Source organism: Dipodomys spectabilis, unplaced genomic scaffold (assembly GCF_019054845.1).
Source record: "Dipodomys spectabilis isolate Male_0828 unplaced genomic scaffold, ASM1905484v1 ptg000365l, whole genome shotgun sequence".
Taxonomy (NCBI): Eukaryota; Metazoa; Chordata; class Mammalia; order Rodentia; family Heteromyidae; genus Dipodomys; species Dipodomys spectabilis.
In genome coordinates, this window is record NW_024871042.1 from 5,203,304 (window position 1) to 6,336,502 (window position 1,133,199).

Sequence of the window (1,133,199 nt, forward strand, 5' to 3'; positions counted from 1 at the left end):
CAAAGAAAAATGTCAGGACTCTGATGAAATGGAATATGTGAACACATCTGCCCTAAATCCATTTTATTCCAGCAAAGGGTTTATATCTAGATATAAACTAGGAGACTGGCTGGAGAATAAAATAGTAAAATAAAATGACAGACATCGATTAACTATGTAAGATAAATGCATATTTAATTACTTAGAGTTCACACTAATAAACAATTTTTAAACAACCTTTATATGCTACACATAGATCTAGGGGTGCTTAATAGGCCTGTTTTCTGATGAGAATATTTCTTTTAAATTGATCACAATACCATATCACACACACATAAAAAGCTTCAACTGAATTATAGAAAGTAGAATTTGTACAAGCTACATTTCTGGATTCAATGAAATAAACCTGGGAATTAATTACAAAAAATGTAAAGACCAACAAATGTCAATGCTTAGAAATTGTTATGGATGGGACCTCAAATGTCCCCCAAAGTGCATATACCAAGTTTTGGTCCCCAAGTCTGTGGTTACTGGGAAGCAGTGGAAGGTTAGGAGGCTGGGCCTCAACGCAGGAACTTAGCTCACTGGGGCTGTGCCCTGGAAGGGAATCCCTAACTTTAGGGAGATGAATGGCTTTGCTTCATCATTATGTTCTGCCTTTAAACAGACCCAAAGTGACAAAAACACAAGCAAACATAAGCCAAGATAATATCTGAACTATAGGCGACATAAAACTTTGTTCCTTATAAGTTGATTTTCTCAAGTATTTTGTCTACTAGGTAATTCCTAAAGCTTACACATAGTTAATTCTCCACAGGTAATCTCTGTCTTTTATGATGGGGATTGGACAAGTATACACCATCCATTACCAGGACAGACCAATCAAGCAATAAATGCCATAATAGTTGTTATAATTGTTTTATAATTTAAACCTTAAAGTTACAACGATTTTTTTTTTTTGTCAGTCATAGGGCTTGAACTCAAGGTCTGGGCGCGGTCCCTGAGCTCTTTTGCTCAAAGTTAGCAGTCTACCACTTTGAGCTACAGTGCCACTTCTCATTTTCCTGGTGGTGAATTGGAGATAGGAGTCTCATGGATTTTCTGGCCTGGGCTGCCTTTGAAGTGCAATCCTCAGCTCTAGGTACCTGTGTAGCTAGGATTATGGGTGTGAGCCATGGGTGCCCAGCTAACAGTGTTCTTTTCAAGTCATCTTATGGGCACATGACATTTTTCTCTATTTGTTGCCCTCCACAGAGGAGAGAAACAAACTGTTGAGTTGCTAACTCTGAAAGATGCTTCAAGAGCTTATATGCTTGATTGACTTTACAGGGGAAATAACTTCATTTAGAAGTGACATTTTCTTGGCTAGCTGGTCCACGGCTGACAGTTGTATCCTGCTCAAATTCTCTGCAGCTGACTGGTGTGGCCATGACTGCCAATAGAGGCCTTAAGGTACGAGGTCAGAACTGCCAAGTGGATGGTGAGAGGGAGTTACTATACTCCCACATTCTGGTTCTCCTTTGACTAGTGTCTGTGTTTTAAAATTCAGCATCCTATTGTTTGCTGATGGCTCACGCTTATAATCCCAACTGCTCAGAAGGCTGGGATCTGAAGATTATGAGACTCTTATCTCCAATAAACTACAAAAACCACTGGAAGTGGCGCTGTGACTCAAGTGGTAGAACTCTAGCCTTGAGCAAAAAGAAGCTCAAGGATAGCACCCAGGCCCTGAGTTCAAGCCCTAGGACTGGAGAAGAAAAAAAAAAAAATCAGTGGCTCAAGAGTGCTTGTAATCCTAGCTACTCAGGGGACTGAGATCTGAGGGTCATGGTTTGAAGCCAACTTGAGTAGAAAAATTAGTGTCACTTTTTTTTTTGTTTTACTTTTCTTTGGTCGGTTGTGGGGCTTGAACTCTGGGCCTGAGCTCTGTCCCTCAGCTCTTCACCTCAAGGCTAGTGCTCTACCACTTGAGCCACAGCACCATTTATGGTTTTCTGGTGATTTATTGGAGATAAGAGTTTCATGGACTTTCCTGCCCGGGCTGGCTTTGAACCTCGATTCTCAGATCTCAGCCTCCTGAGTAGCTAGGATTACAGTCCTGAGCCACCCAGACTCGACTAGTGTGACTCTTATCTCCAATTAACTATCAAAAAAGCCAGAAGTCTTGAGCTAAAAAGCTAAGGGACAGTGCCCAGGCCCTGCATTCACACAGGCTCTGCTGTCACACACACACACACACACACACACACACACACACCAGCCTCCCTTCCCTGCTCCTGCCCCAACAGTCTCTTCTTCTTCCTTGTTTTGTTTTCTCCACCTCTTCTAAGTCGTGTTTGGCTGATTTACTGTCATTCTGTCTTCCATTAGAAAGTGAGTTCTAACAGAGCACAGTGGTTCTTTCATTCACTCCTGTAGCCCAGGTACCTATAAGCATGTCCAGCACATTGCAGTGTTGGTGAGTTTTCAACCATGTTCTCTTCTCCCTCTGAAGTTTCAATTGTTTTTGTTTGTGGAGTAAAATGGTGACAAATAGATTTATAGGAAAAAGAAAACCTATGAATTAATTCATGTGCAGAAACATGGCAGCCTTATTCAGAGTTCAAGACTCAGTGAGAGACCCAGACAGCTGCTGAAGCTTATATAGCATTTGAGCTGCAGAAGGAAATCAAACCTTGAGCTACTGAAATGGAGGGGCAAAGTAGGACTGAAAGGGTGAAAAGAGGCAAATGCACCAAACCCAATTCCTAGGTTAGGTAGATGAGTCTCCACAACAGGATACCACTTGTGATAAACTCTGTCTGGGCCAGGTGCTATGTCTCCATATCTTTTCCTGTAAAAGATCTTTCCTGAAGAGTGTCCTAAAGAAAGACTGTTTGTACTAGTGTATACCTTTATTACTACAAACCCCCACAAATGCCAGCCATCTGGAAATAGGCTAATATATTGGGAGGGCTTATTTTTATTTCACTCTGAAGGGACTCAATAACAATTGTTGACAGTAGAAGATATTTGCATGGGTAGGGGCAGGGAGAGCCAAATAGGCCCTATGCTTTGGAAAAGACAGAGTCTGTGAGACCCCACCCTCCACCCCATGGAACACTGTCCACAGGGGAAAGGTTTAAAAGGATGAATGGAGACTAAGGGTGGGGGAAAGAACGTAGGCCAAGCATCTGCAGCATTTATTGGGGTCCTTTGTCTATAAAACTGCATCTCTCTGGGACTGAAGCATGGGAATAAGAGGAAGGAATGTGGGGCCCTGTATAACTTCACCTATTCCTTTGGCCCACATACCCAACCTCTTAGGAACTGTAGTCAGCGCTACTTTCAAAGGAAGTAAGACTGCTGACCTCTCCTCACCTGCACAGCTATGAGCCTGCTCTGCCCCACTTTCATCTCTGTCTGGATGCTCTCAGTGGCCATTTAACTTGTCTCTTGGTGCCCTACAGTGGGGATCTCCAAATGGTCACCTTGAGTTTTCAGCAGCACCAGTCAGATCAAATAGCACCCTCTGGTCAAATCCTCATGAGCTTCCACAGGAGCCCCTTCACAGCCTTGTCTCTGACAAGACAATCCCCTTGCTCTTCAAGTCTTGGTTCTAATAGCTCCTGCCCGAATGACCTCACACCACCTAACTCCACCTATTTAATTCTGTAACCTGTGTCATACCCCTCCAGATAGCGGATTCTTTTCCTCCCTCCACCATGACCTCTTACAACCTTCGCATAACTTACTCGTTAATGCTCATAGTATCTCTTTTGTCGCCCACTCTGGCCATCGGAAAGTCCTCTCCACCAGGGCAGGGAAGTATTTGGTTTATTTCCTAACCCACCCCAAGCCTCTAGCAGCAGCTGTCCGGTTGTCAGGTGTCTGGAAACATATAGAGAAGGACAGTGGGTTTTGTTTTGTTGGAAGCTGATGCTAAATGACACATAAATCTTGGGATGTTAGAAGCCAGGATTCGAGTGCAGCAGTACAATGACATCTACATCCCCGTTGTTACGGGTCTGCTAGTGCTAAGATCTCTCTGGCCCTTTCTTTCCCACCTCTGCGCAAATCAAGGCTCCCTTTGGACACTTTGAAGGTTCTCTTTGGGAAACAGGCCACTCTGGCACTCTGTCAGCAACTAGCACCGCAAAGGTACCGTCCCTGCCGAAACTGGGAGACTGAACGATTCCAGGCCGGCCGGCTGGACTCCCCCAAACACTATGATAGAGTTCATTCCTCCGGTCGGGCTCCGCCCCGTCCCCGCCGCGTCCCTCTTCCTGGTCTTTCTGAGAAGCCTCTAGCTGGGTTGCAAAGGGATCTTCAGCTCGAGCCCCTTCGGGCCGGGTGGGGTGGGCGGCCCCCGGCGCCTCTGCCCAAGCTAGGATCCAGCACACGACCCGCAGCGGGGCTTGCCAGTCTCCGAGCTCGTCTTGCATGGGAGATGGTGGCCGGGGACAAAGGGACGCGGCCGGCACTGGCCTGCGCAGTGGCGCGTCTCCAGCCTGAGCCTCGAATCCCCCCGGATCTGAGGTCGGGGGGCAGCTCTAACCACGGGGAGGTGGTTGCGCCTACGTCCGAGCAGAACAAAACTGGTTTTCCGGGGTGGGGGTGGGGCGCAGAAGGCGGGGGGGGGGGCGGGGGGCGGCGCGGAGGCGGTCGGCGCCATGCATCCAACTTTGCCTGGGTTAGATAAACTTTGGGATCTCAGCCTCTCTGCTGGCCGCCGCCACCCTGGTAACGGGGTAAGCTAGGAGGGTGGACCGCAGGGAGGTGGGCGGCACCAGGGGGCGGGGTGATCGGACCCCCAGGGTCGCGCAGGCGCCTAGCTCGTCACCTCCGACCTGATCGCCCCCCCCCCCCCCGCCCTGCATTCTCTCTGTGAGCTCCTGGGGGTGGGCAGGGGGTGGGGAGGAGGTGGTGGCTACCGCCGGGTTGGGGGAGGGCCAGACGCCGACACAAAGCCTTTTCCTCCTCCTCCACCCCTCTCTCCTCCCCAGCCCCCTCTTCTTCCTGATCCTCCGGGGCGGGGGGAGTCCAGCCCCGCGCTCCCCCGCCGGGCCACTGATCACCACCCCACCCCCACTCCGCCCGCCTCCGTGACCTGCAGGGAGGCCCCCTTCCCACCCGCACGAGGTAAGGGGGAGGCAGCAGCGGAGACCCCACCCCCTGCGCCCTGCGCCCTGCGCCCTGCGCCCGGGGGACTGGGGGGGAGGCGCGCGCACCGGCACGCTGCGGGAACAAGCGGGTGCGCTGTCCCCCGCGCTCCCACTGTCCTGCCCAGAGTCAGCCCCAGGGTCCTCCCGGGTTGTGGGGTGCGGTGGGGGCGGGGGCGAGGCACCGGGAATCGGGATGCCTGCCGGGACTAGGGGCCAGGGTGACGTTCCGCTGCGCTGGGCGGCCTCGGGTCTAGGAAGGGTCACCGGGTGTCCTCGGCTGACCTCTGCCGCGGTGGGGATGAGAGGCCACCCCAGGAGCTGCTTGCCCGGGCTCAGTGGCGTGTGTGTGTGTGTGTGTGTGTGTGTGTGTGTGTGTGTGTACACACCAGAGTTTTTTTTCCCGACTTGCAGGGTCAACCTGGTTGCCTGCCCTGTATCAAGTGCACCCGGGAGCTCGCCCGATGCAGGGCGCAGGCTGCCGGAGACCCCAGGTGTCTTTAACCCCCCCTGGTGAAGTTCCAGAGGGACAGGCATGAGGGCTGCTTATATTTTGGTAGTGATCGATGGCAGTGCCGTGGGTGCAGGAGGAGTACTAGGTTCCAGCCCCAAAGGGTTCCAGGGCCACATTCTGGAGGCCTCCCGGTACCCCTCTGGGCTCAGCATTCGCCCGTGAAGTCCACCCGCCCGCGATGGAGCACCCCTGGTATGGCCGGAGGTGTTAGGGCTTTGCAGACCTGGGGCTTTAAAGCCTGTGATAATGTTGCTAAGGCATCCAGGGCCAGGTTGGTCCCCTGGGCCCTGAGAGGCGCCTCTCTTTCTCAGAGCTCTGAAATCCCTCAAGACTCCTAGTGCAGAGAGGCAGCCCACAAACCCACACTGCGTAGTGGAACTTGCTCGCAGGATTTGGGCATGTTGTGATTTGTTGGGCTCTCACTGGAATGTGTAAGGCAACTGCAGGGCATGCTTCCACCAACAGGAGTTTGTAAATATCCAAGCAAAGAATAAAATAAACACTTGGCAGCAGTCAGTGTAAGACAATATTTTGTTAAGAGAAATGGAACCTAAAAAGAAAAACTCCACACTAAACAAAACATCAGCCCTTTAGATAAAGACAGGTTACCGTGATAGCCCTCATCATTGTGCTACAGGGACAGGGCTTTCTAATCCTCCCCTCCTCCCCCCTTCCCCCTTTACCAACATTGGCCAATGGGTGTCCACCGGTCATTTTGATGGACATTACAGCTGTGTGACCTTTTGTCCTGGTTCAGATGGGAGGACGGTCTGCTTGCTGTGGACTCAGGATCCTGTCTTCCTCTTGGCTTCAGGCCTTGTATGTCTCCAGGCCCTTGGTCCTTCTATTCTTCAAGGCTTCATCTTCTGCACATGATGTCACAGGCTATGGACTGGGAGGGGCCTAGAGCTGGGAAGACACATTGCATTTGGAATTTGGGAAGAAAGCCCTTGACTGGAGCTTTGAGGGGACGGGAGCGGAACTCGCTCTCCTAGCTGGAGACATTCTCCCTGCAGATAAGGAAACTTGACTTCCTTTAGGTTGTCCTGTGTGCTTGTTGAGAGAGAACATTCCAGCAGCTCTCTTCTCCCTCGCATCCATCAGCCCCTTCCTTCATGCCTTCTCTAAAGCCAAGGTCCACAACCTACTCTAAAGAGAGGTTCCACTTTAGAACTCTAGGAACAACCTTTTCTTTAAGCTAAGTTAGCTTCTGCCTGGAGGAGGCAGATAAATCATTTCTCCTGTCAAAGGAGTGTTACACTCTGAGGTCCATAATAAAATAGGCTTGTTCTCTGTCTGTCTGTCTGTCTGACTCTATTTGTCAGTCTGTCTCGCCCTCTCTCTCTCCCTCTCTGTCTTTCCCTCCCCCCCTTCCTCTCTCCACCCCCTCTCATCTCTCCTGTACTGGGATTTGAACTCAGTGCCTTAAACGTCTTAGGCAGGAACTCTACTAAATTGAGTCACGTCCTCAGCCCTTATTTGTTTTATTTATTTATTTTTAGGTAAGAACTCACATATTTGCCTTGTTCCAGCCTGGACCACAGTCCTCCTACCTATGAGATGACAGGTCTGACCACTACACCCAGCTTATAGGTTGAGATAGGGGTTTTGCTAACTTTGTGTCCAGAGTGACCCTTTCTCTAGATCTCTGTCTTCCAAGCAGCTACGATTACACTGTGTCTGATTGCTTATGTTGTTTTGACATAGTGTTTAACTTCCCTTCTATACACAGTCTACCTACCTACCAAGAATCCTAATCTGAGAATTTCAGTAAGGAAAGCTTCCCATTTTCCTTCTCTCTTCCCTGGTATAGTACCCCTTCTGCCTATCAGAATCCCTTGTGTGGGCTTATCACTTCCAAGCACTATGTCATGGACTCCACTTATCCATTGTCTATGGTCCAAAACCATATTATAGTCTTGCCACTAAAGGAGTGAGTGCTGATTGATTGAATGAAAAGTATCTTGAGCCGGGCGCTGGTGGCTCATGCCTGTAATCCTAGCTACTCAGGAGGCTGAGATCTGAGGATCGCGGTTCAAAGCCAGCCCGGGCAAGAGAGACCGTGAGACTCTTATCTCCAATAAACCACCAGAAAACCGGAAGTGGTGCTGTAGCTCAAGTGGTAGAGCGCTCGCCTTGAGCTGAAGAGCTGAGGGACAGCGCCCAGGCCCAGAGTTCAAGCCCCACGACTGACAAAAAAAAAAAAAAAAGAAAAGTATCTTGATAGCAGAGCATTTTGAGGAGTTATACTGCAAGAAATACATCTTTCTGACTGGAATGCATCTAAGGAAAGCAGATTGCATTTTTATAGTTCTTTATAAAATGCTTATCTAGTTAGTGGCTCAGTTGTTTCTCACAATAATCTTAGTTTTGTTTTATAGGTGAGGAGATGGAGGCCTAGAAGGGTCAAAACACCAAGGTGGGAGCCAGGGCTCCAGGTAAGAATCATTCTGCTACACCTCAGCAGACTTCTAGCAAATCAGTAGACTTGCAAAGACTTGCTAAAGGCAGACTCCAGATAGTGTGGTCTAGAGCAGTAGTTACCAAGCTGTGAGTTAGCAGCAATTTTACTGAGGACTTACTGGAGTTACTATGATAAAATATGTCAGGGAAAGCCTAATGGTAAGCTGGATTTTTCAGAACCTTTGTTAGTAAGACATGCTTTAGGACTCTAGGATGGCACCACAGTGTGTGATATGCTTGCCAACTTTGTTTGGCCACAGAGTATCTTCTAAGTGCAGTGTTGTTCCAAGTAGTCCACTTGGAGAAGTTGCTTTGTGAGTCCCACGTGGTATGTGGTCCTCTAGGTAGGAAAAATATGTGTTTTCTGGACATTTGGAAGTCATAGTAACCCACACAGGAACATTTAGAGTCAGTTGTTGCTTTGCTAGCTCTGTGCATTCGATCAACATCAGTTGCCTAGGGTTTGATCAGATCTGAAGTTGTAGAAGTGTCTTCCTCTGCCCATAATCCCTCTACCTCAACCAGCCTTTACATCTCTCAAGGGTATTTCAAATGTAGCCATGCATATGGGATGGAAATCCCAGAGCTTCTGCACTGAGAGCACTATTTACTATGCTTAATGACAATAATAATTATTATTATGGATGGAATTCTTAGGAAATGGAACAAACCTAAGGAGGGTCTTAGACGTGCTAAGCAAGCATTCTCCCCCAGGCTACACTCCAGCTGGAAAGAAAGCTCTGTTTCATCTTGGTTTCATCGCCTCTGAGGGTATAGATGCACCCAGTTCTCTTGCTTCCTCTCTTTTTCTCCTGGGCACTGGCTGTATGGATTCTCTAGAGTGTCAGTGTTCTGCATTTCTCATGAAAAGATAGCAAGAGTCTCTGAGGGACTCAGGCCTGGAACAAACAGCTATCAATTATTCCTCAGCCCAGGAGGTACAGCACCCACTTTCTATGCACCCATATTTGAAATCAGTTGCTTCTGAATCAGAGTCTTAACTGGCAATGTGCTGTTATGTACTCTTTACAGATCAGAAAACCCAGATCTTCAGTTGCCATTGAAGAGGAGTAGTCAAGTCAGAATTGTAGGGACTCAAAGACAAAGTGTGGAGCTAGGTGTCTCATGCCTGTAATCCTAGCTACTCAGCAGTCTGAAATTCAGAGGATCATGGTTCGACATCACCGTAGGTAGTAAAGTCCAGGAGACTGTCTCCAAATAATCTGACAAAATATAGGCTGGTGGGTGGGGTTTGGCTTAAATAATAGAGCAACAGCCAAAATAGTAAACTGAGCAGGATGAGACCTTAAGTTCAAACCCTGATCGTGGCAGAAAAAAGAAAGAAAGAGTTAGGGGGAAAAGATAGAGGTGAGAAAGAGGAGGAGGGGCAGGGGAGAGAGGGGGAGAGAGAGACAGAGGGGAGTGAGGGAGAGAATGAGAGACAGGAGAATGAGAGCTGTAGGTTAATGGAGGATCCTAGGTATATTTTTGTGGATTTAACTTTCTCTTGAAGACATTTCTAGGACTCCAAGGCAGAGCAAACGTATCTCAAGATTTGTTTCTTAGGTTTTTCCCTTGTGTGGAAAAGAAAGTCTCATTCAGAGATGCCTTTAGAATAGGAGTGTTTTGCACCTTACCTGTCAGATAAGGAGGGGTGGAAGTACCAATGGTGAGCGGTGAGGAAGAAGACCAGAAGAGTAATGAACAGGAGTGGACTCCTGGAGTTTAGAGTCAGTGCGCACATTTGAATGCTGTAGTGTGTGTGACCAAAGAAGAGGGTAGAGAGGAAATACTGAGATTTTAAACCAACTAAGTTCAGAAGTCTGTATGTCATCTAGCAGGAAACACAAGGAGTCCCAAGGACATGGTGAGGACAGAAACAGAGTGATGACAGGGAGCAGTCTGTGGTCAAGAAAGGAGTCAAGATAGCATCCTGGAAGCCTGAGCCTGCATTTGGTCTAGTGAAGCAGAGTTAGGGCAGACACTCGTCTCACAGAGAAAATAGATTCATAAGGTCTACAAAATTGGCAATTTCCAAAAATACCCAGGCTTAGTCTTAAACTAAACAATCTCCCATATAAACAGGAAGCCTAGCTACTTGAGGTGTAAGAATGTAAATACAAGTGAAACCTCTGATTTTTAGTTAATGGAGTGTGCACATCATCTTATGGTTTTTTTTTTCTATCCTTAATATTCTATAATAAAACTATATTTTTTTGTCAGTCATAGGGCCTGAACTCTAGGCCTGGGCACTGTCCCTCAGCTTTTCAGCTCAAGGCTAGGGCTCTGCCACTTAAGCCACAGTGCCACTTCTAGCTTTTTCTGATTATGTGGTGCTGGGGAATTGAACCCAGGGCCTCATGCATGCAAGTCAAGCACTCTACCACTGAGCAACCTTCCCAGCCCCAGGTTGAGAGATCTTATGGCACAATATTTCGTGTCATTATCACTTTTACAGATTTTAGCAGTAACTAGAAAGAATATTATGATCCTCTGTTTTCATTCTGCTAAAAATAAATATATTTGTAGAGAAGAGAAAAACAAATCCTAGAAGCTCATGTCCAGTGGGTGTAGAGGAGAAATTGTAGAGCCAAGGATGGGGAGGAAGAGCCCTGGCTGGCAATAAACTGGACAATCTAGAATCTTCATCCTGCTAGCTCCTGAGCAGCACCTGTAAAATTGATTAGGACCCAGGCTCTCTCAGGTCAAGCACTTTTAATATCATCCAGAAGTGTGGAGAGTCTGCTGAGTGGGCTCAAAGCCATCCAAGTTAAATACCACTAGCAAAGGACTCAAGAACACTGTCCCATCATGATAGAATAAATGTCTAAGAAATAGGATTTCTTGTAGCTGAAACTGTTTTGAAACTTGCTCATGGTTTAGTAAGAGTTTAATTAAATATAGTCTTTTTTTTTTTTTTGGTCGATCCTGGAGCCTGAACTCTGGGCTGTCCCTCAGCTCTTCAGCTCAAGGCTAGCACTCTACCACTTGAGCCACACAGTGCCACTTTCAGCATTTTCTGCTTATGTGGTACTGAGGAATCGAACTCAGGGCCTCATGCATGCAAAGCAAGCACTCTACCATGAGCCACTTTCCCAGTCCCAGTCATTATTTTTAAATAGAAAAGATTATAAGAATAATGTTGGTGGGGCTGGGAAGGTGGCTCAGTGGTAGAGCGCTTGCCTTGCATGCATGAGGCCCTGGGTTCGATTCCTCAGCACCACACAAGCAGAAAAAAAAAAGCCGGAAGTGGCACTGTGGCTCAAGTGGTAGAGCGCTAGCCTTGAGCTGAAGAGCTGAGGGACAGCACCCAGGCCCAGAGTTCAGGACCCATGACTGGACCCTCCCCCCCCACCCCCAAAAAAAGAATAATGTTGGTTTTTTTCTTTTATCAGGATTTTTTTTTTTTTTGGTCAATCGTGGGGCTTGAACTCTGAACCTGGGTGCTGTCCCTCAGCTCTTCAGCTCAAGGCTAGGGCTCTGCCACTTGAGCCACAGCACCACTTCCAGATTTTTATGTGATGCTGAGGAATCAAACTCAGGGCCTCATGCATGCCAGGCAAGCATTCTACCACTGAGCCATCTTCCCAGCCCTGTTTTTTTTTTTTTAAATGAGGCCATAGACAACCTGAGATAACGTATTTCTGGTTATCTAATTCTATTACTAACTTTGAATAGCTGCCAAAGCAAATGGTCCCTGATTGAGAACTCCTGGTTCAGTTATGTAAAAAAGTTTATGAAAGTATGTAGGTTTCTTTGTTTAAATTACCTATAAATATGATGTAAATGATATTGCTGAGGTACAAACCCAAAAGGGGTTCTAATGACTGCTGTGCCATTTTTGTTTGATGGAGACATGTGGCTATTGGCAGTACATAGAGACAGGTATTAGCACAAAACCTTCCACTTGCTTGAAATTCTCAAAATTTGAGCCATTCTAAAACTCAGACTTGGGCCAGGCACCTGTGGGTAATGTCTGTAATCCTAGCTACTCAGGTGGTTGAGATTTGGGATGTAGGATCTAGGATCTCAGTTCAAAGCTAGCCTGTACAGAATAGTCTATGAGCCTCCATCTCCAATTACCCAGCAAAATACTGGACTAGAGATATGGCTCAAGTAGTAGAATGTCGCCATGAGTGAGAAGGCCAAAAGAAGATAGATCTAAAATACCAAGACATAAATTATACAGGTCTCTAGGTATTCAACATAATGAGACCAAAAGATGAAATTCTTAGGAGAGGAACAGAAAGTCACAATGCCTATGTGCATCTGATCATACAAAAAACTGTATTGAAATGAAAGCAGGAGGGTTTTTTTTCTTTTTTTGCTGGTTTTATGTTCTCTCCTTTTTTTTGGTTGGGTATGGGGCCTGAGCTCTGGGCCTGGGCACTGTCCCTCAGCTCTTCAGCTCAAGGGTAGCGCTCTACCACTTGAGCCACAGCACCACTTCTGGCTTTTTTATGTTTATGTGGTGCTGAGGAATTGAACCCAGGGCCTCAGGCATGTGAGGCAAGCACTCTACCACTGAGCCATCTTCCCAGCTCTTTCTTTCCTTTTTGTTTGTTTATATGTCTTTGGGTGGATAAGGGGAGGCACAGAAATGGAGGGGAAAAGGGTGAACAAATTCAGCAATGGTACTCACTGGACACTGTTGAAAATGAACTGTACAACTTGTGGGTGGGAATGGGAGGGACAATTTAGGAGAGAGTGAAGGAAGAGATGATATTCTCCAAAAAAAAAAACGTACTCTTCACCTTACTTACGTAAACTGTAACCCCTCTGAACATCAACTTTATAATAACAATAAAAAAAATCAAAGGCCAAAAGAACATGAGGCCCTGAGTATAAGCCACAGTATTGACCAATCAGATGAGAAGCATTTGCTTTTTCACTTTTTAAAAATTCTGCTAGTATTAGGGTTGAACTTGTGTTTGCTCAGGTGGCTTGCTTCCTTCCAGCTCTCATTCTTCTACTTCCAGCCTGGCATTTGGGTCCAAAGTAGAGGTGAAGTCTTAAGGACTTCACTACGAGTCTCAGCTCCTCGAATATCAAAGATTATAGGCATGGACTATCAGCATTTGGCTGTTTCCCTACTTTTTCACGAGTAAACTCTTAAAATTTAACTGCATATATTTATGCAGTAAATGGGCTAAAGAGACATTTCAGTTTCCATAGACAGAAATGTTTTTATTTGCCAGGTCAGGATACTAAAATTCAGAAAGCTGAACATTTTTGTAACTTTCAGTAGTTACAGGAACTTAGTCATTTTACAAAGTTTTTTGTTTTTTGTTTTTGTGGGTTATGGGGCCTGAACTTTGGGCCTGAGCGCTGTCCCTCAGCTCTTCAGCTCCAGGCTTGCACTCTACCACTTGAGCCACAGTGATACTTCTGTCTTTTTCTGCTTATGTGGTGCTGAGGAATCGAACCCAGGGCCTCATGCATGCAAAGCAAGCACTCTATCACTGAGCCACCTTCCCAGCCCACATTTTTTCTTTACTAGACCAAGTGTCAAGATTTACCTCTGAAATAGCTATTTCCCACTGCATTTATGCTATGTCTTCATACTTTTAAAAACCAAATGGAGGCAGATGTCCTGTGCATTAACTGTTTGGTAGGATTTCACTAGAACTTTGTATCTAGAGGTGAGCCAACAGCCTATACCTGGCAACAGTGCAATACAAACAGCAGCCACACCCATACAAGACTAGAGCCGGGTGTATCCAAACTCACACAGTTGGGGACACTCAGCACTCGGTAGCAGCCTGTCCAGACTTCTCAAAAGTGCTGGGGGCAGGGGCGGTCTCATCTTTTTGACATCATCTGGAAGTGTCACCCTTTTCCTAGGTGAATGTTTGCTCATTTCCTTTGGGGTTTTTTTTTTATTATATATATATATATATATATATATATATATATATATATTTATTTATTTATTTATTTGTCAGTTGTGGGGCCTGAACTCTGGGCCTGGGCGCTGCCCCTCAGCTCTTCAGCTCAAGGTGAGCGCTCTACCACTTGAGCCACAGCGCCACTTCCGATTTTATCAGTGGTTTATTGGAGATAAGAGTCTTACGGACTTTCCTGCCCAGTCTAGCTTTGAATTGTGATCCTCAGATCTCAGCTTCCTGAGTAGCTAGGATTACAAGCATGAGCCACCGGCGCCCTGCGTCCTTTGGATTTCTTTAATGGTTCTGTGCACAGGAAATTTTTTGGAGTCCTGGACAACTAGCCCTTTGTATTTTCTTGGAATGTTTACGGATTACTGTTTCAATTCCTTTGGAATAATCTGGCAGGTGGTTCCTTAAGGAAGATGGAAACTTCACTTTTTCCCCCAATACTTAGTCCTTAGAGTTAGCACCCTTTGCTTCACAAACTGCTCTTCTCCAGCTCTGCCCCCATTTGCTACCTTTGGAAGGGTAAGCCTCACTCTGAGGTTTGGAAAATTTACTCTTTCGTTCTTTCAGTCAAATTTTATTCCATGGGATTTGTTTGGAATTATATTCAGCCTAGACACACGTGGTGGCGGGGGGGGGGGGGGGGGGGGGGGGGGAGGGGGAGCGGGGAAACCAGTAGTTTTGGGTCTTCCTTTATGTGATAGACCTCATCACTGAATAAAAGGCTGGAGGCCTTGTGAGTACTGGAGCTGTATTATGTGCACGGGTTCCTGGGCTGCCTGTGACACAGGGGTCCGGTGGAGACCAGGTCTTCGGGTTTCAGCACTGTTGGGAAATGTGAGGGCTTGGCTGGCTCCCAGGTTCACTTGCTTCAAAAACCTCGTAGCCTGGCAGGGAATATGGACAGACACAGGCAAGGACAGGGCTGAGTGGTCAGTTTCTGACCTGGGAGACAGACCTACTTGCATGGAGTTTGAACTTAAAAACTTCTTCATTCAGAGTTACTTTCCTTTGCAGTGGTTTTTCTACATGGCAGCTTAAGGGTCCATATAAGAAAACAAGCAGAGATTCTGTCTTTTTAGAAAAGGCCACTTCCCTCCGCTCCATGCTGCCCCCCCCCACCCCCACCCCTCCAGCCCTTCCTTTATGAAGCAAGCATGGAGGTGTTAGGCTGTCATGGCTCTTGGATGGACTAGGAGGTTTTGTGTTTTGTTTTGTTTTGGATGCCTGTACTAGAGCTTGAACTCAGATCCTGGGGGCTGTCTCTTAGTTTTTTCATTCAAGGCTAGCACTCTACCACCTGAGCCACATTTCCACTTCTGAATTTTTTGCTAGTTCATTGAAGAGAAATGTCTTCATGCACTTTCCAGCCCAGCTGGCTTCAAACTCCAATCTTCATCCCCTTGTGTAGCTCAGGTTACAGGTTAAGGAAGGAGACTCCACCCTATAGACATTAAGACTTGTCCTAAGGTTTCATGCCTTGGAAACAAAGGAGTCTAGGAGGGAGAGAGGTGGGGGGGAAAGGAAGGAGGGAGGCCTGGATTAACAGCCAATGAAATGACCCACAAGGAGTCTCACCTCCCTGGACCATTGCAGTTATTTCCTTCAGAGTAGCTCCCTTAAAGCTTCTTAACATCCCTGGGGTTGAGTGAGGTCTGGTGCATGAAGTAACAGTACTTCATGTCCTCATGCCCTGTCTCTCAGGGTGGAATTTCAAGTTTTAGCATCTGTTCATGGGTTGCCCTGCCCATTTTTCTGTATTCTGGGATTCCTGATTTAACCTATAGTTGTATACTTGCATCACAAACATTTCCCTGGGCACATCTCACAGCCCAATTGTACCTAATACTTTTAGCCATTGTCCTTTTGCCACACACTTTATAGCATTTTGGGCTACATATGTGATGTAAAATAATATAGAGATCTTTGTTTTTTTTAGTCATGGGGCGGGCTTGAACTCTGGGCCTGGGCGCTGTCCCTCAGCTCTTCAGCTCAGGCAAGTGCCCTACCACTTGAGCCACAGTGCCACTTCTGGTTTTCTGGTGGTTTATTGGAGATAAGAGTCTCATGGATGTTCCTGCCTGGGCTGTCTTTGAACCATGATCCTCAGATCTCAGCCCCCTGAGTAGCTAGGATTACAGGCATGATCCACCGGCGCCCGGCTTACAGAGAACTTCTTACAGTTTAAACCCTATATCTACAGGACTCTGGGGTTGGAGATGACCATTTCCATGAGCAGAGCTAGAAAAGGACAGAGGTGGGGTTGGGTTTACAGATCTCTTTCTACTCAAGGACATTTATTCCTGCCCCGAGCATTTGTAAAGTATCTCCAATAGGAAGACTATGTAAGCTACGGTGGATGCATTCAGTGGTGTTACTGAGTGGCAAGTGGGTTCCTAGCAGGCTTGGTAAGTGTGATGACCAAGGGCACAGAGTGCTGGTGGGCTGGGACAAAGGCCATGTCACTCACCAGGTTCCACCTAGAAAACAAGGCTGTCAGCTGGGTTGTGGGATACAGGAGGAGAGAGAGGGAATGTGGGGTCTAGAACACTGGAAGGCTTTCAGTCCCAGAAGGGAGGCAAGAATGGTCCATGCAGAACAAGTGGAGCTTGGGGAAGCATCATGACCTATAGAATCAGAAATTAGACTGTGTGGGGAGCAGATGGAAGTCTGGGTAGGGACAGTCTAATCCACAAACAAATGCTCCGGTCCTACATGGGCATAGGACCTCCTTATTTTTTTTCTTTTTAATTTAAGCAGAGTTCATTCTGTAGCTCAGATTGGTATCAAACTTGCCACTCTTGTTTCTGCCTTCTGATTATCGGTGTGTACTGTTGTATCCTTTTTTTAAAAAAATTACAAAGAATCATCCTTCTTTGTCCATAATGAGATAGAGGAGATTTCAGAGGCCAAGATGCATGTGGAAATGGACTAGGAAATAGGGTCCTCGTGGACAAGAGAATATAGAGAGGAGGAAGGAAGGAGCTGGCAGGGAAGGATGCTAAGCCACGGTGTATATCTAGCAAATCCCACCGAGAGAAATTTGGAGTCCCAGGAAATTTCTGGAGACCGTATAGGCTTCACAAGAGCAGCCAGCTTCCCAGAGTACTCATAGCCCTGTATTGGTCAGACTTTGGTTCAGGACTGCCCCAAGCTCTTCTGTGCACTGTGCACACAGGCAAAGCAAGCTCTTAGGTCCGAGGACACTTCCATGGAGACACAGATGCTGGCTGTGCAGGCAAATGGGCAGAGATGTTGTAAAGAAACCTGAGAGTAGCATCTGCCACTGACTAGCATGTCTGTTCTCAGCCTGGCTCAAGCAGAAAGAGTGGACTGTACAGAAAAGTTCACCCTTCTTTTTTTTTTTGGGGGGGGGGGTCCAATCGTGAGGCCTGAACTCTGGGCCTGGGCGCTGTCCCTCAGCTCTTCAGCTCAAGGCTAGCGCTGTACCACTTGAGCCACAGTGCCACTTCCAGCTTTTTTCTTTTTGCTTATGGTGTCTAGGAATCGAACCCAGGGCCTCATGCATGCAAGGCAAGTGCTCTACCACTGAGCCACGTTCCCAGCCCGAGTTCACCCTTCTTTACTTCCTATGACCTCCTTGTACTGCAGGGAACAGGAGTGTCTTACTAACCCTCTTCCAAGGCATGGTGCTAGGGACGGCCCCCTGTACATGTCTTGTACAGTAGCCTGACAGAAGCCATCTTTCTTGGCCATGTTTGCCTCTCACTGTTGAGCTGAAGACTTAAAATAAATTAATGTATTTGCTTGGTGCCAGTGGCTCACACCTGTAATCCTAGCTACGCAAGAGGCTGAGATCTAAGGATCACGATTTGTCACAATCCATCATGACCAGAGACAGTACAATGACTGGGAGACCCTGCTGAAGAACGGAGATTTGAGGGGCCAGAGGGACCTGAAGCAATTCCTGTCGTTGGATCTCTAGATCCCATTAACAAGGGTTTTTTGTTTTGTTTTGTTTTGTTACTTGAGTTTAGTATGGGGGAGGTGACGGTAGGGGTACGTGCAAAGGCTAGGGTTACAACCAGAAACATGAGGCAGAGTTTGCCCACAAGTGATAATTGACTTCTTTCTCTTAGGAAACAGAGTAAACACTCCAGCGTTAGCACACTCTTATCTCCAAGGTTTTAAGCTTTTAGTATCCTAACAGCTCTAACTTAAACACACTTAGGGCAGTAAGTTTTGCCTCTGTCTACCTCTACTGTTTGGCCTTTTCTGGGCACAGCTCTGGGCCTTCTGAATGCTGTCAGAGATTACATTCAGATCTCTTAACCCTTTCTAGGTCTCACAGTTCAGCTCCAGGGGTTCTCACAGTGGTTCAAGGCCAGCCTGGGCAGGAAAGTTTATGAGACTCTTATCCCAATTAACCACTAGAAAGCCAGAAGTGGCCCTGTGGCTCAAAATGGTAGAGCACTAGCTTTGAGCAAAAGAGCTCAGGAACAGCTCCCAGGCCTAGAGTTCAAGGCCCATGACTACTACCACCACCACCACCACCAAAATTAATATATTTTATTAACATAGATTAGTTGTGATGTTTTTGGTGCAATTTCGTTGTAATATCTCCATATATGTACCCCATCAACTTCCCCTCATTTCTTGTTTTGGTGCTGATACTGGGATTTGAATGCAGGGCCTGAGCACTGTCACTCAGCTTTTTTTTACTGAAGGTTGGTGCTCTTACATCTTGGGACATACCTCCACTTCCTTCTTTTTGGTGGTTAATTGAAGATAAGAGTCCCATGGATGGGCTGGGAAGGTGGCTCAGTGGTAGAGTGCTTGCCTTGCATGCCAGAGGCCCTGGGTTCGATTCCTCAGCACCATATGAGCAAAAAGAAAAAAAAAGCCGGGAGTGGCGCTGTGGCTCAAGTGGTAGAGCGCTAGCCTTGAGCTGAAGAGTTGAGGGACAGCACCCAGGCCCAGAGTTCAGGCCCCACGACTGGACCTCCACCCCCCCAAAAAAAGTCTCATGGACTTTTCTGCCTGGAGGTTGGCTTGAACCACAGTCCTCTAATCTTAGCCTCCTGGGTAGCTAAGGTATAGTTGTGAGGCACTGTTGCCCAGTTATGGATTTTATTTTCACACACTCATATAAAGTCTTTTGACCATATTCACTCTCATTCCTTTTATCTATTCACCCCCCCCCTCCTTGCTGTTACCTCTGAGTAAAGCCTGATTTTTTTTCTACTGCAGATTTTATACTTTTAGAATTTGTTGTAAATGTTCTATATAATTATGAGATGCCTATAGGTAGGTAAATGTCCTTCTTGGAAATAGTTAGCTTTCTGTTTTTGTTAGTTTGCAGGTTCTCTGCAGAGTATTAATGAGTTGTAGGATAAAGGATTTTTGAGAACATTGGGTTTAAGACCCCAGAAAATGTGAATCTCAAAAGAATTCCTAATCACACAAGGGCACAGAAACAAACACCTTCAGGTTATTATTTGTTAAATCCTCACTCCATATGCACACATAAGCATCTGAGTCTACAAGTATCTTCCCACCCCTGTGCCCATCTCTGAGTTGCTGCGTAGGTCCTGCCAACTAGATCATCCAAGGGCCACGTATGCAAATTGCCACAAATTTAACCACAGCAGGTCTTGGAGATGATGCATGTTGTTACTAAGGAGCACAATTCAACATGAAAATCCTGCCACTTATAAATCATCAGTAGGAATTCCATGAATGTGCTATTCTCAGCCTGCAGCAGCTAGAATAGAGGTGGACAGGAAACTTGGAATACCACTGCAGGACCATGTGCCATCAAATGACATTTAAAATATTTTGGATCAAGTTCTCAAGATATATCATGAGGAAGTCTGATTTGAGCTATTGATGTAAGGTGGGAATCCATCTCTTTTTTAGTTTTTCTTCCCCACTAAGGTTTTTTCCCTCTAGTTTAAGGATCAAGAAGGATCATAAAAATAGTTATTTCAAGAGGGAAAAAACCCACCTACAACAATGAAAAAGAGATAGCCCAAAATGAGCTACTATTTTCTCATAGTCCATTTAAACTTCTAAGTCATAGTTGGTTTTCAGCATTCTTAGGGATTTTTATTTCCCATGAAAGGCATTATAATGAAACTTGAAAGGCTTCCAAGAAAACTGTACTAAAGTCTTCCAGACACTATAGTCTTTTCATAAGAACCAAGACTTGCTAGTTTGTAGGGATTATGATTTGGTGCTCTGTGCCTGCTAAGCACACATTTCTTTCTTCTGAGCTTTAACCCCAGTCTCAGGTTTATGATTTGTGTGGGGTTTATTTTTTAGAAACAAAGTTTCAATACAGCTCAAGCTTGCCTTGAACTCATAACTCACTTGCTTCAGCCTCCTAAATGCTCAGATTACAGATGTGCATCACCACACCCATATGGCACTTATGACTTCTCTTACTTTTCCTTTTCTTCCTCATTCTTCTCCACATTACTAGGGATAGAATCTAGGATTTCACACATTCCAAAGAAGTGCTCAACTCAACCACTGAGATATAGTCCCAAACTTCTGGCAATTTTTTAAAAATCAAATAACTATTCTAGAAGCAGAGATACATATTGATAAATACAGCAAAATAGTTTTTTTCCTGGGGTATGGTTTTGGGGTTTGAACTCGGGACTTTGTCTTTGCTAGGCAAGTGGAGACACACATTCAGTCCCTTTTTACTTTACTTTTCAGATGGAGTCGAGTTTTTGTTTACAGCTGGCTTTAGTCTGAGAGCCTTTTGCCTTTTGAGAAGCTGGGATTACAGTTGTGAGCTACCATGCCCAGCTTATAAAAAAAGGCTTTTTTGTGTGTCAGTACTGAGGCTTGAACTCAGGGCCTTGAACTCTTGCTCAACTTTGTCTTCTCAAGACTAGAGATCTACCACGTGCATCACAGTTCCCCTTCAAGTTTTTTGCTGGTTAGTTGAAGATAAGAATCTCAGGGATTTTTATGCCTAGGCTGGTTTTGAACTATGATCCTCCCATGTCAGTTTCCTGAGTAGCTAGTATTACAGGTATGACCTACCAGTGCCCAGCTACAAAATAGTTTTCAGAAGATTGACTATTTGAAGATAACATATGAGTAGATGATCAATGATATGAACCCTGTGTAACTGCCTAGGTCACATGAATCTGACCCTGCATGGACCTGGCCAGGTCTTGTGTTATATGAGTCAAACCCCACTCAGAAGCACCGCAAGATCCCAACCAGTAATCACTGCATCTCAGGGTAGCAGACATCCCCATGTGCCAAACTCTGCTGAGGGCATCACATGCGACCATCTGAACAAATTTATGAGGGGGTTACCTTGAATGTCACCTCTCCCCCACCCCCGTTCATGCAAAATAGTTATATTTGCCTTCTTTGGGATTCACTTATAGAAATTGAGGCATAGAGGCGAAGTAACTTGTTTAGAAAGTTCTGAAGTGACAGTTTCAGAAAGATTAAGAAAGTACAGTTGCCACAGTCCAAACCAGGTCTTTCCAAACCAGGCTTCATGCTCTTCACTATTCTGTCCTGTCTCCAGAATTAGCTCTGCGAAATACAATGTGCATTCATTTCCTAGGACTGTGTATCAGAAGACCACAGACTCAGTGACTTCAAACAGAAATGTGTTTGTCTCATAATTCTGGAGACAACAAAGTTGAAAATCAAGGTGTGGGCAGTGCCGTGCTTCCCTTCCTAAATTTGGTAAGAAACTCTCCAGGCCTGTCAAGCTTTGTGCACCAGGATTCCTTGACTTGTGGGTGATTGAGTTGAGTTCTCTATCTTCATGTGATGTTGTTCTCATGTGTCTTCATAATACTTTCCTTATGTGCATTTTGGATCAAGGACCTATCTAATGATTTCATCTTAATTTTGCTAAATCTGCACATCCCCTACTTCCAAATGAGGGTGAAATTCTGTGGTAGTGGAAGTTAGAACTATAGCATGTCTTTCTTGAGTGTTATGATTCAGCTCACACCCAGGATAAAAGGAAAGACTGATCCAATATCCAGGAAGTGCCTCCTGGGATGTTCTCAGTGGCAAGTATGCAAAGTGCCTGATATGAATGGCCTCTTTCCTGGGCTGCCAGGAGTCTGAGATGGATGGGTGCAGTAGTCTTGAGAGACCTTCTCCAGAGGGTAAAAAGGCAGAGGAAGGGAACTGAAGGCTTTAGGAGATGGACAAGCAAAGTGCATAGTTCTTGGCCATTGACTTGGTAACATACTATTCGTTGAACTCTTGTGGATAGTTTCTATAATCGTCTCTTACTGGCACTGGTACGTGCCAGGCTCTGGTCTTTGGGGCTCTATGTCTTCTTCCTGCTGGCTTCAGGTGCTTGAGAGGCCCAGTGACTCTGTGGGGAGATCAAGTAGTAAAATTTCAAAAATCCTGATGGTTCATGGTTTTGGATCATAATCAGCAACAGTCATATAATCGATTATATAATAAACACAAGTAATCCCAGTATTGCATATAAATAGTGAAAAATATTATTGTTAAAAATGACCAGAATGGAAGGAACACTTTTAATTTGGGCAAAACTCACTACTATGCTCTTGAGTATTCTTAGACTTGAAGGTAGGTTCCTTCCTTCCTTCCTTCCTTCCTTCCTCCCTCCCTTCCTCCCTCCCTCCCTCCCTTCCTTCCTTCTTTCCTTCCTTCCTTCCTTCCTTTCCTCCCTTTTCTTCCTTTCTTCCTTCCTTCCTTCTTTCCTTCCTTTTATTTGTGTGCCAGTACTGGGGCTTGAACTCAGGGCGCCGTGCTCTCCCTTAGCTTTTTCATTCTGAGTTGGCTTTCTAGCTCTTGAGCTGCACACCTCCGAGGTTCCTTCATTCCAACCCTCACTGAGGTTCTTTGTCTGATAGGACAGTTGCTGTAGGAGGCTGTCAGCCAGTAGCCATAGGCACAGTTTGGAGGCCTTTGCCTCCAGAAAACTGGAAAAGAAAGAGCTCATGCACCAAACTCAGCTTATATAATGTGTGGGAAAATGGCTCCCTTTCTACCCCAAGTGGCCAAACACCAACCAGTTTGTTGAAACAAGAGAGTTTTGAGATAGCTTGGGACTGGAAGAGTCTCAGAAAGAGTTCCAAATAACCCAACCATGCTTTCTGTTCCCAAAGGAAGTCAGATAGATAGGAATGTGGACTGAGAACATGGTTTTTCCCTTAGAACATCAAAGTGATAAATTTGCAACCAGAGAAGTAGGGGAAAGATCAAGAGCCAAGGATTACAGGAAAAGTAAAGAAAATGTTTTCTATCACGAAAAGCCATGATTTCTCCTTTTGTCTTCTGCCACTGTGGCAATGCGAAGGAAATGAGAATGCCTATACAAATCTTTCCTACCTTCCAAAAGGACAGAAAGAAGCGGCACCCATTCATTTCCTACCAAGTCACTGCTGAGTACCACTGATGCTGTCAGTCAAACTAGTTGAATGGAGAGCTACTTCCTGGATCTCGTCAGCCATTACTCCATTCCACCTCATTGTTCACTCTTGTGAAGTTGATGCTGTAAATAAACAATAGGATTTTGTGTTTAAAAAAAAAATCTCCCTGCTTGCTGATTACAGACAGGATTTCAGTGGAACAAGAGTGGCCACAAGGAGAAGACCGGGATTGTTGAGTGTTGGCTGGACTGTAGGGAAGAATGTTGGATAACATTGGGAGAACGATCTGGAAGTTCTGTGATGCAGTTTGACACAAGGAGTGAGCAAGCGTGGATACCCGTGGCTGGTGCTGGACTTCTTGCTGACCAAACTGTGGCAATGATGGTGACCCTTAAGGAAATGATAAATCGGGAAGGGAGAGTTGCACTACAGTAAAGACTTCCATTTTGTCTGTCTTAACTTTATGAGAACCACTCAGAGGTGTGGAGTAAGCCAGCTCTATACATCTGGAACGGGAACAAGAACTTTGGGTTACAAGTCCCTGGGTGGCAGTTTCTAGCAGCAAGCTCTGGAGGTGCTGTTCTAGAATCAGCAGGGTGGTCATAAGTGCAGAATTTTATATTTGTGTGTTGTTCTAAGTCTTTGAAAATGTTATAATGGAAGGATTGGCTGCCACCATCTGGAGATGTGACTTTGTACTCACAGCTTGTCACAGAAGGTATCAGAAGGCTAGTCATACAGGGGACGGTTTTAATACCATGTTTGCCTACATCTCTTCAGCCCGTATTTTACTAGCTAAAACCCAGCCAAAGAGGTCCTCCCCCAATTCAAGAAGGAAGGATACTATGAGGCTCCTCATGCATGTACTGTGTGTGTGTCCTGCCAGACGTGGTGGCGGCTGTGCTGTGTGTAGTTACATAGAAACAGCTTATGCTGTTCAGGAGAGAACACTAATAATGATTGTGAAGTAGGTTGAGCAAACTCCTGTGTCCTAACCCTAACTCTTTGAAGGTCGGTGTAGAAAAGCAAAGTGGCATCAGCCCCGAACTCTTAGGTCTGTGTGTTTTCCCATGGTTTTATGAGCAAGGCAGAGAACTGCAAGGAGAGGTAATTTTCTGGGTTCCAGGTCTTCTAAGGAAGGGATTTCCAGGGACCCATTGGTGGCCAATCTTCACTGTAGTTTGTAACTATAATCCTTTCTACAGGTAGGGATGCAAAGCCTAGAATACAGGTACTGCAGACTTACTAACGATGCTGTATCATCAGAGAAGGGTGACAGTACTATAGTAGTAGAATGGTTACTCAATTTGGAGTACTTTTTTAGAAATTATTTTGGTGTGTATGTGTACCAGTACAAGGGCTTGAACTCAGGATGTAGGCGCTGTCCCGAGCTTTCTTTGCTCAAGGCTAGTGCTCTACCGCTTGAGCCACAGCTCCACTTCTACCATTTTTAAATGGTTAATTAGACATAAAAGTCTCACAGACTTCCTGCCTGGGCTGGCTTTGAACCATGGTCCTCAGATCTCAGCCTCTTTAATAATGGAGCACGTTTTCAAATTTTAAAAATCTGTTTAGTTATTTGCGGTTTTCATGCTTAAGTGGTAACCCCTTGTTTACTTGGACTCTGCATAATCTGGGGGCTCCTATTAGTCAAAGAGTAGACTGGAGAATTACAGGAGAATTAGTCATGAAATAGTCAACAGCTTGGTCACACTATATTAGTCTGCCTGCATCCCGCTAAAGCTTTTGAAGGAAAGATTTAGCTCAAGTCTATTCTTTGCTGTGTGCTCCAAGCTTAACCCAATTTAAAGCATAAAATATGTATCAAAATGTTGCTTGTTAAAATGTTACTACTAACATGTAACAGTTTAAAAAATTATTGATTTAGTTAACTGAATTTCCCAAAATTAAAGAAAAAAGCAAGGCTGGGAGTAGTGGTACATGAGTATAAGATGGAAGGAAGAAGATCTCAATTTGAAGCCAGCCCAATGGCAAAAGTTACTGAGACACCATCTCAACAAACAAGCTAATGTGGCACACCTGCTTCCTCATTACTCAGGAGGCAAAGGTAAGAGGATTGCTGCCTAAGGCTGGCCCAGAAAATGTTAGTACAAGATTCTATCTGTAAAACAGACAAATATAAAAAAGGACTGGAGGCATAGCCCAAGTATGAGAGCACTTGACTAGCAAGTATGAGGCCCTAAATTCAATCTGAGTACCTCAAAACTAGCAGAATCCAGAAGTGCTGACTGTGAATGTTTATCTGTGTTCCTGGGTTCTTTGTGCCTCCCTTGATAGAGCCAAACACACCAAAGCCAGCAAGCTGAGTAAGAGCAGGAGATTCTGAGTTCAACCCTTGAGCTAAGAAAAAAGAAAAAATTAGCTTTGAATATAGTTTAGTGGTTAGAAAGGAATTTAAGCAATTGTATATGGATGAATGTGTGTTAAGTTTCTTATTTCATGCTATCTATAATTTATGTGCTTTCACACAATGGACTATATTCGTGGGTTCTGCATCCAAGACTCAAGTAACTTGAGAAAATATTTAAGAAATAAAATGGATCTATTCTGCCCGGGAGATTCTTTTTCCTCCTGGTCCCTCCCTAAACTATACAGGGTAACATCTGCAAAACATCTCTATTTCTATGAAGGATTATAAATCATCTAGAGGTGATTTCAGATATTCGAGAGGATGAACATAGGTTAGAGGCAAATACATACAAGCCTCAAGCATCAGTGTGTTTGGGTACCATGGTGGCTCTCGAACCTGTGCCCATAAGGATATTAAATTAAAAAAAAAATCCCTGAATGATGAAGACTAAATTTGTTTCAGTAAAATTAGTGTTTTTAACGTAGTAAATGTCATTATTATTTAAACACACAAAATTATTTAAACACATAAAATGGCAATACAACTATGGCAGTTACCTAGAGCCAAATCTCTTCTCATAATGGGGGTAAAAATAGAGCCAACAGAATGATGATTTACATACAACTCTAGGATTACTAAGAAACAGCATTCTACAAACTTCAAATTCCTTATAAGCATGAAGATAAGTACCCAGGTCCAGTCAACATTTTTTGTTGGACTTGAACTCGGGGCCTGAGTGCTGTCAAGGTTAGTGCTTTACCACTTTGAGCCACAGTGGAGCTTCCATTTTTTGGTTGCTTCCCTGCCCCCTCCACCTCAGTGGTTTATTGGAGATAAGAGTCTCACAGACTTTCCTGCAGGGGGCTGGCTTTGTACCACAATCCTCAGATCTCCTAGCCCCCTGAGTAGCTAGGATTATAGACATGAGCCAACAGTGCCCAATTGAGATACATCTTGAGAAAGGTGAGGCATCCAGGAGACACATTAGCCTAGGAAAGGCACTTTCTCCTTGGAGAGTTGGCCATGTCTAAAGAGAGTGCAAAGGGATAAAACTTAGAACCATACAGAGATTTTAAAAGAAAAAAAAATCATAAAATTAAGCCACATACTGGTGGCTCACACCTGTAATCCTAGCTACGTGTGAGGCTGAGATCTGAAGGCTGAGGCTTGAATCCATCCCAGGAAGCAAAGTCTGTGAGACTTTTATCTCCAACTAACCAGCAAAAAGGTGCTAGTGGAGCTGTGATTCAAGGGGTAGAGTGCTAGCCTTGAAGGGGAAAAGCCACGGGAGAGCTCCAGGCCCTGATTAAGGACACTATTTCACTACTTCACCAGCAGAGGGCATGCTTGAACCAGGAAACCTTGTTAGCCACCACAAGCTATCAACACTTATTGCTGGTCCAGGAAAGAAAATATGGCAAAAAGAACAGAAGGTAGCAGAGAGCAGGAACAGAGCCACAGTCAAAAGAAGCAGTTTGAGAGTCAAAGCATTTTGGATGATAAATGTTCTCACTCTTTGGAAGAAGAAAATCAAACTTTATTCCTATGCCATACAGAAAATCCTATTTCAGAAATAGAGGTGTGACTCCAGTGGTACAATGCCAGCCCTGAGCAAAAAAGTCAACAGAGCACAAGGCCCTTAGTTCAAAGCCATATTTCTTGATGGATCATAGGTTTAAATATTAAAACTGAAATGATTAGCATTTTAAAAGGATACATACAAAATCTTCATGACCTTGGAGTACATAAAGATTTTTTGTGTATGTTTATGCCAGTAGTCCTGGGGCTTAAACTCAGGGCCTAGGTGTTGTCTATGAGCTTTTGTGCTCAGCATTAGTGCTCTACTCCTTGAGCCACAAGTCCACTTCTGACTTTTTGGTGGTTACTTGGTGATAAGAGTCTCACAGACTTTCCTGCCCAAGCTTACTTTAAACCATAATCTTCAGATCTCAGCCTCCTGAATAGGTGGGATTAAGGCATCAGCCACAGTATCTGGCATAATGATGTTTTTACATGGACCTGTTCACTTAAAGATTACATGCATTACTGTATATAAAAGTTATACTTCAATGTCTCCCTCTCTTTTTGTTTTTTGGCACTCAATTTTCTTCCTATTCTGTTATGACTCTTCTATTTCCACTAATTCTATTATCTTGTTTTGTCCACAATTCTTATTTTTTTCTTATTTTTTTTCTTCTTCTTATTTTTTTTTTGGCCAGTCTTTGAACTCAGAGCCTGGGCACTGTCCCTGAGCTTCTTTTGCTCAAGGCTAGCTAGTACTCTACCACTTGAGCCACAGCACCGTTTCTGGCTTTTTCTGTTTATGTGGTACTGAAGAATCGAACCCAACCTTCATGCATGCTAGTTAAGCACTCTACCACTAAGCCACATTCCCAGCCCTCCAAGATTCTTATCACAGGTCAGTTGTTTCCTGTTATTGTTTTCTCTATCTTGGGCATTTTACCTACTTGAACTGGTAGCTTCACCTGCATATTTTCTCTTTCTTTTTTGTTAAACTAGGTGCTTTCCTTAAAAAAATGTATAGGTGCTATTTTTTCTCTTACAATTTTTTTTTTTTTGTCGATCGTGGGGCTTGAATTCTGGGTCTGGGCGCTGTCCCTCAGCTCTTCAGCTTATGGCTAGCATTTGAGCCACAGCACCACTTATGGTTTTTCTAGTGATTTATTGGAGATAAGAGTCTCACGGGGGCTGGGAAGGTGGCTCAGTGGTAGAGTGCTTGCCTTGCATGCATGAGGCCCTGGGTTCGATTCCTCAGCACCACATAAGCAGAAAAAAAAAGCCGGAAGTGGCGCTGTGGCTCAAGTGGTAGAGCGCTAGCTTTGAGCTGAAGAGCTGAGGGACAGCGCCCAGGCCGAGTTCAGGCCCTTGACCAGACACCCTCCCCCCCAAAAAAAAGAACCTACAGGAGCTGGCTTTGAACTGCGATCCTCAGACCTCAGCTTCCTGAGTAGCTAGGATTACAGGTATGAGCCACCAGCGCCCAGCACAAAAAAATTCTTGAGATAAATATTTCTGGAACTTAAAGCAGAAGACTCTTTGTGCAGAAGTGTTAATATATCTCAACGTCAACATTTGGACTGAGTCAATAGTACAACCTGGCGTCCTTATTCTGTCTATATTGTGTCTATTTCAGGCAATGGATAGATAAGGGATAAAGTGTTTTCTGCACCAGAAACATTCATGTTTAGACATACCCAGAATGGTTATCTCAGTTCCTTCTGCAATTTTGGAAAGGAAATATGTATTTCCTTCCTTCCTTCCCTAATCCAGTATTTTTCCCTCAGGCAGTTTTTCATGGTTGGCAGGTGCTGGCAAACAGGACCCTTGTAGGGCTGTGGATCTGAGCAGTTGACAGGGTCAAGCTGACCATGAACTGAGAGAGAGAGGAATTGTTCTTCATGGGGAGGAACTGCCCTGGGAAGGGATTCACAGGGAAATGTACTAGAGGGGAAGTTAAAACTTTAGCAGACCCTTCCATCCCTTTCCCTTCTTCACCTGCCAACTCTGCCGCTTCCCTTCCCTTCCTTCCTCTCTTCCTTCCTTCCTTCCTTTTCTTTTTCTCTCCTTTTCTTCCAAGGATCTTGTTCCATGGCTTAGGCTGTCTTGACAAGAGTAGTATTTGATACCAAGAGAAAACAACCAAGTTAGCCACTCAGTCCTTTCACCTGTGAATCTTGGCTTTCTAAAGATGCAATGCCCTAGGTAATTTTACATCCTTTTTTAGAGGAGTCAGGGAAAATAATTCTCTTTATCCATTTTCTATCGCCATAACAAAATACGTCAGTCAGATAATTTATAGAGAGCAGTGGTTAATTTAGCTCGTGGTTCTGAAGGCTGAGAAGTTCAGTTGGAGTAGCCGCTGGCATGGCCATGGAGGACATCTCACCTTGAGACAGAACAGTTGTGCCGCAGACAGCTAGCTTTTATAGCAAAACGAACCTTCCCCCTCTCGTAGTCCGCTAAGTCATGACCCAGTCCCTATTCTCTTAACACTGGTACATTCAGCACTAAATTTCCAGCACGTGAAAATTGAGCAGCCCATTCACATATCCAGCATCACAATTAATGATGCAGAGAATAGTGCGTCAACCATGGTTATGTACACAATGTGAAAAGGGGGTTTTGTTGGTGTTTTTCAAAAGCACTGAGCAATGCAAACATTCAGGAACATTTACAGTCTGCAGTGACGTCATCCAACATGTACATAAGCCTTTTAGATGGCTTCATTAAAACGTATCTACACTATGTATCAGAATGTTTTTACATAGAAGAATATTCTTCATCTCTCCAACTCTTCCAACTTGCTTTTTTACCTGATAAATATATCCTTACACAGGCTTGAGAGCTTCTGATGAGACTAGTAACAGTGTTTTCCACACCACGTAGTGTTGCAACCCGCTGTGTGCTCCTTAATCTGCTGCAACTGGGAGCAACACATGAACCAGACCATGGAACTGAGGTTTGGTAACACCAGGGGACCTGTAGCCTTCCACCAGCCACACATCCCAAGGTTCCAATAACCAAGGTTTTTATTGGTCTTGTGCAAGCAAATAAGGTACAAACTTCAAGTTGTGACAATATTTTGTATACAAGTGGTAGGTGATCTTCTTATTCTGGGAAGGAGAGCTAAACAGTAAACAGCTTACAATTTGCATAAACCTAAATCTTCCCTTAGGCTCCCACGCAGTTTGAGGTGGAATCTGACTTCTTGTTAGGCTAGGACTGATTGACCTTTCTCATCCTTCAGAGAGTGTGTTAGGAGAAGGCATTCCAAACTCCCAATCCCTTCAGGGTCTCACTGCAAAGTACCTAATAGATTCCCTAGTCAACATTTAATTAACAAGTAGTTGTGATCAAGACAACCCTTCCTACCCCCATATGGAAATTACCTTAAAGCTTAGGATGAAATGATGTTCTTAAGGTTAGAAACAGTTAAGTAATCTTCAGAGAAATTGTACTTTTGAGGATCCCATGTAAGTTGGGAAGAATTTGCATATCTCTAAGGAACACCACCTTGTTCAGGTTCAGTAACAACTTAAAAGCAGATGCCCTTCGCTGCTGCGCACACACTTGCTCCCTTGCTACCCCAGAGAGATGGACAGTTTCCTAGCTTGTTCTAGCTGCTTAAGCCTGACTCAAAGAGTCAATCAGTCTGTTCCATAGACAGGTTTTAATATACAGTTGTGCTTTCCATGTATACAGGCATGGTTTAAGTAGCTAATACTTTATATTTCTTTTCTTTCCTTTTTTTTTTTTTTTTTGCCACTCCTGGTGTTCGGGCTTAAACTCAGGGTCTGGGCACTATCCTTGAGCATCCTTTGCTCAAGGTTAGCACTCTGCCATTTCAGCCACAGCACCACTTCTAGCTTTTTCTGTTTGTGGTACTGAGGAATCGAACCCAGGGCTTCATGCATGGTAGGCAAGTACTCTACCACTAAGCCACATTCCCAGCCCAGTGCTTTTATATTTCTATGTGTAAGACTTTATGGCATGTCATATATATTAAGTATAAGTTAATTTACTAGGTCTAATGGTTTTTGGTAGCCATTTAATATAATAGCGCTAAATATTAATATGAGATAGTAGTACAATATTATATTTTTAGTGGTTATGTTTTTCAAAGTCTAGTTGCCTTTGGAAGTTTACTAATAGTCTGATGGGATTTTTCTTCCTTTTGGGGTCTCAAACAACTTTTAAACACTCCTAGATGCTATTGCAGCATATGCATGTAATCTGAGACCTGTCACACATTTGTTTTGACCTCTGTGGGGGTACTGGGGCTTGACCTCAGGACCTCAAGCTCTCTTAGTTTTTTCTTTTTGGTTCAAGGCTGGAACTCTGCCACTTGAGAGCTACACCTGTTCTCCCTGCTTTTTTGGTAGTTAATTGGATATAGTCTCTCAGGTTTTTCTGCCTAGACCGGCCTTGAACCGGTAATCCTGCTATCCCAATCTGCTGAGTAACTAGGATTACAGGCTTGAGCTACCAGAGCCTGGCCAACAACATCTAATTCTTTCTCTTTTGTCCATATGCTAAGGGTGCTGGATATCTAAAATTCTAATATGTAGTAGAGGCTTCTGGGATAGAAAATAGCTTGATTAATATTGAGGGTAATAACAGCAAACTTCTTTCTTTTTTTTCTTTGTTGTTGTTCTTTTAATGTACTATGTGATTTCTTGTTTCGTTTGTATGTTCTTCCCCCTATGGTATATCCCCTGTTGTACTGTATTTGATTTTGGTGCCCTGGTATTGTATATAAATTTATCTGAATTAGGGAAGGTAAGGGGGAACCAATGCAGCCATATACACAAGACAATATGTTGGAAATGATCTGTACAACTTGGGAGGAGGGGGGATTGGAGAGGGAGGGAAGGTGGGAGAAAAATTAGGGAAGGGGTAAGAAATGTACTTATTACCTTACTTATGTAACTGTAACCTCTCTGTATGTCACCTTGACAATAAAAAATAAAAAAACAAGGAAAAAATAAATCAATAGAAAAATTATATATATGGAATTGTTTTATGCATTTCACTATCTAACTTGTTTTTTTTTTTTTATTGTAAAAATACCGTACAGAGGGGTTACAATTACATGAACAAGGTAATGAGTACATTTCTTATCAAGCATTGTTGCCTCCTCCTTTGTTTCCCCTTCCCATCCCTTCCTATCCCCTACCCCCCCCCCCCCCCCACCGCCTCCCAGCAAACCTCTTTCTCTGTGAGAAGTTACATGTGCCTTGTACTCACCTCCCCAAGTGCTGATTTGTTAAATTCAAATGCTAGGATGCTAAACCTCAGTCAACAAGTACTGATAAAAAGAACCGGTATCATGATGCATGCTGGGATTCACCATAGCTTACTGGGCCAAGAGCAAAACTAAGCTCAGCACCCTGAACCACACACACGATACAACAGTAAGCTCCACCCCACAAACATCAAAGGATTTTTCAAATCCGGAAAATGCTGCATAAAAAATATAGGTAGGAAATAACTATGGGCAAAATATCATAAGCTCAGGCAAGAGCAGAGGTATGTGTGACTTTGGCCTTTCCTGTTTTGTGAAATGAAGGATTTGTTATAGGATGAACAAATCTGAGATCTGAGGATAGGCATTCAAAGCCAGCTGGGGCAGAAGAATCCATGAGACACTATCTTCACTTAGCCAGCAACAGAGTTGGTGTGGAGGTGTGGCTTGAGTTGTAGAGCACCAGCCCTAAGTGAACAAGCCTAGTGAGAGAGAGCGCGGGGGGGCGGGGGGGGGCAGGGGGGGGCACCTGAGCGCAAGCTCTGGTAACTGGCATAAAAAAAAAAAAGAAGTTGTTCCAGACGGCAGCTGGTAGTATGGACTTACTCTTTGAGATTTAGGTATCTTCTTGGGAGTTCTGGAAATGTCTTTATTAGAGGGATAATCTTTAATGATGTGTTAGATTATATTCAGGATTGCCTTCAGCACCGTTGATAATCTGTGAGTGCACTGAGTCATGCATGGGTAAGGTTGAACACATTGAGCCTGGCTTTAAATCAGCGTGGGAAGCATGGGAAATGCTACTACGTGTGACTGGTAGTTAGAGCTGAGCAGCATTTTCATAAAGTTCTTGTTCTGTGTACATAGGTACATGAGCTAGAGCCTCTTTGCCACTGTGGAAGGCCGTGAGATGAATCTGGAAGTCGAGAGTTGCGAGCTCACTGTTTCCTCAGCCCCACCACACGTTGGAGTCACCTGCAGGGCTCTGAACACCTGTGGGAAGTCCGTTGTAGTTTATTGGGGCTGTAACCTAGGTTTGGCAGTGGCTTAATGCTTTTCATGAGTGAGAACCCATGAAGAGTCGAACTCAGTGATTGAGTTCTACAAGTAATTCCTGTGTTTGCCCTTGGGTTTGAGCTCATTTAATTCTCCGTAGAGCCATGCCATCCAGTAAACTAGAATTGTTGCAAGGTATGTTGGGAACAAGGGGACCTTTAGATAGATGTACATAATGGCTTTTTGCATCAAGGGAACACAACATGAATCTAGGAGAGCACATGAATGAAGGTTTTACAGTAGTCTGAGTAGAAAAAAGTGGTTGCAGAATTTGGAGAGAGAAAGCAAAAGGGAACTGAGAACAGTTTGAATTGTTTGAATTCTGCCTACTCCAGATGAGTGAGCCTTCTAGAGTCAGCACCGCACAGCCTGGGCATGGATGGATTGGGCTCTTTCTACTTCAGGTCTCAGTTTACAGGTACCTCTAATTAGCACCACAGCACCACTTCCAGTTTTTCTGGTGGTTTAGTGGAGATAAGAGTCCCACAGGGAATTTTCCTGCCCAATCTGGCTTTGAACCGTGATTCTCAGATCTCAGCCTCCCGAGTAGCTAGGATTACAGACGTGAGCCTCAGGTGCCCGGCAATTCTTTGCTTTTTTATTGGCACATAATTATATATAAATTATAACATAAACAGCATAAGGGAAGCACTAGAACTTTTGTACATGAAAAGATAAAATTATATTACTCACAGTCTCCTTTCACTCTGTGTTTTGTGGTATTCATCATGTGAAGGTAATTAAATGCAACTTCTTTTTCTATCTATTAATAAAGGTTAGAAGGTTTTTGTGAGATGATTTAAACAGAGCTTAAAGTTTACTGAGATTGTTTTCCAATAGCTTTGCCTATATGTAAAGTAAGAGTTTAGAGAAAAATCTGGATCATGAAGAAAAAGAAGGGCAAGAACAGTGGTATTACCTTTAGTCCTAGCTACTAAGAAGATTGAGGTAGGGGGATCACCTGAGCAAAGGAGTGTGCGACCAACATAGTGAAACCCTGTCTAAAATATCAACCAAACCACCAAGGAAAGTGGGATTTAAAGTAATCCTAAAGAAGGTGCTGATGATAGTGATGATGGTGTTGGTGATAATGTGATGTTGGGAAGATGGCGGTCAGCATTCTTGAGAATGTATTGAGTAGACTGCAGTGGACCAATGCATTCCATGGATTGTTTTTCTTGATCTTTCAAACTACCCTTTGAGGTAGGGTATAATGACTGCCATTAGGTGGGTTATAACCATTTTGATAACTGCCCCATTTTATACATGAGGATCACAAATCAATTAATTTTCCTGAAAGATTCCTCTGGGACTGAAGACCAAATACAGTGCATCCATCCTGAGTCAGATCAAGTAACTGAGGAGGGCCCAGGGCACTAATTCCAGACAGAAATGTAATTTGGGCATGAAGGATGAAACGTATGGACATTGTCATGTGAAGGTCAGAGGCCAGTTAGAGAGCTGGCAGAGGAGTTGAGACAATGGAATATTATAAAAAGCATTGGGGAAAAAGTACAGTATCATCTTATATTTCCCTAAGGATAAGAGCCTAAAGAATGGAATAAGCAAATAGAATGAACACACGACAAACATTGATATTTGAAAAGAAACATGTTTGTATGGATATCAGAATGTACTCCACAATTAGATACAATCCAAATGAAAAATATCCATTCTAGCCAGAATGGCTCATACCTGTAACCCTAGATACTTAAGAGGCTGAGCTCTAGAGGATTACAATTTGATGAAGCCTGGGCAGAAAACTCCATGAGACTTTATCACCAAAATAACTGCTAAAAAGCTGAGAAGAGGCATAGCTCAAGTGGTAGAGAACCAGCAGAACAAGCAAGCCAAGCAAGTATGAGGTTCTGAGTTCAAACCCTAATACTGACAGTAATAGTAATAATATATCCACTCTGTTGAGGATGCATGTATTAGTGGTATTGGCTAAAGAGAGCTTAAGCTGAGGTAGCTGTCATACTGTATATTATTGATTGAAAGCTTTTCACTGTATTGTGTATCATGGAAACCTTTGGATGACATTTTAATGTGCATTCATTATTTCTTAAGTTTAATTAATAAAAAAGAGAGCTTTTTCCATGATTTAATATTTGTGATTTGCTTTCTTTGCCAGCAAGGTGACTGCATTCCTGTGCTTAAGTCATTTTGAAAAGGACAGGGTCCCAATCAGAGACAGTTACAATGAAGAAGGTGGCAGAGCCCTTTCTGAAGGAGTTGATGTGGTACAAGGAGTAGAAAGGAAAAACTGAATTGTCATTTAATGGACAGAAGTAGGAGGAAAGTTGTTAATTAGTCCTATACATATTGTATTTATTTTAGTGTGAGACCACTTGGATTCATTAAATCGAGCATCTGCTTGGAGTTTAGAGAGCGTTGAATAGGAGGTGCCTTTTCTTAGTTCCTGGTCCACCTGTGCAGGTGTGGTCAGCACTTTGAGCAGTGTCTAGTGTCCTCCCTGAGCCTCTGTGTATGCTTGTGCATCATTTGTTGTTTTGCTGTTCTTTGTTTTGTCTTGTTTTGCTTTTGTGCAGATACTGGGGCTTGAACTCAGGGCCTGGGCACTATCCCTTAACTTTTCTACTTAAGAGCTGGTACTCCACCACTTGAACCATACCCCTACTTACAGCTTTTTCTGTGGCTAATTGGAGATAAGAGTCTCATGGACTTTCTAATTGGACTGGCTTCAAACTTCCATCCTTAGATCTGTTTCCTAAGTAGCTAGGATTACAGTCCTGAGCCACCAGCACCCAGCCATGATTTTTATTTTATTTTTATTAATTTAAAATTATCTTCAAGTAATTGAACAAATGGATTGCCATTGAACAAAGCATTTCATAAATGCAATGCTTATTGATCAGTGTTACCCCTTTCAACATTCTTTGTTTTTGGGGGAGGGGGGTCTGGTCGTGGGGCCTGAACTCTGGGCCTGGGCGCTGTCCCTCAGCTCTTCAGCTCAAGGCTAGCACTCTACCACTTGAGCCACAGCGCCACTTCCAGCTTTTTTTCTTTATGCTTATGTGGTGCTGGGGAATCGAACCCAGGGTCTCATGCATGCAAGTCAAGCGCTCTACCACTGAGCCACCTTCCCAGCCCCCCTTTCAACATTCTTACCCACCCATCCCAACTCATCCCTTCCCTTTCTTTTCTTTTTTTTTTTGGTGGGGGAGATTCACTGTGCTACATCTCCACCCTTTTCATTTTACTTTTTTTGTGGGGGGACATGTCTGTCGTGGGCCTAGTACTCATGGCCTGGCACTGTCTCTATTCTTTTGCTTAATGCTAGCACTCTACCACTTTGAGCCACAGCTCCACTTCTGGTATTCTGGTGATTAATTGGAGATAAAAAGTCTCCTGGATTTATCTGCCAGGACTGGCTTTGAACCGTGATTCTCAAATCTCAGCCTCCTGAGTAGCTAGGATTACAGGCATAAGCCACTGGCACCTGACCTAGTAGCTGTGTAGCTAGGATTACAGGTGTGAGCCATCAGGACCAGGGTAGTATACACACTGAATTCTTGACTGTACTCTCCTCCACTCCCCCTCTTCATTTGTCTACCCTTTCTCCCACCCCACCTCTTATAAGTATCTGTTTCCTGGTGCTTACATGTTGGACTTGGACTTTGCCTTTCTAAGAAATTATACTATTTGAGTTCTTAAATGCAAACAAATCCTGAATGATAGATTCTGTGTGTTTTAGATGGAGAGAAGCAATCTGGACTTCTAAACTTCTACTGGAAAGGATGAAAGGTGAAAGTTCTTCAGGATTCTGGGAAGACAGTGCTGAACTGAAGTGAGAGAGAAGGGGTGCCAGCCCCAAAGGGTAGGTACAACATATCTGCCAGTCAAGTGAACTTCCGGTTACATTATGAGGCCTGGTTTGGTCTGTTCCAAGATTTTTTTTTTTCTTTTCAACTTGGTCACCATTTTAATTCATTTTAACAAAGCTAAAGGTTTCTTTGCCATTTCCTGTCTTTCCTGTTAGATAAAATATCTTTGTGCCAGACTTGTGTTAGTCAATAACATCAATAAAATACAACTATAAACTGAACAATAATAGGAACTGTCCCTGGACAGTAGAATATATCAGCATTTTTCAAGAGAGGGGAACAGCCATTGGACACCACTGGGGAACTAGCATTGGTATGTGTTTGCGTTATGTCCCCTGCAAAGCTCATTCTTGAGGTAACAAACAACGTGGAAGGATGTGTTGGATTATCGACACAAAGCCTTCATAAACAGGTGAATGCTTTTAAAAAATATTATCTTTAGTTGTACAAAGGAGTTGCCATTTAGCAACGCAGTTTGTGAATACAGTGCATGGGGATCAGTGTGACTTGGGTGAGTGTTTTTTCTTGTTGGAGTGAGTTCTCACTTGGATTGGGTCTTGTTGGATTGGTTCTTGTGAGAGTGGCTTGTTACACAGTGAGCTTGCTACCATGTGGCCTTTAGCCGAATCAATGCCAGTGCCCTCCCTCTTCTTGGACTTCCGGAACCATGAGCCAGGATAAACCTCTTTGCTTATATGATTATCTGGGCTCAGGTAATTTGTTATAGCAATGGGAAGTAGGAATTATGGAAAGATGAAATTTGTAACTCTTGGTGCACAGGAATTGTGGCTGTGTTATTTTTCTTTAACCTTGTGTGTATATGTCACTACAGGTATTTGAGAACTATGAAAAAAATCTTTACATTATCCAGAACATCCAGCACTTAAATCTACACTATGGATATATACTACTACTACTACTACTACTACTACTAGGCTGGGCTGTGGTGGCTCATGCCTGTAATCCTAGCTACTAAGGAGTCTGAGATCTGTGGAACATGGTTCAAAGCCAGTCTGGGAAAGAAAGTCTGTGAGACTCTATCTCCAGTTAACCACCAGAAAACCAGAAGTGGAGATGTGGCTCAAATTAGTAGAGGGCTAGCCTTGAACAAAAGAGCCTAGGGACAGTGTTCAAGCCCTGAGTTCAAACCCCACAACTGACAAAATAACAACAACAACAACAATAATAATAGGACTGACAGTAAGACCAGACTATGAGACTATGTAAAATGTTAAGGGAAGTTACTTCTTTAATTGTATTTTGTATTGCTTAGTCAGCTTTGCTACTTAATAAACTACCCTCAGTCTTAATACAGGCTTTATATCCCTTCTCTGAAACGCTTAGGATCTGATGTGTTTGGACCTTTGGACTGTTTTTCTTTTAGATTTTAGAGCATTTGCATAGGTGTTGCCATTTTGTGGCTGTATCTGGCCAGTTATATATCCCTAGCCTGACAGAATGAAATGAGAGCAGCAAGTAGAATTTTAAAAAAACCAACATTTGAATTCTACGCACATACGTTTCCTGACATTTTGAGTTAAGGCTTTGAATTCAGTAAAATGCCATTTTTTCACTTCTCTCTCTACCTGGCTCTCTCCTCTGGCATGGATATAACATAGCTTGGAAGAAGAGGCAAAACTTTCATGCTCGTTGGAATCTGGAGCCATAAATTTGGAATCTGGAGCCATAAATTTACAGGATATTTTCCAAGCTGGCCTGGAAAAAAAGACTTGCTGTTTTATGCTTTTCTTTTTGTTATTGAAGTTCTAAGGCATAAAGCATGTGCTAGAGGAGACATGACTGCTAGATTCCTGGCTGTGTACAAACGTAAGGCTTGTACCCTTAAAAATGTCTTTTCAACACCTGAGTTATTTACACCATGCACAATGCACCTGCATTGTCCCAGCAAGCAAGCAAATGAGCACAGACTCTTATGCTTGTACATCAATATTTGTACTTCTTTAGATTGCTAGAGCTTTCTAATTAAGCTACTAATGAAATTGTATGCTTTGTTGTTGGGGTCAGCACTGGGATTTGAACTCAGGGCCTTGCACTTCCTATGCAGTCACCACTGAGCCACACTCCAGACAATCCATATCTATATATCTATATCTAAATATATATCTCTCTCTATCTCTCTATCTTTTTTTTTTTTTTTTTTTGTCGATTGTGGGCCCTGAACTCTGGGCCTGGGCACTGTCCCTCAGCTCTTCAGCTCAAGGCTAGCACTCTACCACTTGAGCCACAGTGACACTTCCAGCTTTTTCTGCTTATGTGGTGCTGAGGAATTGAACCCAGGGCATCAAGCATGCAAGGCAAGCGCTCTACCACTGAGCCACCTTCCCAGCCCCCGAAGAGTTTGAATTTTATCCTTTCTTAGCTAAGTGATATGATCAATACAAATGCTCTGTTGGGATTGCAGTTGTGGCAGCAGCCACAGCTCCCATGTGATCACCAAGGAAGCAACTGCAACTCTGCAGTGCACTGTGTGCCAAGTTAGAGTGTTTGGTTGATAATTGACTAACAATATTTTCAACTTCCCTTGGGTTTATAAGGATATAACTCTATCCTAAACTGAGGATCAGCTGTAGTGTTGATTGGACACATTCTCATTGTGGACACAGGACATCTGGGAGATGGTATTGACCTCATCTCAAAGTTGTTTCACTCAAGGAGTGAGGGAGCTGGGATAACTATCCATATCTCTTATTCTTCAGTACGGAGAATTACCCCAGGAGCAAAGACTTCTTAGTACCCAAGAGTCACTCAAGTATGCTCATGATCTCAGAGAGTCTTGAGCAAGAGAGGCATGTAGACCTATGATAAGACACCCTTGTCATGTCTGGAATGGTGGGTGCTGAGGGGACACTGGCGACGTACCATTAGCACAGGCTACAGGGCACTCAAGAAAGTGTGAGGAATGGAAGGAAGGAATGGATTGCTTGTAACACTGAGAGAAGCAGAAACTGACTTATATAACCCGTACAAAGAAGAGGAAGAGCTGATGTGGAACTCTCTTTCTTCCAAGTTTTACTTTTGAGTAGGAAGTTAAAAGTGTACTACATAGCTGGGTGCCAGTGGCTCATGCCTGTAATCCTGGCTACTTAGGAGGCTGAGATCTGAGGATCACGGTTCAAAGCCAACCTGGGCAAGAAAGTCCGTGAGACTCTTATCTCCAATAGACAACCAGAAAACTGGAAGTGGCACTGTGGCTTAAGTGGTAGAGTGCTAGCCTTGAGTTAAAGAGCTCAGGGACAGCACCCAGGCCAAGTTCAAGCCCCAGAACTGGAAAAAAAAAAGTATTACATAATCATGTTTAGAGTATGTTCTCATAAAAATGCCTTTATTGGGATATAATTTACATATGGTAAATTTCACCCATTTTAAGTATACATGCATGTTAGTAAGTGGTAGTGTTCTAGAAGTTTCATATAAGTGGAACAATATAAAAGTGGTCATTTGTGCCAGATTATTTTCACTCAATATAATGTTAAGAAAGCAACCCACGTATTTCCCTTTATGCTGCTTAATTGTACTTCATTTTATGAACATTTTATATTTTGTTTTTCTATTTTATGGTTGGTAGACAATTGGATTGTTTTTAGTCTTATGTAGATGTAGAACATCTACATGCAGGACTTTATGTGGACCTATATTTTCACCTTGAGTAGAATTTCTGGGTGATAGGATATGTGTATATTTATTTCTAAAGTTGCCAAATCATTTTCCAAAGAGGATATACCATTTTACATAGAAGCTACACTTTAAGAGGTGAAGCTGGGCATCTTTATTAGAAAGCTGGCATCTGTAAGTGGACTCATGCCCTAAAAACTTGCAGCAGCAAATGTAGCTAACACAAAGCTTACACAGGCCAAAATCACATATAGTGTGAGGAATTAAACCTAACAAAATTGTTTTATGTAAGTAAAGCAAGCCTGGTGAGGAACAATTAGGGGCTTAGGGCAAGATGCCACGGTAGCAGTGAGGATAAGATGGTGTTGCTTGGACCCAGTTTCCATATTTCACACCAACTGTGAATGAGCATTCCAGTTTATCTCTGTCTTCACCAACTGTAGACGTTATCAGTATCTCTTTTTTTGTTGTTGTCAGTTGTGGGGCTTGAACTCTGGGCCTGGGCACTGTCCCTCCACTCTTCAGCTCAAGGCGAGCACTCTACTGCTTGAGCCACAGCGCCACTTCCAATATCTCTTATTTGAAGTATTCTAGTAGAAGTATTAGGGTAGCTTATTGTGGATGTAGTGGTTTTCTAATGATTCATGATGTTCCGTAGCTTTTTATGTGCTTGTCATTTGGATACTTTCTTTGGTGAAATATCTGTCCCTTTAGCTTATTTTGTGTTGACTTGCTTTCTTCTCATTGCGTGGAAAGAGGTTTTTTCCCTGTAGTTCAAAATTATTTTCGCTGGGCTCCAGTGGCTCATGCCTGTAATCCTAGCTACTCAGGAAGGCTGAGATCTGAGGAATGTGGTTCAAAGCCAGCCCAGGCAGGAAAGTCCGTGAGACTCTTATCTCCAATAAAACCACTAGAAAACCAGAAGTGGTGCTGTGGCTCAAGCGGTAGAGCGCTCGCCTTGAGCTGAAGAGTGCAGGGACAGCGCCCAAGCCCAGAGTTCAAGCCCCATGACCGACAAAAAAAAAAAAAAAATTTCCAAATAAGTTTACAAACTATTTTAGTATCCATTATCACCCACTCTCATCCATCAGATTGTCACAGTGAGGAATTATTTTATGTGTGAACATCCTTTGTAAAAGCAAGGAAAGGAAGGGAAAGATCATATCAGATTTTAAGGGTTGGGTTTTTGTTTTGTTTTGCCACAAATAGTCATTGTCTAGCAACAACAGAAGACAAACATCCTTGAGTGCTTTTTTGTCTGTGAATAGGAAACCAGTGATTAAAAATTTCCAGACAAGAAAAGCACAAAATTATTTTCTCCCTTTCTACAGTAGCTATATCATTCGCTCAGTTTTTTTTGCCTTTCCCCATTGGGCATGATGGCAGATCATGTGGGAGACATTTGCCTAACAGTCCAGGATGAGGCTATGTGCATAGAGCTGTGGTAGCCTACCAAGCCTATGTGTGCTCCACAAGAGGTTCCCCCAGTCCATTCTACTCCATGGCAGCCTCTGCACAACCAGCCCCATTTGTCCCAGTCCCCTCTCTTTCATTGGCCACTAAATCCATTCCTCGCTAGTGCTCTCATAGAGTAAAAGTGAGTCCTATAGCTAAGTTATTGAGTTCAAATAGAAACTAATGGGCTTGTCAGCCAATAGCAGCTGCCATAAAAGACAACAAAGTGAAAAGATAAATGTCCAATTCTCTCTCTCTCTCTCTCTCTCTCTCTCTCTCTCTCTCTCTCTCTCTCTTTCTCTCTGTCGGTCATGGGGCCTGAACTCTGGGCCTGGGCGCTGTCCCTCAGCTCTTCAGCTCAAGGCTAACACTCTACCACTTCAGCCACAGTGCCACTTCTGGCTTTTTCTGCTTATGTGGTGCTGAGGAATCGAACCCAGGGCCTCACGCATGCAAGTCAAGCACTCTACCACTGAGCCACCTTCCTAGCCCAGGGTCTTTTGCCATCTCTTCCTTTGGCTTTTACTGATTGCTTTCAATTTCTCAAATACTTCCATTCATTCATTAAATCTTTATGGCCACCTCTGATGTGCCAGGCTTTGCATTAAGCAAGAAGATTTAGTAGTGGACAAAATAATTAAGTACATTTCCCCAAGAGGCTTTCTTCTAGTGAGAGAAACGACAGTAACTAGCCAAATACATGTCAGGTTATAACTAGCATTACAAAATGAATGAAATACAATAAGGAAATGTAAATAGACAAGTATGTAAAATCTCTGGAAGGATATACTGTAGCAGATAAACAAATAGAGGTGTTGATTTCAAAATTAGTCTCCTAACATTTCTGTGACAAACTTGCATTGCTTCTGTAAGATTTTCTTCTCAAGGTGCCAAACCCATTAACTTTCAATATCTATATGATTAGTTGTATCAACTGTTGTGTCATAATTTTGTAACTAAAAATATTGAAGGGGCTGAGGGTTTAGCCCAGTGGAAGGGCGCCCACCCGGTGCGTGCAAGGCCCTGGGTTCGGTCCTCAGCCCTGGAAAAAAACAAAAAATAAATAAAAAATAAAAATATTGAAAAAAAGTCTGTGGGAAATAATGTAATTTATCTGGGTACGGGTACAACATGTTTTAGGAATTTTGATATTTGGAAAAATATATAAGACATGATAGAAAACAGTATGTGTTTCTAAAATGTCTTTCAGGTACGTCATTTGAAATGATGAACAGTCTCCTCATGTCTTATTAAATGACAAAATGTGTTCAGTAGGTCAGAGTAGATTTTTTTAAATGATACCATTACATATAGGACATAGAAATCAATTATTTGGTTGCCAAATACCTTTGTTTTGTTTTACTGGCATGGAATGCCAAATGTGTGTTTGAGAAGTCATACCATAAACTATGAAGATTTCAGTGATTTGGTTAGCTTGGTCCAAACCTGACCAAGTGCAAACAAAAATTAATCACTTTAAAGCCTCACCCAGGCTGTTTGCCTTGGGCTCTGCTTTCTGGTTAGATACAGACTTGGTACAGTCAGGAGTGGTCAGGTTGCACATTTACTCCATCTCTCTTCCCTCCTCCGTGCTTCTGCAAGCTCCACTCTGCCCCTTTCACTGATTGACATTATCTTTCACCATGTTCAATTCCTAACATCGCTATGATGGCAATGGTGACCCCTTACAGAAACTGGGACAGTCACACAATGGCCCACCCACCCTCTCTATCCAAAGCTTCTCCTTCCCACCCACATGGTCTTATCAGCCCTGTCCTATACTGATCTTAAAATCCATTAGCCATGTCTGGTGCCAGAATAAACCAAATCTTCTCCAAATGGCACCTCCATATTATGTTTGATAAAGTTTGGTCATGTCATATTTACTTAATGTAAGCACTGACCAACAAAAGCAATGGAGCATAGGTATGCAGAGATTACTCACTGGCTAAAACTTTAAGCCTGAGCCCCAATGGCTTTATGTGTTAATTCCTGGTTTGAAAATGGTTCCTCCTGGTATCTTTGAGGCTTTCTTTCTGTTGTGTGCTTTTTTGCTTGTTGATAGGATTCTGGTGAATCTAATTTTACTTTCTTACTTGACACTCCTATATAATTCATTATTAGAAATCAAATTATACTGGTTGAGAAGCCTATAATGAGAATACTGTTTACAAAGGTATTTTAAGCAAAAATTAACAATTAAAAGTTTGATAAATGCTGGGCACTGGTGGTTCATATCTATTATCCTAGCTACTCAGGAGGCTGTGTATCATGGTTCAAAGCCAGCCTGGGCAGACAAATCCAAGAGATAAGAATCTCTAATCAGCCACTCAACTGGCTCAATTGGTAAGCACCATCCCTGAACAAAAAGCTAAGGAAAATTATAAGGACTTGAGTTCAACACCAGTACTGGCACCAAAAACAAAATAAACAAACAAAAAAAACCCAAAACAACCCAAAGTTTGACAAGTAAATGTGAAAGAAGATATATTTGAGATTGGTTAAAAATATTGTTTTAATATATTTTTTCTTATAACAAATACCAGCTTCAAGGAACAGAACTCACTTCTTTTTGTACCATTTTGTCTAGGCTTTATTTTGCTGTTACTTTTCTCTCCCTTCTTTGGGTGTTTCGAAAAAGCAGAAATGACACTGCCATGCCCCCTGTGGTATTCACAGCTTTGTGATGTATTGGTATGGTTTGGGTTTTTGGTTGCTTTTTCCCCCTGCGTAACCTTTTCTTTTTGGTAACATGAATCATAGTTGCGTTTTCTTCTCTGAGCATTGTGACTCAATGCTGTGCACTTCCTCTGCAGCGTGTTCTACCAGAGACCTCACCCGAGTTTTCTGGAAAGTTGATTATGGTGACTGAGCGTGGTGCCCCCACAAGACCCTGATCGGTGTGAGCTCTGTAGCTGCCTACAAGGGCAGGTTGAACGCAGCTACTATGTCTTCCTTTGGGGAAGTAAATAAAGCTTCAATTTAGGGGCTGCTATGGTTTGTAGCAATAGATGGATCCATCTTTATTCTCTAACATACAGAGCCATTTGGTACTAAAGAGGTCAGGCTTGCCTGGGCATAGGCTCAATTTTATTATGTAGGTGCAGTTTTTGAAACCCTTAGAATGGATTCATTTATCTCAAATGGATTTTCATCTAACCGACTTGAATCTAATTTTAGAAAAAAATGGAGCCGAGGAATTGTTTTCCTTAGAGGCTAGACTTACAATAATACCATACCTTAAAACCATACCTTAGCCAACCTCAGTTTGTCTCAGTGGGTGTTTTGTATTGTATATAGCATTGACCACAAATGCCAGTTTTAGCAAAGTGGTCTTTTTATATGTGTCCAGGTTGCAGGGGGTAGTGATTTTTCATATCTGTTATCTCCCACTGCCTGGTGTGTAACAGATGCCAACTGATGTTTGTGGATTGGGAGAATGGTTGGACTGGGGGAATAGTTATTCTCCCATGCAGTTTATAAACTGGGGAAAGTAGAACAGAAAAGGTGAAAATCCAGTGTTTTAAGCCAGACTCTTTCATTCACATTTATCAGGAACGCAATATGGAAAAAAAGATTATTTATTGGTCTGAGGGGGCACGCAGAGATTGCAGATGGGGGCCAAGAGGCTCCTGACCAGTAACCCACTCACAGGAGCATGCATCCATGTCTGTGCACATTTCATTTAGTGACCCTATTGTTTCAGGCACGTAGGTTGTATTTTGCATCCCAATTGTGTTGTCTCATCCCATCTCCCCAAAGCAAGTTACAAGAATCATTCGCTATGACCCAAAAGAGTTTTCGATGGTACTCAGATTTGCACTTTCAAAATTTCTTCTTTTCATTCTTACAAACTTTTATTTTGGCACAAAAATGTAACTTAAGCACATCTAACCAAATAGCTTGTTTGAGTATAAGTTTAAGTTAAAGGGTGAGTCCAATCTTCCTTTTCTGTGGCTCACAGCATGAAGAATGGGAAGCTAGTACACAAAAGGAGAGTGCTGGGGAAACATTGATCTGTAACATCACCGGTTCCAGATGTGAAGTTTCCCTCTAGAAGTAGGGACCCTTCACTTAGAGATTTAGTCCCAGGTCCCAGGTTCTTGACACTTGAGTCACAGAGTTAGGATTTCTGGACAAGTCATAGTGGTAAGAAAACTTGGCAGAGCTTTATGGAGTAAGCAAACAAGCAGAAAGGGGCACACTCATATAGACTGTGGGCGCTCAAAGGTGGGCACCCTGTGCTCTTTGACAACAGAAGTATCTATGTTGGTTTTTTTAAAGGCAGGGTTTGACTTAGGGTTATTCTAGGATAAGTGTTTTTTTTTTCTTTTCTTTTCTTTTTTTTTCTGTTCTTTTGTTGTTCTCACACCTAGCGCATTTAATCACTCTTGGTGTTACACTTTTATTACTTGGGGTCAGGGTCTCTTAAGACTGACCTGCTCATTAAACTTTGATCATTGATGTTTGGATACATGTCTTTATGATGTCCTTGCTCAGTTGTCAGAGCACAGTAATTCTTTTTAGTCTGGCAGCCAAGGTCAGATGGAGAAATCTGCTCTTGTTCTTTTCTTTTTCTTGTGCTAATACTGCAGCTTATGAAGGAGGGTAAAGGTTACAGCAAAGAAGATAGTGCTTCTGTGTTTCTAATAGAACTACTCATTAAATTCAGTGCTTGTTTCTGAGTACCTGTCTGCTGTACATCATGCCTCATTTTCTCTAATGTACCCTGCCTCCTCTAAGATCGACCATTTGGTCTAAGTCATTTGTCAACTCACCTTCCACAAATACCTGCTTGCACTTAACCTTTTAATAAAACAGCTTGAACAGGATAGGTTTGATTCTGTTTGATAGCAGTCCATCACCTGGGGGCTTTATAGTATGTGAACATTTAGCAATTATATTGCCATCATCTTACACAGTTTTTCAGTTAGCTAAAAGGGTACCACTTGATTTTTTTAAACTTGAATCCGCATAACAGGTCTATCCTGATTTTCTGTTTAATAGTCCTGCCAAAGACATACATAATGTAGCTAAGCTGACATAGTTTGTCTTTAGAAAACTAAGCTAGCCCTCAGTGATGATTTTTTTTTTTTTTGGACAAGATGGCCCATTTTGCAAAAGTTCCCAGCCAGAGTCATGGATAAAATAACCCTCAGGCCAGTGTTGGTGGCTCATGCCTGTAATCCTAGCTACTCAGGAAGCTGAGACCTGAGGATTGTGTTTCAAAGCCAGCCTGGGCAAGAAAGTCTGTGAGATTCTTATCTTCGATTAACCATCAGAAAACCAGAAGTGGTACAGTAGCTGAAAGTAGTAGAGCGCTAGCCTTGAGCGAAAAAGCTCAGGGACAGTGCTCAGGCCCTGAGTTCAAGCCCCAAGACTAACAAAAAAAAATAACATCATAGTTAGAGTAAGCTACTGTGGTCCCTATCTATAGAACCAGGGATCATTATTATCCACCAGCACCTCCTCAGCCCTCATAAATGCTTAAAGATGACCATAAATAATTTCATATGCATTTTACTTTTAGCCATAGCTTGGCATGTGATCTTTCCAGAATAGAAATGGGAATGTTTATACAAGATCCTGCTCATGGACTTTAGGAGACAAGGTACTTGTGAGTGCTGGCTCCCTCTTCCCAGTCTTGTAGTCTTGATTTGAGATTATGGTACCTGAATTAGGATTTGCTTTTCCTTTGTCCTACTACCAGTCAACCATTTCATGTTTCAAGAGCATCTTTTCACAATCATTTCATGGTCTTATCAAGCTTTGTTTTATTTTTGAGACACTCCTTTTCTGGGTGTTTATCTTCTGGACACTATTTTATAGATTCACTGCACTGCTTGGGATTCACCTATGCCTCCAGGACCCTTACCCATCCTTTGTCCCTTCTATTCATTTATTGCAATGTTGTCTATGCAAGCATATCAGCTGGTTGCCATCATGCTTTGAAAAATTGCATATTGGCTTTTGTGCTATCTGGACTCCATTTACACAAATTTCTCACTCCTGTCTGAAGGGAAGAAAGCTACTTTTTTGGAGACTCTGACTCACCTTTACAGTTCTTGAAATGTCCACTTATAAAGGGCAAAAACCTGACTAGATTTCCCACTGTCAGCTATTGCCAACGTACCGATGATGTAAGAATTACCTTTCCCAAAGCCTATGACTTCCACTTCCCCAATCAGTTCCTTCTCGATGACTGGAAGTAAGCCAAGAATAGCAGTTCCTCTCCCTCCCTCCCCACTGTGAGGACTGAACCCACCAGTGACTTGGGTCAAGGGTATGTCCTGTGTGTTTTTGTCACAGCCATGCCATGAGAATGTGTGAGGATGGTTGAATCCCACTGTCAGTTCTGTGCTCTCTAGCGGGATGAGTCACTTCCTCCAGTTAGGGTGATGTTGTACTACTTTATGGTTCCTTCCTCATTTATCTGCCTCATTTTCCAACATGAAAACTCATGGATAGATGCATAGATTTAATTGTTCTTAATTTACAACTATTCTCCAAAAAGGAGGGAAAATATCTACTTTTTATGAACAGAGCATGATAAAATAGGGCCTCTGTGTGGCATATTGTAACCACAGCTCCATTCTGTTCAATCCATTGATTCCTATGAGGTTCTGTTGAGCTGGTCATCTCCTTCACCATGCCTAGATCCAGTCTTGTCTTTCTCTGACTCTGCTGCATATGGCTGCTGAGCAGGCCCTGCCAGCTACTTTGTCTCAGGCTGCTTCTGCTAACTGGCTTCTTTCAAGGTTTGGATGTTGTAAAGCCCTGGTGGATATGGAGGGTAGAAGAAAGGAAGAGAAAACCAGGGCAACTCCTTTCTTGTACATGTACTTCATCGATGTTATCAATTACCTGGCACTGTCATTGGAGACCCAGTTACATTGTAAAATGATAGGGCCAAGAAGCTGTTGAAATGTTCACCTATGAAATGGGCAGAAGCATTGATGAGAGGCTCCTGGAGTTATGATTTGTCAAATTCTTTGTAGACATTTTGCTGGCAGATAGATTTGTGATAGAAATGAGAAAGAGGAGATGAACAGTTATTGGAAACCCAGAGTTGTAAGGAGTGCTTACAGATGAGAATGATGTGCTAAGACTCTAGAGCAAGAGATATGATAAGAGATGAAATAAGAGGGGGAGGGAGGGTCTAGTGTGAGTTTGTATTTAGTCCTATGGGGGGATCTCTGAATGCCCTCAGAAAGCCAGGCTCTGTTAGAATGGCTCAATTTTAATCTACTCTGTACATGGAACTTCTAGAGATGACATTCTTGACTCACACTGGTTCAGGTTATACTTATTTTTTTTTTTACTTTAGAATACCAGGAAAGTACTGCAATTTGAGAGAATCTTACTGCAGATTTTGGATTTTGGTCTGTTCCTCACCGATTGATATGCAATACGATGGTCACAATGCACAACTGTAGGCTAATGTCAGAGTTCTGAGCTATGTAGGATACTAAAGTAGGTGAGGTGTCTTCAGCACATTTGCAACTTAGGATAGCTTCAGCTTGCAATGGATTTATTGGGACAGAATTCTACCCTAAGTGGAGAAACATCTTCATTGTGTTTGATGAAAGTATGATGTGGCTTTTAACATTTTTTTAAAGCTTTTAACATTTTAAATCCACTGTTAGAGCTGGAGTGTAGCTCAGTGGCAAAGTGCTTGCTTAACAAGTGCAACATCCTGGGTTTGATTCTCAGTACCTCCCCCCCCCCCCCAAGAAAAAAAAAAAGAAAGAAAAAAGACAAAAAATAAAACCCACTGTTAATGGGTCATAGACTATGTATTGGTCAATCTTTCTTTTTCCTCCCTCCCTCCCTCCCTCCCTCCCTCCCTCCTCTTTCCCCTTTCCTTTCCCTCCTTCCTTCCCTCCCTCCTTCCCTCCCTCCTTTCCTTCCTTCCTTCCTTCCTTCCTTCCTTCCTTCCTTCTTTCCTCCCTTCCTCCCCTTCTCCCCTTCCTCCCTTCCTCCCTTCCTCCCCTTCCTCCCCTTCCTCCCCTTCCTTCCTTCCTTCCTTCCTTCCTTCCTTCCTTCCTTCCTTCCTTCCTTTTCTTCCTTCCTGACAGTGTCTTAAGGCTGCATTCAGTCCTCCTGCCTCAGCATCCCCGTTGTTGACATCCCTAGGCCTTACTTGGTCATGGTTTCTAAGGCACACATCTCAATCATCTCTATCCTGCTGGTTTAGGCAGGGGAGGATAAGAGGAACATAATCTTCACAATCATAGGTGGATCAAGAAGCAGGCTTTAGGCTGAGCTTTCCAAGTGATGTCCACATGGCACTGCAGAGCCATTTCTTCTCAACAGGCTGGTTACTGCTAACACAGTCAAGGGGCTACTGAGTCAGGAACATGCCCCCCCCCTCACCTCCAGATGCTGTTCACAGTCATGCCAGCTCTGCCATGGCCCCTGACTGCTAAACAGTACTCCAGCTCCATCTTCACTGCTCAGTTCCCAAAAAAGCTTGTGTGAGCCCATCTGCTTGGCAGAGCCAGGAGCAAAAGACCACACCCAACAACAAGAAGGGTAGGAAATGCTGTGTGGATTGGGTTGAGTTTTTTCATTTCGTGTTGGAAATACAAGCTTTGCCCTGTAAGACACTGCCAGAGGATAAGGAGAATGGTGAAAAGATTTGAAGCATTCACAGGTGGCAAGGGACTACCCCCAAGAAGATACCTATTTTTTAAGGGAAGGGAGTAGAAGATAAAAATTGCGTTCTAAAATGTAATTTTGATCAAACAACTTGGTTTTTAAGTCTTTCATGAGGATAGGATGACTCTATATGAAGTTATAGGACTTAGGGGTTGTTGTTGTTGTTTTGTTTTTGTACCGGTCCTGGGGCTTAACCTAAGGACTTGGGTACTGTCGCTTCACTTTTTCACTCAAGGCTGGTGCTCTGTCACTGGAGCCACACTCTACTTCTTTTTGCTGGTTCTTTGGAGATAATAATCTAACAGACTTTCCTTCCTAGCCTAGCATTGAACTGTGATCCCCAGATCTCGACCTCCTGAGTTGCTAAGATTATACGTGTGAGCCACAGGTACCGGCATGACTTAGTTTTTAACCTATTCTCTTGTGTTCAAACTCGTGGTTCATTAACTTGTATGCCACATCTCAGATCATTTACTTTTCATTGCTATGAAATTCTGTCCTCACTTCTTGTATCATCCTTGAATGGCATGGTGAAATCCATCTGTTAACCTAACGTATAGAGACTTCCTGCTCCATGAGAAATGTCCTGCTAACAGTTAGTTCCAAGTCTCAGCCCTGTGCACCTATTTCCTCCTGCACAGAATATAAAGGCAAATGCTATCACAGCCTATACCAGGCCAGTAATTTTCTCCCCAGTATCCTAAATGTGACTGGGCTGGAAATTTCCTGTTGCTGAGGAATAGAGCATTTGCAATTGTCAGGACTATTAAGGACTACGTGTCCTTAAAATGAAGGAAGTAGCATTACTGTGGTGATCAGACCTGCATTGTCACCAGATCCCACCAAGGAGGAACTTGTTGTCTCCTTTCTGGGAATGCTGACCACAGGTAGCCTCTAGTAGATTTTTTTTTCAGAGAGCTGCCTAGTTCAAAGTTACCTGCACTCAGTGACTGATGGTAGGAGGTGGGGGTACAAGAACGTAACCATCTCAGCCCCCCCCCCCCAGATGCTTCTAGAGTCCACATGGGGAATAATCTCCACTTCCCTCTGTACCCATGCCTGACTCCGTGTTCCCATTCCAAGGCACTGATCCCCTAGGTACCTCTTAATAAGCCTTCTGCACGCTAACCTTTGTGTCAGAGTCTGTGCTCTGCATACCCAACTTTGAATAGTTAGTATCTATGGGAAACACGCACACAGATGCCCCACGGGCCACATTCCAGCTGATGCTTCACCCTCCAAAGATCTTAGGAATGCACAGCTGCTAATTGCCCTCAACCAGATAATATTGCATGCCTGGTGCTGGGGATTAGTTTTCTTTTGAAAACTTGGTGTCAATTTTTTACATGAATTGTTTTTAATCTGAAAAAGATCAGATCTTAGTTAATGATACAAATGGTAAAGTGTTTATGTGAAGTAGAGGTATATATAAAATATCCCTGAAATAGGATGGATTGAGGGATGGATTAAGGGATGTAGAGATGGATAAGTAGGTTGTAAAACAAATCCATTGTGCATTGATCTCCTTAGGAGATCCCTTGAGGTGCCCCTTGTCTATGGAAATCCAAGGCTGCTCCAGTCCCTTGTATGCCAGCATTTCCTTAGAACCTACACACATCTCCACGTACTTGAAATCATCTTTAGATGATGCACAGCATGCGATACAATGGAAATACCATGAAAAGTGTTATACTGTACTGTTGGTGGATGATGACGAGAAAAAAAGATGTTGTACATATTCAATACAGTCCTGAGTTTTCCTCTGGATATTTTCAATCCTGATTAAATTCACAGATACTGAGCATTTGTATTGTCAAGTGGGAACATTCAGGCGGTGCGTATGTGGGTGTTCACACAAACGTTCTTTCAGTTTTACTCTATTTGAAAATTGTATTGTGCAACATTAGAAAATAGATATAACTGTCCTTGGAATGGTGAACTGAAAATGTCCTATTAATTTGTTTCAGATAAAGTTCATCCATCTACTAGTTGAGATTAAATCAGTGTGGTTTCCCTGATACACTGAATCCATCATATTCAGCAAACATTGATTGAGCACATTCTATGACTACATATAATTACCATGATGATCCAGGAAGGATAAAGCAATGTAAGAGCTGTAACCTTCAATTTATTGTAGTAAAGAAAGCATATATAAAAACTTAGTATTTCATAGCATGTCATCTTTGATTATATTTGAGGTAGGGTCTGACTATGTAGCCCAGGCCGACCTTGTACTTAGGATCCACTTGCTTCAGGGATTACAGACCTGTCAGGTTTAACCTAGACTTTTTTTTATGATTGGTATTTATTTTTCTTTTCTTTTTAAAACTTTAAGAAGTTGTACAAGCCAGGCACCGGTGGCTCATGCCTATAATCCTAGCTACTCAGGAGACTGAGATCTGAGGATTGCAGTTCAAAGCCAGGACAGTCTGTGAGACTCTTAGCTCCAATAAACCACCAGAAAACCAGAAGTGGCACTGTGGCTCAAGCAGTAGAGTGCTCGCCTCGAGCTGAAGAGTGCAGGAACAGTGCCCAAGCCCAGAGTTCAAGCCCCACGACTAACCAAAAAAAAAAAAAAAAAGAAGAAAAAGAAGTTGTACATAGGGGTTTCAGGTCAACAAGTCAGGTTATGGGTAGCAATGCATCTTAATCAGTGTCACCCCTTACTTTGCTGTTCCTCATTTTTCCCAATTCCATTCATACTGTCAAATTATAGTTCCATTTTTACATATGTATATTGAATATATTGACCATTTCCCTTTCCTTTCTCTATCCATCTACCCCTTTTTCCTTTGCTGACCCTCTCCAACAAAACATGTTTCAGTTTTCTGATAATCATTTGTTAAACTGTTATTCTTTTAATGGAGTTACACCTTAAGAATCCTTCCCTGAGTATATCCTCTGTATATTCTGTTTGTGTATTTGCATATAACCCAGTTTGTATATGTTTTCACATATGATATAATTTAGATCTAACTTCCACATAGGAGAGAAAACATGCACAGTTTGTGTCTCTGAGACTGAATTCACTTAATGTAAATTTTTCCTAGGCACATCCATTTCCCTGCAAGTCATATAATGTTCTTTCTGATAGATGGGTATATTCACATTATGTATATATTACATTTTCTTAGTCCATTCATCCATTGGAGTTCATTGGGGCTGTTTCTATAATTTGGCTATGGTAAATAGTGCAGCAATGAACATGGTTGTTCAAGTATCTTTACTGTAACCTGACTTGTAATATTCCAGATAGATGCTCAAGAGTGGTTTTGTTGGATCATAGGGTAGCTCTATGTCCCTCAGCTCTTCAGCTCAAGACTAGCACCCTACCACTTGAGCCACAGCACCACTTCTGGCTTTTTTCTGCTTATGTGGTGTTGAAGAATTGAACCCAGGGCCTCATGCATGCGAGGCAAGCACTCTACCACTGAGCCAACTTCCTAGCCCCTCTGTGTTCATTTTTTTGAGGAATCTAACATCTGGCTTCCAAAGTGCCAACACAGAATATAAAGTGCATTTATTAATTCGATTGTCCAGATGTTTCCAGCAATAAATAATAATAGCAAACACTTGTACAAGGCTCATTGTGTCCATGGCAATATTTGAGTTGCCTGTATTATGATTCATCTCTTCCTTACATTTCTAAGGACATGAGAATGTGCTTGGATCCTTGAAATGAAAGGAATTGTGATTGACAGAGAGTGCCAGCTGTGTGCTCCAAGTTCTGTCACTGAATTTGTAAGCCAGAGATAGTAAGGCAGGCCAGTTGCTGAGAGACTTGGGTTCCTCTGACAGTCATCACTGGTTCCATAACTCCCTGAGGGGCTGGCCAATTTGTTTTCTCTCAAAGTGATCTACGGTGCTTTGTCTACCCTTTCTTCCTTCACAGGCCCTGATTCTCTCCTGAGGGCCCTGCCTTCACGGTCTAGGCACCTCCTAACATCCCTTCCTCTTACTATTGTTATATTGAGGGCTAAGTTTCAACATGATTTTTGGAACAACACATTTAAATAACATTCAAGCCATAGTAGCTTGTGTACCTCGAAGCTTGCTGACATCATTCAAATTAATCACTGAGCTTGCCTGTCCCTTCCTGTGGAAACAATAAGAAAGGCTCCGCACAGTTTCCCACTCACCCCCTGCCTCCTTGCAGACCCCGGTGTTGTCCCATGTGACTTCTTGTGTCATGGCTGCCCCTCCTCTTGGTATCTGTGAGAATTTGCAATCACACAATACTGAATACTAGGAAATTTACAAAGAAAAGAGGTTTATCTAGATCATTGCTCTAGAATCTGGAAAGTCTAAGATGAGAGGACTACCTCTCTCTTGGTGATGGCCTTATGGTAGCATGCAATTAAAGAAGAGGACAGCTGCTTCAGATGCTTCCTAAGAATCTGCTCTCAAGATCACCACCCAGTTCCCATGGGAACCCCATTGATCCTTTCACGAAGCCAGGGCCCCTGTGACTCCAGTACCTTATAAATGCCCTACCATCTCTCAATACCACTCAGTTGACAGTCATGTCACATTAGTTTTTTGTTCTGTTGTTTGTTTGTTTGCGGTCCTTGGGCTTGGACTTAGGGCCTGGGCTCTGTCCCTGAGCATCTTTGTGCTCAGGGCTAGTGCTTTACCATGTGAGCCACAGTATCACATCTGGCTTTTTTTGAGCAGTTTATTGGAAATAAGAGTCTCATGGACTTTCTTGCCCAGGCTGGCTTCAACCTGCAATCTTCAGATCTCAGTCTCCTAAGTAGCTAGGATTAGAGGCATGAGCCACCAGCATCTGGCCACAACATTAATTTTGGTGGGGACAAATTGTTTTGAAACCATAGGAACAAGTTACACACTCTTTCCAATGGATGTTGTCTTCTCATTTGTTGGCTTTGCCATACCAACATCATCATAAAACATATTTTTAAGAAGTCAATAAAGGCCAACATCCTTGGGTGTCTAGCTTTTCTGAGTCATTGTTTGCAACTTGTTGAGCTCTTCAAATACCATGAATGTCCAGAATGTTTTACCCTCAAGTAGGTGGCTTTTGTGATCTCACATGCAGGAGGAACAAGACGAAAGCTTTCTTTTTTTTTTTTTTTTTTTTGTGGGGGGGGTCCGGTTGTGGGGCCTGAACTCTGGGCCTGGGCGCTGTCCCTCAGCTCTTCAGCTCAAGACTAGTGCTCTACCACTTGAGCTACAGCGCCACTTCCGGCTTTTTTCTTTTTGTGTATGTGGTGCTGAGGAATCGAACCCAGGGCCTCATGCATGCAAGGCAAGCACTCTACCACTGAGCCACCTTCCCAGCCCGAGACGAAAGCTTCCTATATGAGTAGGTATGTGTAAATGAGGGAGTGGAGGGAGAACATATAGGTTTTTTTAGCCTTATTGGTGCTCCACCCTGCTGAGGATGTTGGCTACTAACTGGACTCTCTCTCAAGGATTCCCCCCTCCCAGCAGCACAGGCTCAATCAGTGGCTGACTAGCATGGAGTATAGAAAATCAGCCCCCTTCCAGTTCCAATTCAAGAAGTCCTTCCTACTTGCTCCACTCTCCTTCTCATCAGATTCCCTCTGCCCAAGCCATTTCCCCAGACATCCCTACATCAGGCTCTGAGTGAGACCCACAGTGGCCCTGGTTACCTATGGTATACATTAGATGGAGTGTGGAGTGATCTTGAACTGAGGAGTGGGGTTTCCTTCCTGGGTGGAGTAGCTGTGGACCGTTTTAGGAATCCTGCTCATAATTGCAGTATTGACTGTCAGGGCCCAGTGGAAGGCTGAGCCTGAGGCAGCTTTTTAAATATCCAACCTCCAAGAACAGGGGAGAAAGCCAGGTGCAGTGAGTAGCTCATGCCTGTAATCCTAGCTACTCAGGAGGCTGAGATCTGAGGATCATGATTCAAAGCCAGCCCGGGCAGGAAAGTCTGTGAGACTTCTTATCTCCAATAAACCACTCAAAAAACCATAAGTGGTGCTGTGGCTTAAATGGTAGAGCACTAGCCTTGAGCTGAAGAGCTGAGGGACAGCACCCGGGCCCAGAGTTCAAGTCCCTGACTAACAACAACAAAAAAAATGGAGCATGGTAGCTTGAACCTGTCATCCCAGTTACATGGGAAACATACGTAGGAAGATCACATTCCCAGCTACCTCAGGCCAAAAAAAAAAAAAAAAAGTACTGAGATCCTATTTGAAAAATAAAAAGACTCAGGGTGTAGCTCACCAACCTAGCAAGCACAAGACCCCAGTGCAAGCCCAGTACTACAAAACAAGATAGACGTCAAACAATAAAGGAAATCACGTGTGCAAGTAGCAAATTACTTAGCAATCAATTTGCATTTCTTCATTCAATTTTTGCTTAAGTGGCAAGGGACCCATTTTGCTAAAGTAGATACAGCCAATGAGTATAAATAGCAGTGAGGATTGACTGCCAGTTCCACCTGGTTGGTGGGACTCTGCTTTGTGCTTTATGCTTTGCTAAGCATGAATGCTGATGAATGACCCTTTCCAAATCCCAGCTCCTTAGCAGTGTCCATAGCACGTACAGACCTAGCCAGAGCTTCTGCTCTTCTTGGTCCTAGTCCCCTCCTCTCCCCGACCTGTCCTCCATACATATCTCCTTGACAGGTTTGAAGGAAGTTACTAGTTCTTCTGGAGTTAACAAATATATAATCTGAAAATATCTGTGGCTTTTAAAAGGTGTATAATAAAATTCATCATTTTTAAAGACTTGACTCCAAATACTCAGAAATATATATATATATATATATATATAAATATATATATACACATATATATTTGGTCAGTTGTGGGACTTGAGCTCTGGGCTTGGACGCTGTCCCTGCGCTCTTCAGCTCAAGGCGAGTGCTCTACTGCTTGAGCCATAGCGTCACTTCCGAAATAAATATAATTTTAAGTCATGCACAAGAGATAATTAGAAGTATAGCATTTAGAAATCTGTAATGTAAGCTAAAGAAAACCAGAAGAGTCAGGTTTCTCTAAAAGGCCATCTCATCTTCCCCTTGAGATGCAAACACAAATTACTTTTCTTAGACATTAAACACAAATATAGAGAATTGAATTCAGAGTGACTTCATTTTTGCCAAAAAATTTCCAGTTAGTGAGCCAATGTGGGTAATCTCCTTACTCTGTGAACATGTTCATTGCTGAAAGCTACGAAGGGGAAAGCTCCTGCCTGAGAGGAGAGGTTGCATTTTACTCCTTGAACAATGCAAGTGGATGAGGGAAGCTCTGGTGTTGTTGGGTTCTGGGTAACTTGGTAGGAGCCAGGCAGCACCTCTGATCCTGTGGGGTAGGGACAGGCTACCTAGTGTCTGGGACAACCAGGTAAGTCACCCATCTTGTACATTTAAAGAGATACCTGAGCTCATTTGTCTGTAAAACATCATTGCTTGGTCACTTCTATTCTCATGAGCTTACCCTGTAACATCACCATGGCTATGCACATCCATGATTGTGCCAACCATTAGCAGAAGTGGGTTCTAGAATAAATGTTTTGGAAGATAATGCTATTCCTAACAGACCCCAAGTTCTTCCAGGTAAACTTTTATTTCAGTTTATTAATATTATAATGAATTCATAGATGAAGTTTTCTTCAAATTATGCTTCCCATCAAAAATAAAGGATTTATCCTCAGCTCCCACACCAGCAACTTAACAATTAGATAATGAAGAGATGTGCTGTTCTTGTTACACACCACCAGCTTATTCTTCAGTAAAACTGAACTAATTAGATTTCACTTAATTTCTCATGTTATGTAGCTGTTCCAATTAGAATTGCATTAAATTTTTATATTAAATTAAGGAGTATTTCCACTCTTAAGTATTTCTGCTTTAATAACTTGGAGATCATTTATTGAAATCTCGCCTCATTTCTTCTACTAGGGTGGCATAATTTTGAATGGCTCTTATGTTTATTGAATTACATGATTCTCATCTATTTAATTTTTGTAGCTATTATGATGAATAAGGATAATGTATTTCTATTCCATTACTGAGGTTAATTAAGTAATGCAGTTGATATGTTGCATCTTTAATTTTACTGACCTATTTTATGTCCTTCAAGACACTTTTTAAATTGGTTTTCAAACATTATAGTATATAATTACTTTAAAAAGCGGCACTGAGTTAAAGTCATATAATTCTGGAAATATTTATTTTAGAGGAACTAGAAGATATTGGAACAGTGTCATCTTGAATTCCTGCTATTGTTTCAATCTTCAATGTCCCTTAATAACCCATGTTGTTAAAAACTTGGGCTCCAGTGTGGCAGTGTTAGGAGCTGGTGGAGCCTTTAAGAGACTAGACCTAATGAGAGGTATTTATTGGGTTATGTCCTGGAAGGGGACTGTTAGACCCTGACTTCTTTCTCTGTTTTCATTCCCTGGCCATAAGATGGGCAGCTCTGCTCTGCCATTTATGCTCATGTGGAGATGGCTATCTGGCTACAAGCCCAGAACAATGGAACCAATTGATCATGGACTAATATCTATAAAATAATAGATTGATTATATCAAGTATTTTGTTATATTATGGGAAAGCTGACTAGTCAACTGTCACCATTGTTACAACTATTATTTATTGCATGCCATATGCAGATACTTAAAGATTTTATATATATGATTTCAGTGACTCTTTAAGAGCCCACTATGAAATGGGTAATCTAGTGATCTTAATTTTACTAAGATGGAGAGTGATTTTCAAGGAGGCTACACACACACACACACACACACACACACACACACACACACACACACACGTTACAGAGCTTGAATTTGAGCCAGTCCTGTACATGTCATAGCAAAAAGGGAAACACTAGACAATTTTAACTTAATAGACAGGATGACATGTTTAAAGAAAAATAAAATACTTTGGTGGAAGATAAAGGCTCTGAGAAGTCAACCAAAGGGCATTATTCCATTTTTGATCTTGGGTAATTTCCTAAGTAAAAAAAAAATCTCTCTCATTGTTAGTTTTATTTGAATTTTTATTACTAGAAATTTTCAACATGCTCAAGTTGGACATGTATCTTTTCCTGTATGCTTTTTTCTCATGGTTGCTTTTATTTCTCTTTTATAGCTTCTGATTTTACCCTTGGGTTAGTAGAATGTTTTGTTGATTCATTTGAATGAATCATTTTCTAAAATTCCTAGCAAGTGTTAAGCCATTTTACTCTTTTATGTTTTAATTGTTTATGATATATGCTGATGCATAGATACCTTAAATTTTTCTTTTTGGTTTTTGAGACAAGAATTTATGTTGTAACTCAGGTGTCAGTCTTCTTCCTTCAGCCTCCTGAGTGCTTGGATTGCAGGTGTACACTACCACACCCAGCAGATACCTTAATTTTTTTTACCTTAACTTTTTTTTGGGGGGGTCCAGTAGTGGGGCCTGAACTCTGGGACTGGGTGCTGTCCCTCAGCTCTTCAGCTCAAGGCTAGTGCTCTACCACTTGAGCTACAGCGCCACTTCCAGTTTTCTGGTGGTTTATTGGAGATAGGAGTCTCACAGTCTCTCCTGCCCGGGCTGGCTTTGAACCACGATCCTCAGATCTCAGCCTCCTGAGTAGCTAGGATTACAAGCGTGAGCCACCAGCGCCCGGCTCTTTACCTTAACTTTTATGTGATAAAGTTTATCAGTCTTTTCATCATTGATCATTGTTTAGGAGGAGCTTTCTAAAAGTACATGCTGAGAATTATGTACTCCCCATCAAGAGACAGTTTTATGTCATACCTCTAATTTTATTATTAGTGAGTTATTATATATATTTTGAGTGGAGAGGGGGCAAGACAAAGAAAGTAATTTATGCAGCTGATACAGTGAATTCACAAAAATCTGAGTGATGTTTTTGAGTCAAAATATCTTCCCAGCTTGACAAATAATAATACTTGAGATCATTAGCTTAAGGTTTAAACATCATCTCTCATTGGAAGCTACTTCCATCTCCTTTTAGCATGAAAAGAAATAACTTGTTAGTATATTCTGTCTTCTTTTGGAACAGATGCTACAGTAAGTCAGTCTAAGATTAGAGACAACATGCTATCCTGAGCAAGAACTTGTGGGCTGAGTCTGCATGTGTTTCAAGTCTTTAGGAATAGACATCAGCCCTAGAGGAGCAGACTGGAACCAGGGTTGGCCAAGTTTAACCATGCCTTTAATGTAATTTATATAATCATTTACTCTTCTTACACATCATACAAATTAAAATATGATTTCTATACCATAAAGTCCACTCTTTTAAAGCATAATGATTTTCAGTATAGACACAGATTTTTTTCTTTGTTACTAGCTTACTGGTATTTTACATTTGATTACAGCAAATTTAAATATAACCTAGAAGTACATGAGAATTCATGAAAGAGAAACAGGAATAAGAGAAGAAATGCATCATCTCCAGAGAGCCAGTTGTCGCTTTTCATAAATGAGAACTATGTTTGGTTTAGAGAGTTTTACAACCATTACCAGTACTTAGTTCCAAACTGTCACCTCAGAAAAGAAGCTTGGTAACTGTTTGCAGTCATTTCCTCATTCTTTTTCCCCTCCCAGCCACCAGCAACTACTCATGTAGAACTAAAAGTCCCATTCCAGACTTTTCTTGTAAATAGAATCATGCACTGTGAGGTCTTCTAATTAGTATAGTAAGCCTGTCTGCCTGATTCATGGATTTATTTACATGTAGTTTTAAAAATCAAAAGAACTCTCATAAACAAAACTTTAAGTTAGGGCTGGGATTGTGGCTTAGTGGTAGAGTGCTTGCCTAGTGTGCATGAAGCCCTGGGTTCAGTTCCTCAGTACCACATAAACAGAAAAAGCTGTGGCTCAAGTGGTCGAGTGCTATCCTTGAGCAAAAAAGAGAAGCCCAGGGACAGTGCCCGGGCCTTGAACTCAAGCCACAGGACTGGAAAAAAAAATTAAATTTTACCACATTAATTAGACGTCTGAGCATTACACATGTCAGTTACATTGGAGAAGTTCTCAGTCCATCTTCTGGTATCATCAGTTGTGTTTGAGTCATTCTGTGAGTTGTGGAGTGTTTCTCTCCCCCTGATTCAGAAAAACTCTGCTCCTCATCCTCAAAGAGCTGCTGGTTCCCCAAAATAAGGTAAAAGTGAATATTTTTAATATGAATGAGAAGTGAAGCTCTGAGATTTGTGGAAAGGTGACATGTCTTTGGCAGAAGTCAGGTGGCATTATGGGAAAAATGAATGAAGCATTACAGTGCAACATGGAACTCTGCATCCTTATCCGTGGTTTTTGTCAACAGCAGTTTTCTTGTACCCAGATACCCATGTATACCAAAGGCCTACTGTATTCAAGTTTCATTCATGGTGTAGCATATATCAGCAATTCATTTCTTATTATAACTAAATGATATTTTATCATATGGGTATATCATTTTCCTAACAGTTGATAGGCATTCGGATTACTCCCATCTCTTAGCTAACATAAATGCTGCTGCTGCAAATATTAGATAATACTGTGGCTTTAGCCACGCCCTTTTCCACTGTGATTCATCCCCCTGGGCCTGAAGCTGGTGGTAGATACTCAAGTCACTTTCCTGTAAGGATAGAGTAGTTTATTAACCAAATATGGTAAAAATCTAAGCCCATAACCTGGATGGGTTTATTGCAGTCAAGTTTGGCACTATCTGGAAGCTCAGCAGGAGTTGGCATAGCCATACTCTAGTATCTAGTATCTTTTTCCAATGTAGTACCTTAGGGCAGGGATGCTACAGAATAGGGAGGGAGAGCCCCATTCTGTCTACTAGAGTCTCCATAGATCCATCACCAAATCCCATCTACTAGCCTGGCAACACAAGCTTGTTACCACCCTCAAGGTCCTGCAAGACCTTTGGAATTTTTTTAAATCCATACATGAGTAGACCAAGCTATTGATTAAGAACAGGATTCCAGCAGGAATTTGAATGAGATTGTTTGCTTAGTAGGAGGGCTCAAGTTCAAGGCTGTGCCTGTGCCCCAAGCTTTGTTGGTGTGCCTTGTTATTTATCTCCTGGTCAGCTTTCACCTTTACCTAACAACCATATGGTTTCCATGTGAGGAATAAAATTACCAGTGAGAAGGAAATGAAATCAAGGCAGCTGTGGGGAGAGGCCTCCTTTCTCATGCAGTGGAAAGAACTCACTCACATACACTTTAGAATTTGCCTACAGCAAGCAGAAATTAGATCCACTGCCTCATCCCAGCTGCCCAGTGAAGTGGGATGAGCAGGACCCAGTACCCACATTTTACTAATGCAGAATTAGAAACTTGGAGGTTCTAGGTTGTAAAGCCAATTAAATAATGTAGCTGAGCATGCCTCCTGGGCACGTGCCTATTGTTTCCACTCTACCGAGGGCCATTCACCTGCACAAAGTCTGTTATGTGATAGTAGAATTGGTGGACTAGAGAAGACCCTGTTCTCTTTTCTTTCTCCAGTCTCCTCCTGGAGACTCCTCTTGCTTGGCCGCAGTCCAACCCATACCCCTGACTTTTCCCCTGGGTTGACTTCTTGAACCTGTATAACTCCTGTTCTACCTCCTTCCCCACTTCTTGACTTATCTTCTAGTGTGATGTAATTCACAAATCCTATCCATTCCCTCCTCGTGCATCTATTGAATCCTCTCTAAAGCCGATGACTTCAAACTAGACAAGGTGTTTGAAATGTACAATACTGACATGTTTAAAGTGAGAGCAAATAGGGTCTTCAAATCAAAACCTTCTCTGCCAATGTTGGGAACTTGAAACCTGCCTTCCTTTTAGGGCACAATGGAATTTGCAAGTGTGTGTGTGTGTGTGTGTGTGTGTGTGTGTGTGTGCGCGCGCGTGTGTGTGTGTGTGTGTGTGTGTGTGTGTGTGTATACAATTTTCTGACTAAATACACCAAATGTCATCAGTAACTTTTGAGGATACTTCAAGAGAACAGGATGTTGCACATTTTTTCAAGTTTTGTTTTATTGACCCTGAAAGTTCAGTCCCTTGGCCTTCCAATGCCAGTTCCCAAATAATAAAAGCAGAGTTCTGAGGAAAAGGAAATATTTATTTCCTTAGTATTATTCACCAAAGAAGACAGGGAAATTCAATACCAAAGTGCTGTCATCCTACTTCTGAGAGAGAATATCTGATTTTTAAAGGACAAAGTCAGCAGTTTAGCTCAGGCTATGTGATGAAGTGCATATTCCAGACAAGATGGCAGCCTTGGTTCTTATCTCTTATCTCCTAGTCTGCTTTTGCTTCCTTTCTGAAGTTGTTGTATGTCTTCTTTGTCAGGAGTTTACTCCTTCCCGGTGGTCAGGAAGAGATAAAAAAAGAATGGGTCAGGAAAAGATTGGCTGGTTTAATTGAAAGAATTGTTCATCTTGGGCTTTCCAGCATAGTGGTAGGAGAGGAGAGGGGAGAGAAGGGAGAGGCAGGCAGATTGAATCCCTAAATAACAAGCACAGTCATCTCACCAATAATGCAATTTTTTTCCCTTTGCACTGTTACTTACAATGAGGATGTAAAATTTCTACAATCAAAGGGGGAAAAATCCAAAATAATATTTTAATATGATGATCTGTGACCAGTAATGCTTTAGGAAGGAGGTCTCTAAAAGAGAGGAGGTTTCAACGTGGCCCTTTGTGTACCAAGATGTTGTGTTACAAGAAAAAAAAATTGAGAACATTTAGAGATAGAGACCAAGAAAGCATATTGTAAAGTAAAACAAAGAGAAGATAGAAAGTTAGTGCTTTACCCAGGCCTGGGTGCAGACACAGCTGATAACTTGAGTGATGAGTACTTTAACATCCCAGGTGTTTATGGTGAGAAAGTAGGTTGGGGCTTAGCTCAAATTCACCTGAGGAAAAGTATCTTCCTTTATTTTAAACACATTGTGCATTTCATCATCCTTGATGCTAACACTGTTTTATCCATTGGGCCCAAGGTTGACCTGCTAAACTTAAAGCACTAATCTCCTTCGCTCCTTTAAATGTATGTGTCCATCCTTGAGGAAAAAAAATTTTTTTAGAAAAACACTCTTCATGTCCAAAGGAGTCTTTATTTTTTTTTTTTTTTAGAATGTCTGTTTTAAGATTTCCATGCATAGTCTTAGAGCTTGGTAATCAGCTGGGCATAAGGGGAAGGTCAGAGAGTGAAGACATTGCAGTATATGAGGGAAGGCTTAGGACAAAAAATAGTGCTTCTAGGCCAGGCACCGGTAGCTTTTATCTGTAATCTTGCTATTCTGGAGGCAGTCCTTTGAACAAACCAAACACGAACTTTTTCAAAAGGACTTTATTATGTTTTTTTGTTTTTACATTGAAGCTGGAACATGAATTGGCTCTTGTTCCTTCAGTTCTATTGAAGCGAATGAGACCTATAGCCTCACCTGGCCTTGTGGATAACAAAGACAGTGTATAGGATGAAAAGGCCACCATTGGAATCAACCACCCTCTTTGTCTTCTAGTAAGAATGATTCTGTTTTCTGGGGAAGATGATCTAGGAGTCCTCTTTGTGTAGTGTTCGTTGTGTGATTAAGGTTTTTCAGAAATCAAAACCTGAGTGTCTCCCACTATGGAAAATCAGGGAGAGGCAACTGGACCAGCCTGGAAAAATAGGAAGCCAGTGGAGGAAGCACGTGGGTCTCAGGCTGTATTTAGTCAGGACACTCCCCTGTGCTTCCTCTGGGTCGGGATCCTCTGGGGGACATTTGGCAGTTCCATAAGAAGGTCCTTGGGAAACATTGTGAGGAGGCTGAGGACCATAGAATGGACTTCTGGAAGGTCTACCAGGGCCACCCTGGGGAAATTTAATGTTTGGTGCAGAGACCGAAGCCTGGGAGGGCGCCTGAGTACTCAGTCAGCCCTTGTGTTCCAGTGGCAAGGTTGCCTCAAATGGAGTGAAGGGTCTTTGGAGGCTGAAAGTCCTAAGATCAGGTGGACCCGTTGATGTAGCCTGTGTGACTTGACCACAGGTAGCATCATGATGGGAACCTATACAAGACACAGACAGAGTGAGAAGCTAAGTATTGGGGGGGAGGGGAGTTGTCGCATGACTCCTCAGGAAGCCAGAGAGGAGAGTGGCTTTCACCTTTGAACCCCTTACTCTCAGGAGAATTAACTCAATCACTCAGTCCTTTCTCTCTCTTAAAGGATCCCATCATGGCGTCAGGACCAAGCTTCCAGCACATGAAACCCTGGGGCACAAACCACATCCGAATCTTAAGTCATCAAAATGTTTTCAAATACACCATGATGACTTTATGAAAAAAAAAGTGCTTTTTATAGTTCTATGAAACATGGAATGCCATGGCTCATGAACTATTAGTAACTTTTCAGACAGCATGATTTATCCAAAATAACAAGCTTCAGCATACAGACACCTTAAGTGGGAATGCCAGAAGAAGAAACCATGAATTTTCTGGTTGTCGGTTATGTTTAAATCCTTCAGCATGTCCAACTCCAGTGCCACAGCAATTTAAGCACGAATAGTCTAGAAATGATGTCGGTGGCGTCTTTTTTTCCACTTTGGCTGGTAAGATTGGAAACCACTTGTAATTGCAAGCCTGGGTTTTGGGAGCTGCTCATTAAACACCTCATTACTTCAGATATTTTTAAGGATATAAACATCCTTTGCCTCTAGAGGAATCCAAGACCAACTGCTGTTCTTAGATACAAGCTAAAAGACTGGATCCCTTCAAGACTTAACTGAAACCATGAAAATACAAACCTGATAAATAGTTGTTTTCACCTCTGCTAATGTTTTTTCCTTTTGCTGATGTTATTTTCAACGTTAGCTTATGATAACTCTGAACTATCCTGGTATCTCAAGACTATGTCTCCTGCAGGGGACACAAGCTCAGAAAACAGTTATGTAAAGGGGTGTTTGTCTGGTGTGTGGTAACTGGGGATAGTGGGGCCTGTGGCCAAGAGATCCTTCCTCTGTAGGAGAGAGCACTAGCTACTTCTGGGTTACTTAGAATAGGACCTATGTTCCCAGCTCTTCCAGTTTTTCAAAAGGCTCCAGAAATCCAGATTTAGCAGTGGTATATCTCTGCTCTTGAACATTGACAACTATCCTGTTTGGCTTTTGTGTGGTTGAACATTAGGCAGGCTGATGATATTGAGTGGATGCTTTGCCCTGCAGCGGCCTTTCTTTTTGTTACCGAATATAGTAATGGGTTGGCAGAACTGCCAAAGGTATTCTGAAGGGATGCTTTGTCCATCCCTCCTTTTCTTTCCATCCTTCATCTAAAGCACTCAGCATTATCCCTTAACAAAAGCCCAAAGTGTTTAGCTGTTCCTCATGGATCATTTTGCCCTTGCTGGTAGAATGGTACACATAGGTATTTCTTCTATTCTCTCATCCATGGGATACACTACAACTCAGCATTGGAATATTTCCAAATGAGTGTTTGGGGCTTCTTAAAACTTGAATTTTAAAGAACTATTAAGTGCCCATGCAGTAGAAGTGGAGGTTCAAGTGGGATCCGCAAGAAGGTAGAACTGTTGGCACCATAGCTTCAAAGATTGAGAAGGGGTCAGCAGAGCTTGGCTGTTCAGAGTCACTCTGGTCCCGCGGACTGCTGAGCCATTATAGTGAATACAGTGGGAGAACCTGCATGTGCTGCCAGTGCAAAGTATACCCTGGACTTGGAAATAGTTGAAAAAAAGCTCCACTAAAAATCATTGCACAGGCCCAGAGCACAACTCTTTTAGACTCCACCATCCAGATGGTCTTTCTTGCAAACACTCTGGTGGTTCAGTGCCCAAGCAGGCATAGATGCCATGTACATGAATGGGCATGGCTGTATTCCAATAAAACTTTATTTGCAGAATCAGGCAGGGGCCAGATTTTCTGCCTCTTGTTTGTTAAAAGCCAAGGGGGGAAGGAGGGAACAAGGACTTCTATGGGGCTGGTAGTTGTCTGCTTCTTGATCTTGTGCTGGCTCTGTTAGTGCAATAACTCTTTTAAAATTCATCAAGCTAGGTACAGGTGATGTGTCTGCTCTTCTACAAGTATGTTATGCTCCACCAGAAGTTGACTTAAAAAGCAAAGCCAGAAATGTGCTTCTGTACATGTGGATCAGAGACAGTCCATTTCCCATGCTAAGAGGTAGAGTCATTCTTTTGATTCTCTTCCACTGCTCAGCAATTTAGCTCTCCAGACTCATTTGGCTTCCTTCCAAGTCTCTCTAGCTCTGTCTTACTATACCTATATTGAGTACAATGGTCACTACTTCAAGGGACAAAATAAGAGCTACTGGCCTTTTGCAGAGCTTTAAGGCTACCAAAAACATAAACTGTATTAAAGCTGCATATGCTTAGGCTACCAGACGGTGCCAATTAAAATAGAAATTCTAGTACCCTATGAGCTCATCCTGTCTGCAGAACTAATAAAACCAGGTTTTAATATTTTAGCCCTCAGAATATAGCCAGCAAAATATAACTTTTCCTTCTGGGTTTGAATATTGACCAGCTGCTCTCAGAACACTTGCTCCTTCCCACTCCAAGGTTAGAGCACTGGGAACCCTGCACCCGGGCTCCGAGGTCAGGACAAGTGGATTCAGATGCAGCCGGTACTGGTTGCCGAGAGAGAATTCTTTGCCCCCAACTCTTGCTCCTGATACACAGTGAAATTGCTGAAAGAGACCTTCCAGAAGTGGAAACATTCTTAAATCAGTCTTTTAACTTTTCGCCTGTGGATACAGCTGCGTTGACACAAAGCCACGTTTGAGACATGATGTGTCCGAAGCCTGGCACCACGCAGTGTTTTTCTACTGGGACCCATAACCACTGCCTTTTAAGAGTAGCCCTGTGTTCAGCTTCATCAATGTGGTACTTGAACCGGACTTTCAGCTGACCTCCAAAAGGAAATAGTTTTAAAAGGAAGAATTTTTCATCTGCCAAGAACCAGATAATACACAGCACAGAGAAAAGCCAGCGTTTTGTAAGCATTTTTTTTTTTTAAATCCAAATACAAGTCTCTTAATGCCTCAAAACAGCGGCTTCCAGAAAATGCAAAGTTTAATAAATGGAGCTAGAAGGAGCAGTTTGAAAGATCAACATTTTCCTTCTTTGTTCCTTGTGATTTAAGGAGCAAGTTCCTTTCTCCTGAGCCTCCTCTTAGGTCTATTTCTGTTTTTAGACAAGTAACTATTCCCATTAAAGCAATACCATTAAGATACCCTCCCCTCCATTTGTTTTCCTGGGTTGTGGCTTGTAGGTTCATTTTGTTTTGTTGATTGCTATAATATTTGTACATATTTATCAGGCTTAGTATGTCAGTCCGTACACAGGTAAATGTGACAATAAAATTGTGGTGGTTATAATTTCATATTTTGTATGTGTTTGAACCCTTCAGGTCTTTTTTTCTATGTACTTTTGCTATATTTTGCTAGTGTTAAGGCTTGAACTCAGAGCCTCTTGCTCTTGCTCAGCTGGCCCTCTACCACTTAAGCCATGCCTTCAGTTTGGACATTTTTGCTGATTAATTGGAGATAAAAGTTTTTTGGATTTGTCTGCTTGCTTCAAACTATGATCCTCAGATCTGAGACTCCCGAGCAGCTAGGATTACAGACATGAGTCACAGGTGCACAGCTTGTAATTTTGTTTTTGGCTGGGGCGGGGGGGGGGGGGTGGTGAGTTTTATTGAGTAATCTGGTGCTTTTTATGTCCTGTATAAGAAATATTTGTATTTCTTGTTTTCCATGTGGCATAATCCCAGATTCTCTTGTTGATCCCACTACGTGCCAGAGTTCATATGTTTTCTTGAATAAGGAGTATGGAAATCAGGTCCAGCTAAATCCAAGTGAAGTAGGAAGTGTCAAAGCTAAAGTAAGAAGAGGAAGGTCATCGAGTTTGCAGATTAGCTTGAAGCTGGAAGAGGCCCTCCGAGTTTTGGTCCAGGGGCCCTAGAAGGAAAGTCATATTCTAGAGGACTTGAGGTTGGTATGCAGATGAATGCCCTGCTGTCCTGCTCACATCTCTGAGTTGTATCTCTTCAGCTGTTTCGAGGGGCCTACCAAACCCCTTCATGAGATCATGGTCAAAGTCTCTGATCTGTTGCTTAGAGATGTGAACAAGTCATGATGGTCCTGTTTTAGGGACATGATGCTAATGTCTGGTAGCTACCACTTTCCTTGTAAGTGCTCCCAAACCGTCATTTTAACAATCTCCTCTCGACCCTATCCAGGAACTCAAACCTCCATTGGTACAACATTTACTCATCTTTAATCTCCTGACTGTACTCTCATCCCTAAAAATAAATAAATAATCAGATTACTGTCAATAATTCCATGATCTCATGTTTTCTTACCACCCAGGGGAAATGTGTGGGTCTGCTTTTCATAATGAGACCATGGCAGAGCCCGTACTGAACTGCCCAGACAGCGGGGATCTGTGCCAGACAGGGGTTGGCAGGAGACCCAGGACACGCAGGGACAGGGTGAGACCTCTGGGAACCCTGTCGAGGGTGGAAGCTTATGTCTTAAAGGGGTCCTAGGTGAGTCAGTGGCAGTTGAGTTGAAACCACAGTGTTGGAAAGAAGGGTTCTGGGAGACTGAGCAGCTGGAGGCTTCCTTTAGAAGGCTGAGAAGCTGGAGGCTTCCCCTAGAAGATAGAGCAGCTCTGCAGGCAGAAATGACTTCCAGGGCAGACCAGCCATTCCAGGAGTTTTATCCTTGGAGTTTTGCAGCAACAGGAACAGAGTTGAGTCACCTAAGAGCAAGTGTTTGGTAAGAACAAGATGGGAAGCAGCGATCCATCTCACAAAAGTGACTTGGATGCCCTCGGGCCTCCAGCTGCCCTTGAGGGTGGGTGAGTGTGATAAAGCTGAAAGAAGATGCTTGGAAGCCTCCTATTTTGGTTCCAATCCTGCCCTACTGGTGTTAGTCATCCAACAACAGTCCATGTTAGATTGGCATTCTCAGATTGGCAAGAGGATCCAGCGGCATAGAATGTATGCCATGACAATTTCCCTCTTTTCCTCTTGCTTCTTTGGTTCTTCCTGTCGCTACAAGCAGCAGCCAGCTTTTTGTCCTTAGGTTTCTTAGTTGCTTTGTAACCCTTTGTAGACCATAGAACAGTGACAATCCCATCCATTCTTTGGCAACAGCTACCAACTCCCACTTCTGTGCCTTTAGCACGTTATCTTTCCTAAAGCCAGCTCCATGGTGCCCTGCCTCCTGAACTTGCCACTTGGACGCTCAGCAGTTCCAAAGATCAGCTCACCATCCCTCCCTAACCCTTCTCTTCTGCAACCACACTCTCCATTTGGAGAACCTAGTTATCAGTCCCCAAACTTGGGACTCATGAGTTGTAGTACAAGTGGTTTATCTGGAAGGTGATCCAAAGAAATCCCCCAATGATCACCCCTAGGAATTAGGAAGTGAAGAAGGGAAGGGGAGAAAAGAGAAAGGAAGAGGAGAGGAGGACTGGGAAGGGAAAAGGATGGAAGGAGGAGGGAGGGGACTGAACCCGAGGGGAAAGAGAGTATGGTATCGGTGGAGACAACAGCAGTGTAATAAGCTGTCTGAAAACTCTGAGCTCCACTGTAGAGCTCAGCTCCAGGATCTCCCATTCACCCCTCAGCAGCCTGGTCAGTCATTGATCATTTCCACCATCAGTGCTGTCCAGTGCTTCCATCCTGTCATACATATGGCAGCCTTGGGTCACAGGGACCAGAGAAAACTCTGGCAAAAATGACCCAGATGCCAACAGGGGCAGGTCAGAAGCAGGGCTTGTGACTAGCATCCAAGGAAGCCATCCTTTATAAAGTGGACTAGCCCCTTACTTGGCTCATTCTTCTCTTATTTTCAAGCTGACTGGCTGGCCCAGGAGGCCTTTTGCCACTTTCATCCTCCTCCTCCTCAGACTGGATCACTGAACACCTTGAGAGCAGAGAGCAAACATTAAGTCATCTATATCCCATAAGGAAATGAATGAATGGAACAATTATAGAGGATATGGCATCCTATACAGACTATCTTTGTTGTTGGTAGTGGTGATGGTTTTAGGTCTTAAACTTAGGGTCTGGGTGCTGTCCCTGAGCTAGTTTTTCTCAAGGCTAGTGCTATACCACATTGAATCACAGCTTTCCTTCCATTTTTTCTGATGGTTTATTGGAGGTAAGAGTCTCAGAATTTTCTTTCCCAGGCTGGCTTCAAACCACAATTTTCAGATCTCAGCCTCCTGAGTAGCTAGGATTACAGACATGAGCCACCAGCGCCCAGCTCTATATAGACTCTTTAGAGTTGTTCAGATAATGTTGGAAGGTAGTCATGATCATAAGGCCAGGGCTAAGAATACCTTCCTTTCTTTCTATATTGCAAATCCTAAGCTAACATTGCATCACTTGGATGGCCAGTCTTCCCCTGTTAAATTCAGGGTTAATGGTTTCCCCTGTGGCTCTATCTTCTGAGGTATAGTGTAGTTGGCAGAGTTAAGGCAAGAATTGGTCGAATGATCTATTTTAAGCTCACCAAGCCTCCCAGCAGGTATCATGTTGTTCCCTCTGCCCTTCTCAGTCTAGTCTACCTCCCAAACTCCTGTTCATCCTTTTAATGCCCATTGCAATTGCCCCTCCTTTTTTTTAAAAATTATAACTTTCCCTAATTGTTTTGACTTCTGGAGAAAATTGACTTTTCCCCTATAGACACTTTAGTCTCACACAGCCTTCCACCACAGCCTTGGTTGGACAAATCTCCCTTCAATCAGACTTCAGTCAGGCTCCGAGCCCAGCTGTGTACTTCCATATGCAAATACAGTTTTAGCTAGGAACATTGCAAGGATCTCACCTTCCATATCTGCTCCAGTTTCTCTGCCTCTGTTGTCCCCCAGGTGATGCCTGATCACCCGGCCTGCCTTCAGCAAGCCTAGCCTAGACAGAATTCCTGTCTCTGATATTTCCTCTGAGTTTGCTGTCCACTGATCTCTACCCTACCCCTCTGCTATCAATTCCCACTTTTGTGCTGTGTTCAGAGTTGTACTTTCTCTCTCTCTCTCTCTCTCTCTCTCTCTCTCTGTGTCTCTGTCTCTGTCTCTCTCTGTGTCTGTCTGTCTCTGTCTGTCTCTCTCTCTGTCTGTCTCTCTGTCTCTGTCTCTGTCTCTGCCTCTCTCTCTCTCTCTCTCCAAAATCCCATTGCCCTGGTCCCTGTATTCATTGTGGGGGTCCTGGATACACTCTGCCTTACTGTGTTAGAATGGAAACCATAGAATAATTTTGCTTTAAAATACTATGGGAACTGTTCTTCAGAGTAAGAACCAGGCTAGTCTTATTCACTTTTACGTTCCCAGTGCTTGGGAGCTCTGTCTCCAACATCAAATCCTTAGAGTAGTTTACTGAATTCAGTACTCTTTCTCATCTGGATTTGATCTCTAACCTGGTTTTAAGGGTGTAACTTAAGAAAAACATACTGTGGTCAAGTACCAATAGCTCATGCCTATAATCCTTCCTACTTAGGAGGCTGTGATCTGGAGGATTGCAGTTTAGAGTTAGCCTGGGCAGAGGCTCCATGTCCATTTAACCAGCAAGAAAAAGACTAGACTGTAGGTATGACTCAAGTGATAAAGTACCAGGCAAGCAAGCCAAGCAAGTATGAAGCCTTGAGTTCAAACCTCAGTACTACTGGGGGCAGGGAGGGAGAGAGAGAGAGAGAGACAGAGACAGACAGAGAGAACAAAAAGAAGGGTAAGGAAGAAGGGAAGGAAAAAAAGTAAGTGGCTGTACTATGTACTGTGTCTTTGGCAGAGAGAAGCCACCACCCTGTGCTTGGCTCCTACATGGTCCTGTGATCATTTAATCTCTTAGTCTGTATGTTCTGGTCTGCCCACCACTGACGGATGAAAGCTGGTCTGTAATACCCCAGCTCCCTCTCTCTCCTAGATGGAATGACTATGGGCCTTGACCATCAGAAACCATCTCCACTTCACTTTCCCATTCACCTACTCTAGTTCCTAGGTTCACATCCCAGGTTATACATCCCATGTAATCCTTTTCTTGGGATTTGCTTCTGAGAGAACTCATATGATGGCCATGTCTAGCACTAGCTCAGAGCCCACCATGTGAGCTGCAGATCTGTTATTGTGTCTGCTGCCATTAAGCTGTTTTTCCCCAGTAGGAAACAAAGATGCCCACAGAGGGAGAGCCTTTCTCCCTCTTCATGCTGTAGTGAGGAGTCTGGGGGTAGTGCCATGCTGGGAGTGTGCAGCCCCAAACAGCTGGCTTATACCATGCATGTGTAGCTGTGGCCTACATTGCCTTCCAAAGAGCAAAAATGGATTGGGGGTGGGGAGAACAAACTCTTTTCATATAGAAATTACAGATACATAGTAAGTATAGAGAGAGCCGTAGATCAATAGACACATCTACAGATAAATCCATCTATAGCAGATAGATAGATCACAGATACACATTCAGGAATATCATATGTATGGTATTAAATTTTAATAAAGGGCTCAGTGTAAGTGGCTCAAGCCTCTAATCCTAGCTACTCAGGAGGCTGAGATCTGAGAATTACAATTCAAAGCCAGCCTGAGCAGAAAAGTCCCCCTGAGACTCTTACCTCTAATTAACCACTCAAAAACAAAAACGAAAAAACGGAACTGCAACTGTGGTTCAAAGTGGTAGAGTGCTATCTTTGAGCAAAAAGAGCTCAGGGACAGCACCCAGGCCCTGAGTTCATGACCCCTAACTGACAAAAATAAATAAACAAACAAACAAACAAATAAATAAATAAATAAAATTTAACAAGGAACAATCAATTAGAAAAAAAGAGTTTGGGAAACACTAGTTCAGAAGATGTTTGAGAAATTATTATTGAGCTTCCCTTGGCTTTTGGTGATTCTGGATTGTGATACTGAATTTGAAGGAAAATGAATAGTTGAACTTTCATAGGGTTATTTGGTTAAGTTTGCTCAGTAAAGAATCAAGCTTTTTTGGCAAAACATCCATCTGCTTGTGGTTAGGATTTTTCCTGGTTCTTATTACAGCCAGACTTGGTCATGTTTGGAATCTCATAAGGCTTACCACCAGGTCACCAAACCTTTGTATCCTTCTGACTTCTCAGAATCTCATCTGAAGCCCTGGTTTTGACTATGGGGGAAAAAAGGACCAAATTCTTTAGCTCCAATGTGCATTTCCTTTGACTGAAAGTCTGATCTCTAAAGACCTTAAAGTCTTGGCTAGGTGCCAGTGGCTCAAGCCTGTAATCCTACCTACTTAGGAGGCTGAGGTTCTAGGTTCAAAACCAGCCTGGGAAGGAAAGTCCATGAGACCCTTATCCCCAATTAAACACTAGAAAACTGGAAGTGGCACTGTGGCTCATGTAGTAGAGCACTCCCCTTGAGCTGAAGAGCTCAGGGACAGTTCCCAGGCCCAGAGTTCAAGCCCCACGACCATCCAGAAAAAAATTAGTCTGAACAATAAATAAGTGAATAAATAAATTAAATAGAGATCTCCCAAGATATACAATAGGGTGGATTAAAGATGTCTCACTCATTAGGGAGACCTGAGGAAGCTTTCAAATCTGGGTCCAAAGACAGTGGAAATTGGACTGGCCGGTGTTGGGTCATTCCCAGGGGACCGCTGAATTACTTGCAGTGCTTGCTGTCTGAGCAAGAAACAAAGCTAATTATCACCTCCCCAGTAGAGTGGTGCTCTACTAAACAAATGGTTTGTGCAGATTGTATCTGGATGATTACATTTTTGGTATTTTGGGTTCTTAAGATCTTTTGGATTTGCCGTAACACTCTGAATGGTGGTCTACCAGAGCCATCAAATCTTTGACTGGCTTTATTTCTTCCTTTTCCCTTTTGTGGGGCATCTGAAGGAGTAGTTGAGAAATCTAAGTTACTCAAAGCCATTTCCAGAACTCAGTGCATTCAGAGGCTCGTGGTCATGTGCCCAGCACCTGCACAGGTGCTTTTGCAGAATCATGTGGTGTTACCACCGCCAATTTCACAAATCATGGAAGGCAGAGCTGAGGAAGGCTATGATGCCAGCATCATGAGAGGAAATATTTTAGTGTGTGGTGTTAAAGGTCCACACGTTATAGTTGTGGCATTCAAGTTGCTTTCTGAAGAAGCTATGCTCCTAAAAATTAAATGGAAATGGACCCCCCCACACACACACATACACGGAACAAATAAATAAAAATCTATGGGACTAATGAACGTTGGGCTGAAAATTTCTCCTAAACTTGGGGTGATGTGACAGGGAGTGATTCATAGAGACACTAAATACAGAGGTATTTTTGTTCAGTGATACTTGGATTTGAACTCAGGGCCTCACACTCACTAGACTTGCTCTACCACTTGAGCTACTCTCCCAGCCCTTTGTACTTTAATTTTCTTCTTTCTTCCTTTGTTCTTCTTCTCCTTCTCCTCCTCCTTTTCCTCCTTGTCCTCCTCCTCCTCCTCTGCCTCCTTGTCATCCTCCTCCTTCTCCTGGTCCTCCTCCTTTTCTTCCTTCTCCTCTTCCCCTTCTTTCTTTTTCATCTTTTTTCTTCTTTCTTCCTTCTCTTTTCCTCCTCTTCTTCTTTCTCCTCCCCCTCCTCCTCCTCCTTTCCAGGTAAGATCTTAGACTTTTGCCTAGGTCAGCCTGAGAACACGATCTTCCTACCTCCATCTCCTGAGTAGCTGGGATGGATTACAGACAAGGTAATTTCAGAATCTCACTTTTTGCACAGGTTGGCCTGGAACCATAGTTCTCCTGTTTTTGATACCTGAGTAGCTGGGATTAGAGGCATGAGCCACTACTCCTGTTTCATAGGGTGCATTTTTAAGCTTGTCTTTCTTTTTTGGGGGGGAGTAATGCTAGGGATTCTAGACTTCATGGATGTTAAACACATGTTTTTCCATAGAGCTATACCCAGCCCCTTTCCTGTATATCTCAAACATAATTACATACTAACTCAACAGAATACATGCCTACTGATGTGTGTTAGGTTACATTTCATACCCTCAAAAAAACACTCACAAACACACAAGCATTAACTCATCAAACCATGTTGCTAGATTAACTTCTTTCTGAACACTCCTTGGAATGAAGCCTCCCTGGGCCTTGAATGCTTGTCAGCCATGCATTCTCCAGGGTGGCACAGTGAGCTGAGCCCTGAGCCATTCTTGGAATTCTGTTATGTTTTCTTTTGTATAACAGGGTGGTGGAATGCATGTGCAGATTTTAAGATGATTTCAAGCTGACATAAAAGCTTCAATTATAGGACAAAGAATTCTAACATGCCATGTGTCATGATCAATACATTTTTTAACATTTTGACCACATCTGTTTTATTTCTTTCCTCTCTTTTCACCCATGCATGTGCAAATCCCACATGCATGTGCGCGCGAGTGCATACACACACACACATACACACATGTATATTTTTATAAACCATTTGACAGTAAGTCATATGGATTGAAGCTCTTTACTACTTTTCAGTGTTTGTTTCTTAAGAACTGGGGAGTGGGGTTTTTATTGTTGTTCTGTTTTGGGGTTTTGCTGTTGTTGTTATTTATGAGGTACTGGGTTTGAACTCAGGGCCTTGCCCTCACTTGGCTTTTCCTCTTAAGACTGGCTGTCTACCACTTGAGCCACACCGCTACTTCTGGATTTTTGCTAGTTACCTGGAGATAAGAGTCTAGTGGATTTGTCTGCCTGGGCTGGCTTTGAACTGTGATGCTTTGGCTTCACCCTCTTGGGTAGCTAGGATTATAGGCATAAGCCACCGGCACTTGGCTAGAAAATAATCTTACCTCATCACAATACAGTTATCAAATTCAGGAAATACAACACTGATTCAATGTTTTTGGCATTACTGGGATTTGACCACAGGGCTTTGTGGTTGCTAGGCAAACACCATTTGAGCCTCACCACCACCTCTTTAGACTTCAGTGTATAGATAGATTCTTGTGCTTTTTTGCTTAGGCTGGCCTTGAACTGCAATCCTCCTACTTACTGGTATTATAGGAGTGTGCTAACATGTCCTGCTCATTCACTGAAATGTGGCATTCATAACTTTCTGACTAAGCTGATCTTGAGCCATGATCCTCTCATATCTACAATCTGAGATTTCATATGTCTACTATAAAACCTAACCCTCACTGATGACAATATTTTAATCTCTGATCCATACTTAGTCTTACCAATTATCCATTCATATTGGGACAAATGCAGGTAGAGGAGTTGGGATCAGTCATTGAATTTAGTTGACATTTCTTTTCCTTTTATTCTTTTATTTTTGGTGCTGGACCTGGGTCTTAAACTCAGGTCCTAGGCACTGTCTCTGAGCTTTTGTGCTCAAATCTAGGGCTCTACCACTTGAGCCACAGCTCCACTTCTGGCTCTTTTTGATGGGGTGAGTGGTTGATTAAGGATAAGAGTCTCACGGGTTTTTTCCTGGCTGGGCTGGCTTCCAACTGCCATCCTTAGATCTCAGCCTCCTGAGTAGCCAGGATTACAGATATGAGCCACTGATGCCTGGCCTTTTCAAGATTCCTTCAGTCTGAAGCAGACCCCCAGCCTTCAGTTGTCTTTCAAGATCTTGATGTTTTGGAAGCATGGAAGCATGCAGAGCAGTTGCTTTTTCAGAGGTTTGTTCTGTTCCTCTTGTGCAGACTTGGGTTTTGTGTTCTTAGCAGGAAAGTGCGTGATGGGGTGGTTATCAGAAGACTAGGCTGTCATGAGTGTGTTCCATTATAAGTGGCTTTGGCTCTGGATGCTTGCTTCAGGGTTAGTCTTCCACATTTCTCTGCAGTGGGAAAATTTTTTTTTCTAGCACTAGGATTTATTACCTAGCTATCATTTATTTATTTATTAAAATTTTTGTTCTGTTACTGGAGCTTGAATTCAGGGCTTCAAGCTCTCAGCGTTTTTATTCAAGGCTGGTACCCTACCACTTGAGCCACACATCTAATCCTGGTTGTTTTTTTTTTTTTGCCAGTCCTGGGGCTTGAACTCGGGGCCTTGGCACTGTCCCTGAGTCTCTTTGTGCTCAGGGCTAGAACTCTACCACTTGAGCCACAGCACCACTTCCAGCTTTTTTTTTTTTTGGTTGGTTGTGGGGCTTGAACTCTGGGCCTGGGTGCTGTCCCTCAGCTCTTAAGCTCAAGGTGAGCACTCTACCACTTGAGCCACAGCACCACTTCCAGTTTTCTAGTGGTTTATTGGAGATAAGAGTCTCACGGACTTTCCTGCCTGGGTTGGCTTTGAATGGTGATCCTCAGATCTCAGCCTCTTGAGTAGGTAGGATTACAGGTGTGAGCCATGGGCACCTGGCTTACTTCCAGCTTTTTCTAAGTAGTTTATTGGAGATAAGAGTCTCATGGACTTTTCTGCCCAGGCTGGCTTCAAACCTTAACCCTCAGCCTTCTGAGTAGCTAGGATTATAACTCTGACTTTTTGGTGATTAGTTGGAGATAAGAATCTCACAGACTTTTTCTGCTTGGACTGGCTTTGAACCTCAACCCTCAGATCTCGGCTTCCTGAGTAGTTAGGATTATAGACTTGAGCCAATGCCTGGCTAACTTTTTTCTTTTTTTCTTTTTCGTCCATCATGGGGCCTGAACTCTGGGCCTGGGCTCTGTCCCTCAGCTCTTCAGCTCAAGGTGAGCGCTCTACTGCTTCAGCCACGGAGCCACTTCTAGCATTTTCTGCTTATGTGGTGCTGAGGAATCGAACCTAGGGCCTCATGCATGTAAGGCAAGCACTGTACCACTGAGTCACCTTCCCAGCCCTCCTGGCTTTTTTTTTTTTTTTAAGTATATTTGAATTGTGTTTTTTGTTAATTCCAACATAAGAATTCCCAACTTTATGGGATTAATTGCTGATTGCTATGGAGAAACAGACAAGGAAGTATAAAGAGAAAAATAGAAGAGATTTCTTAAAAGATTTCTTTTTTTTTTTTTTTTAAAAAAAAGGATTTCATTATTAAGTGGATGGTGCCTGTGTTGGACCAAAGCACATGGGTATCCAGAAAAGACTAATCATTTGGTAATATTTGAATTTTGGATCTCAGCTTCAGTGCATTTAACATTTCACCTTGATGCAACTTGCAAGTAGTCTGTCCTTGCAAAATTTTCATCAATCTTAAGTGTGTAAGATACACTCAGGAAATGATAGCATTTTTAGGAACACATAGATTGTATTTAAAATATGGCTTCTTTTCTCCCCCCTTCCTGGATTTTACATTGGAAAAAAAAAAGTCAGTCAGTTGTAAGAACAGCACCAAGTAACCATGATCCTGCTTATGATTCCTGAAAGGAGCTGTGAAGCAGAATGAGAGGCGATTCAAACACAAATGATTTATTGAGAGGTGATCTCAGGACCTCCCTTAGGAAAGAGGGGACAGAAGACCCTTCTCCTGGGGAAGCAGCTATTAAGGAAGCAGCTATTAAACTGTAATCCTCTGTGTGTGTGTGTGTGTGTGTGTGTGTGTGTGTGTGTGTGTGTGTGTGTGATTGTGATTGTCTCAGCTGAGGTCTCCTAGAAGCTGACCCTGAGACAGGTTTCTAACCTGTCCAGACCCCAGTAGAGGAGCTTGAACTTGGATCCCCTAGTTAAGTCATACTGGAGAGATGGGGGAGCTTGCAAAGTTACCACTACCAGCAGGTGCACAGCTGTGCTCCACGCACTCTGTGGCTGTAGACCTTCCCTTGCCCATAATTGGGCATCTAAGCTATTTTTAGAGAACTTGGTCTAGCATTAGAGCATTCAAAGGTCACACGTGAAGCCTCTCCACAAAGAGAGGTTGGTGCTAGTGAGAAATGGCTTCCCTCTTCATTTTTGTGGGGGTGCTGTACTTGGGAGGGGACAGAGTTAATGTATACATCATGGCTCCTCTAAGGAGTCACAGGCAAGAGCTTTGGTCAATTGGAGCCTCCATGAATGAGTCCCAATTTGTTTCAGGCATGTGGAAGAGGAGGACTCTTAGGATTCGGGAATTGTGGTTTTCAGGTGTTCTTGCAATGACACACTTGGTTTGCTGGGTAAATCTGGCAAATTTTCAGAGCTATAGTTTCTTTGTATACAGAACAATGGTTCTGGGTCATTATGAGGGGCGGTGGTGTGGGAAAAGTCTGTGGAGAAGGTCGTCTTGGGGTGTTCTCTGAAGCATGTATAAGATTTGGGCTAGGGAGACAGAGCTGCTGTGGGGTGGCACTCGAGTTAAAATGCAAAGGTGAGGGCTGGGACAGAGCACCTGCAGTTGGGCCCCACCTCTCTCCCCTTGCTGCACACTTGTGTGGGTTTCATAGGCTGCTTTAGCATGGTGATCTGATAGCTTGGCAGAATGAGTGCCCTCTGGAGTTTCTCCCCAACAGTGATTGGCAAGAGTTGGTGATCAGTCCCAACTTCCTCCACCACTGTCACAATTCACTTCTCACAAGTCTCTGCACTGTTTCCTTTTTTTTTTTTTTTTGGTTGGTCATGGGGCTTGAACTCAGAGCCTGGGTTCTGTCCCAGAGTTTCTTTGTGCCCAGGCCTAGCACTCTACCCCTTTGAGCCACAGCACCAGTTCTGCTGGTGAATTGGAGATGAGTTTCACAGGGACTTTTCTGCCCAGGCTGGCTTCAAACTGTGACCCCTCAGATCTCAGCCTCCTGAGTAGCTAGGATTACAAGCATGAGCCACTGGTGCCTGGCCAAACAATTAAAAAAAAAAAATCCCTTTTCTATCAAAGGATGTGGCAGGTGCATTGGACCCATAGACCTTTGCAGATCTCTGATGCATCCAATTACATATCCCAGAATTACCAGGCAATATCCACAGAGTGTTCACAATTGCATCTCTGCAGAACAAAATTTGCATCTCATGGGGAAGAGAACCATTTGCATTATCATCACTTTACCGCAACATACACAGTTGAAAATACATATTTTGATCCTGATTCTTTACAAGTCCAGCATTTGCAAATGTGCCTTCTGACTAAAGTTTATTTGTATCTCTCAGACCAATCATTGTGAAGCATTTACAGTCATTAGTATACATGTCCAAGGAGGAAAAACAATAATAATAATAATTGAGCCCCCAACACACATCTTTCCTGTGGAGCTAAATAAGGTGGTCTGCCTTCTAGTTCCAGCTTTCAGATTGTAATCAAAGGTCCTTTTTCTGTAGTCTATCTAGTGCCGCATTCCTCACATTTTTTGCGGTTTGTATGTGTGTGTGTGTGTGTGTGTGTGTGTGTGTGTGTGTGTGTGTGTGATTTCACTGTTTATAACAGCCTCATCTTAGCACAGAAGTGCTGTCTGGTGGTCCTGTCGCATGAGAATGCTGTGATGTGCTTCACTAGATAAGCATCATCCAGACATAAAACAGATGCTGTCCACCATGAGTTCAATGTTAATGAGTCAACAACATAGTCATCTAGGTGATTTTTAAACAGAAATGCATATAGCTCCTACAGCTCTTAGTCAATGAAGCGTTGCGAACAGAGGCGGGCAGTAATCAGACCTTCATGCTGCCAGAGTGCCAAGGCCACAATACTGTGACAGAGATAGGTCACACACCCACTGTGTGTGTGCCTCTGTGTGTATAGTACATTTGCATACGCATGCATGCGCCCAGTCGTTGGGATAGAACTCATGGTCTCACATATCCTAAGCACCTGTTCTTCTTCTGACCCATACCCCCACCCCTTCCTCCTCTTATAAACTCAGCCATGGTGGGTCCACCCTGATGGCCTTATCATCCTTCTAGGTCTTACTTCTAAACACCAGAGCTGTAGTAAGTTTCTACCTCTTAAACAACTTACAATCGGGATTAAATTTCAATAACATAATTCATCTGGGGACACCCTTAAAATATAGCAGCCAGGGCAGAGCCATCTACCCTGGTGCAGGCCTGCGGGATGGATGGGGTTGGATCAGACAGTGGCCAGGCAGACGTTTGGGTGTTGCTGAAGCCATTAAGGCTGCCGTTGTCCAAGGCTGAGTGGGTGTGGGGAAGGAGAGGGGAGAGGAGGGATGTCTGGATGGAAGACTCAGCAGAATTGCGGAATGATAAATGTGGACAGTAAAGTGGCAGAGTGCCAGGTCCTGCTGAGGTTGTGGCCTGGCGTTGTCATTAACAGGAGAGGGAGTGAGGATTTCAGCGGAACAGAATGTGAAGTGGAAAAATCAACATTTGAAGCTAAATGTGAGAGAAAGAAACCAGAAACATAGGCTTCTTGTGCACTTTTTGTGGATTAGCTATCTCTGGGTCCAGAGAGGGAGGAGATAAGGACACAAAAAGAGAGCGTGCCACACACCCTGGGTGTTTTGTTTTTGTTGTTTTCTTTTATTTTCCCCCTAGGGGAACCAGACAAAAACAATTAGTTGTGATCCAAAAATAATGGTCATATGTGCTGATGAGATGATTTGATTTGTCTCTATTGTCTTTGCATACTTTAATAATACAATAAAGAGGGAGAGTATATAGTCTTTTATAAAAGACAAGCCAAGTGCCAGTAGCTCACACGTATAGTCCTAGCTAGTCAGGAGGCTGAAATCCAGAACATCAAGGCTCAAAGACAGCCCAGGCAAGAAAGCCCATAAGACTCCTATCTCTAAAATAACCCTCCAAAAAGCAGGGCTGGCCTAGAGCCGGTGGCTCATGCTTCTCATCCTAGCCAGCTACTCAGGGGATTGAGATCTGAAGATGGTGATTTGAAACCAGCAGGAAAATCTATGAGATTGCAATTAACCAACAAAAAGCCAGACTTGGAGCTGTGATTCAAGTAGCAGAGCACCAGCCATGAGCAAGCAAGCATGCTTAGGAAGCAAGGACTTAGTTCAAACTTCAGTAGAGGCAATAAAACAGAAAAAAAGAAGAGGAAAATTCTTTACAAGACCCAACTGTTTTCCACCTCATTTCTTAGAGCAAGGATGGGAAATTTAAGTCTTTCCTTCCCCTAATGCAGTGATTTAACCACATGCAGAAACACAGGGGAAGTCAGTTTGTTCTCTCTGGGATTCTGCATTTGTTTTTGGTGGACTTTTGCGTTGTCATCTTCAATAATGGGGTCATGACTGCCACTCACCTGGAGGTCGCACTGGCATTCTGTTTTATGGGGGAAAAATGCAGGAGCTAAGAAAGGGGCTTGGTTAGGTTCTTGTGAAGACAGAGTGGGTCTGCATGTTACAGAGGGGGCAGAGGCCTCTTCCAGCTCACAGATTCTATGGAAAGTCCAGCCACAGAGCATGTGGACACTGTTCACTATATGTCTTTTCCAGCCTGGCATGGCAGGGCATGCCTGTAATCTCAGCTTCTTTGAGCTCCTGTCTCAAAGAAGGGAAGATAAACAAAAAAAGTGTCTTTTTTCCTGACTTTTTTTTTTCTAGCAGGTTATAAAGTCAACAGTATGGTACTATAGGTTGTTGGCCTTTTAGCTTACCTTTTCATTCTTCTTTAAATTTAATTTAATTGTCAAGGTGATGTATAGAGGAGTACCTTTTCATTCTTGAAGCCATGATTTTTCCTGTCATCTCATGCTCAGGGCCTACGTGCTATTCCTGAGCTTTTATGCTCAAGGCTAGTACTCTATCACACTGAGCCACAGCTCCACTTCTGGCTTTTTTGGTGTTTAATTAGAGATAAAACTCTCCTGGACTTTCCTTCCTAGGCTGGCTTTGAACCATGATCCTTGGATCTTAGCCCTTGAGTAGCTAGAATTAAGGGAAGAACCACTCATACCCAGCTGACAGTGCTATCCTTTAAAAACTCTTTGCAGCCAGGGTTACTTGTGAGTAAAATCTCAATATGCTTGTAGTTTCAGTCCATGACTCATTGGTTCCATTGTTTTTAGGTCTATAGTAAGGCAGAAGAAGTATTTTCCATAAATTTAAAATTAAATGGCTATCTAAATGGAAAAGTACTAACTCTCTTCTCTCACATCATACAGAAAATCAACTTGGCATGGATCATAAATCTATTCATATAAGCTAACACTATGAAGAATGATAAAAACAATCAAATGGAACTGAAAAAAAGTTTAAATCAGTTTAACTGTACTTTATAAGAAAATTGGCCAAGGATGTAAGATAACTTCATGGGATTTGTTCCAGAAAATATTTTCTCCATGAAAAGTATTGATATTGGTACCACTCCAATTGAAATATTTGTGTTTATTAAACAACATGGAATTTAAAGTTCCTTGAAGTCACCAAGATCAGATTGAAATAACAAGGTAGAAAGATCTTCCAACTGTCATCCCCAGCTGTTCTAAGATCAGAAAAACTAAATCAATGGCATTTTATTCAGGTCAGATAAAAGGAGGAGGGAGAGACTGGGGAGGAAAGGAGAGAGAGAGAGGTTGAGAGAGAACCTAAAGTCCATTTGCCTTTGCAAGGGGGCCCAAAGAGGTAGAAACATGGCTTGTGTTTGTTCAACTCATCCCTGAATTGATGCATCTTTGCGCAGATGATCCCAAACTCTCCCTCAGCTAAGAAATCCTCATCAAAGTTGACACCTAGAATAGCAAATGCTGTTCTACTTTGAGCAGCCGCTTCATCAAAGTAGTGCCTGCCTTAGTTTTCTCCAAGATCTTTGAATTAAACATCTTACTAGGTGATTCTAAGATCTTAAAGTTCTCCCTGAGTCTGAGAATTCCAGGCTCCTTTGCTCTTCTGAAGCTATGAAGCAAGCTACTATGGTCAAGGTGTAATGATGAACAGAAACCTTCCTTAAACCCACACCTGCCCAAGACTGTCAAGTGTATATCTTCTCTCCATTCCCTCCTGTGGTCCACCAGCCCCGAGTCTAAGCCACAGGCTTCGGAACAGCTTGTCCCTCAAGGGACAAAATAAATATTGCCAACATGGGTGAGGAAGAGAGGTGATATGGTTTCTCCCCTCCAAAACTCATGTTCAGAGACTAGTAGCAGAGCCCCGAGTATTTGCCTAGCATGCACAAGTCCCTGGGTTCCAGTCCTAATACCACCAAAAAAAAAATAATAATAAATTCAAGCCTCATGTTGGGGTTTAATCAAGGTATTCAGAAGGAAGAAAGTGAATCCAACTACCATTCTTTGAGAGGTGATTAGGAATAGATGGGTGCATTAGGGTGGAGCCCCAGGGGTGAATTCCAATGGCTTTACAAGAGAGGAAAGGACATGCCTGTGTAGGCTCCTGTCGTTCACCTTTTGATGCGGTGCACCATCATGAGACTGGGCCAGGACCAAGGCCATCACCAGATGTGGCCCTCAGATAAAAGCTAAATGATAAACCTCTTTGTCGTGTCATCCAGCCTCTAGTACTGCCTTACAATTGGGTAAAATGGCCCAATCCAAGGGATTTGCTGGAATCTAATTCTTGAATGGCCCCAAGGGGAAAAGTGAGCGTGAGAGACGAGGAAGGTAGTCTCCTAGACAAAAAAATGGACTTTCTAGTAGCAGAAGTTGTGAGTGCCTACCCACCCACTGTCTACAGAGGCATGGGCGGAGCTCTTGTGGTATGGATGAAGCTAGAGCTTCTAGGAGTCTGTGAACTACAAGGGACAAAAGGAATGGCTCCTCGTTGGAGTTAGCCCCATTTATAAGCTGACCCCCAACATCTTGCTTTGAAAAAAAATGAGTAAGAGTCACGAACACTGTTAGTGGTTATTGTAATTATATACGGTAGCACAAGACTGTAATCTTGGCTACTTTGGAGGTGGCTTAGTTTGGATCATAGTCTGAGGTAAGCCTGGGGGAAAAGCGCAAGACCCTCTCTGAAAGATACATTAAAAGCAGGGGTGGAGGCATGTCTCAACTTACTTGATTAGCAAGAGCAAGGCCCTGAGTTCAAACTTTAGTACCAGGAAAAAAAAATCACCATCATCATTTTATTTCCTCAGTTACTCAAGAAAATTGAGGTAGTGGACAGTGTTCCTAATTCTATTTAAAAACGTATTCCCTTAAGTTGGGCACCAGTAGCTCACACCTGTAATCCTAGCTCCTCTAGAGGCTGAGATCTGAGGATCGAGATTTGAACCCAGTCCAGGCAAAGAAATCTGTGAGACTATTATCTTCAATGACCAAAAAGCTTAGAAGTGGAGCTGTGGTCCAAGTGGGCACTAACTTTGAGCAGAAAAGGGACAGATTGAACCCAGGAACCTGAGTTTAAGTCCCAGGCCTGGCACAAAAAAGTCACAATAAGGAGGATAAGAATAGTTTATTGCTTCAAATTTCTGATATTTCCCATGAATTAGTTTCTTCCTCCCCGCACCTGTGTGCCTGTGTGCCCATGTGCCCGTGTGCCTCTCTCTGTGTGTGTGTGTGTGTGTGTGAGAAAGAGAGAGAGAGAGAGAGAGACAGACAGACAGACAGACAGACAGACAGACAGACAGACAGACAGACAGAATTTCCTGCTTGGGCTGATTTGAAACTACAATCCTCAGACCTCAGCCTTCTGAGTAGCTAGAATTAAGGTGTGAACCACTAAGCTCCAGGCTAGTCGCATTTGAATGAAAAGTTTTCATGATTTCAAAACTGTTAAAAATAGCTTGACACTTGAGCAAGGAAAATCATGTTGGACAGACAGAGATACAAGACACTTTCGTGTATATATTAATCAAGCCAGAGCCTAACTTGTAAAATCCATGACAATAATTTTAGAAATATGCAGATACCTTTCCTAGATCCAGGCACAGTGTGGCCCAAGAATGTTCTACCTAAGGGACAAAAAGCAATGAAAAGAAAAGTTGGCCCTGTGGGAATTGTTTAGGGAACCTAGCAAAAGGGTAAAGCATGCTTATCAGATCTGGACTTTTCCCATGGCTCCTGGGCATGGTTCATTTTCTCCAATTGCTGTCAATTTGGCTGTAAAATAATTATAATAATGAGATCTTGTTTACTAAGATTGAAGTCCATTTAACCATTAGGAAAAAAAAAAACTAAGAGTAATGATTAGAATTTTTTTTCTTCTTTCCTGTTTTGACCCAATCTCTCCTTTGCATTAGCAAAATGTCTTTTAATCAGACTTCTTAGCGGTGGGTTTAATATAGGTGCACCTGCTGTTCTTTTGTGGATTTATACTTATGACCTAAAGCAAATAAAATAGGAAAGGAGGAAGATTCAGGTGATGTTGGCCAAAGGATACAGAATTTCATTTAGAAACAAAATCCATTATATAACACGGAGACCATAGTTACTAATAATGTATATCTGAAAATTGCTGATCAGTATATGAGGTGAAGGGCAGGTCAGTTCTCTTGATTTATCAATACCACACTATATACATTATTGTGTATACCATGAATATAATTTTTACTACTTGTCTATTATTAAAATACTGCCAAATAGTCCCCCACCCCCAAATAGGAAAGGTACAATTTGACTGCAAAAATCAAGAGGAAGGGAAAGGAGAGAGAGAGGGGGTAGAATGGGGGAAGATCCACGTCTCAGTGTAGTCATATGCCTGTACCAACATTTCTGTCAGCCACAGACCGCATAGAGAAAGCACCGTGGTCGCCTAGGACTATAGCACCTGTGGACAGAGACATGGGAGCCATCTTTGTTTAAGGACAGTCTGTGATACTCACCCAGAATGGATCCCTGATACATTGTATATCATCAGTCTTGCCCAGATCTGGTCAGGTAGCCTGAAAGCTACAAGAGACTGTACTCAGCCCAGGTCTATCAATCAGCAAACTAAAATGGGAAACTCTACGTTTAACCACATTCCCCCCCCCCCCCCCCAAAGACCCACCTGCCTTTATGCCAGCAGGGCTGGCCTCAGCACCTGAGCCTGGGGCACTCCATGTAGAATGAGTCCGGCAACCAGCCTTGAGCTGTCTTGCTGCCAGCCCACGTGGAGCCCAGCCCAAGACAACTCATCTTCACTTTTAAGGGCAGTCAGTCTCAGAGCCACCTGGAAAGCCACAGCTAGGCTGACCTTAAAGGGACAGAGCCTGGCATTTCTAGCAGAGTGAGGGGTTATTCACTTCCTGCCTTTGTCCTTCGGTCCCTGCTCTAGCTCCATTTTACAGTCTTTCTTTTATGGAAAGAGTTGGCAATTCCCAACTGCATGCCATGTCCTTAGTCCCATGGGAGCTGATGGGTCTTTCTTCTTTGCTGCTTTTAGCTAGCACCTGGAAAAGTCACTGGGCACTTGACTCATTTACTAGCCTTTGGGGAAAACAGGAAATGTTTTCTTCAGAGGAAATTTATGGCCTCTCAAACGATGGTACATTTGGGGTTTTTAGTCCATCTATTAAGTGGATAGTTTTAGGATATAATTGCCCGGTGATATCTGGGGGGAAAAGAGGGAGATCCCCAACTCCAAGGTAGAAGTGATCATATTAGATTATGTTGCTGCCAGAATTGTGCCAAGAATGTTAAAAGGTTATGGTTTGGAAAGGAAATTATTGCAACTACAGGAAAGACTGTGTGTGTGTGTGTGTGTGTGTGTGTGTGTGTGTGTGTGTGTGTGTGTGTGTGTGTGTGTGTGTGTGTGTGTGTTGTGCTAGGGCTTACATTTATAAGGCCTTAGATTCTTAGGTTTTTTTTTTTTCCTTTCAAGACTGGTCCTCTACCACTTCAGCCACACCTTCACTTCTGGCTTTTGCTGGTTAATTGGAGTTAAGAGTCCAGGGGATTTATCTGCCTAGGCTGTCCTTAAACCTTCATCATATCACAGCCTCCTGAGCAGCTAGGATTACAGGTGTGAGCCACCAGCGCCCAAACAGGAAAGATTTTAAACCAAACCTCTCCTAGTCTTTTAAGACCTTTAGTTTTAAAATAATAATAATAATAATAGTGTTGAAGAACATACCTTCTGCTCCAACTGTGGGAGGATCTTCAGGGTGCCCGTGGTACCCCCATCAATGTGTTCCTGTCACCTCTTCTCATCTGTGTCTTAGGACTATCATTTTAAATAAAGAAACCACTACCTAAATCTTTTGAAGAAATATGATGAATCTGGGGCAGAATTCAAGCTGGATGTTGCACTGAGGACTGCTTGATATTAAAGTATGTGTGAGTGTGGTTAGCAGTAGCTAATTAAACTAGCAAACGTCAGGTCTCTAAATGGCTCCTTTGCTTAGCCAACAGTCCCTGCCTGTCATGTCTCATCAGCAAGGGTTTGGGTATGGAAAACGTCAAAGCAGAACAAAGAAGCTTGGACCTGGATGAGGAATGAAGTCTTGGCTCCAGCTTAGCAATTCCTGAACTGTCAGGCTACTTTGAATCCCCTGCTGGGAAAACGTCTGGAATTCAAAGGAAGACAGGCGTTAGGCTTGCTTTAAAGCAGTTTTACTTGAAAGCCTTTTGAAATGTCTATGCTTCTAGGTCTAAACAGTTTGTGCCCCAAGGTTCCCATCCTGCTCTTGGTTCTGAACATAGAACTGTGTTTTCTTCCTGGAGTGGCTCCAGCCTGCCCACTTTAACTAATAAGGGATTGAACTTCAAAGGCCTCGGAGCTTGGGCTCCACTCAGATGCTGAGCCTGAAAACCTGAACTTCTGGTGTCAGCATCACCACAGGAAGCTTGCTGCATTCCTGGGATCCTTTTGCAACATTGATCTTCATCTTAGTGGGATCTCCATTGGAAAGAAATGCAGGGAAGATACTGCTGAGCCTTTAAAGTGACAGTGCCTTCAATGAGGTGAAGGATTTGTAAGGAAGGTGGATGTGCACTGGGTTGTTTGTTTTCTTAAGTGACATTCCACGTGCAGATGTCTCCACCCACTATGGATTTGAGCTGAGAGACAACTTAGAAGACCCAATGAGAGTCTCTACCTAGTCCTTGCTCATGGTGTGCATTTACTTCTCTGTGGTAGACTCTGCTTCTTACAAATATTTGTTGACAAGTAGTTGGGGTGTGTGTGTGTGTGTGTGTGTGTGTGTGTGTGTGTGTGTGTGTGTGTGTGTGTGTGTGTGTGTGTGTGTGTGTGTGTGTGTTCTTGTGCTGATACTGGAGCTTTAACTCAGGGCCTCCAGCTCTCCTTAGCTCTTTTTCTTAAGGCTGGAACTCTCCCACCTGAACCGCAGCTCCACTTCCAGGTTTCTTTTTTTGTTTTGTTTTGTTTTTACTGGTTAATTGAAGATAAGAGCCTCAGGGATTTGTCTGCTCAGGCTGCTTGGAACCAGGATCCTCTGATCTCAGCCTCCTAACTAGACTAGCTAAGATGACTAGCATCAGCCACCAGGGCCTGACAATCAGCTTTTCCACTTGTGGAAGCATCTCTGCCACCTCCCCCCCCCCCACACACACACCTTACCCCCACCCCAGTTTAAAAGGAAACAGCCTCTATGGATTTGCAAGAGACTGCCTTGGCTTTGGTACCTCCCTCCTGGTGCCTGTTAGGGAACTGCTTTTAATTATCCTTAATAGTGCCAGAGGCATTTTAACTTCCTACTTCTTCTATTGTTACTCTCCCACACTAGTGGCATTGGGATGAGCTATGTTCTATGTATGTTATCCCAAGGAACGTGGGAAAGGGGTTCTTTCCGATCCTGGGATGGTTTCAGTGGGTAAAGAAGGATTGGGACTCACTTAACTATATCCATGCATACCAGTCTGGGTTAGGTGTATGTATGCATCTAACTACCACTCTGGATGGAGGCTTTGGGGCCCAGAGGGGAGGATGATTCGTCTCTATTCCCCATGTCTAGAAGGGGGAAATCCAAACTTCAATAACCATGCTGATGATTCAGGACTGTGTTGTTCAGTTTTCCTCTACATTCCAGCATGAACCCCCATGGCCACCCTCCCCGCTCCTCTTGGGTGATCATGGATCTGTTTCCAAGCTGTCCCCTTACACAGATCACCTCACTATACACCATGGCCCAGGACTGTGTTCTAATCTTGCTGAGTTCTAAGGAGAAAACAGAAGGATTTCTTCCCCAGTGCCCTTGGGCTGACCCTGCCTGGGGAGAGGGTTAGCTGAGCTCAGGACGACCTCTCCTCCTTCCAGGAGGATTTCCTGGCACACAACACAGAACCCCTTTCTTCCACTCTCCCCTCCTTGATCAGCCACATTAAATCTATAAGCTTACGGAGTAGATTACGGAGACATGTAATATTGGTCCCTTTTGGACTCAGGCTTGAGGTCAAGCAAACACACAAAGCCATCATTATACTCTCCACAATCCTGAGGACCTTCTGCGTCAGATGCTGGAGCTGGGGGTGGGGCGGCGAGGTGGGGCATGGTCTAGGAACACTGTTGGCTGCCACAGGAAATCAGGCTGAAAGGAGATGTAAGGGCTTTGGTGGGAAATAAATGGCACTGTGTTGTTGACGGAAAAAGATCTTGGCAGGACTGTTGTTGTGAGTGTTCTGTGGCTTAGAAAGGAATTTCCTACAGGCTGGACTAACCATTAAAAATGTCTCTACCTTCAGGAGTCCCCGGCATGCAGTAAAGCCTCAGTGGGGGAAGAAATGTCAGCTCAGACCATGGGCGCCCGAGGTCTGGACAAGCGAGGAAGTTTCTTTAAGGTAAAAGAAAACTCCAGTTGGGAGCTGCGTTCTCATCTCTGCCTCTGCCTCTGCCTGGCTGCCCTGCGGAGCTGCAGCTCTAGCAGCTGCAGAGGGAAGCCTGCTGTCTGAGCCAGCCTGGCCAAGGGAGCTTGCTTGAGCCCAGAGTAGCGGTTACCACATTTTACAGTGGACTGGGGGGCTGTGATTTACTGCTTCCATACAGGCTCAGGACTTGGGCTCAGAGCAATGCCACACTGGGCAAGAAGTGGAGGGCTCTTTGTTTAGGAACTGCTCAGTCTTCCTTTTCCACTTGGGTGATAGGCTGAGGAAGGTTAGACTTGCAGGGAATGGGTGCTGTAGACCTGTGTGAGTTACCCATGGTGTGGTGGTATGAAGAGCTTACGTGTTCACAAAGAAAAGTGCCAACCAGTTTCTGGGTCTCATCTTAAGAATGAAGAAGTGTTATTTACTGGTGTCTTTTATTAAACATTCCAAAGACTGTTTACATGAGAAGACAAGAGAAAAACAATGATAGTCAGGAGACTACATTACCTTTTTGCTTAAAGATTTTAAATCGGATATATATCTTTTAATATATATGAATATATATTTATATATGGATATATAGGAATATAGATCAATATATGTGTATCCTATATATAGAAAGAAGTTTAAGGCTTGGCAATCATTTCTAACTTACACGTGGGTATTGGTTCCCTTGTAGAGGATTTTTGTGACTTGTTTCCTTTCGTTTACCCCATGATTGATGTATATCTATCATAGAAAATGCAAAATCATACTCAAAATAATGTATAAACTGGAAGTAAAATGTAAAGATAAAATCTCTTGTAGGTAGGTGTGTCTCCTCAGACGAGGAACATTGAGGAACCTTAGTACTGAGAAGTTATTATGTTTAATAATTACTCTCGTCATTACAGGTGGAAAGGATGTATTGGCTCTTATTTATAGAGTCTCTGTTTTTGAAAGATAACAACAGATACTGTATCAATGGTTGATTGTATGAAGTCTATTAAAAGGAACTGTTAATGAAGCCAAGTTTATTACTGAAACAGGGCAGGTCACCAGGAAGACCGCTCTTATCATTACCTAAGCAAGGCACAGTTGGCAGGCGTATTTATAGCATTTGCAGGTCTGGACCTAAGTTCTTTAAGCAGCATTTTGGAAGTTTGTAATATAATAGCTCAGGATGGGTGGACACAGTAAGACAGATTCTTGAAGTGAATCTTGGCTAGTAAATAATTGATAAGTGAGCTGCTTCCCCAGGTGAGCAGTCTGTTCGCTAGCACAAACAGTTTTGCAGGAATTTCCTGCAGCAAACAGTGAAGTTACTTATGAGTTTTATAGCTTTAACTTTCTGCCTCACAGATCCTAGAAGAGAGTTATATTATATCTACACAAATGCACCCAATTCTCCTAATAGGCAAAACTACATCAACATAAGAGGTGTAAATTCTCATTGATTTACTCAGTCTTTTTTTTTTTTGTCATTGGTCATGAGGCTTGAACTCTGGGCCTGGGCACTGTCCCTGAACTCTTCAGCTCAGGTGAGCACTCTACCACTTGAGCCACAGTACCACTTCCGGTTTTCTGGTGATTAATTAGAGATAGAGTCTCATGGACGTTCCTGCCCGGGCTGGCTTTGAACTGTGATCCTCAGATTTCAGCCTCTTGAGTAGCTAGGATCACAAGCGTGAGCCACCAGTGCCCAGTTGGTTCACTCAGTCTTTATCAAACCTGTATGGCTTCCATACATTTGAGGCAGATGGGAGGATGGGAATCCTCAGGTCTCCTGTAGACCAGAGCTAGAACTTCTAGGTTGCAGTTTTTGCCAAGATATTCAAGCATAAGGGCTGATCCCAAATCCTGCCTTAACCTAAAGCGTTACCTAAATTGGCCTAAATGTTGGTTTGTCTAAAATTACCACCTTGTGATCCTCAGGGAGCAGTGTGGAATTGTATCTTGCATAGTGTTTAGATTTTTAAAGGCAAAGCAAAAGAAAAGTATGGAGAAAATTGCCTTTGAAAATTCCTTAGGAAGATGTTGAGTTGGACCCAATAGAATATCATAAAATCCACAATGGCTAGATATTTCTGCAGTCTTGATAAACCATATTTGTCTTTAGTTTTCAAAGGAACAGCAGGTAATGTAATTGACTTGTATTTCTGAGTTATGTGATGTGAAAAATCAACCAAGTAAGAGGTGATATTTCTGAACCCATGGAGAGCCTTCTTTCTTCTTGTTCTTTCCTGCACTAAATCCCCCTGGAGAACATGTTGGCAGAGACATCTAAACTGTTTAACTTACTACCTGTAAGTTTTTGGTAGCACTTCAATGGCTTAAGCTAGATGTTCCAGGTCAATGAAGGAGTTATTTTATGCTTCTTTCTTTCCTCTTCTTTATCAACATTGCTATTCTGTAATCCCTCACCAGTTTTAGGCATGACATTATAAGGATGACGTAAACTTCTGTTTGGACATAAGCTAGAGTTCCATTGCTGAAATGGTTTGTCACTCAGTACATCCTCAGACTCACTGGCACTTCCAGAAACACTTTATGTAGAGTTGCATATTTGTGTTTAGATCAAACTCTGACCTAGGCCAACAGGGGAAAAAAAAACCAGAAGCCATCCTTGATCTCATAACCTTTCAGCTTGTAATAAAGTACAACATCACACCCATCATTCTACATTGCCAAAGAAAACAAAAGAAGTGAATGGAACTCTGAGAACATAGAACCTAACTTCATTTTGGAGAAATCTGTTCTGGAAGTGGAATTGGACTGAGAACTGAGATTAACCCTGTATTGTCTAGGAAGGTGAGGGTGGCGCTGGATTTCTGAGTGACCATCTCAAACTATTGTAATGTCTCTCTCCAGAGACATCTGGAGGGCCCTATAACTGATAATTTCATGAAGGGTGAGGATTTGGGGTTGCATGCTTGGATCACAGCTGAATTCCATTTGTTTATTACCCTTTCTTGGCTATTACTGCTCATGTGATTTTGTACAAATCATTGGACCTCCTTTTCATCCTTATCCTCCCTCTCCAGTTTGTGTTTCTAAGCCAGAGTTGCTAACCAACAGCAGCAAGCTTTGATTTGTGGTTTCCCATCTGTCCTGGCTCAGGAAAATAACTCAGGTTAGGGGACAGGAGGTACGTGGAGAAGGCACAGATGGGCTGGACATTGAAGGTTCATTGCAAATGCCATGTGTCTATTGTTCCTGTGCAATTACATCTTGGAAGCTTTGGCCACATAAATCCCATGATGGGCAAACACATTTCCCACAGTCTTTTGCAGCCCCATGTTCATTTTCCTCAACCACCTGTGAAAAATAATGCCTTCCTGTTCTACAAGGTCATCATGAAAACTTATGGGAGGGTAGTGTAGGCCAAGGTTATCTACAACAAAGTGTGTATATACGTATATGTGTGTGTGTATGTGAATGTATGTATATGTGTGTGTATATATTACAAAGAGTTTGTGTTATCTGATCTAAAGCCCTTCCATGTGTGTGTGTGTGTGTGTGTGTGTGTGTGTGTGTGTGTGTGTGTGTGTCCTGGGACTTGAATCCAGAGCCTGAGTGCTGTCTCTGAGCTTTTTTGCTTACTTTATCATTGAGCCACAACTCCACTTCTAGCTTTTTGGTGATTAATTTGAGATCATCATCTCAAAGACTTTCCTGCCTGGTCTAGCTTTGAAACATCCTCCTCCTGAGTAGCTAGTATTATAGGCGTGAGCCACCAGTACCCAGAGTAAACCCCCCTCCTTTTATAAATGAGGACTAGCTAGCTCACACACACAGGAGCCAGACCTGGCTCACACTGACTGCCTAGCCCTCTCTCCAGATAGCTCTCCCAGGAAGCTCCATCTGGAGAGGTTGCTGAAACATGGCTGCCTTCTCTCTGGAGAAGCTGCTGGCTTTTACTGGCTGTACATGCATGCCTGTCCCAGCTGTTCCCTGCCCTTAGGTCCCAGGTCAGCCCTCCAGATATGACTTTCCAGGAATGCCCTGAGTTTACAGGCTAGCAATTACTGTTAGTGTTTACAAATTGACAATTGCATGGTTCTGTGGAATAGTGTTTCCAGCTCATTGTGGCCAACAATTTCTGATACTGTTGCCTACAGGTCTCAACTTGTACTCATTTGCTCATGTGGTCTGGGGGATTTTGACTTTCTTAAATCAAAAGTGAAATAGATTTCTACAAGTATTTCAACCACATATTTTTCCAGTTGTGTTCATAATTTAAAAGATGCCATGAAGGAAGATGTACTTTTGAAAGACAGTTAATGCATCATTTTCAAACATGACATTAGTCTTGTAGGATATAAACAGCCACCAAAGCTTTATTAACACTCAGGCTGGTGTGATGGTACATGCCTGTAATCCTAACTTAGTCAGGCTCAGAGTTTATGGTTCAAGACTAGCCCAAAGTTTTTGAGAATCTATGACAAAACCAAACTGGATGTTGTATGATACATGTCTGTAACCCTAAATACTTGGGAAGTAGAGGTAGGAGAATTACGAATCTGAAGCAGAAGCATGATACTTTATCTGAAAATAAAGTAAAAGTAAGAAGACTTGGAGCTTAAATCAAGAGGAAGAGCACTTGAGACTCTGAATTCAATCCCCAGTATCATACAAAAGGAAAAAAAAAAGCTTTAGTCATATTTGGGAGGCTGAGGCAGGCAAATTGCAAGTTCAAACCCAGCCTGGGCTACATACTCCTCTCACACAAAAGGACACCAATAAGTAGATAGAGCTAGTTCAAAGAAAGCTTTCATAATTAGCATATTTTCACCCAATTTAGAAAGGTACTATGCCATAGGTGCTGTATAGGTTTGCTGAGTTTAAAAAAAATCAATGTCCTAAAAAAAACCAATAAAATCATAATCTTCAGGTTTATCTGTTTTTCTGAACAGAAATCTTTAGGATGGCAGTGTGTCTTGCAGTGTGTGAGCCCTTAAGGTCACATAACAAAGTCACACATAGCTGTATTTCCCTAGGGGGGGGGGGAAAACAGTAACTAGTGGAAAATTTATAGCACTACATACTTTTACCAGATAAATCATGCCCTACTTTTATTTTTTTCCCTGATTTCTAATTCTTTTTCCTTTCTTTCTTTCTTTTTCTTTTCTTTTCTTTTTTTTTTTTTTTTTTTTTGTCGGTCATGGGGCTTAACTCTGGTCCTGAGCCCTGTCCCTCAGCTGGTCAACTCAAGGCAAGCACTTCTGGTTTTCTGGTGGTTAATTGGAGATAAGAGTCTCAGGGGCTTTCCTGCCTGGGCTGGTTTTGAACTTCGATCCTCAGATCTCAGCCTCTTGATTAGCTAGGATTACAGGTGTGAGCCACTGGCACCTGGCTCTGACTTCTAATTCTTAAATAATGTTTACTAATAATCAACACTAAAATCATTTATCTCTCATTACTTGTACAATACCTCCCCTACCCTTGTCTTCAAATTTATATAACCAAGGCCTTTGCCTTGATACAGCAGATGTCTTTGGTGAAATTTTAGAGCCACAGAAACTTAAGTTGATTGGTTTATGTACCAATCAACGTATAAACACTCAACTTACTAACACAAGTTGATTGGTTATGTGCTGGAGGATTTCTGTGCTCTCTTTAAATACTGTAAAATCTTCACAATGGTGTTCTGGTTGCTCAGAGTCCATAAACTCAGGAAAGGACAGGAGAAACAGAAGCTTCTTAATACGCTAATGTTGAAGGGAAACCACAAAACTTCTGCTATGTTCTATTCTTTAGTAGTCAGCCTGAGCCAGCATTCTCTCACATGTTCTCTCTTTCTGAAAAATTACTCAAGTGTGTGGCTTGGTGAATGGGGTACCATTTTTGAGACCAAACATTTAATCACAAAGCCAAAACACACAGGACTAGATGGGGTGATGTGGTAAAATGAGTGAGTAGGGCTGGTATTGGACAGATGGGAGACAGAACAGCTGGAGCAGTCAGCCCTTTCTAGGAGGGGAAGCTAACTCTGTTCCAACCAAGTGCTGCCATAGAATGATGCATGTAGGCTTTACATCTTTTCAAGGGGGGCCAGAAATCCAGACTTTTATGTGCAATAATCCCAACTTTAAAAGCTAAGTACCAAAGAAAATGCTTGTGAAGGCCAGCTCTGGTCTGTGATATTCAGTCTAAACTCCTGGTTAGTTCATGTCGCAGAGGAAGGGAGCCCAGTGTGGATAGCTTATGTGTTAGCTTTCTACTACTATAGCAAACACTGGAGACAATCAACTTTCAAACAGCAAAGGTTTCTTTTGAACATCATCAGGTTTCAGTCCACAATTGGTAGCCCCAGGACAGTAAGTATGTGGTGAGGCAGCAGGTCTTTGTTGGAACATGTTTTCTTCATGGCCAGGAAGTGAAAGAGAGGAAAAAGAAGGATCTAGGGACTCATGAACCCTTCAAGTCCACACCCCTGGATACTGAAAGACCTCCCACCAGGCCTCACCTTTTTTTGTTTTCCCCCAGTAGTGGGTCTTGAACTCTGGATCTTGGTGCTGTCCCTTTTGCTCAAGGCTAATACTCTATCATTTGAGCCACAGCTCCACTTCCAGCTGTTTTTGGTACTTAATTGGAGATAAGAGTCTCATAGACTTTACTACCCAGGCTGGCTTTGAACCACCATCCTCAGGTCTCTGCCTCCTGAGTAGCTAGGATTGCAAACATGAGCCAATAGCACCCAGTAGGCCCCACCTCTTAAAGATTCTACCACCTCCCAATAACACCTTCTGTGGATGCAGCCTTTAGCACATGGGCCTTTGATGTATATTTAATATCCAAACTATAGCAATCCACTTCTTAAGGCTACTACCTCCCAGGAGATTCTGTGTAGACTTGTAGGCAAGAAGCCAAAGACTAGCCCCTGTTTCTTCTCCAGGCTTCATGTTTAGCATTAACAGGGCGGGAGATTCAAAGTTAGGAGTTCCACCCAAACCTGGAAGACAAGGTATCATCCAAGAATAGATTGAGGGAAAGATAGGAGAGAGGGAAACATGTTTCTCTGGGTCTTGAGAGCTTATTTAGAGGGGAGCGCAGCTACTTATATTCCTTTGAGCAAACAACAGTCCTCCTCTATCAGAGATGGTGGTCCTAGTCACCTCAGCTCCAAACTTCAGAAGGAACGGATAGGGAGTTGAGAGAGGGAGGGGATACCAGTGTAACCAGCCAGATCAACCAAATCAACCCTGACAATGAGTAGGTGACAATGTCACATCCTCTCTGGGTCTTGAGAAATTGAATTGACTTGAGCCAGCCCAGCATCAACAGCATGAGGAGAGCACATAGCTGACCTTAAGTTTCAGAGGCTGTTTCTCTCCTGGGTTTAGCAATAGGTCTCACTTTGGCTGATGGAGTACCTGGAACCTTCTGTCCCACATGAAAAGATGTCAAGGAAATAATTTGGACGGAATATAGTCTTCTTTCACCTCCCTCTGACCTTCCTAAATCGTACCACATGATGCAATGAGATCACGTGATAATCTATCTCCATGTGTCAGGCTTTACTTAAACAGAATATCCTACAGGTTTTTCCAGGTTCTTATGATGACAGGTTTCCTTTTGCTTTTACCTTTTTGTTTTAGGTGCTGGTACTGGGCCTTGAACTCAGGACCTGGGTACTGTCATTCAGCCTCTTCACTCAAGGCTGGCACTCTACTACTTGAGCCACAGCTCCACTGGTGATTGATTGGAGATAAGAGTCTTACAAACTTTCCTGCTGGAGTTGGCTTCAAACCATAATTCTCAGATCTCAGCCTCCTGAGTAGCTAGGGTTACAGGCGTGAGCCACCAGTGCCTGGCTAAAGTTTCCTTTTTCTTAGACTGAATAGTCCATTGTGCATATGCATCACACTTTCATTAGATGGTCAACTCTTGATAGATACTTAGATGGAGGCTAATACATCAGCTATCATGAGTGAACTCTAGAGTGCAGATGTCTTTGGCCCTGATTTCACATCCTCTGGAATGTTAATGGAATCGCTGCATCATATGATTGTCTTATTTTTTTTTTTTTTTTTGTCGGTCGTGGGGCTTGAACTCTGGGCCTGGGCTCTGTCCCTCCGCTCTTCAGCTCAAGGCGAGCGCTCTACCACTTGAGCTACAGCGCCACTTCCGGTTTTCTGGTGGTTTATTGGAGATAGGAGTCTCACGGTCTCTCCTGCGCGGGCTGGCTTTGAACCGCGATCCTCAGATCTCAGCCTCCTGAGTAGCTAGGATTACAGGTGTGAGCCACCAGCACCTGGCTGATTGTCTTATTTTTAATTTTAAAAGAACTTCTATTCAGTTTTCACAGTGGTTATCCTAATTTGCATTGTCATGACAATATGCGGTATGATCTTCTCCAGTTCTTGGTTCTCTTTCATCCTTTTGATAAGAGCCACTGGGACAGGTGTGGGGTATAGTTCATATGGCTATCTAACCTAGTAAGTATAGTAGTAGCATTCAATGGTAGTGTGCAATGGTCACTTACAAATTAATATAAGCTAGTGCTTTCAGAATCTTTGTTTGAGATTAGGTTAGAAAAGGAACTTGGGTTTGTGTGTTGAGAGGAAGAAGGTGGGTAAAAGGATAATAGGGCTCAGGGCCTTCCCTGTGGGTGGGCTGGGCAGCATGGGGCACCAGATGCCAGCAGTGGAGTGAGAACAGTCAGGAATGATGTGAGGAAGTAGTGAGTGAAAACCTAGATTAAAAAAAAAAAAATCTCTGGGCTGGGAAGGTGGCTCAGTGGTAGAGCACTTGCCTTGCATGCCTGAGGCCCTGGGTTCGATTCCTCAGCATCACATAAGCAAAAAGAAAAAAACCAGAAGTGGTGCTGTGGCTCAAATGGTAGAGCGCTAGCCTTGAGCTGAAGAGCTGAGGGACAGCACCCAGGCCCAGAGTTCAGGCCCCATGACCGGACCCCCCACCCAAAAAAGAAAAAAAAAATCTTCTGACATTTTCCATAAACCATTGCCCTGAGCTTGGCGGCCGTGTGGCTCCCAGTGAGAGGCCTTCAATTTAGCCTCATCTTTCTTTAGTATACAAGGACAGGCAAGATTATCTTTGGAGTGAGAAAACTTAAATCTTAACCTGATTCCCCTACCTACTTCTCCTATGACTTTGCACATGTTGGTAACTCTTTGGGCCTCAGTTTTCTCATCTGGAGTGAGAGATGGATCAACCTACTTCCTTGTAAGACTGCTGTTAATAAATTTAAAAAAAAATCGGCCAGGCACTGGTGGCTCATGCCTGTAATCCTAACTACTCAGGAAGCTGAGATCTGATGATCGTGGTTCAAAACCAGCTGGGACAGGATAGTTCATGCCATACTTATCTCCAGGCTCAAGTCTTTGAGTGCTACCCTTGAGCCAAAGGAGCTCAGGGACAGCTTCCAGATTGAGTTCAAGCCCCAGGACCCTCACCAAAAACAAGACAAAACAAAACAAAAACCCAAGCAAATCAATATCCCTCTATGCTAGTGCCTGGTACTGGGCAGGGGCTTTGTAAATATTCACTCCTGTTGACCAGCCAATCCCAATTTGACTGAATGCCCTGTATTTTATCTGGTAACTCTGAAAGAGAGTTGAATATCGAATAGAAGCAGGGACAATTTGGTGATTGGGTGGCTTCGTTTTGATCGCAAAAGCAGAGAAACAAAGGGAGCTGGAGATGTGGTTGGTGAAGAAGCAGTTGGCACTCGCTTGTTGTCAGGAGAGGGGGCCATTGGCTCATTTTCGTGGTATGAATAACTTAGGGTCCGTCTTGTTTCAGACTTGTCCCTGGTGACCTTGAATAACTGGCGCATCCTTGTATGTGTTATTTACACCGGGATGTTTCTCACTTGCTCATTCTACTTGCAGATTCTGGGCTTGTTTCAGAGTCTCCACAGTACAGGCCACTTAGGATTTTGTTCTGTCCCAGGACAGCAGCTGGTTCAGGCTTGGCCACTGGGTTTCTGTAAATATTTTTAGTTGCCAGAACTTGAGTGGGGGAGCTACTGGCCTCTAGTGGACAGAGGCTGCAAGTGCTGTCAAACCTCTTCCTTACAATTCAGCCTCAGGCTCCGTGGTCCTAATCTGTGCTATAAATTAGGAGATGATTCTTTCCTGCTGGTTCTCTAGCTAGTTGTGTATCAGCCATGCCAGCAGGGAATATTTAGCACTCATGTCCTGCAATGTCCTCCAGAGCACAGACTGTCTTATTTTGTATCACCTGCACCAAGCTTAGTACTTGATCTGTGATAGTGGGTGTTCAATAAAGATACTGAATGAATGTGTTGGTGGCTCACACCTGTAACCCTAGCTACTCAGGAGGCTGAGATCTGAGGATGGCATTTTGAAGCCAGCCCACGCATACACAAACCTGAGAGACTCTTCAATTAACCACCAACAAAACAAAACAAAAACCCCAGAAGTAGAGCTATGGCTCAAGTGGTAGAATGTCATCCTTGATCAAAAAGGCTAAGGAAGAGCACCAGACAATGAGTTCAAGCTCAAGTATGCATGTACGTGGGCGTGTGTGTGTGTGTGTGTACGCACACACACACACAGCTCAGTATAAGATGGGTGCTGATTGCTCATGCTGGTAATTCTAGCTGCTCAGGAGGATGAGATCTGAAGATCAGGGTTTGAAGCCAGCCTCAGCCTCAGAAGGAAAGTCCATGAGACTCTTATCGTCAATAAACTACCACATTTTTTCAAGGCCAGAAACGGAGCTTTGGCTCAAGTGGTGGAACACTAGCCTTGAGCTAAAAAGCTCAGGGATGGCACCTGTGCCTTGAGTTCAAGCCCCAAAACAGGCACCCATGCATGCGCTGATTCACCTAAATGAACTGAAGAGACACTGTGGCTAGGCACTGAGTGTGAGCTATGGTAGCAGGGCTGTTAGTAGTTGGAGAAAAGTGGAGAGGGAGAAGGGGAAGGCACAGAGATCTCTGAGTGGGTCTTGGGAGGTGACATTTAAGCACTATGTGGGACAGAAAGAGATAAGGTCAAGTGCTTCTAAGCAATGGAGCTGCATGCATGTGCACAGGCCCAGAGCAGAGACTCTGAAAGAGGAACACGGTGGGAGTGTAGAGGAAATCAGGCTGCGGGCTGGCATGAAAGGAAGAGAGAAGTAGGGTGGATCGAGGCTGCTGGCTGGTTGTGGGTTGCGATTCTATTCTTAGTGCATTGGAAAGCATGGAGGCACTGACCGATTACCTTTAGAAAGCACTGTCCTCGTCCATCAACTAAGAAAACTAACATGTACAGAGAAAACAAGTAAGCAGGAAGAAAGGGAGGAAAGGAAGGAGCAAAGGGGCAAACCAGAACTCATGTAAAGTGTATCCCATAACTGGGCCACCAAAAATGCATACTAAAAAGATGACATGTCTTGTTTTGAAGATAACTCAGGGACCATGGCACACGGTAAAGGTAAAGAACAAGTTTGGGTAGGGACAGGACCAGTTGCAAAAAAACCCCCAAACATATAGAGTTATCACCCAGCGTTGTATCCAACACAGGCAGTATTGAATGGTTCTCTGATGTATTTGTTTTAATAATAATAATAATAATAAACCTATTTGTTCCAAAATATATCTTGGAAAAAAGGCAGCCTCTGCAACAAATGGTGGTGTGAAAATGGGATAACTATCTGTGGAAGACTAAAACTGGATGGATTCCTGTCTCTCACCCGGTCCTAAGATCTGTTTAAGATGGCTTGAAAACTGGAAATTTGAAACTACCACAGAAAAATCATAAATATAACACCAGAAGATAAAGGCATAAGCAACAACTTCCCAGAAAGGACTCTAGTAACTCAGCAAATAAGAACAAGTGTTGATAAATTGGATTGCATCAAATTAAAAAGCTTCTTTGACACAGCAAAAGAAATGACTAACAGAATAAAGAGATAGTTTACAGAATGGGAAACATCGCTTCCAACTATCTGATAAGGAATTAAAAACAATGCATAAGTAGTTCAAAATGCTACATTCCTAAAGAACCAACAATTCCATTAATGGCCAAAGGAATTGAACAGACATTTCTCAGATGATGAAACATAATGGTCATAAATAAATGGAGAAACATTCAACATCTATGATTATAAAGAAAATGTAAATAAAAAATGACACTGAGATTCATCTTACCTCAATCAGAATGACTATTATCAAGAACAAACAATGGGAATGTAAATTAGTACAACCACTATGGAAATCAGTAGGAGGTTCTACATAAAAATAAAAATAAAAACTAGCACTACCATATGACCCCATAATACCAATACCACTCTTGGATATATATCTGAAGAATATAAATCAGCAGTATTTACAATCATCAAGCTATGGAATCAGCCTAGCTACCCTCCAGCTGATGAATGGATACAGAAAATGTACATATACACAATGGAGCATTTATTCTGCTATAAGGAAGAATGAAATTACATTATTGGCATGAATGGAACTAGAGATCATCATGTTAAGCAAAATAAGGCAGGTTCAGAAGGATAAAGATTGCATGGTTCCTCTCCTATGCAGAATCTAGACAGAGAATATAACATGAACATGCTGGGGATGAAAGGAGGGGGAAGAAGGAACAGAATGATGGGGGAATAATACCAACATACACTATGGCTATGTATGAAGAAGACATAAATTAACTCTGTCTTTTCAAAACTGCTGACAAATGGGGCCAGAGAGGATACAAGAACAACAGAGAAGGCCCATGTGACCAAGGTACAATATATGTCTGGTGAAATAACATGGTGAAACCCTTTTGTACAATTAATATACACTAATGAAAGTATTGGCTCTAAAAAAAAAAAAAGAGAGGTCAACAACACTATGATAAAGTGTTGAAGAAGAGTAGAAGTCTGGATTTTGATGCCATTTTCCTGATGTGTACATAAAATCTTGTATTTAAGTGTTAACTTCTTCTAACTGCCATAAAGGACAGGACATGTCAGCCTGTGTGAGGCAAGCGTGTCCCAAAAGCCAACAGAGAATGACCTGTGACATGTAACTGCTCTTCCTGGGGAAGGAGGTGAGGGACTGTTTTTAGATAAGGAGGCTGCTGAGCTGTGCTCAGCTGGGCTCTTAGATAGAAGCTTCCGCTCCAAACATCATCCCTAGCTTCCAGACAGGCCTTCCTCTGCACAGAGAGCATCCTTTTACTGTTCTTATTGCCAGCAGGAAGGAAGTGTCTACCCACCAGGAGGATGCGCAGATACAGGAAGGTGAACTCAGAGAGGAAGAGGATGGGGTAGCATTGGAAGAGCCTTGGGGTCTGAGATGAAGCTGGTCAGTCTGACCCGGGGCCAGCCTTAGGGGCACTCCAGGGGTCTGCATAGTTTTAAGTATAATAGAGCCCAACATTAGCGCATCAAAGCTGTGCCTAGCTTACCTCAGAAATACCAATGGATTCATGGTTCTTGCTGTGATTCCTTCACACCATTTCTAGCTGTGTGATGTTGAACAGGCTCTTGGAGCCATGGTTTCCAAATTTGTAGGGTGGGATTAAAAAGGGCCCCTGTCAGCTCGGTGCCAGTGGCTCATGCCTGTAATCCTAGCTACTCAGGAGGCTAAAATCTGAGGATCATGGTTCAAAGCCAGCCCAGGCAGGCTTTGAGTCCGTGAGACTCTTTTTTTTTTTTTTTAATTGTGAAAATACTGTACAGAAGGGTTACAATTACATGAGCGAGATAATGAGTACATTTCTTATCAAGCATTGTAGCCTCTTCCTTTGTTTCCCTTTACCATCCCTTCCCCCCCCCACACCCATTCTTCCTCCCCCCCCCCACCAAAGTTGTAAAGTTCGTTTTCGACATAGCATCTTGTACATCTCATTGTTGCAATGGGTCCACCTGTATCCCTATTTAAACGATTTGTTTTTTCCCTTCCCCTCCACAAATTATACCAACATCAAATACAGTGAAAGCAGGGGTTATACCGTGGGGGAGGGACATACAAAGCAACAAAGAAATAATCTTATAAATGTGTTAGAAACAATCGCATGAAAGAAAAAAAACATTTGAATACATATCTTAGGGTTCATTTCCCTAACATCAACTTATCTGACCTTTTCTGCCTGACTCAGACCATGAGACTCTTATCTCCAGTTAACCAACAGAAACAGGAAATGGTGCTGTGGCTCAAGTGGTAGAGCGCTAGCCTTGAGCTGAAGCGCTGAGGGACAGTGCCCAGACCCAGAGTTCAAGCCCCATGACCAACAAAAAATAAAAAAGGCTCCTGTCCTGTGATGCCAGGAAGTAGCAAAGCTCCAAGTCATGCATATTTGTGTGTGTGTGTGTGTGTGTGTGTAAGCAAGAAAGTGCATGCATATTGATGTCTAACTCACCCTTAGCAACTGCCTCCACTACCCATATGGGCTGATTTTGATCAAGGTTCTTTTCCTTTTTTCCTCGGCCACCAGGTGAAGAAGTTAGGGCTCAGGGAGGATGCAGTCTTGCTCCACGGGTTCCCTAAGAAGTAAGAGACAGAGCAGACTATAAGCTGAGGCTGTCGGGTACCAGAACTCATTTGGCAGCTAAGTTGGCCTGTGCCAGGGCAAATAGCCACTTGGGCGTTGGTCCCCTGGTGCATCAAGCAGGAGCCCTGGGGAAGGGGCTGTGCTGGGTGTGGTTGGGGTGCACTGCACCATGGTATGGCCCCTGCAGGAAGGGGTGTGGTGCCTGGGTCAGCGGGCCACACTTGGGTTTCGATATTGCAGATGGTGAAGGCAAGGAACAGAGCTTACTCAACTTTGCAAAGGAGAGGATTCCCAGCAATAAGAATAAACATATATATGTATTTATACATACGATGTAAGTTTTGGAAATGTTCTGGGAGAAATCAGGAAGGGCTTCCCTAGCAGCCTGTTTTTCACTCCCCTGTGCATCATTTGATGTGATCTGCGTTCCCTAGAAGAAGAGTGGCTTTTTACTGAGAGAATATAAATGTCCAGAAAAGTTGCAAGCAGAGCACAAAGAATTCCTGTGTACTCAATTACCCAGATTCCACATTCACCATGCCTATATTTTGTTCCCTTCGCTTGACGATTCTCTCATTTCATCTTTTCATATAAAGTTATATATGTTCAGTAGCATCGTTTCTGAGCATTTGGGAATATATTGGGGATGTTCTCTATTTTTTACAGGAATGTTTTCTTAATGTAAGCATAGCAAATGATCAGAACCAAGAATGATACATCAGTCCAACACTCTTCTCTAATCCCAACCCCATCTGGAGAGTTTGCTGACTGCCCTGGCCATACCCTTAAACCATTTCTTTCCCCCTCAGGAGGAGAAAGAGAGGATGGAGAGAGGGTGTATATGATTGACATATTTCAGTATACATGTATGAGGATAAAAAACCCATTAAAATGTTTTAATAAAAGGGAATAATAGAAGGGGTGAATGTTTTTAAAGCATATATTGTGAATGTATGCAAATAATACAGTAGAACCCTTTGTGCAATTTATATATGCTAATAAAACAACCCATATGTAGTTCTGTGGTATTGAATGCACTCAGATTGAGTAACCATCCCAACTATCCAGTTCTGAAACCTTTCCTCTTGTAAAACTGAAACTGTACTCATTCAACCATTCCCCACTCCCCACTTCCCCTCCCCTAATTCCCGACAGCCACCATTCTACTTTCTGTTTCTATGAATTGGATAACTCTCGATGCCTTCCTGTAAGTCTATCACATTATCTGTCCTTTTGTGACTGGTGTGTTTCACTTACACAGTGTCTTCATGATCTGCCCGTACGATCACATGTATTAGAATTTTCTTTTCAAGGCTGAATAATATTCCATGATAGGGATATAACACATTGTGTTTATGCATTCAGACTGGCATTGCTTTTAGCTTTAGCTTCAATGAATAATACTGTGGTTTATTACATGGATTGGGTCCTGTTTTTAAGGAATATTATTTAGTCCTCCTGCCTTGAATAAGAATGTTGAAACTTCTCTTCAGGCCCATGTACATGTGTGTTGTGATGGGTCTCTGAGAAAGCTGAACTTGAATCTGAGTCCCTCTTGTGTCCTGTAACTCCCAGTGTTTGCTGGCTAGAACAGGTGAGTGGCTTCAGTAAGAGTCCCATCAATCCAGTGATCAGAAAAGCTGATAATTTGAAGACCCTCCATATCATCTCACATAGGATCTGTACTTATGTACATTTCCATCCACAGCCTTCTTGTCCACACCAGCACTTACTGTTAGTTTTTTTTTAATGGCCTTTCTAATTATGGCAAGGTGATACCAGATCATAGATGGTTATTTTGGGAGTTTGGAGGTACGTGTGTGTGTGTGTGTGTGTGTGTGTGTGTGTGTGTGTATGTATGTGTGCACCCATGCATGCATGCATGTGTGTCTGTACTAGGACTTGAACTCAGAGCCTGGGTAATGTCCCTTAGCTTTTTTGCTCAAGGTTAGCACTCTACTCCTTAAGTTACATCTCCACTTTCGGCATTTTGCTGGTTCATTAGAGATAAGGTTCATGGACTTTCCTGCCAGGCTGGCTTCAAACCTTGATCCTCAAATCTCAGCTTCCTAAGATTATAGACATGAGCCACTGGTCTGATTGTGGTTTAATTTACATTTCCATGACCACTTTCATATACCTGTTCACCATTTTGTTTGTCCTCTTTTGAGAAATGTCTGTTGAGATCCCTGATTTCTTTTCCTTTTTTTTTTTTAAATCAAGATATTTGTTTCCAGGCTATTGAGTTGTTTGAATTCCTTGTTTATTCTGGATATGAATCCCAGATGTAAAGTTTACAGCTATTTTTCTCTTTCATTTCCTTTGCTGTGCAGAAGCTTTTCAGTTTGATGTGATCCCATTGGTCAACTTTTTGCTTTTGTTGCCTGTGCTTTGAGGTTCACTCCTGCTGGGATCCTCTTGGGAGGCTCTATGAGTCCCTGAGTTATTCTACCTAGGGGTGAGAAGTTGGGGGTGTTTATATGCCTTCTTCCCTTAGTTCTTGGTTGAGGGAGGGCCGCTCTGAGGTATTCACTCCTTAGAAATTCCAGTCTGCCCTGTGCCCCCTCCTGACCACAGTGGACCCTGAATTCTTGGGCAAGGTATCCAAGTAATTACAGTAGAGGCCTGTAGAAGTAGAGGAATGGGCACCTCTGAGCACCATGGGTTCCCATGTAGTAGATACAAATGGGCCCCCCGACAGGCTTCTCATCAGAGTTCAGCTTCTGGAGGAAGAACCAGCCCTGGGTATTCAGTAAGTTTCAGATGTCAGTGATTCATCTCCCAACCCAAATGTTGCTGGTCATCTACATGGGACTAAAAATGACTGAGCTGCACACTTGCTTACAATAGTCCCTTTGCATAATACCTCTGTCTTCTTCCTTCTCATTTATTTATTTATTTATTTATTTATTTTGGGTCTGGTCGTGGGGCCTGAACTCTGGGCCTGGGCGCTGTCCCTCAGTTCTTCAGCTCAAGGCTAGCGCTCTACCAGTTGAGCCACAGCGCCACTTCCGGCTTTTTTCTTTTTGCTTATGTGGTGCTGAGGAATTGAACTCAGGGCCTCAGGCATGCAAGGCAAACGCTCTACCACTGAACCACCTTCCCAGCCCTCTTCTTCCTTCTCTTAATCAAATACATGTACTCAGAAGACATTAGAAAAAAAATTCATGTTCTATTTCCATCTTGATAGGAATTTCAGCTTTATGTCCCACTCTAGTTCTTCTCCTTTCAACTCCCACTCCATCTTTAGTTTTCTTTCTTCCCTCCCTCCCTCCCTTCCTTCCTTCCTTCCTTCCTTCCTTCCTTCCTTCCTTCCTTTCCTTCTTCCTTCCTCCCTCTCTCCCTCCCTCTCTCCCTCCCTCTTGCTTGCTTTTTCCCTTTTTCCCTTTTTCCCTTTCTCTCTTTCTCTCTTTCTCTCTTTCTCTCTTTCTCTCTTTCTCTCTTTCTCTCTTTCTCTCTTTCTTTCTTTCTTTCTTTCCTGCCTTCCTTCCTTCTCTGGCTCTGGCTCTGTCTCTGTCTCTGTCTCTCTCTCTCTCTCTTTCTCCAAATGATAACTGAAATTCTCAATTATTGCAGTTACTGTCCTCAGGAGCAGGGCTTTAGGCATCTTTTAGTTATTTTTATAGACGTGTGCTCCCCAGACAAAGGTGGTCATCCTCAGAGCCTTCTTGTCAGTAGATGTGGAGAGTTCTGTGTTTGCATTCTCTCCCCCAACACCCACATGGAAAAGGCCCTGTGGGGTCTGGGATGCCTTGTATAACCAACATATTTCACCTCGGTGCATGGTTGTGTTGGTAGAGCAGGAGCTGCTTTATGGAAATCTTGCCTGCTCAGATGCTGCACTACTGGTATAGGGCAAAAACCATATGGGGAATACTAGATGTTTGAAGTAGGTCATGTAGAAGCAGTGGGGCATAAGGAAAATTATAGCTCTGAGTTACTCTGTATTTCTTTTAACTAGACACAAAATAAATGCCTGTCACATAACTAATGTTTTAGAATGAAGAGTGACTGTGATTGCATATTAAAGGGAAAAAAAGAGATAGAGCCAGGCACATTGGCACACACACCTATAATCCCAGCACTTAGGGGACTGAAGAAGGAAGATAGCAAATTATAGCATAGCCTGAGCTACATAGTGAGACCCAGCTTAAAGGGGGGGGGGGGCGCATGGATAGGTGAGTACAGTTGTTCTGAATAGCCAGCCCTGACTCCAAGGTGTAGAGACCATAATTCAGCAAGCCATGAAACTTGATAGAATATCTATTTCCTTTCTTTGTAAGGCCTATCTCAGTGAAGTGACCTATTGTCAACATTTCCATTTGGCAGAATTAAGTTCCTGTTGTCTAAGTCGAGTCTCTGCTAAGTGCCCCCCTGCCTTAAAATGACTTGATTATTCTGCTCAGCCCAAAAGAAAACCAGCTGTTTTTCAATAGGGAAAAAAATATAGAATTTTTACAGGAGAAGAAAAAAATTATGTAAAGAAAAAAAAGACTCACCCATATTGTACCACTGATACTCCACCACCAATGAGCCAGTAAATATCTAGACATTGAGGAACCTACATATTTCTCTGTCTGTAGTTCTATGTGCATAATTGCAGTAAGTGCCTCCATCTATATTAATAGATGGGCTTATCAAACACATGGTATTTTGCAACTTGTTTTTTTCCACTAAATAATGTAATATATTGTTATTAACACATAATATGTGTTAATATGTTATCACAATAAATACCAGAATTGACACTTCTCGGTTGCTTAGTATTCCATTATACTGCTGTTTCATGCTTTATTTACCTAATCCACGGTTAAGACAGTCATTTTTCCATTGTTCACCATTATAAATAATGCTGCCAAGAACATTCTTGTACACGGCTGACTGATACTTTGGGTCAATTCCTAGAATTAGAAACATTGAGTCCAATTGTTTTTATATGATAAATGTTGCCATATGCATTCAGATTGCCTTCCAGAAATGGTGAGTCATGTTTCTCTCCAAGGCTTGTAGAAAGCCCGAAGAAGACAGCTGGTCAACAGGAAGGTGGAAAAAGGGAAGTGACATGACTGCAGTATCTGCACCGTTAGGTCCAGGAAAGTAAAGCTTACCATCTGGGGAGCACTATGTTTGAGCCAAAAGAGGCTTTAGAAACTCATTGATCTGCTTAACGCATGAGGGCTCTGAAGTCTGAAGAGATTAAACAACCACCAGGGCAAGACCCATGTGTCCCAGTTGGCAAGTCCGTTAAAAATGAATAGTCCCAAACTTCAGGGTTAATTTTCAAAAGTTTGAATATGGCCATCCAAGTCGATGTGTTGGAAACTTACACCCCCATTGCAGCAGTGTTGGGCAAGGTAGGACCTGTGAAGTTGCCAGTGGGTGATGGGTGCTGAGTCTTCCTCTCACATGAGCAATGTGTTGCCTTTCTGCCTTCTACACTGGACTGACATGGCCAGAATGCCTTTGCAGGAAGTCGGTTCCTTGACTTGGGCCTTCCCAACCTTCTTCTGAACTGGAAGAACTATGATTTTTCTTCTTTATGAACTGTCTGGTCCCAGGTATTCTATTATAGCAGCACAAAACAGACCATGGGCAACATGCCTTTCTATAGCCTGGGTCACACCTGGAGAGAACCCCAGGATGGAAGGCCTGTTCCTTGCTGAAGCTGCAGAGCCTGATGCTTAGTGAGTTACTCTAAGCCACAGCTATATTCTCAGCACTCTAGGGTAAGCGTCCTGAGGTTGGCCTAACCTTCATAGTGAGACTCTGTTGAAAGAGAGTTTCCTGTGAATTATTCTTGAAAATATAAAAGAAGAAAAATTCAAATTCAAACTAAAATACAACTGCTCAAACTAACCAGTGATACAGAAGACGCTCATGACAATCCTTAGGAATTTCCTCCTCCATGGTGCTTCTGTTACATAGTTTGTTACTCAACCTGCAAATGCTGAGCCACTAGCAAAACTATGGCACTCTTGTCTGAAGTCTGGGGTCACAAAATAACAAAGTACTGGTCTCAGACAGGGACAAAATATATCAAGGCCTTAGCAGAACAGTGACCTGAAAATACAGCCTCAAAGCTGCTTCTGTTTCATGTGTTGGACACTACACATTGCGCTTCCTAAAAATATTTTTGCTGTTTTCTAAGGATGCACTACTCAATTGAAGTTTGTGTCTGATTGTTCTGAGGATAATTCCTAATTTGTGCCTGCCAGTACTGGGGCTTGAACTCCAGGGCCTGGATATTGTCTCTTAGGTTTTTTGTTCAAGGCTGGTGCTCTGCCACTTGAGCCACAGCTCCACTTCCAACTTTTTTGCTAGTTTACTGGAGATAAGAGTCTCATGGACTTTTCTGCCTGGGCTGATTTCAAAATGTGGTCATCAGATCTCAACCATCTGAGAAGTTAGGATTCCAGGCATGAACCACCAATGCCTGACTTCTAATATTATTTTAAAAGGAAAAAAAAAATCCCACTATGGGTTTGTCATCTAGAAGCTACCCTGAACCAGTGGTTCTCTCAGCCTTCATAACTTCTATTATATTGGTGAGGAGTATCCGACAAGGTGGAGCCAACTTTGGTCTCTGATGTGTTGGTAGATGCAGCTTTTAATCTGCTTATTGGGGGTGGCTGCCCTTCAGTAGAGCTTCTAAGATCAGAAGAGACAATTCTGTCCTCCATGTCCAGCCACAGAAGTGGGCTTTGGTGATGAATACCTTCAAAATCATGAGCAGCCTCTTTTTTTGTTTAGTGAATGCCACATTTCTGCTACTTCCCCATTCTGTCCAGCTGAGATTATAATGGACTAAGTGAGCTCCACCCCATCCTGTCCCTATTTACCCCCATCTGGAGGGCAGACAAACAGGGAAGTTACCAGGAAGAAGGCCGAAGAGGGAAGGGCAATGGGTTCATTCAACAAGTAATGTGTTCCAGGGCCTGCTGTGGGCTTCTCCAGTACTGTAATGAGCAGAAAGACACTGTGCATTATCCAATCAGGCATGGTATGATGGTATGGCAGGAGGAGGATGAATTTGAGGCCTGCCTGGGAGAAGACATAATGAGACCCCCATCTCAAAAAAAAAAAAGGATGGGTCCCAGTGACTCATACCTGTAATCATATCTACTCAGGAAACAGATCTGAGGATCATGGTTTATAGCCAGCCTGAACAGGAAAGTCTATGAGACTCTTACCTCCAATTAACCACCAGAAAGCTAGAAGTGGGATGTGGCTCAAGTGGTAGAATGCTAGCCTTGAGCAAAAGAGCTGAGGGACAGTGCTCAAGCTCTGAGTTCAAGCCCTAGACCCCCTACCCCTACAAACACAAAGAATGATCCATGTTGAACTAACCATATTAGCTACCTCTGGGTAGGTAAAGGGAATATAAAAGATCATCACGGGAGATTAGTTGTAACTACAGTACTTAATTTTTTATTGGGAATGTATTCATATTTAATTTATAATTATAATTAAAAACATGAGTGCAAAAATATTTGTGTAACACAAGTTGAGGGGTGTGTGTGTGTATATGGATGTGTGTGTGTGGTGGTAGGGTTGTGCTGTGGGGGGAGCCCCGAAACCTTTATACACATGTACTCATTGAGCTACATACCTAGATCTTACCAAGTACTTATAAAGGCAAGGTTCTTCTGAGATGCATCTTGGCAATTATGCTGTATGCAAGAGGAGGAAAGTCTACCCAAGGAGGATGCTCTTAGGAGAGGAACAGAAAGGCACAATGCCTGTGTGCATCTGATCATCTAAAATAATATTCATCTAAATCAACTCCATGAGATGAAAACAAGAGGTTTTTTTCTCTTTTTTTTTTTTTTTGTTGTTTGTGTTTTTTTTTCTTTTTGTTCTGTTTGTTCATTTATATGATTTTGGGAGAGTAAGGTGGGGTACAGGAATAGAGAGAAAAAGAGTGAGCAAATGCAACAGTGGTATTCACTGGGCACTATGTTGAAAATGAACTATTCAACTTATGGGTAGGGATGGGAGGGAAAAAGCAGAGAGAGCAAGGGAAGGGGTGACATTGTCCAAAAAAGAAAGCACTCATTTCCTGACTTATGTACAGTAAGCCCTCTGTATATCACCTTTATAACAACAGCAACAACAACAACTCACAATGTGAGTTCCCGTGATTCTTTTAGAAAATTCGTGGCATGCACCCCCCCTCCCCCCGAAGCAGGAGCTCCTCCAGCCCTGCAGGGGCATGCTACCTTCCCATACCTGAGTAGAATTCCTTCAGGAAAGGGAAGGGTTGCCTCAGTTGCTTCTCAGATGGATAGCTGGCAGGTGAGTGCTGATTTCCACAGTTTGGCCTCCCAAAAGTGTTTAGAAGTGGTAGTAAAGAAGTGGTTGTAGAAAAATACATAAATGCTACTTGGTGCAGTCAGGGGTGAGACAGTGGCTCTTACTCCAGACCAAACCACACTGCATCTTGTGTCATCCCCCAAAATCTAAATGGTGAGTAAGACCTGAACCCAAGAAACAGCCATCTACATGGGCAGAGCCCAGTAGAGTTCAACTGACAAAGCCAGGGCATTGCCTGGGTTTGTTTTTCTCTACAGAGATACACAAGCAAGATTTTTTTTTTGACCAGTTCTGGAGCTTGAACTCAGGGGCTGGGCACTGTCCTAGAGCTCAAGGTTAGCATTCTACCTCCTGAGCCACTTCTGGCTTTTTCTACTTATGTGGTACTGAGGAATCAAACCTAGGGCTTCATGTATGCTAGGCAAGCACTCTACCACTGAGCCACATTCCCAGCCCTACAAGCAAGACTCTTAAAGCAGTAAGTGTGCAGTGCTTTTCTTTAGAAGTGATTTCTCCGGTTCTGGTGGCAGATCTGTTCCCACACAACTTATGCCTGGACTGTAAAAGCCCACCACTTCCCCAAGGCCAAGTTGATGGGTTAAAGAATAGAAAAAAAAATCTCCATAGCTGGGAGCCAAGCACTTGACTTTTCTCACACCCTAGGTTTCAAGTCTTCCTCCTATCAGCTACACATCCCTTTTTAAACTACTGATAACATTCCTGAGTGAGAGATCAGGAATTTTAAAAGGCCCATGACCAGAACTTTCTCTATAAGCACTTTCTTGTTTTATTTTTAGTTGACCTCCAAGGGAATTTTTCTCCTTTTATCTAAACCTAAAAGTAAACAAGATTCGGGGTCCCTCCCTTTTTCCTGCTCCTTTAGGGGCCTGAAGGGATTCATGTCTCTCCATTAGAGGAAAATTGGCTGTCTGGAGGGCAAATGTCTAGATTAGACTGCTGGGTAGACAAGCAGAAGTAGATTGGGGCCCCAATTCTTTGTTGTGGGGTGTTCAATGGCTCTTTCCAGACTGAGAGGTATGTAGGCCCATTTTAAGAGTCTTTTATGAGCCACCTGTTTAACCATGATTATGAAAACTAAGGAGTAAATAGAGAATATTCAGGAGCACTTACAAACCCTATTGCATAATACCTGAATGGTATGGTTCAGTTTAATCCTCTGCCCACCCTTCTGTAGTGTTGGTCTTAGCTTTGAAATTTTAGAGATGAAGCCACCCACTTGGATAACCCACTAGCCCATGGTGACCCAGGCCCAAGGGAAGTTGAAATGGGGCTTAAACGTGAGTCTTTCTTAGCTGGAATCAAAGCTAGTATACTTGCCTCTCTACTCCACACTACCAGGCCAGACTGCTCTGAAACTGTACACGTGGCTTCATGGATAAGGGCCCTGACTACAGAGAAATTACCCAGAATGATTACAAAATAGTACAAATTAGTGAAGGCTCCTGAGCCAGGCTGGAGCGTGGCAGGCCCGGCCTTGCCTGGGCCCAGCCCTGGGCGTCACTTCAAAGGGCTGGGAAAGAACTCAAACTTCCATGCGTTTTTCTTCTGCCAGTTTGCACGCAAAGTCACTCAGGTGTATACCTCATAATCCCTGAGGCCCAAAGGCTTGTTCACAAGAGCCCAAGGGCACTGGGTTTCTACATAAATGAAAAAGAGGACTCAGAGACCCACACCTGAGCTGCCTGTGTTCTCAAGTGATCGCCAGGACCCTACCCTTCTGCTTCTGGGGCAGCATTCCCCATCCAGGCCAGGAGCTCATGTTTATTTCATTTGTCTCTTTCCCCATGACTAGGGAATCAAATGCAGGGCCTTGCTCATTTAGGCAAGTATGTACCAGAAACTGCACTCCTATCTCCTTCCCCAGCTTCTGAAGAGAAGCACAGCACAGTAGTGCTTTAGAGAGTTTTGCTGTGGATACCTGCAGAGATAAACAAACCCAGAGAATACCCTAGTTTTGTCAGGTCTACTGGGCTCTGTAGATGGTTAACACTTGGATTTGAGCCTTTACTCACCTTTGTTTTTTGAGGGGATGACACAGATGGAGTGTGGTGTGGGGTAAGAACCAGCATCTCACTGACTCTACACCCTGACCACTTGATGTCTCATCTCACCCTCCAACTGCATCAAATCACAACTATGTGTCTGGAGCCACTTAAACACTTCTGGGAAGTTGAACCAAGTGTGGGATTATGTATGTATGCACCTGCCCCCTTCTTGAAGGAATTCTAGACAGGTTCAGGAATTTGCCAGGATCTTGAGTTGTGGAAGTGAAATCAGAGGAATATCAATTAGTACAACACCAATTTTGATAAGGGCTTACCCTGAAACTGATAATGGTTTTATCAAGAGAGTTGTGAGAGGTGAGTGATAAGTTATCTCTATGTATCCTCAAAGAAGAAATTAGGAAAAACTTCAATACAAGAGAAGAGAGGAGTCAAAAAGAAAGACCAGAACAGAAGGGAAGGGAAAAGAAAAAAGAGAAGATTAATCAAGGCTTACACTTATAATGTGTGGCACCCCCAAAATCCAGTCAGTGGGAATGACTCGGAGGGAAGGCCAATTCTGTCATGATCACTTTTCCTTATAGAGGTAGAAAAAAAAATAAACATAATTCTGGGAGGCCAACCCTGGAACATTGGACTTTGGGCCAGTTGTCAGGAAAGAAGATCTTACTTGTTAGACCAGGTGAGTGTGGTTTTATTGGTGTGGGAGACAAACGATAGAGGCAGGAAATGATACCTTTACCTGGAAGGGAAGAGTCCCATTAGTCATCCAGCCAGGTGCAGCCTCTGCATATGTCAGTCTTCATGGCTTGGGGTGGCTATGCCTTCCTTCTGCTCAATGACAAGTGGAGTCACCAAGGATTTGCCAGCCCGTGTCAGTGAGTCAGAGTCACATTGTAGATTCTTGTGTGTGCCAAGGTATAAAGAGCGGAGATATATGGGATGAGGTCTGGAGATGCAGACAAAGGTGTCTGTAAGAGCTAGATCTTCTGGCAGCACTGCTTTTCCTACGACAGAACATTGGAGATTTTTGATGTTCAAATCAATATGGAGGCTGTGGGACAACTGAAGGGTGGAGAGTGTGTGGAGACTTAGTGCCCTGTGTTCCTGCCAGAGTGGAAGTCCTGAAAATGGCTGGCCCTCCATTGGGCAGTGAGTACTCTTTGGTTCCTGTTGGGCTATGTATGGCGCTCCCATCTGGGCCATAGGAGTGGCCAAGTGGAAGGGGCCCAGCCTTTATCTTCTTTTGTCCTTCTAGCTCCTTCTTCCTTTACATACATCCGTGCTTTCATTTTCTTTTACAGGCAACTTTAATTATGACAGAAAATCACACACAATACTGAAAGGTACAATATACAACCCTATTAAATCTTGCCATTGGGCCAGGAATGTGGCTCAGTGGTAGAGTGCTTGCCTAGCATGCACAAAGTCCTGGGTTCGATTCCTCAGTACCACATAAACAGAAAAAGCCAGAAGTGGTGTTGTGGTTTAAGTGGTAGGCACTAGCCTTGAGCACAGAGAGGCTCAGGGACAGAGCCCAGGCCCTGAGTTCAAGCCCCAGGACCGACAAAAGAAAATAATAAATGTTGCCATTTAGTGGTTTCAGTTGATGAATTAAAATCTCACAAATGAATAAACATCTCAACCTGTGATACAACCATTTCTCCTGTGTAGAGGAAACCACTCTTCTGGGTTACAATTAAAAGCCCAATATATAATTGTGGTCACCATTATTTCTATAGACATATAGATCTAGAAATAATATTTAGTACATCTTCTCATGACGTTACATATTACATACATAATATAACACTTTTAGTCTTACTTTTATGCTGTTTGTTTTGTTTTGTTTACTTTTGAGATATGTCTTACTATATTGCTCCCAGATTGGTTTTAAAATAGTAGGCTTGTCCCTTAGTCTCCTGAGTAGCTGAGACTATACTCAAGCACTACTTACCATATCTGGCTTTTTATTTTATTTTATTTTTTTTGGTCGGTCGTGGGGCTTGAACTCTGGGCTTGGGCGCTGTCCCTCAGCTCTTCAGCTCAAGGTGAGCGCTCTACCACTTGAGCTACAGCGCCACTTCTGGTTTTCTGGTGGTTTATTGGAGCTAGGAGTCTCACGGTCTCTCTTGCCCGGGCTGGCTTTGAACCGCGATCCTCAGATCTCAGCCTCCTGAGTAGCTAGGATTACAGGTGTGAGCCACCAGCGCCCGGCTTGTTTTTTTTTTGGTCGGGTCGTGGGGTCTGAACTCTGGGCCTGGGCGCTGTCCCTCAGCTCTTCAGCTCAAGGCTAGCACTCTACCACTTGAGCCACAGCGCCACTTCCGGCTTTTATCTTATGTGGTGCTGAGGAATCGAACCCAGGACCTCGAGCATGCAAGGCAAGTGCTCTACCACTGAGCCACCTTCCCAGCCCAAGCTTTTTAATTTTTTTAGAAAAGCTTTTCAGGCTAAGGATGTGGCTCAGTGGTAGAGCCCTTAGTAAGGTCCTTAGTTTGAGCTGGAATATTGAAAAGAAAAAGAACTTTGAACTTTTATGTCTATATATGTATTAATACATATAGCTTTGGTTCATTCATTTTACCTGCTGTATAGTATTCTGTCTCAATCTGTCCTTTTATCTGCTGATGGAAATTTGGATGTGTATAATTTGGTGTCCCTATACCCTTACAATAGTACAATCAATATTCTTATACATGTCTCCCGGAGCTCATATGCAAATATGTGAATCAAGATTTCTGACTCTTTGATCCAAGAAGATACAGTTAGCTTGCTTTCCAAAATGGATCTATGAATAATATTCTTCCATTCATTCATTCATTCCAGAATGAGGAATAATTCTCTTTTCCCACATCCTGGGAATATTTGGCATTGTCAGACTGTTTTTTCCCCTAGTCTACCACATGTGAAATGGGATTTCCTGATCAGCTTTTCTCCTGAAGTCCCAGTGCTACTGAAAGCTCTACCTGAATTCCCCATCACAGTTACACATACAAAAGCAGCCAGCATAGCACAAAAGGCTTAATCTAGCTTCTTCCCTGACCTCTAAAAAATTAGGAGCGTCCAGAACCCTGCTGGACCCCTTCTCCATTATCTATGCCAGTGACTTCCCCAAGTACATAAATGTCTCCATCCTGAATGTCAAAAGCTACAGGGCAGAATTACTTGGTGGCCAGTAAGCAACTGAATTAAAAATCTAACTTGCCAGGCACCAGTGGCTCACATCTGTAATCCTAGCTACTCAGGAGGCTGAGATCTGAGGATTGAGGTTCAAAGCCAGCCCAGGCAGGAAACTCCATGAGACTCTTATCTCCAATAAACAACTAGAAAACCAGAAGTGGTGCTGTGGCTTAAGCGGTAGAGTGCTAGCCTTGAGGTGAAGAGCTGAGCGACAGTGCCCAGGCCCAGAGTTCAAGTCCCACGATGGACAAAAAATAATCTAACCTATCCAGTGTCTTATTCAGTTTCTTCCTCAAGCCTAACCCTTCCTCGTTCATCCCCACCCTGCTCAAAGGTACAGCCATTTCTCTAATTGCTCAAACTGAGAACTCAGTAGTCCTTCTTGGTTCTTTCCTTCACCTTCACATCCAGTCTATCAAGTCACTGCAAATTTCTTTTCATTTGTGTATGTGTGTGTGTGAGGGGGTAATGCCCTCTCACCTGCTTTTCACTCAAGGCTGGAGCTCAACCACCTGAGCCACCCCTGGATATAAGAGTCTCACTGATTTTTCTGCTGACTTTGAACTGTGATCTTCAGATCTCAGCCTCCTGCGTAGTTAGGATTACAGTCATGAACTGAGTCTTAGCAATTTCTATGACAACTTATTTCTGGGTTTTGCCCTTCTATTTCTACTGTTTGTACATTGGCCTGGACCACTATGATCTCCTATCTGTGACAGTGGCTCCTACTTGGTCTGTTAATGCTCTAACAAATCCTCTCTAGCCAAAAACTACATTTTTTTGGTTTGCTTTTTGTCAGTGCAACGCACCAAACCCAAGTATGCCTATTAGGCAAATGTTCTACCGCTGAGCTTATACCTAGATAGTCTCTTTACACCATAAAACCAAGTGTCATTGCTGTACTTAAAACCTTCCAATGTTTCATAACAGCAGAAAACTCAGATTCCTTCAGTGGAGGCCTGATTTTGTGCCTGTCTGCCTCTTTTTGCTCTGGAACATTCTCTAAGGGAGATTTTCTTCCATCTTTACATGGCTCCCTTGTCATTCTGGTTCTATCACGTTTACAAACGCCAGTCCTCATGACCCATGCTTGCTAGTATGCCCCCCTTGGCTGTTCCTTCTGTCATCATCCTTCATTTACCTTCTTTCCAGAACTTCTCAGCATTCAGAGCTACTTTTCTGTCCCATTGGAATGTCATCTCCATTTGAACAGAGACTTTCCAGTCTTACTCTCCATTTTGTTATGTCTAGCATGAAGTGGGTGCCCATAAAGTTTATCGGATGGATGGATGGATGGGATCAGATTTTTTTCAAACAGCCTGTAAGATCAAGTGAAGTTTCCTTTCCAGTCTGAGTGGAGGAAAGAAAGCTACTTTGTGTGTGTGTGTGTTTGTGTGTGTGTGTGTGTGTGTGTGTGTGTGTGCACGCATGCGCACATGCATGCGTGTGTCTACACTGGGGCTTAAACTCAGGGCTTAGCTCCCCCCACCCCAAGGCTGGCACTCAACCACTTGAACTACACCTGCACTTCAAGCTTTTTGAAGTCTTACAGATGTTTCTACCTGTGCTGGCTTCCAACCAGGATCCTCAGATCTCAACCTCCAGAGTAGCCAGGATTACAGGCATGAACTTGTAATCTGATGGGAGAAAGCCTCTGAGAAGAGACAATATTTGTCTTTAGCTAGAATACTGGTTCTCAAATCTTATAGATTTATAGATCTTATAGATCTATAAGATCATATGCCTTCAGTCCCCCAAATTACTGAGGATCTAAAGAGGCTGTGTTCATGTGGGTACTATCTCTAGATATTTGTTATATCAAAATTAAACTGAAGAGACTTTAAAACAATAATAGACCTGTTGTATGTTAACATACTTCATGCTTAGAGGAAAAATGTAACTTGTCAAAAAAATACTAAGCAGAGAAGCAGACTTGAGCAGCTCCTTTATGCTTATAGTATCTAGTAAGTGCCAGTAGAGATGTTATTGGGAAAGTAGGATATATCTCATAGGTAGAGAGCTTACCTGGCATGCACAAGGCCCTGAGTTCAATTCCCACTACTGTGGGAGAAAACTAGTAAATAGTTGAGTTTGAATTATTACAATCTCAAAGTTGGATGTAGCCTCTTCACAGTAGTTGCCATGGGACCACAATGCAACAGGAATCTTTAGCAAGAAGAGGCCACATTCCCTTATGGAGGCTCCAAGGGCTCATTTGCCCACTCCCAACTTGGATAATCCTTTGTCTTGCCTTTTCCTTGTCTGGTTGCTTTTAATATTTATCTTTTTGTTTGTTTATACCTATCCTGGAACTTGAACTCAGGGCCTGAGCTCTGTCCCTGAGTTTCTTTGTGCTCAAGGCTAATGCTCTATCATTAGAGCCACAGTGCCACTTTTGGCTTTTTCTGAGAAGTTTATTGGAGATCAGAGTCTCACTGACTTTCTTGTGGGGGCTGATTTCGAACTGTGATCCTTAGATCTCAGCCTCCTGAGTAGCTAAGATTAGAGGTGTGAGCCACTGGCTTAAAAAATTTTTTTTTTCAGTTAAGAAACTATTATTTTCTTCATTCATTCATTCAGAGACAGAATCTGGCTATGTTGCCTAAGTTGGCTTTGAACTCTTGGGCTCAAGTGTTCCTTCTGCCTTAGCATCCCAAGTATATGGGACAAGTGTGTATTACCATGCCGCCCCCCCCCCCCCCCCCCCCCCCGCCACAGGTGCTCTTTTTCTTGTTGCTGGGGATCAAATTCAGGCCATTGCACATGATAAGCAAGCACTGTGCCACTGAACTATATTCCCACTCCTGACTTCTTTCTTTAAAAAAAATGCTAATTAAGTCTGCATAATTCAAGTGTGTGTGCCAATCCTAGGGCTTGAACTCAGGGCTTGGGCATTGTCACTGAGCTGCTTTAGTGCTCGGCTACTTGAGCCACAGCTCCACTTCTGGCTCTTTGGCAGTTAATTGGAGAGAAGAGTCTCATAGACTTTTCTACCCAGGCTGGCTTTGAACCACAATCCTCATATCTCAGCCTCCTAAGTGGCTAGGATTACAAGTGTGAGCCACCAATGCCTAGCATTTACTATATGTATTTTAAAGAAGTATAGTTCTATAGTCAAAATATTGACTGCAACAAAAAAAATGCAGAGAATGCCTTTGGAATGATTTCCTTAGACAAAACACGAATGGATTTATTAAGGTTTATTTACTGAGTCTATGTGCATGTTGAGCAACCTAACTGGGAGTCAGATTCTTTTCCTTATTATAATATAGAAACCCAAGTTCTTCCCTAAACGAAACCTAAGTTCTTCTCCTTTTTTAAAGGGGAAGCTGCAGCCTCCCCCTTTATTTTCCCCCCTCTGATTAGAGGAAATTCACAGAACAAGATTAAAAAAAAAAAAAAGACAATCATGACCTGTTGGAGAACTGGGAGCTCCCCAAGCTCTGAGCACGCCCCGCCTCTGCAGTTGCTGACGTCATACTATTTTTGTCTTTGAATAGCTCATTGACACAATCGCCTCAGAGATCGGAGAACTGAAACAGGAGATGGTGCAGCCAGATGTCAGCCTGGAAAATGGCCTGGAACCTTCTGAAGCCCACAGGTGATCAAAGACATGATTCAGGTGCTGGGTTCAAGAGAGAGAGAGAGGGACCCTGAGAAGTCCATTGGTGTGGAGGATTGACACTGGGTCACTCCACTGAAGTTTGGGAACTTGGGAGTGTGGTGGTGGCGGTGGCTGGTGGATCTACACACGCAATTCTCTGTAGGAGGTGGGCGTGGCCTAGGAGCTGCTTGTCTGCTTGTTTATTGTAGTAGCTTTGAAGGCACCTGAACTTTACACCTTCTCAATTCCTCCTGGCACCAGAACCCGGAAACCTAGAATTGTCTGTGCCATTTCACAGTGATGGAAATTAAAACGCAGTGGATCCTCCGTGGGCAAAATAGAATTCAGTGTAGCCCTGTCAGTCTCCAGAAGGTTTAAAGGGGAACAACCAAAGAGGATGGACTCATTTTGCATTCTCAGGTCAGAAAAAAATAAAAATCAGCATTACCTTTGCCATTAACCCGAAAGCAATCCAGCATCTTAGAAACTCGATGTGCTTGTAAATAATTAATGGGAAGCATTATGCTGTGCTGGCTAAGCTATGTCCAGTGTTGTACACTTTCTGAACTAGGGGGGATTTTTTTTTGTTTTGCTTTAATCTGAAGAATGAGGGTACAAGGGGTCACCTCAGGGGTTGGGAAGTTGGAGCCGGCCTCTTCTAACTTTTTGATGTTGTAATTCATTGCTAACAAAGACAGCAGAATATGCTCACTACAAAAACAAACAAACAAACAAAAAACTTTTTTTTAAAGAAAGACTTGGACCCTTGGTGCCTTGAAAATGAGATTCATTATCAGCTTTCCCCCTTCCAGAAAGTGAGGTGGAGGCTGACTGAAGTGGTATGAGTCTGAGATTTATAGTGTGGGTTTTGCAGGCAGGTGAGCCAGATGCTTCTGGTTGTCCAGGCAAGTTTCAAACCAGCCCTACTTGTTTCCTGCCCAGACACTGAAGGAGAGTGCTCTATTTCAGGTACTAGGCAGGTACTAGACAGCTGGAAGGTGTGCTTAATGCCTTGTGTTTTTGAAAGAGCTACATTTGTCCTTACCTGTGCAAGTTTGGTGTGTGTTCTATTGTTTTGCCTTCTCTACAGAATGACAGAGGTAGACCAGATATCCCTTCTTGTAACATGCGTCTTGTATCATGCCCTCCCTCCCCAGAAAAGTCTGTTTGTTTTGTTTTGTTTTTTAAGTTTTGTTTGAAAGGCTTTACCTGATTTTATTTCCCCATCAACTTGACAAATGCGCTATTATTTTCAGTTAGAGATTTTTTTTTCCATCTTGTTTTCAGAGTAGTCCAAATACCTGAGAACTTTAGGCAGAGGATTTTCTTTGCATTTTTGAGCTAAAATCAAATTAGTAGGCCAGGTTGATAATCACAGAGTGAAGATTTCTCCCACTATTAGAATGCAGCATGCTGTAGACCTCAAGCACCGCAAGTGACAGGCCACAAAAGAGAGAGGGGCAGGAGCACCTCCCCAGAGTACAATAATTGCCAGGGCTGTTAGGGTAGGCAGAGGTAGTGGCTATCAGGATCTTCATCTCTGACTTTTAATGATACTCAGGTTGATATGGCTGTAGACTTGTTCTCTGGCTTTTAAAGGTATTTTTGGGGGAGAGAGGGACAGTCACATAACTCATTTGTCTTTTTATTTTTGGTACTGGGGATTGAGCTCAGGGCCTTGGTTATGGTAAGCACATGCTCTATAGCTAAGCATCACCATCAACACTGACATTTCTTCATCTTTTCCTTTTCAAATTTCAGAATGACCAAAAAGCGTATCACAATCACTTTTATTCTTTTTTTTCCTCAAGGCTAGCTCTCTACCACTTGAGCCACAGCTCTACTTCTGTTTTTTTGGTGGTTCATTGTAGATAAGTGACTCACAGACTTTCCTACCCAGGCTGGCTTTGAACCATGATCCTCAGATCTCAGCCTCCTAAAGTAGTTAGGGTTACAATCGTGAGCCACTAGCTCCTGGCAATATAACTTAAAAAAAAATCAATGTCACTTGTTTTCAAGCACTAGGTTGGTAAACATTGGAGCTAATAATTTCTAGAGACATTTTTCTTGATTTTTATTTTTTTTCTTGGGTTTTAAAAACTTAGATGATGGGAAAGGGAAAAGAAAACCAAGATGAACTCTGTATATGTCACAATGTTTGGCATGGGCTAGTCACTGACCTTCGTGGCCTATAGCCACTAACTTTGTTATCTTCCTAACTATAGGATCATAGGTCCATTCATTACAACCTCTGTTTTACTAATGTGGAAACTGTACCATGTGACATCCTGGACCTATAGCCAGTCTGGCAATGCACATCCATAATCCTAGCATTTGGGAGGCTGTAGCAAGAGGATCAAGAGTTTAAGGCCAGCATGGGTACTTAGTGAAACTGTATCGCAAAAAATCAAAACAAAACAAAACAAAAACTCCAACTAAGGAGCTTGGTTTCTCTGCTGGACTCTCACTAATTTTTTTGGATTGTGTGTGTGTGCACTGACTGAACCTGGGCCTCGAAGTCAGGTCCTCATACTCTTCCTTTGCTTTTTCAAGGCTGATTCTCTACCACTTGAGCCACTCTCTACACTTAGAGCTCTTGGGTGGTTAACTGGAGGCAAGAAACACATGGATTTTTCTAGCCAGGCTGGCTTCAAACTGCAATTCTTAGATCTTGGCCTCCTGAGTCACCTGAGTATAGGCATGAGCCATTGGTGCCAGGCTGTCTGTTTTTTGTTTGTTTAGAAATAGTGATTTTGCTTTTTAATTTTCCATTTTGCCCTACGGTGATGCAAGATGGAGCAGACAATGGGACTTTGAGTTGTTTTTAAAAATTAAGGCAAAATATAGTTGGGGCTACAAGGGCTACAATTCAGGCTGTACAGATTCACCTTAATCAAAAGTTCTCTAAGAATAAGATGCTACCAGCCCTGGACTGTGGCTGTTCATGCCTGGTATCTACATGGATATGCCACAGTGCCACCTTTGACATCCACTCTCTGTGGGGGACTTCACCTGCCCCAGCCCCAGCCACCACAAAATGTCTATGCTTCCTCCATTGGTTAAACAGTAGTTTAAGCACCAAACTAATCTCTGAGGTAAGGAATCGATAGTCCTTTATTTCTGTTGGTGTATTTTGGTTACTCCATGGTTAAATATCGGAATAAACTTCAGATCTTCAACTTTTTCTTATATCCTGGACTCCCCTCAGAATAATATTTTTCAATGCAAAAAATAAAGTGAGAACAGGATAAGAAAAATAGCTATGTTAAAAAATAATGGTTTTATTAGTTTTGAGACAGGGTCTTGCTTGGTAGCATTCAAGAAGAAAATAAAGAAAAAGGGAGGTGAAGAACATAAAACTACTACATGAGACCCAAACTGCTGTCTTGCCTTGACTAGACGTCAGGACACAAGAATGAGCAAGAGCTGTGCTTACAGTCTAGGGGAAAGCTGCCTAGCGTTCCAACAGAGTAAGCGTCTATAGACAATTGTGGCCTTATGAGCTGCTCTGGGTGGCATTTGAATGAGACCCATCCTCACTAGGTGCTGTTTTGGAAAAATCTTTCCACTGATGCTAAACAAAATTAAGCAAAAGTACACATGTAAATATATTGCTAGATAGATTGCTGGCAAAGTAAACACCACATTGTGAGCACCCAATCAGAAAACAGAACTTCCCAATGTTTTCCAAGAGGTTTCCTCTCTGTAGCTCTCCACTTCACCCTGCATAGGTCACCCCTGTCCTCACTTAACATTGCTGCAGATTAGTTCTGTTGCAGGTTTGTTGTTGTTTTATTTCTGTTTGTGTTTCTGATTGAGGGCTGGAGAACTGTATCCAGAGCTTTTTGCATACCCAGCATAGATACCTACCACTGAGTTATACCCTCAAACTCAGTTTTGCCCATTTTCGGACTTTATATCTAGAATCATACAGCTGTATTTTTAAAACTCTTTTCTTCTTTCATTCAGTGTTTGGTATAATATTTCATTATATGCATATACTACAGTGCATTTAGCCATTGACAAATATTGAGTTGGTTCTACTAAAAAGCAGTTTTGAATGATGTTACTGTGAACATTCTTATGCATATTCCTTCATGACATATTAATAGAAGAGAGAGTTACTGTGTTGTGTGGTAGTTACTTATTCAACTCCAGTAGATAATGCCGAACAGCTTTCCAAGGGGATTATATTAATTTGTATTTCCTTACCTGGAGTGTATGAAGGTTCTGGATGCTCTGTTCTTGTCTATACTTGCTGTTGGTCACCTTCTCATTTCTGCCATTTGGTTGCCTGTATTGGTTCACTGTTTGAAACCACAATGGATGTAGACAGGTACGTGCATCTGGATGCCATGGCTCAAGTCTTTTTCTCAGTGTTATTGGACTAAGGAGTTAGGAACTTCTTGATTTTGACAGAATGTCATATTTCTCATATGTCTAAGTTCTAAGCTAAAGTCATGGAGATATCTAAGCTCATAGCCAGTTCACTGGATAATATTTTTGGAAACAAGTTATGAAAGAGTTATTTGTGGAAAGGAGATTATAAAAGGGCAATGTTTTCCAGAAATTATTTTAAAAAGTTTACATACAAGCCTGGCAGGGAGCCTACTCTTGTAATGCTAGCTACTCAAGGGGCTGAAATTGGGAAGATCACAGTTTGAGGCCAGCCTAAGCAAAAAGCCAACGAAACTACATCTGGTAAAGAAAAAAGAAAAAATATATAAATACAGGTGTATCTTTTACTACATATATTCTTGCTTTTAGATTTTAGATCTAATACACTTACAGCAACAAAACAAAAATACCTGGCAATGGAAATTGTTTTTCCTGGTCCCAGGGATTGAACTCAGGACCTGAGTACTGTCCCAGAGCTTATTTTGCTCAAGGCTAGAGCTCTACCACTTAAGCTACAGTTTCACTTTAAGCATTTTATGGATAATTGGAGATAAGACTCTCACAGACTTTCCTGCCAGGCTGGCCTTGAACCACAAACCTCAGAACTCAGCCTCCTGAGTAGCTAGGATTATAGGCATGAGCCACTGGTGCCTAGCTTCTCCCTACTTCTTAAGAGCCTATTTCTTTACTTTGTCCAGTATTTATGTGCAGAAAAGTTCAGCATTTTGTGAGATGATTTGGCCAAAGCCATTCTTTGTATCGTAACTAATAAATATATATGCCTAGATATGGTGCAGCTATTCTTGGAGTTTAAGTTCAGCCTTTAAATTCAGAATATATCCATATCTAATACAATTTCCCATATTGAAAAGGTGTCCATGAAGATTTCAGAGAATATATTCATGTGGTCACTTGGGAACAAAATCAAACCACTGGATGCAAAGTCAGTTTGCATTTTGGCCTCAGACACAGGATCTGTGTCATGTGTGGCTAGCCAGGAAGATAAATGCTTTTCTCTCCTCCCATCTCCAGAAAACTGCCTAGACCAAGGGTCATATTTATCCAGCTTGGGAACTATGCTAAAGTCACCCTGCATCTGTGAGGAGCCTCTTCAAGAAACAATCATACCTGAAAGAGAAAGATTAGCTAGGAGCTGGAGATACAGCCTATGGAAGAATGCTTGTGTAGCTCTGAGTGTCCCAGCTAGGTTCAATCCTCAGTACTAAGGGGGAAAAAAATGGAAGAGAAGGAGGAATAGGAAAGAAACAGGGGAAGGGGGGTGGGGAGGAAGAAGTGAGGGAAGAAAAAGGAGAAGTAGAAAAGGAAGGGAGAGGAGAGAGAAGGAGGGAGAATGTGTGTGTGTGTGTGTGTGTGTGTGTGTGTGTGTGTGTGTGTGTTAGATTTCTTCCTTAATTGTGAGTTGTTCTAGTCTGGGTTGTAGAACATGAAATACTCACAAGATCTATCTGCTACAGAGTGTTTGGTTTATCTCGCAGTATCCTAGGCACTTTCAAAATCATACTTGGTGTTCACAGTTTATGGTTCTTATATGTTGTCTGTTTCAAAGAATTGTAAACAAAATTCCTGAAATTTTTTTTTTCATTACTGGAGTTGGAACACAAGGCCTTGTTCTTGCTAGGCAGGTGCTCTACCAGTTGATCGATGCCTACAGCCCCTTTTGCTAGTTATTTTTCAAATAGAATTCTATGTGCCCCCTGCCCACATCAGGCCTGGAACCATGGTCCTCTTACTTACGCCTCCTGTATAAGCTAGGATGACAGGTATATACCGTCACACCCACCTGTTGGTTGAAACGGAACCTGGAGAATTTTTTTGCCTAGGCTAGCCTTGAACTGTGATCCTCCCAGATCTCTGCCTCTGGAGTAGCTGGGATTATAGGCATGGACCACTGCTCCCAGTCCTATTCCCATGAATTCTTGAGTGATTGTTATTGCCTACCTGCCTTTGTTCTTTCTCCAGACAGAAAAATAGTCTAGAGAGACTTCTTGGGACAAGACAATGTTCTGAAAGATGGCTGAAAAGCCTCCATATAAAACACCTAAGTCTCAGTTTATGAGTGGATTTGAACAAGGTGTGGGGCACTTTGTAGGAAAAGACTTTGTTTACAGTTTGTTTGACAGTTTGGCAGTAGCACATTTTCCTGTTATAGCCATTGAAAGTGTTCTGCTATGATTGATTTGTTCAATTACCCCCAGCTACTCTGTGGTGCTTACTTATTTGAAGCTACCAAAAGTGCTTTGAACAGTTTTCAAGGAATTCCATGAGAATTGGCCAACTCACCATTTCCAGTGTGGCAGCCATCAAGCTCAATTTAAGGGAGCTATTTATCAAGTGGGTGCAGTTTGCCCAAATACCTACCCCGCAGAGCACAAAGATTTACCCAGTGTAAGGAAGAACAGAGTAATAAGCAAGGAAGAATCCCATAACAGAATGGGAGCATAACATGAATGTATGAGCGTGCCATGTGTCCAGGGCAGCCAGGCAATTCTAGCGCAAATGTGGCTTCAAGATTGGTGTGATTAAAGAATGAGTTTAGCAAGTGTGTAAGAGCAGCTTCTGGATCACAAACACTCCCATGGAGCTCTTAGGCTGGGGATATGTGTCAGCATAGAGCACTTACCTAGCAAGTGTGAAACCCTGAGTTCAAATATAGCACTATCAAAGAAAAAACAAAAGCTATTAAGCCTTTCTCAGTTGATGGTACCTGCCATGTATAGGATTATTTTTACAGGAATATTTAAATTTTTCTCTTTTTTAATTACTGAAAGATAAATGTGCACATTGTAGGAAAAAAATTATCAAAAAATAAAATAAAAATGACCATGAGTCCAGGAGAGGTAACCCATGATTATAATCTCCACACACAAGAGGTTAGGCAGGGGGGTCCAAGAATTTGAGGCAACCAACCTGGATTACAGTGAGACCTTATCTCAGAAAACAAAAATTAAAGATTGAATTCACTCATTGATATGGACCCACAATTATTATTATTATTATTATTTTGTTGTTGGTGGTGGTGGTTGTGGGGCTTGAACTCTGGGCCTGGGCACTGTCCCTCAGCCTTTCAACTCAAGGTAGCGCTCTACCACTTGAGCTACAACGTCACTTCTGGTTTTCTGATGGTTTATTGGAGATAAGAGTTTCACAGACTTTCCTGCCTGGACTGGCTTTGAACTGCAACCTTCAGATCTCAGTCTCCTGAGTAGCTAGGGTTACAGGCATAAGCCACTGGCGCCTTGCTCACAATTATTTTTTATTTGTGTTTCTGAGTTGGCTGTTTTATTTCTCTAATGTGTATCATGACCATGTTTTTGCTTTGCCTTGCCCACATTTAAGTGGTAGGGCATTTATTATGAGTTTTTCTCTGGCTGAGAAGGTGTTTTTGATCATTCTCAAAGTGCATGAAAGTCCATTTTTTAGTTGTTCTGAGGGCTTTTTGTGTGTGTTTGTTTGCTTATGACAACATCTTACTGTCTTGTCAAGCTCCTCTTGAACTTCAGGGCTCAAGCAATTCTGCCTCAGCATCCCTAGTATCTAGGACTACAGGTCTGAGTCACTACACCTAGCTTGATTCCATTTTTGTTGAACCTGATCAGCTTGGTGTATGACTTTTCTGTCAACAGTCAGCTTCAGCCACATCGTGTGTGTGTGTGTGTGTGTGTGTGTGTGTGTGTGTGTGTGTGTGTGTGTGTGCGTGTGCACGTGCATTCCAATCCTGGGGCTTGAACTCAGGGCTTGAGTACTCTTCTTAAGCTTCTTTTACTCATTGATAGCATTCTACTACTTGAGCTCCATTTCTGGTTTTTGTTGTTGTTGTTGTTGTTTTGTTTGTTTTTGCTTTTTGGTTTTTTGGGGGCAGGTATTTGTCTTCAAACCATGATTTTCAGGTTTCAGCCTCCTAAGTAGATAAGTACAGGTGTGAGCCACATCTTTTTTTGGGGGGGTGGGGGGGCGTGGGGCCTGAACTCTGGGCCTGGGCGCTGTCCCTCAGCTCTTAAGCTTAAGGCTAGTGCTCTACCACTTGAGCCACAGCACCACTTCCGGCTTTTTTCTTTTTGCTTATGTGGTGCTGAGGAATTGAACCCAGGGCCTCAGGCATGCAAGGCAAGTGCTCTACCACTGAGCCACCTTCCCAGCCCGAGCCACATCATTTTAACAGCAGCACACCCTATGGTTAGACTTATTAGATAGATTTTCATTTTTTTCTTTTTCACTTCATACTGGGGATCAAACCCAGGGCCTCACACATGCTAAGCAAGTGGTTGTACTATTGTATAACCTACTTAACACCTTGCTGGCTTTGCCTCCCTGCTACAAGGCTCTGCCCGAAATATTCTGCTTAGTTAGAATTCACTTGGTGAATTAGTCATGCCAGGAAATAGCATCAGCGTAGATGAAAGTACTTACCCAGCAGAAAGTGCAAATGCAAGGAGAGCTTGCTTTTCTGTGAAGCTGGGTACAGGCCACTGCTCTGGGCTCAAGGGAGGGTGACAGAGCTGTGCCCGGAGCCTGCCTGGCTCCTTCTCTAGCCTGTTTTCAGCTCCAAGGGCAACCAGGACAACAGGTCCTTTGTTTCTTTTTCGTATTTTTGCAGGAACGAATGAATGCCTCTGGCAGCTTTGACTCCATATCTGGTCTTTTCATCTCAGGGCACAGAGTCAGAGAGAGGAAGTTCCTAGGCAAAGTCCCCACTTCATCTTTCTTAAGAGCTGCTCAGGATGAAGCCAGGCATTCCAGTGCTCATTTCTCTGTCCTTTCCTTCTGGATCTTAGGAGATAGAACTTTCAAATCACAGAAAGCTCTAAATGTTTTCCACAAAATTCCCCTAGGCCTTGCTGTGAGAAAAGCTCTTTTAGGAAGTTGTGGCTGTCTTTCTCCAAAAACCTGATCCAAAATATAGGTTATTTATTTTTTCCTTTCTAAATTTAAAGTGTCAAAGAATTGAAATACTGACTCTTACGCTACAGGTAAACATCCAGTCAGAAAACTGGAACTTAGCCAGGTGCCAGGTGAGTCACACTTGTAATCCTAGCTACTCAGAAGCTGAAATCTGAGGATAGCAGTTCAAAACTAATCCAAGCTGAGCAATCTCACAGATTTTTCTCTTTTTTTTTTTTTTTAAAAAAATATTTCTTTCTTGTGTTAGTTAACCAGTAAAAAACTGAAAGTTAGAGGTATGGCTTAAGTAGTAAAGCCCCAGCTTTGAGCAGAAAAAGCCAAACAAGAGTTCAAGGTCCTGAATCCAAGCCCTAGTACTGGCCCAAAAAGAAAAAAGAAAATTGAGGCTTAGTGGTAGAGTGGTCCAGCATGCAAGAGACCCTAACCGTCCGGTTCTCTTCATGTTTTGCCTTCAAATAGGAAAGTAAACTGGATGGCTTCTAAGATCCCACTCAACTCTGGTAAATGCACAATGATCTTTACAAGGATTTCCTTTCCTCTACTGTGCCATCACCTTTTCCAGAAATCTTGGGTAACTTACCTGCCAAATTGTATGCAGTAAACAGAAAACAGGCCAGGGCCCGCCAGTGCCCAGGAGGATCCAACCTCCTCCCTCTTTCTGTTTCAAAATTCTGAGGAATTACTGTCATGTTAAGCAATCATTGGATATCTGCTATGAGGTGTTTGTTCTTTTTTTAATTGATGATTTCCTGGGAAGTTTTTGTTCTGCATGTGTGTATACGTTTAGCAACAATTACAAGCATTCCTCTCATACCAGAAATTTTTATTAGATGGATGTTTTTCTGCATAGACTGTTATTGTCTATCTTTAGCATGCTGACACCAAAGATGGGTGGTTTAGATTGCACATATTAAATAAGACCTCAATGAGGACATGCAAAAGCCCCCCCCCCCAACCTCACTCCATGCCCGGGTACCCCATTTCCCACCATGTCTTCCTGCAGACCTCAGGCATGATACCTCCCTTAACACAAGGGCATTTCACTACCAATACTATCTACCTTCTAGTTTCTCCTATGCTCAAAAAGCCACAGTTGTCAGAATCCTGAAGCCCACCTGTTCTAGTGCTGGAATAAGGTGTTCTTCTTCTGTACACCTTAGATGGGACACTTCCTACCAGTATCCTGTGCTGGTGGACAAAATCACCATTCTAGGCTAAACTCTTCTTTGGTTTTACACCCAAGGCCTCCACATTTACTGTCTGACCTAAGGTCAGAGGGGTGTCTAGCAGAGAAAATCGTGAGCAATGAGGAAATCACTGCTAAATCCTTTGAAATCTGTTATGCTGGAAGGACTGGACTTGCCCACTTTGCTTGCCCTAGGCTTAAAGAGGGCCTATGCCAGAGGATCCTAGTAGCTGTGGTGAGTTTTGCCACCTATTTCCCAATATTTCCCCACAGACAAGAGCCCTTTGTGTCTTGAGATGGGAATTGAGCAGCCCTGATTCTACTTGTTGGGCTTGACTGAGGGAAAGCCTGAAGCTACCGAGAGACCCAGTGCCCTGAGCTGTTTCTCTTTCTCAGCAGGAATAAATTGTAGATATCACTTCCACCTCAGGCCCCTGGTCACACCTGCCCTTAGGTTGGCCTGAATATGGCTGGGAATGAGGCCAGGCTACTAAGAGTGTCAGTGTGATACAAAAGGGAAGGGTCAATGCAAACAGAAGTACAGACAGTACATGAGGTGGTTCAGGCCCAATGACCCCTTGCAGCTGAAAGAGATAAGAGATGAGGCTGGAATTTGAGCTGTTTTGACAGCTAGGCAGGTGTCAGACTTAGTAATAGACATTCAAGAATAGCTTAGGACTGGGGGGTGGAACTCAGAGGTAGAGTACACTTAGCATGAACTATGTCCTGGGTCCTATCCTCAGCACTAGGTCTATTCATCTTCATCCATCATCCATCCATCCATCATCCATCCATTCATCTATCCATAAACTCAACTAGAAGGGTCCAAGCAAGGTCAAGAGATGCTTTTACAAGATAATCTTCCTACTTGAATGGAAGAGATAGATTTATAAATACTGATACAAGAAAAGTATTTTCACATTCCAACCCACGTATCCCAATTTTCAGTCATCTTTATGCCATGCTTTCCTCTTATTCTCCTGCCATCTGTTCTGTTAGCTTAATACTATCTTCCTTTAAGCTGACTTCCCTTTCACATATCACTTTGCTTAAAGGATACATCTGGTATCTTCCACTAGAATTGGGAAATGGCACTCAATATTATAGATGATTATTGTTTAATGGCAACAGTATAAAGATCTTCATTGGATTTACTTTTGTATTCTAGAATTGGGAAATGCTTCATTCCATAAAATTAATTATTCTTATAAGCAGAGGAGAGGAACTTGGTTGTATAGGGGAAGAAGGGCTGAAGTAAGTGAAAATGAAGAACAAAAAAGCAGATGGGTCATTTCAAAGTTACTGTCCTTGTAAGACAGGGGCAGGGAGCCAAAAGAGTAGCAAGTAAACAGGGAACTGCAGGTTACCTGTGTGTGAAGAGTAAGGCAGAGGGCATGGCAGGCATTTTTATGTCAAATGAAACTGGCCTTTGGGAGAAACTGGCTGGTTTCTCTCTCTCTAGGCCAGATTTCTCAGAAGGTCAAATAAATAGTCTTATTTCAGTTTAGTAACATGAACTTCAATATGGGTGATTAGGTGTTTAGCTTCGCCTAGTAGAACCTTGCACAGGACCTCAGTCCAAAAACAATAGCCGTCTGTCATTGAAGGAAGATCTATCACTACAATATATTTGCCTCACCTTGAGAAATACTGTCAGTTTTTAACCATCGATGCTAAGTACACTCTTAGTTCATGCTAAGTACACTCTACCACTGAGTTCCACCCCCAGTCCTAAGCTATTCTTGAATGTCTATTACTAAGTCTGACACCTGCCTAGCTGTCAAAACAGCTCAAATTCCAGCCTTATCTCTTATCTCTTTCAGCGCAAGGGGTCACTGGGCCTGAACCACCTCTTGTACTGTCTGCACTCCTGTTTGCATTAACCTTTCCCTTTTTGCATCACACTGACACTCTTAGTAGCCTGGCCTCATTCCCAGCCATATTCATTAATTTTGATACTTTATCAAGTCGAGTTTTTGTTTGGCTCTGTTTTTGAGTTCTTCATTTGGTGGCAGAGTGTAGTGGGTCTTAAGTCATAATTAAGTCATAGGCAAAAGCAACTTGGAATCTAGACTTTGGTTATTGTTGTTTGTTTTGTTTTATTGACAAGGTTAGCATTCAGTTGGTAATAATTGGCTACATCAATTTGTCTTCGTTCTCTAACCATTTATTATTAGGCATATATGAGAAAACAGGAGAAACTTCATTTTCTTGTATGTGTGCTGGCACTGGGACTTAACCTCAGGGCCTTGTGCTCTCATTGGGCTTTTTCATTCAAGGCTGACACTCTATCAGTTGAGCCATTCCTCTACTTCTGGCTTTTTACTGGTTACCTGGTGATAAGAGTCCAGTAAACTTGTTTTCCCACACTGACTTTGAACCATGATCCTCACATCTCAGCCTCTCAAGAAGCTAGGGATTACAGGTGTGAACCTCTGGCACTTTTCCCCCTTTCTTTAAAGGAAACAAAGATTTGTGCACTAGGGTACCTCACACTTAAAAAAAAAAAAAAAGCAGGGTTCAGAGAGCCAGGAGTAGAGACACAGCAGGAATCTCCTTCAACACAGATCTCAGGCAGCTTCACCATCTCAGCACCTTCTACCACCACCATCACCCCCACCCTCACCCCACACCCTCCCACACATCAGCACTGGCCTGGGAGACGCCTGCAGAATAAGAAGGCATTGTACTCCCAAGAAGCAAGATCCGCACCCTTTCGCAAGGCCTGACAGAGGAGTGGGGGCTTGGATCAGAGGTTTACCATCAGAAAGCAGGCGATACACAACACATTGTCTTATAGGTTGTGGTCATCTTCCTCTAACACCTCCTACTGAGTCTGTCACCTTAATATCTCCTGTGTGACTCCATTTACAAAGCCCAGAAAAACCTGTAAGTAGAAGCAAAACAGAAGACTTTGATAAGACGTAAAGTAGCTTTGTCCTTAAAGGTGGACCTCAAACATAGCCATCCCAAGGCAGATAGGAGAGCAGCTGGATCACAGGCACTCATACATGCACACAGGGTAGAAGGGAGACCCACTGCCATTAGGGTTTGGAGTCTCCATCCACCGGTTAATTCCAGAGAGGATGGTGCTCTCTCCTCTATGAGAGGTTTTCAGAGGTTGTTATTCAACTAAACTAATCCATAATCAGCCTACTGTAGAAAGGAAAATCCTTACGATGTTTTAAATATTTAACTGAAACAAGCTTTGTCCTTAAAACTTCAGGCATATGTTGTTTTAGATTATATAAATTGGACTTATAAGAATAATAATGAAGGGGCCTCTGTGGTGGTTCATGCCTGCAGACTGTGCTCCAAGAGTGGTAAAGATCAAAAGGATGGAGGTTAGAGGCCAGCTAGGGCAAACAGTTAACAAGCCCCCATGTCAGCAAACCAGCGGGACATGATGGGGCACATCTGTAATCCCAGCTCTGACAAAGGTATAGATAGAGAGGAGGATAATAGTCTGAGGCTTGCCCAGGTAAAACTGCAAAACTGTATCTAAAAAATAACGAGCATAAAGGCCTGGAGGTATGGCTCAAATGGTAGAGCTAATAAACACAAGACCATCCATTCAGATTCCAGTACCGCTCCCCCCCACTCCCCCACCCACCCACAATCTAATTGTTCAGCTCAGTGAAGATGCAGAATTATTTTATATTATGTGTTCGTATTTATTTCATGTGTACTTTTAATGGTATCTGCAGGTGGACTCCTGTTACAAAGACCAGCAGCCCTGTGAATACACTTAACACTGTTAGGAAACTGAGCCATGAGAGCAGGAGAGGAAAGAGAGCAGTAAAACAATACCAACAACCCCAATGAAGAGCTGAAGTGGGACGCCATGTTGACCAGAGCAGAGCCAGGAGACAGGACACAGCACACGAGGCTTGGAGCAATGGCGTCTGAGCTGGTCTGGCCCTGAAATACAGTCAGGTCAAGGGGCAGGATCACAGGAAACTCTGGAGTCTCCCAAGTTCAAGGCATGGGATTGACAGATCCAGTACTCTTATCATCCAAGTACCCACCCCTGCCTCTAGTAATTCAGGTATGCCCACCATCTGGGAAGTGGGACTTCCCTTTCCTCTTGAAGACAAGATAGTACCTGCTAAAACCCAATTCCCCATCCATTTTGTGGCTAACATGGCACCACTTAGACCCAGCATCTCCACTTCACTTATTTCCTCCCCCTTTTTTTCCCTTCTCTCTTTCTCTTTCTCTTTTACTTCTTTGGTAGACCCTCGTTTACTTGTACGATTTTGTTCTTTTGCTTTTCTTCCCATGGCTTCCACAGATGAGAGAAAACATGTTCCACTTATCTTTCTGGGGCTGGCTTTGTTACATACATTGAGATGGTTGGGGAATCTTTTCACTTTAGATAGATAGGTAGATTATAGCTAGATAGGTAGGTAGATAGATAGATAGATAGATAGATAGATAGATAGATAGATAGATAGACGCATATATCTATATATGTTTCATTCTATCAAAAGGAAAAACCCTGACTATTTAAACATCCTAATTATCTTCATTTTTAGAATCTAGACTTGAGTAACACATTTTTATGTCAGACAGAAGGAGTGTTTTAGCAAGGGCCGCAGAAGGTGGGTTTCACAGAGAACACAGGGCTGAGGGAAGAAGAAATAGAGAACCCGGAAATGGATTGATCTTTTCAAAGTCTCCTTCCTTGTAAAGTTTTCAGGAAGACAGAACAATAGAACAATAACCAATTGATTAACATCGGATGACTTCAGTTTACCTTTCTTGTTTAAATATTAAGGCAGAGTAAATGTCATTGTTAAGTCAACTGAAACCATCCTGTTTGGGAAATGGCTGACATCTCCTAATTCTTCAGAGGACAGGTGAAAATTTAGTTTTGGCATGAGTGACTCCATCCAAGGTCACCAGGACTGGTCAGTAGGAGCATCATTAGTAGACTTCTCAGTCTTCTGGAATTCTGGGTAAGAAAGAAAAAGATTGTTATTTGGAATCTCTGTTGTACACCCATTATTCCTCAGAAATAAACCTAATGCTGTCATTTTTCAATAAAACTAAATCTAATGTTAACTTAGCAGCCCTACTCAGAATTAGCTCTCTGTGGTCACTTAAGGCTATTAACTGGCTGGGTGCTGGTAGCTCACACCTGTAATCCTGTCTACTCTAGAGGCTGCAGGATCTAAGGATCCTAGTTCAAAACCAGGATCTGAGAGATTTTTGTCTCCAACTAACCAGCAAAAATCTGTAAGTGAAAGAAAGTCTGGCTCAAATGGTAGAGAACAAGAAAGCTCTGGGAAGGCATGAATCCCTGAGTATTGTCACAATAGAAGAAGGGGAAAAAAGGCTACTCAGCTATAATGTTTGCCCTGAAAAGAATCCAGGTCAGTGGAAAAGGAACTACCATGTTCTCCAAAGAGCTTTAAATGGGCTATGACCCAAGGGTAGCTGGTGCTGAAGACCCCTGTCCTCCAGAGCGGTTGGATATCCACCTGACTACTGGGAGCCATGGGTTTGGTTGCCATGGAGACAAGTGTGGGTTAGGTTTTTCTGGTGAATGTATGTGCTCTGCCCATGGAGACATCTATCACTTGCATGTCTCTCACTGGATTTGTGTCAGAAATTCTTCCCCCTTCTCCCCTGTGAAGTCCGTGATGGATAAAGGGAGATCATGATAATAGTTGAATAAATAAAAGAATTTTATACTCAGGAAAAGCCATCAATATAATGAATATTACTATTTTTTCCCCAACCTGTTACTTTGAGATGGTTTAATCCATAAAGAAAAGTTACAAGAACAATACTGTTCACCAAAATTCACCAGTTGTTGAAATATTTTACACTTGCTTTATCTTTCTGTTTTTGTTTGTACTTTTTTCCCTTTTGAAGGTTGATAGGAATTAGCTCATGTGACACTTTGAGCATTTCTGCATTTTGCTTTTAAATTATTTGTGTGCATATCCTAAATAGAACCATAAGAAAACTAGCACATTCAGGAAACCTAATATTATTACTATGTTATCTAACATATACCCTTATGTAGATATTTTCAGTTGTCCTTTGTTGTTTCTAACAAGTTCTGAAGCTATACAAGATCAAGTCTATCTGTGAGTGCAGCTGGAGTTTTTCCATGTTTTTCTTTAATATGTGAGAATCCTATCACCATCATAAATAATCTTTCATGAAATCAGACATTGTTTGAAGTCACTGGTTTTGCAATGATTTGGAGTCATCTGCGTGTTCTGTGTAGATTTAAGCAGTAATATATTTTGGGGGCAGGAAAACTGTATATTAGGGATTTTCATGTTGGAAGCTCATTCCACAGATCTCTTGAGTAAGAGGGTGCATGTCAGGCTACTCCACTGTCTGATTACCTTTTCATTTTTGCCAGCAATGCCATAGCCAATGGGTGATAAATCTTAAGACTCTGAGTATCCTGTTTTCTTATAGTCTTTCTGATTTTAGTGTCCATTCATAATTCTTTTTTATTATTATTCTTATTGTCATTAAGTATTGTGCAAAGGGATTTCAGTTCAACGTGTCAGTTTACATGCTTGTAACCCTGAGGCTGGCACTCCAGCCCTCCCACCATGACCCTGTCATTACTAGAATCTCCTGAGTGTCACACAGTATCTTGCCTTTAATAAACCACTCATTATCTGCCTTTCCTCTTATATGCATGCAGACATCTGTCTTTAGAAATCTCTAGTTTCTCTTGATCTCAGCACATTGCGTCTTAGGTGGAGTTCCCTGGAAGCAGAGCCTGATACAGAGTTTCTGTAGAGGGCCCAGGGGTGATGCAGTACACAAAACAAAAACAAGGCAAAGATGTGGGAAGCTCAGGAGTATGGACAGCCTTAGATGGCCACCCTTCTACAGCCACATATTAACAGCATTAGCCCACGGTCTGTTCTCAGAGGGATGGTATGACTTCCCAGTCTTTCTCAGAAGAAGGAGCAAGCTGCGCGTTGTTGGCAAACAGTGTCCACAGTAGCCAGGACATGGGAACCTGACCCAGCTCTGGCTGGGATGAGAGCATCTACAATACCATCCATAGATCATCCTTTGGTTCTTTCTTCAAGGTCATCCCTGCTTAAAGCTAATTTGTCCTGTAATAATACACTCTCAAGCTCACATGGCTGGCTGCATCAAAGAATTAGCTGAGTCATTTGCAAAGACAAGGTTTAATTTATGGTTGCTCCTTTATGAGGCTCCATGCCCCTTATGCACTGTCTTCCTGCCTGGCTTCTGGCTGTTTAGGCTGAGGTTAGTCCTTACAACAAAGGTTTTTTACCATCTTAAAATAAGTGAGGACTTAAGATGATCCCTCCTAAGGAAGAAAGGAGTGTCACTTTATGCACTGCCCACAAGAGTGCCACAATTGTGTTGGCAGCCAAAACCTACAGCTCAGCAGCTGAGATTCTCAAGTAAGCTGGCATTAGAGGCATATGCCACCACACCTGCCTAAAAAAATAAACCTTCACGACATGGACTGGAACATGGATGGAGAATGTGCAGCTGTTTATTTTGTGTACTCAGTTTTGTAAATATATTGTCTGCCTTCAATAAACAGGCTAGCCTTCCCTGGGGAAGGCTGCCCCATTAATTCTGATCAACAACACCACTAACAAAAATACATTAAATCTTAAAGCCTTGAATTTGTGAGGCAGGTGCTTTATGTGGCCATTTGTAAGGTCATTTGAGTTCTTTTTTTTTTTTACGATTCCAAGGTGATATTTTTATGGAGAATCACCAGTCTGCTGTTAACTATTTTTTGTATGATTGGCATGTTAACACCAACTTCCTTTGGTTCTTTAAGCTGCAAATACTTGAAAATACTCAAAGGGACTAGCATGGCATTTGCAGAAAGCAGGAACTTCCCCTAATTGGACACAGACTGTCCTGTCTGGAAACTTCTAATAAAAAGAGAAAATTTTCATCGAAGACAAATAAAAGATAATCTTCTTGTTGTTTTCTTGCTCTGTGGCTAGGGCTGACCTCTGTCTCCTGGCTGAAGTAAAAAGAAGGGGATATAGTTTTCTTTTTTCAGCCTCTCAAGTAGCTGAGACTATAGATGTGACCCACCCAGACCTGACCTAAAGATATCTCTCAAAGCCTTGAGTGTGTGAGGCAGACACTTTACTGCTGAGCCATACCTCCAGCCCTTTCATGTGCTTGTTATTTTGAGAAAGGATATCTCTCTTTGCCTGGACCTCAATCCTATACTTTTATACTTCTTGCTGTAGTTGGGATGACAGGAATACTCCACCACACCTTGCTTCTTCTGTTGAGGAGGTATCTCACAAATATTTTTGCCTGGGCTGACCTCAAATCTTGATCCACTTGATCTCAGCGTCCACGTTGCTAGGATGACAGGCGTGAACCACAGACTAGCTTAAAACACGTCTTAAATAGAAGTGTGAGATTGTTCAGATCTAAAGAGAGCTAAAAAACGGAGGATGGCAACCAGGCACTGGTGCCTCATGCCTATAATCCTAGCTACTCAGGTGACAGATCTGAGTATCATGGTTCAAAGTCAGCCAGGGCTGAAAAGTCCTTGTGAGACTTTCATCTCTAATTAACCACTGGAAAACCAGAAGTGGCACCATGGCTCAAAATGGTAAGGTGCTAGCCTTGAGCAAAAGCACTCAAGGATGCTGGGCACCGGTGGCTCACACCTGTAATCCTAGATGCTCAGGAGGATGAGATCTGAAGATCATGGTTCAAAGCCAGCCCAGGCAGGAAAGTCCATGAGACTCTTATCCCCAACTAACCATCAGAAAACCAGAAGTGGCGCTGTGGCTCAAGTGGTAAAGCACTCGCTTCGAGCTGAACAGCTCAGGGACAGCACCCAGACCCAGAGTTCAAGCCCCAAAACCAACAAAACAAAAAGGGGGAGTGTCATTGGAGTCCTTGACAAGCCCCATACTTTCATTGTAACTTTATTTAGTTGGTTACGTATTTCAGGGTGTAGAGATGGAATCCAGAGTCATGAGTGTTTTAGCCAATTGTTCCACCACTGAGGTATACTCCAGCCCTTGGTTTTGTGAGATAGGGAGTCACTCTGTGTATCTCAGGTTGGCCTTAATCTTATTGTATAGCCAAGGCTGGGCTGGAATTCATGATCCTTCTACCTTAACCCTCCTGAGTTCTGGGATTACAGGTGTGTGCCCTATGACAAGGCCCAAACTAGCCTTGAACTCACAATTCTCCTGCCTCATTCTCTCTAGCTTGTTGATGACCAATATGTGTCCACAAAACCTGCTCATTGTGGCTGCCAGATGGAGTCTGTACCCGCAATTATAACTAGCATGTCTGGCTGCTTGTGCGTTCAGTCTTGTCTTATGGTAGAGATGTCCACATGGATAATCTCACACTGCCTTTGTTTAACAATCCACTCCCTTCTTTAAATTCAGGAATGAGACAAGGTTGTCCACTTTCTCCACTTCTCTTCAATTTAGTATTAGAATGCTTAGCTAGAGCAGTAACACAAGATGAAAACATAAAGGGGATCCAAATAGGAAAAGATGAAGTAAAACTCTCCCTCTTTGCAGATGACATGATCCTGTATCTAAAGAACCTCATGGACTCCACTCCCAAGTAACTTGGGCTGATCTGAAATTTTGGCAAAGAAGCAGGGTATAAAATTAACTCTCAAAAATCAATGGCTTTTCTGTATGCCAACAATGAGAAAAGTGTGGCTGAAATTAGGAAAGCAACTCCATTCGTAATAGCCCCACAAAAAATAAAATAGCTCAGAATTAACCAAAGAAGTGAAGGACTTCTATGATGAAAACTAAAAACCTGAAAAAGGAAATCAAAACAACTTAGAAAGTGGCAAAATCTCCCATGCTCCTGGATTGGAAAGCTCAACATCGTGAAAATGGCAATATTTCCCAAGGCTATCTACAAATTCAATGCGATACCTATCAATATTCCAACGTCATTCTTCAAGGAAATAGAAGAGGCAATCCAAAAATCCATATGGAACAATAAAAGACCCCGAATAGCAAAAGCAATTCTCAACAAAAAGAACAGTGCTGGAGGAATATCAATACCAAATTTCAAACTCTACTACAAAGCCATAGTAATCAAAACAGCTTGGTGCTAGCACAAGAACAGACCTCATGACCAATGGAATAGAATTTAAAACCCAGAAATGAACCTACAGACCTATAGCCATCTAATCTTCGATAAGGGAGCTAAAACAATAGAATGGAAGAAAGACAGCCTCTTCAGTAAATGGTGCTGGCAAAATTGGTCAACTACTTGTAGAAAACTAAAGCTAGATCCTTACATATTGCCCTGCTCCAGAATCAACTCCAAATGCATCAAAGATCTTGGAGTCAAAGCAGACACTCTGAAAACATTACAGGATGGAATAGATGAAACACTAGGTCTCCTTGGCACAGGCCGAAATTTTCTTAATAGAGACCCAGAAACACAACAAATCAAAGAAAAGTTGGACAAATGGGATTGCATGAAATTGCAGAGTTTCTGCCTGGCAAAGGACATAGCTAGCAAGATCAATAGAAAGCCCACGGATTGGGAGAAGATCTTTACTAGCCATACAACAGACAAGGGTCTCATATCTAAAATATACCTGGAACTCAAAAATTAAATCCCCCAACAACAAATCTTCAGAGAAACAACTGCCCAATAAATAAGTGGGCTAAAGACTTAAAGAGAAACTTCTCTGAAGAGGAAAGAAGGATGGCCAATAGGCACATGAAGAAATGCTCAACCTCCCTAGCCATAAAAGAAATGCAAATCAAAACAACATTGAGATACCACCTCACCCCAGTTAGAATGGCTATAATCAAGAACTCTAATAACAACAGATGCTGGAGGGGATGTGGACAGAAGGGAACCTTACTGCATTGTTGGTGGGAGTGTAAACTTGTTCAGCCACTTTGGAAAGCAGTATGGAGGTTCCTCAAAAGACTCCACATAGAGCTCCCCTATGACCCAGCAATCCCACTTTTGGGCATTTACCCAAATGTTCACAAACAAGACCACACTAAAGCTACCAGCACAGCTATGTTTATTGCAACATTATTTACCATAGCTAAGATATGGAACCAACCCAGATGGCCCTCAGTAGATGAATGGATCAAGAAAATGTGGTATATATACACAATGGAATTCTATGCCTCCATCAGAAAGAATGACATTGCCCCATTTGTTAGGAAATGGAAAGACTTGGAAAAAATCATATTAAGTGAAGTAAGCCAGACCCAAAGAAACATAGGTCCCATGGTTTCCCTTATTTGCAATAACTAGTATATGTCTGAGTCAAGCAGAAAAGGTCAGATAAGTTGATGTTAGGGAAATGAACCCTAAGATATGTATTCAACTGTTTTTTTCTTTCATGCGATTGTTTCTAACACATTTATAAGATGATTTCTTTGTTGCTTTGTATGTCCCCCCCCCCCCCCCCACGGTATAACCCCTGCTTTCACTGTATTTGATGTTGGTATAATTTGTGGAGGGGAAGTGAAAAAACAAATCGTTTAAATAGGGATACAGGTAGACCCATTGCAACAATGAGATGTACAAGTCCTTATGTTGAAGATGAACTTTACAACTTTGGGGGGGGAGGGCAGGATGGGATGGGAAGGGGAAACAAAGGAGGAGGCTACAATGCTTGATAAGAAATGTACTCATTATCTTACCCATGTAATTGTAACCCCTCTGTACAGTATTTTCACAAAATCAGTGGCTTTTCTGTACGCCAATAATGAGAAGAGTGTGGCAGAAATTAGGAAAGCAACTCCTTTTGTAATAGCCCCACAAAAAATAAAATACCTAGGAGTTAACTAAAGAAGTGTAGGCCCTCTATGATGAAAACTTTAAAAACCTGAATAAAGAAATTAAAGCAGAACTAAGGAAGTGGAAAAACCTCCATGCTCCTGGATAGGGAGTATTAACATCATGAAAATGACAATACTCTCAAAGGCTATCTACAAATTCAGTGCAATGCCTATCAATATCCCAACCTCTTTCTTCAAGGAAATAGAAGAAGCAATCCAAAAATTCATATGAAACAATAAAAGACCTCAAATAGCAAAAGCAATCTTTAGCAAAAATAACAGTGCTGGAGGAATATCAATACTAAATTTTAAACTCTACTACAAAGCCAATCAAAACAGCTTGGTACTGGCACAAGAACAGACTTGAGGACCAATGGAATAGAACTGAAGACCCAGAAATTAACCCACAGACCTATAGCCACCTAATCTTCAATAAGAGAGCTAAAGAAATAGAATGGAAGAAAGACAGCCTCTTCAGTAAATGGTGCTGGCAAAATTGGTTAAACACCTGTAGAAAACTAAAGCTAGATCCTTATTTATCACTCTGTACCAGAATCAACTCCAAATGGATCAAAGACCTTGAAATAAAAGCAGACACCCTGAAAACATTACAGGAAGGAATAGGAGAAACTCTAGGTCTCCTTTGCACAGGCTGAAATTTTCTTAACAGAGACGCAGAAACACAACAAATCAAAGAAAGGTTGGACAAATGGGATTCCATGAAACTGCAGAGCTTCTGCATGGCAAAGGACATAGCTAGCAAGATCAATAGAAAGCCCATGGACTGGGAGAAGATCTTCACTAGCCATACAACAGACAAAGGCCTCATATCTAAAATATACTTAGGACTTAAAAAATTAAATCACCCAACAACAAATCCTCAAAGAAACAACTTCCCCACTAATAAATAGGCTAAAGACTTAAGGAGAGACTTCTCTGAAGAGGAAATAAGAATGGCCAATAGACACATGAAGAAATGCTCTACTTCTCCATCCATAAAAGAAACGCAAACCCAAAAAAACAGCATTGAGATTCCACTTCATCCCAGTGAGAATGGCTATAATCAAGCAATCTAATAATAACAGATGCTGGAGGGTATGTGGCCAAAAGCGAATCCAACTGCATTGTTGGTGTGAGTGTAAACTTGTTCAACCACTCTGGAAAGCAGTATGGAGGTTCCTCAAAAGACTACACATAAGAGCTCCCCTATAGCAAGGCCATACTAAAGCTACTAGCACAACTATGTTTATCGCAGCATTATTTATCATAGCTAATGTATGGAACCAACCCAGATGCCCCTCAGTAGATGAATGGATCAAGAAAATGTGAGATATGTGTGTGTGTGTGTGTGTTTGTGGTGTGTGTGTGTACAATGGAATTGGAATTCTATGCCTCCATCAGAAAGAATCACACCTCCTCGTTTGTTAGAAAATGGAAAGACTTGGAAAAAATCATATTAAGTGAAGTAAGCCAGGCCCAAAGAAACGTAGGTCCCATGGTTTCCCTTATTCACAATAACTAGTATATGACTAGGACAAGCAGAAAAGGTCAAAAGCTATGTGCATATGGCCATATAAGATGATGCTAAGCAAAATGCACCCCAAGATAGAGACACAAGAGGTTTTATCTTTGTTGCTGTTGTTTTTAATGTACTTATAATGTACCATGTGATTTTTTTGTTTCTTTTGTATGTTCTTCCCCCATGGTATAACCCCTGTTTTTACTGTATTTGTTTCTGGTGCCCTGCAACTTGTACATACATTTGGGGATGGGAAGGAAAATAACAAAATGCTGAAATAAGGAAACATGTTGACCCATTGTAACAATGAGATGTCCAAGACACTATCTTGAAAACGAACTTTACAGCTTCTGGTGGGAGAGGGGGGAGTTGGGGAGGTGGGGAGGAAAGGGATGGTAGGAGAAAAACAAAGGAGGAGGTAACAATGCTTGATAGGAAGTGTGCTCATTACCTTACTGTAACCCCTTTGTACAGTATCTTTACAAAATATATATATATATATATATATTTTAAAAAGACTTAAAAAAAAAAAAAGAATCCACTCCCCCTTCGCTTCAACACCAGCCTTGAAGACTTGTCCAGGCCACACACTTGGGTTTCAGTTCTGATGTTTGAAGACTGCATATGTCACAAGCTGGGCCTGCCCAGTTGGAAATATCTACCCAGGCAGGGCATTCCTGCTTGCTCTTTCAGGGCTGTGTTGGTATCCTGTCCCCTGAGAGCTAGAAAAGTGTCAGGACTGAGTGTGGGCGAGGAAAAAAGACCCAAAACTAAGCATTCTTTAATTGGAATGGAAACTTCCTCTCTTGAAACATGACTCAGTAAGATCAATAGCTGGTCTGGTTCTCCTATTTCCCTCTTAAAATCCCCCTCCTCCTCCTCCTCTTCTTTTTCTTCTTCTCCTCCTCCTCCTCCTCCTTTTTGGTGCTAGTGTTAGGGCTTAAACTCAGGGACTGGATCTATTCTACTACTTGAACCACACCTCTGTGTCCAGTTTTTGGTAGTTAATTGGAGTTAAGAGTCTCATGGACTTTCCTGCCTGGGCTGTCTTGAACCACAATCCTTAGTAGCTAGGATACAAGCTTGTGCCAGCCTTGCCCAGGTCCCGTTATCCCTTTTAAAAAATTGGGATCACAGTTCTTATGAATACTATGTGAATGTTTCTACATAACAGTAAATGAGAGAATGTCCGTAAATGGGCCTGGTGTACAGTAGACACCATGTGGCTACAAACTGTCCTGTGTTCCTGATCGTTCTTGTTGCCTACAAAGTTGGGTAGACACCATACCTTGTTTTGATTTTTAGTTCTGCCACTTTATAGCTATGTATTAGTCTGGACAGCTTAATACCTTCTCAGGCCTCATTTGTAAAAGAGGGATAAAACATGTTCATTGATATTATCAACACCAGAGGAAGTCAGTGGTTTATTAACATGGTTCATATACTATAGCAATCACTCTTCTAAACTGTATGATTCGTTCAGGAGTTTTGGATATATTCACAATGTTGTACCATCAGCATTTCCATCACTCCCCCAACCTGGCACCTGGTACTGGCCCCACCCCTCCCATCCCCTTCTCCCCTCCCCTCCCATTCTCTCCCCTCCCTTCTCCTCAAAGCACTGATCTCCTCTCTGGTTCATGTAAATGTGTGGCCTCCTGTACCTAGCTTCTTTCTTAGCATCATCTTTCCAAGGTTTGATAATGTGGTAGCCTTAATCAGCATTTAATTCCTTTTTAATGCCTGAACAGTATTCTGTTATGAGGTTAAAACTTTGTACTTATCTACCCATCAGTTTTTAGACTTGGGGACCATTGCAACTAATGGTTTAGTTTTACGAATAGCTCAGCATTGTTTTTTGGATTTATTGTTGTTGGTATTGACTCTTGTTTTTTATCTTTTTAAGTATTGGGGTTTGAATTCAGGGCCTCATTCTTGAGAGGTAGGCACTCTATTGCTGATCCAGCCCTTGGTTCCCATTGTGGTTGGCATGGTAGACCTACACCACCATACCCAGCTTCTTTTGTTGAGATGGAGACTCAGGACGCTTCTGGCTCTACTGACTTTGAACTGCCATCAGCTGGATCTCAGCCTCCTGCATAGCTAGGATGACAGATATGCACCACTTACATCTGACCTGTGATGTTTTGTGGTAAATAAAGCTGATGATGAGAGTGCTTAGATTTGTCAGAAGACATAGAATCTAACTGTTTAGGCGCAAAACAAATATTCATAAATATGTTTTGCCTTCAGAGGGGCTGTGTTCATTCCCATGATAGATACTATTAAACATTAAGACCTCACAGCTAGCCATTTATGGAATTTATGATTTAGACTTCCATCCTCCAAGTCAGAATTTATTTATTTATTTTTTGGTCAGTCATGGGGCTTGAATTCCAGGCCTGGGCGCTCTCCCTCAGCTCTTCAGCTCAAGGCTTTACCACTTGAGCCACAACGCCACTTCTGGCTTTTTCTGTTTATATGGTGATGAGGAATCGAACCCAGGGCCTCATGTATGGGAGGCAAACACTCTACCACTGAGCCACCTTCCCAGCCCTCCAAGTCAGAAATGTTTTATGCCCAAGGACACAACCAGAACTAAGCAATATTTTAGGATGCTCAGAAACTTTTGAAAATGGAGTTAGAAATAGAAGTTTGAGTCTGTTGAGTACAAAGGCTCTCTTTAGTATTAGGGATATGAAGTAAAATAAAACATCTGTTTGCCCTCCAAGATTTTTAGTCTTGGATTGAGTGAGACAGTAAAGTTGTGACTTGATGAGATATTGCCTATACTATGCTAGGGCTGCGCTGTGAGCCTGTAGGGATGGTCTCCTGGCTAGGATGTTGGCAGCAGTCATTGACCCCAGCCATTCTCTTTCTCCTAGCATGGTCAGACACAAAGATGATGGTTATTCTGAGGAAAAGGACATGAAGACCTGTCCCCGTGACTCTGGCTATGACAGCCTCTCGAATAGGCTCAGCATCTTGGACCGGCTCCTGCACACCCACCCCATATGGCTGCAACTGAGTCTGAATGAGGAGGAAGCAGCCAAAGTCCTGCAATCCCAGCCTCCAGGGGTAAGGCCCAGAACCTCGGGAGACAGACACAGGCCAGTAGAGCTGCTACAGTCCTAAAGAGGAACACTGAGAATGGGTTCCAGAAAAACTTTCCCAAGCTTCTAGACCTTGGTTACAATGTAAAGAAATTCTGGAAACTGTGAAGGCAGCTCCGAGGAATAGATCTCTTCACATGGGAGGTGCAGGGCTCAGTGGTGTGTCAGGTCATTTGGGTAAGCAGGAGGAGCTCTTGCTAGAGACTCTGAGCCTGACTGGTTGAGATTGGACATCAAGGGTGAACCTGGTTCGGGGGTCCTCTGCTGCCCCTTCTGCTGTCCTTTTATTCTGAGTCTGGGACTCCTCTATAGCCAACCATTCAGCTTCAAAATTTTTACATATGATACCATGTGTATGGCGACTGCTATTGAGGTAATCCTCTTTTTCTTCAGCTTTCTCAGTGGCTTTCCATATGAGTCAAAATCCCATCAGTTTTACCAGCTTCTGACTATCTAAGACCACTGTTTCCTTTTAGGAAAACTACTCCTATAGTGAAAGGTATTAGCTCAGTGGTAGAGTGCTTGCCTAGCATGCACAAGGTTTTCAGTGTAACACACACACACACACACACACACACACACCCATAAATGTATAGCTATACCTTAAAAACAAATGCTATTCAGTGATTGGTATGTTCTGTGTTGTCCCAGTATGCTAGTCTCTTGCTCCATGTGGCTATGTACATTCTTCTAACGTAAAGTGAATACAACTAGAAATCCAGTTCCTTGGCTTCCCTAGCCACCTTTCAGTGCTCTTATGCCGCAGGTGGCCGCCATATTGGATGACACAGGATATGCCCATCATTGCTCAACATTCTACTGGAAAGCACTTGCGTACAATGTCTATTTCTTGTCAAAGGACAAATACTAGAAACCACAGATAAAATAACACTTAAAACGTGTGACAACAAAAAGAAACTAAGAAGTAGATGGAGAGCAAGAAGAAATTTCATCAGAAGCTGCCTGAGGAATGTCAGGGCACAAAACCAAGCTTTTAAATTTTCCTAAAATCCAGAGAGTATCTATTATCACTCTCTTTACTTATAGGTGAGTCTTCCTTTACTTGGTTATACTTGAAAACAAAAAGAGATGCTGAACAAGCCTGAAATCTGAGATCTGGGCAGAGATTAGGAGGATCTCAGTTCAAGGCCAACTCAAGAAAAATGTTAATGAGACCCTGTCTGGAAAATAAACTAAAAAGCAAAAGGACTGGGACATGGCTCAAGTGGTAAAACACTTGCCAAGCATGCACAGGAACAGAGTGCTAAATTGAAACTGCATAAGAAGAAAAAAAGAGAAAAGAAGGAAAGGAGGGCAGGGGAGGAAAAAAGGGAAAAGAAAGAGGAGAGGGGAAAGGAGGGGAGAAGAGAGGAGGGACCAAGATTTCTTTTGGAATATGCTGGATGATATCTTTGATCATCTTTGTAGAGAGAATCCCCTCCTGAGAGGCCCCATTTCTCCCAACTATCTGCTCTTGCATTTCTACCAAAAATTCTGAAGCAGAGCATTGCCATGTTGCTAGGCAACAATTCCCCTCCCTGTCCAACTTTCCTGGAGAAGGCCGTGTCCATTCCTGTGGAGACATGCACAGGAACAAGCCAGGCAAGAGTGTTTTCTCCATCTGGGTGGGGCCTTCTTGCATGGACCAGGAAATGGTTGTGTGCAGAAGGATGGTAAGTCATGCAGTCTCTGTCACATCTACTTGGCCCTGCCATTATCTTACATAAGTAGCCTTCAATACTATGGAAATGAATGTGTTTTAGTACAGCTTACTTACAGGAAATGGAGACAGGACGGATTTAGTTTCTAGGCCCATGTCTCATCCTGCAAGAAACACAGTCTGGGAGTGGCTCTTTTAACATCCTCATCTGTGAAGGGAGTAGTGCTTTCTCTCTGGCAGCCAAATGCTGCCTCTCAGCACTGGCCCTTTTTCATAGGATACTACATAGGAAACACCTGTTTGATGTTAGGCTGTGCCAAGAGGCATGGAGGACCCAGATAAATGAGCTGGAAGAGTTCCATAAATGTTTCTCTGTGGATGCTGGGGAAAAAAAGAGCTCACAGGTCTTCTTGGCTCTCCTTTCCTGACTCAATGTTCATGCCCACCTCCTCTCCAATAAAGTAGCTTAGAAAATATGAACTGGGCATAAGAAGAGAAACAAAGGTTTGATGGCAAAGAATGAAATTCTATAGCAAGACAGAGGGACAGAGAAAGGTGTCCAAATGCAGAGGAAATACCCTAAGAAACAGGAAACAGGACAGGTGAAGATCCTTAAACAAGGATTTTATACTGAAGAAAGGAACCAGGACTCAGCCAAGGCTGCCTGGCTCCAGGGAGCATTGTTGGATTTGCAGACCAGATGAGTGGCGCCTCCTTGATTCGTGCAGTGCACAACCTGTACGTCAGATTGTGGCGTATTTATCTCTGCAGTGACAAACACTAAGATGATATCCTGAGTCAGCTGAGAACTAGTTTGGTTTAAAGCACATATCTGAAGACAGAAGTAGCAACTAGAGGGAATTATGGGAAAGCGGACTGACTTGTCAACAGACAGCCTCAATGTTAGTTACCCCCTAACTCCAAATGGAGCAGTCATTTGTGTCTGCAGAAGATTGAGCCATCATGTCTGGTCTTGCCATATGATCCCACTTTGTAAGAGAAGCTAGAAATTCAGGTTTGTAATGCGACAACTAAAACTACAAAACAACTCCCAATTGTTCACTATTGGAAACAAATTCATGACACCATGAGCCAATGAACCCCCAATTCACCCTATGGTTTTGCATGTTACCTGTATTTTAGACATCTATATGCAACAGGGACTGGAAATTGTGGATCTCTTGCATTTTTACTAGGCCAGAAATGCTTCTGCACGTTGGGAGATGCTAGGTTTATGAAGAAGTTGGGGTCAAAGTCAGTTAGCAAAGCAAGGATGCTTTAGCATGCTCTTAGAACACCTAGGTCTGGCAGCAGAGTGTCCTCCATTAAGCCATACACTTCTGCTGGGAAGGAGGTCTATTCATGGACATAAGATGAAAGGATAATCATATGTTCAGGTTTCAGTTTTCTAGATGTTTCCTAAGCTTGACTTTTTCTTCTTTCTATTAGATTTTCCTGGTTCGTAAGTCCACCAAAATGCAAAAGAAAGTTCTGTCCCTTCGCCTGCCCTGTGAATTTGGAGCCCCACTCAAGGAGTTTGCCATTAAAGAAAGCACATACAGTAAGTAAGCAGTGGGTTGTCAGGGTCAGGACTGGGCTTCAGTAAAGGCCCCCCAGGTCTCCTGGAAGGAACTGGAGCTGTGAGACAGGTAGACATGAGTGAGTCCTGATACTCTGTGACCTATCTCAAGAGCCTCATTTTGCCCATCTGTGCAGTGGGGTGATAGGTGACGGTAACATCCCAGATATGACTAGGTCAGTTAAACAACCTGCGCGTCAAGTCTCCAGCCTGCTGCTGGGCACGTGGTAGGGGCTTAATGGAGACTGAATTCCCTGCCTGGTCCCCAGTTAAATAGAGTATGGATTTGGTTCCCTGGTTTTGCTGATGACTAAGCAGCCCCTGAGCCCTTTGACAGGATTACAGCTAAATAAAGCATGTGTCTGCACATCTCTGTGAGTTAATAGTCCTCTGGCAGATGAGCTCCCTCCAGGCAATCACTGTGCAGTCTTCTGTGAAGCGCAGTCATCACAGGTGGAATCTAGGCCGCTGGGTAAATAACTGGCTAGACTTTTGAAGGGAGACGATGTTCAGTAGTGTGGCTTTTCTTTCTGCTATTCTGTGGTTGCTGTTTAGTTTTTGGTCATTGGAAAGTGAAGTTTCAGGCTGCCAAGTTTTAAGTAAAAAAGGGAACACGCAGTTCTGATGTACTGCCAGTCTTCAAGAAAGGATCGGAAGATGGGTCTGAACACCAAAGAGGACAGAGGCTTCCGTGCAGATCTTGGGCTTGAAAGCTGAAGGGTGAAGGCAGGAGAGGCAAGTCTGGAAGCATGTCTGAGACCATTGCTCATTTCTTCTCCATCCTGACCCATCTACACCTCTCTTTCTATATTTGAAGTATCTGAAGGTACTGAGGTCAGTTGCAGGGCAGAGATGAGATTAAACTCAACTCAGATGTCAGTCTTTTCCAGCCACATCATCTTTAACTGCTAATCTCTGGAGGGTACATTTCTAGCAGATGTCAAGTATGCTAGCCCCTGTGATCTGCTTCTGGGTCAAGGGTAAAACTAGAACTCACAGGGTCAAGGATGCCAGGGGAACTCCATCTACCTAAGAAGGCAGAACTGGCCAATATTGGAAAATCCATGGAAAGGTAATCCAGAAACAGGTTTCAGATCCACTGTTTTGAAGACAATTAATTAATGGTGAATTTATATTAAATTCATTAAGAGATTCTGAGTTGACATTTAAGTTGGCCAACCAAACAATGACAAATATTATATGTGTGTTATTCTTGATTGTTTATTTGATTGGTTTGTTTGGCTGTCATGTTTTGTTTTTTGAGACACGGTCTTGCTATATATCCCAGTCTGGTCTTGGAATCACAGTCTTACTGCCTTAGTCTCCTGAGTGCTGAGATTATGGATGAACATACATGATCAGCATAAATTTTTGTTTTTGCTGGAGCAGGGCCTTTCATTCACTTGGCTTGCTTGCTCACTACTGATGCTCTACCACTTAAGCCATGCATCTAGCAAGCCTTTTGCTAGTTAATTGGAAATGAAATCCTGCAAACTTCTCTGTCCAGGCATAAAAGGCTTCTAACCTTGATCTGCCAAGTCTCAGCTTCCTGAGTAGCTACGATAACAAGTAAAAGCTACCAGCATCCAGCAATAAATCTTCCTATGTTTTTGTTTGCTTATTTGTTTTAGTTTAGTACTGGACCTGAGGCTTGAACTCAGGGCCTACGCACTGTCCCTGAGCTTCTATGTTCAAGACTAGTGTTTTACCACTTGAGCTAGAGCTCCATTTCTGGCTTTTTGTTATGTTTTGGTGGTTAATTGGAGATAAATGATTCATGGACTTCCCTTCCTGAGGTGGCTTTGAGCCTCAGATCTCAGATCTCAGCCTTCTGATTAGCTAAGATTACAGGTATGAGCCATCAGGGCCTGACTCTCAATGTTTTTAAAAACGTTTCTACTATACAACGTTCACTATGATGAGTGGCCTACAAGCTACTTTCTTTTTCTCCTAGAAGTATAGTCAATTTTTGTGAGTCCTTCCAGACAGTCTACTAAGGTCATTGTGGCCATGAGAATTTTCCTCCCTAATATGATAAAACCTCTGTCACTCCCTAATCCACTCGAATGACTTCAAGTGATTAGGAAAATTGATTTGGGCAAATTGTGTGTGTGTGTGTGTGTGTGTGAGCACTAAGGCTTGAACTCAGGGCTTAAGTGTACTATCCATTAACTTTTTTGCTCAAGGTTGGTGCTCTACCACTTGAGCCACAGCTCCACTTCTGGCTTTTTGCTGGTTAATTGGCAATAAGAGTCTTATGGATTTGTCTTCCTGGGCTGGCTTCAAACTATGGTTCTCAGATCTCTGAGTAGCTAGGATTACAGATGTGAGCAACTGGTGCTCAGCTACATACAGTGCTTTCAAGTAAATTATTACATTTTCTAAAAATATCAGTTCTTACTACTTTTCTGAGAGGTAAAGAAAATACATAGGTGAGAAAACTGAAGTTTAGAGAAGTTAATTTCCCCCAAACAAGTTCCCTCCCGGCAGAACAGGAGAGAGTGTGGTCTACATGCATGTTTGTTGTTTCTCTGCATGTGTCTGTTTATGACACAGTATGTTCAGGGGATGAATGCATGTTACCAATACAAATAAGCAAAATAGTACAAAATAAGCTAAGTGCGGGTAAGAAGTTTGACAAGAAATGCACTCAGTACCTTACATGTGTAACTATAACCCCTCTGTACATCACCTTGAGAATAAAATTAAATAAGCTAAGTAAATAGAGTATCAAGAAGTCTTGGAGTATTGCAATAAGAGCAGAATTTCAGCAGAGATGGACTGGAGGGTGACTGACAAATGCATGAGGATTTGAGATCAAGCCACTCACAGCTCCAGTGCTTAGTTGCTGTACAAAATAGGCTCCAGGCTTACCATGTGGTGATGGCCTCTCATCTTCTTACTCCTGCTCAACGTTATGCTTTGAACTAAAACAAAAAGCCAAAACAAAACAAACTGTTGTGCAACTGAAGCCTGTCTGCCTGGTATGTTTACCAAGCTCCTGAGCATGTGCTAAGCATGAGTCAAGGAATGAGGCTCTGGGCCCCTGACTGTTTACAGCCTGTGTCTGGCCAAACCAGCATCCTCCTCACAGCTGGTTCTGATAAAGCACACGGTAGTTTGTTTTAGGGGCCTGTGCTAGTCCCTTAGACAGCTCTTCCTTCCCCAAATAAACTCAGAGAGACTCAGCTGTTTGATGGAATCTCTCTTTTCCAGCCTTTTCCCTGGAAGGCTCAGGAATCAGCTTTGCAGATTTATTCCGGCTCATTGCTTTCTACTGCATCAGCAGGTAAGCTTTCTTCCTCTCTGTATGAGTTCAAGCATCTGCTTGGTGTGCACCATGCAATCTTGATTGGAGTTGGGAGGAGGGACCCAGGAGGCTGGAAATGTAGTAGATGTTGAAGGGAAGGATTGTTTAAAATGTTTACCAAGGCCAGGCTAACGACGGAAAGGACTACCTAATCCCTCCAGATGTAAGGTCTCATCAATGTGATTATTTCTTCAAGCTGCTCTCAGGAGTCACCAAACAGAAAACACACACACACACACACCACAAATACACACACACACACACCACAAATACACGCACATACAAATGGACACGTATACAGAAAACAACCAATGATTCAATCCTAGACTATTTTAAGATCCCTGGTGATATTCTTGAAATCTCTCCAGGGGATGGAGACTGATTCTACAAATGTGGGTTCCTTAAGCCAACACGTAGATTTTTCATGATGGTTTGTCAGGGTGCTTGTGTTCATTTCATAAGTGAAACAATTGTTATAGTCTCCATGAACTGAAGCCTCAAATCAGTATGCTATCCAGTGCCAAGATGGTATGAGGTGTAGAAAGCTTTTTATAATGCTCATCAGATTTTTCTTTTTGTCTAGTAATGACAGCTTTTCACACTCAATGTTCTCCTGTGGGGAAGAAATGACACGTTTGTTATCCATAGGTTGGTATTGCCTGCCCTGGTCACCAGAGCTCACTTGGCTTCCTTGACTTTGCTGTTTGCTATCTGGAACCTATTCGGGGAACTATATCACCAAAGTTCTTTCCAGTGGTTGCAGCCCACAAAGCACTCAAAACGAAGCTGAGAAGTCCCTTTGGGTTGAGTTTACTTTAAGGGCTGGCTAGTTTATTTCTCTGGGGCTGAATTAGATACTCATTGTCCCTGGTAACCTGGCCCTGAGGTGACCTGGTGGCCCTGGTGACTGGGCACTGAGCTCTTCTGGCCTCTGTGGCTACACAGTAAATGACCTGAGGAAGAGGAGGTGCTTTCCAGAGGGAGAATCCAGTGCTGTTCACCTGCAGGAAGAAAATGAGGGCTTTTAGAATGAATGCCCTGTAAGCCCCTCCCATGGTGGGGAGGGAGTACCACCTGCTTCTCTGGATTGGTTACTAATCCTCGCAGCCTGTGGAAAGAAATGTGCTTGTAAACATTTAAGTACAACTACTGACAATGAGTAATTTCAGATTAAGAGAACGAAAACATTGTTTAGATGAATACTGCCATTATTTCTTTTTATTTGATCTTTTAAAAATGGGCTAAATAATACATTCCTTCTTAACACACATATAATCACCAGGCATGCCATAGGCACCGAATGTAGACTGAAGCCATGCTATGTTCACAGTGTCTGAACAGAGCAAAATACATACATACTGTGTGTGTGTGTGTGTGTGTGTGTGTGTGTTTTGGGGTGGTGGTGTTGGTACTCACGATAGAACTCAGGCCTGGGCACTGTCCCTTAGGTTTTGTTTGGTTTTGTTTTTGCTTAAGACTAGCACTCTGTCTCTTGATCCACAACTCTGCTTCTGGCCTTTTGGTGGTTAATTGAAGATAAGAACATCACAGACTTTCCTGCCCTGGCTGGCTTCAAATTGAGATCCTCTGATTTTAGCTTCCTGAGTAGCTAGGATTACAGGAGTGAGCCACTGGCTCTTGGCCTCTTTTTTTTTTTTTCTTTCAATACACAATCATTTTATTTCCAACCATTTGGAATTATATTAAAACTTACAAAACTGCCTCCTATGAAAGATTTTAGGGTAATTCTTTATGCTCTGACAAGAAAATGAATATTTTAACATCCCTAATTCCAGAAAGCCAGAAGCACCCCAAATAATATGGTAACTGCTAGCCCTACCCTTTAAAAAAAAAGAGGGGGGAATATGTTGTCCAAAGAGAGGACTGGTATAGAGGGACACAAGTCTTAATGAAATACTTCTGAAGGTTTTCGGTTGGTTATTATTCAAATGTGAGTATAATTGGATTGTCCCACAGAATGTGTATAAACCCACAAACCCAACCCATCTGCCTTCCTACCTCCCACCCCATCCCAGGGACCCACACCTGGTCTGCTCTACAGCTAGCCAGCTCAGAGGAGACTTTTCATGCTCACATGTCAGCCAGAGGTGAAGCTGGCTGGTGTGTTTACTTTCCATGGATTGAAACTGTGCTGTGGTTGGGAAAGAGACTTCTGCCTATAAAACCTTACTTGGTATTTGCACAGAATAGATAGCATCTGTCCCTCCTGTTTCAAGTAGGTGGGAATACCTGCTGTCCAGGCAGGGCTGTCTGATAATTAAAGCATATGAAGTGTATGAAGGCCTTTTGGAAATTACAAAGCATGCTCTCACCGTCAAGTGTTTACAGAGAAAAAAAATTCCACCATTGACATTTTACAAGTAGAAAGGCCTGAGATTAATTTTCCTAATTTTTTTCAAAATGCAAAGATACTTGGTCTTGATATTTTTTTTCTTTTTTAATGTGATTCATGTGTTTTTGGTGTGAGTTGGTGTGACACAGTCTAGCAAAATACTTTTTGAAATCTTTCCATTGGTTGGTTGTACACCCATGTATGGAGGTTTCAAGTATGATTGGATTGTCTCATGCAGTGTATCCAGTATTCATGGGCAAGAGAATTCAAGCACAGGACTGGCCATGTCCAGTTGGATCAGTAGATAGCACAGCTGCAGACACAGCCATCACTCCATATCTCAAGGCTCCCTGCACTGGACTGGGAGCCGCTTTTTTTCAAATCCCATGGAGTGCTAGAACACTTGCAACCCCATTCAAATGCAGAATTTGCTTCAGGGATGGGGCCAACATCCTGCATATCCAGCAAGCTCCCAGTACGAGGACAATGTTGCTGGTCCTCGGGCCACATTTTTGAATACTAAAGAGATGTAGGACATAATAATTGGGCACTGGGGAGACCTGTGCCAGGTACCATAAGTACATTATCTCTACCCTCTCAGTAACTCTGTAAGTTAGGGTGGAGAAGCATCCAAGGCTCAGACAGTGTAAGGTACTTAGCCATAGTCATTTAATCAAAAAGTAGCAGATATGGGATTTGAACCCAAGCCTTCCTTAATGCCACAGCCCTAAATGTTGCCACTCAGCCCTGCCAGCTACACACAGGTTGAGAGCCAACACAACTGGTTGTGAGTTCTCTCCCACTATGCCAGACAGACACTCACAGCTCACTTCTGTTCTACAAGTACGGAGTGTTATGCCCGGAACCTCACCTGTCTCTGTTGGTGAATGATAGTGACCCCAGAAAATAGGAGACATCACAGCTTCCTCCCGGCATGGTAAGTGCTATTGGCACATGATTATAATCCTCACTATTCAGAAGGCTAAGATCTAGAGGAATGATGGCAGGATCAAGGCCAGCCAAGGCTGAAAAATCAGGGAGATTCCATATCCAATTAATCAGCAAAAACCTGGGCTGGAAGCATGGCTCAGCTAGTAGAATGCTGGCCATGAGGGGGACAAAAACTATATAAAACAAAAATGAACTAAATCTAGACTGTGCATGTTGAAACTCTTGAGTAAAAGATAATAATTTCATTTTTGTCTTTTTGCAAGCTTTCTTATTGGGATCTGTCTCTTTAGTAGGATGTAGGTAAAAGGAAATGTCTGTATGCACACATGTATAGCCACATGTCAATGCTAAATGCTTTCTAGCTGGCATAATGGGAGAGGCCTCACATACAACATCTAATTTTTTTTAATTTATTTATTGTTATGGTAAAGGTGATATACAGGGGGTTACAGTTACTTAAGTCAGATACCATTTTAATCTTTGAGGAAATCTGTTGCATCTCTTTGAAATGATGATATTATTAATAAATAAAATTATAGCATTAATACCAGAAGCAGCTATAAATTATGTTTGTATGTACACTATTTTTAAATTTTATTTTATCGTAAAAGTAATATACAGAGGGGTTACAGTTACGTAAGGTAGTGAGTATATTTCTTTTCAAACAGTGTTACCCCTCCCTCTCAGCTCCCCTCTCATTCTACTCCTCTCCCCTGCAAAATTGTCAAGTTCATTTCCAACATAGTAGCTCGTGAGTATTGCTGTGGCATTGGTTCACCTTCTGTCTCACTGTTTGTGTGATTCCACAACATCTAATTTTCTAGTAGATCAAAGCCTACAACTATCCATTAACGCATGGCAGGTGTGGCTTCCTATCCTATGTCATTTAGAAAAATCCAGACTAGTCAGGTGATGTTTCATCTCTGGATACTCAGTTGTGGCTTGTGGCTCTTCCCCGTGCTTACCCCATTGTCCAAAGAAAGTAGATTTAATTAGCTGAGTTTGACCATATCCACTTATATTGGCAAGGTACTTTGGAATTGCACAGTTCTGTTTCCCATTCATCCTTATTTCAGATTGTAGTCAGGGTAACTGCCCTGACAGGTCACACAGCAGCTTCTATCGACCCCATCCCCCCATCCATAGCTCCACCCCCTCATCTCAAACAATATGCACAGAAAGAGTGCGTGAAACCACTGGAGCACAGATAAAGGTCTCCTGCACGCCAGATGTGATTTGGGCTGGGTATGCTTGGACAAAAATAACCTCCTGACTTTGTGTGAGCAGTGTAGTGGAGCTTGGTGATGCCATGAAGTGTCACAGCATTCTTTTCATGGAGTTTACAACTGTTTACACTGTCACCATCTGTCAACAGCTTCAAAGGTTCCAAAATTCTTCAGTCATCCAGATTTAATCTGATTCTTTTTAGAATGCTGCCTCATAATGCCACAAAATAACAAACATTTGGTATCTTTACTCCCTTCAGTAGACATTTTCAAGACATTTTGTGATGACAAAATACAGGCAGAAGTTCCAGGTTTTGTACCTACCTAACTGCACCCCAGACACGGGGGCCTCCTTGCTGTTTTTCATAGTGCTAGGCTTCCTCTGCTTGGAATATTCTTCCCTGAATGGTTTCCTCCTTGGCCATATATCGATCTTCAAACACCACCCGTTCAGGAAGTCTCAATGTTACCCTCCAATACTCATGATTCCCTTCACATATGTAATGCATCAGTGGTGTGTCTCCTATGTATTCTGTAAATTGAATATTTATTGTCCCTCGGTGTCAGCTGGACTGCAATTCCATACTAACATACTGATGATTTGTTCTCAGGGAACAATGTCACATCCCAGGTGAACAAAAACATTTGTCCAATGAATGAATGACAAATCTTTGTTTATAAAACCAGACCCACTACAGAATATGTTCAACACCTATCTTGGATAAGTCACCATTGTCAATGAATAATTGTTCATGTATGCAAAACCGCTTCCAGGCAAAGGGTTGTGTTGAACCGTGGGGGGAATTCACCAGTGCTTTGTGAATGAAAAGGTCACAAGCCTTGTATATGAAAAGGAGTAACTATCTGTCACATCTGCCTCTGTGCTTTCAGAGGAAGCAAGTCATGGTCCGTGCATTTACTCAAGACTTGATGCCTTGGCTGTGGCAGGACTCAGCTGCCAGCATGGTTCCTTTCTACTGGGCTGTGTGCTGTGTTGTCTGTCACTCTGTGTTGTCTCTCTGCATGTGGCTCTGCTGCCCTTGGAGCCGCATTGCCTGGGCAGCTGTTAATATGAAATAACTTCCAAGAGTGGTTGAGGGGCAGCCGCACGTATCACCTGTGAGCTTAGAAATGCAGGATCTGCAACCTCTGTCCACTCCCCACACCTCCTGAATTACATATGCAATCTAACAAGGGAATTCTTGTGTATGTTAAAGTGAGAGAAGATCTGCCTTCAAATACAGGAGACAGTTTAGTCTCCAGCACATAGACATATGTGGTCTCCAATTGGGAAATGTCACAGGTGAAACCAGAAATTTCACTGAAAGCCTGCTGTGTATAAAGATTTAGGATTATCACACATTCCTGTCCAGGGTGTTGGAGCCCGACATTCAGATAGGCATCTAGCAAATTAGTACCTAGTGTTTTATAGGTGTGATAGATCTACCAACATAGTCAGCTATTCTCATAATCACTTTACCCAGCGTTAGCTGCTCAGATGAGAGATTCAAGCATGCTTGTCTCCTGGCCTGTTGTGAGTATGATAGCACTGGCAGTGAGTATTGAGTCTTGCCACCAGTAAAGAGTAGTCATGGTTAGATGTGATGTGGTGTGGTTTGTACTTTGGACATTTTAGACCATTTAAAGCACATCGAGGATGAAAAATGAATGCAACCAGACAGAAATCAGACCCATAATTATAAACATCTTCTTTTTTTCTGAAAAATCAGGGATGTTCTGCCATTCACCTTGAAGTTGCCCTACGCCATTTCCACAGCCAAGACCGAGGCTCAGCTTGAAGAACTAGCCCAACTGGGACTAAGTAAGTGGGTACCCAATCCCAGCTCTACTTTAAAATGAGGTCATAGAGCAAGCTGCATTATTATGGGGCTGGCTACAGCTATGTGGCTGTGCCAATTACACCTATGATTCTAAAGAATCCTACCTTTTTAGGTCCATAAGGTCACTGGATCATGCTTTTAGGACTTTGTTTTTTCCAGGTCCAATGTTCAGCCAACTCCAAAACTGGCTTCTTCCAAATCTCACCGGCTTTATTGTCTGTGGTTTTAGGGGTACCCAGGTGTTGAGATCCTGTTGTATTAATGTAGACCTTTGTCAAATGTCAGGGACTGTCTTTTCTTTTAGAATTTTGCCTGAGGGAAGGCAGTGCTTAGCAGAAAGAGAGGTCCAGGTGCATATCATGTGTATGGCCTTTAATTTTGAGTGAGACCTGGGAGCACACATGGCACCTCTGAGCTTTGTTTTTGTTTTTTTTTTTTTTTTGGTTGGTCATAGGGCTTGAACTCTGGGCTTGGGTGCTGTCCCTGCGCTCTTCAGCTCAAGGCGAGCACTCTACCGCTTGAGCCACAGCACCACTTTTGGTTTTTTAGTGGTTTATTGGAGATAAGAGTCTCACAGACTTTCCTTCCCCGGGCTGGCTTTGAACCGATCCTCAGATCTCAGCCTCCTGAGTAGCTAGGATTACAGGTGTGAGCCACCGGCACCCAGCTCACCTCCGAGCTTTGAGGGATCCAAGCATGAAGGCAGCTCAAATAACATCTGTCTTGCTCCCCCTCCTACTGTTAAATTCCCACCCTGCTCTTGTGGGTCATGACCCTTGCCTGGCCAAGAATCCTTGCTTTGGTAGCTGGGATTTGCTTCCTCCTCTCTGTCCCCTTACTGATGCTCCAGAGTGCTCCCAGTGCTGGCAGGCAGAGGTTGACAATGGATCAAGTCACATAACATGCCCAGTTGGATTCCTTTGTCCCCTTGCTTTTGAGGAATCTGTGTGGGTTTAGCTTTGAGGAGGGGAAATATAGCCCTTCCCTTCTAGATGAAAAGGGGAAAATCTTTTAAGCTCCCTATTTCTTTCTGCAACTTTGATTGCTTCAAGAGGATTGCCACATGTGTCTGATGCCTTTCTGGGTAATAAAATTGGGAAAGAGAATCTTGGGAGGGGAGTAGCAGAACCATGGAAATGTCCCTACTGAAAAGTTATTGATTCTCTTGTGATTAAGTCCTTCCCTCCTTGGAAGAGTAATTAAAATGCTTCCTGAAGTGAATATAATCAACTCTTTTATAGGACTTCTTTCTTTCCTTTTTGGTGTTGGGGATCAACCCCAGGGCCTTGCCCAGCACATGATACACAAGTTCTCAACCACTGATGAGGCCTCTCAGTGACATGTACCAGGTCTCTCTTTTCTCTGGTTTAGTAGTCAGCATGCAGTATGTGCTCCTTTCATGGCCTGAAGGATGGTGCTTGATCCCAGGTTCCTCACACCTGTAATTCTAGCTACTCGGGAGACTGGGATGTGGGCATCATGGTTCAAACCTAGCCTGAGCACACAAATCCACTATATTCACATCTTCAAGTAACCAGCAGAAAAGTCAGACTTGGAAGTATGGCTTCAGTGGTAGAACACCAGTTGTGAGCAAAGAAGCCAAACAAGAGCACAAGTCCCTGAGTTCAAGTGCCACTTCTGCCCTCCCATTCCCTTACCACACACAAAGAAGAAAGAAGATGGTGCTTGTAGCAGGCAAAGATAATGACAAAAGTAGCTTGTTCTAGTGGTCAGAAGTGAATTTCATCTAATGAATAAACATTCAACGTGTGGTGCTTAATTGCCCAATATCCATTTAGGGTAGAGACACACATTTTAAAATTCTGCGCCCACTTATTCATCCAGCAAGTATTTCTTAAGGGTTTGCTATGTGGCAGGCAGGATGCCCTACACAAGGGCTTGAAGGTTCATGTGGTCTCCTCCGTTGATTAGTAAGGTTCACAGGCTACATGGGAAGTATAAATACACATGAGAATTAAGTATTCTATGCCTTAAAAGGCCATTCAACTGTAATAGTAGAAATCTAAGCAGTGGCTGCCACTGGTAGCTCATGCCTGTAATCCTACTCAGGAGGCTAGGATCTGAGAATTGCAGTTCAAAGCCAGCCCAGCAGAAAAGGCTGTGAGACTCTTATTTCTTGTCTACCAAAAAGCCAAAAATGGAGCTATGGCTCAAGTGTTAAAGCACCATCCTTCAGGGTGGGGATGGGGGGGAAGCTCAGGGACAGCTCCCAGAGCCTAAATTCAAGCTCCAGGGCAAGCCAGGAAAAAAAAAATCATCTAAGCAGAGAAACTAGCTCTTCCTAACCCTTCTATGTAGACTAATAGAGGCATAAGATAAGCCTATGTGTAATTCTAAATTTTCTAGTAGTTACATTTTTTAAAAATAGCTATGTATTGAATTAATCTTAATGATCTATTACATTAAATATAATACATACAAAATATAATCTAATATGTAATCAATATAAGAAATTTTAAAAATACTCCTAGTATACTTCACATTCTGCCTATATAATACTAGGTATCTGAAATCCAATGTGTGTGTATGCTGATACTATCAAGATTCAATTCTCAAACATTCATCAGAAATAGGTGATATGTGTTTATATTTCATTCAGTTGACAGTAGAAAAAGTAGATTCTGATAACTAAATGCCAGTAATTGGCTTCCCAATAACTGAATCAAGCATCCATTTTTAAATTTTATATTAGATGAAATGAAACTGAACATTGAGCTCCTTAGCACCAACTACTTTCCAGATGCCTACTGGCTACCTGTGTCTACTGGCTCTTAGATTAGATAGCCCAAAAGTAGAGGGAAAGGCACGAAGGATATAAGAAAGGCCTCACACCAACATGAAGCATGTCACCAACACACACAGGATAGGCTGTAGGACTCCCAAGGTAAACTTCTTTCTAGTTCCTTGTGATCAGCCATTCAGAGTCCATAAGAAAAAAGCACAGGTAAACACAGCAAACAAAAGATGAAAGATAAAGAATTAATACAACCTACTCAACTGGAAATTGTAGCAGACATACTAATCATCCTCACTGCCTCTCTCAGTTTGGACAGGAAACGGAGGCTTTTCTATAAGAGGAGACCCAGTAACAGAGGGAATGAGTGTTGAATATTTATAGCCCTTAGGAAGGAGGTTATAGGATGAGGAAGGAAGGCCAATAAACCACAAAGATAAATGGTTGAAACTGTACTTAGCATTTGCATAAGCTTGCTGGCTTTTTTTTTTTTTTTCCTTTTTGCTGATGGTACCCATGAGTATCCTTTTCCTCTTCTTTGGGATTTAATGCTGAATATGTTTGAAAAAAAAAAAAAAACACAGACACACACAAAAATCAGGCAGATTGTGTAACATCCCCAGGCCCAGCTGCTGCTCCTAGGGTTTAAAAAGGAACTTGGAGGCTCAATTCCATGGTTGGCAGCCTCCACAAAGGGCATCCCAGGAGAGAGAGGCTGATTGGAAAGGGTGGTGTTACTTTCTGAGCTGACTCGGTTTTTGGAAAATAAGTCCAGGAGCCCAGATGGCCTTTCCTGAGTTTATACAGTAATTATTTATACAGTAATTATGTTTGTTTTGTTTTTTTTTTTCCTTCTAACATACCTGAAGGAAGGTTGGCCTGGAGTCCTCTGATGGTTGGCCAACATTTCTCCAGGACTGAGAGGCCCCTGGAGCCTTCCTGGGAATTCATAGCTGGGCCTGGAAATCCTTATTCCCTTTCCAGTAAAGAAATGCAAGAAAAGCAGAACAGAGCCAGGCACTGGTGGCTCATGCCTGTAGATATCTGAGGGTTGCTGCAGTTCAAAGCCATCCTGGGCAGAAAAGTCCATAAGACACTTTTTTTTTTTTTTGGGGGGGGGGGGGTCCAGTCATGGGGCCTGAACTTTGGGCCTAGGTGCTGTCCCTCAGCTCTTCAGCTCAAGGCTAGTGTTCTACCACTTGAGCCACAGTGCCACTTCCGGCTTTTTTTCTTTTTGCTTATGTGGTGCTGGGGAATCGAACCCAAGGCCTCAGGCATGCAAGGCAAGCGCTCTACCACTGAGCCACCTTCCCAGTCCCCTGTAATACTTTTATCTCCAATTAGCCAGCAAAAAGGTGGAAGTGGAGCTGTGACTCAAATAGTAGGCCCTAGCCTTGAGCTAAAAAGCTAAGAGACAGTATCCAGGCTCTGAATAAATAAATAATAAGAAATAATAATAAGTTGAAAATTAAAAAGCAAAACAAGAACAATGAATAGAAAGGAGGTGCAGCCTCTCTCCTCCCAAGCCCGTTGTCTTACAGTATGCGTTGTGACTTTTGATTTGTGAAGGAATGGCCCAAGTGTACTGTATTTACATTCTTGTGTTTGCTGGTAATGACTTTCAGATTTTTGGAGCTCCTCAGCTGACAACAAACCCCCAAATCCTCCACCTCCCCATAGGCTTCTCTCCTGGGACCCCATCCGCCCTGCCTCCTCCAGTCAGCTCTGCCTTATAAATGGAGTGCATTCTATAAAAACCAGAACGCCTTCAGAGCTGGAGTGCAGCCAGACCAACGGAGCCTTGTGTTTTATTAATCCTCTTTTCTTGAAAGTGCACAGCCAGGATCTCAGTGGAAGCTTCAAACGGCCCAGCACAAGGACTCCCAATGCGAATGGCACTGAGAGGCCTCGGTCCCCCCCACCCAGGCCCCCACCACCCGCTATTAATAGTCTCCACACAAGCCCTGGGCTGTCCAGGACTGAAACCCAGACGAGCATGCCAGAAACAGTCAACCATAACAAACATGGGAACGTAGCTCAGCTTGGAAGGAAACCAACTCCCATCCCTCCACCCCGCCTGAAGAAGCAGGCTTCTTTTCTGGAAGCTGAAGACAGCGCAAAGACCTTGACCGTCCGTGGGCCGGGGCTGAGCCCAGAGCTGGAGCTGGGCACAGCTGGCCGTGCAGGTGGAGCCCCGCCTGAGGACGCCCCGGGGCATTGCACAAGAGCCCAGCCTCCCTGCTCTGAATCACAGCCTCCACGCCATGGAGGAGGCCGGCAGAGGCTGAGCGACATGAGTCTCTCCACTTCCTCCTCCGACTCCTTGGAGTTTGACCGGAGCATGCCTCTGTATAGCTATGAGGCCGACACCACCAGCAGCCTGGAAGACTATGAAGGGGAGAGTGATCAAGAGACCATGGCACCCCCCATCAAATCCAAAAAGAAGAGGAACAGCTCCTTTGTGCTGCCCAAACTGGTCAAGTCCCAGCTCCGAAAGATGAGTGGGGTGTTTAGCTCTTTCATGACCCCGGAGAAACGGATGGTCCGCAGGATCGCAGAGCTGTCTCGGGACAAGTGTACTTATTTTGGATGCCTGGTACAGGATTACGTGAGTTTCCTGCAAGAGAACAAGGAATGCCATGTGTCCAGCACTGACCTGCTGCAGACCATCCGGCAATTCATGACCCAGGTCAAAAATTATTTGGCTCAGAGCTCTGAGCTGGATCCCCCTATCGAGTCTCTGATCCCCGAAGACCAAATTGGTAAGTACTCATTTCCCCTTCCCCCATCTTCCAAATATAAAAATCTGTTCCCTTATCAGATAGCCTACCTAGTTAGTTACTTGGGATGCAGTTTCTCCAAAGTTGAAAAAGAAAAAGAAAAAAAAGACACAAAAGTCTCACCTCATCTGAATTGGAAAAGTGTAACTTCTTTAGGCAGCTGCTGAGTTACCAGGCTGAAAAACCTTTTCTGGTCTAAGTGGTTGGAATTGAACTTTGCTCAAGGATATAGTCTGTGTCACTCTGGTGGTTCCAAGAGGCAGCGGAGGTACTACGGCAGTTAGGTCGAAAGTGTATGTTTCTGTAGCCTGCACATGTACCCAGGTATTTTTTTCCTGTCTTCTAAGAGGCAGTGGATGTTTTGTTCCACTTTATTTGGGGAGCCAGTTTTCCACAGAGGTGTAGCATATGTTCAGAGAATACAAAGATCCGGGAGGCAAAGCCATGCGTTGCTGCCCTGAGCACACCTGTGTACAAACACGAACTCAGTAAGCAGAGCAGGACTTATGCCTAGATTCTGGGACCCTGTCCTTCTGTTCCAAGAGGAACCACACATTACTGGCATTTTGACCCATATGCTCTGGAGCAAGAAAAAAAAAAGTGGGAAAGCCAAATTTATTTGGTATACCTTTAAATAAGTAACATAGTTTGGAGGTCATATGAAAGGCGTTTTCTCTAAAGTCAAGGGGAAATACTTTCTTTATAACCTCATTGAAGGGCTGGATTGTTAATAGTTACTTTGGCAAGTGGCTGGCCAAGGCAAATTTGAATTTGGCAAGCAGCCTTCCCCTACCTCCCCCCTTGCCCCCCCCCCCCCAGAACATTGAAGGGGTTTTTTGTTGTTGTTGTTATTTTCAGAAGGTTGACTCTAAAAGGTTAATCTGAGACTTCATTCACTGGGCACTGCAGCCAAAAAGCTTCTAAACATTCCCAAGCAGTTCAGAAGTGAAACCCAAATTTCTTCCTTCTGATTGGGTCTGTTTGTGGAAAGTAGTAAACACTATGTGGTAGAGTATATGAGCATGCGCTCTCCTCTCCTGCCCCCCCCCCCCCCCCCCCCCCCCCCCCCCCCCCCGCTTTTCCTTTAAGCAGCTAGTTCATTTGCTCACTGAAAAATCAAAGCCTTGTTTGTTTTCTTGCTGTGGTTTGACTAAGCCCAGATGATAAGGGCGTGGTTGAAGCTAAAGTGAATGGCTAAGAGGAATGGGTCTTTGTAATATGAGTGCCAATTGAGACTTGGTCAGGAGACTTCAGAAGGTGGCAGGAAAGATCTATACAAACTGCCTTTTTACCCTGGTCTTCTTACAGCTCCATCTCAAGGGAGACCCGCTCTCAGTATTAACAGGGACCCTGACCTGCATGCAAAGCTTCCTCTCAGGCGCTGCCTGGCACTGATGTCAGGCCTGAGCTATGTGCAGGCAGAGCCAGCCAGCCCCCGGAGGAGGGGCTCCTAAGGGAACAGGACTTCCGCTTTTGCTTCCCTACTGATGTCTTAAGCTCCAGTCCAAGGTGGGCCCTGGGAAGGTATCCCACCAGCTCCTTTTGTAATTAAGTTCAGATATGATATTTGTTCTGGGAGCTCAAGGGCTCATTTTCTTCAAAAGTCTGCCAAAAATTATACACATGGCTGCTTTGAATTCCAAATCTAAGGTCCCAGTAAGAAGGGCAGCTGACATATGTGGTGCTTCTCTGAGAAGCCAGGCAGAGGAAGGCAGGGATGGGTACTATGAAGCCATTCCCTCTAAGGCTGAAACAACTGGTAGCTAGCAAGGGTTGCACTTGAACTTCTGGGTCATCCTAGACCCTGTTTTTCTAACTTTGTCTCTCTATTGCTGCTTATGTTTGTTTTGTAATCAGGAGCCACAGACTGTTGTTACAGTAGAGTGACCCCTTGTTGAGATGTTCACAGAACCTCTGGAAACAGTATCATGCTTTTGCATTGGTTGGATTTTGTTGGTTTGAAATCAGGTGTCCCTATATTGATGAGGCTGACCTTGAACTCCTGGACTCCAACAACTCTCCTGCCTCAGCCTCCAGAGTAGCTAGGACTACAAGCATGCACTACCACATCCAACTTGCGTTTACTATTAATAATAATTATTAATTATTGCTATTTTATCTGTAAGTAGTTATACAAAGGTATTTCAATTCAGCATATCAATTTATGAGTACAGTGCATCTTGATCAGTGTCACCCTAACTTTGCATTAAGCAGGCAGTTTGTCCTGTTGTTCGCTGATGAAACACCATTCTATTTTGAAAGTATAGTGAAAGTGCTGGGCTTGTGAAAGTAAGGGGAAGATCAGGGGAACAGAGGCCGACCCATCACAGGGAAGGAAAATGTGACCCTAATTATTCGAAAGCCAGTCTCCTTATTAGAGAGCGAGTTACTAGATTCAGACTGACAAGAACATTCTAGTTGTCTGTCTTACATATTCCTAAATAAAAGGCTCACTTAGAAAAGTGTTGTGTTGTAAGCCAGATGCTGGTGTAATCCAGGTACTCCAGAGACTGAGATCTGACGATTGCAGTTCAAAGCCAGCCTGGGCAAGTAAAGTCTGTGAGACTCTTAACTCCAATAAACGACCAAAAAAGCCAGAAGTAGAGCTGTGGCTCAAGTGGCAGAGCACTAACCTTGAGCACAAAAGCTCTGGGACCATGCCCAAGCCCTGAGTTCAAGCTTCAGGACTGGCATACACACACACACACACACACACACACACACACACACACACATACACACTTACTGTAAACACATTGGCACCTTTGAGACTCATATATTTCTTTAAATACTGTTAAGGTGTCAACAAAAGGCCAAGATGTATAGAATTTGGATCAGTGGGTGCTGCTAGGGCACATAGGGAAGCATTCAATTCATCTCAGCTCATTCCTACCAAGTCTCACTGGGAAAACACCAGAGTCTTTCCTCTGAATGTTATCTCCAGAATCTCAAGCCTCCAACTGGCTCAGAACAGGTGTCTACAAATGCTTGTAGGCTTTCTAAGAATGTCAGTGGGATTTCTCTGTTCTAAAAGAAAGCTAGTCCTGTCTTCCGTTTCCACCATTTTTGGAGGACCTGGCTCTGAACAAGGAGACAGGAATTCTAGCTTAAAGCCTAGACCGATTTCCTCAACCTCCATTTTGAAGTCAAGCAAGTAGGACTCAGCATTTAGTGGAGTTAAGTCCTCACAGAATGAAAGCACAGCTATTCATAGGTGAGAAATGACCTTTTGAATACATGCAGATAGATCTCTTTCATGTATGGAGATGGTGCTATTTTGTCTTTTTCAAAAGGTGTTTCTTCCATTGCAGAAAGGAAAGACAAGGAGGGAAAATTGTTCTAATTCAATCTCATGTACTGCTCATGTCCTCGCGAATCAAGCTCAGAAATTAAAACTGCCATGGTAGTGGTTATGTCCTACGGTAGAGAGTTTTGTCTTTAGTTAGATTGTCCTTTGGGAGTACTTCTGCGCAAAAGTCCTGCCATTTTGAGATTCTTGTTAATGGTCTGATACCAGCTTGGTGTCCTGGTTAGAGAATGAAGTCAGTGAGGGTGAGATATGGACCAGTTTCTGTGTGACCCAGCTCTTTCTTCTGTCCTGAGCCACGACTCAGATTACCCCTGGACAGCTGTCACCCCCACCTCCAAAGTAGTATGTGAAGGAATAAACCAGTGTTTTAACCAGAAGCATACATAGTTTTGGGGCCCTACAAAAGGCTCTGGGGTCAGTTCCTTCATGGAGAGAGTGAGTTAGACTCATTACTGTGGGGTATAAGTGTTTGTGACATTACTTATTACCTCAACATTTGGTCTTCATTGGTGGGCTTTCATATCATACCTTCCTTGGTTTGGCTTTTTTTTAACCAGTAGGGGAAATTTAGCCAACATTCCTGGTAACAGTATCTCCTTTTGTGCAAATACTGCGGTTGTTTTATTTTTATAATTTTTTCATTTCTTTTTTTTTTTGCTTGTATTACATTGTTTTTTCTTGTGAAAATGTCATACAGAGAGGTTACAATTACATGAGCAAGGTAATGAGTACATTTCTTATCAAGCATTGTTGCCTCCTCCTTTGTTTCCCCTTCACTTTCCATCCCCCCTCCACCCCCCCCCCCCAAAGTTGTAAAGTTCATTTTTTGACATACATCTTGTACATCTCATTGTAGCAATGGGTCCACCTGTATCCCTGTTTAAACAATTTAAATTTTTTATTTCTAATTTGAAATCAATCTTAAGAAATCCCTCTTGTTTTCAAACTTGATTCAAGAAAAACAAAAAATGTTAGTAATCACAAATTTTCTATTTTACATGATTCACAGCAGAGTCTCAGTAGTGATCTGAAACAGCCAACTGTTCACATTCCTAAATGTCAACAGTAAAAATAAAAAACAAAAAAAAATCCAAGACAAACTATTTTTTCTTTAGTTGCTGTAAACTAATATGTGTGTTTTCTCCAAAGAGCATTTTAATTATTTGAAGAAGTAGAATTAAACTCAATTCCCATATATTTCAAAGAAATCATTAATTTGCCCACAACAAGTGTGTTTTGTTTTGGTTTTATACTGGCACTGCAGCTTGTACTCAGGTCCTTGTGCTCACTTGGCATTTTTGCTCAAGACTATCAATCTACCACTTGAAATACTCCTCTACTTCTGTGATTTTGGTTTTTTGTTTTTGTTTTTTCCAGTCCTGGTGCTTGAACTCAGGGCTTGGGCACTGTCCTCAAGGCTAGCACTCTACCACGTTGAGCCACAGCGCCACTTCCAGCATTTTCTGAGTAGTTTATTAGAAATAAGACTCTCCACAGACTTTCCTGCGCAGGCTGCCTCTGAACCATGATCCTCATATGTCAGCTGACTGAGTAGCTAGGATTGCATGTGTGAGTCACTGGTGCCCAGCTCTGTATTTTGGTTTTCAATAGAGAAATGATGCTGTAAATGTGGTGAAACCAGAGAATAAAGTATGCATTAACAAGAGATGGAATTGGAAGTGGGGCTGTGGCTCAAGTGGTAGAGCGCTAGTCTTGAGCTAAAGAGCTCAGGGACAGCGCCCAGGCCCAGAATGCAAGCCCAAGCCCCACAACCGACCAAAAAAAGAAAGAAAGAAAGAAAGAAAGAAAGAAAGAAAGAAAGAAAGAAAGAAAGAAAGAAAGAAAGAAAGAAAGAAAGAAAGAAAGAAAGAAAGAAAGAAAGAAAGAAAGAAAGAAAATAGATGGCATTAAGAACAAAACATATTGGTATACACCTGTAATTCCCGCTACTCAGGAGGCTAACTCAGGAAAATACTTGAGCCCAGGACTTCGAGGCCAGCCCAGGCATTCTAATAAAATACTGTCCCTTGCTTAAAAGGGAGGGGAAAGTGAAAGAGTTTGATGTGATTTCCTAAGAGTTATAACTTCTTTAATTTAGATCATTGTTATGTGACTAGTTGGTTGGTTTTATTGAGTGTTTAAGTCTGGTTCAGGTTCCAATATCTGATGTGATTTATTTAAAATTTTTTAAATTTACAGTTTAGCTCCAGGGACCTCAATTATCTGCCCTTTTATTTTATTGTTTTAATTTAATTTATATTTTTTTGTGCCAGTCCTGCTGCTTGAACCCAGGTGCTATCCTTGAGCTTTATTTACTCAAAGCTAGTGCTCTTACCATTCGAGCCACAGGGCCATTTCACTTCCAGCTTTTTTGGGGGGGGTGGGGGTAGTTAATTGGAGATAAAAGTAGCATGGACATTTCCTGCCCATGCTGGCTTGGAATCACAGTTCTCAGATGTGAGCCTCCTGAATAGCTAGGATTACAGGCATGAGCCACTAGTCCTCCACTCTCCCTATTCCCCCCTCTCCTTTTTTTTTTTTTTTTTTTTAAAGAACTCTTTTGGAGATGTAGCCAGAGAGGAATATTAGTGACAAATGGTAATTAAAACCTTGAATCTTCTGACTTCTGATCTAGACACATGACTTAGCAACTGCCTTCCTACAGTTAACAATGGATAAAAAGAATACCCTAATGTCTCTGAAAATCAGCAAAAACAGACTGAAGACCACATCAGAAGCACTTTACTTTTCCCACCATGTCCCATCTTCATGCAACCCACCCGGGGAGTTGTCAGCCAGCAATGCACAGAGCCCCTGTGCAGAGTGTACATAAAGGAGCTCTGTACCCCTGTAGGGACAGCATGGGCATCACAAAACAAGTTGTGGTTAAGCTAGATTGTTTCCTAACATAATCTAGACTCTTCCTGATTCCTAGGCAGGAAAGATACCAGAGAAAAGAGGAATTCATGTCAAAATTGAGGAATATAACTAGGGGTAGGCACTAAAGATGTTGTATTGGTTGAGTGATGCTGAGATTGGCTAGAGCTTGAGGCATCTTTACCATTCGTCTCTGCCAAAACAGTGGTTCTTAGTGAACCCATGTTACATCGGCATAGCCCTCACTAGCCCTCAGGTCTGACCCCCTCACATGCTTGTCTCTCAACAGGTCCCAGCCCTGAGTACTCCTCTCAATATAATGCTCACTTTGGAGGCTCTTAGTTATTTTCAAGGCCTAAGGCCAACTCCTAGGTAGAGTAAGAGTCAATACTACATGGTGCAGTCATTCTTAAGCAATGGGGAATTGGTTCCAAGTCCCCTTAGGATATCAAAATTCAAGGATGTTCAGGACCCTTGAATAAAATAACTATCTGTATATAACTCATAAACATCTTCCTGAATACTTCAAAGAATCTCTAGATTACTTATAATACCAAATGTAAGTTATACATATGCAAACTTGTTATTCTACATTTTTATTTGTACTTTTATTGTCCTCTTCCCCCCTCCCTCTCAATATTTTCAGTCAGGAGTTAATTGAATGCATAGATGCAGGGCCCATGGATGCAGACCCACAGATGTGGGTAGACTGAACTGAATACTTACATGTGTAGCATCCCTTTAATCTTCCTCATGTCCCATTTGTTGTCCTCATTTTCATAGATGAGGAAACAGACGTTTAGCAAGATCAAGCCATAATGCAAATAGGACTGAACCCACATGTGCAATGGGCCTTTTCCTACACCTGTCCTGGTTGATAGTTAATGCTGACCACAGAGGTGAAGTTAGACCATACCAATGGCACCTGGCATCCACAAGGCTTCCCAATGATGTTGCTCACTGTCAAGACCACATTTACCAAATTTCTGCCATATAAGATCCATGTCCTCCCTCTTCCTGCTGTTTGGGAAAGTGCCGCTCATACTTGAAGGATAGGGACAGAATTACACTCCCCTCCAGAGGAAAGGTGATCTACCTAAATTATTTGGAATTCTTCAGTAGAGCAGTTGGTTTATTCTTGTTATTTGCCTTTGTTTTTACTGGCCTTTTGCTAGAAAGCACTGAAATTGGTCCCAAGATTATATGCTTTTACTTTTGCATGACAGCCTTCATTGAAGCCCACCAAAATGAGCACAAATATAAGGAACTCACAACCCCTGTGCCTGTCATCTCTATTTTGTTCTATATTTGCTGGGCTAGTGGGATCTTCCGTAGAATGATAAAGCATTCTTTATTATGAATTGTTTAGGAGCCAACATGTGCTTTGTAGACAATGCTTAAAGCAAATCCAGGTTATAGGACAGCCCTGTTGAGACACAGAGGACACTGCCTGTCCTGAACAGCAGTGATATCATAACTAAGTGTAGATCTGTGTCCTGCAGGGGTGAGAAGAAACCTAATTTTCATGGAGGCACCAATGGAAGGTTTTTCTGTCCAATTCAACAGTCCTCTTGGAGCAAATGCTACCTGTCAGACTTGCTTGCACTGGAGGCCTTCGGATGACTCGTTTCATCCCCCAGGACTCAGTCAAGAGGACAAGTCTAATTTATTCTGTGTTTGGCAGAGGCAAGAAAAACACTAAAGATGCAGGGAGTTGGAAGGAGCCCAGTGAGGGAGTCAGGTAGGTGGGTAGGTGACATTGGAATCTACATTGGGAAAGACAGGAGTCAAGACTCAGAGGGAAGGGCCTTCTGGGCAGAGATGCCCAGATATTTAAATGTCTGAGAAAAGGCACACTGCACTTCATCAAGAATATGGGATCCTTATGGGACCTGGAGAGGGAGAGAAAAAATAAAGATGGGGGACAAGGAAGAAGACCCTTAGGAACTGTCTGAGACCTTAAAGTTGTGGAGAACATTCTAGAAAGATTATCCTAGTCAGGGTAAGAGTCAAACTATTTAAGGTTTTCTCTAGCCTAGGGACTAACTAATCAAAACTGACACTCGTAGCTGGGCACCGGTTACTCACACCTGTAATCCTAGCTACTCAGGAGGCTGAGATCTGAGGATCACTGTTCAAAGCCAGCCGGGCCAAGAAAGTCCATGAGACTCTTATTTGCAGTTAACCACCAGAAAATGAGAAGTGGCACTGTGGCTCAAGTGGTAGAGTACTAGCCTTGAGCTGAAGAGCTGAGGGACAGCACCCAGGCCCAGAGTTCAAGACCCACTACCGACCAAAAAACAAAAACAAACAAAAAACCAGACACTTAACATCCACTGTAATTGGCCAAGATGCCAGGTCCAGGAATAGAGAGACTTGAGCAAGTTCAGAGTATGACCTGGGTATCCATAGTTAATCAACAAGAATCCATTAGTGATTAGTCCACCTTTCACTTGCATATCCTCCCAACCCTTACCTTGCACAGTGTTTTCGCATCCCAAATAAGGATGGGCTGTCTCCTGGTCTCAATTCTCACAGCTCTAAAGGACCCATAATCACTCAAAATGTCTAGCCCCATTGTGATTTCCAGGCTGTGACAGGACAGCCTGTCAACTCCGATCACTGTCAGGATAGAATGAGGCTGTGTCAAAACATCAGGCATATGGAAGGGAAGGAAAAGCTAGGAGATCATCATCAGATCAGATCCTAAACCTTTGTACCAATGTCGGGGAGTTGCTGAGAAGAATAAAAGACATGAGTTAAGAAAAAAATAGATAAGCCTGAGAAAGATAATGTTTTTCTGGTGACCATGAAACTACAGGGCTATATTTATTCATTGGTATGTTTTCAGTTCCCATTTCAATCTAACCAAATGAAATAGAGGGGTGGGCCGCAAAACAAAACAAAACCCTGACTCGAATCATTAAACCTGGGCTCCATTTCCTTCCAAGGAAAGGACCAATGGCTTCAGCTTGCTAGCTTGCTGACCTCAACTGCAGTAAGTATAGGTGCTCACAGTGTGAGGTGACCCCTCCATAAGTACTATTGAATTCCAAGCTGTGAATGGTCCCATTATACTGTGAGGGAGTTGAGGCTAAGAAAGGGTATCTGATCGCCATGTCACAAAGGAGCAAGCTGGCCATTTGGATTATGCATCTATGCCAAGTGCCTCTTCCACACCAAGTAGTCTGGGTTTTGAGTGATTTGTAAAGGAGGATAAGCAAGTGATTGCCCAGTGTGAAATGAAGACTTTTCAGGAAGTTGATTTCCATTTCCCTTGACTACCAGCTCGGTCTTGACAAGATGCAGAAATTTCTCAATTGAAAGGCAGGAGTGGGTAGTGGGTGAAGGATGAGCTCAGTCAGGTCCACTGGATTTGAAGTCTGCTGACCTGTCACACGGGCCTGTTTCCTAACATGGTCATGTTTCCTAGTGTCTCCATACCTCCATTTCTTCACACAGAACAGGTGTCATGGACACTGCAGTGCCCTGACCATTGACATTGCTTGCTAGTGTGGTCAGTACCTGACTAATGGCCAGCCCTTGCTACATTTGGCTTGAGACTTTCTCATGCTAACAGAGACCTTGCCCAGGACAGTGAGAAATGCTGGGAAATTAATGTCCACCCTGCCCTCTAGAAGCAATTGGTTCTCTAAGCAAGGTAGGTATAGCATGGTGGCTTAGATTTCCCAGTAGAGCTGAGCTCCAATCACTGATGGTGAGAATAAAGCATACCCGGTTGGCTGGTGCCTTCTAATACTACCTTGGATTGCCCCACAAATTAACCACTCACACTCAAATTCTTGGCTCAGGATACTTATTATTTCAATGACGAACTAAAGGAAATATCTTAGCATATTATCACCACCAACAACAAAAGAAGCATCATCTAGTTTTACCCTTTCTGCATAGAGAGGTCAGAGAAGTCATTCTACCCTCCCATCTGTAACAAGAGAATGACATTAGTTCCTACTTCTTTGGCTGAAAGAAAGGTCAGCAGAATACTGTAGATAATCTTTGATTAGGAACTGCACAGGTGAAAATCAGCAGTGATCAAAGTTTACATTTAACAATTTGATTTTCTTGCAGAAGGCAGCCCTTTTCATATTATCGAACATTAGTATTAATTTCCACCATCTTACTTTTATCTAAAATATAGAATTGGATTAAATCAAGAGACCTTAAGATCTAGCCTCGTGGTTTTATTTTTATCATCGTAATTTTAGTGTGTAACTTGGGCATTCTGGATATAGATTGAGCATGCCAGATCTGAAAATCTGAAATCTGAAATGCTCAAAAAGTTTAAGAGTTTGAATGTTCAGGTTAGGACTCTTCTTCAGTAAGTAAAATCTATACAAATATTTCAGAAGAACAATCCAACACAAACAAAAACCTTCAGAAACACTACTGGGCTCATGCGTTTCAGACAATAGATACTGGACGTGTATTGCGTTTTTGTTTTTTTTTTTGTTGTTGTTGTTTTTTTAGGCTGGGCACTGTTAGAATTCCCTGAAGAATACTGGTGATTTTTTTTTAATTGTGCCAACAATCACCAACTCAGACTGCCAGTCTGTCTTGGGCAAATTCCAGAATCAGTGACTTGGGTGACAGTCTAGACAGTGGTAGTGAGAAGTTAAGTGACTTGGTCAAGGTCAGGCAATAGGCCTGTGCTCAGCACACTCTGCTGGCTGCTGTAGCTCTTGATGCTCTTTTTTTTTTGGCGGGGAGGGGGGGGAAGGGGTGGTGGATAGAGGGGGTCCGTGGGGCCTGAACTCTGGGCCTGGGTGCTATCCCTCAGCTCTTCAGCTCAAGGCAAGAGCTCTACCACTTGAGCCACCTTCCCAGCCCCTTGATGCTCTTTTTAATACAAGTGCTCTCTGGAGATTTCATCTTTGTCTCTGGGGGTCTCATTTCCCTGGCCAGCAGTGGATGAGCAGGAAACATACACACACACACACACACACACACACACACACACACACACACACACACACAGAGTTACTGGAGCTTGTGGTGCCTCTTTGTCTGCTCTCTGACCTTTGCAGTTATGCCATCAGTTAGCTGGAAGAATAAAGGCCAAAGATCTGCTCTGTCTCCTTTTCTTAATGCTCTAGAGCCAACACATTGAATATTCCCTATCAATGACTGTAAAATAACATCAACGCCAGCCAGACCCCAAGTAAGTGCCAGGGTCTTTATTACTTTTCACTTCAGGATGGATGATCTTTGGGAGCAATCAGTATGATTTAGATACACACTTTCAGAAAACTTGTTTCTATTTGGTCATTCAGAGAGAACAGATAATGTTTGATGTCTAAAATTCAAAATGTTACAGTTGAAATGACTAGTATTTTGTTTTGTTTTGGAGTGATGCTTAGCCTCATACTTGCTAAGCAGGTGCTCTACCACTGAGTCACATCTCCAGCCCAGTTTCTGCTGGTTACTTTTGAGATAGGGTCTTACTTCCTGCCCAGTACATGCCTGAGCCAAGATCTGCCTAACTTTAGATCTCTTGTCTTTCTAGGATAACAGGCATGTGCCACCATGTTTAGCTTCCCTCCATTGAGAAAGGGGGGTCTTAACTTTCCTGCCCAGGCTGGCTTATAATAATCCTCCCACTCTCAGCCTCCTTTGTAACTTTAAATGACAGGTATACATCACTACACTCAACTTGAGAAAGGGTCTCCAGAATGTTTATGCCTATCTGACCTGGGACCATGATCCTCCTGTTTTGACCTTCCAGATAGCTAAGATTACAGGCATGAGACATTAGTGCCCAATTACTATTATTTTGTTATCAAAAACATAGAATAGACATTAATGAGCTTCAAGAAAAACCCCGTATCACCATATTTATTTTTCTTTATTAGTTTCCAGTATTTGCCAACACTTCTTTGTTCATGGATAAGCAAAACTGATCTGTCTTTCATAACTTTGGAAACAAATATCTTTTTGAAACCTGGCTACCCTCTTGATGGCTACCTGACATCCATCTTTGAGTTTTAATTACCTCCTCTGTAAAGTGGAAAAAAATATACTTTTCCCTGCTTGGGGTTTGTTGAGGATTTCAAGAACCAAAGTACCTAAATGCCTTGGAAAGTGTCATTGTTCTTATGTTAAAATATTTTGGCTCATTTTGTTGGAATTAAAGCAGAGATTAGAAACATAATCAAGAAGTGTAATCTATAAGAATGGAGATGGAAGTGTTCTTTCTTATTTATTTATTTTTTTTTGTCTGAGCTAGTCCTCATTCTGAAAGATCCTCTGTTTCTTACATTCCTGAAATCATTGCTACAGAACAAGGCCCGCTTTTCCTGTCACACAGTATGCCAGTCATTGAAGCAACAAGTTATGGAAAAGAGAGTCTATTCACAAAGTGACTAAACGTGGAGAAATGGGAGTTCAAGTCTCAAACCTACCTCCCGAAGGTAGAGTTTAAGGATAAAGGAACAGGATTGAGATGAGGGAGAAGGTGATTAGAGACAGGAAAGTGAATTGGTCAGCGGTCTGCATGGCCATAGTCAAGCTTCATGCCCCCCACAGAACAAATGTCACAATATGGTCGCATTACCATGCTAGGTGGTGAGGATTTTGGACCAACCTTCTGATATCAATAAGTTACATACTGGACACTGGGCAGGCCCAGTGAAGGGTCACTGGTTTCTACTAGTCTGAGCTAGACAAGGCTACCTGCCTGAAAAGTAACATGAATGATTGCTATCATTGTGACCATGAATCAGTCATATTAGATACTAGGTATCTAATCATTATTGCTTAGCTAAGTGACTGATAAAAATCGGTGAGGAGGGCAGCTAATTAGAAGCTAAAGGATTTATAAACAGTGGATTTATTCATGTTTTCCTTCTGTTTCTTCACCAGCAATTCCCCCCCCCCCCCACATTTTGGGTTGTAAAACAGTGGGCTGCTGCCTCACTCAGAAGTTAGGGCTACTTTCAACCCTCCTAATGGATTCTCACAGCTCCAGGATGCATAAGGGTAGAGTGCAGGAGTCCAGTCCAGTGCTCATCTCTGGCCACAAGGATGAGTGGCACAAGGGAATACACTCCACTGCTGGTATTGTCATCTTTCGAGAGCATCTCAGGGCCTTTTGGAGGTGATCTGTGTTAATGTTTGGGGTTCAGAGGTGACCAATCATTCTCTGTAATTAAAAGTTACTCTTACTCAGGCACTGGTGGCTCATGCCTTGTAATCCTAGCTACTCAGGAAGCTGAGCTCTGAGGATCTCAGTTTGAAGTCAGCCTGGGAAGAAAAGTCCATTCAATTCTTATCTCCAATTAACAAGCAAAAAGCTGAAAGTAGTAGAGTGCTAGCCTTGAGCAACGAAGATAAGGGAGAGCACCCAAGCCCTAAGTTTAAGTCCAAGTATCTTGTACCAGAAAATAAAAGTTATTCTTCATGTCCAAGTTGAAAATCCCACACTGGTTATAAGTTTTTTTCTGTTCTCTGATATTTGCATGTTTATTTGTATCCACAAAAATGCCTAAATTGTAATGGCTGAGCTTATGTCTATCCAAGTAGTGACCATTGGATCCAGGAATAGAACATTTCCATCCCACTAAGAGTCCCTGGCTCCCTCCCAGTTTGTTCATCCCCAAAGCCACTCTGACCCTATAGGTCACATTTTGTCCGCTCTTGGATTCTATAAGAATAAATTGCGGTAGAGATGCTCACATCTGACTTCTCTCACATGTCTATAAGCTTTGCCCATGCATTTGGAGCAGTGATGCAGATCTTCATTGAATGTTTCATAGTCTGAATCCCATTGTAGTATTCCATTGTACAGTGTTTCCCTTGAATCCATTCTTTTGTACAGGGCATTGAGTCCAATTTGTAGCATTAATGAATAACATGGCTATGAGCATTCATGCACAGTTCTTATTAATGATTGACATGACTTTTGTTCCCACCCTTTGGAGACTGTTCTACCAAGATAAAGGTCACAGATATTCATGAAACTTTGTATTAAATAAACAAACAAAATGTTTACAAAGTAAATGTTTACAAAGCACTTTGAACTTTAATGTAAAGAGATCATTAACTTTCGGACTGAGGATATAACTCAGTGGTATATAACTTGCATGTGCAAGGTCTTGGGTTCAATTCCTAGCACCAAAAAAGAAAAAGAAAGGTGAAGAAGAAAGGAAGAAGGGAGATTTGCTTTGAAAAGCAGAATACATGTTTCTTTCAAGTAGCCATGTGTCTTCAAGCAAGCCATTAGACATTTCTGAATTTCAATTTTTTAAAAAATATAGTATTATTATTATGCAAAGTGACTGAGGAGGAATGAGAGTGTGGCTTAGAGGTAGAGTGCTTGCCTAGCATGTGTGAAGCCCTAGGTTCGATTCCTTAGTACCACATACACAGAAAAAGCCAGAAGTGGTACTGTGGCTCATGTGGTAGAGTGCTAGCCTTGAGCACAGAGAGGCTAAGGGACAGAGCCCAGGCACTGAGTTCAAGCCCCAGGACTGTCAAAAAAAAAAAAAGTGACAGAGAACAGCTCACATTTGTAATCCTACCATTCAGAAGGCTGAAATCTGAGGATTATGGTTCAAAGCTAGACCAGTTGGAAAAGTATGTGAAACTCTTAACTACCAAAAATCTCCAATTAACTAGCAAAAAAAACTGGAAGTGGACCTGTAGCTCAAGTGGTAGAGCATTGGCCTTGAGCAAAAAAAGCTCAGAGACAGCACCCATTCCCTGAATTCAAGCCCCAGGTCTCTCACCCACCCCACCCCCCAAAAAAAAGTGGTGACAAAATAATGTACTTGAATGAGACTTAGCCCATCTGTGTACTCAGTATTATTTACAATTATTTATCATAACTATTATGACACTCAGGTAGGGTAAAATCAAAGATGCCATGAGTCCCAACAAGATTATGAACAAAACAACCAGTCAAACTAAGTAATCTCTTTCAATGCCAGATGTAAAGCAAATATGTTGTTCTGCCCATCCCCCTTTTATTGGTTTCAGTCCTGGGGCTTGAACTCAGGGTCTTGAGGCACCTAATTGACTTTTTTTGTTCAGGGTGGTGCCCTATCATTGATCTACATCACTACTTCTGGCTTTTTGCTGCTTTATCAAGGAAGTCTCAGGGACTTTATGCCCAGTCTGGTTTTGAACTGCAATCCTCAGATCTCCGCCTTCTGGGTAGCTAGGATTACCGGTATAAGCCACCAGTATCCTCTTGATTTATAACTTCTTTTTCTTCAACCTTAATTTCTATAGTCATATTTAATTCTGTATTTAAAAAGAAAGCCAGGCACTGGTGGCTCACACTGGTAATCCTAGCTACACAGGAAGTAGAGATCTGAGGATCGCAGTCCAAAGCCAGCCTGGGCAGGAAAGTCCTTGGGACTCTTATCTCCAATAAACTACTCGGATAAGGCCAGAAGTGGAGCTGTGGCTCAAAGATGTGGCTCTAGCCTTGAGCATAGAGAGGCTCAGGGACAGAGCCCAGGCCCTGACTTCAAGCCCCAGGACTGGCAAAAATAAAAATATAATTCTGCCAGATAGACTATAGAAGTAGAGGGCTCAAGCTGGGAAATCTAATCACTATAGGATCAGCAGTAACTTTTGGCCTAGTTAGGACTTCAGGGTAGAGGAAAATTGTTTTCAGTGTTTGTACATCTGGCTTAGATTACTCTTCTTTTTCCTGTGGATTTCTAATAATAGACAGTAATTTAGATTCAATATGATCTGATCCAATGTCTGGAATTCCAGAGGCCAGAACAATAACCAGACTCCTTGCAGTTTTATAAGTGTGTACAGCCATAGTTTTCCAGAGTGGAATCACATTGAAGCGTCCTAGATCAGGGTGTGGCCCCAGAAGGACTCAAGTTGCTTTGACGAGAATGTGTGAGCATGAGATGAAAAAGCTTGTATTGAAAATGCAGAGCGTTATCATTGGATAAGTTATTTTCAGCTTAGATCTCCAGATTTATGGCGCTAAGCCATTTTAGTATTAACTAAGACACTGCTCTGTTGGGAAAGCATTCGAAGGAGAAGGGAAGAAGAATACTGCCCACAAGTCTGAACAGAGACACACTTGACATTTTTTAACTTCTAATTTTGAAATCATCTCAGACTACAAGAAAGTTACACAAATAATACACAGAACTAGCTAGGCTAACCTTCACCCCAGTTTCCTAAATTTTTGCCCTTTGCCACATTTACTTCATTCTCTTTTCTCTTTGTTTACACCCATAATACATGCACAGGCACAAGCACACACACTGTAAGTTCCAGACATTATATCCTTTTTTCCTAAATACAATAAGTACCAAACCCACAAAATAAACCTTAAAGTCAATTTAACACTTATTATCTGACCTGAAGACGTCATTCAGTTTCATGTAATGCTCCACTGATATCCCTTATAGCAAAGAAAATAAAAATTCAATCCAAGATCACATTGCATTTATTTCTTCAGAATCTATCTTCAAGGGATATTTGACTCTTGCTGTTAGAAAAATACTTCGTTTTAGATAACATACATACTTTCCTGTCAACAAGAAAGAACAGGGGGTCAAAAGAATATCTTATAGAAGATTTGCTTGTATTTATTGGGGGAGAGTAAAAATAAAATAAATGTGATTAATTGTATTGATTATAGTGAAGCACTATTGGCAAAAATTGACTTTTCCTGGCTCATAGTAAAAAAAAAATAAAAGTTGGCATGAGTTGTATTGCTGGTTGGCATTGTCTTTTGGGGCTAAGTTCTTACTTGTCTACATCTCCTTTAACCAGTGCAGAGAATTACAGCTGTGCATTCTGGGAAAGCAGATGTTTCTGCTTTCTTCAGACAATGGTCACAGTAGATGCATTTTTTTTTTTTTTGGCAGATGTGGTATTAGAAAAAGCCATGCACAAGTGTATCCTGAAGCCCCTTAAAGGGCATGTGGAAGCCATGTTGAAAGACTTCCACATGGCTGATGGCTCCTGGAAACAACTCAAGGAGAACTTGCAGCTGGTGCGACAGAGGAATCCACAGGAGCTGGGAGTCTTTGCCCCCACACCCGATTTGGTGGATGTAGAGAAAATCAAAGTCAAATTCATGACCATGCAGAAGATGTATTCTCCAGAAAAGAAGGTCATGCTGCTGCTGAGGGTCTGCAAACTCATTTACACTGTCATGGAGAACAACTCAGGTAAGGCTGCTCACATCCAGCCCTGGGCCACTACCTGCCAGCTGTAAGTCCCTACACATCTCCTCCCCAACCTTTCTTGATTTTACCCAGCAGCTCCATCATACAAGTGTAACACAAGGGTCACTCTAGTATCTGCCAGAGGAGTCACAAGTAGCAGCTTAGAGCATAATAAATATAAGTGGACAGAGGTCAGAAGAGTTTTATAGGATGCTGATTTAATAAAATATTTAGTTTTGGGTAGTGGTGAATTCAGTCACTGGGATCTAAGTTCTAATCCTCCTTCCAGCTGAGCACTGGTGACTCATATCTGTAATCCTACTTGGGAGGGTGAGATTGGGAAGAGGACAGTTCTAGCCTGGATAGAAACGTTTGAGAGACCCCCTTCACAAGGAAGAACTGGCTTCACTAGTGCATGCCTATAATCCTAGTTCCTGTGAAGCTTAGCATACATAGGAACATGGAACCCAGACAGTTGTCCAGGCATGAAGTGAGACCCTATCTCAAGAATAACCAGCAAAAACCAGGATTTTAGGTACGTATCAGCAGGAAAAGCATCTGTCTAGGAAGTGGTAGGAGCTTAGTTCCAACCATCTCTCCACAAATGAGGGACTTCAGCTATGTTAGCATGCACTATATTCTGCATCTGTAGCTGTAGGTGACCCTTCCGGTCATAAATGGGACTGAATGTGGACAAGGTGTGCATAGTCCCAAGTGTGATGGACGTATTAGGCATCACCAGTGTTTGTGTGGCTGATCTGCAGCATGTTCCAGAAACTCAGAGCCTTTTGTGATAATGAGGATTCATTAACCCTGTCACTGCCTGCCCTTGCTGATACAAGCACGAGCAATATAATAGAAATTCACCAGAGGTTTCCAAAGTAAGGAAAGTAAGCTGTGGGATTTCCCCTTGCTGTCTCTGGTAGGTGCAGGAGTTCTCATGCCTCTTAGAGAGGATTGAGCACTTGCTCCCTCCCAGGTCATCCCTGAGTTTGTAATCCCAAGGACAATTACCAGCGTTTTCTTCTGAATGACAATGCAGAACAACAGAGAAAACCTTTGACTCTATTAACCACTGGTTAAATAGGAAGGTGTGTTCAGGTTGCAAATTACCAAGAAAGAACCATAGAACTGGAACACTGTGTGTGTGTGTGTGTGTGTGTGTGTGTGTGTGTGTGTGTGTGTGTGTGTGTGTGTGTGTGTGTGTGTGTGTGTGTGTATGCACGCGCGCTTGCGCACACACACATTAATGCATGTATACTCCAAGTGTTGGACACATTCAGGGCCTGGGCACTGTCCTTTAGCTTTTTCATTGAAGGCCAGCACTCTACCACAGTTCCACTCAGACCTTTTGGTGATAAATTGGCGATGAAGAGTTTTAAGACTTTTATGCTCAGGCTGGCTTACTCAAGCTGATGCTTAGATCACAGCTTGCTGAATAGCTAGTATTACACATGTGAGCCATGAGTGCCCCGGCAAAACTGGAACTCTTGAACTGGTAATGAATATGAATATGACCTCTGAAATTCGCAAGCATAATTCACATACAGAAATATATATCTTTTAAAGTTCATGAATTCAATTTCCCCAAATAAGCTGAGTGTGGTAACACATACCTATAATCCTAGCAGTCTGGAGGCAAAGACAGGAGGATTGTGAGTTTGAGGCCAGCCTGGGCTATATAACAAGAATCAGCCTGCCTGAGTTACATAGTGAAACCCAGTCAAAAATGAAGTCCTGGGGCTGGGAAGGTGGCTCAGTGGTAGAGCGCTTGCCTTGCATGCCTGAGGCCCTGGGTTCGATTCCTCAGCACCACATAAGCAGAAAAAAAAGCCGGAAGTGGCACTGTGGCTCAAGTGGTAGAGCACTAGCCTTGAGCTGAAGAGCTGAGGGACAGCACCCAGGCCCAGAGTTCAGGCCCCACAACCGGACCCCCCCCCAAAAAATGAAGTCCCCCAAATAACTTATGCACAGGATCACATTCTTCTCAACCTACATACTAGCCCCACTTTAGACAGGATAATCTTTCTTGTGGGAGTGTCTGACTTCCTATGGTATGCTGAGCTGCATCCTGGATGCCATTTGCACACTCAGCCTCCAGTGTGACAATGAAAAATGTCTCTAGACAGTGTCAAGTGTACCCTGGGCAAACAAAATCACATCCAGTTGAAAACTACTATTGTAAAGAAAACTAGAAGAACTAAAAAAAAAATGCCACATGTTACTAACCCACTTTGTATACTAATTAAAATGATCTGATTTGGCATAGTTAAGTGTGCTCACATTAAGTAAAGCATGAAAGTTATTTTTTTTCCAGGTTGTGTTTGATCTTGTCCTTAGATGATTAATGTGCACAGAAACCAATAGGAAATGACACATCAACAATGAACATATTAGGAAGTGGAAAAGACAAAGAATAAATAAATAAAAAGAATTAACATGAGTATATTATTAACACATATGACTTGCTATGAGTTAAAAATATTTAAAGATACTCTGTTCACATACATAATGGTATGCAGATCATAACATTGGGATCACAGTCTAAGCCAGTACTGGGTATAAAATGAGATGCTACTTGAAAATAACTAATGCAAAACAGTGACTAGAGAGATAGTTCAAGTGATAGAGAATCTGCCTTGCAAGTTCAAGGCCCCGAGAAAAAGGGAAAAGAAAGAACAAAGTAGAGAGAAAATCTGGAGTGGTGACAGAGAGCTTGTCTTTCCTTTTAGCAGCTGAAAGAGTCAAGGACTACACAAGATTCCAGAAACACCCACATCTGTTTATAAATAGCTCATTTCCCCCAGAGTGACTCCTTGCTATCTAATAAAAGCAGCAAGTAGGATGTGAAAGAAAGAAAAGCTGATTTTAAAAAATATTCCTGTCCCGCCCTTTCTTCCTCTTGCCAGGGAGGATGTACGGCGCTGATGACTTCTTACCAGTCCTGACCTATGTCATAGCTCAGTGTGACATGCTTGAGTTGGACACTGAAATCGAGTACATGATGGAGCTCCTAGACCCCTCCTTATTACATGGAGAAGGTAATGGATACACTTGGGAAAAGTCCGAGGGATCTGGTGGGTTTTTGTTTCATTTTTATAACTGAGAAAACCTTGAGGAAACATAAAGTGGTCAACAGCCACTACCTCTAACTCCAAGGGTGTGTGTGTGTGTGTGTGTGTGTGTGTGTGTGTGTGTGTGTGTGTGTGTGTGTGTGTGTGTGTGTGTGTGTGTGTGTGTGTGTGTGTGTGTGTGTGTGTGTGTGTGTGTGTGTGTGTGTGTGTGTGTGTGTGTGTGTGTGTGCGCTCCACATTCCACATTTTGTTTTGTTTTTCTGGTTAATTGGAGTTGTGAGGTTCACAGACTACTGCCCAGGCTGACTTTGAACCACTACTCTCAGATTTCATCCTGGTTAGCTAAAGTACAGATATGAGCCCCAAGCACCTGGCTACTTTTATGATATTTTAATGGGTAATTTCAGTGTTAATTTTTTTTATTTAAAAGAAATATAGAGGACTTTTTGTTGATTACGAAAGTAATATGTATTTGGTATAGAAAATTTGGGAATCAGGCTGGGAAGGCGGCTCAGTGGTAAAGCACTTGCCTTGCATGCCTGAGGCCCTGGGTTCAATTCCTCAGCACCACATAAGCAAAGAGAAAAAAAGCCGGAAGTGGTGCTGTGGCTCAAGTGGTAGAGCGCTAGCCTTGAGCTGAAGAACTGAGGGACAGTGCCCAGGCCCAGAGTTCAGGCCCCACAACCGGACTCCCCCCCACCCCCCCGAAAAAAAAAAAGAAAAGAAAAGAAAATTTGGGAATCAGGCCTGCTGTTGATTGACTCACACCTCTAATCCTAGCTACTCAAGAGACTGAGATCTGAAGATGGTGGTTCAAAGCTAGCCAGAGTACAAAAGTCCATAAGACTCTTACCTCCAATTAACCAGCAAAAGGTCAGGGAATGGAGCTATGGCTCAAATGGTAGAGCACCAGCCTGGAGCAGAAAAAGTCAAGCATGAAGCCCTGAATTTAAGTCCCAATACTGTCACAAAAGAAAAAGGAAAAAAAAAAGCATACAAAAGTTTGGGAGACAGGAAGTAAAAAGAGAAAATACAGCTCTGCCATAAATAAATACTTCACAAGACCCAGTAGAGACAATAAAAATACCATGCAATAGAATAAACATCATTTTTCAAAAGTAATGTTTTCTCTGATTCCCAAAGGAAATTGTAAACTTATTAGCAAATATTTCCATCACCAGAAAAATAACCTGTGACCACATCAGTGCAATAACGCTTGGCTTTTGTTTTTATCTTTAAAGAAAAGGGTTTAAAAATAAAAACAGCACAGCCCAGTGCTGTTATTTATTAGCTCATGCCTATAATCTTAGCTACTCATGAGGCTGAGATCCCAAGGATCAAGGTTCAAAGCCAGCAAGGGCAGGAAAAGGGCAGAAATAGCCAGAAATGGAGCTGTGGCTCAATTGGTAATGTACTATCCTTGAACAATAACTCAGGGATAGCACTGAGGCCCTGAGTTCAAATCCCAGTATTTGCAAAAGATACATACGTACATACAGCATTAGTTTTCTTTTCAGTTTACAAAAGGATATCTGCTCAGTGTTAAAGTACAGTGGGGGAAAACGCAAATAGTTTGCCTTCAGTTTCCCTTAGTAGTTCAAGTTCTTTCTTGTTCCTGCCCTGTGTCTGGGAGAAAAAAAATCCCTCCTCCTTACACATCAGTCAGGAATGATACCAAGCAAGTCCCCTGATGCTTGAACCTTGAGAAGCAACACTAAGTAGGCCTCTCCTGTGAGCTGGCAGTCTACCTGAGAACAAATCAGGGCTTGTATTAATTTTTCTTTATATATCCCTGGGACCAGACAGACCCTGAGGATGAGATTTCACTCCCCTTCCCCTCCACCAGTGAGTTTCAGTGTGAGCTTGAATACAAAAGTCCACCAGCTCCAGGTACATATCACCCAGGCATTTCCCATGGAGAGAACTTAAATGTATTGTGATTCTAAGAATGTGTCTTTTAATGTCCTCTAACCCAAGTTCATCAATCCTTGGTTTTCCTATGAGAGGACTGTGCTTCCTGGAATCCCAGCCCTCCCCAGCCCTCTTTGAGCATTGTCAGTGCAAGCTGAGTAACGAATATCCCCATGCTCTCTCCCACTATGCACACACAGAAATGGGCTCTGTTATCCTTTTACCTGTTCTGTTCCCTCATGACTTTTCCCTACCATGGATCTACACACTTTGTGGGAAACCCACCAGGACTATCCACACATCCTGGAATTCAGCAGGAAGAGAAATACATGTGGCTTTGTCCAGGTACACACACACACACACACACACACACACACACACACACACACACACACACACACACACACACACACACACACACACACACACACACACACACACACACACACACACACACACACACACACACACACACACGTTAGTCTCAATGCTCTGCTTTCCTTTTGCTTTTTTTTCCTTTTGGTTAGTTTTAATCATGTTTAATTGTAGTAATAAGTAGGAAGGCCTTTTGGGGCTTTGGGAAAAGGACACACCATTCTCCCTTAGAAAACCACCATGTTGTTAGGATGATGATATACGTAGGACAAACAGATACTTGCATCTATGTGGTTTCAGGATAGGGACAACCATTTCCTGCCTCTTCCCCAAGCCTTGTCCCAAAGCAAGGCAGTGTGGGAGACACACGGGCATCTGACTCTCTTCATCTCCAGGAATCCTATGTGAGAAAAGACGACATACTAGTATCCCACAAAGGGATCCATGAGCCCACACATTCCCTAGAGCCTGATTGCACCCGGCTGTGTCTGGGGCTGCATGTAGCACTGTTTGGCTTTTCTTCCTGGGGAGAGTGTATGTGCTTAGCTGTGTTTACAGACCAGGCTGCCCAGCAGCTCTGCAGACTGGTAGGAACTGTGGTGAGTCCTTACAGATCTGTCCTCTCCACAGTCTGCCCAAAGCCCTCTTTGGTTTGCAAAGCAGCAACCACATGGCTTTTCAGGCATTCTCATTTACAGAACAGGCGTCATAGAATCCCTTAGAAGTGCATAGCTTTTTCTCAGGATTACAGTTTTGCTGAAATCTAAAACCTTCCTCTAATAGCATCCACATGTTTCAAAATGCGGGCCGTTGTGTGCTTCAAGTATTCTGAGTTTTCTCTTTAGTGGCCTGAGCATATTGGAGCTATGGAGTCTAAAACCTGTGATCCAAAGGAACCCCCTTTTACTCTACAAGGATTGTAGCAGAACTTTGAGTCTCGCTAAATACTGGAACCTCCTCACAGCTCTTCTGATTACTTAAGTCTGTATCACTATTTCATCTGAAGTCTTTGGTGTACCATTTAAGTTCTATATTATGTCATTTCCCAGCCAGTTCTGTGCTGGTTTGTTTGTGAGGCAAATACTACATAAAGATCACGAGGCAAATACTAAATAAAGATCAACAATCCAGAGCTCTGGCCCAGTTGTTGCTAAACTACCATAGGGAACTTACACCATAGATGGTGGGTCAGGAAACTTCAGAACCTTGGTAAGGGTACAGCTCAATCATTAAGCACTTGACTAGCATGTGTGAAGCCCTCAATTTGATCTCTAGCGCAACACATACACATACACAAATACACACACACACTTCTCCATCCGTGACCTGAACACAACAAAGGCATTCTCTGACAAGTTTATGTCCAACTTTTGTTGAACATACCAAATGGTAGAGCCTTTTCCTTCCATCATGTTGGTCAGATGATCAGAGGGCTCTATCCAGTGTTATATGAGCAGTTGGCTACTTTGGCCATAAAAGTAGGACACACACACATACACACACACACACATACACACACACACACACACACACACACACACACACACCTACCTCAACCACAACCAACTTTTGTTCCTTGCATGGATAAATTGCCCATGTGTTTTTTTAAAAATAAATGTATACATTTTAGAGATTGGATTCTATATCTTACAAACCCCATGCTCAATGACTGATTTAGGCTCACAGTAGTGATTCACTAGATGAATATTTTCATAAAGAATGCCCCTAAATATAAAAATACATAGTACCCAATTAGGGAATTTTAAAAACACACTCAGGTGCCCCCTAGTGGCTCCTGAGCACCTTGTTTACATTGCTTGGCAGTCACCAAATTGTATTTTAGGACAAAGCTATTAGCCATTCATTTGCATTTCACAGCCTCTTCTATCCCCATGAACACAAGAGCTCAATCCTAAATACATCATCAAAGGAACATCACTAGCTTTTCCTTTTTAATTTTTTTTTTCTTTTGTTCTGTCGTAGGGCTTGAGCTCAGATCCTAGATGCTGTTCCTGAGCTTTTCTGCTCAAGGCTAGTACTTTACCACTTCGAGCCATATCTCCAATTCCGGTTTTCTGATGGTTAATTGGAGATAAGAGTTTCAGGGACTTTACTGCCTAGGCTAGCTTCAAACCATGATCTTCACATCTCAGCCTCCTGAGTAGCTAAGGTTACAAGCATGAGCCACTAGCACCTGGCTTGAGTATTTTTCTTAAATGACATTTTGCATTGTCTACAAGTAAGAAGAAAGGAAATTAAGAGGGAGCTTATTAACTTCTTTGTACAACTACTTAAAGATGATAATAATAAAAATGTTTCAAAAAGGGAGCTTATTTTAAAAGTTTTCATGTTTTTGTGAACACATTTGTGCATGCTGCAGTTCTTTCAACATATTTTGTTTACCTAAAAATTAAAAACGATTCGCTTTTTAAAAGCCAAAGAACAGTATTTTCAGGATATGCATGGGCTAAATAAGTGACTGTGGCCTATGAGCAGCCTCCCCCAACCTGCCTGACTTCCTCCCCGTCTCTGCAGTGGGCTCTGACTCTGATCTTTCCTGCTAGCCTACTTTCACAATTGTCCCTTAATAAAGTCTTTGACTGTCTCATCTACTAGAAAGGAAATGCCATCAGTGGAAACAGAACTGTTGTCAGTTCATCAGGGGCTCCCAGCCTCTGGCCCAGGCCTGTGCCACTCCATAAACCTCTGCCAGATGGGTGAAGGAGTGGGTAGATGAAGGAGCGTATGGTGTGATCTTGAGTGTGTGCTTCTGTGGGAGAAATGGGAAATGACACTTAGCCCTTCGAATCCATGGATTCCCTGTCATCCAACCACAGATTGGAAATAGCTAGAAAATACTTCTGTATGAAACATACGCAAAATTTCTCCTTGTCTGTATTTCTTGAACAATGCGCTACTATAACAATGACTTAAGTAGTCTTTATATTGCTTTAGGCATAAGAAAGAGTCTAGAAGATGTGCATAGGTTACAAGTAAATCCAACATCCTTTCATAGAAAGGACCTAGCACCCAGGGCTTTGATCTCCAAGGGGCAGGAAATCCTGGGACCCATCTTCATCATGAGGGCCAGGGATAAGGCAACACAGTTATAGTTTCTAACACTAGTGCCTCTCCATGTGTCATCACCAGAGTGTGATCCTCTGAGTAACTCACCTCTCCTCCCCTTCCCAGGAGGCTATTACCTGACCAGTGCCTATGGAGCACTGTCTCTGATAAAGAACTTCCAAGAAGAGCAAGCTGCACGCCTGCTCAGCTCAGAGACCAGGGACACCCTGAGGCAGTGGCACAAACGGAGAACCACCAACCGGACCATCCCTTCTGTGGATGATTTTCAGGTACGCACGTGGAGCCACCGTCATGGCCGTCCCCTCTTCCTTCCCCAGGAAGGCCGAGATGGCTCCCTCTGTGCCTCTCAGCTCCCCACCACCCTTTTCCTGCCCCGGGTCTTTTCTGGGTTGAATCATTTGATGGAAAACCGATGTGTGAAGCTACTTCTTGGGCCTTGTTGTCTTACTTCTGTTGCTTTATGAATGTATAATACGGATGCTCTTTGACTTAGAGGCTGTCAGGTTAAATATACCACAAGCAGAAAATGCTTTGAATGTATCTGACCTACTGAGCAGCCTGACTTGGCAAATCATTACATGACAGGGGACCCATTGTGCAATCAGGAGGGTCTGATCGCTGCCGGCATCTAGCACCCCAGCATCGCAAGACAGGATTGACCCAGTTTGGCTAGCTTGTGAAAAGATCAAACATTCAGACTGGAGTATAGCTCAGTGGTAGTGCAAGGCCCTGAGTTCATTGCCTAGTCTCCACCCCCCCAATTTCAAAGTTTGAAGTGTCATTTCCAATGAATGCACCATCATATTAAATACGATGTATGATTATTTATATATGCATATTCGTATACGCACATATACATCCTCAATAAGACAACTAAGTCAAATGAAAGCAGACTCCTTACCAAAACATTCAGCCTAGATACCAAGTACCTGACCAGACAGGAAGCCCAAAAGGAGGTAGCAATTTGGCACAGGTGTATCATATTGCATTACCTGCTACAGTTGGCCTTGTGTTCATTGGGTAGAGAAGGTAGAGTGATGGCCTCTCCTCCTTTTTCTCCCTCACTCCCCCAAACAGAAGCCCCACATCTCATAGCAGCAGCAGCTCCTGCCATGGTCAGGGAGAGCAGACTTAGAGTGAATATCTCAGCCAAATCCCTGTCAGGTCCTCAGGCTCAAGTGTTCATGACTGATAGCTGCTGTCTGGGGAGAGACAATTCCCAGCAAGCTTGTTTCTTATACAAGAGAGCTGGGATGAAGGTTACAGAAACTTTTGCACAACCCAACATTTCCTGATTTGCTTGCCATCTGTACAATTATGAGTTAAATCTGCAGACGCCTTTGAATGAGAGTCTGAAGATTAGAGATGGAATTGTAAAACCTCACTATGAGCCAAGCCCCAGTGGCTCATGCTTGTCATTCGAGCTACTCAGAAGGTCTGAGGATCATGGTTCAAAACCAGCCTGGGCACAGAATCTGTGAAACTCATCCCCAGTGAACCACCAAAAAGCTAGAAGTGGAGGTATGGCTTACCTGGTAGAGTGCTGGCCTAGAGCAAAAAAAAAGCTCAGGAACAACGCCCAGGCCCAGAGTTCAAACCTCAGGACTGGCACAAAAGCAACATCAAACAAAAAAAAAAGAAACAATAAACCTCTGTGCTTTGTTTTCTGTGTGCCACATGGCAAGATTCCTAGCAGAGAACTAGAAAAGCAAGGCAAGATGGATCCCAATTCATTTTCCTTGCCTTCCTCCCCCTTCTTATGCTCTGAAAATAACCAAAAGACATATTTTGTTTGGTGACAACCCATGGTTGAAAGGCAACATCCTCATGTTCTTCTCAAAGATGACAGAATTCTCAGAAATTTCTTTCAGATAATAAATCTAGAAATTGAGAAGGCATGCTGGGTGCTCCCCTCACCGTTGGGGGTTGTTTAAGAACATCCAAGTGTGAAGTGCTTTAGCACATCCAGGTCCCTGGACCATGCAAGGAGTTCCTGAGCTGCTGTACCCTCTGAGAAGATCAGAGGCAGTGAGACAAATGTACTCTTCCATCTCCTTACCTGCCACAAGGACCTCTCTCTTCCCCTGTCCATCCATCGGCAGCTTCTAAACTGGAGGCTCTGAGTCACCATGTAGACTCTTTCTTTGGCAAACGCCCTCCCCTTTCTCTTGCTCACTTTGGAGATGCCGAAATTCTCAGCACCCAAAGCTGGAACTGCTACATCGGAAGTCACATACCCAAACACCACTGCACATGGGAGGTGGTAAAGGCAGAAGATTGAACTTTGTCCCATTCTAGTTCTGTGGCCATGAGCAAGTTCCCTAGCCGCCCTGTGCCTCAGTTTCTCCAGGGGTTAAGTAGAGACAATGTAGACTTCTCTCTTCAGCAATCATTGAGTAAATGCTGTATACCTAGTGTTAGAGCTAAGGATTGGCAGAAAGGATGGTGTGGGAGAGAGGACAAGGGATGTGGACTGATGGGATGTATTTTGCGTTCTAAAGACCATGTGTTCAAATCCAAGAGTGTCAGTCTGGATCCTCCCACTGACTCACCTCTGCAAAGCCATCGGCTGACAAATGCCCTCTGCAGAAGCAGATGTAAAACATCTTAGGTTGCCTATTCAGCCGTCATGGCAACCATAAAAGAGCCTAGGCAGTGAGCAAGCTTCCAAACAGAGTCACCAGGTCTAGAAAAAGGAAATAAAAACTGCTTTTTAGATGCAAGTCAAATTGGACTGGGCCTTCCCCATCTTATCTGGAAATTTCATGCTTAAGGACGGGGATGCTGAAGGACTTATCCAGGGAAACCTAAATCTAGGAGACTCTGGTTATGAGTTTTGGACTGTCTGTGCCTTCATCTGGGCTCTCTGTTGTAGGAGGCCACAGAATTCCTGTGTTTCGGAATGGCAGACACATGGCATCATTCTCAAGTCCAAGCCTGCAAATGTCTCTCTGCATTATCCTGCATTGCCACTTTGGGCTTCATCCACTTCAGCTCCAGTCTTCTGGCAGATTCCACATGCTCCTCCCTCTGGGTTTTTCTCTCCACTCCCCTTCCCAAACATTACACCAAGAGCCACTTGGAGCCTCATATTAAGTTTAACCACATGAAATCATTGTTCAGGGAGCTCAAACATCAGCAGTTTCTTAGGGCTCAACCTAGCATAATTATAATTGCTCTTGCTTAGGCTCCAGAGAAAAGCGCTGTGGCCAAAGGAAGCACAGTTATGTGCTGTTGGGTCTGGGTGTTTAAAATCTCTTCCTGCTGACTCCTGGATCCGATTCTTCTGCTTTTTGGTTTATGTTTTAAGCTGGGAATAATCCCAGTGGTTCATACTCTTACGCAGGGATTTCTTAAGTAGGCTTCACGAGGGCTACAGCAAGGTGAAACCAGGGCTTGGTGGGCTTCCTGTTGCTTCTGTTTGCAAATGAGCTAACATGTGATCAGTTTGGGCCATCTTGTAGTCCTTCTCCTGGCCCAGATTCAGATCAGCCTCTTTCCTTGCAATTCAAGCTTCATGGCCGAACCTCAGATATCACCAGATAAGTCAGAGCCATGCAATGGCTCACAGATTCCACCACCTTGGCACTGGCCTTTCACCATGAGGCTTATTGCTGTCTGGTTGTCTCTTTCTTTCTGACATCTGTTTCCATCTGCAGAATTACCTCCGGGTTGCATTCCAAGAGGTCAACAGTGGCTGCACAGGAAAGACCCTTCTTGTGCGACCCTACATCACCACGGAAGATGTGTGTCAGCTCTGTGCTGAGAAGTTTAAGGTGGAAGACCCTGAGGAATACAGCCTCTTTCTCTTTGTGGATGAAACGTGGCAGCAGCTGGCAGAGGACACTTACCCTCAAAAAATCAAGGCTGAGCTGCATAGTCGGCCCCAGCCCCATATCTTCCACTTTGTATACAAGCGCATCAAGAATGATCCTTATGGTGTCATTTTCCAGAACGGAGAAGACCTCACCCCCTCGTAGAAAGCACACGGGACTTCCCATTGGTGCTTCCACAAGGGAGCTTACTCTAGCCTTCTGGCTGCCACATACTTGAGCTTGGAAGGCAGTCATTTCCTGGAAGACCCCCTCAGTTCAGTGACTGAGCCATCCATCCATCCACAGGTTGACTTGGTCAAGGGCATCTTTAGCCACATTGCCAGGCAAGGTAGTTGGAATTGAAACAGTTAAAATGTCTCCTCCAGCAGTGGAGAGTTGCAGTTGGTGGTTCAAGTGTCCTCTGAGATTATCCACTGCCTTCCACACACCACATTGATTTCCATGTATGTGTATGTGCTGAATGAACATTTAAAGGTACAAGCTCTTCTCTTGAATTCAACAGCAGGTGTTTGACAAGACTGTCCCTTGGCAGTGCGTCAGGTACTTCTCTTGTTTTGAAGATGGCTCCATTCTTCCCCCTCCTTTCCACCTTCTTTCTTCCCTTCACCTCTCCTTTATTCCTCTCCTTTCCATTCTCCTTTCTTTTTCTTTCTTTCTTTCTTTTTTTTTTTTTACAAAGAGCCTTTGTGTTTTTATATATTTCTAGAAATGTTTATAGCAGTTGCCGGTTAACTGTCAGGATTGGTTTTTAAACTATTTTTGTAACTTTAAAATATTTCTATAATTATGCATGTGATTTTAACATTTAATATTTGAAAATAAATCTCTTGCTGGATCTGAGAGTATCCCATTTTAAAAGTCTCTCTTCTGTAACTGGATATTTTGGCAACTTTGTGGGGAGAGACTGCTGGATTTCTTAGAGCAATGTATTCCTGACACTGGCCACAGAATGCCTTTGGAAATCTGATGTACTGTTACCTTGTGCAGATTTAGGGGTGTTATGCTGTGTGTGTGTGTGTGTGTGTGCATGTGTGTATGTGTGTATGTGTGTGTGTTTTCCATTTGATGCTGAGAATAAGAAAAGAAATGAATGTAGAGAGAGGTAGAGAGAGAAATGTAGATTCTGATACATGACTAAGGAGCTCAGTCTGCTGGTTCAGGCTTATGGGGGAATGTAAGAAAAGGAGTCAGAAGGAACCTATGATAAAAAATATTGTAAATAAGCAATGAGATTTGGCAAAAGTCTATCCCATATGTTACCTGCTTTAGCAAATGTTGAAAAAGCCCATGAGGAAAAAAATAATCAAGGATACCTCCCCTCACTCAATTTCCACATCAGTGAAACCTAGCACCATCCAATTCGTTGGGGCAGCCACTAAGTAATGTATAATGTGGCTTTTGTTGAGCTCAATGAGATGTTGTTGCAGAAGAAAAAAAGAAACTCTGTGTACTACAAATATACAATGGCCAAGTACGCATCCCAGTGGTAGAACACTTGTTGAGCATACATAAAGCCCTGGGTTCAATCCTCAGCACTCCAAAAAGAAAGTCTTTTAAACAAAGCAATAGACAGTGATGTTAGATGTATTTTTGATTAAAAAACGGTTGTGGGAGCCCATACAAGGAGGATTATATATCAATGTAACGCAAGTCATTGAAAATTTATGTTTTTGTGCTATGTAAGGATGTGTCATCACAAATTTGGGGGCTTTGTGTCTTGAGCCTTTTCAGCCTTGATTTTTGTTGTACTAGAACCCTCAGCACATACTGTGTTGTGCTTCCTTTTGTAAATGATTTTTTAAATGAAATTTTGCACATAATACATTGTAATACTGTACCATAATCCAGTGTGAAAAATAATGTTTTTCCAATATTCTCTGATTGTGTGTTTGTGTTTGTTTTAGAGTCATAGTGTAATAAGGCACCAAAAGACCATTATGCAAATGGAACATGAAATTTACATGATGGTCTACTTCTGATTGAGCTTGGGGTTGTGGTTAGAGTATCCATGAAGAGTAAACAGAAGGCTCACATTGTTCAGAAGCTTATGGACTGATGAGGCAAAAGTTAAGAACGAGGAGAACAAAAGTTTTCCTCATGGTTGGGTGCCAGTGGCTCACATTTGTAATCCTAGCTCTTCAGGAGACTGAGATCTTAGAATCGAGGTTCAAAGCCAGCCCTGGCAGCAAAGTCCATGAGACTCTTGTCTCCAGTTAACCAGCAAAAAGCCAGAAGTGAAGGTATGGCTCAAGTGGTAGAGCACCAGCCTTGACTGAAAAAAGCTAAGGGACAGCTCCCAGGCTCCGAGTTCAAGCCCCACTACCAGCACAGAAAAAAAAAAGTCATTCTCTGATCTGAAAGGGTTTTACATAGAACTTGGCTCAGTTGCATCTAAAACAAATCACAGTTACTCTGAACACAGTAAGTACCCTGCAGACAGCTCCTCCCTGTCCTTAGGCAACCTCTGGCTTGTCCTGACTGAGAGTTCAATGTGGTTGCGAAATTAACAGGGCAGAGGCATGGCCTTCTTCACTGTTGTATCCCTCATCCTTGGAACCCAGCCTGACAAATCCTCTGTGCTCGTTCGATCCTTGTGGAGTGAAAACACAAGTTTAGAAGCATTTCTAAGCCATCAGTATGGCAGCTCTTTAGAGATCACAAGGGTTAGATGATCCACCTGCTTTTGTTATTTGCCACGGGCTAAAGGATCACAGGTAAGTCCGAGGAAGTGTTCTCCTAACGTTCTCAACAAAGCCCAGCGTGCTGTTCTCATACTTAGAAATCAGCCCTCAGTGGGTTGAAAACAGGTCACGACATCTGAATTGGAGACAGCGTGAGGAGCTTCTGGCAAGACAAGAGCCAGATGAGAATAGTTAAAGCTAATGTGAGCAAAAGGAAACATCACAAGACCAGCCCTGGTTTTGTCACTGAGCAATGCTTCCCTGTCAGAATTTCAACACACCATGTGTCTTCATTTTTTTTTTTCCTCCACGCAGGCATTTCTCACTTCTCAAATTGCCAGGAAACAGACTCTATGGAAGTGAGGATGGAATCAGAAGAGTAAAAATATACATGCTGCACAGAGGGAGAGGAGAATGCATTTCCAAAGCTAAAAATATGTGCAAAGTGGACCACCAGCCAGAGGAAGGAATTTTGTTTTTGATATTGGATGTGCTGCCAAGTGTCCTCCCACCCACCCACCCCTTGGGGACACAGCATAGAAATAGGAAATGTTAAAATCATTCATCCCATGTGGAAGCTACAACTTTAGATCTACAAACATACATAGATGACAGGAAGGCCAGCCTGAATGCTTCCATTCACAAGTGTGCTCTCACCTCCACTGCAGCTGTGACCTCTGGTTCATTTAGAGACATGAAGCAAGTGATTCCTCTAAGAGAAATGGCCCAGAAAGATTGCCAAGGTCCGCAGCATACAGTGGACACAGTATTTCAATCATCTGGCAGTATTTGAAGGTACAATCCTAAGTATCGTCATTTTTCAGACCATTTTCATGGGGGTGAATTTGAGAGCAAAAGTACTGTTTGCCATTTGGCTTTAAAAAGGCCTAATCAAATTGGAAATACACTTTAGAAGATTATATTGAAGAATTAATAAGGAGAGGGGGAGAGGAAGACATGCGGGAAGGGAGAGAGAATGGAGTAAAGAGCTGGTGTTTGTCTCAGGAGACAACTTCTCTAAAAACAGTGATCTGCTTTTTAGGTTGTTTTTGTTTCTTTGTTTTTCACATAAAAGAATGAGTGGTGACTGGCACAAAGCTCCCACGTGAAGTTGCAAGGAAAGGAGTCACGGAAAGGTTTTTAGCATACATTTAAGCTAGGTATCAGTGGCTCATGCATGTGAGCCTAGCCACCCAGGAGGCTGAAATTTGAGGATCCAGGGTTCAAAGCTACCCCAGGCAGACAAATCCATGAGACTCTTATATCCAATTAATTGCCAGAATGCCCAAAGTACAGGTGTGGCTCAAGAGATTAGACAGGAAAGTAATGAAACGTGAGCCCTAAGTAAAAAAAGCCAAGCAAAACTTACAAAACCCCGCGTTCAAGCACCGGTATTGACACTTATTTATTTATTTATTTTGGCGGGGGGGTCCGGTCGTGGAGCCTGAACTCTGGGCCTGGGCACTGTCCCTCAGCTCTTCAGCTCAAGGCTAGTGCTCTACCACTTGAGCCACAGTGCCACTTCCGGCTTTTTTCTTTTTGCTTCTGTGGTGCTGAGGAATCGAACCCAGGGCCTCAGGCATGCAAGGCAAGCGCTCTACCATTGAGCCACCTTCCCAGCCCTTGACACATATTTATATGCTAGGAATGTAGGTAAGTTGTAGAGTGCTAGCCTAGTCAGTGAGGCCTGGCCCTGGATTCCATTCCCAGAATGTGTGTATGTGTGTGTGAGTGAGAGAGATGGGGGGGGGGGGGGGAAGTAGTGGAAGAGGGGGAAAGGGCATTGGAGGGGAGGGGGGGAAGAGAAAGAAGAATTTCCTGTCTTTTGTGTACATATAGGCAGGATACCCAATGTGAGAGGATCAAAAAGTGAATGCTATGCTGTTCATTAACTTTATTATTGATGGTGGAGATGTTGGTGGTAGTGTGTGTGTGTGTGTGTGTGTGAGAGAGAGAGAGAGAGAGAGAGAGAAAATGATCTATAAACATACACAAACAAGAGGAAGCCCAGCCTAAATGCCCATTCCCCCTAGCATTCTCTACAGTAGAATTTGTGCCTAGAAAAAGCAAAAGAGAAGTTGCAGAGACAAACCCTGGTGGTTTTCCAGTCATGGCAAGTGCAAAAGCCTGCGATGGGCCCTATCTGCCCCCACAGGAGTGTAACACCCCCAGAAAGAATTTTCGTTTAAAAGTATGATAGTCACTTGCCCAATTTTATGTTATATCCATTACTTATTTAGATACTAATATGTGCATTTCTGTCATTCGACAGGGTTACTCTTAAAAAGTATTGTGTTTTACCAGAATAATGAGGCATTTGATAGAATTAATTTTCATTATTTCTTTTATCTAGACTTCCTAACGCCTGTCAGTTCTACAGTTTATGGAATAAGCTTATTTGCCAGATTGCAGTGTCCCTTTTTTTTAAATTTCATTTTCCTTTCTGTTTAATTTACTGATGTGTAATGTGTACAGAATAGACATAAATATCACTTAGGAACTAAAAGAGAAACTACAAAGAATGAAAACTTGCTGAATGCTCTTTAACCGGTTAGAAGTAAGTACGTAAATGAACCAGCTCCCCTAGAAAGCTTCTGCTTTTTTTTTTTATTTTTGTAGGTTGTGGGACTTGAACTCTGGGCCTGGGCACTTCCCCTGAGTCAAAACAATTGCTCTACCACTTCAGCCACAGCACCACTTCTGGTTTTCTGGTGGTTAATTGGAGATAAGACTCTCCCAAACTTTCCTGCCCAGGCTGGCTTTGAATCACGATGTTCAGATCTTCAGATCTCAGCCTCCTGAGTAGCTAAGATTACAGGCGTGAGCCACAGGCACCTGGTGCTTCTGCTTTTTATTTTTTAGCATGTGTAAATATAATAGTTGGGGGATTACAAAAATGATTACAAAATCTCATATCCCAGATAGTGTAAGATGGATCAGTTGAAAATTTAATCTATGGACCAATTACCCCAGATTCCCCAGGAGCATGTTAGAATCTCTGAATTAGAATGGCTGAATTAGAATCTGCATTTGAGCTTAGAGTGTAGCTAAGTAGTGGAGTGCTTGCCTAGCACAAGGGAGGCCCTGGATTTGATCCCTGGCACTACAAAGCAAACAAGAAATCCAGAATCTGTGTTTTAACAAAATCCCACATGACTTACACATGCATTGTGGTTTAATTTAACAACCTTAGTCCAGAGCATATTTGGGGCTCTGGGATTTGTGCAAATAAATGTAGTAGATGCACTGTAGTTTTATCCCTAAAAAGGAGGAGAAGAAAACAGCTGTGCTGCTTGCTAGGAATAAGGCAAAACCTTGCTGAAAATCACTTTGTCAAGAAACTATTGTTTCCCCTTCGGATCTCTTGTCTCTTGTGTTTAGGCCTTAATTTTTTTTTTTTTAATTGTAGTGAGGTATTAGTAGGGAAATGATGTATACTGCTTAATTGAAAGCTATAGTCAGTTTCAAGTTTCCATGGTAAGTGCATCTATATACCCTAGTTAGCAAAACTGAAAATAGATTATTCTATTGATGGCCAGGGCCAACATGTTTACCCTGCCCGGTATTATTTTATAATATAAAACATAAAACATTTTATAATATAAACATAATGTTTATTTGTTTTGTGCTGACACTAGAACTTGAATTCATGGCCAGGATGCTATGCCTTAGTTTTTTCACTCAAAGCAGGTGCTCTACCCCTTGAACCACAACTCCATTTTCAGTTTTTTGATAGTTAATTGGAGACAAGAGTGTCATAGACTTTCCTGCCCAGGCTGGCTTTAAACCTCTATCTTCAGATCTCAGCCTGTTGAATAGGTAGTACTATAGGGGTGATCCACCTGGCTAAAAACATAATTTCTTAAATGAAAGCACTTACCCATGCCAGCTGTTCTTTTGTGAACTCTTTAGCCTAGAATGTACCTATATAAATATAGATATACAAATATAGATATAGATACAGAGAGAGAGAGAGAAGAGAGAGAGGGAGAGAGAGATTTATTGTGCATGTTATACTTCTCCCATGATCTAGAGGAAAAGAAACAACAATAACAGACAAATGGCCAAGCTGTTTGCTTGTTTTAAATAGGGGTATTTTGCAAGAAGGGATGTGAATCTGGGTCAGCATTATTTACAGACAGCACATGGTGTTTTGTTTCAATGAGCAGGAAAATGTTTTGTGATTAAATGTGGTTAAAAAAACCCACAAAAAACGTAGCTTTTTCCAGGGAAGCAGTAAAAGGAATTACTCACTGTAAAAAGTTCTATGAGTCATCTTTAATGTAGGGAAAATGGGCAACCAGGAAAGAAATTATGTTTTCCTGTATGATAACAATAAAAGTGAATGCACTGACAGAGAAATCAGTAGCAGCATATCCCAGGCCAAAGGACTGGGGAAATCTTTTGGGGGTGTGAAGTATTTTGTGCTTTACAGATAAATTCATCAAAATTGTGACAATAATGTAAAAACGATGATTTTTTTTTCTTTTTAGAAGTCAGGTTTATTGAGATGTAACTTACATATACTGAAATTCACTTTTGAAAAAAACTATACATTCTATGAAGTTTAACAGACACATTTGGTTATGTGACCACAATTATCACCAATGTCATCTTCCTACCCCTGCCCCTCTTGTGTTACCCACCCTCCCCCCCACCCCCAACTCAGCCCCAGGATTAAATCCTGATCTATTTCTGTTCCTATAATTCTAGTTTTTCCAAAACTGGTATACAAATGGAATCATTCAGTTTATAGACACGCGCTCCCGTGTGTGTGTGTGTGTGTTGGGACAAGAGATCGAACTCATGCTTTCACCGAGTTTTTCTGCTCAAAGCTGATACTCTACCACTTGAGCCACATCTCCATTTCCAGATTTTTGCTGATGAATTGAAGAGTCTCTTGGATTTGTTTGCCTGCTCTTGCTTTGAACCTCAGTCTTTAGATCTCAGACTCCCGAGTAGCTAGGATTACAGGCATGCATCACCATTTGGCTTAATAAGCATGGAACACTTTTGTGTGAACATTTAAGTTTTCATTTAACTCTGTGGCTAAATGTTTAAGAGTGTAGTTGTTGAGTGAAATGATAACCATATGCTCAGTTTATAAAGAAACTACTAGATTGTTTCCCAGGGAGACTATACCAGCTTACTTTCCCACCTGTTATGTATGATTGATTCCAATTTGAATTTTAGGGCTCAAATTTCAATGTGAAACTGCTAAAGTTATCTGAGATTGACTAGATTTAAAATGTAAGCCAGGTGCTGGTGGCTCACATCTGTAATTCTAGCTATTCAGGAAGCTGAGATGTAAGGATCAAGTTTGAAACCCAGCCCAGGCAGGAAAATCCATGACATTCTTATCTCCATCTAACTACCAAAAGGCCAGGCATAGAAGTGTGCCTCACGTGGTAGAGTGCCAGCCTTGAGATGGAAAAGCTTAGGGACAGGGTTCAGATCCTGATTTCAAGCCTCTGGAATAGCATGTGCATCTGCTTGTGTGAACACACACACACACACACACACATACATCCTTTAATGTTCATTTATGGCACATTTGCTAATGTGCAATTGCTTCTACATTTCCTCCTTGTTTAAATGCATAGCAGGTAGAAGCTGCGCTGTCTCTTTCTGCCCTTTGGCTGCAGCTGCATTACCTGTGGAGTCCCAGGCATCACTTGACTCTCCCAAGGATTATTATACCTGCATATGGACTTTTGTAAGTTTTATTTTGTGCTGGTCCTGAATTTGAACTCAGAGCCTAGTTCCTGTCCAATTGAGCCAGCTCTACTTCCTGCTTTTGGATAGTTATTTGGGGATAAAGGTCTCAAAGACTTTCCTGCCTGGGCAGGACTTGAACCTCAATCCTTAGATCTTAGCCTCTTGAGTCCAGGTGTGAGCCACCAGTGCCCAGCTACACTTTTTTTTGTTGAGATTTGGAAACGATGTCTGGAACTAAGTCCTTAGAAGAGCTTTGTTACTGAAGCTAACTACTTCTTCAGCCATCTGATTTCGCTTCTATTATTGCTAGGCCACAGATCTGAGCAGCCTATTACAAGGTTCCTGGATAGCAGCTAGGACCTAGAGGAGTTATGCATGTGTGGGCTTTGGAACTTAAACTTCTTGTTGGTTAGTTATTAGCAACTGCCTCCTCCCCAGACTACCACAATAGCTGCTTAGCAAAGAAGAGCCAAGGAAAAGAACCACCCAAACGCAACAGAATGTACTCATTTCTAAGCCTTTCCACCTGTGCTGCCCACTAAGGCAGTCACTACTCTGGGGCTATCAGGTGCCTAAAATGTGGCTGACACACCTGAATGGAGTTTTTTTGTTTTTTAACTTTTAGCTAAACTTAAAAATGTTAAAAAAAAATCCTGATTTTTAGGTACCACTTGGATGTGTGAATCTCCTTTGTACATACGTTGTATAAAACAAATGTGGACCAAGCATTGCCAATGGCAATTTCACTCTGGGGTATGAAGCAGATGTAAACGACACCACGGATTTCAAAGTCTTACAATTAAAAGAAGGTAAAAATATTTCATTAATATCTTTGTGTTCATGACATGTTGAAATATTTCGCATAGCCTTGGTAAAAATGTTACTAGTAAACAGATTTTACCTGTGTGTGTGTTTTTTTATTGTGAAAATTCTGTACAGAGGGGTTACAATTACATGAGCAAGATAGTGAGTACATTTCTTATCAAGCATTGTAGCCTCCTCCTTTGTTTACCCTTCCCATCCCTTCCCAGCCCCCCCCCCCAAGTTGTTGTAAAGTTCATTTTCAACATGACAACTTGTACTTCTAATTGTTGCAACGGATCCACCTGTATCCTTATTTAAACGACTTGTTTTTCCCCTTCCCCTCCATAAATTATACCGACATCAAATACAGTGAAAGCAGGGGTTATACTGTGGGGGAGGGACATACAAAGCAACAAAGAAATAATCTTATAAATGCTTTAGAAACAAATGCATGAAAGAAAAAAAAGCATTTAAATACATATCTTAGGGTTCATTTTCCTAACATCACCTTACCTGTGTTTTTAATGTTCTCAACTCTGCGGCACCGACACCCACACCTCGCTTACAGACCTCCTCTAGGAACCTCCTAGTTCCCTAGGCCTGGCAATTCCCGATGCGGCCACCAGAGGGAGCCCGGTCGCAGCTCGTTCCCCGGAAGTCGCCCTCCGCCCCTCCCCGCGTCGGCGGCGCGCTGAGTGACTTCCGGCGGCGCGGGCGCGGGGTCGCGGTGAGCCGGCGCGGGGCCGCGGCGCGATGACCACCCTGCGGGCCTTCACTTGCGACGACCTGTTCCGCTTCAACAACATGTGAGTGACCTGTGGGCGCTCCGGGTCGCTCGCTTCTGGTCTGGTCCTGCCAGTCCTAGCCCGGCCGCGCCCTCCCGGCCGGGACGCCCTCAGCCCGGGCGGGGGACGCGGGCGCCGTCCTCGGGGCGCCGCGGGGTGGAGGTGCGCCGGCCTCGCTCACCTCGGCCCAGCCGTCACCCCACGTGTCCGTGGGGCCGGGCTGACGTCCGGGGACGCGGGGGTGGGGAGGACGCGCGGGGGGGACGGCGGGCCGGGGGAGCGGGCCGGGCTCGCGGCGCCCCGGGCGCTGTCCGGCCCGCCGACCCCGGCCGGAGCGCGTCCCCGCGGAGCGGCCGTGTGAGCTCGCAGGCCCGCCCCGGCACGGGCGGTCCCTGTCGGGTCCGTGTCGCTGGAGTGACGCGCCCCGGACCGGACCTCTTTCCTCTCTCTCTCTCTCTCTATGGAGTGGTGGAGTGGGCAGAGGCTTGGGGAAGACCCCGCTTTGCGCACACCGTCCCCCCCCCCCCCCTCCAGGCAGTCTCTTCCAATCCAATTTAAGACCCGTGACTTGCCAAGTACCAGTTTCCAAAAGAAGATACTTTAGCGTGGAGATTCGATGAGCATCCTGCTGAAAGGTTATTTATTACTGTTTGAGGCGCGCTCCTGTCCAAACACCTGCCTGGCTCCTGCGCTTGACGTTTTGCCTACCCGGCCTTTGTCACATTTCTGCCTGCGCACCTATTCCTGATCCACCTTTTTTAAAACCATCAGGGCAAGTCAGTGCCGGGTAACCAGAGACGAAGGGGTTGTGACTCAAGTGTCAGGAGGGCGGGAAGAGCTTGGCAATGAGGCGATTAGGAATCTCTCAAAGAGTCGCCGCAAACCTTGAAACACGAAGAAGGTATTGGGAGGAAGGAGTTGAGGCGCACTGGTGAGAATAGGTGTGGTTGGAAAACATAGATCCGTGTGAATACAGTGATTGGTGTCTGTAACTGAGCAGTCAGGGAGAAAACAGGTGAAACACGTCTTTGACTCTTGTGGATGGATGGAGATTTTTTTTTTTTTAATCCTGTGGGAACGTTGTATGGAGCCTGTATTGAATTGTTACTATCACCTATACCTGTTCTCAGGGCTTATGGAATAATCCTTAGCCTTTACAATTCTGTGGTGTACTGGTGTCTCTTTTTGGTTTGAGTCAAGGCTACCGCTCTACCACTTAAGCCACAGCACCACTTCCACTTTTTCTGCTTATGTGGTGTTGAGGAATCAAACCCAGGGCCTCATGCATGCAAGACAAGCACTTTACCGCTGAGCCACCTTCCCAGCCCCCTTGGTAGTTCTTAAAAAAGTAGATCCCTGACCTCAGAAAATATTTTAGGCATTCAGATTGTCACTTGGAGAACTACTGTTCTATGTTGAGACTCCATAGAATTGTTCCCAGGACCCATCATGGACACCAAAGCCCAAGGATGCTCTCAAGTTCCTCATTTACAATAGTGTTGTAGTATAAATGCCCTGAAAACCTCTCATGTAGTCTCTAAATTAATAATAACGCTCAATATATAATGCAAGTGCTTTGTAAATATTTCTTATAGTGGTGGTTAGAAAATAAATCTGTGCAAGAAATATGTGCACGTACAGTTGTTCTATATGAAGTTACACATAACTTAACCAGTGAACTCAGTGGGAGTATGAGGGATTGGTGGTGTGGCCTGTCAGGTTTTTATCCTAACTCGGGGTGATGTCCCTTCTCCTTGTTGCTAAGGAGTAAGGCTCATATTTTCTTTACATTTATTAATGGGTAATGGGATAACATAAGGAGGTTAGAATGCACTCAGCCATCCAGTGAAAGGTTCCTATGGGGAGGGGTGCTGTTTTTTTGAGGCAAAGGTGCACATTCTTGTCATTGCTAGAAATGGGTCTGGGAGCAGCGCTGCTGATGGCCACAGTGGAAGGAGGTTGGTAAAGTCAGTGGGAAGTTCCCACCTAAATGAGTTCTATTCTTTAACTCCATTGGTAAGGACTCATACCTTTGACATGGTTGGCTACTTAAAAACAACACATATTTGTACATTTTCCCCCTTGGCCTGGTAAGGTATGAGGTATAATTAATGTCTACGGAAGGTAATTTGATAGTCCTGGTGGGGTGGGTAACCTACAGGACTCTTGGTCTCTGGGAACAGCAGTGACAACATCCTATAGGACTCCTCAATATTAGTGCCTAGAAAAAATCCCTAATACATGTTGTGCCTTTTGAATTAGAGTGCCACCACAGCAGGAATGGGATGGCTTGAGCCTTTGGTCTTTCTGTCACACAGACCTAACAGTCACTCTTATTTAGTGTGCTGACAGAATATTTAATCCCATTTAGCCAGGCGTTGGTGTCCCCACACCCAATTTAACAGCTGTCTGTCTTAGATCCTGCATTTATCACTCTGTTGTCTTGAGTAATACTTGGTTTGTCTATTATGTTAATCCTAATCCTTCCTACTGGATCCTTTCCAGTTGCATTTATCCCAAACACAAATACCCTTCCTACTGCTCTAAAATCCTAGGGTAACAGTGCTTTTTGATTTTTGTATCTGGTAGCAAACCAGTCACCTTCCTGAGTTACTGTAACCCCTATGGGATATATGAGATATATAAACCCTTTGGGCTCAGGACATAAATGCTTACAGCTGAATGAGTAATAGTCTCTTTTTCCAGTTCATGGCTTGTCATGCATCAGACTTGATGATTTGAGGGTACTATTAGTAATATTAATGACTAAGGGGACCTGAACCTATTGGGACTGGGCCTTTTTAGGTCCCTACCAGCAGCTACCAGATAATCTTACCTGGGGAATTACAGTTTTATTGTTAGCTTAGTACTTTCTGAGTATGAGATGACTATCTGTTCTACTGGGTCTGGAGTTGGAGTCAGTTTCTTTAACTCAAGGATGTAACTCTTTTCAGCAGTCTGAACAGCATATGTTTAAGAAGACCAGGAAGGGTCCCTCCCAGGCTGGCTTAAGCTTGCTTTTCTTCTAGGTCTAGATCAGCAATAGGTTGATGAGGATGAACAGGAAAGTTGATGAGGGAATTTTGCCAACAGCTCCCCCCCCCCCCTTTTTTTTTTCTAAGAGAGAGCAAAGTAGAAGACCAAATAGTTGTGAGCCTGGAAACTGATTGACTTGCTTGGAGACTCTGACAGGGCCCTGCAGCAGGGTTACAATGTTTTTGTTTTTTAGGTTTTTGACCTCAGAACTAGTGAGGGTGATAAATCCAATATCCCCTTCCCGAAGGGGAATCTCTATTCAAGGAACAGACTCAAGTGAAGATGGAAGAGACCCTGGGGTTGACAAGAAAAGCCAGAGATGAGTAAAGCCAGATGTAGGCCACAGCACCTTGTTCCTATGTTTTCTGTGCCTGATCCCAAAATCAGTGCTTCGGGATCAGTGTATCACCCAAGGCAAAACTGTTTTATTCCCAAGACTGCCCAATAGTGGCAACTATTCTCCTTTTGTTGCCCACAAGGTTTAGGGTGGGGGAGCCTCTTCTTATAGAGAGGTAAAAAGACTTCGGTCCCTACATAACAGCAGGGCCTCCTCAGGGGAATGTGTAGTGTTGCTTGGGATTCCTGGAGGTCTGATGCTCAATCCAGCCCTGGAATATCTGGGTATGTGATGAGCTTGGCATGCAGGCTCCACCCTTCAGTGGGTACCCTGCCTGTTCTATCTAGAGAGAAATGAAGAGAAAACCTGCTAGAGAAAAGGGGAGGTTTTCAAAGTCTCAGGTGAATTGTTTTTAGGGCAGTGAGGGACAATGACTAGGGGAGTGGGAGGGAGAAAGGAACTGGGGAACTGGACTGGTGCCTGAGCCAAGGAGGTAGGGAACTTACAGGAGGAAAGGAAAGACAGTGGATCTCAGTCTGGAGGATTTGTCTAGACTTCTCTTTTCCTTGGATATTTCTTTCAATCCTTTTCACTTAGCTCCTGTCCCACCAGGGGGTTTAGGCACCTCAGCAAATTGGCAAGTCACCCAGCCTCAGTTAGATTCAAATAGAATCCAACACAGCCATTAGTCACAAGAGCTTGCTACCGTAGGGTAGATCAGGATTTCATCCTTATTTGTGCCACCTGCCACCTCTCATTCACACATACCATTTTTCACAGTCCTAAACACCAGAGCAATATTTTGTCACCCCAGTTTCTTGCCTCTGGCCCATGAATAGACTTACAGGGTCATCACAATATGTGTCTTTAGAGCTCCTTTACCCACACTGGTGAAGTCTCCAGGAGTCCAGGTTTATATGCTGATCCAAGAAGTCACTTGTGCCAGCCCAACCACAGGGCTGCCACAAGCAGGCAGCAAGATGTGTCTCCCCTGGAGGGGGAGCTAGGGCCTCTCCTTCCCCGATGGAAGAGGGATTCCAGAGGAGTCACCTACTCTTGGAAACTCACAACCCCCTGGTGTAAAGACAGTAACACACAAGAGTTACATTTTCCCAAGGCATTCAACTTTTGTACAGAAGGATGTTCTGCCACTCTCCCCAGAGGTAGGCAGGCACACTAGACAGGGTGGACTGCTTCATTTTATCCTAACTCAAGGGGTGACAGTCCTTCTTGTTGCTAACAAGTCAGGTTCATCTCTTCTTTATGCTTGGTTATACAAGGAAGTTAGCACTGAACCATCAGTGAAAGGTTCCTACAAAGATGGGGGAATACTGCCCTTTGAGGCGAAGATGCACATTCTTGTCACAGGTTGCTGGGAACAGAGCTGGTGATGGTTACAGTTGGAGGATGGTGGTAAAGTCAGTGGAAAGTTCCCAATCAAGGGGGTTCTATTCTTTAACTCCATTGGCCTTTGACATGCTGGCTGGTTACAAAGAACACAGGTGACAGTTACAATTGAAGTGAAGAAGCAAGTCATTCCAGCAAATTATCTGTACCAGGAAATATTAGTATGCAGTGGTGACTGGTTACAAGATGGAGACATTTTAGTTTGACAGAAAACCTTGTTTCTTCTCATAGAAGGTAAATTAGGGAAGCCATCTGATTTGACAAAGGTTTAGAGTTTGGGAGGTGACATAGTACCTGAAGATTCGGCAATAAACAGGCTAAGTCTTCTGGCCAGTTTGTTTAAACTGGTTAGTTTTAACCCTGTATTATATGAAAATGGATAGAGAAAAAATTATATGCAGACACTTAAAATATTACATTGCAGATCACCTGATGTGCTAAGGCCTCTTCAGAATATGTCACTAAGGGAACTCCATCTTCCTACTACTTTTACTAGGTCAGTTTGTTAGGAAATAAAAAAGCAATGGGTGTAGACTACTGCAATTAGTCAACCATATTCATAGAAAAATATTTGAGTGCCTACTATGTGCCAGTATTAGAAACAGCAATGAGCAGAAATGTTGGTGTCTTTATGACACTTATACTTTAGAAATAAAACCTGGGAAACTAAGTGTTGAGTTAAAAAAAAACAAAAACAGAAGGGTGAGAGGAGATTCAGCTGACAGAGACGTGGGGAAGTTAGGGAAGTGAATATGGAGCAGATGCCTCCCAGACAGATGGAACATCAGTGCAAAGTTCATACGAACAGGAGGTGGTGGCCAGAACACCTGGAGTGCATGCAGAAGTGTAAATGATGATGTCAAACTACAAGGCCAAGGTCTTGTGAAGACTTGGGCTTCTCTGCCAAGTGCATGGAGACACATAGGTGGAGTGGTCACGTGGCATGGGAGTCTGAAGTCTGGAGTAGCATTTTAGCTTCAGTGCTATGTAGATGACGACAGGTGACCAAGAGGCTAGATCACACCAGTTATGGAACATGAGTGTAGAGAAAACAAAAGCCTCTAGGAAATACCCAGGGATGTCAAGAGCCGGAGTAAGGAAGACTGAATCCCAACTGAGGAAAACCCAGTGGTAGGGTCTCAAGCCCATGAGACAGAAGTTCAGGCCAGAGTGGGGAACCGTGTCAAGCTGCCAGTAGCTAACTGTGCATCATATTTGGTATTTCTTCTAGGAAAGGGGCAGAAATTTCTCTCTTGACAAATGCCAAAGAGAAAGAATTGAAGGGACAGTGTTCTGAGTAGGGGTAGTGTGCTAGGTCTGTCAAGTACTCCACTGTGTGACAGAAGAGCCAGAATCATCTGTGGGCTCAGTGTGTGACTTTGGTGGAGCTTCTTTCTGCTGCACTGTTGAGATGAGATAGCATGTTGGGAAGCTGAGCTGAGGATGGAGGATATGAAATAGCCAAGAATTGTGGGCCAGGGTGCCAGGGCTCCCCAGGATTGCTTCAGGACTTCTGCAGGGCCAAAGCTGTTTTGATCCTGGTTTTTTGTCTTTTTATACTCATTTCTCACAACAGTACATGTTAATATGCAATTTTTTTTTCTTTTGCTTTTTTGTTCTCAGTCGTGGGTCTTGAACTCTGGGCCAGCATGCTGTCCCTGAGCTCTTTTGCTCAAGGCTAGTGCTCTACCACTTGAGCCACAGCACCATTTCTGGTGGCTAACTGGAGATGAGTCTCCGGGACATTTTTTTTTTGGCAGGGGAGGGGGGGTCTGGTCGTGGGGCCTGAATTCTGGGCCTGGGTGCTGTCCCTCAGCTCTTCAGCTCAAGGCTAGTGCTCTACCACAGCGCCACTTCCGGCTTTTTTCTTTTTGCTTATGTGGTGCTGAGGAATCGAACCCAGGACCTCAGGCATGCAAGGCAAGCGCTCTACCACTGAGCCACCTCCCCAGCCCCTCTCCGGGACATTTCTGCCCAGGCAGGCTTTGAATTGAGATCCTCATATCTCAGTCTCCTGAGTAACTAAGATTACAGGCATGATCCACTGGTGCCTGGCTAATACGCAGTCCTTTCAAGTGACTGTTTTACATTGTAGAATATAAATATATAGCCAAATAAACACAAGCTTAGCAATGTTTTAGTGTGAAAGGGATTTTGGAAACCAAAATGGTTGGAGAACTACTGAACTAGAGAAATGTAGTGTGACTGTCTAGAATCAATCATTGAGTCCCAAACAAAAATCTGACTAGGAATGGAACAGTTGAACCTAACAAAATAGAAATAGTAAGGGGTACAGTTAACTGAATGGGAAGAACCAAAACTGGTTGAAGACGGGTATTGGTTTTAAGAATGTTAATTTGGGGAACATGTGCTAGGAAATGCTGGGAGGCACCCTCAGTACTAGGGTAAAGTTGAAGGAACAGCGTTAGTGGGAATGGAGAAGCAAAAAAGTGTGGAGAATGCCAACAATTAGAAGGTGGAACAGGAAGAAGTTGTGAGGAAAGACCCTTTGTCTAGACAGGTAGGCGGATTCTTGTGGAAAGATACTAGCAACAGGCAAGTTTGACTGTGAGTCTTGTGACTCCCTGTTCTTAATATTTTTTTATTTAGAAGAGAGAAACTTCTGATGGAATCATTATTAAAGCAGCAGTTAAAATGTATATAAGTGCCAGGTGCCAGTAGCGCATGCCTGTAATCCTATCTTCTCATGAGGCTGAGATCTGAGGATCAAGGTTCGAGGCCAGCCTAGGCAGTTAAATCCATGTGACACTTACCTCCAATTAATCACCCCCCAAAATGAAGTGGAGCTGTGGCTCAAGGTGGTTGAGCACAAAAGCTCAGGGACAGCACTCACACCCTGAGTTCAAGCCCCATAACATGCCAAAAAAAAAAAAAGTATGGATACTTTCATATTTGCTGCTTCATAGCTGCTAAGTAGTTGAAAGTGTATATTAAGCACATTTTTATTTTCCTTGTGGCATATTTAGTTTTAACAAGTTTTACAGTTTGTGAACACTACTTACTATTGATATTTCTCTTGTTTCTTCCAGTAACTTGGATCCTCTTACAGAAACTGTATCCTTTTTGTTAAAAAAAAAAAAAAAAATGGTTTGCCAAGAGCAAAGAAAACAAAAGGAAAAACAGATTGGGTAATGAAAAATTTAAAAATTCCTAACTGGGAAAGCAAACCACACTGAAAAAATGAAACAAATGGTTGCCTTAAATCTGCCTGACACACTGTTATATAAATCAGTAACATTACAGCTCCTCTGACCCTTAGTGGTAAGCATGCTGCACACAGCAGAAAGTACAGTGACCTCAGGAAGACAGCTTATTTTCTTCTGATGTGAACAAAGTATGGAGATGACAGCCCGTTCTGTGAAAGCAGTGGTTTCATAAAATCAGCAGCAGCCAGGTTCTTGTAGTTCATCCACTCTACCAAGGTAGCCTTAATTTTCCTGTTCCAGATGACTGCCAAGGCAAACCATCTCATATGCGTTTCTGGCAGAAGAATCGACAGGGGAGATGAGTGTCCTTCCCTTATAAGGGTATCTTTGGGAAGCACCATTCAGACCTGAGTCTCACTGATCAATGGCTCCCTCCTCCACTACCTAGTTCTTTGGTACGTCAAGGTTTGATACTAAAAGGAATAAAAGACTTGGAATAACAGCTGGCAATTTCTATTATTCTTCCAATAAAAAATGGTCAAAACTATGTAAAGACAGAGTATTCTTGATTATGCTTAAATAATACGACAACGTTCACAATCTGGCTTAAAACACAAATTGGACTTCTGGATTCTTTTTGTGCCCCTCCACCTGTTAACTAGTAATTTACCAAAAGAGAATTGCAGAGACTAATGTACATACTAATTTACCAAAAGAGAATTGCAGAGACTAATGTACATACTAAGAATACCTGAGTTCAGTCTCACCAGTCAAAAGATACAGAAGCTGAAACAAATATGAGGAGCCATGTTTACGATATTGGAACTCAGTGCTTCACGATGGTGAGTTAAGAAATAATATAAAATTTTAGTGACCTTACTAATTGGTAGTTATTCCTAGAAGGCTCTTTGGAAATGTAATGTATCATAATTCCATTTCCTGAAAGCTAAAAATGTTATGAAATAGAAGCAGCTTATGTCAGAAGTTGGTAAACAAAGGTCATTGGGCCACATTTGGATGCTTGCTTGTTGCTAGCAATTTTTTACTGGAACATGTCCATGGTGTTAAATAGCTGCACAAATTAAATTGCATTTGTGAGACTTTTTTTTAAAAAAAATTGAGTAATTTATGCCACATATGGTTGTCTGGCAGGAGGGAGATTTAACTTGTCTCTTCATGCAAGTGAATAAGTAAAAATTAACAGCAGTAAAAATTAACTGCAGGTACAAGCAACATGACAATATATCAAAGTTGAGTGAAAACTAAAAAACAAAACAAAAAAACAAAGCCTTTCAGGATTTCACTGTCCAGTAAAAGAAAATGTTAGGATGCGAGTTAATTTAGATGGTGTGCCTCCAGTGACTAAAGTTTACAGTAAAAGTCTCAATGTACAAGTGAGTACATGTTTGAACATAACTTGCTGGCTCACCCTAGTGGTTGATTTAGGAGGCCAGAGATAGGATGGCTGTTTCTGGGGTTCCTCTTCTAGGCAGAGGAGAGGTGGTTATGGTTATCAATGGCTGGGTGGCCACGTCAAGGGTTGAGGAGTTCTCAAAGCAATGGTAAACACTGAAGAGGTTTCCCAAGAACGCTTTCATGTATTATTGATGATGTTCTCTTAAAGAATTACACCATAAAACAAATACAGCTGTAAGGACACCCCAGAATTGAAGAGTTAAGTGATAAGCAAATTATCTCAGCATTTACTCTTCTTGATCAGCTTTTAGCTGAGCTGTTAGAAATTGAATCAGTTAACATCTCATTGCTGGAACAAAAGCAAGAACTAGCCATTAATTTTCCAATCCAGTTAGGGAACCATAAATGTATTGAGCATCCGCTATGTGCCAAGCACCAGAGAGTAAACCTGACATCCACAGTTCAAGGGAAGACACCCGGCGCACAAGTAAGAGTCTCAGGTGATAATAAATGCCACCCAGAGACATTCCCAGTAGGGAATCAGACTTGACAAGAACTTTGGAGGCCTGGTTTTAGGATGATGTTTTATCTCTTACGGTATTTTGTTTGGGAAAAAAATCAGTGCTAAATATTCCATGTTAATGTCTTATAGAAAATTTTCATATGTAGAATTGAGGATGATAAAGTTACAACTAATATACTTTTTAAGAAAACTTTTTTTCAGAATTTCCCTTTAAATGAAGAACTTCTTATTGTCCATTACTTTTCACATTCCTTAACAGGACTCTAGTATGGGATTCCTTTTTACTTACAGTATCTTGCCCACTGGCCAGAGTATTTCATTGTTGCTGAGGCGCCTGGTGGAGAATTAATGGGTTATAGTAAGTATAATACTTGTAGTACTTTTTAGGGCAGGTAAGATTTTTAATACACGATTTCAACCTGACTGCTTTATGATATACAAATGGAGGCATCATATTCATGATGTCCTTTAATTTTGATGCCTCCCAATTCTATATTTCAGTCATTCAACACGACATTTGTCTCTTCAGTTTTAGGCATTGTGTTAGGTCCAGGGTATGTAGCTGTGAACCTAACATAAAATCATCTCAAGTCATCTTGGATCTTTCCTTCTGTATGTTAAATTTGTTTTTTTTTTTTTTTTGGTATATAATGCAAGGTTTTAAGGCATCATCATTTACTCAGTTGCTTTGCTAACAACTTGAGCTATGAGGTATCTGCTATATGGACATACTCACTAGAAATGTTAGATGTATGTGAGATACATATTCAGGTCCTTTGTTCAAAATTAGTTGTGTTTTTACTCTATCATTTTTTTTTTAACATTACCTAAATCTATCTCTGGAATGAAACATATAAAAGTACTAATCATTAATTGATGGTTTCAAAAACTTAAAAACCCTGTCATTAGTTTCCCTTTTTGGTGGGCTCTGTAAAACCAACCAAATCATCTGGTACATGGTGGGACAAAACTACATATGCTTTGTGTCAGTTGCCTATTGCTGTTTGCCTGTATTGATAATTTTGTTATCCAAATGGCCCTTGACAGAAAAAAGGTTCTCCCCACTTCTGCTTAACAGTGATGCATCAAGCACTGACTACATTCTGTGTAAATCAGTGTGTCTTAACTATTGCATGTATTTTTTGTTGATAGTTATGGGTAAAGCAGAAGGCTCAGTTGCTAGAGAAGAATGGCATGGACATGTCACAGCTTTATCTGTTGCCCCTGAATTTCGACGCCTTGGTTTGGCTGCTAAACTTATGGAATTATTAGAAGAGATTTCAGAAAGGTGAGATCTTGTTTTTCAAACACATTACTTTATAATTTAGGAACTCTAATCATCTATTTGTTGAACATTTATAGGATTATAGTTCTCACAACAATTCTGTCACTCAGAAAGAATGGTATTATTGTTTCTGGTTTGCAAAGTGAGGCCTGTAAGCTGCAGAACTGATCAAAGACCAGCCTTCAAGTAATGTTTCTTTTAATGTTCTTGTCACTAAGCAGATGCTCTTGAATTCTCTTCAGATTGCCCTGGACATATTTTTTGGTGTTCCTTGTTGTTTCTTCTTTTCTTTTTAAGAGAAGATTTCATTATGTAACCCAGACTGGCCTCTTGATTGCTAGAAATATAGATATGCTCAAGCTAAAATGTATTTTTATTTAAGCCATGGGTTTTAATGGGTATATACCTGTTGGGCACTAAATGACTTTAAACTATGGAACAGATTCAGTACATACAACTACCTACACTCCTATTTTCCATTGATTGTTGTGTGTGTGTTCTATTTTTTAAATCACAAAAAAGTGATAGGAGCTCCTATCTTAGGAGAGAAAGAAATGTCTCTGATCAAGAGAATAGGTGGAGAGACAGTTCTGGAGACTTATTACAGTTTCCACACAGTTATTATTAGCTTTAATAAAGGCAAGTTTTAAAAGAAACAATTGTGGCTATAAATGTTCTGTTTCAAGTAGAACATGAATTCAGAGACTTAAGGACCTGAGTGGTGAAATGAAGATCTATGCTAGTCTTTGATTTTCAAAAAAGTTTTTTAACACGGTATTACTGATATCTGTTGGGGGAAAAGAAAAAAGCAGGGGCTGAGAATGTGGCTTAGTAGTAGAGTGCTTGCCTAGCATGCATGAAACCCTGGGTTAGATTCCTTAGTACCACATAAGCAGCAAAAGCTGAAGTGGTGCTGTGGCTCAAATGGTAGAGTGCTATCCTTGAGCAAAAGCAGCTCAGGGAGAGTGCCCAGGTCCTGAGTTCAAGTCCTAGGACAGGCAAAAAAAAAAAAAAAAAGCATTACTGTGTGGCAGAGAGGGAGCTAGAAATGGGGTCTAAAACTGCGTTCCACATATAGAACTTATTATCTGAGTAGAAAATTAAGTTCCCTTTTTAGGATGACGTTTAAGGTATCTGCTTATATGTATGTATCTTTACATGTATACATTAAAGAGGAACTAGCAAAATACTAGTGGACTCAGGATTCCCGTAGCAATAGAGTGCTTACCCAGAATGTGAAAGGCCCTGGGTTACATCCCCACTAGCACAGAGACCGAACTGCCTATATTCTGTTTAAGAAAAAGAAAAAAATTTAAAGTAATGCAAATTGTAATAAAGATGGCATGTGTATTGGTAATAGTTCCATTATAGCTGAAGCAAGGGTCACTGCATATAGAAAAACATGAAACAACTGAATATATACCCAGAAACAGATTCAGAGAACATTCTGGCAGAAATGGTTAAGGATACAGAGCAAATTCAACAAACCTTTTCTGGGTCAGTATCTTCAGGCTTTTCAGGGCACCTAATAATATCTGTTGCATAGTATTTTAAGTAACCTATCAAACTAAGTTTCAAACCAGCAATCTTGCCTCAGGATTTTTAAAAATTGGTTATAGGCTCTGAACTTGGGGCCTAGCTAGGCATTGTCTTTGAACTTTTTCACTCAAGGTTAGCCCTCTGAGCCACAGCACCACTTCTGGTGGTTAATGGGATATAGGAATCTCATGGGATTCTCCTGCCCTGGCTGGCTTCAAATCATGATCCTTAGATCTCTGCCTCCTGAGTAGCTAGGATTACAGGCGTAAAGCACCGGTATCCAGCTGACTCATAGAATTTTTAATCAGTAGGCAAAACTATTTATGGTAGGAATGTATTAAGTAGGATTCTACTTCTTATTTATCTGAAATTCATAAGCAGAAGAAACTAGTAGATGGTAAATTTATAGTAGACAGGAAGGAGAGTCTAGAAATGAAAGGTAGGACCTGAATGAGCAAGGGGATGTTACTAAGCAGAGACTTGGCTGTTACTTGCTTCCTTTACCTATACTTGGGCCATGGCCACATAGAAATTTAATTTTTAGGAACCAGGTTTGTACTGAAAAATGATTGCCATAAATCCTAAATAATTAAAATTGCTTTTAGATCATCAATAATAACCATTCTGAGTAGTCCTATTACTTCCTAACATTTTCTCTTTTTTTGTTTAAAGAAAGGGTGGATTTTTTGTTGATCTTTTCGTACGAGTGTCTAACCAAGTTGCAGTTAACATGTACAAGCGGCTGGGCTACAGTGTATACAGGACAGTCATAGAGTACTATTCAGCCAGCAATGGGGAGCCTGATGAAGATGCTTATGGTAAGCTCCCTTTCCTGACAGTAACTCCAAAAGAAGTATAGTCTTAATAAATTTAAGATCACATTTGATCTTTTAATATACCTTAGTTATACTTAACTCCTATAGATTATTACTTCACTGTTAATAAAAACAAACATTGATAAGCTACTTCCTGGGTGGGTTCTGGTTAGGTCTTTTGGGAACTTTAATCGATATAACTAAAACCTATTGCTATTCATCCTAACAGATATGAGGAAAGCACTTTCCAGGGATACTGAGAAGAAATCCATCATACCCTTACCTCATCCAGTAAGGCCTGAAGACATTGAATAACCATAGGCAGTGGTTCTTAGGCAGATGTTCCAGATAGTTTGTAGTCTATGTATTTTCAATGGATGACATTGGAGCTCTATTAGGAGAAGTAAGACTTCAAGAACATATACCGATTCCAACTCTCATTCATTGTTTTACAGCAAATAGGTTTGCTGTAATAAAATCCAGTCAAGAAGGCAGCTATGAAGTAGGATATGTTCCACTATCATGGTTCACAATAGGCATATTGCTCCAGCCACCTCAATTCTGTGCCTGAGAACCACTGCTGTATATACATATATTTTTTATTTTGTACTGAACTGTTGATTGAAGCTTTAAAAGCATATATAAAATGTATAAATTTAGATGTATAATAAAATACATTGTTGACTATGAATGTTTTCTGAAAGATGTGAACATCTGAAATGATGTCTGCCCAGATAAGTTAAGATTTCCTTCTTTCTGCCTACCTGTTTTTATACTGATGGTCCTGGATCCGTTCTTCTACTACTTCTGTGCTTAAAGTCTGCTTTTTCAAGAGGAAAAAACATTATCTCCCCAAACCATATAATTGGATCATACATACCATGTATTTTTATGTGCAGTTTCATTACCTGTAATATGGGAAATACCCATAGAGTAAAGAAAATTCTATACTAATTAAAAATATGTATGTACATACATGTATGTATATATACGTATGTACATGTATGTATATATACATATATATACACACATATACATACACACACAATAGGAAATTAGGGTCTTGCTGGCTGTACACACTGGCTTGGAACTCCTGGGTTCAAGTTACCCTCCTGCTTTAGCTTACTAAATAGTTGGGACATACTCCACCACAGTTTGTTACAAAGCTTTAGGGAAAAATTAAGCCTTTAGAAAAAAACCTTGAGTTGGCAGAATAGCTCAAATGGTAAAGAGCCTAGACAAGTCTTTTGGTGATACACTAAAGTAGAAAGAACATTTTGTTCTTGCAAGAGAAAAACTTCCTCTTAAAAGCCAATGGCACATGCTCACAGATTCGGATCTCAGCATTCTGACCCCTTAACTCTGAAAAATCACCTAAAGGATAATTAAAATCACAAAAATTCCCTCCTTGCTGGCTAACAGATCTCAGTACTCAGCATCAACTGCTCCAGTGATGAAAAACATTTATCCCACTTTCATATACTGTCTTAATTTCAAGATTAATAATAATACCAAGTAGCTCTATAGAGAAGATGTCATATAGTTTCCCAAACTCCAGCAACCTTGCATTCTTTCTGCCTGAAGTACCAATTAATACCTCCCAGTGTGCTACAGTTACGCCTACTCATAACTGACACCTAATACTTACTCTTGGTTCCTTGTGTGAGGAATACCTAAGGTAACTACATATTAAAGCTTAACATAGCACAAGAATGGTAACATTTGCTGGTATTATGAGTTATTAGAGCTAAACGAACCTAAACACATTCAGTTCTGTAAAGGAATGAATATACACAAGTGGCTGGGAGCAAATAGTTTACCGAACACTTACTGTGCACCAGGAATATTCCTTTTCTAATCTTCAGAATGTGCCATCAAAGAATTACCCCATTGAGGAAACTGAAAATCACTTAAGGGGAAGTGCTGAGAATTGAACTTTCTTTGTGACTTAACAGCAAAAATTTAGAGGTTTCAGATGGATGCATACATCTTCATGAAGAAAACAAGCATCAGAAAACTATACCTGAAAAATAATGGTATGACTGAACATGAAAACTTTTTTTAAAAAAAGACAAACACTCAAAATATGTCTGCCCAAAATAGATGCTAAGCATTACCTTAACTACATTTCCTAATACAATATATATGGCAAACATTAAAAAAGTTTGGACATAATTGAATAAAGAAAAATCAGTTAAAAATGATTTTACTTGCAACTCCCCACCCCTCACTAACACAAAACATTTTTATAATAATTAAAAAATATATCTGTCAAAGATTTGAAACCCTTTCTAGTGAAATATATATAAAAAGTTCCAGGAGTCAAGAGTCCCAAACTAAGTTTATAAAAAAACATTAAATGCTTCTTAATATGAATGAGTGTTCAAGATTCACTTTCATCAATGTCTTTATCAGGGTCTTGCTCAGCAGCCTCTTTTTCCTGTTGTTGTTTCTTCCAAAGTTTGGCCATAGCCAGAAGCTTGAGGTTAGGTTGGTTGGCAGCATCTTCTGGAAAGATGTAGTCATAGTATTCTTCCCAGCCTGCATCAGACTGAAAAAATGAAAGGCAAGTGAATGCATGGCTGAAACATGAAGGTTTCACATAAAGTGGAGAGTTTTTAACTGGGAAACAAAGTTCAGTGTTAACTGATGTTAATTTTACAAAATTAAAGGCCAATCTAAGAATTAAAGTGCCATTAATTTAGTAGCAGTCATAAATGTATGCATTACATTATTCATACTTGCCTGCAAGTTTCAGATCACTGATGTTAATTATAAATACTGCCCTAAATGGGTGGGGAACCTTTTTTAGCCAAAGTTCATTTGGGAATTTACATTTGTAGGGCCATACAATATTATCAATACAGACAGACACAGGCAGATGAAGACAAGAATACATGTCTGTCCTGTCGTGTACCAAATGATTTCCAGGGCCATATGGTTAGATGTTTTCCACCCTTGCCAGCTTCCACTCTCCCTTGACTTATAAAAAGGCCCCACTATCCGGGCATTGGTGGGTCATGCCTGTAATCCTAGCTAATCAGGAAGCTAAGACCTGAGGATCACCGTTCAAAGCCAGCTTGGGCAGGAAAGTTCAACTAACCGCCAGAACACTGGAAGTGGTGCTGTGGCTCAAGTGATAGAGCATTCGCCTTGAGCTGAAGAGCTCAGGGACAGCACCCAGGCCCAGAGTTTAAGCCCCATGACAAAAACAAAACACACCACCGCACTAAAAAGTTATCTTCCTCTAATATAAGTCCCTCAAGTTCTATGAAAAGCTAGCATTTTGATCCTGTCTTTTTATGCATAAGAGCCTGAAATGATCTCCCCATGTTCCTTCCACTAATCATACAAATCTTTAGGACTGGCTCAATGTTTCATTTCTCTCCACATTGACTTCCTGCTTACTGTTCTCTATAATTACCTTTCCCAACTAGCCAGATGGCAATTGACTTATTTCAGAATTCCATTTTAGGAAGTACATATACTACTTTAAAATACAAAGTTAAAGTCAGGTGGCTCACAACTGTAATCCCAGCTACTCAGGGGTCTGAGATCTGAGTATTGCAGTTTGAAGCAGAAAAGTCCTCATGAGGCTCCTCTCCAATTAACAACTCAAAAACCAGAAGTGATGCTGTGGCAAGTGGTAGAGAGCTAGCTTTGAGCATGAAGAGACTCAGGGATAGTGCTCAGGCCAAGTTCAAGACCCACACCAAAAAAAGAAAAATTAAAAAAGCCCCACAAAGTTCAGTCCAATGCATTTCTAATTTCATCAATGGTGAACAGTGCCAAGGAACAGCTTACCCCATCATCAGTCTGGACCTTTCTTCTCTTCTTGACTTTCTCTGGCATGAGTTTGTCTACTCTCTCCTTATCTGATACTGTTCCAAATTCATCTTCAAAGCTTCTCCAAGATTCTAGCAACATAAGTCTCTCTTCCTTTTCTTCACAATTCCGCATGGTTTTGTTAGCCTCTTCATAAATCTGTCTGCATTTAGCCACACTTCCTTCTTTTCCTGACGACAGCTCAAACTGAGCAAAACTGATCCATACCTTCAAAAAAAGTTACAGAGCCAAATTAACCATGTCACCCATAAGACCAGAATGCAGTACAATTCATAAATTTCTAGCCCATGACATCTATATATGTGTCCATCAGTGGTATTCCAAAGAACATGAACATAGACTGGGTGCTTCCTCATAAGTAATGAAGCAGTATATTTCTATAGTAAATTAGGTGTCTGATATAGTCAAACTATATTTCAGTTCTGTGACACTCAAGATATTTATATACAATATAAACTGACTATATATAAGCTTAATGTTCTAAAATCTTGAGACTTAAGAAAAATAAGCTCTCTCCAAAATCAAGGAAGATATTTAAAATAAATTTTCTTTAAAAATCACTTAAATACAGTATAACTTTTAGGACTGCTGGTTCTTGCAAAATCAAAGATTTACAAGGCACAGGATACCTTGACATGTTGTGTTCGCTGGAGCAACTGTCGGTAAAGATTTCGTGTTCTTTCAGTTTCTTCCTGCTCAATTTCAAAGTCAATGTATGATTTCCAAAGCACCTAAGAAACAGCATAATGAGTCAATCCTGACACTGAGTTAAATGGCATTGAGTAGAAGCATGTTGTTATCATTGTAACCTACATCTAGGAACATGGACTTTTATGCCACAATTAACAGACTGCATGTGGGTAAAATAAGCTTGTCAAAACTTAGCTAGACTTCTACAAGATACAGGAAAAAAAAAAAGACCTTAGATTCAGTTTTAAGTTCACTTCTAGGTACTTTCATGATCCTTCCACATACAATAACTTCTCGAAGAAAATATACCAAGTCAGCCACTACATATGTTTGTACCTCCACTGCAAATTCCTTGTTACCTGAGTTCAAATTAAAAATGTTTAGTTATAGCCTGTCAGGGCACAAAGATAAATGGCCTGCACACCTAGGAACTAGCAGTTCAGGGCAAAGGATGAGATCAACAGAACCAGGTGATACAGAAAGCCCCACCCTAGTAAGGTCAGCGAGGCTTGAAGCTTAACATACAGGGTCCTGTTAACCTGGCTCTTGTTAGACTCAAACTGGTCCTAGCTGGCTGTAGTGTGGCGCCATCTTGTGGCAAAACTATTCTAGACTATAGGGTGTGCATTCACTACTCTCATCCCTTTATACTGCTAAATGCAGTTCCTGGCAGTTTCTTTGCCAGGCTTTTTCCACATTCCCTTTAGCCTTCCTTTAACCATCCACTCCATTTTATCCAAATTCATCTGTGTTTAACTGCTCTGGTCTACATGTAGGGGGCTGATTTTAAAGCTGACTCATCAGCACTTCCTCCTGCCTTGCAAATAGAAAAAAAATGTTAACCTGAGACTAGGTAATTTGGGTCATCTCTGTACTCTGAAACACCAAACAAATTTAAATAGGTATAGGATACTAAAGAACTGTGTAGAAACTACATTGAAATTGAGATCCTCACCTCTGGCATGTCTAAGCGTGGCTGGCTGATGGCTAATTCATAGATTGCCCGGGCTCTCTCAATATCACCAAGGATTGTCTCTAATTCTGCAAATTTAATCCATGAGGTACAATTTTCAGGTCCAAATTCCAAGAACTTTTCATAAAGCTTCCGACATCTGTCAAATTCTCGAAGCTGTAGTTCCAATTCTATGTAGCCTTTAAATAACTTGTTCTTTGGACATTTGCCTATAGAAGTTCCCTGGAAAATTAAAACGACCAGACCATTGTGATACCTTAGTGGGTTCAACTTGTGCAATCATGCTTAACCTGTCCTAGAAGCTGTCTTCTGCTGAGGAAAAACCTTGCTGAATCAACACAAGAGGCCATTCTGTTGCTCGATGGTGACATTTTTTTGGCTGACAAGATGGCCTGTGGTCTCTGGTATCTAGTTAGCAAAAGGTAGTATTCTAGAATTATACAGAAAACTATTTGCGGTTTTAAATTTAGCTCAGAATTCCTTAGGGGATATAGATACATAAAACCTTCTTTAAATGTAAAAGCATCAAAGAATAAAACCTGACTTGCTGCCCACAGGAAGAAAAGAGCCTATCTGAAGGAAAATTGTATTTAAACAGTATTTGACACTATTAAGAAACCTTAAGGACACAGTAAGAGGAAGCTACATAGAAACAAATCACTAGTTCTAGTAATGAGTAGTTCTACATTTTTCCAATGTTATAGCCCAATGTTTTTTCAAGGGATGTGTGTTTTCTGACTTGTATCAGGCTATAAAGGAATATATGCCTATTGCTTTATTTTCTGTGAGATTGGGTTTTTCCATGTAGCCTAGGCTGTGCTCTTCCCTGAGCCTTTCGAATGTCAGTATCATGAACATACATCATAATGCCCTTGTGCTGTTTTATTTACTTATTTTGAGGTGATAAACATGATGTGGAATATCCATAAAATGGAACATTTTTATAGTATAAATAGCTGCTTTTTTTTTTGGTCAGTCATGGGGCCTGAACTCTGGGCGTGGGCATGTCCCTCAGCTCTTCAGTTCAAGGCTAGAGCTCTACCACTTGAGCCACAGCGCCACTTCCAGCTTTTTCTGCTAATGTGGTGCTGAGAAATCGAACCCAGGGCCTCATGTATGCAAGGCAAGCACTCTACCACTGAGCCACCTTCCCAGCCCCTATCTGCTGATTTTTAAACATAGGAACTATATGACTTTTAGGCATGAAAACTTTAATTTCCTTTTATAAAACATAAGCATATATTTTTTTTTTACTTACCAAAGCTCTTCTGGCAAATGGTAAATTTTTCTGTCTTATTTCAAATTGTGCATAATATAACCACATTTTGGCAAATGTGAACTAGAAAACAAAAGCATGGAAATATCTAGTTTAAAAGATTCATTTCAACTACATCACTGGCAATTTAAATTCCTTAAAAATTCAAAATGAGATGACTATTTCCCAATAGTTAAAAATATGCCTTGTACTTCATGATACTGTATGCTCTATTTAGGAACAGGCTTCATTTTGTGAGCTCCTTGTCAGGCAGAGTATTCCTTCTTTTCTAGGAAGGTAAGTCAGTCAACACTTCCAGAGCAGGAAACATTTCTTTCTTATGCTTGGAAACCTGGCAGAGGTAAGATATCTCCCAACTCCAGGTGGGGCAGTATTAATCCATACATGTGTGCACTTAGTTGTCAGCATAGTGGTTTCTGTGTCCCACACATACTGTGTGGTCTCTTTCTCCTTCTACTCATACTTTTCAAGTTACCCAGCTTCTTGTGAGTTTCTATATTATCTTTATTATATTCTATATTATTCATTTGTCACTCAACACAAATTATCCTCTGAAATAAACCCAACTAGTCTGTTTACAGAGGCAAGGAGATTTCATTTGTTTTCCATGTGCCTAGTACATACTGGGAAATATTCAGTAAGTTTTATTTCATCCCATTATTTCACAAGCAACAGGATTTTGACCCAGTTGAGACTAAACACTTTTGAGCAAGCATACCTTTTTATGAGGAATTAATTCCAAAGAGGCTTGATATACCTGTCTTGTCCTCTCAGGATCCTGTAGTAACAAAGTGTGACAAAACACTGAGGTCTGTTACTAAAATTAATTTTACTACTTTCTAGTTTTATGAATACTAGTAAAAATGTACATCCCCAACATGGAATAAGTTTTTCTCAAGTTGTTACTTTCAAATGCAGATTCTGTTTATTATCAGAAAGTATAAACTACCTTTAGCCATCAAACTTTAAGAATCACCAACAACATGGCCATCAAATTCTGAGCGCTTCTTTGTAGAAGGCCTTTTGCCTGACAGCATAAAGAAACAAAAGATTTTTTATGGTCTCAGAACAATAAAGGGTTAATCTTTACCTATTTGCACATAACCAATTTCTGAAAATGTGACTGGTATTTACTAAAAGCAAAAATGTACAACCTAACCGATTCCTATTAATGAGAAAGCAGATAAATTAGGAAATGATAACATTTAAATCATGGGCTATGTCACTGTCTTTCAAGTTCCAAATGAAATGGTGTTATGCCTGACGGTTTCAAACACAAAGATCTCACATGCATCTCTAATAGCCACACTGACAATTTAAAGTACCTATAGAGAATATCTATATGACTAAATCAAGACCTGTAAGAAACTAAAACCAAATGTCTTTTTTTAAAGGACAGTTGCTATCCATAACAGAGAAGTTGTGAGTAGAGGGGAAAAGAAATCATTAAGAGTCAGCACGCTGTACAGAAACTTTACAATAAAATTTAAAAATTCAAAACATCAAAAAAAAAACCCCAGAGTCAGCACATATTTATTACTTTTTTTACCTTTGCCTCTAACTCTTCGTAGAGTGCATAGTTGATCCAAAGATATATGTAGCGCTTCCAGTGCCTCTTCTCCTGAATGGGGGGGACGTTGGCAATGGCTCGCTCATAAACCTCTCGCACCGTTTCAGCTTCTGCATCACTTTCCACCAAGCGCAAGTAATCAAACCACGCATCGTAATTATGTGGATTAGCCTAGAAAAACAAGTGAAAAAATCTACACTGGCCAGTTTATACGAGATGAAAGAAGGCAATAAAATACCTTCCTATATTTTAGGAATTTTTCCTTCTACATTGTGTTACCTCATTTTAAAACATAATCCCTAAAAATCGCATAAAAGGAATGAGAAAAGAAATACAGAGGACACGTTACTGACTAGTTGCTCCACAAGAAAGCCCCGTTCTCTACCTCAATAATGAGGTTCCTATTCTAAGTGCACACGACTGTGCATCACTGTATTGATAATAAAACTACAATGGCATTATGCTTACAATCCCAAAGCCTGCCTTTTCTTTGTTTAGTCCAAGCCTGGAATTTGGGTTCTACTGCTTTAGCTCACTAGTGCTGGGATTTTAAAGTTATCAAGCTGGGAGCCGGTGGCTCACGCCTGTAATCTTAGCTACTCAGGAGGCTGAGACCTGAGGATCATGGTTCAAAGCCAGCCCAGACAGGAAAGTCGTGAGACGCTTAGCTCTAATAAACCACTCAGAAAACCAGAAGTGGCGCTGTGGCTCAAGTGGTAGAGCGCTTACCTTGAGCTGAAGAGTTGAGGGACACCGCCCAGGCCCAGAGATCAAGCCCCACAACTAACAAAAGTTGTATGACCACACCTGGCAAAACCTAATTCATTCAAAGCCTGGGATGGCTTTGAACCATGATCCTCAGATTTCAGCCTCCTAAGTAGCTAGGATTATAGGCGTGAGCCACTGAAGCCCGGCTCTTACTTTCATGTTTCAAAAATAGGGTCTTGCAAGCTTTGCCTGGACTGGCCTCAAACTTGTGACACTTCTGCCTCCTTCTGCCATTTTTAAAAAATGTTTTGGAGACAAAAGTCTTGCAATTTATCCCAGGCTGGCTTCAAACTCTTGATCTTCCTTTATCAGCCTTTCAAGTACTGCAATTTTAGGCATGAGCCACAACACCAGGATTTGTTGGGGACTCCCTATAGAGCCCATGCTGGCCTTTAACTTGCCATCTTCCTGCTTCTACCTATCCTAAATTCTGGGATTACAGAAATGATCCACCAAGCCTGGCTCTTGCTCAAATGCCACAGTACATGGTCAGCAGCTAGTAAAAGGACTTTCCACAGGTGAGTTACAAAGCATAGTTTGTTTGCCTATTCTACCAGTCATTTATTCCAACTAGTCTGAAACAGATGCCAACTCATCACAAACACATCCCAAGAATACTCACTGATGGTCTAATTTGCTGTTACTTATATTTCTGTAGATAGTATAAATTAGCCTATCTCAGTTATCTGCAGTTAACCTACAATAGACTCACCTTCACTTCCTCTTCATATTGGAATCTCCGTTTGCTCACGATGATATCTTCAATACCCCGCCTGTCACCAAACTTCTTCTCAAAAATAGTATAGTTTTTGAAGAGATCTTGGGCCTCATGTTTTGGAATTCTATCTAAGGCATACTTGTAGATGACTCGTACCCTTTCAAACTAAACAAAGATGATTATCTTCAACACCATTTTTCCACTCTAGTCAGAGCTTGGAGAGTAACTGACATAAATTACTTGCAAATTACAGTTTGAGACCTCAAAATATCCAGAATAAGATTTCTCTTTTATTGAAGATATTTCTGTCAGAAAGAACTGATATGCTTCCTTGACCTCTACATTTAACAGTTTGCCTAACATTTCTAGGACCAAAATTGAGCTTATGTTTTTTTTCACCATCCAACCTGAAACATTCTCATTTCTCAGCATGCAATACATTCAGTCATTTATTGGCTCTCACTGAAAGACCAAGAGTCACCTTGGATCTTTTCTCATTTCCCACAGTTACTACTCCATCAAGCCCTGACACTCTACCTCTTCATCACAGCCCTTTTATTCTCTTCCTCCCCCTGCAGACACATCTCCATTCCTAACTAGAATATTTCAAGACTCAACCCACTGACCTCCCTAGTTCCATTTTTGCCACCCTCTTCCTGATTTATTCTCCATAAACTGGCCAGAAGATCTCTTTTAAACATAAATCATATTCAGTTTCTCTCCCACTGAAAAATCTTCAGTGGATCCTTTCTACAGCATAATCTGAACACCCATCATGTAATTCTGTTAAGACTTTGGCCTATCTCTCTCAAGTCTATACAGTTTTATGCCTTATGGACTTCTTTGGGGATAGTCTGTTTTTATTCTAAATGATGTTTTCTGTTCTAAGGGCTTTTTAGTTTGTTTCCCAGATTTATTTCCTACAAAAGCCTTTAGTGAGGATGCCAAATGACTCTTAATTTACAGATGTTCAGATTTAAAGGCTTAATTTTTTTCAAACAAAACACAACGAATATATAATTTATAATCATTCAGCTCCCAATCTGTACAGCCACCACATACATATGCTATTCTCTGTATGACACTGTTTTTGTATTTTGAAAACATTTTCCTTAAGCATAAGAAAAAAAGGAAACAAATTATTTTGTGTATAGATGTGATTTTTGCTAAGTTGTTTAGTAATGTAATCAAGTCCGTGAAATATACTTACTTCTTTCTGGTTTTCCTCAAATTTTGCAAAGGCCACATAAAGGTGTTCATCCATGTGTTCATCTCCAAAGAACTCAACAGCTCTCTCATACACTTTCCTTGCATGGGCGAAATAAGCATGTTTTTCTTCAAAGCGGGCATACTTGATCCAGTTCTTCACATCCGGGTGCACAAGAACAAGTGCAGGAGAATTAAGGGAATACCAGGAAGGACAACACAACTTTGAACAAACAAGGGCTGGGCACTGTCAATTCACACCTACTTAGCTACTCAAGAGGCTGAGATCTAAGAATTGAAGTTTAAAGGCAGTCTAGGCAGATAAATCCTTAAGAAACACTTGCCTCCAATTAATTAGCAAAAAGCTGGAAGTAGAAGTGTGGCTCAAGTACCAGCCATGAGCAGAAAAAGCTAAGCAAGAGCTCAAGTCTGTGAGTCTAAGTCCAAGTACCTGCACCAATGGAAGAACAAACTGAGTAGTAGGGCTTTTGCTTAGCATATCAATAGTATGGGCTCAATTCCCAGCTTGAAAAAGCCAGGCATGATGGCTTACACACATGAAATACTACTTAAAGACTGAGATTGGGAGGACTGCATTTCAAGACCAACCTGAGTAAAAACTTTACAAGACTGCATCTCAACCAATAAAAATCAGAGTGGTGGCTTTCACTAGTCATCCCAGCTACTTAGTAAGAATAAATGGGAGAATTATGGTTCAGACTAGTCTAGTAATAAATGCAAGACTATCTGAAAAATGAAAGCAAAAAGTGCTGGAGGCATGACTCAAATAGTAAAGTGATTTCCTGGTAAATGCAAGGTCCAAGTTCAAATCCCAGTACCTCTCTACCACTGGGGGGGGGGGGGGGGGGGAGAGAACAAAACAAAAAAAATGAATGGTCAACAAACTACACCAAGCCACCTCAAAACCTGACCATTGAGTAAAGGTGATAAAAGACATACATAGGTGTGATCTCCATGAGGGTGGGGGTAATCTGGTTTACCTCAATCTGCCTCCTTGCTTATTCAATGTAGTACAAGTACAATGAAGTAAGAAAATTCAAACTGATTACTAGTCATATAACCTAAGACATATCTTTTTTTTTTTTTGGGTCCGGTCATGGGGCCTGAACTCTGGGCCTGGGCGCTGTCCCTCAGCTCTTCAGCTCAAGGCCAGCGCTCCACCACTTGAGCCACAGCACCACTTCCAGCTTTTTTCCTTTTGCTTATGTGGTGCTGAGGAATGGAACCCAGGGCCTCAGGCATGCAAGACAAGCGCTCTACCACTGAGCCACCTTCCCAGCCCCTAAGACATATCTTTCAACTTGTCTGTTTTCTTCACATGCAAATAAGGAAACCTAATACCAACCTCCCTCTATTAATCCTGACTTTTACTTTCTGTCCCAAAGGACATGATCACTAAATGGTGCCATTATATACGATACCATTATATATTTGTACTAATGATTAAGGATGGAAAAGATGCCACAAAAAAATTGGTAACATGAGCCAAGAGAGACTTTTTTTCATTTTGATAAATATTTTATATGACCAGAAACACAGAGGCATTATACCTTTGTGTTTCTCCCCTAACAGTATCCTCCTTTGGTCTCTCTGTGTGTGAATGCCTATCATATCCCAGTGTATTTTGGATCTAGCTTCTACATATGACAGAAAACATGCACCATTTATCTGAGCTTGGCTTACCTCACTTAACATTATTTGTTCTAGGTCCATCCATTTCCCTGTAAATGACATATTTTTATTCTTTCTAATGGCCATGTAAAATTCTATCGGGTATAGGTACTACATTTTTTGGATCCACTCATCTATTGTAGGGCATCTGGACTGTTCCCATAGCTGGGCTATTGTAAATAGTGCAGCAATGAACATGGCTTGTGATGCTCTGGGTAGATGCCCGGGAGTGGTATGGCTAGGTTCTAGGGAGGATCTATGTTTAGTTTTTTGAGGAACTTTCAGACTGCTGTGCAAACTGGTTGTATGTTCCTACAAAATAAATGTATGATGAAACCTGTATACATTAACAACCATGTGTCCTGACCCAACATCATCTCTAAAAGAGGAAGAGGAGCCAGGACAACAGAACCATCCAAGTTTTGTCCAAAGGATATATCGTTCATAAATGGTACGTGCGCGCTCCACTTCTTTGTATCTCAGCTCAAAATTAATGTAGGAGTGCCAGGCTTGCTCCTCAGGCTGCCATTCCATCCAGCGCTCAAACACCTGCCGGGCACCAGCAATGTTCCCCAACATCTCCTCCATATATGTGTACTTGTACCTTGAACAAAATCAATAATACCTGCTGTGGTCACAACGATTTAGGGAATACATGATTTGTAGCAATTTATACTGCTTCCTTTGTTACATGAAATTTTAAATTTTACCTTTCCTAAAGGTTAAATCAAACATATTTTCTATTAAAATAAAAATCTGAGGAAATAGTGAAACATGGGGAAGCACATACTTTCTTAAAATCATCTACTTCAAGGAGAAGATTCTAAGATTGTAACTACAATGTTAATTTGATCACACGATTAATAAACATTAAGATTATGACATAGACATATGACATTAAAAAGCACTTATAGCATATTTAAAGTATTTCAGATAGAATAATTAAAGATGTAAAGTTAAATATAAAAAAGTTGCCAACTCTGTAAAAAAAAAATAAACATACAAACTGCTTGGTTAGATAAAAAATTTACCAGAACTGATTGACTCGTGGCAGTGTTGTTATGGCACGGTCCCAGATATTTCGGGCATGATTGACCTGGCGATTCTTCATTTCCATTTCTGCATATTTCAGCCAGAGTGTAATATTTCGATAGTCTACATCTAAAGCACGCTCGTATATGGATCGGGCCCTTAGGAAGCAAGATTTGGAAAGTATCAAAAGCAGTATATACAGCATCTGAAGCACCATATTTCAGACTACCTTCAATACGCTATATTATTTGAATGCACAACACAACCCAAATTCTTGGCATAAAGATAAAAAAAAAAAAGGGTTGGGAATGTGGCTTAGTGGTACAGTGCTTGCCTTGCATGCATGGAGCCCTGGGTTCAATTCCTCAATACCACATAAACAGAAAAAGCTGGAATGGTGCTGCGGCTCCAGTAGTAGTAGAGTGCTAGCCTTGAGAGACAGCACTCAGTTCAAGCTCTAAGACTGTCCAAAACTAACTAACTAAATAAATAAAAAGATAAAAAGGCACAACATTCTCAAGTTATAGTACAAAGTCTGAAGGGTAGATGAGCATATAATAATAATGCAATATAATGAACATTATACTGGATCTACACAGGAAGCAGAGAAAGTGTACATGACTGTTTAGTGGAACAGCCTAGGTAGCAGGTAACTTCAGAATTAAGAATTTAAAAGAAAGTTCTAGTATACCAAGAGGTCTAGATTGGTGGGGAGGCATGTCCATCTTCAGGAAGAGGGAATAGCCAAGCAAGGAGAAATGATGTGTTCAGGAATTGCCAAGTAAACAGGCAAGAGAGGGCAGGGGTGTAAGGGAGAACATAGACTAGGTAACAGAGGCACGGGTTCCAGTTTTTATCTTGGTGGTCACTGGTTTTCAGCAGGACATTTTATATTAAAATCTCACCATATAGAAAGCAGACGGAAGTGTGCTTCTCTAGCTACAATCATGTACTAGTGATTCAGAACCACCAGTATAAGTTCTTCCTGCCTTGCTCCCAAGACTATCTTTCCACAGTGTCCCTCAAAAAAACCTTAGGGCTTCCCAGGGAGCAGAGCTCAAAATGACTACCAGAAGCACAACTTATTACTTGTGCTTAAATTTTTCCTAATCTGTTACCTTACAAAACCTTTATATTTAAAAATTATATTCTTAGCAATTTCACCTTTGAATTTCCTTTAGACTTTCTTCCCATTGTGCGTATTTTATCCAGTTACTAATCACAGTCCTGTTTTTTCTTATGTTATCTTCAAATGTCTGAAAAAAGGCAAAAAAGGTTATGTTAAGAGGAAAATATTAAAATTACCTTCACTTTTTGTCTATTGTCAGTCTAATAATAAAAGACTTGAGATGCTAGAAATACATGGAACATTCCTCAACATAAGAAAGGCTTTCAATAACAAACCTACAGCCAACATTATACTTAATGATGAAAAACTAAAACCATTTCCTCTAAAATTGGAAACAAGATAAGGATGTCCACTTTTTCCACTCCTCTTCAAAATATTACTGGAGGGGCTAGGAATGTGGCTTAGTGGTAGAGTGCTTGCCTAGCATGCACGAAGCCCTGGATTCAATTCCTCAGTACCACACAAACAGAAAAAGCTGAAAGTGGCACTGTGACTCAAGTGGTAGAGTGCTAGCCTTGAGCAAAAGAAGCTCAGGGACAGTATCGAGGTCCTGAGTTGAAGCCCCAGGACTGGCCAAAAAAAAAAAAAAAGAAAAAAAAATTACTGGAATTGCTGGCAAAAGCAGTAAGGCAAGAGAAAGACATAAAGTAAATCCAAATAGCACAGGAAGAAATAAAATTATCCCTAATTGCAGATGACATGATCTTATATTTAAAGGACTCTATATATTCCTCCCTAAGCTACTAGAGCTGATTAAAAATGTTGGCAAAGTAGTAGAGTACAAAATCCACAAAAATCAGTAGCTTTCCTGTATACCAACAAGGAAACGATCAAGACTGAAATCAGGAAAGCCACTCCATTTGCAACAGTCTCAAAAAAAAAAAAAATCCCTAAGAAGTAACCTAATTAAGGATGCAAAGTACCTCTGCAATGGAAACTATAAAAATTTAAAGAAGGAAATTGAAGACAACGTAAAGGAGTGAAAAGATCTTCCATATCCCTGGACTGGCAGAATTATCATGAAAATGGCAATACTGCCCAAAACAATCTACAAATTCAGTGCAATACTCATCAAAATCCCAACATCATTCTTCCCATGAGATAGAGAAAACAAGCCAAAAATTCATATGGAAGTACAAAAGGTCCTGAATCACAAAAGCAATCCAGAGCAGAAAAGGTAGTGCTGGAGACATAATACCAAACTTCAAACTCTACTACAGAGTTACAGTAATGAAAACAGCCTGCTATTACCACAAAAACAGGCCCAGGAATCAATGGGACAGAAGACCCCAGAAATACACTGACAGCCACCTCCTAATATATTCGGTATGGAAGCCACAAATATACATTGGAATAAAGATAGCCGCTTCAACAAATGATGCTGGGAAAAATGGCTAACCACATACAGAAAACTGAAACTGGATCCCTATCTCTCACCTTGCAGCAGTATCAATTCAAAATGGATCGAATACATCAATGTATGACCTGAAACCAAGAAACTATTACAGGAAGGAATAGGAGAAGCATTAGGACTTCTTGGAATAGGCAGGAACTTTCTAAATCAATCCAGAAACATAGCCAATCAAATACTAACTTGATAAATAGGATTGGATCAAACTAAAAGATTTCTGCTTGGCAAAGGATATAGCTTAACAGGCTAAAAAGACAGTCTACAGAATGGGAGATTTTTGCCAGCTAACATCAAACAATGACCTAATACACAGAATATACAGAGAGCTTAAAAAACTAAATCCTTGCTGGGTGCCGGTGGCTCACACCTGTAATCCTAGCTACTCAGGAGGCTGAGATCTAAGGATCACAGTTTGAAGGCAGCCCAGGCAGTCAAGTCTGAGACTCTTATCTCCAATTAGCCACCAGTACTACTGTGGCTCAGAGTGGTAGAGTGCTAGCCTTGAGCAAAGAAGCTCAGGGACAGTGCCCAGGACCTGAGTTCAAGCTCCACAACTGACAAATCAAAGCCAAAAAAACCTACTAAATGGTTAAAAAAAAAGTTAATAATTGGATTAATGAGCTAAAGAGAGATTTTACAGAAGTAAAAATGGCCACCAAACATATGAAGAATGCTCAATATCTCTGGCCATAAAGGAAGTGCAAATCAAAACAATACTGAGATTCCAACTTCACCCCAGTTAGAATACAAATAATAACAGATGCTGGCAAAGAAGTGGGCAAAGGGAACCCTAATATACTATTAGTGGGAGTATAAATTTGTTTAACCACTCTGGAGGTTCCTCACAAACATAAACAGAACTATACTATGATCTAGCATTCCTACTCTTGGGAATTTATCCAAAAGATTACAAACTAGATATACTAAAGCCACCAGTTCAACCATGTTCACTGCAGCACTATTCATCATGGGCAAGATACGGAATCAGCCCAGATACCCTTCAGAGGATGAATGGATTCAGAAAATGCAGTATATATACACAATGGTAGTTTACTCATCCATTAGAAAGAATGATATTGCAAGTTGGGAGCTGGTGGCTCACACCTATAATCCTAGCTACACAGGAGTCTGAGATCTGAGGATCACGGTTCAAAGCCAGCCGGGGCCAGGAAAGTCTGTGAGACTCTTATCTCCAATAAACAACCAGAAAACTGGAAGTGGTGCTGTGGCTTGCGCTGAAGAGCTCAGGGACAGCGCCCAGGCCCAAAGTTCAAGCCCCATGACTGACCAAAAAGAAAGAAAGAAAGAGAGAGAGAGAAAGAGAGGGGGGGGGGAGGGAAGGAAGGAAGGAAGGAAGGAAGGAAGGAAAGGAAGGAAAGGAAGGAAAGGAAGGATGGAAGGAACAAACAAAGAAACAAAGAAACTGCATCATTTGCAAAGAAATGAAAAGGACCTGGAAAAAATTATGTTGTGAAGTCAGTCCCAGAGAGACAAGGGTTACATGTTTTCTCTCATATGTGGAAGCTAGAATTAGTTTATAAATATTTAAGTAAATACTTTGGGTTGTATACAAGTGTACACCAATTTATGAACTAAAATACTAGTAGTTTTAGGGGAGAACTCAATGTAATCCCTTAGAAAGTCGAAATCACAGTTCAACTAAATAAAATCCAAGAAAGAGATCCTTGAAAGAGGCAGAGAGTGGGGTAGACAAATGAAGAGAAAAAGTAGGGGAGAATGCAGTCAGAAATTCAATGCATATCAAACACAATTAAGAAAAAATTAAGAGGTGGGATGGGAGGGATGGGTGAGAATGTTGGCGTGGCACTCATCAAGATGCACTGTATTCATAAACTGCTTTGTTGAATGGCAACTCCTTTGCACAACTACTGAAAGATAATAAACGTTAAAAACAAGTACTAAGAAGATTATTTTGTTCTTGTTTAAGAGAAATTACATCCTGGAGTCCTTGAGGAATAAGAAACTCACTATTGAAAGTTACATTTACAGTTGTTACATGCAAGCAAAATGAAAACTTGTTGGCAGAAGTTTTCATATTTTCTCCTGCTGCCCTTGACAACTGATACTTTAATAGACTCTATTCCTGTTCCCCAAAGAAAACATTTTTGAATGTTACTTTTAAGTCCTCTCAGTAATTCACAGAATGTAACACTACATAGGGAGGAAGACTGAACAAATGTAATTATGCTATTCAGTATACACTATATGGAAAAAGAAGAGATGAAGAGATGGGAGAACTGGGGGAAAGTAAAGGATGGGGTGACATTGCCAAAAAAGGAAAGATTACTTGACTTATGAAATGGTAACCCTTCTATACAATACCTTACTATCAATAAAATTATATTTTAAAAATAATAATCCCACAGAGTGATGTCAAATCAGATCCCAAAGGCTCTCTTCATGATTTTCCTCTAAGCAGTAACTACTACAAATGATGGTGGTTCAGACAGAAGTGCACAATGGAGCCTCCCTGCTAGGTGTACCTCTCTTCAAGTGCCAGTGATTCCATCTGCTACACTGTGACACAACACCAAAAATTATAGCTCTGGACCACTTGTAACATTTATATATTTTGGCAAAATACACTTTCTGGTCACTAAATGTTGTATTATTCATGTAGCTGGAAATGTTAACTTCATTGTATCAAAAATGAGGAAGGTCAAATACTGATGAATTCTTGGCAATAAACTGAAAGATATCACATGAACTGACCTTCCTTTTCCTTAGCTTGTAATCATTTAATTCTTCTTCATCTGTGATCTTCTGTTGAGGTGGAGGTGGGAGAAGCTCAAGCTCTCGTTCTTTAGCTTCTCTTAAGAGTTGTTCAGCAGTTATCTGTACTTCAGCCGGAGCTTTGTTTTTTACCTTTTAAGAAAGAAGACATTTCTTCATATAAGTGAATTAATTTGCAGACAGAAAATAGTTAAAACTACCATGAAGTCTGAATTATCTAGTCACCAAACTTTAGGTACTAGATGATCCTACTATTAGCTAGCTCTTTTTTCCTTCCTTGAAGTGTCAGTGGAAGGATGTTGCTAAACAACCCATTAAAAACAAAATTTTTGTCACGCACCAGTGGCTCATGCCTATAGTCCTGGCTACTCAAAAGACTGGCAGTTTTAAGCCAGCCCAGGCAAGAAAGTCCATTAGACTCTTCTCTCCAACTAATCACCAAAAAGCTGGAAGTAGGGCTATGGCTCAAGTGGTTGAGCACTAGCCTTGAGCACAAAACCTAAGGGACCAGTGCCCAGGGCCTGAGTACAAGCTCTACCACAAGAAAAAAAAAAAAAAAGTCTTTTTAAATGGAAAACTGAACTTCAATATTTTTACTAAAAATGTTTTGTAAATGTAAATGAAAACTACTTGCATGTATTTATACTGAGTCACAGCTATGCCCTCAAGCTTAATTTAAAACATACTCTGATTAAAATTGGGAGTGAAAATCAATTTTAACAATCAAATAAACATTTCAAAGGGAAGGAAACAGGGGGAGAGGGAGCGAAAAAGACATTTCTATGTTTTGGTAGTGTGCTTCACAGAGGTTTAACTGCTGCCCCTTCCCTTTTTTTTTCTGGATGTGAACTTTCTAAGCGTGATTAAAAGATCTCCTATACCACATGTTGACATTTCTTCACAATACAAAAAAGAAAAAAGATTACATTTTCTATTTCATACACAGGATCTATTACCAACCCAGGGGCAAAACTCTCCAGAGAAAAAGAAGGGTGAGAAGGGCAGGCTTTTTTCATTTTAGATGAGGATAATAATAAAAATGAGGCTGTTCAGATAAAGTTCTCACCATAGATTTTTGCTTTATCAAATATGTACTACTTCTTAGCATTACGACCTCTACTATAGATTAATACATATTTCAATAACCTTGGTGGATGATTTGATTTTTATGGCATTTAAAATTAATCTAAAGGTATTTTCATTACACTGTAATCTTCTTGGGGTCTTAAAGACTTGTGCTGTCCAACACTACCTGTAAGTCACAAGTTGGGATGAATCATGTTGCAATATATACAATGGTCTTTAAGACTTCGTCTCATTATGAGTAAACATTAAAATATTTTTGGATATGCTGGAATACAATTATAGCACTAAAGTTAACACCACTTTTTTTGCTTTTTAAATGTGCTTAACAAGTAACGTTTAAATTAGATATGTCCTAGCATTCTATTTCTATGTGAGCCACTAGCATCCAACAGAAGTTGTTTTAAGTGTCTGACCGCTTTATTAGAATCCGTTCGTTTTACAAAGGGGATTTCACTGTGATATTTTCACACTTGTAAGCAATCCCGTTAACTTCACCTTTTGTCACTCTCCCGGCTTAAACGATTTCAACGGGTTCGGTGCAAATAAACTACGTTGACCATATGCCTATGGACTTGCTCTTAAGAAACATTATTTAACGCCATGCATGGGGAAATGATCATGATAGCTCATATTTAATAGGGACTTAAGGGCCTTATAGCTCTAAAAAAAACCTAAGCAAGTAAATAAATAAATGGAGGAAGGGAGGAGAGGGAGGAGGGGGTGTGTGGGAGGGGTGGGGGAAGGATGAGCCGGGTGTGTGGGGGGGGACGTGGGGGGGGGGGGGAAGACAGGCAGGAAGAAGAGTTAAGATTAGGACAAGGCCTGCCACGTCGTCAGAAGCAAGACAACACAACTCTTGCTTCAATTGTGCCAGTGCCCCAAACACCTGTCGTCGACTTCCAATCTCTCTTAGCTGTTCAACCCTCAGTTCTCGGCTTTAGTCATTTCCACCGTCAAGTTCGCTAGAAGATTATCCGTCCCCCCCAACCCCCGCCGTTGATTACGGTGGGCGCCACGGCCCGTGGCACAGATTGCCGCGACTAAGAGGACCCGCGTCCAGGCCCGGCTGCCCGCCAGGGCGCTGCCCAGCACGTCTTCGCCGGGCCGACGCCACTCCTCCCGCGGACGCACGGCGGAGGCGAGCCGCGCTCCACTTCCCCGGTGCCTTCCCCTTCCCTCCCCCTCGCCCCGGCGCAGGAGCGAGCCGCTCCCGCAGACAACGACCCGGGCTGCGTGGGGCAGCCTCCCGCCCCGGGCCCGCTGCTCACGAGAAGGCGGATCGGGCACCTACCTTGGCCACTTTAGGAATCCGCTGCTTCCCGGCCGCGGTGGAGGCCGCCATGTCTGCAGGAGGAGATCCCCGCACACACTTGGACCCCCAAAAAACACCCAGCCGGACAGCTCGCCGACGCGACGAAGCTTCCCCTCACAACAAACCGAGTCCCGGAACCGGAACTCTGAGGGCTGACCTTTGACCTCCGCGCACGCACCGTGACGAAGGCGGCGCCGTTTCCGTAGTAACCGGCTGCGCGTCCTCCTCCCTGGGAGAGTGGGCGGAGCGCGGCGGCTCGGCGGAGCTGAGGGGTGAGTGGCGCTGGCCCGGCCGGGCTGCACAACCTGGGTCTGGGACCGCAGGGCGGCCTCCCAGGTCCCTCTCAGGGACCGGGGCGACCCTGCGGGAGGCTAGGAGGGGGGCCGAGCCGTGGCACCCTCGAGGGGAGCTAGAAGCAATCTGGGATCTATCCGCTGGCCGGGAAACTACCATTCCTGCGCGCCCCGGGGCGAGCTGCCGGGCTCCGAGTGTCGGGGGTCCCGAGGGTCGCGTCCCAGCCGTGGCGTGGGGCCTGCTACGAGGGAACCCAACCGGAGGGAGACACCGCCCCGCCTCGTGTCCCTGCTAGGGTCAGCCCATCATCCTTCCTGCTTTTCCCAGGTGCGGGGGACGCGTGTAGGTGAGATCCACCGTGGGCAGCTGATTTTTAGAGCTAGGCTCTGACTTGGTTTTGTCTGGATTGGCTTCCTGTCATAGCTCATGAGTTAAGAGGCTTCTTCCTCCGTTGTAAAGACTTTTTCAGTATTCGGAGAAATGTTGATTAATACTGATTTCAAATATTTCAACACAGCTTTCTAAAACTGCCGTGGGCCAGAAACAATATCAAAATAGTCGCCATAGTTCTCTATCACTAACTGATTTAAAGTATCTTACTTTCCCAAAGTTAAAAAGAGTCGGGCTAGTTTGTGTATTACTAGCAGGAAGAAGATAAAAGTGCGTTTCCCTTAAGTGACATCCCTTTTTTATTTTTAATCCTAAGCCATCAAGTTAGCAAGACTCAAAAATTCAAGCACCTTAAAGTACTTCTGATCCTGATGCTTGTATCTCACGTTTTTAATGTTTAGTAATTCCTTTTGCCCTTTTCTTCTTTTCATTTTTTTTCCTTTTGAAGTGTTGTTGATTGAACCCAGAGCATTGCACATGTTAGACAAACATTCTACCACATTGGTCATTTTAAAGGGAAAATTATTACTATTCTATTTATTTATTTATTGTCGGTAGTGGGGCTTGAACTCTGGGCTTGGGCCCGGTCCTTGGCTCTTCAGTCAAGGCAAGCGCTCCACTGCTTGAGCCAGTTTTCTAGTGGTTTATTGGAGGTAAGAGTCTCACAGATTTTCCTGCCCGGCTTTGAATCGTGATCCTCAGATCTCAGCCTCCTGAGTAGCTAGGATTACAGGCGTGAGCCACCAGTGCCTGGCTATTACTATTCTTTTTGACATCAGTGCTTATGTCAATTGATGGTTATCTTTTTTTTTTCAAGCCACTCCTTTGTAAGCCACTTATTTCTGATTTGAATTTTTTTTCTGAAATATATCTGCCTGGTTCTTTCAATCAAAGATTTTTAATACTATTTTTTTCAGTCTGTGTATATAATCATCTTGATCTCTTTTTCTATTTTTTTGTATACATTTTTATTGTAAAGATACTGTACAGAGGGGTTACAGTTACATGAGCAGGGTAATGAGTACATTTCCTATTGAGCATTGTTACCTCCTCTTTTGTTTTTCCCGTATCATCCCTTCCCTCACCACCTCCCCAACACCTTCCTCCACCCCTCCAAGTTGTAAAGTTTGTTTTCAACATAGTGTCTTGTACATCTCATTGTTACAATGGGTCAACCATTATCCTTATTTCAGCATTTTGTTATTTCCCTTCCCCTCCCCAAATTAGAAAAATGTTTATATAAGATGCAGGGCACTGGAATCAAATACAATGAAAACAGGTGTTATACCATGGGGGAAGAACATACAAAAGAAACAAAAAAATCATATGGTACATTATAAGTACGTTAAAAACAACAGCAACAAAGATAAAACCTCTTGTGTCTCTATCTTGGGGTTCATTTCGCTTAACATCATCTTATATGGTCATGTACATAGCTTTTGACCTTTTCTGCTTGCCTAAACATATGCTAGTTATTGCTAATAAGGGAAACCATGGGACCTATGTTTCTTTGGGCCTGGCTTACTTCACTTAATATAATTTTTTCTAAGTCTTTCCATTTCCTAACAAATGGAGAGGTATCATTCTTTCTGACGGAGGCATAGAATTCCATTATACACACACACACATACATACATATACCACATTTTCTTGATCCATTCATCTACTGAGGGGCATCTGGGTTGGTTCCATATCTTAGCTATGGTAAATAATGCTGCGATAAACATAATTGCTGGTAGCTTTATTATGGCATTGTTTGTGATCGTTTGGGTAAATGCCCAAAAGTGGGATTGCTGGGTCATAGGGGAGTTCCATATGTAGTCTCTTGAGGAACCTCTATACTGCTTTCCAAGGTGGTTGAACAAGTTTACACTCCCACCAATAATTTTGTCTTGATTTCATCTTCATTTTTTTTTTGGTGGTTGTTTAAGCAGAGCATTCCAGGTTAATAGTAACTTTTCTCTTTGTATTTTTAAAATAGTCGTCTAGTAGTAAATATTTTAGAGTGAAAACTACAACCCATATGGCAAATTTTCAGCTCATCTCCTATTTTGTGTACCCTGTGAACTTTACGATATTTATTTTACCTTTTTTATTAGCACAAATTAGTTGTACAAGGCTACTGCCACTGTGACATTTCTATACAGGTAAGCAATGTATTTCTATCAACCTCCACTATCTCTATAACGTTTTCCTCGTAGAACTATGAAATCTGTGATATTGCTTTATTTCTATATATGTAAATGAAGCCCGTGGAACATGTTTATCCTTCATCCTCTTGGTTAGCCCTCCCTATTTTACCTTTGAAAAGATGGAAAAAATATTTCACCATACATGAAGATTATGTAAAAGTCAAATTTCGATGCTCGTAAGTATAATCCTACTGCAATATAGACATTCTTTGGGTGATTTTTGGCTCTGCCTGTTACTGTGCTAAAGTAGAGTTGAGTAGCTTCCCAGAGGGAATGTAGGTCATAGAGCCTAAAATATTTACCTGGTCCTTTGATTTTTTTTTTTTTTTCTTTTGTCAGTCATGGGGCCTGAACTCTGGGCCTGAGCTCTTCAGCTCAAGGATAGTGCTCTACCAGTTGAGCCACAGTGCCACTTCCAGCTTTTTCTGCCTATGTGGGACAGAGGAATTGAACCCAGGGCCTCATGCATGCAAGGCAGGCACTCTACCACTGAGCCACCTTCCCAGCTCTTATCCTGTCCTTTGAAAAGAAGCTTTCCAACCTGTGGCCTGCAGGCTCTAATTTTGCTGATGAGAAACAGTCTTCAATAGGTCTTCTGTTTTTTCTCTAGTTGCTTTAGGGTTTTCTCATGTTGGGGTTTTGTAGTTTCACTGCTGTGTATTTAGTGTTTGTTTTTATTTTCCTTTTCAAAACTGAAAATTCATGTCTTCAGTTCTGAAAGTCATTTACCATTATTTTCAAGCATTTCATTTATTCTCTGGAATTCTTCTAAGACAGATTTCATTCAGTGTTTCATGCTTTTTAACCACACTTTTTATTTTCTTTCCATTTGATTTTAGGGAATTCCAGTGTAATCGAACATTTAATAAGTCATCTAATTAGTTGACGTTTGTATTAAACTTGTTTTGTAGTGTCTTTCAGAATATTATCTAAAGCTCTTGCTGACTCCCCATAGTACACAGGTAGTGTAGATAGGGATGCCAAAAACTTTAGAATGAGAACTTATTACCAATATTCTTCCCTCTCTCCCCTCTCCCCTCTTCTCAACTTCTCTATTCCCCTTCCCCCTTTCTCCCTCTTTCCATCTTTACTTCTGCCTGCCTCCTTCCCTACCTTTCTCCCTCCCTCCCTACTCTCCTGCTCTCCCTCTCTTTTCCCTTACCTTCTTCCCCACTTTCCCTTTTCTTTTTGGCAATACTGGAGTTTTGAACTGAGGGCCAGGCCTTGTGCTTTCTTGGAAAGTGTACTTCCCTTTGAACCACCACCTCAGCCCTTTCATTCTTTCAGTTATTTTTCAGATGGTGGCTTGTGTCTTTTGTCTGGGACCAACCTAGGACTGCCACCCTCCTATCTATGCCTCCTGCAGTTGAGATAACAAGCCTACCTCTACACCTGGTGTGTTGGTTTTACTAGATCTCCCTAACTGCCTGAGTCAACTTTGAACATTATTCTTCCAATCTCAGCCTCCTGAGTAGCTGGGATTACAAGTTTTACTTTGTTTATTGTGTAAAGCTTTGAGTAGAAAAATCTCAATGCTTCTGTGTGTGTGTGTGTGTGTGTGTATGATTTTCCCAGACTTCTGCATTCACTCAGGGGCCCAATCCTCCAAAGTCCCTGCAGAATATGTGGCTTTAGTCTCAATTCTGTGTTTGAAAAGGTCTGTCCTGTTGTCCTAGAGTGGAAAACCTCTCCTGAGCTTGTGGTTAGGTGTGGTCCCATCACTTCCGTCAATGCTCAGCCTCCTGCTCAGCCATTGCCATCTAGGTAGAAGAGTTGTCTTGCCTCCCACACTTCTGAGTTTTCTTTTTTCAAAATCTGTCACTTTTTCTTTCTTACTTACAATTTTTATGTACACGTAGTATAGCTTATGATATGATGTTTCATAAACTAGTTGCCTTTCCCCTTTTGTTTTCCAATTAAAACCTAAACCAGGAATGACAGTATTTATGACTAGCTTTGACAGTATAGGCATTTTAAAGTCTATTCTTACCCAGTTAAGGTAAAGGATAACACTTGCTTGAACATACACACACACACACTGGTTCTATTAATATGCCATGTCTTCACAGGATCACAGGGAGTATGGCAAATGTAATTGAGTAGTCATTTATTTAGCTGATAGCTAGAAACAGAGTGATTGCTTCTTTTGAAACAAGTCTCCATTTTAGTGTTTGCTAATGTTTTCCCAAATGTGGAGTGAAAAAAGGTGAGAAGTGTGCCACCTTTTCATGATTATCTACCTAATAGGCTCTGATACATATCCCAGAATGTGTGGTGCATGTTTGAACCTACTAAAATAGAAAATCCTGTCTTAAAGTATACTCTACCTGTCTGAAGAAAAGAGGCCTTTGGGACAAAGATATTCAAACAGAATTTCAGATGAAAGATTTTGGATGTGGATAGTAGTAGTAACTGTCCAATATTATGAATGAACTTAATACTACTAATACAGTTCAAATGATAAATTAGGTATTTATCTATTTTACCGTAATAAACAATTTCAGATTTATATATAAAGAAATTTTGTGCTTTTCACTATGATTGGCTATTAATTGATTGTGTATATAATTAAAAACTCTGTGCATGTGTGCACCCCAGCTGATTCTGGGGCTTGAACTCAGGACCTGTGTGCTATCCCTGAGCTTTTATGCTCAAGACTAGTATAGTGCTGTACCGCTTGAGCAACAGCTTCACTTTGGTAGTTAACTGGAGATGAGTCTCATGGGCTTTTCTGCCTGGGCTGGCTTTGAACTACAATCCTCCAGTCTTAGCTTCTGAGTAGCTAGGATTATAATAGGCATAAGCTGTGTAAGCACGGGTGTCCAGCTTAAAAACGAATTTTTAAAATAAAAAGCTAAGAATAATTGATATATGTCATGGATTCAATGATTGCCTGCCACTGAGATCTATAAAGGAAGTACTTGTTTTGTCATCAAAACTTGAGTAGACCCCTAAGAAAGTGACATCGTTTACCTAGGAGTGAATGTATCAATAACAACAGGATTGATTGGCCCTGTGGTCACCAACAGTATAGAGATTCACAGCAAAGTGTGAGGTACCAAGAAAGCCTTGTCCATCTCTGGGTTCCTTGGCTTGGCATGTCTATAGGGGGTGAGGATGAGGACCCTCTAGGCTCCAGGAGCTGTGAGCAACTTCTTGGTGTGTGCTGTTTAGGAACCTGAGAAGAATATCCATGTTCCATTAGTAATGATGGCTAATATTTTCTTGACAGTTAGCTGGATGTTACACATTGATCCCGGTGTTTTGCATATCCTAACTCATTTATAAAATTCTTTTATGCTATGTGTACTATCTCAGTTTATATATGAGAAAACTGAAGCAATACAGTTTAAGTAACTTGCCCAAGGTCACATGACTAAAAAGTGATGGAAGATGTCATCCCTGATACTCTGATTTCCTAGTTTGTGTTCTTTTTTTTTGTTTTGTTTTGTTTTTTTTCGGGGGGGGGGGGTCCAGTCGTGGGGCCTGAACTCTGGGCCTGGGCACTGTCCCTCAGCTCTTCAGCTCAAGACTTGCACTCTACCACTTGAGTCACAGCACCACTTCCGGCTTTTTTCTTTTTGCTTATGTGGTGCTGAGGAATCGAACCCAGGGCCTCAGGCATGCAAGGTAAGCGCTCTACCACTGAGCCAACTTCCCAGCCCCTAGTTTGTGTTCTTTACCACAGCCCATTTCCCTTCCCTGAAAACAACTTTCTGATTGTTGGGCTTTTCCATATTGGTAATCTACAAAGAAAGAGTATTAGTATTTGAGTAGACTTGCTGCAGCTTAAAAAAAATGTTTATTGGCAGCTAAAGAATTTAAGTGGACTTGTTGCAGCTTAAAAGTGTTTATTGGCAGTTAGATGTTATATAGATACTGGGTTTCTTCTTTTGCAAAATGAAAATCTACTATTATGAACCCATACAAGACAGTACCCAACTAGACTCCATAGTTCACTACAGTCACCCTACTACAATGGGTGCACAGCAGTGGCCACACAGCACATGAAACAGGTAGTTCTCCACCATCCTCTTATACCAAAGGCAAAATAGACTCAGGTTGTGTATATGGCTTGTTGACTGCATGAGCTATGGAAATATCACTGTTAATTTATTTCATTGTTATATAGGAAAATATTAAGAAATGAGTACATTAACATCTTAAAATATCAGGTTTTATAAGATTGGGAAGTATGGGCTGTTTCTAAAGCTGGGTTTGCCTTGGAAAACACCTTTCCTGAAGGTGTGGTTGAAACCTCTTTGTGAGTTTTGAAGCAGAGGGTAGCAAATGTCATGGGTGGAGAGTTCCTAGCTGTCAACTCTGCTGTCAACTCTCCCCTATTCATGCCAAATCTTGCACCTTGGCATCTGAAGGTTTATAGTTAAGATCAATTCCACTGCAGTTTAGTTTGTGCACCAGAGGACAGAAAAGATAAGGGACCATTTTCCCCCAGAGCCTGCAGGGGGCAGTTACAGAGAATTTGCTCGATGCTGATATCCTGGTTGCATTTCCTGGATTTTTTTTTTTTAGCATACATTTTTTATTGTAAAGATACTGTACAGAGGAATTACAGTTACACGAGTAAGGTAATGAGTACATTTCCTATCGAGCATTGTTATCTCCTCCTATGTTTTTCCCCTACCATCCCTTCTGGCCCCACCTCCCCAACTCTTCCCCCCTCCCCCCAAATTGTAAAGTTTGTTTTCAACATAGTTTGTAGTACATATCATTGTTACAATGGGTCATCCTGTATACTTCTTTCAGCATTTTGTTATTTCCCTTCCCATCCCCAAATTAGAAAAATGTATATACAAGATACAGGGCACTGGAATCAAATATAGTGAAAACAGGGGTTGTACCATGGGGGAAGAACATACAAAAGAAATACAAAATCACATAGTACATTATAAATACATTAGAAACAACAGCAAGAAAAATAAACCTCTTGTGTCCCTATCTTGGAGTTCACTTCACTTAGCATCATCTTATATAGTCATATGTACATAGCTTTTGACTTTTTCTGCTTGTCCTAGACATATACTAGTTATTGCTAATAAGGGAAAACATGGGACCTATGTTTCTTTGGGCTTGGCTTACTTCACTTAATATAATTTTTTCCAAGTCTTTCTATTTCCTAACAAATGGAGAGGTATCATTCTTGCTGATGGAGGCATAGAATTCCATTGTACATATATATGTATATATATATATATATGTATATATATATGTATACACACACACACACACACACACACCACATTTTCTTGATCCATTCATCTACTGAGGGGCATCTGGGTTGGTTCCATATCTTAGCTATGGTGAGTAATGCTGCGATAAACATAATTGTGCTGGTAGCTGTAGTATGTCCTTGTTTGTGATCGTTTGGGTAAATGCCCCAAAGTGGTATTGCTGGGTCATAGAGGAGCTCTATGTGGAGTCTTTTGAGGAACCTCCATACTGCTTCCCAAAGTGTTTGAACAAGTTTACACTCCCACCAACAATGCAGTAGGGTTTCTTTTTGGCCACATCCCCTCCAGCATCTGTTGTTATTAGACTTCTTGATTATAGCCATTCTAACTGGAGTGAGGTGGCATCTCAGTGTGGTTTTGATTTGCATTTCTTTTATGGCTAGAGAAGTTGAGCATTTCTTCATGTGTCTATTGACCATTCTTATTTCCTCTTCGGAGAAATCTCTCTTAAAGTCGTTAGCCCACTTATTAATCAGGCAGTTGTTTCTTTGAGATTTGTTGTTGGGGGATTTGGGCTTTGTTTTCTCTGCTGACTGTGAAGCTCAGTCCAGTGCTTTCAAACCTTGCAAAGCCAAATAATGTATTACATTTTGTAGGAAAATGCACATACACCCTACAATTCCATTCAGGATTTCCCAGGATCATTTGTGTGATAGAAGTCAGGATAGTAGTTATCTATTAAGGGGATTGGCACGAGACAGCCTTCCAACAATGCCAGAATGTTTCCCTGTTGTAAGGCCACTAGTTAATAACAAATCAGTTTTTCCACAGGAAAAAAGGGAAGGAATAAGAGAGGGAATAGATGTATAAACAGACAGACCTACATTGAGAGACTGAGATTGAAACCAGTTTGTAGCCTATAGTAACCATCAGAACCATTTTCTAAAGTGTCTTTCTGGAACTTAATATTCTCCACTGTTGGCTGCCAATAAAGACTCTGCTCAAATGTTGAAGGGGGTGATGCTGATGAAGATTCATTGTATTAACACACTATTTTGTTATATGCCACCTCCTTTGTACAACTACTTAAAGATAAGAAAAAAGTTCTAAAGATGAGGAAAATGCTGTTTTACAAAGAAAGCAGGCTACTTCATTGTGGGAGTCTCGAAGTCTTTAATGGGTGTATTAGTCAGCTTTCCATCATTGTGACAAAATAACCTGAGATACTTATCAACTTATAAATAAGAAAGGTTTATTCTGTGACATCTCCCCATTTGTTAGGAAATGGAAAGACTTGGAGAAAATTATATTAAGTGAAGTAAGCCAGGCCCAAAGAAACACAGGTCCCATGGTCTCCCTTATTTGCAATAACTAGTATATGTCTGGGACAAGCAGAAAAGCTCAGATAAGATGATGTTAAGGGAAATGAACCCCAAAATAGGGACATAAATGGTTTTTTATTCCTTGCTGTTGTTTCTAACATATTTATAAGGTACCTTGTGATTTCTTTGTCGCTTTGTATGCCCTTCCCCCATGTTATAACCCCTGTTTTCACTGTATTTGATGTTGGCATAATTTGGAGAGGGGAAGGGAAAAATCAAAATATTTAAATAGGGTTACAGATTCACCCATTGCAACAATGAGATGTACAAGACACTATGTTGAAAAACAAATTTTACAATTTAGGAGTGGTTTGGGGGCGGTGGGAGGGTGTAGTTAAGGAGGTGGGAGGGAAGGGATGGTAGGGAAAAAACAAAGGAGGAGACAACAATGCTGGATAAGAAATGTACTCATTACCTTGCTCATGTAACTGTAGCCCCTCTGTACAGTATTTTCACAATAAAAAAACTTATTAATAAAAAAGGAAAGGTTTGTTCTGGCCCACACTTTCAGAGGTTTTAGTCCGTGGTTCTTAACCTTATTGCTTTGGACCTAGGAACATCATAGTGGAACAAGCCTGCTCAGCTCATCATGGCCAGAAAACAGAGAGCCAGGAAGGGACTTGGGGGTGGGGGCGGGGGGAAGCAATATCTCCTTGATATTGCTCCTGCGAGCTGACTTTCTTCATGTAGACCCTATACTCTAAAGGTTCCACCAGTTCCCAGTAGTGCCACAGGCCAGCAACCATACCCTTAATACTTGGGCTTTCTGAAGACACTTCTAAACCAGTGCAGTCAACATGGTGACTCCTCAAAAAGGCTATTGCTAGCAGGATTTTCTGCATTCATGTGACCCCAGAGTTTTTTTTTTTAATATCAACATAACTCACAGAACTGCCATCCTTGTGCTTCGAGTTGGGAAACTCTTATTTGAAAGATGGACAACAGCTGCCTATACCTGTGTCCTCTATAACTCTTGATAACATATCATGGTAGCCAGTGAAGGAAACCGAATCTGAAAATTCTTTCAACATTTTATAATCCCACTGTTAGAATATTTTAAAGCAGTTTTTTTTTTTTTTTGTTGGAAACAAAGGATACAATTGCAGAAAGTGTTAGATAGGCTAATTTTCATTTTGGCTAGTTTGTGGTAACTACTGCCAGGGGAAATACACACACAGTGTTTAGTCATACATATATAATCATACATGTTTGTCCTGATCCTCTAGAAACTGTACAGTTATATGAGTACTTTAAACAAACCAGCGGGTCATTTCAGATGAATAATAGATTGTTTTCTCTCTTTTGGATAGGAAAAAAATGTCCATACTCACTTCTCCCAGAGGGAAGGTAGAGGTGATTCATTGCCGCAGAACAGAATCACAGGATATTTATTGTATCAAAAACCTCATCAGAAAATTTACCCAGAAACTGTTTGGGAGACTTAATATCATCTATCTTCTGTAAGTATATAACTGAGTAAATTCATGAGTGTTTATCCATTTTATGACATGACTAGCCATGTGGCAGAACATTTGCCTAGCATGCATAAGGCCCTAGGCTTGATCCTCAGCACTAGAAAACAAAGTTAAGAATTTTATTATCCTTTGTCCTCATGGGACTTAGGTTGGAGAAACAGGCAGCTCACAGTGTAGTAAAAAAAAAAATGTATAGCAACAAATCACTGGGAACAACCAATCTCTGTGTCTAATGAATGCAAATGGAAAGACTTCTCATGGGCTCTGTGAAAACTTCAGCTGCCCCGGCCCCTTGTGGAGGCACTTAGGACAACCTAATAATATTACTGGTCAGATTTTGAGAATTTCTTTTATAAGGCTCTGTGCTTAGCAGCATTATCTTACTGATTCTGAGATGCCTGCTGTGCTCTCATGACCATTTTACATAGGAGTTGGACATAAGTGGCTGAGCCTGGGTTTGCTCTTACCTGTTGCTTAAAATGTTCTAAACTTGAAAATATAGATTTAATTTTCTTAAAATATCTGTCCTTCCTTTCTGTTTAATTATAGATGACTATGGACACTAAAACTAGTAAGACAGTAAACAAAAGCCAACTATATGTATATATATATGTATATATATGTATATATATATATATATATATATATATTTTTTTTTTTGTCAGTCTTGGGGCTTGAACTCTGGGCCTGCACTGCCCCTCAGCTCTTCAGCTCAAGGCTAGCACTCTTATCACTTGAGCCACAGCGCCACTTCCGGCTTATGTGCTGCTTATGTGGTGCTGAGGAATCAAATGCATGTCCTCATGCATGCAAGGCAAGCACTCTACCACTGAGCCACCTTCCCAGCCCCCAAATGTATTTTTATAAACACCACAAACAACGAATAGAATATATTTTACCATTTACACTCATGCTCAAGAGAAAAGGTTTTGGCCCACCTTAGAAATCAGCATACTTTTGAAAAGCAAAATAATATGTATATGGTCATTTACTGGAACTTCCAAAACAGATATAGGTAACCCAAATAGTCTGTTTCTTTGACAGTCCAACCTCAAGGTTTAACAACTAATTTCTTTTCTCATCTATTTATATTTTTTAATGGATTGCTCAGGCACAGAGATACAGAATGAATAAAGTCAATTTCACTTAAAAATCTAGCTACATTTTAAAGGTAAAAATGAGTGGATTTGGCAAGGCAGAGAATAAGGAATGAGCTGGAAGCCACCTCCAGGTCCAGAGCAGACTCCATGGAGGCGATAAGAGAGAACAGGGCACTGCCTGTCTCCCATCTGTGTATGATGGATGCTAGGCAACACCAAGGTGTCTTGTTTGCGAAGTTAAAAGAAAGGCAGATGTTCTTACACCAAGATCTCCATCTAGTGCACTTAAGTAAGTGTTGCTGCCCTTAGGAAATTTACTAAACAAATTGAACGAATGCAGCTTTAATGAAATGAGCTCTAATTTCTATTATCAGAACATAATTTGTGTATGCATTTGTATATACATTATATATACATCTGTATATAATAATTTATACATTAACAGTGTTTCTGTAGTTTTGGTTACTACAAAGAGCGATTTAAATCTAGTTGGTAATATGTCTTCTCTCCCTTTCGCTTTTTCTTCCTCTGGGCTCCCATTTTTTTTTACTCCCAAAATGGTTTTTATCTGCCCTGTAAAATAGTAATGACTAAAGAAATAATAGCAGGTAGACATTATATACACAAAAGGATAATGTTACAAAAGTTACTTTTTGTGATAGGTAGCCATTTGGAAATTGTAGAGCGTTTTCCCATTGAGACAAAGTTTTGCTGGCTGGTTTCCCAGGCCAACTGGCAAAAGCTTATTTAATCTATACTGTCTGTGCAGGGTGGTACCATGCTAATTACACTACAGAGCCCAAGCACCATCCCCACGGTTCCCATGGATAAATGCATGTCAAGTTAAAGATTCCAGGAATACAATGTCTCTTCTTCCCTGAGAGGATGATGGCCGCCCTCTCCCCACCACCTCTCCCTTACCATCACCACTACCATGATCTTTCTTTCTTTCTTTCTTTCTTTCTTTCTTTCTTTCTTTCTTTCTTTCTTTCTTTCTTTCTTTCTTTTTTTCTTTCTTTCTTTCTTTCTTTCTTTCTTCTTTCTTTCTTTCTTTCTTTCTTGTGCCATGGGTGTTTTCTCATCTGAACCAGCCTGAGGCCATAAGTCATGGTTCTGGGAACCCAGGGCAGCAAAGTCCCAAAGACCAAGAGCTGGAGGGAGATAATCTCAGGGATGGAATGAGGAGCAGAGGATTCATTGAATTCAGAACATGGAGGGCTGTATCCTCTTGCTAATGGGTCCCCTGTGTGGGTACTATATTCTAGCAACTGGAGGGACCATCCACTTTGATGGACTGCAGGTGCCGAGACTGACATCCTAAGCACAATGTTTCCCAGAGATGCTCTACTCCTAGTGACACTCAAAATGATTTTATATGACACATACATAAGCAGCTCTTGTTTTAAATGTTTCATCTTGTGGCACTGGAGTTGGAACTCAGGGCTTCAGGCTTGCTTAGCTTGCTTGCTCAGTTTGACATTCTTTTTTTTTTTTTTTTTTGGGTCCGGTCATGGGGCCTGAACTCTGGGCCTGGACGCTGTCCCTCAGCTCTTCAGCTCAAGGCTAGTGCTCTACCACTTGAGCCACAGTGCCCCTTCCGGCTTTTTTCTTTTTGCTTATGTGGTGCTGAGAAATCGAACCCAGAGCTTCAGGCATGCAAGGCAAGTGCTCTACCACTGAGCCACCTTCCCAGCCCCTCTTTTTTTTTTCATTGTGAAAATACTGTACAGAGAGGTTACAATTACATGGGCAAGATAATGAGTACATTTCTTATCAACCATTGTTGCCTCCTTTGTTTTCCCTTCCCATCCCTTTCCAACCCCCCCCCACCACGCCCAAGTTGTAAAGATCATTTTTCCGACATAAGGACTTGTACATCTCATTGTTGCAGTTTGACATTCTTGAGCCATGCTTCCAGCCCAGCTATTTGCTGGTTATTTTGGAGAAAGAATCATGAGGACTTTTGTACCAGAGCTGGCTTTAAAACCGTGATCCTTCAGATCTTAGTATCAGGAATAGCTAAAATTAAAAGCAAGAGACACTGGTCCTAGCTAAAATTTTATTTTTTTTATAAAAGTGTCTTCCTAGTGATAGCAAAGGATAGCAAAGCGTTCCATTTATAGTATAGATGGAAATTTTCTGTTAAAGTATTTCTATTTAAGTCAAAAATAAATTGTTTTAAAGAAAAATATGATGTTAAAAGTACGGGAAGCTTATAGGTATTAAAGGATTGTTTGATGAACTATTCTAGTAATGTGATACACTATCATATCGAAAAAACAGGTCATAAACATTATGGATCATGTAGTTCCATCTTTAAAAACAAAGTATATTTCCACATAGAGCTACCCTCCAGTATTAAAAATAAAAGTCTCAACCAGGCATAGTGATGTACTTGGGTAATTCAAAAGCAGGAAGATAATGAGAGTTCAAAGACAGCCTGGGCTACATAGATCTTATCTAAAACCAAATCAAAGAAATATAATCCAGGCCAGGTGCTGGTGGCTCACGTCTGTAATCCTAGCTACATAGGAGACTGAGATTTGAGGATTGTGGTTCGAAGCCAGCCCTGGCAAGAAAGTCTATGAAACTCTTATCTCCAATAAACTACTCAGAAAAAGCTCAGTATGGCTCAAGTGTTAGAGTGCTAGCCTTCAGAATAAAGAGGCTCAAGGATAGCACCCAGGCCCTGAGTTCAAGCCCCAGGGACAGAATACTGATGGATATACAATAGCCCATGTCACCTCAGTTTGCTCAGGACTTAGCTGGTTTTAGCATTGGAGGTCTCATGTCCTGGGAATCCCATCAGTCCTGTGCAGAGGGACCATTGGCCATCCTAAATGTGAGTTTAGACTGACACAGGTATTGGTGACATGGAGATTAAGATAGGGAAAACTACAGTCGTATTTTCCTAGCCAGTTTTCCAAGGAAACAGCTGATTCTACAACTATATCATCGATCTAGTGAAAAGTAATTTTAAATAAGAATTGAGTGGATGATAACAAATATTCTTCAAGTTCAACCCTCAGCTGGCTGCAGTGTCATTCTTGTCTCTTGAAATGTTAGCCCTCAGGCAGTAGAGACTAACTCCAGGAGCCCAGGGAGGGAGAAAATGACCTATTTCTCACTTCCGCTTTGGTCATCTTGATTCATGTGTTCGATTTGTATTCATTCCACAGAGAAAAGGCAAACCTTGCCGTCACCCTCTGCAATGACAAAGAGGAGATCATGGCCCAGGCCACCTTCGTGGACTATCCCAACTGGAATGTTGCCAGGCAGGATGGCTGGATTTCTGTGTTCCGTGAGATGGACAAAGACCTCCCATGCACAGTAAGATTTCCATCTCCCCACCCCTCCCCCACCTCTCCATGCCTGTCAGAACAGCCTTAACCCGGAGGGGAAGACCTGGGTTTACAATGCTGTCATTTCAGCTCTTGGACTGAGAAGTCCAAAATCCACAGAAAATATATGACAGTTCAAACTGATGTGAGCTGGGGGTAGCAGCATAACCTAGTCAACCAGGTGCTGGCAAGGCTTGGCCCTTGCTCTGCTAATGAGAAATGGGAGCAAGGAATTCATGGAAGTGTCAGATGTTTGCATCCTGCTGTCTCTGAGGTTTTGTTAGGCTTTCAGGGCCTCTGTCACCTACATAGTTGCCCTTGTAATAATGACAACAGAACCTTGGACTTAAGTCATATTCTTTGATTTACAAGGTACCCTTGCAGAGTGTGACTTATTTGATGTCTTCTAGCTGCAGTTACATGACAACCTGTCAGCTCACTGGAATTAAGTCAGTAGTTTCTGAGAGTCCACCCTGGGTACTCTTTTTTTTTTTTTTCCAATCCAGTTGTAGGGCTTGAACCCAGGGCCTGGATGCTGTCACTGAGCTTCTTTTGCTTAAGGCTGGCACTCTATCACTTAAGCCACAGCGCCACTCATGGCTTTTTCTGTGTGTATGGTACTGAATCGAATCCAGGGCTTCATGCATGCTAGGCAAGCAGTCTACCACTAAGCCACATTCTCAGCCCCAACCTGGGTACTCTTGAGTGTGGTCTATGAGAGCCAGGCCAGGGGCAGTCCCAGTTTCTGCCCTCATCTTTGACTAGTGTATCCCAAACGCCTTAATGTGAGGAGAAAGAGAAAATATTGATTGGATGCATGGATACTGGTGGCTGATACTTGTAATCCTAGCCATTCAAGAGGCTGAAATCTTGAGGACCAAAGTTTAAAGCCAGCCTTGTCAGACCAATCCGTGAGACTCTTATCTCCAGTTAACTAACAAAGAAACCAGAAGCAGAGGTATAGCTGGAGTGGTAGAATGCCAGCCTTGAGTAAAAAAGCTAAGCAAGAACTCCAAGTCTTGAATTCATGCCTCAGTTCCAGCATGCGCGTGTGTGTGTGGGTTCGCACGCACACACACACACACACACACACACACACACACACACACACACACACACACACACCTGTCATGGGAGTAAAGGAGTTAATACATTGAAAGTGCTTAAAATTCTGTCAGTATGGTTTCAATCCACAAATCAAACTCATGACTGTTTCTAAGTCCCACACCATCCACCAAGAGTGATACTGGCACACAATGTGGGGTTGGTAATCCAAGGCTATCTAGAGAACTATAGTTGGATCTGAATTTATGGTTCTCCATCTGAGGATTCCACCAGTTTCTCATAGAAAATGTTCAGAACAAATTGAGCATGTGCAGACTTTCTCCCTTATATAATACAGCATAACAACCATTTGCATAGCAATTATATCATATTTAGTTATTGTAAGCAATATAGACATATTTAAAATGTGTGGGAGGATTGCACAGGTTATATGCAAATTTTTTCCCTTGGAGGTACAAGGGATTGAATTTAGGACTTACTTTCTGGGCAAAGCACTCTCACTTAAGCCATGCCTCCAGCTTTATTGCTTTTGGTTTGTTTTTCCAGATAAGACTTAGGTTTCCTCACCCCCCATCCCCCAGGCCAACTTTGGGCCATCCTCCTATTTCTGCCTTCCAAATAGTTGTGATTATAGGTGATTATAGGTGTTACTCTGTTCTTACTTCAGTCGAGCATTTATGGATGGAACTGCAGAATTCCTGGAACCAATCCCCCAGTGAAACTGAGGGTTGACTGTACCTAGAAAAACAGGAGCTCAGACAGGTTGCTACTGTCCTGACAAATGTACAAGCACTGCCCTCTCGAGTCAATTACTTTGCATGAACTAAATTTTGGATTTGAAGATTTGCTTATGGACACAGTATTCTGCTATATGGATAGATAGAACTACACTACTATTTATTGTTTAAGCCAGTTAAACAGTCTTAACAAGTTATAGGATGAAAAACTCTTAAAAGTAAGGATTTACTCTGAAAGGCTATTAGAATCTTGTTAACTTTGAGCTTTCAGTTCCCAGGTTTTCTGCATCCTAAGAGTAATATTGGATTCGGACTCTGGGAATGTTCAACAAAACAAGCCTTTCGATCCCTAACGTGACATCTGCCTTCCATCCTTCAATTTCATAACAGAATCTTTCTCTCCCTCATGTCCTCTGAATAGAGCAGCAGCTGCTGACTCAGGAGCCCTGGAGGGAGGGCGATTGTCTTTCAGTTAGCATAGACACCCTTGGAGACAAAATGATGGAGTTCATAATTGATTTCACTCCCCTGCAGGCTCTTCCCTGCCCACAGTGCACCTGTGAGGGCAGGAAGGAAGAACACGGGTGCAGTAGCTTGCACCTCATTATGATCCCAGTTTTCTTAAATAATTCTCAGCTCTTAGGACAGAAGGCAACAGAAGGAGTTGTTACAGAGGACTCAAATGCCACCTGGATGTCTCATCCCTTAGACATGTGTCATCTCCAAATGCCTTTAGCCCTGAGTCTGACTGCCCTGATCACCTCTCCTCACACTGGCTGTGTACCAGGCAGTTTGCTGACTCAGTGTTTAATCTTAAGTCTTCCTTTTCTCCTGCAGCCTCTGAACACACTGTTCTTGCACCTGTTCGTGGCTGTTGATGAATATTCCACTGGCTGCTGCAAAGAGATCATCAAGTGAGTACAGAACTTTGTTCATAGGGAGCATGGAAGAGGTGTTGTGTACAGGTTTTTTTTTTTTCTTTTGTGCCAGTACTAAGGCTTGAACTCAAGGACTCAATGCTTTTCCTTGGCTATTCCAGTCACACCTAGTGCTCTGCCATTTGAGTTATGCCTCCAGTTCTCACAGTTTTGACATGCCATGTAATTCTTGGGGAGGGGGATTTCTTTTGCTTACTGTTCATGATTAATAAAAATAACTTTTTAACAGCCACAATATTGCTATAAGAAAATCAGCTGAAATTCTATCAATCTACTTTTCCATATAGTTCATGTCTATCACTGCTATTATCTGTGGTTAACAGGTAGAAGAGTCACTCAAAGAAATGAATTTTTGAGAGGTAGCAGAAGAGAAAAGTGTTACAAACAGATGTTTTGTTTCCCCCAAATGGGTTTTCTCCATGCCATCCTTAGCAGTGTGTTATCATGGCAGGCTGCAAAAGCATCCTGAATAATAAGACACCGGGAAAGATGATTCCCTAGGGCCATTGAGTCCTAGTGACATGATCCTGACAGCCGGCACAGACTTTTTTTCTTTTTTTGGGGGGGGGGGAGGTGCTCAGCTTTCAAGTCACTTTGTAATGTCACACCAAACTATCCAGATGCCAGGTCAAAGGTTAATGTCAGCAGAAATCTGGTGTGCCGTGTGGACATGGTGCCCTTTATTCCCTGGACCTCCATGGCACAGAAAGCTAAGAAGCCCTTTGCAATCGAAGAAAAACTGCCCTGGAAATGATCTGCATTCGCAGACAGAGAACAAAGGCGAACCTGTGGGTTTCTAGACACAGTTTTTCCAGTGGTGGCATTTGTCCCCCTAAACGGGCAACCTGATGGGATTGCTCTGTTATTAACACCAACTCTTTCCTCGCCAGGACAGTGTTTAAGACCGTGCCAGAACTGCACTATATATTCCTAATAGTGCCATCCTTCATGAGTCTAGGTAAGGCCCCTAGCCACCTCCTCTCCCCATAGCTGACATGGGGGACTCTGGTTCACAGTGCTACTCTTGGCAAGGGGGGAGAAGTGTAGTCTCCAGCTGTCAGTGTGTCATGTACATACCTAATTACAGCCATTCAAACATGATTTTGAGCTGGGCACCAGTGGCTCATGCTTGTAATCTTAGCTACCTTGGAGGCTGAGATCTGAGGATCTCAATTCTAAGCCAGACCAGGCAGGGAAATCCATGCGACTCTTATCTAGAGTTCACCACAAAGAAGCCAGAAGTGGAGCTGTGGCTCAAAAGGTAGGGCACTAGCCTTGAGCAAAAAAGCTCAGGGACAGTACCAGGCCCTGAGTTCAAACTTCAGGACACACAACACGCACACACACACACACACACACACACACACACACACACACACACACCAGGCCCTGAGTTCAAACTTCAGGACACACAAAACACACACACACACACACACACACACACACACACACACACACTCACACACGATTTTGAACAGAGATTACGTTTTAGTCTGAAGTTTCCCAAAGCTATTCCTTGATCAAATTATGTCATGTTTTTCTTCCTTTGATTTAGGTTCAACTCTCATAACTGTTTTTGACCAAGTGGGCACTGTTCCATCTCTGTCGTACAGTGAAGACTTTGCAGTATATATATGTTACAGGGAAAATCATTACCCCCAGCTACACATTCGCAGAGCCAGGTACAGTTGGATCAGTGTCTTAGTGCTCTTAAACCTAAGCTTGAGAACAGTTACTTTTATCAGTGTTGTTTTTCAATTTATTTTAATTTATTTTTATGTTTTGGGTGGCAGTACGGGGGTGTTGAATTCAGAAATTCTACCACTTGAGTCTCAGCCAGTTCTTTCTTTTAGTTTTTTCTTTCGTTTTAGTTATTTTTCAGATAGGGTCTCACACTTTTAATCCAGGCTGGCTTCAGATTACCATCCTCCTACTTTTGCCTCTCAGATTGCCTCTGAGATTATAGGCATGAACCAACAAAGCCTGCAGGACTAGCTTGCTGATGGTCCTCATTTAGTTCTTGGTGGCTGCAAAGCTATGCGTTTTCTACTAGAGGGTCCTAAAAACACAATCCTCACTTTCAAATCAAACAAACCTAAAAATGAATCTTCCTATTTAGTTTTCCCAGTAAAACTCACCTGTATTCTGACCCTTAGTGAATGAGGGTGTGATTAATCCCAAAGAGTGGTTTTTTTAAGCTGAATGTCTTCACCATCAGTAAGGCCCTCAAGTCTCTAAGTGACAAGTGGTGTTTTGAAAGATGGCCCCATTCTATCTCCCATCCTGCCAGATCCCCTACCATGTGACCTTGCCACTCCTCCCATTAATGAGTAGGCTCTGTGTCCTTTCTTTAAATCTGGGGAGATTATGCCTGCTTTCATAGTGGATCATGGTAGAAGATGCTCTGGACCTTGCAAGGCTGGGACACTTCTGCCTGCTTCTTTGGGATATTTGCTCTGGAGGAAATGAGCAGTGTATAAGAAAGTAGTCTGAGCCAGGCACTAGTGGCTCATGCTGGTACTCTTAGCTACTCAGGAGGCTGAGCTCTGAAGATTACAGTTTAAAGCCAACCTGAGTAGGAAAATCTATGAGACTCTTATCTTCAGTTAACCATCAAATCCTAGAAATGGAAGTGTGGCTCAAGTGGTAGAGTTGAACAAAATTGCTAACTGAGAATTCAAGGCCCTGAGTTTAAGATCTAGTCCTGGCACATAACAAAAAGGAAAGAAAGAGGTCTGATTGCCCTGAGAAGCTGTGCTGCAGAGTACATGGGTTGCCTCAGGCTTCAAGGGCTGAGAGCCTCTACACTTACATATAGGGATGTCATAAACTCCTTATATAGTACAATTAACGTGTGCTCTCATTGAAACTATTAAAGACTATTAAAACTAGAAAATTATTAAAACTAGAAAAGAGAGAAAAGTATGGTAGACGTTAGAGTCTCTAAAAGTGGCAGAAGATGCAGTGAAAGAATCTGATGGGAGTACCAAGTAGACTGTTAGATTCTTTGTCTTGAGAAGGCTGTGCTCCTGAGTCACATGTCAGTGTGTGGGTTTCAGAGGTTGCAGCCCAAACTGTCTCCTGCTGCCTGCATTGATGAGATATCACTGATACCTATTCCAAAACCCATGAGATAGAGACAGATGCCCAAGATCAGGAATGAGAGGAATTATTACTATAGGTCCAACAGGCAGTAAAAAGGTAAAAGGGAATGTTACAAACTAGTCTGCATCAACAAATCCAAAATTGTAGGTAAAATAGGTTCTTTGAAACCCCAAACTACCCAAACTTACTTAAGAAAAAATAACTTGAATACCTTTATATCAGTTGGGAGAAACATGTATCTGATATAGTTGTGATAGTGCGTATCTATAATCCCAGTCCTCAGGAGATGATGCAGGAGGATCCTGCTCAGCTTGGGCTATGTAGTGCAAAATAAGCAGCAGCAACAACAATTACATCTGTACTTAACATGTATGGCTTTACATAGCATTTGCATTGTATTAAATTAATCTTGAATTGATTTAAAGTACACAGAAAAATACATGTAGGTTATAAGAAATACTATGGTATCTTAGAGTTGGCATCCTCAGATTTTTTTTTTTTTGAGAGGGTTCTGGACCTAATCTTGAATGGTTATGGAAAGATAACTATGCTTGTAGATATACATACATATACATTGTATATAGATATGCATACACATACATTCTTATATGTATGTGCATAGTATTTTCATATGTCCTGTTAAGAAATTAGGGCAGGCATGCAGAATTCAAGAGTTAATGAGGTCATGGAGACTTCTCCTCACATTTTGATGGAAGGCCTGTGGAGAAGCCAGGCAATGTGTAACACAATCAAGATCCCCTCTAGGGAGCCATTAAGGTCAGAGTATGAATTTGTGAGGGTGAAGGTGAAAACAGTGATGACTCCAAGAAGTTAGTAATGCCAGGAACATGAATATCTTCTGAGGAAAGCCACAGGCAGTGAGCAGATCCAGCCCAAGAGGCAAAATAGGCTTTGAATCAGCAAGGCTGCAGCAGTACCCACTCCCTTTGGTGATTACATCACATACCAAGTACACTGGATGCCAGACATGAATCCACAAAATTTAATGTTTTCCCTGATACATTTGTGCTTTGCTTTGGTCCACTTCCTTTCCATGCCCTCCTTTCATCCTTTTGGGATGGAAATGTTTACTATGGGCAATTGTATGATGGAAGCCTCTAGTTTTCATTTAAATTCCACTTGTTGTGCACAGCTAAAAGTTTCCCTTGAGTCTCAGAGGAAACTTTGAACTTGGCCTTCGAACAATGCTGGAACTGCTAAAAGTATATGAGGACTCTCAATGACGGGCTGGATGTATTTTGCATTGTATAAGATAAACATGAGCTTTCACTGTGGTAAATGGCCTAGTATATATATCAGGTACTTTGTATGCTATTTTTTCCTGTAGTGTAGATGCTTAAACATGGAATTTCTGCATAATACCTAGAATTTCAAATAACTACTAACATTTACAAAATAGTATTAAACATTCAACAGAATATCATGTCAATGTATATTCTAACCAGCAGAGCTCTATTTCTATACACACTCATCAAAGCTGGATATTTTCATTAGACTAGGGACTAAATATCAATGAAAATAGTCAAATCCAAGGCTTCATGCATGAAGTTCTACTATTGAACTACAATCTCAACCTTTGGAGATTTTTTTCAGCTATTGAAATTGTTCCTAATCGGTTAGACCAAATCAATGCTTTGTCATTTTAAATAGAGTCTGTGTGGGTTTGAGTGCCATTGTACAGTTCCATGTAAATGAACAGAATACTTGAACTTAAGGTAGTTTGAAGTTCAGATGTCCTGATGGATGATTAAATATGTCTACAACATGGCAGTACTTTGTGTATGTTGGGGAGCTACAGTTGAAGGAGATGCCTTTCTCACGGTATTTTCCCAACATCTAGACAATGTGCACGATTTGGAATTTGGTGGTTACTGTTGTCTTGAGAAACATTAAGACGTAAATACTTTCAGCATGGCTACTCAGCAAGACAATATTGCAATAAAATGCTTGTTTATAAATCTAATCCTGAATGTGACATGAACAGAAGCAGTTTTTGATGGCTTCTTATTTGTTTTGCTTTCTGGCCCATGTTGGCTTCAAACTTTGGACCCTCTTGCTTTTGCCTCCCAAGTGCTAAAATTACACACCAGATATTTCACTTTTTAGTAAAGTGACCTTTGTTAATTTGCTCAGATACCTAATTTGTCCTTCAGGATGTAAGTTACTAAAGAAAAAGATTAAGATGTACTCAACCCAGAGCCTCCTTCCTTCTCTTGCTTGTTCTTCCTCTCCTACTTCTTCTCTTTCCTTCTTTTTTTGCTCTGTCTCTCACATGAAAGCTTAGTGGTATGGCTTATGACCTACCAGTGAACAAAGATGAGATTCTTCAACCTGAGATCTTGTTCATACTACTTTCCTTTGGCTAAATATCTGTTCCTCTAGATGTCAGAAATTCTGGAAGGAGCAAATCCCAGAGTATTTCTGATGCAAAGAGATGAAAGTTGGTATGGAATAAGGAAGGGACATTTATAAAAAGAGAAGTATATAGTAATGAATTCAGGTGGAAGATTTGACAAGTGTGTGTGTGTGTGTGTGTGTGTGTGTGTGTGTGTGTGTGTGTGTGGTGTGTGTGGTGTGTGTGTGTGTGTGTGTGTGTGTGTGTGTGTGTTGGTACTGGGGCTTGAACTCAGGTCTCAAACTCTACTCTCATTTGGCTTTTTCACTGAAGGCTAGTATTTTTACCACTTGAACCACACCTCCACTTCCAGTTCTTTCTGGTTAATTGGGGATGAGTCTCATAAATTTTTCTGCCCTAGATTACTTTGAACCAGGATCTTCAGATGTCAGCCTCCTAAGTAGCTAGGTGTGAGCTACCAGTGTCCAGATGAATTGTGACATTTTGACAGTACCTTTGCTTGTAGGAGCTGGAGAAATGTGATACACTTTTAAATGGCCTTTCTCCAAAATATTTAGCTTGGAGTTTTGATACTTGTGGATATCAAATTTTGCCTATCTTAAAATTTATGTAGCTCCTTTTTTCCTACTTCTAACACTGGGAACATGAAGAAATTGCAGAACATCCTATAGGCGTAGCTCTGCTCCTCTTAGGCAGCCTCACGATTCTCATTTCCCCCACAATTATTTTTTGACATCTGTTTCATCAGTAGTTACTTGCACTGATAATTAATGGTGAGGAACACAATTCTTAAGATATTAAACCAGTGTAGGGCTGGGGGATGTAATTATCCTTCAGCCATTTAACTAGCAACATATTCAGAGCCAATGAATTAACATCGTAATCCCCTGTCCCATTTCTTTGATTTACCCATGTGGAAAATTATGCTGTAATCTGCCCCTCTACTTAGACAGTAATTAATGAAGTTACTCTTCTATGTTTTCATTATAGCTGAAACAAAAAGCATAGCTGATTCTGTGTACACCTTAAAACATCTACAGTTGGCTTAATTAATCATCAGTGGTGGATTTGAGAAGTTCATAGATTGACATTGGCATGGTTTTTCTGGGGGCAATCTCTTTTTTTAAGTTCTCATGGGGTTGGGAGGAGACTCACTCAGCCAAGAAAAGGATTATATATTGTCAGGCAGTCTTGTAGAATAACTAAATTTACCTTCATGGAATGCTGCTTCCCACCCCCTCCCCATAGCAGTGATTAATCTTGGCTCAAGCTTATTGCTTTTTTTTTTTTGCTTTTTAAAGATGAAAGAAAAATTAGTTCTTTACAAAAAGCAAGGCATTTAGAGGCTCCCAACACAAAAGAAATGATAAATGTTTAAGGAAATGGAAATGCTAATTACTCTGATTTGATCATTACACATGTGTACATATATCAAATGACCACACTTTACCCCCATCAATATGCATAATTATTATTCCAGTGAAAAAAATCTTAAATGTAAGAAATAAAAAATTAGTTAAAACATAAGATTGGTGCTTTTCAACTTTCACTTATTAAGGCAATTCGTTTTTTGAAACATCTGACAGGCTCATTCTTTTTAAAAATCCACTTACATTTAACTGTTGAGCAATTTTTTAGGAGTGAGTTTTTTTAATGTCCAAGTTATAAATAGCCTAAAATATTCCAAAAGAAAGAGTGGAACAATTACAGAATTTCATCAGTGATCTTCTCACACCAATGGTGAGTTTGGTGGGTGATCTAACTGGAGCAGTAGAGCCAAGATGAGCACTTGGGTCAGGTCCTGGTGGTAGAGATAGAAGGGCCTCTAGCCTGGTACACATTTGAAGTCATTCAAAACCTGATAAAAGTTTGAGTTTAAAATCGTCTCTGGCTGGGCCCTCGTAGCTCACACCTATAATGCTAGCTACTCAGGAGGCTGAGTTCTGAGGATCACAGTTTGAAATCAGCCCTGGCAGGAAAGTCCATGAAACTGTTACCTCCAATTAACCACTAAAACCAGAATTGGAATTGTATGACTCAAGTGGTAGAGCTTTAGCTTTGAGTACAAAAGCTCAGGTCCTGAGTTCAGCCCCAGAACCAGCACACAAATTTAAAAAAATCTTCCATAGCCTTTAAAATTATGGTACTTTCCAAGGAATGGAAACTGTGGCATTTGAAACTCTATAAAGATCTAAAATAAGAGTATGTAGTATAGAAATGATTAATTTGGTTTCGTAAAGAAAACCACTAGAGGTCACTAGAGATCTTGGAAAGTAAAGGTGCTTTGTTTTCTGCCTCTGAATAAAACAAAAAATCTATTGGTGCTTACCTTAAGTTCTGTTACCCCCATGTGGAGAGAGTGCTCATTGTAAGGGTCTGGCTTGACCAGAAAACAATGAATTTTTTAAAAACATTACACTGGATTTACTATACATTTTTCTTCCATTGTTGATTTCTTAAATGTGTGTGTGCACACACATTTCATCTATTTCTGGCATTTCAAGTGACAACAGAATCACTTCTTCAGCACTACATTTTTTAAGGATGGTTAAAATGCAAATCCTCTCTAGTTATGGGAAATGCTATCAGACAGGAGAGAGGACACGCTGCAATATTCTGATGTGAAGGTGGTCTATCACTGCTGTCTTTACAAACCTTAAGGATGAACCTCCCATTTGTGAATTTTCAATGGTGGTTTTGCTGGCCAGGACATCATGTGCATCTCTCCCATACTAGAGAAATCATCCTTTCACATTTTCCTTGAGGGTAGTAATTACATGGCAGAGCAGTTGGGATGCTGTGGTAAGGCAGTTTGAGGATCTGTTTGTCACTGAGAGACCCTGCCAGGGTGCTAGAGAAAGTTCTGTGGGTTTCACAGCAGCACAATGCACCTGAAAATGCAAAGTGACATCATGAACATGATGATCTGCTTTTCTGTTTCTATCTCCTCTCCCCACCTTCCACGAAGCCAGGGAGAACCACCAACCAGGTCACCTTTCATTTTGCCATATTCTGAGTTTAGCTGACACCCATCTTCCAAAGCGAGCTGTTAATTTTGAGATTTGGATTCAACTCTGTTTTTATCTGGCACAGTTTTCAGAGTCTGGTGGACATTTGGATAATTGAGTGAATGTAGTAAGAAGTCTTCATAGTATAGACCTTTAAACAAATAAAATAGTCCATCATTGATTACATGGCCATCTGAATGGAAGACATGATTTTCTCTCAAGAGGATTGGGTTATTTCCTTCCTACTTTGTACTGGTGAATTACAGTAGTCATTGTTGTCAGAACTCTGTAATGCTGTAAGTAGCAGGTATGTGCCTGGTCGTGCAGTGCCAAATTCACAATGACAGGTGGCTGTCCTCACCTGCCATTCCCAGGCCACGCTCGCTGCTTCTGAGAGCTCACATTTAAACATTTTATTGCATGGATGGTTTTCTGTAGCTAGGTGTTTTGTTTCTGTGAGGCTGGACCTTGTCATAAGCCATTTGAGACTTTGAGGGTGATGTCATACTTTATCATTAGCACTTGGGCTGATGCAAGATCATAAATTATCAATTGCCCCAAGGAATGCATTTAACTGAACAAGTCCTGCTCTAACCATTTTGGAAAAGGGCTTAAGGGAGAAACTTCAGAACATCGTGATGTGGGTGTTTTCTTCTTGTTTTCCCCAGAAGAACTGATATTGACGTCTGAGTATGCACAAGTGTGTTAATACGAATTCCTGATTTTGATATCTGTAGAACAGTACTTTTTTGTGTGTGAAAGTCATATAAGTAAAGTTGATTGGGAAGTATTTTATGTGATTGCTATCTTGATCCACTTAAAATAATTACGATATTGAAGTATTGTCCCATTGTGTAAAATAATTATGTCTGTTAATAAGCATTGATGCAGGTTTTGATTTTCAGTGGAAGGCTAAAAAATGGACTCGTTGGCTATTCTTCTCTAGAATTATATTTTAACATCAGGAATTCATTTTACAGAGAAAAACCATGTGAAGGCAGTTAACTGTTCCTGGGAGGGAGTCTTCTAGGCTCTTTCAGCTAAAATTCTGAGGTCTCCTGTGGAGAATAGATAATTACTGAGTGCTTACTGTGTGCAGAGTAGGTTTAAATGAATCATCATTTGGAGCACAGAATTGTATTCTCCCAGCTACCCTTGCTCTCCCCATACCCCTTTGCAGATGGGAAAACCAAAGTTTACTGTTGAAGTTTAACTGCTGGTTTCTCAGTGGTAGATCAGAAGGCTAGAAAGCCCATGGAGCCACCAGTGTGGGACTGTGGGTACCAACTTTCCAGATATACCTCTTGGGTCTTAGCAATCACATCCTCTTTGGATAGTGTATTTGGGCCCTTGGTCAGGTTTTATGTGTGGTTAGGGCCCTGTCCTGTGGCTGTTGCTGCTATTATACATGGTACAGAGATCCTCCTATGCCCTATCAGAAAACACATACACATACACACATCATCATCATCATCATCATCATCTCCTGTGATTGGAAAGATGTAGCACACCTTGTCTATGGGAAATTAACATTAGATAATATGCATCCAGTGATGATGCCAACGTTGAGTTCTTGGGAAGAAGACTGAAGTATGGGGTGGGGTGAGGCTTAAAGGATGCTAGCATGTGGAATAGCAAAGGAGTCACAGTACTGATGAACAGAGACAAGATAGGAAGAAGATGAAGTCCCTTTCTAGGGTTAGTAGGTAGATCAGTTTGTGTAATGGCAAAAGGGTGGGAACATGGAGGCAAAGGACTTTGTGCTTCTTACAGAAACAGAAGAGAACATGCAGATATTTTTAACTAAGGGAGCAAGATGAGAAAAACAGGATTGTAAGATTAGTGATGGCAGGTGGACTGACATTGCATGTGCCTGCCAATGGGAAGCCAGCACAGTGATTGAACCCTCTGTAGTAAGAACTCTCTCAGTCCACCTGCTGATTGCAGATGTCCTTTAATTGCTCTATTGGCCCTTTCTACCTATGTAATAATTATGACAGTACAAATAACACTAAGACATATTCCTACCTTCATAGTTACTATTTCCAGGACCAACAAGGAAACAGTGATAGAGAGGTTAAGAGAGTCACACTCTCTGGCAAAGGCAGGATCCTGGCCCAGGTAGAATGACTCCCTAGCTCAAGTCATAATCAGATCACCCTGCTGGAGCCTCAACCACAGATGACCATTGATAATTCTCAGAGTGACATACCTACAAAACTACATGTACCAGTAGTCAAGGATAGTGTTTAAAGTTCAGCTATCCTCTAAAAGTATAGTTGATGTTTGTCTCTGGCTCCCTGTTTCAGCTTCACTCCAGGGAATATCACTAATGGCCAGAACCTAGGTGACAGTAAAAATAACGATTCTGGCTGTCTGGATAGGGACCCCTGTGTCTCTCTTTCTCAAGAATATTGACAAGAGATTAATGATTAGATGAATAACAATGAGATGGATTTTTCCAGGATAGTGAGTAGGGCTTTGTTACCTCCACCAACATTCTTCCTTCACAAGAATGTAGAGATGTCTCAGGGATGAGGTTAAATATGTTACTCTGACATTCTGAAGGCATTGAGTTTTTTTTTTAAATTTATAGTAAGAGGATTCTGGACAATATCATAGAAATAGTGACCCTTGCAACATATGGGAAATGTTGGTTTATGGATGACAAATGTTGCCCAACATTCCACCAGCCCACCACCCACATGCCAGTTGTGTTCTCTCTTCCTGAATGGCCCACCTCTGTCTAGGTCTCAGCAGAGATTCCTCTCTTCTTCACTCAGGTCACATCTCACATGTCTGTAGTCACAGGTCTTCCCTGACCACCTGACTGTGTCATTCTTTTTTTTTTTTTTTGGGTCCGGTCATGGGGCCTGAACTCTGGGCCTGGGCGCTGTCCCTCAGCTCTTCAGCTCAAGGCTAGCGCTCTACCACTTGAGCCACAGCACCACTTCCGGCTTTTTTCTTTTTGCTTATGTGGTGCTGAGGAATCGAACCCAGGGCCTCAGGCACGCAAGGCAAGTGCTCTACCACTGAGCCACCTTCCCAGCCCATCTGTGTCATTCTTCATCCCAAGGTACATGTCATGATTGGAAATGTTGAAAATGATTAAAATGCATTTCAATTTTATTGTCCCTTTTTCCCGTATCTCTGGTACTTAGACCTGGGACTGGCACATGGTAGATGCTCCACTGAGGGGGAAAAATGATGAAACCAACACCAAATGAAAGCCTCTCTGTCAAAAACAGGGTGGAAGACCATGATGACCTCATGCCAATATTTATGCGCTATGACAATATTCTGAAGGAAACGTATGGTGAATACTTCCTCGCTGAACTAATAGAGGCCCAAGATGAAGAGAATCATGCTGCTGTGTGTGAGGTTGGTAACAGCTCTCCAGGGGGAGACACTTAGGGAGAAATCAGAGGATGGATTTTGTTTAACTTATTTATTGGTTACTTATTTATTTATTTTTTTGCTTTTACATCATCTTTCTTCTGAGCCAACCTGCCTGAGTAGTAACCCCCTCCCTCACTTCAAACTATCCTAGGAGTCCTAGTCCTTCCTACATGTACCAAAACACATACTCAACAATGAGTTCTGGGTTGCAAAAGAGGATTTACTGTTTGAACCTGTGCTGATTTTTTTAACTTTGTGTTTTAATATAATTTCATACCTACAGAAAATTTATGAGTACGTAGCTTCCCTAAATGGTAATCTTTTCTCTCACTTGCTGTATCCGCCTCTTGCTTCCTGTCTTTATTTACATATGTATTTCTCAGAACCATTCCAAAGTTGCAGAATAATGCCCCCTTTATGTTTTCTAAAATCAGGAATGATTTCTTGTGTAACTTGTAACTTAAAATACTGTCATTAAAGTCAAACAATTATGATTCCTACCGTGGTATTACTTCATTTCTAGAACTTGTTCAAATATTTGTGTGTGTGTGTGTGTGTGTGTGTGTGTGTGTGTAGCATGCTACCATTTTAGCCACAGCTTCATTTCCAGCTTTTTGCGGTTAATTGGAGGTAAGAATCTTGTAGACTTTTCCCTCCTGGGCTGACTTTGAACTGTGATCTTCAGATGTCAGCCTCCTGAGTAGCTGGGATTTCAGGCGTGAGCCACCAGTGCCCAGCCTAACTTTTAAAAGTCATAAGGCTGGGCCTATATTTTATGAAGAGACAGAAAAGAGCTGACAAGCTAGCCAGCCTTAGTGTAAGAAAGTCACCCAAAGACCCTGGGTGACTCATGTGAGCCGCTCTAGAATTCTCATGACCTGTGATAATTTTCCACCCACCCTGGAAGCACTTGCTGATGGATGTTCCTCCCTTACACAATTCTGGCTACCTGGAGGCCCCTTCTATGCATTAATAACTAAAATAACTAAATAATAATAATAAATAATAAATAAAATAACTGAAACCTAATTCATATAGCTAAGGTAAGCTAAGATACTGAGGTATCTCTAGGCAGGTATTGTTGATTTGCTAAAAATACACCTTTCTGTAAAACAACATGATAGCATTCTATCTTGTAGGCTTCAGTGTTCTTAGGAGTTAAAAATGATGAATATGGATATTTGTGGAGGATGCTAGAAGTCTGTCTGAAAATAGTGAAGACTTTGGCAGCTTAAAGTCATTAGGATACAGTATTAGAATAGGTATGGCTGTAACAAGTGAGATCTTTTTTACATGTACATGAGCAATATGAGGAAAGTGTCTGAAAGCAATGGTGACTGGGTTCCACACTAACATTTCTGACCTAGTAGATCTAGCAGGAGAAAGTCTGAGAAGCTGAATTTATCAGTTCCAGGGTGATGTTGCTGTCCGAGGGGCCCACACTAGAGAACTTTTTGTGAAGGAGTAAAGGCTCCTGGTTACTGGAAGAGTGCTCACTGACTTGTTTACTTATATACTTGATAAGTCTTTGAGACCAACCAGGAGAAAGGAAAGCAGTGAACTTGTGAGCTCAGATGTTTTCTTTGCGTCCATGAGAAATAGAGGGACCATGCTTCAGAAAAGTCTTTCTTATATAAGCTTGGACTAAAATTTGCCTCTGACAGTAAGATAATCTTATTTTGAATGCCTTGACTATCTACTCATTCATAGAAGCCCAGGGTTCCACAACCACAGTTTTTGTTTTCAATAGATATTTGACTTTCATTTAAAAAAGAAGGGCTTTCACAGTATAACCCCTGCTTTCACTGTATTTGTTGGTATAATTTGTGGAGGGGAAGGGGAAAAAACAAATCGTTTAAATAGAGATACAGGTGGACCCATTGCAACAATGAGATGTACAAGTCGTTATGTCGAAAACGAACTTTACAACTTTGGTGGGGGGGTGCGGGGGGAGGATGGGATGGGATGGGATGGGGAAACAAAGGAGGAGGCTACAATGCTTGATAAGAAATGTACTCATTATCTTGTGCATGTAATTGTAACCCCTCTGTACAGTATTTTCACAATAAAAAAAAAGAAGGGCTTTGAGCTGAAAGAAAGCATTAAAAGGTAGAGAATTAGCCATTTTATTTGATGTTTTTCTAAAATAAAGATGCTGTACAGAGGAGTTACAGTTACATGAGTAAGGCAATGAGTACACATTACTTGTCAGTCATTGTCACCCCTTCCCTTCCTTATTGTTGTCCCACAATCCTTCTCTTCCCCTACCTCCCACACTCCTCTCTACCCACCTCATTCCCCCCAAAATGTACCATGTGATTTTTTTTGTTGTTTCCTTTGTATGTTCTTTCCCCTATGGCATATTCCCTGTTGTCACTGTGCTTGATTTTGGGTATCTTGCATCTTGTATATACAGATGTCTAATCTGGGGAGGTGAAGGGGAATAACAAAAAGCTGAAACAAGGACACAGGATGACCCATTGCAACAGGATACACACAGGACAGTATATATAGGATGTTTTATTAAAGGGGTTTCTCATTCTTCTTACACTCATTTCTCATTTGTGAAAACTGTAAGATCTACTTAAATGATCATCTTCTTGAGACTTGAAATCAGATGTTCTCTTATGTGGATAACAGGAGCAGCTTTAAGCTGCTTCTATATTTATTTATTTATTTTTGCCAGTCATGGGGCCTGAACTCTGGGCCTGGGCGCTGTCCCTCAGCTCTTCAGCTCAAGGCTAGCACTCTACCACTGGAGCCACAGTGCCACTTCCAGCTTTTTCTGCTTATGTGGTGCTGAGGAATCGAATCCAGGGCCTCATGCATGCAAGGCAAGCACTCTACCACTGAGCCACCTTCCCAGCCCCTTTAGGCTGCTTCTAAACTTGGCATCTATGAGAATCACCCACGAGGTCTTTGGAGTTCCCCATGCTTAGATTGAAAATACATGATGGGACAACAATGAAGAGAAATAATCTGAATGAAATGTGGATAAACGATTCAGATGGCCATTTCACTGAAACCTCTCTTTCTTCTTCCTCCCTCTTTCTATACTTTCTGCAGACTCAGTGAGTTAAACATCACAACCATAAGCTGAAAATCACAGTTCTAATTCTCTGGGATAGTTTCTCAGAAGAGAAGTGGGTGTCCAGCCTGACTCCTGCAATATCCATGCTGCCTTGGGTGTCAGAGGTTGGAGATTCTGTGGAGAAGAAACCTGAGATCTCAATCTTAAAACAAAAGGACAGAAGCAGGACCCATGAATGGGACAGAGTGGGCATCTCCAGTCTGAGCCAAGCCATTTCTCATGTCTAAAGCCTTTTTGAATTCAGAACGAATGCTGGTCCTATTCTCCCATTATCTCCCTGTTTTCCTCAGGGAGTTCTAGAGTAGGAGTATATTAGAGTCTGTGTGTTCTTGCTTTAGAGAGCTAGGTGCTAAAACCACAGAGACTTTGCATGCTTATTAAACACAGCATTATTTTTTTTAAAAAAAAACCTATATAAACTTATGTATAATTATATTAAAGCTAAGTTAGTAAATGCTTAAAGTTTATTCCTCCCAATTATTTTACTATTATCTGTGTTCTAGAGACTTTTTTTGGTCTGTTATCTCCATAGAGAAGCCATATTTTTGATGACATGCTATTGTACATCTCTTCCTAGCTCTATATTCAGTGATATTACATCAGAAGCATAAAATTTTCCATAACAGTATTTATATGGCAGAAATTGACTACAAATCTGGGCTTTTGCCCCTCCTCCCCATGTGGATTGAACATTTACTAGCATAACACACTTTTAGATATTGACCAGTGATAATGAAGTAAGGTGTATTGTCTGTCTCTTCCCAAACCAGCCCATGGCAGTTGCAGACCATGTGTGTAGAATGAATGCCTTAGAGCTATGCCTAAGCCATGTGCAAAACCATTGACTAATTAAAGACTTTTAAGCTACAAGAACTTTCTTTGTCTTGCTGGCTACTTTGGAGGAGTTTTGAGCTATGACTTTGCTGCAAGGTCCTTGTCATAACTGTAGCCCAAGCTTACCTTGACATCTGGTGTTTATTCCAAACTGAGATTTCAATGGAGAGCAATTGGAGGCCAAGGGCGGCTCCTAGAGACAGATGGGCAGAAAGTCTGCTTTGGCATCATCCAGGGCCTGGGCAGCAGTGGGTCCAAATAAGCACCACTGACCTGCAGGCGGGGGCGAGTCTGCCAGGTCAGCCATGTGCTTGGCATCAGGAAGAAAGGATCAAAGCCAGCAGTGGTCACAAAGAAGACAAAACCCTCATTGTGGAGTAGTGTCACCCAAAATAGATGGGTGACTATTGGACATTTAGAATGGAAGTACAGGCGTTAATATGCACATGAATTTATAAGTGGGCTTGTGTGTGAATCTAAGGCTAGTGCCTTCGTTTTTCAATGTTATCTAAGTCTTCTGTAGGTATCATCATATGGATCCCCACTTGATAAACAGGATCAACATGAAAACTTCAGTTTTGTCTTCCAGTCCAAGATAATTGAAGACACTTTCATGGCGGAAAGGACCTCTGTCACCTGAAAGTAGACAGCAGCCAGCACTCAGTGCCTTTTCATTGTGCAAGTAAGAAAGGCCATAAATCCATTCACTCCTTTCCAGAAAACACATGTGTAAGCCAAGATGCTTTTGGTGACTCCTGCCAGTTCATTTTAAGAACAGTGCTTCTCAGATCAGATATTTGGAAGAAAATCCCAAACAAGGATCATGACTTCCCCTTTATGTCCTTGTTCTGTGGTCATCTCTAATTGTGAACTTTTGTTGGTTGTTACAACTCCGGATGAGTGATGGGAATATAACAGGTTGTAGAATTGGAGACTGCTAAATCTTTGTTCCTAATGGCAAAACATGTTTTTCTCATTTTCATCAGAATGTGTGATTCATGCCATTTGAAATCAAATTCCAAACACAATGAGCCATTAGTGTAATAGCTCATTACTAACAGCAGTCTTATAAATAATACATTCTTATCATGCACACGCAGCTTGCCGTGAAGCCAGCAAAAGGTATTTCAGGCCATGGAAGTTTCGTTGCGCCAGCATGGCTGTAGATTAGAAGGACATCTCCATGTGAACCAAGATGGATGCCAATTTTCCCTGCCGGGAGTGAGGCTGGCCCTCTCTTTCTGCACATATGGTAGATGGATTGGTTAATCAGCGTCTGCTGAGTCTTGGGCCTAAAATTACAGAGAAGCCAGACAACTGCAGATACACAGTCTTTGTTCACAAGTGCAAACAAGACAAACAATCACTTGTTATTTGGGAAAAAAATTAAAATGTTTATTTTGGACTTTTATTAAAGTGTCAATGGCTTTATAAAACAGCTGTGTAAATCCAGTCTTTATACTGCAAGTATCATTTAGGAGGTCCTATAATGAAAGGAATATTCATGGAAAAATGAATTTTTGAATTTCTCTTGAATTTCATTTTTGGGTGAAGTAAAAATGCATTTCACATTTATTTTCCAAATATATGTGCTTAAGGCTTTTATCTGGAAGACAGATTGGAGAACCAAGTTGAATACCTATTTTTTTTTCCTATGTTATCTAAAAGATTAAGCCTATTACAGATTGATTGTCTGCTTTAGGATGCTGGGGTATTGGCCATTTTCTCTGGGCAGTTATGTGAGGATGCTGCATTGTTTGAAGTAGGAGTGCCTGTAATTGTTGAGTTCTTCTACTTTCTGAATGGTATGACTGTCCCAAGAAGTGATGTCTGAGCTGGATACCAGTGGCTCATGTCTGTAATCCTAACTATTCGAGAGGCTGAGAGCTGAGGATTGCGGTTTGAAGATAGCCTTGGCAGGAAAGTCCATGAGACTCTTATCTCCACCAAAAAACCGGAAGTTATGCTGGTACTCATAATGGTAAAGTACTAGCCTTCAGCAAAAAAGCTGAGGGACAGTGCCCAGACCCTGAGTTCAAGTCCCACCAGTAACCAAAAAAAAAAAAAAAAAGATGTTTGTTCCAGGCACCAGTGTCTCACTCTTATAATCTTGAGTAACTACTCAGGAGGCTGTGATCTGATGATTTCAGTACAAAGCCAGCCTAAGTAGAAAATTCTGAGACTCTTATCTCTAGTTAATCAGCAAACAGCCAGAAGTGGAGCTGTGACTCAAATGGTAGAACATCATCGTTGAGTGAAAAAACTAAGGGACAATATCCTGGCCCCGAGTTCAAGTCCCAGTACTGGCACAAAAAGAAGAAGAAGAAATGGTGTCTGAATAGTTGAGGGACGGGACTTAGTAAATGCTGTTTTTTGTTTGTTTGAGAGTGTTCAATCTAGTAAAAACAATCTAGTCTGTCAACTAGAATTTGCTTAAGACCCACTTATAATCAACAAATTAGTTGCATGGAATTTAAAAACTACACCACCTTTCTGTAAATTTTAAATACTTTCCTTGCAGAAAAAAAATGAAGCATAGAATGAAAATGACATACTGCAGAACTAAAATTTTTTGTTAGCTTATAATATTTTGGTGTTAGTCATAGGTCTAGATCAGCTACTCAACTTTTTAAACTTTTAACCTGTATAGAAAGACTAAAATTTGTGAGCACTTAACTAAGAGCTTTAATTCAGTGTCTGTTAGTGTGCTGAGGAGTGATCCATTTGGAGTTCACATCCACCTGCTGAATCAGCCTGGCCTTACTCAACTTTATTTCACTCATCCACTTCCCATCAAACCTCTTCTCATCTCTCCTCCCATCAGATCATCCAATCAATAAATAAAGGAATGTGAGAGAAAATGGGTTTCTCCCTGATCAAGAGCCAGTCTCTATGACTATTCTGCCTGACTTAGGAACCAATCAAACTGACACTGATGGGAGGGAGAAAGTGTGCAGGAGGCCTGGGCTTATGATGGGATAAAAAGGACACCAGATGGCAGAAGATATAGGATAGGCAGAGGGATTAGGGAAGAAAGGGCACAAGTGTAAAGTTCCAATGGAGCTCTCTGTCAACTCCCTTAAGTTACTGATCAGTCTCTGGGATTGTCCACAGTGGTAACTTGTTGGATATTTCTTTTAAAAAATATTTTCTTGTGAAGATGCTGTACAGAGAGGTTACAGTTATATCAGTAAGGTAATGAGTACATTTCTTGTCTGGCATTGTTACCCCCTCCTTTTTTTTTCTCCTACTATCCCTTCCCTCCCCTACCTTCCCTATTCCTCCCCTCAAAGTTGTAAGGTTCACTTACAACATAGTGTCTTGTCTTATTGTTGCAATGGGTCCTCCTGTGTCCTTGTTTCAGTGTTTTGTTATTCCCCTTCCCCTCCCCAAATAAGATAAATATATATACAAGATGCAAGGCACAAAAATCAAATACAGTGACAACAGGGATATATCATAGGAGAAAAAAAAGAAAAAAAATCACATAGTACATTAAAAACAACGACAACAACAAAGAAAAACCTCTTGTGTCCATATCTTGGGGTTCATTTCACTTAACATAATCTTGGATATTTCTTTGAATGCATTGTTTGTGGCATGCATTATACCAGACATTAGAGCTGCTTAGGGAAGATAGTTCACCATCCCTTAAACAATTCGAAGTGTACCAGTATGCTGTGTGCTTATCAATATTTTGTGATGAGAGTCAGTTGAGGTTTGATAGAGTAACATAGTGTTTCATATGTTCCAGGTGGAAGGTGTAGCTGTCGGGTTCATGAGTGTGTGCTCAAGAGTGAACATGACATTGCTCCATGAATGCTTCGACTTGGGGCCTTTCCACGGACTCTGTGTCCCACATCCTGATGATGTTCTGGAACCACCACAAGGATTAAATATTGACAACAGTCAAGGTACAGTGTCTAGCTGAGGAACACATCATGAAATTAAACACGTGTTGTATACACAGCTGTGCTGTTTGCTAAATGATGGAATTGGACAGGATGTCTGTGGCTCCTCCTCCAATTCCATTTAACGAGTAGTTCCCATGGTTAATTACATGCTAGTGCAAATGTCTATGAGCACAGATAGTCAAAGGGGGTAGGTGTAGACATGGTAACATTGAAGCCACAGATTTCTAATTTTAGGATGTTTGCTTTCAGAATGTACATTATTAAAGTAAGTATATATTATGGTGAAATAATAGCATTTCAGTATTTTTAGGATTTTGTACACACAGAGAACCAAATATAACATATTAAACTTTCAAACCAAGAACTCAAGGGATTAGGGATGTATCTATATGTGGATTCAACCCCTAGCACTACAAAAAAAATAAAAATTTGAGGTTTTATATGGCCTGCAAAATTTAATCCTAGTAATTACTGCTGTGTTTGTCTTTAACAAAACTTTTTGTAGCACAGGTCTATTACATGCAGTCATTTTCATCTGCATCAACTAATTTCTAGCTGTTTGAAAGAGCAAAGTAAACACTGAGATAATATCTGTATCACATTTTCACCAAATGAATGAGGTGATCTCAGACTTGGCTGTTTTAGTTCATTGAGGGCTTACCACATCCACAGTTGGGTTCTTGTGCAAGGTAGACACAAGTAGACAAGCCACCATAGGTGTAGTAATTCACCTGCCCAAACCTGGGTTTCCTCTGTAGAATTGGGGATTAATAGTAATTCTTTTCACATAGAGAACTCAAGAATTTCCACAAAGATAAGGCAATGAAATACCTTATATGGTGATTCAACTTTGGATCTTGATATATGCTGATCATCGTTGTTAGTGAGTTATTTATGATTGGCACATGAATCCAAGGGAAAACTAGGAGATTTTATGTTGAACTTATTTTTTTCCTGTCTGTAAGCAAGATGGTTTAAAAACAGGAAGGGGAGCTTATTGATTGATGGCAAAGGATTTGGCATTCCAGACAATTGCAGGTGGCACTTGGGCTGATCATACCCATTGGATGGGAAAACTAAATGCATGGGTTCACAGATCTCATATGACAACACATACTCATCACAGGGACCTGATAAAGATAGCGATGGAGAGGTGAATTTTTTTTTGTACCAGTCCTGGGGATTGAACTCAGAGCCTGGGCTCTGTCCCTGAACTTTTTGCTCAAGACTAGCATCCTAACAGTTGAGCCACTCCTTGGTAGTTAATTGGAGATAAGAATCTCACAGATTTTTCTTCCTGGGCTGGCTTTAAACCTCAACCCTCAGGTATCAGCCTCCTGAATAGGTAGGTGCCCAACATGTTTCTCTTGAATGGATAACAGCACCATTCCAAAAAAAGTAATTTGATGTCATAACTGTTTGCTAATAAAGTCTGACTTGCTCAGCCTTCAAGTGTGCTCTGAAGGAGCTTTCAAATACTGTTATACAATCCTGAACTATACATTAGCCCTGCCATTTCCTAGTAGTTAAATTCTGTAAAGATGACACTGAAGGAGCCTTGTTATGGCTCAGTGTTGTCATGTATAAAATGGAGATAAAAACGGTATCTAATCTGTACAACTTGGGGAGGGGAAAGTGGGAGAAATATGAGGGAGGAGATAACAAGTTTGTCAAGAAATGTATTTACTATCTTACTTATGTAACTGTAACCCCTCTGTAACCTTGACAATAAAAAAATAAATGTGAAAAAAGTAAAAAAAGAAAAAAAAAGAAAAAATAAAAAAATGGTATCTAAAACAAAGAATTGTTAAATATTAGAATCTTTGCGATATGCTTAGCTCAGTGACAGGCACAGTGTAGTTCCTACAAATTTTTAAAGTTTCTTTTTCTTCTTCTATGCTGTCATTTAACAAAACAAATTGAAAAGATGAGTCTCTTCTAGCATGTTCCTGAGTAGTTTGGATGCTACTGGTGTTTCTGACAAAGAATAAATGGAAGATTCTTGTATGAGAAACTTGACTGGGGAGAAGAGACTAAGAACTCAGAACTTTGGTGTTAAACTCACATCTAAGATGTGGTTCCAATAAAAGCCAATCATTATGGGAAATCTAGAAGTCTCCTTTTTAATATCTCTCAGTATTTTAACTCAAAATCATTTATTGTACGACTATGGTCAGTGAGGAAAATAAGAAAATTTTTCTTGTTTTCTCCTGACCTTGTTTGTTTTTGAAAATCAGTTTATGTTTACTGCTACAAAGATGATTCTTCATGAAATTTTCACCAGGAAGCTACTACTGTAGACTTCCAAATAACTCAAGGATACACAATCACAAATCATCAGTGGCTCATTTTATCTAAGCAGAATCATCAACACATTTTCCTGCCATCTACCTATCAACAACAACAAAGAATGAGGCTCCAGAGAAAATTCTAAAATGCATTGTGATCTGCTGTTTTATATGTATATATATTTTTTTCTTGATGAAAGCTTCAAGTTACAGGAAGTAAAATTTCTCAAAAATGTGAACCACAATTCCTATTTCAAATGAGTAGATATGGTTGTGCTTTATATCTTATATGTTGTTTACTGCTTTTTTTCATTTCAAAGGCTTTTCATATATATTATTTTATGCTCATAGCTTGGTTTTGAGGCGCTAAGGCAGATGAGGTTCTGTCCATTTAACCCCTGCTCAAACTCAGACAGTGTTTGAAAGCTCATTAGTGATAACTTGGAACCCAAGCCTTTGTCTGCTTCTGTGCAAGTATGCAAGATGACTTGACAATCTTGTCAAAGTATGTGTGTACATGTATATGTGTATCATATGCATATATTAGATATATATAAGATATGTATATAAGTAAAGGAGATCAGATCCATAGCTTTATGCATGCTGGTAAGTGCTCTACCATTGGCCTATTTTCCCAGTCCAAAGGAACTTTTATCTTGGATGATTTTGACTAAAAAACCCCATTTACAAGTCTATTTTACAAGATATATCATCTATTTTTTTAATATCCATGTGTTACTTAATGAATTATCAGTCACCCACCCATGTCCTTCAGACTTTGCTCTGTGTGTGTGTGTGTGTGTGTGTGTGTGTGTGTGTGTGTGTGTGTGTGTGTGTATGTATGTGTATGTTGTTGTTGCTAATGTGATCATTGGTCTAATTGTGTGTGTATTCTCTGGAGAACTTTCTTTTACTGAAATCTTCTCTGGAGTATCTGCAGCCTTTTTTCCCTGTGTGAGAGGCAAGCAGGTAGATAGTATCAGGAAGTTAACGCTGTCCTCTTTGCTTCCAGAGACTTTGCTCCCTAACTGCTGCTTTCCAAGGCAACTCCTCCCAAAATGGTTGTTTGATTTTTTGACTCAAGGTCTGCTTCTGAGCCAAACTAGACCAACATGTATCTGGTCTAGACTTTTCCTACCAGCTGTGAAAGCATTTATTTATTTTATACACACTGGACTCGAGCTATAGAAACCCTCGCTCCTTACTCCTCAGGTCAGAGAACTCCCAGACTCATGTGTGGTCACCAGTGGTCATCTAAGAGGTAATTCAGACTTGGTTCATTCCCTCCTTTCTCTGTTGTTCTCTTCTTTACTTTCCTCATGCTTTCTAGACTCATCTCCCAAATAAGTTACTTCTCAAATCTTTGATTCAAGACCTGTGTTTTCCTACCAGATATGAAAATTTGCAGTTGCCCACCAACATCAACCCTTCTGAGCAGAATATCAAAATTTAACATTCTTCAGCTCAAAATTTAGCTCCTTCTTTACAACCATTATGATTCACTTACTGTAAATCATATACATATATACACAGTATGTATATGTATACACACGTAAACACATACCAATGAATGCATGAATATACATATGTAAATATACACATGTACATACATGTGCATGCATGGATACATGCATGTACATACATAGATACATATACATATTTAGAGAGAGACTATAAATACACACATAGAGGCAGAGAGAGCACAGATGTATTACACATTTGTACCCCTTTTTTGTTTAAAACCATAGGAAGAAGTTCTTAGGAGGCAGATTTTGTCCAAATACAGGAAAACATGAGTAAAATTTATTATCTAGCAGAGAAGTTAGTTTAGAAATAACAAGTATTGAAGCTGGGCATGGTAGTACACACTGGTAATAAACTAAACATAGTAGGTGAGTAAGCTTGAAGCCAGCTTTCACTATATAGCAAGTTCAAGGTTACCTACTAGGATTCTGTCTCAAAAAAGAAGAAAAGGTTTCTGGAATGTTAAAGAATGTGGAAAGAAACAGTAGTAGGTACTAGAAAAAGACTTTCTAGTTGTGTGGGAGACTGCACCAAATGAGGTCTAAGAATCCATCCCTCCAATACTGTCTCTGAAAATGTACTAAGCCACATCAAGATGTTCCATATGCTGGCAGTTAATGAATGTTCTCCTTCAGCGACAATACAATGGCTCAAAACAGCATTTTCTTCCAGTTGGCCCAATCCCTGGCCCTGGGTGGTGTTTGCAAATCAAGCTGTGTCTTTTGTTAACTACATCATCACAATAAAGATTTTGGAATCAGAATTGAGCTGGCAATTTTCTTGATGATGCATAAGGCAAAATAGGGCACAGCCTGCATTTCCACAGCTGTATTGGCATCACCACGTTGACTAGTAAAAATAAAAATAAAAATAAAAACAGGCAAAAATAAAGCAACCTTTGTTACTCATGTAGGCCGGTGTATTCTGGACAGCACAAATGACTGTTTTAAAAGACTCCTGCATGGTTCAGACTCGTAAATCTCATTACACACCCGGGGCCCACCTTAGAAACCCTCTGTAGAATTTGATGTGCTCCTTGGCAGGGATAAATTTAATTTCATATAACAGAATTGTGGGCTTTCAAAAGGATAATTAGTGTAGCTCCTTTGTAAGCAAGCATTGAAGAAGTGTTGCTTATTATACATTAAAGGGCCATTCAGATTTTTTTCCATAACATCCCTATGTGAAACAGCAGTGTTGCCTTTAAAATCATTTAAAAATCATACTTGCTATCGGGAAACACGTATGATTCGTTTCATTTCTTTTCATTGACCTTAGCTTCTTTTCTGAGTCTCTTCACTTATAGACTAGGCAACATTGGGACCATTTTGTATGGGCCAAGCCCAAAGTAACAAGGACTAAATCAAATCTTTTTGTATGTTAAGTACTCCCGGTTCTTTTAACCTCTCTTCCCAAGATTTTACTTGTTGTTCCAGATTCCCTTCTTTTTTTTTTAGGGGGGTGTCCTGTCGTGGGGCCTGAACTCTGGGCCTGGGCACAGTCCCTCAGCTCTTCAGCTCAAAGCTAACGCTCTACCACTTGAGCCACAGCGCCACTTCCGGCTTTTTTCTTTTTTGCTTATGTGATGCTGAGGAATGGAACCCAGGGCCTCAGGCTTGCAAGGCAAGTGCTTTACCACTGAGCCACCTTCCCAGCCCCCAGATTCCCTTCTATATTTGATTCTTCTCTTGGTACAAATTCTGAATATGAATATGAGTGAAACATTCATCTGTAGGGCATGGTAGTATTCTTGCCAGTGTATTCGTACCATGTATCTCTGAACAATATAGATTATATACCAAATCCATTCAATAGCTGTTTAATGAGTGACCCACTATGGTTTTGTATTAATTTGCCAGGACCACCATTACAAAGTACAGCAGATGGAGCTTCTGTTGCTTAAGATAGGCTTAAGCAACAGAACTTTATTGTCTCACAATTATGAGGGCAGGTGTCTGAGAGCAAGTTGTATTGGCAGCATTGGTCTCTACTGAGGCCTGTCTTCTTAGCTTGCCAGACAGCCATCTTCTCCCTGTGTCTTCCCATGGCTTTCCTCCTGTACCCACCTCTTGTCTAGATTTTCTCTTTTTACAAGTATACCAGTAAAATTCTGGGAATGTAGCTCATGTAGTAAAGAGCCTAACTAGCAATGTGAGGCTCTTGAGTTCAAACCCTGGTAGCAGCCAAAAAAAAAGAAAAGAAAAGAAAAATTGGCCATACTAGATTAGGACTTTTATGACCACATTTTAAGGTCATTTTATAACCTCTATCTCCAAACAGGCACATTCTGTGATAGCAGGTGGTTTAGACTTCAACTTTGGAGAATGGGAAGGGAGGAGACACATGTCAGACTATTGGAGGCTCCTTGATATCTTTACTTCCTTCCTCTGGTCCTGGCTATAGGGTGGTAGTATGTATTCAGGGGGTTGTGCTAGTGTTGACATCCTCCTGGAAGCTGCTTTCTTCCTCTAGATGGATGTAAACTCTACTCAGTCATTTGAGCCCCCATTTCTCACTCAGTGGGCTTCTCTGATCTGGTTTTAGATCTCCATAGAAGGAGCTCTGCTCATTTTTCAGTCTTTTTTTTTTTAAATCTCCATTTCCCAGGAGGCTAGACTGAGTTCTGGGATTCTAGCTCATCTTGCTCACTTGGTGGCAAGTGCCACTAAACATCTTTTTCATTTCTTTTTCTTTTTCTTTTTTTTTTGGTCGGTTGGGGGCTTGAACTCTGGGCTTGGGCGCTGTTCCTGCCCTTTTCAGCTCAAGGTGAGCGCTCTACTGCTTGAGCCACAGTGCCACTTCTGGTTTTTTAGTGTTTTATTGGAGATGAGAGTCTCACGGACTTTCCTGCCTGGGCTGGCTTTGAACCGAGATTCTCAGATCTCAGCCTCCTGAGTAGCTTAGGATTATAGGCGTGAGCCACCAGGCCCAGCACTAAACATCTTTTTCATCATGATTTAGGCTTCTACATCTCAATTTTTCCTCCCCTGCCTTTCTTTTTTTAGGGTTCTGTGGTATAAATCTATAAGGTTATGACAATAATGAAGCTAACAGCAATGTCATTGGGGCTGGTGGAATCCCAAAGTCCTCCAGGAAAAAGGAGCAGGATTGCTACTCAGTCTAAAAAAAATGTCCCTTGATCCCACCTACAAAAGAGTTTGAAGATGACTCAGACTTGAGCTATAAGCAGAATTATTAGAAAAGCCAGACAAGTACATACTCAAAGGATAGAGTTCTGTCCTATCTTTAGTAAGACATCTATCTATCTATCTGTCTGTCTGTGTATCTATCTATCTATCTATCTATCTATCTATCTATCTATCTATCTATCTATCTATCTATCTATCTATCTGTAGATGGGCTATATTTTTGAGATTCTGATCTGTATGGGTTTTATTGACCTCCAAGTACTCATTTATTTATTTTAACTTTCCCTCTTAAAAGTCTCATCTGAGATTCCTGTTGATAGAGTCTTTATCTGATGGTTTTTGTCCTTATGCTGAGTGTCTTTAAACAGAAGAATGCCAAAGTAAAGGGCATGCTGTTAGTTACTATTATTCCACAAGTACAGACTTGATTTTGTTAGTGACACTTTAACATGTGTTCTTTTTCTAATGGTTTGGTACCCTAATGTGTATGTTTACAGTTCTCTGTGTGGTTTCTTTATGAGGTTAGTGTATAGGAATGCCCAGTTTATATTTCTCTGCAGGGTCTCTGAGATCAGAGATCTATGTGCAGCAATGAACAAAGATTTAACTTGTCATTCCATTTTCCTTTTAGCTTCCTTTCCATTTCCCTGTCTCTGCAGGAAACTCTTGCCTTATTTACTATTCATACAAAGCCTAATAGGTTACAATATTTGTTGTAGTTTGGATTTTGTCTTTTGTGTATGTGTGTGTGTATGTGTGTGTGTGTGTGTGTGTGTTGCTAGAATTTCTCCCATTGAGCTCTACCCCTATCACTGAATTTTCTTTTTCTGTTTTCCTTTTTCTTTTTTAATTGTCAAGGTAATGTGCAGAGGGATTGCAGTTATATAAATCAGGTACTGAGTTCATTTCTTTTTAACAGTGTCACTTCTCTCTCATTTTCTCTGTCTTTCCTCTCCTTAAGCCATAGAAACTTTTAGCATATGAAGATAGCAAAATTGCCTTCTTTCAAAGCTTTAACTACTAACCATGGTTTTAGCTGTAGAAAGCCAAAGTTGACAAGAGTCATTAAAGCTTCAGAAGGTTAGATTTTTCACTAGCATTTATGTGAATGCCAATGCTTTTTTTAAAGTAAGTGAATAAGACTGTACCTATGTCCAGGTTGAATAACGTATTATCTTCAGGGTTGACAGTCCAGACAACCCCGCAGAGGTTCTCAGAACATTGGACTTATAACATACTAGGAAGAAAATGAGCCAGACTTGAAACACAGAGTGGCAGATAGGGGAAATTGTCCTCAACTTTGGGGTGGTTTTTAAAAAATATAATAATAATTATTATTGAACAAAACCTGTTGCCAATTTTCCGTCTTCATTCCAATGCTGGTTTCTAAGCCCTTTCCAGTGTCTTCAAAAACAATAGCAGCAACAAATGATGACAACCACTTAAGAATTTATTGTTTTATAAAGAGCAAGAAGCCTGAGCTCCGCATTCCTATTCCCCTCTTCAGCACTGGGAACAACCTGTAATATGACTCAGCCTGGCTCCCCTGGCAGTCGGTCAGATTCATTTCACCATGGTAGAAACACAAATGCATTTTGATATAGGGCCTGGAGGTCTTTGAAAGAAAAGTGGCTTTATTTATATTCGTTATGATCATTATGTGCTGGGATTATTTTCTCAGTAGGCGATGTCTCTTTTGCCCATATTTATGAAGCAGGGGAGAAGGCCTTTAATGAATTTCAAGAGTGTATTTGCCTGTAAAACACATCTCAGTATATTCACATGTAAATAACCCTTTTATTTGTTCTCTCTGGTGACCCTTTTTCTTTTGGGGGTAGATCACAGTTTGTTGTTGTTTTCCATCTCCAAATGGAAGGCTGAATGATAATAATGAAAGATTATGCAAAAAAAAATTTCCATGTTTAAAATAATGTTGATATGCCACTTGTGTTGTAGGATAATTATAGTAATTTGGCTATTACACTATATGCAGGCAGGAGTTGGTTGCTAGAAAACACAGTGATAGGGGCGATTCAAGGAATTTTCATCCCAACTGGCTGCTTGATCCTGCTGACTTTTCTCTTGAAAATCAATTGCTTTCCCTGAATACTCTGAATTCCCCCTTGATTAAATTGGTTGTCTATGAACTGCACCTATTGCATGGGGTCACCGCTTCCTGTCTGCTTACAAAGGATTTTTTTCCTTTGACAACTTTTAAAATATCATGGATCAAATTTCATCCGAGCAAAGTAACTAAGGAAGCAATTACTAAAAATCTCAGTCTTTGCATGTGGCAACAAAGGAAAATGTATTAATTCTGATGCCTAACATGCAGCCAATAATTTTGCTACTGGATTTCAAGTTTCCTCCTCCCCACTGTTTCTTGCATGGGCTGCTGGTGTCCTCAGGCCTCTACAGACACATGAGCTCACTCAGTGGGAGAGTGGGAGTGCCACCTTGGAAGTATCTGACAACCTTCTCATTTTCCCTCAAGGTTATTGATTGATTGATTGATTCAGGTTTCTTAGAGTCAATATTAAGAATGAAATCGATTGGAATTTTTTTTCTTCATGAGCATCTGTTAGTGTAGAAAGATTTAAAGATTATTAGCATGACTGGGGATGTAGCATAGTGGTAGAGTGTATGCTTAACATGCATGAGGACCTGGGTTTAGTATCCGGCACCATAACAAGGAGAAACAAAGCATTAGAATTTAGGTTTAGAGGTATTGCATAGGTAGATAAACAAATGGATGGGTGGATGGGTGGATGGTTAGATAGGCAGTTGCTGAAGTCCCCTTGGGTATATGATGCTCTTGGTCATGTTACTGGGGATTGTGTATGTTTTGGCTGTTCTTTAGTTCTTCGGTAAGGTGTGTAAGATTAGGATGCTGTCCAGGTGCAGCAAAGAAGAGTAAGGAGTGATTTTTTTTTTAAACAAAACAAAGAGTACAGCTCCAGGAGTGAGGTAAGCATTTTGACCAGACAAATTGCATGGAAAGCTGTCAAGGACTGGGCTTTCATCTAGTAATGCAGGGTTACTCAGTGGTGTGAAACTGGGGCCATTTCTTCATGGCCCTCCCCAGATTATTTACTGACTGACCAGTGACTACTGGGGAAAGTGACATGGGAAAGCACATACCTGCCCATTTGATCCCCTTTTGTCCTCTCCAGTTTAACAGCTTCAGGGGAAGGTCATAATGTTGTTATAGAACATCATCCCTGACTTCCATATGGGTAGTGAATTTCACAAGGAGGATATAGGGCCATTATCTTAGTTATTGGCCCAGTATATGGGCCACCTGGTGTTTTAGAATGGTACCTTGTAGCTTTTCCTCCTTCCTGATCATGCCCACTTAGCTGCCTAAGCTACTATTTTTAGTAGTTTAGTGAGTCAGTCTTTTTATGCTGGAGCTGGTTTCAGCCTCTGGTAATTGCTGCTCTGCAGTCTATTTCAGGCAAATGGTTCTGAAGCCGGATAGGAGAGATGACAGGGAAATGAAAGATAATAAAAAAATATATTAAAATGGGCAGAATCAGGGAGCAAACCAGGAAAATCAGAGAAGCAGGCTTTCTTCCTATCACTCTCCCTTTTAGACAACAGAAAAAGGAAGTAAAGTCACCAAAACAGGAAGACATGGAATAAAGTGCCTATCCACTTTACCTTTTGGAAGTTAAGAAGCTGGAAACACCTTGCATAGGTAGACAGAAAATAAGAAAGCATACCTGGCAAATGAAGTCTCTATGTAATGACTAATAAGCTCCCCTTAGACCACCTGTCTCAAGTTTAAGTAACCATAAGAGCTGTGATCATATATGTCGAGGTAGAAATTTGAGATGGAGCCCACAGATAGATGCTGGGAAACAAGAACCACCACTTGACTGTTAAATGTATTCCTTCAGCCACCCATTTCTCTAAGAAGCTGTTTTCTGGTTGTTTGATTCCAAGTGACTGAGAAGATGGGGCATGTGTTTGCTTCTTATCTGCCACGTTAAATCATCCCTAGTTAACTTTTTGACATCTCTTGTTTTTACAAGATAAAAATAAATCTCGTGCGATTTTCCAGGGGAAGTCAGTGTTTTGCAATAATTGAACTTGGACTACTAGGCTATCTAAGAAGACATCCAGGTTATCAGTCTTCTCCAAATAGAAAACTCCTAAAGGAGTGGGGTCAGGGTGCTACTGCATTTTCCAGGGGCTCTGCTTAAGTTTCAATAAAGTTTCTCTCCATGGCTGCTTAGTATTCAAATAGTTACAGCATAAAGTGGCCTTCATCCTGCTTTGGAGGGTGTTAACTTCTTCACATTTAAAGCTATGAATCTTCTACTCAATCTTGGCTTTTCTATTTCTCATAAACTATTATAAAGTAATGCTGATATTAATATTCTCATTGTTATGAGTGGTTTGTGGCTGTGATTTTTTTTTTTGTAAATTCATCATTGAACTAGGTTTGTTGGATATGCTCTAACCCTGGAGCCACAGCTCCACTTCTGTGGGTGTGATTTTAATCTCCTCTTTCATCTAAGATTTATTTAGAGAAGCAGTGTGATTCCCTTGTGGTGTGATTATTGTGTTTATTTGTTGCCTTGTCTGTAATTTGTATTTTGGGTTTTTTTTAGTATTACATATGATCTGTGTAATTTTGACTTCAAACTCTCTTAGTATAACCTAGTACAAGAACAGTTTTTGGACCTGTCTGAATTTTTCAAAGGAATGAACCTTCTCTGTTTCCTTTGATGTAACATTGGCAAATATAGCTTACTATGGATTCTTCAATCATCTCTCATTACTGTAGCTATGGTCTCTTTTCTGAGAAAGTAAAATGTTATAGTTCACTATGGTCATGTCTGTCTCCTTGCATTTGGAATATTTTAGTTTATGCACCTAAATACTTGGCTCTTGAATGTATGAGGTTGTCATCGTGGATTCCTTTATCAATATATAATGACATTTTTGCCCATGGAAACGTTTAGCTCTAAGTTATATTTGATATATATATTATATGTTAATAGATGTTGATATACGAATCAATATGCATATCAGTATACTAATCTGTTGTATGTTAAGTAATATACATTACATATTATATAAAACACAATTATATATTACATATATATGATACATGATATATAGACATATATTATATAGATAATATTAATTGTAGAATTTAAATTACCTATAGAATTAGTATATAGGGCAGGGAAGGTAGCTCAGTGGTAGAACGCTTGCCTTGCATGCCTGAGGCCCTGAGTTCGATTCCTCAGCACCACATAAGCAAAAAGAAAAAAGCCGGAAGTGGCACTGTGGCTCAAGTGGTAGAGCGCTAGCCTTGAGCTGAAGAGCTGAGAGACAGTGCCCAAGCCCAGAGTTCAGGCCCCATGATCGGACCCCCCCCAAAAAAAGAAGAATTAGTATATATTATACAATTAATATTAAGATAATCGATAGCAATATTAACATTGACATATAATATTGAATTTTATTAGATTATATATTATATAAATTATGATTATTTTATATACATATACATTATATATAATATATAACATGTATTGTTATATATTTTGTTATCATATAACATAATTATGTAATATATAATTATATATAAAATACATATATAATCATATATATAACTGTATATGATATAATGCATTAATTGTATACTATATAAATAATATATTACATGTATAACATATAATCGTATATTATGTAATATATATAAATATGTATAAATATATAAATATAATATATAAAATCACATTATATAATTATGTATACTATATGCAAATATAATATATGTCCATATCTGCTTACATTATTTTTTGAGTTTTAATTTTATTTATCAACACTTGCCTGCCTTATTGTCCATAACGCTGATTCATTTTGATGCCTAGTAGTTGTTGCTCAGATGGCTCTTCCACTTAAGCTACACCTTTAGCCCACCACCTTGGTTTTTCAAATTGTATTTTTTATTCATAGTTTTCTGATTTCCCATGTAAATTTGACAGCCAAAAAATAATGATCGTTGTTATTTTGAATGGAATTGCATTAGATTTATAGATCAGTTTGATGGGGTAGAACTGACATTCTTACAATGTATTAAGACTTCTAATCTCTGAATGTGGCATTCCATTCCATTTATTTATTGAGAGATAAAGTAAATTTTTAAATTTCTTTCTATAATGTCATAGAACTTGTACATGGAAGTTTTGCAATCTGTGGTTGTATTTATTCCTAGGTATTTGATACTGTTGCACTATTGTAACTACCTTTTAAAATTGTTAGATTCAGCCTAGATACTTGTAACTGTAATCCTAGCTACTCTCTGGTGAAGAATGGGAAGATCACAGTTTGAGGCTAGCCCAGGCAAAAAGCTGGCGAGGTTGCATATCAACCAATAGCAGGGCACAGTGCCATGTGGTTGTCATCTCAGCTGTGCAGAAGACACATCTCGGGAGAAATGCAAGACATTGCCAGCAAAAAAAGTTCATGAGATTCCATCTCCACAACAGTAATAAAATCTGAGTGTACTAGTGTGTGCTTGTCATCCCACCTATAGCAAGATGTATAAAATAGGATCACTGTCCAGGCCAGACTGGTCAAAAAGTGAGACCCCTCCTCCCATCTCAGCAAAACTATAGAGCAAAAAAGGCAGGAGGTCTGGCTCAAGTGGTAGAGCATCTAGCTGGCAGTTATGAGGCCATGAGTTCAAGCCTCAGTGCCACCAAAATAAAATCATATTGTATGTTGGCATTATATAGAAGTGTAGGAGACTTTTATATATTGACCTTTTTTGTCTGACCTTTTGTGTCTACTCTATATACTTTGTTAATTTATTTTTTTAAACTGGGATATGAAATCTAAGCCTTGCACTTGCTAGGCAATGTTGTTCCACATCCCTATTCCTTTTTTCTTTACAGAGAAAAATTACTCCTTTCAGGTAGGGTCTCGTGCTTTTGCCTAGCACTTCCCTTAGAGCACAATTCTACCTCTGCTTTCCCCATAGCTGGGATTACAGCTGTGTGCCACCATGTATGGCTTGTTTTTTTGAGAATAGGTATTGTTAATCTTGAGCTGGCCTCAAACCCCATCCTTCCATTTTTGCTTCTTATGGAGCTGGGTTTACAGATTTCTAACTTACAGAATTCATCAATAAAACTATCTAAGGTTGGTGTGGGAATGTTGTTAATTGCAAGTTCAAAATCATTATACAACTATTTCTTCTTTGGTCTGTTTGGTAATTTATCATTTTATGTGAATTAAAAAATTCATTTCTATTTTAAAATGCAATAGGATAAAACTGAATTTTTTCATCTTCTTTTGTTATTTTGCTTAAAGTTTTATACTGGTGCTGGCTATTTCAGGATCCCAGGAAAGAATATTCATGTTTAGCTTTTCTTCTCAGTGTTCAGTCACACTGCTTTATCCATGTGGCTTAAACAGCTAAGCCAATTAAAATGGTTAACCACCAGTAAAGTGCTTTGTTAACTTCTTCAGTCATCTCTCAGAACAAATTTTAGCTTGTTTGTTCCCTCCCATACTTTACTTATTATTTGGTTTATTTCTGTTCTTTGCATGATTATCTCATCCTCATTTTTTGGACTTACCTGCTGCTTATTTTCTTGTATTTATTAGTTGCACAAAGGAGTTTTATTTCCACAAGTCACCCCCTACCCCAGACAAGACATGTTTCAGCTTCCTAGATTTCATTTTGTAATCAGCTTGTTCACTATTCGGAGGACTTACATCACTGAACTCCTTCTCTGCATTTATCATCCTTTAGTCAATTTGTTTGTATATATATAACCCTGTATATGTTTTCATATAACTTCTAATTGTCTCTCGAGCCTGACTCTATTATAAATCTTCTAAGTCCATTCATTTCCCTGCAAACGACATGTGTTATTCTTTCTGATAGATAAGTAAAATGTGCCACATTTTCTTGATCCACTCTGGCTTTGTAGGTCATCTGGGCTGTTTTCCATATCTTGGCTATAGCGAATAATGCAGCAATATGTAAGCATCTTCACTGTATTCCTGATTCTAGGAAGATTATTTTCTTATATTTTAAGGCAAGTTTTTTCCTAATGTAAGCATTTTAACTTCCAATGTGACTCTTAAGAATTTGGCTAGAAGATCCATAAGTTCAGTTGTGTGATAGATTTATTGTCAGTATTTTTTAAACTTTATTTTATTCTTTGACCCATGGGCTGTTTAAAAAGAATATTCCTAAACATTTGGCAATGTTGTTGTCTTTTTAATTGTAATACCAACAGTAACATAGGACAAACCCTTTTAACTGTAAACCACAGTATTGTTAGATCTAGAAAGCAGACTTCTAGACCTTACTTATCTTGTATAAGGGAAAACTTATACCTGTGCAATAACAACTCATTTCTTTCTTTCCCAAACCACTGGAAACTACCATTCTACTCTTAAAATTCGTCCTTGAAATTGTTATCAATTATGAAGTATCCTGCTTTATCTCTATGACGCTTCTTGCTTTAAAACCCACGTTTTAAACTTTCATAGTGCAGTACTCTTTCTTTGATTCATGCTTTCTTCATTCTTTTACTTTAAACCTTTTTATTTCCTTGTATTTCAGATGTGTCTCATAAATATTTAGTCCATTTATATTTAATGCTGCTGTGGGTTTGTCTATTATCTTTCTACACATTCTTCATTCCTGATTCCATTTATTTCTACATTTTCTTTCTAGTGATATGTCAGTTTAACTGGCATTTTCTTTTACTTATATATTGAAACTACACAAGTAACCTATTGCCATAGTACTGCTGGTAACACACACACACACAAAACCACAGTTTTGACAAGTTTGACAATGCATGACATTAAACATTCATAGCTCATTCATATGGGGTCAGTCAAGCAGCTCTGCTGATCTTGGCTATGTCATCTCCCATTTCTTGGGATTGTTTTTGGCTACCAGCTGGTAAGAGTTGCTAGAATATTTAGAGAGGCACTAGTTGGAGGCTGAGGTTAGACAGTGAGGTCTTGAAAGAGAGCATAGATTCTATCACTTCATCTGTGACATGTGACAAGGAGCCATTGGAAATCTATAATTAGAAGAGGTTGATGCTTAGCTTCCACTTTACAGGAAGATTTTCCCAAGACTACTTTGGAATGTGATGGGGAAGGACTGAATCTGAATAGTGACCATGGGATGGGCATGGGAGCTGTTTCAAAATTTCAAAAATTATTGGAACTTGATAGTTTACTGCATGAGGGGATGGGGATGAGAGGTTGAGGAAGAGAGAAATATTGAGGATGGTTTCAGAAATTGAGTATATATTGAGCCCATATCGTGAGACGAGATTAACCAGGACCAATGTATTATTGGCTGGAGCTGCTGAAATGAAGACAGTGATTTCTGATTTGCACAGGTTGAGTTTGACCTTCCTGGTATGCAGTCATTTGGATGAATATACTGCATTCAGTCACCCATGGACGTTGTTGTCTTTGTCCTAATCTCTGGAATCTGTAGAGGCTCCTTTGTTTTAGAAAAAGTTTCTTGGTATATGTGATAAAGAATTATGAGCAAACCTGGGAGAAAAGAAGGGAAGAAGTGACACTGTTGAAAAATAAATGCATTCATTACCTGGCTTATGTAACCCCTCTGTATATCACCTTTACAACAACAATAAAAAACCAAATTAAGTTAAAAATAAAAATAAAGAATTGTGAGGGTAAGAGCTAGATTTTTCTCAATTTTCCGAGGGGTTCTAAATGTTATCAGAAATACCCTTATACGAGAGAAGAGGTAGAGATTGTAATGATGTGGCCACGAATGCAGGTATGTTGCAGCTTTCAGAAGCTGGAAGATGCAAGTAGATTCTTCCATAGAGCAAAACTGGGTCTGCCAACTCCTGGATGCAGTCCAGGGATACACAGTTCCACTCTTTGCTTCCAGAACTGACACAATAAATCTCTGTTGTTCCAGGCCACTAAATGAGTTGTGATATTTTTGGAGCTGTCATACCAAACTAACACAATTACAAAGAACAAAGAGTAGAAGGCCATCCAAATTGGAAAAAACATGTCAACAGACAAGGACTCTTCAGCAATTCTTTAAAGATTTGTCTGTGCTCATTGTGTCATTGTGTTTTATTGTCTCAGGATACTGCTGGTCATTTAGACCCCAGTTTAAGTATCAGGAAGAACTTCTCCAACTACACAATCAAAACTAACAGCCAAGGTCTAGCTTTGCACAGACCGTCTATCAACACTTAATATTGTCTCATTTCCTTCTTACCTTTCTTCAGTAGTGTAAATGTAAGGTATTCTTCTATCTTACTCATGGTGAGTGTCCAGCACCCATGTTACTGCTTAGCCAATGGAAAGTGTGAAATGTCTCACTTTAAAGAAGGAACATTTTGTTTTCTTGAAAAAGGACAAGTTAGTTAGGACCCAGGGCCACTGGTCAGCATCTTGGCCTTCCAACCCCAAACCAAATGCAAAAGAGAGACATGGTTATAGAACATATTACCTTTCTTGTAGCCATTCTAGTTTTCATAATCATTCCATGGATTTGGGGAGTGGATTTGCAGAAGGGACCTGATTAGAAAGTAACATCCAGTGTTGTGGAACCTGACCAATAAAAGGTCACCTTCAAAAACACCTACTTATAAAAGGGGCAAACAATTAAAGCACAAGGTATAAAAACCCCTAGATTAAGCCACCTAGAGAGCAAGGTGTAGTGACCTTCAGCCAAGATGCTTCTTTTCTGAATAGAGTTCTTCAAACTCATCCTCTATTGTCTTGGATATCATTTGTTGAATTCTACGGTAGCAGCAATCGGCAATGGAGCTAGGACACTGGGAAGAGTTGCCTGCCTCTGAGCTGCAATGTTACCAGATGTTGTCTGCCACTAAGCTACAAGGCTAAATGGGCCTTGCTTGCTACAAGGCTGAAACCCTGGTAGTCTCTTCTAGCTGCAGAGCCAGAGAGCTGTGATGCCAGAAGGCTGTGTCAGCTATGCCCACCACAAACAATAGCAGAAGATTCTTATCACTTTACTACTACATCTACTTTCAATACACAGTAGTTATGGATATGTTTATACCCCCCCTGACCTCCTGATTACTTGGGAATCTCTTAGAGGAGGAGTTATATCTTACTTATTTTCTTCTGGGTATCTCTTCAACATGCGATTTGTTCTTCCTTGAACTTTAAACTGAGTGATTTCATGTGAATCTCTAATCTTTGGTCTTTTCTTAAAGTTGAGTGACTTAAATTCACTTGATAGTTTTTTTTTTTTTTTCTGAAATCACTGCTAATACTAGAATGCTAAACAAAAACGACCTTTTGGTAATATTTTGAGAACATAGATTTACTTTTACAATTAAGCATTTTAAATTTTTTAATTAAATTAGGAATATAGGAAACTGAAAAACAAGCATAATGCATTTAAAGTTGAGTTCCTTTTGATCAACTTGTAATTGTGGTTCTCTGCTCTACTCTCCAGAGATCGCCATTGTTATAACTTTAGTATGTTAGTATTTAGCATCCTTCCATACGTCTTTTTACACTTTTAAGTCCATGTATTCATAGAAAAAAACAATACCTTTTGTGTCAATACTGCCTTTTGAAACATACAAATGGACTGGGTGATAGTGGCTCATGCCTGTAATCCTAGCTACTCAGGTGGCTGAGAACTGAGGATCATAGTTAAAAGCCTGGGGAAGGAAAGTCATTGAGATCCTTTTCTCCAAATTAACCACCAAAAAGCCAGAAGTGGAGCTGTGACTCAAGTAGTAGAGCACTACCCATGAGGGGAAAAAGCTTAGGGACAGCACAAAGATATGTGATATTTAGAAATTTGCTCCTTCATTCAGCTTTATGAGATCTAATAATAGTGTTGATATGCACAAGTTTAGGACATTTCTTTGACTTTCTAGTTTGCCTGCCATTGTATGGGGCATACTGCATTTTTGTCTTTAGATGAGTATTTTGATTGTTGGTATTGTTTTGTTTTTGCAAATTGCACTGTAGTGAACATGACTGTTTGGGCCCCTGGCAAGAGTCTCTACAGGATACATTACCAGATTTTTGTTGCTGGGCTTAGAGATGTTCACATCATCATCAAACGTGGTCCAGCCAGTGGCTTTCCACTTGAGCTTTGCCTACTTCCCAAGTCTAAGTGTTGTTAGAATTTTTAACTTTGGTTATCACTGTAAGAGGTCCTTAAAAGCTACTTTTGCTGGGCCCACCAACTAACTAAAAGCAGAAGAAAAGCTTGGCACTCTCCCTCCATTTTTAAATGGGTCTCTGCTGTAAGCCATTGTCTCTGTAGTCACTTTGTAATCACCTGGGAATCTGGGAAAGGCATGACTGATCAATAACATCAGAATGATAAGGATGGAAGCTACCCTTAGGGAACTGTAGAGCATTACAGAACAAGTCACCCTGTAGTGATGACTGGTGATGACAGTGGCAACAGTTCCTCTTCAGAACTCCTCACAAAACAAGTACTGAAATAACCATCAACCAGGCCCTCTTCAGACTTATGCGTATCTGTCTGCTCCTTTCCCCAGTTCCTTGTCTATTTAAAGTTAAAGCTCACATCTGTATCCTAAAGACAGCAGAAGATGTCCTGAAGTCTGCTGCTTCTCATGGTTGCCACAATCTTTGCTCTTTCTCTGCTCTTTCTCTGCTCTCTCTGTTTGTTTCACAGAAGCAGGTAGCCAGATCTGACATGTACAATTCTTGGAGTTTGTGCCTGGTATCTAAAAATTCTGCTTTCATATTAATAAGATTTTAAGGAGATGCCATGGTTTAATTTATTTCTCTGAATAGTCTGAAGCAGCATACTTCATATGGCTATTGGTTTGCTTATGTTTCCTGTTCATTCGTTTCTTTTGCCTGTTGTGCTGTTTCAGTTTCATTCATAGGTGAATGGTATGTGTTGCAAATATTCTCTCCACACTTATGTATATGTTAAAAACTTTTTAAAAGGATATGTTCAATAGCACTTTTAAATTTTCATGTGGTAAATATGTTTATATTTTTCCTTTATGACTTCTGCTTTTTTGCATTTCTAAGGAAAAGTTTCCCCATTGACAAGGCCATAGGAATATTTTTCCTTCTCTTTATAATAATTTGAAAGTGAAATTTTTAAAGCCTTCAGGCTAGAAGTCTGTTTTAATGAATTTTTTAATTATACTTATTTTGTGCTGGTCTTGAGGCCTGAACTCAGGGCCTGGGTGCTGTCCTTAAATATTTTTGCTCAAAGTGAGCACTCTTATCTCTTGAGCCACAGTTCCACTATGCCTTTTTGGTGATTAATTGGAGATAAGAGTCTCATGAACTTTCCTGTCTGGACTGGCTTTGAATCACAATCCTCAAACACAGTCCTCAAATCTCAGCCTCCTGAGTAGCTACGATTATAGGCATGATCGACTGGTATTTAATTGTGACTTTTATATCTGTTATGAAATGAACTGAAATATCTTTTTTTCATGTGGTTAGCTAACCTTATTGATTATATAGTTTATTTCCATATCTTTGAAATGCTACCATGTACATCTATCAATATCTATCTTTATTTGAGGATCCATTCTGCCTTATTCCTAACTCAATAGCTTACTGTTTAAATAACTGCTCTTTTATAATATAAATATTCAGTAAGCAAATTTGCCTCTTATTTGTTATTCTTAAAATCTTGTTTATGGACTATTCCACCATATTTTCTCTTCTAGGATCAGTTAGTTATTTCATTACCTAAGAAATATTGTTGGGACTTTTGATAGTTATTTAAATAAGTGTGGAAATATTCCAAAGATATAGATTATGATTTAAAGCCCTCAAGATGCATTATTTTGCATCCTGTATTTATTAGTCCGACTGGATAAAGAGCAGATAGACTCAAAATCTGTCAGGATGTTCTTTAAAAATAGTAAACCTAAAGTATGGATGCAATATTATGTTTTTGGGGAGTGACTTAGTGATAAGAAAGTACTTGAACTTCTAGCTTAGTTCTGTGGCAAACCCACTTTAAATAAGCAATTTTACATAGAGAAAAAGCCCTGGAAAATTGTGCCTCCACTTTTACTAGTAGAAACCACCAGTTCATGACTTGTTTGCTCCTCAGGAGGGTGAAGCCAGAAAATGACAATTGAAGTAGCAGCCTCTGTTGTGTTGTGAGTTTTGTGTTACATAATCCCACTGCCTTGACTTTTCTCTTGGATAGCATGTCACATTTGAAGACCTCAGGGCACATTATGAACATTAACTAATTAAACTTCACAAATCCCAGGAGACATTGGAGAGAGAGCGGTATAGCATCACCTTGCCCAGCTCTGAAATGCAGCTACCTCTGGAGACAGGGTGGCAGCTGCTTAATAATAAACTATAACACCTCACGACAGTTTAGCCAAGACAATTAGTCATTGTAGTTGGTAATTGTCTCATGAACATTAAACTCTCTAAATTGTTGTCACCAAGATTATTAGTTACTTGGAAATCCTAATCTATTTATTAAGACTTGTTTTACTTCTCAGTAATTTTGTCCTATTTATATAGGAATATATACACAGTGTAGGTCTATGCTCTTAGGTGGTGGATTGTTTTTAGATTGGTCTTTTGTAGTTTAAAACTTAAAATAGGAAAGAAGTTTCTTGTTTTGTTTGCTTTTGTAGTATTAGTGATTAAACTCAGGACATTAGGTATGCTAGGTAAGCGGAAGAACTTTACCACATATTCCCAGCCAGAAGAACTTAAAAAATAAAGTACAATGTAAAAAATTGAGAACTCTAGATATGAGATGTGAGTGGTTTTTCTTTGGGGGACACTAATGAGGTTTAACTCAGGGCCTCATAACGAGCAGGTACACTATTGCTGAGCAACACCTCCAGCTCTGTTTCTTCTGCTAGTTATTTCCTGGACCATAATCTATCTATTTTAGACTTCCCTGTAGTCACTGGTATGATAAGTGTGTATCACCACATCCAGCCTCCCTCAACTGAGATGGAATTTCATAGACTGTCTTGCCTGCTCTGGTCTTGAACTACGATCTTTCTATTCTCAGCTTCCCATGTAGTTTGGGGTGACAGGTGTGTGCCACTGCACCTATATATAAGTTGAGAAAAAGTCTTGCGAACTTTGCTCCTTGGGCTTGCATTGAACTGTGGATCCTTCTGTTGTCAGCACCTCAAGTTGGTAAGGTTACAAACCTGAACCACTAGTACCCAACGTGATCTGAGTGGGTTTTTTTTTATTCAAAAGTTTGCTACTAGGCAAAACTAGTCAGATAGTAGACGTCAGAATAGGTATAATTGACTAGACAGGGAGATGCGGGACGCTCCTAGGAGTTGAAAATGTTTTGAATATCAACCCTGGTTTACACAGGGTCAATATATGTAGGAACTGACTGAGCTGTATATTTTTCCATGTGTTTTACCTCAAGAACAATGTAAATCTGAAAAAGGCACACTGCTCTTGTCATCAAGAAAGTGCTTGAAGACTGGAAAATATTGCAGAGCACGAGAATAATACTTAGAAACTAGAGTCATGATACATTTTTATTTTTCTCCAAAGCATCTTTCTTCAAAAGAGGGATTCTAAATCTTTTCTCAGGAAATTTTCTCTACATGTCCAAAGAACAACCTTTTATGCCAGGATGTGATTCTCTCCCATTGTATCTTTCTCACTATGCTGTTTTTATCTCCCTGGGCATCTCATTTTTCTCTTAGAATCTCATTCTAGTTCATTTGCTGTTCATTCATTGCCAGAAATAGGTGGAAGGCATTTCATGATCCATTAATTTAGGCAGAAAGATGCACACAGGAGCTGTTGCATTGACAGGTGTTAGAAGAGTTCTAGGGAGAGAAGGAAGCAAAGAAGACCCTGGGATGGTTAAAGACAAAGGTAGAGCAGCATGCCCATGCTAGCAGCAGAGACTCTAGGGAATGTCCAGGGGAGACAGGGTCCCTTCTGCATCTGGGCAGAGCATCCCAGGGCAGCTAGCAGCTAAGACCCAAAGACTGAGAACAATATCTCAGCTGGGAATCTCCTAGCAGTGCAGGCCTCGGGCAAGGCAGAAGACAGAAGTTACTCTTGCTGTGGTGGGTTTTCTAAATCCCCTTCCTAGTGCATGGGGGGGAAAAGGAGAGGAAAAAAAAGGACCACAATTTTATATTATGAGGAAGTTAGGATTGTGAGAAAGTCAGAGGGAAGCGTAAAAGTCCTTTTTAAGAGAAAATAGGGTATACTTTTTTTCTTACTGCAAGTTTTCGTGCAGGTTTAAACACATGATGAATACTCTGATTATTGACCTTTTTTTGTCAGTTGTGGGGCTTGAACTCAGGGCTTGGGCTCTACCCCTGTGCTCTTCAGCTCAAGGCTATGACTCCACCACTTGAGTCACAGAGACACTTCTGGTTTTCTGGTGATTAATTGGAGATTAGAGTCTCATGGACTTTCCTAACTGGGCTGGCTTTGAACTGCAATCCTCAGATCTCAGTCTCCTGAGTAGCTAGTATTACAGGCATGAGCCACCAGCACCTGGCTGATAATTGACTTTCTAAAACATATTAAGACAATAATGTTCAGCTCTAATTCTCTAGCTTAGGAAATATGAAGTGAATTTCATAGCCATTGTCAGACTCCCAAGTTTACTCTTTTATTTCCCAATGAAGAGAGAGTTGTCCTTGTGCCTAATCCATGGCATCTAGTAGCTCCAAAGTAGTTGATTGTGGTCTTTGTCACATTTTGTCTTAAGATCAATTCATAGCTTGCTACTTAGGATGGCATGATAACCAGTTGTTAATAAACTTCAAAAGGTATTGATGTCAAAAGAGCCTGTTGGCCAGTGACTGGCAGAGGTCCTTTAAGCACCCCTTCCCTGGGGCAGGATCATTTCCTTTCCATCATGCACAAGAGGTTGCAGAGAGGTTGAAGGGGAACTTGCTCGGATCTTAATGTTGGTCAGGATAGGTTTTGGAGTACTTTCAGTTACACCATTGTTTAGAAATACTTGGACCATGCCACCCAGTTTCCTGAGATTTTGTAAGTATCTATTCTGTATTTTCCGTTCTTACTCTGCTCTTCCTCTCAAAGGTGCTGTTTTCTCAAAATCCTCAAAGTCACAGGAACAAGTTCCTCCAGAGATTTTGGAGCAATTTCAGGTAAAGGAGACCTCCCCTGCCTGGGGTATGGAAATGGCCCTAGACCATCAAGTGCTTTTCTAACGCTAGGGTCATTACAAGCAGGTTCTTGTATCTGGGGCAGAAAAAAGGCTCATAAGCACAAAGGTCAGGAGATGGACCTGTTTGTAATGTTGGATCAAAATATCATGAATACGATCCATCCAGGCCAGATCAGAACTTCAGCCCTTTCCTACCTTCCTGGCTGCCTCTCCCATGTTTTCTGGAGGCTGGGACAGAGAAAGCTGCTGATTTAAAGCTGGTTCTGAAATACAGCCTTTCTGAAAAACCTTGTAAGTCTTCTGCCTACTCAGGTACAACAGCATGTTTTCTCCTGACCTGACTGCCCTGTGTAGTCTACAGAAATGTCTTTCTCAATTCCTGGAAGAACTACTGGCTTTGCAGTCCTTGCCTGACTTCAGGGGGAGACTCTACTGTACCTGCCACTGCCAGCATGAGAGGGTTTTATGCTGCCACCCTGTCTTAGGCTGAGGGGAGTCTGGGATTGGCCTGAGATAGAGTAGATAGAATTTAGTTGGTGGGTCCAGGAGTCCAGTCACCATTTCCTTGGGCCCCAATAATATCAAATTGCTCACATTTTCTGGGCTGTAGATCTCCATACCCTCCTACTTACTCATCCATTTTGTCCTCAGGAATTAGGCCATTCAGGTTTCCTCCTTTTAGAAGACTTCATCAATAAAATGGAGAAGGATTAAAAGAAATGCACTCATGTCTCTCTTAATATCCTGGTACTATATCAGTACTGCTTATTTGCCATAAGCTGTGTTTCACAATACAGTTCATTGGGCTTGTCTGAGCCCTACATCTATTTGTCCCTAGAACCTCTTCTGTAGTCCAAAATTAGGGACAGGTAGAGAAATATTGCTTCCTGTGCTCTAGCTCCCTCTTTCCTTTCTTTTTTTCTCCTTTCTTTCTTTGGACCAAACAATGTTTCCCTTACTTGAAAATTCACACAGAGATCAGAGAAGGGAGGGAGTCTTCAGGTCACCTTGATTGTCCTGATTTTCATGATTGTCACTATGGAAAAATTCATGTCTATCTCCCAAATCACAAAAGGACAAAATCTGTAGTGGTTAGGTATCATAATTTATTCAATGAGTAGAGATTTATTCATGCAGATCAGGTGCTTATAAAGATCAGGCCTTCTGCTAAGTGCTGAGAGTATCATAAGAACAGGTCACAGCATTAGCCTGCAAGAGATTATTCATGATGGAAAGAAGAGAAAGGCTTCCAGTGAAATATATGAATATGAAGGTAGGATACAAGAACAGGCAGCTAAAAGGAGATCGGACTTTTTAAAAGAAGATTGGATGGGGGCTGGGAAGGTGGCTCATTGGTAAGAGTGCTTGTCTTGCATGCATGAGACCCTGGGTTCGATTCCTCAGTACCACATAAGCAGAAAAAGCCTGAAGTGGTATTGTGGCTCAAGTGGTAGAGTGCTAGCCTTGAACTGAAGAGCTGAGGGACAGCACCCAGGCCCAGAGTTCAGGCCCCACGACTGACAGAAGAAGAAGAAGGAGGAGGAGGAGGAGGAAGAGGAGGAAGAAGAAGAAGGAGGAGGAGGAGGGCATAGATCATTGAGGGAAATGAAACTAATGAATGGGATTATGAAATACCAAGAACCTATACTTCTGAATGAAATGGAGTAAGCGACTGACTAAAGTGGAATAAGAGAGACTGGATTTACTGTCTTGTCTAAAACAACAAAAAAGTGGCTAAAATACATAAAACAAGGCATCGTTCCAAGATCTGTCACTGTAACAAAGTTAAGCATAGAAAATGAGCCATGCAAATCCTGTGATTGTCTCAGTTTAATGCCCAGAGCAAGTTTCCTGGCTCCCTCACAGTACAGGAGAAATCTTAAGACTTCTTGAACTGAAAAGACAGATCTATAAGTGTAAGGTGGAAAATAAAATCACTAAGGTTTGAAGGACAGGAGCAGAAAGGAAGCTTCAGAAAGATAGAGATCATTTGTCATCAGGGTTCAATTGAATTTTCATCTGAGTACTGATTAGTTTCCTAAGGGTAGATTGAGGAAAGAACCTTCCTAGAGGGTTAGATAACAGTGTCCAATGCTTATAACAAACTGGGAATACCAGTCCTTACTAGCCATACTGGAAACTATTTCACAAGGCATGGCTAAAGGGCATGGAAGAGTCTTGCCTCAGTAGAGGGGAATAATTTGTTCTGAAGAAAGCACTTCTCCAGTTCTGTCTGATAAATATCTCTACATATTTATCTAGAGATATCTAGATATCTAGAGATATTTATCAGACCAAAAGGATCAAATTGTTTCTAAGTATCTTTACTGATCTCTAAACAAAATCCAAGAATATTTGTATTACTATAAAATTATCCTGTGAAATTCACAATATTTGGGACCCAATAAAACTTCTATGTACTAAAAATCTGGGAACATATGATGCACAGGAAAGATATAAATCCACTAATTGGAACCAAACCATCTGAACATATTTTAGAATTAGTGGACAAGAACATTAAAATGATGCATTTTAACTATATTTTATGTTTAAAAATTAGAAATATAAAACATGAAAGTGTTCCAAAACAAATTTCTAGATGTAAAAACTATAATGAATAAGTTGAAAAATACTGGAAGAATTAACAGAATGGAAGAAAGGATGAGTAAACTTGAAACAGAGAAATGAGAATAGTTTTTTTTAAAAAAAGATGAATATATCAATGAGATAAAATTCAACTTTAAAAAACTAAACGTGTGAATTTACAAATCCACATAGAAGAAGGGAGAGGTTAAAAAGCTGAAGAAATAATTGCCAAGAATCCTTAATAAATTAACCTACATGTACTAGAAGTTAAACAAGAAACAGGAAGAAAATTATACCAAAACCAACACTGATCAAATAGTTGAAAGCCAGCGAGGAAGAGAAAATCATAAAGGCAGCAAGAACCTCATGGGGGTGAAAGACTGAGTCAGGAACAGGGTATCCTTACAAAGGTAACAGTATCCTTGCAAGGTAAAGATGACAATAAATTTATTGCTAGAAATAATGCAACCATAAAGTGGTATCAAATCCAGGACCATGCATATGCTAGGCATATGCTGTACTAAGCTATATCCCTAGGACTGTAGTCATATTTAAAGAACTGCAGGGAAAAAAACCTAGTCATCTTAGAAATCTGTACTCAACAAATATATTTCTTTCAAAAATAAACGTGAAAGGGAACTAAGGCCAGCAAGACAGCTTACTAGAGGTGTCTGCTGCTCATCCATGCACACACACAAGAAAGGAACAGAATGAAAGAAAAACAAGTATTTAATGGGAGTGTCAGAGTGCAGTAGAGATACGGCAGACATTTAGTGGCACTACACGGTTGTGTAGTGGAGTGTACCACAACCATAGAAAAATCCAACTCAGAGTTATACATAACAAGCCTGCAGAACAGCTTAAAATGTTGTCTTTTCTATCTCTCCCTCCTCCTCTCTCTCCCTCCATTGTTCCTTCCCTCCCTCCTCTTCCCCCTTCTCTTTGTCCCTCTCTCACTCCCTTTGTCTCTTCTCTTTCCCCTTCTTCTTCCCTCTTCCTATCTTCCCCTCTCTTTCTTTCTGAAGTGGAAGCTGTTTTCATTCCCCCACCCCCACCTTTTTCTTTATAGATGAGGAAACTGAGGATCCATTACTTTCATAGCCAGTTGGCAGTGGTACCAGGGTCTGAACAGTGGCAGCCTTTTCTAGAATTTGGATCCTAAATCACTATAAATGCAGTAAAGTCTTGTGTCTTGCCATTGTCATTTGCAGAGCAAAATCATGGACGATTTGAGACTTGATGAATCTCTTTCATCACTCAGCAGTAGTGACATACAGGTAGGTCTTTATTCTTCAGCCTTCCTAGCTGTCTCTTGCACCTGGTTTTTTACAAACCACTGTCCTTAAGCCCTGCTCCATAAAGCTTCCTCTCATTATCACTGACCACATTGTGGTTAAGCTTGATCATATTCCTGAGGTCCTTCTGGTTTCAGAACGATGGACTTCCCAAGGGTCAGCCTGCAAATCCTCAAGAACCCTGAGGAGGCAGAGTACAGGAGTTAGACCCATGATGTCAATGGGACACCAGCACAGAATAGTGCACCCATACATTGGAGCTCTGTGGGAAGCCAACTCACTGCTGTCTCCTCTCCAGATTCTGAGCAGTTAAGGAGTCTGTGTAGAAGTCAGCTTGGGGGTACATGTGCCATTTTTTAATAGAGAACAAATAGGACTCTGACATAAATGAACTTCCCATTTCTCCTTGGGGAAGGATCTGTCCTCTCCCAGGGAAGAGAGACATCCAGGACAGGAGCAAGATGTGCTGCCCGAGAGAGATGGCTCTATGTAGGCACAGGTCCACTTTCTGAGTCCATATTAGTATAGGTTGTTGGGTCCCTGCCCCCATCCCCATCCCCATGGCATTCATTCACCTTGAGGATGAGGGCTGGAAGTGCCTGGTGTTTTGCTGGGACTGTACTTGCAGCAAACCAGACTCTTTGGGGATCAACCGTCAGTCTGTGACTGAAGGGAGCTGGAATCAACAAATTAGCTCCTTTACCTCTGAGGATGGGGACAGGACTTGAGTGTATTTTCTACAGTCTCCCAGAGATTTCTATGGGATCAGAACCATGGTGGAGCCCATTTCTGACACATAAGTGTTGATGGCCTTCCCTTACCTACTCTCTCTGAAAGATTTCACAGCACAGCCACTGACAAAGACCCTTAGCTCAGGGTTTTCTTCCAGAGGAACCCACACGAAGAGGATTATATTTACCAAAGTTCATTGCTTGTACCCAAAGGGCGACAGAGGTTGCACAGAGGGTGATAGTTTTCTATCCAGTTTCTAAGACAGAGGCTATTCTTTTAGGAAACTAAACAAGGATGCAGAAGGAAGCCAGAATGTCCCCTTGGCCCCGAATAGAATCTATTGAAACCCCAGAGAGCCTCTGGATAAACAGGTAGATCAATCTCCTATGTTTATTTTCTGACCCTTCCAGTAAAAACCACTGAAATGACAAGGAGTGAAAAGGGCACACATCCACAAAGACAACAGGAGGGAAAGGAGTTATTGAAAGATAAGCACTTTGAAAATATTTAGAATCAAGAAAATCGATGGCGTTTACATTGTCTTTGCACAGCTGAGGAAGTTGATACTTGAGTCTCTATGAGAGACTGGTGAAAGTGTGTGAATTCTCCACAAGGTCAAGGGCTTAGAGGTTCTCCTGAAATGGAGTGAGGAGTGGGGCTGAGCATAAAGGATGTCTGACAGGCTGGACCTCCAGGGGACTGTTCTCTAGAGAAGTTAAACAGACTCTTAAGTTCAGGTAGAGCCTGAATTTATGAGGTTTTGTACCATATGAGGTAATGGTGACAGACAGAGAATGGAGGAGCAAAACTTCTATATTTCAAATAGAGTATTTCTCTCCCTTCCTCCAGCCACATTCTCTGAGTACCAGAAACAAAGTGCTTGTAAGAGTTTAGTGTTGTTGTGATAACAAATCACCATTTGGTGGCTTAAAACAACACAAATCAATTACCTTACATTCCTTGAGGTCAGGTGTCCAAAATGGGTCTAACTATGCAAAGATCCATATAGAGAAGGAGGTGTGTCCTTTCTGGAGGATACAGAGGGGGAATTGTCCCGTAGGGAATTGCCAGCTTCTAGAAGGCAAGTATATTCCTTAGCCTCTGGCAACTTCCCCTGTCTTGAGAACCAGAACAGAATTTTTCCTTTCTCTGCTTCTAACCCTTCTGCTGCCCTATTATAAAGTTCCTTATAATGTCATTAGTGTCCACCTGGAAAACCCCAAGATAAGCTCTTCTTCCTCCAACCCTTCATTTAATGGCATTTGCAAAGTCCCTTTGCTCTTTAAGGTAGCATACCCATGGCTGCAGGGATTTGGACATGCACATCTCTGCCGGCCATTATCCTGTTTCCCCCAGTCCCTTATGCAGGAGTTTAGAAAACTTAATTATCACCCCCCCCCCCACCCTGCTCCACCACGAAAAGAACATAGACCCAAAGAAAAGGCTCCCAGATAAGGCCCCTGGAGGTAGCCATCCCCCAGAATGCTAGGTCTCTGCTTGATCATCCCACAAGGTGCCCCAAGTTAGCCAGTGACTGTTGAATTTTATCTCCCAAGAGTTGGGATTGATGAAAGGGCCTAAACTATGATAAGGAAAAAAAAAGACAAGACCTGGAACTTAAACAGGAGTTACACAGTCAGAAGGCAGATGATACAGTGGGCTAGTAGAGATCAAGTCCAAATTAAAAGAGAGAGGGCAAAAAAGTAAAGGTAACAGGTGTTTCCAGTGCCAGATAGCTTATAAATAGTATTGATCAACATTTGGAAATTCTGGTAAAGCATATGAAAATAGGAATTCTGAACAGACACCATATAGTTTAGAAATAGATAAGGACTGGGGGCATGCTGAAGTGGCAGAATGCTTGTCTAGCAAGGACAAGGCTCTGAGTTCAATCCCCAGTAGAGAAAAAAGCCAGAGGAGGATAAGGAAAGGGAGAGAAGAAAGGAAAGGAAAAAAGGCAGATAGAGTATAGGATGAGGGGACTGATGAATGTCTTTATAAAGTTTTAATGCTAATATTTTAATTTGAATCTATGCACCCATTACTCTGATTTAAAAGAGTTCCAGAAAAGTCTTTGAATCATGTTCATCTGAGATGCTCCTAAAATCAGACTTGGACATGCTCAGTGTTAACCTGCTGGTGGCTGTAGTCAACTGGGCTTTGCTGGGCTCCATGTCACCTCCACACCCACTCCCTGCCTGAACTCCAAAAGACAAAAAATTCTTGTACCACAGAATCATAATTAAAAACAATATAGGGGTCAGAGCAATTTTGCATGTGTACATAATCCCTTTATGCTCTTATCTGTATTCAGTGGTAGTTAAAATATAGGCCCAATATCAAAAGTCAACCGCAAGCATTTATTTTCTGGCCTTTGTGTAAACACTTGCTTAAACCATTTTATAAATTTTTAATCTCATAAAGAACATCTTAAAATTAGTCCTGGCCCAGGATGAAGTTGCTTCAAGTGAGACAGCCACACCTATCCTAGGTGCATCATAATATGAAACTCAGCTAACCATTTGCCTATAAAACTGCAGGAAACAAACAGGATTCCTACTAACTTTCCCTCTCTTCTTGTTCTAGGACATAGGAAAACCATTCAGTGAGATTTCTGTTGCTGGCATAAACGAGATCTTCAGCAGTGAGAGCTCCACTCTCCAGTTGTGGCCTGAAGAGCCCAGCAACTTTCACCCCACCTATAAGGGAGCCTCTGCAGTCTTTTGTATTCAGCTATTTTGTATTGATGAGAAATATGAAGCAAGGCAAGTACTCCCCTCTAGGTTCTCTATTTTGATGAGAACGTCTTATAGCAATGGTGGGACAAGGTTTAAATCTGACAGAACAAGTGGTCTCCAAACTTAACCTCTTATCCTAATATCCTGGGTTTTATTTTTTGAAAAACAAAACAAAATGAAACAGATTTCTGGGCCCCATCCAGAGATTCTAGTATATAAAATTTGGGTAAGGCAAGAAAGCTGGCCAGTCTAGCTGTCACCTACATTATAATTGAAGATGGAGAAAATTACCACCATGTAATCGTATGCTGCTATGGTTCTTAACGTTTGTACTTCTTGAAAACTTCAGGTTTGGATTGGCTCTTGCCTGGGGCCTATTGGTTGTAGCTAACAGAAAATACAATTAAAACTGGCTTGAACCAGGCACTGGTGGTTCACACCTTTAATCTTAGCTCCTCAGAAGGCTAGGATCCAAGTATCACAGTTCAAAGGCAGCCCACTAGCCCAGGCAGGAAAGTTCATGAGACTGATCTCCAATTACCCACAACAGAGCTAGTAGTGGAACTGTGACTCAAGTGACAAAGCACTAGACCTGAGCAATAAAGCTCTAAGACAGTACCTAGGTCCTGAGTTCAAGCCCAAGTACTAGAGGGCATAAAGGGAGGCACTGGTTTGATAGCCAGACACCGGTGGCTCACTGAATAATCCTAGTTACTCAGGAGGCTGAGATCTGAGGATTGTGGTTAGAAGCAGCCTAGGCAGACAAATCTGAGAGACTCTTGAGACTCTTACCTCTTAATTAACCAGTGAAAAGTTGGAAGTGGAGGTGTGACTGAAGTGATATAGGGCTGATCTTGAGTGCAGAAGCCAACCAAGAGTACAAGCTGCTCAGTTCAAGCCCCAATACTAACACCAAAAGTAAATAAATGAGAAAAATTGACTTGATAAAAAAATGTAATTTCCTCACACAACTAAAGATAACTCAAGTGATAAGGCCAATTTTAATTAGGGCTCAATCCCAGACTTCTATAGCCAATTAAGGATTGCCTTTCGATCTCTGCTCTGGTCCCCTGCTATCCTCTACTCTTAGGGAGGTGTCAACTTCTTTGGGCCAAAGTAGCTGAGGAAAACGTTCTGGTTTATTTTCCAGCAAAGGTTCTTAGAAGCCTGAATGTACCGTATTCTTATTCCTGAGCAAATGCTTCAAGATGAACTCAGTCTCGTGCCTCAAGCTGTACCCATTTCTAAGGCTCTAGATAAGTGGGACACCCTTATCCAGTCCAGGAGAGCTGCTGGATAACGGAGGCATGATGTTGAGCACAGAAAGACTGAATGTTCCCAGATCATCACTCAGTCACTCCACTCCCTTTCCCTCCAGAGCACCGGTATATTCAATAAGTGCTGCCCCCACCCCACACTAAATAGGGACGACTGGACCTGAGACCCAAGCTCCACATCTCCTTTGAGATGTTTCCTGCATCATTTGTCCACAGAATGTTCTTAAAGAGGAAAAGACTGACTGGTTTCAATAGAGCTTGAATCTTTCAGATGACCAAGAACAATACTGGCCATTTCCTTTTTAAGAGGATAGATTTAAATATATCCCCAATCTTCTAGTTCTTTCTAGAACCATGTTTTACTTTTACATGTATATAGATAGATATATAGATAGATAGATAGATAGATATCTATCTATATATACATTTACATAGATATATACAATTTCAACTTCTAAGAAATCTTAGAATTGGAATTTTCTGACTATATTGTAGAGATCTGAAAAGCTCGTACAGTAAAGCTCTTCTAGATTTGTTATTTTATGTTTATTCCCCTTATGTATTTAGATATGATTGGGCCTAGATGCAATTTGGGGGTCTTTAAATAGAAGTTGAATAAGCTTATGATTTACCTGTGAGTGTGTATAGGCTTCTGTCAGAAGATAGCTTGTAAAATAGAGAGAAAGAAGATCATACTAGACTATAGTATACCCATGTCTCTACTCAAATCTTTCAAATGGAAAGCAAGTACCTTATCCATAGAATGACCATCTTTTATTTGGCTTTTCAAATGTGCAGAAATTATTCATCATGATGACAGTATCTACTGTTTTACAAAATATTAGTGACATCTGAGGTTTATGGTTTATGCAGCCAATTAACACGGTACTAGACACAAATTCAGAAGAGTGGTTGGCTATTCATTACTGCCCAACAGGGAGAAAGCCACAAATATCTTTAAATGCCCAATGATGCTACATTTATTTGCTATCCAGTGACAGTGTATTCTATCTTGTTTACAGGTCACTGGATTTTATGAGTTTTGTTTTCAGTCTTTTTCCTGTAAGTACCTGCTAAATTTTGAGTAGCATGACTAGTTTCATAGTTAAGTTATAGAAAAGTAAAATATCATGTTCATTATGTAGACATTTAAAATGCTATGAATGGCGACATTTGAACTGTATCTGTGTTCTGAGAATAATGACATATCATCAACACAAAAGGAAATGCCATCATTTTCAATAATTCATCAGTCATGCTATTTTAACAGTTTTCTTTCAATGTATAATTTCTTTAGAGATCTTTTTCATCTTAAAATAATCTAATAAACCATTTGGTGTTTTTATTAGAATCAAATCATTCATAGTAGTACATGAAAGTGCCAGATATTGCACTAAAGTAAATTAGATCACTTAGTAAATTTAAACTTCAGTGAATTTAGGGAGCCAGACTTTCTAGCTGATCCTGGCTCAAGTTTATTCAGAAATCATTGTACTGCTTTTTTTGTAGACAGGAAAGTAGATTTTTGTGTCTGATTTTCAGGCTCTCTCCTTCCCTACCTGTTTCTAGGGCCTTACTCAAGGTCTGGCATGGTTTACATGGTACACAGGCATCCAGATTTAAGCAGGGTTATTTCAGGGTGGGTTGACATTTTTCTCCTCCTCCTCCTCCTCCTCCTCCTCCTCCTCCTCCTCCTCCTCCTCCTCCTCTTCCTCCTCCTCCTCCTCCTCCTGCTCCACCTCCTCCTCCTCCTCCTCCTCCTCCTCCTCCTCCTCCTCCTCCCCCTCCTCCCCCTCCCCCTCCTCCCCCTCCTCCCCCTCCCCCCCTCCTCCTCCTCCCCCCCCCTTTCTTCTTCTTCTTCTTCTTCCTTTTTGCTTGTCCTAAGGCTAGGACTCACGACCTGGGCACTGTCCTTGACTACTTTTTTGCTTAGGCTTGTCACTCTAACATGTGAGCCACAGATGTATTTCTAGCTTTTTGATGGTTAATTGGAGGTAAAAGTCTTATGAACTTTCCTGCTTAGCTTGCTTTGAACCACAATTCTATCTCACCTTCCTGAGCAGATAGGATTACAGGTATGAGCTACCTATTCTAAACTATACTCTTTCATCCTTGTTTCATTGTTACCTCAGCATAAAAATTATAATCCATTTGTTAGTACTTCTGAGAAGTATAGAGAAGAAAGACAATTGAGAGACAAAAATGGATTTCCATAAAGTTTTGTCTGCTGAGTCAATAAATATACTACCTCAGTTGGCTAACTTCAAGCAAAATAGCTATCATTGCTACTCTCTTTTATACCAATGTGAAAATAAATATAGTTTAATTTTGTTTCCTGAATGTCATGTAATCTTAGGCTTTATCATTTAAAAAAACATAATGAAGCCTTGAAAAAGGGCCTCATTAATTTTAATTTTAAGACATTTTCAAAGCTCATAAGGCAGTATGGACTAACCCCAACATAGAATTTCCAAAGGCTGTTTCTCTTAAAGATGTCTCAAAGATTTTTCTTTAAACTGGGTTTAATTCCTGTTTTCAAGTCCACCTAACGGTAAATCCACTAGCATTTTGAAAGCAGTGCTGGAGTAGAAAGGTAGAAGACCTACTCACCTTCTAATTCTATTTGATTTGGGGATGTGAGGACACAAGAGCAAAATGCCTTCATGACTTCATCCTTAATCCTTCAAGTTGAAGCAACTCTTATAGTTGGTTTTCTTCTCCCTGAGGAAGCCCCGCCAAGAGGTGGCACCCAACCCTTATTTTCAGCTTGAGTAGTTTGGCAGCCTGATGTTAAAGTTTCCCAAAAGGAGTTGTGTTAATTTTGCTAGAAAGAAGGAAGACAAAGTCAAATAATGATTCACTCCTTTGGGTTGCACAAATATCCTGAGGGTTTTAGATTAGCACAAGTAATACCTTCACAGGGTTCAAGGGGAGGCGAGATCCCAAAGGGACAAATTAGCTCTGGGAAGAGCAGGCTGCTTCTGCGGGGACCTGGCAGAGGATCAAGTGGCTGCAAGGGACAGACAGCCTAAAGCAGTACCATCCATAGACATAAATGCAAACCACACTAGTGATTCTGAATGTCCCCACTGGACATGTGAACAAGTTGAATAACAGATTTTATCTAGTTCAGTATGTCCTGGATTTAGTCACCTCAACATATAATCTACATGAAAAATTATTAATGAGTGATTATACTTTTGATCCATAATAAAATCCAATATGTATTCTACATAATAGCATGGATTAATGCAAATACAGAATTTCTGTTGAACTACTTGATTTGTAGTATATTTCATAACATTGATAGTCTCATAAAAAGATTCTTAGTTGGGTGCCAGTGGCTCATACCTTTAACCCTACCTAACTACTCAAGAAGCTGAGATCCAAGGATCACAGTGCAAAGTCAGCCTGGGCAAGAAAGTCCATGAGACGCTTCTCTCCAATTAACCACTAAAAGAGCCAGAAGTAGAGCTGTAGCTGAAATGATAGAGTATTACCCTTGAGCAAAAAAAGCTCAAGGATAGTGCTCAGGTCCTGAGTTCAAGCCCCAGGCCTGGAACAAAAGAAAAAAATTCATGTATTCAAGTTAGAATGAGCAGATTTGCATAACCTAAACCCACATAAAAAACTTCTCCAATAAATGCAATTGGATACTGGTTTTTAAAGTTTAAATGAGTTTAAATGAAATTAATTAAAAATTCAGTTTCTTTAAGAAGTTCAGGATGTGTGAAATAAGTTTGAAATGTATTTTCTTGTAAATAGGAAGCTTGGGATGTGTTTTGGTAAACATCAGTTAAACCCCTAACAAAGGAAAAATCCAGAATGTGGTCTTTGCTTCTGCCTTATTGCTTTGTTTACTGGAAATTGCTGTTTGTGATTATTGACTGTTTCTGTCATGTACATAACCACTGGCATGTGTCCTCTTTCTTTGATAAGCCATTCTGAGTGTGAGAGAGCTTGATCACTATGCTTCACTACCTGATGAGTGGGGCGGGCATGGTTGTACTCAGCTAATAAAGACTCCTTGCCCTTAAAAAAAAAATTCAGTTTTAGCCAGTGACAGTGGCTCATGCCTGTAATCCTAGCTGCTCAGGAGGCTGAGATCTGAGGATCGTGGTTCAAAACCAGCCTGGGCAGAAAGGCTATGAGACTATCTCCAATTAACCACCAGATAACTGGAAGTGACACTGTGACTCAAGTGGTAGAGTGCAAGCCTTGAGCTTAAAAGCTGAGGGACAGTACACAGGCCTAGAGTTCAAGCCCCATGACTGACCAAAAAAAAAAAAAAATCAGTTTCTTAAGAGCCAGTGGCTCATGCCTATAATCCTAGCTACTCACAAGATTGAAGCGTGAGGATGACAGTTCCAAGCTAGCCCTCACAGGCAAATCTGTGAGACTATTCAATTAACCATTAAAAAAAAAAAAAAAAACAGAAGTAGAGCTGCGGCTCAACTGGTAGAGTACCAAGCCTTGAGTGAAAAAGCTAAGGAATTGTACAATCTCAGAGTTCAGTCCCCAGTACTGGTACAAAAAATTAATTTCTTAGTTATATACCACCCACATTCCAAATTGTCACTAACCAGATGTGGCCATATGGACAGCAAAGATTTAGAATTTGTAAATGGTGTCTGTCAGCACATGCAGATCTTCCTATTGCCACTAAACCTACTGCGCAGATTCAAACTTGCCCTTGGCTTTTTATCAGGAATCACAACATGATAACACACACTACACACACACACACACACACACACACACACACACACACACACACACACATTTATGTATAGATCCAGAAGGGGTAGGGTAACTCTCTCATCTCACCCAGGCTATAGTTAGGTCACTTAGTAAGTGAAAATCTTGGCTCAGATACAATGCTGGTTCACTTACTTATGGACACAAGTGAATTTGAAAGTGAGAATGCTTTAAAATCTCTATCTCAAAAATAATTAGTGCAAAAAGAACTGGAGGTGTGACTCAGAAGTATAGCACCTGCCTACCAAATGCCAGGTCCTGAGTTCAAATCCCAGTACCATATCCCCTTGATTTAAGCAAACTAACAACAAAAAGCTCTACCAAATGGGTGTTATTCTTTCAATATTTATTTGTTCAGTTTTCAGCCAGACTCAGATATTTCCTCCTTACTCTTCTAGTGGGCCTAGCTCCCTGAATTTTATGTGATTACTTTCCAAATTGTAGGCAGATTTATTTTCCGTATCTTTTCCTAAACATTCATTTTGCTTCTATTTTCCCTAGTGTTCTCAAACAGGAGTTTGGTTAATGATGGATTTTTTTAACTATATCCTGTGTCCTGGGTTCTAATCACATTAGGACAAAGACTTCTGCATGATTTCTCTGCCCCATCTCACTCCTGAGTTTGTCCTCGTCCAGAACTTCGTGAAGATCGTCCCCTTCAACAATTGTAGCCTCAACCATGACCTCTATGTCTTTCATCGGGCTGGATTGCTCAAGTATGTGAACACATCTTCAGCATGTGACAATCCATGAAACTGAGAGAGTGAGGCGAGGGAGGGAGGGAGAGAGAGAGAGAGAGAGAGAAAGAGAGAGAAGACTTTTGCTAGAGGATGAGCAAGTAATTTTTAACTAATACGTGTAAGGGAAGAGTAATGCTGAGAAGAAACATCCTACGAGGTATTAAACATAATGTAGATCCACAATAATCAGAATAGTGACACACTGCCAATAGACAGAACAAAATAGCACAAGAAAGAATCCCTCCACAGACCCATAGTAAGAGCTGTGTATAAATGTGTAAATGTATACATCGGTGATAAAGTGTATGTCCCAGTAGTGAGAAGAGGAAAGATTATTCTGTTAATAGTAGGGCAAAATAAAGATAGAGACCTTTTTTCATATTTTAAGGTAACTAGATTCCCAGGTGACTGAGGAGTTAAACGGAAATATTGAAAACAAGATAATATAATCCTAGCTACTCAAAAAGTTGAGCTCTGAGGATTGATGTTAAAAGGCAGCCAAATTTGAAAGACTGTTTCTCCATTAACCAGAACAACATTAGAAGTGAAGGCATGACTCAAGTGGTAGAGCACCAGCCGTGCATGAAAAAGCTGAGTGAGAGCTCGAGGCCTTGAGTTCAAGCCCCAATACTGGCAAAAGAAATAAATAAATAATAGACTATATAGGATGGGGTGTGGTGGTGCACCTCTAATCCCAACCCTCCAGAAGCTGAGGCTAATGCATCTCTTGAGATATAGTCAATTCAAGGCCACCATCTTAAAGGAGAAAAAAAATAGGAAACAAATGCTCAGTGCTAAGTACTAGAATACAATGGAGAAAAACCTACAGATATGATCCCCGCCTCCTGTCTTTTCAAGACTCAAGCACACATGTAAATGTGAATCCGCAAGTGTGATGGGAATAACCTGGCGTGGATCAATGGTAGAGTGAGAACTTAGTGTGCATCAGGTGGGCCTGGGTTTTTCCCTTCTATGCAACAAAAGAAAAAAGAAAAAATTCAGCATGTTTTTTAAATAGTGTTTTTGAGCAATTCATATCTAATTTTAATTTGACTGATAATTTTTTAAAGCTGTCTCAGAACACCACAGCTACATGCTGGACTTCAGGAAGGGTAGAATGAACAAAGGTAGAATGAGAAGCACTTTTCTCTTGAGGGACATAGAATCCCTTTTCTTCACTTTTGGAGGTCAGGAACTTGGTTGCCTGGCCCTCCTTGGCTGCAGGGGGAGGTAGGAGATGCATCACTAGTCAGTTAAGCATGTTCCCAGAAAGAAAAAAAAAATGATTCAATTGATTCCATTATTCAGAACAAGAGGAAAGAGGTTACAATGGGACTTTCAGGTATATTTTTATTTTGCTATGTACAGAAGTTCTAGAAAGATACATAGGGTTCTATTTACCTGATGCTCCTCTGAGATGCAGGGCTGTGGGACGGATAGAATGAAGATGATCACCTATTCTTGCTTTGTTTTCATTAACTCAGCTCCATTTTTTAAAGAGCAATTTTATTTCATAGCAAAATAGAGCAGAAAATGCAGCTTCCACATGCACTTCCCATACCCCTATCAATGCTGCCCAGCTCCAGAATGGTCCATTTTTACAACTGATAAACAGATACATCATTATCAACCCAAGGCCATAGGTTATATTAGGTTTCCCTCTTGGTGTTATATGATCTATGCAAAACGTATACTGACATAATCCTATACAAAGTGGTTTCACTGCCCTAACAATCCTTTGTACTCTGCCTGCTCATTCCTAATTCCCTGTAATCCTGGCAACTAGTCTATGATTCACCTTCTGAGGCACCTTGGTTGCTTCCTCCGCCTAGGTTGAACTGTTATGAACAAAACCGTTTATATAAACACATTTGTGCAAGGCTCTCATGTGGACATAAGTTGTTAACTTACTCGGCTAACCAAGCGTTAAAATGCTGGATGCTATGGTCAGAATGTGTTCACTTCTGTAAGAAACTGGCCAAGTGTCTTCCAAAGTTGCTGCACTTGTCTGAGGATTCTCCCTGCCCCACACCTTCACAAGCACTTGCTGTTCTTAGTGATTTGTTCATTCTAGAAAGTATCAGGTGGCACCTCATTGTTGTTTTGAAACTTCCAAATCTGTAGTGAACAGATTTTTTTGTTGAACAAAAAAAAAATCTCTTTCATTCTAATTCATTCTGTTTACTGTGCTGAAGAAGCAGAAGTGATCCAACAGAAATCCTTGCTCTCATGAGCCTATACTCTGGCTAAAGGAAAAAGACATGAAAAGAAGACATAGAAGTTAAGGGGCAAATAAGGCGAGTTCAAGAGGGAAGGAGGGATGTGGAGGAGGCTACCTGCCCCCACGGTGCACAACAGAGGTGACTTGAGTGAAGACATGGAGAGGCGAGAGACTCATCACGGGGGCGTGGTGAGGGCACAGGATCTTGCCGTCTATTCCCTTTATACCATTGTTTTAAAATATAACACGATCTTCCATGTAGGTATTTATTTTTTTGCTGCACTCCCTTTGACATTTGGGATGCATTGTTCCTGCTCTTAAGTTTGGTTACTTTAAATTTCATGACTTCATGTTCTTGTCCTCCACCTCATTTCCTCCTTCTTCCCTTGGGAAATTATTTTTATGTCTATCATCTGCCCTCTGGCCATGCTGATGAGCACCAGGACAAATAATTCATTGAATTCTTAGTGGTGGCTACCTATTCTGTCAGCAATTCTACACCCCGCCTCCATGTAATCGCTTTCAGTGACTTCATCTTTTGAAAAGAGTATATCCCCCAATGGTTATGCGAACATTAAATGTGGACAAATGACGTTTTTGCTTCAACACTTTCACATTGAATAGTAATCTCGAGGATGTTTCCAAGCTTAATATAGGGTAATATAGTGTAAAATGCTTTTCTCTTTTTTCCTCCTGCTTGCCTATTCTTTACCTGTTCACTGGCCTTTCCTCCTTACTTATTCATTAGTGCAGGATGCATTTGGTGGACTGGCTGTGCATTCCATCTTGCTGCTTCTCCAAGCTGTTCTGAAATCTGACATTAAAAAAAAATTGGGCAAATATGTCTCAGATGGATACATTCCATTAATATTTATTGGGCTAAGAATTATTTCCCATGAATAAAATAGCCTTTGAATTGGATCATAGAAGTTTGTCGGCTTTGCTCAGTAAATGAAAATGTCTTAGGTAGCTGACCTCTGAATAGATCTTCCCCTCTGTTCGTCTTCTGTGTGTGTGTGTTTCATCTGTTTTTCCAAGTGGCTCACTTGGGCCTGGCTGCCTTTTTTATCACAACGACACCTATTTGAGACTCACATTATCATGGAGAATATTTAGTGATGACAATCCTCTTGTGCTCTTACTTGGCCTCATTGACTAGAATCCAGTAGAAACTTCCTTTTTTATTTTGTCATTATTTCTATTTATGGTCGTCATTTGGTGGTGTTGGTTTGTTCATTTGGTTGGTTGGTTTGGCGTAAGCTGAAATACCAGTAGCTGGATAATTGCTTTGTAGATCTATGACATTGTTCCACTGACAGTCTACCCGGCCCTCCCCCACTCCCGGAATTTAGAAAGTCTCAGATCTCATTTTCTTCTTTCTACTGTTATGTTTTGACTTACTGGCATCAACAACACTCTGTTTTCTGCAAGGCTGACATAAAATAAATTGGACACACACATACACTTGTAGGTGTCTACAACTATGTACTTCTTCAATTTAGGGCTGAAAAATCATGTGGTAAATATTTTCCTTTCCACTTTGATATATTGTTTTCTATTTTAGAATTTCTCTTGTGACTTTTGAGGTTGGATTCAGCAAAAAAGAAAAAAAAAAGTAAAAGACTAGAAATGTCATGTGATGCAGGTGACCAAAAGACTGTACATCCTTTAGTCCCAAGAAGGGACCATTGGGCAGGGATTTTCACATTTCTCCATGGAGACTGGACATTTCCTGAGAACTCATGGGTACATCAGAGAGAGAGTGTGTGTAAGAGAGAAGAGTGACCTGGGTATGGGAAGGGTTAGGAGAGCAAACTCCTCAATAGACCTTGCTTTTCCTGGTGATGGAGGGAGCCCTCTGGATGGATAAGGAAAACCCTTTAAGCTCTCTTCATATGTTCAGGGTGGCTTCAGAGCTTTCCTGGACCTTGAGTAAAGAACAAGTAAACTATTCTGGGTACTGAGTATCTATTTACTTTTGGGAAGGTCAGATAGGAAACAGAATGAAAGAGAAGGAGACGGGAACGTTCTTTTTCTAGGTGCTAAGCTTTGAAGCTGAAAGGTAGGGTCTACCATAGTAGCCTTAATGGACAAAGGAAGATCAGAACCTTGTTATGTGACGCTGTGAAAAGGTACAAGAAGGGTCACACTTGGGTACATCCAGTAAGCCACCATCTTTGCTAGTTCCGCCAGGACTCAGACTGATGCCAGACTGATGTATAGGCATCAAAAAGACTTAGTTTTTTTTCTTTCTTTTTAAATTGTTATTGTAAAGTTACCGTACAGAAGGTTACAGTTAGATAAATCAGATAATGAATACATTTCTTTTTGAACAGTGTTACCTCTTTCCTTCTTTTCTCTCAGTTTTCCCCTCCCGATCCCCCTCTCTCACAAGTGTTATAGTTCATTTTCAACATACCATCTAGTAAGTGTAACTACTGCATTCGTTCACCCTTTGTCCCACTATTTCTGTGTTCCTCCTTGCCCTCCCCGAAACAGATAAACTTACATACAAGACAAAAGGTACAGAAAGCAAAAGCAGTGACAAAGGAGGGAAAAAAAATAAGCAAAATAACATAAAACCTCTTGTTTCCATTTCTTGAAAATAAGCAAAATAACATAAAACCTCTTGTTTCCATTTCCTGGAGTTCATTTTGATAAATATCATTTTATATGATCATATGCAAATAGTTATTGAGCCTTTGTGATCATCTCCTAAGAATATTATTAGTTTTTAAAAAATATTTACTAGAGCTAAAATTTACTCTTCAGAAGGTACTTAGTATTATTACATAGATCCTCAATACTCTAAATCTTTATGATTTGTTTAGGAACAGGGCAAAGTAAGAGATAAGTTGCTGGATAATTCTCCTTTGGAATGAGCATGACATCTATAAGATCCATTTCATTTTAATATGGATTGCATGTGGTAAGAATAAATCACTTAGCATCTTTACATATTTTATTTGAGGTCATTTTATTTTTCAAGGGGATTTTTAGAGCTAAAATTACAGTTGAAAGTTTCCATAACTCATCATCTATTTCTCTTTCTTTTTTCTCTTTCCCTTCCTTCCTTCCTTCCTTTCTTCCTTCCTTCCTTCCTTCCTTCCTTCCTTCCTTCCTTCCTTCCTTCCTTCCTTCCTTCCTTCCTTCCATCTTTCTTTCCTTCTTTTCTCATTTTTTTCTCTCTCTCTCTTTCATGCCCAAATTGGAGCTTGCACTCTTTCCTGAGTTTTTCTCTTAAAACATGTATTCTACTTGAGCCTCCACTTCTGGCTTTTAGCTAGTTAACTGGAGATAAGAGTCTCCTGTATTTATCTGAGGATTGCACCTGGACAGCCTAGGTAGCTAGGGTTATAAGTGCGAGACACCAGTGCCCTACTTCATCATTCATTTCTGACCTCGTTACATCACTTAAAATTTAAGAGATTTCAGGATTATTTTCTCAGAATATGGCTCTGGAGTAGATGCAGGGTCAGCCCTTCAAGGGCAGGAATGGTGAACTGTCTTGGTCTTTGATGGATCTTCAGCACAAGAACACATTGGACACACAGCAGAAGTTTAATACACATTTGTGACTGATTCACTGAATGGCACCCTTCTTACAATCTCAATTCTAATAATTCATTTTTAGTAACTACATGTTAATTGTGAATTTATTTCTTAGGCACATTAATTTTTTTCTTGATGCTCCCGTCAATCGATATATAAAAACAATGGAGAATTTTATCACATTGCATTTTCTTTTTTGCTAGCCACAGGTCCCTTTCATTTCATTCTAGTTAAAGCCAGAAAAAATGGCTGCCATTCCTAGTACCAGAAACATAAGCCATAGTTCAGAGCCAGAAGGGAAATAGGCCACCTGTGGCTTTTGTTTTTGATATCATTTTTCTTTTGTTATATTAAGACTAGGTCTTGCATTGTAGTCATGTTGGCCTGAAATTCACCAAGTCTCCTCCTGCTTCAGGCCTCCCAAGTGTTCAGATTACAGGGGTGAACTAACACGCTTTTAAAGCTGAGTTTAAAATATTCTAAGAGCCAAGTGGCAGTATCTCATGCCTGTAATACTAGTTACTCAGGAGGCTGAGATGTGAGATCTCAGTTCGAAGCCAGCACAGACAGGGAAGAACATGAGACTTATCTCCAGTTAACCCAAAAGGCCAGAAGTGGATCTGTAGCTCAAGTGGCACAGCACAAGCTAAGCATGAAAAAGGTGATGGACAACACCTAGACCCTGAGTTCAAGCCCTGGTACTGGTACATACACACATACTTGCACACATGAACTTTAAAGAAATAGTGATCACATGTATGGTGTATATGTGTGCACCGTTATATGTTATAGACCGTGATAGACAATTTGCTCCAGGAAAGTTAGAATGTGTTTGTGACTTTAACTGAGCATCACTATCCCACAATACTGTGAAATTTGGGAAATTATGTAATCACTTAATCACAATAAAAAAAAAAAGAAATAGTGATCAGAAGCAAATTACAGGTATATAAAGCAGATTCCATCTGGTAAAAATAGTGACTACATTGTCATTTTAGGTTTTTCTAGTAGCCACAATAATGTAATAATTTAAAATAACATGAAATAAATCACAGTGTTTAATTCCTCAAACAGAAAATACTGTGTCAACATGTAATTAGTATAAAAAGATTGAGGTACCTTATAATTTTGTACAAACTCATCAAAAGTCACTTGATATTGTATAAGTTCAAGCACATGTGACTTTCTGGCCACATTTCCAGTGCTCAACAGCCACCTAGAGCTAGAGCTTTTCATATTGAACAGAGTTGCTTTAAAGCAGGGCACAAATGTGTCACTAGTACTCATCCCTCCTCTTGAAATTGAAATTCTCAAGTGTTCCTCTCTGGTGACTATAAATAACAAATATGATAGCTCCACAATGTGATGCAGAATGCTTGTACACACTCATTGACACTTTTCATGGGCAGACAAGGTGAAAAAGTTTGTGTTTTGCTTCACTCCATACTTACACAGCTCTGCTGGAGGTCAGAAGAACCCTTGGCCAGCTAACTTTTTCAGAGTAGTCTATTATGGGATTTAGACTTTGAGACTTCCTACAGGAAGGTGACTTTCCTGGTTCCTACCACATTCTTTGTAACTTGATTGCAGCACTCAGCGGATGTAGAAAAACATATAATACACATGGGAAAGCTCACTAGTTATCTCTATGCGTCTTGCATCACTCACTCACTGAACAGCTACTATGTTCTAGCCAGGCATTGCTCTAGCCGTGTGCTAACAGCAACAGTACCATTTTGGTGAAGCTTTTTCTAAAAGGAAGAGAAGTGGTGAAACAAATAAATCTAAGGTAAGAGCATGGAGAAAAGTAGAACCAGGAAAAGTGATGGGAAGGTCAGAGTTTCCAGATTTTTTTTTTTTTTTTTTTTTTTTTTTTTTAAATTTTATTTTATTTTATTTGAGAACATACTGTACAGAGGGGTTACAATTACATGGGCAGGATAATGCATACATTTCTTACCAAGCATTGCGTCCTCCTCCTTTGTTTACCCTTCACCTCCCTTCCCAGCCTCCCCCCTCCCTCCCACCCAATCATACCCCCCCTCCCCCCCCCCCCACCGACATTGTAAAGCTGGTTTTGACATGACATTTTGTACTTCTCATTGTTGCAACAGGTCCACCTGAATCCTTAAACGACTTGTTTGTCCCCGTCTCCTCCACATGTTATACTGACATCAAATATAGTGATAGCAGGGGTTACACTGTGGGGGAGGGACATACAAAGCAACAAAGAAATAATCTTATAAATGCATTAGAAACACATGCATGAAAGAAACAAAAACATTAAAATACATATTTGAGGTTTTGTTTTCCTAACATCACATTATCTGACTTTTTCCGCTTGACTCATACCTATACTAGATATTGCAAATAAGGGAAACCATGGGACCTATGTTTCTTTGGGCCTGGCTTACTTCACTTAATATAATTTTTTCCAAGCCTTTCCATTTCCTAACAAATGGGGCAATGTCATTCTTTCTGATGGAGGCATAGAATTCCATTGTGTATATATACCACATCTTCTTGATCCATTCATCTACTGAGGGGCATCTGGGTTGGTTCCATGTCTTAGCTATGGTAAATAATGCTGCAATAAACATAGTTGTGCTGGTAGCTTTAGTGTGGCCTTGTTTGTGATCATTTGGGTAAATGCCCAAAAGTGGGATTGCTGGGTCGTTGGGGAGCTCTATGTGGAGTCTTTTGAGGAACCTCCATACTGCTTTCCAAAGTGGTTGAACAAGTTTACATTCCCACCAACAATGAAGTAAGGTTCCTTTCTGTCCACATCCCCTCCAGCATCTGTTGTTGTTAGAGTTCTTGATTTTTGCTGTTCTAACTGGAGTGAGGTGATATCTCAATGTTGTTTTGATTTGCATTTCTTTTATGGCTAGGGATGTTGAACATTTCTTCATGTGTCTATTGGCCATCCTTCTTTCTTCTTCAGAGAAGCTTCTCTTTAAGTCTTTCGCCCACTTACTTATTGGGCAGTTGTTTCTTTGAGGATTTGTTGTTGGGTGGTTTAATTTTTTGAGTTCCAAGTATATTTTAGATATGAGACCCTTGTCCGTTGTATGGCTAGTAAAGATCTTCTCCCAGTCCGTGGGCTTTCTATTGATCTTGCTAGCTATGTCATTTGCCCTGCAGAAGCTCTGCAACCTTATACAATCCCATTTGTCCAGCCTTTCTTTGATTTGTTGTGTTTCCGGGTCTCTATTCAGAAAATTTCGGCCTGAGCCAAGGAGACCCAGGGTTTCTCCTATTCCATCCTGTAATGTTTTCAGAGTGTCTGCTTTGAGTTCAAGGTCTTTGATCCATTTGGAGTTGATTCTGGTGCAGGGTGATATATAAGGATCTAGCTTTAGTTTTCTACATGTAGTTAACCAGTTTTGCCAGCACCATTTACTGAAGAGGCTGTCTGTCTTCCATTCTATTGTTTTAGCTCCCTTATCGAAGATTAGATGGCTATAGGTCTGTAGGTTCATTTCTGGGTTTTCAATTCTATTCCATTGGTCCTGAGGTCTGTTCTTATGCCAATACCAAGCTGTTTTGATTACTATGGCTTTATAGTAGAGTTTGAAATTTGGTATTGATATTCCTCCAGCAGTATTCTTTCCGTTGAGGAGCGTTTTTGCTATTCGGGGTCTTTTATTGTTCCATATGAATTTTTGGATTGCCTCTTCTATTTCCTTGAAGAATGAGGGTGGAATTTTGATAGGTATTGCGTTGAATTTGTAGATAGCCTTGGGCAGTATTGCCATTTTCACGATGTTAATCTTTCCAATCCAGGAGCATGGGAGGTTTTGCCATTTTTTAAGTTCTGTGTTGATTTCCTTTTTCAAGATTTTAAAGTTTTCATCATAGAGGTCCTTCACTTCTTTAGTTAAGTTAATTCCTAGGTATTTTATTTTTGTGAGGCTATTACAAATGGAGTTGCTTTCCTAATTTCAGCCACACTTTTCTCATTGTTGGCATACAGAAAAGCCATTGATTTTTGGGGGTTAATTTTATAACCTGCTACTTTGCCAAAGTTTTGAATCAGCTTGAGTAATTTGGGAGTGGAGTCTATGGGATTCTTTAAATACAAGATCATGTCATCTGCAAAGAGGGAGAGTTTTATTTCTTCTTTCCCTATTTGGATCCCCTTTATGTCTGCATCTTGTCTTATTGCTGTAGCTAGGCATTCTAATACTAGATTGAAAAGAAGTGGAGAGAGTGGGCATCCTTGTCTTGTTCCTGAGTTAAGAGGAAATGGTTTTAGTTTTTCACCATTGAGTATAATGCTGGCTGTAGGTTTGTCATATACAGCCTTTATTGTATTGAGGAATGTTCCATGGATTCCTAATTTTTCCAAAACCTTCATCATAAAGGGGTGTTGGATCTTGTCAAATGCTTTTTCTGCGTCTATTGAGATAACCATGTGGTTCTTATTCTTGCTCCTGTTGATGTGATGAATAATATTAATTGATTTGCGTATATTGAACCAGCTTTGCATCCCTGAAATGAATCCTGTTTGATCGTGGTGTATGATTTTTTGGATGAATTGTTGAAGTCGATTGGCCAAAATTTTGTTGAGAAGTTTCGCATCAATGTTCATCAAAGAAATGGGTCTATAGTTCTCTTTCTTTGATGAGTCCCTACCTGGTTTTGGGATGAGGGTTATGATGGCTTCATAGAATGTGTTCGGTAGTGAGCTTTCTCTTTCAATTTCATTGAAGAGTTGGAGGAGAATTGGTGTGAGCTCTGCTTTGAAGGCCTTGTAAAATTCCGCTGTAAAACCATCTGGTCCTGGACTTTTCTTAGCTGGGAGGTCTCTTATTGCTGTTTCTATTTCAATGCTTGATATGGGCCTGTTAAGATAGTTTACCTCATCTTGGTTTAGTTTTGGCATGTCAATATTTGCTAGGAAGAGGTCCATTTCTGTCAAGTTCTCAAACTTATTAGCATAAAGTTTTGAGAAGTATTCCCTTATAATGTTCTGGATCTTGCTTGTTTCCGTGGTGATGTTTCCATTCTCATCTCTGAGTTTATTAATTTGGGTGAGTTCTCTTCTTTTTCTGATAAGATTTGCTAAGGGTCTGTCAATTTTGTTAATTTTTTCAAAGAACCAACTCTTTGTTTTGTTGATTCTTTCTATAGTTTTTTTGGATTCTAATTCATTTAATTCTGATTTAATTTTGATTATTTCTTTCCGTCTACTGGATTGGGGTTTATCTTGCTGCTCTTTTTCAAGGAGGTTTAGATGTGTCATTAAATTGTTAGTTTCAGATCTCTCCAATTTGTTGATGTAGGAGCTCAGAGCTATAAACTTGCCTCTGAGTACCGCCTTTGCTGTGTCCCAGAGGAGCTGGTATTTTGTGTGTTCATTTTTGTTGAATAGCATGAACATTTGAATTTCCTTTCTAATCTCTTCCATGACCCACTCATGATTCAGCAGTGTGTTGTTCAGCCTCCATGTGATACCGGACTTTCTTTGGTGGCTTTTGGTGTTGAGTTCTAACTTTATTCCCTTGTGGTCAGAGAGAATGCAAGGTATAACTTCAATGTTTCTGAATTTAGACAAGTTTGCTTTGTGGCCTAAAATGTGGTCTATTTTAGAAAACGTTCCATGTGCTGCTGAGAAAAACGTGTATTCTGATGCTGCTGGGTGAAATGTTCGGTAAATGTCTGTTAAGTCTAATTGATCTATGCAGCTGTTTAGATCTGCGGTTTCTCTGTTGAGTTTTTGCCGAGTTGATCTATCTAGTGGGGAGAGTGGTGTGTTAAAATCCCCAACGATTAATGTCTTTGGATCTATATGGGATTTGAGGGAAAGTAGTGTTTCTTTGATAAATTTGGGTGCTCCATTGTTTGGCGAATAGATATTTAGAATTGTAATATCCTCCTGAAGGAGAGATCCTTTAATTAGTATGTAGCGACCTTCTTTATCTCTTTTCATGAATTTTAATTTGAAGTCTATTTTATCTGATATTAGGATTGCAACTCCCGCCTGTTTATGCGGTCCGTTTGCTTGGTAGGTTTTGTTCCAGCCTTTAACATTGAAAATGTGTTTGTTTTTATGGGCAAGATGTGACTCCTGCAGGCAGCAGATAGAAGGGTCTTGTTTTTTAATCCAACTAGACAGTCTATGTCGCTTAATTGGAGAGTTCAGTCCGTTAACATTAAGGGATAGGACTGAGAGGTATTTGGGAGTTCCTGCCATGTTATCTACCTTCTTGGGGGCTGCGAAAACTGGGTTCTTCCTATGGTTCTTGGATTCTCAGTTTGGGTGCAGTTTCTTGGCCTTTATTGAGGTCTTGTTGGTTTTCTATGTGTAGGACATCTTTAAGAATCTTTTGTAGGGCTGGTTTGGTGGAGATGTATTGTTTCAATTTTTCTTTGCTATGGAAGGTTTTTATTTGGCCTTCAGTTATGAAGGAGAGTTTAGCTGGGTACAGTATTCTTGGTTGATAGTTGTTTGTTTTTAGGGCATGGCATACATCATTCCAGGCTCTTCTTGCTTTGATTGTCTCTGCTGAGAAATCTGAGGTGATTCTAATTGGTTTCCCTTTATAAGTGATTACCCTTTTCTCCCTGACAGCTTTAAGGATCTTTTCCTTGTTCTGAGTTGATCCTGTGTGGATTATAATGTGACGGTGGGATGTCCTATTCTGGTCTGGTCTATTTGGGGTTCTAAAGGCTTCTTGTATCTGGACAGGCCTATCTTTTTGCATGTTTGGGAAGTTCTCTGCTAGGATCCTGTTAAACAGATTTCCTAGACCATTAACTTCTGTTTCTAGGTGTTCCTCTACACCCATTATCCTTAGATTAGGCCTTCTGATGGTGTCTTCCAGGTGTTGGATAGATCTATCATATTTCTTGGACTTGTCTTGGATGGTTGTATGTTCTTTCTCTATAATATCTAGGCTGTCTTCAATCCCTGAGATTCGATCTTCTGCATGGTCTAACCTGCTGTCAAGACTCTCTACTTTGTTTTTTATCTCTTTTCCTTCTAGTTGGTCAGCTTTGATGGCTTCAAGTTCTTTGTTGAAGCTCTGTTTTAGGTCTTGTATGAGTTTCTTTACTTCCTTAATTTGGTGTTCAGTGTTTGTCCTCAAATCACTTAGTTGATTGGTTATGGTTTCTTTGGGCTCCCATTCCTTCTGTTGGGTTCCATTCAGCATTCCCTTTGTGGTCTCCCTGACTTCCTTCAGCTCTTTGTTAATGGATTCCATGAATGCCTTTAGTGATCTTTGTGTGTTCTCTACCTGGTCTCTCAATTCCTGTATTACTCTTTGATTAGCTTCCTCCCGTTCGTGGGATTCCTGCAGATCTCTTTGAGTGTTCTCAGCCTGCTCACGCCATTCCTCCCTTTCTCTTTGAGTATTCTCAAGTTGTTCACGCAAATCCTGTATCAGTTTTTGAGTAGCTTCCTCACGCTTATGATATTCCTGTATAAACTTCTGGGATGCCTCCTCTCTCTCCCTATCACGCTCATACATAGTCCTTTGTACGTTGTCAAACTTTTCATTTATCATGTTTGCCACCAGTGTTTGTAGAGTTGTTTGGGAACTCTCCTCTGGATTATTCATTATCTGTTCTAACCCCTGATTATCAGGATTGGGAATTGAGATACTCGAATTTGCCATTTTTCTTGTGTTTTTCCGGCTTACTCTGCCCATTTGGGATGAAGATAGCACCAGTTTTGTGCTAGAACACTATCTTAAGGCAACCATCAACCAAAGTTTGCATTTGTACAGTCAATAGTCTACAGATACAATCTAGTTCAACCGATACATCTATTCGACATCAAACAACTATATGTTAAAGAACTTCGAACCGCAGAGAAGAATTTGGAAAGCCAGAAATTATTAGGGTTAGGAAGAGATGTGGGTAAAAAATAGGAATAGATTGGTGTGGGGAGGCACAGGGAGAGTTAACTATGTCCTAATCACAATGCAGGAAATAGGTTGGGTAGGATGTAAGTAGAGAGAGAGAGAAAAAGAAGAAAGGGAAAGAGGAATGAAAAGAGACCAGAAAAAAATAGAAACGTAAAAATTAATGTTATTTTAGAGATTAAAAGACCATCTATTTATAGAGGAATATGAATATGTTGAGAGAAAGGGAGGGACATAGAGGAGATGAGAAAAACTTTAAAAAAATGCTTAAAATATTGTATAGGTATAAAGTACTGCTATTAGTGAATTTAAGTCTCAGAGGTTTTGAATTGAGTAATAAGTTTGTGGATTAAGTGTGTACACAATGGGGGATAGGGTCTACTGGTTAACTACGGGTTTATCTGAGGATGTGCAGGACAAGAGTTAAGTCACATAAAGATGAACAAAGAGGAAAAGATGGAAAGGATAGGAAAGTGAGAAGAAAAGATCAGAAGTTCAGTAGAGCTAGAAAAAAAAACAAAAAGATAATTAAGAATGAAAGAAAAAGAGAAAGAAGACAAGAAAAGAAAAGAAAACACACATTCACGTATTCCTAAAATAAAAATTATAAGAGGAGAAAAAAAAAAAAAGTTAATGGAAAACAATTATTTTTTCAGAAGAGGCAAAAATTAAAGATTAATAAAAGTTTTAGAAAAGCAAAAAAAATTTTTTTATATATATATAAGGTAACAAAAAACGAAAAAAAACAAAACAATAAAAAGAAAAAAAGAAAAGAAGAAGAAGAAAAAAAAAGTTCTTTGATTTTTTTTTTTTTTTTTTTGGGAGGGGTGGGAAGAGTCCTGTATCTCCCTTTTGTCTGTAACCAGAGTCTGGTTGGAGTCTCTGGTCAGCTTGAGGTCCTGTGGCTTGATTGGTTTCTTAAGTCAGTTTGTTGGAACAGGCAGGAAAATGCTCTGCTTTACCCAAGATTTTGAGATCCCCCTCCCAGGTTAGTTTACTGGGAGGGTGATCTGCTTTGAGAATCACAAAAGAGGGGGATGCAGTGATGAGGCTAGGTTCTGGGTAGAGTTGAGGCCTTTCAACGAACCGTAGCTTTTCCCTGGGGCTATTTTGTGAAAAAAAACTCACAGCACCCAGCCTGGAGCCATTCTCAGGGTTTCTGTTTTTCAATTGATTGTGGTGGCTGCTAGAGGGAGGGGCAGCCTCTGGCTCTGGCCACCCAGCGAGGAGAGCCACTCCAGTGGTTGGTGCCTGAGCTGGGCGACCCCTCCCTGGATGGAACTGAGTCTGTGAGGTCACCTCGCCGCCAAGTTCCTGTGACCTGCCAACTGACTAGCTCTATTCCAAGGCCTGAGCTGGAGCTAGCCGCTCCTCCGAGCTTTGTCAGTATCCAAGATGGAGATCACCGGTGCTGGGGGGGGAGGGGTGGCCTTCCCTCCTCTGCTCCCAGAGGAGTGAGGAAGTGGGGCTTCTACTCACGCGGAGTCTTGGATCTCGGGTCGTCTCTGGTCTGCAAACTGCAGGATGAAGTTGTCCGCTCCTTGTCGGTTCTTGCTGGTGTTGAGTAGAATCCGCTCGGCCGCTGCGTCTGGCTCCTTCGTCCCGGACTGGGTCTCAGGTATGCCTCCGCGGCGGTGGTCGCCGCTGCGACCCTGCCGCCGCAGCGGCAGCTGCTCAGATGTGTCTGCTTGGCTTCCCCTCTCTTGACTAACTCTCTGTCCTGTGATGGCACACTTGGTGTGATTCTCTGGCTTGGGACTGTTCACTGGAACTCTGAAACTGTTTTCTATGCAAGAGCTTGTTCAGATTCCAGCTTCTCCTCCGCCATCTTCCCGGAACTCTCTCCCAGTTTCCAGATTTTTAAATAAGAAGGTCAAGGTCAGGGATGGTATCAGTTAGAGGGTGATGATGAAGCAACACTGAATGTTGGGGAGAGGAATGAGGCTTGTACATTTGGTGTGATATATGTGAAATTTCCGGTAAGGACTGATGAGAGAGTTTTCTGGGTCCATTGGAGGAACAGCTCATTGCCCTGAGAGGAGGAACAGAGAAAGCAAAAAGCCCAGGATTTTCAGATGATCCACTGAGAAGAGAAGTCCTAGGGAGGGAGCATAAGGAAGGTGGCGGTGGTTAAAAGGATCAGAGACACTCAGCCATTCTGTGGCTGAGATGCCATGGGAAAGACAGGAGCAATTCTAAACACGAGTCTATTGTTACGTTTTCCTGGTGGATTGTTACTTTCCTTGGCAAATAAGGTTTTTAAGGAATATATATATATATATATATATGTATATATATGTGTGTGTGTATATATATATATGTGTGTGTGTATATGTATATATAGTTATTCAAGTCCCTTCTATGGATGGATAATGTTCCATTGTGTGTGTGTATATATACATATATATATGTATATATACACACACACAATGGAACATTGTATTTATATCTATATCTATATCTATATCTATCTATCTATCTATCTATCTATCTATATATACATACAGTATATCTATCAATTGATGCCCTTTTCAATTGTTTTCTCCTTTGGGCTATTATGACTAAAGCCAGTCTGAGTATTCATGACAAGGTTTTACATGGACATGCCATTTTAATTCTCCCATTTCCCTAGTCTGTCAGAACTAGATTTTGGTATCAGTTGTTCATATCAGAGCTTCTTATATTTTGCTTCATGATTGCCGATAAAAGTTGGTCATAGTGGCGCACACCTATAATTCCAGCACTTAGGAGATGGAGGATGGTGAGTTCAAAACCTGCTTGGGTTCCAGGACAGAGTGTGAGCTATATAGTGAGACCCTGTCTCAAAAGAATATTTCTCATAATATTGGTAAGGTGATAATTGATCATCTTTTACCAGTTTATTGCATATGTAGATTTTCTTTGCAACCACTTTATGAGATACAAGCATTCTTTAAAATGTAAACACAGATATATAGATATATATACATATATCTATATATTGCATTTAAGAGTTAAATAGACTAGAGTAGCTTAGGAATAATGTTAAATATAGTAATAAAATCCTAATGATGAAAGAATTCAGTACCAGGCCAGCTACATAATTACAGAAGACCTGTTACAAAATGAACATGTGGGACACTAGCCTGAGATGAGGGGCAAATCTCCCATTCCCATGGCCATACCACTCCAGTCCACAGCAAACAGGCATTCTCCAAGAGCTTGAAACCTCATCTCAGGATGCATAAAAACCTTGGTTCCAGATGAGTAAGCAGTTCACACTGAGATGCCAGACAAACACATCATGACTCTGCTTGTCTCCAATGGGGACTGCTGCACTCCTGCTATGCCTAGAGATGACACAGAAAATGCACCTGATTCTTAACACTCTCCATGTCCATGCCTAGTAACCCACCGGTTGAATGTAGGCCCTACCCCCTAGTTAGTGCAACTCAGTTTGTCACACCTTGGGGAAGCCTTATGTACCATCAGCAGGGAACTGGGGTAACTATGTGTGAGCTAAAACTGCAAGCCTCTAGTCATGCTCTATTGTGTCCACCCACTTCACTTAAAAACACAAAACACAGATAAAATGTTGAAGAATTATAAGATGGTGATCTCAGAGAATTCAATTACAATCAGGCCCTTCAGGACGTGTGTTAGCCCTATGACCACTTGTCACTTGTGTGAAGTCAGCTCTTAAGCAATGGAAGTTTATTTCTAAAGATGCTTTTAAAGGTTTGGGGAGACTTTAGCTCTTCACACAAAATAGCTCTCCAACATGAAATCAGTCATGCTGAACATTTAAAATTATATGCACTAACTTTTATGCACTTGAAATGTTGCTCTGTGTTGTATTTGGTTCATGGCATTATAAGTGACTTTTATGTTATTCTTTGTGCTTTTTTTTAACCCCACATTTTCCAGGTTTTCTAAGATGAATTACAATGAATGAAACCTTCGTGTTACAAAAATTTTACCAGATATTATTTATGTATTACTTATATGTAACAATATGGTAATTCTGTCCTCATTTTTGGAGGAATGCATATTTTAGGGCTTTGACTCAGAAATGTATTTCTCTTACTTAGGTCCATTAATATACGATTAGCTAATATTCTGGATACTTCTAAAGTTGAAAACCTTGTGAAAACCCTTACGCTGAATAAAAAGATCCTGGAGGATTTTGTCCAGTACAATGCAGCTTTCAAAGACCTCGTAAGTACCTGTGGTGACCAGGGTGACTGCCTTTCCTTTTCTATGGGGCCATTGGGACTCAGAGTCACACTTGACTTTTCCTTGGACCTCAGTTGGTGAATCATGTGAATTGGGTCTTGGGGAGCATCAGAGGTGGGGCTAGAAGGGGAGCAAAAAAAAAGATAAAATCGAGAAAACTCAGGTGACAGGAACTGTGGCTGTTCTCACTGGTGGTCCCCAAGGAGCCTGATCACTCAAAGCTTTGGCACAAAATGAGGTGGATTCTAGTCCCCAAATAGGGAACTCTGGGCCATGGGAATCCATGAGTATCTGATCCCTAACCCAGTAGCAATTAGGAAGGAGACTTGAGTTAATGGGATTGATTGATTGATTTTGTTGATACTGAGCGTTCTACCTCTATCACCCAATCTATTCCCCAGCTTTTTTTTTTTTTTTTTTTTTTATGTCCAGCTACAGTTTATTTTTTTTCAGATAGGCTGTCATGATTTTGCCTGAGTTCGTCTCAGACCTTAGTTCTCCTATCTACACATCCCAGGTAGCAGGGATAGGCATACATTATCATATCTGGCCTTCTGGTTTGATTCTATTGGATGATGAGCCTAACTAGACCTATTTGTTGAGTTGGCTGCATCCTTAAGGACTGGATGAACTGGGAAAAGATATGTGTGATAAATGTTGAGTTAGTGATGATGAAGCAGTAAAATTATTGACTCTGTTAAAATATCAACAATTGATATTTCATGTGTTTTTAGTGTTTGGATGACCAAGAGAGAAATGCATGTGAAGCACTTCTGCCGCATGATTTTTTTTGTTTTAAGGAATAAAAATAAAAACACTTCATAGACTACTTCACATGAAAGAGCAACTGACAAAAAAAGCATTATTGTTATTTGAGTTTTTGGCAGATATTTTCTTTTTTTTTTATTGTGAAAATACCATACAGAGGGGTTACAATTACATGGGCAAGATAATGAGTACATTTCCTATCAAGCATTGTTGCCTCCTCCTTTGTTTCCCCTTCCCATCTTTTCTTAAAATTAAATGAGATGAACCAGATATGGTGGCTCATACTTGTAGCCCTAGCTACTTAGAAGGCTAAGATTAGGAGGATTTCAGTTCAAGGATAGCCCAGAAGGCAAAGTGTATGAGACCCTTCTCAACTCCTTCCCAATAGAGAGCTAGATGCAATGGCAGGTGCCTGTTATCCTAGCTACAGCAGGAAGCCCAATGTTGGCAGATGGCTCCAAGTACATGATGGCCAGATGTGATTCTCTACCTCAAAAAATAACACCAATATCAAAAAGAAACAACAACAAAAACAGTTGAAGACAAGCCCCATTACCATATGAATGAGATGAAGGACTGAGTAGGTAGCTTAGCCCTAGAGCTCATGCCTAGCATTCACATGGCCCTGAGTTTGAGGCCCAGCACTGCAATATATATATATATAATTATGCATATGTATAATAAATATATACAACATATTTATATAATATATCATATTTGCATATATCTATTATATATTTACATATTATATTATTATATAATATTATATTTCTATATATTTTATTATATAATATATGCTTATATACACATTATCTGCATAATTATATATTTTATATGTAATTAATAATTACTATGTTGTATATATTTTTATATGTTGTATATATTATATATAATGTATAAATACATAATTTATGCAATATGTTATATAATTATAATATTTAACATATGCTGTATTATATTATATATAAAGTTATATATGCATATAAATAAATGAGATGAGCCTTTTCACTCCAAGAAAACAACTTCCAACATTTGTTACCAGTGATAAGATCTAGCCAAGAAAAGAAAAGTAGAATTTAGGAAAACTAACATCTGCCATGAGCTTGACAACTACTCAATACCTAAAAGGCTTTGTCTAATGAATCTGGTGATGATATTAATGAATGTAGTATTTTGATATTATGTAATGGGATGGGTCAACATTTGGCAAATCTGCATAGTCTGATGAAATAATATTTTCCAGATAAGCAATGTATGATGTTACAAAAGTATGCATAAATGAAAAAAAATCAAAGTGTAAAATAAACCAATGAATTTTAATATGATATTTTATACAATATTCATTGAGAGAGTTTTCAGATGCCATATTGCAACTAATCTCCTAAAACAATGCCATTTGTTGAGTTTTGGTGGAATATCAAAAGTATCCATATTTATCTGAAAAGATTACTTAAATACTTCTTTCTTTTCTAACTACATATTTTTGTGAAGACAGATTTTTTTTAAAATTGTATTTCCACCAAAACATGTTGTAACAGATTGACTACAGATATGGGAATTGAGCTGTCTTCTATTAAATCAGTAATTAAAGAGATTTGCAAGAAGAGAAAATGTGCCACTCTTTAAATGTTTTTGTTAAAATAATAAATACATTTAAATTCTGTTTCATCAATAAATTAAACAAAAACCAATTATGCAATCATGGTTGTGGGTTCATAATAATGAATTTACTATTGCTGACAGAGATATAAATGGTGATACTTTCAAGGGTCTTAAAATACATGTTCTTCTTTCCAGGAGGGAACACCAATGAGGACATTTGTGGCTGAAGTTGCAGAACAAATAGTTGGCATTGCAGTGATCAAAAATGAAATGGTAAATTGTGAAATGGCTCAAGTGGTAGAGTGCTCAGTGTAGCTTTGTAAAATATAAATTAACATACAATGTCTGCTTGTAAGTTTTAGTTTTACTTATTAATGTGAATGCCTCCTTTTCCTAAAGTGTACACTCATTGCCTCCCATCTGACAGCCTTTCAATTCTTTCTTTCTTCCCTCCCTCCCTTCCTCCTTCCCTCCCTCCCTTCTTCTCTCCCTTCCTCCCTCCCTTCCTCCCTTCTTCCCTTCCTCCTTTCCTCCTTCTTCCCTAACTCCCTAACTCCCTTCCTCCCTTTCCCACCCTCCCTATTTTTTTTTTTTGCCAGTCCTGGGGACTGAACTCAGAGCCTGGGCACTACCCCTGAGCTTCTTTTGCTAAAGGCTAGCACTCTACCACTTGAGCTATAGAGCTACTTCTAGCCTTTTCTGTTTATGTGGTACTGAGGAATTGAACCCAGGGCTTCATTCATGTTAGGCAAGCTCTACCACTAAGCCACATTCCTAGCCATGCTTCCTTTCTTTTTGTGGCACCAAATGCTTGGAATATTACAGAGAGACATGAAAACATTCTTATTCTGAAAATTTAACCTTTCACTCCCCAAATCAACCAAAAAAATTGCATAGCTCTCTTTCAACAGACGGCTACTACAATTAGTCATTTCTGTTTTCCAACATTCTTCCTTATACCTAATTACCTGGAAGTGGGGGGTGGGGCGGGAAAGAGAGATTTATCAAATGCATATGCCATTTTCTATTTTTCCAAATGGGAATTATTCCAAAGCATTTGTTACTGAGTAACACATTCTTTCCCTACTGGTTTAAAGTGTCACTTTTTCACATAGACACATATTCTTGTGTCTATTTTTAAACTCTATTTCACATATTTGTTATCAATTGCATCATCATATGCTTTGTTATCAACTAAGAGAGCCTTCTCTTACTTTTCTTCTTACCTAAATGTTCTTGAGTTTTCCTGGTTATTTCCTCTTTCAGACAAACCTCATGCTACTATGAATTTTTTCTATGCCTGTGTGGATTTTGTGGGACAATTAAAGAATGGTCTACATAAAAATATAGGAACGTGGTTTCTGTGTTGTCGTTAACTCTTTGACTTTTTAAAATACAATTTTATTGTTATTAAGGTATTAGACAGAGGGATTACCATTTCATAAGTCATGTAATGAATACATTTCTTTTTGGACGGCGGCAACCCTTCCTTCTCTTTCCCCCAGTTTCTCTCTTCTCTCCCTGCTCATAAGTTCCATAGTTCATTTCCCACTCCCTCCATTTTTGTACTCCCTTGCTCCCCATCACACAAAAGACAAAATATTTAAAAAGCAAAACACCACCAACAACAACAAACACGTGCTTGCATATCCTGGAATTCATTTTGATTAAGAGTATTTTAAATGTTGAGAGGAGTTATGCTTTCAGATTTCTCCCCTAAGAACTCTTTGAGTTCTTAAGAAAAGTTTTACAATCTTTTTTTTCATACATGGTTTTGAGGCAGTGAGGTTTATGTGTTATAAACTTGTCCTCCATGTGGTGGGTCCTTTAAGGAGCTGGGCAGGAGGTTGAAAGGCCTTTGGGAGTACTGCCCCCAGAAGGAATTAAGTAGTTCTTAGGAGGTCCCAGATCATTTGCACAAGAATAGGACTAACTACAATTAAGAGAGAGACTGGCTCCTGTCCTCCCCAAGTGTTCATACTATAATGTCATCTACCCTTGGGGTCTTCACTAGAGGCCGAACCCGAACCTGGATAGAGCTACCTGTTCTTGTACTTTCAGCCTTTTAATACTGTGAGCCAATTAGTATATTTTCTTTATAAAGTACTCAGCTATGAGCATTTTGTTATAATAATGGGAAGCTATATAGCCAAATACTTTGTGTTCCCTGAAGGCCCACCCTCTACCCTGTCCTGGTCCTAGGAGCTTGACTGAATGGGTGGCATCATAATGCCTTTGCCCCTTGCCTTCTGGGTATGCTTAGGCAGTGGGAGATCTTGATGAAGGAGGGGAAGACAATGAGGTTGAGATGCCTGCAGCTGGCTGATAGGCTGTTTGTGAATTCCTGCAACTAGTCCTGTACCACCAAGTAGAGGCAGATAATAGCTTGGAGGTGCTGCATACTATCCCCACTAAACCTCTTCCCATCCTTGTTGAACCTTCCTCCAATGATCTTGATTTGATGTACCATATTTCCTGATGAGACCTTGCCCAAATATGGTCTTAGACATTTATGATTTATTTCTATGTATTCTTATGGTATTTTCTTGGCATTGTAAATAACCATTTTTTCTTACTGTACTTTGTTAAAGTGTGTTTGGTATATGGAAAGTATTCAGTTTTGCATTTTGGTCTTGTACCCAGTCACCTTTCTGAAGTCTCATTGCTGAGTTTTAAGATTTGTTTGGATCAGAGCAACTAGAAGGAATGCTAAAATTCAGAGGGCGGTTTTATCAATTACCCACAGCTTCTATTGGAACTTTATTTTCAAAGTTCATATGTTTTGTTTTGTTTTATTTTTTGTTGTTTTGTTTTTGTCAGTCGTGGGGCTTGAACCCTGGGCTTGGGCGCTGTCCCTCAGCTCTTCAGCTCAAGGCGAGCACTCTACTGCTTGAGCCACAGCTCCACTTCTGGTTTTCTAGTGGTTTATTGGAGAGAAGAGTCTCATGAACTTTTCTACCTGGGCTGGCTTTGAACCATAATCCTCAGATCTCAGCCTCCTGAGTAGCTAGGATTACATGTGTGAGCTACCGGTGCCCGGCAAAAGTTCATTTTTTTTTTTGGGGGGTCCGGTCGTGGGGCCTGAACTCTGGGCCTGGGCGCTGTCCCTCAGCTCTTCAGCTCAAGGCTAGCGCTCTACCACTTGAGCCACAGCGCCACTTCCGGCTTTTTTTCTTTTTGCGTATGTGGTGCTGAGGAATTGAACCCAGGGCCTCATGCATGCAAGGCAAGCGCTCTACCACTGAGCCACCTTCCCAGCCCCAAAAAGTTCATGTATTTAACATTCGTGACTCTCCCTTGTTTATTCTTTTTGGATCGGCTTGTGTTACATGCAAGAGCCTCTGAGTATATTATGCAGATTATAAAAAAAAATTTCCAAAAAAAAAAAAATTTCCCCTGTTCTCTGAATGATGCTTTGTTTTCATCATAGCAAGTTATATGCTTCTTGATTCTAGTATTTGTATTCATCAGCTTTCCTCAAAAGTCTGTCTGTATTGTGAATGAAAAATTGGGTTATCAGTTTGAGTGGCTGGCATGGAGATAGTCCTCTACTACATCTCTCCAGTCACTGGCAGAGTTGCCCATACTCTGTCTAGTGGGGAGGGGAATGGCCTCCTCTTGCATGCATGAGTATAGTACCAGCAGGCCAGCAGAGACACCCATGTGGCCCAGGATGAAAGATGTAACCTAGTGGTAAAATCCATATCCAAGGTAAAACTGCCTTCCATTTTGGCCTGCCACTATACTCCATTATTTCAAAAATAAACTTTTGTTATTTTAAGAGATTGGGGAGGAAAGGAAAATAAGACGGCATATGCCCATCTGTTGTTTTGAGCTAGTAACCTCTGTTGGCTTTTGCTTTTCAGTGATTTCTCAGCCTTACACTTATTACTCATTTTATTTTATAATGAGCAGTGTCTCCTTTGTAATTAAAGTCTTATAGAATAAAAGCTGCTACAGGATCAATGAAGATTGAAAGGTTGCCAGGATTGCCCTGAGGTACCACCAATGGCCTCGTTACCCCTCAACTCCACTTCTGTTTTGTGGTGGAAGCTGGGAGACAAGGGACTTGGCCACAAACTTCACCATGTTCATGAATTTGCTAGTGCCAGCCTTGTTGATCACAGATTGAATCTGGCTCCTTATATGTTTCAGTCCCTCTTCTGAAAAATGTGCTTCTTAAAATAATTTTCCTGTGGAAATCAAGAGGAAATCTGAGTTGGTGTTTTTCAAGTCTACATTTGCTTTGATTGTTCTTTTCCCCTACATTTCAGATTTATTTAGTTTGTTTTTTTGTATCCAATAGATACAAAATAGGGTCTTGTAGTCCTTAGTTGTCAAGAATTAAGTCCCCTGTCATCAGAGTCATGTTCAGTTTGGATTTCTCTTCATTGTTCCCTGCCCCTAACATTGTATCTTTCTGAGAGGTGAAGGAAGCCAGGCTGAGTATTGTGTACTTTTAGCAAGGATGAACTTTTGGTTCCCAATGCAGGATGAGCAGAGAAAGAGAAGGAACCAAAATCTGACCATTGAAACAGGAGCAGTGTGTTCAGTATTCCTTTTCCATGGCAGTGCTATGAGTCCCTTTAATTACTTATGCAAAATTTACTATTTATAGCAATAAATAGTTTAAGGAATGCCGTATATAAGGCTCAGTCTTACAGCTCAGCCCTATGTGCCAAAGCATGTGACTCTTGAGATGCACATTTTCACATTACCAGATACGGGGGAACACTAGTTCATCTGTTTGCTTGACTCCTAAATTGCCCACATGCTCAGTCACTTGTGCTGATTTGCATGCTCTCATGGTGTCTAACAGTGGCGAGGGACTGCTGTCCTGTGGCTTAACTCATAGCAAAGACTCAGGGCTCTCTGTGTTGATAGACGATCATGGCTTTGTATAGCCATCTTGCAAATACAAGATATCAGAACAAGTATCTTTCAGGAAGCATAATTTTTAAAATTTTTTATTATTATCTTTAAGTAGTTGTACAAAGAAGTTCCCATTCTACAAAACAGTATATGAATACAAGGTTTCTGACAATATTGTAGGAAGTATTACAATGAAGGAGATAAATAATGGGAGAGGAAACTGTGTCTCTTACTATTGTTCCTAAAGTGACTTTTCTTTTTGTTTTGTTTTCTTTTGTGCTGGTACTGGAGCTTGCACTTGGAGTCTGAGTGCTGCTGCTTCACTTTTTTTGCTCAAGGCTGATATTCTGCCTCATGAGCAATACTTTACTTACAGCTTTTTGATGGTTAATTGGAGTCTCATAGACTTTTCTGCCCAGGCTGGTTTCAAACTATGATCCTCAGATCTCAGCCGCCTGAGTAGTAAAGATTACAGGTGTGAGCCACTAGCACCTGACACTAAAGTGACTTTTACTTTACTCAAAACACCCTTCCCTGCCTTTTCTCTAGGATATAGAATACATACGATCTCATTACAACATTGAAGATTTTATCTACTTCAGCCACCACCAGCGAGAAGAACATGGGCACTTGTTTCATTTTGCGCTGAACCCTATTTTCCGGCACTACACAAAGTTTTTTCTGAAGGAGATTCTTCGCTTGGACTATAAGTCCTGTCTCTACTACCCTATTTACCCACAGACTAGGGAAAGCAAGGTAAGAGATTGTTGTCACTCACTTCCCCACGACCTCCGTGTGTTCAGTTTCATTGCTGTGTGCGCCACTTTTCATTCATTCCTGTAGATGGGTTTTGATGATAGAATAGATCTAAATTTCCAATGGTCATATTGAGTTTGGGCCATTTTCTCACACTATGTGAAAGCCCAGTAGGGTTTGGAATTTCTGAAGCAGTCACAGCCAAATATAGTTAGTAAAACAATTTGTTGGCTTTTCTATGAATATAGGAAATAGACTGAAAACGATGCAAAAAAATGTTCTAAAAGACATGGAAATAAAATTATTTGCTCTGATGTATTACTGCAATGCCAAAATGATACTCTCATGTCCCTTCAAGAATTCCAAACAGATGTGGCACTGTAATCCTAGCTCATGCCTGTAATCCTAGCTACTCAGGAGGCTGAGATCTAAGGATGGCAGTTCAAAGCCATCCAGGGCAGGAAAGTCTTTGAGACTCTTACCTCCAATTAACTACCAAAAAATAGGAAAATAGGAAGTAGAGCTGTGGCCAAAGTGGGAAACAAAGGAGAAGGCAACAGTGCTTGAAAAGAAATGTACTCATTATCTTGCCCATGTAATTGTAACTCCTCTGTATGGTATTTTCACAATAAAAAAAAAGAGCTCAAGGACAGCACCTTAACCCTGAGTTCAAGCACCACCACCACCAAAATAATAATAATAATAATAATGATAATTCCAAGTGCAGTGAGGGAAGGGATGACATTTTCCAAAAAGAAATAGACTCTTTTTTTTTTTTTTTAGTTGGTCATGGGGCTTGAACTTTGGGCCTGAGCACTGTCCCTCAGCTCTTCAGCTCAAGGCTAGCACTCTATCACTTGAGCTACAGCACCATTTCTGGTTTTCTGGTGGTTTATTAGAGATAAGAGTTTCACAGACTTTCCTGCCCGGGCTGGCTTTGAACCGTGATCCTCAGATTTCAGCCTCCTGAGTAGCTAGGATTACAGGTGTGAGCTACTAGCACCTGGCCAGAAATAGACTCTATCTTACTTATCTAACTGTAATCTTCTGTACCTCACCTTTATTATAACAATAAAAAATTAACTCCAAATGAAATATAAACACCTCTATAAATAGACATACAGATGCATGAACTGATGAAACCCTATATAATAACTAGCTATATAATTCTGTATAACCCTTGTACTCATGTAGACTAACACCATTAGAATAACACACATTAAATGTGTGTATACTTTGCATATGTATACACAGAAACAAACACAATCCTCTTGCCCTGCTGCAGAGTTCTTTACAAGCCAAGAGCATGTGTTTTACCAGGAAGATATGCATGTCATGGTAAAAGGCAAACATCTGTTCTTGTTCAGAGCTGCTTCCCCAATGCCTAGAAGCCACACACACACACACACACACACACACACACACACACACACTTACATACTACGCCCTGGTTGTTCAACAGGCAAGCACCTATTCAAGCCAGATTCCAAGGCATTGCTTTTTGCATGTCAATTTCGTAGTCTCTGGCATCAACTGTCCTCCACTTAACGTGGACTTGAGGGGGCAATGAGCTTCAACTACTGAACTGTGTCGTCGTCCCAGTAGGTTTCGTTCCTGACCTCAAGCTGCCTAGTGCACCTGACATGGTCATGTTTCTTCTCAATGATCACAATAAAGTAGTCTTTAAGATGTTCTTACTTGTTAAACAGCCAAAAGTGTTAACACATATACATAACAAGAATTATACCAGTTTATATTATTAAACAAAAGCTTGTCAGAGAAGGACAGTGGAGATAAGGAAGGAAGAAGAAAAAACACAGGAAGATTTCTAGTGACATGTAATCTATGGGTCTACATTTCTATCAGAATGTAGCTTGATAGCAATGGGATTGCCCCAGATTTGAATGTAGTGAAGTTAACAATTTTGCTGGAAAACCCTGGACCTGCACAATTTCCTTTTACGTTACACATGACCTAGTGGCAATTGTGTGACCATCAAAATGTGATATTCTGAGATTTTATTCAAGAGGCTGCCTGGGTGTACTGAGTCAGAGAAAGTCCATTTACAGCCATAATAAGAATACCTTGGGTATTTTATTGAACTCTCATCTATTTACCAGTTAATGCAGACTTAGGAGCACATTATACATCATTGTATGTTGGCTATGGAAATAGATTTGGAAACAGATTTCCTTGGTCTCTGCTTCCAGTTGATTTGCACATACACATGTCAAAAAAGCATAAGAAGCAGTTTCAAATAATTTGGGTAAGATTTCCCAAATTCTGCCATAAATCCCTAGTTGAGGGAGTTGTGGTGAGGCTGAGTTTCTTAGAATACATCATGAGGGTTGTTTGCTCCACACCCACTGCAGATATGTATGCACTGAGAGCACTTTATAAGTAGAAAAATTGAGCTTTGGCTAGGGATTTCTGGCTTCTGTTCTTCAGTTTTTAAAGTTGAGGTATGAAGTTCAACAGTGAGGGATTCTAGAGACTTTTTAGAAATATCTGGGTCTATTTTTAGAATAGAGAAGTAAGTCATATGTAAACCATCTTATTTATTATGATACATCAACAGTTTGGCTTTACTTTCTTGCCTTTCTAATTTAAGTTTGATAAATGTATCATTAACAGTTTGGATTACTGAAATGGTATCTATTTCCTAGGTTAGTTTCACCAAAATTTCATAAGATTTCATAAACATGAGAAAACTAAGAACAACCATATTTGACCTTTTCTGACAAGTTTTAGAAAACTAAATATTTAAAGCATTGGCATAAAACCTGATTTACCACAGGTCATTTCAATAAGCATAATCTAGTGCATAATTTAGTAGTAATGGAAGTTAAAATGATATTTACTCCCTCCCCCCCCCCACTCTCCAGTTTTATCTTTTGATTTTGGAATGCTTTTTTAAAAAAAATTAATAATGATCCAGTTGAAGTCAGCCAGAATGACTTTGACAAGCAGGAGGATTTTCCCATCAGTGCTAAGTTGTCCTCATATGGCATTTTTATCTATGTGTCTTCTTAAAGCATGTTGTGCCAATCACACAAAGGTTAACAGGACGCAGATAACAGAGCTTAATGGGGTCAAATCAAGCTGATTCATGACCACTATGGAGAAGAATATCCTCTTGGGGAAAATACTTGTACTGAAAAAATCCCATAAACCAAACCACTTGTTTATCTGTCATTCCCACAGAGATAGTAATGTAATTACTCTCGTAATTATCTTCATTAGTGTCAGGCATTATCTACAATTCATTCCTCTGCTCGAAGAGTATGTTTGTTTATTTGCTGATTTTTTTCCCCCTCTCCGACTTGGCCCAGTTAAGAGTTTTGTATTTGTAAAGCTGCACGCAGACATCTGTGCTGCGCCTCTTTGACATTCTCTCCCCTAAAATATAGATTGCTGTCTTTCAGTTCCAGAACCCCTACGCCCACTCGCTGACATCTGCCCTTCATTACTTGGTTCCCGTGCGACCACGACGACAGATTGTCTATCCTCTGGAAAAGCTTGGCATAAACGCTCCATCAAAGTCGGTCTCCAAGGATCTGGTGGGTAGCAGGGCGGCAGGCTGGGAGGCTCGGTGCCAGCTCCTGCAGGCTTGGCAGATGGGGTGGCAGCACTGTCTTTGCAGGAGCAGGCTGCTTCTTAATTACAGGGAACCTGGCACTCATACCCTTACAGGCTGTGCCCCGTGAAGGCTCCCCTGCAGCCCTTTCCCTCAAGTGGTTATTTCCATAATCCTAAAACAGTAGCCACAGGATCCCACCAAGGGCAATGCAGGCAGGCACACCCCACGTGCTGCTGGGTCCCCGGACAAATGACCCAGACATACCCTTTCACATATTTTTGTCTTTCCCCTTCCTCATAGGCAGATATCCTCTATCAGTGGATGTTTTCGAGGAAGCATCCTCTGCAGTGGAGTGCTTTCGAGGAAATAGATGGTCTTTTCCCCACTAGGGCAGTCAGCTTCCAGAGCAACATTACATTGGAGATACGTGGGTCTTGAGCAGACTTTTTAACTCCTTTGTGGAAAGTCAGGGCGACTAACATATTGACTTCCCTGGGGTGGCAGAAGTTTTTATTTATTTGCTATTTATTTTTATTTGTTTATTAAGACCAGAACTAGAAGAGGGACTTGAATAGAACCTAGATGGAAATGTACAGATAGGCATGCACACAGCCATCATTATATCAAGTTGTAGCCGTCTTGTGCACTTCTGTTCAAATGAATTTTTAAAAATTCCTCAGAGGGCTGAGATTTGCCCTTTGTGTGAGAGAATGAGAAGTTTAAACACAACACATTAAGCTGAGTTGCTGCTCATCAGAGCTGAGTATGGTGCTCGGACACTGCCTCAGCGCCTCAGCTTGCAGCCAGGGCACAGTCTCATGCCCTGCTCTTGATTCACCTGTGGCTGTGGGGTCCACTGCCCTTCTAGCCACCTGAGAGGCAACCCTTTCCTGAAGCTGAGACTGCTTCAAATCCTGCATTTACACCGGTAAAATGGCAAGATGAAGTCGTACTTACTTTCCAACAAATCATCAAGTTATTTGAGTAGAGTCTGAAAGCAAACAGCAATTCCTTTGCCTCCTACCTCTTTTAGTATGGAAAATGGAGAAACGCTGATGCAAAGATAAGGAGAAGTATATAAAGCAGGGTTTCTCCATCTTCCTGGGATGATGGGTCTTTCACCATGTGTGAGTCATACTCACAAGATTGGTGCAGAGATAGTTCCGGGGGGAGAGGAAGATTGAGAGAGGACAATTGTAACATCTATCCATCACTAAAACACAGTCTCTCTGGGATCACACTGATCCCAAAGTAAGGACCTGAGTGGAAAAGGGACATGGATTCACCAGGTTCACTGCTTTGCAGCTTCTGTATCAGATAGGTAAAGATGAGGGACACTCCCTTTTGTAGCCATTGCTGAGATTAAAAAAAAAAACCCTGTGCATTAGTGGATATCCCTGAATCTTGTTTCTTTAGCCAGTCCTGTGGTAGCATGTGTGGGATGCTGGAGCTGGAGGGGGAGGCAAACAGAGCTGTCACATGACCAAGGACATGTTTTCTCTGCCCTTGGACATTTCCCAATTTAGACTACTTTGAGATGAGCTTGAGCTCCAGCTGGGGAGAAAACCAGAGAAAGCATTTTGTTTCATTAAAAGGGCTCCTAACATTACTTTCAGGTTGGTATGATTTGGAATCATTGCTTACATTTAATAACCTTTTTCTCTGGTCATCTGAGTATGCTGTGTCTCCCTGGCTTCCCAGGTCCCTGATGTATGTTAAGGTATAAGAAAGTTGAATTGTTTAAACCTAAGGACCAGAAAGATGAATACCACCACTGGATAGTCGGATAGTTGATGTTTGCCTATTGCTATAGTATTTATTATACCACTAAACTCTGCCATTTTAAGAATACTTTTACTGTTACTTACATATTCTATATTGAGATAAGATGTTAGTAAAGTTTAGGATCTAGTAAGGGGTTAGTGATGTTGTTTGGTGATAGAATTCATTCTTAGCATTCAGGAGAGCTTGAATTTGATCCCCTAACTGAATTAAAACAACAACAACAAAAAGCTGGATACTGGTGGTGCACATTTGAAATCCTAGCTACTTGGGAACTTAAGAGTGGGAGAATCAAAGTTCCAGGCTAAGCTTGGCAGAAAAATCTGAGGGACTCCCAAGTCAGTGGAACAATCAGGACTTGGTAGAAAACAACTATCATTCTAGCTATGTCAGGAAGCCTAAAATAGGCAAATGAAGTTCCAGGTGCACACCTAGGAAGGAAGTCATACCATCTCGAAAATAAACAGCTCACTGGGAACCAGTGTCTCACACCTGTAATCCTAGCTACTCAGGTGGCTAAGATCTAGGAATAGTGGTTCAAAGCCAACCCAGGCAGGAAAGTATGTGAGACAATTTTTTAAAAAAATATATTGTTTATTGTAAAGATACTGTACAGAGGGGTTACAGTTACATGAGTAAGGCAATGAGTCCATGCCCTATACAGCGTTGTGACCCACTCCTTTGTTTTCTCCCTACCATCCCTTCCCTCACCACCTCCCCAACTTCCCCCCCCCCAAGTTGTAAAGTTCGTTTTGAACATAGTATCTTGTACATCTCATTGTTACAATGGGTCAACCTGTATCCTTGTTTTGGCATTTTGTTATTTCCCTTCCCCTCCCCAAATTAGAAAAATGTATATACAAGATGCAGGGCACTGGAATCAAATACGGTGAAAACAGGGGTTATACTGTGGGGAAAGAACATAGAAAAGAAACAAAAAAATCACATAGTACACTATGAGTATATTAAAACCAACAGCAAGAAAGATAAAACCTCTTGTGTCCCTATCTTGGGGTTCATTTTGCTTAGCATCGTCTTACATAGTCATATGTATGTAGCTTTTGACCTTTTCTGCTTGTCTGTCATGGAGCTTGAAATCTGGACCTGGGCACTATCCCTGAGCTCTTCAGCTCAAAGCTAGTGCTCTACCACTTGAGCCACAGCACCACTTCTAGTTTTCTAGTGGTTTATTGGAGATAAGAGACTTACAGACTTTCTTGCCAGGCTGGCTTTGAACTGTGATCCTCAGATCTCAGCCTCCTGAGTACCTAGGATAACTGGTGTGAGCCACGGCCCTGGGCTTATGTGAGACTCTTATCTCCAATTAACCACCAGAAAACTGGAAGTGCAGCTGTGGCTCAAAGTGATAGAGTACTAGCCTTGAGTGAAAAAGCTCAGGGACAGAGCCTGGGCCCTGAATTCAAGCCCCACAACCAACAACAACAAAAACTAAAACCCCAGAACCAAAAACAATGACACGAGATAAAGCTGGAGGTATGGCTCAGCAGTACAATTCTAGCCTAGAAAATGTGAGAGGCCTTCAGTTCAAACCCAATAACACACACACCCATACACACAGAGAGAGGGGTTATAAGATGTAATGCATAGTATTTAGGATAAGGCTGAAGTTTATGGGTATACTATTTGTCTAACATTCATAAGGTCCTGGTTTCAATCCCCAGCACTACCAAACAATAAAATTTTAGAAATATTAATACTCCTATCAAAAGATTATTAATCCATAATTCACATGGAATGAGACTGATTGCTCCGAAGTTGTATTATTGGTGGTGAGTTGTATTACTTAAAATTATTTTCTCTCAAACATTTTAGATGACTGTAATGTTTTAGAGCAATTATCTGAGACAAGATGAGACAAATAGGATGCTTTGGGGAGAATTTCTACGTTCCCCCAAGTATGTCGCTCTCTAAGTAGAGCAGTAGTATTGCACCAGTTGAACCAAGTGAGGCTGACCAATCATTATTTCTAGCTGAATTCCTCTTTACCTGTGAGTTTCACACCCTTCCACCCTGTGGAGTGACCATCAGCCCCCCTGCCACAGCTGCATTGTTTCTCTCTGGCCACTCACCTTTCATATCATTTATGCTACTTAAAACATCTTAGAATGACCTCTATTTCCTCTCTTTCACCTAGAAAGCCAATCTTCAAGAGAGCAGATCACTCCAGGCATGAGTAATGGGATAGAAAGCGTTTCATCTCAGTGGGTTGCCAATTTGAATCTGGCACTAGGCAGCAGTGATTGAAATTCATCACTGCATGGCAGGGCAATATGCCCTCCGTCCAGAGGCTACCTAAGGCACTCCTTACTTCTTCTGCCTAGTACGGATGATAGGTGTCCCTGCCCAACACCTTCCCTATAGTTTCTAGTAATTATCAACCCACCCTCTAGCAAGTCCTAAGAAAGATGCCAGAAAATGCAAGTGATCCTTGTTACACATTATAGAAGCCCCAAAGATTTATAATAATGTCTCCATAGCCAACCAGTATGAATTCATGGATAAAGAGGGAAGGGCCTTTTCTTAATAAACACCATAATCTACATGATACGCCTGAAACAGTCTCTCTCAATACAGTCTTGGACTGCTTTTACATTCTGAATTATTGTGGAAATTTTTAATTAAATGAATTATTATCACTCACCTGTATTCGTATGATCAAAAGCACACTGACTTTGGCTGAGTGAATTGAGTAGTCATACTGAGTAAAGAATGTGGAGCAAGTTGTTGTCCTACCCTTGCCTTGGAGATGGCTGGGTGTGTAAGTGAGCTTTCTGTCCTGCCTGCTGCCACTCAGAGTGGACTGTGATACTGTCCCTGCCCTTGAGAGCTGCCAGTCTACTTTCAGTATAACAGAGTGGGGCAGCTTGCACTGGTCCCAAGAGCGAGAACCTGGGATTCAATGGTTTTGTAAAACTCCTGGGGGAGGGAATGTGTTTGTATTTTTTGTCTGAGGTACTACTTCCTTTCCAGGAGTGGGTACTTGAATAACCATTATTTATTGCGTTAAACTCAGAAAAGTCTGCCTTGAATTTAACAACCTCTACCCTATTTCATGATCAATGGAAGCTTCCCAAGGTTTACCAATCACTTTAGTTCATCTTGGTATATAGTATTCCTAGTATTGAAGTATGAATTCCTATCTATCTATCTATCTATCTATCTATCTATCTATCTATCTATCTATCTATCTATCTATCTATCTCTATCATCTATCCATCAACCCCCTCTTCTCCCCCCCCCCCCCAAGAAATCATATTTTCAGAGTGAACAATCTGATCCTATTGTTTTTCTTTTCCTGGTTGTTTATTAGCGATAGTCTGGAAATCTCTACTAATAAATCCTTTTTGGGTTTTCCCACATTTTACTTTTGTCCTTCTACAAAGAAAAAAACAAGACAGTTTATTTAACCTCTCTTCTCAAGCTAAATGCTGGCCTGCCCTTTCCTGGTATGTGATCTCTCAGGAAGATGTCAGTCACTGGCATTCAGTAACCATTTGAATTGTCCCTTTTCATCTAGTCCGTTCTCCCTGTCCAGCTATAATTACCATCTGATGGACTGTTAGTGGGTACTGTTTCACTTGGGCATCTGTTGCCCTTAGGAAATTGCATTATTCCGTTGCACCTGCTAGATTTTCTCCAGCCTGTTTCCCAGCCCCTTCCTTAAACTTGGTAACTTTCACTGACAGTTAGACTTCCCTGTATTGTATCTGTGCCTGGTGTGTGTGTGTGTTTGTGTGTGTGTGTGTGTGTGTGTGTGTGTTTAAAATCAACTCTTTAGCATCCACTCAAGAAAAAATTTCTGAAAATGCAAGTTATATTTTTAGCATCATATACTATATAGATCATCATATATGATGCCTGGTCATTTTTTACATACTTTAAAAAATTGTCATTACAAAGGTGGTGCACAGTTACATGTCAGATAAATACAGTACATATCTTTTTGGATAATGTCACCCCTTCTCTCAATCTCTCCAGGTCTCTCTCTCTCCCATCCCCAACTGCCTGATTATTTTTTATTTTTATTTATTTTTTATTTTTTTGGTCGGTCATGGGGCTTGAACTCTGGGCTTGGGCACTGTTCCTGCGCTCTTCAGCTCAAGGCGAGCACTCTACCGCTTGAGTCACAGTGCCACTTCTAGTTTTCTAGTGGTTTATTGGAGATAAGAGTTTTATGGACTTTCCTGCCCGGGCTGGCTTTGAACCATGGTCCTCAGCCTCCTAAGTAGCTAGGATTACAGGAGTGAGCTACCAGTGCCTGGCTTGCCTGATCATTTTTGACATGATCTTAATAATATTTTCTTGAAATTAACCCAGTTTAAGTTACCACCAGGAGTGAAATATGACTTTTGAAGCCACTTCTCAACCATTCGTACATGTTTGCCCTGTTGTAGGAAATACATTTCTTTCTATTCATAGTGAATCATTGTCTGTTAGATTCTTAGGATAATTTGCATAAATTCCTTCACTGGCTCCCTCCCTCCCTACATATAATAAGTTCTATGCTTATTTGTTGTTTGACTACTACCTAGCTTCATATGATTGATAGATAGATAGATAGATAGATAGATAGATAGATAGATAGATAGATAGATAGATAGATGCACACATCAGAACATCTAGTAAATCAGTGGTTTATTCTCATTGTTATCATAATCATTCTGTCTTAGAAACTTTATAATATTATAAACTTTATAATTTTGCTACTGTTATTGCTGTGTGTTGAGCTCCTGCTAAAGATTCCCATGAATGATCTCATGTAATTGATACACCAACACTTGTAAATAGTTATGTCTATTGACATCTTCTTCACACCTAAAGAATAAATGTTCAAAAGCTAATATCCAAATTGCTCTGGATATTACCCAGATTACTCTTTTTTTTTTTTTTTTGGTCAGTTGTGGGGTTTGAACTCTGGGCTTGGGCGCTGTCCCTGCGCTCTTCAGCTCAAGGCCAGCACACTACCGCTTGAGCCACAGTGCCACTTCCGTTTTTCTAGTGGTTTTTCTTGGAGATAAGAGTCTCACGGACTTTACTGCCTGGGCTGGCTTTGAACCATGATCCTCAGATCTCAGCCTCCTGAGTATCTATGATTACAGGCATGAGCCACCGGCGCCAGGCCCAGATTACTCTTTTAACCACTAAATATAGGCTTTCTTACCTAAGAACTAAAGTGCCATAGGAAACAAATACACAGAAATGGAAGATAGCTCTATTTCTATGACTCTCCTACGTCTTTGTTATCAGCTACTTCATTAAAAGGTAACCCACAGATGACTTTCCCCCAGGACAGCTTGAATTTTCCTTTAGACAGAACATCAAGCTGCACCAGCCTGATCTGGCTGGATGAGACTGAGAAGGAGCAGACAACTAGGTCCCAATTGGTAAGCCTGGGTCTGTTTCTGTACAACAGCAGATCCAGGTTATCTACAGTTCTCTCTCTGTTTGTATCGGTATGTTGTTAGAAACCTTTCAAAATTATGTGGCATCTGCTGGAAAAAGAGGAAAAACAGTTATGATCCTGTATGGAGATAACATGCAGTATGTGGTCTGGCAGTGTTCTCAGAAAGAATCCAGGCAATGCCCTTCGTGAATAACAAAAGGTTTATTGGGGAGGGGGCAACAGTACATGGAAGGCGAGAGAATGTAAACTAGTGGCATGATTGACAAACACTAGATGTAGTTCAGAAGATGAGCCATGATGAGATGGCAGAATGATACCTTTAAATTGCCAGGAGAAGGAAGTTAATATCTCAGTGTTATCACAAATCAGTGTCATATCTTTAGTCTTGTTTTCTAGAGCAAACACTTTAGGATAAATTCTTCCCTCTCTGTAGCTTTATTATGATATAAATCATATATACCCATACAAGTCACTCATGTCAAGTGTACAGTGTAATAACTTTTAGTGTTATGAGAATGTCAGTTATGAAAACATGACCACTATACAATTTTAGAACATTTTCCATCTCCCTTTTTCCCCCCAGGTCTTATGCAATCATTCATCTTTTTGTCTCTATGAATTTGCCTATTCTAGATATTACATATAAGATGCTATATTATCTTGCCATTCACATCTTTTTTATTTTTCCATTTGTTTTTAATTATTGTTCGTTAATTAACAAAATAATGGATTTTATAAAACAGTGGATTTTATTATGACATTCTCAGTATTATAATGTACCTTTATCATATCCACCACTCCCTTAGCCTTTTTTTGCCCTTGCCTGCTGATCCCCTTCCTCTTCTCAAATAATCTGTGGTAGAACTGTCTATGTTTTGTGTGTGTGTGTGTGTGTGTGTGTGTGTGTGTGTGTGTGTGTGTGGTTTAGATTTAGGATATGAAAAAAAATATGATATTTGTTTTTCTGATCTGGCTTATTTTCCTAAATGATGATCTAATATGATTTTGTTCTTTATGGCTGAGTAATATTCTATTGTGTGTATATGCCAGATTTCCTTTGTCCATTCATCTGTTAACAGGCCCTTAGGCTGATTCCACAGATTGGCTACTGTGAATAATGCTTCAATAAGATTGGGTATGTGGGTATCTCTGTTGTACGCATTTACTGATTGAATTCTATTGGGCATATACCCGAGGTGGCATAGCAGGACTATATGGTAGTTATACTTTGAGTTTTATTAGGAGCCCCCATCCTGTCTCCGTAGTGGCAGCCCTAATTTCCATTTCCATTAGCAGTATATAAAAATACTTCTTCCTCTTCTCCCCTATAAACTGTATCCTCACTGTAAGGTCCACTCTTGGATGGCGAGCAGACTCCACCCTCCTCACAGCAAAATCTCTGCCCAGTACCTAGGCAACTGGCACACCTGGAAGAGGTCACATCTGGATTCAATGTGGCCACACTTCCCCCCCCCCCCTCCTTCCCTGCACCTACCTAGATACAGCTGAGCCCAGGGCCAGATGCTCTCTTTCCCAGGTCTTTTCCCTGATGCATGGACTGTCAACATGGCCTGGTGCCAGCCGGAATGATGAATAAACCTACCCCTTACCTGAATACCACGTGCATGATGCTGCTTTTACTCAGCCGCCTCTTCTTAAAAACCTAACACTCACTAACGTTTGGTTTTTGTTTTCTTGATGGCAGCAGTTCTGATTTGGAGCGAGGTGGAAGCCCATTGTAGTTTAGACTTGCATTTTCCTAATGGCGAAAGATGTTAAACATTTTATTGTATTAGGCATTTGTACTTCTTTTGAGAACTTTACAACTCATTTGCTTACTTACTGATTGGAATATTTGTTCTTTTGGTGTTTATTTATTTTTTGAGTTCTTTATATATTCTAGGTATTATTCTCCTGCCAGATAATTAAGTATCAAAAATTTTCTCCCAATCTGTAAGTTATCTCTTTGTTTTTTCATTGTTCATTTGACTGAACAGAAGCTTTTCAATTTGATGTAAGCCTATTTTTCTCAATTCTTGATGCTATTTCCTGAGCATTCGGAGTCTTATTCATACAAGGTGTTACCTATGCCTACATTTTTGAGCATTTTTCCTGTATTTTCCTCTAATAATTTCAAAGTTTCAGGCCCTACACTTAGATTTTCTTTATCTATTTTGAATTATTTTTTAAGTGAGAGACAAGGCTGGATATCCAGACTTGCCAAAGCCATTTATGAAGTGTCAAAACAGGAATATCGGTGACCCATGTCTATATTCCTAGCTACTCACAAAGCAGAGATCTGAGGATAGAGGTTCAAAGCCAGACCAGGCAGGAAAGTTCATGAGACTCTTATCTCTGATTAACCACCAAAAAGCAGGAAATGGCAATGTGGCTCAAAGTGGTAGAGTACTAGCTTTGAACACAAAAGCTTAGGGACAGTGCCTAAACCCTGAGTTCAAGCCCTAGGACCTACACACACACACACACACACACACACACACACACACACACACACACACACACACACACACACACACAGTATTTTATATATATATATATGTATATATATATATATAAAATGTTTTAACAAATCCGTAGTAGCTATGTGGGTTTATTATTGTATTCCATTGGTTTAATGTGTCCATTTTAGTGCCAGTTCCATGATGTTTTTGTTACTTTGGCTCTGTAATATACTCCAAAATCAGGTATTATGATAGGTACAGTGTTACTCTTTTTCCTTAGCATTGTTTTTAGTTACTTGGTGCGAACATCTTCTTTGGTTCACCATGTTCTCCACCAAATTCATTCATGTTGCAGCATTTATCTATATTTTATTTCTTTTTATTGCTGAACATTCTGTTGAATGGATATATTATACTTTATCACTTACCAGTTGATGGACATTTGAGTTGTTCCCAGTGTTTGGCTATTATGAATAATATTGCTTTGAAACTTCACGTATTTTTTGTGTGAATGTATGTTTTCATTTATATTGGGGTGTGCATAAATTATCTAATTTCGGTTTTCATTTTCACATTCTCTCATTGTTGGATTAGATTTTGCATCCCATTCCAGCCAACTCAAGGCTATTGATACATGTTCCATGACCCTTCTTTTTTTTTTTTTTTCAACAGTAGAGAGTCCATCCACACATTGAGACTAGACCTCTATGCAAGTTTTAGTACTTTTGAAAACACAAATGTTACTAAAATGAAATGTCTCCTGCTCTTATTTGCCTGTTCATCCTGACTCATCAGCCTTTTGTAATTCTGCACAGATATTAAGGGGTGACAGCAAAGACATTGTCCTTCCAAGCCTGGTTCTGGTGGCTCACACCTGTAATCCCAGCTACTCAGGAAGCTGAGGTCTGAGAATTGTGGTTTGAAGCCAGCCCAGGCAAGGAAGACCTTGAGACTCTCATCTCTAATTAACCATCCAAAAAATGGAAGCAGAGCTGTGGCTCAAAGTGGTAGAGCACTAGCCTTGATCAACAAAGCTCAGGGACAGTGCCTGAGCCCTGAGTTCAAGCTCCACAACAAACACAAAAGAGAGGGAGGGAGGGGGGAAAGAAAGAGAAAGAAAAGAGAAGAGAAAAATGTCTTTCCAAACACAAGAACAAGACAGGACTTTCTATTTTTCTTTTCTAGCCACTGGCATACCCTTTATTGTAGTGCACCTTTGGTAATGGTATTGTGCTTAAAAAGAGTTGCCAAGCCACCTAACAGAAACAGAAAATGCCCAAGGTTTTCCTGGATGTTGATTGAATTCTTGCCACAACCGAGTAAGAAGTTCCCTGAAGAGCAAGGTAATGAATGCTACCAAGGTCCAGAAGTGCCTCCAGACATATCAGCTGCCTGCCGCAGAGCCCTGAAAGGCCTACAGTGGAGCAAGGCTCCCAGGCTGAGCTGTGCTCCTGGCCAGGAAGTGGCATTGGAGGCCAAGTGGCTTCTTCACATTCTGCCTTCAGGGAGGAAAGGCCTTGGCTTTGTGCATTTTAAAGTAGCTCAGGCAATAAAACAGCAGAGGGGACAATTAGAGCTGCAGGTGCTGACTAGAGATGTTGCTTCTTTTTCCCCCAGATTAAAAATAAATGTGTCCTGACAAAAGCAGTTTGTATTTATGGTAGGAAAAAGAAAAAAGGAAAAAAAAATAGTGAAAAAAAATCAGTGGAACCTTCAATCCTCCTGGCTATAGATTACCTTTGTTAATGTCTTGGTCGTTTTACTTCTAGATCATTTTCAGTGAACAATCCCACATATATTCAATAAAATGTAGAGCCCTGGTACTTTGAAGCTCACCTTTCTCTTCATAATGTTATGGGTATCTTTACATATTGAGATGTGGCCATGCTGTTTTGCATTGACCAGCTGCCCCCATCACTTAGGACAGACTTTAGTGCAGTATCTTGTTTGTGTTGCATTTTTAATCTGTCTCCAGTGAGGGAAACTGAGGTTGAGGGTAGGTTTGGGAAAACTTGTGAACATTCAGCCAGCCAGCAGGGCTTGTGACTATGACCACCATGAAGGCATTTCACTACTCTGCGAATATGTACAGTGTTGGCTAGGTTTGTTCCTGCACTCAGATGAGGCAAATCCAGGGACATTTCTGGTCAATTTTAGGTAGATAAGTTGTGTAGGTTACTTCAAATCACAACACATGGCCTTAAGTTCATAAAGGGTCCAATCTGATCTTATGCAATGGTGGAAACTCAATTTCATCCCAAAGATCAGAATCCTACACTGCTGCTGAGGCCCACTTCACACAGGAAGCCTGAAGCCAGCGGATGAGGGTGGGAGGCCCTTCTCTTCCTCTCCATGTGCTTTCCACTTACTTAGCCGTTGTTCAACGGTTTCATTTTCTTCCTCTTAATTAGCCATATTTCCAGCTCTTCTGAAAATAGAGCCAGCCAGGACATGTAGGAACAGCCAGTCTGTTCTCATCCCCTCTGTCCCAGGACAGTCCCTGCTCTGTGGGCTGGACTCTGAATGGTGAGTGAGTGCTTTCTTCAGAGATTCCCAATGCTGGGGACAGCCTACCAGCATTTTCATTCTGTGGGCTTTAACACTTTTGTTTGCACCTTGAGATAGCCCTACAGGAAGGACCTACGTGGAAGCTTATTGCCTTTGGGTGGTCAACACACCTCATCAGTACAGGGTACCTCATCAGCTCACTTAGTAGTCACTGGCCTTGTTCATCATGGCCTTTTGAGCTCTCAGGATGGTTGATCCCCCCTCCCCTACCATGGTGTCCACTAGCTATAAAAAATCATGTCACCTGTGCTTGCATTCCAGTGGTGGGAAGCAGGCAGTAAAGAGACGGACAAGGAGACACCATGCCAGGGGTATCAGGTACATCAAAAAGAATGCCCAGAGAAGCAAAGGAACTCTGGAGGCAGGCAAAACACTCTGCTGTGCTGGGCATGGTGGCTCACACCTGCAATCCCCGCACCTAGAAGGCTGAAAGAGGAGGATCATGAGTTAGAGACCAGCCTAGGGTTAGTGACATCCTATCTCAAAATAACAACAAAAAATAAAACAGTCCTCTGCTAAGGATCATTTAAGGTAAGACCCGATTCTGTGGGTCTGGGTGGGACTGCGGATGGCTAGGAGGAAGGAGCAGATCTGCTTCTTTCCGCACACTCCTCTGAAGCCGGCTGCTCACACAGGCACACTTCTACACATCCACAAATGTCACGTTAATGCTTTTGACTTTTATTTCGTGACTATTTCCAAAGAATTTCATGCAAGGACCCATCAGATGCAATGAAAATGTTTCCAGTATGTTCTTAAAGCAGAATTCCCAAGTTTGCTCTAAGCTATGTATGATTTTTAACTTCTCCTTGAAGCTACAGTTTCCATTTTAAAAAAAAAGAGGAACCTGCGGACCCAGATTGTTTAGAATTTCGGGTGCCCAGATGTTTGGAAAAGGTTAAATATTTTACCTCCACAGCAGTTGGCTTCCCAGGAATTCCTAGGGAGGATATTGTTTCTATTGAAGAAAAAAAATGACAATGTAACTGCCATTTTGAAGCCTCTACATGACAGATGTGTAGAGTATAGAAATCTATGTATTATTGAATAATTCTTTTTAATATGCTCAAGAATAAGCAATTTGTAAGCCTGTTTACGTTCCTGCCATCTGGGTGCATTCTGTTACCCATCTGTTTCGTGTAATTATGTAATTATCAATATAAGGGAAGAATAGGTGATATAATTAACAAGAAAAACTGATCCACACTGAAGAGTAAAAATGACAAGCATCTGTTGAATGGCTTTTTGTCACTCTCCCTTCATTGTTAACTGTTCTTTTTTCCTTTCATATCCTTCAGGAGAGCTGTTTTTGTCAGTATGTGTGTTCCTGTTTTTATTTCTCTCTCTCTCTCTCCCTCTCCCTCCTCCCCCTTCTTCTCCCCTTGCTCTTCCCTCTCCCTCCCACTAACCCTCTCTCCCCTACCCCACATGTAGAAGGATTTAAAAGTATTCCAGGAGCTAACATAACCTTGAAAGAAATGAGCAAATCCTTTGTGTCATGCATTGATTCTCTCCCTATGGGAGAACCTTTACAGTTATTTCAAAAGGATGAAATGTATACATTGAGAACTGTAGGATAACTTTAATTGACAGGTGCCAGGGCAGGTTGAGTGTGTAGCCCTTTCAGAGAACATTTGTTCATAAGAAAAAAATCCCATACTTAATGCTTTTGTTTTAACATCAAGCCTCAAGCAATCTATGTTATTTTAAAGTACGAGGAAGTCCCAGTGGATTGGGTTCATGTCCATATAATCCTTGAAGTATATCCTTATGTCATGGAGACTTGTGGGCACATAGATGGAACTCAGGCCACATGTTCCCTCTTGGTCAAACTGGCCTCCCCCCCTGCTTAGGACAGCCGTTCAGGGCAGTGGTCACCCATTGCCATGTAAGTGTGTAGGTATGTATCCGTGGGGCAGGGTGGAGTGGGATCACAATGATCTCCATCACTGACTCCCAAACCCTGCTGTCAATCCCTAAGCTTAGTTCTCCAAAGGATGGATGCTCCCCATTGAATCTGTCTCCAACTACCAAGGAAAGCCATTCTTGCAAATGCAGGTTGCCAAGACACACTTAGAAAAGGGAGGCATTCCCCAGACCTGTTTAGAGGAGAGTCACTATTAGAGATTAAGGCAAAGATTCTTTCTTTTCTTTCCCTCCCTTCCTTCTTTCCTTCCTTTATCTTTCTTTCTTTCTTTCTTTTTTTTTTTTTTTTGGTATTGGTCTTGGGTCTTGAACTTAGTTTTTGCTCAAGGCTCATGCTTTACCACTTGAGCCACAGCTCTACTTCTAGCTTTATTTTGGTGGTTAATTGAAGATAAAAGTCTCACTCTCCTGCCCAGGCTGACTTTGAACTACAATCCTCAGATCTCAGCCTCCTGAGTAGCTAGGATTACAGGCATGAGCCCCACTGGCATCTGGTTAAAGATAGGAATTCTGTGTGTGTGTGTGTGTGTGTGTGTGTGTGTGTGTGTGTGTGTGTGTGTGTGTGTGTGTGTAAGTCCAAGACTAGGACTCAAACTCTGTACCTAATGCTTTTGCTCATTGACCAGCACTCTTCCAACTAAGACATGCCTCCAACCCAAAGCAAGAATTCTTGATACTTCTTCCACTGATCTGAACTTCAGTGCAGGACTTACATCAAGCCTTCTGCTGTGTTTGGAAGATAATCTCACTCCCAACAGAGGTCTTGCGTCTCTCAAATCTGTGCTTGGCAGGTGAAAAAGTAGTTGAGACAGAGACAGAGAGACCCCCCATGAATTATATACACTACAAAGGCTTCTTAAAGCAGTAACTCTAACCAAGGAATTAAAGTGTTCACTGACACACTGGCATAGAATTAAACTTCTGTTAGAAACTTGGATAGAAATCTTATATAGTTACTTCCTGATTTCTACACAGAACATTCATATTCTCTTCCTCTTCCTTCTCTCTCACCCCCTATGTATCATCTATCATCTGTCATCATCTGTGTATATACTGCCTATCACCTATCTAGTCCACCCCCAGAAAATACTACACACTCATAATAGGGTTCACTCTTCCCTTTTGCTAGGTGGCAATTTTATATCTTGAAATTGTGTTGTCTTGGGGATCCATCTTCCTCTTGGAATCTTGTGACAGTCCCTTAAGGGTCATGGTCTCCTCCTAGCTTTGCTTCTGATTAGCTTCCCAAAGGGTAGCCACTGACTCCTCCACCTCTACTGCCCCATGCCCAGCAAGCAAGTAAGTAATCAGTTCCCAGCAAGGTTTCTCTTTGTTCCTTTGAATCAAACATTATTATTCTTTGCTTAATCCTCCCGAGAGTCTGAAACCATCTTCCACCTATCTGTATTTTTAATTATTTCCTTAGATTTTCTTTGTTAAAGCAATGGATGCCCATGAACAAGCATATAGAAGAAAATTACTGCCATGCTATGGAAGAGTATTTTAAAGGAATAAAACTGGGGACAATGTGGCTAGGTTTCTCAAGGGATTTTGTTGGTTTTGACTTTACATTTGTTTTCTTAATCCAAAATTAAAATTATTTAATTACAACCATAACTGACTAATCCATTAAGGATTGTAAAGGAAAGAGTGCCATTTGATTCTTGAAGATCCTTTCTTTTGCCATTTTTGGATTTGAAAAGGTTTTAATGATCATTTTTCTCACAAAACATTACAGTCACAATGTTCAGTGTTTTGGTAACAAAAGAACTCAGTGATTGTTCCTCAAGAGAAATTTTTATTATAAAAGATCTAATTACATATGTATGTTTCTCTCTCTCTGTGTATATATATATATATATATATATATATATATATATATATATACAGAGAGAGAGAGAGAGAGAGAGAGAGAGAGAGAGTCATGCTCAACTAAAATAAACAAATGAAAAAAATCCTGATGTTCTATACTGAACCACACAAAAAAATCATTAAAGCTTTGACTAAATGGTTTTCCTTTAACCCTCAAAAGTGACATTAATTTTTCAAGTAGTAACTGTTGCTTAAGATGCTATTGTGCCTGTGTGATAAATGTTTAATGATTTGGTAGTACATGCATGGCTTAAAATCCATTATTTATTGCACCTTTGCTTGCCTGGCAAAGGTGACGATTTTATAGCCCCAGCAGTCATGCAAACACATTTATACCAAACTGATGACTGATAATAAATTTCCTTACTGTAAATGTCAGTGGGTTTCATGTGTTGCTGACATTACATCTTGTTTGGAAGCCAAATGCTACACAGTTATGGGAAGTGGCAGATGGTATCATTAACACGAATGCTGGGACTGTTTACCACTGACATGCGTGTGAGAAATTAAAAGTATGTGACCTATCTTTACACCAGAGCGTGATGTCAGCGGTGAACAGGTGTTAATTACCACGCAATATGCTTGCTTACTTTTATCCCATGCCAGAGAGATTTTAGGGGAGGTTTTTGTCTTTGTTTTTGTTTTTGTTTGGTTTGTTGTTTTTTTTCTTTTTGTAAAATAGTTTGTGTTTGAATATATACAGAATAAGCAAAAGACATTTTCCTGAGGACTCTTGGTTTTGCATCTGGATTCTCAGACTCCCTGAAAGTCACAGCTGCTGTTACATGAGGGTTACCCTAACCCCCCAGCTTAGCAATCCTGCTCAGGTCAGGACATCTAGACCTCAGGAATCCTTTTGTGCTAATCAGTTACAGCAGTATTGTTATGGCTGTTTGCTTGTATTATGTGTTTGTTTATTTAACTTCAGACATGGTAAGTTCTATTTTGGGAAAGTTTCCATGAAGAGTATGGACGTGGTGCTTTTTAAGTGCTGTCAAAAATCATCAGGCATTGATTCAAAGAAAAGAGTGGAGATTTTTCTGAAGCAATTTCTTTCATTTAGGGGGCTCCTGGTTTCATAAGAATTCACAGCAGGACTAAGACTGTTATTTTCTCTGATTGGATGTGAAATATCTGAATGACTAAGATCAGTCTCACACATTCTACGAAACTGTATCTCTAACTTCTGTTCAGCAGTGGCCACTCCCATTTATTGTATTTCAGCCTCCCTCTTGTTGAGAGTTCTGCTTAGCTGTCTGCCAAGTTCTTTTCATTTCAATTTAAAAAGAAGGTGGATTTGTTTTATTCCTCCCTCCCAAGTCCCTCACTTGAACCAAGAGGCAGTTCCATTGATTCTGTCCAAATTCCTTTGAACTTTGTTTGTAGCCTTAGCATACTCTGTAGGAATTTTCAGAAAGGCTTATTCTTTCAAAACATTCATTGTGCACTGCTTTTACAATAGCTAGAGTGAGTCCTTTGGTGCACAGAATTTTAAAGTCATGTGAAAGAGAATACAAACCATTGTTTGCATTGAGATGAAAGAGATATGTCTAATTTCTTTAGAGTGAATCAAAGATACAATTGTATGTCAACAGAATGACTGAAGCTAATTGAAAACCAAACCATGTGCACAGAGGCACACATTAGACGTTAAGAATTGAGTCACACATGTCAGCTTGCATACTTGACATGTAAAGTGTGTTGAAAATATCGAGGAGCCAAGTTGTGCCTTGAAACAGTACTCACTGGGACAGAAGTTCTCAGAAAAGTGAGTTTTCATCCATTACTACATTGTCCTAAAATTAACAGGAAGCTTAAACCAGTAGTACACAGAACCACTTATCTGACCTGAGCCAAAAGAGGTTACTCCCTGGGGGAATAGTTACCTAGTAATATATTGGCTAATGGGATGTGGCTCCTTGGACTCAGCTAGCCATCAGCCATCCCTCCCCTCTTCTGTCCTAACCTTTGACTCCATCCCTTGTGTCCCCTTCGATAGCTGCTTCCTCCACTGCCTATGAACCACCATTCCTCCTCCTTCATTCAAATCTGCTCCCCGGACATTGTCTGCAAACCATCTATAGAGATTGACCTGTCACTCAATACAAGGTGTCACTCCAAACCTTCGCCTTGGTTTTTTTTTTGGTCTCGTTTAGAATGTTCTAGCCCTTCTAAATCCAGCTGAGCTGACTTTCCCAGCCATTTTAGATCAGCCTCAGTGACTCCACAGCTTCCTGGCAAAATCCAGAAACTGCCTTGCTTAGCATGACATAAGAACTATGACCAAAATGAGCTTATTCCTATAATCCACTACATTTAGGTTCATTTGTTACACAGTAAATAGCTTCACAATACACTGAATTCATCATATGTACTGCATTTTTAAAATACGTACTTCTTTTTTTTTTGGTCTACTTGTTCTCATCAAGTGAGAATTCCTTCAAAGCAGAAACTATACCTACCTCAGCACTTAACCTAGTGCTTAGCACATGGTAGATGCGTGAATCTGTTGAATTAAGCTCCATGTTAATGGGTTTGGTTTGTTTCTGGTGACACTGGGATATGAACTCAGGATCTCACACTTGGCTAGGCTAACGTAATACCACTGAGCCACACTTCCAGGCCTATTTTTCACCGGCAATTTTTAGGATAGGGTTTCTCTTTCTACTGAATGCTTGCCTGAACCTCCACTCACCTACCTTAGGCTTACTGTCATTAAGGGAGCACAGGTGTGTGCCAATGCATCATGTGCGAAAAGTCTGAAGGTAGAATTTCAAAATACTGAAAGGTTATCCCAGCAGCCCCCGAATCACTCCACCTACACTCTTGCCTTTTCCACCAAGTTAGACTATCCTTGTTGCTAGCATTAAATTACACATATCAGCCCTAAAATGGAGCTGCGCATGCGAAAATTCCACTTTACCAAACTGAAACCTAGGATGTTGACTACTGAGTTGGGACTTCTGGAAAAATCAGAAGAGAGATGATAATCAAATCCTATTAGGTCAACAACACCTTGCCTATATTCCTATAAAGAAAATAACAGAAAAGACCTATTTTAGGTCAACCTTAAGAGAAGCAGGAGGGATTAGAAATTATTTCATTTACTAGAAATGCTAAGCCCAGAGATCAGAGAATTTCATGGAGGTGCTTGGTGGGTTGATCATCTAGTGAGCACCGAAAGCTCCAGGCCGTTCTCCATGTGCCTGATGTCCTATATGGTCCTGACTTCTTCCTGGTATAGTAAACTGGTAATCTAGCAAGCAAACCTTTTCAGAATTCTGTGAGCCACTCCAGGAAAAACCTCAAACCTGAGCAGGGAAATCTGCAGTTTGCAGGCAGTTGATCAGAACAGTCATCAGCCTACACTGATGGCTTGGGTGAGGAACGGGCTTGTGAGACTGTGCCCAGGTACAAAGTATCAGCACTGATATGGATGGACTCTGGGATACCTGGTTGGTCTCTAGGAGGAGGTGGATATGGGAAAAATCAACACCTTTGGGATTAGAAGTGTTCTATGTGAGAAAATGTGGGGAAAAAAATTAAAAGCTGGAGAGTGTTTTTGTTTTGTTTTTCTTTTAATGCACTTTATATGGAAGGACAAGTTTCCTTCTTCCATATCAACAGGAAAATGGCATCGTTTTGGAAGGGAACTATTTAATAGAAAGTATGCCTTCTATTATTTTTGAGGTATTAGAGACGTGTGAAACCATTTCCTCATAGCTATCCTCTCCTATAGGGATATTGAAATTGAAAGTAATTAAGTGGCCAGATGTTAAACTACTATGATTGATTGGTTGCAGTATTGGTAGACAGGAACTCTGCCACCTGAGCCATACCCCAGCCCTTTTTGCTCTTTATTTTCTGTTGTTTGTTTGTTTGTTTGTTTGAGTTTGATGTTTTTGTTGTTATCGTCGTTGTTCTAGAGCTTGAACTCAGGGCCTGGTTGCTGTCCCCGAGCTTCTTTTGCTCAAGACTAGCACTCTTCCACTTGAATTATAGCACCACTTCCAGATTTTTTTCTGAGTAGTTTATTGGAGATAAGAGTCTTACAGACTTTCCTGCTCAAGCAATCCTCAGTCATCAGCCTCCTGAGTAGCTAGGATTACAGGCATGAGTCAATGGCACCAGGCTTTCTTAGTTGTTTTGATCCTCCTGGGGTTTTGGTCTTCTTGTTGATGCCTTCCACATAACTGGCATGACAGGCTCATGCCAATATGACCAGCTTGTTGGTTGAGATGAGGGTCTAACTTTTTCACTGAGCCTGGCCAAGTTTTTGTTTAGGTAGTACTAGGAACCTAACTCAGGACCTGATGTTTACCAGGCAGATTCACTACCACTTGCACCATGCCTTCAGCTCATTTTTGTTATTTTCAAGCTAGCATCTCACTTTATGCCCAGGCTACCATGTTGCTAACTTCCTACTTGTGCTTCCCCATGTTGCTGGGCTGAGAACTGTGTGCTTCTGCACACAGCCATTGTCCTTTCCCCGTGGCTGGTATAAAAGACACAGACCCCTGTGCCCAGGCATTGGTTGAAATGGAATCTCACAAACTTCTTTTTCCTCAACTGAGACTAGCCTCAGACTGTGATCCCAATCCCCTCCATCTCAGATCCTAAGTAGCTAGGATTACAGTCTTGAGCCACCATGCCTGGTTAAAGTTTTTGTGTTTTAGCAGTTCATAGGTAATGTAGCAGTAGCTTGTGCAGTTAGAATGATATAGAAGTCAGTTATTGGTTCTGTAAGTCATTTCCTTGCTATGGATTTGCCTCATTGCTGATTTTCTCTGTATGCTCAGCCCAGAGAAATGATTTCTGCTGTCTGTAATTAACACTAAATTGAAAAATGATGCCAAGAGTGCCCACTAGCTGACATTCCCTAGGAAGGATCCCATCGGAGTATTATAGAAGCTCAGAGGATAATTCTAAGCACTTGGCACTAATCAAGTGGGAAAGGAGGGATACAGAGCTATTCAAGGTTATCTGGATATACATGCTAATATGCTGTATATTGGGGATTGATGCATTTCAGTCTCTGAAAAGCCAACTGTGGATCTTCCTAACACCAAGTAGACCATAGTTTCAGTGATTATACCAGATACTTCTTTAAGGCTGCTGTTTAATTGAAAACAAATGAAATAGCCATCTCATCATGAATATACCTTTATTTTTGTGCCAATAAGAAAAAAATGTGGCCAATTACGCTATGATACAATGTCTAAATGGAAGTCCTGAACAGAATATGAATTAGTCATGTAAGTCATTACTTTGAAATTCCTCTCATCTATTCAGAATAGGGAGGCAATTTATGTTCTTTTCAAATGCATTATTTGTGGATGATGGGAAAATATTTTGCATGTGTCTCAGTAACAAAATGCAATATGGCTTCATCTACTTTAGAGTATCTATCATCTTTTATTTGCTCCTGAAAAGCACTCCATAGTTGCACTGCAAGAAAACATGGAATTGCTATCATTCCTCCAATGACTAGTATTTTCTCCACTAATGTTAAATTTGTTCCCTGCTGCTCAGTTTCTGGGCCTTTATGGGAACAAAGTAAGTGCTTATTTCAATGCCAAATCATACTCTACTCTTTTTTGAAGACATTGTTAAGAACAGCTATTCTCAACATAGATTTTACACACAGGGCACATGGGCTCCCTTAAAGTGATAACAATGACCAGCCGTGGCTATGTCACCCATGATCAAGTCAAGAGAACCATGTTACCCCTTCTGTCAACTGTGATTGCTAAGGTACCATTGACTATAAAGTTGGTCTCAGGAATTCTAAGCTGGGAAAAAAAAAACAGCATGCAAACTAGAATTCATGAAATCTACTAAGGTAACTCAATTCAATTTCTAAAACAGTTTTTCTGTGTTTAAGAAGTTACAAGTAAAAAGTGAATTACTAAAAACAAAAAAAAGTTACAAGTAGAGTGATCAACAGTCTTTATTAGTAACTTAATTTTTTTTAATATTTGAAAAGGGGTAATGGCCAGCTGGTAAGTAGAGATGAAGGAATTGGGCCACATGGAGTTTTTTTGCTTTGTTTGTTTTGTATGGGTCCCGGGCATTATTCCTGAGTTTTTGCATCTTAAGACTAGTTTTCTAGTACTTGAGCTACATCTCCACTTCCTGCTTTTTGTTGGAGATAAGTCTTATAGACTTCCCTGACAAAGCTGACTTTGAACCATAATCCTAAGAAACTATTGCAGAAAACACGAGTTGATGTCCGAATATCCACTCCTTCCATCATTCTAACTACTAGGGCCTCAATTTTATTCAAGGCAATAATGTGTTCAATGATGACGACAATTCATTTCCAAGCCTGCCTTCATAACATGTATGACCATGAGGCTAGATTTGGACACTTAGTGAGGACTCTGGGAAAGCTGACTAAAGAGAATGATTTAAAAGAGGCCATTATTTTTTTCTTCTTTTCTTCCTTTCTGCTGCCTGGGATAGAGATATAATGTCTACATCACCAGAAGCTATCTTGTAGATGAAGGTGTTGCAGTAAAAGGACAAAGTTATACAGGTAGAAGCCTAGATTGCTGATCTATTGATGGTATTGCCTCAGCCTAGGGCTACATAGGTCCAGATCCCTTGTCTTCCATTCTGTTTAAGCTGTAATATTGAGGGTTTCCAGTTGTTTACAGCATAGTCTCCATCCATAATGAGTGCAGGAACTTTTTTTTTAAAGTGAGGATTCAATTTATGTGTGAGAATGCCATAAGAATGAGTTTCTTCTTTTGGCTGGTATAATGTAAGGGTCATAAAGGGATTGAAGATATGATAGTTCCTTAAAGAAATAATTCATTGTGGGTACTATTACCAGTCGTTTTGCAGAAGCAAAATGAGCCCTCCATCCACTTTCTGATGATTGAATAGGGGCTTCAAGTGTGCCTGGTGATGTGACAGTGAGTGACTGTGGCCCGCCCATCTGTGCTCTATTTTGAATGTAATCTTTCTAGTTTTTTCATTGATTTTTCTTGGTGCTGATACTGGGCTTAAACCCAGGTCCTATGCACTGTCCCTTAAGTTTTTTACTTAAGACTGATTCTCTCCCAAGATAAGTATTCAAATGTTTTTTTTTTCTTTCATGCAATTGTTTCTAACATATTTATAAAATGATTTCTATGTTGCTTTGTATGTCCCTGCTTTCACTGTATTTGATGTTGGTATAATTTGTGGAGGGGAAGGGCAAAAACAAATCGTTTAACTAGGGATACAGGTGGACCCATTGCAACAATGAGATGTACAAGTCGTTATGTCGAAAAACGAACTTTACAACTTTGGTGGGTGGGGGGGAGGATCGGGTGGGGGGAAGTGGGGGGAGTATGGGAAGGGATGGGAAGGGGAAACAAAGAGGAGGCAACGATGCTTGATTAGAAATGTACTCGTTATCTTGCCCATGTAATTGTAACTCCTCTGTATGATATTCTCACAATAAAAAAAAAAGGACTGGTTCTCTACCCCTTGAGCCACAGCTCTACTTTCAGCTTTATGCTGAATAATTGGAGATAAGAGTCTCACAGACTTTTCTTCCTGGGCTGGTTCTGAACCATGATCCTCACATTTCAGCCTCCGGAGTAACTAGGATTACTAGTGTGAGCGACAGTGTCCAGCTGCTCTTTCTAGCCAGGGTGTCCTCAAGATTCAGTCTGAACATTTGCTAGAACAGTTTGCATTTTTCTGAAGAGCTGGAGCTACAAAATTGTTAGGGGTTCTTACTTCGCTCAAACAAGAGAAAAGTTAAGATAATCATTCATAAAATAAAGGTCAAAACTACAACATTGTCACGGCAGACTTCCTTTACTCTACCAAAGATGTTAGACACTTATCTACTTTTGAAGCTTCTAAATAATTTCAGTAGAAATACTTTTTTACACAGCATTTTATGTTTGTAGAAAGTATTTCTAACTAATTGGTTCTGAATGTCTGTACCACACTACCTCTTATTTGGTAAATATTGCAGTACTCTTCCCCAGAGAGGTCCACTTGTGAACTTTGAACCCTGCACTGACATTTGTAGTACTGTCAATCTGTCATCATTGGCTGTGCTCAAATTAGGAACATAGAGGGCTTCTCAAAGAAAAAAGAGAGAATGGAAAAACATAACAGAAAAAATTACATATATAAAGCAAAAGTAGACTTATTAAGGATTTCAGAAATCTCATTCCTAATGGGCTTGAATCTCTCCATCCTCTGTTTCCATTGAGCAGACAGAGCTCCCTTTGAAGTCTTTGGAAGCTTTCTGTAAGAAAAAAAATACACATGGGTGTGAGCTGAAAATTGAGCTCATTGTTTTGCCCTTTTAAAAGGTGTTTTTCAAAGATTTGCCTTTCATATTGTAGATGCGAGAGAGGATGTGCAATTTTGCCTTATGTAACATCTTTGCCTGAAAAGCTCAAAGTATTTGTAGACATTTTTATAATGAATAGTTTCCCTGTTTGCCTGCTGAGGAAGACAGAGGTTGGTGTAATTTATTTCCATTTTATGCCCAAGGAAACTGATACTTAAGGAAAAGAAGCTCAGAATCTCAACCAGTACTAGAATTAAGAAACAAGCCGAAATCTCACCACCAGACTAATGACTCCCAGTCTGATGATCTCAGAAGTCAATGATAACCTCCAACAGAAACATTTTCATTTTTAAAAAACATTGTAATATTTCGTGTTAGTGTGAACTTTGCATCTATTATGTGAAATCATTTGTATTTGTTTCAGCTGCTTGTTAGCTTACTGGCCTATTTGTAGCTTTAGTTACTTCTGATTTGAGATCTGTCCTTGCAGTTTACTTTCAATAATACTTTTCTTGTCATTATAACTTACTTTAAGAGCTGATTAAAATCCTAACCAAACATACAAGCACAGAATTCAGAGAAAAGGATATGATGTCTGTATCTCAAAGACATCTTTACATCTATTATGGTAAAAGTGCATTTGACCTATTTGAAAAAAATTATTGTAAAGGTGATATACATAGGGGTTACAGTTACATGAGTCAGGTAATGAGTACATTCCCTTTTGAACAGTGTCACCCCTTCACTCATTCCTAGTTTTTCTTCTCCCAACGTCCCTCCCCCCCAAAGTTGTATAGTCCATTTCCAACATAGTGTCTAGTGGGTTTACTGCTAAATTGGTTCACCCTTTGTCCCACTGTTTCTGTGCTTCCCCGTCTTCTCCCTAAATCAGATAAACTTATATACAAGACAAAGGATACAGAAATCAAAAATAGCAACAGAAGGGAATAAACCAAATATAAAAGGAAAGAAGAAAAGAGGGAAAAAAGAACTTTAAGGAGTATAATTTTTTTTAAAAAACCCTCTTCCATTTCTTGGAGTTCATTTCAATAAGCATCATTTTATCCATTTTATATTATCTTATCTAATGCACATAGCTATTGAGTCCTTGTGATCCTCTCTTAAGAATATTCTCCTTTGGGCTGGGAAGTTGGCTCAGTGCTGCAGTGCTTACCCCTCATGCATGAGGGTTCGATTCCTCAGCACCACATAAGCAGAAAAAAGCTGGAATGGCACTGTGACTCAAGTGGTAGAGCACTAGCCTTGAGCTGCAGAGCTCAGGGACAGTGCCCAGGCCAAGTTCAAGCCCCACAACTGACAAAAAAAAAACTATTCTCCTTTGTTTTCACTGTGTGAACATGTAGATTTCTGTTTAATTAATCATGTCCAGGTGTAATTATTTGTCTTTTACTATCCATTGGGTTTACTTGTCAATTTATAGGCACATTCTAGTTACTACAAATGAGGGAAATCAGCCAGGTGCTGGTGGCTCACACCTGTAATCCCAGCTACTCAGTAAGCTGAGATCATAGTTCGAAGCAAGCCTGGTCAGAAAAGTCCCCATGACTCTTATCTCCAATTAACCACTTAAAAACTGGAAGTTTAGCTGTGGCTCAAGTGATAGAGTGCTAGGCTTTGAGCGTAAAGTGGCTCAGGGACAGTACCCAGGCCCTGAGTTCAAGCCCCAAAACTGACAAAAAAAAAATTAAGGAAACAATGTAGCCTATGTTTCTTTGGGTCTGGTTTACTTCACTTAGTATAATTTTTTCCAAGTCTTTCCATTTCCTAACAAATGGGGCAATGTCATTCTTTCTGATAGAAGCATAGAATTCCATTGTGTATATGTATATTTATTCCACATTTTCTTGACCCATTCATCCACTGAGGGTCATCTGTGTTGATTTCATATTTTGGCTATGATAAACAATGCTGCAATGAACATGGTCATGCTGGTGGATTTAGCCTGGTTTGTGGTCAATTGGATAGTGCCCAGAAGTAGGATTGCTGGCTCATAGGGAAGATCTATGTTTAGTCTTTTGAGGAATCTCCATGTTGCTTTCCAGAGTGTTTGAACAAGTTTACATTTCCACCAACAGTGTAGTAGTGTTCCCTTGGGCCACATCCCCTCCAGCATCTGTTTTTGTTAGTTTTTTGATAATGACTATTCTAGGTAGGGTGAGATAGAATCTCAATGTTGTTTGGATTTGCATTTATTTTATGGCCAGAGATGTTGAACATCTCTTCGTGTGTCTATTGGCCATTCTTATTTCTTCTACAGAGAAGTCTCTCTTTAAGTCTTTAGCCCATTTATTACTTGGGCTGTTGTTTCTTTGAGGATTGGTTTTGGAGAGTTTTAATTTTTGAGCTCTGAGTATATTTTACATATGAGGCTCTTGTCTGATGCATAGCTATTAAAGATCTTCCATTCCTTTCTATTTATCTTGCTAGCTATGTACTTTGCTATGCAGAAGCTCTTCAGTTTGATGCAATTCCATTTATCTAGTCTTTCTTTGATTTTTTTTGTGATTCTGGATCTTTACTTAAGAAGTTTTGACCTGTGCCAAGTAGCCTTAGTGTTTCCCCTATTCCTTCCTATACTATTTTCAGGGTATCTGCTCTTATATTGAGGTCTTTGACCAGTTGGAGATGATTCTGGTGCAGGGTGATATATAAGCATTTAACTTCAGTTTTCTGCACATGTATAGCCAATTCTGCCAGCACCATTTGTTGAAGAGGCCATCTTTCTTCCATCCTGTGTTTTTGGCTTCCTATCAAATATTAGGTTTCTATAGGTCTGGGAGTTCATTTCTAGGTCTTCCATTATATTCCATTTTGACCTATTTTTTGTTTGTTTGTTTGAACTCAGGGCCTGGGCACTGCCCCCGAGCTCTTTTTGCTCAAGGCTAGCATTCTACCACTTTGAGCCACAGCACCAATTCTGGTTTTCTGGTGGTTAATTGGAGATAAGAGTCCCATGGAGACTTTTCTTCCCAAGTGGACTTTGAACCAAGATCTGATCTCAGCCTCCTGAGTGTCTAGGATTACAGTGTGAGTCACCAGTATCTATCCATTTTTACCTATTTATATATATATAGAACAAATAACAAATGTTCCTAAAGTTCACTGCCCTGTATGTAAGTTCTCTTCACAGCTGTACATGAGTCAGGGCATAAAGATCAACATTTTACCAACAAATTATCAAATTTAATCCAAACAGTTTTAGATAATTCTAAATCATTCATTGGATAATTTAGGCAACTGGAAAAATAACCAGCTAAAATAATAGTAGAAATTATGATAACACCATTAAAATGAGGCTCATTAAATGCAAAGTTAAAGTATATCTTCTCTCACAATTTGTGAAATACACCAAAGCATATGGCAGGTTGTATTCTGATAAAACAAGTGCCTCAAAAAAAAAGCAAAAACATTGTTCCTGACCTCAAGGAGCAAACAAGTCTAGTTGGAACATTACAGACAAAGAAAGAAAGAAATGCAACCCCAAACTCCACCCAGAGCTAATTTCTCACATGTCTAGTCTTCTGTTCCCTCAAAGGAAATGGTCAACAAAGGTAAAAGCTTAAATGCTCCCTCATTTCTATTCACACATCTCTCATATGAACCATACTCCACTACCATCTGATCTGTGCTGTCTGTTTGCTTGGGAATCATGGTACTCCTTTCCTCCCCTAGCCCCAAGATCATTTCTAGACTTCCCTAATAGAATCTTCCTTATCATTGCTTTCCTCTCCCTAGTAATGGAATTAGTATTTTAAAAACTTTAACTCTTACAAGTACTCCCAGAACATTTTGTATGTGATCATTTTACAATGTTGGTGTTTGGCAGTTACTTCAATGTAAGGTTTATATTCTAAAGTCACTACAAGAGTCAGCATCAAATTTTAAGGAACTTTTTTTAAAAACTTTTAGAAGTCAGGTTCTGCACCATGAAATATGGGTTTATTCTTTCTTGCTGAGGTGTGGCTTGATGTCTACATTGGAAATAATCCTTTCACTGAAATGCTAACTTAAGGTCATTAGAAAAATAGAATGATTGGGAGGTGAGGGACTGACTTCTGATCCATATTCTCATGGCTGGTAAACAGCTTACACTTCCCTCACGTCTGCCTATCAACAGATAGGGCTTTTATTTTTATAAAATAAAGGAAATCAGCCCCCAAAATGGATCCCTTTTTTTTTTTTTGGTCCAGTTGTGGGGCCTGAACTCTGGGCCTGGGCGCTGTCCCTCAGCTCTTCAGCTCAAGGCTAGCGCTCTACCACTTGAGCCACAGCGCCACTTCCGGCTTTTTTCTTTTTGCTTATGTGGTCCCGAGGAATCGAACCCAGGGCCTCAGGCATGCAAGGCAAGGGCCCTACCAGTGAGCCATCTTCCCAGCCCGCTGGATCTCTTTTGCAGGCACATTTTTTGTTAGATGTTCAGCAAAAAAAAAAAAAAAAAGGACAGCTCAGTATGATTAGAGGGTCTTCTGGTCCTGCTTTTCTTTTCCATGAAACCCTGAAATCCAAAGAAACACCAAGGAAGGGAAATACTCTTCATTCATTAAAAATAAAAATCTGTGTTTCTTGCTCAAGGTTAAAATAAACCCCCTATAAAGCAATATAAGCAATCTTAAAAGGTTTCTAGGCTGGGTAATTTTGGGGGATGCTTTTTGGGTTTTTGTGGGTGGTTTTTTTTGAGGAATTTAAAAACCATACTTACTAATTTTTTTTTTTTTTGTCGGTCGTGGGGCTTGAACTCTGGGACTGGGCACTGTCCCTCAGCTCTTCAGCTCAAGGCGAGCGCTCTACCACTTGAGCTACAGCGCCACTTCCGGTTTTCTGGTGGTTTATTGGAGATAGGAGTCTCACGGTCTTTCTTGCCCAGGCTGGCTTTGAACCGCGATCCTCAGATCTCAGCCTCCTGAGTAGCTAGGATTACAGGCGTGAGCCACCAGCGCCCGGCATACTTACTAATTTTTAAGGTGATTCTTTTTTCAGGTCAGAAGATTTCATCATGCCTAATAATGGATATGTTTTTTAAAACCTGAGCACAAAATTGGGTTTTACTGTGCATCATTGGGATGCCAGCTCACACTCCTGACACACCCACCATCATCCATACTGATCGCTAACTCTTGACACCCTGGGGCCACTTTATGTTTTTAGCCGTTAGAAAGGTGATTTCTGCGGCCTGGCAGCTGTTGGTATTAAAGCTATTGTGTGGGAAACAAAAGCCATTCTGTTCTGTTCCCCAGCTGCCTTTGTATCCTTGATACTGGAGCTGTTTCATAAACGAGGTATAATTCTTTACCAGGGAATTTCATTACTGCCATGTTTCAATACCAGCTTACATTTCCAACAGAAGAGAGGAATGTCTGAGCGTACCTTGCTTGTGGAAGGAAGCTTGCTTTCTGACCTCCATTAAGATGCATGCATTTAAAATTTGCTAATTAGACTTGCAATTAGATGCTATCATAACAACATATATTCTGAACCAAAAGTCAAGACTGGCTAAGGTGAATTTGTCTTTGAAACTAAGCAGAGCACAGTACACATAGACCAATGTGAACTAGATATTTTGCACAGTCCTTTATTAATCTGTCCTGGAGATTTTTTGGACAGACTGTGAGAACTGACATTTGTTTGGAGGATGTGCACTCATTCATTATTTTCATTTATAAAATTTATTAATCTAGGAAGTTTTCAGTTGCATATTTAAAAAAAAACTAGCCTAAACTACCTAGGAAATACAACAAAACTCATTATTCTTCTCATTCTCATCCTTCCCAAGGCTTTGTCCTTTGCTGCCTAACTTTATTTCCCCACTGCATAGATATTGAGCTCTTCCCTTTGATTTGCTATGGCTACCTGTAAGAAGCCATATTTCATCTACCCTTTATTCACCTCTACCATTGCCTTGAGAAGAACTTTCCTTGGTTCTTTCTCATTAAGAACAAGAAATGAGGGGCTGGGAAGGTGGCTCAGTGGTAGAGCGCTTGCTTTGCATGCATGAGGCCCTGGGTTCTATTTCTCAGCGCCACATAAGCAAAAGGAAAAAAGCCGGAAGTGGTGCTGTGGCTCAAGTGGTAGAGCGCTAGCCTTGAGCTGAAGAGCTGAGGGACAGCTCCCAGGCCCAGAGTTCAGGCCCCACGACTGGACCCAAAAAAAGAAAAAAAAGAAAAAAAAAGAACAAGAAATGACACAGGGTAGTGCGCCTATATGCAGCCAGTATCAGGTGACTTCCAGCTGACCTAGGTTCACAAGCAAGAGTAAGCTGCACACCTGTAATCCTAACTACTCAGGAGGCTGAGATCTGAAGATTGGGGTTTGAAGGCAGCCCCACCAGGAAAGTCTGTGAGACTTTTATTTTTTACAATAACTTAATTATTGTTAGAAAGTAAAATGAATATGGTAAATGGCTTCATCAGGATGTGGCCATTCCCATAATAGCATTCAGGAATTCCTGTTTTCTGTGAGACTTTTATCTGCAATTAAACCACCAAAAAACTGGAAGTAGAGCTAAGGCTTGAGTGGTAGAATACAAGCCTCAAGCAGTAAAGCCAGGCTCTGAATTCAAGTCCAAAACAACAATGAATGGACCTGAATTCAGGTCCAAAACAACAATGAAAAGAATAAGGACAATTGTGTTAAGTCAGTGTATTTTAGATTTGTTTGTTAAGCAGCACTATAGTGACAATGTCTGACTGATGTGTATTGCCTATATAACTGAACCAGTTCAAAGGTAAACTTTGAAAGGAATTCCTATCCTCTTTCTTTATAATTATCTTGGGGCTTCAATTCGAAGTCAGTTTTCTTCTTGGTGCCAGGATAACTGTCGTCATTTCAGGCTTTGCCTCAATACCTCATGTCATCCAGACAACAAGGCAAGTTCTAGACTTCACTTTGATTAAGCCATCATAAGTCACATGTCCATCCTGACAATCTTTGAGCAAGGAGGGTTAGATTATATGACTCGGCTCTGTCAATCAAAGTCCCCTCTTGAAGACAGGAGTGAACCCATTCTTCCAGAATCCATGATATACAAAATTAAAGGTGGGAATGGGGAGTAAAATAGATGCTTTGAGGTAATGTTAGTTATGGGGCAGTCTAAAATCTCCCAAGGCATTTTTTTCCCACCTCTATTTGCTAGGCTATCTAGAGTTCTCTATGTTAGATATAATCTAGTGAATAGCAAGGCATTAGGCCACATCCATGCCACCTAAGCACTGGAAAGTGAATGGAAACCTAGTTTAAATAGTGGGAAAACAACAATGCAGCGGGTAACAATGTTCATGAGAAATGTACCTTACTCGTGTAAAGGTAACCCCTCTGTACAGCATCTTTACAATAAAATAAAATTTAAAATAATATAAAATAAATAAGACTACCATTATCCTTTGGACTCCTAGAATCTCAGGTGTTTGAAATGAAAAGTAAGGAAATGGAAAGACTTGGAAAAAAATCATATTAAGTGAAGTAAGCCAGACCCAAAGAAACATGGGCTCCATGGTTTCCCTCATTTATAATAATTAGTATATGTCTAGGATAGTCCTAGCAGAGGATCACACTAGCTCAATAGCTCTTTACATATGACCATATAAAGTGATACTAATGAAACGAACTCTAAGATATGGAAACGAGGGTTATTTTGTTGTATCTTTTTGTTTTTTTAATGGACTATGTAAAGTTATGTTTTTATTCTTTCATTTTTTTCCTTTGGCTTACCCCCTGTTGTCACTGTTTTTGATTTTGGTATTATGTGTCTTGTATATATGTTTATCTGATTTGGGGAAGGGAAGGGGAACAGCAAAATGGTGAGACAAAGAACAAAGGGTGAACAAATACAACAGCAGTACTCACAAGACACTATGTTGGAAATGAACTGTACAACTTGGGGGGGAGGGGAGTTGGGGGGAAGAAAAGAAAATGAGGGAGGGGGTAACAATGTTCAACAAGAAATATACTCATTACCTTACTTATGTAACTGTGACCCTTCTGACATCACTCCTACAATAAAATTAAAAAAAAGAAAAAGTAGATTAAACCTAGTAGAATGTGGAGACTTCTGATCTAGAGAGTGAATGGTCATGTTAATGCTGATGGAAAGGTAATGGGTGTTCCACTGATTTAGGCCTCCTTTGTTTCTGATGAATTACTGTCTAGTGCTTTAATTTTGTTATTGTCAGACACCAAATACAATGTATTGAATAAATGAATTAAAAAATAGAACCAAGATCTTTTAATGATACTCTCACTCAACCACCACACACCTCCTTGTAAACTTTGTTGGTGAATGCTCCCACAGCAGCCTCTGAAGCAATGTAAACCAAATGAGCAACTAACTCATTCCTTTTGGCAAACACAGACAGTAAAGGTTCTCAATTACTGTCTGTGCATCTGAGTCCTCCTTGTTGAATGATAAGATTGAATGACCCTTATAGTCAACACATTTCTATCATTCAGGAAATGTTTTATCATTCAACTAATACTATTAATCACCTGCTGTCCACTGGTGCTAATAAGTAGCGTGAGGCATACAGAAGTGAATAAGAAAGAATATTTGTCTTCAAGTAATCAACCAACATAATGCAGCTTTTCACTCATAAATTTAAGAAACTTGGGACATTCTAGGAAAGACTTAGGACCTTTCATGAAACTATAATTCCCAAGGAGTTGCTTGGCTATAGTCTTGTAGGATTATTTACCTTGCCAAGTTCTTCTAGGTTTATGTGAAAAATCTCTCAGCAGTAAGACAAAAACATCCAAATTAACCATTGTTTGTTACTTAGCCTTGATGTCAGATATATTGTTATAGTCTTACCTTGATTGTGTGTGTGTGTGTGTGTGTGTGTGTGTGTAATGATGGAACCCAAGGCCATCCCATGCTAGGTAAATGCTCTACCACTCACCAGACCTTACAGTGATTTCTAAGAGATACCATGTACTTCACTATGTCTATTTCATGAGTATTATTAGGTTTGATTAGCAAACCTAATAATAAAGTTATATGAAATAATTCCTCATAATCAGCCTGGGGGTGCTGACACAGCTACACTTTCCTCACCTCTCTTCCCTTTGAATTGTTCTTCCAGTTGCCTTATGCCTTGTACCATACCAACAGAAAATTAACATTGGAACCTAAAATAACTGTCAACGCCAGGATTGTTGTGGTTGGTGCCTCCAGTGTTGGAATCTCCTTTCTAGAGACATTGGTATTTTGGTGAGTTGTTTTACTTCAAAGATTTGTTCTTTTAAAAAATAATAATAAGGGGCTGGGAAGGTGGCTCAGTGGTAGAGCGCTTGCCTTGCATGCTCAAGGCCCTGGGTTCGATTCCTCAGCACCACATAAGCAAAAAGAAAAAAGCCGGAAGTGGCGCTATGGCTCAAGTGGTAGCGTGCTAGCCTTGAGCTGAAGAGCTGAGGGACAGCGCCCAGGCCCAGAGTTCAGGCCCCACTACCGGACCCAAAAAAAAAATAAATAAAAAAAATAAAAAAAAAATAAAAAATAATAATAAAACTTCTCTTGTTATACTTCGAGAGAGGCCCTTGAGAGAAAAGTCCGAGTTCTTTTGCCACCCCCTGCCCATATACTCTGACTATGTAGATTAATGAATCAGAATGGTAGTGTCAATCGGGGAAAGCAAACTGTAGAGCCCCCACATCAAATTTGGCTTGTCACCTTCTCTTGTGAATAAGGAAAGCCCTATTGGAACACAGCCACATTCACTTTTACAATCTGTGGCTGTTTTCATGCTACAGTGGCAGATTTGAGCGGCAGTAACAGGCCACATGACCCAAAATGACTCTGACAGGCACCATCTGATCCTTTCCAGCAAAAGTTTGCTGGTCCTATTCTACACAACTCAGTCATATTGTTTTTTTTTTTTTTTTTGTCACATCCATTGTTCAGGACCACACGAGAAACGTTGGTTACTGTTAAAAAGTACAGGCTCTTATAGGCAAGTGGGAGATGGGGAAATGCAGCCCACTGAAGCTGAGTTATCAGTCCTGGGAGCTCTTAGAGAGGAGTAGGAGAGAGAAAAGTCTAGAGGAAACAACCTCTGAGTGCTTAGACCTGGTTTAGAGACAAGTTAACTCCAAAAAGTGACCCTCCTCATCTGACATAACATTAACTAGAAACTAAGGAAGAGAACTGATTTTTTTTTTTTTCATTTTCTAGCCAGTTTGTTCAATCAGAACACAGCCTTAGTTAACCAGAAATAAATTGCATGTCGTTATTGAAGTTAGCAACAGAGTTCACATGCTTAAATAGTGTGGTTAGTTTGCAGTAATAACTCACTGCAAGAATGACATAATGAGAAGTACCGTGGATGTTTATTTTGCTGGATCTGTCACACTGCATGAGAGTGCTTCCTCGCGCTGATGGCTCCCTTCATTCCAGACTTCTGAATAACAGGTCTTTATGCAGCTACTCTTGAATGACGAGTTAGTAGGATGGACAAGCAAAATTACAGGAGTTAAGAAATAGTCATAAACAGGTTTTAAATCATAATTTGGCTGCATACATCATAATAACATTTTGGTCAACAATGAGCACATTAAGATATATGCATGCAATATTCTTTTTGTGGAATGGACTTCAATTTAATAAATATAAATTTTGTTGTAAGTACTGAGTTGATTAAATTCCCCAAACAGGCCTTTGTCATCCATTCCAAAGTACTCATAATTCTCCATCATTATTATGGATTATGGACACTAACAATAGACTCGTATCAGTTTACAGATCTATAATCCTTAAGAGAGGAAATGGTTTTCTCATTATTTTCACTAATTATTGTAAATTAGCAATCACCATAGTAACCCACTGCATATCTTAGCAGTTTACCTGACACTTGAGCTGATTTGAGCTGGAATAAAATTGAAGAAATGCATTTTTACCAAACACTACCCACTGGTGAAGACTCAACCTACATTTTGAATGCAAGATTTAGAAAAATGTCACCTTGTACTCATGGGCTGAGTTATCAGATACAGTGCACGGTCATATTCATAGAAACTCCATGTAAGGTACAAGCCAGTAACATCTTCTCCTGGAAGACGTATCAATTCTGTTATTATTTTCATGCAAGAAATTATATAAAGTACATTTAGTCTTTTCTTTAATGGACACTAACAGCAGCCCTTTCATGATGTTGGTCCCCTTCCTTTGTCCATCCTTCCCCAAATTCTAAGGTGCTCCTGGGAGAGCCGAAGTGTTCTGCCCAAAGTCAGTACCCCATTCAGGATGCCAGTTACATGCCAGGAAGGCAATACCAGGGGTGAAGGTGAGGTTGAGAAGAGAGTCCTCACTATGTTGTCTAGGCTGGCCTCCAACCTGTGATCTCCCTGCCTCCGCCTCCCAAATTGCTGGGATTACAGCATGCATCATCACACCCAGCTTGGAATTTTTTTAAAGTACAGTGTATTATTTGGTCTCAACTGCCAGCTTTGGGAGGGATACATTTTCTTATTTTAGGTTTTCTAGCCTATGAGTTAGCTATGAATCCCTGTCTCTCAACTACCAGGTGATATGGGCAGGCATTTCCCTAAAGACCCACACTAACATCCCCATTTTCTAATTCCCTTCTGGGTCTAGCCCTGGCCCTAGTGTTCTGTGAGCTCATCTCTGCTGCTGGCCAGTACTAACACACATGGCCCTGAGAGTGACCCTTTTCTTCTTATCTATGCCAAGAGTGTCATAGCATGAAACCCCCAGGTACGGCCAGCCTAAAGGTGCTGTCACCTTAGAAATTCAAGGAAGCCCAGTAGAGGTCTGGAGCAACCTCTCTACTCTCAGATGAACAGACGGTCCCCAGGTGAGCTATGCCATTCACTGGGGCCACACTAATTCCAGAAGAGCTATCCAATAACCTGCAATAGCTCTTCCAAGGGAGCAAGAGACCCCTTTTCACAAAGCTTGAATTTTGACCTTTTACTCCTTATTGAACTGCTAAACTCCTTAAATGCAGGCTTTCCACAAAGATTTTTAAGAGAAATATGACAAGTTGGGTGTGGTGCTACATGCCTGTAATCCCAGTTACTCGGTTACTCAGAAAGGTCAGAGTTTGAGGCTATGTCTATAATCCCAGCTACATGGAAAGCATAGGTAGGAGGATTACAGTTTTAGGCCCATGGGCAAAAATGTAGGAGACTCTATCCTAATTAAAACAAAACAAAACCAAACCTGATGGGCTGGGAATGTGGCTTAGTGGTAGAGTGCTTGCCTTGCATGCATGAAGCCCTGGGTTAATTCTCAGTACTACATAAACAGTAAAAGGCAGAAGTGTCTCTGTGGCTCAAGAGGTAGAGTGCTAGCCTTGAGCAAAAGAAAGAAAGAAGCTCAAGGGTAGTGCCCCAGGACTGGCAAACATACACTCACAAAGCAAACAACAACAACAAAAAAGGTTAAATCAAAAGTGCTAGTAGAGTAATAGAATGTTTTCCTAACACAAGGTCCTGAGTTCAAACCCCAATACTAGAAAAAAAAAAGAAGTATGGAAATGCTATGCCAATTTTTGAAAAATAAGAAAGAAGACAGGAATCCAGTTTCTGAACTTCCCTTATGTTTATATAACAGTTTTTATATCCTTCTGGCTCACTGTTGTGTCTGTGGGCCAGCTCTCTCAACCTTACCTGGAGGCTCCTTAGAAATGCAGAATCTCAGGCTCTTCCCCAAACAGTGTCCCAGATTGATGAGAGATTTGTACACACACCAGCTTTGTTACTCTCTCTTTGGCCACAAACTCAGTGATCTGCAGCAGTTACTATTTTATTCTGTTTCATCATGTTGCTTACGATAGTTACTATCTCTTATACTATTTACTCCTAACTGTAGCACAATTTATTTTATTTTTTAGCATACTAGGATTTGAATTCAAGACCTTGAGCTTGCTAGACAGACACTCTTCCCTCTGGGCCATGCTTCCAGTCTTGTTCTTTTGCTGGTTATTTTTGAAATAGGGTCTTACTTCCTGACCAGATGTGTACTTGGGCACAGTGTGCCTATAGTAGCTTCTCCATCATAGCTGAGCTGACAAGTATGTACCACCATGCCTTGGTTTTGAGCTTGTCTGTCCAGGCTTCCAATCTCAGCCTCCCAAGTGGCTAGGATTGTAGGTGTGAGCCACTAGTAGTACCTAGTTCCTTCCTTCCTTCCTCCCTCCCTCCCTCCCTCCCTCCCTCCCTCCCTCCCTCCCTCCCTCCCTTCCTTCCTCCCTCCCTCCCTCCCTTCCTTCCTTCCTTCATTCCTTCCTTCCTTTCTTCCTTCCTTTCCTACCCATCCTCCTTTCCTCCCTTCTTTCCTCCCTCTCTCCCTTCCCTTCCCCTTCCCTTCCATCCTCTTCGTTTCCCTTCCATCTTTATCAATTCTGCAGAATTTGATTTATTTATTCTTGCCAGTCCTGGGGCTTGAACTCAGGGCCTGGACACTATCCCTGAACTTCTTTTGCTCAAGGATAAAACTCTACCATTTGAGCCACAGCACCACTTCCAGCTTTTTCTGTTTATGTGGTACTGAGGAATTGAACCCAGGGCTTCATTCATGTTAGGCAATCACTGTACCATGAAGCCACATTCCCAGCCCAAGAATTTGATTTTTAAAGAGATTTTATTAGTATATAGTGGGTGTACATGGAAGGAGTTCATTGTTACACATACATACATACAATGTCTATATGGAAACGATCAAACTCATTCCTCCATCTCTTTCCCTTATTTCCCCTCATCCCTTCTTAAATTGGTTTCAACAGATTTCATTGTTCTATTTTCATACATGCATATAATGTACTTTGGCTATATTCACTCTCATTCACTCTTTCTATTGGCCCTCTTCCTCCCACTGATACCTGCCCCTCAACAGAGTTTGTTTTACTTTCCTATGATTCATTATTATTAAGAACAAAATTATTATTACAGCATATATTAATTGTACAAAGGAATTTCACCCAGGCAATTCACATGTGTATATATTATAATTTAGATTAGAAGAATGAGTAATATTGAAATATATGGTGTTGATTATAAAGGTAAGAATAAGGCAAGTCAAACTACTAAGCAATAATACTGTAAGGAAAATGGGAAAAGGGGGAACAGTAGATGAAGTATCTAGCACAATTCCTTTTACTCTATCATTTTTAAGACCCTCCTAATTCAATCCAGATGGAATGCATCTCTCTAAGAGCCTAGAATTTCACTAGAAAGATGCACAACGAGGTCATAGAAGCAGCCTCAGAAATGGATACTTCTAGTCACCAGAAGTGATACTCTGTTTGCTGGGGTTTTTTGTTTTTTTGTTTTTCATTTTCATTACTGAGAAAAAATTGCTCAAAAAGTGGCCAGATCCCTTCAAGGAAGAGATCTCAGATTTTTCTGAGCTAGACATTGTTGCCACACCAGATTGAGTGTACTGGGTGAAAAAGGATAGCTTGGAACTAGCTGGGCATGTTTTCAAGGCTATGATTGTGGACGAATGGCCCCCAGCTCCTGTTATCAGGCTGCACAGTTCTGTACAATATCCGGCACAGCTGTGGGCACTGGCAGCAGCCAGCCTAATGCTGGTGGCTTAATTGGGCTTTTTATCTTTACATTGGTCTGAGCACATCCAAAGCCCTCAGTGTGGCCTTCTACTAATTAGGTGACTAATTAAATAGTCAGAGCTTCCTTGCTGATTTCAGGGCTAACCCCCCGTGAACAGGTTGATGATTGTGTGTCCTGTCCCATGGGTCTCTACCATGTGATTTGAAGGGCATATCTTCTCCCAGTTGCCCCATTCACACCAGGGCAAAAGGCTCACTGTGTCAAGGATGCTGGCATGCACATGGCCATTTTCCAGGGCACCCAGGGGAGTCTGCAGCAACTTAAAGGCAGAGATTCAGGATGCAGGTCACATCTTGCCTTGTGTGGTGTGGGCATGGTCAGGGAACTGAGGCAGAGGCAGGTCTGGAGGCTGGGGTGGGAGTAGGACTAACATGTCCACCTGGGGGCAGAATGACTTGACATTCTTACATCAGAAAATAAGGATCTGAGCTCATGCCAGTAATCCTAGCTACTCAGGTGGCTGAGATCCAGCCCAGACAAGAAGGTCTGTGAGACAATTAATTAACCACCAAAAGGCCAGAAGTGGAGGTGTGGAAAGCTAGCCTTGTGCCCAGGTATAGAATTTGAGCCCTAGATCTGGCACAAAAGAAAAGGGAGAGAGGGGGGGGAGGGAGGGAGGGAGGGAGAGGGAGAGGGAGAGGGAGAGGGGAGAGAGAGGGAGAGAGAGGGAGGGAGGGAGGGAAGGAGGGGAGAAAGAGAGGGAGGGGGGAGGGGGAGGGAGAGAGGGAGAGAGGGGGAGGGAGAGGGGGAGGGAGAGGGGGAGGGAGGAAAAAGAAAGAGAGAAAAAGGAAAGAAAAAAGAGAGGAAAAAGAAAAAGGGAAGGAAGGAAGGAAGGAGGGAAGGGGAAGGAAGACAGAAAGAAAGGGAAGAAAGAAAGAAAGAGAGGGAGGAAGGAAGGAAGGAAGGAAGGAAGGAAGGAAGGAAGGAAGGAAGGAAGGAAGGAAGGAAGGAAGGAAGGGGATAGGAAAGGAAAATTAGGATCCACAACATCCTGACTTCTGGCTTGTGCCTCTAACTATGGTCAGAGACAGCCCCTTACCAGAGAGAGGCAGGAGAATTATTTGCAGGAGATACACCCAGATGATGGACCCCCACATTCTCTACTAGACCACCCTTCTTGTTTCTTAGTTTTTTCTCTTCTTTCTCATCAATATTCTTATAGTTGCTCTTTGCCAAAGTATATGGGCTTAGGCAAAGCTGGTGGAAAAGTGAGGCTGAGAAAAAGACCACACTTTTGTGGCATTCTTGAACCTTCAAGGACGTCTCCATGTGTCCTATGCCTCCAGAAAACATTGCTAGAAATTTTTTTTTAAAAGAGATGGAATTGGGGGAAAGGTGAGTGTCTACATTCCAGGTAGGAGCTAAGTTGGGGATACAGTGTCTTTTCAAGGTGGAGATGCTGTTTCCTCTAAAGACTTGTGGTGAACCAGAGGTGTTTCCAGCCACACCTGAACCTGACTCCTTGTGAGACAGTCCCTTGGAGTTTGGTGGAACTTCCACCTTTGCTTTATCACCTAGAGGAGCAAGCACACAGCCCCACTTTCTGTAATGTTTCTATTTTGCCTCCAGAGAAAACTGAAGTGGTGAACCTCTCTATTATCTGTACAATGCAAGCTGAAAGATATCTCGATCCCTGATGGACCTTTCTGTTTGTGAGGACCACATCTGGATGTTTCCAGGGGTTCTGGCTGAAGGTCCTTGTTCATGGGCTACAAATGTGTGTTCCTTGGGCCTTTCCCTCATGTCTGTTGCTTTGCAAACCTTTGTTTTGATATATCCAGGGATCTTTATCTTGCTTCTAATCTCATTTATCATGTAAATCTTAGCTCTGAATGTTCTTTCACTCTGTGAAAAAGTTCTACTGTGTTTAAACAAAAAAAGCCCAAGACAAAAATTTCAGTCTTCTCTCATGTCTCTCAAATATTTAATGGGATCAGTCTTCCTTCATAGAAACAAGAAAGCCAGCCTTTGCTTCTTGAGTCCCTTAAGCCCCTGGCTCTCTTGGTCTTCTGCCTGTAGAACAGGGCTTCTCAAAGTGTCATCCCTACACCACTAGCACCAGCATCATCTAGGAACTGGTTAGAAATATGAATTCTCAGGTTCTGCCCCAGACCTACTGCATCAGAAGCTCTGGAATAGACCTAGTGCCCTGAGTTTTTACTGAGTTTTTAATGGCATGAGAGCAATGCTATCTTAGTTCTGCCAGCTCCATCCTACCAATCTTATGTTTGGCCTCATTCCCCAAAAGACAAAGGATACCACAGACTTCTGCTGTATACCTTTCCTCTCAGCTGTAAATCCACCAGTTACATTTCTCTTTTCCCTGCAGAGGGAGGATTGCATCTATAACATCCATCCATTGAGTTCTTTATCTTGTTGCACTGAGGAAATAATGAGTGTCAAACTGTTCCCCATACTTCCCCCCTCTCCACCCTGCCCCCATCATGGGGGAAAGGATTTGACGTTGGGTAGAAACTTGGAGAAGAGGTACAGAAAGAGCCTGGCTTGAAACTACAGATATAGAGGACCTTATAGTAAAAGTATAGCTAGTTAGTGATTTCCAGTTATTGTAACAAAATAATTGAGAAAAGTAATGAAAAGAGCTGAAAGGTGTATTTTAGCTCAGCTTCAAAAATTTAAGTCCATGATCTCTTGGACCTATTGCTTTAAGCCTATGGTGGGGCAGAGTGTCATGGATGAAGCAAAGCTGCTTACATCATGCTGGCCTGTAAGAAGAGAGAGAGGGGAAGGGGCTGGGCTGACCCCTATCACCCCTGACTTCCTTCATTGCCCCCCACCTAATGATGCTTCCATCTTCCAGTGTGCCACTAGTTAGAGACCAAGTCTTTAGCTTAGGGGGCCTTCTGGAAGCATTCAAAATCTGAACAATAACAACGATCATCTTCTCTGAAGAGTGGGAGTTCTATGAGCTACACTGGAGACCCAGGCCTGCCATATATTGACTACACAGACCTGGAGACAATGTCGATTTCTAACTATAGTCCTTTGAAGATAACTCCATTCTAAGAAATAATCTAGTATTACCACCATAGTAAAGAATTTGGGCTTGGGGAAAAGAAAACTCCAACACTGAATTTCACCTCTTATGTGGTGAACCACAATACTGTGAGTCACCTCCCTAGACATTAGGGTTAATGTAAGTAGTCCCTCTATAAACAACAGCCTGAGAAACTTCCAGACTATAATTCTGTTCCTATGAGCCACTTAGATGGGGCTGGAGAGGGTCATAGAAATAAGTTACTGGAACCCCTACTATTGGGTTGGAGGGGGGGGCAATCCCAGGAGTGTGGAATTCATTTTATTCTGTTTTGCCAAGGCTCTCAAATTTTATTCCTGTTTTTTTTAGATTGGCATTTCATCTTTTATTGTGGTACTAAGATTTGAACTCAGGGTCTCATACTTACAATGCAGCTGCTCTATCACTTGAGCCACCTCACAGCCCCTCGGATTGGCATTTCAAATATGACACTCATTTGTTTTTCAGTAAGGTTGTATGTGTTACTTTTTTAAGCGTAGCTTTTCTTTAGAGATCCAGAATCACTAGATCATTCCCATAGACCTTTACCTGGCCTTAGTGGCCTATCCTCACCAAATCCCTGAAGACCACAAAGAGCAGTGATCCAGGTCACTCCAAGAAGAAGTGGAACCCTTAGGGTGAAGTTCAGTGTTGATTTGAGATCCCTTAACCCAGAGAATAAGCCTGGATTCAGGGCAGGCTTAAGACACCTGCTCCTTGTCTGCTTTTTCCAGATTATATCCTAGTTCCTACATGAACTGATGATAACAAGGAACTCTGACTCACCACCTGGTAGAGCCAGGCAAGATGGCACCCAAGAGAAGAGAGAAAGTAGAAGGGTCCTGGAGAGAGCTTTTAACCTCTATCTCACCCCCATGAACTCTCACCCTCCACTAAGTGTGCTCAGAATCCTCTCCCTACTTTTCTTCCATCTGCTCCTGAAGATCAGAGCGTGCCATTACTGACAGCTTTGTGACCATGAACGCAGCCGCAATGGTATTTTTAATAGGCAGAGCAAAAAAGTGAAATAAGTAGGTGGAGATTTATCAAGCAGACTCTTTTGTGGTTTAAACAGAGGAAAAGAGTGTCAGAGGAAAGTTACAATTTTTTTTCATAGAACACAGGGAGATTCTCTTGATCTATCCTATTTTTATCATTCGAATAGATATTTGGGCCTTTTTTTGTTATTTTTATTATCTTCAAGTAGTTTTACAGAGAGGTTTCAATACAACATGTCATTTTATAAGTGCAATACATCTTGAAGAATGTAAATAGTTTGTTTAGGTTTCCCTGGCTCTGTATTTTTCTTTTAATAGTGAAAACTGACAGGAACTCCCAACTTTTAACTCCCTGTTTATATACAGCATTTTAACATTAATTGTGCAACATTGTACGTCGTTAAGACTGGTGTAATTCTGAGTTATTCCTTGATTAGTAAAATATCCAGTCAGATTAAATATCAACCTTGATATTTGGAAAATATTTTTTGACTGTTTTGAACAATTCAGAAAGTATAGATCTTAATAGATTAAATTGTAAGTTTTAGATCAATTGTAAGGTAACTGACTTCTTTGTACATTATTCAAATAGAAGTAGTAATGAAAGAAGTTAATTAATTAAATGGCATGCTTTGACTGCCTTTGCCATGCCAAAAATAATCAGCAAAAAATATAAAAATAATGAGTGATTGCCTAGCACATTGACAAATTTCTACTGCCAAGAAAGACAAGCAACTGAAAAAGTTCTTTGCTTCTTTGTGTGTGTGTATGTGTGTGAGTGTGAGTGTGTGTTTGTATGTGTGTGTGTTCACAATAAATTGGCAATGTGACCCTCTTTCTTTGAAGGATAAGGATGTTTAGACCTAATTTTGTAGCTGTCCTCCTGAAACATGGAATGAAACACAATACCTTTTACTTATTTCCCTGGATACTCTAATCCCTCCCTGCTTTACAAGTATCTTTGAGCTGTTCCTCCCTGTGTATCCACAGCAACACGAAATCCCCACTGGAATTATTTGCTGCTAAAATGCAGGTGTACTTGTTTAATGTTTCATTGGCTTGAGCACTTAACTTGAACTTTTTTTTCCCTGCAATATGGTGACCTTTGATTTTGGAGCAGAGGGCTTACAATGATGTTAGATACTGTTTTATATACATTAAGCTAACACCATTAGATCTGAGAGTTGTGTTTTATTGGGGCTGTAATTTGTGCTATTTCATGAGGTGCTTACTCAAAGCCAGGGTGTACCCTGTGACCTGCTGTTCCATCTGCAGGAACTTTTTGAATATGCATAAGCAACTAAATGTAAAATCTTAAAAACATTTCATCTCCAGATTTTATCCTTGGAAGTGCTAGCTCTATTTGAATGATACAGTATAAACTTTATGATTTTTTTAGAGGAGTACACTTTAGATAAAGAGAGATTTAAGAAATCAGATATTCAGATGTTGCTATGTCAGATTAGAGAGAACTATCATAATGCAAATAACAAGACTAGAGGAAAAAATGAAAATGTTCACAATGAAAATGTTCATCATATTTTTATATAAAGGCAGGAAAGGATGGCGAACCCTCAGTGAATGATGAGAAGGTTGATGCTATCAAGAAAGATAGATTAGATTAACCCTTCACTAAAGAGAATGTTATATAGATGTTAGAGAATGATGAACTTGGGCTTAATATCTTGGTAGTGAAAATAGCATCTGTTAAAAACATACTACACAGCAGGCAATATTCTAAATATCCTACAGGTTCTATTTTATCTTTGCAGCTTGCCTACCAAGCATTATATTCTGTACAGCATTTTTATAATAAAATAAAATTTTAAAAAATAAAAACTTCTGAAAAAAAGCATATTCTATTCCCATTTTGTGAGTGAAGAAACTGAGCCACAGCAAGGTTAAATAACCTGCTCAAGGTCAAAACTGCTAGAAAGTACGAAAGTGCTAGGCATCCAGCTAAGGCAGTTTGAGTCCCAAGCCCATGACCTTAAACACTTCGCTCTGCTACTGCTAAAGTAGTGAGCAAAGATGAGAATTTCAAAGCCAAAGCCCACTGAGATAGGATCTAATTTGAAAAGAGGTTTCCGATAACTCGTGGAAGAGGCCCTAAAGAGTCTTATACTAGGGAGTCTTGTACCCTAAGACTGTATCTCTAGGTAAGATAATGAACTATAGAACTGTATCATTCAAAAGATAGATCTAAGTCAGAATGACTGGACACAGTAACCAGTGAGGGGAGGGGAAAGAATCACAGGCATCTAAGATAGGCTTCCAAATTCCTGACTTGAGACACAGTTGTTCATGGCTTTGACAGGGACCAAAAGAACGGATTGAGGATAGAGAGCTCTATTTGGACAAAATTTCAATCTATAGTGCCATGCACACTAGTTTTGACACATACTGAATTAGGGATGGTCTTGAAGCATTTAGAAATTAAATTTATAGCTCAGAAGAAGCACTATTGGATGGTAGAGTCGATTATAGATAATACATAAAATGAGGTCATGGTGGTAGATTATATCACCCACGCAAATGAGCATAAAGCCTAAGCCTGGAAAGGTTGATAAGAAATACATGGACAAAATCCCTCTTAACTCAAAAAAGTACTGGTGTCTTTTGGACCTGACAAGAGTGAGGTCATATCTTGACCGCAATGATGCTTATTCAGCAAGCTAAAGTGTCCTTAAATGACACATGACAGTACTATGCTCAACTGTCATTAAGTGAACTTTTGGGAGAAACACCTAATTAAAAGCTCATGCTGATGTACCGCATATCATTAATATTATAGCAGAATGTATTGTGGGAATAAGCATGTACAACTAGAAAATTGTCACCTGCCACTCAGAACTGTCCATCACAAAAGACCCTCTCCTGAATTTTTATCAGCCTTAATTTTTCTCAGGTATCTACTTTAACTTCAGTGAACCTGTGCTTCTCTCACCGATCCTATGTCATCTTCTCAGTTCTTAGTTTAAGAAATGAAGAACCTAAGACAACACTTACTCAGGAACCTGACCCAATAACAGCTTTGTCTGTTATTTACTTCTGGTAATGTAAGCAGAAATGTCAGGTGGGATTTTCAGAAGGCTTGTTAACAGTTGCTGTTAAATAAAACTTGTAAGAGACCATCGATTTGGACTGGCCTCCTGCACTGGCCCAATTGCCTAAACTAATAAGGAGATTAAGCATAGTAACTAAACTTTGGTTGGGTTCATGACCTGTAGTGACATTGTTTTCTGTCTCCTATCCATTTTTCTTTTACTTTTTTTTTTTAACCTCAAGGCCTCATACTTGCTGCTGCTTGAGTCATGCCATACAATCCTTTTTATAAATTTTAGTTCAGTTTTCAGATAAGGCCTGTGATCCTCCCATCTCTATGTCTCACATAATTGGGTCTATAGGCATGCACCACTGTACTCAGCTTAACATTCATTTTTCTATAAATGCTATCTGATTGTTCTCAGAATCTGCTCTGGTTCTGACTGCTGCCCAAATGTCAAATCATTTTGGGGGGGGGGTTGCTTTATATAAATTCTATTTGATGTAATTGGTTTAAGGATATTCTCCTTTTAAATGCTAAGTGTTAAATGGATGTGATGGATGGAGGTGCAGGAGCTCCCTTGGCCCTGAGGTGACCTTGAGAATGGAAACTATACATGGAGAAACAGACAAGGCCATGCCCCTGAGGACTCCATAGATCCACATTTCAGCACTAGACTGGTTTATTAAATGTCATTGTAAGAGACATCTTCTGGTATAGGAGTTGAGGGAAGACAGATGACAGACTTGAAGAGGAGGCATGTTTAATGGGAGACATCTCTTCTCAATCAAGGAGTGGCTGAATGCACATCTAGGCGAAGGGAGGGAAGTGGAGGGAACCTGGTGGCTGCTCTGTGCCTTATTTTTGGTGTGACCTGCTCTGTCGTGAATGAGGAAGGTTGATGAGAGAAAATGGAAGGTTACAGCGGAGAACTGAAGATTGGACAAGGACCACAACAGCCACAATGACGATGATAAATGGAATTTGACTTGGGCTGAAGAAAAGAAGTGAGAAGCTGATTAAAAAATTAAAACTCAGAAAAACCTTCTCCCCTCAATATAACTTTTGTATTGTATCACCATTGTGCTGTTTTTAAAAAAAAAAAACCCTACTCTTTCTTTTGGGAAAATCTTTAATGGTACAGTAGCATAATTCAGGATAATATAGTATGGTAATTTGGCAATTTACCACTCATTTGATCTATGTTGTTAGACAGGTCAAATTATTCAGTTTTGTAGTAAAAGATATAGCTGCATAATTATTAAATCCCATTATATTATATAATTACTAGTACAATATACATTGCATTTTGATCACTTGGGCTCCCCAGCTAGGGTAAATTTTAACTGCCCGTGACTACAAACACATTATTTTTATTTGTGTTTTCCATTAGGTGGTAATGAACCCAGAACCTGTCTTTGGTGTGTGCTTGCAGACTGGCAGCCATAGATAGCCAGGGTTAATTGTGACCTTTCTGCTATCTAAAGATACTCAAAATTTTTGTTCTTATTATTAAAGTGTTTGGTTTTTTTTATACTTCATACAGATATTCATTCTTAAATGATACTCGTCCTTAGAGAATTTAGAGAAAAACCTTTCATAATATTTAGCTATTTTTTAAATGTCAGGTACAGTTGAGTTTATTGCTGTCACCAAAGTCTCCTATTTTTAGTGCTATTTAACAGATAGTCAGTAAATTGATAACATTTCCACTGTTGGAAGATTTCCAATCTCCTCTTGGGAATGGAGGGCAGGTGTTTTCCTCTGACTTGTTTTTTTTTTGGTATTTGTTGATTGAAAAGGGATATGTGAACTAAAAAATATTTTAGGGGGATTATATATGTATCCATATATATATATATAGATAGATAGATAGATAGATAGATAGATAGATAGATAGATAGATAGATATATCCATAAAATTTTGTTGACTTTAAGCAGAGTGACATTTTTCATAAGCAGGAGTATTTTAAATACAAAAGGGCAAATACACTGTGAATCTTAGGCACATAAGTTCTTGGAAGCCCCCACTTCTAGAGTACTGGGCACACCACAGAAAATGACATTCAGGATTGGTTACAGAGCCTAGTATGGGTCAGTGGGGAAGAGGGCATGAACTTCATTGCTGGATCCTGCTGGAGATGAGCTTCGTGACTTTAAGCAAATTACTTACCAGTCCTATATTGGATTTTCTTACACATGAAATATAGATAGCCACCCACCCCACCATTGTCCTCGGTATAAATCACCTTGAAGATTGAGCTCTATGATAAGGTCTGTGAATGTATCCCAGGCCCTGATACAAATGTAAGGCAATTTGGGTCTTAAAAGAAATCTTTGCCAGACCCTAGTGGCTCATGCCTGTCTGTAATCCTAGCTACTCATGAGGCTGAGATCTGAGGATCACAATTCAAAACTAGCCCAGGAGAGAAAGTCCACGAGGCTTGTGTCTTCAATTAACCACCAGAAAACTGGAAGTAGCGCTATGGCTCAGAGTGGTAGATTGCTAGCCTTGAGCGAAAAAGCTCAGGGATGGCACTCAGGCCCTGAGTTCAAGTCCTATGACCAACTGAAAAAAAAATTTCTAGAATTTTCTAGGTGAGACAGTGTATCCTGATTTAAACAATGATATAAAGCTAGTATTGACTAGTAGGATCTTTGAAGTCTACAGGACAGAGCCATAGGCCCTCCCTAATCTCATATTCTGCATCCACATTTTCAACCAATCCTGTCAGAAAATATTTGCAAGGAAAAATTTCTGCTATAATGAATATGTACAGACTCATCTTCTTGTCCTTACCCACTAAACAGTAGAGTATAACATCTATATACTAGTTCTAAGTAACCTAGAGATAATTGAATGTATACAGGAGGGTGTGTGGGCATAATAAGTAAATATTACAGTATTTATATAAGAGATTTGAGCATCTACTCAATTTTGGTATCTTCTTGGGAATCCTGGAATTCATCCCCCTCCAAGGGACCAGTTATAGGCAAAGATTAGGTAAGAGGACATTAAAGCTAGATAGTAGCCTTGTATGGCCTTGGATAAGTCATTGTGGTTCAGTTGTACCTAATAAAACAGGAATAATAATATCACAGACTTCGTGTTGCTATGAGAACCAATGGGGAAAATAACAGGTGTAAAGTATATGGTTATAAGCCCTCAGCAGAGTTTAGCTGTGGTGGTTATAATTTCACTTGCTTGCTTTTCTTTTATGATTTGAACTCAGGGCCTCCTACTTGCCAAGCAAGTAGTCCATCATTTGACTACATACCCCCACCCTTTGTGCCTGATTTTTTCAAATAAGGCCTCTTTTGTCCGATGTTGACCAAGACTTTACTCCCCCTATTTACACTTGCTGTGTGTGGTGAGGATGACAGGAGTGCACCACTGCATCCAGCTTTTTGCTGGAAGAGATGGGTCTCACCAACTGTAAGATCCTCCTGATCTCCTCCTCCTGAGTAGCTAGGATTATAGACAGGAGCCACTGCCCCTAACCTCCAGTTTCTTATAAGTAACCTGACATTCAAACTTTGCATTTATTTATACCAAGTTGACCTCCTTCTTCCCAGTTTGGAGGTTTTATTTTGTTTTGAGAATAAAATGTTAAAAAAGAGTAAATTATGTCCTACCATTTCACAGAAACTAGCTTTTGAATTTTTTGCAATTAACTCTGATATCTTCCTTTTTTTTTTCATTAAGTGATTGTAATTGAAGGTTTGTGTAAAAAGAATTGCTACCATCAAAGAAATGTTTAACAGTTGCGATGCATGAAATACACTTAAATTGAATTATAGTACATTTTATTGAATTATGGTTAATATCTTTGTTCTTTTCCCTTTTTTTTTTCTCCTCAGCTCTCACTTGAAGTTTAATAATCTCACCCTGATTTCAACTCATGGACTCCCAGGGAAAAAACCATACAGTGAAGAAAGGAAATTTTTAGCAAGCGAGTATGAATACTTCATTCTGAAGCCTATGTGTCCTAATTTGTATACATTGTTTTTATGCTAAATAATAAGATTCAGTCAGGAAATAGAAGGGCAAGGGACAAGAAGGCTTTTCTCCTAGAGTCCAGGAATTATTAGGAATTCAAACTCAGCATGTGAGTGGCCCAGAGTGGCAGCACTAGGCCACCATTGGTATTTGCAGGAAGACAGCTGCCTTATTCCCACAACAGAGCCTGTGACCCAGCCATCCCTGTTTTGAGTTCTGAATGAGACTACAAGGTAGTGTAGCTTAGTAACATCACTGGTGATGGTACATCACACACACACACATACACACCAGTTTGTAACCACAGATTCACCAGGCAAGCTCACTGTTCGAGTCCAGAACCAGTCCAGGAAAGTTTTATTGTTTTTATCCCAATAGACTTACTAGTTAACAACATCAATCTTTTTTTTTTTTTTTTTTTTTTTTGTCGGTCATGGGGCTTGAACTCTGGGCCTGGGCGTTGTCCCTGAGCTCTTCAGCTCAAGGTGAGTGCTCTGCTGCTTGAGCCACAGCACCACTTCTGATTTTCTAGTGGTTTATTGGAGATAAGAGTCTCACAGTTTCCTGCCTGGCCTGGCTTTGAACCATAATCCTCAGATCTCAGCCTCCTGAGTAGCTAGGATTACAGGTGTGAGCCACCAGCGCCCGGCTGACAACATCAATCATATAGATCCTATTTCATTATCACACCACTTCCATTCATTTTAATTCTTGGTAGCAAAAAATTGGTACAGAAGTAGGAAGTTTCTTGCTTCTGGAAATCATCTCCCAGCATTTCAAATAAAGATAGATGAAACTGTTCTCTCCTGGGATGGGAAAAGGATATCACACCAGAATTCTTGATGAAGACATCCTCTTTCCCCTGTGCAAAGGACTTGCTTTGCCTTCTACAGCCTCCTTGCCAGTAAAACCAAGCCCAGGTGTGTTGCTGTTGTTGTTGTCATTGTTGTCTGCAATGTAAGAGATGGAACACAGGGCCTCCCTTGAATGTGTACTGCTACTGAGCTGCATCGCCAGTGCCCACTTTTATCAGGCTTGTTTTCTAGAAGAATGACATGAGGAACAGTGAAGTACAAGGACATGAGATCTGAACCAAGAGAATGCTGCTCCCTCCAAGTCCTGCCTTTACCTCCCACCATCTAGACAATGAAGTTCATTTCTCTGAGCTTTGATTTTCTTGATTGTTAAAGAGTATGCTAAGCCAAGCTTGCTCGATTTTTGGTGTTGTTGATGGTGTTGTTGATGTTGTTGTTCAAATCAAAGCAACTTCAAATCCTGACACATGGATACTACTACCTTCCTTCATGTTTCCCTCTTTCTGAATTACATGATTCCCAGGAAGTGCTGGTGTGTTGGCATCTTAAAAGGAATTTCACTCAGTCGGCTTAGTAAAAATTTCTGTCTGTCCCCTTGTTGGATGAGGAGAGGGCAATGTAAAGGGCTTTCTGTGAGTATGACACCACAGAGATAGACCTAATGTTTGATGGGAGTCATCTGCCATCCTTGCTTCTATTCTTTCCTCTCTGCAGTCTCAACATGGTCACCACAGCAACACAGCAGAACTGTGACTCAGATCATCAACTCCTTACTGCCCAGAACTGCACTGTCCAAAGCAGTAGTTAAAGCCACATGGGACTACTTAATTTAAATTAATTACAGTTAAATGAGATGAAAAATTCAGCTCAGTCACATTAGCCATATTTCAAGTGCTTAAATAGCCGCATATGGCCAGTGGCTACTGTACAAGCTCAGTTCCAGAGCATTTTCATCACCACAGAATGTTCTAGAATGTTCTGAGCTAAAGTCTGTCCTTTTCTATTCCTTGATTTCCTCTTTTACTATCTTTTGCTCATCTCTAGCCACATCAGTAACCCCAATGTTCACTAAACAGAACAAGCAAGTACTTATATTAGGGGTCCTGGCTTTTTTCCCTCTTAATAGACTGTCATTTTTTCCATGAGGCCTACCCAGACTCCCAGATTACCCTATTCATTTGTGAACAACACTCTTAACACACTTGGCTCTATTTTTTTTCTTGCTTCTGAAAGTCTTCTAAACATTTTGGAAATTGCCATTTGAAACTGTGTTTACTCTATACACTCCAAATCCTTCCATTTTATTGTAAACTCTTCAGGCAGGAATTTTGTCCATTGATATGTTCACAGTATTGAGCCCATAGCAGACATTTAATAATGCAGAATACATGAAAGTTACCTTCAAAGAAACTGCAAAAAACCATCTCTATCAACTAGGGGACACATCAAACCCAGCCAGATCTATCTGCCTGGATAACCTCCTGTCACCTTAATTCTTAGAAACCACAGATTGGGTTATGAACAGGATGTTCTTTTCTTAAATTTCTTGTGCCCTAATAAAGGAAATTGTCTCTGGTCACAGAGTTTAAAAATAATAAGTGAAAATGACATCCATGGATTTACTAATTTAAATTCCTCATCCTAAACACTAATTTTGAACTTGTTCTTAACCAGTGTTTTGCTTCATTATTATTGTTATTATTTTTAATAGCCTTTTTTGCTCCCCCCATCTCTGATGGTGCTGAGGATATGCCTGGGATCAGCTGAAAGGAAGGTGCCTGCAGGGAGAGAAACGGGAAGCAGGAGAAAGCCACTAATTGGACAATCATCCCCGAATAATTGAAAGCTAATTGCAGTGGTCCTTCTTCTGAGAGTGTCATAACTAATCCTTTCTGAAAAACCTCTAAGTTTCTTGCTAGTTCTGAAGGGTCTGATTCCATGAGGTGCAGGTCTTATCCTTGCTCCCCCAATCTGGCTTCCAGTTGGCCCTTCTCACCATGAGGTTCAGGGCCCATTACATCCTTGAAGAAGCAGGCCATACCTCATGCATGCCCTCTGAAATTTCCCCAGTCTACTTTTATTATCTCATTATCTGTCCAGATTGTCCCATGAAGACAACTTTTCACTTTGGTTCTTTTTTTCTACTTCTAGGGATCAAACTCAGAGTCTCAGGCACTCTACCACTGAGCTACATTACTAGTTCCCTTTCCTGTTAAGCTTGCTTGGGAAACATGAAATTTCATTGATGGACTCTTTGTTGGTCCTTCTCTCTTCTCCAGAGAATCCTGGTAGAGGTTTGTCTCTGCATCACCCATCAGTGAGATAGTCCTGACTGTGTTAGAATTTTAGTACTTATTAACTCTGCTTCAGAAATAATTTGAGGGACATATCCCAGCGGTCTCTGATAGATAGATTCACTCACTTGGGAAATTGAAGACAGTTCAGATGGATAGTAACATCTAGAAAGAACAGCCTCCACTTACCCTGTGGCATTTTAAACAGAGAAATGTCAATGTAGAAACAGATCATGAAATGACCTGCCCATGCTCTTCCACACTGCCTTTGGTATGTGAGTAAAGGTTCCTAAAAATCAGTTCCCATTGGACACAATTTCACATTGTAACTCTGAAATGTACATTATGACATTATCAATTATTCTAACACTAATCTACTACTGTCATTGAAAATAGCATTGTCTTAGCCTTCCACAAATTTTCCTGGACATCTTGTATCTCTCTCAGTGATTTCTTCTGCCACTAATCCCTATGCACTAACTATATTTAATTTTTCCTCATCTTGGGCAGCTTATAGTAGGGACTGTATAACAAATAAGGATCATCCTTTGTGTGTCTCTCATGAATGTTGGCATCAGTGAAGTTACCTGTATTCTTGTAAAGCTATCAAAATGGTTTTTAAAGAAAATCTCATCTCACTATCCATTACTGGGCTGTGAAAGACCAGACCCTGTTTTTTTTTTTATTAAGGAGAAATTTTCTTGTTTTTAAGTGTTGTTTCATGGAGAGATACAAAGCCCAGAGCTCCCATTTCTTTCACAGGTTCTGTAACAGAGTCTAATGTGCATCCATTACTAGAATTCTCTTTGTGTGGTGAGACTAGACTTGTATGTGGATCAAAAAGGAAAAAATGTCCTCCCATTACTCCTTCAGAATTCTGTTTGCCTCCAAAGAGAGTAAACAGGATTATGTATCATTAATATCATTTAGAATAATACCCTCCGCATATGCATCCCACTTGACAAAACAGCGTCTCCTATATTCTCATGTCCATTCCTTACAATGGTGGAGACATGTAAGGTGGGCTCATTATCCTGTGGGTGAGAGGCCAGGAAATTGGGTTATGCAGGGTTCCTGGGGTCCAGGCTCATTGACAAAAGATATAGACCCTGTCATAATCCATGCAGCCTAAACTTAAATGAAATGGTACTCTGTGTCCAATCATCTTAGACTCTTCAGACCAAAATCATAAAATATCCTTTCTACAAGGCCAAATCTTTCAGAAAATTCTGCAAATAACCCTTGGAGACCTTAAACAGACCCTAAGCCACAGGAACCAATTCCTGTCATAACATAGTCGAGAGCTCAAACTCAAGAGAAGCCTGAAAATGAAGGCCCATGCAGCTACCAGTATCCTCAAACCTAGAACTCATCTCTAACCTGGGCCAGCTATATATATACAAATACCTGTTCCCTACAAATCACCTCTGTGCAGAGTAACCCCAAGTCTCCAGGGATTGTACTTGCTGTAAAATTAATTCCCTCATTGACACCTTCTTAAAGTATGTGTGTTGTTATGACACAAAACCACACACTAATTCTAAGGATGGGTCATTTATGGGAATGTATTAGCAAACAGGAAGAGTTCTCAATATTATAGGTCTGGGTCCCCTGCCTTTAGGAGTGTTCCACAGTGTCACCTTCTTCATTCCTTTTGAGTCTATGGCCAGAAGGACAATTTAACAGCTAAAGTGTATTTATAATCCCATGAAATAAAAGCACAAGAAAGAGTCTGATTTTACTCTTTCTTTCACACTCTCCCCCTCCCTTTCTTTCCCTCCCCCTCCCTTTCTTTCCCTCCCCCTCTCCTTTTCTCTCCCTCCCCCTCCTCCTCTCTCTCTGTGGGCTGGCCTGAGCCAGGTGGAACAATTCAGCTTTAATGGGAAGATGTCAATTTATGACAAAGTGTTTTGTAACGAAAAATCTAGTGTGAGCTCTGGTAAACTCACAGCAAGAGCACAGACCCAGCTCACTAGGGGACTTGAACCAGCTCACCAGATGTCTAATTAATGCCCGCTGTCAGCTGCTTAAATGTCACTGATGGAGCTTCTCTCTTTGCAGCCACTGTTTTAATGATAAAGATTATGCATTGATGTCACTCTGCTCCTGGGTTAATGTTGTGGTTGGTAGAATGATTGCCATAGACCGAGCAGCCAAGCAAATCGTGCTTTCCCAGGATGAAATCGTGTTCTACGACCACCTCATTCTCTGTACTGGGCAGCAGTACCAGGTAAGCCCTGGCATCGGGAGTGCCAGTGGTGTGTTTGGAGATCTCCAGGGCTAATATGTTTACTAGGACACATGCTTTCTGGGTACAGAGTATCCCTTCTTGCCCAGACAGCTGCCACTCTATATTCATAAAAGTGCTCTTCAGGGCCGGCACACACGACCAGAATTGTATCTGCAAAACCCTCCCAGAAACCCATTCCAAGAAAAACATTCTGCTCAAGGATCAAAATCACAGCAAGTTGGAAAAATGTCACTCTTGAAGCTGTTGTCCCAAAGTCTAACACTTATGGCTCATCATAGCAGAATCCAGACACAACCAAGCATGCATTTGTGGTAAATTAATTTATGCCTCAAGAGGCTAACATTTGGCTGGGGCGGTGCGCTCACGCAAAAGTATTTCAAACATGCGCACCTTCTGTCAACCCTTATTTTATTTTGTCTCTCAGTTACAAAACTAGGAAATCAGATTGACTGGTTTCCAGTGACCATGCTTTCCGTCTCATTACTCTCTCAAGACACATTTGAATAAAGCATGGCTGGATAGAATGGGAGCTGTTCGGTGTGGTAGGGCAGCAGATTTTAAGATGCCCATTTCATAGTGCAATTAGCATTTCCTGGGGTCCCCTAAGTAAGGTACCTCTCCAACAAAAACAGATTTACTTTAACAGAAGAATAGGGTCATCACTGGGTGCTCATGGCTCACTCCTGTGATCCTAGCTACTTGGGGCTGAGATCTGAGGATCACAATTTGAGGCCAGCACAGGCAGGAAAGTCCATGAGAGTCTTATCCCAATTAACCAGCAAAAAGCTGGAAGTAGAGCTGTGATTCAAGTGGTAGTTAGTATGTCAGCCTTGAGTAAGAAAAAGTCAAGGGACGGAACAGAACTCCCCCCCCCCCCCCCCCAGAATGGAAACCTATTCTAATTCATGACTGTGGATTCTGGCAGGAACGCGTGCATATATTTCTTTTACATTTTCAAGCTGGGGGAGGCAGTATATGGAGGAGACAGACAGGTTCCCAGCCCACATGACATCACCACATGAGCTAAGCAGCTCTGAGCACCACTTAGCCAGTGTCCTCTGTCTCTTGCAGTAACTGTCCACAAGTCACTTGAGCTTAGCTGGGGTGCTTTGAAAATATATCTATGCCTAGAATAGCCTATGTTCCTAGAAACTTTTTAAATCCTATGCCTTAGAGCAACATTTCTCAAGCTGCTCTGTACTTGTCCAGCCCCCAGGCCTCCACTAAGAGGTAGATTCTGAACTGGAAGCCTGGAGGCGACAAGCTCCTTAGCGAGACTGATAGGTTGTAGCTGGATGAATCTCTCAATTTCTTGTCCTTTTAAAAAAAAATAAGGAAAAATAAGGAAATCTCATTCCCAAAGAGCAGAAGAGGATTATTTTTTCTGGTTACAGGATAAAAAAGAGCTGAAGGAAGAACTCGTGTTGCTGTATAAGTTATCTCTTTTCCTTTTAAAACATTAAACAGAAGGCAATACCACACAGCCCTCCAGCTTGTCCCCCCTCACCTGCCCAGTGAGTTCCAGCTGCTGCCCCAGACTGCGTACTTTGGAAACTGAGCAGGAGACCCAGGCAGCTGTCCAGAGACTGGGGCATCTGCCCATGTGTGTCCAGCTGCCCCTGCAGCTTTACTTTGTGGCACATTAAGCTCTTGCCCTTTTTACAGTGAGAAAAATGAAATGAAGAAGTGAGAAAAGGAGTTCCAATTTAATTTCTCCAGAAGGACATAAAAATCAAAGGTACATAGAGTGATACAGAAAGGGCAACTAAATTCACTAGGGACCAGCTAGCTCTTATTTCTTTTTCCATTTCTTTTACTCCAGGTCTCTCATGGTTTTGTCCCAATTTATTGAAAGAAAGATAATGAAAATAAAGCTTCACCCCAAAGCAAGAAGACAATGTGGTATAAAATATAATTACAACCCTTAACTTCTAATCAGATCTTTAACGTGGCATGCCTTGCGCTAAAATATTCTGTAAGATTTCTGTGTCCACATATCATATTACCCTTAATTTTTTTAATCAGAAAAAATGTGTGCACATGATAGAATCTTAAATGATATTTCAGGGCTGAGAGTGAGGAGGGCTGGTCTCTCTCCTACCTTACCTACTATCTCCATCCCAGCAAAAGACAAAACAATGACTTTAGTTTCCAGTAAGCTTGACATGAGTTGGCATTGCAGTATGGTCTTCAAAAGATTCATAATATCAAGACTAGGTAAATGAAAGCATGGTAACCAGAACAGGGTATCCTCAGGCAAGTATCTGCTATGACCTAGCTGGGCAGAAGAGCTTTCTACACTATGCCTTCCGCTGGGAAGAGAGACACTCCTCCTTGTTGTCATTTAACAGCATCTAGTAGGAATGGACTTCACTATGAGGATGATTAAAGGTGAACATGATAGCTCAAAGTCAAAGAAAAGTGGCTTTTTTGAAACACAGCTGAAGTTTCTCTAATAATGGTCTCATCTGAGAGCTGAAATCTTTGTCTTGTCTCCTTGAGTCTAGGTAGGCTTGCAACAGTAATTTAAGAAAACTTTCCTTACCCAAGTAAAATATTGTCTAATTAATTGATTCTAAGCAAAGTTAAAGAAATTCCTTTTCTTAGTTAGACTCTGACATTTCTCATACAAAATGAGACATTTCTCATTATCTCATGAGAATGAAGGGGGGAAATGAACAAATTCCAGATGAAAACTGATTACTGAATGCTCCTCTCTTAAAAAAAGAAAAAAAATCCAGATGAATGAAGCAGGAATTTAAAAAACATGACTCCTTAGTGTTAAATGACAAATAACAATGAAACTCTACAGAATTTTGGAGAAGGTATGATGAATCATTACATGTACCCCTGAGTCTCTCAAATTTGAAGATAACAGAAAGCCATTCTTTTATGTGCTCCAAATAACTATGACAGAAAAGTGAGAGTTTTGCAATGGTGTGAGAGGACAGGTGGCAAGCACTACAAATTATTTTAAAAAGTAACTCTTGTCTGTCTGAATTGGACTACAAAATAGAAAATGATGGGCTGGGAAGGTGGCTCAGTGGTAGAGCGCTTGCCTTGAGCTGAAGAGCTGAGGGACAGTACCCACCCAGAGTTCAGGCCCACAACCAGACCCCCCAAAAATTTTTTTTAAAAAAATAGAAAATGATTATTCAATTTACTAGAAGGTGATGTGCTAAAGGAGGAACTTGTAAGTGGGGATGCTAACGTATGTTGGTGTTGACTCATAAGGGAATAATGCTAAAGAATGCTTTTGAGCCAGGCACCAGTGGGTTATGCCTGCCTGTAATCCTAGCTACTCAGGAGGCTGAATGAGATCTAAGGGTCACAGTTTGAAGCTAGCCTATACAGGAAAGTCTGTGAGACTGTTTTCTCCCCAATTAACCAGCAAAAAGCCAGAAGTGGTTCAAGTGATAGAACACTATCCTTGAGAAAAAAAGCTAAAGGACAGCACCCAGGTCCTGAGTTTAAGTCTCTGTACTGGCACACACGCACATGCGCCGTGCACGCACGCACGCACACACACACACACACACACACACACACACACACACACACACACACACACACCATACACAAAGAATGTTTTGAACAACTTAGAAAGATTCAAAAACTGGAGAACATAAAAGTGAAGTGAAAGTACAAACCAGGATGGCATAAGAGGAAAATTAAAATTATGACAGTGAGTGTTATTATTTCCAACTACCTTGTTAAACAATCAGGATTATTTTTTACACTAAACACAACATGCAAGGGAAATTCCACATCAAAATGACACCAAAAATGTCCAAGTACTGTACATAGCTACAAGTATACAGCAAAGGGCTTATGTGAGACAAAGTCACAAGGACAGTGACATTAATACCCAGCAAAGGAAAGCTGGGGGAAAGAGAGCATCAGCAGTGACCATAAAATGGATGATGACCATAGAGATCATGAACCCATTACCTCCTGAGTGTGACGCTCTCAAAGGATATATCACAAGTACAGTTTTTTCCTGTTGGTTACATTTAAAAAAGAGGGGAAGAACAACCTGAGGTATATCCAGAGGCTTGAAGTTATTTCATATGTTTAGACACAAGAGTCAAGATTCAGAGTGGCCAGGATGAACAACCAGTCTTCAAACCATAGAAGGCTTTTCATGTAGAAAACAAATTAGATACATACATCTGGAACCCAGGAAACAGATTTAAGACAGTCTACTAGAAAATCATAGGTATACTATACAGTACTTATTCATCCTAAGAATACAGCTTCCTAACTCCCTACCCCTAAGAAACAGCTTTCTAATAGTCTTAAAGTCTATTCTAAATGGGAATGGCCAAACCCAGGAGGCAGGAGCCTGCTGTCCTCAGAGCCCTTATTAATCAGGCAGAGTTCCCGAGGGCAAGTGAATGTTTTCTATGAGATGTGCGTGGTAGCTGATGTAGCCCTACAGTGACACTAGATTGGTGCCGTCTTCATCCCTATTTTAAAGATGAAGGAGCCATGGGCTGGGAAGCTGGCTCAGTGGTAGAGTGCTTGCCTCACGTGCATGAGGTCCTGGGTTTGATTTCTCAGCACCACATAAACAGAAAAAGCTAAAAATGGTTCCATGGCTCAAGTGGTAGGGTGCTAGCCTTACGCTGAAGAGCTGAGGGACAGTGCCCACGCCCAGAGTTCAGGCCCCATGAGGAAGCCAGGCAAACCCAAGATGAGGTAATGTACCCAACTTCTGTTTCTACTGCTGAGCTCTTCCTGCTTCACAGACCTTAGTCCTCCCGCCAATAATATGTAAAACATCTAGTATAGAGCTCGCACCGAAGGTCCCAAAGTTGCCTTTCTGCCTTGCCCCCTGTGCTGGACACTTTTTTTCCTCTAGAACTTTTCTACACGATTGCCAGACAAAAGGGCCAAAATAGTAGCTCAGGAGGCAAACTCAGGTTACAGTGCTGTTTTATGTGGCTCTCGCAAAGTCTTTTGTTTGATTTTAATTTAAACAGGAGTAATATAAACAGAACCTCATGGGTCTGACATTAATTGAAAAATCAGATCTGACCATACTGGACCTGTGTTCATCTGTGAAGCTGCGTTGTGACCAAATGCTTTGGCCGAAACATGTACCCTCTGGTTTGCTAAGGGAATTTTCACATGGAAGATAAGTGTTGGCTATCATCCTTTATTGTGATTTCACAGTTGCTTTCTCTACAGTAGAGAAGTTTTAGCTTCCACTCCCCATCTATATCAAAAGTGGGAGAACAAATGTTATATTGGGAAGATCCTGTATTGAGATCCTGTGTTGCTATAGTTTTCTGCCTAGTACCTTTGTAAACTTGAATTTTAGCCCCTGGTAGAATTGTTTCTGTGACAGATTGTTTTAACCAAAATAACCATATCAAATCCAGTTCCATCTCCTTTTCTATACCTTTGCCATTCTGCATGAAGAAGTGAGGAATAGATGGAATCTCTTGACCCCAAGAAGGGTCCCTATGTGTGCCTCCATGAATAGAATATGGTGTGGGACACAGCTCAACTTCCGGAACTAGGCTAGAGAACATAGAGCTCTCTGTACAGTTCTTTCTTTCCCTTGGGACATTTAGTGTCCCTTAGGAGTCAAGTGCCATGTTTTTTGTTTATTTGTTTTGCCAGTGATGGGGCTTGAACTCAGGGCCTGGGCACTGTCCCTGAGCTTCTTTTGCTCAAGGCTAGACCTCTACTATTTGAGCCACAGCTCCACCACTTCCAGCTTTTTTCTGTTTATGTGGTTCTGAGGAATCGAATCCAGGGCTTCATGCATGCTAGGCAAGCACTTTACCACTGAGCCACATTCCCATCCCCAATGAGTGTCATGTTTTAAGGAAGCCCAAACCACACAACAAGCCCACATGTAGGCATTCCAGGCCACCATCAGCATCAACGGCTAGACAGACAATGACATCTTGTCTCTAAATGGTCATCCTTCCTATTTGCTTCCTTGATGTTTTTCTCCTTTCAGTTGAAGCCTAATTAATTATATGTAGGAACAAACTAATACTTACCTGTATTGAACATTACTATGTATACTTCATTTTCTCTTAGCTATGTCAGAGCTTCATCTTTCACCACTGCAATAAGAATTTCTCTAACTTATTTCAGGTCCCATGTCCTACGGGGGTGGATCTTAGTGAACACCCCACCAACAGAGAGGTTGCTGAGCTCAGTAAGCAGCGGTACACTGGGAAAGTTCCTCCCAATCTTTTCATTCTCAATGATGAGGAAGATTGCCTTAATGCCCTGACTTGGATGAGGAATAATTCCATCATCACAGAAGGTAAGGATATTGGTAACCGTGCATCTTTTCAGAATAGTGTTTTATTTTTATAATGAGTCTCATTCTTCATCTAGTTCCAGTATATAATTAGTGCCTAATTAATTCTAACCAAATCATTCATCTGTCATGCTTTGTTTTCCAGATTAATTTACAACTTGTTGTCATTTTTGGATACCCAGCATGTTTGCTGAGGGAAAGAAAAGGCTTGAGATAGTTTAATTATCTATAATTATTTTATTACACAAAATGAATATCCAAAGAGCAAAGCATGGCTAAAATCATTAACTAATTAAAGAATAATTTAATAAGCAAACATGTTTAGCAATTATATGGAAAATATGTGTCCTTTTGTGAAGCTCAAAAGACTGAGGAAGAAAAAGAAAGGCCTGCATTGGAAGGGTTCTTTCTTCTTTTTCTAGCCCATTGTTCTCTTTCTTCCTGTTGCCTGTACAATCCTTCCCACAAATTCACATATTTAAGTTGCAGACCACTTTTGAATCAAAATTGTACAAATGCTTCCTTCACTCAAAAGCATTTGCTCAAGAATGGACTTCTACACTGCCTGTATTTCATTGAAATTACAATCAGCATAGGGCCTAGATACCTATGTGTCTGTACTTTTAAACCTGAAAGTCAAGCATTGATGGTGATACTTTGTGTCCAGCCACTTTATATTACATAAAGCCAGAGAGTATTGGTGACCTAGGTAAATACCAGAACTGTAAGAGCTGAGATTAGGGTCCTGATCTCCAGTAGGGGGCCAGGGATGTAAAGAATTGTACATGCCCAGAAAGTGGAACATCACTGTAAAAATAAATATATTTATCTAAATATAGATAATTCCATTTATTAAGATAATTAGTATATTAATACAATAAAATAAATACACTAACTCACATAATACATCAGTACAACTATTATAATAAAAAAATATAGTTTTGAGCCAGAGGCCTAGCTCAAATGGTAAAGTACCTACCTAGCAAGCATGAAGCTTGGGGCTTGAACCCCAGTACTGGAAACCAGGTGTCAGTGGCTCTTGTCTATAATACTAGCCTTCTCAGAAGGCAAAGGCCTGAGGATCCCAGTTCAAAGCCAGCCCAGGAAGGAGAAGTCCGTGCGACTCTTATCTTCAGTTAACCACCAAAAAGCCAGAAGTGAATCTGTGGCTCAAGTGGTAGAGAGCTAGCCTTGCGCGCAAAGGGCTCAGACACAGAGCCCTGGCCCTGATTTCAAGCCCCAAGACTGGCAAAAAGTTTAAAAATACGTTACTAATAAACTTTCTAATTTTCATTTACTAAATTACTAATTTAAAACTTAGGAGTGTATACCAAATCATATTTGATCCATAACTAGATCCCATTTGCTAATACTTTATGGGCTATTTGCCACTGAATGAAAGAGACTGGTATGGAGTTGGAAGCTTTCTGTATTTGAGGTGGACTAAAATAAAAAGTAATTTAAAGATTGGGCAAGAATATAAAACCAAGTGGATCTGGTACCTTTGTGTAAAGTTACACGAGCAACCCAAATGTAAAAATTGCCATAAAGTATTTTCATATTTGCATTAGAACTTGGTAATACTTTCAGCTCTGCAATTACATATATTTTAACCTGCTTTCACATTTTATCCATTCTTTAATAACTGAGCATAGAGCTCTTTGTACAGTTCTCTCTCTCCCTTGGGACATTCAGTGTCCCTTGGGAGACAAGGGTCATGTTTTGAGGAAGCCCAAGCCATGCAGCAAGCCCACATATGGGCATTCCAGGCCACCATCAGCACCAACTGCTAGGCAGACAAGGCCATCTTGTTAGTTGTGAACACATACTCAGCGTGTTTTCTGGGGGAAAGAAACAGACCTATGCAGACTTCAGGATGACTTTTATGCAGGGGAGTGTCTAATCTAGAAGCCCAGCAAAACTTTTATTCTAAAATGTCAGATCAGAAATAGTCAGACTTTGGAAACTTCATGGTATCTGCCGTTGCAGCAAGAAAGCAGCCACAAAAATACATAAATGCATGGGGATGGCTGTATGTCAATCAAACGTTATGAAATTCACAAAAACAAGTGGCAAGCCATGTTTGCAGATTCCTGCTTTTATCCGTAGAACGTGTGGCAAGTCATTACACTGCAGCAAGCCCACACTGAAGTGTAACTTCAACAACTTGAAAGCATAAAGCATTCCATGCGTCTTAGAATCATGCCCAATCCCAAGAGCCTTCACTGCTTTAATCTTGAACTTGGAATGAATTTGGGAGCCAGAACTAAAAGGTCTTTTGTTTATTTGTTTAAGATAGTGTCTTGCAATGGAACCCAAGCTGACCTCAGACTTACTGTGTAGTTCAGGCTGGCCTCAAACTCACAAACCTCCTAACTGGAACTCCTGAGTGCTGGGATTACAAATGTGTGCTTACCTAAAGAGCATCTTGACCAAGAAAAAAAGTCTTTAAAAGTGAACAGTGCAATCTCTTATGATTGAATGTTGATAGCAGAGGATTTAGAAATGGATGAATAGAAATCTCAAGTATCTTTTCCTTTTCCCTTCTGGTTCTCAGAAGGGGAAGAATGTCAGTGCATTCTATGGACTTGACGGGTGGTGAGTGACCGTGATTCTCCAGTACCTACTTGAAGGGAAAGGCTTTTAAGAGATTTTTAAAAGTCTCCCAACAGCTACCCTATAAAGCCACTCTGAGTGCCTACTTTTGTCCACTGTACAGCTAGGATAAGAAATATGTGGAAATTAGTTTTTTCTTAAATATAGAGAATGTTCCCCATGTCTTATGCTTAGTGACTCTTTGGGGCATCTCCTAGGTAGGTGTTCTTAACACGCAGGTGCTGAGACCACCAGACTCAGAGTCTGAAAAAGACTGAACCAGCCAGCTTAGTTAAATTCTGTATAGAGGTCTTTCCAAATGACTTCTCATGTGAGAAAAGTTAGAAAGAAAAGTATTACCTCCTGCCTTCAGGAAACTCTCTTTGTAGCTTTGCCATAATCCAAGTCATATTCAAACATGACTTTAATTAGTCCCATACAGCTCTTACCCCTGCAATTGTTTTCCTGTCCTTTCCTCCAGCCCCCTGGTCCTCTCTTCTTTACCCAGCCCCCCCCATCGCAGTACCACTGGGTCACAGTCAAAACCCTAGAGCAGAGCAAGCTTTTTTAGGGTAGTCACTCCATTGACTGCAGAAAAGCCTCCACAGATGATAGTCTGTGAGGCTTCTAGGAAATACAGGACAGAACGGACCCAGCAAATAGGTAATCTCCAGATCTCCTAAACATACACCCTGGGCTCTCCAGGAAGGTGGCAGTATTTTTAGCAGGGAGGGGAGATCCACTTAGAAATATGTATTTGTGCCAACCTGAGTCACCTTGATGACTTCTACTTCCTAAATGAGACTTTGGCTGTGCAACTTAAGAGTCTCATCTCTGGCAATTCAAATTCCTTCTAACACTGTAGGGGACCCAGTGGTCTTCCCAGAGCTATACTTTGAAAGGAATATAATTGATTTGCTTCTGAGACATCTAAAAAGCTATTCTTTATGGATCTTCAAGCTACTTTTTTGAACACTGGAGCTCTAATTTATCTAATTGTATCTTGCACCATGGCTGGTATGCAATAGATGCTAAATACATGTTTTAGTGAATATATGTGAAGGCAGCCCACAATGATTCTTTTTTTTTCTTTTCTTTTTTGGTACTGGGGGATCAAACCCAGGATGTTGCACTTGCTGGGCAAGCGCTTTGCCACTGAGCTACATCCCAGCCCACGCAATGACTCTTTTCCTCTTCCTCCCCTCATCTCATGGGGAGTCTCATCCAAGCATTTTATACTCAGCCTAACCTGGTAATTGACAGCCAATCACAATAAAGACAGGAGAACTTTGGCTGAGATGGAAGACATTATTTTAAAAATTCCTCAAGCAAGTAGTAAATACATGGTCTGAGCATCATCACGAATACACATTTGTCAAAGCAATCTAGTTCAAGCTCTGGAATTGGTAGTCTAGGTCCAAATTTTGGATCATTTCCTTGGATAATTTCCTTGAACAGGCTGTTAGGGAAATACAGTGAGAGAAATAAGATATCATTTGCCATAGTCAGGAGGGTATTTCAGCTAGGGGAAGAGTTCAGTAAATACAAACTGAGTATTGTAAATAATATAAACTGAATCTTGTAAGATGACACCCTTCACCACAGTTTCACTTTCCAAGTCGCCAGTTATTTCTAGACAGCTAAAAATATTAAGTGGAAATACTTAAATAGTCTGGAACTGTTAGATGGAAATTCTCAGGTGCTCCTATTCTGAATAGCATGATGAAATCTTATGCCTCCTTGCCAAGGGACACAAGTCTTTGTCCAGTGTAGCCATGTTATGTATGCTACTTGCTTGTTAGTCACTCCGTAGACTTCTCTGTTCTCAGAACAACTGTTGTAGTATTGCAGTACTTGTGTTCAAGTAACCTTTTCTTAGTCGGTCATGAGGTTTGAACTCAGGGCCTGGTACTTTCATTCAAAGCTAGCACTCTACCACATTGAGTCACAGCACCACTTTTGGTTTTTAGGTGGTTAATTGGAGGTAAGGGTCTCACAGTCTTTCCTGCCCAGGCTGGCTTCAAACAGCGATCCTCAGATCTCAGCCTCCTGAGTAAATAGGAATATAGGCATGAGCCACTGACACCCAGCCAACTAACTGTTACTTTACTTAATAATGTCCCCCAAAATACAAGAGCAGTGGTGTTCATAAATCACTTTCACCAAAGAAAAGCACAAAGTGCTTCCTATAGTCAAAAGGCAAAAGTTTATCATACATGTGCTTAGTACAGTACTGTGTGGTTGCAGGCATCTGCTGAAATTCTGGGACTATATCCTTGTGGGTGGGAGGCAGAGGCAGCTGTACAATTACCGCTGCAAGTGATAGAATTACAGCCTACACACCCAGAGTGTCAGTGTCAGCCCCTGCCTCATGGTGGTAAAGAAGACCTACCAATCTTTACACAAAAGTTGGAAATCCTTGTACGTTAGGTGTCAGTTGGTTGCATGGAGGCTCTGAGGCCTCCATGAGATTCCTGAAGGCTGTGATGCTGGAGAAGGCTTCCCAGAGGAAGAAGGATTTGCGCTCGTCTGTGAGAAGGGCAGGGTAAGCAAACATAGAGGTTGGGAGAGCTTGAGTTGTTTCTGAAAGACAACCATACTGTAAAGGGCAGTGGTGGGGGATGAAGGACCAGGTAGGAGATGGACACTGGAGGCCCTCAGGCATCCATCCAAGGCCTTATTTTTAGGAAATGAGGACCCAGCGAGGGGAGCCGGCCAGCAGGCTGTGGAGGAGTGACACTGGGCACAGAACACACTTTAGGAAGGTGGCTTTTCTTTTTTTTATGTTTTTTTTCATTGTGAAAAATACTGTACAGAGGGGCTACAGTTACATGAGCAAGATAATGAGTGCATTTCTTATCCAGCATTGTTGCCTCCTCCTTTGTTTCCCCTACCATCCCTTCCCTCCCACCTCCTCAGCTGCACTCCCCCTCCCCCCCGCCTAAATTGTAATGTTCATTTTTCTTTTTTTAATTTTTAATAAGTTTTTATTGTGAAAATACTGTACAGAGGGGTTAAACTTACATGAGCAAAGTAATGAGTACATTTCTTATCCAGCATTGTTGCATTATTGCCTTCTCCTTTGTTTTTCCCCTACTATCCCTTCCCTCCCAACTCCACGACTACACTCCCCACCCTCCCTGCCCCCTCCCCCCCCACCAAAGTTGTAAAGTTCGTGTTTCGACATAGCATCTTGTACATCTCATTGTTGCAATGGGTCCACCTGTATCCCTATTAAACATTTTGTTTTTTCCCTTCCCCTCCCCAAATTATACCAACCTCAAAAACAGTGAAAACAGGGGTTTTACCGTGGGGGAGGGACATACAAAGCAACAAGAAAATCACATGGTACCTTATAAATACATTAGAAACAATAGCAATAAAGAGAAAACCACTTGTGTCCTATCTTAGGGTTTATTTCGTTTAACATCATCTTATCTGACCTTTTCTGTTTGTCCCAGACATTTACTAGTTATTGAAAATAAGGGAGACCATGGGACCTATGTTTCTTTGGGCCTGGCTTACTTCACTTAATATGATTTTTTCCAAGTCTTTCCATTTCCTAACAAATGGAGCAATGTCATTTTTTCTGATGGAGGCATAGAATTCCATTGTATAAATATACCACATTTTCTTGATCTGTTCATCTATGGAGGGGCATCTGGGTTGGTTCCATATCTTAACTATGGTAAATAATGCTGCAATAAACATAGTGGTGCTGGTAGCTTTAGTATGGTCTTGTTTGTGATCATTTGGGTAAATGCCCAAAAGTAGGATTGCTGGGTCATAGGGGAGCTCTATGTGGAGTCTTTTGATGAACCTCCATACTGCTTTCCAGAGTGGCTGAACAAGTTGGAAGGTGGCCTTTCTACCTGTGGACCCTTGTCAGCACAGAAAGGGAGCTGTAAGAGTGGGTTACAGGAATCTCAATAGTCAGTTGGAGATGGGGAAGTTGTGGGTGCCCAAAATGGTCAGCTTTGCTCCATTCAGTGGTCCTGATAATACAGACACTTCTAACTTATTAATGAGTCAGTTATGGATGGTGATACTTGAAGAGTGTTGTGCTATGGCATGTTTTTTGAAAGACAGATGGATCTATCTCTGTGTTGGGACATTCTAGTCCTTCTCTTCTCTTTCTTTCTTTATCTCCCTGAGAATCCCAGAGAAGTGTAGAAATTCCTCATAACACTTTACTCTCATCACTGATTTCCCCCATTCTAAATTAGTTTATGCTAGGAGTGGAGAGAGATAGTCAGAGACAGCACCTTTCTCACAAAAATGGAAGAAAAAGCTTTGACTCATTGACTGTGTTTGGGATGCCAGGAAACACACTGAGAAATACCAGGCTGGACTGTCCCAAAGCACAGGACATAATAAATGATCCCTGATGGAGAGAGATTCTTGTAGGATAACGGATGCTGGGTGGCAGTTGCTTTGCATGCTCCCAGGAAGAAGTTAACTCTTTGAATTGTCTGTCCACAACACATAAGTACACAGATACCACCCAGAGAGTGTGTCCTCCTCACAATCTCTGTTTTATCAACTATGGTCCTCTGCTCTCAAGAGAAGCCAGTTGTTCTGTAATGGAATTAACCCAGGCTGAAGTGCTATGTCCTTTTCTGGGCTCTCCAATTGGATGGGTTTATGGATGTAAATTACTGTAAATGACTAGAACTGTTCCTGGGTAGTGGAGAAAAGCTCCCATCACCAGCTTAAATGCTGCTGTCAACTTCAAACAAAACCTGGAGTGTTCAGCTGGGAGTTCGGATAGAACCCAGCAACCTGATACATTAGAGCAGCTTATGGTGTTAATTGAACCTAATTGAAATTCATCTGTTATTACCTCTATACTCTCCATGAAAATAAAAAGTAGGGCAAAAATAAAGTAAAAAGAGTGAAACTGCCCTAATGGCTCCAAATGGATCAATTATTTTCATCTTTAGCTAAATACAGTTTACTGCCATATTAAAAGCATGTTTGTAGGCAAAGTCTAACATTAAAATTCCAGTGCATGGGGCTGGGAAGGTGGCTCAGTGGTAGAGCGCTTGCCTTGCATGCATGAGGCCTTGGGTTCGATTCCTCAGCACCACATCAGCAAAAAGAGAAAAGCCGGAAGTGGCGCTGTGGCTCAAGTGGTAGAGTGCTAGCCTTGAGCTGAAGAGCTGAGGGACAGCACCCAGGCCCAGAGTTCAGGCCCCACAACTGGACCCAAAAAAAAAAATAAAATAAAATTCCAGTGCATGAATCACCAACAAAGCCTTTGTTCTCTCTCAGATATTGTTCTCTTTTTCATTTGAAAGAGCAAGAAACAGGGCAGGTCGTGCTCAGGTCAGAAAAATCTTGTGCTTTGACTTAGAAAGAGTAGAATGACCATTGTGGGTATGAAATGCTTTTAGGAGTGTTTACTTCATCGTTTATTAATGTCCTGTGATTATTTTTAAGTTCTTTCATTATCTAGTAATTTTTTAAATTTATCCAGAGAAATATATCAGTTGGAGTTCATGTTTAGGGATGTGCAGCCTCTGCAAACGCAGTGCAGAGGTGTCAGTGCGGGATCTGAAACCCAATTCACTGGTCCAAACGCTGCCGACCACTTCCTGTGTGACTTTGAGCTCATTACTTAACACCTCTGTTCTCAATATTCTGTACAATAGTTCAGTCTATTTTACAGGTCTTCCTGAGGATGAATGAGACATATATGACCATTGTATGTCTCTTTAAAAGAAATTAAATGGTTGTTCAAATATAACAGAATAGGAGCCAAACATTATGGTATCTGCCTGTAATCCTAGAACATGGGAGGCTGAAGCAAGAAGATTACCAACTCACATCCAGAACAAAATTTACAGGGAAAAACAATACCGTGCATTGGCAAATGTACATAAAACCAGTTAAAGTACACAGACTATCATACAATACTTAATTCTCCTTTTCTCTGGCTTAAAAAAAAACAGGAACTCTGAAGGAAAGTTCATGTTAGTATCTATATACATAAATTTGTGCATTCATTTCTTATTTTCTGGAATTCTAATTTCATGGCCAGACCACCAGGACACCCATTCCTACTTTCTAGTCATGATTAACACTGTATTTTATTTCTTAAACTTAATTGAGATATCAACTTAGTTTTTTCATTTTTATCAAATCATTTTTTCTTTGAATATTAGTGAGTTTTCTGCCCTCTGATACTGTTACCATCTTCAGAAACAAAGAGTGGTGATATAGATTTCCATCCCCCCACCCCCTGATTTTCATAAATGGCAGAACTTGAAACATGGATGTATTGGCATAGCTGAAGTCTGTAAACTGTGATGGCTGAATGTGACTGGTCATTTCAAAGTTGCTAGTGTGTTACTGTCATCCTTCAAAGAGTGTCAAAATCAAGAAGCTTGTAATCTAGCTACTCAGGAGGCTAAGATCTGAGGATTGAGGTTCAAAGCCAACTCAGGCAGGAAAATTCTTGAGATTCTTTTTTAAAATACATTTTTATTGTAAAAATACTGCACAGAGGAGTTACAGTTACATGAGCAAGGTAATGAGTACATTTCCTATCAAGCATTGTTACCTCCTCCTTTGTTTTTCCCCTACCATCTCTTCCCTCCCACCTCCCCAACTATACTATCTCCAGTTAACCATCAGAAAAGCTGGAGGTGGAGATGTGGCTCAAGTGGTAGACTGTCATGTTTGTGTGAAAACGCTAAGGGACAATGCCCAAGCCCTCAGTCCCAACCCCAGTACCAGCACATGCATGCAAGCACATGTGCATGTCACACACACACACACACACACACACACACACACACACACACACACACACACAGACTCAAGATCACCTCCATAAATACTTCCCATGAAAACTGCTCCGGCTGGGGCTGGGAAAGTGGCTCAGTGGTAGAGTGCTTGACTTGCATGCCTGAGGCCCTGGGTTCGATTCCTCAGCACCCCATTAGCAAAAAGAAAAAAGCCAGAAGTGGTGCTGTGGCTGAAGTGGTAGAGTGCTAGCCTTGAGCTGAAGAGCTGAGGGACAGCACCCAGGCCCAGAGTACAGGCCCCATGACCGGACCCCCCCCCCCCCCAAAAAAAAAAAAAGAAAAGAAAACTGCTCCGGCTGTATTTCATTATACTTCGTTGCAAATTCAGTCAGAGTTTTAATCATCCATTATCATTTGACATTAGAACATTAGAGCAGCCCACTCTGTTTCTGTCACTTGTTGGATCAAGTACAAAAGCTAGTTGTTTCTTATCTGTTCAATAAGCAGAGCTGGAAAGAAGACAGTGAAGAGATCCTTAGCAGAGAACTGACCCCAGGGGGAACCCTGAGTTCCACATTCTAGTTTCCTCACATAGGAATACAGGAGGCAAAACTGCCTGTGGGTAACCTGTGAAGAAAGTCTTGGCAAAGGGCTGTCAGCTGCCACCTCGAGGACTCTGTAAGCTACCTCCTTGATAGAAATGTGTTACTTAAATTCATCTCTAACTGAACAGCTTACTAAAAAGCTCGCTGGAAAAGAACGTCCATCGCAGCCCAATGTAGCCTGGGACCGCCTCATCCCTGCACAGAGCCAGGGCACCAGCAGAGCCCTGCACCACACCCTGGCTGGCACACAGCCAGGGCACTGTCCTATTGCATTGAAGAAAATCTGTTTCTCGAAGGGTTTTCCTGTACATACTCTCCCCGCTCTCTCTCTCTCTCTCTCTCTCTCTCTCTCTCTCTCTCTCTCTCTCTCTCTCTCTCTCTCTCTCTCTCTCTTATCTGCCCTCCCATTTCCTTTCTGTTATGATAACAACCAAAAGCCGGCCTAACCATGGTGGCAGGATAGTTACTTAGCTGATTACCCTATTCTATAGAATGTAAGAAAGTGCTGTGATCTGAAATCAAATGGACATCTGAAAGGAAATCAGTGCCACAATCCTCCCCAACCTCTAAAAGTCTCCCAGAAATATGCATCTGTACCTTCACCCACCTGTCTTTCTATCCATTTGGCATCTACCTTTCCTTAAATACTACATTGAAGATGCGATTTTTTTTGTTTCCCTGAGATTAAATGTCACCATTCTGGGAGAAGTGTCATTTTATACTTAAATTTTGATGTTAGTACACACAGCTTTGGTTACATTTGGGATTATGTAGGTTTTTCTTTTGAGCAACAGCTCTACTGTGGTTAAGGAGAACATGTTTCCAGTTTATAACCCATCTGGTGATAGGCTATTTCCTGTAGTGCCAGCTTCATAGCAAATGCCAGGCTGAAATGTGTATGGGAAACTCTGGCCACAGTGAGGCCATTTTGTGCCAAGTCTTCACAGGACACCAAAGTATGGTCCAGCAAGCAAAAGGACAGTCTTAGGTTCAGCAAGCTAGTGACCTTCCAATATTCCCCCATGTACCCAATCTGCAAACATTCTGTTACCTCCAGAGTAGGTCAGGGACTGCACAGGGCTCAGGACCAACACAGTGGAGAGGCTTCTCACAACAAAGTCAAGGCATCAATAGGCCATGGTGAGTGCTGAGCAAGTGTCTCAGTCCTGAGGCAGGATAATATCTAAAGAAAAGTCTATTTTGACTCACAGTCCTGGCGTCGGGAAACCCAAGAATAGTTGGCTGTATCTGGTGAGGACTTCATGCTGCGTTAATCATGGCAGAAAGTAGAAAGATAAGAGGATGAGTGTAGAAGACAGCAAAGTGCTGGATGCCTAACATGGCCACTCATTCCCATGAGAAAGGCATTAACTCAGGAAAACTTCACACCCATGACCCAGGAGCACCTCCCACCAAGCCACACCTCCCAACACCTCCTAAACATGAGTTGGAGGAGACAAGCCCTACTCCAATCTTGCCAAAGGCAAGGCTGAACTGTCTGCCACAGTCCAGGCATTGCTGCTGGCAGGATGAGGGGAGAAAGGAGTTTCAGAAAGCACAATCCATGCTTGGATAATTACTAACCGATATAAATAATCATATTTTTATAACTAGATGGATTTCCCAAAAATGAATAATCAGAATCATTGCTAATTTTTTTTTCTGGGAGGCTTATTCTACAAATTTTGCTATGCTCATATTTTTGCTGTCAGAATATGCAATTTTTATTTATGGGGACCAGGTGTGGAGATGCAGGCTGGCAATACCAGCTATCTCTGAAGCAACAGAGTAAAAGTGAGACTGATTCAGGAAGATAATTGAAGGAATAATCCCCCACAGAGAAGACATTGAAAAGGCAAGCAAGCTGGGCATTGGTGACTCCCACTTGTAATTCTAGCTACTTGGGAGGCTGAGGTCAGGAGGATCTCAGTTCCTGGTCAACTTGGAGCAAAAAGAAGCTGTTCATTGGCTGGGAATATGGCTTCGTGGTAGAGTGCGTGCCTAACAAGCATGAGGCCATGGGTTCAATTCCTTGGTACCACAAAAATAAAAAAAATAGTTAAAATATGATTTTTTTAAAAGCTGTGTATGGTGACATGCCCCTGTCATCCCAGCCATGACAGAAAGTGTAAAACAGGTGGATCTCAATGCAGGCATGGACCAGGCAAAAAGTGAGGCCCTATCTCAAATTAACCACTACTTGAAAGAGCTGGTAGTATAGCTCAGTGGTAGAGATCCTGCCTAGCAAGTACAAAGTCCCGAATTCAAACCCATGTACAGATAAATAAATGGCAAGCAACTGAACAGCAATGAGGACTAGACTCCATTAACTCAGGCTGCTGTCATGACTTATTTGTGGAGGGATGTGGTGTGACCTGTGACATGTTCTGATTTATTTAGAATGGCTCTAGTAAATTTCATGAGTACCAAGAACTATATAAATGATAAAGCATGTTTAAATGAAAATATTTAAATGAAACTACATAAATAGTTATTTAATACATGACCAATGGCTTGAACTACTCTTTGGCAAATATTCACACACACACACACACACACACACACACATATGGGCAGTGTACCTTTCCTGCCTTGGTGGTGGGTGTGGCTGTGCTCCATAGACTACTAGTAGATGTGGAATAAGCAGAGATTTGAAATCTGCCTAAGCAATTGAGCTTACCCTTCCATGTGCCTGCATTTTGCCATAAATAGAACATGCTGCAGGTAGTTGTCAGTCCAAAGAACACAGAGAACACATTAATGTAGACCCTAACCCAACCACCATGAGGAGTTAGGCCAGCTAACATCAGCCAGCCACAGATGTTACTCAGCCCACATCAGTGTTGAACATTGATTTCTTATGAAGTATTATTGTGGCAAATAGATTATTGATATGATAACCAAAGATGGAAGGTTTTCTTAGAGAATTCTGTTTCAAACTAAATGGCTATTGTGGTTTGGATCTTAAATGTTCCCCCAACAAACAACCCATATACTAAGGGCTTGATACACGCCAGTGGTGTGGTAGAACCCTTAGGAGGGTTAGTTCATTGGGGGTGTGTCCTTGAAGGGATATGGTTACTCCTAGCTCTTCCCATTGCTCTGCTTCCTGGCTATCATGAGCTAACCTGGCTTCTATGGTCACGTGATGGCCTGGTTCTGCCACAGGCCCAGAGGCCTGTGACTAAACCAAGTGACCATAGACTGAAGTCTCTGAAACAAATACTTCTTCATTGTATGTTGATTTTTCTCAAGTATTTTGCCACAGCCATGGAAAGCTAACCCCTACTATAACCAAAACTGATTAGAAGTTAGACTACCATTAGTAAACCTTTGCTTACAAGTTAGAGGTTTTACAACATATATTACATCCAGCTGCTTATAGTGTGAAGGGAGCCTTTGTTAGATAGCACAGCCTTCCGCACCCCAGCATGCTGTGCTGCTCACCTTCCTCCAGCCTGCTGGGAAAAGGCCCATCTTACAGTGCCGTTGTTAACTGCTAGCATGGAGGAGACTGGAAAAACACCAGACTCTGGGCATGTGGGGCCTGTGCACTTCAATTTGCTCAACTGAAAAGGAATACTGTTTTGGCATGCAGATTTTGAAAGGACAGAAGACCTTAAACCTTTGCCAGTTTTAGGTTCAAGCTTTGCCTCTCCTGGCAGGGTGATTCTTTGTTGTGCCAGGCAGCCAAGATTCATGTTTTGCAGCAGGTGGGAGCCTCAATAATTTAAGCAAAGTGCTGGCTCTTCCAGCCAAAAAAAATAGTATTCACAGAGGCATACTGTCTTACATCATCTGGATAGGGAACAAACAAGCCATAAAATCTGAGCCTCCGGTGAAGGCAAGCAGGAAAGATGCCACCCCTCTATGCTCAATGAACTCTTGGCATTCCATAGCAGAGAATCTGGAGGAGCCATAGTTGCCCTCAGAGAAGCCATCCGAATGTAATCCTAGATTGCTTTTCCTAACAAACAAGACAAACCTCTTTTCTTTTCTTTTTTTCTTAATATGGTGTGGGTACAGGGGCTTGAACTCAGGGTTTAGCTTTTCTGCTCAAAGTTGCACTTCTAGCTTTTTGCTGCTTAATTAGTTATAAGAATCTCATGGACTTTTATGCCCTGGGGTTGGCTTCAAAACAAGATTTTTAGATCTCAGCCTCCTGAGTAGTAAGATCACAGGTGTGAGCCACCAGCATCTGCCCATCTCACCTATTCGTATTGAAATCAAATTTTGCATCATTCACTTAGGCAAACTGAATGAATGCACTTGTCATTCATTTTGCCTCGTAGAATTACTTTTCATACCCTTTTATAAACCCATAAAAAGTAGAGATGCAGTGGATAAACATTCTGTGGAAACCCAGAAAGTGTTTCTTTGTGAAAAGGTAAAATGGTTAATTCAATGTCACAAACAGCACAATGTATATACTTCCTGCATCTTATGGTGTGATTGATCTTAAAACTGATGAGCTAGTATTTGTAATTCCATGATAATTTTGAAAAATGTAAATAAACAATATAGATTGTTGCTATCAAAATGCTCTTGCATAAGGGAAATCGTTTCAATATTATTTTATATTTTCTAATGAAAATAACACATCCTCGAATCCCTCTGGCTAGCTCTTGACATGTGTGTGTGTGCGTGTATGTGTGTGTGAGAGGGAGAGAGAGAGAGAGAGTCCTAGGGCTTGAACTCGGGGCCTTGTGCTTTCACTTGATACATTTTATGATACATTAAATTCTAAAACTCAGAATTTGAATCATGGTAAGAATTACCTGTTGAAAAGCAAAATTCTATATCCTTTAGTTAAAAAAAATAGAAATTTTTTTCTAGTCAACCCAACTCAGCATTTAAATATTAAAATATCAGTAGCATCTTGTGCCTGAATATTTTTTAACCATTGTCTCTTCATCTCTTAAGAAGAACTTGTATGTATTGCAAACTTTGGTGATTTTGTTTCCTTAAGAAGTATAACAAATAGAGAACAAAAACAAGATAAAAGGTTTTATTCTAGACTGTTTCCTTCGGTATAATTTCAACTTTCAAATTATAGGAACATAAATGAATGTCCTACTTCTGCATCAGAAGTACTTGACTACTTTGTGGGATGTTTTGTGCCGATTCTTTACTAAATTATCTTGGTCGAGGTTGCTAGGTAACACCGCTGGCTTCCAGCAGCTGAAAAATGAAAAGGTTACAGGGAGCAATTCCACATTATTAGCATTTGACTAATAAGTTGGTTTAAAAAAAAAAACCGTATATCTTAGTATTTTGCCTCCTTTTCCAGGGAATGTCATTGTCTACGGGAACACACTCGATACTTACACCACTGTGGAAGCACTCTTACACATTGGCGTGAGGGGCTCCTCCATCCATCTTGTACATCCCCCACCGAAATCAGTCACCACTTGCCTTAACAACTGCACAGTGGAAGAAGCCGTGGCGGAAGCACTCCAGGAGGCTGGCGCCATCACTCACAAGGACGCGCTGCTGGCTCAGTGGGAGACGGACCCACTCTCAGACTTCATCCACACTGTCTACTTCACCACCTACACCAAACCTTTCAGCCTTCCGTGTTCTGTAAGTGCATCTGGGGAGAGCAGTCCCCTTCCAGGGACTGGAAAGATTGAAATATTGTGAGCAGTGCTTTCAAAGATACAGATTTTCTTCTGACTGTTCAGGTTACCTCTTGCTCAATAACAAGCTACTACAAACTTAGTGGCATAAAACAATAGATTATTAATAATAATTAATAACAATTATCATATAACAAGTAAAATGGAATAAACATGTAATGATAATAATAGTAATTATTATTATTATTTCTCCTGGTCTGGTGGTTTGACTGGTCCCAACGGGGCGTTTCTCAATGAATAGCTTTTATGTAGTTGAAGTCAGACCAAAGATAGGGCTGGAATCATCTAAAAGGCATGTTCACTAACTCGTCTGGCTATTTCTGCAGAATCAGCTTCAAGTATCATTTTCATCAAAACACTTACAAATGGTCCCTTAGTGTGACTGGTCCTCTTCAGAGCACGATGTCTTGGTTCTAAGAATAAGCAAAAGGAAAGAAAGAGAAGTGGAGGGATGCACCTCTGTTTATGATCTGGGCTCATAATAATGTGGCATCACGTCTGCCTCATTCTTTGCTACAGTTAAGTCAGCACATCCATCACATATTAAAGAGGGAGGGAATCAGACCTCCCTGACATCTGGGACCACCCCAAAGAGGGATAAAATGATCAGGTTCTGCAAAGGGGCCCCTCCGTATTATTAATTTTCCACAAGTACCAACTGCTGGCCAAAGAAGGATGAGAAATTGTAGAGTGATGGAGGTCAGGATATGTTGTCTGCAGAGGTCATTCCTTGTGATGCAAAGCAGGACAAGGGACAGTGAGAGAAGCTATCTGACAGCAGACATCAACATCTAGCCCAGGCTGCTATGGCAAGAAAAGGTGTACCTAGAAGTTGTATTCCTTGTAAATAAATGAACTTGAATGTATTTGCAAGATGCTTTTGCCACAATTCTGATTTTAATCTAAGTAGGGAAAACAGGTAAAAAGGGAATCCTAGAGAACCTGTGTTCAGTGGTGATTTGGGAAGGTTTCCTTAGGCCTCTACTTATTTTTAAAAAATGAAGATGGGGGCGGGGGAGGGGGTGTTCACCTCCTGAGGTTCCTGGGCTAAACTTGGCAGTCTTCCAGGATTCCTATTATGGGGAGAATCTTTGGATAGACATTTTGATCCTTCCCATCTTTAGTAAATAAGTGTCATGATACACAAGCAGAAATACAACACTTTCAAAATAACATGACTTCTGTTTTTTGATAACTATATTTCTAATACAGAACCTAAGGCCCAACTTGGTGTTATTTAAGTATTTGTGGAATGGATAAATAAATGAGTGCCGTAAAGAACAGCCTACAAGATGACCATGGATTTCAGGCATTGTGCCCAGGACAGGGCAAGTTCTCAGTAAATGGTAGTACTCTGAAAATGCTTGACACTCCCACGAAGAGGGATGCTACCAGAACTAAGATCTGGGGTCCAGGGGTGGCAGAAATAAGATGGAACCCAGAGAAATAACAGTCAGGGTTTTGTTGGTTTATTTGTTTGCTTCTCAGACTACGTACTGGAGGTACATGAGAGATGCAACTCTGACCAAAAGCAAGGCAGGCAACAGCTCCCTGTTAAGGGAGCTTATCTATAAGTTCCCTTATCATAGATAAGGGAACTTATCTATGAAAAAAATCACAACAAATCCTAATAAAAGATCTGAGCGGATCTGGGTTCACATGCAGCCTGAGTTAAAAACAGTACGCTACCAGGTACTGGTGGCTCATGCCTGTAATCCTACCTACTCTGGAGGCTGAGATCTGAGGATCACAGTTTGAAGCCATCCTGAGCAGAAATGTCTATGAGAGTCTCCAATTAATTAGCCCCAAACTGGAAGTGGAGCAGTGGCTCAAAGTAGTAGAGCACTAGCCTTGAGCACAAAAGACAGGGACAGTGCCCAAGCCCTGAGTTCAAGTCCCATAACTAACAAAAACAGCAACAATAGCAATAAAAAACACAACAGAGGGAAAGGATAGTAGGAGAAAAACAAAGGAGGGGGTAACAATGTTGGACAAGAATTGTACTTATTACCTTCCTCAGAGAACTGTAACCCCCCTGTACAGCATCTTTACAAAAAAATTAAATTAAACAACAGTCCTACTCACACAGATCCGCCAGGGTCAGCTCCTGAGAACCTCCCTGACCCTGAGAATCAAAGCTGACCAGTGAGGCTGCAGGAAGATCTATCTGATGTAGACCAATAAGGACTAGACATACTTCGCAACTTTCAGTCCTTCATTTACATGAAGGACCCTGAAAAGAAACTCAGGGTGGGGTTTCAACCTGAAGTTTATTTCATGAGCAAGTTTTGGGTAACAGATTCAATTGCTTTACTGGATATTAGGCTATTTGGATTTTATACTTATATTAATTTTGTTCAAGACATTTATCCATTTATTTTAAGTTGGTCAAAATGCTAGCATTAATTTGTTCATATATCATTATTTTATTATCTACTGTACTTACATGTCTTGGGGCAGTTGTAATAACCTCATTTTTTCTGGTTTTGTTGAATTGCATTTAGTTGTTCTGTCTGTCTCTCTTCATCTCAGTCTAAATAGAGGTTTGTCAATTTTATTGATTTTTTTTTCAAAGAAACCAACTTTACTTCCAGGTAAAGTTGGCTCCTTTTCTCTATAATCAGTCACTTTTCTCTTCCATTGATTTCTGCTCTTAATAATTATTTTCTTCATGCTGCTTGCTTTGAATTTACCTTGTTTCTTCTCTTTCCTAGTTTTTAAGGTAGAGCTGTAGGGCATTGATTTATGTATTCATTTAAACTATAAGCTTTCTTTGTTTTAGCTGCCTTCTCATAAATTTTAATATATTTAATTTTTATTGTCATTTAGATAAAAACATTTCCTCCTCTCCTTTGTGGTTCTTCTTCAACCCTTAAATCATGTGTTGTTTAATTTCCAGATATTTGAGTTTTCTACATGAATTTATGTTCATTGACTTCTAACTTAATGCTATTGAGATCAGAGAATATATTCTTTATAACTATTCATACCTTAAGATTTATTATGATTTATTGTATATCCAAGCAAGTATGTTTGGATCTAAAAGAGTGTGTTCTAAGCCAGGTGCTGGTGGCTCATCTATTCAGGGGACTGAAATCTGAGAATCATGTATCTGCTTTCTTTGGAATTTTTTTTTTAATTTTTTTTGGCTGGTCATGGGCTCTGAACTTATGGCCTAGGCACTGTCCCTCAGCTCTTTTGATCAAGGCTAAGCCCTCTACTACTTTGAGCCACAGCACCACTTCCTTCTTTTGGAATTTTTGGAGTATCTTTGGTATTCTATTTCAAATGCCTTTTAAACTTTATTCTTTAGTGATTGTGTCATGGATTGCAATATACTTCATCAGTCTTTACCATTCAGTAATCTCGATATTACATATTTCACATAAAATGTAAAAGACCTATAATACAGGCCCTTCTTCCAGTATCATGTGCATTTAGTTACACTCACCATATATGTTACATCTACACACATTGAAAAATAGCCATGGCAATGTTGTAGGTTTTGTTTTAAACAGACACGCTATATACATATACATTTATACACATAAATGTACACATAATAAATATGTGCGTTATAGAGCCTTTTTTCATTTCTTGCTCTTTGTTTTCAAAATACAAATCTCCCATCAGAGTGTACAACTTCCTATTGCACTGTGGGTATTGTAAATCTGTTAACAAATTCTCTAGTTTTCCTCTATCTGAATATATTTTATTGGCTCTTGAATGATATTCTCACTGTATATTGAATCTCAGGCTTATAGGGCATTTTTTCCTGAATATGTTTTTCATCATGCTCTGACATCACACATTTTGATTAAAAAAAAACCCTGTAGCTATTGAAGCATTGTTCCCTTGTATTTAGTATATTTACTACTCATGTTTTCAAGATATGCTGTTTATTATTTTTTTGGCCATTTGATACTATGTAGATTCCTTGTTTATTATGTTTTAAATTTTTATGTTGTAGTTCAGTTGAGCTTCTTGAACCTATAAATTTATGACTCTCACTAAATTTAATAAAAATTCTTGGCCATTTTTTCTTACCCCATTCTTCTTTCCTTTTCTTTGGGTCTTCAATTCTGTTAGTTTTTAATCATTTTCTTTGGGGCTTTAGGCTCTGTTTGCTTGAATACTTTTCTCTTTGTTCTTCAAACTGGACAACTTCTGTTGATATAACTTCAGAGTTCACTGACTTTTTCTCTTCTATTAGAACATAAAATGCCTAGAACTTACCTTCTTGTAAAAACTCCCCAAATAGGCAAAATTAGCCCTATGCTAATCATTGCTCCAAGATTTTACTGTCCTATACAACCTACCTGCTGTTAAACACTAACCAGAATCTTCAAGTAGCTGTTTTCCTATTTTGGTCAGAGTTTGTAGTTGTTATTGGTGGGAAGTTTAGTCTCAGGGGATTATGCTACCATACTAGAAACACAATTCTCTTGGAATTAATGTTTTATGTATATATCAAGGCCTTACTACTCTTGCCCTGTATCAGTGCCATGTGTGTGCTAAGCGTCTATCCAAGCTATACTCCACTTAACACTGGTTCTCAAAGAGTATGTCTTAGGCTGGGAAGGTGGCTCAGTGGTAGAGTGCTTGCCTTGCATGCCTGAGGCTCTGGTTTCGATTCCTCAGCACCACATAAGCAGAAAAAGTCAGAAGTGGAATTGTGGCTCAAGTGGTAGAGCACTAGCTTTGAGCTGAAGAGGTGAGGGACAGCGCCCAGGCCCAGAGTCCAAGCCCCACGACTGTCCCCCCCCCCAAAAAAAAGAGTATGTCTTCCTTTTTATTGGTATCCATCTCTCCAGTTAAATTGTCAGTTTCATGATTTATTTCTTGAAGATATTCTTGGAACCCTACACCATGCCTGGCAAAAAAGTGCTTGTCTTCTGAATTTGAATGAATGAAGTTCATCAAATCAATTTGTGATTTCCCTTTATAATTTTCAGTCTGTTACACTATGAATCCCTATTATGAAACCCTAAGACATTAAAAAAAAGTGTGAATGCCTATACTACAACATTATAAGTAAATACTACTCTAAGACTAATCACCTTTAAAGCTAACAATCTATCAAGTATCTCTGTTGAATGTGCCATTTAGCAAAATTAAAAGTAGGTATAGATAGAGAAAGAAAACTGATAAGTAGAACTTTTGTGAGGATGCTAAAAGGAACTCTTGAAATTTGTCAAGGATTCAAGAGGTTGATGACACAGGGGCTTATACATAATGTTAATCTAAGTCAAATAGCATTCTATATTTTTGTGTAGGTCAAAATGCATTTTGCTGTAAATGGAGAAGCAGAAGTGGGAGAATAGGCAAGTGTGTGTAGGGAGAGAAAAAGACAGAGACTCAGAAGATACAGTTCCTGTAGTTGCTGGATATGCTACTGCCTTCTATACCAGGACTAAAAGAGTAAGACAGGAACAGACTTTGCAGCTAGGGAGGCCTATGGCTCATCCTCTCTAGAGTATCCTTCAGGGACAAGATTGCTGGGTTTAAAAAAAATCGAGAGATGAAGCAATCTGAAGATTTAAGACTTGAGTGAGACAACCTCGACAAGAAACCTGGAAAGACTTATATATGAGACATGAGGGAAAAGAAAATAGAAGGAAGCTAAGCTCAGGCTGTTAGAAATGTAATAGATTGGAAGTGAGGGTTAGGGCCTCAGATATAAGCTTCTTACAGGGAAAGAGTGTTTATTCCTGTGGCAGATATTCCACTGGTCAACATCCTTCTCTTCACTGTATGTTTAAATGGAGTGGTTACAAAAGTATGAGACTAAGTGATCTTAGGTTGATTTTTGTTGGTTGTGGGGCTTGAACTCAGGGCCGGGTGCTGTCCCTGAGATTTTTTGCTCAAGGCTAGCGCTCTCCCAATTGAGCCACAGATCGGCTTGTGGTGGTTGAGTGGCTAATGGGTAATAAGAGTCTCACAGAGACTTTTCTGCCTGGGCCAATTTCGAACCATGATGCTCAGACCTCCACCTCCTGAGTAGCTGGGATTACAGATGGGAACCACCGTCTGGCTTGTTTTTTTATACCAAAAATATTCATTCTTTCTCTCTCTTTTTCACTTCCTCCTGCTCTTTCCATCTCTCCCTCCCTCATTCTTTCTCTCACACACACAGACACACACACTCCACAAACACATATTATGACAAACTTTTTTTTTCCTTTTTTTTTTGCCAGTCCTGTGTCCTGAACTCTGGGCCTGGGCACTGTCCCTCAGCTCTTCAGCTCAAGGCTTGTGCTCTACCACTTGAGCCACAATGCCACTTCTGACTTTTTCTGTTTATGTGGTGCTGAGGAATTGAACCCAGGGCCTCAGGCATGCAAGGCAAGCACTCTACCACTGAGCCACCTTCCTAGCTCCTCAAACTTTTGATAGATTATTTTATGATCCAAATATAAAATACCCCAGAATGTGAAATCACGACTAATAACTGAGTTATGATGTGATCATTCACATTGTAGATATTCTTCAGTTTCTATGAGAAGAACGTGGATTATGACACATTTAAAGCCTTCAACGATGCATGTCTCGTGTATGATGGCCGGCTAGTGATTGATACCAACTTCCACACCAATGACATAGCCATTAGAGCTGCTGGATCCCTCACCAAATTCTCTAACAGATATTATGCAAATGACTGGACTCACAGCAACTTCAGTTCCAAAGAAATTGGATTCCAGCTGGCAGCAGCTATGCTCAATCTTTTTGACCCAACTCTTGAACCTGTGACTGAGCCACCAGCTGATCTAGACCGACTCATCCCCATGTACAAGGGCGCCAAGATCCAAGGTGTGTGAACAGCCCTCCTTCCTTCCTTTGATGAAGCCACAGATTAGCAGCTCCCAGTGTTTGTCTTAGGCTTGGTTAAGAACCTTCTACCTAACAATGTTCAAGAGGAAGTGTATTCATTACCTCACTCATGTAACTGTAACCCTCTGTATAGTATCTTTACAATAAAAAAAAAAACCTTCTACCTCTCAGTGGGTTGCCATGGAGATAAAGGAGGGGTCCATCTCATTTCTGAAGTATTTATTACAAACCTGGTACTATTACTTTATAGCACTTTGCATTTAAAACATTTATTATAAAGCACCTCCAAACTGATAATACCCATTTTACAAACTAGGAAATGATCAGTAACTTGCCTAGAGCTGGTGAGGGTGATCTGCCATAACATCTTCTCCAAAATTTCCATTCTTCCCATAAGTTTGGACAACAGAAAACCGTTCCAGACAGCTCTGATCTTAGCCTGCTCTCTCAGAGAAGCTCAACCACTATGCCTCTAAAAGAATCCACTTTCACTCCCTAAGATTTGTTGATTTCTAAGGAGATGATTTCAGTATTTGTTCATGTCTTAATGTGGTGGTGAGAGACACGTTTAAGATGGTATCTTTGGGATGGGTGCAGTGGCTTACACCTGTATCTTAGCTACTCAGGAAGCAGAAATTGGAAGGCTGGTGATAGGTCTAAGACAGGCAGAGGGAAGTGGGAGAAAATAGAGAGGGGATAACACTGTTCAAAAAGAAATGTACTCATTACCTTACTGTAACTGTAACCCCTCTGTACATCACCTTTACAAAAACAAAAGCCCAGAGAAAAATAAGCTGGGTGTAACCCTCTCATGCCAACTATGTGGGAATAAATAGGAAGATCATGGTCCGGGCCAGTCCTAGACATAAATATGAGACTGTATCTGAAAAATTATCAAAGCAAAACGGGCCAGGGTGTGGTTCTAGTGGAAGAGAGCCTAGTTAGCAAGCAGCCTCATTAGGGCTGCCAAAATAAAAGAAAAAAAGAAAACATTTATAAATGTGTATGATCACTTCTAAGAAGTTCATGAACCTAAAACTGTACAGACTCCTGTACACGTCTGTAGATTCTAATCCGGTAGGTATGCATTAATCTAAAGAGAACAGCCCCACCTTCCAGCCCTTGTCTGCCACTACCTAACAAGGTCACCTCAAGGAGATCCTTTTCTGTTTCACGCTGTGGCTAACACCTGAGTAAGGGTGGAGACCTCAGGCAAGCAAGAAAGGAGTGACGTTAGATGTCTGAGCTTGACCAGGCTCAAGTTTTCCAAAGCACTAAACAAAGAAGTTTCCTTATAAAGCAGGAGTTAAAAAAAATATTTTGGCTATATTTGGAGAAACAATATGGAATGGCAAAACTATTGCAGTCCTTAAAGGCTTTTGAAGGTCTTGATGCAATTGGCAGGTACAGGCTAGTGTGTGTGGAGCTGTGGGCTTAGGGAAGTACATCTTAGAGCACTGGTGACTGTGTGACAGAACATTGGTGGTGATGTTACATTACAGTGATTTGCAAACAAAGTTCAACCACTTCAGGTTATCCCTTGCTCTTGCTGTACTGTGGTGAGAAAGTCTGGGACATGTACACATTGTAGGCATTTCTGTCCTGTAGTGAAAATATGAACTCTTTTCCCTACCTCATTAACAATTTATCTCACTGTACTTAATGTGGGTATAATTTGGGGAGCGGAAGGGAAAAAACAAATCGTTTAAATAGGGATGCAGGTGGACCCACTGCAACAATGAGATGTACAAGATGCTATGTTGAAAACGAACTTTACAAGTTAGGCACGGGGTGTGGGGGAGAGGGTGGGGAATGTAGTCGTGGAGATGGGAGGGAAGGGATAGTAGGGGGGAAACAAAGGAGGAGGCTACAATGCTTGATAAGAAATGTACTCATTACCTTGCTCATGTAATTGTAATCCCTCTGTACAGTATTTTCACAATAAAAAACTTACTTAAAAAAAAAAGGCAGGTAGCAGGGACCCAGAAAAAAACCTGAGTTGTAATCTATTCTGGAATAAGAGGGAGATCTATTGGGGCTCCAGCCCCAGAAGAAGTAGGGTGGCGAGGACCAAGGTGAATCTTTGTGTTTCAGAAATGACCATCTATTCTCAAGTATTCTCAAGACCTTAAAAAAAATAACAATTTTTCTCACATGCACAAAACTTGTTCTTTCCTCTAGGAGGTATTCTTCCTGGATCTTACTATTATCTGCATATTGCCAAACCTGCCATTCCAACTCCTTTGGAGGTACTGATGGCGCAGCCTGATTTTGTAAGTATTGTTTCTGAATTTCATTTTACTCTGTTTTAAGGGAAAGCGAAGTTCTTTACTCAAAGCCTTCCACGTAATATATTGGTTCTCACATCAAAATAAACCCATTGTGCTGGTCAGCACATTATTAGGAGGGACCTGATAATCTTTGGTTCTTATTCCCTTGTGTGGTCTCCCCCAGCAATGAGGTAATGATGACCTATGTAGCCCGTAGAAAATTGTGGAACTGAGTGTGTGGTTCAAAGGTAAGTTATGAGTGATGCTGTAGCTGCCAACTTTCCTGCTTAGGCATTACCTGTTGCCATGTTACTTTCCTAGACTAAGATTAGTCAGAGCATGCTAACAAGGGCCTCCTCTCCACATGTGACCTGGGTGCCCTAACCTCAGAGCAGTATTAGAGCACTCAGACTGTTCCGGACAGCTCATGATTCCAAGTGCATGTGTCCTCCTTGGCAAGTGGGCAGCTTGTATGCCTTGTATGGCCCAGCCTTGTAACCCACACAGTATCACTCCTATACTTCTTTTGGAACAGTCATATCCCATAAGGAAGGAGGAAGTGAAAGAGGGAGAGAGGGAGAAAGAAAAGAAAGAAATGGGAGAAGGGAGGGAAGGAGAGGGAAGAAGAAGGAAATAGAGAGGAAGGAGGGGAGGAAGAGACCATATCTCAGTGGGGAGAGTATCAAGGTCATATTGCAAAAGAATATCAGTAATCAGGATTCACCTTTGGAAAATACAATCTGCCACTACTGAGTTTGGGCATTAGATAAACAGGTGAAGACCAGCATTCCAAAGTTGAACATTTTGGTCACTTTTGATAAATAACTTGAGGTGAACACATATAAGAGCTAGAAAGCATCTCAGAGTGAACCAGATTCTTCAAAGGCATTGCATGATTTCCTACATAAAGTGCCATCTATTTATGAATTACTTGCCCTCTCTGAACGAAGTCAGAGGAAGAGCCAGAGGGGGCTTTAGATAATAAGAATTATAATGAGAGTGTAACTTGAATAAATTCTTGGGCTGGTGCTATAACAGTATTTGAACAGGACCCCTGACTTTAATTAACCATTTGCCAGGTGGGCCTCCTTTTTAATTAGTACAGAAGATCTATTTTATCATCCAAGAATAAAAATGTAGGATGGCTCCATGGCAATCTTTGGGAGTTAAAATTAATTTAAGTAAAATGGTTGCCAAAGTGGTTCAGCAGTCACCTAAATATAGCCAACTGATCAAGAGTGGAACCCATTTAACAGTATTTCAATGAGAAATTGAACATATTCTTACAATAAAGATAGTAAAGATTCATATTATTAGACTTTTATGGCCCTCAGTACCTGGAATATTTACGTAAGAAAAAAGGCTTGAGTAATTCATGAGATCTTTGAGTAATGACCTGACTAAAGGAAGAAAGGGGAACCCAAGTCTTTTACATAATAAACTAATTTACAGATTCCAGTCCACATGCTTTGTTGGCTTATGCACCATGAAATAAGTAAGTTTGTCACAACAAATTCTGCCTTGGATACTATTAAATTTAAAATTATGTTTTTGTCATGAGAGCTGAGAACTTGATTTCTCAAACAGCAAGTCTGATTAATCCTGTGTCTTCTGTTTGGCATGAATTCCTGAGTCATTTCCCAAATTTGGTCAAAATCATACAAAAACTCAGAATAATTGTATTGTTAGGGAGAAGAATAGAAAAAAATCACACCAGACAAGTTTACTCCATTAATACCTTAAATTCAAGATCCACGTCTCTCAAGGATTTACTTACATACAGGAGGACATATTCCTACCCGGTTAGAAAGTGTATAAAATAGTCATAATTACCCAGAATACCTCATGAGGTTGCAAGGCTGGGAGGTGCTTTAAATCATTATTTAGTGGAACGATTTCCAGTGATGAAAGGCAGAGAGTGTTCTGGATTCCACTGGTTTTCCTGAGCTACCAGTAACTATGAATAAGAATGACCAGCACTGCATAGATAATTTGTGTCTCAGACATCCCTCTATAGATGAGTTCTCTTTAACGCTAATGCATATTATTTTGATGCATTCCGGAAATAGCAATACAAATACAGTCCCAGATCTCATTAAAATGGACACAATTTGCCTTCCATGGTTAAGATCAGCAAAACCTCCTCTCTGTAGTGGTTCCTTGCTGGATTGATTCTTCAATCCCTTATAGCTATGGATCACTATACACTTAGGTTTATGCTGATACAACAAATAGGGGAAACCTGGAGATTTTATTTCAATCTAAAAAGTAAGACCAAAAACAAAAAACAACAGATCCTTAGAAACAAATCACAAGAAATAGTGCTGGGGATACCACCCTCATGGAACAGGTCTACGTGGACGCTTAATGCACACGATCCCCCATTTTGTGGCATTTAGCCTTGGCTACATACATGGAACCCAAATCAGCCTTCCAAAACACACACACACACACACACACACACACACACACACACACACACACACACACACACACACACACACACTGTGAAGCTAAAAGTGGAATATTCAGTAAAATCCTTGGCAAAACCAAACTTTTTTATTACCCACATGGTTGGAGTGCAAGCAGGGCCTCTTTCTTGTCTGGCTTCCCTTTTCTTAATTGCACACCATAAAGAAAATTAAGGGAGAGGAAGAAAAAGATGATGAGCAAGAGGAGGAATGAAGTAGGGAAGGAAGAAGAGAAAGCCAAAATCATATAGGTTTGCTTTTTTTACCCTGCAGTGAGCCTTGGCAAAACCTGGCATCTGACACTATGCCAGAGCTGTTGGGGGACTGTTCTAGACCCCTACACCTGCACTACTACAATAAAGAATCCTCAACACACACTCCTTGAAACTCAGTCACCTACAGTTTTTCATCTTTTTCTCCAAGTCATCCCTTAATGCCACAAGGACTCTTACTCATCAAGTTGGGAAACTAAAACTGCTGGCACCAAACTCAGTTGCCTAGAAAGCTTTGTATTTCATCTGAGATATACATGTGGACATCATATTCCTCATTGCCATCTATATTCCTGTGTGTTTTCCAACTCTGAAATGGTATTGAACAATCTGGACCATGCCAGTAAAGTTGATAATGGGGGTTATTTGGTGATGTCATGTGCCCCTGTCCTGGTTGGTGGGACATGACTTAGTCAAGACTTGAGGAAACACACTGGAATGAAAAAGTGGGAGGGACATCCGGACTAGAAAAATTTACGTGGCAGGAACATTTGAGTCAGAGAAGCATACCAATACCCTTCGGCCAGAGGCTCAGCTCTTGTTTTTTCCAACCTCTCTGGACCAGCCCCACCTCCCCAACAACAAACTTGTGTTCCACCTTTCCTTCCTCCCTGCTTCCCCTCTGCCTTTCTTCTTCCTTGCTCATTCTGGTTTCTATTTGGGTTCTTTTCCATTTGCTCATTTAGAAAGTCTGATCGCCCATGGACTCCATTGCCAAATTACTCGTGCTGATCCGAAACTTTGGCAAAGTAGCAGGGTATAAAATTAACCCTCAAAAATCAATGGTTTTTCTGTATGTCAATAATGAGAAGAGTGTGGCTGAAATCAGGAAAGCAATTCCTTTTGTAATAGCCCCACAAAAATAAAATACCTAGGAGTTAACTAAAGAAGTGAAGGCCTGGCTTACTTCACTTAGTATAATTTTTTCCAAGTCTTTCCATTTCCTAACAAATGGGGCAATGTCATTCTTTCTGATGTAAGCGAGGCCCAAAGAAACATAGGTCTCATGGTTTCTCTTATTTGCAATAACTAGAATATGTCTGAGACAAGCATAAACGGTCAGATAAGTTGATGTTAGGTGAAATGAACCCCAACATAAAGACCCAAATGGTTTTTCTTTCTTGCTATTGTTTCTAATATATTTATAATATGATTTCTTTGTTGCTTTGTATATCCCTCACCCACGGTATAACCCTTGTTTTCATTGTATTTGATGTTGGTATACTTGGTGGAGGGGAAGAGAAAAAACAAATTGTTTAAATAGGGATACAGGTGGACCCATTGCAACTATGAAATGTACAAAACGTTATGTCAAAAAATGAACTTTACCTTTACAAGTTTGGCGGGGGGTGGGGGAGTGTTGGGAAGGGATGTGAAGGGGAAACAAAGGAGGAGGCAACAATGCTTGATAAGAAATGTACTCATTACCTTGCTCACGTAATTGTAACCCCTCTGTACGGTATTGTTACAATAATAAAAAAAAAGAAGTGAAGGACCTTTACTATGAAAACTTGAAAAACCTGAAAAAGGAAGTGAAAAAAACCTCCCATGTTCCTGGATCAGGAGGATCAACAAGATGAAAATGGCAATACTGCCAAAAGCTATCTACAAATTCAGTGTGATACCTATCCTTATCCCAACCTCATTCTTCAGTGAAATAGAAGAAGCAACCCAAAAGACCGAAAAGTAAAAACAATCCTTAGCAGAAAGAACAGTGCTAGAGGAATATCAATACCAAATTTCAAACTCGACTACAAAGCCAGAGTAATAAAAAACAGCTTGGTACTGGCACAAGAACAGACTTGAGAACCAGTGGAATAGAACTGAAGACCCAGAAATGAACCCACAGACCTATAGCCATCTAATTTTCAATAAGGGAGCTAAAAACATAGAATGGAAGAAAGACAGCCTCTTCAGTAAATGGTGCTGGCAAAATTGGTTAAGCACTACAGGTGCAAACTAGAGCTAGATCCTTATATATCACTCTGCACTAGAATCAACTCCAAATGGATCAAAGACCTCAGAGTCAAAGCAGACATCCTGGAAACATTACAGGAAGGAATAGGAGAAACTCTAGGGCTCCTTGGCACAGGCCGAAATTTTCTTAATGAAGACCCAGAAACACAACAAATCAAAGAAAGGTTGGGCAAATGGGATTGCATGAACTTGCAGAGCTTCTGCATGGCAAAGGACATAGGTAGCAAGATCAATAGAAAGCCCATAGATTGGGAGAAGATCTTCACTAGCAGTACAATGGTCAAGGGCCTCATATCTAAAATATACTTGGAACTCAAAAAATTAAATCCCCCAAAAACAAATCCTCAAACAATCAACCACCCGATTAATAAGTGGGTTAAAGACTTAAAGAGAAACTTCTCTGAAGAGGAATTAAGAATGGCCAATAGACACATGAAGAAATGCTCAACTTCTCTAGCCATAAAAGAAATGCAACTCAAAACAACATTGAGATACCACCTCACCCCTGTTAGAATGGCTAAAATCAAGAACTCTAATAGCAACAGATGCTGGAGGGGATGTGGACAGAAGGGAACCCTACTGCATTGTTGCTGGGAGTGTAAACTTGTTCAACCACTCTGGAAAGCACTATGAAGTTTCCTCAAAAGACTAAACGTAGAGCTCCTCTATGACCCAGAAATCCCACTTTTGGGCATTTACCCAAACAATCAAACAAGACAATATTAAAGCTACCAGCACAACCATGTTTATCGCAGCATTATTCACCATAACTAAGATATGGAACCAACCCAGATGGCCCTCAGTAGATGAAGGGATCAAGAAAATGTGGTACACACACACACACACACACACACACACACACACACACACACACACACACACACACACACAATGGAATTTATGCTTCCATTAGAGAGAATGACACCACCCCATTTGTAAGGAAATGGCAAGACTTGGAAAAAATTATATTGTGAAGTAAGCCAGACCCAAAGAAACATAGGTCCCATGGTTTCCCTTATTTGCAATAACTAGTATACATCTTGGATAATCTTACCAGGAAAGCTGAAAAGATCAAAAGTTATGTACATATGACCATATAAGATGATGCTAAGCAAAATGAACCAGAAGAAATGGACACAAGAGGTTTTTTTCTTTGTTGCTGTTGTTTTTAATTTATTATGTGTTTTTTTTTGTTTCTTTTTTATCTTCTCCTCCCTATGGTATAGCCCTTTTTCACTGTATTTGATTCTGGTGCCCTGCATCTTATATATACATTTTTCTAATTTGGGGAGGGAAAGGAAAATAACAAAATGCTGAAACAAGGATACAGGTTGATCCATTGTAACAACAGGATGTACAAGACACTATGTTGAAAACGAACTTTACAACTTGACCGGGGAGGGAGGAGTTAGGGAGATTGGGAGGGAAGGGATAGTAGGGGAAAAACAAAGGAGAGGTAACAATGCTCGACAGGAAATTTACTCATTACCTTTTTCATGTAACTGTAACCCCTCTCTATAGTATCTTTACAATAAAAACATTTAAAAAATATTAACAAGAAGAAAGTCTGGTCACTTTCAACAGTATAGCCAGAGTATTTGAAAATAACTTTCTTAAACCATCATTTTAGAGGTGATAGTCATTATTTAAAATTAGAAACTATAGATATTCAAATAACAAGGGAAACCATGGGACCTATGTTTCTTTGGGCCTGGCTTACCTCACTTAATATAATTTTTTCCAAGTCTTTCCATTTCCTAACAAATGGGGTGATGTCATTCTTTCTAGAGAAACAACAATCTTACAACCTTAAGAAATTATGATTAATGCTTTTTGAAATGTTGATAACCCAAAACCAGAATGATACTGTTCCTTGTTGTATATTGTTTTGCTAATATAAAGTATACTGCAGACATAATGCCTTGTATTATATTTGACCAATTGCCTCTTTGAGGCATGATCCTCCAAACTTTCCAGAGTTCTATTTGTTCTCTTCTCTACTCCTAAATTCCTAGTCTCTCATTTGTACAGAATTTCATTACCTAACAAAGTCTTGGTGTATCTTATCTTGTATCTCAAAAATTGGCTGTGTCCTCCTTGGGACTCTGCCATGTGGTACCCAAACACTTATCAGTTGCCTAAATTAATCTAAAAAGTTAAGCAATGTGTCCTTATTTAGACAAAAAGCCCCAGGTGACATCCAGAGCTAAATATGTGTGATCAGAGCCATTTAACTTGCCTTGATTTATAAATGTTACATTCAAGTTCCAAGTAGGAAGCTTGAATCTATATGCACTCAGAAGAGTTTTATTGGATGTACTAAATTCAGAATCCACAACGGGAAGGTCCAGCCATCACTAACAAAACTCATGTTTGTCTACTGAGGTCTATGGCTGCTTGAGCCAGTGGGGAATACATCTCCAATGGGCGGCTTGATAGTCACCTGGGGCTGAAATAGAAAAAGGAGCCATGACATAGAATTAGAGTATATCTTTCCTTGACATCTGGACCCTTATGCCAGTTTTAGTCAGCTTCTAAAAGCCAAAATACCACAGGTCCACCCCTTGACCAATTTACACAGTTAAAGTTCACCTGCACAGCAGGTGTGTCTGTTTGCTAAGGTCTCCAGCCTTCTTCGTGAGAACCAACCTTTGCAAAGAGCGGATCTCACCTCACCCAGCCATAAGGATTCGCCTGCTGTATTCTTTTTTTTTTTTTAAGTATATTTTTTATTGTAAAGAGGGGTTACAGTTACATGAGCAAGGTAATGAGTCCATTCCTATTGAGCATTGTTACACTTTCCTTTGTTTTTCCCTACCATCCCTTTCCTCCCCATCTCCCCAACTCCTCCCTTTCCCACCCCCCCCCAAGTTGTAAATTTATTTTTAACATAGTGTCTTGTACATCTTGTTGTTACAATGGGTCATCCTGTATCCTTATTTCAGCATTTTGTTATTACCCTTCCTCTCCCCAAATTAGTCTTTTAAGTATCTTTAAAGCAACCGAAATTGCTTGTGATCACTTTGACTGGGATGCTTTTTTCCCCCCTCAAAGTGGTACTGTGAAAAACTAAGTCTTAAACACCTCACAGAAAAGAATGAACCATTTGCTTACTACCAGTATGAGATATTGAGCTATAGAAGATGACTTGTATCTTAGGAGCTTATTTAGAAATATAACAGTGCAACCTTTGTCCATTGTATGGCTGGTAAAGATCTTTTCCTAATCTATGGGCTTTCTATTGATCTTGCTAGCTATGTCCTTTGCCATGAAGAAGCTCTGCAGTTTCATGCAATCCCATTTGTCCAACCTTTCTTTGATTTGTTGTGTTTATGGGTCTTCATTAAGAAAATTTCGGCCTACGCCAAGGAGACCTAGGGTTTCTCCTATTCCATCCTGTAATGTTTTCAGAGTGTCTGCTTTGACTCCGAGGTCTTTGATCCATTTGGAGTTGATTCTGGTGCAGGGTGATATATAAGGATCTAGCTTTAGTTTTCTGCAAGTGATTAACCAGTTTTGCCAGCACCATTTACTGAAGAGGCTGTCTTTCTTCCATTCTATTTTTTAGCTCCCTTATCGAAGATTAGATGTCTATAGGTCGGTAGGTTCATTTCTTGGTTTTTAATTCTATTCCATTGGTCCTGAGGTCTGTTCTTGTGCCAGTACCAAGCTGTTTTTATTACTCTGGCTTTGTAGTAGAGTTTGAAATTTGGTATTGATATTCCTCCAGCACTATTCTTTCTGTTAAGGATCGTTTTTGCTATTCGGGGTTTTTTATTGTTCCATATGAATTTTTGGGTTGTTTCTTCTATTTCCTTGAAGAATGAGGTTGGAATATTGATAGGTATCGCATTGAATTTGTAGATAGCCTTGGGAAGTATTGCCATTTTGACGATGTTGATCCTTCTAATCCAGGAGCATGGGAGGTTTTGCCACTTTCTACGTTCTGTTTTGATTTCCTTTTTCAGGTTTTTAAAATTTTCATCATAGAGGTCCTTCACTTCTTTGGTTAAGTTAATTCCTAGGTATTTTATTTTTTGTGGGGCTATTACAAATGGAGTTGTTTTCCTGATTTCAGCCATGCTTTTCTCATTGTTGGCATAGAGAAAAGGCATTGATTTTTGAGGGTTAATTTTATACCCTGCTACTTTGCCAAAGTTTTGAATCAGCAAGAGTCTCATATCTAAAATATACCTGGAACTCAGAAAATTAAATCCCCCAAGAACAAATCCTCAAAGAAACAACTGCCCAATAAACAAGTGGGCTAAAGACTTAAGGAGAAACTTCTCTGAAGAGGAAAGAAAGATGGCCAATAGACACATGAAGAAATACTCAACCTCTCTAGCCATAAAAGAAATGCAAATCAAAACAACCCCAGTTAGAATGTCTAGAATCAAGAATTCTAATAACAACAGATGCTGGAGGGGATGTGGACAGAAGGGAACCCTACTGCATTGTTGCGTAAACTTGCTCAACCACTTTGGAAAGCAGTGTGGAGGTTCCTCAAAAGACTCCACATAGAGCTCCCCTATGACCCAGCAATCCCACTTTTGGGCATTTATCCAAATGATCACAAACAAGACCATACTAAAGCTACCAGCACAGCTATGTTTATTACAACATTATTTACCATAGCTAAGATATGGAACCAATCCAGATGCCCCTCAGTAGATGAATGGATCAAGAAAATGTGGTATATATACACAATGGAATTCTATGCCTCCATCAGAAAAAATGACATTGCTCCATTTGTTAGGAAATGGAAAGACTTGGAAAAAATTATATTAAGTGAAGTAAGCCAGGCCCAAAGAAACATAGGTCCCATGGTTTCCCTTATTTTCAATAACTAGTATATGTCTGAGACAAGCAGAAAAGGTCAGATAAGTTGTTAGGCGAAATGAGCCCCAATATAAGTATTCAAATGTTTTTTTTTTCTTTCTTGTGATTGTTTCTAACATATTTATAAGATTATTTCTTTGTTGCTTTGTATGTCCCTCCTCCACAGTATAACCCCTGCTTTCATTGTATTTGATGTTGGTATAATTTGTGGAGGGGAAGGCAAAAACAAACCATTTAAATAGGGATACAGGTGGACCCATTGCAACAATGTACAAGTAGTTATGTTGAAAAACCAACTACACCTTTGGCTGGGCGGGGGGGGGGGTGAAGGGGGTGGGGGGGATAGGAAGGAATGGAAGGGCAAACAAAGGAGGAGGCAGCAATGCTTGATAAGAATGTACTCATTACCTTGCCCATGTAATTATAATCCCTCTGTACGGTATTGTCACAATAAATTTTTTTAAAAAAAGAAATATTACAGTGCAATCATGGTTTAAAATATCTTGAGGAATATTTAGTCATGAAGTCTGCATCTGGGGTGCGTGACACACTGTAATCTTCCGGTGAGTGTAGTCAATATCTATGACGGTTATTTGGAACAAATGACAAGATATAACCTGTCTGTTAGATGTGAAAAGTCACTCTAATATAGTTCCCAAAGACTAGAAATGTTTCCTAATGTTTTTCTGATCTTTCTCTTGCTGTGCTCCTAGGGTTCACAACTAATAACAGGTAATGCAAAAGAAGGGACATACTTCCGTATTCACATTAACAAATATAGAATAATAGAGACTATCACGTGTCTTTCTAAGACACCTTTTCCTGTCTCCAACTACCTCCGCCTGTTTGGCCAGCATGAGCAAACCCTCAACAATCTGAGTGATCGTTACGAAGACAAATTGATCTCAGATTTCTACAGGTAAGTTCTATCTTGTGTTTGATTGCAGAAAATAGGTCTCCTAAATGAGGTATGCGTGTTATAATGCACCATAGAGCAAAACAAGAATCTCTGTGAGAAGCTGCAGTGGTTCAGATTTTGTTCTAATGTAATCAAAAAAGACCTGACCACTAACACTGGCTGCAGACTAAAAGGGACATGTGGAGAAGTACAGCTGTGTACAGCTTTCATGCCTGGAAGGCTGAGATGACATGATACATTCCTTTCCACATGGGACTGTTAAGCAGTGTTCAGAACCTCAAAGGAACATTTGAGATCCAGATATGGAAGGACCTAGTGGGAATCCCACACCACCACACAAGCAGTTTGTGAACCCAGCCTTTTCCCTTCCAGAACATGGGCAAGCAGAGGTGAGTGATTTTAGCCAAGATTCCAAAAAGATTTTCTGCACTTGATAATCAAAACCCTTCTCTCAGTAGTAAGTGATTTATTTAAATATTTTTCATGTCTTTCAGTAAAGGTTTTTATTTTTTCCGTGAATAGTTTGCACAATTTTTGTTTGATAGGACCCAAAGGTGTTTTACTTTCTATTGTAACTATAAATATCATCATCAATTGCTGCTAGTATATAGAAATGGCTTAGTTTGGGGTGTGGTTCTATGCAAATTTACTGAACTCTTTCACTAATTCAAATAATTTTTTATTGAGTCTTCTAGATTTTCCACATAGAGTAAACTGTATCATCTGCAAAAAAGGGACGTTCTGTTTCTTCTTTTCAATTCTTTGTGATTTCTATTTATTTTTCTTGTCCTACCGCACTGGCTAAATTTTTTAGTGTAAAATACAGTAGGAATATTTAGGGATGGCATCTTTGCCTCATTCTTAAAGGGAATGTGTCAAGTATTAAGTGTGCTATGATTGCCTTTTATAGTGTTATAGAAAATTCCATTGATACCCCCTTTTTTTTTTTTTGGTCCGGTCATGGGGCCTGAATTCTGGGCCTGGGCGCTGTCCCTCAGCTCTTCAGCTCAAGGCTAGCACTCTACCACTTGGGCCACAGCGCCACTTCCAGCTTTTTTTCTTTTTGCTTATGTGGTGCTGAGGAATCGAACCCAGGGCCTCATGCATGCAAGGCAAGTGCTCTACCACTGAGTCACCTTCCCAGCCCTGATACCCATTTTTGTTTCAGTGCATGGAAATGTACACATGCAGATTGAACCTGGGGTCTTGTGCTTATTAATAAGCACATGCTCTGCTTAGCATCATTATCAATAATGGATTTGGGGTTTGTTTCCAGAAGGAATATCTAATTTCTGAAATTGCTTTTACTTTCAAACATAAACTAAATTTTGGTAAAATGTCATAGGCTTTCCCTCCTCAAACCTTTTGTTGATTTGATATTACTCTTAATGTTAATTTGAAAAACGTATTTAATTTTTTAATTTTTAACTTTTTAAAATTAAATATTAATTTAAAAAATTTTTAAATTCAATCCAGGCTTGAAGCTGGTGGCTTACACCTGTAATCTTAGCTCCTAAGGAGGTTGAGCTTTGAGGATTGTAGTTTGAAGGCATCCTGGGCAGGAAAGTTAATGAGACTCCTATCTCCAATTAGCCACCAGAAGTCTGAAAGTGGAGCAGTGGCTCAAGTGGTAGAGCATTAGCCTTAAGCAAAAAAGCTCAGGGACAGTGCCAGGCCCAGAGTTCAAGTCCAAACACATACACACAAGCAAAACTATTTGCTCCTTATTTTGTACCTAAGATTTTATCAGTCTTACCCAAAACATTTTAGTTCTAGATCAGTTGTCTGCTAAAAAATTCTACTTGGTAGTGAATGATAAGCTAAGAATCTTCTCTAGACAGAGAAATGTTTTCACATTTGACCAAATTCAAAATTCTGGTTGGCTTGTCTCTCCTTGAAACATTAGCATTAGTGAGCTTGAGACCACCAGTCAGGGCGCAGCTGTTGTTAACTGATGAAAGCAATAATTTCACAAAGTTAATTTGATCTCAGAGTGAACATTCAAAATGGCCACACAAGACAGGACAGCCCTGGATAGCAAGAGATGTTGATTGACATCTGTCAGAAAGAAATAAGGAGCAAAAAGACACCACTGGTCATTTGTCAAGGCGCTGCTGAGGGTGCCCCATACCTTGGCAGGCGCACCCATATATGTGTTCATGTACACATGCAGCTGTGGCCACATTCTTCTCAAGTGCCACGAAGTGCTGCCAGGCCTCAGTGCTGATTCTTGGCCCAGCACCACCCACCCTGTCTGTTGTCAGACTGGAGAGGCGGTTTCCAAGCCCAGTGAATGGCCCAGCTGATTTTGGCTGTGATATGATTACTGATTGTTTTCCTGACCTTGGCGGCACCGGCACCATCAGTCCTTCAAACCTGGGCATATTTCCTTTGTGCACCTCCATCCACCACATCTGGGAGCTCTTTTCTCCACACTGGAAGGGGTTGATCATTAGCCACTCAGTTGTTGTTATTTGTTTTTCTGCAAATCAGCCATGTCTTCAGTATCTGTTCCTCTCCTGGTTCAGAAAAGCCCTCTGGATCTTTATCTTCTCCATTCACCGGATCTATTCTCTTCCCCTCAAGAACGAGAGCAGGGAAGGTCCTGGCTGTGCCAATGAGAACAGTGGCAGCCACTTGGATCAGACTTTGCTATGGCAGTTGAGGCCTCATGAGCAATGACTCGTTTGCAGCCATATGGGAACTAGTGGTGGCAAGCGAGCCATGGTGGTACACAGGCAGACAGCTGCCATCGGAGTGCAGTGATACTGAGAGGTGGCAGCCCAGGCTGGCTCCGAGGCTGTCTATATTTTGTTCTTTATTTTCACCTTGGAGTGCCAGTACAAACCACTGGCACCGAAGGGGAAGAGACTAATTCACTCCTGAGGAGTGTGTGTGTGTGTGTGTGTGTGTGTGTGTGTGTGTGTGTGTGTGTGTGTGTGTGACAGAGAGAGATGACAGAGAGAGATGAATTAATCAGATGGTTGATATGAGTCCATTTCTTTATTGCTCACATTTTTGTTTTTTTATTTTAATTTTTATCTTTAAGGCGTTGTACATTCATTATCATTCAACAAAGTAGAATATGAAAACAGTGAATCTTGATCAGTGCCACCCCTTTCATCATCCCCAATCCCTCCCAATCCCAATTTTCTTAATTTTGCACAATATGCATTGAATTTTTTTCAATACATTTTTATTGTAAAACTACTGTTGCATGGACTTTGATAACTACATTTCCCCCTCCTTCCTCTCTTTAGCCCATTTACCATTCATTTCTAAGCAACCAGCATTTGAAAGTCACACTAGAAATATATTACTAAAATCTACCTTTTTCCAGTCTTCCTCTTAAAGCATTCCTATTCCACAGGTCCCATGTGTACACATGTGCGCGCGCGCGCGCACACACACACACACACACACACACACACACACACACACCTACACTTAACCCCCCTCCCCCACATCTCCCTGCCTGCTAAGTACTTTGTGTGGTGACCTTGAACAGACTCTACCTCCCTGCTGAGACTGTCCCTCCCTCCAGGACACCAGAGGTGACAGGAACTCGCAGAGTTCAAGAAGCTGGGAAATGGCTCTGTGGGTGGAGGGAGGGAGAGACCAGGCAGGCAGCCTCCTGAGCTGCTGCCTCTTAGGGACTTTAACAAAGCCTGTTCCACATTTCCTCTCCTTTCTTAGCTGTACCTCATCTTTTTACCTCCACTTATCAATGACCCTACAAAAGAAAGGTCTTGCCTACTGACTCTCCTCTCCTTAGCCTTAATTAACAGACTGTAGCATCTTTTGTCCTCACAGCATGAATAGGTCTTGCCCTAGCTTCATTGTTCAAGCCCATCAGATACTCAGATACCTTGATTAAATCACCTCTCTTCACATCTTAACATCTCAGCTCTCAAAACCACCCCCAACCGCCCTCTCCTCCTGTGAGCACTGCCATCTCTTCCACACTTTTCCCCAACACTCGACAGCCTATTTTTAGTGGGTAAGTGCTCCTGTGCACAATATTCTAAATGGGATCTGAGTAGGCCCTGTAAAAGGCGGCCATTACCTGTTTGAACTGTGAGGCTCCAGAAGTTGTTTCCTCAGGAAAGCCACCTTGTGCCGGCTCCCTGTTCAGAGCTGCAGATGAGGAGCTGGCCTACATGGTCCCCTAATTATTTATTAGACTCCAAATGGAATCATTCGCTCATGACTGGCGTTTCTGTTCCTGTCTACACAGTTGCCTTGTACCTTGTCAGACAGTAAACTGCACACTACATTCCAGGTGCCCATTTTCCCAGACTTTTCAAAATCTTGAAATCTGACTGTCTACTCTGCCATGTCAATTCCTTTGTAAGTACCTAAAAAGTGTTGGATGGTAGGTTACCTCTGTGCTATAGTCTGGAGTTAGAATGTACCCCAACAGCTCATGTGTCCCCAGAGTGATACAATTAGGAAAGGATGGAACCTTTAGGAGGTAGAGCCTGATGGGGAGTATTGAGGTCAGTAAGGCAGGCCTTCAAAGGGAATGGTAGGACCTCAGCCCCTTCTCCTTCCTCTGCTTTTCTTCCTGGCTGTGAAGTGAACAGGTTTCACTCCACCATCCACTCCTCATCATTGCTATCCACCATTCCACCAGAGACTTTATAACTTGATTAGCTCAGGTATTTTGTTACAGCAATAGAAGGCCGACTAACACAATTCTACAATCTTCCCTGTGAGCCACTTGCCATGTCACTGGCCTGAATATAGTGCTTCTTTAATCATTCAAATGAGAAAACGTTTTAAAACTCATTAGACATAGCTACTGGCAATTATCTATATGGAGATACACATGGTATTTAATAGACTTGTTTGCAGTTATGCTCTAAGATAAAAAAAATTTACTAGGTAGGAGTCATTACAATGAAGTGAGAAGTCCAGTGGTTTATTTAAAGTAATAATATATGTACTAAGATTAGAGTTAATGTACCTTCCAAGGCCCTTCACAAGGGACTAGGTCAAATATTTCTATATAGCTACCCTTGAAGGCGATTTCATTTCAAACCACTGGTTACAAAAAGCAACCCCCAAAACTCCTTAGAATCATTTAAAACTTGAAACTATGAACTTTTGTATTATAAGGTGTGTCTGAAGTCTAATATCTAATCTATCATATAATTTTAAAAATTGCTTTGGAATATGGTTTCAATTACAAATACTTTATACCTGCACTGTCCAATATGATAGCCAATTATGACATGTGACTATTCAAATTGTAGTTAAGATTAGGGCTGAAGGGTGTTATCTCTCTCCAAGTGGGTGGTACAGTGCCTGTCTGCTATACAGGAGGCCCTGGGTTCCATCTCCAGCACCTAAAGTTAATTAAATTCAGTCACTGAGCCAAGTTTCACATGCTCATTCAACAGCCACATATTGCTAGTATTATCATGTAATAAACTGCTGTGAACCAGTTGCATTCATAAAATCCACAGTGAGCAATGTTGGGTGTACCTTCTATGAACAAATATTTCCCATAATACGAATCTCCAGCCCCATTTGGCTCTCAGTCTCTGCTGTGCCAATGCTAGAGCTAACAGATTGGGGTGCTCAGTGATAATCCAATAGTAGAGTGATTTCTCTCTGTAACTGCTTTTGTAGGTTCAAGCAGAAAACAAATTGCTAAAGGAAGCCAGATGGGGAAGGAGAAGGGATGTGGGAAAAGGGAGTCTCTGGGGTGTTTGGTCCCTCTGTAGGTAGATACAAAGGCACTTGGCCTTTCTGGCCAAAATAAAGATTCCATTTCATCTCTTATTTAGAGTCCAGCTGGCCAAACCCCAAGCAGCTGACCACTTCTTTACTAAAGTTACCTAAGAATGTCTTGATTACAAGTACTCTATCCTGTTGTTAGATCCCAAGTCTTGCTTTGAGCTTTAGGAGAGACAGTTATGATGTTCTAAATTGACTTCTGTCCCACAGAGCATCTTCATGACATCACTGTTCTTTTCAAACTTGTCCTGCAGGGGCTAAAGTCCTTTAGAGATTTTCTTCTTTCATCTCATTAAAAACCCATCTGGCAGCATGTGGCTGAAGGTTATTATTTATGAGGTTAAAATAATAGCTGATAAGCCAATAATAGCCGATGAGCTTTGTGGTTACCTACGAGGGTACTAAACCCCTTTAATATAAATACCGCTTTTCCAAGCTCCAAGACACAACTATGTTGTTCTACTATGATTGAAATGGATAAAATAAATACATTTCAGAAATTGTGTTCTCAGACTACTGAACCATGAGAAGGAACTAGCCTGCCTGCCTAAATTTTTTATGGGAAACTCACAATTGGAGCGATGCTTTGAAGACAACGGGACAGCAGGAAATCATCACATGTGTAACATTCTCATTCCTCTCTTCCTAGGCCTGGATCTTTTTAGGTTTCTTTTTGTACATATTTGTTTAATTTTTGACATTTTCCATTACAAAAGCAATACATGTTTACTATAGCAATTGTAGGAAAAAAATTATAAAGCCAAGTAGAATTATAAAGTTCATAGCTAATCCTACCACCAAGAATTTAGCTGTGTGGGATGAAAAGAGTTGTAGGGTAACTATTATCTGGTCCCTAGAATTAAGACCTGAAACAGGTTCACAGATTATCCAGCTTCCTCTCTTGGACGACTTCAATTATGGTCATTACATTAGTCTTATAGATGGATGATGCCATCTCAGAGTGGCAAGACTCGCAGTGGGTCACAACCAAGATAGTGATCCAATAGGACCAGGCATTAGAGCTCCCCATCTCTGTCTAACTCCCTGTATGTAGGACAAGACAGTTATGCAAAGGCCATCCTTCAAAAGAACTAGCTGTCAAGTTTGCTTTTCATTGACCTGTTAAAAGATTAACAGAAAACACAGTGTATGAGAATAATTGTGTTTCTCAGGCAGAAATACCTAAAAGGCGGACCAGGTTAATTCTTGAGTAAAGGAAGAAAGCATTAGAACTATTTATATTTTTATCTCTAAAACAGGGAATGAAATTGAGCTTCACAATTATTCAAAGCACATAGATTGGTGCCATCTTGGGCCAGATGAAAGATAGTTGTACATCTGTGTAGAGCCACCATGTCCCAAGTACCTGGGGGATGTTATAACTTGGAGAAGCAACCTTATTAGGTAAACTTGGAAATTCATATAGTTGTGTGTGTGTGTGTGTGTGTGTGTGTGTGCATATGTGTGTGTATGTGTATGCACTGATCCTGGGGTTTTAACTCAAGGCTAGCATTCTACCATTTGAGCCACAGCTCTACTTCCATCTTTTTTCCCATAATTAGTTAGGGATAAGATTCACAGACTTTCCTGCCCAGTTTGGTTTGTAACCATGATCATCAGATCTCAGCTTTCTGAGTGGCTAGAATTATATAGGCATGAGCCACCAGTGCCTGACATGTTATAGTTTTTATGTAGCTGGTTTGGTGGACTTACAGATACTGTCCATTTCTAACTAACCAACCTCTATCAAATGGACAATTGTACTAAAAGAATTAGCCAAAGAAAGTACACATTGAAAATCATGGTAAGGCATGCACAAGTAAACCAGGGAAAAAACAAGCTAACAAATGTCTCCTTTTCCTCAGATAAGCTGTTCCTCAGCCATCTTATGCATAAGTACAATGATTAGTCTATCAGGAAGGGTTCAGTTACAGGTAACAGAATCTATTCTGGTTAGTTTAAACAGAAACTGTTGCTGTCATTTTGGGGATGATTTATAAAATTCCTTGAATGGGCAAGCTTAAGGGTGGCTTTTAAGAAATTTTCAAAACAGGGATCTGCAGATCTGTTTCATCTCTACCACAGTGGGGAATTTGTAGAACAAGGACTTTGTACCTCACATGCCAACACCACCTCTCTGCATGATTCATCCCAGCAAATTAAGTCCCGCCTCCCTCCCCATCAGATTCTGTTTTAGCTACCAGGTTTCTATCTCACAGTGTTCATGGCTGTCTTCCATGTCCTTCCTAGAACTTCCTCTGGAGGAAACCCAGCCCATGTAGAACCCATTCTGTACATGAGTGCAGGAATTTTGTCTTTCACATTCCTACTGAGCCAGTAGAAAATATTTCTCAATAGTATTTCTAATCTAACTAGTCAAACTTGATCAGAAGTCAGCTCCCCCTCCAATGCAAATCTATCAAAGCCACTTGAAATTTAATTTATATCTACTATCAATAAGGGTAAGCTTTGCTATAAATATATAGAGGTCCACAAACACCAACCCTTATCCCAACTGCTAAGGAAACATGTTTTGGAATTGGTTATTTTTCACTAACTGTTGAAGAGATCAGAATTTTACTCTCTTACTTGAAATAGCTTAAAAACGCATACAATGTTTTTTTAAAAAAGGATAATGAACAGTTAGACAAGGGCAGTGATCTCTGAGAGATGGAATACAAATAAAGTGAATCCTATGATTGCTCCAGCCTGGTTTCCTAAAAGATGCCAGACCACAGCAAAGGGAGGTGCAGCCTAGCCAGAGCCCAGTAGAGTTGGGCTATGTGGAGAGGGAGCTGAGAGTCAGAGGAGACCAAGGCAGGTAGAGTTCTCAGGAGAGAGAACTGGAGAGGAAAATACTGCAGAGAGAGGGAAAGAACAGGGAGGAAAGGAAGGGAGAAAGAGGGAGAGAGGGAGAGAAGTAAGGGGGGAGAGAAAGGGGAAGAGGGACAGAGAGAGAGAGAGAGACTGAGAGAAACACGAGTTATGTAGAAGAGCCTCCATGAATATTCACTGTAGCACTGGACAGTATATGAGTAAGAAAACTGGCCAAGGCCAGAGTAGTGATCCTAGGTTATAGTGCGCAATGCTCATACTAGCATGGGAATAGACAGATGAAGTGACAGATCTGATCTCAGTATCAGGGAATAATTAGGCCTAGGCTAAATACCAGTCCCACTTAGCATGTCTCAAAAGCAAGATTTAAATGTGCCACATTTTCCCCAGTAACTTAATTACACTCTCAAAACAAACAAGAATGTTTTTAGGAATTCTGAAAATTCCAGTGCTTAATCAAGCAAAATTCACAACTTCTGGAGTGCAAAAAAAAATCTAGACATGTTAAGAAAAAGAAAAGTATAGACCATAATGGGAAGAAAAACCAACCAACAACCAACACAGATGTTGGAATTTAGCAGAGAAGCATATAAAAATTGTGATTCTACATGATCAAAAAGTTAACTGAAGATGTGGAAGGTCTGTAGAAGTCCCAGATCAAACCTCTAGAAATGACGATTACAGTGAATAGGATGGAAATACTCACCAAATGGAGTTACGGCAGATTAGTTCTTGCAGATCAGGGAAGATGAAGATATAACCATTGAAACTGCCCAAAATGAAACACAGAAAAGAAAAAGAAGGTAAAAAATAACAAATAGGAGTCCCAGTGAGTTATGGATGCATTCAAGTATCCTGAAGAAATAAGAGGCGATGAAAACTCTAAATGTACAGAATTCATTGACTCTCATAGCAAGAAAAGCATGAAGCAAGCAAACAACACCCAGGCCCACCAAATTGCTCAAAACCAGTAATAAACAGAAAATACTGAAAAGCCAGGGAGAGAAAATAGGCACATTATTTGCAGAAGAACAAAGCTCACAATAGATTGCTTGTTAAAAAATAATGCAAACAAGTAGGCCATACAGAAACACCTTTCAAATCCGTTATATAGTATGTAACATCTCCAGACTTACATATGGCATTACCCACCCCCACAAAGTGCATCGGTCACCTACTTACACCCAACCCATATCTCTTGTCAGTCCCAACCCATTAGCCCATCTGATTTCTCTGTTTACTCTCTCCCAACTAGAAACTCCACTTATAACAATAGGGACTGAATTGTGTCCCATCAAATTGATACGTTGAACTAAAGTGACTACATCTGGAAATAGGATCATTAGGAAGTAGAAAGGTTAAATGAGGTCATAAGGGTTGAACTCTACTCCAATAGGAAGATCGCGTTATAAGAGGCATTTAAAAGGCATCTATCTCTCTTTCTGTCCTCCATGAGAGAGCCTCACAAAAAGCAGATCTTCTGCAATCCATAAAGAAAGCTCTTACCAGAACCTGACTGTGCTATACATTGATTTTGGACCCCCAGCCTCCCAAACTGGGAGAAATAGTTTTTTATTGTTTAAGTCAGCCACTCTACAGTATTTTATTACGTTGGTCTGAGCTAGCTTGAACAGATATTCACACCCCAAGTTCTACTTGGCCTCCTCACAGTACACCAGGCCATCGTGTAGACAGGCAGATGCTGTTCCCAGTAGCTGGTCACTGTGCTATGGAGCATACACGGTACCCCTGTCCCTCTGAAGCCACTGGGTCAGCTGGTCCTAGATTCTGCTACTGATAGACATTCTTCCAGCCTCAACTTCCTCTTCTGCATGCAGAGAGCATTTTCTGATCCTAGCCCAGTGGTGATCACGTGTGACAGGGAGGGAGAGCACACCGGGCGCTCCTTCAGTCTCTTCAGGGAAATCGCTCCCACTCCCCTAAGCTGTATTTCCTAAGAGGCACTTAGGACTACTTTTGGAGTTGCTTTGAATGTCTGCACGAGGTAACATATGGGAGATTTTCAGCACAGATTCCACCTTGGACTTTTACTAACAGTCGCCATACTACCCTCCTGGGTGTGCCAGCCCTGGGGTTGCCCTTCTCCAGGCCCTGCATTTTGCAGAGCCTGACTGTGTGCATGACGCTCGGCTGAGTCCCCAACACACACCCAGGATAACTGCAAAGTGACAGATGGCAAGGCCCCAGCATGGCCCCAACCTCTTTTCCTTCTCTCTTATAAATACTTTTTGTCACCCTCCCAGCAAAACCCTGAGCTATGCTTTGTGACTTATTATTCACTCTACCAGGTAATTTCAGGAGAAGAGAACACCAAATGCCACCAACGATGCCCCTGCAGCTGCTAACAGGAGCCACTGTTTGGAACCCACGGTACCCTCTTGGCCCCAGCAGTTCTGACAGCTGCCAGAGCACTATCTTCCAGGCAAGGGTACGTGCTGAAGGCTCCAAGGGTAAAATAGAGCCCAGCACAGCCATGCTGGTATCCCAGAGGCTCACAGCATTAATAATCTATAGTTCAATCATTAGGAGCAAATCCAAGTGAAATAGGAAAATATACACCACACGGAAGCTATGAGGCTGCTAGGAAGTCTTCTCTGCTCCTTGGCAGGCCTAATGATTAGTTCCTAGCCACTAGCAGCCCAGCTGACAAGTGGTAGCTGCAAGTTGGAGACTTTCTGCATGTGATAATTGAACAGTGCTAGAACTTGTTCAAGATATTAGCACAGACTCACTGCCAGTCATCTGCGGGTATTGCAGGCCCCTGACTCAGTCTGTCTCCAGTGCCCCTTGAAGCAAATCCTTCTGGTGAGTCATTGCCCTCAGGACAGATCTGCAAGTGCATTTCACACAGGTGGTCCAAGGCTGATGGAACCCTGGAAGGGATTTAATATCTGAACTAATGTGATTTTTTCCCCTTAGTTAGGTGCTGGGCTGAAGTGTTTGCTTTTAATACAACAATTCGGCCTATAGCATACTAGGAAGGAAGAAATCCAAAGTACAGAAGCATTTTTAACTTTAGGGTATAAAAAAATCATTCCAAGATAATATTAGATGAAAGGTTTTAAGAAAGCTGGGCACTTAGTAGCTTTACACCTCTCATCTTGGCTACTATGGTGGCTAAAATTTGAGAAAAGGCCCTGAGACTCTTACCTCCAATTAACCAGCAGAAAACCAGAAGTGGAGGTGTGGCTTAAGTGGTAGAATACCAGCCTTGAGTGAAGAAACAGTGAGAATGCAAGACCCTGAGTTCAAACCCCAGCATCAGCATACAGAGAGAGAGAGAGAGAGAGAGAGAGAGAGAGAGAGAGAGAGAGAGAGAGAGAGGAGAGAGAGAGAGAGAGGAGAGAGAGAGAGAGAGAAGAAAGGAAAAGAAAAAGGAAAGAAACAAAGATTTTAAGAAATATGTTGTTGATACACTTCCTGGTCTCACTCATTGGAAGGTAGGCCAAAGAAAAGCCTAAAAGGGGAGAAGAGAGAGGGATGCTGGAAAGAAAATAACATCAAGGGGAATTTTGCAGACTGGGGAAACATTGTTAAAAACATTGTGGACATTGCTGAATACACTGAAAACTAAGGAGAAAATGGAGTTAAATGGAGGAAAATTCAATATTTGCACTATTAAAATAAGTAATCACAGACATAAACTTTACCAAAATCTTTGGGAAAATTGATAAGAGGGAGGAAAAGGGAAATTATGATTAAAAAGGCAACACTTCACTGACCATAAGAGGAAGTCAGGAGATAAGCCTAGAAGTAATCAATGAGAATTTATCTCATCTATGTAAGTCCCAAATAGGCATCCATAATCACTTGAAATATGTGATCTCTGAGTTCCTTGGCACTGTTTGGTTGCAAGCAACAGAAGTCATAGCTCCAGGTTTAAGGTAAAAGGTGATATCCTTGTGGAGCTTTATGATGTGCACCACAGGACAAAGGACAGAACAGATAGAAGAAACTAAGCATGATTTCTTTTTATTCCCTGCTCACCTCAGGGCTGCCGTATGACCATGTTATACAAATCCCTAAACCCACAGAATTATCCAGATAAATCTCAATCCCAACTCCAATTCTCCAAAGACTGATGGCTCCGACATGCATAATGGTCAAGTTTAAGCTCTGACTCTGGTGAATGGTGGGAACTTTGTCCTCTGCCCTTGAATCTAGGCAAGCTTGTGATGACCTTTAGCATGGAAGTGGAACCCTGGGACTTCTGTGGCTGGGAGGAAGGCCTGAGCCGTGTGGAAAGACCATATTGGTGCTCTCAAGTGTCCCAACTGACCTGAGCTTTCAGGTCAGTAACCAGACATCTGAATGAGAAAACTTCTAGATGATGGAAACCCCAGTAATTGGAGGGGCCCTCGACATTCATCTTTCCAACTGAAGCCTTTATCATCATGGAGCAAAGCCAAGCTATCATGAGCATAAGATGGCTTTTGCTGTATGCCATTAACTTTTGTCATGGTTGCTGTACAAGAATACATGACTGCAATGTTTGGACCAATGGCTATCCCTATTCATGACTATCCCCAGCATGACCTGTTGGGGGTCTAACCCCCACCCCTAAGAAGGAAAGTATAGCAGGGGATAAAGCAGATCCCAGCAAACAACCTTGAGAGAGACTACTTCTCTCCTGATTTCCTAACAGCCCATTGCTTATGTAAGCAGGGTAGTCATGTGGATTGAGAACTCTTGATCTCTCACATGGAAGCCTACTTCTTCTTTCTCTCACACAGCAAGGAAGTACAAGGGAGAGACTAGTAAAGAGGTATGAATTTGCCATCGTAAATGGTATCATTAATTCCCTAACACCATGTCCCTTGATGGTCTTCCAGCAGAAATAGTTGCCAAGAAATGGAAACTCTCCTCAGAGCTCTGGCATCTTCCCTCTGTGGCCTCTCAAGTGCAGAGGAGATCATTAGAGGGTCTTCGTGTTGCCTAGCAACCTGTGAATACTGTTTGCTATCATGTCATTAATATGATATGAAAGTGTTTCATAGAAGACATTCATCTTGCATTAATGAAAATCAAATTTGCTAATATGACACAAAATCTGTTCATCCTTTGACTTTCTATACTTAAGTAGCTTATTTATTGAATTAGATTGTGAGTGGTTCTCAGGCTTGAGACTGTTAAAGTATCATTATAATGACTTTGTTTTCAATAATATCAGATGGCCCTTAATGATGTGATTATGCAGCTCGAACTCTGTGATCACCCTCCTTTGACAAAGCGTCTCTCCCTGGAGGTCTTGCCCCATACCCATCGGCTATTCTGCCACTCAAGTTCTAACTGCCAAACCTCAGCTATGAGAGGATTCTGGCTTGAGCCTGTATACTCTCCAGATTAGCCTGACCTTCCTTCAAAGTTCTGGGACAAAAAAAAATTGGAAGGACCTTAGCCTAAATAAGGTCCGAATGGATAAATGGAACTAAGCATGATAAATTCTAAGCATGAAAGGACTCTCAGAGCTTATTCAACTTTCCTTTTCTTTCCAAAAATAGGACAACAGGTCTAAATGCATCAGACACTAAAAAAGAAGTTTAAAAAAAGTGTAGACATCTTATATATTCATATGTACATACCTTCTAATCTGTTCCTCTTGTCTGGTAACAGTATCCCAGACGTATACTAATTAATAAGGGAAACCATAGGACCTATGTTTCTTTGGGTCTGGCTTACTTCACTTTAATTTTTTCCAAGTCTTGCCATTTCCTTATAAATGGGGTGGTGTCATTCTCTCTAATGGAAGCATCAATTCCAGTGTGTGTGTGTGTATCACATTTTCTTGATCCATTCATCTACTGAGGGCCATCTGGGTTGGTTCCATATCTTAGTTATGGTGAATAATGCTGCGATAAACATGGTTGTGCTGGTAGCTTTAGTATGGTCTTGTTTGCAGTCATTTGGGTAAATGCCCAGAAGTGGGATTGCTGGGTCATAGAGGAGCTCTATGTTTAGTCTTTTGAGGAAACTTTATAATGCTTTCCAGAGTGGTTGAACAAGTTTACACTCCCAGCAACAATGCAGTAGGGTTCCCTTTTGGCCACATCCCCTCCAGCGTCTGTTGTTATTAGATTTCTTGATTATAACCATTCTAACTGGATGAGGTGGAATCTCAATGTTGTTTTGATTTGCATTTCTTTTATGTCCAGAGAAATTGAGCATTTCTTCATGTGTCTATTGACCATTCTTTTCTTTCTTTCTGTTCTTTCTTTACCTCTCTTTTCTCCCTTCATCCCTCCCTCCCTCACTCCCTCCATTTCTTTCCTTTCTTTCCTTCTTTCTCTTTCTCTTTCCTTCCTTTTCTTTCTTTTCCTTTTATCTTTTCTTTTCTTCCCTCCCTCCCTCCCTCACTTCCTCCCTCCCTCCTTCCCTCCCTTCCTCCCTTCCTTCCTCCCTTCCTTCCTTCTTTCCTTCCTTCCTTTTTCTTTCTTTTCTTTCTTGTTTTTCTTTTTCTTTTCTTTTCTTGTTGTGAGCCTTCTGGGCCCTGTCTTTGAGCTCTTTTTACTCAAGGCTAGCGTTCTACCACTTTGACTCACAGGGCTACTTCCAGTTTTCTGGAGGTTAACTGGAGATAAGAGTCTCAGACTTTCCTGCCTGGACTGGCTTCAAACCTCAATCCTCAAATCTCAGCCTCCTAAGTAGCTAGGATTTTAGGCATGAGCCACCAGTGCCAGCCTTGTGTTTATTCTTTAGTAAATTTCTTTTTCTTAGCCTTTGCCCATTTTCTATCAGGCTACCTGTTTCTTTTTAATTCATGAGAGTTTCTGACAAAGACTAGTAGTCCTAATTGTATACATCTCAAATATCTTCTAGTCAATTTTTAAATTATAGGATTTTAAAGGACAAGTGTAAGTTTACAGAAAAAGTGGTAAGAAAGCATGGAATTCCCACATAATCTTCCCTAATCCCACTCCTCACAGTGTCTTCTATTGTTTACATTTTAGTGTGATACATTTGATATAAGTGACACTATTGTAAGTGTATTGGTGTTATGTATTCTATAAGCCTTGACAGATGTCTAATGATATATGCTCCAGCCATTACAATATTTAACAGCATTCTTTCACTGGCCTAGATACTGTCTGTGCTCTCATTATTCATTCCTCTCCCCTTCCCTTTCCACAAGTCCCTGGCAACCTCTAATCTTTTTCTGTCTCCATAGCTTTACTTATTATATCATAGAAATCATAGAGCATATAGTCTTTTTAAATTGGTTTCTTTTACTTAGCAATATGCTTCTAAGGTTTCTCCATGTCTCTTTATAATAATATTCCATTGTTTGGATAGTCTAGGGTTCACTTATCCACTTGGCTAGTTGACAGATATCTTGGCTTGTATGGTGTTCAGTTTATAAGAAACTGCAAAATTGTCTTCCAAAATGGCTGTCAGTTTTGCATTCCAACCAGCAATGAAAGGGAGTTCCTGTTGCTCCACACCTTGCCAACATTTGGTGGTGTCAGTGTTGTGGATTGTAGCCATTCTGATAGGTGTGCAGTGATACCTCATTGTTGTTATAAATTTGCAACACGTAATGTGTGATATTGAGTAATTTGGAAGCAACACATTCCAAATGCTTACTTGGCATCTGCAAATCTCCTTTGGTAAGGCGTCTCTGCAGATCTAGTGCCCCTTTTCAATTTTTTTTTTAATTTTTATTTTTGTCAGTCATGGGGCCTGAACTCTGGAGCTGGGCGCTTACCCTCAGCTCTTCAGCTCAAGGCTAGCGTTCTACCACTTGAGCCACAACGCCACTTCCAGCTTTTCCTGCTTATGTGGTGCTGAGGAATCGAACCCAGGGCCTCAAGCATGCGAGGCGAGCGCGCTACCCCTGAGCCACCTTCCCAGCTCTTCAATTGTTTTTAATTGTTGAGCCTTGCACAATATTTTTTTCTCTCAGTCTATGACAAGTTTTTCATTCTCTGTTATCATTTTGACCAACTTGTTCACATCATTACCTGAAACTTCCTTGTAACTGGGCTCTGGTGGCCCACACCTGTTATCCTAGCTACTTAAGGGGCTAAGATTGGGAAGATAATGGTTCAAGGCTATCTGGGCAGAAAAGCTCACAATAACCCTTCTCAACACATAGCAAGGCACAGTGGCACACACTTGTCATCCTAAGCTATGTAGGAGTTTAAAATTGAGCAGATCATAGATCTAGGCCAGTCTAGGCAGAAATAGTTGTGAGATTCCATCTCAACAGGAAGAAGCTGACAATGGTAGCATGTGCCGGTTATTTCAACAACTAGGGGAAGCCAAAAGTAGGAAAACTGTAGTCCAGAAGAGTGAGGCTCTAATGTTAGTTATCAATCAATTAATCAATAAATAAAGCAAAACAGAGCTAGAACCTGGTAATGGTAGCTCATATCTGTAATCCTAGCTACTCAGGAGACTGAGATCTGAGGATCATGGTTCAAAGCCATCCTGGGCAGGAAAATGCATGAGACTCTTATCTCCAATTAGCCACCAGAAAACTGGAAGTGGAGCTGGGCTCAAAGTGGTAGAGTGGTAGCCTTGAGCAAAAGAGCTCAGGGACAGAGCCCAGCCCCCAAGTTCAAGCCCCATGATTGAAAAAAAATTCCTTATAGATTATTGAATTTTCCATTTTTATTGAGGTAGACAATTTATAGATATACATTTCCCTCTGAGAACTGTTTTTGCTGCATCCTATAAAATTTTTTGAAGTCATCAGATTGTTTATTTTCAAGGTGCTATACAGAGGGGTTACAGTTACACAAGTAAGGTAATAAGTACATTTCTGGTTGAACTTGTTACCCCGCCCTCATTTTTTTCCTAGTTTCCCTCTCCCCTATAAAATTTTTGTATTTTCATTGATTGCTAAGGCTTTCTAGATTGGTAAAGCAATTGGTAAATCTAGCAAGTACAAGGCCCCTCAACTCCTTCCATTAAGACGTCTAGCCCTCCCTACCGGACTAAATTAAGTACAGCTTTCTCTTTTACCACACGAGGCTCCTGGTAGTGTTTGGCTGGTTGGAACCTATAATTCACTCAGTGCAATCTCCAGTATTCCCAGCCATTTCTTCCCATGATTCTATGATCAAGTTTCTCCTCTGCCGCCCCCACCCCCACCCGCTGCCCGCCACTCCTTCACCTACCTCTTCCCATAAAATATTGATGTTTTCTGGGATTTACCTTCAGCCTAGTCATCTTTTTATTGGACCACATCCTCTCTTGGGGTCCTTGTCCAGCTCTGTGCTGTTGTCAGTCTAACCAACTGGACATTTCCATTCTAGCCTTCAGCAGGCACCTCTGAATTAACTTCATCTTCAAAAAGGAATAGACTTTTTACCTCTCCTTTCCCCACTGTGTATCTCTCCATTCTCTACCCTGCTTCCTGCCCATCTCTTAGGCCTAGTGTCTACAAAGCCCTTCTAACCTGCTTCCCCCCCAGCAACTTGCTTGGGGTGCTCTGCTCTGCCTCCTAGACTTTCCTCCTTTCCTGTGCTCACTGCAGCTGCACATAGTAGGTCCCTTCGCTTCTAGCTGTACTCCATTCCAGCTCATCCTCCACACTGTTTCTAGAACACCTGTTCCAGAACATGAATGGGAGAATAGCCACACATTCATTTAACCTTAACACTTGTTTAACCTTTCCATGACTCTCTATTAACAGGCACTTATAGTTTAGCCCATCTCCTGCCTCTCTCCTTGCACCTGACTGGATGCTGGAGCAATCAAAGCATTGTCCTTCCCTGAATACTGAATGCCACTGTTCATCTCCAAGCTGTTCCCATGCCATTCCTCCCAGCTGGAATGCCGTTGACAGATGCTTAGTGTCTCATGCCTCCATGCACCTTCTTATTGCCTATATCATCAGATCTTTGTGGGTTATCATGGCATTTATGCACATGACAGTATGACTCATACTACACAGTACTGTAATTTTCTTTTGTCATTTATCTCTTCTTTTAGGAGAACTCTGTGAGGATCACAGCATGTTCATACTTGCACTGGAAATGCTTCTCTCCTGGGAATTCAACAGATAATTATTTCCATCCCATTCCCATCAGCTACGTTATTTCTATCCAGAAGAAATAGAACATGATCACAAATTCAAAATTTTAACTTTCAGTGGCCATGTTAACGGCACTAAAAGAAACATGAGGGGGCTGGGATACAGCACCTGCTAATTATGTGTAAGGTCCTGGGTTCCATCCTAATACTGCAGGGGGAGAGGGAAGAAAGCAGAGCACGTGGCTCTCAGCAATTATTGCTCTGAGCCTCAATTTCCTAAACACAGTTTCCATATCCTTTCCAGTTCTAAATAAAGGGCTCTGATATTTCATAATGAATCAGAACAAGTCCTCTCAAAGAGTGAGGAGTGTCTCTTGTAGCTGGACCCCGGCACCCCAGCCATTTCTTAAATTCACCTACCCCAAGTGTGCAATGCACACTCTGGGCAAGAGCCCCCACAAACATGGTTCAGCTACAAGAATCCTGTGAGCACATGTGTGAACAACTCTGCGGGCACCTCTTTACTAAAAATAGAGACTAAACACATACTGATTTCTTTTACTCTTTTTATTTCATAATTTCAGTGATTTCTTTTTTATCTTTTACTTAATAATTTCAAATTGCCAAGGGGTTACAAAAGTAGAGTGAAGAATAACCAAAATGCCCTTTACCCAGACTCCCTAAATGTAAAACATGTTTTCATTTGCTTTACGGTTCTCTGAACATATTCCACTATTCTCCTTCTGTCTTCCCCTCCTCCCTTCTGTCTCTCTCACACACACACTCTATGAGTGGGAAGATGGTTTTCTTCCTGAGGTTTAAAATGAGTTTCTAACATGATACCCCTTTGTAACTCTCAAAACTTCATTGCCAGGGCCTGGGTGCTGTCCCTGAACTCTTTTGCTCAAGGCTAACACTCTGCCACTGGAAGCTGTAGTGCTGCTTCCATTTTTTTTTTGTTTTTGTTTTGAGTGGTTAATTGGAAACAAGAGTCTCATGGGGACTTTTCTGCCCTGGCCAGCTTTTAATCTCAGTCCTTAGATCCCAGCCCCCTGAGTAGCTAGGATTACAGGCGTGAGCCAACTGCGCCCCACTTGAACAACATTCTTACATAACCCTCATATAGTTGTCAGAATTTTGAAATAACTTTATTACCACAAAACTTTGGGTCTTTAACCAATTAAGTTTTGCTCACTGTCGTACTATTCTAAGATCTGATCCAGGAATCCATTCAGCTTACTGTCATGTCTCCACAGTCTCCAATGGGGGAGTCACTCCACCTTCTCTTCCCATGACATCACTTTTTTAAACAATTATTTTGTGCTGGTCCTGGAGCTTGAACTCAGGGCCTGGACACTGTCCCTGAGCTTTTTTTGCTCAAAGCTAACATTTTACCACTTGAGACACAGCCCTGCTTCTGGCTTTTGGGCAGCTAAGTGGAGCTAACAGTCTCAAGAACTGTCCAGCCTGATTGGTGTGGAAATGCAATACTCACATCTCAGTTTCCTAGTAGCTAGGATGACCAGTGTTGCTACCAATGCCTGGCTGGAATTAACTTGAAAAACTCACTATTACACCTAGATGCAAATTCTTGCACTTCTTTGGAACAAAGATAATAATTTTTGCAATTATTTAAGCAAACTCCAACATCCTGAGGATCTTTCCCACCCCTCTTGTGAGACTGAGAAGAAGGCAGGTAGAAAGGAAGGCCCAGAAAATAGCAGTTGCTTGTCACAGAAGCATGGGTGACAAGTCCGAATTAGGAAACAAGAGGCAGATCAGAAATGAGAAGAAAGAACTAAAAAGAGAGTTATGGAGATTTAGAAATCTCTAGCTTAGAAGAGGATGAGGAAGATACAAGAGGAGATCATGGTACTTGTACGTTTACATACTGTGGTAATGGAAATTACAAGATAGCATCATGGTGGTTGTATAAAAATACCACAGTGGGGCTGGGAAGGTGGCTCAGTGGTAGAGCGCTTGCCTTGCATGCATGAGGCCCTGGATTCGATTCCTCAGCACCATATAAACAAAAAGAAAAAAAAAAGCCAGAAGTGGTGCTGTGGCTCAAGTGGTAGAGTGCTAGCCTTGAGCTGAAGAGCTGAGGGACAGCGCCCAAGCCCAGAGTTCAGGCCCCACAACCGGACCCAAAAAAAAAAAAATTAAAAAAAAAAAAATACCACAGTGTGGTCATGGTGTAGGTTACAAGAGGAGATTGTGGTAGTTGTACTTTTATACACTGTGGCCATGAAATCATTTTTGAAAAATATCAATCAGTAATCCTGTAGATTATCTGCCAGTTGAGTTTGTCTGCCATTTCCTTGTTCTTTCCATGTTGTAAACATTTTGGCAGGAACCATAGGAAGGAGGTGTCCTCCTGGGGAATTTTCTATCAGGAGACCCCTGAGGCTCTTACCCCAGGGTGACACAGTTGACCCCCAGCAACTGTGGTCACTTTGCCAGAAAAAGATTGCAGGCTGCTCCCCCAGATATATGCTAATTTTACATTTGTAATTAGTGATACCTTGAGACTATGAAAACAGCCTCTTTCTCATGATTTCTTTTTTTGTCCACCAGTATGAGCATTCATTGACAATTCTTTGTTTGATTATTACTGTGGCATTTGCCAAATAGATTTTTTTTCCTAATATGATTTCTACATTTATTACTCCACATTCTATAATTTTTAAAAAAAACTTACCTCTTTATTCGTTTGTATTCTTCCCCTTTATTCATTTATTTATACCAGTGTGGACTTCAGGGTTTTTGTGCTGGTCCCTGGGCTATAATCTATTATACTCATTAATTGAGTATAATAATAAATGCATTAATTGAGATTTTAGGCTTGAGATGGGAGTGTAGCTCAGTGGTAGAGCACTTGCCTAGCATGCATAGGGCTCTGGCTTCCACCTCTAGCCCAGAAAGGAGTGGAAAACCATACTTGATTTTCAGAGCCCATATCATAAGAGTAACAAGAAAGGTGGAGGAACAGTAGTAATTTCTCATCCTAAACAATTTTCATGAAAAATAATAACACATTGATTTAAAAATCCTGTTATATACTAGAATTCTTTTAAATGTTACTTAACAATTTTAAACAAGTCTTACAAAAAGTGTGTATATATTCAGTATTGATAAATATTCCTACTCTTTAGATTTGTAAAGAGCAACTAATCTAGACAGGAATAATAAGGTGAGAACAATCTCCGCTTATGAGATTTGCTAGTTCTTGAAGTCAAGGTCTCACAAAAGGGCATTCCTCCTTGCGCCTTTGTCCCTGGGAGTCTTCAAGGGGTTCTGTGTGCATAGACACATTTTTTTCTTTTCCTACAGAAAAACAGATAGGAAATGCACAGGACTAAATCAGGGCTGAGTGGCCGTGCGACCTAATGTTAGCCTGGGCTGTGTTCTCTGCAGCCTAATTACAGGGAAATGGCTGTGCTTTCTATGACAAGAGGAAGAGAGGGGCTGGGAAGGGAGGCCAGAGCTCTAAGAGCCTCCCTTTGCCAACCTTGCCTCAGACTATTAGCCCTGAACTTACGTAGCAGCAAATCAATGTAAATAGCTGGGCAACTTCCAGAGCACTTGATTTATTGTACAAATTCTATTAATGCAGCCTCTAATAAACCCAAGATGTGCAAAGAAATCCCACAAATGGGATAAAAGGGAAGATAGCGCTGAATCTCAGCATTATCCCCCAGCTGCTAAACCCTGCCAGGCAAAGTGGATGGGCAGGTAACTTAATGGAGGTTCCTAGTGCACAGAAGTAAAGGCAGAACTCTTGTGCATGAGCAGAAAGCTGCTTTACTCTTCCAGTCAGAGCCAAATCCAGACCGCTTGAGCTTTGGCATTCCCAGTACTTACTCCAATTCACTTTCCTTGAGCCCTCTCCATGCACTCTGGAAACACTGGTTCGTCTATCTGGGTTTAATCAGCTTTTCTAACAAGGTAAGCAGGCAGAAAGCAAAGAAAGAATGCCACTTTGACAGTTTGTATTGAACTTTCACCAACACAAAATGAAAAAAAAAAAAAGGCCTCAGTTTAATGGCTCCCATATAATTGTCACTTAATGTCCACTAATGCCTTAGTGCAGGACAACTTCTTGAAGATCTGTCATAATGTCCTTATTTTTATTGCTGAAACTGCAAGTAATTTATGTGGACACCCTTGAATGAAAGAAAAGCAGCCACTAGGGAGGAAAACTTCAATTACGCCCCAAAAAACTTTTTTTTAGCAAATAGTGTTTAGTCTCCAATTCATGCCAGTAAGGATCTGAAGCATCTTACACAAATCAGTGCAGCAGGATATTAAAGCATTACCACAGTAATAGCTGTTCATATGCTGCCCTTGCCCTGGGCCAAGCAGAAAGCCAAATTTGGATTTGTGCCTCCCTGAATTCTGGTAGTAAGACTTCCAAGTGAGGGCCGTCATTGTCACCCATTATGCAACCAAAACAAGCCAGAAGTTAAAGACAGCTAGCTAAAAAGTGACACAGAGATGTCCAGTAAATGTAGAACAGCAACATGGAGACGAGTTGAAGTGGATGGCCCTCCTTTAAACACCAGCTCTTCTAGGCTAAACTCAGGCAGAAGAACGCACCATCAAACTGGTTCACATATTTGACTTTGAGTTCCTTGCTCAGGGTAGGCAAGAGCCCTCCCATTGAGGTATAACCCCCTCCCCGAGTCCCACTGTTTGTTTGAAGCTACAGGATTTTTTATTGTAAAGGCGATGTACAGAGGGGTTACAGTTACGTAAGTAATGAGAACATTTCTTTTTGAACTATGTCACCCCTCCCTTCTCAGTTTTTCCCTCCCAGCCCCCTTATCTCCAAGTTGTAAAGTTCAATTCCAACTGTGTCTAGTGAGTGAATTGCTTCACCATTGGTCCCACCATTTCTACTACAGTTATCTTAAACATTTCTGTCATTGTAATGAAGCCTAACCCTAGCTAATGTAAGCAATACTAAGAAGACTGGGGTGATTAAGATTACTAGAAAGGCTCAGAAATGAGCACAAGAAGTGATATCTGGCTGTGCCATCATTCAGCATTAACCTCAAGGCAGTTACACAGCCTTCGGGTTGAGACCCAGCTTATCTGCTCTTGGCAGGATGACCTGAGGTAAGTAATCTAACAGCTTGCCTTCCATTTCTCCCTATGTAAAATGGACCAGCAAATCCTATGTTAGGGGATTGGAAGAATGAGGTAATTCTCTGAAGTTATTTACACGAGTGGCTGTGGGCTCGTGTCCACAGAGAAACACAGCCTCAAGATGGACCCGTCCCCACAGGGGTGTGACCAATGGATTGGTGGCTGTCAAGACATCCTAGACAGAGCAACCATGCTTCTTACTCATCATGGACTCATTTCAGTACTAACTAGAGAAAACAAGCACACCAAATGAGTGGTTTCCTAAGTACTGCTTAGGTCACAGCAAAAAGTATTTTACTTTCTTGAAAAATCAAATTTATGTAAAGAAAAGTTTGGAAGTAATCAGTGACACAGTCACGCAGAGAACAAGGGGTTCCTAGAAGACGGAAGCGTGCTGGACAGGAGCCCGGAGAGGCAGACCTAAAGATGCAGCTGCTAAAAGAGCCGAGGTCAAGATGACCACAACTGCACTCCTAGCTGAGTGCCTCCCGGACCTCGGGCCTTCCTCAAGTGTCCCCTCAGGGTCTCGAGTTGTCCTAGCACTGGCCTCTTCCCCACTCAAGGTATGTCCTCCTGGAGTGGGAGACCACACCTACACACCGTGCCTTCAGTGTCCAGCATACTCCCCGACACATACACACAGTGGCTATGGCTGAGCAAAGAATGGCTCCCTAGGTCTTCCCTCCTCCAAACCATTTCATATCTGTTAAGTCATCAGTTCTAGAAGACACAAAAGGAAGAAAAAAAAAAAAGACAAGTCTTCATAGAAATGCAATAGATCGGGAATAAATATTCATGGAGGGATGGAGAGAGGTAGCAAAGAAGAAAGAACCAGAAGAGAACAGGCACTGGAAATAAAGAGGATTTAGAACAGTGTCATTGGGCTTATGAGGATCGATGCTGGATGACAGATGAAAAATAGGACAGAGGACATGGGACAAGATGGTTCCAGAAAACACATTGACAACCCTGCCTCCGTTTCACCCAATCCTTAGACTTGGAAATACAGGTGCCTGCCCTGGCCCCTGTGGGTAAGCGATGCCAGCCCACTGGTGATGGAATAAGGACCCCCAGGGGCCGCCCCAGCAACTGAGGCAATTGCTGCTATGTAAGAGGAGGACTAGCACTGCCTAATCTGGATCTTAAAGAAAATGCTTGAAATACAAATGGCCAAAGCAAAGCCTCCCGTGGGGCACGCCTGGCCATTGGAGGTCTGTGTGCTGTGATGAGGCTTATCACCTCTCCCTTCTGTGCAGCCAATGTAAAGGCAGCAGGAACAGGAGGTTTCCTAGGGGACAGACAAGGCCTCCCAGCCCCACTTTGTCCCGAGGGGATGGACTAGGTGGAGACTCTCTACTGACAGTGACTACAAGTGTGCATGAGAAACCTCCACCTGCTGCTGTGAATCGCACATGCTGATATATCAGAAGGACGTGTTCAAGCCAGAGCAGCCTTCTCTATGGAAGCCTGCAGGCTACCTCAGACGCAGCTCCTACCAGGAGAAAGGGCAACAGCTGTGAGTGCAGCTGGGATCCTTTTAAGGGCTCTGATAGCAAAAACTGGCTATTCTCACCTTAACAGAAAGACTTAAAAAAACTTAAAAACAAAGTGTTTTTTCTCATCCACTCATCTTTGCACATTATAGCAATTTCCAAGTGATTTTGGATATGAAATATAGCCTTGTTTCCCTGCTGTCTCCTCTCTGATTTATATACTAGATTTTAGAATGAGATTCAATCATCTACCAATGCCCTTTGTCCTCTTGTCTTTCCAGAAAGATGTGTTTTTTGTTTTGTTTATGGGTGTGGGTACCGGGGTTTGGCTTTATCACTCAAGGCTGACACATAGATCAACTTCTGAATTCTTGGTGGTCAATTGGAGATAAGAGTCTCAACAGACTTTCTTGCCATTGCTGGCTACAAACTGCAATCCTCAGATCTCAGCCTCCTGAGTAGCTAGGATTACAGGGGTGAGCCACCAGGGCTCAGTGTGTGCTGGACTTTTTATCATCCGCTTTATAATCGAGCCCTATGGACCATAAATGTTTACCTTTGTTCTACCAGGTGACACTTCCTCGGACTTCTTCGAACTAAGTGTATGATTGGCAAAAGTGATGGAGGAATTTAAGTCGTTCCATATAGAGCAAGCCAGGCATGGGCAAAAGGAAGAGAGACAATACTGTCTTCTACTAGGTCCTGGAGACTGAATAAGGTTTTTTGACACACCCCTTGCCATAATGGGAGAACAAATCAAGACTATTCCATCCATCACCACCATGTTCTTGTCTTTCCTAAAGACTTCTAGGTAGCCAACTAAGAAGGCCAGTGATTCCATCTAGTCTTCCTTTTTTGAACATGACCTGGGAAAGAAGTATGCTTTATTTTTTAATTTGCAATATACATGGCAATATCAATTCCCCCCAAACTCCTCAGTCAGCACTATAGCCTCCACCATGGCCCTTGCTGGCCATGGGGGCAGAGAGGCTTGCGAGCGCAAACAGCCTCCAGCTCACCAGAGTTCAACTTAGCACTTTTTCACTTGCTGATTGTGCACATTTGGTAGAACCAATACTTCCAGTTTCCAGGTTTGAGCCTTTCTTGGGCTGGTTTGACCTCCCTCTTAATGGCCTGGCAAAAGCCCAGGCAGCCTCAAAAATCATGACAAGAAACAACCCACACTGCAGAGTGCTGTGATGTTAATCTGGGAGGCTCAGGAGAGTAGGTGGATTTAATCTATATTCTACTTCGGGTCTTTTCAACCTTTGACATGTTTAGTCAGATGTGGCCCCATTGTGGAGCATTAGCAGCTATAGTTAAGCTGCTTCGTTCATTCCACTGAGAATGGGAAAAAAGGAAAAACCAGAAGTCATTCTGTTTTTTCTGGTTTCTGGAAAACTCCTTAACATCATTGGGAAATGACCCCCATTCAACTCCTGGTGTTATAATCAGTTGCAAAATGAGTTTGGTTAAATTCAGAGCTTTCTTATTGTTATGATTATAGGACCCTGCAGGGTCCCAGCCCCCTTTATGCCTTCTTACCCACCCACCCTATGCTGGGTGGCACAGCTGCACTAAAACTTACCTTGGAGAAAATGGATGGTCCTAGAACAAATCATGTTAAGTGAAGTAAGCCAAGCTTAGAAAGACAGAGTATAGCACTGGGAAGGTGGCTCGGTGGTAGAGCGCTTGCCTTGCATGTCTAAGGCCCTGGGTTTGATTCCTCAGCACCACATAAGCAAAAAAGAAAAAAGCCGGAAGTGGTGCTGTGGCTCAAGTGGTAGAGCACTAGCCTTGAGCTGAAGAGCTGAGGGATAGCGCCCAGACCCAGAGTTCAGCCCCACAACCGGACCCAAAAAAAAAAAAAAAAGAGTATATTTGGAAGCTACATCTAATATAGACTGGAAGATGGTAAAATATATAGGACTTAGGCGTTCACACAGTGAGACCAAAGAAGGGTATTCTTAGTGGAAGAACACTAAGGTACAATATCTGTATGCACAAAATATATATCAAAATGAACTCCAGGAATTGGAAACCAGAGGTTTTTCTTTGTTACTATTTCTGTTTATTCTTTTTGTCTTGTTTGTTCATCGATCTGTCTTTGTGAGAGTAAGTACGGGGGCACAGAAATGGAGGGACAAAGGGCAAACAAATGCAGCAATGGTACTCACTAGATATGATGTTGAAAATAAACTACACGACTTGTAGGTAAGGATAGGAGGGAAAATATGGACAAGAGGCAGGGAAGGGGTGACATTATCTAAAAAGAAATGTAAGTAACTATTACCCCTCTGTACATCACCTTTATCATAACAATTTAAATTTGGAGAGGAAGGAGCAGCAGCCTGAGGCTGCCTAGGAGCATTGGCCCCAGGGCTGGCCCTGGGCAGGTGCTGTGGAGACCCAGAGTCACACCATGTTACAGTTTTGCCACCCATATTCTACATTTAGGCGGGACCATTCAGAGCTAAGCAGCACAGAATGCATACATTGCAACGCGAATGCATTTACTCATTCAGCGATCAGTCACACATGGCTTTAGTTGTTACATGCAAGTGCTTAGCTGGATGCCATAGCTGTGGCCAGATCCCTCCACCCATCCATCCATCACCTCTCTAAATTCATCTAGCCTCTGCCCCCCTTTATGGATTTCCACCCAGCCTCCCTGAATGATCCCGACATATTCCTGCCTCTGGATATTTGCACCCGATTTCCCTGACAGAAAAGTTTTCCCCTAGGTATTCAAGTGGCTTGCAGTCTTCCTTCCCTTGGGTCTGTGCTCACTAGGTCACTGCCTCAGGACTGAGCCTCCATTACCCTCTCCTTCCCCAACACTTACCCCCCCCCCCCCACCCGTCCTCCTCCAATCACAGTTTATTCTAAGTGTCCCAGGACCTAGCATGCTATGTATTGCTCAGTCATCTCAGGAACAGAAGCTCCCTGGTGGCAGGGATGATGTCTACTTCAGTCCCTGCCCTGCTTCCACCAGTAGCCAGTATGGAATAAGCAATATGGAAATTAAGGGCGGATGAGCAAGGTAGGCAACGAACTTGGAAATTTAGGTCATATTCCATTCAAGTGACTAGCGGATGGCCAAGAACCCAAACACAGATCAGCACAGATTTTGCCATTATATTCACCTTCTACTAACTCCATGGTCCTTCAGAGTTTTTATTCTTTGCTTAAAGGATAAAAGGTCTCACCTGCATGGGGCACCATTTTTTTCCTCCTGTGTGCACATGTGTGGTATCCATGAACAATACCCAGAGCGGCAGACTCCCATCCACAAATGAAGCCCACATAATCAAAGTGACTTAGACCCCAGAGAAGTTAACTTCCCTGTTGCAAGACATCTAGCATTCAAATAAAGTGAAAGTTAAAATACTAGCACTGCACCGGTGGCTCACGCCTGCAATCCTCGCTACTTAGGAGGCTGAGATCTGAGGATCACAGTTCAAAGCCAGCCTGGGCAAGTCTGTGAGACTCTTATCTCCAATAAACCACTAGAAAACCAGAAGTGGTGCTGTGGCTCAAGCTGTAGAGCGCTTGCCTTGAGCTGAAGAGCTGAGGGATAGCGCCCAAGCCCAGAGTTCAAGCCCCAGGACGGACCAAAACAAAAAACACTAGTCACTGTTCTTGGTAATTTCAAGAAGACATCCAATTTTTAGCTATTGCCTATGAATAATGAATAGTAAAATGGTTCTTTGTGTAAAATGGCATTTATTCAGTTTTTAGTGAAAAGTTAGCAAAAAGAAACACCAAAAGAGAGCTTCCCTGAGAGATTCAATTAAGCATTGGGCACAACGGTGCAAAGCCCATGTTGCAACACTGAGGTGGCCTGTTTTTCTGGTCATTATTAATCCAGAAACCTTAATGATGAGCAACATTTGCGTTATTGTCTCCCCAAATTTAATTTGTTATGCAGCAGTTCAGTTAATCCTGCAATCTGTTTTTCTCAAACGAGGGCAGATAATGGAGACACCGTTCTTTACAAATCTTCAGGCTTTTAAATTCTGATAAAATCAGGATTCTTCACTGGGTCTTGCCCCAGCTCTGAATTAAACCACTTTAAATGTAATTACAGAACCTGGCCTTACATCAGGAACATCCATTTAAAAAATTGATTGGCTAGCCTGTTCCACGAGGCATTTTATGAGCAAACGATTGCAATGGGGCCAGAACTGTAATTTATCAAGGCAAAAAAAGCAGGTAAATACTTTATTAGTGGTAATGAGAGGGTTGCCATCTAACTGAATCTCTTCTTCCCTCACCAGCTACTTCACGGAGTCGTGGTGCCTGGCCCTATTCCACGATCGTTTTATTGATCTCAGGAAAGAGTTACGCCAAATCTTAGTCTCCAAGGAGGTATGAGTAATTAATGGATATGTGGATTATTTCTTGCAAATTATAAGCAGTTGATAAGCTATTGATCATTTGGACTTCCCTCTACATTTCCATTTTATGGTTTTACTTTATAAACCAATGGTACTTAGTGTTATCAGTCTATGGAGAATATAAGCTTGGATGGTGATATTTCAGAAAAGTGATTTTCCTTAAATTTGATGAGAAGGACCTTTCCTTTCCTTTTTTTTTTTTCCTTTTTCTTTTTACAGGTAAGCTCTGTTTTTTGTGATTAGCTACCATTGATGGCTGAAACTTGGGTAGGAGTTGTATTTTGTTGCCCTCAAGAATGACTATCACATTCCTTCGGTTTCTGTCTATACTGGACAGCCATTCACTGAATACTTCAAAAACTATGAAGAAGCCAGGCACCAAGGCTCATGCCTATATCCTAGTGACTCAGGAAGCTGAGACTTTGAGGATCAAAGTTTGAAGCCAAACCAGGCAGAAAAGTCTTTGGGAATCTACCGCCAAAATAACTATCAAAAAGCTAAGCTGGAAGCATGGCTCAAGTGGTAGAGCACCAGCCTAGCAAACACAGTACCACCAAAATATAAAAAGTTTTAAAAATGTAAAGAGAAGTCATCCAGAGGGCCAAAACTCCTTTTATAAATGAAACTTCTTAAAGTGATACAGAATCAGCTGCAAGTCAGAATGTATCCCAAAGGCTCCATACTGAGACAGAAGTTTGACAGTGCTGTATAAATAAGGAGGCATTAGTGAAAGTTTAAATTATGTCTAACAATATTCCTTAGCTGAGCTGTGAAAAGTTAGTATCTGTGCCTCGAGAGATGTAGATGATCCATCCTGGCTCTGCCTTGAATCACGCAAACAAGGGCTGGGGCTTTGGTGAGTTTCCACTTCATTTCACTGAATAAAGGGGCAATTCCTATGTCCCCATTGTCCCCTCCAGTGGAGAGCAGGCACAATCTTGTAGATTCTGTGGTGGAGGCTGACACATTGAGGATCTCAGGTAGAGATCCCAAACTCAGTCCTCACTACATGTCAGCTCCAGCACCACCTCAGTAGAATAGAATTCTCTGAGGTGGATGGAGCCACCACCATGATCACCTTGACCTTACAAATGAAGAAATTGAAGATGGAAAGATAGACCCTAAGCCATATAGGCCAGAGCAGTCTCAGTGCCTTCACTACAACACCCTACCTTTCCCGTATAGACTCTAGGACCCAAGATGGAAAATGTTAAACAATTTACTAACCCAAAATGGAGATTGGGAAACATAATTTTAAAGTTTAAACCCAGATGACATGCTTTAGGATCAACACCGGTAAAAACCCAGCAGGAGAATATAAACGAGGGAAGAACTTTCATTACAGAATTGAATTTCCTGCTGAGCCTGGAGCCTTTGGGATGTGTACCTAATTTCCAGTTAATTCAGTATCACTGTGAGGAAGAAGCAGAGTGATCAAATGCAAAAGTCAGACACTGCTTAAGTCATTGACACTGAAACACGCATACTTACACCCCTCAAAAAATCAAGTCCCTTTGTAGAATGGTGCATAGCTTTTGCTTAGAACCCACATGCATCTTCTTGCATACTTTACATCATTTATATCTAGATTACTTCTGATGCCCAGTACAATGTCAACACTATGTAAATAGATGTAATGCTGTGTTGTTTAGGGAATAATGACAAGAAAAAAAATCTGTGCATGTTTAGTACAGAAACAGTTTTTTCCCAAAATATTTTTGACCCATGGTTGGTTAAATCTTTAATAGCATAACCTGTAGATATGAAGGTTGTCATTGTTAAAGGTGATACAGATCAGAAAGGTACCTGCACTGGAGGGGCAGAAATCAGTTCTGGTTGAAACCTGAGCCATAACTGTAACCCTGGTGCTTACTGTATTCTGCTCAACTCCTTCGTCACCTCCCTTCCTCTAAAGCTGTGATCTACCTGTACTGCTGACCCTCTCACGCCCCCCATTAGTAAAGATCTATCTCTTTCCTAGTGACCTGTGAAAACTTTTATCTGGCTAGGCCCCAGTGGCTCACTCATGTAATCCTAGCTACTCAGGAGGCAGAGATTTGGGGATCGCTGTTCAAAGCCAGCTTGGGCAGGAAAATCTGTGAGACTCTCATCTCCAATTAACCACCAAAAACCCAAAAGTGGGACTGTTGTAGAGGGCTAGCCTTGAACAAGAAAGCTAAGGGACAGCGTCCTGGCCCTGAGTTCAAGATCTAGGACTGGCACCAATTAATTAATTGATTGATTCTGTCTAAATCCTTTTTAGCTCCAGATCTAAACTCCTCAGGTAGAATTTTACACGCAGAACTAAAGGATTTTAGGATGTACAAAGTGGTTTGTTGTTGCATGAACAAGAACACTATTTCCAGAATATACTAGAAGCCAAAAGGTTTATGAGAACTGTCACTTTACTTTCTGTAATGAAATTTAATTTGCTAATTTTCTAGGGGTTCCAAAGAAGGAAAGAGGGAAGGGCGAGAAGGCAGAGTACAGGGGGCTTGTAGGCAGTGAAACGATCCTGCGTGTGATGCTGATGGATACGTTCTGATGCCCAGTGTACTGTCACTGCTCTGTAAACAGATGTTGTACTAAGTTCTTTAGAGATTCATGTCAACAGCTAGGGGATGCACAGAATACACCCCATTGGAACACTGCAGTTATAGTAATTCATAGTAATAGTGAGGTATAAAGGCCATCAGTTGTTTGAAAAAAAAATTCTTTCCTTGCACCTTTCCAAGTAAACTGCCAAAGCCAATGGGCATACATCAGTTTGGATGGCAGCTTCCAGTTTTATCCATGAGCTGGCATTTGCTGAGGTTAGTTTGCTGTGAATGAGCTCCTTGTGGGCAGGGGCTGTAGTCATCTGCCAGAAGCACAGTGAAGGCTCCCCAAACATTCTCGTGGGTTTTCAAGATTTCTAGAAAGCAAAACCTCCAGAAAGGGAAAAAAAATTCTGATTTCAGCATTGCCACTTGGCACAAGGACAGTCATGTAGCTGTAGCCACGTAGCCCAGGCAGTGTATCTGCCGTGAGTCAAGCTGGACCATCCAGCATGGCTTTGTCAGCTCCCTGGATCCTTGTGGTACCATTTAAGATTCTGGTGACAGGAAAATAAGTGTAGCCTGCACTAAAGAATAGCAATAATTCCTTGGGCAGCAGTGGCTCATGCGTGTAAATCTCAGCTACTCAGGAGGCTGAGATCTGAGGATCATATTTGAAAGCCAACCCAGACAGGAAAATCTATGAAACTCATATCTCTAATTAATCACCAAAAAAATCCAGAAGTGGAGCTATGGCTCAAAGTAGTAAAGCGCTAGCTTGAGCAAAAAAACTCAGGGACTGCACCCAGACCCTAAATTCAAGCCCAGGGACTACCAGACCAGCACAAAAAAAGGGAGGGGGTGATAGCAGGGAAAATCTGGGAGAGAGCAAAGGAAAGAATTGGTCAAAAAGAAATGTACTCATTGCCAAACTTACGAAATGATAACCCCTTTGTATATCACATTAATAAAAAAGCAATAATTCTATAGTTGCTAAGCTACAAAGAAAGCCTACAGAATGGGAAAAGATATTTGCCAACTATACATCTGGGCCTAATATACAAAGAGCTCAAGAAGCTAAACTCAACAACCCAATTGGCAAAAGAGCTAACTAGAAACTTCTCACAACAATAACAAACACATGAATAAATACATAACATCACCGGACATAAAGAAAATACAAATTGAAACAACATAGAAATTTTTATCTCACCCTAGTAAGACTGGACAGCTTCAAGACTACAAACAACAAACACTGGCAAGGATGTGGGGAAAAAGGAATCCTGTCACAATGTTAATGGCCATGTAAACTAGGGCAATCACTTTGGAACACAGTCTGAGGATTCTTTAAAAAAAAAAAAACTAATAGAACTATCCTATGATCCAGCAATACCATTCTGGGCATTGATTCAAAATATTACAAGTCAGGATACAGTAAAGACACTTGCATATACATATTTTAAAATGTTACTAATTTGAGGGATGGATGGGACTGGGAACGATGGATTAAAACAATGATACTGATTAAGATGCGTTGTATTCTGACTTGATCTGAAACCCCTTTGTACAACTTAAAATACTTAAAAGAACAGCAATAGTTCCTTCTATCAAATATTGAGCTAATGTGACCCATTTCACTTTGTTTTCTACCTTGTTTCAGAAAAGCATAGAAATCAAACTATTAGTTGAACTTCCAGAACCTGTAGAGAAAAGAACTAAGAAAGATGGTCATCTGTGGCTATTATTAGAAGTCATTTCTAATCTATGTATCATTTGTTTAAAAACAAACCCTTATTGTAAGACATCTGACATTTCTCTGTAGAGAAGTCAGAGAGGAACAGACTATAATTTTACTGGGATTATCTTTTAGGGCGATTATATTTTAGCTATAAAATATGAATCACTGACCACTGTGACATTTTGTGTGGTTAACACTACCCTTTAAGGAATATAATGACAATTATAAATATATGGACAACTAACAACACTATCCTGAAATATATGAAGCAAAAGTTGACAAATAGTGTGAAGTAAGAATTGAAGGACTGGGATGTAGTTCAATGGCAAAAATGCTTATCTAGCAATTACAATGTGCTGGGTTTGATCTCTAGTACCAAAAAAGAAAAAAAGACCAAAAAGAAAAAAAATGGATATTTTAGTATCCCATCTTCAATAGGATAGCCCCCTGGGTGAGCTTGTAAACTTGTATATATTGGGTAATATACAAACATATTAACTTAAATACAGTAGAACTTAATACAGGAAGAACTTAAATAGTCTAACGCCTTAGAAAGGCAAAGCCCAAGTTCAACAAGTTCGAGCTTTTTTTTGGCCGGTCGTAGGGCCTGAACTCTGGGTCTGGGCACTGTCACTCAGCTCTTCAGCTCAAGGCTAGCGCTCTACCACTTGAGCCACAGCACCACTTCTGGCTTTTTCTGCTTATGTGGTGCTGAGGAATAGAACCCAGGGTCTCATGAATGCAAGGCAAATGCTCTACCACTAAGTCACCTTCCCAGCGCCATCAAGAAGTCTTTATCATGTCCCAATGGAGTCACAGCTGAATTCTTTAAGACCTTTTAAAAAAAACTAACACCAGTACTTGAATTTTTCCATGACATAGGAAGGAAGGAACATAACCAAACTCATTCTGTGAAGCCAGCATTACACTTCTCCCCAAACAAAGCGGGTAAGAGAGGAAAAAAGAGAGCTATAGACGCATGAGCCCCAGTGCCTCACGCCTGTAACCCTAGCTACTCAGGAGGCTGAGATCTCAGGATTGCTATTCAAAGCCAGCCCGGGCAGGAAGGTCCATGAGACTCTTTTCTGCAATAAACTACTCAGAAAAAGCCAGAAGTGGCACTGTGGCTCAAATAGTAGAACACTGGCCTTGAGAAAAAGAAGCTCAGTGTCAGAGTTCAGGCCCTGAGTTCAAACCCCAAGAGTGGCAAAAAAGATTAACATAGATGCAAAGCTAATAAAATACTTGCTAACTGAATTCAACAACTAATCAAAAGAATCACTCACTATGATCAAGTCAGTTTCATCCCTGAAATGCAAAGCTGGTTCAATATATGTAAATCAATAAACATATTATACCACATTAACAGAGCCAAAGACAAGAATCACAGTGTCATCTCAATACAGAAGAAGCCTTTGATAACATCCATCATCCGTTTATGATAAAAGCTCTGGAGAAGCTAGAATAGAAGACCAAACCTCAACAAAATAAAGGCTATGACAAACCTACAGCCACTAAATGATGAAAAACTAAAACCATTTCCTCTAAAGGCACAGCAAGAATGTCCACTTTCTCTACTCCTTTTCAATACTAAACTTCCAAGACAGAGAAATAGGGCAAGAGAAAGGCATAAAAGGGATCCAAATAAAGAAGTCAGTATCACTGTCAGCAAATGATATATCTAAAAGACCCTACAGACTCCACTCCCAAGCTTCTGGAGCAGGATGATTCACAATTAGCCTATAAAAAACAGTTGCTTTCTATATACCCACAGTGTGCAGCAGATAGGAAAAACGATTCCATTTGCAATAGCCTCAAAAAAATCTAGGAATAAACCTAATCAAGGAAGTGAAGGTCCTTTATAGTGAAAATTCTAAAATCCTGAAGAAAGAAAACACCAGAGCCGGGCGCTGGTGGCTCAAGCCTGTAATCCTAGCTACTCATGAGGCTGAGATCTGAGGATCACAGTTCAAAGCCAGCTGGACAGGAAAGTCCATGAGACTCTTATCTCCAATAAACCACTAGAAAACCAGAAGTAGTGCTATGGCTCAAGCGGTAGAGTACTCGCCTTGAGCTGAAGAGTGCAGGGACAATGCCCAAGCCCAGAGTTCAATCCCCACAACAAGAAAGAGAAAGAGAGAGAGAGAGAGAGAGAAAGGAAGCAAGGAAGGAAGGAAGCAAGCAAGGAAGGAAGGAAGGAAGCAAGGAAGGAAACACCAGAAAATGGTAGGTCACTCATGCTCATGTATGATAGATAGAATTAATATTGTGAATATAGCCTTACTGCCAAGGGTGGTCTACAATTCAACGCAATGCCAATCAAAATCCCAATGTCATTCTTCACTGAGAGAAAAACAATCCAAAAATTAATGTGGAATCAAAGAAAACTCCAAATAGCCAAAGCAGACATCTGGGCAAAAAGCAATGATTATAGGCATTACAATTCCAGACCTCAAACTTTACTATAGAGTTCTAATAACAAAAACAGATTTTTACTGGCATAAAAATAGGTCTGAAGTCAGATGGAATATACTGAAAGACCCAGAAATAAACCCATATACTTACAGTCATCTAATATTTGAAAAGAAAGCAAAAATGCATGTTTGAAAAAGACAGCCTCTTCAATAAATGGCATTGTGAAGACTGGACCTCCATATGCAGAAGACTGAAACTGCATCCCTGTCTGTTGTCACTTTGCACTAATAACAACTCAATATGGATCAAAAACCTCAACATTAGACCTGAAACTTTAAAACTACTACAGGAGGAGAACTGTTAAATGTTACTGGCATAGACAGGAACGTCAAGTTCCCAGAGCTCAGCAAATAGGAAAGAGACATGACAAATGGGATTACCTCAAACTAGAAAGTTTCTGTACAGCAAAAGTCATAGATCTTTACCAGCTATATATCTGACAGGGGCTCAATATCCAGAATATACAAGAGCTCAAGAAACTAACCACCACTCCCCAAAAAAGCCTCAATTAATAATCCAATTAATAAATGGGTAAAGGAGCTAAATCAAGATTTCTCACAAGTGGAAGAAAGAATGGCCAATAACCACATAAGGAAATGCTCAGATCCAATGATACCACTCTTGGACATCTACCTAGATCGTTACAAGATATAGTCAAAACACTTGCCTATCCATGTTCTTTGATGCACTATTTACTATAACAAAGAAGTGGAAATAGCACAGATTCCTCAAAATGGATGAGCATGGAAAATATATACAGTGCAATTTTACTCATCTATTAGAAAGACTAATATTTTGTCATTTGCAGGGAAATAGATGAATTTAGAAAAAATTATGCTAAGGGAAGTCAGGATCAGAGAGTCAAATGGCTCATGTCTTCTCTCATATGTGGAAGCTAGATCTAAAAATATAAACATGCACGGTAACATATGCAGGGTTTTATTCATATATACACAAACAAACTGACTTAAGAATGATATACTTAAGCAAAAAGAAAAAAGAAAAAAAAGCCAGAAATAGTGCTGTGGCTCAAGTGGTAGAGCGCTAGCCTTGAGCTGAAGAGCTGAGGGACAGCGCCCAGGCTCAGAGTTCAGGCCCCATGACCGGACCCTCCCCCCGCCCAAAAAAAGAATGATATACTTAAGGGAGGAGTCCAAAGGTGTAACTCCTCTGAACATCTAATGAACTGCTTAACAAAATGAATACCCGTAAGTGGAAACATGTTTGGGGGAATGGGCAAAGGATGAGGCACAGGAATGGAAGGAGGAAGGGTGAGAAAATGTAGTCATTATATTCAATGCACCTTATGTAAAACTGAACTACGTAAATTGGAAGGTAGAGACAGGAGGGGGGGGAAATGGGAGAAAATGATGTTTTGTACTAGTAACCTGACTTGTGGAATTGTAACCTTTTTGTACTACTACTTAAATAAGGTTTTTTAAAAAGGAGGAGGAGGGAGAAGAAAGGAGGAGGAGGAAGGAAGAAAGGAGAAGAGGAGGAGGACTTCAGCAGCACAGTAAACTGGACCTGGCATAGCAGAACTTGAAAGTACTGATCTTGCCATTCAAAAGCAACAGAACACACTTTCTTCTCAAGGGCTCCAGGGACTGTCTCCAGGACAGGTCATCTGTTAGGCCATAGAACATTGGTTGATACATTTTAAAAGATTTAAATCATTGCAGAATATATTCTCCAATTACAATGGAATGAAACTAGAAATCAACACCTATGCACAGAAGGAAATCTAGAAAACTCAGATTTTGTGGAAACCAAGTAATACCCTCTTAACCAGCCAGTGATTCACAAAAGAAATAAAAAAGGACATTAGAAATCCTTAGTGGTCAATGAAAATCCAACATGCAAAAATTTTATAGGATGCAGCAAAAATAGTTTTCAGAGGGAAGTGTAGATACCTATAAATTGTCTACCTCAAGGGGCTGGGAAGGTGGCTCAGTGGTAGAGCGCTTGCCTTGCATGCCTGAGGCCCTGGGTTCCATTCCTCAGCACCACAGAAGCAAAATGAAAAAAGCCAGAAGTGGTGCTGTGGCTCAAGTGGTAGAGCGCTAACCTTGAGCTGAAGAGCTGAGGGACAGTGCCCAGGCCCAGAGTTCAGGCCCCATGACCGAACCCCCCCAAAAAAAATTGTCTACCTCAATAAAAACTGGAAATCAGTAATTTGTACTTTAAGGAATTTTTAAAAAAACTAAACTAAGCACAATGCCAGCAGAAGAAAGGAAATAATAAAGATTAGAGCTGAGGTAAGTTAGGGAATAGAGAAAAAATTGGTTATTTGAAAAGATTGAAAATATTGATAAACCTGAGTAAGACATATTACTAAATCAGAAATGAAGATACTATCACCAACCTTACAAAAATAAAGCATTATGAGAATACAATGAATTCTTATATGGCAACAAATTAGAAGAAATTCTGGAAACAAATTCTTAGAACACAAACTAAAAGCTAACCCAAGAAGCCAATAGAAAAAAAATCTCAGCAGACTTATAGCACATAAAGAAATTGAATCAGTAATCCAAAACTACTCAACAAATAAAACCCCAGAATTAGATAACTTCATTAGTGAATTATAACAAACATTTACAGAATATCAGTCCCACCCAAAACTTTTTCCAAAAATAAAAGTGAAACATTCTCTGCAGCCACATTATCCTGACACCAAAGCCAGACAAAGACATCCCCAAAAGAAAAGGCCAGCAGCCCTTTTTGCATATAAATACAAAAATTTCAGCAAAATATCAGCAAATCAAGCCCAACAGCACATCAAAAGGATTATATATACTATTTATTACCAAGTAGAATTTATCCCAGAAGTGTAAGAGTAGTTTAACATATGGAAATGAATCAATGCAACACACCATTTTAGTAGAACGGAGTTTGGGCCAGACAGCCTCATCTCAAATACAAATGTAACACTTGGGGAAAACACATTTTCATGGTTAAAAACTGAAAAGCCTAGCAATAATATTTATGATAAGAAATACCTGATATTATCTGATAAGAAATATTTATGAAAAATCCAGTATTTTGATGGTGAACAACCAAAAGCTAAAATCTTATCCTTAGGACCTAGAATAAGACAAGGATGCCTGCTTTTGCCAAATATATATTCATACAACATTGTACTGAAAATCCTAGCTAGAGCACTAGGGCAAGAAAAAGAAGTCATCCACCTTAGAAAGCAAGAAGTTTAGTAAACCATCACTATTCTCAGATGACATGATGCTAAAGAAATCAGCAAAATCACTCTTAGAGCTAATCAATACAATAACAAAATTGCAGGGTATATAACCAACACATAATAATCAGCAGTTTTCATTAGTAGTGAATAATCTGAATACAAAATTAAGACAATAGTTTCATTTATAATAGCATCATAAAGAGAAAGAAATACTTGGTCAAATAATTTTAACCACAGTTCCTTGAAAGTCACAAACATTTCTGAAAGAAATGAAAGAATTGAGACATTTTTATTATTAAGATGGCAAGACCACCCCTAATGGTCCACAAATTCAGTGCTATCAAAATCCCAATGACTTAAAAAAAATGGAAAAGTCATATGGACATACAAGGGTTTCTAGATAACCAAAACTATCTTGAGAGAGAAACAGAACCAAGTTGAAAGGCTTGCGCTTTCTGATTTCATACCTTTCTATAAAGCACCAGTAACAGCCCAGTGTGGTACAAGAAGAAATATATAGACTACTCATATGTAGAAAAAAATTAAGGGTCCAGATATAAGTCCATTTATGTAAAAAATGTTCATTATGATTAACCGTTAGGGAAATAAAACTACAAAAGTTACCACTTCACACCTACTGGGATGGCTATATTTTTTTTAAAAAGAAATAATTGTTAGTGAGGATGTGGGGGAAATGGGACCCATGCACAAATGCTAGTGGGAATATAAAAGTGTAAGATAGCTTTCAGAAAGTTTTGTAATTCCCCAGAAGTTACATACAGAATTACCCTATGGTGTAGTTCTTTTTGTGTGTGTTTGTTTTGTTTTTGGCAGTCCTAGGGCTTGAACTCAGGGCCTGGGTACTATCCCTGAGCTGCTTTTGCTCAAGGCTAGCGCTCTACCACTTGAGCCACAACACCACTTCCAGCTTTTTCTGCTTATGTGGTACTGAGGAATGGAACCCAGGGCTTTGTGCATGCAAGGCAAGCACTCTACCACTAACCCACATTCCCAGCCCCTGACCTAGCAATTTTATTCCTAATTTTATATCCTAAGGAATAGAAAGAGCCATTCAAATGATTATTGATTCATAAATATTCAAAGCAACACTATTTAGAATTGCTAGAAAGAAGAAGCAACCTAAATATCTCCTCTCCAGCTCCTGCCTCCAAATCCAGCTATACCTTTTATTATAGTGAGCTTCTTACTGCCCACCAACTATAGCCTCCCAGATCCATCCGAATTATTCTACTGTCCTCTCAATCATGAAGCTCCAGATGCTGTGGTCTCTTCTCCCAGTATCCCTTGAAGGAGGAGAAACAACACAGTTGACAACTCTCTTGCAAGATGTTCATGTCCCACATCAAGTTAAATACAATAAAACCCTGGGCTGGTTAAGTCATCATGTAATATAGGCCATGCTCTTTGGGGCCATGTAGACCACCCCAGAGCAACTTACTGAGTGGTAAAGGGAAGCTCATGAAAAGGACAGCAGCCACCTGACCTGAGTGGGCTGGAGGTGCCTGGCCTGGCCTGCAGGTATCTCTTCAGAGGCTTAAGTTATGCCTGACTGAAAGCCCCAGGGCCCAGCTGCCTGCAGGCCACTCGATATCTTCTGAGGTCAGGGCTTCTGCCTGCACCTCTTCCTCTAGCTACTAGGCAGCCAGACCTTCCTAAGCTTCAGATTCAATAAAAATAAAGAGTTGGGATTAAAAATAATTCAAAAATTGAAGAAAACACAAGCAAATAGAGTTTAGAAGAATAAATGTTGTTAAAAAGTCCTTATGGTGAGGGAAGGGGTGACACAGTCCAAAAAGAAATATAGTCTTATGGAGTGCCAGTGGCTCATGCCTATAATCCCTAGCTCCTCAGGAGGCTGAGATCTGAGGATTGAGATTTGGAGCCAGGCAGAAAAGTCCCCATGAGACTCTTATCTCCAATTAACCACTCAAAAAAAAAAAACTCAAAAACAAAACAAAAACAAAAAACTGGAAGTGGAGTTGTGGCTCAAAGTGGTGGAGCACTAGCCTTGAGCAGAAGAGCTCAGAGACAGAGCCTAGGCCCTGAGTTTAAGCCCTACAACCAGAAAAAGAATGTACTCTGTACCTGATTTATGCAACTATAACCTCTCTGTACATCACCTTTATAATAGCAATTTTAAAAAAATTTTTAAAGGGTCCTATTGACCAAAGCAATGCACAGATTCAATGTAATCCCTATCAAAATTACAGTGGCATTTTTTTTTACAGAAATAGAAAAAAAAACTTTATATTTGTATGGGGCCACAAAATATCCCAAATTGCCAAAACAACCTTTCAGAACAACGAAGCTGGCAGTGTCACGCTCTGTGTTTTCAAAATATATTACAAAGCTGCAGTAATCAAAATAACGTAGTCTTGGTATAAAAAAAGAGCAACTGAATAGAATGGATATCCTAGAGATAAATCAACACATTTTATAGTTGATGAACAAGACATGAGCATGGTGGGTTCTTGTTCTTTAAAATACAGAAATAATCATCAGGAAAAAGGCACACAGTTTTAAAGAATTTATTTAGTAAAGAGAAAGTAACCTGGAATCCTTTCATCTCAGTGTTTAGTTCTGGGCTGTTGATTTTATGTTGCATCTGCCCTCCTCCCCTTTCCTCTCTTCAGCCAGTCTGTCAGATTATGATTGGTTTGTTTGAAACAGGCCAGACCTTCCTCTAGGTGGTGGGCTGAGAAAGGTGGCTTTGGCCTGAGACATGGCAAGATCCAAGGCCCTCCCGTGGGTGATAGCTTATAGTCGGGCTGGCCTGGGTTATGGTAAGAGCCAAGACCCTCCCCTGGGTGCTTGCCATCAGAAGAGGAGGAGGCAAGCTGACCCTTCACAGTGAACATGTTTTTAGCAAAGATACCATCCAATGGGGGAAAGAATAGATTCAATAATTATGTTAGGTAAATGGTATGTCCACGTGCAGAAGAATGAAATTAGACCCTTATTCCTTATACAAGAATCAATTCAAAATGAATTAAAGCCTTAATGTGATCTAGAAATAGTAAAAAAACATAAAACAAAAACAAAAACTGTAGAACACAGGGGAAACTCCTTGATATTGGCCGTCCCATGGATATTTTTAATACAACATCAAATGCACAGGGAACAAGAGCAAAAATGAAGTAGGTCTGCATCAAACTAAAAAAAAAAACATATAAGAAGAGACAGATTAGGGCAAAATATGTGCAAATCATCAGATGAGTTAGTATCCAAACTATCTAAAGAACTCACCTAACTCAGTAGCAGGAAAATAAACAGCCAGATTTAAAAGTGGGCAAAGGACCTGAACAGATACTATTTTTTAAAAAAAGACAAATGGCCAACAGGTAAATGAAAATATCACTAGTCATCAGGAAAATGTGAACTAAAGAACATCAAGCTATCATTACACACCTTATAGAATGACTATTAAAAAGGGCAAGAAGGCTGGGTAGATCACCTGTCTAGCAGGAGCAAGGCCTTACATTCCATCCCAGCACCACCAAAAAAGAAACATTGAAGATAATAGGAATAAATTGTAAGCACACATCTCCCAAATAACTAAGCTATTTAAAAAAAAAAAACAGTAAAAGATAGTAAAGGCTGGCAAGGACAAGAAGGAAAGAAAACTCTTGAAAACCAGTGTGAAGTTTTAAAATAGACTTGCTATCTGATCCAGCACCCCTCTTTTAGGTAAAAAGCAATGGAAATAAATGTATGGAAGAGACATCTATCCTCTTGTGTCATTGAAACATTAATAGCCAAGATATGAAGACAGCATAAGTGGCCCAAATGGATGAATGGATAAAAATAATGTAGTGAGTACTCTCAGTAGAATACTATTCAACCTTGAAAGAGAAGGAAATTTTTACACCATAGCACTAGCACAAAAACAGACATAAAGACAGAGGAACAGAATAAAAGATCCAGATATAAAACCACACAGCTATAGCTATTAGGTCTTTGACAACCAGACCAAAAACATACATTGGAGAAAAAGCAGCTTCTTCAATTAATTGTGCTAGGACACTGGATAACTTCTTGCAGGAGATGGAAACTAGATCTCTATCTCATTCTGTATAAAAGTCAATTCCAAATGGATCCTATGTAAGATCTGAAACTGCTACCGGCAAAACTCTGGAAGATATCAGCGCAGGTAATTATTCTCTGAATAGTACTCCAGAAAATAAGAGTAAGAATTGACAAATAAGACTACATCAAATCAAGGTTGGGAAGGTGGCTCAGTGGTAGAGTGCTTGCCTTGCATGCATGAAGCCTGGGTTTGATTTTCCTCAACACCACATTAGCAGAAAAAGCTGGGAGTGGCGCTGTGGCTCAAGTGGTAGAGTGCTAGCCTTGAGCTGAAGAGCAGAGGGACAGCGCCTAGGCCCCGAGTTCAGGCCCCACTGCGGCCAAAAAAAAAAAAAAAAAGACTATATCAAATCCAAAATGTTTTGTATAGCAAACAGACACACATACACATATATACACACACACATACATACACACACACACACACACACACACACATACACAATAAGTCACAGAACAGTAGAAAATATTTACCAGATAAAGGATTAATATCCAGAATACAGAAAGAAGTAAAAAACAGGAAAATAACCCATTTTAAAAATGGACAAATGAACAGACAGTTCTCAGAATCAGACACACAAATGGCTCATAGATATGTGAAGAAATGTTCAGCATCCTTAGCAATAATCAAAACTATACTAAGATTCCATCTCATCCAGTCAGAATAGCAGTCATCAAGAAAACATGTTAGGTGCTAGTGTTTCATGCCTGTAATCCTCTCTACTCGAGGGGTTGAGAGTTGAGGATCAAAGCTTGAAGCCAGCCCAGGCAGGAAAGTCCATGAGATCCTTATCCCCAGTTCATCACCAGAAAGATTAAGTGGACCTTTGGTTCAGCCCCTTGAGCAAATGCTCAGAGACAGTACCCAGGCCTGCCCTCCTTACCTAGAAAATGTTAGGAAAATTCTATCTCAATATTTAAAAAAACAACTTTTTTCTTTCTGATCCCATTACTACAGATGCCAATTAAATTTGTACTAAGAAATTAAAATTATGGTTTTAGATCCTATCCCTTAGAGACTTTAAGCACAAAGGTTTAATGACTATTTTTTTCCTGCTGTTCCTGGGGCTTGAACACTACACTGTACACTGTCATTGAGCTTTTGCGCGCAAGACTAGTGCTCTATTAGTTGAGCCACAGCTCCACTTACGGCTTTTTGGTGGTTAATTGGAGATAAGAATCTCATGGACTTTCTTGCCTGAGCTGGCTTTGAACCACGACCCTCAAATCTCAGCCTCCCGAGTAGCTAGGATTACAGGCATGACAAACCTGCACTGGGCTTTTTATTTTTTAAGGCAGGCCGGACCTACATATGATTTGTATTTGGAAAAAAAGGACTTAAAATAAGGTCATTTTTGGTGGCATTATGCTGTGATAGAAACAATCACAAAACAACAAACCCTGCATGACTCAGGTCAGCCAAGGTTCCCAGAGAGACATGAAGTACAGTAGTGGTGGCCAGGAGAGAATGTTTAGGGGAGTTTATTATTCAGGGGGGACAGAGTTGGGGAAGACCAAAAGATTCAGGAGATGGATAGTAGTGATAATCAGTGGGAATTGATCCCCATTCCCTTATACACTGAAAATGCTAAAGAAAGAAATTTCATGATATATACTGTGACACAACTTAAAAAATAATATCCAAAAAGCTAAAAATAAAAAGTGGGGGCACACCTTGAAGAGCTGAACACTATGTTCTGTTTTATTTTTAGAAAGCCTGCCCTGTTGATTGTGGTGTTAAGTACAAGTAGTTTCTGAGTCTGGCCTTACTGTATTCATTCACAGGAGGATGGACTCCTTTCCATGGAGCAACTAGCCCATAAGATAGAAGATGAGGAAATAAGCCTGGTTGAGAAGCCCAGGGAATACCTCAAAAGAGTTTTTGAGGACTCCATCTACAAAAGCCTGGTGGAGAAGAGCATCCTAGAGTACCTGCACTACAATTATTACCACCTGCCCATGTATGCGTGGCCCGGCATCATTTAGTGTGGCCTGGGTCTCCACTTTTTTGTTTCTATACAGTTAGTTCTTGGAAGTATTCTTTAGAAATAGAAAAGTTCTCCTAAGCCTGGCTTCACAATCAAATGCCAGCTTGGTTCCCTTAATGCCTTTCTGCCTCTACTTAGCCTTGTAGTTTCCTCTGGCTCCAGTAGGTGGCGCTCAGCTGTAGATCTCTATTCTGGGACAGGGAACTTTATAAATACCAAGCATGTTCATGTGTATAATAATCCACTTTAGCAATAAAACGAGATCATACTGTATAAAAATTGCTTTTACCTTGTGAGATTCTGTGTGATTTCCTGGGACTGCCCAAGACCAATTTTGATAAGTCCTCCAGGTATTTGCTCAATACTTGAAGATGATTAAAAAGAATGGAAAATTAGTAAACAGATGATAAGAAATGAACTCTGTAGCCCAACATCAGAAAAACTGATTAGGTAGAAAAAACTTGCACGACCTTTTGAAACCAAAGAGACTAATATCTCAGACTCTATAATTCTTTATTCCTATTGATGATCATGAGCATAAAAATACAGACTGGAAACCAAAAACTCACATAGATTTTGGGATTGAAAATAATACTGGGAAATTAGGACCTTTTCTTTGATCCTGAACAATGTTGCTTTTCTGGGTGGTACCTGTCACCTATAATGTAGCTAAGAAACCTTCTCTCATAAGCAGTTACTCTCTAAAAATCACATGAATTCAGGAACAACACATTAGATTGTTTACATGTACTTTGATATCTCCTTATAGTGTGGCACAACTATTTGACTAACAACAGAGCTTACAATTGGTTCCCATGAACACAATTTCCAATTACACTCTTAAAAATCAATGCTAACATTTGTGTGTGTGTGTGCGCGCACACACGCGCGCTTGTACTGGGACTTAAGTTCAGGACCTGGGCACTGTCCCTTAGCTTTTTTGCTCAAGACTAGCACTGTACTACTGGAGCCGCAGCTCTGCTTCTGGGTTTTTACTGATTAATTTGGAGATAGGAGTCACATTGACTTTCCTGGTCAGAATGGCCTTGACCTGCAAGTCTGAGATCTTACTCTCCTGAGTAGCTAGGATTACAGCCTTGAACCACTGGCACCTGTCTCTATGCTAACATTTTGCAAAAGTGGGGACACTGACACAGATTACCAAGCTACTGAAAATCAGAGCCAAAAGACACAAATCACTGCTGCAAAACTACAGGACTCGGAACTATCAAGTTGTCTGATGCTTCTCAAAAACATCCCAGAACACTGGACTCTGATGACTCCAAGACAGATTAAAAACAACCAATAAATGCTGCTAATTCCTTCACATGTATGGGGTATACAAACACATTGGGATGGTATTTTTTTGTACACAGATACCCGTAGGTAGGGAGGCCCAGCTTGGGCCATACCATACAAACTGTCATTGGATGGGGAAGAGTTGTTCCTGGTCTCTGCCTCAGAACTCAAAAACAACACGCACGGCAACATTTCAAAGTCTGGTAGCCCAGTCCACTCAGGCTACTCTCATTCGTTTCCTGAGAGGACCTGGGTCAAACTCATCAGCAAATGGAATTTCTATGACAAGCCCCAGGAAGGCTGAGGTGAAGGAGACCAGAACAACTTCAGCCAGAGGATCAACAGTTAGGACTTCTGTGACCAAGTATTACCATGACAAAGCCTCTAGTCACACACAAGTGACCCCAAATGGCAATGTCAACCTTAATACCAACTCATGCATCAATTTGCTAATAACAGTTTTCCACTGCTGCCTCTTCTAAAAAGAAGCCTTGGGCTTTCATAAGCCTGTGGCATTTTTAAAATCTCTTGCATATACTTCTGCTTACAAAGCGTTTCCATCCGATGACATTATTACATCCTTGTCCCATTCTTAGGAAATTTAATCTAGGACATTTTTATCAGCTATGCTAAATGATTTCCTGAATCTAACAGTTGTGGCATGTATGTACAGACTTCAGAGCTTTATCACTGAAGAACAATTTTCCTAATCAGAATTCAAGTCATAGCTTGAAATTGGCAATTTTAAGAACTTTAGGAGAATAAAGTTGATGGTAAGACAGTCTTCACAAATGAAAAAGCTTTAAAAAGACCAGTATTTGGACTTTCTGGGTGTACAAGACAGAGATAGGTGAACCAAGGCTCCAGATCCTTTTGTATTTGAACATTTGCTGTTGATTCACGGTCATTTTGAAGTTTCATCGTTTTAAGCAAAATATGTGCCATGAAAACAATTTTACAAAGTCCCATTCCCCCAAATCACATGTAATAACCATGCATCATTGCTGCCTCGAATGATATACTGACAGATATCAAATTTTAAATTAAAACTATGGCTACCTCCTTCCCCCAAAATGGCTTCTTATAGTATTATTAATAAGAGACAAAATAATGGAGGGAAGTAAATGCTATGCAAAAAAAAAGATAACCAATCAATAGGAGAGGGAGGGAGAGAGGAAGAAGGAAGGGGGCAGGAGAGAGAAAAAGCAAAAGAGGAGGGGGGAGAGGGAGGGAAGGAGGGAGAGAGAGAGAAAGGGAGAGGGAGGGAGGAAGAGCACTTGGGCAAGCAAGTGTTAGCCAGGAACCCAGGAGAAGAGCTGTGGATTGTTTTCTGGTTGAGAGGCATGATGATAAGGCCGGATAAAGTAAGCGCAGGGACGGGGCACGGAGCCCAGCAGCTGTATGCTAATGCTCACAGAAACCAAGCCTCCGCGTCCCCCATTAAAGCAGGCGACCAGGAGGCCACACATCACTGAACAAATAGGCTCTCTCTAGACAAATAAAATAACACACGTTGGCCTGTGGGAAGGGGGGAGGAGGTGGGGAGAAGACTATGCGGGAGAAGGAGGGGGAGAGGGAAGATAGTTGGGAGAGGAGAGAGAGAAGCAGGAGATGGAGATGAAACAGAGAAACTGGGAGAGGGAAGAGGAGAGCGGGAAGGAAGGGGGGGAGAGGAGAGGACGGAAGGACTGGAAGTGAGGGAGAGCAGGAGGGGAAAGATGGAAAGGAAGAGCCGGGAGGAGATAAAGAGGAGGGAGCAAGACCCCTAGAGAGGACGGATGGGCCTGGAGGACCAAGATGGAGGAAGGAAGCGTTGGTGGAAAGGATTGGTGGGAGAGTGCACTGGGTTGGGGATTGAGTTCAGGGGAAAGCACTTGCCTGGCAAGTGCAAGGCCCTGAGTTTGGTTCTCAGCTGGGGGGGGGGGGGGGTCTCGGGGAGAACACGCCCCCTGAACCTAAGGGCAGGAGCCCAGGCCTAGGCAACAAATGGCACCCTTTCTGACTCCTGTCAGGTGGAGGGGGTGCGTAAGGCTTGGGCGCGCGCGCGCGTGGCCTTTCTGGTCACTTAGGCTCAGGTTTTGTGGGTGGATTCCCCAAGTCAGGCTTTGTTTCCCAAGTTCAATGTGATGAGGGTCTGGGGGGCGCCGCCCCGCGCTTTCCACCCCATTCTCACTGGCTGGCTTCCCCACATCCTCTGGCTTGGTTTTGGCCAGCGTTGGCCAGCACTGCCCTTCCTGCCGCCCAGCCCAGGCCAAAGAAGAAACACAAACGCCAGGCCTGAAGGCACTTCAAGGAGCGCGAGGTGACCCCCAATGGCACACTCAAAAAAAAAAAAAAAGCCACCGGTCCACCGCGGCCGCATAATGGGCGCGCAGCAGATTGCCGGGGGGCACTTGAAACTCCAGGGGAGGGACCTACTTGAGCGGGGTCCCTCCAGAGCCCGGCGGACCCGCGGCCGCGAAGTCCCCCTTGTTCGCTCTCTTTCATGCACTCTCCTTTGTGTGGAATTATTTAAACGGGAGATCCGTGGCAGCTTTATGCTAATGTACGGAACAAAGGCAAGGGCCCCGCAGGCGGGGCCCCCGGAAGGTGCCTGGAGGCCCCGAGTGTGGCCAGGCGGGGCGGCTGCGCGTGTCTCTCGCGTGCCCCTGGGACCAACACAACAGCCCCCCATTCCTGCAAACACAAAGCCCCAAAGCCGGGCGCGCACCGAGAGGACCGGAGCGCTGGGGGCTCCTTGGGGACCTGGCAGCGGGCACCAGGGGGGCAACATGCTGTTCCAGCCGGGTCATCGCTTTTGGGGTTCCAGGGGTGCTGGAGGGGGCTTCCACTAAGCCGAGAGGAGGTGTGCTGCCGAATGGAAGAGGGGGAATCTCACACGCACACACACCCCCGTGCCTGGGCTGGGTGAGAGTTCTAACCGGCTGGTCTTCTCTAGTAAGTTCAAGTTCCCTAAGGAGCCAACTCCTAGCCTTCAGCGCTCACTTCTAAGAGTCACGCTTTCTAGAAACTCCTTGGAGCTTCAACTTTGATTCTGAGCTGGGCTAGACTCTCAGGGAGTTCGGCCGCGTGACGGATGCCAGCCTGACACCCCTGGACAGAAGACTCTGGAGCGGAGCTGGCCACCCCGCAGCCCTCTGAGGAGGAGCCCGCTCACCATCCTCTGCCAGAGACTAAGACGCAAAAAGGCCCTGAGATTCCCCCCACCCCTTCAAATCACTGGTCTACACCACACAGGGAAGGAAGCAAGGAACTGACTTGAATCAGGGGAAGGACACCACGATTTTGCTTGGGATACTTTAATGACATAGACACACACACACACACTCTACAAATTTAGGCTCCAGAATTTCCCTAGCCCACTTCCTGTGGTCCCTGCTTGATGTGGCAGTGCCTCAAGGCAGGCCCCGGGGGCTTAGTGTGGGAGCGCTTTGCTCTTCAGAGAAGACAAATACCAGGACGCGAGGCCCCCATCCTATAGGGCGCTCAGATTCTAAGAAAATCACACCGAAGGAGGCAGAAATCCAACCTCGGGTGCAGGGCTGCGTCAGCTGGAAAGTAGCTGGTGTGTGCGTGCGCGCACAGCCTAATTCGTCCTCGGTTTCAACTGCTGATACCCTTCGAGTTTTCACTAATGTGGACTGGTACGCAGCTAAAGGCAGCAGATCTCATCCCTGCTGGCAAGACTGAAATAAAAAGAACCGTATCCATCGAATCTTAGTAGATATGCTATCAATAGAGCTCAACAGATTGGACTAAATTCAGAGCCCTGGTTATTTCCTTCTGTCCGGGATTCTTTTTAGTTGGTGGTGGTATCCTGCCTTACAATTCTGAATGTTATTTTGTAAGGATTCACTTGAAGACGAACTCTCCCTATTATCTATTGGATGAAAACGCAGTGTTGTGTGCCCATGACCAAATACACTGTAGTTGTGGGATCGACCGCCGACCTCCCCCCCACCCCGCCCGGTCCTATTATTCCACAACCCAGATGGGATTCCTGATTAGAAAATAAAATTGGCCAAAGCTGTCTCGGAATCCCTTCCCACTTCTAATTTCATCAGCAGTATTAATCAGCACCCAAAAGGAGCAAGAACGTAACATCAGTTAACTTTTTAGATCGAACCGGGTTTGGCAAATTTTACATTTTATAATTTTAAACTTTTTTTAAGGATTAGTGCTCATCACGATTATCGTTTTAAAAATGAGAGCCTTTAAAATATGTTCCGTTATATGTTCTCTTCTCTTTTCGGCGTGTGGGTTAAAAAAAAAAAAATCCCAACATAAGATCATCAACCATTATTCCTCTTGACTAAGCGCTTGGCTGGTAACTAACCCTAACAACAGGATTCCACCAAAAAAACTTGTCTTCATTTCCACGCCAGGGTATTTTTCAGAGGGGAAACCCGGGGCAATTAAATACCTTCAGTGGAATTAAGCATCAGCAAAACTCAGCAAAGCCTATCCGGTGTACAGGGTTTTGTTTTTGCACAAAAAGATGTTTCCCTCGCTTTCGACAGTGGCATTTCTCACCACACAGGACACTTCCCGTGGCCTGGCTACTTTTGTCTTCGAGGGGGTGGGCGATGATCAGGGCCCCTGGCACTGTGGCGGGGCTCTCTGCCTTGTCTCCTCCAGAGATTCTACCTTTTGTTTCTAGGTGCTGGGCCGAGAAGGGGACGGGATAAGGAGAAGACTGCCGGGTCTAGGCCCAGGCGGGGCAGCGCGGGGGTGAAGGTGTCCCTCCGCTGGTGGCGCGGGAGCCGCTACCAGTGCTGCGTGAGGCCGCAGCCTGCGTTGGAGGACAGATTGCCCCCCTCCCCCTCCTCCCCCCTCCCGGGCCGGCAGCACGCGTCTCTTTTACGTCCAGATTGGCCGCGACTGCTGCTCAATAGCTGGAGGTTAATTTCCTTCACAAAGGTGAAGGGGGCATGGCTGGGGGAGAGATGGAGGAGCGGGGGGAGCGCCCAGACAGGCGGCCCCTTTATTCCACAGCGCCTTGATTGGAGCCCTTGATTTAGCATCTGATGTCAACCGGCAGACAAAATGCCCACTCAGAATGAAAATGCATGAGGCAGCGCGGGGAAGGCGGAAACCAACTTCATTCCGGGAGCACGCACCGAGCTGACCGCAGGTTCGGCCAATTCGACGGGGATAAACCCTGCCCTGGGAGGCACCGAGAAGCCCGAGCCCAGGGCCCGGCGGGGATGCCCATCCCCGGCCCAGGTACCAGGGGAACGAAGGTTCGTGATAAAGTTCAGCAATCCAAGTTCCTTTTGGAACCCAGCCTGTCCTCCTCCATCCCCAGTCCCAGTCTGCCTGGCCAGGGAAAAAGTGCTGTGCTTTCAAGTGTTTCTCAGCCTCGAGAGAGGAACCTTCCATCCTTCCAACCGCGTGCACGAACTCGCCCTGGGCTGTAGCCAAGGGGTCCGCTCCATCCACACTCAGAACCCCCGGGGCCCGAGGTCCACCGGGCCAAGGAACCGGCCAGGATCTTGGCCAGTGGGACTTCACAGTTATCATCCCTTGCCCTCCTGTCCTCAACTCCAAGCGGACTCCGCCTCCACCCGCGCCCGGGGCCCGCTCCCACCGCGAAGCAGCCTCAGCCCCGGGGTCGCCCCGCCTCCACCCCGTCAGAGCGCACAGCACAACTTCCCCCTCCGCTCTGGCTCGCGGGTTGAACCCTCCTGACATATTTGGGGCCATTCTTCTCCTTTGTTGCTATTTTGCTCGCGACCCGCGAGTAATCCCCGCGCGGGAGGGGGGCGTGCATTGTCGTGCTGATGGACGGGCCCATTTGGCGGCTCTGCGCCCCCCGGAGGAGAGACACAAAGCCCAGGCACGTGCGCCTCCCCATAGAAGAGCAGCAGACCGTGAAGGGAGGCGGGGCCGGGCGTGTGCCTGGGCCAGGCGGGGCGGCGGCGCCGGGCGGGGCGGCCGAGGGGCGCGCGCTGGGGCCCCGCGCCCTCAGGTACATCTGCCGCACCTACCGGGCGACCCCCGAGTCCCGGCCCCCTTTTTTTTTGCCGCTCGGTCGCCCTCCCACCCTACCGGGAGGAGGAACTGCGAACGTTCTGATTGGTTCTGGGGGAAGCGGGAGGCGAGAACAATGGCCCCCTCCCCCCGTTAAAAGGGAGCGGCGCCCGGGCCCGGGGACAGGGACGCGCGTGCAGGGCGCACAGCCGGGCTAGCTGTCTCCGGCGCCACGCGAGTTCCCGCAGCCGCCGAACCCGGGCAATGGCCTGGGGGCATTAAGGGCCTCTGGGGCTGAACGCGGAGGTGGGACGCAGCCAGTGCCTCGCCCTCGCGCCGCGCCAACATGCCCCGCGGCTTCCTGGTGAAGCGCAGCAAGAAGTCCACGCCCGTGTCCTACCGGGTCCGCGGTAGCGAGGACGGTGACCGCGCGCTGCTGCTCTCGCCAGGCTGTGGGGGCGCCCGCGCCGAGCCCCCGGTGCCAAACCCCGGGCCGGGGCCGCTGCTACTACCGCCGCCGCCGCCTACCGAGCGCGCCCATGCGGCGCTCGCTGCCGCGCTCGCCTGCGCGCCCGGCCCGCCGCCACCCCCGCCGGGCCCGCGGGCCGCGCACTTCGGCAACCCCGAGGCCGCACACCCCGCGCCGCTCTACAGCCCCACGCGGCCCGTGAGCCGCGAGCATGAGAAGCACAAGTACTTCGAGCGCAGCTTCAACCTCGGCTCGCCGGTGTCGGCCGAGTCTTTCCCCACTCCCGCCGCGCTGCTCGCCGGGGGCGGTGGCGGCGGCGGCGGCAGCGGCGGCGCGACCGGCGCGGGCGGTGGCGGCACCTGCGGCGGCGACGCGCTGCTTTTTGCCCCTGCCGAGCTCAAGATGGGCACCGCGTTCTCGACCGGCACCGAGGCCGCTCGAGGTCCCCCACTCCCCCCGACCGCCGCCCTGCGTCCCCCGGGCAAGCGGCCCGCGCCCCCGTCCGCCGTCGTCGCTGAGCCGCCCGCCAAGGCAGCCAAGGCCCCGAGCGCCAAGAAACCCAAGGCCATACGCAAGTTACACTTCGAGGACGAGGTGACCACGTCGCCGGTGCTGGGGCTCAAGATCAAGGAAGGGCCCGTGGAGGCGCCGCGGGGCCGCGCGGGGGGCGCGGCGCGGCCGCTGGGCGAGTTCATCTGCCAGCTGTGCAAGGAGGAGTACGCCGACCCGTTCGCGCTGGCGCAGCACAAGTGCTCGCGCATCGTGCGCGTGGAGTACCGCTGCCCCGAGTGCGCCAAGGTCTTCAGCTGCCCGGCCAACCTGGCCTCGCATCGCCGCTGGCACAAACCGCGGCCCGCGCCCGCCGCCGCGCGTGCGCCGGAGTCCGAAGCCGCCACCCGGGCCGAGGCGCGCGAGGTTAGCGGCGGCGGCGGAGGCGGCGGCAGCGATCGGGACACGCCGAGCCCCGGCGGCGTATCCGAGTCGGGCTCCGAGGACGGGCTCTACGAGTGCCATCACTGCACCAAGAAGTTCCGCCGGCAGGCCTATCTGCGCAAGCACCTGCTAGCACATCACCAGGCGCTTCAGGCCAAGGGCGCGCCCCCGGCGCCCCCGGCTGAGGACCTACTGGCCTTATACGCGGGGCCCGACGAGAAGGCGCCGCTGGAGGCGGCCGGCGACGGCGAGGCGGCCGGCGTGCTGGGCTTGAGTGCACCCGCCGAGTGCCACCTGTGCCCAGTGTGCGGGGAGACGTTCCCCAGTAAGGGCGCCCAGGAGCGCCACCTGCGCCTGCTGCACGCCGCGCAGGTGTTCCCCTGCAAGTACTGCCCGGCCACGTTCTACAGCTCGCCGGGCCTCACGAGGCACATCAACAAGTGCCACCCGTCCGAGAACAGACAGGTGATCCTCCTGCAGGTTCCCGTGCGCCCGGCCTGCTAGAGCGCGCCCTCCACCCCGGGCCCCCAGAACTGTGCCTTCGCTTGGAGCCCCACAAAGAGAGTGTGCCCTTCGTGCCCCGATCCTGTGTCTGGCGCCAGGGGTGCGTGCCTGCATCCCCACCCCGGGGTGGAAGTGTCGTCTACGATCCTCTCGATGTGGGGTGATGGGAACCCCGATCCTCTGTCATGACTCTTTTCGGACCCCTCTTCCCTTTTGTGTTGAGTCTCCCTTTCCCCCTGGCGCAACAGGAGTCCATCTCTTTCTTTACGAGGGAGAAAAGCTGTACCCGTTTGTCTCGTGATTGGAAGCCTCCCCTTACAGGGGGCGAAGCTGTTTTTCTTGCTAGTATTTCGCTGTGTTTATGGTCTAGAATTGCGGTTTGCTCTTCGCCTACCAATCTCTCTGCTCTGTCTGTAGCGTACGGGTTGTTTTGGGTGAATCTTGAGGAATAAAATGCCTTTATATTTCACAGGCTGTAAATTGAACTTCCCACACGATTAGCTTTATTATGGCTTGTGAACTGCTGGAGTCTGGCTTTACCTTTTTGTATGTGAACAAATCAAATTGCTTAAAGAGTTTTCTTTAGTATAGCCACAAATGCCTTGAACTGTTGTCTGTTTGGGATTGGGTTTTTTGTTTGTTTGTTTTGGACGGGGTGGGGAGGGAAGGGAATTTTCACAAGATGCTGTAGTAACTGCCTCAGTATTTCACATGACTTATGATGTGATCATCTGCGTTGAGGTAGGACTATAATGAGTTCCCTCTAAATGTATATGTTGATTTATGAGTACTTGTTATTTATTCTTTATTTATTTATATTAATTATGAAGATTATGATATAATTTGATTGCAGATTATTTGTTTTGGTGTGATCCTCCCCCCCCACTCGACATTTCACTGTGCATTTTAGAAGAGAGCCTTTTTTTTTCTAAAGGGATCTGCTAAAAGTTTTAACTTTTATACCTATCTGAGGGAATTACAGACAACCTACCATTTTATTCTGCTTGGAGGGCCCCAAGGCCCTTGTACAACCGACAGCTCTTACTTTTAAATGCAATCTCTTTTCTACATACATTATTTTCTTAATTGTTAGCTATTTATAGAAAGCTTCAATAGAACTGTTTCAACTGTATAAATATTTACTATTCAAATAAAATATTTTCAAAGTCAAAGTAGAGTGGATTTACTACTGCACTGCATGGTTCCAACAAGGATCTCTTCTAATTATGTATTTTTAAAGCCCCTTCCCCCTTTTTAAATTAAGAAAAAGAAACCTATTTGCATTACTGGGGTTTTAGATAGGATTCTGAATGTCTGGGTTCAGCATTTGGAGGGTGTAGTCTTGGGAGAAGCTAGCTAGAAAGCTCCTTTGGAGGTTCTTACAAATGTACTAGAAAGTGGGTTGCAATGAAGGCCATGAGGACCCTGTCAGAAAAAGCTAAAAGTGACCCAACAGAATCTACCCAGTTCACCAGGAGGATATATTAGAAACACTTTGATTTAGCAAATCCTCCACTTCCTTACAATTTCATTCCTCAAATGAATTAATTAGGTAGTTTTTGTTCATCAAGGACCAACTAGAAGAAAACAATTTTCAGATTTTCAAAATAAGGGTAGCAAACCAAATTCATATACGAATCCAACAAAACTGAAGCAGCTGGGTTCAGAATAAGGTCTCTGAAAGAAGTTCGTAAGTTCCCAATCAGGTGAGCAATCTCTTTTGGGGGGAAAGTGGGACACCATCTGTTTGGGGTATTAAATTTAATAGCAGGTGATTACAACGTCTGCCGTCATGTGCTCTTTCAAGAACAATTCTGACGCTCACCAGTGAATATTCTGAGTTGTTTTCCAGTCTTTCAAACATTTAGGAAGCTGGGCTAAACAAAATTGTTCCTTCCCTCCATTTGTGTTTTTACTACTTCTTTCCTGAGGTCTCCTAAACCTTCCAGCCACACTGGCTTGCCAAAGAGATCCTAAAACTCTACACAGTAAACAGAGTAAAAATAATAAAGATAGCTGGGATAAGAATGGCCTGCACCACACATGAGGAACTTAAAGAATTGACAAAAGATCATTTTGGGGACTGGAGGAACAGCTGAGTGGTAGAGGCAAGGCCCTGGATTTGCTCCTGAGTAGACAGATCATACACATACATATGTACATGTATATATTCTTTTTCACATTTCCAGCCCTGAGATTTTGAGGGGGGGGAGGGTTTCCTCAAAGGCTCAGCTGGCGGAAACATTGAATATTCCTCCCTTCCTTTGTGAGGAAGGATCTCACAGACTCAGAACAACAACCAAGGAAAAAAATCTCTTACAGAAAGAACCTATTCTGGTCACCAAGGGGACCTAAGTGGCCAGTTTGATTTAGCAAATCCTTCACTTCCCTACAATTTGAGGCTCAAGGCAACAGCAATTCCTCAAATAAATTAATTCGGTAAGGATCTAGGAACAACATAGGAATGACTTATGGTCATATTTTAAAACAAGGGGAGCAAACCAATTCACAGGTAACCTGGGTCCAGAACAAATTGCCAGCCACACCTCATACCCCCCAGAACAATGATATGAGGTTTTCTTCTTTTGTTTTTTTGGTGCCAGTACTGGAGCCAGTACTCAAGGCCTGGGTGCTATCTTCAGCTTCTTGAGTAGCTAGGATTACAGGCATGGCCTCGCATGATCGGAGAACTTCCCTTACTACAAAATTTGGGTTGCATTACATATTAAAAGAGTCCCCTGGTCAAGCACTGGTGGCTCATGCCTGTAATCCTAGCTACTCGGGAGGAGGCTGATTGCTGAGGATAGAGGCTCAAAGCCAGCCAGGGCAGGAAAGTCTTGAGACACTTAAAATAACCAACAAAAAGCAAGAAATGGAGCTGCTCTGGATCAAGTAGTAGAGCAGTAGTCTTGAACACAAAGGTGCAGTGACAGTGCCCAGGCCCTGAGCTCAACCCCCAGGACTTGGCACATCATACATTCACACAAAACTCCAAATGTGGGCCGGTGTGTGTATGTTCTATGGGAATATTTTTTTTTTCTTAAAAGCATGAAGTTAGGCCACATACAACAAGTCCAGACCTGTCTTCAGGAATGGCATCCCATCTGTGCTAGATTCATGGTGTTCTTGTCCATAATCAGACAGTGAGAATTCACCTGAGGTTAACCTTTGGGAACATAAATAGAACAGTTATTCACAATTGTGCTCCTTTGTTCCCTGGAAAAACTGATTTGAGTAGGTTAAATATACCTTTTCTAGAATAAAAAACCACAATAGTATTAATGGGAGAGATTAAGTGGGGCTGAACAGGAAAAGGAGAATATTGATATTGACTGACTAAATGGTATAAAATAAAATTTTGGTCAACTTATTTCTAAGTAATGCAATAGGAGTTGGCTTCTACAGGGAGCAAATCAGGTTCTCCTTTTTCATGCTTGCCTGGACAGGAGCTCCAGGGTTCCTATTATAACACCAAGTTGAAAGGCATGCCCCTTTTCTATATGGAAGCAAAGGCTGCTGTGTGTGCTGAGATTGCTCTCCTGTATCATCAGTGGAAGCCAGCTCAAGACGCCCACTCCACCCCACAACAAGGGTCTGGTGGTAAGTAGATGAGGGGTCAGGAACAGCAAGGAGGAGCTGAGAGGAAATGAACAAAGCAAGGGGTTTCTTTCTTGCCAGTGCCACCTCATTTCTCTATTTTTATAAAATTTGGTAAAACAAGCAAAAGGATGTTCTGTTCTCCTTTGGTTCCAGAGCGAGCCTGTGGTTGGAACAGTGGCCCCTTTCTTCAGGGCTAATGTGGCTGTCTCTGCCTTCGGAAGCCTGGAGCAGCTGGGAGCCCCTCTAGCCACCAAGAGCAGGAATGGCACCCTGCAAAAGTCTGTCCTGGATGAGCTTAGCCAAGGGTCTAAGCGGGGCAGGCTTCCTTTCCCTTTTCACAGCACCATGGACAGGGGTGCTTGTACCTTTCAGAAGACTTGGGCATGGCTAGGCTCTAGCCATACACATGTAGTAGCACTTGGGGGCAGGCCAAGGTCCCCTGCAGACACACAGGTGTACCAAATCAGGAGGGGTGGCAGTAGCTTTAGGAGGATATTGCTTGGCATGCATGTGCCCAGGCATGCTGGTGGGCGCGTTTTTGTTTGCTCTGCTGTCAGCACCTGACCTAAAAGTCCAGACTCCTCTTCCCAGTAGCTGACAACTTCCTTCCTTTTGGACTTAATTCCACAGCCTTCCACAGAGTAAAAAACACCCACCCACCCCCACCAAAAAAAATGCACAAGAATCTCTTAAGGATCCTAGGAAACAGCATTGGAGGAATTCTTCCTGTGCCATTTGTCTTGGAATAAGAGTTAAGCAGGTTCGATGGTTTTATTCAGTTGAGTCATTTGGCTTCCTGCAGTCTTCAATCTCTTCATCTGTAAAGCAGAGACAATTCTGCTACTAGCTATCAGTGGGATCCGTGGTTATGGTGAGATATCTGGGGAGCATTCCTAAGCCTGGGGATAAAAGGCAGTGAGGATTCAAAGGGTGGTCTTCATACAGGCAAGGGAGAACCTCTTTGTTAGGAATGCCATTTGGTATGACACATAGAATTCACTATAAACCAGACAGCTTGTGGCAGGCTTATCTGAGTAAAACTTGCCTTCTGCAAATATTTTGGCGTTATAAAGGAATGTTCTGACAACTAGACCCTATTGTATGGGGAAAGACAGGTCACCCAGTTAACTTGTTATGAAGCCAGGGTAAGTAGGAAGTTTTTGATGGCCAGGCTAGAGAAAGCGGTAATGCTCAATAATGGAAGGTTTAAGTTATGGAATTTAGAAAAGAACAAGGAGGAAGCTGAGTTAGAGAGAGAAACCCATGGTAGGTTTTCCTATTCACAAAGTGCCAAAATGTGCCAGAGTAATAGAATCAACTCAATTAACAATGTTCAATGATCCTGATTTCATTTGATCACCAAAGAGGTACCAAAACAAAGAGAACATGGTAGTCTAAGACACTCAGGCTTGTAATCTTAAATTATGGAAGAAACTTACTGGCTTTTTTTTTTTTTTGGCAGCATAACATAAAAGTGGTAGTCTGCAAACTCCCTATAGGTAATAGAACAACCAGATGCATCTTCAAGTTACATCCCAACTTCTATTTTTGAGAAAGTTATTTTGTTTCTTTTTGACCAAACTGCATTATCTAATGACCAAATGCTCGGGGAAAGTCTGGTATACCTGTTTCTCATGGGTTATGATAAAACAATTGCCCCCAACAGGCACATCAGCAACACAAGAAACAGAAAACAGTTCAGGAGTGGAAGCTGGCTCTGTAACTTGAGACTTGTCCTAAGCAGAGAAGATGGTCGCTACCCAGAAGCCCCAGGGAAAAGAACTTTTCAGGTACTCTGCGCATGGAAACAAGAGCATTCTTGAAGGGCTATGAGAAGTTCTCTGCATCCTAGCTCACTGTGTCCCCTTGGCACCTTCATTGGCCCACATTGGCCCACATTTCCAAGCAAGGCCAGGTAAATAGAGTCTGAAGGAAAAGGCTGGAGAGGCTTCCCTGCCCACTGAATCCAATGATTAGGGAAACTGTTTTTTCCCCATATGTGTTCTTGGGAGCATCTGCCTCCTTCTGAGGTTGCAAAGGAAATAGATCAATCATTTTAAACATCCCCTCATCATGTGCAGACAACTAGCTACAAGTTTTGATGTCATCAAGGCAACTTGCTAGGCAAGAGGATTTCCTGAAGACAAATGAGTCTAGCTTCATTGTACACATTCTTGATGAGAAACGGCAGGAGGAAGGGAATGGGTTTGGGGAGGGAGTGGGAGGAGGAGATCTTACCAGACCAGATAGATTCTTGAAAGCTACAGCATCTGATGAAGGCTGTCACCAGCAAGAGACCTTGGATGGAGTTTTGAGGGTGAAAAAAATTGATTTCCCATAGCTTTCTGAGAGAAAACTTGGCTTACAAATTTATGACTCGGAGGGGGGACACAGTTTCATTATTAATGCCTAATAGGTTTCTTAGAATCATAGGACATATTTAGTCTTATGATTTGAAGTCAGTATATTTTCACTAACCCAAACACCGCCCCCCCTTCATCTCTAAAGCCTCAATTGTCATCATTTGTCTACCAGATACTTTAATCGTGGTCTTACTTGCTCCATCTGGAAAGTAGACTATTCAGCCAGGCACACTTCCTTCTGTATGGTGAGCAGATGGGTTACGGGGTGAACACACTGGTGTTTGTCTTGTTTGAAGGTTTCTGTGCTGTGTGGTCTTCCTGGTGGCATTTGCACACAAAGCATCAGCACTAATTTCTTTTTTTCCCCCCTTTCTCTTTAACTCATTGCAATAAGCCCACCCTAGTGGGACAAACCATTCTTAGAACATTCACCAAATTGGGAATGAGTTGGACAGAATGTCTGCTGTTAGTAGAATCAAAGGCAGAGGTGTTAGGGGCCAGTGTTCCACGCATGTCATATATTCACGGCTTGCAGCATCGCCAAGAAGCTTGTTGACACAGTTTCCATTCCATTTCCCATCCTGCCTCCCCCACACAGAACCCAGGTATTCACTGTCCCTTCCATTTGGTTTGAGCCAGTAGACAGCATAGGACAGAAAACAATAATGCCGGAAACTTCAACCTTAATTCATTACTCTCCTCTTTCACTCATCAAAGAAGGCTCTTTTATTTGAATGCAACATCTGCTTTGTCTCTATTGTACAGAGCCAGGTCCCCCACGCAATGCCCCCTTCTCAAACACCACAGCCAGGTGACAATCACACCTGATGGTGACAGAATGGATAGAGGGAGCCAAGAGGCTATTGTATATCAAATCTGATAGGACACAGAGAAGGTGTTAGTGCACGGAAGAGCGGATTCTGAGAAGGGATCTTTCTACTGGAGGGGAAAAAAAAAATATATGTTAGGCTACAATTTCCTCCCAGCACAAAGAACAGAAAGAGGGCGGGAGGCTCGGGCTGAAATGCACGTGTCCACTATTGCCATTTAAAAGCTTGTAACATCAATTGATTGCAGCTCTTGTCTGTTGCTGTCTATCTACTGTATTATGTGAGATGAGCCGTTGGCATTCAAGAATACAGCTACAAAGAGGTTGTTACTCTGAGACAGTAGTATACCTGAAAACATCAGATTGAGAACTGTTAGGCACGCAGGAGATGAGCCAAGTCACAGTCTCTAGGTGACTAAACATAAACAGAATCATGTTAGATTTCATCAAATACTTTTACAAAGGAAGATGTTCTTTCCCTGCCCCTGCCCATGTCTTTGAATGCAATCTTTCGTGTTTCTTTTGAAACAGAATTATTATCCTTGTCACTTAACTACCTTGATAAATCACCAGACTCTAATTTCTAGGTTTTGGGGTTTGTTTTTTTTTTTGGTCAGTCGTGGGGCCTGAACTCTGGGCCTGGGCACTGTCCCTCAGCTCTTCAGCTTAAGGCTAGCACTCTACCACTTGAGCCACAGCATCACTTCTGGCTTTTTCTACTTATATGGTGCTGAAGAATCGAACCTAGAGCCTTACGCATGCATGGAAAGCACTCTACCACTGAGCCACCTTCCCAGGCCTCTAATTTCTTCTTCCTCTTTTTTTTTCTTCTGTTGGTCATGAGGTTTGAACTCTAGGCCTGGCCGCTGTCCCTCAGTTCTTCAGCTCAAAGCTAGCACTCTACCACTTGAGCCACAGCGCCACTTCCGATTTTCTGGCAGTTTATTGGAGATAAGAGTCTCATCGACTTTCTTGCCCAGGCTGGTCTTAAACCATGATCCTCAGATCTGAGCCTCCTTAGTAGCTAGGATTACAGGTGTGAGCCACTGGTGCCCAACTCTAATTTCTCTCTCTGTTTCTCTCTGTTTCTCTCTCTCTCTCTCTGTGTCTCTCCTTCTCTCTCTCTCTCTCTCTCTCTCTCTCTCTCTCTCTCTCTCTCTTTTGGTTTCTTTTCTTTTTGTTGTTATTTTCTGTTTTGCCAGTCCTGGGGCTTGAACTCAGGGCCTGGGCACTATCCCTGAGCTTCTTTTGCTCAAGGCTAGCACTCTACCACTCAAGTCACAGCGGAGCTACTTTTGGCTTTTTCTGTTTATGTAGTACTAAGGAATTGAACCCAGCACTTTGTACATGCTAGGCAAGCACTCTACCACTAAGCTATATTCCCAGACCTACCAAACTCTTCATTTCAAATGTCAGCCCCACCAAACTCCTAATTTCAAATGTCAATTGCTAAATCATTTTAGTGAGTGTCACATGCTTATAAATCCAGCACTAAGGTAGGCTGAAGTTGGAAAATTGGGAATTTGAGGCTAGACTAGTCTGCATCTATCAAGTTCTAGGCCAAACCTGGGCTACATAGCTAGTCCCAGACAAAAACAAAACATATTGAATAAAAAAGTAAAACACTAAAGACTGTAGAATTATATCAGAAAACAGTAATTCTATTAACATTAAAAAAATCATTGTAAAGGTGATGTACCTAAAGGTTACAGTTACATAAGTCAGGGAATAAGTACATTTCCTTTTGAGTAGTATCACGCATTCTCTCATTTTCTCCCAGTTTTTCCCTCCCATCTCTCCTCCACCCCCAGTAGTATAGTTTATTTCCAACATAGTGTCTAGTGAATATCACTGCTGAATTGGTTCACCTTTTGTCCCACCATTTCTGTTCTTCCTTGCTAACCTTATACAACCCAAGATTATACTTGGATTCCAGAATTACTATCATCATTTTGGTACATACCACACTATACTTACTGCACTGTTATTCTAACAGAAAAGGCCAGAGAAGTCAGGCTCACTGACAGAAATCTGGCCATGAATCTGTTTTGTAAATAAAACTTTATTGAAACAGCCTAAATGTCTTCTGAATTTAATATTTGTAATAAATACTATATGATCCACGAAACTTAAAATACCATTTGTCCTTTACTGAGAAAGTTTGCTGACAATAATATGCAGTATGTAATAAATCATTAGTCCTGTGTTAAAGTTCCCTACCTTCCTGCCCTTGATTACACTGAAACCTGTCCTTAGGCTTTGCAGGTTGGGTTGAATGTCACAAGCTTCACAATCTAACATAGTTAATTCTTGAAAACTGCAAAATTGAGAACCACTGTTGTTTGGTTTTGTTTGAGTCAGGGTCTCGATATGTGGTGCAGAGTGGCCTGGAACTCAAGATTCTCCTGCCTCAGCCTCCCAAGTTGTTGGGATTACAGGTATGCACCACCATGTCTGACCTTAAATACCACAGTTTTGATAGGCATCATGTTTTTCAGTCTGTTTAATAAGAGAGACTCTCAATTTTTCTGAAAGTAGAAAACTGCTTCCAAGACAGTCTATCATGGTTGCCATGACACATACAAATCCACAGAAATCTAAATCCTCCTTGATTGGAAGGTTTCCTTACTATAATGTGGTTTATCAAGTGAAATTACAGTTCTTAGTCTGAGCCATAGGAAGTTGCTATGGACAAAACTAAAAACTCTAAATCAACAATTTGTATGGTTCAACCTCACATTTCAAGGGATTTTGGTAACCATTAGCTTAAAAATTGAGTTGAAGCAGGGTACTGGTGGCTCACACCAGTAATCCTAGCTACTCAGGAGGTTGAGATCTGAGGATCGAGGTTCAAAGCCAACCCAGGCAGGAAAGTCCACGAGACTCTTATCTCCAATTAACTGCCAGAAAACATGAAGTGGCACTGTGGCTCAAGAGGTAGAACAGTAGCCTTGAGCTGAAGAGCTGAAGGCCCCACGACTGACAGAAAAAAAAAAAAGAGTTGAAAACAGAAGACAGGGAGGAGGAAGAGGGCGAGAATGAATCTGACCAAAGTACATTGGACATTCAAAATGAAACTGCCTTGTACAGGTAATTGCTGCTAATATGAATGTGGAGGGAAAAGAGAGAGGACAACTTTAATTTAGTGTTGATTTCTTTCACAATAGTGTTAATTAATTAGCAACAAACACTTTACTGACAATTGCTGGCATCTTTTAATTGTCCAAATATTTGAGCACTTAGATTTTCAGATTAATGTCTAAATGAGAGGTCATCGCTAGTTAGAAGCTTGCAATCATTGCTTAAAACATTTTCTAAGCTGGGTGCTGGTCACTCATGCCTGTAATCCTAGTTATTAAGGGGGTTGAGATCTGAGGATTGTGTTTTGAAGCCAGCCTGGGCAGAAAAGTCCATGAAACTCTTACCTTTAATAAACTGCCAAAATAAGCTGGAAGTGGTGCTGTGGCCAAAGTGGTAAGAGTGCTAGCCTTGTGCAAAAGAAACTCAAGTAGTATCCAAGCCCCAAAAAATCTGAAACAGGTTTCAGATCCAGTTTCACAAATGTATCAATTAAAGTTAATATTTTCAATGTAGCCCCCCATCCTCCATGTGTCAGAAACATAATACCCAATACAAAGTGTTGGGAGGTGGGGCCTACTGAGAGGTATTTAGCTATGGTGGTCTGTCCTTGTGAATGGATTCGTGCTGTTAATGCAGGGGAAATCTAATATATCAGTGAATTTGGATCCTGCTTGCTTTCTCTCACATGTCCTCTCCTACCTTCTGCCATGCAGTGGTGTAAGAAGACTCTTGCTGGAAGCTAGCTATAGAACTTGGACTTTGTTCCAGCCTCTGTGAGGCAGTAAGGGTCTGCTCATTGTAAACTAACCAGTCTATGGTATTCTGTTAGAGCAGCATTACACAATAGACTCAGATGAGAAACTACCGTTATAGTTTTTTTGGTATTGGTCTTAAGTTTTGAACTCAGAACCTTCTACTACTTGAGCCATATCCCAGCCTTTTTTGCTTTAGTTTTTTTTTTTTTTTGGCAAGGTCTTGCATTTTTACCTAAGTCAGCATCAGACCACACTCCTTCTATCTCTGCCTCTCATATACCTGGGTAACAGGTATACACCTCAACACCCAGATTTTTCCATTGAGATGTTTATTTTTTGTTTGCCTAGGCTGACTTGGAGCTGTGATTTTTTTCAATCTCAGCATCAAAAGTAACTAGGTTTGATTCACAGGAGCCCAGTTTATTTAGTTATTTTTCAGATAGGCTCTTATGCTGTTTGCCTAGGCTTGTCTAGGACCTCTACCTTCGTCCTTATACCTCTTGACTAGCTGGGATTACTAAGCCACCCCACCCCACCCAGGACATGTACAGTCCAATGCCAGATCACAGAGACAACTGACTTAGGTTGATTCTGAAAAGTTTGAAAATCTTACCCAGTGTGAGAAAGTTATCTCCTGTCCTATACCCTGGGGGGAAGGTAGGGATGGGGGACCCAAAACTTGTTTCTATAAATCTACAAAGACAAGTAAGTCTTTCCTCCTTTTGTTTCTCTTAGGCATTTATCACAGCAACAGAAAGTTTAATATAAGCTGCTACAACAAAATGTCATAGAACAAATGGATTAACCAACAGGAATTTCTCATAATTCTGGAGCTGCAAAGTTGGAAGCTCCAGGGGCTTACTGAAGTTGGTGATTCGTGGCTTGCAGACAGCTGCCTTCCCATTGTATCCTCACAATGCTTCCTCTCCCCACTCCCGCCCTCCAGAACTAGGGGCTGAAACCCAGGGCTTTGTGCTAGGCCAGGACTCTACTACTGAGCTATACAGCCCCCAGCCAACAATGCACTCCCTACAATTGTACTAATCATATCGTGGGGCCCACCCTCATTAACTCACCCAAATCCCATTCTCTCCCCAATTTTCCATCTCCTAATTCCATGACATTGGGTTTCAACATCTGGATTCTGGGGGGACATGATCCTTCAGTCCGTAATAATTGCATACTTACTATGTTGGTCAGCTGTTAGTATACATTTTTCTAAGATAATCAACTTTAAGAGAGGTAATTTGGGCTCATAGTTTCAGAGTTCAGTCCATGCAGCCAGCTTGTGGGAGACTGTACATCTAGTGGGAGCACATGGAGGTGCAAAAAGCCACTCACCTCATGGCTGGAGAATGAGGAAAGGAAAAAGAGAGATCTAAAAGTCCTTTTCAAAGACACTCTCAATAACACCCCCCCCCCCCCGGCCACCCTCTGTAAGACTCTTCCTCTTAAAAGCTTCTACCATCTTATAACTAGCTGAAGAACAAGCTTTTGGATACATGGGTCTTTGTGGGGCATTCCAGACCCAAGATAGAATACTAAGTGATTTCATTTTGGGAAATTTATCTTACAGAAATAAAAGCAATAAACAGCATGTCAGGATAAAAGTGTAATGGTGTTAATTACAGGTCTATTTGTTATAACGAACTATGGAAACCACCTTAATATACAGAGATAGGCTGAGTAAATCAAGGCACATCTATTTTAAGGAGTAATATGTAACATGATAAAGAGAGATGGGTACCCATGACCTATAGTAAAGTTTAAAAAGAAATGGTAAAATAAGGAAATGGAAACATGCTTTTTGGTATTGATTATGTTTTTGCTTTGGGGATTCTTTTTTGGGGGAGGGGATCAAGCAGGGGGAGCAGAAAGGAAGAAAGGATGGGTAAACAAATCTAATCATGGTATTTAGTATACACTATGGAAAATGAACTATGTAACTTGTGGGCAAGGGCAGGAGATGTAAAGGAAGGGATTGTCTCCCCAAAAAAAGAAAAGAAAAAAAGAAATGTACTCATTACCTGGCTTAGGAAGTGGTAGTCCATTTGTACAACACATTAATAGTAACAATAAAATATTAAAAATATAATCTATTATACCACACACATTTGTAATTTGGCTCTCTTATCAAAATCTTAATACTGGTTAGAAAATACATCTCCTGTAATCAAGAAAAAAATCTGTTTCAAGTTGTTTTTCTTTTTCTCCTAGCATCTAGTTCTACTTTCAGGGAGTCAAAACAGTCCCCATTGCCAGGCGCTGGTGGCTCACAACTGTAATCCTACCTACTCAGTAGGCTGAGATTTAAGGATCCTAGTTCAAAGCCAGCCTGGGAAGGAAAGTTCATGAAGATGCCAATATTTCCCAGAAGGAAGGCTGTAGGAGACACTGATGCCAGAGGAGAGACCATGTGAGGTACAGGTTTTTTTTTTTTTTTTTTTTTGGTCAGTCGTGGAGCTTGAACGCTGGGCCCGGGCACTGTCCCTCACCCTCTTCAGCTCAAGGCTAGCGCTCTACCACTTGAGCCACAGCGCCACTTCGTGTTTTCTGGTGGTTTATTGGAGATAATAGTCTCATGGACTTTCCTGCCCGGGCTGGCTTTGAACTGTATCCTCAGATCTCAGCCTCCTGAATAGCTAGGATTACAGGTGTGAGCCACAGGCACCTGGCTGGGTACAGGTTTTTAAAAGAAGCCAATGATGACACAAACATGTGGCCTTTGCTGTTTCAAACTGTTGGAGAGGCTGCGCTGCCCAAGATTGGCAGGTTCAGAGGAGGGAGATGTATTACCTCAGCTTTTGCTTAGCTCAGAGGCTTCTTCTTAGGGAATATTGATCACAAGTACTCACCTCTGTCATCCAAGGGGCATAATGCAGTTCTGAGTATTCATGGAAAAAAGCTTTTCTTGGCCAGGCTATTTTCTGAAGTCAAAAAGATCCTTTCAGGTTCTGTAATAGCAAAGTCCCTTCCCACTTCACACCCTCAGTGAAAAGCATGCTCCAATTTTCAGACCCCTAGGACCCTGTGTCAAGGAGGAATTTGGAGAGTAGGACCTATTCATATTAAATATTCTGTCTAACTCAATAAGCATTTGAGAGAGGGAGAAAAGGGACACATCAATGGAGGACTAAAAATTACACCTGGACACAGAGGAAACAGCACTTATTCCAGAGGTCATTTACTTATTATTCTTTTCCTAAAAAAGACTGTTTCGAGTAGAGTTTGCAATCACATACATCATACAGTCTGATACCAAAGGCAGTATATTTTGATGTGAATATTTTAAAAAGTCTGATCAGTGCTTTTAATGTCTGACAAGTTACAAAAGAGAGGATGCTATCAGGGACTTCCTAGTTTCTCAACTTATGTAAAAAGGCAGAAATTTTGACATTATCTTTCAACCTCTCTCCCCCTCCCTCCTTCCCCCCTTTAGGCCTATGTGTTTGTGGCTGTAGAAGTCTGGAGGATGGGGCTGACTTTGCCAGCTACAGACCTGTGCCTTGAATAAACCAAGTAAGCAAGTGTGATGTTTACTTTGTATCCCATTTCTGCAACCTTAATATTTTTTGGTTGGAAAATGAAATGGAATTAAAACCATGTCCATTTATAGCAGAAAGCAAATGATCATAGTGCTCCATGACATAAATGGTTTAATAAACCAAAGTGGCCTCAATTTAGTTTGTATATACACAGTACCACCACACTAGGACAAATGTGTACAGATATGATAAATATAAATGTCTGTCATTATCACAGGAAACATAATAACTGGGCTGTTTTCCCTGGAATCTTAAGATGATTTTATATTATGGCTAGTATGTACCTTAAGCGTTTTCTTTAAATTCCTTGGCACATGGCAAAATCTAAGAAAGACCTATGATAACAATGCTTAACACTGGAAGTTGGACTCATTTTGGAATTCTATTAAAGGTCTTCCATGATATGGCCTGAGATTTGTGTTTTTGAAATGTTCTGATTGCTTACAGGAATCACAATAGCCTGGAATATTCCCCTTTTCACCTTTCCTCTAAAATTCTTCTCTGCCTCCTCATTTCTTCTTCTTCTTTCTCTTCTCTGTCTCTGTCTGTCTGTCTGTCTGTCTCTCTCTCTCTCTTTGTGGGGCTTGAACTCTGGGCCTGGACACTGTCCATGTGCTCTCCAGCTCAAGGCAAGCACTCTACCACTTGAGCCAAACACAGCGCCACTTTCGGTTTTCTAGTGATTTATTGGAGATAGGAGTCTCATGGACTTTCCTGCCCAAGTTGGCTTTGAACCGTGATCCTCAGATCTAAGCCTCCTGAGTAGCTAGGATTGCAGGCATGAATCACCAGTGCCTGGCTCTTTTATTTTTTATGCCACTTCTGGGTCTGGGGCTTGACCTCATGCCCTGGGCACTGTCCATGAGCTTTTTTGTTCAAGGAAAACACTCTACCACTTCAGCCACAGCTCCACTTTTAGCTGTTTGGTGCTTCATTAGAGATAAGAATCTCACAGATTTTCTTGTCCAGGCTAGCTTCCAACCATGATCCTCAGATTGCAGCTTCTGAGTAGCTAGGATTATAGGTGTGAGCCACTGGTGCCTAGCAAAAATACCCTTCTTTATGAGACTTTCATAAAAATATCCTTTGAATCTCATATGCCCATTCCTAGACCTGAAAAGTATTCCAAAAATATCCAAGAGAAGCTTCCAGGCAGGAATCCTGGAGGGCTTTCTACTAAGTCAAATTGTTAATGAGATGCGGGAGCACTGCCCCAAGAAGCAGGTATGGTGCAACCAGCCACCTTTCAGATGACCCTGTGGCACACATGGTGGCGGTGGGGGAAGGAGGAGGGTTGAGTGCTGTCCAGAACATCACCAATGGGGCTGACTCAGGCTTACTAACCCACCTCCCCTTCCCTTGTAGTCAGCTTTGGGCAGCTTTACGGAATGGAGATGCTGTGGTTCTTCTCAGGTGTGTCTGAATCAGAGTGGGGAACAGGGTAAGAATCAGGGTCTTACATGATAAGATTCCAAATGAAACCTTTGCATAGGTTAGGAAACACTGCTTCTGGGTCACAGAGTTTTACAGGCTCACACTGAGCTTCATTTTCCGAGGAACTAAGTATTAAAAGCAGGACATACTTGCATGCAAGCTCTTGCTATCAATTAAAAAAAAAAACTAAAAAAGAAGCTCAATTGACTCAGGTTCCATTTGACTCCTGGGCATATACCCAGCATGACCCTCTTGAGGCCACTGATAGGCTCTGCAAGTAATTGACAGTCAACAAGTTCTTGCTAAAGGTACAAATTACACACACACACACACACACACACACACACACATCCAGGCACACACCTTGGGATCCAATGTTGTAAGAGTTCACTGCTGTTCAGAGGCCCAGCCAAAATACCAGCAGAGGCCCCTGGCCTAGCTGCAGTATGATGATTGGGAGTCCTAAGGCAGGACCATCAACCTGTTTTCAGCCACACCAGCAACAGGCCATATTTTATCTTGTCTCCAGCTATTCACAAAGAGAAGCCCTCAAATGCTCTTGCCCAGAAATGCCAGGGATTCAGATCATCAGAAGGGTGGCTAGTACAGGGTGCTGCCCTGGAGAGAAGGAGCAAGGGACAAAGTTCTCTGTGAGACTTGATGCCAGCTGCAGTAGTGGTTGGTACTGATCTAATCTTCATCAGACGGATTAAGTAGCTGAGGGTGATGATTCTTCCATGCAGATCTTCTGGTGGCTGGCTCTTAGCATTCCATGTTATGAATGACAAGAATAATTTTACATACGCATGTATAAAAAATTTCCCTGGACTTGTCCCAACTATTATTTTGGACATGGATTTAGGATTTGGTTAAAATATTTTTGAATAACTTTATACAATAAAAATGCAAATACTATCTTATTAGATACCAGGACAGATTTTATTTTCCTACAAAGTAAGCATCTAAGTGCTGTGTCTACACTTCAGTAAATCATCACAGTAAATCAAAATAAAAGGGAAAAATGGGTGAACTGGAGATGGAGTGGTGTCATCAAAGGAGCCATGTGCTTTCCTGGAGTGGCTGCCGTGGTGGGGTATGTCCTGACACGCAAGCATACATACTCCCACAAAGGCAGGTTAGACACGGAGATCTTGCCTACCTTAAAACAAATCTAGATGTGTGGTATCAGGAAAATTAAATAACAAGAGGCAGCAAACCAAGATTCAAATGACACTATAACTTAATTTACTACATTTATCAAATTTTCTCCTATTTACATGTACTAAACATTGTAGACTTGAATGCATATGTCATACATACATACTGAGTGCAACTCAACTACAAGGATGGTTGTTTCATGTTGAATTTCTCTTCAGGTACAGATATTTCCCTTCAGTAGATACAAAGTAACACACTGACACAAAAGACATCACAGTAAGTTTTGTATAATTCAACCTCCACATAACAGGTCAGAGTCGTGCAGGTAATGACACCTGAGGAAGGTCAGGAAGACGGGATTTGCATGGCTCTCTGGATCTCTATGATCTCATTTGTAAGGCTAAGGGTTTGATCAGTCAGCCCATACCATAAAGTCAAGGGTCCTCCAATCACTGTGCTCTTAAGTGCTGCAGGGTTGGCTACTGAAGACACTTGTGACAGTCACCTGACTGAGCTAAATTTCTTTCCCTCTCTCTGAAGAAGGTCTAGCTACCTTCAAAGTTATAATTTTGTGGGATTACTATCTTTTTCTTTTTTTTTTCTGCCTATCCTGGGGCTTGAACTCAGGGCCCGGGCCTGTCTCTGAGCCTCTTTGTGCTCAAGATTAGTGCCCTACCACTTGAGCCATAGCACCACTTCTGGCTTTTTTTTGGAGTAGTTTATTGGAGATAAGCATCTGGCTGGCTTCAAACCATGATCCTCAGATCTCAGCCTCCTGAGTAGCTAGGATTATAGGAGTGAGCCACCAGTGCCCGATTCTTTTTTTTTTTTTAATTTTTTTTTGAAGTACAAAAAGGTCTAATCAATGAGGCTATAGACATCAGCTTTGTTCTACATGGAAATCTGGAATTCAGCATGTAGTGAAGTGAGGGAACTGGCCAGGCTCAGGGGGGGAGGGTGGGGGGAGGGGGACAGGCAGGCACACTTTGGGCCAATTAGAGTCACCTTTCTTTACACATGGTTGACCCACTAGTATTAATGTGCACTGTGGCTCAGGAGGGTCTCTACCACATGAGTGACCTTAGCAATATTGCTAAAAGGCATTTATTACAAAGAACACAATATTTACTTTGCTAACTGGAAAGAGAAAAAAAAAGATCAATTTTCCACCCCAAATAACAAGAACGGCTGTGTGACTGCAAGTAAACATGGTTGTCAGATCCCTTGCTTCCCTCTCTAAATCTCCAGTCACAAAACTGCTGGCTGTCATGAGGTGGCGGGGGGCGGGGGGCGGGGGTCATAGGGTTGTTAAAATCATTAGGGATTACATGAAGGTTGAGATATTTGTTACTTACAATTGAATTTCCCACTTGAAGGTTAGGAGCGCTGTCTCATGGAGGCAAAATGAAATTGTGGAGAAGTTCAGGAAGTTAAACATGGCTTACAAGGGCTGGGGCATGGCTCAGTGGAAAAGCATTTGCCTCACATGCAGGAGGCCCAGGCTTTTCATCCATTCCCAGTGCCACAGAACACAAAAAACAAAAATTAAAGCGTCTCCCCATTCCTTATATTTCCCTTTTATGCAGCCAAGAATTCTGCAACAGAGATTTCTACAGCCTGAATATAAAATCTTCTCCCAGAAGCTCCTTGTTGTTAAAGGGTTACAGAGAGCTCTGAAGCCCAGGGACAGGTGATATGTTTCCATATAGAAAAAAAAGGTCTGGGTACTGTGTAAGCATGAAACAAAGCAAAGAAAGCAACAACAGTCATAAGTCTGATGAATACGGGCCAATCACACTGGCCAGAGTTCAAACCACTAACAAACACATGAAAGGGCAGGGGGTGGAGGAGTGAGAATAAAAATCAAAGCATTCGCTGACTCTAGGAGAAACACCATGACTTCCTGTCATCCTTTCTATTGCTGTTAAGCCCCCAATAAGTGAATGTAATGGCCCCTAGTAAACAGCCCACGGCGATTAAAGCTTCTACTCTGGAATGCCCCTTGTTCTTGTTCTCATGCCTTCAGACAGCAATCCTGGTGCTCTGGTTGGTGGGCCTGGAATTCAAACCTGCCCGCAATGCCCAGTAAATCACCTTTAAAGCAGATAGAGTTTCCCTACACCTGGAAGGTCCATTTTTTCTGATGGGAATGATGTTCCAAGACTGAGTCTGGCTCCTGGATTTGTCCACTTTTCCCAGGAAAGTCAAGACCAGCCAAATTAACTCAATGGTTGATGGGAAAAGCTGGCTCCTCCAAGGAAACAGCTGTTTTGATGGAGGTGAGCCTCTTTAGGCTGTAGGTAACCAAGTAGGCTGAGGGAACATATAAGTGTACAGAAAACCAGAGGGCAGAGGAAGGCAGACAGGTAGGCAGGTGTGTCTATACACAGGGCCTGCCTTCTGAAGCCTGGGCCCCACCCATAGCTACGTTATGATGGGGGAGGGGGCACTGTGACATGATCTCATATAAGAGCAAGGACTGAGCAGCCAGGACTGGCCTCTGATGTGCTTCTTGGATTTCTTTCTAAGGCAGAGTGGGGAGTGGAGCAAGCCTCAGGCTCTGAGACCACTTCAGAACCTGGAAAGAGGCAGAGGGTGAGCCACACAGGTCTTCCTGTGAACCAGTTTCTCTGGTACTAGATGGCAGGGTCCACCTACAGGTACCCCTCCAGGGAGATGGGAAGCCCAGAGGCAAGACTTTTCACTGTTCCTTCTTCTTCCTTCCTTTCTTTTCTTGTTAAACAGGCCTAGCATACCTTGGAGACAATTGGACAACAGATGCAGATCAAATCTCCCTTGTTTGGAATGTATTACTCTAAAACTCAGTGTGGCAAGAATCATTTCTAAGGTCTGTCTTGGCCCTGTCTGAGCAGCAGGCAGGAGAGAAGTGAGGATTTGGATATTACTCGATGACCATCCAGTCGGCACGTGGAGCTGGTAGTTGCTTTGTATTGATGCTGGGCTGGGCTGAACTTAGGGATGCTTCTTGTCCTACAGGAATTCTCAAAAGAACATGACCCTTTCTTTCTAGAGACTTTTGAGTGTTCTGGAATAGGAGCATCACTGTGATGACTGAAGGGTGTTTGGGTCGTGAGGAGAACCTCTTCAGTTAGTGTGTATCAAGCACCAGGTGGGAAAAGACTCAATACTGAGGTAAAACTCCTGGGCAAAAGACCCTTGGGTGAATCAGTTTTTAGGATGATGAAATTTTTGAGTAAACTATAAATTTTCACATAAATAGAACTAGCAAAATCAACACAGAAGAAATTCCAGGCACAATCAAACAGTTATTTTGTCAGCCCTCTAGGAATCATACTGGGGCTTATAAATAGGGGGAAACATTTTAGGGTGCAGAGAGTAACTGCCCTCTGTACCCTCCCTTCTTTCCTGCTGGGATCTATCTATCTGAAGCAGCCAGGCCAGTGTATTCTGGGGTGAGCAGTCTCAAAGGGCTCTGCCTCTGGTTGTTGATGATTTTTTCTTCTTTGGAGGCTCAAGGTTTGAGTGTTCTCAAGACTAGACAGCGCATCATTCACCTCTGACTTCGGAGGCCCAGTATTGTGGAGGCTTGCTATGGGCACTGGCACAGCTACAGGGCTTCCTGTGGTCTCTGGGACTGGGGGCTGAAGGGTGGGGATCCTCTTTGTCTGTTCCATACTGACCGGCTTCTTGAAGTCCACACTCAGCCTGGAGGCCAAGTCCTGCAAAGGAAGCAAAGAATGGCCAAGTCATGGAATCTACTGAGGCTCTGAAGACATAGATTTAAGGGAACTTGGTCCTCAGCATGAGGGTTTGATGTCTTCCACTCTTCCAAGTGTGCTTGCAAAGATGTTTGTTGAACAAATCGACAAATGAAAGTCTTTCCTGCCTAGTCTTTGGCTTGGGCTTTTATGTATCACCTAAGAGGCTACCATCTTTTTGAAATAAACTCAGGTTGTGGACAATCCAGAAGTAAAAAATGAAGAGAAGAGGCATCCGGTTAGAGCAAAAGGGATAGAGAGCCACGAGGAACCAGAGTTGATGAAAAGGCCAGTGAAACCTCAACTTCAGCTTGTGGAGCTCTGTCAGTGTTGCTGGAATCTCCACGTGCTTACATATTGATATTTTACACAGAGAGTTACTACTCAATTATTCCCCAAAGGGCCAAAGACTAGAGGTCAGGCCTAAATTGCTTGTCTGAATGAGTCCAGATGAGCATACAGTTATTCAGTACTAGAGGGAAAAGGAATACAATTAAAAGGTGTGGATCTGTACCCACCCCCTTCCCCGGGGGTGGCTCCCAGGAGCTCAGAGGAATACAAGAATGTCTGCTGCAATACACAGCCACTGTTGCCAGCAGTTTGCTTTCCCCTGGGACTATTCTGCGAATGAGAGGATCATTTCATCACCTTTCCCCTAGTGAGATATTTTTAAATCCTGTTGTATTATACAGCCCGAGTTCCCTGGCGTGACCTCAGCTAGGAACAACCCTCAAGAGCATGAATTTTTAGATCCTCCTCCTCCTCCTCCTTCAGACCTTATTTCCAGGGATTTGGTAAAATGATGGTTGAGATTGACAGTTATCCCATTCACAGACAGCTAGCCTCTAAGCTTGCCTCATGGTTTCTTGGGAAGAGCTCCAGAAATCAATACTCTAAACATGCATGGACCTGTAGAAGAGACCTGCCCATGTGCTATGAAGTCTGCACTTTCAGACTCCAGAGTAGGGCCTCTACCTTTGCTTTTCTTTTTTCTCAGCTCTGTGAGGTCAGCCAACAGAGCAGTCCTCCTGGGCCTTGTCCCAGGGTTTTCCTCTGTAAAATCAGGCTGCTAGGGCTAAGCATACAGTTTAGGAATAGAATGCTTGCCTAATATGTGTGAGGCCCTGGGGTTTTATCCTCAGCACCACAAAAAAAACAATCCAGGAAGCTTTGGATAAAGCCAGCATAGCTACACTGTTATCTACAATAAAGACATGATGTTTAAAGGTATCCCTCCACTCCCTTGTCACTAGGGATGAGCACAAGTATAACATCCATGGGTGAAGAGAAGCAGAGAAGCAACCTCCAGCTTGAAATGCCACCTCCCTCTGTAATCAGATCAACTGGGTTAAGAAAATAAAACAAGAAATGCAAGTCAAGCCAGGTACTGGTGGCTCATGTCTATAAACAAATCTAGCTACTCAAAAGGCTGAGATATGAGGATTATGGTTTGAAGCCAGGTAGGAAAGATTGTGAGACTCTTATCTCCAATTAACCACCTAAAAGCCAGAAGTAGAGCTGTGGCCTAAGTGAGAGTGTTAGCTTTGAGTACAAAAGCTCAGGAACAGTGCCCTGGCCCTGAGTTCAAGCTCCAGCACTGGTGTAAACGCACACACATACATACACATACACACACTCATGAGGCATGCACACAATGCAAATCAATGAGATATTAGTGATGATCAAAGATAATCCTAGCTCAGAAGGCCAAAATTTCAGCCCAGTTCCCACCCCCTTCCCCCTTCAAGAAATGAAAGGAAGGCCATCCCTTGAACTCCTATAGTGGCACATGTGGTCAGAATAATGCTCACTGTCCTAGTGAATGAACCTGAACCAGCAGCATGAAACTCTGCAGTGAAGACCCTGCACATTGGAAAGTACAGACCCCATTGGCTGGGGTAGAGGGCAAAGCCACACCAGAAGTGGGCCTAGGGCCAGTGCCACTGTGTTCCTTGCATTCCTCTAGTTTCCAACTTCCTGCTGCTGCATCCTCATCTTGTGATGGCTCCCATGTGCCCTCAGTGCCCAGTGATGGATGGGGAGGCAGCAGCTGCAGAACGAGCAGACAGGCCACAAAAGAGGGCTGCCTTCCTGATGTGATAATTCCACTTGCAAGCTGCTGGCAGTGCTGCCCTGGCTTATCTTCTTCCTGGTGATATAGGCTAGGGGTCTATTCAGAGGGCACTTGGACCCCACTTCACCTCTGCTATGGCAGATGCAGGAAGACACAGAGGGCCAGGAGGGTCCTGGGGAACAGAAAGAAACCTTTGCACCAATCTCCCTGCTGGGAGGCATGGGTGTGATCTTGCTCTATCCTGATGACTGAGCACATGGCTCTGAGGTTCCTTGTCAACTCTGGGAGCTGATGTAAGTGAGCCCAGGTTGGGATAATGCTGGCAGCTGGGCCAGGAGGTCAGCTTGCTGAGATGTTGGCTGTTCATCCAACTGGCAGGTTTAATAGCTCTGCCTGGTGCATGAGTTTTGTGTTCTGGATAAGCCATCCAATCTAGACTCTAACATTGTTTGGCTTAATTGTTCTACTCTTGTTTGTCCTAAGACACAGTGGCTGGCATCTGTGCCTCACATCCCACCTTAGGCTAATAATAACGACAGTTCACTTATTTGCTTTCTTCTTTGGGTGACATTACTCCCCAAACAAGAACTATCAATTCTTCTCTTTCTACCACCTATGAGCCTGTGAGCTCCTACAACCTGGGCCATAAGGGCAGGATTTTTACTCAATCATCTATCAGAGTGCTCTGGGGATGGGCTCAGATGCCAGACCAGAAAGGCAAGGTCAGAAGGTCACACCTGCCACAGCCAGATTGCCCTGTAGGTCCTAGACTGTTGATCCCTGGGTTCTCTACCCTCTATGTTCCCCCAGCTTTTGTCTGCTTCTCCTCCCCCCAGCTGTTCCATTTATCACCCCCCACCCCCAACATGCCTTTCCCACATGGAGGCCTTGGAGGCTTCCATTAAGGCCAGCGGTCAAAGGCCAGAACAGCACGTGCCACATCTTATCGGTCCATCTCAAGATCCAACTCCTCCTGCCTTGGGCAACAAAAATGGGGACAGCCCTTGTGCCCATGGCTCCCTACAGCCCTCCACACAAAAGAGTGGTGACAAAGACGTTTTCCGGGATGGCAGGTGTTGGTGTGGGATTCTGCCAGAGTGCACAGACAGAAGAAAGGCAGGCAAAGCTGTTTTTTTTTTTCAGGCAGTGCAGACATGCAGGGGCAGGAGAGTGGGCAAAGCCCTTGGGGAGGAGAACAGGAGGCAGCCAAGGCTGAGGCACAGGAAGGCAAGCAGACATGCAGCAGCAGTAGCATCGAGGGGAGCCTGTTAGTCAATTTACACCCCTTCCCCCAAAGCAAGGTGGATGGGAAAACCCACTGAAGTGTCACCCTTACCTTGCTCCAATATTGTAATGAGACCTTTAGGTATTTTAATCTGAAAGGAAAGAACATAAAATCAAATGAATGTAAGTGTGGCACCCCTACAGCTTCAAATAGATAATTAACACAGTGCTAATAATACATGTAATCCAGAGTTGTAGCAGTTTGCTTCAATCTTTACAGATCATTAAGACGTGGAAATTCTACTCAACTGGACAAAATACTAGCTAGTAACACATTTACAAATGGGAAAGGAAGAAGATATTAAAAATTCCCAGAATATACATAGCAGATCTTGTTAGGAGCCCTATAGACACAAGGCACTACTGGCAGCTGCATCCCTTTGCTGGTGCCCAGCCTTTCCAGACTGCTAACCGAAATACCTGTCTTTAAAACTCTTATTTGACTGTTCAGTGTTGGACTTAAAAAAATAATTAAGCACACTAGGTGTGCAAGTTACATGGCTCCAAGTTTTATCTTATAGGTTTCTGCATTGTACACATATATGTTAAAATTCAGCCTAGTGTCACATACAATGTGACAGTCGCCAGGGAAGGAAACATGCAATCTGCTGTGCATAGTAAAACTCAGGAAGGGGACCCTGAGGTAATGAACTTGGACCACAAGCTTACTCCCTCACACCAACTACGGCACAGGACCTCAGCAGGGAAGCTGAGCTGAGGGTCTTAAGTTTTCCATCCTTGATGACAGGTCTCACCATCAGACCTTCCTCACCACCGGCTTTCTAGGTGGATTTTCTGCAGCAAATACATGATGTTTCTGCATCAGACTTCTCTTATCTCTAGCCCCTCGCAGCCCTCCTGAATTCAGTCACTAGACCACCATGCAATCTGGACAAAGGACATTCATCAATGACATTGACCATTGTCTGCATGGCCACATTGTAAACCTGGATTTTCTGCTGACCCATCTGTGAAGGTTGACATAGTAAGCAGAGTCAGTCCCTAAGACTGGTTCAGAACGTCATCAGAAGGAATACTGACATTCAGCTGGGTCTCTGTGAAGGACATGTAGACTTCTACAAAGATGTATTTTCCAATCCATTGATAACCCCTCACCAAAAACAAAAATTCTGCCATTGGCGTTTGGGAAGTTCAGGATCCATAACTGATCCTAGATGATCTAGTAGTATTTCCTGTCTTACTGGTTTGATTTCAGCCACAGCTTATGTGCAGGCAAGAGGTCAGGGCTGGTATTGACTGTTGGTAACAGACCTTGTGGATTTTTGAGACTTCTTATTTCCCCCCATTGCACTGCACTGTGGGACCCCAGTTCCTCTCATGGAAGATCCACAGAGTGCTTCTGTGTGGATCTTCTAGTTGAGAAGGCTCTGCTTTCAGAGAACCATGCCACTAAAGCACTCCCATGTGAGTAAAGGCTGTCTTTATGAAGGGGCTCCTTGATCTCACTCCCCTCAGCCCCCTCAGCCCTGGTTCTGCTGTGCGTATAGGCTCCTGATTGGTAGAAACCAAGAAAGCAGATGGTGCACTAACAATGGAGGACTTGTTTGTAATTGCTGATGAGGACTGGGTTGCTCCTCTCCTGAGAGTCCCCAGATGCAGCCTGGTGTGGTGTGCCGGACCACAAAGAATGTCTCAGTAACTGCCAATCCATGGTTGAGTTAAGGAGATGCAAAGAGAGAGGCAGTTGGAGGCTGCCTTGATTATTCCACAAGGCTCAAATGTCACCTACCCTTGACATGCAGGCAATGATCCCAGAGGGTGGGATCCTAGTGGCTTAGGGCAGGAGTATATGCTGTCAGTTTCCTGGTACATCCCTGGGGATCACCACAAGGCATCAACTACCCTTTGCACTGATAGAAGACACCAGAAGACAGCACAGGGCTTACAGATGAGGGATGAGAAGAGATTGGAAGGCATACGATGCCCAAGGAAGAGGGGGTGATAGGGTAGAGTCACAAAGCATGGTTTTACTTCCCATCAGCTGGGCCCTGATATGTGCCAGAAACTGTCCTAGGCTGTGGCCTGTTGCAGCAGACACAGCCAGAGTAAACCTCTGCCTTTAGAGGCTTTGGAAAATGGTGGCAGAGTATTCGCATGCAGTCCAATATTGCCCAATATTGTCCCTTGTGAGCAACAACAACAACAAACAATAAACTTCTTTATACAAATAAAGGACAGGCATCTGCATGCCAGTGTCTAATGCCTGCAATCCTAGTTACTCAGATGGCTGAGATATGAGTATCATGGTTCGAAGCCAGCCCACGCAGGGAAGTTCATGAGACTATCTGCAATAAACTCAGAAAAAGCCAAAAGTGGCACTGTGACTCAAGTGGTAGAACACTACCTTTGAGCACAGAGAAGCTCAAGGACAGAGCCCAGACCCTGAGTTCAAGCCCAGGACCAGCAAACAAACAAAAAAAACACAACAACAAAACCGAATAAAGGACAGGTATAAGTACTATAAATAAATAGATACCTAGTGCTTTTGTAGTGTTTTAGGACAGGGAATACATTAGGAAATATTAATATCTTAAAGGTCTCCCTGGAAGTCAGGTGCAGGTAGTTCATGCTTGTAATCCTAGCTACTCAAGAGGCTGAGAGCTGAGGACTGTGATTCAAAGTCAGCTTGGTCAGGAAAGTCTGACAGACTCATATCTCCAGTTAACCACATAAAAAAAAAGACAAAAGAAAAAGCAAAAAAGAAAGCTGGAAATGGAGCTATGGTCGAGTGGTAGAACACTAGCTTTGTGCACAAAAACTCCGTGTGCGCGTGTGGTGTACACACACACACAAGTCTCATGGTAAGTAGTAATGGAAAAAAAGTTGGGAGACATTGAATTATAAAGTTAATAAGTGTCTTGAATGAGAAGCTATTGTATTGTAGTGGCACTGGAATCTAGGAGTTGGATCCTTTCATAAGGAAGGGCAGTTGAGTGAAACAGTTGTGTCAATCATTGGCTCTAGAAGTCACTTTTTTTTTTCTGATGCTAGTACTAGGTCTTGAACTCAAGGCCTGGGTGCTGTCTCTTAGCTTTTTCCACTCAAAACCATTACTCTATCACTTGGGCCATAGCTCCATTTCCAGATTTCTGATAACTATTTGGATTTAAGAGTCTCACAGACTTTACTGACTGGTCTGGCTTTGAACTGCAATCCTCATATCCAGCTTCCTGAATAGCTAGAATTATAGGTATGAGTACCTGGCCCTTCATATGTCACTTATAAAGAGAAATGTCTTACTTCTTTGGACTTGTGTGCCTTCTCTGGTACTCTGGATGCAAACATGAATTTCAGAAAACACAGGAAATAATAAACCCTGTAGGAGATTTGTTGTGTTCTCTGCTACTCTTTCTAGCAGAGTGGCTTGCAGACAACTTCTTTTTACAGCACATTTGCCCCAGCTGTAGTTACTGGATAGCAAAAGAGAAAGGTGTGAAGCAAGCTTCTTATCTCTGAGGAAAGCTTGCATGCAGACTGCCACCTGGGACAGAGCTGGGCAGGGTCAGACAAGAAGAGTGGCTGCCTCTCCCTGGATTCTTGTTACTGAACAGTCGGTGTGGAAAATGATTAACTGGTTCAAGATAATTAGGAAAGAGAATGATTTTGAGAGCTGGCATCAATGAGGGAGAGAAACAGTGAATTAAGGTTCCAGCTTTAGGCAAGTGCTAACTATGCTACCAGCAGGAAGGAGGACAGAGAGAGAGAAAGAGTTCAGAGAACTGTCTGGGTTATTCAGACCTCTTGGAATAGCTCTGAGGAAAGGAACAGGTGCAGGCAGTGGATGGGGTAAGCTCGCACACACAACTCAACACAGGCAACCCAAGACCAGTGGGAATTCGCCAGCCTCATTAACATCTCCAAATGGCCCAAGGATGGCTTCCAGTATTTCCAGTCCAGCAGCAGTGGCTGTGATCTGGCCTCAGCCCTGCCTCTGGGCTTGGCTTCCTCTATTTGGTCGTTGGTCTTGCTCATCAACTTTAGTTCTGAAACAGAAAGCAGGACAGCTGGACCAACAGGAAGAGAGAGAGGCAGAGAACACATGTATTGTGCACCTGCATGTGCATGCACACCTGTGCAGGGATTCAGGGAGCAGGTGGAACATTCATGAAAAAAAAATCTTTTCTTTCTTTTCTCCAACTATAATGTATGTTAGGGGCAATGATTGAATTAAATTCATTTATACATTGAAAATTAATATATTAGTGTTAATTTTCTAGTTAGACCACTAGGTAGAAGAGTTTTCAGATCTTTTTTACACTTCACAGAACATGAATACCAAGGTTTCTTAACTGTCATCTTACCAGACTGGATTCCTTCTAATGAATGGCAAGACAGCACACTAATGTTCACTGTAGCAATATTCCTAACAGCTGATGAATGGACAATGGAATATTATTGGAAAGTAAAAAGGTGAACGGACATATCTACAACATGGATGAACCTTGAAAACATGTGAAAGAAAAGAACAAAATCGCCAAAGATCACATACTGTGTGATTTCACTTATACAAAATGGCCAGAATAGGAATATTCAGAGACTGAAGGCAGATTAGTAGTTTCATTGGGTAGATGGGGAGGAATGGCAATTATGAGTTTTTTTCCCAGACAGCATGAAAATGTTCTAGAATCAGAGGATGAAGATAACTGCACAGGCTTGTGAATACCATATTCACATTTTGTTTCTGTGCTTGGGATTGAATACAGTACCTTGAGTATGCGAAGCAAGCATTTTACAATGATGGACACCCCTAGCACAACAGCTAATTGTAAAGACGGCAAAGCAGGGTAGACCTGAGCTACACTCTCATCTTCCCATTCCCAAACCTAAGTAACAGAAATGGACCTAAAATTTAGAGGGGAGGGGGAACCCCTGTGGACTAAGGAAAGCAGAGGAACAGGATGCATAGGAAGCTTCACAGATGCCACTAGCATCTCTTCTCCTGGGGCCATTTCATCAATTTCTTATCAATGTCAAAGCAAACAGGGCTGGCCCTGCAGGTGGCATGCAACTCTTCGGTGAGTTATTGTCCTATCAAGGCTGTCTCCGAAGTGTCTTCTAACTTGAACTCATTTGCCTTAAAACAATTCAGGATGGGAGAGGCAGGATACTGTGATCTTCCCAGAACATCCTGGGTTCCTGGGTGCTATTCAGGACTATTTTCTTTTTTGTAAATATCCTGATAATCAGCATCTGGAGAAAATGTACCAGTTAGTCTATGGGAAGTTGTGAGAGGGTAGAGAATTCTAATACATTCTGAGGTATCTGAAGAACCATGACAGCTGTTGATCGACTTCAGTCTTCTTCCCTCATCTGGAAGACACCCTCATCTGAAGTATTGGGGAAACATTTATGAACTGTCTGGAGTTCCTCCTTTGTGCTCTAATGAAAATAATGTTCTACGTAAGCTGCAGAACCGATAGTTGTGTGTTCCAAGGACCTGAATTTCAATATCTAACTATAAGCCAGCTTTGGGTGACAAAGAACATCAGGTGGCTATGGATTCCCTTTACTGGGTCCTTTCCTTCTTCTTATTCTAAACCCTTTCTTCTGGGATGCCCCTGGAGCAGCTAACATTGTCCTGGCCCAAGTGTCTGTTCTTGCACAGCTGAGTGTGTGCTTGATGGAAACTGGAGGGCACTGGTGCTAACTGGAGCCTATTGCTTCTCCTGCTACTACTTCTCCACACCCTGGGGATGCAGCTAGGAAGCAAGGTTTCCCTAATGACAACACAGAGGCAGTAGGGTCTGCCCAAGTGCACACAGCAGCAATGGCATGGTGTGTTGGTGCACATGTTATTTAGCTTGATATCAGGATTCTGGGGGAGCAGAACCTTCTCAAGTGAGCCCTTGAAGACCCTTGGGCAACCTCAAGAATGGCAGGAATCCTGCTGGGGAGAGGAAAGGTGCGGGACATCAGTTCCTATCACAGGTAGGAGGGATGTAGGAGAAGGCAACTACTGAGTGAGGAGCACAGGCTGGCAGAACATATCCTCTGGCATCTGAGATTTGGCTGTTTCATATTCTTGAAGAGGTTGAAAAGTAGGGTTTTGTCTAGTCTTTTCTACAGTATAACAGAGCTGGCCATGACAGTGCTGCAAATTCCTCTTTCTTCATTTCCTTCTTTCCTCCCTCCTCACATTCCTGTTTCCTATAAAAACAGATTGGTATGTTTCTCATTTTTAAGAGACTTTTCTTTTCTCCAGCTTTTTGTGGGATGTTAAAGACTGAAAAAAAAAGAATCAGCTTTTTGCTTCATTATGCTACTCACAGGTTTATTTCCTGGCTATCATCTTGCATCTCTCTGGGAAAGGATAGTATAAAATAGCCTTTCTTATTTCTGCCAGAACTTACATAAATGCCAGTTAAGAGAGCTTGCATTTGGCTTCTGCTCATTGCTAAACAGAATTTCGAGCAAAATCATTGAATTTTCTAAGAAGCCGAGCAGCTGAGGCTGTACATGCCACCTGCAAGGTCAGGTCCACAGGAGGGCCACATACTCGCGTCACAAGAAATGTGAGCCTGGGGTGCCAGAAGAAGCCCTGGGTTCTTCTTACTTAAACTGTCAAGGTTATTTCAAATAAGCTTTAATTAAGACTCATTTCCAAAAACTGTCTCTGAGAAAGATTCTTGGTACCTGTCGGCTATCTCTTGGCAACTGCTGCAGCCTCCCCTGAGCTGTAATTAGCAGTTAGGCAGGAGGAAGATGCCACCTGCACTTAAAGCTCTGCAAGGTCTGGGAAACCAGGACTGGCTGACTGCAGCATTTTGCAGAAAAGCAACACCTTCCAGCAGTTTCCAGAGAGGCCAGATTTAAGGCATTGTCAGTACTGCAGAATAAATTGTCTCTGCTCCCTTCTTATTCTGGAAACCATGGACATCTTTGATCTCAGCACTAGCTCCAGGGTCCAGAAGAACCACAGTGGTTACTAAAGGCAAAGATCTTCCTCTTTTCTTCCCACATCTGCTATCCTCCATCCTGTTCTTCTTGATGGGTCTTCCCATCCTCAGTCATTTTGGTTCTTAGCCTAAGTGGCAAAGTTATAAATTGACTGAGAGGATGCTTGTAGATGATCTGGGACACAGAGGGAAAGTTTCTATTTTCTTTCAGGGTCACAAAGCAGATGGTAGGGTCTACCTCAGGGGAGTCTCAACCCAACTGGTCCCATGCCACTGGCTTTTTCACTTTTATAGTTGGTGGTAACTAATCTGAGTTTATTTAAAAAATAGGCAAATGGGTCATGAGTATCTGCTTTTCTCTATAAGAAAAAGGGAGATTCAGGCCTGTCCAAGGTCCCCAGAGCCTTCTGCAGCCCCTCAGGTGTCCCACACAGGCCTGCTCAGAGGCAACAGCCGAGGGAAGGCAGGCTCAGTTCAGAGATGTAATATTTGACAGGTAACAGTACTTTGTTCTAGCTAATCAGGTGGAAAAAAAATTTTTGGTATCATCCGTTTGTCTCAGAGCTGCACTGAGAGGAATAACAGCTTAAAAAGGACAAAGGAATGAATGAGCATGAAGCAAAATGTGGTGCCATCACAAATTCAAAAACCATAAGGATCATTTATTAAAGCATCCTGAATCAAGCTTTACTTATTCAAAACTGCACTATCCAGTCTGTGGATTAAGTAGCTTATTGGCTTCCCCTCCCTTCCCCCATATCCAGTTTTGACCATATTGCTTATCACTGGCCTACTTTTTCTAAGAGATCACGATGGGAGGGAGCAGATGAAATGTAATTACAGGTGTTTGTTCTACATCTTGCATCAGGCCCAACACATCTGTGGTCCAGAGACACACCTGTACTACTTAAAGAAACAGCCTGCCTCATCCCTGCCCTCCCCTGCCATTTTCTCCTATTGCATGTGTTATAAGAAAGAAATGACATGCAGCATTCTCTAAAGAATTTATAATCTATTATGGTCAGAACACACACAAGACAAACTTAGATATATGCTAAGAATGATCAAGAGAAAGGCACAGATGTTTCTCTACTTAGGATGTACATAGACCCATCATAAATTGAAAGTATCATTAAATTGGACATTTAGTGATTCCAATGTGCAGCTGGAGCTGAGCACCACTGGGTTTCAGTGATGAAATGAAGGTTGGTTAAAAATTTCCTATCAATACCTTATCATCTTTTCAAGAATACCTCTATAAACTATTAAAGAATGGTACTGGCCAGGTGAAAAGGAAGATGTAAGCTGGGCCAGAAGGGAATACTGGGATGGAGTAAGTGGCCACGAAGGAAGAGTCAGTTGTAAGACCTGTGGCAAAATTTCTGACATACAACTGAGTATGCTAAGGCTATGAATGTGGGGGCTGTGATTTCTTAGACAGACAATAATGGAGACACATTCTGGCCTTTCATATTAACAAAAATCCAGAAGCCATAGTTAGGATTATAGGCCCTTCAAACTGCTGGGTGGGTACCAGGGCTATTATGTCCAAGTGTGAGATGAGAAGTGAGTTGTCCTTGTTTCCAGCTTATCCACCATCTTTGCTTATTCCTTCATGGGTGGGTCTTCAACTTAGTCACAGTTAATAAAGAGGGTTAGACCTGGTATTTCCTGAAATCCCTTACAACTCCACATTCTAAAGCCAGTTTTAGCAAAGTTATGCTGAAGCTAAACACTTACAAATTATAAGCTGTGCTACCAATTGGAACCTTTTTAAAAGGGAGGCATGGAGCAGGGGAGAAAGAGTGAATACTGAATGCATCTGAAACAGGACTGAAAGTTTAATGACTGGAACAACTCTTTGGGGATTAAGGTTGGAGTTTACCTATTTGGGGGATTAATTTGATTATTAATTGTCCAGAGTAAGAGCCAACAAAAAATTCTCATCAGGACATGTGTGCAGACTGACAGGTACAATATCTTGGCACAGGTAAACATAGTGTATGGCTAGCAAGTAGAAGCTGGTGTGACTACAGAAGTAATTTGTATAACGTCTACATCCCATACTCATGTTGGGATTGAGCAGTGACATGAGTGCTTCTGTCTGTATCTCTATGAGATTGTACTGACCATCAAATTGACTTACTGATACTTTCTATAAACTTACCATCATGGTTTTGTTGTAGAAAAGAATAATAAATGTCTATTCTATAAGGCAAATGAACACACTAATCCGCCCCAATAAGGATACTTTCATAAAGTATGAGAAAGATGAAGTTTCAGGGGCTGTTGGTTGAGGCAGTTGTCTAAGTCTAACCGATGCAGGCTAATTTGGGGTAAGCCCCATTATAACTTAGAGTGGGAGATCAGATAAAGTAGAGTTAGGCGTTTTCTTCTACTTATGCTAAATGGTGTAGCTTTTTATGATTGAGCCTAGCATGAGGGAGGAAAGGGTTGCTGACCATGTCTTGGAGAAATCAAATGCTGTGTTTATGAGGGCTAACAAATAAACAAAGATTTGTGCTCCCTCTGCTGGTTCTCTACAGCAATATTGAAAGGATTTTAAGCAGTGTTGGCATCTTCAGCAAATATGTCAATTCTCACTTCACTTAACTTGGTTTAGATATCATTGAAAAAAAAAATCCTTAACAACTTCTGACCAAAATAGCTGAAAATTCTTAATGTTATAGACACTAAATTAGACACAGCTCTAATTTTCAACTATCAAACTTCTATCTGTGACTGTAAGAGTGATTTGAGACTCATTTACCAACAGACCATAGAGGCTTCCTCCAAGATGTTAAAGTCTAGACATAATCTTTAGCTTTAGAACAGTTCTAGGAAAAACTCTCAAGTCCATACAAAAGTTTCTTTCCTTTTTTTGCTCTATAAGAGCACCTTCTGAAAGGTAAAGATTTATACTATTTATATATTTTCTGATAATGTCAAACATTAGACTAGGTTCTCCAAATCATTAACATGCAGAAGAATGACCTCATAGTGAACAGATGTACTTGGCTGTGAGCTGCAGTGATTACATCAGCCCCTCCTCAGCACTCGAGGGTGCCCATTCCAGTTAACCCTTTACAAGCCTCTTTGTTGGCTTTCCTCTTTGGCAACATAAACATACTTACTTCCCTACCCCCATATGTATGTAGGTTAACTATATATAAATAAGAATGAATAAAACATACTGATGTTAATCACAAAACAGTATTTAACACTGGTTACATCTTCTAGATTATATATTGCTACTTAATAAGAGAAGGAATCAATAAAGAAAGGCAAAACAGAGAGCTATACACTAGCTGCTATCCATACAAGTAACACATGGAACAGATTGTTTTACAATACCACTTACTAATTTGGTAAATGAGAAACTCTGTTTTTATTTTAAGCTCTAGGACAGAAGCTGAGTCTCACATATTAGCTCTAGGTCCCTACAGACAGTTTGAAATGCACCATAGACATTCATTTGGCCATTTTGGCTCCCAGGGCTCTGTAGGAGGTGAGCACCCAGGCAGGAGAGTCTGAGGCAAAGGGCATTTCCAACAATTGCATCTCTGGGGACAATTTAGTCCCATCTAGCATATCTCTTTGCAGCTCAGACTCAAAAGGCTGACAGCAGGGTCTTCCCCCAAGAGTGAGGAGGCCTACTGCCTTCTGACTTGTGCTATACATAATGGGGAGTACAGTGAGGAAGGGTATTCAGGTGACTTCCCTTTCCAGGAGAGATAAAACCCAATTGTTGTGAGGTAGGAAGAAAACCTCTGAGCCCTTCATTCCTCCCATCGTGCATATGCATGTGAGCAGGCTTTGATGACATTGATGGCCAGAGATGATCTGATTGGGTCCTAAGTGCACGGTGGGAGCTTAAGCGGCTCAAGGTCAATTTTTCCAGTTGGTTTGTTGCTTGGAGGAGGAGCCTTCACTCAGTTTCTTAGTTTAAGCTGTCTGGGCTCATCTGGGTTTGACTGTGTTTGTCACAAGAAAATAAAAAACACTAAACATGAAAAATGTTTTCATCTATAAAAGTAGTGACAGGTGCAAGGATTCCTCAAAAGCGAAACTGGCATGTAAGTGAGAAGAGCAGTGGTTCTTCCACCCTTCCTGCTGGGCCCTCATTTTAGTGCCTCGTCCCCAAATTGTTAAGGGTAGAGTTACAAATGTACTGACACCAAAGAGATGAAGAACTGTCATTTGTATTGATATCTCACATGTAGTTTCTTGTTTCCCTTATAAAAGTTCCAATGGATATTCCCTTCTATGCTGTTAGAATTTTTATTCTGTTTAGTCATTAAAAAAGTGCTGTTCTGGAGTCTGTTAACAATCCTCTCCAGGTTGAAGTCATAAAAACCCAAACTGCTCTTAGAGTCTCATGCAAAATGTTGCTTATGTAGATTAACTCAATTAAATTGGTTTAAATAATTTTGAACTTTTGGAAAAGTTCAAATTAATTTACATAGAGGCTAAAGTACACAGAACATAAGCCATTGATTTTTTTAAAAAACACATTAATCAACAACCTTAAGAGTATAACAGTTAAGGCATATAAACATCTATTTTTTTTTCTTTTTATGGTTAAAAAATAAGCTGCTTTTTCAAGTTAAAAAAATCCACTAAAAAACCAAGTCCCAATATCGCATGAAGATGAGAAGGTAAATAAGATCTTAAAAAAATTACCTTGCTATAGATCCCTCATGTTCTTTCTCTAAAAAAAATTAGATACAATTTTGAATCTCTAGCCAGGCTGGGTATGAAATCTTCATTTCCCTTGAAACAGATTTTTTTTGGGGGGTCTTAGATAGAATGTTGGCAGAGTGTATAAAAGAATTCAATTCACAGCTGTTCTACTTTTTTAATGTAAGAAACATTAATCAAAGCTTTAAGTTATAAGCTTTTCTCATGTTGTTTAGTATTCCAGTTCAACAAAGATCAATAGAGGCCATCCCTGTGTTTCTTGACGCCTCACCAGGAAGCAGAGGCGTGATTATGTAAATCGTGGCTCCGCATCTCTGCCAGCTTGCTTATCTCCCAAGCCTTCTGCCTGCTGCTCCTGGCTCCCTGTGCAAGTGCATGCCTCTCCCTCTTATCTCTCAACAAAGCTCCGAGAGACACGGATTGAAGCCAGCGATGTTCAACAATGATGCATGGCTGATTTTATTTGTAAGTGATTTATTTCACTGAATTTAATTTTTTTTCACTTTGTGTATAAGATATTTGTTAACAAGTCAGGAGAGAAGCAAGGCAGTGTTCAGAGACAGCTGACACAGGTTAGAAATCTATTAAGCACTCTCACAGTTGTCTCAAACCCAGTGGAAGATGAAGGAAGCCTCTCACACAGACTTTCAACATGTGTTGATTATCCCATTTACTCTTTTTTTTTTTCCCCATTTACTCTTGGAAAGGAAATTAATCTGTAACTACATGTAGAAATTTACAAGTAAAAATTTTGTTCTTTGGAGGGGGAACCCACAGTAATATCCTCAATGGAAGTGGCAGTGGAAGTGGCAGTGGACTTGTATTTTTTTCAAATTGGAAGTATAAAACAGTAAGTGCTTAAAAAAGAAATCTGTGGAATTTTTTTCCCCTCAATTCTCCACTGGCCTAATAAATGAAAATGATTGTAAGCCTTTCTAAACAGATTCCACACCAGGTGCTGCTCTGGCCGACGGCTTGTCTGCATGACAGCGACCACTCCAGAGAGCAGGGCGCACACTGCCGTGCTCTGTAATGATGGGCCCGGGGACACTGTCCTTCCATGTCTCCTGCATTAATCCCTGACCCTAGTATCTCAGCAGCATAATCCCCATTTAGCATTAGTAGCAACGGCTTCCACTGTGAGGAACTCTTTTTTGATAAGTAAGCAGTGATTTGGGCATCGCTTTTAAACAACATATTCCCAGCTCAGCAAGAAGCCCACACTCCTGAATGAACCCAAGCACATTACTGAGAAAAAGTTCATTAACCTTGCTAGATTCGAGGGTTAACAGGATAGCTGAAGAAAGGAAGGGAGTGAACAGCTCGGATACAAAACAAATTAAAATGAATGTCATCATTCCTTTTGATATTCATTAGTTGATTCAGAGGGAGAATGCTCTTCTTAAATTTGCAAGCATTTATCTGTGAAAAACAGGTGTACATCTGCTACTCAAATGTGAGAGGAAAATAACGTAGACACTCACCCGTTCCACTGAGGGAGTAGCTGGGAGAGGGAGAAAAGACTTGAGCTGCAAAATCCTCAAATGTCATGACTTCGCGGTGGTTCTGAATTATTGCTTCGAGATACAGAGCTCGTTCTTCATAGCTGCAGTATTTGGTTAAGGAGACCAACACATGTGCAAAATGGCATGCATAACAGTGACAGACCACTTTGTTTTCAATACAGCTGTGCTACTTCTCATTTCTTCAGCACTGTTAAAGATTAAGTATTGATTTTGAAACTAACTTTTCCCTGGGCCCATCATTACACAGCACTTAAACTTTGCCTTAAAGTGTATTCCACACTGGAATCACTAAACATATGTAAGCTAATAGTTACAGATTCACATCAAAGCAACATTAAGGCTGATTTACACAAAAACGAGAGGTAATGATTGTAAGGACACTTCCTTCCTCTGACAATTGTGTGACAGAAGACCCTGAGATCCTGATCTGCATTTTCTAGTTGCAGGAAGCACTCTCAGCCTACCAACATTTTGAACTGACATTTTAAGCCAGAATGAGTGATATGACGGTATACATACTTTAAAAAACAAAAAAGACGCTCAACAAGAAATAAACTCATTGCCTTGCTTATGGAATTGTGACCTCTCTGTACAGCATCTTTACAATAGAATAAATAAAAAAAAAAAAAGAAAATGCAAGTTACTGAGGGAGAGAGGGCTGGAAGGGATACTCTGAAGGGGCATTGAAGCCTCTACCCAAGATAAATTATGAGCATTAGAGAATAAAAGTATGTAGGAAAATCTAGCAAACAGTACACAATGCAATTGAAAAAAAAAAAAGACTATTGCCTTTTAATTAAAACTGCAGTCTGGAACACACAGCATTCAAATGTGTAATCAAAAACCAGTCACCAATAAAACTTACAAGCGTAACACGCCGAAGCAACTTTCCAGCTGTCCTAATAGGACCCTGCGTGTGGCAGCCTTTCACAGGGCAGAAAGCAAACCTTCCCCTTTTGTGTGTGGCTTCTGCTTCCTCAGAAGGTGAATCATGCACTTCCAATAGCAGGATAATGTCAGAACAAGCCAACAATGGATAGAGATACTGTACGTACGACTTTATGAATTAACACTTGGGGAAGTCAGCATGATGTCTCATTTTCCTCTTCCTCATTATCAATGCAAAAATTAAAGAACATGCTTTGGTCATTCTGAAAATTATGCTAGTTCTGCATGAACATAGGGCATGTAGATTACCATCAGCTTGGTACTGGCAGCTCCAAAAAGGAAAAAAAAAATGATTTTAGTATTTCTTAGTATATTTTAAAACTATCTTTTCCAAATGGCCTGGAGATAATATAAGCTGGGGACAATTAGGCCCCTCTAATTAGCTGCCAATGCAGCTTGTGTAACATCAACACATGCTTTTTTTTTTTCCTTTTGACAGGTATGCACACTGATTTCTAAATGAAAGGCGCTTCCTCTTCCTCTTCCTTTATATATTCAGAGGATGATTTCACATCACAAGGAAGCCAGAGATATTCTAGGGCTGTACTATCTGATGTGGTAGCCATGAGTCAAAAGTGGCAATCTAAATTTAAATTGTAACGGATTAAAATACGAATGTAATAATTCAGTTTCTCTGTTCCATTTACTGCATTTCAAGTACCCAATGGCCACATGAAGCTAGGGGTCATTGTTCCAGGTTGCACAGATAGAGGACATGCCCATCGTCATGGAAAACAATGCTAGACAGTGCTTTATGTCAGAATTTCTCTTTAAGCTGGCCTCATGCAACTTAAAAAAATGAAGAAAATTGACTCTGAGGATTTTAAAAAGTAGCCTCTTTGATGATTTATGATCTTTCGATAGATGGTCACAACAGCCCTGGGCCTGGGCATCATGAGCCGCAACTGGCTCCTGGGCAATGGGATGAACTCCTGGTGACTTGCCTTAATGAACAGGCTGCCAAACTTCCTCAGTGAGAGGCGCCTGCTCAGGACCAATTCTAGAGGGACCCACTAATGCCATTCACGTCTCATTATGAACACGCTTATTCTGCACAGCACTTGGCTGTCGCCATGGTTCGGCCCTCCCTGCACGGCCCCAGCAAGCCACTGGTCCGGGGAACAGCAGGACGTTAGGCCTGAGTGGCCGTCTGGCGAACAGGCACTCTGACACTAAGCTGGCACGTGCTGGCCCAGCAGGGGCTGAGCGAGGCGTGACAAATTACTCAAAGAGCTGAGCTAAACTTATGGCTGACAACCACCTGAGCCTTCGGACTGCTGTGGCCCGCTGTCAACGCTCATTCATGGCTCCCCCTTTCAGTTCAGGGTCTGTTTGTGGGCTGGGTTAGAGCAGGCACATCCTCTAAAGACCTGTCATGCTCTGCTTAGTATCGTCCTGCTGTTTCCTGAAAGGCCCCACTGCGTCCAACACATCCACATACAGTGCCCGGGACAATGGTGAACAAAATAGAAATGTTTGTGCCTTTTGCTAAATATTCAATGGAAGACGTATCTGAAAAGGGACTTGCTATGTTAATCAAGCTTACAATCAAACCTACAGAAGGGATGCTGTGTGTGTTGTGCCAGAGACTGACACCAGACAGCAGCCCATCAGCCCCTCATCCAGGATGACATCTTCCAACTGGCATAAGCTGGTCCATGTCAAGGATGCAAGCTCTGTGCTAAGAGGAAGTCCAGTACAACATTCACAGGGGGTAGTATTCAAGTACTGAGATTTTTCCACTCAATGAATATTTTTTGTCTGATTCCTAAAATAAGGCATTAAAGGGGATAGAGCAAATAGATATTTCCAGAACTGAATACTAGAGGAGGAAATATCATAGAAGGTTCCTGATCTTGCTATTCACATTCTGACTGTCACATGTTATACACATCCCCCACATTCTCACTGCAGTGTTAACAGTGCTAAACTGGATGTTGTCATTTAGACAAACATCCATTAGGGATTGGGGTGAGACCAAAAGATCATCAAATGCATTTCACTGGGGCCCAAGCCAGGGCATGTAAACACCATGACAAAGAGAAAACAAATAACACCCCAGCTCTGGCAGCATTTAGCAACAGCTAAGAAGCTCACAGATGCCAAATATCATTTCTTTTAGTTGTCTTTAAAAATGTAGCCCTAGGATCTTAACTGGATTTATTAGTAGCACTGTTAGTGAGGGTAATTTAGAGCAGTATCATCTGCCTAAACTCCTTAGTGCTTCAGGGCCGGTTGCTTTCTGTAAAAGAGGGTATTTATAACTTAAGACACTGAAATGTTTGTAAGGCCCTCCTCAGCCATAAGACATTAAGTGGGAATTGAATACTGAGATAATGCTGTCAGTGGATGGTCAGAGACCTTTGACTGAAAGCAGATGGCTCAAGTGGCACTTACTATCAAACCCAATACCTGTTTTACAACTAGCCATTGCCCTTTGTGATCTTAAAAAAGTCCACTAACAAATGTGAAACTTTCACTGTCATGAATGATTATCTCATTAAAAACCACACATAATAAATCTCTCTCTGTCTCTCTCAGATGCTGGTGTTAGGACTCAAACTCATAGCCTTGAAACTGTCCCTTGGCTTTTTCACTCAAGTTTGGTGCTCTCCATTAGAGCCACAGCTCTACTTCTAGCCTTTTGGTGGTTAATTGAAGATAAAGGAGTCTCAAGGACTTTCCTTCTGGGGCTGGCTTTGAACTGCTCTCCTCAGATCTCAGCCTCTTGAGTGGCTAAGATTATAGGCATGAACCACTGGCACCTGGAAAAAATGTATTAGTAATTTTTGCCTACACTATGTAATTCAGAGAACATTTAAATTACTGAGCAGAAATCAATCTTGTTTTCTGGGTATTTTTGAGTTTCTTTAGGTGATCTTCTCCATCTACATTTTTGAATACAAATTTTAGTTAATTGTTAACACTGCTCTACCTGACTAAAGAGGTGATTTGCCTCTATTGCTTATATTTTACTAAAAATTTGTAAGAAAACTTTCCAAAACTCTCACAACAGTCTGTTGAGTATGCTTTGTTGCAAAAGCCTAAGAACCTAAGCCTGTGACCCCAACTTTATTCTGATTATTATTTGCTTATTTATTTATTATTATTTGCTTATTTATTTCTTATTTATAAGAAATGAGAGCATCAATATAGAGATAAGAAAGGCACTTGCTTTTGGTGGCAGAAAGGTCTAAGTTTGAATTCTAGCCTTCTTATGATGAAGGATCTGTGGTAAACTGCTTAACTCTCAGCCTCAGTTGTCTGAGATGTAAACTGTGGATGCTTGCATCTGTTGTCAGGACTGCTGAGAAAAGATATTAAGGTAAATCTGACTATCTATTCCATGCCCCTCTCTCAATGAGAGTTTACAGGGTCTAATCTAGAAAGCATGTAGTAATGGGGAAACAAACCCCTGGTCATAGTTTGCAACACTTCAAGCTTCCTTTACATTAGACACCCAAGCAGAGCAAGTCCTATGTCTCTATTTTATTACTCAGGACGATTCAAGTGATTTTCTTGAGTCATAGTTACTTTGTGGTAAAATTAAAACTAATCCCAGACCTTCTAACTTTCAATATTTTCAGCCAAGATTGTGGATTCCAGAATATATGGGTTAAGTTCAAGATCCCATGCAAAGTTAAGAGCTAATCTCCAAGTGAGTTCAAGTCAACAGACAAATATATGGGGTTCTGGTGGCTCATGCCTGTGTTCCTGGCTACTCAGGAGGCTGAGATCTGAGGATCAAGATTCAAAGTTAACTCCACAAATCAAACAGAGAAACTCTTATCTCCTATTAGCCAGCAAAAAGATGGAAAAGGAGGCATGGCTCAAGAAATAGAGGGCTAGTCTTGAAGAAAAAAGTGAGATCTAGAGGCTCTGAGTTCCAGCTCCAGTACTGATATGAAAAAAAAGAAGCCATAAAAATCAACCTGCAATTTAAATTTGAATACATATGTTTAAGCTCCCTTTCTAGCCCTAGATCATGCTGACTATATTAAAGTCTGAAAAACAACAATTATTACAACATATTCTAGGCTATGTGTTGGTTGACTACTGTTCAGCATTTCAACCTTTAGTTCTGGAATCAACTCTATTTTTTTTTTTTCTGGTTGGTAGTGGGGTCTGAACTCTGGGCCTGGACACTGTCCCTCAGTTCTTTGCTCAAGGCTAGCAAAGCTAGCTCTACTACTTGTGCCACAGTGCCACTTTGGGCTTTTTCTGCTTATGTGGTGATAAGGAATCGAAGCCAGGGCCTCATGCATGCAAGGCAAGCACTCTACCACTGAGCCACCTTCCCAGCCCTCCAAGTCAGAAATATTTTATGCCCAAGGACACAACCAGAACTAAGCAACTCTATTTTTAATCCAAGACAGGAACAGAGGCTAGTTATATCCTAAAGTCATTCATCATTTCCACAAACTCTATTTTTAATCCAAGAGAAAAAGCAAACAATTTGGAAGAGGTTATATTACAGATTGTATAGGAGGATTTCATGTTTAAGTATTTCTTATGACTTATGCAGTTTGGTAGAAATAGAATACAGAGCTGATCTTTTCTCACCCACTGGAAGACAAAATGGCTTCTTCAAGCCAGTGGTTTCTTATAAAGGTTAGTGAAGAACAGTGATTTAAAAAAGTCTATTTGACTCAGAAATTAGAAAAGTCCAATATTTTCAGAAAGTTATAGGGATTCCTGGCAGATGGGAGTTTAGGAAATAGTTTAGGTCAAATATGGATGTAAGTACCACCCCTGAGGTAGGGTTTACTGCTCTACGAAAATCTGCTTTCCACAGACCTATGTTTATTAGAACTACTATGCACTAAGAATGACTAAACAGGCTGATTCTGGGAATGGTCAAAACATTACTCAGAAAACCTTACCAAAGGTAACTGTTCCATTTTTAAATAGCAAATCTATCTCCACAAGTGTTTACTCACTCAAGAAATCTGTACTGGGCTGGGAGTATAGCTTAAGCCCCAGGTTCTATCCTCAGCTGCCTCTCCCCACAAATAAAAGGAAGTATGTTCTGGGTGTCCAGTCTTTACTTGTGGTAGGCATGTAGCTGGGGACAAAACAGCAGCAGACAGAATACTATTAAAAAGACAAGTTTGCAGAGAAAGGGAAACTGTCCTTTAAATTAGTGCCAGGAGGGAGAGAGGCATGGGAAGTCAAGAAAGTCCCTGAAGAGATAGCAGGGAAGCAGTTACTGGAATGTAGGGCAGGTTGGGGAAGGGAAAGGGGGAGTGGACAAGTACTTTAAGCTCACAGAATGACATGAAGGAGACAGGTGTTGTAGGAGCTGAAAGGGTGTCTGGAGCCATCAGATGAGAGCAGGAGGACAGTAGGTACAGAAAGAAGGTTGGGTCTGGGTTGGAAGCTTTCAGGAAGCAAATCAAGGTGACCTCACTTCAACGTTTAGATATCATTTGGAAGATGTGTACCACTGAGGATAATCTAGAGTGCCTTCAAGGTCTGAAAATGTCAATAGTGATTGGCATCTCTCGGTTTAACCAATGGCTTGTTCAAATGGCTTGATATTTCACATTAGTCATTGCATATTTTAGCAAGTGAATGACATTTAAGTTTTTGTATGTGTGACATATTTTCATAATATAAATGACATATAATATATCATATATATGTAGAAGTTCAAAGCAAGCAAGAAAGAGGGAGGAAGAGGTTGGGGAAATAAGGACCTCAAAGAAGTCATGAGAGATGCATTTCCAAAAGGAGGAATAGATTCCACTCTGATGAATTTCTTCATCTTTAACACTTTCCCAACCTGGCACCTGATGGGATTATTCCACAGGTAGGTTCAGACTCAAAATAAATGGATAAAATTCTGCAATTATCAAGACAGGAACAGAGGCTAGTTACATCCTAAAGTCATTCATCATTTCCACAAAGATCCTGTTTGTTTTTCAATATGAAGTGAATTTAAATGTTAGGATTGTTTAAGACCCTAAATAAATGAATCATTCAATGTAAATGTCATATCCTGGTGACAATAAAGAGGATGACTTCACTGACAATGTAACCACATGAAATGGATTTTTAGAAAGGGAAATTGAGCATATGAAGGTATAAGATATTAGATTAGGTTTTCAAACCCTAATGATACACTCTTGGAGAGGGACAGTACATTCCTGCTCAAAAAGAATAAAATGCTCATATAACTCAGTTTAAGAATAATTTTGAGGAAATGATAAGAGCAAATGGAAATGGGAAAAAATAGATTTTCTTCAGGCTATTAAATTAGATTTTTGGAAAAGGTCTGCTCTCATATTCCCACACCCTTCCGGCATAGGGAACTGAAGGCCTCCCTTTTAGAATCTGAGATACTTTAAGGGTGAGTGGATTTGGGCTACATTTTTATTAGAAATGTTCAAGCTAGTTCTTCCCAGGGGATTGATTTGTGAAGGAGCACATCCTTAATTATACCATTTTCCATTTCCAACTTCTCCAATTCTCCCAGTGAATCTCACCTTCTGTAAATCACCAAGCGAGAAAATATCCTGTGACACTGTCGCTCAAAGTCTCACATCAGTAAAAATATAAGTGACAAGAAAATTAGTCATTCGGCCTATTTCGGGTCTAGAGAAAGTGCTGTCAAATTGGGTGAGAAAAGATTCAACAGGCTACTTTGCTGATGAAAACCACTGAAGAAGTAAGGAATCAATACCGACAATAGAAAGCCGGAGAGTCCTGCCTGCTTAGGCCAATAACTCGATTTCTGTAAGGAACGGAGTCAATGTCACTTGAACTGTTTCTCTTTCACAGGCTTTGGCTCATCTGAAGGATAGGCTATGTTAGGAGCTAAAAAATGTACTTTGACCTTAATTATAGAAATGACCATTGCTGACATTTTCTTGGCATTTTATATCTACCAAGCACTAACTAAACCGAAAACAATTAGAAACACAGCTCTGTCTGGAAATGTCTTGAGTATGGTTTATAACAAAGCATAAAAAGACTTTCCATTTCCTAACAAATGGGGCAATGTCATTCTTTCTGATGGAGGCATAGAATTCCATTGTATATATATACCACATTTTCTTGATCCATTCATCTACTGAGGGGCATCTGGTTGGTTCCATATCTTAGCTATAGTAAATAGTGCTGCAATAAACATAGTCGTGCTGGTAGCTTTAGTGTGGTCTTGTTTGTAAACATTTGGGTAAATGCCCAAAAGTGGGATTGCTGGGTCATAGGGGAGTTCTATGTGGAGTCTTTTGAGGAACCTCCATTCTACTTTCCAAAGTGGTTGAACAAGTTTACACTCCTACCAACAATGCAGTAAGGTTCCCTTAGACTTGGAAAAAATTATATTAAGTAAAGTAAGCCAGGCCCAAAGAAACATAGGTCCCATGGTTTCCTTATTTGCATTATCTAGTATATGTCTGAGTCAAGCAGAAAACGTCAGATAAGGTGATGTTAGGGAAATGAACCCTAAGATATGTATTCAAATGTTTTTTTTCTTTCATGAGATTGTTTCTAACACATTTATAAGATTATTTCTTTGTTGCTTAGTATGTCCCTTCCCCACAGTATAACCCCTGCATTCACTGTATTTGATGTCAGTATAACTTGTGGAGGGGAAGGGGAAAAACAAATCGTTTAAATAGGGATACAGGTGGACCCATTGCAACAATGAGATGTACAAGTTGTTATGTCAGAAACAAATTTTACAACTTTGGTGCGGGGGTGGGGGGGGCGGGGGGAGGATGGGAAGAGATGGGAAGGGGAAACAAAGGAGAAGGCTACAATAAGAAATGTACTCATTATCTTGCCCATGTAATTTTAACCCCTCTGTACAGTATTTTCACAATTACAAAAAAAGGAAAAAAAATAAAGCATAAAGAGTAGATAAATAGCAATGCATATGGATTTTAAACTCTGAAACATTTGTGGGAAAAAAAAATCACAGGTATTATTTAGCTCAATGCAATCTTGAACAATATTTACTCCCCAAGGACTCTGATCTTGAAGGCAAAAGCCACTTTTAGTTGTTCTACAAATGAGCAGAACAATCTAGGTTGATCTAGGTTGATTCTAAGAATGAAATAGAATCATGATAATATACCAAAGACCATAAGAAAAAAAAAAAACCAACTAGAACAAAAAAAAATTCTGTGACAGATAATCTGGCTATGATGCTCATGAGACATTCTCAGCTGTTGCCCTTGAACAAACTCTTTGGCTGCCAAGAAGCTGAACTGGCTCAGGTATGGTAAAAGCAAATACATACGCCCAAAATGCTGTATGGACTTTCTCACTTTTTCATTTCTAAAAACAAATTTGGGAAAAGATCCTTTTTGTGATGCTTGCTAAGTCTGAGCTATAGTCAGGTTTTTTCCTCCTCTTCTGTGAATTTAAAATAATAAAGACAGATGAAGAAAACAATTTTTTTTTGTTTGGTTGTGGGGCCTGGACTCTGGACCTGGGCGCTGTCCCTCAGCTCTTCAGCTCAAGGCTAGCGCTCTACCACTTGTATCACATTGTCACTTGCCGCTTTTTCTGCTTATGTGGTGCTGAGGAAATCAAACCCAAGGCCTCATGCATGCAAGGCAAGTATTCTACCACTGAGCCACCTTCCTAGTTGAAACAAAAATATTTCTATAAATAATTCTAATAGCTTAAAAGGCATCTGAATTTTCCAGGAAGGTATTCATCCTAGTACAAATTATCAGATGAGACGAAGTGACTCCAAGAAAAGTTAGGAGTTTAGGAAATGATAGTAATCTGAAAAATGAGGGTAGCCAAGTGACCTTTTTGACTATCCAGACAGCTCAAATGGTTACACCAGGGTGTCACAGCATACCCGAGTGATAAACAGAGCTGCTGAAATGCAAAGGCTGATAAAAGAAAATTATAAGAAATAGGAACGCCAAAAATTATGAAAACCCAACTGGAAATCTGGGGGAATTCTACTCACACAAAGCCCTTGATAATCAGAAGTAGTAAAACCAAACTCGCCACTTTACATTCAAGCAACTGAATATTTTATTAAAACCAGAATGTGATGCACATGACTTCCATAGGCAGGAGCTACACTGAGTAGACACCATGGCAGATGGTTTTATCTGCAGCTATTGACACATTGCTCTAGCTATGGGCATGGCTGATCTGGAAACAGGCCTCCCCGTTAAAACCCCAAATGGCCACATGTACTTGGAGACTCTAGTCTTACTAATGTCATGATTAGAAAAGTAATTATGATCAGCTGGAGAGCAAAAAGCACCTGTTTCACATCTGGCATTTGGTTCAATGATAGAGGAATTAAAAAATACATATGGGGGGCTGGGAAGGTGGCTCAGTGGTAGAGCACTTGCCTTGCATGCCTGAGGCCCTGGGTTCGATTCCTCAGCACCACATAAGCAAAAAGAAAAAAAGCCGGAAGTGGTGCTGTGGCTCAGGTGGTAGAGCACTAGCCTTGAGCTGAAGAGCTGAGGGACAGTGCCCAGGGCCAGAGTTCAGGCCCCACGACTGGATCCAAAAAAAAAAAAAAAAATACATATGGGGACGGACACACACACACACACACACACACACACACACACACGGTGGTGGTTGTGGCTTTTTTTTGTAGTACCAGGGGATGAAACCTAGGACTTTACACATACTAGGTAAAGATTCTGCCATTGAACTGCTATCCCCTATTCACATGTAGGAAGTTTTATGTTCTACTGTTGAAATTGTTTACAAAAATTACAAGGCACCACAAAAATGTTTCTGGTTTCATAGTGGACTCGACTGTGCTACTGTATACTCTGATAATCTTGGGTCTATGCTATACAAGGGAAAAAAATTGATGCATATAGTTCCTTAAAAAATAATTTGTCTTTGGCTAAGATGTAGCTCAGTGACAAAACTCTTGCCTAGCAAGTGCAATGTCCTGAGTTTGGTCCCCCATAGCAAGAGAGAAAACAACAACAAAAAAACTGTCTCAGTGGGTACTCGTTGATCATGCCTATAATCCTAGATACTCAGGAAGCTGAGTATCTAGGCTGTTTAAAGCCAAGTCCGGCAAAAACTCTGCAAGACTCTTATCTCCAACAAACCAGCAAAAAGCTGCAGTGGGGGTATAACTCAAGTGTTAGAGGGTGTAACCTTAAGCAAAAAACTCAAAGCAAGAGTATGAGACTTAACTTCAACCCCCCAGTATAGGCATACAAAAAATTAATATTTGTCTTGAAACACTAGCTTTGCTAATGGAGTCATGCCCTTGTGATGCCTTACAACCGAATGTGAAGAAATGATCTGCTTCCCTGAGAGTCTCGAACTGTAGTGTATGGAGCATTCCTGTGACAAGTCTGCTTGGTGGTGAGGAAGTGAAATTCTCTATCATGATACCTGAGTAAGTTAAAAAATTTATGTACTGGGGTCTGATGCTCAGGCACATTTTCTGGTTTAGTCTCAGCAACACTGAATTTCACTCCAATACCAGAGATGATCACCAGTATTGGTAGCTTCTTTTGGCAGTACTAGGCATCAATGTCAGAGCCGCCTATGTGCTAAACGATGCTTTAACACAAGCCACACACCTTCTCCAGAGGAATACAGTTTTTTAAATGTTGTTTTAGAAACACTCCAAAGGGGAAAGTCCCTGTTCTGAGAACCCTTCTGGTGAGGTGTCAATAGCATATAAATCAAACTATATCCTGAACGTCAGTGAGTACCTTGAGCGGTGCACTGTGTTGGTGTAGCATCAACCACAGGTTATATTTAGATATGGACAGCAAGTGCTTCTCACAGAACACCATTTTATAGGTTGATCGTTATCACCATCTCCTGTGATTTGTTCTCTCATGATCATTTTATAGAGGAGGAAATAGAAGGGCAGAGAGGTGAGATGTTTTGCTCCAGGCTCCTCAGATGGCACTGGTCCCACTTCCCATCTCTAACACCCTTCTCCCTTGTTAGAAAAGACCAGTGACACCATTTCAGACAGAGGCTCAGTTCTACACACTATTGATGTTTGTATAGGAATCTGGTAGAAATATACATCTTTTCCCCATCTCCCCTCTTCAGATTCGATCATCCAACAACTTCAAAGGAAAAATAGCTTACTTTGCTTAGAAAGCTTTCTCTTCCTCAATGAAGTACATTTCAGCAGGGACAGGAGTAAGTTTCTTCAGGGAGGAGCGCCTGCAGTAGGAGCTCCTGCAGTAGGAGTAAAGGGCCTGGCACACTAGGCCCTTTATTCTGCAGTACTAATGCAGAGGCTGCTTTCTCTGTCCCTGGATTCTTCTTGAGGATGCTTCAGGTTGTCTGATCTATCTGCTGCTGTCTTCCTGTACCTCAGGCTCAGCACCTTATCTTTTTTTGGTGCCCAGTGTGGAGATGCTGTGCATGTCCTGCGGGTCCTCAAGTGACCCTGAGTTTTCACCATTCACCTGCTGTCGTGGCGACTCACTTTCAGTTTGACAAGGGACAGTGTCTTACCAGGGACTCCAAAGGTGGTCAGTTACAAGAAAGCAATTTTGTACATGAGACATAATAGGTCTGGCTCAAGACAGACAGTGAGAGGGAAGAAAGGAAACTACTTGTTTGGTTTTGGTCCTTCCGTTTGGCAAATATTCAGTTTTTCATGAGTCTGACATGAAGACAGCACATGCAATACCTCCTCTGCATTTCAGTAATGCTCTCTGAGCAACTAAACTCTAAGAGTATAGCATGTGATGGGCACTAGTGTCTAATGTCTAATATCTATAATCCTAGCTACTCAGGAGGCTGAGATCTAAGAATTGAGGTTCAAAGATAGCATGGACAAACCTTACAGACTCTTATCTATAATTACCCAGTAAAAAGCCAGAGTGCAAGGCCCTGAGGACAAGCTCCAGTATCAACACACTTAAAAAAGAATAAGCATGCTAGGCAAAGTAGTGCACATCTGTAATCCTGGCTACTTGGGGGGCAAGGGTAGGAGGATCATAGTCAGACTTTGGCCCTACAAAAGCACAAGATCCTATCTGAAATATAAACTAAAAGCAAAGCAAAAGAAGTGGGATGTGGCTTAAATAGTGGGGTTCTGACCTAGCAAATTCAATCGCTAGCACTTCCAAAAAGAAAAAAAAAAGGTTACGCAGAAGAAAATAAGGTAAAATAAGACTGTCCAAGTCTACCCTGGTGAGAACAAAGATCTGAATTAAAAATTCTCTCATGAGGGCTGGGAAGGTGGCTCAGTGGTAGAGTGCTTGCCTTGCATTCATGAGGCCCTGGGTTCGATTCCTCAGCACCACATAAGCAGAAAAAGTCGGAAGTGGCGCTGTGGCTCAAGTGGTAGAGCACTAGCCTTGAGCTGAAGAGCTCAGGGACAGTTCCCAGGCCCAGAGTTCAGGCCCCACAATTGACAGGAAAGAAAAAAATTCTCTCATGATAATATTCTTAAAGAAAAAGTGTCAGATATAAAAATTATGTGCATTAATAGTTTTATTTTGTCATTGTTTTCTAGGATTATTCTACTTTGTACTTTGATGAAAACTGTGTACTTTTGCGTTTTATATGTAAAATTCTGTCCAAGGTCTCATTGTCTCTGAGTAAAATACATTCTTAAATCATACAGAATTAACAATCCTGAATACTATTCAAGATAAAATTCCCAACTCATACAATTCTCTGGGACTTTCCACATTTAAACCTCATTTAAGCCATTCAATATCATCTTCGTGACTAAAAATATAACTGCAGTATTACTTAAAATTATAATCAAATCATTCTCTTGCAAATTAAGACACTTACTCTTGGAAAAACAGCCAAATTGAATTAAGCATGTCTTTTCTTGATAGATCAAAAGCAACTCCATTAAATCAGCAGCTTTATATTAATGGCATAAGACATGGCCCTGATGAGGAAAATGTCCTTTGGAGCCATTTTGTACTTAATTTAAAGAGAGATAGAGACATTCCTCACCATTTATAGTTGAAATAGAATTGCACTATAGGTCTGTAAGGCCAGGATAGACATGACCCCGCTGTGGTAACCCATCCATACCAGGAAGTCTGGGTTCATCATCCTTCCTTATTTCTTCTCATTACTGTGCCTGCCACCACCACCCCACCCATCCACTTATCTATCTGGTATTTACTGAATGCCCCCTATATTCCACCATTTTTCCTTCAGATATATAAAAAAAAGGAAAGATCATTTCTGTTCCTCAGCTTTCTTCTAAACCTTGGCTCATTCAACACTTACTGAGAGTTATAGTAGTCTGAAGGATTCTAAAATTTATCATTAGAGATTACTTTATGATTACCCTGAGTTTAGTTGAGATGATGTCTCATAATAATAAGACATAGCCTTGAAATAACAACTTACCCAGCAATGTCATAATATTCTTCCACTTACGAAATCCCTTTTTGGCCATGAACCTACTGAACCCTTAAGAAAACCTTAAAAACACAGAACAGAAAGCTGAAATGAACTGATACAATCCCGAGTTCACCCAGCAGGCCCAAAGCTCAGGCCCAGGCTCAGTTGCAATAGATGATGGATAAATGGATCGATGGATAGCCATGTGGCCATAGGCAAGTAGCTTGCTCTACAGAATCAGTATCTCCTAGATGCAGGCCTCTTTCTTCTCCATTGTATTTCTCAGTTTCAGCTTCGAATTATCTTTTAGTTAGGAAGTTTGAAATATTCAATGCTAAGTTACTTCCCAAATAACTGGTGATGACAGATGAACTAGAATAGACAGATCTTCCTCTCTCCCTCCAGAAAAAAAGCACCACAAAATGAATGGTAACTTTTATACTTAATCTGGCATAAATTGTGATTTCTTAGCTAAATTAGTATTTGTATGATTGATAGAAGACAGAATTTTAGAATAATAAATTATACTAGTTCAATCCTTTAACACATCAGGGTTTATGAAATTCAATGAACTCATTTGAGCCAAAATTACTGTGCTTATTTCTAGTCACATTTTGAAGACAACAATTATAGAATTCTAAAACTTTATTAATTGACTATTGTGAATAGACATTTTCAGTGAGAAAATGACACTTAGCAGAATCAGATATATTTTATTAAGTCATAATATGCTTCAACACTGGAGCTTTCCCTTGTCGGATCTATTTGGCTTTTGCTCCACAACCAGACATAAGGTGGCAAGAATGGACTGTCATCTTTTGGCTGCTAAGGGCGATAGAGCTTTGGCAAATCTTATTTTAAATTATGTGCTACTTAGTGGCATTAAAAATCAAACAAACACCAAACTGGCCTTAAAAAAAAAACCCTCAAACACCGAAGATGGTACAATCATTTGTATAATGCCTCTGAGTAAAAGAGGGAAATATAAATTCTGGCTGATCACTATGTGTTAACAAAAAGACTGTAGTCAAAAGTCAAAGCCCAATTCCAGACTCATGCACACATCTGATTTTGTTTGAGAATATCATCTCAACTAGATCTCAGATTAATGATAGTGCAGCCTTTAGAATCACACCCGCCCCCACTCCAAGTACAGTTACGACAAGTACAAAGTTGAATAATGAAGACCTAAGACTTAGAAGGGGGTTGAGAAACTAGGAAATGCTTTTCTTACATCGGAGGGATGAGTCTATAGGAGGTACTTGATGGACAAGTGGATGGATGGGTTCTATGGCTGTAGGAAAGTCATTTGCCCAGTAGATGACCCCGCCCCCCCAGATCCTATTATCTATGAAAGGGGCTTCAGGGATGACCTGTGGGATCTTTTTGTAATGAGGGGAATGATGTCATAAACCTATTCACAAACCACAGCAGAAGCGATGACCTTGTGAAACCCAAGGTTGGTCAATGAAACTGAACAGGGAACAGCTGGAAAGAGTGGCATTCCAGGATCTGGCACCTCAGAACAGAAGATGGAGGACAGGCCTGGACCAGGGCCCCTATCAAGCTCAGCTGCCTGGCTAGCTCAGTTATATAGCTGGCTCAGTCATGGACTCTGCCAAGGTCCCTTTATGGGAAGGGGCACATCAGTTTCTAGAACCCAAGGCCTGAACACTTCCTCTAATAGGTGCGAAATGTCAGCGAAAATGTTTTTCTCAATTAAAAATCAACACACACGAATCAGGGACTAAGGTGCAACTGTCTTTTTAAATTACATGAGTTGGAGTACTAAAACTGATGAAATATACTTTGTACATGTATGTTTCTGACTGTTATCACTCTCCCTCCCCCTGCTCATGACTACTCAGAAATATCACTTTGGGGATCTCCTTCCAGATAGAGAGAGATAAAGAGAGAGAGAGAGAGAGAGAGAGAGAGAGAGAGAGAGAGAGAGAGAGAGAGAGAGAGAGAGAGTGTGTGTGCACGCTGGTCCTGGAGCTTGAACTCAGGCCTTGGCACTGTCCTTGAGCCTCTCTGTGCTCAAGGCTAGCACTCTACCACTGAGCCACAGCATCACTTCTGGCATTTTCTGTTTATGTGGTACTGAGGAATCGAACCCAGGGTTTCATGCATGCTAGGCAAGCACTCTACCACTAAGCCACATTCCCAGCTCCCTCTCCTTTGTATTTCTGTAGTATTTTTGTCCTCCACACTTCCCCACATCCAAATGTGGCAGTGTACACAAGGTCTCATTGCTTTTCTGCATGTGCAGGTCACGGGGACACCGAATCCCAGGATATATTTTATGTGTACCCCAAGGGTCAAGGAGACTTCATCAATAAGAAAAACTTTTTAATGCCTTTTTATTTCCTCAACTAGAGTAATTTTTTTTTAGTTCATGTAGCATATCAAAGATATGTAACTCATGGTCCTCATCTTTTTCCAGCTTTCAGTGGATACAAGTTTCTGCGTTCTGCTTATGTATAAGCTAGGTGTGGAGAGAAGGGGGTTGGCTGTATTGTTTGATGTAGCTGAGGAGTTTTGTGAAGCACAGCCCTAAGTCTAAGTGGAATCTATAGAGGCAGGGAAAGAGCAAGGCAGGAGAGAATTGTGGAACGCTTACCAAGAAGCCAGCCCAAAGAAGTAGGGAACCCAGGATACCACAAGAAATGTAACTCTAGGTGATCATTGGTGCTCAGGATACCTGAGCCCTCCTTATGAGACACACTACACTGATGATAAAGGCAGTTGTGTCTGGTGGTCAAGGACTAGGATGGAGCAAAAGAGGGTGTGACATACAATAAGGGTCTGCGCAGAGAGCCCTGGACATAGCCATGAGAAATGTGTCTGATACATTTTTTGGGGGGAAAATGAAGGTTTAAACATGAATCACACTTCATAATTTAAAAACCTTTGATACAATTTATAAACTCACTATAAGCTTTTTATATAATTATTCTTCACATAGAGGGATGGAGACATGCAAAAAAAATTAAGCACAGTAAGTACAGGTAAAAATGAATTGCATATTTGAAAACTGCTTTTGAAAAGTAGATTTTAGGAAGTGGTGCTATGACTCAAGGGGTAGAGTGCCTGCCTTGAGCTGAAATGCTCAGGGACAGTGCCCAGGCTCAGAGTTCAAGTCCCACGACTGACTAAATAAGTAAATAAATAAATAATCTAATATTTTTAAAAGGTAGATTTTAAATGTTCTTTTCACAAGAAGCAGTATGTATGTTAGGTCATGAATATGTTAATTAGACAGATTTAATAATTCCAGAATATATGTAACCCATAAATAAATAAATATATATATATATAATTACTTTTCAATTATAAATAAAATTTTGCCAGATGCTGGTGGCTCACACCTGTTATCCTAGCTACTTAGGAGGCTGAGATCTGAGGACTGAGGTTATTTTAACCACAGACAAATCTGAGACTCTTATCTCCAATTTATGAGCAAAAGAGCTCATTGTCTGTCTTGAGAAAAAAAATTAAGCAAGAGCATGAAGCTCTGAGTAAACCCCCATACTGACACAAAAATAAAAATTAAAAAATTCAGCAGTTTTGATTCTGAGTCTTAAAGACAGCACATTGTCATATTACATGTGTCACATGGAAAACACATATGTACTCAGGATGCAACAGTGCTTTCTATATTAGGCCTGCGTTCTGAGTGTTTCTTCTGTTTGGACTTTGTTCAAATAAAGCCTGCATACTTAACAAGAAATATCTGCTAATATTACTTTCAGAGACTTAGTAGGATTGATAAACAGGATGCAGATCTTTTAACCTTGTAACTAATAAAACATCTTCAGGTCTTTGAAAAATTCTTTCTTTAGCACTAAGGACTGAACATAGGACCTGTGCCTTCTAAGGAAATGATAAACCTTTTTTTTTTCTTTTTTAAAGCAGTTAGTGAGAGAAATCCTCAAGGCTGTGAAAAAGGGAGCACTGAGCATGAGGGTTCACGACCCTCTCACTGTCAGAATTCAACAGGAGAAAAGCCACTTTTCCTGTGATGATGGAACTGCTACAGAACATAATACCTGGGTCAATTTTCTGCAGAGATGAGTCTCAGAATGTGATTGTCTTATTGTACCTGTTGATGAGCAGCTGCTAGGGCTCTCCTTTTGCTATTAAATCAGTTGGCTGGTGATCACTGCTGGTTAAGTGACTGGGAAAAAGACTGAAAGTTACCAAGCACGGGTACCTCAAACTTTGTGACAATCCTAATATCTTTAAAGGGGAGCATGGTACATACTCATTTTCAGTAAGCCGCTTAATGAGCTTTTATTTTTGGACTTTTTGAAGAACATCTTAAAGTTACCTACCTGGATAAAAAAAAAATCACTATGTAATACCACCAAATCCTCTTGAGTAAGAGAATTAAAGACCATAACATTCCCTTAAAAAACAGTTTCATAAAGCTGACCTTTTTAAAAAAGACTACAGTAAACAATAATACATACATGGAAAAGCAAAGAGTTATTTAGAATTACTTTTAAAGAACAGATTCTAATCTCTCTCAAAATAGCCTAGTCTCTAAATTTTTACCTTATTTTCTTTTTAACTAGCTAGCTGGAGAGAATCATGTTTGTTGCCAAATGCCTGAGTTCTACAATTGTTTATCCTTGAGAAGACTTTCTAAGAGCAGCTCTGCTGGGTCTCAATGCCCTGCTGGTCTCTCCCTGGCCACTGGTAGAACCTCTGTTGAAGCTGTGTGACAGCACACATCTGGGTTGTTGGTATGTACCTGGTATTTGCTAGATGTCTTTTGTGCATTCTAAAGAGCTCTATTTTAAGAAAGATCATACAGACTTTGCAATAAAAGTTTTGCCATAAAAATGAACTCTTAATAACATTTATATCCCTCCCTCCCTCCCTCCTTCCCTCCCTCCATCCATTCACAGATAATTACAAATCTTACTATACTCCCTGAGATTATCTCACAGGATTTTCAGAAAAAAAATACTGCAAAGAAGGCATCGTTATTCTTACTTTACAGTTGAAGAAACTGAGGCACTAATTAGTTAAAGATTAGGCCAAAAGCAACACTGACAATTTCATATGGTTACATATACTAATTTACTCAGAGCTCCTGACAGGGACTGAGAGAACAGCTGTGCTCTTCCCAGAACATCCCTTATACAAAAGGTTTGGGGCCAGAAGTATTTAAGAGTCTGCAGGTTTTCAGATTTTGGAATATGCACACAGATTTTTTTTTTACTGGTTGAACATTTTTTAATAAAAAATCTAGAATCTGAAATAAACATCATTCAAAAAAGTTCTGATTTAGGGCATCCTCAAACTATGTATTGAAAAAAGTGGAAGAGTCTAGGAAGGACATATAAATCTAACTGAGGAAGATAGGGCTTTGGAGACGTTGGGGCCATTCATAGGAGATTGCCATTGTCCAACTATCATCGGTAGAATATGAGACTTAAAAATGTAGAACTTTCCTGTATTAGTTGAACCAACAGTTTGACTTGTCTCATAAAATCAGACTATTTTTATCTATCTATCTATCTATCTATCTATCTATCTATCTATCTATCTATCTATCTATCTATCTATCTATCTATCTATCTATCTATCTATCTATCTATCTTTATTGTGAAAATACCGTACAGAGGGGTTACAATTACATGGGCAAGGTAATGAGTACATTTCTTATCTAGCATTGTTGCCTCCTCCTTTGTTTCCCCTTCCCACCCTCCCCCTCCCTCCGATCCTCCCACCCCTGTGCCAAAGTTGTAAGGTTCGTTTTTCAACATAACATCTTGTACATCTCATTGTTGCAACGGGTCCACCTGTATCCCTATTTAAACAATTTGTTTTATCCCTTCTCCTCCACAAATTATACCAACATCAAATACAGTGAAAACAGGGGTTAACCCATGGGGGGAGGGACATACAAAGCAACAAAGAAATATAAATATGTTAGAAACCATAGCAAGAAAGAAAAACCATTTGAGTCCTTATCTTGGGGTTCATTTCGCCTAACATCAACTTATCTGACCGTTTCTGCTTGACTCAGACATATACTAGTTATTGCAAATAAGGGAAACCATAGGACCTATATTTCTTTGGGCCTGGCTTACTTCATTTAATATAATTTTTCCATGTCTTTCCAAGTCAGACTATTTTAGATGAGGTCTAACAACTGTAAATATTCATGAACTAACCTACTCAGCTCATTTAAAGCAAATTGTTGTTAATTAATTTCATAATTAATGTCTTCTCTATAAATCATCTACATGCACCCAGAGGACTACAGAGATGAATTAATCTGAAGTCTGGATTTTTTTTTCTTTTGAGAATGAAGACAATGTTTGTGAAGACCTCAGATTGAAATTGCCACTTTACCACTTAATAGGCAAGTGCTAAAGTATGTCTAAGTAGTATGTGTATCAAATTCTGAAACTCACTGCAATTGATAGTAACTCAAATGAGAAAGGAAATATTTCATGATGTGTATTTTACGTAGTAAATACAAAATAAAAAAATGAAGCAAAAACTTTTTTTGTACCCTAAAAGTACTCAACTTTAATCATAGTTTCTCAGACTTCATATACAGTTGTAAAAAATGTACAACAGTAGAGAAGACAGAAGAAAGAAGAGATGGTAATGTACTGGGAGTGCCCATGACTTAGGCTCCACTGGGGGTCTGAAGAAAGACCCTACAGCATACAAACTCTAGTAATTTAAGCAAGGCAGGTAATGAAAATTAAAGTGTACATAACTAAAATAAAAACAAAAATACAGCCAACTTCAAAAAGGTGATTAACCCCACCACCACTACAATACACAACAGACACACCACCACCACCACCACCACCATCAAAAATCACTTAGTCATATACACTGATCTCTTCTAGGAATGCATATGAAGTACCAGCAGATTCACTCAGTGAGGGTCTGGTCTGGGGGAAATAAGCTAAGCTAAAAGCAGAGTCAGCAAAAAGTTCCTGGAATTACAGGTTGAATAGTCTTAATTTGAAATGCTTCAAAATCGGAATTTCTTGAGTGCTGACATGATGCCTCAAGTAGAAAATTTAATGCCATGAAGGTTTGTTTCTTGCACAGAATTATTTAAAATGCAACATAGGGCTAGATGTGTAGGAGAGTGGTAGAGTTTATTTAAGGCCCTGGGTTCAATCCCAGTACCCTCCGTACATGTAAAAAGTGAAATACATGCAGGTATGTTTGCTTTGTGCCATCTTTCTATTTTCTGGTACAAACAAAACATAAACTCAGGTACCAGCTATGGATTCCAGGGAGTCCATATGTGAGGTTTTTATTGTACAATATAAAATGATAAAATTAATGTTAATAATTAAATTTTTAGTATTCTTTCACTTACAGTGACATTAAATAGTAAAAATAAAAAATAATATGGCAAGTCAGGAGAGACAGTTGGAGGGGCAGGTGAGTGATGGATGCAGAAACATGAAATGAGGTTCCCCAATGCAGTGGCCAAGGGAACACCATACTAATCAAGCATGTTTCTCACTCTTAGGAGACACTGAGTACTCAGCTCTGCTAGACATTTGGAGGCAGAGGAAGAATGGGATGCACAGCAGCTCCTGTTTTTAAGGGTACCCACCTTTTGGGTGGGGAAAACATATATAATTAATGAAAAACACAAATAAAGAGAAATGATAGGAATGAACTCCTGAAGGTAAGCTTCCATCGGAGGGAGAACAACAGGAACTGGAGGTCAACCTCCATCAGGTAAGCTGGTGGAGAACAGAGAATATCAACAAAAAGGAGATGCACAGGTCTTTTAGAAGAGGCAATGGGTTGTTCTCAGGAGGCTATCCTGGAGGATAAGCGGCTCTGCGGTCTTTCCTAAGGAAACAAGGGGCTGGGAAGAGGGATGTATCTGCAGAAGCTACACTTCCGTGTCCCAAACAAATAGTTCATGACCTCTACAAGTGCATTTTGTATGAAAAGGCCCCAGACTATTTGTAAATCCACCCGCTACAAAGCCAAGCAATTTAGTGCAGTAAATCTGTCCTTGCTTGAAGGTGATATTTATCTATTCTCTCTCCCAATGCCGTCCTTGACATGAAGGAAACTAATGGTGGTTGATAAGAGTGTATTTAAGTGCCATGGCAATAAATAGGTAAAGAGGCAATGTTCCTGCCACACAGCCGCCTATTCCTGGCAGGGACATAAAGGTCCAAGAAGAGCCAAAGGCAGCTGTCTCTCTTCCCTCAGGGAGGTGAACACGGGGTGGCTCTCAGAGCCCTCAATGTGTTCACACTCGACCTTGCTGCCACTATGTCAGAAGGAGGAGAATAATCTAAATGGAAATAGGAATAGGGCCTGACTTTGTAGTAGCAGAGTTCTAGGGAATGAGATGAATCAGACCCGGGGACAAAGCGAGGGAGGACATACTGTTGACATACTCATGCTATGCAGGATCCTGTCACAAACCTGAGGCCAGAGTGATGCCTTGACCATACTCCTGTGCTTGTTGGCCAGAAGCTCAGGGATCAGATGCTGGCAATACCCTGTATAGCTCCCTACCCTTTCCAGGTCTGTGGTTACCTCTGTAAAATGGGCATGTTAACATAGTACATCTGTTCACACATGTGTAACATGTAAATAAATTTAATAATGTTAGTTGAATGAATGCTGGCTAAGTTGCTTTCTGAAAATGGGGAAATTAAACAGACTAGTAACCACACACTGCCCTGAGGATCCTGAAGTCCCTTTGGTAACTTAAGACACACAGAACTTATTTCTTCTCATATGGCACATCTCATCTGGCAGCGAATCTAAACCAACCAAAACCTGACTGAATATCAGCATGGCCTGCCACTACCTGAACCAAGCCATTGTCATCTACATGGTTATGGGCTTCTGCACCCAGAAGGAAGATGATGACATTTGCCTGTTCAACTAGACAATGGTGTTCACACTTCACAGAGAAAGTCAAAGTCTTTAAGAGACTGTGAAGGTGTCTGGCCCACCATTATCTCTGATCTCATGTGTGCCTCTTGCATTCCACACGTGCTCAGTTTTCCTTCCTTGTATGCTCTCTGTCTAGATGTTTTTCTAAAGTCTCAGTGGTTCATGTGAATCTTTCAGAGAGTGGTTCTTAATGTCTCTTGGATGTCTAATGACCAGAATTTAAGGGACCCATGAAGCTGTATGACAAACTGTTCATCTTTACTTTTACTACCCTCTAAATGAAATGAACACTTTTCCCCCTTATGCACATGGAAAAGTAACTACCATGATAATACCTATATAAATTACAGATTGGTCATAACCTATGTTGCTACCAATGTCTCAAAACAGGGATTCTGATCTCTGCTTTTTTGAAATTAGAGTAGTGGGGGGCATCCACGTCTAGAGCTGGGTATTTAATAAAGAAATAAAGATGTTCATATGTTCCTAAGTATGTGTTTGATTTGAAAAAGCATTTCCCTATAACTGGCTTACTGTACTTATGTTCTGCACTTACACACATTCTGAGGAGGGCAAAGGTACATAGCAAAAGGCAGATAGAGAGATCATACCAGTGGTTTGCCTCCCTCTAAGTGTCCCTGTGGAATACCAGGGTGTGCCCTAGGTCAAACCCTCTGAGAAGTAGTAAGGGTGACACAACTCCCAGGGATCCAATCAACAATATCAGACAGGGGTGCTGGTTGTAGAATCTGTCCTAATCTCCTGCTTATTCTATGGCTAGCTCCAGATTCATCTTAAATGAGCAAACAGGCATGGAGAGGCAGGGCCCAGCCCAAGGTTCACGTCGAGGAGCAGGATTGTAATCCAGGTTCGTAGCTCCAGACTCTGAGACATAATCAAGGTAGAATTGCCAATATGACTCTTGTGAGTAAAGAAAAGGAATTTCAATCTTCTATGTGTTTCTATGTATGTATATGAGTGTGTGTATATATATATATATATAGATATACACATATATACTTTTTTCAACAACTACACTTATTTATATTTATTTGTCTTTACAGAGTATATAAAACAAAGTCTGAGACATAAATTCTTGAGGAAAAAAGTCTTCCTGACTTGTTACTTCATTAGAAGCAACCCAGTGTATGAGAAGAGAAAAGTCATATTTATGAGGCCACTGTCTGTAGCTTGTGTTGTACCAGTTACTTTCATTCCCCATCGAATCTATCATTCCTTTTTGTAGTCATGGAAACTGAGGTAGGAGACAGAACCCAACTGGCTCAAGTCACTCCCAATTTATCACAATGTGGCCCAACTGCCATGTATTTGATAATACACTAAGAAACACTGCGGACCTGCCATGAGGACTTCTAAGCAATCCTGATAACTTTTTACAGTCAGGAATCACCTGAAAGATAACTTACTCCATCAGAAACCTTTTCTACGTTTCTATTTTCCAGTGATAGCCTTGGTCCTAGGACTAGGGTGGGAATGTAATGAGATGAACAGTACAAAAACTAAAGGCCACAGCTAAAGTCCCTCTGAATCAACAACTACGTGCACAGCTCCAAAGTAATATAAAACAGGTCATTTAATTTCATAAAAGGATCTTTCCAGTTTGTTTTTTTCCTCCCAGCCTATTGAAATGTACACATTACGAGGACAAAGTACAAGGTACTCTTCAACTGTAATTTTACTTGTGCATATATTTAATGTGCTGCAAGGGATGAAACATTTTGTGGTTCTGTGCTTAGCAAATGAAATAAATCAATGTGTTAAGAGAGCCATTTTTTCTTGCTGTCTGGGGGAAGTGCTCTTTACTTTTCTATTAACAGGAACTTAATGAACCATTTCACATTCAAAACCCTTAGAAAGGTCATAATGTCTATTTCTTAATTAAGTTTTTTGAAGTCAAATAATGCTAATTTTCTTTTATGTATACACATGGGTAACACTGCTTTAAAAAAATTACTGAGAATAAACACTACCACAGAGCAAGGACTGTTTCAGTGAGATGCTTGTAAGGCTTTATAAAGGAAGATAAAGAAAGAGAAATGACCCGACCCAGCATTTTATTAAATATAATCAAAGAACCAGGGAATTTGGGTTGCCATGGAAGTCAGGCCTAAATAAAGTTTATTGCATGGAGCCGACTTGGCATTATGCTTCAAAACAGGGAGCACAATAAAGCCAATGGGCTTTAAGAAACACTGGTCACTCAGCATTTAGGTTCCTTTGCTTGAATTTCTTTTAAATTTTTATGCTTAAACTTCCCAGCCTGTATTAAAAAGGCCCAGGCTTTGTAGGATAACAGAAGCAGGTACTTGAGGCTCGCTGTGGCTTCGTTCTTGGGCCAGTCTCATTTTTCCATCCTAATTGCAGCAGACAGCATTGGGGCTTTGTCAGCCCTACCTGCTCTGAATAGGAGCACTTTTGGCCCCCCTTGTCAAAGACCAAGGAAGAAAGCAAGCTCTCTGGTTGGCAGCAGTCTTGGATTCTCGCCCCCGGCCATACTGTGCAATCACGCTGTTTATTCCACTGTAACAATCAGACAGCAAGAGCTGAGCACCTGGTACTCCCCGGCCCGGGCCTTCCTTGGCAGCTGACGGGCAACCTCGCTGCCAGGTGGTCGCGCTTCAATTACATTAGCTAGCCATTCTAGGGTTAACGAGGACCCACTTTCTTCAGAATGCCCCAGGAAAATCAGTTATTCATAAAAGACAGTAGCCTTTTGTTGATCACTGAACAATGTTGCTGAATATCCATTAAATTAAATTCTCTTTATTGGACTGAATAATGCAATAGCGATAGCCCCAGCTAGAAGTTTGCATGTTTATTTACCAAATTTCTGAATAATTTATACATGGATCCTGGCTCTTTTTTTCATTTAGTGGCCAAATGCTTCTTTGGAATGGAAAAGGGTAGCTTTGCCATCATTTTAATACAGGCTACTACTCACTTGCAAATAAAAAAACAAATGGAATAGTGAGGGGAAAAAATGTATTTTAACTCAGAATTCACCTTCCAATTCTCTTTTGTGAGAGGACTTTCACATTTACGCTGAAGCTTTTGGGGACTATTTCATATAAAGCACTATTTTCAAAACAGAAAATAAAAGAGAATGAATATGATTAGCAAGTGCGGCTAGTCATCAAATCTCTATGTTGGGAAGTGCTTCTGATGCTTAGGTACAAGGTAGCCCTGAAAGGTTTGTGTGGATCTGAGGACTTAGTAGTTGAATTCCATAGATGTCTAGAATGCATCTCCCCCACCTCACCCCTCTCAAGTCTCCACTGCTCCAGAGAGCTGCTCTCTGAGGTCCTCTGCCACAGGGACCACAGGGTGTCAGAGACAGCTCAAAACAAGGTCCCTCCTTTCCTTGCCTTACTCTGTTTCTCTCATACTAGTATCTTGGGAGGTTCTCTCCCTTTCCCTTCCTGGTGACAGTTTCAAGTTTCTTACACTTGGAAAAACAGACCCTCAGCTTCAGATACATGGCTGCACAGTTCAAATGTGCTTGAAAAAGCTTAAGTACAGAGATATGACAAAAATCACTTAAAATCTGTTGCCCTAGGGATTTAACCTTAGCTGTTTGGGAGATTATTTATTCCTTTATTTTTTTCACAGAGCTGGGGATCAAACTTAGGCCCTTCCACTTACTTGGCAAGTGCTTTAATACTGAACTATACCTTCACCCTGGGAAATAATTTTAGAGCAGGATTTAAAAAAATTATTTAGATAGCATTGACAAAAACATCAGCAACAAGTTAAATTACCCTCAAGTATATATTAGTTATAGTGCATGTGTGCATGCACACACACACAAAAGATCTATGAATGGATAAAGAAAATATGGTATGTATATATAATAGAGTACTATCTAACCATAAAGAAGAACAAAATTGTCACATTGGCAGGAAAATGAATGGAGCTGGAAACTGTCATGTTAAGCAAAATAAGCTAGGCTGACAAAGGCAAATACAGCATGTCCTCTTTCTAATGTGAACACGTACCTAAAACAACAATATAAGTGTAAAATGAGGGTATTGCTTGGGATTGAAAACCAGTGGGAGTGAGGAAAGTGAAAGGAAAGAGTGAAGGGAGCCGAGGATGAATGTAAGTTTCTCACATGCATGAATGAAAACAGAATAGTGAAACTTGTGAAAATGGCTTTAAAATGAGGAGAAGGGGGATAAGGAAGAGTAATAGAAGGGATAAAGTGGATTCGAGTACATGATATACATATATGAGAATACTACAATAAAACTCTTTGTACATGAAACACATTATATTATATACTACAAAAGGGAAATACGTTCTATTGGATTCCATTTATTTAAAGGGAAATAAATTCTTTTTTTCAAAATGAACAGTGAATAAATTTAGGGGGAGAGGCATGAGTGAGTTGACATGCAAATTCAAAGTAGTCTGTGAGAACATGTTTGCACTCACAATAATGTGAGTGCTATCCTGACAGCAGCTGGAAGAAGGCAGGGAGCAGGGCTGAGAGAGGGAGCATCAGATGCCTATCAAAGTGCCACTCTCACTTGACGGCTAAGAGATCTGGACAAGCCACTCAACTTCTCTCTGAATCTGTTTCCTCTCTTGCAAAATGGAATGCCAGCCCTGATTTTGAGTATCATCCCTATGGGTTCTCTCACCTTAGCCCAATTCAGTTAGGGAAGATACACATAGCTACTCTTGGTCCTTGAATGTAATTACCTCATTGGTTTCCTCTATAGTAAAGAAGCAAATGGAAATTAGAACTCAGTGCCAGGGCAAAGAAAGCATCACAGACTATCTTTCTGCTACGTTGCTGATGAAGTATCAGAAGGATCAAAATCAGACATTCAGAAATGAATGGTTTAGTTGTGTTTTGTGATCATTTTCGGTAAATGCTTTGCCTTTGCCTTGGCATTTATCTTCCCAAGGCAGGCTGGTATCTGGTCACATTGTACGATTCTAGTAACATTATCTCTAAATTATAAGATCTACCTTGAACAAGGCACCAACACAAAGGTTTTACAATGTGCTGATGACAAGTGGATACTCTTCTACAGTTCAAAAACAATGGCTGACACTTCTGTATGAATAGACAGAGGAACATCAAAGACAGCCTTTTATACAGAAAAATTGTGTGATGCCCACTTTAATCTCTCTGACAATCCATGTACAAGCTGAACGCAATTTTATTTTTCACACAAATACTAAGGCTTGATACAAGGACATCTTTTTCTTTGCAGTTAAAAGAGGAAGAGACAAAGATGTGCTAGCATAGCCTTTGAACTTTTTAAGGCTGTATCAATGGACCATGATACTTAACCACCGATACCAGGGCAGAGATTTACAATAGCTGAATTTAAGGCATTCTGACTAAAACTAGTCATTATTATAGATTAAAGAAAGGCATTAATATCCACATTTTTAAAAAGTTCCATAGTTTTTATACTTTTAACCCTTTGGTCAATTAACAAAGGTCTAAAAAGGTAAGATCACAATACCTCAAGGGTTCATAAATTACAGTGGCATGGGGCTGTGAATTGAAGGGAAACTTGGATGAGGAAGGAAACAGAGTAAATATCTTTTGGGGTAAGAGGGAAATACTCTTCTAGTGAACTCGGTGTCTTAGAATGGATACAACTCCATGGCAATTCTTCTAATTACAGCAAGACTGAAGAGATTATGCAATGGTATCTCTAGATGGCCCCTAAGTTCTACTTTCTTTCTTTTGTACCTCTGGATTCCTTATGAGCAGGGGTAAGAAACTATTTTTCTTGAGGCTGTGAATAAACAAACTTATCATGCATTGTTTTTGAGGTAGTATACTGGTAAACTTTGAAGGAAGGCAGCTTGGCAGTATTGCATGCAGAGACAGTGATGCTTGAAGTCAGGGCCTCGTGAAGCTACCCTTCAGGCCCTAGGCAGTATTTACTAAAATGTATATTTCCTTTCCCATGTGTATTTCCTTTCATCCAGAACTGAAAACCTAGATGTCTGTCCTGCCTTTGTATCTAACTATATTTAATGAGGTATATATGTTGTTTTTTTAAAAAAGAAACTCTTTTTTTGCTAGGGGATATTTAGATAATTATAACATAATTCACAAGCCAAACAAAATCAACAACACAGGCAAACAGGCCATAGACAGCTGATAAGAAGTATATGTGAAGCACATGCATCTGTTTCACCATGTACCAAAGAAGTTTGTGGACCTCATTACCACTTTGTCCATCCCACACCCACTATTACTACTTACTTCTGAGGAAGTAAGGAAGTTGGAGGGAAGATTTTGAAGGAGCTGGGCCACCTCTCTGGATGAAAAGCAATATCTCTATAGTATTCTCTGTGACCTGACCCTGGCTTTGCTCAACCACACGCTGAAAGGGCTGCCTTTTCAGATTCATTAAAAAAATTAAAACAAACAACACAGTAATCAACCCACATAACCCAAGTAGGACATTGTCTCTGTAGCCACTAGTCAAACAGTACTTTGTTCTGCCTAGTTCTAAAACACCAAAGATGACCCTAACTTGTAAACAGGTTTTTGAGACATGCTTTAGTGTGATATTAATGATAAACAGATTTACCTGGTTTGCTCAATGCCTTTACCATTTTAGAAATCTGAATGTACAGAAGTATACTATTAAAAAATAGTGAAATAACAGCCCCTTAACCCCCCCCCCCAAAAAAAACAAAAAAGATGAACAAAACCACAAACAAAAAAACAACACAATACTGGAAGAATCCAGCAGTTGTTTGGAAGAAACTTTAAGGAATTTGATCTCATGAGCATTTTTCCCCCTTATATTCTCACTCAGCATTTTTGTTCAAGGCTGCTCGACCACTTTAGCCATGCCTCCATTTTTGGCTTTTTTTTGCTAGTTAATAAGAGTCATATTTGTCTTCTTGGGCTGGCTTCAAACCTCAGTCCTCATATCTCAGCCTCTTGAATAGCTAGAATTATAGATATGAGTCACTGATACTCAGCTTATCAGCATTTTTTGAGAAGGTATGCTAATGACATTGCCAAACTGGGGTACTCTGCCTAGCTCCAGGCTATGTACATCTGCTTTGAGAGAGATTTTTAAAACTAATTTATTTTATTGATATTATAGAGGTGATGAACAGAGGGATTACAATTACATGAATCAGGTAATGACTATATTTCCTTTCATACAATCTCTTCTGTTCCCTCATTCTTTCCCAGTCCTTTCCTCTTGTCTCTACCCACTTTCACTTTCATCAGTGTCCAGTGAGCTCCACTGTTACACATTTTTCACCCTTTTTCCGTCAAGTTCTGTGCCCTCTCCTCATCTTCCCAAAGATATACATGTGAATCTACCATATATAAAGACAAAATCATCAATAACTAAAGAGAAAAAAATCTTTTGTTTCCATACCTTGGAGTTCATTTCAGTATGTATATTATTTGATATAAATATGAAAAGGCACTTAGATATTGTACCTTTGTGTTTTTCTCCTAAGAGTATTCTCTTTTGGTGAAAGAGATTTTTTTTTTCAAATGACTAAATTACATAGTACATTCTCAGAGTAAAAACTGTTTCTTTTGCCCCGCTACCTCCCATTCCAACTAATAAAAGCTGTGTTCAGTAAAATTTTATATTTTCCCTTAACTATCAGTTGTTTGTAAAAAATCAAAATGACAACAACCTTGGGTTGTTGGATGTCTGTTTCTAGTTAGTAAGACTGTATTGTTAAAAGTGGGTTTCAACATATGGTGGTACACTATCAATTTTTTTTGAAATCATCACCTTTCTTACAGTTAAAAGGAAGATTTTTGTGTATGGGTGAAGTGATACTGGGGTTTGAACTCAGGGTCTTATACTTGATAGTATGGTTCTTTACCACTTGAGCTATACCTCTAGCCTTATTTTGTTTTAGTTATTTTTCAGATATGGTCATGAATTTTTGCTGGGACCAGCATCAGACTGTGTTCCTTGGACCTTGGGACTTGAGTAGCTGAGATTATGGGGTGATCAACCATGCTAGCTTACTAATTGATATGGGATCAACTAACTTTTGTGCTGACCTCAACCCAAGATCCTCTGATCGACACCTTCCAAGTAGTTGGGATTACAGGTGTGAGCCATGATGGTTCACTAAGAAAGGTAAAAATTCAAACTAGGTTTTGAAATTAAGATGAGGGAAAGGAGAACAAAGAAAGAGAAAAAGGAAAGGGAAGAGGAAGAGGAAAAAAAGAAAGAAAATGGAAGAAGAGGAGCAGGAACAGGAAGACGAGGAAAAGGAGAAGAGACAAAGAAATAACACCAGGCCCTGAGTTCAAGCCCCAGGACTGGCAAAAAACAAAACACAAAAACAATTTCTTGGGCTGGGAATATGGCTTAGTGGTAGAGTGCTTACCTAGCATGCATGAAGCCCTGGGTTCAATTCCTCAGTACCAGATAAAAAGAAAAAGCCAGCAGCGGCTCTGTGGCTCAATGGTAGAGTGCTAACCTTGAGCAAAAGAAGCTCAGGGACAGTGACAAGGCCCTGATTTCAAGTCCCAGGACTGGCAAACAAAGAAACAAACAAACAACAGAAATACTAATTACCTTTGTATGATCAGTATACATTGCACTTATATATTGAGGTACTCCAGTGCTCCCTGTAAATATGTACAGTTGTATTAAAGATAAAAGAAAAAAGAGGAGAGGGAGGAGAGAAGACTCTGGAAAGTCAGTGCTTTATTACCTGTGAGGATGTGGCACTGAAGTGCTCTGCACTGTCCTTGGATGGTACAAAGTTGATATGGGCTGCTCAGGTATACAACAGGCCAAACATTCCATTAGACTTGATGACTTTAAGAGTGTCAAGAGGCTCTGCTAGGGTGGGAGTGGTAAACTATCTGAGGGATTGGCTAGAGCCACACACATGGAAAGCATGCAAAGGCCAATTTCTTCTCTGAAAGTGCCTGACTGCCATATTTTGGCTTGAAAACCCATTTGTCATTCAAAGCCCACCTAAACTATCTCTCAGGTGGTCTGTCAGGAATAGATTTTAATTACCTTGTTTATACATTTTAATATTTTAAATAAAATTCAATATAAAGCAAAGATAATTTTCCATATATATTATTTTGTCAGTCATGGGGCTCAAGGCTAAGACTCTACCACTTGAGCCACTGCACCACTTCTGGTTTTCTGATAGTTTATTGGCGATAAGAGCCTCACAGACTTTCCTATCCAGGCTGTCTTTGAACTATGATTCTCAGATCTCAGCCTCCTGAATAGCTAGGATTACAGGCATGAGGCACTGGCACCTGGCTTCCCATTTATATTTTTATGGCAGTAAAATAAAGGTTTTTGAATTTATTTTTCAAGAGTTGGTGAATGAAGGGGGTTATCCATTGTCCAGTACCATAAAGTGATAGCTATCTAAGCTGGAGAATTTGCTAGCCTGGCAGGCAGTTCATAAGTATCCCAAGTAAAGATGAATCTTACTTGTTAACTGATGTTAAAGCTCTTTTCACAATAGAAGAGCAGAAGTCACTGGATATAACAGAGCAGTAATAGCATTCAATGGGCACAGTGCCCAGAGAAACCAGCTGAAATACAAGGCTAAAGGCTATTGATCTCAAAGAGGAACCAAGATGTTCAAGGTACAGCAACCTATAGCAACAAGGTTTCCAAAGACCTTTATAAGACAGCCCTGGGCCCTAGGTGGCACCTATACCAAAGCAGTTACCCTTCCTTACAGTACCACATGCAGATTTCTCTGGATTAAAAAATGGAACTAGTGTTTTTGAAGTCCAGAACACTAAAATGAACCATATGAAAGTGTCCTGTCTTAAGTAAAAAATAGTCAAATACCAATACTCAAGTTCTAGAGGGTTAGCCTTGAGCGAAAAAAGCTCAGGGACCATGTTCAGGCCCTGAATTCAAGCCCCAGGATGGGCATCACCAACACCACTACAACTACCAACAACAAAACCTCCATTTTGTTAGGGCTGGAACATTTAGGCTTTTTAAAAAAAAAATTCATTATATGAGTAAGACATGGCATTTCGTTAAAGAGAGCTGGAAATGATAATGATCCCTTCATATTCTAGGACTTGAGAACATTTAATGGAACAGACTAGATCTCAATATTAACTAGATATTAGGAGAGGCCCATGAATCATATGTATAGTTTTTTCTTTTAAATTAGGAATATGTACCTGGTCTTAAGTTTGTGATAGGTACTTAAAAAAATGAACATGGTTTGTTGGATAGCTACCATTTGTCATATAAAATTAAATTGATCAGTCTGTGACCTGATACAAATAAAACACCTTTAACTACCTACTGAAGTTTTCAACATACTGAAAATTAAACAGGTGCTAAACCTTAAAAGATACTTTACAAGTCTTACCAGTTTCTAAAATAGAGAAAATTCCATTGGTATGTTATTATTTTAGTAGGATCTAGGCTACAATGTTTCTTAGGCAATTCTCTAACATAGAAACATTGAAAAATAGTATTTTTGCTATTCTACTGTTAATATAATCTCAGAAAGGGAAATATGAAAATAGCAACTAAATATGGGTTTATGTGGCATGGAAAGAAAATATATTTTATAGGTGACTCTTCCCTCTCATCTAAGAGAAAAATGATAAAACTGGTCAATAATCTGCTACTCAGAAAGTGACCTAGTTTTATGAATACATATTGAAACAAAAAGTAAATCTGCCAACAAGAGAAGACATAACAGAAGTTCACTGAGTCTACAATTAGCACCTACTATGGAGGGCTTTCTAGAATCTCAACATGAAAACCTGGAATGCAAGTCTCATTCAACAACCTGAGAAGACGAGAGCTTTTTACAGGCAAAGAGCAAATTAAGAAGTTCATTAATTAAACAGTGCGGGTGGAACAGATGGATGCTACCTACGCTCGAATGACGCTAAATTGGGACAGAGGTTTGCAGTCCTTAATGAGGCTCCATAAAATGAATGATTACATAGTGATCACAAGTAAACAAACCTGCCAGAAGAAGTGGACTATAGGCAACAAGTCCTGCAACATGGTAACAAGAAGATCTAACCAGAGGAAAGTATCGATTTCCTCCTACCTTGGAGGTCATTCAATCCAGACCATGGGGGGGAGGAGGGCGGTGAGGGAACTTTACAAGTCTACAAAGAGTTAAGCATGAAATGACAGTGGGGCAATAATATAAAAATGTCTGGCCATGGAAATGAACAGAACAGAAACCTTTTTGTCACGTATAAAGTGTGTTATTGAGAAAGAGACACTCAAGTTTCTTTTATCTTCACAGGAAAACAGAGATGCAGAATGTCAGGTGCCTGGGCCTTTCAAAGTAAAAGCAAAGGCTTAGTTAGCAAAAGCAACTTTTCAGAAGATGTGAGAATTGAAATAGTTTTAATTAATTATACTTTTTCTTTATCACTAATTATTCATTTTTCTAATATGTCACCTTAGCTTATTTTAGGGGGGAAATATGGGAGAATCTTAATTACCTTATGCTGGTCATGAACCTGTATAGAACTCCAAAGGTTTCTATCTACTGGCAAGAGAAAGTCATTTTGATATTAGAAAATTTCCTAAATATATTTGCTGTTATCTAGAACATAACATTTTTCAAATATAAGTACATACTTCTTTAGAATTCTCTTTTATGTTTTCCAGCAAAGATGTGGTATAATTTCATCAACAGAAAACTTTGGAACAAGAACAGCATTGAGGGGACATGTGGTAGCTACATATTGTGTAGCCCAGCTTTGGAAGTCAGCAGTAGTTGGTAGTGATTTCCTGTCTGTTATCTTGGTCACTACTATTGCTTTGTTATGCTCTAAGAAAAGTTTGATTCACAATTCTTCCACTTTGATTTTCTTTCTTATTCTATGAAGCCTTTCTGTAAGCAATTTCAAATTTTAGAAAAAGAATATTTAAAAAAACAACTAAATATACACAAATGTCTAATTTGCAAACCTCAGAAACTTCACCATGATAGAACTAAGTTTTGACTTCTTTATCAAGATCATTATGTATTATCAACTAGGTGTTTATTTTGGGCTAGATTCTGGAAAGATATGTCATTGAGAATATGCTTAATGCTTTCAGTGTTTTTCTTTAAATGCTGGTACTGGGGCTTGAACTCAGAACCTAGGGGCTATCCTTTAGCTTTTACAATCAAGGCTAATGCTCTACCACTTGAGGCACAACTCCATTTCCAGAGTTTTGGTGGTTAAACTGGAGATGAGTCTCATGTACTTTCCTGCCGAGTCTGGCTTTGAACCATGATCCTTAGATCTCAGCCTCCTGTGTAGCTAGGATTACAGGTGTGAGCCACTAGTGCTCTGCTTATTTACTGCTTTTAATTTGGTAAGCTGAATGTATTTAGATACAAGATATGTATAAACAGAAGCAAAATGGGAATATGTTTTATGTAATTTGTTATGGCTTTAATTTTAATCTTTATTTAATAAAATTAGAGTTTTAAGGCTAGGACCTTGTTGGTTTACAATGATAGATCATGCTAAACTCAAATGAAATTGCTGTATCATTTTGATGGTTTCCCATCCTTTGGTCAGAAGAGATGTGACAAGTAAGGATCAGCAGAAAGCCTTAAAGTTGGTTGGTCTAGATGATACAGGGTGTGTTGGGTCCACTGGCTGATAGAACAGTAATTAGTTCATACAGACACTTAACTAGTTCAGGCTCAGCAATAACTCTATTTCTTTCTTCTGTAACCATCTGAGTATTCTATTGCATTTTTGTCTTATTTCATAAAAATGAATAGAAATGGGATAAGATGCAAATAACAGTAATACTCCCCAACTAACAGCAGGGAAACAAAACTGGAAATCCTCATACATACTAAAAATGGTAAATTTTAAGTGCTTGATGAGTTTTTAGGCTTATCAAATACAAACCAGCCAATTTCCAATAGGAAAGGGCAAGACTATCAGAGAGGATATAGAAAGCGAGGCATATTTAAGAATTTTAAATATTCTTGCTTCCCTTACCGAAAATACGTGACCATTTATAAGAAGTTAAATGCAGTCAGGAACTAGTGGCTTATGCTTATAATTTGAGCTACTTGGAAGACTGAAATTGTAGGACAGCAAAACATTTGTGAGACCGCTTCTCAAGGAAAAGCTGGATACAGTGCCTCAAATCTGTTATCCTAGCTATCGGAAAGACTAACATAGGTGGATCTCAGGTTGTGCACAAGTGTGTACCTAGGCAGGAAGTGAGACACTATTAAAAATAAGGAACAAACAAAACACATGGTACATTATAAATACGTTAGAAACAATAGCAAGCAAGAAAAACCACTTGTGTCCCTATCTTGGGGTTCATTTCACTTAATATCATCTTAACTGGTCATATGTACTTAGCTTTTGACCTTTTCTGCTTGTTCCAGACATATGTTCCTCCCCCATGGTATAACCCCTGTTTTCACTGTATTTGATGCCGGTGCCCTGCATCTTGTATATACACTTCTCTAATTTGGGGAGGGGATGGGATATAACAAAATGCTTAAATAGGGATACAGGTTGACCCATTCTAATAATGAGATGCACAAGACACTATGTTGAAAAACGAATTTACAGTTCAGGCGGCAGGGGAGTGGGGGGGTGGGGAATGTGTAGTTGTGGAGGTGGGAGGGAAGGGATGGTAGGGGAAGAACAAAGGAGGAGGCAACAATGCTTGATAAGAAATGTCCTCATTGCCTTGCACATGTAACTGTACAGTATTTTTACAATAAAAAATAAGGAGCAAAAATTAATAGTTAGTGGTGTGGCTCATCGGTAAAAGTGCTTGCTTAGACAGGGTAAAGCACTGAGTTCACCCCTAAGTACTACCTTTCCTTCCTCCCTCTAAAAAGTTAGATGCACCCTTGAATTTGTATCTGTGGATAATATAGAAAAAAAACTTGGCTTTTAAAATGAACCCCAAATGAAATATTATAGAGATGTTGTCTACATTTTCCACCCTACTCACTGAAATCTTTTGGGGTGGCAACAAATGTTTTAAAATTCTGTATCATTCTCCCAGGTTGAAGTTCCTTTATAAACTCCCTCATCAAGTTCTGATGGCAAAAGTGCCAGGCTGACTATGAAACAATGATTAGGTTCATCATTAGAAACTGTCTACTCATTTTATGGTAATTCTTGACTCTGAAATGTTTAAATAAAATGTTCAATAAGGGCTTATTTATAAAAGAACAAATATTTTGATCACTAATTCAAAGGGAGGCTTGATTGTATAAGTGCAAATAATTAGTGCCTTATTTTAGTATATAAAATCTGATTAAATTTAGATATCTATTTGAACAAATGACTCAAAATTTAGTAGACATTGTTTTAAAAAGAAGACCCCATGAATCTATTTTATAGCTTAAAAATGGCCACTTTAATGTAAATTTATAATTAAATTCATGTTGTAAATTTGTAATTAAATTCATGTTGGGAGAATTGGTTATTTCAGTGGACTCCTTAGTAGACAAGGTGAGACAATGTGATATTATTTCTTAAAATAATCAGCCTTCTATTATAACTTAAAATATTGTAACATGAAGAGCTTGAAATGTTCCACATCTGATACTTCATGAAACAGTACATTCTCTAGAAATTTTAAAAAAGAAATTTAACTTCAAATAAACAGTTTCAGTTGTTCTACTAAAATAGTGCTTTCTGACTGATTTTCTAATAGCTTATAAAAATCAATTTGATTCTTTCAAAGTGAAGAAGAAATTAAAAGTTAAGATTTAAAAATTCCCCCTCATTGAAGGGAAAGTTAATGGAAATGTAAAATAATTTCAACTCAGTAGTTCTATAGTCTCTCAATAACTGTAACACATTTTATACAGCAACCTAGAAACTATCCTTCTGGAGCGTAGCAACTCAAGACTTTTTAGCCGGAGGGGTTAAAAGTGTGGGTGTGGAAGTCAGCTTTTGTTTGAAAAATTAGCAATGCTATGAGTCATCCTGCATTAGCAGCATAAGAGTTTTGCATCTTGTACGAATCCAGACACCATATGCCATGCGAAGGCCTATTACTTTATTCGGTGCCACCGCTGACAGGCAGCCACGTGGGTATCCCCAGCGGAAGGGCTGTCTCCTCCAGGCTGTGAGGACAGGAACCCAGTGAGCTGAACACATCCGACATTGTACCAAGCAGCAGGAACAGCTGGTAAGCTAGGGAGCAGCAACGGCCAGCAAGGAGCTCGGATGCTAATGAGCCTGGCGACAATGCTGGCCTTCGGAGGGGCCAGGGCAATGTTGTGCGTTCCCATAACAGCCCCCAGAGTAGAATCTGCTCGTTCATGCCTTCAGTCTCATTAAAAGAGATATGGGTATTTTATAGTTTATCAAAATCTGCTGTAAATCACAACTTATAAATCTCCCTAGCAGAGCCAACAAGCTTAAAGAAGTTGAACAGGACCCTAGAGTAGAAGTCCACAGAAAGTGCCTGGGTCCTGCGGAGGGGCAGGGATTTACAGGGCAATGGGGCACAGTGGAAAGGGAGCTATGGAGCAGCTGTTACTGGGTTCAGATCCCAGTTACCACTCACATAACTGTGTGGCCTTAGGCATGTTATTTAACCTCTCTGAACTTCTGTTCTGACTCTATTTTTCAAATATAAAAAATATACGACATGATAGATTTTATTAGAAGACACTGAAATGCATTGGCATATGTACTCAGTACAGTTTCACTTTCTTTCCAGGATTGCTGTAAGAACCTCATAATTGAATACACAGGTGAAGAAGGCCTTAGTGTCTGGGACAGACCAGGTATTAGTAAAGATCAGTAAACTTATGTCTTTCTACAGGACCAACATATAGAGCTGAGATTTAAACTCCTGGCTTTATTTTCCTCCCACAACAGGAGGCAGCAGCACATCTCAAGATCAAGGAGTGTAAATATGGAGGTGGGGGACTGGGGATGTAGAAGTGGTAGCGGGCTCTGCTCTGGGAGTCCCAGGTGAGATTCCTAGTGATGAGCTGAGTTTGGGCTCCTAGCAATACCTGGGGTTCCCAGACTTCTAAGTTCCTTGGTAATTCCAGGTTTACTGAAGGCTCTTTTCTACTGAAAGGCATTCTGTTTCTCTGGATATTCCTTTAGCCCCTATGAATCCTGCTTACTCCTCGTTGGAACTGGGTGTCTTGGAACTCGGGCTGAATTCTCTCCATCAACCACCAGGAACCCAGATGCAATGCTCATTGCCTTAATGCATCTGTCGTCCACCAAGGGTCCCTAGAGGACAAGCCCCATTCCTTCTGTCAATTCACCCTTGGACATAGCAAAGACCTGGCAGACAGGAAATGGCCAATGGATGTTTTGTTGAATGAAAACTAAGGAAAAATTTGCTTTTGGACTGGTCATTTTCAGAATTGGTGTCTGAGAGTATGAATGAGATGATTAGAATCTGTTTGATCACTTGTTTTTTTTTTGTCAGTATTTTTTTTCAAGCTCTAAGGAAGGTGTTTTACTGAATGATCATCTCTTGTAGCAAGCACACCTTGTACATTTATGTGCTAGGGATATGTGTGTAGAAAGAGGAGAGGGAATTGTATGGTTCTTGATTCCTAGGAGTCTTTGTGCTAAGCTAAGCTCAACTGAGAGCATCTCCAAAGGTGACATCTCTACTTTATGAAAAGCAGAAAAGCCTGGGGAGTGTGGATTAGTGGCGTCAAGATGAGATGACCTGCCAAGGAGCTTAAAAGGCTGTGGAGACTGAAACAGAAAGTTTTATCAGGAGTGCTGGGCTTGGGTTTGAAGAAGTATGCCTGGCGTGATGGTACATTGCTATAGTCCCAGCTCGGGAGATGTTGTGAGGAGAACTCTGACTGAGCCCAGAAATTTGAGGGCAGCATGGGCAACACAGCAAGAGAGAGAGGGGGCAGGGGAGACAGGCAGAGAGAAGAGGGAGAAGTACAAGGTTAAGCATCATAAGGGCCTTCTTGTAAAACTGGGCAAGCTTTTGAATTCAGGCATGTTTTAATTTGGAAGACTGGGTTTTCAGAGGAAGGCGAAGACCTCTCTGCCAGGTAGGCAGCTGCCAAACTCTTGTGAGCAGGCATTTGTGACTGCAGCTGCATTTGTGACTGTTGTCTGCTGCTTGTAACATGGGCATACAATAGTAGCCAAAGCTGACCTTGGTTTGTATTTGTTGTTTCTTTTGTATTGATTTTCTTTAGATCCAGCCCTTAACTTATTGTATCCTAAATCATACAGACAAAATCAGAATAATTAGAAAAGGAAGTGAGGACTGCAAAGCTAGTAAAGAAATGCAAGGGCCAGCTGTAGTAGTACATGTGTGTAATCTCAGCTATGATTGAGGTGAAGATAAGAGGATTATGAATTGAGGCCAGCTCAGCAAAGTTAGAAAGATCTTATCTCAAAATCCAAATTAAAAGCAAAGGACTGAATTTGTAGCACAAGTTGTATAGGGCTTGCCAAGCAAGTGTGAGGGCCTCGATTCAAACCCAAGCATTGCAAAAAAAAGAAAAAAAAAGAAAAGAAAAGAAAGGAAGGAAGGAAAAGAAAAAAAATAAGAGACATTCCAACTGCCCATCATTCTTTCAGGGGCATGTTCATGCCTAAGTTAAGTAGTAGAGACTCCTGAATCATTCTAGCAGTCCTGGGAGAGCCAGGTTTTCATCCCTGAGCCTCTTTTGTAGGCTCAATTATTCAAAGACTGGAGTGACAATCAATGCTGACCCATCTTATAATGTACTATGGTACATATGTCTGAGCCAGAGCGCCCTTCAGTCATTGGGATTTGAAGGATTCAAAAGGCAAAAATGCTTTAATTTCACAAAACTTCTAGGGTAGAAACAATTGTCACACAAGACTCAAAAGTATAATGCAACTGTCCAAGACACAGTGGTGGTCAGAAGCAGCACAAAAAGAGAACTGACATATATGTGCCTGCAATTCATACATGTACATATGCACATGCATGCATAGTGAACACACACACATACACACTTACTTCTAGGTAGAGTCCCTCTCCCTGAATCAAGTTTCAGAGGGATAATAATCCACAGCAGAGCAGCAGAGATGAGCAAAACTACACATTACAAATGGAATGTGTCCTTAGGAAGGGTGCTATAAATCTGAGCCACAAAGCTGCTGCCTCCACGGTCCGTGTAATACCACCTAAGCGCTCTGCCTCGCATGACTTGCTGCAGGCTGCCGAAGATTAGAGCCATCGATCGCTCCCTGCAGAAAGGTCTTGCTGTGCAAAAGGAAGGTAAGCACTGGAGACAGACAGCTTGAGTATCGACCTGCTCCAGCGGGGGGCTGTGCTTCCAAATGAGGGTCAGCACTCCTTCACACCACCTATGAGGGTTACTGTAATGTGCATTGGGACACTACAGAGATGGGTGAGCAGGGCCAAATGCTGGAGTTCTGCTGACTGATCCTTCCTGTAAGCTGGTTATAGACCTCCCAGAGAAACCCAAGTGTCTTGTGAAACATCTAGCTTTTTAAAAACACATGACAACAGTAGCCTAGGATGGACAGTCTACATTCATCCAAGGCAGGACTGCCACAGAGAACTGCCAGAGGCCATGTCAAAGAACTGTCAAAGCAATATGGATACATCTTCAATAATGTCCCTCTAGTATCTGAGAGATTCACCAAAACCAGAAGGCAGGCTATTATTATAAAAGGCAAAAACCATTTCCCCACTGAAAGATGGCCCCTAACCCCATTTAAAGCTGAAAATTTAAAAATTGTCACAAACGACCTTCTCCTGGAGGAAATTGCTATGATGCAATTTAAGTGGTTTTCAAAAGATTTCGTGCACACAAACTCCCATGGGCATAAAAACATAAGCTCATCTAAAAAATAAAATAAAATTATGAAGTCCATCAAAACTCATGATTCTTGAAGGCTCTATAAAATTTAATAAAGGATTAACGACAGCAGATTGAAGTGGAAAATAAGGAACCCAAAGTAATCAAGCTAAGACAGAAAGCCCCCTTTAAATGCATGTTTCTGTGGACATAGAAGCAGACTGAATTCTACTGCTTTTGTGATTAAATTCTTTTGGGTTAAGCCATTATTTAAAACAAGTTATCTATTTGCAGTACCCAGTTTACTCACCTATATATATTGTAAAAGACAAGTTGTGGTATAATTGAATAAATTACACTAGAGTTTACTTCCTTGTTAGCAGAAATTCCTTCACTGTTTACATTTTAAAATTTCTATCCAACTAACACACAGTGAGTTCTTATGCCAGATGATGAAACAGAGAGAGGAGTAAGACACAGTCTTTGTCCTCAAGGAGCTTACCAGCTCAATCTCCAGGGGAACAAGTAAGTCCTAACCAGAGTGGCCAGCCTGGTATCAATGCCCTTCTCCTTCCCTTCCTGGCTAGGTTGCTATTCTCAACAAATCCTCTCTCCTACCTTGGATCTAGGCTGGTTTTGCAACTTGTCTTGGCTAAGTTTTAGGTCATCAGAGACTAAAAAACTCAGTCCTTCCAATTGGGTCTCTTGAAGGCTTAAATAGCCAATTAAGAAGTTAGACTGATGAGAAGACCCCATCTAGCCACATACACAGGCTGTGGGGAGAAGGATGCCTTGCCAGCTCTCAGCTGCTCTAGCTATGCCTGCACAGCTACTAACTATGAGAGATGCTTGGGGAAGAACCACCTGTGGAACCCAGGCAACCCACAGAATCTGCAAAATCCTCTTTCCTCAACTCTCATTTAAGAATCACTGTCAAAATTTCTGTAGATTTTATCCTATAGGTTTGTAGTCTCTAGTATGAGATGGCAATACTGGACTGCCACTAATGTTTGTCCCATCACCCAAATTAGGAAAGTTAAGCTTTATTGAGATTTAACACATAACATGACGTTAGCACTTCATGCTAAGTCATCTCTCAGACTGTTCTGTGTCAAACTTAGTATATGAATCATCACGGCTGGGAGAGGGAGAAAACAGGGAGAAAGGGGCACTCTTACACCTTTAGAACAATGTGATGTATCAGAATTTAACAATAGTCTCATATTGAAATTTTAATTTTTGTGGGAAGTGTGTGTGAGGGGCTGCTACCGGGGCTTGAACTCAAAGCCTCATGCTCTCACTTGGCTTTTTCTGCTTAAAGCTGGTTGTCTATCACTTAAGCCACACTGTAATGTCTGGCTTTTTGAGGGTCTTTCTAATTTTATCTGCCTGGAATGACTTTGAACCCTTAATAGTCCCTCAGATTTATCTACTTGGGCTGGCTTTGAACAGCAATCCTCAGATTTCAGCCATCTGAATAGCTAGAATTATAGGTGTAAGGCACCAGCACTTTGATTGAAATTTAAAATTTTATCATCTTATAAGTGCCATCATCTTTGTAATCCACTGTCCTGAGCATGGCATGATAATGAAAAATCTGGTCTATCACATGAAGATTTTTCCTTTATCTCATAGGGCATTTCTTACAAAAGCTGATCAGCATAAAAGATGAATCATTTTTCCTTTTCTTTATTGAAAGACAAATGTTCTGAAGTTGGTGACCTTTTCTGTTATGGCAAGTGGATGGCTTCATTTACTCATTCAACAAGTGTTTATCGAACTAATATTTACTCTGTGGCAGGTGCTATGGTTGTTTCTAGCAGCCTAGAAAACAGCACAGTCTACCTCTATCCTACACCATATCTGATTGATGCCTCTGTCATACCCTTTCACTAAATATTTTTACTATTGCTCATGGAGGCAAAAGTGAGAAAAAAATCAGACAAAAATCTCTACCCTCACACAATGAGCACAACACTGAGAAAATTAGTAAGTGCTTTATACAGTTAATTAGAGGGTGACAGGACTGCAGAGAAAAATAAAGAACATGGCGAGGTCAGAGGAGGTGTTGGGAAATGTGCGTGCAGTTGTGTGTAAGCTTTGCAGAGATGCCAGGGAGAGCTCTGTGGGCTGAGGAATGAGCCAGGAAGCATCTGGGGAGTGGTGATGAAGGCAGAGGGGGCAGTGTATACGGGCTTCCCTGAAGAACTCTATTCTTGACCTTGCTGAGCATGAGCAGGGCAGTATCCTACCCAACTCACATGTGACAGGCAGACCCAGGCTGCTCTATTAAAGAGACTGGGTGGAGGTTGGGGAGAGAGGGGACCAACTTAGAGGTCCTGGTCAGCTGTATGCCCTTAGCTGCTCCCTAAAGGGAAGGAAATATTTTGACAGTGAGTGAGAGTAACTGCCATTTGAAAGACACAAGCCACAGTGAGAAAACCTTGAGTAGAAATAATAGAAAATTTTGTCTTCATCATAGGAATTTACTGTTGAGGGTGGCATATATTCTCAGAAAGCTCTCATGTCTGTACCACCAAAAGCCATGGACAAAATTTTGTAAGCTATTTTCACCCCCACTAAATAGTTTAGTGTATCTTTTAATCTGTTTGTTTTTAAAAAATAACAGTGTAGGTCTGGGGTATGGTTCAGTGTTAGAATAACTGCTTAACCTGTGAGAAGCACTTGATTCTATCTTCAGCAACACACACACACACACACACACACACACACACACACACACACACACACGCACACGCACACACACACACACACACACACACCAGTGTGACAACTGACCTACTGATCTGACATTAAAGAAGATGAAAATCTCCAGCAAAATGTCAACTAGAATCTTTGCGGACCCAGAGGCTAAAAATGTACACCGAGTATGAACTATCACAATATGGTAGGCCAAGACAACAATCTGCTCCAGCCTGGCTCCGTATTTTTGTAAAGTTTTATTTTCAACTAAGAAACCAAGAATTAAAATAACCCAGCTTAGAATCCCTTGAAATCACTAAACCACAAAACTACTAAAGGAAGGTTATAAAAATGATGTGGTATATTTAATCTAATTGCACTCACAAAATACTATTAATACCTTATAAAGAGCAAAACAATTTTGTTATCAAATATAAAACACTTCAAATTATTAGTTATTTCCTCCTTATCACATCCTTTCAAAATCCTTATTTCTAGTTCACTTTATAATGACATCATGAACTAGCACAGTAGAGCCTGTTTAATGCTTTAAAATAAGTCAATATATATAGGTCTGAATGGCATGTTTGAAAGTCTTTTTGACTTAGAATGGAAGATATAATAAGACTTTGGAGGCAGGCAGTGGATTTGAGGCAGTATCTTGCCTGCTGACAAGAACTATGGCAATCTGATTTCCACTCCTTCCTCTGGAATAAAACGAAGAACAGCAACCTCCAGTCCATAATACCATGCTATGGGCCCAGAACTTGCTCATTGATAATAGCACTGGAGCACTTTGAAACAGGTTACTGATTTATACAATCAGTTGTACTTAATGTATGAATAACTTTTTATAAAAAAAATAAGCAAAGTTCACAGAGTCATAAAATTTCCAGCCTTATTGATTTATACACAGCATACAGATGAAGAGACTAATCAGAGACAGTAACTATGTCAGCAATTTGAAAGTGCAGCTAGAAACCATGGTTCTCTGTAGTAGCCTGTGTTTGGATGGCCTGACATTTGCCTACTGCAGGCCTTTCATTCGACACAGGCTGCCTCTCACCCTGTCTCTTGGTGACAATCGCTGTTAGGATAGGAAGCCCCTTGAGAACAATGTCACCTGTCGCACTCTATGGAATATGCCATAGCCACATGCATGTGAGCTGAAGGAGGAACAAAGACATGACTTCCCTGAGTTCCCATGGTACATGGCACCCATTGTAGAGCCTATGACCCAAGATATTCTGGTGGAAGCAGGAAGGACAGTGCAGCCACTTTTGATTATAGAGAATAAGCAAGAAGCCAGGCCCTCCTCTACACTCTGGCATCCATTCATTCATTTGTTCATTCCTCAGTATTCTTATGGTGAACATCCTCTGCCAAGTCTATCACTGGCCTTTAGGTGAGGGAGATACAACAAAAAACAAAAACAGTAGCTGGGTGCAGGTGGCTCACGCCTGTAATCCTAGCTACTCAGGAGGCTGAGATCTGAGGATCGCAGTTCAAAGCCAGCCTGGGCAGGAAAGTCTGTGAAACTCTTATCTCCAATAAACCACCAGAAAACCAGAAGTGGCACTGTAGCTCAAGCAGTAGAGGGCTAGCCTTGAACTGAAGAGCTGAGGGACAGCGCTCAGGCCCAGAGTTCAAGCCCCATGACTGACAAAAAACAAACAAAAAACCAGTTTACCCTTTGACAGTTTATACACTTATGATACAAAGAGGCATTGACATAGAACTAAATAAAAAATTCAGTGACTGCTCAAGGGAGTGAGTGCTGTTTTAGAAAACTTTCTCATAAGTGACCTTGAAACAGAGATAAAGCAGGTAGGAAGGAGCTATCTATAAAGATAAAGAAGTGGTAGGAGGAACTGACAGAATTCTAGGCAGAGCATACAGCTCCTGAGCCTAGCGTGTCTTTGGTTCCTTTTTTTTTTTTCCTTTTTGTGCTGGTTTGGATTTAACTGGGGGCCTAGGTGCTATCCCTGAGCCCCTTTGATCTACCACTTGAGTCAAAGCTCCACTTCTGGCTTTTGTGGTTAATTGAAAATAAGAGTCTCATGGACTTTCCTGCCTGGGCTGACTTTGAACCATGATCCTCAGATCTCAGCCTCCTGAGTAGCTAGGATTTACAGGTGTGAGCCACCAGTGCCTGGTCTGTGGGTCATTATTAAGATTATGGACTTTCCTGTAGGTGAGAATGGGAAGCAACTGGAGAATTTGGCACTGTATATTCTAATTTCAATTTTTAGAAGGACAGTCTATCTGGACTTTTTGTGGGGAGAATGGAGTGAAGCAGGTAGAATGGGAAGAAGCTATGTGCCAGTCTAGGTCATGATAAGGATGGCTGAGTCCAACGAGAAGTGAGGGGCAGCTGGGTTCCAGTTACATTTTATGGATAAACTAAATTTACAGATCTTCATTCCATAAATCTTCACAATAAATCTATCTCAAGGATTATTTTTCCTCACTTTGCAGATAAGGACACAGATAAAAGATACTTGTTCCAAACCAAAGAACTAGTTATTAATCTAAAATTGACACTTTAAAGTGTCTGAGACTGGCTATTTCAGACCTCCAATGTAGGTACTACAACAAAAGAATATCTTAAAGATTATCTGGTATCAGGTGCCTGTAGGAAAATTACTGTTGTATCAGGGAAGAGAGTATCCTGAACTCTTCCCTGAGAGAACTCTTGTCAATGAGAATCAAGACTTGATTGATCACAGAGGGGCTGAGGTATATAGCTCAGGCGTAGAGTGCTTGCTCAGCATAGGCTTGGCTTGAGTTTGATTTCCCTGAATGAAAAAACAAAAAAAACTTTCCCAGAAGGGCCCAGTGCTGCATAATGTAAGATGCAAAGAAAGGTCGAATATTCCTTCGTGTTTATTTTCAAATAGATAAAAGTTTCCTACCTGAGTCATAAGTGACATTTTCAGTTAAATACTTGATCGACATGGAGATTCAATTTATGCACATATAAAGGTGCTAGTTTGCACAGTCTCAGTCAGCTCTGGAACTCCAGAACAGAGCTGACTATATGGCCAAAATCCTGGGGCAAATTAATCCAGATAAAAATAGTGATTGGGAAGTACAGGAAACTTTCTGCACAAAGTATGTACATTTGACAAGACTATACAATATAATTACAGAGATAATCTATTTTTTTGTCATTCTGATAATTTAAAATCTTTTTTTCCTGATAGTCTTCTAATATATGTATAAGTTATACATGCAGAGAATATTGATTCTGTTTGAGCCATAATTTACATTTTTCTAAATAAATGAATAGATAATTCTAAGACACTTGGAAGAGGCTCTTCTGTGAAGGAGTTAAAAATCTTACAAAAATACTCCTTAAATTTAAAGCTAATTTAACATTTTCCAGGATATTCATATTAACATCAGTTTCTTTGCTGTACAAATTGAATTCTACCAATTTCAATTCATTTAATCCTAAAATGTGTGAAAATATACATCCTATTTATTTCCTTGTATCCAAGCTGAACTCTTAGCAGGAAAATGTAATTTGATGACAGTTTCCATCTTCTTCAGGGAGAAAGTTACATGGTACTTGGGTGTAAAAGGTTGAACATAGTGGTAAGTAGCAGCAGCTCTCCCCATCGGCTCTCTGCCTCCTTTAAATTCCACTGAGGATGGCAGTTTGGATGGAGACCCCAAAATCTATTCTGTCCATCTGTTTTATTATTCTTGGAACAACTGTCAAAAGTTGCCCAGGGATCAAGTTGCAAACATACTAATTTGCCTTTGAAAAGTAGGCCCTGGGGGAATTCTGGAACTCTGCTTATAAATTCAGAATCCCATCAACCAGCTAGCCTGCCTTACCCTTTGTGGAGGTATGAGACTTTGCACTTCCAGGCATACATCTGCCTCAAGGCTGGGATGCACTGATGTACTTACATCCCACTTCATAGGCAAATGAAGGGAGAACCACAGGGACTTGGCATCTTAAGGGCTGGCTTGCTCCCTGACAAGCAGACTCCTAGTTTTTAGGAGGCAATCCCTTCATTAATTGTGGGTGGATGAAAGACCAAAGCTTTGTACTAAAGAGTTTAAAGGCATGAACACAACAGAGGGACACACAATGTGTACTCTTTTATATCCCAGGAAGATAGAAGACTGAAGTGAAGCATCAGAAGAAATAAGCTGAAAAAAGATAAAAACCAGAAGCCACTGAAAATTGTACATTTTGTTTTTGTGATTCGAATGAAACAATTACAAAAAGCTCATTGTAACATATAGAATAGCAGATGTGGGTTTGATGGAAATAAAGAGGATTGTACACAGAGAGGGCTATGTAAAAATATCGTAGCATTTTAAGAGCATGTTATTCTACTGGAAACTAACAAAGATGCTCATTTCTCAAGATGACTATGTTCAAGGCACATGCAAAATACAACATACACGTTAAAGTGCATGTGGATTACCAGGTCAGTAGCACTCTGGACCCTGAAAATGAGGAGGTGTTGGGGGGGGGGTTAGCGGGGAGGCAGGCACTATCATTCCTCCCAGTGACCTGCTCTCCCCCGCCCTGGTCCAAATGGTCTATATGGAGAGATTTCAAAGCCCAGGACCACAGAAACACAACACAGAAGGATGCACCCATTTTAAACTGGCAAAATTCCTCAGTAGTAAACTAGGAAGGATATCACCCCTTTCAAGGCTAACATGATGGCATTTGGTTGTACTCATCCACAGATTACCAAAAAAACTATTCTGCTTTGATTAAATAAATTTCCTTGTATTGCAAATTACTCTAGCAGGGAAACCTTCTGGGAGCTAGCTGAGTATGCTACTGCAGACAGAGCACAGAAGGGATCACCAGTTGGACTTGCTTGCTTTGTCCTTCTTTGGCTTTGCACAATCTCTTATTATAATAAGGCATGTATTATCCTTTTTAGAGATTTGAATAACAGAAAGTCTCACTTTCAAAATATGCTTATAATCCCAGAGTCTACTAAACGTTCTGTGGATGCTGTTTATGGCATTCTGTTCCTTTCAAAGTGGGACAGATAATTAGTAAACTGAAATTTGATTAATGTTGGATTAAGAGGTTCTGATGTCTTGCTGCAATGTGTTATTTCAGTCTGTGGGCACTGGAAGAGACTGTCTGTAGAAAGCTGTTCCTTCCCATTTCCAGAATGGGAAGATGAATTTTAAAACTGACTTTATTAAAAATAGAGAATTCAATCAGTATGTAACAGTGTGTAATGTCAGATTCAGGTTTTTTTCTTTCTTTCTTTTTTTCCTTGCTGTTTTTTATTTGCTTTGTCACTCTGAAGCTGAAACCAATAAATTAACAAAGAGAAAAATAAAACAGAAATATAGGTGTTCCTCCAAAAATGCGATGGTGAGCCTTTCCTGGCTAAAATGTAATAATTTGGCATGGATTTTTATCAAACAGCCTCTATTTTCACTGAGCTCTAGTACAGAATTTTGAGAATATTAAGAACTTTTCTAGAAACAAAAGACCTGTCTGATATCAATGATTAAACCTGTGAAAATGCTCAGTAGATATTTGAATGAAAATGTTACACTACTTTGTGCTGTTCAGTGTTGAGGTTAGGGATACCACTTTTACTTTTATCAGGTTTACAAAAGGCTAGTAATGGTCAGACTTCAGACTTTAATCTATTGGTGGCCAAATGAATCTACATTTTTTCCTTGTCTCTGTTTTGAAATTCATAATCTTGTCTACTACTGAAGAGTGTGGAAGAATCAGGAATAACGGCTCCCTTTGAAGCTGTGTCATTCCCGAAGTAACCATCTAAATGTTAAAGAAATATTGTTATTTATGGAATGACCTTTTGTTCTTTGAATATAACATTAATAAATGTTAAATGCCTAGAAATCCTAGCTGCACTATGAAAAAGGTAAGTAGGGTAAGCAAATATCTTTTTGCATGCTTTTGACATGACGACCATTTCCTCTTTTCTAACAGCTTTCTAATAGCAAAATGTATTTGGGAACAACAGTGGAATTTGTGTCATCATGACCAAATGATTACGGTGCAAACCCGAGATTCTTCTGGGGCCCAGCAGGCTTCTGGTCCCTATGGAAACGAAACCTCTGATATTGTCCTCCACTCAGCTGGAGAACCAGCGCCAGGAGGCTTTTGTGCTCGGTGAGATTTCTTCCACAACCTTCCCTCAACAGACCCTAGTGCTTCCTCCCAACTCCTTTCTAATTGAGATGCAAATTAATCTCTCTGGCTGATTACACTTCCCTTAAAGCGACTGACAAATGCAGCTGTAACCAGAGTTTGTGGACTTTCCAACAAGTGACTTCAGCTGTCAGTATTTGCATTCAAGGCCTAGGCCAGCCCCTCCAGGTCTCAGAGCTCAGTGAGCTTCCTTTGGGCTGTGCAGGCGTTTTATTTATGAGTATAAAATTTACATACAATTAAGAGTTTAGTAAAGATCTCCCAATCTCTGCTCTTGCTAGCTATGTCCTTTACAAAGTAGAAACTCTGTAGTTTAATGCAGTCCCATTTATTCAACCTTTCTTTGATTTGTTGTATTTCTGCACCTTTCCTTAGAAGTTTCAACTTGTACCAAGGAGCCTTAGTGTTTCCCCTATCCCTTCCTGTAATTTTCAGGGTTTCTGATCTTACATTGAGGTCTTTGATCCATTTGGAATTGATTCTAGTACAAGGTGATATATAAGGATCTAACTTCAGTTTTCTACATATGTATAGCCAATTCTGCCAAAACCATTTGTTGAAGAAGAGGCTGTCTTTCTTCCATCCTGTGTTTTTGGTCAAAGATTAGGTAGCCATAGATCTGTGGATTCATTTCTGGGTTTCCAATTCTATTCCATTGGTTCTCAGGCCTGATCATGTGCTAGTACCAAGCTCTTTTTATAACTATGGCTTTACAGACAAGGGCCTCATCTACAATAAACTTAGAGCTCAAAAAGTTAAACCCCCACAAACAAATCCTCAAAGAAACAATAACCCCATTAATAAACCGGCTAAAGACTTAAAGAGAGACCTCTCTGAAGAAATAAGAATGGCCAATAGACACATAATGAAATGTTCAATATCTCTGGCCCTAAAAGAAATACAAATCAAAACAACATTGAGATTCTACCTCACCCCAGTTAAAACGGTCATTATCAAGAAAACTAATGATAACAGATGCTGGTGGGAATGTGGCCAAAAGGGAATGCTACTGCACTGTTGGTGGGACTGTATACTTGTTCAGCCACTCTGGAAAGCAGTATGGAGGTTCCTCAAAAGACTAAACATAGAACTCCCATATGACCCAACAACCCCACTCCTGGGCATTTGCCCAATAGATCACAAACAAGGCCACACTAAAGACTAAAGCTACCAGCACAACCATGTTCATTGTAGCATTATTTACCACAGCTAAGATATGGAACCAACCCAGACGCCCCCCCAGTAGATGACTAGATCAAGAAAGTGTGGTATAAATACACAATGGAATTTTATCCTTCCTTTACAAAGAATGATGTGGCCCCATTTGTAAGGAAATGGAAAGACTTGGAAAAAATTATATAAGCAAAGCAAGCCAGACCCAAAGAACAATAGGTTGCAAGATTTCCCTCATTTGTAATAACTAGAATATGTCCAGGATATTCTAAGCAGAGGATCACAATAGATCAATAGTTATGTGCATATAACCATATAAAATGATGCTTATAGAAATGGAAACAAGAAGAGTTCAGAACATCAGAAATTTGAGCTGTTTTTTGATCTTGGACTACAGAATTACTTCTCTCCAAGAAGGCCATAGCTCTGGTGGCAACACTACATTTCCTTTCTTGTAAGTTTTGACTTTAAAAATATTTGAATTTGGCCGGGCATCGGTGGCTCACACCTGTAATCCTAGCTACTCAGGAGGCTGAGATCTGAGGATCATGGTTCAAAGCCAGCCTGGGCAGGAAACTCCATGAGACTCTTACCTCCAATAAATCACTCAGAAAACCAGAAGTGGCGCTGTGGCTCAAGTGGTAGAGCGCTCGCCTTGAGCTGAAGAGCTGAGGGATAGTGCCCAGGCCAAGAGTTCAAGCCCCATGACTGACAAATAATAAAATAAAATAAACATAAAATAAAATTAAAAAATATTTGAATTTGATCTCTCCTCCAATCTAACAAACACAGTTAAGAAAGTGAGACTAGTGAACAGATTTTTTTTAAAGAAAACGGGATTACTGAACAGACTTCAAGGTTATCAAGTTTCTTATATTTTAAAAATAAAATATACAGTCAGCATTCTAATTTACAGTATTTTTACATTGATGCCCTTCAGTAACTTCTTGGTGCAGTGATACTATTTACTTATTAAAATTTTGAGGTAAAGCCTGGAGCTGGTGGTTTCCACCTATAATTCTAGCTACTCAAGAGACTGAGATTGGAGGATTACTGTTTAAAGCAAACCAGGACAGGAAGGTCCATGAGATTATGTTCAATTAACTACCAAAAAAAACCCAGAAGTAGAGCTATGGTCAAGGGTTAGACTGCTAGCCTTAAGCAAAAGAAGCTCAGGGACAGTGCCTGGCCTTGAGTTTGTCAAGCCCCAGAACTGGCACACACAAAAAAAATTTTTTTTTTTTTGGTGAAGTTTTTGAACTTCTTAGGGACTGGATCCAGCTTTAGGCCTGGTTGGGCGCTGTCTCTCACAGTGAATTAGGCCTATAAAGTACCCATTCAATTAAAAGAAAATCTCATATACAATCAAAATTTTTGGAAGAAGTTACCTATAATGTGGAGAATTTAAGTTTCCAAAACTTGTTTTTGTCTTGCAATTCAAGACCTCAACTGTGTAACTGGGAGGCCAGTATTGGCGTGAGAGGCCTGTCTGTGAAGGAGACAGTCCTTAGGTGAGATAGCTGGGGGAGGCTGAGTGCATATGCCACAAGGAAGAACTGAAGGTGGCAGAGTGACCCACAGGAGAATGTAGGGCAAAGTCACAAGAGAGGGACGTGACACTCCTCCCTTTCAAGGACTGCAGGGAGAGAAGGCGTCCCACTGAAGATGGAACTAAGAGAATGGTAAGAGAAGAAAGCTGAGGCTCTTCTGGTTATTTCCCGAGGCACAGATAGCATCAGCTTGCTTTCTCCATAGATTCTTATAGTAACTTTTATTGAAGGACTGTATCTTGTCTCACAGAGATAAGTCAGTTACTTATCTCTGGAAAATTCCCTGTTGAAAATTTCACTGCACCATCTAGTACTTCCTTTGGGACTCATTTCTTGGGTGGTTTTGACTGTATAAGTGAAGGAAGAACAGTCTCGTAACCTTTACTTTAATACCTGTAAGGGCAAAAAGTATTTCCTAAGACCTAATTTCACAGTGGAAGGTTCCTGTTTTTCCAGTATTAGTTTAGAACTCAGTCACTTGTAGGCACCAGGCTGGATATATGATGATAACACCTGCAGCTTAAACTGGGCTCTCAGCAAGGATAGCTCAGTGTTTCACCTGGTTGGCCCACCAGCTCTCTCGGAGGGAGACTAGCTGGCAGGATGCCATGGTGATGACACCAGCACTAGGACCTGACACTACGGCAGGGACTATGGTGCCAGTGAACATGTGTCCTGTGAGGAGGCCCAGCAGAGTGGGAGGCTGAGCAGGGTCAGATGTTCTGACTCTTGAGAAGAAATTAAATATGTAGGTTTTTAAAGATGTAAAATCTTCCCCACTTTTTCACCATGGCTGACAATTTTCAGGTTTTTTTTTTTGTTTGTTTGTTTGGTAATGCTGGGAGACCAAGGACAGATCAAATAAAGCCCATCTAAACTGATTTCAATATGCAGGCAGTTGTTTGTTTGTTTTTTTAATCAGTTTTTAGGGTTTTTGGGTTTGTTTTTGTTTTTTTCGGTCGTGGGGCTTGAACTCTGGGCCTGAGCGCTGTCCCTGCGCTCTTCAGCTCAAGGCGAGTGCTCTATCACTTGAGCCACAGCGCCACTTCTGGTTTCCTAGTGATTTATTGGAGATCAGAGTCTCATGGACTTTTCTGCCCAGGCTGGCTTTGAACTGTGATCCTCAGATCTCAGCCTCCTGAGTAGCTAGGATTACCGGTATGAGCCACCAGTGGCTGGCCAGTTTTGAGTTTTCAATGTTTGCCTTGACACTGAGCAAAAGCTGCTTCCTGGTTGCCTCTACCCATTGATCCCAGTTTTGCAGATTGGTATCCTATCCAAAAACGTCTCGGGCTCCAGAAATAATTCCTTCTTGATTCAATCACTCCCACATGCCTAATTTCTCTGGATTGGCTCCAGGTTGGTTGAGATCCTTCTTCAAATCTGCCTTCCATTGTAGCACACCACATATGGATGGAGCCTTGTGGCTGTAGGAACACAGCAATGGGGCCCTAACTTCTCTGAGGGGACCTTATGCTTCTTGTGCTGCATCTCAGAGAATGCTGGTTGTACTTGCAACTACATACATCCCCTCGTCTCTCATCTCAAAACTGTGGCTATCAAGCCACAACACCCTCCTACTGCACTTATATTACTAGTTATCCAAACCTAAATACATGACATCACAGTCTCTCCTTTTCAATTCCACCTTGTTTCTCTGTACATGGAAGTTTCATTTATTGAGAACACCTTATTTTCTGACTTGCCTTGAGTCAGATTAGTTACTCTTCTCATCTTTCTTAAGAGTAACAGTCTAAAAATTATGTCTATATCTGTGCAAAGTTACTGATAAATTTGTTGAATGGAATAGATGGGCAAGCTACCACACAGAAATTGCACCAGAAACATAAAATCTGATTAGTAGTTTGTGAATTATTTCTTTATAGATCTGGCCACAATGAAGTCACCCATCTCTCAGAAGCCATAGTTCTCTCTTATGTCTGATAGATTATCTTGATAATTTATTTTAGATTTTCCACAAATTAGCTTCTTCAAAGTTCTAAAAACTTAGTAATCTTATCAAACAGTGTGTTTGAGTCACCTTATTCTTTCGGAAGACTCATGAGCTATTTAATAAGTTATTCTAACAATTTTACAAGGGATCCACGCAACATTTAAAAATTTGTTGGTTAATCCAATTAAAAAACAAGGAAAATATTTTTCTGTTTCCAGTTTGGGGTATATCCTTTACTCTCTATGAAGACAAGCTAATAAATAAACAAACCAGTTTTCATGGTTCTGAGCTATTGCTGTATATTTGTTCTGCAAAAAGATATGGTTGCCTCTGAATTAGAACCTTTCCTGCAGAGGCCAGTTCTCTATCTCTTTCTCACCTACTGTACTCCTATCAGCTAAAAAACCTTTTTCTCCCTTCCCATTTTCAGAAGATTTAACAGTGCCAGAAGATGGAGAACCCATGAGGATACTGTTCACAGTGCTGATCTGATAACAAATGGGCCAAGAGTTTCTTCCCTAATCGCAATGGACAGATTTTAAATATGCATTTATCAGAGACTACCTTCTTGTGCAGCCAATCACTGTGGTTGTTCTTTTATGGCTCCCCCTTTTCCTCCTCAAATAAATACATTTTATAATTAAAATATCACTTTGTTAAAAATCTTTCATTCCTTATTCCTTTTTGGAATCTGGGCCCACCCATAGGAATATGCTGTATTTCCTCTACTCTGTTTTTTGCATTGTTCTTCCCAATTATTTGGGGGTACCATTCTACTTTTATTTTTCTCTCTGCAACACTCAAAGTTGGAAGTCTACTCTCTTAAATTGCTAGGAAAAGTAGTAGTTTCCCTTGTTTGTTTCTTGTATTCCTAGAGATGAGATCATTTGCCAGCCAAGAATTCAGAAAATGTTCATTGTTTTTAGGATAGAGAGAAAGAGAGAGAGACAGACAGATAGAGAGAATGACAGACAGAGAGACAGAGACAGAGATAGAGACACAGAGAGACAGACAGAGACAGTGAGACAGAGACAGAGAGACATGGAGAGACAGAGAGAGAGGGAGAAAGAGAGAGAGAGAAAGAGAGAAAGAGTGTGTGTGTGTGTGTGTGTGTGTGCGCGCACTGGGTCCTGAACTTCTACTTCTGACTTTTTTGGTGGTTAACTGAAGATGAGAGTCTCATGGACTTTCCTTCCTGGGCTGGCTTCGAACCACCATCCTCAGATCTCAGCCTCCTCAGCAGCTAGGATTACAGGTGTGAGCCACTGGCACTTAGCTTAGGTTGCTACTGTTTTAAATTCAGCCTTTCTCCATATATGAGGACTTGAGATTGATGAACTTTAGTCATGGATTAGACCATCCAGTAGTATATGTCTTTCTTGGTCACTTTACTGAAGGGTAATCTATAACTCCTCCTTCTCATCCTTTTTTTTCCTGTGAAATCAAGCTCCCCTTTTCTTTGCCCCTATCTCCTTCCTTCTAAATCTATCCTTTACCTTTAAATTCTCTACAGTGTTCTATCTTCGACTTTTCTTTGACACCCTCTATCTCCAGCAAACCTAGCATGTCTTACACTGAATCAGTTCATATCCTGTGTAGGTATCAATCCATCCCCTTGCCACTGCCATAAATCAGCGCCTCTTGGCCCTGCTCCTCCCTTCAGAACTCATTCACAGCCCGTTAAATGCTTTTATCACCGCTATGTTCTCTGTGTGTGCCTGTGTGTACATGTGCACATCCTACACTTGACATATGGATGCAGCTGTCATTTTCAAAAGTGATGTGCTCCTTAAAGATTGGTTCGTAAGCAAATACTGTCCTCTCTTTTGAAATATCTTATTCATATTTCAATTCCTAATGTCCAGGACAGTGAGTGGCATATTGTAGGAATTCTTTAAACATGGATAAATGCATGACTAATTCTGAATGGCAAAATACAACATATAGTATGGTAAAACTTCTTTTCTAAGGTTCATGGAGATGAATAGGAGAAATGAAAGATCTGTCCAGGAAGAACTAAAGACCCACTGGAGAAGAAACAAACAGGGTTGTCAGATCTTTATGGGGAGAGGTCATTTGTGAAGATATTATAAATTGGGATCAGAATTTAGAAATTATATTTTGAGGGATATGAGAGAAACTTTGGTACAATCAAATGTATATGTTAATGGAAAATGAAAGTAAATCTCATTTGTGAAAGAATGAGGTACAAAATCACTTTTTCTTAGGCAGCCCAGTACTTGCCACCAAATGCTGATAGTTCTAGCTACTAGAGAGGATGAATGGCATTGAGACTATTGTTCTATTGAAGTGGACATTTATTTTAAAAAGCCACCATCTGTTTGGTTCAGGGTGAACTGCTCCTAATGGGCACGCCACATATTGTGAGACAACTTTTTCCCTGAAACAAGTTATCTGACAAGGGGAATGAAAGCCCTGGCTTAAATGGTTTTGGAAACTTTTATCAGCCGACCAGGGCTTCATTTTGGAATCTTTAGTTGGCTTGGAAACTGTAAACATAACACGTGGCAAGCTTCCCATTTGCCATGCTCTAGGCATAGGAATAGGTTTTCTGCATGCCCATGAGGGATAGAAAAGGCAGATGGTAGGTGAGTTGGCTCTCATCATCCAGAAGAGCTGTGGCCACAGGGATGAAGGCTCCACATAACAGATTTGCTTTAGCCCACGGGGGAAGTTACAGGAAAACCCAGGAAGGACAAAGAAGCAAGGCTGAAAGCACCCTACAGAGAGTGCCTTCCCAACACAGCCCTACTGTGTTCACATTTGGTGTTGTGTGACCATGTAAGACAATGGTATTTTTCAGTCTTCTGTGGGCCTTTGCTACATAGTTCCAACTGTTTGATCAGTTAGCCAAGAGAACACCAAACAAGAACTCCTTTGATATTGACTCTAAGCTAGATTTGCTGTTCAGAAAAAATAATCCAAAAAACAAGCAATTTTGTTTCAGTAATGCCCCCTCCCCCAATAGACAGCTTAATCAGAAATGCTGTATTTCTTTGAATATCACTGAACAAAATTGGCACATTAACTGTCAACATTTCTATTTCTAGTCAAGTCTTACATTAACCTGAATCACAACTGACCCTATTCTATAGCAATTAAATATCAATTGTTAGCTAGGAGGGGACAAGGAGGTTAAGCAAAACTCCTCCAAAGTAATTCCACTGACTTTTTTCTTCATTTGTCATTGGGTTCAATGCCTGGCTGTGTATGCTTGACACAAAAAAGCATGTGTTCCCTCTGTAAAGGATTTGTAAAAGTGAACTAAACAGAATGATTTTGTTGGTGGTGGTGGTAGTCACAGGGCTTGAACTTGGGGCCTGGATGCTGACACTGAATTTTTTTTGCTCAAGGCCAGCACTCTACCACTTTGAGCCACTGGACCACTTCCAGTTTTCTGGTGGGCAGTTTGGCTTTGAACCACAGTCCTCAGATTTCAGCCTCCCAAGTAGCTAGGAATTCAGGCATGAGCCTACAAGTGCTAAGCTTAGAATGACCTTTATTCACAGAATAGTCAATCCGTCACCCAGAAAGGTAGTGACATTGAGATAAAATTAGCAGTTTGAAAATATGTTTTACTTAACAATTACAATCTAAATTTAGAAACAAAATGGTAGATACAGGGCTGCTTATAAAAAATGGAGTTTTCCTTTCTTTGTTATCACTCAAAACTAGTTAATATCTCAAGGGACCAGGTAAGAACAGGGGCAATATTGTAATTTGAACTCAGGGCATCACCCTTAACTAGGGTAGGCACTCTACTACTTGAGCCACACCCCCAGCCCTTTTACTTTAGGTTATTGTGAAGCTAGGGTCTTTGCATCTTTGCCTGGCTTTCTAGGAATGTGATCCTCATACCAATGCCTCTAGTTATTTATCTGGTTTATTTATTAAGATGAGGTCTTGCTAACTTTTGTGTCTGGGATGGCCTTGAAGTTTGATCTTTCTGATCTCAGCCTCCTGAGTACCTCAGATTACAAGCATGAGCATCTGGCTCAGATTTTTTTTTTTTTTTGGTCCCTTAATTAACCTTTTCTTCTTGGGCAGTGTACACTAATTGCTTCCTTCTAGTGGATTTGATTCATATACAATACAGTTTTGCCAAAGAATATACTGCTAGGCCCTAGGAAGGGAATCAACTCTAGACACTCAGGTAGAGAGTCCAAGGCATTGCTAATCTTTTGAGCCCTTAGGGGGCTTGCATGCATTTGGCTAGTCCTGGCTGTTCATGCCAGGATGCAGTATGAAGATGAGAACTTCTCAAGGAGAAAGAGTTAAGGAGGCTTCTTTATGATTGCCAAGAGCTAGTTCAAGGGCTGTCACAAGAATCCTGATTAACTTGAACATTGTACCTAGAAAACATAATTTTACCACTCAGGAATATTGACTCTGTATCCTCTGGTCTGAATGTTGCCACTCTTTCTTAAGAACAGCTTGTCTCATCCTCCAGTCTTTGCCCAGACACTCTGTACTTGGAGAGACCTCCTTGCTTCCCTGTCCCTTGTTCACCCCAACTCTCTGGTTCATTTCTTCACAAAACATCCCCAATTCCTTTGTTTGTCTTCTCTGTGAAGCATTTAAGTAAGAACCTGGTCTGTTCCTTGCTGTAGTCCCAGCTCTTAGCAGACAGTCCACAGGAACTATTTGTTTGATAAATGGATAAATTTAGACACTCATAATTAGATTTGCTAGGTTATTTAGTGTTTTTCAAAATTCAAGTTTAAGATGCGTCAATGAAGCAGCAAATTCCGGACATGTGCAGCTATGGCCTAATCAAATGGATTTTGACTTTGCCAAAATATGTGTGGATCTGTGTGTTTTAACAACACATTAAAGGAATTTTTAGCTATTAATAATTGAGGTTGGCACATATATACAGTATAGAATTTATTAACCCTCATCCACATCAGTAGCTTTAGTCTTGATGTGATTCCTTGAAAAGTTTTTAAAGTGATATGCTCTTTAAACTTTAAAAAATATTGTTTTCCCTAAACCTGACTACTCCGAAGATGCCATACTAATTCAGTGTTTAACACAATAAAAAACATATATTTTATGAGCCCTTCGGTAGGTAGAAAAGGAAACATGACAAAAATTATAATGGATTTGTATAAAATGGTATTTCCTTATTTCTAAGTGATTTTTTTTGTCAGTCCAACATACTTGACTTAATTGTTGTCCAGATCATCCTAGTTGACATGAAAATGGACTAGCCAATCACCGAATAGGTCTCTTGTTTCTGCCTTCACGCTCCCTTAAAAACATGCTAAATAAATACTCCATGCTAAAGGCTAAACTGACAGCCACCATAAGATTAAGTCTAAAGTGTTGTGTAAAATTCTGCAGAGAGTGCCATCACCAAACCTCCCCACCAAAAGTGGAGAGAGTACACAAGCAGGAATAATGTGGCCTGGCTCCACGGCAGGGACCTAATAGGATGGGACCTAATAGCTCTTTTTTACTACTAATTTCTATGATAATTCTAACTTGCCACATGGCAAGTCTAAGGCAGAATTTAAGTCAATGAAGTGACAAAGATTTTAATGAAAGGAATTTTTCATGAACTGTATTTGTTTACATGTATCATTCACTCTACACCCACTAGCAAAGTATCATTCAGACAGGTTGGGGAAAGTGTACTGAGAAATGTCAAACACAAATGTGTTTGTTTTGTGTGTGTGTGTGTGTGTGTGTGTGTGTGTGTGTGTGTGTGTGTGTCCCCGTCCCCTAGGGATTGAACTCAGGGCCTGGAGCTTGAGTTCAGGAATGCTGTCCCTGAGCTTTTTTGCTCCAGCTTAGCACTCTACCACTGAAGCCACCTTTCCACTTCTGGTTTTGTTTTGTTTTGTTTTTGGTTAATTGGTGATGGATTCCTGGATTCCAAGATCTTAGCTGCCAGAATAGACAAGATTACAGGTATGAGCCACCAGCACCCAGCCACAAAGTGTTTTTAATCACTACCAATACCAATTAGAGTATTTTTTATTAGGAGGTTGGATGGCTTTATAAATATCAATTTTATATAGTCACTATCTTAATCTTTTCTTTGTAATTAGAGATTATACTTGAAGGATTATAGCATGCTAATTAATGTTAGTAAAATTAGAGAAGTTATTCTGTTTTTAGAGACAAGATCAGGAATTAAAGGAGTAAGAATTAAAGATTAGGGAAGATTATAGAATTAGTCCAAATGCAACTTCATTCAGGATGCCTTCTCTCCTCCCACCATGTGCAATTTCTCATTTCTCTGGCCACCCAGAACTCTATTTGCACTTGCCACATTTTTTTGATATGTTAGGGACATTTCATTTGCTTTTGGGTTCTGGAGGCACTCTGAATGAGACTGCTATATTCTGCTCAGCATTCCATTTTATACACAATGGCCTATGACACAGAGGATGGATAAAGAAACAGACTGAACCTGGGGAAAATACCTAAAGAAATATTAAGAAAGTTGCCATGAGCACCTCATGATAGTCAGAGCTTCTCAGGTACAGACTTATGTGAGTAAACTATGAATTAAATTCAAGTATAATAGAACAGAAAAATAAATAAAAAGTAACGAATGGTATGAAAATTCCAGTTAGTTTTAAAGCAGACTAAAAAAATTTCTCTCTTTCCTCTAACTCAGTTTGTAATACTTACCCATCTTGAAAATGTTCCAGGACTCTAGATTCTGGGAATGTTAAAAGGTTACCCATTTTCAGTGAAAAGATACAAGCTCTGGTAAAGTGGGATGAGGCACTTCACAGCTCTGCTGGCATTGATACACGTGGCACATATAAGGCTTGGCAGCAGCTTCCCACTCACTATGGCTCCATCAAACAGAGGCCCAAAAAATGGAACCTGTTGATTCAAAACAGAAAAAAAAAACCACTTACTTTTAAGAAACCAGTGTCAAGACAAAGATAGGAGAATAAATGATTGACATCTATGCGCTTCAATGGACATACAGGCTGTCACTCACTGGGCAGACTTGACTTTCACAGAACACAGGATGTGGCTTTCAAATCAAGGAAAGCAGGATTACTATATAAGGCTCCTCTATGAGGAGTTGTGTTGTCATTATGGCATTATTCTTTCTAAGTGCCTACATCACGTGGATGATGCACACATATTTCAGTGTACACGACTAGCTTCATATCTGCCTGAAAGCAACTGGAATCTGTAACACTCTTGTCATGAATGTGAGATACATTAACTTTTAAAGGAATTGGTGGCCATTACTCTCTGGTCCTACATACAGTACTCATTTTTTCTTTCTTCCTTCTTCTGCTTCTTCCTCTTCCTCCTCCTCCTCCTCCTCCCCTTCTCATTTCCTCCTCCTCCTTCTTCTTTTTTAATTCCCATCTCTGCCTTAAAGATCCTGCATTATCCCCACACTTCATTTTGATCGAGACTTCTTCTTGATAGAGGCTTTCCTTTGCTGGACCCATCCCACAATGTAGGCATCCTATAAAGTGTTTATGATACTTCTTTTAAGTTTCTCTCATTTTATACCCATTAGGACTTTATTAACTGGTTTCATTAATTTCAAGTTTGTTAGCATCATAAGATGAGGGACTAGGCCCTTGGCTCTTATATTCATTCATGCTTTCATTTCCTTATTAATGTATTCACAAAATATTACACCTGAAGCACTATTTTATTCAACTAAGAAGTATCAATGGATAATGCAAAAATCCCTTATTTCAATGAGTTTACATTTTTTCAATGTGTTAAGTAGTAAAAGTTCTGAAGTGGGAAAACAGAAGGGTAGTAAACTGTTTTGGGGAGGGTGTTTCTAATTGGATCATAACAGTTGGTAGGGATAAAGAAAAGTTGACATTTCTATAAAAGTCTGTAGGAAATAGGCAAATTAACCACAGTGAGAACAACTGATAGAAGAACATTGTCAGCAGAAGAACAACAAATGCACAGGACAAAAGCAAAGTGGAATTAGTATGCTTAAGTAACAACAAGGAAACCACTGTCAGGATCCAAGTGAGTGAAAAGAAGAGAATCCATGCAGGTAACAAGAGAAGTGTGGGATTTAAGAACTTTCTGGGGGAATTTAAGGGAGTAGAACTTGGGATCTAATCTACATTTTAAAGATACTGATCTGACCAGTGTTGGGAATACTACAAAGGGAAATTGTGGGGGAACTGTTGGGGGAACTACTAACTACTGAATTATCTAGCAGGAGCTGATGATGAGGATGGAAGAGGGGAATGCCCAAAGGAGCAGTTCTATACTTGGCATATAGTTGCAATGCAAATAACTACTTAATGAGAGACAATTACAAATATCTGAAATAAGCAAAATCAATGAATGCATGTCTCCAGTGTAGGTCATTTGACTTTTCCCAATAACTGTTTTGTACAGTACCTTTTTTTGTGGGAGAGGAGCATAGAATGTATCATGACCAAATAGTTATCGATAGGAACTCAAAATTGGCTAAGGTGGGAGAATCATGAATTCAAGGTCAGCATGAGCAAGATCTCATCTCAAAATAATTATTAGAATAAAACTGACAGGCTCACACCTGTTATCCTAGCTACTCATGGGGCTGAGATCTGAGTATCACAGTTCAAAGTACACCTAGGCAGAAAAGTCCTTAAGATTCTTATCTCAGAGAGAGAAAAATGAGGAAGGGGGTAACAAGTTTCACAAGAAATGTACCACTACCTTACTTATGTAATTGTAACACCTCTGTACATCACCTTAACAATAAAATTAAAATTTAAAAAAGATTCTTATCTCTAATTAATCACATAAAAATCCAGAAGTGGAGATGTCGCTCAAGTAGTAGAGTGCTAGCCTTGAGCAAAAGAAGCTCAGAGACAGCCCTTAGGCCCTGAGTTCAAGGCCCAGGACACACACACACACACACACACACACACACACACACACACACACACACACTCTCTCACACACACACACATACACACACATACACATACACACACTCTCTCTCTCTCACACACACACACACACACACACACACACACGCTTTCTCTCTCTCACACACAAACACACACACACACACACACACACACACACACACTTGACAGCTGGGCACTGGTGGCTCATGCCTGTAATCCTAGCTACTCAGGAGGCTGAGATCTGAGGATTGCTGTTTGAAGTTAGCCCAGGCAGAAGAGTCTGTGAGACTCTTATCTTCAATAAACAACACAGAAAAAGCTGGAAAAGGCATTGTGGCTCAAGTGGTAGAGTTCTAGCCTTGAGTACAAAGAAACTCAGGGACAGTGTCCAGGCCCTGAGTTCAAGCCCCAGGAACAGCAAAAAAAAAAGACAAACACTGGATGAGACATCTATATTGAAAACTACCAAAGAAAGCTCACATAAATTAAAAACAACCAAAATACATACAAAGGTGTACAATCTTCATGAACTAGAGATTTTAATATTAACATGTCAATTCTTTTGAATAATGCCATAAAAATATAAAGTTTATAGAAACAGATCTCACAAGTAATATAAAGAGAAAATCTTTAGTGACAGTAGCCTAAATGGAATGATATATCACACACACATACATATACAAATACATGTAATACCTGAAACCATAAAAAAGGAGTAGGAGAAACATTAGGACTCCTTAGCATAGGTAAAAACATACAAACACACACATACATATACATACATACATACAGATAGTATGAGTCAAGAGTAAAGTGAGAAGCTCTACTACTTCCTCTTACACTTAGATTTTAGTATTCTGGCTCAAGATATAGATAATCAAGCTCATGTATGTCTACATGAGTATACGCACATATATATACACATATACATATACATACACACTGTATGTATATGCACATATATTTAAATACTGTATGTGTATATATGGCCATATGTACATATGTATGACTAAAGCCTGGCTATAACTATGATTTTGTCATGACCTTTGATAAACTGGCTTTCCTTACCTGCTACAAGTTAGGAAATACATGTGTAGACCCTACCATGCCTTTCTTGACTAACAGCAGTACAGCTCTTGGGGTAAGCACAAACTTCAAAAGTGAAACCCAGGCCTGGGTCCAGACTAAGATATTTTTACATCCATTCTAGAAGGCATCAGAAAGACTAGGTGTGAATGCAAAGAAAGGATTTTGCAGAAAAATGATGACCCTAAAGTTCATGTTACATGACTGTCTATGCCATTGTGTGTAGTTATTGGGTCTTATGCAGTGATAGGAAATCTCAATTTGACATGCAAGAACTAATCACTTAGGAACTTTATTGAGATACATGAATTCCAAGCAATGTTCAAATTCCTCATAGGTAACCTACAGCTCCAGAATCAAAATATCACCATGTGTGGGGCTACAAGAGCCAATCCAAGTTGAAACTATAAACACAAAGTATGGGTGGCTTGCCTTATCCAGTTTGGTTAGGCACACATCCCATTTGTGTTCATAACAAAGATATGGCCATGATTTTTTAAGAATTATTTTTTATTTTATTGTAAAGTGATGTACAGAGGGGTCATAGTTACATAAGTAAGGTAATGAGTACATTTCTTGTCAAACATTGTTACCTCCTCTCTCATTTTCTCTCCTTCTCAACTCTCCTCCCCCCAAGGTTCATTTCCAACATAATGTTCTGTGAGTATTGTTGTTGCACGGGTTTACCCTTTGTCCTTTGTCTCATCATTTTGTTATTTCCCCCTCATTTCCCCAAATCAGATAAATGTATATACAAGACACAGGGTACCAAAATAAAAAAAATGAAAACAGGGGATAAAACAAAGGAAAAAAGCAAGCAAGAAAAAAAAATAACTTCACACAGTACATTAAAAACAACAACAACAGGGCTGGGAAGGTGGCTCAGTGGTAGAGCACTTGCCTTGCATGCTCGAGGCCCTGGGTTCGATTCCTCAGCACCACATAAGCAAAAAGAAAAAAGCAGGAAGTGGCACTGTGGCTCAAGTGGTAGAGCACTAGCTTTGAGCTGAAGAGCTGAGGGACAGCGCCCAGGCCCAGAGTTCAGGCCAAAAAAAAAACCTTAAAACAAACAAACAAACAAACAAACAACAACAACAACAAACTCCTGTTTCCATATCTTGGAGTTCATTTCTATTAGCATCATTTTATGTGACCATATGCACATAGCTATTGAGCTATTGTGATCCTCTGCTAAGACTACCCTAGAAATATACTAATTACTACAAATGAAGGAAACCATAGAGCCTATCAAGCATTGTTACTTCCTCCTTTGTTTTTCCCCTACCATCCCTTCCCTCCCTCTCCTGCGCCTAAATTGTAAAGTTTGTTTTTTTAACAGTGTCTTGTGCATCTCATTGTTACAATGGGTCAACCTGTATCCCTATTTAAACGTTTTGTTTTTCCCTTCCCCTCCCCAAATTAGAGAAGTGTATATACAAGATGAAGGGCACTGACATCAAATACAGTGAAAACATGGGTTACACCATGGAGGAAGAACATAGAAAGAAACAAAATAATCACATGGTACATTACAAATACATTAGAAACAATAGCAAGAAAGAAAAAACCACTTGTGTCCCTATCTTGGGGTTCATTCGCTTAACATCATTTTATCTGGTCATATGTACACAGCTTTTGACCTTTTCTATTTGTCTCAACATATACTAGTTATTGCAAATAGGGAAAACATGGGACCTATGTTTCTTTGGGCCTGGCTTATTTCACTTAATATATTTTTTTGCAAGTCTTTCATTTCCTAACAAATGGGGTGATGTCACTCTTTCTGATGGAGGCATAGAATTCATATATATATATATATATATATATATATATATATCACATTTTCTTGATCCATTCTGGTTCCATATCTTAGCAATGGTAAATAATGCTGCAATAAACATAGTTGTGCTGGTAGCTTTAGTATGGTCCAGAAAGAATAGTGCTGGGGGGATTCATTTTTTGAGCTCTAGGTTATTTTTGATATGAGGCCCTTGTCTGTTATATAGCTAGTGAAGATCTTCTCCCAATCTGTGGGATTTCTATTTATCTTGCTAGCTATATACTTTGCTATGCAGAACCTCTGTAGTTTAATGCAATCCCATTTATCCAGCCTTTGATTTGTTGTTTCTGGATCTTTATTTAGGAGGTTTTGCCCTGTGCCAAGGAGTCCTAATGTATCCCCTATCCCTTAGTGTACTACTTTCAGGGTATCTTTGATCGATTTGGAGTTGATTCTGGTACAGGGTGATAAGGATTTAACTTCAGTTCTCTATACAAGTATAGCCAATTCTGCCAGCACCATTTGTTGAACAAGAGTGTCTTTCTTCCATCTGATAATTTTGGCTCCCTTATCAAAGATTAGGTCTATGGGATCATTTCTGGGTCATCAATTCTATTCCATTGGTCCTCAGGTCTGTTCATGTGCCAGTATCAAGCTATTTTTATAAATACAGCTTTATAATAGAGTTTGAAGCACTATTTTTTTTCCTGCTAAGGATTGTTATTGCTTTTCAGGGTCTTCTATCATTCCATATGAATTTTTGAATTGCTTTTTGTAGTTCCTTAAAGAATGTTGTTGGGATATTGATGGGTATAGCACTGAATTTGTAAATAGCTTTGGGCAGTATTACCATTTTCAAAATGTTAAGCCTCCCAGTCCAGAAGCATGGGAAATTTAGCCATGATTTTTGTGCCTGGCTTTTTGGCACTGACTTTATTATACAAGAGGAAGGTGATATAGTACATAGGTTTAGAATTTGAGTGTCATGTGGACTTTATGTGTATGCCTATAATATAAACACAGAATTTATACACAGAACCACACAAATACAAATAGCTTTTATCTAATAAGCACCTGCCTACAGGAGTGAAATTTTTTCAGTTCTTAGAGATTCACTCTACCTAGATTTTAGAAACAAGTACCCTTGGAATACATTATACTCATACCAGTTTCAAATGTATTTAGAGCCCAGGAACAATACAATGATTTACAAAGTGGCTGGAAGAGCCAAATACCACATTAATCCTAAAAGTTTGTTGCAAATAGTCCTGTCTTAATGAGAGGCAAGGTAGGAAAAACATACAGTTTTTGAGGTGAAAGTGAAACTTTTAAGAGGAATGTAAGGATAGGTTTTAGAGAAAGAACCCATTTATTTTCACATATTTCTATCTCTACTAATAAATCTATTCTCTAAAATAAAAAAGATAATTTTTATGGAAAAATTTTAATCAGGGAATTCTAAAATTTTGCCTAAAGAATTTTTTTCTTTTTTTAAAAAAATTGTGAAAATACCGTACAGAAAGGCTACAACTATATGGGCAAGGTAATGAGTACATTTGTTATCAAGCATTGTTGCCTCTTCCCCTTACCATTCCTTCCCCTCTCCACCATCCTACCTCCCCCCCCCACCCCCCCGCCAAAGTTGTAAAGTTCGTTTTTCCACATAATGTCTTATACATCTTCATTGTTGTAATGGGTCCACCTGTAACCCTATGTAAACAATTTGTTTTTTCCCTTCCCCTCCACAAAATATACCAACAACAAATACAGTGAAAGCAGTGCTTATACCATGGGGGAGGGACATACAAAGCAACAAAGAAATAATCTTATAAATATGTTGGAAACAATTACAAGAAAGAAAAAAAGTTTGAATCCTTACCTTGGGGTTCATTTTGCCTAACATCAACTTGTCTGACCTTTTCTGCTTGACTCAGACATATACTAGTTAATGCAAATAAGGGAAACCATGGGACCTATGTTTCTTTGCGTCTGGCTTATTTCACTTAGTATAATTTTTTCCAAGTCTTTCCATTTCCTAACAAATGGGGCAATGTCATTCTTTCTGATGGAGGCATAGAATTCCATTGTGTATATATACTACATTTTCTTGATCCATTCATCTACTGAGGGGCATCTGGGTTGGTTCCGTATCTTAGCTATGGTAAATAATGCTGCAATAAACATAGTTGTTCTTGTAGCTTTAGTGTGGTCTTGTTTGTGATCATTTGGGTAAATGCCCAAAAGTGGGATTGCTGGGTCATAGGGGAGCTCTATGTGGAGTCTTTTGAGGAACCTCCATACTACTTTCCAAAGTAGTTGGACAAGTTTACACTACCACCAACAATGCATTAAGGTTCCCTTCTGTCCACATCCCCTCCAGTATCTGTTGTTATTACAGTTCTTGATTATAGGCATTCAAACTGGGGTGAGGTGGTATCTCAGTGTTGTTTTGATTTGCATTTCTTTTATGGCTAGGGAGGTTGAGCATTTCTGCATGTGTCTATTGGCCATCCTTCTTTCTTCTTCAGAGAAATTTCTCATTAAGTCTTTTTTTTTTTTGGGTCCGGTCATGGGGCCTGAACTCTGGGCTTGGGCGCTGTCCCTCAGCTCTTCAGCTCAAGGCTAGCGCTCTACCACTTGTGCCACAGCACCACTTCCGGCTTTTTTCTTTTTGCTTATATGGTGCTGAGGAATCGAACCCAGGGCCTCATGCATGCAAGGCAAGCGCTCTACCACTGAGCCACCTTCCCAGCCCCTCTCTTTAAGTCTTTAGTCCACTTATTAACCAGGCAATTGTTTCTTTGAGGATTTGTTGTTGGGGATTTAATTTTTTGAGTTCCAGGTATATTTTAGATATGAGACCCTTGTCTGTTGTATGGCTAGTGAAGATCTTCTCGCAATCTGTGGGCTTTCTATTGATCTTGCTAGCTATGTCTTTTGCCATGCAGAAAAATATGGAACGCTTCACGAATTTGCGTGTCATCCTTGCGCAGGGGCCATGCTAATCTTCTCTGTATCATCCCAATTTTAGTATATGTGCTGCTGAAGCAAACACTGCCTAAAGAATTTGAAGACTACATATACTCTTTCTGGGCCAAAAATAAAAAACAGATTTTTACATGCCATGTGTTGGATAGTTACTTATTTGGGTCAAATTTCTATTAGAGGATATGGAAGAATACAGAGATTTATAATCTGGAGCTCTTATATATAAGTAACTTGCAACAAAACTACAACTATATATTCAAGAAGAAGGAAAAATAAAGCTTTAGAGAGAATACATGTAAAATATTCTGAAGTCACGGCATCCTTTTCTAGTTGAGGAATACAAGGGGAAGGTTTTGCATGCATTAGAGGTGGTCATGACTAAGTGTTAGCTGTAATTCGTGCTGGAAAAACAGGTAAGGCAAACAGTGTAAAACAAGAACAAAAAGATAGGATGGAATTAGCTGCCTTTGCTAGGATAATATTTTAGTACTGTTAGTGATACATGAAAGCTCTGCAAGTTAATAATTAAAGCATAATTAAAAAAATGGAAAGAATATGGAGAAGGACAAAGAACTGCACAGAGTTCCTGAGGGACTACCATGAGCAAAATAGGAAGTCAGAGGTGGAGCCACCAACAGAAGGCAGACAAGTGGGGAGGCCTAGAAGTAGCCATGCAAGAAAAAAAAGGAACTTTGAGAACAGATACATTGGAAGACATATGGAGCATCAATATCAGTAACAGATGACTGAAAAGGCAGAAAGCTGATGTGAGACACTGGATGAATGTGTAGCAGAGATCATCAGCTGAATTTCTCAACTCTAGGCTACTATATTTGCCCACACTCAGCTCTTCCACTTGATGTCCTGATAATCCAAATGAATGCAATATGGGGCAATTGGTAAAATTCCCACCTTTACTTAATGAGAGGCTTAGTACTTGTCTCCAGAAATTCAGACCTAGTGGAGAGGCTACAGATCTTTTAGGTGATCCTTGCAAATTATGTGGCCAGACACCAAAATGGTAATGTTAGAAAGCCAGATAGGAATGACTGAATACATGTCTTTATTCTTGGAGAAAAATACATAATCAAATATTAGATGTACAGAAAGGATCTGTGAAGGTAATAGTAATTGCAGTAATGACCACAATCTCTTTGACCAAATCAATGGTAAGAAATATTGTAATAGTTAATTAGAAAACAAACCAGATTAAAGTACTTATGAAGAGCTTCTGTATATATGGTAGATGGGGTATGTAGAGAGTTATCCCGAGTTTGAAAATACTTTTATAACTAACCCAGGTTCACTTTTAAATAACACAAAAACTACCGTACCCCAGGTAGTAGAAGTACCTTTCCCAATTCCTTGGTCTCACCTTATATAAAACATTGCTACTATTCATTACTTAGCTCTAATACATAATCATTAAATGATTGTTGATACTATTTGAAACATACTATTATCTGTTAGGCCAATTAAACATAAGAAAAATGAAAGATTTCACTTTACCTTCAGTTTTTCCTTCTCTAAACCTATTCCTTTCTTTATGTAGGTGTATATTTTTCCTTCTTTTCATTATTTTAATATCTAATGCAAGAAAGTCATGCTGGCCAAATTCTCTTGATTTTTGTTTGATAAAGTCTCTTTCATATTTGAAGAGCAGTTACAATGCATATAGAATTCAAGGTTAGTGTTCTTTTTTTTTTTCTTTTCTTTCCTCACTTTAAGTACACTACTCTGTTCTCTTCCATAGTTCTTTTTTTTTTTTTTTTTTGGTCAGTCTTCAGGCCTGAACTCTGTGCCTGGGCGCTGTTCCTCAGCTCTTCAGCTCAAGGCTAGCCCTCTACCACTTGACCCACAGTGCCACTTCTGGCTTTTTCTGCTTATGTGGTGCTGAGGAATTGAACCCAAGGCCTCATGAATGCAAGGCAAACGAGCCACCTTCCTAGCCCCTCTTATATACTTTTTGAAAGGAAGTCCTACATAATTCTCAAATCTTTGCTCCTCTGAGACCTCTGAGGTTTCCTTCATGATTTTCCTCTTGCTTTTGGTTTTCTCTATTTTTGTAAAGGAGCCAGGGGCGATGATGTATGTCTGTAATCCCAGCTACAGCTACTTGGAATCCAAAGAATTGCTTGAGTCCAGGAGTTCTGGGCTGCAGTTTGCTATGCTGATCAGATATCCTCACCAAATTCAGCATCAGTACAGTGACTTCTAGGGAGATGAGGAATAACAGGTTGCATAAGGAGAGGTGAACCGGCCCAGGTTGGAAATGGAGTAGGTTAAAACTCACATGTTGATCAGTAGAGGATAGGCTCAGGTGTATATATTTTGGTATTTATCCTATTTGGTGTTCTTGGTTTTTCTTAAATCTGCAGTTAGTGTCTGCCATAAATTATGAGTTTCCCTACAGATTTATAAGATCTTTTATAAGATCTGAGACTTTGTTTTTAAGTTGTAGTTTCCTGTCATTATACAATATCCTGATTACTGGTATTATATCCTATGGATAATATAGCTATTATACTATATCCTACTGATATAGAAGTTAAGATATGGAGGAAGGGAGCGTTTTACAGTCCTATGAGCCTGCGCTCCTCAGCTGCTGAGATATTCACAAGTGCTTCGCAGTTTTGGTTTTTGTGCCCTCTCCTTTAATAGGTGAAACAAGAAGGCTAGGGACTTTGGTATTTTTCTTTACCCATATCATGTGGGTTTTGTTAACATATCATCTCTTGTTAAGAATGGAATGTTTTAAATGGATTTAAAAAATGTTGTTTCCCTATCTTGCTTGCAATGGATGAGGGGATTTTCTATTTTTATTGTGAGGACCTTACAAGGATTTAGAAGGAAAATTCACAAAAGTGAGGCTCTACCTAAGACCCTCCCTACTTTTTACTTTTTACCTTGCAGGGTTGTCCAGAAAGTGGCCAATTACACATTTTCTTACCCTAGTACTGGCCCTACCTTTATTAGTTACTGTTCCTGAATCTCAATTCTAGTAAATTGTATGTGATCCTTTGTATCTGCCTGTTGGCCCAATATGGGAACAAGGGCTTGTCCTGTGACTTCAATTCTTGTAAGTGTAATTGTTTTATTGTTAGGAGGATAACAGTGACTCTACAAAGCTCTCCTCAGGATGGAAAGACACCTGAAATTAGCAGCCTTCTTCCTTTGCATCCTTTCACTCTGTTTATTTTCTTTGCAATATTTATTCTAATTGGAATGTTTCCTGTTCAACCAGTTTACTGGCTATCACATGAAGCAGCCTCAACAGATCTATCTTGTCTGCTTGATTGAAGGACAACAGTTCACTATGACTTTAACTGTTGGCTATTAATCAAGTTCACTGTCTTATTTGAATTATCCAGGATAAGATCATCATAGAGATGCCTCAAAGGTCAAGGTAGAATGGTCACATGGATGGTCTTGGGGTATTGAGCAGACCTCTGCTGACATTGCTTTTTTGTTTGGTGGGTTTGACCAAAGGGCTCCAGAGGTTAAACCAATATTTTAAAAAATCCTATAGACAGGATGGTTGGTATTTTTTAATGTGTTGGTTTTTTTTTTTTTTTTTTTTTTTTGAGTCAGCATGTCTTATGTAGTCCAGGTTGGTCTGGAAATCTTGAGATTTTCATTCTCTGTCCCCAAGTGCCAGGATCACAAGTGTACACCATTGGGTCAGGTTAGGCTAAGCAAGGTCATTATGATTTCAGTGCCTATAGCACCAAAGAAGCTGTTCAACATGATGAAGGATGAGGCTATAGGATTAGAAGTGATGAGAAATATAAACTCCCCTGACCCCTATGATATTACATGGGGTAAAAGTAGCACACAGAGGAAAGTTAAGGAGCTACTCATGGTCTAAAGCCACTCAATTGCCAGATCCAGGCAACAATGACAACAAAAAAACAAATACAAACAAACCAAGAAGAACCTTTTCCTGCTTCTATCTTTAGTAACAACACTCTTTAAGTGTACTTCTTCCTAAAAGCAGTCCAGTAATCAGTGGGAGCAAATATGTGATTAAAAAAAAGCATGCAAAAAAACCAATCTAGTATATTTCAAGTATAAGACACAAAACAAACCTTTAAGGACAAACTCTCCAATTCTGTAGGTCTTGTTTCTTTTCTACAATAGGGTCCTATATGCTCCTGATACCCCATCTCCTGACCTAGATAACAGTATGTGCCCTTGTGTACAGGAGTGTAGCAGGGTCTGCCCTTCATCTCTTGGGCCCCAAATGCCCTTCCTACTGAGGTAGATCAGCAGAGAATAGGAACTGCCTTGCTTTCTGACACAAAGCCTGAACTACACTTTCCCATACAGTGTACATTTACAATAGCTGACTCTGGTTGGCCAAAGGAGAAAAGATAGATGAAATGAGAGGAAGTTGTATATGCCAAATATCAAGTAAAATAAACAGAAAGAAGATGTTAGCTTTCAAGGAAAATCAATGGAGAAGGGATTCTCAAAAACAAGTTGTTGTAAAAGATAAAATAGCAGCTAGGAGCTAATAACAGGGTATAGATTTTCTTCCATTTTAGTGAGGCTTACCATATAACATAAATGTTATTTTTCTTTAGAACTTCTTGTGGGTGTCTCAGTGTTTGAAAAACTGGACAAAAGGGACAACATAAATCCTCCACATCCAGGGAATTCTTTTAATTAGAAGTGGCAATGAATAGAAGAAATCTGGTTTTAATAACACCTAAATGACAGGTGTCTTTTCACATAGTTCTCCAAACTATTTCTTTACTAAAATATATATTACGGCTACTAATAATAAATTACCCAAATGGAACATGCCACAGTGATTAATTTAATAGATTCCTATTTTTTTGAAATTCTGGTCATTTGGCATTATTTTTTTAATAAATGATTCTCTGTATATCTAAAAGTTAATTTACTTCCTCGAGAATTTCCCAGAATATTTTAAAGGGCATTATTTATTCTCAAAAAGACTTTTACTGAGATTGAGATAAATGTTTAAGACAATTGCATATTATGAAATAAAGAGAAATTTATATAACCATGTTTCAAAGTAAAAGATACACTTTATGTAATGAGGCCACTCTAACAAGCTTAAAGCCTTTCCTTTCAAACACAGGTACCAAGATGGCTTCCCTTGGTCTCATCTGTGCAAAAGATCTGGTGGCTTTTGGTCTAACAGCCTTTTGCCAGTGTTTTTTAGGCACTTGGTTCAGGGAAAGGTCCAGATCTAGGTGTCATCCTAGAGAGCAATACACACCCAAACATATATGTATACAGTTTCTGTCTGTGTCTGTCTCTCACACACACACACATACACACTCACTCACTCACTTACTCACTCACTCACTCATGTTGATAAAGCTGTAAGAGAATTAGCTATCACTTTGACTGTCACCAGAGTATTGGTCAGGGCAAATGAAGGAAAGTATGGGCATATAGGACAAAGGATTCAATGGAATCATTTACAAATCTTGAAAGGACTGCAGAGAGGCCAAATTTTATAGTTGAGGAACCTAAGGTCCAAAGAATTTGAGATACCTGCTTAAGATACCTACTCCCTTGTGGCAGCCTTGGAACTAGATCATTGGGGTCTCATCTTCTATCCTATTACACTTTTCTTCTTCATACTCCTAAGAAATGACTGAGTCATCATCAGTTTTTCTCCCATACCCATATCTACTGGGGTAAATCAAGTAGAGTTTGGAGGATGTAAATGTTTTATATTTCTAACAGTAACAGTCTGATTGAAACAATGATAGGAAACCTGTCACAAAACTTCCTCTAATCTTAACAGCTTGTGGTGAAAGCTACTTCAGAACAAACTTGTTAGTCAAATGGTTACCATTCAGTCACTAATGTGCTTGGAGATTAATATGTTCCAAGCATTAAAACTGATCTTCACCAATAAGCCGGCAAATACTATGAACTTCCATGACTTTCTAGTCATTGAAGACAGGGAAAGCAACATGGGAATTCACTGTAGTGTGGAGGCTTTATGAATCACTTTGCTAATGAACAAATAGGTTGTTTTCACCAACTCCATAAAGTCACTCACACTCTGCCTTACATGCAAGTCTTTTCTGGATAGCTGACTTGGTGATAAAAATAGGACAAAAACATTAACCCTACTGATAATATATTTCATTTCTATGACCAAAGGACTATTGTGTCAGTATTTATGGAGATGGGCTTATTTCAAAAGAAACTTAACAATTAAATGATCCTGAGAAGCACATTGAAAAATTTAATTCAAAAAGAAACAAAAGTTCAATACAAGGCTCAAGAAGTGAGGTTTTTATGTAGGCACACAAGCACATGCACACTCCTTCCACATACTATTTCACAAATGCTGTGTATTATTAAGAGGAGGCGGATTCTGCCAGGCACATAATTTGTATATTTAAGGGAGGTGTATGGAATGAAAAAGCGAAATATGTTAAATTTCAAAGGACTTGGAAGCAATGCTGCCTGTGAGCTTGTATTACAAATAGCCCTACATTATTACATACGCTATTAATGAGGCCAACTGAATGAAAGTACAATTTGAATATGCATGACTCTATCCAATGAGCAGGACTTTTTGTGTACTGATGAGTGGTTTTTTTTCCTCCTAAAAAAGGATTAAAATTATTCTTAGTGAAGTATGGCTGCCCAAAGATCAGAAAAGCAAATGTATTTAGACCACAGAGTCATACTACATTCATATGAAATATACAGGTGCTAAAATGTCCTTGACTCCCTCCACAATTTCTAAAATTTACGCAAATCCTGGTCTTCGAATATCTGTCACCTTAAAGCAACTGCATCATTACAATTTACAAAATTAAAAGATAATTATTTTTGGTGTCAATTCCTAAAAGTAGACAAGGCTAAACAAACCTTTAGATTCTAGGCCCTTCACTTTTATAGTAAGGAACACTAGTTATAAGACTGGGGAATGGGTAAATTATTGCACCAAATGGCTGAGAATTAATCTCTGCTGACTAGCTGTAATCTAACGAGGCGTCTGTGTCCCAGGGAGCCTGCAGCATGTCCCTGGCGGTATGTGCACTGTGTCGAGTCTGCGTGGCACCCTTTGTCCTCGCTCACAGGCGGCCTTCCCCCTCATTGTCCATAATATCCTCATGCATCTGGGACGCGTGGAATGCATTCACACTAACAGACTTACCATTGTTTTCTCTCAGAAGCTTTGTTGAGCAAAGACTGCATCACGGTTACTGATAATTATATTGCTTAATTAATCAAGACAAAAAAATTTGCAAATCATTGCCTGGTTGCCAAGCAGGGAGATAAAAAATGACAACAATACAAGCTGAGGCAATATAACAAAAGTAACAGCTATCTGATCAGAAATTCTTATATAATGAAGCTATTAATGCTAAAGCGGTTAATGTTAACATTGCTCCAGGTGTCTCTACTTAGATGCAAACAAAAAGGCTAACATTATGGATATAAAAGGCCAAATGTTGCCATGGATTCTGTAACCTGATAGAGAGGACAGCCTTTTCATTTGATTAGGGAATGCAATTTAAATACCAGGGACTGAAGCCAAACAAACAGACTTTCCCTCCAAAAGGCTCTTGCATTCACCCTGGGGTCAGTGGTTGGTGAACAAAAGGTCAGCCACACTTGCCCTGGAAATGTCTGGATTAATTTTATTACACTGTAATGGTTTGTACTTTAAATGTAGGAATAACACTAAATTTCTAGTTGCCCATTATTTTCTTCTTCCCTTTAGGCTTTTTGAATTAAAATATTAAGAAAGCAACTTGCTCAATTCCTCTTGTCAGGTCTCATGGCCAAATTATCAAACTTACACATTTTGAATAAAATTTTTAAAGGTAAATTAAAAATGATAGCACTTTTATGCATCTTTTGTTACTATTTTAAACATCATTTTTGAGACTATAAAATGAACTGAAAGGTTCTTCATGTTCTTTATTTACTTCAACAATAAATGTGACATTTTTAAGACATTAAATGGCATTTTAAAAGACTAAGTTGAAAATGAATTAATAAAGCCAGCTAATCCACACTAAATACTAAAGAAACAGATTTTCTAGTTTTGAGAGGTAAAAGAGAATAAATTTATTGGTTTTCTAATATTAAAATTCTCAGTTTAATTTTAAAAATTAAGGCAATACAAATACAAAGAGTAGACAATGTTAGCACTAATCCTTTCCTTATGGTACAAAATTGGAACACTTCACATACACTAAGGGCTGAATAAGAGATAATATAAATATTTGATATGAACTTTTGGCATCTTCACCCTATCAATAGGAGAGCCTTATTCTTTTGCATCAGATATTGGATTTCCTGGATTTAGGACTCCCATCTATCTAGTTTTATAAAAGAAAAATGTATGCTAAACTTGGCATTCATTATTTATTTCTATGACAGTAACTATAGAAAAAATACTATAGCAATAATAATAATAATAGCTAATGCTAAAATAGCTTTCATTCTGGGTCAGGCAATATTTGAAGCACCTTTTCACATATTACCCCATTTATCACAGGTTATTACTATTATTAATAATATTATTATAAATCTCAATTTGAAAATAAATCTCAGTGGCCTATTATTTTAAATTTTAAAAAGTTTAAAAATGGTATTGTTGTACTTATAATGCACTATGTAATTCTCTTGTTTCTTTTGTATGTTCTTCCCCCACAGTATAACCCCTGTTTTCACTATCTGATTCCCATGTTCTCCATCTTGTATATACATTTTTATAATTTGGAGAGGGAAAGGGATATAACTAAATGCTTAAATAAGGATATAGGTTGACCCATTGTAACAATGCAATGTACAAGAACCTTACAATTTCTGGGGTGGGGGAGGAGTTTGGGAGGTGGGGAGGCAGGAGATGGTAGGGGAAAAACAAAGGAGGAGGTAACAATGCTTGATAGGAAGTGTATTCATTACCCTACTCGTGTAACTGTAACCCCTCTGTACAATATTTTTACCATAAAAATATATATGGAAAAGAAAAAAATGGTAATGTTCATCTCCTTCAGAACACGTTGGAATGAAAATAAAGATTACATTTAATAGTAGACTGAAAAACACTTGAAGAGTGACTTAATACTCTAAATATTTAATTTAAAAACTTAAAAAAACTCTTCATAAGAGTTCATAAAGAGGCTGCGAATGTGGCTTAGGTAGAGTGCTTGCCTTGCATGCATGAAGCCCTGGGTTCGATTCCTCAGTACCACATAAACAGAAAAAGCTGGAAGTGATGCTGTGGCTCAAGTGGTAGAGTGCTAGCCTTGAGTAAAAAGAAGCTCAGGGACAGTGCCCAGGCCCTGAGTTCAAGCCCCAAGCCAAAAAAAAAAGGAAAAAAAGAGTTCATAAGAACTTCTTCATAAGAAGTTCAAAACAAAAGTAAGTTACTACATAAAGTATTGTCAAGACATCACTAAAGGCACGACAAGTATGGAAAACAGCAGCTGGTACACAGGGCATAGACTATTGGATTGTTCTAGCCAGTCCCATGATCAATATCAATTGACATAACTGAATTGATTCTGTGGCAAGGTGCTTTGATTGTTAATACCCATCATGTTGGCTGTGCTTTAAGGGCACAGACTCTTTGTGGACATGCTCAAAATCCTTCAGTTCTGACTTCTTTTAGTACTGGTCATTGGCTGATAAGTTCAATGCCTATCCTCAGACAATTTTGGGTTCTATATCCACAGATATCCCCCAAATGCTAGTATAATAAAGAGGTCTTTCAACTTTTACTAAATCAATGTGCCCCATTTTTAAAATTAAAATATTTCAAACATTACATTTTGAAAGCTTAAAAAATTTTAAATCATAAGTTTCTCTGACAAATTTTCAAAGGGGCCAAGAATACAATATGGAATTTTATGCTCATGATTAAAATTCTAGTTCACACTGCATTCTTACATAATAACACATATTTGGATATTTATGTAAGATATTCATCACTTGGAAGAGTTTCCTTGAATTCAAATGATTGGTTTCAATAACTGTGAATTGGATGGCCAATGCTGTAGAAAACATACCTCAGGTTTCTTCGTTATTGCAATAAAGAACATGTGATTCTTCATTGGGTAAATAATGATTGAAACATCTCCAAAGGCAGTTGGGATAATACCCCTGCGGTAGTCCCTGGAGTGTTCAGACCAGACGATGTGGACCTCATCATTCCCCAAGTGACGGAGCTGCAACAGAAAATTGGCTCTTTATTAATCAAGGTGATAACAGCAGTTTATAAGGGGTCATGGTTTACAAATTGAATTATAAAACTCAGAGGAAAAAGTACTTTATTCCCAAAGTAGGGTACAACATGGATGCCTTTATGAGAACTTTAAAAAGCACAATTCCATAAAAATACGTTCTTCATCTATGAGGTACATTTGGTGCTAAGCTCATAATTCCAAGTATTAAGGACATTCTAGTTGAATGAGGCACCGACTTTTCAAGGTCTCTTTTATTTCCTTAATGGGTTTTTCTTCTATGTCAGAATCATATGCTTTGTTTTGATGAGCATGGCTCTAAAAATTAGTGTCAAGATTATTTTTATGCTACATTAGTACTTTAAGCCTCTTAACTCAGTGGATACTAAGCAGAATATAAGTCAACATAAACCATTATAACAGAAATGTTAATAAATGTATAAGTAATTAGTCTTTGGATAAACATTTAAAAAGCAAAAGTATAAAATTACACTAACAGGAAAAATAGATATATAATTTGGTAGGAATTCTAGTATCTGACATTTTAAATTTGAAATTAAGTGGTAAATTTAAAAGTTCTGTAAGAAGGGGCTGGGAAGGTGGCTCAGCGGGAGAGTGCTTGCCTCGCATGCATGAGACCCTGGGTTTGATTCCTCAGCACCACATAAACAGAAAAGGTTGGAAGTGGCACTGTGGCTCAAGTGGTAGAGCTCTAGCCTTGAGCTGAAGAGCTCAGGACAGTGCCCAGGACTAGAGTTCAAGCCCCAAGACTGACCAAAAAAAAAAAAAAAAAAAGTTCTGTAAAAGCGGGGCACTGGTGGCTCATGCCTCTAGTCCTAGCTACTCAGGAGGCTGAGATCTGAGGATCATGGTTCAAAGTCAGCCCAGGCATTTAAGTCCGTGAAACTCTTATCTCCAATAAACCACTAGAAAACCAGAAATGGTGCTGTGGTTCAAGCAGTAGAGTGCTCTCCTTTAGCTGAAGAGCATAGGGACAGTACCCTAGCCCAGAGAGTTCAAGCCCCATGACTAACAAAAAAAAAAAAAAAAAAAGAAAAAGAAAAACAAAGTTCTTTAAGAGCACCAATGTGTTTCATATATCATCCTGTTTAATCTTCCCCAAAACACCCTGAGATATCCTATGCTATCTTCATCTCACCTTGCAATGAGGAAATAGGTGCTCAGGAAGGTGAAAGCTGCTATGCCTCCCCAAGCCCACATGAACACTCTTGAAGCCAGGTAGGCTAGGAACATGGACTGATGCACTGGTTCAATGCTATTTTTACTATTCCACTACTATCTAAGCCTATATCAAAGTTGCTTTATTGTAACAGTACAAGGATCTTAGCCTATTTGCTTATTTGTTTTTTTTAATAATTGTATACATATAAACTCCAAAAAACAAATTATAGACTCACGGTCCTTTTTAAGGAGGCCTTATCAGAAAGATTTCAGGAAGAACTTTGTGAGAGTTCTTTCAGGGCCAAGCTGTGTCACTTGCAAGAACAACCTTGATAAACTTCCTGTATGATAACTTCACTAGAGAAAGCTGCATGTGAAATCAGTTTAGAAATCTAAAAGGAGGATTTGAACAGATTGTATAGATTAAAAAATGCTGACTGGTAAAAGCCTTTGATGCCTACTTGGAATGTAAGTTTCTGTCTCTGCATCTAGCAGCAGAAGGTTGCTATCTATCACCTTAAAAAAAGTCTTTTCTTCGTTTTGTTATTCCCCTTCTCCTCCCCAGATTAGATAAATGTATATACAAGATACAGAGTACCAAAATCAAGTATAGTGACAACAGGGGATATACCAGAGGGGGAAGAACATACAAAGGAAACAAAAAAAAATCACATAGTACATTTAAAACAATAACAACAAATATAGACCTCTTGTGTCCATATCTTGAGGTTCATTTCACTTAGCATCATTTTATATGGACATATGTACATAGCTTTTGAGCTTTTCAGCTCATCTGATAAGATAATCCTATATGCATACTAATTATTGCAAATAAGGGAAACCATGGGACCTAAATTTCTTTGGGACTGGCTTACTTCACTTAATATGATTTTTTCCAAGTCTTTCCATTTCCTAACAAATGGGGCAATGTCATTCTTTCTGATGGAGGCATAGAATTCCATTGTGTATATATACCACATTTTCTTGATCCACTCATCTACTGAGAGGCATCTGGGTTGGTACCATAGCTTAGGCTATGGTGAATAATGCTGCAATAAACACAGTTGTGCTGGTAGCTTTAGTATGGCCTTGTTTGCACTGAAACAAGGACACAGGATGACCCATTGCAACAACAATACCCACAGGACAGTATATTGGAAACAAACTTTACAACTTCTGGTGGGGGTGGGGGTGGGGGGGAGGGAGGTGGGGATGGGTGTGGGAGTGGGGGGAGGGGAGGGATAGTGGGACAACAACAGGGAAGGGGTAATAATGGTCAACAAGTAACGTACTCATTGCCTCACTCATGTAACTGTAACCCCTCTGTACAGCATCTTTACAATGAAATAAAATTTTAAAAAATGTCTTTCTTGCTTCCTTGCTTATTTAACAGATGAAATTAAAAAAAATAGATCAAATTATGGCTGGGAAGGTGGCTCAGTGGTAGAGTTTGCCTTGCATGCATGAGGCCCTAGTTTTGATTCCTCAGTACTACATAAGCAGAAAAAGCCAGAAGCGGCGCTGTGGTTCAAGTGGTAGTGCTAGCCTTGAGCTGAAGAGCTGAGAGACAGTGCCCAGGCCCAGAGTTCAGGCCCCATGACCAACACACACACACACACAAAAAAACCAGATCAAATTAAAAAGCACCTTAGCAAAATAGAAATGTTGTATCAAACCTAATGTTTTAGTTAAGTTTGAAAGAATTAGAAAAGAATTCTCAGGAATATTGCATATTTAAAACATGGTAGCATAAATACTATTTTCTTTTACAGATTACAGATTTTCCACAAAGAAAAAAATATTGTCACCCCCAACATGGCCTCTTTTCCATTTATTAGGTTACAAAGAAAGTTGTTTGTTGCAATGCCTGCTTATTCTTCACTCTCTCATACTTGTCTGACTATACAAGTCAGTTATTTAAAAAGAGACTTGCACCTGTACCTTTGTACCTATACTGAGGGTGCACAATTCAATTATATTTGAATATGGGCTCTAGGACAAGTGCAATTACAGGAGCTGAGTACAAGTCATGCTGAACCAGAACAATTTAATGGAATTGACAACTTTCCAAATGCAAAAATTACCTAGTGTATCTTTTTTCTCCTTCATCATCCAACATATAAATACTATTTTGTACAATATATTGTGTAGCAAGCAAAAGGTATAGCCAATTAAATACACAAAGAGAGAAAAAAAGACAATGGTATTTCATAGCAGTGCTGAACATTTCCTTGTATACTATTTTGTCCTTTCCTTTCTCTTCTTCTTCCCCTTTCCTTCTTTTCTTCAGTGGTAGGGATAAAACTGAGGGCCTTGTATATGCTAAGCAAGTACTTCTAAACTCTGCTCTGACCCTATTCCTATCTTTTCCATTTTAATAAACCATGCAAGGACCTTACAATAGTCCTACAATTCTCTCTTTTTGTAGAAAATAACTCCACAGTCAGACAGCTTTTCAAAGGGAATGTGGATAATACCTAACTGAAACCCTAGAAAGAACTTAGACCAATATAAAGTAGTGAGAATCGGTCTCGCCCTAGAGCTCAAGCCTACAACTCTCATACTGAAGAGTTCAGGGCCCCTTGTTATAATTGCTGGTACATTCAAATGGGAACCTACCAAATGCTGCTTACATGTGCTTCTATCACCTGATGTCAGCACCCAACACCTGTAATAGGTTCCTTTGATGCACAAATATCAAATGAAAGTATTATCTCTGAAGTGGTACAGTATTACTGAAAATTTTCAGTTAGTCTCTCCTTTCTAAATTGGGTTATTCAATCACATATTATATAACCTATTCTCACAAGTACAGCAGTGTACTGATTCTGTAATTAAGGAAGACCTATTTTTGTGTAGATATCTACACAAAATGAAAACATATATATATATATATATATATATATATATATATACACACTACATATTGTACATTTATTTATGCACACCCACATAAACAATGACCAAAATCTTCTAGGGCATACAAACTTTGCTTTTGATTAAAATGGTACAGTGGGTATTTCAAAATGAACTTTCATGTTTTTTTTATAGTATTTGAACGATCTTTAGATGAGAAGAATCTTTATCTTTTAAAAACTGTGCATGTGAATGTAGCATGCGTATGTGTTTTACTGGAGATGAATCCCAGGGCTTCATACATGTTAGGCAACAATTCTACCACTGAGCTTTGTGTAGCTGTTTTGAATGTCATGATCCCCCAACTTCTGGACACACTGTACTTTTGATTAGCTAAATGATAAAACTGAGTTAAGGCTATAGGACAAATTCACTGATATGCTTAAAGTAAAGAAGAAAAAACTGCATCCTCTTCTGCCTACAACAAAATTGATCTGGACAATCTGTTCATCATGCCAAAATACTCTGGAAACTTAAAGAGATTTCAGTATAGAGATTTGACTTTGTCTGAGAATTTTGATGTAATGCCTTCAAATTAGAAACCCACTGGTGGGCTTGTTTAGGGCACATGAGTCAAGTTGATCTAAGGCATGTGCCTCTGGGAATAGACTGGTGAGTCTTGCCCTGAATGGAGCTGGCATTCCTGTCAGCTTTGCTTCTTCTTTCAAATAGGATGCTCACTGAAGTCTCAAGAAATCAACTCTACTTCATGTCCTAACAGAGTTCTAAAGTCCCTATGCTCAAGCTATTCTGCCTGCTGCTGCCAGGCTGCACGCCACTGGTGACACTGGTCATGGTCCACACCTAATAGGCTGACCTCCTTTCCCAACTAATTGCATTACATCGCCAGCTGGCTCCAGAAGGAGTCGTCTGTTTGATTGAAGAATTCCTGCTCCTCAGTGGGCCCGGCTGCTACTTTTACTAAGTAACAGTCAGGCCTGACATCCCCATTGTTTAGCTGACAGTCTGCCCATCCTAAAATCTAAGTTTTATTTGTAAATTAACCAAGAAACTTCCTGCCAGAACAGCCCTGCCTGGAGACTGATAATGTGGGCCTTTCATCCCTTTTCACTCGTACTGTATCACTGCCAATTTGTTTTTTATGCGGCTAGCTAGCCTGAGGCTATAAAAGCCTTGTAAGACATAAGTGCAATTATAGTCCTGGAGTCAAATGAATTGGACAAATCCAATAGCACAGCTCTGTCCCCACTCTGCAAACCCCTACAGCAGTTAGATTAGCTGTGAAAAATCTAATCTAGCTAGAGCTAACAAATTTCTGCAGTGAAGGATCAAGAGTTCAGAATGGGGTTGCAACCAGATTGCAGAATTGAAAAAGTCCCCCCATGACAGAGGCAGAAAAGAACATGAATCACTTTAGAATTTTGCAGCTCATTTTTTAAGCTGTTAGAGACAATTTATTTAGAATAAGACAAGGAACTGTGGGCTGCTGTTACTGTGTCTGAATTTTAGTCTAGCTGTGAGACATCCTGATAAAGAAAGTTTATCACTAATGATGCTAAATCTCAGAACTGCAAAAGGTATCAGTTGAATTTTGATTATGACAGTGGGGAATCTTTCAACCAGGCCAAGTCTTAGAACATTATTTATAACACGGCTTTTTATCAAAAAAACAACATGTCTTAAAAAAAAAAAACCCCAAAATGAAAAAAAATCTGATTTACTTAGCAATACTTAAATATTTTCCACAGAGATCTTTTAACAATATAGTTAGTTATATGCCATAAGAAAATCATAAAATATGGTGACATATCTGCAGAATTGTAAAAATTTACACATTTAAAAAATGTGTGAGGCTCGCTTGAGAAATCCATAAATCATGTTAGGCTCTGAGACACTAATGAAGGACAAGGTCCTGATTTCTAAGACCTTGGCAGCCAGAGGCAGCCATCAGAACCCAAGACAGAGAAGCAGCTCCTCTAATGCCAGTAGAAACCAGTACCTGGCTAACATCTCTTGCTGTGGAGTTCCTTTTCCCAGGGAACCCAGTGTACCATGCTGGGCTATGCAGGTAGAAGGCTGCTGAGTTTCTGAATGCAAATTATGTTTTATATATCTGAAACACTTGATCACTATGAAAATTGTCTGTGACAGAGTTGTGACGAAAGTTCTGATGTCTCACACGCACTGTTGCCTTCTGTTTACATAGTCCAAATGTCTATAGCTACAGTGGAGTGAAAAAACAAAACCACACTAAAAAGACAGTGTTGTCCATGAGTTATCACCTGGCTGATAATTGGCAATGGTTAAAAACAAGAATCAATTAGACCAATGGACATTAACAGGGGCAGATGGTTGGAGCGATCTTACTAGGCACAATACTAAGCAATTTTGCGTGAATCATTTAAACTGTGACATGGGCCGCATTTTTATCTTATTTAATAGATGAGAAACTGAGGGACTAACTGTTGAAATAACTGGACATACACTTGATCACAGGTTTGTCTATCTTCAGGGCCTGGCTCTAACCACATCATCACTCAGTTCCTTGTATCTGTGTTGTAGGAAAATGGGTATGAAGTTGGGATTCCAGGCTCCATCTCAAGCTCACAGGTCAGATGAATATAAATCATAATTGCACTGGGACTTTCTAACTCATATGGAAACTTGAGGTGTGGCTTATTTTCCAGACTAAACTTCTCTTTTAGTAAGGTAATTCTGACCCCCCCAACACAGGATCTCCTGAAGTGAACATGCGGCAGGCTGTGAAGTACAAAGCCATTTCCTTGAGGGCACTGCGCCCAGGGAACAAGGTATCTTTTCAAGTTCAGGGAAAAATGCCCAGCAGGGCCAAAGCTAAAGAAGGATAAAAGAGCGAGCAGCAAAGTTGGGACAGCAGCACATCTGATGCTGTCATTTTGGTAGATGCTCTCAACTCACTTCCAGCAAACCTGGGAAGGAATGCTTTCCCAGAGCTCCATGAGTAGTTTTATGATATAGGCTATTATACACCGTGGTCATCATCAATCTGTGAGGTAAAAACATTATTTTCTGTCACATATTACTAGAGAAGATCCTTTTACCCAGCCCTTAATCTCAGAACCTAAATTTGTCCAAGATAGTATTTTATATTCACCACAACTGTATCCTAATCCAGAGAGCTGGGTGCTGGTGGTTCACACCTGTAATCCTAGCTACTCAGGAAGCTGAGATCTAAGGATCACTGTTCAAATTCAGCCCAGGCAGAAAAGTCCCGGAGAAACTGGAAGTGGAGCTATAGCTCAAAGTGGTAGATGGCTAGCCTTGGTAGATTGCTAGCCTTGAGCAAAAATGCTAAGGGACAGTGCCCAGGCCCGGAGTTCAAGTTCCACGATGATGACCACCACCACCACCACCAAAAGAAGAGTCCAGAGGAAAGAAGCCTCTGTGTACATTGGACCTGGTATTTATTCAGTGTCAGTGAATCCTACCTATCTACCTGGGAGCTTTGTATGTCCCCAAGGAGGCACTTTACCTTTTTGGTAAGTGAATCATCTGAGTCTGATGGCATCCGAGTGGAAACGTGGAAAATCACTTCCACAGTGGAGGTAGCATAGTAAGGAGCAGTCTGCCCTGTGCTGCCATTACGTTGAAGGCCACCCATGAACCCACAATGGGTTGAGAGATCCACCTGATGAAGGGCACATATAAGAAAAAGGGTAGGGGTCAATCCTGAGCTGTTCTCACTCATTAGAAGGAGTGTAAATTTAGAAAAAGAACAAATCATTTTCATTTCAATATATTTTTTCTGATTATAAACAAATATACAAGGTTAACATTTTACAGAAATAAAGAACAGTAAGAATGCAAAAGTGAAATTGTTTTGTAATTCTAACTAAAGAAAATAACTATCAATTTTTTAAGGGTTAGCTTAGTGTGGTGAAGTACTTGCCTAGCATGTGCAAGGCCCTGGGTTTGATCCCTAGCATAGCAAACAAGCAAACAAACAAACCTCATTAACTAATCATTAAGGGGTACAAATGTTACACAATTTAGCAGTCATCCCTAAAGTGACATCAAAAGGGTTGGTCCAGTTTGTACAATCTCCAAGCATGAGGCAATTCATATTAAAGTATGACATACATATTTACTTCCTAGTTGCTCAATCTAAATACAATTTGTCATAATTTTTCTTCTGGTAAAGCACCTATTTTAACACACATGAATTACAAAAATCTCTCCTGTGCCATATCCAATCAATGTACACTCTGAATTAATATTCTAGTTTTTCTCAAATTCTAATTAAGAAAGTATAGTTTAAAAACATAGCCAAAAATATGTCAAATAATAAATATATTCTATGGCAAATAAAAAAAGGAGCTGGTGGCTTGTTCCTATAATCCTAACTACTTAGGAGTCTAAAATCTGAGAATTATAGTTTGAAGCCAGTCCAGGCAAAATAGTCTGTGAGACTCACATCTCAAATTAACTATCAAAAAAGCAGGACGTACAGGTACGGCTCAAATGGTAGAACATTAGCCTTTAGCAAAAAAATTTCAGGGGGGCTGGGAAGGTGGCTCAGTGGTAGAGCACTTGCCTTGCATGCATGAGGCCCTGGGTTCGATTCCTCAGCACCACATAAGCAAAAAGAAAAAAAGCCCGAAGTGGCACTGTGGCTCAAGTGGTAGAGTGCTAGCCTTGAGCTGAAGAGCTGAGGGACAGCACCCAGGCACAGAGTTCAGGCCCCATGACCGGACCCTCCCCCCAAAAAAACAAATCTCAGGGATAATGCCCAGGCCCTGAGTTCAAGCCCCAGGACCAAAAAAAAAAAAAAAAAAAGGTAGAATATTTTGATTTAACAGAAGTACAATAGCTCTTAGAATAAAACCTACTTGGAAGCTGGTAGCTCATGCCTGTAATTCTAGCTATTCAGGAGGCTGAGATCTAAGGATCACAGTTCAAAGCCAGTCTAGAAAATCCATGAGATTCTTTTTTTATTTTTTATTTTAAATATTTTAGTTTATTGTAAAGTTGCTGTACAGAGAGGTTACAGTTACATGAATAAGGTAATGAGTCCATTCTTGTCGAACATTGTTACCCACTCCGTTTTTCTCTCACTATCCCTCTCCCCCCCACCTTGCCACCACCCCGAAGTTGTAACATCTATGAGACTCTTATTTCCAATTAACCACCTAAAAGAACCTGGAAGTGGAGCTGTGGCTCAAATGGTAGAGCTCTAGCTTTGAATACAAAAGCAGGGACAGTGTCTGGCCTCAAGTTTAAGCCTCCAGACTGGTATCCACATGTGAGCAAACATGTTTGCATGCACACACAGATACACAAGGCAAAAACAAAAAACAAAAAGCCTACTTGGACTTTTTTGAAAACATATGCTTTTGATCTTGATGTACTCTTTCCCTGTCCTTATCTTTACAGCAAGCTCCTTGCAGGCAAATTGTGCATAAGCACAACTTGAGGGTTTCTCCTTAGCATATATAACTAATAACAAGAAAAATTATAATAGGTATTTTAATTTGCATTTTTGACTATTTTGAATCCTTTACAGATTCTGTGGATATCTATCTATCTATCTATCTATCTATCTATCTACCTATCTATCTATCTATCTACCTATCTATCTATCTCTATTCCTAGGAGGCAGGTATGTGTTTATGTGCATACATGTCTATATATCAGTTTAGTATTTAGTAAAGGAAAAAAACCTAAATTTTTAAAATGTCAACTATTAAAATGTCTTGGAAATGTATGTTAGGAAAATGAGAGGATAGCTAAACAATCATAGCTACTATATTGTATTTCAGGTCAACTTCTGACTTCATCCAACTCTTTCTTAATCTTTCACCTATCAAGTTATTGCTTTCTTCTGTCTCCATTTTGTGGCAAAACCATTGCTCCTCCCTCAGCCCACTTTTGTATTCTCTATATAAACTGTATGTGGCTTGGTAAGTTCACCTGACTATTCAGTTCTGTTACAAAACAAATGAAAAAATATTAAGGGGAGACAAACATTCACATGTAAAATAATGAAGATAACTACTGAATACAGAAGATACAAAGTTCAATACATTCTTCAATTTTTGAACATTACCCATCCTATACATAGCTGTAAATACTGCTGGTTGATAAACAGCTACTGAATGAAATTAATTACCTCCCATCCAAGACCAGCAACAAAGTCTTCATATGCTTGGCTTCCTCTTTCATTGGACAGGATTGAACACTTGTCTTCTTGACCTTCAGCAATGTAAAATACTGCAATTTTGTGCGTCTCGCGACTGTAAAAGTTTAAATTTAAATGAATTACAATTCTCTATATAAAGTTTTATTTTACTGCTACCATCAACATGATGTCTACTATTAAGCTCACATTTACTGGAACTTCGTGGAGTTGATCACTGCTGTAAGATGATTTGATAAACAATCTCATTTATTCTCCACAACTAAAGACAAGTACTATTATCATCACCTGCCTTGGAAGGATGGCTAAAATCGTGTACAGAAAATTAAATAAGAAACACACACAGCAAGCAGAGAAGACTGGGACCCACAGAAGGCAGTCTAGTTCCTGAAAGCACACACACAGACAAAACATACACTAAACAACCTGTCAGAACACCCCACTTATTATAAACAACACTGTCTTGTAAAGAATTTCAAACAGATATGAATTGGGAGTAGATCTATAACATACTTTCAGAAGAAGATACTGGTATTTCCTCAATTAAAACTGTAAGAGATATGCCAAGACTTTATGAGAAATAAAAATTTCTTCCAAGCAGAGAATATCTGAGTATTTTCTTTGCCAAAGGGTATACAATCCTGTGCTCTGCTTTTACTGAGGATGTTTGATTAGGTGGACAGCTATCCAAAGAAACCTTACTTGGCCATATAAACCTTTTATAGTGGCATGCTCCATGATGGATTATGGGAAATTTATATATTTAGGTAATTTACTTATTAAAGCAAGTAAACATGATACTTTGAAGAAAGGGATCCTGACATGAAAATTTCTTTTGTACTTGTAGCACAAATTGCTTCAACTAAATCTATGTTAGACTGATCAGATATATAATGATGTATTTTAATGTCTTAATAAGCAGCTTCTACAAATTAGATGAGCCAACCCCTATCATGTAATTTGATGATAGTTTAGAGATGAGAACATGGTTCTACTTCAAACAGACCCTTATTCAAGAATTCCTCATCCATAGTCCTATTGTCTTTGAGTTTTACTAGTCAATATTTAACAAAAGAAAATCAGATTACCACTTCTAGAGCAGTTATACTCTTCTTGTATTACATTCTGAGAAATCTCACAGAAAATACTGTTAAGTGCTACAACAATACAGAAATGTTTCTATTTCTAATATTACTTAATTACTTAATATCTCAACATTATAATCTGATTAGACAATTACTTTGGTAGATCTTGGCTCCATATTTTAACAAACTCTAATATTTACTTCTTCCTTGTTTTTCTATTTAGTAAGGAAGACAAACTGAAGTTCAACTAAAAAGTTATATAAAAACTGGAGAGGTTCTCTCCTATTCATCTAGAAAACTATTTGTTTTCCCCATATGTCTTCATATAATAATCACACTTGGAAGAAAAATTAGAAAATATAGGAAAGAAAAAGACTAATTTAAAAAACACTTGGAATTTTAACATTTAAACAAAGAGCATAGTTATTGCCACTTTATGATGTATTTTGCACAAAAATATATCATATTAAATGTGACTATATTCTGTTTTACAGATGTACACTTCTGGCTTTCTGGTGGTTAATTTGATATAAGAGTCTCACAGACTTTCCTGCCCAGCTTGGCTTTGAACTGTGATCCTGGTATCTCAGCCTTTTTTTTTGGGGGGGGGGGGGTCCGGTCGTGGGGCCTGAACTCTGAGCCTAAGAGCTGTCCCTCAGCTCTTCAGCTCAAGGCTAGCGCTCTACCACTTGAGCCACAGCGCCACTTCCGGCTTTTTTCTTATGTGGTGCTGAGGAATCGAACCCAGGGACTCTGGCATGCAAGGCAAGCGCTCTACCACTGAGCCAACTTCCCAGCCTGATATCTCAGCCTTTTGCGATGCTACAATTACAAATATGAACCACTGGTGCCTAGCCTATTTGATTCTTTTTAAAATGACACTTTCATATTATCTTTAATATATCCTTAAAATAATCTCTAATATTTATAATTTTCCCCACAGGATCTTTAATATGTCCTTAAAATAAATACATAGAAACAGATCCTGATCGTTTTTCAGACATTTGATACATACTGTTCTGCTATTACCAGGAAGGTGGGGCATCATGGACACCAGCAGACAAGGCATGAGCACTCACCAGAAGGCAGAAAACTTGTCATTACGGAATAGAGTGTAGTGAAATTGCCATATTATTTACCACCCTAGTTACACTGACAAGAAGCACTTAGAATCATACTAGCTCATTCCTAACAACTATGAATAATTTGGAGGCTTGAATGATACACTAACTTTTGACCTAAAAGACTGAAGAAAAGGAGAAAAAATACTCAATTTCTTTCTGTAGCTATCGCTACATATTTAAAATCTCTTAGCATTTAATTATTCTCAGTTTTATGGATCTGGCATACATAAAAACAATCTCAGCTTTATCTGAAATGTCTGCTTATTCTCCAAGTCTAGCCTTTTTTTTTTTAACACAACTGTTCATTGGTCCTTGAGTCCTCATTAACTCAATACAGAAGCACAAAGAACTAAGACTGAATGATGGAGGACTGACTGATGTGGGTGTGAGGAAAGGTGACCTTTAGTTGTAAACATTCATCAAATTTCACATCCTCCAAAATGTTAGTACCACAGAAAGCCTGCTAGGATACAGACTCTGTGTCTGGCCTTATTAGAGGCAGGCTTTGAAATGGTAATTACAACATCAATAGCACTTCATATCCATAAGCTGCACAACCAATGCATGAAGGACCAGGTAATTCAAGAACACAAATACCATAAAACCAACAATTTTCCTATTCCAAATAGAATAAATTTTTCTTTTTCAGAATAGACCAAAATAGCTCAGCTTTTCTGTGTTGTCATATTTAAAGAGACAAACAAACAAAAAAACCAACTGAAAAAAAAAAGCATTCTTTTAACATCTACCTAACCACATGGGAGCAAGAAGGCACCCATATTTAAAAGGAGAGCCCACTGTGATTTGTATGTACAGAGGTCATATACAGTATATAGACCACAGATACAAGATATTGTCTATTTTCCCAATATTATGTTTAGAATAAGCTATATACTTTGCTAATAGTGACATGAATTAATATTAGAAACAAACAAATGTTCTAAGTGAAAGTAGAGGGACAAAGTATGTTCTTGTCTGCTATCTGACCAATCTACAGGACAGTCCAGAGTTCTTGTAGTAGAAACTCCCAGGCTTAGTTTCAAAATTTTTCAAAGAGAATCTTGAAAATACCATTTACCACAGGCATTTAGATGTCAATAAGACAATAAATCCAGATGCTGGGGTTTTAAGTGAAGGTTAATCAAGGGGCAGAGGATTGCCAATCAATTCCCCAAAGCTATATTTTACTGCAACAGCACCCCAGGGAGCTAATTCAATTGTACCTCACATAACTAAAGTGCATTAACATTCAACAAATTGGCCACAATTACAAGATACCAATATAGTCACTTAGCACTATGAAGCGTGGAATAATTTAGCACATGCTTGAAAATCTGAGTTGGCAACCAAATGACTGCTTGCTTAACACTGAAGGACAAGAGGGAGAAAAGAAGTGAATCCCTAAGTCCTTCAGAAGGACTCCCTCATCAAATTTCCACAGAGAACTCAGTCTTCATTCCCCTGGAGAGAAAGAATCAGAGCAATATGCAGGAAACTGAAGCAGATGAAGAGTGTGTAAAGAACAAGTTCTTTATCTCTAATGAGTTTAAGGTATTTTTTAAGAGTCAAACCTTTTACTAGAAAATCAAGAAAGGAAGACATTTAAAATGGCAATAGAGCTATATCTTGACAGAGAATGGTTTCTTTCCCCAGGTACTACTATAAATGAATTGTTTAATCCTATGTATTTCTTTTCTTTTAATTCTATGTATCAAACACAAAATTTCCTTGATGCTAAAATACTTATTGCTCTCTAGAGTAGTAAAGTCACCTAGGAGAAAGGGCCCTCACAACATCTTCTACAGAAGGAGTCAGGCTCAGAACAGCCATCTTGACATACTCCAACATTCAAGAAATGTACATGAATAGTTCATGCTTTGCCATATATAAGAGTGGTAAGGAGATACATGGGGAAGGTAGAAAAGTGAATAAGAGAAAGGCAGGGGAAGGAGAGAGAAAGAAAATCCATACTCTCGAGTCTCACACATAGAATGAATACTTCTTAATTTTAGATCTTTCTGAAGGAGTAAAAGGACACAACTATGCATAAGCACAATTTCTTTCATTTTATCTGCTTAGTCCTTAGTGATGTGACAAAAGGACCATTATTTGTAACAAGCATCTTCCCAGTATAAAAAAAATTCCAACTAGGTGGAATCTCAACATTGTTTTGATTTGCATTTCTTTCATGGCTAGAGAAGTTGAGCATTTCTTCATGTGTCTATTGGCCATTCTTCTTTCCTCTTCAGAGAAGTCTCTCTTAAAGTCTTTAGCCCACTTATTATTAATCAGGCAGTTGTTTCCTTGAAGATTTGTCAGTTAGAATGGCTATAATCAAGAAATCTAATAACAACAAATGCTGGAGGAGATGTGGCCAAAGGGAACCCTACTGCATTGTTGGTGGGAATGTAAACTTGTTCAACCACTTGGGAAAGCAATATGGAGGTTCCTCAAAAGACTACACATAGAGCTCCCCTAAGACCCAGCAATCCCACTTTTAGGCATTTACCCAATCAAAAACAAGGCCATATTAAAGCTACCAGCACAACTATGTTTATCCCAGCATTATTCACCATAGCTAAGATATGGAACCAACCCAGATGCCCCTCAGTTGATGAATGGATCAAGAAAATGCGGTAAATACACACACACACACACACACACACACACACACACACACACACACACACACACACACACACACACACACACACACACACACACACACACACACACACACACACACACACACACACACACACACTAGAATTCTAGGCCTCCATCAGAAAGAATGGCACCACCCCATTTCTTAGGAAATGGAAAGACTTGGAAAAAAATTATATTAAGTGAAGTAAGCCAGACCCAAAGAAACATAGGTCCCATGGTTTCCCTTATCTGCAATAACAAGTGTCTAGGACAAGTAGAAGAGGTCGAAAGCTATGTCCATATGACCATATAAGATGACACAAAGTAAAATGAACTCCAAGATAGGGACACAAGAGATTTTATCTTTCTTGTTATTCTCTTTAATGTATTTATAATGTACTATGTGGCCAGGTGCACGTGGCTCACGCCTATAATCCTAGCTACTCAGGAGGCTGAGATCTGAGGATCATGGTTCAAAGTCAGCCCAGGCAGGAAAGTCCATGAGACTCTTATCTCCAATAAACCACTAGAAAATCGGAAGTGCTGCCGTGGCTTAAGCAGAAGAATGCACACAGTGAGCAGAATAGTACAGGGACAAGACCCAAGCCCAGAGTTCAAGCTCCAACTAACAACAACAACAAAAAATAAAGTACTATGTGATTTTTTTTTTGTTTCTTTTGTATGTTCTTCCCCTATGGTATAACCCCTGTTTTTATTGTATTTGATTCTGGTGCCCTGCATCTTGTATATATGGGGAGGTGAAGGGAAATAACAAAATGCTGAAATAAAGATATAGGATGACCCACTGTAACAACGATATATACAAGACACCATGTTGAAAACTAACTTTACAAGTTTGTAAGGAGGGGGGGTATGGAGGAGTTGGGGAGGTGGGCAGGAAAGGGATAGTAGGGGAAAAACAAAGGAGGGGGTAACAGGTAACAATGCTCGATAGGAAATGGTCTTATTACCTTGCTCATTAACTGTAACCCTTCTGTACAGTATCTTTACAATATATATATATATATATATATATATATTTTTTTTTTTTTTTTTTTTTTTTTTTTTTTGTCAGTCGTGGGCCTGAACTCTGTCCCTGGGCTCTGTCCCTCAGCTCTTCAGCTCAAGGTTAGCACTCTACCACTTGAGCCACAGCGCCACTTCTGGCTTTTCCCACTTACGTGATGCTGAGGAATCGGACCCAGGGCCTCATGCATGCAAGGCAAGCACTCTACCACTGAGCCACCTTCCCAGCCCTAAAAAATATATATTTAAAATAAAAAAAATCTAAATAGAGTTTAATAGTTGTTATTTTCATAGTCAGTTCAAGAATTCAGATCACTAAAGAGGAATCACAGTTGTGAACCTGATATACAACTAATAATGACACAACAAGAGTTTAAGCAAGTGTCACTTGAGGTTTAACTAGAACTCACAAACAACCAAGACCATATGAAAGTCACTTAAAAACAGATGGTAGTGAAATTATTTATCTAGCAGGCCATAACTTACCACAGTAGTGTCAGAGAAGATAGTGCCTTAAAATGGGAGTAAAAGGAGCCGGGCGCTAGTGGCTCATGCCTGTAATCCTAGCTACTCAGGAGGCTGAGATCTGAAGATCGTGGTTCAAAGCCAGCCCGGGCAGGAAAGACCGTGAGACTCCTATCTCCAATAAACCACCAGAAAACCGGAAGTGGCGCTGTAGCTCAAGTGGTAGAGCGCTCGCCTTGAGCTGAAGAGCTGAGGGACAGCACCCAGGCCCAGAGTTCAAGCCCCACGACTGACCAAAAAAAAAAAAAAAATGGGAGTAAAAGGGTTTATAAATGAGTTTAAGTGAGTGAAATGAAGAGCTCTAGTTATTTCTCTGAGTGCCAAGACCTGTCCAGACAAAGCTGTACTCCGCTATTTTTCTTTCTTCCTTCTTGCTTCTCCACCACCTTTTCAAAACATAAAGCTCAAATATATGTAAAATTTTATGAGTTAAAGAGTAAGAAAATGCAACAAATAAAATACCTGAGGAAGAGCTGAAAAACAAGCATGAAGAAAATAACCTGAATTTCTGTTTATAGAGTTGATGGAATACTAAGAGAGTCTGAAAAGTAAGATAAGGGACCCAAAGCTGCTTTGTTCTGTTCTTTGTCTTTTATTGTAAATGCAGTTTCTTTTGAAAAAGAGTTTTATAAAAACTGAAGGTTAAAAGCCGGGTGCCTTTGGCTCACGTCTGTAATCCTAGCTACTCAGGAGGCTCAGATCTGAGGATCAAGGTTCAAAGCCAGCCCAGGCAGGTGAGACTCTTACCTACAAGTAACCACCAGAAAACTGGAAGTGGCACTGTGGCTCAAGTGGTAGAGCGCTTGCCTTGAGCTGAAGAGCACAGGGACAGAGCCCAAGCCCAGAGTTCAAGCCCCACAACCAACAAAAAAAGATTAAAAAAAAATTGAAGATTGAAAAAGTAGTTTACTGTTTTCAAGACTTATACATTTGTCATGTAGTGAGGACTATACTTAGTCTTGATTTTAATGGTTTTTGAAAGCCAAGACTACAGTAATATCACTACATGGTACACAGCACAGACTACAAAGTCTCATGTGGTTTGGAACACTGTGGTACAAGTGACTTGATCATTTTAATCAGGTAAACCTTTTTTTGAGAGTAGATGAGAACGAATGTCTACTGGCTGCTCTACAGAAAAACTCATATCAAAAGTATACGTTAGTGGAATGCACTGACCTCAAGTCAAAAGCATAGGTTAGTGAAGAGCACTGCTTCAGAAAGCTTGAGTTTTTTTGAACCAAAAGTCTGGCCTATGCAAATGCCACTCGACTGTAGGTTATAGAACTACCTTTTTGTGTTTCTGAAGATGTGTCTACAACTACAATTCTATCTTGTACCCAAGCACACATCAAGATAGACAGAAAAACCTCCATACTTTGGAGCTCCCCTATGATCCCACTTCTGGGCATTTACCCAAATGATCACAAACAAAGCCATACTAAAGCTACCAGCACAATTATGTTTATCACAGTATTATTCACCATAGCTAAGATACAGAACCAACCCAGATGTCCCTCAGTAGATGAATGGATCAAGAAAATGTGTCACACACGTGTGCGCGCACACACACACGCACACACACACATACACACACATATAAATTCTATGCTTCGATCAAAGAATGACACCGCCCCATTTGTTAGGAAATGGAAAGACTTGGAAAAAAATCATATTAAATGAAGTAAGCCAAACTAAAAGAAATATAGGTCCCATTTTTTTCTTCACTTGCAATAATTAGTATACATCTAGGATAATTTTAGCAGAGGAGCAGAAAAGTTCAAAAGCTAAGTACATATGACCATATTAGATGATGCTAAGTGAAATGAACCCCAAGATATGGACACAAGAGGTCTTTCTTTGTTGTTGTTGTTTTTAATGTGCTATGTGATTTTTTTTGTTTCCTTTGTATGTTCTTCCCTCCTATGGTATATTCCCTGTTGTCATGTACTAGATGCTGGTGCCCTGCTTCTTGTATATACATTTTTCTAAGTAGGGGAGGGGAAGGGGAATAACAAACCACTGAAACAAGGATACAGGATGACCCATTGCAACAATGATACCCACAAGACAATATATTGAAAATGAACTTTACAACTTCGGCGGGGAAGGAGTAAGGAAGGTGGGGGAGGGAAGGGATAGTGGGAGAACAACAAGGGAAGGGGTAATAATGCTCAATAAGAAATGTACTCGTTGCCTTACTCATGTAAATGTAACCCCTCTATACAGCATCTTTACAATAAAATAATTTTTAAAAAAATCAATAAAAACCAAAGGGAGAAACAAAACTTGATTGAAAGAAACAAAAACACCAGAGGACAATTAAAACCACACCTCAAAATTAAAAAAGGAGAAAAAAAGTAATTTGATATACTTTCACATACCACTGACGGGAATCCAGATTTTTCAGCTCTCTCAATAATTTTGAGTTTTTCTTTAACAGATGAAAATTCTTTCTATAAAACAAAGAAAAAAAGGGTTGAAGAAAAAAAATCACATGATCACAGATCAAATTTATTACTTTAACAGTCAGTAAAATCATTCAATTAACAGACCTACCTATCACCTGTTTATCCACTGCACCACTAAAGATTTGTTATAGAAATATAAATATTTGTTATAGAAATATAGAAATATTTGTTATAGAAATATAGAATGAATTCTATGCTCCATAGGAGAATGGAAACTCAAAAATTCCACTATATCCCATTACTATCCATCCAGGGGCACTGATGTCTCTATAGGTAATGAGTATGTTCCTATGTGCGTATGCTTATGTCTCTGTTCCCTATCTCTGTCTTTAAAAATGTCACTCCACTATCAGAGATCAGTTCGAATTCAACTCTTCTATGTCTGAATCTTATTACACTGGATTGAATCATTCTTCCTGACCTATTATGTCACTCTCATCTATCACAATTGTGCCAAGTTCACCTCCCTCATCACACATATGGATTACATAGTGATTGATTTATTCACCTTTGTAGTCCATTTGAATCTTGTATTAAAGTAGAGACAAAATGGACAAGGAAGTAACAAAATAAAATACACAAAGAAAATGCTTGATATTCTTTAAAATACATAATTGGAATTTGGAATTCAATCTTTATGTTAGTACAACAAAATTAACTTCCTTTCTAGTTTTAATCTAGTTAATCTGAAAATAATCTGCAAATGTTATAATCAAGAAAATTCTTAATTTCTACTTCTCTTTAATCTCAAGTGGATAAAAAGAACAATCACATAATAATAATGACATACTAATTGAAGAGACAAGCTTGTATCATTACCTTCTGTCCCAAGAATTCATTCCCAAGTCATCCAGCAACAGCCTACAAAAATAAAAGGGTCCTCGGGGCTCCACAGGTGAAGGTTGCCCTTGGCTGGTGACTTTCATTGCAGAATCAGAGTTACATCTTCGAACATATTCATCTTCCTGTGTACTCTGGTGCAAAATGACTTCAATGATTTCCTTCTCTTGATCATAGTTCATTCCACATGGGGGTGGGGAAGGCTCATTTAGATTTAACTGTGATGGTAAAAGGCATTCAGGACTTGTATGGCCAATGTTTTCAAGTAATTTGTCGAGGACATCATCACCCTCATCAATTTGAGAAAAGTTTCTCTGAGGTCCACATGTGTGATGGCACCAACCCGAAATCAGAAATGAGGGATTTTTTCCACTTGGTGCTAAGCAGCCTTCCAAAGGTCCATATAAAACCTTACCATCCCAAGAGTACTTCCCTGAGATATCTCTCACGATGACTCTTACGTCAGAAAGGGCACCCCCCGGTGATGCTCCAGATGGACCTTCTGATGGAGTCTGAAGGTAGGAAATGAGGGTGCTCTCGTTGAATACAAACAGCTGCAGGTTGGGGCTCCTGAACACTTCAGAAGAGAGCTCGGCACCTTCGACATGGGCATTGTCATGGTTTTCACTGACAAGGCTGTGCAGCATGGCTGGGCCTCCACTGAGGGGGTAGTGGCCCAGGTGGTTCACCAAGTGGGCCATCACCATGCGGGCAGTCAGAGGAATCAATTCCACACTTCTCCTCTTTTTCTCTGTAAAAAGAAGGAAAGAAATACAGACAGTGGGGAGTGAAGATTTAAAATTAACACCATGAGATTTCAGTTTATACTTAAAATGTTTGACTTTTTTAATGACATTAATCCTACCTTATTTATTTGTTTATTTAGTCAGTCATGGGGCTTGAACTTTGGGCTTGGGTGCTGTCCCTGCACTCTTCAGCTCAAAGCGAGCACTCTACCACTTGAGCCACAGCACCTCCAGTTTTGTAGTGGTTTATTGGAGATAAGAGTCTCATGGACTTTCCTGCCCAGGCTGGCTTTGAACCACAATCCTCAGATCTTAGCCTCTTCTGACTGGCTAGGATTACAGGCATGAGCCACTGGTGCCCGGCTCTATCTGAATTTTTTTTGTATGTTTTTTTATTGTAAAAATGCTGTACAGAGGGGTTACAGTTATATGACCAAGATAATGAGTACATTTTCTATTGAGCATTGTTGCCCCTTCCTTTGTTTGAATTTTTAAAATGACCACGTAAGTGGACTGCTGTTGGAAGTCAACTTACATTGAACATTTGTTTCTAAAGAAGACTTGAAATCTATAGATACAGGAAAAAGTAAGAGATATATTCTGAGGGCTCAGGGGGTCCTGGTGAGGAAAAAGTCCTCAATTTGAGAGGCACCTGCAAGGGGGTTGCATGGGGAAGTTCCCTGGCTCCTTCAGTGAGGTGAAGGTAGACCTGATAAGGAAAGGAATCAAGCTGTTACTGTGTAGATTGGGAACAATTTGCTTGATAATCTTGGGACAGCTTGTTTTTTGTTGCTTGCACATTTTAAATATTTAAAGGAGTCTGTCATATTAATAAATCATAGAGATACTTAGAAGGCTTTAACAACATTTATAAGTTGATTATTAAATGTGTAAGGACACCTGATTTTACAAAAGTTTTAGTATTTAAATGTTTAAGTTATTCTGACAGCAATAGGTATAAGGAATAAACCTTGTAAAATGAGGTACAAGGAAGAGGTAGGTACACTGAAACTTTAAATATGGGTTGAAAGTTAACTATTAAAGTTAACATTGGGTATTGTTAGAGAAATTTCAGTCTGCTATATAAAAGTATTAAGAATTAATCTAAGAACAAGTAAAAATGAAACCTTTAATTTTAACAAAAATTCCTTCAAATAAGGTAAGATTTATAACTTGAGCTTAAAGCTTTAGGAGACAGTTCGTTTCTAATTTCACAGTATGAAAAACCAAACAAACTCTATGCCTTTTCACGATAAAAAAACATTAAAAACCAAATGGCCTATTTTAACACATTATTTTTTGTTATTTATAAATCCTAGAAAAAAAATCAAATCCTTTAAGAAATCTGGACAAGGTTAAGGAAAAATAAGATTATTTCGAGTTTTCTGGATTTCTTACTATTTTTAATAAACATGCAAAACATTCATTTTTTAGAAGCAAAGGTCATCTATAGCCATCTCTGAAATTAAACTCTTCTCTAATCCTAGAAGTATAGAAGATTTTTATCTAAGAAATTCATTGCCTAAATTTAATGTTCAAGCTAAGAAATGTTAATGTCAGAAAGAACAAACACAAAACTAGTTAAGAATTGATAAGTTCATAATGTAAAGTTGTAGTAATGCCATAATAGAAGTATCATCTCTAAACATAAGGCCAATTTGATAAAAGCCCATGGCAGAAAATAACAATTGGAGACACGATTTTGCTGTTCTTTTACTCATATACGTTGTGCTTTTAATTTGAGGTAAACATAAATGTGTATTTTGTGAACATGTCTGAGTTCTTTTTTTGGGGGGGAGGGGGGAGGGAGGGTCCAGTCGTGGGCCTGAACTCTGGGCCTGGGCGCTGTCCCTCAGCTCTTCAGCTCAAGGCTAGCGCTCTACCACTTGAGCCACAGCACCACTTCCAGCCTTTTTTTCTGCTTATGTGGTGCTGAGGAATCAAGCCCAAGGCCTCAGGCATGCAAGGCAAGCGCTCTACCACTGAGCTACCTTCCCAGCCCCATGTCTGAGTTCTATAATGGGAAAACAAGGAGTCACATTAATGGATTCATAAACAATGACCAAAGGAGACTCTGCACACTCTGCACGAAGTATTCTGGTAAAACCCACAGCAAACACTTCCTTGGGACGTAAAATAGCTCCTTTTTTTTTTTCACCTTCCTTGACTTGAGCTTGTTAAAGCACCAGAACTGTTGACCTTCCTTAGCCCCACCCACTTTTTTCCCTCTTGACCTCTTTAGAAATGACTCTGTTGTATTTCCACTTCTCTGACTTTGCTTCCCTGGTAACAAATTCTCATTTCTTTTACCCTACAGGATGTTTTTACCTTCAACATTTCATTCTTTAAGCTAACAAAGTTCATGATTTATTATTCCATATCCCCATTTTTTAACTTTTAATTTTGAGACAATTGATAGTTTATATGTAGTTAAAAGAAATAACAAAAAGACTTGAAATATCCTTCTACCAAGTGATAACATGTTACATATCTATAACAGAAGATCATATAGAAGCTCTTGCTAATGCTTTGACTCTAAAATGGTCACATTCTACAAAGGTAACAAGTAAATTGCTATCTCTTTTCATGCACATCTCCTAATCAGGAACACTATGTGGTCCTTTCAAAGCCTGCCCATTCTGGCAACTTTAGCTTATGTTCTTCATGGAAAGGTCCCATGGTGCTACTGGCCGCAGAGTCTTTCTGAATACTCCCTATTTCTCCCAGTAGATCTAGAGCTCCTTGAGAATAGAAAATGAGTCTTTTATGGGTGTGAGGCATATAGGCCCTCCATAATACAAAGCTATTTAAATAGTTAAGATATTTAAAAGAGGAGAAATAAAGTAATAGAAAAAGTAAATAAGGAAGGCAGAATTTTCCATGAGAGGACTCTCTAAATTCAATTTCAACTCCAACAACTAAGTTTTTTAAAACAGAACACATTACACATGGAAAAAAGGCTGCAATCTTTCCTTTTTTGCCCACAAGATTTTACATTTGAACTAATACTCACCCTCTTCAACAGTCAGCAGGTTTCCCAATTCTGCTGAAGAATAGTATTGAACTGGCTCGGAGCTCTTCACATTTGCTAGTGGCAGGAAGGGGTCATAATCCGTGGATGACAAGTCAGCCAGGGTCAGTGTATAGTGACTCTGCTGGGTGTATGTGCTAGATCCACAAACACAGCAGTGCAGAACCTATGGAAAACAGATGAGAATGGTACCCTGGATGCCACCAACCAAAGTCCACTAACTGTTCAATTACTCAAGTCCTTAGGAGCTAGGGATGCTTATAGTAAGCACTTCAAAATAGTCATTTTCATTCTTAAATGTCTTTTTGCTAATAGAAAATTCATTTTGCTTCTTTCACATGACAATAAGTATGTACTCAAGATGAAAGAAAAGCAAAGGTGAAAAATTACCCATTTTGTTTTTTGATGTGGTTGTACATACTTGAGTTCTCTTCCTTCCACCAAAGACAACTCAAGTAAAAGGAACTAAGTCAGGAGGCAAAGAGAAGCTGTCAGGTAAACTCCTCATGGTGGTGAGCTTTATGACAGTTCATGCATTAATTAGAATAGCTCAGAACTCCATGAGTTGTAAGGTTAATTTAACACAAAATTTACAATACATTTCAATAAAAGTAAATTTAATACTGGTTTTTAAAATATTATTACTTTTTCTAAAGATTAGAATCCTTCACTTACTTTAGAGGCTTTTTAAAGGTCAATAGATTATTGGAAACATTATACTGTTTTCTTCCTTTGATAAACAGATTTTGTTAAATGTTCTAGATGTTCTTTTCATATTAGCATTCCATTCTTAATAGACACAGATTATGTTCCATAAAAACTGGGTATTCTGACCAAACAGCAGTTGTTTTAAAAATTAAAGATGGCAGTCATGTAAAAATGCACACTTCTTTAACTTGGTGACATCTTGTCTATGGCTGGGTATGTTCTGATTTCACTCATTAAATTGTCCATATCTTTTTAAGTGTTTCAACCCAAGACAAATCCTTTTCAAAGGGCATAAATAAGTAAATGTGCAAAACACAATTTGGTAACTCTTGGACATATATAGGTTTACAGTTGTGCGCCAAAGTCCAGATGGAGACTCACCCTGTAGATATAATCCAGCAATGGAGCCTGGGATGGGTGCTGTTCCTCCAGAACCACTGTGGACACGGGATGGAGAAGTGCATTCACTGGCAATGCCATGCACCATTCCAGGAGGCAGAGGAGCAAGGATACAATGAACTGGAAGAAGAAACATGACCAGTACAATATATGGACTATTAAACCTCACTACATGTAATACTATCTTGGAAAACAGTCTGTTTAAACTAATTATTCAATGGACACACAAATGCGACATAGGTAAATAAGGAGAAAACAGCGTTGTTGTTCTTATTTTGCACTAGTCCTGAGGCTTGAACTCTAGGCCTGGATGCTATAATTGAGCTTTTTTGCTCAAGGCTAGCATTCTACCACATGAGCCACAGCTCCACTTCTGGCTTTTTAGTAGTTAATTGGAGAAAAGAGTCACTAAATCTACCAGCACAACTACATTCATTGCAGCATTATTTACCACACCCAAGACATGTAATCAACCCAGATGCCCCTCAGTGGGTATAAGGATCAAGAAAATGGGGTATATATACACAACGGAATTCTATGTTCCATCAGAAAGAATGACATTGCCCCACTCGTCAGGGAAGACTTGGAAAAAATCATATTAAGTGAGGTAAGCCAGAACCAAAGAAACATATGATGCTTGTTTTCCCTCATTTGTAATAATTAGTATATGTGTAGGATAGTTCTGAGGATCAAAATAGCTCAATAGCTATGTACATATGACCACATAAAATGATGCTAACTGAAATGAACTACAAGATATGTAAACAAGAGGTCTTTTTTGGTTTTGTTTTCCTTTATGTACTGTATGCAGTTATTTCTTTTTTCCTCTTTGGTTTACCTTTATAGTCACTGTTTTTTATTTTAGTAACCTTTGTATCATTTATAACTTTGTCTGATTTGGGCATGGGAAGGAAAATAACAAAAATAGTGAGACAAAGGTCAAAGGGTGAACCAATGCAACAGTGATAGTCACAAGACATTATGTTGAAAATGAACTTTACTACTTGGGGGGTAGGGAATTCGGAGTGGAGGAAAAGTGGGAGAAAATGAGGGAGAGGGTAACACTGTTCAAAAAGAAATGTACTCATTATCTTACTTATGTAACTGTAACCCCACTGTATATCACCTTTCAAAAAAAAGAACAAAAGAAAAAAAAAGTCTCATGGACTTTCCTGCCCAGGCTGACTCTGAAACATGATTCTCAGATCTCAGCCTCCTGAGTACTAGGATTACAGGCATAAGCCACTGATACCCAGAAAAAAATGGTGTTTTTGTAGGAGATATTATGAAGGCCTATGCATAAGAATATATCAAGGATATCACTCTACGTAATATTACTTATTATCCCATCTCACACTTAAACTAGGGAAAGTCATCTAATGTGCCACTTACCTTCTTATCTGTTTCCACTGAGGAGTACTCAGCACTTGGTAAAAGAAAAGCAATTGTGGCCACAAGAATCTGCATTAAAAAGTAAAAAAAAAAAGATAGGTGCAAGGTAATTGTGGGTAAAATCTTGAAAACTAGAAGAAGGTAGACCCAGGCCTGGTTTCTACTCCACTCTCCTGGTAGGGGAACAGGGAGCCACAAGAAAAGGATAGTTCACATAACTTCCACCATCAGCCCCATACTTCCCACAGTAAAGTAAAAGGTACTTTCAAAAATAATTATGGAAATATTCTCATGTAAAATTATTATAAATTGCATAGTTCTCTACTTGCTATCCTGGTATAACCACACTTCTTTCGTTACCAAAAGTATTCCTATTCTTAAACAATAATGATAAATTATACAGTTTTCCTAAAGCTCAACTTTAGATCTGATATTCCTATGGATAAAGCACTATTTCATGCTAGGTCACTTAAGGTCAGAAACTACTTTTGATGTGTTTCTGAGAGTACAAAGTGATCTCTCCAGTGAAATTTGTCTAGCACTAAGAGGAAATAAATCAACATCACTTCTTTCTCCCTGTAATCCCTTACAGGGACAAATCAAATTTCCTCAGTCACTACTGGATGTGTAAAGAACAGGCATTGTTTAAAAACGTGTAGCTATAAAACATAACATTTGGATGTGCTTTAGCACAGGCACCTGAGGCGAGAGTACCTGCCCAGGTCTGAGCAAGGCATCCTCGATGGTAACCTTTATCTAGGATGCTATGTTAAGTGATTCTTCCTGTTCCTTCTGCTTCCCCCTGCTGCCAATTACCCCATAGAGATTATTACAGTAATAATCTCATTACAGCTGGGTAATCATGCTAAAGCAGAAAGCATGTTCCAGGGCTTTAGTCTGGGAGGGACTCTTCCTTTATACAACAGCCATCCCTTCTAGCCTGCACAGAGGGCACTCATAACCAGCTGCCTATTTCTTGTTGGCACCATCCAAATTACTCTCGATGAATAAAGCCTAATCTACAAAAGATCTCTTTGTAGAGGTTGTGTCTGTCTTTCAAATTCCCCAAGTATCAGCTTCTGCTCTGGAATACTGCTGGCTTCTTTACTTGGTGCCTAGGCTTGCAGCTGAGAAGAATCAGCCAACTTCATCTTAAAATAGGACTTATGTTACAACTTAATAATTGGTTCTCCAATCATTATTTGAGGGCTTATAAATAAGTAGATATCAAATAAGTTAAAAAGAAAATGCACATGTGTTTTAGCATTACAAGAAAAGACTTACTTCTGCCATCTTCCGAGGCAGAGCAGTTTCAAACATCTGCAGCTTTTCCCAGTAGGAAACAAGCAACTGAAGAACATCACAAGCCATCTGAGCCACAATTTTGTTAGGAAACTATAAAAGAAAGCAAAATCCCAAAGTAAAATAACAAAAGGTGTATTATTAAGAAGAAAAAAAGTATTCCAAATCCCACATACATTATAGTAATTTGTTTTGCATGAAGCATTGTTTAATTTAGCATTGTTTAAATTAGAAATTTAAATTGTAATTTCAAGTTCCTTTCTCAGATCATAAAAATAATATTTTTGGCTACAGCAAATTAAAATGGAGTGTACTGCTGAGTATCTCCTGTGTGTTGAACCTTTTACAAGAATTGAACTCATTCTCATTGATCAATTTTCATTGATAGCACTGTAAGGTAGATGGCTATCTTCATTTTACACATGGAAAAACAGATTGATCAAATGACTTTCTACCTATGAAACAACCCACATATGTAACATACTAGGAAATGTGTAAAATTTGAGAACAGAATATAACTCATTCACTATAATATTCTGAGGACGCCTCAAAATGTGTGTTCCAGGGTCCACATTAAGATCTTCTGGATGCTTCTAATTCTTGTGAGATGAATGCCACAAGAGCTGTTCTTACAAACTTATATTTGAACATGCTAGGGGATTAGGACATCCTATATTTCTCTCCTTAGCAAGAAGCTGGGTACTTTACACTGCTATCCACACCCCATTATCTGCTGCTCAAAGGTTTGTCAATAATTCTGTATCACTGCTCTAGAAAATTCTCACTACAAGGTCCATGAAGCAGACATCAATTGACAAGTATGCCACATAAGCAATGCTAAAAAGGTCAATGTTTAGCACTCCAGTGACAAAAGCACAGATGAAGAAGTTAAGGAAAAAGTAATCAATTTTAATTCTACAGAACAGTTGCGTACAGAGGTTTCTTTACAGCCTTCTCTAGCCACCTAGACTCCAGAAGACCTGAACCCTACTGACATGTGCTTTCTTTTCTTTTTTCTCATTTCTTCTCTTTTTTTGTGCTCTCTCTCTCCTCTCTCCTCTCTCTCTTTCTCTTCTCTCCTTTCTTTATCTTTTTTTGTCAGAAATGGGGCTTGAATTCAGGATCTAGGTACTGTCCTTGAGCTTTTTTTCCACTCAAGGCTAGTGCTCTACCACTTTGAGCCACAGCTCCACAACTGGTTTTCTGGTGGTTAATTTGAGATAAGAGTCTCATGGACTTTCTTGGGCTGTCTTTGAACCACGATCCTCAGATCTCAGTCTCCTGAATAGCTAGGTCTGAGCCACAGGCACCCAGATCCTACAGGCACTTTCTATCACTCAAATGCCCTGGACTGTTTCTACCTTATGGGGCACAAAATATCACTGTCCAATGAGTTCACTACCCTCATCCAAAGCTGTGGTAGTCTACTGCTTCCAGCTTTACAGCTTCATCCTGTTCTCCTGCTATATTTCCTTCACAGTCTAGGACTGCTGGACTTGTTGGACAGGGTAGTTGGACTTGTTTGCTATTCTCCTGCATCACTGTCATATCCAAAATATCTCACATGGTCTCATCAGGATGTTCCTGGTGTGCTTAAGGGGAAGATGAAACATTGAGGGAGAGGAGAAAAGGAGTAGGCACTTGGCAAGGCTCTTAATTCACGAAACTGGAAATAGACAAAGGACAATAATGAGAGCTATGGCAGAAAAGGCAAAAAGGTGTTGGGCTGAGAGAAGGAATAGGTAGAAAAGGCAAAGAGAAGGCAGCAAGAGGGCACAACAGCTAAGCTGTGTCTCAAAGAATATAGATGGAGTGCCAGGTCCCCTCCATGCAGGAGGGAGAGCACACACACTAAGGCAGCAAAGGCTTAGGGAGGATGCCAGGCACCAGTGGCTCACGCTTGTAATCCTAGCTACTCAGGAAGCTGAGATCTGAGGATCGAGGTTCAAAGCCAGCCCGGGCAGGAAAGGCCATGAGACTGTTATCTCCAATAAACCACTCAGAAAACTAGAAGTGGCACTATGGCTCAAGTAGTAGAGCACTAGCCTTGAGCTAAAGAGCTGAGGGACAGTGTCCAGGCCCAGAGTTCAAGCCCCATGACCAAAAAAAAAAGGTTAGGGAGGACTGTGAGCAGTGTGATAACTGACACGTAAGACAGGACTGTGAGCAGTGTGATAGTACTGACACACAGACAGAGAGGTGGAGGATGGCAGGGATGAAATAAATCATTCATTCACACATGTAGGCACATAGCCATGGAAAACTGACAATGTAAGCACAGAATTAAAGGCACAAAATGTACAAATAGTTCCTATTTTCCAGGAACTGGTAGTGTCACTGGGCAGCAGAGAGTCCTATGAAGTACACTAGCTGGTGGGCTATGTTGGTCAGCCGAGGGCTGGCAACCCCAGTCAGGAGGCTCAGTGACCACAAACTCAGTGAGTGAGGTGATGGATAGACTTGTGGTAGGGGAAATAAGAGAAGGGAGTTGGAGGAGAGAACAACAAAAACAAACAAAAAAAACATTAAAGCCTGGAAACATTGGTGGGATAAGAAGAAAAGTCACTTTTACTTGGAGAAATGGAGTAAAAGGAACCTCAGATAAGGCTGAGGGTGGCTGATTCAGGAAGGCAAGGCTGGGTAGGTTACCTGAGCCTGAGCAATATGTCATGCTATGGCACTGGTCCCCATCCACAAAGGTGGGATGGCCATGACTTCATGAAAATATTGGTGGCACAGAACCACCACACACTTGTGGCCCATGTACTCCTCATTAAATAGAAACTGGATAAATGGAATTCTTTGTGCAATAACCCAGATGGACTGATTTCACTCAGTGATCTCTCTCAGTGCTTCTTGCTTGTGGTAAGAGGTGAGGCTTCATTAATATACCTTGGGAAAAGTACTGCAGACATGGCTGGAGGTGTCTTTCCATATCCATGGACACCAATGGAGCGCCTTCATGGAGTATTTTTAAAGGGCATGGTAACAAGCAAGATGGTATCAGAATCCTTTTAGGGCTCCTGCTCTCTGTGGACCAGATAAGAGCTGGCTGGGGCCAGGCTCCAAATATGGCCTGCTCTTCTTCATTTCTATCCTTCCTAGCCCTCTTCTCTTCCCGAAGTGTCTGCTCTTCCTTGAGTTCTTGTGGCACTTCCTCCCTTCTGTTCCTCAGTTCTTAGGTTTATGTGCTATGGCCTTTAGTAAAAATAACCCAACTGGCACAGAAAACTCAGAATCAGAGAGAGATGGCCTCAACAATCCATATGTCACTTAATGCATTGTTCACTATTAATAAAAGTGGAGATCTACGTGGCTATATCTTGGCCGTCTAATTTCCTGACCCTTTGCTTAGCACTTCAATCTGGGGCTACTACTTGCTCTTCACTTTCCCTTGTCTTAGTTCTAAACTGGAAATGACAGCAGTACCCATCCAGCAGGGGAGTTCTGTGGGGCAGGCCACACACTGTGCTGGACAGTGCCTGACAGAATAAAGACTCAACAGTGTTACCATGTTTTTCTGATATTTTGTTTTTCCTCAGAATTACAGAAATATAGTGGAGATTTAAGAACTTAAAGAAGAAAAGAACTAAAAGACGACAATCGAGTGGGGCAGTGATGGCTCATCCCATACCAGTTCCTGTAATCCTAGCTACTCAGGAATCTGAGCAGGAAAGTCCATGGGACTCTTATCTCCAATTAACTACCAAAAAGCTGGAAGTGGAGCTGTGGCTTAAGTGGTAGGGCACTATCCTTGAGCAAAAGAGCTCAGGGACAGTGCCCAGGCCCTGAGTTCAAACCCAAAACTAGCACCAAAAAAAAAAAAAAGAACAAAATATATCTACCATATAACTCCAGTCTTCTTTACTTTAGTCCTCTGCTGTTACCAGTTTCTACTTTTGTTCTAGCTATATAGAAAACTACAAATACACACATACATACACACATATACATATATGCACACATAGATAATTTGTAACATGCCACTGAGTTATTAACAGTCTTTTCAAATAAGATATAAAAGGGAACTACCTTCTTTTAAGTATGCATGTCTAGTTTTAAGAAAAATTGAAAGTTGAAAGGCAGATCTTACAATTGAAAAAAATTATTTAAAAATAAATTGAGATCTGTATTGTTTTTCAAGTTATATCCAACATGTTTCACTTTAAAAGTTATATGTGAATATTCCTCGTAGCTGGAGAGTAAGTATAGTGCATACTTCAGTTACGTAAAACCCCAGATATGTGGCGAGAGTCTCCCGGGTTTGACCTGACAAGCTCCACAGGCTCCCAGACAGTGTACTTTCCTCCTCTGTGAAGTGCAGGTGGCAGTGACAGTTCACCTCCTAGTGTGGTTCTAAGTATTAAACATCATGGAAAAGGTCAGGGTCAGACCCTGCTCAGGCTGAAGGGAACACTCTCCTGTAGTATCATGGTTGAATAATTTTAATTTTAACATTCCTCATCAAGGAATCAGCAGTAGGCATTTTTCCAACTTCAAGGTATAAACAGTACCTTCCACCCTGCCCAAGTATTGTGAAGCAGGGAAGGGCAAGGATGAGGTGATAGGGGTGACTGGAGTATATGCTTAGGGAACAAGAGGCATTAAGTTTAGTCAGACAAGGGCCAGATAAAGAGAGCTCCACACCAAGCTAAGGGGTGGAAAACCACTGGCTGATTATTCTGTGGTCTTAAATACATAGTACCTAAAGAGTGGAAGAGGAGCTGACACTGTCCTAATGGTGATTGTCTCCACACAGCTGTAATTGCTGTTACTAGTACAGTGACATGTGGCAGGCAGCAAGGAAAGGCAGGCAACAACAGTCTGAACATTGATGTAAGACAGGTGGTTCAGGATTTGAACTTTGGTTCATTTGGGGGATTCTATAGGCCTGAACAAGCTCCTTAATGTCCTGGACCTTCGTTCTCCAACTAGTAAAATGAAGACACTTTTCTTATTATTGAGAATTTCCCCAAATCCCTTAGCATAATGCCTACTCCACATGAGGCACTCATCTGTTCTGGAAGTACAAAAAGGACAAGGCTAGTTATTATCACCATTTCTAAACAGGAGCAGGAAAGGACAGGAGATGAGTTCTGGTTGTGGAAAACAGCCTAAGTATATAATTGAAAGTTCATTTATGTCTTTAATATCACACAGATCTGTCTTTAGTGCTGGTTCTGCCACTGGTATCTGAATGGCCTTAAACTTGTAACCTAATTTCTCCAGGCCTTCATTTCCTAATATCTACCTTGCAAAGCTATCATAAAGATTTGCCTTATATGATTGTACAATAAAATATGGAAGCCGACCTCAATAACAAAGCAAATAAAGAAAGCTGTACTAAAATGTCTAAGGTTTAGCAGGCTGCTGAACTCTCAGGACTCCTACATGGAAATTGTAAGGACTATTCCCAGTTCTACTGAAGAGACCAGGACTTGAAATATCACTTTCTTGTCACCCTTATTGACAGATAGAAGACTTTCTCCTTTGTATATGAGCTGCCCAACCACCAGAAGAATGCTATACGGCTACTAGGATTGGTCCAGTAATACTCAAGTCAATGGCCTGATTGCATCTGCCAATTAGGAAGCAACCATTAGTGGTCTTATAGCACATTAACCATGGCTGGCAGAAAAGAAATTTTGAATCACTACCTCTTTGTAATGTGAGGAGCAACAAAGATGGAGCTGATTCAAAATAAAACTAGTTAAATGCCAGAGGTATCTTAATGTCACATTAGCATTATGAAATGGTAATACCTTCAAAGTTACACCTATCACATTGATGGCCTCTTTCACCTGAGGATGGTTGGTACACTGTACAAGCTCTTCACAAATCCAAACCCCGAGGGAACAAATGGCGATGCATCTTTTTAAAAAGAAACAGAAGGAAGAAAACTCCCATTAATAAATGTAATGTGCTAACTCAAAGTAGCAAAAATTGCAGATTCATCAACAGGATTCATTCTTGAAAGAAAAGAGGAGAAATGCTCAACAGGCTAGTTTTCAGGACAAATGAATATGGATAATGATTAGCACTTAACTATTTCTTGAAATAAGTGACATTTTCTGATAATTGTTACAACCCACTTATGACTTGCTTTTGCTAAATCTAATTTGTTTTTACATTTTATTGTTTTAAGATATTTTTGAGGAGAAATCATGAACATGACACATTGAATATTGACTCTGTACTTGCTTTACAATAATATGTACAAATACCTATTACATACATAAGACAAACCCTACATTTTATTTTAAAGTATATTTGGATGCAACTTCCAAAATAAATCTCAGTTGTTTCTTTTAAACATTGTGCTAACACACACATTCTTCAAAGATAATATCATATCATGCATACATTTTGATTCTATTTGAACCCTAGTGAAATCTTGCTTCTACATTGAAGAAAAAGTTATTAGTGGAAGCAGAGGGTAGTTTGCCAAGATGTGTTCATAGTTTGAATGTGGTAAATGCGGAAAACTAATAGAGTTGAGACTTTTAGTGATAATATTAAAAAAATCAGAATGTACTAAAAGTTTCATAGACTAAAAAGTACATATAACTATAGAAATGAAAGAGACAGAAGAATAATAGGGACAACTTAATATGATAGCATATTTTAAAACTTATATGAAATGGACAAATTCCTACAAAATTTTAATTTATCAGGAGAAATGGGTAGAGAAAGACAAAATGATATTAGCCAAACTAGATTCAGTACTATGTTATTCAAACTGAGTTTTTCTCGAGGTATAAATTTAGCTTAATAAAAGTAAATTGATAATGAACATATAGGTACTAGCAACAGCAGACTAAGGAATGTGTTTGAAGCCATAGTCTGAAGATTACTGAAGAAGTTAGTTGAGATATGGTAATTGAAGAACACTGAAATCATCAGAGTCCACAAGACATTGAGGGGTAATGAGTGTTATTTTGGCTAGTTCCTAAAAGGCAGTAAGAGGCTGATTGCATGCTGGTGACTTTATAGACCTGGAAGCTGAGGATAAAAGACAGACGCTCATCTCCATCAGCTTTAGCTTTTACTGCAAGAGAAGAGGTAAGAACTTTTCATCATACAGGTAGCCTAGAAAACCTTCTATCTTAGTCACAGACTGCTGACAATCCTTGACTCATCCAAATGTTTTTTGACATGAACAAATATCTCCTTGGGCACAAAAATCATCACTAATTAAAAACCATTGCCCTGGATGCCAGCTGGTCATGCCTGTAATCCTAGCTACTCAGGAAGCTTAGATCTGAGGGTCATGGTTTGAAGCCAGCCTGGGTAGGAAAGTCCATAAAACTCTTAGATCCAATTAATCACCAAAAAGCCAAAAGTGGAGCTGTGCCTCAAGTGTTAAGAGCACTGAGCAAAAAAAAAGCACAGAGATAGTACCAAGATCCCAAGTTCAAGCTCTAGGACTGGTACACACACACACACACACACACACACCCCATCGTCCTCATCATCATCATCATCATCATCATCATCATCATCATCATCATACATACATACATACAAATATATGTCACTTTTGTGAATTGTTTATTCTTCCATTTTCCTTCTTACTGGAAGAATTGGGATACATCTACTTATTTGTAATCTTGTTTTTTCTTATTCAAAAGATGGTATGACATGTAAAATGTATCTATATCTTATCTATATCTAATCATTTTCACTTAGTTACTTTTAAGTAATCAAGCATACCAACTTTCTCATTTAATTCTTACTATACATTTATTATAAGATTAGTGAGAAGAAATTTTTTGAGTAGTAACTGTTTACATAAAAAAAACACATCTTAAAATTCTTAAACAGTTTACCTTGCACATTCATTTGGTTCTTCGGTAGCATTCTTCAGTAAAATATTTATGAGGTAATGCTAAAAAGACAAAATAAAATAAAATAAAAACTTTGTGTCATAGTTGGTTTCTCACACATGCTGATCATGTTCCAAACACTGGGGAGCAATGAAGAGCCAGGGAAGAGCTGGAGAACCTGGGGGAAGGAGAAACTATGGGTTCATCTCTGTTGGGGAATCTCAGAACAATTAAGCCAGACTAAGGTACACTGTTGTAGGGTATCCAATGACAAATTCACAAAGCAACTGACTTCTAGATAGAAAAATCTTCATTTTCTTTTACTTTGATTGGATTATAATTTGTTCATTCCATTATACAATATGATCATGTATTATGGATTGATATAATCATGTATTATGGATTGAGTGATATGCTGGACTGATATATTTTTGTTTGCCTCAAAAGTGGACTGAGGAAAAAGCACATGCTTACTCTTATTTGCCAAGAAAAAATTTTGGCTTCCAAATTATTACTAATATTTACTCAGGCCAACAACAAATTGAATACTTAACTTACCAACAATCTGATATAAATTAATTTGATACACTAATGCTGCATAGTTAAGAAATAAAATTATTACAAAGGCTAATTCATTCCTAGGAATGATAAATAGATCTGACAAAAAACACTGGAGGAAAAGAACTATCAGATCTAATTATAATATGATGTGTGTGCTATGTTTATAACCCCTGAAACAGACTTCTGAAAATAACTACTGAAACATTTAAAAGGCCAAATTTCAGGGTTAAGTAGATCAAGGCATAATTTGGTAGCTATCCTCATATAGCTAGAACTATAAAATTCTGCACCTGAGATTTAGTCAAATGTGGTATGTACCTTGACATCTTCAGTTCCTGAAACGACCTCATTTACTTCTGGCACTGATCGAAGTAAAGGAATCTCCTGATAGGTATTTGGAAAGCAGACCAGAGAACCAAGGATGGTAAGTGCTTCAGAACGAGGTGCCTGAACACAAGAAGAACATGGAAAACAACAATAACATGGTTGTGAGACATAATCTTTATCATTATTTTATTCTGGGTAAGAATTACTAAGCTATGCCTGTCTGTTTTCCTAGTGAGTATTTAGGCAAGTGAGTTTTGCCTAAATGAAAAAGCAAGCTTCCAAAGTATAGAAAATAATCACTACATTTGGCACAAACAAGTGTTGTACAAACGTCAGCAGATTCATTCAGAACTAGAAAGGCAAATGAATCAGTTGTAACTGCTTCACATTGTTTTAATGCTCTGGGCACAGAGGAGTAAATGAAATCAACTTAATATTATGTTTGTTCTGAAGAACAGTTAAGGAATATTTGTAAGGAAAAGAGGGGGGTTGGAGGCAACTATGAGAAGGTAGAGAGAGAAGGACACCTAGGAAATATCCTGTTTCACCAAGAACTACTTAGCAAAATTATGTATAGTGAGCTACTACTATATCACTAAATCTAGTGAGATACTAATCATTTATTTGTCCATAAATGAAATTTGGCATATGTTAAAAGAAGTATTTCATTATATTTTGATTCAGAAAACACTGACTGGCAGCTATAATTATCCAAGGATGGATAGAGATAGGATTACAAAGGTATGTGATCCAGCCACTCAACCATCTGTCCATCTTACCATCTAACCAGATGACCCTCTTATCTACTATTTTCTAATAATAACCATGGGAAATAACACTTCAGGAGTCCTCATTCTGTGCAAACACTGTTCTAAGTTCTCTAATAAGCATATTCTTATAGAATCACTCCAACAATCCAATGAAGTAGACAGTATTATCATTCCCATATTCCATAACAAAACTGATAGCTTTTCAAAATTTTAAGGCTATCTAACTTCAGGCTTTCACAAGGCTTACGTTGGTAGGCACATGGGTATGAAATAAAACTTCCTTCTCTCAAAAAGAAGGGAGTATGGCATGTCGGGTCAGGGAGGAGAGGTAAGTTAAGAGTTGTACACAATTCAGTGAGGCATGTGCTATGGAAACAATGCACTGGAAATACAATTACTTCTTTTTGACTTAGACTGGTTCTTATAAAGACACAGGTAAATAAAAACATAGAGCAGAAACGTATTTATAGAATGAATAGATCTGCTTGTGATGGTCAGGAGATATTAAAACTTCTTCTAAAAGCTACCCATATGAGTTATGAGTCAAAAGGGCTAGCATGAGTGAAGGAGTGAGCTGAGTGGGCAAAATATACATTGAAAGCAGCAGGAATGGCAAAGGCAGAAGGATCTAAGGCACCCATGGAACTTTAAGAGGCTTCGTGAATATAGCGTCTAGAGAGTACGCAAGTGTGCATGCAAGCACTGGAAGCTATGACTGGAGGGAACTGAGCAAAGCATAGAGCTGTCTGGGAAGAGAACACAGACAAATGGCACAGAGCTCACCAGTGTTTAATGGCCCACGCAGGAAAGTATAAATGAATGCCAGCAAGAAGAGAAGAGTGTCTAGAACTCACAGTAGTATAGTCTAGAGTGATGACAGCTTGGAATAGAGCCATGACATCAGAGATTAAGTCACTATATCTCTAATGTATTTTTTTTAATTATGAAGATTTAAAACTACTATATCAAAACCCTAAGATCTGTCAAAGTCAGAAACAGTAAATACATTTGCCATTGAGAACCCAGTGGTCAGCATTCAGTCTAATCTTATTTGCGCTCTCTGAAGCACTAATTCAGGGGACAACCCCTTCCCACCTAAGCACACTTCAATCCTGTGGCTTCTGGGATACCTTTCTCAATTCCCAAGGGTGACTTAACAGTATCCTTTACTGGAACTTCCCATTTCCCCAGGACTTAAATCTGGGATATTGATCCCAATTCTTTGTCTTATTCCTTCTGAGATTCTTACTCACTCCCAAGGGGTATGTACATCTGTGTACTATAAAAGGCCTCCTGCCTGCTGTCAATTCTCCACACAACTCTCTATTCTAGCCTTCTCCTGACCTCCATATTTGTGAACCTGACTCATTCTTCATTAGTATTCAGAGTCAAAAGGCATCTTAGGACTAGGTGTGATGGCATATACCTATCATCTCAGCACTTAAGTTGCTCAGGCAGGGGGACTGAGAGTTTGAAGCCACCCTGAGTTATTTACTGAGTGGTAGAGTGCTTGTCTAGCATGTGGGAGTCAGAAACTCAATCCCCAGCAACACAAACAATGCATCTAAAGTGCAGCAAGCCCTACCAAACAGAGTTCTGCAATTCTGTGTGGAAGTGCCCTGCTTCTACCACTCTGACCGCTTACTGCTATTTTTACTTTTTTCTCTCTCTCTCCTTCCCTCTGTTCAATTAATTAATTAAGATGCTGAATATCAATAACAACAGGGCTTTGCATGCTAAGCATGCATTCTACCACTAAACTACATACCTTTTCCTTTAAGAAAATTTTTATGTTAAGAAAACCTTGAGGAAGTGGTGCTGTGGCTCAAGTGGTAGAGCGCTCACCTTGAGCTGAAGAGCTAAGGGACAGCACCCAAGCCCAGAGTTCAAGCCCCACGACCAACAAAAAAAAAAAAAAAAAAAAAGAAAGAAAGAAAAGAAAACCTTGAAACAGAGAGAATAGAATATCCAACTATATTCAACATCTAGATTCAAGATTTTACCACTGTTGCCTTATTTATCCTCTCAATTTTTTCATACAAATTTTTCATCTGGGTGCTGGTAGCTGATACTTGTAATCTTAGCTATTCAGACAGCTGAGATTTGAGGACTGTAGTTCAAAGGCAGCCTAGGCAGGAAAAGTCGGATCTCCATTAACTCTGATCTCCAATTAACCACCAAAAGGCCAGAAATGGATCTGTGGTTTAAGTGATAAGAGCGCTATCTTTGAGCAAAAGAGCTTAGAGACATTGCCCAGGCTATGAGTTCAAGCCCAAGCCTCCCACAAAGAAAACGCTAAAACTTTTCCACTTCAATAATTTAAAGCCAATTCAAGACATTGTGCCATTTCACCTTGATGATCCTGAGCATCTCTGCTTCAAGCTCTTTCTTTACACACATCATTCCTGACATGTTAAATGTATCCCTCATAAGATCAGAGAGTTTGGCAGTCTTCACCACAAGTGGAATGTAGCTACTATATTTTTGAGAAGCTCAGTACAATAAAGGACATAAAGGGAGATTTCAGGAGTGAAATTTCAATCAGAACTCTTATGGATCTCTGCAATTGGCCTCAGGAAAAAATATAATGATGGCTGTCAGTGAAAGAGCAATGGTGAGGGGAGCAAGAAAGGTGAAGACTATAGTCTCTATGGCTTGATAGGTGATTTGGTGTGGGGTTATAAAAAAGCATATAAAGTAATTTATATACTTAGGGTTAAGGTGACAGGCTATGTGGTGACACTTAGCAGGGAGAAGAAAGAAGATGTTTTGAAATAAGCTGTGGTCTGCTGATATGTGTGGGGATTTGATGTGCCTATGTGATATCTACAGGCATGTTTCCATAGACTTGTGAATAAGAGGGTTGGAAGCGGGGGTCCCCAAAGTGTGTTCTAGGAAGATCACAAGGAATTAATGCTCAAGAAGAATAAGCAAGGACTCTAGGGGAAAAGCAACTACAGAAACATTTGGTTACATAGATAAATGTTAATCTCCTACTATGATTTCGAAATGAGGAAGTATATTTTCCCAGTTATTTCGGTATGAATCTAGGTCAAAATATTCTGAAGGACTATTTAAAATGCTTGTCTTTATGACAGAAAAGTCTGGGATGACAATATGGGATCCTTTTCTGTTTGGGTGTACTGGATGCTTGTCACCTCCTGGGAATGTGCAGAGAGAAGGAGTAGTGACAGAGGTTACAACCCTGGAGCTGAGGAGACAAACAATAGGAAGAACATCACCAGCCCACATCACCGACCCACATAAATCATTTCTTCCCCTCCCACAGTATCCTCCCCTTTACTCCCCAAAGAAACTCCTATTCTGCCTTGGAACACCACAGATTAATTCTGTCTGGCTTTTGAATTTTATACAAATGAAATTCAGTATGTGTTTTGTGTCTGACTTCTTTCACTTAGCACTGTTATGTAACATATCCTTGTTGCTGTTATTGTACATAATTTTCCATATTATGTAGTAATATTCCATTATATTCCATATTATGCACACATTATAGTTTGTTTGGAGCCATTATAAATAATGCTGTGTGTGTATGTGTGTGTGCATGTGTGTGTGTGTGACTTGTGCATGCCTCTTCTCTCTCTTGCATTAGTGGGGCAGACCTGTATCACACAGGTACCTCACACTTCAAATTAGCTCATGTTATCTGAAATTTCTGACTGAGCTGGTATGTTCCACCCAACTACCTCTCACTAATTTTCTACAGTTTTAAACCTCAAATTTAAACAAGAGCGTAATTAAAATAATCACCGTTCCTTTATGCAACTCTTAGGTTCACATTCTCATTCATTCTTTACCCATTTTTGAAAAGATTTTGGAAGGTTACTTTATGTACTCTTTGTTGCTTCTTTTTCCTCCAGCTTTACTGACGTATACAAAACAAAAATCAATATATAGTTTTTTATTGTGTTTAAGCAGGTGTGTAAAGGAATCGTCATTCAACAAAACAGTTTATGAATACATACATCTTGGTCAATGTCACCTCTTTCAACATTCTCATCCATACCTCCTGCTATCCTTTCTCTCACACTTCTTAATTTGGTAGGGTATACACTGGATTCTTGACCATATTCTCCCCACTTTTCTCCTATTCATTTGTCCATCCCTTTTCCCTTGACCCTCACCCTGCCTCTTTTGTGTACCCACTTCCTGGTGCTTTATTTTGCTGAACTTTAGTTTTGCCTTTCTAAGGAACCATACTATTTGAATCTACCCTTGAATATACTGTATTTTGGTTTATATATTTGTATATACTTGCATATCGCTCAACATATTTACTTGTATTTTTATAAGCTAAATCCAGCTTCCACATATAAAGGACAACATGCATCCTTTATCTCTCTGCGCCTGAATTACTTCACTTAACATTGTACAATATCATTCTTTCTAACAGATTATTAAAACTCCATTTATATATGTACCATATTTTCTTGATCCATTTGTCCATGGAGGGGCATCTAGGCTGTTTCCATACCTTGGCTATGGTGACTAGTGCTGCATTAAACATGTTTGCCTTACTCATGTAACTGTAACCCTTCTGTACAGCATCTTTACAAAAAAACCCCAAACAAACATGGTTGTGCTTATGGCTTTACTGTATCCTAACTTGTAATTGTTTGGGTAAATGCCCAGGAGTGGAATTGCTGGATCATAGGGTAGTTCTATGTTTAATTTTTTTTGAGGAACCTCCACACTGCTTTCCAGAGTGGTTGAACAAGTTTACATCATTGTGTGGTGGTCTTTCCTCTTGGCGAATTTTAAATTTACAATATATAATCACCACGCTATAAATCAGACCTCTAGAACTTATTCACCCTTCATAAGTTTATACATTATGTCATTATTACCTAGCACAAATGACAAGATATTCAAAATATTTTTTAAAATTTATTTCTGCAGGTACTGGTGACTCACACTTGTAATACTAGCTATCCAAGAGGCTGACATCTGAAGATCATGGTTAAAATCTAACCCAGATAGGTAAATCTGAGACTCTAATCTCTAATTAACCAGCAAAAAGCTAGAAGTTAAGTTATGATTTGAGTGGTTGAGTGCAGTCTTGAGCAAAAAGCTAAGGCTCAGTGCCCAGACTTCAGTATTGGCACAATCCCCTGCCCCCAAGCTCCTAAATACCTAAACCTCCCTCTCCAAACCAAAAAAATACAATTTTTTAAAAATTCCAAACTTAAGGCCTAGAGTTTGATATCATATACACACACAGACACAGACAGACAGACAGACAGAAACATACAGACACACACAGAGGCACACACAGTAAAATAGTAAGTACACATCAAACAAAATTTTGGGTACTAGCTGCTCATATTAACTTCAATATAATCCTTGTCAAATAGTAAAGCTCATTTTATTTATACAACTTGAAAGGAAGAAAATGACTATGTAGATAATCATTTTTACAGAATACATAGGAGAAAGACCATTTAGATTTAAATGAGTATTCGCTCACAAGGCATTAAGATATTGTCTAAATAGTGAAGAGTAAGTGTAGAGACTAAAAATAAATTCTTTTAATAGCCATTGATGCTCATTTAATCTGTATGCTTATAAATTTTTAGTATGATAATTCTTATATAGTTTTCTGGAACATTAATAAGAAAATACATATTCATTTATGATGAACATTTTGGCGTTTTAATATTTTAAGAAAATATTTTCAGGGATGAGGATTTAATATGGCTAGCACAAGTTTAACAGATGTGAGATCCTGGGTTTGATTCCAGTATTACATTTAAAAATTTTTTTAAAGACTTACAATAACCAAAACCTAAACATTAAAAAAACACCCTTTATTGCTAATGTACACTTAAAATTCTCTTTCCTCATTTATACCTGAATTAGCATTTACTGAAAAATATTAATAAGATTCTATGAGACAAGTCCTGCTTCTGTGTAAATGTGCTACAATATTAGTGGGGATATGATTTCTCACACTTTGGCCTTTTGATGAAACGCCTTTCCAGTACTAGTGTGTCATCTTATCCTACAATTTCACACATCAGCTGCCAGGGTATCTACCCTGAGAGCCCAGTCTCACGTTGCACTAATGAGTCAACACCTGTTAAGAGTGGAGAAATCTGAACCTTGTTAGCGATTGTGAAGCCTCCTGGGAGCCGGGGTGTGAGCATTGTCATACTCACCGCCAACATGTCTGTACTGAGGACCCTAGCAGCAGCCGTGATGAAGTCCCCCACCAGCATTGAGAAGCCGGGCAAACCCAGGGAGAAAAAGCGAGTCGGACAGTGCCTTATGATGGTGTTTAAGATATCCTAAAAAGGAAGAACAAAAGCTGCACTGAAATATTTTTAATTTAATTGTAAAGGTGATATCAAGGGACCACTGCAATTTTTAAAAACAAAATTTCAAAAGTTTATATATACATATGACCACTGCATAACACTCGAAAGGAACAAAGATGGCAGAAAATTTTTGTTGACAAGGTATAGACAGATGAGTTACAATCTTGTGCTCATTTATATAAGGGAATGGACACTCCAAAATGTAAGATTATTGAAAGACTAAATTCTGCCGTATCCCACTTAAAGGTGGGTTCCACCTTCAGAGTGGCTGAACAAGTTTACACTCCCACCAACAATGCAGTAGGGTGCCCTTTTGGCCACATTCCCTCCAGCATCTGTTGTTATTAGATTTCTTGATTATAGCCATTCTAACTGGAGTGAGGTGGCATCTCCGTGTTGTTTTGATTTGCATTTCTTTTATGGCTAGAGAAGTTGAGCATTTCTTCATGTTTCTACTGATCATTCTTATTTCCTCTTCAGAGAAGTTTCTCTGTCTTCACCCCACTTATTTATCAGGCAGTTGTTTCTTTGAAGATTTGTTGTTGAGGGATTTAGTTTTTTGAGTTCTAAGTATATTTTAGATATGAGACCCTTGTCCGTTGTATGGCTAGTAAAGATCTTCTCCCAATCTGTGGGCTTTCTATTGATTTTGTTAGCTATGTCCTTTGCCATGCAGAAGCTCTGCAGTTTCATGCAATCCCATTTGTCCAACCTTTCTTTGATTTGTTGTGTTTCTGGGTCTTTATTAAGAAAATTTTGGCCTGTGCCAAGGAGCCCTAGAGTTTCTCCTATTCCTTCCTGTAATGTTTTCAGGGTGTCTGCTTTGACTTCCAAGTCTTTGATTCATTTGGAGTTGATTCTGGTACAGGGTGATATTTAAGGATGCAGCTTTAGTTTTCTACAACTATATTGTTGGTGGGAGTGTAAACTTGTTCAACCACATTGGAAAGCAGTATGGAGGTTCCTCAAAAGACTACAAATAGAGCTCCCCTATGACCCAGCAATCCCACTTTGGGGCATTTACCCAAACAATCACAAACAAGGCCATACTAAAGCTACCAGCCAACTATGTTTATTGCAGCATTATTCTCCATAGCTAAGATATAGAACCAACCCAGATGACCCTCAGTAGATGAATGGGTCAAGAAAATGTGGTGTGTGTGTGTGTGTGTGTGTAAATATAAATATAAATAAATGGAATTCTATGACTCCATCAGGAAGAAAGATACCACTCCATTTGTTAGGAAATGGAAAGACTTGGAAAAAATTACACTTAGTGAAGTAAGCCAGACCCAAAGAAACATAGGTGCCATGGTTTCCCTTATTTGCAACTAGTATATATCTAGGATAATCTATCCGGACAAATAGAAAAGGTCAAGTCATGCATATATGACCATATAAGATGGTGCTAAGGGAAATGAACCCTAAGATAGAGACACAAAAGGTTTTATCTTTGTTGCTGTTGTTTTTAATGCACTTATAATGTACTATGTGATTTCTTTTGTTTCTTTCATATGTTCTTTCCCCATGGTATAACCCCGTTTTCACTGGGTATTTGATTCTGGTACCCTGCATCTTGCATATGCATTTTTCTAATTTGGGGAGGGGAAGGGAAATAACAAAATGCTAAAACGGATACAGGCTGGCCCATTGTAACAATGAGATGTACAAAACACTATGTTAAAAGGGATCTTTACAACTTCAGGGTGGGGGAAGGGAGGAGTTGGAGATGTGGGGAGGGAAGGGACGGCTGGGGATAAACAAAGGAGGGGGTAACAATGCTCAAGAGGAAATGTACTCATTATCTTACTCATGTAACTGTAACCCTCTGCACAGTATCTTTACAATAAAAATATAATAAAACCTTCAAATATCTGTCACTAAAGTATAAGCATATGTTCTGTCTTTAGCCTTCCATCTTCAGAAGTAAAAGCAGTGTTTCATTTAGAAAGTCTTAATGCAGGTGTAGAGGTGAAAATCATAACTCTTCATGTAATTTTATGCACCAAGAAATGGGACTGTAGGGCGGGCCCAAATGATGTTGTGATACAGTGAGGAGTTGTATGGATCTGAGCACAGATGTGATAGCAAGGTGCAAGTACACAGTGCAAAAGTAGCATCATTGGCCTGGAAATCTCATGTCCTTCTGTAATGGCCTCTTATTGATGGATGGCTATTCCCTTAATTACCAGCTCTGTTCTGAAACAGTAACTTCCTGCCTGCCTGTGGTCAACACTGACCACTAGACAATGTTCACACCATCATGGCCAAGCCATACCTGAAAAGCCATATGTGAGTGAGAAGTGAGTAGGTGAGTGAAGTGAGTGGTGTGTATACATACATGTGTGAGCACGCACATGTGTGTTTATGTGTATTTAGTAAGTCTTTAGGGAGAAAAAAATGACCTTTTTTGTATGAAGTTTTTAATCAGGCACACATTAATCAACCACACTAATGTATTACAGTTATGTGACTTGTAGTTATGAACATTCAGAAATAATAACTCCCAAGTAATAAACAAAACACCACCTCTGCCTTCTTAGTTTTTAGTGTCTATAGATGAAAAATCAGTAAAAAATAATTCTGACAAATGCAGAAATGGTATTCACTAGACACTATGAACTATACAACTTGTAGGAGAGGGTAGAAGGGAAAATCTGGGAGAGAGCAAAGGAAGGGGTGACATTGTCAAAAAAGAAATGTACTCTTTAACTGACTTATATAACTATAATCCCTCTGAAGATCATCTTTGTAATAGCAATAATGAATTTTTAAAATTCTGATAGAAATAATTGAATTAGAATAAAGTAGAGGCAACATGCTCAATTCTTACGTTGGTTTAATGATTTTATATAGTAGAAACTTCATTTAACAACTAATCTTGAAGTACATTTTTTAAATGTTCAGAAGACATTTTTCCCCCAAGCCTAATTTTCCCTATATGGCTGACTCACTTAATTTCTATAAATCACACTATTTATATTCTTAAAATGACTCTAGAATGCTTAATCTATTAGAATTTGCATATGGTAAATAGTTTAGCAAGTACTAATTTAAAGTTTGGGCATTTTAGTGGAGTTTATCCTATGCCAAAAACAAACAGACAGGTAGGTAAATAAAAGGGAGGAAGGAAGAAAGGGAAGAAAAACCTGAACCATATTTCTTCCCAGTTAATGTTTAAACCTGCTTTAATAACGTCCTGTGACATACTTCAGGGTCAGTATCAGCCAAGGCAAATATTCTAAGGGACTGAGCAGATGGATGCTGCAGTTTAGAAAGTGTGTAGTAAACTCATGCTCCAAGAGTGGAACAAAAGATCCACCTTTTTTTCTTCTTTAAAAAATATATATAATTAAGCCTGATTAATGCCCTGGGCTCCTCATCACACACCTGTAATTACTCACAGAGGTACGTATTGTGCTGGGCCTTGTCTCGAAATATCAGCCATCAAGCTATCCGGCAACAGATGGAAGCACATTTCTGTTGACATATGCTGCCATGAAAGGACTCATGCAAACCTGGCTAGCAAGGTAGCAGAATGCCATGCATTTGAAGATTAATAATGCAAACAACCATAATGTTAACTTTGTTATGTTTGTGTTAATTCCATCTGTTGAGATGAGAAATTAAAACCCTGAAGCCTATGGGTTTTATAATCTTTAGTACACACTTAACTCAAATGAGCCATTTTGACCACTGGAATTTAGTTTTTAATGTAAAAAATGCTTTTCTTGGTTATGTTTATGGAATGAACTAAGTCCTTTAACAAGCTCAAGCCAGAATTTGTAAATAGAATCTGTTCTTGCTTCATAAGATGTGTATGTGTAAAGGCAATGATCTGTAAAATGGGGCATTCAGAAAAAAAATATTAAGTTGCCATTGATGTGAAAGACAACAGATATGCATAGAGCTGTGATAAAATCACATGACTTGTCTCAGCCCCTGGACCTGAGCCAGTCACTTTAATGGAACCTGTTACTGTGAGCAAGAAGATCAGAAAGACAGGGTGCAATAACAGATGGCTTGCCTACCATACTCTACCACCCACGTTAAGACAGGAGGAGAAGCAGAGCAGTGCTGCAGTCACCACAGGCAGCACTGGGATGGGGTTAATGTGAGGGTTAAATGAGGGGGCTATATGACCAGTCACCCAAATTGCAGCCATACACTCGTCTCCACTAGGATGGAATAATCCAAAGATTCAACTTCGAGATAGTATTTTAAAAATTAGGAATAACCTTGTGGTACTCAAAAGGGTAACTGCATCTCCCAATAGAGGGATAGCCATGAAATGCTCTACTTACAGTGGAAGCCTTCTCTTCTATAAATGTAAGAACATAGTTGTAATGGATCTTTAAACATATAAATATCTTGAGGCTCATATTTTCCTCACAGCCTCCAGGGCTTCGTATAAAAGTGGATGACACAACCCACACATCAATCATTCATGTATATGATTCCATGCCTTTTGTGATACTCACTTTCAAAAGAACATGATTTGCCTACTGTATTTCTCTACATGGCACACACTTTTTGAACTTAAAAGAATTCTGGAAAATGATTTGTCAGAAACAGTAAAAACTTTTTAAACCAATACAATATTGGTAAGCCAATAATGAATTGTTTTTTCTAAAGGTGTCAGTGCCTGATAGAAGTTCTTTGTCTGAGACAAGTTCTGCTTTTATTTATCTTTTTTTTTTTTTGGTCAGTTGTGGGGGCTTGAACTCTGGGCCTGGGTACTGTCCCTCAGCTCTTCAGCTCAAGGTGAGCGCTCTACCACTTGAGCTACAGCGCCACTTCCGGTTTTCTGGTTTATTTCTGGTTTATTGGAGATAGGAGTCTCACAGTCTCTCCTGCCTGGGCTGGCTTTGAACCACGATCCTCAGATCTCAGCCGCCTGAGTAGCTAGGATTACAGGTGTGAGCCACCAGCGCCCGGCTTATTTATCTTTTTAGCTGTTCCTGGGGGTTGAACTCAGGGCCTTGCCATGCTCAGCTGTCACTCACAGACGGCGCTGTACTATTTGGGCCACAACTCTACTTTTAGCTTTTTGCTAGCTTTTTTTTTTTTTCAGTCATGGGGCTTGAACTCTGGGCCTGGGTGCTGTCCCTCAGCTCTTCAGCTCATGGCTAGTGCTCTACTAGTTGAGCCACAGTGTCATTTCTGGATTTCTGAGTGGTTTATTGGAGATAAGAGTCTCATGGTCTTTTGTGCCTGGGCTGGCTTTGAACTGAGATCCTCAGATCTCAGCCTCCTGAGAAGCTAGGATTACAGACATGAGTCACCAGTGCCCACCTTTTTGCTAGCTTTTTAGAGATGAGTCTCTCGGATTTGTCTGCCTGGGTTGGCTCTGAACCTCCCTTCTCAGATCTCAGTCTCCTGAGTAGCAAGCAAGGATTACAGGTATGAGCTCCTGGTACCCAGCCATGTTCTGTCTTTTAAAGAGGGTGACTATATTGGTGCTAGGAGAAGATTCTTGTAACAACACCATCTAACCTACTGGAGTGTATCACAAGGATAAGCCAAGACAAGAGAAAGGATTCTATTTGAACTGTGTGATTTGCTGTTACCCAGTGCTGCCTCTCCAATGCCCACTAGTAGGAATGCTCGTCTACTCAGACTTAACTGGCAAAGAATTGGGGTCATGAGGCCTGAGTTCAAAAACTTTTGTGTGAGACTGTGAGCAGATCACATCATGTCTGAGGTCTTATATAAACCAGGATGATCTCCCTCTTAATGACTGGAATCTAATGGAACATTAGATGTAAAGATGTATGTTTGTCAACTGAAAAGGACCATACAGAAATCAGCAGAGCAGTGAGCAAAACATTTTTTCCAACAGACGAAAAGATTGTGGAGGACTTTATAGAATCTAATTCATAGTTGCTAAAAGCGTACTTCCAAAATTTTCAAAGAGGATAAACATTCTCTTGGGTCACACAGAAGACAAAAAGATCTAGAAATGAGTGCCTCTGAACAGTGTCCTTAACAAAGCATTATAGCAATTAGGCTTATTGCTCATTACTTGCAAACCCCCCCCCCCCAAAAAAAAAACAAAAACAGAAAAATGTTCACTTCAAATTTTCTAGGTTTCATTTTTCTGAGGAGTTCTAGAGCTTACCCCTAAATAAGTGAGCCGTGGAAGCAATACTGTAAATACACTAAACAATAAATGAAACAGTAAGTTCAATGGTGAATAGAATCTAAAATAGGAATTAAGTATATTGTTTAAAGCTGACCACAATGAAGCATAGATAAAAGTCCTTCATATGCTTTTGTGCCAAAGATATAAACCTGCAAAATGTCACATGGTGAACAGACTACCAAACTGGTATTTTTTCCTCATTTTGGTAAAAAGCCCATGTGCATGCTACATGTTGAGTATGAGAGACTAGACTGTAGTAGGATGATAATTGTATATTTGCAGCTTATCAAAGGAGTCAGGTTTATGAGAAAGTAACTGGTGAGAACATCTGTCCTGTATCACTGATCTTGCAAAAAATCAGGTAATTCAAATAGAGGTGTGCTGTTTCCTTTCCTCTAAAGCACAGTTCTATAAACACAAACCACATTCAGCCCAGTAAATGAATCGCTTTAATTGAATGCTATGTACACAGTAACTGGAAAAACCATAAGTGATAAGAAAAACATATGGTGATGGCAGCAGAAATTGGTTTATTCATTTTGCATAGTGTTGTTTCTTTAGTTCTGTTATAATTGACCTTTAGAATAATAAATGTGTAAAATAATTTTGTTTATTATGACTTCAAATCTTCCAACAATTACACAAAATGAAAATTTAAAAGGAAGGATTCATTCTGGAAGCATTCCTATTGTTTACATAATTGCACAACTATAATTTAGTGCTTGTGTTGTTATGGAAAATAAAAAAGGCCATTACAGGCCATTTCAATTCAAAATATTGCACAGTGGTGTCAAGAAATCAGGGAAAATGTTCACACTGAAACAGTTTAAAGTGGATTAATCCTGTAAATAAAAACACTTCAATATAGTATACTATGAAATACAAATGCTCAAGAAGTAGTCATCCCTCAAACTGTATTAGAAATGTTGCAACTGTACTTGCACACCAATTACATATATATTATTCACTTAATATTTGCTCACAGCTCAGCAGATGATGGTTGTAACACAATAGCCAGCCATCTGTCTCTCTGCCTTTCCTTTGCAGACTTGTGCCCGCTTCTCAAGAGCAAACAGATCCGTTTATTCTACCTAAAGCCACCCAATTCCTCCATGAGGCCAAACAGAACCATCAAGAAATAAAATCTGAGCATGCAATATCATTTAACTCCTTATTTAACTTTTTACTTCAAGAAAACTACAATGTTATAGTAAGATGACTTCATCTCCATTTATAGGGAAAATGCCTGTCTTTTATCTTATAGAAGCTATTTTAGAAAATAGGGATGTGAGGATCTGTCTGTTCCAATAATCTGTCTTATAAAAACACATGACTCACTTCACACTTGCATGACTAATTATAAAAAAAATTGAATGTAGAGGGATATTTTTAACCCTAAACTTGAATGTAACACAAATTTTGTTTGCTTGTACCAGTACTGGGGCTTGAACTGGGGGCCTCATATTTTCATGTGGATTTTACTCAAAGCTGGCACTCTCCCACTTGAGCTAAACTTCTACTTCCTCTTGTTATGTTTCACAATGAAAGGCAGCCACAATTTTGCAGACATTGAGAAAAAAATTGTAAATATCAATTATTGCCTGAATGGCTGAGTTATGAGAGCTTTAGTGACTAGAAAAAGAGATCTGAAGAGTTCTCCAGACCCAAGGTCTGATCTTCTCTCTCTTTCTACTGAGTATCTGCTGCTTCAGTCCATGTGCAAGGTCATCCTTTACAGGGCTCTACCTGTCCTTATGATGGCCCTTTAAAAAAAAGCACAGCAGAACATAGTAGTTTGTGTGTCCAGAAAAGTCATTAGAAATAAAAGATGAAGCTGCAAATTACTTTCAAGATCTGAGCCACATAATGTGTGGCATGTACTATACATTCTTTATTAAAATGGTCAAGTATGGTACAATCTGGGAAAAAAGCAGATTTTTTTTTTCAAGTGCTGAATAAAATGTGACTTCTTTGGGTGTAACTAATTACCAAGGCTTGGAGAAATATGACAGGGCAGAGTAATTGGGTTCCATGGCAGAGAATCTCACAAGAAGAACTGCTGCTGAGAAGACACAGTGCTTCCTGGATAGGGTACCATGCAAAGGAGAAGGGGAGAGGAACGCATGAACTGAACTTCTAATGTGGGGCTTGCCTGGATGATCTTCAAGAAGCAGGGATTCAAGAGTGACAGAACAAGCAGACAGAGGGCATGGAGTTGCTGCAGCCCACAAACTCAAAACAAGAACTTTGACTATTTTTTATGAGTGCTTTTCAACTGAACCTCAGCTGTGAAGAAAAACTATGCTGGCCTTTAAACTGATGAAGACTGACGGTTCTGTAAAAAGTGAGTGACAGAGAGATTTGAAACACTGCATATTAATTACATTATATACTATTACTGATAAGTCACCACCAGCCTTCTTAGCTCCTCTCTTTTTAGTTATTTCTAACAGCTTTATTATTAAGATATACTTCACATAAGAAAATCCACTATGTAAAGTATAAGTCACACAATTGAGCAATCATCACCACAGTCTAATTTGAGAACATTTTCATTACCCCAAAATGAAATCCTACACCCATTAGCAGTTACTTCCCATCTCCCCTTCACGTAGTACCTGGCAACCATTAATCTACTTTCTGTTTCTATGCATTTGCCAATGGTGAACACTTCAGAATACAGAATCATAAAGTGATATGATGCATTTTGCATCTGGCTTCTGTCCCCTAATATAATGTTTTCAAGGTTCATCCATGTTGTAGCATATGGTAAACTTTATTCCTTTTTATAACCAAGTAATATTCCATTGTGTTGATATTCCGTATTTTGTTTATCTTTTATCAGTTGATGGACATCTCAGTTTTTTACTAAGAATAGTGCTGCTATGAAAATTTGTGTACAAGTTCGTAAGAATATCTGTTGTAAATTCTTTTTGGGTATATAGACAGTAGTGAACTGCTAGGTCTGCTAAATGTAGTTTTAAATTGTGAGGAACTATCAAGCTATTTTCTACATTAGCTGTACAATTTTATATTCTCATCAGAAAAATGTAAGAAACCCAATTTCTCCACTATTTTTTGTTTGTTTTTGGGGCTAGTCTTGGGCTTGAACTCAGGACATGGGTGTTGTCCCTGAGCTTTTTGTGCTCAAGGATAGCACTCTACCACTTGAGCCATGCTACACTTCCAGCTTTTTTGGTAGTTTAGTGGAGATAAGAATCTCACAAGGCCAGACACCGGTGGCTCATGCCGGTAATCCTAGCTACTCAGGAGGCTGAGATATGAGGATCACAGTTCAAAGCCAGCCCAGGCAGGAAAGTCTGTGAGACTCTTATCTCCAATAAACCACCAGAAAACCAGAAGTGGTGCTGTGGCTCAAGTGGTAGAGTCCTCGCCTTGAGCCGAAGAGTGCAGGGACAGAGCCCAAGCCCAGAGTTCAAGCCCCACAACCAACAACAACAACAAAAAATTTTAAAAATTGAAGAATTCTATTAAGGTTGTAAGGTCAATATACAAAAACTAGCTATAGCCAGCATCGGTGGCTCAGGCCTGTAATCCTAGCTACTCAGGAGACTGAGATCTGAGGACCACTGTTCAAAGCCAGCCCAGGCAGGAAAGTCTGTAAGACTCTTATCTCCAATAAACCACCAGAAAACTGGAAGTGGCACTATGGCTCAAGCGGTAGAGCGCTTGCCTTGAGCTGAAGAGCGCAGGGACAGTGCCCAAGCCCAGAGTTCAAGCCCCACTACCAACCAAAAAAGAAAAAAGTCTCTCAGACTTTGCTGTCCCAGCTCACTTAGAACTGTGATCCTTAGATCTCAACCCTCCTGAGTAGCTAGGATTTCAGGCATGAGTCACCAGCACCTGGCTCAATTTTTCTACTATCTTATCAATACTTATTATTTTCCTTTTTAACAAAATTATTCCTACAGCCATCCATAGTCAGTGTGAAATAGTATCTTATGGTTGGGTTTGCGTTCTACTATGACTAATTAAACATCTATTTATGTGTTGTTGGACATATATATATACATATATATATTCCTCACATAAATTTAAATCTAAGTCCTCCATTTTGCTTGGTCTGTTTATCTTGTTGCTATTGTTGAATTGTTAAAGGTTCTTTATACATACTCGGCACTAGACCTTTATCAGATATGTAATTTGCAAATATTTTATACCCTTTTGTGAATTGTCTTTTCAATTGCTTGTGAAGTGTCCTTTGATAAACACAAGATTTTAATTTTGATAAAGACAATTTATCTATTATTTTTATTGTTGTTGCTTGTATTTTTGGTATCATACCTAAGACTATTATCACAGGCAAGACTCTGAAAATGTTCTTTCCTTTCTTTCAAGATGGCTGCAGTTTACCTTCTGCATTTAGGTTGATACATATTGAATCAAATTTTGTTTATGGTGTGAAGTAGAGGTTTAATTTCATCTCTCTGTATGCAGATATCTAGTTGTTCTAGCACCACTTTGCATTTTCATAAAAAGTCAGCCTATGGATACATGTGTTTTACCTATGATCTGTATGTCTACATTTTTACGAAATCTGCTTTTTATGAAGTTTTCAAACAAGAAACCATGAATATTCTTTTCGATGTTAGAAAAGTACTGTTCAATTTGGCTATTCAAGAGTTCCTGCAATTACAGTGGAATAATGGAATCAGTTTTTCCATTTCTGGAAAACCAGAAAAGTCCACTGGGATTTTGATAAGGATTGTGCTAAATCTGTAAATGTATTTAAGAAGAATAATCACCAGTGAGTATTCTGAACTAAGACTGTGAGATTTTTCCCATTTATTTAGTTTTTAAATTCTTATATCAAGATTTGTAATTTGTAATTTTATAACTGCTTGGATATATCTACTCCTAAGAATTTTACTATTGCTGGATGCCTGTGGCTCATGCCTGCAATCCTACCTACTCAGAAGGCTGAGACTGACAATTACAGTTTGAAGCCAGCCTATGAGAATCTTATCTCCAAAATTGTAAAAAGTGGAGCTGTGTCTTAAAGTGGCAGAGTGCTAACCTTGAGCAAAAACGCTCAGGGACAGTGCCTAGATCCTGAGTTCAAGATTCAGAATTGGCACACACAAAAAAATTTCATTCTTTTACTATTATAAATGAGATTTTTAAATTCATTTTCAAGTTACCCAAGAATATAGCTAGTTTTTTGGTTTTTTTTTTTGTCGGTCGTGGGGCTTGAACTCTGGGCTTGGGCGCTGTCCCTGTGCTCTTCAGCTCAAGGCGAGTGCTCTACTGCTTGAGCCATAGTGATACTTCCAGTTTTTTGGTGGTTTATTGGAGATAAGAGTCTCACAGACTTTCCTGCCTGGGCTGGCTTTGAACTGTGATCCTCAGATCTCAGCCTCCTGAGTAGCTAGGATTATAGGCCTGAGCCACCGATGCCCATCTATATAGCTAGTTTTTGTATATTGACCTTACAACCTTAATAGGATTCAGTTTTAGATCTAATAATTTGTATCCATGTGTTTAGCTTATGTATATTTCTTTATATTAAAAATATGATTGAATCAACTGCAAGCATAGTTTCCTTTTTCCAATCTCAATGCTTTTTATTTCATTTTTTTACTTACCTTCCATGGATAGAAGGGGTAAAACCAAACATTTTAGTTTTTCTGTTGATCTTGATCATCAGGAGAAATGTAGGAGTTTGAAATTGAAATGTTTGTTAATTCTTTGTTTGGGAAGAAAGCCAGAAACACCCAACCAGAGAAATCTCTGTTCAAAGTATGTTTTTTGCAGAAGGGAAAATTAGTATTTTCCACAGAATCTAGAGATTGAGATGAGAACCTCCAAAGAAGAATTACCCTTTATTACATAAAACAAGTAATGTTCCTAGACCAGTCCTTTAGTTCAACTATACCAACAAAACATAAACCTTTTGAACTCTGACCCTGCTACAGAGATGCTGTACACATGTGCTTCCTAACAGGCATTTCACAGCCCACTGGGAGACTGCCAGGAAGATGGCAAACCCTTTAGGAAATCCTGGCATTTGTATAATTCCACAAAATGAGGGAAACTGTTGTAGGGTCATAAAGAGAACTGACTTGCCAGTTATGCCAATAACACCTTGAAGATGCTGTGGCCCAACTACACAATGACTATTTTAGTCATGATCCTGATAAGCCTCAAAAATCAACAACATTATAATTTATACAACAGGCTGACTTAATGAGGTTGATGCAGATGCTCCAGAGTAGTACCACACAATGAGATTCAGCAAATGAGGGCTTTGGCACATTGTTGCCAGCAAGTGACAAGAGTGGGAGCAACTTGGCCACATCACTCTGAACACTACAGCAATGCCAAAAGAGTAGACCTGATGGCCAAAGATGAAGGACAGTCCATGTAGAAAGGTATTTATACATTGCAAAGCAAGTTCCCAGGGGCTGAGGAGGGGGGTGGAGATGACAGAGTAAAATCTCTATCGCCTGCACCCTCTCCTCTGTAGCTTTTACTAGAGTGTTCTCTACTAAAGGCAAAAACAAATAGGCACTGTCTTCACAAATAATTAGATGGCTAAAAACACACTTATATGGGAGGCTGAGATTCAGAGGATCGCAATTCAAGGTCAGCCCATAGTTTTCAAGACTCCTAGCTGGGCACAGTGGCATGTGCCTATCATCCTACCTACCTGGAGACTGAAATTAGGAGGATCCCAGTTCCAGCTGGCCTGTGCTGAAAAGTCCTTGAGACTCCATCTTAACAGAGAAAGCTGGGCATTGTGTTATGTGCCAATCATCTCAGCAGTGGCAGGAAAAAAAAATAGAATTTTTGTCCTAAAAAGGCCTATTGGTACAACTCAGTGGTAAGGATAGGGCCCTGAATCCAAACTTCAGTACCACTCAAAAACAAAACAAAAGCACACTTACGGTGCACAATCATGTAAGTAATATTAAAGTAGGAACAGGAGAAATGAGAAAAATATGCACCCATGTAATTAATATAGGTACTAAAGGGATAAGCAGCTATACTATTTCTAGATTTATTGCTCATCCTATGTCATGAATATCTCTGTTAGGAACACATTCTTAAGACATTTAAAAAGAAATTATTGGAGGAAACCATAGGTTCAACACTGTCAGATACTATAACACCATGGCTGCAAGCATATAATAAAGATTTAATCAATACTGTCGATGATGACAAGCAAAACAGCCATCTTGTTCTAATGTGGGAGCGTCCAGATTGGATCCAACTGCACATCTGTGTTACTGTAGAATGAAACAGAAATTTAGTAGGGAAAACAAATCTCTACTGAATTTGGGCAAAAAAAAAGTATTTGTTCCTCTAGAACCTTGAAAATTGAGAAAAGAAAAAAAAAATCCAAGAGATCTCTATCCAACCTTATAACTTTACAGAAAGGAGATAAATCAGTCAAGACCCTCTAGAACTTTGAAAACTGAGAAAAGAAAAAAAATCCAAAAGATCTATACCCAATCTTTACAGAAAAGAGATCAGTCAAGGCAAGTAACTAGTTAATTGCAAGGTGTCAGACACAAGCCCAATGCTAACTCAGGGTCAGTAAAGCACAATTTGAGGTCCCTCCATAATCTGGAGCTCAATGACATGTTCAGGGCATTACTTAACTTAAAAAATATGAATTGTGCTGGGTGCTGGTGGTTCACGTCTATAATGCAAGCCACTCAAGAGGCTGAGATGTGAGGATCACAGTTAAAAGCCAGGCTGGGAAGGAAAGTCCCCATGAGACTCATCTCCAATTAACCACTCAAAAATCAGAAGTGGAGCTGTAGCTCAAACTGGTAGAGGGCTAGACTTGAGCTGAAGAGCTCAGGGATAGCGCCGAGGCCCTGAGTTCAAGCCCCATAACTGATCACAAAAAAAAGTGATTTTTTAAAAGCTCATTTCATTTGACTAATGATCATTTTAAAAAGCAATACTTTGTAAGCTGTACTTACAAAGCCAATAAGCCCAATAGCTCAAATCATGTATTCTTGAGGAAATATTATAACATGGAAATGACATACAAACTCCTAACTACAAAAGAAAAACAAGTCTTCCATAAAAATATTTCCCCCCCTAGGAAACTGCTGGAGAAACACTATGAGTATGCAGGATGGTTGGAAGGGGTACAGCAGAAAAATCCTATGAAGAAAAAAAAACAACAAGAAATGTACTAATATTCCAGGAAGAAATTAAGCTTCCTATTTTTACCCTCAAAATGAATACTAGAGAACACATTCCTATTTTGATTTTCATGCTCAGTTAGCTGTGGCCTAAACAGCTAAAAAGCCTTAGGGCTTCTGATGCAATAAAAAACTAGTATTAGGGAATACTACATTTAAACATGTTTCCTTCTTTCATATCAAATTGGGAAGCCAGGCTCTCCAATATGGATAAAAATGAACCTGCTTTGTGGCACTGCTTTTGTTGAGCTGTTTCTCAGACTACCCCCAAACAAGTTAAGGAGTAAAAACTATTTTGGTTGAAGCTTTCCCATGTTTCTGGTTTGTTCTCATACCAGGCAAGAAATAAACATTAAAATATGATTATTATTCAATCTCTTATTCCAGAAAAACACATGTATGCCCTAGTTCATCTTCTTAGAAATAAAATTATTCCTTTTGTACATAGTAGAAAAATTGAAGCTTTCACCATTTTTGTGCTCTATTGAAAAAAAAAAACACACAAAAAATATGGTCCTTCAATTATAGCCCCACCTCATGGGTGGGGCTGGAGGCTGGATGAATTATGCAGAGCAACCACAGCAGGTAACAGTTTTAGTCTCTCCTTAGGCAACAGAATTACAACTTTGTTTTTGCTTCTGCAATTTAATTTATGTTTGAATAACAAGCTCTAAGAATGAAATTTGAGAAAAAAAAATTCCAAAGAAGCCAAGTTATCATCCTGCTTAAGAAACCTTAGGCCAGATGCACAAGCAAAGCAGTTTTCCCTTCCCAGGATGGAAAGCCTATCCCATGAGGTTCCATCATTGTAGGAAGGGAAGAGGTGACGGTCTAAAAAAATGATCAAATAACTCTTAAAGATAAAGAGTTCATTGCTTTAAATTCTAGGAATATTTTGCCTTACTTTTGTGTTTGTTTTGAAGTACCTGGGGGTTGAACTTGGAGTTTATCAATTAAGTCATATACTCATCCCTTTTTTAGTTATTTTTTAGGTAAGGTTTCTTTTGGGGGGAGTCTCATTTGGGCTTTGTTTTGTATTGTGCTAGCACTGCAGCTTGAACTCAGGGCCTTGCACTCTTGGCTTTTTTTTTTGCTTATCGCTGGCCCTCTGCCATTTAAGCCAAGCTTTCAGTTCAGTTCAAGCATTTTGCTGCTTAACTGGAGATAAGAATTGCAAGAATTTTTCTGCCTAGGCTGGCTTTCAGTGAGTTTTAGATATCAGCCTCCAGTGTAGCTAGGATTACAGGTGTGAGTGATCTGGGCACAGCACTCAGCTCTTAAGGTTCTGAACCTCCTTTCTATTGCCTCCAGGTCCCAACATACTCAGTTTATTGAGATAATCTGGCTGACTTTTTTGAAGATTAGAGACTGGTCTCTAAAAGATATCCTCCTGGAATTACAAGTTTGAGCTGTTACACTCCTGCCCAGTTCTTTCATTTTTAATTTATACATAATGTAATTCATTTGGGGAAGTGTTTCCTCTTGTTTAAGCCAAGTTGCTTAGGGCAGATGTGGGAGATAATAAGGAAGTAGAAAGAAAAGTGCTTAAAGGTTAAGATTCCAGTAAGAGATCACATTACTATCCACCTGACCCTGGACACTTTACCTTCTGAAAAGCAGTTTCACTATTTACAAAATGGTAAGAGAAATGCAACATAATCAATAGTGCCTTTATAAAAGGCAAAAGAGACTGGTCTGAAAGTATTTTAAAATTTCCAAAGTTTCTTACACAGTACTGCTTTTTTATTAAGAATTTTATGCTGTGTGTATATGGTGTTTCACACCTATAATCCTAACTACTCAGGAGGCTAAGATGTGAGGATCTCAGTTCAAGTCCCAGTACTAGGACACACAAAAAATTAATTATGGATTTATAAACATGATGGTACTAAAGTATTAATGTTAGCCAGGCACCAGCGGCTCATGTCTGTAATCCTAGCTACTCAGGAGGCTGAGATCTGAGGATCACAGTTCAAAGACAGCCCGGGAAGGAAAGTTCATGAAACTCTTAATCTCCAATTAACCTCCAGAAAACTGGAAGTGGCACTGTGACTCAAGTGGTAGAGTGCCTGCCTTGAGCTGAAATGCTGAGGGACAGTGCCCAGACTCAGAATTCAAGCCCCATGACCAATAATAACAACAAAAAATATTAAAATATTAAATTTCTAGGAACATGTGAAAAATAAGAGTTGAAGTTTATTTAAAGGAAATCTATTTTTTTTTTTTTTTTGCCAGTAGTAGAGCCTGAACTCTGGGCCTGGGCACTGTCCCTCAGCTCTTCAGCTCAAGGCTAGTGTTCTACCACTTGAGCCACAGCACCACTTCCAGCTTTTTTCTGCTTATGTGGTGCTGAGGAATCGAACCCAAGGCCTCATGAGTGCAAGGCAAGCACTCTACCACAGAGCCACCTTCCCAGCCCTAAAGGAAATCTAAAATAAAAGCTGAGTCATCTTGATAATTTTACACAAAATCATTTTCATAAGTTGACAAATTTTTTGAGTGCTAAATGAGTTCCAGGTACCATGTTAGGTGCTGTGAGGAACTGAGACAGAATGAAGCAAGAAAGGGTCTAACTTTCTAGCAATGACCTATGGGTTAATTAAAGCCAGGCTAAAAACATAAGACCTCTGCCAAGGGACAGCCAATATGCTATGGGATCAGGGAAGGAAGAAACTAAATGACACATGGCACCAAGTCTTGACAAAAGGACCATGTAGCATGCTCTTAACTAAGATGCTAGTATAGGGAAAATGGGATAGGTATTTTATTACTATGTCTTACTACTAAAAGCTTCTCTTTGCTAAGAGTTCTCTAGCCCACAAATACCTACCAGAGAATGTTTTTCCATAGGAGAACAAAAGGAAAACTGTTGTTTATTGTTTCTTCAGAAAACAATGCTCTCTCTCAAATGTGTTCCAGTAAATAACATTAATAGCTGAACAATCTGCAATTACCACACTACACTTATTGTTAAGTACTAAAAAGAAATCAACAAGCAAAAGGAGATTATTCTCTATAAGGAGAGCACTTTCTCACAGAAAGAAAACCTGTAATTTAAAATACTTTTCTTGATGCTATTTGCTTGTATCCAAGCCTACCCTTTATGGATTGTAAACCTCAGTCGTGACTTAAAATGTCCTATAGTCAACAATCATTCTCTCCAACCAGGAGGATAAAGTACCCACCCCTTTTCCAAGAACATTTTTAGTACTTGATATGCTTCTAGAAGCCACCCCTCTGACTCTCAGTGCCTCTCTGCCTACAGAAAATAAGAATTTTCTTAAAATCTTCATAGACTTCTAAAGGAGAAAAGATGATATTGCAGGTAAACAAGCCATATTACAAGCATCAGGAGACTCTCTTCTTCAGGGAGTGTGCCAACAACTACTGGATGCCTACATGTCTTCACCTACCCAAGACTCTAGAGAGTGGGTAGGAACCCACTTCATAGAATAAGCAGTTCAAGTTAAAAAAAAAAAAAAAGGCCACATGGGTGCTGACTCAAGAGTGCAGCCACTTATGTGTGAGGCTAGAGACCAAACTCTAGACATTGTTTCTGTTTTCTGGAAGCTTCCTACAAGGTGAGCAAGTAGCTCTAAACGGAATACTATAGAGCTAGAGTAGCTTGTATACTCATAACAACTGCCATATATGATCAGAAAACAGCACTGTTAGTGTGTCCTGATGGTAAGAAGCAGTTCACCTGTTTGGACTCTGGAGGTCAGGCAGCCTCATCTCTCTCCCCACTGTACTGCCTCAGATAGGTGAAGAAAGCAATTCTGTATCTGTGTGCCAGCTCTCCTCCACACAAGCTGTCCTCCCAGCCAAACCCACTTGCCCTCAGCTACTCAAGCTGTGCCCCATGTTGAGCTGGCATTTGGACCCCCCTCTGCCTCCACTCATGCATGCCATGCCTTGGACTTTGCAGCTGCTGGTCATGAACAGTTGTCAAATTGAGATTCCAGACAAAAATCTATCTCAGATCATTCTCATGTTAACTTGAGTTAATCAGCTCATTCCATGGTTTACTTCTTATACTAATTTAAAAAATCAATACAGAATTTAAAAAGGTAAACCATATGAATTGTACTACCCTTCTTGTTTTGTTTTTGCTTTTTTTGGTCAGTCGTGGGGCCTGAACTCTGGGCCTGGGCACTATCCTTGAGCTCTTCAGCTCAAGGCTAGTGCTCTACCACTTGAACCACAGCACCACTTCCAGCTTTTTCTGCTTATATAGTACTGAGGAATTGAACCCAGGGCCTCATGCATGTAAGGCAAGCACTCTACCACTGAGCCACCTTCCCAGCCCCTGTACTACCCTTCTTAAAACATTCAAACACTGACAATTCCCATACACTTCAACCTAAAATATTTGCCTATCTTACTTTAATCTCCCTGGTAAAATCGTCATATGCCGTCATTCCCCTGGTTAAATTAAGAGAGCTCATCTTTTGTACTTTTTTAAATTGCTGAGCTTTGTCATTTATGTTACCAAGCAATTCTCCCAGCCAAAGTCATCTGCTCAGGTGCTCTTTTAGGTTATGGTTTCTCCATCTCATCACTGTTGACATCCTGGTCATTAATTCTTGTGGGCGCATCACTTCTGGGATGTGTAACAGCAACACTTGCCTTGAAATACTAGATGCCAGTGAAACCTCTCTCCCTAGTGGTGATAACCAAAACTATCTCTAGATATTGGCAACGATCCTTTAGGGGTAAGGAAAAAAATCCCTCTGCCCTCCAAGAATTATTGACCTAGAGTAATGAAAGTTGACTAGCTCACTTCAATGGAAAAGTTCATGTCTGCTTTAAAACTGACGGAGCCAAAATTTGAGGTTGGTGAAGTTCAGCTCAGCTGCTTTGATCATCCATTCTTCTCTACAATGTAATGTGGATTTGAAATAGGCTCAAGGGGAAGTCTTCTTTTTCTTCCAGTTTCTATCAATCACCATATTTACTGAGCATCTATTCTGGGAAATGATGAGATAGACTCTAATAACTCTACTACCTGAAGTTCTGGTGACTTGGTCTTGGGAAAGGCTATAGTACTGTCTCCTACCAGAAAAAGACCCAGGGCTAAAGAACAAGTTCTCTACTGAAATACACAAGTCAGCTTATATATTGTTTTCCTAGCATGTCTTATTAAACAGATAGAAGATGTACAACTACGTCTATCTAGTCCCTATTCTTCACTGACAAAACTCACTTGAAAGTGTCTTTACACCTTTAAATACAACAAAGGAAATAAAACAAAACTTCAGTTTTGCCTCTCTGGTAGACTCCTTCCTCTCCAGATCACTCTCCCTTGCTATCATCTTACACTTTTTGAAGCTGTGAACCAAGTTCACTGCCCATGTGTTAAACCTCATAACTGAAACCTCTGCCATCTGTTACCTTCTACATATTTCTACTTTCCTTATTGTGGTGCAAGTGGGCTTGGTCTGAAGCTTAATGAAAGTAATTATTGGTTTGATAGCTACCAAAGAAAAGAAAAAAAAGCACTCTAGTTTACTGAAGTCTCAAGTTCCCAAGCCCCTTTATAATTGAGAAAGTATAACAAAAAATTTTCTTTGCTAAAATTTGACTCATTTGACGTTTCCATGAAACCTCATGAGAAACACTTAGAAACTATCATTTAATATTAATTTATGGTAACTTTACATTTTCATCTCTCTGAATTTGGTACATTAAGCCTATACTAAGAATCATTAATTTAAGAACATATGGCAGGAGAGAATTGACTTGTACCATCTATTCTTGTAAATATTATTCTTTCATAAAACTTAATTTTTTTGTATTTTTGAAGCATATCTGTATATCAGAAAAACCTCATCAATTTGAATCAAGTAAATTCAATGTCATAAAACTATATATGTATACATTTACATAGACACATTCATATTCATACAGAGGCAGTACTGGAGTTTTAACTCAGGGCCTTGTATTTGGTAGACAGGCAATCTATCACTAGAGCCATCCAGCCCCTCAGTCTTTTTTCTTTTCTTATTTTTCAGATAAAGGTCTTGTATTTTGTCAAGCTTAGCTTTGAACTGTATTCCTACTGATTTCAGCACCTTGAGTATCTAGGATTATAAGCATTAACAACTGCACCTAGCTAAAATTATATTTTTAGGAACATAAATAGGGTTGCCATTAATGCCAAATTACTTTTGGAAACTAATAGTAAAAAAAAAAAAACTAACAAGACATCAAATAACAGAGACCGTAGAAGTTCATTTTAATAACTCTCAACAAATTTATAATCTGGGCACTAACTGAATTCCAACGGAATTAGAGAAAAATGTTTTTTCTTTTTAACGTTCTTATAATGTACTATGTGATTTTCTTTTGTCTCTTTGTATGTTTTTCACTCATGGTACAACCTCTGTTGTCACTATATTAGATTCCAGTGTCCTGCATCTTGTATATTCATGTTTCTAATTTGGGAAGGGGAAGGGAAATAACAAAATGCTGAAATAAGGATACAGGATGACCCATTGTAACAATGGCATATACAAGACACAATGTTGAAAATGAACTTTACAACTTTGCCAGGGCAGAGCGAGGGTGGGGGGGAAGGAGAAGAGGGGAAGGAGGGAGGAAAAGGATGGTAGGGGAAAACAAAGGAGAGGGTAACAATGCTCAGTAGGAAATGGACTCATTATCTTGTTCAAACTGTAACCCTTCTGTACAGTATCTTTACAATAAAAAATAGATATTTAATTTTTTAAGTAAAGAGAAATGTCCCTGGAAATCATTCATATTCATTTTTCAATTCTAACAGGAAAGAATTCTTTGGGAACACATACCTGCTTAACAGCCTGACAGTATAATGAAATGAAGGAGTGATGATGTGAGTCTTCTGTTGTTTTTCATATTAGAGATTGGACCTAAGGCTTTGCAAAAGGTAGGCAAGCCTTTTACTACTTAGCTACATCCCCAGTCTCTTTTTTTTTGTCTGTCGTGGGGCTTGAACTCTGGGCTTGGGCACTATCCCTCAACTCTTCAGCTCAAGGCGAGCACTCTACCGCGTGAGCCACAGCACCACTTCTGGTTTTCTAGTGGTTTATTGGAGATAAGAGTCTCATGGACTTTCCTGCCCGGGCTGACTTTGAACTGTGATCCTCAGATCTCAGCTCAGCCTCCTGAGTAGCTAGGATTATAGGTGTGAGCCATCGGCACCCAACTCCCAGTCTCTTTTTTGAGAGTGTCTTTTTGAGACAGATAGTTCTGGCTGGCCTCCATTTCATGACTCTCCTGCCTTAGCCCCATGAGTTGTGGGACTAAATTTCTTCAAATATTTTATACATACAAAGATATATGTACAAGAATATCTGTAGATGTCAATACTCGTATCACCTTCTGTATCCCAGTCCCTGTTAGGCCTCATAAATTTGTTCCTGGACTCTTAAAATATTTCCCTTTCTGTTCTTGATGTCATCATTCGCTCACAGTTATAATCTACCTCACATAATCACTGCAATCTAAGCTTCTTAAGATGCTTTTTGGTTTTGTCAAGTTTTGTACTCAAAATATTTCAAAAGCTCCCCCAAATCCATGGAATACTGGCTGGATTCATGTTCACATATCACCTCCATGCATATCTGGCACTAACAAAACCACTCTGTCATTGTTCCTTGAACATTGCCCAAGAAGTTCTATATCTCTGACATGTGAAATTCTATCCTTCCTTTCATGCTATCTGAATCCTAGCCATTTTTGAACATCCTGCTAAATCCACCTCCTCTATGAGCTTTCAAACCAACTTAGCTGGGAAAAAAGTCAACATTTCCAGTTTTCATAAGGTGTATATCATTTATTTGGTTCCTTGTGCAAGCTGATCGATGTTACAGATAAATATTGCAGTTAAATATTTGTGCATCTCATACCTTCAAAACAGCTCTTCTAGTAAAAACTATGCTTAACTACTTATGATCAGATGGGAGTCACATGACTAGTAAGTGATGAAGCTTATTCTAGATCAAGTCTCACAGTGTTCATATGAGGCTTATCATCCATAAAGGCCATATATTGTTTATATTTGGAAGTCTTAACAGACATATTACCTTATTGTTATAAACCTTAGAAACAGACTTTTTCCTTTACTGTACTAGCCTGTAAGTTTTTTTTTAAATTTTTTTACTCAGTTATTTTTTATAAAGTTGGCCTGCTGCTGGGCATTGGTGGCTCACTCCTATAATCCTAGCTACTCAGGAGGCTGAGATCTGAGGCTTACAGTTCAAAGCCAGTCCGGGCAAGAAAGTCCATGAAAATCTTATTTCCAATAAACCAGAAGTGATGCTGTGGCTCAAGTGGTAGAGTACTAGCCTTGAGCAGAAGAACTGAGGGATAGTGCCCAGGCCCAGAGTTCAAGCTTCATGACCAACAAAAATAAAAATAAATAAATAAATGAAGTTGGCCTGCTAAGATTCTTCTATTGAGGCATATCAATTAAATCTTTAAATCCATGAATATATACTTTATAAGTACTGAATCAAAATCCATGATTTGAAAGTCTTTATGAAAAAAGTTACTTGTACAGAATAAGCACTTTAGACAGAAACATTAAAAAAATACTAGTTTTTAAGCATCAAAATATTAGGTCCTCAGCTTGGCATCTGAATTGTTTTCTAAAATCTAAATACTCATTTTTGTTAGGCTTTAAATAAATTTAGAAATTTATATGTATCTGACATATAAATTGTAAGTTATAAATCTAAATTTTCAGCAAAGAACAATTCTTTGTCTGAGAAACACTGATGCAATTATTACATATCACTATGTGATACAAGCTGTCTGGGGTTATTAAAAGACTCAGGTATGGCCAATTTACAAGAATCACCCCTGTACCTTGCTTTCAAGCTCACTGCTGAGTTTTATACTCACTGAGGGGCCTCGAGGGATCTTTTTAGAGACAATTACTTATTATTATATTCTTCCATCATATACCTCAGGAGAGGAGGTTGTAACATCCGTTAAGAAAATTATGACTAAAAAAATAAAGAAGAAAATCATGACCTTCTACTTTGACTTCTATGAAAGAATATGTTCTATATAAAGGTAGATAAAATTATGTTTTCTTTAATGCTGGTGTTACAAAATGTTAACTCAGGGCTGGGAATGTGGCTCAGTGGTAGAGTGTCTGCCTAGCAAGCACGAAGCTCTAGGTTCGATTCCTCAGTACCACATAAACAGAAAAAAAAGCTGGATGTGGCACTGTGGTTCAAGTGGTAGAGTGCTGGCCTTGAACAAAAGAAGCTCAGGGACAGTGCCCAGGCCTTGAGTTCAAGCTCCAAGACTGACCAGAAAAAAAAAAGTTAACTCAAATATCGAGTTAAATAAAATTAAGTGGCTAAAAATAAAAATACAAATTAAATTAATGCTATAAATATATTTAGGAACTGAAATATGAACCAACGTTGATATACCAGAGCAGTACCTTGTAGAGAAGCCAGTGACTATGACAGAGTCTTATTTGTGAACAAAAGAATCTGTTTTGCTGAGAGATGTGGAGAGGATCTTACAGAAGTGTCAGATGGCTAATATAATATCCTGAAGTGCCAGGGAACCAAGCATGAATCTCCATAGCTGGGGTAAGGGTGGCAAAAGAATACCTAGCCACACCATGAGGTAGGTGATTTTGGCAGAGACCTTGTTGCCTGGCTCTTGTCACAGTAATGTCAGTGCCTGAGTAAAATTTCCAGCAGGAGGACCCAACTTTCTTGGGCTTGTGCTCCTCATTCCCCACATCTACTTTCTAGTGTTATATCAGTGTTCTGCTCAATGCCAATCCAACTGCGAAGTCTAAGCTATACAAAGGCCACCTTTCCTAGCTTCCCTCATCAGCTGGAATAAAAAAACAATCAAACAGGTAAATGGTGAGCCAATTACCATGAAAACACAAGAGATGTTTCTAGATCATGGATATACAAAGGCAAAACAAACCATTTACTTCTGACTCACAACACAGAGTAGGGGAGTTGTTAGTTCTTTACCTTGTTGTAAAATCCCAAAATGCAGAGGTACATTTTTTAGTCAAATCACTCAGTTTCCAAGTTAAACAAGAGATGGGTAAGGAATAAAAAAGCATTTTCAGATTTCAGAAAAATAAAATAATGAGTTACTGGAGTTGCTATCCTCTTCCTCCTCTGAATTAGTATAAGGGCTCAAGCCCTCACTTCCACACTCCAGATCCAGTGTGTAAATCTCTGTAATTATGTCATTTTATAAGTGGAATAAGGGCATAGCAAGCCCAAATGAATTGCTTAAAAGTGTCCATAAGGCTTGGTGTTAGACAAGACTGGAACTCAGCCTGACTCACGGCCCATGTTCTTTACTGTTAAATTCTGTCACACTATGTTATACCATATCATAATGTTATGATTAAATTCTGCAGTTTGGGTGGAACAAGATAGCCCCTTTTACCTTGTACTTTCTCTGGTGCATTTCAAAATGTGATGATATTAACTTATAGATGAAAATGACAAAGATCTGCATTTCCCGAAATTTCTATAAGCAAATTTGCAACAACAATTTTGCGTTACTGTAAGCTTTGCATTTAAAAGAGAATTTAACTTTGATGTAGAACAGACAAATTACATTAAGACATTAAATCTGTAAGTCATTGTTAAAAAATAGTTTACTTATTTTAAGAAAATAAAACTTTCCAGTCTTTGATATATGTTCTTACAAACATGAAAATAAAATTCCTTTCCTCAACTGTCCTTTTCCATTTCACACATATTGATCTTTCCATATGTTTTAAATAATCATGAAATTAATAGGAACTGTTTTTAATAAATCCACATCATAGCTCCTTTCATGTCAAAATATTTTGGGGAAGATTGAGGTGAAAAAGCCACTTAAACATTAAGAGAAAAACTTAGAACAACCAAGAACAGCTTTAGAAGAAAAATTTAAAGATGACAGAGAACTGGGAAAGCCACTATGGGAAGGTGTCCACGGGCTGGGGGGTACTCTAATGATTCTGAAAAGGATAGAACCATGGCCAGGGCCCCAGCAAACTAAAGAGAGGAATAAAATCCAGAGTATCTGACCAACATTTTTAGTTGTGAATCAATGAAAGACACATAATGAGTAGAATAAACCAAACCTGAACATGAGTTTTGTCTTTTGAATGTGTAACAGTAGGCAAAAATTCTCAATGTTTTTTGAAATTTTGTTATTCACAAAATGGGTCATGATATTTATCTCTCTGAATCCAAGAGAATAAAGAGGACAGTATCACAATTGCTAGCACAGAGCCTGGCATTGTGGATGGTAGAAACATGAATAACCTCCACCTACCTCTACTAGGCCTCCAGGCACAAAGCTGCTGGGAAGAGGAGGCCCAGTGGGAGACCCTTCATGGGTAATACAGGCAGTCAATATGACACTCCAAGTTTTCTTCCTAAGATATAGTTATTCTAAGTGTTTATGATCCTAATTATCATGGAACCAGTGACAAGATCAAGTTTCTTTTAAAAAAAACCCAGTGTGAAGAAAACAATAAAGTCATCACCACATTGTGTTTATTAGTGTTTCCAATCACACTAATAAGCCACAGCTCACACTATATTTATAAAGTCATGTTAGCTAATAAATAATGAAGTGATTAGCATACCTAACATTAGTTTGAAAAAATTAAAAACAGTTGTTTTGGAATGTGCTACCTTTTACACCCTGGTTGTTTGATGTATATATTATTTTTACATGGAAATGACCAAGCTTGTTGACATAATGAGTTTTCTATGATATTAGATGAAGTTATGATTTTACTTGATTGTGCTTCAGAACACGGGGTAATTTATGAAACATCTGTTTTATGGTGTAGCAGTTTTAAATCAGAAAGGTCGAGTTTAGCAGACAAGTGTGCCACCCAGAGGTGAAAGGAAGAAACACACATAACATTTTATTTGTAAGCTAAAACTGATGTTAAGTTAAATTATTTGGTATCATTTATTTTTTTTAAAACATCACAGGAAACTCGCTGTATATCACCTTTATAATAAAAATAAAAACTTTAAAAACAGGAAATTCTTTATGACGTTTCCTCTGTATAAAATAATCCTATTAATGCCAGGCTACCTATAAGTGTGGCTCTTTGAAAACTCACAAAATAGAAACAAGTCCTGATGCAGCACCAGCCACAGGTGTAGTTCACAAATTTAAAAACAGAATTTAAGTGTATTTTTTGCAGCAAATGCTTTCTTTTCTTCTTATAATGAATGTAGCATGTGTTTCCAGAAGTACATATAAATCCTACAACAACCACTATGATCTATTTAGACATGTGGTCCAAAAGTTAAACTAATTAGCCAGAAGACATTTCTTAAATGAGAAAAGTTTCTTTCATTAGAAGATCTACAGAATTTTCTTCTGGCAAAAGAATAAAGTTTGTTTAGGGTAATTCTGTTTGGCAGACAGTAAAGGGCTTTTAAACATATACCAACAATTGCTAAGGTTAAAGTGAAACAGTCAATTCTATTAAACCCACATAAAATTCAGGCTTCTAATAGCTTAACAATGGGAAGATTATAAAAGAGATTTATGGTATCGTCATTTTGTCTTAGAAGTCTAAACGTTGGGATTACTGTTAACATTGAGACATCTTTTAAGATTTATGCATTTTGCAACAAATTACAAAACATCCCTAAGCCTTTACTTAACTAAAAACATAACATACATTACACTATAAGAACTATTTTAAGCATAAAACTCTTCTGTATGTAATTTTTTGGAAATAATTCATTGTTTTGAGTTCTCATTTCATCTTTTACTGTTCCATTTTCATACCAACATGTATGTGATTTTCTAGATAACCCACTCTCAGAAAAACTATTTATGACTGACTTTAAATTCCTTCCCTTTACCCCTTTCCTCCCTCCTTACTTTTGTCCCTTCTGGTAGTATTGTCGTTTGAACTCAGGGCCTTGTGCTTGCTAGGGAAGTGCTCTGTCATTTGAGTCATTCCACCAGCCTTTTTTCTTTAGGTTTCTTTTATATAGGGTCTCATGTTTCCACTCATTCAGTGGCCAGCCTGGACTGCAATGGTCCTACCTGTGACCTGACGCATAGTTGGGACTACAGGAACATGCCATTGCATCCAGTTTATTGGTTGAGATGGGATCTCATTTTCATTATTTAAGAGCTGGTCTTGAACTGTGATCCTCCCATGTAGCTAGTATTATAGTTATGAGCCCAGCTGCACTTTGCTCAAATTTCTTCTTTCTATATCAGAAGAGTCTATAATTGCTTGTTATTTCCAAATAAAACATTTCCCTTAAAAGATCTTAACAAAAATACCACTTTAAACAACAGTACTGCTAACTAACCTTTCCTTCCTTGGTCTCTACGTGAGGGAGCTTATTACTATCGATGAAGTTAATTCTCATCCCGATTTGATCTTTAATCTTTCATACACCCTACATTGCATTGGTCTGTAAAAAAATACTTGTAGTTGTACTGAAAGTTGTGAACTACTTAAAATGGAATGCAAATACTTCTACATGATGTTCCGATTTGGACATTTACTTTAGAAGTAAATGAAGCTATGGGCCCAGTCTACGGTGTACATGTCCCCTAACACTGCTGAATTCTGAGTGAACATGAGAGATCAAGACAGCAGGGCTATGAATCAGATAAAAGCTTAATTATTAAAGCTCAAAATGTGCATCAGGAACATATTAAATTTTTCCCAAGCATCGGGAAGGTTCAAATACATTGCTAAGCAAAACCAACGACAGAGCTAAGCAGGAGAATTATTTATTTACTTGTTCATTTATTGGTGCTGAAAATTTATCCCAGGGCATCACAAATGCAAGGCAAGACTCCACCACTAAACTTCATCCTCAACCTCAAGAATGACCCTCTTCCCTTAGCTTCATGTTTGAAGAGGTCTGTGTTGAAGCACTATGCTAAGAGCCAAGATTTAGCTTGTGAACACAGTAAATAATAAGCCTCTCCCCTGATGTCTATATTTTATTAGAGGAAGATTTGGGATCCTTTCAACCAAAAGAAGATGTTGAGTAACATTTCTTACCTTATTTTAAACTTACCTTAAAAACTTATTTAAAACCTTTAAAAGTTACCATTGAACTGACAAAACCTAGATAGGAGAGAGAATTACTGATGCATGAAATTCTTAAAATGTTTTGTGATTTAAAGTTTTAAGCTAAGCTTGGTGGTAGGACCCTGTAATTCCATCTACTAGGGAGAGGCAGAGGTAGGAGGTTTCAGTCTGAGGCTGGTTTTAGGCAAAAATCATAAAACTCTATCTGGAAAATAAAGTAAAACAAAAAGGCTGGGAATACAGCTCAAGTACTACAGTACTTGCTTAGCAAATGCAGGGCCCTGTGTTCAAAACCCAGTACTGCAAAATTAAAATTAAAAAAAGGTCTGTATAAATGCATTGTATACTCAAAGAATGAAAGAAATACAGAAAGGACAGCTACCTTGTATGTAATAAATGATTCAAAAAGTTCTTTGGAAAGTAAGAACAATTTAAAGGATAAACTCTGAAATGCTCCCTATAACTCTAGGTGATCAAGAACACGAACTGATGAGAGAGAATGATGAAAGGGGTGATAGTGATCAAGATAGATTATACTTATAGACCAACATGTTGAATGGTAGCCCCGCACTATATAACTACTTAAAGATAATAAAAATAAAATATTAAAAAACGTAATAAGCTGGCAACCTCTGGTTTACACCTGTAATCATAACTACTCAGGAAGCAGAAATCTAGATATTGAGATTGACAGCTAGTACAGGCAGGAAAATCCATGAGACTCTTATCTGCAATTAACCACCAAAAAAATACAAAAAACAAAAAGGAGGAGAGGTGAGGCTCAAGTGATAACGTATTAGTCCTGAGCAAAAAAAGTTCAGGAATAGTGTCTAGGCCCTGAGTTCAAACCCCATGTCTGGCACAAAAAAAAAAAAAACAAAGAAAGATGTAATGACAAAATAAAATGCTAACAAAACTTCTTGAATCTTTCCTGTTCCCTTTTATTTATCTCCTGTGCTGTCATCTTAGTTCGTGCCATTTCTAACTTATATTAGTTTAATTGCTTCCTAATCAATATCTGTCTGCGGCCCAAATTCTTACTCTATCCTATCATTACATTTTCAAATGCATCCTCCAAATGTTGTCTAGAGTATTTTCTGTGAAGTCCAAGTAATCATCTCATTTACCTATTTGATATCCTACAATGAGTCAAGAGTTCATGGGTCCCTATGTGTAGCCTTCCCTGTTCTAAGAAAGGAAGGTGGTGGGCTGGCTACATACTGGCCCCTAAACCTAGGATCTACAAGACTGGGGGTAACAGGGTGAGCCTCCTGGGCCTTTTTTTCTTACTTAACAAAAACTTCAATTAACATTAAAACAACTTAAGAGGTAAAGCCTTTTACAAAAGGAATCCAACTACTAAAGCAGTAGCTTCTAAACATTTTTTAATTGATCAGCATTGCTTTCTTCAACAGAACTCAAAAAAGTTGTTGAGATAGAACTGAAGTTGACAACATAGGCAGAGATTGGATCATTTGGCCATAGAAAAATGCAAATGTAGGTGGAAAATGCATTATCAGTGGGGTGAAGAAATAAAGATGTGATAGAAGTGATTTAAATTTTTGAAAGAGACTATATGGTACTATGTGTAAAAGAGGAGACTTTTGAGATTCAGTTAAGTATTTCTAATATATTTCCACAAGCCCTGATAACCAATAATGTATAATGTACAATTGCTTATTGATGTGTAATCATAATAAAGGAGTCACAGAATACCTGGTCCTCACTGGTTAATCCTAGGTGCATCACAAGGTAAAAATGGACCAGGAAATCCGAGTTTGGCAGAACATCCTGGCGTCTGGTCATCATGGCACAGATCAGCCTGTAGGCTTGCAGTTTTCCTTCCTTATACTCATTTGGCAGCGTTGTTGCCTGCCAAGGAGATGATGTTTCCAGATTAAATCAAGACCAGATGCAGAGCATTTCAACATTTCATTTACTTCTCAGTTTTCTAGAAGAGTTGTTTATGAAGATGTGGGATGCAGTAGCTTTAGGAAAACTCAGTCTGTCTTCAAAACATGCCATCTTGGGCAATTACATTTGTTAAACTCAATTTCAGAAAGGAAGAGGAAATTACAATAAAAGAATAAACACATATCCACTTGCCTTAAATAGCCATGATGCAAACATTCTGAGTGGTGGGGTCAAGAGTGGAGGAGATGGAGAAGACTGGTTATCCAGACTTATTGCTAGATTATCCCGAATCTAGTTCACAAAGAGGAGAATTTTAGGGAAGGTAACATTGCAACACAATCTTCCATAGCCAAGTAGTGGCTTCCAGTCAAATTTCCCTAAGTGAAGTGAAAATCTACAATATTTACAAGTTTTCTTTTACTGTGAATTGTGTCTAGTTTATCATTTGTGGGTATCTATAAAACTAGAGCACTGCTTTTCTGTGAATGTGAATTTCTGAAGGGGTTCCTGAAATCCAAATAATAAGGAATGATTTTTAAGCTATATTTCAGGCGCTGGGAAGGTGGCTCAGTGGTAGAGCACTTGCCTTGCATGCTTGAGGCCCCGGGGTTTGATTCCTCAGCACCACATAAGCAGAAAAAAAAAAGCCGGAAGTGGCGCTGTGGCTCAAGTAGTAGAGTGCTAGCCTTGAGCTGAAGAGCTGAGGGACAGCGCACAAGCCCAGAGTTCAGGCACCACGACCCATTCCCCTCCCCCCCCCAAAAAGCTATACTTCGTGTTTTGGAAAAAAAACTGTAATAACCAGGAAAAATGTATGTTTAGCACCTAACAAAGGCCAGAACAAAAATTGTATGTACTCTAAGATTCTACTTTTGTAATAGGACTATATATTAATATTGGTTAGTTCGTCAGATGGTGCTGTAAATTTTTTGTACTTTCTACATTTTTTAAACATTGTAGAATAAAACCAGTATCACTTAATAAGAAACCTAAAACTATTTCAATAATTAAAACTATTATAATATTCAAATAGAATATTAATACTTTTATTTTTGTATTGTATAGGATTATACAAATATACTTTTGCCCTAAATGACATAACTATTAATGCATTTATAAAGTACTAAAACTTTAAATATTATGTATTACTCTTTGATAATCCAATGTACTTGGTCTAATGCTTAATTTGTCTTCCGGAATATGTTCAATAGCTAACTGCAACTGTTTTTATGTCAAATGATGCATCAGTTTTCCAAATTAGAGGAAAAGATAACATAGCAGAACATACCTTTGCCAGTTTGTACCAGAGTTCATAGAGATAGCCAAAAACTTTAGCATGGATCTTAGGTGACTGGATATTATTCACATCTCCAAGTATTCCCAAGACTCTTCGCCAGAGCACAGCAGCAGAATCTGGGTGCCAACCAGTTAGGTTCCCTCCAGCAATTATACTGCAGTCATCTGTGAGGCATTCACTGCTATCTGTAAAAGTATGTGAGTTAGCCATAGAAATGCAATTGGGATGCTATCAGAACAACTTTTTTACTTATACAAATTACCTATCTTTAAAATTTATGAGTTCTCCATAAAATAATTCAAATGAAAGAGAAGAAATGGCTGCTAATTTGAAAGGGTAGATCAGCAGAATCAATGAAGAAGGATCAAATGATTTTAATTCTTCAACCAGAGATGAAGAAACATTTCCTGGCAATTCCATGAAAGGTTTAATGAAGCAAGTAAGAGGACAAGGGAGACCTTGAGAGCCACAAGTACAACAGAAATAGGTGGCCAAGGAAGGTATTAGTTACTGGTTTTCATGATTGCTAGGTTAGCCTTATTTAGGGTAGAATCTTCATATAAGAAATGTCCTGGGGCTGGGAAGGTGGCTCAGTGGTAGAGCACTTGCCTTGCATGCCTGGGGCCCTGGGTTTGATTCCTCAGCACCACATAAGAAAAAAGAAAAAAGCCGGAAGTGGTGCTGTGGCTCAAGTGGTAGAGCGCTAGCCTTGAGCTGAAGTGCTAAGGAACAGCGCCCAGGCCCAGAGTTCAGGGCCCCACAACCGGAGGCCCCCCCCCAAAAAAGAAATGTCCTTTTAGGTTTCAGAAATATATGCCATCATGTAACAATTGACACAAATGACCTCAAACCAAGATATGGAACAGTCCCATCAATCCAAATTGTTCTCCTTATAGTCAGTTTCTTTCTCGTATTTGCAGCTTCTCACAGTTCATTTTTTGTTTTCTATACTCTAGTTTTGTTTCTTCTAGGATGTTATATAAATTGGGTCATAGTAAGCAGCCTTTCTGCCTGGTTTCTTTCACTTGGCATAATACACTCAAGATTCAAAGAGATTCTGCATTATCAGAATTTGGTTTGTTCCTCCTCATTTCTGAAAAGTCCATTTTTTTAAATGTAGCATATTTTATTCATTCATCTGTTGAAGGACATTTACACTGGCTCCTATATTGGGAGCCGATGAATAAAGCTGACAGCTTTAACTCATGCTAAACTGTAAGAAAAGAAGCTGTGAGACCATTTTCCAAAGTGGCATTCTGTTGGGTCTTCATCCGTCCCGAAAGATGGATGGGGTCCGAGGAAAGGTAAGTGCTAGGCGCTCAGCCCGGGAGACAATCAGACACAGCGGGGAGTCAACTCAAGCAGGTAGAAAACTCGTTTATTAACAGAGAGCAGCCCTTTTTAAAGCCAAAAAGGGTGGGTGGCATGGCAAGGGAGGAACAGGAACCAATCACTGTCAAGGTCACACCCTATCATGCACCTAAGCCTTCACGGGCTGGTTAGGCACTGATCAGAAGGCAAATTGGGCTCTGCCCACTCAACCCCCTCTCAGCACCATCTTTGCTGCCCATGTGCTCTGCAGCATTCTATGAGCAAGGTACAAAAGTTAGCACCTGTAGGAGCAGAGCACTAGAGTGCCACATTTTCCACATATCTGCCACAGCTTGGTATTATTAGTGTAAATCAATACAGTAATCAATAGCAGCAAATATTTTACCAGTTTTCTATTTTCTAACTCTTCATTCTTTTGGTTTCTTTGTAGCACTCACCCTGTGCTTCCTCATGTACTCTTCTCACAAGGCTGCCTCCACCTTTCTTCATGACAAAGAATATTCTCCTAGCCTCCAGCAGATGAGTTTTTCTTTTTGGAATCCAAACTCCAGCTCTATAGACTCAGTATCAAGCTCAGTCTCCATACTCATGTAACATAACTTCAGCCACTACTCATGTAACATAACTTCAGCCACTATGCTCTACTCCTTTCAATTAAAAGGCTTATTGAAAAGCTTATGCAGATGGTGATGTAACTTTTTTTGTCCTTTCTACATTTTTCAAACGTTGATATTTTTGACTACCTAGAGCCTCTGTATTGCTTAACACAGTACTCAATTATCAGTCTTCAACAACATTTAACTCATACAATCATATCACCTTTCTAAAAATTCTTCATCTGACTGCCCCCTCTTCCCCACGGACTGATGCCCACCTGGTTTTCTTCTGGCTGATTTGTCTTCATCTCACAAACCTGTGAATATTCCCTTCCTTATCCTACTCTCTCCTATTCCTACTCTTCTATTCCTATAGACTAATGCCACACAGATTTAAATGCCATCCATATAGTCACATCCCTAGGTGCCCATTTGTGGTACTAGGAATCAAATCCAAGGCCTTACAAATGCTAAGCAAGAGCTCTCTTCCACTGAGGGACATTCCTTTCCCAGCCAGTCTTCTGAAAACATTCTTGACAGTTTTAAATATTTAGGGGTGAATGAAAAGGTGATGCCTAACAGGCGTCATCTCTGGTGAGTTTCACCATGTTTTAAAGAACCTCAGATAAATGAGATGGCATTTTGAATTTTTGTTGGAGATAGGTTCTCATTCTGTACCCCAGATTGGTTGTCAATTCTCAATCCTCCTCCCTAGGCCTCCTGGGTTCTCAGATTACAGGTATGTGTCACCACACACGGTTTACAGTGGCTTTAATTCTGAAACTAAGCCTCCAGGGAGAAGATTCTCCCCAAAGACTCTCCTATTCAGTGAATAAGTAAACTCTCCTTTAATCCCCTTGTTTCCAAGAAAGCATCTCTGCACTGAGCTCTTAGTGGGATGAAAGAAGCAACTGTAGGAGATGAAAGTATAAATATTTTATTGGAATTTTGTTTTTGTTTTGCTTTACTGAGGTTTGACTTGCACTTGCTAGTGGGCTCTCTTAATGCTGAGCCATACCTCCAGCCTTATTTTTGCTGGTTAAAGATAAGTTCTCCCTACCTGCTTTGGGGTGGGCTTAGTGAGCTACCACTTCCTAGTCTTTTTTTCCCCTCCTTGACAGTACGTGGGTTTGAACTCAGTGCCGCACAGTTGCTAAGCACAATGTTTACTGTCTCACTTACTTTACAGATAGGCTCTCATGTTTATGCCAAGCTAACCTGAACCATGAAGCTTCAAATGTAGCTAGAATGACAAATGCATAAACCAGCTTTCCTTAGTGGAGATGGGGTTTCCTTAACTCTTTTGTCCCAACTTGCCTTTACTCATGATCATCCCCATCTCCACCACCAGAGTGGCTAGGATTCTAAAGGTAGAGTTACAGGCATAAACCACCATGCCCAGCCAATTCTAAGTATGTTGTAATTCATAATTTGATTTCTCTCTGAACTTGGTAATCCATTTGAAGTCCAGTTTTTAGTTTCTTATTTTTCTTTTATTATATAATTATTCTTATTTATTACAACACAGTACTGTTATAGTTACAAATCAGGCATTTGTTAAGAAAAATGATCAAATATTTGTTAACATTCTGTGTGTTTTAAAAAATATTACTGCCAGGTGCCAGTGGTTCACACCAGTAATCCTAGCTACCCAGGAGGCTGAGAGCTGAGAACCGAGATTCAAAGCCAACTGGGGCAGGAAAGTTCATGAGACTCTTATCTCCAAGTATCTCCAAACAGAAGTAGAGCTGTGGCTCAAACAGTAGAATGCTAGCCTTGAACAAAAAAGCTCAGAGACAGCACGTAGTCCCTGAGTTCAAGACATAGGATTGGCCACAAAAAAATGTTTGTTAAATTTAAATTCAAATATATGTATGTATATTCATTCAACTGAGATTGTCTGTATTGTAAAAATAGTTCCTTTATTAACATTTATTTCTATTTCATCAACTAATAACAGTTATTATTAAACTTTTCTTCTAAGGCTATGGTTTTATCAGATTTTTTTTTTGTAATTCTGTCATTTTTTTTGTTCTATGTAGGTGGAGGCTATGAAGTTCATGTAAATTCAAAATTACCACTCTACTAATAATTTCTGCTTCAAATTTTGTGGCTGGAATAAATTGAGTGAGACCAGTGCTCTGTTTTCCTTCTTTTAAACAACAACAACAACAAAACCTGTCTCTACTGTACTGGGTGATTTGCTTTGATTTTTATTTTTCTCATACTTTGGACTTTCCACTTAAGCCACCTTGCTTTGATTATCTTTTGGGTCAGTGGTAGGAATACTGAGTTGTGTCCCACTTCTATCATTGCCCTTTTCTATGCTGTCATACGTTATTCATTTGGTATTAATGTAACTATTCCTCAATTAATCTACTTTACATCATAAGAATAAAGATAGACTTATTTTTAGGCAATTATCAATCCTCATTGAGTGTGATCTTGATTATAGATGTTGCTGTGTTTTTAATGCCTCATCAGTGACACTAAAGCACAATCTCTGATATGAGGAACCCACGCAGAGGGATCAAGGGCAACAAAGGATGGAGGGATGAATGTGAAAGGAAGCAAGAGAAGGTCCAGGATGGCTGCAAACAGTTCTCTTATTAGTGATGAAAAGACCTCAAGACAGTGAAACAAATAGTGTCGTGGGTAGGCCTGCTCCTTGTTGGAAAATATGTCTGTAGCTCCTACAATAACATCACATATCCAATCAAGGAGACACAACAATATTCAGATATCCAAACTAGAATTCCTATTTGCCATGCCTGAAGGTACAGAGAACAAAGGCTTAGTCATGGACCTTTGCCATTCTCTGACTGACTTTCATAAAGCTCCCTCCTCTGTTTAACTACTGTAAACTTAGTGCAGTATCAAGCATCTGTTAGCCTGAAAAGGCATGTCGAAGTACTGTTTATGAATCAACATGATTCTCCAAGTGAACAAACAGAGTAGGTCACTTCTCAGGAAAAATGTCATATTCTAATACCATCAGAGAGCAGAAGAATCATGGTTTGAGGCCAATCTTGGCAGAAAGTTAGCCAGATCCATCTCAATAAACAGAGTAGGCCTGGTATTTTAACACATATTATCCCAACTTTTCAGGAGGCACAGAATCAAAATTCCAGGCCAACTCAAGCAAAAAGTGTGAGCCCTTATCTAAAACAATTTAAGGAAAAAAGGGCTTCAAGTATGGTTCCAGTGGCAGAGTACCTGCAAGGCAAATGCAAGATCCTGAATTCAAACCCAAGTACCACCACCACCATCACCACCCAAAAAAAAAAAAAAAAAAAAGCCATATATTGCTTTTCATCCCTTGAAGGAGAAAAAGAAAACCCCCAAACTAAATCAAATCAAATCAAACAAAAAACAAACAACAACAACAAAAAAAACTAATTGATTTACAGCTTTGCTTCATTCCCTACTACAACCTGGAAAATGCAGTCATACAAAAGAGAAATTGCCTCCAACATTCAAACAACACTGGAGCTTTGCGGAGTAATAATAACTCCATGTAAACATTGGCAGGAACCTCATCACCTGCACCTCTTTGCCACCTGCCAGTTAACAAACATATCCTATTACAAAAGGATCCTATAGAAAAAATGTTTCAATCCTGTTTGCACTTAGAATTCTTGCCTCCACAACAAAAATCCTAGGCATCATTTCCCATCATGTTATCAAAGTATGTTGAGTGTTTTAGGAGTTTAGCAAATGATTCCATGTACTTTTTTCAATATGATAATGAAAGGATTTTAATGAGTTGAAATGCTTTTGCCCCAAATTAGCCCACTGATGGCATATGTAACAGAACAGATGCTGACATTTTACATGTAGATGGTTCCCCAATAAAGCACTTAATTAAAAATGGGGATTTGAGAGATTTCAGAAAATTTCATGTTCACCTCCCAAATATTTAGTTTTTCATTAGCAAGCTAGAAATCGTAGACTAATAGCTTTTTGTTTCATTATTAATAAATGCTACAGATATATTTTAAAACTTTTTTATTAAAATGGGAACTCTTACAAACAGGTAAAATTATACAATCTTTCGGTAAATACACACAGGATTTTAACATAGAAATGCAAAGTTTAGGACTTTGAAAATATGTAAGGCATTTTGCCCATGAATTAAGTCTTAGTAATTGGTAAAACTTATGCTTAATGACCAAGTGGCTTTCTTATATCACTGCAATTTTATTTAGCCCTGGCAGTGGTAAAGAAGTTCTCTTTTGAGTTGAAAACTAAAAGGCTCTCGTTAAACATTTTAGTTCTGGGAACAGAAGAACCAGCCTGAACCTTATAGGTCAAAATAGAGAAGCAACAAGTTGGCACTGTGGTGCCCAGCACTGCAGACTGACCCTTCTGCTCTCTTCTTCTGCTTTCCATGGACAGCCACTGTTCACTAACGATTTTAGAAGGTAAGGTATTTATGCTACTGTAGCTATTATTATTTCATGATATCAAAACTAATCAAAGCATGGTAGAAGTATGAAAAAATTTGTGTGATATCACAGAATGTTGAGAAACTGTTCCTATAAAAAAATTTTCAGTGGCAAATAATGAGATGTAATTCACATGCACAACCATAGTTAAACTTGCAAGTAAAGGATTTCTATAAGCAAAATTTGGATGCAAGGTTACAATTAATATACTAAAAGAGACTTTGCAACTACCTTCATATTTATTATTTTAAAAGATTAAAATTTAATTTCCATTTTTGGCTAAACAGTAATCTCCAGCTTATACCTATTTGCTTATTGATTAAAATCACTTACTGAAGCTTCTCTTCTGCTATGTATTGTCCAAGTCTCTCCTTCTGGAGCTGATATTTTATTAGGGGAAGACGGGACTGGGAAGGTGGCTCAATGGCATGCCTTGCATGCATGAGACCCTGGGTTTGATTCCTCAGCACCACATAAGCAGAAAAAGCTGGAAGTGGTGCTGTGGCTCAAGTGGTAGAGCGCTAGCCTTGAGCTGAAGAGCTGAGGGACAGCGTTCAGGCCCAGAGTTCAGGCCCCATGACCGGTAAAAAAAAAAAAAAAAGTTAGTTGAATGGTGTGTATTACCATTTAACAATAAGCTGACAGGAATCTGGAAAGAAAAGAGCATCATAGCTGGTTTTTACCAGTTCAGGTCCTTAAAAGCCATGGAATTCTTACACTTTCTCTGATTTAAAAAGTTCTAAATTTTCCTGAGGTTGAATTGATACTTAGTCGTTTTTATTCTCTCCTAAGAAACTGTCCCTACTCTAAGACATAATTTTTATTTTTTAAGTTTTTTTTTATTGAGTAGTTGTTCAAAGGTGGTTAAATGCCATTAATCAGGTTATGAATACAATGAATCTTGATCAACGTCAACCCTTCCTTTGTTCCTCTCCATCTTACCCATCCCTATCCACAGGTTACTTAGTTCAATTCTTACATAATGTACGTTGACTATAATGACTATATTTGCTAACTCTTCATCTCCATACACAGTTCTTTCTAGAAAAGTAATTTAAGTTTTTAAAATTTCTTTTTTCTTTTTTTTTTTTTTTTGGTCCAGTCGTGGGGCCTGAACTCTGGGCCTGGGCAATGTCCCTCAGCTCTTCAGCTCGAGGCTAGCGCTCTACCACTTGAGCCACAGCACCACTTCTGGCTTTTTTCTTTTTGCTTATGTGGTGCTGAGGAATCGAACCCAGGGCCTCAGGCATGCAAGGCAAGCACTCTACCACTGAGCCACCTTCCCAGCCCTAAAATTTCTTTTTTCTTATTTAAGAATTTTATCCCTCTAGAAGTTACTTGGAATATGATGTGAGGGAGGAATTCTATTTCATTTTTCCCCTCATTTGACTAAACAGTTGTCTCACAGTGATCTGTTGAATAGAACATTCTTTCGTTTGCAACCCTAGAAAGCTACAAATCACAATTCTATGCTTGTGTAGATTCTATTTACACTTTATGTCCCATTCTTATTAGTCTATTTGTCTATTCCTATGTTTTAACTTTAAGTAAATCTAATGGCATTTATCACACTATTTGTGATTAGTGGGATATATATCCTATCTTCTTCATAAACTCTTAAGACAATAGTGTCTATGACTCATTCATCTTTTTATTTCTCAAAGCATCTAAATCAGTATTTCTAGATCACAAGCTTACCTGTTAAATAAATGATGAACTCAACAAGAACACAGACTGAACTGTAGTGTCATAACTGTCACAGCCCCAAATTACTGCCTCAACAGAACTCACCTTATTCGTGTATTAACTGTAATTTTTTTTTCCTGTACTTTTAATGCATTGGCATCTGGAGCCTAGCGAATCTGAGAGGGACTACCCTTCCAGGTTTAGTTAATTCCTAGAGACAGCAAACACCTCACCAGGGACCTGCTTTTCATATGTAAATGAACCAATCCAAAGCCTACCCTCTACACTTCAACCTTTAACTGGCTCTAATCTTTATCAAATCAATTCCTTCCGGCCCTAATCATTCCAGGGCCATGTCCCTGGACACATCCCCAATTCTCCAAAGCCCATGGAAATCATTCATACCAGCAATCCTTAAATCTGCTGACCCTGTTTTGCCTTACTTGTCCTATGGACAAGTCCTATGAAGGTTGTTGCCCACATTTTGTTTCCTCTGCATCTTGACCAACCCTGAAGACTCACTGTGTGGCCTGTTTCCATAGACTTGTGAGAATAAACATTTTCCTTCATAACCTTCATTTTGTGTCTACATGTCTTAAGAAATCAAATTAAAACAAATCCCTTGTATATTTAAAAATGATTGATGTTGGTATAATTTGTGGAGGGGAAGGGCAAAAACCTTTTAAATAGGGATACAGGTGGACCCATTGCAACAATGAGATGTACAAGTCCTTATGTCAAAAAAAAAAAAAATGAACCTGTTGCAACAATGAGAAGTACAAAATGTCATGTCAAAACCAGCTTTACAATGTCGGGGGGGGGGGGGGGGGTATGATTGGGTGGGAGGGAGGGGGGAGGCTGGGAAGGGAGGTGAAGGGTAAACAAAGGAGGAGGCTACAATGCTTGGTAAGAAATGTATGCATTATCCTGCCCATGTAATTGTAACCCCTCTGTACAGTATGTTCTCAAGTAAAATAAAATAAAATTAAAAAAAAAAAAAAACGAATTTTACGACTTTGGCCAGGCCGGAGGGGGGGGGGGGGGAGGGGAGGGGGAAGGGAGGGGTGTTGGGAAGAGGAAACAAAGGAGGAGGCAACAATGCTTGATAAGAAATGTACTCATTACCTTGTCCATGTACAGTATTTTCATAATAAAACATTTAAAAAGATGCAAAATAAATTTGGCTATAATTTTCAGCAAACATGAAATAATCAAAATAAGCAAGCAAATATAAAAGTAGGCTGTTAAGATGGCCAATTTTTAAACAAGGAATTTAAGATTGTAGAAACAGCTTTTTATTCTAAACATTTGGTAACTGGTAGGACTGCTCAAAAAAAAAGGGACAGTTTGATTTTTGTGTGTGTATATTTTCAAATTTAAAACTTTCTAGGCTCTACCACTGAGCTATACTTCAGTCTCATTCAAAGTGATTTTTTGTATGTCCTAAAAATGAGGCTAACATGACTTTTATTGTATTCACTTATAAAGAAATTGTTCTCTTTAGAACAGAAAGTTAAAATTCAGGAAGTGTGATAATCCTTAAGTCTTATCACATTACAGTTTGTCCTTTCCACGGATAACAAGCTGAACTATTGAATAAGTATACTGATTCTCTATTTTAGTATTTCAAAGAAGTATTTAGAAGAGTTAATCACCACACAGAATATATCATACAGAATTACCTCATACAGTTTATTCAACTGAGCCATCCAATACATACTCTGAAATGAGATCAAAAGTAATCTTTCTCAAACACAACAGAAGTAATTGTCCAATTTTCTTTCCCTCAATAAAAATAATTAAACCTGATTCATGTTTAAGCACATCAAACGATGAAGATTCAGTATTGGATCCTTACTACTATGATGATAAATTTCTCTTGGATAATCTGTATACTAGACCTAAAGAAGATACTTATTTCACAAATGTATCAATACTCAACTATGTCAAAGGGCTTTACAATTGTAATTATAACCAAAATGTAATTGAAAGGAGTAAACACAGATGGCAAGAAACCAGTTTAAACTACACAACTTATGTTCTAGTGGGATAACATGACTTTTCTGGATCTTAAGCTCTTCATCTCTAAAACAGAAATGTTAAGAGTAGGTCTACTTATTAAACAGAATAAAAGAAGGTACATCAAAATTATTTGTGAACTACTAAATCCTGTATGCTTATAGTATTTTTACGCAACATCATTACCTGTTCTACATTTAACACCATTTTATCTGTTAATTTTGTCACATTTTAATGTTATTCTAACAAGAATTTCAGAACATGTGAGAGACTTTGATAATAGTGAAAAGTAAAGTTTGTTTGATTTTAAAAGGCTTTATAAATAATTGAGGGATTTTCTACCCCATGTGGTATGGGAAGGAATGAACCTAGTGCCTTGTACTTTTGCTCTATAATGTAATTTTTGCCTTTAGCCCTTTTGTTATTTTATTTTTCTCTTTTTGAGATAGCATCTCATTACCTTTGCCTAGCTGGCCTCAAGCTTTCAATCCTCTTGCTTCTACTTCTGGAATACCTGGGATTCCAAGTGTGCATCACCATGCTCAGCTAATTTTAGAATTTTAATAACATTTTAAAACTTAATGTACTTTTGAGTTTGTTGTTTTATGTAAGATGTATGCACACATGTAAGATGTAAGTATGAATGTGCTACACCAGGAAAGACTTGGCTCTTGTCAAAATGTCACACATTGTCAAGTGTTAGTGGATCATCCTTGCTCCTTAGGAGGCTAAAATATTAAGGACTGTGATTCAAGGCCAGCTTAGACAGAAAAGTTCACTAGTCTCCCACCTCCAAAATAAACAGCAAAAAAGCAGAGCTGAAGGCCCAAGTGGTAGGTCACCAGCTGACCAACCAAAGCTGAGGAAGATTAAGACCATGAGTTCAAATCCCAGTAACACGAGAACAAGTAAAACAAAACAAAAACAGCTCACATACTGAATTCCTTAGAGCACACATCTCTGTTGACACTTGTCAAACAAAGCAAAACAAAAACTCATCTCCTTGGTCTTTGTGAAGTTTACTTATCCAGGTTCATACAGGGTTAACGCACTGGTGCACATTCAAACTCGAATTATGAATAGCTAAGACTACACAGAGCTTCCACTAGCCTGAATACCTAACTTATTCCTCCAATAATTCTATGAAGTTGAAACTATTGCTATTTTTACAGACAAAAAAAAAATTGAAGGACAGAGGCTCAATAACTAGTTCAAAGCCACCCAATAACTTCTTGGCAGAACCTAAATGCAAACTCAGAAAGTTTCTATGCAGGAATCTTAGAAACATAATACTGAAGAAAAAAGTTGTAGAAAAAAAAGAATATGGCAAAACAAAACGAAATGATGTGTTACTTGAAAATAAAGATATACATGGTAAACTAAAAAGAAATGAAGGGAATTATTATAATGCCAAACTTGGGCTAGGTTCTCAGTATGCCAAGAGAAGGCTAGGGGCTTGAGAAGGACATTCAGAACCTCATTTTTCTGAGTGTCATTCCAGCTCTTAATTTGGGTATTAGGGCACCAGTTTTCATTTTATTATTGTAGTTCATAACCCACATATATGTCACAACTTATATTTTTCAAATACCTTATAAAAAATTTTAAAATACTAATCAACAAGCTACCCAAATCCCTTCATTTGGATTCATGATAAATGCAAGTTGAAAAAAAATCATTGTTCTGTTTCCAGAGTAGAGAAATCTGATCATGCCAGGCAACTTCTTCCCAGTTTTCATTAATGTGATAGGCTTCCTCCCCTTCCTGGCCACTGTTTTAGAATTCTTCTATACAGGACTCTAAGAATTTTATGACTGAATATGGACAGGTGGTTGGAGCTACTACTCCAATTTAATTGGAAGTAGCTCTGCCATGATCATTGTATAAAGAAATCCTTAGAGTTCTTCCAACTTGGAAACTGGGGGATATCCCAATCTTACAGTGGTGCCTCTTTTCAAGCATACCTGTTAAGTTTGAAGCATCAGTTGGACTTAGTTGTAACCAATGGCGGGCATCAGAGTCAGCCACATCTGTGGGAGTGTTCAGTTCTGGATCCTCTTCACATGTCTGCCATGGGTTCATAGACAGCTCTGCTTCATTGTTACAGCCCAGAGCCATATCACTACTGGTACTTTCACCTGACATAAGAGAAGCAGCACAGTTTGAGGCAATAGCTAGCTAAATGACCTGTATGCATGCCACTAAACATTTGGACATTTGATACAACAGGGATTATTCAAGGGTATGGGCAAAATCCACAGAACTTGGTTGGGGGTCAGGTGGTATCTATGTGGGATTCTTGGTGAACAAGCTAAATCTTCCCAATACAGGACATTAATAGGCATTATGAGCCTAGGATATACTACTCAAGGGAAATTTTTTTCTTTTTTTTTTTTAATTTTTATTTTTTTTATTGTGAAAATACTGTACAGAGGGGTTACAATTACATGGGCAAGATAATGAGTACATTTCTTATCAAGCATTGTAGCCTCCTCCTTTGTTTCCCCTTCCCATTCCTTCCCCCCCCTACCCTATTCTCCCCCCCCCCCACCAAAGTTGCAAATTCTTTTCAAACCTTATATATATTTACACCCAGGGTAAATCATCTAGGGTTATTTGGGGATGAGGTATTCCTCACAACTGATTTTCTACAATTCTCTCCTTTAAATACTAAACATTTTAATTGTTCATAATATAATTATGAAAAGCTATATAGTCAGTTCTGCTGCTTGAAATGTATCTCATAACAATTTTATGTGTTCATAAAATTGCAAAGAAAATTCATATTCATTGGCAAAGAACTTAAAGCTGTCTTAGGAGACTAATCTGTTAGATCTCAAATTTCATCTTTCATAGAACTCTAAGCCAACAGAGAGAAAGTAGAAAATGGGAAGAACGCATCTGCACCCAATTAAAGGCCACCTTGGACACAGGAGTTGTTTTACTATGTTACTATGAGAAGAAAAGTGGCATGAGAATCCACATACTGTATAGGTTACAGTAACCCATCTTAGGATTCTCTTAAAGCCCTTATGCCACTGACTTCAATGTGCTTCTGAAGCTTTGTACTCTGATGGGGAGGGAACTTTCTGTGGAAGACAATTTTTCCATCTGCCTCTGTTTGCTCCCCTAAACCCTCAGCCCCTCCTGTTTTTCTCACCTGGAAAAAGGCCCAGGGATAGAAAGACAGGCCTCTCTGGTGTAGGCAACTGATTAGAACTACTTGATTAACAGATTAACTTTATATCAATCCTGTGTTCAAGGTAAAAATGTATTCCATTTCGCAACTGTGTCTTTCTCCATTTGATAAAATAATCACTTGAGTTAGAAAAGAAAAAAGAAAAAAAGAGAAACACAGCAACTCTGTAGTTAGTTATACACAGAACATTTCCAGTACTTACTCTTCTGTCTTTCTCTACACTTTCCTTGTGTCTGTTGCAAGTCATCCTTCAAATCCAGTTCAGCGGGGCTGCTGCTTCTTCGAACTAAGATCTTCAGACAAAAAGAAATATTCTGTTTATTACAGGACAGTTAAAAACTTCACAAAATTTGCCCACATTTTAAAAAAGAAACAAAAATAATAGTAACAAAACACTGAATGTTATTTGTCCATCTGAAGGATATATGTTCACAAACTGCTATAATTGAATTATCTATTTCTCAAGATTTGAAACTTTCATTTATACCCTCTACTTTGTCAACAAGCATCCAGTTAATAGAGCTACTAAGAAAGGATGCCAAATTCAATGAAAGTAATTTACATTCAAGTTATATTTGTTCTGCTGGCCAAACACACATATATAGTGAACACAATTCTTCAGAAGACCTAAGTTTTCCATGAATGGTAAGTGCACAGGCAAGGTAAGTATAAACTCCACCCAAACTTCCAAAGGTCCACTTAGTGTCTTCCTAGTTAAATGTGCTATAGACTTCCCTGGGTACAGCTCAATACTGGACCTTATTAAATATTGAGAGTTGAAAAGTTAAGAGATAATCTGTGTCCTCTATAAACTTATTTTTTGTTTGGAGGGACAAAAGATAGACAAATTACACAAGATAATAACAGTGTACATAACCAACATATTCAAATAAACTCTCTGAAAGGTATGAAAAATAAAGTGTTACCTTAAAATCAGCTGACAGTTACAGGAGAGCTGTTCAAGAAGGCAATAGACATGAAGTAGTAGAGGGAAGGCAGGAGGGGACTCAAGGCAGGAAGCACGGAGTGTAATCAGCAAGTTCTATGTGCAGGAAAAGAAGCTGATTATAGCAGGCCATGCAGGACAGCCAGGGGAAGAAGGAAAAGATAAGAAGAAATGCAGCCTTTCTAAAAGAGGCAGCTGCAGGGAGCATTCAGTATGAGGTTTATGACTTTTGACCTAATATTGACAAATGAGCAACTAATGTTCCCCACAATAGCTAATTGTGATTAAAATTATGTGAAAGATAGGTACAGTAGTTATCTGTGTGATAGATTAGAGTGAAGAAGAAAATTGCTGTGCAATTGTTAATGGCGGTTCAGGAATGAGGCGATAAGGTTTCTGATGGTAGAAAAGGGAAAGAAAAGAGAAGTGCTACAGCATGGAGTCTAGCCTTCTCTGCAGGTATATATGGGAATGGAAGAAAATCAAATCACAAAAGGCTATAAATCTCAAGGATAATGAGAAGGATGCTGACATGTGCAAGGAGGGAATGAAAATGGGAAGTTTAAAAGATGAAAGAACGGGAAGAACTTACAAACATTTCTAGCATTTAAATTTTTATCTTTGGCCTGAAAATCTGAAGAGAATGTTCTATAAGTGAGAAACAAAACTTCATGAAAAGTGAGACAGAGAATAAAGGAATGAAGATACAGATCTAATGTCCTCCAATTGTAGATTATATAAAACAAAACAACCAAACAAACCAGTTGGGATTCGATAGGCCAATTAAAGGGATTAGCATGCCTTACAAATGAATGTAAACTTATAAACAAGGAAACAAATTAAAGGGGAAACAGGATGTATAATTAAAAGACAGAATAGTTACCAAGCTAAAAAGCAAGCCATTGCTAAAATATTTAGAAAACTAACAATATGAAAGTTACTACACATCCTTAAAGAAGGAATATATATGTAGAATATATACATATATATATTAAATAGAATGTGTCCAGGATAGTATGTAAATCGCAAAGCAGGCTCTTCAGTTTCAGATTATATGAGACAAAATACCTTCCAACTATAGAATTAGACATAAAACATTTGCTGCAATCTGGGGCTCACATGAACCAAATCGCCACAAACTCTAAACTCCCTCTTCAAAAGTGAACAGAAATTAGGGCAGTCTTGTGGGGAATCATAAAGGCAAATCCAGTATTACTACTGCCAGTGTGGCAAAAAAGACTGAGGTCCAGGATTAAAATATTACTCCCTGACTCAGGGAAGAAACAAATATAATGTCCTGGTGAGTCAATATCACTTTAGATACCCAGGTTTTTGGTATATTGATATCAGCCAGCTAAGAAGCTATAATCAAACTCACCAAACATACAAGGAAATAAATCATCAGATATAAGAGTCTCAGAAACAGTCAAAATTAGACTTCCAAAGGATGAGAATTTAAAATCAGATTTTATAAATATTATAAACAAAAGATGAAATCATAAAAATTAACAAGCAATGAAGAGTTCTAAGACATACTTGAAAAGATTACATTTGAACATGGAATTAAAAAATACACTTGCTAAAAATAACTCAATAGGTGCATAAAGAGTAAACAAAAGAGATTTATTTTCTGACATGAAGCAGAGTTGATGAACCAATCCAGAATGCAACCACAATGCAAATATATGCTAGAGATATAGAAGGGGGAAAGAGACAATCTAATATATTTCTATATAGAATTCCAGGAGAGAGAAACAAAAAGCAGCAACAATTGAAGAAATTATTACTAAGAATTTCCCCAAGATGAAAAAAGATAAGCATCCACAGATGTATAGAACATAGCATTCACCCCAAGACAAATGGGTAAATCAAAGAAGTAAGCCTGTACCTAAACATGCTAGAGTGAATCTAAAAATTCAAGGACAAAGAACAAAAGAAACAAGGATTAGACAGGATAGACAGAAGATACCTCAATATCATGAAGAAAGACAAAAGAAATAAAACAAAAAAGACTAGCTCCCAGTAGAAGGGGAAGAGAAGGGATAAAGAAGTATGAGGCACTCCTATTCAGAAGGCTGAGATCTGAAGTAAGATGTTGAAGCATGGCTAGGTGCAGTGGCTCATGCCAGTAATCCCAGTTATCTGGGAGGTATAGTTAAGAGAATTTAGGTTTATGGCCAACCTCCACAAACAGGATCAATTCCAAGTACATGAAAGACTTCAATGTGCAAAACTGGAACACTTATAGAATATAGAGTAATACTTTTCCCCTATGTAGTTGAGAACTTAAAATAGTCCACACAACCCTAATCATACAAAATGATAATATCAAAATGAAGAATTTCTCTTCATCAAAAGACATCACAGAGTGAAAACAGACACACAGTGGAAGAAAATACTTGTTATATACATAACCAAAAGGGGATTGGTATTCACACTATATAGCATAAATAAAAGAGAAAAAGACAAACCAATAGGGAAATGACAAAAAGACTTTAACAGGCACTTCACAGATGAAATACAAATTGACAATCTGAAGAGAGTTTAAACCTTACAATTTGGGAAACGCAAATAAGTGATCTTATTTTCAAACTTTGAAACATAAACATTTTTAAATCTAAAAAGAAGTATTAGCAAGAACGTAGATGAATGAGAACTTTATACACCACCAGCAGAAATCTAAATGATGCAACCACTTTGGAAAATAGGTATTATTTATAAAGAAGACTATTCAGTTTTTGAATAATTTATTAATTCTACTCCTAGATGTCATCAAGAGAAAACCTTAAACATGTAGATGTTGATACATACAGGAATGTACATAGCTGCAGGTTTCATAAAAATGAAAAGCTCTCTGAAAACAATCTAAATGTCTATTAACAAATAATGGAAAATGACTGGTGGTATATCTACAGTAGAATATCTATCATATATCATAGAAAACTTGATCATTAGTGCTACAGACAACAACATGGGTAAATCTTAGATCTATATAACTGAAGCCAGATACCGGTGGCTCATACCCACAATCCTAGCTACTCAGGAGGATAGGGGTTCAAAGCTAGCCCAGGCAGGAAAGTTCATGAAACTCCTATTTCCAATTAACAGCCAAAAAAACAGAAGTGGAGCTGTGGCTCAAAGTGGTAGAGCACAAGTCGTGAGTGAAAGAGCTTAGGGACAGCATCCAGGCACTGAGTTCAAGCCCCATGATCAACAAAAGAAAAAAAAAGAAAAAAGAAAAAAAGAAAAAGAAAAATATAACTGAACAAAGCAAGAGTACCACTATATAACATTTTATTGAAAAGCTCAAACATAAAGAAAAATTGAAGAATATATTGTTTGGAGATAGATCCACAGCAAAACTGTAGAGCAAAAGAAGAGACTGCACAAAGCCAAGGCTGTATCACTCTTCCAAAATGACAGTAGGAGAGAACAAAAAAGGAATCTAAGAGTCTAAAGCAACAGCACAAGAAATGCTCTAATTCTTTCCTTGCTTTCTTCTTCTTCTTCTTTTTTTTTTTGGGAGGGAGGGGTTGGTTATGGTTGTGGTTGTCTGGGCCTGGGGACGATCCCTGAGCTCTTCAGCTCCAGGTAAGCACTCTACGACTTGGGCCACAGTGCCACTTCCGGTTTTCTGGTGGTTAATTGGAGATGAGTCTCACGAACTTTCTTGTCCAGACTAGCTTTGAACTGTGATCCTCAGATCTCAGCCTCATGAGTAGCTAGGATTACAGGAGTAAGCCACCAGTGTACAGCAGAAATGCTCTGATTCTTAAACTGGGTAATGGTTTTGTGGGTATTTGAAATACAGTATATGCATAGGTAAGTGGGTATATGCCCTATTTAAACCTAAGGAAACAAGACACTTGCCAAGCACCAGTGGCTCATATCTATAATCCTTGCTACACAAGGGACTGTGGTTTGAAGCCTGTGAGACTCTTATCTCCAATTAACTATCCGAAAAAAATAAATAAATAAATAAAGGCCAGAAGTGGAGCTATGGCTCAAGTGGTAGATCACAAAAGCTTAAGGACAGTGCCCAAGCCCTGAGTTCAAACCTATGGGGACCAAAAGAAAAAAAAAGAAGAAGGAAAAGAAAAGAAATAGAATACTTAACACATTGGTTATCTTCTAAGAGGGGTTGAAAAGGCCTTCACTTTTTATTTTGTACCTTTCTGTGATAGTTTTCTCCCTCTGTGTGCATATATATATATATATATATATAAACATATATGTGTCACACTAAAAATAAACAATGACATCTCTTGAGTGAATTATGAGTTATGGTTTAATTTTCATCTTTACATTTTGTATTTGTTTTTTAAATAAATGCCTTTTCCTTAAACAAAAGAAACCCATAACAGATGTTTGTGAGTATTCACTTATCTAGGAACTACTACTTCAAATGCCAAGAATGAGGAATACAGATTCCAGGTTTCATAAATGATTATAGCTACTTAAAAATATAGAACACCACAATCAGAACAGACAGTAAATTCTATTTCAGACTCAATTTTTCACTATTTTTATAGCATTTTACATAGAAAATAAGCAGTGCTTAAATGACTTCAAGGTCATTTGGACTTCTAATCCAGCCAATTAGCTGGGTTTTTCCCCATTTGGGAAAAAAGTTAAGTATCACTATCACCAATAAATTAATTTATTCAACAACGATTTATATCCTTATTTTTGTGTCAAAGTGATATGTTTTAAAAATCTTACTGTTACTCCTTCATGTTCTCTCCTCATATGTCCTTTATTTTCTTGAGTGGACTTGGGTTCTGAAGAACTCAAATTCTGTGTATTTTCTACTTTTTGACCTAGAGATGTGAGGGTAAAACATTGACAAACAGAAAATTTTCAGAAGATAAAATAGCAAAATTTGTATTTAAAGGTAACAATTAAATTTCAGATATCCTAAATATATATAAAGTAGGAGTTATGGGTCTGGCAAACTGGCAGCCTTTGGGTCTAATTCATTTATCAACCTGGCCTCTGGCCCATAGAGCAGGAATAGAGTATACTGAATGCTGTTCACTATGGCCAATAGCATCTTTTGTGAACCCAGGAGAATGTGACAAGAGCTGCCTGGGTTGGCTGTAGGGTATCCCCATCTTATTTGAAAATAAAAGCTCTCAAATAGAGAGAGAGAGATTATTTCAATATCTGAAAAGAGAATATTACTACAAAGCCTATAAGCTCTAAAAAGATCATAAGAGAATTTACGAATAATTTGGGACCACTAAATTTGAAAAAAAACTAACATATGAACTAATTTCTAAACAAAATCTGATTTTCAAAATTCAAAACAAGAAAAATCTAAATAGTCCTATAATTTTACATTTTTAATGTTTTTAACTAACAAAAAACTCTATATCATGTTTACCATGGACACATGCACACATTGTGATATAGCTAAATCAAGCTAACTAATACATACAGGCCTTATATATTCACCATTTATTTTTGTAATGACAGTATTTCAAAACTACTCTCTTAGCAATTTTCAAGCCACCATATTGTATAACAGATTTTTTTTTTTTTGGTCAGTCGTGGAGCTTGAACTCTGGGCCTGGGCGCTGTCCCCAGGCTCTTCAGCTCAAGGCAAGCGTTCTACCACTTAAGCCACAGAGCCACTTCTGGTTTTCTAGTAGTTAATTGGAGATAAGAGTCTCACAGAGTTTCCTGCCCAGGCAGGCTTTGAACCGCGATCCTCAGATCTCAGCCTCCTGAGTAGCTAGGATTACAGGCATGAGCCACCAGCGCCCGGCTGTATAACAGATCTTCAAGCTCATTCTATGGTAAGTAAAATTTTGCCAAAATTCCAATAATGTTTATAAAATCTTCCTATAAGAAAACTCCAGGAAAACGTTTTTTAAAAATACTAGCAAATTCTGAAAAATAGTATAATCAACCAATAAACCAACCAATATCAATTTCTTCCCTGCAGTGTTGGGACTCAAACTCATGGCCTCATGCATGATAAATAAGTGTCCCATCTCTGATGTATACTTACAAAACTCCTAATAATAATTCTATACAAAAAACCTTCAGAGAATTAAAAAAAAACAACCTTTCAGAAAATATATCTTTATTGTATTTTCGTTTTTTTTTTTTTTGGTTGGTCACGGGGCTTGAACTCTGGGCCTGGGCACTACTCCTGAGTTCTTCAGCTCAAGGTAAGTGTTTGAGCCACAGCATCACTTCTGGTTTTCTGGTGGATAATTGGAGATAAGAGTCTCAGGAACTTTCCTGCGTGGGCTGGCTTTGAACTGCAATCCTCAGATCTCAGCCTTCTGAGTAGCTAGGATGGCAGGCGTGAGCCACCAGTGCCTGGCTAATAGCAAACATACTTTAAATGTGCTTTTGCATTGTTCAATACACAATTCACTGTTTACAGATTGAAACATCTGTCTCTGCTTTTCATCTTGTTTCTGATATACATGGTGATAGAAACCATATATTTAAATGTTATTGGAAGTTTTTGTTTTTAGCCAGGCTTGTGGCACAAGCTTGCAATCCTAGCACTTTAGAGGCTAAGATAGGAGAGTTGTAGGTTTAAGGCCAGCCTGGGCTATGTAGTAAGACCTTTTTGTTATTATCTTCAACCTCAACCTCAGTTAAGTTTTCAAGCTGCTAATAGACCTATCACAAGTTTATTTAGTTTTCTACTCTCATTTTCAACTTCCAGGCCTCTTCTCATACATCATTCTCCCTCCCTCTCTCTTACCTCATTTGCTGCCCTTCGGCCTTAAACACTCTGCTCCTACCTACTCTGGTCACTCTAAATTCCCTTCTTAGTCCTCAACCATCCTCACCTTAAGAGTGAGCATCCATATGTATAAAATTTAGTCACTGTAGTAATGAAAATATTTTATTGCCAGAAATTAGATCCTTGCAATAAAATTTCAAAATAAATTCACTTAAAGTGAACAGATTTAGAATAAATGTAGAAAGGAATACTACTTGCACTTCATCCTGCTCCTACACAAAATTCCATGCTTCTGAATTAATAACTGAAGACATTGTGTACCCTGAGAAGAATCTGAGCACAGTGGCTCAGTAATGTCAGACGTGCTGCTGCTCCGAAGGACCTGATGCTGTCCCACCATGAGATGACCAGATTCAAATGCAGGTGAATTTTCTGTCTGCTGATACTCTTCTACTTCTGTGAACATTAACACAAAACATTCCAAGTTAGGCACCCAGACATTTAAACATATTTTCACTAGTTAAAACACTTGATTTAAAATTTAAGTATAAGTTTTTCACAAAATGTTTACAATAAGATAATCTACATTTACAGGATAAAGTTTCATATACTTGCTAACATTAATATTCCATTCTAAGAATATATTTTCTTCATTAGTTCTACTCAGCCTTTTGTTTTCAACCAAGAGAAATGGGCAGAGTGAAGACATAGAACTCTAATGAAAGATTCAACGTTATAATTCCTGAAAATGTACAGAATGGTAATTGCCATTTGATGAGTGTAGAAAGTCTCTCTCTCTCTCTCTCTCTCTTTCACTCTCTTGTCTCTCTCTCTCTCTCTCTCTCTCTCTCTCTCTCTCTCTCTCTCTCTCTCACACACACACACACACACACACACACATACACACACTAAAGAAAAGTGAAAGAAAACAGGAATTTCAACTGTACTATCCCTGTTCCCTATTAACAGATTCACAATTGCACAACATAAGGATTTTTTTTTTTTGGTTGGTCATGGGCTTGAACTCTGGGCCTAGGCGCTGTCCTTGAGCTCTTCAGCCCACGGCATGCACTCTACCACTGGAGTCACAGCACCACTTTGGTTTCCTGGTGGCTAATTGGAGATAAGAGTCTCATGGACTTTCCCACCCAGGCTAGCTTTGAACCATATCCTCAGATCTCAGCCTCTAGAATAGCTAGGATTATGGGCATGAGCCACCAGTGCCCAGCTAATAAGGATTTTTTTTTAGTGGCTTTTATCACCACATACAAGCTGAACCAACCACTAAAGTACAAAAATGATCTACTGATAATTACAGATAATCAATATATGCATAACATAAAATAGAAAACTATAGATGAGTTCTGACCATTGGATAATTTCAGCTATATTCTCCACAGAATATAGCTCATTTCTAAAATATAATACATCTTTTATTATTTTTGAGACACGGCTATAGTCTTTTTGCTTTTTTGTTTTTGAGATAGGGTCTTATATTTATGCCAAGTACCTATCTGAATGTATCATCAAACTTAATGCTCTGAGAGGTCCTCTGACATCAGTCAAGCCTGTCTGCTCTTACAGTGAAGATAGCCTCTTCTGGATTTTACCCCACATACATATCCCCAGGTCTCTACAACTGGCACCTCTTCAACCTACTTGATACCCTTTCCGCTCTTTCTCCTGCTATTCACTCCTTAGGCTAACTTCACTTGCTCTCTACCTTTCCTGCCCAAGCAAATCTAAGCACATTCTCTTACATCTTGCTATGTAGCTAGCATCTCTTATGTCTTGTTATGTGGCTAGCATGTAAACACCACAGCTCTATTCCTTATTAGACTCATATTCACTGATGAAGTCATAAAACTTGCCATCCATGAAACTGTAACATCATATTTTTTAAAAACCTTAGTGATATGGTTCACTACTTCTAAGCAGACTGACCAAAATTCAGCCTGAAATTATCTTCCATGGCTGTGACACTAGGGTTCTTTTACCTAAAATGGAGACTCACTGTTTCTAATCTGAACCATAAACTAAAGCAGTCTTATCTTAACTAAGAAGTTGTACATAGGATGATACTAAGTTTGATACAGAAGATTTCCACAAAGGGTTACTACTCTATTTTTTCGAGCAAAATGAAAATTCCAATTTGTAGTCCACTGATATACATATGAGAGAGAGAGAGAGAGAGAGAGAGAGAGAATTTTGCAGCTTGAACTCAGGGCTTGGACACTGTCTCTGGGCTTTATACCCAAGGCCAGAACTCTACCAGTTGAGCCACAGCTCTACTTTTTGCTTTTTTCAAGATAAGAGTCTCACAGACTTTCTTACCCAGGCTGGCTTTGAACTGTAATTCTCAAATCTCAGCCTCTTGAGTAGCTAGGATTACAGACATGAGCCACAGGATCACAGCTTGAATTCAAGGTTTTTTAAAACTCAAAGTTTTACACTATAGTTTAAATCTGGATGTTAATGGATAGGTCAGGATGACAAGAAGACAGATTCATTAATATCTGATCTTTGCTGATTGACTTTACCTACTGCTTCTCATGAGTAGCCAAGAACTGCTCATTTTTCCAGAGGAAACAAAAGCATATGTGTATTACTTTTTAAAATCTACCTACTCATCTTAAAGCAGAACGAGGCCCTTTCACACATCTCCTTTCTAGGGTCTTCAGTGTTAGGCAACCCATGCCAGCTAACACCTTGGGGCAAGTCCTTCAGGTTGTCTTTTTTTCATTGTTTATTCTAATTATCAAGACACTAAAACGTGGTGGGAGACTGTATTTGTTAATGAACCTACTTGTTTATCCAGTATCAGTAGAGGGAGCCCAAGAGCTTCCTAGCTTACAAGGGGAAAAAAAAGTTGGCTAGTGCCCATTTTTATGGATAGTTGGAAGAGTGGTTTTTAGTCTCTTAAATCTACTGCCAAAAAGTGGTAGATGTTAGTTTCTGGGTATGAGTAGAAGCAAATATAAGCTGAGCCAACACTGGCGCTTTTTTTTTTGTAATCATAGATAAAAAACATCGCCATCTGGTGGGATGCAATACAGCCACAGCGCCATTGCTTCCAAATTAAGAGTGTCCCCACTGGTCCTCAGCACAGCAGACGGAGAAGAGTCTGCCACCACCAGCTGGTGTGCCTTCCCAACAAGCGAGCCTAATACAGCTTTTAAGGTTTTGTTTTTGTAAAACTGTCAGGAGGGACTTTTTAGATGGAAAAAGTCCAAGCCAGCAGAAATAATCTAAAGTGATGGCGATAGAAGCATTTGTTATTGGAATAGATGGAGAGAGCCACAGGGTTGAGTGTGTTGTTGGGTTGTGCGAGGCATGAGCTACTCTTACAATTAGTTGACTGTCAAGAGAAGTATGTGTGTGTGAGGAATTTCCACCTCCTATATATAAGCATACATACGTAAGACATTTTCAGTTTTTCTTAGGCCACAATTAAAATCCAATTTGATTAAGTGTACACTTCTTGATCCTTTTTTTTTTTTTTGTACTTTACATTAAGTTTGTTCAACACAGGTTCTGTATAAATGGACAAGTTTCTCTTTTTGAACAGTTCTTGGGCTCCCTCTGCTGGCACATTATTTGTTAAGAAAGCAATTTATGTTGCTCCCATTCTACAATGTCAGCTATACCAGTTGTTCTTTCAAAACAAATGAAAATTATTTTAGCACTGATATCAAAATTCTATTAGGATACAGGATAACAATCTGAGTTATAAAAAAAGTTGTATGATAAATTTCAGCTCTAATTCATCCTGTGTTAACTTTTCACTTCAAAGACCTGAATTTGGGCTCAGATTCATAAACTAATTTACTCTCCTTAAAGCCAACTTAATCCCAATAGCTCATATTTTAAAAGTACTAATGGTTTTGTCTCTTGATGATATGTTACACAATTCTTTTACTAAACCATACTTTCAAAAGCTCTATTCAAAACATCAGAAAAGTGATCAAATAAGAATTACTTAATTTTATTTTTTTCCCACTGAAGGAAGAGCCAGTATGATTAAATTAAACTAAGCATGTAGTCTCTTCAGTAACTTCTATTTTCTCCAGATGTCTGACTACTTTTCAAAGTGGTTTCACTTACTCTTTAATCTAAGGCTTCTTTAATCAAAGCCTTCCTTATTAAATGGAGTGAAGCTCATTCTTTAGTAACCAATGTACTGGGTTCCATTTACCCCTCATACAAAATTGCACAAGCAAAATTAAGTGTCTAATTTCTTAATTGTTAAAACATCATGCACGATAACAACTAGACATGGTGAAAAGTACAGGACATTTATATCCACTCAACACCTGAGATCAAGCCTTCCAAAAACAAACCAGTCTAGGTCCTAACAACATTTCCTTGGAGCCTATGAAAAGATGCAGACGTAACTAAACAGAGCCTTTCCTTAGGTCCTCAGCCCTAACCCATTTTAAGATCAGGAAAGATGACTCCTCCAATTAATAGAATTACAATATTCCCCAAAGAAAAACAAAATCTACCATCTGCACAGCCTGCAAAGGCTACAGGCTGATAAATGTCTCAACATAAAAGAATGATAAAAAAAAAAAAACCTGCAAAAAAGCCAGAAGGAGCTGTTCTCACAAAGGAAAGAAAGGAGAATATCCCAACTGCCAAGGCTACTTCAAAAATATGACTGTGTCTATAGCCATCTAATCTTTGATAAGGGAGCTAAAAAAATAGAATAGAAGAAAGACAGCCTTTTCAGTAAATAGTGCTGGCAAAGTTGCTTAAACACTTGTAGAAAACTAAAGCTAAATCACCAGAATCAACTCCAAATGGATCAAAGACCTCGAAGTAAAAGCAGACACGATAAAAACATTACAGGAGGGAATAGGAGAAATTCTAGGGCTCCTTGGCACAGGCCGAAATTTTCTTAATGAAGACCCAGAAACACAACAAATCAAAGAAAGGCAGGACAAATAGGATTGCATGAAATTGCAGAGCTTCTGCATGGCAAAGGACATAGCTATCAAGATCAATAGAAAGCCCACGGACTGGGAGAAGATCTTCACTAGCCATACAACGGATAAGGGTCTCATATCTAATATATACTTGGAACTCAAAAAATTAAATCCCCCAACAACAAATCCTCAAAGAAACAACCATTAATAAGTGGACTAAAGACTTAAGAGACTTCTCTCAAGGAAATAAAAATGGCCAATAGACATATGAAGAAATGCTCAACTTCTCTAGCTATAAAAGAAATGCAAATCAAAACAACATTGAGATTCCACCTTACCCCAGTTAGAATGGCTATAATCAAGCAATCTAATAACAACAGATACTGGAAGGGATGTGGCCACAAGGGAACGCTATTGCATTGTTTGTAGGAGTGTAAACTTGTTCAACCACTTCGGAAAGCAGTACGGAGGTTCCTCAAAAGACTACATATAGAGCTCCCTTATGACCCAGCAATCACATTTTTGGGCATTTATCCAAATGATCACAAACAAGGCTACCAGCAAAACTATGTTTATCACAGCATTATTCTCCATAGTTAAGATATGGAACCAACCCAGATGCCCTCAGTAGATGAATGGTTCAAGAAAATGTGGTATACAGTAGACTTCTATGCCTCCATCAGAAAGAATGGCACTGCCCCATTTGTTAGGAAATGGAAAGAGTTGGGAAAAATTATACTAAGTAAGCCAGGCTCAAACAAACATAGGTCCCATGGTTTCCCTTATTTGCAATAACTAGTATACGTCTAGGATAATCTTATCAGGAAAGTAGAAAAGGTCAAAAGCTATGCACATATGAGCATATGAGATGGTGCTAAGTGAAATGAACCCCAAGATAGGGACACAAGAGGTTTTATATTTCTTGCTGTCGTTTTCAATGTACTTATAATGTACAATGTGATTATTTTGTTTCTTTTGAATGTTTTCCCCCTATGATATAACCTGTTTTCACTGTATTTGATTCCAGTGCCCTGCATCTTATATATACATCTTTCTAATTTGGGGAGGGAAATAACAAAATGCTGAAATAAGGATACAGGTTGACCCATTGTAACAATGAGATGTACAAGACACTATGTTGAAAATGATCTTTACAACTTTGGGGGTAGGGGGGAAAGGGAGAAGTTGGGGAGGTGGGGAGGGAAGGGATGGCTGAGGAAAAACAAAGGAGGGGGGAACAATGCTCAAGAGGAAATGTACTCATTATCTTACTCATGTAACTATAACCTCTCTGTACAGTATCTTTACAATAAAAAAATATATATATTAAAAAATGTAACTGTGGCCAGGCGCTGGTGGCTTACACCTGTAATCCTAGCTACTCAGGAGGCTGAGATCTGAGGATCGCGGTTCAAAGCCAGCCTGGGCAGGAAAGTCCATGAGACTCTTATTTCCAATAAACCACTCAGAAAACCGGAAGTGGCGCTGTGGCTCAAGTGGTAGAGCACTAGCCTTGAGCTGAAGAGCTGAGGGACAGTGTTCAGGCCCAGAGTTCAAGCCCCATGACCGACCAAAAAAAAAAAAAAAAAGTAACTGTGGTCTTATTAATGAAAGTCAGTGTCTATGACTCTTCTAAAATATAAATAATTCTCCCAAAATTCTGTTTCCACCAAATTGAGTCCCCAAAGACTCATAACATACAATAGTGACTGAAGATAAATAATTTTCTATTGCTCTGATTATTTAAACAAGTATTTAAACAATTAGTTACGTGAGTCAGAAACAAAAACAAGAACTGTAGAACTGTACCTTAAGTAAAAATAAAATTAACAATCATTGAAAGTATAAGAAAAACATTGTTAGGAACTAAAATTAAAATTATCTGTATGTTATATAGCAACAAATTAGCACAATATGTGTATGTACTTGAATTTAAGTTGGAGTACCAATTCAGTACTCTAATATGCCAATCAGCCAACAAGGTACTAAGGACTAATAAACACTTCCTTTGGCCCACTGTTCTGACAAGTTAAAAAGGACAAGGTCATCATTTTAGGTAATAATGAGCAATTTGGCACCAGACTAAGAAATTCATTCCTATAAATAATCAGATGAAACAGAGCAGCAGATATTTCTCAAAGTAATTATGCCCTAAGTTTCACTGCCCTTGAAACTATAAAACCACGAATAAGGATGATAAAGGCAGGAAAACACAGTTCCAGACCAGTCTGCATCATTTCACTAGAATTTCAAGGTTCCACCCTTAATACCATTGATATTTAGAGCTGGATAATTCTTTGTTGTAAGGATACTTGGCAACATCTCTGGCTTTATCTACTAGATGCCAATGGCACCATCTCACTATATAACAACCAAAACACCTCCAGACATCCGAATTGTCCCCAAGGTTACAAGAAACAAATCTCTGCTCTAAATATTCAAGTACTATGAGAAACATACGAATATACGAGAACTAAGAATCTGAGCAAAATAAAATGAAACCCTAAATAAGAAGAGTTCCAAAATAAAATTACTACCAGAAAGTTTTTTTTGTATGTGAGAACATATTCCAAAAAACTAGTAAAAAGTTTAAATGAAACAATATAGAAATAAAAGAGATTATAAAATTTATCACCATGAAAAGAATTACTTCTGTGTACTAGCCAACAGGGAACAAAATTATTTTAAAGACTTTAGTAGTCACCTCTCAACAGTAGCATTTTCAGAAAACCAAATATTCAAGCAGTTAACACTCATGAGTAATTAAACTGATAGGGACCATTTTACCATATACCATTTTTATTGTGTTTTACCCCAGTTCTAACTAGAGATAAAAGGTTTTCTAAGAAACAGTAAAGGCTTAGTAAAATGAACCTCTTTCCTCATATTCTGTAAATTAAACAATACAATATTTTGCATACCAATCAGAGGACTAAAGCTTTCATTTACTCTTGCCAAATTACAATGCAACATGATTTAGTGCAATGCACACCTACAGTTAGGCTATCTCCAATATTAAAAACAAAACAAACAAATCTAAACTGGGTGCTGGTGGCTCACGCTTTTAATCCTAGTTACTCAAGAGACTGAGATCTGAGGATCACAGTTTGAAGCTAGCCTATTTCCTATTAATCTTCCTCCTGCCCTCCCTTCCTCCCACTACTTCCTCCCCACCACACACACACACACACACACACACACACACACACACACACACACACACACACACACACACACACACACACACACACACAGAAGTAGAGGTATAGCTCATGTGGTAGAGCATTAACGTTCAGCAAAACAGCTAAGAGACAATGCCTAGGACCTGAGTTCAAGCCCCAATATCAATCTATATATCAAATTATTAAAAATAAAAAAGCACGGAAACATTTCCATGTTCAGTAAGAAGTCTACTCATCCTAGAATCACTGCAAACTACTAGAATAGCCATAATTATTCACTGTAGAGAAGTAAATTATTTTATTGAGATAATTAAGCCTAAATCACTTTTAGTCACTTTCAGTATTATACCTATTTTATATCTGATACACAATAAGTAATTCATATTTATGATGCAAAATGGGATGTATTAATTTTTTAACATATTGGTTAGTAATCAGATCAAGTTAATTTACATATGTATTGCTTTAAACTTTTATTATTTTTTATGGTGAGTGCATTCAAAATCCTCTCTTCTAAGTATTTTAGGACACATAATACATCATTGTTAACTATATTCATCTTAATGTGCCAGGAGCTGCAACTTCCTAACAAAAAATGCATAAATTTACTTTCAATTGGCTGAATTCCAGGAAAAAAATATTTGTTTTTAAAAATTAGCACTTTCTAGTCTTATCTTCCCCCTCCCCCATAAAAGTCTTAAATATCAGCATAAATTTGATAGCCAGTGAGTCATGGAAGTTGTTCACCACCTAAATACTACTGAATATCACCTATGAAAATAATTATCACTATTCTTTGGCAAGGATAACAGTGTCAAACATATATATTATGTGTGGGCATTAACAAAGGAAGTAAGATCCCGAAAACCAGCGGCAGAAACCTGAGGACATTTATGGACATAAGAGATGCATTACAGTACCTGACAGTCTGTGAGAGCAAGAGGAGTAAGAGAGACCAGGTAAGAGAGCGCTCACGGTGTGAAGGAGGAGCGGGACGCTTTTAGTAGCAGGCAAAGCCTCAGAAAGGTGGACACAGTTGCTGATAGACTGGCTTCGCTTAGCTTCCAGGAGAGATAAAGTAATAAATACATCAGAAGCACATCAAGACCTTTCACTACTTTATTTTTTTTTCTGGACTGTCTTGAAATATGTAAAGGAGGTCATTTTAAACTTTAAAGGTAGTCAGAGTAAATGGCAGTATTTAATCACAGCCTCTAAATACAGCCAACTTTCAGTCAGTCTCTGTAATGTCTTAAAAGAATGGGCAATCCACAGAGTCAATTTTAGTTGGAATGCTTTGTAGATTTAGTCTTCCCTTTTCTGCTATATATTGGGTCCACATTAAAGTTGTTTATTCAGACAGACATTGTAATTAGATTTCTTTTTTTTTCCTTTCCTAAAGGATACACAACAAAAATACTATAGTAAGAGAGCAATAATCTTCCCCAAGATAAAAATTCTTCCACAATAATTCAAAAATTGGTTAACTGAGAGCTGACTGTATTCAAAAGCAAATCACTTAGTAAATCATATATCCTAAAAGCTCAAGAACATCTGAAAGTAAAGATAAACAGTAAAAGATTTGGTGTTTAAAAAAAAGGCAAAATATCTATGAAACCTATCTTTTTATATCATATTTTACGCTTATAAAACCCATCCCATATTTTTTTGGTATCAACATTATGATCCTCTTAAGATTTTTAATCACTGCTGAAAAAATAAAATAAATAGTTGGGAAGTGGAGAGACAAGGAAGAGTTCATACTTCATATGCATAAAATCACAATCAATAAAATTGAGTTTACCCTTAAAACAAATCATAAGGCTTTCTTTGTTGTTGTTTTATTATTAACATACCTTTATTTGACATTGAAGTAAAACTACTAATGGTAGTAGCATATTTGCAAAAAGTAGCACAAGCTTTTTACAAGTTCTTCTATGAGAATTTCCAGTACTGATCGATGTATATGAGGTAATAAAGGGCAACTTCAATGTAAGTATCAAACTGACTCAGCTGCTAAAATCTTTGTTCATCTCTCAGTATGTCAGAGACTTTTCATTTCAGTGTTGTTTAAAAACCAAAAAAAAAGGACAAAAAAAACCCTTTCCTTTATAAATCAAACAATTGTTCATTCTTCCAATGATCACTAATCACAACAATTTTTTTGGTATTAGGGATTGAACTTACTCAGAGCCAAGTTTTTGCCTTAGTTTCAGTTTTCAGATAGCATCTCACTTCTGCCTAGAGTGGCCACAGACCATGATCCTACTATCTCCACTTCTTACTGTAACTGGGATGACAAGTGTACACCCAGCTTCTTCTTCTTTTTTTTTTTTTGAGATGTGGTCTAACTTTTGCCTGGGCTGGCCTCAAACCATGACCCTTCCTATCTCTGCCTCTCTTATAGCTGGGATTAAAGGCATGTGCCATCATGCCTGTCCCACCAGACACTTTAGAAATAATAAAACATTGGATGTCTTATGTGGAAGTTTAATCCTTTTTTGTTTTATATTTTAGAAAATATGAGAACACTAGAACTCTTACCATCATTCATACTTAGGTTTGTCTTCTATTTAAAACTCCTTTCCAAGTCTTTTAAGTATATTTTCAATTTAAAAAAAGTCATTACTCTGTAATTACATTTTCCTAACATCATCACTAGTAGTATTTTCTCTACCCAACTGAAATTGGTGAGCCTAATTATTATATGATAATCTAAAACTATCCTCTTACTATGATTACAAAAATAAAGTTACTTTCTATTGAATCTTCCATAACAATCATTGCTGCCTTAATGATTATTGCTAATTACTCTTTTCAGCTTCAGAAGCCATTGCTCTCTCATAAAAAAGTAGCCTCTACGCAATAAAACTCTACCATCAAACTATTCTGTTTTCTAAAAGAAGAAAAGGAAAAGTTACTATACCACATAAAAATGAACTTTATAAGTAGGATGCGGGCAGCTCATGCCTTCAATCCTAGCTACTCAGGAGACTGAGATCTGAGGATTGAGATTTTTGAAGGCAGATGGAAGCCAGCCTGGGCATGCAAGTCTGAGACAAAACTACCCCCTAAAAGCCAGAAGTCAAGCTGTGGTTCAAATGGTAGAGCAAAAGAAGCTCAGGGACAATGCCCAAGCCCTGAGTTCAAGCCTTAGGACCAGAACAACAAACAACAACAACAAAACAGAAAAAAAAAATCATGTAACGTGAGGGTAGGGATAAAAGGGGGAAAGTGAGGGAGGATGAAAAAAGGGAGAACACTGATAAAGAAGCATTGTATTCATAACCTGATTTATGGAATTGTAACCTCTTTGTACTACTACTTAATAGTTTAAAAAAAGAATAAAACAGAGGCTGGGCATGGAGGTATAATCCTAGCTATTCAGGAGATAAAGATAAGGAGGATCACAGTTTAAAGCTAGCCAGGCCAAAAACTAGTGAGACCTTCATCTCAACAAGTTGGGCCTGAGGTACTAAAGGCCAGAAATCTTAACTACTTGGAAGAGGATGGTAGGAAGACTGTGTGGTCCAAGGCCAGCCCTGGGGAAAAAAAAGCCCTACATCCTATCTGAACAACTTTAAATGAGAATGGTTAGAGATAGGAAAATGAGAGAGGACTTCCACAGCAAGCACAAGGCCCTCTATTCAAATTATAGTACTGACAAATGAGAGTACTAAACAAAATCACTGTAGATTAATTTCATAAAATAATGTCATTAAAATTCCAAAAACAGGGGCTGGGAAGTTGGCTCAGTGGTAGAGCGCTTGTCTTGCATGCCTGAGGCCCTGGGTTCGATTCCTCAGCACCACATAAGCAAAAAGAAAAAAAGCCGGAAGTGGCACTGTGGCTCAAGTGGTAGAGCGCTAGCCTTGAGCTGAAGAGCTGAGGGGCAGCGCTCAGGCCCAGAGTTCAGGCCTCACAACCGGACCCAAAAAAAAAATTCCCAAAACAATTTGTTGTATTAGTATCAGGACATATAATATTTTATAATTACAAAATGTAATAGGAAGTAATGCACATATATATCCTAACATATATGTGTAATAGCCATAAAATAATCCATTTGCCCAATTATATTCATTACCAAAAGTAATTGTTCCATTTTTTAAATTTAACTAATCTTACAAAAGCCAACCTCAATTTTTTGGGGGGGAAGGGTCAGTTGAACTCTGGGCAGCATTTCAGCTCAAGGCTAGCGCTCTACTGCTTGAGCCACAGCGCTACTTCTGGTTTTCTGGTAGTTTATTGGAAATAAGAGTCTCACGGACTTTCCTGCCTGGGCTGACTTTTAACTGTGATCCTCAGATCTTAGCCTCCAGGTGTGAGCACTGACCCCTGGCTAACCTCATGATTGTTTTTTGTTTTTGTTTTGTTTTGTTTGGTCATGGGCTTGAACTCTGGGCCTGGGCGCTATCCCTCAGCTCTTCAGCTCAAGGCTAGCACTTTACCACTTGAGACACAGCACCACTTCCAGTTTTCTGAGTGGTTTATTGGAGATAAGAGTTTCACGGCGAGGCTGGCTTTGAACGGAAATCCTCAGATCTCAGCCTCCTAAGTAGCTAGGATTATAGGCGTGAGCCACTGGGGCGCCCCCTCTAAACTCATAATTTTTAAGTACATATTCTACAAAAACCTTTATAGGATTTTCAAAAGCTCTTGTTTTTCCATTGTTGTGCCATCTCTGATCCTGAGAGCACTGATAGACATAACTTCACTGCCATAATTACTCTGAATTCTGTTGGCTTAAAATGTCTGTTGAAAATTAAGATGCCACTGCTTATAAGGCAAAATTTTATCCAAATACTGGCACATGAAATATACATAATGCACATAATATACTGTCCTTAACATGTAAGAATAAACTTTAAAGTATTTTGAACCATGAAATTAGTTTTAATTGGGACTCAAGGTTAGTGAGGACAGCAAGAAGTCTGGGAAGCTCAGGCAGGATGGCCTCTTTGCCACAAACTTTTGATTGCTTTCTTTGAAGGATCCAGTGGTAGAAGAAAGGATCTTTTAGCATTGGAACTAGAAGGCAAATGAATGAATGAAAATCCTCAAAAGTTACTTGTCAGAAATAGTGTCTGTCTTCAAAGAGAGAACAAAGAAAAACAAGAAATGAAATAGGAGGTGCAAGTAAATACATTGATAATTTACCAGCAAATGCCACAGAGAAAACAGGATTTTAAACCACCTACATTAGGCTTTTAGTAAGCACTGAAAATGGTAGGCTGGAAAAAATCTTTGTCTTAGGATAAAAAAATAACATGCTTTTCTGAAGGCAGAGTACTGACTACCAGCTATACTTACATGGTATCACTGATGAGAAAAACTACAGGAAAGTGATATACAGTTGTTTTAAACCTAAATCATGGGAGTAAAAAAGATTAACTACAATATAAAAGCGTATTTTGGAAGATTTCTATTTTTAATTTTAGGAGTAAAATGTAGCAAAGCAGTCTGATTAATTGGAAGTAATCCTGTTCATTCAAATATGTTATGAAGATAATTTCTACAGACATGTAAAGCTCAATGTTCCAAAGCAAAAAAAAAAGAGAGAACACGTCTCTATACTTTCTTTTATTTTTCATTTCATTTTATTTTATTGTAAAGCTGCTGTACAAAGAGGTATAGCAAGGTAATAAGTACATTTCAGGTCATCTTCTTTTTCTTTGTCAGAACTGGTTACCACATACTTTTAACATTAACACTTCTTGGCAACAACAATGATGCAACTCACAGTGCACTTGTCAGGAATCTGTATTCTTTAAGGTCCAAACAAAGCCTCTCTTTTCTCTATTTTGCAAATATCTCAATGTTAACACCTTAAGTTAACAACAGAAGATGTAGAAATAAATAGAATATTTAAGAATAAATATAAAAAACTATGATTTGAAAAGTAAACAGAAGAGAAAGTTGAAAAGATAAAGTGACAGTTCACTTAATAAAAGGTTGAATATTTAAAACGTCTAAAGTATTAAGTATAAAGCCTATTACTTAATAGAAGGTCTAATACTTAAAGGTCTAATATTTAAATTCTAAGTTGAATTTCAAACAATTTTGTCCTGTGAACTCATATTAGATAATAATTAGCTCTTTGAGAAGTAATTAAATAAATGTTTACCCGATGCTTTTTGACGAACAATATTTCTTGCCTTCTCAACTCCTGGGGCTCCAGATGTGGTAGCACTCCTAAATCGCATTGGCTCAGTCACATCTGGGTGGCTCCGCCAGCTGAGAGAAAAGGATCTCCCCACTGTGGTCCCTTTCTGAGAATCTAAAACACAACCTGATAAAGAATAAGGAAAGTAAAAAAGGTCCAACAAGTGAGAGAATGAAATCCAAAAATAATACAAAATTCTATTTTTGGAAATCTACAAAACAATACAGGATTGCAATCTGAGATTCAACTTTTTTCCTATTGCTTTAGTCAATTATTTCAATGAAAGGTTAAATACCCAAAAGAAACACATAAGGAAGAAGAAAGGGTGGCTTTCTGCACAAGAATTATGTACTAGGGACAGCAAGCTGTGACTTGTTTCCGGGTTCCTCTGTCTGTTTTGTGTTTTTGACTAGTTTAGTGCTTAGCAGTTAGGTATTTCTATAGTGAATATTTACCTTTTAACAATTAAAATGATATAAAACTATCTGTCATGCTCATTTTAAAAATAATTTGTTCTGGGAGCTGGGAAGGTGGCTCAGTGGTAGAGTGATTGCCTTGCGTGCATGAGGCCCCAGGTTCGATTCCTCAGCACCACATACACAGAAAAGGCCAGTAGTGGTGCTGTGCCTCAAGTGGTAGAGCGCTAGCCTTTAGCTGAAAAGTTGAGGGACAGTACCCAGGCCCAGAGTTGAAGCCCAACAACTGGCCAAAAAAAAAAATTGTTCTGTACCATTCTGAAAAGTGTTTGCCTTCCTAATACTTATCTATTATGTCTTCACAGATCAGTTTTCACAATGGGTATGGGGAAAATATTGGGTGGTGGTGGTGGTGGTGGTGGTGTGTGTGTGTGCACATGTACATGTGTGTTTAACCTGGAGGCAGGGAACATAATTTGAGTAAGCAAAATATTATCTCCCATTTTAGCTCTTCCATATTCTACACTAGAAAGTCTCCTTAGCCTGGTTAAACTCTTCTTCTGGACTGAGAATTGCTGTCTTAGACAGGGCCTATGTTTGAAAGTACCTTCAGCCTCTCAGGTCCTAGTTTAGGGAGAGGCTCAGAGCTGTGAAAAAGGAAAAGGCAGTAAGGGCCCAAGCTCTTGACTCCCTGTCTTATTTTAATGCCAAATACCACCTAATTTATGTTTTTTCAAAAGGGGTTCTGTTCAGCTTCAATTGGAAAGGGGAAAAAAATAAAAGGACTTGCTGCTAAAAATAAGTTAGGAAATCATTACATTGCACAGTGTAAATCTAAACTGTTTCACTGGAATGCCAGTGGCTTCTTTGTTTTGACTTCTTATGCATTTGCTTTTATTAACTGTGGCTTTAGTAAGCCATCCTCAGGCTACAATGAAGACATAACAGACTAAGTCACACACACACACACACACACACACACACACATACACACACACACACATACACGTGCAACATGTGGCTTGTTCAATCCCTTATGAAATGTCATGCACTAATAATGGGTTAGATATATAAATATTCATTCATCAGTCTCATTCCAGTTGTAAAAATCCCAAAGAGTGGAAATACCTTTGCCTCGCTGCTTCTTTTCCTTTTGCTCACTTAATTTATCCAGAGGTAGATTTGTTAACTCAACTCCATAAACGGTTCTTGCAAGGACTGCGGTCAAAGAGTCCATGATGTTGGCCCACTCGTTGATGAGTTCCTCCCATTCAGTGAGGGATGACAGTACACCAAGAAAGTCATCCCATAGCTCCCGAGAAATGTATACACAGAGGTTTGCTCGGATCCAAGCCACAATAAGCGTCTAAAACCAACAAGCAACAGAGAATTCAATTGGAAAAAAGATAATTTTTAACAAAATATTTCAAGCTGTATTTAAAAAGTAAATTTTAAAATTAAAAAGTTAGCCAGGTGCTGGTGGCTCATGCCTATACTACTAGCTACTCAGGAGGCTAAGATCTGAGGATAGCGGTTCAAAGCCAGCCCAGCCCAGGCAGGAAAGGCCGTGAGACTCATCTCCAATTAACCACCAGAAAACTGGAAGTGGTGCTGTGGCTCAAGTGGTAGAGCACTAGCCTTGGGCTGAAGAGCTGAGGAACAGTGCCCAGGCCCAGAGTTCAAGCCCCATGACCGACAAAAAATAAATTAATTAATTAATTTAATTTAATGAAAAAGTAGTTTGGGATGATGTTTTTCTTAATCATGAACAATTATTATTAACTCATCAAAATAGTTATCACTATGAACAGTTATCAATCCAATATTGCTTAGAGCATGAGGCTGGTCCTGGCTATATTTAGTAAGAAGACAAAGCCCTCAACAACTACTCTGGCTTTTCTGACTCAGTTTTTGCTTTCACTCACCACAGTTGCCACTTCAAACATCATCCTTTATAGATGAACATTCAACCTACTGTTTCCTCTTGATTTTTAGCAGATGGGCTCATTGTAAACTTAGAAATAAGAAAGCCTTCAATCTCAGCCTGCAAGACCAGCATGCTTATCTGGATTCAACCAATATAATTGCCTCTACTTACATTCTGGATCTCATCCTCATAATATTTATCTTCTGTTAACTCTTCCCATTCTCATCCATGAAGCAGATTCATCCTCTAGGTAAAGCCCTCTTCTTTCTCTTTCACAATCAAACTTTTTTTTTCTTTTTTCTTTTTGTCGTCATGGGGCTTGAACACTGGGCCTGGGCACTGTCCCTGTGCTCTTCAGCTCAAGGCGAGTGCTCTACTGCTTGAGGCACAGCAATACTTCTGGTTTTCTGGTGGTGTATTGGAGATAAGAGTCTCATGGAGTTTCCTGCTCAGGCTGGCTTTGAACAGTGATCCTCAGATCTCAGCCACCTGAGCAGCTAGGGTTACAGGCATGGGCCACCAGCGCCCAGCTTTTTCAAAGTCAAACTTCTTAAGAGACTGTTCCATACTCACTCTATCTCTCAGCCAACTGACTGCTCCTGCTTTTCCCCTTCTGGCACCTTTCCACCTTCTGCCTAGGTTCCAATCTCTATTCCCCAGCCGCATTATCCTTAATACTGTGACTCTGAGACCAGCGCAGATCTCTTCACTCACTTCTTTTCTAACCACCTGCCTACTAACGAACTCAGCTTAAACAGCCACCAACACCTATCACATAGATAAGAGTGGGAAGAATTTAATGTGCTTCCCTAAGGTTCTCCCTAAGGTTCTCTACTCTTAATTTTTGTAGTTTTGCCTCTAACTCTCACTGATTCTTCAAGTTACAACTTGGACATCACATCATCCAAGGTGTCCTTGACAAATTACAGTTTTTTAAAAAAGGTTTTTTTTCTTTAATATAGGCACAGAAAAAGAGAGGTAGGTATTATGAAGTCTAATCAGGCAGGCCTGCTCTGACTACTTCAAAAGTAATATTTAAAGTGACTCTTCTATAATATACTGTTCTTCATGTTTACTACACTTTGTAAAAGGGTAAAAAGGTCAAAATAAAACTAAAATAGGAAAAAAAAAAAAACTAAAATAGGTGGATCAAGTTATGATACATGAACAAATTTTCAAAACTAACAATAACATGAAAGAAAAATGTGAAATAAGTGAGGTGTTTCTATAATACTAATTACTATAATGCCTATAATACTAATTACTCAGGAGACTGATACATGAAAAACAACAGTTGGAAGCCAACTCAGGCAGAAATGTCTGTGATTCTATCTCCAATTAACCAGAAAAATGCTGGAGTCATGAATCAAGTTGTAGTGTACTAGATGTGAGCAACCAAGTTGAGAGAGAATGTAAGGCCCTGAGGTCAAATCCCTGGTACCAGAATATAATAATTATATTGATTATCACTTAATAGGTATTTTAACTATGACTAAAATAGGTTCTGTCTATTCATTTTTACACTCTTGTTTTCAAAAGCAGCTTAGTGTTATCATAAAGTACATGAATAGTCTTCCTCTAATAGTAAATACTTATTTAATTATAAATATTGATGTATTACATTATTACATCAGTAAATATAATCTTAGCAGAGTAAGAGGAAAGAGTGGAGACTGGTAAATTCACCATGACTCAGCCTCACATTTGTTTGTGGCATCAGCTTCAAGAGCAAAATCAGAATGATGCCTTGGTATAATAAAGCACTCTGTTTTGGGAGTCTTGTTTTGGCTTCATTTTATTGACTGATTTATAAAACATGAAATCAGAAGTTAACTTCCTGTAGCTTATAAAATTCATTCTTCCCAGTATTGCAAAGATATATGAAGATCTGCTGAATCCTCAGCACAATTCACCATAGCATTTGCACAAAGCAAAGTCATGAAGGACAATTGGAGTGGGGCGGGGGGTAAATGTGGCACCTCTGGACATCAACAGAGGGTACCCTTTTAATCAATTGCCCTTTTCTAAAAAGAAAGCAGGAGAAGAGAGCCCCAGCTCACGTTGTAACACTAACTTAGTTTAAGACCTGCAGCAAGTCACTTGACTTTTTAGATAAAGGCACCTCAACGTTTCTCCAGCACTGACACTGAATGTTTAATCAGATACAGCTTAGCACATAAGCTGTACGAAAAGAATATTTTGCTTCATAAATCTCTGTCTTATGTACATTTGTTTACCAACCACTTCCTTCCTCCACAGCAAGACCAGAGTTTCCTGACATACCTTTAAAGCCTCAGTTCTTATTAATAATGACAATAGATTAAAACATCATTAAAGCAATAACCATTATCTGATACATATGTAAAATGGAGTCAAATTCTACCATTATTTGAAGAAAGTTCTCTAACCTAGATTATTTATTGGCAGAGAAAAATACACACTAAGGAAAAAAGTACCCTTGTATTTAAAAGGATAATGACAACTTAAAACTTCTTGTCCCCTTTAGTAGATGCCTGTATAAAAATATCAAGTACCTAGCCATTTCAGACATTTTATCTATGTGACAAATAAATTACAATTAGATAACACTTTTTAACTCTAGTGTGGCACCAAGATAGTACCCACTTCACAGCCTGCCCATTCTATTCAGAGCACTGCCATATTCCCCCTCTAGGATCTCACACAAAGACATGGGAAGTCAACAGATGATTGTAAATCCCACTCTGTGTCCCATGACAACCCTAAATTACAGGAAGAGAGTTCTCTCTTGATTATGGCAGATCAGAGGAAAGAAAGGTGAAGTGGTATGTTCAAGGCCAGATATTCAGAAACTGCCAGATCTGGGATCACAATCAGGATCAATCAAAAAACAAAAAGGTTAATCCTTCTTTCACTATTCTGTGGTTAGTCCTAAATGTAAGCAACATTTTTATCTACTTATTTCCAAAATATTAACAATGGAATCAAAATCATAAATTATCATGGATCCCTGAAGCTTCCTTGATAAGATTTCTCAATAAATAAAGTCTAGTTCCCTGCTTAAAAAAACAAAACAAAAATACAGAAAAGATTGCTCCAAAATAGACTTTTGCTTGATTCTCTAACAAATTCCTTCTCTAATTCCAACACACACAGTAAATGTAGGCCCAGACAACTTGTGGTAATGAGGCCTAAGTACCTTTCAGCCTGACTTTAGCCATGTCCACTTGGCAGCCCACCCCCAGTACTGAGAGCCTGGATAGGTGCCAACATTAAGAGGTTCCACCAAGACAATAAACAGAACAGTGGCCATCTGTCCATGTAGGCAACAAAGCAATGATCAGTATCACTCTCCAAGGAAGAGCAAGGCCAAGTTGAACACATGGCAAAAACAATGTAAAGAACAAGCATAGTGGGCCATACTTATAATCCCAGCTCTCAGGAGATGGAGGAGGATCACAAATTCAAGGACAGCATGGACAACATAGCAAAATCCTGTATAGACCCACTCCACATGTCTACAAACTAGATAAGGCAATCAGAGTGAAAGGGATACTATTCAGGAGGCAAAAGTATGTGCCAATTACTTCTGTAGCCTCATATATTTTTCATGAAGCCAAGATCATGAAATCACATTAACATGTTAAAATTCAATATGAATAGTTGACTTCTCTTACATATAAATGAGAATATTCAGCTTCAAAGAAATATTTCTCATCAGAAGCAGCACTGTGGCTCAAGCTGTAGAGTGCTATCCTAGAGCAAAAGCTCAGGGACAGTGCCCAGGCCGTGAGTTCAAGCCCCAGAACTGGCAAACAAACAAACAAACACAAAACTCTTTGTAAAGAAATATTTCTCTTTTTGTCACCTTTACCTACCTGTCTTATCGGTACTCTACTAATGTTCTTAATTAGTATCTATCTTCCAAAACTTCTTTTAGGGTAATCATCACTTCAGCTTATGTCTCACCAGGCAAAAATTTAATGTTAGACCCAACCAGCTGTGCATATTTCCAGAGCCCATCTATGCTATTCTCTCTTACAAATTCTATATACCCATATATTTACATATACACACATCTATATCTATATCTATATTATATCTATCTATCTATCTATCTATCTATCTATCTATCTATCTATCTATCTATCTATCTATCTATCTATAGGCACTATTGCTTTCATTAAGAGTCCTATGCCATTTCTACCTCCATGACAGTTGCAGGCAGCACAAGCATCTCCTGGAGCTCTACACTCACACAAAGGGTCATCAACCCCTCCTCCATATTTGAGATTTCCATCTAACAATTCTCCTCCCTCTCCCTCATACCATCCTGTCCTTTCTCACTGGACCATCACACTAATAAGCCAACACACTTCCCTAAGTTTCACCTTCCACACATTGCCAACTCCCTCTGGCTCCCTTCTATATCAAGACCTCTTTTTTTTTCAATTTTATTTTATTGTAAGCATGATGTACAGAGAGGTTACAGCTACACAAGAAGGTAATAAGCACATTTCTTTTCGAACATTGTTACCTCTTCCCTTGTTTTCTCCCACTTTCCCTCCCCTTAACTCTTCTCTCCCCACAAATTATAAAGTTCATTTCCAACATGGTGTCTTCTGAGTATTGCTGTTGCACTAATTCAAATTTTGTCCTTTGTCTCAACATTTTGTTATTCCCTTTTCCTTAAACATATATACAATATGCAGGGTATCTTGGAGTTTATTTCAATTAGCAACATTTTTGAGTACAAGATTTTTTTTTTTTTTGTCGGTCATGGGGCTTGAACTCTGGGCCTGGGCGCTGTCCCTCAGCTCTTCAGCTCAAGGCGAGCGCTCTACCACTTGAGCTACAGCGCCACTTCCCAATTAGCAACATTTTTTATGGTCATTTGTACATAGATATTGAGCTAGTGTGATCCTCTGCTAGGACCCTCCTAGACATATACTAATTATTACAAATGAGGGAAACTATGGAACAGGCATTTCTTTGGGTCTGGCTACTTCACTTAATATGATTTTTTTCCAAATCTTTCCATTTCCTTACAAATGGAGCGATGTCATTCTTTCTGATGGAAGCACAGAATGCCATATTTTCTTGATCCATTCATTTGTGGAGGGCATCTGGGTTGGTTCCATATCTTAATTATGGTAAATAATATTGAGATGAATATATGAGTGCCAGTAGCTGTAGTGTAGCTTTGTTTGTGATTGTATGGGTTAAAGCAACACTAAATGTAAATAATAGGTCACAAACTATAGGACAAAACTAAGAAGGCTAATTTCTAAAAATATAAAGTTAATATTACTCAAAAATTCTCAATGATTAAAACTGATTTGCTGTATACAAAAGTCTGATTCATTTCTTGTATTTGCAGTGTTTTAATAAAAATGACTTACCCTAAATAGTAACCCTGCCAAGCTCTGGGCAAACAAGTCCTTTATTTGTTTATCCTTTGGCTTCTGCATGACAGCTTCTGTTATCCTGAGTAGTATTTGCAACATCTGTTCCCTAGGCCACCCAAAATAAAAGCTCATATTAATGATCACATTTCCAAAGAACTTCAATTTATAAGTACAGGAAATCCTCTTAGGAACAACATTGATTACTAAATGCCAATTATACAACATTATATATGTTATCAAAATAAACTACAACCATTCTACCAATATACCTTTCTCTTCCCCAACAGGTAGGATGAAACAGATACTTCCCGAGGGACACATGCAGTCAATACTATAGCATGACTGAGTTCCAGACTTCTTATAGGCAGATGGGGTTTGGGAAGGTCATAGCTGGGCATAAATGAGCAATGTGCATATGTCTGGAAGCTCCTGATTGCACTTAAGTACACAGTTGTTAAAACTGGAGTCACAGAATCTTAGTCACAATGTGCCAACATTTTCAGAGTCTCTTACAAAGAGAGATACTTGTAAAGTCTTTGAGGAACATGAAATGCTATGAAGAATATGTAACACTGCTAGTTTAAAAAATCAGTGTTTTAGAAGAATAAAACGGGCATTTTTCTTTCACACAGCTAAACTGTATTTCTCATATCAGAGTATCTTCTCAATTTTTGTTGCCCTAGATTATGTGGGAATCAAAAATACATTACCTTCTGCATATAGGAAAGGATTTTTAATTTGAGAGGAATTGCTCTGGTGTGAAGTTTTATACTTCAGTCATTTGTTCATCATTACTAACTTTCTCTTTGGCCTTGTTGCTTTTTAGTAATAAAATCAAGAATAGGACAGAGTAATCTAATCCAGATCAGAGTAAGAGATTTTTAAACTATAGTTCTTTTTACAATTCTCTCTGCATAGCAGGACATTATTTTCCCTTAATTTATAATGATGTATCTCATTAACCTTCTCCTAATACCTCTGGGCATTTAAAGCCATCTTTATAGCTGATCTCATTTAAATTTTTAGTGTGAAGGTTATCAGTTTCTGTAACTTCTTACAATCTCTTCTATTTGTTATCTGTATCTTGTTCCAACACTATCAATAACTTGTTCTATATACTGTCTATGGATTCTTGAAGCACAGAAGAGCAAGAAAAATCAAAGGTGCCTAAGATCTGGGAACATGCCCATGAACAACCTTTACAAAGTATCTATTGTGCTGATTTGAGGACACTCAGAAGATAGGCATGATGATAGGAATATTTTCAGTGCAGGATGTCATCAACACAGGACTTCAGTAATCTGAGGGACTGAGAGTAGAAGCCCTAAGCTGTGTGTGTGTGTGTGTGTGTGTGTGTGTGTGTGTGTGTGTGTGTGTGTGTGTGTGTGTGTGTGTGTGTGTGTGTGTGTGTGTGTGTGTGTGTGTGTGTGTGTGTGTGTGTGTGTACATGCGTAGGGAAGCTGTGAGAAGCATTTGTAAGACAGAAGTGAGAAGGTAAGTCTTCTAGAATACAAAGGGATCAATAAAGAAGGGAAAGTGACAGAGAATGCTGCAAATACCTCACAAGATAGGACTTATGGTAACATTACTGGAGAAGAGCTCAGGAAAATATCTAACATATTCTTTACCTTAAAATGTGGAAGAAAAAAGAAAGAGAGACAGAGACTGAGAGAAAACTTTATACTTCAGTGAGGAAACTCTATTATTAATTGAATTTTAAATTAGATATTTCAATAATTCATTACTTAAAATCTAGCTATTCCAAAGTGAATTTAAAACGTCAAGTTGAAGCAACAAAAATCAGTTTATAGCATTTGTAGGCAATTAACAAATTCTCTGTAGCTTATAAAAAATGATAGTATAAAACACCATCGTGCCTGTTCACAAACTACATTTAATGTGTAAAATGGAAAAAATTACTACTAAGTAATATGATTATTCTTAGTTCAGGAACATTTATTAAAACAATAAGAAAATAAATGAACCTGATGGTTCATTTGCTTATTAGGTTCTTACCTTTTTCCAAAATTCTCAGAAGTTTTTATAAAAGACTGGTTATTGTCCTATTGTCAGCTTCATAAAGTCATTAAATAAATGGAAACCATAACATTTTAATTATGTTAAAAAACAAAAACATATGTTATACAATATTAATGAATTTGAAAGAAACTTACCATGTCTTTTTATTCATTGTAAGTTCCATTATCATGCGCCTAAAAATAATCAAAACAGCTTTACAAGCATCAACTTGTTCTTTCAAGAGCATGGGAACTTCAGCACATGGTTCCAGCAAAAAGACGTTTGCAGCATTTGTAAGAAAGACCTTAAAGTCAACATTAGAAAATACAATTAACCATATACATTAAAGCAAATTTTGCCTAAAGATAAATGGTATTAATTTCCTTCTAACAATGAGTCTTCTGTATATTATTTCACAGATTCTGTTCAGTATAGCTAGTAGAAACAACATGTGCTAATGATACTTATACTTAGTTAACCTGTCCATATTACTTATATAGATACATGAAAGGCCTTTTCATAGGGAGAGTGATTACTATTACATATATGTAGGGCAACTTCTGCCACGAAGCACAAGTGAAAACTTCTTTTCAATGTCTCTTCAACAAGGGCAAAGGGAGAATAAAAGATAGGATCATTGTGCCTGAATGAAAGAGCTTGGGATGAAGGAAGGGCAAAAGAAGGAATATGACCAGATAACAGAACTATATGACTGAATCTTTCTGTATATAGATCCCTCTCTTGGGCAGCTGGCCACCCAAAGTAGGTATGCAGTGGTATGTTCATAAACAGACAAAGCCACATGATCCATACTATACATTTTCCTAGAACATGATTTTTTTAGGAGAAATATATTATGCAGCAGGATTATAAAATCTAAGTGAATTCTTAAGACCAAAGCAGATTACAAAAAAATTTAATCATCTATTTTGGGCTCTGTCCCATACTTTTGGATTCCAAGTTCACTATTCACTATGTGCAAGAATATACCAGTGGAAAAATATGATTGACATATGGCAATAGCAATCCACACAAAGGGAGGAACTACAGAGACATGAAGGGTAGGACTCCTCCAAGTTTTCTATGCTTAGGACACAGGTATACTTCTGAGCTGCACCAAAGTTATTAGAACCAGCAGGCATGTGTGTACAAATGCGTGCACACGTGCGCACGCGCGCGCACGCACGCACACACACACACACAGAGAGACAGACACTAATCTCTCTCTAATATATATGAAATATATAATCTCTATATAAATGTATATAGATACAGATACAGATATGTAATATATAAATATATATGTGTAATAATGCATGTATAATATAGATAATTTGACAGACAGAGACTCCACTAATTGAACAATACTCCCAGCCTTTTTTCTTTAGTTTTTCAGGTAATACCTTGCATTTTTGCCTAGAACTGGCCTCAGACTGTACCTTCTAAGTAGAGGATTGACAGGCACATGAATCATTATGCCTCCCACCAGCTTATTGGTGGAGATGGAGTCTTTCAAACTTTTTGCCAGGACTCCTCTTGGTGGTTTTTTTTTAAGATTAATTTAAAATTACTTGCTGATTCTTAATGAAAAGGAAAGGAGAAAATGTATGGGTATTTCATATTAAATAACTAATTAAACTTGAAAACAAAAAGGATACATGATAATTAGTCCTATCAAGAGACAGATAATGGGCTGGAAATGTGGCTTAGTGGTAGAATTCTTGCCTAGCATGCATGAAGCTCTGGGTTTGATTCCTCAATACCACATAAACAGAAAAAGCCAGATACAATGCTGTGGCTCAAGTGATAGAGTACTAGCCTTGAGCAAAAGAGGCTCAGGGACAGTGCCCAGGACTGGCAAAAAAAAAAAAAAAAGGACCGAGACAGACAGAGAGACAGAGAGACAGAGGAGAGGCAGAGACAGAGAGAGAAAGAAGAGGGGGAGACAAAAGCACTCACTGAGAAGTGAATAACATGTATAGTATTTTCATGCTTACCTAGACTCTAGGGCTCTATGTGGGAAGCTTCATTAGCCACAACTATAAATTTGGATATAGATGAGATAGAGTGTTTAGGGGCCAGGAAATAAAGTAACTGAAAGGCACCCTGTAGTTTTTCTTATATCCTAACATCTTTTAAGTAACATATGGCTGAGAAGTAATTCCTCAATTCCTATTTTTAAAACAAAATCCTGAGATATGAGGAGGGTAAGGAATGACCAAAGATGTTTCTTCCAAAGTTCCCAAATGATATAAGCTCTATTTTGAATTCATCCAGATAAATATTTAAAAGAACTTGTCTTGTAAATTAGAGTCCAAGTAACTACTCACCTGTGTTTGGAAGATATTGTTAGGATTTAAAATTGAGACACTTCACATTCTCTGTATAATAATCCTTTTAAAAATATTCTAGCAATTCTTGCATCTTCTTTTACCTTAAAAAAATCTATTTTTTTCTTTCCTTCTTTTTTTTTTTTTGGGGGGGGGGGGTCCGGTCGTGGGCCTGAACTCTGGGCCTGGGCTCTGTCCCTCAGCTCTTCAGCTCAAGGCTAGTGCTCTACCACTTGAGCTACAGCGCCACTTCCGGCTTTTTTCTTTTTGCTTATGTGGTGCTGAGGAATCGAACCCAGGGCCTCGTGCATGCAAGGCAAGCGCTCTACCACTGAGCCACCTTCCCAGCCCACCTTAAAAAATCTTTACATTATGTTTTCTTTTACCTTAAAAAATCTTTACAAGGGGCTGGGAAGGTGGTTCAGTGGTAGAGCGCTTGCCTTGCATGCATGAGGCCCTGGGTTCGATTCCTCAGCACCACATAAGCAAAAAGAAAAAAAGCCAGAAGTGGCGCTGTGGCTCAAGTGGTAGAGCGCTAGCCTTGAGCTGAAGAGCTGAGGGACAGCGCCCAGGCCCAGAGTTCAGGCCCCACGACCAGACCCCCCCCGCCAAAAAAATCTTTACAAACTTTAGATAGCAATTAAGAAAAACCTTAAGAATTTAAGAGGTGTTTGCTATCTGATAGTTAAAAATATCACCCTAATTGAAATGACATTCACGTGACTTCATCTTGGTGCAGGAAGTTTTCTGGTAACCTGACTGGCAACATACCTGCAGTGTAGCCTGGGCCCCAGCTTTCACATTTGTATTATCCTCCTCTGTCACACACCCTCTGCTCATGGCACTCGTGAAAGAGTATGTGCGTCCCCAACTAGAAGATCGTTTATGACCAGAACTTTCCAATGAGACCTTTCAAAGATAACAATCCATTAACAGAAGAAAGAGGCATGTTTCCACATTCAATTCTTTACACTCAACAAAATTCACAAGAAAATAGATTTCAGAGGGGTAAATATTTTCTGTTTGCTCACCTCTCTACTTCCAGTACAAAAGCATGTTTAGTACTTAGCATGTGCTGAAGGAGTTATGTTTATTCAATGCCTTGTGAGCATAAAATGCAAGCTTCTAAAACACTTGAATTCCAAATACTTGCTTCCAAGTACATGGAATATTTGTTCATTTTGACCTCATGACTAGTTGTTAAAATTATTTTACCAATATTGAAAAAATCAACATTATGGAATACCAATATTGTAAAGTAAAATGCTTGTAGATAAGAAGTTTAAACATTTTAAATAACTTCAAAATAGCTCATTAGGAATACAGATATGTTTCTTTTGTATTTTAGGAGGGAGCTGTATTGTTATTTTAGGTTTATCCAACCTATAGCTTTAACTAACATACCCCTTCCAAGAGAACAGCACTCAGCACTGTTATCAGCCCAGAAAACACTTGCTGTTTATTTGAATAGCCCTTTTGAAAATTTTAACACCGAACTGATTCTGAAAGGTACTGCAGAAAAAAAGTTTGCCAAACTGTGGCTCATTGGTAGAGCGCTAGCCTTGAGCTGAAGAGTTGAGTGACACCACTCAGGCCCAGAGTTCAGGCCCCAAGACCAGACCCCCCCAAAAAAAAAAAAAAAGTTTGCCAAATAGTCAAAATTTCATTTTTCAAAATGCTATTACATAGATAGCATTTTACTTATCTGGCCACGGACGACTCATTGCTGTAATCCTAGCTACTCTGGAGGCTGAGATCTGAAGCTCATGATCAAAGCCAGCCTGGGCAGGAAAGTCTATGAGACTCTTAATCTTCAGTTAACCACCACAAAGCCAAAAGTAGAGCTGTGGCCCAAGTAGTAGTGGGCTAATTTGGAGCACTCAGGCCCTGAGTTCAAGCCCAGGAGCAGCACATACACACACAAAAAATGCTATTTACTTAAAGAAGTTAAGGAGAAGACAGTGACTGTTTTAGTCTCAGAGAACCATGAGAATGTGATGGCTAATTAAACAATTCTTCTGCCACAGAAACTAATAAATCTACATATGCACATGCCTCTGACCTCAGAATTAAGAGATGACTGCCAAGTGAGACCAGAGCGGAGACAGCCCTCTGAAGCAGCTCCTCCTCACAAAACTCAGCAACTCTGAGGTTAGTTCAAAAGAGATCTATGGGCCTACTTGCCACTAAGGGTGCCCTTGTTTGAGCAGGCACATTCTGTTCCCAACTCAGAATACAAGTGAAAAAAATTACCTCTTTGCTATCAGTTTCTGAAAATCCTAATTTTTCAGTATTATCTTCAGCAACATCTTTTTTATCTGGTTCTTCCATGAATACAGGTTTGTCCTGAAGAATCCACTTTCTGTATACCTGAACTACTTTTCTTGTTACGGCTATCTCACAGGAAGGCAACAGGAATGCCTGAAAAGAAGAAAAATTCACTTAATTCCACACAAGTACCACACGAAAGACAAAACATACAGCTTCTACATACACTACACAAGGCCACATGTCTAAGTGTATACCACTCATCTGAAGAAGGGGCCAGACAAACAGTGCAGTTTAAAAATAACTCCTATACTAGATAATTTTTCTACAAATCAAATCATACCTAAACAGGGATTTTTGTTCATTTGTTTGCTTGTTCTTGTTGTTGTTTGCAAGCTTGGGCTTGAACTCAAGACCTGGGAGCTGTCCCTGAACTTTTGTGTTCAAGGTTGGCACTCTACCACTTGAGTCATAGCACCACTTTCAGCTTCTTGGTGGCTAATTGAAGATAAGAATCTCACTGACATTTCTGCCTTGACTGTCTTCAGGCCACAATCCTCAGATCTCAATCTCCTGAGTAGCTAGGATTACAGGCATAAGCCACCAGTACCCAACTCTACACTGGTTTTTTAATTGTCTATATAAAACAGTCTTAACTGTACAACTTGGAACTTTTCCCAGGGAATCAGAAACAGGTTATAAAGTATACTGTGACAGCTAGTGGTAATTATCTATGTCTACTTTACAATTATGGGATCAGAGACAGGCATGCTGGTGGCTTAATCAGGCATAGTAAGAGTGGTTACACTATAGATGTTGACAACAGCTACAAGTCAGAGATATGGGTTATTTTTTTCTTTTCCTTGTCTTCCTTCCTACCTTTTATCCTCCTTCCTTCCTTCTATATAAACTACTTCAACATTTATCAAATACCATTAAATATAGCCACTAAAATGTAAACAAGAGCCACTATTTATAGCATTGTGTACATTTATAGGAACTTTTAAAATAATTAGTAGAATATTATTTTATTTATATATTATAATATCCCCGAAAACATCTAACAAATATTTTGAGTACATAAATTTTTCACAACCATGACACTTTTACTGTACTCAGAAATTTTCAATGAGTTTAATCTAAAGTGATTCCTATGACCCAAGCTTCTCAGGAGGCTAAGATACGGAGAATAATCTAGAAGGAATTATGGACAACATACACTAAAGATACCTGTATACTCATGCTCATGATGGTTCTTTTCCTCTTCTCTTAATTGTCATTTTTCTTTATTTTAGCTACTACATAGGACATGTAAATCTATTGTTTGGTTAATGGGCTTACCTACATGATTTCCAGTTCTACTTTCCTCAAACATAACTTCTTTTTTCTCTATGGCTGAAAATATTCCATGATGTGTATTTTCCTTTTTTTCTGGCCATTCATCAGTTGGAACTTTTATGATTAAAAACTCCATTATAGCCGGGCGCCAGTGGCTCACGCCTGTAATCCTAGCTACTCAGGAGGCTGAGATCTGAGGATCAAGGTTCAAAGCAGCCCAGGCAGGAAAGTCTATGAGACTCTTATCTCCAATAAACCACCAGAAAACTGGAAGTGGAATTGTGGCTCAAGTTGTAGAGTGCTCACCTTCAGCTGAAGCACTGAGGAACAACGCCCAGGCCCAGAGTTCAAGCTCCATGACCAACCAAAAAAAAAATTCCATTACATATTTCTACACAACTTTTGATTTAATGTTGTAAAAATCCTAAAACCATACATAAGAATTTAAAAGAAAACTAGGCGGGCTGGGAAGGTGGCTTAGTGGTAGAGCGCGTGCCTTGCATGCATGAGGCCTTGGGTTCGATTCCTCAGCACCACATGAGAAAAAAGAAAAAAGCTGGAGGTGGTGCTGTGGCACAAGTGGTAGAGTGCTAGCCTTGAGCTGAAGAGCTGAGGGACAGCGCCCAGGCCCAGAGTTCAGGCCCCACGACCAGACCCCTCCCCCCCAAAAAAGAAAACTAGGCACAGAGAGTCATAACTTGTAATCCCAGATACTTGAGCCTAGACAAAAAATTAGCAAGACATGAGAACAGTATCAACCTCTTCATTCTAGACTCATTGTAGGGTACTCAAGAATGGCCTGCTCTAGTTTGGCACTACTGGGAGATGGCAGAAACATTAAGAAGTCAAGCCTAATGGATTATAAATCATTATGGTCTGCCCTCAAAAGGGATTGTAAAACTCTGGATCTCATCGTCTTCCTTTAATTTTTCATACCTGTCCCTCATATGATTTATTATGAACCGAAGGCTGAAGCAATAAAGCCAATCACTCAGAAGCCAAAACCTCTAAAACCTCAGAAATGGTGATCCAAAATAGAACTTTCCTCCTTTTTTTTTTTTTTTTGGTGCTGATACTAGGGCTTGGATTCAAGTTTTGCATTCATGTTTGGCTTATTCATACAAGGCTAGCATTGTACCACTCAAGCCACAACTCCACTTCAAGCTTTTACTGGTTAACAGAAATAAGAGTCTCTCAGATTTATCTGCCCTGCTGGATTTCAATTGCGATCTTCAAATCTTAGATTCCTGAGTAGGTAGGATTAGAGGCATGAGCCATCAGCAGCTGAGTACTTTCCCCTTTTTAAGGTGATTTAGGTCAGGTATTTGTAAAAAATAATGGAAAGCTAACTAATGCACAGAGGAACATAAAAAAATCTCTTCAGTCTCTTCAGTTTTGTAAGTTTGTAACACACACACACACACACACACACACACACACTAACCTGTCGAAATACTTCATTGACAAAATTCACGTAACCTCGTGTTGACAAAAGGATCTGCTGTACCATTTCATACACTGTTCGATGCTCTTCTTCAATGCTACAAAGGCTGGAGTTGCTGAGTCTTCGGTCAGACAAGGTGCTACTGTTAGAATGGCCTCTGTCCTGTTCTGTAGGCCCACTACCATCCAGCTCCGGTGCTTTCTCTTGCACTGCACCACCAACAGTCTAGAAGACAGTCATTATACTTCTGAGAGACCCACATTCCCACCCAAGAGCATTTGGCAGAATTTGTTGCTTTATGCTTTGCATTTTGGATTTTGTGGGGCAATCTAGTGTTGTGGATTAAATCAAGTGTTTATGTTCATCCACCCTAGCCCCAAAGTACTCCATCTCTCACAACTTGAACAGAACACAAGCTGAAAAAACAAGCAATTTTTTTTATAAACTTAGGATCTAGAACGTGTACTTAATCAACTTTCTAATTAACCAAATAATCCATCCTAAGTTGTTTTAACTGGAAAAGTACTAAGTTATTTCAAGGAAGAGGGCCATGAAATATTATCATCTAAAAATTTCATTTGCATTAGTAAGCTCATAGAATAAATTAAAATGTAAATAAATACATGAGCATTATTATCACTCTACTCTCTACACTTCAGCATTTACTTTATGATCACGGAGATGTGAAAATTCAGGAGACTTCTTATAGCAACCACACTAGAATACCTCATATGAGTCAAAGCTACAGGTGGACATTATTAGTTCCAGGCCCAAGAGGCTGAAGTTAAAATTTCTTATCTCTTGAAACAGTATGCTCTTGGCGCTCCATGCACCAGCACAAGTCCAACTACTCCAGTAGTGAGACAGCATGGAAAAATGTTTCAGCTGGGTTCAGGCTTCTGAAGTAACAGGTATATGAATGAGGGCATTTCAGATCCTCAAGACCAACCAACCAGCTGCCAGCTGAAGGCTGCCACCCAGTGACCCTGGTCAATACAACAGAAAGCACATACAAATGTCCCAACCAAATCCTGACCTAATTCCTAGCACCCCAAAGTGAAGCACAAAGCCGGGTGCCAGGGGCACACACCTGTAATCCTAGCTACTCAGGAGGCTGAGAGCTGAGGATTGTAGTTTGAAGCCATCCTGAGCAAGAAAGTCTATGAGGTTCATCTCCAATTAATCACAGAAAAAGCTGTAAGCGGCACTGTGGCTCAAGTGATAGAATGTTAGTCTTGGGTAAAAGGAGCTCAGGGACAGTGCCCTGGTCCATAGTTCAAGCCCCAGGACTGGCAAAAAAAGTGAATATGAAATGATATAATATGAAAATATATATATAAATTCAATATGAAAAAGGGCTGTTTTAGGTTACTAAATTTTGAGGTAGCTTTATGACACAGAAATATAACTAACAACATAGATAAATAGATAGATAGATAGATATAGTTTTATACATACATATATTAAGTTTAAAGGCATTAAGTCATTTGAAAATAAGCTTTACCAAATAGAACATAACAATATCATAAAGGGATTTCTCATCATGTCAAAACATAAAATGCTTTCCTTGGCTTTGTCTTGTCCACACAGGCACAGCTCATAGGTCATTAATTAAAGGCTGGCTAAAAATTAGTAAAAATGATATTTTATTGATGCAATTAAATAGTGCTATAAATAAATATTGTTCTGCCATCTCAAACTTCCTTTTTCAGTCCCTGAACTTCCTTGCATTGCAATGTCTAACTAATATATAAAAGTGACAAAAACTAGCTGCTGCTAAAATGCTAAAATCGCCTGTTTGCATTTTTGATTTTAAAAAATTATCAGTACTTTCTGTATGCCAGTGGCTTATGCCTGTAATCCTAGCCACTCAGGAGGCTGAGAGATCATAATTCAAAGCCAATCTAGGCAGGAAAGTCTGTGAAACTCTTATCTCCAATTAACTACCAAAAGGCTGGAAGTAGAGCTGTGTCTCTAGCGTTAGAGCACTAGCCTCAAGCAAAAAAGCTCAGAGACAGTGCCCAGGTCTTGAGTTTAGGCTCCAGGACAAGCACCAAACATCAACAAAAATTACCAGTCCTTCTGTCATATCTAAAAGTAAATTTTAGCCATGTACAATAATTGACACCTATAATCCTAGCACTTGGGAGACTGAGGCAGGAGGATCACAAATTTGGGGCTAGTGTGAACCACATAGCAAAATCTTGTCTAAAAAATTAAAAAAGAATTTCTTAGGAATAATACTTCACTAAAACTATTTTTAGCTGAAATTATGTACCAAGAACTACAGAGTTAAAAGGGAAGCTGCTTTTGCTACACCATAATATGGCATGTACAAGTGACTGTATTTTCATTTTACCATGAATGATGTCACTTGGTACTGTCTGGATCTCAAGTATCCCCCAAAGACCTATGTATTGAAGGCTTGGTCCCAGCCTGAGGAACATTGGGAGGCTGTGGAATTTTTAGGTAACAGAGCCTACAGTTAGGAGGATAGGTTATTGAGAACATGCCTTTGAAGAAGATATTTAGACCCTGACCCTTTTCTGACTGTCTCTTTGCTTCCTGGCCATCATGAAAACAGGCCTCATGTGGGTCTTCTTGCCATGATGTTCTCCCTTGCCAAAGCAACAAGACCAAACAACCATGGACCACAACCTTCTAAATCATGAGCCAAAATAAACATTTCCTTCTTTTAAATTGACTCAAGTATTTTGTCATAGTAAGAGAAAGATTACTAACACAACACTGAAAAGGAAATCCCTTCATAGTAAGCTAGGTCCACTAATTTTTTCCTTTCTGGTAAAATGTACTGTCAAAGTCATTTGTGTTAGATCAAGAGAAGGAAGTAATTTCAGCTTTGGAAACAGCACTTCATATATGATGACCTTTAACAAAAAAGTGACCAAAAATGAGCCCTATTTTCAAACAGTAGTTTAAATATTTTTAAAGGTTACAAGAGTCCCATGAAAATGGAAAGTCTGTGAGGAAAGTCTTTGAAAAGAGGTTTGTGATCACCCAATTTGGAAAGTAATTTAGAATTTAAATTCTAAACAAAATTTTGAGGTGACAAATATACTCAGCAATCAAATATTCCAGGTTTAATCTGTTCCTTTTTCAAGAAATAACATGAAATTCAAATGCTCTTACACATCAAAGGAAAAAAATAATAAAGAGATAACCTATATAATGGGAAAAATCTTTGCTAGCTACTCATTCAACAGCATATCAGAATATATAAAGGACTAAAAGGCATAACATAAAAACAAATTAAAAATAGGCAAGTGATCTAAATAAGCACTTATCTCAAAAGAAGAAATTTAATCCTAGTTACTCAGGAGGAGATTCACAATTGAAGGCCAGCCTAGGCAAAAAGTTCCAGAGACCCTCATCTCAATCATTAGTTGGGTATATTGGTGACTGCCTGTCATTCCACTTAAGGTATCTTAATCAGGAGGATCAAGCTTCCAGAACAGTCTTATCTCAAGCCCCTCAAGTCCTACTGTCCAAAAAGCAAGATCCTGTGAAGCCCTGAGTTTAAATCCTTGGTGAAAGAGAGGAAGAGAAGGAGGAACAAGAGGAGGAGGAAGAGGAGGAGGAGGAGGAGGAGGAGGAGGAACAGAAGGAGGAGGAAGAGGAGGAGGAGGAGGAAGAAAAGGGGAAGGAAGAGGAGACAAATGGACAATGAATATATGAAAAAATGCTCAATAATTTTAGTTATCAGGAAAATGCAAATCAAAATAACAATGAAATTCCATCTCACCCTAGTTAAAATAGCTATTATCAAAAACAAAAGAAAGAAATGCTGGCAAGATAAAATAAATGCAAATCAAAACAACATTGAGATACCACCTCATCCCAGTTAGAATGGCTAGAATCAAGAATTCTAATAACAACAGATGCTGGAGGGGATGTGGACAGAAGAGAACCTTACTGCATTGTTGGTGGGAGTGTAAACTTGTTCAACCACTTTGGAAAGTAGTATGGAGGTTCCTCAAAAGACTCCACATAGAGCTTCCCTATGACCCAGCAATCTCACTTTTGGGCATTTACCCAAATGATCACAAACAAGACCACACTAAAGCTACCAGCACAACTATGTTTATTGCAGCATTATTTACCATAGCTAAGATATGGAACCAACCCAGGTGCCCTCAGTAGATGAATGGATCAAGAAAATGTGGTGTGTACACACACACACACACACACACACACACACACACACACACACACACACACACACACACACACACACACACACACACACACACACACACAATGGAATTCTATGCCTCCATCAGAAAGAATGACATTGCCCCATTTGTCAGGAAATGGAAAGACTTGGAAAAAATTATACTAAGTGAAGTAAGCCAGGCCCAAAGAAACATAGGCCCCATGGTTTCCCTTATTTGCATTAACTAGTATATGTCTGAGACAAGCAGAAAAGGTCAGATATGCTGATGCTAGGTGAAATGAACCCCAAGATAAGTATTCAAATGTTTTTTTTTTTTATTTTCATGCAATTGTTCCTAACATATTTATAAGATGATTTCTTTGTTGCTTTGTATGTCCCTCCATCATGATATAACCCCTGCTTTCACTGTATTTGATGTTGGTATAATTTGTGGAGGGGAAGGGAAAAAACTAATGGTTTAAATAGGGATACAGGTGGGTCCTGAGATGTACAAATTGTTATGTCGAAAAACAAATTTTACAACTTTGGTGGGAGGTGGGAGGAAGGGGGGAATATGGGAGGAGGGGGGGGCGGGATATGGGAAGGGATAGGAAGGGGAAACAAAGGAGGAAGCAACAATGCTTGATAAGAAAGGTACTCATTATCTTTCCCATGTAGTTGTAACTCCTCTGTACAGTATTTTCATAATAAAAAATTTAAAAAAAATAAAAGAAGCGCTGGCAAGGATGTGGAGAAAAAAAAAGAGCCCTTAATGCTGCTGATAGAAATGTTAACTATATAGCCACTATAGAAAACAGCATGAGGGTTCTTATATTTATCGAAATGAACTCCAGAAAATGGAAACAAGAGTTTTTTCTTTGTTGTTTTTTTTAAATTTATGTCATGTTTGTTCATTTATCTGTCTTTGGGAAGGTAAGGAGGGCACAGAAATGGAGAGACAAAGGGTGAACAAATGCAGCAGTGGTACTCACTAGAAACTATGCTGAAAATGGACTATAAAACTTGTAGGTGGGGTTGGGAGGGAAAAACTGGGAGAGTGGTGGAAAAGGTGACACTGTCTAAAAAGAAAGGTACTCATTACCTGCCTTATATAACTGTACATTACCTTCATAACAATAAAAAATGAATAGAAAAATCCCTAAAAATAGAGCTACTATATGATTTTGCTATACTACTTGGGAGTAAAGGAAATGAAGTCAGAACACAAGAAACACCTGCATGTTTATGTTTATCACAGCACTATTCACAATAGACAAGGTATGGAATAAGTCTAGGTGCCTATCAATAGGTAAATGGATAAAGAAAACATGGTATACATACTCGATGATATTATTCATCCATAAAGAATAAAATTTATCATCTGTAGAAAAATGGATAAGACTAGAGGACATCATATTAAGTGAAATAAACCAGATACCAATGTAGAAACTAAAACTAATTAATAAATAAGAAAACAAGCCGGGCATCGGTGGCTCATGCCTGTAATTCTAGCTACTCAGGAGGCTGAGATCTGAGGATTGCGGTTCAGAGCTAGCCCAGGCAGGAAAGTCAGTGAGACTCTTAACTCCAATACACCACCAGAAAACCGGAAGTGGTGCTCAAGTGGTAGAGCACTAGCCTTGAGCAAAAGAGCTCACGGATAGCACCCAGACCCTGAGTTCAAGCCCCATAAACTGATTTTTTAAAAAAAAAGGAAAAAAGAAAGAAAAGGATTACTTAAATGTGAAAGAGGAGGTATTATAGATTACAAAAGTGGCTGGTGGAATGAAGATAAGGGAGAGGTAGAAGAAGAAATGTTGATAGACATCATCAAAGCATGATGCATGCAAAATATATGCATGCCAGGACATATATAGTGAACCTTTAAGTTATGTAGTCTGTATTAATAATTACCAAAAAAAACTGTGGCTTTTTCACTTACATGAATGAAAAGTGCAGTAGACATACATGAGATGAGATGGGAAACATACTACTCTGGGGCAGAAAAGGGAATACAAGAAACAACCAAGATAGGCCCCAAATAAAGACCTTCCCCAGAGATGTCCATCTCAGTTCCCCAAGTTTGTAACTACATCATAGATGTAACGTAACATGGCAAAAGGGACTCAGCCAATGGTGATTAAGGATGTGGAGATGAGGAGACAGTCCAAATTATGTCTGTAATTGAAAAATCCTTATAAGAGGAAAGCAAGAGGATTGGGGATTGGAATTAGTTGACAATGGAAACAGGACGAGAAAATGATGTGATACGAGGACATGAGCCAAGGAATGAAGTGGAACGACAGGGCAAGGAAACAAAAATCTTCCTGAGCGCCACAAAAGAAACCCGGACCTCTCAAAACCTTGATATGCTCATGGACCTGGGTTTTTACCTCCAGAAATATAAATCAGTAAGTTTGCCTGCCTCAAATCTTTCAATTTGTGGGGGTGTGTTACACTGGCAATAGTAAACAAACACATCCCACTGTGGATGATAGTAACAATTTCTCCACAACATAGTCATCAAGGTATAGGTCTTATTTCATTCATTTTTCCCGGCACTCAAAAGCCCTTTCATTCTGAGACATACATGTCTTTTTTTTCAGCCCAGGTAAACTTTTCTTGTTATTATTTGCTCACTTATTGTTATTCATTCTTTTACTCATTTATCTAAACATTTTTAAGACAGACCTGAACCTGCCTTCAGGTCTTATTAATTTCTGATTTCTGACTGAATTTTGACTCAGAGTTGTAGGATGTTTCCACAGAACACAATTTTGTTCTCAGTAGTGGTTGCTATCACTTCCATTTTATCTATAAAAATTTTATACTATAAAATTTAAGTTCTTAAAAAAACTTTCAGCAAAATTTTTTTATTCTTATTAGAACTCTATCTCCCTCAGACTATTTTGGAAAGTTCTTAATAAGCTGTCTTCAATAGAACAATATGTTCTAGACTCTGTTTACTATTCCTGTATCCAATGACTCTAAGGCTCTAATGACCTTCAAGCATGCAAGCCAACTGGTCTGGCTTCTGGGTTTGTATGTTCTGCTAGCTCAGGGATAGGATATACTACCTGAACCTCCAGGCTATCAGCAAATCTGCAATAAGTATATCATTCTTCTTGTCCCAATTCTTGGGGACAAGAAACAAAAAAAAAAGCACCCTGAACCACAAACCTCCCAGTGAAGTAGCAGGTCTTGATCTCCACATGTAACAATGTTTTACCAAATACACAGTCTCTAAGCAATGTAACCTACTGCAAAGGTCCCTTTATTTATGTATTTGAGCAAGGCCAAGAGAGAAAACTCTTTTCTGAAGGCCTTGAGCAGAAACGGTTTACTCTTCTAGGGTCCACATCATAGTAAAACAATCCTGAAAATTCTGAGCTGCTGATGCACTCTCTTCCCCAAGAGGGGAGCTGGCAGCATGAGCCTTTCTCTGGGCCACCTATGTGAATATTTCCTGAGGGCCTTCCAGTGCTGGTGACTGGTGAAGGAAAGATAGGACCCTGTGCTTATGCTCAGAGATCTCCAGCACTTGAGCAAAGAAGTGAGAATGAAAGCAAAAGGAGACTGCCCATCTGTGCCATCTTCTTATAACTCCTCCCCTGCCCAAGACTGCCTTGTTATGGCAATTCTTAATACATGAGGCTCCCTCTGACACCTCAACATTACACACATTAAGCCAATAAACTAAAAACTTACAGACTCATAGCTCTCATAATCAATGCCTTTGGTTACATCTTGGTGTGTCTTACTCTTCAAGGCTAAGAGATTTAAAAGATGACGAATGGCATACCTGGATGATTTTAGGCAATACATCAACTCCATTTTTAGTGTTATGTGTTGCAGTTAGGTACTTTTTTTCCAAAAAGAAAGTTACAATCCACTTAATGAAAACAACACGAGCTGCCATATATGGAATTTTTGTACTGTATGTGGTTTCATTATCTCGAGTAGTAGTGATGTACACTGGCTTTGGTCTCAAATGTGGAACATCTGGTAGAAAATAAGAACATTAATTAGATGACTCTTAACATAGCATAATCTCTATACATGTTTCAGTTTTCACTTAAATTAACATATATTTGGTAGTTTAAGTAGAAACTAAGAATGAAGATCCACAAATAGATACAGTAATAGCATCTTTTAGAAGGCCTTTCCAATTTTGCTTTGCAAACTGGCCAAACAAAAGCTGCAGCCACTGTTTACACACAACTGCAGTAAACAGCTATGGAGAAACTAGGTCAATAATTCTTTTTCACAATTTTGACAAATCTTAAGACTATAATAGTGAAGATCTTTTCATATATATTACATCTAACAATCTTATTTTATGGCTGCCTCAAATATAAAAGTGCATATAAACTTCTGAAAATCATTTTAGGCATTTTAATATCTAATACTTCATTAATTTAAGTCCACTGACTTTAGTTTTATATCCTTTTCTTAGAAGAATCCAAGAAAACAGAATCAACATATTCCACTTTATGTCTAAATCCAGAAAGTCACATCATCTTTGAGATATCCAATGTTTTTATTTCCAAAGAAGATAGTTCCTTTAACATTTTTTGAATTCCACGATATAAAAAAATTATCAATTTTCTATCTTCATTAATTTTAGTACAACTGGAATATCTGCCTGAGGCAATAAAGTTTTCAATAAATAACTTCTAACCCATTAACAGTGAACAGTTTTTATAGTGACTATAGTATATATACATATATAGTACATATAAATTCAGACTCTCTATATAAAACTAATAAAATACACATCCATGTATCTCTAAAAGTTAGTACTTCTTATCTTTCAAAATATAACAAGCTTCATCTACCATCCTCCTTGCCTGTATGTATGTGTGTACATGTATACATAGCAAAGAAAGCTGAATTAGTTGAGCACATCCTCAGATGGAATAAAGTCTCTTGTGATCTTTTCCCTCCATGGCTGTTTTTGGATTTGTTATTGTTTTGTTTTGTTTTAGCTTGGGGGGTCTTTAAGTGATGCCTGCATCTCAATCTCTGCCAGGAATTGTGGGTGCAATAACCACAATGCCCTCAGGTTTTGACAAAACATGATGTCTTCAAGGACAGAGGCAGGAAGCCTGGTTCTTTGAGCACAGCCCTGGAAGCTATGGGGAGAGCAGAAGAACCAAGATCCACACCCCAGTCCTACTATGCTTCCAGTCTGAGAGGAGAAGCTGAGGCATCCCTTGCCAAAGTCTCACCTATAGCTCTGCACTCAGATTCATTGCCCTGAGCTATTCTCTGCTCCTATGAGGGGGTCAGTGAAATGGGACCAGTCAGTGCAGCACTGCAGTTCAAACTGATAGTAGGGCTGGATATAGAGATGGAGCTGCTGGTGGAAGCCAATATCAGTGACCAGGTATTTTCTGTAGGCACATTCCAACGTGCTCCTGTTGTGGATGTGTTTTTTATTAGTCTTGATAAGCCGGATAACTTCATACTATACCTTTCTCCACAGCTGTTCTTCAGCCTTCTTCCAGTCTACTGGATGTAGGAATATGACCTTGACATAGAGCTCACACAGCTTATTCTTAGACTAATGTTCTATGGTTTGAACACTTCTTGATAAGCAGTTTTTTTGCAAAAGATGAAGTCAAGTCGATGTACAACCTCCACCATAGCTCTTTACTTTGGGCTCCTTAATCTCCCCTCCAAGGGGGACCTTGGATCATGGTACCAGGCTAGGAGGTAACTCCTAGTCACAGGTCCTTTACCTCCTCCACTGCCATCACTGAAGCACCACTGCCGTGAGCCCTGCAAGGCCTTCATTGCTATGAGGTGGCTCCTGTGACAGCCCACCTCCACCTGCCAAGTCCCCCCAAGCTGTTTTTGATCAGTCATCTTAACTGTTTTAAGAGGGAGATTCATCTCCCCTCACCACTCTGAGGGATGCTTCTGATCTGTAAACCTTTGTTTCTTCTGTTTGTTGGTTAGGTAGAGTGTTTTGGTTTTATTTGTTTTTACAATTTTAAAGTTTACTTTATTAGCACCTGAGGAGGTGAAGAGGGATTGATGTGAATATTCATTCACTTTGTCTGTTGTTGTTTTTTTGAAACAGGCTCTTGCTATGTAGGCCAAATGGACTTGTAACTCAGTATGCAGCTGGTTGGTGTTGCACTTGCAATCCTGCTGTCTCAAGCTTCTAAGTTCTGGGATTACAGGCATGTACCACCACAGCTGGCTCCTTGTTTCTTTCTTTTTCTTTTATTTTGTTTTTGGATAGTACTGGGGCTTGAACTCAAGACTTCAGACTTTCTAGACATGTGCTCCACCACTTGAGCCACATTCTCAACCCTTTTTTGCTTTAGTTATTTTTCAGATGGAATCTTATTTTCCCTGGGGCTGACCTTGGACCATGACCTTCCTACCACTGTCTCTTATATAGATGGAACTGCAGGCATGAATCACCATGGCTGGCTTATTCTGAGACAGGGTCTTGCTAACTTTTTGCTAAGGCTGGTCTCAAACCAAGATCTACCTATCTCTGACAACCACTTGGCTGAGATTTATTGGTATGAGTCACTGTACTGGGTCCTCATTTTTTTGTTGGTGGTGCTGGACCAAGGACTTCAACTCAGGGCCTGGATGCTGTTGCTGAGCAATTTTGCTTAAGCTTAGCACTCTACAACTTGACCTGAAGCTCTACTTCTGGATTTTATCTGAGCCTCATTTTTTTATAGAAGTAAAACTTTCAGAGCCAAGTTAGACATTACTTTATATTTCTTAGCTCTCTGGGGCTTGCTGTCCCTTGCTTGTCCAATCACACAAATATCTTCCCTCCATAATTAACTCTCAATACTATCTGCTATGTAAAAGACCAAGTATGAAAGAACACACATACTGTGGGCAACTTTGTGCCCTGGGCTGGCCTGCCTCCTCAGTGAGCTAGGTGTGGGCTTATCATACACCACCCATGGGAAAAGCCTGGAGATATAAAACAGCTTTTTCCATTAAAAGATGGCTAATATAACTATACCCAAAACTTCATAAATTATTTCGAAGTATAGAAGCCAGGGTTCCCCCTTATTGCTATGAGGTAAAATATACCTTAGTTGGGCCACATAATTTAAATAACTTATTAGAAAAATTTAAACCTCTTACAATAGTAACATTACTATTCAATACAAAGTTAAAGTTATTTTTCTCTAAATAAGATTACTCTGAAAGTGACTGCATAGCTTTCCTGTGAGTATCTACACAGTCCAAATGTGTACTTACCAAGTACAGGTTTGTAGATATTTGTTAACTTAGTAAAAGATGGAAACAAATGGGGAAGATAATATTTTCGAAACAGTGTAAAAAGAAACTTAAACCCAGTATCCTGGTTCTCCTTATTCTTCCACTCCAAGCTTGCAGCCTAAGGAAAACACATGAAAAAGAATACATGGATATTTATACTCAAATTAACATATACTGAAATGAAATTCTGTTATGATTAAAATTCATACCCTACATTTTAAAAAATATTAACTACTATTACATGTAATGAAATAATATCTTAACAGTTCAAAATATGACCATTTTGTAAATGGTATCAAGTATTTTCAAACATACTCTACTACATAAACCCCACATTACTCAGGTGTTTTGGGTTTTTCTTGGGGGGGGTGTTGGTTGTAGGGACTGAACTCTAGGCCTGGGCACTGTTCCTCAGCTCTTTAGCTCAAGGCTTGCACTCTACTACTTGAGCCACAGTGCCACTTCTGGCTTTTTCTGCTTATGTGGTAGTAAGGAATCGAACCCAGGGCCTCATACATGCAAGGCAAGCACTCTACCACTGAGCCACCTTCCCAGCCCGACTCAGGTGTTCTTTAAAATGATTAAACATTTCTATGCCCTTAGAAGATTTAGTCAAGAATAGTTAGGCACTTTTCCTAAAATCAAAAAAGGCCATTTATAATAAGAGGAGTTAAAGACAAAATTCCTCTCAGTCATTTCATCCAATGTTATCTACATACATAATCAATATCAAAAGGCAAAAGATATGGAATCTTGGAAAATACATTCCCCTCATTAAAATGAATTCACTGGCTAAGATAAGCCAGGTCTGCTAGTCTAGCTTTGGTTTCAGTTTAAAGCTTTTACAGAACTAAAAAAAATCCTCTCCCTCATAACCTAGTATACTGTGTATATAATGTGAACAATCCAAAACAGCTCACTAACTGGCAGCACCCCCAGGAACCAAGAGGAAAGCTTGTTATTAAGGCACAGTCACCTGCATATTGCCAAAAGAAAGGTGGTATGGAGGGAGGGAGGGCAGTAAGAGAAGACCTATCAGTGGTTCTTAACACTTGTCAGACTAAATCATGGCTTCTCAACTTCCTTCATGAGTAGTGCAGTTAGAAAAGGATAATATTTATGTAGCACCTGAAATAAAAAATGAAGAGATGCTTTGGCTGTCCCTTGGGCAGATGGGTTCAGCATCCAAATCTATCAGAAGCTCTACTATGAAGACTCACCCCAACAGACAGAAGGGAAGGCAAAAGTCACAGATATGAACATAACCCACCCACAAATAAAGCTCTATGATCTATCAATGCCAAATCCCTCTGACGAGGATCAAGATGATTTATGTGACGTAAGCATTAGTGACACATTTAAAATAAGAACCTAGGACCCCCAGTGTGTGCAAGTTCTGGGTACTCTTGTGCTGACTTCCCAGGAAAAATTAATGTCCCCTTTTGAACAGGTAGTATTTGAGACACATATCTAAAGGCAAGAGCTCAAACATGAGTCAGATAACACACACTGTCAGATTCTCCATATGTGTTTCTAGTACAGACTAAATACCATAGAGTAGAGGCAGAGATTAGGATTGCCCAGCAAGGTTGAGTAGTTAGAAATGGAAGTCAAGTACTAAATCTTGGGAGATGGCAGAGAAAAGCACAATTTCCTAAAGAAAAGTGGAAAGAAGTGGGAGGAAAAAAAGGAAATGCTAGAAGAAAACATGAGAGAAGAGAGTCTCATAAGGAGATGGGTAAGCCGGGCGCCGGTGGCTCACGCCTGTAATCCTAGCTACTCAGGAGGCTGAGATCTGAGGATCGCAGTTCAAAGCCAGCCCGGGCAGGAAAGTTCGTGAGACTCTTATCTCCAATAAACCGCTAGAAAACCGGAAGTGGTGCTGTGGCTCAAGCGGTAGAGTACTCGCCTTGAGCTGAAGAGCACAGGGACAGTGCCCAGGCCCAGAGTTCAAGCCCCACCACTGACAAAAAAAAAAAAAAAAAAGGAGATGGTTGGTCATTGCCAAACCATTTCAAAGAATAAGTAGAGTAAAAACTGGAGTACACTCCCCACATATAGATTAGACCCCACCTTGTACCATTGTCTGGGAACTGGCATTTCAACAGTGGCTGGCACAAGGTAAACAATAGTGGTGCTGAAGAAGTGTACAGTGAGGAAATTGACAGAGAAGATAGTGATTTCAACAGAGTCCACTATGAAGGGAAGGTCAGACTGGACTACAGCTAGGAGCATATGGACAAAAGAAGAATTCACTAGGAAAAAAGAATGGAAGGATTTTATTCTAACTATACCAATGTACAAAGAAAGCAAATGACAAATTAGCTATTCGAATCAGAAACTGATTTCAGCTCTATATCCCATTGAAAAAGGAATGTGTGTCATGAAGCAGGTCAGTTCATAGCCCCTCATGGCTGCTTTCATGAAGATAACCCCGCCAGCCCTGCCTGTTCCTGACTCTGCCCAGGCTCTAGGCCTACCTCCTCCTCTAGAGAAGGGACAAAGAATGAGAAATTCTTTAAACACATTCCTACAAAATAGCACTTATGACAGCTCTTGCTTTAAATCACAAAAAAAATCACGTCAAAGAAAAAAGAAAAAGAAAAAATATGGATATAGAGAAAAAAAGAAGGCAAGCAATATTTCTTCCCTCCTACTGAGAACAAACACTTTACTCAAAGAGGTTTGCTTTTTCTCTGACCTGAATAACCATATACTTCAACAGTATTTGAAGAAAAAAGCAGGTTTGGTCCTCACTGATCTTCTCTCCTGATATGGCTGGTAGGAGTGGAGTTATTTCTTCTGGATATATCTTTGCTGTAGAATGGAAAGCATCACGTTAATAACTTTCAAAGTTAAATTGTAAACAGGGTTTTGGAAAAAATGGTCTTTATTAAAATATACCACTGGAGTACTTAAACTGAACTCCAAACTAATGTGCATAAAGGGTACAGAAATAGAAATGCCCACCTTTCCCACTGAAACATTCCTTCTTTCAAGTTCTACTTTGGTTAGTCTTTGGGTGGCTCATTCCTATAATCCTAACTACTCAGAAGGCTGAAATCTGAGGATTATACTTGAAAGCCAGCCCAGGTAGGAAAGTCTGTAAAACTCTTATCTCAAATTAACCACCAAAAAGCCAGAAGTGGAGCTGTGGCTCAGGGAGTAGAGTGCTAGCTGTGAGCACAAAAGCTCAAGGACAGTGCACAGGCCCTAAATACAAGCCCCAGAACTGGCACAATTAATTAATTATAGGAAGATCAAATGCTAGTCATGTGGCTACGAAAGGATATGTACTAATAACCCAATGGACCCTACCAGGAGTTCCTTAAAAATCCATAGGACACAAATGGTCCCATGAGATCACTACTGATCTTTTATTAACACTGCATGAGAGCACATAGCTGACAACTAAGATGATTATCCACTTATCAATAGTGATGAGAACAAAAGTCAGTCATTTGGGAAGGCAAATTTAAATTTTATTAGCAAACACTTCATATATATCATGTGTCTCTACTTCCTGCTACTGCCAAATGCTGTTTCTTCCATTTCTACCCCTTCATTAAACTTTTCCTATCATTTCATTGAATATACACTATTTACACAAACATTTATTCTAATGTTTGTAAGGACAGACTGTAAATTACAGAGAACTGTTCCTCTTCAGACCCTATCAGTATTTCTATTTGCGAAAATGAGAAACCATTAAAATGGGAAACCATGTTAAATCTGCTGACAGATACTGCTTACCATCAGCTACACTAGGGCTAGGATTGATGAGTGTCTCCAGTGTGCAGGGCCCCCTGGATGACAAGACTGCCGGGAAACCAGGCACGAGGCATGCAAAAATCAGCACCTGTTCTTCTGCACAGTTTGTCTGAAGTGCTTGAAGCCACAAAAGAAACAGCCTGATTCCTTCACATCTTATCTGAAAACAAAATAAAAAGCAATGAAAATAGCATACATGTGTTTACAGAAAAAGCACTGTGAAGTAGCATCAACCTTAAGAGAGAAAAACTAGAGAGCTAGGTATAGTGGCCCACGCTTGTAATCACAGTGCTTCAGAGATTGAAGCAGGAGAATCAAGGACTTTAGAATAGCCTAGGCTACATAGCAAGACAAGAGATAGAGAGACAGACAGGCAAACACATAGAGACAGATACACAGAGACACAGAGAAGAAATAAAGTCATAGCATTAACTGTGCATGTGTGAAAATGAAACTAGGTAATGTGAGGAGATAGGTGGGGTTGGGAGAATCGGGGGAGAACGATGGAAGGAGTGACACTGATCAAGATAATACATAAATGTATAAACTCATAAAGCAATATGGTGAATTTTTTTAAAATAAAAGTGAAACTAGAAGTTAAAGGTATGATTAAAGTACTAGAGAGCAAGTTCTTCATTTAGTGACAAATAAGAAAGATTACTATAATATACCACCAGAAGTTAAGAGTCTATTGAGAGGGCTACAGAGTCAGAGGGCCTAGGTTCAAAATCTGCTTCTGCCACTTTCTAGGTTTGACTAGTCTCATCTATAAAATAGAGATAACAGCTTTTTACCACAAAACACTGTCAAGTATTAAATAAATAAATATGTGTAAGGCACATAAAACAATGTTGGTTCTCACTGAGCAATATGTGTTTCCTATTAAGCAGAGGTGAAGAGTCTTTTTCAGACAAGGTACATGTGGATTTTTATATCTTTAGGGGTCATACAAAATTTTCAGTACAGGCAGACAGGCAACAGGCAGCTGAGGAGTGGCATCACCTGCCTTCCCCATCATGTACCAAATGACTTCGAGGACCTTGCATAGCTCATGGGCTACAAGTGTAAGGCAATAGTGTGGATAGCATCAATGTTCAATTACTGATGAAAATAATGGCAAAGATAATCTCACTCCAAATTCACATCATTTCAAGAGAATTTTCATATCATTTGTAATCTGCACCTATTTACAATGTTCTTGAAAATAAGAATACTTGCAGTTAATTAAGACTGTAAAGACCTGGCTCAGTGAGACAATGGAGCTATCCAGTTTCTCTGCTTTAAGCCTATCATCTATTCTCTTTCACATTTTCACCTTGCTCTGAATAGATGACATCACCTGACAGGAAACATGAATTTTTTTTTATCCCTACACTTAGTTCCAACTTCATCTTATTCCTAGAATTCAAAAATACATATCTCCACTTCTCTGTGCTCCTAAGTGGTTGAAAACATGATTAATAGAAGAACCTAAAGAAACAAATGAGACTGAAAATGTGCCAGATAGAGCTGAAAGACATAGTAAGCTCCAAATGTAGGCAGCTGGATAGGCTTCCTTTTGCCTTTCAGTTAAGTGAAGATGGCACTGATTCCTCTAAAGCAAGTACTGCAAACTGAACATGATGCTCTGCAGGAAATAAAAGCCCACAGGATACAGACATATATACCAGCATGTGCTCATATATGTATGTGTGCGTCTGAATGTATGTGTAGCTGTAGCCTCACTAACTCCCAACAGAATCAAAACATACCAAGATAAACATCCTAGCTGGTGACAGTGCTACCTCATTAACTGGTGGAGTGCACAGTACACTTCTATACATGCTCCTGTACTCCATCTACACTCTTCACAAATCTATATTCAGTCAAACCTGTCTTCTTCTCAAGCACAGAAAATGAGTGGTAGCATTGGCTATGCATTATTCAACCACCAGATATGAATGATGTGGCTCTCACTATATATAATCATAATATTTAACAAGAGAAAAGGTTGTCTGAAATTCTATCAGAAGACGCCTCCCCTTTGGGCCAATCCTGGGGCTTAAATGCAGGGCCTTACATTCTTGCTTAGCTCAAGGTTGACACTCTACTACTTGAGCCACACCTCCACTTCTGGCTTTTTGAAAGTTAATAGGAGATAAGAGTCTCCTGGATTTGTCTAACCAATTGCCTTCAAATTGCTACCCTCACATCTCAGGTTCCTAAGTAGATAGGATTACAGGCATGAGTCATGGATGTCTGACAAGATCCCATTTTTAATGTTAACTATATTTAAGTTCACTAGATGTAAATAAAACTAGCAATAAAAATAGGTAACAACTTGATAGCTCTTAATGACAAGACTATTCCTTTCAAATAAGAGGGACAGATATGGTAGGAATAGATGGCTTCTATTTTCCAACATGTAAGAGAGTTCACATATCAAGCTTTAAGTGGCTGGTTGTTTTGGCTGATATAAAAACAAAAATGTACTAACTTATTAAAGGCATACACACAACTTAGATACATGTGGATTATCCTCCATAAAATATTCATCCCAGGATGGCTTCATTTGGCTGCTCATGTTTTAGGTCTATTTTCTTCCAGTATCACATGGTCTGTGTCATTACTAAAGTTATATTCATTTTTAATTAAGCCAGTTCTAACCTAAATTACAAGATCCACTGTAAACAAATATTCCAGAATAATGTCCTACCGTTCTTCTCCCCCCTACACAACACAATAGTTTGCAAATTAATTTGGAGATGACTATTATTTTAAGAACCACACAGCTGAGATGGATACCATCAGGCATGTTAGCTCTGAAGCTCAAGAGGAAGTACCCTTCCTTTCACTCTGATAAAACTGGAATAATTGCTACCTTGCCTATGGTCCTTAGCTGTACCTAACAGAAGTACAACTAGAATCCAGAAGTCCAAGCCACTTCCTACTAATACTGTTTAGAATGACTTTTATAAATCATGTCAGAACAAAAACCTATCAAAATTTGTCATGAAATTTTAAAAAAGGATAGTAATTTTAAAAAATTACCCTCCCCACTTTGTGGCACTAATAAGTTTAAGAATATATATTATATAATATTGATATATGATATATAGAGTATTTGTATTTCTTAAACTTATCAATATTATATCTTTTTTAAATGCCATTGAACTTGCATCTAAGTAAGTACATTAAAATAATATAAATACCTTTATAGAATTTCCAGTGTGTAGAAGCTTCTTTAAAGTTGAGCCTGAAAGTTTAAAACAACTAATTAGAAATAGACTATATGAATAAATATTTTTAAAGTATACTGACATAGTATTTAATATACACTATGTGAAAAATGAACTATGTAATTGGTGGGCAGGGATGAGAGGGGAAAACTGGGGGAAAGTGAAGGAAAGGATGATGTTCTAGAATTGAACTCATTAGCTGACTTATGGAATTGTAATGCACTGCTCCTTAATAATAACAATAAAATTATATTTTAAAAAACTATATGTCTCAATATTAAAGATCTATTTTAAGATATCCAATTTAATAACCAAAAATGCACTTATGACAAAAGATAGTTGTTCTAGAAACAAAGGAAAAAGGCTAATCTTTAGAAGCAAAGCAACTGTAACAGAACAAAAGATGTGTTCAAGATGAAAAAAAACAAATCCTGAGTATGTACCTCTTCAAAATTTGTTTAAAAGACTCAAAACAAAAACGATCCAAATGTTCACAACAGATTATCTCTTGTCATACATAATTTTTAAAAAATTGGTGTTGAACTAACGGCCTCTTACTTAATTAAGCTTTTGAGCTCAAAGCTGGTGCTCTACCATTTGAGCCACATTTCCACTTCAAGGATTTTGCTGATTAACTGGAGATACAAGTCTCACAGACTTTTCTACCCTGGCTGGCTATGAAGCTGGATCCTCAGATCTCAGCTTCCTGAGTAGCTAGGATTACAGGCATGAGCCACCAGCACTCAGTTTTATTTTCAATTTTAAAGATTAAAAAAAACCCAATCTTTAAAATTGAAAATAAAGCTGAGTGCTGGTGGCTCATGCCTGTAATCCTAACTACTCAGAAGGCTGAGAGCTGAGGCTTGCAGTTCAAAGCCAGTCCAGGCAGAAAAGTCTGTGAGACTCTTATCTCCAATTAACTGCCAGAAACGCAGAAGTGGCGCTGTGGCTCAAGCAGCAGAGCACTTGCCTTGAGCTGAAGAGCTCAGAGACAGCTCGCAGGCACAGAGTTCAAGCCCCATGACTAACCAAAAAAAGAAGAAGAAGAAGAAAAAAGAAATAGAAAAAGAAAATTGAAAATAAAGTGAAAGTACTGCTTACAAAGCATTTCTCCTTTGCAAATATTCAGAATGGTATTTCCCTGTCTGGACAATGATGAACACATTTATGGGTTTCGACACATCAATAAATACTTTGATAAAGGTCAAGAAGGCAGACTCAAGATTTCAAGATTTATTCACAACTACTATCAACTGAAAAAACACTGATGTAATTTCTCTCTTAGGGGGACAGAAGCATATGACCCAAGTATTAATTTTATAACTGTGGTGACATTCTCAATATGGGCAGAGTATGGCACTCAAATATCATATGTAGACTTAAAATAGGATCTAACTTCCAAAAAAAGGAAGTTTTTTAAAATAGAAATATATTCGAATTCTTAGGCTACAGAACTCTTTCTCTCAATCAAGTTACCTTTAAAGATCAGCTATCCAATTACATTTATTTTACTAATGTATTTCAAAGAGATGTTCCACCATAATATCCAACCAGTGTCAACACTTGATGAGAACCATACCTATGTGGATGTTGGGTATATACAAGACAGGAATTCATTAGGAAGAGCAAAACTATTGAAAGGAAACATTTATTTCATAGCTGCTAAACTGTATCTGTCAAACCTGTCTTTGGGGCCCTAATCTCTTTTATAAGGGGCACTAATTCCCTACTGATTACCATTCCATTGACTCATGTGAATAATTGGATGAATTAAACATGATAAATTAAACTGATTTGATGAGCCCTTCTCTAGGCTTTTACTGCATTTTAAACAAAATATCCTTGAATGACTTACTACTTTTAAAGAGGCAGCAAGAACACAAGCAAAAAGATAAAATGAGGGCTCTGCACAAATTTTAAGGAAAATCAAGAAATACAATAGTCAAGAAAAAATACTGTTTTAAAGTAAGCAGTTTTGAAAAGCAAAAGTAATATTGATAAATAATATTAGAAGTTTAAATATTGGAAATGTGCCAAGCCTGAGATAGAAAACACACATTTTAATGGTTAATCTTTTTAGAGCATTAAAGTAGTTGAAAAATATTGAAAAATTAAAAACTAGATGTATTAACACTCACAAAGACTGGCTTACATACTTTATAATAAAGAATGTGTTATAACTACTTTTCTGGCTTTAGTAAAAGTAAATTTATCAATATTAGCTTCAAAACTCTGTTTGCTTCTCATTTTTGATGGCTGAGAACACAGTTGACACCGTCTTCTTGGTCAGGTGACAACCTTTAAAAGATCTTTTATAGGTATTTTTTGAGCCCAAAAAGAGTGTGTGTGTGTGTGTGTGTGTGTGTGTGTGTGTGTGTGTGTGTGTGTGTGCAGGTGACAACCTTTAAAAGATCTTTTATAGGTATTTTTTGAGCCCAAAAAGAGTGTGTGTGTGTGTGTGTGTGTGTGTGTGTGTGTGTGTGTGTGTGTGTGTGTGTGTGTGTGTGTGTGTGTGTGTGTGTGTGTGTGTCCCTGAGCTTTTTTGCCTAAGGCTAGAGTTCTACCACTTGAGCCACAGCTCCACTTTCAGATTTTTTTGGTAGTTTAGTGGAAATAAGAGTCTCGAGAACTGTACTCATTACCTTACTCATATAGCTGTAACTCCCTTGTACAGCATCTTTACAATAAAATAAAATTTAAAAAAGAAAAGAGTCTCACAGACTTTCCTGTTCAGGCTGGTTTCGAACTGCAATCCTCAGATCTCAGCTTCCTGAGTAGCTAGGATTACATGTATGAGCTACCAGTGCCCAGCCTCAAAATATTTAATATTTCTTAAACATTATAAAATATTGTCTTTGTGCTTGCTTCAGTAGCATATTTACAAAATATATGAAGTCCTTTCTTTTTTATGATTTCTTGGGGGGTACAGGTGTTTGAACTCACAGCTTCTCATTGTGAGGAAGTCCTTTTTAGAAGTAATTTTTTTGTGTTTGTACTCTGGTTCTGGTGCTTGAAGTCTGGGCAACACACTGTCCCTGAGCCACAGCTCCAGTTCCCTTTTTTTTTTTTTTTTGGTAGTTAACTAGGGATAAAACTCTCACAGACTTTTCTCTTTGGGCTAGCTTCAAACCATGATCCACAAACCTCAGCCATCTAAGTAGCTAGAATTACAAGTGTGACCCACCATCACCAGGCAGTACTAATTATTTTTAAGACAGGAAGAATTTGCTAAGAATTTGCTTCCTGCCTAGGTGTGTGTCTAGACCACAATCTGCATATTTTAGAGATGAAGGAATAAACCATCATATGTAGTTTTCTTCAGTTAAGAAATGTCTTGTGGAGTTTTCTGCCCTAACTTGGAACCATGATCCTCCCAATCTTAATCTCCCACATAGCTAGGCTTGAAGACATGTAGTACAGGGCCCAGCTATGCACTGAGAAGGGGTCTTACAAACTTTTCTGCCAGGGTTTGCCTCAAATCTCTGGATCTACTCCTCCCAAATAGCTGAGATTACAGGCATGAGACATTGGTGTCTAGTTCTATCTCTGTTTTGATTTCTTTAAAATGATCTCCATATATCATGGCTCAAACCAAATAACAAGCAATGCAGTATACCACCAGAAAAGGGTAAAGAACATGGCAAGATTCCCTCTGCAATGCTGATTTGCAAAGCATGCTGAAAGTAGGCAGAGGAGCAAGACCGTAGGACTTTCTGGCACTACTAGATTCTACTAAGAACAAAGAAACAGTAGTCCACTGTAGGAATTTTAAATTAACCAAAAAATAGCTCAAAATAGATCAAAGACCTAAATGTGAATTAGAGCTATAAAACTGTTAGAAAAAAAAAGATCCATTTGTGACTGGGGGTTAAGCAAAAGATTACCTAGATATGAGACCAATAATATAAACCATAAAAGACAAATGGTAAGTCTGATTTTTTAAATTAAAAACTAGACTCTGTAAATGACACTATAAATTTTAAAATGAGAAGACAAGACAGGGAGAAAGTATTCCCAAGGCATATATCAGATAAAAGCCTTCTACATAGAGTATGTAAAGAACTCTGTAAGTTAAAAATTCAAAAATCAAAACAACACATTTTTAAATGGACAATATATATACCAACAAAGAAGACACAGAGATGACAAGTGAATTAGTCATTGAGATAATCATTACCACTTAAAACAAGAACAAAAGTTAACTGCAACTGTCACACTGCTGATAGAAATATAAAATGGTAAAACAGTCAGTTGGGAAAAGAGTCTGGCAGTTAAACATATACTATTAGCCATTCCATTACCAAAGATAGGAATATGCACACATGTATACACAAAAAATTGTACATAAACGTTTATAATAGCTTTATGTGTAATAGACAAATTCCAAAAACCCAAAGGCAGATCAGTGGTAGATGGGTAAACAAATTATAGTATAAGACCATACTACTAAGAAATGAAGAGAAATCAACACAGATGAATCTTAAAATAATTATACTGAATGAAAGATACCAAACAATGTATGAGTCAATTTATATATAATGCTAGAAAAATGCAAGTGAGTAAATGACAAAATCAGATCAGTGGTTCCCTTGGAACTGTAGGGTGAAGTGGGGAAGGGTAAGAGAAAGATTACCAAAGCAAATGAGGAAACTTCAGGTGTGATGCCTATGTTCATTATTGTAACAGTAGTAATGATTTCACAGAAACACACACATCTATGTTAAAATGTATTGAATGTACATTTAAATATATTCACCTTATTGTACCCCCCCCCCGCACCCTATAAAACTGTTGTAAAAAAAATAGAAAAAACAGAACAGGTAGCCTGAAAGTAACTGAGTAAAAGATCAAGAGGATGAAAGTTGTGGTCAGACAGAGATCAGCATGATCATAAGAGTCAGGAAGGCCGGACATGGTGGCTCATGCCTATAATACTAGCTACTCAGAAAGCCAAGATCTGAGGATCGCAGTTCAAAGCCAGCCCAGGCAGGAAAGACCATGAGATTCTAATCTCCAATAAACCTCCAGAAAACCAGAAATGGTGCTGTGGCTCAAGTGGTAGAGCGCTAGCCCTCAGCTAAAGAGCTGAAGGCCAGGGCCCAGGCCCAAAGTTCACTAACAAAAAAAAAAAAGAATCATGAAGCCACTAGAAGATGGGATGGGATGTTGAACAAGCTGCTGGGTAACTTGGCATGAAGGAGAAAGACTAGTAGAGAACATGGTCCTGAAAAAGGCAGAAAAAAAGAAAAAGGAAGTGATAGCAAGCTGGCAAAGTCCGAGGAGGGAAGTGTGGGTGGTTGATAATGTCTAGAATTTGCACTGGAAGAAAAAAGACCCTTTCATTCACACATCCCTGTAGGAGACAGAGGAGCTTCAGAGCAAAGCCACATTTCAGATGGCCAAGGACTTGAAGGAGGCAAGGCAACAGGGCCATTGCAAAACCAAGTGAGTTAGCTCTCACACTCCCAGGGGTGTAAGTTCCAGTTATTGCTTCCCCAAAACAGAGGCACACAAGGAACTGGGTTTAGCTCGGCCTGGTTGTGAGGAATTCTGAGGAAGTCCTAGGATTAAATGCACAGAAAAACCCTGTCCATCAAAGACTATGTGAATGTACAGGCTGACTGCAAGAGAACCAAGGAAGACCATCGCATTCTTCCTTAGAAGAGAGTTCAATGGGCCACAGGAACTTCAAGAATTTAGGCTGGTAAGAGGTTGTGCTCACATCTCAGGCCATATTGGGCCAGGTTGTCCCAGGCATACAGCCAAGGATACTATTGAAAAGTCAAAACAAATTTCAATTTAATTAGGCATTTGGTTTCTGTATTACAATGAAATCTAGTTGAGTAAACTAGATTTAATAACAACTTACAAATAAACTATTGAATATAAGTGAATTTTCCACTAACTGAGCCCCAACTCTCTTTAAACCCAATGATTATCTATTTTAACATTTTTGCCATTAAACATTTCCAATACAAAATATATTCTTTCATTCAACAAATATTGAATTCAGTCACAGCAGTGTAACCTGGACCAGACAAAATCCGCTCTGTAGATGTTCACTAACACTAAACTCTCTCAAATCAAGCAGCCACATAGCTGTAGCCCTACATTGATGAGACACGGGCACATGAAGGAGTACTATGACACACTCTTGAATCAAATGTCCTGTTTTAATGCCAATGCTATTCTTTGGCATCTCATCCCTCATCAGTTCTCATTATTGCCCAAAGATAAGGTACCAAGCGCCCACTTTACCCACTATTATTTACTGGCCTAAAAATTACTACAGGATAAGCTTGATGAACAATTTTTGCATTTATAATCAGCAAAGAAAACTGCCAAATAGCAAACATGTCAACAGATATTTGCTATTCCCTAGTTGTAGGAGACAGAGGAGCTTCAGAGCAAAGCCATGTTTCAGATGGCCAAGGACTTGAAGGAGGCAAGGCAACAGGGCCATTGCAAAACCAAGTGAGTTAGCTCTCACACTCCCAGGGGTATAAGTTCCAGTATTGCTTCCCCAAAACAGAGGCACACAGGGAACTGGATTTAGCTCGGCCTGGCTGTGAGGAATTCTGAGGAAGTCCTAGGATTAAATGCACAGAAAAACCCTGTCCATCAAAGAATGTGTGAATGTACAGGCTGACTGCAAGAGAACCAAGGAAGACCATCACACTCTTCCTTAGATGAGAGAGTTCAGCGGGCCACAGGTACTTCAAGAAATAAGGCTCGTTAAAAGTTACCTCTGTTGAAACCTTGAATGACAAACAGGAACAGTATTAACAAATCCAAATAAACCAGAGAAAATGCAACAAAACTTATAAAACAAATCTATGTAACAATAAGCCCACAACCTCTTAGGAACATCATCAAAATCCAAAGGCTGTGAAAACAAGTTTTTTGTGTGTAGGTACAAAGTGGACAGGATGTAATCTGAACTATGCTGATTACACCTGACTAAAGCTGTTTGGACTTAGTTCACTGAGGGTGAGTATTCACTGCCTAATCCTGTAGAGGTGTCACATACAGAAATTAAAATTGTGATGATGTTCTAAGTTGCTTGTTTCATTCATATCAATAAACATTCTGATTATCTAAACTCAAAAAAAATCTCTGATTCTCAAGTATACCTAGCTGAAGATCAGGTGGACCCATATCCACCCAATTTGATTGATAATATAAAAATACACTTATGTACAAGATCATACTTAACTCAGGCATCAAGTATATAAACGTAAAGATGATTTTCTTTATATGCCAATGTCCATACTTTAGCATCCTGAAATATGATTTTGTCGATCACTTTAACAGACAGCCTTGTTCCATATACCAGGTAAGCAACTGCTGCTATGATGACTTGGGAGACTAATACTTTGAAATCCCAATTGAAGAGTCTGAGGCCGCATCACTCTTAAGAAGGTGCTACTAAAGTCAGTAAAAAACAAAATAAACAAACAAAAAACTACTTACGCTAGCAATTTAATCAGTTCTAGTGGTATTGGGTAGAATTAAAGAAATGCCACATACTGCTTACTAAATGTGTAAAGTTTCACAATACAAATATAAATTAGTTTTCACAAAATTCTAATAAATCTATTCATGCTGAGGGAAGCCCACTAATCTTCACACATTCTAAAGAGCTATCTAAAGAAAATGAGTATGGTTTTCATACAAATTACATAAACAAAATTAGAGAAGGATTATACTTGGCACAGACAACAAATACTACATGTAGTTATTTCTCATTGCTGTCTCTTCCTACTGTACCATAGAACATCACAAATCCCCATGATGTCTCTTTATATTGTACTTTGCATTTAAATTTTTATTTTTACATTAAACACATACACTCAAAGCCTCAATTAAGCAGAAATGCTATGGTCAATTCTCTAAGATTTAAAAAACTTTCTTTACTTAAAAGATTTAAAGGTAAATAACAAGCGCACATCTCTTAGCAACAATTTCAAAATCCAAAGGCTGTGAAAACTGAGGCTTTTTTGTGTAGTTCCACAGTGGATAGGACCTGATGTGAACTATGCTGGGCAACTCTAAGACACATTCTCTTTTTTTTTTTTTCTTCCAGTCTTGGGGCTTGAACTCTGGGCCTGAGCACTGTTCCTGGGCTCCTTTTGCTCAAGTGTGCCAAAAGTGGCACTCTGTCACTTGAGCCACAGTACTACTTCCAGTTTTTGTTGTTGTTGTTTTGTTTTTTTTCTGTGATTAGTTGGAGATAAGAATCTCAAGGACTTTAGTGCTTGGACTGGCTTCAAACTGTGATCCTCAGATCTCAGCCTCCTGAGTAGCTAGGATACAAGTGTGTGCCACCGGAACCCAGCTGTAAGACACATTCTTAAAGTAATGATGTATTTACCCAGTGCTATAGATATAACCTATATAAGTTTTACTTTCTTTAAATTTGTAACATAAACTAAATAATTCAGTTTCTGTGAGAGTTAGCTACATATTTTATAAAAATAATCCTCAATTAAATTTAGGATAAAATTTGGGACATCTACTCATCCTGTTATATTCTTGCAGGTTCTGTAACTATACATATTGATCTCCAACAAAGAAAGTTCTACTCATCTTCCAAGACTCAGATGGGAGTCACCTCTCTTGAAGTCTCCTTAAGTCTTTTGAATAAAATTATTCAACTTTTCTTCTTTGTTCCTATTACACTTCTTTAATAGCATCAATTGTTTTTCTCATCTACCCACACACTTGGTCATATGCCCGCACAAAGCAAGGGTGGTGAGATATTCTTTGTTTTTGTACCAGAACTTAGTGCCAAATGTCTCTCCTTCAATAAACATTTGAATGAATGATTAAACAGAGTTAGATTCCAATATAAGGTTCACTCTCTCTTCCAATATGACCATCTGGTAAGGAAGAACAATTGTAGAAAATGAGACTCTTGTACATCAGAAGGACTGAAGCAGACACTCTTTAAAACAAAAGGCAGAATCCACAATCACTACCCTGGAATGACTCTAACTGGACTGTGTACATTTAATTACAACAATATGGTATTAGCTGTTAAGAGCTGGACAGGAAGGTCAGATGTGATAACTTGCATTATTTCAAACTTTTTCTTACTACCACATCCTAAGGTATTCAAATAGTAATTCTGAGTCAATGATAGTGGCTTAAAGAACAAAATGCTTCTGTAAGCAATAATGTAAAATTATTTAAGAAATACTCTAGATCAGTATTTCTCTAACTACTACGCTCAATAATGATGTCCAAAATCCTGCATCTATAACTAAAGTTTCCAAGAAAAGGCTGATGCTGTTATCCTATGACCTACACTTTAAATTGTACTTTTAGAACAAGATAAAATACATATTTTCCCAGGTCAGATTGCTCAGGTCAGATTTGTCTTGGTTTTAGTTATTAGTATTTCTTATTAAACAATCCTGACTATATTATTTACAGAACACATTATTAAAAACTCAACTAGAAGAAAATCAAATTGCTTTAAAAGAAGAAAACTCACAGTTTTCAATTGTTCTTACCTATACTCTGGTAATGCCATCGAAAGAAAATTCGTTCAGGTAGAAACTGTAGTATTTTCTATAAAATAAAAAAAGTGAGATATAAGAACATAAATAAAATTACACATTTTCAAGATAGGCCCATATTACTTGTAGTATATATATATATATATATATATATATATATATGTTTCCAAAAAGAAAAAGAAAACTACTTATAAGCACTATACTTTAGCTGTATTCCTATGAAATGGTTTCTTCTATTTGCCCCTGGTAAATGTCCTTCCTTGAACATTTGCTTTAATTCCTTCCAATAATTAGTATATGTCTAGGATAATTTTATCAGATGAGCAGAAAAGCTCAAAAGCTATATACATATGACCATATAAGATAATGCACAACTTAAAATTAATTTCTTTTTAAGGGTTGACTAGTAGTCTATTGCCTATCTATATTTTCTTTATTCATCTATTCATAAATACTTGGGTTGATTTCATATTTTGGCTATGGTGAAATATGTTGCAATTAAGATGACAGTTCAGATATCTCTTCAACATATTGATTTAAACTCTTTGGATTATCTGACATTTTTAGTTGTAGTTTTCTGTGGAACCTTCATATTGTTCTGCATAATGGTTTTACTATTTATATTCACAACAGCATATTAGAGTTCACTTCTCTCTGTCCTAGCCAACACTTTTGTCTTTTTGATAATACAATTCTCAGCAAGTATGAAATGACACCTCATTACAGTTTTACATTGCATCTCTCTGAGGATTAGTAATGTTGCACTTTTTTTCAGTGTTCTTATATTTTCCAAGATATGTTTTATGTCCTAAAAGATCTATCTTGGAGAAAGTTCCACAGGCTGCTGAAAAAGTTTTATATTCTGATATGCATATTGTGAAGTGCAGTTGATACAGGGATACTTTAATCCCACATTATGTCAGTCGTATTTAAATTGTTGTGTGATCTGCTGAGTATTTTACTGCCCATAATTTTATGAAGATGTCTCATAAAAAGCAAATGGTGCTAGGTACCAGTGGCTCATACCTGTAATTCTAGCTACTTGCAGTTCAAAGCAGGAAAGTCTATGAGACTCTTATCTCCAATTAGCCACCAAAAAGATGAAGTAGAACTTTGGCTTAAGTGATAGAGCACTAGCCTTAAGCAAAAAAAAAAAAAAAAAAAAAAATATATATATATATATATATATATATATCTATATATCAGGGTCAGTGCCAGTTCAAGCCCCAGGTCCAGCACACATGTACGTACGTACACACACACACACACACACACACACACACACACACACACACACACACACACACACACACACACACAGCCTAAGGAACAACATGAAAATGGCTGTTTAACTTAAATGCTAAATTTTTTATAATGTGTTGAAAAATGTTATGTCTTTAACAGAAGTTGAGTTGCATTATGGGAAAAAAATGAATCAAGCATCATGAAATAACAACTAGTGTGGTAAGCAGCATTACTGTTTATAGCAGCAATACTTGTGAAAATAATGTAACCTGCCTCATGAAGTTATAGATGCTCAGACTTACTTTATAGTATAGGTAAATTTGATTAATTCTAGAGTACTAAACTCTATGCCCCCTGAGCACAGTTCATTTTCAATAGTGTCTTCTTGGAATCATAGACCCATGGATATCAAGGGTCTACTGTAGTTGACTGAGAAGTAAATGCCTAGGAAAGAGTTGAGAAGGAAGCAGGAGACTTCTCAGCTTCTGCCATCTAAGAAGCTCTAAGACAAAGATTAGGAGTGCTGTACAAGTAGAAATGGAAGGTTCTCCTACTCTGGCCTTGCTCAGCTGGAAGCTTAGGGCTATAATAAGAAAAGTGTGAAAGTACTAACAGCTGAATGCCATCAACTGATGCCACTCCTTTAGCTGGGCTACAAATGTTTTTTTTGGGTCCGGTCATGGGGCCTGAACTCTGGGCCTGGGCGCTGTCCCTCAGCTCTTCAGCTCAAGGCTAGCACTCTACCACTTGAGCTTATGTGGTGCTGAGGAATTGAACCCAGGGCCTCAGGCTTGCAAGGCAAGCGCTCTACCACTGAGCCACCTTCCCAGCCCTACAAATGCTTTTTTGAACAGAAAGCTAGGCAGAACAAGTTACTGTGTGCCATAGTAATCTTCAAACTACTAATTAGGTTTTTCTTACCATGTTACAAGACTGAAGCTAGCCACCGGTGGCTCACACCTATAATCCTAGCTACCCAGGAAGCTGAGATCTGAGGATCACAGTTAGAAGTCAGTCTGAGCAGGAAAGTCTGTGATTAACCAAAGTCTCCAACTAACCACCAAAAATCTACTAGTGATACTATAACTCAATGGCAGAGTGCTAACCTTGAGCGAAAAAGCTTAGGGACAGTGCCCAGACTCTAAGATTAAGCCCTAGCATGACACTCGCTCCCCCCTCCCCCTTCTCTCTCTCTCTCTCTCTCTCTCTCTCTCTCTCCCCCTCTCTCTCTCTCTCCTCTCTCTCTAACTCCTTCCCCCTCTCTTCCTCTCCCTCCCTTTCTCTCTCGCACACAGCTGAAGCACTAAGAAAAGTATAGTCCATTTCAGGGACATAGACTCTCTGCTGGCTTTGTTTCTAATCAGCTAGTTGTTACATCATGTAGATAGAAGCCTGGTCCTTCTGAGGTCTTCCTACAGTTTTTCTGCTTCCTTCCCTTTTGTTCACTCACTTAAACAAATGGCCCAGCAGGGACATTATGTCCTACTTTCATATATATTCTCCTTTAAGAGGACCTGGCACCCCAACTACATTGCAAGGTCACTATCTGATAACATCTTGCCAAGCAGGTGCTGAGTAAATGAAAGATTCAGGATATATCTTATCTTGACAGATGTTTGACAGCCTCACTGTTTTTCAGTCTTCTAATTTAGTCAGAGACCCAACCTGACCCTGAATCATGCTTTTCAGCTTTCTCAAACACATACTGTTGTTCCTGACTTAGTTTTCTTTTTGTTAGTATGAAACAAAGAAAAGTAGCAAGACATAAATACAGATGCTTAGATGCTGCCAGTCTACCACAAAAGTAGTCTTCAACTTATTCTAAGTTCAGGATTATTGTCATCACTACACTTAGATAAAAGCTTTCAGATTTATAAGGTGGATGTACTTCAAAACACTCCAAAATAAAACTCAATAAGGTTTGGATACAAAACATCATGCCTCATGTCTGAGCTACTAAAAATATTCCTAAAAGGATAGACTCTTATACAACAATTCAGAGGATGAAATAATAATTATATGGATACTTCTTTTTGTACCCAAATACTGCAACAGCCATTTTTTATACATTAATTCTATGAGGTCAATAAAAATAAAGCCAAAGACAGTTATCTATATCTAAATGCTAAGCCTTTTTCCTCAGAAATCCCAGATGAAGCCTACCTCTATAAGGCAAATACAATCTGGCATTTCTTCTACCACAGCTGATAGTCTAAGCTATACTGCTGTGAATGCCACATAAGCTATTGACATCTTGTTTGTAGTTTCACTGGAGAATAAAATTAAAAAAAAATCAAGAAAGTCACACAGTGTGAATAAATATTACTTTTCTGAAAAACACATGGCTCTATTTAATGCTCAGTGCTCAGCTACATCTATATGGTAATCCATTATAGCACACTCGAAATCGAAATTAGGTATTACTACTGATCAGCACATCAGGGAATCTGTCATTCTTTTAACTGATTATCCATAACTCTCTTTTCTTCACAACCTACTGCATGACCAGGAATAATGTAAAACATAAGCTGGAGTTTATACAAGATGCTATGGTATACTTTAAAATTGTGGGTCTTTATTTAATTTGTTTGGGACTTTTTCCAAATTATTACCAGATGATTGGAACATACCCTGTGGATTCACAATTGATTTCAATCCCATGTAGAAAGTAGGATAGTGAAAAATGAGGGAAATATCACATACTTATGTTACATGACCTACTAAACAATAACCAACTAAACTTGTTTGATCTAAAAGTAGACAGGATGGAAATCATCCCTTCCCCTAATTACATGCATGGTTCAGTAGTGCTAGGTAAAAAAAAAAAAAAATGATACTCAGGGATAAAATAGGAAGTTCAGTTCAAAAGCAGACAAGTCTTAATTACTTGACCTTTAGAGTAATAAATGTCCAGAAAACTTAGGAGGCAAATCGGTGATTCAGTTTAGAGAAACTATTGTATGAATACCTGAACTTCAACTATAGTCTGGCTTCGGAAGGACTCATGGGCATGGGAGCTCAATGGCATATTTGTCTCCACACAGATATAGTTCTTTTGCTGTCATGTGGCCTCTTACCTCTTACGAAAAGTAAAATTGACTCTAATGTATCAAGAAGAAAATGAATAACCCTAAGATAACTTTGAAAATAAAACCACTATGAAAAAACTAACATTTTTAAACCTAGACATAAAATACAAGATAGCTAAAGGAAATGTAGAAATGAAAGGAACTATTATTAACCATATTTATGGATAACAAATTGTCATTAAGGATTCTAAAGAAATATAAATAATAAAAAAGGATATATTCTTAGCATGAAAGTACTGCTTTTCTTTTTAAACTAGCAATCCTTCCTAGTACAGTATACTACTTAATCACTAGTTATGATTTTATAAGTAAGGAAAGCACAGCACCAATTTGTCATATCCCTGTTGGTCTTTAGCACAAACTTAAACATCACTTTCAAGGAGAAGCCTGACTTAACTAGACTCTTCATCCACTCCTCTATACTTGGTGCTAGATTCCTTGAGAGAAAATACACTTTCTTACTATCTGATATCCCCAACATCAAAAGCATTGCCCAGTATATCATGTTCCATAATAACCACTACATGTCCCAATAGGGAAAAGAGTGAGGGAAAATAACTACAAAAATAAGATTTTAAAAAACTTTGATTTCAGTTCACATGTACAAAGACTGGTCATATTTAAGGAAAGTAGACCTACCTTAAAATAGTGGAAACCTGGTGAGGAGGCACTTAACAAGACAGAAATGTCTCCAAACATAATAATACATCTAATCACTGAAGAGGCAATGATTTAATTGGCTAGTAATTTTTTTTAATTTTTCTAAAAACTAGGCTTAAAATGAAAAGCAGAGATGTCAAAAGGAACTATGGAATGTAATTTTCAAAGAGAGGACATGAATTTCTCCCTCCTGTACTTTTGAAATCAATCAATATTGTATTATTGGAAAGCCTGATTAGGCAATGGAGATCTAGAAAGGGCAAGGGTCCCATCTACAAGCTCAGATGATGCTACAGAGGGCCACGAGTATCTGTAGAATGACCTGCAATATCCCTGTCCCATGAAAGTGGAAGATATCTAGAATGGTAATTCAGCAAAGGAAACAATGCCTGCTCTACAACAGATTTACTGAAAAGACTACAGAATTTCTGATCCATGGTTTTTTTTACAAGACTCAAGATAACACTGAATGACAGCTTAAAAGAGTGAAGAATTTAATTACGCATCTAAATAGATGTGTAATTAAATAACATTCTGACATCAGAAAATCATTACATGGAGATGAAAAACATGGAAAGTACAATTTAGGTAGTCTGTTGCAGATGCCCCCATACACCATTACACTGGGATACTACACGTTGCAATAAACCAATAAAGTTAAAAAAGGACAGAGAAGAATATGTAGACATAACATGCTTGAAGTTGCAGAGTCAGTAAATAATTAAAAGTAACATATAAACTTATCAAAAGTGTAGGATATTCATACTATACTAAAGCTGACCTCAGTCTTTCCCTCTGCCACAAGTTGCTGAGTACAATGAGGTCAACTGATCATTGTGGATAGACAAGTCAGTAGAAGAAGCATCAGGGCACGTAGACATATGAAGATAACAGAAGTCCCAAAGCAGACTTCACGCCTACATAACTGCATAGTTCATGATAAACATTGCTAGAGGATACACTAGCTGTCTTAAGACGCAAACAAAATTTAAAGTTTTGAGGAGGTAAAAAAGTGCAGCCAGTTTTATTTATATATGTATATATACATATATATGAATATATATACATATAACATATATATACACACGCCTCTCTTTCTCAATATACCATGTGACTTACATAATTCACTTTCCTGAAAATATAGAAATTAATCAAAATCTCATCACAAGGATCTGAGTATATAAATATTATATCAGTAAGCTGTATTTACATAACTGAAATTAATATGGTAGTTATAAAAATGCAACAAATTCCCAAAACAATTAACATAAGGGAAACAGAATTTTAAAAATACCATATAAAACAGTCTGGGTATAAAATACCTAAAAGTAGCGAGAATGGCAAATAAAAAAGATACATAGAGTAAAAGTATGGGACTATAAATAGTACTCTATTCTTTATATTCTTGATATAGATTGCCAAAATAAATGATTTAGATAGTATTTTGTTAAAGATAACTAGTGAAAAGAAATAAAACTGAAAGTATATCTTTCAAATTATAAGGCATATTCTACACAGCAAAAGTAAGTGACCTCTATCCCCCCAAAAAAGTTAAAAGCAAAAAATATTAATCATCTCATAAAATAGTAATGAGTACAAGCAGGCCAAATTTCCATTGCAAAGACCAAATCCAAAAGTAGAACTGGCTTCCAAACACAGAAAACCTGTTAATACAGAAAATGATGGATGAGGCATACATGCACATACATCTGCAACAAAGCAACAGAATAAATGGGTTTATTCAAAGAACATTTGCTTTAGTTCTCCTCATTTATTTAATTCACAAACAAATACTCTTATGAGGTGCCCATTCTGTGCCAGGTACTATGTGAAAAACTAGAGAAAGAGATATCAAAGACAGTGATTTTTGGAAGAAAATCAACAATGTCACTACACGCCAGGAAGTAAGGACAGAACATCTTTGAACTGAATCACAAAAGATACAAAAGGCAAAACTTCCAGAGAAGGGTACCTTAGGCAGATTAAACAGCAGAGAACAGAAGGGAAGGGGAAAAAAAGAAAGAAAAGTCCCTGCTGCTGATCAGGAGACCTTGGAGAGGTTGCCAATGAGGACAGAAGTAAGATAAGTGACAAGGGATGCAAAGGAGGCAAAGGAAAGATTAGAAAAGGCAGAATTTGATCATTGTCCTAAAGGCAGTGGAAAAACCAGAATTACATTACACTGACAACATTCAAGGTAGGTGAAGGATACAGAAAAATCAATAGATCACAACCAGGAGACATTCCAGTAGGTAGAGCTCTGAACAAAGGTTGAGGTGGCATGCAGAAAGGGCACATGCACAGGTGCAGAACAAAAGGCTACTGAGGCTGAACAAACTAGAAAGACAAGCAAATGAGAAGACATTTTTACTAGGTACTAAATGCAAAATTTGTAGCATTTTATTATGTACTGAAATTGTCATATTCAGAAACTGGGAAGCATAGGCAGTTGATAAGTTCCAAGAGGTTATGTATTCAATTTGCTTCAGATAATATGAAGGCTTAAATCTCTCTTTAAAAAAAGGAAACTGCACTAAATGGTTCACTTTTAATGAGAGAACATCCTGCAAACTTCACCAATAGTGGGCACTGCCCTAAAGAAAGATCAGATTCATGAGAAGTTTTCTTCTCATACTAGATGTCACCTAAGAAGTTTCAGTCACAGACACATTTGCCATTCTGTTCTTCATTTCCTATAAACTTCTACTTTCTGGTTAAAAACTAGCTTTCACCTGGGTTCCAGTACCTCACAACTGTAATCCTAGCTATTCAGGAGGGTGAGATCTGAGGATCATGGTTCAAAACCAGCCAGGGTAAGAAAGTCTGTAAGATTCTTATCTCCTGAAGTTCAAGCTCCAGGACCAGCACAGACAAAAAGAAAAGTAGCTTCAATCTTAGGATTTTGGTATTAGCATAACTTATTTGACTGTCTTTTCTGTCCCTTTTTCTTTCCAAAAAGAAAATAAATTCACTTCCGAAGAGTTACTGTATGTGATAAAAGAAATAACAATGCCTCAGTGAGATGCCACAACTTCATTTCCACCTTTCTGGAAACAGAGAGTTAATACCTGCTTTGACATAACCAGAAAGCATGACAGACAAGCATGTCAGTTTGGGACTGTCAAGTTCGTGCAGTGAATGCCCCAGGTTTGACACATCAGTTGGTGCATGAAAGAAAAAAAGGCTTCAAATCAGGTTCTTTTCCTTCAGACCTGTTCCGTGTCACTAGCAGGTCAAACACTAGGTGTCACTCTGTAACAGCTACTACACTAGCATCCAACAAAACAAATGCTATAAAATTTACAAGATAACAAGTATTTGTTGTCTCTCGTAAATGCATATTTTTGTTTAAAAAGCCAACTTAACACAAAGTGTACTGAGGTATTGATTTTATTCAGCTTAAAAGAAAGAAAAGCTCTTTTTTTTTTTTTTACTGTGAAAATACTGTACAGAGGGGTTACAATTACATGGGCAAGATAATGAGTACATTTCTTTTTTTTTTTTTTTTTTGGTCCAGTCGTGGGGCCTGAACTCTGGGCCTGGGCACTGTCCCTCAGCTCTTCAGCTCAAGGCTAGTGCTCTACCACTTGAGCCACAGCACCACTTCTGGCTTTTTTCTTTTTGCTTATGTGGTGCTGAGGAATCGAACCCAGGGCCTTGAGCATGCAAGGCAAGCGCTCTACCACTGAGCCACCTTCCCAGCCCAATGAGTACATTTCTTATCAAGCATTGTAGCCTCCTCCTTTGTTTCCCCTTCCCATCCCTTCCCATCCTCTTCTGCCATTCTAACAATAAATACAGCATGTTCAAGTGTTATTGTGAATATCCCATATATATACTCTTGATGTAGTTTCTACCATCTGCCCTTACAGGACTCTTGGGAGCATTTCCAGAGGACCTTCTCTGGATGGTATCAGTTACCAACAAAGCAAGTGACACCCTATGTGACAGGGGCCAGGATGCCAGGAAATGCAGGGCACCTGTGCAGTCACAGATAATCACAAGAATGTAATTTCAAACTTCCACATACATCTTGTCTCCAGTTTCCCTTCCCCCAAGGTAAACTAAGTAATTTAGTATATCCTGTTGGGACAATACCAAGTTTCTTACCTTCAAGTCTCCATGTATACAGAACACTGCATTATTAGCATTAAATATTTAAGTTGGGGAGTTAACCTCTGTTGAAAATGGCTTTATTCACCTCATACACATGTTCTAATTCAAATTAGTAACATGTCAATGTACAATAAGTTGTCTCTTAATGAGCCTAGATGCTTATACTGTTTCTACCTTTCAGTTTGTGGAGATCATAAACATTTACAACCAAAAGCAGACACCAAAGTAACCTTCTGGTTATTCTATGGTACTATATGGAAATAAATGAGCCAGTAAGCCAGGCATGGCAGCATATGCCTGTAATCCTAATTACTTGGGAGGTGCAAAGACAAGAATCACTTTTTCAAAATCAAGCTGAGTTTGTGCTGTGCCCGTAATTCCAGCTACTGAAGAGGTGAAAGTAGGAAGATCACAGGTCAGACTAGCCAGGGCAAAAGCACAAGATCTCACATGAAAATAAAACACTAAAAAACAGGGATTGTGGCCTAGTGCTCTACCACTTTGATCCATAGCATCACTTCCATTTTTCTGGGGGTTAACTGGAGATAAGAGTCTCTCTCACTGACTTTCCTGTGCTGGCTGGCTTCAAGTGGGATCCTCAGATCTCAACCTCCTAAATAGCTGGGATTACAGATGTGAGCCACTGGCACCCAACATCTGTGAGATTCTTATTTCCAATTAACTCAAAAAAAAAAAAAAGAAGAAGAACAAGTGGAGCTATGGTAGTAGAGCATTCACTAGCCTTGAGCAAAATTTAGGGACAGTGCCCACGCCCTGAGTTTCAAGCCTCAGGACAGCTCCCCTCCCTGCCAAAAAAAAAAAAAAAAAGTTCTCTAGAATTTGTATTGATATTACTCAGCTGCAATCAGTCATTTAAAAGTATGACAGCAACATAGAAGATGCAATCAAAATCAGACTAATTTTTGAAAAAATAAAAGACATCCAGTGAGGCACCTAAATTTCTAAATTTGAAGACCTTAAAGAACTTAAAAGTCCAAGAATTTGAAAATATGCTTTTTCTTTTCATTTTATGGAAATAAGGAGTTCTAATAGCTTGAGAAGTATGTAGAAGGAAGTCCTTTGCCTTTATATGAGAAGGAGGAAGTAATGAAAATGATACATGCACATTAGACAGAAGTAATGACAGTCAAGCAAAGAAAAAAAAGAGGCAGGTGCTGTGGCTCATGCCAGGTAATACTACCCACTCTAGAGGCTGAGCTCCACAAGATGGCAGATGTAGCCATCCCAGTAGGAAAGTTCAAAAGACTTCATCTCCAAAATAATCTGCAACAAATTAGTCTGAAGGCACGGTCCAAATGGTAGCACACCAGCCAAGCAAGCAAGCTGAGCAAGGCCCTAAGTTCAAATCCAAGTACCAGTAAAAAATTGGAGGGAAAGAAGGAGGAAGGAAGGAAGGGAGGGAGGGAGGGAGGGAGGGAGGAAGGAAGGAAGGAAGGAAGGAAGGAAGGAAGGAAGGAAGGAAGGAAGGAAGGAAGGAAGGAAGGAAGGAAGGGAGGGAGGGAGGGAAGAAGGGAGGAAGGGAGGGAGGGAGGGAGGAAGGAAGAAAGGGAGGGAGGAAGGAAGGAAAGAAAAGGTTTTAACCCAATAATGACAGATTACTCCATTGGAAGGATTTTGAGAATTCAAGAGACTTTAATCCAACAATAAATATCAACAAGTAAAACTCACTGTGGAGGATAATAAAGGATTGTAAGTAATGGTTGTAATGCTCAGGAACTTTGTGGTCTAATTAAGAAGCTAAGACTTAGACATATTAAAGGATAACAAAGAACATTCAAATGGTAACACATTATAGCATTATTATGTAAGCTCACAAGAATAAGCACCTCTTGAGATACTTGCCAGAAGAAATTAGTGAGGTTGAACAGAACCTGAAAGAACATGCCAGATGAGAGCAAAAGGCAGTTCCTGGAAAGAGAGTTGTATAAACTAAGAGACTCAAATGAAACCATACAAAAAGAAGTTCAAGCCAAGTGCCAGTGGCTCATACCTATTATTCTAGTTACAGAGGAGGCTGAGATCTGAGGACTGCACTCAAAGTTACACAATGCAATGTGAAAGAAAGCTATGCTGAGAGGCAGAGGAATCTGAAAGTCAGGACAGCCTGGCCCAGTTTACAGATTATAAAGGGTTCAGGTTCTAGGAATGATAATGACAAGATAAAAATGGTTTAATCTTGTGGCTAATTTGGATAAACTGGAATAAGGAATCTAGAAAGCAAATGTTCTGTTTACTTATGATTTCTAACAGTGATGTCTGCAAAAAGCACCATTCCAATGCTAGACCATATGTAGGTTTTAGAATTTAGTCTCTTAGTCTGTGTATTTTAATCAGATGTGAGAGATAGATAATTCCTGTTAACAAATTCTAGATGTCTTCTTAATCATGTATGTAATACTCCAAATCATTCTATTTCTCTCCTGAGAGGAGATGGCATTCAACATGGTACACAGCTTTGTTTTTTGGTTTCTGTTTTTATTTTTTATTTTTATTTATTTTTTTTGTCAATTGTGGGGCTTGAACTCTGGGCCTGGGCACTCTCCTTGTGCTCTTCAGCTCAAGGCGAGCGCTCTACCACTTGAGCCACAGCACCACTTCCAGTTTCCTAGGTTTATTGAAGATAAGAGTCTCACGGAGTTTCCTGCCCAAGCTGGCTTTGAACTCTGATCCTCAGATCTCAGCCTCCTGAGTGGCTAGGATTACAGATGTGAGCCACCAGTGCCCAGCAAGCTTTGTATTTTTTGTATTCAGCACTTTTGACTTCACTCACCTGGAAAGGACTTACAGAGTTAGCTAACTCCTAGAGACAGTGCTTAAGAGCCCAGTTTTGATTCAAAAACCAATCCCAAATCCATAATCCCAAATACCTTCTTTAATGGTCTCTTGTATCTGGGACACTATTCTCCTGCCCAATCACCCAACGGATAATGGAAAACAAGGGCCACTCCTATGGCCCAGAGTCTGGTGAAATTATTCAAACTATCCAGTCTAATAAACTAAATCCTGCTGAACTTGCTTACCTTGCCTTGCCCATTCTTCTTGGGGGGAAAAATAATGGCAATAAAGGCAACAAAGACTCCTGTCTGTCGGTCTATCTGTCTCTCTGCCTGCTGATTTTACCTTGGTGTTTCCTTGTGTGGCCCCATGTGATACATCATGCCTCCTATTTTTAAGCAAATCTGAGCATAACTTCTTCCTTCATAACAATCACTTCCATGTACATAATGATTACAACAAATTCTAGGTATAATTAAAATCATCTCTCTGGCTGGGTGTGGTGACTCACATATATAATCCAAGTGTTTTCAGAGACAGATCAGGAGGATCACAGTTTGAGGCCAGCGTGGGTAACCGTTTACAATTCCTATCTCAATAAATAAAAAGGTTGGACTTTGTGGTGCAGACATCATCTCAGCTATTTTAGAGGCACAAATAAGAGGATCTCATCCAGGCCAACTGAGCATATATACAAAACTCTATCTAAAAAATAATGAAAGAAAAGTTGCCTACTAGAACACCTCCCTGACAAGTACAAGGCCTTGAGTCTCCCAGTACCTAGGGAGAAGAGAGAACCTTTCAAGAACTGATCCAAAAAGTTCTCAAAGCCAGGTGGATTATTTGACCTTTAAGTCCAGTTACCAGGAGGCTTACAGTTCTATATAACTATCCTCTCTCCTAGGCAAATAACTATCTCAAAGGCACAACCAAAATGACAGTTCTGTAAAAGGCATTCAGAATTTTCTGTCAAAATTCAAGTTCTAATCTGTTTATTCTTTTTTATTAATTAATTAATTGATTATTTTTATTAACTTTAAGTTGCTTGCTCTTAACAGTTCACAGAAACGTTTTTTTGTTTTTTTTTGGCCAGTTGTGGGACTGCACTCTGGGCCTGGGCTCTGTCCCTCAGCTTTTCAGCTCAAGGCTAGCACTCTACCACTTGAGCCACAGCACCACTTCCAGCTTTATCTGCTGAGGATGGTGCTGAGGGATCGGACCCAGGGCCTCATGCATGCAAGGCAAGCACTCTACCACTGAGCCACCTTCCCAGCCTATTAAGTTCATTCTTATCAGTAGACTCTTACCTTATAATGGATACATAGCATATTAACATATGATTCATAAGAATAGAAGGCTGTCTATCCTGCTTCACTGCTGTATCTACAGCATCCAGACCTGTGCCTGACATTCAATATATATACAGTACATATATCTGAAGAATGGGCACAGATTGATACAGAGTATCAGTACAGAGTCTGAAAGGCAAGACAATATCCAGGCTCCTAAACTATATGTAGCTTGGCAGAGTATTAAAAATATGAGTCAGGGAGGGAAGGGATAGTGGGAGAAAAACAAAGAAGTGGGTAACAATGTTTCACAAGAAATATACTCATTACCTTACTCACCTAACTGTAATCACTCTGTACATTATCTTTACAATAAGAATAATTATTTTAAAAAAGAATATGAAGTCTAGCCAGTTGCTTGAGATTCATTCCTGTAATCCTAGCTACTCAGAGGGATGAGATCTGGGGATCGAGTTCAAAGCCAGACATGCAGGAAAGTCTGAGAGACTCTTATCTTCAATCAACCACAAAAGCCCAAACGTGGAGCTATGGCTCAAGTGATAGAACGCTAGGCTTGAGCACAAAAGCTCAGGGACAGTACCCAGGCCCATAATTCAAGCCCCAGGATTAGAAAAAAAAGAAAAAGAAAGGATAAAAAAAGAATATGAGATCTAGAATCGGAACAAAACTTATTTCCTTACTCTACCATTTGCTAAACATGCAGCTTTACACAGGTCACCTAACTTCTCAAAACCTCCAATCTTTCCTCTATGAAAACTGAGAAAACAAGCCAGGCATGGGTGGCTCATGCCTGTTATCCTAGCTACTCAGGAACTTGAGATCTGAGAATTTCAGTTCAAAACCAGACCGGGCAGGAAAAATCCATGTGATTGCCAATCAACCACCAAAAACGTGAAAATGCTCAAGTGTTAGAGCACTAGCTTTGAGCATAAAAGCTGAGGGTCAGCACCCAAGCCCTGAGTTCAGGCCCTAAGACTGGCACCAAAAAATAAAAATAAAAAAGATTGAGAAAACAGAACCTACTTCAGAAGGAAAATATTAAACAAGATATCCCCTGTAAAACATTTATATTCTAGTTAAAATAGAAAAATAAATTCATGTTTTGGGGTCCTATATCATTATATTCATACCTCCATTTTAAATGAACAGCAATGACAGATGAAATGTCTGTGTGTGTGAGAGAGAGAGACAGAGACAGAGAGAAACAGAGACAAAGACAGAAACAGAGACAGAGACAGAGACAGAGACAGAGAAGTGCTGGTACTGGAGCTTCAAATCAGGGCCTTGTGCTCTCACTTGGCTTTCTTACTCAGTGTCTGGAGCTCTACCACTTGAGTAATACCTGTAGGTCCAGCATTATTGCTGGTTAATTGGAGACTTTTCTACCTGGGCTAAGAACCATAGTCCTCCAAGTCTCAGCCTCCTGAGTAGGTTTGCCATGGATACCTGGCTAAAACATGTTTTTACAAGAAAAGTAAGCCAAGTGCCACAGGCATGTAATCCTAGCTACTCATGAAGCTGAGATCTAAGAATCAAGGTCTGAAGTCATCTGGGACAGAAAAAAAATCCCTTATCTTCAATTAACTAGCAAAAAGCCAGAAATGGAGGGGTGGCTCAATGAGTACCAGTCTTAAGCCAAAAAGCTAAGCAAGAGTGTGATACTCTGAGCTCAAGCACCTGTACCAGCACCAAAAAAAAAAAAAAAAAAAGAGAAAGAGGAGGAGAGAGGGAGGAAGAGGAAAGAAGGAAAAGAAAACACAGTGATAATCAAGTGACCAGCATCTCCATGAACAAACAACAACTGAAACCTAAACGATACATACAATTTCATGTATATTTGCTACAGCAAAGGTCAACTTCCAAAGGGTGTACACACTCCCAATGAAGAAAAACACAAATGGAGAGGTCTGCCTACTACATGGAACTGAAACCTGGACTTCCCTGGCAGCTTTCCCTTACTTTACCAGAACACTGTCTCTAGTACCTCCCTACAACTGAAAACCACTGTTTTTATTTCCTAAGTTTCCCCTTTGGTTTGTTCTGGCCTTACAAAGGCAGAAAGCAGTTATCTTTATGTACTCCTCTTTTGTGCCTTAACTCTCTTCTCTGAGTTAATCCATTTCTCATTTACATCCCTACACAGTAACCCTTTTATGATTTAACACATCTTAATAATTCCATGTCTAAAGGAAGCCTTTCCCAATTATTTACACATTGATGTATAGACCACCTCTTTCTATGGTACTAATGTAGAAAGCAGCAATGAAGTTACTTAGTGCCCAGAGAATACAGCATAAGCAAAACTAATGCAAGTTCATTATTCACTCATATTTACTATGCAAAAATGAAAGTTTTAGGAAGCTTTGAATAATATATATTTGTTCTTTTATATAGGCAATTAATCCCCTGTGAATGACAATGTATCACTAATAATTCCTTCCCTAGTCATGGTATCAAAACTTACTTAGTGGGAAGGTTAGGACTAGGGTCTCTGAGAACACAGATCAACAACAAATTTAATTCTTAAAATATAATTTGTCAAAAAATATTACCAGGCTTTGGAGAAATTAGAGCAACAGATCAGAAATTTAAAATTTAGAAGAAGGAATAAAAACAAAGAGGGAAACAGGAAGAAGGTAGAAAACTGAGCTAGAACCTGACTTGTGATCAATAAGCCAAGAAAAACAATGCGGGTGGGGTTAGGGATGTAGTTCAGTTATAGCGCACTTGCCTAACAGGTGCAAGGCCCCAAGTTCAATCCACAGTAGTGGAGGAAAAAGGATGTGGGATACTAAGATCTAGAAATGCCAGTTTCTCTAGCCCTCAGACCTTACCCACAGTAAGTTTGGGATACTCAACCTGAAATTCCATTAGCAAACCAATTAAAAAAGAAAGCCAGGCACATGCCTCAAGACTGAAATCCTATCTACTTGAGAAGTGAAGACTGAAGAGTCATGATTCAAGACCAACCCAAGCAAAAGAAATTCAGAAGACTCCATGTTATCCAATGGTTGTTTCCAGTTGCACATATCAGTTAACCTCTAAGGGAGAAGCACAATTGCTGGTGCATCAACACAGGCCTGGCATTCTCAGCAACACAGGAAAGTACAAGTAGTAAGACCACAGCCAATGCTTAAAGGAGCTGGAAGAGTGGCTCAAGTGTAGATTACCAAATGGTGAGGCCCTGATACAACCCCAATGCCAAAAAAAAAAAAAAAAAAAACCCAGGAAGAAATGTACAACAATAGGTTCCACAACCTTTACAGCAGGATCAGCCCAAAACAATATTAGGAAGGAAAACAAGGGCAACCTCAGGTATGAATATAGATCCACAAATGCAACCAATTTATAAACTCATAAATCTAGAACTGTAACTCACCATCATATTATCAAAAGAATCATCACATAATGATCTCAACCAATGCAAAAGAAAATTTTGAAAACTGTAAAGCCCATCTATAATTTTTAAAACAAATCTTACCAAATTAAGAATAGAAACAAATTTATAGAGTACCTGCAAAAAATTTACAAAAATATTGTTCTTGATTGTGAAATATAGATTCTTCAGAAATACGTTGAGCACTTTATGACTTTTATTTACCATGTAATAGAGAGCTGAACCAGTAAGCAAGAAAACAAAACTGGCAAACTTGGCCATAGCATTAATTGCAGAAAATCCAAGAAAAAATACCTCTAGACAAAATATAGGAATTAATCATGTGTTTGAGTGTGTGTGTGTGTGTGTGTGTGTGTGTGTGTGTGTGTGTGTGTGTAAGCTGAAGCCAGCAGTGAGAATGAATGAACTAAAACTAAAATTGTGGATAAATATTAGAAATAATGCTGAAAATAAAAGACAAGTCACAGTTGGTTCCTTATATGAGATCTTTTGTATTACACCAAAAGCCAAACAATGGGTTATTTAATGGTACAATTATACATACCCTTAAAATAACTGTACATTTAAATGTTCAATTATACTCAGTTTTAAAATTTTTTTATTTTTGGGTCCGATCGTGGGGCCTGAACTCTGGGCCTGGGCGCTGTCCCTCAGCTCTTCAGCTCAAGGCTAGCGCTCTACCACTTGAGCCACAGCGCCACTTCAGCTTTTTTCTTTTTGCTTATGTGGTGCTGAGGAATCGAACCCAGGGCCTCATGCATGCAAGGCAAGCACTCTACCATTGAGCCACCTTCCCAGCCCATATACTCAATTTTAAAAAAAAGACAATGAACTCGGTGCCAGTGGCTCACCCCTGAGAAGGCTGATATCTGAATATTTTAGTTCAAAGCCAGCCAGAGACAGGAAAATCTGAAACCCTTATCTTTCATTAATCACCAAAAGCTAGAAATAGAGAAGAGACTGAAGTGAAAGAACAAAAATCTTGAGCAAAAAAGCTCCGGGAAAGTGCCCAGGCCCTGACTTCAAGCCCCAAACCTGGAGTGAGACATAAACAAAATAAATAAAAAGAAAGAATGTGCCAGGAAGTTACTACCTCCACAAGTGAGAAAGTGGAACACCTATATAGCTTATAGTTCTCAAAATGAGGCAGGAAGATGGTGTCAGGAGTTTCATTAACTATTTTGTAGTAAACCCATTCCCTATTACAGAAATAAACAAAGTCAGTGGAATTGTTCATATGATAGCCAACAGATTTAAGTGATCGGCTTAATTAAAGTTCCTTCCTGGTAAATGAAACCCCTCTTCCCAGATTTCATTCCCAGGAAGGTAACCACAGGAAACCACTACAAAATATGCCATGAATCAGTGCCTGAAATTCTGAGAAAGAAGGATATCCCTCAAAGGAAAGAGGGGAATCACAGTTATGGAGTGCCAACCATGATCCAGTTCCTGGGATGGAAGTTTCCCATGTCTTCTCAGCAAATTCCACAGCACGCATACTGTCATAAAAGATCATCTATTCCCACCAAATTAAGCACAATCAATATCTCTTCAAACCATGAATAATGCCCACCAAGAATTAACTTGCAGAATTTATAATTTAATTATGAGTATAGTTCTACAAGTGTATATAATCTGGCACCTGTCTAATATATTTGAGGCAAGAAAGACTTTAAACTTAATAGATCAAAAAAGTCAAACATTGTTCCAGCTTTAAAGGGAATATAAGATTAGCAAAGACATACAGACACACAAAGATCACAAACAACCCCACTAGTAATCAGAAAGATCTATTGTTGAAGCAGTGAATTTTGCATATCATTAACATATATTAATAAAGACAACCATCTGCAAGATTAAAGGAATTTTATATAACACTTAGATTTAAGTTTATATGACCTTTATAAACCAGCAACTTAGCAATAGTGTCTACTACTTAAAATGTACACACACTTCCACCTAATAACTTGACATCTAGACACCCATACAGGAAAAATCCTCCACATTAAAAAAAAATAAAAGAAGAACATTCTTTTCAGCTATTTTTTGAAAAAGTGGGTATGCAGGTAGAAGGAAAAAAGAGGAAGGAAATACACATTCATCTACAGCCATTTCAAGTAAAATGATCTATTTTATTTTCAACAGAATATTTAAAAGCCAAAATAATTAACCAAAACTTACTTCAAAAAGAAAGAGGATGGAGTCCAGCTCCTCCCTTTGTGATTTATTATTCCCTAGAAATTAAAAAAATTAAAGTTACTATAGTGATATTTAAATATGTATATTATGAATTATATTAAAAGGTATTTTATTTAAGGTTCAATATGCATATATCTAACCAAAAAATACCTAGATGGAGTATGGGGTACACACTAGGAATGTATATAGAAAAAAGACAACAAACCTGGGTCCATATCTAATAGAACCACCTCTTACTAGTTGTGCAAACACAGCTCCCAAGTCATCACTACCCTTAGCAGGTAATTGGTTCATTTCTCAACTGGTTATTAGCTCAAATCATGGCAGAATACACGGTTCTAGCATCATAATAAAAATAAGCATGCAGGGCTGGGAAAGTGGCTCAGTGGTAGAGTGCTTGTCTTGCATGCATCAGGCCCTGGTTTCTATTCCTCAGCACCACATAAGCAAAAAAAAAAAAGCTGGAAGTGGTGCTGTGGCTCAAGTGGTAGAGCACTAGCCTTGAGCTGAAGAGCTGAGGAACAGTACCCAGGCCCAGAGTTTAGGCCCCAACAACCAACAACAACAACAAAAAAAACAACAAGCATACAACTTGTAATATAAGTATCTGTACCTCTGGGCAAATGCACACTATAATGAAAATTATAAAACTATAGTATCTTTCTCCAACAGAAATTACCATTTATTGTTGATTCTGTGAATCAGGCATTATGTTAAGTTATTTGGCTTACATCATCTAACTTAGGAATTGGCAAACTTATTCAGTAAGAGGCCAGATAGTATTTAAGCTTGGTAGACCTCTCTAGTAACCCCTCAATTCAGCCTTATAAAAGTAGCCACAGGCAACACATAAATGGATGAGTATGTGTCCAATGGAAGCTTACTTATAACTTTATTTATAAAAATAGTCAGCAAGATAGAAGTTTCAGGCCCCTAATCTGACGATCCTCACAGATCTATGGAGAAAAGGGAATGAGAGGGCGGGGGGGGGGGGGGTGAGTTGGGGAGTGGGCAGCCAGGGACTACTGTTATAGTCCATTGAGGATACTGGCAGCTTCAGTGTCATCAATGGAGGCAATGAGAAAAGGCCAATGATTCTGGACGCATTCCAAAGGCAGTACCAGTAACTCCAAGGTTTGTACCTGAATAACTAGAAAGCTGAGGTTATCATAAAATGATTTCCATTATTCCCAGTAAACATTTTCTTTCATTCTGTTTTTTTTTCATTGTATTCCAGTAGAACAGAGATTATACTAAAAACAAGAAATTTCAAAACTCTCAACATTTCTATTTATTCTTAATTGAGTCTTTGTAATAGACTACAAAAAAAAAAAAGCCTTCAAAAAAAGTCTCTTTCTCTATCCCTTAAATCTGGGATGCCATGTGCCTTTCTCTGACATTAGCAAATGTGAGGCAGTTTGCTGAGCCTGGGACTCTTGAGTTAAGCATGTGAGGGAAGCCAACCTACACTGCTGGCTGGTGAATGAGAAACCACCTCGGAGAACTAAGGCATTCTGGTTAACAGCTTGTCAATCAAGACATGAGAATGACACCATTCAATTACATTTGACCCCAGAGGCACAAGTCAGCCTAAACCAGAACTTTCTAGCAGACTTAGAGAGCCATATGCTGGACTATGATTGCTTGAAGGTACTCTTGTTTGGAGGAGGTTTATTCCATAGCATAAACAAATGAAGTCTTGAGCATCACATCGTCCTAAACAAAAAGAATGTATGGAAGTAAGGAGAAGAGAGGGAAAGAAGAAAAAGAAAGAAGGGATTCTTTAAAAATGTTTGAATTTTATTTTTATAGTTGGGTTTTGTACTAAGATTACAGCATTTTTTCATTGCTATTTTAATTGTACACAGTATCACACTTTATTCCTTCACACATCTTTGAAAGAAAGTGAGAAGGAGCAGAGCTAAGTAATTCAATTAAATATTAGATCATTTCATATTAGAAGTAACTAAAAAATTAGCCAAAAATTTTTTAATTTATTTTATTTTTCCCCTCCTGTCCCTACCCACAAATTGCATAATTTATTTTTTACATAGTATACAATGAATAACATTGAAATAACTACCAATTTGGCCAAATTTTTTTCTAATTTAAGTTCTAGGTTCCTATCAATTTATAAATCACAGAAGTAGAAACTGAAAAATCTATTAAGAAAAACAATGCACTGGCAAACAGGGTTTACACACTCAAATATGACTTCATGGCTGAGTAGAGCCTAGATCATTCAGTAAGACTCCAAGCCATCTGCTCTATGTCAGACCCCACTGCAAATCTCTTCCCTTCCAAATCTCTTTTCCCCCATGCCTGACATCTGCTTCTGTTTGGCTAGAGCAATCATAGCACTTAACAGAAAACCTTGAAGTCTCCTCTCTGCCCTAAAATGCCTCTTTGACTATACTCATTCTTCCTCCTCCTTTCCCTCCTTACATTAAGGTTACCCTGTAAACTCTTCTTCATTTCTCTTCTGTTTACTTTATACTGTCTTAACTCATTCCTGTAGTACCTACACCAACTAACTTCTCTCTTCTGCTGCCCATCTCCTCAGTCTGCCAATACAGGAAGATGTAATCCTTAACAACCTTCCCATGACTATTTTGAGACATAATCTGTCTTTTTTCACATGGTTATTCTCATGGGTAACTTTCCCCAGCCACTGCTCTGCCACTCTGTGTCCATCTGTTTGGCTCCTTACCTACAACTGCCCCCTCAGTATTCAGCAAAGTGCTCTCATTTTCTAGTCATGCTACACCTTACCTTTCTGTGTTATCATGTTTTCCAATTTTTCATGCCTAAAACTCTGTCTTCCCTGAGCTTGTGAAATAACATTTTCCTGGTTGTTAGTCCAATAGCCTCCTTTCCCATAGCATGGAATGCTCCTTTCCCAGGACCTGGCAGGCACCTTTTCCAGAGTGTTCATCATAGGTCCATTTGGTGCAGGCAGTAAATAGAACCATATGCAGGCAGGAAATAATCGGCCTCCTTCCCCCTTACCTTGAGATGATTCTCCATTGGGGCAGTTGCAGCCATATAAAGTAACCTTCAGTCTGTCCAGCTGCAGGCCCCTTATCTACTACTTGGGAGTTGTCATAAATCCTAGCCCACCATGATGAAGTCCCTGGCCCAGACATCTACATCAAGGTCCCTGCCTCCTAGCCCCTTAGGTTATATACGCCACCTCAGACAAAGACTGGGCTGCTTCCCCCTGTGAGAATTGGCCTTGTCAGTCCCTTTACTGGCGATAAACTTTTCTTTCTTTGTTCTATATGCCTGGGTGTCAAGTGGTTTTCTGGCAGGTCCTAATCCTGTATCTCTCCCACTACTCCATTTCTTTCCTCTTTATCAGTGCAACAAAAGAAGGGACTACCCTAAAGTTCTAATCATCACTCTCTTTGCCTAAATATACTTACTCCCTTGACAATATGATTTTATTTCCTTCCATGCTCCAGTCCCCTATCTCTCTACTACCCTGACACCAACTATATAACAGGGTTGTCCCACAGAATGCCCAAAGAGGTCCTCTTTTTCTTATCTCCTAAATCTCACTCTTCTGCAGGGTTTCCATAGCTACAATGGCAGCTCCAAAGTCTGACATGGGTTCCTGAAAGCCTTTCTGATTTCTACCTCTCCCATACAGCCAATCTCATGGATGATGATGTTGAGATTGAGACACACTTTCTCTTCCCTTTGCCTTATTACTTCTCACACAGAGCAGCTGTCACATGGGTGAAAGCATCAATCTCCTAACTACTCTCCCTTTACAAGCCACATTATATTAAAGGCAAATGTTCTTGGAAATGAACAACTTTTTGCAGGGGGATGGAGGGGAGGGAGGAGTTGGGGAGATGGGGAGGGAAGGGATGGTAGGAGAAAAATAAAGGAGGGGGTAACAATGCTCGACAGGAAATGTACTCATTACCTTACTCATGTAACTGTAACCCCTCTATACAGTATCTTTACAATAAAAAATATTATTTTAAAATGTTCTTAAGAGCTCTGACTACCTGAAACAAAGTACAGACTCCTTAGCCTAGAATTCAAAGCTCCTTGCAAGAATAATATGGTTTCCTAAAGCTTTCTATCATATACTTTATGTTTCAAGAAAAAGAAATTAATTCCTCACATGTGCTCTAAGCATATACTTGTCTTTGCTCGGGTTCTGTCCTCCACCTACAGTGCTATTCTCTTCCACCTAAAGTCCTACTTTGAGCCCCATTCACTCTACCTACAAGAAGGGGAAAGCAAGGTAGAAGGCTGAATATATTACCAATGGTCAATGATGCTATCAATCACACCTATGTAAAAAAAAAAAAAAGAAGAAGAAGAAGAAAAAACTCAATAGGAGAGTTCCAGAATCTTCCAGGTTGGTGAATAAAAACATATCTACATGCTTGGAGGGTGGTGAACACTAACTCCCAGGGAAGGAAGTTCCTATAAAAGGGCCTTCCAAACTTCCCTGTATAACTATTCATCTGGCTATTCATTTTTATCATTCTAAATGTGTACTAACTACTTGTAACAAATGGGTAAACATGTTGTAACAAATGGATAAACAAGTTAGGTGTTTCCCTGCATTCTGTAAGCTCTCTAGCAAAGTGATCAAATCAAGAATGAGAATACCAGTGATAACTAGTAGATTGGAGGGACAGGTAAACTTGGACCTTGCAACTGGCATTTGAAGTATAAGCAATCTTGTGGCACTAAGACTTTAACATGTAGGACATGACACTATCTTCAGGTAGCCTATGTCAGAACTAAAGTGACTTAGAAGTCACATGCTGATGTCCACTAGACATTGGCATCAGAATGTTATGTTAAGTTGTATGAGAGAATAGGGAAAGCAGATTGGTTTATTTTGCCTAACTAAAATAACTTTTCAAATAGATTATATGAAAACAAAACTAAAAGAGCAATGGAGCTAATACTCATTAGCATGTACTACTATGTGATAAATTCGGCCCTGAAATCCTATGATACTGGTTGATCTACCTGTTTAATGTTGACAGAAGGAAGCTAACCCAGAGAGAGGATAACTAACCTGCCCTAAGAGAGACAGCCAAAAAGGTGGGGACATTCATCATTCATCATAGAAGGATGTGAAGTCTGGCATTATTGGTTTTCCTTTCAAAGACTATTTTACATATGGGCATAACTAATACAAAAACACAAACCTAATACACTAATAATATTTATGAGAGGAAATCTAGGAAATCTTGCATAGTGCTTTGCTTCTGCACAGCAGTACTGGAGGTCTTCTGTTTTCACTTCAAACTCTATAATGGACTTTTAATGGAGTTTTTAAAATATTTTGTTATTTTTCATTCCTTCTTTTTAGGTTAATCATTCCTTTGGAACTCATGCCTTCTGTGATTTAATTAACACCTGTATAAGTGAAAGCTCAAGGGAAGCCAAGATGCCAACCAGGACACCATGATCTCACATACTGGCTAAAGGCCAGCAAAGGAAGAAAGCTAAAATAAAAGCTAAATAAAACTATAAATAAAATATATACAAATTATAAAATTTCCCGAATGTTTTTCAAAAATGAAGAAAAGGCTTACCTTTTAATTTCAAACTATTTTCCAGTGTTACAAAATTTTCATAGAAGATGAAATATATCTGAGAATAGTTGGTCTCAAAAAACTGCTTAAGATCACTTGCATCCACATTATCTGAAAAGAAAAGTTTCCATTTACACCATTATTAGAATTTAGAAACAATCTTTTCAGGAACATAAAGTATGCTAGCCTTTTAAAAGACAAAACTCATTCCATTAATTATTTTCCCCTGAGAGTTCTAAATTGCACCTGGGGCATCATCAACCACAAAGACCTGTGGCAGAAGGTTTTAAAGTGACTCCTGGAGGTTAGGAGTGATGGGGCACAAGTACTCACTCAAAAGGACCAACTGGAAAAGCAGGTAGGTTTGGGGAAAGACAAGATCACTTCCTATAAGGGGAAGTCTGACTCTCACACTTCTGAGGGTCAAAGTAGTTATCTATTACCAACATATTTCTGTACATTTTTCTTAGCTAGTAGCTATTTGTGCCATTTACAGGGTCCTAATCAAGGAATTAATGCTTTAGAATAACAAACTTGCTAACTAGAGGGAAATTAGAATAGTTTTCTTAAAATTCTTTAAGGATTACTCAAAATTTATTTTTTAAAAAAGTGTTGTCATTCAATCTGTAACAGAACGGTGTCACTGCTTTTTCAGTCTAAACATTGTAAATGTACATAACCATATCCACTGCTATCTTCAAATTCTATAAAGATAAAAATAATAGATAATAATAGTACAGATGTATCTTCAGAATTATGTTCCTTTGGTTAACATATATAAGGCTAGTCCTTGTAAAACTCTTCCCTGATTGTGTGAAATAATGCTCATAAGGTGTTTGTAAAGGCATATGAACTGCCAATTTCATATATTCACTTTACCAAAATAGACCTGAGCACAGAGCTGCAGAAATTCCTAGTAACTAATGAATTTACCAGCATGAAAATTAATAGTAATAAAATTAGCGTCATCAATCCATATGGATAATATCATTCTCATGAACTACACAAGCTTACCAAAGAATCCTTGAGGGCCTTAAGCAGAATCTGCCAGTTCCAAGGAAGGATTTTGCACATATTCATTCCAGTGTAAACTACAAGCCCATCCACTACTAACTGCCCTCTGTCGGAAGCACACTAACCCTAGCCAGCTCCCATTTACCCTTCATGGTCAGTTAATACAACCCTACCCCACACTCAAGACTAGGTCTGTACTTTCACTGTGTGAGCTCTACCCTGTTCTTCCCCTATTCTAAAACATGACAAAGAAAGGCTTTACTCAATGGGGGGAGGAGGGGAAATGTAACTACAAACTTTCTTCAGATAGACTTTCTTGATCCACTCATTCACTTATTAAGCCCCTTCCCATGCCAACTAAATGTGCCCTGGGCTAGGAAAGAGAGTAAGACCAGAGGCTTAGGTGAACAAACCAGTCATAAGCCAAACTGGTACACATAAGGGAATAAATAACAACCCAAAACCAAATAACAGGAGGTTTGCTTTATGCTTTAAAGACATTTTCATGAATGTATGCTATTCCAACCTCACCACAACCCGGTGGTCTAAAGAAACCTCAGAATCAGAATCTCCTATGAGCTGCCCAAGGTAACACAGTCAGGATGTAGGGAGAATTTCTGCTGGGGGCTTCTGACTCCAAGCCATGGCTACACAAAGCCCTCCAAGATAAATGAGAGTCAGGTCAGGAATATAGAAGACGTAAATGATTCCCTTAAGAATGAGCAGAAAGCTATACAAAAAGGAGCAGAAGGAAAAGTCCAAGGTAAGAAATAAGAAACTAGAGAGAGGGAGTACACAAAAGTAGCAACTTAAGCACCTCCCCACAGCCTAACAAAACAGTGAGGGAGGGGGAGGGGGAGAGACAGGAGATAGGCAGCAGAACCAGATTAGAAACAGCCTTTGATCCTCAGTGTCTGACAGGGAGGATGCTAGCATATTAACTTACTATCACAAAACTCAGAGAAATACACCCAAATTAACCACAGGGAAACAAGTAGCAAACTACCTTGCAGAATTTGCCAAATTCCAAATGCCATGCCAAAGATCATCCTCTCCTACACATTTGTCCAGCTCAACTTCCTGTTATCAATTCCTCCATACCTAGCTAAAAGGCAACATTAAAGCTGAGAACAAAGCCCTGGGGCAGGTCAATCCACAGAAGCTACAGAATCATAGACAACTTAAACATTCTATTCCTCAATCCCTTCTGAAAAATGGGGCTAGAGATGGTTCTTATGTTTCAGGACAACTGTGAAGATAAAATGAACATGTGTCAAATACTTGTAAGAGTGTCTATAAGTCAGCATTAAATAAATGTTAGGGTGTTTTATTTTTTATACCTAGCTTCTGGCAAAGGCCATCTCAACAGACTCACCTAACTATGATGAGCGGCCATTTCAATGACTCAGAAATTCATATACTTAATCAGACCATCCCATATTAAATATCCCTTAATCTCAATACAACAGGAAACACTGCCAACAAACACACTCATGAAACTAGTGGGATTATCCCTTTATCTCCTTTCACATATAATCCTTCTCAATGGCAATTCTACAGCTTTTTAGCTACAAGGGCCATAAAATAATCTCATGGAAACCTGCCTTAGCAGACTGCTAGAAAGCACCAAATGAAGAGGGGAAGTATTTATCCCATCCAGAATCTCCAGTGGGAACCTGTCAAAAAGCTCATGCTCAGCTTCTCTCTGGTCGGGAATGACCACTCACCATCCTATCCTTCCACTCAAATGCCCTGGATAATGGCACTGAAGACCTGATATTCAAAATCATAAGTAGTAATAAAGAGATAAATGAAGAATTATAGGTAAACTTGGCAACTTAATAAAAGTCACTTACACTCAATAAGAAAAATAATGAAGTACAATAAACAGATGGCCAGACAGAAATGTTGTCAAGAATGCTTGTCACTAATGATGCACCATTACTTTCAAGCTAATATGATTCTGACTTCCCATTCAAACAACTGCCTGGCTTAGTGTTCTTTCCTCTCTTGCCAAGGTTTGTAAAAAGGCAATTCATTACTCCTTCCCTCCAACCACACCTCTGGATGGTGCCCACCCACACTTATTCAGGGATTATCTCCTGACCTACTTTGTCAAAAAGGTGCTTAGAGATGGCCTAGGAGAGTCTGAGGTAGCTGTTGGGTTTCCACGAAAAAAATCATGGAACACAACTGAACCCAACCCAACAGCAGAGTACCAACCCCATGTAACCTGCAATCATTAGTAGAAACCACCCCAGTCAGCACAGACCCAGAGTAAGGGAGGAAAAGGGATGCTTGTTGCTGTTAGGCTCATGCAAGCAGCAAAGGCACAGGATGATTTGTTATGAAACACTACTGTGGAAATGCCAATGCAGAAGAAGAAACTTAGCACAAAACAGCTTCAGTGCCATGAGAGCCAGTAAGTCTATGAGAGTACCCCAAATGCAGCACTGCCCCCTCCCTTAAAGAAGGAGAAGTGGGGGGGGGGGGGGGAAGTAATGCAAGTAACAGTTTGTCTGCTGCTACAAACCTTGTGTCAACAATGACCTATGCTGACTAGACTGTCTGGAAGGCCTCTTCCTTCTGACAACAGCCAATGTACCTGAGAACTTCCTGTACACGCAGTGAAGTGCTATAAATTGCTAACCATAGGTAAATACCTTATCTAGGTGGCCTCATCTAGGAAAAAAGACAAAATTTACACAGGAAATGTCCAAGGAATCTATGCTTCAGTGGTCCAGCAATACTTTTAACATCATCATTACTATTAAAGGGAAATTCATATCTTAAAAGGGCCTTTTTATAAAGACTTTTAAAATGTCTGCTATGCTGATTAAATGCAAATACAGAAGCAATGGAAATACTAGTTTACATACCAGAAAGCTTATCAGACAAGTCTTCAGCCCTCCAGTGATCAGAATCTGAAACTGAGATGTGATCAAGAATAGGATAAGCCAGGCACCAGTGGCTCACACCTGTATTCCTAGCTACTCAGGAGGCTGAGGTCTGAGGATCACTGTTCAAAGCCAGCCCAGGCAGGAAACTCCGTGAGACTCTTATCTCCAATAAACCACTAGGAAACCAGAAGTAGTCCTGTGGCTCAAGCAGTAGAGTGCTCGCCTTGAACTAAAGAGCACAGAAACAGCACCCAAGTCCAGAGTTCAAGCCCCACGACCAACAACAACAACAAAAAAAGAATGGGATAGAACGAGAAGGACAAAGAAGGAAGCATAGAGTCCCTTCAATCCCCTTACCTAAGACATGTTCAACTCCCCCTCTCACTAGTCAGCGAGTTTACTGGTCTCAGCAGAGCCTCATACTTGTGTGCCTCAGTCTCTCCCACCATCCAATAAACAGTGTCAGATCTCCACACACCCAAGGAAACAACATTGAAAGAATTTAACAGTCAGTAGGATTTAGATATGTCAATAGGCTTGATTAATCCCTTCCTACAAACAAGAAAAAGTCATTCCTGAAGATCATAGCAAATAAGAAAATGATTTTTTAAATCATGGCAAAACCCTTATAAAAATGGACAAAGAGGGGCTGGGAAGGTCGCTCAGTGGTAGAGCGATTGCCTTGCATGCATGAGGCCCTGGGTTCGATTCCTCAGCACCACATAAGAAAAAAGAAAAAAGTCAGAAGTGGCGCTGTGGCTCAAGTGGTAGAGCGCTAGCCTTGAGCTGAAGAGCTAAGGGACAACGCCCAGGCCCAGAGTTCAGGCCCCATAACAGGCCAAAAAAAAAAAAAATGGGGCTGGGAAGGTGGCTCAGTGGTAGAGCGCTTGCCTTGCATGCCTGAGGCCCTGGGTTCGATTCCTCAGCACCACATAAGCAAAAAGAAAAGCCGGAAGTGGCGCTGTGGCTCAAGTGGTAGAGCGCTAGCCTTGAGCTGAAGAGCTGAAGGACAGCATCCAGGCCCAGAGTACAGGCCCCACGACCGGACCCAAAAAAAAAAAAAAAAAATGGACAGAGATTTCTTCAGACTAGAAAAAGTGCTCAAGGCTTCTACCCTAGATACAAGTAGATAGATAGATAGATAGATAGATAGATAGATAGATAGATAGATAGATAGATAGATAGATACAAGATTAATATGACAGAATAGCAAACAATGAAGAGCCACTCTGCAACTATATTCCTAATATATTTTCAAGATAATGATAGCAAAAAATGTATGCTGACCCCCTAAATAGCTGACAAAATTCATGTTACTTACTTATCTAATATTTATGCACCATCTATGTCTCCATGCTATGTTAGAAAAAAACAGAAGCATCCCACTCAACAGCAAAACTTTTAAACATGCCATTATTACTTTGAAAATGAACTTATATTAATTTAACAAGCGATCAAAATCAGTGCTAGGCAAGCACTCAACAACTAAGCTATATCTATGACCCTTAAAAAGTTATTGCAATTATCATCATCATATTTATCACACACATATGTATTTTATGCATGCTAAAAATTGATACATAACTATTATAGAAGTAAATATTAAAACTTCTCTGTTTAAAAATTAAAATATGACTGGGTTGGGTGATGGTGACTCAGGCCTATAATCCTATATACTCAAGAGCCTGAGATCTGAGGATCAGTGTACAACGCCAGCCCAGGTAGGAAAGTCCTTGAGACTCTTATCTCCAATTAATCATCAGAAAAACCAGAAGTAGAGCTGTGACTCAAAGTGGTAGAGCACTAGCCTTGAGAAAAAGAGCTCAGGGACAGGACCCAGGCCCAGGCCCCGAGTTCAAGCCACATGTTCATACCACCATCACCAACAACAACTGGCTGGGCACCGGCGATTCATGCATGTACCCTAGCCAAATATTCCGGTTCAAAGGCAGCCAGGGTATGGAAGTCCATAAGACTCTTATCTCCAATAAATTACCAAAAAAGCCAGAAGTGAAGCTGTGGCTCAAGTGGCAAAATACTAGCCTTGAGCAAAAGCAGCTCAGGAGCAGTACCCAAGCACTGAGTTCAAACCCCAGGACTAGCATACACACACAAAAAAATTAAAATATGTCCTCTTCTCCACAATTCCCTCTGACTCAATTAAAAATTGGTAGGGATCAGAAACTCTGACTGCAGACAAGTATTACAAAGAATTCCAAAAAGAAATCCAATATAAATCACTCCTGTGTTGGGGAGGCCACTCCTCCTGCAGATTCATCAGACAGATTCCTCAAAATTTGATCCTCATCTCTGGCTTCTAGTCCAAGCTCTGTCCCCAAATCCAAATACCAACAGTAAATTTCTTCCAGTGTCCTACTTCAAAGTCAGATCAGAAAAGAAACTCTATCCCTAGCCCCATAGTTCCCCCACATCCTCAGTGTTCCCTAACCTTCTCATCTCTTATATATCTTTTCCAGTCTAAGATTATTTATGAAACTTCTGCAAAGCTTTACAAATCAAAAAGTCAGCCAAGCGCTGGTAGCTCCCGCCTATAATCCTACCTACTCAGGAGGCTGAGATCTGAGGATCACCGTTCAAAGCCAAACCTGGCAGGAAAGTCCATGAGACTCTCTTCCAATTAACCACCAGAAAATTAAAAGTGGAGCTATGGCTCAAAGTGGTAAAAGCTCCCAGTACCTGAGTTCAAGCCCTACAACTGACAAAAAAAAAAAAAAAAGAACTAAAAGATCAAAATCCATTTAACAAGTATACTTTTTACATACTTTAAATGTCAAAAATATTTCTAGGGCTGGGAAGGTGGCTCAGTGGTACAGTGCTTGCCTTGTATGCCTGAGGCCCTGGATTCGATTCCTCAGCACCACATAAGCAAAAAGAAAAAAGCTGGAAGTGGTGCTGTGGCTCAAATGGTAGAGTTCTAGCCTTGAGCTGAAGAGCTGAGGGACAGCGCCCAGGCCTAGAGTTCAAGCCCCACAACCGGACCCAAAAAAAAAAAAAAAAAATTCTAAAGAAGTACCATACTTTTGATCTTCATTTACTTTTAGGCATTATACATATTTAATAAAGAACTACTTCTGAAATCATTCAGAAGCTAACTAATAATGTAATCAAGGCAATTCTGGCCCCTTCCTGAGTCCACTCCATACTGTCAGAGTAACAGAGGTCCTTCTTTGTTCCTTGTAAAAAAAAAAAAAAAAGGAAAAGAAAAAGTCCTATCCTCTCTTCTTCACTTGGCTACCATAAGCTTCCTAAAAAAACAGACTCAATAACAGAACTATATTAGAAGGAATCTCAGGCCACATCAGGAAACATTGCATCAGGCTTATATGCAGGTTTCTATGATGATAAATCCCTTGTTTCCCAAGATCCTCACCTCTTACTATCATCCACACATAACTCTGGGCATCCCTAATTCAATCCTCCCACTTACTTCATCCAAGAAAGCTCATGAAATCTCCTCTTCCCTACTATATCCCTAACCATCTCCCCCTTCTCCTGGGCTCCTCCTAAAAACCAGCAGTTCCTTGAGAACAGTTTCCCTTACAGTTATCAGAGAAGGCTTTTGTCTTCTCTCTACATATCACTTGACCTAGATGATATATGTGGCCTCCCTGCTCCCACTACAATTTCCAGACCATTCTGGTCCTTACTATCTCACACATAAAAAGTTCTCTTTGTTCCTCATAGTATCTGTCTATACACCAACAACCTCCATCAACTAGAGTGGTATAGTGTGACCTTCACACACCCCAGGCGTTTTCCAAAGATTCCAGATTCTCTACTAACCAGTTCTGCCTTCATTCTTGATGATTTCAACATTTACCAGGATGATGCCTAACTTCCTCATCTCTAATGAGGCTGTCTGGCACCCTACTTCCAACATCCACACCCACAGCAAGGTATAAGACCTAGTCATTACTTCTCACCTCCAAAGTCTCAATTTCAAACAATTCGTTCTCCTGTTACTTGCCATTTCTTCTTTCTCCTGCTCATAAGCTGTTTATACCCAAATCCTAACAACAGTTAAACCCTACTGGCTTCTTGACTCTAAACACCCAACCACCTTACCGCTGTATATAAGGTCCCTAATGTCCTGTCTTTCTTTCTGACTTGGTTTCCTCTGATCTCTGTTCAATTATCCCTTTCATTGCCCCTCAACCTTCCTGTTCCTTTTCCTGTTCAACATATTTACTCAATAAAATCCTAGTCTTGCCAAGAGCTGGAGGCTTATGCCTATAATCCTAGATAGGCAGAACTGAGTAATACAATTTGAAGCCAGCTGGGGCAGGAAAGACCATGAGACTCTTATCTCTAATTAACCACCAAAAAGCCAGAAGTGGAGTTGTGACTCAAGTGGCAGAACACTAGCCTTGAGCAAAAAAGTTCAGGCCAGTTCAAGCCCTAGGATTGGCAAAAAAAAAAATTAATAATTTTAGTCTTAGTTTCAACCTTGATTCAAGTGAAATTATTTTGGGGGAGCCTAGCACATTGGCCTGTGTGAAATACAAATGATTTTTCCACTTATGTCATATAATAATAGACACTTTAAACTCGCCCACCCAATGAAGGTATCCAGGGATATCCAGCTTTGGTTGCTCCTGCCCTGAAGAGGTGCATACTCTCAATCCAATGGCCAATATTCAGCCCTCCTAGTGCCAAGAGCTGATATACATGTGCCCTGTGCCTAAACTCCACTAGCCTGACCCACAAGAAAGACTGGAGGCTAGAAGCCTGGCATTATACTTTGGAGGCATATTAGAGCGTAAATTACATATTCTTATCTGCTGTATATAAACTTGTCTTTTTACCTTCATTGATAGACTTGTTTCTTAAGTACATTATAACAATGCAGTACATACTAGTTATACTGTTAAAATTTGGAAAAGATTTATCTATAAAGGAAAAAGAAAGAGGATGGATACTTTGTGATGCATTGCAATGGGGTGGGGAGAAATAGACTAACAGTAGGTAGGTTCTTGTGGGAGGGGATTGAGCTGGTGAGGAAGATAAAGGAAGTTGAATACTGTCCAAAGAGATTATTTGCAACTATGAAAAATAGAACAAGGAAACCTGCTGGGAATTCTTTTTTGGAGGGAGGACAGGGAGTGTGTTAGAGGGGGTGAAGTTGATGGAATACAGCATAAATGTGTGGAGATCAAACAATAAAATCATCCCATAATATAAGCTTTAAAAACCCATAAAATATACATTCAAAACTTTATTATTGAGTTCATTTCCTTAGAAATTCTACATAGCATTGCAAAAAAGTGAGAACAGCCTAGAGCAGACACTGTTGGATCCACTCCAGCTCACCACCCCCTACAAATAGACCATTACTCTTCCTAACAGAGCCTTGTTTGTTCAGGGACTTTCCTCCACAGAGTGATGCCCCTGGAGGGGGGGGGGGGGGGTTCCTAGCCAGTTCTGAATACTAGGGGTGAGACCTGATGCAGCTGAGTCAATTATGGTGGCAGCATACATCTTGCCAGTAACTTATAAGGGCTCAATGCTGGAGAGTCCAAATAGGAGGAAGTCTGATGGAGGTATCTGTGAAATGATTCATGGTCCTTAAAGGGACTTAAGAAGATATGCCTGTGAATATTATTCTATCTGAGTGGCTCTGGGCATTTCGTCACATTAAAGATAATCCTGCAACACTAACAATGTAAAAGCAGAGGCAGAAAGAGCCTGCACTGTCAATATCACTGAGTTGCTAAATTAATCCAAGAGTTGTCTTGGTTTTAGACCTTGGTTTGGGGGGTTTGATTTTGATGTTTTGTTTTGTGTTGTGTTGGTCGTGGGGCTCAAACTCTGAGCTTAGGCACTATCCCTCAGCTCTTCAGCTCAAGGCGAGCGCTCTACCACTTGAGCCACAGAACCACTTCCAGTTTTCTAGTGGTTTGCTGAAGATAAGAGTCTCATGGACGTTCCTGCCCAGGCTGGCTTTGAACCCTGATCCTCAGATCTCAGCCTCCTGAGTAGCTAGGATTACAGGCGTGAGCCACTGGTGCCTGGCTTGATTTTGTTTTTTATTCCAAGAAGTTTTTTTGCCTTTGTTTTGAGATGGTCTTACTATATAGCTCAAGATGGCCTTGCCTCCAATTCAACATTCTCCTGCTGAGTACTAGAATTGGCCTGGGACCTCTTTTATAGGAGAAAAAAATCCTTACTGTTTGTTTATATTTTCGTTTTCTGTTACTTGCAACCAAAAAGAGTCTTATAGATAGCTGACATATATTTGAAAGCAGCAATAGTGTGCTGTCAAATTTAAAGGCTGTCAAATTTAAAGTGTGTGTCAACTGAAATGGTTGTAAAAATTATATTCATTCCACTTTATTTCCTAAGGTAAACAATTTTCATTTCTTTAAACTTATAAAGTAAACCAGATGTCAAAGCAAAATTGTTAGAAATAAGATATTAATATTTTGTTATCCAAGACTAACAGAAGTCTGTGTGTAAAAAACAATTGTGTATTAAGATATATTATATAGCTAGAGCTATTAAAAGTATGGCTATTTGTATTTAAAATATTCATGTCAAAAAATTCTTAAGTGGAAAGTTCAATAGATATCAAATTTGTTCAATAGATATCAAGTATCAATATGATATCAATACCAATACATATCATATACTATATATACCAATACATACCATATACACTAATGAAACAAGTTCAAATCAAATGTATTTATATATTTATATATATTAAGTATATTCACTTCATAGAAATCAAGTTATATCAGACTTTTTAAAGTCAAATGAACTATTGCTTTGCCTTTTCTTGATCTTGGGGCTAGCCTATACTACAGTCTGAACTACACACTAGGGAAAAGTCAAAGAATACCACTTAAACTCAGGGCCTAGGTGATGTTAGCTGTTTTTGCTCAAAGCTGGTACTCTACCACTTGAGCCACACCTCCACTTCTGGTTTTTGATGGTTAATTGGAGATAGTCTCACAGACATTCCTGCCAGGAATGGCTTTGAACCATGATCCTTTGACCTTAGCCTCCTAAACAGATAGGATTATAGGCATGAGACACTAGTGCCTGGCTCTTTTCCATTCTTAACATCTAAGGAAACACTAAGGAAACAAAAAAAGGAGTAGAGAAGCTGGGAGAGCCATCAAATAATGTTCTGTGTCAAATAATTATTATTCATGATAATAATAAAAGCTTACAAAGTAGCTTTGCAATAGTGACTCAATTAACCCTCCAGCAACAACAGGAAGCAGGTAGGATTTTTAATGCCTGTAGGAAGAATGGTCAGAAAGAAAGGGCGGCTCACCAGCAGGTCTGGTACCCACACAGTCAGGATCCCATATTGCTCAACTGATGATAGAGAAGGTATTGAGAAACATACCTGGAAATATGTTTTGTTTTAAAACAAGGAAAGAACGTAGGAGATGGTGTAAGTCACAAAATTAAATAGTTATTAAACTTAAAAGAAGGTCCAGAAGTTGGTTGACTTTAAAAGGCCATTAAAGCCAGATTCCAAGAGAATGACCTTTCTTTAGAGCAAATTAAAAAGAGGGCTTCCCTATGAAGTTACCTCAGCAAAGACTCAGTGCAGAGGTCTTCCATGAGGAGCTAATTTTTGCTTCCAGAAAATCATTCTTCCCTTACCAGTCAGCAGCCCAGACACTGTCACTCTACTACAAACAACTGACAATCTTTACCCTGTTTGCTAGGAGGAATTCCCAGGCACACAATAAACTGACAGTATGTAAGAGACTGAAACTCACAATCTGAAGAATGGTGGTAAAGAATTTATTATGAGGGGTTGGGAAGGTGGCTCAGTGGTAGAGTGCTTGCCTTGCATGCATGAGGCCCTGGGTTCGATTCCCCAGCACCACATAAGCAGAAAAAAAAAAAGCTGGAAGTGGTGCTGTGGCTCAAGTGGTAGAGTGCTAGCCTTGAGCTGAAGAGCTGAAGGACAGCGCCCAGGCCCAGAGTTCAGGCCCCACGGCCGGACCAAAAAAAAAATTTATTATGAATCTAATGGATTATGACAATAGCAAATTTAAGGATTTATGTAAGTCTTCTCTTACCAATAAACAAAAATATCCAAAAAATGTTATGTCAAAAATAATAGTGTCAGATCATGTATAATGTAGTTAGGTCTGTATGAGTGTGTAACTGTACATGGATGTATATGTATGAGAGCATGTTTGTATGTATGTATGTGCATATGATAGAGAACAGAAACAGCACAGCAAACACAGACCACAGGTTTATTTAAAAAAAAAACTAACAGTTATTAGAGGATTGCCAAATTTAAGAAGGTTTTCCAACTTTTTGAAAAAAATGTATTTGCTTTTGCATTTGAAAATTTCATATTAAATATATAATGATCAGAACAAGGAAAAAAATTAGCAATGCTCGATAGGAAATGTACTTACTACCTTACTCATGTAACTGTAACCCCTCTGTACACTAGTTTCACAATAAAAAGCATATTTAAAAATATATTTCTTGAGGAGGACTGTTCTAGAGAGTTTTGGAAAGAGATGTTTTACAAAGCCAGACTATACACAACAAAAGAAAAAAAAAAACTCAGCAGTAACAACTAATGAGACCAGGCCCAACTTTTCTCCAGGTCATACTTTTCAACTCTGAAGAAAAGTCAAAACCCAAATAATAAAGTAGTATTTTTATCAATTCTAAAATGCTCTAAAAATAATAAATAGATTTCCTGTTCAATATCTTAATTATATTTCTGTAATAGCACAGATATTGTAAATAATGCCTGTAGAGAGCTATTTAGATTATGTTGAGATATTTTTGTCTTTAGGAAAAGCTATGCTTCTCTAGACATTTTCTGAAAAGTATAAAAAAATAGAATATTGATCAAGAAGAAATTGCCTCTGTCCAGCTACTGAAGGTATGAGCAAATGCATGCCATCTTTGAAGGCAAAAGGGAGATTCACGTGCAGGACCTAGCCTTAGACCACGAGTCAACTTCTGATTGTCAACAACCAGAACAGTCTTTTTATTAACACACTATAATGCTAAAGATATGATCTATACTCAGAAATGATAGTTCTAGAGCACTATCATAAGATCCTCCTCTTATGTCTAACCTCCAGTTTGAATCACCATATTACCAAAGACAGGATCTTTGGTACAGAGACAGGAATGAGACTAAACCAAGTACATGGCAATACAGGAAAGGCTTGAGCAGAAAGGAGTCACTATTGACCAAAGAGGAGACTAGTCTTCTCTCCAAATAAAAGGAAAGGCAAGTTTTATTGATGTGCTGAGTTGGTCTAATGGACAGTCGCTATCTCTTCTTCAGAAAGGCTTTCCCTAACCATAGCATCTAGACAAAGGCACACAGACATACTCTTCTCAAGCTTCATTTTTCTTTTATCAATACCTGGAAATAATATTTGTTATTACATGTTGCCCATCTGCCTTAATAGAAGGAGAGTTCTGTTAAGTCTAAAGGACTTCAGGTGTTTGGGCTGCTATGTAGCTGAAACACCAAGAGGGTAGAAAGAAAGAAAACATATATTGTGATTTTTCACATGGAACAAACTCAGGGCCCAGAAATGTACTCTGTCCTCTTGTGATAGTTCCTAATTATCTCAATCACAGCCACCTATCCAAATAAGGCCTGTATACCAACAATAGTTAACATAAATCATGTATTTTCAACACAAAGATCTAGGTTCCCTCAAGGTCTCTTTCTAAGAAATACACAAAGCACAGCAAAACAGGGTCCTAATTGAATGGAGATCTAGAATAGAGCTAATCTGCAATGTTTACTGCCTTTTGTAATTGTTTATCTAGGTAAATTATTAACGTACTGTCCCCTCAACATTTCCCTATGTTCATTCTTTTTCACTCAGCATCAGGCAGATCTCTAATTTCCTGTCAACATCTGAGGTACTTTTTATTGTGTCTGCCCTTGCCTGTCACTACAGTTTGGGATAACAGCAAACCCATCTCTGTTTTGTTTGTTATACACTCTGTCCACTGTGTGGGTGGCAGCATATGCACTCTAAATTCCTTGTCCTATTGGCTGGCCACTTAGGGTTCCTACCCTGTCTTCTCATCATTGCTCCCTCATCACTGCTCCTCCAGTAAGGAGGAACACCGGCTGTGTTGCCCCATCTTTCCTCACGCCAGTGTATGCCATGGTTTCAATGACCACTCACTTTTCCAATATCATTGTTCTTTCTCTTTCCTCTTTTCTGCCATAAGTCATTGCTCCGTGTTGAGCCAAAGGATTTTAATAAAACCAAAGATACTTTGTAAAGAAAGCTCATAATCATAAAAAACCAGTCTTTGGTAAGTTAACCAAACAAGTCTATTCTTCATGCAGGAACCACAGTGATTCTTACAGATCTAAGGGTCAGTTCAGATCCTTCTGCTCTTCATACTCTCTGAGGCCCCTCCCCATCTTTTCTTACTTAGAGTAAGCTGTACCCCCCACCTAGATTTACCAAACCATGCTCCTTTTCCCTGCTCCCTCTCTTTTCTAACTCTATGGGCTTTGGTGAGATTCAGAGCTTATTTAAATAACTACAAGCCTTTGCACTTACTGTTCCCTCTGCTTGGAATACTATTTCCTAAAATAATCACAAAGCTGCTCCCTCATTTAACTTAGGTTTTAGTCTAAACTCCTCTTCTTCAGAAAGGCCTCCCCTAATACCAGCATCTTAACAAAGGCATATACATACTCTTGTCAAGTTTCATTCAATACATGGAAATAATATTTGTTATTTTATTGTCATCCATCTACCTTAATAGAAGAGAGTTCCACTAACCTGGAGCTTCATTTGCAAATAGCAGGTGCTCATAACTATTTGTAGAATTGTAGAATGAGTTTTAACAAATGAAGATAGTCTAACATAGGTAAACTTAAAAAGTGGCCAATTCTATTTGTTCAAAGGGCAATACTTCATCTCCCTCAAATTAATAAATAATCCTTAAATATCATCCACAGCCTTAAGTGAAATGCCATTTATGGATTCCTTAATGATCTAGGATAATTAGCACACACACACAAAGTCAATGAACTTCATTTTATGGTATAAACAGACACATAGAGAATAAAACCAGTGCTATATTATGTAGGAATAAGCTAGACTGCCTTCCAGAATTACTTTCTCAGAACCATAGGAACCAAAGTGAGACATTATCTCTACCAACAAGACAAGTGATCCAAACTAACTCATCTCCTTACCTGACTCCATCTCTCCAACCTCATGGTTAGCACATACGAGGCTATGATCCTGGTTAGCACATACGAGGCTATGATCCAGGTAAAGCCAATCAGAGAGATTCTCAGGACTGACTTGGGCCTGAGGGGAGGGACCATAATATTCCCATTACTTACTAACTGCAGAGTTGTGTCAGACAGGCAAAGTCTATACTTGGGTGAGTTGGCCTAAGAATAAAACGAAGTCATAAAACCCATAAGTAGAAAGGAGTATTTTTTTTTACCAAGCACAGAGGTAAGAAAACAGGAGATGAATGTGACTGAATTCCCTTAGACAATGCTTATAATTCTGTGGATGGCTATTGCTAATGTCAAATGTACCCTGAAATTGTTTAGTTAGCTGTGTTACTCAATCCCTTCTTTTGCTTAGTTTAAACTGGATTTTTGTTACTTGCAACCAAGAGTCCTGACTTGTACAAATACTCAAAATAGAGTCCTGACTTGTACAAATACTCAAAATATACTGGTAGTATATTTCATTTAATATAAATATTATTATAAATATTATACATAGTATTTATTTATTATAATAAAAATAATAAAAATAAAAAGCCCAGTCTGGTTATGAGGTAAGTACTCAATTATTAGAATTTTCTGTTGAGTGATGAAAATGCTCTGGAGGTAAAGGTGGTATAGTCCTACAGCAAGCAGTCAGTGCTCTAAGACCTACTGAAGTGTTCACTTTGTAATAAGTGTTCATTTTATAATTTTATGTTATATGAATTTTGCTTTGATAAAAATCCAAACAATATTTCAATGCATTTCTCAATAGAATATATTTGAATTTCATCAATTATAATTTCCTAGAAGATGGGCTGGGAAGGTGGCTCAGTGGTAGAGCACTTGCCTTGCATGCATGAGGCCCTGGGTTCGATTCCTCAGCACCACATAAGCAAAAAGAAAAAAGCCGGAAGTGGCACTGTGGCTCAAGTGGTAGAGCGCTAGCCTTGAGCTGAAGAGCTGAGGGACAGCGCCCAGGCCCAGAGTTCTGGCCCCACAACTGGACCCAAAAAAAAAAACAAAAAAAAATTTCCTAGAAGAGGAAGAAATGATAAATACATCTTAAAGATCACTGATAAATATCAACAAATTATTTTCCAGAAAGATTACAACAAATTACAGTCCTTATCAAATGTATATCAGAAAGCTTTTATAGTACACAGAAAGAAAAAAAAGCAAGAAATAAAAGCAATAGCAGCTTTGCTAATATCATGGGACAAATATTATACATATTAAATTTCTATATCTTAAATTGTTAGTGAAAATAATATTTAAAACATGAGTCTTGCCATTTCTTCATTTATGGCTTTGTATATACATATATTTTGAACATTACATAATATTTCTTGTTAATATGCAAGATTATTTTTAATGTACCGAGGATGTAACTACTTCTCCTCTTACAAGTTTCAAGAATTTTCTAGTTCATTATTTGCTTTCTATTTCATTTAAAAGTGACATGTCTTGTCAGGTGCAGGTGGTTCATGCCTATAATAGTAGCTACTCAGGAGGCTAAGAGGATCACAGTTCAAAGTTAACCCAGGCAGAAAGAAAAGTCCATGAGATTCTCCAATAAACCAGCAAAAAACTGGAAGTGAAGCTGTGATCCAAGTGGTAGAGCACCAGCCTTGAGCAAAAAAGCTAAGGCACAGAATCGACATCCTAAGTTCAAGCCTCAGTAGTAGTGCACATGTGTGTGCATACACAGGCACATACACACACAAAGCCCAAGGACACTAACTTCAAATTAGAGTTACAAAATGCTATGGGAAGTCTGAGGAAAGATGACTTCAGGATAAGAGCATGTAGAAGATGTCTATGTTCTATGTCTGTTCTATGTCCTAGAAGAATTTTACAGAGCTGGGTAGATAATACTTGTAGGAAAACAGAAGGTGTCTTAAGTTTAGGCTGAGAAGTAGATACTGAGAACTAAACATATAAGAGATTTTCCAGGGAGAAACATCTGAGAAAGTTAAAGGGGAAATGAACTGGAGAATGCAATAAGAGGTTGCAGATTACAAATACAGCTCTGACTTCTGTGAAAGAAAAAAAAAAAAAAAAAAAAGGTTGAGTAGGAAGAGTCTCAGACTTCACCACAGTTCTGAGATAATGTTGGCAACGCTGAAGTCCTCAACCCAGGTGCCCATCAGAGGAATCTGGATTTCACAGAAATATGCAGCATTAATTTTCCCACTGTGCTCAATAATAGGCTGGGAATAGTCCAAGGGAAGCTCAACTTTGGCTCAAAACTGGTGGATTCAGAATGCATCAGCCAGGCTGTCAATCACGCTGCACACAGTATAAGTGGGATCAGTGCATTCTCAGAGCTACAGTCGACACAAGCAATGCCTTGAAAACATGGTTAACAACCAACAACTATCTGCTAGCACTTAAAGTCAAACATAAGGCAGTATCCATGGAATCCTAAACTGCATCAAAAAGGGATTTTTAAAAATTTAAACCACTATAATAGTGAAATGAAAGCATGTATATACTGTTAGAGATTACAAGTACTTTCAAGGTAGTGTTCAATATCTCCCATATCTGGTTCCAGCTTCTAAAACAATATAAAAGACACAAAAGTGCTATAAAACATCTCTTCTAAAACTCAAAGCTAAAACTCTGAACTGAGAATTCCAAATTATCTCAGACACAAGCTCTACTAAGAATCTAAGATAAGTTTTTTAAAAGATATAATTTCTTGAAGTTCCTCTTTTAATTCCATCAAATTCTCAGTTGTTTGGTTTTGCTGTTAGATTTGCATCCTCTTGCCTAAAAAATAAAAAACTAATTGAACTGACAAAACTGACAAAAGGAGGCTAGAACTTGCACTGTAGACCACCTAAAATACATTCACAAACAGATATTTAATAAATGCTTTTAAGATTAATAAGAACTCATTTCTTAAGGTAGCACTTTTAACTAACTTGAGAATATGATATTTTACCCCACAAGTATAGTGTCACATGAACATAAGCTATTAATACTATAGTTATGTCTTGGTGGAGTTAAATCATATGTAAGGCAAAGTTCAGAAAATCAAAATGACCCTTAAACACCAGATTCACAGCCAGCAAGCAGGAATATCTCAGAGGGCATAAAGGAGTCCCACCTCATACCCACCAAGGGGGACATGGACAATGAGTGGTAGGGCAGGAGATGTGACATCTGCTGTATTTAAACTATCCTCATTCTATAAAGAATTCTCCCCCTCTAACTAAATGTATTTATGAAATCACTCCCAAAAAGAACAGGGGAAAAAAGTCCTTACAGATAACAGTATTTCCTTTCTTAAGGGGGACATATGGCACAAAAGAAAGAGCAAGACATACCAAGATCCTATCACCATGCGAGTGAAAATTCTGGCTCGATACATGAGTTCATCTCTTACCTTTACGCCTTCACAAAGAGAACAAAATCATGACATGAGAGCTCTCTTCACATGTCTGTCATCCATCACCCCTATTCTTGCTTTCTTCAAGTGATTCGGAGGAAGAGGTGTCCCTCTCATCAAGCTTACCACCCTGCCCTCCACTTTAAACCTACTGCAGATCATACCTTTCCTCCATTATTACACCCCATTATGTGTTTTCAATGTTGTTCTTTTTCATTTGTTCCTATTTTACAATTCAAATCTCTAGTTCTTAAAAATATAAAAATTCTATCTACACACACATACACACGAACTAGAATCTCTCTTTTCCTAGCACATTAATTTGATACTCTCTCAGTTGCAAGACTTAATCTAGCTAAGGAAAAAGCAAGTTACCAGTTCCTGTAACATCCAGTAACTGGCACAGGGAGAGCTGAACCCCTCCATTCACTCAGGGTCTGTGCTTCTCCCTCACGTCCCATCTCTCTACTCTCTATTTCTCTTCTGCATCCTTTGATTGTGGGATTCAATTTGATGTAGGTATCTCCAAATAATCACCAGCATACATCTTCAAGAGCTTACAATCCACTAAGATGGAAACTCCCTCTCTACCAGCTTCTAAGACTGGGACTCCCAGACCCTACACCAGAGGAAGGCAACTGCTCTGACTCTTTCTCTACATAAAATTCTTCACCAGATTTCCATTGTCTACTTGTATCACAGGGTAAAAGCCACTGTACACTTAAATCCAGGGTGCCTCACACAATTACCTTGGCACAAGCTCTTCTCCCTGATGTACTCTCATCCCCAACTTGACAACTTGGCAAAGTCCCTTTTCCATTGTTCAAATCCAACCTCAGACCTGACCTTCCGAAATCTTCTGGAGAGGTGGCTACTGCTCCTCCTTTGCACCTATGACCACCTCTAGTTACACCCATTCCACCATGCAGCTTAAGCCCTCTGGCAAGTCCCATTGTTTACATACCTGTTTCTCTTTCTAAGTCCTAAATATTGGGCTTATGCTTTATTAATCTGAATACATACACACACACACACACACACACTTACACACAATGTACAAAAAAATAGTGACTGAATTATTTTTAATCCAAGGACAAAATAGTTGGTTACTACATTTTCATAATAATTATCCTTTGTGTACTTGGACTTGAACTCAAAGCCTAGAAGTTGCCCTTCAGCTTTTTCTCATGGTTGACACTCTACTACTTGAGCCACAGCTCTACTTCCAGCTTTCTGCTGGTTAATTAGATGTAAGTGCTTTGTTTGCTTGGGCTGGCCTTGAACCACAACTCTCAGATCTCATCTTCCTGGTTGTATGTGTAAACCATTAGCACCCAGCCATATTAATTATTCTTAATTTTCAGAACAGCAATTCTATTATTCTTTTTAGAATAATTTCAAAGTTTAAGTGGAATCAGTTGCTACTTTTAAAGTCAACTTAAAAAAATGTCAACTTCTGTTATGCCAGGTGCCAGTGGCTCATGCCTGTAATCCTAGCTACTCAGGAGACTAAGATCTGAGGATCACGATTCAAAGCCAGCCCAGGCAGGAAAGTTCATGAGACTCTTTTCTTTCTTTCTTTCTTTGTTTCTTTTTGTCCATCGTGGGGCTGAACTCTGGGCCTGAGTACTGTCCTTCAGCTCTTCAGCTCAAGGCTATCGCTCTACCACTTGAGCCACAGCACCACTTCTGAGAGGTTTGAGATAAGGGTTTCATGGACTTTCCTGCTTGGGCTGGCTTTGAACCCGAGATCCTCAGATCTCAGCCTCCTGAGTAGCTAGGATTACAGCCCTTTACCACTTGAGCCACCAGCACCTGGCAGTGAGACTCTTATCTCCAATAAACCACTAGAAAACTGGAAGTGGCACTGTGGCTCAAGTGATAGAGGGCTCTCCTTGAGCTGCAGACCTGAGGGACAGCGCCCAGGCCCAGAGTTCAAGCCCCATGACTGACAAAGAAAAAAAGAGAAAAAAATGTCAACTTTCCTATAGTTTTGTCTGATACTCAGTTTAGAGACCAACAATTAGTACCACAAACAGTATTTATGCTTGTCCACAAATAAGGTATTTACAAACAAAATTAAACATTCTGGACTTATTAATTCTGGACCTTCCTTCTCAGAACAAAAGGTAAAAACGTGTTGTTGTTTTTTTCCAGTTATTGCAAACAAAATTTCTGAGCTCAGGCATATATCATAGATTCACCTTTTTCACATCTAGACAAACGTAAGCCCCAGAAGCAGGAACTGTGTATTTGTATGAGACATGTATCAGAAGTTCATTTTACATCTAGGAATTTACAAACTATCAGTTACTGGTGAAAAATCTAACAATGGGAGCATTTTAACAAAATCTCTTCGGTTCAAACAGTGTCAATTAACTGTGATCATACTAGGACTGCATGAAGAACCTGAAATAATATCTACCAGCTTTGTTTTGGAAGTAAAATGCCTATGAGGCATTAATGCCTATGCAAATATCTTACCACCTACCTGCTAGACCTGCCATGGGCATAGAGAGGTCAATGAATACTAAAACACAAAAGCAGTCTTTTTATCTCCTTACAGGCTCACATCAAATATCATCTTCCCAAGTAGTCTTCCTTGGAAGATAATAGACAAACCAGAAAAAAAGCTACAAACATCACAGCAACATTTTGGGGAGACATGTAAAAACAATGGTCTTTATTTATATGTTAACACTCATTCTGATGGGTAAATATATGTTTTGTTGAGTAAATATTCCTTTGAATCAGATAACTAACAGAAGCACAGCACTGGCTTCATAAACACATGGATGCCAGCTCTGCCACTTACAGGCTAGGAGCTAGAAGACAAAGTTATTGCATCTCAGTTTCCTCTATAGGTTGAAAGCAGGAATACTACCTTCATCAGGGTAATGAGAAGAGTCAAATGAGATCATGGTAATAAACAACCATATCATAGCCTTCTATCCTCTCATTACAGGATCTTCTTCCCAGACACTGTATTCGGATCTTACCTCTTCTCAATATGTAGAACACCAAACTTACCACCCCAATCACTAGCCATAATTCCTTCCCAATTTCTCTAGCTCTAATATACTCTCATTAACTCTCATTATCCAAAATACCTGCCACGAGATATCAATTATATAAAGGTCTTTTTTTTGCTAGGCAAGGTACAGTGAAAATGGTAGTCTCAACCCTTGGTGATGCCAGGGCCAATGGAGCAACAGACGAAAGCAATGTGGATCAAACCATAAACATGCTTTAAGCCCAGCGATATAACTGGCACACCTATTTCAAGGAAAAAACACAATATATAGAAAAGGCTGTTTCCCAAGACGATTATAGAGGTATGACTTATATCAGAGGAAGAAAAAAGAAAAACAGAAGGAAGGGGAAATAAAAGAGGGGGGAATGGGAGGAAAGCAGAGGGGAGGCATTATGGCACATCTGTGATTCTTCCTGATAAGCTCAGAAGGTGGAGAGGGGAGGATCAAAAGCTCAAGGTCAGCCTATGCTACACAGCAAAACTGTATTAGAAAGGGAAACAAAGGAGAAGAAAACAAAAAGGCAAATTATTTTGGCAAATGTTTGTAGTTAAAAGCAAGATGAACAGGTCAGATATGGTAGCTCACACTTGTAGCCTCCTAGCTGCTTCAGAATTAACAACTGGGAGTATTTCAATTCAATCATCCTGAGCAAAAAGTTCACAAGAACCCATCTAACCAATAAAAACACTGGAGGTGATGCCACACACCTGTCATCCCAACTACACAGGAAGCCAGTGCCAAACCAGGCAAAAATGTGAGAGCCTATCTGAAAAATAAAGCAAAAAAGGATGAGGTGGGGAGAGGCTCACTTGGCAAAGCACCAGTCTAGCAAGCACTGAGTTCTAACCTTAGTAATGCCAAAAGAGAAAGAGAGAGCAAAGTGTAAAAAAAATACTACTAATGAACTAAGTTTAAAGGAGAACATTACTTGAAATTATAAGTGAACTATTTAAAGCAATAGAAGCACCAGAGGAAATAACTTTAAATGTTATATTTTTGCTCTGTCAATAGAGCATTTGTAAGAAACTGTTTTCTCTCTGGTTCCAAATCTGAAGTCTAAATCTTTTATTTGACTAGACTGTCACAGCCTCTAATCTCAAATCTCTTCTTCACACTTACCATTCCTGGGTCTATTTCTGCAGCCCTGGCTTTCATTACCACACCTACAGAGACTCACTAGATCTATTGCTCAGATCTCTAGAACCCACTCCTTCTCTTCATTCACTGACAGCATCTTATTTCAGGCAATCCATCATCTGTACGTTCTATTACTTCCATAATCCCCTCAATGAACCCCCTGCCTTCAGTTCTACCCCTCCCACACTGTCCAACCTGGCCCTGTTGGAAAAGATGATTCTTGGGTCTTATCCACCGGCCTACTAAAAAGTTCCACACCTTCAAGATAGATGCTAAACTACCAACTGAGGCAAACAAACCTATTTACAATCTGGACCCCCTTCTCCTCCCCATCAACCTCCTGTACCCCTAACATTTGCACACTTTTGACACTAGCCTTTGAACATTGTTAATGTCTTCGGAGTAATGCTCCTCTGTGGCCAACGCTACCCCCTCATCATTCCCACACAGAATAAAAGGGAGCATCATGCTGGTGTCCTTACTCCCACATCACTATATTTCTACCTCTTCTTCCATCTTCCTTGGATTGGTTGGAACGCCCCCTTCTATTTCCCCAAATACTGATCCCACTCTGTCCAATGTGTGGTCACTAGCCACATCTGGCTACTGAATACTTGAGATGTGGCTAGTAAGTATGGATATATATACTATAAGCATAGAGAATATAAATACACATTGTAGGGCTGGGAATGTGGCTTAGTGGTAAGAGTGCTTGCCTAGCACGCTTGAAGGCCTGGGTTTGATTCCTCAATACCACATAAACAGAAAAGGCCAGAAGTGGTGCTGTGACTCAAGTGGTAAAATGCTAACCTTAAGCAAAAGAGCAAAAGCTCAGGGACAGTGCCCAGGCCCTCAGTTCAAGCCCCAGGACTGGCAAAAATAAAATAAATTAAAAATAAATATACATGTAATATAAAGAAATATACAGTCTATATATACACTGATTTCAGATACATTATGGAAATTTAAAATATTAATATTGAATATTATCTATTAATACAATATATATACCTGATGCATAAGGTTAAATAAAATATATTAAAATTCCACCTGTTTCTTTTTATTAATTGTGGTTCCTAAAAAAAAAATTACACATGTGGCTCACATTACTTTTTATTTTGGTTTTTTGAGACAAGGGTTCACTATATAGTCCAGACCACCCTGGAAATTTACATCTTCCTGTCTCAGTCTCCTGAGTGCTAGGTTTACAGGCATGCACCATCATGCTCTGCTCACATTACATTTCTACTGGAGTCTAGTCTAAACATTCTTCAGGCCCTAGCATGAATTAAAGCACCTTTAAGATGCTGTTTCTATGTCATTTTTTTTTGTCTTCTGAAATCCTACAAAATCTAACACATAATCAACTGTGCATTTATATTAAATATCATGCTTATTATTGTTTTACATTGACCCTTTCTATCATATTAATATTATTTTGAGGTTCATATTAGGTACCCAACTTTCAATTGGACATGGAATCTTGGATGGAGCAATATAATGATACATAGAAATGTTTTTTGTTTATTTTGCTTTGTTTACTCATCTACTTTCCCCAAACTCAGTTCTTCATTCTTCCTCTAATTCAGTTAATAAACATTATCAAATTTAGTTCATAGTTGATACCTTGTAAGGCTTGCATTGCTTCTCTTTTTTCTTCTTGAAAATAAAGTTTAAAATATCAGGCCAAGCTGGGCACTGGTGTCACTAATCCTAGCTACTCAGGAGGCTGAGGTTTGAGGATCATGCTTCTAAGCCAGCCCAGGCAGGAAAGCTTAAGAGTAACCAATTAACCACCAGAAAACCAGAAGTGGCACTGCAGCTCAATGTGGTAAAGGGCTAGCCTGGAACAGGAGGGGGAAAAAACCCTCAGGGACAGCACCCAGGCCCTGAGTTCAAGCCTTGTGACTGACCAAAAAGAAAGAAAGAAAGAAAGAAAACAGGCCAATCTACAATATTTATTCAGGTCAAAGCATGTCTGGAGCCATTATCATAATACTAAGACATTATTCTACACACACTCTACAACTGTTTCTCAGAAATTTGTATGGAATACAACCTACTTTTAATAAAGAAAAAATAAATCCATTGCTATTATCAAAAATAGGAAAGGTGGGGAAAATACTTGTTGTATCCTATTAATGGTGGAAGAAAGGCAATGCAAGAGGGAGCTGTTAAATGACTCCTCCGAGCTGAAGTCACTTACACATCATACTCAACCCATACCATACCATACCATACCATATCATATTCAATTAAGAGGGTAAAGGAATGGGGTTCCAAGGCAGAGTAAGTAACTAGCCCAAGTTCATAAAGCTGCAAATGGCAGAGACAGGCTACAAACTCAGGTAAGTTGTAATACTCTTACATGTGGGAAAAAATAACCTCTTTATTATCACTTGAAGATAAAATACGTAAAAATCAAGTGTTACATAAAATATATACATTAAAATACAATAGTGATTACTACTAATTTCCCTCAGTTTCCTTGATTTTGTTTAATTCCTATGTCTCACTTCAAAAGCCCTTTGTTTTCTCAGCAAACTTTATTCTTAAATAGGCAGTGCCCAAAAGTTTACATTAAACTTTATGAATAAAAGTCCTCAGACAAATTGTACAAAAAGTCTAGTCCCTACAGATAAAGATCAAAGAAGTAAACAAAGAAATCTTGGCCATTACAACTGCATCAACAACAACAAAATACACCTAAGGAAATCCAAACAACTTCTTCACCTTACAAATCTGAGGTCATAATATGCTCAATGAAATAAGAAGTGTGCTTTATATATATGCACCTTAGAGGAACTATAATTATATGACCTTGAAAATTATCTACTTTCTCACAATGGTAGCCATGGACTGAGTATCTCCATGAAACCAGTCTGATCTAGATTTAATTGATTCTGTCTTTATAAAATGTAGCCAACTTATATTTGTAGACTTGGACAGAACAAAGGTTTAAATTCTCTAGCACAAAAAGTCCCAAAGTATCAAATGTTTTAAAAATACTGCTCAACTTTCCTTTATCAAAAATGTCCCTACAGAAGGTGTTAATCAGTCACTACCAAGAACCCAGTCACAAAGCAACCTGTGTGCAAGTGTTATTTACTACAGGAAGAGGAAAGTTCAACTCAACCACAAACACCACATTTTGTTTTCAAAAGTCTTGAAACTAATCCCTGTAACAGTAACTGATTTACATTTCATTCCAAACTGAACAAGAAAGTTTTATCTCCAGGAATCTGAGATGGGTAATTTCACTTGGGTGCTGTGTTCTTAGTGTTTTTTTGTTTGTTTGTTTGTGTTAGATTTGGAGATTTTTTTTTTTGGTTGATTGGTTTGATGTTGCCTGTTTTTTTTCCCTTAATTTGGTTTGTTTGGTGTTTTTCCCCCTTAAATAAGAGTGGCTCACAGATTACAATTATTAATAATTAGCAACTTTTAATCCCATGAATAAGATATTTTAAACTCTCATATATAAAATCAATATACTATATTTTCTCAAGGGATAGCCACATTAAAATTAAGTGATTTAGCAAGGTGCTGGTGGCTCATACTGTAATCCTAACTACTCAGGAGGCTGAGATCTAAGGATCTCGGTTCAAAGCTAGCCCAGGCAGGAAAGTCCATAAGACTTTTATCTCCAATTAACCAAGGATCAAGGAATGGAGAAACAGCCTTCAGAAGAAAAAACTAAGGGACAGCACCAGTAAGTATATCCCATCTGCCCCCCCCCCCAAAAAAAGAAAAGAAACATAGGTGACTTTTTCTTGGCCTCAAAATGCATATAGATAAGTCTGTCCATAGACAGATTATCAATCCAAACAAAAGTTAAGAGGGGGAAAGATAAAGTGATAAAAAAGGAATAAGAGAGAGGCAAGGAGATGGAAGGGGAGAGGAAAGGAGAGGAGGAGAGGGGAAGGAAAAAAGGAGGGCAAGTTAGGGGAAGAGGAGGGAAGATCACTAGCAACAGACAACTAGAGGCCTGTGGGTACTTCAGACCAAAGAGGAGTGGGTGAGCTTCACCACAGGTCAATTCCAGACCCACCTGTGTTCAAGCAGAACCTCCACCCAGAAGGTCATAAAAACAAAAGACAACATGGAACCATGGTTGTCATCCTGCAAAGAGCTTCTCTGACCCCCAAGAAAAACCCCCTCCCTCCAAACAGGCAGAGGAGCTCCCTTCACACCAAGATTTTATATATACATATATATGTGTGTGTGTACATATATATATACGTGTATGTATATATATGTGATAAATATATAATATATAGTAAATATATAATAAATACATATATTTTTTAATTAAAGAAAGAAAAGCCAAAAACAAATTAATACTTAAATTTTCAAAGGGGGCATAGGAAGACTGCTTGACAGCTAAATTTGGAGAATCAGTCTATTTAGGGGGTTTGTATTCAAAAGTCAAAATTTTAAATAGGAGAGAATGAGAGAGATGAGAGTTCAATTTCAGCTCAAGTTGACAGCACTTAGGGCTCTCAGATCTACCTAAGGTATCAGCCTCAAATATTAAAATGTTAAAACGTGGGGCTGTGACAGTTCACGGTGTGTGTGTGCGGGGGGGGGGGGGGGGGGTGCATGCGTGGTAGTGTGTGTGTGTGTGTGTGTGTGTGTGTGTGTGTGTGGTGTGCGCGCGCACGCTCGAGTGTGCCTGCCACTTGGGCTCGGTGTATTTGCCGGGGAGGACAGGGGCTAGTCGGGGTCACCGCTGTGCCTAGCCTCGAGGTTACCAGGCGGACACACACCCAGAGTTAAGTTTACACTCGGGCACCGCGGCACAGTGCCGGAGGCCAGGCTGCAGCTTTCCCGGAACAATGCCCCGGGGGTCCCCACAGCCGGGACTGAGGGGAGGTCGGAGCCCACCCCATGCCCCGCCCCGGCACCCCCACCCGGTCACCGCGCCCCACCCGCTCCGGGGTCTCGGGGCCGGTCACTGACGAGCGCCCCCCTCCCGCCGCGCCCCCGGCAGGTGTCCCCGATTCCGGGGCGCGCGCCTCACCCAGCAGCGCCCGCAGGTGCTTCAGGCGGGTCAGCACGTCTTTCTTAGGGTCCAGCACCTTCTGGGTGGACTTTTTCACGTCCCCGTGGCTCCTTCGGGAGAACATCCCGCCGCGAGAAGCCCGAGCCCCGCCGGCGGGGCAGGAGGCGCTGACGGCAGCACGAGAGTCACCACATAAGGTCTGGACCCGCGCGAGTCGTGCTGGCCGCTCGCCGCCCCGCTCCCGGCAGCCGCCACCGCCGCCGCCGCCGCCGCCTCAGCAGTGACTCCAGGAAGGAGGGGCGGGCCAAGCCCGGCAAAGGGGCGGAGCCAGGAAGACGGCGTCGACGCGGAACCGACGGCCCCGCCCCGCGGGAGATAAAGGCCGGCCCCCACCTCCCTCCTCGCTCCCCACCGGGAACGGTGCCGCGCACAGGGTCAGACCCACCTCACCTGACACCAGCCGGTCTGTTCGTCCCTAACGGAGACGCGCGTAGAGTCGGAGCCGCGAATCACAAAGAAGCTTGACTCAGATGTATTCTGGACTACAAGTCCCGGGATGCACTATGAAAGCTGCCCTCCAATCAAGTTCGCGAGTCTTTGTCACGCAAAGAGTAGGTAGGGGGAGCTATGAGCACGTGGTCCCGCCCCGCCGTAAGCTGCAAACGCTCCTGGGAAATGAAGTCCGGTGTTGCGCCCTCCTTTCCAGGATCTGGACATACTGTGTCCTAAGCCTATTGCCCTACCTTCACCTTGGGGACCCAACCCATTTCCCTCTGGTGTAAAAGGAACACAAACAAAAACAAAAAACTCTGTAAAAAAAAATTGCAAGCCGTTTAAAATGCAAAGTATTTCTAGGTTTAGCTTATGGATTCATAATTAGGGAGCAAGTAGGTGCCAAAATTGTGATTCCAATTTCACACTAAAATAGCTCAGTTTTGCAGAAGAGAAGACCCCGATGAGGAGTCCAGCCAGTTCCCTAGGTTCCTGGGACCTAATTGCACTTGAGGGACAGAGAACGCTACCTCGGAGGGCACCTCAAGCTCTCGCTTTGTAGGAAGGGTACATTCTATGTGCTTTGCAAGACCACAAAGCCTCCAGTAGCAGAACCAGAAATAGAACCCGAGGGACCTAACTCTCGGATAGGTGCCTGTTCCCTGGAACAACACTTCGAGATGGAAGATGGACAGCTTTTCTATAAGAAAAACATAATATTATATTTATTTATTTCCTTTGTCGGTTGTGGGGCCTGAACTCTGGGCCTGGGTGCTGTCCCTCAGCTCCTCAGCTCAAGGCTAGTGCTCTATCACTTGAGTCACAGCGCCACTTCCGACTTTTTCTGCCTATGTGGTGCTGAGGAATCGAACCCTCGATCTCATGTATGCAAGCCACCTTCCCAGCCCCGTAATATTATTTTTTAGCATATGAGATCCCAAAACTTTTTACATCATTTCAAATTTTTCATCAAGTGGCTGGTTAGAATCACGTGTTCTTCCTCCAAATTGAGACAACCCAGCTGTTGTTGTTTTGTTTTGTTTTGTTTTACTTCTAGTTGAACCATAACTTGAGGGAAGTGCCAGGAATTTACCATGTACCCTCATCACTGAGGACAACATCTGGATTCTACAAGTACTCAAGTAAACTCAGAGTAAAAATCAAAAATAGTTCTAATAGCCAGTACCAAATATGTCTCACAGTTGTTAGAAGTTGTGTTTTTAGAGTTGTCAAAACAGCATACTCATACAATGGAATATTATTCTTCAATATAAAGGAACCGAGACAACTGATAGATTCCAGCAATAGGAATGAACCTCACAGACCAAAAGATGTAATCCCCATACTTAGGATAATGATAAAGCTGCCCTATATAGTGATTCCCCAGATAACATCATAGATCAAGGCCACAAACTCTCCGAAAGTGTATTTATGGATTTTTCTTAGAGGTTTTTTGTTTATTTTGTGTGTTTTGTTGTTTTTGGTGTGTGTGTGTGTGTGTGTGTATACATGTGTATGTTCCAGTACTGGGGCTTGAAACCAGGGCCTGAGTGCTGTCCCTTAGCTTTTTCATTCAAGGCTGACACTCTACCATTGGAGCTACACACTGAGTTCCAGATTTTTGGTGATTAATTGACAATAAGAGTCTCATGGATTTTCCTGCTTGGGCTGGCTTCAAACCCTGATTCTCAGATCTCAGCCTCCTGAGTAGCTAAGATTATAGATAAGAGCCACTGGCACCTGGCAAAGGTCAGAGTCTGTTACTGTAGTTTATCATGTACTCTATTACAGTTAGTAGGTTGTGCATTCCCCCATTCCTTTGAAAGAGGATAACTTTCTATACACTGACTGAAAAAAACACATCTTAGACAATTCAAAATTTTTATTCCAAAATAGTCATTTATTATCATCAAACATTTATTGAGCATCTGCAATGAGATAATATACCTCTAAATCAATGGGTTAAATGATGTATAAAATGTAGCCTTGTAGTCTCCAAAGCTTTAGTTGAGGAAGCTGAGCAACTAGACAAGTGAAGAAAAAATGACATTCAGGTATCAAATGACACTCAGGTATATATATATATATATATATATATGGTAGGAGTATAAAATGACACAACTCCTATAGAGGAAAATTTGTAAAAGCATATTATTTGTCCTTTGCCTTTTTCTTCTATGCTATATCTCCACAAATATGAAACCACATGTGGAAGTTCAGTTTTCTCAGAATTTTTTGTAGTAGCCAATCTAGTGGGCTAAATAGGGCTCCCTACCTTCGAAGAAATACATCTTTATCTTCATCCCCAAGAAAATGTGGTGGAGACTTTATTTGGCCAAAATGGTCTTTGAATACGCAATCAAGTACAGAATCTTAAGATAAATCATCCTGGATTAGCTGGGTGCACCTTAAATCTAATAGTAAATGTCCTTGCAGGAAACAGAAAGGAGAAAACATAGGAGCAAAGAGGAAAGACCAAGGCAGAGTTTGCAATGATGTAGCTACAAACCAAGAGACCACCAAAAACTATTAGAGAAGAAAAGACTTTTTTCAAAAGATGATTCATAAGGCTGGGAATGTGGCTTAGTGGTACAGTGCTTGCCAAGCATGCATGAGGCCCTGGGTTCAGTTCCTTGATACCCCATAAATGAAATAAATAAATAATTAATTTTTAAAAACAATTTTGAAAAAAGATGAGCCCAAGGAGCCTTCCAAAGAAACCCTGCTGTCATTTTGATTTTAGACTTCTGAATTCCAGAAGTGGAAGTAAATAAATTTCTTTTGTTTTAGACTCCAGGTTGTGATCAAGTTTGATAGTGCCTGATTGTCTAAAAGTATATAATTGGAATGTGATACATATTTATACTTCTGGTGTTTCTTTTAGGCCCAAGACCAGGACTTGAACTTGGTACCTGATGCTTTTATTCATTGGCTATTGCTCTACCAACTGAGCCATGCCACCAACCCCATATTTAAACTTCTAAACTTCTGGTTGAGGGTCATCTGCAACAGCATATTCCTATAATCACAGTTAATCAATCAGGAGGCACAGCGGATTGCTGTTAAAAGCCAGGTAACACACAAGACCCTATCTAAAAAATAGCTAAAAGCAAAAATTTGAGGCTTTTAGTTTAATCCTCAGCACTGCAAATAATACCATTTTAACACCCAGGTCCTTATTTCAAGCCCCAGTACTGGCACCAAAAAAAGTTTATTTATTTGCTTATTTTTTAACAGAAACATTTGATAATTTTTAAACCAACATTAATAGCTGGGCACTAGTGGCTCACACTTGTAATCCTAATGACTCAGAAGACTGAGATCTGAGGATTGAGGTTAAAAACAAGACCAGGCAGAAAAATCCAAGATACTCGATACTCTTATCTCAAATTTGTCTACAAAAAGATGAAAGTGGAGGTGTTATAGAATGCCAGTCTTGAGCAAAAAAGCTAAGCAAAAGCAAGGGCTCTGAGTTCAAGCCCCCAGTTGAAGTCACAACGATCCCCTAGGTGAGATGAAAAGATAGATGGAAAGTGGGGCAGGACTCACTTACTTAACATCTTTTCCCAGTTAAGAATAATGAAAAAAAGCCATTAGAACAGGATGTGGATTTCAAGATTCTAACCAAGGAAGACTGCAGGGCTTTATTATTGTTTCCTTAATTACATGCCAGAAAATCATCCAGCTTTCCTAACAACAATTTAGATCAGGTTGTTCAGAATGGCAATGAAATGGATACTGGTGGCTCACTTGAAATCCTAGCTACTCAGAAGACTTTAATCCAAGGTTCCAAAGCTAGCCCAGGCAGAAAAGTCCATAAAATGCTTATCTCTAATTAACCAGACAGAGCTGGAAGTGTAGTTGTGGTTCAAGTGGTAGAGTGCCAGTTCTGAGTGAAAAAAGCTAAGGAGCAGTGCTCATGTCCTAAGTTTAAGCCCTCCCACCCCCAAACCCTAAACCCCCAAAACAAAATGGCAATGACCATAAAAAGTAGGTCCAAAGAATACAGAATACGTAGAAATTTACTCACTAGTTCTAGTTACCTGAAATCAGATTGTAGACTTTTTTGTTTTCTGTATACATTTATATGTATATACACATGTATATATACATATGTATGTATAATACATATATATAAATTCAAACCAAACAACAAAGAGTTAACAATTGCTATTGCTAAATTGTAGTTTTGCATTTTTCCAATTGTTTCTGTTGATCTCAAAGTTGATCTTTCAAAGGCCTTTATTAAAGCTGGAACTTACTAAATTATTAATATTAAATATTTTCAAACATTTTTATAATTCCTTATTTCTAGGGCTTCTGCTCATCACAAGGCCAGGGTCACTACTCATTCAATATTCATTAAATGAATGAATTTATTCATTTGTTCATTTATTAATATTTCAAACATAGTTAAGAAATATGTTAAATGTTTTTTAACCTAATTAAAAAATATACCCTAGATTTAAATTTTTATCCTATTTTCTCAAGCTCTTTCTTTCAGAAGATAATCTTCCGGTCTTCTTAAGCAGACGTCTCACCATTTGTTAAAAAAAAAACAAACACAAAAAATAATTTATCCTACCCTTTCATTCCAGACCTCTTAATCTTTTCCTAAATTGCTTTTGCTACTACCAACATCCAAATTTCAACCAACTGTTACCTAAATGCTAAATCCTGTTATCATAGACAATTTGTTTGCCTTTTCAGCTTCATAGTTGAAATCATTATAGACGCCTAAATTGAGTTAGTATTGTAGTATCCAGATAAACTAAACATTACCCTCAAAATTTTAGTTATCCTCATTTTTTGTTTTCTTTTTTTGTTAGTATGAAGTATACAAAAGATTTTCTTTGGTAGAAACATATGTGTATATAATGTGCTTTGATCAAATTCACCCCTCTCTTTCACTCTAACCTTTTTAACTTCATTTTTTACTCATCAAACAGTCTTTTGGTTTGAGAGGATTTACTTTTTCAGATTGGCTAAAAATCACCATTACATATTAACCTTAATTGTCCTGAATAGCATATTAGTTTTGGTGTGAGAAAATTGGTGTATGCTACAAATTTTTCCATCAGATAAGTTCTCTGTGTCCGGTATAAGATCTTCCAGGCCTGTGCTGGTGGTTCATGCCTGTAATCCTAGCTACTCAGGATGCTGAGATCTGAGGATCTCAATTCAAAGCCAGCCCAGGCAGGGAAGTTCGTGAGACTCTTATTATTAACCACCAGAAAACTAGAAGTGGCACTGTCTCAAGTGGTAGAATACTCACCTTGAGCTGAAGAGCTGAGGGACAGCACCCAGGCCCAGAGTACAAGCCCTACACTGACCAAAAAAAAAAAGATCAGATGTCATCCATACTGTGAATGAAGATTATAAAATATTAACAGAACTGTTCATTCATAATGGAGAAGTTTGTTATACTTTTATTGGTACTCTTTCATTGTCTAGGAAAACATAACAATTCCTGGGGGGGAAAAGGACATAAATTATTTTTCTAATCCACTTGCAAATAAATGTCCCAAACTGAGACTACTTTTATCTGATATTTCAGGCAAGATCTTTAGGTGTAAGCAACAAAAATTGGCTGGCTATGGAAGTGAAAGATGACCTATTGAATGTCAGCCTCAAAAACTTCAGTGGAATCAGGCTTGAAAAATAATTAGAAAATCAGAAACGGAGGAAGTTCTGAGAGGCCTGAACTGATTTCAGAACAAGATCACATTGGTTGGCAGACTATAGTTTCCTTAGCAACAAAGGACCCTTAACCCTTAACCATACTCACATCCTCAAGTTCAAAGTCTCAAGAGAGCGAGCTGGAGGTGTGGCTCAGTTGGGCCAATGAGGATTGGGTCATGTACCAAGTATGAGTCATGAGTCCAGGCCTAAAATTAAAAGAAAAGAAAGTCTCAAGACTTGCTAAGACTTGGTCAAATGTCCAGTTCATATATCTACCTCCATGTCTGCTGGAACTGAAAATCAGATGCTAATTCTTTTGTAGTAAGAGATAGACACTGACTCTTACCAAAACAATATAAAATGGGACAACATAAGATATCTCCACCAAAAATAATAACAATGAAATGTTTTATTTGAGGATGTTTAATAGCTAAAATAAAAACAGTAATAGTCAATAACTTCCCACAGATCAATAAAGAGAACAGAATAATTACCATCATTCAGTTGACATTAATTGATGTATGCACTAGAGTATCAAAGGTATCCATTTATAGAGCATATTTATAATTAAAACCTTGTACTTTTAAAAGAAGATTGAAAGACATAATTTACTGTCTTCAGTATATCATTAAAAATTAAATCTGACAACATGTTCCCTCAAAGTTTAACTAGGAACCTCCCTGAGATTACTTACACATGCATATAGAAGTTATATTATTGTTAGTTATCATAGCAAATAATTGAATTTTTTTATTTTTGTTTAACCAAAATTTAAAAATTCAAATGCCAGAGAAAGCATTAATTAGTAAGAGATTCCCTTGACATCTTCAAAATTCTTGCCTCCAGGAACTTTTCTCTTTATATTATCCTTTTTTATATTCTCTTATTTTTCTTCTTTTCTCTGAATTAAAGGTCTTTTCTATGAGGCACACTAATGTTTGTCTAGCTTTTTCCTTTTTGGTCATCTTTTCTGATCCTGACAGCAATCCTAACTGATTCTCTACTCTATGCTCTTTCCATGCCAACAACAAAGTGATAATGGTACTAAGACACAGCATCCTACCCTAGAGAAGTCATAGACGTAGCCCTGACCTCGGACAGCTCAGAGCCTAATACAGGAGACAAAAACCTAACTATGTAACAGTAATTAACAATAGCAACATGTGCAGGATATTATAGGAAAGACCAGGAGGACTGGGCAGTGGGAATAAAGTTCCTAAAGGAGGTGACACGAGTAAGGAAAAAGATCTGAATACACCCCAGGCCAAAGAAAATGAGATGGGATGCAATTGGTTTCATGTAATTACTACCCCAGTTTATACTTGTAGTTATATATTCTGCATGATTTAGGTGTTGCAAAAAAAAGTGTCTATGTGATTTTAGCATGGTGAGAACAGCAAAAACGGGGTTAGATGATCATAAAAAGTGATGCTGCTCATATAGAAAGAGATAAGTCCTTTGAATCTGAGAAAAGCAGGAAGGCATTGTTGAAGGTACAAGGGCTCTGATTCCCATAGCAAGGGTCTCCCCAGAGGCTCATGTATTAAGGGTTTGGTTCTCAGTCCATGATGTTATTGGGAAGTGCTGAAAATTATAAGAGATGGAGCCTAGTGAGAGGACTTCTGGCCATTGGTAACAGGAAGGCTTTGGGACCTTAATCCTTTCTTCTTCCTCTATTGCTTGTCATGGTCAGGAAGCAAACAAACTCCCACCATGATGTATTACCTTACTACAGGCCCAAATGCCTAAGACTTGTACTTGTAGTATTGTCAGCCAAAGTAAAACTCCCCCCCCCCCCCCCAACCCCTCATCAGTCCTTGGGCCTGAACTGAGGCCTAGACACTGTCCCTGAGCTTTATCCATTCAAGGCTAATAATCTACCACTTGAGCAAAAGATCCACTTCTGGGGTGGTTAATTGAAGAAAAGAGTTTCATGGACTTTCCTGTCCAAGCTGGATTTAGACCAAGATCCTCAGATCTCAGCCTCCTGAGCTAGGATTACAAGTATGAGACATTGATGCTGGGCTGATTATCTCAAGTACTTTTTACAGTTATAGACATCTGACTCACAGTCTCTTCTTAGCTATACAGTATTAAGTTGGTGACTTAATTCTTCAAGCCCTAATTTTCTTCACCTATGAACTAGAGATAACCTTGCACCTGGTTATTTATCCTAAGAAATCAATGAGCATAAAAATAACTAAGCACAATGCCTGATATGAAGGGGTTAAGCAAATATTATTTTGTCTTTCTTTTGTTCCTTACTTACCAGAAAATATGAGTAAGGTGGTTTCTGTTTGCTAAGATTGTCCATTTGTGTGCTCACTTTATTTCTAAATGACTGGGTGGGGTTTACACAGCTGTGGTTTCCCATGGTTTTACATAGTTTGCACTGGACACCAGCAGAACAAGTTGAAGCAACTTCCCCAAACCCTTTACTCCCAATATTCGTTATATGCACTTTTTGGCAAATAAAGCCATACTTTCACTGACATCCCCATAGTACCAGTTGAAAGACCTTCTTGTTTCTCAACCTACATAATAATGGGTTAAGAAAGCAGACCAAACCAGTAGTTAGTGGCTCAGACCTGTAATCCTAGCTACTCAGGAGGTTGAGATCTAAGGATCGCTGGCAGGAAAGTCATTAGACTTTTAAGTCAAATTAACAGGCAAAAAAAATATAAGTGCATCTGTGGCTCAAGTGGTGCAGCTAACCTTGGGTGAAAAAGCTAAGGGACAGAACCTAGTAATGGTGGAAGAAATTAGGAAGAGGGAGGAGGGAGGAGGAACAACCAAGGGCTCATAGACCTAAATGTGTAAATGTATGATTTGGCATTTTGTTCCAGGCTATATTTTACTTCTACTGGTTACTGTAATACCAAACTCATAAGCTTATAAATCATTTCAAACGTTGATATAATCATTCCGACTTAACATTTCAGCTAGAAACAGTAGTAAAAATAACAGAGTAATGTTTTAGAGACTGAAAAGTTTGGTATAAATAATTTTTGGTGTAAAAATATGCCAAGAGATATTCTTCCTCTATCACGGAAATGTTTTTGTCAGTTCAGGGGTTTGAACTCAGAGCTTCATGTACACACAGCTGGTACTCAACCACTTGAGGTACAACTCTAGCCCTGCTCTTGCTAGTTATTTTGGAGACTGAGTTAAATTGACTTCCTGCTCAACTTGGTGGAAAAAAAGGTCCCCTACATCTGGGATTACTCACATCCTGCTGAGAAAGAAACTCTGGAACAGAAAAGACAATTTCTTAAGAAAGGAGACTTTAATTTAATTTAATTTTTTTGTGTGTGATGGTCCTGGGGCAGCTGTCACTGAGCTGTTTTGCTCAAGGTTAGCACTCTACCACTTGAGCCACAACTTCACTTTCAAAATTTTTGGTAGTAAATTGGAGATCAGAGCCTCATAGACCTTCATGCCTGGGTTGGCTTTGAAATGCAATCCAATAGTGGCCAAGATTTTATAAGGGTAGAGTCTTTGAAGACCAAGAAAGAATGAAAATGTACAGTTTGGGTACACAAAAATGAAAATCATTTGAATTAGCTGGCTGTATCATTTGAGGAACACTTGTTATTTGGGGTACTAATTTGATAAGTATATTAAATTTATATTAAATGTGCCTTATTGTTAAAAAAAATTGACTTCCTGCTCAGACTGGCTTTGAAACCATGGCTCATCTAGGTCTCAGCCTCCTACGTAGCTAAGATTACAGGTGAGCCACCAGCACTGAGCGAACAGGTCTATTATTTTGATTTTCAAAATTAACATTTCAGCAATGAACCATGGATCACCCCTATAATCCTAGCTATGCAGGAGGCTGAATTGTGATTTAAGCCCAAGGAAGACTAATCAGTGAGACAATTATCCCAGTTAACCAGAAAAAAGCCAGAGTGGAGTTATGTCTCAAGTAGTAGAGAACTACCTGTGAGTGAAAAAGACTAGCAAGAACAAGAGGCCCTGAGTTCAAGCCCTAGGACTAGCCTCTTTCCTAAAGCATCTTCACAATCTTAGCATTTCCTCATATACTCATTCAAGGAGCATTTGTTGAGTGGAGGTGTAGTTCAATGGTAGAATGTTTGCCTACCCTGCACAGGGCCCTGGGTTTGATCCCTAGCACTGCTAAATAAATAATTAAATAAATAGGAATGAGGAATAAAAAGAAGGGAGGGAAGGTTCCCTTTGCAAGAGTCTTTCTTCCTTCCTTTCTTCCTTCATTCCTTCCTTCCTTCCTTCCTTCCTTCCTTTCTTTCTTTCTTTTATACTAGGGCTTGAACTCATGTCCTCAAGTCAGCTCAGCTTGCTTGCTCATGGGCTATATTCTACCACTTGAGTCTCACCTCCAGTCTTTCAGGAACTTTTTCTAGTAACTCAATAGATAATAATAAAAAGCTTTGTTTCTAAGGAGCTCACTGTCTTGTTTGAAAAATAAAATCATTTTCATTTTTAATTTATTTTTAACTTTTAGAAAGAATGAAGAAAAGCCCCTCATTTGCTTCTACTTTATATAATCTTTATATAACTCATCTGTGAATATAATATTGCCGCAACTAAATGAGTTTTATATTATTGCCAAGAATACTAGCAAGAATATTCTGTAATTATAGGATGTTTTCAGTGTAAATCATCACTGACAGAACCATTCCCTCAAGGGCTAAATGTATAGCTCAAGTGATAGAGTGCTTGCCTTGCAAATACAAGGCCCTGGGTTCAAACCCCCACTAGTACAAAAAATAATCCCTACAAATCTGTGTTCTGTATATAGATCCAGTCCCTCATTATAAACAGAAGAAAATAATCAAAGTTAGCAAGTTAGTTTATTACCAGAACTAGGATAGAAGCACTTGTCTGACTGCCAATTACCTTTGCTTTCATTGTGCTTATATTTATGAACTTTTTTTATAAATTGAATCTGTCTACCATGGACCCATTACCCAGCACTTGGAAGCTATAGACAGATATAATAACACAGATAGAATAACTCTGAGTTTCTGGACTTGCATGACTGAACTCAGATATTAGATTCATGATGATTGTTTCAAGGCCTTGTACTCTTGGTTGGCTTTTTTCACTCAAGGCTGGCATTCCACCACTTTAGTCATACTGTCAGTTCTGGTTTTTGCTGTGTAATTGGAGATGAGTCTCAGACTTTCTGCATGGGCTGGCTTTGAACCTCAATCCTCAGATCTCCTGAGTAGCTAGGACTACGAGTGTGATCCATTCATTGACCTTACTTTAGCTGAGGAACCTTGCCTTGACCTCACTTGCTGTAACTCTGTGACTCACTTGGTCCATGCACAGCGCAAGCTATATAAACTTCCTTGGTATCTGTGAAGAAGCAACCTTGTGAATACCAAAATCCAAAGATACTTAAATACTTTATATAAAAGGGGGTGGCCAGATGCTGGTGGCTCATGTCTATAATCTATATAGCTACTCATAAGACTGAGATTCAGAGGATCAAGAACACTAGAGACAGCACAAAGGCCCTTGAGTTCAAACCTCAGGACAGGCAAAAATAAATTCTCTTGAGCATGTTGTAGGATGTAGTAGAGAAATACAGAATTAAAGTCAGATGTAATGACTCAATCCTTTAATCCTACCTATAAGGCAGAGATCAGAGGATTGCAATTTTTAAGCTGTTCAGGGCAAAAAAGTTCACAACTCTGTACCAGCCAATGTCTGGAACAGCCATGTTATCCTAGTTTTGGCAAACATGCAACAGCCAGGCACGGTAGCTTTCAACTGTCATTACCAGTGACATGGGGAAGTTCAAGTAGGAAGATCATGGACCCAGAGTACAAAGTGAGACCTTATCCCAAAAATAACCCATGCAAAAAGGGACTGGCTGAATGGTTCAACTGGCAGAGCTACTGCCTACTAAGCACAAAGCCCTAAATTCAATGCCCAGAGTTCAGTGCTATACCCTCCACTCCAGAGAGACAGAGAGAGAGAAAAAGAGAGAGAGAAAGAGAGAGAGAGAGAGAGATGAGACAGAGACAGACAGAGAATGAGACAGAGAAAAAGAATGAGACACAGAGAATGAGACACAGAGAATGAGACAAAGTTGGCAAACACATCAGTAGGAAATAAAAAGTTGCTTAATCTGTGGCCAATAGAAAAGCTTTTTTCTGTGACTTTAAACTGCTTCTTCCATCCCCAGCATTAAAAAAAAAATCTGTGGTGTTCATACTATTGGTTGGTGCACATAGTCCTCACCTTTTGGTGATTTCCAGGATGTGGTTTATCCACTGGGCACTGAAACTGAGCAGTTACGTTAAAAAAAAAAAAAAAAGATCAGGCTCATTTCAGGTTATCATCGTTATCTCAAGTCAATAAAAATAGTTGGCCAGGAAGGTGACTCAGAATTTGGCTTGCTCAGGTTTACTTGATTAAAAATAATAACCAATTAATTTGGCATCTTTGATTCCTCTCCATCTCTTTACTCCTGCTAGAAATTAGATTAAGTGACTATTATTCCTTTCTCATTTCCAATCAGTTAACTCTGAGCAAAAAAATAAATAAAAAAATATTTTCACCAACTTGGTGTGATTGCATGCACGATATCTGAATGAGGTAGCTCTGGTTGTGTTTCACTTCCTCACCAAAAATTCCATCCATGAAGGTATGTTTCAAAAATAGAAAGTGAGCACAGTGGCCATGTGAGTTTCCTTCAGGAGGAATTGGGGTTATGATTCAGCTGTTTTGTGGACACTGATTACCTAATCAAGGCGGTAAAAAGTCTGCTGCTATTTAGAGATGATACCCTGAATAATAAACTTTTTATCTTTTTCAATGTTCCCTCTAGTTTTGTGATCCCAAGTGTTTTGCAGATTGTGAAAGCTGGCTTTTCTGTGTTAGCAGATATCAGGCCAAAAATACTTTGCATTTGCTCAACAGAAATACTACTTTAAAAATACTAATAGCTAAAATTCAGAAAGCACACAATATGTATGAAGCATTATTTCTAAGTATTTTCTAACAATGTTGCATTTAATACATACAGTATTCTGTTGTAGAGATGACCATTTTTCCACTATGAAAATGGGGACTGAAGCACATAGAGGTTAAGTAATTTGCCTAAAGTTACACAGTAAATGCTAGAGCATCGTATTCATCCAAATCCAATAATGGGGCTTGAACTCAAGCCCTCATGCTCTTTTTCTGATCAAGGCTTGCACTCTACCACTTGAGCCACACCTCCACTTGCAGCTTTTTGCTGGTTAATTGAAGATAAGAGTCTCTCAGCTTTGTCTGCCTGGACTGACTTTGAACCAGTAACCTCAGATCTCAGACTCCTGAGTAGCTAGGATTACAGCCATAAACCACCATTCACTCCTGGGGGGGGGGGGGAAGGTTGTATGTTAATAAAAATGTTATTTTTAAAAGCTCATTCTCTACAACCATAGGGTAAAACAATAATATGAAGAGATATCTTAATTATAAGAAAGAATTAAGTTGTATATATGTGGAGTAAAGTCAGTTAAATTTTTTGCTGGAAGTACAACTTAAGCTGATATAAAGAAAAAAAAGACAATCATGATTTCATGCAACTAAGAAGTGGCTTTAGGGTCATAGGCTAAGGTCTGACCCAACCTCTTTTGTCTCTGTACTGCTTTCTTTCTGGGCTGGCTCCCTCACAGGTTATAGCTGGAGCAGAATGGCCATGAAAGTTCAGAGGCTCAGGCAAAAGACCTGGACTGGCCTTTGGGCCGGACCAATGACTGTGGCTGGTGGTGGAGGGAAGAACCCCACAAAACATGCCACACATGGGAGATTGAGGTCTGCGAGGTTGCCAAAGGAAAATCAAGGATATGAAGTACAGTAAATGACCATGGAGGGGAGCATAAAGGCCACAAACAGCTACTATGGTATGAGAGTATATTGATGACACTCATGAACTACTTAAATTCCTCCATGTACTCTACTACAGTAAATAGAATCAATGCTTCTGCAGCATCTAAGTAGCTCCCATTTAGTGGGCTAGGGAATTTGTGTGTGTGTGTGTGTGTGTGTGTGTGTGTGTGTGTGTGTAGAATGCTTTTAATTGTATTTTCTTGCTGAAATGTCTAAAACCTGCCAGAAAGGAGAAGCAAACATTAGGTCATTCAGCCTGCCACTTCCTCTTTTGCACAAATATCACTTCATTCAAGGAAGAGAAAACATGTTTGAATTTGGCAATTGCCTGATAAAGGGGCTTCCTCCTAGCACTTAACCTTTTGGCAAAAGAATTTAGACCCAAGAGTTTAGACCCATGGAATGGGTTCTTAGGAAGTGACATTTGGATGCCTGCTTGCCTAAGGATCCTTAGGCACTCATCCTAGACTATGGACAGCTCTATTAACACCAAAGATATATAGGCCTTCCCAGACACCCTAGATCTAGTTTTGTAGGAGCATTAAAACTTTCTGAAAAGTACCTCTAGATCAATTACTTTCTAGAAATGGCATCAGCAGTTCCAAGGAAACAAAGGGCATCTGTCTACTCTTTCTAACTTTTGGTCAAAGTTCAACTTTAGTTACTTGTTTTAAAAAGAAATGGCATGTCAGGCTCTGGTGGCCTCAAGGCTAATCCAAACTACTTAGGATATGAGGATTGGGGCTCTAAGCCAGCCCAGGCAGGAAAGGCCTGTGGTGCTCTTATCTCCAGTTAACTATTAAAAACTCAGAAGTGGAGATGCCGTAAAGTGCTAGCCTTGAGTATAAAAGCTAAAGGACAGTACCCAGCACCTAAGTACAAAGCCCCAGTACTGGCACACACAAACACACACACACACACATACACACACACAATAAATACTTAACAAAATGGTTGCTAAAACAATTTATTAGAAAAATAGATCAGAAGGTGTGACTGATTAAAATGCATTGTATAAATAAATGGACATGTTGAAACAAAACTCCTGATACAACTACTTGACTCTAATTAAAAAAAGATCTTTTCTGTCAAAATAAGTGTTAACATTGAAATCACTTTTTTTTTTTTTTTTTTGGGTCCGGTCATGGGGCCTGAACTCTGGGCCTGGGCGCTGTCCCTCAGCTCTTCAGCTCAAGGCTAGCGCTCTACCACTTGAGCTACAGCGCCACTTCCGGCTTTTTTCTTATGTGGTGCTGAGGAATCAAACCCAGGGCCTTGAGCATGCAAGGCAAGCGCTCTACCACTGAGCCACCTTCCCAGCCCCTGAAATCACTTTTAAAAACTAAGAATGCACATGAGTAACTTTTAAAAAGCATAGTAGATTAAGATCTGATGAGCTAGAAAAATATTCTCAATAATGTAATAAACCATGTATTTCTATTTCCAATGTATATTGACCTCATACCCCTTGATAAGAAAATCACCAAATTCTAAATGAAAACGGGCAATAGTTTGGGAGATCTATTGCATTCATGGTGACTGTAATTAATTATAATGTATTAAGCATTTCAAAATTCCTTTAAAAATAGATTTTAAACCAGGTGCCAGTGGCTCATTTCTGTAATCCTAGATACTCAAGGAGGCTGAGCTCTGAAGTTCAAAGCCAGCCCAGGAAAAAAAAAGTCCATGAGACTCTCATCTTCAATAAACTACTCAGAAAAAGCCAGAGTGGGACTGTAGCTGAAACTGGTAAAGCACTAGCCTTGAGCAAAAGAACTCAGAGACAGTGCCCAGACCTTGGCTTCAAGCCCCAGAACTTGCACACACACACACACACACACACACACACACACACACACACACACAATTTTTTTTATCACAAAAAAATGACTCTAACCAGATAATGGATATGTTTTTGGAATGTATACAGAGGTGAAGCATCACATTGTCCCCCCCCCCCATAAGTATGTAAATTGTTGTCAGTTAAAATGATTAGATAATAAAAAAGAAAAATGTGCAAATATATAAGCAAAAAATTCACAGAAGTGCAAAAGGCTAGGCATGCACAGTCCTGAAACTCTGAAGAAATTACATGAAGCTAGAAACAAAATACAAAAGCACACTCTTATAATTTCAGAGTTTAGTAGGCTGAGGTAGAAGGATGGCTAGTTCAAGGACTGCTTAACTACATAGTGAGTTTCAGGCAAGCCTGGGCTAAAGAGAGAATCCCTGTCTCAAGAAAAACAAGGAGGAGGAAAAGAGGAGGAAGAGAAAGAAGAGAAGAGATGAAGAGAAGCTGAGGGAGGAGAGTAAGAAGGAGGATCTTAATCTCATTAATAAGCCAAGAACTACAACTTAAATATACCAGTATCATATTTCCCCCCACATCAAGTAGTTAAATAAGCATTGTTAATCTATAAGTTTAATTCTAAGCTGACCATCTTTCTTATAGAAATTTTGGTCTTAAGTAATTGTGTAATTTTTTTTGTCCCTGTAAGTCTTCATGTAGCAATTACCTTAAGGAAATAATAGGAAAAGTAAAATATGCCCACAGACACACACGACATACATCTACAATTTTACATAATACAGCAAAAAGAAAACATGCCACAAAACGTTGATTTGGATTTTAGGCAAGCAAAGACTTTCATTTTCAAGGCTGTGCCTTTCCAGATTCATTATAAGAGCATGTATTACTTTTGATAATCCAAAAAGAAAAAAAAATTAAGGGGCTAGGAATGTGGCTTAGTGGTAGAGTGCTTGCCTAGCATGCATGAAGCCCTGGGTTTGATTCCTCAGTACACAAACAAAAAAAGCTGGAAGTAGTGCTGTGTCAAAAAAAAAAAAAAAAAGATTTTAAATAAAACAGTTAAGAAGCCAGGCATCAGTGGCTCACATCTGTAATCCTAGCTACTCCAATTAACCACCAAAAAGCCAGAAGTAGAGCTGTGGCTCAAGTGGTAGAGTGCTAGCCTTGAGCCAAAAAAAAAAAAAAAAGAAAAAGCTTAGTGACAGTGCCCAGTCCTTGAATTCAAGCCCCAGGACTGACACAAAAACAAAACAAAATTAAAAAACAGGTAAGAACTTGAATAGTAGTCTCTTGTGTAAGCAATATAATGTAAATAGTAAGGCGTGGCAACCTTCTGCCTAGACTGTTCTTTGTTAAAATATCTTTCTTTTTAGCTTGTGCATGTCCACAAAGAAAAACTAAATACTTTCAACCAATCTAACAGAGAAATTAAGTGGACACTAAAAGACTCATATTAATCCTTGGTGACAAGAAGTGTCATGACTAACTTCCAACAGGTATTTAGAGACTCCTCTCCCCTCTACCCCTGGGTAATTGCACCTATGATTCAGGCTTGTCTGATTATGCTTGGCTTTCCAGGTTTACTCTTTTTTTTTCAAGGCTTATAGGAAGGCAGTCATAGGTTGTGCATGGTAGCTAATTAGGTTTTCCTCAGATGGGTTTGAAAAGTTGAGCACTTTCTTAGCTTCTGAGTGGTACGTACCTAATCTAGGTTGGATCTGAATCATAGGCAAAATCCCATCTCCTGTTTCCCAAATTGAGGGAATGATAGAAATAGGCAAGATCAAGTGCTCTGGCCCCATCCCAAAGGGCTATCAGATTTGAGTGTGAGAAAAGACTAGAATTAAAGATAGCCCATTTCAAGTGCCAAGAGAGCCTAAGGCATTTGTTTATGTACAGTCAGAGGAAGATCTCTTTTTCCCAGTGCCTAAACCATCATTCTTCCTAAAGTTAGATCCTGATACAAGAATATGCAAATGTAGCCGGGCGCTGGTGACTCATGCCTATACTCCTAGATACTCACGAGGCTGAGATCTGAGGATCACAGTTCAGAGCCAGCCCAGGCAGGAAAGTCCGTGAAACTCTTATCTCCAATAAACCACCAGAAAACCGGAAGTGGCTCTGCAGCTCAAGTTGTAGAGCATTAGCCTTGAGCTGAAGAGCTGAGGGACAGCACTCAGGCCCAGAGTTCAAGCCCCATGACCGACCAAACAAACTAACAAACAAAAAACAATGTGCAAAAGTGGCACTGTGGCTCAAAGTGGTAGAGTGCTAATCTTGAGTGAAAAAGCTCAGGGAAAGTGCCAAGGCCCTGAGTTCAAGCCCTGAAGCAACAACAACAACAAATACATAAAATAAAAATTTCTTTGCCACATGTTGGTGGCTCACATCTATAATCCTAGCTACTCAAGAAGCTGAGGTCTGAGGAACACAGTTCAAAGCTAGCTCAAGTGGGAAAGGCTATGAGATTCTTTTTTATCAACAGAAACCAGAAGTGGCACAGTGGATCAAAGTGGTAAAGCACTAGCTTTGAGCTAGTCCCTTGCTCAGGGACAATGCCCAGGCCCTGAGTTTGGAAGCCCTATATAAGATATATCAATGAGCAGGTTATCAGCCCTGCTGGACATCCTCCAGAACATGATTCATTATTATTACTTCTCTCAGAGAAGCAAGAAAACAGAGACATCCATTCATTTGTTCTCATCTCCTAATGGTTGAAATGTGTGCATTCAGCATGAAGTCCAACTTTCAGGTGCTTGCAAACTGCTCTGTGCTTGTTAATCACTCTCCAGGCCAGAAAATTTGCCATGGGCACAAATACAGGAAGCTATGAGTGGAGCTGAAGAGGATTATCAGTCTGCAGTCAAGGTCTGAGTATATACCTTGCTTGTGCTACATATGGTCACTAGTGGCCTTCTGGCATCCTGTCTTGCAATGGTCTCTCTGGCATAATGCCATTGCCATTAGGTGATGCAGTCAATAGGGCCTCACCAGAATTGTCATTTTGCTGTTTAAACTTTCAAACCATAAGCTGAATAAACCTCTTTTTTTTTTTGCCAGTCCTGGATCTTGAACTCAGGGCTTAGGCACTGTTCCTGAGCTTCTTTTGCTCAAAGCTTGCACTCTATCACTTGAGCCACAGCTTCATTTCTGGATTTTTGGTGATTAATTGGAGGTACAAGTCTCATGGACATGGACTTTTCTTCTGGGACTGGCTTCGAACTGTGATCCTCAGATCTCTGCCTCCTGTGTAGCTAGGATTACTGGCTTGAGCTACCACAACCTGGCTTTGGCCTCTCTCTCTCTCTGTCTCTCTCTCTGTCTCTGTCTCTCTCTGTCTCTGTCTCTCTCTCTGTTGTGGAGCTTGAACTCTGGGCCTGAGCGCATTCCTTGTGTTCTTCAGCTCAAGGCAAGTGCTGTACCGCTTGAGCTACCGCACCAGTTTTCTAGTGATTTATTAGAGATAAGTGTCTCACAGAGTTTCCTGCCTGGGCTGGCTTTGAACCGTGATACACAGATCTCAGCCTCCCGAGGAGCTAGGATTATAGGTGTGAGCCACGGGTGCCCGGCTCCCTCTCTAATTGGTTACCCAGTCTTGATTTTATTTTTGTGTGCTGGTCCAGGGCCTTGGTGCTATCACTTGTTCTGGTTCTGGGTGCTATCCCTGAGCTTTTGTGTTCAAAACTAGCATTGTACTCATTGAATCACAGCTAGCGTTGGGGCTTGAACAAAGAGCCTTGCTGATGACCCTTATCTCTTATGGATAGTGCTCTACCATTTCAGACACAGCTCCACTTCTGGATTTTTTTGGGGTGATGTTTAATTGAAGATAGGAGTCTTACAGACTTTCCTTCCTGGGTTGGCATTTCAGCCTCCTATTGAATATTTTTATTATAGTAGCAACAGCAAAAATAAATGAATACAGATAGACAACAGTTCTTTGGAGCATGTTAGGCTGTGACAAATGAAAGGGAAATAAAGGCTGTGGTTTTATAGTTCTAGATTAGCTAATAATGTATGTGACATTTAAAACGAGTGTGTGTGTGTGTGTGTGAAAGAGAGAGAGAGAGAGAGAGAGAGAGAGAAAGAGAGAGAGAGAGAGAGAGAGAGAGAGAGCGCTGGTGCTTGAACTCAGGGCCTAGGTGCTATCCCTTAGCTTTTTCCACTCAAGACTGGTGCTCTCTCACTTGAGCCTTCTGGCTTTCTGGGGGTTAATTAAAGATAAGAATCTCATGCACTTTCCTGTCCAGGCTGGTTTTATACAACAATTCTCAGATCTCATCTTCTTGAGTAGCTAAAATTATAGGTATAAGCCATTGGCACTGAGCTAAAATAACTTTCTTACAACAGAAACTGTCCTGAAAAAGAGAATCTGGACTCTAAACTGCACAGGAAAAAGAATGCATTTGGACAATGGCTCAGATCATCTGAGAGGAAGGGCGTAGGACCACAGAGACACACCATGGAATGCTTTAGACAACTGGCCCCCAAGCTACCTTGTTCCAAATCTCCAGCTTTGCTGTTTAACTGGGCAAATTACAGAAACTCTGTCCAATCTTCTGCACAGACATTTTAGATAGGAATGAGAAAGTAACTACCTCATGTTGTCTATTCTCCATTCCTTTCCTTTGATCTATTCTCCACCTTTCTCTGTCTTATTCTGTCAGTAGACTAATCCTCTGGTTAGCAGCCCTCAGGCTTCTCTGACAGCCAGTTGTGTGAGGCCTGTGGGAATTCTTTGCAGCAGAAAAGAGAGGTTGGAGCTATTCTTACCTCCATCTCCCCCTCTTTCCCTCTTTCCCTCCCTCTCTCTCTTTCTTTCTTTCCCTTCCTCCCTCCCTCCCTTCCTTCCTTCCTTCTTTCCTTTCTCTTTTTTTTTGGTCGGTTGTGGGGCTTGAACTCAAGGCCTAGGCACTGTCCCTGCGCTCTTCAGCTCAAGGCCAGCACTCTACCACTTGAGCCACAGCACCACTTCTGGTTTTCTAGTGGTTTATTGGAGGTAAGAGTCTCACAGACTTTTCCTGCCCGGGCTGGCTTTGAACCCTGATCCTCAGATCTCAGCCTCCTGAATAGCTAGAATTACAGGAATGAGCCACTGGTGCCCAACTTCCCCCTCTTTCTTGTATGTGCATACATGTGCCTGTTCTGGGACTTGAACTCAGGGGCTACACACTGTCCCTCAGCTTTTTCTGAAGAAGGCTACTGCTCTACCACATGAGCCACACCTCTACTTTTAGAGCCACATCTCTAACTTTTTGGCGGTTAATTGGAATAATAATCTCATGGGCTGGCTTCAAGCAATGATCCTCAGTTCTCCACCTCTTGAGTAGCTAGGATTACAGGCATGAGCCACCTGTGCCTAGCATATCCATGAAAACGTTGTTTTTGCCCAGGCTTTCTGTGTGGCAGTGCTCCTTCGCAGCCATTTTCTTCACAAATTGCTCCTTTGCTGTGACTATAGCTCTCACTGGATTATTCTTCCCTTGCTCCTCCAGTGCTGGGGTGGTAATGACAGTTACTGTTTCCTGGGTGTCTCACCTTTGCATGCTAGTCCCTTAACCCTACCCCCGTCTCTGTAAATATCCCCTTCATTAAACTGTCTTCAGGTAGACTCTTTGTCACCTGTTACCTGCTGGACAGTATTTGCAGCATAGAGCTGCTGGGAGGATTTAAATAACTGTCCCTCTGAGACATTTGACATATGACCCAGGACTTTGGAAATGTTTGTTGTGGGTGCTGTTATAAGAACTTTTGACGTCTTTCTTGGAGACCTCAGTGGCTGGTGCTTTAGAAGGGTGGAGGGATTATTTTAGGGAGCATTTTGGCATGAATCAGGCCAAAGCCTAGGCTCTCAAAAGCTAAGCGATGTAGGGTTAAAGTCGACACTGGAGGAAGTTATATCTTGGCAATCTGGGCACTGTGTCAAAAGCAATTAGTGCAAATACAGCCGGGCACGAACTAGGGCAATTTAAAGGTGGTAGAGCATATTATATAACCTGGTTTAGGAAGAAAACGCTCAACTGATCTGATTAAAAATTCACTTTTAACAAATATCTTGGAGTCATTTTGTCTGCATTTTTACCCTGGAACAGGAAAATCTAGCAAAGGTTCTGTTTCCTGAAACACACAAAACTTTTAGTAATGCCAGGCCTGGTCAACTAGTCTCCAAAACCAGTTTTGGGAGATGGTTTGGTGGCTGTGCTAACAATGGGTACATAAGACCCAGTCATGTGAAATGGCTGTCCCTCGGGAAAACTCAATGAATTATGTCTTGGAGAAATCAAGTTCACCTTCATTCACCTCACTACCATTTTATTTTTGAATAGTTGGTATGGAATATGTTTACATTTGCAGTATGATTATCATGTAAGAGTGACAAGCTTCAAACCAAATCACAGGTACACATCCCAGAAACTGAAGTATAATCTGAATTAGCTGTTTTTAGAATCTCTTATGGAAATAGACCATTTAGCATTCATTAACCTTGAATGTTCAGTGGGAACATGCACTTGTGAGAACCTCTCTGGAGACTTTCTTTATTTGGCTGGTGGTAGAGGAATGATGGCGGAGGCTCTTTTCTATCCCATTCCTATTTCTCAGCTATATTTCTGAAATTGAAGCAAGAATCTGTGTTAGGAGGTAAGTGGAGAGGTTGTGTAAAGGAAGACTTAGCAGATTGGAAATTTCAAAGCAAGGTCACTGTGCTTGTTTGCAAACTGCAGGGGAAAGTGGGACTATGCACAAAAGTCTTACTGAAAAAAAGAATCTAAATAAAGGTAGAAAATTACAATCCACACACCTTGCTTGCCTTGTGTCAAGTAGAACACCAATCTAAGGAAGGTGACAGCACCCAGATTTCTGAGCCAATGCAAAATTTTTGGATATTCATTTATTTTTAGATTAGACATTAATAATTTATGAATGAAATGACTTGGCTTTCAGATTTGGGTGCAAAAAGTAAATCTTACGTCTGAGTTTTTTTTCTCTTTCAATATGTATTTTTTAACTTTAAGCGACATCTAATTTTTGTACATGTTTATAGAGTAACGTGTTAACACTTCAGTACATTTATACAATGGGCAATGATCAGATTAGGAAAATTGGTATGTCCATTACCTCAAACATTTACTATTTCTTTGCATTATCATTTAAAATCCTTTCAACTGGCTATTTTGAAATACATAATTAACCATTGTCAACCATCGTTGCCCTACTCTGTTATAGAACATCAGAAATTACTCTTATCCAGCTGTACCCCTGGGCCCGTTAACCATCCTTTCTCTATTTCCCTTTATACTCATCCTTCTGATTATATATTTTAACATCAAATGTTTTGAGTAAAGTCTGGACCAGAGATACTGACAGAAAACAAACCTGGATTTTAATTTTGGCATTGTGGCTCAGTCACTTACGTTTTAAGATTAAGATTTGCAGCCAATTCCTTCTCTCAGATGGAGTTTTCTCAAACATAACATGGGCACAATGATAATAAAAGGTTCTCTGCATGCAGGAAGGCTGCCCACTGTGGCCTGGCATATAGAAAGGGCTCAGAGCATAATCCCTACTATTAGTGTTATTCTTGCTGCTGCCATGGTTACAGTTTTCCTCCCCTCCCTGTTAGCTGCAGACTGGCCTCTGGCCCTTACATTTTGAGCTTATCCTTATGAAAAGTCACTATGCTGCTAGTAAAGGAAATGGCCCAGAGCCCTATTCTCAGATATTGTTCTGGACATAGGAACCAGTACTCACTGCATGTTTACTCAAGCGAGAGGGTTCAAATTGCTTCCTCTAATGGGCCCAGAGAAAGGCTGATGCTTTGTCAGTTGAGCCTTTGAGATCTGGCTGGCTGTGGATGAATAATTAAAATCCTGCCAATGCAAAGGTACCATGTAAACTCCTTAAAGTGGCCTCCATTTTTCCATAATGGCCTCCATGCCCCCATCACTGCTCCAATAATCAGATTTGTGATTTTTTAGTCAGAAGCTCAGTTTAAAGGCTCAAACACCACCTTTCCCCTCATGGTAGCTTCTCAATATAGTTGTATGTTAAGTCTTTCAGTAACTATAGATCTGGGGCTGGAGCAGGGCCCACTAGAACTGAGGGAGGCCAGTTCCTGTCTTAGAGGATTGCACAGAGAGCCACTCCACGGGAATACAAAACGAAAGAGACAAGTGTTTTTGCACATTGATCCCCTCACAAGGAGAGCCTTGGGCCTGTAAAAAACTCAGCCTATTTGTATAACATCCTGTTACTGGAGAGTCAGAATTCAGCAATGGAGAGGTACTTTAAAACAAACAAAGAGCCACTCCTGAAAGTGTGCTAGTGTCGAAAAGAGGCCAATTCAAGGCCCAGTATGTTTAGAAAACATTGTCAAGTGTGCTTCCTGTCTCATCCCATCAGCAGTGGCATGTTGTTTCTCCAAGATTTTTGAGTTCTGGGAGGACCCGCAGTTCAGTCCCAATACTGTTCTTGTGAAATTACATATTTGAACATAGCTGGATTGTGCATAGGAAGAGGGGCTTCTTTTTATTGTGTCACCTTGGTTCTGAGGTTTGTCCCAACTATGGGCAAGAGAGCACATAATTTTCAATTCATGATCTCTGATTGTCCCAAGGTACAAATATGCAGTCTTCTACATTTGCCTATCATATCTTCCTTCCCTTCCTTGCAAGATGGCTGTTGGATACATAAGAGAATTGTCAGTGGGCTGTATGGCAGGAAAGATTTGATGTCACTGGGAATAGTACCCTTCAGCTTTTCCTAGGATAATGGACCTTGAGTCCCTGGATCCTGGACACCTTATGGATGTGAGAAAAACAGTCTCTTGGCCTATAGCAACCTCTGGCTAGAGGGTTTATGATCTGTCATAGTTCCATAAGGATTTTCAACTATCTTTCTCTGACTGACCATTTTCCCACTGGCTCCACTTGATAGCTGATCTGCCAACCCTACCACATCCTCCAACAGCCTTTTGGACTGAGCCTTTGCTAGATGCCCTGGACACATGAGAGACTGGGAAAAGTCTACCCAGTCCTCTCCCCTCAAACTACAGTGTGGCAGCTGAGACAAGGATGTGAGTGATGACACTAGAAAAACTCTGGTAAGAAAGTGGATTGGGAAAGAAGCCATTAACGCTTCTGTTATCATGCAAATTGCCACTGTGAGCAACTGCAGCCTAATCATCCAGGGGATGCTGGGAAACCATGTGGAACATGGTTTATAAGCATGTTAATAACTCATAAAGTTAATTGTGAACATTAAATAGAATATGCTTGCAATGCAATTAGCATGGAACCAGCTCAACAGATGTTAACACATCCCCTGCTCTCCCACAACCCTCCATCCCCCAAATTTCTTCCTTGACCGTTCTCTCATGGCTTCTTTGGTTGTTTTTCTTTCTTGTCTTTGACCGCTTCTTTCTGTTCCTAATACATTTTACTCCCTGAATGGAAGGCAGATAGTCCCTAAGATCTACCCTTAAACTTTTGGCTCTTTTCCTGCTGCTTCTGTGACTGAATGGAAATGGTAGGATGAGTGGGTGTCAACAGCCACTTCATGGCTCAAGGTTTAGAGGGTTATCACAGCTGTACACATTAGGGATTGTTATGGCTTTCAAACCTGTCCTTCTACTTGTTTTTTTTGTTTGTTTGGGGTTTTTTTTGGTCGGTCATGAGGCTTGAACTCTGAACTTGGGCGTTATCCCTGCGCTCTTCAGCTCAAGGCGAGTGCTCTACCGCTTGAACCACAGCACCACTTCTGGTTTCCTGGTGGTTAATTGGAGATAAGAGTCTCACGAACTTTTCTGCCTGGGCTGGCTTTGAACCGTGATCCTCAAATCTCAGCCTCTTGAGTACCTAGGATTACAGGAGTGAGCCACGGGCGCCCAGCCTTGTCCTTCTACTTGTGACTGATGACCAGGCTTCAAATTCATCCGCTGCTGAGTGATGTGAATCATCATTGGCAGAAACCTCAGTAATATGACCACATTCCCTCAGACTCAAGATTCTGATTATGGTCGTTATTTGCGATGAATGGATGGTGTACATCAGAGGATCACTGGAGAAGTTAGAAGAATAAGGAAGAAAAGCTGGGATCTCAGGGATCCCTGGACCATTTTATTTGATGTCTCTTCCTACATACTATTTTGACCCTGACTCATGAAGGTAAAGAACAATACTGTAGTGGTCCAGAAGAAAAATTGGCCACCACATCTGAACTGGTACAGACTTCAGTGCTGACAAATGTATTTAATCTTTGGCGTTGCTTTACCTATTTTCAACGTCCTTCTAGTTGTTCCCACCAGAGTGCCAAGTGATATCTTACACTAAGCCTGTGTATTGTTCAACTTTGCTCACAAGCCAACCTTCTTTTCCCAGTTCTCTTGTCTGTTGATGACTCCTACATTTGTGAAAAACAAGCTGAATCACTTCTACTCTATTCCTTCTTTTTTCCTCCTCAGTTGAAACTTTCTCCTTCATTGTATTTTATTGGGTCATCCTTTCTTTTATTTCAACACTCACTTGTCTAGATGAGGAAGCCCTTTACTGTTTAACCAGCTTTCCTTCCCTCCAGCCTCCCCGTGCCTGCTGCTTTCTACACACTGCTGTCAATCATCCCATTCCTTTCCGGCTGAGAGCCCACAGCACCCTCCTACTATCTCATTAGTCTACTTCCTGGTTATCATTATTTGAATTTTCTGTAACCAGGGAATCACAGCCTTAGAGATTTTCCTTCCAAATGATCCCATCTTCATTGTTTCCACTGTACCTCCATAATCCTAGAACTCATTAGCTATAAGCCCAGTAACCACTGGCCCCTTACTTCAGTTTCTCCACTCTCCCCTGCATTCCACCACTGCACTAAACTTGCTTAAATATCATTTGATCAAGCCCCACCTTGGTTCAAGAATGCACAGTGGTTTACCACTTCCTATCACATCAGATCTAGATTTCTTTGTCTGCTACCATCACCAGGTCCTATAAGCCAACTTGCCCACCTACTTTTAACCTTAATTTCTTTAAGACCTCATTTCCTCCATTTCTTCTGTTCTATAAATAACTTAGCTTGGTCCTAATGGTACAGCTTCACTTAAACTCTTTACTCGCCGCTGAATCAAGTCCTGTTTAATGTCTTAAGATCTGTACAATCTTTACTGGCTATCTTTCTACATCTATTTCATGGTCTATCCAGAATAGAATCAAGATATTTCAAGTAACAGGTCAAATTTTACATGGACAGATGGGAATTAAGAGTCCCAAGAACACAGAAGGAAACTGGCTTGAGAGAGAACCTATAATATTAAAGATGTTCTATGGGCCTAGGAGAGCAGGAGATGAGAGTCAAGCTTGAGAAGGACAAGATCATGAATGAAGAAAGCCAGTTCCAGGAGAGATGCAGGCATCCTGGGTTTAGAATGCATTCAGAAGGTGCAGGTTCAGGGTCAGAAATTGTGGTATATGCCTGGAATCCCAGCTACTTGGAAGGTGAGGCTTGGGAAGATTATTATTTGAAACCAGTTCAGGCAAAAAGTTAGTGAGACTTCCATCTCAGCTAATATAGCTGATCATGGTGATCCTTGCTTGTCATCCTAACAACACTGAACCATAAACAGAAGGATGATCTTCTAGGCCAGACCAGGCAAAATATAACAAAGGTAAAAAATAACTATTAAAAATTGAAAAAATAACTAAAACAGAAAGGGCTGGGATATGGTTCAAATGGTAAGAGTGCCTCCCTAGTAAGTATGAGGCCCTGAGTTCAAGCTCCAGTACAGAAAAAAAAGTTACAGTTTCAGGTCATACAAGTCCAGATGGCAAGAAGACAGAGTCAAGAGACTGATAGAAGAACTGAAATATTCCTTTCAGTTCTTTTGGGGTGGCAGGATTACCATCCCCACATGCCTTCATTTTGTATATATATTTTGTGCATATGTCTGACCTCTGTGTAGACAGGCTCCAGTGATGACCACTGCAAATTTCTTCTTTCATCTGTATTCCATGTCATTCTGCCACAGATAGCTGGTGTTTATTTCTTCCTCTCCTTGGTCTTGTCACTGCTTTGTCTAATAGCTTATAATGGAAAGTAATGAAAGGCCTGGGATGCTGCCTTTACATTCCTAAAAGCAAAGGGCTCATCAGGATCTTGCATAGTGTTTTTACTGTTGCTGCTGCTCAGAACTCTGCTATATAGACTTCCTGATCTGTAAGATTATAGGAAAAACTATCATTCATGGCATCCTTGAGGCATAACTTAAATCTTTGTCACTTATAATGGGTCTGGGCTTGGGTTTGGTACTATCACCAAGATTTCCTTGCTACACAATGAAGCTTCTGAAGAAAAGGAATATTTTTTCTTTTATCAGCACACATCAAAAATGCTTCAAATATTGAACATATCTTTAGAGTTGTATTTGTTTTTTCTGTGTCTTAGGACTTATGACAAGGTTCAAGCTTGAAATAGGGCCATGTTTAACACAAGTTAAGTCATTAGGATTCCATGGATTTGTGTGAGGGCATTTATTCCCTTAATATGCAGTGTTTTCTGGGATCTAAGTATAGTCAGAAGGCTATCATATTTCTGGTATTAGAATGTTATAATTATTCATTTATGGGGACAAATCCACGTAAGTATTGAGATCTAAAGAGGAAGGATCAACTTAATCTAAATATACCTCAGATACTTAAAGATAAGGGATGAATAAGTTCTATTACAATAAAAATCAGCATACTCTTGAATTTACAAATTGCAAGTAGGGATGGATGAACCTGTTTGGGCAAAGAACTTGCTAAGAGTTTAAGCCTAATGCTTTGCTAGAGGTCTCTCTATATCATGGTGATCAAGATATTGCTCCTAATGACTATAAACCAATTTAAAAAAATCAAAATTAGCATTTCTGGTTCTTTAGCATTAAGGAAATGTTTTCTGATTAAATTAAAAAGGAAGATATAACTGGGTGCTGGTAGCTCCCTCCATGTAATCCTAGCTACTCAGGAGACTGAGATCTAAGGATCATGGCTCAAAGCCAGCCTGGGTAAGAAAGTCCATGAGACTCATACCTACAATTAAACACAATTAAAAATTTAATTTAATTTAAACAATTTTAAAAAAAGAGCTGGAAGTGGAGCTGTGGCTCAAGTGGTAGAGTGCTACGTTGAGCAACAAAGCTCAGGGATAGCACCCAGGCTCAGAGTTCAAATCCCAGGACTAGCAGGCGTGCGCCCATGCGTGTTCACGTGCGCATGCACACGCGCGCGCCCATGCACATACACACACACACACACACACACACACACACACACACGCGGAAGACACATAGTATTAAAGGTACTTTAGGGGCTGGGAAGGTGGCTCAGTGGTAGAGCACTTGCCTTGCATGCATGAGGCCCTGGGTTCGATTCCCCAGCACCACATAAGCAAAAAGAAAAAAAGCCGGAAGTGTCATGGTGGCTCAAGTGGTAGAGTGCTAGCCTTGAGCTGAAGAGCTGAGGGACAGCACCCAGGCCCAGAGTTCAGACCCACAACCGGACCCAAAAAAAAAAAAAAAAGGTACTTTAAAAAGGCCCAACAACGTAGTGACCAGGGTTCACAGAGATCCATGTTACTGGGGTTCTGTAGCCAGAGAATTTCACTGATGGAATTAGGGTCACATATACTGTGAAAGAAAATGGACAAGGCAGGAGGTGGCTAGCTCCTGTAGAACATGAGTATATGTTGGATCAAAAGGGCATAAAATGCTAAGTGCTGGTGGCTCATGCCTGTAATCCTAGCTACTCAGGAAGCTAAGATCTAAAGAATCATAGTTCGAAGCTAGCTGGGGCAGAAAAGTCCCTGTGAGACTCTTATCTTTAATTAACCACTCAAAAACTGAAAGTGGAGCTTTAGCTCAAGTGATAAGAGTGCTAATCTTGAGGAAAAGTGCTTAGAACCCAGGCTCTGAGTTTAAGCCCTAGGACCAACAAAAAGAAAAGGAAAAAAAGGCATAAAATGACTTTCTGAAGCCAATGTTGTGATCTTGGGTAGAGTTCACTTATTTGAGTCTGTTTTTACATTTTAGATGTAGACAATGATAATATCAGTTCTGCTTACTCCATTGGATGTCATAAAAATACACTAGGATAATATTCAATAAAACATGCTGAAAGTTCTACAAGAACATAAGATTTAACCTATGATACCAACATTTTGGAAAAAAGAAAAAGCATAAATAGAAAGGGAAACATTGAGCTAGTGTGTAAATCAAGTGACTTAGGAACGGGTAATTTATGTCATGGTAAGTATATATTAGGGTTGAGTCATAGTCATTTATGTATGATTTCAAAGGAAACGATAAGAAAACCATATATTTTCAATAATTGGAAAGGCCTTATTGAAGAACTGGGATTTTGGAGGCTAGAAGGAAGGAAGTAGGGAGAATTAATGGATATAAAAGACATCATATCAAATCAGCTAGAGTGCAGGTGGCATTGCCAAGTTAAAGAGATGGTAAGAAGAACCAAGGGACAGAACGTATGGAATAGTGAGCAAACAGTTGCTTTTCCCATTTTTCTCATTTAAGCTTCATTTTAGGAGGTAGGTGTTACGATCCAAATTTACTGGAAATAAACCGAGATTCAAAGAGCTGTACATAGTTTAAGCCTTCACATTGTAGATAGAATCTAGATTAAAAACTCAGCTCTTGCCAGGCAGACATCAGTGAATCACACCTATAATCCTAGCTACTTAGGAGGATGAAATCTAGAAAAGCCTGTGAGACTCTAATTTCTAAATAGCCGATGAAAAGCTGGAGCTGTGCCTCAACTGGTAGAGTACTAGCCTTGAGCAAAAAAAGCTCAGCACAGTGCCAAAACCCAGCATTCAAACTCCATTACCAACATAAAAAAATCTCAGCTCTCCAAAGTACATTATGAGCATATATGGAAATATCATAACGAAATTCCTTACTTTGTATAATTAATATACACTGATTTTAAATTTTTAAAAAAAATCACACCAAGCCCAGGTGTTGGTGGTTTATGCCTATAGTCCTAGAAACTCAAGAGGCTAACATCTGAGGAACATGATTCAAAGTCAGCTAAGGCAGGAAAGTCTATGAGAGTCTTATCTCCAATGAACCACCAGAAAACTAGAAGTGATGCTGTGGCTCAAGGTGGTAGAGTACTGTCCTTGAGCAAAAGGGACAGAGCTCAGGCCCAGAGGTCAAGCCCCACAACCAACAAAAGAAAAAAAAAAAAGAAACAACCATCATCATCCTTTTTTTGTAAACTTCTGTGATGTGTCTTATCAATTAAATAGAAATTGGAATTTTATAAGAAAGATTCATGGGCTCTTCATAATTAATCATTCCCATATCACCTCATCACTGTTTGTATCTAGAGAACATTTTTATTGTATACCAAGTTCCAAACATTGATGCTTTGTTTTTGATGGTTCTTAAGTTGTGTGTGCTTGTATTTTCTATACAAGGATGTATGATTGTGCATGTGTTACATAATTCTAATCAAGCAATTATTTAATGAGTGAATAAAAGCTATCTGAGGGGGGGGGGAAGATGGGAAGGGATGGGAAGGGGAAACAAAGGAGGAGGCTACAATGCTTGATAAGAAATGTACTCATTATCTTGCCCATGTAATTTTATCCCCTCTGTAGGGTATTTTCACAATAAAAAAGAAAAAAAAGCTATCTGAGGTAAAAATATATATATATTCCTATATACTCTGTCTCCTTTTTCCTCGTTGGACCTGTGGAAGCAAGATGGGTCACCAGCAGCTCTACTGGAATCAACCCCGAAAATTCGGCCAGGGATCTCGCTGTTGTTGCGTGTGCGCTAATCGCCGCGGTCTGATCTGGAAGTACCCGCTCAACATGTGCCAGCAGTGTTTCCACCAGTATGCGAAGGACATCGGCTTCATTAAGTTGGACTAAGTGAAGGGACTATCCAAGACTTCAAGCCCAGTGAAAGACCATATTTGTACATAAAATAAAAATTCAAGAAGCCTTCAAAAAATCCTATATATTCCTATATATAGGAATATAATGGGTCATGATTAATAATATAATAGGTCATCACTACTCATTGGTCAGTTCATGCTGCATTCCTATTGAGAGCTCAAAGGATTGAGAATCGATTTCCCATAACAGTAAGAGACATAGCTGAGCACTGGTGGCTCATGCCTGTAATCCTAACTATACAGGAGGCTGAGATCTGAGGATTGCAGTTTAAAGCCAGCCAGGGCAGGAAAGTCCATGAGGCTCTTATCTCCAATTAACCAACAGAAAATGGGAAGTGGTGCTGTGGCTCAAGTGGTAGAGCGTTCACCTTGAGCTGAAAAGCTCAGGGTCAGCACCCAGGTTCAGAGTTCAGCCCCACGAGCAAGAGAAAAAAAAAGGAGAGACATAATATAAATCATTTAGGATCTAAAACAAAGTTCTCCTATGTAAGAATCATAAAGTATTGGTGTACTTCAGAAATCCCAGTTTGGGTGTGGTAGGATGGTAGAGTGGAGTGAAAAGAACATGATCTGAGCAATGGGTAGAAAATGTCCTCCTCCTTTTGAATTACTTTAATATGTTCATGTCCTAAATCACCAAAGTCCCCCTTTCTTCCTCTCTGTTTCTCCAACAAAAAGAAAGAGAAGATAATTGCATTTAGGCTAACCTGCTCATCTAAATACATAAAGAACAACCTCTTAGCTATTGTTCTCTCCATCCAAACCACCTCCTCAGGAAATAAACACATTAGCCATGCCAGAGTTGCCACACAACCAGAATTACGGGACAATCAACAAAAGGAAATGATACTGCAAACACAATTGAGGGCATGATACTCATGAGAGCTTCATCAAATTCCTCTAACAAAACTTCCTCTTACAAACATCCTTTCATAACTGGGACATGATGCTATTGGCCAAAGTATCTCAACAGGGCTGAACTATAGAGTCTTTGGTTCTCATTATAATTAAATGACAATAATAGAAACTTTAAACAATTGGAACCATGATGTAATTATGACATGTGCTTCCTTTGATGAAATCCTCCACGGGTTTTAGGAGTTAGGTCAGAAAGGAAGTATACATGCACCAGGCACACATGATGGATTGAAACCACCAGTTTTAATTTATCCACCCATTGATAAATTCTTACTGCATCATTGTCTAATGAGAACTCAAATAATTAAGAATTCATTTCCAAGAAAAATAACAACTATAATATAAAGTCATTCAGGATCTAAAACAAAGTTCTCAAACTTAAGAATCCTTTAGCCGGAGATTTTTTTCCAGGTCTGGTATTAAGAGCTGATAATGACTATTAATACAGATTTCTCTTTTTTCTCTTTCTTTTTTTGACTGGAAATTTAGCTGTGAAAAGTCATGTTCACATTACTATTTTAGGAGCTGGCTGCCTGTTTGAATCTCAGCCTTGTCATTTCTCGACTACTTTGTCTGCAAGCTACGTTAAACCCATCTAAGCTTAAGTTCCTAGTTTGCAGAATGGGATAAAGCCCATGAACTGGAAGAATCCTTTAAACTTACCAGGGAACCTGCTGCAGCTTTGCAGTAACAGTTGATCCCATTCACTTCCATACATCTTCTTCCTCTTAGCCCAGCTCAAATCCTCCAGTCAGTCTACTATCTTTGTATAGCCACATAAAAGCCTCAACATTTCTTTCCTGACTCACTTTTTCTCTCCAGCTTCTACTCCATTTCTCAAGTTTAATTATTAGCAAACACCTGGAAAGAATTGTCATTACTGGCGGCTATTTCCAGTTCAGTTCCCATTCTTTCTTAATCAACTCCATTTTAGCTCTGCCCTCGTTACTTCTAGGGTTGCTTGTTCCTTCTAGTTAACACAGCCAGCAGTCAGTCCGTATCCCTCATCTCTTTTTATCTACAGCAGACTGTGAAACAATTGAGAAACTGCTTCTCTGAGAAGTTCTGTCTGCACTTGGTGTTCCAGTGACTAGGTCTGCATAACAAATTATTCCAAAACTTAATTGCTTAAAACAATCAACTCATTTATTTTGCTCATGAATCTGCACTGTGGGTAGGGTGTGGTGGAGACCACTCCTTTCCTCTCCAGTTGGTGTCATTTGGGACAGCCATAGGATGGACTTGGAATGATATAAATTTGTTCACTAGTGTGCTTAACTGGCAGGTATGGGAAGGCTCAGGTACCTACTGCCTGGGATTCTTACACTCCTTAGGCATCTCTGTCTGTTTGTCTGTCTCTTTCTTTGTTCTTTCTAGTATGGCTATATCAGCTTGAGTAGCTAAAGACACCTTACATACTGCTTAGATTTCTCAAGTTATGTAACCCAACAGAAAAAGGCTAGACAAAAGCTGTATCTATGTTCCTTCTACCACCTCACCAGTTTCACTTCTACCAGTCATAGACCCACCAAATATATATCCAAGGTATTTACCACTTGTGTGTGTGTGTGTGTGTGAATGTGAATGTCTATGTGTTGGTACTGGAGCTTGAACGCAGGACTTCATGTTCTTCCTTACCATTTTTTTCCTTTTTTTTCTTTTCTCCCTCCCTCCCTCCCTCCCTCCTTCCTTCCTTCCTTCCTTCCTTGTTTCCTTCCTTCCTTCCTTCCTACCTTCCTTCCTTCTTTCCTTCTCTTTCTTTTTTCTCTCTTCCTCGTTTCCTTCCTCCCTCTCTCTTTCCTTCTCTTCCTTCTCTTCCTTCCTTCCCTCCCTCCCCCCTCCTCCATCTTCCCTCCCTTTTTCCCTCTCTTTCTCTCTCTTTCTTCCTTCCTTCCTTTCTTTCTTTCTTTCTTTCTTTCTTTCTTTCTTTCTTTCTTTCTTTCTTTCTTTCTTTCTTTCTTTCTTTCTTTCTTTCTTTCTTTCTTTCTTTCTTTCTTCTCTTACTCTTACTTTTTTTGTGCCAGTCCTGGAGCTTGAACTCAGGACCTCAGTACTATCCCTGAGTGTGTTTGCTCAAGGCTAGTACTCTATCACTTGAGCCAAAGCTCCACTTCTGGCTTTTTAGTTGTTCATTGTAGATAAGAGATGTTTTTTTTTTTCTTCTTTGGCTGGTTTCAAACAGTAATCCTCAGCTAGGATTATAATAGCTTGAGCTACCCGAGGCTGGCTGGGTCTCTTGATGGAACAGTGTTAACACCACATTGTAAAGACAACTATGTTGAGGTTCTTGAGGGTCTTCAGTCTTTTGTCTTAGTGGTAGCTGCATCTCACCCTGCCTCACTGATTCCCCTTCAGCTTTTCTATCCCTTAAATTGGAGTCATGTCATGAGGATAAGGTCATACGAAGCAGCCCCTAAGATTAAAATTTATGTGAAAATGAGTTGTGAAGAAAGTACTACCTGGGTACCAGTGGCTCATACCTGTAATCCTAGCTGCTCAGGAGGCTGGATTATGAGGATCTTGGTTTAAAGCCAGTTCCGGTAGGAAAATCCATGAGACTCTTAACTCTAATTAAGCACCAAAAATCTGTGGCTCAAGTGATATAGTGCCAACCTTGAGCAATAAAGTTCAGGAATAGCCCGTAGGCTCTGAGTTCAAGCCCTAGTGTTGGCACAAAAATAAAAATCAAAGGAGACATAAGCTAAAAACTTGCCCTCTCTTGCTATGCAATACCCTCTGCTATGTTATGATGAAGCAAGAAAGCCCGCACCAGTTGTCAAACAGAAGCCAACACCAGGCTCTTAGATTTCTCAACTTCTATAACTAAAGCTAAATAAACCCTCTATAACTAAAACTAAATAAGTCCTCTGTTGCTTTATAAATTATCTGCCTTCTTTATTCAGTTTCAGTAATGGAAAATGGGCCAATAATGACCTCAAGACCTGTGATAAAGAACTTCATGCAGATAACAGGCACAAGAGCTTAGTGAGCAAGGTTAACGCAGGTCAGCCAGCAGTCTCTAGAGGGAGGAATCGGCTGGTGCAGTTGACTCTCTGGGTTTCCCTTTGGCCCTTGGTTAGGCAACATTTCCTGGCATTGAATTTTTTTTGGATGGCACAACTCTTAACAAAAACATTCTAATTGGCTGAAGAAATTGAATGTGTCACTGAAGTTCAAAGACTAATCACTTCAAATTCAATGTTGAAATAAATCATCCATCAGCAAATACACTCTGCTCTTACAAATAGCAATAAGTAAAGACATAGTAAGTAGATACTAAGTGATAAAACTACATTCAGGGTAAGTTAAGCAAAAATATACATGTTGACATGAAGGTTTCTTTGGGGAAGATTTCTAGGGAGATTGCTGGATCATAAGGTATGCATGCATTAGCCCTCAATAGCCATGGTTACCTTTCGTAGTGGGGTCTTCACATTCTAGATCTCATGCCTTCATACTTGTTTAGCAAACTGAGCTGCGGCTCTGCACTCCTCTCACTTCAATACTTGCAGTGTCACTCTTTGCTCTGTGCCACATCAATCTTTCCCCAGGGGTCTGCCCTGCATTTAAACTTTCTGCAGGAAAAGGATGACGCTTCTGAAACCCAGAGTAGCCATGTCATTTGTTTCTCATGGAGCCACTTCAATGAAGCAGGAAAACACAGGTGGCAAGTTAAGGTTATCCAGGGAGGTATTTTAAGTAAGATATTATTCTACTTAGAAACCATATGCCATGGCTTGAAAACACAAATGCCCATGGGGGCTCTACTGCCCAGTAGGAAGTGGTCTCTACTACACAGGCCTCTGCCTCTGAGAACAGGTTTAGGCCATCCTGATGACGGTAGCAGCAAGTTTTAGAAAATATTTAGAATTTTTAGGACATTTTTAGAAATGTTTTAGAATTCTTAGAAAATATAACTCAGGACTTAAAGGGACCTCACGGACCATTCACAAAGGCCTGCCCTTTACAGAAGAGGACACTGAGGCCCAGCAGCACACAGCCAGAGAGTAACAGGGGCCAGGACTTCTGGAACTATGTTCTTCCCACTGTACTGCAGAGCCCAAGTACTGGTTAATCTACACCCCCCACCATCCTCCTGCAGGTTCATCGATCTCTCTTCTTCCTCCTCCTTGCCCTGGACTGTATTATCAGGATTTCTTGTTCTGGATTCTTGTTGGATTTGGCCAATGGCAGATACCAGCAGGAGAATGAAGGTTAAAAGAGATATTGTGATGCCTTTTATTTTTTCAGTTCTTCTGTGCTCTGGGCAATGTTTTCAGCCAGTAGCTTTTCTAGAAGGATCTCTCCTTGAGGCATTTTCAGGGTCACTGATCCTTCCATTCACCTCTTTAGGCCTGGAATGTTACCAGCACCCCACTTGGAAAGGTCCTGTTCCTTTTCAACTTTGCTTATACCTCTGTGGAAGTCTCTTAATTATTAAGCACTTTGGAATCATCTATGTTAGAGTATTCCTTGTCTGGAGACTGGTAAACACCTGTGTTTGCACACCAGATGGGAAATTAAGTGAGGATAAAAGGGTTCTGTGCTTTTATTTTTTGAATGCAAACTAGTACTTCTACATCGTTTGTATCATGTAAAGTAAGCATCCTTGATAATACTAAAAATCCACAAAGTGGAGCTGTTGCTCAAGTGGTAGGGCAACAAAAGAACCAAATGAGAGGGAGAGGCTCTGAGTTCAAGTCCCAGTACCAATATAAATAAATTAATTAATAAATCTCTATACCGCAAGGTATATCCAAATGGCCAATGTACATATGAAACATCCCCAATTTAATTAGTTACAAAGGAGATAAATGCAAACTATAGTCACCATCAAGATGTCTAAAATGAAAAATTCAGATAATGCCACATGTTAGTGAGGCCGTGAAACAACTACAATGTCCATGTCCTAGTGGAGGTATATATAATACCACCTCAAAAATTATTCAGATGTATCTGATATGACTTCCTGGCTCAGCAATTTTACTGTTACTACATTCATTGGAAATATGCACTAAAGGCTCATGTCTGCTTTGTTAGCTACTCAGAAGGCTAAAATCTGAGGATCTTGATTTGAAAGTAGCTAGGGCAGACAAATCTGAGTGATTTTTTTTTTTTTTTTGTCAGCCATGGGGCTTAAACTCAGGGCATGGGTGCTATTCCTAAGTCTCTTTGTGCTCAAGGCTAGCATTCTACCACTTGAACCACAGTACCATCTCTGGCTTTTTCTACGTAGTTTATTGGAGACAAGAGTCTCATAGACTTTTCTGCCTGAGGTGGCTTCCAACTGCGATCCTCAGATCTCAGCCTCCTGAGTAGCTAGGATTACAGTTGTGAGCCACCTGTGCCCAGAGTGAGAGATTCTTATCTCCCATGAATCAGCAAAAAATTAAGCAAGAGTGTGAGGCTCTGAGTTCAAGCCTCACTACGGGCGCGCATGTGTGAGCACACACACACATACACACACACACACACACACACACACGTTTCTTGTGTAAATATCTAGAGCACTGCAGTCACAGAGTTGAGTGACTGAGACAGTTTGTTCAGACTCAGAGCAGGATGGGCAATTAGATAGCGGTTAAGGCAATAGGATGGTTCTAGGGACCTTGAATCAGAGCGGTGGGGTGGTTACTGTACAGTGGTTACTGTAGCAGCAAGTCTTGTCTAAGACAACTCTTGGAAATAATTAGTCTAGTCAGGTGCCAGTGATTCACACTTGTAATCCTAGCTACTCAGGAGGCTGAGATCTAAGGATTGCAGGTCCAAGCCAGTCCAGGCTGGGAAGTCATTAAGGCTCTTATCTCCAATAAACTACTCAGAAAAAGCAAGAAATGGCTCTGTGGCTCAAGTGGTAGAGTGCTAGCTTTGAGCACAAAGAGGCGCAGGGACAGTGCTCAGGCCCTGAGTTCAAACCCCAGGATCGCCCCCCCCCCCTCCCGCCACCCCAAAAAAATCAGTCCAAATCATAGTCATCTACATGCCAACCTCAGAACCAAAGAAGAAAGGAGGGACAAGCCAATTTGGCTCAGAACAGAGCACGAACAACTTCTATATGATGTTCAGAGACTACTGTAACGAAACCCAAATGCCACTGACAATAGGTGCACTTTCCACTACTGAGGCTGGTAAGCAGTTACCACAGTTACATCAAAGAGTGGGATCCAGAGCACAACAGTTCATTAGGAGAACACTTCCAAGGACTGCTTTAATTAGAGCACTAATTAGTGATGGAACCTCATTATCCCTCACCCAAATCTTGGTGTAGCTTTCCCACATTCCCATTCATGAAAGGACAAAGACAAAGTAAAAAAAAAAACAAAAAACAAGGCAGCAGGGGGAAAGCCAGTGGAGAGAGCAACTAATTGTATTTTTACCTTTTAAAATTTAAGAAAAAGAGGTTGCTCATAAAACATTCTCAATAATTTCAGTGTTATGACAAATATAGTAGTTATGAGCACTGGGGTGAATGATTATTCTAATTTGTAAGGATAGAAAGAAGAGAAGTAGGAAGGGAAGGGAGAAATACTTACAAAGACCTACAATTATATGGGAACATCTTACTAACTAGATGTGTATCTAGAAAGTCAAAATTAAGAAGTCCAATTCTTCTTTTGGGATACTTTGCAACTGTGCTTACTGGATCAATAATGATTTGGACTTCTGAAATGTTCACCAACTATCATTGCAGTCTTTTGGGGATATAAGTTTGAAATAAAATTCTTTGGGATGACATTGATCAAGATATATTATGTATTCACATAATCTGACTTGTTGAAGTGAAACTTCTTTATACAACCACTTAAAGTGAATTAAAAGCTATTAGGAGGAAGACTTAAGATCTTAAGTGATTATTTAAATGGTTTCTCTAAAATCAACATACATTAAATTATTGGAAGTAAATGTAACCTTTGAATGGAGTTAAACATGTATAATTAAGTATGCTTAACCTTTTATGCTGAACAGGAACTCAGACTTGCTTAACCCAAAACTCAAAGCATCCATTTCCTCCATTGACATTTGTCTAGCAAGAGTTGTTCATTCATTACATTTTTTTAGGGAAGTGTCTGCAGTTGTTAGACAGGTGTTAAAATCATGTGGCAAGAAAAGTGACCTTTGAGGTTCCTGTTTGACTAAATTTCTGAAGAGAAAGGACAAGGAAGGCGGAAAGACGATATCATGTATCTTTGTTAGTTCAGTTTGCTGATGACTGGTGATTGCAGCCAGGAAATTGTCATATTGTTCCCAGGAACCTTGAAAAGGATACAGTGACTCAAACATTGGCCTCCACACAGGCACAGGAGCCTTTTGAAATAAGTGTCCTCCCCCACAGCTTTTAGCTGCTGGAGAGAGAGTCCAACACACACTTAGCCCTCCAGAGTCTCAGACTGTTAGGATTGTCAGTTCTTGGAAACTAGATTTCTTTTGTAGCAGTGAAGAAACTAGGAAGCTAGAACTTCAAAACAACTTAGAAAAAGCAGTATCACAATATAGGATGTGGGTGGCATGAGTGGCTCATGCCTGTTATCCTAGCTGCTTGGGAGGATGAAATCTGATGGAAAGCATTTTAAAGCCAACCCAGGCAGAGAAGTCTGTGGGACTCTTATCTCCAATTTTCCAGCAAAAAGCCAGACATGGAGGTATGGTTCAAATGACTGAGCACCAACCTTGAGTGGAAAAAGCTAAGGGAGAGCATAAGGCCCAAAGTTCCAGCCCCAATTCTAGCACACAAACAACAACAATAGCACTGTTAGTGATGGCAGTTGAATAGAATCATCATACCACTTATGTGCTCCTCCACATATTCATTTAATTTAATTTAATTTTATGTAAGGGTGGTATACAGAGGGGTTACAGTTACATAAGTAAGGTAGTGAGTATGTTTCTTGTTGAACAGTGTTACTTCTTTCCTCAATTTCTCCCACTCCCTGACTCCCAAGTTGTAAAGTTCATTTCCAACAAAGTCTTGTGAGTATTGCTATTGCATTCGTTCACCCTTTGGCCTTCGTCTCACCATTTTACTATTTCCTTTCCCTTTTCCCTTCCCCCAAACAGATAAATGTATATATAAGACACAGGGGACCAAAATCAAAAACAGTGACAACATGGGATAAAACAAAGGAGGGAAGCATGAAAGAAAAAAATGGTTTCACCCAGTATATTAAAAAAAAAACAAAAACATGGGACTGGGAAGGTGGCTCAGTGGTAAAGTGCTTGCCTTGCATGCATGAAGCCCTGGGTTTGATTCCTCAATACCACATAAGCAGAAAAAGTTGGAAGTGGCGCTGTGGCTCAAGTGGTAGAGCACTAACCTTGAAATGAAGAGTTGAGGGACAGCGTCCATTTCCAGAATTCAGGCCCCATGACTGACAAAAATAAAATAAAATAACAAAAACAAAAGCAAAGAAACAAAAAAGAAACCTCTTGTTTCTATCTCTTAGAGTTCATTTCCATTAGCCTTATTTTATAAGGTCATTATGTACATAGCTATTAAGCTATGGTGATCCTCTTCTAGGACTATCCCAGACATATACAAATTATTACAAATGAGGGAAACCATGGAGTTTATGCTTCTTTAGGCCTGGATTACTTCATTTAATGTGATTGTTTTCAAGTCCTTCCATTTCCTTATGAATATATATGTATGTATTACATTTTCTTGATCCATTCATCTACTGAGGGGCAACTGATTTCGTTCCATATCTTAGCTATGGTAAATAATGCTTCAATGCATAGTTGTGCTGGTAGCTTTAGTGTGGCCTTGTTTGTGATCATTTGGGTAAATGCCCAGGAGTGGGATTGCTGGGTCATAGGGGAGCTCTATCTGTAGTCTTTTGAGGAACCTCCATATTGGTTGAACCAGAGTGGCTGAACCAGTTTACATTCTCACCAACAGTGTAGTAGTGTTCCCTTTTGGCCACATCCCTGCCAGTATCTATTATTATTAGTTTTCTTGATAATGGTCATTCTAACTGAGGTGAGGTAGAATCTCAATGTGGTTTTGATTTGCATTTCTTTTATGGCTAGAGATGTTGAACATTTCTTCATGTGTCTATTGGCTATTCTTATTTCCTCTCCAGAGAAGTCTTTCTTTAAGTCTTTAGTCCACTTATTAATGAAATGGTTGTTTTTTTGAGGATTTGTTTTTTTTGGGGGGGGTTAATTTTGGGGGCTCTAGGTATATTTTTGATATGAGGCCCTTGTCTGTTGTAGAGCTAGTCTCAATCTGTGGGCTTTCTATTTATCTTGCTAGGTATGTCCTTTGCCATGCAGAAGCTCTGCAGTTTAATGCAATCTCATTGATCCAGCCTTTCTTTGATGTGTTGTGTTTTAGGATCTTTATTTAGGAAGTATTGACCTGTGTGAAGGAGCCCTAGTGTATCCTGTATCCCTTTCTCTAATTTTTTCAGGGTATCTGATCTTACTTCAAGGTCTTTGATCCATTTGGAGTTGATTCTGGTGCAGGGTGATATATAAGGATCTAACTTTAGTTTTCTATACATGTATAGACAATTCTGCCATCATCATTTGTTGAAGAGGCTGTCTTTCTTCCAGTTGATGATTTTGCTTCCCTTATCAAAAATTAAGTGGCCACATATTCTTAAAGTACATATTCATAATCCTGGTCAATGTTGAATTTTTCCCTTTGTTACATTCCCTGTCCCCAAAGCATTTCTTCTATTGCTGCATCATCATAGTTATATTTTAATTAATCATTTTATCAATTAAGAAACTAATGTCTTAATTTATTATTTTTTTCAGTGTTGGAGACTGAATCCAGGCACATGCCAAGAAAAATATGGACACATGACCATATTTTAATATTTTAATGTGTATATGTTTCTACACACATCACTGCTGGGAATCAAACCTAGCATGCAAAGGAAATACTTTCCCACTAAGCTACAAACCCAGACCACCTTAGCAATATTTTAAATGCAAGTGTGTAAATCTACAAAGTGGGTACTGCAGTTTATTAAATAGGTGCTTCTTGCAGGAACAATTGGGGCATATTTTTCTATCTAGCCGTGTGTCCAGTTAGATAGAATTGCACTCTAATTGCACTTTAATTGCTTCAAGAAGAACTAATCTTTTAGTCCAACAATGATAACCAGATTTAGCTTCCAGCTTCCATGAAAAAACAAATCACAGGTCCTTGAGATCTACTCATTTCAGGGTATCTCACAAAAAGGAGAGTCTGACAAGGTGACAGTTATAGCAACAGTTTATTGTAGTGTACCAGGGTTAAAGTAAGAAGAAACAGAAACATTTCTTCCTTGTCATGCAGGAAATGATAAAGGTTCAAAATGGTGGCTCCTATCTGAAGCTTTTATTCTTTCTGAGCTGGGCAAATAAATACATGTATTCATATCTTTTAGAAACTCCTAATGACCACACAATGGTTTTGAGTGGGTAAGATGAGTTGAGACCAACCTAAAGGGCAGGCAACCTTTAAGATTTTCTTTTATCAGACATGCTTTTCATTGTTTTCTAATTCATGAAGAGTTCCCAGACATCTTTTCCATTACAAAGGTAATGGCAGATTTAAAGAGTCCTCCTATGTCTCTGAATGTTGTAATTTACCATCCAGAAATAGATGTGGTGAGAAGAGAGTTTAGTTTAGTTTAGTTACTTCCTGATTTTTAATTTTTGAATCTGAACTTTTTCATGTTAACATATATGTATGTATATATATATGTATGTAATGTAATGTATGTATGTATAAGTTCCTTGCTTTCTCATCTATCTATCTTGCTTTGAACTTACTGATAAAGCTCAAAGGAAAGTTTCCATCTCCACCAACCAGATCTGTACCTCCCTGGTAAGGACTGTTGATTGTCCAGTAAGGTAGGAGCACAAGAAATTACACAGTATCTATTGATCATTCCCTATCTATAAAAGACTTTGGTGACAATGAACCAAAAGCAAATACCCAGTCTTGAGCAGCTCATCAAGTGCTAGGTTTCCTGTTTAGGCTAATTAATGAGGACATTTTACAGAAAATTGGATTACCTTTTAAAGTTAGCATCTCCCTCTCTTTGGCGATGCTCCTGGGCTAGATTCACAAATGCATTAGTAGGGTGTGTTCCCATGGGAAGGTATCCTGGACTGTTTCAGAATTGCTTCTCTGGCCAGCTGTCAGAAATTTCTTCCACTATTACTATCCCTAAGATGATCATTCTTAGATATTCCTCAGAAGCATGGAGATTAAATTACTCGTCTCTTTAACCTGCCCTACTTTTTTCTCAGGCCACTAGATCCTATTTTCAACTCAGCTGCCCAAGTGATTATGTTGAAAAGGAATACCAACCCATGCTCTGTCAGCTGCAATGTGGAGAAAATGGAGTTTTCTTCCAGGTTGCCTGCCAGATCCTGGATAAAAGAGACCAGATGCTGTGACATCATGAGGGGTCTTCCTACTTGAGAATTCAATAGAGACATCCATGTTCTCATGGCAAACTCTGAAAAGGGCATCAGTGATTAGTTTCCCCAGTGGAAATTACAGCTATGAATGGCTTCACTTACGGTTTTATCATGAAAGGACTTTGTTTTAAAGATGGAAAAATACCTCTTTAAAAAGATTTTTTTAAAAAAGGATAGGAATTTTATCAACCTCTAGATGCTTAAAAAAAAAAGAATGAATTAACCGAAAACCGTGGCACCTACAGCTTAGACATCAAGATGCCTTACCTGAAAGTAATGCTGTGTTGAAATCCTCAGATTTCAGCTTCCTGAGTACTAGGACTATAGGCCTGAGCCAAGTGCTGATGTGGCCCAGGCCTGGAATCTTAGGTACTCAGGAAGCTGAGATCCGAGGACTGTGTTTCAGGCTGGTCAGGAAAGACTAAAGACTTCCTTATCTTCAGCTAACTGTCAAAAAAAAGAAAAAGCAGGAAATGGAGTGATGGCTCAAGTGGTAGAAAGCTAGCCTTGAGTGGAAGCTAAGGGATAGCACATATGCTTAAGTTCAAACTCTAGCATAAAAACAAACACGTAAACAACAGAAACAAAACAAAATAATTCAGGCTATCAAGAAAATATTATTTACAGGCAGTGTTTATAAAAATTGTGCTATTCATGTTATTAGTGGTGGTCAAGATAATTGTAGGTGTTAAATGTGATGGACAAGCTGACTAAACTGGTCCAGTAAAACAGCTGGCGACAGCTTTCTCTGGGATTGTGGGCTGCTTCCCAGTTACTACTTATCACTTATTGACCCTTAGGCCATTGGTAGGTCTCTTCAATTGGCCAACTTTTTGTTGTTTTAGTTTCAAGGTGCTTCAATACTGCTTTCAGAACAGTGCAGAACTCTAAATTTACGGACCATATATATGACTAACTTGCAATATATATGAAACACGGAACCAACAGTGTACATTGACAATTAATGAATAGATTCTGTTATAATGTATTACTCTGTCCACAGTCTGAGCTGGGAAGCCTAATAATTTACTGCTCAATGCTACAAATATCAAAGGCATTGATTTATCTTTACATCTAACAGTCAGATACACATAGTTCCTGGGTCATGGACTCTATATATCAATGCCCAAATGCCTATAACTATTAAGGGAGTTAGAGGATCTGTGAGTTAGGTCAATATATCTGGAGGCATGTTATTCATGCTACTGGTAGTGTGCCAGATAGGCCTAAATATCAGGAAGATCAACTTTAAATTTTTTATGCTAATATATATGTTATATATATAATGCATGCTAATTTATTTAATCTCTAGCTAGAACATCAAGCCTTTGATTTCATATCATTTATAGCTTGTAGTAGAGCTAAAAAAAACAGTTAAGTTTAAACAACGGAGTCCATTTTAAAAGTATATAGTACTAGTGTCAAGTAAGTGGGACATAAATCAATGAGTTAGCAGATACGTCAGATATCGATACTTTAAATACTGTAAAATAAAATACATGTGCACAACAATAGACTCTTCTCTTGCTCTCCTGTGGCTAGCTGGGCAGTGGCCGGCTACTCTGTGATATTCACTGTGGGTTGGAGAATCTGATCTGCCTGGGGCTCTGTATTCCCATGGAAGATCCCAGACTGTCATGCTGAATCCTATTATGGCTTTTATGTCTTGGCCTTGACACCTTGATAACTGTTATGTCCACTCAATTCCCATTGGCCAAAGCAATGCATAAGACTGTGTCCATATCAGTAGGTAGAGAAGTAAGTTCCTTCCTTGGAGATTGCAGGTGGGAGAGGGTGGATATTTGATATGTAATAATCTAACCTATCAAACTAGATGTTAGAAGTCTGGGATAGTTAGTAAACTCCATTACCTTATTGCAGAAGAGCACATCAAGGCATACTTTCATTAATCTTTTCCTTTTAGAAAAGCTAGACTATTTTTTTTGGTGGTACTGGGGATTGAATTCTACCATTTGAGCCATACCTCCAGCCCTATTTACATTGATTATTTTCAAGATAAGGTCTTTATGCCTGGGACTCCTGCTCCTATTGGATCTCCTATGAGATCCTCCTACTTGTGCTTTCTTGTACTACTAGAGATGACAGGTGTGAACCACTGCACCCAGTCACGTTGTTTCCCCATAGCTGGGATAACAGATGATTACCAATAAGCCCAACCATTGTTTGAGACAGAGTTTTACAAAATTCCTTCTTCTCTGCTTCAGCTGGTCTTAAACTGCAGTTCTTCAATCTCTGCCTCTCAAGAAACTAGGATAAGTTAACTAGGATTGAGTAATGATGATTGAGTAATGACATCTGGTAGAAAGTCTACAGTTAAAAAAATGTATAAACTAGACACTAGTGTTTCATGCCTATTATTCTAGCTACTGAGGAGAAAATCATAATTCAAAACCAGTCCAGGCAGAATAGTCTATAAGACCCTAGTTCTAAAATAATCAGCAAAATGCCATGTTAGAACATGGATCAAGTGGTAAGTACCAGCCAAGTGAGCAAGCTGAATGAGCAAACTAATACATATAAAGTATTTCTTCAGAGAAAACAATCCTGGAAGGTCAGAATATAAAACTTAAAAGTCTGCATTTTTTATTTTTCTACTTTCCTAATTGTACTTCCAAAAAAGTAAGGCCCTATTAATAATTTCTGTGTCTTTTTGTTCCAGACTATTTTCAATGTTTGTCTTTATGTTTTCAAACGAACATGACATTACACTATATGTGTGACTCTTAAATTTTCTTTTTGCACATATCAATATATCATGGACAAATTTCCATAGAAGTATTTATATAACGATTTTAAATGGTTGTAGATTATTCCCTAAAATGGATATATCATATATTCTGGCTTCCACTTTTTGCTATCATTACAAGCAATGGTCAAGTAATTTACAAATAAAAGGAATAACCATACACTTAATTATTAGCCCCAAAGGAGGAAGTACTCTGTAAATAGACATTTAAAACATGGAGGAAGCTGGGCTCTGTTGGTTCATGCCTATAATCCTAGCCACTCAGGAGGCTGAGATCTGAGGATCATGGTTGAAGCTAGCCTGAAGCTACTTTGTGAGATTCTTATCTCCAATTGTAACACCAAAAGGCCAGAAGTAGTGCTATGGCTGTACTAAGCCTTGAGCAAAAACATTCAGGGCCAGTGCCCTGAATGTGGGTTCAACCCCTGGGACTAACACTAAACAAAAAAAACACAACATCAATGGATATTTTCAAATTACTCCCCTACAAAACCAAATGGTTGCAACCATTTCTATCCCTTCTCACCATATTACAATAGTAGTCATATGGTATAGAGACAGTGGAGCCTTAGAAGGATGGTATTTACAAGTATTTAGATATAAGATACGTAATTGATTGAGGCCAGATAACTTGTATACTTAATTCTGTAAAACAAATCTTGCTTTTGTATTCAGAAATATTTATGATGACAACTCTTCAGCCTTTTAATTGCTTCTTCTCAAAGAAATTTGTGACAACTGATAGGACTCACCTTCAAAATATACATGCCCCACAGAATTCTGCACACATTTTCATCCATGGAAGTGTATTAAAAATGTTTACAGCAGCACTATTCGTGTTAGCCTGTTTGAGTTTCAAATCACCAATACCTCAAAGTATGGTACCTTGGCCTTTTGGATTATTTGAACTGAAAGAAGTTAGTAGGTCCTCACAAGCAATGGTTCTCTGATCTTCTGTCCTCTTCCCTCTAGGAGATAAAGACATGGTGTCGGGGAGGTGGCATGAGAAGGCTGCAGGGTGCTGGTAATAGTCTCTGCTTGATCTGCTACTTTGGTTTTAGGTGTGGTTTGTCCCTGAAGGATTCACGTGTAGGAAGCTTGGTTCCAACATAGTGATATGAGAGATGATGATACCTTTAAGAGGCTCAGTGGAATGGGATTAGGTCTTTGGGGATGTTGCTTTTTGAAGGGATTAATGCTGTTCTCACATAGTGAGATGGTTTTCCCAAGAGTGAGTTGCTACAAAAGAACAAGTCTGCTCCCTGAATCTCTCTGACTTCCTGTCTGGCTGTGTGATATCTTTGGCAAAATTCCCACCATTGTGATACCATCCTCCATGAAGCCATCACTGGAAGCCAAATGGATGGGCCCATCTGGTCTCAGGCTTTCAGTCCTCAACACTGGGAGCTAAGTAACCCCCCTTTCCTATATTTTGGTCAGACCCAGGAATTTTCCGATAATAACTGAAAACAAACTAACAAGTCACCCAAGTATGGAACACTGGTGAAAGCTCGAACTGTTCTTTTATACGGCAGCATGTTTCTAAATGTATGGAATAGCTTTTGGGAGGCAACTACTGAGGTGTGAACTCAGGGCCTTCACTTCTTCAGTCAAGGCTGTTGCTCTACCACTTGAGCTGCACTTCCACTTTCCAGCTTTTTGGTGGTTAATTAGATGTAAAAGTCTCATGGACTTTCCTGCCCAAGCTATCCTCAGATCTCAGCCTTCTAAATGGCTGGGGTTACAGGCATGAGCCACAGGTGCTCAGCTTGTGTAGCATATCTTAATGTGAGATTATCTAGAAGGAGTACCTGGTAAACACTTGTACCTGTTTTCTAACCATTTTTCTTACAATGTTGTCTCTTTAATCTCTGTTGTTTTAAATTCATAGTCATATAATGTTTTTAATCTATGTCATCTACTTCAGTATGCATAAAACCCTAACTGTAAAGCCCCAGACTTGTTCTGGACACGTCCCTTCTAGATGTTAGCAGGATTCCTTCCAGGAGATGTGGCAATCCACATTGCCTCATTGAACACTTGTGCTGGCAGTGGAAAACCGCACACTGGAGAGCAGAAACTGAGCTACATTTGCATTCAATTCTTTTCTTAAATTAATCTATGTTATTGTTATTATAGAGGTGATATACAGAGGGATTGCAATTACATGAGTCAGGTAATAAGTTCATTACAGAGTTGGGATGAGAAAGAGCCAGGCTACAGAGTGTTTCCTTACTCCTGCTCGCTGAATCTGAGGTGTCAGGTCACCATTGCAACAATCGCCACTGTCCTCAGCCAAGACTTCCTTTTTCACAGTTGCTCAACACCTTTATTTGATACTGCCTGCTCCCCTTGGCTGACACTTCCAGCCCAGTCAGTCTTTGCTCTTAACTGACTCGAGTTTGCCAGGCCAAGCCTGGTGGAGAAATAAGCTGGGGGAGGTTTCTGAGCTATCTTTACAAGTTATGCTAAGCCATCTAGCTTCTTTGTCATATTCAAAAGGCGTTAAATATCTAGATGCTAACCCTTTTTTTCTTTTTTCTTTTGTGCCAGTCCTGTGGCTTTAACTCAAGGCCTTGGTGCTATCCCGTTTTGCTCAAAGTTGGTACTCTGCCACTTGAGCCACAGCTCTACTTCTGGCGATTTGTTTGTTTGTTTTTGCTAGTTAATTAGAGATAAGAGTCTCGTGCTTTTCTACCCTGGCTGGCTTTGAACCTAGATCTTCAGATCAGCCTCCTGAATAGCTAGGATTATAGGTGTGAGCCACCAGCACCTGGCAGATACGAGCCTCTTAAGCTAGCTTTTTATAGGACAACTTCATTGATTTTATTTTAATGCAGTAATCAGTATCATTATTGTAAAGGGTAAGATTTCATGAGCTTTGGAGAGATAAATATATCCATGAACTATGGCCATAGCCAAAATACAAAACATTTCTTCACCCCCAAGTCTTCTCAATCCTCTTTGCAGCAGCCCCTCTCTCTCCCATCCTGCCCTATGGTCAGTGCTGACTATTTTGTATTTTCTAGAATAAACTTGCCTTTGAATAAGTGAGTGTGGTAATGGGCCAAATGTAAGCACATTCCCCATATCTACACATATGTATATACATACACACAGGTATAGGTGTCAGTACACATATACTATATGTTCTAATCAAGGTCTCTTCCCACAGCTGCATACCAAGGCAAACAGTCCTAGGTGACCTTCAAGCTTGTCCTGTGACTTTGTAATCTGAGCAGTACCTGAAAAGGGGTGGTTACCAGCACTGTGCGCCACAGCTGCCACACAGAGGCAGAAACTTCTGTTGTTGTTCCAATCTTGAGACTTGAACTCAGGGGCCTGGTACTGTCCCTGAGGCTAGTGCTCTACCACTTGAGCCACAGCTCCACTTCTGACTTTTTGGAAGTTCATTGGAATAAAGAGTCTGATAATCTTTCCTGATTGGGCTGACTTTGAACTGCAATCTTCAAATCTCAGTCTCCTAAGTAGCTAGGATTACAGGTGTGAACTACTAGTGCTCAGCTCAACAGAAGCTTTTGAGTTGGCACAAGCCAACACTCAGGCTGAGGTGGTGGGTGGTGGCACTGACAATGAGTCCCCTTGTATGAGCTGCTATAACATAGTACTACAGGCCACGTGGTTCAAATAACAGAAATTTATTTCTACCAGCTCTGGAGGCTGGATGCCAGAGATTAGGGTGTGGCCTGTTGGTTCCTTCTGAGTCCTGTCTCCTTGGCAGTGTCTAAGGCCTTTCTTTGTGCATGTCTGCATCCAAATTTCCTCTTCTCATAAGTATGACAGTTAGATTACATTAGAACCTCATTTCACCTTAGTCATCTTTTTAAAGGCCTTAACTCTTGCTGTGGTTTGGGTGTGTCTTCAGGGGTTAACGGGCAGTTTAGTTCCTGGAGGGGTGATGTTGGACCCTGATGGTAGGTGATGGAGTCCTTTAAAGTACTCATCTTGGAAAGGATTAATGTGGTGCTCACAAGATCCTGAGCTTGATCTGAGAATGAGAAGTTGCAAAAGAGCAAGTCAGGCCATTCTCTCTCCCTGACTTCCTGTCTCATCATGTTATTCTCTCTCTCTCTCTCTTTCTGTCTTTCCCTCCCTCCCCTCTCCTGTCATGAAGGAGTCCTCTCTATCTGAGGCCTTTAGCCTCCAAAATGGTGAGCTAACATTACCTTACAATACGTCAACTACATTGTACAATATTACACAGTAAACATTTTTACAGCAGTAATATCAATTTCTGTTAGTGATAGTATTTCTCTCTAGTTGTCAGCAAAGCAAACTTGACAAAGACTTCTGTAGTTTGTCACAAAAAGATGATTCCCCAGCAGCTGTTTTCGACATGTGACAAAATAAGAATTTATGGCATATTACTGTTAATTCTTTTTGAATGAAAGAATATGGAACTATAGCAAATAAGGTAAATATGAAGTAAATAAGCATCTTCTTTTTTCACTAACATGTTTTTCTTTTATTAGAATCAATTAACTGTAGAAGGACTTGCCTTTCAACATATTTCTTTATGAGTATATCATGCATCTTTACCTATAAGCCTCTTTTTTAAAATATAAGTTGCTCAACCTCAGGTATTTTGTTATATTAATGGAAAATGGACTAAAGCATTTCCTAATAAACTCATATTCTGAGATTCAGTGCTAAATCCTGAATTCCAGTTTTAGGTTGTTGTTTGTTTTCTGTGCTGGTACTAGAACTTGAACTCAGGGTCTTGAGCTCTTGCTTGGATTTTTCCACTCACAGCTGGCACTCTCCTTCTTGAACCACAATGAACTCTTTTTTGGGGGGGGGGAGGTCCGGTCGTGGGCCCTGAACTCTGGGCCTGGGTGCTGTCCCTCAGCCCTTCAGCTCAAGGCTAGCGCTCTACCACTTGAGCCACAGCACCACTTCCGGCTTTTTTCTTTTTGCTCATGGGGTGCTGAGGAATCGAACCCAAGGCCTCATGCATGCAAGGCAAGCACTCTACCACTGAGCCACCTTCCCAGCCCCCACAATGAACTCTTGTCCTAGGTGAGGTTAGCAGAGGGAAGGAACCTGTTCCTTTCCCTTCTACTTCTCATAAAATTCTTTCTTTTAAAGTGCTGGCAATAAAGTAACAATAAAACTTATTACAAGGAGGTATTCATTGTACCCTTTTTAAGTCTGTGCCTAGAAACTTCTCTTGGGTATACAAGCTAGTAGTTCCCAGTTACATGTTTTTCAAATAAAAAGTCCTCCCAAGGGCAAGCAGAAATAGCAAGATGCAGGCTGGGCTACTGTGGGTCATGGGTTTCAGTGCAGCTGATAGGGGAATTTGCTTGGCTCCACACTTTTCTATAACCTTCTGCCAAGTTTTCTCAGCAAAGTGGCAGAGTGGCCCCAAGGAATGTCCGAAGGCACAGGCTACAATAATGGAGTTGGAAAACGTTTCTCTCTACCTTGTGCAGGAGGTGAAAGTTCACATGTCAGGAAACCCTTTTTATTTGTGGTCTCATAAATCAAACCGATTGTAAAAAGAACATTTGGGAAAGTGCTCTTGCCAAACAATGGCATTTTTATGAGGAAACAACGGTCAAGGGTGAGTTTCTTTCCCATTAGTTTATGCAGAGGTTGCAAATTGGTGGTCAGAGGGCCAGCGTTCGTCCATGGACAGATTTAGTTATCTGAGGTTAGCCTACTCTGAACAATGTTAAATCTCTCTCTCTTTCTCTCTGTCTCTCTCTCTGTCTCTCTCTGTCTCTCTCTGTCTCTCTCTCTCTCTCTGTCTCTCTCTCTGTCTCTCTCTGTCTCTCTCTCTCCCCCTAACCTATATATACATACATACATACACATATACATATGTACATATATAATACACACATGTATATAATTTAGCAAAATTTAAAACTTAGATGTTAGGCAAATAGCTACATTTTCTGGCTTTCCTTAGCAATTGAGGAGCCTGAAGGTGACGATAGCTGTGAGCTGGAAGGGCCTCAATTCTCCCCAGTTCTCACCCTGCCCTATAGCTTTCCTGTGTCTAGGATGGTTATAAACTGCTAATTGTCAACTCACTTGATCTATTATATCATTTATAGAAAATAGGGAAATAAAATAAATTTTTTTTGGGTCCGGTCGTGGGGCCTGAACTCTGGGCCTGGGCGCTGTCCCTCAGCTCTTCAGCTCAAGGCTGGAGCTCTACCACTTGAGCCACAGCACCACTTCCAGCTTTTTTCTTTTTGCTTATGTGGTGCTGAGGAATCGAACCCAGGGCCTCAGGCATGCAAGGCAAGCGCTCTACCACTGAGCCACCTTCCCAGCCCTGGGAAATAAAATAATTTTATGCTCACCCCAAGAAGAAAAAGTATAGATACAGAAAGTCAAATACTTGGGCTGGGAAGGTGGCTCAGTGGTAGAGCACTTGCCTTGCATGCTCGAGGCCCTGGGTTCGATTCCTCAGCACCACATAAGAAAAAAGCCAGAAGTGGCGCTGTGGCTCAAGTGGTAGAGTGCTAGCCTTGAGCTTAAGAGCTGAGGGACAGCGCCCAGACCCAAAGTTCAGGCCCCACAACCGGACCCCCCCCGCCCAAAAAAAAAAGAAAGTCAAATACTTCAAGAGAAATGGGAGAATGCATGTTCCTTTCAAAAATGAAGATTGTCCCTATTTGATACGATATAAGTTGGTTGCTCTGGCCAGTTTGCTCCAGAGGTTACCTGCCTGTCTCTACCTAGGTTTGCATCCCTAGAATCTTTTTCCGTGGATTTGTATGTCTGTGCCAGTACTAGGGCTTGAACTCAGCACGCGAGTACTGTCCCTTAGCTTTTTTCACTCAAGGTAAGTGCCCTCCCACCTGAGCCACAGCTCCATGTCTGGCTCTTTGGCGGTGACCTGAAGATGAATGTCACAGACTTTTCTACCCAGGCTGACTTTAAATTTCAATCCCTAGATTTCACCCTAGGATTACTGGGGTGACCCACCAGTGCTGGTGCATCACAGTAATCTTGAGTCTTGGCACTTTGTCAAGCCACTGATAAAAATGCACTTGGCTAAGCTATTTGGATCATAGTAATAAGATTACAGGCTTAAGAGCTACCCACGGTCCCTCCCCATCCCCGTCAGCTTTTACTAGAGATGATTCTCAGTGTGGGGACAGGATTCCATGTGAGGCTAGGATCCATATGTTTCTCAGCAAATAGCATTTCAGGAAAACTGTAATCCCCCTGTTCGTCACCTTTACAATGAATGGGACTTGAACTCTGGGCCTGGGCACTGCCCCTCAGCTCTTCAGCTCAAGGCTAGCACTCTATCACTTGAGCCACACTGCCACTTCCAATTTCTGAATGGTTTATTGGAGATAAGAGTCTCACAGACTTTACTGCCTGGGATGGCTTTGAACCATGATCTTCAGATCTCAGCCTCCCGAGTAGCTAGGATTACAGGTGTAAGCCACCAGCACCTAGCTTACAATAAGTATTTTTTAAAAAGAAAGAAAAACCTGGAAGAAGGCTTAGAAGTTGTTCACCCCAGAGCAGGGCTGCAAATGTCTGTTTATTCAGCTTATTGCAGCTTCAATTCCAACTAATATTTACTGTTTCAGGTGAAGAGCCCGACAACAAACAAACCAACAAACCACATATAATGTGGTTATATCTATGTTTAAGACTTTCTTAATAATAAGTTAGGCAATCATTAGCAGTTTTTGAACTTGAAATAGTTCAGGCATTTAAGCTGAAGATCTTTTTCAAAGTAATGCTTTTGTCCCCCGGAGGAACAGTTTGGGGAGTTACGATGGCATGATTTGCATTCATGTTTTTTCATGTTTGTATGAATGTGCCTGCTTAAACATCTGTGCTTCTCTTCTTCTAAGAGAGAAGGCAGAGCAGTCATCAAGGTCCTTGACAAGATCGTGAATGGTAGGGGATAGTGAGTTAGGGCCGGGACCACCCCAGGAGACTTTGGACAGAAGGAAGATGACTCAGGCTCAGAATTTCTATAGGTCCAGGAAGGATCTAAGGAAACATTCTCTTGTACAAGTGGAATTCTTGAGTATCAGACCAATCAAAGAAAAAAACACAAGGACAACAAGCATCAACCTAGGGCATGGCAGTGATCTTGAGTGGCCTGAACTGGAAAGGTCTATGCGTGCTGAGGGTTGGAGGGTAGGAGATAGGGTCCTCAGGCTATGTTGAGAATCTGGTGGACGAGTCCTGTCACTCTTTCTAAGGAACATGGGCTTATGCATTAAACTGTCTGTAACAGGAATTTGAAGCCCACAAAAGTCTTCAGAGGGGTATGCTGATGTGCTGATGGCCAGCCTGCCCACATACCAGTCCTCTACCACTTATTTCTCTCTCTGTACAAATGATGCAAGTTCCAAATACTATACAGTTTCTTTAAAATCTTAAAATACCACTTAAACTACTAGCTGTCATATAAATTACATAATTTACTTAGTTTGCTTCATCAGGTTAGAAATAAGATTCATTCTACAACCAGGTTGCTATGCTATGTAGTTCTTCTAATGTGTCTTCCCATTGGGAAGCTATAGTTACTACTACGCCTCAGACATCTTCACTGTCCACTATTAGCACATATATCTTATTTGTGTGACTGTCCCAAAGTCATGGGAACTCAGTTTGCCTTCAGGGATCAAGAAGTTCAGGGAATTTACTTATCCTCTGGGGCAGCCTTGACCTATGGCTGTGACGCACAGGTTTCTAGAGACACACTGCTGCTGGTTTACTCTAATGGTCCAGTTGTGTGTGACTTCACTGAGACTCATCAAAAGCTGCCCCCAGTAGGACTTTGCCACTTAGTTTAGAAATCTTCCCTGCTCTGGCCCACTCTCCCACTCTCAGAGTTTTCTTGGGAATCTTTCCTCATACAAATCTCCCTCCCTTCAAGAAAGGAGGTTCAGGCTGGGAATGTGGCTTAGTGGCAGAGTGCTTGCCTAGCATGCTTAAAACCCTGGGTTCAATACCTCAGTACCACATACACAGAAAAAGCTGGAAGTGGCTCTGTGGCTCAAGTGGTAGAATACTAACCTTGAGCCAAAGAAGCTAAGGGACAGTGCCAGGCCCTGAGTTCAGGCCCCAGGACTGGCAAAAGGAGGAGAAGGAGGAGGAAGAGGAGGAGGAAGAGGAGGAGGAGGAGGAGGAGGAGGAGGAGGAGGAGGAGGAGGAGGAGGAGGAGGAGGAGGAGGAGGAGGAGGAGGAGGAGGAAGGGAGGGAGGGAGGGAGGAAGGAAGGAAGGAAGAAGGAAGGAAGGAAGGAAGGAAGGAAGGAAGGAAGGAAGGAAGGAAGGAAGGAAGGAAGGAAGGAAGGAAAGAACTGTTGCCAGGAATGTGATTGGCTGAGGATATGCTATTCTGGAGTTTGCCCCTGGCCAAAGACTGAGCGAGTGTTTAGTTATTGAAACTGTGAGGCTAAAAGGTGAGTTCTGGAGACAATCTGTCAGGGGAAAGGTTTGGGCCTCACCCCTTGTCTCAGAAAAGTATTTCATCTGGGCCTCTAATAATAGCCTTTATGGTTGTTGTGAAGCATAAAACAGCTGCTGAAAACCACTAGAAAGCACATAGAGCACTGCCTAGAATAAAGCATTTAATAAATGTGATCTATCAGAACTATGACAAGAGACACCTGGCTCCGCTTGGGCAAGGTAGGCTGTGGGGCCTCCTTGTGGAACAAGCATTAGCATGGTCACAGAATGTGGTTACAGTAGAGGCTGCCTGGGACAAGATTCCTCAACCTCTGCACTTTTGCCACTTGGGGCCAAATGATTCTTGGTTTGTGGGGCTGTTCTGCGCATTGTGGGTCACTTATCAGCTTCCTCGACCTCTGACCACTAGGTACCAGTATGACTACTAGGTACTAGTACCACTTCCTTATTCCCAGGTGTGAAAGCTTAAGTGTCCCAAAACATTGTCGTATACTCCCCGGGATAGAGGTGAGAGCAAAATCTCCAAATCTCAGGTAAGAGTCGATAGTGTGGAGGGAACTGATAAAGCCAATGCAGTAAGTCAGATAGGAAAACCTACAGCAGTGGCCTGAACTTGACTTTGCCTAGAGAGTAATACTCTAAGGCAGAGGTAACACAATGAAAATCTTCTATTTGCTGATAATTGGAGCTGAATACATTTATTTGGGAATATGTGTGTGTTACACACAAATGGGTCTATAAAAAGAGAAAATACTTTTGCAAAAGGAAAATACCTTAAGTAGAAATGTTCTCATTCATGTGATGAAGGTTTATTGATACAGTTACTAGGTGCCTGGGGCTCACGCCTGTAATGCTACCTAATCAGGAGGCTGTGATCTGAGGACCATGGTACAAAGCCAGCCAGGGTAAAAAAGTCCATGAGACTCTTATTTCCAATTAGCCACCAGAAAACTGGAACTGGCACTTGGCTCAAAGTGCTAGCCTTGAGCGAAAAAACTCAGAAACAGGGTTCAGGCCCTGAGTTCAAGCCCCAGGACTGACAAAAAATGTTATCTTTGAGGCTTAATGAGCTCCTCTGGGGTGACAATGCACCTACTCCTCCTGCCCAAAACACACCAAATGCTTCATCATGTCTCCCTCTGGACTGTGTTCTTTATTTTCTTCCAGAATAATTCTTACCATGGTCTCTGAGGAATCAGTTCTTTTTAGGCAATCTACAATGATAGAAATTGTCCTCCAAAAGCCTGGGAAATGATCAGGTTCTCACCCCCCCAACACATACATACATACCCCCCATTTTTAGGATGGTGTGTATCAGCTAACCCATAATCTTTCTCCCTTAGGATACTTTTTTTTCCTTTTCTGTTGGTATTGGGATTTGAACTCAGGACATTTGTACTTGTTACCCCACTGGAGCTATCCTGCCAGCCCCTTTTTTGTGTTGTTATTTTCAAGATAGTCTTGCTTTATTCTTGAGTGGGAATAGACTGCAATCCTCCTATTTGTGCTTCCCTATGTCACTAGTATATGACAGGTACATGTCACCATGACCAACCATTGTGTTTCCCCTTTTTCTGATATGACAGGCAGACATCATTACACTTAACTATTGGTTAAGATAGAGCCTTGAGGGGGGCTGGGAAGGTCGTTCAGTGGTAGAGCGCTTGCCTTGCATGCTTGAGGCCTTGGGTTCGATTCCTCAGCACCACATAAGCAAAAAGAAAAAAGCTGGAAGTGGCCCTGTGGCTCAAGTGGTAGAGTACTAGCCTTGAGCTGAAGAGCTGAGGGACAGCACCCAGGCCCAGAGTTCAGGCCCCACGACTGGATCCAAAAAAAAAAAACAGCCTTGAGAAGTTCTTTTTTTTTTTGTGAGGTAGCTGGGGTTTCCTCAAACCAAGATCACCTGATTTTTGCCTCTGAAGTAACTAGGATTATAGGCTTAAAACATTGTACCTAGCTCTTTTTGGAATATTTATTAGTGATTTTTAGCAGATTTTTTTTTCAGATTCTGATTGCCTGAGATTCTTGTTAAAATACAGCTTCTTGGGCTGGGATGTATCTCAGGGGCAAAGTGCACAGCAAGTGCAACATCCTGGGCTCAACCTGCAGTACCAAAAAAATAAATAAAAAAACTAAAGACAATTAAAAAAATAGGTTCCAGCAGGGTGCTGGTGGCTCATGCCTGTAATCCTAGCTACTCAGGAGGCTGAGATCTGAGGATCACAGTTCAAAGCCAGCTCAGGCAGGAAAGTCCGTGAGACTCTTATCTCCAATAAACCACTAGAAAACTGGAAGTGGTGCTGTGGCTCAAGTATAGAATGCTAGCCTTAAGCTGAAGAGCTCAGGGACAGAGCCCAAGCCCAGAGTTCAAGCCATACAATCTACAAGGAAAAAATAGGTTCTGATTTAGTAAAATAGTCAAGGACCTCAGGGTCTAAATTTCTTGGGTTTTGCCAACACTGCTGGTCCATGGACCACTGTGGAAATAGAGTTTTCTATAAAGGGTCTTCTGAGGATTTTTTGGCAGTAGTTTAGAAGCTATGAAAATGCATTTTTATCATTGGGTAAAAATTCCCACAACAGAGAATCATCTCCCCTTGCTCTCCTCCAGAGTACACTGAAGTAGGATGGGATGTGGAATTTCCTTTGGCCAATAGTGTTCACTGACCATAGCCTTCCGTCTTTCTAAGTGTACTACAGAATACAAACTCCTTTCAAGCAAGATGGGAGAGGCAGAGAGAGGGTAGGGAGAGAGCCTGGGAGGAGGGGGAGAGAGGGAGAACCCGGTTAAGCTCCGAGTCAGTCCTGGCACGTGGACATGTGCTGGTGCTAGTGGGGTCCACCCTGTGTGTGGGACAGGGGGCTGTTTGGAAATCCTTATGAATGGCCAGGAGGCGCTGAGGAGTGGCATAAGACATCGCTGCAAGCGACACTGGCTTCCCAAAGGATTTTGCAAATGCTTACAAAAGTGGTAAGGATAACCTGAGCCCTGTGGGTCCTTTATGAACAGGGAGATTATGACTAGACTTCGCCACAGCCTAAGTGTGCAGTACAACAAGGCCATTGTATGCCTTGGGCATTCATATTGAAAATAAAATATTAGCTGGGTGGTCCTGAATAATGAAGGCATTTATGACTCTAGCTAAGCATATGTGTGTCAGACAGATCTGCAGATTTCCCTTATAGACTCTGGGCTCCTGCAGACTCCAGAGGAGTGAGGCCACCGGGTAGAGAAGGAGGATAAAAGGCCCAATGATCAAAGCAACCCAGGGAGACTAAAGAGCTGTTTATCTGTGACCTAAGCACACAATGGAACGAGGAATAGGATTTTATTGAAAACAGGGACTGCTTTCTAAGAGCATCTTAAGAACTCTAAACTTGGGAGAAAATGGTCTTCATCCAGCACTCACAGAGGAAAACAGCACAGCAGAAAAACCCTAGGTGGTTGTCAAAAACTTGGGAGATCCTGTGGCCCAGTAACTTTGAGAACAGGTTCCAGAGTTGGGATCAAAGAGGACAAATTGCCAATTTGGCCATGAGTTGGCAAGTGACCGTGGATGGGCCACAGAATCACTGGTTTTCCTTAAACGCTGAGGACAGTGGTTGACAGAGGGCAGTAGATTTCAAGTTGGTGCACTCACATACCTGCCATTATATGGAAATTCAGCCTCTATCTGGGGATTGGTACAGCAGGATTCCAAGACTATATTCTGCTTGGCATTGCTCTTTCTGTCTCTACAGCTTGGGTTCAATTTCTCACAATCCTAACACTGTGTGTGAGTTGGGGTTCTCTAGAGCTAGTTAAGAGGGGACCTGTCAGGAGAAGTGATTCATATGATTACAAAAGCGGAGAAGTTCCATGACAGGCCATCTGCAAGCTGAAGACCGGGAGTACCACACATATGGTCCAGACCAAGTCCCGAAATCTCAGCACCAGGAGGTCTAATCAGGTGGTTCTCAGTTCAAGGCCAAAGGCCTGAGATCCCAGATCCACTGGGTCAGGTCCTAAAATTCAAAGCAGCAGAGCCTGACATTCTGCAATCCAGTGATGGAAGGAGCTGACCTCAGCCTTGGCAACCTCTCTAGGCCCCCAGCTCATTGTACAGTGCTGCCCACATTGAGGCTGGTCAACCACCCACATGGAAAACTCTGGAAACACACACAGGCACAGCCAGAAGTAATGCTCTGCTTGTTCTCTTAATTATTTGCTTACTCTTTCACATTCTCTCATATTTTCTCTGCTTGTTTTCTTAGTTACTGAAGGATAATTATTCCTTAATCCAGCAAGACTCTCAAATCTACCATCCAAGGTCCCATGCTGCTACTGCTGCTGTGCTGTTTCTTCTTCTTCTCCTTCCTCCTCCTCCTCCTCCTCCTCCTCCTCCACCTTTTCCTTCCTCTTCTTCTTTGCCAGTACTGGCGCTTAAACTCAGGACCTGGGTGCTGTCCCTTAGCTTTCTTGCTCAAGGCTACCATTTGAGCCACAGCTGCACTTCTGGCTTTTTGGTGGTTAACTGGAAAATTTTTAAAAAATCTCATGGGTTTTTCTACTCAGGCTGACTTCATACTGTAATCTTCAGGTCTCCACCTCTTGAGTAACTGGAGTTACAGGTGTGAGCCGTTGGCCCCCTCTTATGTGCCTCAGAACTTGGAGAGGGTTGCATATTTCTGCAACTGTTTTTGCTTTTCAGAATCGGAATAGCAGATTCTGAAATCTGTTTTGCTTTTCAGAATCGGAATAGCAGATTCTGAAAAAGACATTTGCATATAAGCAGTTATCCAGAATGTACCAAAAGGGGAGTGGAGAAGTCAGAAGGGAGGGGAGGCAGCCAATCCAGGGTGCTATGATGAGGCTATCATTTTACAAAATGGGAAACATCTCCCTGGGGGCATGCTTCAATGTTAACCCATCCAAGGGGTGAAGAATTAGAACCTGTGCTAGGACTGTGGTGGGTGCCACATGAGCGGCCTTCCTTCTTTACTGCGTCTTTGCTGCTGTGATCTCTCCAAGGACTTTGCTGCAAAGGAATTGCCTGGTTTCTGTGGCTGGGTTTACCTCTTTTAAGTCTATTATAGTGGATAACGTTTTCAATGTCCAGGAATTCTGTGGCTAATCACAGAATGCAGAAGCAGATCTGAGCTGTTTTTTCCCCTTCTTGGGACATAATCATCAAAAGCCACTTTTGAGGGGCTGAAAGGGCTGGATTTTGCATTCAAGGGCTCTGCATGCCAGTCAGGGTGTTGGCTGCACCTGTTACAGCTTTGCTGTGGATAAGCTGGTGGAATGCCCATCATAAGCTGCCATTCTCCCCATCTTCAGCCTGCATCAGCAAACAGAGATCTTTGAAGGAAGCAGCAGATATTTTTAGCCATTTATCATGAAGTGTTTTGTTACGGAGGATGACAGATTACTGTAGAATATTAGATTAATCCCCTGTGACCTCACGATTTGAAAGTTCACAATGGAATTTGAGCAGTTGGATGCAAAGTAGCTTAGCAGTGGGAAGAGCTTAAAATGGTCCAATTTTCTCAGAAGATATTGTGTCAAAGCATGCACGATGTGGACTTCTGAGCTTGCTCTGCTCTGCTAATGAAAGGTAGATTTTGACAAGTCCTTTCTCTAATCCATAGATTATTTCCCAGACTTTGATCAAGTGTCTTTGGATCTGTTCCTTTTCTGCCTTTCAGATTTTTACCATCTTCCCAGGCTGAGTGGAGTCATTGTTTGGCTTGCCTGGTCCCATCTCTTACCTAGAATTAGTGATCCTTTCAATCCATCATATAGATTTACACCAGTCTGAGTAGTTTCTCTCTTTTTTGAAAAGAAATGAATCACCTCAGCAATAGCAATCTTCCTGGGTAGGTTCATTGATTTATTCAGGATACAGTATAGAGTGCTCTGTGTGAGCAACCTAAGGGACCTCAGCAACCAGGAAGAAAACATGTGCGTGCACTGTCAAACACCTCCTCCCCTCCATCCCACAGAACATCGGGTTATCTTGGCAAGTCCGAAATTTTGGCTTGCTCCAAGATGACCTCCAACTGGGAGTGACCCAGATATACCTCCTCAACCACTTTTCCTTATTTTAATTTAGGAAATTGTAGTGTGAAAAATACTTCTTAGGATTTTTTCACATCCATTTAAAACTATTTACATGATTCCAGAGTTAAATTAATCAAATAAAGACCATCCAGAAAAGTTCAGCTTCTGCCCAGGACTTACCTATTTTTCTTCTTTCCTTTTGTAGTTAGCTCTTTAAATATATTTTTCAGTCTGAAATATAAAATACTTTATTTATTTATTTATTTATTTTTGGGTCCAGTTGTGGGGCCTGAACTCTGGGCCTGGGCACTGTCCCTCAGCTCTTCAACTCAAGGCTAGCTCTCTACCACTTGAGCCACAGTGCCACTTCCGGCTTTTTTTCTTTTTGCTTATGTGGTGCTGAGGAATCGAACCCAGGGCCTCATGCATGCAAGGCAAGCACTCTACCACTGAGCCACCTTCCCAGCCCTAAAATATTTTATTTAATATTTGGTTTTATATTCACAAGTAAGATAGATGCTCTTTTTCTTTCTTTTGTTGGGCCTAGAGCTTGAACTCTGGGCCTGGGAGCTGTCCCTGAGCAATTCAGCTCAAGGCTAGTGCTGTACCATGTTGAGCCACAGTACCACTTCTTATTTTCTGATGGTTAATTGGAGATAAGATGCTCACAGTCTTTCCTGCTCAGGCTGGCTTTGAGTCATGATCCTCAGATCTTAGCCTCCTGAGTAGCTAGGATTATAGGCATAAGACACCAGTACCTGGCAGATGTCTTACTTTTTAAAAAATATTTTTATTTATTTTAGTTGTACAGAGGAGTTTCCATTCAACAAAGCAGTTTATGAATATAACATGTCTTACTCTTCTATTAAAAAATATCAATGAACTAGTAGAAATGTATGCCCCATTGTCTTGGATAAATGCTAACTAGTTAGGCACACGTTTTTCTACTTTGTTCACATTATTTAATGAAGTGTCCTGAACAGTACTCTGTATTGGTCAATGTAGATACTTGTATTTGTCAGTTTTTTTTTTTCAGAGAAGCTAGTGGGATGTAGATAAAGAAATGGATGGATGGATAGATAGATAGATAGATAGATAGATAGATAGATAGATAGATAGATAGATGATTTGGGTCATATAATTAGGAATCTTCTGGAGACTTAGGGGAGGGATGATTTGGGTCATATAATTAGGAATCTTCTGGAGACTTAGGAGAGCCTATGGTACAGTTCCAGTTTGAGGCTGGCAAAGTTGAGACAGAAGGAGCCTGTATTTCAGTTAGAGTTCAGAGCCATGAAAAAGCAGATGTGTTAACTTAAAAAAAATAATTTACTTTCATGTTTTGTTATTGTAAAGGCGATGTGCAAAGGAGTTGCAGTTACATAAGTCAGGCAATGAGTACATTTTTTTTCAAATTTACCTTATTGTTGTCTTGGAGGTAATATATGGCAGGGTTACATTTACATACATCAGGTAATAAGTACATTTCCTCTCCCATAGTGTCATCTGTTCCCTCATTCTCTCCCATTCTCCCGCTTCCATCTCCACCCACGAGTTGCATGGCTCACTTTCATCAATGTTCAGTGAAGCCAGCACGCTTCACTGCTACACTTTCCACCCCTTTTCCTCTGTGTCTGTGCCCCCTCTCCACCCTCCCACAATTGCGCATGTGAATACACTGTATCTAAGGTAAAGAATACAGAGTCTTCAGGAAAAGAAAAAAAAAAACAAATGAAGAAAAAAGTCCTTTGTTTCCATATCTTTGGAGTGTGTTTCAGTTTGTATATTATTTTATATACATATGAAGAGGCGCTTGGGTATTGCACCTTTGGATTCTCTCTAAAACTCTCTTCTTTTGGTCTCATGATCTGTGAGTACCTAGAATTCTGTGTCATTTGTCACATCCTCGTGTGTTTTAGACCTAATTTCCGCATATCAGGGAGAACATGTGCCGTTTGTCTCTTTGATCTTGGCTTACCTCACTTAACATGATTTATTCTAGCTCTGTCCATTTCCCTGCAAATGACATTATTTTACTCTTTCTAAAATTCCATTGTGTATAGGTACCACATTTTTGGGATCTACTCATCAATGTACATTTCTTTTTGAACAGTGTCATCCCTTCCCTCATTTTCTCCCAGTTTTTCCTTCCTGACCCTCCTCCCCTACAAGTTGTATAGTTCATGTTCAACATAGTGTCTAATGGATATAACTGCTTCAATTGTTTACCCTTTGTCCCTCCATTTCTGTGCTCCCCCCCCTACTCTTCCCAAATCAAATAAACTTACACACAAAAGGTACAGAAAACAAAAACAGCAACAAAGGAGAAAAATAAAAGCAGAAACAAAATAACAAAAAGCCTTGATTTCATTTCGTGGAGTTCATTTCGATACATATCATTTTATATGACCATACGCACATAGCTATTGAGCCTTTGTGATCCTCTTCTAAGAGTTTCCTCCATTGGTTTCACTGTGTGAACGTCTAGAGTCCCGTGTAATTGTCTAAGTGTCTTTTTTTGGTCTTTTACCAGCCAGTATCTTCAGTTTTTATGAAGTACTAAACAGGAAGAACTCTCTCTGACTTCAGGAAAGGTCTGACTTTTTGCTCTCTGTAGACTTCCAACTGGTTAGATAGGGCCCATCTACATCAGAGAAAATAATCTCCATCTACTAATTTAAAAGTCAACTAGGCATTTGTGGCTCATGCCTGTAATCATAACTATTCAGGAAGCTGAGATCTGAACTTCACAATTCAAAGCCAGCCTTGACAGGAAAGTCTGTGAGATTAACTAGCAACAAGCCAGAAGTAGAGCTATGGCTCAAGTAGCAGAGCATCAGCTTTGAGCAAAAAAGCCAAGAAAGCAAGGCCCTGAGTTCAAACTCCAGTACTGGAACACAAAAACACACACAAAGAGTTAAGCTCATCTGAAAGGTTAAAGTTTGAGGCAGTGACCACTTGTTGCTTGTTTCTGTCTAGCAAAGCAACACGTGGTGGTAATCAAAACACCTGGTTGATTGTGTGCCTATATAAGACCTGCAAATCCTTAGCTCGGGGCTCTCCTCCTAGGCTCCGCTGTGTCGGAGTGTAGGATGAGGCCGAGCTGCAGCCCGTTTAAATAAAACAGCTGTAGAGTCTGACTCTCAGTGGTCTTCTTGTGGGGGTCCTGCGACCTTGGCATAACACATCCAAAAATGTTCTCACAGAAATATCCAGAATATATGCTTATTCTGAACCAAATATTTGGACAGCTCATGATCTAATCAAGTTTATACATAAAATTAACCATTATAATGTTCTTCACTCCATTTTTTGTGAATTCCTCGTATGGATGTGCCACAGTTTATTAAAACAGTCTCTGGTGGATGTATATTTGATTACTTACAATCTTCTGTTATCAGGAGTAGTTCTGTAACAAGTAAGACAAGCAACAGTGTGTGTGTGTGTGTTTGTGTGTGTGTGTGTGTGTGTGTGCTTTTTGCTACTATATTGGCAAAAAAATGGCTTCCCTAGGACTTAGACTTCTGAAACAAAGGATAAATGTATATGTAATTGTCCCTCCATTGGGGAATAGACCATTTTTTCCTGTCACCAACAATGCTTGAAAGCACTTGTCTGCATTGGAAAATAGGTGCTCTGTGTTGGTGAAGTTCACCATGAAGATTGGTTCAAGACAACCATACTTGTCAACAAGAGAAATCAGTGATAGTTTTTGGACAGAGTTGTCTCCCCTAGGATACTTTGTTGATTCATATGGGGCTACCACATGGAGAAAGCCTGGCTAAGAAGGGCATCAACAAAGGAGAAGGGAGAAGCAATGATACCTGGGGAGAATAATAATATAGATTCTGGATGTATGGAGCTTCTGAATTCATCAGGACCTCAATCAGGGGCTAAGCTTGTGCTTTTCAGTTATGAAAGCATAATGTCAGCTTTTAAGTTGCTGAGATTTCAAAATAAATTTAAACTTTATTTTTTCCTTTAAGTGAGAGAGCTCAGTACATCTGGCATAAAACATAATGTCTATCTTTAAGGATGCATTCAGAACTGCAGGTGTGGCTGTGTGGCTCAAACAGTATTTAAGTGCAAACCCCAGTTTGCTCTTCTCTGCAATGAATGAATGAATGAATCAATCAATCAATCAATCATGCAACCTTTTGAAAGACAGGACATGGCAAAAAAAGAAATTAGAGGATAAGATAAGTATGGTTGTCTTTCTTTTTTATTGTGGCAGTACTGAGGCTTGAACTTAAGGCTATGAACTCTTGTTCAGCTTTTTGGCTCATGATGGTGCTTTACCACGAGCCTTCTTTCTGGTTCTTACTTTTTGATGGTTAATTGAAAGTAAAGTCTCTTGGATTTTTCTACCCAGGCTGACTTTAAAGTAGGACCCTCAGATCTGAACCTCCTGAGTAGCTAGGAGTGCAGGCATGAGCCACCAGTGCCTGGCTCATCAGAAAGTTTATAATGACTAGCTCTTTGGCTTTTCAAAGATGAGCGGAGTTACTGTTTCCCAGAAATCTGGTCCCCAGGCAATTCATTTGCCAGCATGTATCAATGTAGAAAGATGCCTCTTTAATCAACTTAACCATCAAGAAGACATTGATCAAAAATTTCCTTACAAGCAAGGCTCAGGGACAGTTATTTGGCTAGAAGGGAGATTAGGAGACTTGTATAAGTACTCTCTCAAGTATGACAAGCAGCCAGTATTACCCAGGTTGTATGTTACTTTGGGATGGCTTTATGAAAGGGTTGGTAGATATTGGGAAGCTGGGGGATGTTATTCCTTGATCCCATACTTCCTTGTGAACCAGACATCCTATGGGAAGAAGTGGGCAAGAATGCGTTGGGGAGGGGTAGACCAAAGGCAGAGGAGAAGACCTTCTCACTAAAAATTCCCCTGACCTTGGCTAGTTTTTATTATTGTTGTTATTGTTGTTGTTGGTGGTGGTGGTCATGGAGCTTGAACTCTGGGCCTGAGTGCTGTCCCTCAGCTCTTCAGCTCAAAGCTAGCACTCTACCAGTTGAGTCACTGCGCCACTTCTGGCTTTCTGAGTGGTTTACTGGAGATAAGAGTTTCACGGCCTTTCCTGCCCGGGCTGGCTTTGAACTGCGATTCTCAGATCTCAGCTCCTGATTACAGGTGTGAGCCACTGGCGCCGGCTTACCTTGGCTAGTTTTAACAGTGTTTGTCTTTGTAAGCAAATCAGGTTGTCTCTCCACTAGAAAGAATAGCAATCAGCCAGGCACCGGTGGCTAACAGCTGTAATCCTAGCTACTCAGGAGGCTGAGATCTGAGGATCATGGTTCAAAGCCAGCCAGGGCAGGAAAGTCCGTGAGACTCTTTTTTTTGGGGGGGGGGAGGGGGCGGTCCGGTCGTGGGGCCTGAACTCTGGGCCTGGGTGCTGTCCCTCAGCACTTCAGCTCAAGGCTAGCACTCTACCACTTGAGCCATAGCGCCACTTCTGTCTTTTTTTCTTTTTGCTTATGTGATGCTGAGGAATCGAACCCAGGGCCTCAGGCATGCAAGGCAAGCGCTCTACCACTGAGCCACCTTCCCAGCCCCGCCCGTGAGACTCTTATCGCCAATAAACCACTAGAAAACCAGAAGTGGCGTTGTGGCTCAAGCAGTAGAGTGCCCGCCTTGAGCTGAAGAGCACAGGGACAGCACCCAAGCCTAGAGTTCAAGCCCCATGACCGACCCCCCCCCCCCCAAAAAAAAAGAATAGCAATCACTGCTGATTTTACTGTTTTAATTTCTACCACATCTCTTGGAGCAGGCTCAGCCTTCCAGAACCTTGCCTCTCCAGCTGCTTTCAGCTGTGAAATTGCTTCCATCTGTCTAGCTGTGAAATCGTGTTTACAACATCATTAACCCATCTGTGGAGATGGTGGAATTTATAATTCTCAATAGTTCACTGAATAGAAACAGACATTTTGTCAGAAATTCATTGTCAAAGAGAAACATTTAATCTTGGTAATTAGCAAGTAATAAAAAGAGGTCTGAGTGCCCAACTCAAACCAATACCCTTGCCCACTGAGTGATTGCGATGTAATTTGTAGTTGATACACTGAAATCTTCTCTACACTGCAACTTTTTACTTTTTGCCTTTCTGTATGGACCAAGGAAATCTACTGATCATAATTAGACAAAGGAGAAGAGGTCTGATGAGAACATTTAAAAAAAAAAACAAAACAAGACAACCACACAGCTAACGAGCCAAATGGCTGGGGCATCTGCTAGTGGAATAGTTGTTGGCATTATGGGATGTTGCAGTCATTAGCCACTAGACTCCACCTAAATATTGGGCCACATTATCGATGTGAAATTGGATGCCAGAGAGGACTCTCATGGAGCAAGAGAATCAGTATTCTGTGAAGGACAATTCCTGAATTAGGGACAAAGTAAAGAGAAACCAGGTTCTTCCTGTCTGGGTCAGGTTGGTTCAGTGAACTGAGAGAGAGAGAGAAACTTCCCAAGTGATTCCTGAAAAACAGGTACGTTTGCGAGATCAATGACACTCTACTGTCATGTGGACTTATGGAACTTCATATGGATTCCCTCTGTATATAATTTAGACTCGGGGCTAGGGAATTCTATTTGAGAACAGAGTATTTTTCTATAAAAAGAGACATTGTGCCTGCTCTGACTACACATTTTCAGCAGTGTTCTCATCACTTTTCTTTCACAGTAGAACTAAAAAAGTAATAAATCATCATGGGTTATAAAACCAACAAAACCTACTAAAGTGAGAGAATTAGCGGCAAGCAGGAGACATTGCACGGGCTTATTCATCATCATCATCATCATCATCATCATCATCATCATCATCATCATTATTAGCTATTGTCCAAGCATTCAATATATAAGTACCTGGTTTTGTGTATGTAACTCAATCCCAGAAGGGTTTTGTGGGCTGGAAACTGGCTATTGTAAGCCATTCCTTGTAAGAGTGCCAGTCTTTTGACTTTTAGTGCAGATGACTGTAAACTAGATCACACCACTTACGTGTCTCTTTGTAAAAGATGATTCTCTTGCAGTGCAAATATAAATGCTACAAGTGTGAATGTTCATGGTGTAGTACCCAAGGCAGAAAGCCAGTGCTGCTTACAGAACAATCCCAATGAAATACTGTATCCCTTTGTCTCTGTAAACCACTAAAGTATCTCAGAAATCTCAGTTTTCCAAATTCAGGCGTTTCTTCATTGAAAGAAGGTAATAGGCATCCCAATGAAGTCATGTCCAATCAACAATGATCTACCACGATTTAGTGTATGAAATGCCCACACTAGCCCATTTTCCTATTATTATTGTGTTTATTTTTATGTCTTTTGGCTTTGTATAGGGGAGCATTAAGGTCATGAACATTTCATGGGTATAAATGTCTGTTCAATAGTGCTAACAGGCTAAAGATGGTTTGTTTTCCAAGTCCAGTTTTATGTGGCTCAAATTTAAGAGGGCTTAAGGTATTCAATTATAAAATGCTGCATTCATACCCAGAATGAACACAAAGCTGGGTGCCGATGGCTTAAGCCTATAGTCTTAGCTCTTAGGAGGTTGAGATCTGAGGATCATGATTAGAAGCCAGCCTGGGAAGGAAAATCTCTGAGACTTTTATCTCCAGTTAACCACTAAAATGCCAGAAGTGGAGCTTGGCTGAAGTGGTAACATTATTAACCTTGAGTTAATAAAAAAAAGGGAGGGACAATGCCCAGACCTGATCAAGCCTCAGGACCAACACATACACACAAAGAACGAATAAATACATTGATGAATATAAAAGACAGAAGTAAAAATGCTTTAAGGGATCTTTATAGAGGGAATGTTATTTGTTTTAAAGAAGAAATATGGCATCATAATAAGACAAAATTGCTAAATACATCAATGTTGCCACTCTTTTTATATATATCTAAAGTCATTCAATTGACTATTATTCAAGAGCTGCAGGGAAGATATTTCTTAAAACCATGCCATGCGAGAGCCCCAGTTTCCCAGCAGTTGTGAGCAGGGTAGGGTTTATCAGCCCACTTTCTTCCCATGCCCACCCCCACAGAATTTCCCTGGGCTCACTCCTTTCCATGTACTCCTGCATGCCTCTGCTGACTTGGTTTTCCCTCTCTCCTCAGAATCCTCCAATGACTTCCTCCAACTTAGGAATCTATACTCCTATACCCCAGGGAAGTTGCAGCTGCCATCCTAGGCCTACCCATCTTTTATTCCTCGTTTCTGCCGCCTACTGGTGGTCTTGAGAATGGAGAAACAGAATGAGTTGGGGGGGTCTGGATTCCTGAAGCTACCAGAGTGGCCCATGAAAGAACAAACTCTTAATATATTTAAGCCAATTTGTTGGATGTCTATGATGGTTGTTAACCCAATTGCTAATGGACAATAGTATTGAAGGATCTGCAAGGGAAGACTTGGCTCCAGTCTTCTTGTCCAGTGTATACATCACTTCTTTCTTTCTTTCTTTCTTTCTTTCTTTCTTTCTTTCTTTCTTTCTTTCTTTCTTTCTTTCTTTCTTTCTTTCTTTCTTTCTTTCTTTCTTTCTTTCTTTCTTTCTTTTTTTGGCCAGTCATGGGGCTTGAACTCTGGGCCTGGGCACTGTCCCTCAGCTCTTCAGCTCAAGGCCAGTGTTCTACCACTTGAACCACTGCACCACCTCTGGTTTTCTGAGTGGTTTATTGGAGATCAGAGTCTCAGAGACTTTTCCTGCCCTGGCTGGCTTTGAACCGAGATCCTCAGCTCTCAGCCTCCTGAGTAGCTAGGATTACAGGCGTGAGCCACCGGCACCCAGCTTACATCACTTATTTCTTAATCCTAGCTCCAGGTACTACCAGATAGGCACTTATTGGGAATTCTCATCCTGGCTGAACACTATACCAATTCCAACAACCTGCATCTTTCTCTGTCTTCCACAAAAATGTTTATCATCAACAAAGATAGCTTCTTCCACCTAGCATTTTTGTATTAGTTGAAATTGTAAATTCTGGTGTCAAACTCTCTGGTTCCACTTCTTTCTCCCTGAGTGATCTTGAGCAAGCTATGGGTAAATAAAAAAAAAAAAAAAACTTGCAAGGAAAGTGACTGAACTCTTCAATTAGGAAGGTAGACAATGGTCTACAGGTTAAAAAAACAAACAAACCAGGTAAGGCGTTTGATAACTATTCCCAGAAAACATTGGCACCTACCTAAAAGACTTTCAGGAGATGCTCTCCATTCCTCCATTTTGCATTTCTTTCACTTTTTTTTTTGTTTCTGTAAGATTGCAAACAATTGCCAGTAGCTCATGCTAATAATCCTAGCTATTCAGGAGGCTGAGATTGGAGGACTGAAGTTTGAAGCCAGCTGGTGCAGGAAGGTATGTGAGACTGAGACTCTTATCTCCAATTAATCACCAGAAGGCCAGAGGGGCACTGTGACTCGAAGTGGTAGAGAACTAGCCTTGAGACAAAAGATTTCAGGGACAGCGCTCAGTCCCCAAGTTCAAGTCCCACTACTGAAAAAAAAGGCAAATAATCATTTATTAAGACTTGGAAATGATGTGCGAGGAAAAAGAGCATTTTAACTTTTTCTTTCTTCCTTTATTTTATTTGTGCAAGTACTGGGATTAGAACTCAGGGTCTACTGGGTGCTTTCCTTTTTTTTTTTCTTCACACAAGGCTGGTGCTGTACCACTTGAGACACATCTCCATTCTGCTTTTTTTGGTGGTTAATTGAAGTAAAAGTCTTACAGACTTTTCTGCCATGTCTGGCTTTTAACCATGATCCTCAGATCTCAGCCTCCTAAGTAGCTAGGATTATCAGCATGCACCACCAGTGCTCTGCTGAGCATTTTAACTTTAAAAAAGAGTTAAAAAAAAATTAAAGTAGTTCATCCCCACAGAATATATGGCTCAATATACTGAACAGCATCCAGGAACTAATAAGAGAACCTGAATTCACATTGCTTTCATGGATTCTAGCCTATAATTTTCCTATTAAAATAAAGAGCTCATTCACTGTGTCCGACATGGAATAATAACTCCTACCTTTGTGTGTGTTGCCAGCAACAGCTATTTATTGCATTTTTGGATGCCCAATCTCATTTTCTCAATTTGCCTGAACACAGGAGCAGGTAATCAAGGAGGCAGTAATCTATTTTCATTTGGCAGCTTTTAATGTGTGCACACCAGGATTCAGGGGGTAATAGACAAGACCTTGCTGGGCAGGAGGCAGGGTCTGGACTCAGCTCCTGAGGGATGCAGACAAATGGCCTCAATGCTCTGAAATCACAGTGATGTATCTCTTGGGTGAGATGGTCTTGTCATTTCCTTCCAAATATGTGGTCTTTATTTTTAATGACATGGCCACTTGATATATTACCCAAGTCTGCAAGAAGAGAAAAATCTTTTACAAATCAGATATTTCCTCAGGGATCACCTGTCATGAAAGCTGGGTGCTACCTGCTCTGTTTTGTCTGATCTCGTTCCTAAGAGAACTCCTTGACTATAGAAAAAATCGTTTTTCTTCTCACCCTTCCCTCCCTCCCTCCCTCCCTCTTTCCTTCCTTCCTTCCTTCCTTTGAACTCAGCACTTTGCATTTGCTAGGTAGGCACCCTAATATTTGAGCTATGCTTCCAACCTTTTATGCTCTGGTTATTTTTGCCTATCCTGTCGTAAACTGTGATCCTCCTATTTTTGCCTCTTGCTGTAGTTGGAATGACAAAAGTGCTCTATCACACCCAGCTTTTTCTAAATTGAGATGAAATCTCAAGACCTTATTAGAACTATGATTCTCTTGATCTCTACTATCAAAGTAGGTAGGATTACAGGCATGAATCATGAATGTCCAACAAAAGCTATTTTCTTTAATTGTTGGTGAATTCTAACTCCAAGTGAATAACTACAATGACGAGTCTATGTCAACTTGACTGTTCCACAGAGTCTCTAGATAAATCTTATTTTTAAGGATTTTAAGGATTTTGAGAGTATTTCTGGAAAACATTAACATTCGAATATGTAGATACCTAATGAAATAGTTGGGAGGGACTAGAGAGGCCTCATCCGCTCAAAAACAGGGCAAGGAGGAATTTGTGTCCATTTTTCCTGTGTTACTGCTTGAGCTGAGATACCTTTTACTTTCTCCTGACCTCAGCTGGGCCTCATACCATTTGCTTCCCTGGCTTCCAGGCCTTCAGATGCAGACTTAATTCCACCCTGGCTTTCCTGGGTCTCCACTTGCCAAATAGTAAAGATAATGGCACTGCTTGACCTTCACAACCAGGTGAGCCAATTCCCACAATGACTCTGTGTTATGTCAGTTCTCAACTTCTTATTTCCCAGAATTTATTGAAATCTTTCATCCATTTGTTAGGAACCTCTAGATTGGTATATTTATTTGTTTATTTATTGCTGATCCTGGGGTTGGAACCCAGCGTCTGGATGCTGACCCTGAGCTTCTATGCTCAAGGATGGTACTCTACCATTTGAGCCACAGATCCACTTCCTTTTAGTCTGTTTGGTTCCTCTTGGCCCTGTTTCTCTGGAGATGCCTGACTAATATATCTTCAACATACTCTTCTCTTAAAATTTAAAAAAAAGAAAAGAAAAAGAAAAAAGAAGTTCAATTTCTTCATTAAAAGTCCCTCTAACACAAAGATACAATTAGATTTAAAATAAAATAAAACCATATAATAAACTTTCAGCAACAGCTTTATAATTTTTAAAATATTTGCCTTATTTCTTATTTTATAATTATAACACCTACTAATTAACATAATCTTTTTTTTATACTCAAAGTAGGTTTATTTTATATTGTAGACCAGAATGCTATAATCTCTCCTTTTCTACTGGTCTTTAAACCCTTTGGTTTAATTTGTCCTGTTCTGATGCCATTTGTACAATAAATGCTCAATGAATCCTTGGGAATGCAATGAGTTAAGTGTGTCTCCTGAATTAGTACCTTCACATGACAGATTTTAAAGTGAAGTTAAAATTATTAAAAATGCAATTGCATTTCATATCACTTTTGTAAAGTAATATCCAGTCCATTTTACAGATAGTTTGAGCACCAAGTTTAATGAATTGTTTTAGGTCAGAAATTAAGTTTCAGATTTTAAATGTACTGAGAAGTTTTTCTTAGTTCGAATCTCAAAGCTTTTCCTAAGGCTCTCTGCTGAGAAATAGGCGATCATTTGAGAGTGTGAAGACTGTCACTAATTCTTCTCTCTCATAAGTAATGATATAAGTAGTCACACTCATGGCTATTGACATCTGTTTTACTTAGTTGTGTCACATCTAAGTCTTTTCTCACTTCAAGACAATTGCCTATCAGTGCTTATCTCATGAATTTTCTAACATCTGATTTTAAAAGTCTAATAATGCAAAATAGAAGTAAGCCTATTAAAAATAAATATCTAACTGGGTTCTGGGGGCTCATGTAATCCTAGCTACTCAGAAGGCTGAGATCTGAGGATCAAAGTTGGAAGCCAGCCCTGACTGGAAAGGCCATGAGACTCTTAGCTCTAATTAATCACCAAAGAGCTCCAAGTGGAGCTGTGGCTCAAGTGGTAGAGTGCTATCCTTGAGCATAGAAGTTCGGGGACAGCATTCGGACTCTGAGTTCAAGTCCCAGGACTGGTAATTAATTAATTAGTTAATGTAATCTACTACTAAATGGATGAAAGATTTTAATAAATTCTGGGAAATGGGACCTTGAGAACTGATACAACGGAGTGGAAGGATCTCTGTGCTGGAACCAGCAGCTACTGCAGGGGTGGGAAGGAGGAGTGGCTGAAAACAGTGGCACTGAAGGAATTTTTGTGAAACCACTGTGCCCTGGAGCTCCTATCAGGCACGGGCAAGATTCCCATGAAAACCAGGGAGGCTCTCTTTACAGAAGTTGTCTGTACAGGGAAGGGTACATTCTCCTGCCGTGGATGTTGGCACCTTGCAAATAAAATGTGTATGACAGTTGGCCAATACCTATTCAATTGTGTCATTAGAATCTTACTATTCAAGTTAGCATATACGAAGCAGGCTTATTTACAAGATGCCACACCAGACTTCTCTGATAGGTCACTTCAGATTCTTTGGGGGTCATTGGTCTCCTAGTTCAGCCATTGCAGCAGTAGTCACTTGTTGGGATCCAACTGCCTTCCCTTTCCCTTTCCCTTCCCCTTTCCCTTTCCCTTTCCCTTTCCCTTTCCCTCCCCTCCCCTCCCTCCCCCTCCCCCTCTCCTCTCCTCTCCTCTCCTTTCCTTTTGTTCTTCTTTTTCTAAAATTGTGCTGGAACTGGCCTTAAACTCAGGGCTTGGGTGTAGTTCCTTAGCTTTTTCCCTCAAGGCTGATGCTTTACCACTTGAGTCATATTTCTACTTCCAGCTTTTTGCTGGTTCACTGGAGATGAATCTCACAGAGTTTCCTACCTGGGGTGGCTTCAAACTATGATCCTCAGATCTTAGTCTCCTGGGTAGGTACTATTATAGGCATAAGCCACCAGCCCCTAGGGAAATAATACTCAACATTTATTGCTTTCTATTTTATTATATCTTACTGTTAAGAATGCTCATGAGGCCATTTGGGCTGATGAGATCTCTATTTTGAAAATACCATACCATGCACTCTTCCCAAGTGTATGTTCTGGACAATCATATCATATCGGTAGCTTGACATAAGTCATGGTGGTTGTTCACAGATGTTTATCAGCACTAAATGAATACAATTGGTCAGAACCTTTCTCACATCTCACAGTTCAGCTCTTCCCTTCTGCTCTGGAGACATGTGAGGGAGTCAATACCTTGCAAAGCTCTTTTTTTTTTTTTTTTTTGACAATGGCAGCTGGGAGCTGATGGGTAAATAGTTACCTTTTTTCTCTCCCAGGCATACTTTCCTATTCAAGACACCCAAGCCCAAAGTCCAGGAGGCTCAAGTTAGGTCTGGCCACTCTCCTCAATGCCAAATAAGAGACATGGTGAAGGACAGAGAAAGGAGATTTATGACCTAGCTGCCATAGAAAGACAGCACTTCAGGACATCTTCAGCCATCTTCAAAGGTACTGACATTGGATTCAAGTGAAATAAAGAGGGTTGAGGAAAGGCAGTAGCAAAGGGATGTGTAGTTAAAACAGTACCAAGTCACAGGAATGGCCTGGCTGACCATTAATTAGCTCAGACTTTGTCCCTGGAGGAATTCCCAAGAAGATGTTATCCCTTTATTACTTGGAACAGAAACGGAACATAGTGGACTCCTGAATTTTTGGCTGTTTGCTTTAAGAAAAGAAGGAAACTTTGCTTCTTTGAGGGGCAGTGTGCCTTCCATACAAAGTAGTTATGGCTGAATCTTCTCTTTCCTCCTGGAAACAAGATGATGGCAGAGGAAATGCAGCCTAGAATAGCTCAGCTCACAGGGCACAGATACAAAGTTAGGAGATAGAGTCTAGCAAAAGCTTTTTCGTTGTTGTTGTCTCTTACAATGCTGCATCTCAGGGCAAAGTCCTGTTAAATGGACTGTTCAGTGGCAGCTTCATTATTTACCTCTACCTCCCGTCTCACGTTCTTTGATTCCTCCGCTCTGGGACCAGGTTCCCTAGTAACATGTTGTTTCAGGCTCTGCTTTCTAGAAAAGCTCCTGTAAGGCCTTATGTTGAAAATGAGTGTGCAGGGATGGGAAGAGCAAGCCATAATTCTGGAGCCTGAGGCCTGCCATAGTAGGGTGATCCCAGCCCCTAGCTTAAGAGACAAAGGCAGGGAGCAGTTAGCAAGAGTTGGATTGGGAAAAGTGTCTTTTTAATTTTTTTAAATCTTATTGTAAAGATGCTGTACAGGGGGTTACAGTTACGGGAGTAAGGCAACAAGTACATTTCTTGTTGAACATTTTTACCTTCTCCTTTGTTCTTCTCCCACTATCCCTCTCCCCACCCCCCTCCCACATTTCAAAAAGACTTAGGACCTCTGCTGAGGATCACAGGAGGGAAAGGAAAGCGGGGAAAGTAAATACCTGGACTCAGTTTTCTCCCAGGTGCTTCATTGATTAGCACAATTGAAAGCTGGAAGACAACTGTGGAAGGGAAGGGAAGTGGGGGATGGGGAAAGGGTAGATGGAAAGACAAATGGAAAACATGCTGGCCACACATTCATTTTCCTTATCCATTAACACTGAGTTCCCAGCCATGATTTTTTTCTTTTTTCTTTTTTCTTTTTTTTGCCTGTCCTAGGGCTTGAACTCAGGGCCTGGGCTCTGTCCCTGAGCTTTTTCTTTGCTCAAGGCTACCATTCTACTACTTGAGCCACAGTGCCACTTCAGTTTTTGCTGTTTATGGAATACTGAGGAATTGAACCCAGGACTTCATGCATGCTAGGCAACAAGCGCTCTACCACTAAACCACATTCCCAGCCCTTGTTTTTTTTTTATTTTATAGAGAGATGCCAACAAGATTCTACTTGATAAGGAGGAGAGGATAAAAAGAAAGACCAAACCAAGACAAGTAAAACACAGTAATAGCAGTAACAACGAACCTAAGGGAAGAAACTGATTCTGAGAGAAACAGGCAATTTAGAGAACAGAATGGACCTTGAAGACAAATTTATTGTACCTCAATAGTAAGAATACAATGTTATGAAAACTAGGAATTATTCATGAAAGAAACAAAGAGGAAAGTCCTGTGCATTAAAACAATGCTTATAGAAATAAAAGCCTTCCTCCATAGATGGGACAGAATGTAAAATAGAGAAAGCCTCTAGGCCCTAGGTTAAACCTCAGAAGATATGAAGTTCTAGCTATAGGTCATAAAAGTTTAACCCAAAGTATTATCCCAGAAAAGAAAAAACAAGGAAATTATGTCATACACACACACACACACACACACACACACACACACACACACACACACACACATGTATGGATATGAGCTGCCTCTGGAAAGTGATGTTTACCTGGGCACAATAGGTCACTTCAGTTGAATTCAAATTTCAGAAAGTTCTCAGCTGTGAGCTTTTTTTTTTTTTTTTGTTGGTCATGGGACTTGAACCCTGGGCCTGGGCACTGTCCCTCAGCTATTCATCTCAAGGCTAGCAATCTACCACTGGAGCCACAGTGCCACTTCCGGTTTTCTGAGTGGTTTATTGGAGATAAGAGTCTCATGGACTTTTCCTGCCTGGGCTGACTTTGAACCAAGATCCTCAGATCTCAGCCTCCTGAGTAGCTAGGATTACAGGCATGAGCCACCTGCACCCAGCCAGCTATGAGCGTTTTATAGATTAACTCTCACAGTGGCTAGATGGTGACTTTTCCTTAAATGATCAAGGATAGAGCAAAGGCGAGAGAAACAGAGGGCGGGGATGAGGATGGGGGGTGGTTTAAAAAATAATAAAATTAGAAGCAATGCTTTAAAAAATTCTGTTTGTAAATGTTTGCTAAAATTATTGATCATTCGGATACAGTGAAGTTAAAAGGATCAATTGAAAGAATAAGACTCATAGAGATAATACTAACAATACTATCTGGGTGTAGCAAAACAATCCACTCTCTTCAGTGAGGATGGTTTAACTGCCTAGAGTTAGTGTTTTAGCTTGTCTTGTTTAGCTGTTCTCCCTCCTTAGTGCCCCAACTAGCCTTCAAGGAGAAAAATGAGAAAAAGGAAAAAAGAGCTGTGTAGTAAAGGAGGGCAGGTCGTTATGAAGTCCGTGGGCAGCCAGGGCCCTGAGCACCAAACAATGTTTCACTGTCTTTACAACCAAGAGAGAGGACCATCTTATAAACAACTTGTTTTCTTTATTAGGAAAACAGACCAGGCCCTGTTTCTTGCCTTGTTAGAAGTGGAGGAGAAAGGCTGGGGATGTATTCTGAAGGAAATTTAGGAGGGATCAGGACTTGGTTGGAGAATTGAAGCAATGCTGCACTATTGGTTTGTTCAATTCCACTTTGGTCATAGGTCCTCAAGCCGGTCATCTCTCTTCCGCCCTCTGCTGGAGAAATCTAGACTATTGGTTTTTTTTTCTTCATGCATTTTTTACTGTTTATTATAAAGGTGATGTACAGAAGGGGTACAGTTATATAAGTAAGACAAAGAGTACATTTCTTTTTTGACCATGTCATCCCTTCCCTCCCTGTCTCCCATCTCATTCCACAAGTTGTATAGTTCATTTCCCACATAGTGTCTGGTGAGTACCATTGCTGTATTTATACACCCCTTTCCAACAATTTCTGTGCCTCCTCTTACCCTCCCAAAGACAAATAAATGAACAAACAAGACAAAAGGAAAAGAAAACAAAAACTGCAGCAAAGAAAAAAAAATCTCGTTTCCATTTCCATGGAGTTCATTTTGATAAATATTATTTTTGTTCCTCTCCTAAGAATATCCTCCTTTGGTGTCACTTTGCGGGAATTCTTTGTTTGTTTGTTTTCTACATGAGGAATCCTAGATGCTCCCTCCAAAACCCAGAGCCCTCTCCTACAGGAGCAGCTGTGGGCTATCAGGAGCCATTCACAGCCCGGAGTACTCTGTCTTCCATTTAGTCTGTAGAATGATAGTGTCCCAGCTGACACTGTAAGTGTTGAAGGACTCCAGGGATGTGGTTCTGCTTAGAGGCTGATCAGATAAGGTCAAATGATAAAAACAACTACCAACTACAAAGTGCAGCCCTCTCTCCATGCCGATCTTGTTTTCAAGGTGGTAGAGATAGGTTTTTCAATGATGAGCTTCAAACCTAATAATCAATACTCTACCTCTGAACTACATATATATCCTAGCCCAAGAAATTCATCCTTAAGATTGAAGGGGTTAGTATGTTATATTACACCTGAATTAGTTTAGTTTAGTTTTTATTTTATTTTTAAATTTTATTTTATTGTAAAGATTCTGTACAGAGGGGTTACAGTTACGTGAGTAAGGTAATGAGTACATTTCTTGTTGAACATTGTTACTTCCTCCTTTTTTTCCTACTATCCCTTCCTTCCTTCATCTCTCACATCTCCTTCACCTTTCCTCCCCATCCCCTACCCCCATTTTATTTTACATAGTTGATGGTACTGGGGTTTGTACTCAGTGTCTCCTACTTGCTAGGTGGTGTTTTACCACTTGACATACCTTGCTAATTGTCTTTTGCTTTAGTTATTTTTTTCAGATAGGGTTTTGAATTTTTCCCTGGGGCCAATCTGACTCAGATCCTCCTACCTATACTTCCGGAGTAGCTGGGATCTTAGATGCGAAATGACCACTCTCAGCTTATTCGTTGATATGGAACTGCACTAGCTTTTTGATGGGGCTAGCCTTGAATCATGCTTCTCCTGACTTTAGCTTCCCACATAGCTGGGATTGCAAGCATGGAATTTATTTTTGTATTTGTCAAGTGATATTTTATGGAATTCTCAATATTCTATACATGGAATGTTTTGACTGGAACAAAATATCCTCATGCTAAAATATGACTCTCTTGTAGAACTTGTTTCCTTGTGGTGCTTGTTTCCTTCATTAAACTATACATTTCTTGAGGTAGATATGCTTACTTGGAACTAGGTGTTTGACTATTAAATGGGTGGATTGATAGAAGACACATAAATCTATTCCACTTTTGCCTCATTATAGCTTTCAAAAAACATTTTACACTTATTGTGTGTATAGTTATGTGAACAGACCATCTTTGATTAGATTTCTTTATTTGAATTCACCTCTATAAACAGCAACTGGATCCAAAAGAGGACATTCACGAACAGTGTCTTCATCCCTCCATACTTACCATCCATTCCTAAAGCGTGAATTTGTTTGGTCTTTGTATAGATGGGCTCATATGGACAGGTGTTTGTGGTAAGTGGTTTCATAAGATTCACCCACATAATTGTGTGCAGTTGTAATCATAACAATATCACTGCAGCATAATGTCTCATTGTACCATAGTTTAATTTGGGTTTTGCCATAACAAACCCTAAGTAAGGATCCAGATTTAAGTTATTTGTTGGGAAAATAGGTGAATGAGGAAATAAGACAAGAAGGAGGCAGCCAAACTTCAATGATATCCAGAGAAGTATCTTGAAGGGCCACTCCAGCTCCATCCTCAGTTCTTGATGCCTGATACTCCCTAGTTAAGGCTTTCCAGATTCTGTCAACTACCCCTAAGTCTTCTAGAAAATGCCTCTGATTGGTTGTATAAATCCAGGCTCTCCAATCATTCACTGGAGTACAATGGTAGGGGGCGGGGCAGGGAGCCTGTTAAACCCCTCAGCTGACCTGCAGTCTGACTCCTGAGCCAGAGAGAAAGAAGGAAAGCAGAAAGGGGAAAAGAAAAGGAAACATCTACATACCACAGTTCTCAAACAGCTTCAGCAGTGAGAAACCCTTAAGCCCAAATTGCCTGAGTCTCCAGGTACTGACCTGCCTTAAGATTCCTGCTACACTGTTAACTGTCCTAAAGCAGCTGTGGGAAGTGTGCCTTGGGGAATGGAGTCACTGCAGCACCTAGAGCTCTCAGACAGGTTCACTTTTCTGCCCCCTCCATGCAAGACACCTGACAGCACCTTTCCCAGTACTACGTGATCTGTGTGAAGATCATAGACCAAACCACACCAGCTGGTACAGTAACTGTCTCTTCCCTGCCTGCTCTCTTTATGTACTATATTAAGTGTCGTGCAAGTTACTATACCCCTTGACAACTTGGAGAACTAATATAGCATAACACCTACCTATTACCTTCTGTGTGTCACTTACAAATAAGTTAGACCTTGGGGAATTCTTTTATGTTAAACACCAGTCACACATTCTGTTTTTCAGATGTAAAGGCATTTGGACAGCAGGAAGTCTTTGAATAGTTTCTACTTGGGTAAGATCAACATTCTGACTCCATCCACTTTCCACTTTGGGAAAATTGTAGATGCTCTGTGAGTTGCAATTTTCTCACCTGAAAATGAATAAAGGTTTCTCTTACAGGGTTATGGCAAGAATTATGATAATTTTTGTAAAGTTCTTGGCATACAAACCATATTGGATTCCTAGTCTTCTTTTTTTCCCCCCACTATCTCCCAATTTTGGCCCCTCCTTAGTCCTCTCAATTATTTTCCTCCTGACCCTACGATGTATTAGAGCTTGAAAATTTGATGGGGGTAGGAGGGAAGGAAAAGTAGAATGGCCCATTTTAGTAGATGGAATACAGAGAATTTACCAAGGCTGGGCGCATACTAGTAAATGCATTGTATATGATAGTATGAGCAAATGTGCACTGTTGTGATTACCTAAGAGTTACCTCCACACTTGGTATGGATCCCCAGAGACCTGGAAACCTAAGTCATGATTTGGTGAATACATCTTGTATCCATGTATTCAGATGTCATACTGTATCCCACAAATGTGTACAGTTACCATGTTTATCAAAATTTCTTTTTAAAAAGTCGAAGGAGGGGTTGGAGGTGTGGCTCAGTTGGTAGAGCACTAGCCAGTGAGCCAAAGTTTTGAGTTTGAGTCTCAGCTTCACTTAAAAAAAAAAGTTTAAGGAGATGGAAATATTAATGGACCCGGTTGGGTCATTACACAGCATATGCATGCATTAAGTTAGCACACTTAACCCATACATTTATAGCATTAAAATAATAACTAAAACGTGAGCCAGGAGCTACTGGCTTATGCTTGTAATCCTAGCTACTCAGGAAGCTGAGGATCTGAGTCTGAAGCTAGCCAGACAAGAAAGTCTATGAGACTCATCTCTCCAATTAACCAGCAAAAAGCCTGAAGTAGAGCTATGCTCAAGTGGTAGAACACTGTCCTTGAGAAAAAAAAAAAAAAAAAATATATATATATATATATATATATATATATATATATATGAAACAGTGCTCAGGCCTTGAGTCAAGCCCTAGTACCAGCACAAAGAAAATGTGGACCTACTTAAAAGTTAGGGCCCAGTGTAGAAAAGTTGAGAGAGACAGTAGAAAATACCCTCTGTATGGCACTCAGACAATATTTTGTGAATGAGAAGTGAAAGGGGGTACAGGAAATGGAGTCAGAAGTCCCTCAAAATGAACCTCTGCCTGGATCCTAGAGTGGTATATATCTTAGCCAGGACACAGGGTCCATATTAAAAGTCCCTTTGCTCCTCCCCTCCTTCCTGGTGGGGGGCTTGCCCCGCCCAACAGCAGGGCCACATCCCATCAGCTGTTCCATCCATCTTCGAAGTTACTGGTCTTCAGAGCTTGTGTCTCTTCTGCTGAATAATCCAAATGCTCTCACCCCCACAACCCCGTAAACAATGGGTAGGCACCAGTTGCTTTTCCAAAATTATCTCCAGGGCATCCTTTCAGGAACTCCTGTCTAGTGAAAATGTTGGAGTTGTAAGAAATTTGCTTACAGAGAAAAGTTTCAGCAGGCAGTGTGGAGTCCTGTCCCCTGGATCCCACACTGGGAGGGCCAGGGAGCTGGGGTGTTCATTGACAGGCATGTTCAAACCTGCATGGCATGCGCAGAGAGGTGCGCTCCCCTCTCTAAGGTGTTACATGGAAGTGACCTAGAGGAAAGTAGAGTATGTTTCAGGACCCAGAGGGGTGTTTCTATAGGGGAATGGTTGACCTTAATGGAGCCAACCTGTCCTTTTTGGTCTAGTCCTTCTTATACTCACAGACTTATATGAAAGGCCAGGCCAGACACTGGGGGCTCATGCTTGTAATATTTGCTACTAAGGAGGCTGAGATCTGAGGTCTGTGGTACAAAGACAGCCTGGGCTGTCAAATTAACAATCTCAAAAAGCTGGGAATGGTACTGTGGCCCCAAATAGTAGAACATCAGCCTTGAGTGAAAAAGCTAGGGGACAGTACCCAGACCCTGAGCTCAAGCACCACTAATGTACCCAAACAGACAAATAATCTCCCAGACTGGGAGACAAAAAAAGCAGGAGGCGTGAGGCATGGTGTAGGAGGCACGGAGAGCCCAGCAAGCCATATTCTGCACCCCCCCCCCCCCCCCCCCCCCCCCGCCCCCTGCCGCCAAGTCCTGGAGGACTTCCCATAATGCCTCAGAAAACCTCTCTGTACAGACCTGACCTCCACAGACTGGAAATGACTGGACATAGATAACTCACTTGGGGGCCATTCAGGGAAAAGGGTTCTCCAGAGTTTCTTCCGGTGTCCACTGTGTAGCTCCATAACTTTGTCTTTCCCCACCCAAGTTCCTGCTCATGTCTTCACCCATGACACTCTCTACCGCCTGTGTTCTCTGTATGCTGGAATAAGCCATTTGAGCTAGAAGCCTTCTCTCTGAGTAACCCAATGGTGGGAACCTGTGTAAAGTTCACTTCTGGGTTTGGTACCCACAGACAGGTGGAGGCAAGAGGAAGTGTGGTGTAATGGGGAACACCAACCATGGCTCAGGAAGCAAATTGTGAGCTTAGCTTGGTTGCTTCAGCAAGGTGGCCCCTGCGAAGCGCTTGGACTTGCTGGCATCTCTGTGAACTCACTCCTGGGAGGAGAGGAGGATAAAGGCCAGGCCTGCCTTCCTCCTGGGGAAACCTTTTAAGCTCCAGTGGAAATCACAAGGCAAGACATCCCATGGGGAAAGGGAAGGAAAGGGAAGCAAAACTGCTTATTGACAATTTTAATGATCTCTTCTCCCACATAGTCTAGAAAACACCGAACACTGCCTGAAATCACCGCAAGCCAAGCACTGTAGAAAGGGCCGCCTTATTTAACATAAATATTAAATTATATTTTATTGCCTTGAAGGATGACTCTTAAATCGATAAAGGATTGAATAACTGGCAGAGTCCTTTTAGTTAGAATAATTATATAAACTAGACCAGTGAAGGAAGGGCTAAGAATAAGCATGTGGCGTTTCCAGGGTGACTTGAATGAACAGAATTTTTTTTTTTAATTTCAAACATTGAGTTTCAGTGGCTGGGATCTACTTAGTTCTGAGTTCATACCCTCTTCTTTTTGTCCCTTGAGGAGATGGAGAATGGCCATGGCCACAGAACGCAGTGTACCTAAAGGGTCTCAGGCTGGCCAGACTAGAGATTTTTGCTCTAGTGGTTCCAAAGTAAAATCCAGTGGTTCCATAGCAAAAGAAAGAAATAATTCCTTCATCCCTCTGATCTGTTCAACTGAATAGTTGTCCCCTTTTATCTGAAGGTTTTCTTTCTGCAGTTACCTGTAGTCAACTCGTCTGAAAACATTACAGATTCCCAGAGACCTGTACACTGTGAAGGATGCATGGAGACATCTCACACTGTACCACTCCATCCCAGCTGGAATTTGAACCATCTTTTTGCCTGGTGTTATCCATCCAGTATATACTCTTGACTCGTCTTTCCATCCTCACAATTTCCACGTACAGATTTGTTCTAACCATAGATCTTAACAGCCTCAGCCACAACTTCATTTTCCCCTCCTCATTAAACCAAGGACGTTCATCTTTTGGGGAGGCACTTTGTGACTTCTCTTTGGCATATCTTCATTTCCAGCACCATCCCTCAAGCCCTTTGGGACCATTACTTAAGGACCATTAATTGAGGGTCGTGCACACACACAAGCCACATGACACTGCCACTGTTGATTTCAGAACTAAGACAGCTACCAAGTGACATGGTAAAATGAACTTCCTGCCAGCTCTGCGGTCATACCTCAGTCTACCTAAGCTAAGTGCTAATGTAGGAGAGAAACCATTAAAGCATTCTGTAGATTCTGAGGCTTCCACTGGGGTCTTGGAAGATATCCCCCACAGATAAAGGGAACTACTAAACTACTCTCCCCCCTCATCTGTTTACATCTATCTATCTATCTATCTATCTATCTATCTATCTACCTACCTATATCTATCTATCCATCTATCTATCTATTGTGCTGGAACTACGGCTTAAACTTAGGGCCTGGTTGCTGTTCCTTAGTACTTTTGCTTGAGGCTGGAGCTTTACCACCTAAGTCACACCTTTACTTCTGGCTTTTTGGTATAATTGAGACAAGCATCTCACAGACTTTCCGTTCTGGGCTGGCTTCAATCTCAATCCTCAGATCTCAGCCTATTGACTATCAGGTATTACAGGTGCTCAGCATATTGACATATTTTTTAACAATCCTGTATTTTACCAGTCTTCCCAATCACTTGAGGGAGAAATGTATTATCTACATTTTACAGGTGAGAACATTGGATCTCAGAAAGGAGTCATCCAATGTGCTGGGGCCCTGAGCTCCGGGCCTGGGTGCTGTCCCTGAGCTCTTCAGCTCAAGGCTAGCACTCTACCACTTGAGCCACAGCACCACTTCTGGCCTTTTCTGCTTATGTGGTGCTGAGGAATTGAACCCAGGGCCTCATGCATGCAAGACAAACACTCTACCACTGAGCCACCTTCCAGCCTCTGGGGTCAGTTTCTTTGTCTAAAACCAAAGCTCTGACCCAAAGTCTAGGGCCGGTCTGCTCTACTATGTACTGACTCTGCTCACTGAAGTATGAGATAGGGATGGGAGGATCTCCTGCATTTTGAGATCATCCTCCAGAGCCCACAGCACACATTTGGTTTCTGCCTTTCTGGAGCTTAGGGTGTGAAGCAGTGGTTCTCATTAAGGGAAATTCTATTTCCCAGGGCACACCTGGCAGTGTCTGGAGACATTTTTGGTGGTCACAACTCAGAATGGGAGTGCTCTAAGTGGGCAGAACTGGACATATAGCCCACAAGGGATCTCACCTGCTTGCCACCCAGAACTGGTCTTCATCATGCTCTACTCAAAGAGTGTGCTGGGTGAAGGGACTTGAGCTTGTAACCATAGCCACTTGAGAGGTAGAGGCCAGAGGATCAAGGTTCAAGGCCAGCCTGAACATAACTGTTCCTGAGATTCCAGTTCAATCAATAGCTGGGCACCATGGTTTAGATGTGTTACAACCAATGATGCGGGGAAGCACAACCAGAAAAGATCACAGCCCCACCAGACTAGGCATAAAGTCAGAACTTAACATTGAAAATTCCCAATGCAAAAATGGGCTGCAAGCATGGTTAAAGCAGTATAGTGCCTGCCAGTCAAGTGCAAGGCCCTGAATTTAGTCCTCAATATCACCCTCCCACCCCTGCAAATAAGTTTGTCTTGGAGTGTTATATCATCTCCTGCATCTTCTTGCCCCAAGCAACAGTGAGTTTGGACAGCAGGTCATGCATATCTCTTATTTCTTGAACTAGTGGTGGCTGTTGACCAACTCCATGCAGGTCAGGAGGCTGCAGGTTCCTGTGATGGTTGGGAGAGGCTCCAGGTCCATGAGCAACTGTATCACTGGGCATAGAAAGCTAGGGCAGCTGAGAAAGGGCCAAATGTTGCTCATCAGATCAGACTTCTAACTGTTCATTCAACTGCTGCTTCTCATCAACCTGTTGTCCATCACCTGGAGACATTCCCATGTTAAAGATTTATTTGCATTTATAAAAACCCTATAACAGCCCATTAATTACCATGATGCTTCTGAAGGATGACGAGAAGAGTCTTCATCAGTGGCTCTGTTAACCCCATCCACAAACAAATATGCACCCATCAGATTTACCTGTTTAACTTAAACCATAATTATTGGGCAATCAAGCAACTGACAAGTGCAGGTGCTAATTATCCAAATGAGACTTGCAATGTTTGGTTACCAAGTTAATTTTTAGCTTCTTGGTTGTGAGTTGGCTTCACACTTGAGAAACTTATGTTCGAAGAATTGGTTCAGCAAGTATTTCCCATAATATTTATATCAATAAAATTAGCTAATTTCCATAATTAGCTCTTGCATAAAGTAAATACTATAAAGTAAAATATAGATTTTAGAATACAACATAAACCACTGGAAAGCAAAATGCTTCAGGTAGTGAGACAGAGAGGCCAGCAGGTGGCAGTGTGGTCCAGAAAATAAAAATCCCTCCCTGGTGATTAGTTTTTTTAAATTTTTGTTTTTGTTTGGAGGTTAGCAATCTAGGTCTTCTTTCTATTCCTGATGTGCTTATGAATGAAAAGGGCTTCAGCTGTTTATGCAGAAAGCTTGCAGGAGTCAGTTTGTATGGAAAACTCTTATATCTAGACACAGCTGCCTGGCAAAGGTGTGATCTATGCATCTATGTAGCTATAGTGATTATATATCTATCTATCTTTGAATCTACTCTTGGCAAAATAGCTGACTTATATAAGTAAAAGACCAGTCTTTTGGGAAAATGTGTGAAGGAATCTCATGATACAGCCATCTATATGAACATAAATTATGAAAAATAAGTTATATGAAGAATTGGGCATCTTGGCCAGGCTATCATTGTGAAATACTGTCCCGTAGCCTCACCTCAATTTACTTAACTGGGATTAATGCATGGTAATAGAATTTATACCTGATCTCTTCTTCCTGTGTATATTTTCAGTTTCTCCCATTAATCTGTCAAACCAAGTAAGAGTCTATGTTACATTTTTCATTTTTAAATTATCTTTAGTTGTACAAAGGGGTTTCAATTTAACATGCCAATTTGTAAGTAAAATACATCTTGATGAATGTCACCCCTTTACTGTTGTTGGACTTCCTGTTTACTTTAAAGCTGTGGGTACTGTGGTGACACATACTCTTGCTTTGTTTCTGTTGTTTTTGCCTAGGGTCTCTCTATGTAACACAGGCTGGCCTTGAATGCATGCTCATCCTGCCTCTTTCTCCCAAGTATTGGGCTTACAGGTATGCTCAGCAGTCACTTGTTCATTTTATGGGATATTTTTATCTGGATTAGACAATGCTCCCCAGAGAAATAGAACCAACAGAGAGAGAGAGAGAGAGAGAGAGAGAGAGAGAGAGAGAGAGAGAGAGAGAGAGAGAGAGAGAGAGAGAGAAGAGAGAGAGAGAGAGAGAAAGAGAGAGCCAATCCTGGGGCTTGAACTCAGGGCCTAGGTTTTTTGCTCAAGGCTGGCACTCTACCACTGGATCCACAGATCCACTTCTGGCTTTTTGTTGGTTAATTGTAGATAACAGTCTTAGAAACTTTCCTGGGTTGGCTTCAAGCCTTGATTCTCAGGTCTCAGCCTCCTGAGTAGCTAGGATTGCAGATGTGAGCTACCAATGGCTGGTGAATTCAACAAATTTGAAAAGAACTTATTATTGCTAATAAAAATGTGTTACAACGGACAGAAATCAACCTCTGATGTTGCTGAAGATGCAAAAATGTTGAGATCCCTGTGCCTGAGTTGCTTGTGTGCTGTGGCTGGGGAAGAAAATAGGCTTACTAGAAACACCTACTTAACCAGCTAAGGTCTACAGTACAGCTGATGTCCCATGTGGAGTGTAGGGTCATATATTAAGGAGAAGGAAAAGAGAGGAGGACTTGTCCTGGAAGTTTTCTTGGTGGATCTGAGGCTTCAAAAGACTTTGAGGAGGTGACTATGACAACTTCAGTTTAAAGTCTTTTATATTAAATAAACGATTTAAGGGTTGGAAGAGAAGCTTGAGTGGTAGATTACTTGCTCAGCTTGAGACCCTGAACTCAATCCTCAGGGTTATGCAAAAAGAAGAGTGGAAAAGAGGGGATGAGAAGAGAAGAGAGTAGAAACGAAGGGAGGAGAAGAGAGGAGAGGAGAGAAGGGAGGAGAGGAGAGAAGAGGGGAGTGGAGGAGAGGGACGGAGAGGAGAGGGGAGCAGAAGAGAGGACAGCAGAGGAGAGGAAGGCAGAGGAGGGGAAGGAGGGAAGAGGAAGAGAAGGGAGAGGAGAGGAAAAGGATAAGAGATGAGAAGATATGTGTGTAATGTAATGAGATTTGACTCAGTGCCAACTCAGCTGATGGAAACATGAGGCCAAGTAGATTTCTGCCAAGGTATACATGATCCATCTGTTTGTTTTCGCATTTATTTATTTATTTGCCAATACTGGGGCTTGAACTCAGGACCTTGCACTCTCTTGGCTTTTTCTACTACACAAGGCTAGTGGTCTACTACTTGAGCCCACGCCTCCACTAGAAACAGAAAAAAGAGAAGAAAAAGGAAGGAAGGAAGGGAGAGAGAGAGAGAAAGAAAATGAAAGGAAGGAAGGAAGAAAAGAAAAGAAAATTACTTAAGCTGGGCACAGTGGTCTGCACCGATAATCTCAGTGACTCAGGAGAGGGAAGCAGGAGGACTCATTGAATCCAGGAGTTCAAGGCTGGCTTAGGCAACATAGCAAGACCCTGTCTTAAAACAGTAGCAGCAGCAGCAGCCTCAAAAAGATTCACTGGCAAAACCATGAACTCTCATTTCTGCTTTTGGATGGGCAGTGACATACCCCCCCTCTCCCCTCATTTTCTGGGCTCTTCTTTCAGATGTTTTCATTTTAACGGAGCCCTTACACTTAGGTATAGACACAGCATTTCTTGAGCTTTGCTGAACTGACACCCCCCCCCCCCCGCCCCCCGGCATCATCAAAAGAACATCTCATATGTAAGTAGTAGGGTCTTTTTCTGAAGGCTTCTAGATCACATGGAATTTAAGAGGAATGCTTGGAGCAAGGGGGATCCTCAGACCCTCAGATTCTGGCTGGAAAGCTTCCAGCATGCTTGTCAGTAAGGCTGCCCACCCCTCTTCAAACTCCTGGAGGAGGCCCAGGGTGCTGTTCTCTCTCTGGCCACAGTACTTCAGTACTGACCTCATCCTTGGCTGTTACCTTATGGCCCCAGGTCCCAAAGCATTCAAAGGAATTAATAAAACATGCCACCAGTATGGCTTTTGAAATTCTCCACAATTTCAGTCTTCTGCTCTCAGATATTTCTCTAGGATATGGTTGAACGTTTTTATGCCTTCTGACCCTGTGACAGTGTGTGTGTGTGTGTGTGTGTGTGTGTGTGTGTGTGTGTGTGTGAGTGAGTGCACGTGAGCACGCAAAGGCCTCTGAACAAATTGTTCCACGCTTCTGTCCCACTTGTTTGAAAACAGGACCTGCTCTGTTTTCTTGAACTTGGCTTCCCCCTTGGAGAGGTAAGGGTGGGGCAGGGGGACCCCAGCTCCTCCTGGGCTGTCTTCAGCTCCTGCTTTCCTCCCTTACCCGTTTGTTTACCTGCCTTTGGAGCAACAGGTGTTGTGAGTTATTAATATTTAACCCCTGTGAGCCTCTTGGCAATCCCCACCTCCTGAAGGCACAACTTTGCTTCTTCTAGGCAGTCCCTCCCTCTCCAGAAAGTTCTTTCTTCCATCAACTCCATCTCTGATGCTGCATGTGTAGAACTCAAAGAAGGCCAAGAAAGCAGGAGGCAAGTGACAGCTTCTAGGTATTTCATAGAAAAGTTTCTAGAACTCTCCCTCCACAAAGAATTCTCCTTATTGGACATTTCCATGCACTGTGGTCTAATGTGATCCTTCACGTTGTGTTTATCATGTTATTTGTTCTTGTTTGTTTGCTTTTTTAAACTACCTTTACGTAGTCGTACAAAAGGATTTCAATCCAATATGTCAGTTAATGAGTACAGCACATCTTTATCCATTGGGACCTATCTCTTTTTACAAGTGCGGCTGCTCAGTCATTGTGTTGAAAGGAATGACTTCCTGCCTCAAATATGCCCGGGAAATCACCGCACACCTGGGAGCAGGCTGGCCCTGGGAATACTCTCCACAGCAGGGTCTGAGAACTTTGCTTTTCGGAGGTTCCTTTATAAATTTGTTTTACTGTTATTATAAAGGTGATATACAGAGAGGTGACAGTTCCGTAAGTCAGGTAATGAGTACATTTCTTTTTGGACAATGTCACCTCTCCCCCCTTTCCTTACTCTCTCTCAGTTTTCCCCATCCTGTTCCCACCCACAAGTTGTATAGTTCATTTTCAACATAGTGTCTAGTGAGTAGCACTGCTGCATTTGTTCACCCCTTATCCCTCCATTTCTGTGCCTCCCTCTTCCCCTCCCAAAGACAGATTAAACAAGCAAGGCAAAAAGAAAAACAAAACAGCAGCAAAGAAAAAAACCTTTGGTTTCCATTTCCTGGAGTTCATTTCAGTATTATTTGCTATGCTCAGAGGCGCATAGGCATTACACCTTCGTGTTGCTCCCTTAGTAGTATCATCCTTTGTGAGGCTTCTTGCTTCCCACCCAGGTTCCCCCAAGCAACGGTGTATGTAACTTCTGCTGTCAGGCCAACCACCATATTTGGTGAGAGGAGGTCTCTTCACAGCCAGCCAGGGCTGGCACTGCAGGACAGCTCCACACTATGGTTTCCCAAGGTGACTCCTCCAGACTAGAAGAAGGGAGGGTGAGAAGGAAGAAGAGGAGAGGAAGAAGAAAAGAGGAGGAAGGAGGAAGGAGAGGAGGAGGAGAAGGAAGCACTCAGATGCAGGAGACTCAGTGCTCAGATTTGGTACATTTTGTGAATTGCTTCAAAAAGGTAACTTCAATTGTTCTCCATCCATATTGGCAGTTTCTATGGGCAAACAGGCTCCCCCAGAAACGAGTAGGGGGCTTTCTGGGAAGGTTCTTAGATGGGAAGTTGAAGTGTAGGAGATTCTGTTTAATGACTTGGTTCTTAGGCTTTTGTGAAGGTTGAAGGTCATCCACTTTATTAGACTGCAAGAAAAGCATAAAAGGCCCTATTTTAATGCCTCCAATAAAGAAAACCAAGAAGAAACATATGCCTGGTTTAGTTTGATTTCCTTGTGGTAAGCTGATAAATCCTGGTTAAGAGACAAGGAGATGAATCTGCAGATGACCAGGGGAGGCGAGGAGCCGCTAGCCCTCTGGCTCCACTGCGCATGCGCACCACCAGAGCAGGAGAGATCGCCGTTTTCCCCTTTAGTTTAAAGACTCCAGTTAAATTTCAGGTTTTTGAGGCACTAACCATATTGAAAAATACTGCAGCATTGTAAGCATAATATACATATGTTTTTAAATGCAAAATCTCTCGACAGTGGGATTTCTTCTCCCTGGGGTGATATTCTTTTTCTCTTTCTTCTTTCTTGGGAGTGGGGTGAGGGAGGGAGGGAGGCTCCAGTCCTAGGGCTTGAACTCAGGGCCTGGGCACTCTCTCTGAGTTTTTGTGGCTCAAGGCTAGCATGCTAACACCTGAGCCACAGCTTCACTTCCGGCTTTTTGATGGTTAATTGGAGACAAAAGTCTCACGGACTTTGTTACCTGGACTCGATTTGAACCAGTATCCTCAGCTCTCAATCTCCTGAGTAGCTAGTATTACAGATGTGAGCCACCAGTGCCTGGCTTTCAGGGTAATACAGTATTCTTTAACATGTGGCAGTGAGCAGTGACACTCAATGATCTCCCTAGCACTGAAAGGCAGCAATGAGGTGGGGTGGAAAGGCCCTATCTTCATAGAGTACCCTATTCCTCCTCTCTCTCTCCTCTATAGCCTTCTCTCTATATAAAGTACTTTCAGACACAAGTGTCTTATTCAGCTGGTGCCTTACCAGAGACCTGAACTTGTCATGTTCGTGGTAAAGACCAAAGTGTGGATTTACAAGAATTACTAAAATCTTCATACAGTCAGCTCCAGAAAATAGTTCAGACTCATAGAAAACAGACTAACCAACAAGTATCTTCTAGTAGAAGCAGCTGATGACATTGTGCTACTTTGTTCACATACACGTATACATTTTTTCTTTGATTAGAAGTTTAGTTTTAGTACCTAGTATCTATTTTGTTCTATGATATTGTTTTACGACTATTACTTCTTTGAACATGGTTAGATTTATAATATTTTCTTGATCTGCTTCATCATGAAGTTAGAGCTCTTTTTTGTGTGATTTGCATCTTTTTTGGTATACATTTTTATTGTAAAAATACTGTACAGAGGGGTTACAGTTACATGAGTAAGGTAATAAGTACCTTTCCTATCTAGTATTGTTACCTCCTCCTTTGTTTTTCCCCTACTATCCCTTCCCTCCCCACCTCCCCAGCTCCTCCCTCCTCTCCCTGAAGTTGTAAAGTTCGTTTTCAACATAGTGTCTTGTACATCTCATTGTTACAATGGGTCAAGCTATATCCTTATTTCAGCATTTTGTTAGGGCTCTTTTTATGTTTTTCTTTTTTCTTATATGTTTACAGGGTTTTTTATATTATTAGAAATGCATAGGGGCCTTTTGTAATATCTAGTTTGTTCTGGGAACAAACTATTAACACTGTTATACTGGCATATTGGGGAAAGTAATGCAGATTTGCAAAAGGACATTTAGAAGCAGCTTGGTAGGTTGTGTGACTCAGTTGAAATAATACAGGGTGTTATTATACATAGCCCAGTTACAATGGATTATCTTATTGTTACTTATCTAAGAATTTTATATCCTGACATAGACAGATGCAAGAATGGGGGTTGGGGTAGCCTGGGAGATGGGACTTAGTGGTCCAGGTGTTAAAAAATAGAGATAGATCCAGGGTGACCAATGACAGGAAGCCCATCTGGCTGGTGAAAGATGGTGCTAGGCAACTAGTGGTCACCTAGGCAACCATTAGGGTTGGGGTGGGGGTAGTCAAACAAGAGGTGACAGTGAATCCAGATGACGGGACTGACATGCACACAGAGGGGGGAAGCAGGGAGGCGAGCCCACAGAGAGAGGTGATATCCAGAGACCCAGGCAGGTGGGCAGCCTGAGGGACACCTGTCAGGTGCAGAACAATAGGCCATGTGAAGAGCCAGAGTGAGATAGCATTGAAAGACCCAGGAAGATGGAAGCCCTGACCAGCGTTATCAAGAAGAAGATGGGCACAGGGCAAAAAGATAGGGTTGCACATAGATAAACCAAGGCTCTGGGTGTGGCAGGATTCAGAGAAAGAACCGAATTTAGCGCTTACAGGCTATAGCATTGTAGAGTTAAGTGGGTTTCCCAAGACTTCATTTCCCATTCCAAAGGGAGGCCTGTAACTGATAAGCATGGAAGTTGGGAGCCCTAGGCAGGGCATTTTCAAGTTGGGGCTCTTTAGTGAGACATGATTGGGTTTCAGAAATCTGGAGGGTTATTTTATGGAGGGAGGAGATTTGTAATTCCACAATCTGTGTGCGTGCACCTGGTATGTGTGGTGTGAGAGTAAGGGCATGCAAGTGTGAGTGTTGTGAGTGTTCACATGTGCATGCACAGGAAGGAGCAGCTGGGGGCACCCCTTTAGTTGGCCACAAGATGGATCACTGTCTCAGAGAACTAACCTTGTGTGCATTGTCCAATGGTGGGCTGCATTTGTGGAGATAGAGATTGGCGTTCCACTTTTCATTTTCTCAGAGGACAACCTCCGTGTTTAATTTCCACCTGTCAGATGGGCCAAGTGATAGGTGAGTGCCAGCACAATAACTTCTCTCACGCTGATCTCTGAAGAGGAGAATTAGAAGAGGCTTTGTGTTATTTTTACTCTGTGAGGGCCTCAGCCTGGGTGTCCATAACTGTAGTAAAGTGAGATTTCCGTTCTTCAGAAAATGTGAATTTGGCCAGGCACCGGTGGCTCGTGACTGTCATCCTAGTAGCTCAGGAGGCTAGATCTGAGAATCCTAGTTCAAAACCAACCCGGGGGGTGGGAGGGGCGGGCAGTGGGCAGGTGTCTCCAATTAACCATGAAAAAGCTGGACGTGAAACTGTGATTCAAGTGATAGAGCACAAGGCTTGAGCAGAAAAAGCGAAGGGACAGCTCTCAGGCTCTGCGTTCAAGCCTCGGTATTGTCACAGTAAAAAACAAAATAAACAAAACAAAAAGCACCCAAATAAATAGAAAAAGGAAATGTGAAGTAGGCAGGCAGGGAAACAGACTTGTGCTTATCAAAGAGACAGGGCTAGCAAGCAAGCCAGAACTTTGAGTGACCTCAGCCTCAAATTGCCCCTTCTGTGGCCTTGCCTCTGGTGCCTCTCTCAGGACATCTCCTTCTGCTCAGATTTCTTTTTTTTTTTTTTTTGCAAGTCCTATGCAGCAGTGTGGAGGGGGAATTGGGTGGTGGGGGGGGGAGGGCCATCAACACTGGGTTGGGATGACTCTAGAATAAACAGCTGGGCTGAGCATGGAAGTCAGGGGGGCCCTTCTGGATGAATGGAGCCCTCAGTGTCCTTCCATAGAACTGTTCTTCTTTTGTCTCTCTGTCTTTAGCTCTCTGTTATATAAACATCTGGAAGGCTGAGTATCATTTTCGTGCTAGTAGAGGAAGAATGCATCTTATATTCCCCCACAAAGGGGCAAAATACTGTGTGGGTTGCACCATGGTAGGAACTGGAAAAATCTGTATGGAGTGGCCTTGAAGGAGTCACTCTTGTCTATGAATCACTTTTCTTTCCTGCTCCAAACATCTGTGAAGCGATGAAATAATATGTGTGAGGACTCAAGATTCCCTTCCGGATCCATCTGAGTGTATTTGTTTTACATCAATGGCCATAAAAGAACAGGTTATCCCATGGAATAAAAATGAAACTGCTCTTGTATTATTTTTCAAGCCTTATTTATCTTTTCTCCTGATGTATTAAGCCTCCTGTCAATTACTAAAATTATTTGTTTCTAGATTTGGAAGATTTTCTGTTGTGATGATGTGATTGTGTGATTTGGGGTTTGGGTATTCAGTCAACAACAAAAACACAGCCATTTTTGTTATCTGCTCAGCATTTTATCCTTCAGATCAACTGAAGGAGTTGGCTCTGTGTACCCTTACTGCTCAGCAGCATGGATGTGGCATCATTAACACCTAATACACAAGCAGACTTGGGTGTTCTCTTTCCACATCCGCTAGACAAGAATCTACCTTTTAACAAGGTCTCTGGGAGGTGGGGGTTTCCATTGTACAATGGACATTGTACATTCAAGGTATGAAGGCTTCTTAGGATAATGAGCTTGTTTGTTTGTTATAAGACTTTGCTTATGGCTCATGGATAGATCTTTTCTTCTGCCAAATCTCTTGATTTCTGGGCATGTTTTTTTACTTAACTTGATCATTGGGCACAGATACACACATTGTGTAACAAGATCAGGGGAAAAAAATCACATATCTTTAATCACTGACAAATGCTTATTAAGCACTTACTGTGTGAAAGGCACTATCATCAACAATGTGTTGATGATAGGGAAGGGACTGAGACCAAGCCCTGCTTTTACAGGACTCCAGTGGCAGGAGATGGAGACAGGCAGGTAAAACGAGATTTTAGAAGGTCTTCAATTACTGAAGAAAACAAACAGCGCTTTGTGACAGCCTCTGGGGGTCAAGAAATTAGAAATAAGCCAGGATTAGTGGCTCACACCTGTAATTCTAGTTACTCAGGTGTTGGAGTTCTGAGGATTGTTGTTTGAAGCCAGCTTGGTCAGGAAAGTCCATGAGACTCTTATCTCCAATTAACCACTAGAAAACTGGAAGTGGCTCTGTGGCTCAAAGTGGTAGAACAGAAGTAGCCTTGATGCAAAGGTTCAAGGACAGCATCCAGGCGCTGAGTTTAAGCCTTACAATCGAAAAAAAAAAAAAGTGAGTGGTCCAAGAGGCAATGACAAAATAAGAGATCTCTGACTTGAGTTTTAAAACTGCTAGAAATCCTTGTTAAGTTGTTTTATATTTCAGGAAAACTCAAGGAGAAGGTAAGAGTTGGGAGAGAGCAAAAAGTCCTTTCTGAGGTCAGATCTAAGCGTTCCTAAACATTGAGATGGAGTGGAGAGGGCTGGGAAGGGCCAGCAGAGAGTATTCCCACATAACCTTTCAAAGGAAGTTCTTCACACACCCAGCCAAGATGGCTCCTTTGTTGTTGTTTTGTTGTTGTTGTTGTTTGCCATGTGGCTTGAACGCAGGCCTGGGGGCTGTCTATGAGCTCTTTTGCTTAAAGTTATTGCTCTATCTCTTTGAGCCACTGCACCACTTTCAGTTTTCTGCTGCTTAATTGAAAATAAGAGTCTCAGGGACTTTTCTGCCTGGGCTGGCTTTGAACCACAATCCTCAGATCTCAGCCTTCTGAGTAGCTAGGATTACAAGTATGAGCCACCAGCAAGATGGCTCATTTCAAAATGTGTAACAACATGTAAGACAAAAAGGGAATAATAATCACCTCCACAGGGGAGGTGCCGATGGGTTCAAGTACTCTAAATTGTGTTCTATTGAAACTAGCTCAATGTCCTCCAGTTGATGACAGAATTCTTAGAATCAGTGTTGACAGTGGCCAAAATGGAGACTCAGAGTCAAAGCGAAGACTATGAGAGAGAGAGAGAGAGAGAGAGAGAGAGAGAGAGAGAGAGAGAGAGAGAGAGAGAGAGAGAGAATTTGATCTGGGTCGCAGTAAGAAGTCAATGGTTAAGAAATAAGGGTTTCTGCCATCAGTGTATCTGCTCTAAATTATCATTCGTTTCATTTAAACAACAACAGGAGCAACAAAGTCTCAAATGAATGAGAAAGAAAAATGAAATGTTTAAAATTAAAAAAGATAATGTCCACAAGAGCCAGTTTGAATAAGAACTTCTAAAATAGGGGTGATAATTCTTACATGAAGGGAGTCAATTTTTTGGTCCTCCTCCTGGCAATGTAAAACTCTTATTTATCATGAGCATAGAGAACTATGTGTTCTTGTCCTTGGCCATTGCCACTTTGTATTTGGATGGAGAAAAAAAATTAAGAAAAACCTGTCTTTCCAATTTTCCAGTAAGGTCATTTTAGGTCAATACAGAAGGGCATTGATAGAACTGAAGGTTCACCTCCTTTTGGGTGAATGGTATTGCCATTCTGAGATGAGTCTTTCTGCTTGTTTTGGGGATGAAAGAAAGATACTCAAATCAGCAACTCTCCTACTATTTTTCTTCTTAATAAACAATGATGAAAACAGGAAACTCTCTGAGCAGGAGGTGCGCCTTAGCCCTGATGACCCTGATAACTATGGTACCTGCTATTTTATGGGCCCACTTCATGATGCTTTGTGCTTGATTCTGTTCCTACTGATGAAGCCAAGTGAGGAGGACAGCTGTGTGGCTGCCAATGGAGCTCTTTCCTGTTAGTCCCAAGAGGTTCAATGCTTCCCACCATTGCTGAGAGATATGCATTCCCCCATCTGAGTTATCTGTGTATCAATCCAGCAAGTAGCCAATGATAACCCTCTACACTAGGCTTAACTAGGTCTGGATATGGTGAATGGCTCCTACACTGTCTTTACAGAGTTTAACATTAAATGTTGGCTGCACTAGTAAAATTCATAATGCAAATACAGGTGCTTCTGATTTGGGGGTTACTGGGAAGACAGATAAGAGACCTGCCTTTGGAAATGATTGTGAGGATTTTAGTCTGACTAAAAAATAGTGGAAGCCTTTGAAAAGTTTATTTTTATTTTTATTGTAAAGATGCTGTACAGAGAGGTTACAGTTACATGAGTGAAGCAATGAGTATATTACTTGTTGAGCATTGTTACCCCCTCCCTTGTTGTTTTCCCACTATTCCTTCCTTTCCCCACCTTGCTCACTCCTCCCCATCCCACTGAAGTTGTAAAGTTCATTTCCAATATACTGTATTGTGAGTATCATTGTTGCAATGGGTCATCCTGTGTCCTTGTTTCAGCGTTTTGTTATTTCCTCTTCCCCTCCCCAAATTAGACAAATGTATATACAAGATGCAGGCTACCAAAATCAAGTACAGTGACAACGGGATATACCATAGGGGAAAGAACGTACAAAGAAAACAAATCATACAGTACATTCAACAACAACAACAAAGAAACACCTCTTGTGTCCGTATCTTGGGGTTCATTTCACTTTGCATCTTGAAAAGTTTTAATCTAATAAAGAGATGGACCAGTTTAGGATTGGGGGAGCACTCTCATCCAGACTGGAAGAGCAGACTGTGGAACGGGCAAATGGAAATGAGGAGAGCAACTGGAATGCAGATGTTGGAGCTCAGGAGAGATGGTGGCAGCAATGGAGGTAGAGAAGCAGAAGATCACACCTAGCTCTTGGCATACCACTTCCTTCCCCGGTGTAGAGAGCACTGTTGCAAGGACCAGAGCCATGGACCAAGGACCAAGAACCAAGGACCAAAGACCAAGAACTCTGTTTGTTCCATTCCGATCCAAGGAGTTTCTCTCTTTGGTTATATTTTGACAGTTTAAAGTTTCAATGCTGAATGTTAACTTCTGCTAGCAATGTCTCATTTCAGCTTGTGCCAGGGAGAGTCAGCCACACCTCTTTTCTTTCACTGTGTCCAGGAATGTTGAGATGTAGAGATGACCACAGCTTGGGCTTCAGCTGGCTACCTAGAGTGGGATGTTCATACTCAGAGTATTGGCTAGTTACCAGAATATGGCTACAAGCTTACTTTCTAGATTGTGGAAAGTAAGCTGTGTTTTAGAGGCACAAGAGAATTTTACCATTTGGTCAATTTCTTTTATAGACAGTTAAGCAGAGACATTTCAATGCTCTGTAAGTGGGGGAGGTGGCTCCGAGTTTCTATAAAGGAGCAGTGAACTGGTTGAACGTGGCAGGTGTGCAGGTAAGACTGTGTGTGTTTATAAAAAATGAAAGGCTTGATGGAAAAGGGGGAGCTGGACTAAATACCCCCCCCTACTTCCCATGCCCACACATTCTCAAAACATTAGTGCTAAAACAGTGCTGTGAAAGGGAGCTTTAACAATATGGGAAATTGCCTGGTGACAATGAGATATGTCTATAATCCTAGCTACTCAAGAGGCTGAAATATGAGGATCATGATTCAAAGCCCACCTGGGTAGGAAAATCTGTGAGACTCTTATCTCCTATTTACCACCAGAAAGCTAGAAGTGAAACTGTGGCTCAAGCCTTGGGTAAAAAGCAACAACAACAACAAAACTGAGAGATAGTGCCCAGGCCTTGACTTCCAGCCCCAGGACACACACACACACACACACACACACACACACACACACACACACACACACACACACACACACACACACACACACACACACACACACACAGGAAAATGAACTTTCTAGTGTAGCCATGGAAAGGAGAAAAATCCTAGAAAAGTAGACATTGTTTTTGCCTCTCTGGATGAGGGCCTAAGCTCCTTAAAGTCATTTTAACTATCTTCATTCTTTTTTCTTTTCTGTGCGACAGTTCTGGGGCTTGTACACCATGTCTTATGTTCTTGCCTGGCGTTTTCACTCAAGGCTGGTGCCCTACCATTTTGAGCCATACCTCCACTTCCTTTTCTGCCTATTTCTCTTATCTAGTTCCTTAGCAGTTATTATAAACAAAGCCAGCAGGGGGCGCACAAGCACAGAGTCATCCAGGAAGAGAAAAAAATTGCCTGCAATTCTCTCATTTGCTACAATTCTCTTCCTGTCTCTCTCTGCAAGTTACAAACTCAGGAGTAATGACTGTGAACTTAGGCTCTATAGGGATTTAAAGAGGCATGTAGAATATTAAAAAGCAACAGGAGGGTTCCCCTCCCTAACTGTTGGATTTGAAACTACTATATAGTTATATAATATCCCTTAATTAAAATGCAGAGTTCCATAACTATTATTTTAAAAATTGGCTAGAACATTTATTTAACAAAACAAGTTTTAATGGATGATTGCAAGCTCAAATAACACATATTTTGGAGAAGTGATACAAAGAAAAAGATTGAAAATATCAGCTGCCTTTCTGAAGTCTCTGGAAGGCAGGCAGAAGTGACATTTTGGCAATAAACACATAAATGTCAGATTCTGCAAACATTCCATTTTCACTGACACTTAGGCATGGATCTTAATTCAAGAGATTTAACCTGCTCCAGAGAGAATGAATGTCAAAGAATGCAGGACAAGTTTGAAGGCCTTTACATTTATAGTCTGGTGAACTCTCTCCTTCATGCACTGTACTTTGGGTAGCTTTTCTTCAAATCTACAAAGGCATCTTTCTTTGGAGCCAGGGGTAATTCAAAGCAACACACTAATGGTGTACTCTCTGTTACTGTAATTGAGTTAAATGATAGCAAACTTGTCTGAGCAGACATACCCTGCAACAAAGGCATAGACACATAATGCAACAAGAACAGAAATGTTCAAAAGCAGAAAACAAGAGCCTGCGGCATCCTATGAGCCTGTTAGTGTGAAGGCACAGAATGAGTGATGTGTGAGTCTAACCACACTTGGCCTGCATCTCTGTCTCCATTGCACGTTACATTGCTAAAAAATCAGAGTCACAACAGAGGAAGAGAAGACTTCTTGGGTTTCAGGTCTCTACTTCCAGAAAACCCCAAGAAATTTCCAGTGGAATGGAGAGAGAGAGAAAGAGAGAGAGAGAGAGAGAGAGAGAGAGAGAGAGAGAGAGAGAGAGAGAGAGAGATGCTTTATAGCATTTCCCTATCTAATTAGTTTGTTATTTTTTCTCCCACTTTGGACTGATATTGTGTATTTCTTCCATATCCATGTCCATGACAGAAAGCTCTAGAAAATTTAGTTTACCTCCAGAGAGAGGAGTTGAAGAGGGAAAAATATGAAGTTAGCATCATTTGGATAAATAGTTGTAGTAGTCTTTAAGGTTGAGATACAGTAGGACAAAAAATAAACCTTTGAAGAGGCATCATCTTTGATATAAAATTATGCTTTTAAAAAGCAAAGGAAGGGGTGACATTGTCCAAAAGGAAATGTACTCCTGGGATGGGAGGTGTGGCTCAGTTGGTAGAGTGCTAGCCAGTAAGAGAAAGGGGCAGATAGAAAGTTTGAGTTCCAATCTTGGACCTGAAATAAAGAGAAAGAAATGTATTCATTTCCTGATTTATGAAACAGTAATTCCTCTGTACAATACTTTAATAATAACAATAAAACAATAAAATAATATTTTAAAAATTATACTTTCAAATATATTTTGTGTATTTACTTCTATGTGTGTTGGCCCTGGGGTTTGAACTCAGCATTTCATGTTTTTTCTTTTTCACACAAGGATGTTGCTCTTCCATTTGAGTCACATCTCTACTTCTAGCTTTTTTTGGTGGTGAATTGGAGATAAGATTCTCATGGACTTTTGTGCCTTGGCTACATTTGAACCTCAATCATCTCAGCCTTTTGAGTAGCTAGAATTACAGAATTGAGCCACTGGCAGCTAGCCTTACATTTCTTATAATACCCAATGCAATGTAAAGTAAAAAGTTGTCTTACTATATTGCACAGGGGATAATGAGGAAAAGGAATCTATACTAGAAAGCAAAGACACAAGGTTTTCCCAAAGATTTTCTTACATGAGATTAGTTGAATCTGAAAATGTGGAACTAGTGTTACTTGTATTACCACAAAGCATTTAGCAAGTTCGCTCCCTTTTCGTTGATATAGAAGACATGGGCATAAAATGTAGTCTCTGAAAACAAAACCAAAAAACTCCAAGAGTCTCTTCGAGATGTTTGATTGCTTTTTTGCCAAAATTGTGCTATATAAAGATAGGTTTTTAAATTATATTTTTTAAGTCTGAAAGGTAAGAAAATGTGTGTGCTAGAAATACAGCTGGTAAAAGCTACCCCAAGCTTGCAGGCTTGAATCCAACTGTTACTTTGTTGTAGTGTTATCATGGTTTGTTATGACTATTTTAAATTGATTAAAATGAGCATGGGGAAAGCCCTACAAATTCAGTTTTTCTCAGTTCCACTAGCCACACTTCAAATCCAGAGTCACATGTGGTGGCCACTGCCCAGGATAGCATAGACAAAGGAAATCCTCAACATTCCAAAAGTTCCACTGGCTACGCTGGTTTGGGAATAAGCCCTGAGGGGATCGGGGCATGACAAGCCAGATAATCACCAGTCAGGTCTGTGTTTTTGCTCGTGTTGATGAAGCCTAAAGCTAAAGCTGAGTCAAAAGACAAAAAATATCAATGTTCAGAGAAGAAAGCATTGTTGGAATAACTCAGTGTTAGCCTGAACTCTTTGGAGAATATTTGTTACTTCTCAACTCTGAGATGCTCACCCATACTATTTATATAGTCAGAAATAGGAAGAATCCTTGTATTTTTGCCTCTGTTCTCTGCTACTCCCCCTGCCCCCCAGCAGTAGCTGGAGATCTCTGCCTCCATGTCTGGAGTGGCCATTGGAAGAGGTCTGCTCTCCAGCAGAAAGGAGGGAGATTTCTGCCCTTCTTGCTGTGGGCTTCTGCTCACAGAGGAGCAGATGATTTGAGACTGGCCCTCACAATTACAGTACTTTTATAAAGAGGGTGTTGGGAGGTTGGAATGAGGAAAAAAAGGAAATCCAGACGAGGTTGTTCCTGGGTGTGCTATTTGATCTTACACTTTTTAAAATAAAAAAGGTGCCCTGAGTATTGAGGTGAGTTTTGCACTATTTCCTGAAGGTGGAGATGTTGGAGCTTGGATAGGCTCCGTGGAACATGAGCAGGAAAGGCTCAGTCTTTGATGAGTTCAATTGCCAAGTAAAGATACAAATAGCCTTTGTGCGGGTGGATCTTTAGACAGTGAGATAGCAATGGGTAGCACTTTGTTGGGTAATGATAATAATATTCTAATTCTGGGAAAGGAAAAACTGAGCTCCAAAGTGACTACGTCAATTGCTATGGAGGAAAGAATTATGAAAAACTGGTTGTCACAAATATATCTTATAAATGGTTTATGTCTCTTGATAGATTACCTCAAAGCCAGGTGTGGTGGTACATGCCTAAAATCCTGGCACTTGGGAGGCTGGGTCAGGAGGATCAAGAATTCAGAGAGCCAGGCACAGTGTCTCAAGGTTCTCATCACAGCCATTTGAATGGGAGAGATTGGGAGCTAGATTTCTAAGGGTAGCCAGGGCAAAAAGATTCTGAAACCCATTCTCAGCCAATGGCTGGGGTTGGTAGCACATACTTATCATCTCTAGAGCATAGTGTGAAGCCCTGAGTTCAATCCCAGTACCACCAGGAAAACTGTGTGTGTGTGTGTGTATATGTGTGTGTGTGTGTGTGTGCGTGCGTGTGTGCGTGCGTGCACGCGCATGCATATACCCCAGTATGGTCTAGTGAGACCTTAACTCACCATGAGTAATTTTGGCTAAAACTTTCCCTGGCTCTACTCTATTATCTGGCTTTTCCAATATGCCTTACAGACTCAAGTTCACCTGGCAATGAGTAAACACCCACTGGTGAACTGTGTGGCTCAAGTAGAATAGAAGCAAGGCTACTTACCTTAGGATGGCCCTATTTAATATATAGTTTCTGATAAAGTCTTGTCTTACTAGTCGTGAGAGAAGTTGCTAGTATCTGCTTCTTCTCCTCTCTCCTCTGGCTCTTAGTTCAAGAGTGTGCTATAAGTATTTGTTAAATGAGCGAAGGAATTGGAAATCCTACTTAATGTAGGATGTTCTAGGTGAAAGTTAGGAAAATGTACTTGGAGTGTGACAATCAGAAAGTTAAGAAAGTGTTAGTGTTCTTCATAATAACACCATAGATTTTGACAGCACTCTGAGCCTGCAAAGCTATTTCACACCTATAATTTCATTTGATTTGCTGTTAAACCTCAGGTAACGTTATTAGCCTTTACGTACCTTCGCTTTTCATTCATGGCCAAGGAAAGATAACCCATGGAAATACCATTATCTTTTCATCGAGCTATGGTAAGTTATTATTGAGTAATTCCCTAGAATATCATTACAAGTCATTCCGAATAGAATGGGAGAATCAGCACTCTTGAGATTTTTAAAGCCTATTTGTTATGGTCTACATGGGAAATGCTGCCCCAGTAAATTAGTATGATTCAAATGTGAGTGTCAAGATACTACTGACTAGAGCATGGAAGGATGGAAGACGTTTAGGCTTTAATATCTTACTAAGACGATTCTGGAATGCAAGCCCTAGAACAGATTTGCACATTTCATAGTCCTTCACACTGCCCTCTATTTTCCAGGGAGTTTAGACAGGTAGAAGAAGTAGACGGTATAGGCTAGGTAGAGGTCTTATTTATGGGGATTACTTATGTGTTTTGGGGTAGAGGTTACATGAGGATATGTGATCGAGGTCATGAGTTCGAATCCCTGCACTACTATATATGAACTGCCAGAGCTTTGCAATTTGTTCACCTCTCTGAATCTAAGCTCCTGAATGTGTAATTGGAAATTAGTATCTAGTTGTTCATTGGTTCTATGAACTGGGTTCCGGGCACCCCTTTGTTCCCCCCGCAGCAACATGTAAGAAGATAGATTGCCAGGAACCATAGACACCAAAAGTGGTGGAGATGCTCTGATCTTTTGTGTGAGTCACCTTCTGCCATTAGAACAAATACTCAAGAAAACTTCTAAAGGGAAATGGGTTGTTTGGGCTCCTAGTTTTAAAGGTTCTCGGCGATGATCAGCTAGCCCCATTGCCTTTGGGACTGTGACAGGGCAGCGCGCACATGACAGAGCAAAGCTGTCCACCCCAGGGCCAGGCGTGAAAATAAGAGAAAAGCCGAGAAGGGGCTACGGCCATCACTATCCCCCCAACAGCACATCCCCGACGACAGGAAGACCCGCTGCTCATCTTCTGCCCCAAAGCTTCTGCCGCTTTCTCCTCGTGCCATGGCCCGGGGACCCCGTCAACACGTGGTCCTTTAGAGGACATTGAAGATCCAAACTGCAGATTCCCTATATAAAATGCTGTCCTATTTGCCATATGACCTACACATGTTCTTCGGTATATTTTCAATCACCTGCTTATTTATAATACTTAATATGATGTAAATAATTGTCATGCTATGTTGTTTGGGAAATTATGACAAGAAAAAGTCTGTAGATGTTCAGTTCTGATGCCATTTTTTTTCCCCTAAATATTTTCTGCTCAAACTGGTTGAATCTGCGAGCTACAGCACCTCTGCACCATGGCTGGAAAAATGCTTAGCATGTCAAAAAAATACTCAGCAAAATGGTAACTACAATGGCGTGTGTGTGTGTGTGTGTGTGTGTGTGTGTGTGTGTGTGTTAGTATTGGGGCTTTAATCCAGGGCCTTAATGCTCTCACTTGAATTTTTTACTCAAAGCTGACACTACTACTAATCAAGCTATAGATCTACTTCTGGCTTCTTGCTTGTTAATTGGAGATAAGAGTCTCCTGGATTTTTCAACCTGGCCTGGCTTAGGACCATGATCCCCAGATCTCAGCCTTCTGAATGGCTAGATTACAGGTGTGAGCCACTGGTCACAAGGCTATGTTGGCAGTTCTTACTGACTTCTTTCTCAGTCATCCCTCTGTGCCTATATAAATGTTAGGTGACTGGAAGGCAACAAGGATAGTTTGTCAGTTTGAGTATACTTGTCCTGTAAGGACAAGTCTTAATAACTTGGTCTTTTTTTGTTCATTATCTTTGGTCCATTTCAATATATGGACCAGGACATGCTATAAAGTAACATGGTAGTGCCAGGTGTGGTAGTTTATACCTGTAATCCCAGCATTGGGGAAAATAAGGCAGGAGGATAAGAAGCTTGTAACTGTCCTAGGCAATTTTATGAGACTTGTCTCAAAGCAGAACAAAAATGGCTGGGAATGTAGCTCCATGGTGGAGTACTTTGCCAGCATGTGTGATATTTGGAGTTCAATTCTCAGCACCAAAAAAAAAAAATACAGGAAAAGAAGATGGTTAAAATCCTGTGTATAATGAACACGTCACTTTCTTTAATAGATTGGAAAGATTCTTGGCAAATTGGATATTAAATTTGCTGTTACAAGCAACTGCTAACATCACAAAGTCAAAATGACGGAAATGATAATGAAATGTTTATTTAAAACCCCAATCTTGTTGACTTGTTACAGTCAAATTAGCCAAATTAAATCAACAGAAGGAAAAATAAAACAAACAATAGTAATGCTCTTGAATGCTTTGTCTCAGCTCTTACTCTGAACCTCTGAAAGGGAATTTTCAGGGTGGGGGCGGGGCAGGGAGGATTCTAGATTTGTGTGTGAGTATGTCAGGACTGGGCCTTAAACTTAGGACCTTGCTCAAAACTGTTTCTCTACCACTTGAGCTACACCTTCACTTGTCTGTTTTTTAATGGTTAATTGGAGATAAGAGTCTCACAGTCTTTTCAGCCAGGGTTGTCTTCTATCTGCTATCCTCAGATCTCAGCCTCCCAAGTTGCCAGGATTACAGGTGTGAGCCACCAGTGCCTAGGAAGGATTCTAGTTTCTCTGAAACTAGATTCTTTCACCTGATATTCCCTTTTCTATGGGAAAAATTACACAGATTTTGTCATATTTCTGGGAAAGGGAGGGAGGGTAGATAAATAGTTCCAGAAACTTTTAGGCCTTCACATAGCCCAAGTGGGCTCTCAGAGAACAATCCTTTCTATTTTGCTTCTTTACAAGAAGATTCTCTTTCTGGGTGCTCAAGAGAGCAAACATTTGAAGAGTAAAAGGTAGGTCCTTCTGCTGCGGCTGGTAAGGATGTAGGCATGTGTTCATTTATTTCCCCCTTGGTGGGGTAAGGCCAGCCTTAGCTCTTTGCCTCCCAGGCCCTGGTTCTCTTAGGCCAAGTAGCCATCAGCAAGGCCATATACAGGATCTGGTTGAGTCCCCAACTCTTGGATCTACGTTTGACTAATTTTGCTGCTAATGCTTCCAGTACCCAGACTTGCCCAGACTCCGTCTAGTAACCCAAGACCTAGGACCACACTATTTCAATGAGGTGGTAGTTTCCCACAAAGAAGAGCTATGGATAGACAGTAATCATAGTGCACTTTAACTGATATTCATGCAAGAATAAATATGTATTGAATGGTCTTTGCCTGCAGACATGCCTTGTACTGAAATACAGACATCCTGCACTTGTCTTTAAGTGCTTGCTACAAGAGCTGGCTGTTTTCTTTAGTGTCTTTTATACCCTAATAGGAAAGGCTCCTATACACCTAAATAACTTTTCCACCAGCCTGACATATCACCTGAATTCTGCAGTGTGAATTCATCTTTGGATTACGATGTTGTGGTGTTAGTGCCATTCCTCTAACTCATACAGAAAAGATGCAGTTTCCAGTATTACCGTAACACTACAAAATGCTTTGTTATTCTTCTCTTCTTTCAGTGTAAAATTCCTTCTTCCTTTACCCACTGAATAATATAGATTCTTTGGAAGGGGTCAACTGACTTTATTGTGAAGAGTGAGACAAAGAATTCTACTCTTCTTGAGCATGAAAACATCATGCTAGATGGTTCCTCTTTTGTTGAAGCTGTGATGATATGGGTCAGGCCAGGTGGGTGACTTGCCAATGGAGGTAACAGTTGCTTTTGTGGGTCAGCTTAGTTTGGGATTTTAATTTCTTTCATTGTGTGAAGGTCAATGTCACTATGATAATAAATGATGAGGACTGCAAAAGTGTTTCCCAGCTCAGCAAAGACCCCTGAGCGCAAATATAATTCCCAGGGCGTTTATATTAAAATGAAAATATTGTTCCCTCTGAGCGACAGTGGATCACACCTGTAAGCATAGCTACTCAGGAGGCTGAGATCTGAGGATCATGGTTCAAAGCCAGCCTGGAGAAGTCCATGAGATTCTTATCTCTAATCAACCACCAGAAGCTAGAAATGGAGCTGTTAAGTCAAGTGCTAAAGTGCCAGTCTTGATCATAAAAGCTTAGGGGTAGTGCCCAGGCCCTGAGTTCAAGCCCCAGTACTGGCATGCAAGTGCACTCACTTGTTCATACACACATACACAATGTTCCCAAGAGAGGCAAATACACACACATATGTATGTGTATGTATGTATGTTTATATGGGCAACAAGACCCTTGCTGATAGTATAACCAGACATTCTTGTGTGGCTGGTAGCATCCTAGACCATCTTGTGTTCCAGGTACTATGAATATTGCACTCAATGTGTGACATGATGCTGGGTGTAATATTCATTGCTTCCCTTTTACTCTCAGAAGTGTCCTGGTTAGAAGACAGACTCTGCTCTTTGGAAATAGCTGTCATGTGGCAGGGGTTACAGGAATGGAGAAACTGGAATGGAGTAGAGGAAATAGAAAGTGATCAAAATTCCATTTATGTGCAGAGATGTCACTAATTAGGTGAAACTATAACTGACCTTGATGGGAGCTGTGTGGGTGAGAGAGAACAAGAATGAGCAAAAAGTAGAATGGGCCAGACTGATGTTAATCCCCCCCCCCCAGGTTTACTATCTCCATCTTAAGGGTTGACACGGGCACATTTGGAGTTTAAAACCGCATCTATTCTGAAGCCTGGCTTAGAAACTCTAGTTTGTGAATGGTTTTTGTGGAGGTGACTTTTTAATCATGACATTTTAAGCATGGATGGGAGGCAACTGATAGAATCTTCAATTGAATATTTTTAACTTTTCTCTTGCTAACCCTCTATTTTCACTTCTAAAGTCCACATGTGTGAAGTTCATGGAAGGCTGGGGTGTCCCTGTGGGTCCTGCTCATTAAAAAGAAGCCCTGACTTGCCAGGCACTGACAGTTCATGCCAGTAATCCTAGCTACTCAGGAGGCTAAGATCTGAGGACTGAGATTTCAAGCCAGCCCAGACACACACACACACACACACACACACACACACACACACACACACACACACACACACACACACCTGTGACACTCTTATCTCCATTTAACGACTGAAGAGCCAGAAGTAAGAGTTGTAGCCCAAGTGGTAGAGTGCTAGCCTTGAGCAAAAACCACTCAGAGACAGTACTGAGACCCTAGATTTAAACCTCAGGACCAGCACAGAGGAGGACATGGAGGAAGAGAGGAGGAAGAAGAGGAGCCCTGAATGAAGCATAGAAGACTTCAGTGGGCATGGGGGAACTGGCCTGTCATCCTGTGCCTAAAATAGGCAGACTATGGTCTAGGTATGTCTAGGCAGGAAGCAAGCCCTTACCTCAAAAATAATTAGCACAAAAAGGGTGAGAGGCATGACTCAGAGGTAGAGTACCTGCCTAGCCAGCATAAAACTCTGAGTTCAGAGTTTTATGGGGAATACTACCAAAAATAAATAATGCAAATGAATGGATGAATGAATGAATAAATGAATGGATGGATGGATAAATAAGTAATACAACATCCTCAAGACCAGGCATCACCAAGGAGAATGAAGAACTGAAGCCATCCGTGATTCGGTAATCCACACTTATTGTTACTTTGTATTTTGAGCATCGCCCTTTCCACTTACAAACAGTTATATTATTAAAAAGATATTTTCCGAAGATAGTAACCTTGGCAGTAGTTGTCAAGGCTAATAGTTTGACATTTCAGATCACCCACAACTAATCAACTGAACATGGCAACACATTTGAAAAACCCATTATAGGCGGAAGGCCCTGAAGTAATATGTCAACGCTCGCACTAACAGCTGTTATGTAAACGGGCTGATTTTTCTCTGCTGAATGGTCACGTGATTGGAGAAAGAGTGCTTTGAAGGACACGTGCGTGGAGCTGGGAAAGGAGATTGTGTTATTGAATGCCATATATTTATGGGGGGAAGTCTCTATCACTGATGATAAAAACACTCAGTCATCTCTCACAAATGCTTTTAGGGATGTTTTTCTCATCTAAACATAACACTCCCTGAAGGGCGTGGAGAGCTGTTAGAGCATCGTTGCCTTCAGATTGGGGAAATGATCTTTAGGGCTGAGCCTCCCAGAGCTGTGGGCCAAGGTTTTCCTACAAGATAAGAGAAAAACAAGCAGGCAGCTCAGAGCTTTCAAAAATTCCCAAGTTCAGATGGGCAAAAAAAAAAAAACCAACTAATTTTGCTTTGGCAGTTTCTGTAGATAATCAAATTGTTTCAAGTAGTTGAAGAATTTAGTTGTATGGACAGTTTTTCTTTAAATATCAGTCTTAGGATGGATTCATTAGTAGATGATCTGTGTGTGTGTGTGTGTGTGTGTGTGTGTGTGTGTGTGTGTGTTAAATAAAGATTCTTACGAATGAGTTTACTTCAAAATGACAAAGAAAGGTTGAAAATGAAAGTCTAGGACAAGATATCCTGGGTGAAAACCAAGCCAAAGAAAGCTAGTAGCTATATTTATAACAGAAAAACTTATATTAAAAATATCACCATGAGTGCTTGATAAGAAATGTACTCATTACCTTGCTTATGTGATTGTAACCCCTCTGTATGGTATTTTCACAATAAAGAACTTATTAATAACAAAAAATATCACCATGAGAAAAGGCATAATGACAGATCTTTTAAAAGGAAGAATCTATCTATCTATCTATCTATCTATCTATCTATCTATCTATCTATCTATCTATCTATTTATCTATCTATCTATCTATCTATCTGTCTCTCTCTCTATCTATGATAAAACAATCACAAACTGTAGAATAGGGGAAAGGGAAGAATGTGAAAAAATTGATCAATTAGTGCTGTGTTATATAGAGAGGAAAAATAACCCCAGTGTTATATTATATAGAAGAGTCACTGAGGTAATGGCAATGTATATATATAATATATGTGTATAATGATAATGTATGTATATATAAAGCTAGGAAAAGTAATTTTGAATATTTTGTATCATTCAGAAATGATAAACATATAAGCAGCAGTATGAATATTAGTAAGATTTCTGTCACTATAACAAATACCTGAGAGAATAAACTTATTAAGAGAAAAGGTTTATTTTGGCTCACAGTTTTGGAGATTTCAGTCCATGATTGTTTGGCTCCATTACTTTGGGGCCTGTGGTGAATGAAGTAGCATACAATGGCAGAGAGCTGGTGGAGAAACAAAACTTCTTACCTCGTGGATGGAAGCAAAATAGAGGGCAAGGAAGAGGCTGAGGTCCCAACATGCCTTCATGGGCGTATAACAGAAGACTTCCCACCAGCCTCATCTCTTCGAGTTTCCACTGTCCCCCAATAGCAAGGGGAGATCAAGCCTTTGACACACGGGCCTTCAGGAGACAACTAAGATGCAAACCATTGCAATGAGTTTACTCTGGCATTAATATTATATAATATGTGCTTGTGTCAAAGTATCACATGGAACCACATAAATACACACAATTAATTATGTGTCCATTAAAAGACAATCCTGAGCCTAATAGCTAATAGCCTAATAACTTCAGCTTAAATATATATAAAACAAATGAGCAAGAAGCTGTGAAGAAATAAATCTACAAGTTGGCCTGGTGGCTCATGCCTGTAATCCTAGCTACTCAGGAGGCCGAGGTCTGAGGATTGTGGATCAAATCCAGCTTAGGCAGAAAAGTCTGTGAGATTCTTATCTCCAATGAACCAGTAAGATGCTGGAAATGGAGATGTGGCTCACATGGTAGAAGAGTGCAAGACCCTGAATTCAAGCCCTAGTTACTAGAACAAAAACAAACAAACAAAAACCCTAAATCCAAACAAAAATCACTGATCAAATTGCTATTAGTAATCCTTTTCTAACCAGACATCATTTCAGTTGGTTTGATCAGAAAGTCTTTGAACTGTACAAGATAGCTTCAGCTGGGTCTTTTGGAGATGATTGGAGTTACCAAAAGGCCACTGAGCTAGTGGTGAAAGAAGGAAGCGGGGGAACCAGGCAGTTCTGCTCCCTTAGGTGGAGAAAGAAATGTACCTTAGACCCACATTTGGTGACTTGGAATGTGCCAGTTTCTGAACAATCAGAATCAGAGAGATCTCTGTTGGTTATTTAGCATTCTGCCCTGTCTGCAAGGCACTTAGCCCAATCAAGGCAATTTCTCCCAATTTTCTAGTTATTAAATTTTTTCTATGCTTTACACTCAGACTTCACTTGGGGGCCTCTTTGGTGCTGCTGAGTCAAAGTTGGAAGTCCTCTTCCATTCCACTCATCCCACCGCTGGCTTGATTATTCTGCCCAGCACCTACACGAAATCTGAGAGCCTGAATTTTGTGCCCAATTAAACACAGAATTAAAAGCTCAGAGAGGCACATCCATTATCAAAATTGGGCCTTTTCACACCATACGCTCACTCAGAAAACATTTCCCAGCAAACTAATAAACCTCAGCCCTTTGTCATTCCAGCGGTGTGCTCTGACTCTGTTCACAAGGAAAGGTTTACAAGTCTGAACGGAATCCCAATGAGCTCAGGGCCTGTGGATTAATTGAAAAACAGGTAAGTCGGGACTAATTTTCTGAATTAATAGCATTTCTCACAGCTTTGAAAATCTGCTTAACTTTAAGTCAGGTCAAAGGGGGCTCTTGGGTTAGAGGAAAAGAATAATCCATAACTCAGAAATAAGAGTAGAATCCTGACCCAATGCTATTTTTTTTATCTTTGTTGTAGTTTCCCATTTGGGTGTGTTATATTTATACAACCTACAGAACTATCAAGCAAAATGTATTGAACTTCCATACTCTGACAAAGTAAGTATATTTTAAAAAATGGGATGAAAATGATGAATGAAATAATCTATTATTATTCTTGCAAACAATATAAAGTAGATCTGACTATGTCATAGGCAAGATAGGAAGAGACCAGTTCATATAGATCAGAATAAGAAATGGATGCATTTAGACAAAGAGACATTGAAAAAGTACAAAGACCTCTTCAATTTATGCTAGCAATTCTGATCCAATGGAGGCAGATACTGACATTTCTATATCTTCCTCTCAAATTCATTTACACACAAAATGGTATTAAATATCTGTGACCCAGATCCCATGTTGTGATGGATGGAGGGTGCAGGGTGAGCTGAAAGGAATAGTTGGAAATGGTCTTGGTTCTTGCTTTCCAGGACAGGAAATTGGAGAAACCTCAGTGCATAGAACTCCTCCTCCTTTGTTTCTCAGGACTCATCTAAACCTAAGAAGGCAATATAAGCTCATTGTTATGTCGGAAAGCAAAAGTCAAACACATGTGTAATCTGAGAGCCTGAGGAGTTGAGGCCATTCTACATCAACCTCTCTTAGCTATTCCAGAAGTTTCTGGAAGGGAGCTTATAATTAAGATTCCGCTAAGAAGCCAGGCGCTGGCAGCTCACGCCTGTAATCCTAGGTACTCAGGGAGCTGAGATCTGAAGATGGAGGTTTAAAGCCAGCCCAGACAGAAAACTCCATGAGACTCTTATCTCCAATAAACCACTCAGAAAATCAGAAGTGCTACAGTAGCTCAAGTGGTAGAGCGCTAGCCTTGAGCTGAAGAGCTGAGGAACAGTGTTCAGGCCCAGAGTTTAAGCCCATGACCAAAAAAAAAAAAAAAATTCAATGCCTATAATCTAGCTTCTTGGGAGACTGAGATCTGAGGGCTATGGTTTGAAGCCAGCCTAGGCAGACAAATCTGTGAGACACTTAGCTGTAACAACCAGCAAAAAGTTAGAAGTTGAGGTGTGGTTGAAGTGGTAGAGCACCAGCTTAAACATGAGCTCAAGACCCTAAATTCAAGCCCTAGTACAGACACAAACACACACACACACACACACACACACACACACACACACACACACAATTATTATTTGATCTATTGGCCTCATGAGTTCTTTGGACAAGACACTTATTTGGAAAGCATAGCTGGATCTATGCAGGTGTCAAAGATGCTCTGTAATTAATTAAAGGTTCATCTTCTCTGAACGTCAGGGTTCTGACTGGACTTCAACTTTCTTACTTATAAAGTAAGGAGGGTGAATGGATGGCTCTCCCAGGTTCTTATCCCTCTAGAACACGTAACATGTTGCTCTCTCTGAAATTCGGAGTTGTATGTTGTAGCCCAAGATCTATGTGTTAGAAAACATCATTTTTTAATTTAACCAGAAATAACTCTTCTCTAGCCCTCACTTTCATACTCTGAGCTTAAAATCTGTTTTTACTTATAAAAAAGAGATAAGAACACCTAACTTTCCTGTTATTAAAAAAATGAAGCAATGTACGTAGAACACAGTGCCTGGTAAGCACACAAGAGGTTGTGCTGTTATTAGTTTGGATTTTTTTTTTTGGCTAAGACTTTAAATATTGCCTTTTGCAATAGGCTGTATAATTGCTACTTTGGTAAAAAGCATTGGTGAAGCTAACTCCAAGCTTACTCTATGTTTTGTCTTCATCCTAGGCATAGATATAATGCATTTCCCAGCCTCCTTTGCAGATGCATGTGACTGGATTCTACCAATGGTATATATATATAAGCAGAAAGCCTCATATCTGTAACAGATCCTCCCCCTCTCCTCAGTGTGGACAACTCTAGAAGATGCATATAGAGTCTAAATTAGAAGCACTGTGAGGGATGGAAGGGTCTTGGGCCCTAGAATTATTGCTAGCAGGAGAGATGCTTGACAGTCAAAACACTTTGGACTTTGTGCAGGACTTCTAGTCATTTTATACCTTTCAAAAAATTGTCTAGAGAGAAAGGCTATGATTAAAAGTATAGTCTTTAAAAATAATATGAAAAGAAGCTGGGCATTGGTGGTTCATGCTTGTAATCCTTGCTACTCAGGAGGCTGAGATCTGAGGATCATGATTTGAAACCAGCCCAGGCAGGAAAGTCCATGAGACTCTTATCTCCAGTAAAATACTCAGAAAAAGCCAAGTATAGCTGTGGCTCAAAACAAAAGAAGCTCAGGGAGAGTGCTCAGGTCCTGAGTTCAAACCCCAGGATTGACATTCACATACACATACATACACACAAAATAATAATAATATGAAATGAATTAGTGTAGGTTCTTTTGTGTGTATACTAGTAACTGGGGCTTGAACTCAGAGCTTGGGTACTGTTCCTTATTTGCTCAAGGCACTTGAACCGTGGCTCCATTTCTGGGTTTTTGGTGGTTAATCAGAAAAAAAAGAGAATCTATGGACTTTGCTGGCTTTGAACTTCAGTCCTCAGATCTCAGCTTCCTGAGTAGCTAGGATTTCAGGCGTGAGCCACCAGGCTTAGTACTTTTTATTTGCATAACGTTTGAAGAAATTACTGCTCTTTCCAAATTCAATTTCATTAATATTTAGCAGTTGCTTCTGGCTTGCCAGACTAAAGAGGGGACCTCCTAGCAGGTTGAAGATAAGGGCCAATCTGTCACTGTTATACAGGGATTCAATCAGCAAGATACAGAAAAGCCAAACTTTCAGAGGTCGAATTGGGAGTCTTTGTTAAAATGTCGGTGTGTGCAAGTGGACTCACATCCCCAAAACCCTGCAGCCCCAAATATAGCTAGCACAAGGCTAATAAAGGCAAAAACACATATGGTGTGAAGAGTTAAACCTAACAAAAGTGTCTTACATAAATAAACCAAACCAGATGAGGAAAAATTGGGGGCTTAGGGCAGGAATTCCCTGGAGCAAGGCTTTTCTGAAGCTAAACAACATGACAACCTGCAGTTCAAAGAATAACCTATTTCATCTCTAGAGTTTTTGGAGTCTCCATCCTCTATACAGGTGCCAAGGTGGTGGTGAAGACAAAATGACATTACTCAGGCCCAGCACCCATATTTCATCACGTATGGAAGGTCAGGACAGGGGTTAGGTGATTTTATATCCTGCAACTCCATTTTTACAAGGGTTTAGATAGAGTCTCTGCATCTTACTTCCAAATGAGTCTGTAAAAATAACCGCATAATTAACCCAACAATATGAAGATATTCGCCACAAAATAGCTAGAATTTTGAAACTCTGAATGGGCATTTCCTAAACGTCTTTCAGCATGCCAGGAACACCTGAATTGGAATAGTTGACGTTTGTCCCATTGTCCCCACTCCCAAGTGATATCCAGCCATAGTCACACGTTCTTGCCCAGTGTCACAATGAACAAATTCAGCAGAGGTACCGGAAATGAAAAGGGAGGTGAAGACAGGGGCTTAGCCCATGGGAGTTTCAGTGGGGTGGCCTTCCCAGCAGAGAAAGGGTCTGAACCAGCTAATAAAAGAAGCTCATGAAGATCCACATGCAAAAGTACAGGTTGGGGCTAGGAATGTGGCCTAGTGGTAGAGTGCTAGCTTTGAGCAAATGAAGCTCAGGGGCAGTGTCCAAATTCAAGCTGCAGAACTGGCAAAAACAAACAAACAAACAAAACAAAACAGTGCAGGTGGAAGGTAAATTAGGGAGTGGCCTCCTAAGGAACAATGGCACTGACAGGGAAAAGAATCTGAGTTTCTTTGAAGGCCTTTGAACAAGAGACTAGTCTGACTGGATTTACAATGGACAGTCATATCCACACAGTAGAGGTAAGAGTAAACTGGGGAGGGGAAATACCATTGCAAAGAAGATTGCTGGGACGTGAGCATGATGGTCTAAAACGAAGTGTGATGTCCTGGTTCAAGAGAAAGGCTGTGGGTGTGTTGAGGGGACAGAAAGAGGTTTCTGAGATGTTCAGGTCATGGGGCCTGATAGGGGCCCTGGAGGGGACAGCTTTTCAGATCACTAAGATGTTAGCTACAATGGTTGACTGATAACCTTGACTGAGGATTGAGGTCAATCTAACAAACTTTTTTTTTTTTTTTTGGTGTGGGTCTTGGGCTTGAAATCAGGGCCTGGGCACCGTCCTTGAGTTTTTAAGCTCAAGGCTAACACTCTACCATTTGAGCCACAGCTATACTTCCAATGTTCTGGAAGTTCATTGGAGATAAGAGTCTCATGGTCTTTCCTACTCTGACTAGCTTTAAACTAAGGGTCTTCAGATCAGCCTCCTGAGTAGCTAAGATTACAGGTATTTGCCAACACCAGCTCCCTGGCTTAACACACCTTTATCAGACCTCTCATTTCCTCCATCCACCATAGTCCGTCCTTCCTTCCTTCCTTCCTTCCTTCCTTCCTTCCTTCCTTCCTTCCTTCCTTCCTTCCTTCCTTCCTTCCTTCCTTCCTTCCTTCCTTTTCTTCCTTTCCCTTCCTATCCCTTCCTTTCCCTTCCTTTCTTTTTTCTTTCCTTTTAGTGCTGGTACTTACTTTAGTCCTTGAACTCAGGGCCTCATGTTGTCCCTTAGCTTTTCAAGGGCTGATGCTCTACCACTTGAGCCACACCTCTATCCAGCTTTTTGATGGTTAATTGGAGATAAGAATCTTAGGCTAGCTTTAAATTGAGATCTGAGGAGATCTCAATCTACTGAATAGCTAAGAGTGTAGGCTTGAATTACCAGCACTCAGGTAATACTTCTTTTCCTTTCTGAGACCTGTTTTGGTCCTGAATTCTACTGGAGTAACAACAGTTCCTTGGTTTGCAGGAAACAGTTACTAAAACTAAATCATGGGCCACTTATATTGATGTGTGTGTGTGTGTGTGTGTGTGTGTGTGTATGTGTGTGTTCCTAGCAGGCTTAATTGCAACAACATTTATATCACATAATACAGTGCACTGAGGTTGTAATTTTCCTATCATCTAAATTGCAGGCTGAAAATTGTGTTAAGGAAGGACCGTAGAGAATGAATTACTGCTTTCAAAATGACTACTTTTAACTGACAATGTGACTGGCAAATGAATGCTAGAAACAGAAGGACATTTTGTATTTAATGGTAGTCAGCTGGACCTCAGGACTTTTTAAGTGGAGCTGGCTCATATTGTTTGCATTTTAAATTTATATCTGGCACCTACTCTACCTAGAAAATGGTTTTCATTACTTAATATTGTATGACCTTTGAAAAATGCATAGTAGTTATTTCTGAAGACATGATCCAGACGATGCAACCTGTCTGTTTCTTTTAGACTCTCCTGCTGGAAAGGCCTGGGGTTGGGTAAAGCAACCCAGATTTGAGTGCAGACTAGAGGGGTCTCTACAGACTTTTTTTGAAAATTGTGAAATGAGCAAGTAAAAATATAACCTGTTAAGCCCATTATGTAGTTGTGGCTACTGTATCAAACATAGTAATGGATAGAAACTGATCTCACTGGAGTACAGACAGGGTAGTTATGAAAATGGATGTTGGGTTCAAATCCTGTCCCTTGACTCTAGCAGCTGCTACCTAGCTTCTATGTATAATGGAACTTGTTTGCATTTCAGGTTCCCTGTGTAACATGGATAACAAAGCCAGGGTCAAGGAGGCAGTGCCTAGAAGCATCCAGCCAGGGTATGTCCCCAGGGAGGTGAAATCCTTTCATGATCAGGAAATTGGGGAAGAGAATTCTGACCTATGAGAGCAATTCAGGTAATTGTAATGAACCAACAAGCACAACATCTCAGTAAGTCGCCAATGCCAAAGCTCTCAGGTACTTCCTCATCAAAGTAGGTCGGAGAGAGATGAGGCCCAGGGAGCACTGGGAGACCCATAGCTTGCAGGAACAAAGGCCTCCTATGGCAGATTCTTCATAGATGAAAAATCATTGTCTGTAACAGATTCTTTTTGTCTTCCTAGGCCAGAGTTTTTCTGTATTGCTGAACCCAGTGCCTTGAACATGCTAGGCAAAAGCTCTACCATGTTCCTAGCTTTTGGGTTTTTCTGTCTTTGTTTTTGTTGTTGTTTTATTTTGTTTTTTGTTTTTGTTTGTTTGAAACAAGGACTTGTACAATATTGCCCATACTGGCCTGGAACTCATGATACTCCTTCTTCAGCCTCCAGAGTGCTGGAATTATTGAGTGTATCACCATGCTTTTGGTTGTTAAACAATAAGGATTAATTGCAAACAGAAAATTAGAAATGCAGTCTTCAATGACTGCTACAACACAGTCACTGACCCCAGACCTCCATTCCCCATAAATAACTTGACATTTGGCTATGAGGGTACAGATACAATCTCAGGTCTGAGTGAGAAAATGCTGCTCTGTGGTATGGGAAATGCTCATAGGCCATTAAGAATCATGACATCTGTCTCCTAGAGCCAACAATCTTGATTGTTACAAGGTTTGAAAAAGAGCATGGAAATAGTTAATAAATTTACAAATGCAATTTCTTTTGACCTGATAATACCAATTCCAGGAATTTATTCTAAAGGAACACCTCTAATAATGCAAAAATACACAAGCACAAGGCAATTCACTGCAGCTTCGTTTATAGTTGCAACATGTTGAGAGCCACTTAGAAGGTATTTGAATGGTATATAATGTATCCATACAATGGACTACTAGACAGCTATGAAAAATACTGAGGAAGATGAATGTGTACTTTTTGGTTTGTTTAACTGTTGGGTAAGAAAAAAAGTGTTAGTGAATAGCACTAGTATGTCTCCTTTGTATAAGAAAGAGTGGAAAATCCTTTGTGTACAAAAAAGTGAAAATGAAAGAATGTGTATTTATTTACTAAGTTTTTGTTTAAAGGTAGTCTATTCTCCCTTTAACAAGACTAGCTATCTCCAGGGAATAGATTAGAAGAGGGTGGAAGAGTCAGTGAGGTATAAATGAGATGGGAGGGAGGAGAGGAGAGGAGGGGGTAGACATTTGAAGCATGTTAATTTGTACATGCTGAGACAAAGAATTCAATGAACAATATGAAATACCCCTAAAATGAAATGTAAATAGAAAAAAAATATATACTTCAGCTGATTTGCATAACCAGCGAAGGAAGAGAAATGGTTGGTTGGACCAAACCTATTATGGTGTGGAGTGCTTTATTTCCTTACAAGCCTCCTTAGCACAGATAGTACACTTGTGCAGAAGGAGCCCTGGAGGGAAGTGGGAGGAGGCCTGGCGGAATGGATCTTTTTAATGATCCTTCAAAGCTCTTATCACACATGTTTTTACAGGTACTTAGTGTAGGAACAACGTGAAGTGGATTTAGTTCTATGGATAATAAATAAGAAGATAAAGATCACAGCAGACATTTGGATGGGACCTATTGATATTATATAAACACACACAAATATATATATATACATTCATAGCTATATATTTATTTTTATATATACATGCATATATATGTATATATATATATCTACATAAGTTTCAGTGTGAAGAATCCATGTGAATAAACCTAGCATACAATAGCTTTGTGTCTCATACACAAAATTATACATATATGAAAACATATATATAAACATATTGCCTAAAGTGTGGTACTCACAGGGGAGGATGCCAGTGGTGTCCTTTGAACAACAACATATAGCTTAACAAAATGAATACTAGGAAGCTGAAATGTGTATTGTGGGAAGTGGGGGAGGTCAAAGAGTCAGGCAAATGAAAAGAAGAAGAGTGGGCAAATGTAGTCATAATATTTAATATAAATATGTGAAAATAGAGTCAGGTAACTTGAGAGGGTGAGTGAGGCTGGAAGAGTTGGGGAAGAGTGATGGAAGGGGTGACATTGACCTAATCTAACTTGGGGAATTTAAACCCCTTTGTACAATGACTTAAAGCTAATAAAAATAAGGGGGTGGTGTGGTGGCTCAGTGGTAGAGTGCTTGTCTTGCATGCATGAAGCCCTGGGTTCCATTCCTTTGCATTACATAAGCAGAAAAAAGCCAGAAGTGGCACTGTGGTTCAAGTGGTAGAGTACTAGTCTAGAGCTGAAGAGCTCAAGGATAGCGCCCAAGCCCAGAGTTTAGGCCTCACAACCGACTAATAATAATAATAATAATAATAATTCTTTAAAAAAATAAGAAAGATTTGTTTTAGTTTATTATATCAGAGCCTCCGTCTATGATAGTTTTTTGTTTTGGTTTTGGTGCCAGTCCTGAGGCTTGAATTCAAGACAGTGCCCCAGGCCTATCTCTGGGTTTTGTGCGGTTAATTGGAGATAAGACTCTTACAGACTTTCCTGACTAGTCTAGCTTTGAACCACAGTCCTCAGGTTTCAGCCTCCTGAATAGCTAGGATTACAGGCATGAACTACAATCCTCAGATTTTGGCCTCATGAATAGCTAGGATTATAGGCATGAACCACTGGCATCTGGTGGCTCTAATTTTGAGGCCTGTAGGTGAGCAACACATCAGGGCAGGGAGCACAGGTGGAGCAGCTCATCTCATGGTGGCCAGGAAGTGAAAGGAAGAAATGAGAGGGAGAGGGGGAGAGGGATGAAGGGAGAGGGAGGTGAAGGAGTATGTGTGTGTGTGTGTGTATGTGTGTGTGTGTGTGTGTGTGTATGAGAGATACAGAGAGCAGAGAGACAAAGGACAAAATATGCCCCTTGAAGGCATATCCCCAAGGACTTACTTCCTGCAACTTGGCCCAACTTTCTAAGATTCCTTTGCCTCCTAATAGTCTGCTAAGTTATGAATTGGTCAGTAGATGAGTCCATTGATAAGATCAGATCCTCAGTATCCAACCACCTACCAAAGGCCTCCATACACTGATACCTTGTGGATCAAGCTTTAAACATACAAGGTTGTGGAGGACACTTCATGTCTAAACCCAATGGTATTGAGTGCATAGGTGGGAGGTTTGAGCCCTTTTGTTGTTTTCCTTACAAAGTTTCACCTGAAACAGTTGAACCACAGGGATATTTTCAACATGTGCTTACTTTCTTCCTTTTGTGGTTGTAGCTGGCCAGAGTGGTGTTGACAGTAAGAAGCTCAGAGGAAACATTAAATTCACATTGTGTATGTGGAACTGTAAATTTACATGAGGGCTGAGGAAAGTGGAGACCCAACCTTCCCCCCTGACCCGCCCCCCCAGACTTTGCTTAGAAGGCTGCTCATTTTTCCAGGCAGTGGTTGCTCCAGCCCACCCCCTCAGGGGCCCTGAATCCCACAGAGCTCTGTGCCTGGAGAGACATCTTACTGAGCCGAGGAACCCAGCAGGGGCCTGGCTGTGGTCCTCAGGGGAGACAGAGCCCCAACCTGCTGCTGTTGACACTTCTCAAATTGGTGAAGAGGTCAGATTTAGAAAGGTTTAGGGACATTCTCATTAGGGAGCATCAATATACCCAAGATGGAGGGGAGACTGAAAAACTGGACATGCCTGGTTGTCTGCAGCCTGAGAGGCCCTGCCATTTTCTGTGAGAGCCTCTGAGTCCCCCTTCCTGTGACGTGCACCATTGGAGATCGCATCCCCTGGGAGAGGAACAAACAGGAATCCAAGTACCACGTGTGGCTTAGCTAGGAAGGAGCTACCCACCTTCAGGTAACGCCTAGACAAAAAGTTCAAATCTCAGTTCCTAACACATCACATTGGCATTGCCATCTTCATCCAGGCAGGCAGAATGGTCTCAGGCCAACTACTATTGGTGGACAGCCAACAACCCGTTCCCTGCTTTATCCTACACCCCCCTCCATACTCATACATATTCATCCTCACTTATTCATACATGTCATGCACAGATACATATGCATATATGTATAACATCTCCTCCCCTTCCAATCAGGGATAAATCTAGCTTGTCTAAGAATTGAGGCTTGAGACTAAGGGGTCCATCTTCTCATCCCCAGACCCCACAGAGAGCTGTGGGATGGCTGATGGATGTCATCTCTAAACTAACCTCCCAGCTGGTGCCAGGAGAAGGACCTGGTATCAGTTAGCTGAAGAGCTGGGCCAGCAATCCTGACCACCCTGGAGCTGGGCAGAGGTCAACCTTCCAATGTGTCACTCAGGTACCTGAGGCTCAGGGCTGGGGGCACTGGGCTAGAGAGACTTTTCCATTGTGGGGTTAGCTTCAGGGCTGAAAGGCCAGCAGAGTGGGAGTCTGAGTCACGATTGATGTCCTGCAGGGGCCTACCCTGAGTCCTCAGAGGGTCATATTTAGCTGGCTCGTATTTAGCTAGTGGTAATGATCTCGTTAGGGGTGTGAATGAGCTGTCGCTCCAGACATTGAGCCCTGCCAGCGGGCCTCCCCATCCAGTCCTGCCTCCTCTGTGTGGCCTTACACAGGATGTGAACTGTGATTAACGGACTTCCAGTGCTTAATAATTTGCAAAATAACATTAAACAAGGGAAGTTGAGGACAATCAGAGTGGGACACTGGCTGGGTGGGAGGTGGCTGTCTTCAGTCTGGACAATCCCACAAGCAGGCCTTTAACAAAGCTGGTAGGGAACAATGTCACAGCTGGTGTGGGGTGGGGCTCTAGATGGTGCCTCCAATCCATCCAGGTGGTCAGGCTGAGCTGCGCTCTTTTAACTTTGTGCGTTTCTTAAAAAAAAAAAGGAAGAAGGGTTGGGGGAGAGACCCTCCTGTTTCTTGTAGGAAAGCAAGTAAGAGGGGGGCCATTGAACAAGAGAAAGAAAGAGATTAAGAAAGAAAGAAAGTGGCAAGCTGAGAATAGAGAAAGATTTCAATAGTGGTATAATCCTTGACAGGCCAGGACAAATATGAATACTTTTGTTCTTGAGTTTAGACTAACTTTCTATCAGGAGGGATTCCCAAATAACAAGTTAGTTTGTCACGTCTTTTTTCTTGTGAATCTCTGTGAAAGTAAATTGACTGTGGATTGTCAAAGCCTGTGGAAAAGTGCTGCTTTAAGGAATATTTATGCAAACAGCAGTGACTGGGTATGAACAGACCACACTGGTGGAAGGCAGGCAAATTATTAAAGATGTGAGATGTGAGGACATTTGCCCTATCTTTCTTCTGCTCACCGTATTACACACCTCGAGGTCATCTCATCCCTGGGGACTCTGCTTAGCATTCAAAAGCCATAAAAGTTTGATCTTTTTAATATCCATCGCATGCAGAAAATCTGATTTTTATCAGTGTGTATTCAAACTTCCATGTATCATTATCCACAGGTCTCAGAGCAACAGGAAGTTGGTTTTATGGGAACATCATAATGAGGAGACGTGTTTGACTCTGACGAAACTTAATGACTTATTAAGGCTCAAGGAAAGGACAAGAGAAGCCAAGAATCATCTGGGTAGGATTTATTTTCAGCCTTCTTGTAAGCATTTTGTCTTAAACTTGCTGGACAATCTAGCCTTCTGCTCAGATGACACTGACTTGTCTACTAATTAGAGCAAATTTCTTGGACACCAGACACCCCTTTCACATTGTTACACTTAAGTCACCATAATAGTCAGTCATGCTGTTTCCAACCCAACTAGCATGTTGCATTTCTTCTGGCTAATATCTTGATCAATTTACAACCAGAGCACCAGCTGGCATCATGGCCTGACCCACAGAATTTGTCATGGTGCTTTACAAAATGTGGCATTGGTTCTATGGAGAGTGGATGTTATGATAACTGGGGAGAGAAAGGATATGCTGGTGATGGGGATGGCCAATCGCATGAGACATTTATTTAGTGATTTCTTTTGTCTTTTCTTTTTGGTTGGTCATAAGGCTTGAACTCAGGGCCTGGGTGCTGTCCCTTAGCTTTTTTCATTCAAGGCTAGTGCTCTACCACTTTGAGCCATGACTCCACTTACAGTTCTGGTGGTTAATTAGAGAGAAGAGTCTCATGGACTTTCCTGCCCAGTCTGGCTTTGAACTGTGGTCCTTAGCTCTCAGCCTCCTGAATAGCTAGGATTATAGGCATGGGCCACTGGCATCTAGCTACATTTACTGATTTCAATGGAAATGCTCACTTATAATCCCAAATTGAAGGAGCAGAGAATATTCTCTCTCTCTCTCTCTCTCTCTCTCTCTCTCTCTCTCTCTCTGCTGGTATTGAGGCTTGAACTCAGGGACTTACAATATTTTTCTTGGCTTTTTTGCTCAAGGCTAGTGTTCTACCACTTAAGCCACATCTCTACTTCTGATCTGAGCTGGTTTTGAACCTCAATCCTCAGATCTCAGCCTCCTGGGTAACTAGGATTAGAGGTGTGAGCCATCAGTGTCCAACTGAGACTGTTTCTTTAAAAGAATGGCAATGAGAGGCTGGTTTCCAGACCAGGGTGGTATTGATGATGGAGGTGAAGACCTGGCAGGCAGCAAGGTAGATGTTATCGTCCAATGACATGGTGACATTTTGCACGCACAGTGCTTTGTGGGGCATGCCATGCAGTTAGGATGACTGACAGCCTTATTTTATGATTGACTTGGCTTCTGGGATTTGTCTTGATAGCTGTGTATGTGTGCCTTCCAGGATTGGCAGGCTAGGGAGAAAATGCCAGGAGGAGGGGCCACTCCACCCCTCCTTGTACAGCCCTGGGCTGGAAGGGGCCACACATCTATCCTAGGGACCTCAGCTACAGACTCACACAAGCTACCATGCCCTGTGCTGTTTCCCCACAGTGTCATTGTGCCATCTTCAGAGCCACCCAACACAGCTGTTGCCTGGGGCTCCTTGTTAATTCCTCCTGATTAAAATAGAAAAGCTGGATATTCATCTCCCGCTAGGTCTTCATAAGAGAAGATTTCCCTGTAAAGATTTGAACCAAGTCCATTGGCAATTCTGGAAAATGCTTTCTTCAATCAAAATGATTGACACATTGTCTTTTTTATTCCCTTTCATTTGGTTGCTTAAAACAGTTCTTCTAGGGCTGGGAAGGAGGCTCAGTGGTAGAATGCTTGCCTTGCATGCATGAGGCCCTGGGTTCAATTCCTTAGTACCACATAAGCAGAAAGAGCCAGAAGTGGTGCTGTGGCTTAAGTGGTAGAGTGCTAGCCTTGAGCTGAAGAGCTCAGGGACAATGACCAGGCCCAGAGTTCAGGCCCCAAGACTGACAAAAAAACAAATAAACACAAAAAAACAGTTCTTCTAAATTTTTTTTCTTTGCTAGTTGACACATAGTTAATTGTGCACATCTGTGGATTGCAGTATTTTAGCTTAATGCAAGTATACAATGTGCACAAATCAAAGAAACTATAATGCCCATCACTGTAAACACGTATCATTTCCTTGTGTTGGGAACCTCAAGCTGATGTCCTTTTTTTTTTTTTGTTGGTCGTGGGGCTTGAACTCTGGGCCTGGGCGCTGTCCCTCAGCTCTTCAGCTCAAGGCGAGCGCTCTACCACTTGAGCCACAGCGCCACTTCCGGCTTTTTTCTTTTTGCTTATGTGGTGCTGAGGAACCGAACCCAGGGCCTCAGGCATGCAAGGCGAGCGCTCAACCACTGAGCCATCTTCCCAGCCCAAGCTGATGTCCTTTTTGACAAATGGATTTAGATTGTGGTAATAGAAAGTTAAAAGAAGTACAGTTAGTTGTGTGTCATATAATTATGGTCCCATCAATGACAGATCACATATGTGATCATAGTCCCAAGAGTTTGTTTCATAACCATCCTCATTTGTGTAGGAAAGATGTTTACCCTATGATGGACTCACTTAATGATACATTTCTCAGAATGGATTTCCACATGGATACAGTGTTAGTAAAAACACTTTTCCTTTCTGTGTAAAATACTACACTGTTCCTTTCCCGTGTTCAGTTTTTACTTAGATTTTGTCTTTCCTCTTAAAGGAAAAAAAACCTACTTTGGGGATAGCTTGAATCAATTTTCCTTTCATCCTGCTTAGAATAGTTATTTGTTGGTATTATTTACTGTGACACCTAGCTGATGTCTAAGTCATTTGGTCAACATGACTTTCCAATCTTTCCATTTTCATTGGTTGGTTTCCTGATCTGAAGATTAAACCAGTGAAGACTCTTCAAAATTAAGGTAATTACTAATAGCACACGCTTCCTATACTAATTTTCCTCTTATGGTAATAGTAGGTAAATGTATTTTCTTCTTTTATGAACTCCATGTCAGAGACATTTGAGAGTTCTGGTAGAAATTGGCCAGAGTTCCTCTGACTCAGTTCCCCTTTCCTCTTGCAAGTAGCTATGTTATCTGTCCCAGCCTTGAGTTCAATGTTGTCTGTGACTTCCAACCAATGAAACATGGCAGAAATTATGTCTGCCCCTGCAGAACTGTTCTATAGAATCTTCCCTCTGAATCTTCTATGTTCACACCACCCTCCCACCTGACCACTGGAAACTGAGGATTTCTTTTATTTTATTTTGTAGGTTGTGGGACTTGAACTCAGGGCCTGGGAGTTGTCCCAGAGTCTCTTTGTGCTCAAGGCTTTCGCTCTGCCACTTGAGCCAAAGTGTCACTTGTGGTTTTTGAGTGGTTAGAAGATAAGAGTCTTGTGGGGACTTTCCTGCCTAGGCTGTCTCCAATCCATGATCCTCAGATCTCAGCCTCCTGAGTAGCTAGGATTATAGACATGACCCACTGGCGCCTGGCTTTATTTTATTTTTTAAAGGTATCTTTATGTAGCTGTACAAAGGGGCTTCCATTCTACATATCAGTTTATGAGTTCAGTTTATGAGTCTTTTTTACTGCTTCTTTTGTATTTTTTATATTTTTTTGTTGTAAAAATACTGTACAGAGGGGTTACAGTTACAGGAGTAAGGTAATGAGTACATTTCCTATTGATCATTGTTACCTCCTCCTTTGTTTTCCCCTTACCATCCCTTCCCTCTCCACATCCCCAACTTTTCCTTCCCCTCCCCCACCCAAGCTGTAAAGTTCGTTTTCAACATAGTGTCTTGTACATCTCATTGTTACAATGGGTCAACCTGTATCCTTGTTTCAGCATTTTGTTATTTCCCTTCCCCTCACCAAATTAGAAAAATGTATATACAAGATGCAGAGCACCAGAATCAAATACAGTGAAAACAGGGGTTATCCCATGGGGAAAGAACATACAAGAGAAACAAAAAATCACATAGTACATTTTAGATATACTAAAAGCAATAGCAAGAAAAAAAAAACAAGTTATGTCCCTATCTTGGGGTTCATTTCTCTTAACATCATCTTATATGGTCATATGTACAAAGCTTTTGACCTTTTCTACTTGTCCCAAACATATACTAGTTATTGCAAATAAGGGAAACCATGGGACCTATGTTTCTTAGAGCCTGGCTTACTTCACTTAATATAATTTTTTCCAAGTCTTTCAATTTCCTGACAAATGGTCGATCTCATTCTTTCTGATGGAGGCATAGAATTCCATTGTATAAATATACCACATTTTCTTGATCCATTCATCTACTAAGGGGCATTTGGGTTGGTTCCATATCTTAGCTATGGTAAATAATGCTGTGATAAATATAGTTGTGCTGGTAGCTATAATATAGTCCTGTTTGTGATGGCTTGGGCAAATGCCCAAAAAAAGTACAATTGCTGGCTCATAGGGGAGCTCTATGTGGAGTCTTTTGAGGAACCTCCATATAGCTTTCCAAAGTGGTTGAACAAGCATACACTCCCACCAACAATGCAGTAGGGTTCCCTTTTGGCCATATCCCCTCCAGCATCCATTGTTATTAGAGCTCTTGATTATAGCTGGAGTGAGGTGATATCTCAATGTTGTTTTGATTTGCATTTCTTCTATGGCTAGAGAAGTTGAGCATTTCTTCATGTGTCTATTGGCCATTCTTATTTCTTCTTTAGAGAAGTTTCTCTTTAAGTCTTTAGCCCACATATTTATCGGGCAGTTGTTTCTTTGAGGATTTGTTGTTGAGAGGATTTAGTTTTTTGAGTTCGAAGTATATTTTAGATATGAGACCCTTGTCTGTTGCAGTTTATGAGTCTTAATCAATGTCACCTCTATCATTCTCTCCCATCTTTCTCAATCCCACTCATCCCCTCAATTTTCCTAGTTCCATTCTCTCTATCTTTCTCTCTCTCTCTCTCTCTCTCTCTCTCTCTCTCTCTCTCTCTCACACACACACACACACACACACACACACACACACACACATTAAATTTTATGCCTACATTTGCCAACGCTTCTTCAAAACTGGGGATTTATTTCCCAAAAGAGAGTGAAGCTTAAGTTGGAAGGAGATTCACCTCCAAACCTAATCTCAGACAGTTGGAAGGCTTCCTCAAAATTTAGGCTGAACCTTTATTTGAGTGAGAGATAACCTCACATTGCTTTAAGCTGCTGAAATGTGAGAGCTGTTTGTTTGTTTCAGGGCAAATACTACTTGACTAATGCAGGACTGAAGGTTTGCCTTCAGAAAGGATTCTATTATTAGTATTATTATTTTATTATCTCTAAACAGATGTTCAATGGAGTTGCCACTTAACAAAGAAGTTAACAATGCATCATGATCCAGGTTACCCTCTTCAACATTCTCACCCATCCCTCCTAACCTATCTTTACCCTCTTAACTTTGTAGGATATACATTGAATTCTTAACTGTATTCTCCCTTACTTCTTCTTTTCATTCATCTACCCCCGCCCCCCAGCTTCCCTTAATCCCACTCTGGCCTTTCAAGTACTGGTTTCCTGATGTTTATTTTATAGAATTTTGATTTTGCCTCAGAAAGGATTCTTTACTTTGCAAGAGGAATCCCACCAGGGTCTTTATTGCAAGATGGCCTAGCACAGGTGGTGTGATACTATAACAAACTTATTTTAAGGGTACATCAGTTGTGCAAGTTGTTGGCATATTCAGGGCCATGGTTAAAGTGCACACTCAGTGAAACATTGAGCTTCAGGGCAAAAATAAAAAGCACAATGATATTGTATTTGGTTTTGATTAATGTTATAATCTACGAATAGCTTAGTTACAAATAAATTTTAGGTTTATACCTGTTTTCTTATACTTTTCAATCCATTTGATTTTTTTAGTTGACCTATAATTTCCTGGTTTTGACTCTTTCATTGGAATTTTCCCACAGTTTACGAAACTCAGCATAAGGCTTTATAGAACAATTCTAGAACCAGGAATGGTGGTACACACCTGTAATCCTAGCATTTAGGGAACTGAAACAGGAGGATCAAGAGACCAAGGCTAGAGCATGCTCTACACAACAAGACCTTATCTCAAAAAATTAAGATTTTTGGCTGACTGATTTGACATTAGGTCTCAGGTCATAGAATAACTGGATAGAGCTTTTCTCTAGAGCATTCAGAAATCAATAAACTACTCATAAAGGTTGGAAGAAAATTTGATGTTTTGAGGCAAAGGATTAGAAGCAGGGAAGTAAGGAGAACACAAAATGTTGCTAAGGCCAATTTTTTTCTGAAAAGATGCTCTTAACATCACTGATAATTCACTCATTTAGGCAATTCTTGTGAAAACATAGCATCCAAGAACAAGCCTTGGGAATCTGGGAACACTGGTGCTTGTTTCTCTCAAGAAAAGAAGCAACAGGGCTGGGAAGGTGGCTCAGTGGTAGAGCGCTTGCCTTGCATACATGAGGCCCTGGGTTCGATTCCTCAGCACCACATAAGCAAAAAGAAAAAAGCCGGAAGTGGCGCTGTGGCTCAAGTGGTAGAGCGTTAGCCTTGAGCTGAAGACCTGAGGGACAGCGCCCAGGCCCAGAGTTCAGGCCCCACAACTGGACCCCCCCCCAAAAAAAAAGAAAAGAAAAGAAAAGAAGCAACAAACTCAACAGGCTTGGCAGGGAAAGAATAAATGAAAACTACCCTTTAGGAAGTCGTTGAAGCAGCACTGAGCTGTGGACTACAGGGAGCCCACAGGTTGACCTTTCTATCCAGGCCCATTAATTGGGTCTGTGTCTGTAGCTACTGAGAGCTTTGGACCTTAGGGTGATATGCACAGACACCTGGGCAGCTTTAGTGGGGGCATGTGGTTGGAATTATTACATTTGGATGAGCATGCAACATTTTACAGACTTGAGGATGAAAAGAGAAGAGACGTGGTAATTTAGTATAAAATCATAGAAAAGAAAGAGGCTAGAACTGTCTTTAAGAATACCTGTGTACTTAGTTAAATGCTACCTTTGCTGAACCAAGCATCAGTTCCCCATATGTAAAACTGAAAAATGGAAACAACTGAGGTGAAGGCTCCCTTATTGCCTGTATTTCTATTATCTTGGTGAATCTGGATGAATGCTTGCTTAAGCATTCCAAAATCTGAGGTCAAAGGTTTGTATTTAAGATATTCAAGTTGAAAAGTGAGTTAGGTTATTCTTTTCAGGAAAATCTTTTACTCTCTATATGAATATCTTCATTCTCTTCATGAAAATCGATTACACTCTTCATGAAGATCTTTATTTATTTTCATAGTCATAAACTTATGCCAGGAACCTAATTGTACTATCCTCCCCTGCAACACTTTGTAAAGTTGGTAATGGCCTTGGCTCTAAATCCACATTACTATCTCCTGAAAAAGTAAGTTATCTTGCTGCATTTGAAGACATCATAGGGGGCAAGAATTTCTACTGGGAATCCTTGTGACCAACAAACACTCTAGTACTCAAGAAAGCCAATTTCAAAGAAATACTAGCATTGAAGCTGAAGAATAGAAAGTGTAAGGGAGCAGAGAAGTGAATTGTGTAGACAGAAGGGTTTGTGAGGCCCGCGTAATGTGTTTATATGTTGAGCAGCGGTCAAAGGCTGATTTTCCCCCAAAATTTCCCACTGCTGTCCCTATACATATAGATAGGTCATAATAACTATAGTTATTATGGTATTTTTATAGCTCTCCTAGATAGCTAAAGATTTGCTATCTTTTCACAATAGCAAAAGCATGATGGAAAAGAGGAAGTGGATTGCAGGAAAAGGACGAAAGAGAGGGTGGAGGGTGAATATGGTCAAAATATTTTATATAGCTGTGTGAAAATGGGATAGTGAAGCTGGTGGAGCGAGGTTTGGGAAAGAGGGGATGAGGAAGAATGACGCTGGGGTGAGTCTGATCAAGGTAGCTTGCATGCATATATGGACATGTCAAAACAAAGCTCCCTTGTGACATGAATTGGTGCTAATGTAAGTGTTGGAGGAAAAAAGAATCCGTGTATAATAATAAAAGTCAATTTAGAACTCAAGGTCCCCTGTTGGAAATGAACTTTCCAACTTGGGGGGGGAGGCGGAGGTAGGAATTGGGGGTAGACAAAGGAGGGAGTAGTAATACTGTTCTACAAGCAATGTACTCATTACCTTAATTATGTAACTGTAACCTCTCTGTACATCACCTTTATAATAATAATAATAAAGAACTCAAGGTCCCCATCTCAGAAGGATTATTAATGTGTGTGTAGTGTCTGTTCCATTCTGGAAGAGAGTAGTTATTCATTAAATGTGTGTTGAAACTTAGTTCACTAAATGATAACGGCTCCTAAACTTTCTGTGCCAAAAAGAACATTTTTTCTCTTTTAATAAGAGATTTATTTTAATAAACAATTGTAGTATTTCTTCCTCTTGAATTTCATGAGTTAGAAAAAAATGTTGTGCAGATGACACAGCTCCACATTTCAATGGCTTTTCATATCATCAGTGTAACTGCAAATATATTCATCACTAGATCTCAATTTCCTTACAAAAGATCCCAGCTGTCGCCCAATACCAAAAATGGGTGTAGACTGTGTTGTTCACAGAAGTGGATATCTGGGTATTGAAAAAGCATTTAATAGGCAATTGTTAACAAGAAGAATCAGCTCAGTGAATAATACAATTATGAACTATGGTTCAGATATTCAAGTGCAAGTATTCAGAAGGTGACGTGGCAGCTAATCTGCAAGGGAGGTTTTAAAATAATGACATTTAACCCATCATAGCCATTGTTCTCATAAAAGACATGAGCTACTGCAATGAATAATACAATCTGCATAAAAATTATGTTCTAGTGTTAGGAATCATAAAATGGAGCACAATAAGTCTTACCAAAGTAAATCAAATTTTTAATGTTTTTTTTTAAAACTCTTTTAAAGAGGAAAAATACTAGGAAACCCAACCTTTATTCTGTGAATTTCTAGGCAATATGCTTGCCAAGATCACAAAGAAGAACTTTAATGATTATTCAAAGTGAACCATGAAGGACAGCTGTTAATCTGATTAAAGTAATGACATTCCTAACGTATTTATTTGGAGTAGTGATTTCTGAATTGTGCTGTTATTAGCAAGCTCACCCTGTTTACTGGAATGCAGATACATATTTAAAAATCTGTCTTTGAATAACGCAGGCTGAGCATGTGGACAATAGAATGGGGTCTTTTGCTTTCCTCTCTTCCTTTATGCATTATCTGATCTGCCTGGGAATGTGTCCCAGAGCTTTGTTATTGTTGATTCTTGGTCTCTCCTACCCCTCCCAGGTTTGGCCTCCTTGGGCACTGATTTCTGATACACTCATGACACCTCAGAGGAATGCAGCTGAGAATTCATTGTCCTTGAGCTATTTCAATACCCCTGTGAACTCTCCCTTTTTTGACTAGTTTAGAAACCAACTCACATGCTTTATTAGTTGGTTCACCAACCTTAAAAATCATTGCATATTAAATTTGTGAGTAGAATCAACTATCAAAAACTTTCAAGCACAAACTACTATTGGTTGCAGGTGAAATTACAAACACAACGGTGTTCGTTTCTTCCATTCCTGCATGTCCATAGCTACCATTGGAACCTGAAAGTTTTAATTCACCAAAATGCAAAGATATAATTAATGTGTGTTCACAAGACAACAACATCGCTTTTTCTTTTTTGGATTTCTGCTCCTTTCTTTTGGAAACACACATGATTCTCCAAATTCATACATTAAAATCTATTCACTAGTGTGATGCTTAAAGGTGTGATTTGGGGGAGGCAATTATGATTGTCACAGAGTCAGTGACCTCATGAATGGGATTACACCTTTATAAAGAGACCCCAGAAAGCTTCCTCAATTATCTGAGCACTTGGGGTGAGAAGCTGCCATGTATGATTGAGAAAGCTCTCACCAGACATTTAACCTGTCAGTGTCTTGACTTGTAATTCCCAGCCTCCAGAATCATGAGCTATAAACAGTTATCATTGATAAGCCCTCTAGTTGATGATCTTATGATATTACAGCAGTGACAAAGGGAGAAGTATGGGGTACTGGCAGCTCTTTGGCCCCAGTGGTGGGATCGCAGGCTGGCTAATGGCTGGATGATTCGCAGGACTTTACTCATTTACTTAGTCAGGACAGGCTATTTGCAGTGACAATAGGAGTAATTGGATGTGTTTCTCACGGCTCCCTCCCCTCCTGCCCCCAGTAGGCTGGTCCTAGCTTTTCTCAGGTAACCATCACAGGGTTTCAAGAACAACAAAAGGATGAGCCTCCATGGACGTGGACATGTTGAATCTCTGCTTACTTCCTGTTTGCTCCATTTGCATCCAAAGCAAGCCGAAGGGCCAACTAGATTGGTGTAAGCTTGACAGGTAAAATACAGAAGCTAGTTAAGTGTGAATTTCAGATCAACAAGGAGTGATTTTTTTTTTTACTGTAAGTACCATGAACTAGGATTCTCCAGAGATACACAACCAGCAGTACATGAACAGATATAAACGAGAGATTTGTCACAGGAATTGGCTCACATAGTTATCAAGGTTGGAAGATCCCATGGTCTGCTTGGAAGCTGCAGCTCCAGAAAAGCCAGTGGTGTATTCCAGCCAAGTCAGAAGACCTGAGAACTGGGGAGAGGGGGGTTGTTTAGCTGGTGGTGTATATGCTAATCTGACACTAGAAGCTCAAGAATCAGGAACTTCGAGTTCGAAAATCAGGAGATGAATGGTATGGCTTAGAGAGAAATTGTCCTTCCTTCCGTTCAGGCCCTGAAAGATTGAAAGATGCCCATCCACAGTGGGGAAGGACATCTGCTTTCCTCAGTCTACCAATCCAGACATTGATCTCTTCTAGAAATACTCTCCCAGACCCATCCAGAAATAACATTTTGCCAATCATCTTGGTATCCCTTAACTTTGTCAAGTTGATCTAAAGTTAACCATCACAGATGTCTTCCCTGACTACTTTCGTATTATATTATTCTAATCCTTAGGACAGAGAATGTAATTCATTTCTTCTTGGGCTTATCACAACCACTAATTGTATATTCATGTGATTTTTTTTCTGAGGCAGTCTAGCTATGTCCAGGCTGGCCTCAAACTCACAATCCTTCTGTCTCAGCCTTCTAAGTGCTGGGCTTAAAAGCATACGCCATTATGGCTAGGCTCATGTATTTGTTTACTAGTTGATTTCTGACTCCTCTATCAAACTATCAGCCCAATTAAACAAGGATCATCAGCATTTGAGGCCAGCACCACATGTAATGATTGGAATTCAATGAACACACACTGAATAAATGAAAGAACAAACTAAAGAGAGAACAGGTCATTGTACGTATACAGTTGGCCCATATCAAAATTTTAGATTCAGCTGCATGTTGGTGATTCATACCTATAATCCTAGCTACTCAGAAGGCTAAAATCTGAGGATCTTGGTTCAAAGCCAGCCTGAGCAGGAAATTCCATGAGACTCTCCAATATAAAAAGTCAGAAGTGGAGCTGTGGCTCAAATGGTAGAGTGTTAGCCTTAAGATGAAAGCTAAGGGACAGCAGCCAGGCCCTATGTTCAAGCCTTAGCTCTAGTACACACACACACAGAGACACACACACACAGAGACACACACACACAGAGACACACACACAGACACACACACACACACACACACACACACACGACTTAGGTTCAAGCCTTCCAGAGCATTTTCCTTTAGGTCCAGCCCAAGGAAACATTGTGGAAAGCTATAACTGTCCTTCAGTATCAAGGTGACATCAATACCCAAGCTTTCCTCTCCTAGTTTATTAAAAGGCTGGCTGGACCCTTTGATGCATTTATTTCACCATTACTTACTTGTTCTTTATTTCCTCCATATGTATGGAATGGCTTTGTGGATATATATTTATATAAATTCTTATTATTCAGGCTCATAAAATATCCTTTATGAGAAGAAATAGCCATGGCTGACCCAGATGTACACGAGGAAATGTTTCATTTCTCAACAAGAGCCTTCTGTGCATCCTTCCTCCTCGCTGCCATGTGGTTTCCTCATGGGACCTAATGGTTCTAAAAATTGGAGCAGCTGCTTGCCTCATAATTTATTGACCTACTGTGTGTGTAACAAGCAGAACTGAAATGCAGCCAGCTGGGGCTATTTTTGTTAAGACTAGATTTTAACTAGTTTGATGAGGTTTCTGTGATGTTTTACTGGCGCATATGAGCCTGTATGTTGGTTTGTCTATTAATCAGAGAAGATCATGGGGGAAAACTCAGGTAAGTTGGTTTCATATTCTTTATTAATCACAGGCAAAATACATTGTGTGTGTGTGTGTGTGTGTGTGTGTGTGTGTGTGTGTGTGTGTGTGTCCTACTACTCTGGCTTGAACTCAGGGTTTGGGCACTGCTCCTTACCTTTTTCATTCAAGATGAACACTTTATCACTTGAGCCACAGCTCCACTTCCAGCTTTTTGCTGGTTAATTGGAAATAAGAGTATCTCAGATTTGCCTCCCCAGCTGGCTTCAAACTGAGATCCTCAGATCTTAGCCTCCTGAATAGCTAAGATAATAGGCATGAGCCACTGGCACCGGGCTTTCCATATTTTCTTCTTTAGCAAAGTAGGCTAATTTACCCATCACTTATCTAGAAAAGGAAAAATGTTACAGCTCATATTAAACCCGAAACCCCCAAAGCCTGGTTCTATAAAACCATCATTTCCCTCTGTTATCTAGCTAAAATTAATGCATACATTTTCCTGTCATTTAGGAAGTAAATATTAAGTGATTTTAACCAAATCATGACTAATCTCAAAGGGTTAATATCTAAGGATGCAACAGTTGCTTAGAAGCTGCTTTGCTGCACAGCACTGACTCCTTACTTGGACCCACAAATTAACTGGAAATAGGATAAAAACTAGGCATCCTACCCTTCATTTTGTATCCATGTCCTTTGCTCCAAGCTGTCCTCTCTAGCAGTCACTTTGCAGCCATCTTGGAATCCACGGAGGACTGGACCATCTATTAGTCATCTATTAGGCATCTACTGACTCTCAGTGATTGACACTCTCAGTGTCAGGTGGAATCTGACCAAACCTAAAACATGAGCTGTCAGACTGGCAGCAGCAGCCCTCAGCTACCCAGGACCACCAGAGCAAACCTGTGACTGGGACTGTTTAATCATTATGCATAACTCCCCACTTGCCTCCAATTCTCCCATCCAAACCTAAAGCCAATGTCAGTATGAGGGACATGGGTTGAATTGCTCCCTTTCTTCTTTTCCTCAGCAGCTCCTTCCTGATCTATGAAACCCAGTTTGGCCAGAGGCAATACAATCTACAGACTTTCTGAAATGCAGAAACATTAACTAGTAAAGAGTGGTTATTACTCTGAGTGTGTTATAGACTTCTAGGAAATTTAACAGAAGCTATGAGTCTTCTGTTGAAAAGATTGCATGCATTTTTTTCCTTGTGCTAGGTACTGGAGCTTGAACTCAGGGCCTTGTGCTCTTACATAGATTTTTTTTTTCACTCAAGGCTGGCATCATAGCATTTGAGCCATACCTCCACTTCTGGCTTCTTGGTGGTTAATTAGAAATAATAATTGCCTGGATTTGTCTGCCTGGCTAGCTTCAAACCTTGATCCTCAGATTTCAGCCTCCTGAGTAGCTAGGATTACAGGTGTGAGTCACTGGTGCTTGGTTTCACATTCATCATTTTGCAGATAATTTCCAATACTTCGCTGATAACCTAAAATCCATCCATAAATTCCAGGTTCTGAACCCCTCCCCTAAGGGAGGTATGACACGTGCTATAGTTTGGATGTGGTTTGAGTGTGTGTTTTCCGAAGACTCGTGGGACAGAATTTAGGTCTCCAATGTGATAGTGTTGATGTGATAGAGCCTTTAAGTCGTGGGGATTATTCAAAGGTATTTAGGACAAGGGACATTGATAAGCAGTGAAGAAAGCAAGACAAAACAAGGGAGGGAACCATTCAGGTATCTTTTTGGACATAACCTGTAAAAAGGGCAAGGCCAAGGGATCTGTAAGGTATGTTGGAGGCAACAAGCCTGGCTTTCATGCCATACATCTCTCAGTCTCTGGCTCAGAGGAAGGAGAAAATAAACTCCCAGGAACCAGTAGTCTGAGGGGAGCCCTCCAAAACAGCAGTCTGCAGGAGGTGACTGGAAATCGAGCTCAGAAACAGGAAAGGGAATCTAAAGATGGACGAATGCCTAGAAAGCAACTGATGTAACAGACCCAACCCGAACTCCAGAGACACATGTAGATATTTTTGAGTGACTCAATGTACTTTCTCCCAAGAGTAAAAATTAATAGTTACTATTTATTCTGAATTTTTGCCTTAAGTATGATGAAGGTTTATAGACCTTTACATGTGGAATAGCACAGTAGCACACATGCTGGCACTGTACCCTGGATCTGGCTTAAGTAAGCTACATCTTTTTTTAGGTTCAAGGGCAGGAGAGTTGTAGGCCAGAAGTTGTTCTTCATTTGGACTAGCTGAAATGGGTTGGATATATGATATCTGCTAGAGTAATACCAGACAACCCTTAACTTCATTGTAATCCAAATATGACAAATGACACACTCTCCAGTGTCAAGACAGTTGTTGACAAATGCCATAATAATGACCAGAAAGAACCACTGGAGAGAGCAGAGAGATGGAGTTTGAGTTCCTGGAAATTCTCTACCTATTCCAGAAAAGACCTGAACATTGCTTCCCTTTTATTTTTTTTGTCAGTCATGGGGCTTGAACTCTGGGCCTAGGCGCTGTCCCTCAGTTCTTCAGCTCAAGTCAAGTGCTCTACCATTTGAGCTACAGCACCACTTCTGGTTTTCTAGTGGTTTATTAGAGATAAGAGTCTCACAGACTTTCCTGCCCAGGCTGGCTTTGAACTGTGATCCTCAGATCTCAGCTTCCTGAGTAACTAGGACTACAGGCATGAGCTACTGGTGCCCGGCTGTTGCTTCCCTTTATTAGTCTATCTTTCTTCCTTCGTTTCTTTTCTCTTTATCCGTAACTTCCAGTCCTACAATGAGTGAGAAATTATTTCTGAGTTTTTTTTATCACTTCTATTCTTTTGTGTGTGTGCATGTACATGTGTGTACTCTTATACCCCAGTACTGGGGCTTGACCTCAGAACCTTGGCACTACTCCTTAGGTTTTGAGGTTGAGGATGTCACTCTACCACTTGAGCCACAGCTCCACTCCCAGTTTTTTGGTGGTTAATTGGAGGTAAGAATTTCACAGATTTTTCTGCCTGGGGTGACTAAAAACTGAGATCCTCAGATATAATTCCTGAGTTGTTAGGCTTACAGGTGTGAGCCTAGTGTCACTTCTTTTTTTTTTTTTTTTTTTTAAATTTAATTTAATTTTATTTGTGAACATACTGTACAGAGGAGTTACAGTTACATGGGCAGGATAATGCGTACATTTCTTACCAAGCATTGCAGCCTCCTCCTTTGTTTACCCTTCACATCCCTTCCCAGCCTCCCCCCTCCCCCCCAATCCCAATCCTTCTTCTTCCCCCCTTTCCCCCCCTTCCCCCCCCCCCCCCCGTACCAACGTTGTAAAGCTCGTTTTGGACATGACAACTTGTACTTCTTATTGTTGCAACAGGTCCACCTGTATCCTTAAACAACTGGTTTTTCCCCATCTCCTCCACAAGTTATACTGACATCAAATATAGTGAAAGCAGGGGTTATACTGTGGGGGAGGGACATACAAAGCAACAAAGAGATAATCTTATAAATGTGTTAGAAACACATGCATGAAAGAAAAAAAACATTAAAATACACATCTAAGGGTTCATTTTCCTTACATCACATTATCTGACCTTTTCCGCTTGACTCATACATATACTAGATATTACAAATAAGGGAAACCATGGGACCTACGTTTCTTTGGGCCTGGCTTACTTCACTTAATATAATTTTTTCCAAGTTTTTCCATTTCCTAACAAATGGGGCAATGTCATTCTTTCTCATGGAGGCATAGAATTCCATTGTGTATATATACCACATTTTCTTGATCCATTCATCTACTGAGGGGCATCTGGGTTGGTTCCATATCTTAGCTATGGTAAATAATGCTGCAATAAACATAGTTGTGCTAGTAGCTTTAGTGTGGTCTTGTTTGTAAACATTAGGGTAAATGCCCAAAAGTAGGATTGCTGGGTCATAGGGGAGCTCTATGTGAAGTCTTTTGAGGAACCTCCATACTGCTTTCCAAAGTGGTTGAACAAGTTTACATTCCCACCAACAATGAAGTAAGGTTCCTTTCTGTCCACATCCCCTCCAGCATCTGTTGTTGTTAGAGTTCTTGATTTTTGCCGTTCTAACTGGAGTGAGGTGATATCTCAATGTTGTTTTGATTTGCATTTCTTTTATGGCTAGGGATGTTGAACATTTCTTCATGTGTCTATTGGCCATCCTTCTTTCTTCTTCAGAGAAGTTTCTCTTTAAGTCTTTCGCCCACTTATTTATTGGGCAGTTGTTTCTTTGAGGATTTGTTGTTGGGGGGTTTAATTTTTTGAGTTCCAAGTATATTTTAGATATGAGACCCTTGTCCATTGTATGGCTAGTAAAGATCTTCTCCCAATCCGTGGGCTTTCTATTGATCTTGCTAGCTATGTCATTTGCCCTGCAGAAGCTCTGCAACCTTATGCAATCCCATTTGTCCAACCTTTCTTTGATTTGTTGTGTTTCCGGGTCTCTATTCAGAAAATTTCGGCCTGAGCCAAGGAGACCTAGGGTTTCTCCTATTCCATCCTGTAATGTTTTCAGAGTGTCTGCTTTGAGTTCAAGGTCTTTGATCCATTTGGAGTTGATTCTGGTGCAGGGTGATATATAAGGATCTAGCTTAAGTTTTCTACATGTAGTTAACCAGTTTTGCCAGCACCATTTACTGAAGAGGTTGTCTTTCTTCCATTCTATTGTTTTAGCTCCCTTATCGAAGATTAGATGGCTATAGGTCTGTAGGTTCATTTCTGGGTTTTCAATTCTATTCCATTGGTCCTGAGGTCTGTTCTTATGCCAATACCAAGCTGTTTTGATTACTATGGCTTTATAGTAGAGTTTGAAGTTTGGTTTTGATATTCCTCCAGCAGTGTTCTTTCCATTCAGGAGCGTTTTTGCTATTCGGGGTCTTTTATTGTTCCATATGAATTTTTGGATTGCCTCTTCTATTTCCTTGAAGAATGAGGTTGGAATTTGGATAGGTATTGCGTTGAATTTGTAGATAGCCTTGGGAAGTATTGCCATTTTCACGATGTTAATCTTTCCAATCCAGGAGCATGGGAGGTTTTGCCATTTTTTAAGTTCTGTGTTGATTTCCTTTTTCAAGATTTTAAAGTTTTCATCATAGAGGTCCTTCACTTCTTTAGTTAAATTAATTCCTAGGTATTTTATTTTTTGTGGGGCTATTACAAATGGAGTTGCTTTCCTAATTTCAGCCACACTTTTCTCATTGTTGGCATACAGAAAAGCCATTGATTTTTGGGGGTTAATTTTATAACCTGCTACTTTGCCAAAGTTTTGAATCAGCTTGAGTAATTTGGGAGTGGAGTCTATGGGATTCTTTAAATACAAGATCATGTCATCTGCAAAGAGGGAGAGTTTTATTTCTTCTTTCCCTATTTGGATCCCCTTTATGTCTGCATCTTGTCTTATTGCTGTAGCTAGGCATTCTAATACTAGATTGAAGAGAAGTGGAGAGAGTGGGCATCCTTGTCTTGTTCCTGAGTTAAGAGGAAATGGCTTTAGTTTTTCACCATTGAGTATAATGCTGGCTGTAGGTTTGTCATATACAGCCTTTATTGTATTGAGGAATGTTCCATGGATTCCTAATTTTTCCAAAACCTTCATCATAAAGGGGTGTTGGATCTTGTCGAATGCTTTTTCTGCATCTATTGAGATAACCATGTGGTTCTTATTCTTGCTCCTGTTGATGTGATGAATAATATTAATTGATTTGCGTATATTGAACCAGCTTTGCATCCCTGAAATGAATCCTGTTTGATCGTGGTGTATGATTTTTTGGATGAATTGTTGAAGTCGATTGGCCAAAATTTTGTTGAGAAGTTTTGCATCAATGATCATCAAAGAAATGGGTCTATAGTTCTCTTTCTTTGATGAGTCCCTGCCTGGTTTTGGGATGAGGGTTATGATGGCTTCATAGAATGTGTTCGGTAGTGAGCCTAGTGTCACTTCTATTCTTGGCCAAGAAGAAAAGTCTCTTTTACTTCTTCACTGGTGCTGGTCTTGTTTTTGGTTCCATAATTCTGAGAGGAAAAAGGGCCAAGTTTGGAGCAAAAACAGGCAGAGTACAATGACAATCCTGTGGATCTTCCTTCTGAGGGCTCTAGGTGATTTGGCATCCATATTGCTGATTACTCTGAAAAGCTTTCATATATTCTGCTCCAAATCCCCTCCCACACACAAACTCTCTCTCTCTCTCACACACACACACACACACACACACACACACACACACACACACACACACACACACACATTCCTCAACTTTACATGGGATTATAGGATTCATACAGGAGCAAAGCTGGTTTTCTTTGTTTCTACAAAGCATGTTATCTTAAGAAATTAAAACCTCTTTATTAAACTGAACAACCACAAGAGATACATGAACTGTACCACAAGAGATACGTGAACTCTGCTCTTTAGTTTTGAAAAGTACGTCCTAAGTGTAAGCGATGTTCCCCTTTAATTCTAGGACAAAATCCCACAGACTAAAGGCATATCATTGGTGTTCCTGCTCCAAGTTTTGAATTTGCAAGGAAAAAAAACTGATTATCCAACAGAAATATAGGTAAGAGAAATGAAGAACCTGAGAGTTAATATGCAGATTGCATTGACTTCCAATGAGATTATGTGCTGATAACCAATCATAAATTGAAAACTCACTGAACACATGGCCTACTGAACATACTCACTTAGCAACACAACACACCTCAGGGTGTCAGGCACTTCCCTCAACTGGATTGCTGACTGGGAGCTACGGCTTACTGCTACTGTTCAGAAACTCCAGAAAGGACTTTTGTTCATCATCACTAACCAGGAAAGGAACCACATTCAAGACACAAAAGTACATTTTCTACTGACTACATATTGCTTTTACACCTTCAGGAAGTAGAAACATCAAATGGAAGTCAAACAAATAGTGGACAATGGCCAGATGTTGCATACAAACAGAACTGCACGCCACAATCTCCAGCAACCAATCTGGGAAGCCAAACCACAACCTCAGCAACAATAGGTCCTAAACAGCCAGGACTTAATTAGTAACTAACTGATTCTCTTGTTGTTACCAACATTCATCCTAGGACCAATCAGAAAAAGCTAAATATGTCTCCCCAACCAATCACATAGGGTGTCTTGATGCTAGTTATCCCACCTACCAGCTTCCTCAGGTCAACAGACTCTAACCAGCCATGTACCTGAATAGAAGGCTTCACTTTCTTCCTCTAGGAAGCTTTCCATTTCCCCTTCCTGCCTTTAAGTCTCTACCAAAGACAAGTGTTGATGGCTAATTCCTTTGTTATCTATCAGAGATCCTGAATAAGTTGCCTCTAGTTGGTCTCATTGGTGGAGCTGATGGACATACAGTTCATAGAAGAATATAAGTAAACAATGTGGTGTGTGTGTGTGGGGGGAAGCACACATGAAACTAATTTTAAAAGAAAGGCAAATTAAATCAATAATAACACACATTTTTTTGGCCTGATTTGAAGGGTACTTTGTAAGTATTAAGCAAGAGGTTTAAAATAATGTACATGCCTTTAAGCCCAGCAATTCCAGCTTTAGCAATTTATTTTGCAGAAATTGTCTCATAAATGAGCAACGTTAATATACCAAGCTGTTCACTTTGCAATTATTTGTACAGACTAACTATCCAAAGGGGAAAGAATATTTAAAAATAATTTTAAATAATTAAATATCCAGGCAGTGGAATTCTGTGAGACTATCCAAAGAGCAAAGCCTTGGTGATAGAGAAGGCTCGGGGAGATGATACTGGAAAAGGCAGGAGAGTGGGGATGGGGACCACTTTGTGAACATGTGCTTGTGCTGAGTATGTCTGTCATTGCTTTACACTACACTCATAGTGGTTCACTCCATAAGGGGATGGGAAAGCAGGAGAGGGGCTTTTACTTCATGCATTTTTTTCATTGTTTATATTTTTATGATGATAATATACTTAAGTGCCTTGTGATGAAAAGTTTTAAATAAAAAGAAGAAGCTGGGAAATGTGGTCCTGAAAACATGTTGTTCACTCTATCACCTATTTTCTCACTTCCCTCACATTGTGGCTGAGTTATGCAGCATAAGGCCTGGGTGTTGATAATAGCTTTGATTCCTGGAACAATAGCAGAGATAATGAGGAGCCCACTTCATTGACAATGCCCAGCCACGCCTTGTCAGAGACAAGACAAACATTGGTGCAGGTGTGGAAACAATCAAGTTTCATTTATCTGCCATTGTTCAGGAATGAGCTGATCTCACTAGTGAATTTTTCAGAATAATAGAAGCTTATCATCCCTTTAAAATGCTGTAGCTTTTTTTTTTCAGTTTATCCATTTTTTGAGGAAAATCTTTCCTAAATGGATTATTATACAGCTTCTGTTTTCTTAAAGAGCGGTGGTGATCACAATGGAAGATGATTTAGGATTATAGCTATGACTATAGAGCCCTGAGCTATGACATTTCAGTCCCCTATCGAGAGAGACTTAAGTAGCTGGGCAAGCTTGCCTGTACTTTGAATTGCAGCCAGTTCCCAGGATTTAGAATTCATTCCTGATTGTAAAATTTCTGCTGCCTCTCTTGCCTTCAGCCATCCTTTGAAGATATCGCCCATATTGCATCTTACCTTCTTCCTGTTGGAGGAAGCTCCTAAAAATTGTCCCTACCTTGATCATTCAATGAGTCATCTTACTCTGTGTGTCTCCTAGGTTATGTCAGCGCAAAGATGTGAATGAATGGGGCTTCCCAGGAGGTGATCCCAGAAAGCTTGGGCGGAAGAAGAAAAGGGAAGAAAACAAAGGATGAATCTCTGAGCATTTGGCTGCTATGGCCAACAAAAACACTTGGGGACTTTTGGAGTGGGAGACATCTTGCTATAGAATTACCTAGGAGCAAAGAAACTGGAATATGTATTCATCAGCCCATGTCCCTGTACCCCTCATCTGAGGACTGTGGGGAGGTCAGGATAGATGATCAGCTTTTCAGCACTTTGGATCTTCCATCTTAACTGGGCTACACAAGCCCTCAGACAGAAAGACACAAGTGCAAGAGAAGCTGATATACGCAGAACACAAAAAAGAATGGACTACTCCTTCCCTCCACCCGCTCCTCCCTCCCCCACCCATGAAATTGGTAATATTTTAAGGACTGGAGAGCAGAGGTTATGAAAATTTAAACTATCTGCCCATAATCTATAGATATTTTAAGATATTTACCTGGATTAAACTAGTCCTAAAGCCCACCCCATACATATATATCTACAGGCACAAATGGCTACTACATACCCAGGGGTCTTAAAGGACTCTAAACAGTCATCTAAGAAATCAACTACCTGTATTACCAAAATAATAAATGTGTGGACCTCATAAAGCAAATGCAAATCAAAACAACATTGAGATTCCACTTCACCCCAGTTAGAATGGCTATAATCAAGAACTCTAATAACAACAGATGCTGGAGGGGATGTGTTCAAAAGGGAACCCTACTGCACTGTTAGTGGGAGTATAAACTTGTTCAACCACTCTGAAAAACAGTATGGAGCTTCTGCAAAAGACTACATATAAAGCTCCCCAGTAATCCCACTTTTGGGCATTTACCCAAACGATCACAAACAAGGCCATACTAAAGCTACCAGCAGAACTATGTTTATTGCAGCATTATTTACCATAGCTAAGATATAGAACCAACCCAGATGCCCCTCAGTAGATGAATGGATCAAGAAAATGTGAAATGTGAAATGTGACATATATATATGTGTGTGTGTGTGTGTGTGTGTGTGTGTATATATATATATATATATATATATATATATATATATATAAAATAGAATTCAAAGAATGACACCACCCCATTTGTAAGGAAATGGAAATACTTGGGAAAAAATCATATTAAGTGAAGTAAAACCAGACCCAAAGAAACATAGGTCCTGTGGTCTCTCTTATTTGCAATAATTAGTATATGTCTAGGATAATCTTAACAGATGAGCAGAATAGCTCAATAGCTGTACATATGTCCATATAAGATAAGCGAAATGAACTCCAAGGCATGGACACAAGAGGTTTATCTTTGTTGTTGTTGCCTTTAATGTACTATGTGATTTTTTGTTTCTTTTGTATGTTCTTCCCCCTATTGTATATGCTCTGTTACTGTATTTGATTTTGGTACCCTGGTATTGTATATATGTTTGGTTGAATTAGGGAAGGGAAGAGGAACAACAGAATTTGAGACAAAGGACAAGGGGGAACCAATGCAACAACAATATACATAAGACAGTATGTTAGAAACAATCTGTACAATTTGGTGGGGGGGGGTTGGAGAGGAGGGAAAGAGGGAGAAAATTGAGGGAAGCAGTAACAAGGTTGACAAGAAATATACTCATTACCTTACTTATGTAACTGAAACCGCACTGTACATTACCTGGACAAAAGAAAAAGAAAAAAAAAGTGTGGCCCTGATCATGTTGACTGATGTACCCACATGCCTAGAGCAATGCCCAGCACATGATCGGCACTCAGTGAATAGAAGAATGATATCAGCTCTAAAAATGTTTTCTGTGGTGCAAGTATAGGCATATTATTAATCAGTCCTGGGACATCCTAGTTGATCACTTAGAGGCTGCAGCTGCTTACTCCTGTATGAATAGTTTTTGTACATGCTCATTGATTCATGCATTCACTCATTTAACTAACATTTATTGAATCTGTTACATACAAGGTACCATGCTAAATGCTGGGGTTTTTTTTTGTTTTTTTGTTTTTGTCTGTTCTGGGGCTTGAACTCTGGGCTTGGGTGCTGTCCTTGCTCTCTTCAGCTCAAGAGGAGCACTCTACTGCTTGAACCTCAGTGCCACTTCCGGTTTTCTAGTGGTTTATTGGAGATAAGAGTCTCACGGCCTTTCCTGCCCAGGCTGGCTTTGAACTGTGATCCTCAGATCTCAGCCTCCTGAGTAGCTAGGATTACAGGTGTGAGCCACTGGTGCCTGGCTCTAAATGCCAGTTCATTTTTAACATAATGTCTAGTGAATTCTACTGCTACATTTAAAAAAAATTTTTAAAAAAAGATAAAGTATATATATATATATATATATGTATGTATGGATTATTGTTGTTGTTGTTGTTGTTGTTGTTGGTCATGGGGCTTGAACGCTGGGCCTGGGCACAGTCCCTCAGCTCTTCAGCTCAAGGCTGGCACTCTACCACCTGAGCCATAGCACCACTTCTGGCTTTTCTGTTTATGTGGTACTGAGGAATCAAACCCAGGGCCTCATGCATGCAAGGCAAGCACTCTACCACTGAGCCAACTTCCCAGCCCATAAAATATATTTTTAAAGGACAAATAAAGGACTTATTAGCAAGAAAGAAAGAAAGAGAGAGAGAGAAAGAAAGAAAAGAAAAGAAAAGAAAAATATTCATACCAATGGAATAGAACTGAAGACCCAGAAATGAACCCACAGACCTATAGTCACCTAATCTTTGCTAAGAGAGCTAAAAAAAATAAAATGGAAGAAAGTTAGCCTCTTCAGTAAATGGTGTTGGCAAAATTGGTTAAACACCTGTAGAAAACTAAAGCTAGATCCTTATATATCACCCTGTACCAGAATCAACTCCAAATGGATCAAAGACTTTGAAGTCAAAGCAGACACCCTGAAAACTTTACAGGAAGGAATAGGAGAAACTCTAGGGTCCTTGGCATAGGCTGAAATTTCAGAAACACAACAAATCAGAGAAATGTTGGACAAATGGGATTGCATGAAACTGCAGAGCTTCTACATGGCAAAGGACATAGCTAGCAATTCTATGCCTCCATCAGAAAGAATGACACCACCCTATTTGTCAGGAAATGGAAAGACTTGGAAGAAATTATATTAAGCAAAGTAAACCAGGCCCAAAGAAACATAAATCCCATGATTTCCTTTATCTGCAATAACTAGTATATGTCTAGGACAAGCTGAAAAGCTCAAAAGCTATGTACATATGACCATATAAGATGATGCTAAGCAAACTAAACCCCAAGATAGGGACATAAGAGCTTTTATCTTTCTTGTTGTTGTTTCCAACGTATTTATAATGTACTATGTGATTCTTTTGCTTCTTTTGTATGTTTTTCCCTTATGGTACAACCCCTGTTTTCATTATATTTGATTCCGGTGTCCTGCATCTTGTATATACATTTTTCTAATTTGAGGAGGGGAAGGGAAATAACAAAATGCTGAAATAAGGATACAGGTTGACCCATTGTAACAATGAGATGTGCAAGACACTATGTTGTAAATGAACTTTACAGCTTTGGTGGGAGGGGAAGGAAGAGTTGGGGAGATGGGAAAGAAAGGGTTGGTAGGGCAAAAACCAAGGAGGAGGTAACAATGCTCAATAGGAAATGTACTCATTACCTTGCTCATGTAATTGTAACCCCTCTGTATAGTATCTTTACAATAAAAATATTCATGAGTCATGCCTTCATCTTGTCCACAGTCTAGAGAAGAAGATAGGTACCCATCAAGAAGAATCACAGCACATCTGAAAGAATCTTGCTATGGTTTGACTAGTGACCCACAAAGGCTTGCTCCTCAGGGTGCAGATAGTGGTAGGTCCTATAGTCCTTTGAGAGGTGGGGCTCTTAGGTCATCGAGATGTACATGGTCTACAAGAAGATTGTGGAGCACTGGTTCTCCCTTTCTCCCACTTTTCTGGCTTAGGATGAGTGGCTTTCTTTCTTTCTTTTTTTCTTCCTTCCTTCCTTCTTTCCTTCCTTTCTTTCTTTCTTCCTTCCTTCCTTCTTTCCTTCCTTTCTTTCTTTCTTCCTTCCTTCCTTCCTTCCTTCCTTCCTTCCTCCCTCCCTTTTTCTTTCTTTCTTTCTTTCTTTCTTTCTTTCTTTCTTTCTTTCTTTCTTTCTTTCTTTCTTTCTTTCTTTCTTTCTTTCTTTCTTCCTTCCTTCCTTCCTTCCTTCCTTCCTTCTTTCCTTTCTGTCTGTCTGTCTGTCTTTTCTTAAGTTGTTTTCCCCAGTAATAGGGCTTGAGTCTGGATGCTATCCCTGAACTCTTTTGCTCAAGACTAATGCTCTACCACTTGAAACCATGGCGCCACACCTGGTTTTCTGGTGGTTAATTGGAGATAAGAGTCTCACAGACTTTCCTGGATGGGCTGGCTTTGAACTGCGGTCTCACATCTCAGCCTTGTGAATAGCCACCAGCTCCTGGTGTGAGTGGCTTTCTTCTACACTCATTCCTACCATGTTGTGCCATCCTTGCTAGAGGCCCAAAGCAATGTGGCTATTCAGTCTTGTCCTGGAATCTCCAGAACCACGATTCAAACACCTCAGTAGGGTACCAGTGCTCACACCTGTAATCCTAGCTACTCCAGAAGCTGAGATCTGAGAATTGTGGTTTGAAGCTAGCCTAGGCAAGAAAGTCCATGAGACTCATATTCAATTGACTGCCAAAAAAAGCCAGAAGTGGAGCTGTGGCTCAAGTGGTAGAGTGATAAACTTGAGCAAAAAATTTCAGTAACAATGCCCAAGCCCTGAGTTCAAGCCCCAGGACTGGCACTAAACAAACAAAAATGACGTTATTTCACTTCATGAACGGTATATGTTGAGGAGTTTGGTGACAGGAAGCTGACTTGAACAAATCTTCTGTTTATCTTTCAATTTAAAGAAAAAATAAGGACAGAGAAACATTCAATGGAAACACAGTTATCAACAAAATCCAAACTATGAGAAACCTGTCTGGACAAACAACTCACTTCTTCAACAGAGCAAATAATAGATCAAAAAAAGAAGAAAAGATACATCCACTAATTATACCATGTGGCTGTTATTTAGATACTGATTCAAACTTTAGAAATTATAACATTTGTGAGATAACTGGAAACTTGGATATTGAAGAAGTAATGATTTTTATTTTAGGTGTGTTAGTGGCATTGTGGTTTCAAAAAAGGCTTTATTATTAAGCGGTACATACTAAAATATTTACAGATGAAATGATATGATGTCTCGGATATTCTTCAAAATAATACACAAAAAGGAGGACATAGATGGGGACTGTGGATAAAACAAGATTTCTCATGAGTTAATAAAATATTGATACTTGGGGTGGTGGTTTAGGGAGTTCATGATACTGTGGTGCCTACTTTTGCATGTTTAAAATTGTCTACACTAAAAAGTTTATAGAAAGAGATCCACAAGTATTTCATTATAGAGTGCAATACGTGCTATGACAATGAAGTACCATGAGAAACTAGAATAGATGAACCTATGCTTCCCCAGGCACAGAGGGCATTTACTTCTAGGTAGTAATAATAATAATAATAACTTTTTATTAAAATATTTATTAAAACGAATTTTCTATTACTCCTTTTTTCAGCTTTAAAAAAAACCTATTACAAGTAATGGTGATAGGTATATTTTTCTTTTCTACACATTTGTTAAGTATTTATCTTTCTTCCTAACTTGAAACTTGTTGGTTTGAGTACAAAACAGGCAGAGCCCATGATATAATTATCTGAATTTCAAAAAGCATGTAAATATCTACTGTACTATTAAATGAAGCCTGAGATCCTTGTGAAAGGCGGGTAAAGAAGTTTTGTATCCACTTTTTCTGTTACTCAGTTGGAAATTTAAACGATGTTCTAAACAATTCAACTATTAAACAAAGTTTCCAATCTTGTTCATAACCTTCTTGATGTCTCTCCCACCTAGAGATGTAACTGTCTGTGTTCCTTGTTCTTGGGCCAGCCTGAGACTACTTTAGTTTATAGAATACAGGGGAAGAGACCATATATGATTTCTACACCAGAAAAGGCCAAATGGCTTTCACTTTTTCACTTTGGGAACCCCAAGATTCCATGTAAAAAGTCTGATTTCTTTGAGGTAACCATGTTGTGAGGAAGCCCATGCTATATGAGGAAGTCATATATAATGATTGACAAACTGTCCCCTGTACCAAATCTCAGCACAGCTATCACTGTCTACCAAACCTATGAGTAAAGGTATCTCTAAATTATTCTCTCAACTCTGAAGTTATCCCCAAACATTAAAACTTGAAGTAGAAGCCCAAGAGACTATGGTGTATAGACCTAAGTCATACCCACATTGCCTTGTTTGTAAGCAGAATAAAGTTATTATTGCATTCCACTTATTTTGAGGATAGTTTACTATCCACAAATGGCAGCCAGAACAGAGGCTAACAAAGGACTGGTTAGCAAGTATTTTTATAATACTGCTGGAAAGTAGAGTTGAATCTGGGGTTGAGAGAGATGAGGGAAGCTATACCAGAAAATGAACTAATTCCATGGAGAGTAAAATGCTAACCCGATGCAGACTTCGGTTATTTGATAACTACTGACCTCCTTCTCTAGGCTATTTTCAATGCTGAGCCATGCCAGGTACTTCCTGTGGAAAGGCCTTAATAAAGGACTTTGCTGCTTATAGAACCCATAGCATAGAAGAACTATTGGCATAGAGGTCAAGGGTCACCAATGGATACCAACACTGGATCATCAGGTCATTTAATTATGGCTGCCATTGCCCTCGCTAGAGTCATTGCTATAGCTCCTTATACATAACCATGGTTAAGTGTAGAGAGACTAGAGGCTGCCCACTGGTCATTGTTTCTGAGAAAGGTAGCTTCCACATCCCTTCAGCCATCCAGATGTTGCATGAATAAACCTCACTAGCAAAAACTGAACCTAGAATCCTAGCTATAAAGAACCCTGGAACTCTGGGTGTCGGTGGCTCATAACTCATATCTTATCTACTCAGGAGACTAGGATCTGAGGATCACAGTTCAAAGCCAGCCAAGGCACAAAAGTCCCTGAGTCATTTATCTCCAACAAATTACAAAAATAACCAAAATAGCCAGAAGTGCTCTGTGGCTCAAGTGGTAGAGTGCTAGCCTTGAAGCTCAGGAACAGCACCTAGGACCTGAGTGCAAGTTTCAGTACTGGCAACAACAACAACAATAACACAACAACAAAACCAAAAGAATCCTAGATAGCTTGAATCTAGTTTTTAGACTTCAAACTTCTACAAAATGGTGGGAAGTAGGACACAAAACAGCAGTATAAAAACCTTGCCTTCAGAGTTCTTACTCCTCTTAGAGATGGGAAGACTACAATGAATTCTTGTTTTTCACATTTATATTAAGAATGTAAAGCACTTTTCCATTTTTTATAAAATATCAAATTTTCAATTAGAGAAATGGGGACTAAGACAGAGCATGAAGTAAAAACAAGCTATAGAAACAGAAGCTGAATGAGACCCAGCTAATGGCTGCGATAATCAGAGACTCCAGCTGAAGAGGTACCAGAATTGGAAAAGGGCAGAACAGAGGTCCCTTCATCACCCACATTACAGCTGTAAGCAGGACACTGTTTTCCTTGTTGTACTTGGGAATACTGTGGTCTGGGTAACAATAGCCCACCTTAATGACTAGCTAGAACTAGAGGTGATGAGTACTTGGTATTCTGTCTTGATTGTCATGCCTTCTCTCTGAACCTCAGTTTTCTTATCAATAAAATGGCGGATAATAGTGCACAGTTTTACTCTATTATAGACAATCACATGTAAAACTAGAGGCTAGGCTGGGTGCTGGTGGCCTATGCCTGAATTCCTAGCTCCGTAAGAAGCTGAGATCTAGGAATTGCAGTTCAAAGCCAGCCCAGGCAGAAAAATCCATGCAAATCTTATTTCCAATTAAACACTGAAAAGCCAGAAGTGGAGGTGTGGCTCAAGTGGTAGAACACCAACCTTGCATGAAAAATCTAAGGGACAGTGCCAAGGCCCTAAATTTAACTTCCAGTCCCAGCATACACACACACACACACACACACACACACACACACTACAAATATACATATCTGTGTATGTATATATATATATATATATATCCTGGAGTACAAATTATCCTTTATCCTTTCATTAGTAGGACTTTTCCTTCCTGACATAAGTGGGCAGACTTAAAAATCTTCATGGTAAGATGTATGACAGATGATTTCTCTCTTATTTTGTACTTTCCTACTTTTTGAGCATTACAATGTCTTTTCCCTTTCCCATCTTTTCTGTGTCTGTGTGTGTGTGTGTGTTTGTGTATGTGATTCTCTCTAGAAATGTCAACATGCATTTGTAGCATCTTCCCTGTTAAACACAATATTGTTGAGCAGCATACACATAACTGTGCCAGTATATCTCAGCTCTACCAGGAATGTGTCTGGGACCACAATAATTTTCTCCAAATCTTCTATAATTTCTTAGTGACCTAGTACTTGTCATAACCCCCTTACCCATCCAACTGAGTCTGTGTGATACTCTTCCAATGTTACTTAATGGGCTATTGTGATCAAGGGAAAGACCCTCAGCTGACCTCATGACTCACCATGGCAGTAAGTGGTATTTAGTCAAGTTGTTATCACCATCACCCTCCAAACTTCAAGCTCTTAGACAACACATGAGGGCTCTTAATGTGATAATAATGTGGCTCTTGGTGAGACCACACCAGTGCAATTCTTTCATTGCTCTAAAATAGAGACTTTCTCTTTGAGAGGCAGTATCCTTGATATAAGATCACTATGCTTGCTCTTTCTGCCTTGTTTAAACCTCATGTAAGCTCTGATGGCATGCAATCCTCCATTGGCTCTTAGTGCCTTCATGAGGCCATTAGAATTCAGTCTTGTTCTGAGTTCTTTCCGAACTTCAATATGATGTCTTCTCAACTCAGTCCCATACTGGCATATGGACAAAATCTTCAGAATTAGACCTGGGCAAATAAATAATCATAGCTTCCTTTCCCCATCATGACTCTAACCAAACATTATGACCTCCAATGACTTTGAAGGAAGATAGTTATCTAACTATCTGAATTTTGGTTTATCCAAAAGTGGACCCCCAACACAAGAACTTGAGAGCAAATGATTTATTTGCCAAGTGATTCTGCAAAGTACTATGAGGAAGCAACAAAGAGAGGGAAAGGAAAGACCCAAAAGAAGGTGTTAATAAGCAGCTCAATGCTGTGAACAGCTAGAGTTCAACCTCACTGGAAATTTTGGGAGATGGCCTCAAGTGCACCCTTTGGAGTTGTTCCAGTGAAGCCAGGGCACTTATTCATCAACTCCATCTATCATTGGCTGGGGGCTATTGATGGGAGTGTTTACTTCTAGCTGGACTATCTTATAGGTGAAGAATATACAAGGACCAGAGAAAGACCTCAGCAAGACAAAAACTCAGTATGTGAAGCAGAAAGCCATCTTCCTACACAAGAAGCATTTATTCAATCTGCAAGAATTTTGTCGGTCTGGCCATGGTATATAGGCAGATCATCAATATTATCTGCTACACACTATTTTTACCATAATAAAATCTTAATTCTTGAAATAATTAATTTTCAACAACAGCAACAAATAGTCATATGCTAGATGCCAGTGGCCCACACCTGTAGTCCTAGCTAAACTCAGAGGCTGAGGACTATGGATAGAAGTTTGAAGCCAGTCCACACCAAAAGTCTGCTTGACTCCCTATCCAAATAACCAGCAATAAGCAGGGCTGGAAACGTAGCTCAAGTGCTTTTAGGCCAGCTTAGCAAGCTCAAGGCTCTAAATCTAAACCCCAATACCACAGAAAAAGATCATACAAAGAAATGAGAAGACAACTATGACAGGGAAAAAAAACAGTCAATAGAAATTGTCAACAGAAAGACCAACATTGGATTAGACAGCCTTAAGTAAGCAACTTAAAATACGTTGAAAGATCTAAAAGGAAGTATTAGGATGGTATCTTAAGAGAGAGCATATCAATAAATAAATCAAGTATAAAAAGATAGGAATTCTAGAGTTGAAAATACAATAACAAGCCTAACATTTTTATGACAGAAATGCTGATACATTTGAATCTGAAATGTACCCATTGGCTTTGTGTTAAAAGGCTTAGTCTCCAGCCGGAGGCTCTGGAAATTTAGGAAGTGGAGCCCAAAGGGATGGAGAAATCATGGCTTGGGGGTTTTATTTTGACCCCAGCACCTTGGTATCTATGCTTCCTGGATGCCGTGTCCTTCTGCCATGATGCTTCTGCTTTCCCATAGGTATAAAAACAGTGGACCTAACTGGACAGACTACAACCTCAGACAATTAACCAAAAAGAAAAATCTTTCCTCCTATAAGCTGATTTCTTCAGCTTTTTTTTGTTACAGTGATGAAAAAGGGACTAGCACAAATTCTGTGGCATATTTGTGCAGCCTGAAGAAAACAAATCAGTAAATCTGAGTATAAGCCAATTGAGATTATCCAGTCTGAGAAAAAAAAGGAAGCATGGATCCATATACACACACATATATGTGTACACATACATACACACACACACACACACACACACACACACACACATAGAGAGAGAGAGAGAGAGAGAGAGTGTTTTGAGGGCGGGGGGAGGGGCATGGTGATGGAAGCTTGTAATCCCAGCCCCTCAGAAGGCAGAGATAACAGTCAGTCTGGGCAAAAAGCTAGTAAGACCCATCTCAACTATCATAGTGGGTGCAGTAGAAGGTAAGTATTCCTACCTAAACAGGAGAAATAGATAAAAGGATAATGATCCAAAGGGAGCTCCAGGCAAAAACATGAGATCTAGCAGAAAAATAACTAAAGTGAAAAAGGGCTAGGGGTATGGTTCAAGTGGTAATGTCCTCCTACCAAGTACAAATACTTGAGTTTCAAACCCCAGCACTACCACCTCCCAACACCCTACACACAGACAGCCACTCACACATGCAAGGATTCTGAAGGCAGAGGGAAAGGAGAATGGGGCTGGGTTGATATTTTAAAAGCTCCAAAATTTGAAAAAGAATTTCAGCTATAAATTCCAAGTAAAATAAAATCAAAGTGAACCTGCTCTAGATTTATCGAAATCAAACTGTCAGAAACTAATGGCAAAGAGAACAATGTTGAAATTATCAAGATAGAAACCATTCATCAGGTACAAAGGTCTTCAATCAGGTCATCAGCTGATTTCTCATCAAAAACCTTAGAGACCAAAAGGCAGTGTTGTAGCATATTTTAATGACTTAAGTAAAAATATTGTCAACAAAGAATTCTGTGTCTGGCAAAATTATCTTTAGGAAATGAAAAAGAAATAACGGCATTTCAAGATAAACAAATCTAGGAGAGTCCATCACCGGTACATTCATTCAGCAAGAAATATTAAAGAGTCCTTCAGACTTCAATAAAAGGACACTAGACAATAGCTTAACTCTACATTTTAAAAAAAAAGTGCCAGCAAAGGTAATTACATAGGTAAATGTAAAAACAGTATAAATATCTTTCTTGTTTTTACTCCTTTTTCCTACCTGATTTATAAGACAATTGCATCACATAATAACTGTCTAAGTTGGTGGGCACACAATGTACAAACATGAGATTTGTGGAAAAGACAGTATAAAGGAGATGGAATTACATAGGAGCAAAGTTTTATATATTGTGGAAATTAAGTTGCTTCTTATCCAAACTAGATGCATATAAATTATGATTAGCTTTATCAAATTAGTACAAGATCTGTACACTGAACACCATCATTGTTGAAAGTATTTAACATGGCAAGATATTCCATGTTCATATATCTTAATATTTTTTTTTGGGTCCGGTCCTGGGGCCTGAACTCTGGGCCTGGGAGCTGTCCCTCAGCTCTTCAGCTCAGGGCTAGCGCTCTACCACTTGAACCACAGTGCCACTTCTGGCTTTTTGCTTATGTGGTGCTGAGGAATCGAATCCAGGGCCTCATGCATGCAAAGCAAGCGCTCTACCACTGAGCCACCTTCCCAGCCCTCTTAATATTGATAAGATAAATAATTGTCAAGATAGCAATACATTCCAAGTTTATCTACAGATTCAACACAATGCCTTTCATATGCCCTTTTATAGAAATAGACAAGCTGATCCTAAAATTTAGATGGAATGGCAAGAGACCCAAAATAGCCAAAAGCATGATGAAAAACAGAAACAACATTTCAAAACTTACTGCTATGCTCCTTGAATCAAGGGAGGGTGAAATTAACATGAATAGATATTTTAGGCTGGAAGAGTGGCTCCAAGATAGAGTCCCAGCCAAGAAAGCTAGGAGAACATAAGGTCCTTACTACTGCAGAAAAAAAAGAGAAAATAAACATATAGATTAATTAATAGAATAGAAAAATCTATGAAACAGAATAGAAAAATCTATTAATAGGTCTCCAAATAGAATAGAAAGTAGAGTATGATAAATAAGGGATTTCAAACAAGTGAGGAATTAATGTACTGTCCAGTAGTTGGGACAACTGAGCAGCCTGAAAATAAATAGGTCAAAGATTTAAATGCTAAAAGAAGAAAAACAGAATTCCTTTTTCTTTTCTTTTCTTTCTTCCTTTCTTTCATTCTTCCTTCCTCCTTATCTCTCTCTCTCTCTCTCTCTCTCTCTCCCTCTCCCCCCTCCCCTTTCTCTCTCTCGGGGCTTGAACTCATAGAGCCTGAGTTCTGTCTCTGAGCTTTTATTTCTTGTTTTTGTTTTGCTTTGTTTTGTTTTTTGTTGGTCATGGGGCCTGAACTCTAGGCCTGGGTGCTAGAAAATTATTATCTTGAAGTAGTTGTACAGAGGAGTTTCCATTCAACAAACCAGTTTATGAAGTGCATCTTGATCAATGTCACTCCCCTCAACCTATCCCAACCTACCCCTTCCTTCACTTTTCTTAATTTTATATATTCATTAAAACTTTTCATTGTATATACCACAGAATTAAGAAAATAATGGAAGGGGTAGGTGGAAGGGGGGGTAAGAATGTTAAAGGGATGACATAGGTCAAGATGCATTGTATATATTAACTGCTTTGTTAAATGGCAAACAAACAAACAAAGTCAAAGCAGGTGAATTCTTGAAGCACTTGGGCTGGCCTTTCTGGGAACCTCTGGGGAACAGTACTGAACATATCTTGAGCTGTCTTACTTGGTGAAAAAGCTGGATGTGGGTTTTTTAAAATGGTTATTGTAAAGGTGAAGTACAGAGGGGTCACGGTTATGTAAGTCAGATAAGGAGTACATTTCTTATTGCACAATGTCCCCTCTTCCCTCATTCTCTCCCAGTTTTCCCCTCCTGTCTCCACCCACAAGTTATATAGTTCATTTTCAACATAGTATCTAGTGAATGAGGAAATGAAGCTGGGTGTTTTTACTAACACCTTAGTCCTGAAGGGAAGGGCTGCCTATTGGAATGTTATTCCATGGGTGTGAAAGTGAAGCCAGAGGAAGACAAGCACTGGCCAGAAGTTGCCACCTGTGCTGGAACTGTGAGTGTCAAGGGGAGGCAGAGCAGGGCACTAGCAGCATGTGCTATAGGCAACGCTTAACTTTGTTCTGTGACTCAAGCCCAGCATGTCCAACCACAACACACTCCTTGGGTTCTTCACCTGCCCCTACATTCTGGAAAGAGGTAGCATTGTTCTCAGGATGGTCCTTCCATTTTGATCATTCCCACTCCTACATTACATCATTTGGAACAACAGGTCACTTGGAAACTTTTAGTATCACTTCGATCAAAACACACAACTCAGATGGGCTCTGTTGGTGTTGCCAGTATAGAATGCAGTGTTCTCGTGGCCTCTGGACTCAGCCCATGCTTTCCTCAATGTGGTAAACTCATTTTATCCTTCAAGTAATGTTGGAGGGGGAGGGGGATGATTACTACCCTAAACCACCATCTTCTTGATCTCAAGGGAGACAGGGGAGATCTTCTGGATTTAAGTGCCCCTTAAACAATTCCTGTGGTTTGCTAGCATTCAACTAGCTTAGGTTGCCATACTCTTGTTTGAACTAACATAACCTGGGGAAGGTATATGCCAAGGTTGACTTTGGTCATAGTCATATGCTCTGGCCCTGAGGTCACAAGCGTGGGTTTCATCTTGACCAATGGATGGTGATGTGGTCCCCAGACAAAATTCAGGGGCTGCTGCTTACATTGCACAATGGAATGTGAGGAACCAGAGGCAGCAAATGCCCTCTGTTCCTTTCCCAAGCATATTGTTTACGTGCTTCCCCCACTTGACCGAAATGCTCTTCCTCTTTGACCTTGACTGTATTGTATTCACTAAACTAAAAACATTGTAATAGCTGCTTTCTGTGATTCTTGTTGTTAATATCCTGTAAAAACCATGGAGATACTAGCCACTATTGATATGTTTTTATATATTCATACAAACTTACCCTTTTGGTGTTTTAAGTTAAGTAGGTACTTAATAAATACCTGGAGGCTTCAAATTGTTGTATAAGCACTGTAACAACGAAATAAGTACAAAAGCACAAATAAAGGCCAGTCTGTAACTTACCGACTGGATTTCGTTTATTTATTTCTCAATGAGCTCCCACAAACTGAGCACACTTAAGCAACTAGAACCCAGATCCACTTGTCAACATTCAAATAACTTCCATTTACTATCTACCTCCAAGAATAACCACTGTCCTTACTTCTAGCACCACAAATCAGTTTTACTGTTTCTAATTTTTCAGATGTTCGTGCTCATTGCTATATAGTATTATAATGTGGAAACACACAAACACACAACACACACACACACACACACACACACACACACACACACACACACACACACACCCTTTACCCATTCTACTGATGATGGGAATTCAGATGATTTGCAGTTTGGGACTATCATGAATCATGCTGCAATGAACATTCTAATATGTATCTTGTTAGTGGGCATGTGGATATATTTCTGTTAAGTATATGCTCAGGGGTGGAATTGCTATTACAAAGTGAGTACTTATTCAGTTTAGAAGGTAATTCCAGTTTTCCAGAGTGGATTTAACAATTTCAGAAATAAATACTGTCAGCCAGAAGTATACAAATTTGGTTGTCTCTATTTACAGTTTTCATCTGCACAACCCGTGAACATATTTGTGGTATATGCTCAAAGTTTGAACACAATAGTTTCTTGATCAGTAATAAATGGACAAATGAGAGAATGAATGAAGTATCACACTGAAGAACCCCAAAGAGCCACAGAATTTGATGAAAGCAAACTTTGTCCTTCCTTGACTACAACATGAATTAAATGCAAGACTTTGTGGAGGATTTCCTTCATAATCCCTTCAAAATGAGTTAGTCCTGCTATGTACTAAATGGATTATGCATGAATCCCAAAACAAATCCAACTGCAATTAATGTTTTAATAAACTGGTTGCTAGTGTATGCAATACCCACAACTCGTCAGGAGGGATTTTATTATATTTATAAACATTAATTAGTTGTTTGTTATTGCCAAACTAAATTTAAAATAAATCCACAGCCTTGTTGGCCACTAGGGTGAAAATCTCAGTGGTGACTGTAATTAGAAAATAGATGTGAGAGAATAGCCTTAATTAGTTAGCTAATGGTAAGCTTTCCACTAATTGAAATGAGGAACCCCTTTCTCACAGGGTGATAAAATATCTTAGGTGAGAGTAACAAGATTACTAATATAACAAAATATTACTTAATTCTTTCTCTATGATTTGTTTCCTTTTTTATGTGGATCCTGGGGCTTGAACTCAGGGCCTGAGCACTGTCTCTGAGTTTTTGTGCTCAAGGATAACATTCTACCACTTGAGCCACAGCTCCACTTCTGGCTTTTTGCTGGTTAATTGAAGATCAGAGTTTCATAGACTTTCCTCCCCTGGCTGGCTTTGAATCATGATCCTCAGATCTCAGCCTCCTGAGTAGCGAGGATTGCAGACATGAGGCCCTGGTGGTGCCTGGCTTCTCTATGGTATTTTGATACAAACCTCTAAGATTTGTTGTCACATAAAACATAAAATATTAAAATTCTTATTAAAAATAATACACATTTTTAGGATGAAATTGAATATTATATTGCCAAAATACAGACTTCACTCACTTATTGTTGGATTTAATTCTGGTTTATGTCTTTCTAAATTCCTCTGAGGCAGATTAGCTGTTTGCTGGCTTCTTTGGAACTTTCATGATTGTCTCTTGTTTTTTCCACATCTTAGTCATGGTGTCACCCAACTTTCTAGCACTTTTGTTTTTTATCTTTTACTCCTCCCATGATAGCTTCACTCACTTGTGTCTTGGATATCTTGAATTTACATCCTCAGTGCTAACATCTCTTAAGCTTGACATGCAAATAGCCCCATTGTTTGCTCACATTTCCTGCTGGGTGTTCCGACAAGAAAACTTTTTCTTTTCTTTTCTTTTCTTTTTTCTCCTTTTCTTCCTTTTCTTTTTTTCTTTTGGTGGTAGGGCTTGAACTCAGGACCTGGGCGCTGTCCCTGAGCTCATTTTGCTCAAGACTAGTGCTTTACCACTTTGAGCCATAGCTCCACTTCCAGCTTTCTGGTGGCTAATTGGAGATGAATCTCATGGACCTTCTTTCCTGGGCTGGCTTTGAATGGTGACCCTCAGATCTCTGCCTCCTAAGCAGGAAGGATTACAGGCGTGAACCACTAGTGCCCTGCTCCCCACGGGACTTTGAAGACATTATTTATGTCTTTGTCCAGTGGCTCCTGATGCTATCACCTGTTTCCCCAGATTCTCTTTGGTTGTATTTCTACCTGAGCACACCTATGATACTCTTTGGTGGATGGCCCTTTTGCTGCTAGAACCTCTTCGCATATACTCATAGAGAACCAGGAGTCTTAAAGTTCCTTTACGGGATCAAACAGGATTTTACCTGAAAATTTTATTCCTCTTGGGCCTATTCACTTCCTGTGCTGCTTCCCCTGTTCCTTTGCTATTCACTTGAGGGAGCATAAATCTCATGTGAACCTCATCTCCAGAGCTATTTTTACTGATTTAACCCAAGAGATGCACCAAACAAAATACATCCTACTTCCCCCCCGCTCCAAAAAAGTCAACTCCCAATTGATATCACCATTGTCCATCTAAATCAGAAAAGACATCATCCACTTCTCCATTTACCTGCTACCTGCAGCCATATGAAAATGTTCACCAGATCTTGACAATATAACTCTAGGTTCTCCCCTTCAATCCTTCTTTCTTATTTGTGGCAGTGACATTTAGCTATCCTCCAAAACTTCATACTTTCCCAAGTATAATATGGAGTCACTGTTAGGAGGGAGCAATCCAGTTAAGGCTACATTTCCACCTTGCATCTGAGTGCACATCTACGTGATTAGCCCTCACCTATGAAAAGGGAAATGATATGTGCCAAGGTCATTAGGAAGTGGATGAAGCTTTTCCATACTTCTTCCTTCAGTCTAGATGCCGAGGACTCTCAGATTCTTAGATCTGTGGATCTAGAAAAAAGAAAAGTTCTGAGACTACTGAACTTGGGTGAAAGAAACCCCTGTAACCGATCAGAAATATACTTCCATTGCAGAGTTATATGAGCAAGAAACAAGCCTTTAAGGTCCTAATGTAAATTTGCAGATTTGTTTATCAAGGCCACCAGTATGTTCTTGATCACTGTGTCATGCCTGCTGACACTGCTCAAGTTCAGGTTTGAGTTCAGCCCTGCCTGGATTATTACATGAGCTCCTTAAAGAGTCTACATTCTCCCTATCCCTTACAAACCTGCCTTTGCCTAGCTATCAGAGAAAAGCAGGCTAATGGAAGTCATCCTAATTAAGAGACCTCCATGGCTGACACTTCCTCTCCCCTCATTTATCGAGTTCACCTCCAAGTTCACTGCTTGGAAACAGAGCTCCCTGATATTATCTACTGTCTTATTCATGCCAATTCACATGTACCATCTGTTTAGTTCCCCATCTCCTTTTGAAACTTACCTTGGATAAGAAACCACCTTTGAGTTCCACCAGTTTGTTCCAGAACCCTCGTCAGAAGCTTCTCTCATTGGTATAGACCCATCTAGGACCTACCCCAACCAGACAAACCTGTGAGCTTGGTGAAGTTTCTTTTTTTTAAGTCTGGATTTTTGTTCCAAAACCTAGTATTTCTGTTAGTGATCAAAACTTGTTTACGCAACTTTTCAAAGGTTCACATTTTGTCTTTTTTTTTTTAAATTACTGAGTGTGTATTGAGTAAGAACTTGGCAGTCATGGACACAATACTGGTGGTGGCAGAGTAGATGTTTCCTCAGAAGGGAACAAGAGTGGTGTCAGATCTAGAAAGACACATGAGGTTGGCTTCAGCTTAGAATTGTGTGTGTGTGTGTGTGTGTGTGTGTGTGTGTGTGTGTGTGTGTGTGTGTGTGTGTGTTTCAATACTAGGGATTGAACCCAGGGCCTTGCACTCTCACTTGACTTTTTCACACAAGGGTGACACTCCACAACTTGAGCCATAGTTCCATTTCCAGACTTTTGATGGCTAATTGGAGATAAGAGTCTCATGGACTTTTCTGCCTGGGCTGGCTTAGAACCAGGATCCTTAGATCTGAATAGCTAGGATTACAGGCATGAGCCATTGATGTCCAGCTACGTTTTAGAGTTCTTTATTCAAAGTAAATATTGTGGGTCAGTTGGTTCAAGTATTCATTTCATGTTGAGAAAATGTAACCTTGGATTGATGAGTGCTTTGTTCAAGTACTTCCTGCCTATGAGTGCCAATCTAGGCTAGAACCCTGCTAACTGACATCTGGCCCTTTTCAGCCTCATGCTCTGTTACTTGAAGATAAAGCTTGGTCCAGATGAACCACAAATTTCTATTCCCTAGTGGAGACATCTTTCCCCCTGAACTCTAGGAACAATCTTGGAGCCTGCACCAAGAAAGAGAGGAAGTCTGGAAAAGAACTATTTCATTTCCAGGCCCATGTTTAACTTTTATAATTGTATCCCATCCCTCATTCTGGTGTTGACAGATTTCATGAGAAACCCTTCTATCTATGTATGGGTCTTGCAGAAGAAATAGAAAAAGAAATATGTCTATTGCAGAGAGTAAATAATGAATTCTGCTGATTTGGTGTGGTTTGCTGTTGTGAAGGGAGAGTGTGTTGCTTAGTAAGATGTAGCAGGCAAGGAAATTTCTGCAGGGCCTTCTAAATCACTTAATGGTGAAAGGGATTCCCAGATGGCCTTATCTGTGTCCACGTAAAATTGTTAGATATCTGCACCAACTAATAAATTTGACTGGAGGCATGCTTTTCTGACATTTGCTCAAATCCTCAGAGAACTGTAGTTACTGTATATTCTTGTACAGTATTTGAATTCTGAATTGCCATGCCTGTTTGGCTACCCTTGGGACAGGAAATAAAACTCCATAATAGGATGCCATTTTTTAAAAAGTCTGAGCATTATTAGTTGCAATGAGATTGCATGACAAAATCATGTTTCTTTTTCTTTCTGTTTTTTTTTTGTCTCAAATGTTTTATTCACCAGTAAAACTCATTTACATTGTTGTCCCATTTGGGGATTTGTACATCCTGGTACATGACAAAGATGTAGAAAGGAATTAGGTCACTAGGCATGCTCTTTTTTTTTCTTTTAATAACTCTGTCCAACCTCCTTCTTCTTAATCCTATGCAGACAAAAGCAAAGAGAAGCCAAACCTTCCAGAGCTGTGATAGGAAAGGCGGATGAGCAAATCCACCAACATACATCCTTTTACTCACTGTGGATATATTTAATTAATCCCATGTGGACTGGTCTTATTCAAATACAACTATATTTTATAAACTGCTGCCTTGTTTTCTAGTCTGTGTGGTGACCCCTGATTGAGGCAGCTGTGCCATTTTAAGCAGCCAGTTATTATAGGTCTGGTTTCTTTTTTGCTAATGGCATCATGCAGGAAAGAATCTGTATTCTAAGCAGGGTAAAAACATCCCCAGTGGGTAAGGAATTAGGAGAACGTTAGGTACAAAGCGGCAACAGCAAGCGGGGGGGGGGGGGCGGGGGAATGGTGAGCAGGTGGGGAAATAGGGGGAAACAAGGAAACAAGGTCCCAGCTGCACACCTTGGGGACCGGATAACTTCCACAAGATGGCAACCACATGGTCAAGTTCTCATGGTGCCAGGCAGGAGTGTGAGAGGCAGTAAGCCACCAAGGTTCTTTCCAATCCTCTTATTACATAGCACTTTTCCACCCAGGACAAACCTCCATTCATGAATCCAGGTCAAGTTGCCAGCATAATGACAATAATAGAGAATGCTTAGTATACATTCTTCTGGCACTGACTCATTTCATCACTAAAGTTCTATGGGGTCACTGTTAATACCATCTCCTATTACAGATAGGGAAACAGACATGGGACAATGGAGTAAAATGTCTGGCATCAGTCATCTAGCAGAAGGCACCTCTAGAGGTCAAACTGAAGCAGTTCATCACAGAAACTATGTCCTCAAGTATCACATGGATCAGTATAACAGGGTCTGGATTTCACACTAGTCAGGACTTGAACATTTTAGGATGTTCCTTTCCAAAATGAGTCACACAGTCACCAAAGCACAGGTCCTAACCCATTAATAATAAATTGCAGCATGATTTCACCCTAGCACCTTACCAGAAACCATTTACTCACCCTCCAGTAGTAATATCACAGCATAAGAATGGAAGATTACCTCACTGAGCATGAGAGACCTAAATTGCTGATGGCCACATGGATGAACCAAAAGGACACATACCTGATCCAAAAGAATGCATACTGTACATTTCCACTTAAAGTTGAAAAGCAGGTCAAAAGGTAGCTACCCTGGATTAGCATGGTTAATGTCTGCTAGAGGGTCCTACAGGAGAATCTCGATGTGATTGTGTATATAGTTCATGATCTGGATGTTGGTTACAAAGACGTGTTTACTTTGTACAAATGCTTCAAGCTGGATAGAGAACCATGTGTCCTTTTCTATATGTTATACTCAACTAAAAGGACAATGATTTTTGTGTTATTATAAAGGTGATGTACAGAGGGATTGCAGTTATATAAATCAGGTAATGAGTTGTTTGGACAGTGTCACCCCTTCCTTCTCTCTCACTCAGTTTTTTCCTCCTGTCCCCATCTACAAGCGGTATAGTTCATAGTCTGTAGTGAATACCACTGCTGCAATTGTTCACTCTTTCCCCTTAATTTCTGTGCCCTCTTTTGCTCCCAAAGACACATAAACAAACAAGACAGAAAGAAAAGAAAAGCAATAACAAAGAAAACCTCTTGCTTCTATTTCTTGGAGTGTATTTCATTATATTATTCTGTATAATCAGAGGTATATAGGCATTGTGCCTTTGTGTTTCTCCCCTAAGAGATTCTTGTTTTGGTCTCATTGTATGTGAGTGTTTAGAGTCCTATATAATTTATCATGTCTCGAGGTATTTTAGAGCTAGCTTCTACACAGGAAAGAAAACATGCACCATTTGTCTCTTTGAGCTTCACGTATCTCACTTAACATTATTTGTTCTAGGTCCATCCATTTTCCTGCAAATGACATAATATTATTCTTTCAAATGGCTATGTAAAAGTCCATTGTATATAAGTATTACATTTTTTTGGATCCACTCATCTACTGTAGGGCATCTGGGCCGTTTCCATATTGTGGCTATTGTAAACAGTGCAGCAATGAACATGGATGTTCAAGTGTCTTTACAGTATCCTGGTTTGTGATATTCTGGGTAGGTGCACAGAAGTGCTATGGCTGGGTCATAGGGAATATCCATGTTTAATATTTTTAGGACCTCTAGACTGCTATCCAGAGTGGTTGTACTAGTTTACATTCCCACCAATGGTGTACTAGGGTTCCTTTTCCCTGTATCCACCCAACATTTGTTGTTGTTCAAATTCACAAATGTTGGCCAGTTTAATTGAGATGAGATGGTATCTCAGAGTTGCTTTGATTTGCATTTCCTTTATGGCCAGGGATGATGGGCATTATGGACAACATTTTTTTTGTTGGCCATGGGCACTGTCCCTCTGGGCCTGGGCACTGTCCCTCTGGGCCTGGGCACTGTCCCTCAACTCTTCAGCTCAAGGCTAGTGCTCTACCACTTGAGCCACCATCCCAGCTCCAAGGACAACATTTTTTTTGCCAGTTCCAGCTGTAAAAACACATCTTTATTTCAAATATTAATTTGTTTTTATTATTTTTAGTAAGGACAACAATTTTTAAGAGACCAGATAAAATACCTTATAAAAGAAAAGCCTCAGAACTAATTGTCAAAATACCCTATATCAGTGATAAATGCAGTTCCTCACCAGGAACAGGCATAGAGCTGAGCACTAAAATATAGGCAGGGCTTAAGTTGATCAAAAAAATCTCAGAAGGAAGGTTCCTCTGTTTATAATCCAGAGTATCTTGGATACTGCTGAGTAACTGGGATGGATAAAGTGACCCGGATGAACATATTATATGCATTCTTTTAATGTGTGTGAAGCACACAAGTGTTTTACATTCTCTTTTAAAAAGATGTCAGCTTTCTGGGAGAGGTGCTTTGGGAGTAGATATTTGAAAGCTCAACTTGGAGAAGGTGCACTCAGGGAGGAAATAGTCACTGGACTAGGCCTTGTGAAAATCTTAGGGGAGATTTTAAGAATTTGCTTACACTGAGACAGTCTCTGATATTTGCCATCCTTCTTAGTCAGCTTTCTGGGGTTGCGACACAATACGTAAGATAAACAGCTTAACAAAGTCAAGATTTATTTCTGAATCACGGTTTCAGTGATGTCAGTCCAATGGTCCATTGACTCTGTTGCGTGGGACCTGCAACAAAGCAGCCCATCATAAAGCAAAGAGAAAGAAGTGGCCAGGATCCCAATCTTCCTTCAAAAGTACTCCCTCAATGACCTAATTTCCTCCCACCAGGGCCCACCTCCTAAAGTTTCCATCCCTGCTCCATAGTACCACCAGCTGGGGACCAAGCCTTCCACACACAAACCTTTGAGGAATATTCTAGACCTAAGAACACTATCTTTTCCCCTTTTGTTTCATTTTCATTTTTATTCCAGGGGATTTATTTCCTCTTTCTTATGAAAATATATCTCCCAAATCAGCCAAATAACTTCCAGGCAGCAAAAAGATCACAGATTGTTTAAGAAGATATCAACCCATTAGATGTCTTTGGGTATAGAAGGAGACACAAATGACTATCTGAAGAGAGAGGGTTTCATCAACACTGAGAGACCAAAAGTGACAGGTCCCAAAGGAGATGGAGACACCCACAATGACCTTGAAAAAGTGGCCAACCCTAAACATCTACTGATAGAGTTGTCTATGTTATCCACTGATCAAGTAACACCTTTACCCACATCTTCCCTCACCCTAATCCTTCCCTTCTCACTCTCTAGGAAAAGGAAATAACTGTAACCATGAAAGATGTAAAATATTGATTGAGAGCCTGAGAAAGATTTATTAATTATTAACCAAAGTGCATTTGTTACATAAAAATGGCCAGAAATTTTACAAAACATGTTTATGTTTATTTATGGACAAGAGGAGAATGAGTTTAAATGAATAAATAAACAGACAGGGACTCAAATGAAACTGCTTTGGGATCACACTGCACAAGCTGTGCTTATTCACCATGTTACTTATAGGTAGATAATAAGGGCATGTACCTCACAGAGAGAGGAATAAATGACAGGAGCAGTAACTGTAGCATCTTGCGAGATTTCCTCTCAAGTTAAGGGCTTAACTAGTTACATCTATGAAACTTGTTAGTTTAGAATTCACAGGTGATTAAACTAAACTGTGGATCGGTACTGCTTTAAATCATTTCATCATAATCTACCTTATTAAGAATTTTTTTAAAGCAAATTGTAATGATTACAAATACAGATGGTCCTCAAGTTAAGATGTTATCACTTAACAATGTTTCAACTTTCCAATGGTCTGGACGCATTATCTTCTTGGTAAAAGCTATCCTTTGAATTGGGAATTCGGATCTTTTCCTAGGCTAGTGATTTGCTATATGCAATAGTATTCTTTGTTCCTATGCTGGGCAGTGGCAGAAGCTCCATCTCCCAGTCAGCTGCAAGATCTCAAGGCAGCCAACACTCTACACTGTGCTGTGTTGTTAAGCCAGGATGTTCAGTAGGCTAGGTGGATTCAGTGAGTTTTCAACTTCTGAGATTTTCAATTTACATTGGGCTTATGGGGCTGTAACTCCATCATATTGAGAACATCTGTATTCCATTTAGCTACTCCTGGATAATTCAAATGTCACTGTGTTAAAACATAGCTTCATCTAACAACACCCTTGCCTTTCTGGCCTTAAGTCCCTCTACATCACATGATGTTTCAATCCACTCAGGATTCCAACCTTATCCTAAATGGGAGCAGTAACCCTAGTGTCTTGATTCCACCATGTTTATACCTTTTAAAACTCTGCTCATTTTTCAAGATAAATTTAAATGCACGGCATTCTGGATTCCTTTTCTCTCCTCCCGCCTGGAAATTTGACACCTATGCTTTCACTTTCTGTGCACATTTTTGAATGTGTGTCTTATTTATATAACTCAACAACAAGCAATTTGAAAGCACAGAATGTCCATTTTTCCATTGTGACATACACCTAGTTACCCTTTGCCAGATACTGTGCTGGGTAGGGAGGCTACTAAACAAATAGACAAACTCATCCACAAAGGATGACCCAATCAATATGGAAAACAGATAACTGTGGTTCTTATGTTATTTTTCCAAGTAAATGCTTCTTCTTGGCAGAGGATTATATACAATAACATTAGATTCTATTCCTTTACTTATTGGATGTAGCTATCGGTTAGCTTTTGCTGTGTAACAAAAAGCTTCAAACCTTAGTGACAAAAAAGCTTACTGTTCTGAGGGTTGATTGATCAAGTTGAGCTCATCTGTGTGATTCCTCTGCTGCTCCTGCCTGGGCTTGTTCATATGACTGTAGTCAACTGGTGTCTCAGCTGGGCTGGATGATCTTGGATGATTTCACTCACATGAAGAAGGTTCACTCACATGCAGGCTACTGGCAATAGTGCCTTCGGTACCCTCCATGTGCCTGAGCAGCTGGATAACTTGGGCTCATTTACAGGGTTGTCAGAGTATTCCAAGAGCACCAAAAAAAAAGAGGAAGGAAGGAAGGAAGGAAGGAAGGAAGAGAAAGGAAGGAAGGAAGAGAAAGGAAGGAAGGAAGAGAAAGGAAGGAAGGAAGAGAAAGGAAGGAAGGAAGGAAGGAAGGAAGGAAGGAAGGAAGGAAGGAAGGAGGGAGGGAAAAAGAAAGAGATGAAAGTACTTCTTACATTCTGCTTATACGATTAAAGTGATGTAAAGAAATGTCTAGATACCAGTTAAGCAGAGAATTCATGGCATAATAATGGTCATGATATGCTAATTCAAACTGAAGTTAGAAGGAGCAGAAACTATGAATTAGTAAAAACTGTAAGATTGAGAAATATATTAGAGTCAATCAATACAAAAGAAAAACAGGAAACAGGAGTAGGAATTCCAAGAGAGTTCAAGGTTTTCTGGCAGCTTTCACTATTATTCCTAATTCAACTGTATAAAATGAGTTATGGTAAATACACCTCTCTCTAACTCCTTGAGTGAACCTCTGTTTCTTGACATCAAAAAGACCTGATATAATGAAGATTAATGCCAGGGGTGAGTTTCTAGGAACCAGACACTTAAGAAGATATTCAAAGCATTTGGAATAGTAATCAGGGGAGAAGAAAGTCTTTATAATCTATAAGATTATGAATTCATTATAAATAGCAATGTTATGATATATAAATCTGTAATTTCTTAAGACTCTACAAATGAGGTTTGGAGATTTGGGGTAGCCATCGAGTAGTTTAAAGGGGAAAGAAAGATGGATGCTGATGGCTTACGCCTGTACTCCTAGCTACTCAGGAGGCTGAGATCTGAGGATCACAGTTCAAAGCCAGCCTGGGCAGGAAAGTCTGCGAGACTCTTATCTCCAATAAACTTCTCAGAAAAAGTTAGAAGTGGTGATGTGGCTCAAATGTTAGAGAGCTAATCTTGAGCATAGAGAAGCTTAGGGACAGAGCCCAGGCCTGAGTTCAAGCCCGAGGACTAGCAAAAAAAAGTGGGGGGGGGGGAGATAGGGCTGAAGATACTCTGTCTGGGGTACAGATGGACATAAACCTTGGAAACAGAATGTGTTCCAAGTATGATGCCTTTCCTGCCTAGAGCTGGCACAAGAAGTCCATTCAAAAGCAAGTCTAAAAATGATCCTGCATATTGCTCAATTGTGGCATAGACCAAATTCCTAATATCAACATTTTCTATGACACAGGAAAAGTATCAGATTAATGAAGATAAACTCTAGCAATAACATGGGAGTATTTGGAAGAGACCTGAAGGCTGGCGGGTCTGTGCCCTAGATTTATCCAGAACACTTCTCATTTGATCTCTCATTCCTATCCATCATCATACAAACTACTTTCTTTCCATTCAGAATTTGTACTGCACAACGCTGATGCTTCTTTCAAAACCAAAGATCACTTACTATTTTTATGAATCCTTAGCTTAAAGGTGCTTTTCCTAACAGGAGCCTGCTTTTTTTTGCAGAGAACTTTCCAGATGTTCCTAGAGCCTGATCCAAGAACATCTGGAATTTACCCTTTGCAAAACTGGCTGAGTAACACCAGACTTGATTTCATTCTATTCTTGTCTTACTTTTCTTGTAGCATTGCTGGTATCCCTAAGAAACGCTTCTTCGATATATTGCTTCTTTACAAATCTTCATTTCTGGGTCACCTTTTTTTCCCTTTTTTATGCCAGTACTAGGGCTTGAACTCAGGGCTTTGTGCTTTTTTCCTCTCATGGCTGTTGCTCTACCACTCAAATCTTTAATTCTAGCTTTTTTGCAGTTTAATTGGAGATAAGAGTCTTTTGTCTGACAGGGCTAGCTTTCAACCATGATCCTCATATCTCAACCTCCTGAGTAGTTAGTATTATAGACATGAGCCTCTGGCAGCTGATTCTAGATAACCTTTTGAGAAACTAGATGTAAGACAGAAAGCAGTAGTAGGCTAGGCAAACATGACTAAGTAAGAGGTAATCCCTGTAGGGTACAGCTTTCAGTATTGCTTATCAAATATGGTTACATAGATGGAGGCCTGTTATGAAGAGTGGGAATTAAAGAGTTTAACAAAGCATGGACCATGTTTGGGGCCTACATGAAAAGAGCATCGTCTATAATTGCTTTTTTTTTTTTTTAGATATTGGCAAATTTCCGTTTTTAGTTCTAGAATAAGCATGCCTAGAACAAGTAAAATCATTCGCTCCCTCAGACTTTGGTCTGCATATCAAATAATAAAGAATCCTAAATAAAACCCTTGAATTCATGTGAAAAGGGACTGGAAAAGGTCCAGCACCACATCCTTTTTTTTTTTGGTCCGGTTGTGGGGCCTGAACTCTGGGCCTGGGCACTGTCCCTCAGCTGTTCAACTCAAGGCTAGCGCTCTACCACTTGAGCCACAGTGCCACTTCCGGCTTTTTTCTTTTTGCTTATGTGGTGCTGAGGAATCGAACCCAGGGCCTCATGCATGCAAGGCAAGTGCTTTACCACTGAGCCACCTTCCCAGCCCCCTCCATGTCCTTATTATAAAGTGTTTCATTCATATTTCCTTTGATGGTTGCTAATTTAGGGCAGCAAAATTCCATACTTCTACAAGTAGATGAGAAGGCAAGGCTTTGAGCAAATCCAGAGACAGAATCTTTGTGGTGACACAAAGAGTGACAGGTCACTGGTCTGGCTTAAAGGGCAGAGCCAAACTTTGGGACTATGGATTATTTGCTGGATTCTCTAAAAAGTCTAAGAAGGAAAAGGGGGAAATGGAAATGGAGGGAATACAAATAGACAAAGTTATTTTTAAAAAAATACACTCTCCATAAATTGAAATTGTGCCTTAAAAAGATTTCATTTGTCTTTGATGAAAAAGATCACTGTTTGAAATAGAGAATCATTCCAGATTTTCTTCACACCACTGCAGATGACAGGATTGGTTTCAGGATCTCTCAGGCTAGTATCTGGGGAACAAGAACAAGCATGAAAATCTTCCCTATTAAGGAGTTATGGATGTCACTAGCATAAAGAAAGGTAAGATTGTACATTTTTAAAGAAAACTCTCTTTCATCTGGATTGGAACTAATTCTTGAATCCCAAGTGATTAAAGTGAGTGAGCACAGGCTTAAGCCAACAGGTTCTCCTGGAAGAATCCCTTTTCTTAATGAAATTGCTTCTCAGACTGAGGGGAAACACACCCTCAATCATAAGATGATGTCTCTCAGCATCTTGTCTTTGTATTGCCCACATCCAGCATGCACCCAACATTGTTATGTGTTGCTCTGAATCACAGTCTGGATATTTTTTTAAACATCTATTTAAGGATTTTACTTGTAAGTGTTTTTCAAGGCCATTGAAAGAAAAACAGTTTGGTTACATAGAGGACAAAGGGACACAGACAGAACTATACATGTAGCCATATGCTTGACACTGGGAGTGAGGTGTTTGGTTCAGTGCAGGAGTCTCTAATCCAGCTGGGGTCTAAGGGCTGGGGAAGTGGGTGTCTTGGGCAGCTGTGGATCTCAGTCTTCCAAGATTTTTTCATATCTGAGGCCCTGAGGTGAGTAGTTTATCATTTGTTTAAGAAATTCATTTGGAATGTATTAATGCGTATACCTTCTGGCCAGGGCATGCCTGGTGCTGCAGTAGATCAGTTTAGGCTCAGCTCTTGGTCACAAATGTCCTCCACTTCCTTTCTGAATGATTAAAGTCTGAAGTAGGTACTTGTTTTGTTTCCCAGTCCCCATTCCTCTTTTGATGGTAAGTAGCCCTTTGACATACTTGGGGAACTGTGTCTGGGAGAAACTGATAGGACAGGAATTCAGGGTTCAGGATATGAAGCTGCTGTGTTTGCATCCTGGTGATACCACTTCCCAGCTGCTTGCCTGTCCTCTCTGAGCTTTAATTTCCTTTTCTACAAAAGAGGATAGATGCAGCAGGGTGAGTATTAAATGACTGAACCTACATGCCTGCCAACAAGAGATCAATCTGTGCTGGTATACTTGATGGGAATGTAGTAGGTTAATATATAGAGATGATTCCATAGGTTGGGCAGTGACCCATGTTAATCTCATCAGACCATTTCACTGGGAATAGATTGTTGAACCAAGTGAAGGCACAGAAAAACTTGTGGAGGCCATGGAGATGGTGTGTTTGGCCCTTACTCCCTAAGTCACTCTGGTCCCTTTTTCAACATCTGACTCCCCAGGTTTTTCCTGGGTTCTATGAATGCCCCTATGTCCTTCCAATGCATCCCTGTTTATTCCATGGATGGCCAGAATCTGTTTCTCTTACTAACAAAGCTTTGTGTCCTTAAGCCACCTTCTTGATGTGTACAGACATATTCTCTGGAATGAGAATAGGTCAAGGCTGTGATTCATAGTATAACTTGCAGGCTTTCAGCTTGTTGACAATAGCTGTCCACCACCAGATCCCCTTTAAGGAAGGACTTGCTGCATTAAAAAAAAAAAAGTTCCAAAACTTGGTGCCATGAAATGACTATTTATTTTGTTCATGAATCCTTAGGATGGGAAATTGACAAGGCACAGCCAGGATAGCATGTCTCTGCTCCAAAATGTGTGATGTTTTAGCTGAAAGATTCTAAGGCTATGGGCCTGAATTATCTGAAAGCTGTTTCATTTGCTCATTGGTGTTTGACATTGGCTTTCATCTGAGACACTGACTAGAGATGTTGACCAGAACACCTGAAGTGGCCTGTCCTGTGTCCTGGGCCTCTGTGCCACATAGAAGCCAAGTTCTAAAAGTGAGTGTTCAAAAACAGAGCCAAAAGGAAGCTCTTTGTAGCCTTTTATAACCTGATCTTGGAGATCACAGTGTCACTTTCTCTATAATCTACTTGGGCCAATTTTAAGGTGAAGAGAAATGGATATCAACCCTTCTTACAGGAATGGGAAAGCTCTAGAAGGGTATATGGGACCCTCACATAAGGCTTTTGGCTATTTTGGGAAAATACAACCTGCCATATGTTCCTTCAGATAGAACTCCTAAATTGACATCATGGTAAATGCTATCTAGGAAAGTTATTAAAAATCATTCACGGAGAGATGCCATTTCCTAACTATGGCTTCTCTATCCAAACCACAAAACCAGGGCAGGTTTTGGGGTACAAGAAAAGGGCTAGGGCTGGGAAGGTGGCTCAGTGGTAGAGCGCTTGCCTTGCATGCATGAGACCTTGGGTTCGATTCCTCAGCACCACATAAGCAAAAAGAAAAAAGCCGGAAGTGGCGCTGTGGCTCAAGTGGTAGATGCTAGCCTTGAGCTGAAGAGCTGAGGGACAGCGCCCAGGCCCAGAGTTCAGGCCCTACGACCAGACCCCTCCTCCCAAATAAAAAAGAAAGAAAAGGGATAGAACACACTGCAGTGAAAGTCATGCATCATAGCAAGGATGTTACAGATACTTTAAAAAAATGAAGCTACCATATGATGTGGCTATGGGGAAAATGAGCGATCAATAGTGATACCTGCATACCTATGTTTTGTACTATTCACAAAAGCCATGTTAAGGAATCAGCCTAGATGACCATTGGCAGATGACTCAATAGTAAAAATGGCACATATCTACAAGAGAGTATTATTTAGCCAGAAAGGAGAATATCATTATCATTTACAGGAACACAGATAGAACTGGAGATCATCCTGTTTTAGAAATAAGCCAAACTCAAACAGACAATGTTTTCTCTCATAGATAGAATCTAAAAATGAAAAAAAAAAACCCATGAAATTATCAGGGGGACTATTAGGAAGAAGAAAAAAAGGATAGGAGGGAAGAAGATCAAGAGAGGAGGAAAGGGAATAAGAGAGGACAAGGAGTAGAATGGTGAGCCTACATGTAAGTGCCTTAGGACACAAGTGACTTTTATGCATGTATGCAAATGTCACAATGAAACAATTTATTTTGTATAATTAATATGCACTAAGGATAATGATGTGGATACTAAAGAGATACCAGTCAGTCATTCCCTCGGGAGCTGAAAACTGATGCCATGGAATGCCAGAGTATTAGGTTGATTATGGTTACATCTGATAGTAAGATTGATGACATCTTAACTTTCAAAAGATTTCATCTTAGTTTTCCAAAATTTCTATATTCAGGCAAGGTGTAGTGGTACACGTCTGTAATTCTAGTACTTGGAAGGCTGAAGCAGGAAGATTTCAGGTCTCGAAAAACAAACAAACAGAAAGCAACAACAAAAAGGCTATATTTATATCATTCTTTTTCAAGCTCTGGGTCACAAATCCCTGCTAATAAGTCATTCAAGGTTCAAAAAAAGGTCAAGGTGGACTGTCAGAGGCCTTACTTACCATGTTCCAGCATTCTTATGCATAAATAGAACTAAGGACAGTAACAGCTTTGCGGATTGCACTAGTATTAAGTATTCTGAGTACCCTTAAAATAATGCCTGCAGCCAGTGTTCAGAAAATACCCTTTGTGTTTATGTGAAAAGTCTTCTCTTAGATATCCAAAACTGAGCTCACTAACTTCCTCCCTCTACTCTCATCTTATCATTTAGAATGATTACTTTGAGTTGGTTACTTAAAACTCCAACTAGATCAACTCAACCTACCCTTCTCAAGAAGTTATAGTTCGAGTCATCCATTAAAGTGACAGAAGCCTCCCAGGAGTGGAGCTGGACCAGGTGAGTGTAGGTGTTCATGACCTGCATCTAGTATCTGACTGTCTCTTTCCTGGCTCTGACCTCTCAATGTGGCTTATTCACTGCAGATTCAGCCTTTTGTGACAGCACTAACTATGTGTTCATTTCTTTCTAGTACTGGTGGGGTCTCTACCAATGCCTGAGCTTTATTTGACTTTTATTTAGCTTTATTTAGTTCACCTGCTCATCCCTAAAACCCATTACAATGACTAAGGGAAGGGAATAGTGCTCACTGGTTTGTGTCAGAACCATCTGTCCCATCCCAAAGACCACTATGTCATGCTTGGGAGGATTAAAAATGGACATGGAAGCAAAACTTTACTTGGAAGAGAAAAGAGAATGAGTGCCTATAGCCAAAGGCATAAAATAGTGTTAACCTCACCAATCTTAGTTTCTGGTGTCTCCTACCACTTCTTCATTTTAGAAAACTTACATTCTTTCTTCTCCCTTTTCTTCTGTTTTACAATTTCCAATGATGTTTTATTGATTGTTCTCTTAAACATCCTTCTAGCCTATCCACTGGGCTCATTCCAATGGCTTCAGTAGCAAGAGGCAGACAGGAATCTCATCTGCCATTTTATTTTTCTCTGTTCCTGAGGCTTGAACTCAGGGTCTTGATGCTGTCCTTATGGTCAAGGCCAGTGCTCTACCACCTGAACTACAGCACCACTTCCAGCTTTTTCTGAATAGTATTGAAGAGTCTCACAGACTTTCTTGCCCAGGCTGGCTTTAATCTGTAATCCTCAGATGTCAGCCTCCTGAGTAGCTAGAATTGCAGGCGTAAGCCATTGGTACCTGGCTTCATCAGTTGTTTTAACAGAGAGGAGAGGATGTAAACAGTTGCTAGCTGTAACCAAAAATGTCAAATGCAGCAGTAGCAACTTCAGGAAGCAGCTGCCACTTCTAAGGCTGAGGATAAAAGGCAAGATGTTGGAACCACTGAAACTTAAACATATGGGACAGGGACCCGCAAGGAGTTGAAGTGCAGAGGTCTACAGAGAAGCCTGTTAAGCTTGGGCTGGTATCTCCCAACAGAAACAGTGAGGCAAGATCTGCAAGTGTTACAACTGCATTTAAAATGCTCTCATTTCTAGAATATGCATCAGGTGGTGTCATGATCAGACACGTTGGGTTATACTAGATCCTAAATATAATGGCTTTTTCACCTTCATTGAAATTAATATCATTGGGAATCTTGAAGAATGTGTACATCTAGTAGAGCCAGGTAACATGAGAACGAGGGAAGACGTGACGTTGATCAAGATGTATTGTACTCATAAATTGATATGTTCAATCAAACTCAATCAAAATGCTCTAGTGGAAAGAGTTATCACTGCTCTTAAGGAAGCAAGATTGGGATAGCAAAAATAACAAGTAGTGATTAGGACCTGGTAGAAGTCAGAAATCATGGCCTGGGCATTGTTTTCATGGATTGGAAGCCAAATGGAAGGCTTAAGACCCTTTTCACTCTAGCTATGTAGACTTCTTACAGCAATTGGGAGGGTCTGTCTATCTATCTATCTATCTATCTATCTATCTATCTATCTATCTATCTATCTATCTACCTATCTACCTACCTACCTATCTACCTATTTATCTGTCTATCTATTTTTGTGCCAGTCCTGGGGCTTGAACTCAGGATCTTGGCATGATCCCTAAGCTTTTTGTGCTCAAGGCTAGCACTCTATCACTTGAGCCACAGTTCTACTTTTGGCTTTTTTGGTGTTTAATTGGAGATAAGAAACTCATGGATTTTCTTGCCTGGGTTGGCTTCAAACCACGATCCTCAGATCTTAGCCTCCTGAGTAGTTAGGATTACAGGTATGAGCCACCAGGGCCCAGCAGTGCTTATTTTTGTTTTTAAGATGAGGTCTTTCTCTGTTTCCCAGTGATCATAGAGTGCCATCAGTGTCTTTGAATCTCTGTTATCCAAGCTGACTTTAAACTCCTGGGCCCAATGCTCTTCCTGACTCAGCCTTCTGAGTAGCTGTGACTATAAGACTGTGCCACCGCTTCCAGCTCAAATTTGTTATTATTATTATTATCATTTTGTCCATTGAGGAGAGTGATCCCCAGTGACGTTGATGACCCTTGTACAATCCAAGCCAATTTAAACAGATATGGAGAAACTATACTTATCTCCCTGCCTACCAGGGAACAATATTTCCATAACTGTTTTACAGGCAGCTCAGGGAAATGGGTATGGGGAAGTTGTTTGCCTGGCTTAAGTCCTGAGCCCAATGCCTCATTTACATGTTTGTCTGGCAGGCAAGCCTGCTGCCCTGGGGGAATACTCCAAATCACCCTAGACACTGTTGTAGTAGAAACTGGAACTGAGGTGTTCACAGGCCCCAGTTCATCTGAGAGATGTATAACCATGCAGCAATCCCTGGGCTGCCATTAGTGCTCTATCTGAAAAGGCCAAACAGCTCCTGCCCTGTAAATTATATCTCATTTCTTTAAAAAAAGTGTATGGATGGAGAAGGGGCAGAAGGATGCAAGGGAGGGGACCAGGAAAAGGGGCAGCCAGGAACGGTAAATAGATAAAATAAATGGTCCTGGTGCATGCCTTTTGACCATTTTGCTTTAGTCTATTGATTTGGATTTTTTTCCCCCTTTACCCTGGGAGTAGTAATCAATTTTTTCGGTGGATGGTCAGAATACAATAATTTCAAGCAAACTCTTCAAATGGGTTGTCATTAATTTGCCTTTTGCTGGTCCTTGTTCCCTGGGAGTAAGACGTGTTTAGCTTTCTCCAAACACTATTGGAGGCGGACTCTGGGGATTTGCTGGGGCTGATTGGCACAGGGCAGGGAGTGCAGGCGTGGGAGGGGCCGGGAGAGCTGGTGTGGACTAATGAAGGCACACTGTTTGCTCATCTTTACAGAGTCACTTATTACTGCTAATTGGGAGGGACAGTTCAAATAAGCACAGAGGAGCAGTTGTCACAAGAGCGTGACATGGTTTTAAAGAGTTCTGCCCAACTCCCTGAACTCCTGCTGCAGGCTGGCCGGGCGCCTGGGCTTTGCATCTCCCATAGAGTGGAGGCTTTGTCAGGGCGCTCCATAGAAGTCAGCAGTCTTAAGAAACCTGGGCTTGGCAAGTCATCATGGGGAACCTCAGACAGATACGCAGCTGCCTGGGACACTAGAAAGTCAACAGCTGTCGGAAGGGGAGGGGGCTGAGCTTTGGCTGTAAATGGGCCTGAAGATGTGAATGGAATTAATTTACAGAACATAGTAGAGGTTGTTTTCTTTTAAAGGGCCTAATTGGTCTTAAAGAACATTCATTTGGATGAGTGCTAAAATATTAATAACCTGACATACATCTCCTAAGGTTCTGTCTGTATCTTCTGCTTATTTCCTTTCTGAGAAGACATTCATGTCCCCTTCATTCCATTACAAAGAAATGAGTGACTATGCCAGGCTTATCCCACAGTGTGGCCAATATTTCCAAATTATTTGATCACATGTGTACCAACCAATTAATCATCAGTCAACACTTTCCAAAGACACATGGATTTTCCTGATGCTTACAAGGAAGGAATGACCACTGCCCCCATTTACTCATTCTACAAAAGGATGAGTGCCCACAGTGTGCCAGGAACCCATTAGAAATGAGGGACATAGCCATGAGTGAGTCCTTATTGTCATAGTTTCCATTCCCATGCAACAAGTAACCACCAAGTTCCTATCACAGGCACAGTAAAGCAGAGGTGTGTTTATGCCAGTGTTTCCCTTGGCTTTTTGGATTCCTGTGCTTATTCTTGTGTAGAATAACATAAATCACTAATAGGCCTGTCGTGGAACTCATGCCTTTGAAGGAAGGCTAAGTTTACACCTGGTTTAAGATATAGGAAATTTATAACTGAAAATATAATCCCATTTTGGGGATATGTATGCAAGAGATTCTGGGAATATATTGTTACCAACGGAGAAAAGGATCATCAGGCAAATTCCTAATGAAAGTTATGGTGCTTTTCCTTTCTAACACTCAGATATTGTGTGTGTGTGTGTGTGTGTGTGTGTGTGTGTGTGTGTGTGTGTGTGTGTGTGTATTGGTTCAGGGGGCTTGAACTCATGGTCTGGGCACTGTCTCTGAGCTTTTTGTTTTTCTTCAAGGCAAGCACTCTACTGCTTGAGCCACAACTCTATGCTTTTTGCTGGTAAATTGGAGATAAGAGTCTCATGGACTTTTCCAGGCTGGCTTTGAACTGGGATTGTCAAATTTCACCCTCCTGAGTAGCCAGGATTACAGACCTGAACCACCACATCCGTGTTCAGAATCTTTTTAAAAAATGTCATTACACACACATAAGGTATTCTATTTTAAAAGTAAGTATGAAAGGATCCTAGCTGGTAATTTTATGGGCTTCAAATTTATGAAACTCATCATGGACCGAGATTGCATGAGTGTCTGAGAACCAATCAGATGCTTAGGTGAGAGTCCAGGGCCATCTGTGCTCTTTGTTTGTAGTTATTCTTATAATTTATACTTTTGAAATATGTACAAGAGGCCAGGTGGCAGTGGTTCATGCCTATAATCCTAACATCTCAAGATCTGAGGACCAAGGTTGGAAGCCAGCCCAGGCAGGAAAGTCTGAAAGACTTTTATCTTTAATTAACCAGCAAAAATGCTAGAAGTGGGGGTATGTTTCAAGTGGTAGGGCACCAGCCTTGAGTGGAAAGGCTAAGGGACAGCAGGACAATGCACAGGTCCTCAGCTCAAGCCTCAATAATGATATAAAAATAAAAAGAAAGAAACAGAAAAGAGAGAAAGAAAGAAGAAATATGAACAGAGACACATGTTACCACATAATCTCATATGCACATATCCAAATGGGAAGTTATAGATGATAGCTTCTTGAAAGGAAAAAATGTCTTTTCTCTTCTGAACAGTGAAAATTGCATTATCTATTTATGAAACACCAGGATGGTAGGAATCTGGGCTTTCACTTTGAAAGTATTTTCAAGAAGGTGACAGACCTTCTCCAGTGAAGATCTATAAAAAGGAATATCACTGTATGAAATTCACACAAAGCCATTGCTGCAAAGCTTTGCATTTGTTCTGAATCCGACCACTGGTTAATCTGTCAGATGCATTCCTACAGAATGTAAGCCTTGATACTTAACAAGAAATTAGCTTTGGATTTCCTAGCATGGAAAAATAGGAAATTATTTGTTGAGTGATACATTCCATTTTAGATTTCCTGTGATATATTAAGAATGAATTTGTTGTTCATTGATACCTTCCAAGAGACCTCAAGATAGGACAAACAATGCCTCCTTCACTTCTGCATGAATGCATTCAGTTCTTTTCTTCACATCTGGAAGTCATTTATTTTGCCCTGAGACATCTGCAGAGACTGTTGACATGTGATGAGGCAGGGGAGCTGGCAAGCATGGCCTTCCCTTGGACTGCCTTTTCTCTTGGTGAGGCTTGACTTTGTGGGAGCCAAGGGGAGAACCCGCTATTGCTACTGGTTGATGGGTATTGTTTGATTAATTCAGAAGGCAGTTGACTAGACCTAAAAATGCTTTTAAAAAATAAGAATTTATGTGGCTAAAATGAATCCTTCAGGGCTGGGAAGGTGGCTCAGTGGTAGAGCGCTTGTCTTGCATGCCTGAGGCCCTGGGTTTGATTCCTCAGCACCACATAAGCAGAAAAAGCCAGAAGTGATGCTGTGGCTCAAGTGGTAGAGCGCTAGCCTTGAGCTGAAGAGCTGAGGGACAGTGTCCAGGTCCAGAGTTCAGGCCCCATGACTGACAAAAAAAAAAAAAAAAAAAAAGAATATTTCCTCTTGAGACCTAAAAGGAAAATGTCTGGCTCTGTTCTCTGTGGGATTTCATTCTTAAAGGACCTAAGCAGAAAATGTCTTCTTGTAGCTACAGAGATGTGGGGGGGGGGGGGGGGGGGGAGGGTGTATGAGGAGTTATACAAAATAGACGTATAACACTGAAAACTGGTTGATTGATTGACTGATTGGTTATTGATTGATTGTGACAATCTGGGAGCTTGAACTCAGAGCCTTGGCACTGTTCCTGAGCTTTTGTGCTCAAGGCTAGTGCTCTATTACTTGAGCCACAACTCAACTCCACTTTTGACCTTTTTGATGGTTAATTAAGGATAAGAGTTTCATGAACTTCCCTGCTGGGGCTGGCTTTGAACCATGATCCTCCAATCTCAGCCTCCTGAGTAGCTAAGATTATAGGCATGAGTCATCGACATCTGCTCGAAATGTATTTTTTAAAGATAACCTCACTGGTATCTCTGTGTTCTCATTGGTCAGAAGATGGCCTGTGGGACCACCAACAGAAAATTCTTTTTTTTTCTTTCTTGTTTTATGTTTTTTATTGTATAAATAGGGTATACAGAGGGGTTACAGTTACATGAGTAAGGTAATGAGTACATTTGCTATCTAGCATCGTTACCTCCTCCTTTGTTTTCCCCCCTTCCCCCTCCAAGTTGTAAAATTGGTTTTCTACATAGTGTCTTGTACATCTCATTGTTACAATGGGCCATCCTGTATCCTTGTTTCAGCATTTTGTTATTTCTCTACCCCTCCCCAAATTAGAAAAATGTATATACAAGATGCAGGGCACTGACATCAAATACAGTGGAAACAGGGGTTATACTGTGGGGGAAGAACATACAAGAGAAAAAAAAAGCACACTATACATTTTAGATACATTAAAAAACAATAGCAAGAAAGAAAAAACAAGTTGTGTCCCTATCTTGGGGTTCATTTCCCTTAACATCATCTTATATGGTCATATGTACATAGCTTTTGATTTTTTCTGCTTGTCCTAGACTTATACTAGTATTGCAAATAAGGGAAACCATTGGACCTATGTTTCTTTGGGCCAAGTCTTTCCATTTCCTAACAAATGGGGCAATGTCATTCTTTCTGATGGAGGCATAGAATTCCATTGTGTATATATACCATATTTTCTTGATCCATTCATCTACTGAGGGACCTCTGGGTTAGTTCCATATCTTACCTATGGTAAATAATGCTGCAATAAACATGGTTGTGCTGTTAGCTTTAGTATAGCCTTGTTTGTAATAGTTTGAGTAAATGCCCAAAAGTGCTGGATCATAGAGGAAATCTATGTGGAGTCTTTTGAGGAACCTCCATATTGCTTTCCAAAGTGGCTGAACAAGTTTACACTTCCATCAACAAAGCAGTAGGGTTCCCTTTACCAACAGCAAATTCCGAGAGCACGTTTCAGAAGCTTCAAGCACATCTGTTGGTGACACCACCTGGAGATTCTACCTCTGTTTTCACTGAGAATAGATCCAAAGAAAGTATCCCATATATCTATGCCACAGCTAAACTATAGGGCTGTGCCATCTGAGAAAGAGCAATGGTGCTCCAAAAGGGAAATGACTGATTTAGGACATTCCAACTGATTTAGGACCCCACACCAGCCTCTTACTCCCTGGCCTGAATTACCATCATTAGAACTTCATGGAAATGGTCAACACTGCTTTGTCCTAACAACCTTGTTTCACATGAACATACTCCTATAAGGGGAGTTGCTAAGGGTAGGCATTTCTAGTAACTGCAAAGGCATAATAGGAAAGGGGAAGACCAAAACAAGGAATGGGAGAGGGAGAAGGAGAGGGAGAAGGAGAAAGAGATGGAGAAGAAGGGGGAGACTATTTCAGATTGATTTCAGGTTGGAGGTTAGGAAAGGCTCTCTAAAAACTGGCTTAGCCTACTGTGTAATTGTAACAAAGGATTGCTCTACTAAGAACCCAAGAAAGGGCTTTGAATGGCTAAAGAGAAGACACAGGGATGAGTCTAATGTTGTTCCTAATAAGGCTGAATCTTTGGAGGCTTCACAAAGTCCAGTTAAGGAAGGAGGTCCAGGGAAAATGCGTGTTGGAATATGCAAAAGAATGTAATGATGTGATGGGGTTGAGAAATAATTATGATAGGGTCAAAGGAGACAACAGAGGACAAGGTCATTCTCTGTGGAGATAAAGGGCATGACACTGAGTTTGGGGCCACATAATAATGAGCATACCATTGGCTTAAAGGTAGCATGATAAAATAATAATCTATGATAGTAATAGTTAAAGCTATTTACTTGAAACCCAGGAGACTTTTCTAGCCCTTAGGGAAGAATCATGTACTTCTGAGCCAGAAACCAAATCTACAAATGTTGCCTACTGGGAAACAGAAAGGAAGAAAGGAAGAGAAGGCAGCCAATTATTATGATATAGGACAGAGAGACACGGGGACATAAAATACAGAGATTTTTTTTCTCTAAGAGGGAGGATAAAAGTTACCATGATCTGAGCTCAACAAGGGAGGGAGAGACACCATAGGGACAAGAAAAGGTGAGGCTGAGAAAACAATGAGAGAAAATCAGAGCAGCCTTGCCTTGCATGATCCATATTGGGGCTTTGCAAGAAATCTGTTCATTCATTTGGTCAACAATTACTGACTGAAGGTCCAGGATATCAGCCAGTCTTCTATATGCTTGAGACACAGCTATGAACCAAAGATCTCTGACAACACGAAGCAAGGAAGGAAGACAACAAACACAAAGAAAATATATAACCTCTTAAGGGGTCGTAGTTAGCAAATGTAACAGAAAAGTAGAGAGAACAGTGGATTGAGATGAGGTGGAAGAATTAAAATTTAGAAGGTTGACAGATTCCAACAAAGGCATGGAGGGGAAGAGGGAGGAGGCAAGTAGGTGGTGTCTCTTCAGGAGTTCACTGTGACTGAGTATTAATTCTCACTAAACAGCCCATCTGTGACCTACCTTGGAATGAAACTTATCTATGTCCTCAAGATGTTCTTCAGCCTTTCCTTCATGATTTATTTTGACAGACCAACACAAACCCAGAGTCAAGGGAGAAGACAGGGTCTCTGGGAAGGTAGCATGAAGTTTAGATGATGATGACCTGAACAAAAAGGGATAGGAACGTGTTATCAACTTACCATTGAGCTAGGACAGGGGGTCGTCCCCTGGGCAGAAGTTGGTCCATTCTGTTTCAGAGTGTCGCCAAAACACAATCCTAAATTAGTTTTTCAGTGCTTAGAGGTTCTACTTCTGTTTCTTTTCTTTTTCTTCTTGCTGAGATTCTATCTGACTGTTCTTAGGATTTCATCTATCTTTGTGGTATCTTGTTATTTCTATTTTTCTTTTTTTTTCCATGACCAGTGAGTTTATTATAACACAAAGTAAGGGCACATCAACCTTGTTATTTTTCCAAACTTAATTTATTTTGGCCATGGGGCCATTATAGAGTGTATTGGTGCATACTGATACCTTTTTTTTCTTTTTCTTTTTTTTTTTTTTACAAAATTTCTGTCATTCATTTTGCTTATGCGGTTACATGTTCATTAGACAGAGTTTAAATAAACCTCCAAATGGACAAGAACTATGAGATATTTACATCCTCAATTTTCTGAGATTCATTTGATTTAGAAGTATTGTCTCCCAAAAGTCAGTGACATCCTCCTGGTTCTTGCTTGGGGAAAAAAATGCTATTTCAATATAGGAGTATTTGATCTCTTTGTTTTGTGAACCTGACCATGTTTTACTTTGTTTTTTAATGTCCTTTATTGTTATTATGAAGGTGATGTACAAAGAAGTTACAGTTACATAAGTCAGTTAAAGATTACATTTTTCTGGACACTCTTTTCCTTTCCCTCCTTTTTTTCCCTCCCATCCCCACCCACAAGTTGTATAGTTCTTTTACAACATAGTATCTAGTGAGTACCACTGCTGCATTTTTTACTTTGCTTCTAATGGGAAGTTAAGAAATGAGCAAATTTGTAATGCATGTATATTCTGGAGAACAGAAAAAATGCTACTCTCTAAATCATTACCACACAATAGAAATTCAGACTATGACTCAGCCCATTATACACATTCAAAATTTGCCTAGAAATTGGGTACTGACTAGATGTAAGTAGAAGTCCTGGTTTTTTTACTTAGAGCATGTGGCCAAGGAAAATTGTGTGTGTGTGTGTGTGTGTGTGTGTGTGTGTGTGTGTGTGTGTGTGTGTGTGTTATAGTTTGTCCTTTCTATGAATCAATACTATTTAAGATATCATACTTGCTTGATTTATTTGGAAATAAGATTAACATCTCAAGAAGCTGAGATTTTGATCAGGCATGAATCCCAAGTTCTCACAAGCCATTGTCCTATGTCAGTAGAATCTTGCTTCTGTACATTAATAGGAAGTTTTACTTGGTAATACTTACAATGCTTCATTCTGTATCTATGATCAAGAGAATACTCAGGAGCTCAGTTATATTTCAAAATGGACTTCCACCTCATTTTTTACTTTTCTTTTTCATCAGCCTTGCCCTTGTGGGATACTTAGAATAACACACAGAAAATAGAAACAGATTTTGTTTTATGATACTATAATACCTTGTAGTATCAGGAAATGTGGACAGTGGAACCTAGCTTAAAGGAAGTACATTTTGTCCAAATTTATAGAAATCAAAACCATTCCTATTGTTGTGTCGTAACCTCCACTCACATTCACATCATTATAACAACCCATCCTTCACCCAGGATGAACAAAGGAAACCAGGTACAGAACTGGAAGATGCCTGAATTCCCATCCTGGCCCCCTTCTTTTGTGCTCTCCACCTCATTATCTGTTCAACACCACTCAGGAGTCCTTACAGGAATCCAAATGAATACAATTTTCTTCCTTCTCCGGGGATCAAATGTATTATTTGAATTTTTCTCCATATACAATATCAGTAATTCTGATTGTACCATAAATCTACCTGCCTATAAGGGAAAGGAAGGCAAGATGGTTTTGAAGGAATGAAAAATATCTCATGTAGATTGGATTGAAAACTTGCCAGTCAGGCAGGGCATGGTTAAACAACATCTCCAATTCTGGTCCAAGTTCCCAAATGCTGTTCATCTAGATGAGATTTTACATCTTATCTCTCCCTTCCTTTTGGCCTCCAACTCTTCAGGTATGTAAGTTGGGCAAATATCATCTACATTAAATGACTGTCAGGATTAAATGAGAAGATATGTGGCACAGAGTCAAATTTAACTGATGGCCTTGATGATTGTGATAATTAATGAGTAGAAGCTTATTTTAATGTTAGTGCTTATTCAATTCCATGATAAATTTATTAAGTGCCCTCCAAAAACATCTTTGGAAGACTACGGTGAAGACTGTACTAGTCAAGAAAATTCTGAGCTAAGCAGGAAAGCACCAAGTCCATGACAGACATCTCAACATTCTCTGTCCTGTCATGATGGGATAGTAATCCCTTAACCTTAATTTCCCTCCCTAAGACTGAGGTCAGTGATGTCTCTCATCACCTACCTCATAAACTCTCCATGAAGAGATTAAAAAAAGTGATCTACATAACCTTCCCTGATCCAAACAAAACAAAGCACAACCATAAAATATGCATCTCCCTTCTCCAATGAAATACGTGAAACAATATATGACAGCAAAGAGAGGTGGCTGGTAAATTAGGCTTACCTTGCTCAATCTAAGCAGATGATTTGGGAGAAAGTTGCAGATATATCTTATCCCTAGAAATAGCCCTTTTCTGGCCCTTCAAATTCAACCTCAACACATACTTATTGTCTACTATGCGTCAGCCATTGTTGCACCAGTGCTACACTACAGAATTTTCTGTGATTATATGACTGTTCTACATTGGCACAATCCAATATGGCAGCCACCAGCCCATGTAGTTACTGTGCATTTGAAATGTGGCTACTGAAACAGAAAAAATGAATTTTTAATTTGTTTCATATCAATTTGTGTCAGATTTAAAGAGCTACGTGTGACTAGTGACTACCATATTGAATAGAGCAAGACTAGACATGAGATTTGGGGATGGAGAACAGCTTAAAGTCCTTGCTCTTTTTTTCTTTTTTTTTGTGGGTTGTGAGGCTTGAACTTTGGGCTTGGGCACTGTCCTTGCACTCTTCAACTCAAGGTGAGTGCTCTACCACTTAAGCTACAGCACCACTTCTGGTTTTCTAGTGGTTTATTGGAGATAAGAGTCTCACGACCTTTCCTGCCCGAGCTGGCTTTGAACCGTGATCCTCAGATCTCAGCCTCATGTGTAACTAGGATTACAGGCATGAGCCACCGGCACCCAGCTAAGTCTTTGCTTTTTCTTGATGCTTATATTCTATTTTAAAAGGGATGGGACCAACCATAAGTAAAATGCATAGTAAGTTAAATAGTAAAAAACACTATAAAAAATAAATTCTAAAAGGAATAATATGCCTCATTTTGTGTGTGTGTGTGTGTGTGTGTGAGAGAGAGAGAGAGAGAGAGAGAGAGTCAATCCTGTCTCCTTGGGCTTGAACTCAGAGCCTGCTGAACAATGTCCCTTAGCTATTTTGCCAAGGCTAATGCTCTACCACTTAAGCCACAGGCCTATTTCTAGCTTTTATTCGGTGTTTTGTTTGTTTGTTTTTTGCCTGGGCTGATTTTGAACTGCCATCCTCAGATTTCAGTCTTCTGAGTAGCCAGGATTACAGGAATTAGCTACTAGTACTCAGCTTTCTCACACTTTCCAGGCCCAGTCAATGTTCTAACAGAGACAATCTCTCCAATTTGATTTTAGTACTGCACGTAGCAAACTGTAAAGTCTGGCACATATAGTTTTTTAATCCATCTAAGAATCAGGTGTCTGATTTGAATGCTTGCTTTTATCCTTCTCAACTTTCTACTTAAAATGCACCACTTCTCACTTGGTATAATAATCAGGAATAATGTGTATCTTAATGGAGCTTCTCCATTAAAAGGTTTTGGAAATAATATATAAAATTAATGGTTTACAAGAATAGTTTTAGACACTTGAAAACTATAGCTAACCTAAAGACCTTCCATGCACTATGAATACATTCATTGCCTGACTAAAAATGAATCCCAAAATTGGTTTTGATTTTTATTTAAAATTCAAATGTCTGATGTCCTTAAATCGAACAAATGATATTTAAAAATATCTATATCAGCCTCCAACATCTGCAGATTGCGATTTGCATTTTGAAATTGACTGCTTGAAATGAATGAGGATGAGCGCTGTCATTCTGCTTTTTTTCTTCCCTCTGGTTATTTAATGAAATGCGAGAGGTCAACCCTTTGTCCTTAAATTAGTTCCCATAAAAATCTTTTTGTACTTTGCAGCTTGTTATGATGTCTTGAGGCTGAAGGAAATGTTGCCATTAATTACGTCTTTGTTGAATATGGATATCTATTCAATAGAGTTAGTTGAACAGTTTCAAGCAAAATTAGCATGGAGACACTCTCCAGACTAGCTTTGGGTTGGTTATCAAGAATATTTTTCTCTTTCCCCCCACCCCTTTTTTTCTTTTTTTCTTTTCCTTTAAATTTATTTCTTAAATAGCAGAGAGAATGCTCTGCAGCAAGTGTGTATTATCTAATATATTCAGCTTTCACTTGCTACTTTTTTTTTTCAGATGAAGATGAGCTTAATTGAGGTTGTCCTTTTAAGTTTGTAGAGCCCTTCAAGAATCTCACACAAAAGCATCTAGAGGCTTTTCATTTGTCTTGAGTATGTTTCAGATGTACAAATATTATTTACTTTAAGCTCCAAATCAAAAGGCACACTATTTTAAATAAAACATTAGCCAAGATAGAAATATATATATATATATATATATATATATATATATATATATATATTCAAAGCAAACCTTTATATTCTCATCAAATCACTTATGTGAACAAATTTTAGGATCCATTTTGGAGGAACTATTTAACAACACTTCAAGCCAGCAAGCACTTAATGACAGAATTTATTCCCAATCCTCCAAAGATAAATATTGCAAATCCATTCAGCAGCTAACTCTGAAGGTAGTTTCCTATCACAGACTGAGATGAATAAGATGGGGCAAAATTTGCTTTTGAAGAAAGGAAGTTCACCAGTGAAATACTCCCAGCCTGCACATCTACAGAGGAATTTTTAAAATAAATAAAACTGAGTGGCAAGCTTTACTCTATTCAAACCTGTTTGTAGGATAAGGGTATAGACACCAATGAAGGGACCCTTTTCTGAGAGGAGAGCCCTCTGGTATGAGAATCTATTGTAAATTACAGTATGTACTGGGCAACATGGAATACACTATGAAAAATAGGATTTTTTTTGTTTTCAATAGTCTTCAATAATAATAATAACAAGCCCTAAATACCACACTAACAAATGTAGAGACAATGATTTAGGCATGCTATTCTCAAACAACCCAGTGAAAGATAATTATTCCCTACTGTAGGAGAGACAAAGGGCATAACTCATTGTTCTTTTCCCGACAGTCTTACTTAATATCTTTAAATTATTTTGTAGTGATTGTTTTATTTCTTGCGTTTTTCCCCCCTCTAGTTTTTTTTTTAGCTGGATGTGCGACCGAGTGCTCCTCATTTGTTGAGCATTCCCTGGAAAGAGGCGCTAACCTTGCCTTGCTTTTAAGTGTAATATACATTTTTCATTTTAAATGGGAACTCATAATGACATTGTGTAGAAGGGATTCCAGGCCTCCCTGATTATCACTGGGTCTCCTTGAGCTGGAGGAAAAATGTGAAGAAGGTAACCCTCTGGAATGAATAAATTCTGTAGCCTGCCTGTAATTATTTATTAAAATAGATTAAAGAAATAGGCTAAAAAGGAACCTGCCACCCATGCTAGAGATGGCATAATAAGAGGACTCAGAAAGGGAAAATTAACACCAGGGAAGAAAGAATGTCAGATATGTGCATTCAATAATGCGGCCATCTCTGTATTGTTGGCTCACACACAGACACTGCACACTACTGGGTTTTCATTTGGCAGGGTGGGCTGTGCTAATGAAAATGTGGGTTACTAATACGGACGTGTATGTCTCTAATTAACATTAGAATTGAGTGGTAAACATAACTAGGAGAGAATTCAAGAGAGAAATAGGCTAAAAGAAGCCAGAGTATTGGAGGGAGTGGAGGAGGCAGGATTGAAAGAAGAAATCGGCCAGCTCTTGTTCAGATGGGTTTAATTTTGTCACTTGAGTCAAAATTGGAAATCCGTTTTTCTAGCACAATTGCTTCTGTGTTTAGTGGGGGGGGGGGGGATGCTACTTATGGGCTTCTTTTATTATGGGAGAATTTTATAAACTTAGCAGCTCATCATCAAACCATTTTGGGGGTCAACTTTCCACTTGTGCCTTTAGCTCTTACACAAGTACTTTTATAGCATCTTCTAATATATAGGATTTATCTTCAGTTATGAGAAGAGCTTTTAAACTTAATCCCTCGCTGAAGGACTAATTTGTTTCTTCATCTTTAAACCAGTACTTTTTTACTTTCATCAGATGTGATGTGGTAGATTTCTTTAGGGTAGCCTCAAGATGTGTAGACTTGTATGAATTCTATGTTTTGTTTTGTTGCTGCTGTGATGGCTGTTGTTTGTGTTGAGGGGTAGCAGTGAAGGAGGAAGAGAGACTTTGTGAATGCTGATATTATTCATGTTTTCCTTTTTTTTAATACCAAAACATGTAACTGGAATTGATATTTGTAGATAATTGCCTTAAAATACTTCAAATCATATTTGACTAAAGAAAATTTAAAAAACTTTTTTTGAAAAGGTATGCCAGCATCAACTTTGACTGTTTTATTCTAGCTTTTTCCTATGATATTTGTGTGTAATAATGTACTGTGAATGAAAAACAGAATACACACATACACATTATGGGGAAATCAAGCTTCCCCTGAGAAAAGAAATGTTTCTTCCTTCCTTGGATATTTTTGGAAATGATTCGATCAAAATATAACAAAACAATTCATTGGAAAAGCTGTGTTATCTGTTAAAAAATCAGCATTTGGCTCACTTTTATATTTATAAGGCTAATGTATCAAAGATGTCATGAGTGCAGAAATGCCTTAGAATTCTTTTAACCACATAAATACATGTGCATTTTATCAAAGCTCATATGCAACCATTTATTTAACCAATTTAATGAAAGATATGCTTTTTCTAATATTTAATGCTTACCCCTAAGGATTGTACCCAGAGAAAACTGACGTTTCCATTGTGATATTGGTCTTTCCTTATTAGTTCATTAGGGAAAAAAGTGTGTGTATGTGTGTGTGTATGTGACTATATGCAGAAAAATGCTTTGCATTTTTTGCATTTGTTCTAAAATAATTAGGTACATGTACAGAGAGCACTGGAACTTAACACACATGTGAACAGAAAACTGGGGTCACTAAGTCTCAAGGTTCAGAAAAATCAGACAACTTATAAAAACATACACCTGGAAATGTCATTCCACTGGGACTCCTCACTCCCAGGTTATTACTGGCTGAACAAGTTCATTATTTTTTACCAATATTGTACTTCTGTGTATCTGCCTATTACCATCTTAACAAAGTAAATCATTCCTGTTCTTCTCAGTAAGCCCCTTTCCCTCCCTTCGAAAACCGACATTTGTTACCCATAAACAGAGAGTGCAATCCATGATAAGTATAATAGCTTAAATTGAATTTTCCTCCGAATGATTTAGTGAATACTAGAACACATTTTTACTTTGTTGTTTAGACTCAAGAAGGCATAAAATCTCTTCCATCTATTTATCATGTAGTTATTTTAATGTAAACATGTGTCCATTTAGATGAAGTGTTTTCATTATTAAGCTAATTCCAATGTGTCTCAGATAGACCATGAGAAGGAGGCCGAGCTCTGGCGATGGGTGCTGAAACCTGTCTCTGCTCAGCCGGCTGTCAGATATGTCTTCATTAGTTTTTTGTCATTCACCGGTGGCAAATGCTGTAGAAATGGAATGACGATCAGGCCCGCCTTGATAACTTGTCTTATCTCATTAGCTTTCACATCAAAGTTAATCAGCAATGTGAATTGTAATTGCTAGAGGAGACAATGCGTAGATCGCTGGTTGCTCCCCCTGCTCCCCCTTGTCCCCCTCCCTCCCACCACCACCATGGCATCTTGAAACATCAGCAGGCTGGTTGTAGCAGATAGGCTCCGAAGGAAAATGATGTGGAAGGCATAATAAGCAAGCTGCTCAGAATTAATGAGCTAACCCAATAAGAAAAGAATGGCCAATCAATGTGAGTTGGGCAAATATAATTTAGAAATAATTGCTTGATTGGTTGCCTATAGTAGGCTGATTTGACCACACACAAGGATTAAGAATTAAGATGTCAAGGCAAAAAAATAATTTGGCAACTGAGGGCATGTAATTTTTTGTGTCCTTCTTTTTATGATTGAAAGAGATGGGTGTTTGATATGCTATTCGCCAGAATGACAACATTAGACACCCTCTCATTCTCTTTCTGTTCCTTTCACAATGCAGGCCCATTCAGAACACAATTGTGATCCTCCTGGACAGAACATAAAAAAAGGTGTGGATTGAGTGTGTGTGTGTATGTGTGTGTGTAGTCCCATTTATCGCAGTTAGGCCCAAAGGATGAGTGGGTGATACACAAGGAGTTTGCATCTGTTCTGAACTGCAGCATTACTGGGAAGCATGGCAAAGTGATAGATGTAGGTATTTGCAAAATATGTCGATTGTCTATTTTAGGACCAAAGAGTTCCGCTCACAGCAATTTTCCCTGCAGCTATTCTCCAATTAGCAAAGGGCCCTTGCTATATTCTTCTGTCTAAACTAAGCAAAGGTTCAGCCAGAAGGTAAATTTGCTTTGATCTATATTACACCTAATTGAGTCACCAGCAATGTCTCTATCCCAACATCAAGAAATGTGAAAATGTTAGATTATTTCACTGGGGATTAAACCTAATTTTTGCGTGTTCTGCATTAACCTATTAGGCTGACTAATCTGCATTGCTAATGTGGCTGAGGCAGCTGTCACAGCTAAAGAAAAACATGATCACGCAATCCTTGAATGAATGATTCCCAGCCTGATTAGTCTTAGTGAAGTTAGCTGAGCCCTGGTGATAAGGAAGGAAAATTCCCAGGTTGCCAATAGCTTTGAAAATTATCAGACTGTAGGCAAAAATATACCTCATGATTCACAGGCTTCGGTCCAAATGCCGAGTTGAGTGACATTATTTAAGACTGACTAAGGCTAACTCGAATTGTCACTCGCATAAATGTTTGTGTTTATTTTAAGAGACTAATGTAATGGATGCAGATTTAAATGCTAATAGAAGCCAGCCAGACACATAAAACCCCAGGCGTTGTTACCCTGTTGGTCTTTTATTAACACAGATTAAATTGTAATATTTTCTAGATAAATTGGCAAAATCAGAGAGATGTGCTGCCCCTTCCTCCCCAATCCAGAATGCCTGATAAGAATGACTTTAACAAGACTTCTGCTATTCTGGTAGATGTATGGGTCGGGTTTACACATCTCCTTTATTAACAGTCTTGTAGAAAAATAGAGAAAATATATATTTAGAAGCTCCCTAGCCAAGACTGCTTTCTCTTCTCATGTACTTAATGGCAAGGATTCCACATGTGTTTTCCTTAGTCCCTGTAGTTTGCTTGCATTCCAGCTTTGCGACAATTTCAAGCCTTTGCTTGTGACTCCCCATTTGATTTCTACGGCAAAGGAGCCACCATGATGGCTACCCTTCAGATGTGGAAAATGTTCAAGGGACTTTGGTGGCTGCAAATAGAGCTGGGAGTCCATTTAATCCGATTAGCAGTTCCCCACAATGGGCCTGCCCAGTTCATTGTGGACAGACGCCTTTACTTTATTTGTTTCTATTAGCCAAGAATCAGTTATCAGAAAAGTAGATTTTTACCCCCATCAGATTGCCCGGACAATCAACAGAAAATAAACGAGCAAATAGCCTAATGTGTCAATATTTATCTTCTGGCCCTAATTGTCTGCAGAGAGGACTTGTTGAGTGTGCTAAGTTGGCAGCTCTGGTTTATCTGTGTGCTCTTGATTGTTTTCCCCATTGTGTAGATGCCCTAACAGCTACTTGCAGGGTAATGACATCTCAAAGGCCAAGAGTACTGGCTGGAGAATAAAGGCATTTTAAAGGTCTAAGAACAATGCATTGGAGAGCCAAAGGAAAACCTTTGATAGATGGGGAAGAAGGCAGAGCTCAATAGCTAGGAAGGAATTTAAGAGCGGGTTTCAAATGTGGTAGAAATGTAGAAAAACCATGGGAGAGACCAGAGCCTCGGCTCCTGCTTGGAGAGGAGGCGCTTTGGCTGGCTTCTCCCTTCCATTCTTGGGAAGCACAGCCAGCTACAAGCCATTGTGAGATATAACCTCCTCTTATTTCTTGTTTTTGTCACCTGTTTGGTTGCAAAGTGTGTCTAAAATATCCTCAAATTATCAGGGTGCCCATGATTCATACCTGCAATACTAGCTACTCAAGAGATTGAGATGTGGGGATTATGCTTTAAAGCTGTGCTGGGTAGGAAGAGTCCATGAGACTCTTACTTCCAATTAACTATCAGAGTGCCAGAAATGAAGTTGTGGTTCAAGTGGTGGAATGCTAATGTTGAGTGAGAAAACACCCACACCCACACACCCACACACCAATAACCCAGGCCCTGAGTTCAAGCCCAGTAGCAATACAAAAAATGAAAAATTGTTTTTATGATCATGGTAATAACAGGAATTGATGCTGATAATATTGGCACACTCATTACAGATCACTACTGTTCTAAGTATTTGATATTTGATTCCGCCTAAGCTTCATGAGATGGTTGTTATTCATATTTTACAAACGAGTTAATGAAGCCCAGAGAATAACTTGAGAATAAATTGAATACTCAACCAGTGGTTATAAAGCTAGACCTTGAGGGGCTGGGAAAGTGGCTTAGTGGTAGAGTGCTTGCCTTGCATGCATGAGGCCCTGGGTTCTATTCCTCGGTACCACATAAGCAGAAAAAGCCAGATGTGGCACTATGGCTCAAGTGGTAGAGCGCTAGCCTTTAGCTGAAGAGCTCAGGGACAGTGCCCAGGCCCAGAGTTCAGGCCCCACAACCGACAAAAAAAAAAAAAAGAAAGAAAGAAAGAAAAAGCTAGGCCTTGAACTTGGACAATCTAACAGGCTCTTTCTTAGTCCTAGAGCCCATATTCTAAAGCCGAGCCTAGACAGCCAATATCATCTTTAAGTGTATGCCTTAAATACAGCACACACCATTTCCCCTCTAGTCCATTTTCCTGGAGATTATTTTTGTTTTCTATAACTAATTTCTTGCCTACCCAAAAAGCCCAAATCCACTGCAATGGAAGAAATGATGGGCAAGCCTACAGCTTCCATGGGCCAAGTGTTTTCAATCACACTATTACACTCAGACTTCCCAGAATCTTTTCAGAGAGGAGGGACAGAAATTTCTATTATCCAAGCTTCCTTTAGGCCTCTCAGACCACAGTGACACTTGAGCCCCGAGTCAGCAGAAGATCACTTCTGAGCAGTCACGCCTCAGCAACTTATCTGAACCATGGACAATGGCTGTGAACTGACCCCCTGTCCCCTCCTCAGCTGAAAGGCAGCCTTCTCTGGTTCCCTGAGATGAGCTGTGGCTCCCGATTCATTCTGAACAGAGAGCAATTGGATCTAATCACCGAGCACAGAACATGCAGTATTGGCAACACAGAGCTATAATCTGCCCAGAATTCTTCCATAACTCCAGCCCATTGCACAAAGTTAACAGGTCCTTTCCTTTCTGATGGAATCTGATAGCATTTCAGGAAGTCTTTGTATGGCTTTGTATCATAGCATCACTACACCTGTGTGGGAACGTTAACAAACCCATAGTTATGAAGCCCTGATCTTATCTTTTAGTAAATTAAATCTGCCTTCCTTATGAATAGCAGAGTTAAGTAAGCTGAGACAAATTCCTTTAAAAAAATATTTCTTTGAATTCTGTATAACTCACACATTTTTTATTTTTTTTTCTCTTCCTGGTACTCTACTGGCTCATTCCTTCTATATTAATATGATGTGTCATTGTGATGCCAAATATTTTTTGGATTTCTAATAAGAGCTTCTCAGAGGGTCAAGCAACCTTAGCACTGATCTCAATACCTGATCACCTGTGAAATGCTCAGTGATGTTTGACATGCATATGAATGTCCTCTTGCTGTCACAACTAATCGCTGAGCATTTAGTATTGTAAAATAGTGAAAATTTGCTTTCTCACAGTGCTAAAGGTCAGGACTGAGATTTAAAGGCCTAAAGTCGAGCAATCTGCCGGGTTGGTTCCTGTTAGAGGCTCCCAGAAAAGTTCATCTCTTGCGTCCTCTTGTGTTTAGCGGCTGTTGATATTCCTTGCCTCATGGCTGCATTCTTCCAGCCTCTGCTTCCATCTCTACATCACCTTTTCCTCTTTTTATGGCCTACTTCCTTCTTAGGTACCCCTCAGGTTCATCCAGCTACTCCAAGGTAATCTTCCCTTCTTAAGACCCTTCACTTGATCACATCTGAAGAGTCCTTTGGGCTAGATAGGGTAACAATTTTAAGTTGCTCAGGATTAGCATGTGGGCATTCCTGAATGCGTGAAGATAATATTATGTTGCTACAACTTGCAATCGATTCTGGAAAGAAAGGAGCGATGTTTGTCAGTCAATCATCCACATACTCATCCACTTGTGCAGGCACAAATATTAGTTCATGAGCATGTGTGACCCTGGGGCTGGCTGCAGCCAGAAGCAGATGGTCTTTCTCCCGTGAGCATCAATTCTAGGGAGTGTGCAACAGAATGAACACAGATAGAGAAGCCAACCCAGACTGAAGTGGGCACTGGTGTGTAGAAAGTTTGCCCTGAGAAAAACCATTTAAGTCAGGACATGATATAAATATAGAACTTCATCAAGGGAATAGTTAGGAAAAGGTTAAAAAGCCACAAAGTCAAAATGATTATAGAAGCCTGTCAGTCTAGTGGGAAAGTGTTCAACTGCAGTGACAATGATTTTTACTCTGCCTACTATAATTAAAATTAGGACCTCTATTAAAGTTGTCACCTGGCACAGTGACTCATGCCTGTAATTCCAGGAGGCAGGGATTGGGAGGACTATAGTTTGAGGACAGCCCTAGGAAGATGCTACCAAGACCCCCACCTTCCTAACTTTCATCAACATAGATAAGAAGATCACAGCCGAGTCTCCCACACAAAAAGTGAGACCCTATCTGAAAAATAACAGGCCAAAAAAAGGTTGGGGTGTAGTTCAAGTGGTTGGGCATGAGCCTAGCAAGCTGAGGGACCCTGAGTTCAAACTCTGATACCACACACATATACAAAAAAGAAGGTCAATGTTTCTGTTATTTCCAAAAGAGGCAAAAATGGATGGGAGTAGGGGGGGAATAACAGAAGACAGCTCTGTAGCTCAGTAGCAAAGTAGGCTCGGACATTCTCAGTGTTTCACTTCCCTAACCCTGCTGACTATTGTCAGTGAAGCAAAACCTGTGTTCTGTGTATTCCATTCAATTGATACGTAACATCAGTGGGGAGGTGACTGGTCCTGACTCCCAGAAGGGCAAGAGTGTGTAACTGACCAGCTTCCCTCACTTCTCACAGGTCTTGTGAGTGGCAGAGATGCCCTGACCAAAATCTCCTATATTCAGGATATTCGCCAAGTCCCAAGATTGCTTCCTGCAAGACATTTATAAATTACAAAGGAGAAAATAGTGAATTTAAGTTGAAGCATCTTGACAGGAAACACCTTAAGCAAGCGATTAGAGCAAACACAGCCAGCAGTGGAATGGCTTGACAGTATGCCTCTCTTATGAGAATATTCCAAGAAAGGTTCAACAGCCCTTCTGGCATCTCCCAGCCCCACCATATTTCCTAGATAGAGTCATGAGGAAATAGCAGACAAACCCACACTGAAGCACATTCTATAAAATGGAGGCATGTTTCTATAAAATAGCGAACTTGTACTCTTGAAAACTGTCAATTTCACAACGGACATGTCTACTTACATCTCTATAGATTTTCCTAATCTGGATGTTTGGTATCAGTGGAATTATACATTACGTAATCTTTCATAACTAGTTTCTTTCATTTAGCATTGTGTTTCATTTAGCATTGTGTACTTCACTTGGTAGTTGGTAGTATTTCACTTAGTTTTATTGTTGAATGCATATTTATTTTAGTTAACCCTTCATTGGCTAACAGACATCTGCATTATTCCAACTTTTTGTCTGTAAGGAATAATTCTGCTTTGGACATGCATAAACCAATTTCCATGTACGTATATGTTTTCATTTTTCCCTAAGAATGGAATTGGTGGGTCACATGGTACCATATCATTTTCCCCTTCTGAGAAAATGTCTAGCCATTGCCCAGTGGCCATGTTATTAAATGAGTATTTCTACCAGCCGTACATGAGGGTTACAATACCTCCATATCCTTACTCACATTTATTATTGTCTTTCTTTTTATATTCTACCCATCCCAGAGAGTATAAAGTAGTATTTTTAAAGTATCCTTTAAAGTGGTTTGAGTCTTTCTGTAATTATTTCAAAATACACAATAAGAGAGAGTGGAGGATAAGGGAGAATAATGGAGGCTGTGGGTCTGATTAAGGTACAATGTGTGCATATATGGATACATCAAAATGAAACCCCATGAACAACTATTTGATGCTAATTAAAATGGAAAAAATAAAATTTTAATGGAAAGAAAAATTTCTTGTACTGTAATGAAAGGATTTTGGGGGAGGAGTGTTGTTTTTCTCTTGAACTGCGTTGATGAGCCATGAGCAGGGCAAGTGACCTGAGTCACTTATAGGACCTGTGTTGTATAAATCTGAATAATTTCTGCATTCAATATTTTGATTCATTCACTCAATAAAAATTTTTACCAAGCTCAGTTATAATAAGAGCGAATAAGACATTCTCAGAAGTTTTCTGTCTCATGAAAGAAAATAAATTTGATATAATACTGGTCTACTATCTTCCACTGTTCATTGCTCTTCAATTTTCCATAGACCTCATAGTGAGGTTTTGCTCACTGTTAAATTCTTCCCATCTATAACAGTGCTCAGATGATATATATTTACCCAGTGAATGAAAAAGTACTTGTTGCATTCCTTCAAACTGTTATTGTGTTGTGGGAAGGGAATACAATGATGGTAGGTGCCTTCGGTTTTATACCGAAGGTTGGTAAGGGCAGATGAATCAGCTCATCAAAATCTCTTAGAATAGAAAGGGCTTGGAAGAGCTAGCCTTGATCTAATTTCTCCTGCAAAAGAAGACTTGAAACAAGAGCTTTGTGCAGATAGTTCATTCTGGTAAGTTCTACCAGAAAACTGACTAGGACTGGAAATAGTAGAACAGGGAAATCAGTAGAGGTATGTATTCAATAAAGGTTATCACTATGTCCAACTAGGGTCCTATTTCAATGAATCCTTGAAAAACTGTACTGAATGCACCTCAGAGTTATGCATCAAAGGGCAGAGGAAGGAAACATCTACTTATGGATTTGACCATGCTCTGCTGGTCAAACATTTCCTTATGCAATGTAAACAGCTCCAAATCCCTTCCAATTTGCTGGTGTTCTGGGCTCCAAGCAGAAAGTAATCATAAGTGGAGAAATAAAGAAATAAGCATAAATGAAGAACTCATAGCACTGTCAAGTTACCCTTGCATGAAGTGGTTGCTACACCATTGTTTGGAATAAGAGGGATGTCAAAGGAAATGTAAACAGAGAACAAAATGACAAATACAGCCCATTCATTGACCCACTTGCCCTTCTAATGCAGGTTTCTCTAGTGATCAGTGAGTAAAGCAGGAAGTTTGTTTTTTTGCCTTGTGACAACCTAGACATTCATCCTTGAAGGAATCAAGCTTATGGTTGCTTGATGGACTCTACAATGACAGTTAATTGATGTGAAAGTATCAAGGGATGTCCTAGCCTAACCCAGGTCTTCAAGGTCAGTAAGGGACATTAGGGTCCATCATTACCATCAGGAGAATGACTCCTCTTAGGGAACATAAAGGCACAAGATCTATGTGCCTCCAATCATAACAAATAACATTTATCGAAATGAACTCCAGGAAATGGAAACAAGGCGTTTTTCTTTGTGGTGGTTGTTGTTTTCTTTTCTTTTTTGTCTTATTTGTTTATCTGTCTTTGGGAAGGCAATGGGGGGCACAGAAATAATGGGACAAAGGGTGAACAAATGTAGCCGTAGTTGTTGGTGGGGATGGGAGGGAAAGACTGGGAAAGAGTGAAGGAAGGGGGGACATTATTCAAAAAGAAAGGTACTCATTGTCTGATGTACAGAATTGTAACCCCTTTGTACATCACCTTCATAATAACAATAAAGAAATAAACTTGTAAAAATGAGGAATAACTCCTATGCTTGCCTATGGGGCCGCCAGCACAAATATCCCCAAATGCTAAGGTTTATAGCTTCAAGTTCAGTGAATCCCTTCCCTTATCCCACTATATAAGGAATCCTCCTCCTGAAAGGCAACTTGTAATTGAGTATGGAATATATCTGAAAGAAGATTACAATAGTGATAGCAAGAAGGGTCAACCATACTGATGGTTCTTGGTTTCCTGACCATGACAGCAAACAGAGACATATTACCCTATTGACCACTTCCTGCCCTATCTCAATTTATCCTGTATTGCATTGGGCTGGTTATTTTCTTGCTGGACCATGGGCCCCATGATTATTCACATTGTTACATCTTTTCTACTGAATTGCTCCTTATATGAGGTATATGAGGGTCTCAGGTAATAAATCAGGTTCCTTATAAACCCTGTTGACAGATGAAACAAGTTCAAGGAGAACAAACCTATATCCAGATTAGTGTTTGTTTACATAAGAACAAAATGCTTTCCCATTCAAGATGGAAGGTGTTTAATATGATCAAACTGCTGTCCAATAACTGGCTGTCATGGAAGAATGGTATTATGCTTAAAGTATGCAACATTACTCTTTTCAGCTGGAAGTATGGACATTAAGCAGTGGCAGGAGCTAGGGTCATTTTATGAGATGGCCAAACATAACTCCCATCTCTACCAACATGGTCATCCACTCAGGAATCTGTGAAATAAGTACTGGAGTAGCCTTGGAAAGAAATTGGAAGGTATTCATAGGAAGTGATATCCATGAGAATCTCACCTTTTGGGAAGCATTAGAATAAGATACAAAATATACTTAGAGTTCAAAAAATTAAATCCCCTTCCCCCGCCAAAATGAGGCCTCAAAGAAACAACTCAATTAATAAATGGGCTAATGGTTTAAAGACAGACTTCTCAGAAGAAGTAAAAATGGCCAATAGATACATGAAGAAATGTTGAACATCTCTGGCCATATGCAAATCTAAACAACACTGAGATTCCACCTCACCCCAATTAAAATGGCCAAGGAAACTAACAATTACAGATACTGATGGGGATGTATCCCAAAGGGAATGCTACTGCACTGTTGGTTGGAATGTAAACTTGTTCAACCACTCTGGAAAGTACTATAGAGGGTCCTAAGAAAAGTAAGGGAAGAGGTTGTCTGTGAGGGGTAGGGGAGAATGTTGAAAGGGGTAACATTGTTCAATATACATCGTATTCATAAACTGCTTTGGTGATTGGTAACTCCTTTATACAACTACATAAAGATAATAAAAATACTTTTTAAAAAGGATAAGATACAAAGTATCCACCACCATAGCTCAATCCATATACTCTTTCCTAAACTCCTTTGTCATCCCTTTTCCAATATTTTTCTCTTAATACCTCTGATCAACCAGCCAAACCATTCACCACTGTCAAGCAATCATGTATATTCTTGTCTCAGCTAATTTCTCCTTCATACAAAGTGAACAGCCATTGGCTTGCTTTTATTGGGAAGTTCTTTGTTACTGTCATCAAGGATAATACTAAGTGGAGCCAGCATGGAGCAGCAGTCCATTCTGGCTAAAATCAACTTGTCTTGCTGTCCTCCATATGAACTGATCTTGTTTATTTCCCTCCTCCTTAAGAGGGAATTTCCTCTACCTTGTTTCATCTTGAGGCAAAGTGTATGAAAAAAAAACGGAAGTATCAGAGCTACAGAAGTAATCTACATGCTAGTGTAGGTGTCTGCCAATTTTCTGTTGCTGTAACAAAAGAGTACTCAACTAGATAATTTATAAAGATTACAAATTTATTTAGTACATAGGTCTGGAGTCTGAGAATCCCAGTAGCATGGTGCTAACCTATGGGGAAGATCTTCTTGCTGCACTGTAACATGGCATAGGAAGTCTATTTTTGTTTGAAATCTTCAGAATCATGTAAAAATTATTCAAAGCAGTGTTCTCAAGCGCAATTTATGCTGCCTCTAAAAGACAAGAAAACCTGCCAAAAGTTGCACCTCTCTCTTAAGAACAGAAATTACAGCTGCAAAATGTAAGACTTACCTTAGAAGGTATATCTTTGCATGGTTCAAAATCATTGAATCCCCAAAAATCTTATTGATTGGACTATCCCCAAGTCTTTATAAGAATTCTTTGCCATGTTCTGCTGCTCTGTATTTAACTATGACATGAGTGCTTCTATTCCCAAATCCTGGCAATAGAAGTTCCCATGGCTTACATTGTGATTAGGAGCAGAAAATCACTCTCTCCAGGGCAAATGTATTCTGCTGAATTTTTCATGTAAAAATGAACTACTCTTGATGCTTCTCCTGGTAAGATATAACATTTCTGCCTGCAGCAATGAGTAGAACTATCATCTAGGTAAGTTTATTTTGGTTCATTGTCATCTACCATAATCCATATGGTTTTTTTTCTTTTTCTTTTTTTTTTATTGTGAAAATAATGTACAGAGGGGTTACAATTACATGGGCAAGATAATGAGTGATTTCTTATCAAGCATTGTAGCCTCCTCCTTTGTTTCCCCTTCCCATCCCTTCCCATCCTCTCCCACCCACCCACCCAATCCCCCCCATCATTCCCCCCATCCCCCCCCACATCAAAGTTGTAAAGTTCGTTTTTGACATAACAACTTGTACATCTCATTGTTGCAATGGGTCCACCTGTATCCCTATTAAATTATTTGTTTTTCCCCTTCCCCTCCACAAATTATACCGACATCAAATACAGTAAAAGCAGGGGTTATACTGTGGGGGAGGGACATACAAAGCAACAAAGAAATAATCTTATAAATGTGTTCCATATGGTTTTTTTAGATGCCGGGGCAGGTGATTTGGATGAAGACATCATAAGGTCCATCATCCTTCCAAGTTATAAAGCTTTTGAAAGTGATCCCTTCTGGGATGTGATTTGATTCACTTTCTGGACCAGAAGAAAGGAGAAACAGCTTTAAGAGCTTCTACATGACCCTTTCTTCCATAAAACATCTTACTCCTCATAAGAGGGAATCAAGGTGAGGTTCAGCAGCTGCTTAGGACTGCCATCCTGATGATGTGTGAATACTGAGGATAACTCAGAAGACGTATGTGAGGAGTCATGGGCATCCTGAGGTGGATCTCAGCCAGAACTCCGCTTGCTAACTGATCTCTATGAAGTCCATTGTAATGGGGCTCCACAAGGCTGCTTTGGGTTCTCTAGAATTACTGTCTGCTTAGAGCTATAGGATGTAGCTCTGGAATGGAATGAACTAGTCCTTCCCCTAACACACATCACTATGGCTGGTGGCCAAAGTGGCCACGATTGATCTAAGGCCAAAAGTAAAACAGGAAAAGTTTGTAAAAGAATTTGAAGGAAACTCCCACAGAAAGAACATGGGCTTTGGATCTATAAGTACGTGGGTTAGATTCAAACTCTACCATTCACTAATATCATCTAATGTTAATTTGTCAGGCTGTGGATGCTTGCCTTGCAGAGATTGTTCCAGATGCATGTACATAATAAAGGGGCCAACAAAAAGCAGACTCACAAGAATAAATAGCTGCTTCTGTTGTGTTACCAATGGACTGCCCCATATTGGGGTCCAGGCAGCACAGTCTCTAGTCGAGAACATATTGAGAGCTTTATGAATGTGGAACAGTTTGACTTGGTGACTCCGAAGTTCAAAAAATTCTCCACACACACGCACACACACACACACACACACACACACACACACTAGTGTAATCTCTCTCTCTCTCTCTCTCTCTCTCTCTATATATATATATATATATATATATATATATATCTCATTTGGCTTAAAAATCATGTAGAACACAAAAGACTAGAAGGTGGAAAATCATTAGGTTTACCCTCCAAGACTTTATTTTCAGCCTATTTGTGGAAACACCTATAGTTGGGCACTTTCCATAGTAGCCAGGAGGAGTTACATTGAGCAGAGCACAGAAGTTTCCTATATAACTCTTATAACTCTTAACACTTCAGATTACATTATCAGCTCTTGGTTAAGCCACTGATGTATTTTGTTTCCATTAGCCTCAGTTTACCCATCTTCATTGGTCTCAAGGATGATTATAATGATGTTGCATTTATGATGTAGCTTTCTAGCATTTGCTTTCTGGGATGCTTGATATGGAGCAAGAAATTGCTTGAGAGATTTTTCTGGTATGCAGTTCCTGTACATGGACAGGAAGTAGAGAGCATGCAGTAACTGGTCCAACCCAAATATCAGAAGCAAAACACAGCACTTGGATTAGAAAGTGTCTAAAGGATTTGGGTTGCACAAACAGAATTTTTGGCTGCTTAGAACAGCGGTAGTCCTGTGCCCATAGATTCCATTTTACTTTAAGAGAAGCTGTGCCTTTTCTTCCACTGATAAGGAGTCTTTTTTGTATTATGAATAGAACTCCAGAGCTTATTTGAAAATTCACTTGGCTCTACCTCAGAAATGTCCCAATTTTCCATTTGGGGACTGTGAACAATAAAAACAGTTTCTTTTTAATGACTCTGAAGAGAATAATAATCAGTCTTTGGTTTGGGCCTTGCAACTTCAGGAGGTAAAAGAGGTATCTAGGTGACTGGTTCCCTTTCTTCTTGGTGGTCCCACAAGTGGTGTACACAAAGCCAGGGGCTCACTGCATTCTATCAGAACCTAGGTGTGTGAGGCCCCAGATGGGGACTGTCAACCTCCACATCAGCTACTTTCACAGTTACCACCTCCTAAGTCACCCAAAAGATGGAAGGCAAAACCCAGAATTTCTCTGAATGAGGTTATTAATGTAAAGCCTCCTCTGAATATTCCATTAACAATAGGCATCATAGTTGTATGTGTACTTTTTGTGTATATGTGCCAGTTCTGGGGCTTGAACTAAAGGCTGGGTGCTTTCCCCGAGTTTTGTTTTGTTTTGTTTTTTGCTCAAGGCTAGTGCTCTACCACTTGAACTCCAGCTCCACTTCCAGCATTTTGGTAGTTAAGGGAAGTTAGGAGTCTCAAGGACTTTCCTTCCCTGGCTGCCTTTAAACCACTGTCCTCAGATCTCAACCTCCTGAGTAGCTAGGTTTATGGGTGTGAGCCATTGGCACCCGGCTGATATACACATAATGTAGAAAATCTTTTTTTTCTCTCAAGGCAAATGTACATCTAACATCACATGTTGAAATCTCTCTTCTTGAATGTTATTTCCTTCATCTTTAAATTTATTAGGGAAGTTTTGATATCAAATGGCAGAAACTCAACTGGAATAGGCTTCAACACAAAGGGGACCATAGCACCACGGTCCTGGGATGTTTCATGAGACCAGAAGCCATAACCATCAATGTGGAAGGGGCTTTCTGACTTCTGAAATAGCTGGATCCTGGGACATCCTCTGTCTCCAGGTGAACTCTCTTATCTCTTGAATTTTTTTTTTTTTTTGTCGGTCGTGGGGCTTGAACTCTGGGCCTGGGCGCTGTCCCTCAGCTCTTCAGCTCAAGGCGAGCGCTCTACCACTTGAGCTACAGCGCCACTTCCAGTTTTCTGGTGGTTTATTGGAGATAGGAGTCTCACAGTCTCTCCTGCCCGGACTGGCTTTGAACCGCGATCCTCAGATCTCAGCCTCCTGAGTAGCTAAGATTACAGGCGTGAGCCACCAGCGCCCGGCTCTCTTGAATTTTTTCTATTGACAATCTAAGTCATTCTTTTCTACTATGGATTGATTTGTTCTGTCTCTCCAAGCCATAATTATATGGTAGATCCCTGTACAATCATGCTAGAGGGATGCAAAGCTGGTTCAATATATACAAATCAATTAATATAATTCATCACATCAACAAGATCAAGGATAAAAACAACATGATTATCTCAACAGATACAGAAAAAGCTTTTGACAAGATCCAATACCCCTTTATGATGAAGGCACTGGAAGAACCAGGAATCCATGGAACATTCCTTAATACAATAAAGGCTGTGGATGACAAACCTACAGATAGCATTATTCTTAATGATGAAAAGCTAAAGCCATTTCCTCTAAACTCAGGAACAAGACAAGGATGTCCACTCTCTCCACTTCTCTTCAATCTAGTATTAGAATGCCTAGCTACAGCAATAAAACAAGATGCAAACATAAAGAGGATCCAAATAAGGAAAGATGAAATAAAACTCTCCCTCTTTGCAGATGACATGATCTTGTATTTAAAGAATCCCATGGACTCCACTCTCAAATTACTCTAGTTGATTCAAAACTTTGGCAAAGTAGCAGGATATAAAATTAACCCTTGAAAATAAATGGCTTTTATGTATGCCAACAATGAGAAGAACGTGGCTGAAATGAGGAAAGCAACTCCTTTTTTAATAGCCCCACAAAAAATAAAATACCTAGGAATTAACTAAAGAAGTGAAGGACCTCTACAATGAAAACTTTAAAAACCTAAAAAAGGAAATTAAAGCAGAACTTATGAAGTGGAAAAAACTTCCATGCTCCTGGATTGAAAGGATCAACATAGTGAAAATTGCAATACTTCCCAAGGCTATCTACAAATTCAATGCAATACCTATCAATATTCCAACCTCATTCTTCAATAAAACAGAAGATGCAACCTAAAAATTCATATGGAACAATAAAAGACCCCAAATAGCAAAAACAATCCTTAGCAGAAAGAACAGTGCTGGAGGAATATCAATACCAAATTTCAAACTCTACTATAAAGCCATATTAATCAAAATAGTTTGGTACTGGCACAAGAACAGACCTGAGGACCAGTGGAATAGAACTGAAGACCCAGAAATGAACCCACAGACCTATAGCCATCTAATCTTCAATAAGGGAGCTAAAAATATAGAATGGAAGAAAGACAACCTCTTCAGTAAATGGTGCTGGCAAAATTGGTTAGACACCTGTAGAAGACTAAAGCTAGATCCTTATCTATCACCCTGCACCAGAATCAAGTTCAAATGGATGAAAGACCTTGAAGTAAAAACAAACTCCCTGAAAATATTACAGGAAGGAATAGGAGAAATTCTAAGGTTCCTTGGCACAGGCTGAAATTTTCTTAATAATGACTGAGAAACACAACAAATCAAAGAAAGTTTGGCAAATGGGATTGCATGAAACTGCAGAGTTTCTGCATGGCAAAGATCATAGCTAGTAAGATGAATAGAAAGCCTATGGATTGGGAGACGATCTTCACTAGCCATACAATGAACAAGGGTCTCATATCTAAACCATACTTAAAACTCAAATACCTAAATACCTCAACAACAAATCCTCAAATAAACAACTGCCTGATAAATAAGTGAGCTAAAGACTTAAAGAGAAACTTCTCTGAAGAGGAAATAAGAATGGCCAATAGACACATGAAGAAATGCTCAACTTCTCTAGCCATAAAAGAAATGCAAATCAAAACAACATTGAGATTCCACCTCACCCCAGTTACAATGGCTATAATCAAGAAATCTAATAACAACAGATGCTGGAGGGGATGTGGCCAAAAGGGAACCCTACTCATTGTTGGTGGGAGTGTATACTTGTTCAACCACTTTGGAAAGCAGTATGGAGGTTCCTCAAAGACTCCACGTAGAACTCCTCTATGACCCAGCAATCCCACTTTTGGGCATTTACCCAAACGATCACAAACAAGGTTATAGTAAAGCTACCAGCACAACTATGTTTATCACAGCATTATTTACCATAGCTAAGATATGGAACCAACCCAGATGCCCCTCAGTAGATGAATGGATCAAGAAAATGTGGTAAGTATACACAATGGAATTCTATGCCTCCATCGGAAAGAATGACATTGCCCCATTTGTTAGAAAATGGAAAGACTTGGAAAAAATTATATGAAGTGAAGTAAGCCAGGCCCAAAGAAACATAGTCCCATGGTTTCCCTTATTTGCAATAACTAGTATATGTCTGAGTCAAGCAGAAAAGGTCAGATAAGTTGATGTTAGGGGAATGAACCTCAAGATAAGTATTCAAATGTTTTTTTTTTCCTTTCATGCAATTGTTTCTAACATATTTATAAGATGATTTCTTTGTTGCTTTGTATGTCCCTCCCCCACGGTGTAATCCATGCTTTCACTGTATTTGATGTTGGTATAATGTGTGGAGGGGAAGGGAAAAAACAAATCGTTTAACTAGGGATACAGGTGGACCCATTGCAACAATGAGATGTACAAGTCGTTATGTGGAAAAATGAACTTTACAACTTTGATGGGGAGTGGGGGGAGGATTGGGTGGAGGGAGGGGGGAGTATGGGAAGGGGAAACAAAGAGGAGGCAACAATACTTGATAAGAAATGTACTCGTTATCTTACCCATGTAATTGTAACTCCTCTGTACGGTATTCTCACAATAAAAAGAAAAAAGAAAATGTGGAATTCTATGGCTCCATCTGAAAGAATGAGATCGTCCATTTGTCAGGAAATGGAAAGACTTGGAAAAATTACATTAAGTGAAGTAAGCCAGGCCCAAAGAAACATAGGTCCCATAGTTTCTCTTATTTGCAATAACTAGTATAGGTCTAGGACAAGCAGAATAAATGAATGAATGAATGAGTAAATGGCTACCACTCTGTTGAAGATTGTTATTTTCATCAATAGCAAAAGGCAAAGAAAATCATTCTGGACAGCTATGCTATGTACATATGACCATATAAGATGATGTTAAATGAAATAAACCCCAGATAGGTACACAAGTGGTTTTTTTCTTTCTTGCTATTGTTTTTAATGTATTTAAAATGTACTAGGTGATTTTTTTGTTTCTTTTGTATGTTCTTCCTTCATGGTATAACCCCTGTTTTCACTGTATTTGATGTCAGTGCCCTGCATCTTGTATATACATTTTTTCTAATTTGGGGAGGGGAAAGGAAATAACAAAATGCTGAAATAAGGATACATTGTAACAATGTGTACAAGACACTGTTGAAACGAACTTTACAACTTGGGGGGGGGAGGTACATAAGGGAAAAACAAAGGAGGAGGTAACAATGCTCAATAGGAAATGTACTCATTACCTTATTCATGTAACTGCAACCCTTCTGTACAGTATTTTTACAATAAAAAACATAAAAATCATGCTATCTCTTTTTTATTTTTAGTGTAAAGGTCATGTATAAATGGGTTACAGTAACTTAGGTCAGGTATTGAGTACATTTTTTTTAACAGTGTCACCTCTTCCCTCATTTTCTCCTGGGTTTTTTCCTCCAGAACCCTCTCCCCAACAAGTTGTACAGCTTATTTTCAACATAGTCTCTAGAGAGAATCACTGCTAAATTAGTTCACCCTCTGTCTCACTTGCCTGTGCGTCCCCTTACTCTCTAACAGGTAAATTTACATACAAGACAAAAAGTACAGAAATCAAAAACTGTGACAAAATGGGGAAAACAAAACAAAAAAAAGTAAAATAAAAAAATCATGCTAGAGGAACTCTCTAGAAAAAAAAAAAAAGGCAATCCTGAATGGCCAAACCATGATTCTCTCCTACAAAGGCTTGGGCCCATGATTGTGGTTCCTTCTACTGCCATAGCTCAATTTGTTTTTGTTACTCACTTTGGGCTGATTCTCAGTTCAAGAGAAACAGTAACTGTGTTTCCCAAACATTGGTGAAAATATGCTCTAGCCAAGAGTTGAGCCAGCTGTGATGGAACTTGAAGCATCCTCAGGTATCAATGCTACTAATCCCTTCTATCCAGGGCTTTTCCCTCAATAAGCCCTTACATATTCCAGCTTATAAACAGCTCCCATGGGCAAACTGTCATACCCAACCCCAAATCCTACCAGCTGAAGTTGCCTCTGTTCTGAACCAGAAATTATTGTCCCCCATCCCACCTCTCCCACTCCTCCTATGGAAATGATGAAGATCAAGAACATTTAAAATTGCTGTCCAGAATGATTTTCTTTGCCTTTTGCTATTGATGAAAATAACAATCTTCAACAGAGTGGTAGCCATTTACTCATTCATTCATTCATTTATTCTACAAGTTTTTATTACATTCTTGCCATGAACAAACACCACCTAGATTCAAGTGATACAAAATAAGTCATACCTGAATTCATGGAACTCAGTTCTCAGCTTCCATCTATTGATGATAGAGATAAGCAAGTAAACTGTATTAAAGTTGTAAAAGTAGAAGCAGAACAATGAAAATGATTAACTTTTTGCTTCTTAGAATTCTTACCATTTTTTGGTACCAGTCCTGAGGCTTGAACTAAGAGCCTAGGCATTGCTCTGAGCTTCTTTTGCTCAAGGTTAACACTTTACCTCTTGAGCCACTGCGCCACTTCCAAGGAAAATTAATATCTTTTTTAAAAGGGAGAGTAGAAAGTTCAGAAGAAGGGGGAAGGGGAGCAGGGAGAGGATGGGAAGGGATGGGAAGGGGAAACAAAGGAGGAGGCTACAATGCTTGATAAGAAATGTACTCATTATCTTGCTCATGTAATTGTAACCCCTCTGTACAGTATTTTCACAATAAAAAATAAGATAATATAAAAAAAGAAAGTTCAGAAGAATATTCACTAGGGACATGAGGTTTGAAAGAATTCTGTAGGAATGCAAACTGTATTCCCAGGGAAAACATGGAAGAAGGGAGAATTCCAAACAGAGCATATGAATGGGATTTTCTAAATACTAAAGGTTTTGAAACATGGGCAACATCAAAACAAGTGGCTGCTAAAAACTCCTGACACAAGGGATCATGACTTTTTCATATCAGATTTTTATTATTCTAGCGAGTGTCTTCTTCTTTTTTAGTTAGGGTAAATTAACTTGTTATAATAAGCATACACAATACAATAGGAACTGATTTCTCATCTACTTGACAATTTGCTGTTGCCTCTACTCAATGCCATAATTTAGGGCCTTGGTTTCATCATCTGTGATTCCACCATTTCCAACATCTTCGTTTCTGTTTTCACTCAGTTGATTTCAGGAAGAAAAAGATGATTTAGTGAAAGTACCTCGTATCTTAGATTTTAAAAAATTTAATTACTGCCAATCACTGGTGGCTTACATCTGTAATCCTAACTACTCAGAAGGCTGAGATCTGAGGATCATGGTTCAAAGCCAACCTGGCTAAGAAAGACCAAGAGACTTTTATCTCCAATTAACCACCAGAAAACAGGAAGTGGAGTTGTGGCTCAAAAGTGGTAGAGTATTAGCCTTGAGCAAAAGAGCTCAGGAACAGCACCCAGGCCCTGAGTTCAAGCCCTACAACTGACAAAAAACAACAACAGCAAATATAACGATTACTTTTTGCCATCATATGTTAATTGTACAGAATTCTTGTTTTTTGTTTTTGTTTTTTTGTCGGTCGTGGGCTTGAACTCTGGGCCTGGGTGGTGGCATGAGCCACCAGCGCCCGGCTGGAATTCTGGGTTTTATATATTATTTTAATATATGTATAGAATGTACTTGGATCATATACACCCCTATTACCCTCTCTTGTCCACTCCCATTGATCCCTTTCCTCTTCCTGTCTTTTTTTTCTTAATCTGGATTCTGAATTTGAGAGAAAACACATGACATTTGACTTTCTGAGTCTGACTTACTTAACATGATGATCTATTTTTGTGAAAGCAGCATGATTTCATTTTTATTAATGGTACAACCACTTGGAGAGACAGCTTGACAGTTTCTTTCTTTTTTTTGGGGGGGGGGGGGCGGTCGTGGGGCCTGAACTCTGGGCCTGAGCGCTGTCCCTCAGCTCTTGAGTTCAAGGCTAGCACTCTACCACTTGAGCCATAGCGCCACTCTGGCTTTTTTTTTTTGCTTATTTGGTGCTGAGGAATCGAACCCAGGGCCTCAGGCACGCAAGGCAAGCGCTCTACCACTGAGCCATCTTCCCAGCCCCCAGCTTGGGTGTTTCTGAAAAAGCCAAATGTAGTCTTACAAAAACAAAAGACCATGTTCCTTAGGAGGATGAGTATCTGAAATGTTTGAAAATGTATGTTCATGCACACATAACTTAAACTTTATACAAGTGTGTATGGTAGGTTTATTTATTTATGTGGTATTGGAGTTTGAACTCAGGACCTTGTCCTCGCTTGACAGGTACTCTACTATTTGAGCCACATCCTATAGCAGGTTTATTTATAACTGACAAAATTTAGATGCTACCAAAATATCTTTCAATAGGGGAATGAATAAATAAATGGTTGGTCATACATTCATATGATAAGATATTACTCTGTAAACAAAAACTTTAGATGAGATAAGAAAAAAACAAAGGAACTTTAAATGGAAAAGGAAATTCTGCAAAGTCTAGATGCTGTGCAAATATGATTACAATAGCATGACATTCTGGAAAATGCAAAACTACAGTTAAAAAAAACTCTGGGGTTGCCAGTGGTGGGGAAAAGGGACAAGTGAGTAGCAGTACCATGAATCTATTCTGTAGATACTGAGATGATGGATTCATAATGCTAAGCATTTGTCAGAACCCACAGAATTGTGCAATATAAATCCTGAACTATAATGTCAACTATGAAACATGGTTAATATTGTGTCAATATCAATCATAACATTCAAGAGGGATGTGAAAAATAAGAGAGACTGAGAAAATGGGTTGTATGGGACTTCTCTATACTTTCTGTTCAGATTTTTTTTGTACATGTAAAATTACTCTAAAAACAAATAATCTCAGGGCCTTTCTTGTGCTTACTCAACTTTCTAGCTTGGCTGAGACTCTACCACTTGAGCATACCTCTACTTCAAGCTTTTTTGGCTAACTAATTGGAGAAAGAGTTTCACAGATTTTTGGCCTGTGCTAACTTCAAATCTTGATCCTCAGATCTCAGCCTTCTGAGGATCTAGGATTACTGGTATGAGCCACCATGCCTGGCAAGTTTGGGTGTTTTGTTTTGTTTTATTGCACAGCATGGTAGATATAGTTAGCAATAGGTAACTTTGAGGCCGGCATGTGCTGTATGTTGAAGCTTACCATACAACTCAAAACAACTATTAAAAATATTTTGCCCCAACAATGTTAAATATTTGAAGTGATCCATATGCTAAGTTGATTTAATAATTCCACATGATTAATGAATCATAGCAACTCTTTTACTTCAAAAATTGTAGAAGTAAAAAACTATAGAAGTATAACCAATTTAGAATAAAATAGATAAATTTAAAAATGTAGCTTTACTGTGCTCAATTATCATACAATCAATCTGCCATTCCATACATATGGAATGGCGATGTGACTCAATTGCTAGAGCACTAGCCTTGAGCTGAAGAGCTGGGAGACAGCACCCAGGCCCAGAGTTCAAGCCTCATGACTGACAAAAAAAAAAAAAAAACAACAAAAAAAAAATATACACATAAAATACATATGGCCATACAGGCTTTGGAAAATAATTTAGAAAATACAAATCAAGATATGAAGTTACCTTGTTATGACAGAATGATAATTTCTAATTTTAAATATGCATTCCTTTAGTTAGTAAATACGAATAAAACAGGAGAGATAGATTTGGCCTTGAGAATTACATTCTTCACTCAGTTCCCTAATTATTCATTATGACTCTCATCAATGTGGACTAACCATGTTCCAGGCAAAGCAGAAGCTGAAAGTTAGGTCTTTTATGCCCATTTTACAGATACAGGATGGAGACATTATTTGGTTGAAGATAACAAACATCTCATAATTTTGAGAAAGTAGACCATAGACATTCCTCTTTTCTGGTGCTGTATAGACAGCTTTAGATACAAGTGTTTACCAATCTCCTGTGAGTGTATGGTTATGTACACAGCTACTTTAATTATGACACCATGGAAGTTGTCAACTCACCTGCAGTGAAGAGTCATTTTACTTCCTCCACTTAAGTGTAGTGTCCTTCTGTGGGTGCACTGGAAAGTAGCTCAGGCTCTCATAAGAGAGCCTGAAATCAGCACTCGGCTCAGTGTTAGCTTTCTTTCTAAGAATGTAAAAAGCAAGTCCCTTTTCCCCCTAAACTAATACCCCAGCCATGCTTCAGGAACACTGCTAGCCTCACATTCTGGTTTTTTATTTCTCATGTATTTACATCTAGAGTGGTCTCATACATGACATCTTGTCAAAGAGGAAAGTGGAAAGAGGGTTCGTTTGGGCATTTTCACACAGAGACTAATAAATATTTCATATCTATTTTTCATGAGATTTTTTTTAAAGAAAAACATCGTGCTGCTTGGAGTGGTGACATGCCTTTAATACTAGCACTTGGGACACGAAAGCAGGAGGATGGAGAATTCAAGGCCAGCCACCCAGACTACAGGATGAAATTCTGTCTCAAACAACAAATAAACAAATGACATACTGGTTCTAGAGAAGGGGGTAGAATCACCTTGTTTTTGATGTCTCACCCTTTAGTTGGATTCTACCAGGAGCAGCCTGTGAGGCCTAAATTCTGTAGTTAGTTCAAACTGCTGTCACAGAATACCACAGAGTAGGTGGCTTAGCAACAACAAAAACATATTTCTTAGTTCTAGAAACTAGGAAGTCCATGATGAAAGAGGAGGCTAGCTCAAGTTTTGATGAGGACCCTCTACCTAGATCATTGAATATCCAGCTTCTAGCCTTGTCCAGAGCCTCTCATATGAGGGAACAGTTCTACTCATAAGGGCACGGTTCTTGTGAACTAATCCCTTACCAAAGGCCTCACCTCCAAATGCCGTTGACGGAGGATTAGGTCCCAGTATGTAGATTTAAGGGCAAAATGCAAGTAGTTCCTTGGGAGAGGATCTCAGACAGCACCAATAGGGATGTAAGGCTGTTTGTCAGGAAAAGGAAGGAGAAAATTCGGGATGTACTAGCAATCAAATCTGTTATCTCCTATGGACCCCTGGAATGCTGGCAGAGAGACCTTTTTAACTTCATGGCTATGTGCACACAACATACTTTACTCTGGGCCTGGCAGTGAGTCGGGAATACCTCCACCTGGGTATTTCTTCTCTTCTTTTCAAATTCCTCATTTTGATTCTAATTCTTTTCTACTTCTTGGTTCCCCCTTAGTTTAACTGTTCCTAGAAGTAGATCAGAACCCTGGGTGGCACAAGGCAATTAATGTGGATGTAATCATCAGGAAGCACTTGTGGGAAGGAGAAAGTGAAATAGGAAAGGGGAACAGCCAGTAAGGTAGTATTTGGCCCACATGAGCCTGCTGGGAAATCTACATAAACCCAACTATGCTCAGACCCTCTTGGGCAGGTACACCTTGTTAAACAGCAATGGTGAGGCCTCAGGGATTCAAGTGGGACCAGAGAGCTTCCATGTTTCTCTTTCCTCCTCTCAAAACAGAGGTTGGAACTAGGCCAGGAGAGACTCTACCTTCCCCTGCTCGCCTCCTTTGATGATCTTGGGAGACTGGAAGCTTGAATTAGTGCTCATCAGTGTGGATGGCATTCACATGATCAGGACAGTATACCCGGTTTCTACAATATGAAATCACAAAGACTTTTAACTTTCACACAGCTCTGAGGAAGGATGCTAAGACTGCTCTTCCATAGGCATGACAATCTGAACCAACTACTACTGTGGCAGATCTCCAGTGCTGATGAGAGTGGGTGGCAGGTGAATTTAAAGTTTTCTTTTTTTAAAAAAAAAAAAACATATAAATGGAGACAGACTTAAAAATTTATTAACATCTAATCCTGTTAAGATTTTCTCTGCTATATGCCAGCGCAACAGCACATTCCAAATGTGTACTAATTACCCCTGATGTATCCTGTGTGTACAATTTACACACAGCCTCTGACCTTTTTGTTAATAACCTCGTGTTACATTCATTGACCTGAAACAAATTGAATTCAGTAGCACTCACTCAAGAATTGAATTACATAGTCTTCTTAATTGGTCTCTTATTTAAATATGAGAAAGTAGCAGCTTGCCACCTGTAATGTTTCCAACATAATAAAGCTCACATTCTAACATAGTTTCCCCGAGTGAGGTGATTCTTTTCAAGGTTTGAGGATGAAAAATCTCATTCTAATATTATCTCCCAGAAGAATCTCTGGATGCTTTTATTGTTATTGCAAATGCCATGGAAAATGCCCTGTCTAGAAACCCATTCATTAGAGGAGATTCATGCAAATCAGCTGGTCAAGGAAGACTCTTCTAGGAAGAGGCCCTTAGAATAGGTGGCACTCCATGTCTGTGGCCAACCCTGTGCCCAGCAATTTGGATTCTCGACAATATGATTCAATATACCCTCTGGCTGGTAAAATAGGAATCCTGAGGACAGGAAGATGTTAAGCATGCAAAGGTATTTTCTGCTGCCTTCGTTAGTTTAAGTCCTGGGGCCGCATTGTCTGAGGGGTGGAGGTATGGGGGTGGGGACAGAAATCTAATTTCAGGAGTTTTAGTGATGCTCTCCCAGGGACAGTTTCACAGGCAATAGATACTGCTGGTAACATTGTTCTTCATGCGATCACTCAGCTTTTTCCCTGGAGGATTCTTGCAAGTGATGAAAGAGATAGGGGAGCTGCTGAAAAATTTTGCCTTTGCTTTCTTAATTCCAGTGTGAAATTAATTGTCCCAACTGCACAGAACTACTTACTCCTTTACTTCCTATGTTTAACTTAAAAATGCAAATGTTATTAGTGGACTGATCACTGATAAGGGTGCCTTTGTGCCCGGCTTTAACCTCTATTAGTGAGGATTATGAGGACGTAGCCACATTGGCATTTTCTAAGTGTCACCGTGACAGCACTTGCTGCACAAATGCCTAGCTGTCACCGTGAGTTTTATCACTCAGTTTTTCCCTCCGAATGTAGACTAATAAGCCCAGAAATTACAATTGCCTCCCTGCCGAATCTGTGATAGGCGGAAATAATGATATCAGTGCCCTGCTAATCTTCTTGCCTCTGCGCTTGGCACTGTCCTATTGAGTCACCTGTCACACTCCGCTTTGATGAGGCGAATTCAATCTCCCTGCTGTAATGACAATGGGCCATTTTAATGTTTGGAAATGATTATGTGAAGCTTCACTGTGCTCCATCTTGGCAAGCAAACCCAGGCACTGTGCACGCCAGGAGAGCAGGCTCTGGGCTGTCGGGCAGGCAGTGAAGATACAGTCTTATTAGGAAATAGATGTGGAAGTCAGCTTCCTTCTGAGCCTTCCGTGGTGGCTTTGTAGAGGGAGGGTTAGGCAGGGAAGAGGTGGGATTATGCTTACCAAAGCATTCCTATTGGCTAATCTTGACGTTGTCTGTATACATTTACCTCTTGAAGGATTTCTACAATACAGATGCTCAATGAGGTAGGGACGGCTGGAACGTAATAATTATTGTTGGCCACTAGTGGCTCATCCCTGTAATCCTAGCTACTCAGGAAGCTGAGATCTGATGATCATGGTTCGAAGACAGCCTGGGAAGGAAAATCTGTTTTATCTCCACTTTACCACCCCCTCCTCCAAAAAAAAAAAAAAAAAAAAGCAAGAAGTGGAGCAGCTCAAGTGGCAGAGCACCAACCTTGAACAAAAAAGCTAAGGGACAGCATCCAGGCCCTGAGTTCAAGCCCAGTACTAGCACAAATACCAGCACAAATTGTATGTCATTACTGTGATAATACCAATATCATTTAGGGGGCTAAAGGAGGGTGTAGGGATATAGATTATGGAGTCCTTTTCCAGTATATCAACCAAACAAGATTACTCTTGCTAGGCTTACTCTTGCCATCTTCATTAAGAAGAATACTGCTGCAGAGCCAAGCACGATGGCTCATGCCTGTAATCCTAGCTAACAGAGATGCTGAAACTGGGAGGACTGAAGCTCAAGGGTAGCCCAAACCAAATTTTCATGAGACCTGCCCCTTCCACCTTAACCAATAGTTGGTTGTGGTAGCTCATGTTTGGCATCTCAACTAGACAGGAGGCTACAATCAGGAGGGTCATAATTCCAGGTCAGCTTAGGTAAAAGGGTTTGCAAGACTCCTTCTCAAAGGATGATGCTTGGCATGGTGGCATGCACCTGTCATTTCAGCTACAGCAGGAAGTATAAAATAGGAGGATTAGGTTGCAGAGGCATGCTTAGGTAAAAGTGGAACTCTCTCAAGATAACTAGTGTGAATAAAAGGCCAGAGTTGTGGTTTAGCAACAGAGTTGCCTGCCTACAAGCATGAAGATCTGAGTTGGGAAAAAAGAAAGAAAAGTAATACCACTGCAGATGAAAAACAAGTATGATTTGGAAAATACCAAGTGTTGGTGAAGACTTAGAACAGCCTAAAACCTCTGTGTCAACATTTTAAATTACCGGGACTAGATAGGTGGAAAAAAACTGAAGTTTGTTTGTTGGATGTAAGTAGCAATTGTGTATATCTTCCTTTTCAGTAATCTCAAATCCCTCAGAATCTGAACCTTAACAGACATTGTACATGGAGGCTATTGGAAGATTCTTTTTGGATTTTTTTATGTTCAGGGTCAATTTTAATTTCTATTTTAAGCCATTCACCAATATTTTAAAAAAATGAGATGCAGAATATCCTTCCTTCCTTCCTTCCTTCCTTTCTTTCTTTCTTTCTATCTTTCTTTTAATATAATTTTAGTTTTACTATTAAAGTGTTATACGGAGGGGTAACTTTCATAAGTCGGGTAATGAATATATTTCTTTTTGGGGGGATAATGTCGCCCCTCCCTTCGCTTTCTCTGATTTTCCCCCTCCCATCCCTGCCCACAAGTTACCTAGGTCATTTTCCACATAGTGTCTATTGAGTAGCATGATTGCACTTGTTCACCCTTCCTCCCTCCCTTTCTGCGTCCTCCCCTTCCACCCCCTAAAAGAAATAAACCAAAGGAAAAACAAACAACAATGAAAACAAAAAGCCCTAGGTTTCTCTCTCCTAGAATTCATTTTGGTAAATCATATTTTGAATGTTCAGAGAAGTGATACCTTTGGGTTTCTCCCCGAAGGAAAGGAACTCTTATAATGGCGTCCAGGCTTTCATTTAATTTTTTAAAACAAATTGAAGGCCAATGTTTCAGGTTTGTTGGACAATCTTATCACAAAGTTAGATCAAATAGAGTGCTTGTGGATTTATTTATTTAGTAGACGACTATGTCTGACTGTGTGTGAATGAATTGGAGAATTCTTGCCTTGGCACATGTGCATGTACAAACTTTCTTCCTAATAGTTTACATGTTTCTAGAACTCAGGGAACAGGTCAGCCCCATCTTGGGCTCTCTCATAATCCTTATCAAGCACAGGAACTTTGTAGAAGTGCAGAAATATTGGTTCAGTGCCCCTCTCGATTTCTGAATGAAGACAAAAGTCCAAATGTGCAAAGGCATTGCTTTAAATGAGGCTGTGTGTGTGTGTGTGTTATTTTTTTCATCATAATTATTGCCCAGTTTAAGGAACAATCTTTAGATATCTCCAAGATGTGAGCCCAGTGCAGCCAGCATTTCCATGAAGTGCTAGGATTCCTTCCATTCTTTTTTGACTATTCTCAGGCTTTTGGTTAAAGCATGAGTCATCAACAAAAATTTCTTGTGGCACATCAGTGAATTTGAATAGGGAAATAATGTTGATGTTTTCTGAAAGCAGCTCTCCTTGGAATGATGTGTGTGTTGGAGGTGTGTGTATGTTTGATTCTTTCACTAGTGAGTCAACATGTGTCATGGTTAAATGGGTATCATTGAGAGTATTGTCCCAGAGCTAAGCCTGTAGCATTAAGGTATCCTATTATGGAGCATTTACAGTTACTACCTCTTGTGCAATCTGCAACATAGAGTTAAGGCAAAAAAGAATAGTAAATTCCTTCAATGCAAGAGACATTTCAGCTGATTTAAATCTGCTTGCAACTACTAAGTTCTTTATACATAAAACAATCTCCTATAATGCTGTCCAGACTTTCATTTAACATTTAAAACAAATTGAAGGACAATGTTTCAGGTTTTTTAGACAACCTTATCTCAAAGTTGATAAGAAAGAGCTCTAGTTTGATCAAATAGAGTGCTTGTGGATTTATTTATTTAGTAGACAAACTGGATTCATCCATCTTTTTCTAAAATTCCTGAAGGGAACAAACCACTAAATTAAGTTTAACTAATTTCAAAGAGTTTTTTATTTAAACATGACACTAAGAAAAAAGTGTCTCATGTCTCAGGAAGGTAGAGAGGTAAAACACAAAAATTTTCAGATATCATTGAAACCATCAAAATAGAAGACACAAACATTAGTGAGGGTGGGTATATTTGGGGACTTACTATGAAAGATGGAAATTATGAGCAAAGACTCAGTTCTGAAGGAGGAAAAGGTCCAATGCATCTGAATCAAGGCTTTCAAGCCTGTGATCAGAGACTAGAAAATGGCAGTAGGCATAAGGAAGGTCATTGGTGTTCTTGAGAATGTCTAATTTTCCAAAGGCTGCTCCAAAGGCTTTGTCCAGAGGCTCCTCTTGAACTGATGTTTATTCTAGGTGATGTCTCTCTTGTTGCTGAAAGAATTATCTGAGTTTGAGAATTGTAAATATACCTCAAAGACATTTCCTGAAAGTATATGGAGAAAATACGGCACCAGGGCTTAAGAGCTACACACCAAAATCCCAATAATGGGTTACTACAGATGTGAGAGACTGAACATTTTCCAACTGAAGACTGCTGTAAACCAACCAGCATGGTCAATATAGCAGACACTTCTAAAAGCAGAGCTTTCTATTCCCTAAAAGAAGTTCAAACCAGGCACCAATAGTGGCTCGTGCCTGAATCCTAGCTACCCATGAAGCTGAGATCTGAGGATTATGGTTTGAAGCCAGCCTGGGAAGGACAGTCTCTGAGACTCTTATTTACAATTAATCACCAAAAAGCTGAAAGTGGAACTGTGTCTCAAGTGGTATAGCATTAGCCTTGAGCACAAATGCTATGGACAGCACCCAGGCCCTGAGTTTAAGCCCCAGGACTGACAAGAGAAAGGAAGAAAGAAAGAAAGAAAGAAAGGAAGAAAGGAAGAAAGAAAGAAAGAAAGAGAGAAAGAAAGAGAGAAAGAAAGAGAGAAAGAAAGAGAGAAAGAAAGAGAGAAAGAGAGAAAGAAAGAGAGAAAGGAAGAGAGAAAGGAAGGAAGGAAGGAAGAAGGAAGGAAAGGAAGAAGGATGGAAAGGAAAAAGGAAAGAAAGAAAGAAAGGAGGAAGGAAGGAAGAAAGAAAGAAAAGAAAGAAAGAGAGAGAGAGAGAGAGAAAGAAAGAAAGAGGGAGGGTGGGAGGGAAAGAGAAAGGAAAGGAAGAGAAGACAGAAAAAGAAGGACAGAAATCACAAGTGAACCATGAAGATTATAGAATAGAAACCACAGATACAGAAAAAGTAAGCAAGTTCATTTCTACTCTCTTCACAAGCAATAAACTCTTTTTATAGTCCTTACATTGTATACCATATGAGCAACTGGAATCTTAAAAATAAACATGAGCCAAATAATGACACTACCAATGTATCGTCAGCATATAATGTCAGTTTCTTTACACCTCTGGAGCTGTTTAGGATATCTGAGCTTGAGCAGAGGAGATGATAAAGAACGGTTTTGTATATAAATAAGTGCACAGTACATTTTTCTGTGCATTTTTAGTATTTTAATATATGCATAGGCATGTGTGTTTTCAATGAAATATACTGTTTATTTTGAAATCATGAATCATGTTAAAAGGAAATGCTCTCTTGTTCTTCATCTTCAGATGGACATTATAAACACATTTGTATAACAGGACATTATTCTAAGAACAGCAGCTCTCTTAGGGAAGATTCCTCAGAATCACACTGGGCTACGATTTCTAAACTAATGTAATCTTAAGATGTTTCTAGTGAAAATAGGGAAAGCTAGGAAGAATCTAGGAGAAGCTATGGAGGGAAGGAAAGAAAACCAAGCTAGAAAAGTTCTACAAAAAAGCAGCTTGAGCGTGATCTCCTAGGGAAACTCTTGGGCAGTCCATTTCATAGCTAAGACAAAGCTTCAAAATACCCACAATGCAAAAGGTAAAAAAGACATCTCAGGGGAATATAGATAAAGTTTCAGTTTCTTCTAGTAGTGGGACTTTTTAAGGGACTCATGCTATAGAGAGAGTAAAAAACACTTTTTTTTCAAAGTTAGAGAAAAAAACAATAACATATTCTTCATAAAAAATCAGAACAAAGAACTGAACCTTTGAAAAATATCAGAACAAAGATACAGGTGTTGGTGATTCATGCCTATAATCTTAGCTACTCAGGAAGCTGAGATCAGAGGATCTCAGTTCAAAGCCAGCTGAGGCAGGAAAGTCCATGAGACTCTTTTTTTCATATTTAATAAGTTATTAACAGTCTATGATTTAGCTGTGCAAGTTACTATTATAGTTTGTGAGATTTCCCAATTACTGCCAGTGGGTATGGTTAATGAGCATTATGAATATGTATAAACGTACTGTTCTTAAACAAAATAAATGATAATCTCAATGACCATTTTATAAAGTTTTAAAATATAACAAGTTTTTAAGATTTCTATTTCATTATATAATTTTATTTTTAATATGTATTTTTTATTGTAAAGATACTGTAAAGAGGGGTTACAGTTACATGAGCAAGGTAATGAGTCCATTTCCTATGGAGCATTGTTATACCCTCATTTTATCTCCAATTAATCACCGGAAAACTGGAAGCAGAGCTGTGGCTCAAAGTGTTAGAGTTCTAATCTTGAGCAAAAAGAGCGCAGTGACAGCTCCCAGGCCTTGAGTTCAAGCCCATGACCAATCAAAAAGAAAAAAAAAATCAGAACAAATGTGCTGAACAACACAGGCATCTTAGCTGTACTGTTAAACTCATGATAGAGGCAACTTCATTTATCTGAAATCTCACTGTAGTAGTCTCAACAGCTATCCTTAACTTTCATTTCCCCAGGGGGAATCAGCCTCTTCCTTCAGAAATTACAATGATGAGTAAATGCCCAAAAGTGGGATTGCTGGGTCGTTGGGGAGCTCTATGTGGAGTCTTTTGAGGAACCTCCATACTGCTTTCCAAAGTGGTTGAACAAGTTTACATTCCCACCAACAATGAAGTAAGGTTCCTTTCTGTCCACATCCCCTCCAGCATCTGTTGTTGTTAGAGTTCTTGATTTTTGCTGTTCTAACTGGAGTGAGGTGATATCTCAATGTTGTTTTGATTTGCATTTCTTTTATGGCTAGGGATGTTGAACATTTCTTCATGTGTCTATTGGCCATCCTTCTTTCTTCTTCAGAGAAGCTTCTCTTTAAGTCTTTCGCCCACTTAGTTATTGGGCAGTTGTTTCTTTGAGGATTTGTTGTTGGGTGGTTTAATTTTTTGAGTTCCAAGTATATTTTAGATATGAGACCCTTGTCCGTTGTATGGCTAGTAAAGATCTTCTCCCAGTCCGTGGGCTTTCTATTGATCTTGCTAGCTATGTCATTTGCCCTGCAGAAGCTCTGCAACCTTATACAATCCCATTTGTCCAGCCTTTCTTTGATTTGTTGTGTTTCCGGGTCTCTATTCAGAAAATTTCGGCCTGAGCCAAGGAGACCCAGGGTTTCTCCTATTCCATCCTGTAATGTTTTCAGAGTGTCTGCTTTGACTTCAAGGTCTTTGATCCATTTGGAGTTGATTCTGGTGCAGGGTGATATATAAGGATCTAGCTTTAGTTTTCTACATGTAGTTAACCAGTTTTGCCAGCACCATTTACTGAAGAGGCTGTTGATCACAAACAAGGCCACACTAAAGCTACCAGCACAACTATGTTTATTGCAGCATTATTTACCATAGCTAAGACATGGAACCAACCCAGATGCCCCTCAGTAGATGAATGGATCAAGAAGATGTGGTATATATACACAATGGAATTCTATGCCTCCATCAGAAAGAATGACATTTCCCCATTTGTTAGGAAATGGAAAGGCTTGGAAAAAATTATATTAAGTGAAGTAAGCCAGGCCCAAAGAAACATAGGTCCCATGGTTTCCCTTATTTGCAATATCTAGTATAGGTATGAGTCAAGCGGAAAAAGTCAGATAATGTGATGTTAGGAAAACAAAACCTCAAATATGTATTTTAATGTTTTTGTTTCTTTCATGCATGTGTTTCTAACGCATTTATAAGATTATTTCCTTGTTGCTTTGTATGTCCCTCCCCCACAGTGTAACCCCCGCTTTCACTATATTTGATGTCAGTATAACATGTGGAGGAGATGGGGACAAACAAGTCGTTTAAGGATTCAGGTGGACCTGTTGCAACAATGAGAAGTACAAAATGTCATGTCAAAACCAGCTTTACAATGTCGGTGGGGGGGGGGGGGGGTACGATTGGTTGGGAGGGAGGGGGGAGGCCGGGAAGGGAGGTGAAGGGTAAACAAAGGAGGAGGCTGCAATGCTTGGTAAGAAATGTATGCATTATCCTGTCCATGTAATTGTAACCCCTCTGTACAGTATGTTCTCAAATAAAATAAAATAAAATTAAAAAAAAAAAAAAAAAAAAAAAGAAATTACAATGATGAGAGAGTCACTTTCCCTGTCGATGTGGTAGGTAGGGAAATGGTCAGTGGGATCCAAGGGGCAGTCTGCAAAAGAAATTCCTGGAAAGACCATAAAAAAGAGAGAGACACAGAGGGAAATACCTTTTCTTGTCCCCCTTGGATCTTACATTTACCATGATGCTGTCAAAAGGAACAAGCCAAAATGTTCACAAAGAAGTGGACTCAAGGCCTTGACGTTGCTGATCAGCTAAATTAATGAACAACCTATCTCCAGATTTCATGTCTGCAAGAAGATGAAGCTCTACATTTTAGTTGGCCAATCTGTGGCTTGCTAGCAAACCAATCTGTCACTGTATGGCAAATAATCTGAAGTGTATGATTTGTGATGAATAATAAGAGCAAGCTTTTAGAGCTGGGGGTGTGACTCACTGAAAGAGTGTTGGATAGCATGTGTGAAGGTGAAGCCTGGGCTTTGATGCTCAGTACCACAAAATGAACAAGCAAGAAGAAGGCAGAGAGAAAAGCAAGTGTTTATTTTACTCATGAATCTGGTACTTGATTGGTGAGCTGAGTTTGTACCGCTTGGGTGTGTAAGGTGGTTGCAGTCAGATAGTGGCTGTGGCCCTGGCCATTTTGAAGATGTTTTTACTCAGATATCTGGGCTGAGAAAAACCAATAGGTGGGAGTAAGAATTTTACCTATTCATCCTCAATATCTGTCTGTCTGTCTGTCTATCACCTAACTAATGGCTTCAGGGAAATGAAATCAGATGTCTTCTATGACAGAGGAATGCATCCAAAGAGAATATTCTAAGCAAAAAGACAAAGACTATTCTAACTTAGCCTTGGAGGTTCCAAAGTCTCACCTTAACCACATGCTATCAGTTGTGCAATCACAAAACTGAACCCTTCTTTTAAGGGGAGAAGATATAGAGTTCATCTCTGGACGAGAAGAGTTTCAGATAATTTTTAATACATTTTTTAACCACCAAATGTCACCAATTTGGCACTTAGGGATCTATTGACAATTCTGTATAAATACAACATCTTTACTGATCCCTCTGATTTCTTGCATCATTTCTATTTGGAAAGCTAGTCTTTCATCCAGAACCCTTTAAATGCTTCTATTCCTTGAGAAACTTCTTTGGGACCTAAGGTGGTACCCAGTCTTTGGGTAGTAGTTAATAGGTAGGGCTTACCAGACAGTAACCAGAGAAAAATGAGCTGCCATAATAATGTCAAAGTAATTCATTGAAAAAGGGAAATATTTGAACAACTAATGGTTTATAATTGACTCTGCTGATGCTTGTGTTTTCCTTAACTTGCTAGAAAACTACCAGTATGCTGAAAATCAGTTGTGGTAACTTTGTTGTGATTTGGTATCCCTTCATCCCACACAAAGCAAAGTCAGAAGTGTGGAATTAGGTGTGAGTGGCTTATTTGTGAAGCAAATCTATGAAGCACTATGTGGGAGCAGGGAAGGAAGAAAAGCTGATATAATGTAGAGAACTGAAGGCAATGGGAATTCTTCATGTTACTTCTTAGAGACCTGTCTATCTATCTTACTTCAGATCAAGGAAGCTCGGATCTTTGTGTACCATATCTTATCCATTATTGGCTGAGGATCCTTCCTGAGGGCACTCACCTCTGGGATGCCACACATACGTAGATACAAAAGGTTATTGGCATGTCCAGGTACTGTGCACAGAAGACTCCACAGCAGGCCAAGAAGGTACTAAAGGGATCTGGAGGTTTCTGAAGCACCATCCCCTTGTATAAATATCTTTCCTGTTTCTACCACCACAATAGTCTTTCCACTGACTAAAATTCTTTTTTAGAAGTCAGCCAAGCACACATTATTTTTCAAAAACAAAATTCATTCATTAGAGTTGGCTGCCTATTACTTTGGAGTGTATTTAAGAAGGAAGCTTTGGATTCGAGTAACAGAGCAGCCATGGTGTATCTTAGTTGATTATAATTCAAGCTGATCAAAAGACCAAAAGAGAGAAAAGTGTTCCCCTCCAGTAGACCGCCTGGTGCTAGAAGACTCATTAACCAAAACCTGATGATCCAGATCTCTTATTTCTCTCCCACCCCCTCCATTGCCCTCTCCCTCTTTTTCACTGCTTGTTAGTAACCATGGCAACGAAGTAGTGGCAACATCAGAGCCATGGGAGGAGTCCTTGTTTTAAATCTTGATTCAGACCAGAGTGGAGTGGAAACTAGTAATATAGTATTTTTTCATGTTTTTGTGATAAAATATGTAACAAACTTTTCCATCTTAACCAATTTTAACTTATGTGGTTCAGTGTCACTATTTATATTCATTGTTGTATAACCACCACCATCGTCTACCTCCAGAACTTTTTCAGTGGGTTATAGAATGTTTAGTTATCTGTGAATTTTGGTTTGGATTATGCTCTTATTCTCCCTTCTTATTCAGAAATGCAATATTTGGGCTAGATCAAGAAAATAAAAACATCACTACCAGGAAACTAAAAAATATGTCCATTATTTTTGGAATTTTATATCAAATATTAAAATAAACATGCTATGCCATTTAGATGTTACTATATAAACAAACTATCCCAAATCCCAAATAAAGTGGTTTTAAAAAAAGATCATCAGGGGCTGGGAATGTTGCTTAGGGGTAGAGTGCTTGCCTAGCATGCATGAAGCCCTGGGTTCTATTTCTCAGTACTACATACACAGAAAAAGCCAGAAGTAGTGTTGTAGCTCAAATGGTAGAGTTCTAGCCTTAAGCAAAAAGAAGCTCAGCGACAGTGCCCAGGCCCTGAGTTCAAGCCCCAAGACTGGCAAAGAGAGAGAGAGAGAAGGGGTGGGAGTTAGAGAGATCACTGTTTACCAAGTCCTAAGGAATGACACTTAAGGCTAGATTCAGTTGGGTGGCTCCACCATCTCATCATGCACAGATGATCTTTACTGGGCATACTCATGTGTCAGTTCCACGTCAGCTGACCCCTGGGCTCCCTGTGGGCTCTCATTCTCCAGCAAGCTTATTCACATGATAGCGCAGCACCAGATCTCAAGAACAGCAAGAAAACCATGTCTCTGCGTATATCATTTGTATTACTTTCTCACTGACCACAGAAAGTTACAAGATTGAGCCGAGAGTCAATATTGAGAGAGATCTATCAAAAACTATGTACATAAGAAGGAAGAAGCAAATTGTGGCTATTTCTGTAATTAATCCATCATACATGTGGAACTAGAATGCTATATGAAGATAATTATTCTTCCTACTACTTACTATCACACCCTCTCAGGGATGCCCAAACATTCTCGAGTTAAGTTTGTGTAACTGAAATTGAGCCATAGGCATTCTGACTCCAGCAGTCAGTGATCTTTATGATGCAACAAAATCACTAAGTCCAGGCCTCCAAATACATGGAGATCTGATTGGCCATTATGGTTCATGAGTGCTATAAGAGGTTTTTGTCACTAGAAAGGAAGAACTAAAGAAAAAATAACTGCACAGAGTTGGCTCTGTTCTCCCATTTTTATATACCTGCTCCCATCTTCAATCTATGCCATGTTTTCTCCAAGGGGTCCATCTTAGTTAAATCAGATTTTCATTTAAAGCAGTCTTAACAACAACAGCAGAAAAGTAAATATAATTGTTTCTTGCATCAAAATTTGTGCAAGTTAAAAATCCTGTTCATATGTTTTATTAATTAGATCAAGAATCTGTCCTGATTAAAAGTGTCAAGTGCATTTCTTTTTCATTTTTATTATAGTTATCCTCCATATACATGGAGGAATGATTCCAGAGGAACCCTGCAGATACCAAAACACATGGCTACTCAAACTTCTTAAATAAAATGGTATAGTACTTGCATACATAGACTTACTACACATGCATCTTTTTGTGTTTTTTTTGTTTTTTTTTTCTTTTGAATTTTGTTTAATTGTGAAAATACTGTGCAGGGGGGTTACAATTACATGGGCAACATACATCCTTTTGTATACCTTAAATCATTCCAAGATTACTTATAATAGTTGAAGTAAATGTTATTTAAATAAGTCTTAATTGCATTGTTTACATAATATTGGCAATATTATTTACAATATTTGCAACATTATTTACATAATATTGACCTACATATATGTTCTTCAGCTCACAGAGGATATGAAAAGCCAAAAATGTAATACTCTTCATAGTCAATTCTCTGTTCTTCTTACCCCAGAGTTCTAGTCCTCACTCACATAGGCCAGACTTGATCATGTATGCAATTAGGAATTATGGGTCTAAAGCCAACTGAATTTCTATGATGTTCTCTCTTTTAAAATTCACCCTCTAGACATCTCTAGAGTAAAGATACTGCCAGTATAATACACATACCATGTGCCTCTCAAATGATGTTTCCATTGCCAGGTTGCAATCTTTTCTCTGCTCTAATAAGCATTATGTGGTCTCCAGTGCCTGGGCAAACAACTCTTTTATGCTTCCTTAGAGTGATGGGTGCCCTGGTAATTTGTAGACATGAATAGATGGAAGAGTAATGGAAGAGCAAGTAGGATTCCTTTCTCCAGGAACAGCAGCCATCATAGGAAAAGATTGGCTTGGCTCTGTCAACTTTCCAAATGACTAGCTTGGAAATTCTGCTGTGGAAAAGACTGGAAAAAGAGTAAAAGTAGCTGATGTCCCAATATGGAAAGGGCTCCTTCTTCCCTCCCCTTCCAGAAGATTCTCTTATGCTGTGAGGTCAGAGATAGAAGTTATTTTATTGGGAAGTTGCATGTCCAAAGTCTTCCAAGCTTGTCTCTTATTTCCCTAAATTCATTGCCTATAAAATGCCCTTTACCAGTCTTTGATTTGTTCATCAAATTCTGATGGTATAAATAAACAACTAATCCTTAGGGGGACTGGGCAATGTTAGTTAGATTTTCTATAACTAGGCTAGATTTCCTATAACCATTAGCGTAAACATCACACGAAACTGCATTTTACAACACAGCACATTGGGATAATCACTATTCAATGAATTGGTGATTCTAAAATTTATTTTTTATTCAATATTTGATGTGGTTTATATTAACTTTAAGTATCTGACAATGTCAAATGCAATGGATTCTGTTAACCACATATACTGACCTTCTACAGGGGTTTAACGGGTCATTTCTGCAAATTGTATTCATGTAAACAAAGTAGGAAGAATCATAGTAGGAGACCAAAATAGCCCCCCCTCACCTCCCCTCTCCTATTTTTTTTCTGTGTCTGTCCTGCAGCTTGAAATTAGGGCGTAGGGGCTGTCCCTGAGATTTTTTTTTGTTCAAGACTAGAGCTCTACCACTTGAGCTACACCTCTACTTCCAGCTTTTTGTAAGTTCATTGGATATAAAAGTTGCACAGATTTTCCTATATATCCCAATGAAGAGATATATAATTATTTGCAACAGATGACGTTTCATGGCTGACTGATGAAATAGATACTGACTGAAAGAAAATGATAATAATATATGAGGTAGAAATCAAATATATTCCTCTTAATGTAAGTAGTTTTGAACCTACATGCAACAATTAAAAAAAAAAAAACTACTTTTCTCCCTTCCAGTTTCTTGAAGTTGCTCAACTCAAATAAAACATAATAAAAGTCAACCCCAAATCCATGACTGAAGATCCAAGAGACAACAGGAAGAACTAAAGAAGTTAAATGGTCAGAAAGCAACATGCAATTGAGTATAAAAGAACCACAGCCGGGCACTGGTGGCTCACGCCTGTAATCCTAGCTACTCAGGAGGCTGAGATCTGAGGATCGAGGTTCAAAGCCAGCCTGGGCAGGAGAGACCGTGAGACTCCTATCTCCAACAAACCACCAGAAAACCGGAAGTGGAGCTGTAGCTCAAATGTAGAGTGCTCGCCTTGAGCTGAAGAGCTGAGGGACAGCGCCCAGGCCCAGAGTTCAAGCCCCACGACCACAAAAAAAAAAAAAAAGAACCACAATACTAGGACTAAAACTAATAAAGAAGCTCTGTTGGCAAAGTAAGATATGAGTGGCAAAGACAAGAATCCAGTTAGAGGTATCAAATGAAGGCAATACTACTTTGTGTGTGTGCCAGTACTAGAGCTTGAACTCAAGGCCAGAGTGCTGTTCCTGAGCTTTGTTGTTCAAGGCTAGTGCTCCACCACTTGAATCACAACTCATATCTGGCTTTTGGGGGGGTTGTGAATTGGAGATAAGAGGCTTACAGACTTTCCTGCTCAGACTGGTTTGAACCTCAATCCTCAAATCTCAGCCTCCTGAGTAGCTAGGATTACAGGCATGAGACATTAGCACCTGACCCAAATGTGTGTGTGTATGTGTGTGTGTGTGTGTGTGTGTGTGTGTGTGTGTGTGTGTGTGTGTGTGTGTGTTCTGGTATTAGAGGTTGAACTTAGGACCATATGCTGTTTTTCGGCTTTCTTGCTCACAGTTGGAACTCTACCACTTGAGCTATACCTCCAGGTTGGCATTTTGCTGATTATTTGAAGATTGAGTTTTTCTACCCAGGCTGGTTTCAACCCACACTCCTACAGTTCTCAGCCCCCTGAACAGCTAAGATTACAAGTATGAGCCACTGGTGCTCAGCCAAATTTCCTAGTTTTATAAGGACATCAGTCACATTGGATTAGAGTTCATCTTTATGACTTTGGTTTAAACTTCATCACCTCTGTAAATACCCATTTTTGAAACAGTCACATTCCTCAGTACTGTGGTTAGGACTTCAACATTAATTTATTTGAGAGGCAATTTGGCCTCTAACACTTTCCAAGCCTTATCCAAATTTCTAAAATTAAGTGTGTCATTGTTTTGAGCTACTAAAATTTAGAATGGCTTGTCATGCATCAAAAGATGATCAGCATACTTAAGGGAGAGCTAGTGAATCAGTACCTAGTGACTATTTCAGGATTTTGTTTTTCAGCAAATTACCCTTGACATTAGGACCATTGGAGAGTGGTGCCCCAGAGGCAAAACCAGGATTCTCAGATCTCAGCATCCTGAGTAACTGGAATTACAGGTGTGAGCCATTGGCTCCACCAACCCTTTGGGGATCCAGTTTCCAGCTCTTGAACTTTCACAGACACACTTAAAACATATCCAAGCCCCAGCACCTGATAGAGACACAAATGCTGGTGTAGCTCTCCCTGATCTAGCTTCCCAGCATGAAGCTGCAGAGAAAAGCAAGCTGCAGATAGTGAGGTGAAGCCATCATGGGAGGAATTGCTTATAAACTAGATGCCTGCCTGACCACTCTGGAAATGGTTCATTCTTCCTTTTTAATCTTACTCATTATTGAATAATTAATAATGATTTATGTGACATTGACTTTTTCCCGCAGAAATCTTGACTAACTCTTTGACAAGAGATTAATAAAGAGTGGGACTTCAGATGTCAAGTTTTTATGAGCAAGTGTCCAAGGCCGTCTCTGGATGGGTATTCTTGGCTGCATTCACCATGCTCTCCAGAGACTGAAAAGCAATTGTTTAGCTGAGGAGAGAGAGCGGTGCTGAATTAAATTGACCTGCATGATACAGAAAGTAGCACTGAGCACATTTAACTAAGGGGTCTTTGAAAGAAATCTATTTTGTCGTAGCTGAGTGCTGAAATTATTTTAAGGAAGTGATTATCAGTGTAATAATTTAAAATGCATGAATGATGTCAGCATGTGAAATTAAGACAGACTGGGAGAAACAGCAAGCTTGGTCTTAAATAAGAAACTAAATGCATCTTTTTTTTTCTTTCTATGATTTATTTTTCCTCATTTTAGAAACCTGAGCTTGATGGCTTTCAAAAAGCCAATCCTTGTGCCTACATCCTGAAAGGAGAAGAAAAAAATTTCCATTTATAGTAGAATATCAGCACCTCACTAATCCAGATACACATATACCTAAAAGCACTTTCCTCACAGATATAATTATTACTCTGCAGGAACATCTGATGTGTTTCTTTGGATATGGTAGAGTTTTAAGCTTGCCATTAATTTCAAATAACTTTATTAGAAGCCCTAGAGATGAGAGTGGACACAGTGGGGTAAGGTAGTTATTCTGATGAGAAAACCCAGGCACACTGGAATTCTTTCATTGTGGGCTTTGAGCTGGAGTTATTAACTCAAATATGACATCTGAGTCCTCTAGCCATTTGGGCATTGGAGGGACAAATGTGTGTTTTAAAATCATCTCCAGCCTGTAAGTTCTGCTCCAGCGTGCACACACGACTCTAGGGACCCTGGTCAGAGCAAAGCCAACCCTACCATAGAAAAGAGAAATGGCCAAAGTCAATGTTTACTGAGAAAGGCAGGGGTTTTTTTTTCCTTCTCTTCAAAAGGACCTTTATGTACTAACACTCCCCCCTACTGTGCATGTAAATTATTCATCAGTGATATGGCCTCTGTTTATGACTTTGATCCTTTCCTTTCCCTGGATGCCCAAGGAGACCGATAAGGCGGGTGAGTTAGCCTAGTGCCTTTGATCTCCTACTTGCAAATGGCATTTTGTGAAGGCACATCTGAGCCCCTGTCTGTGGCTGCAGGGTGGGTAGAAAGGGAGCAGAGTTAGGAACTTCTAAGAAGTCCATCTCTGAGCATCAAACCAACACGAAATGGAATAGGACAGTAATGCATACACTTCTCTGAACAAGCAACTGTTGACTCACAATGATTAACAGGGACTCATAGATGGTCTCTAAACAGACAGGAAGAGTTATGATGGTCCGAAAGTCAAATTTCATCCAGTATCTGTTTTGAAAGGAATTACACAAATTCAGATCTCTGCTGTGTGGCATTGCAGAATTTTTTTTTCTTGTTTGAGAAAAAAGTAATCCAAAAATAATTTTGGATGACTCCAAAATTATTATGTCCTTCTCATAAGGTAAAAATGAGTGTTTCCTTGTAAAAGGGGATAAAATATAGGACAAAGATTCCAGGAAGGAAGGGAGAAAAAAAAAAGGAGGGAAAGTCTGCATTTCTCCCAGCAGCTCTACAATGATCTCTTCCTATAGTTTATCATCCAACTATTTGTGGCTGCCGATTGTGTCTGGCATTGAATCTTCAGAGTACTCACAGTTTAGAGACCAAGGACAGTGGACTCTCTTTCATAATGGCAGTGTAAACCACTTTGCATTAAGTAGGAATAATAACCTTTCTTAAAAGAATGTGTCAAAATAATTGCATTTCTTGTTGCACATCAGCTTCACTTGAATGGATGAAAGGAGGACTTCCTTTCAAAGAGGGCTGTTGGAAGAGGAGCACACACCCATCAGTTAAGGAAGTCTGCCTGTCATGGCCGACTATGTGGCTGATCACTGCATGAAGCTAAGTCTTCCCAAGGCTTTGGGATTTGCTTGTTCCTATTCTCTTAGGTGACCAGAAAGCCAAACTGCCAGGATTCTTAGAAATCTCACTGCTAGATGAAGCAGTGTCAGTATGGTTAGCATTGCTTCACACTTCTATTCATTCCTTTTTCTTTTTATTTAATTTACAAAATATCATTATCTTTTGAAACATTAATTCTTTAACAGAGAAGGCAAACTTTAAAATGCAATTTGGTAGCTTGGATGTAGGCTTGATTGTTTTGTAGAGAAATCTGGTCAAAATGTATTTGAAACCCATTTTTAGAATTTCACAATAAAGCCCATTAATGTTATTTTTCAGTGGGATATTAAAAAATTCAACAGCTTTGTCCTTCGCATGGCCTGTTTTGATGCATGTTGCCTGGATGGATTACTTTAAAATTTATATCCTGAGTGGTTTGAAGTGCCTTTCGTCAAATGTTTCTATCTAATGAAATATTTAAGGGACAGATTACATTTTATATCTTGAATAACCTGATGTACAAAATCACCTCATCCCTGTAGAGTAGGGAATCATTTTAATTTGGAAAAGTGGGAGCAGATTGTTGGAATATTTTCATGTTTTCTAATAGTATGTCAGTAATAACTGGCATTCATGTCCCTGACATAAAAAAATCTAGCTGAGAAAAATCTCTCTCTCTCTCTCTCTCTCTCTCTCTCTCTCTCACACACACACACACACACACACACACACCACCTTCAGTGTTTTTCTTTTCCTGCATGCTCAAGTCATAATACCTAGACTTCCTCAGCATTTCAATGGTTTAGTGAACCCCAAACAAAATCATGGCTAGATGACTTCCTGATACATGTAGCGCCCCCCAGCCCTACCCCACTGTCTGAAGTTCCGTGTGGGGATGGGGGCCCAGCGGGGAGTTCCTGATTATATGAACAGTGGCCTAGTATTTCTAAGTTTGCTACAGGGATGGACAATTAACACCTGTGTTCCTATGGATTCTGTGTTGGAGGAAGGGACCTTAGAAAAAGGTAACAACAACCTTCAGTCTCAAAACAAGCCTTCCAGAGCAGCTTCCACAGGGTGACCATATTTGAGTTCTCCTTGTGTTTGCATTGTTATATATGGGAAGAGGGTTAGATGAAGAATGTGTGTGTAACTGCTGTCGTTTTGGCAGGGCTGTTGGAGCCGGCAGTCCCCTGACCCCCTGCCTTGGGTTTGCAGACCCCACGGGGCTGCTTAGGGGCTGCTTCCAATTTACAGACAGCAGCAGCAGCGCATGCGTGCTCAGCTGGCAGAGCTTTGTGTTTCTGGCCTTCTGGGAAGAAGCTGCAAACCTTCAGATCCCAGCACAGGCCCTCCGGCTTCCCCCTGCCCACAAACTTCTCCTAATTAAGCCAATCCATCTAATTACGGATGTTCCATTAAAAAAAATATTTTTTTCTCTCCAGATGCTCTCCAATGCAGCCTTCGGGTGCTGGTTAAAGCTGGTGAGGTTTCTGATCAGGGAGGCGGAGGCCTGCAAGCATTGCCCAAGTTCTCCTCTTCGCCTGGTCGCGCCTGGCTCCAAGTGCTGCGCAATCCAGCCTTGCTCATTTGCAACGTGGCCTGTGGAAAGCATGGAGCGTAATTACTAAAGTTAAGAAAACATCTCTGTAATTAGCCAGGCAACTCTAAGCACAAGAAATGGAAATTAGTCACAGTATCGTAAATTAGTTTGTGCATACATTACATTCAAGGATCACCCTTGGGGCTGGATATTTGCAGTCTTTGGCGGGCAACCCTCTGTATCTCAATAAAGCATTCCTTCCCGGGTGAGTTTGTGGCAGGAAGGGAGTTTCGCTTGAATGACAATTATTTTTTTTTAATTCTTCTGTAGTTGGCAACTAGGATCAAATCTAATATTCAGACTGAAGAAAGAGAGCCGAGTAAACAGTAGTTTCCCTGCTGGTTTTGTTTTTCCTGCGTGGGCATCTATTAATCCCAGTTTTTCAAGGTAACTCTAAACAGACTGTTCATCAGTTGAATTGTTTCACTCATTAGGAGCTGTAGTTATAAACTCTTTAAATAACCCTGATTTTTTAAAACTATTTTCACAGTACCTCCTCTTGCCAGCGAAAGCCAGGAAATTGGACTCCGGCATATACAACATAACATTTGCATCAAAATAATACAGCAGGCAACAGCAAGCCACAATCACATCACTCAGAAGGAAGGAACAGAATACAAATTAAAGGAAGAATGTAAATTTTTTGCCATTAAGCTTCAATGACCATTTGAAATGGTGCAAGGCACAAAGGTTCTTGATGAGCGTCATCTAGTTTGATTATTCATACTTGTGTTTCTGCTTGAATTAAAGCAGGAGTGCTAAGGCCTGTTAAGGGAAAATATGTGAATTGATAGTGAACTCTCACCTTGCCGTGCATCCATTTACTTTTCAAATGAATACTAGATAAGTTAGTGCATTTTCTAATCGGCCTGTTTTCCAGTGAGTGCTGTCATTACATACCAATTTCTTTTAGAAGTGCTTGCTAAGAAACATTAACTACTTACAAATAAGGAGCTGTCTGTCACAGGCTGCAGTCTTGAGCTCACTGTGTTGTCTTGTGCTCACTACCTCTGTCAGGGTAGAGAGTCCACATTGGCTTAGCCTGTCTATATTTCAGCTTTTCCCTAAATCCCACGCAAGTGCTTGAGTGTAGGCAGAGCTTCTGCCATGTGCCATCTTTCCAGATCTAAGAGGAAATACTGCTCTAGTCATAACCCAAACCAGTTTATTACTGGCTAATATGTCAGTATGTGCAGGTGGCCTTTCTACCAGGTCCTCGGACCCTAACTACAAAGGCTGAACAACTGAGCCAAACTTCAGGTTCAATGCTGACCCAGGAAGCCATTAAGAAGGTGTCCTTCATTTCTGGACAGATTCCTCAGTTTGAAAGTGAATTTGGTTCAACATAGAGAAAATGAGAAAGGTAGATTTTAAGGGCTGGGAGCAGAAGGGTGTCCCATTTAAGAAACACATGCTCACGTTTTTGTGTGTGTGTTTATATGAACCAAAGCTTCAGCTCAGTGCCTCATGCTCTCCCTTAGCTTTTTCAGTCAAGGCTAATGCCCTGCCACTTGAACCACCCTTCCAGTTCTGACTTTTTTCTTCTACTAATTGGAGATAAAGAGTCTCTCAGATTTGTCTACTAAGGCTGCCTTCCAATTGCAATCCTAAAATCTCCATCTCCTAAGGTACTAAGATTACAAAGATGAGCCAGTGACAACAGACCTTGTAAAGCAGAAACTTCCAATGTGAGAAAAACACCAAAAATGTTGCTATCCTTAGGAGAGAAAGGAAAAAATACTTGTGTTTAATTGAGAAAGATCATTACAAATCAGAGCATGTACCCAAAATATCTTCTTTGGTTGCTCCTCTGTTGAAGGTTACTGGACATAGTTGCTAAAATGTACAAGTTCTTTGTACATATTTTTGGTAGTGGGGGTGGGGCAATGGAACCCAGGGCCTTGCACACACTAGGCAACCAAGCACATTTACTGCCGATAGCCAGGACCTGAATCTCTTGGCCAGAGAAAGACAGCCCATGAGCTGCTGAAGCCTGCTTTACTTGAGAGGATGAGAAAGAGAAGTTCCTAGAGCTTTCATTCCTCTTCTACTGGAGGCTGAACATGGGATGTGTAAGTACTCCAGTCTCACCCTCTAAACAGACAGCTCTGGGGAGTGATCCTCACCCCAGAGCCCTTGAAGCATTGATCCAGAATTGTCCTCCAAGGGTCTTCAGTGGCCACTGTATCTTTGCTCAGCCTCACCACCCCCATCCTCATCAAGCATCATTTCCTCTCTCCTTACTGAATGCACCCAGAATCATTGCTTCTGTTTTATTTCATTTCATTTCGTTTTTGACAATGCTGAGAATGGAACCTGGGGCCTTGCCTATGCTAGGCAAGTGTCTTATGACTAAGCAACACCCCTAGCCTGCTGGAATCATTTCTGAATAAAATTTCTTACGCTTCATTTCAGGATCTATTTTGGGGGAACCAAATACAGTAGACTTTTGATATCCATGAGTATATTGTTCCAAGCAGACCACTGTTGAGCAAAAACTCTCAAATGCTTGGGATGCAAAATTCAGCAGTTGAGCTCAGTGCTTGATTCATTTTTCCCTTTATGCTACTTTGGGGACTTTATTTGCCTTTTAGGGAGACATATTTTTGCCAAACAGTAGATCACACAGCAATTAAACACAATTAATAATAATGCGGGGCTTTAACCACATTAATTGAGCTGCATAATGCAAGTGTAGGACTTTGATTTTTTTTTTCGTTTTGTTTGTCCTCGGGCTTGAACTGTGGGCCTGAGTGCTGTCTCTGAGCTTTTGTACTCAAAGTTAGCATTCTACCACTTAAGCCACAGCTCCATTTCTGGCTTTTATTGTAATTTAGTGGAGATAAGAATCTGGTGGACTTTCCTACCTGGGCTGGCTTCTCACTGTGATTCTCAGATCTCAGCCTCCTGAGTAGGTAAGATTACAGCTGTGTGAGAGCCACCGACGCCTGTCATGAATTTTAAATTTTTGCCTTTGAAAATTCTTTCAATTGTGTAACTTATTTTATTGACTGTTCTTTGTCAAAAACACATGTTTCTGGCCCAGAAACTCCATCAATTCAAGGAGATCCTATGAATGCCCTTCCCTTGGACAAGGTATTTGATTGTCTGTGGCTCTCCTACCTTCTCCAGTGAAACACTAAAGACTCTTAGCTCTGTGACAGAATTCACATCTATTTCTTCTTATTCATCCCCTCTTCTGAAAGCAAATTCCCTTCTTTGGAAGAGATCTAACAAACCCATGGGTTTCTCATGGATTAACAGTCTTCTTAGTCCATCCCTATTTCAACCACACAGTTCATTGGTCCACTAGTAGGCAAGTGACCCAACTTTTAGCTTTGGGATCCTGCCCTGGAAGTCTGTTCACTGGAGTTGAGAACAGGCAGATACTTAGACCAGGGACCTCTCAACAATTATGTTCTGTTCCAGTCTAGTATTTAAAGAGATGGAGAGCAGTGGCACTCAGAGAATATATTACAGGTTTCATTATTACAAAAGCCATTATTTTGCTTTTTTTTTTGAGATGTATTCCTGTCACTTACAATCAATAGATCTGCGGCTGGCTGACACCTGTGTACTCTTGGTTTCCCACCACTCAAGAGAAATCCAGTTGCTAGGTTTAGCTACTGAAACTGGACTAATCCTCCTCAGTCAGTATCTGCCCTGAACTGGCCATATGGTCTTGGGTAAGTCATCTTATCTATCCATTTTTAATTTGCTCAACAATACAATGATAACAGTGATGGTGCAGACTTTATTTATGGTAAAAAAATTACTGTCTCTGGCCTTTCCTTTACATTTTATGCCCAACTATTCACTTATAGGAACATTATCCACCTTCTCAATACAGCCATTTCTTTTTTTTAATGTTTTTTATTGTAAAAATACTGTACAGAGGGGTTACAGTTACATGAGTAAGGTAATGAGTGCATATCCTATTGAGCATTGTTACCTCCTCCTTTGTTTTTCTCCTACCATCCCTTCCCTCCTCACTTCCCCAACTCCTCCCCCCACCTCCTGCCAAAGTTGTAAAGTTCGTTTTTAACATAGTATCTTCTACATCTCATTGTTACAATGGGTCATCCTGTATCCTTATTTCAGCATTTTTCAACACAGCCATTTCTGGAACTTTCTACCTATCTTTTCTTCCAGTATCATAACTTCTTTTTAGTTACAGAAATATGTGTTTTGGGATCAATGGTAACAAAAGGATATGGAGTTTAATCCTGTCTGACCACAATCTTGAGCCAGTATGTTAGTGACACAATTCATTGCCCTGAGTGCCCACATAGTGTCTACCATATATGTTCCTATTTGACTAAATGCTGCTCTCTACCTAAAGAACTGTCTCCTACCTTTTCAAACTCCTATTGAACTGTTATCTCCTCCATGGAGCCTACTGCCACACTTAACCAAATATGCACACTTACTCCTCAACCAGTATTGCATCCAATCTGTGCACTTCAACAGCCTTCATGACATCTTACCTAGGTTAGTGATGTATGTATGAATATCTAGATGTCCAAGATATGCTACCTTCTAAGCCTGTACCCTTTGACAAGTTTTATTACTTCTCTCTGACTCACTTTTTACATCTCTAAGAGGAGACTAGTAATAGTGGCTAGCTCAAAAGCTGTTTTTACATTGAATGAAAAAGTATGAAGTATTTCAAAGAGCACTTCACCATGAATGCTCAATAATTGCTATGGATGAGGAAGATAGTGGCTTTTCCTGCCCTTGGCTATGAGCTCCAACAATTGTGGATGTGGTTTTGATCTTGGCAGCTTGTACTACTTTAGATTACATTGTAAGTCTTCAAGAAGCAAATAAATAATAATAAATTAAAGATAATAACTTAAAGACCTGTGTTTGTTGCTGTGGTCTTTCCTCTCATGGTGACATCTCAGAGAATTGGGGGGGTGTTCTTCCTCAGACAGAGGAAGACCTTATCTGTACTCAAGTCTAGTTTGATTGGCAGCTGTTTCTCTCCCTATTAAATCTTCATCCCAAATCACCTTATGCTATTTCAGAAAATGTGCAGCACATTGGTTTAGCTTTAAGAATGTTCCATTAACAATTCTTTTAGTCAATATTTTCACACTGGCATATGAGCCTTTTGTGGCTCAAAATTGTTTAATAAGGATACCAACCTACTAATCTGACATTTCAGACACAGATGAACTAAGTCAACATACACTCAGAGGGGACTATTTTTTAAAGAGCCATCATCACTTTTCTTCTTTAATTGGGTAGATTTTCTCTTGGAAAAAGCTATCTTTTCTCCATGTTCATCACACAAATTCAGCTCCATAGTATCTCTTTTGGTCTCTGTATACTTTTTCCTTTTCTAAAAATCATTTAAAACAAAGCCCCCAGAAATGGAGTTGAGACTCAAGTGGTAGAGCATTGGCCTTGAACAGAAAAGGCCAAGTAAAAGTGCAAGGCCCTGAGTTCAAGCCCTAGTACTAACACACGATTAATTAATTAATTAAATTTTAAAAAGATTATTAAGAGGGAAAAACTTGAAGAGAGTAAGGGAAATAGTGACATTGTCCAAAAAGAAATGTATTCTTTACCTGATTTATGTAACAGTAATCCCATTGTACATCATTGTTATGATAACAAGTTAAAATTTTTAAATAAATATTATTAAAACCAAGCCCCAAAACTATTTGCACAAATTTGTGTCAACATGGTGAACTAAGAGTTGAAAGGCTGTGCTCATTTTGACATGCTCTCTTGCTTTCTAGAATCATCCCACCCGATCCCAGCCAGCCAAAACATTCTCAGGAGAAATTATTCTGGAATGTCAGAGAACTTCACAATAGTGTAGCCGTGAGATTTATTTGTTGTGCCTGATTGGCAATCAGTACTCACCACAGTAGAAATAGAAGTACCTTTTCAACAGTGGATGAAAACCCATGCTGCAGAGCCATTGCCAATCAGGGATGTTAGGTGAGAAGCTATCCACTCTCATTAACAGCCAGTAATCTGTTTACAAAGCAAGACTCTAATTTGTTGAAGGTAGATCCATTGTTCTTCTGATGGAAGGATATTGGTATAATTAAACTGAATTCCTGGTTTTCTATATGTCCAGCGAGTAGTTTAAAGTTTGTCTTCTTGTGACCTCAAGAAATCTGTGTGTTTTCAACTCATATGCTTCTGGTCGGGAGAGATGCTTAGCCATTCCATGTCTATGAGCCCTTCATTTAACACTTGCAAGATTCAAAACATTTCATGAAACTACTGCTTTGAAGAAAACCCACAAATTGCTCTTTGGCCAATTCATCTACATCTATTAAATCAAGGTCAAAGGAAAGTACCTTTTTTGGAATATAGAAACTCTAGCCAGTGAAGAAGGAGCTTGAAATATATCAGTGGACATTGGGAGAGTAATTACATAATTAAAATTACTAGATCTGAAAACCCTCATTCAATTATTTGTACTCTCCAAATCCTGATTATCTTTTTAATTTGCAAAGTTCGGATTTTTTTTTTAAAGCTAGCTAGAAGAGCCAGCTGCAGAGAGCTATGTTATGAACATCGGAAAGGGTGTTTAATTATGTTAAGTTAGATTTAGATTTCACTTTTGAAATAAGAAAAAACACAACTGGGAATCGGTTATAGCTGTGACTTAGGTTCAAGAAAGGTTAATAAGAAAGCTGCAAAATCCCACAGCACTCAAAAATTCCAGAAAGAATCTCTTCTCTTTCAGTGCCTCCACCCCGGGAATTTCTTGTTTAGTTTTTGGGGAGGGGGGAATGTGAAAATTAACCCTTCACGCTCTCAAGACTTGTATATGCAAATTAAATGTATCTGTTTTCTGAAATCTGCTTTGCTTTCTGCCTCCCTTGTTCATCTCTCAATCACTAAATGTCCTCTGCCATGAAATCTCAGAATTCTAAATTGGGAAGAGTTAAGCCATAGTTTTATCTACTGTTCATCACTCTGTGACCCAAATGTTGGATTAATGAGGACATATGGCCTGATCCCATTGATAAAACCTTTGGGGTCAGCCTTGAAGGCCAAACTAGTACTTCTCTCTGGTGGTCCCCATTGTTCAGCCTCTGGGCCCAGGGAGATTACCAGACCCTGCCTTGCTAGCAATTGTGTATCTGTCCTCCTGCAGCAGCCTGTGGGTCATGGTGAGCTAAAGGAACAGAAGTCAACACCCGCATAGAAGGATTTGCCCTTTCTATAGGGCTCCCAAAGCTAACTAGCCTGAGTTTTAGTGGCCATCAGCCTGTGATACAGCAAAGATCAGAGTTAAGACCTGCAGGGACGGCTCAGATAGAAGGGCCAGGAAGGATGCTGAAGACAAAGAAGTTGTATGAGAAAGAGCTCTGCCCATCTGCATAGATACCTCCATAAACTTTTGACTAAATAGTAACCTTCACTTGTGCAAAACAAAAATTTAGTGCAGTATGAGAGAGAGGAGCAGGGGGCAGTCACTGGAGAATGAAAGCAAGATGAAGATTCTGGAGTTTGTATAGGACAGAGAAATTGGAATTCTAACAGCATCAAAACCAGACTCGGAAAAACCACATCCTGGGGCAGAATAAAGTACTCTAAAATGAAGGTGACTCTAGACCTACCCTAACAAAGCTTAAAAACAAGCTTCCAAGGAAATTAACTATCTTCCAGAGAAACTTTCAGCACTCAACAAAATCCAGAACATGAGAGCATGCAATCAAAAATTATAAATATGCGAGGTAGGAAAATGTGACCCATACGCAGAAGCAGAATGAGGCAGTTGAAACAAACCTAGAGATGATAGCATTGTTGGAATTAGAAGGCAAGCGATTTAAAGAAAAGCAATAAAGAAATAAAGTAGTGGAAACGATTACCAGGAAATAGCTACCCCAGCACCACTACCTACCAGGTATCTAGCTGAGTTGCAACTTGCTCCAAAGGGTACCTTCTTTTCACCCTTCCTGACCACGTGATGGGTTTAGTGGTTACTGAGAAGTCTCTGCCTCACTGGGACACCTTGGAGTTGTCACTTTTCTCAGAGCCTCACTTTCCTAATCTGTACATAGGTATCGGAATGATGCTTTCTTCAGGGGGTTGTTGAGATGCTTAAATGATGTAGTCCATAGGAAACAATTACCAGCTCACATAGAAGATAGTGAATGTTTGAGAAATGTTATCTCTTGCAATTATTACAATATCTACGTTTAATTAATCTTTGCATTTCTCACAGAATAGAGTCTAACTTTGTGGGTGTAGGACAAGGGTGTTTTAACTTCTTGTTATTCACTATTCAGGCAAACTTGATAGGGACTATCCATTCCAAGTTACATACAACTTACTGGAGGCCCAGATGCACACAGCCCAGGCAGGACTAGCATCTTTCTCTCCAGAAGCTTTACACAGTGCTGAGTGACAAAAAGAGGAATGACAATGAATGGAGAGAGGTAGGGTGGGCAAATACAGTCATTATCTACAATGTATGTATGCAAAAATAGGACCATATAAGGAGGATATGGTTGGGGCTGGGAAAGATGGAGGGGAGCAATGGAAGGGGTGACATTGATCAGGATGCATTGTACTTACAAACTAATTTATTGAATTGAAACCCCCTTGTACAACTGAGATAATTTTTAAATAAACAGTAGGAATAATAAAAATAGGAAAGACCAGCCTAAGACCAGAAAAGTAGAGTTTGGGCTGATCCCTTTCTACAAAGCCCTGGCTGAAAGAACACGGTGGAGGGCCACTTGTTAAAGTTACCATCTCTCAGTATGGTTTCTCTTGCAAAATTTACTATTGCCGATGTGTCACCATGGAACAATGGCTGCTCCCTGGGTCTTGGATTTACTTTAGGCATTTTCTTTATAATGATGCATGATAGAGGCAAGAATGTTTTGGGAATCATCAGAAAATCAAGTAGAAGGAACGAAATATACTGGAGATAGTGAAAAAGGTTAAAACATCTGTTTGGGAGCCAGGCACTGGTGGCTCATGCCTGTAATCCTAGCTTCTCAGGAAGCTGAGATCTGAGAACCACAGTTGGAAGCCAGCCCAGGCAGAAAAATCCATGAGACTCCAATTAACCAGCAAGTCAGAAGTGGCACTGTGGCTTATGTGATAGAGCACTAGCCTTGAACAAAACAAACAAACAAAAAAAAAACTAAGGGACAGCTTCCAGGCCCTAAGTTCAAGCCCTAATACCAGCACAAACAACAACAATAACAACAACAAAATTGCTCAAGTTTGCCCATGAAATCAGATCAAAGGTGGCTCACCCACTATCTACTTTATTCCAGAACAGCTACAGCAGTGGGTGAATAAAAGCTGTATGAATGTTTTTAGAGTGTATTTTTGCTATGCTGCTGCCAGTCAGGATATGTTGTTAAAAACAAAATGGATGAAGGGCTGGAGAAGAGAGACAGTGCACGCTATCAGCTCTAAATTCCAGAAAGACCATGTATAGGGTTTTGTTCAAGGTTGGCTTCTCCGTAATATGTTTTGACGGGTTTGAAATTGGCCTGATGTAGGCCAACAATAAGGCAAGAGTTGAGCTTATATAGCAGAAAATCTATACTCTCTAGGCACCTGCTTACAGCAGGAGAATCCATGATATTGACCTTCAATTTAGCTCCCGCATGAGCTGATGCTGAGATAAGGAGAGCTAATCTGTCCACCCTCCCAGGCACTTCCAGGCTGACTACTTCAGGCAGTTACTTCAGCTGTAGCTTTGTAAGTCACTAAGTGGGCCTTTATTGACTCAAGCTGAGGTTATACCTCTAAGGCAGAGTAGAGCTTCTGTGGAGAGTTCCCAATTCTGCCTGCTCACCTCCTTAGTGATGCCTAAAAGTCTCTTAATAGAGGCTTAAAAATGCAAATGAACTTGAGAGAGAATTGCTGGATTTAAATCCACAATTTAGACTTCTAAAGATGGAGATTTCTCACCTGACTACCTCCTGGCTCTAAATTCCTTCTCGCTGCCCTCAAAATGAGGACCCTGCCCCCAGCTGTATTAGAATTGACCAGAGAAAAGAGAACCATATGGGAGATGAAAAAGAGAGAGAGAAAGGGAAGTGGGGAGAATGCTTTGTTTAAGGAATTAAGTTGGCTCCCATCACCACAAAAGTTGACACTTACCATAGTCTTCATTTGCAAGTGAGAGACCTAGGAAAGCCCCCATTTCTTCCAGGTCTGCTAGGTGACTTGTTCATCTAGTGAGCGTTGCAAGATGTTGGGTTGGGTGTGGGAGGTCGGTGCAGGTCTAGACCTTTTTCAGTAGCCCAGAAAACCATGGTTTTATCTTCTTCACATGGATAGCCCAACTCTGACCATGAATGGGAAGAAACTAATTTCCCTCAACTACTGTTCCTATGTCTAATGGCATCATTAGGGGAAAATAGATGAGGTCCAGGGAAGGATTCAGGAATGTTTGCTCCCTTGGCCATGACATCATCCTAATAATGCTCAAACCCCATACTTCTGCCTAACAATACTAAATGGAAATACTTTACACCAGTCTTCTGGAGCTTTGGCAGCAGAGAAACGGCCCAGAGGAAGCAAATGATAAGAAAGAGTTTAGGGGCCTGGAGGTTATTTGGAAACACTGTAGGTAAAGGCCTAGCCCACTACACCAAGTGTCACCTACTTCATATGAGCCCACAAGGAAGGAAAAATTCTGAATTGAGTGGAATATGACCTCCAGAGAGTGCCTTTTCCTGTGCTATGCCAGAAATTATTCTCTAAAGGATTTTTTCACTGATGATACTTTCATATTGAAACCAATGTTCCAAGACACTTAGTGAAGCAAGAGGTGGAGAAAGAAGTTACTGAAAAAGGAAAGATGTGAATGCTAGCAGGATAAGGATAGGAAAGGAAAATGTAGACAGGGCTTACTCTCAAAATAATTCCACTTTTTCAAAATATGGTTGTTGATCTGGATCAGAGTAACATCAATACACTAGGTTCTTCCCCAAAAGATATGGCACCTTGGTATCTTCTTGCCCTGAGAACAAATATTGGATAGGAGCATAATTTAAAAGAAAAATATGACCTTATTTTTGCATCACATTGTATGTAATTGTGTGAAGAGGTGTATGTATGTGTGTGTGCATGCATGCATATGTGTGTGCACACATGCACATGCACACGCACGCACACACACACACACACACACACACACGGTATGGATAATCTAGAAAGACCCAAGAAGTTGCAAAGAATGAGAAGGCAAGCTTGAAATTATAGACATGTTTAAAAGTGTGGTGTCACCAAACATTTTGTAAACCTAACAGGTATTAGATCCAAACCTGACTTTTTTTTTCATTTTAACAGAACAGTGGGGGAAGGGTGTGCATGTGTGCACACATGCACGGCCACACACACTGGTACTGAAACTTGAGGTCCTTGTGCTCTTGTTTGGCTTTTTTGCTCAAGGCTAGTGCTCTATCACTTGAGCCACACCTCCACTTTGTGCTTCTTTGTAGTTAATTGGAGCTAAGAGTCTCACAGGATTTTCTGCCCAGGATGACTTCAAACTGTAAGCCTCAGATCTCAGCCTCCTGAGTAGCTAGTATTAAAGGCATGAGCCACGAATGCCTGGCAAAAATATATATTGTATTTTTGTATGTATGTGCCATACTAGAGCTTGAACACAGGGCCTCTCTCGTTTGACTTTTTAACTGAAGGCTGGCTGTACCAAATGGTACACTTCCACATCCAGAACAACTTTTAACAGTAGAATCTTTGTTAGAATTCTCTAGAAAAACATAAATATGGAACCAAAAATAATTTTTACTTTTCATTTCAAATTCTCATTTGGGTTCTATCTCACAAAGATATATTCTACAAAACATCGCTTGAATATCAAGTGACCTGTGTGTTGGGAAAAGTTGACTTTCCAAAAGTTTGCATTTTTAAAAATTTCTTCTTAAAGCACTTTTTCTAGATAAGGTTGATTCCTGCAGCTGTGACTGTGATTTCTAATATGACTTCTCTGAACTTTGTAACCTTATTTTGAAGGACAGCATTTTAAGAGCCAGGGATAAAATTCAATTAACTGAGATGACAGAAAATAATCTACTAAGTGAATATATCAGGCAATTGGAAGCTTTCATACCTTTCAAAAAGGAAATAACTTACTTCTTGCCTTGTTATCTATTGACACAGGAGTTTATTTCTTTGAAGCTGTTACAGATCTACCTAATGAGGCCTAAACACTGTTGCCAAGCAATTAGAGTTTTTATTGTGTCACTGATTTCCTTCATTTCCGGAGTTGCTGATAATCATTAGCCAATACTCTCTCATCTAAGAATGCACAAGCACTCATGCTAGCTGGCAGAAAAATGTAACAGGTCCAATGACAGTGTCTGGGTGCACAGCCTTGGTCCCAAAACTAGTATATTTCTGCCTGTCTTATGTCAAGTCATTTGTGGTGACCCATGCTTATTGGCTATTCAGTGTACGCTATTTATTTCAAAGGTATTAAAAGATAGCAGAATCCACCAATACACAACACACACACACACACACACACACACACACACACACACACAGTAGGTTGTATTTTCCAAAATTGTCTGGTTCACTATTTCTTTCAACAAATAAAATATAATTTGCTTTCCTTTGTATTCGGACTGCCTTATGACTCACCCACAGAGTCTAGCAGATGTGACTTGCAAGGAAAGATAATAAACATAATGCAGCTTCTGCCTTGGGAGCTGGAATGCCTACTCTTACAGACTTTGTGCCACCATGTTGGCAGTCTAGTGGACCAGAGACCACAATGTTATGAGAAATAAGCCCAAGTAAGACCATGTAGGTTGACCACATAGAAAGAGAAAGAGATTTATCCATCTCCTGCTCCAACCTCAGCCACCTACTTATAGCAACCACATGAGAAAATGCCCAGCAAAGCATCTCTGAATTCCTGATGCATTGAAGAAGCCATAAGTACTAATAAACTGGTAGCTAGAAATTAAGACAGTAAATTTAGACATTATGCTGTACAACAACACAACCAGAAAACTACCTCCTAAGAGCCCAAGTATGATTCGAATATTTTTATATGGACTGTGGTACTATGGGTACTATGGGTCTATTCTGCCCACATTCTATTGACATTCATCATTCTCACATTAGTTGACTTTCACTGAAGGCTGTGAACATTGGTCTTGGAAACTTTCCCAGCTCTGTAGAGGCAAGGAAAAGTAACTGAGAGTTATGGCCTCCAGGAAGGCTTTTAATGAATGGAAAATGGAAGTTTCTGGATAAAAAAAAACCAATTCTTGCCCTGCAGATGGGAAAACTCTATCTCTGAGGGTTCTTCACCACTGACTAGACCTTCACAGTTATGGCTGATTGACAACATGTTCTTCATGGCCTGCCTTCCCTCTGCCACCTCACTTCTCTCCTCCCAATGGCTCTTCCTCCGAACACACACAAATTGTCATCTTACTGCCTGCTCCTGAGGAAACCCAGACTGAGATCCTGGGAAAGCAAGAGGGAAGAAGGGAACACCTGGGTCTCTAGTTCTTCAACTAGATAGCCAGCAACCATGATAGCCAGCAGACACTGAACGTGGAACCCATGGTTGCTTTACCTGAGACCAGAGTAGGAAAGGAGAGACGTCCTTCTCACTTGCTTAGATTGATTAGGTGCACAGGAATATCCATTATGAACAAAGTACATATACCCTGAATGGGCTATCTCATCATTCTTCTTTCTTCCTTCAAATTTCAAAAACTAGTTGCCAGCAACTATTACCTATCTACTGTATGCCAGGCATCAGTTAGATAATAAAACAAATGTAAGAGAAAAAGCATACCCAACATCTGGGCCCTTAGAATATTATCAAGGAGCAAGAATATAGAACTGATTACTAGAAACTCCAGTAGGAGGAGTATGGAGAAGGAATGACCACCAGGAAACTGAGACTAAGGTGGTCTCACCTGACTTTCTACTCTGAGGGAGTTTTTCTACTCAGTGGTTGGTGGGAGGGGACTCAACCAAGTTACTTGCTTGGAACTTGGCTAAGGACAACATCTTTATCTTAGAGTACCTTCTCTATGTCAGACAGCAAATAAGACCTTTATATGTGGAAGTTTTGACACCTATACAAAGGGTATTGTTCTTGAAGTAGCTCAAAGTCTGTATAAGTCAACATTAATCCCCAGGAAGGAGGTGAGTGTTTCTGATTATTAGCCACATGGCAAAGGCAGAAAGCAATATGTAATTCTTTCCATCTATCAGCTTTGAAATTACACACTTCTAACCTTATAATTCCATAGAGATATAATAGTTCAGATTTGGGATAAAAATATAAAGCAACTAATATTTTATGTTAACTTAAACTCTTCTAAAATGAGTTTTTTTCTAGATCATTATTATTGTTGTTGGTATCCTAATAATTAAGAATCACATAATTATATAATAAATTGCTTTGTGTTTTTAAATGTTTAGCATATACCAATCACAGCTACTAATTCACTTACTCTACTCTAAAACAAATGTTCCTAAAATCCTCTTTGATAGAAGAAATAAACAGATAAATTAACTTGCTGTTACAGAACTGAGAAGTGGAGAAAAAAATGCTCTCTGCCAGGGAGTTTAGTTCTATAACTTACTGTGTGTTCCATCACTGGGCTCTGCGTCAGTCTTAAACCTCATACTGCCCCTATGATGCACACATTACTTTCCCATTTCATCCATGAGATTCAAACTGAAGAGGGCTAGGAAGAATTCCAAATCAGTTCTATCAGGCCTTGAAGCCCACATGCTTGCATCCTGCCTGCTCCTTTGTCTTTACTCTATCAGCACCAAGAGAGATTTTTCCAACACTTGCCAAGACTACCTTTGTCAAGTCAAATGTGTTTTTTATTTGTGTGTGTGTGTGTGTGTGTGTGTGTGCGCGCGCGTGTACCAGTACTAGGGTTTGACCTCAGGATCTGTTGTCCCTTAGCTTTTTTGCTTAAGGCTGGTGGTCTACCACTTGAGCCATAGCTCCACTTCTGACTTTTTGCTGGTTAATTGGAGATAAGAGTCTCTTAGATTTGTCTGTCTGGGCTGGCTTTGAATCACAACCCTCAGATCTCACCCTCCTGCGTAGCTAGGATTATAAGCACAAGCCACCAGAACCCAGTTGAATGTGTTCAAAATGGAAAATTAGGGGAGGTCATTTTTGCATGAGGCTTTGTTTTCAAATGATTTTTTGAAAAAGAAATTCATTTCTCATTTGTAATCATTAGTATGTGTCTAGATTAGTTCTAGCAGAGGGTCACAATAGTTCAATGTATGTACATATGACCACATAAAATGATGCTAATCAAAAAAAAAAGAAAACCTTTGGGCAAGCAGAAATTTTGCCCCTATGGGAAAATGCCCTCTGAATGGATTAATTAGCCAAGAGCTCTCCATCTTGCTGACTTAGCCCCATGCTCAGAGATCAGTGGACAAAACAGAGCCAGGCTAGATTTCAGCCTCTGGTAACTTTTTGAAGTAGGCACCTTCTGACAGGCCTGTCAGAGATTGTCCTGCTGGGACTGTGATGGCTGTCAACCAGGGACATGAATCAACTTAAAATGACGAGAAAAAGTATAGAAGTCTGGACTTTTTGTCCCCTGTCTTTCTGGCCTACTTTGACAGCTTCTACATTAAAAAAGAAGGTTAGCTGACTTAATTTGCTCATCCAAATAAGAGACTGAGACAAAGAGTTGAGTCTAGATGATTTGTTTGGGAGCTCATATCAGGAAGGCCTGTAAGAGAGTGACAAAAATCAAACAGGAACATATGGGTCCGTATCTTAGCTATGGTGAATAATGTTGCAATAAACATAGTTGTGCTAGTTGCTTTAGTATGGCTATGTTTGTGGTAATTTGGGTAAATGCCCAGAAGTGGGATTGCTGGGTCATAGGAAAGTTGAACCAACCCAGATGCCCCTCAGTAGATGAATGGATCAAGAAAGTGTGGTGTGCGCGCGCACACACACACACACACACACACACACACACACACACACACACACACACATATATATATATATATATATTCTATGCTTCCATCAGAAAAAAATGACACCGCCCCATTTGTAAGGAAAGTGAAGGACTTGGAGAAAAAAATCATATTAAGTGAAGTAAGCCAGACTCAAAGAAACATAGATCCCATGGTTTCCCTCATTTGTAATAAATAGGATAATAAATAAGGATAATCTTAGCAGATGAGCAGAATAACTCAATAGCCATGTACAGATGACCATATAAGATGATGCTAAGCAAAATGAATACAAGTTTTTTTTGTTGTTGTTTTTAATGTTCTACATAATTTTTGTGTGTTTTTTTGTGTGTGTTTTGTGTTTTTCCCACTATGGTTCATCCCCTATTATCAATGTATTTGATTTTGGTACCCTGGGTATTGTATATACATTTATCTGAATTGGAGAAGGAAAGGGGAACAAAAAATGGTGAGACAAAGGACAAAGGGGGAACCAATGATACTCACAGACAATATGTTGGAAATGATCCACACAACTTCAAGGCAGGGAGGGCAAGTGGAAGAAAAATGAGAGGGGGTAACAAGTTTGACAAGAAATGTACTCACTACCTTACTTGTGTAACTGTAACTCCTATATACATAACTTTGACAATAAAATTTAAATTTAAATAAATAAACCAAAGAAAGTCAAGCAGGAAGGAACCTGTGTGCATTACTGAATGGTAAGGACCCTCTGAGCGCCTGCAAGAATGTCTTTGTAAAAGGCAAGGACCATGCAATATATTTGCCCTTATTCTCTCTCCTTGGGAATCAAGGGTCGCTCCTGAGTTATTAATTCTGTGGCACTTCTGATCTGCCCTATGTTTGGGCACAGAGGACACCCTCTCACACATGCAAGAAGCTTCCTGAGTGAGGACCCTGTCTGCATGCCATCGTTGGGGTAGAGGAAGGGAGTGTGGGTAAGATGCTGAAAGCACTGGCCACATTCACCAAACTCAAAATCAAGATTTGGAGCTCATGATTGGAACCCATTAGATAAACCATTCAGATTAAACTAGAGCAGCCAGGGGGACCTGGACCATAATTTATGCCCCATTCTCTGTCCCCCTCTCCCACCCTCACCCTTACTACTGAGGATGGGGAGGGGGGATGTTGAGAGTGAGAAAATGTTGGTGTAAAAATAATGTAAAAGACTACAGTCTGGTGAAGATGAACTGTGCTTGAATGAATTGCTTGTTCTCAGAGAAGGAATTTTATTTGAATAGCTAATCCTTTTGTGTTGCAATAGCCCAAAGTTCACCCCAAGAAGATTATGACTTGTCCAGAGTGCTGCAGGCTGGAGAAATCTTCATGTACCTCTTTTCCTTTTAAACATTCAATCCTGTGGGCTAGGCCAAGATATTTGAAAGCAAATTGTAAGCCCTGTCTACCAGCTGGGGGCATGCTGAGACAAAGGAAAGAGTCTTACTTCCACAGCTCACAGGCTGGAAGACCCCTAATCCAGGCAGCATATTTTAACACATTCATTCCCGTTTCATACAGATATTCCTCCATTCCTGAAGATGTTGTATCCAAAAGATCTTTCATGCTGGTTATCAGTTTATTCGCAGGTTTAGATTTAGGTATAACTGTTTCTCAGTCTCTGTGGGAGATTTGTTCCAGAACTCCTTTGGATATCAAAACTCATACACACTTAATCCTTATATAAAACTGCATGGTGTTTGCCTATAACATATGCACATCCTCCTGTATACTTTAATCATCTTTAGATTATTTATAATGCCCAATGCACTGTGAATGCTATGTAAAATAGTTGTTATACCATATTAGGAGGAAATCCTGACAAGAAAAAAAAATTCTTATGTGTTCTGCACAGACGCATTTTTCTTTCACTTGCAGTTGGTGGCTACAGAAGCACAACTGTATCAGACTAAGCCAGCAGAGGAAAAAAATCTCTCCAGGGGTCCACGATAATTCTAAACAAATAGATGCAACAGCTGGAGGGTTGTGAACTACTAGTGCCCTCTGGAATTCCATGGAATATTTTTACACAGAATCTCTTCCAGAAAATGAGAATTTAAGAAACAATAGTGTGTCTGTGTGTGCATGTGTGCATGTGCATGCACATGCACACACCAACACATAATCCTTGGGGTTGCAGCTCATCGTGAAAGGAACCTCTTCATATCTTCACTATCCCTAAAATTTCTTAAGTGAATCTAAATCAGTTAAGCCAGGTCAGCATGGTAGAAAATTTGCAACACTGCTAAAACTAGCAATCTCAAAGACTGACCCAAGGACACTGTGTCTTAGAGTAAGGAAAATAAACTAAAGATTGGAGATATTTTTACAAATAAACTCCATAGAGATATTCAAAAGTCCAATTAAAATCCTAGCTTCATTAATTAAATTAATTAATTGGATAAATAACATTTAGTCAGGTATAGCGGCACACAACTGTAATCCCAACAAGTAGAAAAGTGTTGGTGGGAGGATTGTAGCTCAAGGCTGAGTACCTGAGCACACACATACACACACACACACACACACACACACACACACACACACACACACACACACACACACGCAATGGACTGCTATCTTGATTCAGTGGTATAGCACCTGCCTAGACACACATTGGGACAGAAGGGGAATCCTTCACCAGGAGCTAGCCAAGTCTTTACTCAAGACTATATAATTATATAGGAGGTCCTAAAGTTGATATTTAATTTTCCAGCATGCAAAGCCTGGGACTTCAGCTGCTATTGTAACCATTTATTTGGAAATTACAAGTCATAAAGGGAATCTCCCTCAAAAACAACAGTAGGTAAACTCAGTCAAATATAATTAAGGGTACTAACATTTTTCAAGGTCATACAAGGTTAAAAAGAATTTTAAAGGATGCTTAAAGAAGACACAGTAGGAGAAAAATATACTCCAGAGCAAAACTTTTAATTAACTCATTCATGTATTCAACAAAGATCTATATTTCTACTTCACCAGAGATTCCACTAAACACTAATGATAGAACAGTGTAAAAGAGTGCTGACCTCCTGCCCCCTTGCTGTTTCCAAGCCCAGATACAAGTGAATGATGAGATAGTTCAAACTGTACATAGACGCTCATTAGTTTTCAAAATATTACATTAAAACCAAAAGAATTTTCATAGTTAAAATCATAAGGGCCTAAAACAAAGATGATGATATTAAATTCAAAGGAGTGAGCAAGTCTGTGTGGTTCTGGGTATTGAAACCTACCACATTTCTACATGAACCATGAAAATATCCTTTGTCACCTATAAGAGTAAGGAAGAGCTATGCACTGGCTCAAACCTAGCTACTCAGGAGGCTGAAATCCAGAGGAATGTGGTTCAAGGCTAGTCCAGACTAAAAAAGGAAATCCATGAGTCTGTCTCAAAAATAACCAGCAAAAAGCAGAGATGAAGTGTGGCTCACAAGGTAGAGCACTCCATTGTGGGAAGGAAAGAAGGAAGGATGGAATGAAAGAAGGGAGGGAGGGAGGGAAGAGTAAAGGAAGGTCAAAGGACACCTAATTCATAAGGCCATAGGGTTGATACAAGGAATGTGTACCATGGTCTTAGTCTGGTGGTATCCATGATAAACATTTGGTGGATGTTATTTGAACTGCTGTGACATTATTAAGAAACTCGTGTAACACAGTGCTTGTACTAGACAATGATCTGTCTTTAAACATTATCTTCTGTTAATACACAGGTATACACAGAGACACATATATGACCATAAGCCCATGTTTCCCAAGTAGAGTGAACATGGGAATTAACTGGATATAAATGAAAACATTAAGACTTCTATTTGTAAGTTTTTTAGTTTTTTTATTTGTTATTTTTTGTTTGTCTACTGGTCCCAGGGCTTGAACTCAGGGCCTGTGCACTGTCTATGATCTTTTTTTTCTTAAGGCTAGCACTTTACTGATTGAGCCATAGCTCCACTTCCAGTATTTTTTGGTAGGTTTTCATTGGAGATAAAAGCCTCAAAGAGGGGGAGGTGGAGAAACAGGGGGAAGGGATGGGAAGGGATGGGAAGGGGAAACTAAAGAGGAGACAGCAACACTTGATAAGAAATGTACTCATTACCTTGCCCATGTAATTGTAACCCCTCTGTACAGTATTTTCACAATAAAAAAACAAAACAACAAATAAACAGAAAGAAACAATAGCCAGAAGATTTAAAAAAAAAAAAAGCCTCAAAGACTTTCCTGCCTAGAATGGCTTTGAACCACAACCTCAGAACTCAGGCTCCTGGGTAGCTAAGATTACAGATGTAAACAACCAGAACCCAGCATAAGATTTTATTTTTTTTTTAAATCAAACCAATTAAGTTTGCTGAAACATATTATATGATGCCCTGCCTAGGTCCTTGCAGCAGAGCCTTGAGTTTTTGGTACCTGAAGAACCCACAAGGGAATATGAGAATCCTATCATTTTACAGTGTTGAGTGGCCCACCCTTGGTACTTTTCCAACTATTTGAGTAAAAACACTTTGGTGTACTCCATTAAATGAATGTATGGATTAGATAAATATAGCTATAACTAAGTTAACTCTCTTAATATGGGAGCATGCCTTAAAAATGTGATAGCCACCCAGTCATAGGTTGAAGATAATCCTGATAGAAGCACCAAGGAAAGAAATACTAATAGGCTCAATCCTTCCATTCCTATCACCTCCTATTAGCCTCCGGATACTGTACAAAGTATAATGAGCTGAGTGCCAATGGCTCACTTCTGTATACTAGCTAACCAGGAGACTGAGATATGAGGGTCATGGTTCCAAGCCAGCCAGGAAAGAAAAAATCCATGAGACTCTTATCTCCAATAAAAACTACCAAAACTATCCATGCCGAACTTCAAACTCTACTACAGAGCTATAATAACAAAGACAGCATGGTACTGGCACAAAAACAGACCCGAAGACCAATGGAACAGAATAGAAGATCCAGAAATAAATCCACAGGCCTACAGCCAGCTGATATTCGACAAAGGAGCCAAAGACATACAATGGAAGAAACACAGCCTCTTCAACCGCTGGTGCTGGGAAAACTGGGCAGCCACATGCAGAAAACTAAAAGTGGACCCCAGCCTATCACCATGCACCAACATCAACTCAAAATGGATTAAAGACCTTAACATTAAACCTGAATCTCTGAAACTACTGCAGGACAGAGTAGGAGAGACACTTGAACTAATAGGCACAGGAAGGAACTTCCTGAACAGAGTCCCAGGGTCACAACAAGTTGGAGAGAGACTCGACAAATGGGACTACTTTAAAATAAAAAGCTTCTGCACAGCTAAATCTATCGCAACTAAGCTAGAAAGACAACCAACTAATTGGGAAAAAATATTTACCAGCAATATATCAGACAAGAGGTTAACATCCGGTATATACAGGGAACTCAAGAAACTAATCCCTCCCAAACCTAACAAACCAATTACTAAATGGGCAAGGGAACTAAAGAGGGACTTCTCAAATGAAGAAATAAAAATGGCAAAGAAACACATGAGGAAATGTTCATCATCCCTGGTGGTGAAGGAAATACAAATAAAGACAACCCTGAGATACCACCTTACCCCAGTCAGAATGTCCCACATCCACAAATCAGCCAACGACAAATGCTGGAGGGGATGTGGAGAAAGAGGAACCCTATTACACTGCTGGTGGGAATGTACACTTATACAACCACTTTGGAAAGCAGTCTGGAGGGTCCTTAGAAAGCTAAAGATTGACCTCCCTTATGACCCAGTCATACCACTTCTAGGCATCTACCCTGAACAACAGGAACCAATTTACAAGGACACGTGCACCTCCATGTTTATTGCAGCACTGTTCGCAATAGCTAGGATATGGAAACAACCTAGATGCCCCACCACAGATGAATGGATCCAAAAATTGTGGTGTCTATACACAATGGAATATTATGCAGCCATTAGAAATGACAAAACAATGGCATTTGCAGGGAAATGGATGGAGCTAGAAGGAATCGTGTTGAGCGAGGTAAGCCAAGAACGAAGAGACAAACGGTACATGGTCTCCCTGATAAGTGGCTGCTAAATCCAAAATGTTAGGTGATACAACAAAACTAACAGGACTTAAGAAACAAAGAACTCCCGCTCATCTGGTTGAACCACTACTAAATATCCCCATGCTGCTGATCACAAATACGGTATATAACATGTGAACACTGTTATATATTACAGACTGTGATAGACAATTTGCTCCAGGAAAGTTAGAATGAACTTGTGACTCTGAAATTATGTAATCACTTAATCACAATCAAAAAAAAAAAAAAAGAACCTTGGGGAAGGGAGGGAGGGAAGGGATGGTAGGGGGAAAACAATGGAGGGGGGTAACAATGTTCAAGAGGAAGTATACTCAATACCTCACTCATGTAACTGTAACCCTCTGTATAGTATCTTTACAATAAAAAAAAAAAAACTACCAAAAAAATGTTGGCAGTGAAGCTATGTCTTAAGTGGTAGAGAGAGCAAAAAAGCTCAGGGACAGTGCCCAGGCCCTGAGTTTAAGCCTCAGGACTGGCACACACACACACACACACACACACACACACAACATACACACACACACACACACACACACACACACACACACACTGGTCTAATTCATATGAGAAGAATTTATCAAGAAAAGATTAAACTTACAAAGAAGACCACTGGCAGTAGGTGTATACAATCATTGTTACTTACAATAAACCCTTCTGGTATGCTGTGGTTGAAGCTGAAATAATACAAAGTTATAGTGACAATCAAAACACGTATATGTAGTACATAGAAGTAAATGTCTATGCAATTTTTCAGCAATGTATAAATTTGATGCTTAAGCAGGTTTTTTGTTTGTTTGTTTGTTTGTTTTTGGTCATGAGGCTTAAGCTCAGGGCCTGAGCTTTTCTGTTCAAGGTCAGCACTCCATCTCTGAGCCACAGCTCTACTTCAGTTTTCTAGTGGTTAACTGGAGACTCAAGGACTTTCTTGCCTGAGCTGGTTTTGAATTGTGATCCTCAGATCTCAACCTCCTGAGTAGGTAGAATTACAGACGTGAGCCACCAGTGCCTGGCTTTAAGCCAGTACTTTATCAAAGTTTATTCGGCTTATTGAAAATTCATGAAGTTTGAAATAAGGAAAACTTTTCTAAATCCTGCCTCTATGGTAAGAACAACTGCAATAACCCAGAGAGAAAAAATACAACAGTAAATTAAATGGCCTCTCTTTATTAGAAAAGCACTAGAAATGCATAGCAATCAATGCAGAAGATTTGAAGATATACACATCCAACAGAATGTGCTTTACAGAGGTTTGCCACTGAACTGATTGACAGTGCAGATATTTCTAACATGTTTCACTTTTCAATGTTTATGGGATTCCATTTCAGTAATGAAATACATGAAGGACTATTTTTTAGATGAAATCTTAAACCACTATATTCCTAATAGTAGGTGACTGAACAAATATTTAAGAAGGAAATCTTTAAGTGTGATCACTAGTAAAATGTCTAAATGGTAAAGGGATTTAATAAAAGAATTACAGTAAAGTTAACAGAAAGCAATACCTAAAATGCATTACCAGAATCATTCTTAGCAAGCCATACATCCAGATATTGAAGAAAAATAAAAGAATGCCACAAAATACCAGGTATGAGGTCAAATTTATAAAACTAAGACTTGCAAAATATGATTGCATCTTTATCACATTTATCAATGATTGTAAAAATGAATGTTTTCCTTGCCTTTTCCCCCTCTGATTTGCAGAACTACCAGTATGATATCAAACAAATATGATGCTGCAATCCTTTCATTCCAGAATCCAAGGAAACTTCCTAATAACTCACTATAGCTTTCTGTAGAGCACATACAGGTACATATTTTTTAATTAAACATCCCTCTGAAAAGCTTCTCTGATAATTGAATGAGTCAGTCTAGTGAGACAGAACACTAACATAAGCCAGGTAACAAAGATTTGCTATGCACAGATGAACAGCAAAGATAAACAGAAGCTTAGGTTCTATTTCAAACCAATGCTCCAGATTTAGGAGAGACGGCTGATGACAGTCTCATCTGTACATGCTCTGTGTAGCACCATAACTTAGAGAACCGAGAAAGCCCTCTGCCTTGGTACCTTGTGTACCCCTGGGTGTTACTTGGCTCACAGAGCTCAAGCATTGCAATAAATCCAACATCCATTTGGGATGGATGAGGACATGACATGGATTGCTCCTGACAGTTTCTTCTTCCATCTCAAGATGATGCATTCACACTACACTCTACCCAAGAATTGAAGCAAGAGGGGAAGAGACATTATGTTAACTATACTTTCAATTATTCTTTTGAGGGTAAGGCACTGAAAGGAAATAACTGGCTAGCAGAATTTTATACCCAGTGAAGCTAGCCTTAAATAATGAACATGAATCTCTCTATTTGTGTTTGTCTCTGTCTTTCTCTCAGTTCTCTAGATGTTTATGAGCTTAAAGTTTAGCTTTTTCTTTTCAAGTTTACCTTCAAATCCTCAAAGCAAGCTAGATGTCCTCTCAGGACTTACAGGCAAGATGACTTAACATTTGAAAGCCACACTTTCCTCATCTGTAACTGGAGATGATACTGATCTTGCAGTAGAAAGATTAGCATAGAACCTGCCATAGAATAAGTGGTCATGCAAGTTCCTGTAATTATCATTGTTCAGCAGAACTTTTCTTTTTTTTAATAAGTTTTTTATTGTGAAAATACTGTACAGAGGGGTTATAATCACATGAGCAAGGTTATGAGTACATTACTTATCAAGCATTGTTGCCTCCTCCTTTGTTTTTCCCCTACCGTCCCTTCCCTCCCTTCTCCTCAACTACATTCCCCTTTTCAACACTCCCCCCAGAACTTTTCTTAGTGCCCAGCAAACAGTATCTAGATAACTTTGATCTAATGAAACAGCCACAAAGGAGTACTTTACAAAGCCAAGATGTCTGGAATTTTATTATTTATATAAAATAAATAAATGAGAAGCAATCATATAAATCATAAGCTGCTATTCTTCTTAGGGTCTATAACTACCATATGGCTTTGTGAATAACTGCACCATACTAAATTACTTAGTTCTTAGAAATTTGTAAACCTGCACTAATTCCACACTGGAAACAATCGTTTATCTGTACTGCTGACTTAAAACACAAATTATGGTTGGTATAAAAGATTTTAATTCACATAAATTCACTGGCAAAACAACAACAACAAACAAACCCAGAAATCAGAAAACACACATATCTAAGAAGGGACCCCTACAGGGCTGCTAAGCATAGAAAGAGAATACTGGAAATGATTAGGGGGAGAGGATACTGGGATAGAATAGAAAGGAACATTGTTTTAATGGGCTCTTCCAAAAGCAGGTCCTGGAGTAAGGGCATGCGTCCATTTTTATTTAGAGTTTATTTGGGAGGTAACTTCTGGCAACACAAGTGAGTCAGGAAATTAAATGAGCAAGCAAGAGGGAAAAGGCAATAAAGGCAGCATTTGTGAATTGTTCACCATAATGGACCAATAGTGCTCAGTAGGGCTTCCATAGTCTCTGAGAGAAAGGGAATGAAGCTGGTAGCTCATGCTTATAATCCAAGCTACTCAGGAAGCAGAGATTTGAGGTTCACTTTGAAGCCAGTTGAAGCAAACAGTCTGAGAGACTCTTATCTTCAATTAACCAGCAAAAACAAACAAACAAACAAAAACAAAAACAGGAAGTGAAGCTGTGGCTCATGTGGTAGACCAATAGTCTTGAGCAAAAAAAAAAAAAGTTAAGTGAGAAAGTGAGAGTGAAAGGCCCTGAGTTCAAGACCCAATCAGGCATACACACACACACACACACACACACACACACACACACACACACACACACGCCAGAGAGGAAGGAAGGAAGGAAGGAAGGAAGGAAGGAAGGAAGGAAGGAAGGAAGGAAGGAGGGAGGGAGGGAGGAAGGAAGGAAGGAAGGAAGGAAGGAAGGAAGGAAGGAGGAAGGAAGGAAGGAAGGAAGGAAGGAAGAAGGAAGGAAGGAAGGGCTGGAGGAATCAATGACCAGAAGACCTTCCACTAAGTTCCACTTTTAGAAGTTTCCACTACTTCTCAATATGCCACTCACCCTAGAAACAAAGGCTGTCACACATGAGCCTTTGAGGGACATTTAAAACCCAAATCACAGCAGTGTGGAACACTCATCAGAATTCTTCTACTTAGGGAGGCAAAGCTGAAGTATTTATCCACCAACTCCCATCTCCTGTTGGTGAAGCTCAGCCCAGAGTTGCCAAAACTTTGACACTTTCAAGTTGTTCTAAAAATGGATCGAACAAATATCTCACAGATTCTGGGGAAACCCTAGAGGAGAAAATCAGGAAGTTAAGAATGCTTGGATGGGAGGTTTACATGGGATAGGAGAACTGTCCCCTGAAACTGCAGGTGAACTTGATGATGTAGGGGAAAAAAGAGGAGGCCATCCCCAACATTTGCTACACGTCTGATTCAGGACACTGATGAATGTATTGTGTGAATCCATTTTTAGGCCAATATTTATTTGTTGAAAAGAGTAGACTAGTCCATACAGGTTAAGCATCTTTAATCTGAAATCTGAAAAGCTCCAACATTTGAAACTTGAGTGCTGACAAGTAGAACATTCCACACCTGACCTCATGTGACAAGACATGGTCAAAAATACAAGGTGCACTAACGAAACTGCACAAAATCACTTCAGCCTACATATGTATGTGTAAGACATACATGAAACATATTAAATGAATGTTTAACAAGGCTCCCATCCTCAAAGTATTCTATTACGTAAATGAAAAAATACTCTAAAGTATGTTTAACATATCCCAAATCCATAATGCTTTAGTCCAAAGCATTTTGGATACTCAAATTGCAATATTATTCATATCATTATTTTTTGGCAATACCGAAGTTGAAAAAGGATCTTGTGCTGGCTTGGCTTGCTTGCCTCCCCCACCTCCAGCCTTGTTTTCTGTAGATTATTTTGAAAAATGGATCTTGAGAACTTTCCTGTTCTAGCTGACTTGAAACCTCAATTTTCTGGACCTCAGCATTGAGTAGCTAGATTAAAGTGGTGAGTTACCATAGCCCAGCTCTGTAGTAGTGTTTATTCTAAAGCATTAATCTACAAAAGGAAATCTCCAAAACTCTGGATATGTGGAAAATGGTAGTTTTGTCTTAGAAGGCGTGCTGCTGCTGATCCTCCTCCTCCTTCTCCTCCTCCTCCTTCTTCTCTTCCTCTTTCTCATTTTTCTTTCTTCCTCTTCCTTTCCTTTCCTTCTTTTCTCCTCCTCTACCTGTTCTTCTTCTTCTCCCTTCTCCTCTGCTTCCTCCTCATCTTTCTCTTCCTCTTTCTTCTTCTATTTATTTTTGTATTAGGGATCAAACCCAGGGCCTCATCCATTCTCCACCATGGCCCAAGAAATAGTTTTTAATCTAATTCTTAATATTTCTTAATCCAACTCAAAATCATCATAACTTTTAACATAGAATACACTTGAGTTGGTAGTCAAATGCATCATAAATTAATGCCAGCCCCAATACAGATCTGTTTATCTGTTACAGAAAAATCTAAATGGGGTTAAACCATACAATGTCTGCCCTTGGGTTTCCCAGGCCATTTAATAGTTAAATTTCTTCTTTGAGGGGTTGCCCATTGTATGCAATTCAGATTTTGGTAAATAGCAAAATTTCTCTACCCCCTCCTAAGGTCACCAGTGCTTTTAACCACTGCCAAAAGTACATCCTGGGCTGATTAACATACCTCAGATTAACTGGATTTAGCATGCAGCAATCATACTCCATTCAGCAGAGCCCATCTCTGGTGAATCGTGGACATTAATGACAGTTGCAAGAGCTCAAATATTATATAATCACTAATTACATTCTGTGCAATTAGTGGAGGCTCATCAGTGTGAATCACTAATGGCTGATCACCCTGTTCTCTCTGGGAGGAAATAGACAGTCTGCTAATTTTCTGATTGTATTAGCATAGACACAAATGTTATTAATGAACTTTAGTGATCACGAAGAGGCTTCGTGTCTGTGATGGACAAAGGCAAGAGGTTCCACCTGATGGGAACAGACATTTCACTATGAACCTAAAAACTGTGTTTATGATTTTTGAATATGACTTACACATTCCCTACATTCCAAGCAGAAAACATACATATCCTGGCCCATCAACCAATAAAGAGCTTACAAATAAGGCCGGTTAAGATATATACACAAATAATACTAATAAAAAATTTTTAAGTTGAAAAAGAAAAAGAAAAAAAATCTATGGAGCTGCAATCTCTTTATATTGGCTTTATGAAAGCCAATTTAAGGATTTGTGCCCATGACATAGGACTGTGAAGCTGGTAGGTAATGATGAAGCATACTTTTGAAATGGTAGAGAGCTTATGTGAACTTTATTTACTCTTCTACCTACTGAGTCACTGTTTTAGTTTGCTGTTGGTCATAATAATACCATAGGCTAGGTAGCTTAAACAGCAGAGGTTAATTCCTCACAGCCTAGAGGCTGGAAGCCAAATCAAGATGTCAGCAGTTTTGGTTTCTTCTAAGGCCACTCTTCTTGACTTGCAGAAGGACTCTTCTCACTCTGGAGAGTGAGAATCACTTAGGTTTTTTTTTTCTCTGTCTGTAAGCATCCCTGGTTTCTCTTTGCATGTCCAAATTTCCTCCTCTTATGAGTACACTGGTCTGATGACCTTACTATACCTTAATAACATCTTTAAAAGCTTTTTCTCCAAATACTGTCCTTTTCTGATCTATTGGGGGTTAGGACTTCAACCTAGAATTCCAGGGAAGAACAAAATTCATCCCATAAGAATTGGGAAAACTAAACAAAGGAGGAGGCTACAATGCTTGATAAGAAATGTACTCATTATCTTGCCCATGTAATTGTAACCCCTCTGTACAGTATTTTCACAATTAAATAAAAAGAGTTTGGAAACTCACAAACTATAAATACTATAAATACTTTTTTTTTTTTTGGTCGGTCACAGGTCTTGAACTCTCGGCCTACGGGTTATCCCTCAGCTCTTCAGCTCAAGGCTCTCTACCACTTGAGCCACAGCACCACTTCCAGTTTTCTTGTGGTTAATTGGAGATAAGAGTCCCACGGACTTTCTTACCCAGGCTTGCTTTGAACCGCGATCCTCAGATCTCAGCTTTCTGAGTAGCATGAGCCACCAGTGCCTGGCTACTATACGTAGTCTTAACCCCAAAAGTCCTTCTTGGATGATTGGTGACAGCTTTGGACCACATGAAAAAAATCTTCAGGGTCACACGGTCAGGATTGTGTTTTCAGATATTATAGCAGCAGCCACATGGACTGCCCAACGTATGTGTGGTTAGTGTGAACAAGAAACTAATTTTTTTATTTTTTATGATAATTACTTTAAAGGCATGCAAAGGTATTTTCTACTAAAAATGACTTTATTGTTTGAATCTGGGTATATTTTATTTCAACTATTGAAAATGAAGTGTCTAAATTGAGATTCTGTGTGTGTGTGTGTGTGTGTGTGTGTGTGTCTATGTATGTGTGTGTAAATCCTGGGATTTAATCTCTGTGCCTACATACTGTCCCTGGCTAGTACTTTACCGCTTGAGCCAAAGCTCCACTTCAGGTTTGTTTGGTTATTGTGTGTGTGTGTGTGTGTGTGTGTGTGTGTGTGTGTGTGTGTGTGTGTGTGTGTGTGTTTAATTGGTGATATGAGTTAAACGGTCTTTTCAAACCACAATCCTTAGATCAGATCCAATTGTAATTCTTGTAAGTACAAAATATGCATGGGAATTCAAAACCATAGGACAAAAAGAAAACAAATTATGTCATTGATAATTTTATATTGATTACATGTATTAATGAAAATATTTTTAATATATTAAGCTAAATGGAATGTGTATTTAAAAATTAATTTATCTGATTATTGTTTTTTTTTTTAGTTTTTATAATATGGGTACTAGAAAATAGAAACTACCTGTCTGGTTTGTACAGCTTTTGTTTTTGTTGTTTTTGTTTTGTCAGTTGTGGGGCTTGAACTCTGGGCCTGGGCGCTGTCCCTCAGCTCTTCAGCTTCAAGGCTAGTGCTCTACCACATGAACCACAGCACCACTTCTGGTTTTCTGGTGGTTAATTGGAGATAAGAGTCTGACAGATTTTCCTGCCCAGGCTGGCTTTGAACTGTGATCCTCAGATCTCAGCCTCCTGAGTAGCTAGGATTTCAGGTGTGAGCCACCAGTGCCTGGCTTGCACTGTGTTTTTTGTAAAATGCATCATGGAGCTTTAGTCCTTTCATTATTCATCAAAGTCAGGTCAATGCCTGAACTAAATTCCTTTGCCAAAACTATTCAGTTCTAGGTGCTTTTGTATCCTGGGTATTAAGCTGAAAATAATGAAACCAGCCATTTTTTCTTAGGTACCAATACAAGATTAAATTTCTCATTACTTACTGTATTATATTTGTAAGTTTTCCCAAAAATACTTTCAACCTTAAAATTTTGTAAAAAACAAACAAAAAAGAACCCCACCATCTGTATTTAAGGATCAGGATAATTTCCTCCATAATAAAAAGATTTTTCCTTGTAATCTTCCTGTCTTGGTGTCTCTGGCTTTTTCCAGAATTTGTTTACCCATCCCACTTACCTGGCCTCCTAATTCAGTTGCTAAGCAACTCCTGGGTATCTGCTATCCTTGCCTCATTTAACACATGCTAAAAATTTGTACTAATTTCTTCATCGACAGTATGGCAAAGCCAAGAAGGTCCCATGGAACCTCTGGTTAGAGTCCATTTTTTAGATGTACCCATCAACATAGACTTTGGTGTAACAATAAGGGGTTTTGTAGAAAGAATTTTTTTTTCAGTACTGGAGCTTGAACTCAGGGCTTTGTGGTTGCTAGGAGGGTGCTCTACCAGTTGAGCCACTCCTCCAGACATATTTTTGCTTTAAATATTTCGTAGGGTCTGGAGTTCTTGCACGAGGCTAGCCTCATACTAGTATCCTTCTATCTATGCCTACCAGTAGCTGTGACCATAGACATACATCATCATAGTCAAATTATTGGTTGAAATAGGGTCTTGCTAACAGTTTACCTAGGTTAGCCTCAATTCCTAATCTCTGCCTCCTCAGTAGCTTGGAATGTAGATATGGGCCACTATGCCTGATTTTGAGAGGAATTTCTTATCTCTATTCCAAGTAAGTGACCCTCTCAGAACTGAAACATTCAATATCACAACATTAAAAACTAAAGAATTGCCAGGTGTCTGTGGCTTATGTCTGTAATACTAACTACTTAGGAGGTAAAGAGGTAAGAATCATGATTCAAAGCCATCCCAGGAAGGAACGTCCATGACATTTATTTCTAATTAACCATCACAAAACCAGAAGTAAAGTTATGGTTCAAATGGAGCTATGGTTCAAGTGGTAGAGTGATAGCCGTGAGCAAAAAAGCTAAGGGACAAACCTAGGCCCTAAGTTCAAGCTCCAGTACTGGTACAAAACAAACAAACAAAAAGAATCTAAAGTAGTACAAGTTTAAAATTCAAACAAAGAAATAGTTTAATATTAGGTCATAATAACTGGATGATTGTCTCTAGCCCTTTCTTGTAATTTGTGTTTGTTGTTTCCTTGATTTTTGTCTGTTTTTTATGGTTAGAATCAACACCCTAGCTTTGAACCTGTTCTTAAGTAACTTAATCCCCCAATGTAATAAAGAAACAACTAAAGACAACAGATCAGATAGAACATCTGGATGCCTGACCTCATGACATAGCTTGTCCTTACCACACCAGCCAACCACTCTTGAAGTTTCATTTCTTATCCTTATCCCCATTGGGCATGTCTAAAAGTCCCCCAAAATCACATCCTCTCTCTAAGATACAAGACAAGGGCAGCAATCAAAGAGACGATTTTTGCCTTCTCTCTTTGTTCTTTCTGACATCAATCAGCCTTTAGAAATAATGAAATCAATGCAAACATTTGTTGGAAACGTGCCTGCTTTAAAGATCATTTGCTACCTAACTGCCTTGGTCATTTACACGGAATCCAGGGAGGATTTCAAAGACTCTCTCACCCTTGTTATGAGGATAAATAAAGAAGACTCAGGTGCTGAGTTTGGATTTCTGCATGTGTGTGTGCATGCGTGTGTGGGGGTTAATATTTGATGAGGCTCCCATTTCACACACACAAAAGGATTCCCATGTGGGTTTTATTTTTCTGTACTCTAATTGAAGTGATGCATATTGAATCAAAGATAAAAATGCATTCAGATAGAAAAAAGGGGAAAGAATATTTACAACCAGGAAAGTGACCTGTCTGGTATCATCTACATAAAGTAGAAGTTTTCCTGTATAGGTAATAGTATCAATACATGCATGGTCACTTACCTTAGAAAACATAGAAGGCCAGGCACCAGTGGCTCATGCCTGTAATACTAGCTACTCAGGAGGCTGAGATCTGAGGATTCCAGTTCAAAGCCAGCCCAGGTAGCCTATGAGACTCTTATCTCCAATAAACCACCAGAAAACTGGAAGTGGTACTGTGGCTCAAGTGGTAGAGTGTTCATCTTGAACTGAAGAGCTGAGAGATAGCGCCCAGACCCAGAGTTCAAGCCCCACGACCGGACCCAAAAAAAAGAGGAGAAAATAAGATCCTTTGAAATTCTTCTCAGAGTCCCAGAAGTGATCATCATTTGTTTGGTCCATACTTTATATACCATTACCATTAGGTATGTAATTACAAGTATGGATGTGCAGTCTTTCTATCTGTCTATATGTGTACATAGACAGACAGACATCAAACCCAAGCTATCATTCTGTAGATTCTTTTACTGAACAAAGTACTGGAATTTCTTCTCTTCCTTTTCTCATTACTACATGCCAACAAGTCTTCCTTCTCCTAGTCTGCTACCCAGATGGCCACAGCAGAGATGTGCCATAGTGTAATTACACATTCCCCTTTGGGTTGTGGTTAGGCCCCACTGCCACTCCCAATATTCACAAGGCTTTAGTGATCATTGCCAGAGGGTATCTATAAATTGTGCAGTTATTTATCTAGTTTAGGTTCCCAGAAGGAGGGATTGTTGTCAAACTGCCCTCCGAAGCATGTTCCCAGTTAGATCTCACTGTGTGAATGCCCATTTCCCCACATCCTTGCCAACCTAAGCCTTACTATTCACTTTACTTATTGTCTATTGGAAGAGTAGAAGAATGACATCATGTTGGAATGTCTCTGTTTCTAGTAAGGTTGAAAATACTTTCTTGGTTTACTATATCTTATCATTACGTGCCAGGAACTGCACTGTGAACTACTTCATTTTGTCTTCACAACTTGTGCTAATCAGTTTTCCAATGCAACAAATACCTGAGACAATCAGTTTATCAAGAGGATAGGCTGGTTGGACATTGGTTGGTGCAAGCCTGTAATTTTAGCTACTCAGGCTAAGATCTGGCAATAGAAGTTTGAAGCTAGCCCGAGCAGTGAGGACCATGAGACTTTTAGTTTCAACCAATCACCAGAAAGCCAAAAGGAGAGCTGTGGTTTTGGTGGGAGAGTGCTCACTTAAAGCACAAAAACTCAGGAACAGCACCCAGGTCCTGAGATTAAGCCCAAGGATTGGCACAAAATAAAGAGGGGGAACTGATTTTGACTGATAATTTTGGAGGTTTAAGTCTATGGTCAGTTGGCCCTGTTGTTTGGGCCTGAGATAATAATGACAGCATGGAGTGGGAAGGTATTGCAGCAACCAACCTCATGGCAGCCAGGAAACAAGGAAAAGGAGGAATAGGAAGTCACTGGTATCCCACAATCCCCTTCAAGGACATGCTTCCAATAACCTAAGGCCTTTCACTGGGCCTCATCTCTTAAAGGTTCCATCATCACTTCCCATTAACACCACAGGACTGAGAAACAGGCCTTTAACAAACTCATGGTCCTTGGAAGACACTTCAGATCTCATCCCTATGTGGTAATGAGGAAGGATCACTATTTTTTTCCCCATATGAGCCACAAATATACTGAGACTTGAAAGTTAGGTTATTAGCTTAAAAGCACACATTTAATGTTCATGGCAGCTAAATCAGCCTGCAAATTAATTCCACAATGTCTATTGTTAAAGTATTTTAGACTTAACCAGAAAACCACGCAGACATCCAGATATAAAGAACAAAGAAAGGTTTATTATTGGGAAAGGGGCTGGCAAGACCCCTTCTCATAAGGGAGAAGTGAGAAGAGGCACCAGCTCTTGTCTGCAGTGACTTATATAACCTAGAGGTTTAGGAGGGGCTAGAAGGGGCTAGGAGGTGGAGACCCTGATGTGGATGTAAGGACCAGAGGCTTCATCATGGTGGATTAGGATTTATGGTTGCTGCCCAAGTAGTAGATAAGGGGCCTTGCAGCTGCCCAGACCTGAAGGTCACTCTAAGGGGTTCTTGTTGCCTTCTATGGTGGTAGCTTCCCCAGAGGAGAGCCATCTCAAGGTAAAGGGGGGTTGAGGCTGATTACTGTCTTTACTACATGGGCCTAGTATTGCCTAGGAAAGGAGCATGCTAAGCTGTGGAAAGGGGAAGGAGCATGCTAAGCTATGGGAAGGGAGCTCATTGGGCTAACACCTATTCTATTCTTCTCCAGTAAAAGAACCCAGCTTATGATGGAAAAGCAACATTACCAGCTTCAAAGCCATATTTTCCAATTTTCCTGTAGGTAAACATAGCCATATGGTTAAGTTCTTACCAATAAGTTATAAGCAAAAGGTGAGGACTTCCCCATGTCTCTTGCTTATCTGGATCTTTCTTCCTTTTTCATATAAAATGATTGAAATACTATATACACCATAGAACCAGGGGGCAACCCAGAGATGGAATTTTGCTAAGAGAGATGGAGTGAAAAACACAAAAGGAATCTGAAACCTGGACAGACTTTTCCCTTCCACCTTAGAAAATCTACTTCTGGAATTCAAGTTATATGAGTAAACTCACTGCTTTTCTGTTAATAATGATATAACGAGGGAGTCAGGATTTGAACCAAAGTGAAGTCCATGTCCTGACCTTAAACTAGATGGAGTCATTCCTTCTTATCCAGGCAACATCTCCACACCAAAGAGATGGTATGACAATAGAAGTCTACATGAGTGGCCAATTAAAGTTGGAAATTTCTTGTTCTGATTATTCTCACTTAGGACAGTTGGAGTTGCAAGTCTTGATTCCAGGTAAGAAGAACTTCAACGTCCTAGCACCAGCAGAAGAGGTAGTGCTTGTGAATGATAGTTAACAATGAAGAAGTTGTTTTTTTAATCGATAGAAATATAGAAAAGAAAAACATGGCAAATGTTTAAAACCAGAAAGTTCTGATCCTGGCCTCACCAGTCACTTGGCTTCACCATTGTATTTTCTGTTGATCTTACAAAAAAAAATTACATAATTTCCCTCCATCTTCTTTTTCTTCTATGTTAATAAACTTGATCATGGTTCCATAAGCTTATGTAGGAATCCAGTAAGGATATGCACATAAAAAGCTTCCCCCGCCCCCCAAAAAAACAATGCTCTCTGAACATGGAAGGAGTCATTATATAAATATTGAATTCCTAGTATATGTCTCTCAATGCACTGAGTGCTTATAGCTATCACTACCAGGTTTTAGTGACCCACAATTTCTCCCTTTTTTCAAACCATTGTATGGTGGAAGATCCCTCGAGGCACAAGAATCAAATCAGAATGGAATAACACTGTCTTTGTGAAGGTTTAGGTGAGCCTGGAGAAGGGGGGGGGTGCAGGTTTATGTGCATACAAGCATGCACGTCTTTAAGATTTAACCTGCTTCTTCTCATTGAGTTTCATATACTTCATGCAAAGAATTGCTGAATATTCATTGATCCATCTAGTATCCACAAGTATGCTATTAGAAATGCATTACTTATCTATAGTTTTGAAATGTTGAAATAATTCAGTGTTGATCCTTTGTGAGATAGGTTTGTTACCTTTAAACCGAAGTGACAATAACATCCAAACCATCTCAAGTTGTGCTCGTAGTCTTGGTGTCTCTAACAAACCAGAGACTGCCTCTGAGAATCCTGTATGTCACCATTAAATTGAAAAAGGCCTGAAATATCAAAACCTCACTTCGGGTAGGGAAGGGAAGTGAGAAGAGAACAAACGGATGGTTATTCATGAATCACTTCCAGCCTACCATGATAAATAACAATGGCCTCATTCTCCTCTTCTCCTGGCTCGTAATTTTTTCCCTGACAGCATTTTACCTGCACAGGAAGAACTGGGCTGGAGGCATGTCTAGTAAAAATGATTTTTAAAGCCTCTTAAAGCACACAATCCCGTTTGGGTTATGAGCCCTTCTTTTTGCATATAGCAAACAATGTCCAATTTATCTTGGCAGATGAGGGGAAGGACTCAACTGGCTATGTTTGGTCTAGGGTTTTTTGACAATCTAGTAATGTTCAGGGAATCTAATAGATCTCTTAACATCTAATTATGTTAAGAGACCATCATAATGTGACATCAATGAGAGAAGTTCTTTTAGAAAAAAAATTATGAGCAAAGAGGTCCAGATTTGAGCTTTTACTATACCATTAAACATGGAGATTCATTGTCCAAATACAGGTCCATACACAGGTAAAAAGGAATGAAATACAACAGTGCAAATAATAGCCACCCAAAGTGTAGCTTTCTGGGTGTTTTGCTTCCATTGTTTCAACAGAGAGTTGCCTGTGCTTGTGACCTGTTGGCAAGCAATTTCAACTGTTTTTCTCTCTCTCCTTATGAATGATATTTATAGACTAAGAGTTGCATTTGGTTCCACTTTCCCACACAGTTATCGTCTTGGGCGTGGATTAAATGTAGATCTGGGTGTTGAAAGACATTTACATAAGTGCTGTTTGTGAACATGTAAGGCCAGTTCCATCTATTATCGCCAGAACATTTAAATCTTAATGACTGGCATTGTTGTCTAAAAGACGGTGTTTTTCCTGCTGAGAAACTGCATTAGATTCAAGAAACAGAGCTCATTTCCATTCTCTCAGCAGTCTCTCTAGAAATGACATGCAGTGCTTGAAACTGTTTATTTCCAAATTCAGGCCTCCCTCGCATCAGTCATCAGCTTCAATTACCAGTTTTCCGGAGCTGAGCCATCAGGCAGTCTGACACCGGGGTCCGGCCTAATTCCCACCTTCTCCAGAGTCAAGAGCATAATGTGCGGATGAAAAGGTGCAAAATAGCCTGGACTTCATTAGCATGCAGGGCTTGGCTGTTCATTTGCTGGCTGCGAATGGAAGTTCTGACACTCGGAGCTTGCTACAAAATGAGAAAAGTCCTCTTCAGGGGAGATGAGGTCCTCGGTGGTAAGGAAAGGTCATCAAAAAGACAGCCGCTGCCCTTGCTCCCTGCTCTCTATGACTGCTTATTGATTCCAGGAACACCTCATTACACGCCGGATCAACATATTATTGCCATGTTCTGGGACTGAATTGTTTACAAGTGTCTTTATCACCGGCAAAGGCCTGCCCGGAGATGCGTGACTACACTCATTTGGCTGTGACCCGCCAATTATGTGTTATCCGATATGTTGCCGGGTATCTTGATCTTTGCCCGGGTCTTCTCCTGGCATCAACACAGTCCCATTTACTACTTCTTTTCTAACCACTCTTTGGGAAAGTAGCCATTAGCCTGTCAGTGTGTAAATGTGTGTGTGTGTGTGTGTGTGTGTGTGTGTGTGTGTGTGTTACCTCTGCTGCAAGAAATCTGAGTATCATGACTCCATTACGTGCAATGTATGTGGTTCATAATCATTTGGAGAAAAGAAATCTGATCTCTCTCACCCCCTTTTCCCTCTCTCTCTCTTTCTCTGTGTGTGTGTCTCTCTCTGTCTTACACATACACAAACACACACACACACACACACACACACACCTCTTTTTTTATTATTATTATGGCACCCAGGATAAGTCACACAATTTGCAATCAGTATGCACCATAGAGAGTATATTGTGGCCTGTTCCCAAGCTCGCTCTGCTTACATATAGGCCCTACGAGAGAAGTGTCATATTTTATTTGGGCAGAGCCACTGCAAAACCACCACATAGGACCATTTTAATCTTTCATTACAGACACTTCTATGGCTCCATAAAAAGAAGAGTGGAATAGCAACTCGATTAAAAACTCAGTAAAGAGATTGCACAAACCCTGCACCCTCCAAAAAGTGAAACCAAGTGCCTTCAGCAAGCACACTTGATTTCCATTTCTCCACTGGTGACTACTGCCATAACTTTAACCATGTTGTGAAGTGACAACTTTCACTTATTTTTATGACTATTCATTGGAGAAGGTTTAATGACTCTGCCAAATGTCTGTGCTATCTCAACTGAATAATAACAAAGAAGTCATTACACTTACATGATCAATGGCTGTTTCATAGGTTTTCCAGTATAGCACATAGCAAATCAAGAAGCAAGAAACTGGCCTCTATTTTTCCTGGGATCATATATCCTTGGGGTAGGCACATACTATAATGAGTGAAGTGAATTCTAACCACCTTCAGAAAGGTGACATCTGAAAGTACATTCATTTCCAGACATTTCCCAGGTTTGTGTGTTATTTTTCTTAAATTTTCTCCCGGCACTTTTTTTCCCCTCTCTCTTTCCAATTTTTGGAGAGGAATTTTATAAAGATACTGAATTCTCTTTTGTTTTTTTTCTGAAATCCCTCAGTCCTGGCTTTCTGACAAATGACTAACTGAAAAGGATAAATAAAAGACGCCCTCTCAGGGTGCTTCAAGTAAATTGGAGTCAAGAGAGAGATGTTTTCTCTTCCAATGTTTAAGGACACTGTAAATTCTGTAGTATCATCAACCAACAAATAGCCTTTGGAAGACAGGAAGATGATTGGAAGGATTACTCTTGATTTATTTTTGGAGTCAGTATTGCACTTGGAAAAGTTTGGTCAAGGGATAAAGATGGAACAAGAGGACTGTTTACTTAGGTTCCCTTCTGAGGAGCAAGTCTCAATGTGGTTTGGGGCTTAGAGAATGACAAAAAGGACAACTCTCAGTAACTAGGAACCAGATGAATAGAAAAGAGTTTCTTTAGTAACTTAGAGTGTAATGATGTAGCAGTGGGAACATGCCTAATCTATAGGCAATTTGTGATTAAAAGTTCTAGGTAGAAGGGACAGCTAACTCATCCAAAAGCTTCTGTTAGTTTTCCTAATTAGCACACTTGTTATTTCAGCCATAAAAGAAAATTCTCCTCTGTTTTGACTTTAATACTTTATCTTCTAAGTCCTCTAAACTGACACCAAAATCTTCTCGTCAATGGGCAAGACAATTAACAATCCATGAGATTTCTAGCCTATCTTTAGCGGGGAAAAGCAAAACAAAACATGGCTATGGAAAAATGCACATATGGTCTATGAGCACAGTGACATAGTGAAATGATCAAAAGATAACAAAAACTAGTTTTAAAAGTTATTTATTAACAATGAAATTTTCCCCTGTATAACTAATATAATTCAATTTTAAAATATAAAGAAATAAGTGTCATGTACAACTTTGTAGCAAGTAACTTTCTAGAAATTCAGTATACATTTACATTCCTCACAGCAATCCTGTGACTTAAGTATTGCTCTTCCCATTTTACGGATGAGAAACCTTTTCAAACATCAAATAGAAGTCGGGATCTGGTAGCTCATGCCTGTAATCTTAACTCCTCAGGAGACTGAGATCTGAGGATTACAGTTAGAAGCCAGCCTGGGCAGGAAAGTCCAGGAGATTCTTATTTCTAATAAACTACTCAGAAAAAGCCAGAAGTGGTGCTATGGCTCAAAGTGTTAGAGAGCTAGCCTTGAGCACAAAGAGGCTCAGGGACAGTGTCTAGGCCCTGTGTTCAAGCCCCAGGACCAGCAAATTAAATTAAATTAATTAATTAATAATGAAATTAAAACACCAAATAGAGTTTTCCTATGTTTTCAGGTCACATAGCTAGTGGCAATGTCAAAAGTTAAACCCACAAGTGAACCATGGAAGTGCCCATGCTCTGTTCTGCCATCTCTAAGGCAGAAAACATTCTTTATAAATTTTCAGTAACCAAAAAACATTATATTTTCTGCACACAAGCCATCAATACATAAAGTGGCTGGTTGTGATAATGAATACATCAAAACCATCATCTTTGACACATCTGATATCCTTAGTCATAAGGTGAGCTTGAAGGAAGCTGCCTTTCGTTGATATAATAAAGCTTTGATTGAAAAGGACCATCAAAGCCATTTAATTAAAAAGTAGGGCGGGGCTTGCAGGGAGAACATGATTGGGGAGTTATAAAAATGCTCCCACCAGTCAGTAGGAGCAACTGAGGACATCTTATCAACCTTTGGCTTTTGTACATCCCAGTTGTCATCTTCATTCAATCGTTTTAATGATTGTATTGGGGGAAAACCCCAGCATATTAAAAGTATACTTCTTGGGGCATATTTTATATATATATATATATATATATATATAATTACTAATACTTAAAAGTCCAGTTACAACATGGGAGACTGAATTCCAAAGACTTGAGAGATAGTCGTTTCCTGCCTACAGACTCATACAAACTTGTTCATCAGTTCTGGAATCTTCTCTTGACTCATATCTCCATTTTCTCTGCTTTGCTACAATTCTCTACGAATGATCACCTGATGCTGAGTTTGGATTTGGAGTTGAGGGAGTAGAAATGGGATATGAAGTCAGCATTAGACTAAGATAGATGACCTTAGATAAAAGTAACCAACTAAGCAGGATAGAGCAAGTCTTTAGAAGTGTGAAAGGTGAATTTATTTTAGTCTTACATCTTGTGTTTGCCTTGCATCAGAAGAAATTTGTAAATAGATCTTGTTGGCTTCATCAACTAAAAAACAAAAAGGAAGGAAAATGGTAGATATTTTTTAAAGCCCAGAATAATGCATAATTCTGGATATCTCCTGGTCTATCGGCCTGACTGAAGTGAAAGATGATGACTTGTCCGTGGGGATTTCTCCTTCTTAGGTCTTTCTTCAGCATCAGTGACCTCCAGTCTTCCAGCACATTCATGCTGACCCCTTTCTTCTGTGATAGAATGAGAAAACATTGCTTTCATCAGTGAATTTGCACTAAGGCAAGTTTTTTTTTTTTCCACCTTCAATACATAGCTTTCATTAGCATCATCCCAAAACAGCAAGATAGAAGAGAGGTGCAAGTATGAGTTGATAAGTATACACACTAGTGAGAATTTATGCCCTCTCCTTCCCAGTTCTATCCCCAACAGGTAGTACTTACATTTTGAAAGAGGGTAATGCTTGACAGTAGGGAATAGTACAACATGGTGGGAAAAGGCAGTATTTGGCAAGGACAAGTCTTCCTGGCACCTTCCAGGAAACTTATTTCAATCATAAACACGGACATTTTTGAATAATAATTTTGTATATCATCTGAGTCTTACATTGCCCAGGAAGAATTCAAAAATACTTGATTTTCAAAATATGTAGTTAGGAATTCTAGACAAATACAAGAGCAATGAGCTGTTGATCTAGATTTCAATGCAAAGGCATATGCATGACAGTCACTCTTTCCACCGAGGTGTTATTTCCATGTCCTTTGTCTTTTCACAAACATGCATTGAGAGACATCTCTGTACTTCAACTGCTCAAAATAGTCCTGGAGCACTAATCTTCATGTTCTCTCCTAAAAGAGCCAGCAAAAGCAGAAATAGCGTGTCACAAGATATGTATAATAAGAAGTGTCCTAAGAGTTTCAGTGGGAGCACTGTTCACAATAGCCAGGATATAGAAACAACCCAGATGTCCCACCACAGATGAATGGATCCAAAAATTGTGGTATCTATACACAATGGAATATTATGCAGCCATTAGAAAGGACAAAATAATGGCATTTGCAGGGAAATGGATGAAGCTAGAAGAAATCATGTTGAGCGAGGTAAGCCAAGTGCAAAGAGACAAACAGCACATGGTCTCCCTGATAAGTGATGTTAAATCCAAAATGTTAGGTGGTACAACAAAGTTAACAGGACTTAAGAAACAAAGGACTTCCATTCATCTGGTCAAATCACTACTAAATAACCCCATGCTGCTGATCACATGTATGGTATATATGTGCACACCGGAGGGAAATCAGGAGGACGACACAGAACTAGAGGGAATCAGGGAAAAACATACAACAGCAGGACCCATCAGTTGCACTGGACATTGACCAAAATGAACTAAACAACACAATGGCAGTGATGGGAGGGAGGGAACAAGTGGGATGCTATACAAAACAAAAGAAATGTACATACCACCCAATGTGGAAGAAATAACTGTATTGCAAAGCTCATAGAACTCATAAATGTTATAGACCATGATAGACAATTTGCTCCATGAAAGTTAGAATGTGTTTGTGACTTTAACTAAGCATCATTATCTCACAATACTGTGAAATTTGGGAAATTATGTAACCACTTAATCACAATAAAAAAATTGGGAAAAAAAAGAGTTTTAGTGGGGAGATGGAATAGACCCTTTTGAACTAACATGATAGGAAAGGCTTCCTATTCCCCAAAACCTTGGAGATTTGGAATAAGTGGAGAGAGATGAGTAGGTATGATAAATAGTATCAAATATGTCAACTAAAAGCTCCTTCCATTCCATGAGCCTATTTTTCCATCTCCCTAAATCTGGCCCTAACTAATTTTGACTAATAGAATGAGACCTAAATGACATCTTGCACACAGCCCTTAAAAAGACTAGCAGCTCCCACTGCCTACCTCTTATAGCCAAGTTGTCATGTTGTTGAATAGTCTAGGCAATGTGGCAGAATAGCTAGAAGCCATATGAATATAAGCCTTGGGAGAAGAGAGGCCATCTTGGAATTTCCACATGAATGTCTATCTGACTCTCCATGGAGAAGTATTCAGTATGTCCTGCCTGAATTCTTGACTCATAGCATTGTAGAAAAAGCAAATCAGGGCTGGGAAGGTGGCTCAGTGGTAGAGTGCTTGCCTTGCATGCATGAGGTCCTGGGTTCGATTCCTCAGCACCACATAAGCAAAAAGAAAAAAGCTGGAAGTGGCACTGTGGCTCAAGTGGTAGAGTGCTAGCCTTGAACTGAAGAGCTGTGGGACAGCGCACAGGCCCAGAGTTCAGGCTCCACAAATGGACCCCAAAAAAAAGGAAAAAAGAAAAAGCAAATCATTGTGGTTTTATTTCACTATGTTTGGGGATGACTAGTTAATCAGCAATCAACAAGTAATACAGCATTAGTAAATAACAGTACTAGAGTAATGAAATGCTGGGTTCCAGAGGCTCACAGATATAGTCCTAGCTACTCATGAGGCTGAGATCTGAGGATCATCCAGCTGGGACTGAAAGTTGGTGAGACTCTCATCTCCAATTAAGCACCAAAAAAGCCAAGGGAAGATATGGCTCAGGTGGTAGAGAGCTAGCCTTGAACAAAAATGCTCGGGGACAGGCCCAGGCTCTGAGTTCAAGGCACCAGCATTGGAACCAAAAAAAAAAACAAAACAAAACACGATGAACTGCTTTCCACATGAAAAATTGCATGTATAAAGTAAGAACAAATACATAAAATAAAAACAAAATTTCAAGTCTATGCATTCAATGCTGTCTGTAGCAGGGGTTGTCAATAGTTCTACTCATGGCTCTTTGCCTTTAAACATCAGTGTGTATCAGCTCAAGTCACCAAACCTGCGTTTCATTGCTTTGGAGCTATTTATTCCATTATTTATTTGTTTGTTTGTTTGTTTGTCTTCTCCCCTGAAGCTTACCCTACCTATGCTGTATTTGTAGAAGTCAAGCTTCTGAAAAATAGCCCTCTCCGCTAAGTACTAAGGGAAGTTTGTTCATAAATATCCTAGGTTTATATGAACTTCCTATAAGGCAACTATTCTATAATATTTCTCAAAGTTCCCTTAGTAGAATTAAATTCTAGTTGCTCACAATGCTAATTTACTTTATGACATACAATGTACTTTATGACATACAATGCCTTCCTTTCTCTTTTTTTCAACTCCTTAGTAGTATTTCTTGAGATTATCTTACAAAATGCTGTTTGCTTATGGAGAAACCCAAACTAAGATGTTTTCATTTTACAGCTAAGAAAAATAAAGCCAAGGAGCAGATTACTTTAACTGGATGCTATAATAAAGCAAATTAAAGTATGCAGATGTTCAATCAGAATTTTAAAAATTATTTCTTTCTATAAGACAGTCCCTAGAGGGACTCCAGAAAAGTCATCTTAGGAACACATGCCTTCTGAAAAATGTTGCCATGGCTTCCATTAGCACCATTCCCACAGCAAGAGTCTTTGCAGGAAGAGAGGTACATTATGAGATGATAAGCACTGGTGAGAACTGAGTCACAGGGGAACACAGAGAGCTGCCAAACAGGAGCTGCCAAAGAGATTAGAAAATGAAGTTCTATTGGGCAGCCATATGCACACCAAAATAATAATAATAATAAGAGAAATAGTAGATTGCCATCTGTGGCACAGGATGAAGTAATTGCCAAAGGGTCTGCAGTTAGCAGAACTATAAGCTTTCTACTCACTAGTTTCTTCCCTTCTAGTCTCATCTACATTACAACCAGACTATAGTACTTTTCCAGGGTGATGCTGATGACTATGGTATTCTGCAGGATCCATCTCTCCTCATCATAGAGGTGGCAAAGCAGAATAAACCCATTGATATGGGCTACTAGTTTGGACCTTTCAGCCAAAACAAATAGCACAGAAGTATCACATTCACTATACCTGTGGATTTTCCTTTTCCTTTTCATGTATTTATTTATTTATTAGCTATATTGGGGTTTTTATTTCTTTCTTTTTTTGGGGGGGTTCCGGTTGTGGGGTCTGAACTCTGGGCCTGGGTGCTGTCCCTCAGCTCTTCAGCTCAAGGCTAGCGCTCTACCACTTGAGCCACAGCGCCACTTCCGGCTTTTTTCTTATGTGGTGCTGAGGAATCGAACCCAGGGCCTCAGGCATGCAAGGCAAGCGCTCTACCACTGAGCCAACTTCCCAGCCCCTATATTGGGGTTTTTAATGTCAGCCTTGGCCTTGCTAAGTAAGCACTCTACCTCTAGAGCCATGCCCCATCCTTGTTTGGCATTTAGGTTATTTTCCAGGTAAAGTCTTGCATTTTGGTCCTTACTGAACTTGGACTGTGATTGTCCTACCATGTTCTTTTGCACCACTAAGATGATAAGTGCACATTATTATCTTTGACTTAGTGATTGAGATGGGATCTCCCTAACTTTTTGACAAGGCTGTCCTTAAACCACTATTTTCCCCATCTCCAACACTTGAGTAGCTGGTATTAGAGTCATGAACCACTACACCTGCCTTCCTTGACCATTCTTTTTAATGGTTCAAATTGCCTCATGGTATTGATTTTAATATGTTACTTCCTTTTTACTGCCTTAAACACAACTAAGTCTTAAAATCTTGGAAATCTATGCTCATAAAGATGTAAAAGGTGCTTCTTAAGTCATATGTAACTCAACTTGCCTGATTGTCATCTGGACCATCAGAGGGAAGGGAAAAAAACAGGGAACTAGCTGACTTTTGTGATAACTAAAGACTTTTTTTTTTTTGGTCAGTTTGGGGCTTGAATTCTGGGCCTGGGCTCTTTCCCTGTACTCTTCAGCTCAAGGCGAACCCTCTACCGCTTGAGCCACAGCACCACTTCCAGTTTTTTTTCTAGTGGTTTTTATTGGAGATAAGAGTCTCATGGAGTTTCCTGCCCAGGCTGGCTTTGAACTTGATCCTCAGATCTCAGCCTCTTGAGTAGCTAGGATTACAGGCGTGAGCCACAGGTGCCCAGCTCAACTAAAGATTTTTATAGTCCTCTCTGAACTTTTTTCTGTGGCTTCCAGGCATCCACAGGCCCACATTGCTTTTTCTTTTTTAATCGGTATCACAGCAGGAGATGCAAGATGGGTAAGTAGAGATTATTTAAATATTAAAATAGAGGGAAATAAGCTAGACACTTGTGGCTCTTGTCTGTAATCCTAGCTACTCAGGAAGTTGAGATCTGAAGATTGTGGCTCAAAGCCAGTACATAAGACTCTTACTTTCAGTTAACCAGAATAAAACCTGGAAGTGGAGCTATGGCTCAAGTGAGAGAGCACTATCCTTGAGAACAAAGCTTAAGAACAGCATCCAGACTTTGAGTTCAAGCCCTAGGACCAGCAGTTCCCCTCCCCACCCCACGCCATCCCCCCAAAAATAAAGGAAAATGGGAATTGACAGATTTATCTAAGTAAATCCTATTCATAACTTCTTTGGACTAGTCCTTTTTTGTTATTGTTGTTGCTCTAGTACTAAGGGGGGGAAGCCAGAAGCCTTGAGCAATTGTGCATGTGGGTGTGTGTGTGTGCGTGCACATGTGTGTGTGTGTGTGTGTGTGTGTGTGTGTGTTGTGTATACCTGTCCTCATCCCAGAGCTTGAACTTGGAGCCTGTGCACTGTTCTTGAGTGTTTTAGCTCAAAGCTGTCACTTCACCATCTGAGCTACACCTCCACTTCCAGTTTTGTTGCTCTGGCTAGTTTTGAACCACAGTCCTCAGATCTCAGCACCATGGGTACCTGGTTAATATTTTTCAAATCATATTTCTTATAAATTTGGGTTTTAAACTGACCTATATACAAAAACTATATTTTTAAGGTCAAAGGATAGAAGATATAGACAAACTAGAAGAATTTGTTCCTTGGAATTGTATCTTCCAAATAAAAAATCATGGGGTTGGAAGCATGGCTCAGCTGGTAGAGCACCAGCCAGTGAGTGAAAGTACCAGATATTGAGTCCTACTCCTTGTCTCAGACAAAAAAATAATAATAATTGTAAGTTTGGAGGCATAGGTTAATGCCGAGCACTTATCTTCAAAGCTTTTGGCTTACTCCCCAGCATTGTTTTGTCTTAATAAAGAGTGTACTGAGACTTTGATAAATCATTTTTCTACCCCGTGGCTATTTTTTTAGTTTTCCCCACAGTCAATGATAGGTAACTTGTAAAGTTCAGTTTTTTAAAATCACAAAGGTTATGTTTACAAAAAAGACCACACTAAAGCTACCAGCACAACTATGTTTATTGCAACATTATTTACCATAGCTAAGATATGGAACCAACCCAGATGCCCCTCAGTAGATGAATGGATCAAGAAAATGTCGTATATATACACAATGGAATTCTATGCCTCCATCAGAAAGAATGACATTTCCCCATTTGTTAGGAAATGGAAAGGCTTGGAAAAAATTATATTAAGTGAAGTAAGCCAGGCCCAAAGAAACATAGGTCCCATGGTTTCCCTTATTTGCAATATCTAGTATAGGTATGAGTCAAGTGGAAAAAGTCAGAGAATGTGATGTTAGGAAAACGAACCCTCAAATATGTATTTTAATGTTTTTGTTTCTTTCATGCATGTGTTTCTAACGCATTTATAAGATTATTTCTTTGTTGCTTTGTATGTCCCTCCCTCACAGTGTAACCCCCGCTTTCACTATATTTGATGTCAGTATAACATGTGGAGGAGACGGGGACAAACAAGTCGTTTAAGGATTCAGGTGGACCTGTTGCAACAATGAGAAGTACAAAATGTCATGTCAAAACCAGCTTTACAATGTCGGTGTGGGGGGGGGGGGGTATGATTGGGTGGGGGGGAGGGGGGAGGCTGGGAAGGGAGGTGAAGGGTAAACAAAGGAGGAGGCTGCAATGCTTGGTAAGAAATGTATGCATTACCCTGCCCATGTAATTGTAACCCCTCTGTACAGTATGTTCTCAAATAAAATAAAATAAAATTAAAAAAAAAAAAAAGTTCACGAGAGTCCATCTTAACAAGTGGCTGAGCGCAGTGGTGCATGCCTATCATCTTAGTGACAACGAAGCAAAAATATGATCATCACAGTACAGGCATACCCAAGCATAAGATTCTATCTTAAAAACAGCCAATGAAGGATTGCTGGTATGGTTCAAGTGGTAAAGCACTCGCCTAGTAAGCATAAGGCCCTAAGTTCAAAGCTTAGTAGTGAAAATAAAACAGAATACGTGAACAGTCCTTATTACACAATAATAAAAATACATAAAAAATCACAAAGGTTGTATTACTGTATTCTTAATATTTTTAGTGCACATGATCATGAGTAGCAATTGTCTCGAACTCTAAACAGGAAGTTAGTGTTCTGGATTTTTTTTCCTTAAAAAAATTTGAGATTTATTCAAAAACCTCCCTCTAAATGCAGACTTCAGTCTCAGTTAGTGGACTGTTGAAAATATGTGTCTAATCACCAAAAAGCCAAGCATTTATCAGGATAATCTTTCCAAACTCATCAACTTTAATGGTATCCAGACGGCTTATTTGGAGAGGGCTCATTAGTAGAAAAAAAATTCTCAAAAATCTCATGTTCTGTGTCTTTACTTATGTAGTCAAAAATATAATCAGAGTTCTCTGCCTTCTTGTTTAATAGCCACTTTCTGCACATATAATACTTTGAAAAATAGTCAAATAAATGTAAAGAAGATAAATACAGAGCATAAATGAAGTACTGCCAAAGAGGGTAGGTTGTATGCATAAAAATGAGTAACACCAAAGAAGCAGATTAAGAAACTGAATATGTTGGTGTTTAAAATTAAAATGGCTCCCAAAAGAATTGATAATGTTCCATTTAAGGAAAGAAATGTTTTCAAATCATTCTGTTGACTAGAGAAGTCTGAATTAAAGTCAGAAATTAATAAAAGGCAGTAGACAGAGACCCCCCAAACATAAATTACAGAGATGATTTGTATTCATATAAAAGCCTGCAAGGCCCTGCAGTGTCTATAGTTCCATGAGAAAAAAAAATCTAATGAAATGCAAGAATAAAATGTTAAAAATAGAAATGAATGTGCCTAGGAGAAATACTATTGTCCTATTTGTGTGACACAATGACTTGTTTTCTGAAAAAGTAATTCTTCAAATTGAGTCCAGGCAAGCATTGTATTCATTGTAAAGCTGTATATTTAGACCTATAGCCTGAAGAGTTCGCCTGTCTTTAAAGCTCAGTGCTATCCAGGGCTCATTAGAGTACAAGGACAAAGCTCTATCATATTACTGCTTTGACATTACTCACAACTTCTGGGTAGTTTTCAGAGGCTTCAAGTACTTAGATTGTCCGCAGTGTAGTAAATAGAAAGCAGAATATTGAATGTGTGAGGTGTATTCATCAAACGTGTGGGAAAGTATAGACAGAGATTAAAACCCCTTCTCACATATCCTGTTATATTGAAGTTGCTGCAGAACAATTCCAAGGTAAACAGAGATTTGTAGTAAACAGAGCTATCATGCACAGGTTGTAAGAACTGAAACGTCTGAGTCTCATTCAAGATCAAATGGTTGCTTTCTAGACTTTGTATTGGGAATAGGCTACACGTGGCTGAAAAGTAAGAGTATAATCAGAGCCATGAAATCTTTCGTGATAGAGACAGAGCTAGTGAGGAGGGTTAAGTATCTAAATCTGGGGCTGTTCTGAGAGAATGGCAGCATTCTTCAAGTGCATGCTTCCCTGTTCAGTCCAACTTAATGTTTTTGCTGAGTTCTGGTAGGATGAAGGCCCTCACCATGCATTTTCAACATACCTGTGCTTTTGTATGAAGCAGCTTTCAGTAAGAGGGTGCATCGTCTGGGAGTAAGTGAAGACAGGAAGGATAAATGGATAGGGACCAATCAATTGAGGACTAAGCCAAAATAATGTATTACTGGTTTCTGGTCCTTCTGTTCATGTTAATGAATTTATTCGTTTGTTTATAAATAATACCTGTATGAAGAGAGGAAAAAATGAGATAAACCAGAAGTAATGCCACAGAAAGCCAGTCTTCTTCTGTCCACCTACTTTGTCTCTCTTCCAGAAGTCACCCATAAAGCTGTTCATTGTAGAACAGCCCAGTTGCTCAGTTTCAGAAGAGGAAAACAACTCTTCATCCCACTCTCCATCCCCAGCACCCAGTTCCTCCCCAGACAAGTTGTTCTTTACTCAATACCCTCCCTACCCTTGTGTAATCAGCTCTGAATTTTTTTAATCTATGACCTGCCACCATCCTAATGACCTAGGCAGGCTTTGTTGTTGTTGTTGTTTAAGGTTAGGGTTATTACTTAATGATAATGACTTCTTTCTCACATTGTGGTCTGGTGATGTTTAAAAGATAAGAAGACATTGGTCAGGGCAAGCGCCTGAAGCCCTCAGAGGACTTGGAGAGACCTTGCCAAAAACGTTTTCAAACTGAATAGTCGTTGGGCTGCCAGATAATTCAGAAACTATTTGTATGAGCTGTTTATCAAATTATTAACCGCACAGATGTTGTTTGGTTGAAGAGCAGCTGAATCTCCTCTCTGGCAGCCACGGAGACAAAGGTCTCCAGGAATAATTGGAGATGTGCACGGAATATTAAATTAATTTACTGCTCTTAATTCTTATGTAAATTCTGACCTCTGATGGAGCCTATCAATTACCCCGCACGCAGTGAAAGCGAAGGCGAGACAGTTTCTTCTCTTTGCTTCCCCCCCCCCCCCTTTTTAAGAACTCGAAAAAAGGAAATATTTGGTGTAAGCAGGCGGCAGGAGTACTGTGTAGCTGGAATTGTTTAATTGAATCACCAAGTTTTCGGGGATGTCTGCGGAGGATAAGCCCCCCTCCCCCGAGGGGTTGAAGAGAGGGCGGGAGGGGTGCGAGGGGCGGAGAGGAATTTGTGGTTTGACCGCACACCTGCGGGCGCGGGACGGGTGGCGACACCGCCAGGAGCCTGGACCATTAGAACCTTAGCTCTGGCCTTGGGACTCAGGTCAAGGCCGTCGTTGGCACTGACGATTCGGTGCCAGTACGGCGCGCTTCTGCAAACTGGAAGGCTCTAAATCCATTCCGCGTGGAAGCGCCTTTCCTCTTCCTCCACCGCCGCCTTTTTAGGTCTGTTGAGCTCTGGATTCCATAGACTTGTTTTTGTTTTTGAAGGAATTTAACCAGCCTTTATAACTCTCAACAACATTATTCTTCCTCCTCCTCCTCCTCCTCCTCCTCCTCCTCCTCCTCCTCCTCCTCCTCCTCCTCCTCCTCCTCCTCCTCCTCCTCCTCCTCCTCCTCCTCCTCCTCCTCCTCCTCCTCCTCCTCCTCCTCCTCCTCCTCCTCCTCCTCCTCCTCCTCCTCCTCCTCCTCCTCCTCCTTCTCCCTCTCCTCTTCTCCTTCTTCTTTCTCTTCGTCTTCCTCTTCTTCTTCTCCTTCTCCTTTGTTTTGGGAACGTAATCCACTACACTGCATTCGCCCATTCAATTCCTTCTGCACAATCCCGGGTGGGCCGAAAGAAGATGTCATTTTGTCCTGCTTAAGAGAAGTGACACCCACTCGTTTCCCTGAATAGAGCAGACGCCGGGCTTTGTCCGCGCTGCGGCTTAAAACGCTGTGTGGCTTCTGTGCCTAGATGGTAAGGTTGGGAGACTCGGGGGTCTCGGAGGCTTTCATCATCTTTCTAATAAGGAAAACCAAATCGGGCGCATAATGTCATCAGCCCTGGGCCCGACCTCGGCAGCCCGATGTTGTAGCCAGCGGCCCCCGGTGCCGCCACAACGCGTCGCCTTTCAGCTCCTCCGGGTCCCCATAAAAGCCAGACAACAATATCAATTAATCATGCAGCGGGCAAACAAGGAGATTTATCCCGCGACAAACAGCCCCACGGAGAGCCGCTGAATGGGCGTGATTAGCATGTGAAAAGGCGAGCAAAACTCCGCGGTTCAACAGCTAAAGAGCAATTTGATGGGGCTGGGATGGGGAAATTACTTGATTAGCGTCCGTTGGAGGAGATGCACGATTACAGCCCCCTCGGCCCCGGAATCCGACACGGCAACAAAACGCCTCGGTAAACCCAGCGGACGTGGAGGGGGTGCGCGCGCGAGGGAGGGAGGGAGGTGTGGGGCGGGGGGGTGGAGGGGAGGAAGGGACAAAATGGGCAAAGGGTCTGACCCGCCAGCCGTCGCCAAAACTGCAGCCAGAGCTGAAAAGGAGCGGCGACCACTGGCTTTCACTTGCCCTCACCTAGCATTCCCAGGCCTGGACGGGGCGGACACCAGCCCTCCCTTAAGCAGGGTTGCTGACCAACCCTAGTTTAGCCACTGCCTGGGCTGGGTCCCCAAAGAGGGAGCGACAAAGGCGCGCCAAGAGCGCATGGCCCACCCACATCGCCTCCGGAGCCTGATCCCGTGTCCCGTAGGTGCGCAGTCCGCTTCACAGCCTCGCAGCCTCCCCGCCTGACCCAAGGCCCCACGGCCCCACGTCGCGACTTCGTCAGGCCGGTCTCTCACATCCCATCAGTTCGGTTCGCTCCAGGCAATGAATCTGGGAGCCAGGAAAGACCCATTTTCCCACCCACCCACCCACCCGCCTCCCCGAATTTCCGAATCTAGCTCCGAGAATGTTTCCTACCTCTTGGGAATGTCGTCACGTTGGGAAACCTAGCACCTGGCCAGAAAGGGTTTCGAGGTTGTTGCCGTCCACGGAGCCAAAGTGGGGAGTTGAAAGGGAGCGCCCAAACTGCTGGGCGTGTCTGGAGGCTACCGGGTGCCCACGGGGTGGGCGGAGTGCTGCGCCGCGTGGGCACGGCAGACACACTTGGGGTAGGAACCTAACAGAACAAGTCGGCCGGGCTCTGCCTAGGCTGGGTTGCACTGCGAAGGCCTGCCTTGCATCCGGCAGATCTGGCGGCGTGGGACATCGGGCTTTGCTGCCTTTTCCCCAGATTCGCAGCGCAGCGCCGAATTTGTGTCTGGGGTCACTTGCGCCTCGGGAAGAGACTTATTTGCGCAGAGGAAGGGCGAAAAGCCTGCAGGACAAGGGCAAGGGCAAGAACGAAGGCACGCTGACGCCTCCCTTTCCCCATCACCCCATCTAGGTCAGACGCCCAGGTCTTCCTAGCCACTGCCGACCTTGACCCAGAGCGAAAGCTTGCGCCCACACAAGAGAGGGGAATTTCTTTTCCCACTCTCAATGTTTGGAGAACCTTCCTTCTGGGCACATACCCACAACTCCTTGGTCCTTGGCTCCTCCCAGTGCCAGGGAAGGGGAAAGACTTCCACCAGGTACCCAAAGGCCTACACTAATTAGCCCCTAGGTCTTTAAACCCACTAAAAGGGACCTTCAAACTCACATCCGGAATGGGGATGAGCGAATGAGCCTCCAAAAGATATCTAGCCTCCTTCAAGATACCAGAAGTTCATTAACACAAATGTGATAAAGACTTCAACCGAGAGATTTGCCAAAGCCCTGGTGGTCTGGAATACACCCTGCCTCTTGGCACAAAAGAACCAAGAACCAAGGAGACAGATCTTATTTTTGCGTGCATTTGCATACACATATGTATATTTGCATATACAAACACAATAAGATATATTTTATTTTATATACAACATATATATATATATATATATATATATATATATGGGAGGAGGTGGATTACCCTCATCAACCCTCATCAATTAAACTACAAGTGGTCAACTTCTAAATGCTAAATTCTTTCTGAAATGTCTTTGGCGGAGGGCTTACAGTAAACTCCAGTTTGCTGCTGGTCCTTGCTCTCCTCTCTCCCTCCCTACTGATCCCACAATTTGGATCCCTCCTCCAAGCCCCCTCGGTGGCTCCTTAGAACCATGACTCCAAGCTTGGCACCAGTTTTGAGTGCACAAAGGGGTGTCATTACTGGGCTGAGCTGGAGGGCACACTAGTAAGCAGGGCATGGTGGATAGCCATGGGGCCTTGAGACCGTGCAAACTCTCAATCAGACCGGAGATGTTGGAGGAAGCAGCCTGGAGGCTGAGAAGTCCCAGCCACGCAGCCTTTCAGATGCACAAAACCTGAAAACCAACTTGGTAGAACATACAGAAATCGGTCCCCCATCACCTGCCCATCTTTTGTAATGCTCCTATGGCTCAAACCGCCTCTTTGGGATGGCTGAGGTTGTGCATTTTAATTCCAAAGCCAAGTGGTTGAACCATCTCAGAGTTGGGGGGTTGGTGGCAAGGAACCAAGAAGCTGAATACTTTTGCCTTCGGGTTGGTAGAGCTATTCCCACCAATAGCGATGGCTCAGGGCTGGCTTTTTAGCTGTTTTTTTTTTTTTTTTTAAACAAGTTCTCCCTGATGCCCATCATATTGCCCTGAAAAGCAAAAGAGGCCGCTGCAATTTATTCCGATGGGCGGTTTTTAAGAAGCTGGCAATTTGAACCGGCTGGGTGTTATTTAGTGCAATATGAAATCAAATGATCCTATTTCTCAAATAACAGTGTCTGTGAGGAGAAGTGAATCCTCTGAAAGGGTAATTGTCTGCTGATGGTGTTTCCCATTATACCCGATCTTGGCCTAAATGGTGTTCGGCAGCGGGGCGGAGAGTGAGGGGTGAAATCAATGCACAACAACTTGCACTCCGGAGGCAGAAAAGGGCCACACAGATCGTGTCCTGGAAAGGCTAGTGAACAATGCCATCCAATGGGCCAACGATTTCGAAGCTATTTTGCAGGTATCCAAAATCATTGGACTTAAGAGATCTTGTGGTTAAGAGAATAAAACCAACTCTTCTTCCTGTCCAAACTTTGGGACTCAGTATCTTGGCATCCTTATGTCAAAAGCAGATAATCTGGGAAATAAAACCCTGTTTGGCGGTCCTCAGGCCTTCCTCACCCCAAATTAAGACTGAGAATGCAAAGTCATTCTCTTCCAAGGAGATGCTTCTGTCTAGGACCTTCCCTGTCCTAATTCTGGAACCCAGCATTACTTCTGGGAAATGTGATGAGTCCACAAATCACACTATTTATGCTCTCATATGTGGCATCTTTGGGAGAAAAAAGTTGGCTTTGGCTTTTTAAAACTGTCCCCTGTGGGTCCAGCCACTGCTTAGGTAGAAGAAGATATAGGGTTCAGCTTGTGTCTGAAAGAAGCATAGATATAGAGCAAATTGAAGGAGTGACTTCAAATGACAGGGACAAAAGTGGCAAGTGGTTTCAGTAGTCACAAGTAAAATGCTAGCTTGCATATAGGTAATGTTCTAGGACTGCCACTCCTTCAAATTCATTCTATCTGCAGAGCCTGTGAGTTTCACTAGCTTTGGCCATAAACCCTCTTTAATTACCACCAAATCACTTTGAAGGGAGTGCACTTCAGTAGAGCAGTGGACCTACGCTGAGCAGAGAGCTGGCCTGTAGGAAAGGGGCTTCCAGATTTTAAGCCATATTGAACCAAAGACATGATTGCAGTTTCTGGGCACTTCTTGCCCCTCTTTCAGACTTTTTCTCTCTCCCCTAAAGAGAGTTCTGTGTGTACCATGCATTCTGAAATTGTAGTCACAGCCTGCATCCATTTCTAATTATGGCATTTCAGGCAGAACCTCTTGTGTCTGTTCTAGCTAGGCAGGTTTATTCTCACTGTATTTGAGTGCTCTGATAGTATAAATATTCATACAGGTTTATTTTCACTGTATTTGAGTGTTCTGATAGTATAAATATTCATACGTGTGCATCTTTTTTTTCATAGTGTGACCTCTATTTAGAAGCCCGTTTGGTAGTTTATATTTCCCCCTTCTTCAGTTACTTTGCAGACAATGAGAGAGAAATAGTCGTTCCTTATTGCATATCCAAGGAACTGGCCATGGCAAGCTTTCTTAGGAGATTGGGCCGTCCATCATCTGGAGCCCAAGGCAATGGACAACAGGCACGGCGGGTCCCAGCACTTTCCCCCTCCTCTGACTCAAGAAAAGCTTGTCTTCTCTTTGCTGGATGTCACTTTCTAGCTGAAAACCCTTACCAGGGCACCACTTCGCTTTTCCAACCTCCAGAGCCGCGGAGCTTTCATTTTCACCTTTCAGCTCCGGTTTCAACGAACTCCTATGAGTGCAGGGTTTTTGTTTTTTGTTTGTTTTGTTTTTTAGGTCTTCCGGGACAAACATATTCCGAGAGGGCCTGTCCACTCTCAGCTAAATGTTCGATCTAAAATGCGATCGTGAAGTAAAGTGGCCTGTCAGGTCCCACCCCTCCACTCCCCACCCCCGCGACCTGCAGACCCAGCGATCGGCACCAGAGCAAAAGCTGTCACCTATATCTGGCTCGCGGCGGCGGAACTGCGCGGTGGCAGCGGGGGGCCTGGTGAGCGCAATGGACCCCTTTATTTGCGTGGCCCTGCTTCCCACTCTCTCTCTTTTTTTTCCAGAGAAGGGAAGAAAGAGTGATGGGGAAAGAGGAAAGGAATCCCTTCCCTAACCTGCCTGCGATTCCCACGTCTATTTCCTAATGAGGCAAGCTGAGAAATCCAGGAGACTTAAGCACCCACGATTTAGTTGGCGTCTCCCGGCTTCCCCAAAAGCTAGAAACTCTTGTACGCCTTTATACTACCACTCTGGTTGGACCCGGGGCTGTCGTGAAACCGGTGAGCACTAACACAGAGCCGGGGTCCACAGGCTGAAGAGAAAGGGTGGTGGTGGGTGTCACTTGGGCCCTGTCTACAGGAATCCCTCTCCAGGTCAAGGTGCGCGCGGGGTGGGGGGTTGTTGGCAGGAGGAGACCGATTGCGGCCAGATCCCGCAGCCCCTCTTCCCGGGATTCTCTGGATCCGATCAATGATCTAAGGCTCTGTGGCAGAAAGAAGGCGATTTTAAAATCGGATCTGTTTGCTGCTTGGGGCCATTTTTGCCTCCTCTCTGTTCCTCTCCCTTTCCCGGGCCCACTTCCACACCCCGCGTCTCTCAAGCCTTGGGCTTCTTTGCTGGAGGAAGAGCCAGAGGGTCAGATTCATACCCCCTCCCTCCCTTCTCCTGCTCCAACGACCCCTCCTTCCACCCGACATCCACCCTCCCCTTCCCAGACCCACTGACCTTGGGAAGGCGTGGACCCGCGGTTGCTGAGCCTGGCCAGACACTGTGCACAGGAAGAGCGCGGCTTGCGCGCAGCCCAGACCAGCTGGCTGGTCCGCGTCCGCCCCAGCGTCCGACGGAGCGAAGAGCTTCCCCTCCCCCACGCCTTATAATTTAATCACATGAGATATTAAATGATCAAGCCGCTCATTAATCATCACGCTAGTCATTGGGACTGAATGCGCTGCCTCCTCGGGTCTTTGACAGCCCAGAATCATTCTGGAGGTTGTATCTGGGTGATGTGGGCTTTAAAACCACTCTTAGGAAACACTGCCAGGCCCTCTCGGACTGGTGGGGCCTCTTGCTTGATGGGGGGTGAAGCGGGGAGGGAGATTTGGAAAAGCCCAGGCTGGGCTTCAGAGTTTGGTTAATAGTTTGTCAAAAGCCCAAGAACATCCCTCCCGGGTTCCTTTCCTTAATATCTGAATTTTGATCACGTTACTTAAAATAGACAGCGGTGTATAATCAACATCTTAATTTGCAGTTTCTCAGAAGGTTGAATTTGACCCGAATAGATGCATCTTTATTATTCATCGTGGATGGTGTGAAGTTAATGCGATTGAAATACTGATGGAGTCACATCATTGAAGTCATTTCAAAGGATAACTTTTTGCTAACTCAAAGGTATCTCCCCTGGGTTTCCGCATACTACAAATACTAAGAAAGTAAAATGAAGAGTTTTTTTTCCAATTAAGTAACTAGTTTGGGGGCTCATTTTTTTTTTTTTACATAGTCTATGATTTTTGCTCTGAAGTCATCAGAAGCTGGTTTTATTTTCTAGACTTTCCCCCTTTTCTAATTTTTCTATTACAGCTGTTTAAATGGATAAGCCAATTAAAATTGACGTATGACTTGATTGCACACACAGAGGAAGCAAGTGCTCATAAAAAGTGGTCTTTGTCATGCTATGGGTGGGTGACCACCAGCATTCAGGCTCTAACACAATAGCAGAACAATGAACACAGAGGAAATCCAGCCCACCCCCATCTCTGAAAAGAGTGATGTAATATGCTTCTGTCAGCTGGAAAAAAATTAATACCTAGTCTGAAATTAATCTTTAGAAAAAAATGTAACTTCCATGTTCAGACTTCTCCCAATTTAGAATAAGCCAGGACTGGATATCCCCCAAAGCCGGTTTGGGTTGGAAAGGGGCTATAATTTAGCTAGGTTGGCAAAGCTAAAGTTTTGCAAACAAATCTTAGAAATCAATACTGTTGTTTTCTCTTTAAAAAAAGAGAGAGAAAATACAAATAAACATCAACCCACGATGTGTTCAAAATCCTTAGCTGTTAAATTACATTAAATTTTCCTACCAGATTGAATTTAGTACGCAAATGAGTACATAAATCCTGACCCTCCTGGGAATGTTTTACCACAGAATATCACTGATAATTGAATGTATCTAGGACTATTCATAGGATATATTTTTTCCTTAGTCTGTTGTCTGCATCTTTCTATCCTATTCACTAACACACAAAGAGATAACGTATCAAAACCAAGTACACACACACACACACACACACACACACTGCTAGGTGAATTTCATAAATGCTACAGAAGCTAATGCAGGGGAGGGAGCCATAATATGGTGAGTTTTTTTCATAAGCCGATAGAGAAAAAAAAATATATATCTTGAGTATCTTTATCCAGACAGTTCATGCCTCCATCTGCGTTGTAATGAAGGAGACATTTGTTCTCAGAGACTGAAAGATCACTTTCTATCCCAGGAGCACTTTCTAGTTAAAGTGGCCATTGGCCACTGCCTGCTAAAAATTTCATCTTAAGACTTTGCTTTAAAACTGGAGGTTCTGGACATAACCAGAATTATCCAGATGGTATGAATTAGGAGGCATGGTATTGTCTCTTTCTGAAATGTGGAATGAGGAACAAAGCTATATAGGAAGCTTTTAAAAAACTAAAAGAGTTTTGTTGACTGGAACCCATGAAATGGGGGATCAAATTAATAAAACCATTTGGTTACCCATTTTTCTTCATTATACAGCTTTTGTGCACATTAATGACTCTTACTGAAATGCTAGAGGATGTCTTGGATGAGAATGTAACTTCTCTGAGGCTCAGGGAAGCTGTATCGTATGTGTTCACAACTCACAGCAAAAGCAAGAACCCCCATTTCTTGACTCCTAGTCCAGTGCTCTTTCCAAACAACATTTAAGATAGCTGATATATAATCCTCCCCTCCCCACACCCACACCATTCAATAAACATAAACAGTTTGATTTTCTGAATCTCTTTTGGTCTAACCAATATGAAAAGTATTCTTGACTGAGGGCCAGCTCAGCCTCAACTTTTATCCATGATCTTGGATACTCAACTTTAGTAGAGTTCTCCCACCAAATGCTTAACTAGTTTTTGGGTTTTTTTTTTTAAGAAGTGATTACAAGAAGCAACAGAGTAGGGAAAGTGAGGGACAGGGGAAACAAGACAGCAGTACCAATGAATTATGAAACAAGTTTCCATTTTATGCACTGGAACTTAATCTTGCTAGAAGAACTACCAGAATCCTGTTAAAGAGAGGCAGGCATTATAGACACCTGCTTTCATGGTAAGATAATTATAACATCCAACTCCTGCTCATCAATTTCCTATGTCAGTAGTGGCCATTTGTGGCCCAAAATGGGGTTGTTTCTTCAATGTAGCCTTGACTATCTCCCATGTAGAGATAGGATATGTGTCTTCATTCTCTGAATTTGAATGGGCCCTATTATCACTTTGATTAATAGAATACAGTAGAAATTACATGGCCTTGAATTTTAGTTTCTTGGAATACTGTGTCTTAGGACACTTGTTAAGAATGCAGCTCACATGCTGGGACTATTGCAAGGCACATGGAAAGATGACTTGTGAGTTTGAAGTTCAACAGCCCAATTGAGCTCCTAGCAAACCACCAGCATCATCTACCAGCCACTGGTATAGTCATTTTGGACTTGAATCAGAAGAGCTAACTCAGTTCACATCTGATTGTAACTAAATCAGAGGCTCTTCAATAGTTTTATCTACTTCGATAGGTTATAATTTCCAACTACTTAATGGGACTAAGTGGTTGCCGTGAAAGAATTTTGTAGGTATAATTAACATCTAAAATCAATTGACTTTAAGTAAAGCACATCATTCTCAACAATACGGTTGGGTTTTATGTGGATTTTATCCAAGCAGTTGACCATCTTCAGAGGAAAAACAGGTTTCCTGGAGAATGAATTATTTCAAAATTTCAGCTTCAAGCCAGGTGCCAGTGGCATATGCCTACAATCCTAGCTATTCAGGAGGCTGAGATCTAAGGATCAAAGTCCAATGCCAGTAAGGCAAGAAAGTCTGTGAGACTCTTATCTCCAAGTAATTAGCAAAAATTCTGAAGTGGAGCTATAGTGCAAGTGCTAGAGGACCAGCTTTGAGCAAAAAAAAGCTAAAAGATAGTGCCCAGGTCTTGAGTTCAAGCCCTAGTAGTGGCATATGCGCTTGTGTGTGCATGCGCATGAGCATGTGCACAGACACAGACACAGACAGACACACACACACACACACACACATTCAGCATCAATGTCTGCCTGACTTTCCAGCCTAGCAGCCTGTCATAAAGATTTCAGATTTACCAAGCCTTGCAACATCATAAGCTAATTCATTCATATGTATGTTTATGTGCACACAAAACACATATATACACATATATACACAGGGGGATGGAGAGAGAGGAAAAAGAAAGAGGAGGAGAAGCAGGAGGAAGAAGAGGAAAAGGAGCAGGGGGAAAAGAAAGAGGAGGAGAAGCAGGAGGTGGAGGAAAAGGAGGAGGAGGATCATTATTATTATCCTGGGTTTTGTTACCAGTCTCTCCAAAGATATATGAATGCTCAATTCCCTTATATAAAGGGATATAGCATTTGCATGTAAACAATACATCTTTCTATATTCTTAAACTCATTGCTAACCCCCCCAAACCATAATGCTATTTAGATAGTTGCTATACTGTACTGTTTAGGGAATAATGACAAGGAGAAAAAAATGTACATTTATTATAGATGCAATCCATGTAGTTCTAAGTGAATAGTATATACCAACAACAATAAAGCAGTTTTCCTAAATATTTTTGAGCCCTAGTTGTCTGACTCTCCCCAGAAGAGATGCAAAATACAAGGATTTAGAGGGCCAACTGTGTTTATTTGTCCACAGATATGCATATAAAATTGATCTGTGTCTCTGGAAAACTCTGACTGGTAAAAGCCAAAGCAAGAACCACTCACATGAGCCCAGTAAACCAAGAACCAATGAAAAATCATTTCTCATGCAGCAATACTCATAATAGGAGGGACAAGTCTACATATTATGCATTTTTTGTGCCTCAGTTTTATCATCTGTGCAGGAAACTGAAAGACAAAACAAGAAGAGGAGGAGGAAAAGAAAGAGGAGGGGAAGCAGGAGGAGGAAGAAGAGGAGGAAGAAGATCCTCATCCTCATCCTGGGTTTTGTTACCAGTCCCTCCAAAGATACAAAGTCTGTGAATGCTCAATTCCTTTATATAAAGGGATATAGCATTTGCATGTAAGCAATACATCTTTATACATTCTTAAAATCATTGCTACCCTCCCAAACCATAATGCTATGAATTTTATAACAACCTGCTCTCAAGGCAACTAATCCAATCTCACTAAGACAGCATTAATCTCGCCTAATGACCTAATCATCTCTTAAAGTTCCAACCACCTGTCAACACTAAATTTCATTATGGGGTTAAGAGAACATTTTCAAACCATAGCATATTTGCAGTCATGTGCTGGTTAATCTTAATTGTCCATTGGATTAAAAGGGCCTAGAAGATTAGTAAAGACACTGTGCATATATCTTTGAGTGTGTCCTGAAGGGAATAGTACCACCCCCCCCCCCCCCAATAGGGTGTTGGCAAGGAGAGGCATGGATGGAATATAAGGAGAGGAAAAAAGAAGCTAAGTTTGATGTGGTGGTACAAGCTATTACCTTTAGCTCTTGGGAGGTTAAGTCAGGTCTGAACTACATAAGGAGTCCTTGTCTCAACACACATACACACTTACACACACACACATACCAGGAGAAAAGAAACTTACCAAGGCAGGTATTCTCACTCTGCTTCCTGACCATCATGAGATGTGGTGCTCAACCTCTGAAACTATGAACCAAAAGAAATCTTTCCTACTTTTAAATTGTTACTCACAGGTATTACTTGTTACAGTAAAATTTTGACTAAAACAATTAGTATTTTTAAACTTTTATGTTTTTGTTGCTTTCATATCTTGGCCCTTTATCCTAAAACCTGGGGGGAGCTCACTTGTTAGCTCTCAGCAAGGCAAGAGAAACATAGAGTGGCACAGCGTGGTTTTCATGCTCCTTGAGTTCTCCCTCTCTACTTTTCTTTTGGCTTTTAAAAAATTAGCTTATATTAATTATTAGAGGAAGTTTTGCTCTTCTCCCTGTTAGTCTCTAAGAGAACATTTGTTATATAGATAGTAATGGGCTGACTTCTCTGTCTCTGTCTTCTATGATACTTTGAATAGAAGTATAAACTCTCTTAGAATTTCAAAATAAAAATTATTACTTTGTGCTATAGTTCTGATTGATGGAATTCTACATGTTAAAGACATACCCAGAAACTGAATCAAGGACTCCATCACAGAAAACACTAACTACATGTGAATGTTCTTTGATTCATATCCTAAGTCTTCCTGGAAACTTGTTTTTTGACCACTGGTGCTAAGTATCCATTAGGCCCAATATGCTAAAAAAAAAAAAAAAAAAAAAAGTTCTTACTTGTTATCTATCACAAAGTATTCAGTAAGGACATAAGGGCTCTATTCTTATTGTATATATATTTTTTCTAAACAGCAGATTTTATCACAGTCCATTTTTCCTTAGTCTACTCCAGAGGCTTTATTCATAGCTTCTAAAGAACCCAGGACATCACCAAACTCTCTGCTTCAGAGTTTACGGAAGAATACAAATTCTAGGAAGTTGTCTTAGCCCAATCAGGCTGTTATAACAAAATACCATAGATGGGTTAATTTATCAACAACAGAAATACATTGTTGTTGGAAACCCAAGATCAAGGTGCCAACAGATTTGGTAAGGGCCTTCTGCTCCACAGATGGTGCCTTCTTGCTGTTTCCTCACAAGGCCAAGTCATCATCTACAGGTCTATTTTGATAAGTGCGCTAGTCTCTTTCATAAGGCCCTACCTTGATGACTAGTCATTTCCCAAAAGTACCACCTCTTAATGGCAGATGTTGAAGACTAGATTTCAACATGGGAATTTTGGAGGGACACAAGCAATCAAACCATAGCTAGATTTAACAATTCAAGAGCAACCTAGCATCTATGATGAATGGGAGTGAGTGGATTAAAAAGTCTACTTTCTCATGAGTAGGGGTATAATTTAATGGTAAAGAAATGCTTAGTATGCATAAGGCCCTGAATTCAATATCCAGCACCAAAACAGGAGGCATGGAGCTGTTTTCTCATCCCTTAGTCAAGGTGATGATTCTGTTTCATCCTACATGGTCATTTAGAGATCCCCAGCTGAATTGGGCCACAGCTGCCCACAGAGGTAATCTGCTCACTAAAGCTCTGATATCTTCTACCTTCCATCTCATCCCACATCCCTTCTCTCTCAACCACTTCCTAAATAAATCAGAAATATCCAAAAACCTTGTCTTGGGATTGGAGTTTGAGAATTAAAACAAAGACAGATTATTTGTCACATGATCACACTAGTTAATAGCAGAGCTAGAATATAAACCTAAGTCTTCTGACTCTAGACTGTGTCCTTTAGCCTTAACCAGATATGGGATAATATATTTGAAACACTGGTAACACAATATTCAGAAGTCTGTAATCAACATTAACAATGCAGCCCCAATTGTATTAGGCATAACAGGTGTCATTGTAAGTATCTATAAGCAACAACATAAATCACTGATATTTGAAGTGGGATATTTGGTGCTGGCCACTGAAGCCCATAAAGGAGATTGTCTTGAAGAGAGAAAATGGACTAATAGTGGTACAGGGTATTAAAATATTCCATGGAAACAGGAGGGAGGGTCCTTCACAGTAGAGTATATTTGTAAGTCTTATTAATGGTGCAAGTTTTAGAAGGCACACAAAAAGTTAGAATCACCAGTGACTCATGCCTGTAATCCTAGTTACTGAGGAGGCTGAGATCTGAGGAATGTGGTTCAAAGCCAGCCTGGGGAGGAAAGTCTGTGAGACTCATCATCTCTAATCACCAAAAGGCCAGAAGTAGAACTGTGATAGAGACCTAGCCTTGAGCACAAAAATTCAGGGACAGGATCTAGGCTCTAAATTCAAGCCCCAGGACCAACACACACACACACACACACACACACACACACACACACACACACACACACACACACACACACACACACACACATTGAGGTTGATCTATAGCTCTTTGAATACTGACAAAGAAAGCTCTTAAAGACATTTTAAGCAAGCACACAGGATGCAGAACAGTATGTAAAAAATAGTGGCATATATACATATTTAAGGTTAACTAATAGATCTAGAAAACTATACATATATGAATATATATGTAGACACAGACATAGATACGTACTTAAAATAATCTAGGAATCCCACATGGAAAAGGTGAGAAAGGAAACTAGAGGCAGGGATGAAAGGGACTTTTTTTGTTTTTACAGTTTATCTTCTTCACAATTGCATTTTGCCTGATGTATTGCAAAAATTTAAAAAAAATAAAGAAATACATGTGAACTCTTGGAAGCCAGCCAACAGAAAAAAGAAACTAGACCATTGAATAATATAGGATGATGTGGTAAGAGAGGCACAGCCCACACACTACTCTCTCTACCTCCCAAAGGGATATTCCTCTTGCCTCTTGAAGAAATAATGCTAGTTGGCGTTGATTGAGAGCTAACACCAGCAGGCATGATTCCAAGAGCGTCACGCAGTTCATCACATTTAATCCTCTCAACAACCCTAAGAGGAAGGCACTGTTGCCATTACCATTTTACAAGGGAAGAAGAATTTGAGGCACAGAAAGGATAAGTAATCTGTCCGTCCAAGGTAACACAGCTTACAAGAGGAGGTATAGCAGTATACCAGATACATGAAGCGCCTGAGTCAAAATTCTCAACCCCTGTATTCAACCACTTCTCAAGGACATGACGGTAAGTGCTTGTGAAGTAGGAAGGATATTCCATGTGGCTTCACCATTGATGTGTCCTAGGAATGAGTGAAGTCAACATTTCTCTAGGTGTGGGTGCATGCGCCTGCACGCGAGCGTGCGAGCACACACACACACCACCTTCAAAACATAAACACATAGCTGTCAAATTAAATAACATTTATTATGCAAAACTCTTTAGTTTTAACCTGCCTGTGAGTGCATCATCATAAGAGAATCCTAGAGTGTCCCTTTGTTTCTAACCCTTGTGGTTAGGAGTACTTGTTGAACCCTGATGAAGTGTATCCAAGTGGCAAACAATTATGAAATCCACCAAATGATTTTTGAGGAGAGTCTTAGCATTGAAAGATTCTTCACGTGTGATGTCAGCACCTACAGCCTGCCACTCATGTACCCAGGAATGCAGGAATGCAGAGCTGGCCCTACTTGGGGCCAGCCAGTTATGATCTATTCCTGCAGGAGGAAAGGGTACAAGGATTTGGTGCTTCTCAACTCTGTCCCCCGTGAAGATTTCTCTTTGTCTACAGAGGTATAATCCTGAGACTTTATGAAAACACAAATTTGTGTTTATGAAAACACAAATTCTAGGACCTTCGTGAAAATCATAGGCATATAAGGGATATGTGATATGGTGAGTCTATTTCATGTAACCATTGCCACTAGCTAAGGCAGTATCCTTTTATTCTATTTCTCTACTGTTGCCCTATTATTCTACATTGTGGCTATTATTTAGCTTTCATAAAATTCAGCTACTTTAGAAAAAATATTAATTTTTGGCTTATATAATTTGAAGTAAAATGAGGAAAATTTTGTTATTATTATTAGAGCTGAGGATTGAAAGCAGGGCCACTTGTATAATTTTTTTTTATTTACTAGAATTTTCACCTACTTCTTGGTGTCTTAAATTATCTATTACAAGTTTTGTTTAGCAAAATACACTTAGTAAGCTTATGCTTGCCTATATTAATCAGACTTTACCAGAATATAATAGTGAATATGCTAGGGAGATTTATTTGGGGAAAATGGCTCATGAGAGTGTGGGTATCAATCTTTTCTCCTAAGTCTTTGAATCAATGATGCCCATGGCTTTCAGAGATGCTACAGTTTGGGTATGATTGCTATGTGCCTCCTGAAAGTTTATGTCTTGGAAGCTTGCACTTCAGTGTGGCAGTGTTGAAGTGACGGGACTCATTAAAATTTGAGACATGGTGCAATGTAATTGCACCATTACATGTGCTCTCCTTGGATGAGATTAACATAGGTTTAGTGTGGGTCTGTGATTTATTCCTTGAACAAATACAAGTATAAGCCTGACCCCTGATTCTCTCTCTGGCTTCCTGTCTCACTATATGATCCCTCTCACAGGCCCTAACTATTCTAAGACCATCTATCATAAAGCCCTTTTCAGAGGCTAAACCAGTAGTGATACTTGATCGTGAAGTTTTAGTCTCCAAAACTGTCAGCCAACAAATGTCACTTATTTATAAGGTACCCTTCATGATGCAAGATTGAACCTGAGGTGGGAATTTAGTGGGGGTGGACTAGGAAAGGAGTCTGAAAACTAAATTACACCCTGAATTTCCGGCTCATGTTAAGGTATATTGGTCAAAGAAGAGGAGACAATCTATCTTACTTACAGCTTGATATCTTGGTTTACAACTTTTGCAGGTGATATGATATGAGGTACTCATACCTTAGACATGGTGTGAAAGAAAGGCCAAGTCATTCATAATTTTATATAATATAAAATGTAATTTTATATTATATAGAGTGATTTTTTTATACTGTTAATTACATAGTGTTGCTTTTTTTATTGGTCAATTTATTAGCTCAAGTCACACTTTGCACCTTAGTAAAAATGCCCAAGGACAGAAACCAAAAGAAGTGAAGAATAAAGCCAGTAGTTCATGTATCCTAGCTATTCATGATTGTGGTTCAAAGCTATTCCAGGTCAAAAGTCCATGAGACTTATCTTCGATTAACCAGCAAAAAAGCTGAAGGTGGAAGTGTGGCTCAAGTGGACAATAGCTAGTCTTGAGTATAAAAAAAGGTTCAGGGACAGTGCCCAGGCTCTGAGCTTAAGACCCAGTATGAGCACACACTCACATGCACGTATGCACAAATAAGAATAACCAACTAAAGAAACTTTTTTCCACTGCCCTGTGGGTATATTTTTACCACTTTGATGATGACAATAATTAAACAACAATAACTCATGTTTATTGTGTGCTAGGTTTTTTTTATATATATAAACTAGCAATATGTGTCAACTAATCCAATGCCAAATTAATCCTGCTTTAACCACCTCCCTATTTTACATATCTGGAAATTCAGCAGCTTTTCCCAGAGGGTGAATTGTTCATGTTCCACAGAAAGAGAGTGGAAGAGCAGATTTGGGTCAAGGTAATCTGGCTCTAGAGGCCTATTTTGGAGGATCCTATGGAATCATTGCAGCTAGGTCTGCCTATATAAACATCTGCTTCTCAAGCAAAGTTAAGAACCTTGCCCTCCCCACCACAGAGTGATGGTACTGGAGCATGCATTAAACACACCTTCCAGGTCTGCATGGATTTTGCAGTAGAGTTGCTCCACTGCAGTTGTTTAGAACTTGGGGTTCTTTTCTTTTCTCTTTTTGTTAATTTTCCCTCCTCCTCCCCCTCCCTCCTCCTCCCCTCTCCACTTCCCCCTCTCCCTCCTCCTCCTCCCCCATCCTCTTCCTTCCCGCCCCCCCCATCCTCCTTCTGCAGTGTTCTGTTTTGCTTTTAAATGCTGATACGAAATCAAGCTTACCACGAAGCCTCAAATCCAGAGATGAAAAGAGGGGAGGGGGCAAAAGGGAAAGAAGCGATAGATTGCGTGGTATCAGTTGAATGCAATCTGTGTAGATCCGGAAAGATGGAGACGCAGCAGAAAAAAGGGCACCTAGCTCTCAAGACC

General features: G+C 40.4%; 7 protein-coding genes, 1 non-coding gene and 1 pseudogene across 12 annotated transcripts; 5 read left to right on the top strand and 4 right to left on the bottom strand.

Annotated features, from left to right (window-relative positions):
- Positions 1-8,015: 8,015 nt before the first annotated feature.
- Positions 8,016-201,029, top strand: Rin2 (Ras and Rab interactor 2). Of its 3 annotated transcripts, XM_042666467.1 has the most exons (13): positions 8,016-8,072; positions 37,268-37,390; positions 92,428-92,523; positions 124,015-124,115; positions 150,834-151,026; positions 154,171-154,282; positions 157,517-157,589; positions 163,871-163,962; positions 168,362-169,498; positions 186,569-186,874; positions 189,781-189,912; positions 195,424-195,587; positions 198,978-201,029. In XM_042666467.1, the coding sequence occupies exons 3-13, from the start codon at positions 92,467-92,469 to the stop codon at positions 199,296-199,298; spliced, it is 2,688 nt and encodes an 895-aa protein (XP_042522401.1). In that variant the 5' UTR covers positions 8,016-8,072; positions 37,268-37,390; positions 92,428-92,466; the 3' UTR covers positions 199,299-201,029. The 3 variants fall into 3 exon arrangements, with proteins under 3 accessions (XP_042522401.1, XP_042522402.1, XP_042522403.1); XM_042666468.1 differs by lacking the exons at positions 8,016-8,072; positions 37,268-37,390 and adding an exon at positions 92,267-92,285; XM_042666469.1 differs by lacking the exons at positions 8,016-8,072; positions 37,268-37,390; positions 92,428-92,523 and adding an exon at positions 124,380-124,538 and having other exon boundaries at positions 124,032-124,115.
- An 8,013-nt stretch (positions 201,030-209,042) lies between these two features.
- On the top strand, positions 209,043-223,358 carry Naa20 (N-alpha-acetyltransferase 20, NatB catalytic subunit). Its single transcript, XM_042666407.1, has 6 exons — positions 209,043-209,163; positions 216,973-216,997; positions 219,296-219,386; positions 220,181-220,316; positions 222,525-222,670; positions 222,897-223,358. The coding sequence occupies exons 1-6, from the start codon at positions 209,111-209,113 to the stop codon at positions 222,980-222,982; spliced, it is 537 nt and encodes a 178-aa protein (XP_042522341.1). The 5' UTR covers positions 209,043-209,110; the 3' UTR covers positions 222,983-223,358.
- A 1,489-nt stretch (positions 223,359-224,847) lies between these two features.
- On the bottom strand, positions 224,848-248,348 carry Crnkl1 (crooked neck pre-mRNA splicing factor 1). Of its 2 annotated transcripts, XM_042666406.1 has the most exons (15): positions 248,344-248,348; positions 244,110-244,187; positions 241,712-241,864; positions 237,603-237,694; positions 236,438-236,596; positions 235,844-236,010; positions 233,719-233,897; positions 232,503-232,673; positions 231,002-231,193; positions 230,171-230,230; positions 229,435-229,515; positions 228,159-228,398; positions 227,143-227,244; positions 226,472-226,720; positions 224,848-225,218 (listed from the first exon to the last, which is right to left on the bottom strand). In XM_042666406.1, exons 2-15 carry the CDS (start codon positions 244,158-244,160, stop codon positions 225,051-225,053), a joined length of 2,064 nt encoding a protein of 687 aa, XP_042522340.1. In that variant the 5' UTR covers positions 244,161-244,187; positions 248,344-248,348; the 3' UTR covers positions 224,848-225,050. The 2 variants fall into 2 exon arrangements, with proteins under 2 accessions (XP_042522340.1, XP_042522339.1); XM_042666405.1 differs by lacking the exon at positions 248,344-248,348 and having other exon boundaries at positions 244,110-244,259.
- A 6,549-nt stretch (positions 248,349-254,897) lies between these two features.
- On the top strand, positions 254,898-492,316 carry Cfap61 (cilia and flagella associated protein 61). Its single transcript, XM_042666424.1, has 26 exons — positions 254,898-255,040; positions 259,335-259,485; positions 262,136-262,212; positions 263,127-263,194; positions 263,792-263,918; positions 273,975-274,107; positions 281,805-281,964; positions 306,002-306,069; positions 309,887-309,952; positions 313,289-313,467; positions 315,740-315,779; positions 320,052-320,191; positions 337,933-338,059; positions 340,643-340,720; positions 345,869-346,075; positions 349,501-349,635; positions 383,088-383,215; positions 399,536-399,631; positions 404,845-405,013; positions 411,152-411,326; positions 426,566-426,858; positions 433,397-433,724; positions 435,927-436,018; positions 446,288-446,493; positions 475,997-476,087; positions 491,958-492,316. Exons 1-26 carry the CDS (start codon positions 254,898-254,900, stop codon positions 492,156-492,158), a joined length of 3,678 nt encoding a protein of 1,225 aa, XP_042522358.1. The 3' UTR covers positions 492,159-492,316.
- LOC122096166 lies at positions 274,281-274,399 on the bottom strand (annotated as a pseudogene).
- Positions 492,317-499,778: 7,462 nt separating the features above from the next.
- On the top strand, positions 499,779-501,338 carry Insm1 (INSM transcriptional repressor 1). The gene has a single exon (XM_042666389.1). The coding sequence runs from the start codon at positions 499,779-499,781 to the stop codon at positions 501,336-501,338; it is 1,560 nt and encodes a 519-aa protein (XP_042522323.1).
- A 17,611-nt stretch (positions 501,339-518,949) lies between these two features.
- On the bottom strand, positions 518,950-826,459 carry Ralgapa2 (Ral GTPase activating protein catalytic subunit alpha 2). 2 transcript variants are annotated; one of them, XM_042666417.1, is made up of 40 exons: positions 826,214-826,459; positions 798,469-798,579; positions 792,875-792,927; positions 774,075-774,132; positions 764,530-764,573; positions 761,321-761,498; positions 760,269-760,384; positions 757,547-757,685; positions 754,101-754,300; positions 746,188-746,349; positions 743,328-743,495; positions 741,846-741,983; positions 738,900-739,048; positions 736,720-736,831; positions 730,540-730,777; positions 728,957-729,121; positions 715,041-715,175; positions 712,730-712,827; positions 707,264-707,354; positions 705,827-706,000; positions 693,773-693,966; positions 692,677-692,775; positions 692,287-692,442; positions 662,013-662,141; positions 655,055-655,183; positions 654,179-654,237; positions 652,112-652,220; positions 646,332-646,442; positions 645,048-645,116; positions 643,638-643,775; positions 642,531-642,714; positions 638,751-639,522; positions 637,845-637,916; positions 629,028-629,151; positions 626,391-626,546; positions 618,647-618,805; positions 600,616-600,743; positions 538,304-538,425; positions 525,254-525,293; positions 518,950-521,804 (listed from the first exon to the last, which is right to left on the bottom strand). In XM_042666417.1, exons 1-39 carry the CDS (start codon positions 826,317-826,319, stop codon positions 525,289-525,291), a joined length of 5,550 nt encoding a protein of 1,849 aa, XP_042522351.1. In that variant the 5' UTR covers positions 826,320-826,459; the 3' UTR covers positions 518,950-521,804; positions 525,254-525,288. The 2 variants fall into 2 exon arrangements, with proteins under 2 accessions (XP_042522351.1, XP_042522350.1); XM_042666416.1 differs by having other exon boundaries at positions 746,125-746,349.
- On the bottom strand, positions 608,576-608,682 carry LOC122096153. Its single transcript, XR_006145249.1, has one exon. It is a non-coding gene; the product is annotated as a U6 spliceosomal RNA (small nuclear RNA).
- A 31,318-nt stretch (positions 826,460-857,777) lies between the features above and the next one.
- LOC122096125 (40S ribosomal protein S29-like) lies at positions 857,778-858,051 on the top strand. Its single transcript, XM_042666542.1, has one exon. It carries the CDS (start codon positions 857,805-857,807, stop codon positions 857,973-857,975), a length of 171 nt encoding a protein of 56 aa, XP_042522476.1. The 5' UTR covers positions 857,778-857,804; the 3' UTR covers positions 857,976-858,051.
- The last annotated feature ends 275,148 nt before the right edge of the window (positions 858,052-1,133,199 follow it).

Coding starts and splice junctions, on each gene's coding strand:
- Rin2 (XM_042666467.1), top strand. CDS start 92,467: ATGTCAGCTCAGACCATGGGCGCCCGAGGTCTGGACAAGCGAGGAAGT. Junction 92,524..124,014: donor AGCGAGGAAGTTTCTTTAAG/GTAAAAGAAAAC, acceptor GTCTTTGAATAG/CTCATTGACACAATCGCCTC. Junction 186,875..189,780: donor TGTCATGGAGAACAACTCAG/GTAAGGCTGCTC, acceptor TCCTCTTGCCAG/GGAGGATGTACGGCGCTGAT.
- Crnkl1 (XM_042666406.1), bottom strand. CDS start 244,160: ATGGCGGCCTCCACCGCGGCCGGGAAGCAGCGGATTCCTAAAGTGGCC. Junction 236,597..237,602: donor AGTCTAAAGGAAATTCAAAG/GTGAAATTGCTA, acceptor TTGCTTCCTAAG/GGCCCGATCCATATACGAGC. Junction 228,399..229,434: donor CATTTGCCAGAAGAGCTTTG/GTAAGTAAAAAA, acceptor TTAATTTTCCAG/GGAACTTCTATAGGCAAATG.
- LOC122096125 (XM_042666542.1), top strand. CDS start 857,805: ATGGGTCACCAGCAGCTCTACTGGAATCAACCCCGAAAATTCGGCCAG.
- Cfap61 (XM_042666424.1), top strand. CDS start 254,898: ATGTCCATACTCACTTCTCCCAGAGGGAAGGTAGAGGTGATTCATTGC. Junction 263,195..263,791: donor GCCATCCTTCATGAGTCTAG/GTAAGGCCCCTA, acceptor CCTTTGATTTAG/GTTCAACTCTCATAACTGTT. Junction 309,953..313,288: donor TCAGCAGTAGTGACATACAG/GTAGGTCTTTAT, acceptor TTCTTGTTCTAG/GACATAGGAAAACCATTCAG.
- Ralgapa2 (XM_042666416.1), bottom strand. CDS start 826,319: ATGTTCTCCCGAAGGAGCCACGGGGACGTGAAAAAGTCCACCCAGAAG. Junction 707,355..712,729: donor GAGAACATGAAGGAGTAACA/GTAAGATTTTTA, acceptor TTTTGTCTGAAG/ATCTTAGTTCGAAGAAGCAG. Junction 655,184..662,012: donor TCAGTACAGACATGTTGGCG/GTGAGTATGACA, acceptor TCTTGTGTTCAG/GCACCTCGTTCTGAAGCACT.
- Insm1 (XM_042666389.1), top strand. CDS start 499,779: ATGCCCCGCGGCTTCCTGGTGAAGCGCAGCAAGAAGTCCACGCCCGTG.
- Naa20 (XM_042666407.1), top strand. CDS start 209,111: ATGACCACCCTGCGGGCCTTCACTTGCGACGACCTGTTCCGCTTCAAC. Junction 209,164..216,972: donor CTGTTCCGCTTCAACAACAT/GTGAGTGACCTG, acceptor TGTTTCTTCCAG/TAACTTGGATCCTCTTACAG. Junction 220,317..222,524: donor TTAGAAGAGATTTCAGAAAG/GTGAGATCTTGT, acceptor TTTTGTTTAAAG/AAAGGGTGGATTTTTTGTTG.